This window comes from Lathamus discolor, chromosome 4, assembly GCF_037157495.1.
Source record: "Lathamus discolor isolate bLatDis1 chromosome 4, bLatDis1.hap1, whole genome shotgun sequence".
Lineage (NCBI taxonomy): Eukaryota > Metazoa > Chordata > Aves > Psittaciformes > Psittacidae > Lathamus > Lathamus discolor.
This window is the reverse complement of record NC_088887.1, coordinates 75741381-76709994: the sequence shown is the minus strand read 5'-3', so window position 1 is coordinate 76709994 and position 968614 is coordinate 75741381. Positions and strand designations below refer to the sequence as shown.

The window sequence follows — 968614 nt, the reverse complement described above, 5'->3', positions numbered from 1 at the left end:
TGGACTGGAGCACCTCCCGTATGAAGACAGGCTGAGGAAGTTGGGGCTGCATGGATGTGAGAATTTAACATATTTGACTTCTGATTATCACTTTAAGCTTATCTCCTTGCTGCTCCTTTGTGAATTCCCCCAGCTTCCATCTCCTGATGGATGGTCCCTTCAATGAATGGTCCTTCAACGGTCCCCCCTGAAGGGGCCTACAATAGGCATCCTTTTGGGCGCCTTCAGACACCAGAAGGCTGTTAATTGTGTGGAGGAAGAGGTTGTTAGAAAGTCCATAGAAAGGTAAGAAAGGTAAAATCTCAGACAAGAAGCAGGACAGAGCTAGGAATCATTTTTATCTCGAGTATTCAAGAAGAAAAAGGGACCTTTCCAACCCTAACTATTCTGTGATGCTACGAAGAACAACATGGAAAGAGACATAATCGTAATAGTCTCAGGAGACCTTCTTGCATATACCCTGTGCCTCCCAACAGAGGTCTCGTGGAGATAAGCACCGTGTGCGCCCCATGACAGAATTTCGGAAAAAGAAACTGAAATAAGATGGTGTCAATGGAAGCCAAGCAGGTGCAGCAGAAGAGCAGCTTGGAGCTCCTCCTGGAACTGGGGCGGGAACAGAAATTGTGTGCTCTCTAGAAGCAAGGTCGAGCCTCTCAGGAAGACTACTGAGCTGTGGTTCACACATGGAGGGAGACACTACGGCAGGCCGAAGCTCAGCTAGAGATGCAACTGGTCTGTGTTCCGTCAGAATACAACAAAAGGCTTTTTGAAGTATGCTGAAAACAAGCGGAGGCCTAAGGAAAGTATTGGACTGATGCTTTATGAAGGTGGCCACCGAAAAGTGGGGATGAAGAAAAGACAGAGGCATTTAATGCTTTTGCATTGCCTCAGTCCTCAGTGCGCATGGTAGACCTGGGGCTCCCTGTCCTGTGAGTTGGAAAACCATGGCTGCAGGAGCCGTGACTTTCCATTGGTGGACACTGCAGCTATAAGGGAGCAGTCTTCAGGGCCGGATCTGGACATAGGCATCCTGGAGAGAGCCCCACAGGGCTTCCCCCCCACCTGGTCCCCCAGGTCACAATGGCGTTCCGTACTAACCCAGTGCTACCCCAGCAACAGCCCCAGTGCCTGCACGGACGGTGCTGCGAGTGGCAGCACCAGCGGCACTGGGGTGCTTCTCTCTTGCGGAGGAGCGCTCCAACCCTGAGCGTAGCGAGTTTTTACTTGCGACTCTTCTCGTGGCCCCTGTCAGGATGGGGCAGTGGCTCTGCTGCTGCGGGTCCAGGTGGGTTCCCCAACAGCTCGGGGATGCACCGGCAGAGCCGGGCCCCGCAGCAACCGCCTTGCTCATGCCCGATGCCGTCTGCCCTGCAGGGATGACCCTGGCCCTGAGCAGCAGCGCGAGCCCGACCCGGTGCTGCCAGAGCCGCTGCTGCGGGAGCGCGTGCGGGTGACCCAGGGCCGTGGCCAGAGGAAGAAGAGGGACCTCCTCCTCTTCAGAGACACCCTGGTCATCACCAAGACCAAGTAAGACTGGCAGAGCCCAGCTGCCTTTCCTCGCAAGCCCTGGCCCTGGCCACCAGGGCACCAGAGCAGGGACAGCCAACGAGCAGCCCCGGGGCCCCAGCACCCTGATGCTGGATGCACCCGTGGCCTTGCCCATGGCTGGTGGGCACTAGAGGGGAGCCAGCGGGCTCGGCCACCTCCAGGTCACTCCCTGCTGCTCCTCTCTGCAGACGTGGCAGCGCCCCGCGCCCGCTGCTGTGCCTGGGCCCCTGGGCCTGCTCCAGGTGCTCAGCGGCGGCAAGGGCTCAGCTGGTGATGCTGCTGAGGAGGAGGAGGAGGAGGAGGAAGGGAAGGCCACCAGCTCCCTTGTCTTCCTCTGGCCCTGTGGCTCCTGTGTTGTCACCTTCTGGTGAGTCTTGGTGCAACGTTCCACCAGAGGGGTGGGCAGCTCCTCTGTCCTGCCCCCATGGGGCATCATGTGCTGGGGCACAGCAGGCGCTCAGGCTGTTTCTCCTCTCTTTTGGCAGCTCACGGGCAGCGAAGGAGATCTGGGTCAGCGCCCTCCTTGGGTAAGCCCTGCCTGGCACTGCAGCAGGGACAGCCTGGGCAGTCAGAGCACCATCATGGGGGATGTGCCATGGATGCTGAAACACCCTGTCTGAGCTGGGCAGAGGTTTCCTCACAGCTGCAGGCAGAGGTGTCACCACTGCGTAGCGGGCACAGCTGGCAGAGCTGCCTCATCCAGCTGTGTCCAGCCAACACCTGCCCAGCCCCATTCTCGCCACTGCCGCTGCTCCCGCTCCACTGCCAGGCGGGTCCTGGCTGGTCCTGGCAGCGTGGAAGCGCTCCCCAGGCTCGCAGCGGAGGGAAGAGCTGGCTCGGGTCTCACACAGCTCTTTCTCTGCCCCTTCCCCATGCACAGACCACCGGAAGGAGTTCAGGGAGCCCGGGTGACCCAGCTGCCGTCCATACAGCTGGTGATGAAGGAGCTGAGTGGCCGCCACGCTGTGAGTGTCCCTCCTGCCTCTGCTCTGCCCCCAAGGGCTCCTCCAGCCCAGCATCAGCTTCATCACTCCTCACCTTCTGCTCTTTTCCCCTTCCCCAGGGGTCGACACTGGATGCCAGCAGCCTGGAGAAGCTGCTCCAGCGCCAGGCTCAGGTCAGGGTCACTTGGGGAGCAATCTCAGCCATCCCCACCTCTCTCACACACAGCCAGGGGCTGATGCAGCTCGCCAGGGGCCCTTCCTGCTGTGGGGCTCCTTGGTGAGTGCAGCCCATTTCTTGCAGGCTGGTGACAGGCAGCTGCCAGTTCCCGTGCCCTCCAGCAGTGAAGGCGGATGTGGCCATGCGGATGGTGAGTGTGGAGAAGACAGGGGCAGGATGTCCCTTCTCTCCCGCTCTTGCAGGCAGGCACGCGTGCTGCAATGGGGCTGCCGCTGCCCTTCCCGCAGGGCACATCCGTCCCCATCGCTCTGCGGCAGGAGAGAGCTGAGCCCCGGGGCCTCTCGCTCCCAAGTGAGGCTGCCTCTCTCACGCCCTCAGTAGTGGGGGGACAGCACGGAGGGAGTCTGGGGGTGCTCTCCTGGTGCTTCTCCTCCACGACTCTTTGCTCTGTTTCCCTTGGCAGCAGGTGGGCCCTGCAGGAGCAGGAGGAGGCTGCCGTGGCCATTTGCACGGCCAGGGACCCTGGCTGCGGCAGAGGCACCAGGGCCATCGGGCTCTGCCGGACCAGGAGCCCTCTTTGGCCGGCCCCTGGCAGATCTGTGCAGCCAGGACGGCAGGCTGCCACAGCCCATCCAGGTAAGCCAGCCTGGCTGGGGGGTCCCCATCCCATCCTATCCCATCCTGACAGCTCCTCCAGAGAGAGCCTGTCCCCAGCACCTACCTCAGCGCCTGTCTCCAGCCCAGCAACTCTCCTGCTCTGTGCCCTCAGGGACCTGCTGGCTCTGCTCAGTGAGCGTGGCCCATCCACGGAGGGGATCTTCCGGCTGGCAGCCAGCCAGCGCGCCTGCCGAGAGGTCAGGGAGGCCCTGGACAGCGGGCTGCCGGTGCAGCTGGAAAACCAGCCCGTGCTGCTGCTGGCTGTCCTCCTGAAGGTGAGCCCTGCTGACCCCGAGCCCTGCAGCCCCTGGCTCTCTTGGTGCCGATGGGCACCTGCGGGAGCACAAGCAGAAACCCAGCCGCCTGCTCGTGAGCCAGAGGGCTGGGGATGCTGCGGCTGCTCCTGGAGGCAGCGGCCAAAGCCTCACCTGAAGCCCTTGGCACTGCAGGACCTCCTCCGGAAGATCCCCTCCACGCTCCTCGACGTCCCAGCTGTTCGAGGAGTGGATGCGTGCCATGGACAAGACCAGCAGGCAGGAGAGGCTGGCAGCACTCAGACAGTAAGTGTGGCAGCAGCCAGCAGGGACTGGCACAGGCTGGGACTACACTGCAAAGCAGCGGCCAGCCTGAAATAGCCATGGCTCCTGCAAGCCACCTCCTGCTGCTGTGGGGTTTATGTCTGGGGTAAAAAAGGCACCGAAAAGCTTTTCTCTCCAGGGAGCACTTCCCACAGGCACTGGGGCTTGCTCCAACAGGGGCCGCTTTCAGAAGAGCAGGGAGAGAGGCAGTTGGCCCTATCTCAGCAAAAGCAGTCCCTCTGCTGTAGAGCAGGCAGCGGCCTTGGCTGAGAGCAGCCTGGGAGACCTCTGTTGTCAACACCGACTTCATTAACGCTGTGCTCCTGTTTCCCCCAGGGTGGCCAGCAAGCTCCCGGAGGCCAACCTGCTCCTGCTCCGCCACTTGCTGTCGCTGCTTAGCAGCATCAGCAAGAGCGTGGCCACAACCAAGATGACTGCTGGGAACCTGGCCATCTGCCTGGCACCAAACCTCCTGAGCCCACCCCAGGAGCTGCCCCTGGATGTCCTGGCTCTGGAGACAGGGAAGGTACGCTGTGTTCACCACCCCAGCTACAGAGTCCCCAGCCCAGCCCAGCGTTGCTGCTCACAGGGCCCTGGCTGCCTCCTCCCATCAGCAAAGCCATGGGGCAGCAGTCAGGAGGAGCAGCCCCACGGCTGCACCTTCCTGCGCAGAAGCGCAGGTCAGGCTGGGAAAGGCTGTCTGAGCCCTCCTCAGCCCCCTCGCTGACACCAGTGGTTTGCTGTGTGCAGGTGACGCAGCTCGTCGAGCTCCTCATCGACCACCATGAGGAGCTCCTTGGAGAGCAGGCGGCCGGGCTGGCCAGCGGGGGGGATGAGGAGACACCAGCACCTCAAGCAGAGCTGGAAACAGCAGAGGTAAGTGAAGTGCACGAGCAGTGTGACAACAAAAGCCTCCCCTCTCAGAAGGGGCGGCTGCTGCCGCAGCAGGGACAAGCACGGTCCTCCACCAGCCTGCAGCTCCGCCGAGGTGCAGAGCAAGGCTGATGCAGGTTGGCCATCCCGCTTTGTTGAGCTGATCCCACCACACTGGCTCAGCTGAGCTGAGCAAACCCATCCAAGGGATGCGCCTTTTAGAGCCGGGGTAGCAACTGTGCAGGGAGGTCCTTGCCCCCTGCTAACCAACACATTGGCATTGCAGGTGCCTCCCATTGCTCCTGAGAGCAAACAGCAGAGGAGCTTCTCCGGGGAGAAAAGGTAAAACTGCCTGGCTTTGCTTGGTTCAAGGTAATCATGGCTTCACTTGTCTAACAATACTGTTGAATGGAAAGGTTCCCAAGCTCTTCGCGGAACACCAGGAAGCGAAGAGCAACCTGGGAAGAGGGCAGCGACGGGCCACCGTGCCCGAAGAAGAGCAAACCCGAGCTCTCAGGGATGGGGAGACTGAAGAAATTCAAGCAGGGGAAGAACAAGGCACCCCCGGTATGTAGCAGAGCCTGTGCTCCATCTTTTTGCCAAGCTCTGAGTATAGCAAACGTTCCTGAGGTGCACAGGATGGTCCTGCCTCAGGGGAACATGTATGCCAGGAGAAACATGCTACCCCAGCATTGCCTGCCAACCTGTGATTTTAGTATGGCAGAGAGAGGGATGCTGCTGCTTGGGTTTTGGAAAGGACCATACCCCAGCTTCCCAGGCTCCCTGCCGAGCCCTGCTGCCTGGCAAGGGGGCACTGCACATCTCTGTCAACGTGCCGTGCTCTGAGGGTATCACATGTGTTGAGAAGGGACCAAAGCAACACTGTAGTTGTCAGTTAGGAGCCAGTAAGGAGCCTCTCTCCTGTGCTAGCAATGACCCTTTTTACAGCATAGTTCTGAAAAACCCAGGAGCCGAGTCCCGCCTGCTCCTGCCCTCATGGCTTCATCAGCGCTTTCTGACTCTGCCCGTGTAGGTGCCCATTTACTGCTTCAGCTCCCCGCATGAGCTCTGCTGCCTGGGCTCGGCGTTCCACCCTGCGGGCCCAGCACCACCTCGGCAGCGGCGAGGACAGAGCCACCATGTCCTTCTGCTCTGGATAGAAGGTTCCACCAGCTCGCCCCGGAGCCAGAGCAGCGCCCTCAGACCCATCCCAGCCCTCGCAGGAGGCCTTGCTGGCTCACTCCTCAGCTCCACCAGCAAATGCCAGACCACTGGTGCATCCCCCCAAGTGAGAAGCTGGCCTCTGGACTTCAGCTTACCATGTTCACTACCACCTTTGTTACTATCATTGTTACTACACCGGTTACTATCATTGTTACTACACCGGTTACTATCATTGTTACTACACCGGTTACTACGTTTGTTAATACACTTGTTTCTGTGTTTATAACTACGTTTATTAGTCTTTTTCTACATCTTTTAGGAACAAATTTTAGGATATACTTTAGGATAGATATAGGATATAGTTTAGGAAACACATTCCGGAATAGAGGATATATTTAGGATATAGTTTAAGGAAGCACGTTATAGGGTAGTAGTTAATTCACGTTGTTTGAGTACTCACTTCGCAGGATCATAGAATAGTTAGGGTTAGAAAAGGATAGTTAGGGTTGGAAAGGACTTCCAGTAATTTCATGTTATGTCACAAGACTACTCTTCGAGTGGCTTTTCATCTGTGTTAGTAAAAAGCAGAAAGAATTACAAAAGTCATATCTCTCTGCCTTGCCATCTGCATCCTGCAGAATGCAAAACAGAAAAGAAAGTATACTGAGAGAGTCTTTGGATTAGGAAAGAAATGACAGAAAGATATTTATGAATGCAGAAGAACTACTGCTACACCTTGAAAAAGATGCGGATGAGCTCCGAAGAGTACTGCCTGCTGTTGGAATACAGCTGCATATCTTAAACACCTGTTAAGTCCAGAAGTAAAGAGAAACTTGCTTCTAAACCAAAATGCAGGCAGGCAGCAGAAAGCAGCACTGAACTGCACTACTGTGTTTTCAGTCACAACTGCTCGTGGTGGGAGAGAGATGCTGAAACAGAAACAAAAGAAGCAACAACAAGGAAACATAATTGAGAAAAAACACAAACCAAAGCAACAGAAAACCAAACAACACCCCCCATCCCCCACCCCACCTCTTCCCCACCACCGCCAAAAGAAAAAGGAAAAAAAAAAAAAGAAAAAACCAACACAAACCAAACAAAACCCTTAAATCCTATTTGGGGAAAAAAAAAAAAAAAAGAAAAAAAATCCCTCAGATCTCTCTGCACTCTGATGGGAGAAACACTGGGAGATGGTAGCAGGTGTCCCAGGCATCTGCAAACAAAGCCGTGTCAAACTGGGTACCAAGAGAGTGATCTGTTAATAACAGGGGTGAGCGGCTGATACGCGTTTATTCCCTTTTGCATTTGCTGGAATACATTGTGCAGACTGCCGGCAGTTCTCGGCGTTGCTTCTATCTATTATGCCTTTCTGAATTTTCTTTACCATTTCTACACAAAAATGAAGTGTCAAATGCATACCTGGCCAGTCTCTATGTTTGGATGAGTCCCTTCCCTTTTTATTCCTCTCTCCATCTCTGGGTTTCCCTTCTCTCTCTATCTGGTACTTACCTGTCCAAGAAGACAAAAAAGGTCACGCGATGGCTACATTTGTATAAGCCTTTTCTTTCTCCCAGGAGCTTTGTTTTTTCTCCTAAAACACCTGAGGAGACACTTGCATCCAAGAAAAGGTCTTAACAAGGAAAGAACTTGAGCACATTGCTGATACTTCTAATCTGAGAAACAAAAGCACTACTTCTGCCCAGAAGGCCACTGGTCAGTATTTCTGTGATCTTGCTACGGTTTCATTCCATCCTCCTTCACATTCAGTACCAAAGCCCCAAATCTCTTGGCCATGCTGACATACCACAGACTCTCCTAGGAAGAGAGCAATATGAAGAGCATACGGAACTTCTATTTATGAAAAGGGGATTATATCTTGTCACCTGGAAAAGTTAGAAATGCTAAGTAACTGTCCTGGGTTGAGCAGCAGCAGTCATTTTTCTCCTTCTTAGGAGCTAGTACAGTGCTGTGTTTTGATCTTTTGGCCTGGGAACAGTGCTGATAACGCCGATGTTTTCAGTTGCTCCTCGAATGTTTGGTCTGGCCAAGGACTTTCTGAGCCTCATGCTCTGCCAGGGAGGAGGGGAGGCCAGGAGGAAGCAGAGACAGGACACCTGACCCAAACTAGCCAAAGAGGTATTCCATACCACAGCACAGCATGCCCAGGATGTAACGGGGAGTGACCCGGAAGGGCTGGTGGGACTGCAGGGTTGGAGAAGGTATTGGTCGGTGCTCGGCTGGGGGGAGTGGGGCGAGTTATTGGTCGGCGTGTGTTGAGGTGTTGTATTCTTTCCTCTTGTTATTTCCTCTATCATTATTATTATTGGTGGTAGCAGTAGTGATTTGTGTTATACCTTAGTTACTAAACTGTTCTTATCTCAACCCGTGGGAGTTGCATTCTTTTCGATTCTCCTCTCCGTCCCTCCAGGAGCAGGGGGAGGGCAAGAAGTGGGGGAGTGAGTGAACGAGGTTTGTGGTTCGGTTTAAACCATGACAGTAACAAACGGACAGCCACTTCAAATCTACCGCATCTAAAAAGTAGCTGATGAAGTGTCTGAAGAGCCTCACTGACTATTAAAACAGAAGGCATTACACTGATAACTGTGCATGCATCGACTGTCTCTATGCGTATGTTAAACAGATTGGTGTTGGCTCCGGTCTTGTTCAACATCTTTGTCGCTGACATGGATAGTGTGGGATTGAGTGCGCCCTCAGCAAGTTTGCTGATGACACCAAGCCGTGTGGTTCGGTTGATACACTTGGAGGGAAGGGATGCCATCCAGAGGGACCTCGACACGCTTGGGAGGTGGGCTGATGCCAACCTTATGAAGTTCAACCATGCCAAGTGCAAGGTCCTACACCTGGGTCAGAGCAATCCCAGGCACAGCTACAGACTGGGCAGAGAAGAGATTCAGAGCAGCCCTGCGGAGAAGGACTTGGGGGTGCTGGTCGATGAGAAAATGACCATGAGCCGGCTGCAGTGTGCGCTCGCAGCCCAGAAAGCCAACCGTATCCTGGGCTGCATCAAAAGGAGCGTGACCAGCAGGACAAAGGAGGTGATCCTGCCCCTCTGCTCAGCTCTCGTGAGACCTCACCTGGAGTATTGTGTGCAGTTCGGGTGTCCTCAACAGAAAACGGACATGGAACTGCTGGAACAAGTCCAGAGGAGGGCCACGAGGATGATCAGGGGACTGGAGCACCTCCCGTATGAAGACAGGCTGAGGAAGTTGGGGCTGCATGGATGTGAGAATTTAACATATTTGACTTCTGATTATCACTTTAAGCTTATCTCCTTGCTGCTCCTTTGTGAATTCCCCCAGCTTCCATCTCCTGATGGATGGTCCCTTCAATGAATGGTCCCTTCAACGGTCCCCCCTGAAGGGGCCTACAATAGGCATCCTTTTGGGCCGCCTTCAGACACCAGAAGGCTGTTAATTGTGTGGAGGAAGAGGTTGTTAGAAAGTCCATAGAAAGGTAAGAAAGGTAAAATCTCAGACAAGAAGCAGGACAGAGCTAGGAATCATTTTTATCTCGAGTATTCAAGAAGAAAAAGGGACCTTTCCAACCCTAACTATTCTGTGATGCTACGAAGAACAACATGGAAAGAGACATAATCGTAATAGTCTCAGGAGACCTTCTTGCATATACCCTGTGCCTCCCAACAGAGGTCTCGTGGAGATAAGCACCGTGTGCGCCCCATGACAGAATTTCGGAAAAAGAAACTGAAATAAGATGGTGTCAATGGAAGCCAAGCAGGTGCAGCAGAAGAGCAGCTTGGAGCTCCTCCTGGAACTGGGGCGGGAACAGAAATTGTGTGCTCTCTAGAAGCAAGGTCGAGCCTCTCAGGAAGACTACTGAGCTGTGGTTCACACATGGAGGGAGACACTACGGCAGGCCGAAGCTCAGCTAGAGATGCAACTGGTCTGTGTTCCGTCAGAATACAACAAAAGGCTTTTTGAAGTATGCTGAAAACAAGCGGAGGCCTAAGGAAAGTATTGGACTGATGCTTTATGAAGGTGGCCACCGAAAAGTGGGGATGAAGAAAAGACAGAGGCATTTAATGCTTTTGCATTGCCTCAGTCCTCAGTGCGCATGGTAGACCTGGGGCTCCCTGGTCCTGTGAGTTGGAAAACCATGGCTGCAGGAGCCGTGACTTTCCATTGGTGGACACTGCAGCTATAAGGGAGCAGTCTTCAGGGCCGGATCTGGACATAGGCATCCTGGAGAGAGCCCCACAGGGCTCCCCCCCACCTGGTCCCCCAGGTCACAATGGCGTTCCGTACTAACCCAGTGCTACCCCAGCAACAGCCCCAGTGCCTGCACGGACGGTGCTGCGAGTGGCAGCACCAGCGGCACTGGGGTGCTTCTCTCTTGCGGAGGAGCGCTCCAACCCTGAGCGTAGCGAGTTTTTACTTGCGACTCTTCTCGTGGCCCTGTCAGGATGGGGCAGTGGCTCTGCTGCTGCGGGTCCAGGTGGGTTCCCCAACAGCTCGGGGATGCACCGGCAGAGCCGGGCCCCGCAGCAACCGCCTTGCTCATGCCCGATGCCGTCTGCCCTGCAGGGATGACCCTGGCCCTGAGCAGCAGCGCGAGCCCGACCCGGTGCTGCCAGAGCCGCTGCTGCGGGAGCGCGTGCGGGTGACCCAGGGCCATGGCCAGAGGAAGAAGAGGGACCTCCTCCTCTTCAGAGACACCCTGGTCATCACCAAGACCAAGTAAGACTGGCAGAGCCCAGCTGCCTTTCCTCGCAAGCCCTGGCCCTGGCACCAGGGCACCAGAGCAGGGACAGCCAACGAGCAGCCCCGGGGCCCCAGCACCCTGATGCTGGATGCACCCGTGGCCTTGCCCATGGCTGGTGGGCACTAGAGGGGAGCCAGCGGGCTCGGCCACCTCCAGGTCACTCCCTGCTGCTCCTCTCTGCAGACGTGGCAGCGCCCCGCGCCCGCTGCTGTGCCTGGCCCTGGGCCTGCTCCAGGTGCTCAGCGGCGGCAAGGGCTCAGCTGGTGATGCTGCTGAGGAGGAGGAGGAGGAGGAGGAAGGGAAGGCCACCAGCTCCCTTGTCTTCCTCTGGCCCTGTGGCTCCTGTGTTGTCACCTTCTGGTGAGTCTTGGTGCAACGTTCCACCAGAGGGGTGGGCAGCTCCTCTGTCCTGCCCCATGGGGCATCATGTGCTGGGGCACAGCAGGCACTCAGGCTGTTTCTCCTCTCTTTTGGCAGCTCACGGGCAGCGAAGGAGATCTGGGTCAGCGCCCTCCTTGGGTAAGCCCTGCCTGGCACTGCAGCAGGGACAGCCTGGGCAGTCAGAGCACCCATCATGGGGGATGCTCCATGTGTGCCATGGATGCTGAAACACCCTGTCTGAGCTGGGCAGAGGTTTCCTCACAGCTGCAGGCAGAGGTGTCACCACTGCGTAGCGGGCACAGCTGGCAGAGCTGCCTCATCCAGCTGTGTCCAGCCAACACCTGCCCAGCCCCATTCTCGCCACTGCCGCTGCTCCCGCTCCACTGCCAGGCGGTCCTGGCTGGTCCTGGCAGCGTGGAAGCGCTCCCCAGGCTCGCAGCGGAGGGAAGAGCTGGCTCGGGTCTCACACAGCTCTTTCTCTGCCCCTTCCCCATGCACAGACCACCGGAAGGAGTTCAGGGAGCCCGGGTGACCCAGCTGCCGTCCATACAGCTGGTGATGAAGGAGCTGAGTGGCCGCCACGCTGTGAGTGTCCCTCCTGCCTCTGCTCTGCCCCCAAGGGCTCCTCCAGCCCAGCATCAGCTTCATCACTCCTCACCTTCTGCTCTTTTCCCCTTCCCCAGGGGTCGACACTGGATGCCAGCAGCCTGGAGAAGCTGCTCCAGCGCCAGGCTCAGGTCAGGGTCACTTGGGGAGCAATCTCAGCCATCCCCACCTCTCTCACACACAGCCAGGGGCTGATGCAGCTCGCCAGGGGCCCTTCCTGCTGTGGGGCTCCTTGGTGAGTGCAGCCCATTTCTTGCAGGCTGGTGACAGGCAGCTGCCAGTTCCCGTGCCCTCCAGCAGTGAAGGCGGATGTGGCCATGCGGATGGTGAGTGTGGAGAAGACAGGGGCAGGATGTCCCTTCTCTCCCGCTCTTGCAGGCAGGCACGCGTGCTGCAATGGGGCTGCCGCTGCCCTTCCCGCAGGGCACATCCGTCCCCATCGCTCTGCGGCAGGAGAGAGCTGAGCCCCGGGGCCTCTCGCTCCCAAGTGAGGCTGCCTCTCTCACGCCCTCAGTAGTGGGGGGACAGCACGGAGGGAGTCTGGGGGTGCTCTCCTGGTGCTTCTCCTCCACGACTCTTTGCTCTGTTTCCCTTGGCAGCAGGTGGGCCCTGCAGGAGCAGGAGGAGGCTGCCGTGGCCATTTGCACGGCCAGGGACCCTGGCTGCGGCAGAGGCACCAGGGCCATCGGGCTCTGCCGGACCAGGAGCCCTCTTTGGCCGGCCCCTGGCAGATCTGTGCAGCCAGGACGGCAGGCTGCCACAGCCCATCCAGGTAAGCCAGCCTGGCTGGGGGGTCCCCATCCCATCCTATCCCATCCTGACAGCTCCTCCAGAGAGAGCCTGTCCCCAGCACCTACCTCAGCGCCTGTCTCCAGCCCAGCAACTCTCCTGCTCTGTGCCCTCAGGACCTGCTGGCTCTGCTCAGTGAGCGTGGCCCATCCACGGAGGGGATCTTCCGGCTGGCAGCCAGCCAGCGCGCCTGCCGAGAGGTCAGGGAGGCCCTGGACAGCGGGCTGCCGGTGCAGCTGGAAAACCAGCCCGTGCTGCTGCTGGCTGTCCTCCTGAAGGTGAGCCCTGCTGACCCCGAGCCCTGCAGCCCCTGGCTCTCTTGGTGCCGATGGGCACCTGCGGGAGCACAAGCAGAAACCCAGCCGCCTGCTCGTGAGCCAGAGGGCTGGGGATGCTGCGGCTGCTCCTGGAGGCAGCGGCCAAAGCCTCACCTGAAGCCCTTGGCACTGCAGGACCTCCTCCGGAAGATCCCCTCCACGCTCCTCGACGTCCAGCTGTTCGAGGAGTGGATGCGTGCCATGGACAAGACCAGCAGGCAGGAGAGGCTGGCAGCACTCAGACAGTAAGTGTGGCAGCAGCCAGCAGGGACTGGCACAGGCTGGGACTACACTGCAAAGCAGCGGCCAGCCTGAAATAGCCATGGCTCCTGCAAGCCACCTCCTGCTGCTGTGGGGTTTATGTCTGGGGTAAAAAAGGCACCGAAAAGCTTTTCTCTCCAGGGAGCACTTCCCACAGGCACTGGGGCTTGCTCCAACAGGGGCCGCTTTCAGAAGAGCAGGGAGAGAGGCAGTTGGCCCTATCTCAGCAAAAGCAGTCCCTCTGCTGTAGAGCAGGCAGCGGCCTTGGCTGAGAGCAGCCTGGGAGACCTCTGTTGTCAACACCGACTTCATTAACGCTGTGCTCCTGTTCCCCCAGGGTGGCCAGCAAGCTCCCGGAGGCCAACCTGCTCCTGCTCCGCCACTTGCTGTCGCTGCTTAGCAGCATCAGCAAGAGCGTGGCCACAACCAAGATGACTGCTGGGAACCTGGCCATCTGCCTGGCACCAAACCTCCTGAGCCCACCCCAGGAGCTGCCCCTGGATGTCCTGGCTCTGGAGACAGGGAAGGTACGCTGTGTTCACCACCCAGCTACAGAGTCCCCAGCCCAGCCCAGCGTTGCTGCTCACAGGGCCCTGGCTGCCTCCTCCCATCAGCAAAGCCATGGGGCAGCAGTCAGGAGGAGCAGCCCCACGGCTGCACCTTCCTGCGCAGAAGCGCAGGTCAGGCTGGGAAAGGCTGTCTGAGCCCTCCTCAGCCCCCTCGGTGACACCAGTGGTTTGCTGTGTGCAGGTGACGCAGCTCGTCGAGCTCCTCATCGACCACCATGAGGAGCTCCTTGGAGAGCAGGCGGCCGGGCTGGCCAGCGGGGGGGATGAGGAGACACCAGCACCTCAAGCAGAGCTGGAAACAGCAGAGGTAAGTGAAGTGCACGAGCAGTGTGACAACAAAAGCCTCCCCTCTCAGAAGGGGCGGCTGCTGCCGCAGCAGGGACAAGCACGGTCCTCCACCAGCCTGCAGCTCCGCCGAGGTGCAGAGCAAGGCTGATGCAGGTTGGCCATCCCGCTTTGTTGAGCTGATCCCACCACACTGGCTCAGCTGAGCTGAGCAAACCCATCCAAGGGATGCGCCTTTTAGAGCCGGGGTAGCAACTGTGCAGGGAGGTCCTTGCCCCCTGCTAACCAACACATTGGCATTGCAGGTGCCTCCCATTGCTCCTGAGAGCAAACAGCAGAGGAGCTTCTCCGGGGAGAAAAGGTAAAACTGCCTGGCTTTGCTTGGTTCAAGGTAATCATGGCTTCACTTGTCTAACAATACTGTTGAATGGAAAGGTTCCCAAGCTCTTCGCGGAACACCAGGAAGCGAAGAGCAACCTGGGAAGAGGGCAGCGACGGGCCACCGTGCCCGAAGAAGAGCAAACCCGAGCTCTCAGGGATGGGAGACTGAAGAAATTCAAGCAGGGGAAGAACAAGGCACCCCGGTATGTAGCAGAGCCTGTGCTCCATCTTTTTGCCAAGCTCTGAGTATAGCAAACGTTCCTGAGGTGCACAGGATGGTCCTGCCTCAGGGGAACATGTATGCCAGGAGAAACATGCTACCCCAGCATTGCCTGCCAACCTGTGATTTTAGTATGGCAGAGAGAGGGATGCTGCTGCTTGGGTTTTGGAAAGGACCATACCCCAGCTTCCCAGGCTCCCTGCCGAGCCCTGCTGCCTGGCAAGGGGGCACTGCACATCTCTGTCAACGTGCCGTGCTCTGAGGGTATCACATGTGTTGAGAAGGGACCAAAGCAACACTGTAGTTGTCAGTTAGGAGCCAGTAAGGAGCCTCTCTCCTGTGCTAGCAATGACCCTTTTTACAGCATAGTTCTGAAAAACCCAGGAGCCGAGTCCCGCCTGCTCCTGCCCTCATGGCTTCATCAGCGCTTTCTGACTCTGCCCGTGTAGGTGCCCATTTACTGCTTCAGCTCCCCGCATGAGCTCTGCTGCCTGGGCTCGGCGTTCCACCCTGCGGGCCCAGCACCACCTCGGCAGCGGCGAGGACAGAGCCACCATGTCCTTCTGCTCTGGATAGAAGGTTCCACCAGCTCGCCCCGGAGCCAGAGCAGCGCCCTCAGACCCATCCCAGCCCTCGCAGGAGGCCTTGCTGGCTCACTCCTCAGCTCCACCAGCAAATGCCAGACCACTGGTGCATCCCCCCAAGTGAGAAGCTGGCCTCTGGACTTCAGCTTACCATGTTCACTACCACCTTTGTTACTATCATTGTTACTACACCGGTTACTATCATTGTTACTACACCGGTTACTATCATTGTTACTACACCGGTTACTACGTTTGTTAATACACTTGTTTCTGTGTTTATAACTACGTTTATTAGTCTTTTTCTACATCTTTTAGGAACAAATTTTAGGATATACTTTAGGATAGATATAGGATATAGTTTAGGAAACACATTCCGGAATAGAGGATATATTTAGGATATAGTTTAAGGAAGCACGTTATAGGGTAGTAGTTAATTCACGTTGTTTGAGTACTCACTTCGCAGGATCATAGAATAGTTAGGGTTAGAAAAGGATAGTTAGGGTTGGAAAGGACTTCCAGTAATTTCATGTTATGTCACAAGACTACTCTTCGAGTGGCTTTTCATCTGTGTTAGTAAAAAGCAGAAAGAATTACAAAAGTCATATCTCTCTGCCTTGCCATCTGCATCCTGCAGAATGCAAAACAGAAAAGAAAGTATACTGAGAGAGTCTTTGGATTAGGAAAGAAATGACAGAAAGATATTTATGAATGCAGAAGAACTACTGCTACACCTTGAAAAAGATGCGGATGAGCTCCGAAGAGTACTGCCTGCTGTTGGAATACAGCTGCATATCTTAAACACCTGTTAAGTCCAGAAGTAAAGAGAAACTTGCTTCTAAACCAAAATGCAGGCAGGCAGCAGAAAGCAGCACTGAACTGCACTACTGTGTTTTCAGTCACAACTGCTCGTGGTGGGAGAGAGATGCTGAAACAGAAACAAAAGAAGCAACAACAAGGAAACATAATTGAGAAAAAACACAAACCAAAGCAACAGAAAACCAAACAACACCCCCCATCCCCCACCCCACCTCTTCCCCACCACCGCCAAAAGAAAAAGGAAAAAAAAAAAAAGAAAAAACCAACACAAACCAAACAAAACCCTTAAATCCTATTTGGGGAAAAAAAAAAAAAAAAAGGAAAAAAAATCCCTCAGATCTCTCTGCACTCTGATGGGAGAAACACTGGGAGATGGTAGCAGGTGTCCCAGGCATCTGCAAACAAAGCCGTGTCAAACTGGGTACCAAGAGAGTGATCTGTTAATAACAGGGGTGAGCGGCTGATACGCGTTTATTCCCTTTTGCATTTGCTGGAATACATTGTGCAGACTGCCGGCAGTTCTCGGCGTTGCTTCTATCTATTATGCCTTTCTGAATTTTCTTTACCATTTCTACACAAAAATGAAGTGTCAAATGCATACCTGGCCAGTCTCTATGTTTGGATGAGTCCCTTCCCTTTTTATTCCTCTCTCCATCTCTGGGTTTCCCTTCTCTCTCTATCTGGTACTTACCTGTCCAAGAAGACAAAAAAGGTCACGCGATGGCTACATTTGTATAAGCCTTTTCTTTCTCCCAGGAGCTTTGTTTTTTCTCCTAAAACACCTGAGGAGACACTTGCATCCAAGAAAAGGTCTTAACAAGGAAAGAACTTGAGCACATTGCTGATACTTCTAATCTGAGAAACAAAAGCACTACTTCTGCCCAGAAGGCCACTGGTCAGTATTTCTGTGATCTTGCTACGGTTTCATTCCATCCTCCTTCACATTCAGTACCAAAGCCCCAAATCTCTTGGCCATGCTGACATACCACAGACTCTCCTAGGAAGAGAGCAATATGAAGAGCATACGGAACTTCTATTTATGAAAAGGAGATTATATCTTGTCACCTGGAAAAGTTAGAAATGCTAAGTAACTGTCCTGGGTTGAGCAGCAGCAGTCATTTTTCTCCTTCTTAGGAGCTAGTACAGTGCTGTGTTTTGATCTTTTGGCCTGGGAACAGTGCTGATAACGCCGATGTTTTCAGTTGCTCCTCGAATGTTTGGTCTGGCCAAGGACTTTCTGAGCCTCATGCTCTGCCAGGGAGGAGGGGAGGCCAGGAGGAAGCAGAGACAGGACACCTGACCCAAACTAGCCAAAGAGGTATTCCATACCACAGCACAGCATGCCCAGGATGTAACGGGGAGTGACCCGGAAGGGCTGGTGGGACTGCAGGGTTGGAGAAGGTATTGGTCGGTGCTCGGCTGGGGGGAGTGGGGCGAGCTATTGGTCGGCGTGTGTTGAGGTGTTGTATTCTTTCCTCTTGTTATTTCCTCTATCATTATTATTATTGGTGGTAGCAGTAGTGATTTGTGTTATACCTTAGTTACTAAACTGTTCTTATCTCAACCCGTGGGAGTTGCATTCTTTTCGATTCTCCTCTCCGTCCCTCCAGGAGCAGGGGGAGGGCAAGAAGTGGGGGAGTGAGTGAACGAGGTTTGTGGTTCGGTTTAAACCATGACAGTAACAAACGGACAGCCACTTCAAATCTACCGCATCTAAAAAGTAGCTGATGAAGTGTCTGAAGAGCCTCACTGACTATTAAAACAGAAGGCATTACACTGATAACTGTGCATGCATCGACTGTCTCTATGCGTATGTTAAACAGATTGGTGTTGGCTCCGGTCTTGTTCAACATCTTTGTCGCTGACATGGATAGTGTGGGATTGAGTGCGCCCTCAGCAAGTTTGCTGATGACACCAAGCCGTGTGGTTCGGTTGATACACTTGGAGGGAAGGGATGCCATCCAGAGGGACCTCGACACGCTTGGGAGGTGGGCTGATGCCAACCTTATGAAGTTCAACCATGCCAAGTGCAAGGTCCTACACCTGGGTCAGAGCAATCCCAGGCACAGCTACAGACTGGGCAGAGAAGAGATTCAGAGCAGCCCTGCGGAGAAGGACTTGGGGGTGCTGGTCGATGAGAAAATGACCATGAGCCGGCTGCAGTGTGCGCTCGCAGCCCAGAAAGCCAACCTATCCTGGGCTGCATCAAAAGGAGCGTGACCAGCAGGACAAAGGAGGTGATCCTGCCCCTCTGCTCAGCTCTCGTGAGACCTCACCTGGAGTATTGTGTGCAGTTCGGGTGTCCTCAACAGAAAACGGACATGGAACTGCTGGAACAAGTCCAGAGGAGGGCCACGAGGATGATCAGGGGACTGGAGCACCTCCCGTATGAAGACAGGCTGAGGAAGTTGGGGCTGCATGGATGTGAGAATTTAACATATTTGACTTCTGATTATCACTTTAAGCTTATCTCCTTGCTGCTCCTTTGTGAATTCCCCCAGCTTCCATCTCCTGATGGATGGTCCCTTCAATGAATGGTCCCTTCAACGGTCCCCCCTGAAGGGGCCTACAATAGGCATCCTTTTGGGCCGCCTTCAGACACCAGAAGGCTGTTAATTGTGTGGAGGAAGAGGTTGTTAGAAAGTCCATAGAAAGGTAAGAAAGGTAAAATCTCAGACAAGAAGCAGGACAGAGCTAGGAATCATTTTTATCTCGAGTATTCAAGAAGAAAAAGGGACCTTTCCAACCCTAACTATTCTGTGATGCTACGAAGAACAACATGGAAAGAGACATAATCGTAATAGTCTCAGGAGACCTTCTTGCATATACCCTGTGCCTCCCAACAGAGGTCTCGTGGAGATAAGCACCGTGTGCGCCCCATGACAGAATTTCGGGAAAAGAAACTGAAATAAGATGGTGTCAATGGAAGCCAAGCAGGTGCAGCAGAAGAGCAGCTTGGAGCTCCTCCTGGAACTGGGGCGGGAACAGAAATTGTGTGCTCTCTAGAAGCAAGGTCGAGCCTCTCAGGAAGACTACTGAGCTGTGGTTCACACATGGAGGGAGACACTACGGCAGGCCGAAGCTCAGCTAGAGATGCAACTGGTCTGTGTTCCGTCAGAATACAACAAAAGGCTTTTTGAAGTATGCTGAAAACAAGCGGAGGCCTAAGGAAAGTATTGGACTGATGCTTTATGAAGGTGGCCACCGAAAAGTGGGGATGAAGAAAAGACAGAGGCATTTAATGCTTTTGCATTGCCTCAGTCCTCAGTGCGCATGGTAGACCTGGGGCTCCCTGGTCCTGTGAGTTGGAAAACCATGGCTGCAGGAGCCGTGACTTTCCATTGGTGGACACTGCAGCTATAAGGGAGCAGTCTTCAGGGCCGGATCTGGACATAGGCATCCTGGAGAGAGCCCCACAGGGCTCCCCCCCACCTGGTCCCCCAGGTCACAATGGCGTTCCGTACTAACCCAGTGCTACCCCAGCAACAGCCCCAGTGCCTGCACGGACGGTGCTGCGAGTGGCAGCACCAGCGGCACTGGGGTGCTTCTCTCTTGCGGAGGAGCGCTCCAACCCTGAGCGTAGCGAGTTTTTACTTGCGACTCTTCTCGTGGCCCTGTCAGGATGGGGCAGTGGCTCTGCTGCTGCGGGTCCAGGTGGGTTCCCCAACAGCTCGGGGATGCACCGGCAGAGCCGGGCCCCGCAGCAACGGCCTTGCTCATGCCCGATGCCGTCTGCCCTGCAGGGATGACCCTGGCCCTGAGCAGCAGCGCGAGCCCGACCCGGTGCTGCCAGAGCCGCTGCTGCGGGAGCGCGTGCGGGTGACCCAGGGCCGTGGCCAGAGGAAGAAGAGGGACCTCCTCCTCTTCAGAGACACCCTGGTCATCACCAAGACCAAGTAAGACTGGCAGAGCCCAGCTGCCTTTCCTCGCAAGCCCTGGCCCTGGCACCAGGGCACCAGAGCAGGGACAGCCAACGAGCAGCCCCGGGGCCCCAGCACCCTGATGCTGGATGCACCCGTGGCCTTGCCCATGGCTGGTGGGCACTAGAGGGGAGCCAGCGGGCTCGGCCACCTCCAGGTCACTCCCTGCTGCTCCTCTCTGCAGACGTGGCAGCGCCCCGCGCCCGCTGCTGTGCCTGGCCCTGGGCCTGCTCCAGGTGCTCAGCGGCGGCAAGGGCTCAGCTGGTGATGCTGCTGAGGAGGAGGAGGAGGAGGAGGAAGGGAAGGCCACCAGCTCCCTTGTCTTCCTCTGGCCCTGTGGCTCCTGTGTTGTCACCTTCTGGTGAGTCTTGGTGCAACGTTCCACCAGAGGGGTGGGCAGCTCCTCTGTCCTGCCCCATGGGGCATCATGTGCTGGGGCACAGCAGGCGCTCAGGCTGTTTCTCCTCTCTTTTGGCAGCTCACGGGCAGCGAAGGAGATCTGGGTCAGCGCCCTCCTTGGGTAAGCCCTGCCTGGCACTGCAGCAGGGACAGCCTGGGCAGTCAGAGCACCCATCATGGGGGATGCTCCATGTGTGCCATGGAGGCTGAAACACCCTGTCTGAGCTGGGCAGAGGTTTCCTCACAGCTGCAGGCAGAGGTGTCACCACTGCGTAGCGGGCACAGCTGGCAGAGCTGCCTCATCCAGCTGTGTCCAGCCAACACCTGCCCAGCCCCATTCTCGCCACTGCCGCTGCTCCCGCTCCACTGCCAGGCGGTCCTGGCTGGTCCTGGCAGCGTGGAAGCGCTCCCCAGGCTCGCAGCGGAGGGAAGAGCTGGCTCGGGTCTCACACAGCTCTTTCTCTGCCCCTTCCCCATGCACAGACCACCGGAAGGAGTTCAGGGAGCCCGGGTGACCCAGCTGCCGTCCATACAGCTGGTGATGAAGGAGCTGAGTGGCCGCCACGCTGTGAGTGTCCCTCCTGCCTCTGCTCTGCCCCCAAGGGCTCCTCCAGCCCAGCATCAGCTTCATCACTCCTCACCTTCTGCTCTTTTCCCCTTCCCCAGGGGTCGACACTGGATGCCAGCAGCCTGGAGAAGCTGCTCCAGCGCCAGGCTCAGGTCAGGGTGACTTGGGGAGCAATCTCAGCCATCCCCACCTCTCTCACACACAGCCAGGGGCTGATGCAGCTCGCCAGGGGCCCTTCCTGCTGTGGGGCTCCTTGGTGAGTGCAGCCCATTTCTCGCAGGCTGGTGACAGGCAGCTGCCAGTTCCCGTGCCCTCCAGCAGTGAAGGCGGATGTGGCCATGCGGATGGTGAGTGTGGAGAAGACAGGGGCAGGATGTCCCTTCTCTCCCGCTCTTGCAGGCAGGCACGCGTGCTGCAATGGGGCTGCCGCTGCCCTTCCCGCAGGGCACATCCGTCCCCATCGCTCTGCGGCAGGAGAGAGCTGAGCCCCGGGGCCTCTCGCTCCCAAGTGAGGCTGCCTCTCTCACGCCCTCAGTAGTGGGGGGACAGCACGGAGGGAGTCTGGGGGTGCTCTCCTGGTGCTTCTCCTCCACGACTCTTTGCTCTGTTTCCCTTGGCAGCAGGTGGGCCCTGCAGGAGCAGGAGGAGGCTGCCGTGGCCATTTGCACGGCCAGGGACCCTGGCTGCGGCAGAGGCACCAGGGCCATCGGGCTCTGCCGGACCAGGAGCCCTCTTTGGCCGGCCCCTGGCAGATCTGTGCAGCCAGGACGGCAGGCTGCCACAGCCCATCCAGGTAAGCCAGCCTGGCTGGGGGGTCCCCATCCCATCCTATCCCATCCTGACAGCTCCTCCAGAGAGAGCCTGTCCCCAGCACCTACCTCAGCGCCTGTCTCCAGCCCAGCAACTCTCCTGCTCTGTGCCCTCAGGACCTGCTGGCTCTGCTCAGTGAGCGTGGCCCATCCACGGAGGGGATCTTCCGGCTGGCAGCCAGCCAGCGCGCCTGCCGAGAGGTCAGGGAGGCCCTGGACAGCGGGCTGCCGGTGCAGCTGGAAAACCAGCCCGTGCTGCTGCTGGCTGTCCTCCTGAAGGTGAGCCCTGCTGACCCCGAGCCCTGCAGCCCCTGGCTCTCTTGGTGCCGATGGGCACCTGCGGGAGCACAAGCAGAAACCCAGCCGCCTGCTCGTGAGCCAGAGGGCTGGGGATGCTGCGGCTGCTCCTGGAGGCAGCGGCCAAAGCCTCACCTGAAGCCCTTGGCACTGCAGGACCTCCTCCGGAAGATCCCCTCCACGCTCCTCGACGTCCAGCTGTTCGAGGAGTGGATGCGTGCCATGGACAAGACCAGCAGGCAGGAGAGGCTGGCAGCACTCAGACAGTAAGTGTGGCAGCAGCCAGCAGGGACTGGCACAGGCTGGGACTACACTGCAAAGCAGCGGCCAGCCTGAAATAGCCATGGCTCCTGCAAGCCACCTCCTGCTGCTGTGGGGTTTATGTCTGGGGTAAAAAAGGCACCGAAAAGCTTTTCTCTCCAGGGAGCACTTCCCACAGGCACTGGGGCTTGCTCCAACAGGGGCCGCTTTCAGAAGAGCAGGGAGAGAGGCAGTTGGCCCTATCTCAGCAAAAGCAGTCCCTCTGCTGTAGAGCAGGCAGCGGCCTTGGCTGAGAGCAGCCTGGGAGACCTCTGTTGTCAACACCGACTTCATTAACGCTGTGCTCCTGTTCCCCCAGGGTGGCCAGCAAGCTCCCGGAGGCCAACCTGCTCCTGCTCCGCCACTTGCTGTCGCTGCTTAGCAGCATCAGCAAGAGCGTGGCCACAACCAAGATGACTGCTGGGAACCTGGCCATCTGCCTGGCACCAAACCTCCTGAGCCCACCCCAGGAGCTGCCCCTGGATGTCCTGGCTCTGGAGACAGGGAAGGTACGCTGTGTTCACCACCCAGCTACAGAGTCCCCAGCCCAGCCCAGCGTTGCTGCTCACAGGGCCCTGGCTGCCTCCTCCCATCAGCAAAGCCATGGGGCAGCAGTCAGGAGGAGCAGCCCCACGGCTGCACCTTCCTGCGCAGAAGCGCAGGTCAGGCTGGGAAAGGCTGTCTGAGCCCTCCTCAGCCCCCTCGGTGACACCAGTGGTTTGCTGTGTGCAGGTGACGCAGCTCGTCGAGCTCCTCATCGACCACCATGAGGAGCTCCTTGGAGAGCAGGCGGCCGGGCTGGCCAGCGGGGGGGATGAGGAGACACCAGCACCTCAAGCAGAGCTGGAAACAGCAGAGGTAAGTGAAGTGCACGAGCAGTGTGACAACAAAAGCCTCCCCTCTCAGAAGGGGCGGCTGCTGCCGCAGCAGGGACAAGCACGGTCCTCCACCAGCCTGCAGCTCCGCCGAGGTGCAGAGCAAGGCTGATGCAGGTTGGCCATCCCGCTTTGTTGAGCTGATCCCACCACACTGGCTCAGCTGAGCTGAGCAAACCCATCCAAGGGATGCGCCTTTTAGAGCCGGGGTAGCAACTGTGCAGGGAGGTCCTTGCCCCCTGCTAACCAACACATTGGCATTGCAGGTGCCTCCCATTGCTCCTGAGAGCAAACAGCAGAGGAGCTTCTCCGGGGAGAAAAGGTAAAACTGCCTGGCTTTGCTTGGTTCAAGGTAATCATGGCTTCACTTGTCTAACAATACTGTTGAATGGAAAGGTTCCCAAGCTCTTCGCGGAACACCAGGAAGCGAAGAGCAACCTGGGAAGAGGGCAGCGACGGGCCACCGTGCCCGAAGAAGAGCAAACCCGAGCTCTCAGGGATGGGAGACTGAAGAAATTCAAGCAGGGGAAGAACAAGGCACCCCGGTATGTAGCAGAGCCTGTGCTCCATCTTTTTGCCAAGCTCTGAGTATAGCAAACGTTCCTGAGGTGCACAGGATGGTCCTGCCTCAGGGGAACATGTATGCCAGGAGAAACATGCTACCCCAGCATTGCCTGCCAACCTGTGATTTTAGTATGGCAGAGAGAGGGATGCTGCTGCTTGGGTTTTGGAAAGGACCATACCCCAGCTTCCCAGGCTCCCTGCCGAGCCCTGCTGCCTGGCAAGGGGGCACTGCACATCTCTGTCAACGTGCCGTGCTCTGAGGGTATCACATGTGTTGAGAAGGGACCAAAGCAACACTGTAGTTGTCAGTTAGGAGCCAGTAAGGAGCCTCTCTCCTGTGCTAGCAATGACCCTTTTTACAGCATAGTTCTGAAAAACCCAGGAGCCGAGTCCCGCCTGCTCCTGCCCTCATGGCTTCATCAGCGCTTTCTGACTCTGCCCGTGTAGGTGCCCATTTACTGCTTCAGCTCCCCGCATGAGCTCTGCTGCCTGGGCTCGGCGTTCCACCCTGCGGGCCCAGCACCACCTCGGCAGCGGCGAGGACAGAGCCACCATGTCCTTCTGCTCTGGATAGAAGGTTCCACCAGCTCGCCCCGGAGCCAGAGCAGCGCCCTCAGACCCATCCCAGCCCTCGCAGGAGGCCTTGCTGGCTCACTCCTCAGCTCCACCAGCAAATGCCAGACCACTGGTGCATCCCCCCAAGTGAGAAGCTGGCCTCTGGACTTCAGCTTACCATGTTCACTACCACCTTTGTTACTATCATTGTTACTACACCGGTTACTATCATTGTTACTACACCGGTTACTATCATTGTTACTACACCGGTTACTACGTTTGTTAATACACTTGTTTCTGTGTTTATAACTACGTTTATTAGTCTTTTTCTACATCTTTTAGGAACAAATTTTAGGATATACTTTAGGATAGATATAGGATATAGTTTAGGAAACACATTCCGGAATAGAGGATATATTTAGGATATAGTTTAAGGAAGCACGTTATAGGGTAGTAGTTAATTCACGTTGTTTGAGTACTCACTTCGCAGGATCATAGAATAGTTAGGGTTAGAAAAGGATAGTTAGGGTTGGAAAGGACTTCCAGTAATTTCATGTTATGTCACAAGACTACTCTTCGAGTGGCTTTTCATCTGTGTTAGTAAAAAGCAGAAAGAATTACAAAAGTCATATCTCTCTGCCTTGCCATCTGCATCCTGCAGAATGCAAAACAGAAAAGAAAGTATACTGAGAGAGTCTTTGGATTAGGAAAGAAATGACAGAAAGATATTTATGAATGCAGAAGAACTACTGCTACACCTTGAAAAAGATGCGGATGAGCTCCGAAGAGTACTGCCTGCTGTTGGAATACAGCTGCATATCTTAAACACCTGTTAAGTCCAGAAGTAAAGAGAAACTTGCTTCTAAACCAAAATGCAGGCAGGCAGCAGAAAGCAGCACTGAACTGCACTACTGTGTTTTCAGTCACAACTGCTCGTGGTGGGAGAGAGATGCTGAAACAGAAACAAAAGAAGCAACAACAAGGAAACATAATTGAGAAAAAACACAAACCAAAGCAACAGAAAACCAAACAACACCCCCCATCCCCCACCCCACCTCTTCCCCACCACCGCCAAAAGAAAAAGGAAAAAAAAAAAAAGAAAAAACCAACACAAACCAAACAAAACCCTTAAATCCTATTTGGGGAAAAAAAAAAAAAAAAAAGAAAAAAAAATCCCTCAGATCTCTCTGCACTCTGATGGGAGAAACACTGGGAGATGGTAGCAGGTGTCCCAGGCATCTGCAAACAAAGCCGTGTCAAACTGGGTACCAAGAGAGTGATCTGTTAATAACAGGGGTGAGCGGCTGATACGCGTTTATTCCCTTTTGCATTTGCTGGAATACATTGTGCAGACTGCCGGCAGTTCTCGGCGTTGCTTCTATCTATTATGCCTTTCTGAATTTTCTTTACCATTTCTACACAAAAATGAAGTGTCAAATGCATACCTGGCCAGTCTCTATGTTTGGATGAGTCCCTTCCCTTTTTATTCCTCTCTCCATCTCTGGGTTTCCCTTCTCTCTCTATCTGGTACTTACCTGTCCAAGAAGACAAAAAAGGTCACGCAATGGCTACATTTGTATAAGCCTTTTCTTTCTCCCAGGAGCTTTGTTTTTTCTCCTAAAACACCTGAGGAGACACTTGCATCCAAGAAAAGGTCTTAACAAGGAAAGAACTTGAGCACATTGCTGATACTTCTAATCTGAGAAACAAAAGCACTACTTCTGCCCAGAAGGCCACTGGTCAGTATTTCTGTGATCTCGCTACGGTTTCATTCCATCCTCCTTCACATTCAGTACCAAAGCCCCAAATCTCTTGGCCATGCTGACATACCACAGACTCTCCTAGGAAGAGAGCAATATGAAGAGCATACGGAACTTCTATTTATGAAAAGGAGATTATATCTTGTCACCTGGAAAAGTTAGAAATGCTAAGTAACTGTCCTGGGTTGAGCAGCAGCAGTCATTTTTCTCCTTCTTAGGAGCTAGTACAGTGCTGTGTTTTGATCTTTTGGCCTGGGAACAGTGCTGATAACGCCGATGTTTTCAGTTGCTCCTCGAATGTTCGGTCTGGCCAAGGACATTCTGAGCCTCATGCTCTGCCAGGGAGGAGGGGAGGCCAGGAGGAAGCAGAGACAGGACACCTGACCCAAACTAGCCAAAGAGGTATTCCATACCACAGCACAGCATGCCCAGGATGTAACGGGGAGTGACCCGGAAGGGCTGGTGGGACTGCAGGGTTGGAGAAGGTATTGGTCGGTGCTCGGCTGGGGGGAGTGGGGCGAGTTATTGGTCGGCGTGTGTTGAGGTGTTGTATTCTTTCCTCTTGTTATTTCCTCTATCATTATTATTATTGGTGGTAGCAGTAGTGATTTGTGTTATACCTTAGTTACTAAACTGTTCTTATCTCAACCCGTGGGAGTTGCATTCTTTTCAATTCTCCTCTCCGTCCCTCCAGGAGCAGGGGGAGGGCAAGAAGTGGGGGAGTGAGTGAACGAGGTTTGTGGTTCGGTTTAAACCATGACAGTAACAAACGGACAGCCACTTCAAATCTACCGCATCTAAAAAGTAGCTGATGAAGTGTCTGAAGAGCCTCACTGACTATTAAAACAGAAGGCATTACACTGATAACTGTGCATGCATCGACTGTCTCTATGCGTATGTTAAACAGATTGGTGTTGGCTCCGGTCTTGTTCAACATCTTTGTCGCTGACATGGATAGTGTGGGATTGAGTGCGCCCTCAGCAAGTTTGCTGATGACACCAAGCCGTGTGGTTCGGTTGATACACTTGGAGGGAAGGGATGCCATCCAGAGGGACCTCGACACGCTTGGGAGGTGGGCTGATGCCAACCTTATGAAGTTCAACCATGCCAAGTGCAAGGTCCTACACCTGGGTCAGAGCAATCCCAGGCACAGCTACAGACTGGGCAGAGAAGAGATTCAGAGCAGCCCTGCGGAGAAGGACTTGGGGGTGCTGGTCGATGAGAAAATGACCATGAGCCGGCTGCAGTGTGCGCTCACAGCCCAGAAAGCCAACCGTATCCTGGGCTGCATCAAAAGGAGCGTGACCAGCAGGACAAAGGAGGTGATCCTGCCCCTCTGCTCAGCTCTCGTGAGACCTCACCTGGAGTATTGTGTGCAGTTCGGGTGTCCTCAACAGAAAACGGACATGGAACTGCTGGAACAAGTCCAGAGGAGGGCCACGAGGATGATCAGGGGACTGGAGCACCTCCCGTATGAAGACAAGCTGAGGAAGTTGGGGCTGCATGGATGTGAGAATTTAACATATTTGACTTCTGATTATCACTTTAAGCTTATCTCCTTGCTGCTCCTTTGTGAATTCCCCCAGCTTCCATCTCCTGATGGATGGTCCCTTCAATGAATGGTCCCTTCAACGGTCCCCCCTGAAGGGGCCTACAATAGGCATCCTTTTGGGCCGCCTTCAGACACCAGAAGGCTGTTAATTGTGTGGAGGAAGAGGTTGTTAGAAAGTCCATAGAAAGGTAAGAAAGGTAAAATCTCAGACAAGAAGCAGGACAGAGCTAGGAATCATTTTTATCTCGAGTATTCAAGAAGAAAAAGGGACCTTTCCAACCCTAACTATTCTGTGATGCTACGAAGAACAACATGGAAAGAGACATAATCGTAATAGTCTCAGGAGACCTTCTTGCATATACCCTGTGCCTCCCAACAGAGGTCTCGTGGAGATAAGCACCGTGTGCGCCCCATGACAGAATTTCGGGAAAAGAAACTGAAATAAGATGGTGTCAATGGAAGCCAAGCAGGTGCAGCAGAAGAGCAGCTTGGAGCTCCTCCTGGAACTGGGGCGGGAACAGAAATTGTGTGCTCTCTAGAAGCAAGGTCGAGCCTCTCAGGAAGACTACTGAGCTGTGGTTCACACATGGAGGGAGACACTACGGCAGGCCGAAGCTCAGCTAGAGATGCAACTGGTCTGTGTTCCGTCAGAATACAACAAAAGGCTTTTTGAAGTATGCTGAAAACAAGCGGAGGCCTAAGGAAAGTATTGGACTGATGCTTTATGAAGGTGGCCACCGAAAAGTGGGGATGAAGAAAAGACAGAGGCATTTAATGCTTTTGCATTGCCTCAGTCCTCAGTGCGCATGGTAGACCTGGGGCTCCCTGGTCCTGTGAGTTGGAAAACCATGGCTGCAGGAGCCGTGACTTTCCATTGGTGGACACTGCAGCTATAAGGGAGCAGTCTTCAGGGCCGGATCTGGACATAGGCATCCTGGAGAGAGCCCCACAGGGCTCCCCCCCACCTGGTCCCCCAGGTCACAATGGCGTTCCGTACTAACCCAGTGCTACCCCAGCAACAGCCCCAGTGCCTGCACGGACGGTGCTGCGAGTGGCAGCACCAGCGGCACTGGGGTGCTTCTCTCTTGCGGAGGAGCGCTCCAACCCTGAGCGTAGCGAGTTTTTACTTGCGACTCTTCTCGTGGCCCTGTCAGGATGGGGCAGTGGCTCTGCTGCTGCGGGTCCAGGTGGGTTCCCCAACAGCTCGGGGATGCACCGGCAGAGCCGGGCCCCGCAGCAACCGCCTTGCTCATGCCCGATGCCGTCTGCCCTGCAGGGATGACCCTGGCCCTGAGCAGCAGCGCGAGCCCGACCCGGTGCTGCCAGAGCCGCTGCTGCGGGAGCGCGTGCGGGTGACCCAGGGCCGTGGCCAGAGGAAGAAGAGGGACCTCCTCCTCTTCAGAGACACCCTGGTCATCACCAAGACCAAGTAAGACTGGCAGAGCCCAGCTGCCTTTCCTCGCAAGCCCTGGCCCTGGCACCAGGGCACCAGAGCAGGGACAGCCAACGAGCAGCCCCGGGGCCCCAGCACCCTGATGCTGGATGCACCCGTGGCCTTGCCCATGGCTGGTGGGCACTAGAGGGGAGCCAGCGGGCTCGGCCACCTCCAGGTCACTCCCTGCTGCTCCTCTCTGCAGACGTGGCAGCGCCCCGCGCCCGCTGCTGTGCCTGGCCCTGGGCCTGCTCCAGGTGCTCAGCGGCGGCAAGGGCTCAGCTGGTGATGCTGCTGAGGAGGAGGAGGAGGAGGAGGAAGGGAAGGCCACCAGCTCCCTTGTCTTCCTCTGGCCCTGTGGCTCCTGCGTTGTCACCTTCTGGTGAGTCTTGGTGCAACGTTCCACCAGAGGGGTGGGCAGCTCCTCTGTCCTGCCCCATGGGGCATCATGTGCTGGGGCACAGCAGGCACTCAGGCTGTTTCTCCTCTCTTTTGGCAGCTCACGGGCAGCGAAGGAGATCTGGGTCAGCGCCCTCCTTGGGTAAGCCCTGCCTGGCACTGCAGCAGGGACAGCCTGGGCAGTCAGAGCACCCATCATGGGGGATGCTCCATGTGTGCCATGGATGCTGAAACACCCTGTCTGAGCTGGGCAGAGGTTTCCTCACAGCTGCAGGCAGAGGTGTCACCACTGCGTAGCGGGCACAGCTGGCAGAGCTGCCTCATCCAGCTGTGTCCAGCCAACACCTGCCCAGCCCCATTCTCGCCACTGCCGCTGCTCCCGCTCCACTGCCAGGCGGTCCTGGCTGGTCCTGGCAGCGTGGAAGCGCTCCCCAGGCTCGCAGCGGAGGGAAGAGCTGGCTCGGGTCTCACACAGCTCTTTCTCTGCCCCTTCCCCATGCACAGACCACCGGAAGGAGTTCAGGGTGCCCAGGTGACCCAGCTGCCGTCCATACGGCTGGTGATGAAGGAGCTGAGTGGCCGCCACGCTGTGAGTGTCCCTCCTGCCTCTGCTCTGCCCCCAAGGGCTCCTCCAGCCCAGCATCAGCTTCATCACTCCTCACCTTCTGCTCTTTTCCCCTTCCCCAGGGGTCGACACTGGATGCCAGCAGCCTGGAGAAGCTGCTCCAGCGCCAGGCTCAGGTCAGGGTCACTTGGGGAGCAATCTCAGCCATCCCCACCTCTCTCACACACAGCCAGGGGCTGATGCAGCTCGCCAGGGGCCCTTCCTGCTGTGGGGCTCCTTGGTGAGTGCAGCCCATTTCTCGCAGGCTGGTGACAGGCAGCTGCCAGTTCCCGTGCCCTCCAGCAGTGAAGGCGGATGTGGCCATGCGGATGGTGAGTGTGGAGAAGACAGGGGCAGGATGTCCCTTCTCTCCCGCTCTTGCAGGCAGGCACGCGTGCTGCAATGGGGCTGCCGCTGCCCTTCCCGCAGGGCACATCCGTCCCCATCGCTCTGCGGCAGGAGAGAGCTGAGCCCCGGGGCCTCTCGCTCCCAAGTGAGGCTGCCTCTCTCACGCCCTCAGTAGTGGGGGGACAGCACGGAGGGAGTCTGGGGGTGCTCTCCTGGTGCTTCTCCTCCACGACTCTTTGCTCTGTTTCCCTTGGCAGCAGGTGGGCCCTGCAGGAGCAGGAGGAGGCTGCCGTGGCCATTTGCACGGCCAGGGACCCTGGCTGCGGCAGAGGCACCAGGGCCATCGGGCTCTGCCGGACCAGGAGCCCTCTTTGGCCGGCCCCTGGCAGATCTGTGCAGCCAGGACGGCAGGCTGCCACAGCCCATCCAGGTAAGCCAGCCTGGCTGGGGGGTCCCCATCCCATCCTATCCCATCCTGACAGCTCCTCCAGAGAGAGCCTGTCCCCAGCACCTACCTCAGCGCCTGTCTCCAGCCCAGCAACTCTCCTGCTCTGTGCCCTCAGGACCTGCTGGCTCTGCTCAGTGAGCGTGGCCCATCCACGGAGGGGATCTTCCGGCTGGCAGCCAGCCAGCGCGCCTGCCGAGAGGTCAGGGAGGCCCTGGACAGCGGGCTGCCGGTGCAGCTGGAAAACCAGCCCGTGCTGCTGCTGGCTGTCCTCCTGAAGGTGAGCCCTGCTGACCCCGAGCCCTGCAGCCCCTGGCTCTCTTGGTGCCGATGGGCACCTGCGGGAGCACAAGCAGAAACCCAGCCGCCTGCTCGTGAGCCAGAGGGCTGGGGATGCTGCGGCTGCTCCTGGAGGCAGCGGCCAAAGCCTCACCTGAAGCCCTTGGCACTGCAGGACCTCCTCCGGAAGATCCCCTCCACGCTCCTCGACGTCCAGCTGTTCGAGGAGTGGATGCGTGCCATGGACAAGACCAGCAGGCAGGAGAGGCTGGCAGCACTCAGACAGTAAGTGTGGCAGCAGCCAGCAGGGACTGGCACAGGCTGGGACTACACTGCAAAGCAGCGGCCAGCCTGAAATAGCCATGGCTCCTGCAAGCCACCTCCTGCTGCTGTGGGGTTTATGTCTGGGGTAAAAAAGGCACCGAAAAGCTTTTCTCTCCAGGGAGCACTTCCCACAGGCACTGGGGCTTGCTCCAACAGGGGCCGCTTTCAGAAGAGCAGGGAGAGAGGCAGTTGGCCCTATCTCAGCAAAAGCAGTCCCTCTGCTGTAGAGCAGGCAGCGGCCTTGGCTGAGAGCAGCCTGGGAGACCTCTGTTGTCAACACCGACTTCATTAACGCTGTGCTCCTGTTCCCCCAGGGTGGCCAGCAAGCTCCCGGAGGCCAACCTGCTCCTGCTCCGCCACTTGCTGTCGCTGCTTAGCAGCATCAGCAAGAGCGTGGCCACAACCAAGATGACTGCTGGGAACCTGGCCATCTGCCTGGCACCAAACCTCCTGAGCCCACCCCAGGAGCTGCCCCTGGATGTCCTGGCTCTGGAGACAGGGAAGGTACGCTGTGTTCACCACCCAGCTACAGAGTCCCCAGCCCAGCCCAGCGTTGCTGCTCACAGGGCCCTGGCTGCCTCCTCCCATCAGCAAAGCCATGGGGCAGCAGTCAGGAGGAGCAGCCCCACGGCTGCACCTTCCTGCGCAGAAGCGCAGGTCAGGCTGGGAAAGGCTGTCTGAGCCCTCCTCAGCCCCCTCGGTGACACCAGTGGTTTGCTGTGTGCAGGTGACGCAGCTCGTCGAGCTCCTCATCGACCACCATGAGGAGCTCCTTGGAGAGCAGGCGGCCGGGCTGGCCAGCGGGGGGGATGAGGAGACACCAGCACCTCAAGCAGAGCTGGAAACAGCAGAGGTAAGTGAAGTGCACGAGCAGTGTGACAACAAAAGCCTCCCCTCTCAGAAGGGGCGGCTGCTGCCGCAGCAGGGACAAGCACGGTCCTCCACCAGCCTGCAGCTCCGCCGAGGTGCAGAGCAAGGCTGATGCAGGTTGGCCATCCCGCTTTGTTGAGCTGATCCCACCACACTGGCTCAGCTGAGCTGAGCAAACCCATCCAAGGGATGCGCCTTTTAGAGCCCGGTAGCAACTGTGCAGGGAGGTCCTTGCCCCCTGCTAACCAACACATTGGCATTGCAGGTGCCTCCCATTGCTCCTGAGAGCAAACAGCAGAGGAGCTTCTCCGGGGAGAAAAGGTAAAACTGCCTGGCTTTGCTTGGTTCAAGGTAATCATGGCTTCACTTGTCTAACAATACTGTTGAATGGAAAGGTTCCCAAGCTCTTCGCGGAACACCAGGAAGCGAAGAGCAACCTGGGAAGAGGGCAGCGACGGGCCACCGTGCCCGAAGAAGAGCAAACCCGAGCTCTCAGGGATGGGAGACTGAAGAAATTCAAGCAGGGGAAGAACAAGGCACCCCGGTATGTAGCAGAGCCTGTGCTCCATCTTTTTGCCAAGCTCTGAGTATAGCAAACGTTCCTGAGGTGCACAGGATGGTCCTGCCTCAGGGGAACATGTATGCCAGGAGAAACATGCTACCCCAGCATTGCCTGCCAACCTGTGATTTTAGTATGGCAGAGAGAGGGATGCTGCTGCTTGGGTTTTGGAAAGGACCATACCCCAGCTTCCCAGGCTCCCTGCCGAGCCCTGCTGCCTGGCAAGGGGGCACTGCACATCTCTGTCAACGTGCCGTGCTCTGAGGGTATCACATGTGTTGAGAAGGGACCAAAGCAACACTGTAGTTGTCAGTTAGGAGCCAGTAAGGAGCCTCTCTCCTGTGCTAGCAATGACCCTTTTTACAGCATAGTTCTGAAAAACCCAGGAGCCGAGTCCCGCCTGCTCCTGCCCTCATGGCTTCATCAGCGCTTTCTGACTCTGCCCGTGTAGGTGCCCATTTACTGCTTCAGCTCCCCGCATGAGCTCTGCTGCCTGGGCTCGGCGTTCCACCCTGCGGGCCCAGCACCACCTCGGCAGCGGCGAGGACAGAGCCACCATGTCCTTCTGCTCTGGATAGAAGGTTCCACCAGCTCGCCCCGGAGCCAGAGCAGCGCCCTCAGACCCATCCCAGCCCTCGCAGGAGGCCTTGCTGGCTCACTCCTCAGCTCCACCAGCAAATGCCAGACCACTGGTGCATCCCCCCAAGTGAGAAGCTGGCCTCTGGACTTCAGCTTACCATGTTCACTACCACCTTTGTTACTATCATTGTTACTACACTGGTTGCTACATTTGTTAATACCCTTGTTACTGTGTTTATAACTATGTTTATTAGTCTATTACTATGTCTTTCAGGAACAAATTTTAGGATATACTTTAGGATAGATATAGGCTATAGTTTAGGAAACACATTATATATTTATTTCAGATATAATTTAGGATATATTTAGGATATAATTTAGGAAGTACGTTATAGGGTAATAGTTAATTGACATTGCTTGAGTACTCACTTTGTAGGATCATAGAATAGTTAGGATTAGAATAGGATAGTTAGGGTTGGAAAGGACTTCCAGTAATTTCATGTTATGTCACTAGACTACTCTTCGAGTGGCTTTTCATCTGCATTGGTAAAAAGCAGAAAGAATTGCAAAAGTCGTATTTCTCTGCCTTGCTATCTGCATCCTGAAGAATGAAAAACAAAGTATACTGAGAGATTGTTTGGATTAGGAAAGAAATGACAGAAAGATATTTATGAATGCAGAAGAAGTAATGCTACACCTTGAAGAAGATTCAGATGAGCTCCGAAGAGTACTGCCTGCTGTTGGAATACAGCTGCGTATCTTAGACACCTGTTGAGGTCCAGAAGAGAATCTTGCTTCTAAAAGAAAATGCAGGCAGGCAGCAAAAAGGAGCACTGAACTGCACCACTGTGTTTTCATTGACAGCTGCTCGTGGTGGGGAGAGATGCTGAAACAGAAACAAAAGAAACAACAAGGAAACAATTAAAAAAAAAAAAAAAAAAACAAAGCAACATAAAACCAAACAGCACCCACCCCACCCCCCCAAAAAAAAAGAAAAAAGAAAACCAAAACAAACCAAATAAACACCTTAAGTCCTATTTTGGGAAAAAAAAAAAAAAAAAAAAAAAAGAAAAAATACCTCAGATCCCTCTGCACTCTGATGGTAGAAACACTGGGAGATGATAGCAGGTGTCCCAGTCATCTGCAAACAAAGCTGTGTCAAACTGAGTACCAACAGAGTGATTTGCTGGTAACAGGGGTGAGCAGCTGATATGCGCTTATTCCTATTTGCATTTGCTGGAATACATTGTGCAGACTGCCTGCAGTTCTCAGCATTGCTTCATATGTCTTATGCCTTTCTGAATTTTCTTGCCATTTCTATACAGAAATAAAGTGTCAAATGAGTATCTGGCCAGTCTGTGTATTTGGATGAGTCCCTTCCCTTTTTATTCCTCTCTCCATCTCTGAGTTTCCCTTCTCTAGCTCTCACTTACCTGCCCAAGAAGACAAAAAAGGTCACACAATGGCTGCATTTCTATAAGCCTTTTCTTTCTCCCAGGAACTTTGTTTTTTCTCCTAAAACACCCGATGAGGCATTTGCATCCAAGAAAAGGTCTTGATAAGGAAAGAACTTGAGTACATTGCTGCTACTCCTAATCTGAGAAACAAAGGCACTACTTTTGCTCAGAAGGCCACTGGTCAGTATTTCTGTGATCTTGCTATGGTTTCATTCCATCCTTCTTCACATTCAGTACCAAAGCCCCGAATCTCTTGGCCATGTTGCCATACCACACACTCTCTTAAGAAGAGAGTAATTTAAAGAGTGTAGGGAACTTCTGTTTATAAAAAGGAGATTTTATCTTGTCACCTGCAAATGTTAGAAAGAACTGGTAAGTTACAAGGGGACAGCCATTTCAAATCTACCTCATATGAAAACTAGCTGATGAATTAAAAGCTATTCCCTATTAGCTGGCAATGATAGGGAAGACCCCTCATCTTCCTCAGGGGAAAATAAAACTCCAGACCCATACAGGATGTTGAAAACAAAGGGCTGAATGAAAACTAAAGTTCCCATGCCCTTACCCCATTAAGGGGCAGCAAGACAGGCAGCAAGGGAGCTGAAACATGTTCCCTCATCCCTATGGATGTTTTTTACCTGCTGGAGCAAACTGGAGTGAATCATCTAAAGCACCCAAGTTGACTATGATGCCCTTTAGGTGGTCATTCTCAGTTACAATATGCTGGGATGACTGAATTATGAACTATGTGCCTTATGTATGCACTCAAAAAATATGCAACTCTGATTTTATTTCTAAAAATAAGTACATACTGGGTAAACATGACTCGCTGCTGTTTCTGCTGTCTTGCAACCTGTATTTGCTTCCCATATGCTGGGAGAGGAGGAATATCTGGGAAATGGATGCTCACAGTATCATAGAATCATAAAATACTTAGGGTTGGAAAGGACCTTAAGATCATCCAGTTCCAACCCCCCTGCCATGGGCAAGGTCACCACACACTAAACCATGTCACTCAAGACTCTGTCCAAACTGGCCTTGAACACCGCCAGGGATGGAGCATTCACGACTTCCCTGGGCAACCCATTCCAGTGCTTCGCCACCCTCACAGTAAAAAACTTCTTCCTTATATCCAACCTAAACTTCCCCTCGTTTAAATTTCAACCCGTTACCCCTTTTCCTATCACTACAGTCCCTGATGAAAAGTCCCTTCCCAGCACCCCTGTAGTCTTCCTTCAGATACTGGAAGGCTGCTCTATGAGGTCTCCATGCAGCCTTCTCTTCTCCAGGCTAAACAGTCCCAACTTTCTCAGCCTGTCTTCATACAGGAGGTGCTCGAGCACCCTTATCATCCTCTTGACCCTCCTCCAAAGCTGCTCCAACAGCTCCGTGTCCTTCTTATGTTGAGGACACCAGAACTGTACACAGTTTCAAGTGAGTATCAAACCCAACATCAACAAAGACTCTAGGTACTGGTTATGCAACTCCATTCAGCCTTCTTATTCCTGCCCTGTCCATTCCAGTATGTCAGGAGACTTTCTTGTCATTGTAATATGCTGTGCCTCCTCAGAGAGGTCTCATGGAGAGCAGCACATGTGCCCCATTGGAGAATTTCAAAAAAAGAAACTGAAATAAAATGGTGTCAGTGGAAGTTAAAAAAAAGAGAGAAACAAGAAAACAGCAGGGCAGTCAGTCACAGATCAGTGTCGTCAGTTTTATTAGTGCCAAAAGACTTAGTGCAAGATGGGAAATCAGCAATGCTAAGCATTCATTCAGGGAGCAATGGAACTGCTCTGGACTTATGCCAGCACAGCCAGCAAATTTTCTTGGCTGTCTTATCAGGGGTTATGAGCATAGAAATGCCTAAATCCCATCTACTTTTCTGTGTGTTTATGAATAAATATTTGATTTACATTTTTAACTGTCTGCTGCCTATTGCAGTGCACAGACAAAGGTGCCTGAGGGATAAAGGAACTGAATAGACCTGTCAGTTCTTTAAGGATGTTTTTCTTAAAGCACAAGATCTCTTGATTCGAATGTGTAGGAAGGCAGGAGACCATCATGGCTCAGTAAGAACTTACTGGCCAAACTAAAGTGTAAGAAGGAAATATACAGGCAGTGGAATCAGGGACATGTATAATGGGAAGAACCTGGGAATGCTGCACAGATGTGTAGGGATGGGATCAGGAGAGATAAGGCACAGTCTGAGGTGAATTTGACAGGGGATGCAAAGAATAAGGACTTCTAGAAGTATGTTGGCCAGAAAAGGAAGGTTAAAGAAAATGTACTCCCATCGGTAAAGAAGACAGGGGAGCTGAGGTACCCACCAACATTTTTGCTTTGGTTTTCACTAGTAATCACTCTTCCCACATCTCTCAGGTCGTTGAGCCTCAAGGAAGGGACTGTAGGAACACATTCTTTCCTGTATTATGTGAAGATCATGTCTGAGACCACCTGAGGAAACTGAACATACACTACTCCATAGGAACTGATAATATGCATCCAAGCATCCTGAGGGAATTGGCTGATGTAGTTGTTGAGCCACTCTCCATCATATTTGCAAAGTCATGACAGTCAGGCAAAGTCCTGCTGACTGGAAAAAAAAGGAAACACCCCTTTTTTAAATGGGTAAAATAAGGACCATGGGAACTACCAACAAAACAGCCTCACCTCTGTGCCTAGTAAGATCATGGAGCAGATTTTCCTGGAAGACATGTCAAAACATATAGAAGGCAGTAAGGTGACTGGAGACAGGCAACATGGCTTCACCAATGGGCAAAACATGACTAATCCAGTGGCCTTCTGCAATGGAGCTGGCATTGTTCAGCCTGGAGAAGGCTCTGGGGACACTTTGTTGTGGTCTTTTAATACCTAAAGGGGGCTTATAAGACAGATAGATTTTTTTTTTTTAATCAAGGTCTGCAGGATGAGGCACAACAGTTTTAAACTGAAAGACATTAGATTTAGATTGGATATGAGGAAATTTCTTACAACGACACTGGAGCTGCCCAGGGCAGTTGCGGATGACCCATCATGGGAAGTACTCAAGGTCAGGCTGGATGGGGCTTTAAGCAACCTGAGCTGGTGAAAAATGTCCTTGTCCATGGCAGGGAGGGTCCTTAAAGGTCCTTGCCAACACAAAGCACTCTATGATTCTGTGCACAAAAAGAATTATCTAAAAGGGGTGGTGACAACACTAAGCCATTTTCTTTTCTTCTCTAAGCTAAATTCCTATAAGGCACTATGCAAGGAAACACAAGAGAAATATTATCAGAAACAGAATTACCTTTTCATAAATATGTTTCACAGGCTTTGCTTTCTTACAGAGTTTTTGTCTCGACTCTTGTTCACTAACATTCTCCTTTCCAGTTTAAATACAAGAGCATCTCAAATTTCTGACCTCTCATCCCACTCTGTTCTTCAGAAGCAATTTACAATTGCTACTCTTTTTAGTCTGCTTTTCTTATTAGTTTTAAAAGGAGACAGTGTCTCAAAATTATCCTTCTGAAGAAAAATAAAATCCTTTTAAAATAAAGTGACCTGAAGGACAAAAAGGAGGCTGTAGGTCTTGAAACAGAAAATGTTAAGAAAATTTCAATCAGACAAAAAGCTTTCTTTTAATATTTTTTTTTTAATTTTTCATAGAATCAAAATTGGCTGTTAATCTGAAAAATGCTCATTGCTAAGTATAAAATTGAAAGCGGAAAAAAAATCCAAATGAAATGTAACAACTTTGAGCAAAATGTTCGTGAAGATGCATTTCCAAGAATGCAAAGACATTTTTTTATGTTACAATGGTGTTCATTTGTTTTTATTTTCAGGGGAGCTGGCATCCTCCCTGAGCAAACATAATTTTGCAAGAAAGAAAACAACTCAACCCTGTTTGCTGGCTTGCTTATTGAAGTGATTATTGCTGTATGCTGTAGCCATGTTACAGCTCAGAGAACTAGTCTGTTAATAAGTAGTATCACCCTTACACCAGGCAATAATGTAAATGTTAGTTTCATATTCAGAACTATCCAGACATTGACACAGAAGATGTCTGCTCAAATAATACCCTTGGTCATTTCTTCAGTAATTTCTTAACCCTTAGAGCAATGAGGATAATTATACTGCAGCTTAGTGAAGAGAAAACAGCAGAAATATGAGAATAGGTAGAAATAAAACCCTTGGCAGTAATAAAAAAGAGAGGAGAAAAAGCCTGTAATATTCATTATGAGACATTGCTTGCAGTGTGGCAAACACAGTGCAAAGTTGGGAAAAAAAATTTTAGTGAGCCAAACATTTATCTCCACTCCAAGCAGAAATAATTAATCTTCCTGGCGGTAATACCAGAAGTAACTCACTAAAAGCACATCCTTAGAGAAAAAGTATTTTCCAAAAAGAACAATGAGGAAACATGGCTCTTAAACAGCATACCTTTCAATATGACCAACTCAGCTGCCTTTCATGGAGTCAAGGAAGAGGTTCTCTCAGCACTGCAAATATACTTTCCTTCTCATGGCTTCCTCATTGTTAACTTCTTAAGACCAAAACCACCAACAGAATCTTCAGGGAATCTGCAGAACTAGTAAATTGTATATGGAAAATGTGTGCTGCTTCTGATAAGGCATAGGCAAGAAGCATAGTGCCAGAGAAACGCATAAAGACTTAAAGGTACTTAGATTGAGCAATACTAATCAATTCCTTTAGACTCACATCTTCTGGGAAGATCCAATATAATCTGGAAAAAAAAGTTGTTTGTTTGTCATAGGGAAATTAATATACTGTTCACATGTAAAAACACAGAGGAAAGACTTGAAAAGGAAAAGACTATGTCACAAAAGATAATACAGTTTTAAATTGCTGACGTTTTTTAAATGGGAAATATTCTTGTAGAGTTGGACATTCAGTTTGAAACAAAAAAAAAATTGCCCTTTTGCAGCTGTATCTAAAAAACCTCTCATAAGCCTACTCTTCCAGCAGTTGTTTATGCAAATAATTCTATATCTGCCTTCACCAGTGGCAGTTTGTAGGATAATAGTCATCACAAACTCTTTGTTAGAAGGGACTCAGTATAATACGACTAGAAAAATTATTTCACTGCATTAGAAGTTTACCGTTTTATTCATTAATTATTAAGTACTCCTTTAAGCAAACAGAACATGTTTCATCTGTCTTTAGGCAACACGAGGCAACCACAAGCATCATAAGACTGAAAAAAAAAAATTTCAATCTAATGGAACATCTGATGCTGCATTATGTTGAAATTCCTGCAGAAATGTGAACCTGTAGGATGTGCTTTCACATCAAATGCATTTTTCATGATCCATATCTCTAGCAAGTACCAATAGAAAGATCTACAGTAACAGTAATAATGTGATGTTCAAAGTCATTACTTCCTAGCCCATGGAAAGGAATGTAAAATTCAATCGCTACCTGTTGCATTCAGTTGAATGCAAATGATGAAGTAAGATACCTTTTTTGCAGCTACCCAAGTAAAATTTGCAAATCTGCAAAATACCTACATTCTGTACAGCTTTTTGTCTACTCAAAAGAATAAATCTCCAGTTAACATATGACATAATGAGAGGTGAAAGTGAACATGGAAGGGAGCTTATTGTTTTTACAGGGCCAGTGGCAAGGATTAGAAGACAAACCAAGAACCTGAGGAACATGATCATGGAACAGCTGGACCAGATGTCATGCAGGTAGGCTGAAGGAGTAGGCAGGAAGCAATCAAGGTTAAAAAAGACAAGCAAATAATTATAGACATTGAAGAGGGACTGTTGCAAGTAGAAGGGCCTGAAGACACTAAAATGTTTGGTTTTAGAGAAAAAGAGCAGGAATCTGTAGGAAATTAGGTACAGTGGATTTTACTGATGAAATTATTTTCTTTCTATTTAACAGTATGCTACCTTACCAGTTCTGAGGTGTTATAGCAACTATTTCTTGATCTTTTATGACAATGTGCAGGCCACTCCTGCTAACTAGGAGTTTTATCGAAACAAATTTATTCTATTGCTTTTTACTATTTAAATTAAAATAGAATTCATACATCTGGATACTTGTTGTATCAATTTCTTCTGTTCTGTAGCCAGGATAAATCATGTCCAGTACTGAAGAGTACCGTATTTTGGAAAGCATGTTACTGAAATGAGAGAATAAGGTATGAAAATCATAATCGTCAGAGAGAAAGATGAAGGATCCACTAAATCACCTAATACATTGCACTGGTAATATTCCACTGAACCTTGCAAGATCTGATAGCATTTTTTTAAAAGCAGCAATAAGAGTCCTGAGCAAATCAGTTTCTGTAACTGTCTTAGAAAGTTAGCACAGAGGTTAAAATTTCCCTTTGTCTGGAGATTTTACACTCCTGAGTCTAATTTTTGCTGCCCTTTTCTTTTGGTCCATTATTTCTAATTAACTTGCATTTATAGCAATTCCACTTTCTCCTTGGAGTTTAGTCTCCTGAATATTTGTAATTGCTATGAAAACTTACTCTTTTCTTAACTCCTCAGGTGTCATTGTTTCTATTCTTCCGATAATGATTGTTTTCTTGTACTCTGAACTCTGTCTAAATTGTCAGTATCATTCTAGAAAGTGGTCCTAATAACCAAAAAAAGAATATTTTAGCTGGAGGAGATAATTTTAGTTCTATGTCAGAAATAACCCCACCAGCATGACTGAGGGGCTGCAGCATATCTCAGATGAAGAAAGGCTGAGAGGAGCCAGCTGACCTCCAGACACACCTTCGGACCTCAATCATTGTATGATTCAGTGACTCTATAGCTTTATAAAAGACCAAAAGCATGCTGTCCTTCTCCTAATACACACATTACTTGTACAGACATCGAAGACTTTTTCCGTGTTTCTTAATTCCAGATTTTTCTTATGTTCATACTGAATATTAGTGGTTTAGAACAGATAATTATGTCTTAATGTCTTGTTTTCTGGAAAAAGTCTTATGTTGCTTTCATCTCTAATCTGCTGATTTTTTTAATTGCATTGCTGTTTCACTGACATTTGAAATGTTTCTGAAATTCTCAACAAACTTTTATATGCATGTTCAATGTTACATTTAAAAACCCAACTCAATTTCTCAGCAGTGAATCAGGGGAGATTGTATAATGTTCCTCCAAGAACTACCAGCTGAGACTAGACAAAGGGCAGGAGACTATGAATTCCATGTCATCTGTACATTCCTGATCTTTGGTTGTTCCAGGACCTAAATGCCGATGTGCACATAAAGCAGCATTTAAACATTTTCTGTGGCAGCTACAAGAAAGATCACTTTAATAGGAGATCCACAGCATGAGAAAATAACATGCTTCTTAGCAGAGAGATTTGCTACTTTCTTATTCTGTGAAACATACATAGGTAGTTGACAGATCTGCCAGTTGTCTTTTCTCTCTCTTAGCATTTAGTCGACAGCTAGAATGAGGGAAAATATCACATACTCTGTTTACTGCGTATATATTTAAAAAATCCACAACTACTTGACATACAATGTTTTCCAAAGAGGCTTTAATTCTTCTTTGTGATTTGGAACAAGATTCGATTTATTTTTATTTCTGTGTTAATCTTTCCCACTTGCATAGCGCTTTATATTTTAGGAGTCTGCAGCTTGATATTAATTTTTATGTTCCTGATCTAAATTTGCCTCTGTTGTCCTTTTATTTCTTCAGAATTCCCTGATATGCATTTCATTTAATCTCTTTCCATCTATTTCTACAATCAAAGCTGAAGCCTCCTGGAAAACTTTGTAATGCATTCTATTTAATATTGAGACAATTAAAATATTAATGTTTGGAGAGTCTTGCTTCATTAAAAGCATTTGGATAGAAACTATTTCTTTTCTAATGTTTTACTTTTTCTCCTTTCCCATGTGCATTTGTCTGCTCTTTCTCTATTTTGGAAACATAAACATCTGCACTCAAAAAAAATAGCAGTGCTTTTTAGTCCTTTAGTGTTTATCTCATACAAACACTGACTTAGCAACAGGAAAAGACATGGGTCCTTGCAGCTCCTTCTGGACCCTAGTTTTCACAGAGGGAAACTTGGACACATATTCCAAAAGGTAACTGTGATATGTTCCAAAAGACCTTTCATCTTTTCAAACTGGCCTGTAAGTTACCTGATATATACCATGATGTACACCATGATATATATTTACTTGACACGCTGCCCATGTCTTCTCCCTGAACAATATTTTACCCTTTCCTCTCTAGCCGACCATAAAAGACATAAACTAAGCTTTCAACTACAGTCTTTTTCATATCCATATCCATTCATATCCATATTTTTTTCATATCTTTACTGCCAGTTATTATTCTTTCTCACTCTCTCGTGTCCAATGATTTCTCTCTCATCTCCAATAAATTTTAGTATATATTTTTGGAGGGCTTCCCTTGATGTTACTTTCTTCAGGAGCACCAAAACCAGCTCACATAAACATAGGTACAGTTAGGATTTTAAAGGTATGATAAAGTTTATTGGAACAGACTTATTTAAAAACTCCCTCAAAGTAAAAATGCAGTATTTATTAAGTTAAACAGATTTGAGAAGTGACTGGTATCTCCCAAATAGTCAGAAGTGAGAAATCACCATCAGTGGGTGGTGTCCCTGGGTTCCAGAGCAATAAATACATTTTCAGAGTTGTCTAAGACGAAAATACAATAATAAAGAATTTACTGATGTCAAAAGACTGAGAGAAAGGTAAAGAGCAAAAAGAACAGAAAAGTCAGACTGAATAAGTTTGAACAAATTTAACTATTCAAAATTAATTTTTGAAGTTCAGGTGAAAAGCAATACATTTAGGGACAACTAATGCAAGCTAATGAAGTATATATTCTGGAAATCCCTAATTAGCCATGCAATTAAGCATTAATTGCTAAGGTAATGCCATAGCCATGTGATTTAATGTAATACTTATTTTAAAGCAGTGAGAAAAAAGTACCAATTTTGTCATTATGTACATCACTGATGAGAGAGTGTGGAAAAAATGTTCTGGAGTTGCCATTTTCAAAAAGGTGTTAAGAAACAGGAGAAGATGGAGAAGGAGTAAGAATAAAGCTTTTTGTTGATAAAGGTAATAGTGAATGCAGCAAACCAAAAGGGAAGCACAATTAATCACTTTAATAATAATAATGAACATGAGAAACCCTTGCTTCTTTTGTATCTGCAAAAAACATCATCAGGCTGTCTGTGTGTATATATATATACATGTATATATATGTATATTGTAAAGGACAGCTTAATGATTTCATGCTTCTTTTAGGAGAGCAGTGAGGTGTCTCTGGATGTTCCCCATCACCTGCTCTCATACTGAATATGACAAGAAAGCATAAAGGTTTAGCCTGAAGAATTAATAAAAGGGCAAAGCAGACGACATACTAAGTAATCTGACAGTTCTTCACATCTGACAGTAAGGAATTAAACCATGTAGTTCTGAGTCACACCTTGGTAGTAATGTTTTCTGCAAGTGAAGATTTTTTTGTGCGTTGCCTACGTTGAGCCTTGACTGCCAGATGAAGGCAATGACAAATACGCAGGTATTTCAGCACTGGTTTATTCTAGTCATTCCATGAAGAGCTTTCCGTCTTCCCTTTATTCTCACTTCCCATTATTTCTGACTACAACACTACATGCTCTATATGCTTCTATATTTGAAGGCTCATATTGCTTTGATATTATTTTGATTTTTATCTTTCTCATTTACAGATTTCACTACAATTTTCACTCTTTCTTTTCCATATCTTTTTGGAAAATCTGTCAGCCTGGATTACTTACATACTGGTTCCCATGCTTGTCACCTCCTGTCTCTCTCACTATATATTTCTCCATCTGTCATACATGATAACTCTTGCTCCATACAAAACAAAATAAAACAGAGATTGTGTTATGTGCCCAGAAAGCACATTAAGACACACATATATTCAAGTAATTTCACACTGTATTTTGTCTTTCCTTCCAAACAGAGGAAATTACCCTATTACTAAAACACACAGCATATGATCATGTGAAAAGATTTTTTTTTTTTAAGAATACTAGCCCTATAGATAGATTTATTTGTCTGCAGGCATGCCTATGGGTGGAGAATGGAACATGAAGAATACACTTATTTCTGTTCTTTATTGCTGTAACATAACAAGTTGTTAAAGGGCTTGCAAGTCAGACAACATTACTGCGCCTAGCTCTCTACTGTATTTGAAAAAAAATGGAAATTAGCAGGAAATTAGTTAGGTAGTAACTAGCAGCTCAGTGTGAAAGTTGCATTGCAAGGACAATAACAGAGATGAACAAAAAACACATCTATAGCACTCACCTACTGGTGACCTACATACAAAGTTGAACTATCATCTTTGTTAATAACTCAGTTCAGAAGCTGTAACATTTTTTTTTCCTTTTGTGTTGGACATGTGAAAGCATTGGTTACTGTGTTTTGCTTAATAAGTAAGAAATTAATATTTAAATAAATATTTAGTTTAATGTTTAAATAAATAATAAATAAAATATGCTTAAAAGATATTATTTAGCTGAGGTCTAGGACTTGATTCACAACCTTCTAGTTTCTGAAAAGCTTCATTGACTATTAAAATAGTAGGCATTACTCTAATAACTGTGCATGTATCAACTGTCTCTGTGTATGTTAAACAGAAAAAATCATCTGAATGCTCTGAAGAATTGTCAAAGCAGAATGGAAAGGGTAAAGGGAAGACAGGAAATTTTTGCTGAAATAATTAAAAAAGGGACACTGTAAACGCAAGGTTGCCACTACATAAATTAGTGGAGACTGACTGAGATCTAAGTCACAACATGTACAAAAATATGGAATGGAATACTATCTTTCCATAGGACTTACACAATTTCATGTTAATCTTTTAGAGTGAGAAGTTTAGCTTGCTCTCTACAAGACTATAGAGAAAAAAAAAGGAAAGCTTTTATAACCTTCTGTCTGAAACTGTGTGATGTTTTCAGAGGTTGAACATACAAAAGATGGATTCCCAAGTTAAGCATGTTTGGAAAGACATTGAAGTATTGTTCATGAATCCTTATGTGACTCACTACGTGTCCCAGTATCTTTGAGTTTAAATTCAATACCTTCATTAAGTAGAATTCCCAGTAAACATGAAGTGAAGAGTAAATCCCCAAAGTCATACTCTGGTCTTAGATATGTTACATAGGGAGAAAGAACCAGAAAACTAATTGCATGTAATAGAGCTGCTTAGTGCAACTTTAAGCTTTTCTCCAGATGCAGCTTTATATTTTTATCTATTTTGTTGTTGTTGTTGTTTTGGGTTTTCTTTTTTCAGTTAGTTAGTTAACGAACGTATCAGCTACTGCATGTTCAATATGTCTGCTAATTAAAAATGCCTGAGAATATAATTTAAATTAAGACAACATGCACTGTGGGGCAAAGATGCCTGGTTTTACTGCTCTTCCAACTGTATGCTTTATATATTTGTAAAACTTGTTTACAATTGCAGCGGTATAGAACTCATAGTAATTAAAACTTTAGGGCTTACAAAATACCATAAAAAGCTCATGGTCTATTTCTAGAAAAATAATGAATCATTTATGAAACAACTTTTAGAATTAGGTTTTCTGTCCTGCTTCCATTTATATCATATGTCTCAGGGTCATCATTTTCTGTTTATTTTAACTTATGAATGATAATCTTTCACTTTTGTACTAGAAAGTAATAAACTTTGGGCACAGTGTCAAATAAAAGGAAGCCAACCATTTGGTGCATACATGTAAGATATGCTTATTAATTAAACATAGACAATTAAAAAGAGGAAACTTTTAAGTGTCCACAGCTTCAAGGCAGCTGAACACTTATGACAGCTTTACTAAATGATTTATACTAGCTTTGGCTTATAATTAAAACTGAATAAACTGTTTGAAGCTAACAATTTTTTTCCTACTGAAATCATCCTCTTCTTCTGTTTAAAAAATTAATAAAAATACAAAAGTTTCTGTGGTGGGCTGACACTGCCTGGATGTCAGATGCCCACCAAGCCACTGTATTGCTTCCCTTCTCAGCAGGACAGAGAGGTTAAAGTAACATGAAAAACACTCTTGGATCAGATAAAGGCAGTTTAATAAGGAAAAGCAAAGACTATGCACAGAAGCAAAGGAAAACAAAAAGATCTATTCTCGACTTCCCATCACTAGGCAATGTCCAGCCAATTCCCGGGAAGTAGGGCCTCAGTATGTGCAGCAATTGCTTCAGAAGACGAACACCTTAATAATGAATGCCACTGGCCCTTCTCCTTAATCTTAACTTTTATTGCTGAGCACAAGGTCATATGGTATGGGGTATCTCTTTGGGCAGCTGTTCTGGCTATGGTCTTTTCCAGCCTCTTGCATGTCCCCAGACTTTGGAGAGCAGGTTTGGAGTGACAGCCTTAATGCTGTGTGAGCACTGCTCACCAGTAGCCAAAAGGTTAATGTGCTATCACCACTGTTCTGACTACAAATACACTATGAGGCTGCTATGAGGAAAATTACCTTCGTCCCTCCCAGACCCAGTACAGTTCCCTAATAAGAAAAATAAAAGGTTGCGTGTAATCAACTTCCATCACATCAGCACATGAATAGAAAAGGCAGATGTTCTGTGGACTAAAATGCTAATGCCTCACATACTGTTGGAGCTCAACAGCTCATGCTGACAGATCGACCACAGTCCATCCTTGAAGTCTAAACATGCACTTTAAAAACTGTTTTTCTTCTCTACCAGCGCTGTAGCACCAACAGGTGCAGGAATATCCATGTATATCAGACACAGGTCAAAGCCTAAAAACAGATCTGGAAGGCATGTGCACTGCTGAAATATTACCATCTCGATTTATGAATGAGTTTTCAAGTTTTGCTTTCGAAGTAGTGAAGGACTGGGGGATGAAGGAAGCCTGAATTGAAGGACAGTGCTTCTCAGTTTTTGTGAGATGAAAGAACAAACTCATCAGCTTTGCAGGTTTGTGGGGAAGGAGGGTTACTGTTTACACTTTAGTGTAGACTTGTATTTTAGATCTTCTGCCTAGAATACCCATATAGAAAATGGGGAGCAATTACAGTTTCTACAGGACAACTTATTCTAAAGGATGTGACTACATTTTGTCAGATGAACTATGTAACAGATGCATATATTTCTCTCAGTTGAACAGAAATGGAAAGTTCCTGTCCTCCCCTGAATTTTTCAGAGGATGGGGCCCAGAAAATCAGATAAGAAGTCATAGAATCATAGATTATTTAGGGTTGGAAGTGACCTTAAGATCATCTAGTTCCAACACCCTGCCATGGGGAGGGACACCATAAACTAGACCATGTCATCCAAGACTCTGTCCAACCTCGTCTTGAACACTGCCAGGGATGGAGCATTTAAGACTTCTTTGGGCAACCTGTTCCCAACAAGTCAACACCGTTTTGAAGCTCATATAACGTAGGGTCTGTCATCTTTACTTTGCTCTAACACTCTATTTGATATCCACTGCAACTATGGAATCTGAAATCCAAAAATTACACAGATTCACACCTCAATTTTGTAATACCCTGTAATTACTTTAGACTATGTCATCAATGACTGTAGATCAGCTCTCAAAAATATTTCTTTTTTAAATCCTGGCAGGAAGGTAGAAGTTTGTTTGCAGTACAAGTTCAATCACTATTCCTTCACTCTCTGATATACTGACGATATTTCTCTAAGACATCACTACAGAATTCCAATAACACTGTCAACCTGTTGCACATAACTGACAGCTTTAACCTTCATGTTTTTAGAAACATTCAGTAGTTCTTCCCATACCACTTCCAAACAATATCTACTTATGTGTTTCTAGATGATGTGTTTCAGCCAGCCGTATGCATGCTAGGTTCTTCAAAGCTGCAATATAACCCACAGTTAAATAGAGAATTACATGACATAGATTTCACCATCTGGCACAGGAGTTTGGTCTTTTTTAGATGTTCTAATATCTTTTTTCAAACAAAAATATTTCATTAGATAGCAGTTATGCAGCTGTGATACTCTTCATTATGTGAAGGTATACAAAAATAGCACTAAAATTCAATCTATGCACACTTTAGACACATCTGTACAACTGAGTATAAAAACATTTTCAACTATTCCAAACTACCTAATGTATGTGACAACTTAGTCCTGTAACAACGTAGCTACATTGGAACAGCAATGTGCTAAAGTCTGTAAGTCTAATCAAGAGGGAAAGCAAGAATACAGTACAATTTCATATTCAATATGAATGTTGTGGTTTAAGCCCAGCCAGTAACTCAGAACCAAGCAGCCGCTCCCTCACTCCCTCCCCCTTCCTCCCGCCCCCCACTCCCAGAGGGATGGAGAGGAGAATCAAAAGAATGTAACTCCCACGGGTTGAGATAAGAACAGCCCAGTAACTAAGGTATAACACAAATCACTATTGCTACCACCAGTAATAATGACGATGAGGGAAATAACAACGGAAGAGAAAAAAACTGCTCATCACCAGCCGACCAATACCCAGGCCCACCCAAGCAGTGATCTACCCCTTCCGGGTAACTGCCCACAGTTTACATACTGGGCGTGACGTGCTGTGTTATGGAATACCTCTTTGGCTAGTTTGGGTCAGGTGTCCTGTCTCTGCTTCCTCCCGGCTTCTCCTCCGTGGCAGAGAGTGCGACTTAGAAAGTCCTTGGTCAGAGTAAACATTACTGAGCAGCAACTAAAAACATCGGTGTTATCAGCGCTGTTCCCAGGATGAAAGTCAAAAACACAGCGCTGCACCAGCTACTAAGAAGGAGAAAAATGACTGCTACTGCTGAACCCAGGACAATGAATAATGAATAATTGGCTAAGGATGTGAAGGATAACAGGAAGGGATTCTATAGGTATGTAGGAAATAAAAAACAGACTAGGGACAACGCAGGCCCCCTCCGGAAGCTATCGGGAGAACTGGCTACACAGGATTTGGAGAAGGCTGAGGTTCTGAATGACTTCTTTGCCTCAGTCTTCACTGACACATGCTCTGACCACACCAACCAAGTCTTGAAAGGCAGATGCAGGGACTGTGAGAATGAAGACCTTGGGCCCACTGCAGGAGAGGATCTGGTTCGAGATCATCTTAAAAATCTGAACACGCACAAGTCAAAATCTGAACACGCACAAGTCCATGGGACCTGATGAAATCCATCCGCTGGTCCTGAAGGAGCTGGCAAATGAAGCTGCTAAGCTACTATCCATCATATTTGAAAAATCATTCCAGTCAGGTGAAGTTCCCGATGACTGGAAAAAGGGAAATATAACCCCCATTTTCAAGAAGGGGAAAGTGGAAGAGCTGGGGAATTACAGACCAGTCAGTCTCACCTCTGTGCCTGGCAAAATCTTGGAGCACATTCTCCTGGAAGGCATGCTAAGGCACGTGAAAAACAACAAGGTGCTTGGTGACAACCAGCATGGCTTCACTAAGGGGAAATCCTGCCTGACCAATGTGGTAGCCTTCTATGATGGGGCTACAGAACTGATGGATAGGGGTAGAGCAGTTGATGTCATCGACCTGGACTTGTGCAAAGCGTTTGACACTGTCCCACACAACATCCTTCTCTCTAAATTGGAGAGACATCAGTCTGATAGATGGACCACTTGGTGCATAAAGAACTGGCTGGATGGCCGCATGCAGAGAGTTGTGGTCAATGGCTCAATGTCTGGCTGGAGACCAGTAACGAGTGGTGTCCCTCAAGGATCAGTGTTGGGACTGGTCTTGTTCAGCATCTTTGACTGTGACATGGACAGTGGGACTGACTGCACCCTCAGCAAGCTTGCCGATGACACCAAGCTGTGTGTGGCTCTTTTGATATGCTGGAGGGAAGGAATGCCATCCAGAGGGACCTTGACACACTTGTGGGGTGTGCTGATCCCAAACTCAGGAATTTTAACCATGACAAGTGCAAGGTCCTACACCTGGGTTGGAGCAATCCCAGGCACAGTTACAGGTTGGGCAAAGAAGAGATTCAGAGTGGCCCTGCAGAGAAGGACTTGGGGGTTCTGGTCGATGAGAAAATGAACATGAGCTGGCTTCAGTGTGCGCTCGCAGCCCAGAAATCCAGCCGTATCCTGAGCTGCATCAAAAGGAGCGTGACCAGCAGGTCGAAGGAGGTGATCCTGCCCCTCTACTCGGCTCTTGTGAGACCTCACCTGGAGTATTGTGTGCAGTTCTGGTGTCCTCAACATAAAAAGGACATGGAACTGCTGGAACAAGTCCAGAGGAGGGCCACGAGGATGGTCAGTGGATTGGAGCACCTCCCGCATGAAGACAGGCTGAGAAAGTTGGGGCTGTTCAGCCTGGAGAAGAGAAGGCTGCGTGGAGACCTCATAGCAGCCTTCCAGTATCTGAAGGGGGCCTATAGGGATGCTGGGGAGGGACTCTTCATTAGGGACTGAAGTGACAAGACTAGGGGTAATGCGTTAAAACTTAAACAGTAGAAGTTTAGGTTGGATATAAAGAAGAAATTGTTTACTGGAAGGGTGGTGAGGCACTGGAATAGGTTTCCCAGGGAAGTTGTGAATGCTCCATCCCTGGCATTGTTCAAGGCCAGGCTGGATAAAGCCCTGGGTGGTATGGTTTAGTCGGACGTGTCCCTGCCCGTGGCAGGGGCGTTGGAACTAGATGATCTTAAGGTCCTTTCCAACCCTAATTATTCTATGATTCTATGATTCTATGATAAATATACTGATTTCAGGCAGGAGTTGATCCAGACATTATTGTACAATGCCATTAACACATATCAGGTCTTCACTGACTCAGGAATTTTTCTACTATATTTCACTGTGCAGACATGTCTTATGACATCATTCTAAGTTGACAAGAGCAATAAAAAAGGCTAATATGATCTGAAATGCTTGTTAAGGTGAGGTCCTTGTGTCACATAAGTAAACCCTTGGATTTGAACAGAGCTGTAACAATTGAGTTCTGTCATTCACTGACTGAAAAAGCCTATCCGAGTGTTCATCTTCATTTGCATTACCACAAACAAGGGATACTTTCGTTGGGAATCCAAAATTAGAAACAGTTAATTAGTGTTTTTGCTAGCATTACGTACTTTACTACAGTACATTTTGGGGAATCACAAGCTCCAAAAGTGGAATATGGTAAATTTCTGAAAAAGTTTTTTTTGTGTGGTTTTAATGATTTAAAATAGATTGATATGCAAGAAAAGCAATGGCCTCTGGCTGAGGGCCAGTTTTCAAGAAAAAAATAGAAATGCCTACAGTCACAGAGAGATAACTGTTAGGGTTGTTAAAACTAAACCTTGAGGTACCTCAATTTCTTTAAATCTGGCTGTCAGTTCTTAAAAACTCCTCTGATCATGCCTATGCACATTATTCATAGGCAAACTCTGACAAGCATTTTTAATTATTTTTTTTAATTGTGCCTAATTATATTCTCTTAATTCATGAGTATTTATTTAGCTCAATAATGAAAATCAACAGATCAGTCAAGTACCTGCTGCTCTGGTGTCCTGATGCTGCCAGACTGGTAGTTCTTCTAAGTAACTATACAACAGTGACTCCTGGTTCTGAGTAATCAGAGAGAAGGTTGAAAGAAAATAATAAAAAATTAACTGTATAATGGGGGAAGGAGGGTAAGCTTCAGGCAAAAAGACTTGACTGGGAAGTTGCTTTTGTTCCAGAAACCTGGCATTCTGATGAGCCATTGGTGCTTGAACAGCTCATGCCTGATTGTGCACAGAAGCAGCCAAGACATTTGAACTATGAATTGGCCATCGAGAAAGGAAATCTGAACACAGACCTGCTTGGCTGCTTGACTGCAATGCAAGAGCTCTTTTAGCTCACCAGGTACATACACTGTAAACAAATGGTACTAATGCAAACAAACATGATGGATTCTTATTACTCTAACCTAGGCAATTTCTTCAGCTGGCAGGTGGATGCAGATGGATTAATCCAATCTGTATATTTTACCTGAGCCTAAGATTGTGGAGACAAGAGCACAGTAACGGAATACATAAAATCAATCCTCACTGCAATTTTTTTTTTTTTTTTATTATTATTGTTATTATTTTGACTGCTGATTCTGGCTTAGATAATTTTCTTCATAATACCTAGTATGGGACTATGCTTTGGAGTTATGCTGAAAACAGTGTTAATAATTCAGGGCTGTTTTAGTTATTGCTGAGCAATGATTACAACAGAGTAAGGCTTTTTCTGCTCTTCACACCACCCTATCAGTGAGAAGACTGTGGGTGCACAAGAACTTGGGAAGGGACACAGCTGCGACAGCTGACCCCAACTGACTACGAGGATATGTCATACCATATGATGCTATGCTCAACATGTAAAGCTGGCAGAAGAAAGAGGAGGAAGTTCAAAGTTACAGCATTGTCCTTCCCAAGTAACCTCTACTTGGTTACTGGAGCCCTGCTTTCCTGGAGATGTCTGAACACCTGACTGTCAATGGGAGGTGGTGAATGACTATTTTGCTTTGCTTGTGCAAGCCGCTTTTGCTTTACCTATTAAACTCCCTTTATTTCACCTCATGAGTTTTCCCATTTTACACCCTGCTTCGCTCCCCCAAGTCACCAGGAGGAAGTGAGCTGTATGGTGCTTAGTTGCCCACTTGGGGTTAAATCACCACAGGACAATTACCTACACTGTCATCTCTGTGTCAGATTGCATGCTAAGTAAGTACCCAGGAAAAGTGAAGGCTTGAATACTTTAATTTTATCCTTCTTTTACAGCATATATATCTTACTTCTACTAAATACTTTATGGAACACTTTATGGTTGTCTACAGAAAGCTAAAGATATTTTTTATGTATCATTAAAGAATCTAATGATCTATGATGACATGTGGCAAGGAAGTCCCACAGGCTCAGTTAAAACTCCTATCATTACCTACTTTAATTCTACAAGGTACTTGAACTGAATCTGTTATGCTATTGCTTTTTTACCACCAGACATTTGACATGCTCAAGTGTATGAATGCAGTCAGCTAAATGCTGCTTATTTCTTGACAGTCATTCTCTGACAGGACATAAATAGTGTTTCCTGAACCAAAGAAACTACAGTTAGAAGTCACAGACTGCTTTAAAAACAGAGTAAATATGCTTCCAGCTACACCATTTCAGTGTAGATTAATTGTCTTTTTGTAATCTGGAAGCTTTAAAAAGAAAGTTCTCAATGTCTGAGCTGAGATAATTAAGATGAGTATGAGTTTCAGCATTTGGTCCTCAATACAGATTATATTTCAAACTGTAAATTTTTGCCAATGGACTTTTCAAAATCCATATGATGAATTAAAAAAAAAAAAAAAAAAAAGAAAAAGAAAACATTGCGCAGGAGGCTGAACTCCTCCTTCTGGCAAAATGCCTTATGAATCTAATGAAAATGTCTGAGGAAAAAATGCTACATACAGCAGAAAACAAAAATAATTCTCTTGAAGAGTTTTACTGATATGGAAAAAATAAATCACAAAGATAATATTCATACCATGTCTACTTTCTATTGATAGAATTCAACACATTTAGGCAGGAGGATGGGGCAGGGATGGGTAATTCAATAGCCTACCTTTATTTTTGTAAAGGAGTCACAGTTTGTGCACATCTTATTTTCCTTGCCTGAAACATGGCTTTGCCTAGTAACTAGTGTTATTAGACTGTATTTCTTTTCTCACTTTAAAATAATTTGTCCAGCTCACCACAAGCTTTAAGACCCCAGAGGGACCTAAAACTTCGAAGAGCTCTTGCAAAAATAGATGCCTCAAACTAAACAGCACCTCAACAGGAAAATTATTTGAAGTCAGTTTCTCTCAAAGGTAAGTTCATCTTTCAAGGTGAGCCAACATTTTAGAAACATGTTATGAGTTCATCATAAAACTCAAATTCATAAATTCTCTAACATCTCTGTAAACCTGGGATAAATTTGCTCTTGCTTTTGATCTGAGAGTCTTGTAAATATTTTTTATTTCATCTTTTTCCATTTATAAAAAATATGGGGTTTACTGCTTACCTAATATACCTAAAATGGATACAATTGTTTTGATTGCATAAGTTTCAGAAGCACTTCTCTATAACTATGCATCCTTGCTTTCCCTGAACATCATTGAAAATGTCAGGATTTATCTGTGAAAATATTAGTCAACTAACACTTCAAGAGTGTAAAAGGAAAAACAAGTTATTTTTCTTGATGGGTTTTCTTCCTCCTGAGGAAGAAATTAAGTTGAAGCATTTAGGGAGGAAATTTATTCTGTCTTTTTCATGGTAATATAAGGGTACAAAATAATATGACAGAAAATATGTGATCTGTTCTGCCCTGAATACAAGCACAGGAGAATATGAGCTAGAAGAAAGCATTGAAGAACAAGGTTTTTTCCATACTAGAGGTCAAAGAGGCAAAGGGACTTCATGCTTAAAACAGACCCATGCAAGGAAAACCCTCAGCTGACCCTCTTGTGAAGAAGCCACCATCTTCAATGTATATACAGGCAATACGAAGAAATACAGGAAATGGCTGGCTTTTTTCTTCTGGCAAAGCTATTGCATCATGACAAGAGCAATGGTTTTATTCCTCTAAAACACAGGAGGAATCAGTCTTGTTCAATTAATCATGAAATGCTTTATTTAACCCACTCTGTTTCTTTTGATGAAAGTTGTTAGTGTTTTCCAAATGTGAAATTCTTCATAATAAGTCAGAAAATGTCCATATACCTAAAAAAGCATGTTTGCAAAGATTGGGGTAATCTCATCCATCTGGTTAAAAAGTATTTCTGAAATGAATATCTTCATACATATCAGATTTAACAGGCATTAGTTATCAGGGTTACATTTTTGTAATTATGGAAAGATGAATTTAAGAAAAATTATGTATTTTTAACAAGAGAAATAAATGGTAAGATGACATTTCTCTCCCTCAGAGTAGAAAAACTTACCCTTCAGTCGACATTATAGATTTTTAAAAAATATCCTGAATAATTCCAAGGAAAGCCATGTTTTGTAAGGTGTCAGTAACGTACAGGAAAAGACAGAAAAGTAAAGCAAGGGAGACCCCTTGTGGCCTGATTATCATCTAATTAAAATGCCATTCAAAGGTTCTAATATTAAGTATAATATTCCACGGAAATCATTATATTTTCTATAAGCAAGTCTGATAAACCATAGTCAAACTATCCTACATGCTTCATAAAATCAATATATAGACTTTTGGAATCAGAAAGTATATAAGCTTCTTTTTCTTTTTCTTTTTTTTTTTTTTTTTTTTTAAAAACAAGTCACTAATAAAGCATTGATAATGTTTTAACTTCCCTGTGTTTTGTTATTCTTATAAGGAAAGCAGTGTTCATAGCCCAAGGCATTTAATCTCTATACACTGTGTCTTTTGCTGTGTATACAGAAAAACACAAAGTAAAACAGAAGTGGAAGAAATCTGTAATGGCTAAATGAACTGGTGCAGAAAACCTGTTAGATCCCCATGTGCAAAGAATGTGATCAGTATCGTAAGGTCGAGATGACAGCAGATGGCACAGAGTATCCAGGGGTCATTAGACAGTCCTCTGAGATCTATTTTTTCCATCATCTTTATCAGTGAACTGGAGAATAAGATGGAGTGCAACATCAGGAAAGCTTTTAACGGCACTAAAATGGTGCAACAAGTGGCAAAGTGTCAATTCAGAGTGACCTCAGAAAGTAGAGGACTGGGCCAATATAAATCTCATCAGGTTCCAGAATTGCACAATCATGGATCATTTAGATTCAAAGGGACATCTTGAAGTTATTTTGTCCAACTTACCCATTCAGCTAGAGTACACCTTTTGCTGAGAAGAGTCGAACTCCTGCATCTTCATCCCCTTCCATCAGGTATTCACACACATTGATAAGATCTTCCCCCAAGCCTGCCCTTCTCCAGGCTGAACAATCCAAGCTTTCAGGCTCTCCCCATATGAAAGATGCTTCAGTCCTTTACCCATCTTTGTGGCTTTCTGTTGGACTTGCTTCAGGAAGTCTGTAAATTTCTCCTGTGAAGGAGTCCAGAACTGAATACAATACTCTGGAAGCAATCTCACCAGTGCTGAGTGAAAAAGAAGGACTGCCTACCCTGAACTGCTGGAAACACTGTGCTTAAAAGTCCAAGACACTTTTGGCCTTGTTTGCTATGAGAAATGATTTCTGACTCACGTTCAGCTGCTCTTCACCAAGACCCCAAAGCTGCCTGCAGAGCTGATCTATAGACAATATGCACTCAGTGTGTCCCAGCCCCTTGGGTTGTTCACCTGAGGTGCAGAACTTTGCATTTCCCTTTTTTGAACTTTATGAGATTCCTCTCAGCCCATTTCTCCAGCTCGTCAAGGTCCCTCTGAATGGCAGCATCACCATCAGCAACTCCTCCCATCTTTGTATCATCTGTGAGAACTTGCTGAAGGTGTACTCCATCCCAGCATCCTAGTTGTATATGAAGATATTAAACAGTACTTGCCCCAGTATGCACCTTGGAGTTATACACTGAGGTAAATATCATTCGCTGTTGAATTTGATCTATATTCAAGAGGTCTTTCTTCTTTTCAGAAGAAACATGTTCAGTACTCTTTAGAATTCCTGTTCTTTTATTGCATTATATTTGCCAAACAAAAACTAAAGAACCCCAATCAGAAGGCGATTGAGAAACCTTTGAACAAGACATTATTTTATGAGTAAAATTCTAGCATAATTTGAATGTTAATATTATAATTCAAATGTTAATATTTTAACAAAAGTATAAGCACCATATTTTAATTTTAAAAATCACTGTTCCGTATATATGTGAATTTATCATTAATTCAGTGTGCTTACAATCCCACCTACATTCAGAAAGAGTACAAGTATATTTCTCACTCTTCCTTGACATTGTTTATCTAGGTATAGGTAACTTGTCAAAGGCTCAGATCACTAAATTTCAGCAAGGACCACTAAATTCTGTCTCCAATTCAGCAAGATACATGTGATAAGATTTCTGTGCAGACAGAAGAATCCTATTTCATTACTGTAATGCACAATACTTATGTTAGTTAAGGTCACATATTCTGCTGTTTAAGGGAAAATTAAGAATGGTCAATGTCTTCTATAATAGAGACCTGAAATCACCATAGACCTGTACAGATTGATAAAAGAAGTGAAACCATTAGGCTGCAAGCAACGCAAGATTGATTTCATTGATAAATCAATGAAAAATAAATAAATAAAATTTTATTTTTCATTGAGAAATCAATGAAAAATAAAATTCCAGTGTGAAAATGTAAAAAATGTGAAAATGTGAAAAAAAATACTATATTTTTTTCCTATCTTACCACTGAATGTGTTAGCAAATGTAATTAATATGTATGTTATTCACAATTAAGCCTACACATGCCATTTCAACTTTTTTAAAATACTGGTGTTTTTCTGTTCCTTCTTTCCTGACGGTAGTACTTAGGCAGCAGGAGTAATAGGTGTCTACACAAACTTCAAGTGACAGGATAACTGGTGCAAATTATTACTGACAAATAATATAGGTAGGAAGAAGCTTTTTTGTCTTCATTAATTCCTTATGCTTTGATTAACAATTACTTTCATCATCATTAATATTCTTGCAAATTTTCATTATTTATAAATGATGAAATAATAAGAAGGCTTCATTACATGGGTAATTCCAAATTATTCACTCCAGTTACTAATACATGAATGAATCATTCTTGGAGATTTTTACCTTCAGACAGATTTTTATAAACAGAAGATCAAAATCAGTAGTATCTTCCTTGTATTGTTTATATTTTGTTCAAAAAATAGTAAACTGCTAAAATATTTTTGTAAAACAAAATAGATCTATATTTATATGCAATTTATTGTGTTTTGCAATGTTCAGTTTCAGCAAGAAATGTAGTTCAGCATACAGAATAAGTAAAGACAGCTTAAGTAGTACCTTCTCTGCCAATTGGTGTGGTCACCAAAAGCTGACAGTTCATTGTTAAGGAAAAGAGAAAAGCAACTCTTACAAATACTCCATAATTATAATTTGCTAAGTTTTCTAGCCCAACATGAAGACCTCCTTATCTAAACATGGATATTAATGAACAGGACATAAAATAGACTTACCTTGTATATGAAACATAACTGATCCAAGCTTGTTTCTGGGTCATACAAGGCCATTTTCTCTTTGAAATCAGGTGCAGTTTGTTTTTTTTTTTGGTGATACATCTGAACAGGCTCTTATCTGTCATTTACTACAGTTCCAAAGTAGCTGGAACAGTACTGTTCTGGGCTGAGCTGTAACAAGTTATTTGTCTGCTTCTTAGTAGCTGGTTCAGTGCTGTGTTTCTGCTTCAGTCTAAGAACAATGCTGATAACACACCAGTGTTTTAGTTGTTGCTAAGTAATGTTTACTCCAATCTAGGACTTTTCAGTATCACGCTCTGCCAGTGTGGAGGGGCACAAGAAGACAGGAGGAAGCAGAGACAGGACACCTGACCCGAACTAGCCAAAGGGGTGTTCCATACCACAGCACATCATGCCCAGTATATAAACTGGGGTGGAGTAACCTCGAAGGCCCAGGTCGCACCTCACATCAGGGTATAGGTTGGCGGGTGATGAGCAATTGTATCGTGCATCACTGCTGGTTTTTGTCAGGTTTTTTCCCCTTCCCTTTTTGGTTTTGTATTCTCTCCCCTTGTTACTTCCCTTATCATCATTATTATTAGTGGTAGTAGTAGTGGGGTTTTACTATACTTTAGTCATTGGACTGTTCTTATATCAACCCATCAATGGGATGGGTATCAATGGGATTTACATTCTTTGGATTCTCCTCCCCATCTCACCAGAAGTGTAGGGGAAGAAGGTGAGAAGTGAGCAGACTGAGTGGTTCTGAGTTACCGGCTGGGCTTAAACTAAAACAAGTACATAAAGTAACGTTTTAAGATTTGGCAGAACTAGAATAGTTTATAAATCCTAAAAAGAAAAAAAAATGGCAGTTTTGCAGCTGTTTATAGGGTAAGGAACATTCTTCACCATAGTTACTTTTTAAATGGGGAAAAATAAAACCACAAATAAGAAAATCTACCCTTCACAGCTATCTCGTATATGTCTTTGCTAACTCTTAAAACCAGCTTTTATTCTTGTTTTTTTCTATCTGCAATGCTCAGATATATTCCAGTTGCATAATTTTTCAAAATTATGATTATATCTTCTAAGCGGTTATTACAGGAGCCTTCTGCAAGTTCTGGCACACAGCTTACTAGCCTGGACAGGCCTGAGTGCTGCTTCTCAGTAGAACCTTAAAAAATAAAAATCTGTGAGAAATATGCAAGTGTTTGTTTACATCTTTAAATGGCTTTGCAGTTTAGTTGCCTTCTGCATACCTTCTTGTGCCTCTAACACATAGCTGTAGATGTTTGCCTGTTGTTTTTGAACAGGATTAACTATTAACTCTTTATGACAGGCGCTGCTGGTACGCAGTCCACTTACTTGGCCTTACAATGTTTACAATTTCTTTCTCTAATCTCTCTAGGTCTAAGTTAAGTTTTTTGCTTGAACGTGAATGTATTTGGGCTCCTCTATCCTAGATTTATTTTTAATTGTATCGCCTAAAAAAAAGTAATCCTAGAACAAAATGTCCCAGAACTGTTAAGTCACTTTAGTCAATACTTGCATGCTAGGATGTTGTTTACTGTCATACAAGTGTAACTTTGATGGTTTTCCTAGTAGGTCACTTTTATTTTTCCAGAAAAATCAAAATATGAGAAAAAAAAATTCAAATGCATTACGAAATGGAACGTTACATGGGATTTTCATTTTAAGTATTGTTGTTTTGATCTCAGTGAGAGACTCAAACTATATCTTTTCATGCAGATTCCAATTAAAAAGGAAAAAGAAAACTCGTTGGAGCAAATACAAGAACACCTGTTTCTCAGATGAATTCTTTACTTTCTAGGTTATGCACAGGATTTTTTTTTAGTTCTCTCTTCATGGTGCCATCAATTTTTTATGCTCATGTACAAAAGAAAAATTATAGACATTTCTCAGTCTGTTCTTGATGATCCTTTCAGGCTAAACAAGGAGGCTATAGGCATAACCTTGAATTCTCCTTTTTCCAATACACAGGAGAAAGGAGAAATTTAACCAGGCTTTGCAGTCCATGCTCGTACTGGTACAAGAGAATGAAAAGAATTGAGATATGCACTGCTTTTTTTTTTTTTCTTTTTTTGAAAGTGGGGAGAAAACTTTTCCTTTCTCTGCAAAAGTTGATATAAATATTCATCATAATAACAAGATTCTGAAGATACCTTCTACAGTATCTGAAGGGGGCCTATAGGGATGCTGGGGAGGGACACTTCGTCAGGGACTATAGTGACAGGACAAGGGGTAATGGGTTAAAACTTAAACAGGGGAAGTTTAGATTGGATATAAGGAAGAAATTCTTTCCTGTTAGGGTGGTGAGACACTGGAATCGGTTGCCCAGGGAGGTTGTGAGTGCTCCATCCCTCACAGTGTTCAAGGCCAGGTTGGATGAAGCCTTGGGTGGGATGGTTTAGTGTGAGGTGTCCCTGCCTACGGCAGGGGAGTTGGAGCTAGACGATCTGGAGGTCCTTTCCAACCCTAACTATTCTATGATTCTATGATTCTATGATTCAGGGTAGAGTGTCCCAAATAGTTTAAATGCCTAACCTCTCAGGATAGGCAGGATTTCAAACACACCTGCATGCTTAACATTTTTTTCTCAGCTACCTCTAATCTAGCTAATGTTTAGTACATCATTTGACCCTCTCTGAGACAAAAAATTCTGAATAAGACACATAGGTAGCAGCATTTAGATTCTAGATAATATTTTTGAGGGGTAGAAAGTAAAACACTAATACATTGACTTGGTGGTGTCGACTTTCTATTATTAATGAGACCCATAGCCTGTTGTAATGTTTTAGCCAAATATATTTTAATATGTTAAAGAAAACAAAGACTATGATAGCAGTTTGATTTTGATTAAATCATTGAATAAGATTGGTTTTACATTACTTTTTTTGTGTGTGTGCAGAATAAGTCATGTTAGCTAAAAATTGTGGTGGTCTCTCACCATTTTTTATTTTACTTTTGAGCATTTCTACTTTCTACAGTTTAACTAAGCAAAGCTAGAATTATTTATGGTTGTGAGTCTCATGTAGTTAGTCTATAATACTTAGCAAACTCTTTCACAAACACAGAAATGTCTGTATTATTAATAACATATGAGCCAGAAAGCATGTTTGGTCACTAGACCCCTTATCATGCACATCGCTGTTAGTCCTTGGCTGGTTTAGGTTAAGTTTTTTGCACCACACAATAGCTCAACATGCCTTGTGGTATCATTCACCACAGGAACTGCTCCCTACAACAGCAGGGGTGAGCTTTCACCAGGACTGCTGCTAAATTGTCCTCACACACTGACTCAGCAGGCTTTCTGCTCTTCTATGCGTTTATGTGTCATCCTACCCTCAGGGTACATAGCACATATTCTTTGTTTCACACTGCAGTAGGTTACAGCAGTCTTAACACTTTTTTCAATACTTACAATGAAAAAATACTGATGGGTAATAATTATGGCCATTTGGCACCTAGAAAAGACCTAGGGCTAACTGTTACGAAGTGTGAACGAAACTCATGTGCTATACAGGGACCTAGTATTCAGTCTGAGCATTTTTGGCTTTGAGGTCAGTAATTGATCCCTCTTTACCAGCATAGATGTAGCAGCATAGGTGCTATCAGCATAGATGTAGCCTTCTATGTAATGTGGTACACTGAGGTTAGAGCAAAGTTCTAAAGCTGAATACCAACATATTTTTTAGTTTCGGAGCAAACATGAAAACACCATCTTGGTGACATTCTGTTGAATAATTTTCTGAATTACCTGCTCACTTTAATCAAATACAATTGCAAAGAAGAAAGCTTAATGGCACTGATGGTTACACAAAGACAGAAGCAATAGAACATCCAATAGCTCAGGACCAACAGCAAATAGACTTTGAATCTTCTGAATTTGGCATGAGCCACTTGGGAATCAATAAAATTTTAAGTTAAAATGAAACCAACATGATTCAGTGAAATTCAGTATGAAACCTGAAGCCTAAATCTTACAAAATATGTAGGCAGTTTCAAGCACAATCTTAAAATGTCCTGTTCTTCCGCTGGAAGTACCCTAAGTCTAACCAACTATGTCTGACTGATTTGCTCTTACATTTTCCTTTTCCTTCTTTGGCAGCCAACAGCCAAGGCATTCTCAGCAGGGCCCACTGATTCTTTCCCGCTCCACTCCCCCCAACTTCTAGATAGCTTTATCATGATTCCTGAAACTTACTCCTATGTAGAACAAGAGTTCCATCAATTTCCTGTTGTACTGTTAGAGTAGTTGCGCAATTCAGTTTATATATTCACATTTCTAAAATTAAAAAGCCACACATTTTCATTTGAAATTGACTTAGTTCTTTAGGAGAAGAAGGTGAGAGTAAGAAAAAACAAACCAAATGAAAGCTAACAAAAAAACCTTTCTCAGTTATTTCCATAGAATAATTCAAATGGATTTACCTTTTTCTTTATCTGGCTTTTTTTTGTTCTGTAACTCTCCTTCCGAAAAAAAGAAAATAATTTCTTCCTCATCTTCTTAGGTCTTTTGAGTTAATAGCTGAACTTTTTTTTTTCCAAGTTTAACAGTGTAACTTAAACAGCATTGGAATAAGGCTTTGATTCTCTGTTTGATTCTTTGTCAGTTGTTTTCTGTAATGAGTAATGCTACTAGGAAAAGAGAGAAAACTTTCATACCAACTGTCATGGCTTAAGCCCAGTCAGCAACCCAGAACCATGCAACCACTCACTCACTAACCCCCTCTTCCTCCCTCTGCTCCCAGAGGGATGGGGAATCGAAAGACGGTAACTCCCATGGGTTGAGATACGAAAAGTCCAGTAACTAAGGTATAACACAAACCACTACCGCTGCCACCAATAATAATAGTGATAAGGGAAATAACAAGGGAAGAGAATACAACCGCTCACCACCCACCAACTGACACCCAGCCCGACTGAGCAGTGATCTAGCCCTTCTGGGTAACTGCCCACAGTTTACATAGTGGGCATGACGTGCTGTGGTATGGAATACCTCTTTGGTCACTTTGGGTCAGGTGTCCTGTCTCTGCTTCCTCCTGGCTTCCCCTTCTCCTTGGCAGAGCATGAGGCTCAGAAAGTCCTTGGTCAGAGTAAACATTACTGAGCAACAACTAAAAACATCGGTGTTATCAGCACTGTTCCCAGGCTGAAAGTCAAAACCACAGCACTGCATCAACTACTAAGAAGGAGAAAAATGATTGCTACTGCTGAACCCAGGACACCAACTCAGATAGGTTTCTATCCAGCTCACCTCAGATTGACCTGGGACACTGCCTATCAAAGACAAGATACAAAAATTTGTCCTGGAACTGTCTAGAATCTTCACATTTACAATCAGTCCTTGACGGAGAAACCATTTTTTAAAATGTTTTCCTCTGGCCTTTCTTGTTAACATGCGTTGTTTTATCATAGCTGACTCTGGAAACTGATTGCAAAAGAAAGAATAACATTCCTTTGTCAGTAGGTTAGGAACAGTTTGCTGTAACAATTTCTAGCATGAAACATTTCTAGCATGAAGAAGTGACTAAGGGCAAAATGTAGGTTTATAACCTGGATATTTTGCTCCTATGATAAGATTATATAGAAAGGAAGTTTGTGGGGAGCTGTAATAGTAATACCAGCTGATACAGAACAAATAGAAAATTCTTGTTGTACAGATACTGTATGATGTGACAGAGACACAAAAATAAAAGAGACTACAGCACTGTCTTGACCCAGCACTGGAGAGACCACACTTGAAGAAATATTGTGCCTTGTTTTGGGCTCCCCAGGACAAGAGAAGTATGGAGCTATTGGAGACAGCCCAGTGATGGGGCACAAAAATTATTAAAAGACTGAAGAATTTCTCCAATGAGTCAAGGGTAAGAGAGCTGGGACTGTTCAGCCTGGAGAAGGATCAGGGGGAATCTCATCAATGTGTACAAGCACCTGAAGACAGAGCCAGGCTCCTCACAGTGGTGCCTAATGAAAGAAAACAGGTGCAATGGGCACAGACTGAAACTCAGGATGTTTCCTCTGAACATTAGGAAACACATTTGCACTGTGAGGGTGACTGAGCATTGACACAGGTTGCCCAGAGAGGTTCTGGAGTCTCCATCCTTGGCAATACTCAGAATCTGAAATGGTCCTGGTAAAGAAGCTGTAGGTGGTCCTGCTTGAATGGGTGGGTTGGACCACATGAGCTCTGAAGATCTCTTTCAACCTCAGCCATCCGATGATTCTGTGGTTCTGTTCATTTTTTATTTTTGCTATATTTTAGCTTCTTTTTTTTTTTCCTAACCTTTCCAGGAGGACTGAGATGAAATCCTCTTTAAACCAGAGCTGATCAGCTGTAATAGTTCAGAGGTTAAGTATAACCATGGAAGAAAATTTGAAAGTCTGGCCTCAAGAAATGCATGTTTCTCAGCTAGTATGTGCACTGGATGCAATTACAGCTCCCAAAAATGGGAATGTAGAATTCCAGTATATTTGCTAAACCTTTTATTTAAAACTATTATGCCAAGTGATGCCAAAGATCTTAAAACCTCCAAAGCCAGGAGATATATAAAATAATACGTATTTTCATTTGCAAGAAATTTATATACAAGTTTATATTTGTGATATGGTTATAAAATAATTATTCTGTTACTGAACTTAACTTGGAACTTATTCAGCTGCAGCTGAACATATGTCTATGAATACTGTCGTGGTTTAAACCCAGCCACACAGCTCGTCCACTCACTCCCCCCACCCCCCTTTGTTTCCCTCCCCCTACACCCGGAGGGACAGAGAGGAGAATCGAAAAGAATGCAACTCCCATGGGTTGAGATAAGAACAGTTTAGTAACTAAGGTATAACACAAATCACTGCTGCTACCACCAGTAATAATAATGATAAAGGAAATAACAAGAGGAAAGAATACAACACCTCAACACCAGCCGACCGTTGACTCGCCCCACCCCACCCAACCGACCACAGACTGATACCTCTTCCAGCCCTGCAGTCCTAGCCGTTCCGGGTAACTCTCCCTTACCTCCTGGGCATGATGTGCTGTGGTATGGAATACCTCTTTGGCTAGTTTGGGTCAGGTGTCCTGTCTCTGCTTCTTCCCAGCTTTCCCTCCTCCCTGGCAGAGCATGAGGCTCAAAACTCCTTGGTCAGACTAAAACATTTGTGTTATCAGCTCTGTTCCCAGGCCAAAAGTCAAAACACAGCGCCGCACCAGCTACTAAGAAGGAGAAAAATGACTGCTACTGCTAAACCCAGGACATTATCCACCCCTTATTCCATACCATTCACATCATGCTCAAATCCCACATTTTCAATATACCATCACTCTTATCTCAGTGCACTCTTATCTTAGTGCATGGACCAGTCCCTATAAAGCTGCTGAGTCCATCTGATCCATGATGTCAGGCTCCATCTCTTATAACAGTCTCTCAGAGCAGGAGAGACTGTGTGCAGTGCTCACACTCGTGAATAACCTGGGCAATAGCGTCCGTTGCTAAGTCCACCCCTCGATCATGAGTCCATCCCTATGTTGCATCTCTGCCCTGATGGCCTGAAGTGCCATGGGCCCACCAGGCTCAAAATAATTCACTGCCCCCTTCAGCAGTTTCTGCAGCTTGTTGCTGGGGACTCCATACAGCTGCCTTCCATCTCCGATGCTTCCAAAGCACTGGACAGGCCCAGTGGACCAGATACTCGCTCATACTGTCCCACACACCCTGCCACTCGTGACTGTCCAGCCTTGGGGAAAATCTCCTGCTCCTCCTGTATCGTTGTCTAACTCTAGACAATACCCAAACCTGACTCTGCTTAACTTCTGAGATCAGACAAAATGGCCGTGGGTAGAACACCCTCTGTGTGTGTGCCAGCATGCTGATCCCCATCACAGTCAGCAGGCAGGTCCCAAGGGTACCCACAGGCCATTCAAACCCTTCAGAACTCTCCAATGACGCTGCTGTCCTTGTCCCTGGGGCTGGTGCAGCTGCTGTGCCTGCCGGCTCTCCCACCACCAGTTTCTCTTTTCCTGGGCGCAGCTCTTCCTCCCTTGGCTTGCTGGGAAATGCCGCGTGGGCTCCTGCATCCTCCCGGGGCTCGGCGGGCGGCTCCCGGGGGACGCTCTCGGCCGCCGCAGGGCTCGGCTCCTCCGCGGGGCTCGGCTCCTCCGCGGGGCTCGGCTCCTCCGCGGGGCTCGGCTCCTCGGCCGCCTCCTCCCGCTGCTCAGCAGCCGCCTTCCTCCCGGGCTCGGGCCCCGCTCCCGCCGCCGCCTGGTCCCCGGGGCCGCTCTCCCGGGCCGCTTCGGCCACCGCCGGCTCCCGGGGCCGCTCCCCCTCGGCTCCCCGCAGCCTCACGGGGACGGAGGCGAGGACAAGGGCCAGGGCGGTGAAGAGCAGCGGGACGGCCGGGTACGAGTCTACGGCCACGTCCATCCCGCCCTGCTGCCGGAGCCCAACCGTATTACAAGCCATTGCCATAAAGTACAGTGAAACAAGAGCCTTAACCCAAGCCCCACACTTGATAAACACTAACACAGCAAATACCGGCTCTAAGTAATGTACAGCATTCTGAAACTGTGAGAGCAAGAGAAACAACTTTGAGGGCCAATAAATCAGCATTGTGACGAGTGACTATTAATCTGGTCAGATCTGTCGTTATCTCAACCCTTTGTGCCCCACGTTGGGCACAAAAAAAAAGAACTGTCGTGGTTTAAACCCAGCCACACAGCTCGTCCACTCACTCCCACCCTCTCACCCCCCACCCCTACTCCCCACCCCCCTTCTTGGCCTCCCCCTACACCCGAAGGGACGAAGAGGAGAATTGAAAAGAATGCAACTCCCATGGGCTGAGATAAGAACAGTTTAGTAACTAAGGTATAACACAAATCACTGCTGCTACCACCAAGAATAATAATGATGAAGGAAATAACAAGGGAAGAGAATACAACACCTCAACACCAGCTGACCGATAACTCGCCCCACCCCACCCAACCAACCACCAACTGATACCTCTTCCAGCCCTGCAGTCCTAGCCCTTCCGGGTAACTCTCCGTTACATCCTGGGCATGACGTGCTGTGGTATGGAATACCTCTTTGGTCAGTTTGGGTCAGGTGTCCTGTCTCCCAGCTTCCCCTCCTCCCTGGCAGAGCATGAGGCTCAGAAAGTCCTTGGTCAGAGTAAACGTTTGTGTTATCAGCAATGTTCTGAGGCCAAAAGTCAAAGCACAGCACTGCACCAGCTACTGAGAAGGAGAAAAATTACTGCTACCGCTAAACCCAGGACAAATACACATGCCAGTGAAGGAACTGGAAATCATTCTCATGGGAATGTTTAGAAGACAATGATTTGGTAAGTTTTAAATTCCCTGATTAACAACATGCTTCATGCTATTGGTTTGTTCTTATGCATTATTAATCATCATTGCTACAGATACAAGACTGTTAGTTTTTAACAGTCATATCCCAAATGACCTGTGAGTATGCAATACCATGGAGCTGATGTCATATAGTTGGCATTGATGGCTATGGTACAAGGTGGGTCTTAGTATCAGGAGTCAAGGTGATCAGACCTGAGAACTCTTTAATGAGGTAATTTAAAACTGAAACAGACTTGTCTTTTTTAATTTCCATCTTCTCTGGGCTATCCTTAGTGATTTATGCTTCTCACCCCACTCTCCCCTCCCTAAAAGAAACATCTTAACTGCTTGTTGTACTGCTTGTCTTGCTTTTGGTTTTGCTCTTTGCTCTTGTCCTTCTTGAGCTTTCAGCATGATGTTCGGAGTGTTTGCAATCATAGGTTTGCATGCTGTGCTCTGTATTGCAACTTTTGTTACTTGCTTATCTCCTACATGCAACTACCCACTTCATTGCTTGCCTTTTTTGTGGTTGCATTGCGCACATACTTACATAAAATGCTTATGGATTTTGTCTGGTACAGCAATTTAGTGCTGTGAAACACATAGCATTGGTGGCTGTACTTTAGTTTGTGTATATTTGTTCTTAGCACAAGGTGAATTATATACAGATTAGTGCATTTTTAATTTATAATTGTCAGATATATTTGACTACAAAGGAACTCATCAAAATTGAGACTACTCATCTTCCAAATGAGACAAAACAGTAGCTGAAAAAAAGGATTCCTTCTGCCTGCTATGTCTTCTCAGGATGAGTTCTTCTTATCAATACTCTCCTTAGTCCAACAGTCTTCATAGTTTCTTTAAGGCTGTCTAAATTCCACATATTCTTTTCCACGTCATTGGATCTTTTTTACCATTATGTTCAAGACACAATTTCTCAGCTCTGGGTTTACTCCCTAATGCAAGCAGGCAAGTGGGCACTTTCAAGAAGTGGCTGAATGCTGCTTCTGTTGCAGTCTTCTTTCCTGCTATCTTTATTACCTTTCAGCCTGTCCTGAACCCTCAGAGATTCCTGAAGCCTGAGATGTGCAACTACTTTCAGTTTAGCTAGAGGGATTCAGTTAGCCAAAAATGCAGTTTCATAATCAAGCCATGCAAAGTCTGTGCTTCTGACTTTGCTATCAGCCTCCCTCACACTGTAACCAGCACAGTCATGACACCCAAGAACTGACCCAACTGAAACACAGCCCTCAAAAAAAAAAGGCAAAAAAAGAAAAAAATACGTATTTCTTTTCAGCCAGATCTAATTCAGCTGCCTTGCACCCACAGAAGCATTAGTGCCCAAAGAGAGCTATCAGGGACTTAAGGAGGAGGAAAGAACAACTTCTTAGCAACATATGTGCTAACCAACTATGAAACAACACAGCTAGTGGTTTTGTAATCACAGGTGGGACAAAACACACTGTCCTATTCTCTACCACCCAGCTATTCCTGTTGTAAGAAAATGTGCTGGCAATGAGCATGTAATAAGCCACAAGCAGAGAATAAAACCATCCATCACCATACAAAAGACAACTTTATTGCATTCCCAGACCCAAAAGAACTGTAAAGTCAGGTGTAGAGACATCCCAATACATACACCTAGCTTCATTTTAACAAGGATTGTCAGTTCTGCTTCAGTTCCAGCTTTGCAGGGCTCAGACAGCTTCTTGCAGAGCAACTCAGCTGTTCCTCCTAAGCTCCACAGAGTCAGAAGGGCTCATTAGCTGGGACATAACGCACAGAAAGCTCTTGCCTGTCTTAGTATTGCGACTGACGTAATGAGCTTGCTCAGAATTTGGTGCTCTGGAGACCATGGACAAGCACAGCTAACACTGAACCAGAGCTAATAAGATGTGCGACTTTGAAACTGATGGTGTGTTTGGATCTGTTTCTGCCATTCTCCTTCATGCTCCCCATTCTAGAAACACAGTGGAGTGGAATCAGTGGCTTTTAGACCTGGGCTATCTCTGGAAGTAATAAACTAATAAGGCATAATAAATGGATAATGTGTTGGAGCTCCTTTATTAAACAGTGTAAGCACTCATTCCTGCCATTCTTGAATGAATACACATATAGTTAAAATGCCATGAGCTTGTTCAGATTATACTCTTACTGTTTCTCTGCCCTTCATCATACTCAGCAGCACTCAGCAGCAGTAGCATAGTGCAGGGATGCTTGAGCTGGTTCTTCATTGTGAAATTTAGGTAAGGGAGGAATTATAGTAACTACTATTTCTGCAGTCTTCCTTAACCTTTCACCTACCTACCAGAGAGTGTTTCTTGCCATGTTCCCTCCACTCTCTCACAGAGGAAAACAGAGAGGCAAATGGGTTAACTGTCAAAAGAAGAAACATAGAAAGTTTCAAGAGACGGAAATGGGAAAAAATACATAACAAAAGAAGAAGCTGAGCTTCCAGATAATTGCATGCAGAGTGAAATTGATATCTGACACAAGCATGAGTATGCTAAAAAGAGAGTATTGGACAAATGTAAGAAAGAAGTTAATCCCATATAATGCAAATATTTCATTTAATGCAAAAAGTCCCGATAAGGCAATAACATGATTAATAGCTATTATTAATTGCATGGTTAATTTGTATTTTGTCTAAATAAAGATTTTAGAAATTATACTTCTTGCACATGATCCTTTTTTCTTGGTAGTCAGATTTTTGGTTTTTATTTTTACTTTGGTTTTCCCTAATATTTCTTATTTCTTTTTAACCATCTTTTTTTTTTTTTTTTTTCCTTTCAGTTGTGGCCATTTTAATTGTCTTTCTTATTTTTTATTCTATGTTTTCCTATACCAATTTCTTTGTTCTTTCTCTCCAGTCACTTCTACTTTTCATCTGTCACTTCCTTTGTCCTAGTCTTCCTTCAATCTGCTGCTTAGAACTTCCATTCCTATACTCCTTTTAATATTGAAAAATGTTCAGGAATTAATTAGAATTCCTGGAGACAAGGACTTAGCATTACAGATTAAAGAACAAGGTGCTGAAACAGACACAGAAATCTCAAATTACAGACAATTCGCCTAAAGACAGGAACCAAAGTATGATATCATAGCATTCAGTATGCTATGCGAAACAAAAAATAAATCTTGTGTGTGGACCCTTAGGAACTGAAAGCAGCAACCTCCCTAAATTAGCCAGTAGGGGAGTTTGTATATCTTTTCATTCAGTTTGTATACCTTTTAATTTAATAAATCAAAGGAAGTTATACGAAAACAGCTGTATCCTTGCTACCACTCATGAGCCAGAGGAACATCCAGACTCCTTAAAGTGTGCAAATATTCTATCTGAGGATGTGTCCTCTTGTACGCTGTTTGTCGTCACAGAAGCCAGCTGACGTGCGCTAGACTGTATCCAGTCAATAAAGTTTCAGGAGTGAAATTCAGAGACCTATGATGTAATATACGCACTCATACCCCGATTAGCTGGAAAGTCTGTACATAAGATGTGGATGGGCTTAAACTTTTTATACAAACATATCAGTGGCATTCTAGTGACATGGTAGCCCTATCAACAAACCTTTCCACTGCTCTCTATGTATTTAAGTCAGGCCTTACAAGAGTCAGTCTACCAAATGTGCAGAAAAAGGCTAGAAGGAAAATGCTTATTCCTTTTAAATGCAATTGTAGGAAAAAGAAATCTGGTATCTGAGAGTTCTATCTAGAAAGCAGAAGCAGAGCCAAATTCTGTGGTCATCTGTTATTACTGAACTTGTTTGCCCTTGACAAATCTTAGTCAAACTTTAGAATTTATTCTATCAGCAGGTGGAAGCTGTTATCAGGGGATGTGCGCACAGAACCACTTACTGAATAAGGGTATGAAGACCTACTGTAACAGGAAGACTAAGTGCATGACCATGCACTAGATTGCGCCATCTGAGCTCTGACTTCTGGGGTGACAGAAAATATCATTGAATGGGAACATACCTAGGTCCAAAACTCAGTGAACCCCTAGAGAACCATTAAATTCCAGAAAGATGCTTTTTTTCTGGAAACAACTCATAGAAAGCATCAAATCATGCCCTGAAATGTTCCTAGTAGGATATATTGTCCTTTAGGTTATTGTGTACTTCTGATTACAGATGTCACATAAAGAATCAAGCCTAACTGAAAACTGCTAAATAATAAATTCCATGCCATTTTATAAACACCTGATTGTTACATAATTTCCCATTTTTCAATGACAGTACTGTAAAACAATTAAGAAGAATCAACACTAAGTTCAGAAAACAACAGTTTCTCATTTAATTTAGTTTTAACTATAAAAAAAAAAAAAAGGAAGTAAAATATATTGATAACAAAAAGTACAGTACACAGTCCAGAACCCTGAAGAAAGCAAAAACAAGCTCAGGAGGGGGTGGGTGGGTGGGGGAAGATACCTATAGTAATTAATTTATACTGCTATGGTCAAGTTAAATAAAGATATTGTCCAGGCTAAAACAGTGGCAGTGAGACTTACACGGTGCTTAAGATGATGTACAATGATGCCAGGGTCAATGATATCTGGAGAAGACATTAAACTGTGTAAAATGAGCCATGAAAGGACACTGTTAACAGCTTGAAGATGAAGAACATTGCAAATGTTTTCAAGGACAATGTTGGCAGAGCACTCCCATTTTAAATTAGCACTGCTATCAGGAGATAATAGGTATGGAAGTGAATCCTTAACTGTGTTGTAAAAACTTTTTTCTAGCACCTCTGTAGGAAAATTAATTAGTTCTGTTTACTGATAAGTCTTTAAATCATTAAATAGATTATAACACTTAAATTTCAAAGGTTAATATAACTGTAACTATAAATCTATAAGGTATTACTCCCGTTACAAGAAAATAAAAATTAAGACATTACTGAGTAAAGATAAGACAAAGTTGAGAGCAAATGACAGCATCACATAGTAGAAAAACAGGACAAACTCTTCATCCATAAAGTGGCTTAAAAATAATTATAGAGCGCTGTTGCAAGGAAAACATAGATTTACATTAGAAATGAAAAAAAAGTCAAAGGAAATAAAAGTTTTAGCATTGTTAACATCTTTTTGTGGATGATAAAAACTGCGTATGGGATACAATCTCTTTCCTAATAGTGACTAGAAAAATAAAATCTGGTGTGTATGTTTTAGTTGTCACTATTTACAGCACCATGAATGATGTTTCCACAAAAATCCCAGGAGCTACTGATATTTTTGCACAGTAGTTTAAAAGAAGATCAAGTAGCTCCATGTTAATGACATAATCTCAGACATATCTTGATTTAAATGGGCTAAATTCTACCTGTTTTTCTTTGAGTGTTTACAATTAGCAGCTTTCATTGGCTTAGAGCCCTCTCAGTGGAAAGATGAGGAACCAGGGATTTTATCATAATAAGCCATCTGGTCTGAGTAGACAGCTCATGACTATCTAATGTCATGAGCCTTATCTGAACTGTTCAGGACAGCACTATAATCTGAAAATGGTGCTTTTAACAGAGGGAACAATAATTCAGCATAACAGCTTCCCCAGGGACATGGTGAAGTCCCATCACTGAAGATTTTCAAGATATGTTTGGAAAGATAATCTCATTTTCTCATCTCTCATTTTCTCATCTCTCTTTCCCACAACAGGTTGGACCTGATGATCGTTTGAGGTCCCTTCCAAGCAGGTGCTCAAATCTGAAGTTTTTAAAAACCTTTAATGAAAGGCTGATAGATGTCTTTCAGAAATCAGCTTCCCCAGAGTTAATTGATTCAGACACTAAAAATCACTAGTGACTTTGAAAATCTTAATTATTATGCTTATAGCATAAATGCCTAGAAGAAAGTCATACAGAATTTAATCTACACACATAAGTCTGAAAACTTCAGTCTTTTCTTAGTTATATATTCTCACCTACAGTGTTTTGAAGAAAATATGGATTTTGATTATTTTTTTCCAGAAACAAACTAAATTACTGTTCCTAGAAACAACTATTTAATATCAGTGTCAAAGTGGCCAAATCATAGTCAAAACTCTAGAAAAGTTAGAAAATCATATATAAGACAATCAGTACTAGTAGAATAAAAGTTAATATTGTAAGCGTTCATAAACAGGCATCTAAATAGAATATTAAATATAGTGCATTGTGGTGAGTTGACTTTAGCTGGCTGTCAGACCCCCACCCAGATGCTCTCTTACTCTTCCTCCTCAACAGGGCAGGGAAAGAAAATAAGATGGAAAAACTCAAGTGTTGAAATTAAGACATAGGGATGACTTACAAATTACTGACACAGGCAAAACAGGGAAAAAGAAAAAGATTCATTTATTGCAAGTAAAAATAGATTTGTATCATGAGAAATATGGATAAATTAAAATAACACTTTCACTCCATTCACCCCCTTCTTCCCAGGCTCAGCTTCACTCTTCATTCCTGACTGCTCTACTTCTCCCCATAAATGGTGCACAGGATTATGGAATTGGGGTAGTTGCGATCTGATCATTACAGTTTTTACCTCCCCCTCCTTCTTCCTTATGCTTTTCCTCTGCTCCAGCTTGGGCTCTGTACAGTCCACAGTTCCTTCGGTATATATCCACCTGCTCCAGCCTGGGATCCTTCACAGTTTGCAGTGTGAATATCTGCTCCACTGTGCCCTTCTCCTTGGACTGAAGAGGAATACCTGCTCCAGAGGAGCCTCACCAGATTCTACAGCAAAATACCTGCTTGTCCATGGTCTTCCCCACTGGCCGCATGGGAATCTCTGCTCTTGCACTGGAGCTACTTTCTCTCTCATCTTCTCTGAACTGTGTGTTCTTATGGGGTTGTTTCTGTCACATTTTTTAACTCAATCTTCACTGCCTGTGCAGAGTTTTGCTTTGCATAGGCAGTGAGTATTGTTAAGCACGTTTTCCCAGAGGCTCCATCATCTTGGCTCCATCATTTGTATTCCGTAGTGGGTCTGTTTTGGAGTCCGCTGGAACCATCTCCAGTATACAGTAGCCCTGACCCTTTTCTCACAGGGGTCAACCTGAAGCCCCCCTGTGACCAGTCCCTTGGCACCTACACCCAACACAAGTGTCCATACTGAACCAAGCATGACCAGCCCTGCCATACACATTTTAACTTAGAGTAGGCAGAAGTCAATACAGAATACATATGGTAAGTTCCTGGACTTTCTCTGAATCCACAATGGTTCAGTTCTGCTAGTTACAATATCAAGTAACTGTGAGATTAGAACAAGTAACTGTGAGATTAGAACAAGTGTATGCTTTGTCTCTACTAGCATTGTTCTTCATGAGAAAGCCTAATAGAATTTTTGGTGAGTAAAGATCTAGTAACAATCGTTTTATAATTTGGTTATCTCTGACTCTTTACTGTCAGAATCAATTTAACAATTTTCATGCCTTTTGTCTGTCTTAATAAACTACATCTCAGCTGATATCCTCAATTCTTTGTATCAAACCAGCAGAATAAGGAAAACATCAAATACAGGGTTTACAATAGAAATGCTGACAAACCATTAAATTGACTGATGCTGTTGGGCACCTCTCTTTCTTCTTTTAGAGTTTCTCAGTAATAATTTGTCCTGTGCCAAATGGTATTACAATAGAAATGAAATCTATTCAATCTGAAATGTGTCCATCTAGATTCCAAAAGAGAATTTGATATCAAGACTGCAAAGGAAGCAAATTAAACCAAAAGATAAAATCACATTAAGGCAACTAGTTTGCTGTCCTTTCTACTTTCATGCTATCTGATGTTATAGATAAGCCCAAAGCAATATTATTGATTGTAACAAACTAAGAGCTTTGCAGGCATTTAGATTCTGGAGTAAGTACAGCTCAACTCTCTGCAGTTATTTTGTTCCACATTTTGAGATCTGAAGGACCTTTGGAGGCAGAAATTCATTATCCAAAACTTCCTTGATCAATGCAAAGCAAGTAAAGATCTCGTAGGAGAACAGAATGAATAAAATTCATAAAGGTCTGAAAAATTGTAGTATTTCCTACTGTTTGTAGTCTCTTCAGCAGTCACTTCTTAACAGATAGGTTTTGTGTATCATTTTGAACCCTTGTCTGTAAAGTAGTGGTATGCTGCACTTTGTGCTGTCGTTCCACTTATGCTATGCCAGCCCCATTAGTCTATCATCACTCCAGGTCTTTCTTTCCCTTTCCTATTCACTATTGTTATTTCCAGACACAGCTCAAGCTGCAGTTCCTCCAGTCTGTGCCTGCTAGGTGAACAAAGCATAAAGCACCTGGACCGAAACACCAGGACACCAAAAGACACAGAAACAAACAATCAACTTTTTCTTTTTTCCCTCTCATGGAGACACAGAGTTAGTGTCAGGTTTTCTAATTTCTTAAATATGAAACATTAGCGAAAGAAATACCTAAAATAGTATGCAAGCATTGTACTGAGAGTTTAATTAATTCTACTATGTGCATAAACGGAAACCTTGAAAACTGTGTTAGTGTGCAATTTGAAGGCCCTATTCCTGTTACTGGAAAGCACTTCATTATTACTTTTTTAGCTGAGCCAGTAGAATTTCACTGACCAGAGGGACCATCATTTCATTCAGCTGAAGAATGGTTTGAAAGAACTATTTATTTAGTAAATTAATTTTTCTTCCTTCCTAATGATGACAAAAAATAGTAATTTTACACACACAGGAGCACTATCACATCTTACACCTTTCTTGTGACCGCGCATGTCCTTATCATGAATCATCCTACATTTAATAATTTTTTGAAGTCCAAACTCGTAAAATTTTAAGAAAATTAAGTCTCTAATGCAATTATTTATTTACTTGTTTCTTTATTCAATTATTTATAATAGAATAAGTGCAAAGGAGATGCTGGGAGTGGGAAGAAGAGCTCTCATGCATCTCAAATATTAGCAAATATAAAAAAATTTGAAATCTCAGAAGTTGGACACTTTCTAATATTCTTATGACTTTATATTTTCAAATATATAGTTAAATACATATCAACTACAAAATCAGAATTTGGGAATATGCCTGGAAAACAAAAATTATAGGCATGGGTTATCATTATTATCATATATATCAATAATTATCATTATTTTTTTTTGTATTTAACATAGTTTACATGTCCATTATGAAGTTTCATATAATTAAGTTTCACATGTATTACTGGCCATTGTTAGGATTATTCTTGAAATTGTATTTCTATCTTGCTTGCTTCCTTAAAATTCATTAGCAATTAAAGATTTCCTGTGACTCTTTAATGAAAGTGTGATTCTAATTATATACACTTATTATGTAAATTAGTTCTAAATTACTCAGCTTATTAATATCGTATTTGGAGTTGCAAAATAAGTGTCATTTAAATTACATTAAACATGCTTACAGTTTTGAGCTTTTATAGAATATGCATATTTAATTATGTCACAAATTAACAGATTGTTTTACCCATCAAAACACTATTTCTTGTAAGCTGATTTAAAGATTTGCAATGTGGTACAGATGTAGGCACTTTTCTTGTATCAAAGTTAATAGGAAAAAAATCCATAAAGTTCATTTTCATTTCAAAATGTAAATTAAGTAACCCTAATTTCCCCCTTGAATTTCAATCTGTAATCATATTAAATTAATACCATGGTCCTTCATGCTTTTCTGAACCACATTTTCTGATGTGAATTTGTTCCTAGTGTGTGAATTAACAGTTTCTAGCCATGTTGCATATTATTTTGACATTTAAAAATAAAATATATGGGATTATATTTTTTCAAACCTTTAGAATGCTTGAGTTACATTTCAAGATTTAAAAATGAGGACAAATTATATGTCAATGTAATAAATTCAAAATGAAAAATTAATGTATCTTCTGTTTACTTATAATAATAGAAAAAGGTGATAATAGTAATTCTTTTTATTTCTATTGTAGCTTCTTTTTCAAAATTTGAAAGTAATAGATAAACATTAAGTAAACATTTTGATTATACTTCCATTTTCAAAAGCCATAAAAGATGTTGTGAGGTTGAAAATATTCTTTAATGCTCCACAGACAACTAGTAACATAAGTGACATTAAATGTTGAAGCTTTTTAATCATTAGGTCATAGAATCATAGAATAGTTAGGGTTGGAAAGGACCTTAAGATCATCTAGTTCCAACTCCCCTGCCACAGGCTGGGATGCTTCACTCTAGACCATGTCACCCAAGGCTCTGTACAACCTGGCCTCGAACGCTGACAAGGATGGAGCATTTACTGCTTCTTTGGGCAGCCTGTTCCAGTGCCTTATCACCCTCACAGTAAAGAACTTCCTTATATCTAATCATGTGAATTTATAGAGTTACATAAATTATATATCTATGAACTTCCCCTGCTTTACTTTGAACCCATTACCCCTTGTCCTATTCCTACAGTCCCTAATGAAGAGTCCTCCATACAAATGTTCCCCCAAAACCAGGACAACTTCCCTCTGGTATACGCAAACAAGTTTGCACTTCATATGTTTGAATCTGTTCCAGTAATAAATCTAAATAATTTGTATATTTTCTCTTAACCCTTGTTCTGTCTGTAACATGGGATGTCTTAGTCCTGCAAAGACATTCTCTGCAAAGAAGGTTCTATGCAGTATGAACTGCTGCAGAGAAGTTTCTGGAGTAGCTCACAAAAAATAAAGCTCACCATATGTAATTTCTTATAAACAAAGCATAGTTTCAGTACCCCTATCTTATTTTGTGTGTTATGGACAACTTCTTTGCTGCTTTTTCTAAATACACTTTCAGAAAGTAGTTATATTATATTGAAATAGAAATGAATATTTAATTAATTTCCTTTAATTAAGAATTAAAGTGAAAAGTCTATTATACATATCTGCATTAAACCAAGTGAGTTTGTCATGGTAAGTACCATTACAATACATGACTAATGAAGGCAAAATTATAATACCAGAATGAAATTCTGGTGAAATTTTATTTCTACTTTCGAAGCAAATGGAAAAGGCCTTACAAAGCTTTTGTATCTCCATTACTAATAGCGCAGAGCTGATAAGAAATATTCAGCTATTATTCTGGAGCAGGAAGGTAACAGACTAAAGCACCTTTTCTCCTATCTCACAAAATCTGTTTCAGTCCCCAATTCCTCCCATTTCTAAAAACTCTTCAGTCCCCTGATGTATATGTATTTCTAGTGGCACATAAAGGAAAGTTCAGTCAGGGCATGTCTGCCTAAAGCTCACTTAGTGTCAAACAGCTATTTAGTCTTCCCGCTTTTCTAGGTTAGCTAATGCTGTTAATTCCCCCTTTTTAGCTAAAAGCTAATTGTGTTACCCAGGCATGATCAGACCTGCTTGTTCTGAGGAGATGGATGCCTGCCTCTTAAAGAGTACAGCACTGAAATTCATGTTTAGGAAAACAGACACCTATTTTGTGGACTGTTTTTTGGAAAAATAGTCTCATGATAAAAACACTGATACATAATGTGGGAAAACCTAAGCTTTCACCCGAGGTTTGAGAGTGTTTAAAGAGACATAGCAGAATAGTGATCTGGAGCAGAACAGCACTCCCCTGAATTCAGTTTACATTAGATGAATGTTAAATAAAGAGCAAAAACATTCTCAGTAGTGAAACATAGACTTAGACCTCTTTGAACACACAAATGACTGACCTATGTACTACATAGTAAGTGTGCTCTTTCTTACTGGTTTTGCCTTTGGTTGATGGGGTTTTTTTGTTTTGGTTTGTGTTTGGGATTTTTGGGGGGTTATGTTGGCTCCATTATACCTAGTTACAGTAAAGGCAAATTCAATGTCAGGTAAAAACAGCACAGAATTGAATTTTTCCACTTTCATGAGGAATTGCCTCAATTAACTAGATTATAATGTGAAAGATAGGCAGTGCTGCCATTATGCTGTTCTGTTGTATTACCCTATTTGACATTTCTATTCAGAAGATGACTCATCCTGTACATGCCTACAGGACCATTCTGACATATATATGTTCTCATTAGCCAGTGGAAAGTGGACGCCTCCTTCCTTGGACACTACAGGGAATTTAGGTGATTACCAGAAAGGTAAAATGAATTACACTCACTTGGGAACACATCTAACATTTTTGTTAGGCAACAAGCAACAATTACTACAACTAGTCACCTGAAGCTGGATTCCAGGATTTCTTCAAGTTACAGCAACATAGATCTTCTTACTCTGTGTTTAAACCAAGAGATAGACAGGTTTATATAAAATTGCGTTTTTACTAGAATCTCACTAATTACATCAGCAAAATTAGTGCTGCAAGATTTCAGTGAGAATAGATGATAGAAAATATTTAAGCAAGCTGAAGAGTAATTGGCAGATCTATATATAGATAATGGTATCAGTAGAACTATTGATGTAATTTTGGAAAATTTTTGGTTTTTGCATTATTAAATGAAGTAAAACTGAACTTCAAAGTGTTACCTAATTAATTCATGTTTTAAATTAGGGTAATTTTAGATTTTTTTTTTTTTAATATTTAATTTCACCTTTTCCTCAATAGTTTGAAGTATTTATCACACCACACTAAAAATCTTTGTGTAAAAGTCCAGTGTAAAACTAGCCTAAATGTCAATAAACTGCATTTCTATCTGTGTATCTATTTTGTGCGGTAGGTATTGTTATGCATATTTTAGCTGCTGGGTGACAAGGTGCTCGGAAATGGCTGCTGGGTTTTCCAAAGTAGAGGTTTTCCTTAATATGTCTTTGCTAAACTACTATTCAGCAGCCTTCACAATAGACACAATTGGACTTTCAATGGACTTTCAAACTTGCATAATTGCATGTATATCATTAGAATTCTATTTCAACAATTGCCAGGCCACAAAATTTTATGCATCTTAGACTGCATTTTTTTGGGCAGGCTATCAGAATAATTATATTCCATTGTGAATTGATTATCAGGACAAGTAAAATGCCTTTTAAAACAGTTATTATTTTAACTTCTGAAATCAGTCTTGCTCACCATTAGACTGCTTATGGCATGTGCCATTAATCACTGACACGGAAACACTGTGTAGACTTCTCACTTGGAAGTGTTTGATGAGAAGCACAATGAGAATAGACTTCCTTGAAAAGATGGCATAGCAGTGTTCTCTGAATGTAAGCATATTGACTGTGAAAGGACAAAGCAGTGATCTAAAAATGGCATTAGAAAGAATCAGGGAAGAAAACTCATTAATAACATATTTCTCAAAATACACAACCTCCAAGAGAAGGTTACAGAATGTAGATCTTTGGCTTCTGTCACTTCATTCATTCAAACCAACCTCAGCAATTACACAATAAGGCACAGGAGAAATTCCTCCACCTGTGAATCTCTCTTATACTAGTCCCCAAAATTATGGTATAAGGGATAAAGCCAGAATCTGGACAGGCATTGAATGCAGTTGACTCCCATTAGTCTCCAGTGAATGGGATATAAAATGATTTTTAACTGATCCCTGAAAAATATTAACATAATATAAAATTTATATTTAGCTTTCAGGGCTTTATGTTTGACTGCTTGCTTGTTTGATTTTAAATCTAATTCTATCCTAGTTACTGTATAGGCTCTATCACTTTGAGCGCATTTGTTATAACTAGTTTTGTGCAAAGATTAAGACGTCATTTTTCTTTTACCCTCATTTCTTCACAGCTTATTGGAAGTATTCACTCACTATTTCTCCAGCACAGATGCAGGCTTTACAGTCACACATGGGATACTGTTCTCTAGTATTACAAGGTATCCAAGCTATGTCCTTCATAACCTTTTAGACATTCCTTTCCACTCCTTGGTTTTCTCTCTTCATTGTGACACAAAAGCTCAGTTAGCTCAAGGGACCAGTCCTGCAATATAGAACCATTTGTTTTCAAATGGCCTTCTTGCTGTTCAGTGGTCTGTGTGAAACAAACAGTAGCTGAAATTCAATTCCTGCCTCACAATTGTTCCAAAAAAAGTAAAACTGTCATCAGTTTCTTCAGAAGGATTAGGCATATCCTTACAGCCTGTTGGCATTGAGATATCATTTTGTTAAGCAACTTGTAATACTATTTCCTTTTTTTTGTACTTATCTGTAAATACCTGGAGCACTACAGCCGTAAGGAATATTTCCAGTCTTTCAAGCACTACACTTTTAATTATGATAAATCTGATACTAATTACCAGGCAGCCCCAGATCAACATTTGTATGCATGAAACAGGGACAACATAAAGAATGACAATCAGGCTTATTTCTGTGGTTTTATTAACAAAATTACTTTTAGCTTTATCCCTCAGCATACCAACTATTTCAAAGACAGAACGTAGGTACCTCCTTTGGAGCCAGTTATAAGTCTTAAGGAGCAGTGTAACTGTTGCACTACTTGCTAGAGTTTCAGTAGTCTGTTTCAAGACTGCACAGCCAAGGTTTACAATCTATCATGACACTGCACCCTAAGGACACTACTGGAATGCTTCAGTCATCTAACCAGAGTTTTTTGTAGTGCTGTCCAAAGGTCTTCATGAATTTGTCTGCTTAGCTAGCTGCTACTCTGGAAGAGCGTGGAGTCTCATGTAGATCCATGCCACATCTGTCAGATCCATGTCAATTCCTCAGATACCTTAGACATTTACAATAGCATTCAAAAAAACTACTTTTAAGTATCAGAATCTTACCTCATCTGACTCTTATTTTTTATTTGAGGTTTTTTTGAAAAAGTGATTTTTACATGGTGCTTTCTTTGCAATCTCTCTGCTTTTATGTTACTCTTGAAACATCTATTATTTTTTGCTGTGGAGTTCAGCTTGGGTTTGGTTTCTAAACAGAAAAAAAAGAAGTCCTCCTGAAACTTAGGATAAAAAAGGATGCCTACTGTTCTGGCATTATATATATATATGTATATAAAAAAATATTTTATATATATTTATATATATAATTAATTTTACAGATTTGCATATAAATTACATATATATAAATTACATATATATAAATTACATATTTGCAATATAAACAAGACATAATCATTGTTTTCAATTTTTTCTTTTTGCTTAGTTTTTAGTTAGTTGGTCTGCACACTTCCTGAAGGCTCATATTTCTTTTCTAGCAATGTATTAACAGTTCAAAGTTCATTTGACTTCAACAACGAAGTATATATCTTGAAGGCAATTTATCATATATGGGCTTAGAGATTTCTAGATTTTTCTGTTGATAGGTTACAGAGCATAAAACATGCAATGAAAAATTTGTTCAGTGTGACTTTTGAACTATTCTGTCAAAACACTTTATCATTCAGCTATTGGAACTGGCTTGCAGCTGTGAATCAGCCACTCTTCTCTCTCTTCTCCCTCTTAAAGTTTCATGAAGTGAAAGGGTGAATGTTGGCACATTAGTCATGATCAAAGAAGAGGTCGAAAGCTTAATATAATATACAACGTGAGATACATCAGTGTGCCAAGTGCTATTTTAGCAATGTTGAAAGGAAATAATTTTCAATTGCTTAAGTACAGGATAGAAGCAATTCAATAACTAGATAAAACTAGGTAGCCTGAAAGTACATGTGTTTGACTTGTGTTCTCGCTAATTTCTCAACTTAGGGGTTATGTTTGATAGGCTCAAAATCCTTGATATATTACTCACCGTTTACATACTTATAAAACATGAGCTGATTTGATTTTTGTTTGGGTCTTTTTTTTTTTTTTTTTATTCACAATGCAATTAACATAAGAAACAGGCACGTTATTTTTCATATCTCTCTGAATATAGTTGAGAGTAAAATATTGGAAGGTATATTGTCCAAGTCCATATTGTCCAAATCATTTTTTTTTAGTTATGTACTGCAAACTTAATACTGATGCCATGTTGAATATAAAATCTTTCTTCTTTTTTTTTTTTTTTTTTTAGCTGACTTACTTAGAAAAAAATGTATAGAAGTTATTAGGGTTTGAGAAATACAGCAGGAGTGTAACAAGGTCTTCTGAGAAAGCTATCTACATTTTGTGATTCCAATTTTTAGGAGCTTTGAAGAACCCAGAAAGAGTGTAATAACTAGTCTGGATGTAGAAGTATTGGAGATCCAAATCTATAATAATTTTCCTTGTAGAATTCTCATTGATGTAGCTTTGAACTATTATCAAAAGCAAGATTAAGCCTAATTTCATTTCTATCTTTTTTACTCTATAATAATTTCCTTTTTTTCTAATTTAACACAAGTACTGAATTTAGACATTTTAAGGCAAAGAAAGGTTAAAAGGTTTTGTTCCTGCAAAGGTTTGGTAAATGCAAATATCATTATATGTGAGTATCAGGTTCCTTATTTAGAAGTCTAGAAATAATCAGAGGAGTTATTCAGAACACTTCCCACAGACAGAAGCATTCTTACTGCTGTAGGATGACAGTTTAAGAAAGCACATATTCATACCACTTGCTAAAAAGGACTGCCTCTCTCTAGGATTTAAGCCAGTCAGTGAAGGGCAGCTCTCCCAGTGTCAGCAAGTAGATTTTTCTAACACAGTTTGTTTTATTCATAGCAAAATATTTCAGACCTTTAACATGATCAAAATGATGGGGATGCTACACAACTCCAGCATAACTGTTTTCTCAAATAAAAGGCAGTGTCTTAGAAACCTGCTACCACTAGTGCTGTTGCATACTATTACATGACTTGAACATGGCAATTGTTGATAACTTGTGCAATAACCTGGAAAAGATAGGATATATTGAGCCTTTTTGTGGAAGGTCTATAATTAAAATGTTCCATGAGTTGAATAATATTACTTTCTGTCATCCTGTAAACTAATTTGGCTATAGTATTGGTTCCTTGCTTATTGTGGGGTATTGTGGCCCCTTCTTGTATTTAGGATTTATCATCTTTTTCTCCCCCTCTTTTTAGAGAAGCATGGGTTTTTTACTGATTTTTTAAAGCTTCTCAGGAAGGCTAAGTGTACACCAGTGAAATAAAAAGGATTCAGACATAGGCCATAGCAGCTGGCCACACTTTTGATGTTTAACCCAGGTCATGGCATATTTTTCGCCCATGCAGACTAGCATTTTCCAGATCAGATTAGAACTGATCCTGAGGTAATATGAATGCTCTCACTTATTTGGGGAGGAAAAGAAAATGCAAGCATGATATATGTATAGGATCTGAATGGGAATGGGCACACCATGTCCACTGGCCCAGAATCAAAGAACACTTCCTTATTAATAATTAAAATAAATTTAAATTATGAGTACTGCGTTACACATTATAAAGTAGTATTTGTATTCATTTGAAAGGTAAAAGAAGTTGCTGCATAATCTATAATAAATTTCCATATCAGCATCTTGTCAGTATCTCCATGCTAATTCTTCAAACTATCTACAAACAGTTATAATGAAGGAGAATGAATAAAAAGAACTACAACTACACCAGTGGCATTATTCCTGCAAATAAGCTTTTCAATCATTTAATCTCTTTGTTCTCTTGGGAATTTGTTTGGAAGCAGATTTTGATTTCTATAAATGTATTCACAATACATTTAATGAAGAGCTGAAATACAGAATACATTTAATGCACACAATATTTACTGCACAGGTGAAACAAAGTACAATTTATGTCGTGACTACTGTGGTGTGCATTAGCACATGAAAATACAACTAGTGCCCTGTATTAAAAATGATCAAGGATATAGTACAATAAAAATGTCTGCATTAAAAAAGAGTGTCATTACAGCAATGGTTTGCTGGCTTATGTTGTTTAACAGTCTACTGATACAAATGCAAATGCTCTGATCTGTGTTATGAAAGCCGTGTCCTTCTGCCCTTCAATTAACCTGTGATCCTGTTTACAGTTTATAATGATGAATTTGGGGTATCACCAATTTCAGAGCCTATTGGTGGAATTAAAAAACTTATTTATTGTAGAAGGAATAAACTGAAAGAGGTTTTCTGTTCATTTTCTTTTGTGGTAATCTATTTATTCTCTAATTGTCAGGAAGTTTAAACTTGATTTCAAAATGTGTAGGGTTGAACTGAAAAGCAGGAACTGAACATAGAAGCATGAAAGTTTCTCATTTTTGATGCCTTATTTCCTAAGGAGCTAATGTGATACTCTGCTTGTACATATTTAGTTCAAATATTGCTGACCATTAAAAAAATTATTTTCTGATTCGGCTCTCCTAATTTAAATTCACTAGCAAGGATAAATCAATAAAAAGAGAATGACTTTTTCACAGCACATCTCAGCCAGACAGCATTCTTAGTAAACCTATTTATGTTGGATTTCCCCATTATAAAAGTGTTGCACAGAAAGAGATAAAAACCAATAGAATTTTATATGATTTGGTAATAAAAATATCCTTCTTTCATAAATTCTATGGATGTATTTTAAAAGTATCCGTAGATGTGTAAGGCTAAAATGTCTGTTACATTCTGTAGTAAAGGCATCTTTATTCAAGCGAGTTCTAAATAACAAGTTATTTCACAAACTATTGTTTACATGGCAAATAAAATTATCTGTGCATTACTTTCTCAACATTTCAAATCATATTTTTTAGGAGGATTTTGTGAAGTTGGAAAGTATACAGCAAGAAGTTCCTCCAGTTAGTATGTCTGGCAAGAGAATCACTGTTTTGAGTGCGTGGATTTTTATAAATCACTTGCATTTAAGCTGATGAGCAACCTCAGTAGGGACTTAGGACCTAGGGGGATTAACTGCAACTGGCAACATGCATCTTCTTGCTTAACATTTTGTTTACTTTTCTACAAGGCTTGTTAAGTAGCCTGAGTCTGCATTAATCCTTCAGTATCTACTTTTGACAATTCCTGTCAGGGAAAACATGAACACAACCAGTGATGTCTCTGGCACTCCCCATGAATAGCAATCTGTTGCTTGTCTGCTGCTCTATAGAGGACACTGCTGCAAAACTTAACTGAGTCCATACTAAAGAAGTTTAATGCTTTAAAACCTGCATCAGTTTTCCTATTTCAGACACCAAGTGTTGTTATTTTTCTGATTTCATGAGATTCATAAATTCATGTAATTTTAATAAGACTGACAACAAATTTGATAGAAATTTTAGGAAGAATTTTAACCTTCCTTACATCTTCTGTTTACAAAGCAAATTCTACCTTTTGTTTTCCTATGCAGCATTTTCTTTACACATAAAAATATGTGTGGAGAAGGCAAACACATCTTTTCTTGAATCTAAAAATATGTATCTTTTGAAAAGTTGTGAGACTTTTTTACAAAAAAAAAACCCACTGCAAGTGAGTATTACACAATAGAAGTGAGGCAGCATGTAAAACAAGGACTCTTCAAAAAAGAGATGATGGGGCAGCTTACAGTAAAAAATGTTCATGGTCCATGAAAAGCAGGAGTAGTAACTGTTTTGAGATCTATTCTTGAGATCAATATTTTACACTGAACTATGAAACAGAGAAACTCTCTCACCGCTGAAAGACAACCCACAGAGACCCAGCAAAATGCAGAGGCTTCATAAAGTGTGAAGCTAGAATAAGACTCAGAGCTGCAGTTCCATAAAACCCACATATTTCTCCCCAGGATAGGCAATCAGTGTCAAAGAGACACCATCACTGAGACTGCATAAATATTAATAAGTTATATAGAAAGGAAATAAACTATGGGTTCAGAATATTTGTGTGGGTCTGCATGGGGAGGACTTGAGAATCTCGCTAAGGATTTGAATTCCTGACAAGGTATTTTTTGATGAGCCTACTACATCAGAACAACAGAGCATAGAATTAAAATGAATTTACTGAGTTCTCAATTCAGTTATTTTCCTGCAGACAGTATGCTATATGGCCAGTTCCCTAACATAATCTTCTTCATTTTTAAAGCTGGTACCTGTCCCATATTTTGTCCTTCCACCATTGTGTTTGAAAGGTGGTTTAAAAAACTTACTTTTCTCACTTGTAAAGATCTCTTCTTTCCTACTCTAACATTTGTCGTGATTTTTAATTGACTGGTTTAATATAAATCCAAAACCTTTGGAAACAAAACAGTAATAGACAAGTGTTATCTATTTGTTATTGATTTCACAGTTGATGTAACACATTTGAGAAGACCAAGGGAGTGACAGGAAGTACGGTGACAGCTGCTGATTGGCATTATATGTGGAGAAAGCCCAAGAGCTTGGCCTAAAACTGCATGATTAGTTGTGCCATTAGTAGCTTAAACTGAAACTCTGAATTAGAAAACAATAAATAGTTAAAACAAACATTGCAGGAAGCGGCTCCTCAAATGGACACCTGACACTGCGTCAGTGGTTCAGTATGAGGCGGATCTCAAGAGCAGTCGACAGTTGTCCTTGTTTGAGTGACACGTCTTCGACTTCTTTCTGAGAGAACTGAGAGAATGTTCACGGCTAATTAAATATTTTATCCACAGGTCTCTCTTCCAGAATAAATTTGTTGGTTGGTTAAGGGATTCACATAGGTGTGTCCATGATGCTGCTCAGACCCATCGAGTTTTTTCATCCTAGTAAAATATTAAAGCAAATGGTTCAATACTTAAAATATCTTGAGGCCGTAGTAAGATACTATTAGGAGTGTTAAGATTATGGTGATGAGAGGTGAGAACTGGTTGAAAGACCTTCAAATGGTATGGACCTATGCTTTATATAAAGGGTTCATTTCCCTTATTTCTACGGATTTTTATATTTCCTTCCTTAGTTTCCAGCATGCATACCTCCAACTAAATATTATTGTTTTGAATAATTAACAGTGGAATACATCCTTGGAAAGATAGTAAAGATTTGCCTTATATAAACATTTCACCTTGCACTGGAAGTCTACCTTCCCCATCAAATAAAAATACAACATACTTTTACTACATTTTTTACTACCATTCGCACCTTCTGTAGTAAGCATGGAAAATGCATCATTGATATCTCTGCTGTGTTGTTAGCAACTCAACAAATCTTTTTTCACAAGCCTCCACATTCCATTATGAAAAACAAACAGATAAGCAGGTGCCTGCACTTTCAGTAGAAAAAAAAAAAGAAAAGCAAACAAAACCAAAAATCCATCAGAAACAGCATTTTTTAATGGGGACTTAAGTTCCCATTTTTAATAGAACAAATGATGCATACTAACCTGAAAAGTGTGATAAGCAGGTAACAACTAAAGCTGCCATCTGAGAGAAATACATGGTGCTTTTTAAAACACAGCAAAAACTCTTCTACAACATCCATCAAAAATTACTTTTAATTTATTCATTAAGATGCCATGGTTAATAAAAAACAAATTATTTTTTAATATCCTACAGCTTTGAGATGTGCCTAAAGCCTCAGCAGAGATATTCACCTGATAATGTGAAGTTCATGGTTTATTCAACCACAACAGCTGTTGTAAACTTAGGTTGTAATTTATTTTCAAGCTCTTGAAAAAAACTTATAATCTGATTTTAAATGCAACAAATATTTAGCCTTCAGATCTGTAGCAAAATAGCTACACTGACACTCAACTAGAACCAGAAAAATAAATGTGATTTACTTTTTTTTTTCTTTTGAAACACCTCTTCTAAATCTTTAGTAAAAAGAGAAAAAAAAAAACCCAAACCAACAACAAAACCAACCCACTTCAAGTCTTTCTTTTCCCCTAGTTAGAATTACTCTTTTTGGCAATCTGGAACACACAAACAAGATTAGAAAGGTCTACACCATACAATGATGCTATTATGCTTATCATTGAATCGGATTAAATAAGGATATCTTTTTCTCCAATTTTTAATATAAGAAATTGACACCAGATTGTGCCTTTTGACTGAAAGATCTACACCCTAATTACTTATACCTGCCAAAATATCTCATGTTTCCTAAGAATTATATGCTTTTTCCAGGTGTTTTCTCAGCTGCAACCATTCCACAAATATATTAGAGGCAGATCCATGTCCATAGAATCACGGAATCATGGAATCATAGAATAGTTAGGGTTGGAAAGGTTAGTTCCAACCCCCCTGCCATGGGCAGGGACACCTCACACTACAACATGTCACCCAAGGCTCTGTCCATCGTGGCCTTGAACACCACCAGGGATGGAACATTCACAACATCCTTGGGCAACCCATTCCAGTGCCTCACCACCCTTACAGTAAAGAACTTCTTCCTTATATACGGTCTAAAAATGCTACCCATACTGCATGTGCCGCTAACTCCATACCTAAGCCACTTTTTCAACTGTTTATAGAGGTTTTCTGTCACTGTAACTGTTTCCTCACTGTTAACAAGCCAGGCTCATGTTACTAAACTAAAATATAACTAAACTAAACTAAACTAAACTAAACAATTAAACTAAATCCATCCTGGTCTTGCACATATATGAGAGTTCTAGTTCTGCTATAGAAAAAGTGTTATAGTGGCTTCTCCAGGACTTAAAGCATATTGAGCTATTACCAGAATGGTTTATTTTACTTATTGATGTAAAATACTGAATATGTTTAACAAGGATTTTCTCTGTCCTTCTAAGCAATGGAGAGTGGTGTTCAAAATGACAGTGATTTGGACTGAATATTGTCATTCATTAGAAAAATAGAGAAAAATTTCCGCAACTTAAATAGACTTTTTTTCTGTGTTTAAGTAAGACTTAAGCCTCCATCATCTTTTTTGATGCTTTCGGAAAATTTTGTATTTAAAATACAGAAACATTCTCTAAGATCAGTTGAAGAGAGCAGGCTGTCTTAAATCCAGAAGGAAAGACTTAGTTGGAGAAAAAAGATGCATTGTCTGAAATAATAAATGTTTGTGCATGACTAATGTTATAGGTTAAAATTTGTAACCAGTAGAGCAAGTAGCATACTATGAGCAGTAATTACAGTACATATGTATCTATCACTGTGTACTACATGATGAATAATTTATCATTCTTTGAAGTCATGATGCTCTGGTTTCAAAATATCAGACACACCTATTCAAAAATAATAAACTTTTGCATATTTATCGACCAATTTATTACATTAAGACATTCTGTTGAGTCTATGAAAATATTAACAGGTACAAATAAGCTCCTTTTTACAGAAGGGAGTATGCCCTCCTGAAACACTAAATAAAGTGTGGAAACAGGAGTGCTCTTACAGATTGCTCTTCATGTGGAAGCTGCTGTGCCAGTGACACTGCAGCAGGGCTGTACTCCAGCTCCCCAAAGCCTTGCCCTGCCCAGCCACACACAGTCCATATCCCAACCCAGCCTCAGCCTGGTCCTGTCCTGAGGGAGGTGACCAAAGCTCAGGGCTGGGGCTGCCCTGGTGCCCCCTGGCTGCCTTGCTTATGGCTGGGGTGGTGGGACAGGCTCTGAACCCCTCACTGTTCTCAGCACCCCAGGAAGCAGACGGCACACAAAGTATCTGGCAGAATAATAATTACCTTGACAGAGGGTAATCCATATTTTAGACTACAGATAACAGGGTTCATAAACCTGCAAAACAGAGCTAAATAAGGGCAGAATTTTTATATTTATATTTAAGAAATAAATGCCTGGAAAGTCATCATAGCAGAACACCCTCAAAACATCCATTTCGCTAATATAACTCGATATGCTACTATAGAAAATCCGAATGAATACTGACAGTAGCTGTCAAATTTAGTTTGGATTCATTAGCAAAAGACATGCATAAAATAAAAGTCTTTTCACACAAAGAATAAAACTGTGCTTAAATATGCTTTCCATGTCTACCACAAGCTACAAATGAATAGTTTTCATCTATATTCCTAATAACTGACTGTAAGCCAAACCTCAGATGCATCCATGCAAATGACTCAGATCGTTCCTCAGGCCAACAGAAAGTTGATACGCACCAAAACTTACTCTTTGGATATGCACAAACATACTTCTGCATCTTCCTGTGCATCCATAGAAGTACCATGTTTTAATTAATACTCATTATTTGAGCATGTTTGGCTTCTGGGGAGTGATAGCTCAATAAATAAATAAGCTGCTGGGTTTTGCATTCATTTTCAAGAGTTAAAGGTTCAATAGGTTGAAAGAGTAATACATGTCATACATAATAATTTCTCATTATGATATAAATAATAATTTCTCGCTGTGATTCTAAACTGAACTCTTGCATTTAAGCTTTTTAAAAGTTATTTAAGGGCCCTAGGTAGACTGTCCACTTTCCAAATTCACTAGAGATTCTAGTTATGTTGAAGTACTCTGAAAATGAGATCACTAACTTAGCAGCTCAGATACTAATACACAAGACAAAGTCATAGAATGCACTCATGAAAAACTAGACTGTCACTTTCCTTTACTGGTTTAAAATAAGAAGTATTTTCAGAAAGTTATTGAACTCTTTTATTAACCATGAATGAACTAAACAATCTTGTGTTTGCTCCCCAGGTCATTCAGTGAAGGAAACATTTATGACCGTTTTAGTTACAGGATTTTCTTCAGCCTGTTAACAAAAGTACATCAAAGATGCTAATTAAAATAAATATGTAACATTATATATTGTCTTTCCTTTATTGGCTTCAGCTACTTCAGCACACGTATTTGTCATCACACTACTTTTTTTATCCGCATTTGGATTAATGAAGTAGATTGTTTACTGGCTGTCTATAAGAAGCATGTTTCCTTGTGTGTAGAGAATCCTATAGTTCTTTTCTGAATCCACGTATATTTATAGCATTTTTCATGCGTGCAGACAGAATATGTTCACCAGGAGGAGTGATAATAACCCCTTCTTAGTGCTTTTCCTCCAGTGTTATCTGTGTGTATATGCTATTTAGAGCACATGAATAAGAAGTCTTTTTGAAGTGTTTACTAATGTTTGCAATCCAACACGTTTTTTATTTTACAGATATGGTTGTCATCATTATTAGTTTTGATCTTAGAAACTGTAGGTCAATTTCTATGTTAAATCTCATCTTTAGAAGGTTCTATTAGGCAAACGTACTGTTTACAGCTTTCCTCTAAACCTCTGAATGAAGACAGCAGAGGAGGCACAGGGAATTAGGGTATGCTGTAAGTACAAGTATCCAAAGTACAAGTATCCATCTAATAACATAGCAAAGAAGGAGTACAATTCTTGCTGTATGTCAGAATTCAGATATGATATGGGGCTTCTCAGTACTTAAAAGGGGCCTATAGGAAGGGTGGGGAGAGACATTTTAGCAGGGCCTGTTGCAAAACAAGAGGTAATGGGTTTAAACCAAAAAAGGGGAGATTCAGGCTGGATGTGAGGAAGAAATTTTTTACAATGAGGGTGGTAAAATACTGGAACAGGTTACCCAGAATAGATGTTCCATTCAAGGCCAGGCTAGATGTGGCTCTTGGGAGCTGGATCTAGTTGAAAGTGCCCCTGCCCATTGCAGGGGGTTGAAATAGATGACCTTTAAAGGTCCCTTCCAATCTAAACCATTCTATGATTCTGATTCAATGATTTATTAATAAAGCTATTCCAAAGGTCACTTTGGCAAAGATGTCAGTATTAGGGTTATAACACTGGGATCATAACCTATGTAAAACACAGGATTAAAATTTTGATAAACTCAGTCCTTCAGTTAGCCATGTGTGTAAGCCTTCAGTACATTTCAGTATGTGCACAGTATGAGGACTTAAAATGTTAAAATTAGGAGGAGCCATAGTCAGTTGATACATTAGAGATGCAGCTACACCCCAGCCCCCTTAAGTGTCAAAAAAGTCTGTGTTTCATAGGTTTCCTATTCTTTCATTCTGCACAAAATAATGAGCAAAGCAACTATCAAATCAGACACACTCTTCTGTAAAAAAGTATGATATACTTTCTAATTGGTTTTACGCTTATAATTCTCCCAAAACAATTGTGTGCTTAAATGTTCTCCAAGCTTGAAATCAATATCAAACTTTGTGTATGTAAGCATTAGTTCTTATCTGTTGCTGTTCAGTTTTAATTATATGACAGCATTGTAAAAGACACCTATCTTTTCTATTGTCTTTATCAGTACACATATCTCTTTTTTTTCGGGGGGGGGGGGGGGGGAGGGGAGGGAGCAGGAGTGGAGAGACGAGGGTTGGATTTTTTTTTCCAGAATTATAATTTCCTGTGTGGAAGTGATTAGTCAACCTAAGTTACCTTCCACATATCCACTATAAATTTTCCGCTAATACACAGATGTATTTTTGCTGTATTGCTTTAAAATGAATGAATGTCCATGTCATGATCCATGTTAATCAGTATATAACTCCATTCTTTGTCTTCACTAAATTCTCACTGTCTTTTTTTTTTTTTAGGATTGTTCACTTCATGAATACCACAAATTAATTTTTTAATTTTTTCTATTTTTAAAGTATTGATTGTTATCAGCAGGCTTTCTTACTATTCAGCTTTTGAGCTGCATGAATCCCACAAAAGTTCCTGGATTAAGGCCATAAAGTTACTGAATTTAGGCCCACCTTTATAGCCAGTGGAGTGGGAGATAGGGAGGGAAAACTAACACTGATCCTGTGCATTAAAATTTGAATAGCCTATGTGTGTCTGTGTCTCTCTGTGCTATGTGTGATGAGTATACCCTGGTTGAAAAGCAGGTGCCCACCAAAGACACCTAGACAGGGGAGAGATAAGGACAGGGAGATCACTCGCCAATTACAATCATAGGCAAAACAAACTCAGTTTAGGGAATTTAATTTAATTTCTTGCCAATTAAATCAAAATAGGATAATAAGAAGTAAAAACCAAATCTTAGAAACACCTTCTTGCACCACTCCCTTTTTGGGCTCAACTTCACTCCTAATTTTCTCTACCTCCTCCCCTGAGGAAGCACAGGGGGATAGGTAATGGGGGTTGTAGCAATCACTTTTTATTACCTCACGCTCTTACCCTGCTCCAGTGTGGGGTCCCTTGCATGAAAGGCAGTCTTCCATGAATTTCTCCAATGTGAGACCTTCCTATGTGCTGCAGTTCACAAATTACTCCAGCATGGGTCCCTTCCGTGGGGTGCAGCTGCTCAGGAACAGACTGCTCCAGCGTGGGTCCCCTGTGTGGCCATAAATCCTGCAGCAAACCTGCTCCAGTGTGGGTTTCCCATGGGGTCACAGCCTCCTTCAAGCATCCCCCTGCTCTGGCATGGGATCCTCCCTAGGCTGTAGGTAGATATCTGTTCCACCATGGTCCTTCATGGGCTGGAGGGTCACAGCCTGCCTCACCATGGTCTGCACCACAGGCTGCAGGAGAATCTCTGCTCCCATGCCAGGGGCACCTTCTCTCCGTCTTCTCCACTGGTGTCTCCTGGGCTGGGTTTCACATATTCTCATTCTTCTCTCTCTTTCAGTTGCTATTGTGCAGCATTTTTTTCTCCCCCTTCCTAAATACATTATCCCAGAGGAACTACCACCATCACTGATGGGCTCAGCCTTGGCCAGTGGTGGGTCCGTCTTGGAGCCAGTTCACATTGGCTCTATTGAACACAGCGGGTGCTTCAGGCACCTTCTCACAAAAGTTATGCTTGTAGCCCCTGCCCCCAGCTACCAAACCTTGCCACAAAAATCCAATATACTATATAAGAAAAGCATACAGCTTAACTAGAATGTTAACTTAGGTACGTCTTTTAAATGCCTGCATTTAGATAGGCTAAATGTGATCAACATAATTACTTTTTCATGCAAATTGCACTGATAATAAAATTGGTAGTGGCAAAATCAGATATTGACATTTACTTCTGAATTGCATGAAAGAAAAAAGTTATAGTCCTTTTGTAGATGTTAGCTTTTCAATCATTTTTATCAAAACATCATGTTAGAATCATGATTCTTATAACCTGAAAGAAGCAATATTTAACATTCATCTAACTTCTCATTAAAATCTCCTTTTATCTTCTGGAATAAAAATTCTTTATGTCATGAGGTGTAGTATTTATAGTGAAGTGTACACATATTTCATTACTATGCCTGGGTATTGTACCCAACATTATAGACCATGTAGAGAGGATGTATTCACAGTTGTAATTGTAAATATAAGACGCAGCACCAGTCAGATTATTGTTACAGGCAAGATTTTTTTTTTCTTTCCTTTGTAATCCATGCAAAACAGCCGACTTCCTTCCTTTCTTTTTAGATTGGTTATTTTCTTACCATATCTGGTAGCTTATCTCTTTTTGCTATACAAACTTCCATAACAGCAGTGAGCTTAAGGCTGGTTAACAGCTGTAGAAATGAAAAGAGAAATAAGACACGAAGACATAAAAACCTTCCTAATTCACAGAATATTGTCCTTAAACCTGATTTCAAAATTTAATTATTCATTTAATTCCACAAATAGATAAACACTGATCTCAGCAAGAAGGAAGTCTCCCTGAAGCTTTTCCAATTATTTTGTACAACAGTTTTACCTTGTACCTGACGATTCTCATTTCCAGTCCTTTAAATCATCTACCTAATGATGGTAGATACCTCTATGCCATGTGGTGGCCCAGGAAGAACAAAGAGCAACTAGCTCCTCTCTGTTGCTAAAGTGAACTATAGAGTGAAAGTTTCAATTTTCATTCTGACCTTTTTTAACTTAAGCAAGTGAACAACTATATTTCATGTGGGATAGTATTAATTAAGTTATTAAATGAATTGAAAATAAATTATTTTCATCCTAACTTTTTTGTTTGTTTGTTTGTTTTTTAAATAACTCTTATGCAATAAACAGAGACTGTTTTCCATCATGTCTAAACTGTCAGATATACTTTCTGGTTAATTCAAAATTCTGATTCCTTGGATCCTCCTCACACAATTTTCTATGCTAAGGATTGATGTAGCTGTCACTGTTGCTTCCAGAGTGACCGAAATATTTCCTTCTAGAGTGAAAACAAATCTCAGTTCAAAGGACAACATACTCCAGAATAGGAATGGATGTGGACAAAAACTACAGCAGTTAAAGATTATCTACAATGACTAATGTGTGGGAGAGAGGATATGCATTCTTCCAGAAGAGATGCAAAAGCAAAATTCTTGATACTAGTAAGCTGAATTCCTTCAGACTTTGTGGATACCATTCAGCTCCAGATTGCAGATATCTAAAATTTGGCACCCATACCCGTGTTTAGTCAGCTAAATAAATCTTTAAATTTCACTTACTAGATTGAGTAGGGACTTGATATACTTCCATTCATGTGGGCATTTATTAAAATGGAAGGTGTCCATAGTATGGTTTCCACCAGTGTAACTAAACTTATTTTAAACCCATCTACAAGAAACCAGTGTAAATTCAATTTGCAACAAACGTCCAGAGTATACCACTTCTAAATTAAATGTTATGCTCTTTTCACAACTTCACCTATAACTTCCAAAAATAATAAATAACAAAACTTTTCAATAATAGCAAAGAATAATTTTTAAAATTCAAATATAATTGAAGTTAGAAAAATTAAAATTCAGTGATATTTAATACAAATGGAAGAGTAGTGATGATATTACCTAAGCAAAGACAAGATGATGTCAAAATCAGTAGAAAAGAATGAGTGGTGAAGAATGTGTGTGCATTAGAAACCCTTACCTTCTTGTGAGATTTCAGAATATATAAGGCTGTAAGAATAAGGGAAAAGGCAGACAGAGGCAATACCATAAGAAATTAAAGTATTCCCTAACTATTCAAATGACAGTAAGAAATCCTTTCTCTTGTAATTTCAGACCCTACAGAATACTGGGGAGAATACAAAGCACCAAAAACACACAAATAAATATACCATAGCACAGCCTCAGTCTACACAAAAAGAAGAAAAAAATGTCCCTGCTACAAAATAACTGAGGGAAAAATTAAGCACAACTACTTGATTATGTAACTCCCTTCCTTAAGAACTTCATGTACGTTATGTCTTCTAATTTAAATTCATATATTTGTAAATAAATTAAATAAAGAAGAAAAATCTAAGGGTGTCATAGTTTAAGCCCAGGCCATAAATCAGAACCATGCAGTCTACTCCCCCCCACTTTTCTTCTCCCCTGCTCCTGGAGGTATGGGAAGGAGAATCGAAAGAATGTAACTCCCACGGGTTGAGATAAGAACAGCCCAGTAACTAAGGTATAACACAAATCGCTGCTGCTACCACTAATAATAATAATGATAAAGGAAATAACAAGGGAAAAGAATACAATACCACCCGCCAACTGGTAATTCCCAGCCTGACCCCACCAGTGCACTAGCCATTGGGGTAACTCTCGGTTTACATCCTGGGCATGACATGTTGTGGTATGGAATACCTCTTTGGTCAGTTTGGGTCAGGTGTCCCATCTCTGATTCCTCCTGGCTTCCCCTCCTCCCTGGCAGAGCATGAGGCTCAGAAAGTCCTTGGTCAGACCAAACATTTGAGCAATAACTAAAAACATCGGTGTTATCAGCACCGTTCCCAGGCCGAATGTCAAAGCCACAGCACTGCACCAGCTACTAAGGAAAAAAAATGACTGCTACTGCTGAACCCAGGACAAAGGGGTATAAAATAAAACTTGCCCTACCATGGAGATATGAATAACACCATATATTTCCAAAATACTTCATATTTCTGTGTTTAAAACATGCTGATAAGTTTTAGGCTCATATATTATTAAAACAAACAAAAACACCCAAACAAAACTAACCAAACAAAACACCACACAACCTCAGTAATTTGAACTTACTGATGCTCTCAAAAGGAAATTTATTTTTCAGTAATCATCTTGAAAGTATTTCACTGCAACTGACAAAGTTAGTACTAGAATTTTGTAGCTTGCTCTAAACCAAACTCTTTAACAGTCGTCTTAAAAGCAGGTTTCCATGGCTTCTAAAATAAAAGTAGCTAGTCAAACAGCATTCAAAGAACATTTTCTCTCAAAAAATAGCTGGTAACATGAAAAATTGCTTTGAATAGTTCTAAGCTTCTAAGCTTCATATTGCCAATAAATTCACAAATTTTCTTACACTTAAGTTTATATTTATTGCTGCGTTCTGTAGGCTTCCACCAAATGTCAATAAAAATTAATGTACACAACAAAAAAACAAACAAAAACAACAACAAAGAAAAAAAACAAAACAACCAAAAAACCCACAACAAACAAACCCCAAAACACCAAAAAAGCACCACGATGAATTTGCACGGACAATAGAAAAATAAAACAGAAGCTTTTACTGTTGCAGCATCTGTTGCTGGTCTGTGCTAGACATCTAGACAAGCTAAACATTTGGTCTGAAACAGTACAGTAATTCTATTATTCTTATGGCTAAGTATTCAGAAGTCAAGAAGTGCAGTCTGTTTAATGTGCTACTGACTTCATATGAGAATAGTTGAAACGGAATAGTGCATTGGCAGATGTTATTATACAGGATTGATGAGGGAATTCAGGAGGAAAGTAAGGACCATTCAATTGCATTTAGAAAGCAAAGAGCATAGAACATCGCCAATGAAGCTGGCCACAATGGCTTAAATGAAAAAGTTGTCTGTTATGTATTACTTCTGCTGAAAATAGATGAATTCTGCTACGGCATGGAATTTTACTGCTCCCAGACACAGACTATACAAAGCAAATAAGATTATTTTAAAATGTGCCTTAATTTCTGTATCACTCTATGGCATTTCATCTACCTGTTCCTTACATTTTGCAATATTGAAGTATGGATCTGTTTACAGAGCTTTGGTGTGTTTTTCCACAACATTATTATCCTGCTGTATAATTAACCTTTTGTTTAGCAATAGCAATTGTAATTAAATTAGCATGCTGAACTATATAATATTTCATGGTAAGCCTGCAGCTGTTGACTTCATTTCAGTTTGAATATAGACAAGGTACTGAAATATATTTTCCCCCGTATCAGCTTATTAAAATAATCATAGGAGTCTTTTAAAAAGAACAATCTTAATGAACTTACATTAACTTTTCATTTCAAGAACTGATTTTGTCATTATATATTATAGATGTTGTCTCACCATGAAATGAACACTTAAAGAACTAAACAGACTGGCTTTTAATTAACTTCTACATACCAAGATGATATTAAATTGGTTCTGCTTTAAAGCTTCTGTTAAATGCACACTTTGGGTGTTTTGTCTAATTCCTTATAATTTCTTTTTGTTCTTTTTTCCCTTGTAGCTTTCTTGACACTTACCTCTTTCACAGAATTGTTCAAATGCCTGATAATAAGACTATGTCCTGTAACTGTCCAGCAAGTTTATCTGCTGCATATTCTCTTCTGCTGCATTAGATAACACTTCTTACTTCTTACAGGAGCTTTAGTTCAGATCTGTTTTATTTTGTATCACATCAGCTGTCATTCACAGCCTCTGTCCTCCAGAGTCATTTGCTTCTGCATACATCTTTTTTTCCCCATTCTAGTTTTGTGAATGCAATATCTGTTTTGAATGAGCCAATTAATTCATTCTCAACTTCTGGAAATACAATTTTATATCCCAGTAACAGGGGGATACTATAATCCATTCAAACATTGGTCTGGCTGTCACATAGCAGGAAACTAAGAAATACGTGGGCTTACTGCTAATTACTAAATATGTGTTCCCAAAATGGAACCCTCTTCTGGTGTGTAATAATGTTGTCAGCTTTCCAGTTCTCCAAGACAATCTAAGTCATCCTACAGTTACCTACTTCGCTCTTCTTGCCATGGTAAATTTCTTATATTTAAGATTCTTGTTTACCTGAATGTTCACTGAGATCAGTCCTCGCTTACAAAGAGGTAACATGGAATTCATCTGACTAAACAGTAAGAAACGCATTTTGAGAGTATGATTCATCACATATTAGTATAGAAATCTACAATAGCTTAGATGACTCATATTCTATTTCCCCCATTCAATAGAAAGGGACAATATTTGTCACTTACGTTACTTGGAAGTATTCTGCTTTGGCTAGCTCACAGTAGTATTTACCTGTTGGAAACTTTTCTGCTGTGTGACTGACTGGCCATGGCCAGCAGCTAAGCACTCACACAGCTACTCGCTCACTCCCCCCAGGAGTTCTTATCCTCCAAGGATAGAAACCTATCTGTTCAGCAATAGCCAAAGCACTGATGTATTATAACACATTTTTAAGTCAGAAACTCAAAACACAGGACCACACTCACTGTTCCAATGAAAGTTAACTCCACTAAAGCAAGATGAAGTACACTCCACCTCAGAAAATTAACAAACAAACAAACATCACAACTTTGGCCCTTATTTCCAGTCACAGTAGTTTAAACTGTACAGAGCATGAAGGGAAATACTATCTTACAAATTAAATTTCCATCTTTAAGGAGAAAGCAAGGAACATCTTCTGTCCTATTTCTTTCATGTTGTGTGATCTCTCCCATACAGAACACCATTGCTTATGTCCTTTCTTCTACTAGCAAAAACTGGGTTTAAGCAAAGTAACTACTATTCTTATCTCCTCTACCTCATCAAACATATCAAAGGCAGTAATGAGCGACCAGTTTTCAAACTGAAAACAAAACCAAGCTTTTAGCACTTCAGATATAAATAGTCATCATGGAGTTCTTTTTAACTGGGCTTTTTTTTTCCTTATAAACTCAGCTATAAACCAGGTACAATATTACAATTGAGTTATAAATCTTAGAAATTTGAAAGCAGAGATAACAGACCTGCCTATAGATTAGACTTGTGCTTCAACTGTTTACTATGCATAGGTCTGTGAAGTTGCTTATTAAAGCATCTCTGCTCCAGAAACAAATATAGAGCACTCCAAAATGATTTTGTGCTCTAGAGTAAATTTTCAGTACAAATGAGCCTACTTTGGGGATAGTAGTGCTAATTGCATAAAACCAAACTGTGCTCTGTAACTACCTTTTCTATCTCTTCTCATCTTCATTGGGCTTGATGACCAGCTTAAAATAAACAAACAAAAAATGCCTTTACAGGTAGGTTTGCTATCTCCCTGCAAAAGTAAGGATGGAATTAATCTGCCTTATGCCTGAACTGTCCACCCATTATAATCACTGGAGAGAAATATATATGTTCAGAGACTAATTCGTCTGTCCTTTCTCAGCTTTTTGTCTTATGAGAAGATGAATCACCCCTGAAAAATGACAATTTCTCTCTTTTGAATACAAAGATTGACTGGAATGACCAGCTAACTTTCAACCAATGCATCAGAACAGAGGACTGAGGCTTAAGAATACACACTGCAGTATGCTCTGCCTATAATCAGAATTCACAGCTGTAAGGGCAAGACAGCATTTGATATCTCAATCCCTGCTTCTAAAAGGTGACTTATTTTTTCAAAATATTGCAGCAGCTACTAGAAGTAAGATTTTAGTTCCATTCCTTATTCTTGTCTTTTCATTTATGTACACATACAAGCACGCGTATATAGTGATCTTTGATTAAATGTATAATCTACCACAAAAAAAAAAAAAAGACTTGAACCTGGAACTCACAGTGTAATTGCATAATGAAAATGCTTCATGAAAAGTAATGTTGCCAAGATGAACAACAGTAGATTTCTAACTGAATATATTACAGCATAGCAGGGTGCTCCACTGGATAATGTAAGTTCAACCAACCAAAGCCCAAACAGTAATCTGGACTCCAACCTCTGCAATTTTAAGTCCAAGTATTCCTTTAGCTTTGGCACATTTTGTACCAAAGAGGTCAGTGGCCCAGAACAAAGCACAAATCTGAATGCAAAAAACACCATGTTGGATGCTTCTGTAGTTGTTTCTGTTACTGAAGTCTCCACTCTTTTCACCATCTCTCTTTCATCAAAAGCCTGTTTTATTAGCATCTGAGAATGCAGGACAGATCTGACTTGGTAGAAAAGATATGCAGAGGAGCAGGCTGTAGATATTACAGTACGGGTGGACCTGTTGTACAAGAAGTAAATTCTGCAGCACTAGAAGTAAAATATTTGTGGCGCACATTCTGATATTAAAGATCACTCTGTTGTGTAACAATAAACATTTTCAGAGTCAGTCAGGGTTAGGATGCAGGATTTAGAAGTTTTGGATTAGGAAAACATGTAGAGATAGTTAGATACTTAAATCTCATGCAAGTCTCCAAGCTTCCTAGATGTCACATCACAGTATTTACACATATATCACTGAAAAATATAAGCATACACTTTGAGATACTTCATGCTACCACTTTTGGTTATTCTATTCATTAATACATATTTAATATCATCCTTAAGCCAAACAGATTGCTCCAGACATACTATTAAACATTATTTGAATTGTACAGTGGGCCTGTATCTTCAGTGACTTGATGCAATTATTCTTGATTTACCCCAGAAAGACTGAAATGAAAGTCAGTCTAATACACCAAAAGTGTACCAAAACCATACTATTGGCAAGTACTTAAAAAATTAAATTAACAACACTGTTTAGCGGAAATTCCCTTACTAGTTACTTTTAACAATAATTATATAATATAGGTAGTTAGGACTGCTGTTTATATAAATACTTGATTTTAAAATAGCATTTCACACCAATTATCTGCATTTCAAGCTAAGAACCACTATGGGAAAGAAACTTATCTTTTAGCTGGTATAAATCATCATAGTCCATTAACATCAGTACAAATGACTATAGATTGCCAGATTTATAACAGCAAAGAATTTTAATTTGTTTTTTCTCCCTTCCCTGGAGTGGATTGGTGGTTTGGAGAGATTCGAGGTCACTACCTAGCACTGCCTTGCTTTCTCTCTGAAGATGATTTGCACTGTACAGTGAAATTATGCTGATAAAAAAGTGACAACAGATAGCCCTTGGGGAAATTGCTTTGTCATGTCACCCAGATTTAATTAGCAGAAACTGGGGGGGGGGGGGCTTAACTGGCGCTGAATGTCTTTCATATATTTCTAATATTAGAATTCCCTGTGACTTGGAACTCAAACCCTAGGAAGTTATCTTATACTTAATTATGATTCAATTTTAAGAAAACCTTTTTTCTTTTTTCAACGTAATTAATTGAATAATGAAAAAGATATGAATCAATTACGTGGCAAAATTGGTTTTGCAGCTCCCTCAGACTCTTTTTGCTGTGCTGTGTATGTTGCCATTTCTAAGTTTTGGTTTGGGTGTCGTCTCCCCCTTTTTGTTATTATTATTTAGATAGTACATACCTCATCTACAGACATGGTTTCCAACTCAGACTTCCATGTTACTAAGCCAGATGTTGTGAAAATTCAGGTTACTTATATCACATTAATATAACAGTTTCATTTTCCAACACTAAAATATATTCACAAGAATATGATATCTTTTGTGTTATATGACTGCTATATGAGCTGTGAGCCTTTTAAGAAATACTTTTTTTATTTAAGTATTTTCAATATGGAAAAATTAATGAAATAAGACTAAGTCTTATTCTAAGTCATTAAACTCAATGGTTTCTGCCATAAGCTGTAGCAGTTACTAGATGGATAATGAAGTAACAGCCATCCTCTTGGCTTCAAAACTGAGAGATAAACATTTTGCAGAGGGGTTCAATTACAGGAACTCTCTCATACATTCAAACACTTATGATTATTTGCTTTCCATAGTAAATTGTCTGTGCTGGGTACTCCACGGACTTCACATAAATAAAGTTCCTAAAAAGCCAAATGGACATTGAAGATGACATTATTCAAGAATATACCTTTCTCATTTTTCAACATCACTTTTTTAAAAATTCTTACAAGCATCTTGTAGCTGAGCTAGATATGACAATTCTAATTATTTCCTCCATTATATTACAACTTTTTCTAGAGAAAAGACAATTCATTATTGTGAATTGTATATAAACAATGTGTATCTAACCATATAAAAAATGTGGTGCATCAACTTTCATTAAAATGGCACCTATATGCTTTCAGGAATTTACCCCTTTTTTTCATTACCAACATTATCTAGCAAATAATTTTTGTTACTTTTAAAACTTCTGTGAATTTAGTGGCTTTGCAATTGGATAATACTGGCTTGAGATTTCCTAAAGTAGGTGGCTGTTTTGTAAGCTTTCCTTGCAAATTTTGCCAGTACTAGTCCATTCAGTGTGGCAGCCCCAGAGGCTTGTTTATGTGCTCAGATTCAAGGCTGTCCTCTCTACTTAAAACCAAAAGCAAGCCAGAGATTTAGACACGACATAGCGAATATTCCTGTTGACTTGATGTACTTTTTTGAAGCTAAATGCATAGTTGAAAGGAATGAGCCATGTGTCAGTTTAACTCAATTTTATTAATCAGTTTTATAGACTAAGTTGTGTTACGCAGTTTTGAAGATGGTAAGTTCTAGAAGTGTTTAAAGTTTCTTTGTGACTGAATGGAGGCATGCTGGTTTTCTGATCTTCCACATTCTTCATAGGTTTAAACAGTTGAGGCTGATAATATCAGTTTTGGGTAATCCAAGGGTCTATCTCTTCTGTTAGGTAAACTATGCTTGAGCCTGGAATTCTGATCACATCCACACAACATTTATAAAGTGAATCAGTCACTTGTTCTGTTCTGGGGTGCTTCATCTGCTGTCCTGTCGCCAGGTAGGGCACATACTGGAGAAAAATCACCTCACACACTGCTTTGAAAAAGGCGACTTAGAGGACACTGGTCTGTCTTGATTCCCTCTCCTCTCAATAGCTCTCCAACGCTACTCCAAGTACTCCGCTTGCAGCACAGAAAGCCAACCGTGTCCTGGGCTTCATCAAAAGGAGTGTAACCAGAAGGTAGATGGAGGTGATTCTCTCCCTCTCTACTCTGCTCTCATGAGACACCCACTTCCAGTCTTGCATTCAGCTCTGGGGCCCCCAACACAAGAAGAACTTGGTGAAGTTGGAGCAAGTCCAGAGGAGACCACAAAGATGGTCAGAGGGCTGCAGCAGCTCTCCTATGAAGTCAGGCTGAGAGAGTTAGGGTTGTTCAGCCTGGAGAAGAGAAGGCTCTTGGGGGACCTTATAGCAGCCTTCCAGCACTGAAAGGCGCCTACAAGAAATCTGGAGAGCGATTTTTTACAAGGGCACGAAGAGATAGAACAAGCTGGAATGGCTTTAAACTGAAAGAGATTTGCTGATGTAGGATTGCACAAACCTAGATGATGAAATTTTAAGACACATGTAACCAAGATTTCCTACACTTTTATATTTTTCAAAAGTGCTAAAATCACTAAAAAATTCAGAGGGACCAAAAAAGTAAATTTCAGACAAATCTAGCTAGAAGCTCCCTTATATGGAGAAATATCTGACCCAACAGACCTACAGTATTAGTAGTTTTGCGTTAGCACATTATTCAAATTCTAAACACATTCTTGAGTTGCTGAACAAGATATTCTGTGACAGCCAAAGGCATAAATCTTGTTCAGTCTCCTACAGACATGATAGAGTTAAGCAAGAAGCAATGAATTGCAGATATTACAGAAATGCCCACTGTGCATATCTGGAGATAATTCATGATTTATAGAATACATCAGATGAGTTTGAGAGGATCTGGGAGCAATTTCTAAAAAACATGTAAAGGGCTTCACTTAATTCTAGATTCAACTTTTAACTGCTAGCGTAAGGTTTATTAAGGTGTGTAGCATATATAGGTGCTGACTCTCAGATAAAGCAATTTTTTCATTGTTCATTCATTTATGACTTCCCATTTCTTTTACCTTGCAGTGTGTACATGGAAAAGTATTTAGCACGATCAAAAAAATTCCAGTGAAAATTACAGCTCTTATCATGCCAAGACTTATTCATGTGGGTTAGTTGCTAGCTGCACAAAATGAGTACTAAGAAACCTTACTTTATAAACTCGCAGTTTAAAAATATTATCTTCAGTATGAACTATTATGGCAGTTGTAATTATTCTAGTTTATTTCTAGCTACAGCACCATGATCTTATAAGGACCCTTTCTGAAAATATTAGTGTAAACTTTAAAATTTAAGATTTTCTGTGCTTCTTTCTGGTTGGGTTCATAAAATGTCTATTTAATTTAGAATACACGTTTTTAACTAAATTTGGCACACTTAAAGTGGAAATAAGATTAAATGTTACACATTTAGTTTTTCATTCAGTATTACTCTTTTATATTACCTGAAATCATTCTAGCCTCTCAATAGCTCTCCAATGCTACTTTCCTTTCTCCTGTCTTTTTCATCAACCTGAATATAGTCTCTTCTGGTTTTACCAGATTACAAAGTGATAGATTTTTATACCCCAGAAAATGTATTCTCAGGAACAGCATGAAGTTTAAATGGGAGCAGAATTTCAGGGTCTGTTGTCTCTTTGATAAAGACTTCCTTGATCTGCCTAAATTCACTGCTCCAGGTCTCTGTTCTGAGGTCAAGATCTGCAAACAAAAATAAACATTTTACTGAAATGATTCCTCTCTCACTTCTGACTGCCTATAAATCCTCTTGTAGCACTACCATTGATTATCATGTCAACAAGTATTTTACATAGACACCTTCCACTACACCAGGTTTCTCAAGGCCCCATCCACCCTGGCCTTGAGCAATCCCAGGGATGGAGCATCCACAGCTTCTCTGGGCAACTTGTTCCAGTGCCTCACCACCCTCACAGTAAAAAATTTCTTCCTAATATTTAATCTAAACCCTCTTCCAGTTTAAAGCTGTTACTGTCCTTGCTTCTGCTCTCTGTAGGCTTCCTTACTTTGTTTGAACTTTTCCAGGAGCACTTTATTCACTCGTATAGGCCTCCTGGTGCTTTTGCCTGACTTCCTCTTTGCTAGGATGCATCGCTTCTGAGTTTGGAGTTGATCCTTGAACATGAACCAGCTTTCTCGGGCTCCTCTTCCCTTCAGGATTTTATTCCATGATATTTTACCAAGCAGATCCCTGAAGAAGCTTAAGCCTGCTCTCCTGAAGTCCAGCATAGCAAGCTTGTTGTGGGCCCTCCTCTCTACCTTACGGATCTCAAACTCCACCATTTTGTGATCATTGGAGTCAAGGATGCCCTTGATCTTCATATTCCCCACCAGCCCCTTCTTGCTAGTGAGATCAAAGTCCAGAACAGCACCTCTCCACATTATCACTTGCAGAAGGAAGTTATCATCAGTGCATTCCAGGAACCTCCTGGATGAACACAAGCCACGCACAGCAACTTTGTCACACAAAATCCCCATGCGCATGTTTCAGACTTTGAGATACCATGCTCACCCACCTTGCTTTCACAGGGAAAAAATCTGTGTGGGCAGGCCAGAAAAGACCACAGTACAATCCTAATGCTGGGATGCCAGAGACAGTGAGGCATCTGGGAGTCCATAACTCACTCCAGCTGGCAAGTGCAGCCTTGGTACTAGTAAAGGAATGCACAGAACCGCCATTATCATATGCATCCTCTGCAGCACAAACTATGGTGTGTACAGGTAAACATGTTATGCAAATTATGGGTACAACTTTTAGGGACTATTGCTATCAGAACATTCACAACATAATTCTAAAATTATCTGCACACATTTATTTGGGAGAAAAAAAAAATTTATTGGCAATCAGAATGAGACCTAAAGGATGATACTGATCTCCTCTGAACATTTATGTAATATGCATTCTTTTGTAAATTCACAGAGTAGATATTGAGGAAAAATAGCAGTCCTTAACTATGTAGATAGCAAAGTAAGCAGTAGTCTGTTATCTGCAGATATTCCAGCTATAAAATAAAAGCATATGTGTAAGGAATCAAGCAGAATATAAATAACATGTTGTTCAAAGTTGTTTAGTGTTTTATATACATGCAGGAACATGCTGGCAATATGCTCAGAAACAATTTTCTGTCTGACAAAGATGGTGTCATATATGTAATGGAAATACTGTTTAAAAAATCACTTAAGAGTCTAAACATACAGACCATGTAACAACAGAAGAGTGAAGAAATTAAATAACAGATCACAAAAGGGATTCAGTAGATTTTAGTAAACATATTTTTTCTATTTAAATTTTGTTTGAGCCCTTTATGAATAATACAAGAGTAACGAGGAGTAACATAAACAACTGAAACAGCTGAAAAACTGTCATTTTTCTTAACTACCTCTCAGCAAAACAGAACTTTTCTTCAGTATTTTTTTTTTTCATGGAATAGCATACATAAATCACAGTATTCTGTATTGCCGTTAAGAATGAATGGAAGAAATGTGTAATTTGGAAAAAAATAAAACAAAAGCAAACAAACATGGTGTTTAAGTCCTCTATATTTATTCTGTGTAAGACAGTAGCTTACTTTATGATACAGACAAAATTTGTTTCATCATCTCAGAGTTCCCAGCATATACTTAAACAAAACAAACAAAACCAACTAAACAAAAAACAACGACAAAAACCCCAACCAACCAACCAAACAAACAAGCAAAAACCAGGAAAAACCTACACTGCCCTTTCTGTATACTCTAGAGGGAAACTTTTCAGACACAGTTCAAAATTTGATATATCGTGTTCAAAATTTTCCCTTTTTTGGTGACTATATCTTAATTCGGTCTTGTGAATAAGGAAAGATTTCAAGGACTTTTTTCCTTGGTAGCTTTGAAAAATTGGTTAAAAGACATTTGTTCTGCCTTATATCATTGGACCAACCATTTTTTATCCTAGCATTTGTCTAGATTGAGGTGCGCCTGTGAAACTGCATGAAGCTTTGCAATGCTATTTAAATTTCCAATGCTTTTCAAAGACCACCTAATATTCAAAACTTCTGAGGTCTTTGTTAAACTGTTTGCTGGTAATTGACCTCAAAAGAACAATAGAATTATGAAGATTTCTTGTAATTTTTTGAACTGGTTCACACACAATGTTACACTTTACAGTCCTCAGCCAAATAGATCTGAAAGCAAGGAAGCTCTGGGAATGGAAATCACTCTGAATCAAACAGATTACACTCTGATACAAGAGAAAGAGGAAAAATTATATGCATTTTTTTTCCTCCTTAATTTGGGATTTAATCCAGCTTTCACAGAAACCTGTGAAATTTTCCCACAGTCTTATGAGACTTTGGAAGACAGTTTATAAACAGCTTTGGTATTTATAATACTCATAGCATGCTTGTACCCAGGATTCACATTTTCATAACCACATGAAATCTAATTTCTCTCACTTCTGAAACCAGGGGAAATTACCCCAAAAGTAGATGCAGTTTCTTATGAGTAAGAATGACAGAATATTGTGTTTGGTTTTTACAACTTAGAAGCTCTAGTGTCAGGTTGGGGTGTTTTGTTTTTGGGGGGTTTTTTTCTGCTTGTTTGTTTTTTATATTATTATCCTGAAAATGAAATACAAGAGCATATGATGGTCTTGTAAGTAGACAGATAAGGAAAAATATGCTATGCAAAATCTTAAAATGAGAAAATAAAGCGTAAAATTATACTCTGTCTAAACTAGCTATTAACTACAGCCAATGTAAGCTTGACAAAAACAAATCTCTGCTAGAGGAGTAGAATCTTAAGCATTATTTAATTCAGTCTTCTGAATTAAAAGATAATATTTATTTTCTTTTTTCTCATCTGGTGCATCTCCTATTACACTACAGAAATATCATTTTGCTAGAAATGGTATTTACCATTCAAGATTCGAGTAACTCAAATAGTGAATTCTCAGAAGAAAATTGTGTAACTATTTGATGTGTGTTAGCCTTGAGACATATATTTAGTCTTTGTTCTTAGCACTACTTCCACCAAAGATGCAAAATGATGCTTAGGAGTGGAGCATTTACAAATAACACAGACATGAGTTAAAACCAAGAAGGAAACTGCTTCAGCTTTTAAATTTCCCATTGTGATAGGATGTATGTCTCGGAAATTCTAGGCCACTAATTTGTTCATCCTGTACACTTTTATTTCCTTGTTAACTAATTGCTCTGAACAACTTTGCTACTGGTAAATATTAATCACACAGTGATGGCTTCATAACTCATTTCTAGCAGTACACATAAATTTTAAATCCCTGCTCTCACATAAATAGCTCCTGAATTCTTTTTAATTTTTGCCTGAAAATGTATTGCCAGCCCAGTTCATTCTTCTTAACCCATAAATAAGACTGCAACCCTGAGAGTTCAGTGTGCATTACTGAATTTTAGCCTAAACCAAATGTTCCCCGTATATTATCTGATTAATTTTCATACTCTTCATTCTTCAATGTGAAACAACAATAGAGCCTATCTTTTAATACTCATTCAGTCTGTCATGAATTGTTCATACTCATAAAGAAACTTAGGTACCTAAATATTCTGCAATGTTTTGCCCCTTAACCAGAACTTATGCAAGGTTATAATGTGATTGTAGTGTGATTTAATTCCTCAGACCCTTACTTAAACCTTCAGGCACCTGATTCTCTATTTAAGATGCCCAAACTGCAGACTTTTTTCTCTGCAAACCTGCAGTCTTCACATAGATTTCTTTTGTAAGATCTATTGTTCTCCACAAATTGTGTCTACCTCTAAGTTTCGCCAAGAAGCTCAGTCTGGAAGGTATTATATTGCATCCAGCATGCTGTAGACAGTGTTTAAATTGCTTTACCACTTCAAAGAATTGATGTTTCTGCCTCCTGTTTTATCTAGGAGCTTGCACTAGTTATCAGGCATTCAGGCTTAGTGGCATAGCTGATTGACTGTACTGATACCACACTGATGTTTTAGCTGTGATGGGGCAGTGCTTGCAGAGCATCAAGGCCTTTTCTGCTCCTTAACCTACACCACCAGTGAGTAGGCTGGGGGTGCACTAAAAGTTGCGAGGGGACACAGCTGGGACAGCTGCCCCAGCTGTCCAAAAGGAAATCCCATACACCCTGACATCATGTTCAGCAACAAAAGCTGGGTGGGAAGAGGAGGAAGGAGGAATCTGTTTTCCCAGGCAATCTTTACATGTGATGGAGCCCTGCTTTCCTAGCAATGGCTGAACACCTGCCTGCCAATGGGAAGTGGTGAATGAATTCCTTGTTTCCTTTTCTCAAGAGCACAGCTTTGTTTTCCCCGTTAAACTGTCTTTATCTCAATCCACATTTGTTTGCACTTCTGCTCTTCCAATTCTCTCCCCCATCCCCACTGCACAGGGGGGCAAAGAAGGGATGAGCCAGCAGCTCTGTGGCGCAGTTACCAGCTGGGGTTAAACCATAGCATTCACTTTGTGTACAGAGGGTGACTTGCTGAGCTAAAAGGCAACTGAAATGAAATACAAGACTGCTACTTTCACCAAGAGTATGGGCTATGCCCCTCTGTGCAAAACTGCACCTAGATTTCAGTCCTCTCTTCCAAGGCTGTCAATGAAGTCTATGAAGTGTTTAGGAGTGGTAAATTCAGTCCACTGCTGTTCACTAAATGGGTGTCAGTGTGGTAACAGAAAGCCTTAATGCTTCCAGAGAAGATGGATGAGTCTGTGAGGACAGTTTCTTGGATGCATGAGACTGTGTACCTGCTCTGTTGATATTTAAGATAAACAGTTTTAAACTGAAAACACCAATTATTTATATTTGATAGTAAATGACATCAGGAGGGGAGACAAGGTGTTTGGCAGGAAAAATTACCCTACACAGTGCCAGAAACTGCAGAGATGTCTTACAAGTGCCAGAAGTTAAAATCAGAAAGAGGCAACACAGGATGCCTGTTTTGCAATGAGTGAACTGTGATTTTGATGAACACTTTTCCCCACTTCAGAAAGCTGGCACACAGCAAATGTTCTTTTAGGTGCCCAGCAGACCAGCAGATATTGGCACATAATAAACTAAGCAGAAAAAGGAACCATTCTTTGGTCCTGAGGCCAAGTGGCATGGCACGGCTACCTCTGCACAGCAGACCACTTGGCTACAGATCTCTTCTAGGCCTTATGTGGTGCGTTGCTGGCAAGGACACCTGATTGCTACTTTTTATCTATGTTTATCCATTCCAGCTCTCTGGAAATACTTCTGTGTTTGACTCCAAGATTACATGATATATACACTGAAGATCTGCAGTGTAACATAAAAAATATATAAGGGAGTTTGAGGATTCAAATCCTGCTGAGACAGTGCTACAGACCAAAACAGAGCAGACTGACCCAAACACGAAGCAGTGCTGTCGTAATGCTTTTTGGGAGTGCACTTACTCTCTTCGGTTTGTGCTCAGACAAAATTTGAGAGAATGCTGTTTAGCACAGCCAAAACTGTACTTGTGGTGATACTAAGAATTAAGTAGCCAAAACAATCACAGGTTAGTGCTAAAGACCATCCTCTGGCCCTGTTTGATTTTCTTAACATTGACATGGACTACAAGGGTTTGGCTGAAGTCACAACAAGAAGTTGGTGAGAGCTGCCCTATTTCAACTAGGAAAGACAATAAAGTTCTTATGCCAAGCTACTACAATTCTTGCTGTTGTAGTTTTCAGGCTAAACCAAAGGCATGATACTATTCATGGGACATAGCCAGAAACTGGATGCATAGATGTAGCTAGCGTAAGCATCAGCATGCTGGCCTTGCCTTACACTGAGCATGTACTTGTTTCAATGCAAAGAGGTCCCAAAGACAGAGGTTCAAGAAATTCTCTTCCCCACATTCCTATGATGGTATCCTCAAGCCTGTACTCCTTTTTGTTCACTCTGTGAAAGAGTTTGGTCTGGATGACAGTCTAAACCTTTTAGGACTCCCATAACAAATTCAAAAAGAGCTTATCTGCAGCTCTAATTCATGTTAGCTAAGCAGACAGCTGCAGTAAAAATGGTCTTTGATTTTAGTTGCTCAGTTAATTTTTGGGGGGAAATGGGAGAACTGATGACACCTAGTATCATTACTAGTGTATTACACCTAAAACTTGATCCTTATTTCTCAAATCTTAATGTACAGATTCTGCAGATTCTAAAAGCATTTCCTATCACTATTCAGGTCTATCACCAAATGCTTTTCCCTCTAGAGTAATTGTCCTTACAATTTGAAAAATTTAATTTTTGCATTAGCCCAGCTTAAGGCACTATGCAATTTTTTCCTTTTCATTTAGTTTGTCCGTAAGACTTCTCATTATTAACTTCTTACCTCAGATTTCTTAGAATATCTTTCTCTAAGACCTCTCTGCTTTATTTTGGCTTTCTTTTTAATTAGCAAGTAGCACATATTTCAATAATAGTCTGGCCCTATTATCTAGAATGGCTTTCTTTTCAGCTAGCAACAGCACACCTCTTCTGATTTATTCTTTACATTTCTCTTATCCTCTTTCAGAAGTTACAACATTTGTTTACTTCTGTCTGCATTCATACATTTCCTCTACAATGAGTGTCTTCTTTGTGTTGTTTCCTCTGACAAGGAGCTACCCATTTTGTTTTCATTTTCATCTACTTCATTAAACACAACTAGTGTTGTCATTTAAAGCACAAGCATACAGCAAGGACAGGGGTTACTCAGTTTGACCAGAGGAATAGACTGTGAAGGTAACAGGTACTGCATCTGTACTATTGCTTGTGATCACTTGTATCAAATTAAACTGTAAGCATTTTGGAACAAGGTATTTGGCCTTCCACCTTTTCTGCTACAGCTTCAAAGATGAAAACAATCTACTCCTCAGCACCCCTACTAAGCTTATCAAGAACTGAATGCTTAGAAGTACATTACATGTCCCAAAAGTCAAAAAAGTCAATTCTGTTTAAGAAATACTGGTATGAGCTTTAGCTTTCACAGAAGGCATACATACTGTCTTTCAAAATACCCCTCCACCTCACTTCTTCACTCTTAATCATTCCAGATTTCTCATAAAGTTGTTGAACCCTGATACAGTCCCATTTCTTTTAACCATCTTTCCTGTCCATTGACAGTAGTGCCTTCCTGAGACTGTGGTAAACTAAATTCCTCCCAAGAAAGACAGCCTTTGTGAATTTCACAACTGCTTTGCCAGTTGGCAGTAAGGGTGTGAAAACCTTCCCTTTATCTAGGAATAATTTTTCGTTGTTTCTTGCTTCTCCTGAACTGCTGCTGGTTTGTTCCATTGTTCACCAAGGCTTAGATCTCAGGAGCAGCTCAATACCTCTCCTGATCCAAATGACGTCTAAATACGAAGTAATGAAACAATATACAGAGCTAAACCCAGGATCTGGAAGGCAGTGACTATAGTGGACTCAGGTGCAACAATGTTCCATATTTCCACATATTTCATGCAAAAGTTAAAATCCAAGTATATGGACTGATGGGCCTACTTGAGCAGAAGGGCTGGACCAAGTTACCTCCAGAGGTCTCTTCCAACTTCGACCATTCTGTGATTCTGTGACATACCTGTTTGTTGACTCCGGGTTTATGTACCTTGACTATAATAAAAGCTGTCTTAAAGAAGAATCAGTGAAAGAAAATGCTCTAGATACAAGAAGATGAGAAATTCAGAGGTCTAGACTTTCAAAGCAAACAATACTTCAGAATAAATTTCCAGAATTGAGACAGATTTCCCCGTTTTTTTCCTGTTGACAATAAGTAACTGGTGAGACAGAATTTTACTAGAGCTTTTGAGTAGGTTTTCTGGCCAGCACATGAGCTGCCTATTACAAATACACCTCTGTATTGGAAAGCTTTCTAAAAGTGACTGGATTCTTTCAGAATCTATTTTTAAGCTTTATGTGAATTTGAATTTGTATCCATCCAGTCCAATCAGTATCAGTAGAATGTCTCACAAAGCTTCCAAAATGTGTCATTCAGCTGTGGTTAATTCTAAGAAGAAAACTGCAGCAGAAGACATTTAATCAGTGCTAGTGTGGAAAAGGAGCCACACTAATTATTCTCAATATAATACGGCTAATGTTAAAGCATTTGTATGAGAGGTGGCTCCTCCAGCTGGTTCCTCTTCTATCTCTCCAGTAAAATTTTACCTAACCTGGAAGTAAACTGTAAATCAGCTTCATTGTTATTAAAAAATAATCTGGGGTATGTGTAAATATTGATAATTTCTGTGCCATTCTTACAAAGTCTGTAAAATTAAACAGTAAAAATTGAAGAACCTTAAATGCCTTAGTAATTGGCATTCTCATCTGAATTTCAACAAAATGTAAGGGTTTCAGTTTAAAATACCAGAATTGAGATTTTACTTCTTCAGACTATTTGAACCATGCTGTTTCTCTTGTGTATACAGCTAGACTGGTTTTCTCTTACTTTTTCTAACCAGATTATTTCTTTTCATAGTTTTTTCAGAGTGTAAGAAAGATATAGCAGTTAGAGCATGTGTTGCATTCAGACAAAACACATTCAGACCTTTCAGATCAGTGGTTTAAATGCAGAGAAAAAAAAAAGAGCAAGATTTAAAAAAAAAAAAAATCAACAAAAATCAACAAAAAGCAAACCACCACCCAAGGACAAGGAAAGGGTATACATACTAAGTGGCCTTCCATCACACAAAAGAAAGAAGAAATCTCCCAAGCCTACAGAGTGATACTTCAGATGAGTAATAAAGCAAAGAGTAGAATGCACAATATATATTATTTCAGAGAATATTTTGTTGGGTAAAAAATTTGAACTCAAGTTATAGCTTTGTCTTTGATATTGAGGAACTATAGATAAAGTCTTTTACTAGGGATAACTAAATAACGAAAGCAAACTTTTTATGCATTGTTCACATTGACTTATTAAGTGTGACATACTCTTTACAGCATAGTAAAAACAAAATATTCTCTGAAATAATATATACTTGTGCATGCATTGCAAAAAACATTTGCCTCCATGATTTTCAGTTCCTGATTAATGATCTAAAGTACTGACTGAGATCCATAAGCTTGCTTTATAAATTCAACTTCAATGTTATAATGTTGTTTACATTCCAAGCAGTCAATAAAAAAAAGATTATTGCTAATTCTTGTAAATATAAGAGCTTAAAAAAAATTGTTTTTCATAAAATAAAACTGAAACTGTAGCCATGGTTAATCATTTCACTGTAAATTGTAAGCAAAGATTGAATTTTATTTACTACAATGAATTCATGAACTTCAAAGAGATTATTCTTTTATATAAAAGTATGCATAAACTTAAATATTTTTAGAATTCAGGACTGAGTGTATGAGGTTTTCCTTTTTGTTTTATTCTTTGTTTAATTGTGGCTACTGATCTGATGTTTTAACAGATATCTTTGTTAATCTTATTTTATATTTGATAGCAGCAAATACATATATATACAAATATATAAAAGCAAGGATCTAACTTGACAGGAAAGTGAAATTTCAGTGTCTTAAAAATATCATGGCTTTTGCTACCCATCCATGGAAAAATATTAAAGAAAACCAATTCAATTACATCTCTATCCCAGATGAAAGTTGGGGAGGGGAAAAGAATGTCATACACATTATTAAACAGATTTCATCACTGCAGATTTAATGAAAGGTCGCCACACTGAACCTTAGCATTTATTACTTACAAAAAAAAACCATAAGTCTACATGAGGAAAACCAATGAGACTGACAGCCAATCATGCTGCAGTTTTAGAGTTTTGAGGAATAAAATTACTTTTGTTCACTTCAGTCATAAGAACGTAATAACGGCTTTTACGAATATCTTATTAAACTATGTTTAAAAATAATTAATTTCCTAAAGAGATAATGAAAGTGATTGATTGTTTTCTATCAAATGTGAAAACATAATAAAATGAAAGAAATACATAGACCAAAAATGCAACAGAAACCTCAGCTACTACTCTGAGAACATATTGCTAAAAAGCGCATATCATTTTATTGGCTGCAAAACAGCTTTCTTGAACAGAAAACTCAGTTAAGGATATCTATGAGATAGGAGCAGGATTTGTTGGATCTGTTGTGATGCATCTCTGTCTTTTTTTCCAAGGTGGTATGTAGAACACACAAGTAGAAACTGTGTTGTGCTATAATCTTAAAAAGAATATTTGGTAAAATTCTTCTTATTTTAAATGAAACAAATCGCTCTGTAGCTGAGGACTTAAAATTGTTCTTGTGCACTATGCTTTAGCTGGATTCTTCTGTAACAGATAAGAAGTCCATAGAAGTAAGATAAGTAAGTCCATAGAAGACAAATTTTTAGGATGTTAGAAAACCCTATTAAAAATTATACCAGATAAACAATGGAAACAAGGTACAACTAAAATGTTAACACTTAACAAAACCAAAATGTATTTATCAAAAGTAAGTAAATAACAGATATTCAGAGAGATAACAGCAAGGCTATCATTAAAGTATACCAGTAATGGATAGACAGTTAATATCTTTGCCTCTGTACATAAGATATTTAGTCTAAATATTCTCAGATATAGCTACTATATCAAACTTACTAAAGGTACAGCACAACACTAATAAAAAGATGAAACCAACTCGGAGAGCTGAAATAGTGGGAAGACAAACACAAGAAAGGTAAAATGTTTCTATTTAATGACTTTCCAAATAGCAACATCCAGAACCATGGTATAATATTAGATCACACTGGATCACATTTGATTGTGATTAAAGATTAAAAATCAAACATTCATACGGGAATGGTAAATGCATTATAACTTTGCGTAATTATGGTAGAATACTAATATTTAAAAAAAAAACCCCTGAATTTGTGATTTCTGTGAAAGCAGCTGGAAAGTTGAGATATGGAAATCAAATGCACAGGGTAGCTCTTGTAATGGCCCTTACATAATACAGTGTATGTAGTAGTGTTTTGTAGCCAGAGAAATATATCCCCACAAAAACATTTGTCTTATAATTTGAGGACAATACGGCATAACTGTCGTGGTTTAAGCCGAGCCACACAGCTTGTTCACTCACTCCCCCCCCCCCCCCTTTCCCCTCTTTCTTTCCTTTCCCCCCACCCTCCCCACTCCCGGAGGGATGGGGAGGAGAATCAAGAGAACGTAACTCCCATGGGTTGAGATAAGAACAGCCCAGTAACTAAGGTATAACACAAATCACTACTGCTACCACCAATGATAATAATGGTAAGGGAAAATAACAAGGGAAGAGAATACAATACCACTCGCCGAACGAGTTCGATCCCACCCCGAAGAGAACCCGTACCCTTCCGGGTTACTCCCAGTTACCTCCCTGGGCATGACGTACTCTGATATGGAATACCTCTTTGGCTAGCTTGGGTCAGGTGTCCTGCCTCTGCTTCCTCCCGGCCTCCCCTCGCCCCTGTCAGAGCATGAGACTCACAAAGTCCTTAGTCAGTAAACATTACTTAGCAACAACTAAAACCAATCTGTGTTAGCAGCTCTGTTCCCAGACTGAAAGTCAAAACGCAGTGCTGCACCAGCTGCTAAGAAGGAGAAAAACTTGACTGCTACTGCTAAACCCAGGACAATAACAAAAATGAAATCCAGAGAAATGGAAGCTAGACTTCCTTTGAATAAACTGAAGAGACTGGCCAAGAGTTTGGGCACTTCTAAATCTTATCTTGCCATCAATAAATCAATATCGTCAGGATTATTCTCACTAAAGCTTTTTCAGCACCCTTGATCACTGAAACTCAACCTACAGTGCTGGCCCAGGTACAACTTGTGTCAGAACAAGTATGTAAGATTTCATTGTTCTTCAGCAGCTTTGTTCATCAGTGGTGGTTTTGTCAGTCTACTGATTCAAATCCAAGATATATTAAAAAAAACATAATAAAATTTGTAGGGATAAGAAATATTTTTTCCAGTGCTTTATTACCTTTTTTTCATCATTAAAGCATGCTAATGTCTTGATTGTTCAATTACTCTGTAATTGTGGTGGGTTTTGGATTTCGCTGGGTACTCATTCTCACACTTTCTCTCGTGACCCTGTAATAACTTTCCTTTATGTTTATGGAAGACTGAAATGATTTTATAAATTATCATGACCATCAATCCACTATGAAAAATAAATAATGGGAATAATCAGTTGCTAAGTATATGGAAAATTTGGGTCGTTACTCACTGACACCTCACCTGGAACAGGCAGTTACTACACAATCTTCGCATCTATGAGTCAAGCCTTTCAGTTTACCCACTACTTCATACATCAGACTAGCAATTTTTCTGATTTTCTCTACTTGGGAATTAATAGACAATTTCATTTTATATTATCTTGTTAACTAAAGCTTTCTGCCTGTAAATTTTATCCTTCCAGAATCTGTGTTACATTTGATAATGTATCTGACTCTTAATCTGAAGAAAACTGCAGAAAGTCATTGGGATATTCCTTCTTGCTTTAGGAACACGGGAGAACAACCATACCCCATTCAACTGATTATATCAAAATTACACAGGGTGGTTTCCAAAGATTAAATCAACAATCCTAAAGCTCCCTCTTAAACTACAAGAGAAACCAGCAAAGCAATTTACACCCATTTGAGCTGCAGTTTCTGTAGCCAGACAATCCTCTACATTCCTGTTTCTGTATTTTACTGCCCTCATAACTTTTTCTTTTCTTTAGCACTTTCTCTTCTTATCTCCTGTCTTTTGGGCCTTACCAGCCTTGAATTCTGTTCTGCACAACATTTCAGCTCAACTAAAGAGTGGGAAGGTGGCTTCCACCATACTAATTTATAACCTAGTACTGAAAAACACTATCAGGGAAAATGTGTCTTCAAATACTTACATGCTGACAAGAGTGCTGAATTCAAGTCTCTGGTTCTCATCTTCTCCAAATTTCTGACTAGATTAAATAATCTGGACTATTATTAAAAACCTAAGTAAGAACACTATCAGAACTTGCTTTAGAGAGGAGACCAAAGTTCTTGGGTTGTAAGAAATATATTCTTAGGTGCAACAAACAATTCCAGACCTGAATCCAGTCTCACATGGCTCTTAACTCAGTGGTAGTTAGGTATGTAAGAGAGGAAGGTGATTTCAAACATGCCTTTATGATCACTTTTTTATTGGTTGACATAGGAATCTACTTTCATAACGCTTCTTCTACCAAAAGGTTGGGAAGGGTACAGTTAAATATCTGTGTTCTTTACTGGCTCTGGGTCTTGAATTTCTCTTTAAGATGAAGATACATGTTTTTCCACCTTTTATTTTTTCTTGTTTATATATAAAAGAATTCTCTCTGAGAAGTAGGCAGTTTCTTTTAAAATCCCAGTAAGAACCACAACAGCTGTCAGGGCTTATACATACTGTTACACACTACTTCCTAAACATTAATTGTAACCAGTCCATGAGGCACAGTTGCTGATTGATGAAATTAGTGGTCAGTTGCTGGCAGATGCCAAGTGAAGCTGTATGATTCACATTTATCTCTCTAACTACAATACTATTTATTTATTTATTTATTCATTTATACTATTTATAATAATTTATTCATTAGTAATGAATGTAGATCACAGCTGCATTGCTTCTACATGCTTAACAGAAATGTATTTTTGGCAGGGCAACCAGGGAATGTTAGGGATGGTTGCTTCTACTACCAACCTCTGTGTGAGGAACAACCAGGGTACCTGAACAGCAGTAAATTGTTCTCTTTCCTCCTTCTAACAAATCTCTTTTTAGCAATGGCACTTGAAGATAGCCCACTGAATTAAGCTTCTGACTCTGCATCTTCTCTCCTCTCTTCCCCTAGCCTTTTTTTGCACAGAGGGCTGGCCATAATTTTGGTGGGGGCAGCTCTCCACTTCTGCAAAGATGGGAGTACAGTTTACCAAAACACTTATTCTTGCTTCAATATTTTTAACGCTCAAGTCTGTTTCTTATGAAACAAATAACATTGATATGTCTATGGAGATTCTGAGGATTGGGCTAGAAGGCTTCAATTGGTTGTTTTCAAGGGTGAGTAGCAGTCCTTTTTTGCTTTTCTCCCCCATTAGCTTTCTTACTCTTTATGAGATAGTTCATGCTTGCAATCTTTAATAGGAAAATATTACTGCTTTATTTCGTATTGTCTGTTTCTTTTCTACCAATTTTAACTTTATTCAAAAGTTGGCACTTTATTACCACTTTTACTCTTCAAGCTAGCCTGAAAGAAATTACCATGGCATTGAAATCACATAATTAAGTTGTCAATTTACCAAGATCCTCCTAAAAGTAGTCAGGCTGCTGGCTCCTAGTTCTTTTAGCAGAAGGCTGTCCTAGGACTTTGTCATTCTCATAATTAGAATCTTCCTAATCTCCACTATAAACATATTAAGTGGCAATTCTCAACCCTGTTTCTGAGCTGTTCTTTAAGTGGTTTTTCCACCTACCCAGTATGCCTCAGATATATAGATAGCAGTCAGTCTTCTTTTAAATCTTCACTAAGCAAAATATGTTCCTTGAATGATTACTTCTTAGACGGATTTTCCATTCTCCTACATTATTCTAGCAATACTTCCCTACATCTTTTCCAGTAATTCTTCTTTCCTAAGGACTTGTGACCAGTCTCATACAGTAACAAATACAAAATAGTAAACATATTCCTTTTTTTTTTCTGTTGAAAGCTGTGATCAAAACATAAACCTGAAGCAAAAGTGTAAGTATACATCTTTCTTGTATAAAACAGCCCCCACTTTCTGAAAGGATCATGTGGGATCACAGCATTATCTTGTCAAGTTCAATCAATCTTAACAATTAATACAGAACGAGTTACGAACATTTCCTGTTGAATTTTTATCAGCTATTTCTGAAATTACTATGTGGAAGTTAAACCTTTTCAGGAAGAAGTGTCATTAGATATAAACAAGTTTCAAGCACATTTTTATGGTTTTGGTTTCAAACTCCAGTGAACACAGTTAAGGAAGAAGTTATTTCTGCCTAACTGTGTTTCCTGAGGATGAACAGTTGGTGGCATTGATTATTCAGTGAATTTCACTTTTTTTAACCCACAAAAAAATTCCCAGTCTTTCCAGAAGTAGTCTTGGTGAATTTGACAAGAAGCATGTACAGTATAATTTTTCACTGCATTATAATAAAGTGAATGTTTTCTAAATGTCACAGTTTAAATTTCATGGGGCATGAAATTGACTTCTGAAATTAAATTTAAAGCCCTTTTCCAAACAAGAGGTCTAATCTTATAGTTAAAAACACTTTGTTTCCTGACATTATTAACCTTGAAGAGCTGCCTGTAAGATGATAACACTATCTGGCATATTAAAACTGAATTTCCTTTTAAATAATTATGTTACAGAATATTTAAAATAGATAAGGTTCCAAGAAAAATATTAACATGCATTTGGCAGTATTTTCATTTACTAATAATAAATATAACTGCCCTTCAGCATATTAATGTTAACACAAATGATAACAGATTACTTCTAAAAAAAACCCTAATTTTGGACTAATCATGGTGCTTAATGTCAAAAGAGCTAACACTTTGCTGTAATCCCAAGGAAGCTCAACTTTAAATATACCCACTCGCTACTGAATTTGTAATACATGTTGCACTTTCTGTTTGCAAAATAAAGGAGAACAAAGTTTTTTATCATATTCTAAACAGTTTTAATAGGTCTCACATTTATATAACAAGCCAAAATTAATTTATTCATTATTTATTCATTTTTTACAGCGATTTGGAAAAAACCCAAACATATAAATAGAACAAAAATATTTTTACAAGCTTCAACTCTCAGTTTCTAAAACCCAGACTAGGGAAAAATAATAAAGCACTGACAAAAGAAAGTAATATGTCTTTGGAGGCTATCAGGTCTTGATAGGAATCAAAACATGTTTTGCTTTTTCCTTATTTTTACTTTTGAACATTAGACTTGGTGGTATTTCCATTTCAACAGTCTGTTGTATAAGCAAAACAGTAAGACAGACAGGTGTATAAAAATAAAGACTGCTTTTTATGTCAGTGTAGCATTCTCCTTTGATGCAGAACGAATAGTAAAGACTTTGATCCCATGCTATTTAATGTCTTACTTTACCATAAAGCAGCCGTATATTCAAGGATAGTACAACTTGAGAAAATAAGCATGAAATATGAAATTGTGTTCACAGGTTCTTTATAGTGGAAAAGTTTTGGAAAGTTACCAGATTTTTCTCATAGGTATCAATGTAGTGTGTTTCCAGTTGCAGAAAACAGATGCTTAATTGGAAAGAAAGAACAAGGCTGATGGTTTAGCCACTAGGCTGAAATTTAGAAAACCAGGATTTAATCTCTGAATTCAGCACTGCTCTCCCTCTACTCATATACTTGTTACTTTGATGGTGATCAAGTGTATTCTACCAGAGTGTCCCAAGACTTAGCCCTAGATTTGGTCCTTCATATTCTGGCTGAAATATGTGCTTCGCTTGTCCATTTAGACTTGCAAATCTTCTGCTTACCATTTTTTGCAGATCATGCATCTTGCATGTTTTTTTCTGGAACAAAGCTGCACTCAAATCAGTCTGCTGGAAACAGATGTAAAACTCTAAAGAGCAGCTTCAGATGTATCTCTTGCCTTGGGTGTAGTAGGGTCCATCCACATCAGAAGTTGACGGCCCTCAGTAAACTTGTTGAGTTTCATTGCCCTCTTGCGCTAAATGCAGATGGCACATGCTAGTACTAATGCCAGCACCACAACACATCACGAAAGGGAGTACACGGCAGCACAGGGAGCCTAGATCTCAGCTGGGATTCCCCGGGGTACCCTCAAAGCCACAGAGGTGGGTATGCAACGACACAAACTGAGCAAGAAAACCAGTGAGTTGCATTGTCCTGCTACCCCATTTATCTTGTGATCTCATGCATGAGGTGATTTGTGAGACTTTATTCTGAAATTGTGGCGCTTTGGCCCTCCTTTTGATGATGAAATTGAATGACAGGTTTTTGGTGATGAAAAAATAATCAGTGACAGCGCTACCAAATCCCCGTGCTTTCACACACCTGTGCTGTAGACCCCAGAGCTGCTGAGTGCTGGCTGTCCTTAAGTTCTTAGAAATGGGCATGTGACAGCAGGGGCTGAGGATGAAAAGAGGCAAACAGGAGAAAGCAGCAATGTCCTTTAATTTTGATCATGGTCATTTTGGGGGTTCCAACGTAGAACCATTAAATATTCTCCTGCAGTTAGTATTGTCATGATAACTTGTATAATCTAAACTGTTCTTGTTTTGTTTGATACTGTTCTTTTAAACTTTCAGTGTCTTATACACAAGCATGCACACACATGCACCCCCACACCCCTACCACAAAATATTCTCTTGACATTCCCACTAGACAACAAGCCGGTTTGCAGACACCATTTGCAGTTACCATCTGTATAACAGCAATGGTGAGAGTTCCCTGTGACAGCTCCTTATCCCACTTCAGAAAAAATAAAATAAAATAAAAAAAACCCAAAACCCAAAGCTTAAAATAGCCTTTATCAACTGTTTAAAGTGCACTGTATTTGACATGAAGCAGGTAAGGGGTGTTCATATCATCCCTTGTGCCATCTTAAGTTTCTGGTGTCTTCAAATACCTAAATCTAGAAGCACTCAAGGACAGGTTCAGCATAACTAACTTCAGACTTGAAAAAGTTACATTCACGTCTGATGCCAGAAGTTCCCTTGCTGGGAGAAAGAGACATTTCCAAGCAATTGAAGGGATCTACCTAAAACACTCCTTAGGAGTGAATCCCCCAGGGGGGCTACATGTCTTTCTTACTTGGCTGATGGGGGGTCCACGCTGACTAGCTCGTATTTAAGAATCTAACTTGATTACATGAGCACAGATGAAGCCAATCCCATTCATATATGGCTTTAATTGGCACTATGAATTGTTACAATAAAAACACCTAAGAAGTGTGTTTCTAAGAAATGCTACTTTCCTGCCATTAAGAATCTTAGAGACAAGGGTGATAACATCTACTAAAGTTAAATATTTTATCCAGTATCCTCCAAGATTTCTTATGTGAACCTGAGATTCAAAGTCTGTTATATGTGCAGACACAGGACATGATTTTTAAATGCCAGATAAGGTAATAAAAGACAGCAAGGCATAGGGTAAGGCACGATATCTGTCTGAATGCTGTACAACCTGCAGGAAATGTAAAGTTGTGACTGTGATACATGTCAAAAATTCATGTGGCATGCCACAGGATATCTGTAAAGTACAGTAGCCAAAAATGCTTTGAAGATGTAAGATCAAGGAAAACATATTCCCATTTTATTGCAAGCATTTTCAAATTACAGTGCTGTCTCACTGTTATGAATATAAAGCTGCAACTTCTTTTGGTTTTCTATATCATTTCATGCAGCTTTTTTTATGAAATGCTTGTGAGACATAAATGTTTTCTGAGACTAGCCCTATCAAAGAAGCTCCAACTGAGCTCTCATGCAGGGCAAAAATAAGTATTCATTTGAGGAGCACTGACTTTTTTATATTTATTATCTGTTGTATTTTCTGCTGCAATCAATAAGGTGAATGTCTATGCAAATGAAACATTTTCAGTGCTGAGCTGAGATACATAACTTGCAGAAGGTCACTGTACAAGCTCTACCCATTTGATGCACATTGCAGCATTTTGATGTTGAAATATATGGTGTCTTTCAAACTCTTACTTTCCCAGATAATGCTGTTGAAAAAGAAGTAAAATTAAAGCAATTCATATGCTGCTGAAGAAATATATTTGAATTTAATCTCAGGAATAATAAATTATTTCTAACCAAGTGTAAAAATACAAGCACTAAAACCTGCAGTTTTTCATTTTCAGGGGAAATGAAAAGGGAAACAAAGGGATACAGACATTGCAAAGAAAGAAAATAAACAGAAGATCAAACTTGAGGGGTTTTTAACTTGTCAGAGAGGAATTTATATATAACACAGAAAGGAAACTTGTTGGTTAATGTTTAATAGTATCTAGCTCCATTTCATCTCTTATCAGTCAGAAAACCAACTTATTTATATTTTCTACGATCAGCCTGTGATGGGGGATCTTGCTGTTACTAGGCATGGGTTATGCCTAAAATCCTAAGTTAGCACTGTTCTATACTGCAATTCTGAACATAAGTTACCCCATAGGTATTACTATTACAGGTTAAATAAGTCTTCCCATGTTCTTTGCAAACACAAAAGATTCAACAACAGTCACTAACTTGCCAAATAGCCACAATGAGCTAGATCCTCCATGGGCTCACTCAGTTTCAATGAATTTGTATTTGAGGATACAATCAGAACTTTTCAGGGTGTTTTTCTTAATATGTCTTATTTTTCTCTATCATCTGATCAATAGTTCGACTGCTAAAAACTATTAGACCTTGTACCAAAAGATGTTTATACCTAGTTAGGTATAATGTTACTGAATTACTATATTTTAAAATACAAGCAAGTTAAAATTATCCCTTATATTCTGGAACAACTTTAAAAAGACAGAACTAAAGCTCTACTTAAGCCAGAGTTATTTGCATTTTTGAAATCATGGCCTTAGTCAACTAAAATAAGGAATTAATTTTGTAGTCTCCCTCTCCCAATTAGATCAGGCCTGCAGCTTTATATGTTACACATCTGTTTATACTGAAAGAGAGGCATAGTCTGTTTATGTGTGTTTTTGTAGAGCCTGACAAAATGAGACTGTGAGCTCAGCTGGGGACTCCAAATGTTCTTGAAATGTTTTTCAACATATCATTGATCATAATAATTGATGACAATAATAACAGACAATAATTGATGCCAGCAGGATCTTTATGCATATAAGAACTCAGCAAAGCATTACAAACTTTTCTTGTCATTTATAACAATTATTATGATAATTAATAATAATATTAACAATAACTAACAGTAATAGTAACCAAAATGGTATCTCTAGATGCCACATTATAGAAACTCTATTAATGTTTGCTGAGACTAAAATAAAACTCTTTTTAAACTCCAAATAATTGGGCTCAATGCCTAAGAAGATTTGTGTGCCCTGAAGTCTGCAGCAACTGCTTAAAATTTAATGGATGTAAATATTAAGAATTTAAGGGTCACATTACCACTATTATCATAATTTACATGGCAGTTGGGGGAAATAAGCTGTTACCTGAAAACCCTTATGGAGCAACATTACAGCTTCCAAAGTGAAGAATACTCCACAGTCACGTATATGTAGGTCTTCTAACTTGTAGTTTGCAGCCAATTACAATCTCGTGCCAAAAGAAAGTGAAGGCAGCTTCTCTCCAGTATTGGGATTTCACTTCACTGTGTTCCTTCCTTCTTGAATAAAGCCCAAAATCTACAATAAATGCACTGAAATCCTAGCTTCATATAGCTGCCAAAAGCCCAGGAAGACTTTCTGTTTCTAAAAAGACCAGGTCTGAGTAGTGTTTAATAATAGCCATGAAAAAATAAAGAAGTATTAATACATTTGGCTCAGATTCCTTCCACATAACTTCAGGCTCCTAAAGGTAATTGTTTCATGCTTCTGTTGTCAGTGGGGAGGAATTTCCATTGGCAAATTCAGATTTTACTCAGGCTGAGTTGTATAAACTGGAACTCTCTCTCTCTCGACCATAGAGAGATTGTGCACCCCTGATATCCAAATATTAATTGTCTAAATTCAGGTAGGCCAAATCTGGGTCTCAGTGAGTATAGTTCAGTTGAATGGTTGAGTTAAAGCTTTAATATACCTACTTTGAAACAAATAGGCACTTAGAATAGCAAATTTACATACAGACAAATAAAACCAAGCTTAAAAAAAAAAAAAAAAATCACCCTAAATCCTTTGTGAATCTTAGAGGTCGTTTTGATACTTAAGAACTGATTTCTGAAGAGGGTAAAAACAATCAAGAATCCAGGCCATTCAATGGCAACTGGTGACAAAAGGGACATATCCACCTTTTAGCCTAGATTCTGAGCTCCTCTTTCTGTTTCTGTCCTGTACCTGCTAACTCTTTAATTTAAAACATACAGAATATTCCCAGGTCTATACCAGGGCTGGATCTTTGCCTCATCTCTCCCAGGGGAAAAGTCTGACTACAAGACCACAGGCCTTCTTGCATTCTCTCTCAGTGGTCCATGGCACACATTTATTTCTATCACTGGAATAGCTTACATCAGGACAGGGTAAAAAAATTTACCTGTCCCATCCTCACAGTACCTTGTGTTTTCTATGACAGTCTGAAACTTACCAGTCTCTACATTTTATTCATTTTTTAGAATAGCATTTTCTTTTGGCAGTTCTTAAAGTCTTCCCTGCCTATTCTAGCCTCCTTCACACACACACTGAGTGAAACACTTTTATTCTTCACATAGTACTGGAAACAGTTATATTCAAAGTCAGTCTCAATTTTTTTCCTTCTCCATAGTACAACTATCTTTCATTGTTTCAAAAAACTTCTGGATGAGCATATTTTGGTTTTCTTTATGATTCCATAAAATAATATGTCTTTCTGAAAATACACAAGCAACAAATAATGAGGTCATGAGACTTGGATTATGTATGATTTTTAGGTTGTGTCTCCTATTGAGTTCATTTCACATCTGCAACATGGAAGAGCAAGCACACAGTCTACTGTGAACTGCAGAGGAAGCAAGTTGAGCAATTTGGGCTCACCTTTCTCTTAAATGTAAGTCAAAGTACTTGTAGCTGCAATTTAGACACATATGCACAGTCCGAGTTAACTATACTAAGTAGAGATCCATTCTATTGTCTTACCCAACAGAACAGCAATGCATAATATATCTAAAAAATTCAAAACAAAGTAAGCCAAAACCAAATCATAACTATGTAAACATCTGAAGCACTTTTCAAGACCTAATTCAGAATAATAACCCAAGATGGTTTTAGCTTCACCAGATAATTATCTTCTTGCTTGAAGGATGTCCATGGACAAAACACTTTCAAGAATTTAAATACACTGAGCAGAATTAAATTAGCATGACTGCTCAGAGTCAAAGCAGATGGACCAGATCTACAGGAATCTCAGTGTTTAATTTGAAATAAATTGCATAATTTTAATTTATTTTCACAATCTCAAATTAGTGCTGGCAGTAATACTTAAATATATAAATACAAATGGAGACACAGTGGAACACAGGGTCTAAATAGAGTCAGGCAAAACCATTCCACAGTAATCCACAGCAAAAAAAAGCAGAATGCAGATTTAAATAATGCACCACAATATTAATATCTATTTAAATAAGAAAAAAGAAACCAAAAGAAGCATTCCAAGGACTTGAGCAAATCCTTCCTCTTGGGGGGCAAGCATTTACATTTGACTTGGTTGATTGTCAGAATTTTTCCTTTCCTGCTGGACAGCTTGATTTTAGCATTTTTAGAATGCCATTAACTTTTTTGTCCCATAATTTGATTCAGAATTATTGAAAAGTGATAATGGGTGAAGACTACATTCTTTTAGCTTAGTTAGACTGGATTATGTTTGAGTTTTAATGAAATGTAAAATTCATAATTAAAAAAGATATATGGTGTTACTGCACCCCTTGCTTAATAAAAATCTAAGGCCAGCTTCTTACAGTCTCATACAAGATGCTGAGATGGAAATCTACCCTACAATTATGACTTTATTTTCTTCTCAAAGCCATTTTATTGTTCACAAGGAATGATCCAGCTATTCCAGTGCTGTTCATGGAAATGTTTATCCTGTGAAGACCCCAGCACCCCAGTAAATAGTCAGCAGAGGTGCCAAGAAGCAGAGGTGAGAGGCAACCTCTCAGACTAAGCGGCTCATGAAGGAAGGTTTAGCATTATTATAGGTATCATTTCCACTGTGTGTGTTTTTTGGTGGGTTTTGGTGGATTTTTTTTCTTTTCCTTTTCATTCTGTGTATGAATGGAAAGCCAGGATTGCAGCACCTTCTTGTAATTAAATTTAATGTGTTTTGGAAGCTATAAATCCCTAATTCAGCCTTTAAAGGGCATAAAGACAATCTGACATTCAATATATAACCCTTATTTTTCATAATAGAAATTCACTTCTTATCCTTTGTTTTATATGCTGATTGTAGGCTCTGAGAATGATTTTTGTTTTGTCTTTGTAGTACCATGCACAATGGGAATACTGTTACTCTAATTCTTAAATTCTACGATAACACAAATATTTAGCTGTAATAAAAACAGAAAATGAAAATACTGATTCAGTTATTCTGTTTTTCTTATGAAGGATGAACCAGAGATTTGTTTATTTATTTATTAGCCAAAAGAATATAATTAGAGATTCCACACTCTAAATGGCTCTCTAACGGGAATAAGACATTCAAATGATCACAGAAATTGCTATTTCTCCTTACCTGGCATTGCAAAACATCAGTAGTTGATGGATAAACACATTCAACTAATAGCGATTATTATCAAGAATTAGATCAAATGGAGTAATCTGTAATTTGCATAGGAAGAAGCTATAGTGAATTTTGAAATCTATAAAGGGAGAGATAATGTGCTCTTTTTTTTTTTTTTTTTTATGTAATTAGAGTATAATACAAAACAGGTTTGGATAGGCCCCAGCATCACTGCTTTAACAGATTTTTTTCTTGGTTGCAAGAGAAGAGTTTGCATCCATTCCATTCACAGTGATAATTGTTATATAAAGTGTTCAGAATTTATCACGCCTACAAATTTTCAGTATATATCCTTGATTCCCAGCAATAGCAATCATATAAATAGGGATCACCCTTGGCTAATATAGTAATGTAACCATCTGATGAGCAAGGACAGAAGGAATGACAAAAAAAAAAAAAAAAAAAAAAAAAGCATTTTCAAGGTAACACCTTTGCTTCTTGCAAGAAAATTCTAAATAATCCGTTGAATAATATTGGCAGTTCAAGACTGCAACAATTAGTGATATTTAAACTGCACAGAAAACGTTATAAAGATAAAATAAAAAACAAAACAAAATACAAAAAAAAAAAACAGGATGCATTTTCAAATAACACACTTGCTTCCTGCAGTAGAATTTTAAACAATTCTTTGAAGAATATTGACACAGCAAGACTGCAACAATTAAAGAAATATAAATTGTACAGAGATCAGTATAGAAGTTCCTCCCGATTCCCATTGTAATTCTGGTGATTACACTGCAAGCCTATTATATAAGTATCCACCATTTCTGTGTTCACAAACATGAATTAAAATTTCTATAAATATGCTCTTATGAGACAGTGGTGCTTCACCCTTTTGCAAAAGACCGAGATGTACAGAAAATACAGCTAATAAAAAACTGTACGTCCTACCACAGCAATTAAAGAATCATCAGATTGCTCTAATTAGAAGGCATATTTCTTGGAGTGTGCCTTCTCTAGCACATATCACTGTGCTCCTGTGCATTGCTTTAATTGCCAAAAGAAACTCTCTCTCACACACATTTGTCTCCTTGGGAAAAATTGTCAGTACAATGTGTAGTGGATGTTAATTATTCAGTGCACTACCATAAAGCACTCAGGTACTATGATGATAAGCACAGTGTAAGAGCACATATAAGAAATAATAGAACAACTCACACTGCAAGAGTCTGACAAAGCTGGAATAGATTAAAAGCTGAAGCAGCAAGTAAACATTAATATCTCTACAGAAATACATTCTTTAACAGATTTCAAACACCTAATATCCATGCTTCTTTCCTGTCATTAAGGAAAGCCCAAATGTTTTTCAGACTGAATCAATTTTTCTTGGTTTTTTTTTTAGAGTACATAAGAATTATGTTTCTCTATGAGGTCAGCTACAGCTCAGCAAGGCACATACCATGTGTGCTATGGCTCCATTAGCTGCCACTGAAAATACATGTGCAATACTCTAATTTGTTCTTTAACATTCCGCAACTGCAACTCTGTTCTAACCAATAGGGGTTCTGTATTGTTGCATAAAGCTACTTGAAGAAATTAAACCAGGTTTAGACAATGATGTATTTCATGCTAGATCTAGCCTACTGCTTGTTGTGTATGAAAGTAATATTTTTTTTTTTTTTTTACAGAAACATTTTTGCTCTTACTTAACTCCGGGAAAATGAAAACACTAGAAATTAACAACTCTGACTTTAAGGTTAATGCAGCAGAATATGTTTCACTCTAATCCGTTCTCTTTCTAACCTGTGATTTATTTATTATTATTATTTTTCAGCCCTATAACAGTTTAGTGATACTTACAACAGAGCTGTTTTTCAAGAAATAAGATTTTTAACATGCAGATATTGCTAAACACTAATACAGATTTTTAGAAAATAACCCTACCGTTTAGTTATTGCTTAGGCATGTGTAGTCTACATCTGCCATCTACTGTAAGAAGAAAATACTGCAGGTCTTCTGCTGGAACCAACGTTTAAACAAAACAAAAGCGATTACTAGGTTGTCTACCATTTAGACATATTTCTGAACTCAAATCATAATTTATTTACATGCACATCAATAAAATAGGGATGACATCATACATTTACTAAGTTTGTTGTTTGGAAAACACATTTTCAATTTGTTGTAAATTTTAAAATGGGGACTCAATCAGCACAAAGAAAATGAGCTTGTAATTTTAGAGATTTTGTCATCACTGAGAGACGGTGTGTCATTCACCATTATAAGCATCTTAGTGGAAGTATGAACTGTTGGACTTTTTCTTCAATGCTCGCATACTTCTCTTAAGACATAAATAGAATTCCAGCTTTGAACCTTATTAGCATACACAGCTTCCAGAAATAGTAGGTGAAAATAACTTTAAGTTGTGGCACGGTTTAGGCAGTCTTCATAGATAGGTCCACACACCAAGGAAAAGTCCAGGGAGCAGTTTCAAGCACTGAGTTCCCTGTCATCTCTACCATTATTTTAACTTCCTCGCTAGGCCTGTGCTAGATCACTCCAGCTAAGTATCTGCAGGTATCTGCTTTGAGGTTATGGAACATTCTCTCACCATCCTGTTGAGCAGCAGAGACCCAACTTGTGTGAATTGACTATAGTGATTCACAGTCATCAGCTCCTTTTACCTGTTTAGGACAATAATAACATCACTTGGGAAAAGAGATGATGTCAAAGAGATATTAGTGCTGCCTTAGCAGAGCTTTCTTTAGAGCGCAGGAAAAATTTTAGTGCCTACTTAGGCAGATTTTGGCATATTCCCTGATGTATACTTTTCAAGGGCCCCAGACCTGAGTCAGAGAAGAAACTCTTCAGTGATCAGGTCCTCCTAATGACTTCTCACTGTCAAGTTTGGTAAAAAGACCAAGATGACTTTCTCAGGCTTCAAAGACCATTTTTAGAAGCTTATCTGAAGGAGAGCATTAAAATAAAATTAAATTAACCTGGAATAAGACTGTGACAAGACTCGCACAGGTAAAATTTCAGTGCCTCTTCTCTGCAGCATTCAAAGGTAGGCATCTTCATCTACTACACAACAGAAATTTGAAAGCCATCGTTTGACAGACTAATGCCTGAAAAAGACCATCTACTAGCTGTATTAAACTTATGCCACATTAAAAATATGAGGTTTTTTTAAACCCCTAATCTATCTCTACCTGCTATTTTGCATTTTCAAGCTAGCTATCTATCTAAATTTATAAGACATTTCTCATTCACATAATAGTTGTAAGACTTTTATCTCATTGTGTATCTGGATGTCTCACAAATGAAACTTCTACCTTGAAAATGACAATGTTTTTGAAACAGAGCAACTTTTACAGATGTGTTTCATTTAAAAAATGTCACCAGTTTCAGGAATATATAGAGAAATTTATATATATATATATATATATAAGCATCTATGTTCCTTTCTTTCCTTTTTTATGAAATATTGCTCAGAAGTTCTTTTAAATTGTGAGCACACAATGTGCCAGTTGGGGGGACTACATCAAGCAAAACTTTTTCTGTTCTCTTCCTCTTTTGCTCTTGGTTAAATGTCAGTTCCCACCCTCCAAGTCCAACTATCATGCTGGTCTCTTTTCAGGAAACAGTAAGACTTTCACTAAAATACCAGAATGAGCAAAGCTACTTTTATTATTTACTTCAGTTTTCCCAGAAAGGAAAAAGACACCATGGATTTTGCTTTTGCTAACACTACTGGCAGCAAGAGAGATCAAATTGACAGGATGCTTTCAGAGTTATCTGATGGGCACTTCATCCTCCAAGGAGCTTGTTTTCCACTCTTCTGGATCACAGAGATGCTGCCCCTAATGCTTAGCTCAAATACCTGTCTTTTTCTCTTCCATGGAGACTGAGGAACAGGTTAGCAGAGGGTGATGTACACCACTCATCACACTTTTGTACAAAATCAGGACCTGGACTGAAAAAGTAGTCTCGGGCCCAGCAGCTCATTTCTGTCCCACTTGCTGCTTCTTCTCAGGTGCCCAGTGAAAACCCCAGCTCCTCTTAGGTACCCCTGCACTCATTTCTGCTGAAAAAGAGAGATGTGAAGAAAGAAAAAAAAGATCATGCTAATGTGAAAAAGCCTATATTTTGCTCAAAGACCCAGTATGAGCAGAGTGTCTGAATTAATTCTGCATGACAAGAATCCCTCCTAAACATGACAGGAAGCTACATTACCCAAATAATGAGGATTCCAGCTGAGGTAAGTTGGAGAAACGCATGGACTAGCATATGCTAATACAGTGCCTCATTTGACATCTAGAACATAGAGACAAGTCCAAGTAGGCTCAGTGTTAATCAAAGCACACTAGAAGATTTTGAAAATATGCAAAATCCAACCACATTTTGCAATAGACTTACCTATCCTAGAAATTCAGTACAGTCTCTAGGGGATTTTCTGTATATTTCAGAGCAGCTGAACAAATACATCATGGTTTATAAAGATTTGGTACCATAAAAGTGCAGAAGGCAGTGACCTGTATAATTGTATATAAGGCTGCTATCCAAGCTTTGCATTAAGAGGAATTTCTTTCTTTCTCCCTGTCCCTCTCCTTCTGGGGAAGGGGATTTAAACTGCAGATAGCATCATTCATCATAATGCAACACTGCTAACCACCTGTGTATTTTTGAGTACTAGACACCGACTTCAACAGAAAACTGCTCTACCAGAAGATATAACATCTAAGAAATAACCCCTCCATTTTCCTTATTAGGAGTTTGTTTCTACCTGCTTTTTCATTTTTTGGAAGACCCCTTCTTAAATGCTGTTCTATACCAAGAGGCATCGGGAGCTTCAGTACTTAGGGAGAGGGTTGCTTTGAAAATCACAGCTGAATGCAGTAGAAATGCCCAGACTAATTGGGGTGAGGGTACCTTGCTCTGTTCACAATCGAAGAGTGCATATGAGAGAAATTACATATACCCAAACTTTTGCCTCCCTTCATATGCACAGAAACTAAAAAGACATTTGCCAGTTTCAAGGAAGTTTTTTTCACTTCCAGTATACTGAGAAGGCTACACATCCAGTTTTGTCCCCAAACAATTATTCCTCCCAAAATAGTTTAATATTGTAAGACTACATAAACTGTTTCATTTCATTTACCACTCACTATGAAGGGCTCTGACGGCACATTTTGGGCTGAATGTCACCTGAAAACCATATGCTTTTCTTATTTTTCAGTCTGTAGGGTAAGTATACAAACACCCTTTCTCACATGCTGTTACAATAGCCTTGTAAGGCAATTAACTAGTGGCAGTAACTTGCTCACCCAACTGCTAAGTTTCCTAATAATTAAAGGAGTCAAACATGGAAAGCAAGAAAAAGTTGATGGATTTCTCACTAAGAGAAGTATGGTTTGCAGTTATTTCAATAACTGCCAAAGAGTTAAAAAATTATATATTTATTTTTAAAAATATTAAAAATGCTGTCTGATATATAGCTAAGAAATATTTCTGATGTCTTAGAAACATAACCTATATTGTAGCTGTTGTAGGAGGTAGAGAGGAAAGTCGATTCTATTTTTTATCCTCCAGATATTGATCCGAGGCTTGACTTCTCTATTTCTGACACAGAACTCAAGTTTGTATCTTATATGTGTGTATAAACCTTGCTATTAGTTTTGTCCCAGAGATCTATTCTTTATCACAACAGCGTTAAATGTGGCCCAGTACGTTGCTTTAAATCATTTCAAATAACTTTCAGAAATAGCTGGTGAGCTTCTAGGCATCTCTGTCTTTGGAGGTCTTACTTCAAAAGTGAACATAAAACAAGTTAGCAATGCAAGATAGAAATATATTATAAATAAATGATACTATACAAAATTTAATCAGGCTTCTGAAGCCTCTATGCCAGACTGACTTGGGATTTTAATATGTCACTTAAATTAACCTACAACTGAGGAAATCATGAGAAATAGAACAGCCCACTGAGTGTTGTGGCCTCACAAAAGCAGGATTATGTTATAAAAGGACTCTTTACTAATAAATTACCAGGTTTACCCCTAGAGAATGCAAGAAAGACACAGATCCTTTGAAAATAAAAATGTCCATTGTTACAATCACAAAGAATGGACTAATTCCCATCACTCTCTTTAATCTTTGGTCAGTGAAACATTCTTGCTCCCAGTTACAAGATACCAGAATCATTTACCTTATGTTGTACTATAAGGCTATCAAAAAAGAAAGTAAAAAGACAAATGCTTTACTCTATTTTCATATCTATTGATAAAGCAAGCCACACAGCTACTTTTTCACCAAAAATCCCTATGTGTATTTTATCATTAGATTAAATGGATTATCTTAAGCAAAACGCAGACACAATATGAATCACAGTTTCTCTCCTGCAAAAGAAAAAAAAAAAAAGGCTGCTTTGTGCTGCTCTTGTGAAGCAAATAGTGATTGCGTCAGTGAATCCATCTCCTCTAGGATCCCCTGTTCCCCAGAGACTGCATGGACGGTACACATCTACAGCTATAAATCCTATACTACAAAACAATTCCCTTTTCTGGTGAGGATGGCACTACGGGGAGTACCCAGCTGATTATACACCCTTGTTTTTAGAACATGAGTACTCTCAAGGAGCAAGTGACTCTTTGAAAGACAGCTAGACTCATCACCTGTGGTTTACTAGCTGTGATACAAAAGATCTGCATTGCTTTTGAATGAGAAAATTACCCAGAAAATTCATGGAATAGGAAAAACAAAATTAATTCTAAATACCACAGGACCAGTTCTCCTGAATTCCTCTGAATTTCATAGCACTCTCATTCCTAAAACGCAGACTTCAGGTGCTGTCCACTGGGAGTCAAGGCCGTATAAAATGTGGTCCTGCACTTATCAACCAGCAGAGGGGGCACTACCCGCAAGGGACGCTCAACTAGAGTAAAGTAAGTTCTTTTGCACTTTTGTTTTTTAGGGACAACACTGAAAAGTTATTAAAATAAGTTTTGAAAAATAATCAGTTCCTACAACTAGTGGTGTCTTCTCTGCATACAATTCTGATAAGTGTACAACGTTATGGCCGTAGTTCTGCACTAACATACACTTTTTTCAATGGAAAAGGGGACTAGAGGTGACGGATTCCACAGTAAAGGAACAAACCTCATAATGCTGTGTTAAAAAGATGTAGGCATACACAGCCTTTTGCATGCACTAAAACCTTTGAAGAATTCTAATTTACTTGAAGTGGGTTTTTTTTTCAGGTGTTTATACTTTTAAGATAAAAAATGTCATATAAGATGTGACTATTAGTTCTAAAATAAGCAGAAAGATGATGTCACTTGACAGGAAATAGTATGTAAACACTTCTGTCTCAGAATTAATATTTCTAAAAGCTTACTTTTTGTCATTATTGATTAAAAGTCAATGATGCAACACCTATGTGTTTTACTCCCCACAAATTTCATTACCAGTGAGCACACTGGTACACAAATGCTACACAAAAAGGGTAGTATTCTTATTACTTTTATTTTATTTTACTGTGCAAATGCTCACACATAAAGCAAATTAGCAAGGAGAAAAAAAAAAAAAGACAAAACACATGTAGCCTACAGCAATGGCTAGGTATCACAACAGACAGCATATTTATTACTCATACATACAGCACTACAACAGTGTAGAATCCCTACACTCACTGAGAACTGGTCTATTGTGTGGGTTATGCTCTCCTGTACTGACAAAAAGAACACGGTTTGTCTCACCTAACCTGAGATGCCAACAGCATGAGCTGTTCACTGCAGGCTCTGTGTAGAACCCATAGCCAAACAGGCAGTTCTAGAGCTCAATCTATCTGACTTATTTCAGACCTAGAAATGAGAATAAAATGAATTGCACCCTAGAAAGAGGCCTAGAGTGATTAGATCAGATGTAGGAGTCTGCATTTGGTAAACGAACCCCACCCATGCTTTCTGCTCTGGAGAGCCTGTCGTCTCGACAGACTAGGCAGGCAAAGAGAAAAAGCTGAAGCCCTGGCAAACTACAGCAGTGTTCTCATGGCTCACTGCTCTATACACTGAACACACGAGTTCGGTGAGGATTTTGTGTCCACAATGTCTTTCTATGTTTAATTAAGGGGTTTCAACTTCAATGAGTGAATTTGTCCCAAATCTAAAAGTTGAGGGGGAAAAAAAAAAAAAAAAAGAAACTGACCTATGCTCTAAAGCTGTCTTCATGCTTCATCAAAGAGCCTCTGCCAAGAATTTTGCTCCAAGCTGGCTCATTTCGTGTTACAGCTGTAGAGAAAGATTACAAATATGGTCACAATTTGTACTGTCATTACTGCTCTACAACCAGCACATTAAGGTTGCAATTTACCTGCTATTGTGAGACTCAGAACATTTCAGCTACCATTTTAGCGAACTGCCTTAATCATGAAGGTGATGGAGTGGTAACAAATAAAAAAAGTCTGGGATTTGAAGATCCCAGATGGTCATTTTGTACTCAGACTGAATTGCATCAGGATAGGTGGGGTTAGAGTGTGTGGAAGAATGATATCTATCCCTTTGATTGCAAAATATAAAAGTTGTATTCTATATTACAGGGGTTTTTTGAGGATCAGAATTTGTATTTGATGCTAATGTTGAGCTAATAGTTTTGTTGGTTAAATCTTACTGAGACATCCAGACATTCCTGGTTTTTAATAAGGATTCTCTGAAGGGAATAGAACAGCAGGGAGCATCTTCTGTAGTTTGCTGACTGTTTCATTTTATTTTTTTTCTTCAGGTATTAGAAGTCTATTTCATTTCAGTTAGTTTATTCCTCTCTAATAAGGCTATTTCAAAAGCAGTGTCTAACATACATATTAGGAAAGCAGGTGATATTGCTGTAGGACTGGTTTTTTCTGATTATAGTAAGTAAAACAACATTCATCTGAGAGCAAAGCATAACACAGTTGCTTTCTGTACAATCTCCAGCAGTAAAATTATTGCTAGTATTTTTAAATACACTGAAAATATATCTCTTTGCATGTCTGTTTCATGTGTAGTGCTTCTACATTCATCACTCTGAACATGCAGGGGGCGGAGGAGTTTTGGTTGAGTACTAAGAAAAGAGATCACGTTAGAGTTCTTGCTGACATGGCACACACCATACTGCAATCAAATTATTTTCTCAGGCTGCATGATTCTAGTATTGTACTGAAACAGCACTCTAAAGCTGTACAGTGGCATAAAATAGGTTAGCTAAATATCAAGTCTCTGCAAAAGCAGCTCATATGCTAAGATTCTGATTTACCAGGGAATTTTAACAGGTAGGTAACTTCAGACATGCATTCTTTAATTCCAAACAGCATTTTTGAAGTAATGTACCTCCTTCAGTACCCTAGTGAACTGGGACCTAAGTGAATAAAAGACTATTATACAACCGAATGCACCAAGGTTATTAAACATTCTTACAGAATTGGCTTGGGTTTTGAAGAAAGCAAATATTCTGCTCTCCCTAAGATCAGTTTGGTGGATGTTGCATCCACAGAGTATAAGTGAACTATTACAGCTCTTCTAAAAAATCAGGAATCAGAGTTTTGCTCTAAGGATAGCAAAATCCTTCCACAAAATTTCCATGAGGGAAATTCTCGACGAGCTATATTCTTGAGGTGGCATGAAGGATATCTTAGCTTTAATGTACAGCACAGTCAAATGGAAAGTTGCTCGGGCAATGCACCATGCACACAGATACTGTATACTTCTACAGTCCAATAGTTTTCATATAAGATCTGTTTTCTGTGATACTAATTATCCCACTGTTAACATGAATTGTTTTGGTGCTGTTTTAGTATCAGAAAACCCTCACTGTAAACATCAAGAGTTAAGTTCGGTGTTCATGGCTTCTAAAACCTGTAATCTTACTGTTTGAACTCCTTACCTGGGTCCTACAAAAGCATGTCAAGCTGACCCATAGTAGTCAATTCTTATTGCCCTTATCTAAAAGGATTCCCTGCTGCAGAACAGTCCTGTGCTGCAATGGGAATGGTAGGAAACTGAAAACAGACTCTTTTATAACAACAGGAGCTTCATTTATAGTGCACACATACTGTAAGAGCAGTCCTGAGTTTCCTACCAGCATGCCTGAGCCTAATTACACCTGCTGTAGTCCTGAATCACCAGCCAAAGGCCTGAAGTAGTACTTCAGTGCCTTGCTGAATTCAAAGAATAGCTGAGATGGAGCCTGCAGACAACTAATGTGCTGTAAGAACAATGCGACAGTCATTTCATGGGGTGAACTGAGGGATTTCGAGGGAGCTACTGCAGAGACTACACGTTGCTGAGCAAGAGGTACTGTTTTGTGTACTTCACTTCACTCTAACATGCTTGAAAACTAAGCTATTCAAACCCAAATAAAACACTAAGTCTCCTGGACTAACATTTAACATCAGGGGGTTTGTTTGTTTTTTCAGCTACTGCTTTTTTTTTTTTTTTTTTTGGTTGGTTTTTTGTATATACATCCATCATTTTCCTACCTTGTAAATAACAGAGTCTCTTTCTGGTTGTCCTTCTTTCTCCAGTTTCCTATGTTTTCTTCACCTTTTGTGTGTTTGTTATGCTTCCTGTCACACTTGATATACTCACCCAGCTTCTGCTGCATGGCACAAGTAAAAATCGGGGGCAGCATTCTGGTTTTACAGTTAATTCTGTAATCTGAAACATCTGCTTCTTTTTAATTTCGCCATTCTCTTATTGCAAGGGTGGGCAAATTCTGACTCTTGAGGCATTCAAGTCACAAGACTTGTTACTGGCACAAGCAACATATCTTGCTTGTCAAGGCCAGTACCCTCCTTGAGGCAGCATCTGACCTGGCTTTTGAGGGGAGATGGTCCCTTTCTTCATGTAGTCATTTCCATCTCCAGTGTCCTGGCACCTGCATTCAGCGTTGGGAATGTGAATGGCTGTCGACTACATAAAAATTTTTATTGAAGTGTTAGGAAAGCTGCAAGATCCTACTTGACTGTGTCCTTTTTATAACTGCCTCTTGACCATATCCTAACATAGGTATTTTCTGTGCTAGGTCAGATAAATGATTCATTTTGTCCACAGCTTCACTTACATGCTCTGTTAAACTTCTCAGTTCTTCTTTGTGGTAGAATCTCATAAAACACAACTGTAACTGTTGAATGAAATCTCTCTTCCACTGAATAAAATAACTGTTGAAAATGCAACGGAATAGAAATACAGACTATAGTGAAAGTCACTGACAACCTACACATGATTGCTGTTCTCATATGATATTATAGACCAACTGTAAGGTATTCCAGCCAGTACAAGACATCTTATATCTCCAAGGCACAGAAAATAGAGCCGATAGCCTATTAAATGAATTTTCAAGGTTTTTGCTGGGATAGCAGACTAATAAAATTAAACCCGTATATTCTAGAGAAGAAACAATGAATGAGTAAGGGGAATTCTCATACCAGGATTTAAAAAAACTAGGGAAAAGGAACTCTCTGGTTAGCTAAACCTAACCTGAAACCACTTCAAAATATAAACGTGCCTTTAAGAAAAATAGAATACTCATCCATGCTTGACCACACTTAAAAAACTTATGCCGGGATTTGTCTTTGGGTAAAAAGTAAATGCATCACCTTTTCAAGTTACCTTCCTCAGAAACTGAAGCAGAACTCACAACCTCAGTGAGAAAACAAGGTTTCATTTTGTCTGTGTGTGTGAAATACTGCTAAATAAAAACACCCAAGGAAATAGGTTTCAGCAGTAGTGATCTCATCACCTGAACTGCTCAACTCTTAGCTACAGAAGTTGGATAGAGACTGTGCCAACTAGCAGTCGCTGGGTCAGTGCCTGGGCATACTTTAGGAGACAGTACATGATGTCTGATATTCCCAATATGTAGTCTGAACTAGACTGCACAAGGTTTGGCTTCCTTCACTCTGCATATCTCAGAAGGGTTTCCAGAGCCTCAAGCACCCCTGCTTGCCCTCTGCCACATTGCAGAGCTTGCAAAAGATATTTTCAGATTTATGGTATGAAAACACCAACCTAGTGTGCTGCCCTCATATTGTGAACTGAATTAAAAAAAGCTACCAGCCAAAAAACCACAAAATTATAACTATGCCCTGGGACCGAAAAAGCATGATATGAAGCCCAGAAGAGATGCAGAGCCAAACGAAATTTGGTTGCAGCCAGGAAATAACACTTGGCCACAAGGCCAGAGAAAGGTCCCTTATGTTTTATTCAGCAGTAGAGATGTAGTCATCACATCTGTCTAGCCTATCATCTCCTCAAGAATAGCTAGTAGCAGATATTAGGGGGGAATGTGTGCAAAAACTTCTACAAGCACATCCTTCCAAATTCTGACAGTCCTGTTTTATGATTTCCAGGTTCAGATGTTGAATCCAGACCGCTGTGCTTGATAGCTGAATTTGTTCAATCTTGTTTTCTGGACTAACATACAGTTTTATCTTCCAGAACGTCTTGTTACAAATATGCCCTACAATTTAATATTTCCCTCTGTAGAAAAAAAGAAGTCTTTCTGCTTTTTTAAAATCTGCCTTTCCGTTATTTCATTTGATAAAACTTTGGATTTCTTTTCACTAATAAGACTTTATCTACAAAGCTTCTTCCCTCTGAAATTCTTCCGTACTTTGGCACGTACTTCCTAATATTTCTTATCTTCCCTGGCACTATGTGGGCTTCCTGTGGACTTTCAATGCATGCATTAATCCAGATGTGGGTGCATCATGCACAACATAATACAACAATGTACTTTCCCAACAAGGCTAACACTGCACTGCATTTTGACTGCTATTGAGTAATGAGTTGATGTTGTCAGATAGTTATCACAAGGTCTCCAAGATTTCTGCTGGGAGGTAATAGATAAATAACAGCTTAATCATGTACATATAGGAAGTATATCAACAAACTACCACCTGCTTTTACTGTCCATTTTTTAGTAACCTGCAAAGCACATACTCAGGAAAGTAATTATTAGGTTAAATATCATCTAAAGGTACAAGAAGATTATACACTTACCTGAAAAAAATAGTGATTTTCGTCATGCTACTAACTTCATTGAACAAATACTTATGTCCAAGAACAACGAACATTTAGTTCATTAAATAATTATGTTTCTAACATTTTCAAATTTACAATCCTGTGTTGTGCTGATGCCTTAAAGCTGATTCTGCACTACTTGTAAGTTACATAAATCAAAAGCAGAATAACTTATATAATATGACTGGTCAACACAATATACAAGCTTCTACTTCCAAAATACACTAGTGGCTATGGAGAAGCACAATTCCCTGTCATTAATAGTGCAGCTGCATTTGCACTTAAACCAGTACCCTTTTCTGACCCTTTGCACGTATGCAAATTACTTCATAAGCAACAAGACAATAATGGAGCACTCCTTTTTGACTCACTTTTGCTGTATGTCCCTTGGGACTGTACAAGACAGGTCTTTTGTCCTCTAAAACTTACATGAAAAAAGTCAGCAATATGTTAAAAAGGAAAAAATATTTAAAAATATATTAGTTTTATTACAGGTTCACTTTAAAGAGGTAGGAAAACATAAAGATTTTTCCTGTCATGTAATCAGCCTCCCCTGGCTACTACCTGTTTTACTTTGACTTAGACAATTTGACTAGCTCAACAGAAAAAAAACAGAAAAACAAGCAAAAAAACAAACAAAAAAACCACCAAAAAAGAAAAAAACAGAAACAAAAAAAAACAAACAAATAAAAGCAAAAAAAAACCCAGAAACAAAACCAAAGGAATTCCATGTTTCCATGTGGCAACGGTTTCCCAAATAGAAGACCAAAGAAGTCCCTAGAGACCTATGCAGTGCATTCTTGATAGACAACAGTAATACAAGATGTATTTAAAGCAACTGAATAGAGACAGTATTCAACTTTTATTAAAAAAAAATCACAATATATTTAATTATTCATTAAATATTTTCATTATAAAATTCTGCAATTTCCTATCCTGAAACTATAATTCATATGTAAAATTAAAAGAAACTTTTAAAAATCATAATTCCACTATTATTTTATTTCTCTTCTATTAAATTACATTCCATTGAGCAATAACTGTCTTTATGTGTACTTCATAACTCATTTTTAATATTTTACAAGTGCTTTCAGGGCTTTTGTATTGTGTTTCTGGGGTTTGATTTTATTAATTTCTAATATAATCATTTTACAGAGTCTACAAAGAATAATTCATGCAAGGAATTGGCACAGTAATGTGCCTTGCAATGAAAATAGATGATTTTTGGAGAAAGTGCACTTTGTGAGATGTGAAAGCTATCATTATCCTTACAGGGTCAGTTCAATTTAAAACTTCTCAATTGAACTCAAGTTAGTAAATGCCCTTTAAAAAGTATTCCAAAGAACACAGGAAAGACCATTTGGAGTTTTCGGAAAATGCTGGTGACACTAATATGAAAAAATAGCTACACCTCTTCACATATTTGTTTCAGTGCCCAGTGTAAATAAAACTATTAGTACTGAAGTAGGTAGATACTGAATAAGATCAGAAATCAGCAAAAAGCTTTCTATGATTTTTCTACGCAACTTTAGTTGATCTCAAGATATATAAAGGATCTAGGCAAAAAGAGTTGGTTTTAGTCAGTCTTTCCCTGCTCTTGCTTGTGTTATACACATAGACAATTGGGACTACTATTTGCTCTTGCGACAAAATGATTTTTGCTCTCGCAAAAAAAAAAAAAAAAAAAAAAAAAAAAGTGCATAGGCTTATCATATATTTTTAATAATCAAAATAATGTTAAAAAAGGGTATCAAAACAAAGCAGAATTCAAGTGCTGAGGTCAACCTGATGTTTCCAATAAATGCTAGGCTTTATTTTAGTTCACAACCTAACGAGAAACCCATTGCTTGTCTTTTACACAAGAAGAAGTCATGCATACCTGAGGACACCATTCACAGTCCCACAGGTAAAGAAGAGCCTGGGCTACTCGCAGGCTATGGACTACAGGTGGAGAGATGCAGGATCTTCACTTTCATTTCTGGATCAGAAGCTGTATGTCGGTTGGTATATGCCATTGTTACACACACACTGTTTGGATGAGGTGAATAGTTGCAATGTATTAAAAGCCTTTTTTTACTGATCTTAATGCATACTTTTTCTTGCTGTTTTAAACACTATAAATCTAATTAAAGCAGAATTATTACAACAATTTTAAGCTATGTGAAGCTTATAAGTACATAAGAGAATATTTCCAGTCTGATGATGATTAAAGGTATGACAGTACAACACACACCACTGTTTCCATTCCCCACAAAAAAATTACAGAGTTTTGCTGGGAAAAAAAAAAAAAAAAAGCAACAAAAAATACTTCACAGTGGTGTATTTAGTAGTTAGAGATCTGATCGGTGTGAAGCTCCCCTGTTACATTCAGCGTGCCTGGAGCTTTTTGATCAGTAGAAAATTAACAGTGAGTTTGTCACAACCTTGTGCTTTGTAGTTAAGAATTAATACTAATATTTGAGCTTTGCTATTAGACTAAAGGCTGCACAAATGTACATTCAAATGTTTCACAGAAAAAATGTTTGTGCAATTTCCTCAAAAGAGAAGAGAGATTGTTTATTGCCACAAGCATTCACCTTCCTCTTCCTTCTAAAGACACGTGTGCGCAACCCTTTCGGATGGTAAATCATGTGCAGACTGGGAGATGCAGGCTCACATTTAAGACCAGGAAGAAATAGCATTTAGTTAGCTACCACCTGTTTATGTAAAAAAAGACACTATATTCTTCCTAACTGCTGAATCAAGTACTAACTTTCAGTTTTTCCCTAGGTGAAATGGTTAAATTATCTGACACTGAGTTTAAAAATTTAATATTTACATACCGGAATCAGGCTTTTCAAGGCATAGATTAATAGCAGAAAAAGCCTGCCCAGACATAATTACTATATTAAAAGACAGCAGGTAGCAAGTTATGGGAAGCATTTTTACTTAGAACACAGCAGAGGGTAAAATTAATTTGTCTGTTATCTTAAGCCAGCCTGTTATTATAACACACTTCTGAGTTATGGGTTCACTTATCAACAGCATCTATTTTTTTCGCTAGATTTCTCCATTTTTGTCAGTCCCAGAAATGTTAGCTGGACCTCCTGGTGAGCGTTAATCACAGTTACATTGTGCACTTTTTTGAAGCCAAAGTTTATTACTCAGTAGTAGGAGTGAGAAAATGTATCAAGAGGAGTTTTTTGTTGTTCCCTTTTCTCACCTCCTCCTTGTCTCTCCTCCCACTGCCTTCTCTCACCCTTCCCTCCCTCCAGGAAAGAACCACAAGCAAAATTCCACAAGTTCCTAATTGAATGGAACAGTGGTTGATCAGAATTAATTTTAAAATGTAATATTGTTGAAAACTTTTAGATAACTAAACATACCTAATTACCTATTTAGATATTTCTGAAGCTGATCAATTATTCTTTTCAGAACTAAGTCCCACATCCACAAAGCAAAATGTCTGACATAGTGCTCAGTATGTTGATGACTTACTCAGCACCTTGTTCATGGTAGCAGACTAATTTAGTATTCTTTACAAGTTCATAAGTATACTCAAAGGAGTGAGCACTTGGCAAACTTAAGTGTTGAAACAGCCAACAAACACATTGCAATATCTGAAAAAGTATAACATCTGAACACCTGAATTTGTCATTTTCTGTCTTAGACAAGCAAGTGATGAAAATAAAAGTTAAAGTAATCTAGCTCTGGCAATCTTGATCTATGGAGAACTCTCATTAATTTCATTAGCAGTTACGTGACCAGTAAAAGCCATAGAAAGAGAGGGAAGTGAACAAACAGGAGTATTTTCAAAGTCACCCGTGAGATACAGCATTGTGATTTTGCCTAGGATTAAGATTTGCCAGCGTTAGCTGTGATAAAATCTCAACTCACCTTACATAATTATAACATTAAAGGCCGGTTATTAATAATGAATATACCGTTGACATCTTAGAAAGACAACAGAAGAGGAACAAATACACCTCTGGAAGGAATTAACCACTTCTGAAGATGATTAAAGAAGTGGATGTGAAGCTTTTCATTAAAAACACTGAGACTGACCTTTCAGTTACTGAAGTGCAGCTTACAATTTTTGGTCTGATTCATACAGTCTGTAACTGAACAAAAAAGTATCACTAATGAAGACAAAGTAGAACTCAAAACTAGATTGCCATCATTAGAAAAGGGACAAACACCCTCTACATTAATTTGGAAATTTAGGGAAGTGGAACATCAGTAAAATCCTTGAAAACCATTAGCACTTTCCATATTTTTCTTTTCCCTGATAGTGTGTGAAAGCCATAGACTTAGTGGCTTATATTGGTGAAAGGCAAAAGTAACTATGATATGAAACCTGTCATGTTGTTGAACTACGGTGGGTTAACTCCTGACTTTGCTGTAATTTTGTGGCTGCAAATGAACAGCTTTGGGTGCTGCAGGCCCAGGGCAGGGTCCTCTATGATCTGTGGCTTGCACACCTTATAACTATGGACACAGTTGTACAGTATCTGTTGTAGGGTGGCACAGATGTGTTTCCAGGTATCCTGGCACAGGCTTGCTAAGGCCATTCCCAGAAATTTGCTGCTGTCAGCAAGTGCTTTCCATGTCAGTGCCTAGAGCTGGCACTGATAGGCTCATAATTGCAACGAGGACTGCAAATGATTCAGCTTAACAAGGAAACTCTCTGCAGTTTTTCTACTTGTCTTGGAGCAAAAATGTTAACATTCTTTAGCTTAACTTTATCATGTATAATTCAAATATTATGCCATCCTTTAATAAAACACTTTGAGATATACCAATGCACTCAACTATGGAAATGTATAATCATACTATGCAGGTTGTTTGCTTGTGTGAATTTCAGAGGTATCAAGGTTCACAGCGCTGAAAATAGCAAGCCACAGCTGTAGCCAAGGAGCCTTTGTTATTGCATGCTTTAAATCTTAACAGTCATGAAAATTATAATGGGAGATCCAACAGTCTTTCAGGTAAACAGAGGTACTAATATTTAACTTTTTTTAGCTTGTGAAATGTTAGGTCTGAATACAGCATTTTTCTTCAGATTGTTGATATGTAAATCTTCATAGTTAGTCGTTGTATAATTACTTATACAAAGAAAAAACTCTGCTACCTCTTTTTCTGTAGAGTTCTTCCATACTTAAACATGTGGATGCACAGACACACCCCACAGAGAAAATCTTGTCATAGTACCAAACTCCATTAAAAAAAAAAAAAAAGAAGAAGAAAGAAGCAAACAGGAGTTTAGAAATTAATTTTAATTTGTCAGGTAATATAATAATAATGAGTTTGGAGAAAAAATATTTTCACTTAGGCACACTGTGTGTGATGACTGAAAAATTTCCTGCAATGGTTATCTGAGATGGGCCAGAATCCAAAAACACAAAAAACACAAAAAACACAAAAAACACAAGAAACACTTCATGGTCAGCATGTGACAGAAAGTTAGATTAAGATGTTATGGATTCTACTTCACTGTTGCTCTTTATTGAAAGAAATGATCGTGTTAGGTCAGTTTTATTTCTTACTTTTATTTGTAATACTCAGATATTCAACAAGCTCAACAATGACATGCTACAGTGGCAGTAATTTGAGGAGCAAGATTGTATCTTCATACAAATCAATAATTATCACTGAGAAGAAACTCTTAATTCTCAGGACACCTTTTTTTTTTTTTTTTTTTTTGTTTTGTTTTGTTCCAGAAAGACTGGAGAGCAACTATCTGCTTTAGACTAAAAGCGAGAAATACTACTGCGTTGCACAATTAATCCCATAATAATTTTTTAGGGTTCTCAAGATTAAATAGAGTAATTAAGGTAATAAACCATGTAAACGGGCATTAGAGAAATAAAACATTTTGAAAACCAGAAAAAAGACTGGAAATTGAATTAAATTAAGAATTGCTATCAAATATAATAAAAGACAGGTGTTTAACAATTAAAAGGGATGATTGTTGCAACTGGGGAGCTGAAAGTGGTAAGAGAACAGCTGTTCCTGAAATTACTTCTATATTAGCTCTATATGAAGAAAGAACGCTGTCTTTTCAATTGCTTTCCTGAAAATACTACATGACTCTTAACTCATAAAAGAAATTGGAAGCTGATGATAATACTTTAATTAGCAGCTTCTCAATACTATGAAAATGTACAGTAAAAATAATTTCTGCATATTTCTGCACTGGTCTTAAGCATCGGTTGGGTGGCTATTGCGTACTTTTTCATTAGACTGACTGAACATTGAAGAGTGTTTCTCAACTACAGTTTTCTAAAGATATCATATCGTACAGGAAACAAAAAAAAAATTCCTAGAGAATCATCTCTTGTTAACAAATGCATTTCCTCCCTCATTCTTTCTGGTCTAAGCAAGCCCTAATGATACAATATCTCTGTATTAGTCTCTTTTTCCATGAGACACTTTAATGACCAGGTATTTTACATTATTTATTTTCCAACTGGTGAAACATTAAGAAGAATTATTTGCCACTCCAGCATTTCATAGCACTAAACTCATAAGGATGATTCACATTTTGTCAAGGTAGTTAGTGAGAGGTTTTCTAGTGGCTATTGCTAACATAATATACATCCAAACACACAACAGTTATAAAGTTAGATTATTTTTTTAAAGACTTAGCTTATTTTTGAAAATACCATTTTGCACACACAGCTCGATTGAAAAGTCATTTTTATACTCCTGATTGACTACCTCAAACTCATTTGTATCTTATGAAAATTTATCTTTCTTCCTTTCTTCCCTCTTATCTTCCTTTCTTCCTTCTTATCTTCCTTTCTTCCCTTTTTTCCTCTCTTCTTTTCTTTCCTTTCTTCCTTTCTTTCCTTTCCTCTGTGTCTCTGCCTGGTCTGCTTTTTAAGAGTGTATGAACTCTACTTGCAGGACTGAGCAGACTGAGAAAAGGCTTGTGCTGTTCTGTAATAACATGATCCAACACTCAAACATTAAGTGAGAAAGTACAGATATTAGCTATTGATTGTATTGGTTGCTCCAAAGAAAAGGCTTTGCTGGGACCACAGCAAGTATTTATTGACTCTCCTGTGAGCTGGCATGGCCAAAAGTACACCCCTAACCCAGACAGAGCTCCCTACCAAAGCCCTGGCAACCGTTTACCCCACACACACTGGTACACAGTCACTATGTGTCCATGTCTTCGCCGCTGTTCAGCAGTGTTAGCATTATAAACTTTATTCCTTTTACTAACTCTAGTATTTATACTCAGCCTATGAAGAAGTGGGTATGCTTTTCCTCTGAATTCACTTGACATCCCCTGACACTTATCATAGAAACAGGAACAGTTATATATTGGGTTTTTTCAGTCTTGAGTCAGGATGCATTTTGAAGTTACCTTAGTTATTTACAGTTACTTCCTGCTATTTTCGGGTGTGGTTGTTCAGGAATTTTAGAGAATTATCAGATCTGAACGTTTGTTTATTTTTAGGCATTTGGAGCTCATCGTGCATACAAGAATGAATTAGAGGGAAAAAATATTCATCTTTAAAAAGAATACACTAAACATAAATGTTCAGAAGTAAAATATCTATATGTCATCTTAGCCTCTTGAAGTGTATTTAGCTAAACTGAGGTTTCTATCTTCAGTGTCATTAGTTAGATCTAATACAGCACATGTGCTTAAAAAATCAGAGATTACAATGAATAGATTTTAGATGCCTCTAGGGTGATTTAAGCTTATAAACCACATGAATAAAATATTGTGAAAAAAATATAATTTTTATGTCAATATTGGACTGTTTAATTTTTTAATTTCCTGAAATGAAACTGAAAGTTTCATTCTCAAAAAAATTGAGCTGATGTTCAGTCAACAAATGGTACCAAATCATAAGCTTCTAATGTCACTTTTTGAATGGGAGAAAAAAGACAATGATAACAGAATACAAGTGAAATGCCAAAGTCAGCTGGGAATCTGAGGCTGATGAACTTGTATAATGATTGAGGCAAAGCTTTAAAGTGAAATGGCTTTCTCAGTCTGCTTAGGTGAATATCTTCAAACAAAATGCATAATAATATTAAAAGGCCTTTTTGCTTTCAATAACTGATTTCACTAATAATTATTTAGAAATAACTGTTCAAAGCAAAATAGCTCTATACTGTTTACATCATAATTAGAAATGATAATTTAAAAATTTAGAGTTGCACAAATTGTTCCAATAATACAGAAAGTCTTGGTATGAAAGTAATTTGGCACTGAGATTAAATAATTGTATTGTCTAAGACTTCTACCTTAATAGTGCAATTTAATAAGAGCAATTAATGTATTTCAGTGGTTGTAAGCAAAGTATAAGTGACTAAAACAGTATATTTACATGAGCATGACCAATGTGTTTGGCATTCTGTTCTTATAATTAATAACACATTGAATTTAAAAGTCTTTCATGTAGTGACTACAATGTACTTTGCAGTTATTAATAAAAACAGATTTCATGACACCATATGAACCAACAGATATCCTGAGATGAAAGTATTTGTTCTACTTGAATATAGATTTTTCTGGTTTCGTACCTCTGGCCAAAATGGGGTGAAAATTTTACACTTGCAATTACCCATACCTGATGAAATACAATTTATTCCTATTCAAACTATCGCAGAATCAGTAGTTAGTATGAGTGATACCCAAACTATTTTTAAGACACTTTATAGTCTGAATGCAAAGATAACAAGGCTTTTTAGCAACTGTATTTTATCATGGTGGGTTAAATGTTCTAATGATTTCATACTGTTACTTTCTCAGTGTACATAATAAAAGTGATTCTATGCCAGAACAATATTTATTTTGATTCACCAAGAGGCATTCACTTAGCAGCAGGAAAGGTGCCTAGATGAGGTATTTGGAACAAAACTTACCTCTAGGGTTTAGCTTTGTATGGGGAATATCTTAATTAAGTTCCATTGCAATATTGAAACTGGAGAATGAGGTCATAGCCTGCTGTAGCATGAAAGCCTTTAATTTGCACACTTCTGTTCTATTGAATAATCAAGGAAAGTTTAATTGAGCACTCTGGAGCCCTGGGTGTCCAAAGCTTCCATGTACTTATATTGTGTTCTCTGTGCTGTGGTTTAACTCCACATAGTTATTTAGGAGCTCATTTGAGGCAATTAAAAACTGCAGCTGGGGTTTTGTTGGACTGGCAGTACTCAACCTGGTTCGGTAATTAGACTCAAATGGTTACCTTGCACCCACTTTAGGCTAAGACTAGCAATGCTTTGTGTGTGAAACAGAAAAGGTTGGGGAGTTTTTTCAGTAGAAGGTTTTATTCTTACTAAGAAAATATAATGTGTGCTTTACGCTAGAGTCATAAAAATTATTTCTCTGCTGCTGATAGCAATTCACACTAAGGTGACGTTTAAAAAGAAACCCAGGTAGCTTATACAAAATATTTTGGCACCTCTTGGGTTTTCTTAGTACTGGGCTAAATCCCATTTCAGATTCTTTAAAAAGCTTACTAGCCTCAAACCTCAATAACTTGAACTGTTAGCTGGGGCTCATAAAACCACAAAAGCGCCATTTATCTGTCAGCAGTCGCCTAGCTCTAAAAAGTAGATCCTCAGGAGCCTATCTCTGCTGCTGGGCGTCCTTGGGGCTCTTGAATTACTTATGCAAACAGCTTCTGTGAAGCAAGCAGGCTGGCAGCTGAGCCTAAGCTTTCATACATGCCCACGAATCCCAGGGCAACACCCTGTTCATGGCCATCAAGATTATTTTACAACTATGTTCCACAGGGATTTACAAACTATATGCTGCTCTATGTGGTCTTCCTCAAGCAGCTAGGAAGTACAAAGAGAAAGGCATTCCAGGGACATCTGTGCTACTAGGTAGACAAGAGCCAGGGAGACAGCTCAAACATTGGCCCCTTGAGCATTGAAACTGACCCCTCATTTATGCTCTGGACATGTTTTGTACCATCCCAACTAACTCCCTTAAGGGTAAATCTGCAACATAGTGGGCTAATCATAAGTAGCCTAGAGGCAATCTTGTAAGGCCAGGGGTCAGTTTTTTGACCCAACAGTGACTGGCCATAGCCCTATTCATTGTACTAAGCTTCCTTCAAAATGCAGCTGGGGAAGGCAGCCAGGTCTGTGTTGTCCTGTGATAACATTCAGAGATTTAATTCCCAGATCTACATGAGGAGATATAGAACATTCTCAGCCCACAAATACAAGTTATTTTAAGGCAGAAATCCCCTCCTGAAATTGCTTAGTAAGGGGAAAAAAAACAAACATACAATTAGAAAAACTAAAAGGAAACACAAAACTGATTTTTCAGTCTTGTGGTCTGTCCTTGAGTTGTCAAGCTTCAACTGGAACACAGGAGACACCAGCTTTAAATCATGTCCCCAAATACTATGCATTTTATGTGAAGTAGAAGAAATTCATTTGAGGAGATGCACGAAGAATAAGCTACCTCAAAGCACCACATAGGAGCAAATAGGGAGTAGCTTTGGATGGCTGGAGTTTGGAGAAATATAGTAAAAGCAACAGAAAAAAAAATCTATTCCTGGGTGCAGATCTGATGTGTTCTGAAGAGAAATAAATTTGGGGGGACTAAAAGAAAGAACAAGATGGTTGCAATAGTAGAACAGAAAGAGAAAAATACAGGAGAGGATTCATGAGGTTTCCCATAAAATATTTATTTTCCTGTGAAGTACTGCATCTATGACTTGTATCAGAAAGAGAACTGGTATTAAAGCTCATTTTCTTCCTTGAGGAAGTGTAGGCTTTCTGCCACTTTTAGTTATTCCCTATGATGCTGAACTCTGAAAAAAGAGAAGTGAAACTGATAATACTACTTGAAAGATAATATACGAATAGTAAATGTCTTTACTAAAGAAACTATAAAGGCAAAATGTTTTTTAAAAATCATCTTCAATGATGTAAAAAAAAAAAAGATCTTTTTTTCTTTCAAAAGCACAGAATTATTCCAAATTCATAGCAGTATAACTACAAATGCAACTTTGATTAATCCTTCTGCTCAATATTTTTCTACCTTTAGGAGATTCATATTAATCGTATCAGTTTTACAGCAGTTTTTTCTTCACATGAAATCTAAGAAGATTTTTATTATAGCTTTCAATTTACTGTAAATAAGTAAAAATTAAAAGAATTCTGAAGGGTTATTAAAAAGTATATGTATCTATCTTCATGCACACTCATCATGGCTTACTTAGTTTTGTTAATAGGGCTGAAGCTGCAATAAAACCGAGGCAGGCTTAAAATCTTCCCAGATTGTGATCATTAACAAACTCATAAATCAGTCATTTTTTAATTAACTTCATACTTCAACAGATTCAAATGTTTAAGTATTTACTGGACACAGTGTGGAAATGTAACTAGAAGTACACAACCTCTTGGATTTAAAGATAACTAAAGAGAAACCAATAAGAAAGAAAATATTTCTATTGAAAATTTTCACAAAAGGAAATCTGACCTTCAGGCCAGCAGATTTGTCATTCAGCAGTGTAATAGGAACCATCTGCATTTTTTTAATTGGCTTGTGATTCCTTTCCAATTTCCTGAAATTATGTTGATTCAGACGGTTAAGAATATAATCAAGTTTTCAGTGGTAACTGATAAATGACCTCTATTATTAATATATAACATTAGGATTGAAATCTTAATTGAATAGACACAATTAAAAGACAGTTTGTGTACACCCTAGTGTTCCATCAATGAAAAGGGAATTTACCAAATGTGTTCAATGAAGGAGAACTTGTTCTGAGAAAATATTAGTTCAAAACTTGATTGAAAGTCTGTACGGTTTGAATTCGAACATCTAGAAAGTGGGTAGTGCAAACTTTATCAGATTCAAAGTCTCTTTAACTACCAGTTAGTTTACTTCTCATTCATTCTTTTCACCTGCATGATTTAACATCTTCATGTTTTATTCCTGCTCACTTTTGGCCTGTACTGAGAAATGGACTGCCCATTAAATAAACCTGGACTTCTTTTAATGCTTAAGAAAAGCAGGCATTCTATGTATTAATGCCTTTACAGTGGGTTCAGAATTCACTGATATATATTCTTTAGTGAATGATGGGTATTGATTGACGATTGACAATTGATATGCTAAAAACTGAAGAGAAAGAAAGTGTAAGCCTTTCAATTTTATAAAAGAAAGTGAGAATACTAGTTCACATCAAAGTAACTGAGCTGTTTGGGACAGCAGTCAAAAATTCTTAAACGACATATAATGAATGCTAGGTAGAAACCAAAGAAACAGTGCAAAAAAGGATGTCAGTATATCGACAGCCTTCTGGTTTGCTACTTTTCATTTGTGCTATAGTGAAGTGAGTCCCCACTCCTACCTCAGCTCTGTTGCATCCATTTATCCCAGTTCACATCCTATCCTTCCCTGTCATCAGTGTTAACTTCAGCTGGAAAAAGTGGGTGAAAGTGAATTCAAAAGATTTAATCTTTCAAGTAGGAGTTCAGAACCAACATAATTTTGTTTTTTTGAAGGAGTCACAGAATGAAATCTTATGACCTGCTCTGTGCAAGGGGTCAGGCTAGCTTCAGGCTAGCTGGCTTTAAAATCTATTATACCAAGGATTCTTCTTATCAGGATACATTTGAGACAACATGCACAGTGCAGAGGTCAGAATATTTTTGATCACAGCTTTTCTTTCCTTGGATAAGAATAATACTCTCAACTGTCATGAGTCAAACCCTATACAAGATATTTGCAGACATGTTCACCAGAAAGCCAAAACAGCAAAAAGTCCCCAGTGTATCTGGAAGAGCTGCTGCTTTACAGATTCACGGGAGCAGCGGGCCAGGGAGCAGTCGCATCACAATGTCATTGGTATACCTACAGATATACCCACTGTGGTGGGACATAAGCTTTCCACACAGCACTGCACACACTGTGCATAATGCAGTGCTGCCTGAGATCTGAGAGGATCTGCAGTTATTCTCCCATGTCCAAACCAATAGGAGGTAGGTCAGCTCTGATCCAGAAGACTACATTAACAGTAACATCATACACTTCCTCTTTGGGTGTGATGGTTTTTTGTCATCTTAGAATAATCCCACACTCTTACCAAACTCACATCTGCCTTATACCTGCCCCCTATATAATGTCACTCTTCATGCTGTAGAATAACAAGGATGTCCTAAAAGACTGTATCATCAGAATGTGCTATAGGTAAGTGCTATGCAGGATCAGGAGACTATCCTGCAATCTTCACATTTTGAAATACCCAGGAAGAAAAATTTACATTTTAAAAACATTCCCAATCATGACTACAATTCCTATTCTGTGCTATGGTATAACAGTAATGATTACAAAGAAAGTCATAACCAAGAGAGAGTATTTAATAAGCACATTTTTCAGTTACCAGTGTCTGCTGGAAATGAATCAGAAAAAGACGAGTCTTTGGGGAATGGTGAAACACAGGGCTCCCTGTGTTTTCGTGTGATGAGCAGTCATCAAAATTTAGATCTGTAATTGCACGCATGTGACTGTGGGTGAATACACTATATTATTTGACAAAACTAGAGAGTGTAGTAAGGTTGCAATGTCAGAAAGAGTTGCTAAGACAAAAAAAAGGATGCTATTGACCACGAGCCTAAAATTTTAAGCACTAACATGGATGTCCTAAGTCCAGGAGCTATGATCAGCATAATACTGAACCAATTATATCCCTTTTTTCTAATAATTTCCTAGGGTGCTTATTTCTGCTTCATCTGAACAAATTTTCTTGACATTTCCACATTGCCTTTAGAGGACTTTGGCAAGGGGTAGCTCATAAGATACACATCAGCACCCCATCTGCTCAGGCAGTCTGTAACAGGTGAATCACAGAAGTGGCAACCCAAGAACACCAAACAACCAAAGTTTAAATGGTTTTGCTTTTTTTCCTCAAAGCACAAACTTGCTCAGGGTGCTCCTGGTCAATGCCTGACTTTCCCCGTCTCAGTCTCTAGATTCCTACACTGTTCAAATTCTTTTGTATTGCCTATGTCAAACGTCTGCCTGATCAAGCGTCAAATGTGCCAGAGAGAAGAGGAGCATTAGACCAGGGTGCTGGAGATATGGAAAAACTGAAGAGTTAAGGGCCAGTCTGTGCAGCCTGCAGTCACACAGTACATCTGTGATGGGTGCAAGATGACAGGTTTCCAAGGGACACAGTAAGAAAGTCACCTGATTTGTTCTATTGATCCACATGTAGGGGAGAACACATAATAATAGTGTAAAGGAAACATAGTTGAATAAAGGTAAATGGTGTTTAGTGAGGAAATCTTCCATGTGGAAGAGGAGATGCATGCTTGCATAACGTTAATATACTTCTGTGACTCACGAAGCATAAAATGTTTAGCTTTTGCGTTGTAATAAATCGTTTACCTATTTAAAGAAAACAAAGATGATAAACAAAGACTATCTTGCATAATATTGTATAGAAGAATGTATTTTGACAGCACAAATAAGGATAAACATCATCAAAACAATGCAACATATTTCCTTTGATTTAGAGTGTCAGTAACCTGATTCATTAACCACATGTAATGCATGTCTCCTCCCAACTGTTACAGCAATTATTTCAAGATTAAGGCTCCCTAAAGGTACACAATATGATAAAATACAAGAATTCCTCTAAAATGTATGGTCTGAAGATATCCCACTGAACTACTGGTAATGATTTAGGGTCTGTTGGTAAGAGATGCAATTTAATTGCAGTTTGGAACCATTCCTAAAGCTGCAATCATCATGTCACAGAGTACCTGTAAAATGTCAGACTCTAATTATTTCCATCACAGTGTTTCTCAGATTTGACTCTGGTAATCCTTCACTCTGAAGGCTTATCCACAGAAAATGAAACATCAAGTAAATTATGATCAGCTGTCATCTTTATCATGTGTCATTTTGTCTAAATTTTGCCAGAGTGTGAAAACGGAGAGGTGATCTGATCTGTTATGTAGCTAACCCTAATTCTCTTCATACTTACGTAGCTTTAGTTAGTTTAGAAAATTATGCTTGGAACCTGATAGGTAGATACATAGATAGAAACTATATTTATTTAAAGAAAACAATAAGCTCCTGGGTTTTTTAGCCCTGTGGTCAGTTTCTAACCTGCTTTCCTGTATTTTGACACCTATGGAACTGTACTGCTTTTAATGGAATAAAAGTATACACCAGCATATGTTTTGCTCAGAATGAAGCCTACCTTTCTCAATTTCATCAGGAAATTAAAAACCAAAAACAAAACAAACAAGCAAAAGAAACAGAACAAAAAAAAAAAATCAAAGATAAAAAAACCAAAACAACAACAAAAAACCCAAAGAAACAAAAAGAAAAAAACAAACAACAAACACACACCAAATCAGCTACTCTGTGACGTTCCCATTGCCTTATATCAAAGTCTAAGTTTGTAAACAAATTAATTCAGCCTATCCTCTTCAAGCAGATTCATTGGCTCTCTCTGAGTACTTCTCTAGCTGTTGTGGTGATGTCTCTGATTCTTTTCTCTGATGCTTTTTTCACCATTTGGAGATCCCCCAGAGATTTCCCTTGTATCTCTTAGTTACACTTTGATCTTTTCCTCACAAGATTAACTCTTCAGCCAGTGCTGCCAGTTCATGCTGTGATTATCTCTGGATACACTCCCCACTGGTATCCAGGTGGAGATTGTTCTTAGCTGTCCTAGAGGCGTGTTGCTCACACCACTGCAATTCAAACAGGAGCCGGAGGGCAGATCTTAGTTTGAAATTCAGTGATTGTGAGACTTCATGAAGGTGTTAAGTCATTGCTATATTCATGTCACAGGCCGTCAAAAATCTGTACTCACAGGCACACATCATAAATTTTGAGCACACAAATAACAACCCTAAAAGGCCTACAATCAGAAGAAATTGGGGAAGACAGGAAATATTTTCTAAAGGTCAGTGGTAAAAAACTGCGGAAGAAAAATGCTAGGACTTCAGTGAAGGCAATAGTATTTTGTGTCTGAGCAGTGCAAAGCAGTGCAGATGGCTCTTGGATGAGACACTGCCCCTGTACGTACACTTTGCCCAGGACTGACAAAATCACAGATCTCAAAGGAAAAGGAGATTTAGTCCCCTTCTTTAAAAGCAATGAAAACTAAATGTAATTTGATTTTTAAGCTAATCTTCATGAATATTACATGAAGAATATTACATGGAAATGCAAAGGTCTTTACTACAGAGACATATGCTTATAGCAGTTTACGCAAGCAGAGGTCCAAGAGGTTCCAGATACAATTTACACTGTATTTCTCATTGCATGTAATATAGCTTGGTTGCAAAGGCTTTAAAGTTATTTTCTGTGTAAAGTTTTGGTAATCAAAGACAAACAAAATAGTCTCTTTCCAGGGCTTAATGCTTAGGTGTCACCTAAGGATTTTGAGTAAAACTTTTACATCACTTGCTAGTGCTCTACCACTGGGAAACTATGAAGAAGCAGCAACACTTCACATTTATCTCAGAGGTAGGATGACTCACCTGGACCTTGCAGGTGATAAGAGTGGAGAAAGTATCCTGCTTCTGTATTCCTCAGTGGCTTAGGCACTGCACAGGTCCATAGTGAACTGTACAGCAATAGAAATGAAGGAGCACAGAGAACTTTACTGCTGGGTGCATATTGGGTATTAAAAGTAGTACAGATGTTAAACAGGAATTTTGAGAATCTACCTTTTGGACATATATTGTCTAAATTTTTTTTGTGATTTTTTCCCCTTACTTTTTACCTATAACACTGTACGAAGACCTAGTCTTGCTTTTTCATGTACATATAGGGAGAGAGAAAGCAAATCAACACTCTCAGCTGTATGAAACAAATGGCTTTATTATTCTTCTATGGATGAGCTACCATTGTAACCCTTAAAGAAAAATAATTAAAACCAGTTTGAAGCAACAGGGGTATGTTGCAAGACAAGAGAATATGTCACAAAAAAGTGTCCTGTAATGTAATATTAAACTTTAGAATTTATGGGCATTTTCTTCCTTGTGGTGTTTTTCAATACACTTTTATTACAGGCTCTAAATTACACTCTCACAGAAAAGGTCTCTCTTTAAACCTTTAGGTCAGAATTGTTCAGATCTTTTCACACTGAATCAGTCAGTTTTAAAGCTGGCACAATCCTTGGCAGGCTTGTAAATCTTTCAAAAGATCTTATTCAATTACCCTTCATGGTCCACAGGCTTCTACTGCATGACTGTTTCCTTCAATGTGAGGAATTAAGTGCTCATGAAAGCTTAGGAACCAATGAAGTTGAAAAGTAAGCCAGCACATTTTTCTACAGTTCAGATACTATGGCTATATCTACAGAGACTGTGTAGAAATCTATAAAGAAATTCAGTCATGGTCAAGAGCATTGCTGGCCCTCTGAGACCAGAATAACAGTAAGACCAGAAATTTTTAGTTTATTTGTTTATAAAAGACAATCAGTTATGTTAACATAGTAAACTCTTGGCTATACATTTCAGTTCTTAAATCTTGCCTTGGACCACAAAATATATTTTGTTTTGTCTGTATCTATCATAAAACTTGGTCTTTTTTATATGTAATATATCTTCTTCAGGAAATGTAGCAAGGAGTCATAGACATCTTAGTTTTTTAATATGAAAAGGAATATAGTGAAGAGTGATCTCTGAAGAAAGTACTTTTTTTGTTATTTTATATACTGAGCACCTTTATTAACTAAAGGAATATAAAAGATAAATATTTACTAAGACTTTTGTTAATATCAGAAATAATTTTATATCATAGCAGTTTTTAAACTGCTGTATTTATTCTAGTGATATATATACTTCAATTCCAGGCTATAGCAGAAAGGAAAGAAAAATCACTAAATCAATTTCACATGTGGCATAAAAATATTACTTCATCTCACTCTGTTGGTCAGGATTACTTGAAAAATGCCCCTTCAAAAATGTTATATGGTAATAAAATCACAGTTAGGAGCAATGAGAAAATGCATGCTGTCTCCTTGAGGGACAGTTTAAAACATTCTTTTCTTTGTAATGCAAAAAAAAAAAGGATATTGCAGTGAGATAAATCCAGCTGCATCTTGAACCTATGTTAGTGACTGGTAACTAACTGACATGCTGTGAATTCCCAAAAGTTTTATGTATACTCACATATTAATATATACACATATTAATATATACATATTCATTTTGTTGGTACATATACACATATGCTCCCTTTTTTCTCCACTTCACAGTGAGAAGGACCTTTCATTTCTCCACTGAAGATCTGAAGAATTACATTGCAATCAACTACTACTCCAAGCCCTTTCTATGTCTGATTTTCAATTGTGTCTTTTATAATTATTCATTTATGTTGGTGCAAAAGAGAAAGATCTTGAAATGTGAAACTTCACACAGTGGAACTAACTGAAAAGCAACTAAGTCAAGCAGAATTAGGTCCTTGTTAGCTCAGTTGTTTCTAATACACTTCCATTCTGAATAGGGAAATTAAGTTAAAAGGAATTTTCATATGCAGCTTTTAAAAAGCTTTCCATTATACTACTTGTGTGCTTCATTGTGCTGTTACTTCAACAGAACTTGTACTCATTTCAAACAAAAATGTGACATGGAGGAAACAAAATAAAAGCTTAATATGATCCCAAAGTCTATAATTAGAGTTTTATGTATATATGGAAAATGTTGTTAATAATTAAAAAAAATAAAAATAAAAAAAATAAAAAAAGGATTGAGATGGTGGGGGTTTGGTGGAGTTCAACCTTTCTGTGACTTTCAAGTTTATAAATTTAAAAAAAGTATTCCATTTAGTGAAATTTTGTCCAGTCCAGATTCCAGGGAGCTTGTTATTGTCATGTCTCCCAAGACTAAATTGCATTTTTAAGCTCTTATGTCAAATAAATAGAAGTTCACTGCTTGGTTTCCAGCAAGAAATTGCTTATTATTTAAAAGGAAGTTTCCAGATCTAGTGGGAGAATAGTGCTGCATTCTGAAGAGAGGAAAGTACATTACTAATTCTGTTGCTTATGGTTACTTCACAAAATTATAAATTACAACACAGAGCTAGAATGAAGTAGGTAGGTTCTTTTCTACGTGTTTTATTTACCAGTGTTTTGCTTTACATTTTGAATAACCACCATAAGCTGCTGACAATTGCACAGAGGTTGATTTGTATATGGTGTTTAAGTATAATTTTGGAACTTTTTGTCCTGACCAGACCAGAAGAACAAAATGGATTAAAGAAGTCTGCATGGAAACACTAGACATATATCATAAAACTGGTGCTCATCAACTAGATGAGGTACATGAAACTTCTGAATCAACTGCACTTCACTGAAATCACTTGCGTAAAGATTTCACCTCAGCTAGTGATATGTGCTACAGCAGGATCAAGAATTATGTGTATGATAAAGGTTATCAAAGTCTGGTAAAATCTGGGGGTTGTTAAAGAAAAAGAAAATGAAGAAACATATTTCACTTTATGAATTCAGAAAGGAGCATAATTTTAAAGAAGGAACAAAAACTATAAATACTTATCTAAAAATAATATACTGATGCTTTTGTTCCTCTTTTATTTCCATCCATTTTTTACTGGGGGGGGGGGGGGGGGAGGGAAAGATCAATAATAACTGTGCTCCATGAAAATTTCACCAACATTTTTCATGGAGTTGATTGCTGACAGATTATTTGAATGATAATTATTTAAGAGAAATAACTGAAGACCAAGCAATCAGTTTGATCTTGACTCTATTGCAATGCATAAACTTCATTCCATGTCTTGCATATTGAAGGCCAGATATTACAGCTCTTGCCTCTCCTTTGACCAGAAATCTCAGTAATGAGTCAACCAACCTTGCCCAATATGCTCTATTACAGAAAGAAGCACTTCCATGAATCTGAGATTAGGTCTCTTGATCTAGTAATTCATTTTACTGCCTCCTGTCCTGGTGACAGCTTTAGTGCTTCTCCAAGTTTAAAATTTTAGCAGACCTTTACTACCTGAGGAGTGGTTTGCTGAAATCAGATGTATCCAATTGAAGTTTTTAGCAGTGTTCTTTTCCCTGCTAAGGCATCACATATCATGAAAGACTGCAAAGATGGCTATATGAAGAAGACTTTGAACATCTTTTCTTCCTCTTTTTTGAGCTTGGACTTGGCTCTCAATAGGGAGGATCAGCTCAGGTTATTTGGAAAAACTTTTCAATTTATTCAGAAAATGAGGTAATCCAAAGTATTTTCAGAAATATTGTTCATTTTATTTCTGTCATCTAAGGCTATGAATATTATGGTTGAAAACAAAAACAGTTCATAGAAAAAGCCATCAGAATGAAGTGAGAGACTTGATGTTCTAGATACAGAAAAAGAACAAAAGTTTTCCATACTGCAGACTGTCAAGTGATTTGAGTAAATATTGAGGAAGAAATATGGCAGAAAGGAAACTTTTGCTTACATCTTGTTTCCACAGTCATTCTAGTCTCCTTAAAAGTTGCCTAAAAAAAGTTGCCTGTAAAGACATTTACAGTGCTTGATTTTCTGACTTGGACTATGGAGATGGAAAGATGAAGTCGTCAATTACTAGATACAGTTTTGGGTAATAGCTTTTATTGTTATTTCATGTCTTCCCCTTGCCTTCATTGGGCACTGCACGAACACTTACTATGTTACTTTTCTGCAATTAAAAAGGTCATACATCCTCAGATCACTAACACTTGATGTAAAATCATGATGCCATACCGAAGATCATATGGCCATGTCAGTCATAAAGATGGAAAGTGTCTGCTCTTACTGTTACCTTTTGCTAATATTTTTAATCATTTGGAGTCTGTGTTTTTATTCCACTGTGGTGTCACATCAATGCTGATGAAAATGTATAAACAGCAAGCTCAAGCTACATACAGGTATCTGTATGTCATGGGAAATGCTCTATACCTTTAAGGATTAGTCATTTTGAACAGGGAATGCGCAAAACAAGCAGAGGTATAGATGGCCAACCAAATGAGAATTATTGCTGTTCCCAATATAATTCAGAACAGGGTTTGAGCTAGTCCAACTTGTGAGTGGCTACTTACAGCTTTAGAAGCGTTCAGTGATGGCCGAGTTTTTGGAAGACCTATTTGCATGATCCCTGGCTGAGTGAAACACCAGTCATTCCTGAATTATTTCTGCAGTGTGAGCATTCACTGTGAAAATGAACTAAGATGATCAGGTTATTCCCCAGACACTGCCCAAGAGGTAGAAAACTTTTTATTCACACCTTCTACAATTTCAAACTGAGCACATGTCATTCTTTCTTGTTAAGTTTAAATTAAAGACAAAAAAGCATTTCATATTCTGTCAAAGTTATGACTGACTTCAGTAATTGCTCTATTGGTTTGTATTGCTTCATTTCATCTGTCTTTTTGATTGATTAAACTGTGACTAGTACAAAATAGAGTAAAATTTATAAAATGTCAAACAGTTTTTAAATAAGATCATTCTGGTGAATTCAAGATCATTAATTTTTTAATATTATTATTATTTTGGCCTTGTTGCCTGCAGGGCTGTTTCTCTCACGTTTTTCTCACTCCTTTCTCTCCCAGCTGCTGCCCAGCATTTTTTACTGATTGGTGCAGCTTTGGCAAGTGGTGGGTCCATTTTGCAGCTGTCTGGAATTGGCTGTCTGACATGAGGGCAGCCCTTGGTCTCCTGTCACGGAGGCCTACTCTATAAACCTCTGCTACCAAAACTTTTCCATGTATGCCCAATACACTCTTCTTCATGCAGCCCAGAAGACCAATGTCCTTCTTTGTTATACGAACATGGTGTGAGTTCATGTCCAGCTTATTGGTGACCAGGATGCCCAAATTCTTCTCTGCAAAGCTACTTTCTAGCCAGCCAGCCCTGGCATACTGGTGTATGAGATTATTCCTTCCCAGGTGCAGACTTCTGTGAGAACCTAGACACTGAGTTTGTCACAGACACTGCTTATATTCCATAGTGTAAGTCAGAGACAAGAAACTGAGCTTGTCTCAGGCACCATTTGCATTTGAACATGGGAGGTCTCGAGCATAAACGAAGCAAATAAGAAGGATGTTGAAGCAAATAATGTGGATGCTGGCTATCAATACTGTGTAGATAGGATTGTTCTGATTCCCTCATTGAAAGCTGATAAGCCTTCACAGGAATGTGAAAGGATGATGAGCTGACTCAGAGGATGGAATCAAAAAGCAGGGACAACAACAACCTAGAGGACCCTTGGGGGAACCCCAGATTTGGAACTGTGCATGTGCTCACTGAACTAAGCCCACCATTATAACAACACTTCTCTATGCTTTGTATGCAATTATGGATGACACCCCAGAAGAATATGAACATAAAAGTGCAGGGCTCAGCTCAGTGGGAGAGCTCCCACCACAGACAATACCTTGAGTGAAGAGGACCAAAGAGGCGAGACGTTGCTGGATCCTCAGGTGGTGATATTTTTCTCTCTTTCTCTCCCTTTCTCTCCTTGCCTCTCTTTTTCATTGAATATTGACTCAATCTAAGTAAAAATGTGTGGTACAGAACTTGATCCAGTTAAAGTAATCATTGTCAAGTTATTATATCTAACTACTTGCCTAGTATTTTATATTAATTAATCATAGAACTGGTTGGTTGTTGTTCTTTCACCTTAATTCAGTACAAGGGTATCACGAAATTGGTCGTTGGTCCAAGGGGGAGAGGTCATCTTAAATGACTTTTTGGGTCGTAACAACTTCATGCTTGTCTTTGTTGAACTTCTTGAGGTTAATACCTGCCCATTTCTCCAGCCTGTCTAGTTTCCCTTGTAATGGCAGCACAACCGTCTGGTGCATCAACCAGTCCCCCCAGCTTTGCATCATCTGGAAATCTTGCTGAGAGTATACATAGTCACATCACCCAAGTCATGTAGCAGACACCTACTATATCACCCACAATGGTCTGCTCACTTAATCCTGACCCTAGTTTGTCAGGTAGATCCTGTCTCTAATAAGCAGTCCTCAAACCTCAAACATGGTTTGAGGTTTCCATGGTCACATAAAAATAAATCCCTATTGTTGACACTAGCTGGATAACCCGTTGAACGTGCAGGATCCATCCACTTCTCAATAAGCTTCCTCCCTCACCAGAAAGACTGAGAATAATACCAAGGTTTCAATTAACAATACAAGAACTACTAAAATTAGGGAGGCAGAGATTTTAATCTGAGTTGCAAGCATTCATAGGTTTTTGACCTCCACACAGACACTCATGTACTACCTGCAATATTCTATAGTTTAGACTTTGTTTTATACAGAGTATTCCTAGGCTTCAGGTTTTCAATGTGTCACTTTACATTTTTAACAACATTAAAAAGGTACCTTTCCAGTGTCCATAATATCTTTAAAGATTTTAATAAATATAAAATAGTATCAAAAGTATCAAAATGCTAAAATAGAATCATAGAATAGTTAGGGTTGGAAAGGACCTCAAGATCATCTAGTTCCAACCCCCCTGCCATAGGCAGGGACATCTCACACTAAACCATCCCACACAAGGCTTCATCCAACCTGGACTTGAACACTGCCAGGGATGGAGCACTCACAACCCCCTGGGCAACCGATTTCAGTGCCTCACCACCCTAACAGGAAAGAATTTCCTCCTTATATCCAATCTAAAAAATCTGTCTCTGTGATCACTTTAAGATATTTGTCATCACAGAGAGTAAGGATCTGTGTTACTTAAAGAGAAAAATATCTAAGACTCAAATTATCTTTTTGAAAAAATGTGATTTGAAATGAGTTATTAAAAAAGAAACAAGCCAAAAGTAAACCATGTCAGAGAGAAAAACTTAGAGGCAAAATAAGGTCTAAGAAATGGAAAGGGTGACAAATCCTTGTTTGGGTTTTACTAGTATGGTGATCAACTGAGGTTTCCAAAGCCAGAGAAGCAAGCAAGCAAGACATTATTAGAGTAAAAAAAAAAATTAATACTATGAAAAAGAGTGTCTCTTTTATTCCTAGGAGTTGAAGGGAAACTGATGGTTTTAATATTTATCTCCATGACATTTCTTTACGAGTTATTTATTCTGAGATCCCTGCTATCCAGATTTTATTTTTGGATGCATACAGTTTGGACTTACTTATGTATATGTGCAAATTTATATTAAAAACCAGAAAATATACACTTTCTTTAAGCTGGACAAAAAAATATAGTTGTGAGGAATTCAGGCAGGCTTTTCTAAGTAGTAATTGTATTTATTTGATACTATTCTTCTGATATGCTTCAGTACTAGAGACAACAACTAATCCAAAATACCAGTGCAAAAAGTTCTGCCTTGGTGCTGTAGAGGCAACCCCACATTAGGGAAGTTAAATGTGCAGAGCAGAGAAGTCCAGTAATGACCTATGTTTAAGTAATCATTACTACACTTCCTACTGGTTTTTACTACTTTGAAGAATAGTCTTCTATAAGAACTTAGCTAAGATTATTTTGTGCTGGTCAATAACTTCCTTATGTGTAGACATGGAAATCAAAAGAGTTACAGATAAATGAACCTTCCATTTCAGTACTGAACTTATTTCGACAAGTGTGCTGCCAAGAGTGACTCAGGTAAACAGCTGTAGCATGTACCAGTAGCCCAGAAGCTTTAGGGCCTGATATTGAGACTTTCTAAGGCCCAGAAACTCCAGCTGAGTAACATGGAAGATAAATGTTCAACATCTTTGGAAAAAAGGCTTTTATTGTGGCTAGCAAGATAAATGCTGGTCTATTTCATATCAGACATTTGCAGTTTTCAGTGTCCAAGGGTATTCATACAAGAATACATACAAAAAAAAAAAAAAAGGAGAGGGGATGTAAAAGCAGAGACACTCTGTGATCTTACAAACTTTCTGATCACTATGCTTCTCAGTATACAATAATTATTTGTAGTAGTGTAGTGTCTAAAATCTCTCTAAGGGGTTATGAAAGAAGCAGTTCATCGTGTCAGGAGCTGTCATATTCAAAACAAAATACAGCCACCACTCCAGAGAATTTTTCATTACGAAGGTTAGATCAATAATCTTTAATCTACTTCTCTTACCTTAATAATTCTGTTGAAAACATACAAAGAGCAACTATGTACTTACAGTAACAGAATTAAACTGGCTAAGTTAAAGTATGCTGTGGCATGCCAATCATTTCTCCCAACAAAGAAATAACCCACTGCTGGAGTTTCACCTGTGATCCAGGAAATGAGGCACTGAATATAATACATCACAGAGGACAGAAGAGTCATCCAGAAAAGGATACCTAAGAAAACACAGATGAACCTCACCAAAGATCATCACCTTCACCTGTTCTGATGAACTTTCCTCCTTAACCCATTTTATCCTTGGATAACTTGTTTTACTCCCCACTGGACTTAAAAGAAATCCATCTCCAGCTGGTATTAAAAAAGAAATGTGAATTGCTCAGTTACTTGAAAGCCCTGAAATTGCAATGGTCACACTGGGTGTAAGGAGAATTAAAGCTATTCTTCCAGTGACTACTTCAGTAGGACAAATTTTCACATTAAGACTTAAAATTCATCAATCTACAAAATGCTAACACTATGAGTTACTTCTTTATATGATCTTTTTCAAACCACCTGAGATCTTCCCTAAATAGTACAAGAAAAATAGTCACTAAATAGTATATCCTCTTTCTCCAGACAAAACACTATCACATCTAGGATTATTTGATATTAATTATCTCTCCTAACTAGAGATAGTAGATAATTTATAGTAGATAATCTGTACATAATTGAGATAGTGGCATAGAACATGGTAATAGCATTTTATTTCCCCTGGATTTTTTACTTAGCTCTAGAATTTTTCTTGGGTGAGCTGCAAACATTTCAGATTCACAAGAATAGATAAATACTGTTATTTTTAAGAAGGCTATAAAAGCCATATGCATATTTCATCAAAAGTGACAGGACTTTTTTCATTGACCTTAATGGAAAACAGATTATGCAGAGGTGCAGGTTACACAGATTTGCAAGATGTACCATACCCTTTCCAAGCACATAAAATAACACTATTTTGGAGAAATTCTTCAAAAATAGAGGACATATGGCCTGAGAATGCTTTTGACTTTCCAGAGAGAAGCAGTGGCAAAGGCAGTTCATACATGGCCAATTACAATCATGACTTAAACTTGTGGTTACCCCTTGAAGCATGATTTTGCTTGCTCATTATTCTTGCAATAATCCACCCTCATTTCCATATATCTGAATATTTCAATGGTCTTTAAATATTCCGAATGACCAGAATTGGGCACTGGGAGGTTCACAGATTTAGGTGATGACTGAATACAGCTTTGACTTTTTGTTAACTGTAGACCACAAATTTTCACCTGCTTATTACTGATCATAATAACCTGCATTCGTTATATTGTTCCTTTGGAAGATCATTCTAGTGTTCATCTACTCATGATATGAAAATATTCTGCTTAGCCTTTCCTTTAGATTTTCCTGATCATCTCCAACATAAAGTTGTAGAATATATCTCAGTGAATAGTGCTGGCTGAACACTATTCATCTGTCTGGGTGAGTAATGCCAGCATGGTATCCATGGTTAGCACTGCTGCAAGTGTACTATAACCAATAATAAAAAGTAAAGCTTTGTCGGAGTGTGTGGGCTACTTCCAATACCAGTACTGCAGTCTTTTAGAGGGTTAACTGAAGCCAAAATAACCTAATTTAACACAATGAAACTGTGGGTGTGCTCATTTCCTAGTTCTGAGCGTCCTCACTTAGGCTATTTCACTGAACACAAGGCTACATTCAGGGCTGCTTGTGATCAGACCAGCTCTGGAGAGGTCAAACACTCGGCTGCAGTTTCAGCCTTTGAAATCGAAAGTGCAAGGGAAACCACAGGGAGTCAGGACTCTCCCGCAGAGAAGGTAGCAAAACCACCTTTGCTCTGTATGCACTATCTCTGGCATGCAGCAATAAGCAGGAGATAGGACACCCAAGTGATTCGGAGAAAACTCCAGGAACAAACTTGCCAACAAAGTTTTCAAGCTGACAAGCAGGTATTCTTTAATTCGGCGCCGGGAGACACTGGGGATAGCTCCTCCTAACGTGTGTCTCTCTGTTGCTCCACAGGCCGTCCTTATATAGTCCCTGGGCATACATACATTACGTCATTTTCCAGAAAGTTCCCCGCATGCATACAGAATTGTGGTGGTGGTCTCTGAGGGTCGTTTACTTCTTCCAACAATCTTCATCACTTCTGGCAGCCTTTGGAGCACGCGCAGTAGATGCTCATACCAGTTTAATTGGTTCGTTAGCACCGGAGACATAATAATCCTCCTATCCTCCTACTTATCAGTTAGTTTAACTGTAGCCCATCCTGGACACCTGCCATTCCCAGATACTCCTTATCCCTGTGTCCTGTTCTTCTAGCCTGTTTTTCTTAAAACTCTGTCAACTATAACAATTTATCTTGCACAAGAATGCTCAGTGTATTCTCTAGCTGCACTCTATTTTTTTTTTCTATGTACCATGCACTTTAGTAATTTTCCATTGCTACTGTTACAAAGCCATCAAACTTAGCATTACTTAAAACTGATTCTAAAGGTTTTTATATTCCATTTTGTGATTTTCTGTCCCCCTTGTTTCAAATCCCCCCTTTTTCTGTCCTTTTGCAAATTCTTTTGCAACATTTTATATATTACCATTACCATCAAGTCTTTTAAAATAATTTCCCGTTTCTACTTGGCGCTTAATTTCACTCCTTTTCCAGTCTTCATAATTTATCATAGCATTTACAACACCAGAGAGAACATTGTATCATACCACAAGTAATCAATATTAAAATAATTAACACCAATATACCTGCAACCAATTGCTTCAACCAGGAGAGATCAGGTAATCATGAAGTTAACCCTTTCCATATTTTTTTCAAAACCCCAGGAGGTGTCATCCATGGCCATTTCATGAAATATCTTAGTTTGTTTCCAAATTTCCTCCAGATCTGTTTCAATTCTGCCACTTTGGTCTATATAGGAGCAACAACTTTCACTGATTATGGAACAAACCCCTCCTTGTGATGTCAATAACATGTCTAGAGCCATTCGGTTTTGTAATACCACCTTAGATAGGCTAGTTATCTAGCCTAGTTTACTAACTAGCTAGTTAGTAAACTGGGACTGATATGGTCTTCCATACAAAATCTCAAATGGGCTAACCTCTTCTTTCGACCGAGGTTTAGTTCGAATTCTTAATAGAGACAGTGGTAACGCCTGGTACCAATATAAATTTGTTTCCTGACATATTTTACTAATCTGTTTAATCAGATGGTTCATCTTTTCTACTTGCCCACTGGCCTGAGGCCTGTATGGAACACGTAGTTGCCAATCAATTTAAAATTTTTTGCTAATTTGTTGTGACAATTTTGCACTGAAGTGTTAACCTCAGTCTGAAGAAATTGCTTCTGGTACTCCAAAATGAGGTATGATCTCGTTAAATAATATTTTAATCACTTGTCTTGCATTATTTATCCTACAAGGGAATGCTTCTGGCCAGCCTGAAAAAGTATCCTTTAACACCAACAAATATTGATAACCTCCTTTTCTTGATAATTCAGAAAAATCTGCCACTGCTGTCCCAGATAACTTCCTCTCACAATTGTCCTAATTTGATTTCTATTTTCACTTTTAGGATTATTCTTAAGACATAGCTGACATTGTTTTGTCACTAACTGAACTATAGTATATAGATTTCTTCCTACAATTTGTTTGTTTAAGTGTTTATACAAAGAGTTACTATCACAATGAGTTTTATTATGTTCCTCCTGAACTAACTTCCAGAGTTGGTTATAGGGGGTTACAATTCTCCCATCAGGTATCTGAACCCCACCCTCTTTATTTTCCTGTCCTTTTAGATCTTAAATCAATTTTCTATCCTCTTTTGAATATCTAGGTTTAGATTTCTCAATTGTTAGTTTGCCATCAGGGATTAAGGACATGATTTTAGATTGTTCAGCTGCTTGTTTGGCTTCAAAATCGGCCAAATTATTTCCAATTTCCTGATCAGAGTCACCTTGATGTCCTTTACAGTACATAATAGCTACTTCTTCAGGTAGCTGAACAGCTTCTAGTAATTGTAGAATTTCTGTAGCATGTTTAATCTGTTTCCCTTGTGTATTCAAAAGTCCTTGCTCTTTCCAGATAGCACCATGTGCATGGACTACACCAAATGCGTATTTAGAATCAGTCCAAATATTTATCCTTTTATCTTCAGGCAGTTCCAGGGCTCTCGTTAATGTTATTATTTCTGCCTTCTGGGCAGAGGTGTTTGCTGGTAAAGGTTTAGCTTCTATTACCTGTGAAGTGGTGGTAACGGCGTATCCTGCCTTTCGTTCACCTGCTTTCGTTCATTAAGCTACTACCTCAGTAAACCAAGAATCAGCGCCTTCCAGAGGTTTTTCTTTCAAGTCTGGTCGGCTCAAATACACAGTCTCTATGGTGGCCAAGCAATTATGTGTTAGTAGTTCTGTTAGTTGTTCCTGCAAAAAGGATGCTGGATTCACAACATTAGTGACCACAATTTCTATATCATCCTGTTCCACAAGTGTGGCCTGGTATTTTAAAAAACGTGAAGGAGATAACCAGTGGGCTCCTTTCTGCTCCAGGACTGCTGATACCGCATGGGACACTAGCACAGTAATCTTCTGTCCCAAGGTGAATTTGCAAGCCTCTTCAATATTTATGATGACTGCGGCCACAGCTCTTAGGCATCCGGGCCATCCTTTGCTAGCTTCATCCAGTTGTTTTGAAAAATACGCCACTGTCCTTCTGTATGGTCCTAGTTTCTGAGCAAGGACCCCCAAGGCTATTCCTTGTTTTTTATAGGAATATAGCCTAAAGGATTTAGTCACATCCGGAAGTCACAGAGTTGCAGCTCTCATTGGCTCTGTTTTTAAATTTTTAAAAGCCCCTCTGCTGTATCAGTCCGTTTTAAAGAGGGAGGGCTTCCTTTCAACAGTTCATATAGTGGTCTTACCAGAACACCATAATCATGGATCCAAAGTCTGCACCCATCCGGTCATTCCCAGGTATGCCTGGAGCTCCTTGGTGGTTGACGGTCATGGAGTCTGCCAAATGGCTTCTTTTCTAGCAGCTCCAAGTTCTGTCTGTCCTCCTGCTATTTCATATCCTAGGTAGGAAACTCAGGTTTGGATTAGTTGGGCCTTTCATTTGGATACCCAATAACCATTCAGTCCCAGAAAATTGAATAATTCCACTGTCCACTGGATACATTCTGCCTTTGTTTCTGTAGCAATTAATAGGTCATCCACATATTGTAACAGAGTCCCGTCTGCAAGCCAGCAAGGTAGAATCCCAGCATTTTTGTCTTTGTTACCCCAAATAGGAAAGTGTCAAAGGCAGCCATCATCACAAATCCTGTTTGCAAAATCAATGTGAGAGGATGACACCATAAAGACCCCAAGAGAAAGAGGTTTCAATCTGAGTCATGTATGAGCCAACAGCACATATTTGGAAATGGATAACTGCACCTGGAAAACACATTTGTTACATTTTTTCAGCTGCAAATCTTTAAAAAAATGGCATTGCTTCTGACCTCAAGTAAAAGCATCTTGATAGTGATGTTGACCTTAGAAGAACATAGAAGACCCAATTAGCAAGGTATAAGCCACCTGTTCTTACATGAACATTCTAAAGGAAAACTTCTGTGTGTCAGTTCATCATCGGAGGTGCCCCTTTTACCAAATGAGGGAAGTAAGCATTTTCAGGAAGTGATACATCTAATTTTAAGACAGATGTGTAAAATAGATGTACTGCCTTTTGGAGGTGATATATGTTCTCTCCATTGATCACTAAGGTGACCTAGGATGAACTAGATCATGTTTTGATGGCTGCTTTGTAGATAAGTTGAGAAGAAATGTTTCTTAAGTTAGGTTTTGCCATTTCTGTCTGAAATAAAATGTTCTGGTCCTCCCAGTCACACAGGAGCCATGAGAAATATTTTTTTTTAAGACTTATAGCCCTCTTTCCTGGCAACATTTTTAAATGTCCGTTTGCCCTTTAGGAATCAAATCACATAAATTACAGGAACTATAATGAAAATCCTTTAAAATAATTGAAAATAAAGGAACATAGCAACATCTTTCACCCAAAGACCATGATTTTCTCAGCAATACTAAAAAACCTCTCCCCATCTTTTATTTTGCACAAATATATGAACACTTTCAGAAAAGCAACTGTGACAGTCTCCTAAGATATTGCATTTGTTTCACTCATTCATTTCAGAAAACATAAAGGACATTTATCACCTGGGGAATTACAAACCAGTCAGTCTCACCTCTGTGCCTGGCAAAAACTTGGAGCAGGTTCTCCTGGAAGGCATGCTAAGGCACATGAAAAACAACAAGGTGCTTGGTGACAGCCAGCATGGCTTCACTTAAGGGGAAATCCTGCCTGACCAACTTGGTGGCCTTCTATGAAGGGGCTATGGAACTGATGGACAAGGGTAAAGCAGTTGATGTCATCTACCTGGACTTGTGCAAAGCGTTTGACACTGTCCCACACAACACCCTTGTCTCTAAATTGGAGAGACATCAATTTGATGTGAGCAAGCAGCTGTGTGGGGCTTAGTCGCTGTCTGGGGTTATGTGGGGCTTTATAGCCTTGTGTGGAATACAGTGGCTTTAACCACATTTTAGTTAATTTCTTGGTTCTACCATCTTGTTCCACACTGGGGTGAAGTGAAAAATAAGTTAAAACACAATTCTTGATATTTTTGTTGTTCTTAAAAATGACACTTTCAAATTGATCCTACTTCTTGTCTGAGACTGCTTCTTTTGAAATCCTAGTATCTGGTGCTAGAGCAAGTTACGGCAAAGGAAAGTGTCTGTTAGCAAGCCAGAGGAGTTTTAGACTGCCTTTTTCAAAAGTAGTTTCTAGTTGCTGAATCTCACAGGCATTTCCAAGTCAGGTGAACTAAAAAGCCACTTTCAGTAAACAAAATATAAACTTACCACAAACCGGAACCATGAAGACCTTTTCTGATAGCTTTATACTTGAGGTAGAGGTGCACCAAAACAAAATGAAACAAAACTAAACTAAATAAAACAAAACTAAACAAAACAAAACAAAAGCCATTACCTGCCATGCATTATATGAAGAACCTGAGGACTTTGTATCAGAGGCAGATTACCAGACCTTATTAATTTCCTCACTTTTGTCACTTTTGTCCATGTTTGATGTCTCCATGTCAGAATGATAGTGATGACAATGGGAAATATTCATAAATAATCCAAAATTTGCGGTGCAAATGTGGATGTAATTTTACATCCTCTCGTACTCATCATACATCCTCATACATCCTCGTCATAGCTATAGAGTAAAGCAAAAAAAAGCTATGAGCATTTGTAACAGCAGAAGAGCTGCTTCAGGTAAATATGCTGTCTTTCTTTAAAATGGTTCAAAAGCATGGATGAACCCTGTATTTCCTTAAATTTCTAAATGGATGAGATTTCCTGTCATATTACAGTTTATACAGGCCTTAAGGAAGAGAATTGGATCCTGTCCAGACCCAAGTCTGTATGGTAAATCTTCAACACTGTTTGGGAGACTTTAACTACTGAACATTTTTTTCTGATTAAAGTATTAGCTAATGTAGAAAACTAAAGAATGTAGGTAGTTGCCTTTTATTTCTTTATTTAGAAGGCTCATTTCAGTGTATTTAGTGCAGAAAGGAAGAGTACTTGTTATTCTGACAGGTGAAGTATCCTGAGAATAAAAAGAAAATGTTAAATGCTTCTTTTTCTCTAAGAGACTGCCTGTGGCATTCTCCTTACGAAGGTATTATTTTTCTTAAAGGAGAAAAAAGAAAGAAAAAAACAAAGAGAGGTCTGTGAGTTAGAAGAATTCTGTGCAGTTTTTGGTAGTTAATGGTTATATTCAGATGTATTCAAATGACTGTAAATTTTCTTGGATTGAAAAGTTATGCAAAATTGCCAAAGTGTGAAAAGAAAAATTATATTTAATGGATGTCTTCCTTAGTTCAGTATTCCCTACTACAACTGTTCTTTGCAGTGATACACTATCTGTTGTTACGCTTTTCCTATGAGAAACTTTGTGTTGGTGTTTTCAATCCAGTAGTCCAAATTTCAAAATACTTTTTTTAGTTTGAAGATTTACATTCTCCTAAGACTAGGCACTTTTTTTATGGAATTATGATATGCAGGAAAGTTCTTAGCATGACTGAGAAGAGGGAAGAAGAAAATTATAAAATAGGGGAGTCAATAGCAGGAAGGAAGGAAGGAAGGACCTTAGTCTTTAACTTTTTCTTTCACCATACATTCTATATTTTAGTAGACAGAAACTAAATAGAGGCACATGGTAAAAACAATGAAATAGGTTGGTTTTACTTTTTGAGAGTATCAAAATTGTATGAAACATTAATACTGAATATTAAATTTTAGAATTTAGACATAAATGTTGTGATTTGTAAAAGGTAAATTACTTTTCAGATTCAACATATCCTGAAGTAGACATTGTCCTGGGTTCAGCAGTAGCAGTCATTTTTCTCCTTCTTAGTAGCTAGTGCAGTGCTATGTTTTCATTTTTTGGCCTGGGAAGAGAGCTGATAACGCTGTTGTTTTTAGTTGCTGCTCAAATGTTTGGTCTGGCCAAGGACTTTCTGAGCCTCATGCTCTGCCAGGGAGGAAGGAAAGCTGGGAGGAAGCAGAGACAGGACACCTGACCCAAACTGACCAAAGAGGTGTTCCATACCACAGCATGTCATGCCCAGGATGTAACGGGGAGTTACCCAGAAGGGCTAGGGACTGCAGGGTTGGACTAGGTATCAGTCGGTACTCAGCTGGGGGGAGTGGGGCGAGTTATCAGTCGGCTGGTGCTGTGTTGTATTCTCTTCCCTTGTTATTTCCTTTACCATTATTATTATTGGTGGTAGAAGTAATGGTTTGTGTTATACCTTAGTTAGTAAACTGTTCTTATCTCAACCCATGGGAGTTGCATTCTTTTTGATTCTCCTCTCTGTCCCTCCAGAAGCAGGGGGAGGGCAAGAAGGGGGGGAGTGAGTGAACGAGGTTTGTGGTTGGGTTTAAACCACGACAGACATTTAAAGTGGGTCAGCTAAACAGAACCCAAAACATGACAAAGAATCATGGAGTCACAGTATGGTTGAGATTGGAAGTGTCCTCTAGAGGTCAGCTGGTCTCAACTCCTCACTCAAGCAGGACCACCTACACTCAGTTTCCAGGACCTTTCCCAGACTTTTTCTAATGTCTCTAAGGAGTGAGATTCCGCAACCTCCCTGAGAAACCTGTGACAATGCTCAGACACCCTCACAGTCAAAAAGTCTTTCCTGACATTCAGAGAGAACTCTTGTGTTTTAGTTTGTGCCCATTGCCTCTTGTCCTGTCACAGGACACCACTGAAAAGAGCCTGATTCTGTCCTTTTTGTACCATCCCTTTAGGTATTTACATACACTGATGAGATCCCTCTTGAGCCTTCTTTCCTACAGGGTAAACAGTTACAGCTCTCTCAGACATTCTTTTTGTGATGTGCTCCAGTCCCTTAACTATAAGCCTATTTTCTCTATTTTCCCTCTGCTTATTCTTTAAGGATTCTAAGGTTATTAACTTAGACATATACAATGGGGACATCTATTTTCTCAGACTCAAAAGCAGAAATTACTATACCTCTTAAGACAACATTGACTTGATTATATAGTGCAACTATTCATTTCTGGCATATGCTATTACAATGTTTAACAGAGAAAGCTTTACTGGACTATTTTGATATATACAATGTACAGCTGTTCTGGCAGTTTAAGTTTTGAAGTGTGCTACCTTATTTCCTGGCTCTAGAGGATCCATTTTCTCAGTGTTTCAAAAACGCTATCTTCTTGTAAGATTCCCTTCTGGTCACCACAAGGACTACTCAAACACTTCCTTCAAAAGCCAATTTGTTCTGCATCAGTGGATGATCTTGTCCCTTTGAAACTCACAGGATGAGCCGTAGACAAAATCCAGCCAAATAGCTTAATATGACCGCTGACCTTTCCAGAAGTTCAATCGTAATAACGTGGTAGTGAAGAGAGTGTGAATCCTGATATCACCGTTATAAAATCTTTGGACATTACAGTCTGTATGAAGCAGAAAGAAGCAACATGACAGTCTAATACAGAACCCTTTAATTTTAGCATTTTTTAAAAAAAACTTAACGGATTAATAATATAAACATATTATAAGAAAATACATTGCAATTGAAGACCTTCAGAGATACAGGGAAATTAGATAAATAGAAATTTGATATGACATTTTAAGAGTATAAAAAAATAAGAGTATTAAAGCTACTCACATTAAGGTCTAAGCATTAAAATTTCACCTTTTTATTTTTTGAAATTGTTTTTGCATTATGAAAACTCAGATGAGGTGGTGATATGCTTTAGCCTCATGCCTCATTACACAGCTAAAAAGTGCACAAATATGTGCTACTTGATGCTCTGTCTGGTCCTGCCCTGATTACTTAAATAAGGTTTATTGGGGGAAATGTAGCAATGAATCCTAAGCTGCTCTCTGAAGGAGTCCTTCAATGTGTGATATCACAGGAAGAGGATCTCGGGGTTTGGTTTTGGGTTTTTTTGGGTTTTTTTAATGTGTGATTTCTTTTAGCCCTGTTAAGAAAAAAATAGAAAAGTGATAAAACAGGAATGTTTAAAACAAGAAACAAACCAATGTATAGAAATACACAATGCCTTGAAGTTTCCAGCAGTGCTGCAAACATACTGTCATGTGAACAGTGCCATCTAATGGTTCTTTCGAGATTAGTTGGCACAAGTATTCGCAAAGCTGACTAGCATTCTCATGTTGTGGCAGAGCAGCTATCTCAACATTACTGGGAGCATTAACAACACATTTATTGGTAAAATCCTGCACTGCCGTAATTTAGAGAAATTACATTTTCGATATAATCTTATCGTTTCAGGTACTGTTCTTATTTTAGTCTGTGACATTTAAATTTTATTTCAACATGAACCAATCACACAGATATTTATTTGCTTTAAAAATAAACTGCAACCATTCCAATATTGAAACCAAAGAAATTAATTTTTTTTTAAGACAGCAATTAAAAATATATTTTTTTATTCAGAGTTCATGAAGTGAAAGGTGAGAATGGAAAATAGTGGACTCATTGACAACACAGGAAAACCAGGAGAAATCTTTGAATTTCAGTGGTTTATTCCGTTCTGAGCTAAATGTAAAAAATGAACCACAATAACTGAAGAACTCTTTCTTCTCTGCTCTGCTGGAGCTCTAGCTTTTTATTCTGTGTTCCTTTAAGCCCTAAATACCTATAGGTGTGTTTTTACTTCATGATTTGATTTCAAGTTGATTTTGGCTATGCAACAATATTTTTAGTGTAGTCATCTTCATGGAATTTAATACTGAAAAATAAACTTTATATACAGCAAGAATTTTACAGCAGGAATATGTCTCTGCTGCAATATCTGAAATAGCCTAGCATAAATAGAAAAAGAAGTTTCCTTTGGAGCTTTAAACTGTCCTATAGAATGCAGCATTCCTGTCACAGAATTCTGTAAAAATCTATAGGGATGAGAGCATACCTTTAAGCCATAGAGCATTTTTTTCTACAGGGGGGAAAAGAAAAAACAGAACTATAGTCACAAAGATAACCAAGGATGATCACTGTAATAAAACTATAGGCCATGTTTTATGAAGCTATAAACACAAGCTTCAGCCACAAAATAAGCTGTCTTTGGCTTACTCAACAAACAGATACATTTCCAGACCCTATAAAATATCTCTGAGCTTCTAATTAATAAAATTTCAAGCTATAACATGTGCAGTTCACGTAAGTCAGTGAATCTCTATAATGATGTGTACTTGATGCTGCTGATACCTATGTTGCAATAACTAGAGGAACTTTTAAAGCATTTAATGAACTGTAATTATGGTTGACCTTGCTCTTGAGGGCTTGAGCTGTGCACGCACGGTGCATGCATTGCAAGACAAAATTTCATCATAGCATTCCTATTAAAGGACCTCTGGAGCTCTACTCTCCTTACAATGGAAAATTGCTACCAATGTTAGAAGAATATGAAAAATGGTACACACACATATATGTATTTAAAAAAAATATCAGATGTAGTTCATATCTTCCATACCACAGAAATGAAGGATTGGGAGGTATTTCAAGACCAGAAAGTATACAGATAGACTCTCCTCTGAATTTATAGCACGAAAATTTGGTGAAATACATTCTGCAGCCTTACATTGTTGAACCATTCTCAATCAAAATATACTACTCATACTAAATATAAAGCTGTTTTTTCCTTCAAATTAAACTAGTGTCATACTCTTCTCTAGACTTACTTGTTAGATATAAGTAACAACTGATAATTTCTTGATAATTCCATTCCAATCTTGATTATTATATGATTCTGTGGTTCTAAAGTCTTAAAACAACTGAATTATCTCATCATACAGACCAACCCTCCCCCTAACCACCCACCAGTTCATGCTTTCCAAACCATTTAATATTTTTTTAATTCTCTCCTCTGAATTCTAAACTGTCTGCAGTTTAGAATAGACTGTCTAGAATAGACTGTCTACAGTTTAAACAGTCTAAACTGTCTATATCTTCTTTAATATAGGGTGCCAAAAAAGGAAAGAGTACTCTGTCTGAGGCCTCTCCCATTCTGGTTAGAGTGTGATCATGAGTGTCTCCCCGTAGTTCACCCACAGTGTTGCAGCTAATGCATCTCAGAGTGAGAACTGATGGTTTTGCAGCGCATGGTATGGATGACACAATTTTAATTTGTGTTCAAGCGTGATTTTGAAATTATTGTCTCCAGTACTGCTGCTAATATAGGGTTTTCTCAGGCTGGGGGGAGGCCCACAGGGCAGCAGGGCAGAGGCTGACCAGCCAGGGGCCCAGCTCTTTCTTCTCACAGTCTTCCCCAGCAGTCTGGTCAAAGGCTACAGACCACGCCGCATCAGATTTGGCCTTGTATGTAGGCTGCCAAACCCCTTTCTGAGGAGCAGGGAATACAGCTGGCCTCAACAGCAGTGTTGGTACAATCCGGGGCCCAGGACATGGTAGCTTGCAATCTCACCTAAAACTAACTCCCACTTTGACAAGAAGTGACCAAAACATCCCCTTTGCCTATGGTTTTGTGACCATGCTGTGAACTAGTTTCACAGTAATTTCATCATGGTAATGAAATTTTGGTTCATCATCCCTACTCATTTCTTTGTAGAGAAGAAACAAGATGTCAAGCCTTCTTAGGCTGAGATAGAACTTTTCTTATTTGCCCTCTATTGAATAAGCAGCTTGTGGTCACAAATAAAGAGGTTACCCTGTTTTGCAGTAGAGTAGTTTTGACTAGCTTATCAGTGTTCAGCTGCTCAGAGGTTGATGGCTTAGCAGGTTGCTCTAGCATCTTGTAGGGAATTGAAATTTGACCAGCAGTTCTGTGACAAAAACACAGTCATATGGATCTCAAGCTAAAATGTTTTCCTGAAGGAAGTGTTGCTAGGATTTGGGAGTGATTCAGCGGAGTGAGTCGTTTTGCTGTCAGGCATCAGCATTTCATGAGTCAAGCAAATAAATTGTAATGACGTATTTTGCAAACCCAGGCACTGGGCAATGACTGCATAGCTGATGATTTCAGCATTGTCAATTATAGAAACAATACAAAGCTTGAATTCAAAATTACTAACATTTTATATTAATAGTAATGTCATTGAAGGTGAGTCAGTTAGATAACCAATAAGTCACTAATTCAGATACCTAAGAAGTGAAATCTATTGTTTGGATGCCCAGATTCTTTACTTAAAACCCCATGACTCCCCCATGCTTTTCCAATCATCTCCACTGTTCTTTCTGACATTCCCTGTGACCTCTTCAAAATTCACTCCTAATTTTAAAATTTGCACATCATTTTTTCCTTCCACCTATATGAGTCCTATACCAAGAGCTTGTTTCTTTATCCTGTCCTAATTCTCATAGTGTTCATCTCCGTATGGAAGCACTTCTTGCCCTTCCCTGTATCACTTATACAAACAAAGATTATTATATGAAGTCATATGCCCTGGAATACATGCACTTGCAATAAATATTTAATCTGTATTGTTCTCCGAAATAGTAAAATAAGACGTATAAATAAATGTCTCACACAAATTTTAGAGGGTCTTTTTCCCGTAGTAGAATGCTGTAATGTCTTGAATCTCTTAATTAATGCTGCCATCTAGTGACCATTGAAGAAATTAAACCCCACTTTATTCAAACATACTTTCAGCTCCCTGACCTAGTTAAGACCTATTTCGCTTTTTCATAGACTCATTTACTTCAGAGCAGAAATTCAGTGAAGTGTGTAAGGAGTTAGCTCGAAAACTGCCATTTAACATTGTATTCTGACTTCATGTGATGAATTTAGGTTTTGTGCCAAATAGTGCAGTTACTGGAACTGGTTTTTTTCTCCCATAAAGGAGTATATATAGACAAAATTAAAATAAAAGAAATTAATACTTTTCTAGTTAACAGTTATATGAATATATTTATCCTAACACCTTGTATATTCTTAGTTTTCTTGAATATCTGTCTTTCCCACCATCAGTTTATACAAGAAAGGTTTTTTTTCTTCCGTAAAAAAAAAATCTACAGACAAATAAATACCATTCCAGGTGATCAAGACCAGATCTATATCAAAAGCTATAAAATTGTTGCAAACACATATTTTGACTTTAGAATAGGTCTAAGGAGTGAATGTTCCAGTTTCTTCATGGTAAGAAACGTCTTAACAATTCATGATATGAATTTCATATTCTTTTTCTCCCAGGATATCTTCTTTCATGTCTACACTCCAAGATAGAATACTGAACAAATATCTCTCAGGAGTCATTCAAAGACATTTTTTTTTTGCCATTGATTTAATAGGCATTAGCTTTAAGAGGACGGGGTCCTAAAACTTGAAATGCCTTACTCCAACAGAATCCCTGTTAGACTGTGTTTACCACTAGCTAAGAGGGTCTGGCATAGATTAAGAGCATTTCCCTGCCAGTCAGTGCTGCATTGCTTAAAAATGTTTAATGTCAGTGCATGGGTTGGCAGGTAGATATCTTGGCGGACTGAAGAGGGACGGAGGTGCTGAACCTCTTCTTGGGCATAAACTGGATGAGAGATCAAAAACAAATTACATCTTTAAATGAATACAAAAAGCCTGAGCAGAATCGACTCACTATTTTCCTAAAGAGGTTATATTTTGTTCATTCCAAAATTTTCTCATTACTAAGAGCATTATTGGTCTTCCTCCTACATTTCCATGATGACTTCCCTAGAAATTCAATCTCTATTCCAATTGCTGTGTTAGTAAACAACATAGATATTGCCAGTGCAGCTGCTTGTCATCAAAAAGTCATCTTCCTTAATTCATACAGTTCTGGAATGGAAAGTGGATCTATTTTCTAAATGCCTTGTTTCCATACACTTTGGTAATGTAAATTACACAATTTTATAGAATTATGCTATGGGTTAACTTAGTTATAAGCCTGACTACATTAGAGACTTCTAGACCTAGTCATAATACTGTGAATCATTATCCCTGTGCTAAAGAGCTCCTAGAAAATAACAAGGCTAAAATAGTTCAATGCATTTAATAACTAGGCTTTCATTCAGATATGTTGTTTTATTCTTTCCTTCCTGACAACCACCAAAATAAAACCAGCATTAGGATTAGTTCATAGAAAAGGGAATGGGGAAGTGGCTGTTTCTATATTTAATTTGACCATTTCCAGTGATGACAGTCATCTGCCAAATGATGAAAATTGTGACAGGCTTAGACAGTGGACCGGGTGAAATGGATGAAAAAAAATATCAGCTACATGAAATCTAGTAAAAACTTTGATGTGATGCCCCATTAAAAAGTTCTTCATTTAACTGAGGACACTAAAATGAGTAGATGAATTGGGAAATTAGCTTGGCTCAGTAAATAGATTCAAAAATTAATTCAGGAAGCAGATAAAGTAGAGGGGGCAACAGGTTATGTAGAAAGGTGAGTTTCACCAGCCAGATTGAAAATGGGTGAAAAATGAATTCTTCTGGATTGTTCTTGAAGTTTATTTTATTTAACCTTTTGATTATAGGAGCTTCACACTAAAAGCTGGAAGCTGCAGGTAGAATCTGAACATGATGTAAAGGCTAGAGATATTAGATACCGGTATCAGTATCGAAGGTTGGACTAGTGAAATTGGAAGAAATATAGACATAAGAAATGTTAGATCATACATTTAGAGACCCATAAAAGAAAACTGATATTGTGAATTGAAAATTTAGCAGCCTAAAATGACAGAGGAATAAAAATAATTGTTTTCCTGGATCCTATGAATTGCCAGGGTAGCATAACCAAAAAAAATACAAACTTCTACAGCTTAGAAACTCTTAGTTTTGCCATCCTATTGAGAATTTGAGATAGTGTACATAATTCTGATGAACCCACTGAAGTAATATAAACAAAATTTCAAATAGATATAGAGGAGATCACATAAGCTTAAGAGTCATAGAATCATAGAATCATAGAATATAGTTCCAATCCCCCTACCATGGGCAGGGACACCTCACACTAAACCATGTCACTCAAGACTCCGTCCAAACTGGCCTTGAGCACTGCCGTAGATGGAGTATTCACTACTTCCTTGGGCACTGTTCCAGTGCTCCACCACCCACACAGTAAAGAATTTCTTCCTTATATCTAGCCAAAACTTCCCCTGTTTAAGTTTGAACCCATTCCCTCTTGTCCTGTCAACTACAGTCCCTAATGAAGAGTCCCTCCCCAGCATCCTTATAGGCCCCCTTCAGATACTGGAAGGCTGCTGAGGTCTCCATGCAGCCTTTTCCTCTCCAAACTGAACAACCCCAACTTTCTCAGCCTATCTTCATACGGGAGGCGCTCCAGCCCCCTGATCATCCTCGTGGCCCTCCTCTGGACGTTGTTCCAACTGTTCCATGTACTTTTTATGCTGAGGACACACAATCCTCCAAGTGGGGTCTCACAAGAGCAGAGTAGAGCAGCAGGATCACCTTCGACCTGCTGGTCATGCTCCTTTGATGTAGCCCAGGATACGGTTGGCTTTCTGGGCTGTAAAGACAAGGAAAGAAGCCCTAAAGACCAGGCTTATCTATTTTAGTGAAAGAAAAGACTGAGAAAGGATATAATTCCTTATCCCCTTTACTTCTCCTACTGGGGAAAAAAGTGAACAATGAGAACTGAAGTATAATTCCTTGTGATTAAAGCCAGATATACACTGTCTTCTGTGTTATCTTCTACTGAAGAGAGAATTCAGGGGGAGAAGAGGAAGTAAAAAGCTAGTGATTTTGTCCAGACAGAATGATCCCAGAGCAATAATTTCACCCAGCATCACTTTAATTGTACCTTTTCTATAAAGCTAGTTTTTTGCACTGTACTACTAGGATCTGGGGGCTTTCACTCTTCAGCTGTGCCTATCAAGAGCTGAATCACAATGTCAATGTCTAATTATGTCAACTAATGTCACACATTCAGATTACAGATCTCTCAGCTAGTCACCTAAGGCTCCCTTTACCATCAACAGAAAAAAGTGGGACTTAGAGGCACAATTTGTCTGCCTTATCTTAAATTTGTGCTGCAGACAAATGGCGTCCCAGAAGTGCATACTGAAAGATTAGCTGAGAAGTGGACTAGTAAAATATAGCAGGTGAAATGAACCTCACTCAGTTTCTAACATGGACATGCTAAAACAGAGGCTGTGTGGGTTACTGCAGTTCCCAGGTACCAGCAGAAAATTAAAGCCATTCTGTGACAGAGATGAAGAAAGGACTCAGAACAGCTGCGGTTTGAGCCATTTATTTAGTACATATTGTAGTAAGAACTGCAATTCTCACAGAATAAAAAGAATAGCTCCAGAATGAATGCAAGGGCTGAAATTATTTAGGGAGTCCTTTTATTGTCATAAGCTGTCATCACAAGAATACAACTGAAGTCAGTTTGTATGAACCAGCAAATCCAAAGCAATGAATGTAGCTATGCATGCACTTTGAGACTGTATTATTCCTTTTATAATTTTTGTTTACAGCTTGGCATTCCAAAGTGTCATATAAAATCAATGGCCTTCACCATCCACTCTACAGGGTTCTGAAATGCCACGGAACACTATGATGAGCAAAAATGAATACTGCCCAATTAACTTCGTTTACAGATTCATTCTGTCCTTGCAAGACCATTATATACGACTATGCTTTTGATATTTTCTTTTTTTTTTTTTTACACACAGACTGCAAAGGGATTACCATTTTTCTGTGTTTGTAGCTGTGACCACAAATCAGTTTAACCTCCTTTTTTAGCTGTACAGAAGCAATGATGCTAATGACTGTGGGTTGACAGATGAACAAATAAATTAAAACTTTCCTCTTCTATTAATAGCTGTTTAATCAACTCTAAAAATTAACAAATTACACTTAAAAATATAGTCAGTTACTATTCTAAGAACTATCCACAAGTAGTAGTTGTTCCTTTGTACAGTGTACATAGAAAGTAAGTCTGGAACTCTCATTTTGCCTCATTCCTGAAAAAAAAAAAAACCAAAAACCACACAATTATCACTGTGAAATCAGCACATCCAACTACATACATGTGTATATAAAAATGATTCTGTTTCAAGAATTTTGGGGGTTTGTAAAGCCAAATTTTCTGACACTTTATTTCCCATTTAGCATAGAACATGAATTTACCACGAACAATTTATTTTGCTGACTTAATTCCAATGAACCTCAGAAAAAAAAGTCATAGTTTTATGAACAGTGACTACCCAATGACCCTATGATACATCAAACTGAATAAAACCCCATAACCTATTAAATAAGGCAGCTATTTTTAAAAATGGTACTCCTTGAATTTCAAATATCTTATTGGCTTTTATTGAATGAAGTGCATTGAGATATGCTACTTTATGCGGTTATAAATTATGGCATGCATCTGAGTAGTATATGACATCTGAAACTGGTAAAAAATATCTTCAGCATCAAATTTTTAAAATTTTGGAAAAAATGGGTTTCTGATATACTGACAATAGACCTAAGGGTTCAGCCATTAAAATGAAAAATGTCAGTGTGTGATACATATACTGCATTGCTGTAGAGCAGTATACCTTCATATACAAAATGACCCAAGTGTTTCATTCCTCTGTGATCAATAACAAGGTGCTTGTTTATGTTGTCTGAGGAGCTGATCTAATATATGAAAGTCATAAATTAAAATAGTTTTAATAAATTAAAACTTCTCTTGTCTAGTTAACAATGACGTCCTTTATTGAAAAAATAACAATATCATTGCATTTCATGAGGTGAATGCTGTGACGTTTTTAAATTAACATTTGTGGGAGAGCAGAATGGATCATACAAGGCTAGTAATGCCCTTTTTAAATTTCCTGAGATCACCAGCTCCTTAGCTTCAAAGAACTTAAAGACAGACTGTGCTTCTAATAAAACCCAAATGGATTTAAATGCACATTTTGACTGATCTCATGTTGATCTATGATTCTGGATGACTGGTTTTGGTAGGGGTTTTAAGATTTTTTTTTCAAGAGAAATAATATTATGACTGTGGGGACTTTCTTCACTACAAAGTATTTGCTGATTAATGGAAAGAAATTTAGGGGAAAAAAATCCTGTTATAAATAAATTATTAAAGAGTAAATTATTCAAGAGTCTGCTCAACATAGCAAATAAAATAATATTGCAAATAAAATAATATTACAAATAAAAGAATATTACATTTAGATGTCCTGAACTGACTGTACTAAAGTTCTTGATATTATCTTAAATCAAGGAAGTCTTCCCATATATACTTTTGGTTTGTTTTGGTGTTATGCTAATTAATAAAACTAATTGTTTAAAATTTAATGTATTATCTAACTTCCGCCATTACTCTTTTGCTTTTGTGTGAATGTCCCATTTTAATGGTAGGTCAATGTTAAAAAAAAAAAAATCCAAAAAACATACAAGATTAAGAGGGAAGAAAACAAAATAAACCATGGACCAAGACAGTTGCATTCATATTTCATATGAGATCGGAGCTTAATACTGAGTTCCTCATTGATCTCCTCTCTTTCCCAGGTTATCCTGTCTAGAAACTATGTAGCTAGGAGCAAATACAAGTTATGTGGCTGATCAACGCATATAGACCATAAGTTTAAATGATTATAAGCAACTTTGATGGAACTTTTTGATACTTGGTTTAGAAAAGAGGAAAGACTTCCTCTTCTCAGCTTCTTTTCAGCTCTTATTTTATAACTTGGAACGATTGGAAATTATGTTTAACACAATCAGCTGCAGCCGTCTGATTCAAGCATTAATTTATTGTACTAGCCTTTCACACCTCGAAATGTGATTTTAAATTCCTCTGAGATAAAATGTGAAAATAAAGCACTAGATTGATCCAATTACAGTGTAAAAGTATCTTTTCAGTGTAACAGGGAGTTTAGTTAAGTCAAGACTCAGGAATAAAGAGAATTCAGATAGCAGTGTTGGCACAAAATGCCAGATTACAGTAGACATGGCCATATTCATAAGAACTTGGCAGTTTGTCTCATGCTTTAGCTGTTTCCTCCTATAAGAATGTATTTTCAAAAGATTATGAAATAGTAAAAGAAGCAGTAAATTGTTCCCCAAAACGTGTTTTCAAATTTGTATTACACTTAGTACCTGTATAGAGTTTGGTAACATAAAATATTTAATCCATAGAAGCTAGGACCAGCTTTTCAGCAGCTCTCAATAGTTTAACTTCCCTAGTCTGCAGTTAAAAATGACAGCTTAAAAAGAAAATGTGTTTCTTCTAATTCTCCCAGAACTTTAAACCAACTAATGGGACTTTGCTTTTGGTATAGAGAACAAGCATGAAACACCAACTTCAAAGGGAAATGTTTCAGAAAGTCATGAGAACACTGGAGTATCACAGACTCTGTTCTATGACTTTCAAAACAGTGGGGACGAGTAATAGGTGCTGCTATTACGGAGTGCAGCTGAAGCAAAGTGACAAAATCAAACTGTGCATCCATTTTGATCTCTGTACAGTCCTGATACAGAGTTAATAAGCATGTGGACCAAATTCTATTATTGTGATATTTGAGTTTCAGAAGAAACTCCCATTATACGTATCTGCAATATAATTAACACTTTGGGTCACACTGGCACCGTCAGCTCTGATTTTAAGAAAAATATTTTGTCCATTATCTTGTGTGTGATGCATTATGTTCACTTCCATAAGAATGGATTTTTATATTGACAGATCTCTGAACATCAAAAATCACACTTCTCTCTATTGCTTTAGTGGTACTCTACTGAGGGTATAACTTTGCTTTCTAGAAAAAAATAAACTATGTTTTGTTAAAAAACTGAAAGTTTGAAAAACTCTGATAAGTCAGAAAACATCATCAAGAACATGGAATAGATGTTCAGCTATCTAGCAAAACTAATACCTCTATTATTATCAAAACCTCACCCTGAGATCAAGCAGCCAAGACACTGGGCACGTAGTGCCTGAATTATAGCTCTTATTGACAAAGATGATTTAAGATATGCTGAATATCTGTGCCTTCATGCACAACTCTACAGTTCTAGAAAATATGATCTCTTACTGGCATTTGTAAATACTACAAAAAAAAAAAAGTATTTACAAATGCTTTTAAAATAATATAGAGTCCTGATCTGAAAAATATTTTTTTCAGCAGTGATAATCCTTAATCTATTCCTAAATTTAATGACAGGAAGACGAACCCAACTAAACTCACTTCAAATAAGAAAATTTACTGATGGAATGGATTGCCCTCTTGTGTGATTCAGTGTGGTTTTCCTCTTCTTCGCTAGGTGGCAGACTCAAGTGGCTTTGATTTGTAAGGCTCATCCTTTCACGGATCAGAAGGGAGTTTCATTGTTACATAAAATATTGTTCAAACACCCAAATGAAAATGATTTTTTAAAACATTTACTTAAGCTGAACCGATTCGTGAATACTCAGCCTCAGGTTACTGGGAATTATTTAACAGAGTAACTTCCCAAGACATCTTATTATATCTGGTGGATTTTTTGGCATGTGTCTGCTTCACAAATCCTGTTCAAAAGACACACTCTGTACTATGCCTTATACAAAATACTCAGTCTTATCCTGAAAATAACTAAATGTACTTCCAGCATTTTTTCAAGGACTTTCAATCTCTTTGTGAGAAAGATTGGCTTTAAATGACACTGAAGGAATAAAAATATCAGCGGCTATTCTCTTAGCGAAAAAAAACAAAACAAACAAACAAACAAAAAAACCACACACACACAAAAATAAAAGGAAAACTTTATTTTTTTTTTCTTATTACTATATCAATTATAAAATATTACTAAGGATTTAAAAGTCTTGAAAAGAAAACATTCTGGATTCAAAACAAAGCCTTTCAATAACTGAAGGAGGCCTACAAGGATGCTGGAGAGCGACTCTTCATCAGGGGCTGCAGCAATAGGACAAGGGGCAATGGGTTCAAACTTAAACGGGAAGTTTAGGTTAGCTATAAGGAAGTTTTTTACTGTGAGGGTGGTGAGGCACTGGAATGGTTTGCCCAAGGAAGTGGTAAATGCTCCATCCGTGGCAGTGTTCAAGGCCAGGCTGGACAGAGCCTTGGGTGACGTGGCTTAGTATGAGATGTCCCTGCCCATGGCAGGTGGGCTGGAACTAGATGGTCCTAAGGTCCTTTCCAACACAAACCATTCTATGATTCTATTATTCTAAAGACTAATAGATTAGTGCCTTGCAAAGACTGTGGGTCTGAAAAGATGTGTTAATTTAGTGCTCCTATGCTCCCACTCCAAGCCTGAAACCATTATCTGATAAACAGGTTTTAAACTGAGGATACTGTGAGTTGCAAATGTGCCCAAACTCCCATTATTGCTAATGGAAGCTACCTACACACTCCCCGGATTTTTTATTTTTTTTTTCCCTTGAAAAGTACATTTAACACTGTGGTAGCTAATAACAAACACAATTTAAACAGAGAAGCACTAGTAATATGTAAAAGGGATCTTGGTTTGTCCTCTCCTTGTGATTCCGTGTTTCCACTACCTTCTCTCGTTTTTTTCCATGATGTGAAATATTTCAATTTACACTGAACTTACAAATGATAAAAAAAAAACAACAAAATTACCATGAGAAATAGTTCTTGGCTAGGGAAAGTGCCAAGATTTATGTCCATGGCTTGGCTGCTTCCTGCTGCCTGTTTTAAAATTGTGTAGCTCACCTGGCAGCAGAAATGTACAACATTATCAATGAGATGGGAGCCTGGCACTGTTTGTTTAAGTGGGAAAGAATCGTCTGACCAGTTACGGCAACAGCTAGAGGTGAGGAAGAAATTTTTCACAGTGAGGGTAGTAAAATATTGGAACAGGTTGCCCAGAGAGTTGGTGGATGCATGACCCCTGGACACATTCAAGGCTAGACTGATTCTGAGCAATGTGATCTAGTTGAATATATCCCTGCTCATTGCAGGGGTGTTGGACTAGATGACCTCTGAAGGTCCCTTCCAACACAAACTATTTATGATTCTATAATAATGTGACCAAAGGAGCTCTATCCACGTGGGGAATCTCCTCCTAGCAATACAGGGCATCGCCCAAAAATATTTATACACCTTGTGCAAGACTTTCTTTCAGCAAAGCTCAGTGACTAGAAGTGGATGAAAACCCTGCATCCTTAACAGGAAAAGATGGCAAAGATTTGCTTGATTTTTTTATTTTATCCCAGGGAGAACAGGTTTATGAGATCTTTCTGATCTTTCTATTTTCTGAGGGCACGTAGGATGCAGCAATCCTCTTCCCAAAGCCATGACTAATATCTCTTGCATGTCTCAGCAGAGATGGTAGTCTTCTGTTGTGTGGCATTTTCCCATGTAAATCTTTACAAGCCCATCACACAGGTTGGGCTGGCAGGCTTATTTCTCCCAAAGAACAATTCATATCTTTTCAAAGAAGCATGATGTAGGATCTGTGTAAGAGTGGAAAAGAAAGAGGCACAGAGATAAAAAGTTGTTTATTTAAAGGAAATGTGTATTCTTTTACTGCATTCAAGAATGTGCTTTGATTCAAAGCGCATGATTGAGCATGCATTGTTAAGTATAAATTGTTTTCAAGTTATATTCCTGAAAAGTACTCCTTTACATTTTAACCGAAATGTAAGTGGATAATCTCTAAATATGCAAAGCTATTTACAAAGATAACTTCTCAGATGAGCTGTTATTGCTGCTGGAAATGAACCAATATTAATTACTTTGCCAGGTTGTTCCCAGCAGAACAAAACAGAACAAAACAAAACAACACAACAAAACAAAGGCAAACCGAAAATCTTATTTCAGGTATCTCTTCAGTACAACTGCTGATTTGCACAGGAAGATTACAGAGTCTCCTTTTTTCAAAGAGAATAAACAATAGGAAGCCATCTCTTTATTCAAAAACCCAAGTCTGGTTTTTGCAGTCAGTTCTGGGCCTTAAAGAAGCTTTTCTGTTTCTCTCTTGGAATCCTCCTGGAGTGACACTCACACTGCTTCCCTCACAGTTGAGTTGTTTTCAGACCTATATAAATATGTCCTGGCTTCATATTTGCTTACACATGGATATGGATGTGTGAGCACACAGAATCACAGAACAGTTACGGTTGGAAAGGACCTGAAGATCATCTAGTTCCAACTCCCCTGCCATGGACAGGGATGCCACACACTAAACCACGTCACCCAAGACGCCATCCAACCTGGCCTTGAACACTGCCAGGGACGGAGCACTTACAACTTCCTTGGGCAACCTGTTTCAGTGCCTCACCACCCTTACAGTAAAGAATTTCTTCCTTATATCCAATCTAAACTTCCCCTGTTTAAGTTTTAACCTGTTACCCCTTGTCCGATTGATACAGTCCCTAATGAAGAGTCCCTTTCCAACATCTTTGTAGGCCCCCTTCAGATAGTGGAAGGCTGCTATGAGGTCTCCATGCAGCCTTCTCTTTTACAAGCTAAACAGCCCCAACTTTCTTAGCCTATCTTCATACGGGAGGTGCTCCAGTCCCCTGATCATCCTCGTGGCCCTCCTCTGGATTTGTTCCAGAAGTTCCATGTCCTTTTTATGTTGAGGACACCAGAACTGCACACAATACTCCAGGTGAGGTCTCACAACAGCAGAGTAGAGGGGCAGGATCACCTCCTTGGACTTGCTGGTCACACTCCTTTTGATGCAGCCCAGGATACGGTTGGCTTTCTGGGCTGCGAGCACACACTGAAGCCAGCTCATGTTAAGTTTCTCATCAACCAACACCCCCAACTTCTTCTCCGCAGGACTGCTCTGAATCTCTTCTCTGCCCAGCCTGTAGCTGTGCCTGGGATTGCCCCAGCCCAGGTGTAGGACCTTGCACTTGTCATGGTTGAACTTCATAAGGTTGGCATCAGCCCACCTCACAAACGTGTTAAGGTCCCTCTGGATGGCATCCCTTCCCTCCAGCATATCAACCAGACCGCACAGCTTGGTGTCATCGACAAACTTGCTGAGGGCGCACTCAATCCCACTGTCCAAGTCACTGATAAAGATGTTGAACAAGACCGGTCCCAACACCGATCCCTGAGGTATGCCACTTATAACTGGTCTCCAACTGGACACTGAGCCATTGACCACAACTCTTTGCATGCAGCCATCCAGCCAGTTCTTTATCCACCGAGTGGTCCATCTATCAAATTTATGTCTCTCCAGTTCAGAGACAAGGATTTCATGCAGGACAGTGTTAAACACTTCGCACATGTCCAGGTAGATGACGTCAGTTTCTTTGTCCCTATCCATCAGTTCTTTAGCCCCATCATAGAATGCCACCAGATTGGTCAGAAAGGATTTCCGCTTAGTAAAGCCATGTTGGCAGTCACCAAGCACCTTGTTGTTTTTCATGTGCCTGAGCATGCCTTCCAGGAGAACCTGCTCCAAGTTTTTGCCAGGCACAGAGGTGAGACTGACTGGTCTGTAGTTCCCCCCGTCTTGAAAATGGGGTTATATTTCCCTTTTTCCAGTTGTCAGGAACTTCACCTGACTGACATGACTGTTCATGCATTGCTTTGTTCATTTTATTTTAAATACTGCAGTTATCATCTTGATTTATGTAAAAGAAAGTATCTTCAGCTACTTGGACCAGCTTCTGTTCAGAACTTCTGACGCTGACCTATGTCTAGACACAAGTGTCCTGACATTTCATGTATCAATAGAAAAGCCAAAATACTGCACCTTCAAATAGCTTGAATGAAACAGATTAAGAAGATATTCTCTGCATGAGACTGGCAGCAACATCTTTTAACATCACTTTTTCCATCTTTCTTTCTCTCCGCGATATCTATCTGAAGCCATTTATTTAAAAGCTCTTATTTATTTTGCAACACTTATGAGGTATATATGTATGAAAATTAGCCAGCATACAGCAAAACAGCAATCTCATTTTTGTATAATTACTGCATTGAAAGGCAAGGTGACAAGGAGGTATTTTCCAGGAAATATCCATTTTACTTTCTTTTGTATTCTTTATTACTTTTGTGAAATAATAGTGAAAAGAAGAAAGGTCACAAGCACATTGCTCTATTTTTTTGGCTCTCGATGTCTTTGTCTTTCATTTAGAATTAGTTGTCTGCTATGGGGATGTGCATGTGTGCCTGGAATGGACACTCACCTATCCTATCTTTTCCCCACATTGTTTTCATACTCTGCTGTGATGGTTTTATCTTTATCCTACCTCTTGAAGTGCCTGTACCTGCACAGAAGGCACTGGTCTCTGACTCTGAGCACATCTGCTGATTTGGGGACATTTGTCTTAGCTGAGCTATGCTGGAGCTGTCTTCATGATGCTGTGCAAACTTGTATGCCTCCTAAGTCATCCTTCTAAGGAAGGATGTCTCTGCGTGGAATAGTCTTCTGAGGTGCAGATTGAGGTGGATTGAGAGATGGACCTACAAGGGGAAAGGGGTAATTTACTGTTATTGTAACAACAAACAAACAAAGACTAGCAATTAGAGCCTCAAATCTTGCATACTTGACTTTAACATAGGCTCATTTGCTTTTTAGGGTTTATTTAATTTTTATATTTTTTTACTGTCATATCAGTATTCAAGCTTAGTTACAGAATTAAACTATTTCCTTGTTAATGTTCTGGCTCTAGTCTTCTATGTTGATATTGTTTTTGATTCAACATCAAAGGATCTGATAATATTTAAATTTTCAGATGGTCTTCTAGATCCTTTAGCTCAAATATAAGCCATCTTCCAAAAAGATTTCCCTTTCAAATACTAAAATGTCTGTAGTGGGAAAAAAAAAAAAAAAAAAGTTCAAAGTTAGTTTTGAGCAATTCTCTTAAGAATAGTTAGGTTAAAAACTAGAGAGCAGGATACTTATTTACCTTTTTTTGTATTCACCTTCACATGCTCAGCTCTCCTCTTCAGCATGTCCATAAAAGCCAGGCACTTTCATGACCCCATTTCACACTTTAATATCTCTTGTTCTGTTGCTCTACAGCTGAGAAGTGTGGAAAATGGATTAGAAGACATGGACAAGAACTGCTCTGTGTCTCGAAGCAACAGTCTGTCAGAGAAGGAAAAAAGAAGCAGATAATTAGCAAGTAATGAAGAAAGAGATGGTAATCAGCAAGTTGGTTTTATCCCTTTGAGTCCTGCTTTGATGCATGTAGCTTGCATGTGATGCTGTATTGATTTTCCATTCTCAGCAAGAAAACCACAATGCAACACACTTTCTTAAGTGAAAGTGCCATATTCCTGTGACACTCTGGGCCTCAGAAATTCTGGAAAGGTAAGTTCTCTATCTTGTTAGTGATGAAACCAGCCAAAATTCTTTTGTCATATCAAGTAACAAGATCATTTTCTTACTGGAAAACAAATCCATAGCAATCAGCCCTTAAAAAAAGTTGTCTGGCAAGGACTGAACTAAACAACTTTATTTCTACGGTGAGCATTGATGTTTTATACTAGCTATCCTACCATTCTGTTAGGAAAATCTGGGAGAAGATTCTTCAAACAAGTGTTGTCATTCATTCTAAAGAACTTAAAATGGTTAGTTGTCTTTCCTGTTCTTTGAAAATACCATTACTTGGCTTTAAGTGCCTTTTCTATTCTTCCTCCTCCTAATGATAACTTAAGTCGATCCAGTAACTATGAGATATCTGGGCATGGTTCCCAGATCTGTGCCTGTGCTATGTAGAATTACTTAGTGGTGCTAGGAAGAAGACTAACTAGGCCTCAATCTATTTAGACACCGGTGTACCAAGGACTACGCCTATATATACATGCGTGTGTTTTCCCATGCTGTGGTCAGCAGTTAAACCACAACAGCCTCGGGGCTGGAGCCAATGTGCCAGCTCACACTGAGATCATGTAGATCAAACATGCTCTTAGAAGTTGGACATAATTGTTATTGTGAGAGTTTCCTAATAAAATATTAACAAAGTTAATAGATTATTATGAGTCAATGAAACCTTTCACATTAAGCTATCAACCTGCTTCTCAAATGCACTTTTCCTGATGGAGTTCCCCTGAAGCATACATGTCTTTGTTCCTATCTAAAATTTCTCATTACACTATTTAATTTTCAGTACTGCCTTTGGTTTATTTTTACTTCTTATTGTTACTTAGAATATATTTTTCCTCTCTTTCACAGCCTGGCATTGTTGTTGGAGGAGAAGGAAGTTCACAGAAAATTGGACAAAGCAAATCAGATTAAAAAATGTAAATACTTATTTAACAGAATGTCTAGCAGTCAATCTATGATAAGCATAGTATTCAAATCATTAAAGATTGTTACATCATTGCAGGTAATTTTATCATGTGACTGTATAATCATTTGATCCAACTCTCAATGATGAAAATTTAAATTCTTCCCTTAACTTATCTGAGAATTGGAATTGGCCCAAGGATAAAATTGCGATTAAGACTATCCTGATGTTTCTCTTGCACTGTCTATTGTTTCCTGTATCCTTACATACATCATTACTTGTACACACAGCAAAAAAAAAAAAATATTTTTTCAGTTTGTAAAATGGGAGAATGAATGTCTTCTCATCTCATGTGGTAATGGGAATTTAGGACCATTTCTGTATTTTATATTTTGAGAGTCATGGGTTCTCATAAAGTAAATAAAATTACTGTGAGTAGCCCATGTCAATGAGGTCCTTAAACTGCTATCATCAGGTCTCTACTAATGTCATATGTAGTTGTATATACATAAAATGTGTCCCTCTATAAATAACATGATGTACACAGGCAATACAAAGTAGTTTAGCACCATATGCTGGCTTCTCAGTGGTTTTACAATGCATGATTGTAATTTTTTTATATATAAATTCAGTTTCTTTTTGTGAACTAACAACAGTAGGTTGTAGTAATTTTTATATACTGTTGAAAACCAAACATTAATCAGGTTACTGTAACCGGTGGATGCTACATTCATCAAGAATGCCCATTATCCAAGCTGCATTAGTTAATACCAATAGATAGACTAAATATGCTGTTGCTTCCATTCCTATTAGCTCTATATAAAGGATGCATGAGTTACTCATTATTCAAAGGAATGAGCAATGCTGACCAAGCTTGTGCAGTCCTGCTTCATTTTAGGCACAGTTAATAAAACACACAGTTCTTGAAAGTTGCTAGCTAGTTAAGTGGGGAGAGTCTAACTTCACTCTTACTGAAACAAGTACAAGTAACTGTTCTTTTGATTTGCTGTGAATGCACCAGTCTATGTTGAATTCAGGACTTGCAACAATAGGGAAAAAAAAAAAAAACTAATTTCTAAATTTCACTTGTTAAATTTACTTTTTATTATTTTTCCTTGGGAAAATTACCTTGAAATTATTTCTTTTTAACGTATTTTTTAAATTATAGATATATCATATACTCCCACCTTCAAGACTCTGAAATATGAATTACTTTTGCTTTGTCTATAGAACATTTATATGTAAATGACTAGCCTGCAGCTAATATAATGTATTAATTTACTCTACAGCAGTCAAAGGTCCACCTACATATACTAGCAATGGTTTAGAGCACTACAGTAGTAAATTAAAATCTTCATAAGACAGGAAAAGAAAAGAAAAGAACAATTCTTTAATATCCACACAGCTTCTTTGAGAATGTCTCTGGAAAAATCCCTTTTGTGTGTCCAGGCCATTGTCCGTGCCTCAGTTCCTTCAACATTAAAATTCAAGCAATAGCTGCTGTGCTACACTCAACTGCAAGTTAAAGAGCCCAGTTCCTCATTTTCATCTCTACTACTGGATTAAAATTTTCTTCAATGCCTAAATATCTGTCCAGAGCTTGTAAAATATTTCCCTCTGAGTTAATGAGATGTGACTTGCATGCAATATAGCTGAACAGAAACCCCCTGCCCTCCTGGAGACAACAGCCAGCAGCAGACAGATCCAGCAGCAGCAGTGGTCTTCCGGTTGTGATTGACATGCCTCTCACCACATCCTTTAAAGTTTCCAGGTTATAAAATTACTTGGGGTTTGAGAGTTCAGTTATGAAATTAAAGCAACAGTCTCCTTTTGTGCTTACTTAATTTAGTTGGAAATGTTAACCAGCTAATTAAGACTAAGACTGTTAACATCTTTAGGCTCAATAGGGTCAAATAGTTTATGTATACATAAATATATATACAAGTATAGATATCTAAAGTTCAAAAGCCATCTAAAGATCATTGTGGTACCACAGGAAAGGACATGCTCAATAGGACCAGACAAGTGTGCTTAGCTCTAGTTCATTAAGGGCAATAGAGAACAACCAATTATCCAATTATCGTTTTTTCAACTAGTTTTTATTACAATAACTAGGGAAAGAGTTGAAGGTCTCTAAGGAGAGAAAAAAGAGTATATCGAGATCTTACTGGAAAGTAAACATGTTGGAAATTAAGAATAACTATGGTTAAAAGAAAGTTTAATTCTTTAATGTATAGGAACTTTTCACCTGTGAAAAACTATGGCAAAAAATGCCAAATTGGAAAGGAGCTGATTTGTTCCATTACAATCAATAAACATAACAGCTAAAGGTTTCCACAGAGCCATTAACTCATCAAATGCACAAGCTATTAATCGAATTAACAGTATCTCAGTCGACAGTTGCAAACACTTCAGATCCACAATACTGGTAAACTATTATTGCTACAGGAACCTTAATTTGCATTTTCCATTTATTTTTGTTTTAGGTGTACAATGTATATAGCATCCAATAACATATGAAATGAATGAAAAGTTATTCCACCTTAAACATAAACAGATAGCCATAATGGGAGTCCAGAGTCAGCAATGAATGCAAGCTCCTGAGTTTAATTATTGCTGATTTTCACAAAAATTTTGTTCAGGAATATTTTTGAGGATTTTTCATATTTCTACAGGATTTCAGATAAATTACAGGTAATGCACAATAGTTCCACCAATATACGGCAGAGCCAAATGTTCACACTAGGTAGGTGTTTTCACTGTAAGATACTCAAAGGAACCTTGCTGTGCAGGTGTATAGGTTACAGAGCCAGAGACTGATGCTCCCAGGAATTTCTATTGGGTTTTTTGAAAGACGTTGTGTGTTGTAGTGCACAGGATGCCTGCACATACACTGGAAGTTCAGTGCTTCCAAGGGAGGATTTACCTGTCATGAAAAGAAGCCCTGCATACATGGTACCACACATGGAACTAATGCTGTCTGTATTCTAGAATTATTGCATGAGATTTCATAAAGCGTTCAGTACTATCTCCATGTGGGAATTCTCAGAGAAAGCATTCTAGCCTTAGCCTGTGCCAAGCATTGTTGCACACATGCGAACCAAAATCTATCAAATTATGCCAGTGTAGGGACAAACCCCAGCATCTCTTCATGCTTCCTGTTTCATTAATTAGGGCACATTCCTAACATCTTCTAAAATCCAAGCATAACTTAAGAGGTAAACGCTAATCACACAGTTTGCTATAGTACAGTATCTTGCCACATGGACAGACTGAGCCCAAAGCAAAACAAGAGAAAAAAAATAAAAATCAGGTGTTTCTAGTCCATATTCCCAGCACTTTTAACTTTGGCCTGAGGATAGGCAAAGCTAGCTTTGGTGTCTCTGGCTTCATCAGTGATGCCTTTTGATTCAGTCAACTGGTTTCATAAGAAAAAGCTTATTTGTTCAGTTAAATTAGAGATAGCACAACTGTGAAACTCTCGTTCTATTGTGACATTTCATTTTCCAGCTAAAACCAAGAAATCTACAACTTGTGAAAGAGAAATTAAAATATTTTCCAGATCTTTGGTATTTTTGCTTTCTTTATTCTCACTGAAATTCACAGCCCAGTAAGAATTCAGTTCTAACTGCCTGCTACTTCTAATCATTTCACAAGTTTCCTTAAGCTGGGATATCATAAACAGGAAATGCCTTGCCACTCTTAACTAAATGTGTTATCGTATCTGGAGCCAATGATGTTAGCAGATAATACATCAGAGCAGATGGCAGTTGGTGTTCAATGCAAACCACAGGTCAATGTGGTATACTGTTAGTAGCCATAATAAATCATTAAGAGGAACTACCTAAGACACTTCCAGGATGTGTGTTAGCCATACATGGAATTTTTATATCACAATCCATAAATATCTCGTTAATTGCATGCAAAGTGACAAAATCATGTGCAGTAATCTATAGCTGTTTGGGTTTTAACTAGAAATTACTGAAGGAACATAAAAGAAAAGCCCTTCTGTTTTTGTAATTTTAACCTTTCAGGCTGAAGTGCTTGACTTAGTCAATTCAGTTTAACTATTAGAATGAGTTCTTGACCTATGAAATGTACAGCCCATGTCTTAATTTCTGCATGAAAACTAATTAAATTAAAATTGACAAGCAAATTGCCAGTAATTCATATAAAATCTTGTGTATAAATTCTTCCAAAGCTGCCATCCCATTTCTGTTGGAATTAAAAGGGTCTTTTAATACCAGGAAAAGGCTAATATTGTAAGACACGAAGTTATTATAAATTAAAGTTTTGCTTAAGCAATAGCAAACACTCAGTAGATTCCTAGTTTCTAAACAGCTCAACTTTATCCTTAATGCAGTGCAAAACAGCCACTTTTCTAAGTTAAAGGGCTTTCCAGATATATAGCCTTGTGCTGTGTATTTAGCATCTGGTCTGTATGATCCCACATGTGTACTGTAATCCAGTCTGGGTGGACTGCCTTTGCTCTGTGAGGGAAATCCTGAATCTGTCTGGCCAACAATGCTGTAACCACTTTGATAGAACTTGACATGAGCTAAATAATGGCTGAATATTTTTTGTAACTATTTTTCATGGATAGACAAGTTTCATCACTTAGTTAAAAACCTTTTGGCACACTCATTAAATAGTAGTTGATATTACAGACATTTGTACTTCAGTTATATTCTGAGATGTAGCCCCTGCTCACAGGGCAAGTAATCTACTCCCAACCACCCCGGTGGCCATCCTCTGGGTTTGCTCCTGCCTGACAATGCCTTTCTTGCTGTGGCTGAGGAACTGTATCCAGTAGCCCACATGTGGCCTGAAAAATTGGAAGCAAAGGGGAATATTCAGTCTCCTGGCTACAGTCACTCCAATATGGTGTTAGCCTTCACTGCTGCCACTTCTGTTTAGACACTTATAATCTCCAGGACTCTGTGATTTTCCCTGAGTCCAAAGGAAAGAATGTCCTTCTGTCAAAGGACCATCCTCTATTTCACCAGATATCCTTCTTTTTCTTCTTCTGGCAGATTGGTGCAACAGTTACCTTCTCCACTCCCCAGGCACCTTCCCCAGCCTCCACAACTTTTCTATTACCATTGAGTAAAAACATCCCAGATGTTACAAGAGCAACAAAACTCCCATAAAAGCATGTGTCTGGCTGACAGATGGGTGGCTCCATCTCCTGAAGGAGGGAATCTATGACCTCTATCACCCACCACTTCCTTCTGGAGCTCATGCTTGCAGAGTACTTTGAAAATCCTAGTCACGATGTTAAAATTTCTGATTTTTTTTTCTTTTTTAAAGCCTTGAGCTATGGGTTATAGCTGTTACTTTTTAAACTGAATTACAAAATGTACACTGACCATGAGAAAATGTGTTAGATCAAAACTAAGAGCCCTTTGCAAATTCAAATCTGTGTGTGCAAGCTTCTTCTACCACTTGAGAAAAATAGTTAGCAGCTACTTCACAGAAATTACTATTATAATTTTGGTTGAAAAGTTTTAACTAATTCTCACTTCAATGATTTCACAGTAAAAAAAAAAACAACAACAACAAAATCTCATTTCCCTGCTGTTTGCCTATGTGCTGTGACTAACTAATGTTTCTCCATGTGTTTCATTTTCAAGTCATATTGAGTCCATAATGACTAACTATTCAGACTTCTCTCCTATCAGATTGTTACCTACAGCTTTTACTAAAATACCTGTCAGGCTCATAACTTCAATGTACCACAAATTTTTATTTTATATTCTCCATATCTGGTGTTGAATGGCTTGACTTCAATGGTCTGTAGAATCAGCTTGAATTATCTTTTGCAGCACATTATATCAGATACAAACACTTTACCTGCACAGGTTGTTCTAATAAGATCTATGAGACTATCCATATTATTAAAGGAATATACCCACAGATCTTGATAAAAAATGAAAGACATCTATTTGATTGCATTCATTGTACTAACTCACGTTCTACAAATGCATAATCTAATATAAATGGTGCCTATTAATTACTTAGGTTTATTTAATTTTTTCCCTCTTTTTCCCTAAGATTTTTTACAGTGATCCATGATTATAAAATCTCTTAACAGATGCATTTCTGGTTTCCCCACTCAATTAATATATATTCAGTCACACTACCTGAACCTCTGTAAACTTCGAGGATTATTCTTTATTTAAATTGTATGGTTTTCAAAATGTTAATTTTCTTCACTACGCATACATAGGGCCTCACAAATGACTGCTTAAATTTTTTTTTTTCTTCTGCAAAAAAAAAAATATTTCTGAAAATGAATTCATCCCACAGATAAAGACAGGATGCATTTTGCCTTCATTTTTTTTTTATTTCTTGCTCTCTCAAAAAAAAATATAGCATGATACAAACAAATATAAACTGGAAGTAAGAGAATTTTCCTAAGAGAAATTATTTTTCTTGTCACCATGAGGAAGCAATTACACTGGGAAACAGAATAAGAAAAAGAAGGGAAAACAAAAAACCACAAAGAAACAAAAATTTCAGAAAATTTAAGATATAACATATTATATTTCTTCTTGGTGACAGTGTCTTAAAAAAATTTAAAAACCATATATAACCAAATAAGTAGAAAGACTAAGAATTATTCTGAAAAAGGAAACTCTGATAGTTGCAATTTTCCTACTTCTTAGCTTTGTCGAGACACCTAGAGTCAGATCATATTGAATACTTTGTAATCAATACATAGTGAGTTCAATTATTTTTCAAAATTAAGATTCTTTCAACGACTGCTGAAATTTCCAGCGGTAGCTATAGTTCTCTAGTTCACAGTACAATACATAATTAGAGTTTATATGGTCTTATTATTTTTCTTCATTTCTCATTCAGTTTAATGCTTGACCTTCCGATAGAGAATATAGTTCTAAGACTATTCCATTTATACAGATATCACCTCCAGAAAGGAAAGATATTACCTTCAGAAAGGAAATGTGTATTGGATTAAATATTACCTAAAAGACTGTATGACCTGTTAAAGAGTTTATCAGCTAAATAGGCAAATTTGACCAGCTAAGAAATGGACTTACAATTTTAAGAGTTTCCCATTCATTTTCATAATGGTCACAGCTACTGCTAATTATTTGTCACCTCCACAAATTTATCCAGATATTTATATGAACTCTGAACTGACTATGCACACCATAAACAGTGTGCTTCTTAAGCACTTTCCTGGAAATCATTATTATTCTTTTTCATCTCATCATTCTGAAATGATACATTTGGCCAAGATTTGCCTTTAGCTTAATTTTCTTCAGATCTTAAGTACAAATTTGAAAAGGATAATAATGTAAAAACTTCAGCTCTTCCAGAACTGTATGGAATAAGGCTGAGCCTTGCTTTCGGTGATTTTAGTCTTTTGCAACTCTCAGAGACAAAAGACTAGCACAATGACTACAGATAGTAACTGATCAAAGTCCCAAACACATTATGTTCTCACAGACATAAATATGGTCTGTATTCCTACTTGCTCTAAGGAAAATAAGCACAATAGGACCACTCAAGCAGAGTTTCTTAGTGCTCTCTCATCGCATTAACCCTAACAGCATATTCCTTTATTTTACAGGACTACTTTTCCTCCTCATTATTGTAACTTTCAAACTGAAATATGGAGCCTTGGGGCTTAGGGTTTATTTTTAATATACAATTTACCCACACTCTAAATTCTGTTGACTTATGTCGATGGGCTTTTGGATCACATCATTTGCTCCCAGTTCCAACTACATTTGGTATCATACACAGTACACTGTTTTCCTAAAATACCCCTGTCCAATCAGTAAAAGTGAGATATAACGCCAGAAAAAAAGTACATTTTTAACTGAAGAGGTTTTGTTCCTTAGTCCATGAGATAGGCTTAAATAAATAAATAGAAAGAAGAACTTGTGCTGAAGAGCCTTTTCAATTTGCTTCAGTTTAACTAAAGTGGCAGATGGCAGCTATCTCTGTTCTTCTCCCAGTCCTGCTCTCTGTATGGCTTCTCTCTGCTGTTCAAAGGAACACCACACTCTATACAAATTATTTCAGAAAAAGGAATATTAAGGTGCTAGCTGAAAGAAGTGCTTTCATGAAAAGCAGGAAGCTTCTTTGAGTAGAAAGAAAACAAGCTCATTTTTGACAGAACAGGACAGGGCAAGGGGCAGAACAAGACCGGAACAAAATGCACCGGAATTCTAGTACCACCTTAAAGCACATATTAGTATTTCTGACTATGCCTAAACTAAAATAATGCAAAACAAAAAACTGATGCAAACATTTCTGAGTCTTTTACCACATTAAGTCAATTGCTCACCTCACAAGATCTTTTGAAAAAAATAAAATCCAGCTTCTTCATTTCTCAGTATAAATTGTATATTAATTGTTTGTGAATGTTTACTTGATAATAAAAATCAGTTCCATGTGCTCCTTCAGTTCTCTTTAATTAGCATCATAAAGCCAAATTTATGGCATTTCTTTCAAAGCAAGCATAAAATTCTGATATGAGTATGTAGTGGTTTAAAATACTAATTCCTCAGAATTTCTTTAACTAAAAGCAGATACTTCTGTAACTCTAATTTATTTCAAGTATTACAGAGCTTTTTGCATAGTTACATAATTTTTCAATATACTACATTATTTTTTCTACCTATTTTTTCCCACTACAAAACAATTAAAGACTGTATTTCCTATTGTTGCTTCGCTTACTAGCACTTTGTTTCTGGCATATTTAATGTTTTGAACATCATCCAGGTTCCACTTTGCTGGGTGCTGTACATGTGCAATAAAAAGACATCCCAAACTACCATGTTTGCACTAAACGCAGGAAAAAGCCAAGAGGAGGATGGGAAATTATTATTTTTAAGTTACAAAATAATATGGATAATTGCAAATTGCACAATATGACTTTGTCTTGGTTTGAATTTTTTGAATTTTGAAACAATAATGCTTTAAAGGGGACTTCTTCCTTCTGTGTTCACTTTCAGTTTTCCATTCGAAAGCTGGAAAACAAGTTTAATAAAAATTAGAGAGCAAAACTAAAGCACTTACTTATTCTTTCCTTTTTTGCTTACTGAAAAATAAAAAGTTGCAACTCAAAGAAAACTGAAAGACAGAAGAAGCATGAGAAACGGAAGGTAAAAGTGGGGTTTGAAAGGAATGTTTTTCATTTCCAGAAGTTAGAAAAGGGAAAAATAAGGAAAGAACATTTAAAAACTTCAGTTTGTCTCTACTTACTTTTTCCCATATATGTAGTGTCTGATCTAAGACAAAGAAAAATAACCACAAAACAGAAGGAATCAATAGGAAGACGAAGAAGCCCTGAAATTTAAAAAAAAAAAAAAAAAGGAAGTTATTATTTTAAAATTAAGCACATTTCTCTGCTTCAAATATATTTTTATTTTACCATTTAAAGCAAAAAACAATTTAAGATAAAAGTGCTGACTGTAATAGCTTAATGTGGTTTACCTTTCTTATTAAATTTATACAGCTACACTCATCCAAAACCATTTGTCTTTGTGGCTGATCAGGACACACATACCTGAAGGGACAAACAGAACTGCTTTACTCACAATTTTATTTTTTTTTAGGTTCATAAGTTGTTTAAGGCAAACAAAGATATCTTACCAGCATTTGAAACCACAGCTTTATCCATAAAGAAAATTCATCATTTTTTTAACCCAAGCAATTAGCCAAACCTAAGATTTTATAAGTTGGAGGGTTTTTTCTATTAGGTAAACATAATATTTTTTGTAATAAAATATTCTTTATTTCTAAATTATGTATATAATACCTTTTTTCTCTAAATATCAAGAAATTAAAACAACCACTGCTGCTTGGAATCTCAAATGTAATTTTTGCTAGACGTCTAGTCTCTCATAGCTAAGCAGTGGGGTCACAAGGTAAGTAAGGGCTGATGCATCTGTCTTTGGGTCTTCCTTGATGTCTGCCGTATGTTGGTACTTTTTTTTGTTTGTCATACATATAGCTGGAGCAAATATTGGCACAGTTCCCCATTTGAATTTCTGTCTCAAGAAAAACCCTTCCAGCAACAGAATTTACTTCCACCTCTGGCAGCTGGTCTGTGTTTTGAATGCTGGCTCCTATTTTTTCAGTTACCTATTCGACAAATCAAAGCATTTACTGTTCACATTTATCTGGAATATATGGCAAAAGTTATGTCCGTAAGCTTCAGAAACATTTCTATTGACCGTGGGGGCAAACATTCAGTTTCCCATATTTCAGTGTATGGTTTTGCAGCATGGCCTGAACTGAACATCTTTCTCTAAGAAGAAACTTCTGCTTTTCACTTTCATTGACACTATCTCACACTCCTACAGCTTATTTAGAACAAATTCTGGTGTTAATCTGATCACTAGATAAAATGATTCACCTCATAAAAATGGCAAAAAAACACCAAGTTTGCACAAAAGAAGAAATAACAGAGGCTGCAAGACATGGGTTGTCCAGGTTAAAGAATGAAATCTGCTGCAATCACACAAAATGCTAAAGCCAACACAAGAGTAAATAATGCAGCTGACAGCAAGGACAAATAGAAAAAGGAACTAAACAAAAGATGAACAAAATGAGCTGTTAAAAAGGAAAACATTTGGGGTTTTTTTTCCATGTCTGTTTTTGTTGTTTTGGTTGTTGTTTTGTTTTTTGTTTTTCTTCCTGCTACTGATAGCCAGTAACTTGGCACAAATGAAGAGAAATCAATACAAATTAAACTGAGCAGGCATTGTCAACTCATATTTAGCTTTGAAGAGGGGCTTAAGAAGGGCCTGTATGTTCTTTTTCCAACTATACAGGCTATCCTAAGAAAAAATATTATACCTATGTACGAGCCATGCCTTTTCTCAGTACAAGTGACTGGTTTGGTGACTAAGACAGCACTCCTAAGTCTATGCCAGTGTATGGACATGACATCAAAACAGTTAAATTTTGTTGATGCTGTCACAATTTCAGCTGAAGAAGTTAATAAAGACAGTGGCAGCTATGTCCTCCTTATCAGAGACAAAGCCTAAAAGTCAGATTTTTTGGGATTAGGGACTGGGACCGTTTGTGGAGGCTAACTGGTACTGCTTAGGACTCCTATTAAACTATGCATGTTGCATTGCCAGTGTGTTAAGAGAACTCCAGGCCGATTGCTGGTCATTAAAGGCTCTGTAAACCAGCTTCAATCCTACCTGAAGTACAGGAGAGGACATCTGGGGGTGACTGAGAAAAAACAGGTGTAAAAATGTTCAAGGTGGAACTGAGGTATGGGGTACCCAGAGGGGAAAACTACGACTGAAAAAGGTGTGTCCAACAATAGCCAAAGTCTTGGTCACCTGACAAGACCTGACAGTTGAGCTCTCCACGGGGAAATTGTTGATGTTTTTCTATGGGAGCATGTATGAGCACCTAGGTCTTGGTGTCAGGTAAATGAAACTGAGGGCTCTGCTCTCATTGACAGGGAAATAAGCTTCACTGTAAGGGAGAAGTCAGTCTCAAGTCACCCCTAAAACTAACTATTTTAATCATTTATTCAAGTTATTATGTTGCCAAATATGTTTGAGATATATTCTGTTCAGTAAAGTTAATGAAGCAGAGAGCGACAGTGATGAATCCCATTGCTCTCCCACTGTGGCATAAGGCAAAAAAAGTTCCAAGTTCCTCACTATGGGAATTCCAAAGGTCATACTTTGAAATTCATGTTTCAGAAATATTTCATAAATGGGTTCTGAAAGCATCACAGAGACAAAAAGGTGAACAGAAGGAAGCCTCAAGGTTATTGATTTGTGACAAGAAACAAAAAAGTTTTCTATGACCCAGAGCGAGTGAAAGAAACAAAATGTTGCCAGATTTTGCCAAACACTCATTTTTGTGAAGGTTGATTTGATTAAAAAAATCAGTTCCATGTGGTTCTGTAGGTCTCTTCAATCAGCATCATAAAGTCAAATTTATGGTATTGCTTTCAAAGCAAGAGTAAAATTCTGATATGAGTACGTAGTGGCTCAAAATACTGACTTTTACCAGATTTTGCCAAAATGTTGCTACATGGGTTTTCCACATGTTCAAAAAACTGCTTCATTTGGTTGGGTCAATTCCATCCATGCTATTTCAAAACTGCAGAACTCATCAGTATGGTCTCAGAACTGCATTATTAGCTCTTAGTTGAGCTGGGGCCAGAGTTAATAGAAATTGAACTCCTCAAGCTTACAAGATAGAATTTTGGGTGGCAGTTATATCATCTTTCTGCTTGCCAAAGCAGTATTGTTTGCTATTATATGACTACTGCATATTTGCCAAACCTACTTTTAAAAATACCAAGTATTTGAGCTTTCACTGCTTCCCTTGAGAGACTGTTCCATAGTCTAATACATTTAGCTGTCAAGAAGAAAAAGACTAATTCTGAGTACTTTCATTTTCAGGCTGAATCTTTTGTACATTCTTCCTACATTCGTACTCAAACCTACGTTTGCTATTTTTTATCCTGAAAATTTGTTTCAGAGTTTTGCTGTACTCACATTGCAAGTCTTAAATAATACATGAGTAACCCACATCAGGGACCAACTGGAAGTACTAAAGCTGGAACTGTTGACTGTTTCTAAATATTGTATAATCCTGAGAGAATGAGAGGAAACACATTTTCTTTCAAAGGCCTCTGCAGACGGAGACTTCTTGGTATATGTCAGATTACATCTCTGACATCCCTCTGGGTGAGCCTCAGCACTGTTTAACTTCCTCCCAAAGCAGTATGTAGTTTGATCTAGATGTTTACTTTTTTTTTCAAACTGTGTGCAGTTTTTTGCATAAATTTCATTATAGTGCTTTTTGGTGTATTATATTTAATATATATTGAGAATTCCTTGGAAATTAAGTCCAGTCTACTTGAATGAATTGCTATTTGATATTTTATTTCTCTCAAAATAAAAATAATAACCAAAATTGTATACATATAGTCAACATGTTCATCCATAAATCATCCTTTCAGTCACCCTTTAGACAGATGAAATACACAGAAAAAAAATATTGGTTTTGATCTCTTTTAAATAATTTTGTTCATTCACTCTGTGCTTAGCTATTTTACTGTTTACAACTTGGCATTACTATTACTGCCTACTCATAATTTGCTATTATGTCTTAAGACAACACTGTTTTAATAGAATTGGCTTTTTTCAGTACACATTTTAAAAGTAAACAAATTATTCTGTCATATGATCCTTTCAGCAAGTCACAAAAAGGTCTTCATAAAGGGGCTGATTTGTGCCATCTAATTTCTATTTTGCCTTAACAGCTCACAATTATGAAAATCTGAAAATATCATAAAAATAGAAGGCCACATGAAATGTAGTACTGAATAAGTGCTGTGTCACTGCCAGCTTTCTGAAACCTTATTAGCATTGATAGCAGCTAATATCTACAAATGGATTGCATTCCAGTTGATCAGACCCCAAGTTTTGGTTCATTGAAGTCTAGAAATAAGTACATGCTACGAAGTTCAGTTTTGGGTTATCCAGAAAGAGCCAATCCAGCCTCAGAGGATGCAAGAAGATCTATCAGCCAACTAGCAGCTGATTCTGCTCGTTGTTGGTTCAATGAAGACAGTAAGTGAGGTTTTTGGACCCTTTCTTGAAAGGTTCACCATTAAACAGCCCCTTGCTGAAAACAACTACATTTTTTCTGTGGGTAGTGGGATATTTGTTCTCATACTTCAATTCAGCAACATAAAGGGTTTTTTAAAATATATTTTTAAATACTTGAAATACTAATATTACATTAACCCTTTCAAGGACTTCTATCTCATTCTAAATGCAGAGAAGATTGTCTTACTTCTTTTTTGTGACTAAGCTGAACTTTCACCTTCCCAAACCTGTGGGTTTGGACCTATATCTTATTACTAAATTTAGCTGGAAAAAAACTAAAATATTGCTATAAAATAATCCATACTTGTACACTGTCAACAATGATAATTTAAACTCTTACCAGTAACTAACACTAAGGTTAACCACCTCCTCAGGAACTGCATTAAGCCTGAGGTTGATAGATATGACCAAAGCCAATTTGAGTAAAGTAATTTAACAGCAGCAGATTATATGCACAGACGAGATTTCCCAATTGTATCACTTTGGAGATAGAGCTAGTATTATGAAAAAATAAATTATACCATTTCATAGATGCTTTCCATAAGAACTACCCTAAAATACACTGGAACTGACAAATTTTGTTTCAATATATTTAATCAATGCTTTTTGACCTGGAGAAGGGAGAAAGGTAGAAAACCTTTCCAAATAAATCAGCATTTAATCCAACTTAATTTATAATTTTACTTTGGGAGAGAAATATGCCTAAACTACAGATAAGCAGAGAAAACATACTGATTCTGTTGACTTCTTTGATTACTTTTTTCAATTAACTTTTTAACCGTTGCCTCACACACTAACAAGCCACTGTTCCACTTAAACTCCTAGCAGGTCATCTGTAAGTAAAATTAACATCCAAGACTGCGTAGCTTAGATGTAACACTAGAAAAAGTATTTTCAAAATAAAACCCCATAATTTATTCTTGTTATATAAGTAGATATACAGCAAAATATATCGTTGTCATTGACTTTCATTACTTTTATTATTTAAGGGTGTGAATGTAAATATGAACTGGGCATTTGTATCTTCAAAACCAAAATATAAAGGGCATAGATATCTATATCTTTATTTAAACAAATATAATTGTTTTTATGAGGTAACAACAGAAGATGAGGATCCCAATGTACATATATACATATATTCAATAAATAGAAAAGAAAACAGAAGCAAGGATAAGAGCCCCCTCATAACTTCCCCATTCAGAGTATCAACACTTCTGCCAGGAACACTGTTTGTTTGATTATAAAATCACACATATAAGGCAAGGATATTGAATAGAACATTACAGTACCTCCTAAGAGAAAAACACACACATCCCTCCTTGCTTACATGTTCCCAAAAATGTACAATCTAAGGCTTGCACACAATATACTCTGTGCTCGACCCTAGGCTTCACATCAGCTGTTACAGAGATCATGATTGGAACCCACTCCAAGCCATAGCTGAGATTCACCTTTGAAATAGACTAATGATTCATCAGCAACAGTCTGGGTTTGTTGTTTCTTTTTAAAACATTAACACACTCCAATTTACAATTACGGTATTTAAAGAACATACCAAACCATGGGAAAACCATTACCATCAGCCATCTATGGGCAGAAGTAGATTATTCATAACTTCTGTTTAGTGTGAGGTGTCCCTGCTCATGGCAGGGGGGTTGGAACTAGATGATCTTAAGGTCCTTTCCTACCTTAACTATTCTATGATTCTATGACTGCTGTTGCTGGTGTTTCAGATAAGGTTATATTACTGTACCTGAATCAGTCTTTCAATTCTGCTATAGAGTTGTATTTTCACTCTAGCTGAAATATTGAGACTGCTTTACATTATAAGTTATGCAATCACTCTTTAAGTATCCTGAAAACTTTACTATATAATCCTGTGAATTGTAGAGTTTGCTTTTTTACATCTTTTCCTACTCTTACAGCAGGGCAAGTCAGTGACAGAATACACTGAGCCTGATTTGCAACTGCATTTCCCAGGTTTATGACAAATGGGGCTTCACTGAAACCATTAAGATCCAATTGCAACTCAAAATTGTTCTTTGCTGGTACAGTGCCATTCAGAACAGGGAAGTGTAGGCAGCAAATTACCCATTTCTAGTTATGCTCACCTATGAGGGGAAACAAGATGGGTATGTAACTGTGAACCCAAAGTGAAAATGGTGTGCCTTATGTTTTACACACTTGATTGAAAATTGCACCTGCTCAGGAACATATGAAATTCCGGTTAGTACAATGAAAGCTTTGGGGGAAAAAAGAAAAGTGGGTTAGACCCAACCCACCTAAATCCACCCACGTATTAGAATCACTGTCCTAGCAGTTACAGCTAGCTCTGTAGAACTCAAGTCTCTCCTATTCCGATTCTCTTGTATGGAGACAGAGGATTTTTTTTTTTAAAGCCAAAATACACAGATTAACATTCAGTGCAATGACTAAACCAGAAATCTGTCAAGTTAAATGTTGGTGTGTGGAGTGTGTAATTGGAAGGAAATGTCTATAAACTTTTCATTTTGTCACATTGAGCCTTATTATGTTTCAGGTATAAAACGAAGAGAAAATACAGAGTTAAGTACAAAAGAAAAAAACTGATAAAAATTATAACTAAACACAATAGAAGGGCAATGAATTAGTAAATATCTTTATAACAAGAAGACATGTTCATTTAAGTGAGGGGTTTATTTTGCAGACCAAATTGTGTTTAGGGATAATCAGTAACTTTTTTTATAATGGTGTTGAAACTGGCACTAGTAACAGACAGTACTGCACTGTGCCATTGCAGCTGGGTATGAACCCGAATGCTAGCTTTTTGAAAACCTGACAAAGCTTCTTTTAGACTCTTTACATTTCAATTTAACTGAAGTACTAACACATTCCAGTTTATCTGCCATCCTTTCTGCCAATGTGGGAGCTTTAGCAATAATGGTTACTGCATTTTCCCTGGGTAGTCACTTAGAAAACATTAACATTTTCACTAATTTTGGTCATTAATAGCTACTGTATCAACCAAATACATCAGAATTAAGTACTGCAAAAAGAAAAAAAAAAAGGTGAAATTCTGTGTCTACTAAACATATACAGAAACAATAAAGAAAATTTATCCTCTTCCTTACATATATCACAAAGAATTTAATGCATACAATTAAAAAAATGTTCCTCTGATCATTTTTCCCAAGGTAGTAATAAAAAAAAAATAAAAAACAAGATCTTTTTTAAATAAGCTGTGGACAATATATACATTAAGGACAAGATTGCAGCACTGTTACTCAGGCTGAATAGTAATGCTCATGATAGCTGGTTAAGCTGTCGTCAAAGGGATTGCTTGCAAAAAAAGCAGTTTTTATCTGAGGAAGAATCTATACCTAATAAAGTAATATGATTATGTGGTTGGAAAAAAAAAACAAACAACCACAGACAAATATCATGGTGACATTTACTGTTTTCTACAAACTGAATCATGAAAAGCTCCTTCTAGAGGCAACCGAAAAAATATTGTGATAAAACCAGATAATTACAGAAAAACATAAATGTCATATACTTATAAAAGACAACACAAACACTTTGTTTTTGTTTTGTTGCATTATAAAAGGAGCACTTGGGAGGTTGGGGGGAGGGGCAAACCAAAACACAAGACACATGATCTTAATCTTTTCGTCACACCACCCTCCGTAGGAAACCTCTTGCAAGCCAACTTGTCTGCCTTTTTAAAATGACATCTAAGGCACTGCTCAAACGCAACTCCTCTTGGACTATTCTGTGTTTAGCACATTCCTGACAGTAAAATGCAATAATCAGAAAGCTGATGCTGAGTACTGCCAACTCATTTCTTGCGCAGCAGAAAGCTGTACTTCTGACTGCAGGTGTAAATGCACAGATAGTTCCCTGAAGTAGCTGCATGGCTAGTAGCCACTAGAGGTAGTTTAACTGAACCTGGCCCAGTAGATGCTTCTCTACTTCCTCACCCAGAAGGAACTGAGTTAACCCTAGAAAGAGATCAGAAAACCTTTTTTATTTTTCTTTTAATAAGTTTTATAATTATTTTTACCTTTTAAAATTATTTGAAGTTTTCTAACACTTTGTGATTTGTTAGCTCCTTCTTGTAACACCCTGACATTGAGAAACGCAGCCCTTGCTGATTGCTATATGCTACAAACAGAAAAATAAGGAACAGCCTAATAAATTCTGTCACACAAATCTATTCCATTTCTGTCAGGATATTTTGCACCATTTATTCCAAACAATCTCATAGAATCATAGAATAGTTAGGGTTGGAAAGGACTTTAAGATCATCCAGTTCCAACCCCCCTGCCATGGGCAGGGAAACCTCTGACTAAACCATGCCACCCAAGGCTTCACCCAACCTGGCCTTGAACACTGCCAGGGATGGAGCATTCACAACCTCCCTGGGCAACCCATTCCAGTGCCTCACCACCCTAACAGGAAAGATCTTCCTCCTTATATCCATTCCAAACTTCCCCTGTTTAAGTTTTAACCTGTTACCCCTTGTCCTGTCACTACAGTCCCTAATGAAGAGTCCCTCCCCAGCATCCCTATAGGCCCCCTTCAGATACTGGAAGGCTGCTATGAGGTCTCCACGCAGCCTTCTCTTCTACAAGCTAAACAGCCCCAACTTCCTCAGCCTGTCTTCATACAGGAGGTGCTCCAGTCCCCTGATCATCCTCATGGCCCTCCTCTGGACTTGTTCCAGCAGTTCCATGTCCTTTTTATGTTGAGGACACCAGAACTGCACACAATACTCCAGGTGAGGTCTCACAAGAGCAGAGTAGAGGGGCAGGATCACCTCCTTGGACCTGCTGGTCACACTCCTTTTGATGCAGCCCAGGATACAGTTGGCTTTCTGAGCTTCAAGTGCACACTGCCGGCTCATGTTCATTTTCTCAGCCACCAGCACCCCCAACTTCTTCTCTGCAGGGCCGCTCTGAATCTCTTCTTTGCCCAGTCTGTAGCTGTGCCTGGGATTGCTCCGACCCAGGTGTAGGACCTTGCACTTGTCATGGTTGAACTTCATAAGGTTGGCATCAGCCCACCTCACAAGCGTGTCAAGGTCCCTCTGGATGGCATCCCTTCCCTTCAGCATATCAACCGGACCACACAGCTTGGTGTCATCAGCAAACTTGCTGACAAAGATGTTGAACAAGACCAGTCCCAACACCGATCCCTGAGGGACACCACTCGTTACCGGTCTCCAGCCTAACATCGAGCCATTGACCACAACTCTTTGTGTGTGGCCATCCAGCAAGTTCTTTATCCACCGAGTGGTCCATCCATCGAATTCATGCCTCTCTAATTTAGAGAGAAGGATGTTGTGTGGGACAGTGTCAAACGCTTTGCACAAGTCCAGGTAGATGACATAAACTGCTCTACCCTTGTCCATCAGTTCTGTAGCCCCATCATAGAAAGCCACCAAATTGGTCAGGCAGAATTTCCCCTTAGTGAAGCCATGCTGGCTGTCACCAAGCACCTTGTTGTTCTTCATGTGCCTTAGCATGCCTTCCAGGAGAATCTGCTCCAAGATTTTAACCAGGCACAGAGGTGAGACTGACTGGTCTGTAATTCCCCGGGTCTTCCATTATCCCCTTCTTGAAAATGGGGGTTATATTTCCCTTTTTCCAGTCGTCGAGAACTTCACCTGACTGCCATGATTTTTCAAATACGATGGCCAGTGGCTTAGCAACTTCATTCGCCAGCTCCTTCAGGACCCGCGGATGGATTCCATCAGGTCCCATGGACTTGTGCGCATTCAGATTTTTAAGATGGTCTCGAACCAGATCCTCTCCTACAGTGGGCCCAAGGTCTCATTCTCACAGTCCCTGCATCTACCTTCTAAGACCTGGCTGGTGCAGTCAGAGCCTTTGCCAGTGAAGACCAAGGCAAAGAAGTAATTCAGAACCTCAGCCTTCTCCAAATCCTGTGTAGCCAGTTCTCCTGAGAGCTACCTCAGGGGGCCCATGTTGTCCCTAGCCTGTTTTTTGTTTGCTACGTAACTGTAGAATCCCTTCTTGTTATCCTTAACATCCTTATCCAAGTTTAATTCTAACTGGGCCTTAGCTTTCCTAACCTGGTCCCTAGCTTCCCAGGCAACATCCCTGTATTCTTCCCAGGCCGCCCGTCCTTGCTTCCACTTTTTATAAGCCTCTTTTTTCCTTTGAATTTTCCTCAGCAGCTCCTTATGATCCAAGGAGGTCTCCTGGCCCTCCTGCTGCACTTCCTTCTAGTTGGGATGCAGCACTGCTGAGCTTGTAGCAGGTGATCCTTGAATATCAACCAAGAGTCTTGGGCCCCCCTGCCCTCTAGTGCTATATCCCATGGAACCTTACTAAGCAGGCTCCTGAAGAGGCCAAAGTCTGCTCTTTTGAAGTCCAGGGCAGTGAGCTAATCCAGGGCAGTGAGCTAACATTGACATTTTCACTGAGTTACCTCTGGTTTCCTAATAACAGACTGAGAAGCCCTGCATTGCAACAAGCCCAAATGATAAGCATATCTATGTCCAAACATCTATTGACATGGACAGAGGATGTTTCAAAGTCCAAATTTCTTTGACACCTTTAGTACCTCATACAGGGGAGTAAATGCATTTCTTTGCTCGAATTCATGGACTGGGAGTAGAACGGCACAGGGGGTGTTCTTGTTGACTGTATACTGGAAACTCAGTGGAAAGAAATGCAGTGTAGCAGCCCTATAAACTTAGACACTCTTCAAAAGAAGGTGCAAGCTTAACCTGCTGAGCCTTTTTAAGTCAAATCAAAGACAGCAATTTTGTTAGCACAATCCTGTCTTTGTAAGTTTTTCTCAGAACACCATTCTTGCAGTCAGCAAGGTAAAACAGAATATTTTTCATTTCTGAAATTATAAGACAGCAGTGGAATCTTTTCTTTATTTGAGTAAACATCTCTTTCAGCAGTTTCTCGTTTTCTTGCTCAGAGTATTATAATTAGTGTCCCAACAAAGCTAGCCTTATATCAAGTTTTTATGTATTCTTTAAATCATTAAATTATAGAGTTTTTTCCAGTCTCTTCATGAGTTGCCTTTCTCTTTATTTCTGTATTTAAAGATCTCTACTGATATGCATGTTTTCCCAGGACCATGAACTTCCTTTCATGCAAACAGTGAAAACAATGTTCCCCAGCTTTCAGAAGCAGTGAGAACTCTCTTTCATGGCATAATAATAATATATACTGTGACAATTTTGAATTGTGTTATAAAATTCCATCATTCGTGCAAGTGCCCTCAAACTGTAAATAACAATACTTGTTTCCAATACAAAAGACTTCCTGAAACAGTTGCAAGAGTACACATTCAACAGTCAAGTCCAAAACTGTTACCTTAACCTTTTAAAGGCTTTGTCTTGCACCCACCTCTGCAGTGGTTTTGCCCCATGGAAAAATGCAGTCAATTTCTGTAACAAGTTCTACAAACTTCTTCATGTCTAGTGTGTTTGAGAGTAGTCTCGTGCTGCCCAAACTTAGACTTTTTTTTTATTTATTACTTATGTAATGTGTATTAATGAGAAAGACCTTCTCATATATTTTTCATTTTCCTGAAGCAGTTTACATTTTGAGGATTAACTCAAGGTTAGAAAACTGATCAACAGTATGATACTACACTGGGCCACTATTAGCAGTCATTTCCCAAAACTGAAAAAATACTTTGACCTGATAGGTTACAACTAGCGCTTTTTTTTTCTTTTTTTTTTTTTTTTTTTTTTTTTTAATAACTGGAGCTTGCAAAAATAGTCAAAGTGTAACTTGTTCCTCTTTTTAGACTGTTAAGGCTTTGGCAATTTTGATTCTCAAGAGATTCCTGCCCTTAAACCAGAACTTCACCATTCCATATATGAAACATATAATAGTTTCTTCTTTCTTGGGCTCATTAAAGAAAGGTAGGGAAATACATACTTTACCTTTTCAACAAAGGTGGCTTACTAAACAGTTAAGTTTAGGAGATGAGGAGGAAAGAGAGGAAAATGTGGAATGCAGTAAGACACCCCACTGAACCTTGAATATCCCAAATGAGACAGCAGTGTTTTGGCTTTTTTTTATTATCTGCTCAAATTTCCTTTCAAATATAAATTTTTAGGCAGACCATGCTTTATCTTTGTTCTTTCCATTTATGACCTATTGAATGGGTTTATTTCATGGCTATTATTGACTAGTTCATTAATAAAGTAGGATCTACACCCTAGAGTTTCTGCACTTGTCCAGTATTTTTTAAGCTTTCCAAGATGTTGCTACATATTCCTGTCATTATTATTCTACAATGAGAACCTAAATAAACAAATAATGACAGAAGGAAATTTCTTGGCCAGCCTCTGCTCCTCCAATTTTTGCTGCTGTAAGATTACTTAAAACCTCGTAACATTCAGGTCTGGTTGATTCTATTTTTAACAGCCTTTTTTGTAGATATATTTTCATCATTTACCAACTGTCAACTACTATGTTTCCATTATTGTTACAATTCCTTGTTCCACAAATTGAATTTAACATGATTTGTCTACTCTCTCAAAAAGCCAAAATCTTTTTCTGTCATTGGGTTGTACTTATAAGGTTTGTAGCTTAGCAATTTTCACAATTTAGAGTGACCTAATCTTACTTTCAATCAATTTCAAGCACAATTCTAGTTCTACCTAAATATTTAAAATTGATTCACTGCAAATTGAACATGCTCCAGCATGGTCTCAGCTTACAAAAAAAAAAAAAAAAAGAAATATAACCGTTTCAAAAAACCCAATCCTACGCAAAATCTTTGGGTAGTCCAAATGTAAAAATAAGTAGCACCTTTTCCATGAAGATACATGTCTGTGAGATTTTATCAGTCTTTCTTGCAGCTCTCCTTTATTAGCAATTTCACCAAAGTTTTCTTTGGATAAAACCTTTTCTAAATGATAGTTAGGTTGCTGGCCACCTATTCTATCTGCCTGTTTTAATCTGGACATTTTTCAGTTGTGCTTCCCTGTCCAAAAAGAGGAAACGCTGACAGCGTGTGGAGAGTGGAGGTGATAAGATTAGGATGAAAAAGAGTTTGGGAATGAGCTCCGAGGCCTTGGTGCTTGACAAGCCCTGGGGCGATGAGTTGGAACTCTGAAGGACAGGGAAGGTAAACAAAGCAAGCTTTGGGAGGATGGACCAGGATGTAGTTGTGGCAGGAATCTCGGGTGGAGGCCAGAGGATGTGGGGGTTGTGAGAGGGTCTGCAACATTGTGATTGGACTATTTACCTGGAGAGTTTCACAGTGGCCAGTGAGATTGAACATTGTATGTATGGGCAGCTTGGGAAAGTACGGAACAGGGGCATAAAAAGGGCTCAGTGGTAATAAACGATAATTTGAGTCTCTGCATCAACTTGAGTTGGTGTTGTGAAATGCCACAACAGTGGGCCAGAATTTTCAAGAGAGTTTTTTCTTAAAGAAATAGAAATAGAACTCCAATCTCACTGGAACACTAAGTCGAACAAGATACCTCATGAAAACGTGGAACTGATGGTAGAATCACCCACTTCTTTGGTCTAATCTTGTTTTTATTCTTATAAAGGATGTGCAAAGTCTTCCTCCTTTGAGTTGGAAAGTTGAAACTATTAGCATTCAACATAAACTCTTTTCCTCAGTTGTAGATACGTTATAAGGGCGTTTACGTTGCGCTTTGTTACTTGCTTCTTTTATGGTCTTGGTGATTTTGTCTTTCTAATTCAGTGACAGATATGAGCCAGTTGCTCCTACAAGAGTGGCTGTGGACACCCCACCCTTCTCCTTGGCTTCTGCCTGCATACCCATCTGTGCAGCTCACATCCCTCTTCTGCTAGGTCTCTGGCTCTTCCTGGAAGTGCCTTCTTTGCTGATTTCAGCCTCTAACCCAGCTGAAAATAACTTTCTATCATGTTAACATATAAACAATCTGTTCAGCATGTCTGGTAAGTGTTGAAATGCATATAGAGGGGACCACAGGGGTGGAGGTAGCAGAAGTAGAACCATCCCACTTTAGTGGCAGCTGGATATCATGTTTCGCAATCTCTGTGCCCACTTTATTTATATTTCTGTGAGATTACCTCACATTTGTGTCTCTTCTGGGTGCTGACATGCAGGTATGTTTGAGCTGTGAGCTCTTTCTGTTTTATTATGAGGAGGTAATTATGGGGGATCTCAAAAGGCCATTCAAACTCTCTTAAATGAAGGGCAAAGGCTTCACTCACACACCTCATTCAATGCACATTAAGATACCCAAAATTTTCTGTGCTCCAATTGCTGGGGCCAATAGCAGGCATATGTTATGAATCTTTGTTGATAAAAAACCACCACTACCCACAGAGGCATTAAAAAAGATTAAAATAGCACCCCAAAAAAACCCATGGAAATAAATATACTATGCCAAAAAATGGATAACAGTGAAGAGACAAAGTGGCATTTGGTGGCATTATAAAGAATGATTTGCAGAATTCTCTGCCTGGGCACAGTATGAGATATAGTGCCTCTCCCATTTACTTCCACTGGGAATATTTTATCTCTGACCATGTTTTGTAACCTATTCTGGTTTTGGATGTGGTCCCTTGTCTTTTATTCATTTTTGGACCATATTACTCCCTCCTTGTTATTGTTATTTTCTTTGATGTTACTGTTTTTCTTCTGCTGCCAGCTTTAGCTCTTGCTTGATGCTAAAATTTCAGTTTGCGTCTTTCTATTTAGCAATAAAATACAGCATTTAGCTAATGTGTATGTGCCAGACATTGGTGGAGAAAGCTAGCTGCAGGTTGCTTTTTTGTTCCCTGAACTCCTGACAAACCAAAGGTCCAACTGCATACTTTTGAGCTGTGTGGTTTTATGCCATTATGTATAAAACAATACACAAATAGAATTTTGGCACAGCATTTCACCCATTGCTTACACTGTGTCTGTTTCTTTTAATATTTTTACTGGTTTACTATTTATGATTTACTATTTACTGTTTTAATATTTTTACTGATTTTTATTGCTTGTGAACAGGATAATACCATAAAAACAAAGTAGATCTTAATAATTAGAAAGACAACATTTATTTGGGGGTTTTGGTGGTGGTGGTTTACATTCTACATTTGTTTTTCTCATTTGTGCCTCTTAAAAGCAAGTAGAATAACTGGACTTGCTGCTAACACTGCTTTCTTCTCCTTTAATAGGTGATATCTTTCATGACATGATTTAGCAACTGAAGTACCCTGTTAGTAATACAGTCAAACATAAAGAAATATAAATTCCCTATACACCAACTAGAGAAAAACAGACAGATTTAGAGGGTTATTCAGCCTACTTACAATTACTCTTGCCCAAGAGATACTTACTTCTCTTAACTGGATATTCAGGGAGATTTGAAAAATTACATTCACAATTAGGCACCTCTTTTAAAGTCAGCTGTGCCAACCTGTATTCAAACACTGTTTGTTAGAGACAAAATGCATCTTTGCCTGTTCCCTTGTCAAATTAAAACTCTTTTTTTTCACAATTATGTATTCAGATCTTGTCCAATGATACTCTGTTCTGTAAAGTAACTTCTGTACTGTCTTCTGAATGAAAAATCCATTCTTAACATATGGAAGATTAAGTTTCCTTCATAACAACCATGTCAGGTAGTTTCTGTTCCACATCAGGAGCATGCCATTCCATTTTCTGTTAATTTGATTAGTTTCTGTGATGTAGAGAACTTTAGCAATTCTGAATTTGTTTTCACTTTTACAGATTGATTGATACTTACATATTTGGCAGAATATTTCTGCAGAATATTATCCAAGTAACATACTCAGCTCTTTGGAACACAATTCATGTGGCACTAACTTGAAAACATTTCCACCTGAAATCAGGATTTCAAAGTATTTCCTAAATATTACTTAATTATGTCTCTTTATACCTTTGTGAAAAATTATTCCTGTTTTGCAACTGAGGAAACTCAAGCCCACATCATTACAAAAAACTTACAGAAACACATTCAAGTATTCTGATTTTTAAAATATGTGACTTAGAAATTGCAGAATTTCATTAGTTCCCTCAGTTAAGCAAGAAAGCAGCAACTGAGATCAAGTCAATGAAAATAAATTGAACTATTCCAATACATTTATTTATTGTCTCTGTGTTATGTTAGAATAATTTGTATCTTACTACCTGGCTCTTACTATTGGAAACAGAACAACTTGGCAAATTGTGTTTTAAAAATATTTGAAGTTATAACATTTTCCATCACTCCTATGTAGTCCTAATGATCTGTCATATATAATTACCCTAGAAAAGTAAGAGTTGACTATTAGTCAATACCAGTAGACAGACAGAAGCCCAAATGAGAAAACAGAGGAAAAGGTTGCTGTCTGGGTTTGTTGGGTTTTTTTTCTTTAAATGGGAAGTATGTTGTCAGAATGTTTGACTGATTCATCTTCCTTTTAAATGTGCGAAAGAGCATTATTCTGAAAGTTTTAACATTTTTTCCCCCACAGGGAACTTTAGTAGTATGATGAGAAGAATATACTAGCTGTGTGAAACTTTGAACTTGTTGGTGCAGACTACAGACACAGTTACTTTAATCTTAACAGAACTGACTTTGCTGATGAGAAGGTCATCCTTCCCTCCCTCCAACTGTCTTCCCTCTGCATACACAAGAATTCAGGCATCAAGTCAGCTCCGGGAACTGACAGCATGAGAGTCAACAGCACGCTTTTTTCTGTGTGGTGCTAGGTCTTCGCCAGAATAGCTCCCTGCTGTGCAAATGGTCTTGCAAACCCAAGTACCAGAAAAAATTTAGTGGTAGAAATTGTGGTGCAAGTAGGGAGGACAGACACTACTTTTGAAGGAGAAAGGTTAACCATCATTTTCTCACTAAACTCAGTTTAATACTTGCACAAAATCAGCTTCAGATTTAAGCATTCAGAGTACACATACTTAGCATAAATTGGGCCATACTGTCCCCTATTTACTTCTCTGGGTGGGAACAACTGTGTGTAATCCTCTGGATCAGAAGTTGGTATCACCTGAAACAGCTCAGCTGTGAACATTGTTGCCCTAGACTTGGGATTTCATAAAGACTGCTGGAATGCCAAAGGCAAGTTAGTCCCCTTTTAAGTTCAGTGACTAGATCAAATGAGCCTACATGAAAGTATAGAAGGAAAGACCCTTTCCAAGTTGGTACTACAGAAAGCTGTCTAGGATTTTAAGCATTGGTTTGAATTCATGGATGAATATTGGTACAGGTCACAATCCTAACAGCAGCTGCCTTCCATAGCATCTGATCCTCAAAAGCTAGGCGTAATTTTGCTCATTTCTGGGATTTCATCCATATGCTAGTATTGCTCATAATGCTCTGACATCTATCTTCTTCTTAAATGAGTCAAAGATATACTTTCTAAAAACTACAACAGTTCCACAAATAAATTTAGATACTACATGAGATCTTTAAAACTATAGATGACATTATGAATTTCAAGAATGATACATTCCCTGTTATGTCAGAGGCGACACAGGAAAAAACACTTTTTCGAAGGCAATAGGATGAAATTATCAGAAAGGATTTTTTTTCAAGGGGCAAAAAGATAAGTTTCTCAGCGAATAACTCTGATAACTATTCTAGCACTAACATAAAAGATCAGATTTCTTAAGGAATAGTTCATAGAAGTAGTTTCTCCTCTGAATATGGAGTAAAGAACCAGTTCTTTAATGAATTAATTCAATTTTTTACAACTTTTTCAAGCAAGGTAGTATCACTGTTATTATCTTCCTCGCCCTTTATCTACCCCTTACTTTTTACTAGTGCTAAGTGAGTAGATAGTACTGGTTTACAGCATTTTACATTCAAACTTACCGCAGATGGAAATGAGTTTAAAAGCTTCAAGGCAGTGAAGGGGTATTCTTTTCATAGCATTTAAAGGTCTGCCTTCATTAGAGAAATTTGTATATGAAGGTAGCAAATAAATTCAGTTCCCTCAGTGCAAACCCCAATTTATAACTGATTAGCAAGTACATATTATGAACCAGTACTATTCCAAGTAAAATACAGTGACTTTATTTAATGTGGCAGGCATTATAACAACATTGCAAGACAGCTCTTCTTCCATTTAAACTGCCGTAACTCTACTGCAGCTTCATTACAGTCATAATAAAAGTACACATATGTATAGATCTTAGAGCAGTTACAGAGTTGTTTTGGCAACACGTACCAAGTCAGACTAGGGCCATTCAGAGCAAACATTTGGATTAACTTCACCTAAAGTTAGTGTCTAATACTCGTCAGTATAGAAAAATAGAAAAATGGAAAATATAAATGGTCACTTCCTGGTCAAATCTGTCCAAAAAAGTTAATTTAGGATTAAATTAATCTCTTTTTTTGGATCTTCCTGATCTTTCAGAGTAATGATCAAAGAAGTCTGAAGTTGTCAATTTAGACAATGAATGACTACCTCTTAAAAAACTAGTTTATCCAGATGAACCCCAGACACTACTTGTATGCAGTCACCACTGGTTTATAGTTAAATTTTACATACTATGTATTTTTACAATTACTGATTAACATTTGGCATAATAATTCCCTGATCTAATCTCTCTAAGCAATATAAATGCCAAAATGGTGGTGGCCAAGACAGTCTGATGCTTTTGTTGCACTGCTCACTAATTCCAAAGACAGAGAAAGGTGGCAAGGTCTCAGTATTGCGAAGCCTGAGAATGGCAAGTTATCCTGAAAATGTCTGAAGTGCAGCAGGTTTCCAGATACATTTCCCTTAGGCTGTGAACAATGAAAGGCTGTATCATAAGAGCCGTACCACACCTGGGTATTTACCACCGTAAATCATGAAGAAAGTGGTCTCTTGAGTCAAGAAAAAAAAACACAGTGGGAAGAACAGGCATCTCATAGTTATATGTCTGTATTGCACACCAGTGGTTGGACATTTCCTTTATCCTAGTCCTTTTTACTCTCAAACTTGCTCTCCAATAACTTTACACCAGGAGAAATATCCTCTGTAAGCTACGGCACAGAAGCCATGTGTATGAAGTACCTGTACTACTACAGCCTTGTAGTTTCAAACAAGGAGCTTCAATGCTCTGCCTTAAATGTGCATCTTTTTTTCACCATCGAGGGCAAGATTTTATTAAGGGGTAGTTTGCTACTTCCTACTAGCAGCAGCAAGAGCATAGCATTGACTCCTGATGGCAACTGTGCCATTGCTAATATATTACACTAGAGTTTTAAGGAGTTTAAATGTATTACATGAAGCATACTCACTCTGCTGACCAAACACAAACACCTGCCGAAACGTCACACTCTCTTTCTGTAACACATCAAGCATGTCACCACAGAGCTCAGCTCCAGGGTTGCCTGCACTTGCAGTACTTTGTTCCTGGACACCACAGAGAGGCTCCAGATGCCTGAGTATATCACAGTAACTCATTTTGTTCAACAGTTTCTGAAACTGCCACCATTCAAGGGGGAGATTTTGCATTCTAACCAGCTGAGAAGGATCCCAGAGTTCTGCCTTTTTCTCTTCTTCCTGCACTAGCTTCCCTGCTTCACCAGTGTTTTGTCCATAGAAAGATTTATAGTTCTCCCTATGTTATTTACACTTTATCCTGAACAGCTCACCCTCTCCACTAGTCTTTTAACCTTAAGGTTTTTATCTCAAAGAAACCAGCTAGCAAACTCCTCTACTCATATATCTGCAGCTTTTATCTGTCTGCTACAGTGAAATCAGCTGGCATTTTTTATACTCTTCTCTTTCCTTGAGTCTTCTTAAAATCTATAGAATCAACAGCGAGGTCCTCTTCATCATTTTGCCATCTCAAAAGAAATACTCACAGCTTTCCTATTGTCAGTATCCACCAATTCCCAGCTGTCCTGATTGTGCTTCCCTTTCTGTATTTATTAGCCTTGGGTACCACCCATTTCTCCTAATCACATCCAAAAGGCAAACAATACCAGTTCAACACAAGGTTTTTCAGACAAATCCTTTTCAAGAGGGCGAATATACAGTGATGAGAAATCTAGCCCTAAAGCCACACAATTTTCTTGAGGTAAAGTATATGACTAACTTACATAAATTTGAAGACATGTTGCCATAAAATTGCCATTTGTGCCATCTTTACTTGTCACCTCTCATTCTTACTTACGGTCATACTTTGCAGCTGGTTCACCTCCCCAGCTGCAGAATTTCTTCATAATCATGCCACCAGATCACATCTTCACTTAACAAAAGTGATGAAAAAACATTTCTTTTGAGCAATTCCACAGGAATGCGTACCAAAAGTTTCAGGAGAAGTTAAATTATGAATAAATCTTTTGGGCTGATCTATTGCTCTGTCAGATTCTGCTGAAAAGAGTGGATGTGAAAATCTTCCAATGAAGTATCAGAGAGAAAAGTATCAAACTCATCATAGAAAAAAAAAGCATATCTCAAGTGGTTTGTATTGTTGAATTCAAATAATGTCTCAGTTCATTTATTTTTCAGTGGATGCACACAATTTTCTAAAAGCATACATATAAATATATAAGCTTCAGATTTCTATATGCTGATGCATTGCTATCATGAAACCCCTGAGTTTCCGTTTAACGTTTTCAAGACAATACACTCTAATATTGTTTTATCATATGCAAGAACAGAAAAAGAACAGCCGGCATTAAAATGTCAGGACAAGGGGAAAATACAAAATTACTAGTTTTGACCAAGATGTCTGGAAACATGTCTGCTTTAATGCCCTGCTTATATCAACCAGTGTTAAGAAGGATTCTATGTCTCCTGACAGATTAGTTCTTGCTATATTCTTTTATCTTCACATCTACAACATTGCTACCTCTAAAATATTGCACATAATTTTTCATATAAGTATTATTGACAAGTTTGGAATTATTTTTGCTATGTTATATTTTAATTACTGATTTAATAAGTCAATATGGAATTTTGAAGCCACGTTTCTTACGGAATGTATGTGCAAAATACTTATACAGGAAATACTTGTACAGGTTACCTTGATATACAAGACCATATGACCATTGGTTATAAGTATTTAAGTTATATACGTACTATAACAGCTGGTTTTATTCAACTCATTTACTTCTTCCAGTTTTATACCTATTTTCTTCACTATTTATTCTGTTACCCTTACCAACACTCAAAAAGATTCAATTGAAAAGAAAAGATAATTTCACTTTAAATGCCTTATAGAGACTGTCAAATTCAATGTTTAAAAGTATTATAAGCAGAGTAACAATATTTCTTGCAATATATTGCCATCTAGAGGAAAAAGTGTAAGTTGCTGCGAAATAAATATAGCGGCTTTGGTGTTATTCATAAATCCTATGTTTTGCTGTGAAAAACATACATTGTATTTTCTAGGGAAAGTGATGTCCCATATTCACAAAATCAACTGGACACAAATGCATAAACACAAAACATGCAATAAGCACATGCATGTATATGTTGAGTACTGTATGTGACCCAATCATATATATATATATATCAGCCAAACAAATGGTATTGGCATTTTCAGTCTGTTGCAACAAATAAAAGGGTTTCTAAATAGTTCACTCTGGCACCCAAAACTTGTAACTGAATCTCTGATTACGGCTAGGTAGCACCCTTTTCAGATAGAAGCACTAAAAATATTAATCTTACTGATTAGATGAATGGAAATAAGTGAGATTCACTGGAGGACAGCTGTGTAGCTACACAATTGATTGCACCTAGGATACCTGGGATATACAGGTATCATTCAAATAACTGAAGGTATTAGGTATGAGGTCTGACTCTCATATAACATATAATAGAAATATATGGTATAAACTATTGAAGCAGTTTAGACACTAAATTTTTTTGGACCATCAAGCCTCAAACTAAATTATGTATTTAAGAACTTTGCAGAATCAGGACCTCTATTTTCAACTGTTGTTCTTGACCATAAATATGACTAGCCTAAGTATATTTAGATATGAAATAATGGTAAAAGAATTATTCTGTTTCATTTACAATTCATTTGAATTGAACATTCCTAGTTTTTGTTTTAAATGATTGAAAAATATATTCAAGTGTTACAGAACACATTGGAAAATAGCAAATTGAGTATAAAAAATTTCTAAACCAGTATGAAGTCAATTAGTGCAACCTAACTCATATATGGCAATGACCATTGCAAGTACTTGCTGTATGCAATTCCTACAGTACAGTTCAATACAGGTTAATCTGTATGTGTGAAGCAGTGATCATGCTTTTTCAAAACCATGGGAGTACAAATACTGTCTCAAAGAAGAAAGAATGTGAATTGCTTCTATATAAAAACAAACAGGCAAACAAACAAAAACCCACAACAAATCCAAACAACCAAACAAAAACATGCAAACACCAACATTTAACCCCACGAGGTTCCACAAAGAGGAATTGTGAAGTCTTGCACCTGGGGAGTAACAACCCAGGCACCTGTACAGGCTGGGGGCCACCCAGATGGAAAGCAGGTTGGCAGAAAGTGACCTGGGGGTCCTGCTGGAGACCAAGTTGAACATGAGCCAGTGATGACCCCTTGTTGCAAAGAAGGCTAATGGTACCCCAGGCTGCATTAGGAAGGGTGTTGCCAGCAGGTCAAGGGTGGTGATCCTTCCACTTCACTCTCAGCCCTGGTGTGACCATACTTAAACTGCTGGGTCCAGCTCTGCGCTCCTTAGTACAAGAAAAACATGGGAAGATGGGAGATAGTCCAGCAAAGGGCCACAAAGCTGATGGTGAAGGGACTGGAGCATCTCTCCAAAGAGGAAAGGCTGAAAGAACTGGGACTGTTTGGTCTGAAGAGAAGGCTTAGGGAGATCTCATAAGTGTGTGATGGAGGCAGGCTTTTTTCAGTGGTGCCCAGTGAGAAGGTGAGAGGAAATGAGCACAAGCTAAAACACAGGAGGTTTGCTCTGAACAGCAGGAAAGGTGTGAGGATGACAGAGCACTGCAATAGGTTTTCTAGAGAGGTTGTGGAGTCTCTGTCCTTGAAGATATTAAAACCACATCTGAACAGAGTCCTGATAAACCTGCTGTAGGTGGCTCTGCTTGAACAAGAGGTTTGGACCAGATGACCTCAAGACGTCCTTTCCAACCTGAACCATTCTGTGATTCTCTGATTCTGTGATATGAATACACATAGTCTGTATTCTGGCAGTGCAAGAAGGGAAACATACATTTACAAGCAGTGCAGCCAATGGGGGAAATCTCAGCCTCCACTGCTTTTTATTATTGTCTTAGTATCTCTCTCAGAGGAGATGGAGAACTCACTAGTTGTCACTTCTGGTTTCCTGCTGAGACATACCTTATGAATTTATTAAATTATTTTTCACTGAAGCAAAGCAATACAAGCATATAATTTTGTATTTTGTCAGAAAATATAGAAAATCATGCATTCACAACAAGGATTCTTGTTGGAGGTCATTTTGCTCCTGAAAAACATGAAGTAATAAGAATTGATGTCTTTTATAGCTTGCTTCCTTGCATTTGGATCTATTAAAAACAGGGCCACAAAGAAGTGTGGATCTGGGTAGTTTAGCAGAACACTTAATTGGATGGTTTTAGATTAAAACGGATTTAAAAAAAAGGAAAAGAAAAACATTCCTCTGTTAGCATTTGGAAATTGCTGCATTTGGAACTTACATGACTTCTGGAAACTAAATTATTCCAGTTATGTCTAGCTCACTTTTCTTAAAGCTGTTATCTTTATAAGATAATCAGTAGTAACTTAGGTAATAATATAGCAATAATACCTGTAACAGACACTTCATGAAGTATGTCACTATGTTTCTGTAACAAATATTAATGTTAGCAATATAAAATAATTTATCATAAACATCTAATTGTATTCTGTTTTTTCTTTTAATTAAAAATCAAATCTTACATTTAATTGTCTAGAAATATCTCAAAAAATTATGTTCAATGGCAGTTTTCATTGAACAAAAATTGTAGCTAGTAGTATAGCTAGTAGTATAGCTAGCTGAAAGAGTGAGAAGGAAATTACAGCAAATAGAAAGTCTACATTTTTATTTATTTCTTGTATTATTGCTAAATTAAGTAAGTAATAAAGTAATTAAGTTTAAGACAGAAGACAGTAAATGGTATGCTTCATGAAAACATCATAAGGAACAAAAAATGAAACTGGAAATCCATTCTTCGGACAATATGAATAGATTTACTGTCTGGTGATTAATATGCATTTTAATGCATGCCAGCAGTCTATTAGACTAATAAAAGGCACAATTTGTCTGCAATATTTTATTTTAATTGTTAGATTTTGTGTATATTTAGGTATATTAGATACAGCTTCTGTTACAGTTCTATGGACATGAACAAACACAGTACCTACCTAAATAAGAGGACAAGAAAGTGCACTTTTATAGATGATTGATACTACTTTGCTATCTCGCCTACGTGTACTTTAGCATTGCTAGGAACTAGCTTAAACATGTCCTGACAGCAGACTGGAAAATACTGGGTTTCCCACATTTTGCTACTCTTTATGATTTTCCATAATATTGCCACCTTGTTTAGAAAATATATCACACACACATTTTATTTATTCTTGCATTGTTATTACCATACGGAACTTACAGTTGTATCTAAACTGAAGAGAAGTGCACCCATGATGTCTCCGCAGTACTGATCCTCCACCTTCCGGGCCAGGGCGCCTGCTGGAAAGCAGTTCCACCAATGCAAATTTTTTTCACGGCATTCAGAAGGTTGTTAGGAAGTTAGGAGCGATGTGCAATCAATTCTTAGCAGACATGCCATTGATCCACCAAGACCTGGTAAAAACAGCAAAGTATTTGTTTTGATAAAGAAATTTTAACTTTTGATAAAGAAATTTTATATAAGAAATGGTGGTTTTAATATCTTCTTGTAAAGAAGAGGAACACAAAGAAAATAAATGGTTTACATTCCAGTACTGAGTGAATCTAAGATCACAGAGCAGTCGTGGTAATGCCCATGAGTTTAGTACCAATGGTGTTTCATAAAAGCCAAACCACAGCCATTAAAAGCATAACTTCACTCAGTTGAAGTAATCATTGCTTACAGAGCATATTCTGATAGCCAAAACAAGTTTTTTTCAGAAGTTACTTTCGGCTATAGTGATATGGCTGTTTGATCTTGAACCTGAGATGCTGTAACAGGATCTAACTAGAATAGACAGAAAATAAATTCTGAAGATCAGGGCCCTGTCTAGGCAAGCAAACAAAAATATACAAAAACATGAGGGTAAGCACAGGGTTTGAAAAGCTGGTACGTATACAACTTGTACATTCCTGAAAGCATGACTGAAGCACAAGGAGAATAAATGCCATGTAAGTTCCTCCACCTTGTTCAAACCTCATCTCTTAAACCTGTAACATTTCAGAATGTCTTCAAAGGCACTTTTTGTTTCCTCATCAGTTTTTTCAGTGATTTAAAAGAATAAGGGAGCTAGCGTGCTTTATATATATAAAAATAAGCAAACTCATATTCCATATATTCTTTTGTCCTAGTGAATCTAAATTAGCATGGAGGCAATGTTTTAATCTTCTTTTTTGTTTTTTAAGCTCAATGCAAAATATAATAGTAATTAGCCATTTGATAATGAACAAATAGCTATCATATGAGATGCCACTGCAAGAAATTACAAAGAGCTTCAAGTATTTTCCTAACAAAACATTTCTTCCTAAGAGTCTCAAGTAACTTATGAGATCTTATTCCCTCATAGTCTTATATGTCACTACAATCTTTCCCTTCTTGCTGTCCCTACATGATTTTCTTCAAAATGCTTCACAGCAACTGTATTTCGTTATTTGGCTTCTTTTCTGTATCTTTCTCATGTCCCATGCGCCACCTTCTCTTTGCACTCTCACTCCTCCTCTGGCACTATATTTGCTCTAAAATTCCACCTGCACTACTGCCCTGGCTGTGCATTTGCAATTAGGGGCAACCTGCCTCGGACTTACTGGAAACGATTTGCTGTAGTAACCATTTTTCCTAGGAGAAAACCCATTTCCTTCTCCTTTGAATTGGGGAAAAAATGTGTTAGTTTTATCTGAAACCTTGTTTCAATTCAATTGAAGACACTCAAAAAGTATCTGTTCCAGTAAAGGCTCACAGGAGAGATCTTGACACTTCTTCAGATGCTACAATCAAGTTTAAATCAAAATCAAACCCCAAAGCCTGCATAAAACCATGTCATTCACAGTAACACTGGAGCATTGCCCATTCTCCAGCTGCATTTTACGATTTTGATAACTGTTATCATTATAAGCATGAGCATTGATCGCTTCAGAAAGAAAATTCCTCTGAACTTCATAGTCAACATGAAAGGGCAAAATAGAACTATTGTATAGATAGAAAAATATAGTTAAAATTACTGCTCACATTTTACTGGTGTTGTATTTAGCACTATGCTATTTTAATTGCAGTTTTTAAATGAACAAAGAAAAGCTGGTTTAAATACTAGAACTTTATCCATAGCTACATTATCTGAGCATCTTGCCCTATTTTCAAGGAAAAGCTAGTAAATACTATAGTAAATTATATAATTAATATCCCTTTTAGTGTTAAGGTAGCCAAAACCACAAAGAATACTAGCCTGTAAAGTTTGTAAAGACTTAACCTTAGTACAAAAGCTATCCCAGACTGTTACTCTGTCCCCAGATTCACTTTGCTGGGCATGTGACAGTGACCAGGCTTCAGCAGCTTCTGTACTTATTCCTCTCTGGTCAAGTTTGAAGTCAGGACATGCCAGAATGATCTCTTTGTGCTGCACGCTGCAGGTGTGGAAAAACACAGCCCTTCATGATTATGGTTCTGGGTGTCTGCGCAGTATATACAAATATCTGAGAGGAAATGAAGAAGTACTCTGGTATCTGGGGGGTTTTAGATCATTTGCTTGTTTCACGTAGATCCTAGAATATATGCTTCTGTATGCCAAAATTCTGAAGTTTCAAGATTATTAACATTTTACTCTTTCCTACATACTGCATAGCATGCATAGCTCAGAGAGAACACATAATCTAAAAGTTTGAATGCACCCATAATAGAGTGGAGGATATAGATCTTTCTTGTTCAATACACTTCCTGTATATTCTTCAAACACATTTTTTACCTGAAAGATGAGCACAGTCAAAATCAACCTTTAAACTTAAAGAGTGTTACAGTTGGGACATAGCTGCCATCCTGTAAGCAGATACCAATGCAATAGCAGTTACACTTCCTGACAGAACTGGAAAGCTTCAGGAAAATAATAAATGTCCCAATCCTAAATAGAATATATTTCTTAGTTTGGAAAATAATCTATTTTGCTAATATTTTATTTCACTCCTACGATAAGTGACACGAAACTTTTCCAAATTTTAAGTTTGCTGAAAATCTGGGATAGAAGAAGCAGAAGAAGAGCTGTTTCTGAAGTGTTTCTGAAGTGAAACACTAAGACCTCTGGTTCCTGGAGTCAGCACGGTTCTGCTGTCCTGGGGCCACAGGAAAAATGGGATTGCACCAAAAAGGTAATTTTGTAGGGCTCCTCAACCTCTCTGAGTTCTGAGTCAAACTTACAAGTCCTGTTACTCAGAATCCCAAATCAGTACAGGTCTAAAAAGTTGAGAAGCTACTTATACATTGCCAAAGAGCTAAAAGAGCCAAGTTTTAGCTCTAAGATACCCTGGGGGAAAAAAAAAGGAAAAAGAAAAACAAGTTCCAAATGGCAGGACATCTGTTATGCAACTACTTATCAAAGTAAATCAAGTTTATTTTTATCTTGAGTATATTCAGATCAAGAGGTAGAACCCACCCCTTTTTTTCTTCTGGTTTCCTGTTGTTGTTGCTGCAGCTGTATATTTCTTCTTCCATTTCACTTTGTGCTTTCAATAAAGAGCTAAGTTGTGATGCTTGGCTTTAAATAGTTAAAATTGTGAATGTTGGTTTTGAATTACTTTGCTACCTGAAGATCATTATCAAAGTGACTGTTTCTTCTTAAGAAAGGAGGTAAGAATGTATCTATTCTATCTACATCATGTTCAGATTCTTGAAGTTCCAGGAATCTCTCTTGGACTTGGCAAACTGAATTTGGAGTGATTGATCTAAAAATAAGATGATGATAAAATACTTTTCTCTCCTCAAAACATTTAAAACATCTTTCCTCAAAGTTTTCATTTTACTACTAAAGCAAGGTAAAGGTTCCTTCTCATGAGGATTTTTCCTTTTCTTAATGTAGAATCATAAAAACTGTGGGTAGGTTGCTAATATCCATAGGAGATTGCTTTCGTTTCCACTGCATTCTACTGACGGTTTTTCTGGAAGATAAAAGTTAGCTTTAAAGCAAACAAAACAGGCATATGTAAACTTTCCTGCTACACATGTTTTCAAGGAAAATTATACATTTCCTTTTAGACTGTTCTTTCCTAAAATCATCTAGATAATTTCACATTCTCCAGTTTATAATACAGAGGATTAAAATAGCCTATGATTGAGAAACATTGTTTTCTGCTTTCATAGTGTAATTATAAATACATCTCTCAGTTGTCACAGTTATAGCATACATCTCTAAGCACAAACCCATGAGCAAATACACATGCTCATTATAAAAATAAGAGTATTTTTCATGTTAAAAGTTTAATCACTGTAGGAAAAAATGTCTTTATTATACTTTTTCTTAGTTTTTTTTTCAAGTTTGATTTGGTTTTGGTTGTGTTTGGTTTTTGGTTTTTGTTTTTTTTTTTTTTTGCTTTAATATCTTCTTTGAATATCATCGTACCTGGAGCTTTTTGTTTACTGATCTCAAATAGAAGTAGAAGTCACTTGAGATGGAATGCTCTGGAATAAAATATCCCAAGCTCATATATGGTTGAAAATAATATCAAGAGGAAATTATTAGTACTTTTTAATGGGAAAAGTATTACTATGTATTTCTTCAGTGATCAGGAACATGGGATTTGGAAAAGCAGTAACATTTGGAGTCTAAAGTAAAAAACACACCACCTCCTGTTTGGCTACAGCTGAGCACTTAAAATTTTTCTTTTTTTTTTTTTTTTTCATTCCTTCAACATCTATGACTTTGTTTCCCCTCCAGATTATTAATCCAAGAGGAAAAATGCAACTCTTTAAGTATAATTACAGCTTGGTCTCCTACTTCTAATGCTATCAGGCATACTAGGACTTCCCCTAAAGAAGACATCTGTTGAAATCACTGTCCCTTTTGTCATTAAGTATTAATTCTAGGTCCACATTAGCCAGCATATCGCAAGAAGGTATTATTTTCCATCTTAATATTTATTAAAATATTCTGAAATTAAAATACCATGCATGTGAGCCTCCTATGTAATTCATATGATGAGGCTGGTCTGCATACTACCTGTGGAGCAGATTCTTAGCTGCATAAGTGGTCGCCATAGCTGATGTGGGTAAAACTGACAGACTTAAGAATACTGAACCTTAAGAGGTTTTAAACAGATTCTTCTCTGACAGGCAGCTGCCTCTATATCATGCTCAAACTGCCTAGCTTAAACTCTAAATTTCCACTTTGCAGGACAAGAAGGGCAGCCATCTAAACCCAACAACCTGATTCTTAGCACATGAATTAGAATCTTGTATTCTGGATATAACTGGTAGCAAAACAAGCAATATAAACAGGTTCTTGAAGAGGCTTTGGTTGTAATTTACCACCCACTATAATAAACTACATGCTGTTTCTTAACACCAGAAGCTGGGATGACTGAGACATCTTTCTCCTTCCCTCACACGCTATTTATCCTGAATGTTTTTCTCCTACTTGCTGTTATGTGAAACACTCATCTGAGTAAAAAACCGTAATTCAACTCTTTACTAGTCTATCAGTGAAGAAAAGTCTACAGCTTCTTCCTAAGGCATCTCTGAGATCCTACAGAGAATAATCCAGTGTCTAAATTTGGACACAGTCTCTCTCCACTTACTGTAAGCCTCAGCGTCTCGGCAGAGGGATAGTGCGCTATCACACTGGACAGTGAGTTTCCCAAAGGAGGCCAGCAGGAGACGTTAGGAACAGAAGTGCAACCAAAAAGGTCCTGACCCCAGGCTTCCAAATTCTCTTCACAGGCAAAATTCTCTTCACAAGGTGTGGTGTAGGAAAAGCAGGAGCATTGGTGGACAGATGCTCACAGCTCAAACACCCACCTAGGAAACAGGGGACCTGTGATGCTGGCTAGCATCAGGAGGTTTCAACTAGTAAATTTGTTTGCATTAAGAGCAAGTATGAAAAGGCTGCTTGGTCACCCCACAGGAAACAGTACCATAAGCCCAAGTGAGAAAGCCAGCAAGAAGCAGCCTTGTGCCCCTGTTTCTGTGGGAAAGAGGAAGCCCTGGCATCTGCTCATAATAACTGAAAAGGGCAAGTAGCTTGTGACTGCTAGTAAAAACAGGATAGCTGGCAGATATGTGAGCCAGGGGTATCAACGAACATAGGACAGATTGCGGTTGTGATTACAGAGCACCAGCAGCAGAGGATGAGTTTTGGTTTCCCTGGGTTCCCAGCTGGTGGAGTACTGCCTTGCACAGGAAAAGAAGCTGTGCCCACGTGGACAGTGAAAGCTGGGCTTTCTCCCCCTTCCTGAACCTCGAGAAATGTCTGTAAGCTCCCTCTCAGCACATCAGCAGCCTGCATGGGAATAAAACAAATCGTGATGAGCCTTCACTCCAGTCACTCTTAAGGGTTTAAGAAAAAAAAGGGAAACATAACCCTAAGTAATACAAGAGAGATCCCAACCAAAATTACAAGTTTTGCTTACTTTTTTGAAAAGTACCTCTACTATAGAATGTACGCATAGATTTCTGGATTAAAAAGAGATTTAAATAAGTGTAGGTAGAAGGGCAAATCTGTGGCTTCCCTATTACAGAGGAATAACGTTTCATAAAACACCTCCCACTCACCTGCTGCGAGAACAAGAATACATGAGGCAATTTTCCCCTTTCCCATGCATGTGAGTAGAGGATAGGTTAGCAAGGGGCGATGAAAAATAGGAGAAGGACTGATTGATACACTACTGAAAAGGCAAGAGAGAATGAACAGGACCAGAAAAAGAAGAAAAAATTAGACCAAAGGTAAAGATAGACCATTATTATTATTCCTATTAGCATATAATAATAAGAAGAAGAATAATCCATTGGATATCATTTTTCAGTTACCAGAAGCCTTATTTAAAACTTGAGTCTACTAAACAAGAAAAAAAAACTTCTCTCTATTTAAGAATTATGAGTTTAAAATTATTTGTTTATCCAGCCACTCAAAAAATAAAAAAAAAAAAAAATGCAATAACTGGAGTGATAAATCACATGGACAAAGCTACTTCAAAAAAACTTCCTTAAAAATCGTTTTGGTGCCCAAAATTAATGTTAATTTTAGTAAAGTACTATACAGTAACACCAACATTAGGCAGGATTTGTGCTGACTGATTTATGCCATCTGTTCACCACTCAGATGTCACTTTTCCTAGCTTTCAAACAGGGAAAACAAAAACAAAACTTGCTCTTCCCAAATCTCGATTAAGGTAGTCATTGAATTTAGCTGAGGTTTCATCATTTTCTGAGCTGTTTCTTTGAAAAATAGTGCTGGTACCGTAATGTTTAGTTACACTGAAGCACACTCTGCGAGATATCAGTGGTTTAAAGGGAATGAAGGAATAAGAAGCGTTGTAATTAGCAAATGTTTCTCTAACAGCTAGAAATGTACATCCACTCTGTAGACTTGTTGGAGCATAAACTGCTTTTTTCTCCTACATCTGGTATCCATAAAAAAAAGGGGGACCTAGCAACCAAGCTTTACATATAGTGTTTTAAAGAGGTAGCACACAATAAATTACTTCCCTTTTTATATAATGCAGGGAAACAAAACAAAACAAAACAAAACAAATAAATAGGATTAATAGATTAGTGCTTATTGGAAGTGTCAACCGATTGAGATATAAAACCGCTATTGATTTTCACTTTGCTGACAGCAGCTTCAGTCTGGGATTCAACATGCAGGCAGAATTCCCTCCTGGCTTAATTCCTTTGGTTTCGTTTAATTCCCCTGATTTCATCTGAGCTGTTTCTTCCGAGAAAAGCCGGGTCCCCTCGCGGACTCTCACTCACCGGGGACGCGGCGGGAGGGGAGGAAACGATTCGTTACCCCCACACGCAAATGGTACTTGCATCCCGCTCGGTGCCCTCCTCACCGTCCAGGGGAAGAGCTGAGAGCACCGGGCGGCTCGACCTCTTTCCTCCACATCTCTCCCGCTGTTGCGGCCCCTCCCGCAGCTCCGCTAGCCGCGGCCCGGCGCTGCCGCGGCCGCTGGGGGGCAGCTGGAGACGCGACTGCCGGGCCGCTCCGGGCTGCGCTGGCTGCCGGTACGGCATCAGGGAGCTGGGCGTCCCGCGCGTTGTGGGTATCGCCGAGGCCGAGGAACGTGTGTCCCGGGAGGAGGCGAGCTGCGCGGAGCCGTGGTGGCCGGTGGACGGGGGGGGTGGTCCCCAGCAGCTCCTTCTCTGGAGGGCAAAGGGGAGTCAGACTTCGGCTTGGCCGGGAAGAGCCCACGCGCTCGGTAGCAGCTCTCTGGTGCGCGCCCACCCCAGACATCACACTGCTTTCTGTTTCGAGAACGAAGAACTCTCACTTTCAAACTGCAGTCGCTTAACTATTTCCCACGTGGTAATGATGCTGGTATAACTGTTGTTCCGTGTTAGGTCACGGGCCAGAAAGCTTCCCGGGAGTGGTGGGGCTGGCAGAAACCTCCTGAGTGAGGTTCCATCAGGGGAAGGACCAGGGTCTGCACCCAAGGAGGTATCACCCCCACAAGCCACACTGCTCGGGGAGAGCACAGGGCATTACAGCAGATGCCATGGCCTACACAGGGTGTTTTCATTTGTCAACCACACACTAAGGTCCATTACGAGAAGGTTGGCCAATGATTTGAGGGGATTCTTCTCTGTGAGGGTGGTGAGGCACTGGCACACGCTGCCCAGAGAAGCTGTGGCTGCCCCATCCCTTGCAGTATTCAAGGCCAGGCTGGACGGGGCTTTGAGCAACCTGGTCTAGAGGAAGGTATCCCTGTCCATGGCAGGGGGTTGGAACGAGCTGAGCTTTAAGGGCCCTCCCAGCCCAAACCATTCTATGATTCTGTGGTAAGATTAGTTCTACTTGGCATTGGTAGGTAGGACCTGGCATATGACAGTCAATGTCAAGACACCACAGTCACGGGGCAAACTGGTGCAGTGCTGGGTGACCGAGATGGTGGGGGTCTAAAACACACCCAACAAAAAAGGAATTGAGGGGCTGGGCTTTTGTGGTCTTGGGAAGAGGAGGCTAAGCAGGGACCAAATGCTTGCTTGGAACTACTTGAGGGGCATCACAAAGATAAGGACATGTGTAAAGAGTGGGAAAATACTGCACATTTAATATTGGGAGTTTCAGTTTGGATGTTAGAGGAAAAACATAGAGGAAAAAAAAGGAAAAATCTCTTTCAACAAGTGTTTACTGTCTCTGTGATTTGTACGCTTATGAAGTTTTACAGTTCTGGCTTTCTATACAAATTAAGAATACACAGAAAAATCACAGAAATGTACTGTAATTTACAAGTCAGCTTTTGTATTTTTGTCATACAAAGTATACAGAATAACACATGGTTTGTTACTGTTGCACATTATTGCTGTATGTCCTAGCATTTGTAAATGCATTTATAGCTGTGCAAATGAGATTCAGCATTCATTTTTCTTGATGATGGAAGAAAATTTATTTGGAATAAACTTTAACACAGGAGTTATTTGCTTGCAACTACTTGCAAAATAAATTACCTGACCTATTTTGAATCTCTTGGCTCAATAGGTATGGGTAGGATTTTTAAAGCACTTTAAATCTTAGTATTAAAAAGACAGTAACTTTGCCTTAGACATCATGTGCTCTTAAAGATAATAATTCAGTGAAGTGGGTGTTATGTTATGCCTCCTGGTTGCAAGATGTAGATAGATCTCTGAATATAAAGTAGGAGTAATCAAATGGCAAACCTGAATCTAGACAACACAGAAATTGTACATCAGTATCACCAAGGACCAGCGTTACCAATGAGAATTGTAACTATTAACTCCTGTCTACAGAGCCTGACTTATCAAGATGCCATATAAATTAATTCAATTTTTGATAACACACTTGCCTATATTCAAGTGGTCTACCCCAGAAGCGAACATGAGTTTTGAACAACAGTAAGTTAATCTAGCAAATTCCAGTTTAGTCATGAAAGTGTTTTTCCTCAGAAACTATAGCTTTAGTTAAAAGTAGAAATTTGAAGCATTACTGTTGGCACCTACAATGAAAAATACCCAACTGCAGTATTTAGCAAGGAAGGATAGTGTAAGCAGCTGAGGTCTTACATTTTTGCAAATAGTAATTAATAGTGACAGTTAAGAAAGTAGGATGTTTTTATCAAATCATTACTGACTGATAAGTAATGGTCAACACATGAAAAGAGCATCCCAGGTTTGTTGCATTTTAGCCAAGAAAAAAGGTGTTTTTTTGTAGTATCTGAAAGTGTAAGAGTTCATGACTCACGTAACAAATATTTGCTCTGAAAAGTTATCTCTTTTCAATTCAACAGTCATTAACTAAACATACATTTCAAAGCATTAATGAAAGAAAAAAACACCAGAAAACCTATAAATTAAATCTACAACTCAATATATTTCTTCTCATCGTTCAAAAAGCTAATTTACCTAAGTAACTTAACAAAACTTACAATATCTGTTTTTTCAGCATCAAAATACCTGCTGATTTATTTATTATTTTGTTTTTAGGATTAGCTTCTCTGTGTAAATTGGGATGACTGGAATTAAAAATTAACTCATCCTACATCGGATCTCACTCTAAATAATGTTTAATATTGCATTCTACATCACCTCTATGCTCTGAACCTGCAGCTGGCTTCCGTCAGGAATGGCATGGCTTAATCTGTGAACTTCATCCATAGAAAATTATGAATAGCAAGGTTTTTTTAGGAAGTAGGTAACACTTACACAAGCTCCTTTTTCAATACGTAAGATAACTAAGCAAGAAACATGTACTAATATACTTCTAAGAGGTGAAGAATGGCTTAAGGGAATGCCTTACCCATAAATGTGATGCCAATTCGCAACCCTCTCTGAAAGCAAAGTGGTAATAGAAAAAAGTGGTATGTCTGCATCACATTTTTCTTCACCTTAATGGCCTTAGGACTGTTATACAGCCTGTATCGAGGTAAAAAAATATGCATAGAGATTTTATTCAAGCACTATTAGTGGTGTTAAGTATTTTTGAGGAAAGACCAAAAACGTAAATGGAGATATATGGAAATACCTGAGAGCATAGAGTAGCATCTGAGAATAATAGAGGGTGCAGTGAGCCAGGGGGTGATTACTCCTTTGCAGACTGTGGGGTCTATCCCCCCCCAACCTTTAGAAGCTTTGGTAAAAACTTTGTCAGTCTTACTTCCTTCTTGTGATAAGTGTAGACAGTGAATGAGATAGCAACAAGCCTGGCACAGCAACACACAGGAATGAGATAAAAACACCAGAGTGGGTGTGTATCGTCCTCCACAAGGATTTCATGGGTTTAAACCATGACACTGGCCATTTCCAGTCTCAGAGACAGGCACACAGCAGCTCAAGCTAAACATAATAAAAGGAGCATAGGAAAAAGTTATTAAGCCCTTTACACGATAAAGGCTATTTTTACGTTTTCCAACATAAAAGAACTGAATGTTCTCATTTTGTTAGTGTTGTGATAGTTAGCAACCAGTACTGCTTGTGCTTTGTACAGATTTGTTCTATCAAACCTCTGGTGTAGATACGCATTTGTATTCATGCACAAGTAAGACTACAAAGTTTTCTGCTAAGAGCCATAAAAGTGTCACACCTAAAAGACACTAGAACTGTCAGTAGAGTGAACTATCCACCAAACTGTATATGGCTTTGTTTCAGAAGAAACTGGGTCGGTTTTTGTTTTGTTTTTTTTTTTTGTTTTTGTTTTTTGTTTTTGTTTTCCAGGAGATAACCCATAAATGAGTCAATTGTGTGAATGATAAGGAGATTAGGGTTAATGAACTGGGAATGTATGCCATTTGATGCTGTAGATGTACCTTCTGGGATTTAAACACTGCCACAAGCATCTGAAGACAAATAGTAAAAGGGGTTAATGGCTTGTATGAATTAATTTTTTCAGCTTTTCAAATGGTAAGAAAATGCCAACACATGAATGATCAAGTCAACACATAACTTTACAACGGAAAATAATGTTGAGCACTTCTAGAATTAAACACAGCTGACCTGTAAGCAGCCTTAGATGGGTGCTTTTCATGACATTCGGACAGAGATCACTTTCCCAGTTACAAACGTCAATTTTTGCTATTTGCAACATTGCCTTCTAGGCTTTTTATATGAAAGTGTGTTTTGGGTGCAAGTCGATAAACAGAATGTTTTTATTTTAGAAATGTTTCAGTGGTTACTTAATAACTGCAACATCCAGATACACATTAAACTTTGAACAGCTTCCTGATAATCAAAGGGTTATTCTTCATATTTCAGAATGTGACAAAGGACTAATAAAGTTTAAGAAAGTAATGAAACAAATAACACCTTATGTGTTTATTAAAATACAATATATATGTACAAAGATGGAAGAAATTATGTTTAATGAGAAGCATAATGTTGGATACCTTTGGAATATAAAGAGGATATAAATAATTTTTAAATGGTGGAAATAACTTTACAGACTGTATTATGTATTAAAACAGGAAAGTGGTGCTTATGAAAATTAACCAAACTGTCCTTATTCCTTATGTGGACAAAGTGGTAATTAAGAAAGGAATTTTAGAAAAAGACATATTTGAGAAATTATTTTAATTGCATTTAGTTGCATTGTTAACTGTGTAAATAAAACAAAGCTAATATGCCCACTTTATCCCAGGCACATAGAAAGCATGATTACACTCTATACATTATACGCATTACTTTCAAAACAGCAGGAAATAGTACCAGCTTACATTGCTTTTTAAAATTAAAACCGGAAAACAAACTATTATTTCCATTAATAGCTTACTTTGCATGTCAAATTAGTCTCTTAATAAATTCTGGTTTCATTTGAAAACTTCATAAAGGTTTCAGAGTTTTTACACTTAAAACTTTCAGATATACACAACTAATGAAACAAGTTCCATAATGATTTTTTTAGTAAAATTCCTCTCAGCAGATTTTAGGCATCAGTTGTGTAATAAACTGCAACTGAGCTAGTCATCCTAGGCTCTCCTTGTAATCAAAGGAGAGAAGAACTTTTGGGATGCAGTTCATCCGGGCAGCTTTAGATTTCTTTATTACTGTGTCATAAATTACTCAAAAGAATCACCCATTTATTTCCACTGAAGCGAAAGAAATGACTGGCACACATCCTGCCCTTTGTCACCCAGCCATCCTTTGACACTTTGCCTGGTATTTCAATATAATCAGTAGAGCAGATTTTTCCTGAATTCCTAGAAAGCTAGATTTACTGTATTATATATTTTGACACGAAAGTTTCACCATCATTTGAGCTATGTCTCTCAGAACCTAAATTACTGGGAAAATACAACAGCATTAATTTAATTAATTAATCCAGTACCTTGGATTGCTAAATATCAGTCTTTTTTTTTTAATTTGGGTTCTTAAGTTTGAGGTTTTTCCCTCCACAATTTCCAACAGTTGCTCTGAAAAATCTACAGATACTGTAATACCATTTCTATAGGTGTCTGTATGTCTCAAATGGAAGTCTTCATCACTTCAAGAGAACAAATGCATGCATGAAAACCAAAATTTATACAGAAAAAGCTGAATAGGAGGATCTGTATACGTTAATGGAACTGTGCTATACGAACTAGCATTTGAGTGTGTGTTGTACTAAATATTGACTTCAAGAAGGACATCGTATGACAAGAGCATGTTCCAAAGCTGAGTTTACCTGGGGCTCGTCTGTGCTTGGAAGATGTCGTCACTACTTCAAGAATATATATATATATATAAGAACAGTACGGCACTCACTGTTTGTAATTTCAAGGTATATTTTATCAGAGTAACTGACAGCATACCAGTTTACGGAATTTTCCCTCATTACTTTATCTTGTAGGCAAAGCTAGAAAATACAAGCAAAGCTATTGCAGACTGTTAAGGTAAAGGAGGGTTATATGGATTTATAACAGCTTTTGTGAACAGTTAGCATCAACTTGTATATCAGTGAAATACAATTCCTTGTAGAAAATGAAGCCTGAAAACTAAAAAATGCAAGAGAAGATTCTATTTTCTGTTAATGTGAAGTTGTGTTAAAGCACCTACTTCACCAAAATCTAAAAAAAAACCCCAAACTCCTAGTAAAACGCTCACTGACTTAAAATAAAACCCAACCCCCCAAAAAAAACCAATGGTTAATGCCTGACTTTCTAACACAGCTCATTTTAAACAGATAATACAGACCGTATTTCCATGTTTCTACAGCAGGATGGAGGGAAGAGGGAAATGTCAGGTAAGGTAAATCTAACTTCAAAAATTAAATATCCATCAGCCTGATGGCCATTGAAATTCTCAGAGGCAGCTGGACTAGACGATTGCTGTAGGTCCCTTCCAAATAAACGCTCTATTTTATTCTTACATTTTCCCTTTTCTGCTGCCTCCTCACTACTATTTCCATGTCTGAGGTTCTGCATTGTCTTGCTTTGTTCTTCTGTTTTATCCACTTTACATTAGATTTCAACAAAATCTCAAGTCCAACCTTCCAGGTACAAAAGGTTCAGATAACCATTCATCTTTTGAATGATTTTTTTTTCTGGCCCTTCAAAGTTTTAGAAGACTCACCAATCATGTTCAACAATCTGCTAATAGCATGAGGAACTGTTTCAGTCTTTGTTTTACAATACATCCATTCTGTTCATATTTCCCCTGCTGGGAAAACGTGCAATATTGGGTAATTATAGATTAAAATCTACTATACAGATAGTGATAGCAAGCATGCAGTTATCCATCAGATGTGAATTTGAAACAATTATTAATACATTATTATTTTTATAGATAAATAAATATATCTTCTCAAGGCTGAATCTTTAATTTCCCACCTTTTCAGCTCTAAAATTTTCAGTAGCACTGTCATCTTCAGGTGACATTTAAGTGCTAGAGCTTGGACAACAGGCTCAAGCCAGAGCTGACTTATAGATGAATTCTGTATATCATGTGATCAATACCCTTTGTGCTTCTTGATATAATGTTAAGATATAATGATAAACCGCTGATGTTGCTGTTTTAAAATTAATAAACCTTGTATGCAGACTCAACAAACCACTTATGCTAGCTTTTTTAACACCAGAATGGATACTTTAGAGACTGGTAATCCTTGTATGATCTTGTGCAATTGTCTGCAAGGTATTCTAGGAAACCCTACCAACTGTGTCCCAGGCTCTGGCCAAGCCCTGGTCTCAGTTTGTCAAGGGAGGTATACCACTAGATGTTTCCACACAAAAGAATATGCAAGTCACTCTGACTTGCTGATTTGGGTCTATAAAAGATGGACCCTCTTGGAGCAACTCTGGAGACCTCATCTATGAGTGGACGCACTGCACAGAAGTTCCCAATTGCTGGGAAAGGTTCTGCAAATCCTCACTGCAACAGGGCCCCCCCAGCAACTGCAGATCTGGATAATGGTAACATTTAGGCAATTCATGACCTATCTTCCTTAATCACTAATCTCTTTCTCATGTAGTAATGATTAGGTGCATTACATTGCTTGTCTTGTTTGTCGCTTAAACCTGGAGCATAGTAAACTGGTTGTTTTACTAAAAGTATCATTTTATTTCTGCATTACCCTAACGTTAATAGTAAAATAAGACCGCTCTTTCCATTGGTGTCTGTGTCCTTTCTGTTGCCCCTGTCAAATAGCAAAGCATAAATTTGTGTCACAGACAGGATAGGAAATAATGTCACTTTTCAAATCTAAACAGTAGGTATCATTGCTATCCAAAATTCCTGGATGGAACAACCTTCCCTATAGTTCACTGGCTCTTGAATAGGCTAAGGCTGGAGTACCAGCTGAACCACAGGAAAGACGATTGAAGGAAACTGAACTATTGGATGTATTAAAATGCCTTCAGAAATTGTCTATTGAAAAATGAAAAGAGCTTGTAAGTTCAGGAAAATGGGTATGGATTTTGTTAACTGCATATCGAAAACAGCACCAACAGAAAGAGCGATTGTTGTCAGAATGCTCCCATATGGAGCGACAAATATGTGATTTGCAAAATCAGATTGTGATGTTACACTGCCAAAATAGGCTGCTTGTTGATAAGTTGGACACTTACCAGACTGTAGCTAAGAGAGCTGCAGTACGGGTTGCACAGTATAAGAAAAGGAGGGGACAAGCAAATCGTAAGAAGGTACATGCAGTAACTGCAGAAGCAGGGATGCAGTGGGATATAGAGAAATGGGATGGAGATATTTGGGATTCTACAGATTCTGATGAGATTGGCTCTCCTAGTGAATGTGTAGATATGAAACCAATATTAAGGTGAAAATTGGAAAGTGAAAATTAAGGAAATTGAAAAGAAATTGAAATTAAGGAAAGTGAAAAGTAAGGAAAAATGTAGTAGAAGATTTTACTCAACATGAGATAAATGACATAATTGAGAAATTTAAACACAGACCTGGGGAATCCCTTCTGTCATGGATGGTTCGTGTGCATGATCAAGGGCCTGCAGGAATTCTTGTGGATGCAGGGGATTCTAAAAGACTTTTAGTCCTGAGCTCAGACTCCTTTGTACAGGATGCCTTCCATAACAACACTCAGGAAATGAACTTGTTAGCTCTGGCTGCTCAAGGGTGTAGTACTAAATATCCTACAGAAAATGATTGGCTAGGTGGGGGAAATTCGTGAAACACTTTGCGAGACTGCATACAGCGAATGAAAGAGGAGGGGATCAAAAAAGCAATCTGCATAGGAGATGCTGACACCATGATGTGCAATGCTTTGTCTGTTGCTCATAGAAATTGGATGGTTAGAACTGCCCCACCAGCACATAAAAATGTGATAATCACTCTCTTAATTAATGAGACAGGAAATCCCCTTGATGAGGTAATTGAAAAAATACAACAGCTAGGTGATCTTGGAGAGTGGGGGAGTGCAGGGAATCGAGATCCTCAGGATGATTTCAAGAGGAGTGAGGCTCGAGTGTCTCGAAAGAAATGTATACAGCTTTAATAAAGGGCGGTGTGTCTCACAATAAAACTGATGATGTTCCAACTCATGAATTATGGAATATATAAGCAGAGGGGGTTGAAAAAGCCCAATGAGAAAGTTAAAATTCTAAAGCAAAGGATTTGGGAACAGCTCAGCCTATGGCACCTCACCCAGAACCTCCACAGGACTTCACACACGTTCGCAGAGGGCTCCCCATGAGTGGATCGGCGGTTCTGGGGGAGGATTGGGAGCCGTATTCTGATTTGTATCTTTGGAAGGAGGCTAGGGAAATAGTTCAACATAGCAAACAAGAACGAAATAATGGCCAAGCTCCTGTGCTGGGCACAGAAGGATTGGCGGTTGGAAAAAGTGGTCCTCACAGATAGTAAAAGCTGTAATTGATACTGGAGCAGAAGCCTCTTTAATCTATAGGAACCCTAAAAAATTCAATGGGCCCACTGTAATCATTAGAGGACTGGGAGGGAAATAAATTGAAGCTATGCAAACACAAATTGAAATGAAAATAGGAAACCTCTTACTCAGTTATGGTTGTTTCTGTTGCTGAATATATAATTGGGATTGATATTTTAAAGGGACTGACTTTGAATCTTCCTGATGGTTTGTACCAATTTGGAATGACAAATTATATTAGTACCTAGACAACTTCAGTAGGAAAGGTAAAAATGCCTCCTGTGCAGATTCCCACTGCAACTAAATTGGTGACAATGAAACAATACAAGATTCCTAGGGGCCGTGAAGAGATTTCACAGACAATTAAGGATTTATTAGATGCAGGAGTTTTAAAATCAGCTACCACAGATTGGAATAATTCAGTTTGGCCCATCAAGAAAAGTGATGTGTCATGGAGAATGACCATAGATTTTAAAGAATTAAATAAATACACCCCACTTCTTACAGTGGCTGTACCAGATATTGTTACTTTAATAGAAAAAGCCCAGAAGCATTCCGGAACTTGGTATGCAGTAATTGATTGTCTAATGCTTTCTTCACAATACCCATTCCTGAAGAGCACGGGGATCAATTTGCCCTTACATGGCAGGGACAACAGTACACTTACACCAGATTGCCCCAGCGATGGTTGCACAGTCCAACCATTTGTCACTGAACAGTGGCTGAGCATTTGGATGAGATAAACTGCCTCCTCATATGCAAATAATTCATTATATAGATGACATCCTGATTCAGGGGAGCAGTGAGGAGGAAGTGCAACAAGTCCTTGAATTAGTTGTGGATCATACGAAACAGAAAGACTAGGAAATTAATCCTACTACAATTCAAGAACTGTCCCAAACAGTGAAATTTTTGGGAATTTAGTGGCATTGTGGGCACCGGTCAATATTACACGAAGCTCAACAGAAAATTTTGGATTTTGCAGCGCCGTAAAATAAAATGAGGTACAAAAATTTGTCGGATTATTCAGCTTTTGGAGACAACATATTCCACATTTGGAATAAATCTTAACCCCGTTAGATAAAGTAATGAGGAAAAAATATGAATTTGAATGGGAAAGTGAGCAGTAGGCTGCCTTTGAATTAGCGAAAGAAGCTATTCAAAGAGCTGTAGATTTATGGCCCATGCAAAAGGGAGAAGTTGAGTTAAACATATTTGTAAATGGGTCTCATGTTAACTGGAGTCTCTGGCAGAAACAAGGGAAGAAGAAGGTTCCCTTAGGGTTTTGGGGGAGAAAATTGCCAGAGGCAGGAAACAACCACACACCTTTTGAGAAACAGTTATGGTCATGTTATTGGGTACTGTTAGAGACAGAACAACTTACCATGGGACATGAAGAGGATCTTCGTCCAGACATTCCTATTACATAAATGGGTCAAAAGTTCTCTGAAAACCCATTGAATTGGGCACGCTCAGGAGCTGAGTACTGTAAAGTGGAAATGGCATATTGAAGATAGAGCCAAAGTAGAAGTTGGTTGGGTAGCTACCCTTCATGAGTGAGTAGCTTCTGCCCACATGAAGGGTGAGGAAATAAGTCCCAATTTTACAGTTGAACTGGAGTCCCCAGTACAATGGGGGAAAACTTTAGGTCAAGTAACTGCACTTGAAAAGGAATGTGCCTGGTTTACTGATGGGTCAGCTAAATATGTAGGAGGAAAGAGGTTTTGGAAAGCAGTAGCTTACAATGCTCATTCAGAAAAATTTTTAGAAACAATGGGAGAAGGGAAAAGCAGCCAATATGCTGAATTACATGAAATTTATATGGCTTTAAAACAAGATGATCTAGGAGAATTCCATTGATATACTGATTCTTGGTCAGTAGCTAATAGGCTAGCTACTTGACTACCAACCTGGGTGGCCAAAAATTGAAAAATATATTCTAAGTAGGTCTGGGTAAAAGAACTGTGAATAGATATTTAGGAAATAGTACAAAGGATAAAGGTGACTCTATTTCATGTTGATGCTCATAATAATACAGACACATTACAACGACTTCATAACTCTGTTGCAGATAACCAGGCACAGATTTCCCAAACTGGATTGGAATTCCCTCAGAAGGAAGATCATGAAGGCTTGGCAAAATGGGCACACCAAAAGTGTGGGTGTCTCAGAGAAAAAGTCACTTGCAGGTGGGCTGAAAAGAACGGCATAGCAATGTCACTTAATATGATTAAAACTATCACTGCTCAATGCCCCATATGCCAACATACACACAAATGCCTGGTGCCTAACATTGTAAAAAGACAACTGGGGAGAGGAATATTGCCCAGACAAATTTGGCAAATGGATTACACTGGACCTTTACCGTAGGACCAAGGGTGTAAATATATCTGTACTGCTGTAGTTACATATTCTGGATTGCCCATCCTTGTAAGAAAGGACTAGAACACTATCTGTACTATAGACACAATAATTTTGTATTACGGAATTCCATTACAGATTCAAACTGATGATGGGTCTCATTTCCAAAATAAGCTTGTTTAACAGCATGCTGAACTGCAAAATATTCAGTGGGTTTTTCATATACCATATTATCCACAAGCTGTGGGATTGATTGAACGAATGAACAGGTTGTTGAAGGAGCAGTTGAGAAAGCTGGGAGATGAGAACCTGCCCCAGTGGAAAGCCCATCTCACAGACGCTCTACCTATTCTTTATAATAGCCCTATCGGGGAAACGGAGACCCCCCTGATGTGCATGGCTATACCAAATTTGCAAACACAGCCCCAAACCATAAGGCTCTAACTTACTGGGAAACTATTCTGGGCGCAATGGCGCCCCACTGGGCCACCCCAGAGGCTGCAGGATTAGATCTCTGTGCATTAGAATTGGTCAGAATAAATCAAAAGCTATCAAGTTATCAGTACCAGAAGAGGCATTCCCCCAGGGCAGTTTGGTCTGATAACTGCTCTTTCCAACCTAGCCCTGAGAGGTGTCCATGTCATGGGAGGAGTGATTGATCAACGTGAAATCAAGGCAATCCTGCTAAATAATGGCGAACAAGATTTAATTATTCGACCACGCAACCAAGTAGCACAATCATTGATGCTACCAGTTTTTCAAGTAGAAGTGACGAAGGGGGATCTACCCCCAATCACCACAGTTAGTGGAGATAAGGGGTTTGGATCAACAGGTATCAACAATGGAGCTAAAGTATGGGTTCAAAGGCCAATTGGCCCCCCTGAACTGGCTGAAGTAATAGCCATGGGGAAAGATAATACCATTCTAATAATGAAACCTGGGCAAGAAAAATGGAGTATGTCCCCTCAACAAAATGTTATTTGTGAGAGTAACTAGATGGTATAGGATTTTGTCTTGCAGATCTTGCATGATTGAACCTACTTGTTTGCAGTAACAGCCCCTTCAGGACAGGATATTATTCACATCACCTGATCTGAGAAACCAACTTTCGTGGAGGACAGAGAAGACCAGAACAACGAGGCTATTGTTGATGTTGCTAATTATATGTTGTCATTGGGACCAAATTGTAAATTGGGAAAATAGATTTTTATCCTTAGGGGAAACAGTGGCAAAAAACATTCAATCTCAGCAACTGGAGCCCAGGTGGAGTCAAAGATTGGCCCAACCAATATCACCTAAGTGGTGGATCAGTGACTGAAGCAATATACATGAAGGAACAGGATTCTGGACTGAAGAAAGTGATCCCTGGCAATTGTGCTTTCTCACGAAAGGCATCTGCTGCCTTAATGGGACACAAGAACATGGGGTTCAGGTGAGGAAAAGTGTTTGTGAATGGACTTTATCTTTGGGTTTGGATTGATGGACTCCTAATTGTCCTTCTTATGATTGTTTCAAATATTGAGGCAGATGGAATCAAACGCATATTAGGCTCACTAATGGTAGCTGGGTAAGGTGTTCCTACCACACATACAGGAGGGATTTTGAAGGCTGCAAAGCAGTGGGGAAGGATGGTTTCTTTGAACGCCTATTCTTGAGTTGCCCCGGGGACAATTCTACAAATAGAACACATATCTGCAATTATCAGTGGAAATGGCAACACCAAAACAGAACTCAACTGCTTCTCAATAAGTTCTCGTCCAAATCTGGTGAAACTGCTCGTGGATGTAACTGTAAATGGAAACCCTATGTGGGAGCCTGGAAATGCAAATACAGTGACTCTTATGGTGAATCAACTATTGTCGGAGGACCATTACGGCCAGGAAACATGCTATACTTTGACCTATCAATTGATGATGAAATGTGGGAAGGCCCCTTTGCCAATGGAACCTGGGCCTTGAAAGGGCATTATTGGATTTGTGGCCAACAAGCTTATAGAAATTACCCCCAAACAAGTCAGGAATATATAACGTATGATGTATCAGGCCCCTGTTCTTTTTGTCATAGCAAGATCAGAGGATGGGGCTCAGTCAAAGTATATGATGATTTGATTAGAGAAAAACAATCCATTGACACTTCCCTGACTAAGGGAACCTCTCAAAAATGGAGAAAAGACAAATGGTCACCTGAAAGAATTATAAAACATTACGGAAGAGCTACTTTGAATTCCAGAGAAATAATATCAGGTGCTAGAGAACCTATTTATAATTTGAATCTGATAATTAGATTGCAAGCCATCCTGGAGATAATAACTAACCAAACGGCTGACACTCTCGACCCCTTGGCCAATCAATCCATACAAATGAGGAATGTGATTTTTCAGCATTGCATGGTCTTAGACTACCTGTTAGCAGAAGAAGGAGGAGTTTGTGGAAAATTAAATTAATCTAATTGTTGTTTACAAATTGATAACAACAGAAAAGTACCTAATAAGATAACTAAAGAAATGAGGAAATTAGACCATATACTAATCCAGACATGGAAAGGTTGTCAACCAGACATATTCTTGTGGCTGCCAGGGGGGTCTGTGGATTAAACATGTCCTTTTCTTTCTTCTTCGTGCAGCCACTGGCCTATTGTTTATTCCTTGCTTAATTCCTTGTAGCATACGATTAAGCATGTGATACAGGAAATGCAGCTCCCAGTTATGCCTAGTAAAACATTATGAACAGACTATATACTCGATAATCACAGAGGCAGTCTAACAGCCATGATTCATCTGTAAGTCAAAGGACCAACTGAAGTGCTAGAGCTTGGACAACAGGCCCAAGCCAGAGCTGACTTATAGATGAATTCTGAACATCATGTGATCAATACCCTTTGTGCTTCTTGATATAATGTTAAGAAATAATGATAAACCGCTGGTGCTGCTGTTTTAAAATTAATAAACCTTGTATGCAGACTCAACAAACCACTTATGCTAGCTTTTTTAACACCAGAATGGATACTTTAGAGATTGGTAACCCTTGTATGATCTTGTGCAATTGTCTGCAAGGTATTCTAGGAAACCCTACCAACTGTGTCCCAGGCTCTGGCCAAGCCCTGGTCTCAGTTTGTCAAGGGAGGTATACCACCAGATGTTTCCACACAAAAGAATATGCAAGTCACTCTGACTTGCTGATTTGGGTCTATAAAAGATGGACCCTCTTTCAGTGACATGAGTGGACGCACTGTGCAGAACTTCCCAATTGCTGGGAAGGGTTCTCCAAATCCTCACTGCTACAGGGACAACCCAGCAGCTGCAGACCTGGATGATGGTAACACATTCAGGCAATTTGTGATCTATCTTGATCACTATTCTCTTTCTCTTGTAGTAATGATTAGGTGCATTACCTTGCTTATCTTGTTTGTTGCTTAAACCTGGAGCATAGTAAGCTGATTATTTTACTAAATGTATCATTTCTGCATTACCCTAATGTTAATAGTAAAATAAGACTGCTCTTTCCACTGGTGTCTGTGTCCTTTCTGTTGCCCCTGTCAATTAACAAAACAGACATCTTTATCAAAATATTGCCAATAGAAACTTTCAGAAAAGTTATTATTTAACTTACTAGCTTTCCTATTTTTAGAAAGCAAAATTATAGACATGACAAAGTATGTGCAGTGACTGTTGCTATGTCTGTTTGGAAAAGCAATTTCATTTTGGCTGGCTTTGCACCCACTTACTTCACTTATTCTAAACTTTCTGTCTTTCTTAAACAGATGCTTGTCCAGAAACCAAAAACTACATGAGTCAATTTTACTACAGGCAGCTTGAAATTTATGCAGTGGCACTAGTAAATAGTTTTGGCTAAGGAACTGATAGCCTAATATCACATGTATCTGTGAAGGATGCTTGAACTAATTAGAGAAAGTATTGTGTATGTGACCTTACAGACAAAACTTTGCCAGCCAAAACTGAATTCTGGTCTGAACCAGACTCTTTAGAAAGGCATGATAAGCTAAAACTCCTGATTCTTGGTTTCCAGCCAAAAATTGCACTACTGAAAATATAGTGTTGAAGACATAGATCCACTTCCAAACATGTCTGTTCTTGTGCATATTTCACATATTTTATATTATACTTTTTTTCCTAAAGTATAGATTTGATGAATGCAGCCATTTTTTAATACTTTAAAATATTTTAGGTATTTTGTGACATACAATAGCTAAGACAATAGGTTTTATGTCTTTAACAAAGTAATTGATAGTCTGAATAACTTAAGAATACAGCTATCTATAACATAATGGAATTTAAGAGATTGGCTTTTTTCTCAATACCACTAATTAATAAAGCTAGTCTTTTAAATATGTTTTAAGTGGGACTTCCTACATAACTCCACTGGTTAGTATTTGATTTATACTGGAAATAGTGACTCCGTATTAAAGGTTGCTGTTTCCCTCTACTTTTTGATAGCATGCCTTTGAAGGAAGGAGATGGATATTCCTGCTGCTCAAAGCAAATTCATCAAGTAGACTTCATCCTCCTTTCAGGGAGGTTGTTTGATTCCTACTGTGTTATTTATTTGCATGTTGCTTCTAGCTTAAATGACCTTCAAGTTAGCAAAATGTTTTCAAAACTCCTGTAATGTTTTATGAATGTACTTAAAGAAGTATTTATATATATATGTGTGTGTGTGTGTACACACATACATACATACCAAACTGACATTCTTAAAACTTTTAAAATCTTCACAGCCTAAGCTATGAAGAAGGTGTGTCAAGCAAGGGGCTTCCTTGAATGTACCACAGCTTTTTCTCTACTTATCCAAAGGGCTATAATGTCATTCAATTAGGAAGCAGCTGGATTTTACACCTGGATCCACGATCTGGGAAATGTTCCTACATTCCTCAATTTTGACAAGTCCTTAATAATATAAATGATGCTAATAATACAAGTGAAAAATTGGACCGTTTAGAATGTTTTGTCTCCTTCTGCAAGCCTTTTGTCATTTTTTGATCTTCTGCCATTGTGGTAACAGATGGTAAAAAATGACAGTATAAACATTAATTTTAATACTAAATATTAAACTTTAATAGCTCTAATGATGTTGAAATGTTAATGATGTTCTTCGCTGAGCACCAGAACTAATGAAATCTGAAACAGAAATCTGTTCATCTATATTAGACACCTTACACCTAAATGTCCTGAGTTTGTTGAACCAATCTTTCTGAAACAAGTGCTTAAGTTTCCTGGATAGTCAAAGGTAAGAGGTTTTTTTCACATAAAGGCTTCAAGAAGGTGATTCTGTCTGCTTTAGTTTAACGAGCAAAGTTAAGCTAATTGGATTTCCTTATGGTATCTTCAGAAAAACCTAGCCTTCCTCATTGACTGTACAAGGAACTCAGGTAACCTGAGAGCAGTTCAGTAGCTTACAGGATGGGATTAATCATACCTAATTTGAACTGTTTAAAAGCTGATTGTCTAGTCTAAGCTTATTGCTTATATTTTAACTATGACCAACAACAGAGGTCTTTCCTCTGATAATTTATCTCATAATCTGGAGATGCCCGATAGCTCCAGTGCCTATAGATACCCTACTGTGAAATAAAAGATCAGAGAATGAGCTCAAACACTGGATACCTACTTACTTACACTAATTAATTCTTTACCTTCTTCCTGGAAGTACCTTGGATTGTTACAACTTGTTTTCTCCCAGCCAAATCCACTGTACAATACGTGGATGCAATCAATGACATTGAAGTTTTTCAGTGAGTACTAGAATCAATTAAAATCTGAAGCAGACCTCCATTCGTCTTTTTGAGATACCTTACACAAGTTGCATGTGTTTTAGAAGCACAAGCACATAAATTTCCTGGAGAGCAAACAGTGCTATTGTGCTACTTAGAGTGCTACTCGCTTTCAGGGCTGGGGGCTTATCCCTAGTCCTGTTTCATTCAGCACTACAGACATATCCTACATGACTAATTTGTGGTAAATAACTCAGATGGCCAGTGCTGGTAGAGGTAACGCTCATCTAAGCTGTAGGTGGAAATAAGATGTCTAAGTCAGGTAAATTTAATTCTCTTACTGGCAAGTTTGTAGCAGGCAGTGAATTGAGAGCCCTTACCAAAGCTGCTTCTTTGGTTTGGCTTGTTTTTTTCTCAGTGGTACATACATCTCAAATCATATATCTCTTTCACCTCTGCACTCCCTGGCCTTTATGACAGGCTGAGTTCACACTAAACCCCTTCTTTTATTTGGATTAATATGGTCTTCTCTTCCCAAGAACCTATTTTTACGAAAACCATAAAAATTTACTTATTTTGATACTTCCAGCTCTCTGTCAGAAGTGACTGACATTAAGCGGTAAGTGACTGAAATTCTGTTAGTAGCACACGCATTACTATGCAGTACCACTGTGAGTATTGCCACAGGAGGTTGTTTCCTTAGGAGATCATCTGAAAATGTTTTACTAATAATCAGTAAAGGCAATAGCAATGTAACGTCCTGCTAAGTATTGCAACTGTTTTATTCTGATGGTATAAATATCCTTGTTCATTATGGAAACTTTAAAAACTGTTACAGATGCAACTATTAAGTGACAAGGGTCAAGAACCTACAGCCTCTCTTGGGGAATTATGACTTTCTTTCTGGCATTATCTCTTTACTGATGGCTAGTTTCAGACATCTGTAAAGAAATAAGTATTCTTTCAGGATACCTCCAGCTTTTAATGAGAATGTATGCACAATTGGCAGGATGATAATTCATTATCATGTATTGTGCTCACATACTTATACCAGTATTTTTATAAACTGAGTTTATTAAGAAAGAATTGAAGAAGAAAAATTATTGGAATAATAGAGCACGTTAAACATACAGAAAGGTATCACATATCACAAAATTTTCTAAAAGTTCTCATCACCCACCTCCACCCTTAGAGTCACAGAACCACTCATTCTGAAGGTTTTCTACATATATTCACTTAGGCTGAGTGTTCACAAACTATTACAAGTAAAAGCCCAACAGTGTAATAAGGAACTAAAACAGCAGTAATTTTTTTCTAAGAGTTACAGCAAAATGAAAGTATAGTTGTTTTGCATACCACAAACCACATAAAAGGCCTGAAATATGCTTTTCTCCAAACTTACCATGCTGGGAGGTTACTGACTCTCTTTGAGACCTTTCACCTTCAGCTAGTGTAATTTATAACATTTCATAAGGCCAAAAGCCAAAAATGTTGTAATCAGCTGGAAGCAGCAATACCCTAACATAAACAGAATGAAAAAGATTACTTTTTTTCGTTTGTTTCCATTCCTTCCCATAAGACTTCTGTCTGAAACAATTCATTTAAAATTCTTTTACCTTCAGTTTCATGGTTTGTTCTATGCTGTCCTTTATGTCTAGAAGAAATTACTATGCATCACTGAAACATTTCTTTCAGACAAACTTTTATGCCTTTCAGCAGAAATCCATGTTATAATTGAATTGACATATGATGCACACCAATTTTAAATTCGGTTTTTAACTGGACAGTTGGGAAATTCTCTGTTTGGACTGCATTATCTATATAATTGAACTGCATTCTAAGCAATGCAGATTGTGGTGAAAGGTGCCCTCTAGCAAGATGGCATTTCTAATTGACTCATCTGAACTGTAGCATTCTTGCTGTCTTTCATTTGATTGGGTCACGGTGAGTACATCATGATGCTTATGATCTTTAGGGAGGGTGGATCACCTTCCTAAATTTAGGATGTTATGAATTATGGGCTACAGAAGTGTCGTTTACATACGACCAAGCAACTGAATTTCTTCATGACATGCTCTGTTAGTACCAAGACGTTAGAGATGCTAATTTACGTCACATGTGCAAACTGCCTGGAGACTATAATCAGGTTGAACAATCAGGTGGCATGGCAAATTTGGACTGTTGTATGGTGCATTGAGTCCACTGGTTTTGTATTCAACTCTAATTTTTTCTACTTATTAAAAAATTAAAATATCCTTTCTCTTCCATTTAAATTCAGTTCATCTAGAAAAGTAGGCATACAGTTGCACAAAACTCTTGTCAATTATGTGTAAGCATCAGATATAGGATGAAACCTTGTAACTAGGGGCTCTTACAAGCATTATTACACTGCATCTGCTCTTATTTCAGAGACTTGAATAAAGATAGAATTAAGTCTGTGTTGCTAACGGTTTGTTGATTCGTGGCTCCTTTGCTAGTTCTTCCTTTCCAAAATACTGCTTGCATATTTTGTAGTCCACGATTATGCTGAGAGAAAACCATAGATGTTTATATTACTGAGGTTTCCCTCTTCTAACTGCATACTCTCTTAAGAATGTCCCTTGAAAAATCCATGTCTTACCCATTCATTTCATAATCATGTTAGAGATCTTCTGGAAACAGCATTTTATGGTCTTCTTGCGATTCTCCTTGATCTTTTTGTCTTCCATTTTTCATTTCTTCCTTCACGTCTCCTTCTGCCTCATTGGCATATCTGACTGTTGGCAGCATTGTCAAGTCATCCATCCTCTTCTGTTGCTGTACTTCAGATTCATTATACAATCACTGGAGTGATTATACAATGGCAAAACCAGTGGCTTCATGATCTTCAAAGTGTTATGCTAACCCCTTGTGGCACAGTCATACCAATGGTAGATACTTTGGAACAAAAAAGTTTTGTTGTCATTCTCCAAAAATACAATATGAAGACATATGAAATTTGGCTTTGCATTCCATCTAATCAAAATATTTCTATAGGACAAGGGTTTGGGGAAGGATAACTAATGGGGTCCAGTTCCTGAGAATGGAATTTACATGGTCTAACTTCAACAGTCTAAATCTGTAGCTGGCCTATACTAGTCATCCAGGCTTGACACTGTACAGAAACTGGAACATCTAAAGGGTGCTGCATAGAAGTTATCCTAAACACCTACCTTAGAAGACAGGAGTCATCCACTTGAAAGACGATGCATCCCTGTCTATAAAGGAAAGTAGCTTATAATTCTAGTTGCATCTGCAACTTCAAAACAATGTTCTGCTTCAAGAAGCAGTGGAGAAAAGGCTAATTATTCCAGACGCCTTCTGAGTCGCAGGAAAGAAAGAAATGGGACGAGATTTCAGGTTACAATGACAGCAGAAGGAAACTTGTTTTATCAAATAATTTCAAAACTCATGGATCTCTTATTAAGAAAATGCATTTCATCCCTGTCCAGAAACAGGATAGAGTGAGAAAAATGATAGAGCAACTGCTATGCTGAGAAGAGGCTGCTTCATTATTCAAGGAGCTTGAGATAATGTGTGCATTAATTACACATTTCTTGAAATTTCTTGTTTGCTATGGACAGACATATACTCTAAAAATTTATATAAATATTGTTGTTCTTCCCATTAAAGTGCTGTCGTTCTCTTCAGTTTCAAAATGATCTTGAAATACATTTTTCTCTCTTTACCCTGAACAGTGTAGCTGAAAGAAGAAAATGAAAACAAATAGAAATGGGGAGTGAAAGGACAAGCTTGTCAGTACCACAGCTACCCTCATCTGATGGTAAGATTGCAGGTTAGTAACATGCCACATTTTTTTAATATTGTCCATGGTAATAACAATAAGAAAATATCTTGGTTTTATGAGATAGGAGTTCCAAGCCCCTGCCATTTTTTGAGTCTGAATGATTTCTACCAAGTTATGTCATATCACACCTTCACAACCATTTAAGATACAAAGTTACATATTTTCTTAGTTTAAGTGGAGCTATGTGCTCACATCAATATTCTCCACAACTGATCCTAAACCTAACAAAAGGAGGGCACTAGAAGACCATTATTTCTGCCTTTGCTCCTTTTTGGTAACATAACTTGAGCCTCTTTATCTTATTTATTCAGGAACATCCCATCTCTGTAGTCCTAGACTGAAACTGTGGAGGTATACTTTGACACAATTCAATATTACTCTTCAAACTTTTAAAGCTGTACAGTTTACTCACTTAATTTTGAACCTCTTCAGAATTCTTCCATATGCAGGCAGTAAGTACACTGATGTAGCAGTAATAATCCTGTTGTTTCAAACTAGTTATGTTGTTTCATACTCTAGAGGTATAAAACCAGAAGAAAGATTGAGTGAAATGGGAATAGAGACACTAAAGAACTTCAAAGTTTTATCATATTTAGTCAGAGTTCAGATCAAACACAGTATATTACATGCAAAAGCATAACAGTGTTGTTCAACAGGTGTCTGGGAAGACTTTGAAGATCTGTAATATATCAGTTACTGTGAATCCGTGCAAACAGTGTTAACTTTTTGGGAAAAAAGTATAATCAAAGGTAGTTGTGGTTTGCAGAGCTGAAAGTTATTTTTTTTCAGATTAGATCTTGCTGGCTGAAAACTTGGACATATTAATACATACTATTTTGAGTGGAAAACAGAATGGAACATTTTTTCCAGTGTGTAGAAAATACACCTAATGTAGTTTTATGTATCTGCAATATATAACCTTGAGCTAGTAAGGGTAGACTTCTTACAAACTTAAAGGAAAGGAAAAGGCACTTTTAGGAATTTTTTATGGACTGTAGTATCCAAAATGTCCACTCCAGAAAACACTGTTCTTCTCTACTGTGTAAGAAGGCAGCCTAGCTGACCTAGATCATGGAGACCATAGAATAATAGAATAACAGAATAATGGAATCATAGAATGGTTTGTGTTGGAATGGACCTTAAAGCTCATGCAGTTTCAACCCCCTTGGCATAGGCAGGGACACCTTCCACTAGATCAGGTTGCTCAAGGCCCCATCCAACCTGGCCTTGAACACTGCAAGGGATGGGGCAGCCACAGCTTCTCTGGGCAACCTGTGCCGTGCTTCCGATGAGCATGTACACCTTCAGGTTCCTTAGATGGTCTCAAAACTAATCTACAACAGGGAATTCTTGATTCTGACTTTGCCTTCTGCAACTTGGGTGGTATGGCTGAAGCACTTGCCAGTGAAGACCAAGGAACTATTTTGTAAAATCCACAGACTATACTATTTCCCAATTTGTGCAGTCAGATAGAAAATGTGCAGTATGGAATTTATTGAGTATTCAAGATCCACATCCAGAAAGTATTTTTAGGTGGCAAAACGTACTGTCTTCATACCTATTATGTGTGAAATTGTATTGAATGTAACAAACTAGGCTCCCCTGGTGTTAATCAGAATGACCTACACCCGTATAAATGAGCTATCTGGTACACTGAGGGGACATTTTTACAACAGAAGTGGAGGTATCTCATACCAACACTGTTCAATAACATGATAGTCCTTTCTTCCTCCAGAAAGCTGAAGATAGATTCTTATTAGAGTTAAGAACATGAGTATCTCATTCTGTCTAATCTCTCACCACTGACTAGTGGTATAACAATTTAGGATTAGCAAAATGCAGGAACCAGAAATCATATGAAATTACAGAAATCATGTTTGCGATGATTCTCTTAAATGTAGTGTCACCCATGTAAGCATTCTTCTGGTATGTAGCTGTGGAGACACTCTGTGACTTAAATAGCTGTAGCCAAGACAGGTGACTAAATTATTTGCTCTGAACTTCAGCAGTTTCAGAGTTCAGACCAGCTGCAGCAGCAAAATGAAGGCACATTTCTGGACTTCACCTTTATCTCTGAAGGTGCTTGCAAGAACTCTATTTGCTTGCAAGAACTCCATTCTAGGCTGATAAATACTGGATCTTCATGCTGAACATCCAGATTCCTTTCTGTGAAGTTTGGTCCCCAAAAGGCCCCACATTGTCTTGTACCAAATTAAAATGTAACATGCCAAAAGCTAATATTAACATAATACATGATATTGATACTTATAACCCACTTAACACTAACCATTCTAACACTTCAGGAAACACTTCAGTCTTTATAAAGAGTCATATAGAACCCCACCCTTGCTATAGCATGGAGATGTTAAGCCCAGGTATGAGGTTGTGCAGTCCCAAATGCGCTGAAGGTTTAATGATTATTTTGTTTGTCCACGTATTTATCCACAAGTAGAGATGACTCTGGCACTCTTTTATTTTCAGTTTCTGTTGAACAAATGACAAGAGAAGACGATACATGCTTTGTAAGTGCCATTCCACAACTCAAATGCTAAATACGGAGTAGAATGTGTTTCTACATCAGTTTTTACCAAGTTCTTTAACAGTGATTACATTGTATTAAATAAGGTAAACGTGGACTCATGCCTGCATATCTAAACTTATATTTCAAATCAAAGAAAGAAAATGAATGATCATTACATCACAATCAAACAATATGAAGCATCTATAAAAATGGACAAGACATGCATCTACCTATTTAGTTTCTAGCTGAGCTACTGCTTGAAAATGAGAAAAAGTCTGGAACAAGTGAAATAGATTTCTATTCTGTTTTTTTTAAACATGGAAATATATATATGCTTTGAGAGAATTTATCCTCTGTCATTCATGTGAATTATTTCACCTCATTTCACTTGTATGTGGCCTTTACCTTCTGTATTTATAACTATGAATACACAAATTCCACATTCTCAGAGTACAGCAAAGCATTTGCTAGGTCTTCTATGGCAATAGTGGTAATTATTTTCTGATTAATGTCAGTTAATAGCAAATGCTCCTCCATAAGTAAAGAAATAGAAAAAGTTAGATGTATGAAATAAAAACAAAATTTCCTCTCTATTTGAGCTTGATGATACTCAGGTATTATTAATATTGATGCATAAGCCATGTGTTCTCCATAAAAAAAGAGGTAATTTCTAAACGTTCCTGTAGTCATCGAACAGCAATTTAGAGAACTGCACATATTTTCATATTATATCAGAATTTGGGTATCTAAATTATGCCTCCAGTTTCTCAGCTTTTCCTAGCTGAAGATGTGAATCTTGCTATTTGCCTTTCATTTTCATTGAATATCCTTGCACAGAAACAAGATCTGGTTGCCAGTCAGGGTACATATATTAATATAATAATTTTGCTGCATAGGTTAACATTGTAAGGATTTAGATGTCCAGTATCCAACAGTATACAATGCTTGAAGTGCTTAAGAGTTATTTTTTTATTCTCTATCCATTTACAGCTAGGTAGATATAAGGACAGAGTATTCAAGCAGGCTGCCCAGCATATCTGGGAAGCTGTGTCCTCAGTGGCAGTCTCCAGTATCATAAGCAGCAGCCTTCTCTTATTTTTCCATTTTCAGGGTTTATAAGTTTTTATCAATTATCAAATTAGAGATGCATATCCATATAACAATTAAATCATCTTTTATAAGAGATGAGACATCAATTCCAAATAAAAGGCACAAACTTACAAAGATGCTACATCAGTCAAAAGCTAAAATTGTACAGAAAGTCCAAAATGTTGAAAAATGAAAACACAGAATGAAAATTTAAAATTCAGCTCTACGTAGCAGCAATTTATAATTGGAGAACAGTTAATTCCCAAACCCACAAACTGGGAACACAGTGAATTCAGAGAAAAGCCATAAGTAAGCTCATACAGCAACTTCCATACATTTCAAGGAAGCAGGTAAACATGAAATTGTTTTGTAAAAGAGGATGCAGGAACAGGGACAGCAAATCTTATGTATGGGAAATTTAAACATATATTCATATATAATTTATATATATATATATAGTTGAAAATCTTGAACGTACAGATTTGTTCAGAATAAAAAATTTAAGGATTTCAAAGGAAACAAGATAAAGTTGCCAGGAAAGGTAGCAGCACCAATAAAATAATAAAAAAAAAAAAAGAGCTAAAGGTGTTGAAACAGTAGATGCTTTTTGTTGATGTACAGAAAGATGACAAAAATAAAAGGACCATAATAGATAATCCTGTTTACTGACTTTTAAGGTCAGGAACTTGTTTTTAACCTCCATGCTTGCCATGAATGTAGCATTTCTTTGTTCTATTGAAGATTTGTTACAAAACAACATGGAAACAGAGTATTAAGCCAGAATGTCAAAAAAATACGCCTGATTGTAAAGGTCAAAACGTTTGAATTAACAAGATAAAAACATGTTTAAGTACTTGAATATTAACTTCATTTACAGAAATTTATATTGATTTATATGTGTGAAAAGAAAAAATGCACCATTAGTACTTTCTAGACAATAATGATATTATAGCCAACACTATCATAATATGATGCCTGGCGTCTTTAAATCTTAAGCATATACACTCATATCCATATATAACAAATCTAAATATATACATGCTTACATAAATTTTGTGGATAGACTATACTTTGGGAATTGGTTTCCATAAACCTACTGCATGTCCATTTTAAAAAATTCAAATCATTTATCATCTTTTTTTCAGTGAAGAACAGTAGAGATTAATGTCCTAGTGTATGTAAAACTTTGTGTTTGCTGTTTATTTTAATTGTATGTATTTGTGTTACAGACTTATAAATGCTGTCATTCTGGATCATGTGGCGCACCTAGCCCAGCCTATTTGCCTTCAATGGCTGACAACAGATGTTGTTACATCTTGCAACAGATGTTGTATTTCCTGTACATTAAAGTATGAGTGGTGCTGAAGAAATCATCAAAACAGAGAAAAAAGGTAGAATCTGCCATTCCCAAAGATCATTTCTTGGAATCCATAGGTCTGGATAACAGCAGACACCCAGAAAACCGTTTAGTTTTCTGTTGTGGATCTCCGCAACATACTCCATAGCTTAGTTTTGGCTTGACATTCTCATTTAGGTTTCCTATCTATCTAGTCACCTGTGCTATTTTAGTTGTGTTAAGCCATAGCATAGGATTTCTGATGGGATCATCCTATCTCATTGTTTTATCACATACTAACCAGAATCAAGCATTTACAAGTTTAATGAAACTCACTGGAAAATCCAATTTATTTTATCGATCTTCTGCTGAGGGCAACCTGGGCTGGTTTTTTTTTGGCTTTTGGGTTTTTTGGTTGGATTTTATTTTTGCTTTCATATGTATAAAGACAAATAATTAAATGTTGCTTAAAAAAAAGTCTGTAATTAAGTGGGAAATTTCTAGAAGACAGATTTCAACAGGGTTTTCCAAAGAGCTGTCTCCTCATTTCTCCTCTCCCCCCAAATCAGCATATTGGAAGTATGCATTTGTTCTGTAGTAATGAGAAGTTAATTTACAGTTTCCTCACTCCTTATCTGGAGAAATCCATATGAAGAGGGGAAACTATTTTTGGTTTAGAAGCATATGGAAAAAAAAAATGGGAGAACTCACATCTCACATTAACCACAATCTTCTAAATCAGAATAAAGACAAAGATATTAAAGATGAACTAACTGAACACCTTTGTATCTTTTGAAAGTATAGTAAAATATCATCACTCCCACTCTTTTCTCTAGTTCTCCTTCTTACTGTGATTACATCTACAATATACTTATTCTCTTCTGTTGTCTATGAAAGTTGATTCCTCAGTTTGATAGGGCATAAGGGCTTGGGTTGTAATTCACTTTATATTGTCAATATCAGTTGGACTGCATCCTTTTCTATTCTGCAACGAGTTTGTTTTCATCTTCAGTCTTGCATTTGTTGGCTCAAGTTGCCAGCTACCATAAGGTTTCAAAAGTCTAATGAATTTATGCTATTGATAAATCTGCCCCATGGCCACTGGCCAGAAAAAGCTATTGAGTCAGTGTTATACTAAATATTTTGCTAAAATAGTGCGCTGTGGAAAAAGATAGCATAGTACAACTTTTTCTTTTAGTAAAGCAGTATCTTAAAATATTTCAGATTACAAATTGAAAAAATCTATGTTTTTTACATATTACTCATTATTTCATACTGCTTATGATTCTTATTCACAAGATACCAAACCAGGATTTCTCAGTTCAGAGGTCCTAAAAAAATCTTCCTCATTGTGATAAAACATAAACTTCTTGAAGCTGCCACAATGGCATAAGTACATTTCAAGACCCAAATATATCCAGTGCATCCTATACAAAATGCCACAGTTTAAATTCAGATTACTTTTAAACTATTAATATCACTTTTCTGCTCACCAGATAAACTTACTGGATGAAGCTGACTGGTGGAACTGACCAAAGCTGAAATAATTTTGTAAAAATAAAAGGTACGAATAATTTTCTGTGCTGAATTCATCAGAGAAAAATGAGACAACCCCTAAAGAAATATTCACCTTTTTAACCAAAATTATCACTGCAGATTTCTTGTCCTTAGTATCATTTTGGGGGGCTTGGACTAGATGACCTTTGGAGGTCCCTTCCAACCCAAACTACTCTATGAGTCTATGATTTATCATTAGCATATGCATATGTGCAAAATTAACTTGTGTGTTTTTCATTTTCACATTACTTCAAAACATTTTCAGTCTCTGAAACTGAAAGACACAGTAAGATACAGTGATCATATCAGTGTGCAAATGCAGATGTATGATAAACATTTTAAGTACATTTCCACATTTTGTAATAACGAAGTACGATGCCATGGTCAAAATCTTCTGCTCGGATTTCTGATTTTTTCTTTGGGCACACAGGGAGGCAATGAGTGTGTTTACACCCCAGTGTGAGCAACCAGTAGCAGGGCATTTAGCATCTTGCAAGTTACTGGTGCTCAGCACTTCTGAAAAAACAAAAATAATGTGCTTTGAAAGTCTGTCCACAGGGTACTACGATGCAGCATGATGCTGCAATACCCAAAGCAGCTGTTAGCAAGCTTAGTTTGTGTACGAGAAACAGTATTGCCATGTTCATTATGTTTGGGATAATTACAGGGCTGAAAACTCTTTTTTGAGGGAAAACCCTATAAAGTGTGATGCAGATAGAAGGAGAGAAGATAATGGCATAAAATAAAATCAGAAAATATTTTGAGGATAAACAGAGAAAGTATGTATCTTAGACTTTTCTTGAAAATGTTTTAATTGAAACACTTTCATCTTACAAGGTGGAGCAAGATATGCTCATTTTGATTTTTTTGTTTGGTTGGTTTGCGGGTTTTTTTTTTGGTTTTTTTTAAATCAGGCAAGAATATTTTTTGACATTTAGCATTTGATCAGAGATAAAAATATAGAATATAATACTATTTGCTCATGCAGGGAAATAGTGCAGCTGAGGTCAAAAATAGCTTTACCATTGCTCCAAAAGGAACATGACTAAGCTTGATTAATGTGTAATTACACAAAACATTTTTTTTAAGGTATATCTAACAATCATAACCGTTATGTGTCTTAATGACTACAATAATTTCTTAGAGAAGGAGGATATATTTTTATTTCCTTCTCTTCATAAAAATTCTATTTTTACCTCTGCATTTGTCTTGTATTTGTTCCATAAATCATGTTAGGTTAAAGTATTTCAAATTATGTGGCACATCAGCCAAATTATTTAGCATACTTTTAATTTTTAGTGTGTCATTCTATAACGAAAAGATGACAGATTTCTTCACTAACATCTATAGGTTTTCTCATTTTAATAATTCTGAGTGATCATAGTCTACTTATTGAACTTAATACAATTGTCATATTTTGTTTTCATTGTAAAAATGACTGAACTAACTGAAACTGCAGCAGCTCATTCATTTTCAAAGCTGCTCAATCTTTCTTTTTACATGCACACATGTATAATGCTGACAATTCATTATTATTGGCTTCACTATTTAACTTGCCAATTAAGATTAAGTTATAACACATTGTTATGCAATTCTCTATTCATGTGCTTTCATTTAAGCAAATTCAGCAGTTGAAATATATGTAGTTACATTTTCCTAAATAAAAAGATAGCACATGTAGTTGGTTGCATAAAAGAACTTGCTAAGTGTCAATGAAGTTTTGTCTTCTTCCACTAAAACTATGTCTTTGAAGACATGCATAACATACTAAAAAGCAAAATTTTAAGCCTATGTTAAAAAGATGGTATTTGCCACAGAATTTGAAGGAGTCTCTTAAAGCAAAACAGCTAACAGTATGTCTGAATAAACAATTTTATTTTTTAATTAAGTCCTACTATAGCATCTAATTAAAAGGTATCTGTCCTCTGAATATATAAATTCTGATTTCTGGATTTTTAATTTTCAAATAATATTTGTTGGATCCTTCAAAACAGCATTTGTTCGTGACATTATTACATCTGCATTTTCATTCACTTGGTCCATTCATATTTACATTTGCTCCTATACTTTGCTATTTTCAGATAAATGTATGAGATTAAAAAGTGTGGATTTATTTTGTTCTGAAAAATCAAAGAGATTCAGATTTAATTTTTTTATTTGCTCTGCTAATAAACACCTTATGTAAAGGGCATGAAAGTGACTAGTAATATCTGAAAGCCCGCAGAACATGACATTTGTTTTGCTGTAGTTCAATATTTTAAGTTCCTTGTTACAATTTGGCACAGCTCTTGAACACACATACTATATTCAGTTGAGATGCATCTCTGTTCATGAAAGGATCTGAATTAGCTTTGCAGTAGCTGACTGCAACTGTACTGCAAATATAACTGTAACTGAGATACAACAGTGATGTGCACAATTGGAGAAGGGTTTGCTGTCAAAAAGGTAATAGGATTTGCCTAAATGTAGTTGAAAACTATCACTACTTTATTTGCTTCGGATACATATGCATCTGTCTGAACAAGTAGACTGCACATCTAAAATACTTGCTACGAACAGTGGTCAAACTCACTACCCAAAGGTGCTGACACAGACTACTTTTTCCTCCTTTTTCCCCACTTTGCTACTGCAATGTTAGCTCTTGCCCAAGCCTCCACCTCTGGCAGACATAGAATTATCTTCTCTATTGAAGCAGTATGAATCATAGAAAAGGAGATATGAAAATGGTAAGTTGTGTGTTGTCAGCACAGTGACAGTATCTAGTCCAGTATCTCACTTCTAAACCTTAGTGGTTTCCCACTTTCAGTAGGAGGAAAGAAGAGGAATCAAGGAATAGTCATAGATTAAAGCAAAAATGTGCCTGCTCTACACTTACTGAGGGCTGTGGGCTAGTCAAAAATACCTTCCAAGCAACTAAAGCATTCCTCAAGTCAGGTGAACTGACTGATACAGACAACTTGCTGTTAGTAACATCTAGTAAAAATCACCATTAGAATAAAGCTACTTTTAGTTCAATGCCTGAAGCCATCTAAAATGGGAATCTAACAATTCAGAACTTTCTCTTATGAAAGGTCCTATCATCCTTCTCTTCTAAAACCAGTGTATTCAACCCGGCTTGCAAGTCATAAATTCTCACAAGTTGCTGACCTGACAAAGGATATTCAATGTACACACTGATGCCAGCAAGAAATATTAGTCTCACTGACACAAAGCCACTGATAAATCTAAAATCTTTGCCAAATATTCTACAGCAGACCGGGGCAAGCTGAATGCTTAAGGCATCACTACTTATTTTTATTGGTGTATACATGCATCCACATGTAAGTGTATTTTAGTATAGTTATTTTAAGAACAGGGCCAGGGTAGAGTCACAGTGGTCTTCAATATATACATATGAACAGCCATCCACTTGAATTTACTGAGTGACTTTTCTCACTAACAAGAAAGAGTGCTTTTTAAAAGCTTGCACACAGCTAACCCAGGTGATGCTGAAACAAATGAAATTACTGTATTTTACTGCGATAGATAAAAATGATTGAACTAAATTAAAAGGAGAGGAAATAAATACCTGAAGTTTATTCTTACCTTGACCAACGTCTTAAAATAAATTTAAATGAGAAGAAAATACAATTGTGCACATATATTCTTTTAATCTGTATCATTCTAATGGTTCCTCACCTCAGAAGGCTTTGTAGGAGCTGAGGATGGCATTGGAGAAAACAAGAAGGACTGAGCATTTGCAAGAGTGCAAAATAAAGGTAAGGGTGACAGTACGGAGAGCACACAGCTCACAAAGGCTGGATGGCTTAATTGTCCTATGGAGTGAGGTATCCTGGGTCTACCCAGCTCCACATGCACTCCAAGGAAGGGTTATCAAAGGCTGTCTTAGACGTGTAACAATCACTGCCTGCAGACATGTGGACATTAAGTGGAAGTAATATTACTGCACATTGTCCATGAAGAGATGTTTCCCAAGTCATCTCAGTTCATTGTGCAGTCAAAATATTCACGCTCTGGTTGGGCAGTAGGGTTATGTTTGGTCAACAAAATTGCCAAATGCTTCAAAAAGCATTAGCAAAGCATTATTTTGGTCCTGGTGCCATGGTGGTGCTTTACTCATTGACTAATTTCAGGGTCAAAGATCACCAATAGAGCAGTGATCTCAGATGACCTGGAATATAAGTTAACATTAGTCCTGCAGATTCAGAGTATAGACAGAGGCGTAAAATTCTTAAATAGAAATATCAAGAGTTTATAGATATTATTCTGAAGAGTATCTGTAATAATACCAACAGGTCTTATTATAACATTGAAAAAGTCCCACTGTGCGTCGGTATTCAGCTATCGCTCTCATGTGAACATATAAAGTCTAAAATCTCATTTTTGCTTTATCACTCAATTTTCTCTTTATTACACAATAATTTCCTCTTCCATATTAATTCTCTCTCTCACTTACTCTATTAATCATTGTATTTCCAAATTCCTACAGTACATGTGTTGTTTCAGTACTTCCATCTATCATTTTCATCCTTTTCCACTCCTTCACTGTTCATCTTCTTTTTTGATTAGTTCAGGAGACAGGGAGCTGTTTGAAGCATTTGGATTAACTAACCCATGTAGAGGAATCCCTAAAAGATAACCATGTCTCCATAACTGCATGTATGTCAGGAACCGTCCTTATACATCTGCAAAGTTGTATCACATAATTATATGTGTTAATGCACCAGGATTCATTCCTATACAACAGTGGAAAAACTATTCCATCGAGTGTGGAAAGGTAATTTTGGGAAATGCACAACAGAAATTTTGCTTTATTTCTCCTGGCATGTTCTTTTATTTAGCCTCACTGAAGCACTGCATGGCTTGAAACCATGCTCTTAAGTCATTCTGAATACTCATAAAGCCCGGAAAAAAGTACATGCTTTTTGCATGGATGCAAAGAGAAGAACAGAAGTTAAAAATTACATCTACAGTACCTAGAAAGGCTATAGCATGGATGGATTTATTGGACATTTGTAAAAAGTGACAAAGCACAACTTCATCCTGGATAGACTCTACCCCTATTGCTCTCAAGCTTTTCTTTGTCCTTTTTTTCACAGCCTCTTCTTTAGCATTTTCTACCTTTCCAAATTCCTTCCTTTTAAAGACCACTTTTACACCTGTGATTTTTTTTTTCTACCATATGCTTTTATATTTAGTTTGCTTATAAGTAAATTCTATGGTTTCTCCTGTTTTCCAGCTGTTTAGTGCTTTTCACGCCACTTCCCTCTAGACTGCATATTTAAGTGAGGACTGGGAAGATACTTAGGAACTGAGAAAAAGAAAGGCAGGGAATGGCATGAAACAGTAAGCAGTGGGAGAGTTTTAGCAGCCAAGAAAGTAAAATTGTGAGACAGAGGACAGAATAGTTGAAGGTGAAGCAGCTTATCTTCAACCCTTCTCCCAGCAACATTTACTTCCTATAGCTGAGTGTGGATGACACATCTCTCCAAATTACTTCAGAATAACCCAATGTCCTAACAAGGAGTATTTCCAGTTTCTTGTTAGCATTCTCAAAAAACTTAAAGTACACCTCACAGCAAAACCCAGCTCCATAAAAATCACAGAAGCAGACATTCTGGACCAGTTTGAGAAACAGGACGGGGGGCAAGAGTCTTGCCTGTATCCAACTGTGCCAGCCTCTAAGTGTGCAAATCTCAAACCTCAGAGGAGGACAGAGGTAAGGGAAACCTTACCTTAGTGCTGCAAATTTAACATTCTCCTTCTTTCCATGCTGCTGTTAAATTTTCATCTTTCTGCAGATACATACCCACAAATTAGAGGCTTCTATACCTCAAATGAAACTAACATATAAAGGGAAACACTTTTACAAGTCAAACAGGTAGAGTCTGTACAAACACTGCTCTCTATACAGGATAACACCATAAACACTGGGAAATAAAATTAATGGTTGCATGATAATGGGTACTAAACTCCCAAGAATAAAAATCAGATATTGATGTTTAACTGCCTGTGACTGAGGACTCCTGTATCTTGTTATAACCCACCTCCCTGCAGAGTGCATGCCTCCTTCTAAATAAAAATATTTGAAATTATGATTCATGTGTATTACAGTATGACAAAATTGCAGGAATTAAAGGCTTGATTTAAGAAAAAAGTGTGATTGCCAAGTATATTTTAATCCTAAAAACAGAGCAGCCTCTTTACACCATTTTCATTTGCTGTTTTGTCAATTTTATTTAGTGTTCTCAAGACTGTAAGTGGAACAGGAAAAGTTACCTCTGAAAAATCAGTGAATTCCAAAATGTTTTACTTTAGACAAGCTATTTAATTGGTTCATGTATCAGCAGCGATAAATAAATATAATAAGGTGGGGATTTTTCATCCTGTTTTCTTCTTTCTCACTGACAACTAAATCTGTCACCTCTGCTACAGATAAACAGTTTGTAAAGCTTTGAAATAACACAAATTTTTAAAAAAGGCGAATTTTTAAAGTTGTGAGCACAATACCAAACTAGAGCACCTTCTGTGGATCTGTCACAGTTCAGCTGGTTTTTAGAAACAAATGATTAAAATCACCAAAAAGAATGTTGTAAACTTCTAAAAATAATCTTCAGTCTTTAATTTAGGAACTGCAAATAGACAAGGAGCTGGCATCACTACTGTGCATCTTGTTAGATAATGGTATTTTTTAACAAACTTACAAAAGCTTTACTTTTACTTCAGATACTATTTTTTTCTTTTCTTTTAAGGAGTTTTCTACATTAGCTATTTCCAAAGATTTCTTTGTAGTATGCATTGCATAACATACACATTACCTGCAATCATGAGTGATGTAAAAAGAATATATATTCCATATTCTTTCTTTGCTTAAAACAGAGAAAACTGGCCTTAGTTAAGGTGCCAGCCTTGGCTTTGAAAGAGCTAACTTCTGTTATGTCAGATTTTTAATCTGTTACATGGCAAAAGCAATTGCAACATCTCACTGTGTTGCAAAGGTAAATACGATAAATGTGATGTGCTCAGGTACTGTAGTAAAGAAAAATAAGATGGGCAGCACTCCATATAGGACAAACACATGAGTTAGTACATGTTAAAAGAAAGTGATCTTAAGGGCCTTCATTTCTGACTATTTTCTGCAAGATATTGAAGAGTATTTACTGTTTAAGTTTCCCCCTTTGACAGAATTCATAGTTGTCAGTTTTCCTCTTACAAAATCCATTCTCACTTAGAGGATTTTACTCCAAAGACACATTCAAAGAAAGTCAGCTGTAAGAGCATCCACCAGAGCTATGAAACACAAAATACAGTGACATATGTGCTTGTGGACGGCATACGTGCCCAGGGGCTTTATGAATACCATCCCACTGTTTTCAGTGGGAGCCAGATTGGATTCTCTGGACATAACCATTTGAATCAGTGAAGAAATACATTTCATTTTCTTCACCCATGGCATGTTTCTTCTAGGTGTTGTTGAGAGGAACAAAGACACCTACGTCCTGAATTCAGTGTATCTCCCCTGTTGCAAATGAGTAAAGTCACTGAAAAAAACAGTCTTGTATTCTTTCTTGCTTATGCTATGTTGGTTGTTTTCAGACAGTGAACAGTTTGGCATAACGTAACATCATTTTCCCTATCTATCACTTCATTTACTCCAGATTCTGAGGAGACAATTTATCTGCCCAGCTGTGTGAAAGCAGTTTGGAATCTTTGGATATAAGACAAAGATTGAAATCTTAGCTGTTCAATCAGCAGTACTATTGCCACCAACTTTTGTAAGGCCTGGAGTTCATCCAACACAGTAAGAACAAAAATATGTTCATATTTGTATCTTAATCATTACCTCTTTTTTGCCTTTTCACCAACAGTTATAGGAGGATAAAAAAAAAAAAACCAAACCAAAAAAACAAAACACCAAACCCCCTAAAAAACCAAAGCCACAAAACAAACAAACAGAAGACAAAAAATTATAAAGAAATGGGGGGGAGATGTGAGGTAAATAAGGTGAAGGAGCAGGAAAGGAGACTCAGCTGCAAGAACAACTTCAGTATTACTACTATACAACAAAAAGACAACTACATTTTGTAGTTTTACAAAGCAGCTACAGTTTTCAGTTGAAATGCTCCTTTATCAAATATAGTATTGTAAAACAATTTTTTTTTTGTGTACAGCAGTAAATATTTAAGCTAAGTAAAAAAAACAACAAACAACTAACAGGTGAGGAGGTAAAAACCTCAAGACTTAACTTCCATGCCATTTGACCTCACTTATAAATGGTTAGAAGAATATCCCGAACAACCTCAAACTCTGGTTTATTACGTTCTGAAGCCTCAAAACACAGCAAAGGTACTAAAAAGATAATGTTGTAACTTTAATGAAATGTAGTTATGAGCTTAGAAATGACTAGTGTCCCATTCTAAACAACTACAGAACAAGACAAACTGAGAACAGGCGTATTTTTCCGGCTATACATTTAATTTAACTAGACTAATTGATAAAACCAAATATTCTGTTACCTGCAGGAATCATCAGAATGCCACAACAGCAAACAAACAAAACTTCAAAGTGCACTGGAAGTGGCAAATGCAGACTATGTTTTTCCAAGTCTTTTTATTTGGAAGACAAAAGCGATTTCTCAATTTATAGTAACATAAGGAACTGTGGAAATGTCGATCTATAAGACAATCACTGCTGTGTAAAATATAAGCCATTTTAATCTTTTAAAACACAGAATTAAATTAAGTCTTGGTAAAATTAGCAGATATCATGGAAAAGTATGCTGATCTCCAACTATCATTTTCCATTTGCTGCGAGTCCAGAGAACTGTGACGAAAGCAACGATGACACAGGGCCACGGGAAAACCTAGTAATTACATCTTTTTTTTTTCGCACGCGTCACTTACACCCTTTCCAACCCTTTCTGCGTGCAGTTCTGCCACAAAGACCATCCCACGGGTGCCGGCACTTCTGGCTCACGCAGCAGCAGCACGCCGTCCTGCTTGTGCTGCCCCCGGCCTCGGCTCCCGCCCGCCACGGGGCAGCTACAGCTCATGGTGGCTCCGGGAACAGCGCAGCTGCTCGGAGAACGGGCGCTGCCCCCGGTGGCACCGCCCGGAGACCGGCGCAGCCCTCGTAGCGAGGGGGACGTCCCACCCGGGAACCGCGAGTTGCGGGGGGGACTCCCAGCCACAAGCGCCGGCCGGGTAAGCTGCTTCCCGCTCGCATCCCTGCGAATGGGGTTTCCTGTCCTGTCCCCCCTTCTCCGCTTTCGGCCAGGCGCAAGTGCAAGAGTTTCCTTCCCCTTGGACAAGTGCAGTCACACGCGGGACCACCGCTCCCTTCCGCGGCTCCGCGTGGGGCCAACTGCAGTCCCACTCGGGTTCCCCACCGCGCTCAACTTCTCAGGGCGGCGGCGGGCGGGCCCTGCCCATCCCATCCCTATCCACCCTCCACGGGCAGGCCTTCCCCCGGCCCTCCCGAGAGCGCGGGGCCACCATGTGCATCCCCCACCCGCTCCTGCCCACCCCTCCCCTTCCCCACAGCCTGCGCAGGCAGGATGCGCGCAGCACCGCCAGCCCCCAGCGGGAGCCCTACGCGGAGCGGAGCGGTGCGGTGCTCCCCGCGCTCCCTCTCCACGGCCCGGCCCCCAGCGGAACGGCGGCGACAAAGTTTACGGCGGCGGTAGCGGCGGTGCCCGGGCTGGCGGGCGGGCGGGCCAGGCCGTGCGGGCAAGCTTGGTGCATGCCTGGTGTGTGTGTATGAATCGCGGCGGGCGGGGGCGGGGGGCCGCGGCCGGCGATTGGGCGGCGCGGCGCTCGGAAGCACTTTGTTTTCTATTCTAATGAGGGCGGAGCGGGGCTTGTGGATATTTACGTTGAGGCGGGAGCCGCCGCCCTTCATTCACCCACATGGTCCCAGAGCCTGGCCGCTGCTGCCGCCGGGACCTGCCTTCGCGCCACTTCCCTCCCCCTCTGCCCGCCCGCTCGCCGCCCCATCCGCCCCGCCGGGGAGCAGCGCGGCTCGGCTCCCTTCGGCCGGGCTCACCCCGCGGCGCCGGGGGCGGCGGGCGGAGGGAAGATGGTGGCGGCGGCGGCAGCCGCTGCTGGCTGGTGAGTGTCTCTGCCGCGCGCGCGTGTCGCTGACAGGAAACCTGTTGTGAGGCGGCGGCGGCGGGCGCAGGGGGCGAGCCCGGGGAGGCAGCGGCGGAGCGGAGCACGGGGTGCTGGAGGGCCGCTGTGAGTGGCCGGGGCGGCGGGAGGGGGTGTGGGTGGGCGGCGGAGGGGGGGGTGTAAGCGGGAGTAGGGCGCATGGCAGCGGCCGCCGCCGCGGCGGCGGCGCCTCCCGAGCTCGCACACGGGGCGGGAGGGGCCGGAATGAGGGAGATTTGAAAAAGCGTGCGCGCCGCTCGCTGCTGCAGTGAGTCCCGCCGCCCCCTTCACGTCCCCCCCCCGCCCCCCCACCTCCCGCCGCGCTCCGGGACCGGGGCGGCCCGTGGGGCCGGTGTGGGGAGCGGCCGGCGGCGGCCGAGCCCCCCGGGGCGGGCAGGGCGGCGCGCGCGCGGCACAATGGCAGCGGCCCGGGGGCCGGGGGTGGGAGCGGGCGGGCGGGTGCGGAGGAAGGCCCGTCCCGGAAAGTTTGCGGCGGGGCTGCGGGGGGGAGTTGGCGGCACCAGAACAAAGCCGCACGTGGGGCAGAGGCCGCGGCGGCGCGGGGGCTCCGCTCGCCGCCCACGCCCAGCTCCGGGAACGGCAGCGGCGGTAAAAGAGGCAGCGAGCAGAGAGGGGAAGGGGGGTGGGGGGGTGTTCTCGGGGAGTTCCTGGTGGAGGCGCTTTGTGTTCCACCCCCCCCGGGGGAGGGGGTGCGGGGCCCCGGGGAGGGGGCAGAGCCGTTGGCTGCGAGCGTGTCCCGGGCCCCTCCGCATGGGCTTTTGTTCGCAGGAGGGGCGGGGGCGGCGGGCCCTCCTCTCCTCCCGTGCCTTACTCCCTTCCCCTCCGGGGCGCGGGCTCCTCGCCTCTCCCAGGTGGGGGGCAGCGGGTGGGCCCCGCGCCGCCGCCGCTGCCGCCGTTCGGGAGCCGCGGGCTTCATTACGAAATCGGCGCGGCGGCAGCTGCGGGGCCTCGGCGGCGCCATGTTGCTGGGGAGGGGGGGGGGGAGGAGGCGGGGGACATGGCGGCGGCTGCGTGCTGGGGCCGATTGTTCCCTGTTAGGCCTGGAGTCGCGTGTGGGCAGCGGCAGCCCGGGAAGCCGCTTCAGCTCCCCTGCCGCGGCCCCTTCCCGGCCCGGACGGGCCTCGGGAGCGGGCGGGTGCGGCCCATTCTCCTCCGCCAGTGCTGCGGGGCTCGGCGGCCCCGGCCGGGCGGTTGAGGGGAGCGTGGGGGGGGCGTCACGCTGTAGCCGGGCTGTGACCTCCGTGCTGCTGCTGACGGCGGCGCCCCCTAGCGGGAGCTCGGCTCGTCCCTGTGTTCTCCAGGAGCACGTGCTGCGCGGTGAGGGGAGCGGGCCCGGCCCGGGCAAGGGCCTGCGGGCCCGGCGGAGGCCGTGTGACCCCCGCACACGCCGGGGCCCGGCACCGCCTCTCTGCGACCCCCCGAGCGTCCTCAGTCAGGAGGCGGGAGCCCGGGCGGGAGGCTGAGAAGGGTTCGGTTCTCGGCAGGCGGGGTGCCCGCGTGTGGGGTGTCGCATGGGGCGGCCTGAACGGATACCCGAGCGTTTCGCGCCCTCGCCGGGGGTGGCGTGGGGATGGGGAGCCCTGGCTCCCGGGAACTTGCTGGGTGACTTTGTTCTCTCCTCAGCAGCAAAAAGCAGATAACTTGGTGGGTGTGTTTTTTTTGGTTTTTTTTTTTCTTTCCCCTCTTTCTCCCCCCTCCCCCTAGTCTCGACACGTGCAGCAGGAAATAATGAAGCTTTCTGTGGATGTTGCAGCAGTGCATTTATGGAGGAAGTTACTTTCACAGAAAATGGTAAGTTTTTAATTATTTTTCGTCATTTACTTTAAAAATGTCTAGACTGAATCAGTGCTTTTGAGGCTGAGCCTAAGACTTTGCTTTGGAGCACTAAATTACAAATAGTTCCCTGGGGCGAGAGGCATGTGTAGCAGTCCACAATTTCACTCAGGAGAATAATGCAAGTTTTTTAAGCATTTGTTTGTTCAACTCATGTAGCTGGACTGTGATAAGAGCCTTAAATATTTTTAAATTCGGTATGTGGGATTTTCTTAATTTCCTTGAGCAAAGCTCCTTTTTCAGCCTAACAAAAGTTACAGGGTTCTCTTGTGGTTCCGAAGTATTATGTTAAGCTTGTTTATAGGTATTAGATAAGAGAGATTTTATAGCCATGTGATTTTTCAAGTCCATATTTCTGTGAAAGAAATAAAATGCGTTCTCAAATTTTAAACAGAGTACTGTCCTGCTATACTGAACTTGGGGTCTGTATTAAGTAGCTATAATTCAGTTGTGGTAGTATATTTTACAGCCATTGTTAGAACCTGCTTTTTGTTGCTAGATAGACCAGTATAAATACAATGGTAGGAATTGTGTTTTGAGGCAGGGTGTCTGTGGCAGCAAATGTTCCAACCTGCCAGGAGAGCAAGTAATTAAAAAACTTAAAGAGAGCACCTGGCATGTCATAAGGTGCTCTTTGGACTTTTGAAAGCTGATGGGTATGATCTGTTCAATGTAAATTTTAAATTCCAAATGACCTAAAATTGGGCATGAACTTTGAATGTTTATTGGCGTTACCCTTGTTTTTCATTGAGAAGAGGTGGTGGGGGTTCTTACCCTATTTCAGATTAGTCTTTGAAAACTAATAGTTATTTTTATCTTTAGAAGTTGTGATGGCATTCTGAGAATGGTATGGGTGAAGCAGTTGACTCATTTTCACAATTGGACTCTTCTACTGTCAATCAGCTTTGCGTTTGATACTCCTAGTACACAGTGTGAGAGTCCCAGATTGTGAGCTAGTGTGCTGCTACAGCTTACTCTGAAGGAGGTCTTTAGCCCAGAAACAAAGTGTGAATATTTGTTCCCAAGCTTGGTGGTCAAAGGTGTGCAGTTTAGAACCTGACCAAATACTCACTTCGTTCTTTTCTTTCGGCAGGTACAAGGTAGACAGCATACCTTGAATTACTGAAAACGCTGGTTTCGTCAGAGTAATGTCAAAGTGCTTACAGTGCAGGTAGTGATGTATAGAACCTACTGCAGTGAAGGCACTTGTAGCATTATGTTGACAACTGCCTCAGGCGATCTTGCAAGGACCTTCAGAGATCGGAAAGGTACAGTGTGGTGGTGTCAAGTGCTTTTTGTACTAAGGTGCATCTAGTGCAGATAGTGAAGTAGATTAGCATCTACTGCCCTAAGTGCTCCTTCTGGCATAAGAAGTTATGTCTTCATCCAGTCACTCAGGTTAAGACTGTAGATGTTCCAGTAGCTTTCTGCATTGCAGTCTTCTGTTAGTTTTGCATAGTTGCACTACAAGAAGAGTGTAGTTGTGCAAATCTATGCAAAACTGATGGTGGCCTGTTACAACCTACATCAAGGAGTTTGAATGCTTTCTGCTGGTTATGGGATTTTTTTCTGGCCTTCTTATTGTAACAGCAGCCTAGTGAATGACAGCTCTTGTAGCACTAAAGTGCTTATAGTGCAGGTAGTGTTCACTAATCTACTGCATTATAAGCACTTAAAGTACTGCTAGCTGTAGAACTACACATTCAGCATGCCTTACAATTTATTTATTATTTAATTGAACACTGTTCTCTGGTTAGTTTTGCAGGTTTGCATCCAGCTGTATGATACTTTGCTGTGCAAATCCATGCAAAACTGACTGTGGCAGTGACAAGTCAGTCAGTGAGTGTGGAAAAATTGTACCCCTTTCTACACAGGTTGGGATCAGTTGCAATGCTGTGTGTGTCTGTGGTATTGCACTTGTCCCGGCCTGTTGAGGTTGGTGGGGATAGAGGCTGAAACACCTTCAGTAGCTTTAAGGAATTTCTCCTTCACTGATCCAGGAAATTTAAGAGTATTAAGCTGCTTCTTGAAAAAAAAAAATGTCATGTAATTTGCTGTGTAACCAGACTTACATTTTCTGTATCTGGCTTTTTTGTATGTACTGGATTTGTTGCTGACAATATGTATTTATGGAAATCCTTGAGTGTGGATTTTTCTTTCATTTTTTTTTTTAAGGCTATCACTAGCTTTCTATTAAACTGAGGTGGATACTTGTTCGCAGTTTCTTCATGAGTTTGTTGGGAAGATGTAGATCTTGGGTATCAAAAAATATGGATGAAAGTTCTAACTTAGTGTAAGCTTGCTTCTCATTCAAGTTACAGGAAGGATTTAGCAGCTTTATTTTGTACTGCTTTTTATTATATTGAAACTCTGTTCTAATTGGCAATTTTTAGCCTTAGTTCTTCCATCCAGAATTTTTTCAAATTTAGGAGTAATAAATGAGGTTACAGGCAAGGCCTTAATAATTCGTCAGCTATGGAGTCTTTAACATACTAGCCAGGTGATCACTTTGTGTGGAGTGTCCACATTCATGGTGAGTGTAGTAGTGGGCAGCTTGTAACCTTTGGAGTGAGTCACTTGGCATGTAACTGATGGCAATGAAATAAACTCAGTTACCTGAAGAGCTTAGGTGGCGGAAACTCATACATATAACTTCAAAGAAGCTGAGGTGGGCTGGGGAAGACTTAACCATCTCTGTAAGGAAGCATCAATGTAAAATCTGCAAGTGGAGCATTCAACACATCTTGTGGCTCAAACATTAATGGTTTTATTTCCTAAAGCGGGCTTCCATAGGACTAGCACTGTAAATTCAAAGTACTCAATTTGTTGCTTATAGCTGCTAGGCTCTATATAGTACTGTAAACTTCTTTCATGGAAGGAAAATTAAGAATATTTGGGTCAACGGTGCCCTTGCTGTTCTTACTTGAAATTAAAACAGAATACTAAGCTAAATGGGTCGTTGTTCCTAAGAGTGTTGAAAACAGTTTTCCAGAGTCAGTCAGTGTATATCACAGTGGTGCCTTAGAACATTGACTCTGTGCTCTAGCAAGATGCTGAAAAACCTAGATGGCTTTGGCATCTCTTTAAGTTTCTTTCTGAAGCAGCTAAGCCAGCTTAGTCTTTTTCTACGTGCTGCTAAAGCTCTGCACCTTTTTTCTGTCCGTATTTCTTAAAAAGGTATTGCTCAGGTTCCTTACCCAGAATAGTTATCTTCACAAACTTACAATTTTCTTTCTAGTCTTGCTGATTAGATGAAGCTTTTGTCAGTGAAGTCAGCAGATGAAGATGTGTATCTTGTCCTGATTTCTGTACAATAATTTTCTGTGGTAATCTGCTGGTGATGGCAGGTGTAACTCCTTTTTGAGTGTAAAAGCAATATTTAAAGTTGAATGTAGGGAGCATTTTAATATGTGATCATGTATGTACTGCCATGCAAGCACCACACTTTGAAATGTCTGAAGATGTATATTTCAGTTGGGCGATGAACTTTGTTAAAACTGAATACTTGAAGAAGCAGTTTTTATGCCCATGGAGATTGAAGTTGTCCATCAGGTATGTTGGAGTGTACCTAGTTTTAATATGTCTGTGTGAAAACAAGCTGTGTGGTGTTAGTGTTTCCATCATTTAACCTTTTCATTGCATGGGTTCTGAAAAGTCTGTGAAGAATAATTCTGTAACCGTCATAGCGTATTAAAGATGTGGTAAGCTATGCTTCAGTCAAGGGGCGGTTGCAACAATGCTTTTTGTAAACTAATATCAGTCTTATTTGCATGTTTTCAGTCAGTTTTTGGCTAATCAACATTATCAGAAGCTTCAAGTTAATCATATATGCTCTTTTTTGAGAATATCTGATATTTTTACATACTGATACGTAGAATGAGTTGAAACAGTAGCTTTCTCATGGGTATGGAGCAAGTGAATATAGTCCTGCCATGTACATCAAGTTCCATCTGACATTATTTTTTGTGTTTTTTTTTTTTTTTAAGTCGGTTGAGCATATTTCCTAAGAAATGATTGCTAATTTTGCGTATATTAGTTTTGGCATAGCTAAGACATTGAACTCTAGTTGACAGAAGACAATAGGAAAAAAGTAATGCTAATTTTGGCTGGTTTTCCTGAAATAAGCTGAGCCTTGTCACTGATATTTCTGTAGAAGGTTCACTGGAGTGGTTAGGTAGCTAAAACAAATTGGCGGTTTAAAAATTCTGCAGAAATACCAAAAAGCATTTTCTGCAGATGTGTTCAGCTGAGTCTATTAAAACATTGTCATGTGGATGAGGAGCTTATTTCTACTGGCTTTGACACAGGTAATACTTTTTTTCAAGTGAACTGATACGAATTACTCTGAGCCATACAGACTTCTGTGAGCTTAGTACTAATGAAGATAAGCATGCACATGTTTTTAGGAATTGTTGAAAATGAAGGGTTTTTTGGTTTGTTTTTTTTTTTTTGCTGTCGGCTATGCAGGAAGAGCATAATGTTGTCTTGTCTTCCTAAATGAAAAGTTAGAAATTCCAAGCAGTATTAATACTTGTCTGAAGTTCTAGTATAGCACAGTTAGCCTTATAAGGAAAACCTTGTCTGTTAACCGTAGAAGACTTCTGTATACTCTTAGTATCTGAAAGCGTGCTGGGAAATTAAGCAGTTGTTTTTCACTAGTTTTGTCACTGGATAATAGTGAAAAAACAGTTCTTTAGAACTGACTTTCTTGTGTTGATTTGAGAATATCAAATCAACTAGTGAGATGACTGTCAGCAGCAGACATTTTGAGTAATAGTTAGTTCATAGTCATTAAATGAACATAGGACTAGAAGGGGACATACCCTGCTACGGAAGCACAGTTGCGTATCTCCCGCTTAGCTGACATACTATAATGAGAAAATTAATACAACACTCATTCTGCTTTTCACTAGTTCTCATCTTTAAAATATATCACTTGTATTTATGTAGTTCATAAGTGGTCTTCCCTGTAAAGCCTTATGAAGACCCACAGCTTTCTTCGAATCTGGGACTTTGCTTACAGGGTTTGTTTCCACACTGCCTTTCTTTTCCCTGCCTGCCTTCCCCCCCCTCACTAGACTAGAACTCATTCCCTGAAGCCTCCTTTAGAAGTGTTTGGGTTTGGTAGCTTCAGATGAATAGGCAAATAGCATTCAGTGTATAAAACACAGAAATGTAATGGATACAGAAGATAAAGCAACTGGGTCATAAAGTGGTGGACTGCATCATGTTAAGACTTCATTGTAGCTTTGCTGCGAAATCTACAGCTTTGTTCTTGAGAGTATAGGTTCCTGGTCATTTGCTTTCCTGTTCATGTTTTTGGATGATGCCTAAATTTAGAGAAGATACTGGGGGAAAATGAAAATGTGGCATTGGGCTTCTCCATTTACTACATACTACTCTTCCTGATGAATTGCCTGCTATGCTTGTGTCTTTTACATCTGTGTAGTGGTGTTGACAAGCATCTGTCTTCCTTCAGTTGATGTGGTCAGCAGGAGAAGAGTTGCGACTGGTACGTGGTAACATGGTGTATGAGAATTGTCAGTCTGGAATCCACTAACCTAGCATGTATTCCCACCCTAGCATTGTTGCATGCTAGTGAATCTGAAGTTTCTCAGTTTGGAAGATAGTTTGAAATATAGCAAATGAAAAATGTTGCATGTATTGAGTGTATTTAAGTTTTTAACAGGATTTAATACAAAGCTGTTAATTGCTATAGCCAGTAGGATTCCTGGCAGGAGGGGAACTGGCTAGTGGCCCCATGAGTAAGACTAAGAGTTGTAAAGTTGATCTCTTAGTTAATTCTGGATTTTCCACCTTCTATGAAGAAAGAAACCCCAATGTAGTATTTCTTTTTTACTGTGAAATAAAAACTTGGTTTTGCCTAGTTTCACATTTAATGAATTAACAATTCTGTGAATTTAGTCTCATTTTGGGCTCACCTGTTTTTGGGATGGGAGTGTGTGTGGGTTTTTTCTTGTTTCTGTTCGTTTCTTGGCATGGGGTCCTGAGCATTTCATTATGTTTAACTCACTAGGGTGACATGACACATGAGTAGTTAAAGTCTTAGTGTCTAGAAACAGAATGCTTGGTTATCTAATTTTGGGCTACTTGGGAACTCATTCGAGTTCTTTAAATGGGTAGTGAACTGTACAGACAAAGATGTAAGTGCAAATAGCTGTAATTTGGGTAGCCTTAGATGTAGTTTTGTGACTTTTGGAGATTAGCACTTGTGTTCATCACTAGAAAGACTTGATTACTTCAGGCGTCACAAACGGTACCAGTTTCAGGTATTCACTGCAGCTCGAAGGGAGCAATCTCCCTTGTTAGTTAAAAAAAAAAAACCCCGCATTAAAGGCTCTTAATGTGTGTCCAGCATGCTTCACATTGAACAGGACTTTTACATAAGGTTGGTGTATAGAGCCAGCTGAGAGCATTTTTACCTGAAAAAAAAAAAAGCTTATTTTGGTGATGGGTGTTCTGTGTATATCAGGGATTCATACCATGGTTCTGTTTACTGTCAGCTGGGCTAGCTGATCAGTACTAGCTGTTAATTTGTATTCTGAACTCCTAATGGAGCAATGTTTCAGAAGGCAAGAAATCTGTGATAAATGCTTGAGTGCACATCTTTGTATACTGTAGTCACTGGAAAATGTGCCTGCTGTCCTGTGTTCGGTTGAAGAATTTTAGTTTTTTTGGGGAATCTGACCTGCAGCTAAGTGGTGGCTGGTCATTACTCACTTGCAGTAGAAATACGTGGGTCTTTTTCTTGCTGGAGAAAGTGTGATATTCCCTGAAAGTTGGGAGGTGATCAAGGATGCAGATAAAGGTAAGGAAAATAGAAACAAGAAAGCGTGGGGAAAAGAGTAGAAAGTTCAGTTAAGGCAGGAGACTAGTATAACTTGAGTTACTTAATCTGTATTTTCTATGCCTTGTACACTGCTGTGACTGGCAAGAATGTTAGAGCAACTGTCCTGCTGTGTGGCATGTCAGCATTTTGGATAGAAATGGTCTGGATTTTAACAATGGATATGGCATTATACAACAATAAGAAGTCCTTTGGATGACGCGTTATAGAATCTTTAAAAGATTCCAGAACCACCCCCCATCTTCCAAGTGTGTTTAAGGCAGTGCTTTTTCCTGCAGTAGAACAAATTAACTAGTTTCTACTTAGTGTTCGATGCAGAAGGAAAGCTGCTTCTACTGTTGTACAGGACTTGCACTTTTGTAGTCACTTCTCTAGTTCTTTAACTGTCCTCTGTAGAGATGTAAAATACGACAGCTTAGGGAATACAGTTACTAGTTAGTTGTTTTGATATGTGTTTATCTCTTCTCCACTCTTCACCCCCTCTACCCCACACTACTTAGGCAGAGGGCCATGTTGGGTGTGGGAAATCAACCTTAAATCTGTAGTTTCTGAATATTGCTGTAGTATGTGGAAAGCTCATAAATACTTTGAAATAGAAAATCTTTGTGTTGACCCTTGTAAACCTCTGGGCTTAAGTGGTGTTTTTAGGGGGGTATTGTTTTTGGGGGGGGGGAATTTGAGTTCTTATAGTTACTTGTTTTCAAGACAAAAAATGCTGTGTCTTCTTTTAAGTATCTCAATTTCTGCAGTTTCTACAAATTGGTATTGTGAGGTGGCTGATCAGATTTTTTTTTTCAGTAAAACCACTGAAATGAGAGGTTTCATAATGAAACAAGAATGGCTATGACTGACTTACAAGAATGGCTTGGTTCACTTCTACTGTGTGAGAGAGTGTTGGTGTGTGTGATAAGATCTGCTAATGTGATTTTACCTAAATTAAAACTCCCCTTATATATAATCTAGGAAAAGCTTTTGAGAAGTGTACTGATTGAACAGTAATTGATACCTAGATTTTATGACTGGAAGCTACTACTTGTGGGGTGTAGCTGTATGGTTGCATTATGTTAAATCTTGATATGACGTAGTATAGTGCAAGATACTACAGTTCTGGGATGTAGTTTTTCATTTGCATCGCTATTATCAGATGAAGCATAAGTCATGTTATCTTTGTGTCTATCAAAACAACTGTTCCACTGCAAGTCATGAATCTCTTCGAAATGACATGCTTATTCTCAAGGTCTGTTGCAGGAAGTAGTCCATTAGCATTTTGTGTTACGAAGTTCCCCCTTTCAGCCATCACATAGAAATTCCGTAAGCCCCTGCCGCAGTGTGGTGTTGCCACAGGGTGGTTAACTTAGAGCAGGTTGTGTCCTCTGAACTGCTCAGTTCATAATTTGGTTCCTGTCTGAAGGTCGTACAGCTGATTTTTAACATTCTTGTGTACGTCACCAATACGTGGTCCTTGTATTTGTCAGCATCTTCTAGTAGAGATTTAGTCCTCATTTTGCAGTAACAGGGTTTCTAAAAGCATTGGATTGGGTTTCTGTGGAGGTGAGTATGGTGTAAGAGGTGGTTAGGTGTTAGAAGCATTGGTTAGGTCACCAAGTATGCTTAGTGACATAACTTTGTGGCAAACTGGCACTTAAGAGATGCTAAAAAATAAAATTGGCTTTCAAGTCTGCCTCTGTTTCTGCTTTACGATCTCGGTGCATGGGGAAGAAGTCAGGCAAGTAGTTCTTTCCTGTAATCCCCATTCACGTGTTTCCATTTGCAGAAAGTCGGTGATCTCAGGTGAAACCAAATGGTTGAGTTATGAATAGATCATAGTAGGCAGCATTTGAGAGGCTGCTTTAGCAGGGTAGTGAAAGCAGGTTTTGCTTGGGGAGACTGCGTGAGCAATCTATAATACAGGTTATCCACGGAGATCAGTGCAAACAAAAGTGAGCATGTTCTTTGGCTAGGTCTGAGTCAGCTCCTGTTTGAAAGCTGTATTCTGAATTACAATGTTCTTTTTACCTTTATTTCTTAGCAGCTCATGTCTAAGGATTGTACCAATCACTTTGACAACAGATGTTCACTTGCTGGTATCTACTGCTCAAGCTTTCACTTTTTAAAGTTTGTTTTTTAAATCCAGCTAATTATTAAATGTCCAGTCAGTAGGAAGAGGCAGTTACATACATGGATTCAAATACATACTGCACTTGGAATTTGGAAGAAAGAAAAATAGTTTAACTGGAGCATAGGAAGTTCCACGTTAACATCAGGAAAAACATCTTTACTGTAAGAGTGACAGAGCACTGGAACAGGTTGCCCAGGGGGGTTGTGGAGTCTCCTACACTGGAGATATTCAAGGCCCGCCTGGACAAGTTCCTGTGTGATGTACTGTAGGTTACCCTGCTCTTGCGGGGGGGTTGGACTAGATGATCTTTTGAGGTCCCTTCCAACCCTTGGGATTCTGTGATAGTTATTCATGTATTTGTGTGGCTAAACCTAAACATGACAGGAGGTTTAGATGGAGGTTAAAACTTGGAGCTAGAGTAGGGGAAAAAAGGGGGGAAAAGTAATGACTAGGAGAGAGTTCTTTATGCTAGGCTAGAATTGCTTTCTCCGGGGAAGTATGAAGGCAGACTGTGACTGGAGTGAGAAAAGCTGTTTTGCCACTCTGGGTTTCTAATAGTGCAACAGTTGTATGTACTACAAACTTAGTTTCATAAAACAGAGTGAAATTAATTTTTGTGCCTTTTTTCCCTGTGTGGTGGTTTTGTTTAGTTTCTTCCCCCACTTCTCCAGGGAAGGGGAGGGGGGTGGGGAAGCCTGCAGAGGTTTGTCTGCTGTGCCAGTGGACTATCCTCAGTTCTTACTTGTATCCCAACATGGCTGTTGAGTGTGCCTAAGAGTATTTTGACTTTTCAAAGGTGTCTCATTCTGCTCTGAGGTGTTGTACATAGGGAAGCATAGTGGTTTGGGGGGTGGGTGGTTTTCTGGCACTTATGGGAGGAAATGTGGGAGTGTCACAGTTTTGAACTATTCTGTGAAGAAGGTAAGAGTTCCCCTTGCTTGTTACTGCATGAGCTGGTTGTAGTTTTGTGGATACTGAGAGTCTTCATAGGCTACTACTTTAAGTTGATGGTTTTCAGAGTTTTTCTCAGAAAATTCAAAATATTGATAATTTTTCACTGCGAGAATGAAGAATAGTAGTTAAAAACGTATCAAAGCTTTGGAGGATACAGCAGTATTTTGTCAACTGAACATGACTGTACTATATTAACACTACTTACTCCCCAAATCTTTCAAGTTGTTTTCTGGCATCATAGCCTCGTATATGAAGAAAATAATCCTTCCTACACTGGTAGGGTACTTCTCTGGGTTACTTTCGTGTAGCTATTGTCAAAATAGCATGTCTGGGAAGAACCTGGAATCTAAGCTCTACCGTTCATCTACTGGTATAACTCCCACCCAAACTCAAATTGATACCACTTCATGCTCTGAGATGTGAGTGGCTACCTGGGGAAACAGTGGGAGCTATGAACAGTACTGCATGTACTGATGCATTCAGTATAGGCAGCTGGGTAAATAACGTCCGTATCTCAGAACCACGTTCTGGTATCTGCAACCTTGCAAATTATTTTATGTGTACTTTCGCTAGTTCCACTTGGTAAGAGCTTCTCTAGTGCTAAATTAGAGTTTGGTCTAAAATGTGTATTGATGTGTAGGCCTGTTCGCCTTTGGGGATAGCAAAGCTATAGTATGTTGGGTGTCACCTACTTCTAGAAATCTGCAGATTTCTAGGACATTTAAATTAGGCTACATTCCACCTGAGATTCTTTCATAAGTAGTATGGAAAGCCAATAAGAATGTAAGTATATTAAACAAAAGAACTGTCTACTGCTTAAGAAAACCCCTTAAAACATGGACTCTGTTTTGGAGTACTGCTAGTGATAAACTGAATCTTCTCTGTACAGCCTGAAGGAGCTTGGGAAGTCTGCCCCTTCCCTCTCCTTTATAAAATTTAACTGCAAGGGAGCCTTTGCCAAAGAACCTAAACAACTTGGTAAAAAGGCTCTTCACTTGTGATCTTCTACAATGTTTTAATAAGGCAGAGTGGAACAAAACCTAGATCAATCTTGTATAAAAATGTGCATCTGTATTTCTTCCTTGTCTGCAGGGAATTGGGATTGGGAGAGAAGTAAATAACTGGGAGACAGACACTAGGAGGGCTAGCAAAGTAGTGCTAAGAGTATTTAAGTAGTCTCCTGTCCAGAGACTCCATACAGAACTACTTTGGTGGGAGGGAGCAGGAGGAAGCAGGGTGAATAGTAAATATTCCTTGGTAAAGACTAGATTTTGTTTCGTTATGGCAAATCACATGAACATGCTGAAAGGAGAAAAGCTGTACAAGTGAAATTAAGCTGGGAATTAAAGTATCTGTCCTTTGTGCGTTCTCACATTTGTGTGTGGGGAGGTGGTTTTTCGTGTCCCTTCTCTGTCCTATATTGGCAACTGCTGTTGTAACAGCTCTTGTTACAGCTTCTGCCAGATGGCACTCTAAGACCACAATTCTATATTGGGACAAGGTGCTGCGCTGGCAGAAGCATTCCTCAGGATTAAGTGGTCCTTGCCATTGTGATGAGACCAGCCCTGTGATGGGAAGTGTGACCTTTCTTCTCACCCAGGTTGCCTAGAATTTCTTGTGGGTGCCTGGTTTTGGCTTGACATCAAATTTCACTGGTATTCAGAGAAATAAAGGCAGCACTTTGTTATGCCAGGTCTTGAGATACGCAATGTGCTCGAGAGAGCAGTGTGCCACTTCGTAAGACAGCAGCACCACCTTGTGTTTGACTGGCAAGGCAGGGAATGTGTGGTGGTCTTCAATATGGTAGCTGTAACCTGTAGAACTGATGTATTAATCAGCTGTTGAATCATTGAACAACCTATCAGAGCCACAGCTAGCTGTTTCACTTTACTGTTCACTAATGAGAAATGCCTCTTTCTTTACTCACTGGGAACATCCTCATGTATTGTCTTTTTATGGCCCAGAGCAAAATCAGAACTTACGTGGTGTGTGAGTCTTTGGTGCACTCCCAATTTATAGTTGGGAAGTTCATGCATATCTTATTTTGAGAATCTTGTGAATGGTAAGAACAGAGAAATTGATAATCCTGATTGACCTGGTTGGCCTGTTTTCATATCAGGGCTAAGTTTGTCCTTTGCTAGAAGTTCTCAGGCTCCTTAAATTGTCGAACAAGTATAAAAGCACAACATTTGTACGAGTCTTCCTTGACTTCATATTTAAAACTTTCCTAGTCCCCTGTGATGGTAGTGTAAAAGGAGACTTTTTGCCTAAAATACCAGAATACTGAGTGTACTTGGGCAAATGTGGAGGGAGTCTAAGGACCAGTACTTTTTTGTGTGCAAGTGCAATGGAATGTTGTAGCACTGTCTTAACAATAAAAGTGAGTTATGGGGGAAGAAAAAGGAATTTGGAGTGAATGTGTTAAGCAGGGGAGTGTTGGTAAAAAGAATTACCTGTCACATTTCTTATGTTGCTGAAGAACGTTTAGCAAAATGCACATAAGTTCTCAAATTCCTTCTACTTTCATTTAATGAAACTCACTTCTAAGCTAATCAGTCCTTCTGATGAAACATTTGATAGATAGCTTTTACATTACAGCTGGCAAATTGTCACATTCCAGTCACAGGTTCACTAGTGCTTTCAGCAGGTGGTTTTGTATTCATATATAGAAGTTGCACAACAATGTGAATAATGGGTGTCAAGGCTGTAGATTGGAAGGTCCTTTATCCACTGTATGGAAGTGTGGACTATTTTACTTTTTTGGTAAAGATATGTATCTCTTCCCCTTAGGTTGTGAATTTAGGATTCTAGGAATGAGGTTGAAGGGTGCATGTACAGAATATTCTTTCTGACTCAACTGCAGTGTTTGTGGGATTTTGTTTTGTTTGTTTTTAAAACATGGGGAATCTCGTTTTTAAAATCAAATACAGCTTTGGAAGTTCACCTTCAATTAACTTCAAGTGGGCGTAGGCACTGCTGACATCTTGTATTTTGGTTCTGCCACAAGCACGCTTTTCCAGAGTCAGAATTTGTCATTGCAAGAAGTGCTAATGTTGTTCCCCTTACCTATAGTTATCCATCCCTCTGTTCATGTGTAGATTAAAACCTTTTATAGCATTGTATTAGTCATAATTTTAATAACTACTGTAATTCCAGAGAACATTTTGGGAAGGCATTTAGTAAAGCTACATCTATTTGCAATTTCTCTGATTTTAAAACTTCTCTTACTTCCCCTGGCATTTTTTCAGGGCTAGCCTTTCTCTGAGCATACAAGGTCAAAAGCTAACTACACTCACAAGTGACATTACATCTTTGTCCTTGAGGGGGCTGAGAAATGTGATACGAACAAGCCAGGAGCATTTGTACTTTTTCCAAACTTAGAGAAATTTCACTTATTCACAGGTGCTTCTTGTTTCCCTAGTCTATACTTTTTCTTTCTTACAATATGTATATGTGTGTATAGGTATGTACGTTGTGTGTGTAAATATATGCGTATGGGAATGCTGCTAATACACAAAAATTAGTATATTTATGCCCACACAGTGTAGGGCAAAGAACAGGTTGGTTAGTAAAATGAATTCCTATGTAATAACCTGCTACAAATCAGGAAACGGAGAAGGAGTCACTGTAGTTTGACAAAACGTCAGTATTTCATGTGTATTTCCTCATTGGTGGTGTCTAGGAAACAAAATTCTTTCAGAAAAACTCTGGGAGAGGAAGAAACTGTTCTTTTCAGGAATGCATTTTCTGGTGACTGAGTCAGCTGTGGACTCTGGGTGCTGAACATAAAAGCACAAAAGGTTTTCTCCTTTTTTTGAAATCCTGAAATATTGGCAGGGCGAGCTTTTTTACCCTGCCTGGATTACAGCCGCAGGTGTTTTGGGAGTGGTGAGGAGATGCAATTGGACAAAATTGGGGTGGAGAGGAGGGGTGAGAAGCCATTAATGAGCGCTTAAGGAAAATGTGACCAGTAGTTCAAGTAGTTCTGCAGTCACAGATGGCTGGAACGACATGGAGGGGAAATGTTATGTTCTTCCCTAGGGATCTGCTGTTACAGTTGGGATACTGAGTGAGCAGAATTGTAGTATGACTTTGCCACAGCCCTTCTTTTATGTTCATGAGGGCATATTGTTTCTCCATCAGGGAATTAGGTGGTCATACAATAGTAATAGGATGGCTTACATACCTGAAGAAAGGTTTGTGACATGAAACTTCTCATAGTTGATCTAATATGTATTCTTGCTGTAAAGTCTGCTGCTTCAGCTGCACTTCATTTTCTTAGATGCTCGAGCTGTCATTTCATGGTACTGAGTGCAATATTGTGTTAAGGCAAAGTAAAACTGATCCAGGTTTCTCATTGTTGGGCTGTGTGGTTGATTTTACCTAGTAGCCTTCTTCCGTCTGCAGTTAAGTTGTATCTGCGAAATACCTCAAAACTGCAGTACAATAACATAAACTCTGCTTGCTCCAAGATACTTTGGAAGCTGAAGTTTGCACTAGGTACTTGTATGCTGGTTAAAATACTCAAAAGGTTGCATTGTCTTGGTGTTCCTTTGTTTTTGTTGATTGAATTCAGGTGAAAATAGAATAGTTGTTGAAAGGGACCTACAACAATCACCTAGTCTAACTTGCTGACCACTTCTAAAATTAAAACATATTATTAAGGGTATTGTCCAAATGCCTTTTAAACACTGACAGGCTTGGGGCATCAACCACCTCTCTAGGAAGCCTCTTCCAGTGTCTGACCACCCTCTTGATAAAGAAGTGCTTACTAATGTCCAGTCTAAATCTCCCCTGCTGCAGCTCTGAACCATTCCCATACATCCTGTCGTTGGATCTCAGGGAGAATAGCTCAGCATATCCCTCTCCATTTCCCCTCCTCAGGAAGCTGTAGAGAACAGTAAGGTTACCCCTCAGCCTCCTTCTTGCCAAACTAGACAAGTCTATGAGCTCCTCAGCTGTTCCTCACAGGACATTCCAGCCCTTCCACCAGTTTTGTTTTCCTACTGTGGATGCACTTAAGGACCTTCACATTCTTAAATTGTGGGGCCCAGTCTTGGTGCACAAGGTACTACAGGTGAGGCAGCACCAATGCTGAACACACTGGGATAATCATCTTTGACTGGCTGGTTATTTTGTGTTTGATGTGCCCCAGGATGCAGTTTACTCTCTCGACTGACAGGTCATACTGCTGACTCCTATTGACCAGCACCCCAGATCCCTTTCTGCTTGGCTGCTCATCAGTCACTCCTCTCTATAGTGGATGCAGAGTCTGGTATTTGGACTTCTTAAATTTCATGCCATTGATGATTACCCAACGCTTCAGTCTATTTAGATCCCCCTGCAAGGCATCATGTCCCTGAAGAGAATCAACAATACCTCCCAGTCTGGTATCATCAGCAAACTTTCTAATGATGTGTTCACAGAATGGCAGAGACATTTTACTGCCTGAACTGAGTTGGTACAGCTCAGTGATGGACGTTTATGGTCAAAGTAGGTGCTGGTAGGAAATAAAATAGGAGTAAGGATTATGTATCTGGATTTGAAGATAAAACCTCAAGATAAACTTGAAAAATAAAAAATGTAAGCAAATGTCTCAAAGTGTACTTCAAGCATAACATGTAGGGGTTTTACCTGTATGCTTTGCACTGACCTTTTCCATTTTGCTGATTATTAAAAACTTCTATTAAATATGTGAAAATTAGGGCTATAACTTCATTGATGAATGTGTAAAAGTCTTTGTGAAAGGCTTGCATAAACTTTTTTTTTAGGAACTGGTACACAAGGAACTGCATCTACTGTATACCTCTATAAGTAACTGTCAATTGGGTGTTCAGATGGAGAACTGGAAGAGCTTCTAGGGTGTTAAGTTCATGTCATACCTTTAGAGGCAGCAATATGATCATTTGAGATAAATATGCTGCTTCTATAAAATACAAAGTCTTTGGAATTTTAATAAGCTAAATACCGTAATACTGTTACCTTAAGTAGTGAAGGAACCTTGGTGGTGACAAGTTTTGTTTTGTATACTCTGGAATATAAGTTAGGTAGCTGTTGCCATGTTTGAACAGTTGGTGGCTCCAATGCTTTGCAGCTGTCACTATACATAATGCCAAAACAAGTTAATTCAGTTCTAGCTGTACTAGTTCAAAAATTTAAAAGAAAAATCAGAATCAGAAACTTGGTAAATAGCCAAACACTACTGACTTGTGTTTTAGGACACTATTTAAATACCCTTCATAGTTCTTAAATAAGCATAAACTTCACTATTCCTGTCTAGCTTAAGACAAAATATAAAGGATTCCTTTGCAAAGTGCCAGTTCAGAATTGGTAGCAATAATCTTAAAACCAGCATAAGTGACAGCATTTCTACTCTGTGTTGCTGGATTATACAGGCAAGACAGATGACAGCTCTCCTGACCAAAATATCTTCCAGTAGCAGCCTTCAGTACCTACAGGGTGTCTACAAGAAATCTGGAGAGGTTCTTTTTACAAGGGCATGTAGTGATAGGACAAAGAGGGATGGCTTTAAACTGAAAGAGGATAGATACAGATTACATATAAGGAAAATGTTCTTTGCTGTGAGGGTTGTGAGGCATTGAACAGGTTGCGCTAAGAAGTTGTAGATGCCCATCCCTGGAAGTGTTCACTCACATGCAATATATAGTTTCCATTAAATTTTTGTAATAGATAGGTAGTAGCTTGCTTCTGTCTGCAGTTGTGTTATATCTGCTAAATACCTCGAAACTGCAGTACTATACTCAGCTTGCTCCAAGATGCTTTGGAAACTGAAGTTCTGAAGCATGCTTCCGAAATGCTTGTTCCAAGGTGCTTTGCAAGCTGAAGTATGATTTTTTTGTTAAAGCTATTGACGAAACAGGAAAAACGTGTAATCCAGAGATCCTAATCCAGGGTATCCCTTGAGCTACAGTTGGTCAGGTCAGTAGCGGGGAGTAGTTTGGTTTCAGTTTATAAAAGATGTTGTTCCAATGTAAGAACAAACAGTTTCTTTTGGGTAGCACTTTTTTTTTTTTTTTTTAAGAGGACCTGTGCTTAACTGTTTGCATATACTATTTTCATTTTTCTGTATAATACAAAGTGGAACGTCAACTTCAAGTCCAGCTTCATAAGTAGTTCCAGGGCAGCAGAATACAGGAAACCTTATTGTGTAGTGATTGGCTTTGGTATCCAGAGTAATCCAGTTTCCACTTGAATCTTTTTCTGTAACTGAGGCATTTCTGATATCTCATTCCTGTAACACCAGAGAAATTCCCATTAACAAGCTGCTATGTGCAGATAGGCATTAATGTCATTAAACAGTGTGATTTTTATTTTTGTTAAAATGTAAGGTTGGCAATTGACTTTTTCATGGTGAATTTCACTACCAAATTCATAAGGGCTTTGTGTGCTGATAGAAATTGCATCTTGCTAAAAATACCTAATCTATAAAAAGAGCATGTGATGTAGTGAGGAGATGCAGCAGCCTTTAATAGGAAGCTATGGCTGTATGTTGTGTATTTATAATTCAGGAAGAAATCAGCACTAGCACTTTAAATACTTGGTCAGCTGTAGGAGATTTGAGCACAGTACTGCTTCTTCCAGTGCCCCACTTGGTAGGTTGAGGTTGCTACAACTACGCAGTGCATGTTGGGATGACCTCAGAAACGATTGTGTAGCCCTGTCACTTTAAAGATACATCAATATTGCACATGTTCACCTGGGAGAGGTATGGAAAATTCGACACTGTGTCAAGCAGCCAGTCACTTGCATCTTGCATGCGTGAATGGTATGAAAGAAAATCAGGGTGTCTGCATTCATTCTCTTTGACACTCATTTACTTAAGATGTGACTAAATCACTGCTTTTGGTCTGAACTCAAGATATACTAGGCATTCTTTCACTCAGTTATTTGATTCAGGTGGGACCTAATGGTGAGGTAGGTCACCTGTTCAACACTGGCAGCATGTAGTTACTAATGATTTAAAATTAAGTGGCTGGGAGTGATTACTGAGTGATTATTTAAGCCCTTACTGACTTTTAGAAGTGCCTAGGTTTGCTCTGATTCTTTAATTACTAAAATCTGGATTTAGTGCCAGGGAAGCATGTACCTATAACTGCCTGATTATATTGCATGAATTGGGAGCTAGAACTTGGAGGAGAAAAGAAGAAATAAAAGAGTTGATCCCTAAAGGCAGAACTCGGCACAGAATTAAATTTGAGAGCTGTGGCAGGATCATCTTCAGTTTCCTGCCATGGACAGTAAACCACACATTGAAGAATGTGAGAGCTGAAGGAAAACAACACCAACAATGGTTGTATGTCTCTGGGTAAAGTTTTTCTGTGAGAACTGAAACAACACTGGGCAAACGCAGTGTTTCCAAACTTCACTGCTTGTGGAGGGCTGCAGGGACATGAAGAAATAACATAGGCACCTTTTATTTCAGTTTGTAAGACTGTATATGACTACAAGAAGTGGCACACCGTTGTAAGGCAGGGTCTAGAGCTCTGAAGGATGCTATAACCTGGGTTTTTCTGTCTTACTAGAATGTTCAGAGAGGCATAATTTTTTCACTTTTTAACTGTTCTAAGCAGAATGAGACTCCAGCTTGTTACCTTGGAGCTTGTAGAGGTGGAACTCACACATATAATTGCAAGACAAAACAGACATTTCTGAGATTTACAGTTCAGCACTTAGTGAATCAATACAGTTTTTTTGGTGGGGTTTTTTTTTCTTTTTTTTTTTTTTTTTTTTAAGGGAAGGTGAGAGAGGCTTCATCTTTTTTGGATGCTTTAGTATGCCCCAACCTGCTTGGGGAAAAAAAGCTAAAATCTGGAACACTATAAATGCTTTATTGGTCCATTTGCAGGAGGCTGAAGCATCAAGTACATTCTGTTTAGTTGCAAGTCATGTAGTTCATATTTCTCAGCAATAGTTTTTAATGTGTTTTACCCACCAACAAAAAACTGAGAAGCTGGGCATCAACTACAGAGTTAAACGCTTCCCAAGTCGCAAGGGCATGAGAAATAGTAGGAGAAGGTGTGAGTGAAACCCTTTACAATAAGAGTGTCTATGTATATGCTTACTGACTTACCTGCTAACTTACTAAGGTGGTGCCTGGCTGTCGCATTGAAAAAGCAAGTTTGTGATTGCAGGGTCTCTTGGAGCATCATTTGTTCTGATGAAGTAAAAATGCTTTGAACATCAGATACAGACTAAGGGAAATTAACTCGCATCTCTGGTCATGATGAAACTTGTATTTGAGTTTGTAAAATGTGAACAACTGTTCTTTTGTGGCATGTAAAGAAGACTTACACCCCCATTCTGTGTTTAGAGGTGTTGTGGTTTAAACAAAGTCAGCCATAAATCACGCAGTCGCTCTTGCACTCCCCCCCTTCTTGCTCTCCCCCTACACCCAGAGGGATGGAGAGGAGGATCGGAAAGAATGAAACTCCCATGGATTGAGATAAGAACAGTTTAGTAACTAAGGTATAACACAAATCACTACTGCTACCACCAATAATAATAATGATGAAGGAAATAACAAGGGAAGAGAATACAACACCTCAGCACCAGCTGACTGGTAACTCCCCCAACCCCACCTGACGGGGCACTGGCCGATACCTAGTCCAACCCCGCGGTGCCTTAGCCCTTCCAGGTAACTCTCAGTTACATCCTGGGCATGACATGCTGTGGTATGGAATACCTCTTTGGCTAGCTTGGGTCAGGTGTTCTGTCTCTGCTTCCTCCCAGCTTCCCCTCGTCCCTGTCAGAGCATGAGGCTCAGAAAGTCCTTGGTCAGACTAAAACATTTGTGTTATCAGCAATGTTCCCAGGCCGAAAGTCAAAACACAGTGCTGCACCAGCTACTGAGAAGGAGAAAAATGACTGCTACTGCTGAACCCAGGACAAGAGATGACCAAACTTGTGCTGACCTTTTGTGGATTCTTCGAAGAATATTTAACTATCTGCTGAAGTGTGGTGTTTTTCAATACTGATGATGCTAAACTGATACTGTGTGTAGATATCTTTTCTATTAAGATTGGGTTTCAGGGCCATATTTCTTCCAGTTAAACAACAGATACGTTCTGTGTTACATGCTAGTACTTTGTTGAAGTTGCTTCTTTGCTGTAGTCTCCTCTGCTGGGCATTCCTTAAATGTTCTTTCTCCTAAAGTCTTAATTCTACAGGCCCAAGTTAACAACACTGCAAGGAAGACAAGTGATATTAATGAAAAGAAAACTGTAGATTAAGGGTGTTCATCCATGAATATCTGAGGAAGTCTCCATGGAAACAGTGTACCTATCAGCAAGAAGAAGTACTTTTCAAAGTAAATGGCTGAATGCTCAGCTATGCTTGAAGTATAAATTATTAAATAAATAAAACCTTTATGAAAATATACATCCTGTGTACCATGCTCCAAAGTGAATGTTTGAACTCGGAATTGCTGTGAAGAACCAAAGCTCTTTCTGTGCAGGTAGGATGGAGTGCTTGTGTTGTAAAAACCTTTTCTGTGTCACTGTAAGGGGAAGGTAGTAACGCAAAGCTGTGAGCAGTGTACCTTGATGGCTGGGCTGGGCACCTTTACCCTGTGTGGGGGGCTTCTCTTGCAGCCAAGGGAGCACCTGGGGAGTAGGGGCCAGTTGTGTTAACTGCCTTGCCCTGTGTTTCCTGTGGTTGAGGGTGGCAGAGCATGGATTGGCTATTGGAAATGACTTGTGGGAGCAGTCGCTGCCCACTATGAAGAGTGGGTGCTATCAGCTGCTGGCTGCCTGGGCACAAGCTGGCTCATGTTAAACAGCTTTCATTCAAGACTCCCAGGTTCTTTTCTGCTGAGCAACTTTCCAGGCACTCTTCCCCAAGCCTGTAGCGCTTCATGGGGTGGTTGTGACCCAAATGCAGGACCCAGCACTTTACCTTGTTGAACCTTATACCATTGGCCACAGCTCATTGATGCAGCCTGTCCAGATCCTTGTGTGGACCCTTTCTGTCCTTCAGCAGGTCAACACTTCCAGCCAACTTGGCATCCTCTGCAGATTTACTGAGGGTGCAGTCAGTCCCCTTGTCCGGATCATCACTGAATATATTAAAAAATACTAGCCCTAACACCAACCCTGAGTGACACCACTAGTGACAGGAAAGACAAGTTGAGAGAGCTTCATCTGTTCAGCCTGGAGGAAGCTGCAGGGAGACCTTGTTGCAGCCTTCCAGTACCTAAAAGGGACCTAGAAGAAGTCTGGAGAGGGACTTTTTAAAAGAGCATGTAGTGACAGGACAAGGGGCAATGGCTTTAAACTGACAGAGGGGAGATTTAGATTAGCTATTAGAAAGAAATTCATTACTATGAGGGTGGTGAGGCATTGGCACAGGTTGCCCAGAGAAGCTGTGGCTGCCCCATCCCTGAAAGAGTTCAAGGCCAGGTTGAATGGGGCTTGAAGCAATCTGGTCTAGTGGAAGGTAGGTCATAGCAAGTAGGTTGGAACTAGATGGTCTTTAAGGTCCCTTGGGGAAGCAGTGAGTGAAGTTTATATTGGATTATGCTCTTGGGGGTGGGAGTAAGCAATGTTGGAGGTGTATGATACTCCTCTCTGGACTGGAACTTTTCCTCAGCATTTTCTTTCTTCTCTGTCCTTACCTGCGGTCTCAGCTGACACTTCTTTGTAATTGCAAGCATGAAACAAAATGGTAAGATTTCATAGAATCATAGAATAGTTAGGTTTGGAAAGGACTTTAAGATCATCCAGTTCCAGCCCCCCTGCCATGGGTAGGGACACCTCTGACTAAACCATGCCACCCAAGGCTTCATCCAACCTGGCCTTGAACAACTGCCAGGAATGGAGCACTCACAACCTCCCTGGGCAACCCATTCCAGTGCCTCACCACCCTAACAGGAAAGATCTTCCTCCTTATATCCAATCTAAACTTCCCCTGTTTAAGTTCTAACCCGTTACCCCTTGTCCTGTCACTACAGTCCCTAATGAAGAGTCCCTCCCCAGCATCCCTATAGGCCTCCTTCAGATACTGGAAGGCTGTTATGAAGTCTCCACACAACCTTCTCTTCTCTAGACTGAACAGCCTGAACTTTCTCAGCCTGTCTTCATATGGGAGGTGCTCCAGTCCCCTGATCATCCTCTTGGCCCTCCTCTGGACTTGCTGTAACAGTTCCATGTCCTTATGTTGAGGACACCAGGACTGCACACAACAGTCCAGGTGAGGTCTCACAAGAGCAGAGTAGAGGGGCAGGATCACCTCCTTCGACCTGCTGGTCACGCTCCTTTTGATGCAGCCCAGGATACGGTTGGCTTTCTGGGCTGGGAGTGCACACTGCTGGCTCATGTTCATTTTCTCATTAACGAGCACACCCAAGTAATTTCATAAATATTTGTATTAAGGATTTTTTTTTTTTTTCCCCAGAGGGAATAAACTGGTTTATCTGCAGATCAGTTCAAACTTTGGTAAAACTAGTATGAACTCTTTCAGCTCTACAGTTAATGGACCCTTAGATGAGTTAGAGTTGTGCATGAAGCTTTACTGGCCTCACCATAAATTTGTGGTGTTTATAACAGTGCGGTAGTGTTATGAATCCATGTGCTGGGTAGCTTTTAACCCTACTTTGCTAGCTTAATTATCTCCATTTTAAATAGGAGGACTCTTTTTTTTTTTTTTTTTTTTTTTTTTTTTTAATTTATCATAATGACTATGGAATAATAACTGAAGAAATGTTGGTGGGTTTTTTCGCCCCTGTGCTTTTGTTTTAATGTCAAGGATCCCTGCTCTGAGTAGAGCTGTATAAAAAGCAAAAGGATAGCATCAGAATCAAGAACCTACAGAGAGCATGTATTAGACCAGAAACAGATGGGTAGAATTTGCTACTGAGACATGATGTGAACATGCTAGTCAACACAACAGTTCTTAATTAAAAACTTCCTTAATTGCTGTGGTACATATAAAAATAATAGTAAAAAGACTCACAGTGAAGAAAGCTTTAAAGAATTACTTAGAAAAATGCAGAAGCTTAATGGATTTTTGAACTGCTTTCAGATACATGAGACAAAATAGGAGATAGCATGAAAGTATTTGGTGATTTCAGAAGCTGAGGATGGAGACAGGTGCTGTAGTCCTCTGGGGGGGGGAAACTTCTCCTCTTCCCTGAGATGGGAACAGTGAAAGGATATTCAATCAAAGCCAAGGAACTTGAGTTTGACACAATAAAGAATGCAAGAAAAGCAGATGTTGTCAAAGCAACAGGTCAGGAAGGGTTATTTTTGCAGGAGCTCTCTGAAAGGATACAAACAGGGAAGATGGCACAGCCAGTAGGCACAAGATGGCAGTCCAAAGGAGAATGTCATCTGTGCACATGAGCAGGAAACCTAGTGCTATGTGCCAAAGATACCAAAAAAGCTTCATTTTAGCTCGATGTGATTAGGAGGCATGTGTCAGTATTTCAGGTAATACAGTGGTATTGTTCATGATGATTAAGAAAAAGGCAGACTTTTGGAATCATTATTCTTCAGTCGTCTGCTGACAGCTGGATATTTACAAATATCCACCAAGGGCACATGTTAAGGCTTTGGTCAAGAAAAGAGAGGTCTGAAGCCAATGTTAATGTTCTCTCATAAAGTTCATATATATATATATATATATATATGCTTATATATTCTCATGTTGAAACGAGAGAAGTCCCTTTGTTCTGCATGTGATTGCAAATATGTCATAACCTTTTCCAGATCCGATTCATGAAACTTGTTAGCTAAAATACACACTTTAACACTAAAATCAGTGATGCTTCAAAGCATAAAACAAAAAAGTTAAATTCAGTGTCATGATAAATCCAAAATTGTTTCCTTCACAGTCCCTATGCTAAAGTTATAAAAAGAAAATAATCTGCAAACTAACCCCCCAAATCCCTCAACAACCAAACAAAAACTCATCCCATTTGGACTAAACTAGATTCTTCCTCATCTTGAAAGAGCTAGTTAAAACAGGTATGTTCCATTTCTTACCAAAAAGGGTAGAGGTTTCTCTGAATTGCCACTAGTGGAAGATGGGAGGATGTAGTAATTCATAGAGGTTTCCCATCATCATCTGTCTCTGTTGGCAAACTTCTATACAGTTTTGAGGTAAATGAGAAACCTACATTTTATTTTATTTATTTTATTTTATGTTATTTATTATTTTTTTAAAGTAGGAATACTTGCCTGTATTTCTTAATGTGCAAGAGTTTTTCCCCATCTCCTAATACTTAATTTTCATATGTTTATTGTGAGTGCTGCACATCTTGTACTAGGTGTTGAGGTGTGCAGAATTTCCCCTGCCATCTTAAAGCTGATGATTAAGATCCTGTCTGTGTTCTCTGGCTCCCATATTCTGGGTGGTTTTCTTCAGCAATGTTTTTCAATATTTAAAAGTAAGCATTCTGTTTAAGGCAGTGTTCTGCGGACTGATGAGAGGTTTGCTCCTACTTAAGCAGTGAACCACACATGACACTGGCTTTTTAATTATTTCTATATTTCAAATTAACCAAATCTTTTTATTTGCAAGTGGGACTCCCTGTTATGTTTTCCCCTTTTTTATTCATGAGATGACTAAAATGTAGTTTGCTTTAGCAAGAAGATTGTAAGCTGTCATTTGTCTTCAGTCTTCATGCATCAACAGTATAAGAACAGTAGAACAACTTCTATTAAAGGATTTCATATAATGTACAAACTTGCTGACAGAAGGACGTTGCCAAGTCCAGGAGCATAGATGATTCAAAAAAGGGAAATACTCATCTTCTCTGCTTCTTAGGAACTCGGTATACTGGGAAATGTTAATGTAATGCCATTCTTTTATTGCTTTACTCAGCAGTGAAATGGTTGATCTTTAGCGCAAGTTTTAATAACTTAAATGTCAATTTGTCACCCGTATTTAAATGGATGCATAGAATATATCACATTTGGACTATTTTCACAGTCTTGTGTTGAAATTGCTGCTGCAGATAAGAGATTTGTTTTAAAGTGAAAGCTGGGATGGACTAACGCTGCAAAGGGCTGAATGACCACCAGCAGCTTCAAGACGGACTAAGAACAATTTCCAGCTATAAAGGGTAAGGTGTGATACTTAAATTTGTGCATGGGGGAGGGATTCTTAACTCTGGCACTCAGAAGGCTGCTGTCTCGCTGCTCAGGTAACACTGAGCTTTGGCTGGTAGGCATGAGAGGGCTTTGTAAACCCACCCTTTGTCACTTTTGGCTAAGAAAACCAGCTTTAGAAGATGTCTTGAAGGTAGCTGAATTCTTCGAGTCTCTTGTCAGAAAAGCAGAAGTTTGTCGTTTGAAGCCAGACTAATTGTGTATGTTACTGCCAGCTCGCAAGCCTATTGCAGTTACTCATAACGCTACGAGTTATTTTAAGTCTCTTTCCTCGTGCTTTTTCCTGGCGTTACCGCTTATGCACCAACTCGAGCCGTCACCTCCCTGCCGGTTCTCCCGCCCCGCACCGCCCCGGGTGTGCCCGCCCCCGAGCCCGGCGGGGCGGCGTGGAGCCACCGCGACAGCGGCGGTGGGCAGCGCTTCGTCGCTGCCGTCCCCCGCCCCTTCTCGGCCCCGGGGCAGCCCTCCTCGTCCGCGGGGGCAGCTGGCGGGGGCTGGGCCGGGGGAGGGTCCCGGCGGGAGGTCAGCGGACGGCGGCGGCTCGGCGGCGGCTCTGTTGCGCTCCCTGAGGCGGCCGCCGGGCGATGGGGGGGAAGAGCCTCAGCATCGGCGTCCTCAGGCTCGGCATCGTGCTCCTGGGCGCCGCCGCTGCGGGGGGCGCGGTGCCGCCGCAGAGCTGCCAGGCCGTCCGGGAAGTTTTCCAGCTGCGGCAGCTCGGTCCCCTCCGGGACGCCCCGGAGTCCCCGCGGGCAGGTGAGGGACAACTTGCGCGGGGCGGAGGGCGCAGGGAGCGGCGGGGCAGGGGATGCCGCGGCGGCAGCTTGGCTCGCCCGAGGACGCGCTGCCCGGACGCGGGGCGGTGGCTCTGAACTTGGGACCGTCGGCCGTGGTTAGTGGGTGGCGGCGGGGAGCATCCGGGCGGAACTTCGGGGAGCGCCTGGCTCCTTACTCAGGAGAGAAAAGGCTGCTGTGGGGTGTGGGCTCTGCGAAACGTGGAGCACCCGACACCTGCCTAAACCTCCCCCCCGGTGCCCTGTTCCGTGCTGTGCAGCTTCGGCTGGGGCGGGGAGGGGGGCGGCATGTCACCCGGCTTTCAAATGTCCGCGGTCAGGCACAGATACTGCGTCGGTGCCCCAGTGCAAACCCTGAAGGAAGGGGAGAGCCGGTGGTATGCCCCTTGGGCTGATGGAGTTACTGTTGTGTGAAATGAGAGTGATTTACACCGCTGCAAGCGGTGGATCCGCACGTTTTCCCTGCTAGATGTCTGCCTGTCGTTCTAAGTGAATAAGTCCGGGAAAGTAATGTCTTAATGGCAGTTTGCGTACGTCTTCGCCTTTAAATCAACAATCAAACTTTATTTTTAAGCGGGTACCAAATGACGTTGAGCACGTGTGTAGTAAGATGCACCTTCTCAGATTTGGTGTGTGTTTCCAGCCTCTTGAGAACCTCAGTTGATTTCAGTGGTGCTGATCACAAAAGTAAAATGCTGATATTTTCATGGTCAGCCATATAGGGTTGGAAAATAATTTTTTTTTTTATTTACACATTTGTAAAGTGTGTGCATCTTTAGATGACGAGAGAATGTAAGTCAATGCTTTCCTGGCCGAAAATGTCTTCTCAATGCAACGGAAGCTGAATTACCATCCCCCCCATATTGAAATATCAGTAGTCTCTTTTTTAACATAATCTGTGTAGTTTCTAGTAACTCTGCAAGTTGAGCTAAGGCATACCGTGATTATTTCTAAAGGAATCACTACAAAATACAGCTTTTTAATGACTTTAGTTGTAAACATAACAGATAATAGTTGCTGTGTGCAGTTTACAAATCAAGTGCTGTATTTAGGTTACCAGTACATTTGACAGCATGCATTGTCTTCTTACATTGTGCTTAACTAAAGATTTTATTATTGTCTTCACTAAAAAGAAAATCAACACTTTAACTGGGAAGCCTGATTAGACAGGTACTGTGCAGATTAAGGTGCCTGGAAAGTGAAATCTGAGCCCTCTCACTGGTTTAAATCTTTTGAGCTGGTTGGTTGTGTCAATAACATTGGTATGAATGAAACGCCGTCAGTTTATCTGTGCTCTTCTCATTCTGTAGTCTGGCATAACTATTACACTTTCCCTGCCATTGTCATGTATTTTAATAGAATATGTTCACTTGTATACTGGGGTTAAGGAGGAAATCTGTTATCTCAAGGGAAAAGAACTGTGGTACCTCATGTATGTCTCTTCTGCCCTGCTCTTTGATTTCCTTTCTGCTGTAATATTTTTATACCACCACTCATTTTTTCTTTTGACTTTTCTGTATTTCCTGTTCCTGAAGCAAAAACCCGTTTTGAATTATAAGAGTAATAAAAGAATTCCTTTCTCAGCTGCTGCCCCTGAAAGGAGCGGTCAGTAGGAGGTGCAGTACACCCGCGTGGTCAGCAGCCTTTCTCTCTATGAAGGAATTGCATTGCTGTGGGCACCCTGGAAAAAACCAGCCCTCGAGGAAGGTGTCAGAGTTCTCACTCTGAGCAGCTTTGATGTCAGAGGTACACGAAACAAATAATTGCGAACAGTAGAATCTCTCCAGGATTGGAAATGACAAGAAAAATGGGGGTTAAATGAGTCTTTTAGGAGGTTTGGGTGTGATTAAAGGTATTATAGGCTGGAAACATAACATGAAGAGGAAAGAAACGCCACTTTTGCTACTGATCTTTTGAGGCAAGAAGTGAAAAGTATTTTAAAACCTTTTGTGATGACACTTAGAAACACATAGTGTGTTTGTAACACACACTTTCTGTAGGTGTCAAAGCTGCCTTTGTAAGGTTTAATTTGTTTGCTTAAATTTAGGCATCTGGAGCTATTTGAGTTTCCATAGACTCTCTGGAATATCCCCATGGGGCCAGCAGATGTGATACCTCTGGGAGACTTGCATCTTTCTGGAGAGGCAATGAGCAAGGGGTAGGATAACTTTGGCATCTCACATACTCCCTGTGGGTACCTGCACTGCATGGTCAGTGCAGCCAGTGGCATCTGGGAGCTGCTCAGCTAGTAAATGTTAGGTGTTGACTTCAGAGTGAGCTCTGTAGGTCCTTTGCCTAGTGTATTGTGTACACTTCTTTATTTAAATGATACCTTAGACCTAGCTAGTATAAGGACACCCTCCTTTAAATGTCTTAAGCTGAACCATACCTTTTATGTGGAGAAGGATCGCTAGCTGAAAAGGAGAGGGAATATTAGTTGATGAATGGATTTGTATACAGTCGAAGGCTACAGTCTCTACAGTCTCTACAGTCAGTAAAATTATAGGGAAGAAGCTGGCTTATATTTGCCTAATTTCCGTTGAATGTGTTAAATAAAAGACTAGCATTGACAAGTGTCTTTTTTCCTCTTCGTAGTGGTAATAAAAACTAAACAGCCTTAGATCAGTAAATCATGCAAATTGTAACTCACTTTCATTTGGGGACTGCCATGTGTCTGTACTTTGAATATATGTTAGCTGAAAATACTATACATTGTTTTATATAATTAGTTTTGCTGCTACTGCATGTAGTTAATATATCTGCTGTAGTTAATATATACTGCTGTCATATGGTAAAATGCCAGATATTTGCATGAAAGGGATCTTGAGATTTTGTTATCGTTCACATGGTGTAGGATAAATGATTATGAGTATAAAAGTATATGAGGATAAAAGATAAATGAGTATCTTTATCAAAACCAAGATTTGTATTGTGACGCCCCAGCAATGAAGAAACTTGACTAACTGTGTGTCTTTTGTAGCACTGATTTTTTATAGTATCCGTCACATGCTATATTGAAATATTTATCACTTTCATACTGATTTTAAATGTTAGTTGCAAAATTACTTGGTTGTGTGGTTTTTTTTTTTTTTTTTCTGACTGTGTCTGTGCAACAAGTTGGGACTGTACAGTAAAACCTCAATAACTGAAAATCCTAAAAGACCCTTTTTATTGTAAGGAGAATCAAAAAATAACCAAAACATGAATTAAATATAAAAAAGCCTCAAAGGTTTGCTTTAGGGTTTTTTTGTTTTTTTTTTTTAATATATTTGTGGATCTATATGAATTGGATTGTTAAAAAAAATTGTCTGCAAAACACTTCTTTATATATATATATATATTTGTTTCCTATGCTCAATTTCTGGTATTGTAACCTAAGCAACTTCTTCCTTGAAGAATTCCACTTTTTTACCCCGTATATGCTAGTAAAACTAGAACTTTTAGCTGATTTCATCAGCTCATATTTCAGACAGATTAGATGGGAGCTTTCAACTCTCCTTCTTTTGGTTGCAAATAAGGTTTCTGCTCTGGTTTCCTTCTCTCAGAATACTTAGAACAGCAGAATAGGGTGGACAGTAAACCAGTGACTTTTGCCCTCCTGACAAAGGGCTTCCAGTAGGCACATCAGTGAACGAGGCGTCTGGCTTCTGTTTGCACCAGAAGGCTGAATTCCATGTCTTATTGAAAACTATTGCATTTGCTGGAACTGTAGAATCAAACAATTGCAGATTAAGTGGAAAAAAGTGCTGGAGATAGTTTTCTAGTTCTCTGCAGGTTGGTTTTTTTTTTTTTGTTCGTTTTTTTTTTTTTTTTTTCAGGAATCAGTCTAGGCTTCTTTTCAGCAAATTTTGGGATGCCATGGATGTGGTTGTGAGAACAAGCATAAAAGAATGAAAACTCTGATTAGTATAAGTTTTATTGTGAGACTTTTTTATAAAGGATTGCTATGTGTAAAATTGAGGAAGAATAACTGTGCTTGAAGGATGAGATAATCTAGAAACTAAGTTGGTGTGTGATACGTTTTTGTTAATCCAAGTTAAAATATTCTTTTTAATTCATCTTAAAGTAACAGTAGAAGTCAGTTTAAAATCCAGAGCAGATTACTTTGATACAACTCTGAGATCATGCTTGAATCTTAATACGGGTTTCCACTACAATTTACATTCAGGTAATTTGGATTTTGGTTCTACCTGAAGTCAAATCAATAATTTATATATTTTTTTTCTTCCTTTTTTTTTTTTTTTTTTTTTTTTTGGTGTGTGCAGGGGCACTTCTTATTACTCTACTTACTCACTGATCTCCTTAAAAGGACTTAAGCAGAGGCAAAAGTGCTCTGTCGTATCAGTTACTGATACTCATTAGATCACATCTGTTTTTGCAAGGACTTTTGCTTATAACATAATTTCTTGTGTGTGTGAATGTACACCCTTGCTTCCTGAATGTAAGCAGTATTTCACCACTGGATCCACAGAATGATCACTGTGAAATAATTCTTAAATCATTTTGAGATTAAAACCAACAAAAAATGGGCTCAGCTATATAGCAAGTTCCCCACCTCAATCTCCCATATTCCAATACCTCTAGGAAGTCAGCAGTGCTCAATAGTCTTAGGATTTGATCTGACTGGGATGACTTGAAAGGCGGTGTCCATACTGCTAAATAGAGGACACGGGACCAGCTCCTGTTTCTCGTGCTGAGTGGAACAGAAGGGCTACATTGCTTAATCACAGCAATGAATCATAAAATGGTTTGGGTTGGAAGGGACATTAAGATCACCTTGCTCAAAGCCCTGTCCAGCCTGGCTGGTATCCTGTAGAAGGGACAGACTGCCCTCACTCGATGGGTTTTGCCCACACGTTTTCTCTGGATCCAAAACAATGCTCTTGTAATGCCAAAGCATTATGGATTTTTAGGGTTCCCTTACCCCACAATTCAAGCAATATTAAAAATAGGAAGGCTTTTCACAGGCAGCGAATGTAGTGTAACTTGAACACGTTTTGTGCCATGAGCTGTAGCATGGCTGTATGGAGGGATGCCTGTACCTTGTTGGGGGGTTGTCTGCTAGTAGAAGGATGATCTTAGAGGATGTTAGGAAGGAGCCAGATCTGTACGACAGAGTTGCCTATGGTGTCCTTTGATAGCAATGTGTAGAATGCACCATCTCTAGAAGTGCATGTGAGAAATATTGGTGCTTTCTGAAGAGAGCTGCAGAAAGAGGCAAGGTGATAGTTCAAAAGCATGGACAGTTAGGGATGGGTGCTTGAGGCTGATCCCCACCTCTCTTAGCAATGCTGAAGTACTTCACAGCAATCATAATGATGGCGATTAATGCTAAGTCTGGAGTGGTGCTTATAACAAAAATGATCAGATATTAAAGGGTAAGCATGAGAAGAACTCAACATCTGATACAGGTTGCAAATCTGTTTTGCAATAAACTGCTCATTTGAATAACCTGCCTGTTTCTTCAGGTCCTATGGCATTTTAGTGCTGGCTTTTAAAAGACTGTTTATTGTGACAATCCTAGGTCTGTTTTGGGATATTTCAGTCTCTTGATTTGATCTTACAGAAGTATTTGTCTAAGTAGACAGGCAGAAATTTACCACACATCTGGTATTTTCTCTTCCTGGCAATAAATGGCCTCATCCTGTCAGCACTTGTTTATGTCAAGGTACTGAAAACACGGATTTGTATGGCTGAGACCATGAATGAAAGTTTGAAATCAGTTCCAGGTCTTCTGGAAATAGGTAAACCCGTACCTCAGAATAATTACATTTTATTCTTGCTGAACTGTCTTTTCTCCACCCATTTAGACTGTTTTCAGTTGTAAAAACCTTTCCTATACTGTAACTGTTTATGTTAACATATAGTTGTTACAGGCTTAGTTCACTTCTTGTTGTCATGTGATCTTGTTTAAAGATAGGTTGCAGCATAGGGCCTTCAGAATTTGGTACTGAAAAGAGCCAGTATTCCTTATTGGAGCAGAAAATATTTTCTTACTGTACTTAAAATAATTAGTTATTGACAAAACAGTTCTTGTGGAAGATAGGAAGATTTTTACATGTGAAAACACAGAAAATAAGTGTTTGGGTTTTTTTTTTTGTTTTAACATTGGCTGTACTGAAATGAAATGACCTGTTTCACTTGCTGGTTTACATGCCTTATTCTGAAACATTATCCGCAAGCTGTTGCTTGTTGTGTAGCTTTATAAAGAAACAACTAACTACAAAACCACTCTGGATTTTGAGCAACCTTTCAGTTTTAGCCAGTTCGATTCTTTTGCATGCTTAATGAGCTGAAACAGAAGTAGGTCACTAGAATGTATTTTATATGTACATGATTACTCTTAAAGTATAAAACAAAGGTCACTAAAATATATTTTATATGTACATGATTATTCTTAAAGTATAAAACAAAGTTCCCTAATGGTTGGGAACAATATCCATATTAAAAATATTCTGCTTAAAAAAAACCAACAAACAACCAACAATAAAATCACGGGAATAAAGAATATTGAAGAGTCAGCTGAAACCATAAACAAATATTAATTATTATTTTAGGGTTTTGCTAAAAGTCTAAATGTCATTTTGAAGCTATACTAACACCCATGATAAGCCTAGATAAAATTTCATATTTGCTACTGCTTTACAAGAGGCAAACTGCAGAAGGTTTGAAAGCTAGGGCCTAACATTTGTTTAAAATACTAAGCACAGTTTGGGTAATAAAGCTGATCTTTAGGTTATTTAATTTTGATACAAAAGAAGTATTATGCATGTCTGTGCCTATATACATAGGGAACTGCATGTGAGCAGATGCTGAGTATATTATTTGTTAATAACTAAAATGTAGTTGAAAGGTCGTACTTAACTGGTAAAATGACATGACGGTTTTGTGCAAGATCCGCTTTTCTGAACCTCATATGAAAAAGATCATTGCTCCTTAGAAATGAAGCTGCTCTTCGCTTACGAAAGAGACATATGTCAAGTCAGTAGAAGAATGAGGAATAGTACTCACAAGTTCTAATTTTTGCTTGATTTGACAGCTCAGCTACACACTTCTGATCATGAAATTATGGTTTATTATACAACAATGCCATTGATTAAAATGATGCTGTATGCAAAGCAATGTTAATCGTGTTTGAGGGAACTTGATCACACTTTGCCAAGTTTTATTTTTAGTTCCAAGCAGAAGGAGGTCATTTACATGTAGTTACTATCTGCTGAGGTTTGGAGGGTAAGGTAGATCATCTTACATACATAGTAGTGAGGTGTTTTTTCACTGTTTTTAAATACTTTGTAAACAAAATGAAACAAAACCCTCCTCAAACCCACTACAGCTATATGCTTCATTGGGAAGAGTTGTACCTTTTCTCCTAATATTTGGGCTCATATACAAGCTGTGTTGAAGTCTGAAGATTGAGTAGTTGTATTGAGGGGATTTCCATAATCTGGAAAATTGGATAATATCTTTCTAATAAGTCACTTAACAGAAAACTGTAAGGGTATAGTGATGTAGGAGAAGAAAAATATATCTAGTTGGGAGTTTTCCTTTTTTAACCTTCTTGAAATTGTTTTTATTTATTAAATGATTTGGTATCCAGACTGTGTAATAATAGTTTATTGAAGATCTTAGTTCTCATCCACTGTACTATTGTCTGGAGTAGTATGAAGTGTAAAGGTGTCACACTACGCTTAAGGAAGAGGTTTGATTGTGATGATGTGGTTCAGAGCATCTGCATTAAGATTGGGGTGGGGAGTGGAAAACAAAGATGTTATAGTGAGTGTACCAACCAGCCAGGATATAAGCACTGGTGAGTAATTCTGTAAGCAATTAGGAGAAATTTCATGATCGAAAGCCCTTTTGTCCTAATGGGAAATTTCAACTTCACAGACACAATAGCAACTTCACAGACATAATATCATCAAAATGGGAGTATCATACTGCTGTCATGAGCAGGTCTTGGAAATTTTTGAAGTTTGTAGGAGTTAATTTCTTATCACAAGTACTCAGTGAGACAAGGAAAGGCTGCATCCTAGACTAGTTGTGAAAAGCGTAGTGGAGTGCATCAGTCTTCACTGTGATATTGTATAGTTCTGTTTTCTTTGTAATCATGTTTTCTGCTTATGAAGAAGGAAGTCCTAATGTAGGCAATGCTTAGTAAAATTAATCTAGATTAATTTATCTTCCTCTTTGTCATTTATTTCTGGTTCAGACTGCTGCTCTGTTTTTTGCTCAGATTTGTTGGGCTGTTATAATTGTACTTAAAATTTTCTGAGGTTAAGAAGAAAATAGGGGTAGTTAGTAATGTTAAACTTTAAAAGTACGAAATAAAGAAATAAGAAAATTACTGAGAATTGTGCTAGCAAATATTTGTATTTTTAATAAATATATAATTATCTTAAATATTTATGAGAGAGAGGAACATGAGATGGTTAGATTGGGGTTCTGAGGCTGCTTTGTGAACTTGGAAGCAACAGAAGCATGTCTAACATCTGGTAAAAGAAACCAAAGCTATCATGAGGAATCTTGGCGCTAATGGTAATCTGAAGGAGCACATTGCAGAAAGAGTAGAGAGACCGCTTCAGAATAATATAAGAGCAGTAGATTATCTTCTGGGTATTTAGAAATGAAATAATTTGGTGTTCTTGTCTCCATGAAACTGATGCAGCTTTAAGGGGAAACTAAGCTTAGTGTTGTTCTGAATTAGCTTCTGTGTTGGTCTCTTAAGTAGCAGCTTTGAGGGAAAACTAAGCTCAGTGTTGTTCTGAGTTAGCTTCTGTGTTGGTCTCTTAAGTAGGTGCTGAGCATTTTTCTTAACAAAGACAGGCCTTGGGCAAGGTGAGACATGAATTTAACACCTATTATATAGTAAGATTTCTAATAGCCCTGGAGGTTTCAGGAACATAGCAGTTCATAATTTAATTCAGATATTAGTCTGATTAGGTGAATTGATAAAATGGTGAATTTGTGCCTAGCAGTTCAGCTTTTATTTCTTGAGACTATCTTATAGGTCAAAAATATTCTCTTGATAGGACATTTCAATTGTAGAGCCCCAGTTCAGCTGTACTTAAATTAATGGCTGTGTTAGTTACCGTATGTAAGTTTGAGCAGCAGTATTAATAATGGTATACCAGACACCTCAGAATTCATGCATGTGGGTTAAAACATATCTCTCTGTCTTAAATCTGTAGTATCACGGGTGACCTCTGTCCAGCCCTTCACTCTTTTTTTGTAAGTTATGCTGGCTAGAAACTTCTTTATGAAGATAAAAGACTTTTCCGGAACAACAGAAGTCGAGATTTAAGAAAATATAAGTACTGCAAAGAATTGTAAAATTGCTTGATTTGTGAGTGTGAGACCAATAGACAAACACTAATAGATCAGGTTATATGCCTAATACTTCCTTTATGAGCTCCCTGCTGATTTATTTGAAGGTTAATAAAGAGAAATCGTAGGCACAGATAATTAGAAATAATTAGAAAAAAAATCTATTTTTAAATAATCAAACGTAAATAAAACCTTTCCTTTCCAGAGAAGAGCCTAAAGAACGTATGCAGGGGAATAAAGAATACAGTAAATCTGAAATTGGTATGGTATTGAAATGTGTCCAAACAACTTAGTTCCTCTATTTACAGTGTCAGTTACATGACTAGATAGCTCCCTGCCTCTTTTTGACTGTAGTGATTTGATTTTTGTTACCAGCAGAAGATAATACTCAGTAACCAAATAGGAAAAATGACTGTTGTAATGCAATGCTGTGAATATTGCTATCAATATGAACATTTTTTCTCTTGACGTTTGTCAGGTCTGTTGCTTCAGGCATGCTGCAGACTATACCTTGGCTTGTCTTGTACCGTGATATTTGTGGTATGATAAACTCTTTGAGAGTTAAAAAAAACCCCCACCAAAACGGAGAGAACTGCATGTCATATCTGTGAATTGACCTCTCTGGTATGATGATTAAATACTGCTGTAGGTTTATTTATCATTCCTTTAATTTATTTGCAAGTGGGTGATATATTAGTCCAGTTTATTGCTTGCTGTTTTAACAGTGTGTTATTTTAAAGTTCTTATTTACTGTAGCTAATATTTAAGTTAATTAGTATTCAGTATAACAGCAAATCTATCTAATTACGAGCAAGAGGATTTAAAAGGATTAATAGAAACTTGGAGTGGTTTATTTCATTAAACAGTGTCAACTTAGACATGTTTTGCATTAGAATTACCTGCATTTGTTTCATGTGCATGCAACATAACTCCCCCCTGGAACAGGCAGTATTAACACAGCTTTAATCCTTACATTTCTGGATCTGAGTCATGCATCACTAATTTGTTCTTTTGACCCTTTGAGGGGCCTCACTCTGGAGAGCTGGTATGGACTGGGAGGTTGAAGTCAGTGGGGTCAAAGGATTGCTATCTGGCTTGGGAAGCAAGGGACATGCAGTGGAGGAGGGGGAGGTTGTGTATAGACAGTTACATGGATTCTGAGGTTGTAGACAACTGGTGAACTGTATTTTTAATACTCCTAATAAAAATCATCGTAAGATGCTTATTAATGTTGCTTTCAGGCAAGGAACTTTATTAAAGGCTGGCTCTGATGCTAAGCACTTTCTTGGGCATGCACAGCGTAAATACCAGAGTAGCTAATATATAGGTAATTCAATAGACCACCTTAATTTTGCAGCTTTATTTTAATTTCTCAGATAAATTGGAATGTCAGAGAATGGAATATTAAATTTTTCACATGGCAAGAGATTTGTAAAGGCAGCTAGCCAGGAGAAATTACTTAGTTTGTAAAGTGTGAAAGTGTACATACTGAAGAACATGGAAAATCTATTTTTAAATAAATGATGAAGATAAATGGCCTTCAAAACCACCAAGCTGTATGAAGCAAAAGATGTTATATCTATGTTATAACACTTATGAAATAAAATTTCTTAATATTCTCAGAAGTTCAATGATTTATGCTTGCATTAGAACAGAATTTTAGCTTTCGGTTGTGCTGGTGAAGGTGTTCAGCTTCCTGGACTGTGGCTTGTAGGTGTACTTAATTGTATTAAACTGCTACTGGAGACCACTTCAAAGAGATTTAGAGGGATATCACTTGCCTTAGTTCATTTTCACATCCTGAGGTTACATTCTTACATTTGCACGCTACCATGAAGGCAGTCTCAGATTTGTAAATCCTGTGTGGCAGTCAGATTTCTTAAAGTATCTGCTGCTTTTCATTTAACATAGTGATATTTACTGCTGTTTATGTCTGTGAAATGGATTTGTTTCAAGGCACACAGTTTTACAATGGGTAATAAACTGTTTTTGTGTGTATAGAGTCAGACTTTAGTGAGTATGGAATTATATCAGTTTCTGAGCAGCACTCCTCACTAAGTGAATTAGTTTTGCCTGAAAACTTCCATCATATGACCTAAAGCCTGAAGCAGAAAAGACCCTTCAAAAATTAAGAGAAATTCTGTAGTATTTAATACTGACGATTCAAATGTATTCTCCTTCCAAACTTGCTTTTGGATGGGGGGACCAGGAATTGTGAAGATAGAAACCACCAATGCCAGAAAGAAATGTTCAGCAAATCTGAGACTGTATTATCAGTAATTACCAAGGGAAATTTGTTTATTTGTCATGGGAGTCAAAATCCTTCTGTGGAGTATTGTACAAGTGTTCATCCATGTCTTGGGCAAATTCCTTTTTTTTTTTTTTTTTATGGTTCATGTAATTTGCCTATTTCATTCTAGTCTTGTGCTTTTCTAAATGTGATTTCTAAGGAATCTTCTGAATCTTTTCTAGTGTCTAAATATGACACAATGGGTTCCTGCTTCAGGACTGGGATTGCTCTATATAAACAATAGCACTTTTTTCCCACTATGTAGCTGAAGTGAAAATCCAGGGCCAGGAATCCCTTCCATAAATTTGCTTCAATGGATAAAGGGACATGAATTTGATATAATATATTTAAACATTTTACCATTCTTCCAGAATGCTCCTACTCAGCTTAATTTTTCTTTCTTAGCTTTCTGGTATATGTTATTTAAAACACCTAATTTACTTAAGATAACTAATGGAATATTTAGGGTCCAAAATGTGTAAGGCCTCCCTTCTCCCTAACTGTATTCATACTACCTTAGAAAGATTTATCAGAGAAAAACAGGGGAAAAAAAGATTTAAAAGGTTTAGCGAAAGGGAAATAAAAGGTTAAGTATTTTACCAACATTAGTTAGAAATATTCACAGCTGGAATAAGTTTACAGTGTCAGGGAAATTATCTTATATGTCATTAATTATCTGTAGTAAGTGTACTCTTCCGAGAGAATTTTAGTTAGTATCCCCTTCTGTTTCTTGTTTAACAAGACCAGATGTCTTTAAAGCTTTGGGTATTTCTTTTATGTGTCAATACCTATATAAAAAAAAACCCACGACACCCCCCCCCCCCCCAATTTTTGCTGTGTATTTGTGTATTGCATACTTGTGCTCCATAGTAATCAATGAAAGTATCTCTTTCTCTAGGGGCTGATCTCCAGGTTTGTGCTTCTAAAAATCCAACATGCTGTACCAGGAAGATGGAAGAAAGATACCAGGCTGCGGCAAAGCAAGATATAGAGCAAGTGCTTCAAACATCAAGTGCTGCATTAAAATTTTTAATATCTCGTAATGCAGCTGCTTTTCAAGGTAAGGCTTCCTGCTTTTTGTTTCCAAACTTGTTCATACTTTTCTTGATTTTCATTTTTGATTACTTTATGCATGTAATAGAAGTTATCTGTTAATTTTCAGTTTCTCCCTATGCTTTTATGTTTTCAAAGGAGGAGTATTAAATTATGCAGGTGATTAGAAACTGCTATTGGAATACATGACTTTAAAAAATGATAGTTGAGAAAAAGTAATAAATGTTTTTAGTAAGATGTTCTGATTTGAATTGTAAACCACTAACTTGGCATTCCTCTTGAATTTGCTTAATTTCAGTGATACTAAAATGCGAAATTATTGCCTGGAGTGCTTCAAAAGAGAGATTTTGTTATTCCAGTATTTCCACCAACCATGTTCATTATCTTGTTCTGATAGAAATACTTTTGTAGTTTGGTTTTGAGGTTCATTTTTGGGATCTACTTTTGTAAGTTTTTGAGTGTCTAAAAAATTTTCTGGGTTTCTGAAAGTAATTTTTAAAACATTGGAAGTTGCGTGACAGTCATTCCAATGCACATGTGGAAGCTATCTGATAAAATAATAGTTATTTGGGCTGGTGGAATTGCCTTTTAGCAATTACCCTGCATACTAATATTTTTTTTCTGAATTAATAAGGCATAAATTAATGCAGAAATTGGTTAGGAGCTGGGAAGATGTGAGAAATAGTGGCAATGTGAGATTATATTATATGAGTGATAGAGAGGGATGTAGAGTTCACATGTGTTGAAGACAAAGCCCTGCAGTTTTCTCATTTGTTTATTAATTTGTAATGCCCTTAATGACCACTTGATTGGACAGGATAGGATGGTTAACTTTGTGAAGGCTTAAGAAGTTGTCCTTCTGGTGACTCTCTTGTTTTTAACCTGTGAAGCTAAAATGATCAGCAGAACAAAACCAACTGCCTAGGGTCATAAAATGCACAGCAAAATTGACTCTGGGGTCCTAAAACCTTCCCGTTTTGAATTTAGGCTGTCTAAGGCTAAAAACAAGTTGCAGTTGCTCCCTACCCTGGGGGAGTATCACCATTTAGCCTGCCTAACACAGCTGTCAATGTGTGTCAGGATTATCATTGGTAAAATGTGGAAAGAAATTTTTTCCTCTTCTGCCCTCATTCTTCCTTTCAACTTCTGTAGATCTTTTTTTTTTTTTTTTTTTTTTTTTTTCTACCATAATAGTGTAATAGGTTGTATTGCTCTGCTGACCTAGGGCTGTAGACTCTGTAGAGCTCAGTAAGCAACAGTACTCCTCTTAAGTGAGGGTTGTACTCTTTGCCTTGGTGTTTTAACACCTCTTCCTTTCCTCCAGTCCTAGAAAAAACAACAAACCAAGAATGCACAAGAAAAACCTTAGATATTTAATAACATAGTTTTGCAATCCCAAGATTTCTCAGTCTTCACAAGAATGGGATTTAAGTAACATTTAAGTGAAGTAAAGTGAAGCTAAGATCCAGAAACTACATTTCTGTTGCTTTTAAGTCCTGAGGGGCTCCTTCAGCAGGGTGTTTCCAGTGCGTGCAGTGTATATCTGCCCCATAGGTGAGCTCTCCCTGACAGACAGGGATACACCCGTGCCTTTCTGTGCAGTAGAATAGCAGGTCTGTGCCATTTCACTATTTTTCCGCACAGAGTTCATAACCCTTTAAAAAGTGGCAATGTATGACACAGAACAAGTTAGCTGTCTGGTAGAGTAAGAAATATAGGGATAATAATGAGGTTGTAGAGTCTGAAAACAAATGGACTTTTCTTCATGCTGCTATATTTGGCAACTCTAGTACTGTACAACTGATTTAAAAATACGGAACTGTGAATCATTTATGAATGTGGCAACCTGTCATCAAAACAGTGGAGTTGCCAAGTGTGCCTCTGTAAGAAAGAGGTAATAAACTGCATTCTTCAGTATAGCATTTCCTGACACTTTTCCTACTGTGTAGGAAAACTCTAGTGCCTTCTTTGCAGAGTATATTGAATCAGGTTTTCCTGATGCAGTTTCATGTTTTCCTGTGAAATAATTACTGCATAAGAGATCGTGTCATGTCCACTTTATCCTAGACCAGAATTAGGTGAAATCAGACTGTTCACAGAATCACAGAATCCTCTGGAGCTCATATAGCCCAACCTCCCTGCCAAGGCGGGGCCACCTAGAGCAGGTTACACAGGAATGTATCCAGGTGGGTTTTGAATGTTTGAGGTCCCAGTACAATTACTACATTTAAATGTGATAAAGTTGTAGTCAGTAGCTAAAATAAATTGTATGAACTAGAAAACGTGTTGAATCACAGAATCACAGAATCCCAAGGGTTGGAAGGGACCTAAAAAGATCATCTAGTCCAACCCCCCCGCAAGAGCAGGGTAACCTACAGTACATCACACAGGAACTTGTCCAGGCGGGCCTTGAGTATCTCCAGTGTAGGAGACTCCACAACCCCCCTGGGCAACCTGTTCCAGTGCTCTGTCACTCTTACAGTAAAGAAGTTCTTCCTGATGTTAACGTGGAACTTCCTATGCTCCAGTTTACACCCATTGCCCCTTGTCCTATCACTGGATATCACTGAAAAAAGCCTTCTTAGCTGCTTTCTCTGGTAGAACAGTAAGCCAAAAGAAATAACGGAATAGCTGTTCATGCTTGTAAAACTAAATCTGCCCTGGCACTTACTCAGTCCTTTTTCATTTGTGAAGTTTTTTTCTGAAGAATGGTCTGAAGATCAGAAGCTTTCAGCAAGAGCTGCTGTATCTCACTTATGGATTCAAATGATACATTGCCCTCTAGATCATCTACAGTGTGAAGAGCAACATTGAAATTAGAACATTTTCTTCTTTCTCAGTTCCATAATCCTTTATGTTTTAAGTGTCATATAAATAAGCTAAAACCCCAATACCTGTGAATCGCAACTTATGTAAATTAAATGAAATCGCATGATTCTATTAAAAGTCAAAAGAGTTGGCAGGTTAAGAAACCTGATTGTCACTCTGTTGTTATGTTGAGGGATGAGTGTCTCAAAATGTCTCTGGCTCATGCATTATTAAATGCATAATAATGTGTTATTAAATGATTTTACCTGCTGGTTGGTCTAAGGAGCAAATCTGTTACACAGATCTTACTAACTTCAGAAATCATCTATTCAGATGCTATTTTGATTCCTTTATAATAAAAAAGCAGGATAAACAGTATGCTAGTATAACTTACAGTTGGATGAAGTATGTCTATACATATGTTGTACATAAAACGCAGCATTAAGGAGGTGTTCTAAGTGCAGAAATCTATAGGTACTTAGATTAATATTTGAAATTTTATTATTAATCCTGAGATTTATTTCTGTATTGCAGGCAAGTATTTTATCATTCTGAAGGGATTTACCTCCATTGTATCTCACTCTTATCTTTTAGATACTCACTTGCATACACACCTGCTGTGTTGAAGGCATTCCTGGGGCCATATATATAGGGATTTAATGGGCTTCTTTAAATAGTTTTGACCACATCGGTCTTTTCTGAAGTTGTACTTTTTTAGCATGAACTTGTGCTCACAGATTCTTGTCTCAGTCTATTTTCCATCACTTAATTATTTCCCCTAGTTGCAGTAATACCTGAATTACAATTAAGCTGATGTAGGTACACTGTTCAGACTCATATCCTCAGTGAATAGTAAGACTTTTTCATAATCTTACTTATTTTACTGCCCAGCTAACTACTGCTACTGTTTTGGTTTATGTCTGTGTAGCACAGTGATCAGTGTAGATATGCTAACTTAGAATTTGAATAGTTTATGTAGTGCTCATACAAATAAAAGAAAAACAACGGTGAAGTACAAATTTAAAACATTATTCTCTTGGGAGCAGTGGCTATAGAAAGTTTGCATTTTCACAAAACTGTGGATGTCTGCTTCCTGCTTAATCTGAGAATTTTGGGAAGCTGATAGCTGGCAAAATGTAGGAGCTTGAAAGAAGATAGTATAAAGTTGGTTTTGAATGAATGTTTACAGTTGTTTCAAAGATAGTGTTTTCTGTAGCCGTTTAGATTCCCAAGATTTCCAGGTACACATGGAAAAGTTTTCACTTAGTATTTTTTATTTTGCCTGTTAAGAATTTGAAAAAAGACCAAACCCAACCCAGTTGTGTTCAGTTTTGGGTAGTTTACTTGAAGAGAGATGTGGGCAATTTGTTAAAACTAGAGAAAAACATGCTCTGAAATCTAAACATGTAACTTTAAAAAATGGGTCACCCTAGATCTTCTAAAAAGAAAAAAGAAGTGACAGCTACATTGAAGAAAGTTGTTATCTGTACTCTGTCATGTACTATATAAAAAACAATGCTTTCATACTGTCAAATAAACATTAAAGTACATTATTGCAAAATTTTAACAAACCAAGTACTGAATTTTCCTGTAAATAACTACACCTGTACTTGAAAAGGTAGGTGATGTGTAATAGGGAATAAAACAGGGAAATCTGCCCAAAAAAGCCCTCTACAGTAAAACCTGGGAAGAGAATTTTGTTCCTGTGGAGAAAAAATCTGAAGTTATTGCTAGACAGCTAAGGGCTTGTCAAATGTCACTAGAAACCTATGGTTAGACTGAGCCCAGTGTTACCGTTGACTGTAATGACAGCTTGAACACTTAGTTAAATTTCAAATACTTTGATACCTGCACTGAGGTGTCTGAACCTGTGCCCCAATGTGTATATTATACACACCAAATTAACAGCCTTCAAAAGTTCTCTTCTCTCTGAAACCTTACAGTCACCCTGTCTAACATAGCTCAAGGGCATGAGTAATGTCTGGGAACAGAAGCAGGTTACTGAGCAATCAGTTAATATTTGAGTTTCCAGCCTGTCAGCTACTTGGAGGTGATTGCTTTTATCCTAAAGTGAATGAAAGCTGTCTTACTGCTCAGAACAAATTGCTTTCCTCCTATCAGTGAGGTGGAAATGTGCAAGTGATTCTGTGAGTAAATCTGCAAGTAATGTGAAATCTATTGTTCTCCCCGTTGCTTATCATGTGGCAACTTGTTTACGTGCGAAATAATAATCTACTTTTCTTTCTGCTGTTCTTCTGGAATGAAGCAGAAAGGTGTGTCTGTGTCAGGTAATGAAGTAGGTGGCATAATCATTTTAACAATGGTAGCGAAACAATCTTTTACTGATATTGAACAAGTCGTCAGCAGGTGTAGGTAACTGTACTTTGAGCCTTAAAAGAGCAATTGATACAAGTAGTGTCAATTTTTAATAAATCTGCAAATCTCTGCTTACATTAAGGGCTTGAACTTAGGTCTGTGTGAACTAGAGGAGTGCTGAGACAGAAATCTGCTGATCCTGCAGTTCTAGAAGAGACCGTTTTATATTCGCTATTTAAGTACATTTAAAATGCTTATGCGTAGCTGGTCATAATATGGAAAGCTGCAGATTTACTGTAGATCAGCTGCAGAGCTGTTCAGCACATGCACAGTAGCTGTTTATGTAGAATTTTTTGATAGTATCTAAGAATACAGCAGATTGCTGAGGAGAGTTGGCTGTTTTCCGGTTTATTTATTCTGCAGTGGATAACTTTTAGACTTCCCTGTTGCAGCTGTTCTGGTCTGTATTACTACTTAATATTCACTGCGGGAGAAGCAAAGTGAAAAATTAGCTCTCTAGTTCAGTGGTTAGGGTACTCATCTGCCACAGAGGAAGGTTGCATGCTACTGCTCCACTGAGTATTTTTAATTGCTTATATAATCCATGAATTTAGACTACTCTGGCATAGTTGAACAGCTGTTTCTCAAGGCATGTATGAACTTTCGGCTAGGTGTACTCCCAGTTGTCTGTATCCCATCAGTTCTGTTTTTCAGTGGATTTTCCATAGTCACCAGGACTTAAGAAAGAAGGAATTAGGTGCTGAATGGGAACCAATTAACTAACTTACCTTGAAGAATGAAGAGAGTTGCATCTAAAACTCTAGTGGGTGTTCCTCTCCACTAACCACCATTGTGATAGCTGTGGGCTGGCTGCTTATTTTGAATGGGATAAACTTTAGCAAAGTATAGCATAGATATTCTTCATGATCAGGCTTCTTATATGGCTGAGAATTTTTTTGGGGTATAGCATGTCTTTGTTCTGTGCTTGTCTAAAATGCATTATGTATGCATGAATATATTTATTTAGTGTTAGATCTCTAAAAGTAATTAAATATTTGAAGTATTCCTTGTTCTTTAAGTTGTACTACAAGATCTTTGTTCATTTGTAAAATGGGATAATGTAGTTATAGTTTGCAAGGTTTGTAGATGTACAGAATGGGACTAGAAATTTTAAGTTCTGTCATGGCTTTGCATTGTGCTCCCATCAAGTCATAGCAATTTTAAACTTTTAAGTAGTTAAACAACTTAAGTAGTTTGTAAGCTCATTTTCTTGTTTTTGCCTAACACAGTTTTAACTTCATGTTATTTTAAACACATTGCTGGTGATGTGAAATACCTGATTATCATCAATAAGTATTTAGTTTTGTCACTCCTGATATGTTACTTAAAAGCTGTGAGCAAGGATCCTGTAAGCAAAGTAAGGTCTAGTTCAACCGTATTAAAATTCTGTGTACATTTTAATTTGCCTTCTGCTGTGTGACTGTGTTACACTAAAGCTGTTACGTGGCTTAGTGGTCCCCACAGACAATTTCCATTTCTCATTCTGATTTTATTGTAAATGATTGTCAGTATAATACAGGAAACTGGAAATTCAATTTTGATCAGTCCCATGAGGGACTTGATTCCTCATGACATATTCTGGTTGTTTTAAAAATAAATTCACATAGCCATTTAATTTAAGCATTTCTTTCAGCGCAGAGGATTAAAATCTGTAACTTCTTTTATGCAAGGGCATCTCTTTTATTATGTTATTAGGTAGAAGCTGATATTTAAGGAAATTTTGTAGCAGTTACCCCCTTGGGAAAGATTTAGTTCTTCATTTAGTATTTCAATTTTGTATGTAATGGTCTCTTAAGCTGGCTTTTTTCCTTACTTTTAGATGTGGTGATCATAAACCTGCTGTTTTCTTTTAAAGATAATGTTTTCTTGAGTATTTATTATAATTTAAGATTTAAAGATAGCCCTTCCTGCACTCACTGCACTTAGTCCTTACTGTGAAACAGATAAGTGACCCCTTTGCTTTAAAGAATTTTCCTTCCTCTCTCTGTGCTGTGTTACTGTGAGACAATATAGCGAAGAACGTGGAAAATGAAATAGTGCAAAGTTAGAAGGGGAGAAATGAAGGTAACTGTGGGGAGAAAAGAAGGTAACTGTGTAAGAACAAAAAAGGTTAGTGACACACTGCAGCATGACCCTCCCAGAGGGGAAGGTGTTAACTGCAGAAGCCCACATCTAGTGTCTACCTGTGAGGTATGGGCATTTAGTTCCATAATGGTCAAAGGAAATAAGATCAAATAAATCTATTTTAAATGCAGTTAATTAAGTTCAATTGCTACACCCATAGTAACAGTTTTTACTTACATGAACTGTGTGTATACTTTAAAAGTAGACACCATTACAGAGTAGTCACTGGAGCCTGAGGGGGGAAAGGTAAAACAACTGCAATTCAAATTGCTGTTCTTCTGGAATGTCACAGTTTTTGAATTAGATTCAGAACAGACAAGGTAGTAGAGTAAAAAAAAAAAGATAAAAATCATGATCTCAGGTTCATTCTTGCTTCTAACTTCAGATTTGCTTCCCTGTCTGAAATAGTGCTTTGATACTCAGCTTCCCTCCCTGCAGTTGCTATGGTGCCTAATACAACCCGAACAGGAGCATACTGTAAAGCAGACTTGGGAAGATGCACCGAGGCTCAAGCTTTTTGCATGTCTTCTTAAAACTCAGGTCCTCTTATGAAGCCAATCAAGAGCACTTATGCTAGGTGACAGAAATGATTAAAAATATCCATGTCAATTAAAGATCTTTTAGAAAGTATATGAGCATCATCTTAAGTCTGTGTACTGATCAAGGCAATCAGCTGGGGGACAGACTTTATAAAAACCCAAATAAACAAACCAGAAATGTATAAATCTAAAAAAACCCAAACTTTAAAGGAGTAATGAGAGAAGTGTAGAATTAGGGCATTAGGAAGAAAGAATAGAGAAAAGGGGAAATAGGGGTGGTCTTTTTAATTTCTTCTTTTCCGTAGAACTTGACACCCTAAGTTCCCCTCCTGCACAGTTTACAGCCATAACCAATAGTCCTTTCTTGAGGAGATTGTGACCTAAATATGTATTAAGTATCAGAAAGGGAGGGGGAAGTCAAAGTCAGTATTAAGAATTCAGTGTATCCAGTTAATCAGCTGGTTGTTGTAGAGAATTCAGAAAGTTTCTTTTCTGCTCTTCAAACACTAGTACCTATGTAACCTGAAGAAAAGAAATCTGATTGTGTTTTAGAGGCTATGATTCTCTCCTCTGCACCACCTAGCTTTAGATATCAGTGAAGCACATTGTGACTAGAAGCTGTAAGGAGTAGTTCGCTAACTTGGTCCATTTACATCCAAGTATCTTCTGTACCACTGAAAGAAGGCCAACTGTGGCATCTTCTCACTGTGTATGTTGCGAATTCAGAACAAGTGATATTTGTTTGATTTATCGTTTGAAAATGTAAAATCTCATGCAGTGTCAGAACAGCATTGCAACATTTTCCTGAAAATTCTTAAGACCAGGAAAAGTCTATTGGATGTTCTAACGAAATAAAGCAAAGGAAACATTCTAAATGAACCATGTCAATTTTAATTTGAAGTATAAGTAGTTCCTCAAAAAAAGCTGCTAACCTGCTTCTGCTCTCATAATAATATGGGAAAAAAGTAGAAGTGGTTATTCTGACTCCGGAGTCTAGAGCCTGTACAAATCCTGGGAAAAATTGTGTGTTGCTCCGCAGTGCTGCAACTTAGATTTTCCATTACCTTGAACTTTAGAAGTCTTCACTGTCTATCTAATAGGGTGATGCCTGTGTTAGTGACATTCTTTTGCTGTCACTTTGTATCCACTTTCACAGAGTAAATACTCTGTTATCTGAAGACATCAGCATATGAACCCAGTCAGTGTCAGCTATTAAATAAATCTATACGTAAATGCATCTTCTAAGCAGGGTGATCTCTGGCTGTGAGGAGGTACCCATGTTGGTTGGTGTACATATGCATTATCCATGCCTAAGCAGGATCTAGGCCAGTGCTTTCACGGTAGGCTAACCACGTCCATGTGTGTGGCATTGAGCTGTATCATTTGTTGCCCTTATGCTCTGTAACATGAGGTTATTTTCATAGGTTTTCTTATTTTTCTTGAGGGTATCTGAAATAGTAATGGTAACCTATCAGAGTAGTGTTTTTAGAGCATGGCATCAAATGTATGTGTTGCATGCCCTTGGGTGTGGTGTTGGAGCAAATGGTGGTGCTTGAGTGGCAAAGGCTGCTGGAGTAGTGATAATGAACTGTATAGACTGGAGGGACTCAGGCTCATCTATGCTGCTATTTAGTCCCAGGTCCCTGGAGTGAAGTGGGGTTTTGCTTCAGTGGGCACAAGTTGGCTCACATCAATCTTGGAAGCAAGATGACATTTACACAATATAGATGATCAGGGAAGATGGGAATGAGCCATAGAACTGACTTGCTCGGACTTGTATACACAGCTATACCCTGATCAGTCTTCCAGGTAACTTTTGGCAGTCTATCAACAAAGGTATTTAGTAGACAAGATAAACAAAATAAAATCCTTGTATGACTGAATAACTAGGAGAAAGGGAGAAGAGCGAATTAACAAAAAGGTACAGGAAGAAATTAATTCTTACAGTGAAGGAAGGTCACCAAAGTGTTCTTCCAAGAGTGTGTGCTGTTCAACATAGAGCTGTTCAACCTGGAAGAAGAATGAAAACTCACAAGCTATACAGGGTGATATAGAAGAAAGACAAATACAGAAAGTTGTAGAAAGGCTTTGTGAGACTGGCTAAACAGGAATTAAAATGGCAAACAAAAACCAGTAAAGTTAGATGCCAAATGGTGTATATGGGGAAAATAAGTCCTGTTTCTTGTAAGAAGTGAGAGTCTCTGAGTTGACCGGTAGTAAGATCTTATGATTGCAATAGGTAATTCTGTGAAAAATGCAGCTTGATAGCAGTTAAAAAAGTAAATATCAGATTAGAAACTGTTAGAAAAGGAATAGATATCAAAGGTGGAACCATTGTGTGTTGTTACATAAATGTAAATTCTGCATTTTTAATACCGTGTGCAGTAGACAACTGACACAGGCTTTGAAGCTCCCTAACTTCTAAACAGAAAATCCCTTCATATCATTTGGCAGATCAGTTATAGGTGTCATTTATCCTTTCTTGGAAAGAATCAGAGATTTGATGACTTCTCAGAAGTGCTTCAATCTGTAATTTGTTCTGGGATTTTATTTTTATAGCTTATCAGTAGCTACAGTATTCTAGGTACTAAAGAAGTGTCTGAAGCCATAACAACAGCCAGTGCCTGGGAGCTCAGCCAGGGAGACTCAGATGAGAAATAAGCCATAAATTTTAATAGTCAAGGTGATTAGCCACTGGAACAGGCTATTTGTGGGGATGATAGACTATCAGCTCCATCTCAGATTCTTCAGTTCAGCTTTTAAAGATCAGCTCTGAAGATGTGCTACTGCCCTATTTTATAAAGAAGCATTTTGCAGGCCCAAGGTGTGTTACAGCGATCAGATTATACCATCTTGCTCTAGCCTTGAAAATAGTGAGTGTGAACATATGAAGGCATTCATCGTAGTACGGTCTGCCACCGGAATGGTTCCTTGTAAGATGAATAATATCAATTTAATCAGAAAACCGAGTGCAGTCTGCACCACACACATTCTCCCACAGCTTTCTTTATCATACAGAGGGTTAATGGAAGACCACTGAGTTCATCAAGTTCTTCAGGCAGTTCTACAACTAAGTCGCATTTAATGTGGCATAGCTATCATGAATTTTTTCTCAAGTATAAGTATCACATGAACTGTTTATAGTTGCTTTGGATTCTCTTTGCATGCTTTATAAAGTTTTTAAGGACCTCAGAACCCATACATTTTTGTATCCTTAGTGAATCCTTTCTGGATTGCTAGGCTTAGGAGTATCCAGTCATGTCATGCATTTGAGTCTTGAAGTCTCTTTGATGTATTTTTTTCAACATCACAGACCTGTGTACCACTGACATTATTGCTCTGTGCTGTCAGTTTTTGTATAAGTATTAAGGCGTTTGTAAAAAACAGATATTGTCCAAAGATTCTTCCATTTCTCTTTGCACTCTTCACCATGGTTCATACTGTCTAGTTGAATTTGGGTCCATCTTCTAAGAAGGTAGCATTTAGAGCCTGAGAACCATCAATGAAACTTAATTTTTACAACAAAACAGGACTCTAAAGATTTTTGCGATTTTTTTTTTTCTTTTGGCCACGAGTGGAGAAAGGTTATGCATGACAACTACTTCGTTTCTTACCAAACTAAGATACATTCTGCATCTTGAAATCTTGCAACACTGTTATTTCTGTTATTTCACTGGGAAAAGCCAATCCCTGCTGCCCCTTCAAGTTTTCTTCACATTATCAAATGAAATCTGTAGCATGATACAGGGAACCCCCATGCCAACACTACAGGCTTGGGGAAGAGTGGCTGGAAAGCTGCTTGACGGAAAAGGACCTGGGGGTGCTGAGTGACGAAGCTGAACATGAGCAACTTGTGCCCAGGCTGGCAAGAAGGCCAACAGCATCCTAGCCTGTATCAGAAATAGTGTGGTCAGCAGGGCCAGGGCGGAGATTATCCACCTGTACTTGGCACTGGTGAGGCTGCACCTTGAATACTGTGTTCAGTTCTGGGCCCCTCACTGCAAGCGAGGCATTGAGGTGCTAGAGGGAGTCCAGAAAAGGGCACTAAAGCTGGCGAAGGTCCTGGAGCACAAGTCTGATGAAGAACGACTGAGGGAACTGGGGCTGTTTAGTCTGGAGGAGAAAAGGCCTGAGGGGACCTTATCGCTCTCTACAACTGCCTGAAAGCAGGTTGTAGTGAGGTGAGGGTCGGTCTATTCTCCCAAGTAACAAGCAATAGGACAAGAGGTAATGGCCTCAAGCTGCTCCAGGGGAGCTTTAGATTGGATATTTCTTCACAGCGAGGGTGCTCAGGTATTGGAACAGGCTGCCCAGGGAAGTGGTGGAATCACCGTCCCTGGAAGTGTTCAAAAAACCCATAGATGATGCCCTCAGTAATACAGTTTAGTGATGGTCTTGGTAGTCCTGGTGTAAAAGTTGGGCTTGATGATGTTAAAGGTCTTTTGCAACCTAGTTGATTCTGTAATTTTATGAAAGAATAACTTTGGAAGCAAGCTGACATGATTAATTTTCGCTTGTTAATGAGTCTTTACCCTACGTGAAATGATACTTAACCTTCTTTCTTTAAGGCTAAAACTTAACACGCCGTATATGTTTCCTACATATTACATGAAACCACATTATTTTTTTATCTGTGATTATCTAGTGAATATGTAGTGTTTATCTAGTGAATATTATTTTGTTGTTTGTTTTTGCTTTCCACTTTACCTCTTGTGATTGGTGTCTCTGTTACTATGGTAAGTGTATAGGATTGAGAAAATACCTAGCTGAAGAAGGTAAACAAATGCTAGAATGACAAAATATGGCTTTTATATCATATAAAGTATCATTACAATTCTGATTTCTGCTGGATTTTATTATATAAAATAAGTTAGGCAAAAGTCTGTAGATAGAGGTAATTTCTCTTATGATCTGTATTGAGTGTCATCTATGTTTTTTGAGCTTTTAAAAAGATATCACATCTGTCTACAAATCCTGGTCTTTATTTGTGTCATTAGGTCACAAAAATTTTAAGAACAGTACAATATTAGATAAGGTAATTTAGCTATATGAAAATTAATGCAAAGAGAAAATTCTTGTAGTCAATGCTGTCTTAATTAAGTTCTACTTTGGGGGTTTTCGAGAGTGTTTTGCTTGTCCACTCACAGATCTAGCACCAGTATCTAGCTGTCCTGTGAAGACCAAGGCACTTGGTCTACAGTTAACTGCACTTTCAAGAGATAGCTTTGTTGATAATGTGGAAGTCAAGCAATTAATTTGCTTTCCAGAGTTCTCAGCTATTATTCACAAGGAAAGTATTGTGTGAAATTCTGCTTTTGCCTTTGACCTTTTCCTTCACACTTACAAATACATGAAAGTGAAAACTAATGTTCTCTGTTCTTTATAATTTTTTCACTTAAGGCTCTCTTAAGAATAACCATGAGAGATTGCAGGTAATGGTTTATAAATATAGTTTCTCTAATACTTCTGAGAAGACTAAAGAAAGCCATTGTGGTTACATTTGCTTCAAAAGTTAAAACTGTTTGTTGAATGTCTGCAGTATCTGTCTGAAGAAAAAGTAGTTTGAGGAACACATTGTAGTGAAACAGTTTTTCCTACTGTATTTCTGAACCTACAGGCACAACAATCCAACAAATTTTAATTTATATTGTCTCCTCTGGTACAGAAAAAACAGGGATTTTGCAATATGCATGTTGTGTTCTTTTTTTTCATTTTATAAGTTCTCATAGAAAGGAAAGGTGTTTGTCCCACCCTCCTGTTTTAATTGGATGTGTGAAGACTTTGAAGTCCAAAATTTACAGTTTTTCAGCTGAGAGGTAGTAAGCGGAGGGTAAACCTCACTGAAATCAGTTTGATAGCATGGTGATTTGGCACTGAGTCACTCAAGACAGGTGAGTGGTTGAACCACTGGGATAATTAAATTAATCTGTTGAGCATGTGCTGAAAGGACTTTCTGAGACAAGTCATCTGAATTTGCCATTGAAATATTCCTGTTTCTTACTGCTGTCCACTCAAACTTGGTGATCCTAAGTTTTATAAAACTTCCTGAAAGTAATTCTGTCCTAAATTAGGTACTTTAACTCCCAATGCGTGTAGAGAAAGGATAATGGTGTGCACCAAAGTCAGACTCCTGGTGATTCCTTTCCTCATTAGCAACAGAAAGAGCCTAGGGCCACAAGACTCCTTACTGTCTGTATTTAAGTGGAGTTCGTTTGAGTGGCTGGACTAAATCCACAAAGGTATCAAAGCCCATATTCCTTCCACTTAATTTGGACACCTAAGTTAGGAGCCTAGCTTTCCTGGCCTCCTTTGTAGTCAGCAGTGAGAGAAAGGCACTTGCAGAGGAAGATTAGCCTGCTTCTTCGTCTTGTACCTCAGAGCCTCAATTGGTAGCTGAAATTAGACAATGTGAATTTGAGGTATGAGTTCCATCCATTTCAGTAGGAATTGGGTTGCCATAGTGAGTTTGGGTATTATGAGGCATATTCACTATCTTTTAAATATTTTTGTTTCTAACATCTGTGTTCAGACTCCTTGTACAAATAGAGGTTCAGCCAGTTCAGTTAGGAATCTGCTTTCTCTCTCTTGGCTTTGTGGGGTGCCCTACAATGCTGACTTCCTTATTTAACATATGTTCCTACATCAAACTCAGTATGAGTTACATCCTTTTGTGAGTATAGCTTTTATTTTCAGTCTCTGTACTTGTATAAAATGCTTCCATACCTTTTAAATATCTGTAGTACAGGAAGGGTAAAATACATTCAAAGGCTTGTGAGCCAGCTGAGTACTGGAGATGTCTTTCAACAAAAGTAGCTAGTTTTGTCTTGTTTGACTTGCTCCACCGCATTTTCATTGATTCATATCAGAAACACTTATGCTGAGGACTAGTATTCTGTTGAAACAGGATGGGACAGCTTGGTCTGGAAATTTTTCAGCTGAGTGCCAGTTTTGATCATGGGTATTCATAAAGCTTTTTTAAATTTTCTATTTATTTTTAGCATTGATGCAAACTTAAAAGGTATTCCTGTTCCTTGCTTCATACTCCGGCCTCTTTGACAGCATGTGCTGTGTCCTCTGCTTTCTGTAGTGGCCTCACTCTGTTTGTGGCCGTTTTGTGAACTAGTGTGGGAAACTAACACTGGATAATTTTTCCTTCTGTCTTATATTTAAATTGGATACTTTCCCCGATCTACTTCATGGAGCAGCTGTACAAACAGTTGTATGTCTGTCTGGTACAGCAGCCAAGGACTTGTGAAACCATAGCCTAAGTCACAGTGCTTCTGAGCTACTTCCAGTGCTTATATTTAACAGCTATGATCACAGGTCTGTCATAACTTCAGTTTTCACACACTTTTTTTTATTGGAATAGATAACGTTCATCACAAGATATAATTGTTAACCACATCTCTTTTACTGTAAATCAAATGAGCTACTTTAAGTTCAGGGAAGGGAAGCAATAAGGGAGTCTTGCCACTTGAAGTGCTTTGTATAGCTAGCGCTATAATGTATTTAATTAAAAGTTTGTAGTATAGTATAATTCATATTAGATATTTATATTTAAGTAAATGCATCAGAATTGTATTTTACTTCATAAGGATTTGTTTGCAGATTTGTTGTGTGAGTTCTGTACAGTGAGGACTGAAAATATAGTAGTATTTAATTAGTACACAACTTCTCTCAAGACAATAGACAGCAACAATTCTAGTATGAAATGTGGGTCATCCACAAGTTAGATCTATAAGTTACAGTGATGGAAGATATGACTAATATATAATTTAAAGTATTTAAAGTCACATCTATCTGAAGAAAATAAAATTTGGAGTTTAGCATCTAACTCAACTTAAAGGTAATAGCGATCTGGTTTATCCAGTAGAAATACTTAGTTTTATGTAATAAGTGAAAGTAATAATTCAGAAGACAGTTATGAATCAAAAGGAAAAGGAAAACATTCCCTTACTCTTGTAGCAGAATCTTAGAAGCAGGAATTAATCTATAAGTTAATATATATTTAGAAATCAGTTCAAGTATCAGCAGTTCATTGCTTTGACTTTATTTCTGCTTTAGACATTTCTTTTAAGTCTTTCCCATCTGACTCTTGGTTCACATATATTCTAGACATTCAGTGCTGGGAACTTCTGGACAGCAGAAGCTTTTGAACAGAAATATGTATGTCAAGTATCTTTACTTTTTGCATCAGAATATAAAAGAGTTCTTGTATTTTCAATTCATCAGTAATGAAGCATGCAGTTTGTTTTTTTTGTTTTGGGTTTTTTTTTGTTTGGTTTGGGTTTTTTTTTTGGGGGGGGGGGTGTTTTTTGTGGATTTTTTTTTCCCCTGCCAGGGGACCAAGTATCCCACAAATGTGGTGTAGGCAAGCCTTTTTCTAGAGAGATTTTAAAAGTGAGGGACACAGATAGGCAAATATTTGTATCAGCTGCTGTTGCAAATGTACTTTTTGATCAAGATTGCAAATGCACCAGGTCTCAGATCTTTTGTAAACAAAACTGTAGCTAATTAATAAAATGGGAAATCTGCAGGCTTTTGAACAAAGAGAAGCATAGCTCATCTAGAGATCACAAGGGTAGATTTATGTTGACAGTTCCCAGTAAGGGAGAGGTGCAGCTCAGACATACTTATGTGTGGTCATACAGATGTGACATCACACAATGGCCATGCCTTTAGTACCTGGGCACTCTCACCTAGCATGAAGATACTATGATCTTAGGTGCATATTCGTCCTCCCTAGCTTTAATTTGAGCTGCATCTGTACAAATAAATAACACATAGCCTGGGAGGAAGATTGAAACTAGTATTTACTGTGTTGCCTGAGCTTTAGTATTTTCTTTGGTAATGTTTTTACTTATGTCGTGTTGTGCTCTCTGAAAATGTTAATCACGAGACTAATTCCTAAAGGCCATTTAGATGAGATTGTGGTAAATTTGGCCGTCTTCACCCTGCATGGACCTCAGAATAATGTATTGTAACACATTATTCTTTGTTATATGCCATAAAAAGTCACTGGAACTAAAGAGGGGAAAGTATCATACTGTGAATATCAGGTTGTGTTTTTGGTTTTGGTTGGTTTTTTTTTCAGAATGATGGAACTTGTCAATCACATTAGGTTGACTTTAACATCGATTTCCAACATGTCATACCCCACTGCCCATGCTCTCTCTCTCTTCACCAAAAAAGCTCGGTTCCAGTCACCTGTGCCAGAGGGGAGCAGGGGTGCTTCTTTCTCCTCATTGATTGTGTAGAGTCTAAAATTACTTGCTTAGATGTAGTTGTCTACAGTGGAGACATCTAAAAATCAAATGAGAGAGATCACATAAGGTACATCTGGGCATAATTTTTTATCATTACATTGGAAGCATTGTGGCTAGTGAGAGAAAAAAAACATTCTGTGGTGGGTAATATGGATTTGCACTTGGGATTGCAGTTACTTGCAGATGTTAAATAACAGCAGTAGACCTGGGAACAGTTGCATGGTATTTGCCTTCAGCTTTGTAGATCAAATCAAAGGGACCCTACCCTGAAGTGGTGATAGTTGGCATCTCATAAATCAGTAAATAGCAATTCATGGCAATATCTGTGCTTGTAAAATTATGCAAGTTCTATTAAACATAAAGGAGCAGTGCTAGGTAAATCAGAAAAAAAATCAGCAGCAAGACATAAGAAATCATGAGGACCTAGAAATTGCTTATATTCTATCTTGATAAGTATGAATGGATATAAAACTGTGCTGGTTTCTATCTGACCCGATTTTTTTATCCTTACTTCATTTTATAGCTGGCACATTTTAAAGTATTCGTTCAGCCTGGAGAAGAGAAGGCTGCGTGGGGACCTAATAGCAGCCTTCCAGTATCTGAAGGGGGCCTATAGGGATGCTGGGGAGGGACTCTTCATTAGGGACTGTGGTGACAGGACAAGGGGTAACGGGTTAAAACTTAAACAGGGGAAGTTTAAATTGGATGTAAGGAGGAAATTCTTTCCTGTTAGGGTGGTGAGACACTGGAATCGGTTGCCCAGGGAGGTTGTGAGTGCTCCATCCCTGGCGGTGTTCAAAGCCAGGTTGGATGAAGCCTTGTGTGGGATGGTTTAGTGTGAGGTGTCCCTACCCATGGCAGGGGGGTTGGAACTAGATGATCTTGAGGTCCTTTCCAACCCTAACTATTCTATGATTCTATGAAATATTTTCAGTTGGGTCAGGGTAATCTGGTTTCTTGAAGTTACTACATACTTTCCTTTTCCACTTAATCACAGTCACACCAAAGAGATGCATTCTGGGTTTTATTTCTTTGAAAGTTGTTTTTTTCCCCTTAGTCAGCTATATGTGACTATTAGTAATGCACATAAAAAATGTGGAATCTAGAATACTAACCTTCTTAGTCTTACTGTGTAGTATGCAAATTCATTCACATTGCAGAAATTGATTTTAGACCTGCCCTTCAAATCACAAATTATTCCTAAAATAGATTAATATATATAGAATCTCTTTTTATTGTGTTAAAATCCAATGGATTAAAATACATGAGCCAGTGTTCCAGGGAATGAAATATTAACCTAAGAGAAAAGCAACATTAAAAGAAATATTATGAGATGGATTAAATGTAATAAAAATGAGGAAGAAAATTTCCATTTTCTGTTGTAGTAAGTGTTCATTCACTTGTAGCTATAGTGTTAATGTACAGCTTCTCAACTGAGAATTTTAAAGGACATACATGCTAAACAAGGTCAAGCCTGCAATTATTCCTCTTGTGCCCATTAAGATTTCTGCAGAAATCCAGATGTTTTAAGGCACATTGACACCACTCCCTGTGTCATTTTGGATGTCTTGCTCCGCAGTAGTACTGATGCATAACTCTGTGGCATGTAGCTAGTTTGTACTTTTTGATGACCAGCTGTAAGTTTTGGAGAGCCACCATCACTTTCACCAGCTGCATGTGAGAAAAGTGTATTATTCTCCCACAGACCTGTTCATATAATTCCTTACTTGTAATTTTTGACATCTGGAGACCTGTCTCAAAATCTTTTGCTAGGGTTTATCGATAGATCATCTAGTCAAGCATTATGCCTTTATGTATATATTGACTTTAATAAGTAAAATTTAGCTAAAACTTTTCCAATTTTGGCTTGAAGTTGTCTGGAGAATATGAACCCATTGTTTTCTTTGATAATTTGATCTAGTAGGTAATCACACTGCACATGAGCATCTTTTCTGTTAAAGAACCCTTTAATATCCAGCATTTTCTCCATATGGGTGCAGTTACATCATTCTCAATAATAATCTCAGTAAGCTAAGCAGCTCTGTAAGTGCCTTACTGTAAAACATTTTATCCAATTGTTAAATGGTTTTACTGGCATATAAATTATGTATCATTTTGTGATACAAATGACCACAGTGCTGTATACAGAACTTAAATTTTCTCTGTACTTCTGCTGCTTTCTTATTAATACATGCTTGTATATGCCTGGGCTTTTTGCTGAGCCTGCCTATCGTACTTGTTACCCTGTATTGTGTTGCAGCTTTTCCTTCCATGATCAGCGGAGTGTGATATAGGGTGACTGCATTTCTTCCTTCACAGTATCATCTATGGTGTTTTTGTCCCGAAGGCTTTAAAGCTTTCACCTACTTCTTAGTGGAGCTTTTAGGGAACTTATAAGAAACAATACTTCAGTGTACAGATAATGTCACTCTACTCTGATCCTGAAAATATGCAAAGTAGAGCTAACACTGATAAAAAGTTCAAAGCAAAAAGTTGAAAACCCAACCCAGCTAAGTTACATATAAATAAAATTATCATCCCAAGTCAAATAAAGTGCATTTTTTTTTTTTATAACCACGAAGTATTACGCCCTCTGAAAACACAGAAACTGTATGGGCTTATTGAAGGTTGGTTGTGAGCTTTGTGCATTCAGGGTGAATGCAAGATGGAATGATGATGTTCATTCACTGCAATTAGGAGTAATAATTCCCACTGTCCCTTCCTGATGTGAGAAATAAAGTGCCTTTGCAATCCATCTGTCCATCCATCCATCCATCCATCCATCCATCCATCCATCCATCCATCCATCCATCGTCTTCCAATGGCAAACGAATGAGGAGAATTCCCGTTTTGTTTCCCCAGTATTTCCAACTGTTTTGAAGAGGAACTAGCAGAAAAATGGGGCCCACATTCTTTTTCCTAGTGGGTGTGGGCCTCAATGTTCCACCTCAGATGAGGAGAGGAAGGCAGAGAATCTCTAGAACTTTTTACATTGAAAATATGTAACAACAAGTTCTGGCACCTCTCAGGTATAAAGGAAATGTTAGTATCCATATTCCTGGCATTTTCAACAAAAGTGGTAGGTGAGTTGCTTGTGTTTTACATTTCATGGAGGCAATGGAGAAAACTAAGGATCTTGCAAGGAATTGAGTTGGAAGTCAAGAAATTTCAAAATAAGGACAAATATGGAGTACAAGGAAGTATAGCCCTGGTGAGAGGCTACACGGAGAGCTGAACAACCTCTAGATAGAAGTCAGCTTATGTCATATATACACGTGTGCTCAGTCTGCAGGCAAAGCAAATTCAGATCACTCTGTATGGTCCTGTGTGGATCTGTCTTTCCACTCAGATTAGTTCCTCCCAACTCTAGTCATGTAAACTATAAATAGACACAGTGGCTTTACTTGTTCAGTCTATGGAGAGAAGTAGATGGGGCCATTAGGGCTATGGGTGAATGACTAGTCCCTCCTCTGAAGTTAAGCTAATCAAAGAGGTTGTTAGAAACAACTGGATACAACATGAGAAATAGGCATTTATGACAAATGACAGTGTGTGAAGCTGACAGAAACTGCAACTGAAGGACAGTTGGATTTCTTAGGTAGTCAAGAGGGAGTCATTTGAGAAATGGCTGAAAGTAACTGTTAATTGGAGGGGAGCATTGAAGGCCATTAGGTGAACAGTCTTGCTAGGCTGGCAGTGCATAGGTAACTACCAGTTGTGACTACCTAGGTAGTGGTATCAATTGTTCCAAATTTGGGGTATGGATGTAAGAAAATGGGGACCAAATATGAAGAACTAAGGATGGGTTGTGGATGTTAAGAGGTGATGAGGGTGGAGAAAGTGAGACTCCAGAGTGAAAAGCAGGACAAAGAAATGGCAGAAGGGTAAGAAGCTATACAATTCATGTCATGGATGGTGTCCAGGGGCACTTGTCAAAGACAGCCCAGTGCCATATCACCATGAATGGAGAGGAACAGTAAACCAAAACCCTTGGTCTGACCATACCTTGTTCTGACTGCTTGCCACAAGTCAGGCTTCTGTGGCAAGGAGGACTGGATCAGAGGAGCATCTTGTGTTTAATTTTTATTTCTCACAAATCTTTATTAATGTCAGCAGGCTTTTTATTGGTAATTCCCTTCTGTAAATTTGGCACACTGAATTCTGCTTTATTTGATGACTGAAAGTGGTCTGCCTCTGTGAATGATTCTGCATCTGTTCGTCTTGCATGGTAATATGCTACCAAAAGCTCTCGTACATCCCTATTACAAGTTTTTCTCCAAAGAAAGTATTCTTTCTGCATCTAATACATTCATCTAATTCCCATTCATTTACACTTCATGTCACTGAAATGAAAGTGTAGCCTTTGCTCTTAACTATTGCTCCTCTTCCTTTTAACAGTCTGAATGAAAGGCATTTATGCATACATCATAGTAAATTAAGAAGCCTTTCTTTTTAGGGGAGTATTAATGTCTTCTATTTATTAATTTACAAAGCTATTCTAATACCATTGGGAAAATATGATCTTTTATTATTATTACAGTCTGGCTAGATCCCTTTATCTTCTGATGGCTTAAATCTCCAAGGAGAATATTATATAAAAAAAATAATACTTGTCTGTAAAACATTCTCATAGTAATTTCCTTCTGGAGTTTCTGCTGTTCTGTATTTATGTGTCAAATGCAGTATGATTTAGAAACAGTTTGGATCATAAGCTAATTGATATCTCTGATAACATTCTTTTGTGTGCGTATGTGTTGGGTTTTTTTTTTTCATTTTATTTTAAATTTTTAGGCTATTTATGATAACCTAATTTCTTGTACCTCAGGAGTCCTATTCATAAAGAATAATAGTTTTGTAAGGATCATAACTTTAATGGTGTATGTTTCTGCTTTGCATTTCTGGGGAGAATTCTTTAGGTATATGAAGCCACAGATAATTTGTCTTTATAAAAGTTAATGAATGCTTGTTAATGACAACATGAAAAAAAATGTTTCTCTGGCATCTTTCCCTTCTGAAATATATATGCTAAAAGTGACTATGGTTTGGTTGTTCATGGAGATTCATTTCATTTGTCAGTTAACAGAAATCTCAGAGAATAGCCATTATTAAAGCCAAAAAAATCTAATGAGGTGTAGGATATATATGTACAGGATGTATGTGCAAGAAGGTCTTGCTTGGATTTGGATACACATACATCCTGTGTATATGTGTTTTGTGGCTTTGACTGGTGTGCTGGCGGTTGATATAAAAGGTTGCTTACCACCGTATACACAAATCCAACTTTTTACCTTGGATTTTCTGTATAAGATGGACTCTTCAGTGTTTCAAAGGATTTCTATTTTTGCTCTGTCCCCTTCAACCTATAATGATTAAAAGAACTAAGTTTTAGCTCAAAGTTTTGTTATTTAGAGATTGTCAGTTGTTTTCACAGAGGACTAATGAAGCAATTTCCAAAAGCTTTATTGTTTTTCTATAACATTTGTCCTGAGATGATAGTCAAATTTGCACAGTGAAACAAAGCAGTGTTTGAAGATGAGCTGATAGTGGCAATTGCAAGTTAGCTTTTTAGCTCAAAATTCATCTAAGTTTCCTAATTTTTTATAGGTTAACAGGCATTTATTAATATGAAAATACCATTCTGTGAGTGTTCCGATTTATAACAGAATATATAGACATAAGTGATGCTGCATGTTAATGGAAATTTTAATGTTAAAGCTTAATGAAGTCTGACAAGTTATATTCATTACGTTTTTTTTCCAGTTACTGTGGTAGTAAATTTGGAGTGAGAGACAGAATTTCTGAGATCAGCGATAATGTGACCAGGATGCTGTTGACAGGAGACAGAAAGTAGTGCAGCTTTCTAGAAAATGCTGCAGAGGAATGAAGGTGTTGGGGAGGTGGCAGATGAAATGTGATAAAAAAGTATGAGGACTTCTAGGTGTTGAATCAGAAGAAAGGGAAACTTTGTCTATTAAGGTTTAATCAATAGAAGCTTTAGAATCTATAAGGAAATCAATGTCAGAACTGAAAACTCTTGTTGATTTCTCTCTTCAGTCTTCAACACACTTGTCTTATGTTGGAAATCCACTGCAATATTTGAAAGTGATTTATAGCATACTTCTGTTCTGGAAAACTGTCTGATATTAGCACTTAATGAAAGTATGATCAAGTGCTGATATGTATTTTAAAGCAATTCTCCATGTCTTTGTACTGAACCAAGTACTATGATTTTCTGACAAAACTACAGCCGAGAGTCTGTTAATATAAAAGAAGGAGAAAACATTGATATTTAAAATTGCCAGAGGTTTCTCAGTGTAAAATAGCATTTTATTTATAGATTGATTCCCATTGCAACCTTTTAGTTTGAAAAAGAAGTTAGTCTGTTCTTTTAATATGGGAGCACAGGTTATAGCTGTCCTGAGGGAATTCATTAAGGGCAATTTATGTAACCAGCCTTGCATCAGTCTATGGAATTATCAGTGCTATGCAGAACACTTTCAAGAAACAAACACTTCACATCAAAGTGTAAAGAGAATCCTGGATAATTTAATGGAAACGCTTAACACTGTGCTACTACAATAAGTAGCACATATTGCTACTTTTTAGTATTTTATTGCATCTGTAGGCTGTTTTGGTGTTTTTTTGTTTTGTTGTTTGTTTTGTTGGTTTTTTTTTGGAAATTATATTTTTGATTGCTTGTTGTTTTTTTTTTGTTTTTTTTTTTTTTTTATTTATAAATAAGTAGAAGAAGAGTGCATGTCCTTGAATTATGTGTTGTAAGGTTTTATGCTATTGTATGAGGGTTATGTATAGGAAGATGTTGGCTCCATTATAGGCTTTTACACACACTCAAGGTTTTCAGCTTGTTTTGTATGCCACTGTCCTGGGTTCAGCAGTAGCAGTCATTTTTCTCCTTCTTAGTAGCTGGTGCAGTGCTGTGGTTCTGACTTTTGGCCTGAGAACAATGCTGATAAAAACTATGATTTTAGTTGTGGCTAAGTAATGTTCGGTCTGACCAGGGACTTTCTGAGTCTCATGCTCTGCCAGGGAAAAGGGGAAGCTGGGAGAAAGCAGAGACAGGACACCTGACCCAAACTAACCAAAGAGGTATTCCATACCACAGCACGTCATGCCCAGGATGTAGAACTGGGGGCAGTTATCCGGAAGGGCTAGATTACTGCTCAGGCCGGGCTGGGTATTGGTTGGCAGGTGGTGAGCGGTTGTAGTCTCTTCTCTTGTTATTTCCCTTATCATTATTATTATTGGTGGTAGCAGTAGTGGTTTGTGTTATACCTTAGTTACTGGGCTGTTGTTAACTCAACCCATCAAACTTACATTCTTTTGATTCTCCTCCCCGTCCCTCCAGGAGCGGCAGGGGGAGGAAGGGGGGGAATGAGCGAGTGGGCTGCGTGGCAGCTGGGCTTAAACCACAACAGCCACCAAGGCTCGTATAATTTCTGTTACACAGGGTATCAAGTATCATACTACTGAGTTTAGAAAGTTTTCTGTATATGTGTATATTTAGTGGCTTCCACATACTCTTCCATTCAGCTTAGGGTTTGCAGATACTTTCTTTCACCTTTACTTTTCAAAAAGGATTTACTAGGCAAATTAGTAGAGCTGTAATAAATAATAGAATTAGTGAATACATAGATGTGTCATGTGGGGGGAGAGTCAACATGGAATTGTAAAGAGAAGTCAGTCTTCACATTTATTACAGTTTTTGAAAGCAATCAGTAGCTGACTGGATAAAGGAGATGCAGTGGATATAATCTACTTGGATCTCCAAAAGACTCTTGACAGACAACTCAGTCAAAGTAAGAGGTAAATTTTGTATGGATAAATAATTGTTTAACACGTAAGGAATGATACAGACACTTTTTTAATTTAGTAATTTTGAATAAGAATGTAATTGCCACAAGGTACAAAAGAAAATTTTGAATATTAATTATTTTATTCTTTACACTCTGTAAAAGATATTTACCACCCGGGGTTTGTAATTATTATATCCAACAGAATAACTTTTCTCTAAGTTACTGGCACCATTACTTTTTCTCCAAACCCCATATATTTTTGCTTTCTCTTTTGAAAGACAAGTATGCAAAACTCTAGCCAAGTCTCGTCTATTCTAGTAACAAGGTACGTAACATCTTGTACTGACATTTTGCCAGTATTTATCAAAAAGGATCATTTAGAAATTTTAGTAAATTTAATCATGATCTGGAGAATTTGTTAATACTTAGTTTGAGTGGGTATTGATAAATACTTTTGGATTTTCATATTGAAATATTGATTGAGGCATGACTTGTTGAAAAACTAATTTAAATTCGTGGAGGCAGATCAAATACTGTGTGGAGCCTGTACTTGCAGATCAAGTTCTACAGTGCCAAATGTTTTTACTCTTGTCTTAAGAGAAGAATCTTAAATACTGATTATGTTAGGAAGTTGAGAAGGTTAATATTGAAAGTGTACATAGTGATTTGTGACTGCTTTATATTTTTTGCTGTGTTTGTATAAGATACCAAAAAATACGCAAGAGATGTATCTTCTTGCCCCTTCAAACTATCACTGGTAAAGTGAAAGTAGCAAGGAGATATTTTAATCTAGTAAGATGCAATTTAGATTTCTCAACAACAGAAACCTTTTTTTTTTTTTTTTTAATAGAGAGCATCACTATTTTTTTTAAAGATAGAATGAGGAGAGAAAGACATGATATTCTCCTTTATGTCTGAGTATCCTAATCTTAGGTAGCAGGTCTCCATTGTATTTGTGTTTTCTGTTATTTTTATGAAGCTCCATCCAAAAAGTTTACAGGAATTCCCCCCCCCCCCCCGCTTTTTCTTTGCCTCTCTGAATATTAGTGGTAAGAAATTAATGTAAGCTTTATCAGCTTCAGTGGAAAAGGATTTACCTGTTATATCAAATATAACGTGGTTTTCTAATAGACCTGTAGAAAACCAAAAAGCAGTGGCTTCATAAGCTGGAGCTGTGTTTTCCTTATACTGTGGTTATTAGCTTATGCATTAAAAATACAGTAATTTGAAATATCAGTACTGTGAACCAATTTTCTACTGATGGTTTTGACAGGATAACTTGTTTTCATAATCCTGTAGCATTTGTTTGGATCCATATCCTTGCCTTAACTAATTGGAAAATGGGTAGTCTGATACGGATCTTATATATTTTTCTTGCAAAATAGAACATGATAAGCAGAGAACCCCATTAGTTTGTTAGTAGGAAAGGATAATTTATCCAAGGTGAAGGATCATTTTTGTCAGAACAGCTTTACAGGGAGGATCACATGCCGGATGTTGGTGGTCTGGACAATATCCTTAAAAGCTCATAAAACTCTTTCCTTGAAAAAGCAGGAGAGTCTGTTTGTTCTTTTCAGTCTCTACATCAGCAGCAATGGGAGCATTTCAACAGAATTGGTTTGTTGGGTTTTCTTTTTTTATTCTGCAAAAAAGCACTTTCCAGAGTACCAAACAGAGTCACAGGGCTACCCACCAACCTCTTTATATGAGTATCTTAAGATGGAGAAACATTTTAGCAGCAAATGTGGAAAAAAGGGAAGGAAGACCGAAGTGTTGCTTTTTTTTTTTTTAGTAAATTAGATAGTTCCTAACCTCTTCAGTTATGATAGGAAGAGACTGGAGCCAACCAGGCTGTTATGAAATTAAATTGAATCAAGATGCAATTTATGTTCCTTTCAGTGGAAAAATCATTATTTTCCTGTATCACACTTGTGAGAACTACACTGAAAAATGTATTTATTTTTCTTTCTGTTTAAGTGTTGTTATGTTTGCCTCATGGTAATTTCAGTGTAAGTTAAAACTGAACTGTATTTCTTTAAAATAAGAGGCAATCAGGCCAAATATTCATGATCTTAAAAGATGCATATTTAAAGGATACATTTTAGAAAATTAGAATTGAATTTATCTTTTTTAATGTTGCTATATTCAGTTGAGAAATAATGTCATGAATTCCCATGGAAGTCAACCACATGTACACTTACCGTCATTTACACTTAGTATATCTCACTAAAAATTTTAAAAACCAGAATATGGTAATGATAGGTCATGTTACACTTTTTTTTTTTTTTTTTAATTTATAAGTGTTGTGTGTACTTACTAAGTACATACTACATGAATGAATTTTTTATCATAAGTACTTAAAAGTACACTTCAAAAAAATTCAAAGGATTGTTGTGAATGATACTTTCTCTTGCTTTTCTGTGCTAATTTGCACTCTTGTAGGTGCTCATAATTGGTAAATCAGATATTGTGAACTAACAAGATTCTGTTCTGTAACAAAATCTGTCAAAGCATGACCTCTCTATTATGTCAGAGGTCAGTAGATGCTTAATAATGAAAAAAAAAAAAAGATGGCAAATTAGAATGCATTTGTATTGCTAATCTCGTGTTTTGAATATGTTTATCCTTATTTACTTATTTATTATTCACTAAAAGAGTTATGTTTCATCCTACTGACTATATCCTGTGTGTGTCCTGTGAATAGCTAATTATCTTGGGTAGGGTACACATGATTTTTTTTCTCTTAGTGATCAGTAGTGACCTGTTTCCTTTTTGGTGTATTTCAGTTACCTTATTGAAAGTTAGCCCTATGTTTTAAGATGCAGATTTCTCTGAAATGAAAATTAGAAATATAATGCATTGTCTTCCAAATAAGAAATGACCAGTCACCCCAAATTAAATTCTTTTACACATTAAACATTCTCCTTTTCCTTAAAAAAATAATCTAAGAATTTGAAGATACAAACTCCTTACTTTTTTTAGCACAGGGAGTTATTGCCACACTGCTTCTTCCTTGAACAAGGTAGAGGTTTTGCACACTGCTACAGCCACCATTAAGGCTTAAGGCATTTTAAGGCTTAATCTGTTTGATTCAGAATTTCAGAAAGTGGGGTTTTGGGTTATAAACAGTAAGTGTCAAATACTTATGACAAGTAAATATGGATACATAATACAAAGTTCTGACTAAGGCACCGAAATTCCACAGAATATGGGTACTCCATAATATTTTTGTGTTCATGATTTTCCAGCATTTATTCAAGCTAAGTTTTGTGGGTTGTTCAGCAAAAGAACTCATCTAATCAGTGTTAATAAACCATTAGATCATTAGATATTAAATCATTGTACAGTTCAGAGGTTTACACCCAGACCCTTTTGTGTGGGGTCTTAGTCAATTTATGCTGTTCTTGTGAATAGCCTTCTGAAAGTAAGGGATCCAACTTTTAAATATTGTGTGGTCTAAGTTAAATATGCTAAAGCAGTTTCTCAGGATCCTTTGTCATTGTATATTTACTAATGCTTTTCCACATGTCAACAAAGTCTCAGCTAAGAACTTTTAAGTTGATGAAAATTAAAGTTGTGTTTTCATTAATTAATCAATCAGATTGTATTAGGGCACATGCTTGTGTTCTGGAATTGACTGTATTGTTCGTCAGAATGCTTCTTTGATTGCTTGGTAGCCATGCCATCTAGCACTATACTTCCTGTTTATAGTTCTGCATTTAGTATGGATCAAGAGCTTATACCTTTGGCAGTCAGCATGCTGTTTCAGGGTGGATGTGGGTCTTTCCATATAAATTGTCTTTGGTGACAATGGACAGTCACAGCTGTGTTTATTAGTAGAGTTGAAGCTTAGCTGTCACAGATATATGTAGCCTTAAAGTTCTGGAAATTAGTCTTACACCACTTCGATCAATATGTTTATAATCTGCCTTCAATAGAACACTGTTATGCCAGCACATAATAATTGAGATTCTTAGAAAGTTTAACTACTATCATTTGCATTTGGGGTTTGTTGGGGTTTTTTTTGAACCACAAGAGGTTTGAAGCCATGCTGAACTGTGCTTTCTTCTTGCCTTTGATATCTAAAGCAAAAAGCTTTTATGTGGGATCTTTATCAGGAGCTGCATCTGATTAGCGATTGTGTTAATGTGAATTTCACATTAGGTCTTTTCGTCTTTGCCTTTGCTCTCTTGACTAGCTGTGGTAGATAGAAATTGACTACAATGATGAAATGCTCTAGTTTTAATCTTCCCAGTAAGAACCAAGTGATCAAACTCCTACCAAGCAACATTTTGGTCAATTGTATAAGTCTCCTAGACTTTGCAAAAGAATGTGCTGAGCATACGGGAAGGGTTCACAAAGCCATTTAATAGCAAACTGCTTGCAGAGCTGTTCATTATTATTTGAAGGAATCACTGCTGAAGTATAGTGGTCATATGCTTTGTATTTCATAAAGGCTTTTAAAACAATCCTCAATCCAAAAGTGAGCCTGACATTGTTCAGAAAAGATTTGTGAAGTAGGGTACGATAAACCATAGCTCAGAGTTTCAGTAACTTCAGTGGAATCCTCCTATCATTCATTACTAACATAAAAGTGATTTAAGTTTTAAACTTAATTCTAATGAAAAAGTAGTTCATTAGCAATGGCACTATATATCTGCTTCAGAAGTGAAGAACTGGTCATGGCTGAGAAAAGTAGGGGAGCAATTGACTTGTTTTTTCTGGTAAGTTATTGCAAATCCAGTAATTTTTATTTATTTAGTGAATACGTTTTAAAATATTACATTATTTATAATGATTTAATTGTTTCTCATTAATTAAGTGATGGCTGTGGTGATTCTTGAACCTTTTGGAAGGCTAGAAGCTGTGTAATGGTAAGTTACTCTGCAGAGTGCCAAAGAGCTAGAAAAATAGAAAACTTGCATTGCACTGAGAGTGTAGAAAAACAAACAGGATAAATACTTTGGCTTCCTATCATCCCTGTAGTGTGTCTAAAAAGCAAGCATGTAGCAGTGGGTAGTAAGTCCTCTGAACTTCAGCACATACAGGATCTGTAATGGTTGCTTTTGTGCGTATTCTGTTCTCCACGGAAGTTAGCTAACAAGCAATTGGACGTGAATAAAGGAGGATGAAGTTGCACATTTTATTTATAATCAAAGGATGTGTCTCTGACACGAAAATAAAGAAAAATATAAAATTGAAAGTATTTACAGTCACATGAGGGAATGTTAATACATTTTCCAGGGGCATAATAGCAAGAACATATACTTTAGGCATTCTTGAAAATAATTACATACCTGTACAGCCGGTAAGACTTAGATGATGTGGCTTTTCTGCTTATTAACTTCTTTATAACGTATCTGTGGCATATATATTGCATAATTACAGCATCTCAACATTCTATCGGAACTCACTTGTTTTAATATTTCTATATAATTTACAATTAAAGCATAATACTCACAAAATACAGTCTAACGAACTAGAAGAATGTTTAACCAAATGGGGTGGAGTTCATAAAACAATATTTCCACTCACAAATTGATTCTAATTATTTCAGTTAAGAAAAAGTGACTGGACAAGGAGATCTTCATAAGGATTATTTTAATGAGAAATGTTTACACTGTTAAAAAATTAAACACTGCTGTTAAAGCAAATAAAAAATTGCCAATGATGAAAAATAATAAAGACAATAAATTTGCTGTTTTAACTTGGGAAGAGATTAGAAGGAAAAAGGTACGAATAAAATTAGTTTAATCAGGTATTGTGACCTCAGTCCTTGACTGCCTGCCAATACTACATGCAGGAAGAGTGATGACTTAAAATGTCTTGCTTGTTTTCTTTGTACTTGAGATATTGAGACAAGGTGTTGCTGTCACACGCACAGAGTAATGTCTACCTGATTGATCACTCGTCTCATTTCTATATGTCTTTAACAATGGTTGAAGCAGAAATTTCTGTCACTGTTAAACACGGCAGAGACGTTGCTGCAGTTGTCGTTTTCCTTACACAGGCAGTTGCAGGGGTTGGGTTTTTTTCCCCATTTTACAAAGAATAATTTGTCTCTATACCAGGAAGAAACATAGTTTCGGTTCATGTTACAGCCTTACTCATATAACTTCTAAGAACGTCAACATTCTGATTGAAATCTTACGTCAAATTATACTGCAAAACAAGAAGCTGAAAAAAATACGAAACAAAGACTTCTGTGAAAAGCAAGGAGATACAATTCCACTGAAGAGTATGTAAGCATTCAGCTATATGTAAAACATTTTGAATCATTTTCATATTACTAAAAGATCTATTAATCTAAAGGATTTATGCAGGGAGCTTTTAAAAACAGTGGTAATCTAAGTGTTAATAGAGGCAATATGTTTATTTTTTGTGCAGTTAGTCACAACACAGGATCTTAGAAGACGTAGCTAATACTAGTGATCCAACAGGGATATTTACTGCATTTTTACTTAAAACGGTGCTAGCTCTTGACTTAATTATTAATGCAAAAATTTTAGGTTCTCATCTCAGTTACTTACGTTTATCCACTAGAAGATCTTGTGATCTCATTAAAAAATAGCAACCTTGCCAAGAAGACGTATTTTCCGTAAAGTCATGCTTCTTGGAATTAATTGTGCTTTTATTCTGCACCTTTTAAGAACATTGTGATTTCGTTTTTTCCAGAAATACTACATCATTTTGCCTGTAATCAGTATCAGGGTAGCATGAGTTATAAGAATGAGCTCTCCGTCTCTATTTATTTTAATAATTATTATCATAATACAATTTTTTAAATCTGTCAGAAATTCTGCAGAATCAAGTATTTTTAAAGATCCAAATTATTTGTTCCAGAGGCAATTTGTTATGGCTGTGGAAGAACAATATGTAGTTATATTCATTTAATAAAATGTAATACATGCTAGTCAGCGTATTTATTATATAGAATAGAATGTCTTTATCACAATATACCTTCATTTTGTATTTCTGTAACAGAATTTTCCGTTTTCTGTCAGTTTTCTTGAAGGTTGTCAATACTTTTTGTTAACTGATGAATATAAACCAGTTTGGTGTTGCTGTCACAGGAAAGTGAGACCCTCGTAGCAGGTCTGAGTTATTTTATACTTTTTGTGGAATTAAATTTTGTCCAAATTTAGGTATCAGTGATTTGGAGGTCCATATCTGGGCTACGTGTACAGACTTCATTTAAAGTCACTGGAGAGAAAGAGGTGCTTACATAGCAACATGTTTTGCCATGTCCTTTAGGAGGAGATGAACTGTGCTTTAAAATGCCAAGTTCTCCCTATCGATTCTAAAGGTATAGATTATGAATAGTTCAATACAGATATTTGCATGAGGACAGATGAATCTTAATATCTCTCTCAGTTTCCATGTGTCTGGAAAAGGTTCATTTTGGACTCCTAGTGTCACCACAACTTTTCAATGATCAAATAATTTAGCCTATTTAAGAAGGGAGTGAGGCATCTCTTTCCCTTTATTTACTATAAACTGAATGTGTATGACTTATTTAGATTAAAGCAACTTTAATAAACAACTATACTAAATTAGGTGAGATAGAAACTGTGCAGCTGATTTCCATCCAAGATGGTCATAGTTTGTGCATTTTTTGCTTAGGACAGAGCTAATTCAAGTGCTTGGAATGAAGGCTCTTTCTTGCAAATGTAAAATCCAACTGTGTTCAACTAAAATTAGTCCAGTGGTAAAATGTGGCACACCACACTAAGCATTAAGATCCAGAGGTGTCAGAATGAGGAGAAATAAGTCAACAACACTCTCTAAGTTGTTACCATGGCTCGTGCTGTGGAGCTGCAAGGGCTATCACTCTCCTTGCTGATATTTAAGCTACAAGACTGCTATTTCCTGTAATCAAATACTTTTTCTTATACTCTCCTTACTTGAAAATACTCAAATGTAAAAGGAAAAAGTTGGAAGAAATCATCAGAGGGCAGAAGCTGGCAGAACATCATTACAAATAACTATAACAAGTAACTTTGATCTGCTGTGGTTGAAGGATAATTACATGGTTGCCACAGAGATGAGAACCACAGAGTTTCACTTATCCAGTGTATGTGAAGATACTCAGATGCAGCAGACATAGGAGATACAGCAGATACTGCACAGGTTTCAGTAGCAAACATAGAGGCAGTGGCATTTTAGAAGGCCCTATAGTACTCTTTCTGACTGCTCTTTCTGAAGCTGGGGCTTCAGAAGTGGTCTTGCAGGTACTCTGTCATACCTGCAAGTTTCTCACTCCTAAACCAGCTTCTGTTATCACTCAGTGCTTTATGGAACTGGACATATCCTCTTGGGACATTTTATTAGAGATACAGTATTTGTTCCTCAGGACAGAATTGACTGAATAAAATAAAGCCAGAGGCTGGCATGTTAATACATAGCTTGCCAGATTTCATTTGCAGGTGGTGTAGTACTGCCTGTTGTATCATTCTTTCCAAACACAGTAAGCAAAACTACTCAAGTCATGGGCTTCTGTTAAGGATCTTACTGATATATCTTATAGATTGCTTATAGATAGTGAATTAAAGTGTCCATTGATTACACTGCTTTGCAAGGTGATATTGACAAAATTTACTATAAAAATTGTTTTTACTATTTCTCACTGTCCATGATAGGTTCATTTGATAGGTCATTCTACATTCTACAGCCTATCTTTCTGTGAGGTTTCTGGGAGCAAGGCTTTGCAAACCCACATTTTATTGGCAAAATTATTCTTTCTGGCAAGATGTTAGTTTGGTACCATGGACAGAAGTTTCTTTGCCAATCAAAGCTTTCATGCAGGAAAATGTCGGTGGACGTAACAACTCACTTTTCAGTCTGGAAGTCTCCAAATAGTTAAGCAGGATCTGGATCGGATGCTGTCACTGATGTCAAAGTTCTGTAAATACTTTTGAAACAGGCCAGACTCATCATTAACTACTGATAGATTTCTTCCTGTGTGCTGTTTACCCCTTTAATTTGAAGAATGCATTGCTTCATTTATTAGGGGATTTAAGTGTGTGTCTTGGAGGTATAATGGCCATTATAGCTTACTGAAACAAAACACTTTTCATTAAACTACTCAGTATCTTCTCTGTTAAAAACATATAAGTATTCTCTATTCAACGTATAATGTAAATCCTCAACTCTGCTGTGATCTGTGGAAAAATTCTGTGTTACAGTGAGAAGAGGAAAAAGATGAACAGCACATTGGCAGTAATAGCCATGAAATTTAACCACTGAGTGTTTCAGTGATATTCAGCTCACTGTATTTCTTTAACTAGACTTGAGATATGTTGGCAACAATAGCAGTGTGACATGTCTAGGTTTTTTTAAAAATTAAATGTACACTAGCAAGTACTTACTTTTGCGTCTTACAGGTAGCTTTACCTGCTTGGTAATATAATACCTAAGGTAGAAGCCTAGTTAGAATTTAGAATGAAGGAAAACGGGTTTTTCCCAGGACATTTTAATTTTTAATCAGCCCACAAATGATCTTCTGAGTCATCTTTATTAATAAATCTGCCAGAAACATACGAAATGGAAATTTGCAACATGTAAAAAAAAAAAAAATAAATAGGAGCTGGTAATTTCAGGTAATTTCCATTTCCACATCAAAAATACTCTACTTGACACCAGTGATGTTTTATCTTTTCTAATGGCATTGAAGTTTCTCTAAGCATTCTTTAAACCTGTGTACCTATCAGATTGCACCTTTGCCTGAATTTATGATACAGAATCTCATGAGGTTCATAGCTTTTCATATTTCTTTTAATATTCCTTGTATCATTTCACAGTTTTCTTAGCTGGCAGCAGCCAAAGATTGTAGGCTTATATGTCTGTATGTTAATGCTGATAATACCCTTTGGTATACCCTGATACGCAATAGCTCACATAGGTGAGAAAATGCTAACAACTAACCTAAGTGTAAAATGGTTCCTGAATTTAGAGTCATAAAATCGTTTAGGTTGGAAAAGGCCTTTAAGATCATTGAGTCCAACCATAAACCTAGCACTGCCAGGTCCACCACTAAACCATGTCAGTAAGTGCTACATCTACACGTATTTTAAATACCTCCAAGGATGGTGACTCAGCCACTTCCCTGGGCAGCCTGTTCCAATGCTTGACAACCCTTTCAGGGAAGAAATTTTTCCTAATATCCAATCTAAACCTCCCGTGTTGCAGCTTGAGGCCATTACCTCTTGTCCTATCACTTCTTACTTGGGAGAAGAGACTGGCACCCACCTTGCTCTATCCTCTTTTCAGGTAGTTGTAGAGACTGATAAGATCCCCCCTGAATCTCCTCTTCTCCAGACTAAACAACCCCAGTTCCCTCAGCCGCTCCTCGTAAGACTTGTTCTCTAGACTCTTCACCAGCTTTGCTGATCTTTTTTTGGCACATTCCAGCACCTCGATCTCTTCCTTGTAGTAAAGGGCCCAAAACTAAACATGGTATTCAAGGTGCAGACTCAAATCTGAAATGTTTCACTGTGTGTGTCTGAAGGTACACTCTTGATGCCAGCAAAAGTTGTTAATCATGGTAATTTCTAGATTTTTGTTATACAAGATCAAAGGATCCACATTATTCAGTAAGGCTGACATTTTGAAGGTGAGGTGATTTTACTGCAGATTGTCAAAGCACCAATTACAGTTTAACTTGCTTTTGAGCATCTTCCCTCAAGCACTTTTGCTTCCCCAAATCCAAGCATTACACTCTGGACTGAACTGAGATTTAATCTGAAAGTGCAAGAAATCATTAAAGCAATCCAAAACTCACAGTTGAGGCAGCTGCAGCCTCATTTTATCATCTTGATGGATAACTGTGCAGCAATTGCCTCAAGTTAACTTACCTTTTCTGAATATATCTTGAAGAAAGAAAACTTATCACTTCCTACATCCCAGTGTGGCTCCTCTGTTCGTGTTTTTCAAAGTCCATCACCACCATGGCTTTGAATAATTAAATAAATTAGGGACACTCATAAGTAGTGTGTTCTTTATACTTTCACATAGGCATGTGAGGTTGTTACGAAGAGACAGTGCTATTCAGAAAACTCTGCTCATTTTATTTAGAATCCACATGAGAAGGTAAATAGTAATTTATCAGAACAGTGACTCCCTATAGGCATAATTACTGTTGAGATCACAGTAAATCAGTCGCTGTCAGTTACTGACAAAGATAATTGCTCTCAACTGGAAGCTCAGGGAAAAGGTTTACTGTATTTACATGTTCTTGTATTTCTTGGTGTTAAAGAGACCGCTGTTGCATGCTCATGAACTTCAGAAACATTAAGGACTTTGTCTTCACCTGGTAGCTATTTAAAGAGAAGTAATGTAGTAAAGCTTTGGCTTAGAACCTGGCTTATTCAGTTCATAAGAAAAATTGCTTTTATTAGGAAGCTTATCTATATGGAAGATAACTAAAGTTACTCTTCACTTGGCAAGTATTATTCAACAAAGTTACTTTTTCATGCATGTTGGTGGTCTTATTCTCTCATTTATGTCATAAATTGAGGTTTTTAAATTCTAAATAAAAGAAAACATATACAAGGATTTGGTTTGTAGAAGATAAAAGTTTTTAAATTGATTAAAAATCAAGTAATTAAGGGAATATATGCTGTTTAATGTCACTGTTTACCTGAGTGACATTCATACATTCGTGAGTCACAAAAACAAACTTTGAAACCAGTGAGATTTTTCGGTGGTGATTGCAGGAAAATAGTGGCATCTTACAGGACTTTGATGTTAGATGAACTTGTACAAAATATCTGGGAAGTTCTTTGATCCACTTAGAAAAAATCCAGAGAAAGTTAGGAACACTGGATGTCATACAGATATTAATGCTCTTGTTTCCTTCCCCTGTGCTTTTTCTTCTTTGTTCTACATGGTTTCTGCATTTTGTGAGGTGGGAGTTTTAGGAAATTCAAATAAAATGAAAGCTCTACATACAGCAAATTACTAAAGTGAGGGAAAAAAAACCAACCCAGGAATCTCATTTTATTTCACTCCTCATTCCTATATTAGTTGTGATTGAGAAAAAAACCCAACTAACCAACCACAAAACAACCCCCCCCCAAAAAAAAAATCAACAAAAAAAAAAAAGAGGCAAGAAAGATTTCAACCTAAAGATGAAAAATACTACAAATTTGAAAGATGGAGACACAGTCCTTTCCTTGGTGGAAACAAAACTAAAATTACTTTAAATCTAATTCATTTTTGTGATATCCAAAACTTTTGTTGGCTGCACAAATACTTTATCTTCAGCTGTGTTGCAGGGCCACTGTACATCTGTGATTTTAAATTTGGCTATATCTTCAGAATTCTCTTGATTTTAGAAGCAGCACATGGACTAGATTTTACTTTCTTATCTGCCTTTGGAGAAATGATTTATGAATATGACCATCTTAAGCATGAATTAAAGTCTTGTTTAAGTAAAAACAATAATCTTTAATATGTGGCATTATTTTTTATTAGTTTAAGTGATTATCTTGGGATAGTGTTAGTTTGTTATGGAGTTCCTTATCTGCATTATAGACATGTTGTTTGCAAAACTTTGAGAAAAATCAAATTTTCTAAGGTCTTTCCCTAATTATTTTGAGATCATATAAGCCCAGGTTTGTTAGGTTTGTTTTCACATCTTCTGAAGTTACATTACAAAACAAATAATAATAGTAAAAAACCTGATCGCTTTGTATCAGGTAAGTGTGAACCTCCTGGAACATGACTGCAAATTGCTTTTGTCCTTGAGAGGAGTTGAGCATACCAGCTTGGGAAGTCTTCCAGGATGTAGGGAAGGCCAAACTGAGAAGGGGATCTTTAGGAAGCAGTGAGAACACAGAGAGAGTGGGAAGCAAGAAGCAGCTATTCATCCAGGGTAAAAAAAAAAAGGCAAAAGGACAGACCTGAATAATTGTTGTGGCAGCAACAGTTTCTTGCTAATTATTTCTTGCTGTTCTGTCTCACTGAAGAGTTAGCCTATTTTAAAGAGAACACTGTTGTAGTAAAACAGGTATTGATATTCAAAGCTTTTTGGTGCCTTTGGGTGTTTGGCTTGTGGAAAAAGTACTGGCAAATTTGTCTCAAAATGCTTTCTGACTGTGAGTCATCTGACTTCCCTGGAAGTCAGGTATGATCGGTCTGCTTGCATACTGGTCTTTATTTTATCACACATAAGATCACCTGTTGCCCTATAAAAGTAAAATTACCCATCATGTAAAGAGGTTTCCACCCTGTTGTTGCAAAATTGGCTGCAAACATTGTGTTGTCCAAAATAAATTTTCGTAATTTTATTGTCAGTTATTCACAAAATTATACATTCAATACTAAAATTGACAGTGCAATAATGCCAGTATCTTATTTTGTCCAGATTTGTCGTCTTTATATTTTTATGTTTTCTGGCTTCCTTATTTTCAATTTCAGTTCTTGCTGTTTGCCTTTTGATACTTTCTGTGTCACTCTCAGGGAAGCTAAGAGTTGGAATCTCTTACACATATCTATGGCTTTGAGAAGCTATTGTATGCACTCTGACTTGCATAGTTAGGACTTTTACAGGTATTACATATTTTTATAAAAATGAAATAAATCCAAATGTTTAAATCTTTGTCTTCCCTTCTTTATATGGTTTGTATAAATATTTTTTAAATGTCCTAGAATAGGACTTGATATTTGCCTACTGTTCTTTTTCTGTTAATGCTGAATTATTGCACTGCTGATTTTCCTTCTGTGGGTAATAAAATAAACCTGAACCCCTTCAACTCCTATAAGCACACAGCTTGATTTTTTAATTAATAAAGTAACCTTCTAGAAGTGAGGAAAAAGGTCACAAAAAAAACCCCAAACAAACCCCAGTTTAGAATACAGCTTGTCTAATTTAAGGTGCTAAGCTGGGCATTGTCTCACTTCAAGTTTAGGTTATTCAGACCTGGGGGTAGGGCTAATCCAGTCTGCTGTGCAAAACTATATATTTCTTATATAATGTAATGTTATGCTGTGGAGTTAATGGGATGAATGGAGTTAATGAAGACTGTGGCCTCAGGCACACAGTCCAATCTGCCTAAAATCTGTATTATTGTTCAGGGTCCAGAAAGTTTCATTCTCTTTCTCTTTGCACAGGAGCTGAAATCCATTTCTGATATCAAAAGCATTATGGAAAATTTAGGTAATAGCTGTTACCCATCCTGCTGCAAATTACACAAGTTTTTTTGGGTTATCTTAGGTATCTTATGTAGAGTTCGGATGCCTGCCTTCCTAAACATGTATTGAAATGCAATTCTAGGCAGTAGAAAAGTGCAGAACTGCCAGAAATAAGCAAATGCCGCGGATTGTAATTACATGGCAACAGAGCTTCCAGAGCAAAGAGACCACTGCATGAATAGGCACTCACAATGTTATGCAGACCAAGAAAGCAGTGGGATGTATCATGTCCTGAAATACATTTGGTAACTCTCTAGAAGCATACAGAAGATTTTTTCTATCATTAAATCAAAGAAATATTTTCATTTTAAAAGTGGATGTATCCATACATGGTAGGTTTTTTGCTTTAATTTCAGGACTGGTCACTTGGCTAATGTGAACGGTAGTTAGTATTCATGGCCATCCTTTTAGCAAGTGGCAACTTTTTCGTTTCTCAAGACAAGAGCCCCATGGAAAACAGTGTTCCTCATACCCCTTCTTGCTTTCCACCCCCCCCTTCCCAACTTTCCAAATATTGCAAGTGCATCTAGAAGCAAACAATAAATTTTATTACCAAGAGAAGTGATGAAAAGTGTCTTATTATGAGAAGAGGCTGTATTTTTGGTTTTTGTTACTCAGACTGATACACAGTTATCTGTGGCAGCTATCGCTCTTCATACTCAGTTGGCTCACAATGCTGTAACAATAGCATGTTTAGAGTTCCAGTACTTACATTTCTTGTACCTTGCCTAAAGCCAAATGTAAGAGAAAAGCCATGCTTATATTAAGAAGATTTATGTAAATAATTTCACTTCCTTGCAGACTTTCAGATGAATGCTTTTGAATGATTTTGATGATGTAATTCTTGCTATATTTAGTGATACTGAATTTTTATTTTTCAGCATGCAACATGTGATTACAAAGTGTATATTTTTTTAAGTTACAAGAAGTACACTTCAAAAGTCCCTGATGACAAAAGGCTTTCAATTTGCTGCACTGTAAAAAAAAAGTATGGGTTAGGCAGCCATACAAGTTCTGTTCTCAGAGTTTGGTGTAAGCTCATAGGTTTACTTGTCAGTGATTAATAACCATATTATTTTTATATCACTCTCTTGCTGACCTCAGGCTCCAGTGAGGCTGAAGGGGGTCAGGTTTTGTGAATAATGCCACTGGAAGACTTTAATACAAAGTTTCCTTAATTCTAGGAACTGAAAGCATCTGCTTGAATTCTGGAGCATGTTGTGTATGTGTTCAACATCAAGGCAGCTTTCAAAGAATCGTCTGATTTTGCTCCTAGCAGTGCATTTTGCTTCAGCCAGTGGGAAATTATTTCAGAAGGATTTAGATGGTGGAGGAATAATTGGCACAGTCCCACCAACCCCCTCCAAAATGCAGGACCCTCAAGTTTGCATCCTCATCTGTTTCAAAACGCCATTTGCCTGCAGTTTCTGGATAGCCCATCAATTAGTGTGACTGACCAAGTTTGTTTCTGGTTATTGTTCGTAAATATTAATTGACCAGGTTTTATGTCTCTGTGTGTTTTGTCTCCTTCCCTTTCCTTATACTCCCAACTAAAAAAATAAACATTCTCACAGTCCACATATCTTTATTAGTTCATCCACTGACCAAGTTTGTTCGTACCATGATCTCCCTTACCATGTGTTGGCCAGGTCTTTATGGCTTCTTTGACCAGATAGTCTCAAAGGAGCAGATGCTCTCCTTCCATGTACCATGACAAGGGCATCTGTGATGGAGAATTTGGGTTCAAGCTTTTTCAAGTTGAAGATTTAGATTACAGTTCTCTTACTTTCTAGGAAAATGGTGTAAAATCTTGGCAGTTAAGCGAAATTATACCTAACTTGCATCATTTTGCAGGACATGTAGTAGTTGTAGTGAAAACTGAATAACAGATGTTCTTTCAGGCATTTAAGCAGGAGGAGGATGTCATTTGGTTTGACATAAGTTTACTTTGGAGTGTAAGCGGGAAACAGGCAACTGTGTTCTTGATTCAGGACACTGAATATGCAAGAATCAAATGATAGGTACCCAGAAAAGTGTCAGGATGACTGAGGAAGCAAGCAAAGGAATGTTGGAACCTGTAATACTAGGCAGTGCTGTAAAATAAATAGAAGGGCTCGTTACACTAAAATAGCTATTGGATCATATCAAAGTACCTGTTTCTCTGAGACAGCTGTGCTTTTTGTGCTGTGCAGACATGTAGTAAGAAAAGTCTCAGTCATAAGAAGCTCACCGTGTAAGTAAATTGCAGCAAAACAGAGTAAATCCGTTTTCTTTATGTCCCACAGGTCATCAGTGGCAGATTAAAGAACAAAGCCAGTCTTTTTCTGAATTTTAATCTAGTGTCCATTACTTACATTTCATTAAATATACAGTATTATTGTTATTCCATTCTACACCTAATATTCTTAATGAATGATGCAATACAGTGTGAAATGCTATAGAAGTTTCTAGTAGAGGTTTCCACCTAGAGATATTATTTACTTCTTTCGAAACGTTGTTGCATGCATACTGAAAAGTGATGGCAGCGTAGTTTGGTGTTTTGCATGTCTTTGTGCTAGGATTTTTACTAATCTTTCCTGTTGGAGCTTGGATTATACCTGTCATGCTTCATGTAGATCAGCAAAGACATTCTTATAATATTGCAGAATCCCTAAACATTTCTTTGCATCTTTTGAACTGAATTGGGCTGATTTTTTTTTTAGTTCTTTTGTTCTTTAGATTTTCTATTGAGCATGGAATTCCTTGAGTAAGCAAAGACTTCTATCTAATACCCAGGGGTAGTAGGAAAATTCACATCATTGCGATTACTGTGAGAATTTCCAGTTTGTGGCTGTGTCATTAGGAAGAAGTCTATCTTTGAAAATGTCGATGTTAGGAACTTGTAAAGAGTAAGCTAATGATCAAGTTATCACCATCTGAAACCGCAAAATTGTGGAAATTCAGAATATTCATGGTTAATGCAAAAGTAAGATTCTTAAACCGGGAATAAACAGCTGGACTGTAAGCTAGACTGTAATGTAGTTGACTGATCTAGACTGTGGTAGGCTATTTGCTTTTGACAAACAAGAGGTATGTACTGTGAGCATTAAAATAATAAGCTTTTAGGTTGTTTGAGGCTTTATTTTTAATATGTAAGTGAATTGCTGGAGGTAAAATTTTATGGAGTTGTCATTATACAAATATCAAGGAGGAATAGAATCAGTTTTAAGTTCCTGGGTGTTTGTGCTACAAAATATTACTTCTCTTTTGCTGTTAACTTGTCATCAACCATGAAATACCAGTAAGCTAGTATTGGAACTGAAATTAAAGTATGTATGTGAATGAGTTCTGAAAAGTACTCGAAGTTATAAATAATGCCCAGGCTGTCCTACAGAGTCAAAATTACATTGAGCCTTGTACCATATCTGTGTTCCTGTCTGCTTAGGAAAAGAAGAAATGAAATTATCTGCAGGTCCTTCCCATGCTGAAGACTGACGCCGTCAGACAAATGAGCCAAAGGCAGCATTCAGAGATTTTCACTAGTGGATGTATTCTCCCTGAGTTGTTTGACTACTTTGGAACTCATTTTTACTTTTGGTCTTCACAGCATCCTGTAAAAATGAGATACAATTATGGACTGTATGAAAATCACATGATAGTGTCGGCTTAATTATGCTCTGTAGGACATCTCAGAAGGATATATACCCTCTTATCTATTTTAGAAGTTATGAAGACTAATTCTCTGTTCATTTTCCTCATGGTTTTATACATCCTTCTTCATTCCCACCCTCCTCTCATTTCTCTTTTCCAGATTGAAGAGTTCTGTGGAGGAGCTAGTCCATGCTTGCTTATTATTGCCATCCTCTTTATCTCTTCCAGTCCTACTGTTTTCTTCTGGATATGTGATGATTAGGGCTTTGTACAGTAATCATTGTGTGTAATACTTTGTGCCTAATCACTTATGCTGTGAAAGATGGTCTTGGTTGTTTTCTTCTTTTACTCTTTCACAGTAATTCTTACTATGTCATGTTTAACAATTGCCAAGAAACTAGTTGACACTTGGCGAATGACTCACAATGATTCCAAGATTTCTTTCTTGACAGGTAATAATTTAAAGACCATGAGTGTGTTTATTTCCCTATATGTGTACATTTGCCACTTGGATAGATGCCATTAAGATTTTGAGATTATTCTGAAGCTCTTTTGTATCCGTCATGGTTGTGGGTTTTGTGTGAGGTTCAGGGACCTGGGCTGTGCCATGGCACACATCTGTAGAGGCTGCAGCTACATATGTTTGTAAGTTCATTAACCTCAAGATGTGGTGCTTAGTCCTGCCAGCCTAGAACGAGCACACACTCCAGTAAGGGCAAACCCTTTGCCATAATGGGGCTGGAAGGAGGGTTGGAAAGAGCATTAGCTTTGAGTCACAGGAGTAAACTAGCCTGAATCAAATGCTGAATGATTCAGACCATTAGATTTTTTTTTTATTTTGATGTGTTTTTATCTGACTTGTTTTTTGAGAGAGAAAGAGTGATGCTTTGCATCTCTGGAAAAACAGTATCAACATTTGTTTCATGAGGCAAAAGTGTAAGAACATGGCTAATTTATGCTGTACAAATGTACTAGTAATATAAGATTCCTACCTAGACATACTGTGAGATCATTGTGGCTATGTGATGGCATTATCTGCCTCTGACATATTAATGTGGATTTAAGATTGATGTTACTCTTTGTTTGTTCTTAGGAGAGATTAACAGCAAAATGCTGGATTCACTGAAGTCAACTTTGCAGCGCAAATTTAAGGCCAAGATTTTGTTCAACAGCACAAAGTCTTTTCCCTCCTTTTTAAATTTTATGGGCTCTATCTATCAATTAGAAGACAGCTCGTGTTTTCTACAGTGATGTTACGGTAGTCATGTTTATAGAAATTGTTGTTTCTGGGAGGATTCTGTTCTAGTAGAACTATTATTTTTAAAACTGTGTGTGAAACTTTTATGTGCCTATTTCCACACATGAAATTTCATGCTCTTTTTTGGCATTTCCTGGTGAAGGTTTATATGGCAGTATATGTAAATTCTTTGTATCAGGTGGGTGCAACTGTGTCCTGGGTTCAGCAGTAGCAGTAATTTTTCTTCTTCTTGATAGCTGGTGCAGCGCTGTGTTTTGACTTTTGGCCTGGGAACAGAGCTGATAACACAAATGTTTTAGTCTGACCAAGGACTTTCTGAGCCTCATGCTCTGACAGGGAGGAGGGGAGGCCGGGAGGAAGCAGAGACAAGATGCCTGACCCGGGCTAGCCAGGGAGGTATTCCATACCACAGCACGTCATGCCCAGGATGTAACAGAGTTACCCAGAAGGGCTAAGGCACTGTGGGGCTGGACTAGGTATTGGTTAGTGCTCAGTCGGGTGGGGTTGGGCGAGTTATTGGTCGGCTGGTGCTGAGGTGTTGTATTCTCTTCCCTTGTTATTTCCTTCATCATTATAACTATTATTGGTGGTAGCAGTAGTGATTTGTGTTACACCTTAGTTACTAAACTGTTCTTATCTCAACCCGTGGGAGTTGCATTCTTTTTGATTCTCCTCTCCGTCCCTCCGAGAGTAGGGGGAGGGCAAAAGGAGGGGGGGGAAGTGAGAGAGAGACTGCGTGATTTATGGCTGACTGGCTTTAAACCACGACAAACTGTCAGGGCACAACAAGGGTCAGCTTCTCCTTACTGCACTTACGGTTTAATGCTGCAAGTTTTTTTTCCAAATAGAAAATAGTGATTTTACTGTCTTGCAAGCTTCTACAAGTATCTCCTAAAAATAGAAGAAAAAAAAATTACCATCTTGCATAAAGAGGTGAGCTTTGTGCCAAAACTTTGCAGATGTAAGAATACACTTCAAAGAACACATACTGTTTATACTACATCTTAATTCCTGGAATCTGCATACATTTAAACCTGTGGAGTTGAAACCTGCATTAATTTCATGTTGCTTTTCATCACTTACATACTTTATTGTACCTGTAGGTTTTTTAAAATCACCATGATTTCACATTTTATTTGCTAAAAGATGCTGCTCATTTATTTATAGCTTGCTTGAAGAATGAATCCATAGTTGGATCAGGGAAAAAACTGCAGTAACTGAAAGTTGATCAAAACAGAATGGAAAAACTGCAAGTTTGTTGATTCAGTGTCACATTTCTCAACCCATCTTATTGTTCTTATAATTCCACATTATCCCTTGTTGCCTTGCAGCCATCTGTATCTGCTACTTTCAGCCACTCAGGCTGCAGCTCTTTCAGTAGGTACCTTTCTGGGTGACCAGCAAGTGGATAACGGGGATAGATACTGAATGTGTAGAGCAACAAAGCAGTTACTGCATGTGCAGTCTTTTACCCTTTCATAGAATTTGTAAGTATGAGACTGTGTAAAAAGAAGGCAAGTGATAGCTGCTTACTCCAGTCAGTTCTTGGAGTATCCTTGAATGGACACAGGGTGCTTTAAAATTCAGAGAAAAAGTAAGGATAGCAAAACCTGAAAGCAGATTAGTGTCAACCAGCGCAGTTAAAGTCAATGAAATTTTTACAGGGATATCAAGGGGAATGGACTTGAGAGAAAGTAAGCTTATTAATAAATGAGAAGGTAGATTAAATTAATGATTAATGACTCTATGTAGCCAAGTGCCTAAGTGATTTGAAAAAAAAAATCAGTCTTGGGGGGGGGGGGGGGGCGTTGGGCGGGGGTTGGTGTGGGGAAGAGAAAGGGAAGTCATGAGGAAACAGAAGCAGGTTGGCTCACAGGAAGCTGCTCCAGGTCTCAGGTGAAACACAGTTGTATGATCCCAGGCAAAGAGCAGGTATGGAATCAGGAGGCCAAGATCTGCAGTCTGGCCTTGGTTTACTTCTGGTTCTCAAATCATGCTCATGCAGTTCATCTGCTGGTGCACACCTTTTCAGCTACACTGGTTTGCACACTGCAGGAAGGAGTGACAGGTGGTGAGGAATCACTGCTGACTTCGATACCTGGGTTTGGTTGGTCAGGCAAACTCTTACACTGCTTTTCTCTCTTACAGCCTGCATTGTGGTCTGCTTCTTAGGAAATAGAAGGGGTAAATGGTAGTTGGACTTACACAAAGTCAGACAAAAAGAAGTTTGCGAATTGTATAAACATGAATGAACCCTGTGAATTTAAACACAGTTCATTAAAACTGTAACTTAGTTGAAAAAACCCAACTGTGAAGGCACCAGAGGATGAAGAGAGAAAGCTAAGGTGGCATTGATCTTCAAAAAGAGAAGGGGGAGGGAGGGAAGTGATCCTCATGAATCCTGTTCTGTCAGTCTAAATTAAATCCTTAAAGGTGAGAAGAATACCCTTAGAAACAAATAGTAAATTAAAGAGAGGTTAGGCAGTTAACTTGGAAAAAAAAACCCACATGTACAAAGTAGAATGATATTTTAAGTAATGAATCACATCCGCACGATGTTATTGCTGTCAATAATTAGACAAGGAAAGAACAAAGGGAGGATAGGTGTAAGGTACATGGAGTCCTTTTCCCTCTTGGATGACAGTTCATGCTATTGGTAATTGTCTTCAGAGCCTGAAGCAATCTGTAATGATATAACCAGAAGACATATATCAGCCTGTATCCAATTGAAGCAGTTCTTTTTAATACAAGTTAGTTTTGCATTCAGGTATGTATATACATACTTATAGCTACATATAGGTTAGCACTGTATATATGCAGTATTTGTTTTTTTCCCTCTGCATGTCTATGTACATGTATTTATGTTTTTTTTCCCTCAGGCTGTGCAGTTGGAATAGGACAGTCAGACTAATAATGTTAGTAAGAGGTAATAAATAACCTGTTCGTCTAGTAAGGAGTAACATAGGGTAAGACAAATGGGTTTATTTTAAAGCAAATTTAATTTTACATATTTAATAATATTTAGGGTTAGAGTATGCTGGGATATAAACAATGCAGTGGGACTGAGAGAGGTTATTTTGGAAAGAAAAAGAGAAAACAGAAACCATAAGCAGAATAAAATCTCAAACACAGCCAAGTATGAGAACAGTTTTACTGGAATTGACGTAAGAAGAACTGTGCCTTCCTTCAACATTAACTTCTCTACAGCTATGTCGTGGTTTGGTGCTTTAAAAAACTTAAGTCTACATTTCTTTCTATAAAATTTTCATTAACTTTGAAAAAAAATTCTTGAAATGGACACCAATTTTCTAGAAAATAATGCTGAAGCACATCTCTCTGCAGATTTCATTAATATTGTGGAACATTTCTAGGAATGGTAATATCCAGGAAATTCAAGCATCTGAGTTTTCCAGAAATGGTTACACTGCCAAGTTTTACAAGACTACACTGCTAGTTTTCTAGTTAAGGCAGACAAACATACGACACACTAAGGAGACCACTAGGGAAAACCACAGTAACTAGCCAGTGACTTAAGGGTCAGGCCTACAATATGTCTAATAGGGGTTTTCTTGCAGTTTCGTCTTCAGATAATGAAGGCAAATGTAGAAATTATGCTGTCGGAAAGTCGGTAGTTGTTTCCTCTTAAACAGGTTCCCTTTGTCTGTGGGAAGTGTGCTGATAGTCCACAGCACAGCAGTGCACATGCTGATGAAACTAACAGTGTTACAGGCTGAACCTCATTTCACAGTACAACATGATACACTTGCTTCATACATTATTATAAATATGTATCAAATGACTGTAAAGACTTCAGGCACTTGGTTCTTACCTTTCTTGATTGCTGTCTGCATTTGGAGTTCCTTCTGAATTTTACTTGTGGTCTTAGGGTCATTACCTTAAGATAACATGCATTCACAGTAATTTAAAAAACAAAATAGACAGCAAGTATCAGAAATTCAAATAAACAGACTTTGTGTTAAATATACTTAATTTTTTTTTTATTTAAACTGCTGCAGTTTGATATTTAGCTTTTGAAAAAGCACAATGAAGTAACCTTAAAAGGAACATATCAATTAGCTTCCATACTTAAAATTGCTTTTAAACATTCTCCTGGAGCTGATAAACTGCATTAACTTATTCCAAGTGGCTCCTTAGAGCTTCTGTGTACAGAATTATTATTATTTTATTTGATACATGTTACTGAAATTTAAAATGAAAAATTGAAGAATCTCTCCTGTAGCACTTTAATTTCTGTTGATATATCGGTTTCTTATGTTCTCTGCAGGATTTTCTTATGATTTATATATGCGGAAAAGGACACTGTATGATTTTGCTGTAACATTGCAATCAACATCAGAAGACAAATCTTTAGAAATCAAGTTGTGAAAAAAAGTTGTGAAAATTGACATAATGAATTATGCTACACACTGAAACATAACTGTATTTCCAATCTATCATTTTATAACTAAGCTTGATTTGTAGAGGTTACTCTCTAAACAACAAACCAATTTTATTTGCCCTGGTAATTCAAGAAGTGAGCGATTCTGAGCTTATGCATGATAGATACATGTGCTATATAGATTTGGAGGGATCAAGGGACGCTCCTTGATCTGTGTACTGAAATATAAACTAGACTCTTTTTTACTTGCTTAAACATTTGAGTCTTTCTGGACCTAACACCAGCTTAATATTTTCATGAGAAAATTGGTGTTGGCTAAAATGACTAGAAGGTGTGAAACGCCCTGCAAGCTAAAGCACAATGGAAATAATTTTATTTTTGTTAGTAAAATAACTTCTTTTAAATTTTGGCTTTTCAGCATATAATTTAGGCTAATGCAGCCTTTTTGGTAGCAGCCTGAAAGAGTGCACAGTAATGCAGGGGAATATAGGTGAATGTAAGTGAGCGCTTGTATGAATATGTTTGAATTTTGTCTTAGCTCTGTATCAGAAATAGTTCAGATTCTAGATTTGCAGCACAAGTTGAGTAATATGCAGCGCCTAAGAGACAAACACACATGGTGAGTATATGTTGAAGAAAAAGAGTTGCAATGATAGTATACCCTAGAAAGTCAAACAGCTAAAGATTACACAATCTAAACAATAGAGGTAGTTAAACTTCTTCATAAAAAATTGCTACCAAGTGCACTTGAGAAGTATATTCACACACAGAAGCAAAGAATCTGATCTTGTGCTTGGAATCATACATTAATTTTTGCATCTTTTAAGGTCCTAATCACGCAATCAGCTCATGTGAAGAACTCGACTTAAGTTAATGATACTGCTCAAGAGTTTTCAGGATCGGGACCCTAATCAGCATTTTCCTGCTTTCTTACTCTTGCAGCATGTGTGCAGCTAATTGGTGTTTTGACTGAGTCAACAAAAGAATGGCAACACCAATGAATCAAAGGAAATTGTTCTCATTAGAATGTGAAGCTAGAAAAGTACTGCCTTCCAGAACAAATATTATCCTCAAAAAATATTCTCATTAAAACAAATTGCCCTTTGTGGCATAATAAAATTTATGTAAAGAGAAACATCTGGCAGAATCATATAACTTACTGTAGTGTAACATTTTGAATGAATTAATTTATTTTATTGTCATAAGCTGCTTTCTGGGCTTGTCCACATTTATCCAGATTTTAATGTATCAGTGCGTTGCTTAATATCATTTTATCATACTCAACTTGCATTTCCTTTAAGTTAATTTTATTATGTACATAACAAGCCTTGGAAGATGGTATATGTTGGAGTTAAAGTTCAGACAAGTTCTGTATAGACCTTACTTTGTGTACAGTAGCACATTTCATCACTGTTTTAAAAGACTTCCAACATGTGGAAGCACTAAATTGCAGGTGTCCTAGTGTTGGGAATAAAGTTTGTTTTACATTGAGCAATAGGAAAAATTACATTCAGACACTTAATCTAGAATTTTTCCATTTTACTCTTCATATTTATAAGTAGTCCCCACTCCTTTTACAGCCAATGCAAAAAATGAGGCATATTCCAGACTTACTCCATAGAAATTGCATTGGATGCCCCTGGAAAAAGCCCCTCTGGAACTGGTACCTATAATGCACATCTACACTGCAGATATCTATCTTTGCTTAGATTAATCTCACCATGTACTTTGAATTCGATGATAAGAGGTGATTTTTAACATTGTTATGAAATGTGCTCAGTGAAGTCACAGATTTTTTGTCATCTGCCTGCGGTTGCTGGCCACTTAAAAATATTTACTTCCTACAGATTTTGAAGATACCAGAACATATGCTGATTAGATAGATACCTGAAGCATTTAAACACAGTAATAATGTGAAATGTAAGTAATGTAGAATAATAGAAGCTGAAAAGATGCCAGATTAACCAACTAATTTTATACATAATCTTAGTATTTCAAATCTGAGCCTGCAGTCATCAAGCTACCTACTTCAGAGGCAGGGGAGTAGGACACATACTGCTTACCTGAATAAGATAAGCAAATAAGGAGCCCTCTGAAAAAAATAGTAGAACATGGAGAAAATGTGGCTTCACCCTGCCAGGTTGGATGGGGCTTCAACCAGCTTGGTCTAGTGGAAGGTGTCTGTGCTTGTGGGAGGGGGTTGGAACTAGAAGATCTTTAAGGTCCTTTCCAACCCAAACTATTCTGTATTTCTATGATTCATCTCTGCTGTATGAGCCAATGGTTTTGTGAATTAAGCGCTGGTTCATGAGAGTATGTACTGAGAGAGAAAAAAGCAGTTTATTTAGAAGAAAGAATGATGGGTTGAGACAGAGGGGAGAAATACAGAAAGATTTAAACTCAAAATAATATAGAAAGCAAGAAAGAGTTACACTTTCTGGGCTCCTCTGTCACATCAACACCCAAGAACAAGAAATGTTACATCTGTTAAAGGGAGCTAAAGGAGAATTATTCAGAGCAGAAGTGCTGCAAGCTAATAGGTTGTCTAAGTAAGAAAAATATCTTATGACTAGTGAAGCCTTTCACACAAGGACAGTATTTCTAACATGTAAATGAAAAGAGTCAACATAATCAGCATATGTACAAGGACATTCCTCAACATAAAATTCAGTTCTGTATGTTTTAGTGTGAGGTGTCCCTGCCTATGGCAGGGGGTTGGAACTAGATGATCGTAAGGTCCTTTCCAACCCTAACTATTCTGTGATATCCTTGAATATGTTTTTAGTCTGCATCTCTTACTTTCTTTTTCCTAGAACAGCCTGTTTTAAAACTGAACCCACTGCTCAAAATACATGAACATAAAAGCTTAGATTCACAAAAATATTTCTTAATGATCATAGAAAAGTTAGGGTTGGAAAGGACCTTAAGATCATCAAGTTCCAGCCCCCCTGCCATGGGTAGGGACACCTCACACTAAACTGTGCCACCCAAGGCTCTGTCCAGCCTGGCCTTGAACAACGCCAGGGATGGAGCATTCACAACTTCCCTGGGCAACCCATTCCAGTGCCTCATCACCCTTACAGTGAAAAATTTCCTCCTTATATCAAATCTAAACTTCCCCTGTTTAAGTTTTAACCCGTTACTCCTTGTCCTATCACTACAGTCCCTAATGAAGAGTCCCTCCCCAGCATCCCTATAGGCCCCCTAATGTGCTTATCATATTGGTGGTGTTTTAGCTCATTTAATAAAGAGTTATAAGCTGTTTTTCCACTCAGTGTATGCCCAGTATTATGTTCAGGTATTGTAGAAGTTATACTTACAAAGCCATTTTTCAAGGGGAAGGAAAGGGAGTAAAATAACAATCTTACATTATGTGAAACAGAACTCTTTATCTGTTGTATTTTCTAACAATCAAAGTCAGATCAGACACCCCATCGTTTACCTTCTCAGTTAAATTGGCCATCTATTTTCCTTTCAAGTATGTTAAAAGAAATCCCTTCCTTGTTAACAAATCATCAAGAAATACAGAAGTTCTCATAATTCAAAAGATTCAGATAATAAAGCATTTCTTCAAAATAATCATGTATGCCTAGATTCTAAATTACTTCTCCTCTGCTAAGTGCCTTTCATTTGCTGCAGCTAGCAAAGCAGGAACTGAATGTGTATTTTCCCATAGTTGCTCTCTGTCAGGTTGCTCTGAGCTCTTCAGCCAGCCATGCAAGAAAATGAGTAAGCATGATGTTGATAAAGCAGCTGTAATACAAGAATTTAAGGGAAAAAACCCTCCACTAAGCAACTCATATAGTGAATACATACTTCTAATTATGATGTCATAATGTTGTTCAAGGGTATGCTAGTACATTAAATTATACTTTTTTTTACTTTTTTGAGCATAAAAAATAATTTAATGAATGAAACTCTGTGCACTCTGCTCTTTAAAAAATATTTTGAAGTATATTCTTGAAAAAGTTACTCTTCTGATAGTATTCCTCAATGTGATATGTACATACTACGTATTCAGTATATGCAGAAGATAAAAGCAGTTTTACCATCTGGTCTGAGGTCCATTTAAGTCAGCAAAAAGAATTCCATTAATTTGAATGGGCTTCAGGGACAGAGCCCTCTTCACATACGTATGTGATCTGCTTAGCTAGCATGTATAAACCCTATTCAAGTAATTCGTCCTAGCAACATAATTAATTCCTCTTGGAATTGTGCGAGGTTTTTGTTTTTTTTTGTTTTTTTTTTTTTTATTCATGATAATTTTACTGTAATCATTCCAGTAATCATAACACTTCACATTTTAGAAGACCTAAAGAGTATTTTGAAGTAACTAAAGAAGTGTGAATACTTTGTTATTGACATCTTTGGTAATTGTAAATGCTTCTAGCAGTATCTGGCTTTATATTCAAGCATATTATGTCAACTAATGAAATCATTTGTGAGTCTGAAAAAGTCTGAGGTGAAAACAGATACTGCTTTTTCAATAACTGAGTTATTTTAAAGCTAATTTATTCATGTGTTGAATATTACTTCTAAAGCAAATTAAGTATTTGAGACATTTTGAAAAAGTAAGGTAATGATGTTTTTAATAATCTGTTGTATTATGTTAACACTCACTATATTTGTTATTCTCGGCATCAAGAACTTGACTTCATAACACATTAAAATGAGGAGAGTATGTATTTAAAAGATCTTTCAATATAAAAAAATCCCTGGATTATGCTACTGAAAATCCTATCTAAAAACCAGCACCTATACTTTATGATTTGCCTGTTGTAGAGAAGTTGTAGAAATGCAATTTTGTGAATTCAAGATGTTTCCTTTAAAATGCCAGATGCATAGCAGTAGTTTCAGATGACAGATGTTATATTATCTTGGGGTTTTAAAGTACAGAGTAAGTAATAAACAGAGTGTGTGATTTAACTAAATATTGTGGTGAGCTTCCATAAACAGTTCTGATAATTGCTTTGTCATTTTCTTACAAGAGTGAGAAACAGGTGTAGAAGTGTAGAAACCTAGCTTTACAAAGTGCTTGCAACTCGTTGATTAACTGTGTGCAGACACAACTGATTGTGCAAAACACAGCACAGCAGTATTTCCAAATGACAGTAATAAAACAAATGACAATGTTATTAGTCAATTAGAGAAATTTCAATTCAGTATTGTAATAGCAAATACATGAGGGAGCACTGGCAGCTGCTGTTGGAATGCAAAACAGAATAGCTTCCGAAGCGTGATGTACTTACTATCACTGGTGTTTCTGGGTGATATGCAGAAGTTGTGTTATACTTTTAAGGTCTTACAGGGATTCATTTAGTGGCTGTCTGAATGAAAATGCACTGTATTAATATGACAAAGAGTAGTAATAAAGTTCTACAAATCAGCTTCTGTAATATGAATTGTAGGTATCCAAGTCTGAAGAAAGTCACTCCTTTGTGCAAGATTGGCCTCCAAATTTAATTGAGACCTAGGAACCACTTGTGTGCATGCAATTATAGATAATAACCAGACTAAGTTCACATCAAAATAGGAGCATAATAATACATTTAACTTAAGAGAAAAAATGTGATCCCTGACCATGTACTCAGACTACAAGAAAATATGCTTATTTTTCACCCATTTTTTAGGCACATCACTTAAATACTAAAGTACCTGAATGGTTCTGAATATAATTTTTTTAAAGTAGTTTCAGAATGCAAAAAACTGGGATTTAGTTCATTTCGTTATAGATGTTTTCAGTCTAAGTTTCTACAGCTGAGTTAATAATATTTATAGTTGGGGAGAAAAATGGACATCTGCAGGTCATGACTGATCTATTCCATATTAATTGTATGTATTAGTGTGAGGACCCATACAGGAATGTATTTCAGTATATATCTCTGCTTAAAAAGAGGCTATACAGCTTCATGTTTACACTGAATATATTAGAATCATAGAATCAAGGGGAGAGAAATATATATCATAATATATATCATAAGTTAAAAGTTTGTCACAGAAGCGTTTTAAATTGATGCATCCTTCAGGAGCTAAAGTCGAAGTCCTGTATGAGGTAAAGCTATTATATTCCCTATTAAAAAAAAAAAGTCAAAAAAAGAATAAAAAAAAAAGAGGAACATAGAAGGGAGGTAAAGGCATGCACAGTAGTTTTATGCTAGTTTGAAGAGGGGCTGTATGTGTTTGTTATCTGCTGTGTATGTGTTTGTGATCCTGCCGAACCCAGGACACCTCTTCATACCATTTAGAGTGAGGAGGATGTTTTCAGAACTCATTTTAATCCTGAGCCAGAGCCTTTCACATGTCAAATTGTAATTTGTCTGCCCTGAACTGAATTACTACGATGGCTGCTCTAGATCCTTGAAGACTTCTCAATGCAGCGGTTCATTAAGTCTCACGTAAGTCTTCCTGTCCTGCTAGCTCTAAAGCTTAGGATTCTCTAAATCAAAGCCCCACAGCTCTTTTTCATCCCATCTCTCTCAAATGACCTCAAATTCCATCCTGTCTGACACTCCAGCTCTCCCTAAAGTCTCCCAGACCTTATCCACACCAAGTCTGATTTGTTGTTTGTTTGTTGTTGTGGGGTTTTTTGTTTGTTTGGGTTTGTTTTTTTTTTTTTGTGTTTTTTCTGGTTTTTTTTTTTTGTTTGTTTTTAAGATTCAGCTGAACAGAATGCTGGGATGTCTATTCTAGGCCATTCTTGCCTGAAAAGGTTGTACCACATGATCCTCTAAGTCCCTTCCAACCTGTTATTCTATGATTCTGATACATCACAGAGCTTTCTCATTTCTCCAAACCCATGAGGATTGCTCACCCAGGGCCATCAGCAGGTCTGCTCAGCTCCTCCTGAGCTGTGTGCTGCCAGCATCCATGTCTGTGCTCCCCATGGACCTGTACATGTACATCTTCTGTACACCCCCATTTGTGCAGCCATTGGGAAAAGTCATGCTAGATTTGGTTCTTCCACCTGAAATTCTGGGGCAGGTAAGGAATACAGAACCATTAGGGAGAGACAGGAAAACATCTAGGTGACCCATGGTCTGGTCAGTCCCATAATTATCTTCACATGGTAAGTGACAGGAATAAGAGAGAGGAGCATCAAACATTTAATGATCCAAAGTTCTTTCTTGTTTCTTTTCTCAGATGTTACTCCCATTCACTTAAATGACATAGGTCTTTAAACGAGAAACATAAGAGCCTGCAGTCTGAGATCTCGTACCATTACAGAAAACTGCTCTTTAGTATTTTGGTAGGGGGAGAAGTTATCTGGAAAATGCTGATCCAGTGGCAGTTCGCACATTCCACAGGCACATATTGATTGAAGGAAAACTTTCGACATAAACCCCAGCAATTGTCCTTTAGTTAACCTGTTTCTCACCTCATTTTCTACAAGCTTACTGGAGTCTCCAGGGACTTTGCCTTTAGGATCTTTTGCCTAATTTGCTCCCTCGTTAGTATTGACCTCTCTGCCAAACTCTGAAGGGAGTGCCAAAACACTGCCGAAACTGTTCATTTATCAGATGTCCTGGCTCTCAGACATACTGGCTGTCAGACTGCTGAGCTCAGGTAGACCCTTGGTTCTGTATTTGGTAGCCCACCTGTCAGCCTCAGCTTCTCATCTCCATTGACTTTGTCAGCATTTTTGTCCTAGCATTTCCTTCCCATCTCTACATGATCATGTGGATCACCAGACTTCTTTCCTGGTTTTGTCATGAGGGTACTGAACATCCCAACCAGTTCAAGAAGTCAGAACACTGTAAAGTCTGGGTGGGAAATAAAGGCAGCATTATGTTTTCAAGATAGAATCTTTAAAAATTTTGTAGGTTACAGAAGACAACTGACAAAACCAGACATCTTTTGTCTAGCTTGTTTTTTTAAAATCTCACTGATGGTTACTCTGCATCTTCATAAGGCAATCTGTTCCAGACAGCAGCTATCACTTCTGGTAAGCTTTTCTTTATGTCTGAATGAATCTCCATTTCCACAGTTAAAGCTTATTATTACTTATGCTACCCACAATGGACATGAATAGTTTATTCTTTTCTTCTGCAATTACCTTTTATCATGTCTTTCCTCAGTTTTAGGCTGAATTCAACTTAAATGTTTCACTACAAGTCATGTTTAAATCATAATCTAGGTTGATTTTTGTTCTTGTGCCCTCAATTTCTTCTAGACAATCCACATGCTTTTGGAATTCTGGTGCCAAAATCAAATATAATATTCCAGGGAAAGGTGTATTAAAGCCAGCAACAGCAGAAAGATTATATATGTATTTTATAGGCTATGCTTTTTTTTATATACACCAATAGCATAGTGTTTTCCTTTCCCAATTGGCATAGAAGGCTCATATTCTACTTGTTATCCTCTAAAGCCCTCAGATGTTTTCTTTCCTTCAGGCATTCATTCTAGAGCCTGGATTTGTGCCATTGACTACTTCTGCCTGAGTGTAGAATTTCCACTTCTCTTTGGGGAAATTCATTATGGTTTTACAGAACATGTATCCAGTATATAGTGGTCATTTTTAATTTTAGTTCTGTCAGCAAGAATGCTTACAGCTAGCTCCAGCTTGGCAATACCTTCAGATTGCATAATTTCACATTTGTCAAAACTTCCATTATATCATACTACTCATTAAGGAAAACATTGGTTACTCCAACAGTAGATCCCCAGGAATCTCAAATTGGGGAACTACTGACACCTGAATAATTTTCCAACTGGCTTTGCATATAGGAGTAACTTCATTTAGACCACTTTTAGTCAGCTTCTGAGAACATTATGTTAGTATCAGAAGGGCTTACTAAACAAATGAAATCTTGTTTTACTCTTTCTCTCTTACACACCCCTTCACATCCACCCCCCCCACCTCACTTACAGAAATTGTTTTTGAAAATTGTTTTGGCTCTTAGTCATCACCCTCTTTGCTCAGGCTTGAAGTCTTTTTGTTTGCTAAAACATGTTGGCATTTTTCTACAAATGGAAAGTAGTCTGATTGATATATAGTTTTCCAGCACTTTTTGTTTTCTCTTTTTTAAGGATAGATAGGTAACTTGTTTGCTTTTTTTTCCCCCAGTCTTCCAGAATGCCATTCATCATCCGTGAGTTTTTTAAGTGCTTCTGAAATTGCTTCAGCAAATTCTCTATACTTCCTCAATTTCATCATGTCTGGATGATTTAAAGTTAACTAACTTATGTTTGTGTTTTCTAATACGATTCCTATTTTCTATCTACCTTAAATGCTTTGTTATTTGTGTTAATTACAATACCTTCCTGATTGCATCTAAACTTTTTAGTGGAGACTAGAGCATTTAGTTTGTTAGTGCCATGGCTTGACAACTTCTTTTCCCTGTTGAGCAGTGGACCAGCTCTTTCCTTTGTCTTCCTCTTGCAACTAATGTACTTACTGTTTTTTTTTTTTGTTTATCTTGCATGGTCCTTGCTAGCTGGTTCACATTTTGTCCCTTCACTTTTCTCAATGTGTCTTTCCATGTTCCTGGTAGTTTGATAATATTTTGTTTTCTGTTTCTCACCTTAATGATTTGAACTGTACTAGTTTTCTGTACACATTCTTCTTGTTTCTGAAGTAACACAGGTTCCATCTTTCTTTTGTGCTAGGTAGTTTAGTCATATTTAAATAGGATTTCCATAAGGAAATTAATTGAATCCCAGGGGATCTTACTTATCTTTTTTTATTTGCATGACATCTCTCTTTTTTTTTTAATATAATTTGTATTTAATTTGTTGTTCTTCCTCATTCCCATCGTAACAATTAAAAATGCTGTGATTCCATGAACGCTCACTTAAATCTTTTTCCATCTGTCTTCTTTCATAAGGTCTAGGTCATCTTGCTTTCTGTTTTGCGCAACAAATTATTATCAGCCCATCTGAAGATTGTTGGATAGTCTGCTTTTCACTGCATTTCTTTTCCCCAAAACAGTTGAAGATCAGAATTATCTCTGGTTTTATGTTTCAAGCGATATTTTTTAGATGCCTCTAAAAATTATCATTATCTTTTCAGTCTTTCTGGTTTGGCACTAGTGCAGTAGCCCCCACCTTCCTTTCCTCATTGTTACAGTAGATAACAGATAAGAGAATAAGCAGTCAACAACAGAAAACATGATAGTGATATACAAGTTATACACTTTTATCTATTTATTTAATATGAAAACAAAGATGTAATATTAATGATGTTTCAGGCAAATTTCATGGTTTGTATAGCTGTAAGAGTAGCTAGAATATTTATGACACTTAATGTATTAAATAATCTGATCAAATAATAAATAATCCTCACAGACTTCTCCTCATGGAAATAAGTATATTATCCTCACATTGCAAAGGAATAGGACAGAGCAAGAGGAAATGGCCTCAAGCTGCACCAGGGGAGGTTTAGATTTGATATTAGGAAATACTTCTTCACTGAAAGGGCTGTCAAGCATTGGAAGAGGCTGCCCAGGGAAGTGGTTGAGTCACCATCCCTGGAGGTACTTAAAAGACATGTAGATGTGGCATTTAGGGACATGGTTTAGTGGTGGACTTGGCACTGCTATGTTAATAGTTGGTCTTAATGATCTTAAAGGTGTTTTCCAACCTAAACAAATCCATGTTCTCACAGAGTGTGCCGGACTGTGTTCTCTATGAAGTACTGTAGCAGCCCTGGCTTTTCTTGGAGGCTCCCACAGAATCTACAGTCTTATTTTATGTACTAATCTATAACACTGAATAGAATATAGGAGTTCCAGGTACACTTGCTTTCTGCATGGAGAAACTACATGTTTCTTTCGCTGTGTTTGACTCATTCAGCATGAAAATGCAGGGTGAAACTGAAGCAGCTTTGAAAACTTTTCAAAGTCCTTTCTTCAAAACAAGTTTCTTTCCTGCCTGCTAAATAACACTGTTCTCACTATTTATCCAAATGATTTTCTTCAGACAAGCATACTTAACACAGTATTTAAACATGCAGTAGTTTTTCTTGTCAGCACGTGATCCAGGATCTCTCTAGCTAGCATCCCATACTCAGTTTTTCATTCTTGGGGAGAAGTAATCACTGATTTCCACTAATACATAACATGAATGAATTTCCTGTGTGTTTCACAGTCAAAGGTCAGACCACGTTACAGCACAACAAAAAAGATCAAGGGCTGGAACATCAATAAACAATGACTTCCTTATCACTATGAACAGTGTGAGATTTCCAAGCTCATTCTCCCCTTTGGCCTTTGAGATCAAAGATCAACAAAGGATTATGTGATAAAGCAGAAGTAGATGATCCAACGCAGCAATGTCTTGCATAATTTTTCTCAGAGGAACTTAGGAACTGTTACTGGCTGATTTCTCTCCTGGTTTGAAAAGCATTATCTGTGGAGCGTTAGTGGAACCAGGTTATTTATTCTGTCCCGTGACATCCAGGAGGCCACTGTGCAAGATAGATGGATGCCACAGCCTTGGCTACGCGTATGCATTAACAATACATTATGTTGTGTCTTATTTTCAACTGAGACACATAATTAACTGTCAGAATATCTTTAGGATCGTAGCTCTTAAATAATAAATAATCTCCCTCAAGCAAGACAGAAGTGATGATCAGAAAAGGAAATACTATGAAGAATTAGACGACCTGTTTTCTCCATCTTCCACTGAAGACAGAAACATCTGCTGACCAAAGTGTTAATAAAACTCACAGTCTTTGCTGAATTCTTGCTAAGACAGAAATATAGGTGGCATCAGTTTGCAAAAAGCTTTTCTTTTACCTCAGTGTGCTAGGACACTATGTAGAAATCTATCTGTGTAGCTGGCTCAACTTAGTATACAAACATTCTTGAAATGTTGAAGTGTTACTACTTAATAATCAGTGTTTTTTTACCTCCAGGTCTTGCTCTCCTGGTTGTATCGATCATGGACCTTGTTAGGAAAATTAATTAAAGTTTATTTTCTGGGACAGGGAATTGCTGCATACCTGGGTTTTATCCCAACACATATCCAGGAAACGAGCTGGTCATGAAGCCAGACCCAGGAAAAAAATAATTCTGGAGTCTTAATGTGTATGGAGATAAAGATGCTCAGAACAGTTAATTGTAGGTGGATTTTTTAGAAGTAAAGATGTAGTTCCTAAAGTTATTTCAAGTTGGACTGCAATGGAAATAATTGCTAGAAAAGGTACCTTAAATAAAGTCAGCACAGTACAGACTGTTTTTTCACTGCAGTATTTCTTTTCCAATTATCTATTTCTCTGGAACAAATCAGAAAATTCTGTCAATATGGTAGAGTATTCTTTAGGGAAAATATATTGAAATAACAGTGTGCCACATCCTTACTTTGGGAATGGAAAATGGGTATTATTAAATTCTTAAATGGGTGATAACTGATCTGTGTATCAAGCAACAGACATGCCTTAAAAATGTATTACTGGTAGATATATACTAAATAATTACAAACTACTAAACCTGCTATGGTATGTTTAATAGTATGTCACTGACTTAGATATATTTAATAGGGTATCAGTAAGAGCTTTCTATGCCCTTTCTCCAATGCTAACCAATGTTTCAGAGTTTTACTGAATAAGATAATCAGTGTAGCAGAACTTACTAGTGCCAAACAAAATCAGTACAGGCAGCAGGAGCAGATTTTATCAGAGCTGCTGGTTTTGTGGTTTGGTTCCCCCCCTCCCCCCCCCCTGCCCTTACTCTTTGGGAACTTTTGCTCAAAGTAATTAATTTCTGAAGTTAGCATATAATCAGGTGAGAGGCAAATTTACATTTCATAATTGCATTAGTCATTTGCACTTGAAGGCTCTTGCAAAATTAATTTAACATCCAAAGGTTCCCAAACACAGCACAGAATCTTGTAGAAAAATATTTTTCTTTTTTTTTTTTTTTCCCTATACATTATTTCAAACAAAGCATCTTTGTGGCAATTTACGTATCCATGAGGTAAGTAAACTCAGTACTAAATTCACATAGCCCTAAACCTGATGGAATTTGCAGGCACTTTGAGGGGGATTAATCTCTCCTAATTTTAGCCACCTATGAAGTAGCTAAAAGAGTATCTAATCTACTGCTTCATTTAGGCTCTCATGGTTTATGAAAAAAGAAAAGGAACTCTATAGAGTGCAGTTCATCCCATCCTAAGGTAGATGGCTGTCATAATCAGGATGAATTGTCCTCCAAAGATATCTGAGTGGGAGCTATGGCTTGCACACTTAAAGCATCTTTTTAATTAATCAGTAATCTTGGATTTGCCTCAGCAATAAAATATGAGGAGTTTCCTTTCGGAACCCACTGATTATCCAGATAGCTACAGTACGTGAAGTATTTGACTTCTAGATGGCTAAAGTAAGGTGAAATGAATCCTGCTTTATACTTTGAAAAGACGACACTTTGACAGAAATGTCTCATTATTATGATACTACAATATAATTCTTAAACCTACAGAAAGGAGAAAATATCATCCTCTTTATTCCCTCTTTATTTCAATTATTTGTCATTAAAGAAAACTAGAATTGCATGGTTGTCTTGCATACTTATATTAACTAAGACATCCAGAAGGCATTTCAAAATATTTATTATTTTTTACTGTAGATTATATTATAGACTTGGTGGGATTATATCAGTGAATTATTAATGCTGCATAAAGTACTGCATCTAAAGTTAAAAGACAGAATAAAGCTAGAACTTTGCATCTTAAAACTGTGTTATTATTTATTGTAGATTTAGAAAAGACAAAACCAATAAAGTGCAAGAAGCAGGAAACATTCTACTTGAAAGAGAAAATGAAAGAAAAAAATACCATTTTTCTTTTGTATAAATTTTTGCGGCCTTTTTTTTCATTATTCCTTTGAGTCCTTTTTTCTATATGCCACCTATAAAGCATATGACTGTAATATGAGTGTTCACAGACCTGTGTCTGCTCAGTGGAATGGTTTATGTTATGATGCCTTTTGCCACAAAAAATAGTTATGGGTGTCATCTTTTTTCATGTAGATGGAAGTTTTGTATGCCCCATATTTCCAGCTGATCCTGATGGTTCTTACATTGCCACTCTCTTCCATGGTTCCTAAATGACCAATGATTATTCCTCATGCCATACAGTTAATTTATGCAGCTGAACCAAGCCATGCAGAAGGATGTCAAGCAAGAAAAAAAAAAAAAAAAAGAAAAAAATCCTCATGGTAGGAATCAGTCAGAGAATCTAAGAATTAGCTGTTTAAAGAATGTTCTGATACTCAGCTCCAGGTCAGTAATGCTGGCTGCAGCTTCAGAGGCGCACTTCAGTGCTATTCATTGCACGCGAGCTCTGTTCTTTAGCCTCCTACGATGTGACTAGTTACATATTTATTATAGAACAGCATTAAGGTATATTAAGGTATATTAATTTGCATTATCTGCCAGCCAGAGGAAAAAGTGATTCCCTTCATGCCATTTTCTTCAAGTGAAATGACAGCTTTCTGAGGGCCATTTCCCATCCTCAAAGAGAGTCCCTCATCGGTAGTCGTGCGGGTTTGAGGAGTCATCTTGAACCACTGTTAACAATATACAGGAGTTTTAAGGAAGAGTGAGGTGATCCTGCATCTCTGCCATAGATGTCATCCCATAAATGGCCCACAAATAGAGAAATTAGTTCCACAACAGAACATTCTTGTAATATTTAATATGCAGCAACTTCCAATATGAACTTTTGGTCACGGAATTTAATAGCAGGGCATGTCTAGGAGTCTAGGAGACTGAGAAGTTCCCTGTCTGTTCATCTTGTTTCACAGCACATTATTTGCTAATTTGGAAGCTTTGTTCCTGCATGAATAGGATACGAGAAGGGAATGTTTTGTTGTTTTCTAGACAGATTATCTTCATGGTCATGGAGAAAGCTTTTCTATCTTTTGAATCTCTTGTGTTCAGAGTTACAGTCTGTCTTCAAGAGCTGGAATTACCATTCATCCCTTAGGATTACAGTAGGACTAATTTACATGGCTTTCATGTAAGAGAAACATAGCATTGGAACTCAAATGAGTTTTCTTTCCTTGGATGGTAGCTGCAAATCAGTGTTGTTAGTGTTCCTTCCCCCACCCCTTTCTCCATGGATTGCAGTCTGGAGAAGAGTTGGGGTTCATTTTGTCATTGCTAGGCAAGTGTCAGTTCAGGAAATAGTTTAATATGTGATCTTCTTGTGAAACTGGATTTTGCAGGGGATTAAAAGACATCATCTAAACTGAGTGGAGAATAGGGCTGCTACTTTCAATCTTTAGTAGATAGCACACAACTTTTATTGCTTTTCTCTCCTTGTACCTCTTTCATCTCTTTTGATCTCTTCTAGAGCAGAATGACTACATGCTTTTTGTGTACCACTTAGCTGTGAGTGTGCACTTGATTTTACATGACTGTCCTGGGTTTAGCAGTAGCAGTCGGTTTTTCTCCTTCTTGGTATCTGGTGCAGCGCTGTGTTTTGACTTCCAGCCTGGGAACAGAGCTGATAACACCGATTGTTTTTAATTGCAGCTAAGTAATGTTTATTCTGGCCAAGGGCTTTGTGAGTCTCATGCTCTGCCAGGGACGAGGGGAGGCCGGGAGGAAGCAGAGACAGAACACCTGACCCAAGCTAGCCAAAGAGGTATTCCATACCGCAGTACGTCATACCCAGGGAGGTAACTGCGAGTTACCCAGAAGGGCATGCTGTCTCTTCGGCGGGGTCGAACTCGTTCGGCGGTGGTATTGTATTCTCTTCTCTTGTTATTTTCTCTTATCATTATTATCATTGGTGGTAGCAGTAGTGATTTGTGTTATACCTTAGTTACTGGGCTGTTCTTCTCTCAACCCGTGGGAGTTACATTCTCTCGATTCTGCTCCCCATCCCTCCGGGGGGGGGGGGGGGGGAGCGAGGAAGGAAAGAAAGAGGGAGAAAAGAGGGGCGGAGTGAGTGAACAAGCTGTGTGGCTCGGTTTAAACCACGACAATGACCTTGTTTTTAATGCATTTTTTCAATATGCAGTGATATGAAGGATGCACCGCACCCACCAAATTGAACCTGTGGTGCTGTGCTACATGCCCAGGGGTGTCAGAAAGAGGGAATGGAAAGCTTTCTGGAGCAGCATTGGAGGAGTGTGGAGAGCGCTGAGGCTTACACAGTTTCAGCTGTACTGTGTTTTTCAGACTGCTCCCTGTAGTATACCTGTCTACAGAGCCACACAGATTATCTTGGAAAGAACTAGTAGCAGCGATCTGAAACAAACCTGTGAGTATGCTACTAGTTATGGGCCCAGGGGTCAATATGCATATATGAAAAGAGATGCACACATGTTTATCTGGTGTTGGTAGTAGATCAACATTAAACTAATTGTAGACATCAGAACGAAATGGGATATCTCTTCCAATTTGCATTGTATTTGTGTTGTTCAGCTTTTTTCTTTAAGAGTTCGTTACTTTCAGTAGATACTTGTTTTATGTTATAGATTGCATTCATGCAGTTGAAGTTAGATGAATACATCATTCTAAAAACATACGTAGTTGCAAGAAAATAATCTCTGGGAAGACAAATTCCTAGAGAAGACAGAGTTTAATTTTCCACAGTGGAAATTCAGACACAGCTCTTACAGGTCAATGATAAAGAAGTTATAAGTTAATTTCTAACTAAGATATTGAAACTCTACAGGTGAAATAGCAAAACTAATGATGCTTGGTATAATAGAGTCGATATTTGAGCTTGTCACTATCAGCTCCCTCATTAGAAAATTGAGAGAGACACTTTTTTTGGCATGATTCATCTCCCTATAAATATTTGGGCATGATTCATCTTCCTATAAACATTTAAAAAGGGTCAGATGAATCATGCCTTAAACATCCCCCTAACTTTCTACTGTTGAAAAAAAAAAAGAGACTATGGTATTTAGCTGAGGTGGCAGCTCAGATGAATCACAACTGTATATTTGTGTGATAGATGTGATAAACCGATGTGAATCTTTCACTGCCTCCTTTCTTGCGGGTTTTGAGTTTGGCATTGTTTCATATACATCAGTGCTTTCATCAGTATTGGCATACATTGTTTAAGGCTATGTATGACCTGAACAGTATAGGTTGGAAGGCTCCATAATGGATCTTGTACTTTGTATTGCAGAGATAAAATGTGTATTAGTAGGTGAATGTATGTTACTTTAGGCATATAATAGAATAAATCAGATTCTCCTGCAGAGTCATTAAAAAATGCAGAAAAGGGCAAAATCTTCTCACATGTCCTACCAGGTTTCACTGGAAATTGTTAATTCTGCTCAAGCCCAGCGGTCGTGAATGCTGATCAGACTGTTAAAGATCCTCTTTGCACAGCTATGGAGCAGCCGTTGGTAAGATGTAAAAGATGTTCACTTCAGAATTATCTTCACTGATTGGTTTCTTTTGTCAGTATGCACATTCTGAATTGCACTAGTAGTTGTCTTTGGATTTTTAAGAGATAGCAAAAGGCTGAAAATGCATTTTTATTATTATTATTTTTAAGCAGAAAAGGGGAAGTTAGAGCATTTTAGACTAATTAGTTTAATTTCAGTTATTTGGAATAAAAAGATGAAGTATTTAGAATCCAAATACAAGAAAAAAAAACAAAGTTGATATGGAACAGTGAAACCATATTTACTGGACATAAATTGGACAAAACTAATCTAATATTCCTGCGTGGAAATGGAACCAAAATGTGGGTATGTGAGAAGCAGAGATGTTAAGTCACTTGTCTTTCCTAAGTCTTTTTGTGCTATTCAACACCACATTCTCACAAGTATGGAATTGTCTTGATTAAATTGCCATTAAACATAGGCAAAACTTTTGGAAATCTGCATTTGATTGATTAGCAATGGTCAATGATCAGTTGTGGCTCTTGGACAAGTCCAGCCACCATTTTCATTACTGTGTTGAATTTTGAAATAACCAGTGTGCTCTCAATAAGTGAGGAAGGGCAATAAGAGCTCATGTGCAGACTGGAAAATAGAGCTAGAATTCAAAATAGTGGGATGCCATTTGGTGGGGGCATATTCAGATTCTTCATTTAGGTAGGAATAAGATGAGTTTACAGACCAGTCAGTCTCACCTCTGTGCCTGGTAAAATCTTGGAGCACATTCTCCTGGACAACATGCTAAGGCACATGAAGAACAACAAGGTGCTTGGTGACAGCCAGCATGGCTTCACTAGGGGGAAATCCTGCCTGACCAATTTGGTGGCCTTCTATGATGGGGCTACAGAATTGATGGACAAGGGTAAAGCAGTTGACGTCATCTACCTGGACTTGTGCAAAGCGTTTGACACTGTCCCACACGACATCCTTCTCTCTAAATTGGAGAGACATCAATTTGATGGATGGACCACTCGGTGGATAAAGAACTGGCTGGACGGCAGCACACAAAGAGTTGTGGTCAATGGGTCGATGTCTGGCTGGAGACCGGTAACGAGTGGTGTCCCTCAGGGATCGGTGTTGGGACCGGTCTTGTTTAACATCTTCGTCGCTGACATGGGACAGTGGGATTGAGTGTGCCCTCAGCAAGTTTGCCGATAACACCAAGCTGTGTGGTCCGGTTGATACGCTGGAGGGAAGGGATGCCATCCAGAGGGACCTTGACACACTTGTGAGGTGGGCTGATGCCAGCCTTATGAAGTTCAACCATGACAAGTGCAGGGTCCTACACCTGGGTTGGAGCAATCCCAGGCACAGCTACAGACTGGGCAAAGAAGAGATTCAGAGCGGCCCTGCAGAGAAGGACTTGGGGGTGCTGGTCGATGAGAAAATGAACATGAGCCAGCAGTGTGCACTCGCAGCCCAGAAAGCCAACCGTATCCTGGGCTGCATCAAAAGGAGCGTGACCAGCAGGTCGAAGGAGGTGATCCTGCCCCTCTACTCTGCTCTTGTGAGACCTCACCTGGAGTATTGTGTGCAGTTCTGGTGTCCTCAACATAAAAAGGACATGGAACTGTTGGAACAAGTCCAGAGGAGGGCCATGAGGATGATCAGGGGACTGGAGCACCTCCCGTATGAAGACAGGCTGAGGAAGTTGGGGCTGTTCAGCCTGCAGAAGAGAAGGCTGCGTGGAGACCTCATAGCAGCCTTCCAGTACCTGGAGGGGGCCTATAGGGATGCTGGGGAGGGACTCTTCATCAGGGACTGTAGTGACAGGACAAGGGGTAATGGGTTAAAACTTAAACAGGGGAAGTTTAGATTGGATTTAAGGAGGAAATTCTTTCTTGTTAGGGTGGTGAGGCACTGTAATAGGTTGCCCAGGGAGGTTGTGAGTGCTCCATCCCTGGCAGTGTTCAAGGCCAGGTTGGATGAAGCCTTGTGTAGGATGGTTTAGTGAGAGGTGTCCCTGTCCATGGGAGGGGGGTTGGAACTAGATGATCTTGAGGTCCTTTCCAACCCTAACCATTCTATGATTCTATGATTCTATGAGTTGAAGATTGGAGGAGGACTGGCTTCACAGCTGTTCTGTTGAAATGATGTAGAGAGCTTCATGGTTCCCAAGGTAAACATGAGTTAGAGAAGAGATGCTATTCCAAAATACGTTAACAAGGCATTTTTTAAATACCTAGTCAGATAGCGCTATACATGAAGTTGGAAGTCCAAAACATATAGTTTGTCCACTTAAAGCACACCATTTGGGCAATTTACACTTCCCTTTGGAAATCTTTTAAAGTTAGACTACATAGAGGCAGAATGGACCCCCTTATGATTGAAGGAAATGGGACTATTCACTCTAATAAAAATAAATACACAAATAAATAAATAATTATAACAGTTTTAAGGAGTAAGATTCATCACCTAGCTTCTGTGAACTAATCACGCTCTTTCTCTGTATAAAAGGGGAGAAAAGCAGAGTGATTCATCTTACTTCTATGTGGACACCTAAACTAGGCCAGATGAATCATGCCATCATCCTTAGTACTGATTAGGTGAGATGTAGACTCATCCACTTTGGAGAGGCAGTTGGTCTTCAGAGATGTCTGCAATTAGATGGGGAGGATTTAATCTGAAATACTTAAAATGAGGAAGAAGTAGTTTGTTCTCATTGGTGAGAGCAAATGAGAGTATGGTGAAGCACTGGAATGATTTTCTTGGAAGTTGTACACTCTCTATTGCTATGCATTTTTTAAGAATAGGTTAGATAAGTATGTCATGAGATCATAAACAGGAGGAGCTAGAAGCCATTGCACAGCAGGAAAACTATGGCAGTTGCCACCACGGAAACAGGGTGGGATGACTGTCACAACTGGAGTACTGCAATGGATGACTATAAACTCTTCTGAAGGGGTAGGTGTCCTGGGTTCAGCAGTCAAAGTCATTTTTCTCCTTAGCAGCTGGTGTGGTGCTGTGGTTTTGACTTTCAGCCTGGCAACAGCACTGATAACACTGATGGTTTTAGTTGCTGCTCAGTAATGTTTACACTGACCAAGGACTTTCTGAGTCTCATGCTCTGCCAGGGAGGAGGGGAAGCCGGGAGGAAGCAGAGACAGGACACCTGACCCAAACTAACCAAAGAGGTATTCCATGCCACAGAATGTCATGCCCAGTATATAAACTGGGGGCAGTTACCCGGAAGTGCTAGATCACTGCTCGGGCTGGGCTGTGTATTGGTCAGCAGGTGGTGAGCGGTTGTATTCTCTTCCCTTGTTTTTTCCCTTACCATTATTATTGTTGGTGGTAGCAGTAGTAATTTGTGTTATACCTTAGATACTGGACTGTTCTTATCTCAACCCCTGGGAGTTACGTTCTTTTGATTCTCCTCCCCATCCCTCTGGGAGCTGGGGCAGGAAGGGGGGGAGTGAGCTAAGAGCTGCATGATTTCTGAGTGATAGGTTGGCCTTAAACCACGACAGTAGGCAAGAAGAAAAGGCGGTGGGGTAGCCTTCTATGTTAGGGAGTGTTTTGATTGCCTAGGGCAGAATAATGGTGATTAAAGGGTTGAATGTTTATGGGTAAGAATCAGGGGCAGCTATCATGCTGGGAGTCTGGTTACTCTTCACCCAGACAGAGTGAAGAGGCAGAAAAAAAATTCTGTGAGCATCTGGAAGAAGTCTCACAATTGTTAGCCCTTGTTCTTGTGGGGGACTTCACTTTAGCAGATGTCTGTTGGAAATAATATACAACAGAGAAGAAACAGTCTAGGAGGTTCCTGGAGCGTGTGGAAGATGACTTCCTGACACAGCCACTGAGTGAGCCAACTACAGAAGGCACCCCACTGGACCTGTTGTTTGTGAACAGAGAAGGACTTCTGGCTGATGTGATGGTTGGAGGCCATCTTGGTCACAGCGATCTCAAAATGATAGAGTTTTTGATTATTGGAAAAGTAAGGAGAAGTAAGCAGCAGAACTGCTACCTTGGACTTCTGAAGAGTAGACTTCGGCCTGCATAGGAGCCTGGTTGACAGAGTCCCTTGGAGGCAGTCCTGAAGGACCATGGAGTCCAAGCAGGCTGGACATGCTTCACGAAGGAAATCTTAAAAGCGCAGGAGCAGGCCATCCCCATGTGCTGAAAGATGAGTTGGTGGAGAAGGTTAGTCTGGCTGAACAGAAAGCTTTGGATGGAATTCAGGAAAGAAAAAGGAGAGTTTATGACCTTTGGAATAGGGGCAGGCAACTGAGGAAGACTTACAAGGATCTTGTGAAGCTAAGCAGGAACAAAATCAGAAGGGTCAAATCCAAATTTTACACAGTAAGAAATGTTTCTATAAATACATTAGCAATAAAAGGATGGCTAAGGAGAATCTCCATCATTTACTGGATGTGGAGGTAAACATAGTGACAAAGGATGAGGGAAAGGCTGAGGTATTTAATACCTTCTTTGCCTCAGTCTTTAACAGTAGTGCTGTTTGTTATCTGAGTACTCAGCCATCTGAGCTGGAAGAGAGGGATGGGGAGCGGAATGAAGCCTTCGTAATCCAAGGGGTGGTGATAACGACCTGCTGCACCACTTAGACACACACAAGCCTATGGGCATGGATGGAAAGTCCCAGTTGACTGGAGATTAGCAAATGTGATATCCATCTACAAGATGGGATGGAAGTAGGATCCAGGTAACTGGAAGCCTGTCAGCCTTGAAATCAGGAGTCATAATGGGTAAGAAAGAGTAGGTTAGAGTGGACTGTTCCAATCCATATCAATATTTGGTACTAAGGTGGTATCATCAAAAGCAGCCACACAGAATATTCTGTATAACTGTCATAAAAAGTCCTAGAAACAATTTCTTTTTCTGGAGACTTTCTTATTGTTGAAATATCTTCTGAATTTCACTTAAATTTGGTAAGTTTATATACTTAAACTGTATGTCTTTTCCTAACCAGTTTAGAGAACTGTTTTTTATGTTGCTGTTGACAGGTGCTATTTTCCTTTTCTGATTAGGAGAGAGCGTATTTGTCTGCCTGATAATCCACCTTCTGAGAGTTTCTATCTTGTCAAGTTAGAAATGGTACATTTATTAACCTGTCTGATACTTGAAAGTGCACACTTCAAATTCGTTCCTTTTTACAGTATTCTGTGAACTAAATAGTGAAAAATATGGTATAAACCAAAACGCTTTTGCAGCAGCTACAAGCCAAATTTTGCACGTATCACTAATCACTAACAGTTATTAGATCACTAATCACTAATATCCCAGGGCTATGCAGAGGGACATAGGTGGCCCTGCCTTGGCAGGGGGCTTGGACTAAATGATCTCCAAAGGTCCATTCCAAGCCTAACAAATCTGTGATTCTGTAGCATGCAGTTTTTCTTCTTGATATCAAATAGTTACAGAGAAACATTGAGCTAACTTCATAAAACAGATCCTGTTATAAAATTAATTGTTCCTGAATCTCGCATGGGAAACATGGATGTTTGTTTAAGGAATGAAGCCTTAAAGAACACTCTTTTGTCTCCTTTTTCTCAATAAAAATTAAGAGAAGTGAAATGGGAGGTGATAAATTCATCTAAACCCTTACCAAATTTTTGGGAGGCTCTTTGAAACCCGTGACATGTAGTCATATGTTAAGTAAACAAACTCCTCAAATTTCTTTGACTAACTTGTGTCACAATTTTTAGTGTGGAATTTCTCAGAATATCAGATGCAGGAATTCACCAAACTTCCACCCACACTTAGAAGAAAGCTGTCAGATTATATATTCAGTGATACAAAATGAATATATTTACTTGTTTGATGTGAAATAAATGTTGATCTGTAGTGTTGCATCTGCTAGCACCTGATTATCATTTCACTTTAACCTGTATGCATTGAAAACCAGCTCACTGAAGTTGAATGAGTATTGCCAGCATAAAACTGGGATAACGGCGGGGGAGGGGGGAATGGCTGGATGGACACGAGGACATGGGCCGGGGGGGGTGGTATGGGAAATCAGGTTCTGAACTTTCAAATGTAAAGACAAAGCTTTATCTGATATCAGTCATCATCATAGCTTTATGGTAATCTTCCTGATCTTATTCTTTCTCTTCATGTGTAAGTCCTCTGTGATTGCTCAATAATTCCTTTTTATAAGGCTAGCAGGTAAAGTCACGATGCTCAGGGAACCCTCTGAGGAGCAAGTATAAACTTTAATTCATTTTAAGAAAACCACATTCCTGGCTATGCAGAAGGAAAGAGGATTTGCATAAATATATTAGAAGTTTGTCATTTATCTAACTTTAAGACCACTTTGTAGAAGCATGATCATCTCAGCTCTCTATTCATATAAATTGCAGTTATATTATGTTTGATGACATTTTCTCTTAATACCAGTTCCTTATAAAAATCTTACGGATTCAGCCTGACTAAATGTAGATCTTAATATATCTAAGTGATTTGTTCTAATGTCCCTATATAGTCAAAGGAGAGGATCTAGCACTTCCAGAGAGCAGTTAATCTCAACCAAAAGTAGTCATGTAAAGTCAGAGAGGTGAGTCATGCCTTAGAAGTGCTTGTTTATCTCACCTGACTTTTAGGGAGCTTCAGGTGACCAGCTCATCTTTGAAGTTACGTGAAATGAATTTTGCCCTTCTAATCAATTACTTTTCTCACCATCAACATCATCCTACTACAAGTTACAAATTTCCGTTTTTATAAAATACCCTTTTCCTACGTCTGAGATGGCTTGCGTTCCTTATTTATTATGGCAAATGTGTAAAAATACATAAATCATTATCAAGTTGATGTCCTTTTGCAAACCGTGCACAACATTTTACGTCAAAAGATTTTAAAACAAGTTCATTATATGATAGGAGCTTTAAAGCTGTGATTCCCTGAAGTGTTCTGCTTCAACTGAGAATTTAAAAGTATTTTCCTCCAGTGAGAAAACATTGCCTGTGAAACACACAGAACCTTGCAAAATCAGAGAGAATCTAAGCAGAATCCAAGAGGAAAAAGGGGGTTGATAGAGCTCTATTTATAGAATCATAGAATGATAGAATAGTTAGGGTTGGAAAGGACCTCAAGATCATCTAGTTCCAACCCCCCTGCCATTGGCAGGGACACCTCACACTAAACCATCCCACCCAAGGCTTCATCCAGCCTGGCCTTGAACACTGCCAGGGATGGAGCACTCACAACCTCCCTGGGCAACCCATTCCAGTGCCTCACCACCCTAACAGGAAAGAATTTCCTCCTTAAATCCAACCTAAACTTCCCCTGTTTAAGTTTTAACCCGTTACCCCTTGTCCTGTCACTACAGTCCCTGATGAAGAGTCCCTCCCCAGCATCCCTATAGGCCTCCTTCAGATACTGGAAGGCTGCTATGAGGTCTCCACGCAGCCTTCTCTTCTGCAGGCTGAACAGCCCCAACTTCCTCAGCCTGTCTTCATACGGGAGGTGCTCCAGTCCCCTGATCATCCTCGTGGCCCTCCTCTGGACTTGTTCCAACAGTTCCATGTCCTTTTTATGTTGAGGACACCAGAACTGCACACAACAGTCCAGGTGAGGTCTCACAAGAGCAGAGTAGAGGGGCAGGATCACCTCCTTTGACCTGCTGGTCACACTCCTTTTGATGCAGCCCAGGATACGGTTGGTTTTCTGGGCTGCGAGTGCACACTGAAGCTGGCTCATGTTCATTTTCTCATCGAAATGCCATCCAGACAGTTCTTTATCCACCGAGTGGTCCATCCATCAAATTGGTGTCTCTCCAATTTAGAGACAAGGATGTTGTGTGGGACAGTGTCAAACGCTTTGCACAAGTCCAGGTAGATGACATCAGCTGCTTTACCCTTATCCATCAATTCTGTAGCCTCATCATAGAAGGCCACCAAATTGATCAGGCAGGATTTCCCCTTAGTGAAGCCATGCTGGCTGTCACCAAGCACCTTGTTGGTTTCCATGTGCCTTAGCATGCCTTCCAGGAGAATGTGCTCCAAGATTTTACCAGGCACAGAGGTGAGACTGACTGGTCTGTAATTCCCTGGGTCTTCCATTTTCCCCTTCTTGAAAATGGGGGTTATATTTCCCTTTTTCCAGTTGTCGGGAACTTCACCTGACTGCCATGATTTTTCAAATATGATGGCCAGTGGCTTAGCAACTTCATTTGCCAGCTCCTTCAGGACCCGCGGATGGATTTCATCAGGTCCCATGGACTTGTGCACGTTCAGATTTTTACTGCTAGCTATTTCTTCTCCTGGCATTATACAAAAAAATATGCTCTTGTTGCTTTCAGAATTACAAGATGAATGGTCCCAGAGTCATCACTATTAAAAGGATAAAAACAGACACAGGAGAGAAAAAAAAAAATAAAAAAAAATTAAAAGAACAGTTTTAGAAGAAAAGTGGAATCACTGATCACAACTAGCTAAAATAAAACCCATATGATACTAATTCATGTGATTATTATTCATTCATGCCTATGACAGTCATTCCATATTACAATATAATATATCAAGATATGATTAAATACTTTATGTCATATGAATATGTTAAATATTAACATTAAATTTTAAAATCAATAGTAGTAAGTTTCACTGAAAAGTGAAAAGTTGAAAAAGAATTTCCTGAATCAGATGACTGGAACACCTCTCTTACGAAGACAGGCTGAGGGGGCTGGGCTTGTTCAGCCTGGAGAAGAGAAGGCTCAGGGGAGACCTTAGAGCAGCCTTCAAGTACCTAAAGGGGGCCTACTGGAAATCTAGAGAGGGATTTTTTACAAGGGCACGTAGTGACAAGACAAGGGGGATGGTTTTAGATTAGACGTTAGAAAGAAATTCTTTACTGCGAGGGTGGTGAGACTGTCATGGGTTGCCAGTTGTGGCTGCCCCATCCCTGGAAATGTTCAAGGCCAGGTTGGATGGGGCTTTGAGCGACCTTGTCTAGTGGAAGGTGTCCCTGCCCATTGCAGTTAGGTTGGAACTAGATGATCTTTAAAGTCCTTTCCAACCCTAACACTTCTATGATTCTGTGCTTTTCACTAACTTATAAAAATCAGTGAAGCTCCAGACAACTGGAAAAAAAAGAATTTTATTCCAACATCTTATAAAAAACAAACACAAGTTGGAGATCATATTATCAGATCAGCTGCACTTGAACCCTGTTGCAATGCTGGGCTTGTTCTTGAATGTGTAAATAAGAACAGGGAGAAGGAAAATACTTGAATTTGTTGATTTAGAAAGGAAATTCTGCATGGCAAAACAGTGTCAGGATTACTGAGAAAAGATTGACACTGAGTGCTATTAAGTAGACTATAAAATAAAAATGAGAAGGACAATTATCAATTCAGAGTAGTAAAAAAATGTAGCACAATCATGGATTAAATTCATCTCACCTGGCTTTGGAACATGTTTTTCTAGATTCTTCAGCACATTAAATTTACAAGTAAGTGTTAAATGATTTTTTACATTGGTTAAATTGGGATTGAGTTTCTTAGGAGTCCTCACAATGAGCATACCTTACATATGGTTCCACGAGAATTTGCTGTTTCTCTGATTAATGTTTTAACAGCCTTTCAAAGTGCAACAGTTCTTTTCAGTGTAATTACAGTGGCACTAATGTTTATAGCCCAAATTATCTATGATTTCTAATTCCTATTAATATTCCAAATAAAACTGTCAGACACTAACTTCCTAGTGTATATACTTTTCTCTGGTGCTGTGCTCATGCCTCCAGAGCTCTCCCCTGGGAGGAATATAATGCTGCTGCTGAAGGTGTCTTCCAGGATGGTCTTGGGCCCCTTCAGGGCTAATTTTGTTTGTCATAACCTTGTATTTGCTAATGGGGTACACACCCTTTGGGCCCTTAGGCTTAGTTACACTATGATTACTTCTTTTTTTTTTTTTTCAGTCCTCTGTGTAGTTTTTTAAAGAGAGTTTTGCAATTTCACAAAGCTAAAAAAAAAACCAAAAAGGAAAAAAAACAACAAACCCATGAAACCAGCCGAAGAACAAACCAACAGCAACAAACAAAAGCCAAACCAAACCAAAACAACAAAACCCAAACCCCACAACTAAAACAAAAATACAATATAACTAAATCAAACTCAAAATCATAGGATATGTAAGAAACTCCTGACATCTGAGTAATTTGCCACTGAATATAGGACAATTCATGCAATGGTGCATTTATTCTAATTCAAGTTTCTTAATTTTATATTTTTTTCAAAGACAGCTAAAGTAAATTCAAGACCAAACAAGACCTGACAAATTCTGAAGTGTGTTATGAGTAGTTACGGCTATAAAGCCTGAGGTGTATCACTAACACTTGGCAACACAAAGTTGGTTGGCCTGCAGGTTTTATCTGTTCTGCTTGTTTGCTTACTGACTTCAATGGTGAGTCTTTAATCTATGAAATGGATTAATTTGAAATATGTGTTAATGAGGAGCAGTTTTTGTGAGTCTCAGATATCTTCTGCTGGTCCTTTTTTGATCTCTCTTCCATATAACCTTCACAGGCAATACCCTAATGAGTTCATTCCTCATAATTCATTTATATGTCTTGAAGACTTTATTTTTTCAGCTCATTTTTCTGGTACAATAAGTGGTTAGAGGACTTTGCAGTGTGTCTGGCACTGTGTATTACTATGTAGTTAGGAATAACTACATTGAATTTCCCACCTATACATATTTCTCTGATGTATTTTAAACAAAGAGATTATGTGTGTAATACTGACTGGATTAATTTATTTTCAATAATTATTTTTTCACATAAGTTTTGAACATCTTGTGTTTGCTAAGCTGTAAACTGTACGTGAGGTATTCCTCTTCACTCTAATAGTAGTGTGTGCAAGATATACTTGTTCGGACTGTAAATCTTTACTAGAGATAGTTTGATGCTTCTGGATTATTTGTGCTGCCCATAAACAGAAGGAAGACATTTGAGATCACCAAACATCAATGGCAACTGGCAACAAGCTAATACTTTCCAATAGGATTATTCAAATCAGAATAAATTAATAGTATTATTAAGTTTTTTTTCAGTTTTTAGTTGGATTTAGTTATCTGGATTCCTGTATATTATGCTCTGATACTTAAGGTGATGCAGGCTCGTCAGTTCTGGATCCCCTCTGGACTGTGAAAGGCATTCTTCCTAAATACTGTGTCCATAGTTCAAGGGTGGATTTTAACCTGTCTGGTTATAATTTATTGAGTTCTGTATATTACCCTGACTCAGTGTGAATTAATTTATGATATATAATGTAGGCTGGTGAGTTACTTCTGAATTATAACACTTTACAATTTGTTGGCCTACTACTGGATTTTTAATTTATTAGACTATCTTTGTGTTAAGTATTACGGGTTTTTCAAAAGGTAATACTCAGAATTAGACAGAGCATTTTCTTATTTAGCAGCTTGTATAAAACATTTATCTATGTGAAGAAAGAGTAAACTTAAAGAAAATGCAGTTGCTTTTGTGACAACATGATTCCACAGAATTTTTATTTTTTAATTAATTTTCTAAGGTACCTGTAGTAGAGAAACACTTTGACAAAACTGTTAAGTATTAGAATTGCAGGATTGGTTTAAAATCCAATCCAAATTCTATTTCATTTTGTGCAGTATTTCCATTACATCTGATTGATGTCTAGGAAAAAAACCCAAGTTTTCTTTTATGTTCTCTTTGTGAGTTGTTTTAGTAAACAAGGCATTCGTATACTTTTGTGTGGTCTTTTAAAGACAGTAATCCACTGGACTGATTACTACACTGTGGTATCTTTATAATTTAGCACTAGCTGTGGCTCTAAGGAACAGAAAGGTTAAAGAAGGTGAATGAAAGATTGAAAATCTTTCAAAGCAATGAACTGATTGATAGTTACTTTACTTCACTATGTGACCACTTTATTAAATGCACTCTTATCAAAAAACCTATATATATATATATATATGTACTGATATGAAGACTCAGCTGAATAAATGCAATATATATAAAACAAAAAAGTGCTCATCTATATTTTTGTCCTTGCTTTGTGTTTTGATCCTTGTTAGCAAAGCCAGGAAGAACGATATTACTGTTCTTTCGAAAAAACTAATGGGTTAATATATTGACAGCCCTGAGTTTTGACTTAGGAGTGTACAAATCATAATTGTAAGGGTAGCAAAAATAATATAAAGTTTACATGTCACCCATTATTCACAGTAGTGCTACAGAAGGTATCTGTAGGATATTTTATGATACTGTATAGTGGTTAATACAAAGATGTCATGAAGGATGGAGACAAGAGGCACCGAACCTGCAGATTAAAAGACATTTAATAAGAATAGAAAGAGCTTGTCTGACTCATCTTGATTATATTTAAAATGTCTTTTATAGGTATTGGGTTTATACTGATGAAAACCTCACATTTCTCTTATGTGGCTGAATAATTAAGACTGATGATGTTAGTTTGTGCCCATAGACTCGAAAAATAGAAAAACACATTGTTAAATCTATGATGCACTTGCAGTATTGAACCATCATGACTTCATTTGTCATTGAAATCTCTGAAAGTGTTGTAAATGACATAGACTGCCATTGTAAGGTGTTCACAGAAGCTGTCCAATACTGAAAATAAACATAGGTCTGCTTTGCTATTTGCCATTCTTCAAGCGGTCTGGCAGCAAAACAAATATCTGGAATAGCTTTGGTGGTTATAAAGTAGGAAACATGCCAGTAAAATAAACTTGATTAACAAATTTTGTAAGAAATCCTAAAATGACAAAACAGCATGATGCAGAATCATAAACACAAGTGGCCAGTATTATCATATGCTATTTAGAAAAACACAAATAGTCAAAAAATCCTGCAGCTGATTATTGAACTCATTCATCTGTTGGTTGCTGGTACACTAGTAATATAGTTCAATCTTCAAGGTTTCTTATTATTTAGACCACGTTGTAGAATCTATTGGTTATCCATGTGTGGCATGATTTATTCTTTCATCTAATATTTGTGTTCTTGGTAATAGGATACTGAAGCCACGGGTTGTAACAGATATTTTATATCACATATTTTATGGTTTTCATCTAGGAAAAAGTAATAATGAAAAATTGAGAAGGGTCATAAAAACCTTATTCATGTCATTCTAAATTATTATAACATCTTTATTTTACTAACATTAGTTACTTTTGTGTAAAAGACTGAATTGACAGTTACAAAAATAGCCATTTTCCTAGGAGGTTTTAATATTCTTCAGACTTTATTATTTCAAACCATCTAAACCAAGAATTGATTTGACTTAAATTTTTGTCTTTGTTATTCTCTCTGCTCCAAGCTTTTATATGAGGGGTTCTTGAGTCAGTGATAATTGGGTATCCAGGATTTAGTTCAGCTGTCTAGGCACAGCCATCTAGTTCCATTTTAAATGCAAAACATCCACACAAAGCCTGCAGATGTGACACAGGACCTGCAGAAAACCCATACCCTTCTAGAGAGGCACATATCAACTACCATTGAAAATTATGTTGAACACTCTTAGCAACTAAATAAATCCTTCATAGTAGGATTGTACTTTCTTTGCAGTGTTTATTCCCTCCAATAAAAATGAGACAAAATGTACAGTAGAATATTTAGGGTTCTAATTTAGCTGTGCATGTACATGTGTCCCCATGTGAGCTAGGTGTCCAAACTGCCTTTATAGCTGGTGGGGATCTCATCCTCTGTTCAGTTGCATTAAAGTGAGTGTCTTGATCAATATGCCCTATCTGATGTGTTGTGTCTCATCTGCTGCTCCAGAAGAACACGTGTGTCTCGTATTAACATTGGCTGCAATGCGGGTGTCTCAGGTATGGTCTAGCATGAGGTGCTGGAGGTTGAAATATGTCACAGAGCCAGTGAATGAACAGTGGATGCAGGCAGTGGTGGCCTCCAGAGTTACTCATCTGGTACTTCCACATGTCAAATCATGGGATAAACTGAAGAGGCTTTGGAATAGGTCTCCACTGCTGGGAGCTCCATGTGGTGTCCTGGCTTCAGGAGTCTGACTTTTGGAAGAAATCAAACCCTATGCTGAATCACTGTGATATTTGGCATGTATGAATGTTTATAGTGAAATTCTCTTTAGGAGAGATGCACATACAAGTGTACAATAGTAATGTTAAAAAAAAAGACAAATGGGATGCACTTTTCTACTCTGTTGTGGGCAGTCAGCACTTAATAGCACAGGAATAGAGGTAATGAATCAGATTTAGAAGCATATATCTCATTTTCATTGGAGAAAACAAAGGATGCATAGAAAGTATAAGCAGATTAGATTAATATGTCTTCCCTGTGATCTTTATACAAAGTTTGCAATTTCAAACCTATTGAACTGGACAAACTTCAAATCAGAATATAAAGCATTTATTCTTATGCATAGATATATGATAGAGATATGATAGCTAGTCTTGGTTATTACATTAAAATTATTCTTTCTACTGTTCCTTTCAGTCACTGACTTAACATTAGACTTCAGATTGCTTTATTAATTGTGTGGCATAGTTTGACACTATTTGATTCTGACTATTTTAACATCCATTTGGAAAGTATTAACTGTACTTCGTGCTTTTCGTCACTTTATAGAGTCCCATTAAAAAGATACATGTGAAAAAAAAAATACGTGAAAATTTGTAAAGTTTGAATGAATAAAAGAAAGTTACTGAGTCATAGCCATCCAGTGGAAAAAGTGGATTAATACTTGTAATTCATATTCTCAGCTCTAAGTAAGTTTCTTTTTGAACTATATATTGCTCCTTTGCTTTCCCTGAAGTGCAAGCTTCTCAGGCAGATCTAAGAAATTCTTCATTCAAACACCCCTTTTCTGTTCAGAAACCCAGCCTTTTTCCTTACTGGCAAATCATAGACCAAGTCAGGGAAGAATACTTTTATTAGGAACTACTCAGCGTACTTAAGGATTGCTGCCTAACATTTGAAATGAAATGTAAGTTTATCCATTCAAGCTTTACCTGTTGTGCAGATCTTCAGGATTAGAGACTGTGCATCACAGTGCCCGAAGAAGGCAGTTCTTCCCATTACAGCACTTTGCTTGACCATAGCAATTGCCAGATCAAACAGCAGCATTGTTTAAAAGCATGTATGATTCGAACATAGAACACAGTTCTCATGTGTATTGGGTACACCTCCTTACTTTGGAAAACAAAAACAAAAAGACAAAACATCTTTTAAAAATTAAGTTTTAAGGGAATGGGAGAGTTGTTTAAATTGCTGAATGTTACTTTTGCCCATCCATTTTAGGATGGTAAGAAGAATGACTTGAAGTGACTGAGAGCATTTAAGTTTCTAGTGTAACTTGCAGAATGAGTCATGAGATGAGAGAACTAATGTATATGTACAAAAATACAGTAGGGCCTTGTTGTATTTTGTAACTTAATAACTCAGCTTACAATCAGTTTCCTTTTTTAGATTGTTTAATATGTCCTGCCAAGAAAACATATGGATTATTGATTGTGTTATAGAATTACTTGTAAAAAAAAGCATTGCAGATACATGTAAGATGTCCTGATGTAATGGTTTTAATTTCTTACTTCAATTTCTTATGTTTGAAACCTTAAAAATAACAAGCTTACTTTATTGCAGAAACTTTTGAAATGCTTATCAGACTGGCTGAGAATTACACAAGCACACTTTTCTGCAAAGCATACAGAAACATGGCTGCTGAGGCTACTGCACGTGTTCAGGAGTTCTTCACAGATGTTGGACTCTTCGTATTTGGCACAGACATTAGCACAGAGGAATCTGTCAACAGATTTTTTGACACCCTGTTCCCAGTCATCTACAACCATGTGATTAACCCTGGTCTGACTGACATTTCAATGGAATACGCGGAGTGCCTCCAAATGGCGAGAAGAGACATCAAACCCTTTGGTAACGTTCCCAAAAAGGCCATAAGACAAATGGGAAGATCACTGTTACCCAGCCGGACTTTCTTGCAGGCTCTGAATTTGGGGATTGAAGTGATCAATACAACAGATCATCTGCATTTCTCTAAAGACTGCAGCAGAGCTTTACTGAGAATGCAGTACTGCCCCCATTGCCAAGGGCTGACTTTAAGCAAGCCCTGTATGGGCTACTGCCTCAACATCATCCGAGGCTGCTTAGCTAACATAGCAGAAGTTGATCTTCATTGGCGAGGATATATTCAGTCCCTGGAGGAGCTCTCAAGTGCCATGAGTGGAACATACGACATTGAGCATGTGCTTCTGAACTTCCACTTGCTTGTTAATGATGCTCTCTTACAGGCTCGTGTCAATGGGCCAGAATTATCTGAGCAGGTAAGAAGCTGATTTTATCCACACATAGTGCAAACATGACACTAAGAAAATTGACATAACTATTAGTTGTTTGGGCATTTTTATGGTGATGAGCACATTTGTATCTGAGTTCAGCTTATTTGACAATGCTTTTTTCCAGCACTGCCAGTTTTTGTTTTACTCACGCACATGACCTGCTAATTTCCCATATTCTATTCGCAAGTTTACATCAAATGGGGATACAGTGTTTTGGCAGCATTTGCAGTAAAGGGTATTCAGTATGAAAAGAATTCTTGTGTGGAATTTATCTTTTCCCACTTCCCATGAAACCACAGCATTTTTCAAAATTTTGCTGAGTAAAAATTACTGTCGCATATTTCAATGGAAACTTCTTTTCCTTTACCCTTTTTGTTTAGACGTTAACATTTTCAGTAGATGCATTAAGTAGGTTTAGGTTTCACAACTGTCTATTAAGTTCTGCTGAACAACAGTGAACAATGGAATGTGTCATTAAGTTTGAAAGCTTAAAATATTAATGAAATATAATATTAGTTAAAATATTAATGGAAGGAAGGTGAATTATCTGGTGAAAAACTTAATTCCGCAAATATTCTATAAAACCAGAATAATACCCTGACATTTGTGTAAATGAGAATGTTAAATCTCAGCAATATTTGTTGCAGATAGGAAACTTTTTCTGTGACATCCTATGACAGATGAGAATAATTTTTAAGAGTACAAAAAAATGTTTTTCATGAACATAAGAAAATTGTTTAATCACTTCACTGTTATCGTATATCCACATAATGATATATTTAAACAATGCTTCTTTTATAGACCAGTGGCCTGTCTTAAAGAACCTATGACTTTACATTTATTATTTGCATAATTTTGTAGGTTTCAAAGAAAGTGTCATAGTTCATTTTTAACATAAACTAAATCCTTCCTTAAATATACTTAAGAGAAAAAGCAAGTTGTGTGAGAGCTGTGTTAGCTGTGAATGCATGAAGTGAAGAACTTGTAAGATATGGGTAGGGAAAATACATATTACTTAGTTACACATTATAAAGAAAGCTAGTGTATCTGAAAATTTAAGAATGTTACCTAAGTAGCAAAGTTTGAATTCTTCGTGTGTTATATTGAACCAAAATACATTTTGTAATTGTATTTTTCTCTGTATCTTTACATACAGGCTTCACTGACAGTGACATATTCTGTGTTTAATGCCGGATTGGATGCCTTTAGTTTTATAGTATACACAGGTCTAAAACGGGGTGTCTCGGTGTCACTGTGCTGTGGCACTGTGGGGCAGTAATACTTCTACTGCCTCTTTATGTGACTAGCTGGAGTTGAAGCATTATCTTCTGCTAAGCAGCTGATATGAACATCTGACAATAAACTTGACTTAATTTAACAAATAGAAGATTCTTTACTTCAGACCCACAATCTGTTAAAATGGGTTCTTCATCCTGCTTGTATTCAGTGAGTAACAGGGAAATTGCACAATTCTTTGAATTTCCCATTTTATCTGCTTTATACCAGCCAGCTACATTATCCAGAATCTTCTGCTGGTTAACTTCTTTGAGAAAAACTGTTATTTTTTTTTTTTTTTTTTTTTAGAAAAATTTTAACAGTTTGGCTCAGAAGTGGCTCACTGATGTCTAATTCCTAATATGTTTCAGGGCTTCAGTTGCCTTTTAGAGATAATCTCCATTCCTCCTCAGATTTTTGGGTGATCTCTTGTACCTACAATTTTCAGGGGAAAACTAGAATGGAAAAGTAAAGGCTCAAGGGAAAGACTTCTGTTTCCTGTTTCATTTTGGGTCATTTAGCTTGAAAAGTTTTGAGCTTGGATTTTCAGCAGTGAACTGGCATTGGCCCAGACTTAGAAGTCTCTCAGCACACTCATGTTTTCAAAATGAAAGGTTTTATGCTTTATTTTAGTATTCTTGAAAACTCTATGCCTTCCCTCTCCCCTCTTTCATGTGATGCAAGGAATACCAGATTTTCTTACGCAGTGGTATTTTGTGTCAATGTGTTTGTTTGAAGATCAAGCGTTTACTTGCTAAGATCTCATATAGAATCACTTCCAAACTTTAAAACCAAAATACTTCATTTTTCAATCAGTCTGTATGAGAACTGTGCATTTAGACATCTTTCACTTAATCTCTATGTTACAATTGACCAGGCCTATCTCTCTTTGATCTATAATTTGGTCAAACAAGACTATGATGGATTGATCCCTTGAAACATGGTGATCTGTTCAGTTCTGATTTGCTGAGTATGGCTTTGAGTATATTTGCCCATACATAAGGTATCGAGACCTAATTCTGACATGTAATATATGGAGTCTTTCAGCTTTAAGAGGCAGAGGACATGAATTCTGTTGAAATTGACTCATTAATATTTATTTATTTTATCTTCAGAGTGACTCATGAACTGTTTCAAATTTTGATAAGCAATTAATGCATCAGTGATTCTAGCAGACATAGAAAAGATGATTATGAGCTAGCAAATAATGGCTCATTTAAGCACACAGCAGTCTCTGTAGTTTTAAAAGTGAATTTCATCACAGCAAGAGCTTTCATGAGTTTTAAAGAAGCAGAGAAAAAAAATCTTTAAATGTTTGGAAGTATATATAAATACGCAAGTGTTAATATGAGAATCAACAGAGTATCATGCTTAGTGATACGTGTATTTGTACAGCTCTTTATCTAATCGTGTATGTTTTTTGTAAATAACTATATGTAAATGATTTTTTTTCTAATATGTTACATGGGTTTCTATATTTAAATCTTATGTATATTCACACTTTAAGCACTGTGTGGTGTGGAAAGACTACTAATGCCTATATAGCGTAGGTTCTTTTTACTAAGCCTTTTTTTCCAGTAGTTTACAACTTGTTCCCTTTTCTGCTTGGGTCAGCAGAGCAGTGCTGTGATGTCCCCAGCTGGAATTTGTATTTCCCTTTGTTCTTCCTGTTTTGAATTCACACCTTTAATTCCTGCCTCCCACAGCTCCACTGACTGAAAAATAAGTGCGGCACCTGTTCATCATCTCTATACCTGGATGTTATTCTATGCTGTTATGCAGAATCTAGTGGAGATGTGTGGGTTGTGCAACTATTCACGTATTTATATACATTTACACACACATGCACATACATTTAATGACAGTCTGTTCTGTGTTCCTGAAGTCTGTACATGTCCATTTCTGTACTGGTCATGCTCAGTGCATAGTGGACTGTGTGCTTTTTAGCTGATACAAGTTAGATCAGGATTTTTTTAGCAGACTTATGCTGTGGATGCTTATGCAGCTATAATGTCATAGAGGATTAAGAGAGCTGCATAATACGAAATGGGAACAGTATTAATTATTAAAATAATTTGAAAAAGATAATACGTAGTTCTTAAGCTTTGGATCACAGGTAAAAGTACTTACTCCTACAAAGGACCTTGTAGACTCATCCTACGCTTCTCTGTGCTCAGCCTGGGTTGCTCTGTGATGGTCTCTGAGCTTGTGTATAGCCAGGGAATTTCCCAGTGAGGGCAACAGTGCAGGCTAATGGATGCACAAGAACTTTGTAACACCTTTAAGCCTTATTTAAGGAAAAACAAAAATCCCTATAGAAACTTATTTGCAAGTTGTAAGAAATTGTTTTGTGTTTCCTCCATTCTGTTGTCCTAGACATTGTCAATGTTAAGACAGAAGGATAAAGAAAGATTTTAGCAAGATTGAAATTTTTTGTATGTGGACGGAAACTACTAGCCCAAAATAAGAGCGTGTTTCTGTTCCCTTAATGCATTGGTTACTGGCAGAGCCCCATGCCATGGAAAGGCAAGTTCCTGTGTCACTCACAGTGTGATTCAAGAACACAGTAAGCCTGTTTTACCTTGGGTTGTCCAGGTTCTGCTCTGGCACCATTCTCAGCTGTGTGTTTCCACCCCTTTCCCTGTGTTCACATTGCTTTGGCAGCTGAAAGTCAAGCTGGTTGAGGGAGCTGTCTCGAAGAGAGAGTCCTTCTTAGCCATGGTTTTGTTTTGGTGTGTGGAGACTTGTGTTGTCACTCTTTGGGTAGCAGCGGCTGACATGTCCCTCAGAGTGGAACAGAGGACCTGAGAGGAGGTGATATGGGTCGGAGGCAGGAGCTGAAGGAAAAAGGGAGAGTAATTGGAGAGAAAAGAAAGAAAATGGTCACAAGGCTTTATAATTAAATCTTTCCTGCAAACTTTACATTAAACTATTGTTCTTGATTCCCAAAAGGTCAGTGGTGTTTGGGATTTAATACTGAATAAAAGAGATGAAAAGGAATATTGATTCCTTTTGTTATGTATTCTAGGCACTGATGATTTGGGGATCTGAAGGAAAAGGAAGTGTGTGACCATGATATTAGAAGCTATATATACATATTAAAATGTGGGAATCAGAAGCACCTTAAAAAAAATAAAATCACACAAATTCTGGCATCCACTAATTTGAAAAGTGAAGAACTTGTGCTGTAGGTTTGGTAGAAGTCTTCTATGTAGGTTTGGTAGAAGTCTTCTATGTATTTTTGTATGTAAGCACTATGCTTTCACTGTGTTCTGGCCAATGTGGATCAAACAGGCTTCCTAGCAAGGTGGTTGATGCCTCAAGCCTGTCAGTGTTTAAGGGGCATTTGGACAGTGCCCTTAATAACATGCTTTAACTTTTGATCAGCACTGAATTGGTCAAACAATTGGACTAGATGATCGTTGTAGGTCCTTCCAACCGAAATTATAGTCTGGTCTAGTCTAGTCTGTATGCTTTTATGACCTGGCATAGACTGCAAATCAAAACCCTGGTTAAAAAGAAACAAAAGCTTTACATATAAGAAAAAGTAATTATGTGGAAATATATTTTAACAGCCTAATTTATTGTATATACTAGAGTAAAACTGGCAATTGTTACAGAATAACCTGATCACTTATTATTTTACAAATTAAGCAGAATAAACAGCATTCTATAGTTCATGAGTGCTTCGGTTTGTTATCCATATTGTTTATATTTAAACTGCACAGTACATTTCTCTGTTGCAAACATTCTAGGTATACTTTATCTGATAGAAATAGGTAAGTTTAGACAAATATCTAGCTGGCTTTTCCAAATAGCTGACTTCATTTGTCTGTGAGTAATCTGCTGCTGTGCAGATAACTTTCCCCAGAGGCATGCAGACCGTGTCAGTCTGAGGGAGTTCTCCAATCTGAAGCAGAGGTCAGGGACAATTTAGCGTATTCAAATCCCAAACTTACTGTGTTCATATCCCAGGTTTTCCTCTTACTTTGTGTATCTATACATGCTTCTGCTCCTTCATTCTGATTTCTACAAATACCTTGGGGGGTCAGACACACTCCTTTCGTAAGAGAGCCAACACAAGGCTCAAGGATCACTTGCTCTTCTAGCACAGGATGTAGGTACTGGCTTCATCTCATGGATGATGAACATAGCCATGCCAGGTATTCACAACTATAGTGTGTATGAGTCTGCACAAGACACATTGTCTATTTTACACGTTTGGTCAAAGCAAAAGTGAATGAATTGTTCCTTATACAGTCTCAAAGTTTGGATGAAATTCCCCAGAAAAGGATAGAAATTGAGACCAACAGGGAGAGACTGGATATTCTCAAAGGAGCTGATCACAAGGCTATCTGTCAACAGTAAGTACTTTTGTTCTCAAGAGCTCTCTGTAGGCTGCATATGTGCTTTCTTTTTTCTCTGCTCTTCCTTTTTCATCGTGAAACAGAATTAACTGTTCACAGACAGCTACTGAACTGAGCAGACTTTGGGTGTCTCAGTTGGCCCCTAAATCACTATAAGCCCTTTGTGATGGAAGAGAAAAACTTTGTGAGGGCAAATCCTGAGATTTTTGAAGCAGATGAGTTTTTCAGACTATTTAGGTCCCTGAAATTATATGAACACGAATGGATAAGTGAGCATCTTGTACATCACAAAAGATCTTCAAAGAAAACTGGTTTGGCCAGGCTTCAGGTAAGAGGGTGAGGAGGCACTGAAATGCTTAAGATACAGATACAGGAAGCAAACCCACTTATCTCATAAAATGTTACTTGGAATGGGGGAAACCACCTAGCCTAACTAGATAGAGGGTTCCTTTCCCTCTTTTTTTTTTTAGATAATTTTTGATTATTACTGTGAAAAGATGACCTTCCACTTATCTGAAGAGTTGTTGATAATAACTTACGCTAAATGAAATAATGCATTATGACTGTTACTGTAAGTGTGCATGATTTTATTACTTACATACTTTTGTTGCAGAGCTTACAAAACCGCTCTCCTCTTCACAATTTTGGACCATGAATTGCAGCCTGCCACAAGTACAAACACGTCACGCAGATATGCTGACATAGACAACTTGTTTTGCTTCCACAAATTCTTTATGTATTATAAGTTGTAATGTTTTTTTGTTTTAAGTGAATAACATGCCTGATAAAGGTTACAGAGCCCCATTTCTGCTTTCAGTGACAGTCACTTTCCTACTGAATTTTTTCTGGTTTACACCAGTGACCCTGGATAGATGTATAATAAACAGTTCTGCCTGTATCAGACAAGAAGGCATAACGTTAGTCTTGTAGATCAAAGCTGTACTTGCAGGGCACACAGAAGTAAGGAGCAATAAAGTGTATTTTAACCACTAGAGAGCACAGATAAATCAGTCTAACTACACAGAGGTAGCTGATCTTTGGAAAGGGCTACTGCCGGTTTTATATAATTGCTTTTCAGAGGAGAACCACAGAGTGTTTTCACTGAACATAAATGAAACACCTTGGCATCCGCTGAAGCAGACTTGGGATCGGGAGAGCTGGCAGCCTCTCACAAGAAGCAGTTTTTGTTGAACTGCCTTTGAAGAGTTTGAACTGGCAGTGCTGTATTCTGGCTGCAGGGTAACTTGGCTGAGAACATTAGGATTTCCCCTGACATTAAGCCATTAAAAAAAAATCATTTCCTTCCCTCCCACCCTCATTCAGAAGGTGAAGCTATTTTTACTGCCAGACTTGCTGTGTGTTAGTCCCTCATGAAAGGAGCAGCAGAATTAAAACCGTTTAAGGTTTTAGTAATTAAAGAGCAGAAGACACAAATTAAAAATGTATTAACTCATATTTAATGGGCTATTAGATTTTATTTTACTATCAGAACATGCAAAATTATAAAGGAAATCAGAGATAATTAAAAACTGACAAGATAGGAGAACTTGGGCAGGAGCACTGGTTTTGGTAGATGGAGTGGTAGAAGGAGGATAGGAGTCCCAGTCACATGAAAGTTGTGGACTGTGGCTCCCAGAATCCAACAGCTTGGACAGCAGTCTTTGACAAAACTGTATTAAAAAAATCACTATTTAAAAAAAAAAAAGGTTTGCAAACTGCTAGCATTTTTGTCAATTTCTTGGTCCTTCGTCTTGATTGTAGATTTCCCCCAAAAGATGTGCAGCAGTGACACTGATGTATTGGTGCCAAACACAGTGGAATAATTAGTTCAGTATCTGCAAGTCATATTTTTGTTTATATATCACTGAAAATTATTTTCCTTTTTTTTGTTAACATAGAGTTTTCTTGGGTTTTTCTGACAAGGCTACCACTGCCTTACTGGTGGGTGAGCTTTTTGTGTATCTGCAGTTTGCATTTATCTTTGCCCAGTAGCACCTGGTTGGGTGTGGCGCAATCTACATTTAACAAGGTTGCTTTGAATTGGATTTGTCGCTTCTTCAGCTTGAAACCACTTAAAACTCTATCTCACTTGAAAAAGTATAAAAGTGCACTTTTTCATTTATCACCTGAGCTTTTAATTACAGTTTTGAATAAAATTGTTTTGAGATTAGCATTATTTGGCAAGTCCATTTAAGTTTTGTCTTGCAGGCGATTACAAATCAGGTAATAATTTGTGCAAGCATTATTCTAAGTAACAACTTTAATTCCCTAGGCTATTGTTCGCAATGTTTGTCCCTTTGAGCTTGGCTTTGATTCTTGCAAGTTCTGTAAGTGGAGTAAACCTATGTATGACACTTGGTTGCTGTTGTAACTCCACTCCTTGCTTAGTGTTCTGGATGCCTCAGATGTTGCCTAGAGTCCTGAGGCTACAGTGGACAAAAAGAGACGAGTCACACTTGAAAACAACATTTGTAAAGAAAACAGAGGAAATAATAGACAATTCCTGCATGATTTCCCCGTGTTGTAAACACCAGCGGTACTGCACCACCCTCTTTCCTAAGATAATCTCACTAATGTCTTTTTCTTGTTCTGAAGGAAAACTGGCCTGTTGTACCAAATGCTGTCTTTCCTTATTTTAAAGAACTTGCATTTTGCCTGACTAGGGAATACTTTAATCTTCCATGCACGTGTGCACGCTCTCACGTACCAAAATACATTTTTTCTTTGCAACAGAAGTTTTGACACTAAATAAGCAACTGTTAACAGGCAGCAAACGGTAAGAGGCTGCTAAAGTGCTTGGAAATACTGAAATGCTGGTGCTCCCTCTTGTGGCGTAAGTAGAAGAAGACCAGTGAAAAAAGTGCTTAGTGTGTGATGTATCGAGTCCTGCAGCAGGAGCTCAGCTGAGGTTATTACAAGTTAAAAGGAGAAGCTATTCTTACTTAAACCCCTGTGTTGCCTTGTCAGGCAATAGCCATCCTCTCCTGTGCTGCTTGCAAAGACTGGTGGAATGAGGTGCAAAAAAAAGAGCATCTGTGTTGGTCTTCTTTTTTCTTCTTTTTCTCTTCTAACACACAGCCATTTACCTGAAAGTTTTACAAATCCACTTGCAAGGTTAAATCTGAACCAATGGGACTTCATAAATATTTAATGCATTGTTTTTCTAGATTAATATTTGGAGTAGTTTGATTATTAATCTGTTGATGGAAATGCTTGTGACTCATCATCTCTTGAAGAGTGTATTCACTTGTATATTCCTAGAAAGCGAACAAAATTAATTTAACCACATTTATTTTTTTAAAAAATGTATTTTACACCTATCTGTCCCTCACATCTCACTCTGGCTTTGTTTCACAGTTATTTGACTTCAGCTGTCCATTTGCTTATGGGTGTTTGAGGGGATTTAACTGTACAGGATGGTGGCAAATTGTGACCTTATAGCTGGAACACAAAGCCACCAGGCTAATCACTATCTCAAACATACATTAAATAAAAGCAATTTTAAAAGCTTGTGTGGACTATTGCCACACTAATGACTTACAGGTCTGAAAAATTGTGTCAATTTAGTTAATACGTGACACATACCCCATTTACTGGATATATATGTATCAAAAATTTAGAGTGCTTGCTAAATATACCAAAAACAAGCATGGAAACTGTTAAACATAACAGAAACGACAATTTTCAGGGTCCTGATTCTGGTTCCCAGATAAAGCTAAGTCTAAGCCCAAGGTGTTTTATATCCAGAGAAGTGTTTTCTTCCTGTTACTGTATGCACAGCAGTAAGAACCAGTGAACAGACTACAGACACTCTGCAAGACTAGAAGGTGCTCATCATCTCAGTGCATTCCACAACAGCCCATGACTGAAAGTGGAGCAGAGAGTCTCAGGATTCCTGAGGCTTATTTCTGGCACAGTGGCAGCATTTAAAGATTAGGGTGTAGATAATTACCGATACATGGCATATCTAGTTCAAAGTGTGCCAGAGGACTGTGCATTCAGTTTGCTGGAGTCATTTGATGTAAAATCATTTCAGTAGAAATGCTGGGATCAGAAAAAAACATTTCTACAGCAAAAAAACCTCAACAAAACAAAACCCAAACCCAAGGAATGTGACTGGTTTCTCCTATTGCACATGTGAACTTAGAGGGCAGTATCCCACTGTTATCGATATGATGCTCACATTGTCCAGTCCTGTGTAAATGCAAAGGTTAATGATGCTCCAGTTTTGCAAACTGTAAGTAACCATAACTAGACGTTCTACAGAATTGCACCCAGCAAAATCAAACTGCCATGAAGTTTATGTGTGGCACTAATTGTGATTTAACTGCATGGTTATTACAAGAGCTTTTAATTAACCAAGTCATCATACTGTGGCATACAAATTGTATGTAATAACAGCATGCTGAGTGTAATAACAATAGGTTTGTCTGAACTGTAAAAATCAGGAGTTTTATCATTTTTCTGGGGTTTCTTTTTGTGCCCTTAAAAATTGTGCAGTATTTAAAAACATTTGACCAAAAAGAAAAAAAAAAACCAAACAAACAATAAAACAGAACCCCCCCTAGTAATTTGCTGAGGCTTGTCTGTCTTTTAAAATTTTATAGCAGCTGTCTTCCTGAAATTCAGTGTGATCTGTAATTTTCTCCTGAGTAATATTTCTGGTGATTTTTCAGTATCACTTTTCTCAAGGTATTTTCAGTCCAGTGGTTTTTTTTGTTTGTTTGTTTTTTTGTTTGTTTTTTGTTTTTTGTTTTTTTGACAGTTTTATACAGTCTTTTAGGATTTCGTTTTCAAATCCAAGAAAAATTGTGGAAACATTTGATGGGAATACCCTTTCAGTGAAGACAGGAAGAATACATTCTGATCATATATTGCTGCAAAAATAGTAATTTGTTAGCTCATAAGTGTAATGAGAGCATTCCCCTTCTCTCAAAATTGTTATTCCAGTCTGTGTCTCTCAAGACTTTCTGTAATAGCATGTCCTGGGTTCAGCAGTAGCAGTCAGTTTTTCTCCTTCTTAGTAGCTGGTGCAGAGCTGTGTTTTGACTTCCAGCCTGGGAACAGAACTGATAACACCAATTGTTTTTAGTTGTTGCTAAGTAATGTTTACCCTGACTAAGGACTTTGTGAGTCTCATGCTCTGCCAGGGACGAGGGGAGGCTGGGAGGAAGCAGAGACAAGATGCCTGGCCCGGGCTAGCTGGGGAGGTATTCCATACCACAGCACGTTATGCCCAGGTTGTAATGGAGAGTTATCCGGAAGGGCTTGGACTGTAGGGTTGAACGAGGTATCGGTCGGTGCTTGGTCTGCGTGGGGTTGGGTGCATTATCGCTTGGCTGGTGTTGAGGTGCTGTATTCTCTTCCCTTGTTATATTTCCTTTATCATTATTATTACTGGTGGTAGCAGTAGCAGTTTGAGTTATGCCTTAGTTACTAAACTGTTCTTATGTCAACCCATGGGAGTTGTGTTCTTTTTGATTCTCCTCTCTGTCCCTCCGGGTGTAGGGGGAGAGAAGGAAGGGGGGGAGTGCGTGAATGAGCTGTGTGGCAGGGTTTAAACCATGACATAGCACTGAATGAATTTTTATTTGGAAGGTTAATTTTGCAGCTAAAAGACTAAAAATTAAAAAGACAGTGTAGATAATGGATATAGTTGTAGCCCTTCAGAAACCATGGGAAATGCAACTAAGACACGTTACACTCACAACCTGTACTCATTCCTGGAGATGGAAATAATGCATTAAAAAAACCTCCAACCCAAACAAAATTAAACCAAACCAACCAACCAACCAAAAACCCCCAAACCAAACCAAAGCAAAACAACCAACCTCAGACGTTATTATAGAAATTATATTTATTTATTTTCTAGACCATTATCAGCCCAGTATTGTTAAATGAGATACTGACATTTTGGTTTTAAATTGTTTGTCTCACAGACAGAACAGGCACCTGAAGGCAAGATCAGAGCATATGTGCACAAATTTACTGAAGAAACCAGATTGCAATGAAGACTGGACCAGTGAGGGAGGCAAGAGTACATTTGGCATGGATATACAGTTAATGGTTTAAACATCTAACAGCTACTAGTGAACAGTTAAAAAAAGACAGATTGGGTTCAACTGGGTGATGTACCAAACACAAAATGAACAGCCAACCCCACACAAAGCCAGTCTGTCAGTTAGTGGTCACAGGGGTTTAAGTGTCAGAGATATGAAAAAGTTAACAGAGATAATGACATTGTCATTGCACATGCTGAAGTAGCTCATCCTGCAGAAACTATGTCTGAAGAAGTAAATGACTGTTAAAGACTGGTGAACTAACTTTCAGCCATGAGAGCTGTGGTGTCATTAATAGAACTGAGTTCATGGCAGTATGATTACTGTCATGTACTTCTTTGTGGGAATGATAGAGCCGTACACGCTGCTGTAGAAACACTTTTTATCATTTAACTAATGCTGGTTTTGTAATTTTCAAAAAATGGCTTTTGCATAAAAACCCAACCCACTTCTTATTGTCACTTCAAATAGTGACAATATTTTTATGGTATTTATATTATAAAGTTTAACCAAGATTAATTTTTAAGAAAGATTTTAAGTTTGAAGCCAAGGTTTATTTTTAAATGTATCAGTGAATGCAAATTTCTTCGTACTGCACAGTTATAGAATCTTAGAATAGTTAGGGTTGGAAAGGACCTCAAGATCATCTAGTTCCAACCCCCTGCCATGGGCAGGGACACCTTGCACTAAACCATGTCACCCAAGGCTCTGTCCAACCTGGCCTTGAATACTGCCAGGGATGGAGCATTCACAGCTTCCTTGAGCAACCCATTTCAGTGCCTCACCACCCTCACATTAAAGAACTTCATCCTTATATTTAATGGAAACTTCCCCTTTTCTAAGTTTGAACCTATTTTTAAAAAGTTTAAACTTTAAAAGTTTATAAGTTTTAAACTTTCTCCTTGTTTAAGTTTTAACCTGTTGCCCCTTGTCGTGTCACTACAGTCCCTAATGAAGAGTCTCTCCCCAGCATCCCTATAGGCCCCCTTCAGGTACTGGAAGGCTGCCATGAGGTCTCCACGCAGCCTTCTCTTCTCCAGGCTGAACAGCCCCAACTTTCTCAGCCTGTCTTCATACGGGAGGTGCTCCAGTCCCCTGATCATCCTCGTGGCCCTCCTCTGGACTTGTTCCAACAGTTCCATGTCCTTTTTATGTTGAGGACACCCGAACTGCACACAATACTCCAGGTGAGGTCTCAGGAGAGCAGAGCAGAGGGGCAGGATCACCTCCTTCGACCTGCTGGTCACGCTGCTTTTGATGCAGCCCAGGATATGGTTGGCTTTCTGGGCTGTGAGCATACAGTGAAGCCAGCTTATGTTCATTTTCTCATTGACCAGCACCCCCAAGTCCTTCTCCACAGGGCTGCTCTGAATCTCTTCTCTGCCCAGTCTGTAGCTGTGCCAGTTTCTTTCAATGTATTTCTTGAGACCACTCAAAAGAGGATAAACAGAGATAATGGTCATTAGACAGTATTTTGAAGCAACTGTTTAATAGATATAAAACAAATATCATCCATATCCCAAGCCACTATGACTGCGAAAAATATTTTCTTTGTTAATTTTAGACACAGTAAACTGTAATGAGATATTATTGTAAATTCAAGAAATACAGATAGCAGTGGATTCTCCTGCCTTCCTAGTGTAGGTGGATGCAAATGGTTTTTTTTCAGTTTACTATAACTGGAGCCAATTTTTTTGACCCAAAGGATTGTTACTCATCTGCTTAGGGTCTGTATTACTGAGTGAAGCATTTCCACCATGTCTCTCCTCTCCTCACAGGCTCCCACCCTGCAGTCAGTCTCTGAGAATGCTTGAACAGCTAAGGTGCCTCTTTCAGGTATGCAAGGCACCTACGACCTACAACAGCCTACACATCTAACCCATGCCTGTCATGAGACAGAGCCTCCTTCCCAAACATCTGGATCTGGCTCTCACTGTCTTTTAAGCCCTTGTTTTTAATCTTGGTGAGATAAAGAGTTGTTAAGGAGCATATGGCAAGCCTGGAACTGAGGCAATCCATACCATCAGTTGCTTTGTAATAAAAATTAGTCATAAGCATAATGCTCCCCATATCGGATCAGTGAGCGTAAGAGAATATGAGCAAAGTGAGACAAGTACAAGGACAAAAGCATTTTTCTGTTTCTGTTGTATGTGCATTGTATTGATGTAGAGTGGCTGATGGAATAGGCTTTCAGAGACTGGGGAAGTGCAGCACTGAAGGAGAAGACTCCTCCACCCATGAGGATGAATGAAGCCTAGAAAGAGTGTAGAGACTTATGGGTGGGGAGGGGATGGAAGTCCAGTTAAGTTGATGGAGAGCATGTGCTCTGAAGAAGAGTTAATGGGGAAATGGTGGGAAAAGTGTGTTGGAGCTTTGAAACAGAATTTAAGGGCAAGAACAAGTGTAGTAACATGCTGTCCAAGGAGCCACTGCCTCTGGTGAGAAACAGTGAGGTGGATACTGAAGTGTATCCAAGTAAGACCCTTAACGGACACTAGTCGTATGTCCAGGGACAATTTTCTTGCAGATAAATTCATGCACCTCATTTGAAGGGGATTCAAATCATAGCTTGGATGCTTAAATTAAGACGTGAATTGCAGACAAAAAGGGGTATTCACTTTGAACTTTACCCTCACTTGAAATTCATAAGTCGAATGCTTATTCATATGTAGTAATAATGATGATTCTTTCTTCTTTTGACTGGCCTAAGCAAGTGCATTCAATGAGTCTTCAATTATCATCACTTACACCATGCATAACAGCAAGGAAGCTCATCAAATTAGATATGTTAATTTTATTTAAAATTTTAAATGTGTTTCTTAACTAATACTACTGCAGTTCTTAGTTGGAAAGGTGGTTCTTAAGACTTGCATTTTGCTCTTTAACGTGTGATGGCAACTTGAAGAATGAGATTTATTTTCTTTATCTGTTCTTACATTCGGGGGTATACAATGCAACAGGAAACAATAATCTTTGTTGTATACCACATGCCCCCATTCCTCTTTCTCATTTTGAATGTGTTTCTGCTTCAAAAATTGGAGCACTGTGTTAGAGCTAACAGTGATCTATCCCTTTTTTAAGAAAGAAAAGTTGACTCCCTCCTGAAACCCAAGTTTTCATAAATCACATTCAGTATTAATTTTCAGTAGTGCATGTGTGCTAGCTAACACAAAATATGTGTAGTCCAGTCAGCTTAATATCTTGTCAGATGTGATCCCCAGAATGAAGTATCTCTTATTTAATAAATATGTATAACCCTAATTTTTTATTCAGTGACTAAGGAAAATAATGAGCCACGAAGACGAATTGATAACTTGCATTGTGCAAAATACTCAGTATCACATTTTACTAAGAAAATGGGAGTTCATGTGAACTTGTGCCTGTTGACATCTAGATCAGAAAGCCAGATGTATAAAATGCCTTGATATTTTCAACATCTATGGTTGAATCATTAAACTTACATCTTGGATCATTAAATTTACATCTTGCAACATTGTAATGCAAGTTTGCACCATGCTAACTGTTCACTGTATGCTCTGGGTAACTGTGCTGAACATACCATAATAATTCGTCAACCCTGAAAGAAATCACAAAGTTCAATGCATATTAAAAATGTGATTGGGGTGTATTACAGAGAAAATGGAAATTTGCCACTTCAGAACACATTGTGTTATCTGAGGTTACTGTTACTATCTGCATAGCAATATACTTTCTTTACAGGAAGAAGAAAAGCACAAAATATATGTGGTGACTTGATTATACACCTGGTATTCCTTCAAAATAAATGATTTTGTTTGGTTATTTTTCTACTATAAATGACTAATTATGGGTTTACTGAATATGGTGTTGAGAAATGTGATAATTAGTGAAACTTTTCATGGCTTGACCACAAAACTTTATTTCTTATTTAAATGGACTTAAACTGAATCGATACATAATATTTTTTGTTTACATGTGTCATGTTCTTCTTCTTGTGTCTTTTTTTTTCCTTATAGGTGAACAAGGTATGTGGTCCTCCTGTAAGGAAGCCTACACAGTCTCCAGGTTGCTCCTTAGATCAAAATAATCAAGGGTTGAAGATATTCTCCAGAGACAGCAAAGAAACCCTCTCCAGCAGAAGAAAGTAAGACAATAGTTTTACAGCCAGAAAGAAAGAATAAAGTAAGCCATTAATTTTACAACAGAATAGATTATATTCAGTGCAATGGCATGCATTACTAGAGAATAAATAAACATTGCAAAGAATGAAGCATTTAGAATCATAGAATCATAGAATAGTTAGGGTTGGAAAGGACCTCAAGATCATCTAGTTCCGACCCCCCCAACATGGGCAGCAACATAATGTGCCGTTACGTTTTAGAAAGAGTAATTTTATGACTAGAGTTTGTTTTCTGAAGTAAATGACATACGACGAGTCATTTGGTGTGGCTTGAAGCATTTATAAGAGTGAATAACATTCATAGAACATGAACGTTAGCTTTATATTGATGTATACATTTTCAAATTACATTTAACTTGCACATTGTCAGGCATGATCAAAGCTGTCAAAAAGTGATCGTGACTTTCATAGAAAGACTGTACAAATTGATCAGTCAAAAAAAAGGAAAAGAATGACTGTTATTACATACCCTTCTACTATAGAAAAAAGAGACAAGTAAGTGTTTGGGGCTAAAACTTGAAATCCTTGTTCAAGCAAGTCCATCTGATTTTTTTCTCAGACTTTTGTCAGTATATGGTGAATTGAGATGACTGCAAAGACTTGGAGATTTTATTTATACCTGGCTCAGCTTTAGAGAGTAAAATCTGCCAGACTGCATATAAGTGTTTTAGCTGCTGCTTTATTCTATGGAGAGAAGGATTCAGTTCAGCTGCCCACACAACTACAAGCATCCAGTGCCACCCAGTGCCACTTGAGGATACCCAGCTGATATTCTACTGCCAAGAAGGTGGCCTGTAAATTGTATTGTATATTCCAGCTTTCTGCAGATATCCTGGATAGCTGAGGGCATCTCAAAAGCCAGTGTATCTTTAGACAAATTAATAAAGTCTTTAATGACTGTAATAGTAATAGCACTGTAAGGAGTAAGAATAATATTACAGGTGAGACTAAATGGCCTATTATGCCAACAAGTTGCAAAATTAAAATCAGAAATTTCATTTCTGTCACAGTGTTTGCTAAAACACATAGAGTTTTTCTGTGTCCTCTTTTTCCTTTTATTTCACTTTGCAGTGTGGAAGGAAATTGAAGTGAGAGAATTGTGTAATTGCTCACTCCTGATGTCTGGGAAAAAAGAAAAAAGCCTCTGAGCTTCAAAGGCAGGCCATTCTTGTTAGCGCAAGGTCCTTCGAGTTCCAAATAGCGGAGATAAAAATGAAAACAAAACAGAAACCCATAGGCTTCGTAGAGCATCGTGAAATGGAAAGAGATGCAAACCAGAAGTCTGCTTTAGCCAGCACAGAAGTTCATCAGGCAATCACATTATACAGGCACATTTTCTCTGTTACGTAGCTAAGGAAGTACTTGATATTTGATGATTGCTAGCATTCTGCAAGTGTGTAACCATATTCTAAAATCTTATTTCATCCAGGATTGTTCCATGTTTCAAAATAAGTGTTGTCTGAGTTGACCTCAGGGATATTGCAAAGAAGACCTGAAGGGTCATGAAGGGCAGTAAGCAGCACAATACAATATTATTTTGCCATGATTTTCACCTGCCTGAGATGCTGGCAAGACTTTATGGCATGCAGCAGGAGCTACACCAGAGAGGGGGAGAGGGGAGAAAGTTTGAGTTCCACTGACACAGATTTCAGTTTAACAACTTCACAGTTGATACCATCTTCATTTGCTGCCTCCAGGATCACCTCCTTCCTTATTAGTCACAATTGCTTCATATTTCATTTTGTATTCCCATGGCAACTGTAACAATTCCTCACATGGAAGAGTGACTACAGCAAATGTTTGCAGCCTACTTTTAAGGAAATGCTGTAACTCCGCTTTATTTACCTTCCATATACTTCTGGCAGCAGGTTGCTCTCAGCAGGTTTTGCAGGCTTTAGCTGAAAAGAACAGGGTTCTCCCAAACCGTGTAGACTTGATCTATGACAGTTATCTGAGGGAAAATGAATGGAAATTCCATTAAATGTGTGAGTTCCCTGATTTTCTAATATTTTCAGATACATCCCGGGATGAAAGTTTCCATTTTAAGGAACATAGCAGACTGCCTCTGCCTGAACTTCTAAATTATTTTTATCGTCACACCTAAGCTGATATTTTCTGGAGCTATGTGGTACAAGAAGGAAAGGAAATTTCTCTGTGCTTTTTGACACCAAAGATTGTCAGATGAATTTCAAAAAATCTAAGGAGAAACTTCCATAGTAACAAAAGTGTATAATGCTTTTTCCTCCAGAACTTAACATTGCATACATCTTTCAGTACAGAGAATAAAATTGTAAAAAAATTAACATTTCCAAATAAACTGATAAGAAATATATGCAGCTTCCAGCTTGCACTGATTGTAATTGCACATTTGTGCTCAGCTGCCTATAATTACATGCTATCTGGTCTAGAAGATGATGATGTGAAAATTGACATTCATACCATCTGCCCTTCTAACTACTTTGGTCAGACATCAACGGGGGATGAAATCAGTTATTGCTTCTGTATTAACTTTAGCTTTGCCTCAGGATGTATTTACTAATAAACTGAATGACCTTTCCATTAGAATGCAGTTTGTCACAAGATATTATGGCAGCTCTATTTATTTCAGTTTGCATGTTGTACATGGATGTACAGAAGAAGAAATTCCAATGATCTACTATGAGAGGACTCTCTAAACACTAGTTTTCAGCCAGAATGTAAACCCAAAGCATAGACAAAAATCGAAATCAATCCCATTCAATGGGAAAGGGAGAAAAATTGCAAAAACACTGTACACAGTGGATGCAATTTTGGGGATGGAAAGACATAAGATATGACTATTCATGTCTGGGAGAGTGTGGATGAATCATACATGCATATTTTAAACATGTTGTGCTTAGGCAATTACATGATGCATAGGCAAATTTGACACTACCTGAGATTTTCCAAACTGCAGTTTTAGACTTAGTATGGTACTTGCATCACATTTAATACGCATAGTAAATCTAAATCACTTTGGTTTGTGTAAAATATTTGCCCTACAATTACAAGAAAGAATTTGTTTTTTTTTAAATGACAGACTGTATATAAGCCTTCATGTATATAATCACTCATGCTTTATTTGTTTTAATTTGGAGTAAACAGTAGTTAATAATTTCATTCCTTATGCCATTTTAGGCCTATGTTGACTAAATACAGGGAAATGTATAGAGTATTTCTGTCATTTTTTCATTGTGGCAGACACCATAAAAGAAGTTAATACAGAGTGAAGCTTGCTGTGTTACAGAGCAGTGAGTACAGCATTTGCTTTTGCCTTTCTTTGTGCCTGCAGGTCATAGATAACTCAGTATAGTGTGATGTTCTAAACCAGAATGAATAAATATTTTAATTATTCACAGCAGGAATGGGTCTCCCAGGAAGAGATTTTTCAATACATAAGCAAATATTTTATAAACATAAGTATCACAATCCAGTTAAAAACATACTAACTAAAAAGTCATTAATTTGTATTAAATACAAATACTTATCATTAGCTCTGGGCATCTTGACAATTATTTAAAATAGCAATATGTAATTTATAACCTACCAACAGCACATGATAAAACTGATGTAATTTTTCAGACAGTCATTCAAATATCCACTAAATATTTAACACCTACATCTTAAACCCATCTTACCTAAATCTTTTCTTGCTCCATCACTCTAACAAATACTCTTCGTAGTATTTGTAATGCTGTGTAGGGGACTAGTTGGTGGCATTAATGAAAAACAGATTACTTATTCAATTATTATTATTATAAATTGCTATAATTTTTTTTTTAACATTTTTGCTGTATTTGTGCAAGTGTAGCATTGCGAACTGCATCACAGCTATGCAAGAAAATTTCAGGTTGGAGGGAAATAATTCCCGTTCCAGAGCATGAGTGAAGTTGGGTTTTTTTCTCATTTTCACCTATGAGAGTATCAACTTTGTAAAGCTACTGAAGTGATCTGAGAGAATCCAATTAATCTAACAGGAAATTGACAAATTGATGTAAGGAAAAAAAAAAAAAATCATTGGAACCAATGGAGAGTAGTAAAATAAGCACATCCTTTATCTTCTTCTGTAGAAATGCACAACAGCTTAACGCTGACTGTCAATTATTTCCTGTGTTCCCCTGTACAGGGAATTTATCAGCCAGCTTCAGCTCTACAGAGCCTTTTATGGTGGCCTGGCTGATCATCTCTGCAGTAATGAGTTGGCAGCTGCCGATGGACTCCCGTGTTGGAACGGAGAAGATGTTGTAAGAAGGTACCTTTCTGACTTGCTTTTGTCTTTTCTTTTGTATTTCGTGTTTGTTTCTCTGGAGTAGCTTCCAACTCGAGTCAAGTGCGTTGTTTCCCTAGGTATCGAGGTGTCAAGGGTAGTTCGGAAAACAAACTTCTCTCCTCTCTCCTTCTCTCAAGCTTCACCTTTAAACAGTAAAAAAAAAATAAATCACTGTTGCAACAACAACAAAAAAATAATCTACTGTTTTTCAGATATTTTTCTGTCAAATTTACAGCACTTACACATATACTAGAAAATAAGCTTGGATTGACATTTACAAAATACAGTTGGAGAAAAAGAGCATGGATTTTTGTTTGAGCTTGATCTATATAAAATATTCCTTTTGATACAGATTGTGTGATAACAGACAAAAGCTATTTGCGTAAAACTTTCTCTAAAGAATGAAGCAACCTCTTAATATATATGGTTTCCCAAAAGAGAGCTAAAAGTTAAAACACAAAGCATCTTAAAGGTGAAACACTGGCATTGTTTTATGTATGCAGCAGCTTGGGAGACAACATTCAGCAGCAATGGCAAAGAAGAGATAATCAACTGCTATGCTCCTGGATGTGTATTTCTGGAATCAATATATTTCACAGCTTATAAAACACTAACATTTGAGGATGTCAGGAGGATTTTCAGAGAGCTGATATTTTTGCATTATTGCTGTCATCACCAAAACAAGTATTTCTCTGAGCAGGAAGACCTTGTGATGACAGAGACCAAAACATGAAAAAGTTCACTGCAGTTATGTTTTTATAAAGATCATGCTGTTAATACAGCATTTATTAGTAGGTTGTATCAAAGGCTATATTAAAGAAGATTGCTAAAGGTTGTGAGATGAGTTAATGAAGTTGGAGATAGCTGGTACTAAGTAGAAGGAACAGTGACAGCCTGTATCTTTAGCTGTCTCTGAAAAGGTTATGTAGGAGCTGTAATTTATTGATTAGCGATACGTAAGGAAACTTAATGGATACTCTCAGTGAACAGCTACAGGTCTGCTTTTCTTTATCTTCTTGGATATACCAATGCTTTGGCAGTACCAAGGCCCAATGAGTAGTTGACTCTTTGATCACCTCATTGGGAAACTCTGTCCTAAATTTTCAGCAATCTTCTCAAGGTGACATGTTAATTCTTGAGATATCTATATCTGAGATTTAAACTCAGTTTTACCTTCTGGCTTTTGCTTTGCTGCCATTCCCCAAATGAGTTATACTACTCATACCAAATGTTTAAGTAACAACTTGAAATAAGCGTCTTGTAATTCCAGATTTTCTAAGGTACTGTTTCTGAATGGTACTATTTTATTTATTATGTTATTATACTATTACTGTCTTACTATTTAATACTTACTATTATAATATTATACTGTTTGGTTTTGATTGATTAGACTTTAATGTCCTTATACAGAAATGAAACATTCGACTAAATTCTAGACCATAGTGTATTTTTAGAAGTAATAAAATATTTAATTAATACACTTTATTTTTTTGGTCAACCTAAAGGAATAATTGGTGACAAAAACACTGTATCTTATAAGAAAGACCACTTTTTTAACTTATAAATTTCCTTACTAAAATAATTTGGTTTCATATGCATATTGATGTTTATAGTTTTTATATTTTTGTCTCAGTGCATCCTAGTGTTAACTTCCTGAAAGAGCTGAAATGTAGACAATATTTAGAAGTACAGAGTGCTGATTAAAACCAGAAGAACAGGACAGAGTTCCTCTAGGTTGTCAACTGTATCTGAGATTTGCAGATTAGTTCCTACAGCTCAATACCTCTACTTGTACACTAAAGATGTTGTGGTGCATGTTCTCTTGCTCCAGTAGCAATATGAATATGCTCACATATGTCCTCTTCTTCCCCTTCATTTTGCCTTGTTACTCAGTCAAAATGTCCCTTGTTCAATTTTATTTGTTTATATTTGTTCTTTCATAACTAAAAGGGAAGAAAAATCTTTCCTGCATTTTGACTGAGATCAGGGATTTTTTTATTATCATTATTATTACAGAACTGTTAAATCTAGGGAAATATGGACACTTTTTTTTCTTTTTGTGCTTAGGAACATCTATGTGCCTGCTATGAAAGTAAGTCATGTGTCACTTGATGTGAGAGATGGGTACACACATTGTGCATACAGTGCATGGAGATTTCTCTTGGCTATTGAAACTAAAACTCAGCTACAGAAACATACTCAAATAAACAAATTCTGCAAATTCAGAAACAAGGAGGTTGTGTTTGAGCAAGGAAGGCTCCTGATCTGCCCCACAGACTGTGCTGGGAAATGACATTTGAAATAGATCAATGAGTCAACTAGCAGAGAGATCTAATGAGATGAGCAGCATCAGAAGTGATTGTGTTTGGGGATATTGTGAAGGGAAATGAAAATGTCAGCCCTTGGGTGTGCGGACTGGAGTCAGTGAGCCTAACCACTGTGCAGGGAAACCAGATTAGAAGGGACTAGTAACATGCAAAAACCAGGATGAACAATTTAAAATTATCTTGGTGAATAGCCTGAGCCAAATTTCAGCATTTTCACGAAAACTGGCATACTCATAGAGTATTCCCAGAAGTATTATGAGATCAATCAAGAATCTATGAAACGCAGGTTACAAAAAAAAGGAGTCAACAAATTCTATTTGTTAAATCTTGAAAAGAAAAACTGTTAAGAGAAAATGCAAAGTGTAAATAAGCTGTTACTAAGTGGAAGAAAAGTATCTGCTATCTGCGTCCATAATGGCTAGAACACATAACAAACATTTAAAATATTCTGATTAAGTATGAAAGAAAGTTTTCTCATGGCAAGGACAATAAGGACCAAAAATAGTTTGGTGGTTCTGTGTCTTCCTGAAGGAGGATGTTTAAGAACAGGCAAGGCAAGGCAAGGCATTGAGAAATGATGCAGCAAAAGCCAATTTTTGTTAGAGATGTGGAGATAAATTGGATAACCTCTTAAAATCTCCTCCAGCCTTCTAATTCTGAATCTAGGATTATCTAAATCCTGTGTTGCTCAACTTTTGTTGCCATGATCCCAGGATAATGTGACATTTCAGAAGCAATAATGACCAGAGCAGGCACCATCACTTTTCTCTGTAAATACTGAATAACACCTGATCCTGTACATTTACTCTCTTTTCTTCTCTCTCTCTGCCCCCCAGTATAATAATAAATAAACATATTGGTGAATTTATCAGTGCAGTGTACCTGGCACAGATCAGGAAAAGTCGGTATTATTCAAATTATTTAAAGATAAATGGATTTTATCTGGTTTGATATTCTTCATAATTTCTGTCTGTTGTTGCCTTCTATTTAAAAATCATGTACCATAGCTGGTGATGACTGCAATTCTGGGCCTGATACCGGAAAGCGCTATCATAAGGTGCATAATGCTGATGTGAGTGTATCAGAACCTGAAGAGATTGCTAAGACTGCTGTATATGTGTTTCAAGCTGCAAGTAGCAATAAGCCCTGGAAACAGAAAATATAAATGTTTTTAAAAAAATCTTCACAATTCTTTCTCCTGTTCTGTGCATTTTTCCGAAGGAAGTAGTTCAAGGTTTTAGAAGCTGTTATGTCTCAGATAAATCTTAACAGTCTTTGCTACCTAGATTATCAAGCCTGGGTGGGAAAAGGTCAGAAAAAGAAAAACAGGGTATTATTGAAATGAAAGCTTACTTAGCAGTTTACATTTCATGTGCTTCAGCTGTTTCCTTTTTTGTTCAAGCCTTTTTTTCCCCCCCCAAATCATGTCATGTCATGACAATATGGCCGTTGATTCTGAAACTGGAAATTGTTCTGCATCTAGCCTGTCACACAGTGCAGGCTCATGCTGTTGTTAAAAACTGAGACCAGAATCCCTATGCTCCTGAATTCGTGTCAGGTAATATTGGTAGCAGGCAGGACTTGCAGGAGCAAGGCTACTATCTACTACAGAGTGAAGGAGAGGATGTCTCAGAGGAGTCTTCAGCCTTTCCACTGTTTACCCAGTTTGTCTACACTGGTCACACATGAAATGCAGGCTTTAGTTTTAAAGGCACAACTGAGTGCCATGATGGAATTTAGTGTTATGGGATTTATTAGGTTCAATAGAAAAAGTGGAATTAATAAGTTATGCACTACCAAAGCTTATCATAAAAGTTGCATGGATTTGGTCAGAATTTCAGTGGCATCTTAGCATTAAATCTAAAATAACAGGAATTGTGCAAATAAACTGAGCTTATTCTCATTCATGAACATAAAATGATTTAACTGACATTTATACAGTTTTGGTAGTCCAGAGTGCCCGGCTAGAACGTGAAGAGAGATGGATTAAAAACCCACAGAGAAGAGGGGAATATGTACTGTACATCTTGAGACCACTGAAATAAAAATAGATGTGGGAGAAGAAAATACTACGTTTATGTGTGTTGAAGAATTCAAGAGCAATGGAGATTATTAAAAATAGCTAATCAAGTTTGGAAGGAAGAGTCTCGTATGAAACACATATCTAAAGTATCCAAATTAAGAGGAATTAAACAGCATGATTGATTTTAATTGCTGAGCAAGTTGTTAGAAAGTGATTATAATAAGCATCTATCATCAAATAAATGCTTAGCTTTAGCACAGCTCTTAGGCTGGGGAAAGGAATTTTTTTGATTCTTAAATATTCTGAAACAAGAGTACAGTCCTGAATCTGTTCTTAGACAACAACAAAAAAAAGATTAATGTTGGTATAAGGAGAATGAGTTCCTTTTAGCTTTCTTCTGTTTGAACTAGTCATCACTTTATAATGATGCAGGAAGCAGGGAACTAGTAACAAAAACAAAACCAGTGAAAAAAAGGGGAAGAGCACAATTAAAAGCAAGGGGCTTCCTCCTAAATGTGACATCCCCATCCAGAACCACTTTGCAGTTCTGCAGGTGGCTGATGAGTAAACACACACCTTGCACCATGAACAACTGGCTGATGCAGTGGTGAAGAAGGTTACTACTGGTGCTGCCAGGAAAAAGTGGCAAGTCATAGTAGCAGGGGACTCTACTTTGGAAGGCACAGAGGCACCCATCTGTAATCCTGACCCAGTCTCAAGGGAGGTGTGTTGCCTACCAGGGGCTCAGATCAGGGGCTCAGATCAGGGATGATGCAAAGAGGCTGCCTGGTCTTGTAAGTCCTACTCACTATTACCTGCTTCTAGTTGTCCATGTGGGCACTAGTGATATAGATAGCAGTAACCCAGAGAACATTAAGAAGGACTACAGAGCCCTGGGAGAGGTGGTTAGGGGCTCTGGAGCTCAGATAGCCTTTTCATCAATTTTGCAGGATAAAGGGAAGGACCTTGAAAAGGCTAGGCAGATTTAGCAGGTTAATAAATTGTTAGAACAGTGGTGCCATAGTCAGGGGTTTGGGTATTTGGAACATGGGACTCAATTTGGGAGGCCAGTTCTACTGGAGGCTATGGGAGCTGATATGACACCGAAGGGGAAGAGTGGTTTTGGTAGGACGATTGCCAGGCTGGTCAAGAAAGCTTTAAACTAGATGTGTTGGGGGAGGGGGACATCATTCCATCCCAACACTCCCAGTCAGTTGCCAGCATGTATAATAAATGCTCGGAGTGGTGTAGAGAGACTTCCACCACTCCAACCAATGAGCTGGATTCATTTGGAGCTTGTCTTAGATGCCTCTATACAAACGCATATAGTATGGGGAAAAAACAAGAGGAATTAAGAGATGTGTGCACATCTGCAAGGATATGATATCATTGGTATTACAGAAACATGGTGCAATGGTGTTGTTCAAGGCCAGGATGGACAGAGCCCTAGGTGACATGGTTTAGTGTGAGGTGTCCCTGCCCATGGCAGGGGGGCTGGAACTAGATGATCTTAAGGTCCTTTCCAACCCTAAGTATTCTGTAATTCTGTAGAATGTGAACTGCTGTCAAAGGCACCTCTTGCCACCTATGCAAATGATTTGCCTGAGCAACTTGAAATGTAGTAAGTAACAGCCGATTATGGCTTTTACTGCTTTGCCTAATATGCCATTGCCAACAAGGACCAGTGACAGATGCATAGAGAAGAAAACAATTGTAAATATGTGCTTCTTCACAATCTGCAAGTTTTGAATTTCCTGACCCAGGATTATGAATATTCAGTCTTCCCATGAACTCATAAAATCTTAGCACAATAGCATTTCACAGTAAGCTAACCACAAGTTTTTCAATACCAGAACACTGAGTCAACTTAAGAGGTAATTGGTGGATAAATGTATTTCTAGGCTGAATCTTTCATAAAGAAATTAAAATGAAATAAATCGTTAAATCCAAATGCCCGAAATCTGAAGTAGAATAGAATCATAGAATAGAATTGTAGGGTGGTTTGGGTTGGAAGAAACCTTCAAAAGTCATCCAGTCCAAGCCCAATGAAATGAGCAGAGACATCTTCAAGTAGACCATGTTGCCCAGACCACATCCAGCCAGGCCTTGAAGTATATTTGCTGCTGCCCCTTTAAGGATGCTTGGAAATGAAGTCAGCAGCATTTGGCACCTGGGCCGTTGTGAAAACGTAGGACATCTGGCCTATAAGAACATGGAACCTCAATTCCCTGAATTCAGAATTCTTTTTTTTCGTTACAATTTATATATTTTTCATTTGGAAAACTGCTGACATTGAGATACATTCAATGAATAATCAGCAACACCATTAATTTTACCACTGCTCCCCCAATCACAAATAATTTCTTGTTGATATAACTTCACTTGTCAGAAGAATGAGAGGGGCTTATGATAAATTTTTCTGCGCCAATGTAGAAAAATACAAGGCATTTCTATTTCTGGCATCAACATGTAATTGAATAATAAAAAGATTATGTTCTTCTAGTTGCTGGTTTTCTGGAGGTAACTTTTTGTTGTCTTTTGAAAAACCTTAAACATTACTGTTTAGGTTATCTTAATGAATTTCAGGATTATAAGGGAGAATATAATCTAAACCATTTATTCCAGAGAAGGATGAAATCAGAAGAAAGAAGGATGATGACAGATTATATAAAAGATGAAATTCAGATCCCTCTGTCAGTTGCTCTTAGGAGCTCCAACTCTGACATTAGGTTAAAAAAAGAAATGACATTATGATTCTTTGTTGATACTAATTGTGGGGATTGTTCCCTATTTTGGCACAAGATATAAAAATAAAATCCTTCCTGCTTTAATAATGGCAATATTAGTTCTCAATATATGCTAAGATAAATCTCATGACACTCCAGAATGGAATTTATTTAATTACGTAACAGCAGCAAAATATGTATTGAATTTGATTACCTCAGAATAAATGATCTATTTTTCCTTTTGTTTGCTTGATCAAATATATAATTTTCTGTAGTGTTTGTCCTAGAGAAATCTGAATCATTTGGCATGCACAGCAGGGGTTATAACAGAAGGGTTGTAACGCTGGGTGAATTAATTTTTATTAAGCTGGTAATAATTTACAAAATGTATTGATTTTTAAATTGAAAAACATTATTAGATCCATATTAAATAAATAAAAGCATTTATAAAGTCACAGAAGACTGTTGAAAGATAGTATAAGAAAGAACAGTGACCAAGGATATTCTAAGAGACTGAATTATGGCATTGCCATACCTTCATTTTGGAGTGTTTTGTTCTTTCATTTTACACAGCCATAATAAAATAGACTTACTTCAGAATTTAGTATTAGAGATCTGATGACTCTTACGAGTTTTTCCTAGGGAATTTAGGACTACTTTACCACAGTTTATGGCATGAAACAGTGGAGGGGGAAAAAAGATGTATCATCTCCTTTTCATATAATAAGGTTTCATTTTAATACCAAGGAAAACTCATGCAAGAGGCTTTGCTTCATAGTTCAGAAGTAAGCCTAACATAAAATCAATAACTGTGAATCATAGCAGATGACACCAGACGAAGATTTGTGTATTTGTGCCTCACTGAAGTTCTTATAAAAGAAATATGATCTAACTAAATTCAACTTTGATATACAGAATATCTTTCAAACAATAAGTTTAGTGATATTTTACAATGTGGCCCCTTATACACAGAGATGTTCTGAACATTTTATATTTCTAAAACCAAATTATTTATCACCTCTAGCTATGGCAATTTAATGGAACAGCTCTCATTGAATTATTTAAGTAATATTTAGGGCTGTGAAATATCTTCTGTGGGGTCCTCCTTCATTTTAATGTTCACAGCAGTCCTCTATAAACATTGCAGGCTTACCAGTCCAGACAGGAAACTTCCGTGTACTGATGTTCAGCACTGTAGCATTTACAGATGTTCCTTTCAATCTTTGTATTGCCATGTTGCATCAGCTGAAAACTTTTCTCTTGACAGCTCTAGCTCAGATTTCCGAGTATCCTGTACTGACTGTGAAAATGAACTACTGAAACTTAGAAGCTGGGGTTTTTGTGTTTTACGTTTTCACAGATGACTTTTAGGTACTCAAGCAGGGTGGGTTTTGAAATCTGGAAATTGGTTGAGTGTCTTATGTGAAAAAAACCCAATGATTTTCCTGTGTATCTAATTGTGAAAGTTTGCAGTAAGCTTTTCTCCATATAAGAAAAAATATGCTTTATGTTTTGATGAATATGCTGTAGATTTTTATGTGTACAGCTTAATTTTGTTGATGTTGTTTGTGTAATGTAGATGATAAAAAATTGGTATTCATACAGTTGTATTAATGTATTCAAAGAACAAGTTCAGTCTTTTTTTTCTAGAAATTAATATTATACTTTCCAATTCTATAAAATTCTTCTTGCAGCTTTTGTAGTCAAAAGAATTATTAGATCCTCTCTAATGAAGTAAAACTAATCTGACGTTCACAACTGTGAGTGTACGAGCATGTACTTCAAAATACCGTATGATCTGTTTTCTTTAGTAACAGTTATGGTTTCTTATCTCAGCAGCTCAGTTTCTTGTATTCCTTTAGAATTGTGTTACGGGAGACACAAGTTGTCTTATATTCATTAAAATGACTATTTTATTCTAACTGTTTCTATTCTAACACTGCATTCCTAGGGCCAAGTTTTTTTAGCACTCATTCACATGTGGGCAGTTGGGAAAATTAAACAGAATTAATGAAGATTGTGAGTAGAAATCACTTGTGTTAGCTCATGTTTTAGCCAGTTCATTGAATGAATGAATCAAACTGGAGCTACCTTAATTCAGAAAGAATTTTAATTGTTAAAGTGTAGTAACCCACACAGAAATTTAATGATGTTTTGCTAGCCCAGTTAATGTATTTACATGTTTAATATGTTCCAAGTGATGTTTTGAATTTAGCCATGTAGGCAAGCACATACCTGCTATGAATGTTTCAGTGACAACTATCTCTGAAAGAAGACTGAAGCAAAAACTAATGAAAAGGAAACATGGACATGCTTATATATGTCATGCTGCAGTCAAGCACTAGTGTGAGTAGTCATGTCCAAATCTGAAAGGTTTTCATGTTCAGGTAGTGCCTAAGCTTTCACATGAGACATTATTCTGAAGAACAGATGAAAGCAGACAAATTATATTGTTACATTCATGAAACTTGAGATATTGCAGATTCTTCCCAAATGCATACTTGATACCTGTGAGGCAGAGAAAGAAAATATGAAACGTAAACCAGCCTAAACTCGCAATGAACTATTTTCCTTCTAAAATAAGAGAGCTCTCTCTGCTGCTTGTAATAGGCAGGAGCACCAGCAAGACCTTCCTTCAAACTGTGAGGAATCATTTCGTGTATTTGAGAAAAATCCCATGTCTGTGAATGGAGGGATTGCACTATAGCATATTGCTGTTTAAAAAGATGCAGGTTCTCCTCCTAAGGAGTGCAAGTCATGAATCTCTGTCCTGTTAATTTTTAAACACATTTATGACTTACGTTAATAAGAACTGGACGTGTTAAAACCTGCGATAGTCTTCATCTGTTCTACTCCAGGTACTTCTGTGAAGAAATGCGTGTCTGAATGGGCTTCTTGACCTCTTTTTCAGTAAACAGCTAAATGGACCCTTGCAGGATGCAGTTCATTTAGTCTTTAAATAGTTGGATAGAACTTTCTAGAAGGACTTGTTTCTCCTTCTTGGATGTAAAGGGTGTCAGTCTAAAGGTATCGGTAGAATTTATGTTATCTAGGTTTAAAATATCTAGAAACAAAGTATCTGAGATTGAAAACCAAAATACCCTAAACACTAAGTGTTAAACCAGAGGAGTTGATACAGAATCATTACACCTAAGTGTTTGAGCTGTTTCACCAGAAAATTAGGTATGCATGTTGATCAATATACTGAAAGTAATGTCATATAGTAATGTTGATAACTTTTTATGGGTGGTGATCTGCTCAAAGTGCTCTGTGAAGGTAACTGGGGTAAGCAGTATAAAGGATTGTGCAGGACCAAGTACCACTCTCGCTCTTTCAATACCTTTGGTCAAAAATGAAACATATTTTTGAATAAAGTATAAATCTTTCTGTCTTGCATGGTTTCTTAAAGTTATTTAATTTTAAAGGTTAGATAAATTTGGGAATGGATTTGGAGAGAGTTAGGGTGCTTATGGGAAGAATATGAAATTTTCCTTCCATTTTTCCTTTGTTTCCTAAGCCTGTTTTCACTGTAGGAGAGGTTATGTATCCACAGCTCCAGGTTTTACATCTCCAGTTTTTATAAAGTGCTATACAAATGGGTATGTTTGTGTCCTTTCTCCAGATATGATGGCAACAATATTTGAAAGGAGCCTATGTTCCTGTACACAGAAGTATGTTCTTAGTAATTCTTCTTTTAATATGTCTCACTTTCATATCCTGATTTCTTTAAAACCATTGAATCACACATAAGTACAACAGTAACAGAGGAAGTAATAAGCCTATACTATGTTATAGTCTGATAAAACTGTGGGGTTTTTTTTTTGTTTTTTTTATGAAATACTTCTGGAATCTACAAAGATAGCATGACAGATAGCTAATATTATTGCCTTCAGTTCAAACATCAACGCAGTGTGTTCTATTCTACTTAGGGGGGAAAAATGCATTATCATTGCCTCCTGAAATCCTTGCACAGAAGCTGTTTAATATAATCTAATTTAAAAACCCTAGCAAACTATGTTCTTGATAGAAAGATGTTTCATTTTCCATTGAAAAATATTATACATGGTCAGTTAACACACTGCAGTACTGAATGGTACTGAATGATAGAAGAGCAGTGCTGAATGGTACAGGGTTTCTAGACAGCAACTAATGGAGAGAGACTGTGTAAACCTTTTTTTGTGCAAAAGCCTTCTACGTTTGCGGATTATCACTCTATTTTCTTCAAGTCCTTGAACACGAATCCCAAGATAAGGGCAACTGGCTCTTGACTGCATGTATTTCTAGCACAGGAAAGATTTGACTATGATCCAAACCAATGAAAGCTCATTCTGGAGTGCTGCCCTTTAGCCATTTGACAGCACAGACTGTATTCACAGGGATCTTGGCAGTAATCATTTAATTTGAAATCCATATTTTTTGTATCTGAAGAATTAGTTTTTCAAAGGAGGAGTTTTTAGCTGCCAGTTCAGGCTGATGTCTAGACTCTGCCACCTCTTCTGTGCTCCTACTTACACTGTAAAGGAATATATACGCAGAAAAAAGTTGTGTCAAACAGTAATCGTTAATTTGCTTAGGCACCTGTGAAAGTTTTACAATGAGAAATAATTCAGCTCTATTTCAGTCAATACAGTTGATTCTATATTTGAGTATACAAAGAAGTCAATTTTGGAGATGAGATTGAGCTGACATGTTTAGCTATGCAAAATTTAGGCATCTAATCTGGACTTCTTGAATCTGATTAGTCAATGAAGACACATCCTGCTTAGTGCTAGTGGACTGGCTGTTTCTAACCACTGTAATTGCTTGGAGTGAACAGTGTATAGTAGCTGTGTAGCTTAGAATCTTGCCTTCAAGGACATGCAAGTCTGATGAATAAAGGTTTGCACCCTAGGAGAACAAACAGACAATTCAAAGCATATTTCTTGGCTATTAGAAAGAAAATACAGAAATGGGTTACTTTTACCCTGTGCCTTAGGGAGCTGTAGTTACAGGTGCACTGTGCACCTTCCTTAGTAAAATGCCGCCAGAAGATGGCCACTGAAGGTGAAAGAAAAACAAGTTTTTCTGAACATCAGCTGAAGCTCATTGACTTGCTGTTCCCTTCTTCCTTCTTTCAAATTCCTCTAGGCTCTGAAATCCTTTGTAGGGAGAGCATACATGGCAGATGCTTCAACACTGTCATTGGAACAGTTCACAGTGATAGGTACAGCACAGACGATGAGTCAAACAGATGCTCATGACAAGAAAAACTCTTTCTCAGCTGTGTACACAAATTGTTTTGGAATCACAGAATCATAGAATAGTTAGGGTTGGAAAGGACCTCAAGATCATCTAGTTCCAACCCCCCTGCCATAGGCAGGGACACCTCACACTAAACCATCCCACACAAGGCTTCATCCAACCTGGCCTTGAACACTGCCAGGGATGGAGCACTCACAATCCCCCTGGGCAACCGATTCCAGTATCTCACCACCCTAACAGGAAAGAATTTCCTCCTTATATCCAATCTAAACTTCCCCTGTTTAAGTTTTAACCCGTTACCCCTTGTCCTGTCACTACAGTCCCTGACGAAGAGACCCTCCCCAGCATCCCTATAGGCAGAAGCCGTATGTAAAAAGGTCCTACAATTGTTGTTCAGATGAGCAGTTTTCTCTAATATTTCCAACACCTCCAGAAGAATTTTAACTATTTTGGAATTTGCATTGTTTGGGGTTTTCTGTGGGGTTTTTTTGTTTGTTTTTTTTTAACCCACCCCTCTTCCATAAACATAAAATAGATGTTAAATAGATAAGATTATCATTTTGTAAGAAGAGAACAAATTCTCTCTAGGGACAGAATAACTCATGACTTAGGCAGTCTCACCTTTTGATAAATAGGCAGTGTAATAAGTTCATTTTTCTCATTTATGTGGATGTATAAAATAATTCTGAGCTATGCATTTAAACTTGTGTACATTTAGGATTAATGCTACTTCGCCTGTCTGCCTGCAGTGAAGAGGTACAGATACGTACTATAGTCTGCTTTTTTTTTTTTTCCTCAGTTAGGTGTTGAACACAACTAAATTCATTCCATTGGGATGAGCTTTTTGGGAGATACGAAGGTAAATGAATTACGTAACTGTAGTAATTTGCAGGAGGTAGACCTGTGAGATATATGAAATCCATCAGCTGAAATCTTCTGACGTGGAGATTTCATTCTGAAGTTAGCTTCTGTTTGGGGGAGCTAAGCCTGAGGACAGACATTGTCAAATAAATCGATCCCAGCTGTGGGAAGTCATATTAAAATCTTGACATCAGCTGCTAATTGAAGGGAACACGTGGAAAGCAATCCAGATTTCTAGTAAGGCATTATATTTTTATTACCACATCGGTCTCAAAATATCATTGCTGTTCTGTAAAAATTTGCATTTGTTAAAACTAAAATATATTTTTTCATTTACCTTAGTATTTGTAGGGGGTTCAAACTAATTAGAATATCTTGATAACGTCAGAAAAATTGGGAAATAGTTAACATTTCTGCTACAAAGTTTTGTTTCCGAACAAAAAAAAATTCAACATCAGTATAATCAAAATTATAATAACCCATGATGAATCCACACTAAAAACTATTCTATTATAGCATGTTAAAACTAGGAACCCTGAGGCATGTTTTTCATCACTTCCTCCCCCCCCCCCCCCCCAAAAAAAAAGGGGAAATCAGGTTAATAGTGACAATAATATATCCTCTTGTGCCTGTGGTTTCCTCTTTACATGAGACAACTTTCTTGGGACATTTGGAGATCTAACTCCAAACCAGATTTCCAATATCATAAATCTGAAAGAGTGAACAGGCAATAGTCCGTCGCAGTTACCAACAACATATGACATCAGTCTAGCCAACTAAAATTAGAAGGTACTTATTCACATAATGTATGATTGAATAGCAGAATCTCTGTTTCAGGATATTGTGTAAGTCAACAGTTTTTTTGTGTTCAAAGAATGGGTAGGCAAATTCAAGGAATAACTCATCAAGGACTCTTGATAAAGTTACAGTAAATACCTGCTTTCTCTCAATTGCCAGAAACTGGGGGCTATACCCAAGGAACAGAAGGGAAAAAGTGTAGCAGTATATGTTTATTCAAAGTCCCTGCTGTCTAACTTAAAGAGTGGTTGCGTAGAGATCCTTCAGAGAATCGAGATTCTTGAGTGGAGACATTTCTTCATTTGAATTTCTTTTCCATGATATGCTGGCATTTCTGAACCATTTTCTTCTTACAAAAAGGAAAAAAAATCCTGTTGGGCACTCAAATGAATATAAGCCAGCTGTAATTTAATGATCACTCGCGCTAGTGCCTTCACTTCAAAGTGTGTGTGCTGTGGATCCACAATGTCCTGCTTTGCAGAAGTCCCTCAGAACAAGGAAGTGAGAGACAGTAGTTAGAGCAGAAGTTTTATGGGCTTCCCCACTCCAACAAAAAGATACTTTTTCCATCTTAATTTTATACATATATGTTATTATTTCCTGGAAGAAAATACCAGTGTGAATTTTTTTCTCCCTTTAATCTGTTATTGTATAATTTTTCATAACATTTTTATTTACCTTGTATATCCATACCTTTCTCATGTATTATTTTTCACATCATTTCCCCTTTGATTTCCATATTCTTGTCTCTACTTTGTCTTCCACTTCAAGCCATTCGTCTTTGCACTCCAGTTCCTTATTTTCACTTCATTGGAGTCACATTAATCATAGTAGAACGATGATAAAGTAGACTCTGTCATTTTATTACTCCTTTTCTTTTTTAATTCTGATAGCCACAGAATAACTCTAGAAAACAGAGTGTGTTTACAAGTATATTGTAAAGAAGTCCTTGTTCTAGAGAATTTTGACAGGGGAAGTACACGCTGTACCTTAAATCAGAGACATACATTTTTTTTCTCTATTTGCCTTTTACTTAGTATAAATTCAAGTGACTTATTAAAATCATTCATCCTCAAAAAACCTGCAGAACTATAACCATGATGCATGTGAGAAATCACTCATCAGAAGTCAGCATTAGTTTCAAATGCTTCTAATGGCAACTATAATTCACGTTTCATAATCCTATTGTGATCGAAGAGAAACAAACAAGAAATGGGAGGTTTGGGGATTTGTGTTAATACTTGTTTGAACTGCATCCAATCTGATTAGGCCGTAATCAGTCACCTTTGTTCAAAGTTTCTTTTCTTCCACATGTACATTGCCAAGTACAACATCAACAGAAGCAAAAACTTCTTTTTTCTGTGGTTGTCCGCAGAGAGCATTTTTTTCTTTTACTGCATCCTAGGTTGCCACCCAGTGGAGAAGACTGAATTCTCATTGTTGCAGGCCCCAGAAGAGCTTTGTTACAGCTCTTTATTCTGCAAGGGAATAGTAGTGGGTGGCTTCTGTGAAAACACTGCTTGCTTTTGTTGTTTTCAGTTGCTTTAATTTAAATTTAAAAGGTGAACTAGCAATAGCACTGGATCTTAAGGTAAATGCTTCCTGGGGCTTGCCTCTTTTCTCTAGATACTTTCTGGTTTTGACCCGTGTGTTATATGCCTACAGGCACAGGCCTAATACGACAATGCAGCTCCGTACTTATTAATTTAAAGAATACATTAATATGGTAGCTGATCACAGCTGTGATTCGCAACGGTGTATTGAATTCTACAAAAAGATTCCATTATTTTCAACTTCTATAAGTTACGCCATGTGCTGTCAAAATCTCTTTTAACACAAACTTAATTTGGCCTTAGCTATATTTAAACAAGCAGCTCACAGCTTTGAGGAAGAAAAAGAAACAAACCACCCCAAACTAGTTTTCAGTTTGTATCACTGAATTATCTGACTCTGTGCTTACTTCATCTTAAGTGTTTGCAATTGCTATACAAAGCTCATGTAGGCCAAGTGCTGGCAGCCACCAGCGTTTAACTTCCATATCAGAAGCGGTTCCTGAATAGCCATCACTGCCCTGGTCCAACAGCCCAAGGGTATCCAGAGCAGACCAAACACTAATGGAGGAAGATACTGGCTAAATTCTCTTTCCTTTGGAAATCTGTAGTAGGCTATTGCCATGACAAAAGCCAAGTTAGGAATCACAATCTCAAAGAGAGCTTTCTTTTTTCAGAAAGATGAAAAGCAACAGAAACTGGAAGTCTGCAAATTGTCCCTCAGTTTTCAGCTGAAGACTCCTTATCTAGTCTATTACCTGACATTTCCTTTTTTTTTTCTTCAGTTCTTCCCCAAAAGCCGTTGTTGGGAGGGGAATAGAGGACAAGGCTGATTCTCCCTATAATGGCTCATGTAGGGCTCTCATCACATGATGTCTTTTGCTGATGGAACCAAGTTGTAGCTGATAAGATAGAAACTTTGAGCATATACAACCTATGCCTCAGTACTTTTCTCATTGTTTGCAGCATGATTAGAAAAAATAATTCATACTGCTATTTATCCTTTTCAAAGTAAAAGTGTTCATTAACTGCTGTAGTTCAGGATTCCAAAGGGAAAAAAAAGCTAATAGTTTTTCACCTTGTGTGTTAAACTTCTGTTGTTACACAGAGTTTAGAAACAGAAAAGCCTGGATTAGGAAGGAACCTCTGGAATTACTGGTCTAATCTTCAGGAAGAAGTCAGGGCCATAGATTAGGTTATTCAGGACTCTGTCAAGCTGAGTAGCATTTTCAATGACATAGATTTCACCAATTTTGGGGGCAACCTATTCCAGCGTTAAAGTGATCATGTTCCGTGTGTTCAAGGGTGTATGCTTTGGGGTTTATTTGTATAGCCAGACAGCATTTCCCCTGAGCAATTTGTGCAGGTTGCCTCTTGTTCTGTCAGTGCGCATCCTTGTGAAAAAAGTATCCCATCCTTCTCTGTACCTATGTTTTATGTACTTTATAAAGTATGTTTCGAGATGCCCCTAGGCCTGCTTTTTTCCAGGCTAAGCAAACACAGTTCATTCAGCCTTGCTTCATTTGTCAAGTTCTCCTGCTCTCTAAACATTTTGGTGGCATCTGAATTGATTCACTTTGCTTTTCAGGCCTGTAAAGGTCCATATGTTGCCATGACATTTGCAAGTATGGTTTGGGTGGGGTTTTTGGTTGGCTGGTTTTGTTTGTTTTGGGTTTTTTTGTTTTGTTTCTGTTGTTTGTGGATGTTTTTTGTTTGTTTGTTTGTTTTGGTTTTTTTTTCCTTAAATGCTCTGTCTTGAGTGTAATTTAGGGAAGGTAGAAAAAGTGCACTCTAAAATCCACTGCTCACCTTCAACATGACCTGTGATACATTTTGGACATAAAGCTGGATAGTTTTCCAAGACCAGTCTTAATCTATTTTATTAATTGCCAGACTTAGTTACATTCAGCCTTCAGACTATCTTTATTCATATATGTTCTTTAAGATTGCAATACAGCGTAAGGTTTGGGGATTTGGGATTAATTTTTTTGTTTTGTTTCTCCCCTGTGTGCTTATAATTACAGCTGTGTAAAGTGTGGCTAGATATTATTAATCTTTAATATACAAATGTATATAGGAAGTTATTAGTAGGATGCAACTGAGAAATTTAACGGTCATCAGCTAAGGTGTGGGAGAATTCTCAGCGGAGAAAAAAAAATCCCACCTGTTTTAAATCCTGAGTATACGTGCAGAAATTGGAGAGGAATTCTTTCCACCTAAGTTATAAACATGTTACCAACCTGCTTTATACTTGGAAGAAGCAGATACAGATGCATGTGTCTACATTAGGATTTTAGTTTGGATCAGGAGTGTTCATTTGATACAAATCTCTCAATCATCTTCAGTTGCTTCAGTTCATGTTGTGGAGCAGTTCTGGGGCAAGTAAACAGGATTCCTTTCAGCTGAAACTTGGATGTAAGGTGTGCCTGAAGATTATACCTAACACACTCTAACTACTGTGGGCATTTAGTCTCTTGGGATTAGAGTAGATCTAATCACATATTCTCTCCCCTCCAGATATATGTCTGTATATGTATATGTCTTGGACCCTAAGCACCAAGTTTTTACAGAAACAAATTACTGTAAATTTGTGGTACAGAGTTTAACTACTCATTAATTTTGAACATAATTTGGCTTGTTATGGTTCACAACAGGGAGCTGTGCCTGTGTATGTGGGAGGAAGGAAGGCTGATAGGAAAACCAGTATAGAAAACCCCCAGGCACATGAGGGAAACTGTCAGGATTTCGTTTATAAAAGAAAAAAAAAAAAGATGGTGAACGTGTGTCCTAAACGTATTTGTATTCAGAATGTTTATTCTAAGACTCATTATTTAAAACCATTATATACAGTGATTATCATACTTTTTAAAAAGGAATCATGCTGGTACTTGCAGTGAGAAGGGAACTGTTACATTCTATCCTTGATATAAAGGCTTGTGATGGTTTGAAATAATGACGTTTATGGCAAAACAAACCTTTTAATGAGGCATGATGAACTGGAATATCTACTTCAATGAAGGAAAACAAAGTGAAACACTTTTTCTCCAAATAGAATACATGATCTGTTGTTTCAGTGGGACAATCATCATGTACAAGCCATTGGGATGTTTTTCAGCCTTAATTGCCCTGTCAGTTACAATTAGAGGTGCTAATGTAACTGTGAAATGCTACAAATTACTTGCGGCTTTTGCTCCTTGGGTATTCTCAGCCAGTCTTGCACCGAAGATGTCAGAATGACTGAGATCTCTTGCTGAGTCTGTTATTAAGGTTTGCTTGTTATACTCCCTGGGTACAGTTACTCAGTCAGTGTGGATTCAGTATTATGGGTGTAAAGATGCCTGCAGCATCATTGTTATAATAGCAACTCATATAGCTGGCTAAAAAATCACTGTTTTTACCAGAGTTGTTATTAGCATGAAAGCCTATGATTTTCACAATGTTATGAGGACTTACTGTTCCACAGGTATTTGCCATTGTTTTTTCTGTTATAATGAAGGAGTTGCCATGTCACAAAATCCCACTGCTATGATCATCTAGAACAAAGGGATCATCTTAGCAGAATGACAGAAATTTTTGACTGTTGGAGGAAACACGAACTGAAAGTGGGGTGCTGAGGACAGTGATTTGCTGGTTCTTCCATTTCAGTAAGCAGTAGTAACAGATTACCTGGTCCAACACTAGTAAAGCAGAAGAGGCAAATGAAATGAATAAATGAACACTATAATACTATACTCTGTGACAGGTAGAGAAAAAGATGAAATGCAGATTCACAGAAGGGTGGCCAAATGCTCCAGCCTGTACAGTAGATTAGGTTTGATTTTCTTCCACTATTAAACAGTTAGCAAGTGCAGTCGTTCAATGCAGTTTCTTCATCTTGTTTTGAAATAGCTTCTCTGCAGTTCTCCAGTCTTAGAGATTGCATTGCTTTTTGACAGGGCAAATGTCTCTGACAATGGATTAAACCCTCTACTGTTTGCTACAGAGCTGGAAAACAAACCCCAAAACTTCAGGCTGTTGGGATTGTATAACCCTCTTGCCCAAAATGTTGGAACAAGAGTAAAGTGTACAAATTGAGGGCCCTTCAGTATAATCACAAAGTGACGGATGATTAGGTAAATTGAATGACTGCAAAGCCCAAGTGTTAAGATCTTTCCTTTCAGCCTATGCCTACAAGGGGAAATGCCAGGATTTGAAAATAATTTGAAAATAAGAAAAAAAAGATAAAAAAATAATGTTAGTTTTCAAAGACCTGAATGGCTTTCAAAGACGTGTGGGGATTTTTTTCTGGTCAAATTTTTATGACAAACACGTTTGTATGTTAGGGAAGTTTTTATTTTGGATTATTTTTTCTTAGCCAAACAAATGCACAGTTGCTAAAATTATGTGATTGTTAAGAATTGCAAAGACAAAATTGTTTACAATAATTATTTAAGCCATGAGATGTAATGATGCTTTTATAAAATTAGTAACTGCTAAGACTTCATTTTTTGCATGACAAGTACATATTATTTTAGAGATGGAGTGGCACTGAGCTATGTACCTGCTTTCTTTGTGTGCCTGCTGACACATCTGAGGTAGGAAAAAACATTATGTAAACTGAAAGCATGAATATGTTTGCCATGTAGACTTAAAAGATTGGATCACTGGCATGTAACATTATACAAGTGAAATCGAACATCATACTTACCAACAAAAACCTTATTAGATGAATATGTCATTCCCATATATGAGTGTTTAAGTGTGTGTCAACTTAGCATAGTATTAAAGACTGTAAGTGACAAATTTTGCAAGTAGCAAATTTGTCTGACCTACTATTAGTCCTGCTTATGTAGGAATTAAAATTGCCTAGCATTGTAACTTTTTATATTGTAGCAGTTTGAGTTTCAGTATTTATTAGATACAGAAATTATTTGGAGGGCTAGAGTGCAACACTAGCAGTATCACCGTAAATATACTTTGTGGAATATTTTTCTTGCTGAAGGGAAATGTTTCACAACCTGGCATCTCTGTGTGCATGGCCTATCGGAGGGAAACAAAGCAGGACCTTTTTCTGTTCTAAAATGCCTTGAGGATGAAGTTTTCATGTTTGCTACTCCAGGACATTACATCTCTAGCCTAGTCAGGGAGGTGGACTTAAGAGTCTAAACCAGCTACATTTTAATACCACCACCACATGGTTGCTCATGTGCCTCAGTTCCTGGTCTGCAGACGGTGGGAATAATGGAGCATGATTTTAACCTGTTATTTAGGCATGTGAGTTTGGGCTTTTTCCTAGCCTAATCTTCTTAGTCTTTCTAAACAGCACATAGAGCTGGATCGACTGCAGGAAGGTGATTGGGAAGCCCTGAGCTAAGCTTCTTCTCTAAGCAGCTATTTTGAAGAAGCACCTACCTTTCTCCCACAATAACATCGGAAGCCTTGCCCAAATCCCTCTGATTCATCTTTCTTGCAGGCTTCCTTTCCCTTGACTTCATCATCTGCATAAACTCAGACCATGAAAAGGTGTTTTGGAAGGTAAATGCAGTCAGAGGAATACTGCTGAAATCAAAGGACCTGCTTATGTGTGTAGCCAGACACAAAAAAAGTGCTTGCAAAGCTGTGGTATTAGATAATGAAGTCTTTGAGGAAGAAGCTCTCTGTTTGGCAGAGTTATTTGTTAAAAAAATAGTAACCAGCAGGCTCTACTTTTGCAGTCGATGACTGTAGTATTTCTTCTCGTGTTTGTGTTTAGATAAAACTGTGTTTATGCTGAAGCTCTTGCAAAGATTGGCTGAAACTTTAAAAGCAACATAATCATTCAAATATTTCATATGTGCTTTTCACCACAGAATGACAGTTTTACTTTTGTATAAAGGGCTTTATGATAAACAGAGAAAGAACTGTGCTACTGTATTTCACACATATGGCTGTATTTGTGAAGAATTTTCAACTATATTACCACACCAGTGTGCCTATACCTAAAGACATTATTTCTGTTTATTTAACACTACTTTTTCAGATACGGAACAGTTATGCTTGACCCATTTGTGATCTCTAGAGCAGAAGGTGATTAACTGCGGCTTTTACTCCCCTTCTTGCTTGTAGATATCTAGAAGAAAACTATAAAAAGGCCTATTCAAGGGAAAGAAAGAAGGTCAGGCACTCAATAAGACTGTTAGAGCTGGGGTTATTGTCAAACTGGATTTTTTTTTCTATAAAATAATAATTTAATAGGAATATTTTCTATTATTCATATAAAATTAGTATAATTTCTGTACCATACTTTTTTTTCTCTTTTAAGACTACAATTCAGCTATTAACCTGATGAGAGAAAGAGCAGGTTAAGCTGTGGAAGATCTATAGCACCCTGAAACAGGATGGAAGATGCAGCATTGGTGTGTTTCTGGACAAGAGGCTTGTATTGAAAACATAACTACTATGGATGTTTTGCTGCTGCAAGGGCTGGACAAGTAGATCTACTAGGGAAAAAAAAAAAAAAGCCCAAACACCCTAAATTACTGTTTTACTTTGTGTATTTCTTATACCAGACATTTACTTCCTCACCAGTTTATTAGATGTGCACACTTGCACCAGCAGGTGCTGCAAGCAAATTGCAAAACACAATGTTAAAGGAAAGTAATCCTCCGACTCCACCAACATTTGTTTCTGCTCTGGTTGGCCTGGCTTATTCCCCAGTTGAAGATGATGACATGAGCATTGCAACTTTGGATCCTGGCCCATCGAGTCCTTTAGTTTAAAGCCCACCTCACCAAGTTGGCCAGCCTGCTGCCATGTCTTGCCTCTTCTAGATAGGTGGTACACCAGTCGTGTATTTTCAACTCTACTCTGTATTAAGAAGGGCTCGTTCAGAATAGTGTGGCCAGCCATGGTGAGCAGGACGTGAAAAGGGCAATTGCTGCTGAGATCTAAGACGTGGTGTTCACACAGCAGTGTTGGGTTGTGCCATGTTCACAAGAGTTTCGGGTCTGTTTAGTAATCAGCTCTTTTGTGTCATTTCATTGTGATATTGGCACAATAGATACTGACAAGTGAAATTGCTATAAAGAAAAAAGAAAATAGAGAAAGGTTACTGTCAAAAAGATATAGAAAGAAGTAACACTGGTTATGTCACAGAAAAAAAGTGGTCATTTATGGAAACTTCACATATCTTAGTTCCGTTTAATTTATTCGGGCAGCACTCCATTTACTCCAAATTAAGTATCTCTATAATAGAATTAATAGATATAATGGCTCATGCTCTATGTAAAGGCTGAGGTCCCCTCTGAAGTTCTCTGACATGCAAAATGTTAAAGGTGCAAATTCTGTTTTGGTAGTTTGTTATTTCGCAGGCATTTGCACAGGTCAGAAAAGTCTTTACCTGATTTAGGATAAAAGTCATTGCTATTTCTTCATATTTTCTTTGCAAAAGAAAAAGCCAGCAGGAATTTTGCACTGTCAGCAATTCTAGGAGACAGAACAAGAAATCCTTTGGAGTCAGCCGTGGTTCAGCAGTTTCACAGCTATGCAGCAGGTGGGTACACTGTGGTCCTCACAAAGTCATATGATGGTTGAAGTAGCCCCTGGAGAACATCTAGTCCAGTCCTCTGGCTTGAGCAGGGTAACCAGCAACCTAGAGCTGGTTGCTCAGGGCTGTGTTTTGTCCAGTTTTGAATATCTTCATGAAAATCAGCTTTTCTGGACCTGTCATTGTTCATGACAGTTGTCCAAGCAGATCTGTGAACAGGTCAAAGTCTGCTCTTTCTTCTTTTCTCCCAGGTTAAGCAGGGCTCTTAAGATTAACTGAAAGCATGTTTTTAGCTGCTTTGTGGTATTTCGAGTGCCCTACACAGAAGCCGAGCTTTAGACATTGCTACACAGCTTACAGCATTTTGAGTCTGTGTCCTATTTCTTCTTGTGCTACAAGCAACCCTACTTTTAAGTTGTAGTTATACACCTCATGTCCATTCCCGATTTTGAACAGTGTCCATATAGAAGCAGTCATCTTCCCTTAGTCTGTGTTGCTCTGCTAATGAGGACATGTCTTCACTGCTCGAAGAACTGTCATGCAGGAGTTTCCGAGGTAGTGTCTCATCAAGCTAGCATGTCCACCTGTCACTCGCAGCAGTACAGCTTATAGAGCATTTCATCAATTAAGTCATGCCTATCAACGTGTCTTCTGCTGCTGGATCTGAGGATCATATTTTCATGGCTGCAACATTTAGTAGCTTGCTGTAATTGTGTGAACAAGTACACTTGATAGGGGCCTGAAAGAATTTCAGTCAAGTACCTGAACCTAATCTTGGGAAAAATAAAAATAACATGAAGTGTAATGATACAGAGCTGTATTACTCAATTTCTCACTCCTACTCTGCTTATATTAATCACCTGTGACAATCTGTGGTAGAAATGTCTAACACAATGCAGGCAGACTGGGTAGAGTAAAATGAATGTTTAAATTTCCATGGTGAAATTGTATTTATGTGGCATGATCTGATTGAGATTACCAAAAATATATCTATTTGGCTTTCTTTTAGAGCACTTTAAAGATTATTTTTTTGTATGTGTTTGTGTGTTGTAGATTAAATATCCATTCCAGGACTCCAATACCATTAATTTCTCACAAGCTGTTTAATTACAATGCACATTGTAGTTTTCCTTCAGAGGAAACTAGTTAGAAAGAGTAAATACCTTTTATGGTATTGATACAGTTGTCATATGTAAAATGAAGATTTTAATTCTGTTCTAAAAACATAACCTCTATATTTTGAAAGCTGCAAAAGAGACTTGGAAGTGACTAAAGTGATAAAGAATCCACAAGTTAGGATTTTTTTTTTTCTGTAAGCATATCAATTTCTTTCTCTTAATGTGCTGGCCTATTTGCTTTTGCTGGCACAGAAAGCAACATGGGTTTTTCTCAGCACCTTTAATAGTAGTTAGATGACATCCATATGATTTATTTGACTTTTGAACTTACTATTAGAAATATTAAAAGATGAAGCATCTTTGAAGGCTAATGCAATAAAACCAAAAATTATAGAATTTAAATGTTAGCCTTCTTGCGAAAGAAATGCAAAAAATCTATCTCATGTGAAGATGAAATTAAATTCTTGAAGTGGTTCTAAGTATTTTCTGTGTGGTTGCAGGGAGTGAGGTTCACAGAGTAGTAAAGTATTAGGTGAAAAATTGCTAATGGTGAGAAATTATGCCCAAATCACATGCTCAAGAATTTTAGTATTGAAGTTGGTGATTTGTAAATCTGTGGGCAACAGCTTTTATTTAAATCTAAGAATTGTCTAAGGTATTGAAATGTGCTCAAAAATTTCCCGAAATCTTTAGGCTTCGAAAATTTCAAGCTCCCTTGTTTAGTCCACAGTTTTTATGAATCTAAGTTCATTTGCTGAATTGTAGCACATTGCTTTTTTGTATTTTACTATTGCCATTTAAGCTTCCAGCTATAGGTTTGCTTCCATTCTAGAAAGAAATATCAATTGCTAATTACAAAAGCCAGACAAGCAACTGTTAAGTCCCACTTAACTCATTTTCCTTATCTTCTTCTCATACCTCCTCCCTACCGTATCTATTCATTTACCTAGAGAGAAATAAAATTTTGTATGTACCAATATTTCCTGACTGTTTTGTCCAAAATACTAATTATTATATTAAATAATGAAGTGCAGACAAGAAAAAATCAAAATAAAATATCATCAAATTATTAATGCTTACAATGTACTTGTATTCAAGTGCATATGAACATTGGGAATGTGTATATAGCTGTTGAGAAAAGTTGTTCATAGCTGAACTAGCTGAGAATGTAAATTTCATTATTAATGTGTAAAATTATACCTTTTATTTACATATTATTTATTTACATATACATTCTTTTATGTATTATTTATTAATGGGGACCTATACTAGGTTTCATGAATTACTCAATTAACTGCGCTTTAAATCCATCAGTAGAACAAATAAGTTAATGAAAATGCTTTCCAGGTTCACTTGTACATGCAGGCTGCTTCCTACCTCCCTGACAATGTCATAAAACCCCAGTGCAACTGCTGATGCTGTGTAGCAGTCACGCAGCTGTAAAGTCACACTGTCTATATCAATCTACAGTAATTCAGGCTCAAATCACTGAAGCTTTTTGGATGGAGTACAGCTGGATGTGGCATCACATAAGTTTATGTGTACATGTACAACCTTTAATTACTTTTACAGAAACCTCCATAACTCTGCTGAATATCTTACCTAACACTAGTTGTTTTGAAAAATTTGGTACAAAACAAACTGTTACAAATGGACTGAGCAGAACCAGAAAGCATATATAAGGTCCAACACCCCTGCTTGGCTGCCAAAATCCTTAGAGCAGGGTGATGTGTACACCATGATGCCATGGCCTGATGAAAGCCCAGGCCAGGCAAAGTAGCTCAGCACCTGAAGGTCCGATCAGTGATCAAACATAGCTTCAGTCGTTAGATAGAAACGTGCTGTGGAAATAGGCACAGTTTGAGTCAGAACAGAACACAGGTTGTATGGGAAAATTACAGTGTGGGAGAAGACAGAACTGGAGACTATTGTCATGTTTTAGCAGGCAGGAAAAATAATGCACTTTAGATTTTCATGATGGCTCAGGTAGGGGTACAAGAGATGAAAGATACCATAAGACAAGTTATTAAAAGGACGGACCAATTGTATGGCATGGTGAAAGAAGACGAAAGGAAATAAATCTGAAAAAGGCCCAGAAAGTCAGCCTCTGTGGTGAAGACTATTTTATCATTCTTTAAATCACTTTAGTTCTCTAAATATGTTGTTATTTCATGGTTTTAAACTAGCCTGTTGCATGTGAAAAACGGGTCACATCTGTATTTTTAAAACTACAGAAGACTGAGAAAGTGAGTCAGCTTGTCAACATCTCATGGAGTTGTACATATATAAACTACAGATCGTTTCCCTGAGAGTATCAGAGAGAAAAGAAATGCAGAAAATGCAGAGGCCATTGAGCAAATTTCATGACTGAACAGTCAGAGATGCCTACAATGTGCAGCAAACCAAAGATCAACATTTTACATTGAATATATGTGTGAGGTGTTTCTTAATGACTGTTTCATTTCTTCCTGTACTCAGACAAAGATTCCTAAGAAGTAGGAACAAATGGTCTATTATATGTTGAAGTATTCTTTTGGTACTCTTTGCTATTAACCACCAAAGCAGAGATGAAAGCAGAGTTGTGTGTTACCTTGAAAAAATGAGGGAGTTAGTTTGTTTCCTTACTGACTTCAGTCCTATTAATTTATTTATCAGTTTGCATCTTTCAGAAATAGCTTCTTGACAGTCATCTCAGCATTTGAAGTGCCTGTCTGCTTTGCTTGGTAGCATCTACTTTTTCCCTAGACCTTCATGAATCATTGAAGATGACCATTCAGTGAGCTTTTAAAAACATCTATTGTCAGAAGTTTTTAAGAACATAAATAGTTAGTGATCCTGACTATCTTAACTAAGTATAGTAAGACATGGTTCCATACAGTAATTTAAAATGTGGCAGGTTAATATGCTATTTCTGTGGATTTGCAGAGATAGGTTCTTTCAAATGGAGTAGAACATCTTATTCTTTCTGTTCAATTTTGTGTGTCTGTCTTTTCTGGGTGTTTTTCCCTAAGCATAATTTTACGAGTTTTATAAAAATAATAATCTTTTTTTCTCTTGTATTATTTTTTTTTATTTGTTCCTTGGAAGGTGCCACCCTGTGATACACTACATGCATGGTAGATGTGCGAAACTGAGAATGCTGAACACAAGATGTGCAGCCGTCCCAGTGAAACTGGGTCTGACTCCAGCCCTGAGTACTCTGTTCAGTTTTAGTGGGGTTTGTTCTGTACTGAAGTACTCTTTGATGGTATCACAGAAGGGATAATAGGAGAAAAAATGAAAGGATGCATTCCAGAAAATAAAGAATTCTTGTAATGATTTGTGGCTCCTTTATGTTCATTTTCCTACAGTATCCTCTTATTGTTTCTTTTATATCTAAAATAACTTACTCATGACTGTGCCGTAAGCTGCAATATGGAATTCTCAAGTGTGCAGTCTCAGAAGAGTCCACCTTTTTCAGTTCTCTTTATAGTGTAATAAATTCCCAAGAGAACTTAGAGGGGGTGCTCAGAACCAGTCTGTGCATTCAGTAACATTACCTCCAAGGTGCCTTTATTAGTAACGTAGTGCTGTCATGCATTTTAAAGAGTGGTTTACCATTGATTATTACTATTATTGTATGTTTTCAAGCAATTCTGAGCAATTCCGAGTTATATATTTATATTGCATTTGTCATTCTGATATCCAAATACCAAACAATATTGAATACTGCTAGGTCAAAGTATAAGTAGCATTTTCATCTTTTCTTCTGTCATGAGAAATGGGGAATAGTTGTGCCTGCAGGTTGCTTAGTTGCACTTTTTAAAATAGCGGCATTGCTTTTAGGGCTCAAAGCTGGCTTGAGGTTGTTTAAGCATGTAAAGTTAGGCCACTGTCAAAAAATATTTTGTGGATAAAGATGTGATGCGGTAGGCCTTTCAGTGACCATTGAGATTTTTAGGCTGTCCTTTTACCCAGGGAGAGAGCTCAATAGTTTACTGAGGAAAACTGCATTTTGCTGTGACTGCATCTGAAGTATGTATCTTTTCTGGAAGCATGGCAAGTAAATCTGTTCAGTGAGAGTTCAGTGTTAGCATCCCAGTAAAGGAAGAAATGGGGAAACCAAAGAGGGGGGTTGGAACTAGATGATCTTAAGGTCCTTTACAATCCTAACTATTCTATGATTCTATGAATTTTGAGGAATCTTAATATGCCTTGTGTTAAGAACAATGTTCTAAACAAAGTGATAAGTTATTTGTGACTTTTTCTAGTTTCACAGGCACATAAAAAGATAAATTAATGTCGGGAAATAGTTCTGAAGTAGCAGAGCACTAATCAAGATCATCTACTAGTCTTTATTATTTTCTATTATATTGCTTTTTTATTTTTCTTTTCAGCTATCCATCCTCTCAGAATAAAATATATAGTTTGAATATTAAGTGATACCTTTGTTCATGTCTTCAGAGTTGCTTGCAAAATAAATGCATTAAAACATTTTTATCTCAAAGGCTGTCAAGTTAAAAACTACGCTGAAAATATTCATCGGGCAAAGAGAAGTGTCAGAGATGTACTGCTATCATTACTTTAGATATTCAGTTCAGTTTCTGTTACATTGGAGATCTCTGTGGAAATTGCTTTGTGGTTATTTACATTTCTGATTTTCAAGTATCTGTGAGTTTTATGCTAAAGTTTTTAGAATTTCTTTCCTTATCATATTAGCATCTGAAATAATTTCCCTACTTTTTTAGCTATCCATGTATATAGGGGTGTTTATTGATTATATAAAACCACTAAAGAATTACTGTATTCTGTGCTTGTGAAAAAACTTAGATATTATTTGATTGTCCTGTTGTGGGGGTGTACTTGGTGTATTTACATTTGTAGCACAGCAGAAAATTAACGTTTTGCTTCTTAGTGAAACAGCAGCTAAGAGTTTCATTAGAAATTTTTATAACATTTGCCAAAACCTTAAGTATATAGCAGCTATAATATTTGCTTTACTTAGAATGCTGTGTATACTGAAATTGATCAGGACCCAAGAGGTAATTAGACGATTTCTACAAGATAAATCCTTTGAGTTACAACAAATACTTAGAAGCAGCTTTGTGCTTATAGGTCCCCTGAGTTGGAAGCAGACAGAAATGTTGCGGGCAAGCTGATCATATCTATGCTCCTTGTTCTTATTCTTCCCTTGTCATCATTTAAGACCACTGCTTAAATGATGACAGAGAATACTGGGCTATGGCTTTAGCCAAATAGCTGTTCTTACACTCGTATATTATTTTAGGAAACTAATTTTTTAAAAATCAATTTTCCATTTTTCTTATATATGAGGTATATTTTGGTGATCTTACCCCTGGTTCTGAAAAGGTTCATATTTGTTTCTGAATTTATGGTTGTACATTACAGTGTTACACAGCTGAGTGGGGTTCTCATTCCTTGGAGAGGGTGTCGTAAAACACTGACACGCATTTTATCAGGTTTTCTAGTATTTGGAGAAGCATCCTCTTTGATCACTGTAGTAAGAAGAAGTCTATACCAAATGATCTTTAATGCTATGTTAAAATTTCGGAAGATTGAAATTGTGTGTGGTGTTTGGAAATTGCTACCTTGTATCTCATTTTTATTTTTATTACAGAATAGCAGTAACACAAGGTGACCCACAGAAATTCTCCCCCGCTGTCTGAGGGTGACAGGCGCCCTTGTGGCCCATGGGCCTGAGGGTCTCCAGGGACAGCCTTGGGAGGGCTGGACAAGGGCTCATCTCTTTGGCCCGGTTATTTGGGCTCCCAGATGTTGAAGAGCAACTTGTGAAAAGAAAACAAAACAAAATAAAGCAAAACAAAGCTGGAAAGGTATTTGTTAGTGTTTAAAATTGTGCTGGTTCCAACAGCCAGTAAGAGGTGAGGCTGCTGCAGCTGCAGCTCCGTGCCCTGTTGCCAACTGGTAGCAAGGTTGAACATGTATTCCCCTTAAGCACACAGGTGCAGAGCACACATACACACTACATACATACATATATACACCACATGCTGCACAGACCACAGACAGATGCACAAAGCACTCATACAGACACGGGTGGAGCACCAATAGCCTCATCCTGTTCCACTCTTTGGCTAAGCAAGTATCCTGTATATTCATATACATGCATCTATCTGTATGTACAAGGTAGACCCCTCCAGCAGCTGAGCTCATGCACACATACACACAGAGAGTATTAATAGGTATTGTTCCACTATCATCAGGAAATATAAAAGCTCTGGAAAGAAGCTGAGGGGAGGCTTGAAGAGCACAAAAATGGTGCATACATAAAGTAAATGCCAAGGAAATTAGAGATAGAAAAGAAAATCTGCATTTCTCATGTATCTCAGTGTTCATGATGGACGAGCCAGGGCAGCGTGTCCACCCCAGCTCTCCAGCACAACACTGATGTGGACATGCAGCATTGCAGGTGTTGCAGTTGTACCTGTTGCTCAAGGATGTTATGGTGCCAGATACATGGAATGTGGCAAATGCAGTTTTACAAATGCCTCCAAGCTGGATCTGGGACCACTTCCTCGAGGGGTGTAAACCAAGCCTGGTAAAATACCTCTGTGCAAATAAAGGAAAACAAATGTCACAATAGTTCATCTTACAGACAAACACAGAGCTTCCCAATCTCTTCACAAACTGCTGACATTTGTCTACAGACTGTTTACATGTCTGCAGTTAAGACATAGAAATGTATTTGTCCTATATTTGTAAATCCATGAATTTATTTATCTATATATCTACTAATGTCTTGAATATGATGGGGAAATACTTTCCTCAGTCCAGCAAACCCCTTTCTCTTTATAGGCAAGATCAGTAATTTCTGTGATGTTTGGTTTTTTTTTTTTTCTAAACTATGCCTTTCAAAAGAAATAAAATCTGTTAGAGCTAACTCCAAGGGTGTGATTAATTTTACATAATTTAGACCTATATAGTGTACGTCATCAGCCAATAGTGGTGAGGGTCCCTTTAGAGTCAGTGGTGAAAAGTGAACAGAACTCAATTCACCATATCTACTTTGGATACAAGATTCACTTTCCTAAATAGAAGCATCCAGTGTTCCATTTTAGATGCCGAAGGTATCTTGCTTGGCCTTTACGTACTGCCCAGGTGCCTTTACGTACTTCTGTGTCATGTTTGTCAGCCCTGTGGAAATGTCTCAGATATCGTATGGCATCTGGAATGGCTTCATAGATGCCAATGTTTAGGCAACTGAATTCCACTCTAGATAGGAATTTCAGGATAAAAAGCATCCTCTAAATTTCCCCACTAATAAGAGGGCCTAGACAACCAACTTATGTATAGGTGTTCAAATTGTAAACATCTAGATGTGGTCAGCTGAATCCTACCAATCTGTTTTTATAACAACCGTTTTGCAACCACTCTAATAATTCCTGGCTTTCTATTGTGAATAAAATGGAGGTCTGAATTCAGTTCTGATATAAATGGATACAGCTCTAATGAGTTTTGTGGGGTTTTTTTAGCAGATGCTGACATGTTTCCTAGTGTCATTTTCTGCTTGCTCAACTGGATCATACAACAAAACATATTTTCAGTGATATCATACATGTGGAAGTCCAATAATCAAATATCCATTTTGTTACTGTGTGTGAATCACATGAATCACACCACTTTTATTAACTTTTTTTTTTCCTGTTTGAAGATAAATTCAATATGGGTATTGAATTTTAGAAAGATACAGGGTTGATATGCAGAAGATGGTTAATGACGTTATAAGGTATATTCTGAAATCAGCTTTGAAGTGTATTCAGTCTTCCGCATACCAGGTTTGCATTTCCAAAAATTCATATGGAGAAGCTCAAGAAATACTAGTAATACTGGTATTTTATCTTATGCTTTATATGTTAAATAGTCTAAAAATGCAAAGGTAGTGTTGTTTTTAAATAGCCTTTTGTTATTGAAATCTCATCTTAAAATTAAAAACCTATAGCATAATAACATTAGGACACTTCAGGGCATTTTTAGTGAAATGCTAAAGTGCTTTGGATGGTTGAAGACAGCTGCTTTGTTACTTTATGTCTCTGAATCTGCCCAAAGCATATATAAATGGATCAGCAAAATATGCCGTGGGGTATCCTAAAAATTTATAGATGGCGTATTAAAATGTTGTAGGGGGAGCAAAAGGATTATTGATACTCAATCCAGAGGTTGCTCAAAAATTAGTGTTTGTTCTTCACAGTCCAACCTGTGTTGATCAGTGCTGATGGGGTGATATTTACTCTGTAGGAAACAGATGGGTCAAGACACCTATGTGATAAGAAACATTAATCTAGGCATAATTTCTTCTCTAGGTAAGGTATTCTGCAGCACAAGAAATAACTGATGTGATTTGCCCTTATATAAGCTTGCTCTTTTGTCCAATCTCAAAGAACTTTATATGCTTTTTGTATGCTCATGTGACTACAGGTAAAAAAAAATATACAATATTCATTTTAGAGTTGATTATATTTTTAGTTTGAGGTAATCAGAGGAAATAGAAGCTATGTGTATCCTGTGCTCTACATTTTGAACTCTACAAGTTTTTTTTTTTTTATTGGTGAAAATATTTACTTAATACAGTGTAATTAAAATCAGGGAGTAGGATGCAGAATTCTAATGAATTTCATTTTGTCTCTTTAAATACACATTCTGCCTATGGAAATGGGGACATCAGTAAACGATTTCGTGAACACTTTGATGGCAAAAAGTATTGAAAAGAAATGTTCAAAAGACCCTTTCAAAACTAAAAATAAATAAAAGAGACACAGAAAATGAGTAGCAGAAGCAAGTAAAGTTTTCACCTGCCTATGCTCACAGCCAGAGACTGATTTTTGACAAGTTGTGATACCTTCAGCTCTAGGTAAAGTCAGTGCAAGTCTCAAATGATTGCATTGCAGTGCTGCAAACCAGACCTTGGAAGTTCCCTAAATACGAGTTTTGTCCACGAGCAGATAATTTTAAAGGCAACTCGAGTTAAACCTCTAAGGGGATCTGAAGTCAGATGAATGCACAGCAGTGTAAAAATAGCAGAGACTGAGAAGAATCTGCAGTAACTAACAATGTAAGATCTAGAGAATAGAAAAGAAAGGGAGGAAAAGGAAAGTCACAAAGGTGACAAGAAGTCTGAAGAACCAACTGTATGTTATGCAGTGAGACAGGGATGAGATGAAACTTTTAAGAGTTAAATATAAGAGACAGGAGAATAACACTGTGAAATAAACATAGAGGAGAAAATCTGTCAAACAGATCATACATCAAATTACCTATGAGTGGCATATGTCTTGCCATTTGGAAAAAATACTACTCTACATTCACTAGAAGACAGAAGATAAATCTACCTACTTGCTGAAATACATCCCTCCTCTGGCCTTGCTTGTATCCCCAAGCATATACAGACATCTCAGCCTTGCTAATTCTGCTGAAAATATTTTTCACTGTTCAAGCAAGGTTGTCATTTCTGTCCCCCTGCCAGCTGGCCCTCTGCTGATACATTGGAATAACCTGTCATCTGAATGGCAGCTGGCAGTAAGAGGACTTCTAGTGATGGAGTTGATTACTAAGCTTCATTGACAGAAAGAAGTGTTTTTCCTCAGACTCTCTCCAGCCTCCCTTCTGGGCAGAAGAATAAAGATAAATATTCATCGACAGACTTTGAGTTGAATGAGAATACTCAGCCACGTGGACTTTTTTTTTCCTCCTCCTCTCTTTTTTTTTTTTTTTAATTGGGATGATTTTTGAGCACAGCCTTTTAATGTTTTAGAGATTTACTTCTCCGATGTTGTTTTTATGCTGTTATAATATAGATGCATATATATGCTATTATTATATGCTAATATACTATAGCCAAGGTTATATCTTGTTTTTCAATATGCTACTTAGATTTTTTTCCCTCTGTTTCTGAAACATAAAACTGAAGCCTGAATTGATATATTTTCATGATTTCTGTCAAAAAATGAATGTGTAATTATACAAACTAAAATACAGGTTATATCCACAGCCTTTGAAGGTGTGAAGTGACAATGGAAGATAAAAGGAAATGATCCACTCTGCCACTGAAAGATACTCCCAAAACCATGCAAGTGTAGAGCTTATAAGGAAGGGTATGGCTGCAATTATCAGTGGAACTTTAGAAATGTTAGATGCTTTGTTTTCAGTTAACTTCAGCAGCTGATCTTGGATAAGTAAATCCACATGTAAAGAGATAAGAATAATTTAAAATTTTGCAAAGCTATGTGTTTCCTTGCCTAAATATCATACTGGCAACCGTTACATCAAAAAAGAACACTAGTGTGTAATTTCCAGGATTTTTCTTCTTCTGAAACAATGTCCAATGAATTCCTTTTTAAAACCGTTTATCTTTCTCTCATGTTCTTCTCTTTCTTCAAAAAATAATTCATCCTTTCTTCTAGCAGTACTGTTTTTTCCTAAAAGCCTTTCTAAATCTAAAGTGCTCAAGAAAACTCTTCAAAATGAGGCAGGGGAGAGATAGCCCCACGGCCCTTAAAGCAGTATGGTGTGCAGAGGGAATCAGGCCATAGCAAGGAGCATGCTGCAGCACAGAGGATAAAACAGTTCTGAATAACTCCAAGGCAGTCTTTGTGGCATTGTATGAACTGAAATGTAGTCTATGACTTTGTTCTTGTAGTCTGTTTTTGTACAGCACATACTTGTGATGACTGAAATTTTCTTAGGCATTTTTAAAAAAATTAAATTAACTTTGGACATATTTAATGGGTTAACATTTTAGTATCTTGGATGTCATGCTGGGCATCCACTACAATGTAATCATAAAAACAGTAGAAAAAGATGGTGTTTTGTTACAATGCTACTGATAACAGCATTTTCAGTGATCAAGAGGAAGTCAGCAGGTTCAGTAACAACAGCTAAACCCAAAGCACCCAAAGCACTGACAGAATAAATAAGCTGACTTAGAAAACCAATGTTATTTCTTATAGTCTCTTTTATATACAGTTATTTCAGATGCTTGGTGAGTGGAAGGAGTTTGTATTGTATGTTGTGGGTGTGCCTTTAAAAGGGACATTTGAAACTGTAATTCAGGCCCAATTTTATCTGAGTGATACTGATAACAATTACAGAACTAAATACAAGCAGAAAGGTATTATCTCAACACCAGTGCACTTACATTTACATATTGCAAAATATTATCGCTAGTATCAAATACTTTAATGTGGAAGAATTCTGTTACATCATGAGAGAGACGAAAGGCAAAATTTAGTGTTGTTTTGTGTAACTGATTATTGTGCAAAATTTTAATACTATAAATGACAAAAATGGATTTTGCTTTGTAAAATTATTTGCATGTTAAAAAATATTAAGAATTTATTAATTAAAAATACAATTGACTCATAAATGTAGAAGGAGCTATAATCTGGAAGAACAGATAGAGCGTTATGTCAGAAAAGCCCTTGTCCTAATCTTGATGTAGAATTAATTCATTGTACAGCCTTTTTCAAGTCACTTTGCTTTACTCTGTTTTCCTAAATAAGGATAATAAGACTTACCTATCTGCCTTATGGGGATATATCAAATAAATCATGCTTGTAAAGTATTCTGATGAAGTATCCCTACTGTTTTAGTTATCATGATAATCAAAACTGGGTGACCAAAATTTTACAGCACATTGTCAACTGATATAAAGAAAGACAGGACAAAATTTGTCCTTGGATCCTTAACTTCATACTCCTGTCAGAATTTGCCGGCAGACTTAGGATGACATGTGAAATTTCTTATCTAGACATAGCAAACTGAATAAAGAACAGATTATCAGCCTAATATATAGCACAGTAGCTCCTGGGCAGAGCAAATCTTTATGGTCAATTTATGAATGCCTGAAAGGTTTAACTAAGAATAAAATAATGCAAACAGGCAATCTTAACTGTTTTGTAATTTGCCAGTTTAAAATTTTTCTGGCTTGAATGAATCAGTTCCTCAATGGTAGCACAGAATTAACTGTATTCCTAAACCATCAGGTCATTCATCACATTTGCAGTTAAAAGTGAAGGCATTCCTAATGCATTTATTCTAATAGTTTGTTTCAATAAGTAATTATATTGAATGAACAATGGATCTGCATTGTCTCCAGTCACTCTCAGGGAATATTACAATCTAGATCTGTGGTCCAACTTTGAACTAAACAAGCTTGTGCACATGCAGAGATAGAACAAATAACCAGAATGGATTTACCTTTAAGCCTTTCAAAGAATAACTCACTGTAAGAAAATAATTATTTGTGGCAGATTTTAATGATCAATGACATGTAATTCAAAGTAATATATTTGTCTCACTTAGCAGATTGTTCCAGTGGAAAAAGCAATCACGTTTACAGTGTTTAAAACATCCAGTTTCTCTTCTTATCGGTACATGAATTTTCCTGAAAAATGAAAAGCTGTTCTACTAGGCAGACATATCTTTTGTCTTTGTCAATACTAGATTAATTGTATTTACTTATTTATTGTGGTATGGTGCTTTTTTAAAGAAGCTGTCATCTTACAGGATATAAAAAGACATTAAGCTTCCTGAATTTAATATTGGAAAAAAGCCCATTAGTAGATTACATTAGCCTGTAATCTTTCCTGGTGGGAGAGGATGCTGTGGGCAAGGCTGTTGATGTCTAACTGGGAAATGCATGCACATAGGAACTGGAAAATCGTTGGAAATCTCTCCTTCAGTGTATTCTCACGTTGGCCACATTGTGGAGCTACAGCTAAATGAGTCAGAAACTTTGAAGCATCCTGCCGGGTTCACCAGAACAGCAATATGTGAGGCGAAGCATTAGATAATGTGTAGTGCTTGCAAATGCATTTTGATTTTATTATGAAATATAGTTTTTCTAAAAAATCATATGATAATATAAATAGCTTCTGTTAATTTTAAGATTGAGATAAAACGTTCACTGGAAAAGTAAGATGCACCTCGACTTCCTGCCTGACTCACACAGCTATGGTTTGAGAATAAGGCATGCTACCATGCTCATGCCAGTACTAGAAGAAATCTTCCTTATTATCACCAGTTTATTCCCAGTCTGTGCCTTAATTACTGTAGTTATTGAAATTGCAGCTACTGTTCTTACTCAAACACTCATATTTTTGAAGAGGAATTAGGAAATTTTCCTAGATAATGTCTTAGGTGATTTTGCAGAATTGTTTTCTCCTGATATTTTTACTGCATTTCAGTATAAGCCCATTACTGATTTTCTTACGGTATACTTGAGGTCTTTAAACATCTGCTTCAGCTTTCAATAAATACCTCCTCAGCCTAAGAGGCCTGGCTCAGTGACCAGATTGTTGGCTGAAGTGGTAGTAGCTTGGAGGAACTCAGGTCTTTCAAGAAATGCCAGGTGTTTGTTTTCAGAAGGTTCTGGGTTTTGATGTGGGGGTGAAAAAATGATTTTGACTTATCAGACAGGTTTTCTAAAGTATTTGCCATGAAAAAGTAATTTCTCCTTAGACTGACCACTTCAGAACACTTCAAAATAGCCTTGTTTCCTAAGCAAGCTCAGCTTGGCTTCAAGTGGGTGGTTTTGTAAATATCCCAAAGTATGCCATTTATTTCTTTCCTGTTGAAATAAATAACCTTTTTTCTTTTTTCTTTTTCCTTTTTCCTTTTTTCTTTTTTCTTTTTTTTTTTTTTTTTTCCTCCGGAGGAGGGGTAGTTGTTGGGTTTGGGTTTTTTCCCTCTCTGGTAGGGCACAGTAGCTTCTATTTGCCCTTCACCCCCTCATCCCCCCCCCCCCCCCCCCCCCATCTTTTTTTTCAGGAGTCAGAAGTTAAATGGTTAAAGTTTGTGAAAACAAAGGGGGGAGCTCTTGCTGCAGTGTCTGTGACACAGAGGCAACTTGTGCTGCTTGTTTAAGCCATAGAGCAGAAAGAGAAATTTAGGAAGGGGTTTGGAATGATCTCTCTGGACGCTTCTGTTCTAACCTGTGCCTTGCCCATGTGGCTGTTGTTGAAGTTAAAAGATTCGTGCTTGAAATGACACCAGACAAGATTGAAGCATTCCATGCAGAAATGAGTTTTCCCTATCAGCTGGATTCCTTTCTGAACCTGGCTACTTTATAAATATTGTATAAAATACGCATAGAACTGAAAGCCTTGGTTTTAATTTTGGTTTTGAGTTGTCATTTCCTTTTCAAAATGATACACAGTATTAGTATCAGAAAGCTTGACTCATGTTAGTTTTGAAGAAAGCATTTTCTCCACAAAATATATAATACAAGCCCCATTTCTTCAGCATATTCAAGTCTTGGTCTCTAAGTTAATAAAATAAAAATATAAAAATCATAATTTAAAAATAGTCATGACAAATCAATCCACAGGTACATGGAAACTCTTATAATTTTAATATATTTTTTCTTAGCAGTACATGGAGAACTTTAAATATGCAACACGATAGATATAACAAGTCCAGAGGAGGGCCACGAGGATGATGAGGGGACTGGAGCACCTCCCGTATGAAGATAGGCTGAGGAAGTTGGGGCTGTTCAGCCTGGAGAAGAGAAGGCTGCGTGGGGACCTCATAGCAGCCTTCCAGTATCTGAAGGGGGCCTATAGGGATGCTGGGGAGGGACTCTTCGTCAGGGACTGTAGTGACAGGACAAGGGGTAACGGGTTAAAACTTAAACAGGGGAAGTTTAGATTGGATATAAGGAGGAAATTCTTTCCTGTTAGGGTGGTGAGACACTGGAATCGGTTGCCCAGGGGGGTTGTGAGTGCTTCATCCCTGGCAGTGTTCAAGGCCAGTTTGGATGTAGCCTTGGGAGGGATGGTTTAGTGTGAGGTGTCCCTGCCCATGGCAGGGGGGTTGGAACTAGATGATGTTGAGGTCCTTTCCAACCCTAACTAGTCTATGATTCTATGATTCTATATACAAGTATGGCATCTAATTCCCTTTGTGTCTGCAGGCTTTTTAAAGACCATACTGTGGAACAGCTAAATATTTGCAGTTTGAGCGGCATTTACACTGCAGGACACAGAATGCCATCCATATTTGTATGTTTTCTCTTTACTCTTGACAGGTTTTTAAATGTTTAAAGTGAGAGGTATTTTTTCTGCCCTTAAAAGAAAAAAAAATCGTCTTCCCTCCTCTGCCAGTTCCTTTGATGGCAACAACCTCCTGAGACCTGGGAAGAACATTTTATCTTAAAATACATATGCGGTATTTGTAAACTTGACTTTTAGTTATCTCTAGAAAAAAGCAAGCAAACAAACAAAGGTGGTGTTTTCCTTTTTACTCAGATGCTTCTGTTATGATTCCACTCACAGCCCTGTCCCTTTCTGCAGCTTCAGGAAGAGCCTTGTACCTTTGCAATTTTCATTAGCTTTTGTCTGGCTGCCAAGATTTCTGCCACTGTAGGATGGTGATGCAATAGCAGTATCTTATACTGCCAGCCCAGACACTCCTGATCAGAGAGGGATGCTCTAGAATGGAGCATTTTTCATTTTTAAGCATACTGTCACTGGCTGATCGGTTGCAAAGGCCTGTGGCAGATAAGGACCACAGCTTACTGCTGACTTAGCCACCACAAAAAAAAACAAACAAACTCCACTGAATTTAACAGTGACTAAAACCATTTTTACTCTATCAGAGGTGAAAGGAAGTAGAAAGTGTAAGGTGTGATGCCTGATAATGGGGATGGACACAGTATGTATCACTGAATTATATATATATTTAACTTTCTTGAAATGGATGAATGAGAAACACCAATGGTATAATTGAAGATTATATCTGTATTACATTCAAGGACATGACTGCAACTCACTGTGCAGTATATATGTTTGTATGTATAGTGAACTGGTTTAAAAAAAAAAGGTGGTGTGGAGTCCAGAACACTGGAACTTACACAGGAAGCTTGGTGAATAGTTAGGCTCCTCGCTGCAAAAAACCACTACAGCCATGTTCCTGTCAGGATTTCAGTCATCTGAGTCTATACGAGCTGTAGACTTGTCTGTAAGTACACCAAGTACATTAGATTAGATAGTTATGTGCCAAAAAGCACACATGCAGACTGCCCTCCACATATTGCCATTAAACACAAGTTGCTTCAGAGTACTTTATCATTCAGAGAAAATAAAACCTCTTTTCCCCAACAGAAATTCCACCCCAGCATAGGCTTGAGAAGATGGGCTGTGCAGCCTTTTTGAAAGATTATATGATGTGTTAGATCCAGGAATAAAGGGATCATTTTAAATGGAAGGGGATCACACATGAAGCTGCCTTGGCAGACACCTCTTTTACATATGCAGGGAATCTTTTATCCCCATTGCTTATCATAGCAGTGAAGAACAGTCTGTCAAGTGAATTGCAAGACATTAGCAAATTTACAGATCAAAATGAAATTGTATGCTCTAACCAAAATCCAGATAATTTATGTCTAAATATTCTTGTAGAATCTGACATGCACCTCCCCCTACTGATGATTTTCTTTTTTACTTTATTCACAGTGATTGCTCATTTGGTATTTAAAATCCACAAATAAATGAGTTTTAATTATTGTTATATTCTATTCCAGTCACTCAGTTCCACATCCAGATGAACTATGCTTCTATAAATAAAAGTTCCCAGTTAGAATAGGCTGAGCGGGTATCCTTTCCCACATGTTCTGCTTCCCTGTTGGCAATTCCTAGTGCAGTCTGAAAGGAGAAGGTGGGTAAAGTGAAATAATGTTCTGAAGTTTTTCACTGGAGTTTCTAGGAAATTAGGAGCTCCTGTCCAAGCAGAACATCTAGTCACTTGAACAATATATATTTTTATATGTCTGTATGTATGTATTTATTTTTTATATGTGTATATAAAATAAATAGTGTTCAAGGATGTACCTGGGCATTGCAAAGTGATCATCTGTCCTGTTGTTTGAGCAGTCCCTGGAAGAGTTTTGATGTGTGTCAACTGGCATTTTCCCAAACAAGTCCTGGGCATAATTTGGGAGTTAGAAAGTTCTAGGCACTGTTCCCAATAAGCAATATGCTGCAGTTGCCCTGTTTTGAGGACTAAGAGATCTTGCTACCATAGGAAAGGGCTGTTAAGTGACTTTCAGACACTAGTATTTACATATTTTTTAACAAACGTTATTCAACCTATACATCATCCAGCTTGACGCTGTTTCCCACAGCATTCTCCTGGAGAAACTGTCTCCTCATGTCTTGCATTAGTGTACTCTTCACTTGGTAAAAAACTGTCTGGATGGCCCAGCCTGAAGAGTTGTGGTGAATGGAGTTAAACCCAGTTGGCAGCCAGTCACAAGTGGTCCCCCGGGCTCAGTGTTGGAGACAGTTCTGTTTAATGTCTTTTATCAATGATCTGGACAAGGGAATTGAGTGGACCCTCAGTGAGTTTGCAGATGACAGAAAGTTGGGTGAGAGTGTTGATCTGCTTGAGCTGGGAGGAGTGTTGGTCATCAGCTGGCTGAACATGAGCCAGCTTGTGCCCAGGTGGCTAAGAAGGCAAATAGTATCCTGGCTTGTATCAGAAATAGAGTGGCCAGCAGAACTAGGGCAGTGATTATCCCCCTGTACTCAGCACTTGAATACTGTGTGTTCAGTTTTGGGACCCTCACTACAAGAAAGACCTTGAAGTGCTGGAGTGTGTCCAAAGAAGAGCAACAAAGCTTGTGAAGGCTACAGAATGCAAGTTATGTGAGGAGCTGCTGAGGGAGCCTGGAGAAAATGAGGATTAGGGGAGACCTTATTGCTCTCTACAACTACCTGAAAGGAGGTTGTAGTGTGGTGGGTTGGGCTGGTATCTTTTCCCAAGTAGCAAGCCATAGGATGAGGAAATGGCCTCAAGTTGTGGCAAGGAAGGTTTAATTGGATATTGGGAAAAATGTCTTTACCAGTATGGTTGTCAAGCGATGGAACAGGCTGCCCAAGGAACTGGTTGAGTCATCATCCCTGGAGTATTTAAAAGATGTGTAGATATAATGCTTAAGGACATAGTTTGGTGATGGACTTCTCAGTGTTAGTTTAAGGGTTGAACTTGATGTTCTTAAAGGTCTTTGGTTCCAGTCTAAATGAATCCTATTATTCTGTGATTCTATGATTCTACGAGTTACGACCTTGTTAAATTTAATTAAAGACTGGAAAATAGAACAAAAGCTATATAAAAGAGTTACTAGTATCTTTAAGAATTTAAAATATAAATAAATGATCCCATAGAATAATGTGGTTGTGAAAAGTCCACCTGCAGAAATATCCATCTTCCTTTCAAATGTATATGTATTTTGATTTGGATAACATATGCTGGTTATGGTCAGTTTGTAGCAACCATATGAATCTATGGTTATGTAAAGATTTGGAATTCTGAAATTGTTTTAGACTTTTTCAGGTAATCATGCTCTCTTTTGTATCATATATTTGTCTTTCCTCTTAGTTGTTTTGCTGCATCTTTTCTGTTTTATAAATAAATTAATTATCAAACAAATCCAAATACAGAATTTTCTGTGTTACCTTTCATAATTTACTGGCTGAGGAACTTTCTGTTTAAAAACAAAAAAAGATAATTCTTGAAATGTGATTTTAAACATTGTATTTAAATATTATATAGTAACTTTAATATTTTGAATTTCGGAAAACACAAGTGCCTCTGTTCTGATCACAGGGAGAATTTGACCACTAGAAATGTCAGTTTTTAATCTGAATCTGCTCAGTGCAGTAACTTCAACCTTCATTTTATTATTGTGCAGGTCTGAAGACTATGTTGCATTTCTGACTCTAAAAATTTGGGTAACTATTTTTTAAATTCAATCCAAGTTTCTTGGATTCATTTAATTTTTCACAGACTTTATTGTGCCAATGGGCACATCAGTGCTCTGTTCTCAGTATTGGTTCTTACCAAGTGACATTGTCTGAATTGTCCAACTTCATAACCATTTCTGTATGTCGTTTTTTTTATTTTTTTTTTTTAATTAACTGGCTAGCCTGTGTGCTTTGGGGGCAGCTTTTCTCTTCTGAATGTACATTTAATGAAAACAGTCACTTCACGTTTGTGCTATATTAAATTTTTGCACATGCATGCATCAGCTGAGTCTGTCTCTTTCATCACATATACCACAGTTGCTTTAAATTGTATGAGCTGTAGCTCTGCCAGCTATGTTTACACCTTCTTTCACAATGTAATGTGAAAAAACAAAAGGTTCTATATGCTAGTACACTTTTGGTTTATAACATATATTGTAATTACACACACGCACACATACATACATACATATATATATATATATATATACACACACCAAAACTTGTCCAAACTGGGAAAAATTAACTGCTGGTTTGTTCTTTACTCTGCCATAAGAAACAAAACATCCTGTTTCTTAGCTCGGTCATTATAAAATGCAATTTTGGAGCAATTATAAAAAAGGGATGTATTAAGAAAGTACACACTTCATAATAGTATAATATAAAGAAATGAGACTGTTTGATTAATAACTGTCTGAATATTGTCTTTTCCATGTGGATTCACTTAAAGATGAAGGATGCAGAATTAGTGGTCATGATCAGGACACTGTGAGGAAGTATATAGGACAAGGGTGTAACTGCTAGTGCCACTAGCAGTGCATAGGCCCAGATAGCTTCTAATTTACTCTGAAGATGTTGGCATTAGTGCTTTCTGCTACATAAAGCATGTTTAAAGAAAAATGTTACCTTCACCTGCTTATTACTTTTGGACATTTCAGTCTATATTTTTCTGTACTCTCTTTTCATATCCTTTCAATTTAAGAATATTCTTGATCTGCCTCTCAGGTTCCATCCTTACAGCTCCCTCCATTTTGACTGTAATTTGTAAAATCCTCTAATGATTTCTAAAAATGCACATTCTTGCAAAGCCAATCTCTGAATGAGATCTTAACCCCTTAACCAGGTCTAGATAGCCCTGCTGCCTGGAAAAGCAGTTCTAGTTTAAACTTTATTAGTCCTTTTTCCTTCATTTCATGCTTCAAAGACTATTAACTGTGTTTTTCTAATGGTTAATAGCATCTTAATTTCCATTAAATTTCTTTCACTATCAGTTTATAATATTTCTTCCTTTGCCAACATTTTCCTTCTATTTAAATAATTCTCTCTTTCTAGGAGAGAACTGTAACAACCTATAGGATGTTTACTCCTTCCATTTCAGATGTTGCTGAGATTAAAAAAAAAAAAATCCTCTTGGTGTATGTTTTGATGTGGTGGCATTAGCCCTCAGTTTATCATCCTGGCAGCCATACTCTGTCACACCTCTGACTGAATTCATCTCTCCAGCATGGGGATGATGTTCAACACTGTACACATTTCTCCAGAGAAGGGATTTTCATTGTGACTTTTTTTTTTCCTCTTGTCTGATCTCAGTTTTGCTTGCCTTTCTTTGTGGTCCCTGTATCTAATTTTCTTGTGCTCAACTAAGGTGTTCAGGGCTTTCTTTTATTTCCAACCAATGAGTTCTGAGCACTTATAAGCTACTTGTTTTCTTATACCTCTTAAATCCAGCAGTTTACTGTTAAACCCAACCTAGAGTCACCCAGAATGGGATAAACTGTTTGATGATTTTAGTTTAGTTTAGGTGTTTAGGATTTGTTTGTTTGTTTGTTTGTTTTTAATCTGCCAATATTAACATAGGATTTAATAATCAGGGATCCTGCACTAACATATAGGCTGTTATGGTACACGTTCCCACAGTAATGTCTGTATGTTCAGAATGCATACCAACAAACCAACTATTCTTTAGAGCTGCCTAGTTAAAAGTCTTAGCAGAAATGAAAGCATCTCTGTAACAGATAAAATGTGAATGAGGCACATAACACTGAAAAATTATATGTTTTCACTAAATACAAAAAGGGTAATTTGGTTCTGTTTTATAAACAAGATGCATAGGCACTGTGATATATTAAGACTAGCTTGAGGCGTTTGTAAGTCATAGTCATTACATGACCTAGGAAATAGTAGTCAAATTAGGTTGTGTTTTCCAAATACTTCAACTTCTTGGTTGACACTTGAATTCTAATGATTTTATCTTCCAACTGCACTGTTAAGCGGTAGAATAAGTCATGTTAAGTAAATTGTGAAATAATTATGCATATATAAAGTATATAAATGAATGTACAGTTTGTGCAGATTGGAGACACAAACAACTTTATTATACAGAAAAAATAAAGTTTCATCAGAAATCCCACCTAAGACTCACAGAGTAATTTAGGTTGGAAGGGTCATCCAGAGATCCAGCACCTAGCTCTGATCAGGGACAGCTTATGCCAGGTTTTTCAAGGTCATGTTCATTTGAATTCTGACCATTTCTGAGGGCAGAAAGTCCACAGCCTCCTTAAGCAACCTGTTTCTGTAGCTGCTGAAATTCCTTCTGAACCTTTTCTGGTGGAATTTCCTTCATTTCATCTTGTGTGTGTTGCCTCTTATCCTTTCACTATGCAATTCTCAGAAGAATCCGTCTCTGTCTTGTCTACACCCCCCCTCAGACAGTAGTTATGCATCTTGTGTCCCAGCTCCTGATCATCTTGGACAGCCAGTATATGTGTGCGTTTCTTGTGCTGGACACAGCACTCCACATGTGGTCTCACAAGTGCTGAATAGAATCAATCACTTCTTTTGCTCTGCTGACGCCAGTCTTGCTGATACAGCCCAGGATGCTGTTGGCTTTTCTCACTGCAAGGGCATGCTGCTAAGTTATTGATCTTGTTGTCCACCAGAACTCCCACATGCTTTCCTGCAGAGTTGTTTTCCAGCCCATCAGCTCCTCAGCCTCTACTGAGAGGTGGGTTATTTCTTCCAGAAGCAGGTCTTTGCATTTGCCTTTCTTGAACATCAAAGGCCCATTTGTCTACTCTGTGAGGATACCTCTGAATTACAGCCCTGCTTTCCAGCAGGTTGACTGCTCTTCAACAATTTGACATCATCCACAAACTTGCTGAACATGCATTTCCTTTAATTGTTAAGGTCATTAGTAAAGCCATTAAACATTATCAACCCCACCATTGACTCCACTGAAGTGGTTTCCAATTAAACTTCCTTCTACTGATCACAACTCATTAAGCCAATTTTACACCTACATTACAGTGCATTTACCCAAAACCATATTTCACCAGCCTGGCTATAAGGATACTATAAGAGGCCATTTCAAAGTCTTTGCTAAAGTCAAGTTCTACAATATTCATTTTTCTCCCCTCATCCACAGAGCCATCGTCACAGATAACTACCAGAAGGGTCAGGCACAATTTGCCTTACATATGCCTGTGCTGCTTGTTTGCAGTGCTGCTGTCCCTTTCTCATATTTCTACCCATACAGAAAAAGAGGTTGTGAATATAGTGACTGTGAAAGGTTTGACTTTATAAGAAGCTCATATCATGGTAAGTAGTAAAGAATAATAAATTTATTTACATAATTTTATTGAAGTACAACCTCAGAGCAAGGAGAACACTGCAGTTACATTCATGCAGTCATGGTTCCGAAATGTCAGATAGAGCCTCCTCCTGTCATCAAACATTGTACAGCAGACAGTATATTTCCAATGCTAATTTCACTAAAAATGCAAATAAAGAGTATCCTTGGGAATGAACTAGTGACAATGTCTGGATTTAGGATGCTATTTCCAGAAATAAACAGTCACAGTTTTTGCAATGTGTATCTTAAGCAAAATGCTAGTGACAGGTGAGATAACGGAATTACCTAGGGGACACAATAAAGTCTAAGATAAAATTAGAAAAGATATAAACCAAAAGTCAAACCAGATCAGACTGCATTTGTTTAATCTTAAAATAAAGATAAATGAGTGGAACAGGAATTTTTCAAAGGTTTGCGTGATCTAAGATTGTAAATGTAATGCAGGGCTGTCTTGGCCTACGTCAGGAAAACTCTTCTGTTGGGATAATCTCAAGTAAGAGAGAGTGTGTTGAAATTATATATATGATATAGCAGAACAGTTTACCCCTCAGAAGGGTTTGGTTAGTCTGTCTGAATCAAACAAAATGAATCATCTGCCACAAAGGGAATGGCTTCTTTTGTGCAGCAGAATTAGAAGAAATAATTTGGTTTGCAGAGGAAGGGCAGAGAGGGGGTATTATAAGACTGAAAAACTGTTCCAGGGCATGATTCAGTTTCTGCCAAACTGGTGAGAGCCTTTTATTTTATTTCAGTCAAGGGGGATGTGATCTCCAGTGGCTAAGCTATTAGTATTCCAGTCATAGTCAGTGAAATAAACATATTAATCAATATCCAGAAGAGAAGTTTCATACATTGAATTGGATGCATTTAGGGATGCTTTGACACATCTGTAGATGGCATCAGTGTACTGTATGCAAGGCAAAAATAATTAATTATGCTGATAAATCTTTCCTGACTTCTGTTGCCAAGTAATCAACTGGGAGAGTTGAACAAGTGCTCTAACATCCAGGATACCAATTTTCTGAAACAGGAAAAGCAATGCATAATTTTTGGGTTTTTTTTTTGTTTGTTTTTTTGTTACAGATAAGCATGGACTCCCTCCATACTGTTGGTGTCAGCATTTTTCATAAACATTGTCTAGCAGGCACTGAGAGAGACAGGTTTAATGTTTATTGATTTTTCTCCTTCTGGGTTATAATAGCAAATTCTTCCTGGACTCTGATTTACAAAAGCAGAAGGTGGACTTGTTCTAAACTAGAATCTCTAAAAATATGTTTAGAGAATCAAAGGAAAGAAGAAATTCTGTTTATGCTCTTCCTATCCTCCCAAAAATAACTATTTTTTACAATGAGTAAATTATCAGTGAAGAATATTTTCAAATGAAGCTTTTAACAGTAGAGATTATGTCGAGGTAGAGCCTATATTAGCCCCCTAAGTAGGCTTCAGGCATTAGTCTTTTTCAGTGGCAGCTGTGAAATCTCCTGTAGAGCACATAGTAGAGTTTACCACCAAGTGGGAACTAGTGGCCTCTCAGGATGTGCACTTTTGACCTGCTGTGCAGCAACAAAAAGATTTGCAGGCTCTAAAATAGGCTGAAACATGACACTTAACCTCTCAAGGGTATTGAACATATGACCCCTAAAATTGTGACTGTAAAAAAGTATACACAAATGTACAGCTCATCTCAAATAATTCTCACAGTATGGAAGCTGTACTGTGAGATGTACAAATCAATTTTTCTGAGGGCAGATAACTGTAAAATACTGTAAGAAATAATGTCTTTTTAAATTAATTGGATTGTTTAAAGAGTCTTCTTAAACAATCCTGCAAGACTTTTAAAGCAGGTCCACGTCATCATTATTCTGTATTAGACTGAACACAGTTAAAGCACCAAATAGTCAGTAGTTAAGATCAAAGCACTTTGCAGACTAGTAAGCAAGGATGGCCACCCAGTATGGTAACAGTAAGGAGGCAAGAGGCACTGGAGAGATACCCTGTGCCCCATGCCTGCACTGCAGGCTGCTACTTCAGCTTGTGAAGTGATTCGGAGAAAACTCCAGAACAAACTTGCCAACAAAGTTTTCAAGCTGACAAGCAGGTATTCTTTATTGCAGCGCCGGGAGACACGGGGGATAGCTCCACCTAAGGTGTGTCTCCCTAGTTGCCATACATGCTTGTCCTGGTTTGAGCAGCAGCTCCCCGCATGTGTACAGAATTATGGTGGTGGTCTCTGAGGGTCGTTTACTTCTTCCAACAATCTTCATCACTTCTGGCAGCCTTTGGAGCATGCGTAGTAGATGTTTATACCAGTTTAATTGGTTCGTTAGCACCAGAGACTCCTATCCTCCTACTTATCAGTTAGTTTAGCTGTAGCCCATCCTGGACACCTGCCGTTCCCAGATACTCCTTATCCCTATGTCCTGTTTTTCTAGACTGTTTTTCTTAAAACTATGTCAACTATAACGATTTATCTTGTGTGAGAATTCTCAGTATGTTCTCTAGCTGTACTCTATTTTTTTCTCTATGTATCCTGCACCTCAGTAATTTTCCACTGCTACTATTACAAAGCCATCAAACTTAACATTACTCAAAACTAATTCTAAGGGTTTATATATTCCATTTTGTAATTTTGTGCCCCCCTTGTCTCAGAAGCAGGAGCAGATAGTCGTAAGGATCTGTGTAATGCTACCTTTATCCAGGATCAGGGATAGGTCTTGGTCTATTTAATTTGACCCTAGAAGGACAGTCATGATGAGTGGGATTCCTGTATCCTGTATTCCTCAACTGCATCGAGGAGCATATACATGTCTCTTAAATCTTTCAAAGACATTCAGTAAATCTAGCTGCCATAATTAGGAAGAAGTCTAAGAGGCAGGTAAGTAGGTATCTCTGTGCTAAATTAGTATGTTTAAGAAACTTAATCAAACTCAACTTGCCAGACATATGAACATAGACCTAGTAAAGGTCTGCTGAACCTCAGCGGTGCCCCGCCACAAAAATCAAAATCACATAATCACCGCTGCATGTTTATCAAGCTCTGTGCTGTGAGTGGTTAGGCTGTTAATCTCTCCACTCTCTCAAAAGTATTTTTTTTTCATCTTCTTGTTCAAGGTATTTCCCAGAATTTTTTTTCAAAGTATACTAAAACATAGTATTGCTGATGCTTGTTTTAATGATCAGAAACTGATATTTACAGTTTTTCCTGCCTCCTGTGCCTTTTAATGTTTGTAGTTACCGAGTATTTTAATTAATTTCCTTTGCAGACATGGACTTTGCTATTTCGTTTCAATAATAAATACTCGATGTTGTAACATGATTTAAGTCATAAACAAGACCTTAGCTTATATGGCATCAGTCATTCTAAGTAGGTTAAGGTGACGTTTTTGCTGTTTCAAATAGTGATTTTTAAAATAGCTCCTGCAAGTAGTAAACCCATAACCTTTACTAGGTTTACCTATTCTAAGTGAGCTGGATTGTGTCTGTTCCTTTTCCTATAGTAGGGCTGAACAATACTGTCTAGTGCCAGAATTTTCCATTTACACTTTCATATAGTTTTTACCATCCTGAAATGTCAGAATTTCTGGGGTAATCTGCTCTTGCTTTTCCCTTACGTGGCAGTTAACATAAATTACTATATCAAGAGTATAGTAGAAGGTAAATTAATTCCCAACAGTCAGCATTTGCTGGTTGAAGTGAGGTGGTGTAGTTATTTTTTTTCATTGTACCTTGCAGATGTTCTGGTAGTTTTTGAAAACAAATGCCATACTGCTTTCTCTTGAGTACTGTAAATATACCTGCTCAGTGTAGTGTCAACAAATGCCCGGTAGCTTATACGGAACACCAGCTGTGCTATATAAATTTGTAATAAGTAATTTGGGGACAGAGATTGCTGCAGTCTTTGCAGAAGAAATCCTGAAGAACTTCCATATGATCACTATGCACACCCCAGAATAATGAAAACACAAGTATTCCAGTTACAAGTTTCAGAACATTAGAAGTGGGAAAAAAAAAATAATAAAAATGTGTGTCAATTTCTTTTAAATTTTGCTATTACATTTTTTTCACAGCCTTAACCTGATTGCAGCAATCAAAATACTGTTGTCTTGGAAGCTGTCTGCTTTATTCAATACACTCAGGATTTTAAGAATGTCACTGTTACAGGGAAGTGGCCCTTCAGTCACACCTGCCAGCCTGTGAAGCTCATAGGGGATTTCCCAATACATTACTTCCACATTCTCCATAGAGCTCTCCCTTGCTCAGGTTTCTATTTAGCAGCTTTATTTACATCACACACTTCTCTGTATCCTGAGATAAAGGACTGTTTTCATAGGAAAGTAGCCAAGGTCATAGATCTTATTTTCCTTGCCAGTAAAGGAAATGGAATACACTCTACACAACAAACTAGGTTACCTGAGTAGAAAGAATTTGCTGTAAGAAGTGGACTAGATTTTCACTGTAAACTGCCAATGTGGGTTACAGCAGCACAGCAAACGGTCCAAGTACTGAAAAACTTTCAAATATAGTTCCAGATTGTTTATGACACAGAAAGTTTATAAAATATCGGCACTAACTAGGATCACTGGACTGACATACCTAATTTTCCCCAAGTCATTACTTCTGCAAAGATAATTTTCTTAGATAATTCTTTGGCTTGTTCACTCTTTATTGGTCTTTTGCCTTCATGCCAGGTCCTCTTACTGCATCAGATCTCAAGCGGTACACGCATTCATTGGTGCTGATGTAGAACTTATAGCAAAACTGAATATGCTGATTATAGCAGAATACCAAAATATTTAAATACAACATACCTGGCAAGCCACTTGAAAAACCGAAACTGCCAAGGTCTGCCTCCTTTTGTGCATAGAATCATAGAATCAAACAGGTTGAAAAAGACCTTTAAGATCAAGTCCAACTGTTACTCCAACACTACCAATGCCACCACTAAACCATGTCAATAAGGGCCTCGTCTGTGCAGTTTATGAGCACTTTCAGGGACGGTGACTGTTCCACTTCCCACAGGGCAGCCTGTTCCAATGCCTGACCATCTTTTGGGGGAAGAAATTGTCCCTAATATCCAGGCTAAACCTTCCCTGGAGCAGCTTGAGGCTATCATCCATAGTTGGTCTTTTTTTCGTGGCACCTTGCACATGGCACATCTGTGCTGCATCCTGATAAAGTCTTGTGAAAGAAACCAGTGTGGAGGTTACCGAGATAGGCCAAACACCACACTCAACTGAGTGATCTGAGTAGCCAGGGCCCTGGATACATTACAGGAGGCAGGTGCAGGCACATCCTCCTGTAATGCTGTTGACTATTAGATTATAAAATGTTGATATGGGTTGAGGGGACATCTCACGGACCGTTTAAAATCTTAGTGGTTCTGCTGCTATCCACTATCGTTTTCATTGCTCATGCTTTAAGATCCATATTTATGTAGACTTGTATGCATTCTGGGTGTTTTATTTAGCTCTGTCTCCAACATCTTCCAGTGTTGCTGACATGAGTACATATGGCTTATGAAAAAAATATGAGTGGATGTGAAAAGTGAACAGGATGACTATTTGAGTGTTTGTTATTAGCAGTTAATGGGCTGTCTTAGCAATGTAGAAAATAGCTTCTGTATTTAGGTGCGTTGTTTCAATAAGGCTTTGTGATGAGTTAAAGTTTTATTGTAGCAATGACAGGAGAAAACCTGTATTTTCATTTATTACTATAAAGTGAATGTTTTCTCTACTTTTCTGACCAGTTCTACTTTGATATATGGAAATAGGTCAAAAGGTGTGAAATTAATGCTGAGCAGATGGTGTCACAATGATTTAGTGAAAAGAAAAAATTTGCATGTTCATGGTTTACACAGCAATATGTGTACTGTATAATGGATTCTTCCTCCCGCCCTCCACTTCAGGTTGCCATTAAAATTGACTTTGGGACAGAAATGACCAAAAAGATCTGTATCAGTCTTCCTGCACATGTTTCATGGGTTTCCACAGTTTTGAAAATTGAGCCACTGGAGACCTGTAGTAAAATATAAATGTATCCAAGTGGATTAAATGAGCAAAGTTTCCATTGAAAAGTGACTGAGTCTACTACAGTATAAATTTGTAAAGGTCTCCAGGCAGCTTCTTTTAGGTGTTCCTGGCCATTTTCCAAACTAGGACTTGGGGCTGTGTGTCACTTAGACATGTCTGAAAATGGCTCTTGGATTTGCATGTCTTCTAATTTTGTTTTTACAAAACTTGCTGTTCTGGCTTTTGCTTTCTTCATTCAATGATCATGTCTCTAGGGAATGAGGAATATGCACAAATGCATGCATATAGGTTGACTGGTGCTGTGATTTAGAAAGGAGACCAAAACTGAGACCTATCAGCAACAACAAAAAAATACTTCATAATTCATATTTATTTATTTATTTATATTTTTATATATAACTTCTGTAACTCATGTGATTTTTCTTAACATTCAGCATCATCTTTCAGAAATGAGTTCATTTTTTTCTCTCAGTCTTCAGAGGTTGAACTCAACTGATCTAACAAAATATGAGGCAGCAATAATCCAAAGAAATTTCTCATGTGCAGTGGACAGTTTTAGATAATCCTGTGATTTGTATGGTCTGTTTTGGATTGGGTTTTTGGGGGGTTGGGTTTTTTTTTAATATTTGCTAAAGGACAGGATCAAATGAAATAAAGTATGTTAATGCTAGCTACTGATGAACGGTTACCTTGATACAGTTGGAAAAGAAAAGAAGGTTTACAGGTATTCCTGTCAGGAATATATTCATCCTTTGAATGTCTTCCCTGGCATGAAGAGCTTTTTAATTAAATTGGCAGATCAAACTGCACTATTACCATTGGAAAAGGTTACTGTACATCATATAAATTAAAGGCATCTAGCAACTTGTTTAAGAATGAAGTTTGGTACTAAGTTTATATAGAATTCTGAAAATTAATTATTTCATCTGACATTAATGTTTCAGGTATATGTAAATTATGCATCAGAATGTAACTACAGAACAAGGAGAGATCAACTCTTCAATTTTGGCTGAATATAAATTACATTTACACTCACTGAAAATCCTCTTAACCCTGCCAGTATTTTGTAAATGGCCTTCAATATAAATGAGAAACAGGCTCTCTATAGAATTTCGTCATAAGCAAGTCAAGACTATTTCAAATGAGGAAAAGGTGTACAAACGCTGTTACTTGTTCAAGGGGTGTTTTACTTACACATACTAATGGTATTTAAAATATAGCCTTTAAATGTTGTCTTGCACTGATAACTAAGTCTTTTCACATTCCCTTTCCTGCTCTAAAATTTATGAAAGAGTATTTTAAAATTTTCTCTTTTAAGAGCCTCATTATGTACTATACAGTGCTCTGAAGGTGTTTATTTTGAAACTGAGAAGGCCAAACTGAGTAATATAATACAGCATTAGAATATGTAATGATGGAGTTACAACTTCATGTGTAGACTACCAAGCGATTACTGAAATCCATCAGGAGTTATTTTTCTAATGCAATTTTAATGGAAAAGAAGGCATCTTTTTGTTTTTGCAAAGATTAGAGCAATTTAAAGTATGGCTTTTCCCAAACCTGTGCCTTAAGGACCATACTGTTTTGTTTCTTCTTTTTGTGGTAAGACCTTATAGATTGTTAAATGGAATAGTACTTAATGAAACACTTTCAGTTTAGGAAAGAGTTTGCTATAAAGTGTATCTATTTGTTACATAAATCCAAGAGAAAGAGTGTGTCTTTTGGCCTACCAAGTAGAAAGAATCAGAAAATTAATCTTAAAAATTTCAGTTAACATATCGTAACAGAGTAAATGTATTAATTTAGGACAAGGCCAAATGTTTCAGGAAATACTTATCAGAGATACATGTCAAGGAGAACGTGCTGTACTGATAACAATTTTAAATGTCTTTTCTAGGAGACTCTAGTTTGGCCAACTTTTCTATTTAATATGACTCAGAAGACTTAAAATTGAATATTCACCATGCTGTGTACTGCACTTACAAATAAGTATTATCTCAGATGAAAAGTGAAAATCATTCAAAATATTGATAATATCAAGTTTGTGGACAGAAGTGATATGTTCTATTAAATAAAATTATATACCTAAAAAAACATAGACTTTTCTTGAGGGCACAGTTCTGAAATATTTGGTTGAATAGAAATTGCAATCTTCTCCAGGGAACAAACATGACTGATTCTCATCCAGCTGTCTCGGTCTTAACTTCTGTGGTAGCCAGTGATTCATCAACTTGGTCAGTAATACTTGGAGAGTGGTCAGACTTCTGAGACTCTATTGAGGTGTTTAGCACCATCTGAGGGTTTCCTCAAGGTCTAGCTGCAGTTGATAAGGGTGTACCCTTATAGGTACAGGTTAGGTTCTGGGTCACATTTGCCAGACCCATGTAGGTGCATTGAATACACTAGGTCTCAGGTAATGCTCAATGTTTGAATTTGCGTTAAGTGAATACAGTTCCCATTGTCTATAAAACAGCCTACATATGAACAACTAAAGTTAGGTATCCTGATCCTAGGCTGAATCCCAGGCCTGTGACAAACAAGTTGTTTTGAGCAGAGTCTAATCCATAAAAGCGGCGGGACTGCACCTGTACAATGAAGCAGACAGTACTGACAATGGATAAAATAGGCATACCCTGGAGTGCAAATACAGGACTGATTGTCAAGTCTGTAATGCTAATAGTTTCTTGCAGTCCATGCAGAGCTGGAAAAAAATCTGTACCTTGTATTTTAAGTTTTATTAGCAAGTCAACAAAAAGCATTGTTAAAAACAATCAATAGATCACTCAGAGAAATAGTTATCATACAGTAATTAACTTTCATTTCTTCATCAGAAACAAACTATAAAAATACCCTAAAGATTTTTTTCATTAAAAAAAAAAAAGAAAATTAGAACACTGGTAGTCAAGTAAGACTTCAGGTTCTAACTATGGCGAATTTTATGAGAACGTAGTGAGAATAGAACTTTTCAGAAAATCTTCATTTACCTAAACAGTAAAAATCATTTATTTATATTGATTTCAAACAATGTTGTTTAATGCCTCATTTCTCTTTCTACTGAGGGCATGATTTTTAGATTTTTGCTTTCTTTAAGGGGACATGTTGCTCTTGAGTATGACTGTCTTGCCTTTACTTTGAACTGAATATAATATAAACATAAGGATCAAGAGCTATATCTATTTTTCAAAAGTTCTAGTGTATTTATTTTACTAAGTTTGTTTTTATCCATGTAGTAAATATACAGCTGGAATTCAAATTCATGAAGGTTTTTTTTCCATAATGCAGACGCACTGTGCTGGGTTTTTTTATGACCACAGTTTTTATGTTAAAGTGAAGAGATGAGCACTTGAGCATTTGATTACTAGAATTGCATTTGTGATCAACAAAAATTTGGTTTTGCAGGTGAGAAAATATACCAATATGACTATGTAGCCTGTACCAACAGAATGATTTACTGTACCACTGTATGTATTCACAGAAAAGCTTTCATTTTTAAGTATAAAATTATTAACACATCATTTGTAATTAGTTTGCATTGTAAGGAGTTGCAATTAATTCATGTATATTTTATGTCTATAAATATATGTATCATGGTTTATGGAAACTACTGTGCAGTAGATGATTACTAAGTCAAATATTTATTGTAAGATTTTTTTCTTTTCAAAATACCAGCCATTTATTGAAAATTGCAACCTTGTTGAGGAAACCATGATTTTTTTTTTCCGAAATTTCAATTAAAAATGCCAAAGATGTTTTTATTAACAACAAAAAAAATTGTTATTTATGGAAAGAGTTTTCATTTTTTAACTTCATATTTAGAATGGGAAAATTAATTTCACATTAATTCTTACAAATTAAATGGAGCAAAATGAAACAAAGTATATAATAGCCTTACTTTCATTTCATCATCTATAGCATCCTGATATTCAGTTGGCTGTTCAAACATTGTGATGATGTTATTTGCAGCCGGAGTACTGGAGTATGGTAAACACTACTGTAGTTAATGGTATGTCCATAGAATATAAATCATACCTCTCTTTTTTTATGTATGGCATTGTTCAGGATTTACAGTTATGTTCTACTATGTCCAGAAAAACCAAAACCATACCGACTGTTCCACAAACTTATGTTTTAAAAGTCATATGCTATAAAACTCCAGGTAGAATCTGAAGTGATAAAATATAATAATTAGAAAGATGCATTTCTATGTTTATTCAGCTTTGACTTTTTTTTTTTTTTATTTTCCCTGAGGATAATAAGGATTGTATTTCAGGCAGAAGGTATTTTTATGCATATAAAAATTGTGCTGATAGAACTATCACAAATATTCTTGAAAAAAAAAAAATTGTATAAGCAGAATAATGCAAAAGGTTTGTAGACATAGGTTGGTAGCAGAATGTGGAGCCCTAATGTTTAGGAAGATAATTGAGAAAAACCAAGGGAGATTGTTCAACTACAATAGTAATGTAAAGAAAACCTGAGGGGTGTGCACTGAAAATGGATCACCTAGGCAATAAACAACTATTGTGCTCTGTGACCAGATTTCTTTCCCATGTGGTCAGAAATTCAGAAGGATTTCCAGAGGGTGCTCATGTGATATCTCATGTAATGGTTAGGTCAGAGGACAGAAAAAACCTTTACAGTTCTGCACCTCATTGTAGTCAGTGCACCATCAAAGACTCCTGATGAAAGATGGAAAGTTTCAATTGTTCTCTAAAGAGTGGAAAAGGTCTCTGCAGGCATTTGAAATGAATAGAACTGGGGAAAATTATAAATCTGCTAAAGACAAGATTGCAAGCTCAAAGTCCTTGCTAAAGCATAGTTCAAAATACTATTTCAGAATGCAGGATATAAATATTCTCTTTTCTGTCACATTTCCTACCTAACTAATTATGTACTGCCTTGCAGTTTGACATGGCAGAAGGAAAAATCTATTGTGATTTTCTAAAATTCATATGAAGAGAATATGAACATGAAGCAAGGAGGCTGTATCCTTCTTTACATAATGTAGTGATACTGTGTTCCCTTTTTTAATACCAAGACATCAAAAAGCTATGACCAGTGTGCAGAGGATTCAATTTAGTTTTGACTAATTGGATGTGATAACAAACTTTTGTATTGAAAGATAAAAGAGATTTATTTTTTTTCAATATATTTCAAGGACTATAAAGGCAATGCAAACAAGAAATAAAATATATTCCTATTGAGAGAGAGATGTGCTGTTAGAATTTATAATGAAATGGACTAATTTAATCAAATAAGGGTTAACTGAGGTAAAAAACTGTAGAACAATCTATATAAAAAGAGTGTTCTTGCATTAAGTGGGAAATATACTATGTCATGTAATAGGCCCTTCCTGATACTTTTTCTTTCATTCTGTTTTAAACATAATTTTTTGTTTTGTCATTATAACATATTTTATTTTAGGTAAATCAAAAAATTATTTCAAATTGCATTTATCATTACAGACCTGATACAATTCATTGTGATCTTGGCTGTAAAACTGGTGGCAATTCAGATTTTTGCTGGAGCATTGAATGCAGAATAAAAGATGAGACAAAGCCAAATACCTTCATAGCCAATAGAATATGGTCTCTTTTAGCACTCAGTTTTTTCTGTGTACCTAAAGGGAAAGCACTTGATAAATGCCATTATGGTAAAGATATACTGAAGAGTTGCTTTGCAAATGAGGCATTTTAAGAAACATACTACCTTTAGTTTTGGCAATATTCCAAACAGTTGTTTCAGGTGTTAAAGATTTTGCCAGTTGGATTCATTTTGTTAATCTTTCAAGTACTGGAAATGAAAAGCAGATGAATTCGTGATGTGCCCAATTATCTACTGCCTTAAATAGCTCTATTAGTCGAAATAATAGCAAAAATACTTGATGGCTGTTCTGTTGAAGCTGTTGCTTTATGAGGAAAGGATGGCACACTGGGACAACTTGTCTTTTTCAAATGAGCCTCCCAAACTTTAATGTGGGGCTACAAGAGTATTCAGTTGTTATGGCTTTTGCATAGTAAAGAGGATAACATGGGCTTTTTGAATTATACTGGATGACACTATGGAAATTGGACAAAAAAAAAAAAAGTAAAAAAAAATTCAGATAAAATCTTCAAACATCTGTATCATTCATTGAACTCCATTCTGCCATGTTTCCCATGTGAAAATCAACTACAGATAATGTTGCCATGCTCTTGTCAGCAACTTGTATTACTGTACAGTGGCAAAAAATGAATCCCAGATTAGCCCTCCATATAGTATTCGGTACTAAATTGGCTACCAGGTTGGAAATTATTACGGAAATTATCAAACAAGCAGTATGGAAACTGAAATTCTTAAAGGCTGGCATTCTTTTTCAAAAATATTTGTCAGCTGATGAGCCTGCAAAATTCAGATTATCACCCTAATTCTGTAAAATGGCAAAATAACAGAAGGAGAAGCAGCTGGAAGAGGAGGAACAACAGCAGGAGGGATCATAAAAGCACCAGTTTGGGGGTGATTTACACCCTGCTTACTGGCTTCAGCATACTAGTAATTGCTAAGGGAACTTGAAAGGAGAACATGAGCATGGGAAGAGCAATGGGAGGCATTAAGCCATGACCATATGTGGAAGTGTTTTGAACAGACAGGTCATACAGAAACATCTATGATTTTTATAATGATCCTCCTGGGTGCCTATTCGTAGATATATTTTTTTTGCAACATACCTTAACTGTTCTTAGATAGAATGGTAAGACTGGGACACGTGCAAATGAAACCTTGCTGTAATTAGGAGTCATAATTATTTGGGGAAAGGAAATCTCAACAATTCATGGTTAATTTTGGAATATGGGGAATCTGTATTTACTTTGTAGCCTATGGAGTCTGGAAATTTAGTTTTTCTTGCAATAGGATGTGCTGGTCTTTTGCCTTAAAAACAAAAAGCAATTGATTAGCAACATGCTGGGATTGCTTGTGTGTGTGAAGGTACTTTTTCTGACCTAACCTCTGTTTTACTTTAGTTGTATTTAAACATATAATTCATTACAATATGGAGGTTGTAGTAAGACCTTTCTACCTTGATGGAGTATCCTGAAATATAATGAAGACAAGTTTTCCCAGACAGTGTTTGATTTTACAGACACTGACAACTGGGAGAACTGTAAGCATGTGTCCAATTGGCTCTAGTGAGTCACTTCTGCTTGGGTTTGTCATCCTCATAGAAGAACCTGCAAGAAAATGTATTGGTTTAGCTTCAAGGTCATCCAGTATATACAGGCTTTATCTGAGCTTGGTCTCAGCATTTGTAACACTTCCAAGGACCTTGTCTCTTAAGTTTACATCCAAGATTTTACTGCTCAGACCACAGTCAGTCTAACTGCAGTGTCCAGGATCCTGTAAAATATGTAGTGAAAGTCTGTGCCTACTTGGGGATTTTAACAATTATTATGATAATTATAGATAATAGTAATTTTATAATAGATAATTTTAAATAGATACTTGATAATTAATAAGTATTCATATAAGGCTGAACTGGACAATGTGACAATTTTGTTGAAGAGGTAAAATTCTCAGGCTGTGTAGTTGACAAGGCGTATGCAAGTGCTAAAAAGTTTACCATAATGCTACCATCTCATCACCCTACAGACACCTGTACTGTAAATAACCAATTTACTGTATTTCAGCCTAAAATATCCCTAATATCTGGGTCTGACGCAAGTACTCTCTTGTTTTTCGTAATCCTCACTCCTGCTCTAAAGAAATCTGGTGCATTATTGTATATCCTATCTTCTGTACTCTCACGGAAGAATTTCTTCTTGGTTTTGCCTTTATTTCTTTATGAAAGACACTGTCTGTCCATTCTAAACTACTTTAGACACCCAGATGTCTGCCCAAACCCACACCACTCAGAGCAGCCACAGGGGCATTCCATAATAATACAGATGTTTGAGCTTCTTAAAGTTCGCTGGTCCTTGAGTGCTCTGCAGTATGACTAAGAAAAAGTCAGCTATGCTTATGGATTAGGATGTATCACAGTTTTCAAATTCTGAAGTATGTGAGGAGCTAAGCAGGGACATTCTAGGAGTTACAGGCAAAAACAAGTTGATGAGAAGATGAAAGATGGGAGCACTGTTTGGACTCTATCTATGGTGCAAGGTCAGTACCTCACAGTGGAGAAAGCATGTCAGCTGTTTGAGATAAAAATCTTATAGCAAGCAGTCAGTATAGCTAATCCAAAAACTCTGGCCAAATATTTGTTTACATGGCCTAAAGTCAAATAATTTTCTGGCACACTGCTAAAGGATAAGATTTAATGGGCCTTTAGATAACATGAAAATATGATTTGATAATTGCAAATGGAAAGAAAGAACAGTGAAAAGCAAAAATATGCAAACAGGGGTTTTCTAGCCTGAAATATTTATATGAAAGTAATAACAAAGAAAATCAAATTAGGCTAAAAGGTGTAGAAGTATCTGTCTTTTCTTTGGCAGTCAGTGTTTCTACCAAGGGATGGAGAGACAGCAAGTGAGAAATGAACCAGGTTCACTCAGCAATAGATCCGTGCTTGGACACTAGCCATTTCTTTCACCTACTATATGGCTTTAGGGACAGAGGTGGATATGAACTATCTGGAGCAGACTGGTAGACATACTTAGAAAAAGAAACAAAGAAACAAGAAACTGTCAGTGTCAAGTCCATTACACACTGAAGTAGGAGCTTACAAAGTCTTTTATCTAGAGTGGGCTGAGTGAGGAATCGTTCTGCACAAGCTGCAGAACAGAACAATTCCTGTGGATACAGACTGTGGGCATGGCCCAAGTGATGGAGGAAAGTGAAGGAACAAGCAGGTTTTGACTGTGAAAATTAGACAGGATTAAGGGCAAAATGAATAACAGGTTCTGATGGATCATGGATGTATTACATCCATGCACAGTTTGCTTTTGTGTTTGAAACCGAAACACATATAAAAGAAGAAAAGTAGCAATGGTGACATTGTTGCTCTTCAGTTGTTGAGCTTTTATGACTCAGGAAGTGAGGAGCCCTGAATACCTGACTGCCATACAGCACTTCATCAAAAAGATAAGCTATGTGAGATCTAGGGTTGCTTCTTTCCCTGTTTAACTGCTCCACACAGATACTGTATGCATGTCTTCCTTGTCCTGAGTGTCAGTTGGACCTCCCTGCATATAAAAGGGCCTGTCTGGAATAAATGTGAAAAAAATGGAGAAGGGTAATTTGCAGACCACTGACTGACTCACTTGGGGGTGATTTTTCTGGGCCCAAGTGAAACGTTCCATTTCATTTTCCATTTCATCCTTTCTAATGATGTTTGTACTTCATAATCAGTTTTATTCTTTATTATATGTTATTTTGCATGTAACATTATTAAAACAAGTTTAAACCAATCAAAAGACACTTGTTGCTTCAGTATGTTTTATTTTTATTTCAGTGGAGAAAGAGAACCTGAAAGAGAAAATGAGATAAATCACATTCTTGGATTTACCAGACCAGTCTTGGTGTTCCACCTTGCTGCAGTACTTGCAATGGACTTGCATTGAACCCATTAGTTGTAGCTGAGATTGAGGACCAAAGCATGTGCTTGAAAAATCAGTGATCTCATTTAGTTTGAATTTGAAATAAGGTTGGATGATACTTAAGATACTGTAATGTTTCTAGCTTATAACTTTTTTCTTTACCAAGCAGTACATTTTGTCAGGATTCAAAAATAATGAAACTTATATTAAATCTAAATGGAGAAAATTATATATTATTTGCTTATACTTCACTTAAACATTGTTTTGACTCAGCAGGAGTGAATGCACCATGTAGAACATTGTTCCATGGTTTGGAAATGTGGATGTCACTTTGTGTCCCGTGAGCCAGAATAAGCTACAAAACAGCTCAGACATAATCTGCTGTTTTCACAGCAACAACTGATAGTGAAGGCTATTTTTGCTTGAGAATTTAACTGAGATATGTCTCTGAGCAATAGGAGTGAATGTTTTTTTTTCCTCCCTTGCTGACTTGAAGTTAATTACTGGCATAGCAACATGCATGAATTGACTGTGACAGCTGATAGTGTCTTCAACAGCTAATGAATGAACAGCAGAGTTTAGATGGGGATGTTTTTAAAGGGTCTTACATAGCATTTAATTGCCTTTTTACAAAATACAGTTTTACTTGAAGTACTTTTTTGCCTTTAAAATGGCTTTGCTCTTCAGCCTACACTACTTTATAGACTTTTTATATCGAACATATTGTTATATGAGTTTTATCATTTTCTGAAACACATTTCAAATGGTCAGTATTTAGCTGATCCATGTTGAAGTCAAGCACACTAAGACATTCAAAGGCCTGCATTGTAGAAAGCTGTTTCTAGGTCATAATGTTTTACGGTGTGCAATCACAGAATGTGGTGTAGTTGGCAAATCCTGCATTGGTTTTTGAAATTACTGTGCTGCCAGTATGTTCCAATCAATGAGAACCTCTGAGCCATGAACTTTTATTGATTTGTATTCTCCTGGGTAACATGAATGGCTTTCCTTAAGTCTTCCAATTTCACTATCACAATTTTTTTTATGAAAACACAACTGAGAAGAATGACAGGCTTGTTTATACAGTTACTTTGTTGTTCAGCTCTTCCAGAACACAAAATAAAAGTGCTACAATAGCAGTAGAAATGAAATGATAACCATACCTTTGATTTCAAGATCATTGATTAGGACACGTATGCAATAAAGTCTGCCTTCTGGAAATATGTAATCATAAAATTATAGAGTGGTTTGGGTTGGAAGGGACATTAAAGATCATCCAGTTCCAACCCCCCTGCCATGGGCAGGAACACCTTCCGCTAGACCAAGTTGCTCAAAGCCCCATCCAACCTGGCCTTGAACACTGCCAGGGATGGGACAGCCACAGCTTCTCTGGGCAACCTGTGCCAGTGTCTCACCACCCTCACAGTAAAGAACTTCTTCCTAATGTCTAATCTAAATCTCTCCTTCTCTAGTTTAAAGCCATTCTTCCTTGTCCTATCACACATGCCCTTGAAATAGTCCTTTCCAATTTTCTTGTAGGCCCCCTTTAAGTACTAGAAGGCTGCTATAAGGTCTTCCCAAAGCCTTCTCTTCTCCAGGATGGACAAGCCCAACCCTCTCAGCTTGTCTTCACAAGGGAGATATATATCACATTACTGTAATACCTGTATATTATAGCACATTAAACCTGTTCAGCATTTTTTAAAATGTTTAATTTTTCATTCTTTAAATTTCAAGATAATTTTTTTATTTACTTGAAACTGAAGAAGTGACAAAACAGAATTCTAGTCATCCTCCTGCATTGTTTTAATTAAAGCTATTTTAATAGCAAATTGCAGCTTCACAGCTCAATCCTGGTCAATAATGCCAAAGACCAATGGATATCTACTATGGGAATGAACAACTGAATTGTTCTGATGTACAGGACTTGGTGAAGCTGCCCAAGATCCCATTTGCTAGACATACTCACAATCCTGAAGCATGTCCTGGGTTCAGCAGTAGCAGTTGTTTTTCTCCTTCTTAGTAATTGGTGCAATGCTGTGTTTTTGATTTTTTGGCCTGGGAACAATGCTGATAACGCCAATGTTTTCAGTTGCTGCTCAAATGTTTGGTCTGGCCAAGGACTTTCTGAGCCTCATGCTCTGCCAGGGAGGAGGGAAGCTGGGAGGAAGCAGGGACAGGACACCTGACCCAAACTAGCCAAAGAGGTATTCCGTACCACAGCACAGCATGCCCAGGATGTAACGGGGAGTTACCCGGAAGGGCTAGGGGACTGCAGGGTTGGAGGCGGTATCGGTCAGTGCTCGGTCAGGGTGGGGTGGAGGAGTTACTGGTCGGCTGGTGTTGAGGTGTTGTATTCTTTCCTCTTGTTATTTCCTTTATCATTACTATTATTGGTGGTAGCAGTAGTGATCTGTGTTATACTTTAGTTACTAAACTGTTCTTATCTCAACCCGTGGGAGTTGCATTCTTCTCCTCTCCGTCCCTTCGGGTGTAGGGGGAGGGCAGGAAGAGGGGGAGTGAGTGGACGGGCTGTGTGGTTTATGGCTGACTTTGTTTAAACCACTACAAGCAGCACCTCTATAAGGAATAAAATTTAACCAGAAATACCATCTGGACTGTGTCTGAATCAGAATGATGAGAAGACTCTTCAAATAAATATTTGGTTCATGTTGAACAGAAAAGAAGCTAATTAAATTGCTCTTTTTTTTTTTATTTTTTTTTTAATTCACAAAGAACTAACAGCTACTAAAAAAAATATTTTAGATATTTATTTTCAGCCTTGGATTATGGTTGATAAGGAATTACTGGAAGAGAAATGGAGCGAATTAACTTCCAGAGTGCTCTGTGCTTCACAGGTCTGTCTGTGTGTATGGAAGTGTTCTGCTTCAGAGACTGATGATTCATTTAAAAGAAAACTGGAGATAGCTACACATGTATAAATAGATGTATCCAGCAGGACTTGGTGAAGGTCACAGAAAGTCTGTGACAGAGCAGGGATTTAAACTAGCCATTCCCTTAATTCCAGATGAGGTCTATAATCATGAAATGCCTTTGCTTCCAGGGTGTCCAGTCAGTCCCTGCCTCTGCCAGAGATTTTCTATGTTACAAGTCAGTTAATAATTTGGCTCTGATCCACAGAAGGATTTATGCACACATGTAAGAAACTGTGATCATTAAATTACCTACCTTGGCACCAACAGTCGTCAAAAAATTTAACTAGGAACCAGAAATTCTGCTTCTGTGCATAAGCAAAATTGTCTTAGTCAATTTCACGCTGAGCAGCTATGTGATTATCTCACGTAAAATCCAAACAATGATCATTAAGTTAGGTTTTCTTCTCACAAAATCCCTATAGGCCCTATCTCAATGCATGTTCTCAGCACACCTATCAAATGCGTTCTGGATGAGATCCACACTTAACATAATGGTGATACCCAGTTTTATTTTTAGAACAGGTAGTCACAGCCACTGGCTCTGTTAATTCTCTTAAGCAACTGTTCCATAGCTCAACACTGCAATGAAATTCTATTTCTACCTCGGAAATAAAACTTACGGTATTTTCACGATTTACTGTTATAGCTTACACCTTCCTTAAGCAAAGTTAGGGCTTCCTTGTGTTTGCTTTATGCTGTATATAAGAGAATAAAGACACAGTTTACACTGAATTATTTAGGGCGCTCTAAATGGTTTGCTGAAACACATTATGACAGTAATGGTCAGTCTGAAAAACTACTTGCTGTAAGAAGTATAAGGAAGCATGTGTACATAAGCCTATATAGATAAACATATCAGCAGATAGATAGTTTCTGATAGTGGCTGAACATTAACAAACCTGAAGGGAACGTAATAAAAAGATAACAATTTTTCAGTTATATGTAACTGCAGATTTCAAATAATACCACGGAAAAATGTATATTTCTGTAGCTTTTGGAGATGAGAAATTTTACATTTTCTTAATTTTTCATGTTTTTTCAAATCTTTTAATGCCATTTTCTGGTACAAATTATAGCTGTTCCTATTTTCATGTCTGTCTTTGGGTTTTGCATTCTAATAGAGACCAGCTTTGCTTCTATTACTATTAAAGTTAATATTTTAGATTTTATTTTAAAATAAATATTTAAAATATAAAGTTGTCTTTTATTTTTACCTGTTTGGTAAGCTTGCATTGATAAATCCTATATGAATTTGAAAGTTCATCATACCATAGAAGAAAAAGGTATTACTGCATCTTTATTCTCATTAGTATTTTAGCTAAATTATTTGCTTCTCACTTCAAATGGCTTTTAAGATTTTTTAAAATTGAAAACACAAATCTACCTAGAAAAGTTTTTACGTCTATTTCTTTCTCTTTCAGCCTTTTTTCAAGGGTTTATTGAAGCAAGAGTGTTTTGTTTATATGTCTGTTTTTCTAGCTAATAGTCACAGCCTGCTCAGAGACCTAGTGCAGTCTTTAGAAACATGAATGCATGGAACCAAGTTCCTTTAAACTTTATAACTGATTCAGCCAAGTGAGTAAGGAGTTCTGCTATATCTTCATAATATGAAAGTGTGTAGAAGTGGAGTGGCATATATGTGAGGTAACATACGGTGTTTGCATGAACTACAGTGGTTGTACTGACAGTAGATAAAATTAAAAATTCAGGAACCTGAGACAATCAGTTCATTGGTCTGTAAATTACAAGATACTGTGATGAATCTTTTCCCTGCATAATATATGGTAGCACTTTCTCTCATCCCTTGAATCTTCCTATTAGAATAAGTTATTTTGACAGCCTGAAGTGATTGCTGAAATGCAACTCCTGTACTGATAGTAATGTTTGTCTTTTTTATCATAACATGCGAACACTTGTATTTTCTTTAATATGATTGATATAGTTATATATTCTAGAGTGTATATATTGTCCAGCATTCACTCTCAGATCACAGAACTTCAGAATAATGTCTATTACTTGGCAAGGGTAAGTCCTTAAAGTGGCCTTTTTCCTCATTTTTCTATTTTTTTAATTCTTTGCTAAAAGGTAATCACCCACATAACATCATAATCGCCCCCAAAACGCTAATGTTTGGGGGAAAAACCATTTGGAAAAACATGGCTCAAAATGAGATTATGCCGTATTCTTTCCTAAATAACTGTAACGTATTGATCAAACCCAGCTATGTGTAGTCCCTGAGATCTTATTAGACACCATGCTACTTGAAATTCAGTGAGCTGTATCCTGAACATCTCATTTGGCCCTCATTCATCAAATCTTACTTAGAAGCCTTTCATGTCTCCTGAACAGGGAGCCTATGTGTCCTCCTGCCTCTTGTGTTCAGTGGTGTCAAGAGTCCAGTACTGTCAGACCAGGTTCTTTTAGATACTCTAAATAAGGAGTGTTAAATATTTGCTTATTTGAAGATATTTGGCTTTACATGGTGTTTTGATTTTATGACATGAGATAGCAATATACTGAAATCACAAGATAAGCATAGTACAGCAATTGCAATATACAGTTGAATCACCATAAAAACATGATACCCATTACTGGTCCCTGTATGCTGTCCCACCATCACGACACCAGATATCCCCAGTAGCCAGGAAGAAGTATGTGGGTAAAAGCCAACTCAACCCCTTTTCTCTGTTCAAAGTTCCTTTAATTAATTGTCCAGTTTTTATTCGTTATGTTGGGTTGATCCATGTATACATTTCTTCCTCCCCCACGCTGGTCTGCTAACTCAGGAAGACATTACTCTCTACCACTTATCTCGGGGAAGGCTGTTTTTACACCCTGCAGACCCACTGGTATGGGTATTTGCAACAAAGGTTACCCTCCAGTCCCCTGTCTGTTAAGTTCAGCTTTCTCTACAGTGGCCGGTGGTCATTTCTTACCTTCTTTCACATGCTTATCTTTCTTGCCCATCTACACTGAGTCATTTTTCATTGCAGGGGTGTGTTGATCATCACAAGTATAGAGACAGAGGCACTTACAAAAGCTGAATCAGACTTGTATGGGGTAATTTTCTCTTCATAGTTGCCTCTGTCTCTTCACTCTTCGAGGGACTCCTGGGCAACTGGGCATGTAGCATTAGCACTTTTAACCAGATTCTTGGTAAGGTGGAATTCACATAGGTCTATGTACCTCCAGATAGTGAACTCCCACTGCAAAGCTGTCTAATAGCTGATAATGCCAAGTTTTTCAAGCAGATCAAAAATCTTTTCTTTTACTCTGTGTTACAATCATTGTTTGACTGCTTTATTCTACACTTTGTTCTGTTAACAGTACATATAGCAGACTAACCCAAGAAATTGTACGTAAAATCCCACTTTGGGGATTTGATCAACTGCCATCCTTTTATGGCATATGTGTCAGTTCTTGATTATATATATTCCCTGGGCATGTACATGTTCACTGTATGTGTGAGAGTTAGACAATTTGGATATATGCTAGATGGTGAAAATATCATAAGATTACGTCACAGGATACCATGAGCCTCATTAACTGTAAATTTGTGGAAACAAAAAGAATTTTAATCTCTCTCTGCATTTAAATAGATGCATATTTTATTTGGTACATTTCATGGGATTGTTCTCTTAAATAGTACTCAAAATCTGCTGTCATTTTTTTTTCCTCACTAACTACAAAGATGATGATTGGCATAAACTCACATAATTTTGCACTAACCTTAAGGAGTGCTACTCAGCTGGACGTTAATAATATAAAATCTGCAAGTGTAATCAGTGGGAAAAGAACACAGTTGATTGTTTATTATGTTCTTGCACACTGCACAAAAAAAAACCCAAACTTTTGTATTTATACTTTTTGACTTCGTGCTTACATAAGGAAAAAAATATCGTCTGCCATTTATTCCCACTACCCAAACATATATAGAGGCAAACCAACAGAGAATAGCAAAACTGCTGAACCCAGGACAATATGTAACAGAAACTGCAGCATCAATAGAATTAATATTGATGAAGTTCTTATCTGATTCTGATTAGATTAAATAGGACTATACATTTTTTGCTGCATTCATCTTTCATCAGTTACTAAAGTTACTGTAAAACATCAAAGGTTTCTTACTGCAGAAATTGAAAGTCAGGAGTTAATATTAGTTTGAGTGTCACGCTGTTATCCTCCATCAAAAAGCAATGCACAGAAATAGACAAAACCTCAAGTCTTGTTATTTATGCGTATATACAAAATCGTGTTTTCTTAATTAATGTAGCTTGATAAAATGGGTTTTCATGATATTATGAATATAATTTCTAATAACCACCTATGTCATATTTTTTCTCCTGCAAATTTTTCATTTTTGAAACGTTTGTAAACAATCTAAGTATGAAATTAGTGGATTATGTTCTCTTTAGTTAACAGGCCATTCAATTTTTTTTTTGTCAAATCTGTATAAAATATTGTCTAATCCAAGTGCATTATTATTTTAAGTGGTTTCTAAAATTCCTGCTTGTGAAAAGGTCCAGATATCAAGTCCATGCTTTCTAATGAATAAGCATTTTTATCTTTGTACTTCGTCCCCAGTTAACTTAGTCTCTCTGGCTAAATAAAAGCTGTATGCATAATTCTTATACCAAGTACACACTTTCCAGGTTCCTAAATCTCACTGGGACTTAATTTTTCTTTCTATAAAGTTAGAAGTCTTGTGTCAACAAAAATCTCTTGCTATATGCCATATTTATTCAAACATCAGCCACAGATGTTTTCAGAGATTTTGCCCTTCAGCACCTGGCTGTGCCAGTTGTGATTGTTTTACAAAGTTCTGGGAATCTGGATTGTTGCAAGTCACAGCATATCTTCCTGACCTTTTGCAGAGAAACCTACACACATTTTATTAGTGTTCAGAGATGGCTAAAAGCCAACAAGCTTCAGTTTGAAAGCTGTGCATCTTTGTTAGCACGGCACTGTACTCTCATTAGGATTACCTTTAGCTCATAACCCTCAGATCAGGGCTGCCTGGCATCTATCCAGCTACTGAAACTACTTCCCACCATCTGAGCAATAGCTTTGATTTCAGAAATTTGGATGACACCTGTCAAAATTCACCTAAGACAAAAGAAAGTTGGGGGCCCAGGGCAGGACATGCATTCACATGTCTTGGCAACACATTCATTTAATAACATCAGAGGCTGTTTAGGAAGTCCCTGTTATATCTTCTGCTTTATAATACTGATGCTATATTAAAAAAAAAGCCAACCCACTCCAAAAATAGTTTAAAAATCAGGATATATCAACACCTCTTTATTTCAGTGTTTGTCTAAGATGTCCAAACCAATAATATTACAACAAATAATCCTATTTGCAATAGAGGTCTGCATTTTCCACTCTGCCTGGAGAGGACTCTTTGAATAGAACTGTTAAAAGACCAGGACCTTAAACTGAAAATTCTGTTGAATGAAGAGCATAAGATTATGTCTTGATTACATCAGAAAATATAGATTGCATTACAACTGCTCTCTGTAAAAGCTACAAGCTGAAAAAAATGATTCAGGGCTATCTGGTGAGTCACTTCTATTCTGAAAACAAAGTAGCAAAACCAGTGACCTGAATAATGAGTATTTCTGAGATGTGTTGTGAATATTCTGACCCAAGTGTTCTTTCTGTGACTTAATTCACTGTATTCAACATTGGTTGAAATGATATAGCCTAATGAAAAATACATCCCAGTGCTCCCTCAGAATTAAGTAGGAATTAGCCGAAAAGGTTGAAATAATAGATCATGTTCTATGATACTTAGAATAATGAGAATACTAGAATCTTACCTTATTGTCTTGTGTGTAACGCTCAGGAGTTCAGATGAAATTGCTACTTCTAAGCCGCCTTAGAGTGTTTACAACAGACGGCAGTACAGGATTGCCAGCACCAAATCACATATAGGAATTCCACAACCTTTCCAGAAACTATTCCAGTGCTTCACAGTACTTGTTATTAAGTTCCCCTAACAACTCGTGGTGTTTTAGGCTTATACCTGCGTCATAATAATATGTCTTTTGTATAGTTAGTTGAATCAGGACTTATGTTATAAGGAGGATGTTCAAGGGGGGAAAAAGTATTTCTTAACTTGTATACAAGTGTTTTAAAATGTTCTGAATATTGTTGTTTCAACAGGTATTTTATTGGCAGACTACAGTCTTGTAAGGAAAATACAAATTCAGAGGAGGAAACTCCACAGTCTGAAGAATGGCCTTAACATGGTGGGACTAAGGCCCACTTACACAACGGTTCTAGCCCCCCAAAAGATGAGAAAATTGTTGGTAGCACTGCATTTAAAGAGGAAAGCACAGCAGTAGATAAATGTGCTCAGACAGAAGCTACAAAGCAGGAGAATAAGTGTGAAACAGCAACTAAGTCTAAAATGTAATAATTTAACACACCATGACAATGTTACCCTTGTCTGAAAGGGCTATATTGATGGTGTTATAGAAGTAGGTAGTGGGACAGAAACAGGAAAAAAAAAATTGCATGGAGTTATCATTCTAAAAGGCCATCAAATAGTAAGAAGTTAACAGAAAAATAACTGCAATACATTCACATAATTAAGAAAAAGATGCCTAGGCAGCAAGCTTTAGTACTACCACTGTTTATCCTCATGGCTGATTTGTTATTCCATTATCTGACTTTATTTTGAACCACTCAGTGCTATCTATGCACAATATATGACAAAGTTCACTCCAGGAACCATTCCTAAAAGATAGTAAGGCAGCAAGTCTGGCTGTATCCACTCTGTACACCCCTGAGGACCTCATGAAGTGTTACATGCTTAAATGCTTCCAGGTATATCCATTGCATATCCTCAGTTTCTCTGCAGTAAAAATACCTCTCTGCCAGCTTGTCACCTCGTAGTCACAGTGTTTCCGACAGTCTTCTTTTAAAAACCACACAAAATTATAACAGACCACACAACCCCAACAGACCAAAAAGAGGCTCTAGGAACAAGTTCTGCGTAATGCAGCCATAGAGCCTGTTAGATTTTGTTAGATTTGTGGCTAGAAAAAACATAAGTGCCATTTGGTATATGACCAGCAATTGCTTACAAACCACTAACAAGATAGGAAAATGAAGTAAACTCAAGGAATTAGAAGAAATGCTCTTCGGGTATGTGAAAAGGTGAAAAATCTTAAGTTCTTAATAATTTTTCAGACAATATCCAGGAAGACGGTACCAGCAGTCTGCTAAAGAGCAGTGCCACTATGACTTTTAATGAAGGGTAAAATCTGATTTGGAAAGTGAAAGCCTTTCCCATGAGCTTTCAGGGTGTCCTGGGTTCAACAGTAGCAGTCATTTTTCTCCTTCTTAGTAGCTGTTGTCATGCTGTGTTTTTCACTCTCAGCCTGAGAACAACGCTGATAAACACCGATGTTTCCAGTTGTTGCTCAGTAATGTTTACTCTGACCAAGGACTTTCTGAGCTTCACGCTCTGCAAGGGAGGAGGGGAAGCTGGGAAGAAGCAGAAACAGAACACTTGACCCAAACTAGCCACAGGGGTATTCCATGCCACAGCATGTCATGCACAGTATATAAACTGGGGGCAGTTACCTGGAAGGGCTAGATCACTGCTCAGGTCGGGCTGGGTATCAGTCAGTGGTTGGTGAGCGGTTGTATTCTCTTCCCTTGTTATTTCCCTTATCATTATTATTATTGGTGGTAGCAGTAGTGGTTTGTGTTATACCTCAGTTACTGGGCTGTTCTTATCTCAGCCTGTGGGAGTTAATATTCTTTGGATTCTCCTCCCCATCCCTGCAGGAGCAGGGGGAGGAAGGGGGAGGAGGGAGCGATTGGCTGCATGGTTCTGGGTTGCCAGCAGGGCTTAAACCATGACAGTTCTTACCATGACACAGAGCTACAAATGGGAATTTGGGGATGGGACTTTTGGGATCCCAAAGATAGAGTTTGCCTTCAGGTACTAGTAAGAACTAAAATACGACAAGACAGCTATTCTGAATTTTGTCTTTAAAGTGGCAAGCATTACCATGCTATTCAGACAAAATGAGGATGTATCTTACTGAAAAATTTCAAGGCTATGCCAATGAAGCTTTGCAATCAACACATATATACTGAAAGAAGACCAGATGGCCTGAAATGAACAAGAGATATTTATTTCCAGGTATGAAATGCAGACAAACTCATGAGCAGGAATGAGGAGAGCATGTTTTTAAGCAAAACAGAATTGGCCATATGTGATAAATAAAGACTGAACACAACTAGAAGTTATAATTTAGATCTCCATGAAGAATATACAGAGGGACAAATGTTTTCCTCATCTCATATTTGCACTCTGAAAATTACCACATCAATATTATGAAGTTTTCTAAAGATCTGCTATTTACTTGGTAGATTTATTCACAGTGAGAACCTTAAATACAAGCAGAAAATGTGTACTGTTAACTTATATTCTTAAAGTATTTAGGATCATGAGACAGGGACCATATTGCTAGAACACAAATACATGTATTTTTCCAAAAGTATGCACACTGTAGTTCTGAGAATAAACCTGAGATTAAGGGATTCCAGGGATTCTGAATAGAAATATGATTTTAATATGATTTTTTTAAGTTAATTTATTTTAATTCCTTCTGCGTAGTTGCTTTCTGGTTAGATCCTCAGTATATTCACAAAGCAAACTGAGAATTACATATCTGGTTAGATCCTCAGTATATTCACAAAGCAAACTGAGAATTACATATCAGTGATACTTTTGTGTTCCAAAGTTTTTTCATCTTTTGTATATAGAACTTGCTGTCAGTGTTTACTACCACTAGGAAAGTTTCTTTCAGGATGGATGTATTCAATCAAACCCCAAATCTGCTTTGCTGGAGGGCTGTTACACAGCATACAGGAGAGTTTAAGATAACTTAAGGAGAGATAACTTAAGGAGAATTTAAGAGTTATGCTTCAAGTATCTTATGTATGGTTGAACTGCAGCCAAAGAACTTACTCTTAATTCATCTGTAGAGTCTGGCTCACTTAATGGCCAACATTGAAAGTGTATTGTAGAGCTGGCACTGTAATTTTCTGCTCAGTGCAACCTTTTCACCAAGATCTTCATGCATCCCAATTACTGTTCATAATCACAGAATTGAAAATTAGCTGATATGCTAATATATGTTTTTAATTAGTAATAAGTAAGCATGAGCAAAAGCTGTCTGATTAAATAGTTTTCTATACAAGAATGATGATTTGTCAGAAACAAGACATTCGTAGAACTATTTATCTCATGTATAAGCTAGAGACTTGAAGGGATGTAAAGAGTACTTCCGAGGAACACAAACTAAATATGGCTATATTTGTGCTCTGATAACCTGAATACCTTATGAAGGACCCAAATTCTACTCTGTTTCCTTTCATTTTTACTCTTTAGATCCAAATCTGTAATGATGAAATGTACTGAGTTTTCAAAAATCTCCAGGAACTTAATTTTGTCTTCCTTCTTCGATGCAGCCTGATTATTCAGAGCTACTCTGTTTTCTCCCTCAGTTTATAGTCTTAACACTCCATACATCAGAAGGCTGCATGGCTTTTCACGCTGCTCCATCTATTTACTGCTTGCCTATATATGGCACTTCCTCTTTAAACTGTTTGCCAAGATCTGTTTCATCTTTGTGTATTAAAATCCTATTTTAGGTATAAGAATGTGGAACAGCTTAATTCCAGCTCAAGCACTAACCCTTTTTGGGCTTCACAGTTTAAAAGATTTTGCTGGTTTATATGCAATATACAATCTGCTAAGTGTTATCAGTGCATGTGTAACTGATTAGCACGTATTTAAGAAAAAAATCCCACCAAAACAGACAAAAAACCCTAACAAAAGCTGGAGAAGGATTTGGTGCTGTTAAAAATGCAGTTTCCTGCATCCTTAAATTCAGCAGTTAGTTAGAAACATGCCACCAGGGTAGGGAGTACAGGTAGTTTCGAATACCTGGGGCTCCAGGGCCACTGCTGTGTCAAAATCCACAGGAATACAGGCCATTGCGGGCATCAGAAAAAGCAGTTCTCAGTCTGTCCCACTTTTATTTCTTCAGTTTGTATGGAGTACTTTGAGATTCATGAGTTGAAAAAACATCGCAGGAATGACCATGGGCCTCTAACCTAGTGATTAGGATGGCTTGATAAGAACTAGATGTCAAAGTCACAGTTCTGCTGTCATGAATATTTCAACATTTTATCCAGTAATTGTAAAACAAAGAATATATACCTTTGTATAAAGGTATTGGAACTTTTCTTTATCTCCTTCCCAGCTATTAGCAACAAAGTACAGTCCTTTTCCTCTCTGGCCAAATTATTCTATAAATAAATGACCCACTGACGTGACTAACACTGTCAACAGAGAGCAGAGTTTCCTGTATCCAGCTCTTTCTTCTGTTACAGCATGGTATAAATCTGAGGCCCGTCAGTCACCTAAACCATTATGTTTAACCATCTCAGTTGACAATGAAGTAAACTCCACAAAACCCATAGAATTTATATAAAACAGCCAACTGAAGAGAAATAATTTTTAAGTGGCTTGAAATTTGTGTGTATTGATAAAGATAAAATTATATTTAGGTTATTAATACCTGTTTACCAAAACTGACTGTGCTGGCCATCGCAAATCTCTTTCTTAAACTGTTTTCAGAGAATTTACATATGAAATTAGGCTGTGGATTTCCTGACATCAGCCAGTGATCCAAACTTTATGACTAAAATGTCACTGCAACACTCTTGTAGTGCTGAAGACGTAGTTTCCAGTTGCTTCTTCAATATTAAGTCAGGAATATGTAGAGACACAAGTAAAACCCTACTTTTACAAGTCCCATACTTGGGAAAGAGTGAGACATGTCTTTTTCTCTCAGTGAAGGTCCTCATGGTTACAATGTTTTTTAAATCCAGCCATTGTGCATAAATATTCTGGTAATTTCATTAGGGTCTATTATAATAGAGATGGTTAAGTTTGGCTCAGCAAGTAGATCATAACAGCAATGTGTACATCTGTACATATGTACGTAGCATATACATACACATAGAAATATACAACTATACACAGGAATTATATATATTTTTGCAACACCAGATTAATTTAATATTTTCAGCGGGGTGCTGTTTCCCTGAAGAATGTTTTTGGCAACATTTTGACCCCATTTTCTTCTCTTCCTTTGACAACTTTTCCCATAGGGGAGATAGCCTGTTTGACTTATATTACCCTTGAACCCCTTGTTGGTTACTTACATTAATTCCTGTAACCAAGGCAATATCACAAGTGAAGTTAAAAATCAAATCTTTGAGAATAGCCTTGTCTAGATTGATTCTCCCTTTAGACTGCATAGTAAGCAGTCACACTGCTCCCAAACTTACAACAGACAATAGACTTCCTCTCCTTCTTATCCCAAAGGAAGGAAGTAGAACCCTCCTTTTCTTAGGAAAACCTCTAGCTTCCAACAGTCCATTATAATCTGCATAATTTTTTCATAAGTTTTGTCCTTCAATATGTCAGGTTCTACTGAATATTTCAGTAAATGAAATATCTAGAGCTTCTTTAGGAACAATGAGGAAGATAAAAGCTTATCACTGGCTGCACTGTTTTCTAGAATGCACTGAATTGCATGTTCCAGAAAAAAATGCAGTTTTTTGACATCCTATTGATACTTAGGTATACAGTACCCATTACTGTAATAGCTAGACACATCAAAATATTTAACTCCTGTCTTTTCATAGTATCTTCCATGATAGAGATACATAAGAATTATGATGACCTTACAGATACAAAACTGAAGGCAGGGAATAATAGGCTTGCTGCAGGAAGCTTATGACTTCAGCAATGAGTACCCCAAGGATAATGCAATCTCATTTCAGTTATTTAAAAGTTCAGTAATATGTCTAGACTAGTTGTCTAGGAGGTATGTCCAATGGAGATGACAAGTCATCATTTCATCCAATACATGCTGTATTTCCCTCAAGAGGCTTTACTCTCTTCTTTCTTTACCCCTGCTCTGTCAGGGAAACTTAGGCAATAGATGTGTAATTATTAAATACCTAAAGATAGGTAAGTGGAATACAACTGATAGTCATTTTGTCGTCTTGCTTCCTCTTATGGGGGCATTTTCAGGAGAAAACTATGCCATATATATCTAAAGTTTCTATTTTATTAAGATTTGGGTGAATGGAAGAAGGAGGTGAAACTGGGTCACTGCCACATTTTCATTGTAATTTGTCATAACAGGGCAAACCACAGAGAAAATAAAGAGATACGTGTAACAATAAAACTGAACTTTCTAATTTTTTTTTTTTTTTAGGACTTGGAAATATGATCTTCTTCATCCTTCTATAAAAAAATATTTTTGCTACTGTTGTCTCATGAACTTTTATCCACTGAAAATAAATACATTTACAACCAATCATTTCTATCTAAAAGAAAATGATAATTCAATCAGATAAGTGAAATTTAAAATAAGACACAATAAAAAGAAGACACAAAAAGGGCTAGTTGGGAAGAAAGCAAAAACCAGAAGTTTGTTAATGCTCTTAAGCCTCCAACAGAACCCCTATCTTTAAAGAATTTAACATTAGCTATGAAGGCTTTCTTGGCCCATATATTTATTGGTTGTATTCACAAAGGGTAAAGAATGGGTTAGTCTTTTTAAAGAAACATTAAAAGATGGGGCTACAGCATACATGAATGGGAGAACCATTGGGCTGAAACACTGCAGAAAACACTGAAGCACTTTCAAATGTGTTTTTATCTCTTCTTATATCCCCTGCACCATGATATGCTTTGAATATAGTGTGTACATTATTCCTATCCTGTCTGATACTTGTCTGTTATTAAGAATGTGCATCTAAAATATGCTTTTGTGGTATTGATACGATTTTGTCTAACAGAATTTGAAATGAAGGATACGTGTTTTAACAGGCCGATTCAGATACCTTGCTAATGGCTTGACAGACAACATTTCAGCCTCTTCCAGACACTTCAGTTGATTACTCGGTTTCTGAGAGGCATGTGACATTGGAGCTCTTCATGCATATGCCACGATCTTTGAATATGACTTCATTTAAAGCCAATATTTTTATAAATTGTCCTGAAATACTTGTATTTCAGTACTTGTCTTGAAAGACTTTAAAAATTGCCCACTATGCCTCTCACAGATGGTGCAGAGTGTCAAAGGTTAAGGCAGCCGTATTTATCTTTGGTATAAGGCTAGTTAAGGACCATTACAGAATGAAACCATTATTCAACTGTAATTAATAAAATATGTCATTCTAGAAAGTGCTTAATTTCCCATAAAGATTAAGTAACACTAGCACATAACTGGCATTGTACTTTAGTGTTTGTTTCTTGTATTTAATAACATGCAGCATGCTGTAGATATTCTGATACAGGACTCTGCATTTATTCTTCACATGAGCTATTCACCACTCACTGAGAAGAGGGAATGCAGGTGTTTTGCAAATTAGGTAATACACATGCATCCAGCAAGGTGCTGTGTATAGTAAAACTGTGAAATGAAAGAACAGTTATGGGTTAGTAGCTGAACAAACTTCTAGCTGCTAAGAAAACTTTTTTTCAGTAAACCACCTGGTATCTTTTTTATAAAAATGAATGTGCAAATGTGCCTGAAGTAAGCATGTTTGCATAAGTGTAAAACTGATTTGAGTGAAGAGAATGACACCCCATATCTCCTCTATATAATATATTCTCTAGGACTTAACAGTATTGAAAAAGGGAACATATTAGAATAAAGTGATTTATTTATGAAAAAAAAAAAACCAACCAACCAACCTGTCATTGTTTAAGCCCAGCCAGCAACCCAGAACCACGCAGCCACTTGCTCACTCCCCTCCTTCCTCCCCGTCCTCTCCCAGAGGGATGGGGAGGAGAATCAAAAGAATGTAACACCCACAGGTTGAGACAAGACCAGTCCAGTAACTCAGGTACAACACAAACCACTACTGCTACCACCAATGATAATAATGATAAAGGGAATAACAAGGGAAGAGAATACAACCGCTCACCAACCGCTGACCGATATGCAGCCTGACCTGAGCAGTGATCTAGCTCTTCTGGGTAACTGCCCCCAGTTTATATACTGTGCATGATGTGCTGTGGTATGGAATAATTTTTTTTGCTAGTTTGGGTCAGGTATCCTGTCTCTGCTTCGTCTTGACTTCCCCTCCTCCCTGGCAGAGCATGAGACTCAGAAAGTCCTTGGTCAGAGTAAACATTACTGAGCAAAAACTGAAAACATTGGTGTTATCAGCGTTGTTCTCAGGCTGAAAGTCAAAAACACAGCACTGCACCAGCTACTGAGAAAAATGGCTGCTACTGCTGAATCAGGACAGTATCCACCCCTATTCCATACCATTCATGTCATGCTCAGATCCCACATTTTCAATATACCATCACTCTTATCTCAGTGCACTCTTATCTTAGTGCATGGACTAGTCCCTGTAAAGCTGCTGAGTTCAACTGGTCCATGATGTTGGGCTCCATCTCCTGTGACAGTCTTTCAGAGCAGGAGAGATGGTGTGCAGTGTTGGATTATTGCCTGCTGATGACACCACATAACTTGTCTGGTTACTGCTGAGCTCATACAGTTTCGTCAAAGTTAATTATTTGTTGGGATGATGGTCGGAGGGAAGTCCGGGCCATTTGCTGGTGACCTGAAGACAGCTAGTTGGTGGACTATAAAAGTGCTACATAGCCCAACCTGAGCAGTGATCTAGCCCTTCTGGGTAGCTGCCCCCAGTTTATACAGTGGGCATGACGTGCTGTGGTGTGGAATACTTCTTTGGCTAGTTTGGGTCAGGTGTCCTGTCTGCTTCCTCCCTGCTTCGCCTCCTTCCTGGCAGACCATGAGACTCCGAAAGTCCTTTGTCAGAGTAAACATTACTGAACAGCAACTAAAAACACTGGTGTTACCAGCGCTGTTTCCAGGCTGAAAGTCAAAACCACAAAAATGACTGCTACTGCTGAAGCCAGGACACAACCAAAAACCTCCAACCAACCAACAACCAACCAAAACCCCTACAACCCCACACAATTGCCATTAACCACATACGTGTAATGAAACATTAAAGACAAAAGCATCATGTGTTGGATTCATGTCATCGATTCCTAATTTGCAGCATCATCCTTCATGCATATTTAGTTAAATTAAGATGATACAATGAATCCAAATACAGAGAGATGGAATTAGCCACTTTTATATTGATTTAATATTAATCCACCAATCTTGAGCTAACTCTGTGTGTCCTTTGACAACAGAGAGGGCCAGTAAAAAGCAGCTCCACTGCCACGGGACTTTTACTGCTTAGAATAAGGGAAAGATCTATTGAGAGGCTCATGTCAGTGACTTAGCTGAAACAGCATTTCTTTCCTGGCATCTTCAGCAACTTAGGTTGATTCCTTCATTTGACCTTTATTTGCTGAATGACCTTCTTTTCTTTTGTCAATAATCATATTCAAGTTTATTATCTGCTTGCTAGTCCGTTACCATAGGTTAGCTGCCATTTTGTGCTAATTTTCCATAAATTACCTCAGAAAAAACAAACCACTGAATAACAGAGTGGGTTCTCAGAGTGCACCTTTGACATGATTCATAGTGGTGTAGTCCTCATGTGGCTGTGAGATAAATATTGACTCTGCCAGCGCCGTGTCAGATCAGTCCCAAAATTATCAGGTGTGTTCCAAGTCCCTAGAGGATACTTTAGTTTGTGCACTGAAGCATTATATTGGACAAAATAGGAAATGTCAGACTTCTGTCTCCATGGTGTGATGTCCTACAATAATGCTGTACTTATGTGACCCTTTTGCCATTTCCAAGCAGAGATATTTTAGTGCCCTATAGGGGAAGCAGGTTTCTCAATTTTAGGCTAATTAGGCTTGACAGCTTTGTGTTTCCAAGTTGTTTGAATTGTTTTCCAAGATAACCCCTTTTGTTTTTCCAGCTATTTGCTATAAACATTTATGTGCTTGTTTGTGATAATTAATATCTCTCATTTGCTTGCTCCATTAAATGAAGGTACAGTAGAATTGTTAAGGGTGTAAGAAGATTTCAATTTTACGAGAAGGAGATACTGTTGTCCTCATTTATCTAGATTTAGTGTGCTTGCATATGTCTGCTGTTTAGTTATTTTCTAATGTAGTAAGAATTTATTTTCTCAATTTTAACATGTGACTTACCCATGGCACCTAGTTTAAATGAAATATCTGTCTCAAAGCTCCTCTTCAGTTCTTTTCTCTTTGACAGAGTTTGCAATTACTAGAACACATTTATTTGTTAAGGTGCATTACAGATTTATAGTAATTCCCTCTCAGATGCTTTACCTTTTGCCTCTGTGGATTATTTGGACATTGTTGGAGTGAGAAATTCCTCCCAGTAGTGTGTGATGCTCAGCAGAGTTTCGTTTCGGCGGAACAGAGCTGTTTTCTGGAGTGTTTCGTCTTGCTCTTTGTGGCATTCACCTTGCATCACATATAAGAACAGTGTCTCTGCCTGGAATTTAGCAAGATACTGCTGAGATACGTGCCCATAGGTAACTATTGCAGTGGTTACCACTAACTGGCAAGAAGACCAATTTCCATGATACCTTTCAAGTTTGAGTTCTGCAAAAGTTCAGGAACTTCTAAAACAATATAAAGATTAAATTTTAAAGCAAAACAAAACAAAATTATCTGATCTTGATTACATGACAGGAATTTTCTTCACAGTAGTAAATAGCAGAAGTTACAGGGAAGTGCATTTAAGCTTTTGTAACATTTGGGCAAAATTGTTTTAGAATTCCTTGAGTTAATGTGGACTACTTCATTCAGATGATGCCCAAGAAAAGGAAGAAGGAAAATCATCAGGAAAAGATAGTCTTATAAAAACATTTTACGTAACTTTAGCTTGAAGTAAATTACCTTAATGAGTTGATACAGATCCAGGCAAATTAGGTATATTTCCATACTGTCCCAACTGTGCCACTCATAATTTTTTAAGTGTGATCAGTGCTAGAAAAAAGCTTCAAAACATGAATATTCTGTGTGTAGATTATAGCTTTTTTTCTGAAAATGAAAATTTAACCTTAGTATTTTCCACTTCAGTAGAAGTTGCATTCTTTACAAAAAGGATATTCTTACTTAACAGACAAACATCCTCTACCAAATTTCAGATGCTTAGTAAAACAATCCTTCTAAATACATGTTCTATACATAGCAACTGGAGAGAAGTCAGTGCTTTTGTAAGTTTCCAAAGGGAGAACTGTCTGCCTGATGAAGCCTTCAGGATATCTAGTTATTCCACTAGCACTTCTTACTGCTTATTAAGACTTGCTTTTGTAAGACACAGCTAACACTAGCACTAAGATGAACTGGCTTCCAATCACTATATATAAAATCCTCTCAAAAATTTTGTGTTCAAATTAAAATCATGGAGGATTGTTGGCTTTATTGTCTGTTTGGGTTTCTTTTTAGGTTTAGAAAAGTGATTATAGGATTGGAACATAATGGACATTACTGAGATGATAGATTTTGTGCTGTAGAAAAAAAATAACACACGCTTGGGTCACACTTGGAAACTCATTAAAAGAGATATTCTGAAAGAGTCTGTAATGGTTACTTTATTAGGATACATCAGTGTGGTTTGTCTTATTCCTGTGAACCTAGTACCAAATAAGCAAGTTTTAAATGAAATATCCATTTAAACAAACATGTCACTTACTTAGTTTTCAAATGTAAAAAAGCCCAAAGGCTGACCTGCTATTTTTTTCCTTTTACAAGGCAGGTCTGGTCAATAATCAAAAGTGAATACATATCTTTTATTCGGATTAGCCTAAATCATTATAGGAACCTATTTTCTTCTGAAGCACAAATAACACAAATTTTCTCAGTTGTTGTCTACACTGAATATTTTCTGTAAATTTAACAAGTGTATATGCAATCAGGTTTTTTTTTTTCAAAAATATACTAAATTACAGACATAGAAATAAATTCACACTGAAAAATTCAAAGACATTCTATTTTCTTTTAAAATAAATGTTGTTCAATTAAAAAGCATTTAAAATCCCTAATATGGGTGGAATCTGTCCTAGAGTTACTACAAACTCTAATAACTAGGTGTAAAATATTGTAAAGGAATTTTCTGAGGCTAAATTTGCAATATTTACCCTCAGAAAACTATGTAAGACTAGACAAAAACCAGCCAACACACCTGTGCAATCTCCAAGGTTTGTCATGATTCCAGTGATTCTTTGATTTCTTTTTCAAGTTTGTTAATTGAAATTTGCACCATTAAACACTCTTACTCATTTGTTGCTGAGCATGCTTAGTTTACTAGTATTCAGGTAATTGTTCATTTCTCAGTTAACAGTTAACCAGAATTTTGAAATGTCAAGCAGTGATAAAGATGCTAGCAACAGAAGGTGTAAACCAGAAATTATCAGCAATCATAAAGCAAGCAAACTGAGAAGGAGTTATTTAAAATCATATCCCAAGTTTAAATAGAACAAACTGTAGTGGGCACACGTCGCTATTTTACTATTCTTAAACACAGTGAGACTATATAAATACAGGTGCCTGCTTGTAACTTGTGCCAGCAGCCTAAGCTCTGAAGTAATTTTGAATTCAGCTAATGTGAGAAGCTGAACCAACCAAATCCCTTAGTAATGTAAGTACATGAATGGCTGCTTTTCCAAACTAGAATATACAAACAAGAAAATGCAGCTTGTTAAGGAAAAGCATACTGCAAAATTTCAAACTTAGTTACTTTATCAATGCCAGTTAAAGGAGATGAATACAGAAGAGCAAATACAGTAAAGAGATTATTTTAAAAATTAAGTGCCATGGTTAAGTGCCACAATTAAGCCCAGCCTGTAACTTCGAACCACACAGCTGCTCTCTCACTTCTCCCCTTTCTTCCTCCCTTCCCACTACTGGAACACTGATGCAAAATACAATTGTTCACCACCTGCTGACAAATACCCAGCCCGAACTGAGCAGCGATCTGGGCCTTCTGGGTAACTCACCCAAGTTTTTATATACTGGGCATGACATGCTGTGGTATGGAACACCCCTTTGGCTAGTTTGGGTCAGGTGCCCTGTCTCTTCTTCCTCCTGGCTACCTGTGTCCCTCATCCCTGGCAGAGCATGAGGCTGAAAAGTCCTCGATGAGGGTAAGCAATACTTAGCAACAACTAAAAACATCGGTCTGTTATCAACATTATTCTCAGACTAAAGCTGACAACACAGCACTGCAGCAGCTACTAAGAAGGAGAAAAATAACTGCTACAGCTGAACCCAGGACAGTAAGTTATTTGGTCTCTTGTATAGATTCTCTCTGTCTAGAGCTTCCCAAAGAAGACACAGGAAGGAAACACCTAGATTCAAACTATTTCCCTAGGATTTCAGTGTTTACTTCAGTCAGCATTGCTTCATTTTCACCAAATTAGTTTCAAATACAGAAAATTTTCCCCATTTATTTCCATTATTCATGTTTCTGGGATTTATAGGTAGATAATATGTTTCTTGAAACCTCTTTATTGGCTGTATGAAAGGCTGCCCTAGATAAGGTTGGCTTTAGTTAAACTAAACTGCTACTAACCAAGAGTATGTGTTGTCTTCATACAGAAGTCATAGCAGAGATTAGAAGAAAATAATTTAAAGAGTCTGAAGCAAAACACTTCTAGAACTGGGAGTTAAACTGTGGAGAAGTTTAAATCTTGGTCAAAACTTTATGGCTGGGACCCATTTTTAGAATTGATTTCTTAGTCTGTTTTAACTATTTATGCTCATGTTACTCTACAAAGCTAGTGTGAAGGAATGGAAAATTATGATCAGTTGTTGACAATAAATATGATGTATCAGTATTTGTTGTCATCACAATATAACATAGGTTATTTGCATTGGCGGTACAGATATAGAGGTACAGATCTGCCTTATGTACGACATCCAAAATAGCTGAGTCCTATGAGACTAAATATGTGCATTACTTCTAATAGCTTTTCCAACATCATACACCAAGAAATAGTGATAGCCAATAGAGTATGATCTTCTCTTTTAACAGATACAGTCAAATGTAAGCCCACCAACTGTATTCATAGATAGTCTTGGTTTAAGCTCAGCCAGTAACTCAGCACCACGCAGCCGTTAGCTCACTCCCCCTCCTTCCTTCCCCCGCTCCCAGAGGGATGGGGAGGAGAATAAAAAGAATGTAACTCCCATAGGCTGAGATAAGAACAGTCCAGTAACAAAGGTATAACACAAACCACTGCTGCTACCACCAATAATAATAATGATAAGGGAAATAAGAAGGGAAGAGTATACAACTGCTCACCACCCGCTGACTGATACGCAGCCCAACCTGAGCAGTGATCTAGCCCTTCCGGGTAACTCCCCCCAGTTTATATACTGGGCACGCTGTGGTATAGAACACCTCTTTGGTTAGTCTGGGTCAGGTGTCCTGTCTCTGCTTCTTCCCAGCTTCCCCTCCTCCCTGGCAGAGCATGAGATTCAGAAAGTCCTTGGTCAGAGTAAACATTCTGACCAGCAACTAAAAATGTTGGTGTTATCAGCGCTGTTCCCAGGCTGAAAGTCAAAACCACAGCACTGCACCAGCTACTAAGAAGGAGAAAAAATGACTGCTACTGCTGAACCCAGGACATAGATACAATAGAGTAATACGAAATTTATATGTGTATTCATATATTGAGCTCAGGAAAATTGGCACTTTATTATTCATCACTTTAAAACATGTTTTCAGAATACAAATATATTGGTGCTTGGTTGTTTTTTTTTCCTAGTGTTGATGAAAATGAATAGTACTTGGGGACCAAGTCTGCCTATTAAAGTGATGTGGTACATTACCACACTTGTACAGAAATGAGCACAGATGGCGGGTCTATTACTTCTCTAGCAAGAAATTTGTCTTTTTTTTTTTTCCCCAGGATTCAAATCTCAGCAACACTTGCTCAAGTCAGGCTACCTCTGTGGGGATCCTTAAAACGTTTTTTCCATTACTTGTACATTAGGAGCAAAAGAAACAGAAAGTTATTAATGCTGTAGTAAAACTTTGTAATGAAGTCTCTGAGAGTCAGATTTTAAAATATTCCCCAACAAAAGGAAACGTATTTTGCATGTAAATGTAAGTCTGCAGGGATGAAGTTCTGTGTAGCATGCTTAGATTTCCAATAGCACATTTAATTCTGACAGATCATTTAGTTTATGTTAGAATGTTTGAAGATGTTATATTTATGGTCATCTATTAATTAAACACAATGATATGTGGAAAATAAAACAACAGCGTGTAAGTAACTTCGTAATTTTTTGTATGGAAAAGATACAATTTCAAGCAGCAAAAGAGTAGATTAAACAAAAAAGTGGTTTATTTCTATAATCTTTTCTGTTAAAAATCAATAAAGCAATACTGTTACAGCTTTGTCAATGCTTTATTTATACACCTGAAGAAAGAAAAAAGTCCTTAAACCTGCCTCATAACTTGTCAGAGCCTGTAATTACAAGACACTTGAAGTCAAATGATAGCTTTTGATGTCAACTGATCAAAGACAAATCACCTTGCAGTGAAAGCATATTTAATATGGATTAGGATTTCCAATAACAAGAAAAAATGCAGATGCATTTATTTCTTCAACATGTTGAGTGTATTCACATTTGGGGGTTCTGTACTGAGACCAACATCATTCAGTATGCAGCATCACGTGAAAAATGTTCAACGTTTATGCTATGAACTGGTATACAGAGTATTGACCAATCTGGTGTGATGGGGTTGACCCTGACTGGACACCAGGTGCCCTCCAAAGCTACTCTATCACTCCCCACTTCAGCTGGATGGGGGGAGAAAAATACAACAAAAGCTTGTAGGCTGAAATAAGGACAGAGGGAGATTGCTGACAAATTATTGTCATGGGCAAAACGGACTCAATTTAGGGAAATTAGTTTAATTTATTACCAATTAAATCAGAGTAGGGTGACAAGAAACAAAACCAAATCTTAAAAAAATGCTTCCCCTCACCCCTTCCTTCTTCCTGGGCTCAACTTCACCCCAATTTTGTCTACTTCCTCCCCCCAGCAGTGCAGGGGGGGATGAGGAATGGGGATTACGATCAGTTCATCATATTGTTTTTGCTGATCCTTCATCCTCAGGGGGAAGACTCCTCACATTGTTCCCTTGCCCCAGCATGGGCTCCTCTCTTCACAGGCCCACAGGTCCTAGCAGGAGTCTGTGGGTTTCTCACAGGGTCACAGCCCCCTTTAGGCATCCCCCTACTCCATTGCGGGGTCCTCCCTGGGCTACAGGTGGATATCTGCTCCACCATGAACCTCCATGGACTGCAGTGGCACAGCCTGCCTCACCATGGGCTGCACCATGGGCTGCAGGGGAATCTGTGCTCTGGCACTTGGAATACCTCCTACCCTCCTTCACTGACCTTGGTGTCTGCAGAACTCTTTCTCTCACATGTTCTCATTCCTCTACCTGGCTGCTGCCATACAGTAGTTTTTATTCCCTGTTTAACTATCTTATCCTAGAAGTCCTACCATTGTTGCTGGGCTCAACCTTGGCCAGCATTGGGTCCATCTTAAAGCCAGCTGGCATTGGCTCTCTTGGAGACAGGGGAAGCTATTGGCAGCTTCTTACAGAAACCACTTCTGTACCTCCCCTGCTACCAAAACCTTGCCACACAAACCCAATACATTTGGGGAAAAACATTCTTCCAAATGGGATTGCATTTTCATGCAAATGAATCTTAATTTTTGTCATTTACCACATTATTTCCCATATTTGATGCTTTATAAGGGATGTTCCTGGATGAAAATTGTCATCCAGAACCTGGAAGATTGATTTCAAGACTGGATTCTCCCTAAATATCAAATTAAAAACTCTTAAAGGAGTAAAAACTTTACAAAGCTTGAATAACCCAGCACTTTGAAAGGGAGGAGAATGAGAGAAGAGAGAGAAAAGTAGCAATTCCTTTAAGAGTCAAGATGGCAAATGTAGTGAACATGTAGTAAACTTTAAGATAAACCACAAGCCTTTGAATTGAATAGTGATTATACTGGTCCTGGACCCAAAGTTTTCTCTATGGATGTAATCTTCTGTGTTATTTGGGGTCTGCTGGAGCCAGTCAGGAGGATAGCCTGAAATGTGTAAGCTGTCACAGAACAGAGTTTGAATTCTTTTGGGGACAGCCAGTGCATTTGTGAAGGTTTTAAGTGGACAGGGGCTTGTGGTGGAGGGTGAGGAGGGCTGCAGGTAGTGGGAAGCAGAGGGAATCACAAATTCAATTCATCTGTCAGCCTTGGAAAGGATTACACCAAGTGTTGGTGAGAGAAAGGTCAGGAGTGAGGTAAAAGGCAGAAAGAAAGGAGCTAAACAGCTTAAAGCAAGTAAGGATAAGTAATATGGAGATTGTTACTACCAGTACCTAATGATCTAATAGTTATTTGATGCTTATAGTCTTAAAATTGTGGTGTTACCAAGCGCTAGTGTGCTGCTTGTAATTGCTTTGATGCACATGTCGCATCTGCTTCAGGTTCTTAGCCCTTCCTACTCTCAGCTGGAAAAAGCAAACCCCACCTCTGAGCAGCCAACAAAGATGCAATTTGGGTACCTAATGGGAGTAGGTTCTTTGACAGTTAGTGGCTGAGTGGATGTCCTTCCTGAAAAGAAGAAAAAGTAGCCTGGTAATGACTGTAACAGAAGAAAATGCTTACCAAACTATTTAGTCTCTTTACAAAGCTGTGAAGGCAGGCAGAAGAATGGATAGGGTTATCCCCAGAGCATGCTCACTCATACTGTACACCTGCTTTCTGTACAGAGATGCTTTTTCTCACTGAAGTGAGCAAAAGGGGTGAAGTTTAAGTGAGATTTGCTACAGGCAGTATTACTGGGTAAGAATATCTGGACTTTGTATAGGAATTGCCTTAGTCATGAGAACTGAGAGAACATTCAAATGGATTTTGAATATGTTTTTGGGATAACTTGAACCTTCTAACCCAAAATGGCAAAGAGCCATTGGATCACACAGGCTTGACAAGGTTGAAAATGTGTAAATCAGAAAAAGGGCATGTTTTTTATGTGAGAAAGGAGACTCATTGCCTAGAAAGAAATGTTAATATTGTGTAATAGAGCTCCTCTACCTTGGAAACAGATATGTATTTTGCCTTTAAGACAATATGAAAAGAGTGACTGTAAAAGAACAACTAGGAGAGGGAAAGAGCCAAATTAATCACTAACACTTTTTACTGGTAAGTAAATCTGATTATTCCTTATGAACCATAGCTGAAGAGGAATTTAGAGGAATACAGCTATAAAGAGGTTGGGGAACATGACTGAAACTCCAAATATCTGGTCCTCTCACAAGACAGTAATACTTCCCCAGCTACTTTCCCTCATGTGAAAAAAGGGAATTGGTTTTATGGTAAACAACAGTTGTGCAAGGGTGTTGTCCTGGGTTCAGCAGTAGCAGTTATTTTTCTTCTTCTTAGGAGCTAGTGCAGTGCTGTGTTTTGATTTTTTGGCCTGGGAAGAGTGCTGATAATGCCAATGTTTTTAGTTGCTGCTCAAATGTTTGGTCTGGCCAAGGACTTTCTGAGCCTCATGCTCTGCCAGGGAGGAGGGAAGCTGGGAGGAAGCAGGGACAGGACACCTGACCCAAGCTAGCCAAAGAAGTATTCCATACCACAGCATGTCATGTCCAGGGTGTAATGGAGAGTTACCCCGGAAGGGCTAACTCACTGCAAGGTTGGACAAGGTATATCGGTTGGTGCTTGGCTGGGGGGAGTGGGGCGAGTTATCAGTCGGCTGGTGTTGAGGTGTTGTATTCTTTCCTCTTGTTATTTCCCTCATCAGTATTATTACTGGTGGTAGCAATAGTGGTTTGTGTTATACCTTAGTTACTGGGCTGTTCTTTTCTCAACTTGTGGGAGTTGCATTCTTTCCGATTCTCCTCTCTGGCCCTCCGGGAGTAGAAGGAGGAAAAGAAGGGGGGGGGAGTGAGTGGACGAGCTGTGTGGATTGGTTTAAACCTCGACAGTTCTTTTTGGCGCCCAACGTGGGGCTCGAAGGGTTGAGATAACAACAGAGATGACTGGATTAATAGTCGTCACAAGGCTGATTTATTGGCCCTCAGAGTTGTTTCTCTTGATCTCACAGTTTCAGAGTGCTGTACATTACTTAGAGCCGGTATTTGCTGTGTTAGTGTTTATCAAGTGTAGGGCTTGGGCTAAGGTTCTTGTTTCACTGTACTTTATGGCAGTCTTGTAATACGGGCGCGCTCCGGCAGCAGGGCGGGATGGACATGGCCGTGGACTCGTACCCGGCCGTCCCGCTGCTCTTCACCGCCCTGGCCCTTGCCCTCGCCTCCGTCTCCGTGAGGCTGCGGGGAGCCGAGGGGGAGCGGCCCCGGGAGCCGGCGGCGGCCGAAGCGGCCCGGGAGAGCGGCCCCGGGGACCAGGCGGCGGCGGGAGCGGGGCCGGAGGCCGGGAGGAAGGCGGCTGCCGAGCAGCGGGAGGAGGCGGCCGAGGAGCCGAGCCCCGCGGAGGAGCCGAGCCCAGCCCCGCGGAGGAGCAGAGCCCCGCGGAGGAGCCGAGCCCTGCGGCGGCCGAAAGCGTCCTCGGGGAGCCGCCCGCCGAGCCCCAGGAAGATGCAGGAGCCCAGGCAGCACTTTCCAGCAAGGCAGAGGAGGAAGAGCTGCACCCAGGGAAAGAGAAGCTGGTGGTGGGAGAGCCGGCAAGCACGGCAGCTGCACCAGCCCCAGGGACAAGTACAGCAGCGTCATTGGAGGGTTCTGAAGGGTTTGAATGGCCTTTGGGTACCCTTGGGACCTGCCTGCTGACTGTGATGGGGATCAGCATGTTGGCACACACACAGAGCGTGTTCTACCCACGGCCATTTTGTCTGATCTCAGAAGTTAAGCAGAGTCAGGTTTGGGTATTGTCTAGAGTTAGATGACGATACAGAAGGAGCAGGAGATTTTCCCCAAGGCTGGACAGTCACGAGTGGCAGGGTGTGTGGGACAGTATGAGTGAGTATCTGGTCCACTGGGCCTGTCCAGTGCTTTGGAAGCATCGGAGATGGAAAGCAGCTGTATGGAGTCCCCAGCAACAAGCTGCAGAAACTGCTGAAGGGGGCAGTGAATTATTTTGAGCCTGGTGGGCCCATGACACTTCAGGCCATCAGGGCAGAGATGCAGCATAAAGATGGACTCATGGTCGAGGGGTTGACTTAGCAATGGACGCTATTGCCCAGGTTATTCATGAGTGTGAACACTGCACACAGCCTCTCCTGCTCTGAGAGACTGTTATAAGAGATGGAGCCAGACATCATGGACCAGATGGACTCAACAGCTTTATAGGGACTGGTCCATGCACTAAGATAAGAGTGCACTGAGATAAGAGTGATGGTATATTGAAAATGTGGGATCTGAGCATGACGTGAATGGTATGGAATGAGGGGTGGATACTGTCCTGGGTTAAGCAGTAGCAGTTATTTTTCTCCTTCTTAGTAGCTGGTGCAGTGCTGTGTTTTGATTTTTTAGCCTGGGAAGAGTGCTGATAACGCCGATGTTTTTAGTTGCTGCTCAAATGTTTGGTCTGGCCAAGGACTTTCTGAGCCTCATGCTCTGCCAGGGAGGAGGAGAGACCGGGAGGAAGCAGAGACAGGACACCTGACCCAAACTAGCCAAAGAGGTATTCCATACCACAGCACAGCATGCCCAGGATGTAAGGGAGAGTTAGCCGGGAGGGCTAGGGACTGCAGGGTTGGATGAGGTGTCTGCCGGTGCTTAGTTGGGTGAGGGGGGCGAGTTCTTGGTCGGCTGGTGTTGAGGTGTTGTATTCTTTCCTCTTGTTATTTCCTTTATCATTATTATTATTGGTGGTAGCAGTGGTGGTTTGTGTTATACCTTAGTTACTGGGCTGTTCTTATCTCAGCCCATGGGAGTTGCATTCTTTTTGATTCTCCTCTCTGTTCCTCTGAGAGTAGAGGAAGGGAAGGGGAGGGGGGGGGGAGTGAGTGGACGAGCTCTGTGGATCGGTTTAAACCACGAAAGGTGTGGATTTCATTGTGGAAATAGCTGAAAAAAAATGATGGTCAGCCTTGAGCAAGTCACTGACAGATAATTCTTAGATGCTAAATTAATAAAAGTAATTCCCAGCTAAATTAATAAAATTGTCTCAGCTTCTCTATGGTTTATTTCTTCCTGCATAGTTAGAAAAATAAGTGCTGTTAATGGAATTTAAAAAAAAAAAAAGAGATAGGGCATTCTTTTTCACAGTTACGCAGTTCACAGGCAAATGTGTAATAGTTGAGTTTGCAGCATTCTAAAAAAGGTGTTAATTGAAGAATTCCAACTGACAGAATGTGAGAACATAGGTTTTCCATGCTGAGAGACAGAAAAGGAGAGCACTATAAAGAATGGAAAGCTGTAACCTGTAAGATTTCTTTTATAGTGAAATAGTATGAAGAGAAATTGCTGTGTTGCATTGAACTGATGTTGACTTAAAACAGCTGTCTGTCTGGAGAGTGCAGTATTAGCTGGAAACGGGAAGGAAGGAAGGAATTCCATCTTGAATTTCCTGTTTTGATTTAGACAAATGACTGTGAAAGAAGGATTTTTGAGGAAAGCCTTGAAGACAAGTTTTTTTGATTGGTTTATTTTTTTTGGTTGGTTGTTGTTTGGGTTTTTTTAATCCTTACAAGTTACCAGAAGATTTGTTGACTCTACTCAAAACTGCTGCATTAAGTGTTCCCCCAAGTCTAGCAGGCAGGATGCAGATTTTGTACACACCCCTATAAAAAGCTGTATCCCATCAGTACAAGCTGGCAAATTGCCCCACCACTACAGCTGTCTGGTTATAAAGCAAAATACCACTTTCTGAAGAATATGAGCTATTCATATATTTAATGTATTCAACAGTGCTATAAAGATTTTTTTAAAACTCAACTACCATGTTCCAGTGAACTACATTAAGTACATTAAGCATTTCTGTCCTGATTGTGGAGCATTAACATCCATTCCAAGTAATAGTATGCCTAGTGAATCAGTAAAGGGTTCCATAATGGCTTTTAGTAATAAGCTTATTATTTTTAGTATTTACCTTTAGCAGATACAGTATGTCCTGAATACTGGATATAGCTGACTATTTTCTCAAATGAAGACTGAATAAAGCTGGAATCCTAGGTAATCATTGCTGTGATATTTTGATACATAATTGAATTTAAATTTGGTATTATATCTGCTTCCACTCAACTTGATTGCTTGCAGAAGAAATAAAAAGTACACTTTCCCTAAATAGCACGTGCAGAGCTGTATGCAGAAGGTCTAGAATTTTGCTGTTTACTGTATGAAACCAAATGCTTTAAACGACTTAAACAATGAAAGACTGATGGATCTTGATGCCTTAAAAAGTCTGGGGAAATTTTGCTGATCCTTAAAATTAGCTCTCTTTTGATGCCTTTTGCAGAATATGTAGTCCAAAAAGTGGCTTTGTGTAATGCCTAAAGAAGCTATTAACTTTTGTTATACATATAGAAGGCAAACTGTGCTCTCCAGGACCTATAGGAAACTTAAGAGTTCATTGTGTGATGGGGTTAATTTATATCTATGAGCATGGCCGCTGTCATTTTAGGAATGGTATCTGGGTCCATGAGCACTTCTTAGGGATATCCTTAAACTCACTTAAGGTGACATTTAAGCAGAGATCAAAGACCTTTTGTTATTATGTGGCCACCTTGTTTTGATGAATGGCATTCATTGTGTAGCATACATGGAAGGTTTTCTGCACAACTAGGAGGACCTGAAAAGTTTTTCATAAAACAGATTCTGCAAAAATAAGAATATACTGTGTTCTCTATGCTCATATGCAGATCTAAGAGTCAGGAATCAGGCATTTCTGAACTCCATTCCTGATAGGTTTTTTTCCTTTTTCTTACAGCATAGCAGCTGGCAAAATATTTTTTGAGACGGAGATATATAGAGCTATCCTCTTGTAGGGTATGTAGACAAAACCTAACATATGGAGGGTGTTTGCATAATATACAATATCTGTGATAAGAAGGCAGATATTCAGGTTTTCTTGCATAACTTGAGCATTACATATAACAAGGGAAGTCGGTAGGTGGTTAATAGTAGTTTCTGTATTTTGAGTTCTGATGTATTAGGAACAATGTTCTACCTACTACAGCAGTACTTTCTTGAGTGAGCATATCCTAGGTTTCTGTTGCTTCTTTTTTACATATCTTTTAAGTAAAGTTGGGCCTACTGTGTATTTACATAGTTATGTATGCTAAAGAATTTATGCATAATTTGGCTGTTGTCTTGGAATAAATATCTGCATGTGCATTCACAAAAACACTAGGAAACTTCAGGTGTAGTTCTGAACAGGTAGTGTGTGTATAATCTGGAGTTTGCTTTAAAAACCTGAAATGTCATGCATACACATAGACAATCACCATATAGTCTTGTATTTAGCAAAACCAAAATGGAGGACAGTTTGTGCACACAAAAAATTCATGCATAAGGCTGAATGCTTCTTACTTCAATATGTAGATAACTCTTTTCTTGTTAAAGTTTGAAGTAAAATTAAGGTTATAATAAATAATACAACTTTATGGAATGTAGTAATTATGCTGTATTTCTTTTCTGTGGAAAATATGTGCACAAAATTAATGTATCCAATTAAAATGAAATGTTGGTGCCATGAGAGTTAATAAGAACTAGAAGATGACTCGGAGTAGAATAACTTACTAAACCATTTTTGTGTGTGTGTGTGTTTGTGTATTAAACTAGCTATACTCATCGTGTGGTTGGCAGTGGAATCAAAGCTCAGTCTGCAAATCCAGAAGTAAAAGTGAAGGGAACAGATCCTGTAATAAGTCAAATTATTGACAAGCTGAAACATGTTATTCAGGTAAGCTGTTTATACCTATGGATGTAGTATAGTACTGAAGACTCTGGTGGTGATAGTATTAATTTACTGTACCTTAAAGATTAATTATTAATTCAAGTTATTGCTCAGTGCATCTCAACAGCAAAACACTACTTGCTCTCTGTCCCACTTCAATTATTAAAAATTATTTAGTTAAAAGATTTGCATATGGTAGTTAAGTGTAGGAAGTCAGACTCTGGCAGCTGAGCCGTCTGTACCTGAGTACCACAGCTCAGCACTGCAGTAAGTGTACAGAACCACAAACAGAATAATTTAGGGAACTAATTGGATGCATATGTTTGAAAAAAACCACAACCAGAACAACAATAAAACATAATTTCCCTCTTCCCTCTTTACTAAATTTAGGTTTTTTTGTAAGTCATCCTGCTGCAAGGTTTTTTGTTTAGATGTCAAGACAGAAAGCCTAAGAAGTTTGAACAAGAATAGCATGCTTGCTAAAGGAGTTGGTGTTCATTACCTGATGCACATATTTGTGAGTTACTAAATTTAAGGCTTACAAGGCAGTCAATTCCAATACAGTTCTGCACAGCCATAGTGTTGTATTACATTTAAAGGACTACAAGTATCTTTTGTTACGTGCTGTATCTATGTGCACAGATAGCCGGAACTACAGGGCAAAAACCTTATTCTGTTGAAACCAACAGTTATTTTGATGACAACTCTGTACTTCAGTTTTAAAATACAAGCTTCCACTCTGATTTGAAGACTTAGTGATAAGAAATGTTCTACTGGCAGTTCTTATCAGTGACCCATGTAACCCAGTATCCTCTCATCTGCACTGGTAAAAGGAGAGGCTAGTTAGGGAGGGCCTACAAGCTTGGCACCTTTATGATCTCTGCTCCCCTTCTCTGCCTCATTCCCTAAACACAAGAATTAGTAATATCAGACAGACCTTTCTTGCCTAGTGCGTTTAGTTCCACTTAAGGAATTGCTTTGTGTTTCTATATTCTTGTCAGCTTTTAAATACAATTTTCCAAATGGATTCTGGAATTAAAATATTAATGACACATTCACGATAAACTGTCTTGGTTCTTATTTCTCTATTTGAAGAAAAATAACTCTTCTCTAACAACAAAGAAAAGATTGATGAAATAGGAAAAAAACAGCAGAAAAATTTATTTTCTGTCAGTATTGTTTTCTGGGAGAAGTGGCATCCAGATTGAAGCTTAAAGGCAATCATTATTCTTTCCTCCTTAAAAGAAATATCTTTTGTAGCCCTCCAGCTTTTGTTTCTGTCTTTATTAAAACGGTGACTACAATGGTAAGAAAATGAATACATTTTTTCCCTCCAAAGAGATGCTATGGCTTAATTAAGAGCTATGAACTTACTGTGCAAAGAAAAACATTTCAGATTGGTAAGTCTCAAGGTCTTTCATCTATCAGGAGTGCCCTACTTCTTTGATATTAAATCTGCACTGTATAGTTTGTTGTGTTGTTTTCCTCTAGAGACTAGGAGTTGTGTTATTTCCTCTTCAAGTGAGTATCTGAAAGAGTGGAATAGAGCAATTCCATTATAAGGTATTTCATTTTCAGAGCTTATTTGCCTATGTCCCAGAAGACTTGAGTGGGTCTTGGGGAGAAAGACATATAATTTACATACTGGAAGTCTTACTATCCTCCAAGTATTTTTAACTTTCTATTGGATAGTCTCCTTTTTTGCAGCTCTGAGTATGGAAATAAGGTCAGGGCATAAAGAGAACATCAAATTCCTTAGAGACCTGACATATAACTGCTATTCCTCAGATAAAGGGGCTGAAGAAACTGCAGAAAAAGCTTTCTTCTCTACCATTTACTGCTTGAGAAAAGAGGATGGGGAGTGTAAATTAGAGATGCAAATACAAAAGATCACCTTTTTGTCCTTTATGATATGAAAAGGATGAATCATATTAAGCTTATGATGGACAGATTAAATAAGGGGAGCTTAATGGATTGTGGTGTTGCCTCAGAGATAGATGAAGTCATACTTAAGTCAAGAATACTTTAGCCTAGTCCTTTAGGAGGACTAATTTGAAGAGGATGACCAGCTTGCATTCAGAATACATAATTTAGGTCAGATTGAAAAATATACCCTGATTACATTCTGTTCTTCTAGACCAGAAACTGTAATTCTCTCTAGTAAATCTGGGGTAGAAAAATTCCATTAGAAAGCTTCATTGTTTTCTGAAACCTTTTTTTTACTCTTTGTCATCAAAGCAGATGACCAGTTTTCTCACCAATTACTCTAAATTTACCTTTTTACTTTCAAGAATCCCAGCACAACATCAAGAAGGAAGTGAATATTCTGAAATATAAAGGGGGACCCTATTTAAGGGGGAGACCAGTAAGACCTCAGAAAATATGACTCTGCATATTTATTGTAAAAATTACTAAATATTATCAAATAGCAAAAGAAGATGTCTGAAAAATCTCTTCCTGCTCATCTTTAATGTGTACATAAGAAAACAGATCGAAGACCATTCTGCCCTGAATGCAGAAGGGATGTGACCTGGTATCTCCTCTTTTCTTGCAAGGTATATATATGAGCAGATAAAAATTCCAAGCAAAGAATTGGCTTTAAAACATATAAACATACAACACTTAAACATACTCTGCTTTCTAGGTTCTATTCTATTGAAAACTTTAAAACACTGAAATAAAACTGGTTGCATAAGTGATACTATCTTCCCAGCAGGCTGTGGTGTCTGTGCGCTTCTCTGTTGTGAGAGGGTCACAGTAATCCTCCTCCTTTTTCTGTAAATAGTGGATTTACCAAAAATCAATAGAACTTTTGCATTCCATTGGACCCTGACTGCTATAATCTGTGCTCTGGACTCTACAGGTTTGTATTCACAGCAACAAAGTGCAATCAGGGTAACTTACATGAATTCTGCTGAAGCAGTTATAGCTGAAAATAGCTTGACAATGTCACCTTATTTTGTAAAAATGAGTATTTGTACAGACTGGTGTTTTGGAGAGTTTTAAATGGTGGGCTCTTCTTCATTTATCTTCATGGTAAGCAAATAATGGGTTCAGTGCATATCCTCTTATGTACTGCAATCTGCAGCTATCGCTGTAGTAGGCAATCATGATAAGCAGTCAGTTGCATATGGCAGCAATAATAGTGGTAATTATTTTTCTTTCTTCCCCTGTAATTTTAAACCATGATTCATTTATCTTTTCTGCAAGTACAAACACTGAGGTTATGAAGTAAATACGGTATTTCAGTGCTGTGATTACAGGCGATTGGACCTTTGGTCATTTCAGTGTATTTCTTCTTTCAGAAGACAATCTCAAAAGGATACTGCTTTTGAAAATAACAGACATTACTTGGAGCTTGTATTTACAGATGAAATAAAGACTTCCTAATTTTAGGAAGTCATGCCATAGTAGAAAATACCTGGGTGTCTGTCTATATAAATTAGGTAGACCAAATCTCCCTCTGGAGATCTTCGGAGTCACCGGCCACTCTACTGACTATACTGGAAATTTATATGCTTATATTAGGATGAATAGTTTCCTATTTCTAGCAGAAGATGTGCCCGAATTTATTTGGAAGGGATCACATTTTATACTGCTGTACCACCAAACTCCTAGCTGATATATGTGAAATAATATTTACATTCTACACAAAGGGTTGAAAACTGTCACTAGTGGAAGCGATGCCTACATCCTTTAAGTGAATAGAGGCCACTACTTCATAAGACTTTAAATGTAGGTGACAGTCTAATTTTTCTTTTACTAATGGTCATTATTATGGCATGGTAAGCACTGTGTGTCACCATGCCATAATTAGTCCATTTACTTAGCTCAGAAAGGTTACAGAAATGGTGATACATGATACTATTTTGACACCGATTTGGCATACTAATAACTAAACATTCTAGCTCTGTTTTTAAAAGCTTTTATCAATGTACCATGGCACAGGCAAAGTAGTGTTTTTGTAAGAGCTGTTCTAGTACGTATTGGAAATGGTGACGGAATACATTACCTGAGTCTTCATCTGCACATACAAAGAACCATGGCTTTAAATTATTCACATGCAAGATGTGGCACTTGCAGCTGTGTTTCCCTTTGATCACTGAAATCAAGTTTGTGCCGCCTTTAGTGTTATGATAATAATAGTTAAAATCCCTCTGCCTTTTAGAATAGCTCAAACTCCTGTATAAATTTAAGGAATTATACATTCTGGCGACTCTGTTGATGACTGCAATGCAATTCTTTCTCATGAAATGAGATAATTCTCAAGAGTACAGCATTTCAGTCTTAAATACTTAGGGCCTTGGTTTAATACACTTTTCAGTAACATGCTCTTGAAGGCTTACTTTCCAAATATTTTCCTTCCTTACTATTCTTTTTTTTTTTTTAAATATACATGTATGTCGTATCCTGCACTTTGCATGGCTCAGTAATAGATACCTCATAGAGGTAATTGGGAAGTTAAATTTCAGTGCAGGTGGTACAAGAGCCATTCAGCGTTCTCTAGTTTCAGAATTGCTTTCAGCTGTGTTTAATCCTAAACCACCTGTTTATTATTTCTGTTACAATAGGAAAGACTGCCTCACAAGTTTTGTTTTGGTTTTCATATTACAAATGCATATCTAAATGTTAATTTTGCCTTAGATTTTGGTTTTACTACCCTTTTCATTTTTAGTTTCTTCCAAAGTTAGAACAATGATGCAGGTACAGAATAGCTCTGTATTTTGACTTTTTTCTCCAGTGATTTATTGGCTCTCCCTTTTATATTTGATGTGTTGGCTCCTTTTTTTTTTTTTTTTCATTTCTGGAATTAATACAATGTTACTGTCTTTTTGAAATCAAACCCTTGGACAGATTCCATCTTTGACTTGGCAAGATAGCTGAGTACCAGAGTGACATGTTGTATTAGGATAGTCCTACTTGACAGAGAAGCCTATTTCATACTTGTGTGAGCTGTCCCTGTCTTTTGGCACATCTACAGAGACCTGGTTTGTCACACTGTATAGAGTTGAGTTCCCTCTCATGGCTAGCTAGTGCCAAAAATATGTTAAATACTTGAGTATTACTGTTGCATGTAAGATATTGGAATAATTTCTGTGAGGATATTAAACACTTAGAAATGAGTTGGGTAATTATTTTCCGAGTTATATCTTCCTCCTTTTAAAATATACTTCAATTTCCAATCTCAAGAGCACACATTAGAGTGCAGAATTGCTGATGCTTTTGCATCTCTTGAAAGTGAAAAGCTTTTCTTCACAGTTCTGTGATGATAATGAAGGTGGATGCCTTTTGTTGTTCATAAAGGTGGTCTTTATGTATTTGTAAGACAAAACACTACAAGTTATATGAATATTCTGAGATGACTGTATAACTTGGAAAATTATGTGTAAACTCAAACCTACATATGATTTATAGGTGGAAGGCAGAGAAGGAAAAAGTGATTAGGAGGACATGAATTTGAGCTTATGCGTCTCCTAGTGTCGGGATACCTATGAGGTAAATTGAGAAGAACAGGTCACCAGCCACATAGTCCTTATTTGTCAGGAATTTAAGTAACCCAATAATGTTTTTCATGGTTTGTTTTCTTTTTCACTAACTAGTTTACCAAAGTTACTAAGACTAATCAGAGTCCCATTCCTTTAGGACAAATAATTTTTTTTTAAGTAGTAGTAGCTTTTTAAATAGGATTTGTGCTTAAATGAAGTTTTGATGCCTCAACGTGGATAACAAAAGGAAAAGAGTGTACATTGTACAGAGCTTTCTGAAACTAAGTTTCAGCTTCACATTTGTGTAAAACACTAAATGACAAGCTAATAAAAATTATAATCCCTAAAATTTGTATTTTTTATTTTCTCTTCTTCCATTGCTTATAAAGCACTGCACAGTACACAGTGAAAAAACACATGCATTGATGCAACAGGGAGATACTGTCAATTCTTACCCATTTAGTGCAGACAGCAGTAGCACAGGAAATAAAACAGCGTTTTCCAGCTACTTAGGTGTATGGTGACACTAATGGAAGTATTCATTATGGTGCAGATTCTACAAAAGCCTGGTTTGCACCTAAATTGCTTGCTGCTATAGCTGGTAAAAACTGCTTGTGTTAACTTTTCTTAGCAAAACAGGAGCACTGTTCTATCAGCTCATTTTTAAGTACAATATTAAATGAAGGAGAGTTTTGACAATTTTGGAAGAGTTATAGCTATGACAAACTATCATCTGCGACACAGATTTTTTGATGCTTACTTTAGAAAATCTGATCTACTTTACTATTTGCAAAACTGTGGAAAGGAAAATTATTTTCCTATTTAGAGTTTATCATTTATGCTCCTTGCCTCTCTCAAATATATTAGTTTATTTTTTAATACTTTCTTTCAAACTCCTTGTAAGTTTGGCTATAGATCTCAAAGAAAACAAGTGGGTTAGTCCCCCTACCTCACGGAAGTAGTAGCAATTCGGAAAGTGAAAGAAACTTCTTCTGATGCCTTGGATTCCCGTTCCCAGTTTAGAAGGGGAAGGGAGCATATGTATTGATCCATACTAGACACACTAAGGGGTTCAAGTTGGCTAAGGAGGGCTTCAGGGCTCTGATGAAGTAGTCACAATGGTATACACTCAACTTCTTATTAGCTTTGGTGGGCTACACAGAAATGTAGGAGTCTCTCTGTGAAGGCTGGACAGTTTTGCTTTCTTCTATAATTTCATCACAGAATAGAAAATCTCTTATTTTTGCAGTGAGGCAATACCCAATTGTACTATAGATGGATGCAACATTTTGCATAATATCTGACAGCAGGATACGTTGCCAGGTTTTTAACTAGCTGCCTGGTTTGGAAGAATCTATCATTTCATATGTCTTGGGATTTTTTAGGGGCATACGTACTTCTTTGGGGTTATTGAAAAAGAAAAAGACAAAACCTGCCTTAAATGCATTGTCTATTTCAACTGTATTAAAGGGAGAGAATGCTGTCAATACCTAATTTCATATTTTAATTAGATAATGGAATTTATTTGATTTTTGTGATGACTTGTAAGGAGGAAGAAGACATGGTATAGGAATTGCACTTAATTTTGAGGCAATGCCAGTCTAACAATTGTCTTGTCTCTAAATACTTTCAGCAGAGGATTGTTACTTTTGCTGTTGTCCTTCCCATTTAAAGAATCTATTGTTGTGCAATGACAACCATCCCACGTAGTGTATAAGCAATTAGAAATGAGTTTAGGGGTTCAGCTTGTGCCTAATGGGATCTGGATTTGCCTAAAAAGTCCTTCTTCATATGATTGAAGGACCATATCTTTTTTAACTCACGTGGAACAATAATTGGACTTTGCAGAGGTGCTTAGAAGCCTCAGCTACTTGCAGTACAAGCAGCATTATTCATTCTGTGTTTTAAATTTACAGGTCAGGTTGACAATGAATGCAAGTGATATGTCTATAATAGACAATAAAACTGGAAGGACATATCATATTAATAGATTCTTCTAATGAGATTAGCATTCACTGGTATTTATCACATTAGAAATTATAAGAATACCAGTGATTGGATTTTAATACAGTACAGTGAACCTTACTTAAACTAACAAGTTTTGGGACTGCTTTAGCTCATTTAGCTACAATCTGCTAGCTACACTGGAATATGCGTGCCCAGTATTGGGAAAGGTGAATATGTATTTGAATATCAAATTTTAATCATACTGGTTTGTGCTGTTCTTGTACAGCAGTAGAACTACTATTTAGTTAGTTTCTTTACAAAATATATTTTGCAGTGGGATTCAGCTTGCTATAAAATATTTTTATCCAGTCTTCTGAAATATTTAGTTTCGTAATTATTTTAGATGCAGCTTCCAGTAAGTTTGATTACTATTAAAAAGATTGTCTTATTCATATGAAGAGAGTTTAAGAATTCAGTCTTTACATTCAAACTGTTTTTCCAGTTTTGCATTTGTAATTTACTTTAACAGAAGTGATTCTGGAGGAAGCTGCATTAATTGAAGGTGTTATTTGCATCCAAGTAGAAACCATTTGTAGTGGGTTGACCTTGGGTGGCTACCAGATGCCTACCAAGCTGCTCTCTTGTTCCCCTTTTGAACAGGACAGGGGGAGAAAATAAGATGAAAAGGCTTACCGGCTGAGGTAAAGACAGGGAGATTCCTTACATCTTACTGTCACAGGCAAAACTGACTCAAACTGGAGAAAATTAATTTAATTTTTTGCCAATTAAAAGTAAAGTAAGATGGTGAGAAACAAAGGAAAAAACTAGACACATTTCCGCCATCCCTTCTTCCCAGGCTCAACGTCACGTCTTTGCTCCTGACTCTTCTACCTCCTTACTCTGAGCATTGCAGGGGAATGTGGAATGGAGGTTGTGGTCAGTCCATAACACTTAATCTCTGACATTCCTTCTTTCTCATGCTTTTCTCCAGCATGGGTCCTTCCAGTGAGCTGCTGTTTTTCAGAAACAGACCTCTTCGTTGTGGGCTCCCTTCCAGTGGCTGCCAGGAACCTTCTCTGGCATGGGCTTTCCACAGGCTGCAGCTTCCCTCAGGGCACCTGCTCCAGTGTGGGTTCCTCCACGGGCTGCAGGATCTGCTCCAGTTTGGTCCTCTGTGGGCTGCAGAGGGACAACCTGAGTCATTATGGTCTTTACCATGGGCTGCAGGGGAATCTCTGCTCCCGTGCATACAGTCCCTCCTTCCATTCTTTCTCCAGCCCTGGTGTCTGCAAGGCTGTTTGCCTTGCATTTTTCTCACTGCTGTTTCTCACGGCTGCTGCCCAGTGGTTTTCACCCTGAGGTGTCACTATCTTGGCTGAGGGGCTCAGCTGTGCCCTGCAGTAAGTCCATGTAGCTGGCTGTGTCTGGCACAGGACAGCCCTGTCCACTCCTCACCCTGCAGCCCCCACTACCAGCACCTAGGCAGCTGCACCCTTGCACCATTATAATACCTACTTCTGAAATCAATATACTTATTATATTAATAAAAGATAGAGGAATATTCCCAAGCTGATACACTTGGAGCAACAACATATTTGTTAAAAAGGGAAGAGACTCTGATATCAGGGAAATGAAACAAAGAAATGTAGGCTTTGATATCAAATGACACTGTAAAAGATTTAAGTAAAGCAGGAAACCAACTCTCTAGTCAGAAGTGAAAATCAAATTAGCTGTTCTAACTTATGAAATTGGATACATATCACAAAACCATCCCATGGTTAGGTTCATTGACAACCTCTTCTGAGTAGAGGCTTAGCAACTAAATATCACATCAGGGTGGAAGGTATGAACAAAAATTTGAGAGGCAGCTTATTGTTCCTGTTAGTACTAACTATTGACAGATATAGCCTGTCAATATCATAACAGCATTAACAAAATACTTTGCATGCAAGAAAACTTATTAAAGAGTGTAAGAAAGAGTGGAATACTAACTGGAATTACAGTAGTAATTACATTATGACCTAAATAGCATCCAGAAGGCCTCATAGTACTGGTCTTACCTATGCTATGGAACTTACTAGTAAGTTCCTCTAAGTTGGCACATCAAGGGAATAAAGAAGATGAGTACTGTGTGCACATTTGTATATTAGTGCTGGCTGGTCAATGCACTCCGCACATTAGTTTACTGGGTGTGGATGCTGAATGGCAGCAGAGGTCAGTTCAAAGATAATCGCATTTCTGTAAGTGGTGATAAAATGGAAATGCGTTGCCTCTTGTCAGTCCAAATGTCACAGCTGAGGAAGAACACTACTGGGGGCTTAGGGTTGGACTAGATGACCTTTAAAGTTCCCTTACAAACCAAAAGATTCTATGATGATACTGTGTGAACTCATACTTTGTTAAGATCAGGAAATACACATGGAAGCAGTTGTCATGAGAGCTATGATCACGAAAACAGATTGTCATCAACTGCAAAACAGAAAGCATTAAGGAAACAGGCTTCTTTTTCATCAGTGATCAGATGACTATTTATTAAAATATGTGCAAGTCATTGTACAAAACTATGGCACTTAGATCAAAACAGGTACCACAGTAGCACAAAGCAGTCCAAAAAGGAAATGCACCATCCTTTCAGTGATACGCAGTTAACTGCTGAGAGAAAAAAGGGGATGTCCACAGGTTTTCTGGCCTGAAAAGTAATCTAACCTTTAAAAGCATATTGAATGTTTCCTATTCGAGACAGGCTGTTCCCTTTTAGTCTCAGTCCTGGGAAATCCCCTTGAGTTAGTGGCCTGTAGACAGCAATACAGAGCAAGTCATTTGCTGCAGGCATCATCATATTTTGTCCTCCTTGTCAGTTTGCACAATAAGCAGTGCATTTTGCAGGCACAATAAATATCAATCCAGAAAACAATCCATTGTTCTGGAATCTTATGAACAGGTATTCCATGATAACTATAAGGGCTGTTTGCTGCCTGAAGAACTCATCTGCCTTGTGCTTTTGCTTTCTGTAAGTGTAGGAAATTTTAGAAAGCAGCAGCATAGTATGGTGCATTAAACTGCTTTTCACTCCTGTAGTGTGCATGTGAAATCTATGTGGATAACACAATCCATATTTGAAACTGCACCATATATTTTAAGGGTACAAAGTTTGCTGAGCAAAAACCCTGGTATTGTCTTGAGGGAGTCAGTCAGCAAGTGACTGAAGAATCGGAACCAAACGTTAAGTGTATAATTTGCATGAAGCCTCAGCAAAACTTTTCTGCACTATGGATTAAAAAGTGTTAGAAACAAGCTGTGCTATGCATTTTTTAATTCAGTTTTTGTTTCAAGAGCTAATGCAAGCAAATACAAATATATCCTGGTGGATTATGGTTATCTGTTAGGCTTGTGATTAGGTTTGCTAGCTTTGTTAGGATCTGTCCAGAAAGAGAAATACTACACTGCTCTGTATTTAATTGTTACATTTAAAAAAACCCTCCCACAAACAAAACAACAAAAAAGCCTAATAAATATGCTGATTCCAAATTCCTTCTAAAGTAAACACATGAGAAAAATGTGCTTATTCATAGAAGAAAAATTGTCAAGACTCATTACATATATAAAAATCATAACTTTGATAGTAGTATGATTGAATAAATATTTATATATATATCTTTGTGAGGCAGCTTAGTTACTACTTCTGAAAAATCCTTTTCAAATGACTGCTACTGCTAAACCCGGGACATCTTTCAAATGTGTAACCAACCAATCTTGATATACTTTACTAAACAGATGGTGCAGTCTCATTTAAAATTATTTTAATGAATTCATTTATTTAAATGACTTTCCAAAACCTTACAGCCTAAAAGTCATATTATCTTATTCACTGGCTTAAAACCAGCATACTTGCCATCTCTGTAGTGCTCATAAATCTGCCTGTCTTTGGCCCTTCTTAACCCTTACCTGTTTTTGATGGGCTTTATCTTTAAAATCAGACAGATGAAAGTTTCGGGAAAGATCTAGAATTCTGCTGTCAAGAGCCCACCCTACGGTGTTTGCAAAGTTCATTATCCCCATCCATGTGGGTAATACTTTGTAGAGAAAAAGGGGATACTGCATTCTCTTTTCTATATTTGATAACTGTAGGAAGTACAGTTCTGGAAGTGGGATATTGATGAGGCATCTCTGCTTCATCTTTTCCCTGGGCTTTTCTTGTCTCAGGGAGTAGTTCATCTTCATCTGTAGACTACCTCACTGTACTGACATGAACAGGTGTGAAGAAAAAAACCCAAGCTGCAAACAATGAACTGGATCTGTAAAGAGAACCCTAAAATGATCCTTTTAGCTATAATTTCTTAACAGTAGTTGTCTCCCAGTTTTTCATGTGTGATCATGACTTGATTAGAAGCTTCTCTTCTTGTAACTTGTTTGTCACTTCAATTAAGCAAAATTCCTGCCTGTTGATGGGATTACAATTACAGTGAAGTGAGAAGTATCCTGCCCTTCCTCCATATTCCTTAAAGTACCTTTTTCCCAGGTTCAGTCTCTCCTTATCAGCTTCTTGGTTTTGTTTCCTGTCCCTCTCCAGTTCCTTTTCCTGTATTATTAAAAATCTTACAGTTTTCACTTAATTCCATAAAATATTTCATTGTCATACACAACATTTTTTAAAATGGATTTCTGACTTTCTTTGTTTACCATTGGTATGCAGGTCTGGGACAGTGACAGCCCAGCTTGAACACAGAAATGTTGCTTCCAGTTAGTCGTGGCAGTGACAAAGATCTGCTTTTAAACATCTGAATTAAGGCCTTATGTTAGCTAGTAACTATTTAATATAGGAAAATAGGAGAGAAAGTGTGTGATAGTGTCTGTGAAAACTTTTGCCTTGATTGTGAAAGGTAGGGAGGCATTTTAAAGTGCAAATAATAAATGACTGCAATAAAACCACAGTGATAAGGTTGAAAGAGGCTACAAAGTTCAAACTGTTACCTTAAACTGTAATTTCCTTCTTAGCTGCTTTGCCCTGACTCTGCCTTGCAGCAGAAGTATTTACTGAGGTCTATGCTGAATTTGTTCTGTTTGAGCTTTAATGTCAAAGCATAGAGATCTGTGCAAAACCAAAATTGTAGCACAACATGTCAAGAAATATAACAACATACCTTTTTAATGAGAATAGGCAAACTTCTATCAGACCTGTATCACAGTAAGGCTACTGATCATAACATTAGCCACCATTTCTTTACTTCTTGATCCCCTGATTCAGCACCCTTGTGATATGCAGAGATGTAACAATCTGCTTTCCAAGTAAGTCTTACACTGATTTTTATTATTGTCATAACCCTGGACCATGACATTCAATAGCATCATGGAAGCACTTCAGGAAGTGCTTTATTTGTTACAATAATTTGATCCATTCCATCTGTTGTTCTCTACTTTCCACTTGACTATTGCTGTTCTCTCTCTTATCCTTGACTAGAGATACTTCTCTAAACCTCTGCACCTATGTGCCACAGTGCAACATTTTGTATCTAGTACATATTTTATTGTAGCTGTGAGCTTTCCTTCATTCTTCTGTTTAAGAACTCCTTTACATTTTTGAAGCCTTGTTTGAAGTGCTAGCCATCTGGTTCCATTACAGTTCAGCTGCAGTTAGTCCGTCCTGTAACAGCTTCCTTAATTTCTGAAGTGTCTCCTGTTCTTGATTAATCTGAATGTTTTTGACTTGCACTCTTTCTGCAATAGTAGATTAAATCTTTGCCTCTATACTTCTATTTTTGAACGATGTGCAATACTGAAACTGAAAATATGTCAGGGCTTACATGTGCAGGGCTTTTTGGTTTTTGTTTTTTTAATCTACATGTACCATTAACACTTACTCCTCTCCACCAATTTTTAGATATCTTGTCTAGACCACTCTCGGGGTTCATCCCAATCGGGTAATTTAGTATGATATCTTTAGTATGATTTCTCCTCTGGCCTCACACACTGAACTACCTGCCCAGCATTTCAGCCCACTTCTAGCCCCTGTAGGGATTCCTCCTTCCAGGGAGTGGATGACTGCGAGAGAATGATTTCAAGAAGTTGAAGAGGATCTATCTTCTATTAATTTTCCCCTGAAAAGCTCACTGCTCTTCTGGTTGATTCCTGGTTTTGCTAGCTCAGAGATGATACTGCTATATCATAGGTGTTTGCTATCCAATACAGATATTGGAGTCACTTGGGAATTTCAGGAATATTTCTTATATTCTCAGACATTACTTTTATGAAATGGGCCACTACAGCTAAGAGTCAAATGAGCAGTCAGTCACTCCTGGAATCCTTGATATATTTGCAGTAAAGTATATGAACTTACTGAACCTTTTAAGAAAGCTACCAGATAAGCCAGAATATAAATCACAAAATAATTAAGATCCTTTTGGAGACAGTTCACTTTTTTGTTCACACACAGAATTCCATGAATTTAGTCAAAGGGGCTAAGATCAGAAAGAACTTAGGGTGTTTGATTCTGCTAAGCATCTCCTATTAAAGCTACAGGCAATAGCTGGAAAATGTTCAGAATGTCCAGTCATGATATTCCAATTGTAGTATTGCAATGCATCTATTTTTCACTGCTGCCTTCTGTTTCTATTTAATCCAGTTTCTTATTTTTCCTAGTACCGTTTTTCAACATGAAGAAAAAAATAACCTGCAAATAAATGATTGAACAGAAACAGAAAATCAATTAAATATTTCTTGGGAAAAAAAAAAAAGTTGAAAATGTTAATAATGGAAAAATATGAACAAATAAGAAGCTGTGAATGTTCAAATTATATTTTATCTTTTATTTGATACTCATATAAATAGTTTCTCTTCAAAAAGTTTTCCCTCATCCATTCTTTTGATTTTTGATTCCATATTCAGCTTTAAAAAACACATAACTGAAGATTGTTAATTCTGACAAATTTGCATATCTTAGCTCCATCTTATAATGAATTGCATGCCAGTAAATTTTTTGTATGTTTTTTATTATTTATTTCAAAATAGCAGTAGCCTGCATTTTCTTGAACATTCCATAATCTTCAGTTGAAGGCCATCTGAAAAAAAAAAAAAAAATAGAATGGCTTTTTATGACTTTTCTGGGAAAAAGATTTTGCTGGAAGAGCATCATCAGTGAGATGAAATGCAGCTTTTCCCATAGAGTTGGTGGGCAACTGCTGCTGAGTATCCTCCTGGCTCAGATACCTTTGAAATTGTGGGCGATGGAGAAAGGGGAAAGAAGTGTTTCTTAAGAACCTACAGCAAATGTATCTGGGTACGTAAAATAATAGATAAATGACAAGTAAAGTGAGTGGAATACATTCCTTTTCATCTTTAGTGGTCTTAGATGGTATTTGCAGCAAAACCCCTCAATTTTGATAAAGTGTTTTAGCATTTTAACCTGCTGATTATTCATTTCATATAATAGAATCATAGAATAGTTAGGGTTGGAAAGGACCTCAAGATCATCTAGTTCCAACCCCCCTGCCATGGGCAGGGACACCTCACACTAAACCATCTCCCCCAAGGCTTCATCCAACCTGGCCTTGGACACTGCCAGGGATGGAGCATTAACAACCTCCCTGGGCAACCGATTCCAGTGCCTCACCACCCTAACAGGAAAGAACTTTCTCCTTATATCCAATCTAAACTTCCCCTGTTTAAGCTTTAACCCATTACCCCTTGTCCTCTCACCACAGTCCCTGATGAAGAGTCCCTCCCCAGCATCCCCATAGGCCCCCTTCAGATACCGGAAGGCTGCTATGAGGTCTCCACGCAGCCTTCTCTTCTCCAGGCTGAACAGCCCCAACTTTCTCAGCCTGTCTTCATATGGGAGGTGCTCCAGTCCCCTGATCATCCTCATGGCCCTCCTCTGGACTTGTTCCAACAGTTCCATGTCCTTTTTATGTTGAGGACACCCGAACTGCACACAATACTCCAGGTGAGGTCTCACAAGAGCAGAGTAGAGGGGCAGGATCATCTCCTTCGGCCTGCTGGTCACGCTCCTTTTGATGCAGCCCAGGATACGGTTGGCTTTCTGGGCTGCGGGCGCACACTGAAGCCGGCTCATGTTAATTTTCTCATTGACCAGCACCCCCAAGTCCTTCTCTGCAGGGCTGCTCTGAATCTCTTCTCTGCCCAACCTGTAGGTGTGCCTGGGATTGCTCTGACCCAGGTGTAGGCCCTTGCTCTTGTCATGGTTGAACTTCATAAACTTGGTATCAGCCCACCTCACAAGTGTGTCGAGGTACATCTGGATGGCATCCCTTCCCTGCAGCATAAATCCTTATTCAGTTTTGTTGCTGTTTTTGCTACTAAATAAATTCATTTTGCTGTCCTTTGTATAAATGAGCCTGAAAATATTCTGAAAAAATGGAAGAAGCCGGTTTTAAAAGCAGAATTCAGGGGAGTGTGTATATTTTGTGGATTCCTATTGTAGTAGTGAAATTTACAGGATATGTCTTGTAATGCTTTCAAAAAATGTTTTAGACATTTTTTCAGATATGAAAAAAATGAGTCTGTTTACAGGGATCAGCACCACAAATTGCAGGAAGTTATTTTCATGCCTATATATTATTTCCAGAATTTATAACTAAACCCTCATTTGATTACTTTTGAGGCTATTGTCTCTAAGACTTTCTGGTATTGTAGTTCAACATGGAATATCATCTATAGACCCTGAGGTTTTGTTCTTTACTTCTGTATTGTACAGGAATAGGTGGCTCAGGTGAAAGGCTTAATTTTATATAATCCTTTTAGTGCTGCTCAACTTTTCCCTTTGCCTTTCACTTTCCCCTTTTTCTTCCCCTATTTCTTCCCCTTCCTCTCCCTCTCTCTTTTGTTTGCCGGTGCATTTAAAATAATAATGTTAAAAGCACTACTACTTCTGAATCTTACCTTTATTGCTTTCTAACTTGTAGGACAGTTCCGTTATTCAGGGTATGAAATCTGCAAGTTCCTTCAGGACAGGAAAATAGTATATTGGTTTTGTGTGTATTTCTAGAAGAAAAAAAATTACACGAATAGCTATTATTACTTTGATATTAAAAGCAAAGTTGTAGTCTGGGCTCACACTATCATTTAAATTGGTAGCTGAGACTTTCACTGTAAGAAAGGGAAAAAGGCACCTCTAGAAGCAATTTAGACTAGAGATGGCCTTGTTCATACTCTAGAATATCTCATTTTCTTATTTTGGCATCCTAGAATGACCACAGTCCAAACTGAGGTATCTTTCTTAGATGTGTTTGGCCAAAGACACGGAATCTCGTTCATTATGGGCAATATCACATTCCACTTGCATCTGTTCATGGGGACATCAGGCAGCTATCTTTCAGGAACACACTGACCACTTCTCAGCACTAAAAAAATCCTGTAGGTTGTTAAAATCAATTAGCAGCTCCCCAGACACGTAAACTTAATTAAAACCCCCTGATGAGCTGATATCTTGGGAGTAATTTGAGTGTACTTAATTAGCTCAGGATATATTTTCATGACACAAAGAAATACCAGTGTTAAGGATTCTCATCTGTCAGACATGTCAGGTCTCTTTTCCTCATTCTTGTTTTAGAGCCTTTTATATAGGTGATTTGGAGTAATTCGGAGGGACAAATAGGCAGATGATTGCTTTTACCCAGCTTTGATCTGCTGTGTAGTATGGGACCCCAGTTGTTTCAGGACTGCTAAGATAACAGTTTTTTAAAATCAACAGTGTTTCATATTACATGCTTTGGTTGCAGAGAATTAATTACAAAGAAGAGAAAGAACAGGACTGAGATCAGATTGCATAACTTTTGCTAATAAGTTGCTCATTACAGTGCTGGCCTAGGCAATGTAAAACCTCAGTTCTAGGTGATTGTAGAGCTGGGAAAGAATGAACCCAAAAGTTACTGTATAAAGAGCTTGGGATGCTGTAAGTTCCAAATGGAATTGATAGAACGACCGAGTTATATAAAAAAAATCATAGTATTTACAACTATTATTGTAAATCCACAGTATCAATCCAGTAATGTATTTATTTATTTAGATTGTGGTGTGCCATCTTTTATTCAAAAATAATAATTATGGACAAAAGTTAAGCAAAGAGAAGATGTTGAATCACTCTGTTAAAGTTATTGTACACCCATTGTATTTATTTCCGCCTGAAAAGATGACACACAAGAAGGCTCTTCTTTACTAGAAGGAATCTAAATGTAGTCCTGTGTGCTTTGTTGGCAGCAGCATCAGGTGGTCATTTCCCATGTTAATGAAGTGCTTTAGTCACCTTAAAAGGTTTTTTGACATTTTAAATTAACATACTGCTGAAAAAGAAAGAATACATATGCAAAAGCTCTGTAGGTAAGGTTTTTCTTTTTCAAAGGACAAACTGAAAAAAATAAGGATTTGAGAGCAGCTCTGCCAATAAGTTAATGATTTTGAACAAAAATAACCATATCCGAATTAGTCTCTTAATTAAATGTCAAAAGACAAGAACTTAAAAAATAACAATGTGGGGATACAAATCAAAATGGATAAATAAAAATGCAAAAGCCTACTGGAAATAAGAGACGTGGTGGAAGTATGTTGTTAGAAAGTACAGGGATTGTTTGGAATTATCAAAAGTCAAGACAACTTAAACTTGTGGGGAATAGTAAAACAAACACTAACACAAAAATCTTCAGCAAGATTAGTTTCAGAGAACTGAGCTTCTGTACATCCATTTCCACCAGCAAAGGTGATGTTGAATAAAGAACCTAAAGGGTGAATTATGAGAATGGCATAATGGAAATAAAATGTAGATTATGAAGATAAAAGATTTTAAGCCTTGATTCAGGCTTCTGTATACTTAAAAGTTGGACCATGCTGCTGTGAATCAATTTAGGGAAAAATGGGGGGGGAGAAAACAGAAAACATGCTTAGAGACAACATGAGTTCGCAGAGAGCCTTTCGTGACAGAGCAATACAATATCTTGTCAGTATTCCATGCAGACAGCATCTTGTAGAATCTTTGCTTGAAATACTATCATAGAATAATTTCTGGGTGTTAATAAGATAGTTGCTAAAATGTTATATGAATTACATTTGTCCTAGTTAGAGTCATAAGCATTATAGAGTCTGTAGTTTAAAGACTAGTTAGTAGGCTGAAGGAAGATGACTGAAACAGCTCCTCAGAGGGTGGCACTGCAGCCAATATTAAATGTTCATTGCTTAAAAAGGTGGTGTTTTACTATTTGTAAATTACATGGTTTGGCAATCAGAAAAAAAAGTCAGATCACACAGAAACAATTAAGGTCAGAATAACAGAAATAAGATGAAATATAAAAATGTGATATGAACTTGTGCATAAGGGACAGCTTTTGAGTTAAAATTAAGAAATTGTGTGAGGTTGAAGCACACTAGCTGAAGGCTATTTTTTTTTGGCATCAACTTTAAGCAATCTTTTAGAATTACAAACCACATAAAAATTAAATTTGCTATTTTTTTCTGCATTTTTTTCCATGAACTATTCCTTAGAACTTTTATTTTTATACCTTAATTTATAAAAGCTTGAACAGTATTAGTATTAATAAGGTAGTATATTTCAGTGTGATTGGTGAGCTTTTGAGCTTACTATTTCGTGTACCCGGTTGCACTACAGAATTCCTTTCAACATTTCCTAATTGTTTTTTCAGATTCTGTGTTTATTTTTAGCATTACATATTATTACAAGGTAGAGATAGCAATATATATTTTTATTTTCAGTTATTTCTGCTTCACTTAAATATTCCCAATTTGTACATAAATATCAGACTGTTTTAATCTATTCTAAAGTTGCTTATAATATCCTGCTTCCTGAAAATAACACATTACAACTATTTTACCTGTTTTCTGAAAAACGTGTTCATGTTCTTTTTTTTTTTCTTTGAAACTGAGGAAATGATGATTATGTTATTTTTGAGGAGTTTTTCATGAAACCAAGAAGATTAAAATGGCTGGGACTTAGAGAAAAATCAATACTACTTTAAAAATTACTGTATCTTCCACATTATATTGAATTTGAGATGTTGTTGATGATCTGATTTTATTTCAGAGTTTATTGCCTTGACAGAATCAATAATCCTACTATTCATAAATTTAGTAAAGCTAAAAGGCTCAGATTATTCCCCAAGCCACACACACCTCTAAAATATATAAAAAGTTTTTATTAAAATTGAATATCTGCTGACTGCTGAATAGGTGTGCAGATTTATTTTAACCATGTTCTGCTCTGTTGATATTTCTACATGTCATTTCACGATTACATAGGTTAAAAAAAAGTATAATAGAACCATAAAGAATTAATTCTCCCTTCACTGAACTTTTCATAGGAAACAGCTGCAATCAGAAATATCTCATGAAAGCTTTTTGTGAACATTTAATTTCTTTTGCTGTGATGGTGTCCATGAACATTTTAAACTGTAGGCGTGGTGAAATTTGAGTCTTGTAAAAGTCTTGTGGGTAATGTGAGACTTTTCAAAGTGAAAAATAAGAAAATTTATTTTAAAATTGGTTTTGTGCCATGTCTTGGTAAGCCGGTAGATAAGTTTTTGTAGCTGAATGCTGTCTAAAGGCTTAAAAATTAAAATCCTCTTCTTAATTTGTAGAATCAAAATGATCATCTAAGTAAAAAAAAAAAAAAAAAAAATCTGTCAAACTGGCAAGGTACTTTCCACCACTTAACTGTTTGGTTGAGCAGTTTTGAGATGGAAAAGAATTGCAAGCAATTATAAATTTACAGAAGAATTACAAAAAAAAAAAAAAAGGCAGAAAAAATCTAAACTGCAATTCTGAAGCAATTGTTTGAATGATGAATTTCTCAACTGTTGGAAGTTAATTCAAATATCATTATGAATATTATAATTAAAATATTTAGTAGTTATCTTTGGGGTTTTTTTAGTAGCAATTATTCCTTAGGCATAGATTTACACAGCATCAAGTATCAACATTTATGAATGTTAGCTATTCTTACCAATCACATTTTTCAGTGTTTTGTCTTTTTTATGTTGTTTTGGTTTTTTTTTAATATTGGTGAATATTTTTGCTTATAAAAGACGTATAAACTCCAATCAGAAATCCCTTTGCAATAACGATTTCAAAACTTCTTTAGCATGACTTTAAAAGACTGGCTTTGCAGGCTGTTAACAAAAAGACCTCTAAATCTGAAATAAGACAAATTAAAAGCTTTTTCTTTTATATTTTTCTTTTTCTTTCAGTAAATGCTGACTATCTCGCACATAGTTACCTGTGTTAGAATAAAAATTAATCAGATGGAGCTGTATAATCACAATCCCTTTCTCTTTTTTTTTCTTGAGAAATAATATTTGATTTCGAACAGAATAGTTAGGGTTGGAAAGGACCTTAAGATCTTCTAGTTCCAACCCCCCTGCCATGGGCAGGGACACCTCTGATATTTCACTTTAACACAAGCCAAATAATAGAAAATTCAATTGGTATCATTGGGTTTATTTTTAAAAATGTGAACCCATGCTTATGAAAAGGAGTGAAGTTTCTTGCTTCTTTATCACTATTAGTTGTTTACTGTCAAGAACAAATTCAGTGTTTGTCTTTAATTTCTGATTGTAATGGAAGTTTAAATTAAAATGTATTCAGTAAGACAACATAATGTGTATGTGATGAAAAGAGGCAATAAAGGACAGTTCTCTTAAGACAGCTGGAATAGGGGAAATTATGGGTTCCTAATTGTGTGTAGAATTTGGTTTATTGTCTGTTTCAAGTTTTGATCTCTTTTGTTATATGTTTTCATTTAAGCTTTGTTCTGTAAGTACCATCATTTAGCTTAAATGTATTTGGTGTTTACTCCATAATGATTTATATTTACACTTCTTTCCCCTTCCTTTGGTTTGTTTGTTTTTCTGAAGTACTCTTTTTCATATTAGAGCTCTTTGAATTGTGAATTACATCTTTCTGCAGTTTGAATTTCTGTTGGGGCTTTTAGTAGGGACAGTATTATAATTTGGAAAACACACAAGTAACATAAAAATAAAAGAAACTAATGACAAATGATGACTAGAAAACATAAACCTTGGTTGCCCTCCTCTGCTATGTATATTAAGGTGGGCATGTACACACTAATGACATAGCATGAGACCAAACTCAGAAGAGTTACTAGAAAGGAAAGCTATGTGTCAACAGCTGAAAATGTTCTGTTACATACCACTGCCATCGTTCAAACTGTATTGCAACAGCACAGCAATGTGCACAATCCAAGTGTAACTCAAGACAAAAACCATTGGAGCCTGAAGACAAATTGTCACAGGATCAGAGTGGCTGAGGTTCAGAGGGATCTCTGGAGATCATATGGCTCAGACCCCGTGGTCAAGCAGATTCTTCCTGAGCAAGTTGCCCAGAATTATGTTCAGATAGCTTTGGAATACCGCCAAGATGAAGACTTCATAACTGTGTGGGAATCGCCGGGAGACGAGCTCATCAGATGATGACCAACTAGTCTCGTTTATTGCTAAGCAGATGGATACTTATATACCTTGCTTGCATGTTTATAGTTTGGTTACAGAGAGATTATTGGCTTACAGCTTTTACATGTTACAAGATCATTGGTTTATAGCTTCTGCATGTTACAAGATCATTGGTTTATAGCTTCTACATTTTTGCAGCTACACCGTGCACCCCCCCACCATCCTCCTTCTCATGCACTTATCATTTAGTGGCCTTGGCTGTGATTGGTCATAGTATGTTGCTGTTTGCCGGTGTCCTTCAGTTCCTCATTATCTGGCGTGAGAGGTTTGCACCATGTTCTACACAGATGTCTTGTTTCAGCTCGTTGATGGGAACGTGACCTTTTGACCTTTTTCGACAAGCCGATCCTCCACAATTCCCCCTTTTTCTTTATAAAGGAATAAGGACTGAGTCAGGAGTCGTTGTAAACAAGCAGAACAATAATGCAAAGCATAACAAAGTAACAAACCCCCTATAATTATGAGACCTATAACAGCGAAGCAGCTTGTAAAGCAAACGTATATGCAGCTCTATGAACTGAAACTTCTAAAATCAGCTAAATATTTCTGAAGCGCTATAAGTGGGTTACATAAAAGATAATTTGACAGACTATACAAAAGGTCTTTGTTTCAGCTGACTCTGGCGAAGATGCCTTATAGACTGACAACCACCACAATACAATTCTACTGTAGGGTCACACTGATGACAAAACTACAGAGTTATCAAAGCACTTGTTGTATCACCAATCTCAGTTGTACCACTATATGCCTGTGGCCATGGACCGGGTCTAGGAGGGCGACTGTGCTCAACGAAAGCTCTGTGTTGACTAAGGAGTTAAGTTCTTCTATTAGTGGCTGTAGCGATCGGCGCAAGCAACGCTCCTCCCGGGCCTGCGAGTCAGGGTCCATACACTAGCTCGGAGACGCCATCACTGGAGCTTCTGCAACAGCCGGTCTTAGTCACTTGGATGGTACCCACAAGGGTCCTGCAGGAGCACAAACACAGGCATAACCACGGCCCAGATATATTAATTCTGCCGGGCCCTGCCACAAATCTGTATTAGGATCTCGATAGTACGCCTTAAAAGAAGGCTTTATCTTCTGTTTGTACAAAGTGCTTAATAACCGCTGGAGTTTGTTCATCATCAAAGATGCATAAATAATTTAATGTAATTTCACCCATATAATCAGCATCGATGACACCTGGAACAATGAATAGTCCTTTCAACGCAGATGATGATCTCCCCAGTAGCAAGGCTAGTCTCATAGATTCTTTTAACAATTCTGGACCTAGCTGGACTTGAGCCTCCTTAGTGGAGAACTGTCCAGTTCCCATCAGGTGTTGTAATTGCACCCCAATCAGGGGATCTCCCTGGCCTCGCTGAACTGCAACTGCCTCTTGACAGGCTTTCTGCCAATACATGTTCCATAACAGCAACTGCGAAGGGGTGAGGATTAATTTCACAATACTTTTAATATAACAGCAAATCTGTTCCCCAAATATATGACTACATCTGCATAGTGGGTTCAAACTGAATGCCTGTAGAAATAACAGTTTGCCTTAACTGAGATAGCAATTTCAATTTAAGGGAGACATTTCAGCATTTACTGCCTGACCTTGAGCGTTAATCTGGTACTTAACAGGAAAGGTGAGAATCTTTTCCTGCAACGCCTGCAAACAATCAAAATCATTGTTTGACAGAGCCTCTCTCTGAATAGATTTCCAGTCTATCACCTGTGTTACCTGTGCTCTGCAACTTTACCTTTTTTCCTTCTCTCCCCCCCACCTCTTTTTTTTTTTTTTTTTTTTTTTTTTTTTTTTCAAAAGTTGTTCACTCTGCTTTGCACGGCTACAAACAGCAGCCTGCTCGGCAGCAGCTACAGCTGCCTGCCTGCTTCAGCAGCAGCCATAAATACCTGTCAGCAACCACACTTTTGCATTAACCCTTTCTTGCCTGAAATGTTAAACCACTACCTGTTAAAAGCTTTTACATGAACACGATAACAAAAAAAAATACATAGAACACCATCTGCTCTCATCACACACACACACATACGTATGCATATGGGATCCCACGAGCACATTTCACACAACTACAATGTTTGAAACACAAAATCCAGACAATCATTACTCGCACTACACAGTCCCATGTACAGAACGTGGCACAAGGACTCTGTGAAGACTATCAGGAAACCAGCTCCAACAAGCATCATCGCAGTGTGAGGTGGCAGGCTCAGCCCTAGCGAGCGTCCCCGCAGAAGCTCTGCCTCCCTCACATCGCATGAGGCTAGGGCTTTTATACTGACCAAAATGCACACTCATTCTGACACAGGTGGCCAGCCTATGTCAGAAGAAGTGGCCAGCAATATCTATAAAGGTTTCCAAGCATCAATAGAAAACTACATCTACCGCTCTACCATCATCCCTCCACCTAGTCACTTCCTCATAGAAGGCTATAAGGTTGGTCATACATGACTTCCCCCTCATAAAACCATGTTGGCTGTTCTTAGTGACCCCCTCATCCTTGATATGCCTAGTGATGGAGTCAAGAATAAGTTGTTCCATCACCTTTCCAGGGATGGAGGTAAGGCTGACCGGTCTATAATTACCCGGGTCCTCCTTCTTGCCCTTCTTATAGATTGGTGTGACCTTTGCCATCCGCCAATCCTCAGGCACCTCGCCCGTTTTCTTGATTTCAGTAAGGCATTTGATACTGTCTCCCACAGCATCCTCATAGATAAGCTAAAGAAGTGTGGGCTTGACGATCAAGTAGTGAGGTGGATCGAGAACTGGTTGAAAGGAAGAAGGCAGAGAGTTGTGGTCAATGGCGCAGAATCTAGCTGGAGGTCTGTGACTAGTGGAGTTCCTCAGGGGTCGGTGCTGGGACCGGTGCTGTTTAATATTTTCATCAATGACCTGGATGAGGGAACTGAGTGCACCCTCAGCAAGTTTGCTGATGACACAAAACTGGGAGGAGTGGCTGACACACCAGAGGACTGTGCTGCCATTCAGCGAGACCTGGACAGGCTGGAGAGTTGGGCAGGGAGAAACTTGATGAAATTTAACAAGGGCAAGTGTAGAGTCTTGCATCTGGGGAAGAACAACCCCATGTACCAGTACAGGTTGGGGGTTGACCTGCTGGAAAGTAGCGAAGGGGAAAGGGACCTGGGGGTCCTGGTGGATAGGAGGATGACCATGAGCCAGCAATGTGCTCTTGCGGCCAAGAAGGCAAATGGCATCTTAGGTTGCATTAGAAAGGGTGTGGTTAGTAGGTCAAGAGAGGTTCTCCTCCCCCTCTACTCAGCCTTGGTGAGGCCGCATCTGGAATATTGCATCCAGTTCTGGGCCCCTCTGTTCAAGAAGGACAGGGAATTGCTTGAAGGAGTCCAGCGCAGAGCCACAAAGATGATTAAGGGAGTGGAACATCTCCCTTATGAGGAGAGGCTGAGGGAGCTGGGTCTCTTTAGCTTGGAGAAGAGGAGACTGAGGGGTGACCTCATCAATGTTTACAAATATGTAAAGGGTAGGTGTCAGGATGATGGAGCTAGGCTTTTTTCAGTGATATCCAGTGATAGGACAAGGGGCAATGGGTGTAAACTAGAGCATAGGAAGTTCCACGTTAACATCAGGAAGAACTTCTTTACTGTAAGAGTGACAGAGCACTGGAACAGGTTGCCCAGGGGGGTTGTGGAGTCTCCTACACTGGAGATATTCAAGGCCCGCCTGGACAAGTTCCTGTGTGATGTACTGTAGGTTACCCTGCTCTTGCGGGGGGGTTGGACTAGATGATCTTTTGAGGTCCCTTCCAACCCTTGAGATTCTGTGATTCTGTGATTTGCTAACTTCTAGTACATGAGTATCACAGAGAGACTGTATCAATTGAGTTGTATATGGGACCCCAAGTCCACGGTCCGCCACAGTCCTCCCGATACCCCTGATAAGGGCATACGAGACCTTCCCACCGCGGGTCTTGATCCAGCACATACACCACAGGGAAAGCACACAATACATCTGCATCCCCCACCCATCTCGCTTCTCCCTTTACAGCTGTCCATTTATCATGAGGATTTGGGGGATATAAATTAGGCTTCTTTTCCGGCTCCATGTCAAAAGGATCATCCAGGTCAGCATCAGAATTAACAGGCGTCAGAACTTCAGGAGCAGCAACAGCAGCCTTATGAGCACGCACAGGCTCTTTCTTGGGGTCAATAGGGTCCGGGTCAAAAAGACTGTCTTCATCTCTGTCTTCAGACTTTGCAGCCGCGGCGGCAACTGGCAGAGGCTCAAGGGTGGCCAGGGGTGGGGGGGGGACACTGGGTTCCACGATCTCACTTTTTGACTTTAACATCTCTAAAATAGTTCTCCAAATGACCAACAAATGTTTCACAGTGTCACTGCCCTCCGTGGCTGCGTTCTTCGGAGCTTTCCCGATCCCTGCTGTCTTCCCAGCCTTTTGTTTTAACAGGGTATTATATATAGCTTGCCAAATCTTATCTCCAAATTTTCACCATTCTGCTTATTCATGGACAGTGTGAGGGTTAACAAAACATCCCTTAGACTGTCCATAAGCTAACAGCCCCTGCAGCTCTTTCTGCAGGTCGATCCCTTTAACCTGCCGCTTTTGTAAGAAGGCAGTAAATAAATCATACGCCGCTTGCCTTTCCATACCTTAGCGCGCTTGTTGCAGCCCCTTCAGGTTTCGGCGGCGCGTTATTGGCCGGGTTCGTCTATACGGTCACCCAGGGTCCGGCGCTTAAAATCCTGAGATCTTGGCGCTTTGACTGTCCTGTGGCTGCGATCAGGACCCGAGCAGAACTTACGTCGTCCCACCGTGGTGTTCGAGGGATCACGTCGGGGTCACCATTTGTGGGAATCGCCGGGAGACGAGCTCATCAGATGATGACCGACTAGTCTCGTTTATTGCTAAGCAGATGGATACTTATATACCTTGCTTGCATGTTTATAGTTTGGTTACAGAGAGATTATTGGCTTATAGCTTTTACATGTTACAAGATCATTGGTTTATAGCTTCTGCATGTTACAAGATCATTGGTTTATAGCTTCTACATTTTTGCAGCTACACCGTGCACCCCCCCACCATCCTCCTTCTCATGCACTTATCACTTAGTGGCCTTGGCTGTGATTGGTCATAGTATGTTGCTGTTTGCCGGTGTCCTTCAGTTCCTCATTATCTGGCGTGAGAGGTTTGCACCATGTTCTACACAGATGTCTTGTTTCAGCTCGTTGATGGGAATGTGACCTTTTGACCTTTTTCGACAAGCCGATCCTCCACATAACTGCTTGGGGCAAACTGTGCCAGTTTGTGCTCAGTCACATAGTAAAAAAAATAAAATAAAAATCCTGGTGTTCAGAGGGAACATCCTGTTTTTCACCCATTGCCTTTGGTCCTGTCACTGGGCACCATCAAAAGAAGCCTGGATCCCTATTCTTTACGCCCTCCCTTCTTTATACCCTCCCTTCAGTTATTTGTACGCATTTATGACATCCGCTGAGCGTTCTCTAGGCTAAACAATCTGTTCTCTCACTGTTTCCTTGTATGGAAGATCATTCAGTCGCCTAATTACCTTAATGGCCGTTGCTGGATTCTCTCCAGCAGCCCCTCTCTCTTTTGCCCTGTGGTCCCCAGAACTGGACCTAGTACTCCTGGTGTCACTTCACCAGTGTTGAATAGAGGGGAAGGATCACCTCCCTTGACCTGCTGGCAGCACTCCTCCTAATGCAGCCCAGGACACCATTAATCCTCTTTGCCACAGGGCCACGTAGGTGGCTCACATTCAACTTGGTGTCCAGCAGGAACCCAGCTCCTTTTTTGCCAACCTGCTTTCCATCTAAGTGGCCCCCAAACTGTACTGGTGCCTGGGGCTGTTCCTTCTCAGGTGCAGGACTTTTCATTTTGTTTTGCTGAACCTCATGAGATTCCTGTCAGCCCAGTTCTCCAGCCTGTTGAGGTCCCTCTAGATGACAGCACAACCCTCTCCTTCCAGTTTTGTGTAATTAACGAATTTGCTGAGGGTATACACTGCCCCATCATCCAGATCATTACTGAAGATGTTAAGCAGGGTTGGATCCAGTATTGATCCCTGGGGCACACCAATATTTATTGGCCTCCAACTAGACTTTGTGCTGCTGATCCCTACTCTTTGTGCCTGCCTATTCAGGAAGTTTTCAGTCTTCCTCAATTGTCATTGATTATACAGTCCACTGACAGTGTGGTTCTCCTGTTACTATAGTGCAGTCACGCTGTTTAAGTGTAAAATGTTCTCACCAAAAATCACTGCATTTCACTATTGCTTTTCTTACTTTTATTATTGACTGTAACTTTCACAAATGTTTTGGAGCAGGGCATTGCTGTGAGTTCATATAGTCATGTCTTGACAGCATTTTTAATTGTACTGTATTAGAAAAACATCCACTTAATAGTGTACTCGAACACTGAATGTAACTAATTTAAAATTAATACAAAAATATTTTGGAACTGGTGACTATTCATATTGCACCTTCATAGACAAAAATATCTAGGTCAGTCTTCAATATTTAAACTGTAAATCTAATAACTGTTCATAACTATTGCAGGTCTGCCTCTTCAGTCCATTGCATCCTGTCTCTCTGAGAAGAAAAATAAAAATATCCAATTTCTGGTGCATTAGTAATAGAAAATACAGGGAAGTGTCCCCAGGAAGTGTTTAGTAAACAGTTGTCTCTGCAATATGCTGTCTGACACGAAAAGAAGAACAGAGAACAGTCTATTGCTGTATTGTTAACAAGAAGAAAATCAGAATAAAATTAACATTAGAAGGTAAATAAGAAAACGAAGGTACTATTAAAAGATCTTTAAAAGTATTCTCTCTGAAAAACCATTAATCCAATACTCCATGCTCCCAGATTTTTAGAAGATATACATCTTTTTGGCAAAAAAAGGGAATTTGATTCTTGTCTTGCCATTTTTCTATTATTTTTAGCACTACTTCTTACGCTTTTTTCATAATATATCTGAAAGCACCCAAAAATATCGATTTCATCTTGCATACGTTGTTAATGGGAAGCCAAGGTATAGTGAATATTGAGGTGCTATCCATGCTAGCCAGGTTTTCGTTATTAGTGGCCAGTGGCAGCTCACAGAGTAGTGTGCAACCATAATGCCGTGATGTTCCCAGTACAGTCTACTTTCTATAGAGTGCTGCACAGCATAAAGTCATGGGGAACAGAGGGGACAGAATATTGAGAGGTAGGAAAAATGACGCTTATCCAAACAGCATGCTTGATGGTTTACTGGCAATGCTCTTTGATCTAGAGTTTAGAAGATCCCCTACAATTTGAAAACTATTTCTCTGCTGTCCTAATGACATAGTTTGATAGAACAGTAGAGATCTGCAGGTATGCTGCAAGAAATCTGTTGGATTCTTAACTGATTCCTCTTCCTCACCCACCAGTTCTTTATAACTTCAGTATTGTCATTCATAATGCAGCCTATACATAATGTTTTCTAACTAGCTAAGCTATCTGGAACAAAATTTATAAAATATAGTGACAGAGCAGAATAAAACCCCCCAGGATCTTTAAACAGTTCTTATCTTTTGGGGGAAAGTATAATAATTTTATTTTTGGGTATACATCTGTATTTCATTTAGAAACAAAGAATATTCTGCCATTTAGCTCAGTGTTTTGTAATAATGAATAATGTCTTTGATGATACCTTGTAAAAACCTAAATGTATTCAAGCTTGTTTTGTTTTTTTTTAAATAAAACCCCAAACTCTCTACATATCTCTTCCATTTCTTTTATAAGCACCTGCAAATAATTCTCTTGTTTAACCTAGAACCTCTTCTAAATAGGTCAGCTGCAGTGCTAAGTATGAGAGATGATAAATCTGGCAGTTATCTGACATGTTCAAGGGAAAAAGGAACCATTTTCATTTTTGCATGTGTAATTGCCTACAGGAATATGTTCTTTAAGGGTGCAAAGAACTACACAGGGTTCTCCCTGTCTCTTCTTATAGTTTTCTCATGGTACATTGGTGAGAGTACTATTCATGACTCATCCCTCTTTGGAGCATGGGAAGCAGCAACCAATTGTCCAAAAAAGTCTCATGCCAATATTTCTTTGTGCTTGTTTATGAATCTAACTGTATAACTATCTTGTTTCATTAGGTGGTACTGTAATATATCTAGCTGACATGGAAGACAGCAACCAACATGAACAAGTAGATTTCATTCCTAACCATGGTTGCCTAACCATGACCTTTTTTAATAGAATGTAGTAAACAAACCTTGTAGTAGCTATAGAGCAATCTGGAAAAGCAAAACAAAACACCCTCTCCAAGGACATAGTTGCTGCATTCATCACAACAACTGAATAATTATACTCATCCATCTTTCTTACTTTACTCTGTTAGATCTCCATTAAAATATAGACATATTGGTTGTTTTGTGTGCGTGATGTAGGCTGTTTGCCAGGATCAAGTTTTCTTTTCAGATGCTCTGATGTCACAGTATCACAGCTCAACATCTTGAAGCTATATTTTACTGTTTTTTGTAAACTATGTTGTCTTAAAAAAGGACTGATTTCTGAAAGGGACTAGCTGTTCATCAGCAGTTAAATCAGCTCCAGAAAACAGATAAAATATCAATCTGAAAGCCGTAAATTCATGAATTATTACACTATGCGCTATTATGACAGTCTTATAATACAAAACTATTTGATGATTGTTATATTCTCTTTCATTTAAACAGATACTTATGGGAGAAAAATATATGTGTATATGCACACATAAAAATATAGTTAATGTCTGTTTCTGTAAAAGTTATCTTTTTTTTTAAATGAAATTAAGTATATATATGCTTATGTACACACATGCATACGTATAAGAATCGTTATAGATACACAGTCACATATACTCATATAATCTGTCTGTTTCTGTGGGTAAAGAGATATAGCTATGGTGGAATTGTCCTCTGCTTGGAGGTAGCAGATAATGGGCCTCCTCTGTCTTTTCACTATCAGTATTATTTGGAGTTTTATATATGCTTCTGCCCTGTAATGGTGCCAGTCCAATGAAATTAAAGCAAATTTCTTTTCTGGAATCTTGGCACAAAACTGGTATCCACTTCCTATAATTCAACTTTTCCTGATTACTTATTTTTAATCAGAGAACACAAAAACTTTTTGGCTGCTTGTTTAGCTCAGTATTCAATCACCTCCGTTTCAACCACAGCTTTCCTTAGCAAGCCTAATAATATTTTGCAGAAACTCAGAGGACAGTGAGGAATAAGTTCATATGGTGATTCTTGTCAAACTAGTACTGTGTACGCTGTAAGTTAGTTGCTTGCTAGAATACCTGTCACAAATAGCTCAACACATGTCTTTGTGTATTGCCTCCTAAACAGTTCTTTCATCAAATCATACAATCAGCTAGGTTGGAAAAGACCTTTAAGATCGTCAAATCCAACCATTACCCCAGGACTGCCAAGACCACCAGGTTGGTTTAGAACCAACCTTCACTCTGTGAAGGCTGATTTCTGAAAGAGTTCTGTCTGTTTTCTGAGCTGCATTGCCTAGAATGGAAAAGTGTTTCAGTTTCTGCTTGTTTACTATATAGGTTAGTGCAGACTGTCTTGGATTAAGTTTGATTGTTGCATTTAATTTCAGGAAGGCTTTAATTTTTGTGACATGGCCTCACTTTTCAGTCACTCCCAGTTAGAGTCATTTTATTTAATCATTCACCTCAGTGCAAACAGTCCATCAGGTCTTTAACAACAGAACAATGACATTAAAAAAATGGAAATCCATATTATGAAAGAGGACCTAAATCAACCCTTACTGATTAATTCCCCCTTTATTCACAAAGCCTAACTCATCCCAACTGAATCAATCAAAAAGCTATTACCTTCATACTTGCAAGTGTTACTTTCAAAAATCAATAAAAACTGAGTTCATTTTTAAGATGCAATATATTACCAAAAGAGAAGTTCCCATTTACTTAGGCTAGAGATTTATCAAAACCTGTTGTAGCTGGTAAAATCCTGTTTGTTGTCCCTGTATATTTTTTAGTGTTTTGTAATTTCCAACCTTGTCCTTTTTTTTTCTTTTTTTTTTTTTTTTTTTTTCAGTTTCATTTGCTTCAATAGCTGGATTACCATTAGTCATGTGAATGGGATTTTTTTTGCTTTTGAGCATGAGTTTTCTTCATGATCTCATGGGAATTCTTTCTGATATGTATAACATGTTTTCATTCTGTTTTTTAACAAGGCCACAGTAAAAGTGGTCCAAATTTGAGGACTGATGGGTAAAGACAGGACCCACCTGGCAAAGCAAAAGCTCTTTGCCAATGGGCTGACAAACACAGTGGGGAGGGCTTCAAACTATGTCCAGTGGTGGAGGGACATTACAACCCAGTTAAAAAAAAGCAGTGCACAGGGGTGGAGAGCAAAGGATGCAAGGTGATAACATCAAGAGATACTCCAGGAACAATAAAACAGGGCAAAAGAAAGCCCTCTTGAAATACAGATGAATATATGCATCCTTAGAAACAAGCAGGAAGAAATAAAACTCCACATGCAGATGTTGAATTGTGATATTAGTGATGGTGCAATAACTGTGTGGTGGTGGGATAGCTTGCATAACTTGAGTGCTGCTGTGCCTTCATACAGTCTCTTTAAGAATGGCAGGCAGAGAATAACTGGAGGGGAGGTTGCCCTTTATATTAAGGAGCAGCTTGAAGGTATGTAGCTCTTGTACGCAGCAGACAACAGTCTGGCTGAGAGCTTGTGATATCCTGGAATTAGGGGAGAGGTCAGTGGGCATGACACTGTGATGGGAAATCATCCCAGATCACCTAATCAGTGTCAAGAAGACAACAAATTCTTCTTTAAAAAACTAGATAAAGCCTCTGTATCGCAGATCCTGGCTGTTATAAGAGGATTTAAGCTCCCTTCCAGCTCCTAAAAGGGCGACAGTACAAAATGCAAGGAAGAATTCTAGAGGGCATCAGGGATAGCTTCTCTGTACAGGTCCCAAATGGACTAGGTAGGGGATGACTCACAGCTGGAAGTGACATTCAGTAACAGCTTCCTAGGGATGTGTCAGTCAGCAGTAGCTTTGGCTGCAGTCACTGTGAAATTGTGGAGTTCAGGATCCTGGAGGGAGTAAGGAAAGAAAGTAGCAGAGTACAAAATCTGGACTTTAGTCAAACAGACTGGTTTATTCAAGAAACTGGTGAGATCCTATGGGACACAGCTCTCAAGGGCAAAGGAGGTCAGGAAAGATAACAGTTTTTTAAGGTCAGGATCTTTCTAGCATGGAAGCAATTCATCATGAGACTCAGAAAAATAGATAGACACCAGGAGGCTGGCTCAGCTAAATTAGGAACTCATGAGAGCTCCAGTGCAGAAAGTCATCATTCCAGGGGTGGGAACAGGGACAGCTGCAAGAGGTTTATCCATATACATCCTTGGGGCCCTGTAGGCTTCAACCATGAGTGTTAAGAAAGTTGGCTGATGTCCTTGCAAGGCTGATCTCTATTGTCTTTGAAGCATCATGGAGATTTGGGCATGTGCCCAGTGACTGAAAAAGGAAAGGCAAGAGGTCAACCCAAGGAACTACAGGTTCATCAACTTTGTTGATGGGAAAATCATGAAGTTGTCTTTACAGGAGTAAATCATGCCTGATCAACTTGATTTCCTTCTGTAATATGATTGCATTTTCAGACAAAAGGAGAGAAGTGGATGTTGTGTACCTCTACTTTAGCAAGGGTAAACACCTTCCACTGACACAGACTCCCATAACACTTTTGTATTCAACTTGGGACAACAGGGCCTGAAATGGTTGGGCAACAGAGGAGGCTTTGTAGCTGTTGATCTGAGCTTAAGTGAAACACATATGTAAAAGAATATTTAGAGTGAATTGAAACAAACAAAAAAATAAATTTAGAAGTTACCCTTATACAAGTTGAAAATTATGTTTGCATTTTTAGTTTGTAGAAGTCCTATTTATTTTTCCTCCACTGTTGATAAAAAAGATAGCAAAATGCAAAAATTACCTGAGAAGCTTTATATTTTGACCAGATTTTAATCTAAGTTCAGGATCCTAGCTGTTTTAGCCTTGACTCATTAGTTGTATTCTATGATTAGTTGTATTCACAGATCTATGCCATTAATCATCAAAATGTATTAGTCTTTGTCTAACTTGTCATGGCTGGAGCACCTCTCCTATGAAGAAAGACCGAGAGATTTGGGTTTGTTCAGCTTGAAGAAGAAAAAACTTTGAGGAAACCATATTACAATACTTAAAGGAGGCTTATAAGAAGGATAACATTTTTTTTTACCAAGGTCTGTAGTGACAGGACATGAGGAATGGCTTTCAACTGAAAGAGGGTAGATTTAGATTAGATATTGTAAAGGAATTCTTCACTATGAGGTTGGTGAAACACTAGAATACATTGGCCAGAAGTTGTGAATGCTCCAGCCCTGGAAGTGTTCAAGGCCAGGTTGCATGGGGCTTTGAGCAACCTCATCTAGTGGAAGGTGTTCTTGCCCGTGGCAGGGGTGTTGTAACTTAGATGGGTAGTTGGAACTGTTAGATGGTCTTTAAGGTCCCTTCCAACCCAAATATTTCTGCAAATATTTCTATTCTAGCCATTGCTGTTTTCCTCAATGAAAATTTCAGAAGAAATAAACAGTAATTTAACAGTTCAACAGCAATAGAGTTATTTATAAGACAAGAGTTTGATTGAAGTAAAAAAAAAAAATATTTCAGGCTTAGATTTTAATTTTTTAGAAATGTCTCCATCTGTCTCTCCAGTGTGTTCAACCTATAATACCACAGTTTATTTACGCATTTCTCAGGTGAGACTCTACTGCAGAAGTCTGTGTCCTGCATTCATACATATATGTTGTTTAGCATATAGTCTAACATGCATGACCTAATATGATTTGACTAAAATAAGACATTATATTCAGTAAAAAATTGCATGTGTCATTTAAGCTTCATATTCTGTAGCCTTATTATTTTGTTCTTTAGCAAGAATATATTTTACTTATTATGCTTCTTTAAAAGGAAAAAAATCCCAAACAAATGAAAAAAAAGCAGGACATTTTGTATTATCTCACTGTTGGATTTACCTGCAGTGTTTAGCGAGAATTTCTTTCCATATAACAGGGAAAGCAGTTTACTTGGTCCCATGTAACGATATATGCAGATGGGTATCCTAGAGGAGAATATGAGGAGAGGTTTCTCATTGCTGGCTTCATGTTTTCTTTCTGTTGGGCTTAGACAAGGTGTTATAGACTATTTTTTTTCTATTCCACCAAATACATATAAGTAATTACTGTCCTCACAGGTCTATACTGCACTTGAAGTGAGAATACTGTAGACTACATTGGCCACAATATATGCGACTATGAAAGCTATTTGCTGCATTATATTGTGTCAATTTATTTTTAGGGTAAACGTAATCTCTTAGCTGTTTCAGGGAATGCATATACATTTTCTCTTGGCCTACTGTGAACACGTAAGATCTTTAGTCATACTGCTACAAAATGTCAGTTTCAAATCAAAAGAAATTCCACTCCCTGAGATGTCAATGGATCATTTCTGCTGTGCTCTTAGGCCTTTCTAGTTTGAGGAATGAGAAATAGAGTCAAGCATCCAAAATTAGTTTTTCTGCAGTGTGCTATAAAAACCCCACAATTAATACGTCCTCCATATTTTAAAAAAATATCTTGGTGACTGTGGTGAGCAATTCCAGTGTCTGTTTTAAAATTAAAAACCTGAAATAATGAAGACTGTAGGATTTTTAAATTGATTTGATTAAAGGCTGTAATTTCTCAAGTGAAAAACTGCAGAATTTTTGAGAAAGAGGACACAGTTTATCTGTCTTGTTACCTCTTAAAACAAATTAAAATATATATAGCATTCTTGGGTTTCAAGCAGAGAGCAACAGCATAGAATTCAATAATGGTTTCTGCTTCTTGCACATTCATGCAGCCAATGAGATTTTCACAAATTCTTACCTCAAAAAGCCTGAAAAACTGAAAATCAGTGTCCTTTGACCAGTTTTAAAAGAAAATGTGTTGATGCTGTTTCATTTAACTACAGTATGAATTCTTTAGCAGCTGATCATTAATAGCTTCTTTTAACTGAAATTCTGAACTGTATGGCCTTACCAAAGCCTCAGAAATCATTTTGTGCAATTGCAAGGACTTTGTGGCTACTTCTTATTTTTCTTTCTCTACACAAAAGTGATCAAAAAACATACAATGAAAGTACAGTTATTACTGTTGCCTTTTCTCCTTACAGAGGAACTGAGCTGTGTTTCTTCTGTCTATCCTGATGGAATCTTAGGGCTCTTAAAAGAAAATTGCTGCTGTTTAGTACTTAGGACCCACCATCCTTGAACTGTCCTGTGCGCTTACCAGGAATGACTGAAAGAGAGTATTGCAAATGGGTTCTTGATAAGTAAGGTTTACTATCTTTGACAAAAAAGCATCTGGCAGGGTCAGTGGGGAAAGAAACAAAGTATAGCTTCCTTGAGGATGCACATATTCTCCAACTAAATGATCTATGATCTCAGAGAATATCTACAAACTAGGACTGGCTTTAAAGCTAGAAAACAATCCTGTAATTTCAAACTTAAGCTCATCACACTTACTTCTTTCTATTTCCTTTAACAGTGCTAAGTATTTTTTTTTACGTATGCATGTGTATATATGTATAAATATATGAGTCTCCATATAAGTATATATATATATACATGCATATATGCTTGAATCCCTACCTCATCAAAGCTCTTTTTCCTTAATTTAAGTAGCAATGATTTGTGTCTCTTAACATGTTAAAGCAGCAAACCACAGAAATTATGGCATTATCACCATTGTTAATATCTTGTAGACCTTCTGCACCCAGCCTTTATCCAGAAGTGTAATCCTCTAAAGCTGAAATGTGAAGACCATAATTATCAGTCAGTAAAACTTTCATTAAAATCAGTAGGGATCTGCCCACGAAATTATAAGAATCTAAGCTTGTGCTAGGAGTATTTGCATGATCAGAGCTTTGTGCAAATAGATGCAAAGTAATTTCCGTATAGAATCATTGAATCATAGAATAGTTAGTGTTGGAAAGGACGGTAAGATCATCTAGTTCCAACTCCCCTGCCATAGTCAGGGACACCTCCCACTTAACCATGTCACACAAGGCTCTGTCCAACCTGGCCTTGAACACCACCAGGGATGGAGCATTCACAGCTTTCCTGGGCAACCCATTCCAGTGCCTCACCACCCTCACAGTAAAGAATTTCTTCCTTATATCCAATCTAAACTTCCCCTGTTTAAGTTTTAACCTGTTACCTCTTGTCCTATCACTACAGTCCCTGATGAAGAGTCCCTCCCCAGCATCCCTATAGGCCTCCTTCAGATACTGGAAGGCTGCTATGAGGTCTCCACGCAGCCTTCTCTTCTCCAGGCTGAACAGCCCCAACTTCCTCAGCCTGTCTTCATACGGGAGGTGCTCCAGTCCCCTGATCATCCTCGTGGCCCTCCTCTGGACTTGTTCCAACAGTTCCATGTCCTTTTTATGTTGAGGACACCAGAACTGTACACAATACTCCAATTGATGCCTCAAAATATTATATATATATATATAATATTATAAATTCTATTAAAATATAATTATTATATATTATATATTGGCTAATGAAATTAAGGTATCGATGAAAGAATACTTGTTTGCTTTTTCCTATTCAGTGTTTAAATTTCATTTTCATTTTTGTATTCTCAATTGTAATTGCAATTAAAAAGAAAATGCTCTTACTTTTCAGAGTCAATAGGTTATGTTCAAATATAGATGAATCCCAGGAATAATAACAGCATGATACATGTACTGCTGTCTCATGCATCCAAATGACTTTATATAGCTTATGGGGTATAGAAACCCATGGGTTTCTAATGAAGAGAAACAAAGTTGTAACATAGGAACAAGCGTACATGATATTGATGACACAGCTCATTGTGGTGTTAAAGAAGGAAGTGACAGAAATATACACCAGATGTTCCTTTGCTCTACAAGGGCACAAATTAATCCCATGTTGCAGCAATTAGTCTGTCACCTAGCTGCACTCCTGAATACAATTGATGAGCAAGACCATATGTTTTAGGTTTTTGAAACACTTTAGAAAACTGTTGTTCAGGTAAACAAAACTATCTATTCCTTCTACTGAGTGAAAAATCATGTCTGATTTCCAAACTCCAGGGAGCTCAGAAGCCAAGATTTTTTACTTAGCTTTTCTCAGGCATCTGTATAGTTTTTACCAAATAGCTCCTTTTCTTTATTAGTATGGTAGATTTGTAAAGTTACCAGTATTATTATTGATTTTGTAATTTTTCAGATTAGGACTAAAAAAAGATGAAACTGAAGAAGAAAAGGACAGAATGCTGCTTATTTTTCACCTTGTGAAAAAAATCATTAACCTTTTGTGGTGTGATTTGGCCAAACATGGAATAATGCCTTATCAGAGGGGGTTCAGAGAGTAATCTGCAAAGAGCTTGAGGAGGGGGATGTGATAGCAGAATATTTATGGCACACTGGAAAGATGGGGTTGTGGGTAATGCACTGCCCAGAAAAAAGGTATTTGAAGTAATGAAAGTACTTTAAGTATTTAAAAGTGCTATCCATTCCCTGTGAAAGAAAGGGGACAAAAGAGAGAATAAGAAAAGATATTGCTACCTTAAACTATGAGAAAGCCAAGCAGAAAATACTTTATCTCTTCCTTTCAAAAAATTAAACTATTTGAAGGATTTTTCTTTGGTTTTTAGATTATCTAGCTCAGTAAAAGTTGTGAAGCATGATAACCTCTGTATCCTCCTGTTTACAGAGGCTTTCTGCAACAGCCACTGTCAGGTGGCAGAATTTATAACCTTTCTGTAGAATTAGGAATTGAGTAAAATGCTGTTACCTGAAAAATGTATTGCTAGAGTTGCTGCATGATGCAATACCCTCACATGTTATTTTAGGTATATGTAAACAGTACGAGCCCTCAAACAGTTGATTAGTACATATATTCCAAACGCTTGCTCTTTTAAAAAGAAAATAGATTCACTGCAAAATTTCCCCATGACAATATTTTTCTCTGAGAAATGTTTTTTCAGTAGCCCCTCAATTTTCTACAACTCATTTGTAAAGCAGACTTTGTACATTACAGATCTACAAAAATACTATGATTTAAATCCCCAAACTGATTTCCTTAATCAAAGGTGATCTTTTAAAAAACCCCACAAAACCCAGCAGAAACTACCTGAAAATTATGTTTTCCACAGGTCCCCCAAGAGAATACGTGGTGCTGGTAGAAAAAAAAAAAGGAGGTTTGATATTTGCATGCAATGAAACCAAAAGCATTTTGGGGCACATAACTTTCAATGAAATGATTAAAAGGTGACCCCAATTCAGAATAAAATTTGGCCAGAATTTTAGAGGAATGTACGTAGTATGTTTATAGAATACATATATCTTTTCCCTGAGGAAGCAGTTTACTTAAAGGTACTTCTTTTTAAAAAAAGAAGTATGAAAGTCTTGTGTATATGTGTGTCTGAAACAGCTTATGAATCAGCTAACAGCTTTCAACTAACAAATAAATTGAGTTCCTTTGTTCCTAGGCATCTTTCCAGCATGCCAAACCCAAGTTTTATAGTTTTAAATAAACATATCCAACATCTTTGCCTATTATATATTAATTAGAATTCGATTCTAGTGAATTATATATATAATTATAAAGTAGATATATTGAATATACAAAAAATCACAGCTGTCTGCTTTTATTGCAAGGTGGGGAAGAGCAACTACAAGTGAATAGTATCTCTCTAATTCTGAAAGCATCACTTGTAGGGTAAGTGAAATAAATTTTTGTCCCCAAAGCTCTGAAATAGAGCAAACTCTTGCAGATCCTGCATTTCAAGCTCATCACAAATGGATTTATTAGTGCTCTCACTATCTGAGTCATGATTAGCACACTTCACTCTGGCTGTTCTCCTACTACACAGGACTTGGTCATGGCTGCTGTTGCTGGAGGTGTTCAGAAGTTAATTTAAAATTCTACATTTTCAATCGTCTGTCTCTACTAGTATCACTCCAGTGAGGATGGCAGGGTTTTTTTTCCCTATCCACAAATTACTGTACAGAAATTTACTGCACTGAAAGGAAACGGAAGGCCTCACATCTGCTTCTCCATTTATTTTAAAATGTAGTACTGAGCAGAGCATTCCCTACAGGTTTGCCTGTGCGCTAGATGCATCTATGTTCACATCTGCATTCATACTCAAGGAATCAGAAACATAGGCAGCAGTTGATTCACATTTGAAAGATTAAAAAGTATAGAATTTAGTGGAGTTATTCATGCTCATTTAGGAAAGCTACCTCATCCACTCAGACAGTAAGATACAAGTTTCCTAGAAGACTTCTTATCAGATATTCAATTTCATCACAGTTTAGTGATACCAAATTCCAGCTGGCCTTTTGGTTGATTCTAAGAGGCACAAATTAACATTAAATAGATATTTCATTAATATAATTGCTATCAATTTCTTTTCTTGTCTCTGTGACTAATGCTGAGAAAAAAGAAAGTGATTTTGCAGATTAATTGAAACTTGTATTCTAAGCATTCTAATACTGAATTGATGACATTCTAGTCTAATCTTCAGTTAGTCTGAAAATATAGAAAGGCTGACTATATTTACTAATTAGCATTTACTAAAGTAACCTACAGGTCTGCCTTCTACTTCTTGATCAGAAATATCTTGAGTTGCGTATCTTCAAGAACGACTGCAAAGTGTGTTGTCTGAAGATTTTCCAGAGGATGGAAGAGAAAGAAAGAACGATAGAGAGGTAGGGATTTTGGTAAGAGATTTATGGTTGAGGACTTAATTTTCTTGGCTAAGACAAGTTCTCTATTTATAATTAATGTCAAGAATGCTTCTGGATATTTCAGAAGTAAATTGAAATATGAACAATTTATACACTTTTTTTTTTTTTTACATCTAAGGGTTTGTTACAGAATGTTGAGGCTTTTTTGTTTTGTTTTTTTGTTTGGTTGGTTGTTTTTGTTTTTGTTTTTGTTTTGTTTAGTAGTCTGTGTAGGTTTGAAAGCTTTGTAGTAATTCCTACCATAGAAAATATTTTTTCTTCTTTTTTTTGCACAAGGTCTACCTCATAGTTTTTTTATACCTTGTGTTCTTTGGTCTTCCCTAGTTTGTTGTTTATTATGACTGTTTTATGACTCCTACTACATTTTTTTCAGTCAACATTATGCAAAATGCAGACAAAAATATAGAGAATGATATGATGACAGTACACAGTGATAAGCACGTATGTCACGTGCGTAAAAAAAAAATGGGTAAAAATCAGAGCTGCTTTAGAGAATAATGTTGTTTTCCTATTTGTGTGTCTGCCTATTGCAGTGGAAATGTTTTAATCTAAGAGAAAAATTAGAGATAGATTGTATTAAAATTATTCTCATTGTGGGGTTCTTTTGAAAGACAGCACTGCATCAGAGATTCTCCTAAGATGAATTAAATAGTCACTGAGTTTTATTTTATTAAGTAGAGGAAGTGCCATGATGTGTGTTTTTCTTTCCATCCCAGTGCTGTGCTAGTCAACTTTAGTTTTTAGAATACTATATCCTTGTATGGCTTAGCAATGCTGCGTGGAACAGAGACTGCTCATTCATTTTCAATCCTTTTGTTTCCTTTAGGAAACATTATGCTAATGATAATAATATACTAGTTTCTATTATCAGTGATCTATTATCAAATCACATTTACTATCTATAGACCAGATTTGAATTTATGTTAAAAGCCAGCAAAGTCATGGTCACTCTTTATTTATTTAAACAAATTGGTTTTTGCCATAAATGACTCTGGCCACTCCTGCAAAGAATAGCGTCTGGGTCTCTTGTCTCCGTTTAGGAGCCTGTGCAGAAGAATTACAGAATATGCAACAACTAGATGTATTCTTATATAGTCATGTTTCTACCAATGAATTAGCAAAGGCAAAACCCGCACATTTGGTTTGTGCATATGGGATTTTAGCCAAAGTAAATGAATCAGAGTTTTAATTCACTTGGGTTCAAATTCATTTAGGCTTGTCATATTGAACAAAAGAAAACCATCAGCCATAAAGGAGCAGTCAGGCATGATATTAAACAGCTGAACTTGTCAAAATAATCAGCATGTACTTACGAAGTTGCATTCACTACATCACCGCTTTATTATTATTGCTGTTGTGTTTGATTTTTACATGCTTTAGACAAAGTGATGTAGGGTGGTTTTTTGGTTGTTTTTTTTTTTTTTTTGGTTTTGGTGTTTTTGTGGTTTCCTTTCTTTGGTTTGTTTTCTTTGCTTGTACTGTCATCATGGAAGGCAATCTTTACTTAGCTGTAAATTTTACTTTCTGTTTGAATAGTCACACTATTTCTCCAAAGGCCCACTGATGGAAAGATGCCCTTTTGTTATTTAGCAATAGCTATGGCCAGTAGACAAGGTATTTACAACCAGTTTTTCTGAGCTTTGCACTGCTTGTCATAAAGCCATGTTACTCTGCTGAATTTGAAGTATGTCTTACATATGTATGTGCACCTTAAAATTAACACTTTATTCAGTGCAGCTATGTCAAAAATAATCCAGTCCTAGGTCATTTATTAGTGTTCCTTTTTGCTCTGTTAAAACCTTAACATTAGAGTTTTCTTTTGAGTACCATACTGGGAATTTTGTAAGCAGACAACTGTTATTAGTAAAGTACTTCATGAGTGGTAAACAGCTTCACTATAGTTCCAAACCATGTATTTTCCTGTCAATATTGTTTACATCATGTTGTGCTTTGGCTCATCAGAAGAAAGGAGGACAGTTTATGTAGTATTAATAAGCAATGCATTTTTGGATAGGAAGTTTGTAATCTTTGAATATTAATTGCAATAATTCTAAAGGAATGGTTATAAAACAGGCACAGAAAAAAGGCTCCTTCCTCTGAGTGTTGAATAGAGCATTAATTTTGGACTATAAATTATTTACATGGAGTGGCCACTTAAAGCCAGGAATCTTTTATCTTTCAGTCCTTGTTTTAAACCTGATCAGCAAAATCACATCTATCTTCACATTTCCTCTAGATCTTGACAGTCATGAAAACACAGACATTTTTAGGCAGATGTTTGCAGTTGATAAGATGCATTAAAGCATGGACCGTTAGCTGAACTGTTGTTTAAGTCATCAGAGATTCAGGTTGTTTAACAAATTAATATCTATGCAGAAAACAAAAGACAGAAAGTCTGTGGAGTGCTGCAGTAGTTCTTATTGACTATCTTTGAGACCAACAAGAAGTGCTATATTGGGCAGAGTATGAACAGAATGACAGTGGAGAATGTTTCAAAACAGGCTTGAAACTGAATGAAATAAATAATCCTTTAATGTAATATATCCCTTCACTACAGTTCCCAAATATGCTGAAGCAGATTTTTTTTCTGCCTAGTCTCTTCTATTGCTGTCATATTTAAATGTTAGTGTAACTTAAGCTTTGCAGACAAACCCATCCGAAAACTATCATGTGATGCTTATATATGTATGCTGCATGCATTTTACGACTCCACAGGAAAAACTGTAAGACCCCCCAAAAAAGTCTGACCTAAAGATAAATATTACAACTGGAAAGCTGAGTAGTAATAACTGAATAACTGAATGGAGGAGAAACAAAAGGGAACAGAGGTCTGAAAGTGTGTAAAAGCTGAATAGAAGTGAAAAAGACTCACTGAAAGGTAAATAAAAAGTGTGGTAAGACTCAACAGAAGGGAAAAAAGGGAAATATGATGTAAATGCCAGCAAATATTTAATGGGGCAAGACCAGCAGGAAGAAAAAACACTGGGAAAAAATAGAAGAGGGTGTATGTCCCAGAAAGAGAGAAAGGGATGGGACTGAAAAGAGAAACTTTACAAGAGAGAGAGGGAAAAAAGAAGGAATATTTCATGTTACTGTGTGTGCACATGCCCTCAGAGATGAGAAGTTTCCTAGTATTGACTGTACTTATATACATGTATGTGTCACTTCAACTATGACTTTATACAGTTTAAGTTTTTAATGTCCTCGTGCAATTGGTTGATAGAGCTCAAAGATAAATTTGTTCTGCCAAATGTTTTGACAGATTATTTCCTCATTTTGTCATTTTTGTATTAGTCATCTTCAACTATAGTTCTAAGTTCTTATGTATATAGAAATATTTTTTGTAAAAATACCTTTGTAAAGAATGGAACTGGTTAGGAGCTTTACAAAAAAATTCAGATAGGATCAAATGGATGTTTGCAATTGTAGATTAGTGAGGTCATTTTGGTAGTCATGCTAAGCTCAGCAACACCAACCCAAAGATTCCTATTTATTCCTCTAGGCTTTGGATTGGAGCCTGTGCCTGGTAAATAATATATGTTAGCTCTGTATTTATTCTTATCAGTTAATACTGTATAGTTTTTCTTCCTTGTCTTTTTGCTACTAGAATCCATTATTGTAGATAAGGGGATAGATGTATTACATTGGTTAAACATTCATTAATGCTGACAACATTCATTAAAAACACTTTGAATTTTACTGCTCTTTTCAGCAGGAGTAGAATGGGACCGTTCTACTATTGCTATGCAGACTTTGTTTACCTTAATAGAAAAATACTTTGGAAAGGACACATAGTGTAAACATCAGAAGAAAATCCCAGGCAGGTATGGGGAGGGGAATGAAGTTCTGTTCAGGGTTGCAGAACAGGATTATGTCCTTATGTCCTTTTTCTTTTTTCTTTTTTTTTCTTTTGAAATCTGGACTATTCCTACTGATGCAAATGTGTAACATTTTCCTGCGTTCAGCTGGGATAAAGGTAATTTTCTTCCTAGTAGCTGGTATAGTTTTATGGTTTGGATTTAGGTTGAGAATAGTGTTGATAACAACAGAGAGGTGTTTTAATTGTTGCTGAGCAGTGTTGCCACTTAGTCAAGGCCTTTTCAGCTTCTCATACTGCCCTGGCAGTGAGTCAGCTGGGGGTATACAAGAAGCTGGAGAGAGCACAGCTGGGACAGCTGACCCCAACTGGATGTCCTATACTTTATGGCATCACACTGAACTAATTCCCTTGGGGGAGTTGGTAGCCCATTGCTCAGGGTATGACAACGGATGCTCAGCAATTGCGTTGTGCATCACTTGGCTTGGGTATTCTTTTATCATTATTATCCCCCTCAGGAGTCCCTCAGGGGTCGGTGCTGGGACCGGTGCTGTTTAATATTTTCATCAATGACCTGGATGAGGGAACTGAGTGCACCCTCAGCAAGTTTGCTGATGACACAAAACTGGGAGGAGTGGCTGACACACCAGAAGGCTGTGCTGCCATTCAGCAAGACCTGGACAGGCTGGAGAGTTGGGCGGGGAGAAACTTGATGAAATTTAACAAGGGCAAGTGTAGTGTCTTGCATCTGGGGAAGAACAACCCCATGTACCAGTACAGGTTGGGGGTTGACCTGCTGGAAAGTAGTGAAGGGGAAAGGGACCTGGGGGTCCTGGTGGATAGGAGGATGACCATGAGCCAGCAATGTGCTCTTGCGGCCAAGAAGGCAAATGGCATCCTAGGGTGTATTAGAAAGGGAGTGGTTAGTAGGTCAAGAGAGGTTCTCCTCCCCCTCTACTCAGCCTTGGTGAGGCCGCATCTGGAATATTGCGTCCAGTTCTGGGCCCCTCTGTTCAAGAAGGACAGGGAATTGCTTGAAGGAGTCCAGCGCAGAGCCACAAAGATGATTAAGGGAGTAGAACATCTCCCTTATGAGGAGAGGCTGAGGGAGCTGGGTCTCTTTAGCTTGGAGAAGAGGAGACTGAGGGGTGACCTCATCAATGTTTACAAATATGTAAAGGGTAGGTGTCAGGATGATGGAGCTAGGCTTTTTTCAGTGATATCCAGTGATAGGACAAGGGGCAATGGGTGTAAACTGGAGCATAGGAAGTTCCACGTTAACATCAGGAAGAACTTCTTTACTGTAAGAGTGACAGAGCACTGGAACAGGTTGCCCAGGGGGGTTGTGGAGTCTCCTACACTGGAGATATTCAAGGCCCGCCTGGACAAGTTCCTGTGTGATGTACTGTAGGTTACCCTGCTCTTGCGGGGGGGTTGGACTAGATGATCTTTTGAGGTCCCTTCCAACCCTTGGGATTCTGTGATTCTGTGATTCTGTGATTGTTTTCCCTTGCTTTCCTGTCCTATTAAACTGTCCTTACCTCATCCCACAACTTTTACTTTTTTTTTTTTTTAATTCTGTCCCTGTCTCAAAACTACCACATCAAAAGTGTGGCATTTAGCTGCATGCTGGGTTAAACCACAACAGTTCTTTTTGGTGCCCAACATTGGGCATAAAGGGTTGAGATAAATGACAGATCTGACCAGAGTGTGTTAAAACAAATTTGTTACAAGAATTCATTTATTAGTTTAATAGTCACTGGTCATAATGTTGATTTATTTGCTCTGAGAGTTGTGCTTGTTCTCAGGGTTGTGTTCCATAACACCTAATTTGCTGTATATGTTCCCCGATGTGCTATTTATCACTTCTGGGGGCTGAATTAAGATTATCATTTTGCTCTATTGTACAATCCTGTTTTATCAGATGATAAAATCACTGACTGTGAGACTAATCTGGCATTTGTATTCAGCACTGTTATCATCTCCTTACTTTGGGAACCATCTCTCAGAAACTATTAATAATTACACTCTACATTTTCACCTTTGAGAGCCAGTGTATGTGTGAGACAAGGGAGAACACTTTCCCTCACTCCTTCACCTTCCCCTTCTCCTCCAGACAAGTTACAATAGCTCTTGAGAACATTTAATATCCTTGGGATATTCAAAACAGCGTGTTTCTATTGCTGTGTCTCCTGAATATGTTTCATGACTTGTTTAACGTTAAACAACTATTTAAGAACACCACCAAGCGATCTTCCCTGGGGCTGGATAATTATGAATGGCAGGGTGTGAAGGAGAGTATGGGCAAGTACCTAGGCCAGTGGGACCCTCGAGTGCTTTGGAACTTCATGCTGAACAAGTGCAAAATCCAGAAAAACTAGTAGAACACTTAGAAAAAGTATGCTGTCAACTTGGCAAATTCAGAGAGACACCAGTCAGTCCAACGTGCTGGGGCCTGGCCCGTGCCTGCAGAGGCCTGCTCAATACAGTCCAGTACCCTCAAGGGGAAGTGAAGGTCTCTGGATTTGACAACAAAAGAACAAGCACTGCATCTACTCCAACCCTGGCAACAGGCACTGAAATTGCTCTCACTCCCATAACAGGTGCTACAACTGAACCACAGAACCAACCCATGCCAGTGTCAGTCACCCCTGTGCACAAGACAAAATATTGGATGCAAAATTCAGCTCACCTAGTAAGAGAAGAAACTCATACTAAGAAGGGGAAGTAAGAAGGGGATGAGGCAGGCTACTCCAAAACAGCATCATCACAAGAAGAGGAGGAGGAAGAGGCAGAATTCATAAATGAGGCAATAAACTGTACTGGAGACTGAAGTGAGCCTAACTGGGATGTGGCAGTTGCAACAAAAGTGGCAGTTGCAACAGAATTTGGACGGGGAAACAAATGGATGTTTGCAAATGTAGATTAGTAAGGTCATTTTGGTAGTCATGCCAAGCTCAGCAATATCAACCTAGTTTCCTGCTTCAAAGCCTCTAGGCTTTGGATTGGAGCCTGTGCCTGGTAAATAATATATGTTAGCTCTGGACTTATCTGTTAATACTGTATGGTTTTTCTTCCTTGTCTTTTTGCTACTAGAATCCATTATTGTAGATAAGGGGATAGATGTATTACATTGGTTAAACATTCATTAATGCTGACAACATTCATTAAAAACACTTTGAATTTTACTGCTCTTTTCAGCAGGAGTAGAATGGGACCGTTCTACTATTGCTATGCAGACTTTGTTTACCTTAATAGAAAAATACTTTGGAAAGGAATTTAGCAGATTGCTTTGTTCTAACTTAGAGGCAAAAGAAACCAATTCTGTAGTGTAAACATTAGAAGAAAATCCCAGGCAGGTATGGGGAGGGGAACAAAGTTCTGTTCAGGGTTGCAGAACAGTATTATGGCCCTATGTCCTTTTGAAATCTGGACTTTTCCTACTCATACAAATGTGTAAATTTCACCCAAGCCTATGTTCGTCTCCTCTCATTATTTTTTTCCTACATACTATGCTGAAGCTTCTTTACACTGCCTGTAGCTCCCTGACTGCCTTAATATCTTTCCAAAGTTTAAAATGATACTCAGATTTTATACTGTTCACATTGCTCCAGTCCATAAAAGTTATTGGTCACACAATCTAGTTAAAGGCATATGCTGTGTTAGCTGATTTTCTCTGAAAAAGGTTTTCACTGATGTTAAAATCAAAACTCCTATTAACCTCAGACATGAAATACTCCATTCTAAATAATTGTGTTACTGAGTAACTAAGTGGTCAGGGAAGGTTTCCTATACATTTTTAAAGATTTTTTTAATGTAATTTTCTGGTTGAAAGTAGTTTGCTAACTCGAATAGCTCTCAAACAAGTGGTCTTACTAGACAACTCATTCCTATAGCAAGGGTCTTAAGGAAGTGCACAGAGGAACTTTCTTCTAAAAAAATCGTTCTTCTGGAAAATTTCTAAAGAAAATAACAGCAGAATCAGATGCAGAGTAATGTAGTTGCAAATGAAATACATAAAAACTGCCTTGGAGGTAATAATGTGCAAGCCTATGTGTCAAAATTAATTTTATTTGTATAAAAAACCCCAGACAAACAGAAAATTCTAAACCTTACATAAGTTTTAGTATGTTTTCCTACAGAATCTAAGATCAGTGACTGCACATTTCATTGTGTAACTGACAGGGGCTGTACACTAGGGGCTATATATCAGGAATTAATTGTCACTTTGCAAGGAAAAGAGATACAGTCAGACTTGCACAAAAAATTATACTGTCTTAAAAAAATAAATTATTCCTTGGAAAGCATAAATGAACTGATAATCAGACAGCTAGACATCACTGTGAAAAAATAACCGCCTTGAAACATCTGTGTACATCCAAAGAACATTTTAATGAGATTTTACAAACCTCAGCAACTGAAAATCAACCAGGAAAAGAATGGAATCTGCCAGAGTTATCATTTTTGTCTGAACCATGTCCAAAAGTCATCGGTGGGAATTCCTCAAAACTTGTCCTGTCCCCTCCTTTAAATACATAATTAAAAAAGGAGTTGCTTAGCCGTACCAGAGCAAGACTGTTTTCAAGCTTCCATTCATTGGAGTTTTTATTACTCTGGAATAAAGTCATAAGCATTACTAATAGTCAGAAGAAAGATAAAAATCTTATGGTAGATAAAAGAAAACTTGTTTTTTTTTGACATCTGCAATGTCCTCATGTAGACTGACTTAGAAACCACTATGATTCCATGAATATTGCAACTATTATGGGCCAGATTCAGCCTCACTGAGGCTGAATATAAACCTTTCCCCTGATTTAATACAAGTTGTGAGATCTTCTATACAATTAGTTGACTGAAACAATAGCAGCCTTTTCCCTCAAACCTAGGATGGTGTCACCTCCCAGAATAAAGGCATACGCTGGAACTCATGGAAGTAAATTTTCTTTGATCATTTTTTTGTGGAGCTCAGCATTTCCCAGAAAAGAAAAGGAGGACTGAGGAACAGGAGCGAAAAGGCAGTAAGACTACAGTATAGAGAAAACTAGGGAAAAAAAAATTTTTACAAAGTATTGCCTGAAAGTGATTTGATGCTAAATATAGAATGTGTCTCTTTTGAGTTCTGTTATGTCAAGGAAAAGAGAGAGATGTGTATTCCTTGTAAATTAACAGGTTTGCATAGGGACTGTTTCACCCCATGCAGCCCAAACTTTGGGTAACCAAGTAGGTCAAAAAGGGCAGTACTGGTAGCAGTAGTAGGATTCAGTTTCCATGGAGACAATGCATGAGTTTATATGTTGCTGAAACAAAGTGAAACAGAAAATGAAGGATGGAGAATTCAAGTGTGTCCCAGAAAATAAGACTTAAAGTTAGCACAAGTCCTTAAAAAAGGAATTATAACAAGCTCTGGATATTTTCCAAGAAGGTGGCAATAGCTCCAAACAAACTTCTTCATTCAACTTAAAAGGTTATTTCCCCCATCTCTTCTGCTGGATTTTTCTCCAGAAGTTGTCCAAATGAAACCAGAGTTGCCAGAAGCAAGTATGTGTGAGCTACTCCATTAGTGGGTTGCTATCAGTGACATCAGAAATGAATTTGCAAGGCTGTGAATTTGAATGCCTAAGCAGCCAGCATAAATTCTTTAACTGTCATTAAGTTAGGAGCAGTAATCTCTTATACAAGAACAGCCAAAACCTGTGGGAGAAGTTATTCTAATCAGTCAAATGTGAGCTTGCCTGGGAGCATTCTAACAGGTAACTTACAGTCAGAGATTAAATCTTTGTTGAGGCAAGAGTTATAAAAGTCATTTAAGAAGACTCCAGCTGCAACACTGTCAACCCAAGAAATCAGGGTTGCTGTAATAGGGATTTACAGAACTGAGAAGTAAGTGGGAGAGCAAGTGCTAGAAGCAAAGGTCAACATGGAAGTCAGTTTTAGGGTGAGAAATGGGGTCAGATCAAATACATGGGTGAGATGTATTCTTTACAGCAATTTCTTATCCTCACAGTCTCAAGAAGAGCTTGGCCAACCCCCTAACTTTTGAGAAAACATAAAATGTTTGAAGTGAGTTATAAAAATCAAAATAAATAAAATTATTGTTTCATGTTCTGTAAAGCAAGTTTTTAGTGTTGGACCTCTACCCTGAGAAAAGAGACTTGAGCTATCTTGTCCGTACACAGGTTCTTGATATGTGATCTGGAGCTAACCCTCAGTCTTAATTCTATTATCTCGATAATGCTGAGCATCACTACATAATCTAAATACACACCCAAAAGCCTTTTAGAATGAATAAAACAATATACAGGTAATTTTCTGGGTATCAGTAGAAAGGCATCTCATTAAATAAAGTGTAGTATCCAAGTCCTTTGTAGACTCTGCTTCTACTTTTATATATCAAATACTGAATTAGAAAAAGCATATTAAACCCTTAATTAGTACAGTTTATAGATAAATCTAGCCCTTGCATTATTACAGTTTTGGACCCAAAGTTGAAATACTTCAGTTATTCATTCTAATTCCATTTTGCAGCTAAAAGTGAGGCACAGAGCTAGCAATTAAAACAAAAAAATCAAATATACATAACCAAAAATAAAATTGGCTAGCTAGCTTGTTTTTGTCATAAATCATTGAATCACAAATTGCATTAATATTAAAAAAATGAACAAGACATGTGAAATTAAGTTTTAATAATCTAAAGTGCTCATTATACTGCTTTTTATGTTAGATTTTGTAAAATGCAATAATAGGAGGGAGAAGTTAATAGATGTTTAGGGAAACAGATTAACTTAATCCTGTTTTGCTGTTTTTAAATAAATATTCAAAGCACACTTAAAGCTTAGGTGTTTAAAGTTATACAATTTACAATTGAAGGCTTCCTTTTCAAAATACTCCAAATAAAAATGTGCTGTCATGTTAATTTATACCTGTCACGTAGAAGAATTTTGTTTTAACTTGCCCAAGCTTCTTAGCTGTAGAAGATTAATGGCTGCCTTTTGTAGTGTGTACAATATAATTCCCAAATATAAATAGTTAAGTCCCCACATCTGTATGTTTGAAATCATACTGCAGATAATTAGACTAAAATTGGTAGAAATAACTGATTTACTTCATGAATTAAAAATACGTAATTTTGTAGTGACTTTGAATCAGTCTTGTCTATGATTGTGACTACTTATTTCCCTGTAGTGAGTATTTCTGCATCCTAAATACATTATTAAAGTGCTAAGAGAATGTTCTGACTAAGTGTGAATAGAATCACTGACCTTGCTTTCTAAGGCAATGTTTAAATAGTGGTAGTTGGACTGCATCTCAGTTTCAGATAGTACAGTATTTTCAGGGACTGTATCCTGAATATATTTTTTTCTCATTTCCCAGTACTTCATAATGAAAGAGCTTCATTGTTCCCCCAGATCTTTTGGTCTAGATGATGGGGAAGGTGGAGAAGTCTGAAGGGAAATCAGGGTACGCCATGGAATTTCACCTCCTTTGCAACTTGTGTATTCAGACACTGAAGCATCAATTCTGCTCCTCACACAGAGATTTCTGAAACGGCTTAGCATATCTCAGACACCTGCATGTGGCTGGCAGATATGACATGGACCTACAGTTATCAGACTGGAGCAACATCTGAAGGCCATGTAGGATAAACCTTGCCATCTCAGATGACACAAAATTAATACCTGTGGTCAAGCAAATTGAGCCCCTTGTCGGCACACCCGTAGCGTCCAGGGACCCAGCTGATAAAATGTCAATGTCTGGTTTTACAGTGGCATCATTAGCTCAGTAGGCTCTACTGATTGTATTTACTGGATCTTCATTGACTGTAGTGATAGTTTAGATTCCTGGCTTAGAGATAAACGCATACCTGTGCCACATGCCTTTTTATCTACATCTGAAGTCTTGCGTAAATTAATTTCTGCACGCTGATGGTGGAGTGAAGAATAATATTGCTTTAGCCACAGAAGGTATTGGCTTCTCATGTCAGTCTTCATCTTTTGCTCCATGCTGTAGGACAAGCAAGGCTTCTTTTCAGTTTTAGTCATTTTCAGTGGGACCCAAAATCTTTTAGATTAAGCTGAACATCTTGAAAAATTACCATTTCAGACCCAGGAATGTGAATGGTTCTGTGGCAAGGAACTGGGAGATGCAGTTTAAATAGTTCCTTTCGTGTCCTCCTTCCTCTAATTTTGCCTAGGAAGCAAAGAAATTTCTTGTCTATTAGTTTTCAGCTAAGGTTTTGGTGTTTTTTTTGTCTAGAGTTTTATTTATTTATTTGTTTGTTTGTTTGTGTTTTTTTTTTAATGATGTAGTGACCTAAGCAATAACATATCCAATCACCACCCACAAACAGAACTGAAGTATTAAATTCATCTTAAGAAGCTGTGAAAAGGGTGAGTTATTAGGCCATCAGTCTTAAAATACATGTCCTTACAGTTAATCTGGAAGTGAAAATGAATTAGTCTTTTCACTAGCTAAGGCAATTTTATTCATTTGTTCAGAAGAAGAAACTACCCAAAGCTAGAAATTTCATTTTGCTAAACTTGTCACATTAAACCATTTCAATTTTCTGAAAGTTTTACTGCTTTGTGAAAAAACTAAGGAATGAGGTAAATAAAGGGAAACACCAAGTTTATGGTGTCTGCACCTTCTGAAAGACTTTGTAAGGGTTTTTTTGATATATCTCATTTGTCTAGTCAACTGATTGGTTTTATTATAGTTGCAGTCTGAAGACCTTTGCAATTAGAATTATTTTTCTTTTTTCTTGTTCATGCTATTTTTTTATTTTTATTTTCAGAAATAAAACAATTTCCTGGGAAAAGAAAGAAAATAAGTCATAAGGAAATCTTCCTTTTTCTGTCACAGCTATCACTTGTAGAATCATGGAATCGTTTAGTTTGGAAAAGGCCTTTAAGAACATTGAATGCAACCATTAACCTAGTACTGCTAAGTCTACCACTAAACCATGTCCTTGAGTGCCACACTACAGTTCTTTTAAATACCTCCACCATTTCCCTGGTGTTCCAATGCTGTTCCAGTGCCTGTTCCAAAGGCTGTTCAAATGCTTGACAACCCTTTTGGGGGAAGAAATTGTTCCTAATACCCAATCTAAACCTCCCCTGGCACAGCTTGAGGCCATTACGTCTTGTTTCCTTGGAAGAAGAGACCAATATCCACCTCAATACAGCCTCCTTTCAGTCAGCTGCAGAGGATGATAAGGTCTCCCCCTGAGCCTTCTCTTCCAGACTAAACAACCCCAGCTCCCTCAGCCGCTCCTCATCCGACTTGTGCTTCAGACCCTTCATCAGATTCATTGCCCTTTTCTGGACCCGCTCCAGCATCTCAGTCTTTCTTGTAGTGAAGGACCCAGAACTGAACAAAGGATTCAAGGTGCAATCTCACCAGTGCTGAGTACAGGGGGATGATCACTGCCTTGGTGCTGCTGGCCACACTATTGCTGACAGAAATCAGGATGCTGGTGGCCACCTTGGCTGCCTAGATGCAAGCTGCTCACATTCAGCAGCTCCAGGTCCTTTTCCACTGAGCAGCTTTCCAGGCACTTTGCCCCAAGCATGTAGTATTGCATGGGGTTGTTGTGGCCCAAGTGCAGGACCTGGCACTTTGCCTTGTTGAACCTTGCAAAATCAGCCTTGGCCCATTGACCCAGCCTATCTAGATCCTTCTGCAGAGCCTTCCTGCACTCAAGCAGATCAACACTCCCAGCCAACTTGGTGTCATCTGCAAACTTACTGAAGGTGCAGTTGATTATTGAGAAAGGTATTAAGCAGATCTGGCCGCAGTGCTGAGCCCTGAGAAACACCACTTGTGACCAGCTGCTAACTGGACTTAACTCCACAACTCTTTGGGCTTGGACATGCCATCATTTTTTTACCCAGCCAGTTTGTCCAGGAGAATGCTGTGGGAAGTGGTATCAAAGGCTTTACTGAAGTCTAGGTAGACAACACCCACAGCCTTTTCCTCATCCAGTAGGTGGTTCATTTTGTCATAAAAGCAGATTAGGTTAATTAACCTACCTCTCGTAAATCCATGCTAACTTGGCCTGATCACCTGGTTGTCCTGTACATGGTGTGTGATGGCATTCAGTATGATCTGCTCCATAACCTTCCCCAGCACTGAGATCAGACTGACAGGCCTGTATCTCCCTGGATCCTTCCTCTGGCCCTACTTGTAGACAGGTATCATATTTTCTAACCTCCACTCACCTGGTACCTGCCTGGTTAGCTAGGACTGCTGATAAATGACTGAAAGTGGCTTGGAGCACTTCTGCCAACTCGCTTAGTATCATTGGGTGGATCCCATCTATCCCCATACAATTGTGTCTGTCCAAGTGGTGTAGCACATTGATGACCATTTCCCTTTGTATTACTGAGGGCTTGATTCTACTCCTCATCCCTGTCTTCCAGCTCAGGGGTATGGATACCTACAGAACAATTGGTCTTACTAATAAAGACTGAAGCAAATAAACAGTAAGTACCCCAGCCTTTTCCTTATCCTTTGTCACTATAGATATCAGCAACTGAAATGCTACCTTTTTTTTCCCTCTTTATCCTTCTTGTCATGATTCGCTTTACCTATTATTTTATGTTGTTGTATTGATACAGTTTTGAGTTTTCTCTGGGCATCAGAGCAAATGCATGCCCAAAGAGTCAAACTAAAAGAAACACATCAGTTTTCTTTGCTGTTGGTACATGTATTTTATACGTTCTTGCTGTCCTAACTATGTATATAGTTAGCTTAATCAGGTGGTTTCAGCCTGCAGTACATAAACATGAGAGGGATCATAAATTATTTAAAATCAATGCATCTCAATACTCTATACAAGCGATAAATTTGTGTTCATATTTTATTAAAAGTAAGAAATTACTGGAAAACAGTTGAATTTCTTATGCTATACACCAGATTTAATGGAAATAGTCTTGTTGATTTCAGTAAGATCTAGACCTGGGCCATTGGGAATATACGGACATGAATACCGTGTGTAATATATATTTTGAACCTAATAGAAAGTTTTATTGTGTATTATACCATCTGTCACAGGGAAATTATGCCCTTCCATGTTATAACCATGGGGAATTTCTCTTTGTAAAATAAATAGGTTATTTTTTTAAGTAAACTTAAGCAGAATATTGTAGTGCTTTATTTTAAATTACAGCAATTTAACAAACACCCCTTGGTGATTCAGCACAAAACACATATCTGAATGTTTCCTTTCTTATTCACTGTGATGCGATATAAAAACAAAAGTAAACACAGTAAATGCTTTTGGCTGATGTGCTCTTATTTTTTTTTTGTACCTTATCTGGTTGGGTGACTTGTGGCATACAGATCAAGAACCTCTCAGAGGAGGTTTCAGCTTTATTAGGGCATACAGATGAACCACATAATAAAACTCAACATGGCTATCCTGGGTCAGACCAAAGGTCTCTTAAGTCCCATATCACATCTCCAATATTGGTAAAAAAATGCCTAAAGATCAAAAGAAAAAGGAAAATACATTTCCTTAACTCACATTCAACTGCAGTGTCACTTCTACACGTCTAGTAACCATTAGGTTCTATTAACTGGGCAAGGTTTCCCCCTGAAGCCGTCTGACTTTCACCACTCACAGTCCTGTATATCAAATAGCTTTGTAATTGTTATGAAACTGGCTCTAGTTAACTTCATTTGATGTTTGTGATTCTTGCTTTGGAAGAGATGATGAATAGACAGATTCAAGCCACCATGTCTATGCCAGTAATTTTTAAATTCCTGTTGGATCCCTTCCCCTGACAGTTTCTGTCTTCCTTTATTGAAAACACCTGCCTAAGTGATTGCTCATATTACAAAAGTCTTGTGTACCTTTGATCATGTTGTGGTTCTTTTTTCAATCCCTGCCTCTCTTCTCCACCTCCCTTTTTTTATCTGAGGAATGACCAGAACTGCGTACAGGACTAACTATACATGTGACTCATGAATTTTGAAGTGGTGAACAGTGTTCTGTAAGGCTCTTCATGATTTTTTTTTTCTTTCCTAATAATTTCTAGCATTTGGTATGTATTTTTCTTTATAATACTTACAGAGCTGATATTTTGATGTAATTAACTGTCATAAGCTTGATATCCTAAATTGGTAACAATCATATCAAAACCTATTTTCTGTCAATATTAAGTTAGAATTATTTTTCCTCAATATGAACCAATTTATATTTGTCTACATTAAATTCCACCAGTTATTTTATTGGCAAACCACTCATAATACTGCAGGTCGTAACAGTTAAGCCTTGACCTTACTATTATGAATAACTTTATAACATGAACAATCCTTCATCCTTCACTGCCCAGACACTTTTCAAGGCATGCAGTCATGAAGACATTGAAGCACATAACCATAATTTAGGTTGTCAGGGTTCTCCAAATGTCAACTCTTTCAAGTCACTGCTCAAAGCAGGTTTAATTAGGCTGGGTTGCTCAGGGTTACATGTAATGGAGTACTGAATACCTTCTAAGGGTGGAGATACCACAGCTTCTCCAGGCAACTGTATGTGGTTCCGCTCAATGGGTGATGGGGAAGCTGATCTTTTACCACACTGCACAGTTCATAAGGGGAAACCATGGTCTTTCCAGAGGTTGAAACACAAAAAACCAATTAATTTAATTGTAAATTTTCCTCAAGCTGTGTCAGGAGGAAAGTCTTGGCAAGTTCTTGTTCTTCAGAAAAGATCTTCAGTAGAGAAAAGAAAGAAAGAAGGAAAGAAAACACGGAGAAATAGGATCACCCCCCCCCATGGGTCCAGCTACATCTTCTCCATCAGCAAGTTGTAGCCCTTCCAGTTGTAGCCCTTTCAGTCAGTGATCCTGCTGGGGTCCAGGGTGGAGGATAGCAACACTGGCTGAAGGACGGTTTTGCATTTTTATAGGGTCAGGCTCTCTTGGCTCTTTCCATCCGCAGGGGATCTGGTAAGCCCCATACCCAGTTAAACCTGTGCCCTGATCAGGGCTGCAGTGTCTGTCCTTGTCTCTGGGCAGTTTGTTGCCACGGCAGTTGGTATTTGTGGCCTCAGTGCAGACAACACAAGAAAGCATCCTCCACCTTCCTGGAGAACAACCCCTGCTCTGCCTCCTCACCAGCAACATGACTTAGTTCCTTCTGTCTTCTAGCTGATTAGAGACACGCACTAGAAGTCTCTTTACTGTTACAGCAGCCTGTGCCAGTATTTAGCCACCCTCCCAGCATTTTTTTTTCTTTGTATCTAATCAAAACTTCATATGTTTCAACTTATGTCCATGGCATCTTGACCCATCTCTGTGCACCCTGGGGAAGAGTCCAGTTCCATTAACCTCTGTATCCTCTGATAAGGTAGTCATAAACAACAGTAAGGTTTTCCCTGAGCCTTCTTTTGTCTGAGCTGAGGACTCCCCTGGAATGTCATCTGATCCAGCTCCTTGACCATGTTGGTGGCACTCTGCTGAGCCAGTACATCCATGTCCTTCTTGTCTGGGGAGTCAAAAACTGGATGCAGCACTCTGGTTGTAGTCTTACAAATGCTAAATAAATGTGAAGTGTTGGTTTCCTGGACCTACTGACATTCTTACTAGTGCGGCCTAGGATGCATTGAACTTCTTTGTTGCAAGGATGCAACAAAGCTGCATCAGCTTTTAATGCTTGGCTTGCCCACCAGGACCCCCAGGTCCTTTTTTGCAAAGCTCTCTCCTAGAATTTACCACAAGCCTGCACTGCTACATGATGGTATTCCATTCTATTTGCAAGTACATGCACTTGTTCTTGCACTCCATAAGGCTCCCATCAATGCATTTCTCCAGCTCTGCCTCAAAAAGCAGCTCTGCCCTCAAACATACTGATTGCTGTCTGCAGTTTGGTGTCAGCAGTCTTGGTGAGGAATGCCCTCTATTCTGTCATCCCCGTTGTTAATAGACATTAAGCAGTAATGGCTCCAGTATTAAGCCCTGAAGAAACACACCGGCTACCAGCTGAACTTTGGAACACACGTCACAATACTTTGAGCCTGGCAGTCCAGCCAATTTTCTGCCCCCTTATTTTCCACTTATCCAGCCCGTAACTCACCCGTTTAATGACAAGGAGGCTATAGGAGACTGTGTTGACTATCTTGCTAACCTCAATGTATAAAATATCTATTTTCTCCCCCTGTCTATAGTGACAGTCACCTTGTCATAGAAGGCACTGAGGTTGGTCAGGCATAATTCATCTTGGTAAACCTGTGCTGGATGCTCCCAATCACCAGGTCTTAAATGTATTTCAGAATGATTTCTCAGAGGATTTGGTCTATTAGCTTCACAGGGTCAGTGGTAAAGCTTTTGAAGTTCCCTAGATCCTCCTTCTTGTCCTTCTTGAAGTCTGGTGTGACAGCATTTCTTCAGTCTTCAGGGGCTTCCATCAGTTGCCAAGACCCCTCAAACATGACAGAAAGCAGCCTTGCCATGTTATCAGCCTTTTCAATATGCTCAGATGCACCATATCTGATACCATGGACTTCTATACATACAAGCAGGTTAAATGATCTCCTACTTTTCTTTCTGTATTGTGAGTACTGCTTACCACAGGCTCAGGGAGCTGGGAAAATCATGAAGAAAGTCTTACCAATGAAAACTGAGGCAAAAAAAAGCATGAAGTATCTCAGTCTTTGTTTCTAACTTGTCATTAGCTCACATCCTGCACTGAATTTTAGGAGGCTAAAGAAAAGTGGGCCCTTTTGCAACATTTATAGAAATATAATTTTATGGAAATCTTTTTTAGTGCCCTCCACCTCCCTTGCTACTTTGAACTACAGCTGAGCTTTGGCTTTGGTGATTCCATTCCCACATTGCAGGAAATGTACCTGCATTTCTTCCAATCAGACTGCATCTACTTCCAGATTCTTTCTGTGTTTGAGCTCAGTGAGGAATTCCATGTTTATCCATTCTGGTCTTCTGTCATGCTTGCAGATTGTTGCCTTCATCCCCTCTGCAGGAGAGAGTCTCCATGAGCTACTGTTCATCTTTTCTCTCTCATGCAGACTGAGATAGAGTTAATTTTTCTTTTTTATCCTAGTAGCTGGTACAGTGCTGTGTTTTGGATTTAGTCTGAAAATAACATTGATAACATTATTCCCAGAAGTCACAAGCTTCCTGCCTTCCCCATCTTAACACCTGCCTTCTATTGTGGCTGTGTGACCAAGGCCTCCAGCTTCCTTCTTTGCTTGTTTGCTTAACTCTTGTGGCTCATGGTCTTACCTCTGAAGACTTTCTATAAAGACCTTTAAAATCTTATCTTCAGTTTTCTGTATGGTGCAGAGCCTGCTCATCTCTCCACTGCCTTCATTGAACAGCTTAGCACTTCAGCTGGAGTGCAGCTTCCATCAGAGAGGACACTGCATATACCACCCCTCTAGGCTACCTGCTCCAGTATTTTACCACCCTCATTGCAAAGAATTTTTTCCTCACAGTCAGCCTGAATCTTCTCTCTTTTAGTTTAAATCCATTACTCCTCATCCCATCACAACAGGCCCTGCTATAAAGTCTCTCCACATCTTTCTTATAGGCCACTTTTAAGAACTGAAATTCCAAAATAAGGTATCCCCAGAGCCTTCTCCTCTCCAGGCTGAACAAGCCTAACTCTATGTTTCCTCATAGGTGAGGTGTTCCATCCCTCTAATCATTTTTGTGGCCCTTCACTGGACCTTCTCCAACAGGTCCCTATCTTTCCTGTACTGAGGACTCAAGAGCTGGATACAATACTCCAGGTACAGAGACCTCTATCGAGTTGGTAGGTTGAGACGTTTTGTTTTTTCAAAAAAGACAGATTTAAAAAAGACAGCTTAACTCAGCTCATGTAGATGAATTTTTATCCAGCTATCCACTTAGTCTATTCTGTTTCATAGTTTCTATGGGGTGGAGGAAAATCAGAGTTACAGGCTACACGTTCTCAGATCATCACAGAGAGTTTTTTTAAATACTGGCATTATATTTGCTATTCCCAGTCCTCAGGCTGTTGTAGGTAACAGATTACATGTGCTTGTGGTTATTTCAACCATATTATCTTTTAATTCTTTTAGATGTCTTAGGTAAACACTTTCTGGTGCCAGCACCAGATAACTATGCCCTGAAATGACCTCTTTTTCTACAAAGTCAGCTTTGATGTCTAGCTGACATGTGAACAGATAATCCATCCTAGAATTTTTAACACATTTTCCTATCAAATGTAAATATGAGATATTGCTACATGTGGACTACAGCTTCAGCCGTATAATTGTGTTTGCATTATCAAAGCTCTCTAGAAATGGTCCTCGTTGTTAACATAGTTGCACAATTTAATGAATGTAACTTAAAAAAAAGCAATGAGCTATTTCAATGCTAATATGTGCACAATCTCTAGAATTTTGTAGAGATCACGCTTTACCATTTACTATAGTAAAAATACTGCACTTCAGAAACAGACTTCAAAATGCATACAGAAAGTGTAAGAAAGAAAGTGTGAGTGTTTGAGTAAAACGGATGAAATAAAGAGGAGGGTTTTTGTGTTTTTTTTGGGGGGGGGTCTTTTTGGTTTTGTTTTTTTTTAAGCAGGTATCTAACATGTAACTAAGCCTTGTGATTATTTATTTATTGATTTTTCCAACAGTATTCTTCAGTGATAATAATGCACTATAAAATATCAGCACTAACAATTTGTATTAAATGAACACAACATAAATCAAATAAGGAAAGAACGGCTGATAGCCTATCATAAGGAAGCAGGTTTAAACTGAATTCTGAAGAAACACTTTCTAGCTCTATTTCTGCGGTCCAGGTAATACTTTGTATCTAAGATAGGGCAGTTGATTCTGGCATAGAGAGAAAAAGTGTCTGTTGTTGCCATTTTAAGGACTGTAAGAATGGAGGGAAAAAAAAGTCGGAAAAGGGACAGAAAAACCATCGATGAATTGGTAAAACATTGTACTCTGTAACAGTGTTTTCTTCCTAAGACTCAGGTTTTTGCTGTCATGGAAACATTTATAATTGTATTTTTAATAATCAAATAAGGACTACTAAAGAAGCATGTCAAAACAATATTTGGCTGCTCCTTGGAAAACTAGGAGCATGTGACTCTTTAAAGCTTGAATCAGATCAGTTTGGGATAATTTGTAGTTGTCCAATACCCTAATAATAGTTAATCATGTTTTACTAACTAAGCTTTATTACTGTCTATATATAAGGGAGAAACCTCAAAATGAGTCTTAATTTCCTCCTCTTTGTACTTGCATGGAAATTGAGATGCATGATATAAATCATCTCTTTATGATGAGTAAATATCTTACATTATGCATGCTATCTAATGCCTTTACCTGTGAGTAAGATCAAAAGGGAAGAGAAATGGAAAAAAGAAAGACCAGGAGGAAATCAATCAGTATTTTATGTGCATATAACAAGCAGTAATATAGTCTTTACCACTAAATAAATTAGCATTTGAAACAAGAAAATCATGGTTAGCTTTAATTCATTAAAACAACAGATTCAGAAATGACTGCTGTACAACTCCTCCCCTGAGTATGTTAATCAGTAAGAAGCAAGCAGCATGCTTGTTCTAGCATAATAAATATTTGTGTGTGCATATGTTATTGTGTGGAGAATGAGCTTCAGCTTCAAAAGTACAAAGTACCTTCCCTCCCACCCCAAATACTTACACCTGATCATTACAGCATTGTAATGAGAAAGGTCTATTTAAAACCATAAGTTGAAAGAAAAGAGATTTGTGTTTTCCAAAGGTTGGAGGATTAATTAAGTGATTCTTCAATCACTTAACTTCTGGTTTTAAGATAAAAATGGGCAACTGACTTTCATACAAGTAGTCATAATATGGTAGCAATTTGCTCTGAATAGGAGTACTGCTTCCTTTTGTTTTGTGAAGTAAGAGGCTTAACCAAAATCCAGCTAAGGGCTTTGGGTTGAAAATTTCAAGTAGGAGAAGCATGCCTTCTGGGAGCCTTGTGGAATGTGCCTCTGCTCAAAGAGAGGACTGAAGATGAGCCAGAGTCAAGTGTTTGTGATGTGGGGGGTGGGGGGGGTGATGGGGGGTGTAAGAAATTGCATCCTTTGGTGTTGAAAGTATGGAATAAGAATCCTGTATTATAGGAGTGTCTTGGCCATGTCATGCGCTCTCAGGTTTTGTAAGGTTATTATAATACATACGCAGTAAAAAAATGAAATTAAATCAATGTAGCAGCCTTAATTCTGTTTGATTTTGCAACTGTAACATTTAAATAAGGTCTCTAATGTATAATGTTGCGTACAATACTGGCTATTAGAAATGGTGAAATACCTGACTGTGAACTCTGGAGAAGAGCTAGGTAGTAAAAATGCTAATTTATAAATATGAAATATTTATTAAATGCTGCAGTGGAGCCAGCCGTGAAAGAACTGATGAATTAGCAAGAATAATGCATTGAATTATTTTAGCTTTTCCCAAGGAGTCTGGAAATTTGCCAGAAAAAGGCAAGTATTAATTTCTATATAAATAATAGCCTAAAAATGTCTTTGCTTATGTATATTGCAAAAGCAGGTTCAATGAGCTTTGCCAACGTATTAGAAAACACAAGCTTCACCTGAGAATGTTGACATAAATTATGTGGAGTCCCAGAACTGGGTGTAGTTTTTCACTGTAATTTTTTTAATTTAAAAATCACTATCTCCAATATTAAATTTTCAGGTTTAAGATTTTGGGGTTGTCTTCTGTTTTTTATGTTAAATACTACTTTATGTAGTGCAGTTGTTATAATATAGAAAGCCAAAGCCAGTGGTTGGAAGCCTTAGTAATAAAACCACTTTCCAATTCAGTGTATTTTGTACTGTCTAATAATATGGTGCATACTGATGGAGGTGCCCTTGGCAAGTGTATTGTGCCTGAGATATTAGACTATTGGAATTCCATCCTTGTTCTGCCCACAGATTAATTTTATTTAAATTGGTATCATCTCACTCATAAGAAGTTATTGTTTAAATGGGCTGAGCCCATCCATTATAACATTTAGTACAGAGTATTAAGTGGATTTAAAGTATAATTAACTTTAATTGAATTTGATAATTAAGATAACTTTAAATTCAAATTACATCTTACAAATAGAATGATTTGCCACCATTGCTTGTAGAATCACAGAATCACAGAATCCCAAGGGTTGGAAGGGACCTAAAAAGATCATCTAGTCCAACCCCCCTGCAAGAGCAGGGTAACCTACAGTACATCACACAGGAACTTGTCCAGGCGGGCCTTGAATATCTCCAGTGTAGGAGACTCCACAACCCCCCTGGGCAGCCTGTTCCAGTGCTCTGTCACTCTTACAGTAAAGAAGTTCTTCCTGATGTTAACGTGGAACTTCCTATGCTCCAGTTTACACCCATTGCCCCTTGTCCTATCACTGGATATCACTGAAAAAAGCCTAGCTCCATCATCCTGACACCTACCCTTCACATATTTGTAAACATTGATGAGGTCACCCCTCAGTCTCCTCTTCTCCAAGCTAAAGAGACCCAGCTCCCTCAGCCTCTCCTCATAAGGGAGATGTTCCACTCCCTTAATCATCTTTGTGGCTCTGCGCTGGACTCCTTCAAGCAATTCCCTGTCCTTCTTGAACAGAGGGGCCCAGAACTGGACGCAATATTCCAGATGCGGCCTCACCAAGGCTGAGTAGAGGGGGAGGAGAACCTCTCTTGACCTACTAACCACTCCCTTTCTAATGCACCCTAAGATGCCATTTGCCTTCTTGGCCACAAGAGCACATTGCTGGCTCATGGTCATCCTCCTATCCACCAGGACCCCCAGGTCCCTTTCCCCTTCACTACTTTCCAGCAGGTCACCCCCCAACCTGTACTGGTACATGGGGTTGTTCTTCCCCAGATGCAAGACTCTACACTTGCCCTTGTTAAATTTCATCCAGTTTCTCCCCGCCCAACTCTCCAGCCTGTCCAGGTCTCGCTGAATGGCAGCACAGTCCTCTGGTGTGTCAGCCACTCCTCCCAGTTTTGTGTCATCAGCAAACTTGCTGAGGGTGCACTCAGTTCCCTCATCCAGGTCATTGATGAAAATATTAAACAGCACCGGTCCCAGCACCGACCCCTGAGGAACTCCACTAGTCACAGACCTCCAGCTAGATTCTGCGCCATTGACCACAACTCTCTGCCTTCTTCCTTTCAACCAGTTCTCGATCCACCTCACTACTTGATCGTCAAGCCCACACTTCCTCAGCTTATCTATGAGGATGCTGTGGGAGACAGTATCAAATGCCTTACTGAAAACATATCATTTTCAAGGTTTTTGACTTAGTTTTGAGATAATGCCACACTAGACTGCAGAACACTCTGTTTTGTCGCTTTGCTTAGTGAAACCATTGGAGTTACATCAGAATTGAGTAAGATCCAAAAAACTTAATGGAAAAATGCTTATGTGCTAATAAAGTCATAGTATTGTAATAGTTATGTCAAACAGAGACATCATTGTCTGTCAAAGGATGTTCAGCATTGGGTGTTCATAAACGCAAACTAAAGTGCAGTAAGCTGTCATAAAGCATGTTTGGTTAAAATACTCTCACTAGAGACCTCAATCAATCAGCTCTCACCTCTCCCGAGAGCAAGTTCTTTTCCAAAAAGCATGACTGTGTCTACAAAATATTTCTGAAGTGGTGATTGTGAAATGCAGGATGGTTGCTGTAATTGCCTCATTGTTCAACCTATGGCACAAAATTACTCCAATCATGCGCCACAGGTGCTTGCATGTGTCGTGTGCATAACATGTTGGTGCTTCATTCTTTCCTTTGACATGTGGCATTGCATATATTTCTGTGCTGACACTATTACAGCTGTACAGGTACAGAACTAGCAATGTACTGCAAAAAGATAGGCTGATGAACTTATTTTTTTTTTTTAATACAAAAATCATTTGGAATAACACAATAACACAGTGACTGGAGGACACTGTTGAAATGACAATATGTTTGTTTCAGTATAGGGCCAGGATAGTGGTTTGGTGATGCTGTCTTGTATCAGTCTCTAATTTTATCAGAAAAAGAATGTATATAGGTAATAGCTGGTTTTGTTTCAGGAATTGCTAGTTGCCACCACAATATCTAGAGAATTATTTTTGGGTGCTGTAAATCTGAAGACTTTTAGCTGCTCAAATTGACGCTGGGCTGAGCTGCCTTCAGGTAGCCTCAGAATTTATATGGATGTAAACCTACCCTATACCCATTTATTCCCTCAGCTATGCCAATTGGAATAAGTCACTTTTGCTATTCTGATGCCCCCCGTATCATCTTTTACATCGTGGTACAGTAGAATCCGGGCTAAATGGGCCACCACAAAACAAAATGTAGTAAAGAAGTGAAGTACTGCTGTCTGTTGTCTCTCTCAGTTATTGAGGAGAGCAGTCCAGGATATTTGACAGTGACCTGGATTATTCATGGTATCCTCCTGTGCACATAGCTGGAAGTTATGGTCTTTTGTTCTTAAGGTTTTGCTATATTTCTTTTGTGGAGCACAGGCAAAGATACTTCTACAGCACCTTCTGGATTTAGTCTCTCCTGCCTTCTCACAGTATTGGAGAACTAGTGACATTTGCTCAGGATAGACTCAGCTTGGATATAGGTGAGTGCAGCTGTGTGGCTGTGCCTAGGCTGTGCCTAGGCTGTGCCTATGTTCCAGTAAACATATTTTATCACTTACTGTCCTGGCAATGAATATTTTTTGTACTTGCAGGATAATGATCTTGAACATTTACTTAAAGGTAAGGAGTTTTTCCCTTGATAATATGTATTTAGTATTACATGACCACTTCTTAGTCTCTGACCATAGTCAATACAATGCAGAAGTTATGCTGGAGTATGGATTATTTACTACATTTACAATTTTTATGGATCTGTGATAATTTATTCTCCCTGTCATTGCTCTAACAAACTTTTCCTCATGCCTCTGCAAAAGAATAAAAAAAAAAAGAAAGGAGGTGTGTGTGTGTGTGCTGTGAAAATAACATTTTGGGGCTTTTATACATGAAAAATAAAAATTTGTACATTAATTTGCATGCCTTTAATTTTATTTTTTATACATAGTCAAAAGTTTCCGTTCTTTCAATAGTAGTATTTTCTGCAAAACTTAAAGGTTTGAGTTCTTTGATATTTTAATGATGACAGATTATATATGATGTTTTTGTCCATACATGTTATTTTCACTGCCTTTTTTTTTTTTTGTAGCTGATATAGTTTGGGAAAAACTATTGTGTGGGCTTATTATAATAATAATATTTTTGAAACAAATTCTGCATCAAACTATCATTTTATTTCACATCTTCGGTAATCTTCACAATATGAAAAGGCTGAACTGATGTTGCCAAAAGTAGTTGCAAATCACCACTTTATGGTAATGCCTATCAAATCAAATTACCCAGGTAGATCTGCATATTAAACCATTTGCAGAAAAATTAAAATACACTGATTCAGTCACTAGTTTTCACCTTTATAAATCTGATTTAAAAGAGCATTTTAATGAGCCATCTAACTGTTAAAAATGCGATATTCCTAAGAATAGATTTTGTTCCTCTACCTTATGACCTGGATTCTTAATGAACACAATACTGAATAGATCAGTGTTTCAACTATTATTTCAGTCTTCATTTTAGTAAGCATGCTAATTAATAAAAACCTGCACTGTCAGTGACAACATATAAAGTGGTAACCAAAGACAGAGGTTTCACATAGAAGTAATTTCCTTTCCATTTTGCCATTAATTGTTGTGATAAATAGTTGGGGGTTTTGTTTGTTTGGTTTTACTTGTGAAACAAGTGTCTTATTAATAAGAGTGTTACTTTAAATTGCAAGCATTAATACAATGGTTACACTCTCTTTAAAGTAATTCTGTGCCATTTGTTAAATCACAAAATTAAAAAATAGTGAACTTCTAGAAGGGTATGTTTTGATAGTGGTGGAGCCTCTGTCTTAAAGAGGTGAATTACCACTTGCTGATTCATATTTCTTTCCATTGTTTACAAGCAATGGGAATGAGAGTTAGATGAATGACAATATTGTTATCCATTTGTGCTGATTTTTTTTTTTTTTTTAGCCAAATTTGGTAATTTCAAGAGCAAATAAGACAAGAAAAGAAAGAGAAGGGGAATAAAATAAAATAATATTGGGGAAGAGAGGAGATGAACATGTTCTTAAAGAAACTGAATGAAAAAATGTGATATATATATATCAAACATAGTTTTGTATCTCTTTTGCCCTTTTGTCTCTTGCCATTGATTTTATGATAGTGGGTAGTATAGCAAATGGTAAGAATTCCGTCTTCCTTAATCTGTCTTCATGCAAAAGAAATATAGACATAGCAAAGAGATAGAAAAAGAAATGAGGGGCTTGGCAAAACATGTAGGGGAGGTAATTACACTGTGCCACAACTTTATATAGTGCTCAGTAGACATATTTTGCCAGTCATTTTGTGAAAGATTCTAAAAGTAATATCTACATTTTCTCAGAAAAACCCCAAAACAAAGAGAGAACTGCATGTGCCCGATATGAAGAAGCCTTTCTGCTTCTTATAAATACCTGTTGGCGGTAAAGGGAAGATTGGAAAACTTAACCTGTCCTGCTGCTATTAGGAGTGAGCATATTCTCATTAAGGACCTTCACAGATCAGTCTCCTAACTCTATTAAAAAAAATGTTTAAATTACCTTTTCAGGCAGACTGTGCAAGACACTTAACCACTTAGTTATAGTGAAACAAACTACAGCAATATACATGGGATTTTCAGGCATTAAAAGAACCTTGCAATGTACATGATGGCAGGTTTTTGCAGGTTTATGTAGTATTAGTACATTTTCCTTCATTTAATTCACAGAGTTTATATACGAACCAAGGTTTCATGTTTTAAAAATATTCATTGCATTTTTTTAAAAAAGAACAGAAAATAAAAAGTATTAAGAAACAAAGCAGATAATAGGAAAGATCACTTATTTGTTTTTTACTCAGTTTCTTACTCAGACTGCATTTCTTCCCCCAAAGCTTCATACATCAAATCTTGTGCTAAATGAAATAGGAATTTGGTAAGTATCTCAATGACACTACAGTTCAGATCAATGTGAGGCGTTTAGCGAGAGTGAGAAACAAGCAAGCTCAACATTCCTCTAAATGGGGATTTAAATCTAATTTAGGATTTAGAGGAATCTGCAATAAAAGGAAATTAAAACCTTCCTTCCTCTGCACTGACTTTGCTGCAGTGAACCACTGCTTGATGTGTCAGCATATACTAATTTATTTTTTTTTTAGTTAATAATCTTTCTCCTTATCTTGTGATAAGTTCTGCACACCTTGTTATGTACATTCTCTTGGTTCTAGCCAAACTCTGTTAGTTAGATGCTTCATTATAAGCAGGAAGGTTTTTGCCTGCATGCACAACCTTTATTCCCTCTTCCTGCTTCGCCTGGTGCTGTGCAGGAAATTCCACAGAAGTAAAATCTTTATTAAATTAATTATGCAGTATTAAATCTTTAGCAAATAAATCATGTCAGGCCTCTATAAAGTTGTCTCAAAGTTTTGTTTTTCTAAAGTATAAGTATCTACACTTTATTGCTTTATGAAAGCAAGTAGGGAAAAGAAGGAAACAAGTTCATACCAGTTTTTCATCATAAGAAAGAATAAAAAAGCTCCACATAGCTATCACACAGGATTTCCTTTTCCTGAGTCATAACAGATAGCTAAAACACTTTCCTCCCTGAGTTACCAGTGTAAGAACTTTTCATGTAATATTCCTTTGCTTGAATAGATGATTTTTTAAGATGACAAAAGAAGTATTTAAGTATAAGCTTATTATGTCATGCAAGGATGAAATGAATGGTAGGTAGGTTAATAAATACCTTTAGAATATGAGTGGCTTATTTTATGGAAATCTTATTTTATTGGTAGTTTTCTTTGTCTTGAACAATTATAAGTATGATATATGCACCCATAAAAATGATCTTATGTGCACATATACATGAATGCATATTAGATTACACGTGTGTAAGTCGACTGAGAAGACATATATAATCTGTGTTAAACTGGCAGTGATTTCACTGTTTAGTATTTTTAGACTGTATCACATATAAATTTCTCTTTTTTTGAGAGTGATGTGAAGCTAACAGACCCATCTGATGGCCTGACCCAGCCTCAAAGGAGGTGTGTTGCCTGCTAGGTGCTAGTAACGAGTGGTGTCCCTCAGGGATCGGTGTTGGGACTGGTCTTGTTTAACATCTTTGTCGGTGACATGGACAGTGGGATTGAGTGCGCCCTCAGCAAGTTTGCTGATGACACCAAGCTGAGTGGTCCGGTTGATATGCTGGAGGGAAGGGATGCCATCCAGAGGGACCTTGACACGCTTGTGAGGTGGGCTGATGCCAACCTAATGAAGTTTAACCAAGACAAGTGCAAGGTCCTACACCGGGGTCGGAGCAATCCCAGGCACAGCTACAGACTGAGCAAAGAAGAGATTCAGAGCGGCCCTGCAGAGAAGGACTTGGGGGTGTTGGTTGATGAGAAACTGAACATGAAGCAGCAGCGTGTGGTCGCAGCCCAGAAAGCCAACCGTATCCTGGGCTGCATCAAAAAGAGCGTGACCAGGAGGTCAAAGGAGGTGATCCTGCCCCTCTACTCTGTTCTCGTGAGACCTCACGTGGAGTATTGTGTGCAGTTCTGGTGTCCTCAACATAAAAAGGATGTGGAACTGTTGGAACAAGTCCAGAGGAGGGCCACGAGGATGATCAGGGGACTGGAGCACCTCCCGTATGAAGACAGGCTGAGGAAGTTGGGGCTGTTCAGCCTGGAGAAGAGAAGGCTGCGTGGAGACCTCATAGCAGCCTTCCAGTATCTAAAGGGGCCCTATAAGGATGCTGGGGAGGGACTCTTCATTAGTGGCTGTAGTGATAGGACAAGGAGTAACAGGTTAAAACTTCAACAGGGAAAGTTTAGATTGGATATAAGGATGAAGTTCCTTACTGTAAGGGTGGTGAGGCACTGGAATGAGTTGCCCAGGGAAGCTGTGAATGCTCCATCCCTGGTGGTGTTCAAGGCCAGGTTGGACAGAGCCTTGGGTGAGATGGTTTAGCAGGGGGTATCCCTGCCCATGGCAAAGGGGCTGGAATGAGATGATCTTGAGGTCCTTTCCAACCCTAACTATTCTATGATTCTATAGTTGCCTTGGTCAACCAATTTTCTCTTAAAATGCTGTGGAGAATTAGCTTGTCCAAATTCCCCAGACCATACACTATAGTCCAAATTTTTTTTTAAAGAATCAGCATCAGTCATCTAGACTGCTCTTTGATCCATGACTTCAATGTTTGTTGTTCCCTGCAAGTTAGTCTGGTCAGCTTGTAAATATAGCCTGACTTACCCACTGCATCCTTTCAGTTTGCTCAATGATGTAATTCAATGGCCATATTTTTTCGTTTAAGAATAGCGTCTAAACTGGATTTAAAACATGTAACAGGTGTTGTTTAACATCGCTGTGTTTATTGATGGGATAGAAAGTATTTTGTTATCTCTTATGGTGGAATAGTTCACCTGGTTTTGTTTCAAACACAGAAATATTCTCATGCTGTTTTGACATTCTGTATTATGACTGATTGATGAATTTGCCATCTGTGTCAACTTTCGGTCATATATCAGTGGTACTTTTTGTTTCCATTGTAGTGTATTACTTATTAGCCTTAATGTTTGCCTTAGAAGTTTCATGAATACATTTAGTTTCCTTTAGTAATTTCTTGTATTTCCTGGTTGTCAAGGTATACACATGGCTGTTGGCCTGTCATTTTTCCATTGATGATATATATTGTTGGCGATTCCTTGGTGCTTCCTTGTCATTAAGTCAAAACTGAATGCAGCTTCTGGAAAAGTACTGCATCTCTGTCTGGTCTTGGAGTGAAAATATTTGTTCGTATCAATATTTTGATAACTCTTTCCAGGCTTCCACAAAAGCGGAGTATTAGAATGCATGGGTAACTTGCATGCCACAGGGGCTTTCAGAATAGTTGGATGTAGGATCGGTGTAAAAAAGCACATGCTTAAAGAGCACTATAGCAACTCACCTTCCCCTGTCTACTCAGCTATTACTATTCAACATTTGTGCAGTTTCTTTTTAATTGTGATGTCTTTATTATTTTTGTAGAAACAGGTAAGATTAAATCAAATATGGTTAATATTATTTATTGCATTTAAAGTGTTGCAGTTGTGGAAAGTGTATGAAATCAATAGTAACCTATAAACAAAAATTAATTATCATCCCATAACCAATGATAAATTATATTTCCAATATAGACAAATGCATATATTCCCAAGTAGCAGTTTGCACCCCATTTTAACAAGAGACGATAATATTAGATACTTATTCCAGATAGCACTTGACTCTGGAAGTTCCACTGAAAAAGAAAGAGGGACAAAATATACAGGAGGTTGCCATTTTGATTGCTCCTTTGTATGAAAGAATAACTCTAAAATACTATTTTATGAAACTTGAAGAAGTATTAAAAAAAAGTTTATTATTTAAATGACATGTAATGTCATGTATATATTTGAAAATATGAGGATATTTAAAGTGAATGTGATAAGTAGACATGAATCATAGATATTAAAGTTATGATTTAATTTAATTGAACATCTAATATTTCTGATTAGGAAAACAGAACAGCAAAAAAATCTGGTTCCAGTCACATTATCTCTCTGTGCACTGAACTTATATTGAAATAAAGGGAAGCCTAACATGAGAGTCTGAAAAATCACCAGAAGCCCTAGCTATTAAGAAGAGCATACACTGTTATTACTTCCTTATTTGAATATGTGTCCCATCTGTTAGTGATGGATTCCTGCAATTTGGCTAACTGGATAATTTTTAACAAGTTACAGACTAAGCATATTAGTTATATTATTAGTTCGATAGCCAGAGAGCATTATATTGTGCAAGAATTAGGTTGTTACTGTTCTTTCTGTTTGCAATCATAGTTGTCCCATAAGTGACAAGAGAACAAAGCATTTGAAAGTAGGTTAGCAAAAAGAATGGGTAATTGACAGGACAAGTAAAGAATTTAAAATATTTCTGTAATAGTACCAAATGTATTTTAGACAACATGAAGCACATTAGCAGAGGGGAAAAAAAAAGAAAGGCACAGAAATAACAGTGGGTCAGTGGGTATAAAACAAAAAGACAGTAGATTTTAATGCATTTCCTTGCAAAGGAAGTCTTATCTTCTTCTCGGTGACATTTTCAGTTGTCATTTCCAGTGACAGTTTCAACCAGATTGATCTGGTTGCCTTAGCATAAAGCATCCAGTATCAACTGGGATTTTCTTCTGGCTTCCAACTCTTTCTACAATAGGCGGCAAGTCTCATTTTCCATTTGTGTCAGCTTCCAGCTCAAGGTGCATATCTTGTGTACCTTGGGACTTCTCAAATAGTACTGGACGCATAGTTTGGATAGTTGAGCCCAAAACACTGGACTCAACAACTGGTTTATGCCTTTTTTGTTATGTTTTATGAAAGTTTTTATTCAAACAAGATTAAAAAAATCAGAAACAATACTGATAGGGATGTTCAGAAGGCAGTAGTGACCCACAAGAAAATGAACTGTATAAATCATAGAACCATCTTTAGCTGCAAATGTCAATCTAGGCCAGAATAAATAAAGCAGTGAAAGGGTAGCCAAAGAGGGAAAGACAAAGAAATATGCTATATAATCCTTATAAGTATCTGGAAATAAATTAATTCCATTTAAGAGGAATGAGCTTTTAAGGGTATGTTGGAAGGATTTGATTTTATTTGTTAGCTTACTTTCATAAGATTATAGAAGACATCGTACAGAAATTCACACAGGTGAATTAAAAGGTGTATTAACTTTCTTCCAGTCTGTATCGCTATGTGTTATTCTTGGGGTCAGGAAATTTCAAGAGCTGAATGTTGGCAAATTAAGTCTTTAACACTATGCTTTAAAAGGTGTATTAACTTTCTTCCAGTCTGTATAGCTATGTTAAATAATTAAAAAGGTGCTATTTTAAAAGATTTAATGTCGTGCTTACAAATAACTTACACAGTCCACTTACTGTTGTTGCTTGTTCTTTTGTGGTAAAATTGAAGAAGTCCCTGCCTATGGCAGGGGGGTTGGAGCTAGGTAATCTTAAGGTCCTTTCCAACCCTAACTATTCTATGATTCTATGATTCTAAGTATGTGGGCTGGGAGGTCAAAAGTCAGTCCCAGAAGGTGCGCGTCAGTGGCATGTACTCTATTAGGAGGCCATTAACTACTGGTGTACACTAGAGGTCAGTACTGAATCCAGCCCCGCTCAACAGACAGCAAGCATCCGGATGATGGGGCAAAGTGTACCCTCGGCAAGTCTGCAGATACAAAAGCTGGGAAGCATAGGTGATACACCTGAGGGTTTTGCCATCCAGAGAGACCTGGACAGGTCCTCATTAAATTCAACAAGTGGAAGTGTGAAGTCCTGCACCTGGGGAGGAATAATCCCAGGTACCTGTACATGCTGAAGAGCAGGTTGGCAGGAAAGGACGTGGGGATACTGGTGACCACCAAGTTGAATGTGAACCAGCACGTGCCCCTGCAGCAAAGACGTTTAGTGGTATCCTGGTCTGCATTAGGAGGAGGGTTGCCAGCAGGTTGAGGGAGGTGAGCCTTCCCCTCAGTACAGGTGAGTCTATACCTAGAGTACCATATCCAGTTCTTGGCTGCCCAAAATAAGTAAGACATGGAGATATGTGAGGCAGTCCAGCAAAGGGCCACAAACATGATGAGGAAGGAGCTGGATAATCTCTTTTGTAAGAGAGCTGTGACTGTTCAGCCTTGAGAAGAGAAGACTCAGGGAATCTCGTCAATGTGTACAAATATTTGATGGGAGGGTGCAAAGAGGACGGAGCCAGGCTCCTTTTAGTGGTGCCCAGTTACAGGACCAGAGGCAATGGCACAAATTGAAACACAGGAGGTTCCCTCTGAACATCAGGAAACATTTTTTTGACTGTGAGGGTGGCCAAGCACTGAAATAAGTTTTCCAGGGAGATTATGGAGTCTCCATCCTTGGAGGTGTTAAAAATCCCTCTGAGCATGGTCCTGGGCAACCTGCTGTAAGTGGCCCTGCTTGAGCAGGGGCTTTGAACCAAATGACCTCCAGAGGTCCCTTCCAATATCAAACATTCTCTGATTCTATGAAGATGATGACTTTCAGCGTTACAGCTTGAAATCTGAAACTCTGATACTCTGATTTTAACTTGCTTTCACTTTATTCAGTAGTGGGACGATGCTCTAAAGCAATACTTGCTACTGAAATTTGAGACTTTTCCTTCCTGGGAGTAGTGTTCTATGCTGTTAGAAAGTGTGCTTGCCTTATACCATTGCTTGTATATTAATAATGGTCTGTGAATTTTTTTCATTACACTTTCTAGTACATTGTTCACCATCATCTTTCACAACTTGCATGGGTTTTTGTCCAATCCCATAATCTGAGAAAGAATTGCATGTTTAGTAGAGTACAATTGCCAGATGCTTCAAAGTCTACTGGCATTATACTTCTAAACCAATTGGGTGCTTTAGAAAATACCACATTCTCCTTTTAATAGTGGAAGGCAAGTTTGGCCAAGATACTAAAATATACTTTTTCCTTAAAGCGTACATTTTATTATTTGCAGTCTTTCCAGTGCAATTCTCAACAATTTAGATAAATAGAAAACAATATTTTAAGTCAAATCAATTTAAATAATTCTTATATACAATGCTAGTATGTTTTTTCTTTTCATGTCAGTATATTTTGCTGAATCCGCAGTCACTGCAACCACATCTCTAAAGTCCAGTTGTTAACCCCAGTCATAATATCACAATTACAACACAACTACTACAGGGCCATTCCAGAGGTAAAGCCTCTTCTTTGAGACTTATGCCCAGTCAGTATGACAGGTAGATTCTGCTCAGCTTTTTTTTTCACCCTTATCTGGAACTTGAAGCCCCAGTCCCATCACTTCTTCAGCTATAGCTCATCTCCTTGTGTCATGGCCAGTTCTGTTTGCAGTTCTATCCACTGAGAAGAACAATTATATATTTTGTTTGCTGTAAAGTGAACAGTAGCATCTGTGCAGTGTTGTTCCAAGATTTCAACTTGTTCCAAGTTGTTCCAAGTGTTGTTCCAGCTGAGTTAGCTGGTAAATCTTACAGCACAGGTCTATGAAGAGTTCTATAGAACTAGCAGTTTAAGTCCCTACATAATAATAGGTAGTAGGTAATAGCTTTCTTGCTAATACTAAGATCAGCAGCTAATAGCATGCAAAGTAACTTGAGTCAGCAAAGCTTATATTTAAAATAAATAAATAAATCCAGACTTGCATTTTTAGTCTATAAATTTAATTAGGTTAATTTTTAGTAGGGCTTGTTCCAGCAGGAATTTTGAAAGCAAGGAATGGCTGGAAATTATGTGAATACAAATATGTGTCCCCATCAAAAATGCACGCATTGGGTTATAGAGGGAGAAAAAGGTTCTACCATGCAGAAGTTAGATCATTTATCTAGCCAGCGTCGTAATCAAGTACATTTCAGTGTTCCAGAAAAGGTAGAGAACAGCAAACAAGAAAAGAAAGATTACTTAATGACTTTCTGACTGGGGTATTTTTCTGGAAATGGAAAATGATGATTCTTGATGCAAATAAAACAGGCCGTATCAAAAGAGGATTTGAAAGAAAAGATTCATTTTCTTGTAGTTTGGGAGGGGAATCCTGAGTTGATGCTGCAATTCTTAAATTTTACATCACTGAACCTTAAGCAAAATATATATCCTGTGGATATTTAGGTACCTCAAGAATAAGCTCTTTTATATGCAGCACAGGGACAGGAGTGCTTCAAACCACCTAGAACAGAATATGTGGGCTGACAGTACTGTAGTTTCAGACTAGTCTTTCTCACAGCTTGGGGAACCATATTTAAGGGTTGAGTGTCTGCCCTGGAGATAATACTTATGCTCTCTTTGAATTCAAGAGAGAGAAATGGTCCGTCCTTTCTTCTAAAAGACAACTCAGCCTGTGTGGAAGTCTCTTGTGGGGTTCTGTAGGCAAAGTTATTTAATCCTCTGAATCACAAAATGCATTTAAACCTGGAAAGATGAAAAGGTACATTTAGCCTATTTCATTTTAATCATATGCATTTCAATAGAATCACCTTTGCATATTCCGCCTTGCAAACTCTATGTGACTATGATTCTACAGTTATGGATATTAATCCTTTTGTCCAGGGAAATGTGTATTCTCCTCAGAGCAGCAGTTAATAAATAATTCTCAAAGCTTCTTTATATCCTGAGTCTTAGAGTTTTTTCCAGAATTTCATGGAACTCCTGAAATTGAAAGGAATTCTTGAGAAATATTCTTTGTACCCTGCATGACTAGGTTTGCAACAAGTTGCCATCATAAGTTCCTGATAAGTAATTAAACTGCACATGAGCTACCAAAAATTCATGATACTTCCACAGCAACTTTGATATACTTTTCTATAGTAACTGCCAAGTACTATGGGAAATAAAGTCCCTGAACAAAAGTAAAGTCAATTTATATATGCCTGACCTGAAAATGAATGATGATGGATGCCAATACGTGGCTGTAACTGTATCTGAAATATGCTATGACTTGCAATATGAATTTCACTTTTCTGATATAAACCAGTTAACTCACTGACATTTTACAAGAATGAGCATTGTACTATGAGCAATAGTTTTTCATAAATCTTGGCTGGGTAGCCATTGGATAGCTTCCAGCCATCTGGCTAGCATCTCACCTTCAATGAAGGCACAGTTCATCATGATTATGGGAGAATAACTACTCAAAAATTGAAGTATTAAATATTTTGAGTATTGGGGGAGGTGGGGAGATTGGAAACTTTTAGTAAAGCAAAGATCTGTCTCTGAACAATAAGATATTTTGGTATCAAAGAAGCATATCAAACCTTTCTTTTTCCTTTTTGGAATCCCACTGATGTTCTTAAAATTAAGGCTTTTTTTTCAAGTTCCTAATCATGGAAGGCCTAGTTACATGTAGTATATTAAAGATGCTCTACAATATTCTCATTAACTTACCTACTAGGGTTAAATTCCAAAGTAATACGTCTAGCATTTAAAAACAAAGCTCATGGGAGTGTGCTAGATCTTAGCCTATTGTGGTGGGAGAATTAATTTGCAGAGAAAATCAAACATGTTCTTAAAAAGCATTTAAATGCATTCAGCCTTGCTGTTAACTTTGTTTGATGAAACTATTCTCAGAATTATTAACCTGAAAGACAGTGAATGAACAGTACTATTCAGTATCTTGGTTGCTGAGGAAAGGATCTCTGATGTTGATACAAGGTAAAGGAAAAAGTACACTCTGCAATTTGCTTTCTTATTTGGTGTTCTTTGGTTTTGCATACTTCTTTCTGTGTAATGTATGTAAAAAAAAACCCCAAAACAACAAAGAGTTGCTTTGGTTTTAGTAGCATTTATATGAATGCTTTATAGAGAACAAAAGGAACAATGACCACCTTGAGAGTTCTGTTTCCAGACATCACAAGAAACTGAGCCGGACAGCAGCAGCAGGAGGCCAGAGTAAAATATGTGCTACTAGTAATGCAAAGATAATTTTTGCCCAGTCAATGAAATTCTCTTCAGTTGTTGTAACTAACTCCCTCTCTTCATGCCAGGGTCAGTACAGCTCTCATTCTGGCCTACTATTTCACAGCAGCTTTCACAAACTGCAAGGACCATAGGTTTAGTTTGCAGGTGTCAGGATGGATTTCTTCCAATGCATACAGAGCCTTCAGTTTGAACACCAATTAAACACAGAAATGAAAAACAGGGACCTTACTTGGCTCTGCTCTAATTCAATGAAAAATGCTGCACTGAGACAGTTGTCAATGTGATCATCTGTGCTAAGAAACTCTTTGCAGGGAGAAGATAAGTCTTGATTGTAACCTGTTGTGGGTTTTGTTTGTTGGTTGATTTTGTGTGTGTGTGTGTTGTTTGTATATTTATTAGCTTCTTTCATTTAAATACCTGGATTAACACTTTAGGTGCCTTATTGCCTTTTTATTCAAAGGATGACAGATACCTGAGGTTGGAAGGAGCCACTGGAATCATGTAGTCTAGCATCTCTGCTCAAAGCAGACCCAACTAGAACAGGTATATCAGAACTTTGTGCAGTTGGGTTTGGAATATCTACAAGAATGGGGACTCCAAAGCTGTCTGGGCAACCTGTTCAAGTCTTTGATCACCATCACTGCTAAATGATTTTTCTGATACTTAGAGGGAATTTACTGAATTTCAGTTTGTACTTATTGCATCTCATATGTCACTTGCTGGTACCAGAAACGTCTGACACCATCTTCTCTATCTACCCCCATTAGGCATTTGTATACATTGATGTTACCCCTGAGGCTGAGAATAATATGTCGAAATGCACTAGGCATTTCTGTGTTTTCTAGGCTATAGGGATTGCTGACATAAAAACAATTTTATACATTCATCTGGGAAACACATTTGATGCTTTTTTAAAAACCTATGACCAAGTAATTTTAAAAATACAGGAGATATAAAAAGTTAAACATTTCTATAATATTTTCAAAATTAAACATATTAAGATTATTTTAAGCAGAATTATTCAATTTAATTTAATTCAAAAATCAATTTTTGTTTGCTGAAATGAATTGTTTTTTGTTCTTTACAGTTTTCAAAATTCTAAACATAGGGAGATTCAATTACTACATTCTTTCCACTCCCTATCAGGCAAAAAAGCCACCTTACACTATGTCAGGTTGCTCAAAGCCCCATCCAACCTGGCCTCAAACACTTCTGTGGATGGGGCGGCTGTAGCTTCTCCAGGCAACCTGTCCCAATGTCTCATCACCCTCAGAGTGAAGAATTTCTTCCTAATGTCTAATCTAAATCTACCCTCTTTTGGTTTAAAACCATTCCCCATTGTCCTATCCTTTCACGACCTTGTAAAAAGTCCCTCTCCAGATTTCTTGTAGGCCCCCTTTAGGTACTGGGAAGGCTGCTTGAAAGTCTCTGGAGCCTTCTCTTCACCGGGCTAAACGCACATTCCTGGAAATCAGAAGAAAAAAGAGAAAGGTAACCAAAGTTTGGGCTTTCTTATGCCAGTAGGGAAACAGTGGCAAGTGTAGGAGATTTATTATTATTATTATTTTGCGGAAAATGCTCATTTACAGTTCCAGTGAAAGTGTCACAGCCATGCTTAATGGATGTAAAAAGATTGACAGACTGAAGTCTATCACATTTGAGACATTTGAGGCTAGCAATGAGAGACTCCATGCAAGGAATGGTAATCAGAAGATTCGTATCGCACAGTGATTTAGGGAGAGCAAACTGACGCAGACATCTAACAAAGCTGTACAGAATCACTAACATGTGCCTGTCCTGGATGTTTCTGTGTCTAGATATACTGACTGTACTTCTTTGTATTACTTGTTAACTTTGTTAATGTCATTTTCAGTTTTCCCAGTTTTTACTTGACCAGATTGTTTCAAAAATCTGGTTACGCCTCTACCATAAATTTCGGTTTTAATTTTCCCTGCTTAGAAAACATTAGATTCAAAAAAGAACTTTAACATTCAAACACCTCACCTTTATCTATCATGGAGATTTCAGTTCCATGATTGTAAAGCTACAAAATACAGGCAATATAAATAGGAAGTTATGTGCGAAAGATATGTACCTAAGAGTGGGAGCTGCTGAATCAGGTCTGGAGGTGAAACCATGTAGCTATGTATACCAACTTAAAGCTAGCTGTCTGGGAATCTGTTCAAGATCAGAAAATTTGAATTTGAATTAATTTATTCTAGCATACATATGTACAGTACTAAACAAATCCCATCTCTGTACATCTTTTTTACAAGGCTCTAACTTATATCCTGTCTCTATTCTATATAAGAACCATGTAAAAGGGATATGTTTTTAAGAAATGAGCTGTGGTTCTGTTGTGGTTTCAGACCAAATGATGGCGTGGAGACTGAGTGGATTCAGATACCTTAACACTTTCAGCACAGACGTACACAGTTTTACAAATTACATGGTTTTCCTGTTCTCTGCGAGAGAACGCGATTTCTGGGAGAAACTGGTGTGTCAGAACATGCATTCCAGATGTGCCATGTGTTCAAGTTAAAGTCAACTTTAACTTCAAGTGCTCTACTCTCAGACATCTCTGGAAGTGAAAGAGCTGGTCCTGACCTTGTTGCAGATCTTTAGGGTTCCTGTGATTTTCTTGCTGAGCAATCCTGGACACTGTCCGTACTGGAATGGGGCAAAGAATACCCAAATCTTTATGTTCCCATTCAGATTCACTGGATGCTCAACAAATATCTGGTGCTGGCATTTAGTCTTCCTGTCTCAGCGGATCTCAGTAGTCAGAGATTTCACACTGCTTCGAAGGTTTATATTTAAGTTACTTCTCTGCTTAGCTACTCCCTTATCTTATAAATTAAAACTTATCCACATTGGCTAAGACTGCTTTCAACTAGGCCTAATTTATGCAAAGTGCTACAGGTTTCTGTATCGAGCAATTCAGTAATGTCAAGCATAAATGTTTGTAAGAATGTGGGACATAATTTATCTTGTTAGCATTACAAACTTAAAGATTAGTCATTTAAGTTGATTTTCAGTAGCTGATTCTCTTCAGTCACTACAAAATGAGCCTTGTTCAGGTATAGAAAATATTTAGGTCACACAAGTCTCACTTTCAGGCACTACTACCCAGTGAGATTTTTAGCTAGTATCCAGTGTAAAATTTCTAGGGAAACAGCTGGATATTTTTGCCCCTTGCAGAAAACAAAAACCATAAACCTACCATTTTTCCTTTTAAATTTCATTGTTTTCTTTCCTATTTCAAAGCATATATTTTATGTATTTTGTCAACTCTTACACATTCAGCTATTGACAAGTTTCTGAAAGTCCATTCATGTGGTTATCCAATGCTTTCCCAAACCATTTTGCCATACAAAGTAGACTGTATATATGTTGCTCTCTCCTAAAGATACTAGACTTCTGATAGTTTAGGATAGTAACAAAACATATATAATAACACCATGATTTGTCATTTACACACATACACACCTTTGTCATAACCCACAAAAAAGAGGAGAACCATAAAGCACATGAACTTTCTAACCACTATGACCAGACTCACACTGTGCCATTACTGGTAGATATTCTTTCTCCTGAGTTGCTGAAGTATTTTTCAAAGCTCTTAAGCAGGAAATACGTAAAACGTTTTTCTTCACTGGATAGAGATATCGAAAGCTTATGCATAAGAGCTTTCATGCAATCCCAGAACCTCATTTACTGTATTCTCCTGGGCATAATTCACATTGTAGTATTCAGCAAGGACCTTCTCTAATTCTGCAGTAGTGCCATATTTTTGCACATTAAAAAAGGTGTTAGTCATTTATTTAAACAGTTTAAGGCTGAGAATGTCTGGGCTCATGTTATATTGCAAGTGCATGATTCGGTATTGAATTCTTACCTTACTTCATAAGATTTAACCTTAAACCTTGTGCATATATTATGAATTTGCTGTAACAGAAAAGAAGTTAGTGTCTTTATATATTTGATGTCTGTGGGTGTAAAAAGTCCAACTGCACACATTAGCATTTAATTTCCTCCAAATGTCTGCCAGTTAAAGATCCCTGAGGATTTTGTTTAATTTGTAAGTGAAGGCTGGAAGTCATTCTGCTTTCTCTGTATCTGTCCTCCACACCAGAGTTCAATTAAACATCTCCCCTATGGTTTCCTTCACCTGGAAAAAACAAAGCAAATGTACTAACAGAAAAAGGACCTGCATCTGAGTTAGACAAGTGCATGTCTGTTAGGTGAATATATATGCAAGTGGGTAGCCAAAGTGTCATTCCTCACCCTTGTCTCAAGTGAAAATTAATCTCTTCTATTTACTTTCATTCATTGAATCTTCCAAACCAGCACTTTTCTGTTGATTAAAACAGCTAAATCTTTCTTCTTTGAGTGTTGGAAGGTCATGATTTTTTTTCTTTTGCATTTGTCATATGCTTTCTTAATCAACAGGAAAGCATAAAACCATTTCATCATGGAGGTACAATACTTTCACAGATTAGCCTTTTCTATTTTCAGACGTTGGGACAAGTGAAAATTGTGACAAGCAATGAAAAAAGAAGACAAAATATATATCTCACAAGAGATGTTTTAACAGTGTCAAAAAATATGATAGAAATTGAGTGAGAAAATATGTACTTTTAAATTCAAGACGTATTATATAACACGAAATTACAGTTTTGCAGGTAAAGCTTCCTCAGCTAAAAAGTGATCTGTTTCAGTCTCTAAGAATTGCTTGCTATTCTGTTTTGTTCTCTGATGACACACTACTATCATACCCAGCAGTTCGAAGGTTGCCCAGGGAGGTTGTGAGTGCTCCATCCCTGGCAGTGTTCAAGGCCAGGTTGGATGAAGCCTTGTGTGGGATGGTTTAGTGTGAGGTGTCCCTGCCTGTGGCAGGGGGCTTGGAGCTAGATGATCTTGAGGTCCTTTCCAACCCTAACTATTCTATGATTCTATGATTCTATAAGGTTGAATTCAAAAGCTCTGTATGTATATACGGGAGCAGAAGTGTATGTGTGAATATATAAAAAGAACAAAAGGGAGAAATTAATGTGAATCGTGTTGAAAAATGTCATCAGTGAGGATAAAGATAACTTTCAGAAATATGTAGTCAATATGATGGGGGTTAGGGACTCTGAACCAGTGAGTGGAAGAAAGAGAATTATATTTACAGCATATTTTTGTACTCAAAGAAGAGGGTAAATTGATAACATTGCACCAGTATTTTTCAAAAATTAAATTAGGTGCTCTAGGCAACTGTCCTGAGTCTGGACAAAGACTTCAAAGACTGAAAATAGATACATAAAATATAAAATGAAATAAATATGGTTTGAATTGTTTATAAGAATGATTAGAGTTTGAGTAAAAAGAGGTCTTCAAAAGGATCTTGGCATACTTTAGGAGATTAATATCACTGCTGGAGAAGGTTATTATGTTACATATGCCAAGCACTGGATTTAGGTGCTAGGTTAGAGTGGTGATATTTTCTTTCAAAAAAGTTGTCAGAGATAGGTCTTGAACAAAGACTGTTTCCCAGATTGTCAGAGATGACATGGTATATTCAAAGTTCATTACGTAGGCAAAATACCAGGAATCCAAGGTAGGAGCAAAATGTCATTCTGCTGATTGGTCACTTTTCTTATTGTTGAATGGATACTTGACTTATTGTAGTCTCATTGTACCCAACGTTCCTTAGATAGCTGCTTTTCCTTTTAGTATCATAATCCCAATCAAATTATTATTTAGATTAAAAGAAGTTGAAAAGATGCCATCACTGGTTTTTTTGTTTGCTTTACCCCTGAAAAGCTAGATAATCCAGTGCCAAGTAATTTGGTCTCCCCACCAGTTTTGCTTGATATTTATATGGTAAAGATTTATCATCACGTTTATTACCCCCCCCCCCCCCCCTTGCCTAACAGGCGCTTGATCTCTTTCTCCACCTCATGTGAAAAGAATGAAAGGATCTCAGGTAGAGCACATTGAAGTTTCTTTCAAGATCTCTTTTGCAGGAACCCATTACGACAGTTCAGAGCCCAATGTAATCAACTCTAGCATTAACTCTGTCTCTGACCTCAGTGAGTACCTTTCAGTATTGTGTTCTTTCCTCAAGAACAATGTCCTGACAACCTCCTGAGTTTTATACATTACAGTTGTCTTTGCTAACTGAGGTGTATATTAGCAATCAGTATCGGATGCATCTCCAGAGCATGATCTGTGTGTATCTGAGGAATAGAACGAGACTTTCATGCAAATGATGTATGTCTTCTGTAGACATATAAACTAAGTAGCACAAATTCACCTGCTTATATCCTTTCTTTTTGAAAAAGCCAAAATCCAACAAACAACAAATAATCAGGTTTCAATGCTACTGTGGACAATATGAAATACCAACAGAAAAAGTTATTACCAAAATTTCCCTGTGTATTTTCTGCATAGTGGCTATTCACAGGGAAGAAGGGAAAGATTAATCCATGATGTAGATGGAGGTCTGCACAGTCACAGAATCAGGATCATGGGGTGTTATCTAGAGCATGCTCAACTCACTATTAACAGATAAGAGAGGAGCATGAGATGATTTCAACTAGCTTGACTGCTGCATACGTTTCTGAGGAGAAATTATGTGTCCCTTTTACCTCTAAGTCTGGCAATATACCCCTATTGTCTTTTATCCACATCTGCCAAAAAAATTGGCATGTTAAATTCCATGTTTGGAGACGAGTTGTTATTGTGGCACTTGGAAAGGCTGTGTTATGTGCAATTAAGGTGTCAATCTGAAGTCTGACTCCTCTTGCCTTTTAAGTTCTTGACAAAGTTGCTTTTTAACATGGTTATTTTTTAAAAAAGAAAACAGAAACAGCGTCTTTGCCATTCTCTTAGAAATCACCTCAGATTACTAACAGAGGATTCTCTAAGTCTACGTATAGCCTCTCATGCAGTGAACTACATAAATGACAGTGATAGACAGTAGGCTATCCTCTGTGTATTTTTAAGACTTGAGCTTTGCTAAATGATTTCATAGTTAATGAATGAGGTGGCAAGCAGAGGAACAGTTATAGCCAGGAATCCTGGTTTGAGTTGAGATTTCTGGAGGGGAACCAGGGTCTCTGAAATGGTAGAGGAAGCTATGCAGTTGAATGGCTGCAAGCACATTACAGGTTTGAGAGCAAATTGTATCAGGTGATGCCTGCATTAAAGGCTACAGGTGCTCTCTCTTTACCCTGGGCAGTCTGTACCCAGAAGTAAATGGAGCCTCAAATTATTCTAGCCATCGAATTACAGCACATCTTGGAAATTCGAGCAGAGTCTATAGACTGTCAAGAGGTAAACACTCTTTGAACCATGTTTTTTGGTTTTTATCTCACTTCACAGGAGAGAACAGACATCCTATAGAGTGAAATTCATCTTTTAGAAACCGTTCAGTTTTTTGACAAAGAAATATGCAGGCAAAGGGGCTGAAAAACTTTTCTCCTTTTTTTTTGTTGCGTTTTGTTTTTTTTTTTTTTTCTTTTTAGAAGGAGAAGCAACAGCAATGTCCCAGTGGAGCTGTATGGTTCTCTTTATTTTCCATCTTTTGAAATGATTCAGATACTTAACTGTTCTTCACTTGCCAACTTCTTTTTTTCCTGTCCTTACACAGCAAGCTGTCATTTATTCAATGGGAAAATGAGGGCATCCTCTTCTACAGAAAGAAGGGAAGTATAAGGAAAGGATAGGTGTGATGCTGTATGAAATGTCAATGAATAAGCTGAAAGATGAATTGGTAGGGAAGTGCAGAAGAAAATACTAAATTCATTCTGATGTGGTACAATTACAATTAATTGAAAATTAGAAAGCAGTTAAGTATTCATGATTTAAACTTTAAAATATCTGATGATTTTTAAGACTTATTGTGATAGTCTGAGATTGAACTTGGACATTTTTTATGATTCATATTGACAGTATCGATTCTAGCCTGCAGAATTTTCATCTGAAGGATTAACATTTGCCAAAGTTATGAGCACTAGAAAAATGACATATAAAATCAAACAAAATGGGTAAGAGGTGATAATGTCAAAACCCACTTTGATTATATTTGAGTAGCTGTAGTATTTGAGTAGTAATCTGGATACCTAAACAGAAAACCTTGTTTGCTTGTGGGAATATGTAGACTCTAATGAATATTGTTTATGCTCGTGGCATATGCATTTCCTCATATCCTGAAGATCATTCATTCCATCCAGCTAAATGACAAACAAAAGTTTTGCATTGTAAACACACCTGCTCATTTTGGTTTGAACATCCTTGAAGTTGCCCTCGGTTTAGCAGTAGCAGTCATTTTTCTCCTTCCTAGTAACTAGTGCAGTGCTGTGGTTTTGGCTGTAGTCTGACAACAGCGCTGATAACACCAATGTTTTTAGTTGTTGCTAAGTAATGCTTACTCCAATCAAGGACTTTCTCAATTTCATGCGCTGCCAGTGAGGAAGGGAATGGGAAGCCAGGAGGAAGCAGAGACAGGACACCTGACCCAAATGAGCCAAAGGGGTATTCCGTACTACAGCACGTCATGCCCAGTATATAAACTGGAGGGAGTTACCTGGAAGGCCCAGATCACTGCTTGGGTCGGGCTGGGTATCAGTCGGTGGGTGGTATGCAATTGAGTTGTGCATCACTTGTATTTATTGTTTGGGTTTTTTTATCTTCCCTTTTTAGTGTCATATTCTCTCCCCTTGTTATTTCCCTCATTATTTTGTTATTATTAGGAGTAGTTTTATATTATATAGTTATTCAACTGTTCTTATCTCAACCCATTGGGTTTACATTCTTTCGATTCTGCTCCCCATCCCACCCAGAGTGGGGGGAGGAAAAGGAGGTGTGAGCAAATGACTGCATGGTTCTGAGTTACTGGCTGGGCTTCAAACACAACAGAAGCATGATTTAATTAAATAAGATTTTTCTGCCAGCAGTTTAATAAAATTTATAAGGAGCTAAACTGAATTGTTGAATTAATATACAAATGCCGCACCAGGCAAATAAGAATGGGAGGATTTTAATTTCTTTTTTTTTACTGTATGAAATGTAAATAATGTGACAAATGTTATACTTAGAACTGAATCCAAGACTTGCACTACTAAAAAGAGAATGTTTGAGAAAAGCATAGCACATTTCTGATGAGCTAACTATACACTTTTGGATTTCCCATAGTTCTTTATTTTGACACACAATGTACTGAACATAAATTCACCTTGCCTAAGTTTGCCAGTTGGAAATTTCTGTGTATAGCACAAGCTAGGCATCAAGGCACAGCAGTGATTAATGATGAGAGAGAGGAACCCTCAGGAGACCATTCATTTTGTTCTAGTACAGATATGATGGACTGATATTGGAGGAACCTTTTTTTTTCAATTGTGATGGTGATAAAATACTAGGAGATATGTCTCATACACTGGATGTTTGTGCTGCCATTCAGGAGGACCTGGACAGGTCAGAGAAATGGACTGACAGGTCCCACGTGAAGTTCAATAAGGGGAAAGACAAATTCCTTCAACTGGTAAAGAATAATCCTATACCTTAGTTCATGCTGGGGGAAGACCATCTGGAAAGCGTATAGGTAGAAAAAGACCTCAAGGTATCAGTGGACACAAGCTGAACACAAGCCAACACTGTGCTCTGGCAGCTAAAGTCAAAAGCCTCCTGGGCTACATTAGAAAGAGCATTGCCAGCAGAACAAAGGAGGTGATCCCATCTAAGAAACACAGGTGAGGCCACATCCAGAGTGCAGTGATCTATGTCCAGTTCTGGATACATGAGAAACATGGACATACCAGAGCAAGTCCAGGGCAAAGGGCCATGAAGGTGATGAAGGGATTGGAAAATCTGTCATATGAATAAAAGATGAGGGGGATGGGGCTGTTCAGCTTAGAGAAGACAAAGCTCAGAGGATCTTCTCTGTATCCCCTGATTTATCACCTGACATTTGAATACTGAAGAGTCAAGCTCAGTGATACTTAGTGACTGACCAATAGGCAATGTTCACAAAGTCAAGTACAGGAAGTTTTATTTAAACATGAAAAAAGGTTTTGTTGTGAGAATTGTTGAACACTGTACAGGTTGTCCAAAGAGCCTAAGGACTGGTATCACTGGTGTTTTTCCTAAGGTGTGAATTTGTATCCTTGGAGGTATTCAGAATCTACCAGGATAAGGTACTGAGCAACCTGCTCTAGCTCTAGCTGACCCTACTTTTAGTGTGTGTGTGGAGGGGGAAGGAGTGGGGGGGGACGACACACATTCCCAGAGGCCTCCTTCCTGAATGAGTCTGTGATTCTGTGAAAGCTCTGCAAGCAGCCAAAATTAAACTGTTCTTAGGATCTAACATGTAATGAGATAAACTTTTCACTTAAAGTCTGTTGTTAAATTTACTTAATGAAAGTTTATTAGTAAGTAAACCAAATTATAATAGTTGTATATTATTTATGTAAATCTTACCTTATTTACGTAAAGCTTTATAAAACCTGTATATAAACTTTTCTATGCTTACAGAATTGTATGCATTTTACTTATTAAAAAACATTAAATAATCTTCCCACTTTTTTCCTTTTTTTTTTTTTTTTTGGAGGACTGTGTAATCTTTCATTACAGCATGTCTTTGAGTGAAAGCTTGTGTCTGGGTCAAAAGTTTTGCAGCATTTGTAGCATGAACAAAATTGGCAGTGTTTCTTGCTGCTTCTCCGAAGTTGTTATGAGTGCCCTGAGCTTTCCTGACTCTTATTTGAGTGGTATTGAAATTCTTGTGAGAGTTTATACACCTACAGTAAATCCCCCTATTCAGATTTCAGAAAGTCATATAATGCTAGGCTTTTGTGGCATTGGTATGTGTACAGCTCATCAAGGCATATTTCATCTTGTTTTTACTTCTGACATAACAGAATACATGATAACATCTCAAATGCATGAACCATGGAGTAATAAAAGGTTTTCTGCCTTCCTCAGTTTGGAAAATGGAAAATATTTACATTCCTAATATATACTCTTAGAAAAATTACTTTGTAAAGTATTTAAAAATTGTTTTTCATGGATAACTTTTACATAGTATGTAGTATTCTTTATTTGCCAAGATTCAAATCAATAATTGTAGGTGTCAACAAGTGTTTGTACCTATTTGGAAATGTTTTACTGCCATCATTGAGAAACACACTCATATCATTCAAGTTCCAATTCAGTGTTTCTCCCATGACTATATATAGGTAATTATAGTAATACATGCATACCTATGTTTATCTCCATGGAAAAAAATAGGCTTTTATCACTTACTGGTTCATTAAAATCACAGTTATTCATAAAACAGCAGTAGCGATGTAGATGCATTTAGAAAGGACAGGAGGCAGCTTGTTAGACAATATGTAGTTTCTAGGGTTCAGATATTCAATTTACTGTTACCCACTCACAGAAGTAATATATATTGACACTGTATATATTTCCGTTTGTCTTAAAATCCCATGCAAACTTACCAAACACTAAAAATCGATTTAGGAAATCCCTCAGAGACAACTTTAATTTTACTCTGGTAGTTCTAGGTGAACAGTCTCATAAACATTAATACATTGTCTTTTGCTTGCAGTATACTTGCAGTATATATGAAGTTCCAGCTTGATGTACACTGCTTTTACAAAGACTTCTTAACTATGCAATAACATATACAGATTATATTGCAGGGGAAAAAGCAAAAGTTCCTACTTACAGAGATTCTGCAGCCCTTCAGCAGTCTGAATTTATGCAAAGGCTTTTCTAGCTCATACTGTCCCATAGGTACTGATAAGTCTTCCACTAGAATGTTACGACAATACTATGGCTATAATGTATGTCTAAAAACCAGTACTCAGAGTTCATTAGCATACAATCTGAGAATGAGTTGAGCTGTATGATCCTCAAATGAAAAGAAAGTGAAGGAGAAATATAATAGTTTTCAGATCTATAAAAAGGTGGGAGTTCTCAAAAAGTTCTTAAAAAAGACCAACTGGAAGGTTTGCAACTCCTTATGACTAATGGAAAAACAACTTTTAACCATTATTAATAATACCAAATAATACTAGATGCTCATCTGTCTTTACACGTTTAGACAAAAAACAGTTGTAATCATAATAAAAGAATTATTTGCTTGAAGAAAGATTATTCTTCATAAGTAAACATTGAATTTTAAAGAGCCCAGACATCCCTATATCTCAAAGAAGAACACCAATGACTTTTTCTTCCAGGTACAAAACCAGAATTAGCTGAATCTTGAATGCTTAGGCAACACACACTTGCTCTACCTTTGAATATTCAGAGATAATCACTGCTAGGTTTTGGTTTTTTGGGGTTTTTTTTTTCACTTTTTTTCCCCATCCAGAGTTGAATAATAGGTCAAAATTGCTGATGCGATCTGCTAATATCGAATTGAATGAAGCGTTAAACGATCTCTTCACAATTATCTTCCAAGCACACAGGAAATGTATTCCCAACCCAAGCCCTTTTTATCCCCTTATTCAGTACTTTCCCAACCTGCCCATACATACAACGTTCAATCTCATTGGCCACTGTGGAATTCTCCAGGTAAATAGTCCAATCACAATGTTGCAGACTCTCTCGCAACCCCCACATCCTCTGGTCTCCAACTGAGATTCCTACCAGAACTACATCCTGGCCCATCCTCCCAAGGCTTGCTTTGTTTACCTTTCCTGTCCTTCAGCTTTCCAGCTCATTGCCCCAGGGCTTTTCAAAGCACCAAGGCCTCAGAGCTCATTCCCGAACTCTTTTTCATGCAAATCTTACTGCCTTCACTCCCCACACCCAACAGTTCTATTTAACTGAGTAATTCTATGGATTAGTGAATTTTTTTGGTTTTGCTTTTTAAATCTAGTTATTATATGAACATAGTATGAGAAGAAGAGATAAGCTTATGAGGTAATCAACACACAGTTAAAGTAAATTGGATAATCCCTAAACATTGCTATCTTTTGCGAAATTATATATTTTCACTTTTTTTTTAATAAGTATTTTCTTTCATTTTTTCCCAGCAGCAGGAAAACATACAGCCATTAGAGAAAAAATTGCTGATGAAGAAATTAATTCATCCCAATGCAGTTGCTAAAACTGTGATCTTCTGCTAAATTTTTATAAAACACAAACTACCACTTGAAATTGCCACCATCATTGTGCGTTTGGTTGTGGACTGTTGTGAGGTTTTTTGTGTGCTCTGTGGTTGACTGCAAGTTTTCTGCAGTTGGCTTATTTATTATGCTGAATTCATTTAATGATCCCACAAACAGTTCTGACCAGTTGGTTATGAATAGATCTGGGGGGAAGAACACATTCTTCTTGTAAAAGAAGCATAATGATTGTGCTACAAATACTGAAGTAACCATTTATGGTGAACCTTTTCCTGTGCTCTTAATTTCCGACCCAAGTCAATTAATGAACTGATGGGAAGTCTCAGCAAGATATAAGTGTGGCTTTTTTTCCTTAGAACCAGCCATGCTGATTCAACTTGAAAAAAAACCCCAAAAAAACAATACTTGTTTGCCAGCGTGACAATTGCTAGATAATATAGAATCGTAGAATCATAGAATCATAGAATAGTTAGGGCTGGAAAGGACCTTAAGATCATCTAGTCCCAACCTCCCCACCATGGGCAGGGACACCTCACACTAAACCATGTCACCCAAAGCTCTGTCCAACCTGGCGTTGAGCACGGCCAGGGATGGAGCATTCACAGCTTCCCTGGGCAACCCATTCCAGTGCCTCACCACCCTTACAGTAAAGAACTTCTTCCTTATATCCAATATAAACTTCCCTTTTTGAAGTTTGAACCCGTTACCCCTTGTCCTGTCATTACAGTCCCTAGTGAAGAGTCCCTCTCCAGCGTCCTTGTATACATGCTCATAGACATAGAGAATGAAATTATACATCTTTTAAGATACCATGAGCATCAATGACTTTAACACCAGGTACACTCATTATCTGCAGATACAAAAAAGGAGGGGGTTTAATGGCTGAACTACTTGTTTGGAATTCAGGAAAGATGGGTTACCAAAGTTGAAAATCATGTTGCCAGAAGCCCAAAAGTTGTTGGTTGAAGTTCCTGCATTATACTTGTAGCTGAGTCTGTGATTGAAGGAAGCTTATGACATTATCAAACTTATCACACAGACTGTAAGTTAGCATTCTTAAGAATACTTATTATACACTGTGGGATGCTATAGAATAAGACTTTTTAATATCACCACTTGAAAAGGGCACAGATGCAATTAAAGCATCACTAAGCACAGAACACTGTGCACTCCCCAGGTGAAAATGAAAGCCTGGGTTTCCTACTAGGCTGGTTTCTGCCACTTTCTGTAATGCTTCACAGATAGCTAGGCCGCTTTCTGCACTGTGGTATGTTTTCCTTTTCCGTGAACTTTCATCAGTTTTAATAACACTAGTAGGAGTTCAGAGTATGCTTTAGAGAGCCTGCTTATTGTGTGTGTTTTTAATAACAGCAGTTTTATTTATTTTTCTTAGTGTAAAACCAAACAGAAGTAGAGTATTATAGAACGCAAGGAGGTACTTCAGAGTATGTTTCATGTTGCTGTTAATGAATAACTGAAGGTTGAAAGTCATTGACCCTGTGTCTCATCTGGCAATCAGGAACTGTAATAATGACATTTTAAACTATGCACTGTTAAGCTTCTTGTATAAGTCTCAAGTCCAAAGCAAATCTTTTTTTTCTTTGTAATCTAGTAGAAACTGATTTCCTTTTAAAGTGTTTTGTTTGGCTGGTTGTTTTCTTTGTTTCTATTAGATTGGACTTTAAAGATGAGGAAACACAGCACTCAGTTATGCAATGTCTGCAGTGTGTTTTACTTTCATTTTTCTTTCGCAGTATCACAATTTGAAAAAATATAGGCTTCTCCTATATACTCTGCTTACATGTTGAGATCTCTAAAAGAAGCATGCTGTGTAGAAGAGGTCTCTGCAGAAAACTGAAATATCCTGAGGTCAAAACACGCATTGTTAGAAGATATAGTATGATTCATTGACATTTCTGTGAGATAGATTTATAGGCATGTCATTCTGTCTTGGAGTTTACAGGGACTACTACAATTCACAGAGAAAAAAACTCCACAAAACCAAAACCACCTCAAAAGCACAAAGTTGCCAATTTTGTGGGCAGAAGACTGACCTTGTACTTTGTATAAATATCCTTTTTAAAAGAAACTGACTCTTTTCTCTGTGGTCATGAAGAAATGAATTAGTTATGCTTCCTTCCCCAGCCTCATTTACCTTCAGGAACTGATGAAAAATAATATGAAATCTGAAATAAAAATAATATGAAAGTCTAAAATAAAACTAGAATTCTGCCTTTTATTAATAAACTCAAGGCTTAATTTAACTGAAGGATAATGCAGACAAGGGCAATTTATTTGTTGATCTCTAAGTGCATCATGTTGAATGGTGGGAGTGATGCAAAAACTCCTTTAAATGTTCAATTTCACAAGTCATTGGTAACAAGTGATATATGCATTGCACAGGCATAAACCGCCCCCCCCCCCTTTTTTTTTTGTTACAGAGCAATTCAGTGGAAAAAAAGAAATAGCTATTGTTAAAGGCCACCTATAGGTGTAGCTGGAACTAGAGCAGCAGCACAGATTTTATTAAAATCTATTATCCACTTATGAAATTGAATGCCTTTATTGAGCAAAAAATCAAGAGATCTGTTGAATTTTTCTGATACGTTGAAGACACAAGCTGCATTTCTGTTAATGCAGAATTAAACTTCCATAGTCTGATTTGAAAACTCCATGTAATATCTATTTTTGAAAATTTGGCTCTCAGCATCTTGATCTGTTCTTTTGTTCAGTACATCAGTACCTTTTTTCCAGTCAAAAGGAACACACCATTTTTGAAGACTAATTATTCAATGTACTAAGAACTAGATATCTTTAAGTACCATTTCTTCTGGAGATACTTTCATACTTGAAAATTTGCTAGGGATACTTGGGGATCTCACTTTGTAATCATTCCAGAACTCCTATATGCAACATTTATTTCTTATAAATAGACCTCAATTGTGCAAAAAGCTTCTGCAAGGGAATGGGACACATTATTTTTCACATTGTCTAACACTGTTATTATTTGGTAATCTCTATAGTGTACTAAGTTGGAAAAATCCTTCTAACAGCTAAGGATAAATTTCTAGCTTTACCACTGAATAAATGCAATTACTTTTAATTGTGAGTTGTCTTTTTGTTATATTTTTTTATGACATTTGTTATTTTATTAATTAAAACTGCAGAATCTGAGTCCCAGCTGTCTAGCTAAGAGGTTGTTGTAGCTAACTGCTTCACTGCACAAATTGTTTTTAATAGAAATGTGTTGTTATGATTTATTAGTTGTTAACTATCATTTAAGGAGAGTCAAAAATATTTTGTGACCTAATGAGCAATCTGAGATTTCTATGGTGTTTTGTGGTTTTTTTCTTTTTGTTTTTATTTTCCAAATAGAGACTTTAATCAAGACACCAGACAGGAGAAATCTGCAATAGAAATAACTGTCACTTTATCCTCCAACATACATCTGAAATGTAAGACCTATTTGACCTATGAAGTGTCTTATAGTCTAGCTTTTACCTCCACTGCCTTCTACATGTTTGTCTCTATTTTCACAGATGTGAAGCTCATGGTAATTATGGGTACCAGCATGTGGTAGTCTAAACTGAACTTTAAACCACTAGGAAGCCTGTAAGAATAAAGCACAGAACTGTAGTGAAGTTAGAAAATCATTAACAAGGAGACAAGTAAAAATTCAGAAGCGTAACTGTGACATTTCTCTTTGGCCCCCAGCAAACCAATTGCTGCTCTATAATGTCATCCTTTTAGTTCTTTGTGATTAAGGAATTTTACATTTTTCATATGCATAGGTTGATATTGTAGAACAGGTTTGAAGGCTATGGGTTATAGGAGGTCAGTTCAAATTATGCTATAAGTAACTAGCTTTCATCCTGAAAAGTCACATCCTCAATTCCTAGGTACTTTCGTAGGTTTTCCCTTTTTCTTACTTGTTAAAAAGAAAATTGTAGTATTGGACTGAAGTTTGGCACTACAAACTGAAAAGTTACCCCGATATTTGCTGGAAGACTCACACAGCCAGTCATTCACAGTCTAGGAGGTTCCTCGAGTGCATTGATGATAATTTCTTAATGCAAATGGTGGACGTACCAACTAGGGGAGCAGCGCTGCTAGATTTATTACTCGCCAACAAGGAGGGTTTGGTCGAAGTGGTGACGGTCAATGGCAGCCTTGGCTGCAGTGACCATGAGATGGTGGAGTTTAGGATCCTGTGTGGGAGGAATAGAATACCTAGCAAAGCCACAGTTCTGGATTTCCGAAGGGCCAACTTTGGCCTCTTCAGTCAACTGCTAAGGGAAGTCTCATGGGAAAGTGTACTAGGCGGTAAAGGGGCTCAAGATAGTTGGTTAGCGTTCAAGGACCGCTTCTTCCAAGCTCAGGATCGGAGCGTCCCAATGAGTAGGAAGTCAAGTAAGGGATCTAGGAGACCGGCGTGGTTAAACAAGGAGCTGCTGGGCAAACTCAAGTGGAAAAGGAGAATCTATGGATTATGGAAGGAGGGGCTGGCCGCTTGGGAGGAATATAGGACAGTTGTTAGAGGATGTAGGGAGGCAATTAGGACAGCTAAGGCCTCCTTGGAACTCAATCTTGCTAGTCGGGTTAAAGACAATAGAAAGGGCTTCTTCAAATACATAGCAAATAAAACTAAAACAAGAGGCAATATAGGCCCACTGCTGAACGAAGTGGGTACCCTGGAGACAGAGGATATAAAGAAGGCAGAGGTGCTGAATGCCTTCTTTGCCTCTGTCTTTACTCCTGCAGACTCTCCCCGAGGGCCCCGGATTTCTATAGCCCCAGAAGGAGTCAGGACAAAGGAGGAGTTTGCTTTGGTAGATGAGGATTGGGTTAGGGATCAGCTATGCAAACTGGACATCTGTAAATCGATGGGTCCGGATGGAATGCACCCACGGGTGCTGAGGGAGCTGGCGGAGGTCATTGCTAGGCCACTCTCCATCATCTTCGGTAAGTCGTGGGAAACGGGCGAGGTGCCTGAGGATTGGCGGATGGCAAAGGTCACACCAATCTATAAGAAGGGCAAGAAGGAGGACCCGGGTAATTATAGACCGGTCAGCCTTACCTCCATCCCTGGAAAGATGATGGAACAACTTATTCTTGACTCCATCACTAGGCATATCAAGGATGAGGGTGTCATTAAGAACAGCCAACATGGTTTTATGAGGGGGAAGTCATGTATGACCAACCTTATAGCCTTCTATGAGGAAGTGACTAGGTGGAGGGATGATGGTAGAGCGGTAGATGTAGTTTTTCTTGATTTCAGTAAGGCATTTGATACTGTCTCCCACAGCATCCTCATAGATAAGCTAAGGAAGTGTGGGCTTGATGATCAAGTAGTGAGGTGGATCGAGAACTGGTTGAAAGGAAGAAGGCAGAGAGTTGTGGTCAATGGCGCAGAATCTAGCTGGAGGTCTGTGACTAGTGGAGTTCCCCAGGGGTCGGTGCTGGGACCGGTGCTGTTTAATATTTTCATCAATGACCTGGATGAGGGAACTGAGTGCACCCTCAGCAAGTTTGCTGATGACACAAAACTGGGAGGAGTGGCTGACACACCAGAGGACTGTGCTGCCATTCAGCGAGACCTGGACAGGCTGGAGAGTTGGGCGGGGAGAAACTTGATGAAATTTAACAAGGGCAAGTGTAGAGTCTTGCATCTGGGGAAGAACAACCCCATGTACCAGTACAGGTTGGGGGTTGACCTGCTGGAAAGTAGTGAAGGGGAAAGGGACCTGGGGGTCCTGGTGGATAGGAGGATGACCATGAGCCAGCAATGTGCTCTTGCGGCCAAGAAGGCAAATGGCATCTTAGGGTGCATTAGAAAGGGAGTGGTTAGTAGGTCAAGAGAGGTTCTCCTCCCCCTCTACTCAGCCTTGGTGAGGCCGCATCTGGAATATTGCGTCCAGTTCTGGGCCCCTCTGTTCAAGAAGGACAGGGAATTGCTTGAAGGAGTCCAGCGCAGAGCCACAAAGATGATTAAGGGAGTGGAACATCTCCCTTATGAGGAGAGGCTGAGGGAGCTGGGTCTCTTTAGCTTGGAGAAGAGGAGACTGAGGGGTGACCTCATCAATGTTTACAAATATGTAAAGGGTAGGTGTCAGGATGATGGAGCTAGGCTTTTTTCAGTGATATCCAGTGATAGGACAAGGGGCAATGGGTGTAAACTGGAACATAGGAAGTTCCACGTTAACATCAGGAAGAACTTCTTTACTGTAAGAGTGACAGAGCACTGGAACAGGTTGCCCAGGGGGGTTGTGGAGTCTCCTACACTGGAGATATTCAAGGCCCGCCTGGACAAGTTCCTGTGTGATGTACTGTAGGTTACCCTGCTCTTGCAGGGGGGTTGGACTGGATGATCTTTTTAGGTCCCTTCCAACCCTTGGGATTCTGTGATTCTGTGATAATCAAGTAAGTGCTATATAACATTTAGCAATTTAGCCTAATTTCCCTGTTGTTAAGTGTAAACATGTGACCATACCTGTAACTGCCAATTATATCAGATTAGTATCCCCTTGTGTAGACTCAATGAAGTCAGGAGAATCTGTCTACTAAATTAGAAAGGTTTAACTAAAAGCATTTTAAGTAAATGCTGCTTAACTTCTGTATCCTGCCTTCTTACATCACAATGAAATTACAGTGTTTTTCAAATAAAGCTTAGCTGATATGAATACCTCAATAATTACTTTGTCAAGACAGTGATTCCCCAATGACACTGTTATAACTTTTTTTATTTCTGTGTCCATTTGCACTGAACTATGTGTACTATTTTATTCATTATGAATACGGAAGAAACCATTTTTGTACACTAATGTAGATTGAAACTGGGTTTCAGCTTAAGTAATTCAACATCACTCTCTTCTAATCTCATTTTCAGTGTTCCAGAAGTCATAATACAAAATATGTGGTTCAGTGTTTTCATAAACTTTAACAGTAAGACTTTGTGGTGGTAAAGAGCAATTGCAAAGAGAGAAGTTGAAGAATATAATCTATTGTGAAATATTTGATTTAATTTCTTTTGACAAATTTCTAAAATTGTTGGGTACCATATATATTACAAAAAAAACCCAGGAAGTCAGAACAAATGTACTATGCTTTTATTTGCAAGTAAATCTCTCCTGTATATACTCATTTAAAGCCTTACAGGTCTTTCATACATGAAACCTACTCTATTCGCTGTTGATTGGAAATTTACAAAAAAAAAAAAAAAATCTTTTTAGCAGTAATAGAAACTTCAGTACTATTTCTTACATATATGCTCAATCTTTGACTATACAATTGTAATTATTGTTTCTGTATGAAAATATAGGCTAGGAAGGTGTCATATAGATCACTGAGTCCTAGTGCCCACAGACCACAATCATACAACAGATGACTAGGTTAGAAGATCTCACAGAACATCCATTCCACTCTCCACAGGACCCCAATACTGAATTAGAAGTGAATGTTTTCTACCCTCAAAATCTGAAAGTATCACTATTAAATGATTAAGCCCCAAAATCTGTTCTCCAACAGCTGGAAGTGGACTGTTTCCTAAGATCAACTGAAAGTTTCTGTCATTTCAGGAAACATACTTCTTAGAGCTGATGCTTGTCTTCCTTATCATTAACTAAATAATACAAAACATACAGCTTTATGGTGTACTGGAAGAGTTAGTGAAAATGTATAGTCCAACAGTATGAATAAGTGGCTTTAACAGCATGGAGCCTGCCTTGCAATTCTGCATAGTGTAGGGAAGATTAATGGAAGTACCCTAATTTGAGAAGGCTTTGATCATTTTGTTTTACTTTATTTTTTTTAGATGATGAATATAGGGACTGCCTTTTTTCTCTTTAAAGTGGCTTTGGTGGGGGTTTTTTTTCTCTTTTTTTTTTTCATTCTTGGCAAGGCATTTCATAAAAGCTTAGTAGAAATTTCTAGTTTACAGTGTTTCTAAGTATGGGAGTGCTTGAACTTATTGCAAGGGGGTTTATGGTCAAATATATTCACTATGTTTAGTCCTATGCTTTGAAGTTTAGGGAGCAGCTGGGAGCTTCTGTCATTTATTCTGTTTTTCTTCACTTGACATCTTTATCAGAAGTTAGGAGACAGAATTTTTTGCTAAATACAATACTAGCATAATGAATGCCCTGAAAATAGACTTCATGAAGCCTAAATTATGTCTTTTGTTTATATTATGTAATATTTTATGATTGTCTTCTTCAGATAAAACTGAAGAAGAGCTTCATAAAAATTGCCCATATTTTTAGCCAAGCCTATCTGGAAACACCTGAAATTGGAACACTTGGTCTTATTTTGTTTAATGTCTCCAAGTGTGCAGTCAGTTATCCCTCTTAGTATAATTCTTTATGGAGAAAGATTCACTCTTGATTATACAAAATAGTTCATCATTTGGTGCACACTTCACACTGACACTTTACATTTCAATTTCACATTTCAAGAGAAGGAAAGATAAAGCTGCATAGATCCTGTAGATTTTCATGTTAAGTGGCTAAGGTTTTGAGAATATTTATTACAAGTTGAATCACTTTGTGCTTTACTTTTGGATGTGAAGCTCAAGTCATTCACCTGATACCTAATTTAGTTTTCTTCCCTGGCTCCAGTCTGGAGTGGCTATTTAACATTGTAGACACAGAGGAGAACTTCACTCAACAGTGCCATGGCAGGGAGCAGCTACTGAGGTCCAGAGAGGATCTGTGCACTGGTTTCTACAGGGTCAAATCTCATGCTTCCCCAGGCTTCATGACATGGGCAGTTTCCTGGTATCTGGAAGCTCAGCCCTGATGACCATTGTCCAAGGGACAAGGTATTCAAATTCCAATCTGTAATAAGTTGAGGGCTGCAGATAAAAAACAACCCACCTCTAAAAGATGGATGTTTGGTATAGCTAGATACATATGCTGTATCAGCCTTTATCAGGCTGTTGACTAAAACCACTGCCAAAGCCCTACCAAGGCCTATAAAATCTGGGATGTAAGTGAAGTATCACAGGAAGACACAGGGGCAAGACAGGCATACTATCACCTCATTTCAGCAGTCAGGTTGATGTATCATGTGCTTTATGCACATAGGCCATAGTGCTTTCTTTCCTGCTCCCTCCCCTTCTTTATTGTTTCCCAGCCAGACTGGCTGACCCTGTAGGTGAAGGACAGATTATCTAGTCTTAAACTACGCTGGCCTTTTATAATAGTTCATTTTAAAACAGTTTGCTTTTTGATACTATGATTTGTTGTGCTGTCTTTTTCTTCTCTGGAAACCTGTGTGGATCATTTCATTCTCCCCCTGCAGTTATACTTCTCTGCATGGATAGGCAGCCTTCTTGGAAGATATGAGCCCACAGGGGTTCACAGCTACATAGATGCATAGGTGGAAGAAGTAAGTAGCAACAGAGAAGTGCTGATCACCTGTCTTGAGGCTGTTCTGATTTGGCATGCTGCCATTTGGCCAACATTTGTCACATCAGACTGGTCTGAAATCCACCTCCAGTCTGACTTGGTCAAGCTCTAGGTGCAGTGGGAAGGCCAAAATAATATTGACCTTATCCTCCTGAGAGGTTTAGAAGATTTGGGAAGAATGCCCAGCTTACATTGCACATGGGAGGGGATTCGAGTAACCTCACATCATCTACCTGTGTGCATTGATTTAAAAAAGCCTTTTGGTATATGTAGGGGCCTGTTCTATTAACCTGGATTCATTGCCTTTTTACCTTTTTTTTTCTATGTGGATGGGGAAAGCAGAGTGGACTTCCTGTTCTGGGGGAGCATAGCAGAGGATGAAGTTTCAGGGCTGTTGTCAGCTGCAGTAGAGCTATCTCCAGACTACCTATACATGTTCATGTGTTTCTTGTGTTTCATGGTGTCATTCATTTGTCTTCCTTCCTGACTACCACAGAGTTGGCAGCAGTTTCTCTAGGCTTTGTGAAGCTGAACTACATATTCTGATTTTGTGCACATGGTATGGCTCTCCAGACTGCTCTCAGAAATAAAGCAAGGTGCAATAAGCCATGGTAATCCTCATGGTTTCAGGGATGCAGGCATGATAGATGTCCCTAAGAATCCTTTAGTATTTAGTCAGTTGTCTGAAGGTATATATCCATCTTTAGCTTCACAGGAGTTCAGTCTTGGCAGAAAACTGCAAGTATCCAAACGTAGGTGTATGACCCAAAACAGAGGGAGAGTACTGGTCACAGTGCACACTGGCACTCTGATAACATGGAGGCTGACAATTTTTGAGGGAAATGGAAGCTGACATGTCCCTGTTGGAAGACCTAAGAGCTGAAGAAAATGAGGTATCTTGAATCTGATAGTAGCCTGTGTCCATGAGTACCCTGGTGCCTACTGAGAGTTTAGTAGTACAGCTTGGATGAAGGACTGCCTGATAGTGTGGGTGTGATTGTTGCAAACGATGTAGGTCTGACATCATGAAAAACAATCTATTTTACCTTGATTACTTCCAGGCCAGGCTGAATTTGGTCAATTTAGAAGGCTTTCCTTGCTCATTAGAAATCTAAGTCTGTTAGATTGCAACAGGGGAGAGCGTTTCCTTGACAGGCAGGGGTTCCTGGAAAGTGGATGTTAATGCTGAAGAGTGTGTATTGGCTCCTAGAATAGAACCTTGAATGTTGCCATTTCTAATTTAAAGCCTTATAATTGCTACTATTCTTCTGAGAATAGTAGACAGGATAAGATCCTACACTAGATGTAGATGGCCCTTGTGCCAACTCTCCTGTCAAGAATAGAGGAGATTACTGACAAGGAGGGTAGTACTCAGCTGTGAGAAGAGGAAACTCTGCTTTCACTAGGTGAAGGCTTGGGATGTACCCATCATGGGTTGAGGAGATGGATATTTGCTAGGGCAGCAGCAGTGGGATGCTGGATATCAAGCTCTAGCATATTTTGGGAAGATAATACTGTGTGAAAGTGTAGGATAGATGATGTGGAGTTCTAGATGGAGCTTAGATGTGATTTTGAAAGGCTAAGTATTTCAGAAGGAAAAAAAGTAGAGCTTTATGTAAGTCTTGGCTGTGGCCTCATATTGTCTCATATTGTCCCTGATTGTCATGAATATATTTCCATGTATGTGGCCCTGAGCAGTTTTTCTGGAGGAGGCTATTATGTATCAGCAGGAAAGAGTATAACTTTTCCTTCTCTCAGGACCACAAAGGGGAAAATAATCTTAAAAATTCAGATTTGCCTCCATAGACTCATATTGTTTTATCTGAATGGAACCTACTTATATCAAGAAAATGCTTTTTAGGGAGCAAAGTTTAAAAAACCTTGTGATAGAACAAACTTTATCAATAACAAGAAGTTACTTGCTTCAATCATAAATCTTTTTAAGATTGTTATTTGTTCTTTACAAACAATTGCAGCTCTGCTGTGTTTCTTTGAAATGATTACATGTTGTGTTTAGTTTTTTGTTTTGGTTTGGTTTTTTAATCAGATCTGCAGTTTTATTCCACTTCGTATTGAGAGGATGCAAGTGAACATGTAATGTGCAGTTTCAGATTCGTGCTAATGATGATCCAGCAAATTGAGGCATTATACTCTGAGGTCAGTTGTGTTTTGTTGTTAAACAGTAAAACCTCATTTGAAATGATAATAATTTCAAAGCTTTCTTCAGGATTTATGTCTTTACCAGTAATCTTCATATGATTAATTGATAATCAATGGTTAAAATAAATATCCTGAGCTCTGAGATTATTTAAAGCTCTTTATCTCTATTAATTCATTTTTATGCACAGTGAACTGATAAGAAAGGTGTGCACAGAACATAAAAAAAAAATACTTTTAATGAGAATAAGTAAGAGTAACTGAGAGGGGTGAGCATGACTTGATGATCTTAAAGGTCTTTTCCAGCATAGTTGATTCTGTGACTTTAATTTACTGAATAACAATCTTGAGAGAAAATCTGTTCCTCCGCAGTTCTGGCAATGTGGATGAGAGTTATTTACATGTATTAGGAGGCCTGTTTTCCCCAAAGAGATCATACACTTTGTATCAGTTTCTGCTTAAATAGGCATCTTAGAATAGTTCTTTCTCCTCATTTAGATATGGGAAGGCAGAGAGGAAAATTAATTTCAGATGGCTTTAAGCAAATGTTAGAAAGGTTAACATTCACAGACTTCCAAATATCTTTTGGGCAGCTGACATTTTCAAATGCTAAGCTTTTTCCTTTAGCTGAATTACAGTGCCGGACAGAATGCAATGGATGTGTGAAATGAAATATGCCATTCAAATACGGAAAAGAAGGGGAAACTGCTTGTAACTATTACAGAGAATAAAAGGTAAAATTGAAAGCCTCTGCTACAAGCTGAGTGTTCTGTTTGAGGCATTTCACATGGACTTGATATATTTTATGTATGAGAAATGCTTGGAAACATTTTTCTCTCACCAAAGTATCTCCAAGAGTAATTTATTTTCAGATGAGGAAATCACCTGTTTAAATGAGAGAAAGATGTGGTTTGAAATTCCAGAAAACCACATTGCAAGCTGAACCTGAAAAACAGGCAGGCAATATTACTAACTGGGATAACATTTCTGAGTACCACTTTGGATTCAAACCAGTCAATATGTTAATTTTATTTGCTTTAATATTGTTGCCTGTAGCATGCATCCCTATAGTATGGAAACTGAGTATCCATCATCAACATGCATATGTGTATATGTAAGATACATATGATTATAGTTGGAATGCTGAAAAAAAAAATAAAAATCAGGCATGTATTTCTGATTGCAGTACAGATACATGACAATCATTGACCTAATTGAATACAATGTGATGGTTTCCCAGCAGCACTGCATCAAAATGTCTTGAATCAACCCATTTGTACCATGAGTCCAATGTGCTTTTGCAACAGAAAATAGTTTTTGTCTAAGGAAATACGAATATGCAAATATCAATGCCTCCAACAACACAGATTTGCTGATCAGTCATGAACATTTTTGCAGCCTCCTAAGAAACTGGAGCCTGTGCAGTGACACTATGTCTACCAATGCTCCGAACACCCTCCTGGACCTGGTAGCCTTCTTCAGCCATATTTAACAAAGGAATAGATGTCACTCAGCAATGGGACATTGCAATGATTTTGACTAAATTTATTCATGCAGCAAAAAGGCAAGGATCTAATAGTACTGAAGCCAGAGGAAACCGAAGGTATTGTAGGGAGGATTTGGTCATGAAAGTTGACTAAATTATGACAAGCAGTGGATGTGGGAAGAACCTGACATTGCTGGTATTGGATGGGGAACTGCAAGGGAGAATAGAATTGAAGTGGGCCTGTTCTAAGGATAGGGTGGAGGTAAGATCTTTTATTTGAATGAAAAATAGACAGAGTGGAACATATGGGAAGGTGGGCATAAGTCCCTGGGAAACCAGGTTTAACCATAGTTTTATGCTTAGTGGGACAATTCAGATGTCTTTCTTTAGTTCATAAGATAGTGACAACAATGACAGCAGTGATATGAAATTTTCATCAAGATACTGCCTTCTGTAAATAAACTAAAGATGAGTTTCTCTCCTCTTCCTGAATTTGTCTGTAATATATATGTCAAATCCAAGAACCATGGGTGGTTCATAACAGCCCTAAAATAAACAACCCAACCTGGCATTTTATTTCAGGAATGATCAGTTCTTGTTTTAAACATCACTACATAAAAACATACACGCAGCCTTTGCAGCAAGAACTCACATCAAATATCTTGTCAGTCATAACTACAAGGCTACCAAAGTGACCTTTTCATGTGTTTACTCACCCTGTTCCTTAAATTCTTTGCTGAGCAGTAAATGCAGTTCCAAGAGGAGAATGAGGAGCACTGCACACATAGGATGTGGTCTTACAGTCACAACCTAAGAGTGGGTGGGTGCTTTGGACACTTACCTCTTTGTGGTTCTTGGTGATGGACTGTACTGTGGTTACTTAAACTCAGGAAAAAAACGGTGGGATTCCACACTCCTCTGTTTTTCTCTGTACCTTTCCTCTACAAGCCGTGCCGTCTGCCAATAGGCTTTTCCATTCTTAATGTCCACGATATCTAACTGTTATCATATCCAACTCAGTATTGATTATGCTGGAGGCGTAGAGACCTTTCTTTGATTTGGCCCTGTATGTCTTTTCCAGAACTGTATTTCTAGTAAAGTCAGAAGAATACTGTGAAAAAAATATAGTTTTCTATAAATTCATAAATGCTTCTGATTACTTTTTATAGAAACCTGTTTAAACTGTTCAGCTTATGAGAATGAAGGTAACTCTTTCTTGTTTTATGTCGCAAAATGAAAGGTAAATCATAGTGCCGATAGGTTTAAGTGAAATACAATTAATAGTTGTCTAGACTAAATCTTTTTATCCCTTCTTTTTATGGCTGAACGTGATTCAGCGATTGTGTGTTGATTTCCTTGAGATTAAAAGATCCAGCTTTTGGCAGTGAATTGACAGTATATCAGCTAGTGTGTACTCTTCATGCTTTCTTCTAAACAGTACTAGATGAAAGGACAAGAATTTGATTAATACATTTTTTTCGTTTAAAACACCATGTATTTCATATAGAAGCTAAAGAATACTGTCTTCACGAAACCTGAGAAATACCTTGAAGCCTGTATCTTTTAAGTTATTTAAGTACCTATCTCATAGCAATAGATTTAAACAGGCACTTAAATATTTTGTTGAATTACATGCTAAATATAACCAAACATATGTCTGGTTCTTGGGAGGACTAATATTAAAGAGTGACAGTAGGCTAGACTTAGAAATTGAGTGCTAACTGTGAAGAGCATAGCTCAGCGTAAACAATGCTTATGCAACATCAAATCAGGGTTGTGTAACAAAAGGCTCTGTGGCTGTTGAGGATTGAAAAGGAGAAGTCATTCTTCAGAATATTTTGGTCCTATGGTAAATGAAGACCTTTTTAATAATCTACTGAAGCTGAAATACTTGATAAAATGTCTAAGATGATAGTGAAAGTTACTCTTGGTTAATCTACTCTTCAGTTAAAAATAGCCAGGATAAATTGTCAATATTTAAAACATTTTCTCATTCTGGACTGGAATAAAAAAGTCCTTACATGGTATTTTATAATTTTTTTTTTAGTATCATGCCATTGAATGTTTGACTTGCAACCAGTTATACTAATTATCAGAGAACTCAGCTGAAGGTGGGTGGGCTCTTCACCTTCCTATCTGTGCTCTGATCATTTCAGAGATGTCTAGAACCTCAGCCCACATTTGACCTAAACACTGTTATTATCAGCTATTGTAATTTTCATTTTAAAGTTCCACAGTAAAACCTAATAAGTTAATTGTTGTTGGTTTTCATTTTTAAAAAGTTATGAAAGATATTAATAAGAGTAGTTGCCAGTCAGGTGTCTACAGTTGTCATTTTCTTTATTGGCTCAGTTACCTAATATGGCTATAATTTCAGTTCTGGTCTCAGTTGTTGTTGCTGAAATAGGGTATGGTGTAGAAGTCTATTTTTCCATTGTGGGAAATCAGTTATGTTGGATGATGGAGACATGAGGCAAGCAATGTCTGCTTCTGATAAAACAGTGCTGCAGTATAATGAAACTGAATTATTAAAACTTTTTCTTGTGTACATAAATGCAGATTTAATAAATACTGGGGATTTATAGTGGAGTCAGAAGATGTAATGCTAATGAAGATGAAGGCAAGAAGTACAGTTCTATGAAGTTCTGTAGTAGATCAGGATATATTATTTTAGCAATTGTTTCATCCCAGTAGCTAAAGTTGGTTATGAGTTTTGTGATAAAGTAAGTCTTACATATAGTTTATAAAATTTAAGGATATGAAAGTGCTTGGGGATGGGGAAGTCTAAGTTTTGAGTGCAGTGGCTGAGGCTTGAGGGCAGGGAGTTGTCAGTTTTTCTTCCAGTCAACAGTTGAATTTTAATTATTTATTTTTTTTTAATTTTCCTGAAGTTTTCCATTCCCTCTTTCATTTTGCAGATCTATTTGTTTGCTTGGATTTCCTGAACTACAATGACCTTACTTAATGCCTCAGAGCATCCTCTATGTTCTGTGGTACTTTGTAGCTTGTCAGACCTGTTCTACTCATCTGTACTACTTTAAAACATTATATAAGTAGACATGAGGCTTGACATTTCTGTACTTGTTTCTAAAATTCTTTCTGAGATCAGTGAGAACTGATGCATGGAGAATGAAGCCTTGGAGAGAAAAGGACTTTCACTCTGCTCTTGCTTTAAAGCTGCTTCATTATTGCTATAACTATGCTAAGATTATGGAAACTGGATACGTGTTCTCTTATGCTGGCAAGAATGCACTCTCACTGTATAGATGAGATCAGTTAGTAATTGTAAAGTATATTCTGCACAGTTTTATGACCAGACACTGATTCTTATGCTTTCTGCTCAGCATATATCTGTCTTGTGCAGCCTTTCACAAGGCTTTATCTTGTGCAATAACCACTACAATCTGCTAATAGCTTAGCAGGATGTTATCACTTTTCAAATCTTTGCCCTACATTTTACTGCTGCCTTTGCCAATGGCACTGCAAAAATGCTGAAATTTTACAAGACCAAGAGAACAAGAGTTCTCTTTGCAACAGATTTTTATTTCTTGAAATATATATTGACTCAGACTAATAAAGTCTTGTCTGACACGAATCCTCTAGGCTGGTAAGGAATGAATGAATATTCTCTCATTTAATTTTGAGTTGTAGCACATTATTAAATAAAATTTAACCCTTAAAAGACTAAACATCTGATAGAGGATTTCTTCTTGTCAGGTTTTCCTTCATTTGCTTTTTGTAACTGTATATTTCAGTTGAGCTGTTACAGCAAGTTTACACTACGTCTTTTATTTTTGCCAATTCTATTCTGTCTAGAGTACTGCTTTTGTGTACGTTATCTGTAACAGTTTGGAGAGACTACAACAGTTGAGATGCTAAGCATGACCTTCCGTGTGTTTGGGGGTTAGTTTTTTTTGGTTGTTTTTTTTGGTTTTTTTTTTTTTTGTTAAATAGACTGCAGTACACAAAACCAGAAAACATTATTTTAGAAGCAGCAATGACTTCAAACTGATTTCCTTTAATAATAGCCAAGGTGATTTTTTTCCATTATAGTTTGTATTTTCACATTTTTGCTTGTCATTAAAAGTTATTCTGATGTTTGCTAAGCAGGATGTGAATCACATTAGTGACTGGGCTATAGCCCAAAACTTTGAACTGCCACAAAGTATATAGATGCCTGTAATGCTCTGTGTATGTGTAAATAAAATTTATATGTGAGAGGAATAAAGAACAAAAGACATTAATCACATGAGTGGGAGTGTTACCCTTTTTGCTTTTTTGTTAATTAAGTGGCTATACTAGCTGCCATTCAAGTAATTTAATAATATACAAGGGAGTTTGTATTTTAATCTAATTGCTGCTTAGAGACAGGCTAGAGACTACTAATTCTGGTCGTGACATAATATTGTGACTTCATTTTACACAGTCTGCAGCTCCATGTTTTTTTAAGTTATTACAGAAAGACATAATTATGTGCTCCAATATATTGTTGACCAAATTTGATTGGAAGGTCTATTTCAACTCTCACCAAAGAAAGTATCTTTGCTCCTGACCTAAGGCTATAAGGAAATGTCTCCTATGGTCACATTTTTTGTATGATTGTCCTTTGTATGAAAAACACTTAACACTCCAGAATTTTGTAAGTACAGATGATCATTTCTGTCATTTAGTATAGAGTTCAAAGTTGGTAATTGGCAGATTTCTTTTCTTTGGTATATGCAATTGCTAGCGCTCTCTTAGATTACTGACCTAGATAGTACCATGTTTTTAATTTTGTCAGTGAGTTTGCTGCCTGTTGACCCCATAATGCAGGTTTATGCATTTGGAGACTATATGTGACAGTAATTCACTCAATTTCTGTTGGGTATTTGAGCGCTGCTTAGGTTTGATTTTTCTGCCTTGCTTGATTTCCAGTAGGTGGCATCCCTGCCAAATAGTGCTCTGTTAGCCTTTGCTAGTCAGAGTGGATTTGTACTTAGTCAAGAGAAAATAGTATTTCAGTACCAACTCTGATTCCTAATTAAAAAAAAAAAAAAAATTATAACTTCGCAACATATTTCTTATTCCTCCTCCCCCTAGACTCTTGACAATTTTCCTTAATAAGGAATTTTTTGTAAGAAAACCTTGTAATCTTTCTGGATTTGTAAAACTAGATCTCCCCATTCTCAAAGATTACTCATGCTTTTACTTCATAATTTCTAGACATTATGCAGAGATTAAACACTAAATTCAATGGAAAAAGGAAAGCAATCAGGAAAGGTAAACATTTGTCATTTCTAATTTGAAATTAGATATATGGAAGGAATAAAATACATTACTTCATTAGGCTGGCTAACTATTTCGACACATCTGATTTGGTCCATAAGAACTTTTTATATCATATTTTATATCATAAGAACTTTCAATCATATAGGCACAGTTTAACCCATGGCCATCATAAGTATGTTACTAGTTCATAGTGCAGATATGTCCTCTTAACATGCCTGCTTTCCGTCACCTAATATCTATGCTGTTTAGTTGCTGTTTCCCCAGCTGACTTGTTGACCATGGCTAAACACAACTAAACTTTTCCTTTTGTTTTTTTGAAATGGTTGTTAGTTATTGTTTTCCAAATGAGTGTATAGAAATTCTGGGCTCCAGTTCCTCTATCGAATTTTTGTGGAATTTGCTAATACTTTTAAAAGTTATTAGAGATATGATGGCAGACAGGCAAGGAAACAATACAATCTTCTTTTTTTTTCTTCCAGCTCAACAAATTTCTAGCTCTTCTGTCTTTGGGCAAAAGTTGACATAGACAAATACAGTTCCCTCAAAAAACATTTACAAACTTTCAGTATTTTAGATTGGACTAGTCTGATCCAGGCATTATTCTCCCTAACAGTATCCTGATTAGATTTTGAAATTCTGGGAAATGAGATGAACACATGACACCATAGATTTATAAATCTTTTATGAAAGCTAATGGTTTGATCACCCTACAAACTTTCCAGACTATTTTAGCTCTGAAACTGTATTACAGGAAACTTGTTTGTAGGATCCCAATGCCTATGTGAAGAAGCTCACTCTAGCTGCAGGGCAGAACCCTTAGATAATAGAGATATCAGTGGTTAACAGTTGCCTTTGTGGAGGTTCTAAATCTAAATCTTGAAGACTCAGCAATCTAGTAACTGGCTGTCTGGAGATGCTGATTTCTGGCTGTGGACTTACCTGCCTTCTCATAGATGATTACAGCTTTCAGTTGCAAGGGTGTAGGAAGGAAATTAAATAGATGGAGAGGGTACCAGTTTGAAGGAGTGGTAGAAAAACTGTTGGTTTAGGATTAAACTTACTTGGTGACTGTAAATTGAAGGCATGGTTAGGGTCCTAGTGCAGGAATTGGAGAGTATAGGTTATGAGTATAGGTTACTGATTCCTTCTCTCCTGTATGGGAGAAGGAACCAGTCTGGGACCCAAATGCTCTATACCTCCCAGTACCAAGAGCTGTGAGCAGCAGTATTACCTAGGAAGACTGTAGTATTTACCATGAGTTTATAATTAAGAAGAAAACTTGGAAATATGCATTGAAGTAGTTTAACAAGCTCTGTTTTTAAAACTTTTCTGATTACTTCATGGTTTGGAGAAAAGAAGCTTTTGACATGCTGAAAATTAATCCTTGCAGTTTTCAGTTTTGCTGACAAACCAGAATAAGCCAGATGATTGTAAAAGCTGCTGGTTACCTTCTAAAAGCTATTCTGAACCCAACTATTTCAACTACTATTCATAAAAAGACAAGGAAGTTCTCAAAAATTGTGGTAATAGTAGACATATATATTTCTTGTTCTGAATCAAGACTAATGCAGAAAAGATGTCACAGGGAGTAAAATTTGGAACAAAACATGAAGAAAAGACTTCAAAGAGTGTTATTATACTCATATATGCATATTCCCATACACAGTATGCTCTACAGCTACCTTGAAAATTAGAGTACTTAGGAGATAAATTACTGTTAAATAATGAAAATCTATCCTCAGGTGCATGCAAAGTATTGAGTGTAATTAGGAATAGTGGTGGCACTGGTCAGAGAAAAGCTAAAAAAGGATGTAGAAATGAGAAAGAAAAATAGAAGAACATCAGATACTGTATTATAAATGCAATGCAATAGCTATCAGAAAAGGCATAGTAATTCTGTCTAGTGCCCTGATGTGACAGTGATTCCATTTGAAAATCAGCCAAATGGGAAAATGTAAAGTGAATATGATAATGCTGAGATTGATTACATTGTTCGCAGCAAAAAAATGTAAGCAGGAGAACCTCAATGAATAATCTGCTGATTTTTCCCCCTCTCTTTCCTCCAAGCAGAATGGATTTTGGTTTCCATTTTGTATTTTATATTTTATTTTTATAATTTTGTTCAGGAGAAGTAGGAAGAGTCATTTTATTTAGAAGCACAGAAGCTGTGATCCTGCTGGGAAAAGGTTCCAGAGCTCAGCTCCTGCTCACTTGGAGCACTGGCTGATTGATTGCTCTTCAAAGTATCTGTGTAATGGTGTTAGTCTTCTGATAGTACAGCAGACTAAATCAATTAAAATTCACAGGACTGCTATCTGTTGCACAAGGCAGTTTTCTGCATAAACTGTATTAACAGACCAGATCTGCTCTTCCATGTTGTTGAATATTGGAAGTAAAATAAAAAAAATAATAATATAACTCAGTTTGATACACTTATGAACTGGTTCATGTATCATTTTAGATTTCTTAAGATGCTAGATTTAATGGTCTTCTAAACGGTGAGTAACAGACGATTATATTAAGCTTTTTATTGAGCTATACTTTACAGCCTTGAAGAACCCCAAGGAACAAATGTACAATCAGCGACAAATTCAGTCTTTTAATAATAGGGATTACTTGAAGTTTAAAATGAGCTGTAATGTATGAAAAATAAAATCCTTATGTATGATTGCTTGGCAGATCCCTGAACAAAATCCACATATCATGAAGATTAAATTTGTAACCTGCCAATGAAATATGGAAAATATTCTCTCCTGAAATTGAATATACATGCAGTTTCAAGTGGGATATCTGGAAGAAGTAGTTAGGTTGTTAAACTGGGGCTCTTCAGCCTGGAGAAGAGAAGGCTGCATGGAGACCTCATAGCAGCCTTACAGTATCTGAAGGAGTCCTACAAGGATGCTGGAGAAGGACTCTTTATCAGGGATTGTAGCAAGAGGACAAGGGGTAACGGGTTCAAACTTAAACAGGGGAAGTTTAGATTGGATATAAGGAGGAAATTCTTTACTGTGATGGTGTCATGGTTTAAACAAAATCACACAGCACGTTCACTCACTCCCCCCCTTCTTTCGCTCCCTCTGCTCCTGTAGGGACGGAGAGGAGAATCAAAAAGAATGCAACTCCCACGGGTTGAGATAAGAACAGTTTAGTAACTACGGTATAACACAAATCACTACTGCTACCACCAATAATAATAATGATAAAGGAAATAACAAGGGAAGAGAATACAAAACCTCACCACTAGCCGACTGATAACTCGCCCCACCCCACCCAACTGAGCACCGACCAATACCTTGTCCAACCCTGCAGTGAACTACCCCATCCAGGGTAACTCTCCGTTACATCCTGGGCATGACGTGCTGTGGTATGGAATACCTCTTTGGCTAGTTTGGGTCAGGTGTCCTGTCTCTGCTTCCTCCCAGCTTCCCCTCCTCCCTGGCAGAGCATGAGGCTCAGAAAGTCCTTGGTCAGACTAAAACATTTGTGTTATCAGCACTGTTCCCAGGCCAAAAGATAAAACACAGTGCTGCATCAGCTACCAAGAAGAAGAAAAATAACTGCTACTGCTGAACCCAGGACAGATGGTGGTGAGGCACTGGAATGGGTTGCCCAGGGAAATTGTGAATGCTCTATGCCTGGGAGTGTTCAAGGCCAGGTTGGACAGAGCCTTGGGTGACATAGTCTAGTGTGAGGTATCCCTGCCCATGGCAGAGGGTTTAGAAGTAGACAATCTTAAGGTTCTTTCCAACCCTAACTATTCTTTGATTCTATAATCCTGTATGTTCAATGTAATTTCTGAATATACCTTGGCAGAGTATCGCACAAAGAAGGCTATACTCACAAGTCTGCTCCACTGAAACTAAGTCTGATTGTATCATTATTGTGCAAGAATAGCATAAGTATCACCTGTGTTAAGTCAGAGCCTTGTGTCTAAAAGCAGAATAAAATTAAGAGTATGGCTGCATTTTATATGCTGCAGCTGGTAGAGGCAGGACAGATCTTTGTCACCAGATGATTACAAATACATTTATTTTCTGTGAAAAGGTTTTCCTTCATCTGTGGCAGTATGACCAGTGTTAATGCTGAAGTCCAGGAAATCAGACTTGCTCCCATGTTGCATAATCTTGATACAGCCTAAATGTCTGTGGGTTGTGTTGAGGAGATAAGATAAATAAAAGTTTTCTGCTCTTCAGTTTGCTTATCTGATAAAATATAGGTCAAAATTCTCTAAGCTATTGAAAAAAAAAATAAAATACAGGGTTCAACTGCTGAGATAGCATGTTGTGCCATTTCTTAAAGATGAGTATATATGACATGTAAATGTGCTTTAATCTTTGCATATAAACAAGGATCTGAAACACCTAGTTGGAATACCTGTACCACCTTCTTAAGGAGCTGTTCTTCAATACTCATAACTTCGTCAGTGTTTTCTATCACTGTTTACTCTCATTAGTTGTTTCTCCAGTATTTCCAGTAGGAGGACATGCCTCAGAGTGATACTTAACACTTCTATATCACAGAGATTACTTCTCCATTATTTGATAGCAGAAGTGTGTGCTTTTCATCAATAAATCCAGAAACACTTTTCCTGTAGTCTAAAAATTAGTAATTATTGCAAGCTAAATGTTAAATTTATTTATTAAGCTAATTTATAGTTTTCTCATTACTGAAAACCACTACAGGTGCCATAAATTAAAATAATCAAGTCTTTTACCGAGACCCAGCAGCACAGCTGGTGACACAGAACATTTCTGTCCCTTCGTACCCATCTGGCAGTGAAGTAAATCAGATAAATTGCTCATGAATCAGTTCTTTTGAACTGTATAATTTAAAGCATGGCGTGACTCTAAAAGCAGCATTTTTAAAATATCAGTAAAGCCCAGTTCATATATTTAGTCAGGAAACAAGAAAGAAATAAACTTGTATTCTCTAGCATGGTTCTGCACAGAATTTATTTCAACGCTTAAATAATGTAATTTTCAAATATTTTTTATTTGATTTTCATATCTTGTTAGGTCCTTTAATGCTTTTGAGTCTCTGAGAAAAACTATGAGATGACTATTTATTTGCTAAAAGCTTAATTCACTTTTAGTAGGATTTTTACCTTATAATCTGGAAATGAATGGAATATTATCACAAACTATTGTGTAACCATGGCCTTATTAATAGCTTTCTAACTTATCTTTCCACTTTCTCAGAGAGAAAATAATGTTTAAATGGTTACACTTCTTCCATATCTTGCATTTAAACAATTTTTAGTCCCCAATTTCCTCAATAGTGGTAAATCTGTATCGTTAAAATAAATTCAGGGGATAATAGCAATTTACACTTACTGAGAATCAGGTTCAAATTGTTTCCGCTATTCATTGCTCTAACTGATTGTTCAGTGGTATATGTTTCACATGCTTACATCATCCTGAAAGCATTTTAATTAAAGCTCATTGACTAAGCATGTAGACATGTGTTTTGCTATAGTAGGGTGTGCATTCAGCCTGTTTAAAATGAAGCCCTTTTAAAACACCTACTAAGTTGCTGTTTTCTTCTGGGCTTGTTCTCTTTTCTGCCTGAAGGAGGTAAGTTTTTGCCTTTCAGTTGTGTTGCAACTACTGCAGAATATCACAGTAGACAATTCCTTTAAGGTAAGGAATCTAGCTATGACATCTGCACTAAGTTCTGCATGAACTAGTAGACTGCATTTGTATCTAAATGCTGTAGTTCCAAATTAAGAATTAAATCTCACAGAGCAAATGAATTTTAATAGAAAAGTTTTAGCTGTGGTTTCTGTCAAAATGGAATTGGCTCATAAGTCTTTTTTATAAAAAGCTATTAGGTACAAAAACTCTTAGGTTTCGGTGGCTTTTTTTTTTCTCAGTATAAATGGGTTCTTGGTACTACACTGAAATGTGGCTTTCTATCACTGAGGGCCTCATTATGCATCATTAATGACAATGGAAACTGTTGTAGAATCAGGAATATAATTTATTTGCATTGTTTTGGAAAAAGGTAGGAAAAAGGTAGAAAAAAGGTACATTTGTTTCCTTGCCATTAGTGATATTACTAGTCCCACTAATAACTACTACTTTAATGTTACTGAGAATCTATTTGTTAAGGAAAATATTTTCATTTATAAATACCATAATTGTTTTAGCAAAAGCATAACTGTATTTCCTGTCTTGCACGTCAGGTACTGCCACCCAGCAGTAGACCTGTTTGAAAAGTCTGCTTGAAGTTAAAGAAGCACTTTGTCATGAATGGTAGCAGCATGATCTGTGTGCATTTTTAATATTACTATCAATATCATGTTATCGAACTTTAAAAGATTTTGGTCATCCCTTAGAGATACCACCACATTAGTAAAAGTCTTAGACTGCAACGGTTTTGTTTTTATGCTGAAATGGTTTTTGTTCTGTTAGCTGCTGTATGTGATGTGTATGTGAAGGTAGTGACCAGCAGGAAAACAAAGGATGCTAAAATCAGGATTTGAATATTTCCATCCATATTTCTAGCTTTTAAACTGGTTGAAGCACATTCACGTTGTACTTAGGAAGAGTAAAGCTTAGCATATTTTTTAGTGGATCACCTGTAGCGTGCTTGGCCTTGCAGCCAAATGACTGAATATTCAGAAAGACGCTACAGAAAGGAGTCTGTGAACCTGCATTATTCCCAATACATGGGAAAGCAGGAATTGTTAATTCATGTTGATTGTACCATGCTAATTATTTCTAGATGGGAGAATGGATTCTTTCAGGGTTGAGGTTTTTTTCTTCATTGTTATATATGTTGAATCATGATGTATGTGGGAAAATGATTATTTTTTTTATTATGATCAGTCAGAAATTTGTAAGACTAATACCACTGAATCTGATTATGTTTAAAAATTCACAAGTAAATTAACGTTTATCCTGTTCCTTCTTCTGGCCTTTAATTCAGACTTTTCATGTAATGTAGATGTCCAAAAAGATAAATGAATAATACTCTCAATAAAATATTTCTGCTAATTAATGCAGTCGTGACTGCTGAACAGTAATGAGATTTATTGTTTTTTTAAAACTTCTGTTTAAAAAAGTGTAGGTGGAAAAATTAATATGAGGAAAAATGTGAAGTATTCAAAAAATAGAATTCATAAGATTTGATCTTTTATTTCAGCTTTCTCAAGAGGCAATTTCTCCAATGTAAATTAGTCCTAGAATTCACCAATGTTATGGTTATGCATCTCAAGGCATATTGCTGAAAGACGAGTGCCTCTGGTTTAATCTGTCTTCATCCCTCTTACTCATTCTTTTGATCCCTTATTTACCCTTATCTGTATGTTCCTCTGCTTCTAATTCTTTTCTAGAGCTATTTTTTTCATACAGCAGCCCCAAGTCTTTCTCCTCAAGGCTGCTCTCAGTCCAGCCTCTGCCCAGACTGCATTTGTGCTTGAGATTGTTTCCCTTCTAAATGTTTGGGTTTTTTTTTTCAGTAGTAACATCACCAGTGGTCCATACTTTTTCCTTAACTGAAGCAGATGGTTTAAAGGTCCTGGCATTACTTGCACTGATTAAAATTCATAAATAAATAAATTCTACTCTGTTGATTTCTTTGGCTTCATGCCTATGTGCAGCAATGGTTGATGAGGAAATATGTCACTGAGAACAATATGAATTGTGAATTCCAAACTGAGATGTGCTGTGGCTTACTTAGAGATCAAACAATGAATCTGAATGACAAAGATCTTATTTGAAAGTGAAAAAGAAAATACCAGCTTCCACTGGTATTTCCTCATGTTTTGCATAAACAAGTTTCATATAAGTCAATTTTCAACTCTTCTCCAAGGAGGCTGTTTCACATTTTTAATATAATGTATGTCTCTCTGTGATTCCTCTCCTATTTATTGATTTTTATTTCCTACATTACTTCTAGACTGAGTTCTGCATTTTAAATCGTTCATTTGCTTTTCCAGAGGATATGTTTAAAGCAGTTATGTTCTTCTCCTTCAAACTTTCAGTGTGTCAGACTACTATTTCACACTTCTGGAGTTTTATTCACAAACCTCTGTAATCAGATAAACTATTTTGATTTCAACAAGCATTGTATCAAGCTTGTTGCTTTTAGGTTTTTTAGGAATAGGGCTGTAATGAGACTAAGTACTGCAACAGGGTGTCAAAATTTACAGTACAGTTGCTACTGAATTTTAACAAATCCCCTTTTCTATGATTTTGAAGTTCAAGATTTTGGGCAGTCTAATCCTGAGTATCCACAGCTGTGGGATCATTACTGTCTTAGTCATCTGTTTCTCAATAGTCGTTTTGTAATATAGGATTCATGTCGATACCTGAAATATCAGCCTGTTAGGTTGGATGGCTTTATCCATGGTGGGAGATTACACAGAGACAACCTAAGCACTCACATGAGATGAAGTACAGTGTTTAAGTATTAATATGCTCTTTGGAAGTTATGGCCCTTGCCAGCTGACACAGTCTGGAAGATAATGTCCAAAAAAGCAGCATTCAGGTACAAGAGGGGACGATTATGGCTGAGAACTGAGAAATGTCCACAGCTTGTTTATTAGTGTGGGCATCCTTGTGTGGAGTCTTCAGAATACAATTAAATTGTCGCAAAATGCTGACTTCAGAAAAAATTCCTAAACTCAGAAATGAAAAAAGTATTAAGACAGCAGCCACTTCCCACTCTTCTGAGTATGTTTTGTTACATCACAGAAGTTATTAACATTTTATTGGTTTCAGCAAAATCCGTTTAATAGATTCTATGGCAGTCTTTGAAAGTGTTCTGCTTATTATCTGTGCCAGCATTAAAATGAGCCCTCAATGTGTAGACTATGTAATATACCATTAATACAGTTAAAAATCAGCTTTGTCAATATATGGCAAGTTATTTGTTTTGGGGTTGTGTTTGGTTTTTTGGTTTTTGTTTTTTTTTTTTTTTATTTAGAATAGCAGTATAATTGCTTAGTATCAGTGATCAAATACTAACTTTTCATGGAATTCTATACATGTTGTCTCTATCTATGCTTTCTACTTTTGTCTGAAATGAATATGTGATAATTCACTTTTATGCCCTGTATTCAAAGCAGAGAAATAAAATGGCTCTGAATTTGGCTGCAGTCTTTAATGGTTTCCCGTGAATTCCTGGAAGAGTAAAATTAGTTCTGTACTTATTGGTTTGTTTGTTTGGGTTTGGGTTTTTTGTCTCCAGAAAGATGTTAAAATGAGTGTGGGTCAGTTTCAGGAAAAAAGAGATTATGCTATAATGTTCAAATGTAAAGTCAAAGATTTTTAGTAAAATCTAAGAATTTTTTATTTTAATGTATTTAATTTGGTTTTTTGGGGGGTTTATGAACTATGAAGCTGCCTGGCAGGAACACAGCCAGCTGCTTTGTCTCATGGTTGAGTTTTTTGCCGAGAGAGCATTCTGTTGTTAAATCAAACTCCTGGAATAAACACAGTATCCCAAAAGGGTTATTTGCAAGGTTTAAGCCAAGGTTCCCTGTGTGTTTTTCTCTAGTTTTCTAGTCACACTGATAAGTCATGTTTGCCTTTGTTTTTATAATCCTCACGTTACAGAAAGAAAAAATGTGAATAGCATTATAGTAACTTGCCACTGAGATATTACCAAAGCAAATTGATGGTATTTTAAAACTAAATAATTACCTAGAAACAACTGAATAAAATTATACTATATGCTCTCTCAGGTTTTGGGCTGTATTTGCCATTGAAGTAGTACTATCACAACTGAAAGAATTAGTCCACTGATGTATTTGGCTGCAATTTACTTAGATTTTTTGTTTTCTGTTTGTTTAATCTTTTCTTTAGTTTTGTTTTAAATTAGGAGGATTAATAATTTAGAACTAATATGCTAGACACATTTCTGTTAATCTGTTCATGTCCAGGAGCATTTTGTTTTCCTTGCCAATGAAAGGTGGCTCTGGTATCACTATGCAACTCTGGGGGTGTAAGTAACGGTAAGTAGTTATCTCATGCACTTGAAAGTAAATGTGCATAATTTTTGTATCTATCCCTCAGTTGTCCACATCTACTGCAGACTCTGAGAGTATTAGTGTGCATTTATTACTGCTTCCAGAGCACTCTCTAACAATCATTTAACAAAGCAGCCAAACAAACTGCTGTGTAATCTATTAATATCAGCATTTACAATGTAATTAAGATTAAGTGTTTGAAAATGAATGCCTTATAGTTTTATGTCTAATTAGTTTCTGCTGATTGCCACAAAACACTTAAAACTGTAATAGCTAAACGGAATAATTAGAATCATAAAATGAGGCCCTAGTGTCTAAGCTACATAGGTGAAATTATGTTCTCCTAGATCATCAATTGCTTTGATGTCTCTTGATAGAAGACGTCTGCTGCAATATCTGACCTTCAGTTCAATATTCCTGACTTGGGCTACTTGCAAGTTATGAATCAGAGAAAAATTATGTTAAAAAAAAATAGTGACTTAAGTAATAGAAGTCGGTATAATGTGAAAGCCGACGATTTTAATTATGCCAGAATAAATTGTGTCTCAAAATCTAATGGGCTACTGCAAGCTACATTCTTTGCCACATTTCTGATTACTCTGTAGGAGCTGAGTATTTGAAACTACCCCAGATTAACAATTTTTTCTGAGTATTTTACCATGTGTATCCTCACTGTCTTCTGTGACTGCAAATTGGAGAGTAAAAGTGTCCTGGGTTCAGCAGTAGCAGTTATTTTTCTCCTTCTTAGTAGCTAGTGCAGTGCTGTGTTTTCATTTTTTGGCCTGGGAAGAGAGCTGATAACTCCGATGTTTTCAGTTGCTGCTCAAATGTTTGGTCTGGCCAAGGACTTTGTGAGTCTCATGCTCTGCCAGGGAGGAGGGGAGGCTGGGAGAAAGCAGAGACAGGACACCTGACCCAAACTGACCAAAGAGGTATTCCATACCACAGCACGTCATGCCCAGGATGTAACGGAGAGTTACCCCAGAAGGGTGGGGACTGCAGGGTTGGACGAGGTATCGGTCAGTACTCGGCTGGGGGGAGTGGGGCAAGTTATTGGTCGGCTGGTGTTGAGGTGTTGTATTCTTTCCTCTTGTTATTTCCTTTATCATTATTATTATTGGTGGTAGCAGTAGTGATTTGAGTTATACCTTAGTTACTAAACTGTTCTTAACTCAACCCGTGGGAGTTGCATTCTTTTCGATTCTCCTCTCCGTCCCCCCAGGAGCAGGGGAAGGGCAAGAAGCGGGGGGAGTGAGTGGACAAGCTGTGTGGATCAGTTTAAACCACAACAAAAGGTGTTTTGTTTAAACACAGTAAAATACATCAAAACAAATATTCTTTCCTTCGACATTGTACTTGTTTCTGAAAGACAGGAAAGATTTTGATAACTGCATGAACATAGAACTCTCCTTCCTCTCATGCTTTCATATTCCTCCAGTCAGTATTACAAAACCACCCTCTACCAACATGGATGGCTTCTGTAAAAATATAGAAATATCTATTTCATGGCTAGTCATGCTGTTATTACAAATGGATGTACACTTGGTGCTATTTTAATCTTTTAAAAGTATGTCTGCATTAGTGTTTAAATTTGAATCTGAAGTCCGCTTGGTTGTTTCTACTGAATGTGAAGAGGAGTCTTGGAACATGCGAATTTAATTCTCCTTAGATGATATTTAACTGGAACTTCTGGAACAAATCTAATGCAATTCAGCCACAAAGGCAAATCCAGTCTGAGGGACTACACCAGAGATTCTCACAAGCAGGAAGTTAATGTATGAAGAGTGAAGAGTAGGTCATCAGCACCAACTGCTTTGCTATATAGGTCTGTTTTGGTTGACCCACAGAACTTGCTAATGTAGATGCAGCATTACAGCAGCAACTATAATCAGCGTTGGGGACTTAAGTCTCAAATACATGATCATATTGCTATATGGCAACTGAACCATTTACTGTACCCAGTGATTATCAGCGTACACTCTCTTAATCCTTGACTAGAGTGAGATTATGTGTTAGTTTAGTAGCTTTCAGTGATAGAAGGCTAGCTTAATTCAAGTAATATTGTATCAGCTAAAATCATTCACATAGGCACTTACCACAGATTTGCTGATACTTAGAGTGGGATTCATCTCAATTCAGCATATTGCAATTGTTGTGGGATGGAAGCCTTAATTACAGCAGCAGTTACCATTTAAGAGAAACAGATGCAATCTCTTCATTTGCTGCATCTTATGGTCTTGCTACTGCTATAATGTTAGTAATGAGGATACAAATCTAAACCATTCAGGTATTGTCACTGCTGATCTGAATATGATAATTGCTCACAGTTTGTTAAGGGTTTGTTTTGTTTTTGTTTCCTTGTTTGTTTGTTTGTTTGTTTGTTTTTGTGTATGCTTGTGTACCAATGTACCTAGTATGGGAAATAAGCAGGAAGAACTAGACATCTATGTGCAGTCACTGGGCTTTTATCTCATTGCAGTTACATAGTGGGATAGCTTGCATGGCTGGAATATTATTATGAATGGCTACATGTTTTTTAGGAAAGACAGGCCAGGAAAGTGAGGTGGCAGAGTTGCCCTTTATGTAAGAGAACACCTGGAATGTCTGGAGCTGTGTCTCAGGGTGGATGATGAGCAAGTTGAGAGCTTATGGGTCAGAGTAAGAGGGTAGACCAGCAAGGGTGACACTTTTGTGGATGATTGAACAGACCAGCTTACCTGAAGGATGAGGCCGATGAACCTTTTACAGAGAGCTGGAAGTAGCCTCACGGCTACAGGCCCTGGTTCTCATGGTGGACTTCAACTACCATAACATATTTCGGACGAGCAGCACAGTGAGGAACAAATGATCCAGGAGGTTTCTGGAAAGCATTGATGATAACTTTCTAACACAAGTAATGGAAGATCCAATGAGGAAATGTGCTGCTGGACCTTATACTAACAAAGAAGGAAGGACTGGTTAGTGAAAGTAGAGGGGCAGCCTGGGCTACAGTGATCTCTACCATGAGATCTTGGAATTCAGTATCATGCAAGGAAGAAGAAGGGCAATAAGATCACAACCCTGGACTTCAGGAGAGCTAAATTTGGCCTCTTCTGGGACCTTCTGTAAGGTCCCATGGGAACTTGGGACCTAGACGTGAGTCTAAGAGAGCTGGTTAATATTAAAGGGTCACTTCATATAGGCTCAAGAACAGTGTATCTCCATGGACAAGAAACTGGGGATAGAGGGAAGGAGACCTGCATTGATGAACCCCAAGGTTGATTCAACCTTTTACTAAAGGTTACTTAAAGTTACTAAACTTTTACTTTTACTATCCTACTAAGAGGATACTTTGAGACTGTCATGAGCCCAAACCATACTAGGAATTGCAGTTACAGACAATTGGATTCTAATGACAAAGATTGTCTCTTGGGCTGCTGAAGAGTACTAGCATAAATGTAACATTAGTGTTCCAATGTTTGTTTGATTTTACTGATATGAGACAGTCAGGCCACAGGAACTGTGGGGTGCATCATTCAGTACATCTTCCCTGCATCTTAGAAGTAACTATTAGGGTTAGAGTCCTTGTTTATAACCAGTATCTTTTAAAGCTTGTTACAATTTATAAAGTATTGCCAATGTTTATTAGAATTCACTGTGTGGTGACAATGTGCTTTGATTTACTGTTTGTTTTAAAAGTTACTATGACCATTTTTCCATATTTCCTTTATTATTTATTGTGTGATATTTTTCCACTAAATGAGCATTCTTAAATAGCAAATATGAAAGATATTACGAAATTCAAAATTAAATAAATGTCCAGAAGGAAAAAAAACCCAAAACATAGTATTTTTTTTGTCAGGCCTGATCTTTGAAATATATTTTTATCGTATGTTCCAAATTTTGAAAACATGCCATGCCATTTGTACATTAATAGGCATCTAGAGAGTATTTTTTTCTTAATACCTTACTCTGAGTAAGGCAAAGTACTACTTTTTTAGGCTTTCTGTTGTTTTATATAAAACAGTTCCTAAATCACATGTTAATGTAACTGTTATTATGATATTGATTTTATTTATTTCTCCTTTATTTGTTCAGGAAATAAAGTCTGGTTATTCATGTAAGTGGTGGATGAAGTAGAGGTATGATTAAGAAGCACGTTAGTTGGATGGCTGGTAAAAAGTTTAGGCTGCTTCTCAGACTATGTGGTGGAATCATTCATTCTATGTCAGGATCCAAAGTGATTCATTCTTCATGTTTGCATAATAAAAGGACTCTCCAAAGCAGAAACAATACCAAAGTATTGTGTATTAAATTAATTCAGACGTGCAGTGATATAGATCAGTGCCTGAAGTGAGCTGTGAACACTGACAAAACTATAGGACTTGAAAGCTTGTGCTGAACAACACGGCTTCACATCTCAATATATTCTTTTGTAATTAACTAGGTAGCAAATGCAGATTAAAAGGATCTGGAGGCCTTGGTGATTATTTGTTTCTTCATTTTCTTGAATTAGAGACGGAATATGTATTTCAGTCACAGGTAGTGAAGTGAATTTGTACACTTGACTATGTGACCTCTAAATCTATGAATTTTAGCCAACCAGTATAAAATAACTACTTAAAATCCCAATAACTGCAATTTATTTTTCTCTATTGTTAACTTCTGTCTTAACCATAAACCATATGAAATATACTTAAAAATCTACTTACAGTTAATTTATAGTCAAAGCTTTTAAGAACTGATGAGAGCACACCATAAGTTTAGGAAACATTTACCTTAAGCTACATCTGTTAAATCCCTGTGTAGGAAAGAAGGGAAAGAATCAATAGTAAGTGTTAGGAACCCAACTGTGAGGCAAATGTTCCAATTTCTAGATAGAAGAATAAATGTATAGCCTATGCACAGAAGTAGAATGTGGGGTAGATTTTCTTGTATATTATTACACCTTCAAATATTTTTAATGCATTTTGATGCTTAAAGAAATTTATTGGGCTGTTTAGGAGTCATGTAGCTGAACCTGTGAGTTCAGCCATAAATGTTCCAACTTCTTCACCTTTGTAGAATCATAGAATAGTTTGGGATGGAAAGGGCCTTTAAAGTTCATTTAGTCCAAACTCCCTGCAATAAGCAGGGACATCTTGAACTAGATCAGGTTGCCCAGAACCACATCCAGCCTGGCCTTGAACGTCTCCAGTGGTGGTGCATCCACCACCTCTGTGGGTAACCTGTGCCAGTGTTTTACCACCCTCACTGTAAAAGAATTTTTATTCATGTCCAGCCTGAATCTCCTCTCTTTTAGCTTAAAACCATTACCCCTCATCTGTTGCAACAGGTCCTGCTAAAAGTCTCTCCTTTGGTGACCACCATGATGTGGGCATGACAAGAGCTGGAGTGGGAAGTTTTCCTGGGCTTTTGTCAGGTCTTTGTGGAGAAAATATTTTATGGGCTTCTAACAGGGCTCTGTTAAGGTGGGTGCATCTGCCACAAGACCTAGAAACACATTTATGATAGTATTTCAAGATTAAGAAAACTTTTTCCTTTATTTCTGGAAAATATAGCTAGAAAATATAGAATATAGCTAGAAAATATAGAATCTTTGCAATATTTGAATGAATTTGTGCTGAATACCGGTAGGTATATCCTACTTATACTTGGTTTTGTAGGACTCTACCTAGCAAACAGTGTAAAGAATATTAGAAACACCAGGAAATTATTTTTTCACATGCCATACCTTCCTTTTGTTTTCCGTTTTATTATGTTGAGTCATACAGTTGATCTTGTCCATGCATCTGAGAGTCTCTCAAGCTAGTCAATTAAGGAAAATAAGCTTGTATGTTTACTTATTTGATAGCTTTGAATCATTTGCATTGCGGTAAACTTACTTGGCACTAAGCAAATGATCTTCTAAATTCAGTATTGTTGTCATATGCCAACTATCTGATCTCTGATTAGCTGAGTTACAAGCATATTACTTTAAAGTTTATGGTGAAATGACTTATGAAGTTGGTCCAAAGTCTATATATGTAGATGATAACTGACAACAATGCTTTATCTTTTACAATAATACATCTTTGCTGGAAATAAATGCTAGAACTCTTATTTATAATAGTCCTGTTGAAAAGTCATAGGTCAAGTCATAATTTCAATTTGATTATACAGAGGTTATTTTTCCCCATTTTTAACAACTCATTTTTAGTGAAAAATAGATTATTTGGATGTTATATAGTATGGAATATTATATAGGGAAATTCTTATTGACAATCTATGCAATATATGATTATTTCAGGTTAAAAAGAGCTATGAAAAGTTTAATTTCACATAAGTAAAGCTCAAATGTAGGCTAAAACACAATGATGTCCTTGTGACCTGTGTAGTAAATGCAATCTACTCTGCCAGGATTGTCATTCTAATTAGTAAGGGTCTTGAGAATAGCTTGAGAACACATTTTCATTTTTCTTAATGTAACTAGACTATAGCATAAGAGTTAAGGTAGTACAAGAAAACGTGGATATGAATCACTGTTGACAGGGAAAGGACTTCATTCTGATTCTGTCATTATTTGACTGAAAACCCTAATAACTGAGGTATTATATGAAATAAAATGAGTGATACCTGTTCTTCTATTGACAAAATTTCAGGGAAGGGTGAAACATGTAAACTCTTGATTTCTGAGCCATAACTTCTTCCTTAATGCTGTGCTTGTACCAATAGTCTTTGACTCTTGGGCACATTACTGGGGTTATTTGTCTCCCAGGCTGGAGCACAGCTACTGGGCGTACCCAATACTGCCCAGCTCACGTAAGAACTGCTTTGTTTTCTTTGCAATTTATAGGATAGTATAGCTCAGCCCTGGATGTAAAATAATACTACAATAAAACAAAAACCAACAAAAAAAAATCAAATTTTGTTGTATCTGATAGAAGATTTGTTTGTATTAGTTTACAAATGCAACTTTTAGTAACATCTATACTATGCATACCCAAGCAGTGTATTATTGTAATGACTGCATGCAAAACTCCTAACTTGAACATATTCTACAATTAGCATTTATTAAACATTGAAATTTTAAACAATGTAAAGAGAAATGGAAACACTGAACTTTAGAAACTAAATCTCAGGCTTAACATTTTTACATATTTTGACTCATTTAATCAGAGGCATTCTGTATATTTCTGCATTAATACTTGATCTCTTAATGATTCTCATTTCTACATAAATGTACATTCCAGAACTATGTAGAAAAGAATGCACTGTAATAATGAAATCCTTGTTAGGTTAAGTGCAACATATAAATTACACTAGTATTTGAAATAAAATTCAAACTCCGTCTGTCATATATTATCCTCAGAGCAGCTAGGACATGTACATATATAATTGGATTATGATAAACTAAAAAAAACCCAAAGTGCCTCAGGTATTCCTTCTAGGCTTTAACAGTGATTTTTTAAATTTGTATTAAAGTCTTTAATGCTAGAAATTCAGACTTGCAATAAAAAGAAAAATTTGTAACTGCACTGAATAGGTGTTTTTAGTATTTTTTCAATTAGATGCTTTATGTGAGAGAAAATAGAATACAATAAACATTGCTCATCTCACAGGAATTAATTTTTTTTTAATGTTTCATAAAAGTCTTAGAATGCTGACTCATCTATTTCTGATGTTTAGCTGTTGGCATGTTTTGTGTGAAATATTTCTGATACAAGGAAAAGAAGTCCAAGCTTGCTGTTGATGTGCTAAAGAAACACATAAAACTTGCAGTAAAAATCTATATTAATTGCAAGGAAAATGAATAAAACAAACTCTTTCATCATTTATTCTCAGAACTTTTAAAATATGTTTTCTCTACCTTTGAGACTGTAGGAATACTGCCATCAAATAGCTGACATTTACTTTCCTTCCTTCCTTTCTGATTCATGCCTTCATCAGACTTTAAAGGAAGAAATTATCACACCTCTTTGAAAGGACTTACTAGCCTATCACTTCATGGTTACAGTTTTTCCAGTTAAATGCTAAGGCTTCTCATGTTCACTTTGTTCTTTTAAATGGTCACACCCCCCTTTCATTTCTGAAGGAGAGTAGTTTTTGTCAGAATCAGCTTTTAATGCAAGACTTCAGGGAAAAATATCAACATTCTCTGGATTATGTAGTGCTAGCTAGTAGTGCTACCTTTTTAAAATCAGTAATACGTATGTCCATGCATTCTTAGATGGTCTATTTTAGGATGAGGTCAGTTTTCTGAAGATGCTAGTTTCTTTCCATTGTCTATAAAAGGTGTAGTGACTCTTGAAGGTGACTAGTGCCACTTGACTAGCCTGCAGATGTGTAAATTGAGTGGACAAATTCTACTGGGGAAAAAACATATACCTCATTCATGCACAGATACTTGGGGTTTGTTTGGTTGTTTTTTTTCCGAAAATTAAAGGGATCTGACTTTTTACTTCAATAAACATCATTCAGTTCACTTTAGGCTGAGGTGAATTAGTCCCTGGATGTGTCTTTCTGCAGAAACAGGTGCTTAAATTTAGATTCCTAAAGCTACATGAAGCTACTCCAACCCTAACAGCTGAAAAGATGCATTAGCATTTTTTGTCAGTTGTGTAGCCCCTAAATCTTCACCTTATTTGTTAGCTTAAGCCTAACATTTTTATAGTTTTATAACTATAGTATTTATAGTTTAAGCCTAAATGTCCTAAGATATGACATTTTTAAAAAGCTCAGGTAATTAAACCGATTTTCTATATGGTACTTTTTGTAAATGTTGCCTATTTTCTAGTTTTGAGTGGGTTTTTAATAACCAAGTTTTTCATTGGATGTGATTTAAATGAGGAATTCTGAGTTCTCAAAAAGAGGAATATGTGTACTAGATGCATATGTCAATGAATGGTGTTGCTGGACTGATCCTGTTTTTCTGCACTGTTCTTGTTTCACCTACTATGTAGGTGATCAGTGAAGACAGCTGATTATGAATAAACAGTACAGTGGGAATAGTTAAGAACTGCATGGACATGGTCTAAAATAATATGGTGTACTGCTGAAAAAGTACTCTGATTTCCAAAGTAATCAAAACTGTCTGTAATTGATGCACTATTAATTTCATTTTTAAAAGAAAATGGTCCTTTTAAGCCTTCGGGTAATGTAAACAGTAAAATAGTTACTATAATGTGAATCCTGAGTTTGCACATGTGTATAAAAGGATTCAGAAAAGACAGACTGATACACCTGGAATTTTTGTATGTGATAGCTATAAGTATACATGTGACCTTATAAATATTTATGCAGGGTTCAAAGCCATCTGTCAACAATTAAAGCACATGTCACGTTTAATAACATAGTCAGCATAGATTAGGATTACTATAATTAGACTATTGCACACATATTACAGCTGCAAAATGGATGAGCCAGGCTTTCTCAGGAATTTCAAAAAAGGCTTCTTCTATTTGATAATATTCTGCATGGTATTTGAGGCATCTGAATAAGTAATGTCACAGAGAAATAGCACAGGCAGCTACTTGAACTTGAAGCTAGGTTTTCGGAGAAAAGTTGTAATCTTATCACACATACAAGGACCCAATGGTATCTAAAGAATAGTTCTACCAAAGCTTTCTGAGAAGGCTCTGATTATAAATGTTCCACTTCTTTATGCACCAAGAAAGCTGTTCTTAGCTAGTATGTGACCCCTCCTCCATCACTTCCATATTTCAAGGATGCCTTAATTCTCCTGAAGACTTTTAAAAACTGACAAGTTTTTGCATTTTGACAAGACTAGGGAATAGCAACTATTTTAAGAATAGTTTGGAGGCAAAGAAGATTTAAAAATATAACCCTTCATCCTTGATAAATCTCAATTTATGCAAAGTAGCCTTACTACACAACAAGTATAACCAGGGAAGTATAGTTATATAGAACTCATGAAAATGAATGACAACTCAAGAACAGGAAAGGGGGTTAAATTGTGTGGCAGGAAGTCCTTATTTTAACCTCATTGAGAATTCACTTGCCTTTTGAAGTGTGCTAGCACAGAATCCCAGCAGCTGGAAAACTTTCAGTGTAAGTCTTAAGTGGGGCATAAATGATGTACTAGAGTTTGTACCAGCTTCCTGTCTGAAGGATAGATGCTGGAAATGAAAAGAAGATACACTGGGCCTTAAGAAAAAGTTGGTAAATAATGCAGAAGACTGGATGTATGTTTTTGCTGTGGTGTGTTGTGTGGCAAACTCTTATGAAATTGGGCCAAAAAGAAGTCACAGATAAGGACTTGTGGTATGCTTTAGTAATTGATAATGTAAAAATCACTAAAGTAAGAAGATTCATGTTTATTAATTATTTAAAGATCCCGCTTAATTTCTTTTGTATTGGGGGAACACTATTTTTGCATAGAGAATTGCTCCCCACCAAAACTGTGCTATGGAAAACATTGTTATGGTTCATTCTGAGATAAATGAATACTGAAGGGTTTGGTTTCACAACAGTTGAATTCTGTATTAAATTTTATAGGTGTCTACTCCCACATCATCTTCTAGGTCAATGTAAAATGCTCTGATCTAAGGAAAAAGTACATGTGCAGCTGTCGAAGAGGGAACTGTATTTTTAATGATTACATTTTGTTAAGTGTGAGGGAACATTTTTAACTTGTATTATCTACAGAACAAAGGCTAATCCAATTTATAAAATGGTGTATGTGAGGCTCAATTATCATGCCAAAACAGATAGAAAAGTATTTTCTTTCTCAAGCTGTATACAATAATTAAAAATTATTTTTAAGTTAGTCAATAACCTAAATTAAGGTGCAAAGACCTCAAGCTGATCAAAATTAAGCCATTTCTTTGTTTGAGGGGAACTGAATTATTCTGTTACCCTGAATTTACTTGTTTATTTTGTTCATACAACAAAATCACATACAGATGAAACAGAACACAGGGTTTTTTGCTTTAAGGTAACATTCTGTCTGTCTGCTATAAAGAGGAAAGTCCTACTGAAAGCTTAGTCAGCTCACAAGGCTTTCATAGAGATTTTAAAGCGAGAAGCGGAAGAATTACATCTTAGCAGTAAGTCTGGATGTCTTTGACTCCACAGGTCAAATGACTAGAACTGATTTCCAGCTGAATCAGCTGTGGGTATCTTCTGGCATAATTGTACAACAGAACTACATTCCATATGAGACGCTGTCCTGGGTTCAGCTGTATCAGTTATTTTTCTCCTTCTTAGTAGCTGGTGCAGTGCTGTATTTTTGACTGTAGTCTGAGAACATTGCTGATAACAAACTGATGTTTCAGTTGTTGCTAAGTAATGTTTACCCTGATCAAGGACTTTCTGAGTCTCGTGCTCTGCCAGGGAGGAGGGGAAGTCAGGAGGAAGCAGACAGGACACTTGACCCAAACTAGCCAAAGGGGTGGTCCATACAACAGCACATCATGCCCAGTATATAAACTGGGGAGAGTCACCTGGAAGGCCCAGATCACTGCTCGGGTCGGGCTGGATATCAGTCGGCAGGTGGTGAGCAATTGTATTGTGCACCACTTGTGTTTGTTGTTGTCTTTTCTTTTTCCCCTTTTAGTGTTATATTCTCTCCTTGTTATTTCCCTTATCATTATTATTATTGGTGGTAGCAGTAGAGGTATTGTGTTATACCTTAGTTACCAGACTGTTCTTATCTCAACCCGTGGGATTTATATTCTTTCGATTCTCCTCCCCACCCATCCGTGAGAGGAGGGAAGAAGTGAGTGGCTTCTTCGTTCTTGTGCGAGTGGGTGCGTGGTTCTGAGTTACTGGCTGGGCTTAAACCACAACAGATGCCTTAATTGCTATGTACCCCTTTTCAATAGTAGCCATGTATCTGCTCATATCTGAGCATGTCTTTCTTACCAATAGAGATAAATAGGTGGTTCTAGGATGTCCATCCATCTTGTCCTATAGATAGCCTAAAGCAAGTCAGAGGAGGTGCCTTTAAGATTCCCATTTCTGTCTGCTGGCCAAAGATATCAGGATGAGTAGTTCAGATATAAATATCTATAATTCAGTGACATGAATCCAATCCAACTGCCAGGAAGCCCTTCTTCTTGATTCCCAAATTTGTGCTTCAGTGACAGAGCAGAAATAGTTAGATGCATGGTTATTAACATTCAAACATCTAAAATGCAATATTGGCCCTGCTGTCAACTTAGTCTTCATGGACTTTACACAGCAGGTTATTGCTTTTCCTCACTCAATCCTGAGTCCAATTATACGAGGGCTGGAAATGTTATCAAGAAGAAAGTATCTTTATCATCTGGCTGGTAGATAACAGAAAGCAGTGTTTGAGTCAGCAATGCTAAGTCATCCGCACGAACCGTCACTTGAAATCCATTCACTGAAATCAGATCTCTAGAAAATCACCTATGCATCCACTTACAATAGGGTAGCAAAAGGAAACCTCTAACAATCCATTGCCTCTAACAATCCAGTAAGAATTCTGCTCACTGCATCACTGGTTATTGTAATGCAGCTTTTTCTGTAAAGTCTTCTGAATGGCTCTCCAGGTGAAATGTCTAGTAACATGTTATTCTGATAAAGAGAAAGCATTCCAGAAGGTGTTGGTATATTTAAAAATTCTTCCTTTAACTGGCTTAATACACTGCCCTTTCACCTGCAGATCTGTGAAGTATAAGGAGAAATCAGACCCTGAAATAATCTGTCTGTAATTTTTATTATCTGTCATGATGTTTGATTTACTTCAGCTGTAACTTTACTCTTATGTTTTCACTGACACTGAGAGGAAACTAGAGCTTACAGATCATTAACTCCTCTTAAGTAACAATCTGTGTCATGAAAGTGAGGGAACTTCTACTTTTGTAGCTATAAGATCAGAATTGCCACAGACTGGAAATACATAGATGGATAAGTGATGTAGTATAGATAACTTGCTGTAGAACCGAATTCTAGCTAATTTTTTTAGTAGCAATTGTATATAAACATGCCTTTTGAAGCATTAAATACATATTTTATTCTTAAAATAGTAAACATTGCTTTGCTGCTCTCATGATTTATATTTCTAAGCAGCAGCCAGACTAATCACTGATTGATACTGTTATCAGTACAAACCACTGCACAATAATGAGCTAATGTTCAGGTACTCATGTCTATATATGTGAATTGTTGCAGGTTGGTGAACTCTCTTTTGTTCTACAGCTTCCTTAATATGCTTCATTTTCTCCTTTTCTTGGAAAAAAACTATTGTGTGAAATAATAGTCACCAGATTAATTGAAACTGTCTGAGTTCAATATATATAATTGTGATTAATATTTCCGTGTAGTTTTGTAAGTTCTAGTTGTTAGCACTGAGAATGTTTGGTTTAAAACTTTGTCCAGAAAAATTAATTCTTAAGTTGTAATCAGCATTTTTTCTCACAAATAATTTGATCTTTATTCTTGCTAGCACTAAGTTTATATAGAGAAAGAACATACAAAGAAATATTGACATTTTTCATTTTTATAGCTTAAACATCTAGTTACTGGTTTGGATCCTTTTGTGCTTTTCTGTACTTGGCTTAGTTGCACTAGGAGCTCTGTTGTTACCAAAGAAACAAAGAAAAAAAATTAATGTCTGGCTAAAAGAATGAAGAATTCACTTTGAAAATTTTTTTAAAATAATTTTCTTTCTATAAATCTTGGGTAAGACACTTGACTTTGTTCACTTGAAAAGATCCCCGTTATCTATTGGGTCTGTTGGCTAGGATTATGGTTCAATTGCATGTATTCAGATGCCTGGAACCATTCTAGCTGCTGTGTTCCTTGACTTCCAGATGGTGCTCCAGAAGGTCTTTGAATTCTCTATCACATCTCTCTGTCCATGTAGTTCCCCGGGTATTGTAGATCATCCCAAATGGCATTAGACAACCATGTCCAGAAAACTGAATCAAACCTGTAACATGCAGATTACCACTGAGGATCATAAACACCTTCCTTACGAAAAAACATGTAATTTTTTTGACATCTACAGTGAGGTATATGAATCTGGAACCAAAAGCCACACAAAAGACCTGGGTAAGCTCATTCAAATGAGCTTTATCTAATCACATTATGACATGTAATTTTGTTAGACCTCAATTGTTCATTAGACTCCTTCATATTAAGCTATCTAATGTTTCAGATTGTCTGTTCTGGACAGACAGACTTTCAGCTTCTGAAGAAGAATGATGTTTCAGTCTACAGAAGAAAATGGCCTAATATGTCATATCTGTTATTATCCACCCTTCCCAAGGGAGAAAGGTCTAAAAGAGCAAATGAGAATAAGGTGAAGGATGAAATTATTTGCAAGTTATCTGAAAAATTATTTTTAATATTAGTGGAGATGGTTATGCCAGTAATCTTCTAAGGAATACAATGAAAGAGATAGAGAAGAACAGTGAAATAAAAAATCCAAGCAGATACATGACTCTAATTAACAGATATTGAAGTTGCTTATACTACAGCTTTAGAAATATTTTAATGAAATATTTCTGGTGATTTCTTTTTTTCCTGGAATTTATGTTTCTCTTTCATTATTATTATCATCTATTTCTGCTTTTAGCCATGCTGTCTTCATGGATGGGTGAAGCAGGCAAAAAGCATTAGTCTCTAAACATTAATCATATATGATGTGACTTTAATCTGTTATTTCAGAAAGAGAGTACAAGCTATTATTGTGGGGTTTAATTTGGCTCTCATTTGTTATCTTAGAAATGCCTGACTTGTTTACTTAATTTTCTGAGGAATGGTTTAAATCTACCGTGAGATGTTAGAAAGTCATACTAACTTTTTTTTTTTAAGGCCAAAAATATCTAAATATTTCTTAAATCAAGTGGATAGTATGCATAACTGCTAACAGGGTTTGCACCAAAGGACGAGCCAAGCTTTTGCTTTTGCATTCACTTGGAACTCGTAATAACTGGAAAGAAAAGTAATCTCTCATGACAGAACTCATGTGAGAACCTGTGTTGAGTGTATTTAGCTGTAAAACACACTGCCATATATAAAGCAAGACTTTTATAGCAGAGAAGGCTTTGCCTTTAATAATGTAACAAATCAGGAAATTATATTAGTTGAGGGACAGTTGCATTTAGGCGCAGTATCTATATTACTAAATAAGAAGAGGCTCAAGGATGACAGCACGCACTGCTTCATTTCCCCAGTGCCTGGAATTAGCCTCTTTAATAAGAGATTTACCATAGGGAAAACCGTCTGGAATAATCCGAAACATATGGAAATGACAAAGATTGAGAAATGTTGACATTCAGGATCTATTGCACTAGCTCATCCCCTGGTTCTTTTTTATTCAGCGCTGTAGGCTTCCCAAAAAGGCTGTATCTGTTGTATTAAATAAAATTGCTCAGGGACTGCAAGTGTCTTACTTCCCAGAGCAGAATAACTGTATCCAGGCTGCTGTTGGGGACAGTCCCTAGATGCTCATACTGGTGTCAAGCATTTTTGTGGAGAGTGCTGCTTGGGTCAGTTCAAATCTGTGATGGCCAGGAAGCATGCTAATGATGGAAAATGGATAGTGTATGCTCATGCTTGGACCCACAATCTAGCATTGTTAAGTGTACCTTCAGTGAAAACTTAGTCATTTCTACCTAATTCAGTAGTTAGCTTTCTGTGAAAGTTTTGCTTGCCTGCCAAGTGTTTTTGAATGCTACATAAATAATTACTGTGAAGAAATGTCTGGATTTTGAAGTAGTAGTACGATAATAAGATGGGGTAATTCCTATTTCTACTATTCAAGCAGCAAGTGTTTTGATCCTGGGTTAGCAGAGGTGTATCAAGAAAGCACAAACAGTAGATTAGAGCTGTGTGGTGCAGTGCTGGCTCAGAGCCACCTTACTGATTCTTCCTCATGTTCAATAAGCAGAATGAATGTCTATTTCTTTCTGTGTCCAGATGAGTTGGCTAAGACTGGAGAGAAATGTCATGTTACTTCCATTAGAATTTCAGGCTGCTGTTTGGTAATTTATGGAGTGGAATGAATCTGCAGCCTTGAAATGAAGTTTTAACCCTGGATTTTGGGCATAAAACAGTGGGTTTGACATAGCAGTGTATACATTGCTTTTGTGTTCTGCATCAAGGCTATACCTGTTTAGAAATCTCATTTTCTCCTTGATAATTTCATTGGGAAAAAAAATAAAAAAAGGCAAAACCAAAGCTACAGCTTTTTATTTAAGAAACGTGACTATAAGTGGTCACACTCATTATCTAAATACCAGTTTCCAATATAAGATGGACTTATAATTTAGAATACACATTTTTGTTAAAGATCTTTTGCATTATTGGAAATAAAACTCTGCAGGAAATTCTGGCCTACAGAGGCATGACTAGTTTTTTAATGAGATCACTAAAGAAAAATGTTGCATTTTTACGTATCCAGGTATGTAATGATAAGCAGAGGAATAAACTTGAGTTTATTCCTCTCATTTGAGAGTTCTAAATAGTCATACTTCTAGAAATAATTCTTCAAGGTTTGATTTGATTAGGTAAATTGAATTCACTGCTGGGCTCGTTTGAGATAACTTCCACACATACTTATGATATGCATGTAAATGAAAGAGAGAAATATTGTGACTAAGCTCAGTTCACATTGACTGAAGGAGAGTATCAGGATATCTTTATGGAAAAAGAAATAAAATTCATAGAAAATCAATGATTCCTCTGAAGGTATATGATGTGGACCTGTTGGAGCAAGTCCAGAGGAGGCCACAAAGATGTTCAGAGGGTTGGAGAGGTACTCCAACAGGCTGAGAAGGTTGGGCTTGTTCAGCCTGGAGAAAGCTCTGTTGAGACCTTCAAGCAGCCTTCCAGTACCTAAAGGGGACCTACAGGAAATCCGGAGAGGGACTTTTACAAGGGTATGTAGTGACAGGACAAGGGCAATGGTTTTAAACTGAAAGAGTGTAGACTTAGATTAGACAACAGGAAGAAGTTCTTTACTGTGAGGGTGATGAGGCACTGGCACAGGCTGCCCAGACAAACTGTGGCTGCCTCATCCCTGGCAGTGTTCAAGGCCAGGTTGGATGGGGTTTTGCACAACCTGGTCTAGTGGGAGGTGTCCTTGCTCAATGCAGGATGTTTGGAACTAGATAATCTTTAAGGTCTCTTCCAACCCAAACTGTTCTATGATAATAGTGTAAAGATAGGCTCCCTCGCCTTTCAGTGTTTATCATTCATAAGTAATTGTCCTAGTTTCAGATGGGATAGAGTTAATTTTCTTCGTAGCACCTGGTATAGTATTGTGTTTTGGATTTAGGATAAGAATAATTCCCTTTCTTCTTCTTTCTCCAGTTTTATATGCTAAGTGTGACACCATACAGTATGGAATATCCTCTGGTCAGTTTGGGTCAGATGTCCCGACTGTATCCCCTCCAAGCTTCTTGTGTACCCCCAGTCTACTCCGTGGTGGGGTGAGAAGCAGAAACAGCCTTGACTGTATAAGCACTGCTCAGCAATGACTAAAATAGCCTCATATTATCAACACTGTTTCCAGCACAAATCACAGAATCAGCTAGGTTGGAAAACATGTTTAAGATTGTCAAGTTCAACCATTACTGCAGGACTACCAAGACTAAACAATTATCACTGAGGGCCTCATCCACATGGGTTTTGAACACTTCCAGGGATGGTGATTCCACCACTTCGCTGAGCAGCCTGTTTCAATGTCTGACCACCTTTTCAGTGAATAAATCTGTCTCCCCACTAAAGGGTATTGCAGTAACAAGCTGATCCAAAGGATCCAATGGACAGGCACGGGCTAGGAAGGACAGAGGAGGACAGAGCAGGCAGGGAGATCAGTGGGACATAGCCTCACACTAGCTTTGAGGAAAATTAACTTCCCAGGCAAAACCAACAGACAAGTTAAGTAAACTCATGTGGTGGGGTTTTTTTTGGGGGGGGGTTGTTGGTTTTTGTTGTTGTGGTGGTGGTGGTGGTGGTTGTGTTTTGTTTGTCTGGTTGGTTGGTTTTGGTTTGTTTTGTTTTTTCTTGTTGTGCACTGAAGGATAAGCTCCTTGGTTAAAGACAAAAGTAGTTTTTGTTCCATTTCAACTACTGTAATAGAACTAATTTCTGTGCCATCCTTTCTGAACAGAGGAAACAAGAACTGGATGTAGAAGTAATATAACTTCCCTAATCTGACTTAGTATTACTATTTCTGTCCCCAGAGATATCCTATTAAAATCTTTGGCTAGAACACTGTGTTTTATAATTCATAGTCTGCTGGCTATGCAGGACACACAGAATTACTTTACAGAATGGAATATTTTGTCCTCTAATATGCATGTAATACAATATTTAGACTTGCAAATTTACATTTGTCTGTATTTTATTATAGCATATGTTTAAAAATTCATTCAATTGCCTGGATTATCAGATGAGGTATTTTCTTAGTTTACTGCTTGTGCTTGTTATTTAGTAGTTCTTCGGTTCTTGTAGCAGTGAAAATTTCATCATTAATTTCTTTGTTTTATACTGCTTTCCAGGTAAGTGATAAAAATCTTAAATAATCAAAATATTACCAGACCCTATAGGACTGCATAACCATACTTTCTTAATGACAGTTTTCCTAATTATGCTCACACTCTGTGATTTGTCTGGAAGCTTCAAATACCCTTATAGATTACGCTAGCTGCTGTAAGCAGTTATTTTTCATACTAAAATGTTACATAGTACTAAGCCATATATTTACAGAACCCTTTAAGTACTTTACTACAACGGTGTAACTTCTGCATGCAAACCTGTATTTTTATTCTAAAAGATTAAATTTCATAATGTTTATTAATGGTACTTTTTTCATTATTATAACCTTCTTCAGAACTGCTGTTTGTCCAAGAAAGTGTTCCACTGAGCCATCAGTGAAAATCCCAAGGGGTATTTAGACAATTGAGCAGTGAAAGATCTAAGCTAAAGGCCCAGTTTCCCAGAGCTGCATAGGCAAAGTGTGAAGTTCTAGACTCCCAAGGATATTTCAGTTGATTTATGGCCAAATCATTCACTTGTGTACATGTACCACTAGCAGTAGAGAAAGCACAAATTTTCTGTGAAAACAAAATGCCACCAGTAGAGGACATTTGTTTGGTATCAAAATTTTAGATCAATAAGCCTTCATGAAAATTAAGAAAAAGATCCAGCAAATCTAGCCTGTGATATTCGCATGCCTACTACAATCTTACAACACTGGTGACATAACCTGTGTCATCATTTGAATCACACCAAAAAAGTAAGAAAAGTGACCTCTTTAACTGACTGTGGTTCATTAAAATGGCCATGTTTTGTTTCCATAAATACTATATTGGCAGAAGTATGGTATGGATACAGTATGAGCGGAGCACCTATAAAAAGGAACATTTCTTTCTTAGCTAGGTAGTTTGTCTTTCGGGTAGCATATAACTGTCTAAAAAAGTTTTGAATCAAAAGTGCTGCATAAATTGGTTCTGCTGATTCGGTGGTGAATGCCATTATCCTTCTATAGTGTTGTAAGTGGCTTTTATAAAGCTGCTGAGATTTACCTGATTTATGTGTTTGTTAAGTGATTAAAGTATTTTTTTTTTTTGGCACTGTACACCACTTAACAGATCAAGTAGTCTGGAAAGTAACTCCATAGACCGTAAACAAACTAAGTATATTGTCCAAAAATATGAACCCAGAATCTCCTTAAACAACAGAGTAGTCACATTTTTTAAGTTATAAACTGTTTCAGACTAGTTAGTAGCTACTTTCAGGAGAAAAAAACCCATCTGATTATTAAATTAAAGTTGCAATGTAGCATGGATGATGTCTTTCTGCTCTAAAGAGTATTCGACTGAAGGAGTGATGACATGAGCTGGCAATGTGTGCTTGCAGCCCAGAAAGCTAACTGTATCCTGGGCTGCATCTGAAGAAGTATGGCCAGTAGTTCTAGGGAGGTGATTCTGTCCCTCTGCTCTTGTGAGACCCCACCTGAGTACAGTGTCCAACTCTGGAGTCCTCAGTACAGGAAAGACATGGACCTGCTGGGGTGGGCCAGATAAGAGGCACAAAAATAGTCAGAGGGCTGGAACACCACTTCTGTAAGGAAAGGCTGAGACAGTTGGGCTTATTCTGCATGGAGAAGAGAAAGCTCTGGGGAGACCTTATTGTGGCCTTTCCGTACTTAAAGGGGGCTTATAAGAAAGGTGAGGACAAACTTTTTTAGTAAGGCCTGTTGCAATAGTACAAGGGTTCATGGTTGTAATCTAAAAGAGGGTAGATCAAGGCCAGATATAAGGAATATGTTTTTTTACAATGAGGGTGGTGAAACATTGTAAAAGGTTGCCCAGAGGTGGTAGATGCCCTGTCTCTGGAAACATTACAGGTGAGGCTGGATGGGACTCTTAGCAACCTGATCTAGCCTAAGATGCCCCAGCTCATTGCAGGGGAATTGGACTAGAGGACCTTTGAAAGCTTCTTCCAACCCAAACTATTCTATGATTCCATGTCCTTATCAATTCCACTTGGTTTCTGGGCTAGGAATTAGTGCCTGATTTTATTTTTTTAATCTAGCACTAAAGAGGCAAAATTTTTATATATTTTTTGTTTTTATTTAAAAAGGAAATTTTCATCTCCAGATAACACTCTTTCACTCTTTTAAATGCGGCTGTAAGCCGGGGTGTGTGTGTGTGTGTGTGTGTGTGTGTGTGTGTGTGTAATAAAATAAAAATCGTCAGAATTCTCATTCTGTGGATTCTGGAATTTTCCTTTTAAATCAGATAATTACTAGGGAAACATACATGCGTTTTTGTGTACTGACTGAATTTCTCCATCTCTACTGCTAACTTGAACACTGTACCTTGTCTTCAGCTGTTGCAGGGCAAATCATTTCCTAAATATGAAAAATGGGATCTCCGACAAACAGGCAGTGGTGGAGGTGTAGATGAACAAATCAGTGGAGATTGCGATGATGAAGATGGTTGCGGAGGATCAGGAAGTGGAGAAGTCAAGACAGTCCTGAAAATGACAGACTGTAAGTCCATGATTCTCTTTCCCTCATGCACTAAAATAATGAATTGGCGTATTTTCTACTAGTATATACCACAGAATTACCTTGGAAAAGTTGTCTGTATAAATTTGCCAGTATTTAAAGGAATAGGACTGCAATTACAGGCTTTCTATGAGTATGGTATGAATATGAGTATCAGTTTCGTTGTAACACGTTGACACATATTTGGAATAATATAGGCTGACCAGGTAGAAAGTGATACAATCTCATATCCCTGCGAGTTACTCCTTTAATGTAAAAGGTGTGGCAGTTAAGTAGAAAAGTTCTAATTTTCCATGGAACTGTGGCCAAATATAAGGTTTAGTTGTGGTATCTGACTTTCATAGAGAACTGTTAGAACCAATGTACTGTAGCATTCAGCTGCTGTTATTACTTCTTGCACGTCTTTCTGCTTTTCTTAATGTTTTTGGTTTTGTGGATTTTTATGTGTGTGTATGGGGGGGGTGTCTTGGCTTTGGTTTTGGGTTTTTTGGTTTTGTTTTTTTTTTTCTTTTCTGAAACACATTTGTAACATTTTTGTTCAAAAAATCATCTGTTCATGCGCTTCAGCGGCATGGAACTTAAAGCATGAGCAATTGGATTGAAGCACAAGTAAGTTAATTATTTCTGTGATTGAGGACACTATTCTGCATCTCTTACTTTTCTTCCCAGTGTAGAAATATAGGCAGAAATGGTGGGAACAGATACCTGGTATAATCAAAATTGTGTTTCTGCATTTTGCATTTTTCTTCCTGCATTTTGCATTACAAAAGTCAATACTAATAGGTAAGAAGTCAAGGTTGGTGTTAATCCCTGAATTTACCTACATTTACTGAATCTGAGCATGCTCTGTGTTTCCAGGCTTGTCTGAGAACCCCTGGTCCCTCTTGACTTGATTTTGCAAAGGGAGTTAGAAGTGTTGTCATAGAGAAGCTGTAGTGTATGCTTGCCCAGTTCTGATTTAAGCAATTGGAGAAATGAGACTGAACATTCTGGGGGGTATCTTAACAGGTCAGTTTGGAATCACCCTAAGATACTGTTGCACTGATACTAGTCTGTAGATTTTAAAGTCCTGATACAGTTTTTCTAGATGTGTTTTTAAGAGATCTGTAGAAAAGTTTGGATATTTACTTCTTGCCTTCAGAGATTTAAATTCGAAAAACAAAATTAAAGATCAAATACTTAAATATTTATAAATATTTAAAATACTTAAAACCAGATATACTTTGGTATACTGGACATATCAAATCTATTTGATAATGACGCTCCATGGTATCAAAAGACTGTGAAATAGTCTTAGAATATGACTAGAATTATTAAGTATTAAATGACAAAAACATTGCAATAATAGTACATTTTCTTTCACCATCTTCTCCTACACTAGAATTTTCGTTATATTGGCATATTTAGTGTAATCTTTTTAAAATGTCAGAAATATAATTAGTCTTCACATTCTCTTCATGCAACATATGTCATAAATGATTCGAATTACAAACTATGTATTAGGAATACTGAAGTCTGCATGTAATGCTGTTTCATTTGAACCTTTTCTAAGGTACTATAGAACAAAATGATAAGTCTATACTGTTCAATATCGTGATTTAGGCATATATCGTGAGTTACTTTATCCTTCAATGAGCTGTTGTGATTTTATGGATTTATGCAAACATGCATTTATTACTTGGAATGCACCATAAAAGGTGCCTTGAATGTATACCAGAAAAAGTCCTAGACAACACTACTTTCTTCTGCTAGATTACTGGTGATATTGCTTACTGGTCTTTGAAAAGCAGGACTAAACTTCAGCTGAGCTTAGACTTTAACTGCAGTATGTCTGAGGACCCGGGTAATTATAGACCGGTCAGCCTTACCTCCATCCCTGGAAAGGTGATGGAACAATTTATTCTTGACACCATCTCTAGACATATCAAGGATGAGGAGGTCATTAAGAGCAGCCAACATGGTTTTACTAAGGGGAAGTCATCTTTGACCAACCTTATAACCTTCCATGAGGAAGTAACTAGGTGGATGGATGATGGTAGAGCAGTAGATGTGTTTTTTCTTGATTTCAGTAGGGCATTTGATACTGTCTCCCACAGCATCCTCATAGATAAGCTAAGGAAGTGTGGGCTTGATGATCAGGTAGTGAGGTGGATCAAGAGCTGGTTGAAGGGAAGAAGGCAGAGAGTTGTGGTCAATGGGGCAGAATCTAGCTGGAGGTCTGTGACTAGTGGAGTCCCTCAGGGGTCCGTGCTGGGACCAGTGCTGTCTAATATTTTCATCAACAACCTGGATGAGGGAACTGAGTGCACCATCAGCAAGTTTGCTGGTGATACTAAACTGGGAGGAGTGGCTGACACACCAGAAGGCTGTGCTGCCATTCAGCGAGACCTGGACAGGCTGGAGAGTTGGGCGGGGAGAAATTTGATGAAATTCAACAAGGGAAAGTGTAGAGTCTTGCATCTGGGGAAGAACAACCCCATGTACCAGTACAGGTTGGGGGTTGACCTGCTGGAAAGTAGCAAAGGGGAAAGGGACCTGGGGGTCCTGGTGGATAGGAGGATGACCATGAGCCAGCAATGTGCCCTTGTGGCCAAAAAGGCCAATGGCATCCTAGGGTGTATTAGAAAGGGTGTGGTTAGTAGGTCAAGAGAGGTTCTCCTCCCCCTCTATTCTGCCTTGGTGAGGCCGCATCTGGAATATTGCGTCCAGTTCTGGGCCCCTCTGTTCAAGAAGAACAGGGAATTGCTTGAAGGAGTCCAGCGCAGAGCCACAAAGATGATTAAGGGAGTGGAACATCTCCCTTATGAGGAGAGGCTGGGGGAGCTGGGTCTCTTTAGCTTGGAGAAGAGGAGACTGGGGGGTGACCTCATCAATGTTTACAGATATGTAAAGGGTGAGTGTCAGGATGATGGAGCTAGGTTTTTTTCAGTGATGTCCAGTGACAGGACAAGGGGCAGTGGGTGTAAACTGGAGCATAGGAGGTTTCATGTGAACATCAGGAAAAACTTTTTTACTGTGAGAGTGACAGAGCACTGGAACAGGTTGCCCAGGGGGGTTGTGGAGTCTCCTACGTTGGAGATATTCAAGGCCCGCCTGGACAAGTTCCTGTGTGATGTACTTTAGGTTACCCTGCTCTTGCAGGGGGGTTGGACTAGATGATCTTTTGAGGTCCCTTCCAACCCTTGGAATTCTGTGATTCTGTGATCCTCAATGTTAGCTTGTTAGTTCTAGTGCTTTTTTTCTTTTTTTTCTTTTACGCCTTTTTTTTTTTTTTTTTTTTTTTTTTTTGCCTTTAGGAGCATAAAAATAGAAATGTTCAAGTACTCTTCCGTATTTAGATATGGTTTGTATTTTATCATGTATCTCATGGAAGACTAACCAAACTTGATTTGTTATAGAGAAATAATCCTAAATAAATTGATGTAAAAAAGAAAAAAAACACCAAAACACCACACTTGCAGTGTGAGCAAGATCAAAAAGTTAGATTTATTCAAATCCAATCCTTCATAAGCTTCTGGTTTGCAAACTCTTGTAATATGACTCAGAATTCAAGCTCAAGAATTGCTGTACATCTGTACAATATTACTTTGTTTCTTCTGATATATAACAGATCATTCTTCAGATTTTCCACTGTTACATGCTGTTTCTATGCATTACAAAACTGCAACTGAACTGGAGCACCAAATATTTCGAATATGAGTATGAACTCAACCTTTAGTGTTGCAGTTTTAAACACATACTCTTGTATAGTCATTTTGTCTAAGAAGATTTTTATGTAAAAAGAACTTTCAAGAAGTTTTAATAAACTGCAGAAACCAGATACATTCTTGTCATAGGTAAGCATTGATACAAGATTTCACAATGCATTTATGATTTTTGAAGCTCAACAAATTATAACAAATAGCAGATACATTATTTTATGATTATTTCCTTTTAATGTGTCACATAAAAAATCAGGGAAAGAAAGATTACTTATGGGGTTCAATAACATACGAATTTTAACTGAATCCATTATGCGTATGAGTAATTCACTTTACCTTACACTCTTTTGATACAAGGAGACATACAGATAGTATTATTTTTTCCTCACCAAAGAAACTTTTTATTTTTCAGTTCTGGGCAACTCAATGTTCTCTCATAATCAGCTAGGAAAGAAAGGGGGATCACTACCTTTTTGTACGATAACAGAGTCTCTAGCCCTAATGGAAACCCGGAATCCTTTTTCTTAACTGTTCCAGACATTTTTCACCAAAGAAATAATCCTATCTACAATAAATTCATAATCTTAATAATCTCATAAAATATGATACAGAAATAGATACTTTTAAGAACCTTGATTCGTATAAAAATAAAGTGTAAAGACACATCTGCCTTTTTTTTTTGACACTGTGTCATTGCATTCTGAACATGTGTATGATCGTCAGATCTGGAAGGTGTGAGACCCTCAGAGGGGAAGTGAGGAGGTATGTTTCTGCCAAGACAAACCTCTAGCAATATTATGTGATTACTTACTTCTACACTCAGTGCCACAGATGTAAGAATTGTTTTCACTTAGTGTTGGAGATTGACAATGGCGTGGTGACAGACTTTAGGCTTTGGAAGGCCAATGAAGACATTTAGTGTGTGTAACTTAGGAGTGATTGGCCTAGCATTACACTAGCTCTTAAAATATGTTGTATTTTTAAAAATTCCGGTGTTTGTATCAGTCAATCCTTACATTACAGTCAATGTTTTAAAGTCCTACAATTGTGCTGACTGCTTCCTTCTTATAAGTACTTTTAAAATATAGCAAATTGATGCAGTTGTTTGGAGGAACGGTACTAGAAAGGATAGTGTACTTTAAATATATGAAATAAACAGTAGGATAAAGTCTTGACACTTCATTTGCTAGTTGTATTCTACTCTAAGCCAGGAGCTCCCACAGGACTATTTTATGCATCACTAGGAATTACCTCCTCAAAAAACCCTGCAGAATGCAAGAGGCAATAACAACAAATACTCATCACCTATATATCGATTTGAATCTGTTCCCAAACAGCTCTGTGAGGAAGGGCTAATACTAATATCACTCCTCTGAGGTGCTCAATACCATCTATCAAAATTTTCATAAGACTTTTAGCAAGATCACTAATTTTCTGAAAAGTGCTCTACCATAGCTTTGTCTTTCTTTTCTGCATTTTAACATGCAGGATAGGTGATTATTTACTACAGCCAGAGGTCTCCTAATTCAGAGCTCATATATGGAGAAATATCAAGGTTGTCTGTGGTTAAGGTATATACAGGGAAAGCTTATCTCTCACTTGTTTGATTTTTATTTCACCTGATATTGATCCTGAGGAAAAAAGTCTCCAAAATGTTTTCTTTCTAGGACTACTTAATCAGTAGATTATTATTTTCTTGTTCAGACTATGCAATAGAGGTAAAATAACTTAGAAAAGGCTTTATGTTGTGATCTCCATAAAAAGAGGATACTGTGATTCAAATAAGGCAATCTGTGTGTCTTACCTGACTTTATACCGCATTCTGAAGTCTTAAACATCTCCTCTTTCTGTTCTTTCACCCACTTCGGTGTAATTGCTTTTCTTTTTTTTTTTTTTTTTTTTAAATCTGATTCTGATGGCATCTTCTGTGACCAAGACTACTTAAAGCTGGCAGTAAAATCTCTATTATGAAGCTTGCCATCCATTACATTGTTTCAAACTTTCATCTGCATTCTGTGTTACCTCAGTAAATGAAGAGATCCCTTATGTCTTAAGTAGGATTTCAGGTTTTATTTTGTTTAGAATCATAGAATAGTTAGGGTTGGAAAGGACCTTAAGATCATGTAGTTCCAATGCCCCTGCCATGGGCAGGGATACTTCACACTAAACCATGTTACCCAAGGCTTTGTCCAACCTGGCCTTGAACACTGTCAGGGATGGAGCATTCACAGTTTCCCTGGGCAACCCATTCCAGTGTCTCACCACCCTCACAGTAAAGAACTTCTTCCTTATACTTAACCTAAACTTCCCCTGTTTAAGTTGAAACCCGTTCCCCCTTCTTCTGTCACTACAGTCCCTAATGGATAGTCCCTCCCCAGCATCCTTATAGGCCCCCTCAAGATACTGGAAGGCTGCCATGAGGTCTCCACGCAGCCTTCTCTTCTCCAGGCTGAACAGCCCCAGCCTCCTCATCCTGTCTTCATACGGGAGGTGCTCCAGTCCCCTTATCATCCTCGTGGCCCTCCTCTGGACTTCCAACAGTTCCATGTCCTTTTTATGTTGAGGACACCAGAACTGTACACAATCCTCCAAGTGAGGTCTCATGAGAGCAGAGTAGAGGGTTAGGATCACCTCCTTTGACCTGCTGGTCGTGCTCCTTTTGATGCAGCCCAGGATACGGTTGGCTTTCTGGGCTGCGAGCTCACACTGAAGCCGGCTCATGTTCATTTTCTCATCAACCAGCACCCCCAAATCTGTGCTTGGGATTGTTCCAACCCAGATGTAGGACCTTGCACTTGGCTTGGTTGAACTTCAAGGGGCTGGCATTGACTCAACTCTCAAGAGCGTCAAGGTCCCTCTGGATGGCATCCCTTCCCTCCAGCGTATCAACCGAACCACACAGCTTGGTGTCATCGGCAAAGTTGCTGAGGGCGCACTCAATCCCACTGTCCATGTCACAGACAAAGATGTCGAACAAGACTGGTCCCAACACCGATCCCTGAGGGACACCACTCGTTACTGGTCTCCATCTGGACACTGAGCCATTGACCCCAACACTTTGCATAAGGCCATCCAGCCAGCTCTTTATCCACTGAGTGGTCCATCCATCAAATTGATGTCTCTCCAATTTAGAGACAAGAATGTCGTGTGGGACAGTGTAGAACGCTTTGCACAAGTCAAACATGATGGACAGTGGCTTAGCAACTTCATTTGTCAGATCCTTCAGGATCCATGGATGGATTTCATCAGGTCCCATGGACTTGTGCACATTCAGCTTCTTAAGATGATCTCGACCAGATCCTGTCCTACAGTGGGCCTAAGGTCTTCATTCTCACAGTCCCTACATCTGCCTTCCAAGACTTGGGCAGCGTGGTCAGAGCATTTGCCAGTGAAGAGTGAGGCAAAGATGTCACTGAGAACCTCAGCCTTCTCCAAATCCAGGGTAACCAGTTCTCCCGTTAGCTTTCTGAGAGGACTCAAATTATCCCTACTCTGTCTTTGTTTTGCTACATAACTATAGAAGCCCTTCCTGTTACCTTTCACATCTGTAGCCAGATTTAATTCTAACTGGGCCTTAGCTTTCCTAACCTGGTCTCTAGCTTTCTGGACAATATCCCTGTATTCTTCCCGGGCTGCCTGTCATCGCTTTCACCTTTTATAAGCCTCTTTTTTCCCTCTAAGTTTCCTCAGCAACTACTTATGCATCCATGGAGGTCTCCTGGCCCTCCTGATGCGTTTCCTTCTAGTCAGGATGCAACACTCCTGAGCTTGGAGCAGGGTGTCCTTTAACATCAACCAGCAGTCTTGGGTCCCCCTACCCTCCAGGGCTTTATCCCACGGAATCTTACTAAGCAGGTTCCTGAAGAGACCAGAGTCTGCTCCCTTGAAGTCCAGGGCAGTGAGCTTTCTGTGTGCCCTTCTCACTGTCCTGAGGATCTTGAACTCGACCGTCTCATGACTGCTACAGCCAAGGCTGCCCTGGAGCGTCACATTTCCAGCCAGCCCCTCCCTGTTGGTGAGCATGTGGTCAAGCATGGCACCTCTCCTTGTCAGCTCCTCTATTACTTGCAAGAAGAAGTTGTCTTTGCACAATTGAGAATCCTCCTGGATTGCTTATGCTGGGCCTTACCATCCCTCCAACAGGCATCAGGATGGTTGAAATCCCTCATGAGGACAAGTGCCTGTGAGCATGAGGCTGTTCCTATATGTCTATAGAGTGCTTCATCCACAGGGTCCTCTTGATCAGGCTGTCTCTAAGAGATCCCCACAGTAACGTCCCCCATAGCTGTTCTTCCTTTGATCCTGAGTCACAAATTCTTGATTAACTGATCACCTCTCCAGACAGAGTTCCGTATTTTCCAGCCTATGACTGACATAAATAGCAACTCCCTCTCCCCATCTGCCAGGCCTGTCTTTTCCGAAAAGCCTATAACCTTCCAGTCCAACATTTCAGTCATAGGAGCCATCCCACCATGTTTCTGTGATGCCAGTGCTATCATATCCCTGTAGACATGTACACATCTCTAATTCCTCTTGTTTAATCACCATACTACAAGCGTTTGTATAGAGGCATCTGGGCCAAGCTTCAAATGAAGTTGACTAATTGGCTGGAGGGGCTGAAATGGCTCTGCATTGCTCCAAGCATTCAATTGTATGTGCTGGCAACTGATTGGGTGTGTTGGGATGGATGGATGCGCCCCTCCCCCCACACATCTAGTTTAAAGCTTTCTTGACCAGCCTGGCAAGTCTCCTACCCAAGCAGCTCTTCACCTTTTGTCAGATCAGCTACACCAGCTTCCAGCAGACCCGGCCTCCCGTATTGAGTCCCATGTTCTAAATACCCAAACCCCTGACTATTGTACCACTGTTGTGACTATAACCTGCGAAATCCACCTGGCCTTTTCAGGGTCCTCCCTTGTGACCTTGATGAAAAATCTATCAGAGCCCCAGAGCCCCTAATCACTTCTCGAAGGGCTCTGTAGTCCTTCATGATGTTCTCCAGGCTACTGCTGTCAATATCACTAGCACCCACAAGAAGTGGGTAGTATTCGGCGGGACTTAGTAGGCCAGGCAGCCTCTCAGTATCATCTCTGATCCAAGCCCTTGGTAGGCAACACACCTCCCTTGAGACTGGGTCAGGCCAACAGATGGGTGCCTCTGAGCTCTTCAAAGTCACCTACTACTATGACCCACCACTTTTTCCTGGAGGCATCAGTAGTGATCCTCTTTACTGGTGCAGCAGAAGGTTGTTCATTTGATGAGGTGTGTGTTTCCTCCTTAGACCCCTGCAGAGCTGTGAAGTGGTTCTGGGTGGGGACATCAGATTTTAGAGGAAGCCCCTTGCTTTTAATTGTCCTCTTCCTCCTTTTTTTTTCTTGGTCTCTATCAGCTTCTCTGGTATCTCTTAGCATACTGACAGCCTTCCCCAGCTCAGCCCCTGCTGCAGGAGGACCTCCACCGGGATGCAGCTAGTGCAGCCCTGTGCATTGTGCACCCTTGCCTCGAAAGCGCAGTGGAGACACTTTTTACATTGCGAGGTCAGTGCTGCAGCCTCCCCTCTCATGGGTTCTGTCTGGTGCCACTGCTGCCTCTGCCAGGGCAGCCAAAGCAGAGTATGCCCTCCACATTTCTGCAAAGTTCATGCAGAGGGAAACAAAACCCCTTTCTTTCACCTCTGGGATCGCCACAGTCAAAGGACTGTCCGTGGTATAAATGCCTTTATTGATGCACTCTGAACACACCGATTAATTTACAGGGACACGCAGCAGCAGTGCCCAGTGTGTGGCTGCCATGGGCAGGGACATCCTGGGGGCCTCCTGGGCACAGGCACTGCCTCAGGGCCAGCAGCCCAACGGCCTTTCTCCAAGGGATGCTGGGCAAAGGGGCAGCAGCGGCAGGGCTGCGGTGGGCAGGGCTGTGGGGGCCCCGTCACCCCCGTGTCACAGGGCCACCACCCACCAACGCAGCATCACAATGCCCTGGGGCAGTATAAGGCTGCGTTCTCCCGTGTCCCACTGCCAGAGTGCCCGGCGCTGCCACCAGGACAGAGCTGGAAGCCCGAAGGCACCCGAGAGGAATTCCTTGAGGCACCCGTGGAATTACTTGGAGGGGCAGAGGGTAGAAGACTGCCCGAAGCTGTGGGAGGTTCTCTGCTGCAGTTCCAGCCCCTGGAGGGGCCACGCTCACAGCTCATCGGATGGATGGAAATCCTGCTTGAGTCTGCGCGGAGATCGCAGTCCTCATCTTCTGGGGAGATAGTGGCAGCAGCCATAAGGAATAGGCTCCACAGATGGCCCAGTGCCCTCCCGCAGTGCTTTGGAGCTCCCACTGCCAGGCACAGGAAGGATTCCTACCCCCAGGGCTGATCAGGCCAGGGTCATTTTGCTGTTCTTGGAAGCCCCTGAGATGGCTCCAGGTGGAGGCAGAAAAGGCAGTGCCAGTGTCCCCCAAGAGCCATAACCAGCCCGTGGACCAGGAGCAGGTCTTGCTCACGTGCTCAGGGAGTAGCCGATCGCCAGCACTGGGGTCAGGAAGGAATTTTCCCCCGGGGCAGATTGGCACTGGTCCCCGGGGTTTTTTTGCCTTCCTCTGAGCACTGAGCATGACCACTTGTCAGGGCTCCTCGGTGCATTCCGGCTCGGTTATCGCCCGGTGCTCATGCTCCACGAAGGTGGCCCTCGTGTCCTGCAGCTGGGGGGGGTGAAGAGCTTTTTTGCCCCCAGGTGGACTAGCAAGTGTCCCCGGGGTTTTTTGCCTTCCCCTGCAGCCGAGCACAGCCCCTTCACGGGGCTCCTTTGGGCTATTGCAGCCCAAAGGCAGCGGCTCGTGCTCCACGCAGCTGGCCCTCGTGCCCCGCATCCGGGGGGAGGCAGAGTTCTGGACTCCCAGGGTGGCCCCAGCGTGGCCCCGGGATTGTTGCCTGTCCTCTGTAGCATTGAGCACCACCCCTTGTCAGGTCTTCCCCGGCCCATTCTGGCTGGCTTCTTGCGCTGCTCTCGCACCACCACAGCACCGCTCTGACAGATTCAGGAAAAGAAAATATAACCTAAACTAGACGAGGCTAAAATCAACTAAGCTAAACTAAGCTAAACTAAAATCAGATAAAATCACTTTATTTATAAATAAATTAAACACTCTTTCCACCTGTAACCATTCTGGTTTGTGTCTTTGAAAGTGCTTTTGGTGCTGAAAACCCCTTGGCATTTCAGGTAAATAATGGTCTCATCATGCAACTCATTGTGAGTGCAGGGAACGGAATGGAACGGAATGGAATGCAATGAAACAGAAAGGAACAGAATAGATCAGAACAGCTATGTTATGTCATTCTGTTCATATAATCCTACATGACAAGCTGTGATTTAGGTCTGAGGGGCTGCCTGCAGTGTAGGTCCTAAGGGAGGCCGGTCCCAGGCATTGAGGCCTAATCTCCCATTGTTACTGTGAAGTGCTCTTATTCAGGTGTCTTTGAAAGGGCCATGTGACTTCACCTTTTGTGTGTTCACTCAGTTCAGAATGTCTCAATTCTGTTAAAAACGAACCTCAAACTTGCTGGTGAAAAAGAAAAGTTAGATGGAAGTGAATAAATCCATGGGGAGGAGTAAGCTTTCCTTCCTGCCCTGTTGAATTGGAGCCCAGTTTTCTCCAGGATGATAAATTGCCCTTTTATTACTTCATTACCACAGAAAGTGACCATCTCCTCCAGGTTGCTAACTTTATTCCTATGTATAGCAAATTAGTCTAAAGGTAGTTCAGATGATGCACAACCTGCATCGTACCTTTACCACACAATACCATATTCTCTGATTATTCCAAACAGGAGCTCCTGAAGAGCTATAATCTTCACAGAAGAATCCAGATCAGAAAAGACATACTGGAAGGTATCTTCTGTGCTCAGTTTTGGGAGGCATAAAGCAGTAGGCAGGAGTTGTTTTGTTTTTTTTAAAGTTGCTAAAAACTGAGAAGTTGGAATTTGTTCAACAGTCAAGTGGGCACTCTAGCACTTCTGTATGACTGTGGTGCTGGCTACTTCTACTGTTGTGGAAATAAAATAGCATTTAGGCCATCCTTTATCCAGATAAATAGCTATAATATCTATTGTCATATTCCCTTTCCTCAGGAAATATAAAAGAATAAATGAGAAAGCAGTATACATTGCTACTTGGCTGGAAAGCTTGTTTCTTTACTGGTAACTATGAGTGTGAATATTTATACATTGGTTCAATTTAAAAATACATGCAATAAAAGGCTCCAAGTTTCTGGTAAATTCAGAATTAGTGGAATTATTATAAGGCAATTCCCATCAAAATATAACCTCATGTTATTAATGCAGGTAATTTCTAATAATTACACTGATCTGAGTGTGCTTGTTAAATGCTTTTTGATAACTTAAAACCTCTGAGGAGTAATTGTGCTTCTTTATTTATGTTTGTGGTAGTCTTTGTCAAAACAATCTCCATGTGGAGTGTAATAAGTTAATACCAGGAAATGCACTGTTGAAAAGTACAAAATTTCATAGTATCCGACTTTATTTCTGCCCTCTTTGTGAATTTCCTCATCAAATTTTATGTAAACCTTCCCCCTATATATATATATATTTTTTTTTTAATTAACCAGCCAACTTGACAGTACTCAGGTTAAATTCATCACTCAGGAAATGGAGATGTTGACTCCTGACAAATTATTGTGCTCAAGAGAGACAGTTAAATAGGAAACAAGTAAAATTTGAAATGTCATAATTTGGAGGTTTTTTTTTTTTTTCCAATGCATAATATGAATGTACAGGTCATACATTTTTGCAAAATAAGATACAAGGAAGTTGTCTTGTTACTTTTCTCAGCTTTTACATGGCATTTCAAATTGTATTTGTTTGGGTTTTTTCTCTCACTGCTTCATGTCATTACACATCCAGCAACTTTACTTGTGCAAACTGTTTTGGTTTTTTTTTGTTGGTTTTTTTTTCCGGTGGAAATCCTTGGAACTTGTGTATCACTGTATTTTTGTTTGTGATCAGTAATTTATATCATCAGGTATTTCTGTGCCAACACTTGATCGTTCACAGAAAAAAAAATCATTGAATTTCATATGTCTTGACAATTTGTATCTTCTTGCTGAAAGAAAATACTGATTTATTGAAATGTAATTTTTCCCCTGGAATGTGCTAGTTACAATAGACCTCTCTCTTAGAAAGATTTTCAGTTCTCCAAAAGACAAGGGAAAGAGAGAGAAGAGCTCAGATTAACAGTCTTCTGTGGAAAGGAAGGGTAAAATACCCTAACCTCCCAGTTAATAATAGCCTATGTGAACATTATAGATGATTTATGTGAAATTATCAAAATTGTGTGATTTACTAATCCAGTCCCCTCAAATGAGCCAGTAGAAAATTGGTTAAGGTTAGTCCTTCAGAAAGCAGCAGATTATAGCCAAGTATGTTGTATCCTACCTTTACCTATTACAAATCTGTCTGTCTGGTCCAAAGACTCTTTAGTTAGTAGAAAAACCTAGATGTAGTTCTAAGTCTTTAAAACTGTGGTTAAAACCATTCAGCTAACATATGAGGGGGAACCAGAATAACCACTTCACTATGTCTGACCTGAATTTAGGTCTTTGTTTTTCTAAACCAACTTTTAAACTGTTTATATTTCATCCCATTAACACATAAGAACCTTGAAAATTTCATCAAGGGAAAAGAAGATAGTGTGTGTCCAACTCTTAAAAAAAGAAGTGTAACTTTATGCATTTTTTCATTCAAAACATTAAAATTTCTTGTCTATTCTAGGTTAAGTTATGTACTATTGTCGTGGTTTAAGCCCTGCCACACAGTTCACTCTCTCACTCCCCCCACTTCCTCCCCCCCTCTCCAGGAGGGATGGTGAGGAGAATCGGAAGAATGTAACTCCCACAGGCTGAGATAAGAACAGTCCGGTAACTAAGGTATAACACAAACTACTGCTGCTACCACCAATAATAATTATGATAAGGGAATGAAAAATGACTGCTACTGCTGAACCCAGGACAACTATTTATTTTTTCATATGCATCTCATATATGCAAAACCGAGTCAAAATACACTTCTTGTTTATGCAAAGTCTGGCTAGTTGGAAAATAAAAAGGCTAATATAAGTTGCATTTTAAAGGAGTACTAGTAAAGTTCTTTCTGAAAAGTTCATGTCTTTATTTTCCTCATAATGTAATCTTACTTTAATAATGATACAAGTTAGCTATTTATGATGTAAACATCTGTGCTTGAACTAATAAATTTAGACTTCTTTTATAGTCACTGTAAACAAATAAGCATATATCACTAGAAATGAATAAATATGTGTGGGCACAGCTCATCAGGGCTATATTAAGCATCTCTCTCAAGTTGAGAAGAATTCTGCCCTACAATCCTTACTTTTCTCAACTGGTTGTAAAAGGGATCAACCTTAAGTCGCTCAAGTACAGCTATCTAAAGTGAGACAAGTCCTTCCCTGTCCTGGGTTCAGCAGTAATAGTCAGGCCAGGCTTAAACCATGACATTCCCTAAGTTAGGTTCTTTTGCTTTCACTGTGATTTTGATTTCATTTTGCTTATTTTAAAGTAATGGTTAAATATTTTCCAATGTACTTTGCAGTTTATTGTCAATATCATGAATGATTTGTTACAGCGTAATATAGAGAGGTTACTTGCAAGTACAGCACATAAGGCCTGTCAAATGGAATTCAAGATGTCTTAAAAGCCTCATTTGCTAAGAGAAGAAATCATTCCTTTTTTCTATCACCTGCATTGAAGAAAACAGTTACTGATGCAAAAGGATGTGGGAATGGCTGTGAATCACATGGTGTGTTTGCTTATCAAACTGACTTGGTATCTGTTTTATCTGTTTCATTTTTTTTACATTTGGAATACAAAAATGAATGTTAAAAAAATCATAAACTCATAGAATGGTTTGGTTTGGAAGGGACCTTAAAAATCATTCAGTTCCAACCCCCTTGCCAGGAGCAGGAATGCCTTTCACTAGACCAGGATGCTCAAAGCCTAGTCCAGCCTGACCTTGAATGCTTCCAGGCATGGGGCATAAATGTTAAAACTACAGCAAAGCAAGTATTTCATGGCCATTATGTTAGAAAGAAATTTAATTAAAAAGGAACTGTAAAATACTTTTTAAATCTGCTTACGAAAGAATCTGCTTCTTTTTCAAAGTTGTGAATCACATCAGACCTTTATCTTTCAATCTATCTTTTAAACAGATTGTATTCCTGATAAATGTCACACTTCTGTATACTCAAAGGTAATTTATAATCAAAGGTATTTCCTCTGCCTGTCATGTGTCTCCAGTCTTTATTATATTCTTAAAAAAAATCAAAGTGTGTGATCTCCTGAGAGTTTGCTTTGCAACCTGTGCAGAGACTTAGATTAATTTCATATTTGTGTCTTCCACTATTAATAATTGTAATGGTTGTAACTCCAATGCCTTGAATAACCTACTTCTTGATAATTCATGTTCAGACCATTTTTTAATTTTTAAACAAAAGAGAACCAATTTATTTGTGTGTTACAGAAACTTAGCAGTTTTTTTTTTCTATAAATAATCTATATGGGGGATATGACTATGCACTGTAATCTGTAAAATATGCATGAATATTAAATCAGCAAAAGTATCCCAAAGAAGGATGATTTTGATTTTCTTTAGTTTTTTTTTTAAATACTTGGTTATGACCTATATTCTCTGAAGCAATGTATCTGCAAGGGAGCAAATGAGTTTCCTTTTATTCTGTTCGAAAGGGAATTGGTTAGACATCTGCATAATTCCAAACTCGCCTACAAATGTGATGCCTCTTTTCTAGAAATAGGCACAAGTACTATTTTTAACTTTCTAGGAAAAGATGTATGGAAAAGATTTATTAAAAGTGCAAGGGAAGTATTTTTCATGCACTGATCCTCTTGGAAGGATTCCCTTCTAGATCAGGCACCTAATTGTAGCAGTGGGACTTAGTTGCCAAGACATGCTGCCATTTTAACAGAACATTTCAGGCGTCTGTTTCAGTATGTGCTCGTTAGTTTCTTTTGACTGTAGGAACTGTGTTTTCAGTGACTATGGCGGGAGTTAGCTCACGTTAAACCTTGTATTGTAGATACCTATATTTACACAAGTGAATCTGGAGATAAATTCCACTCTGTGTTTTCAAAGGCTAGCTAACTAGAACAACTCTCTGTCAGATGTTGGTCAGTAGCTATGAGATTTGAATATTTTTTCTTACTTGGAGCCTCATTAAGCAGATTCTGCTCAAGGCTAGTAGGTGTGCTTAAGGAAGGGAAAATCTCCTGATTCATTGTGATTTAGCCAGTTGCAGAAACAGAGGGCTGTGTCACAGCTCAGTAGACACAGACTTGATCAAAGGCATCCTTTGTTGCACCATTCTTAGGTCAAATTTGTTAGATTTCTGAAACATGGATCTTTTCTCCCAGTTGGCTTCCTTTCTCAAGTATACGTTGATGCAGTCACCCACAGGTAACTGCTTTTATAGTACAAGGTTAAATTGAGGGCTCCTTGAAGAGCTGGTACATTTCTCATTCACACATGACTTGGTCTTGTTATGAACATTGTGATCATGAACAGATCATACAGAAAGGTGTGCTAGGTTTCTGGGACAGGCATAGACCCCATGTTTTTATTTTGTTATCAGTAATGTCCTAAGCATTATGGACATAAGTCAATCAATGCCAATTTAATTCAGGGCCATATTGTCTCTGAGGAGGAGCAACAGTAGTAGACTGAAAGAAAATACTTCATAAACTAATCCTGAAGAAAGGATTTTTTTGAGGAAAAAGTCTGATTCAGAACAAGTCTGAAGAGAAAAGGATGTATGAAAAATAGGCAGAAATGTCCTTGTTCACAACCTTGATTGTGTCTGTTCCACATTTTTTACTCTTTTGATAATGTTTATAGGCTTAAATAGAAATGCTGATGTATACAAGACTCCATCTCCAAGGACAAAAGGTGAATCCTGTGACCAGCTTTAGGATGCAAGAAACACAGTTTGGGACACTTACACAGGTGATAATGATATAGGAAGTATAACACCTTCGAGAGTCTTACAGATTGCAACAGTGACATTTGGAAAATGTGTCACGTTGTTAGAGTGGAGACAGCTGTCTGCTAAAAAAAAAAAAAAAAAACTATTTCTGAAATACAAGAAAGCAAAATCAGAATATGAGAGTTCTTAAAAGCAAGAAACTATGCATGAGCTAAATAGCTACAAAATAATCATGTAGTACATACTGTGTTGATACTTTACATAGAGAAATTCAGTCAGCAAAAAAAGGAAGGAACTATTAAGGTGAAGGTTTCCAAATCAAATTGTTCATCAAAAGCTAGTTACAGACAAAAATATTGATCACTTGATATCTCACTACACTGAGATTTGTAGAAGTACTTCAGATTTATTAAAGCATTTATTGTTTGTTAAATGTTAGCTAGTTTAAGATGCACATCAGAGATTTTATATTCAACAATTAAACATGCATGCTCACATATTTAAATGAAGATAGTAAGGACCCTGAACAGTTGCCAGTTTATGGTGTGCTAGTCTCTGGTAGTTTCAAGACTCGGACACATAAGACACCTAGACACACCTTAGATATAGGCAAATTAAGAGTACCAACTATCTTTTGCAGATTGATTTAGATGTGGTGACCTCTGCTGCCCACCTTATCTGTCCTGTGAAGTCATATTTCCTCCAGCCAGTACACAGGATGTTTGACCTCCACCATAACTGTTTAGAGACCAACATTTTAAAGCAAACTGAATGTGATTCTTTTGTATGTTTAATATAGATGTGGGCTGATTTGGCTGGTCACCAGATAAGCACCCAGCTGCTCTCTCACACCCCCTCCTCAATAAATGGTAAAAGAATAAGATAAGATGAAAAGTTGCATGTGTTGAGATAGAAACAGGGAGATCACTTACTAATTACCACCACAAGCAAACAACGACTCAACTTTGGGAAAAAATAATTTAATTTATTACAAACTAGAATGGAATAGGATAGTAACGAACAAACACCTTCCCCCCGTCATTGACATTTCACTCAACTTCACTGCTTCATTCCCGGCTTCTTTAGCTCCTCCTGCCACCAAGCGGCGCAAGGGTGACAGGGACTGGGGCTGCAGTCAGTTCATAGCAGCTCCTCTCTGCTGCTCCTTCCTGCTCACGTTTTCCTCCCTGCTCCAGCGTGGTTCTTTCTATGGGCTGCCGTCCTTCAGGAAAAGGCTGCTCCAGCGCAGGCTGCTGTCCATAGGCTGCAGCTTCCTCCAGGGCACGTCCACCTGCTCCAGCATGGAGTCTTCTACAGGCTGCAGTGTGGTTATCAGATCCAGCATAGTGCATGTGCATGGCCTGCAGCAGGACAACCTACTCCCTTGTGGTCCTATCCATAGACTGCAGGGGAATTTCTGCTATGGCAGCTGGAGCACCTCCTCCCTCTCATTCTTCTTTCAGCTTGGTGCTCACAGGGTTGTTTCTTCCCTCATCCCCACTCCTCATGCTGCCAGGCAACATTTTGCCCTTCTAAATACTTGAAGCACCACCATCTTGGCTGATGGACAGGTCCTGACTGGAACTAGCTGTGTCTGATTTGAGGCAACCCTGGTCTGTCCTCACAGAGAACACCCCTGCAGCCCCCCAGCTGCCAGCACTTGCCACATAAACCCAGTGCAATCACACACTGGGCACTGGCGTGTCAGGTACCAGGATTCCTCTGTCTCCACCTAGGGGGAACCACTATTGGAAGTGGTGCCAAGCGGGCAGGCTGAGGAAGTACTCAGCTCAGCTTAATCACTTGCTGCTTAATCCAGCCCTGGTCATGAGCCGGCACTCTGAACAGCCCTGTGGGCTCAACTGTGACTTTACTGCTATACTCACACTGCAGAAAGGAAAAAATTGGAAGGTTTGGCCTGTCAGGTGGAAAAACCCAGGGGTTTTTTACAGCTCTGCCAGCAGCAAGATGTGTATTGCTCTGTGAATTATTATTTTACTTTTAATTTTGTCACATTTTCAAAAGTAAAAATCAGAACATTTTGCTTGTAGATCTGCTTATGTACATTCAGTACTTTAGCTGCTCCCATTCCTGTGCCACGTATTTTTAATAGATTCAGGATTAGTTCTTTTAAGACAGCCACCAACTACCAAAATCACAGTAGCTTTCCATTATGAAAAACGGTCCCATGATTGATACCTCTGTTAACAGCTTCCACAGAAAAGGGAAAGATCCAATAGATGCTAGAAATAAATAACTATAATGACCTATGCTGAGCTACAATGGTGCATGATTGAGCTGCCAATGATCGCACTTTAAGGCTCTTGTGAGTGGACTGAGGAAGTTGCTGCTTCTGCTTCTCAAGATTCACTTCTTTGAATGCTGAGGAAGATGTGTGATGTAATGTATGTATTATATATACATTACATATGTAATATAAAGGAAAATATCAAATATAAGATTGTGATAAAATCTGTGAACTCAGTAAAACTGTTAAGCTAGAAAGTAGTTTTCTAGTAAAATATAAAATATAATATTCAGTTAATTAACTAATCTCATTATCCCCAAATCCATAAACATTAATTTATTTTATTGTGCAGCAATTTCTATGAAATGTAAATTATAAAATGTGAAAGAAGGTGTTTAGAGAGATGGATTCAAAAGAGAATAATCAGTCTTATTTCTTTTTGTTCTTCTAGTCAGTCCTATCGCCTTTTTTCGTCCCTCTTTATTGCTTCTCCTTTTTCTAATTAACTACCATTTCTCATCTTATGTCAACTGATACAATTATAAGTCATTATTTAGGATACTAATAACCCTAGAAGCAGTTGCCTTACACATAAACTCTCATGCCCAAATGGCCGCTTACCAAAGAACTAGATTTTAATTCTTCATCATTCATTACTGTTTCGATTGGTCTGAACATAATAATTTAAGAACAGCAGGTGATTTTTGTTTCAGTTCTTAAACCTTGTTTCTTAACTTACCCTTTTAATAGCAATGTTCTTTCACAGAGAGAAGGCAATTAATTCTTCTGTACGCCAGAAGATGCCACTGTAGCACTCGCTGACAAACAGCAAAGACTGATGGCAGAGGGAAGGGTATGAATATTATCAGGTACAGCAGCTGATTGATTGCTTCTGAGCAGATATAATAGTGAGTATCCTAAAAGTACAGGGTCTTACTTCGGTAAGAGAATCAGATTCGACAATATTTTTTGTTTTTACAAAAAAACCCAAACAAAAACAAACAAACAAAAAAACACCAAAAAAAAAACCCCAACCAAGCAAACAAAACAAACAAAAAAACCCATCACCAAAGCCAAACTCATTTAGATATTGGGAAATAAAGGAAATAGTTATTTTATTGGGAAATAAATGAAATAGTTATTTTATGGCAAAATTTCATTAACTGAAATCCTAGTACAGTATTTGCCAGTTTAGATATTTATGTGCTGCAACCGTGTAACAAACATCAATGTAGGTATACGTCTTTCTCCAAAGGGTTTTTCTAGAAAGGATTTCCCCACTGTTTAGTGTACTGTATAAATCACTTTAAAAAAAGAGTCTCCTTAGGTTACTATTTCATTTTCTTCTACATCCAGTTAATCGCAGAGGGGTTTGATATCATCTATCTACTGCAGTGTCATGGTTCTTTATTTTATTTTTTATTTAATTTTAAAAAATGCTTATAGTGAGCAGTCCATCACTAGCTTTAGAAACTACACTTTTCCCCAGGCAATAAAGAACAGGGCAGCCAAAAAATACTTCCCCAAGAGGTCTATTTAAAATGATGCTTTATTTTATTTTATTTTAGGAACCATTTGAACATTTTACCTCTTGACAGCTATGCTACTTGCTGGTGGCAGGGGAGAAGAGGGAGGAAGGTTACTGTGGAGCCTCAAAAAGCTCAAATTGATAATCTATAAAGAAATACAATAGAAGGAAGCACTTTAAAAGCATTTCCTTTGAACAAGATCTCTATTAATTAATTGTTTGTCCTCAGAGATAGGATGGTGCCTATATGAGAAGGCAAGCAAATATATTCAAAATGTCTGTGCACATGTGCTTTCCAGTAGGACACTGCAATCCACTGTCAAATGTGTTACCAAATGGATAACCAGAATGCACTCTTTAAGTTGTGTAGGGTTTTCTGCTATGAAATGTGGGGAAAAAAATTACAAGCAATTTACAGTGCAAATTGTATGTTCTGTATTATTATGACTTTTTTTAGTTATTGCTGAAAAAATTCAGTTATGCACACTTCATGTCTTGAGATCAAGCAGACTTATCAGCTAATGTTTAGTTTATGATATTTCTGCCTGTTTAGAAGCAGGCTAAGTTTAACTCTGAAGTCTGCTTGGTGTTGGAGGAAAAAGGAAGATTTTTTCAGTCAGTCATAGAATCTTAGAATATCCTGAGTTGGAAGAGACCCATGAAGACCACAGAGTCCAACTCCACACAGAGTAACCTAAGAGCATTGACCAAACACCTCTTAAACACCAATAGTCTCGAGGCCATGACCACTTCCCTGCAGAGCCTGTTCTAGTCTTTGAACACCCTCTCAGTGAAGAGCATTTTCCTAATATCCAATCTGAACTTCCCCTGATGCAGTTTTAAACTATTTGCTTGTGTCCTGTCACTGAACACCAGGGAGGAGGGATCAGCACCTCCCTCTCTGCTCCCATTCATGAGGATGTTGTAGACAGCAATGAGGTCACCTGTCTCCTCTAAGCTGAACAAACCTAGTGTCCTCATATCCTTAGCCAATATTTTTTTTTTATCTGTCTTATATTTTGGAGCTCAAAACTGCACACAGTACTTGAGGTGAGGATGAACCAGTGCTGAGTACAGTTGGACTATCACTTCTTTAGGCTGGTTAGCTGCATTGTGCTTAATGTGCCCAAGGATACCATTGGCTGTTTTGGCTGCCAGGGCATATTGTGGACTCCTGTTGAGCTTACCAACCACCAAAATTCCCAGATACAATTCTCCCTGGCTGCAATACAACATCTAGTTCCTGAGTCTCTATGTCTGTCCAGGAATACACCATCGCAAGTGCGGAATCTGGCACTTGTCCTTGTTAAATTTCATACACTTGGTGATTGTCCAGCACTTTATTCTATTGAAACCTTTCTGCAAGGCCTCTCTACTCTTGATGGAATCAATGGCTCCTCCTAATTCAGCATCATCAGCAAACATGTAGTGTGCACTCAATTCCTGTGTCCAGGTCATCCATAAAAACACTGAAGAGACTTTGCCCTAAAATTGAGCTTTGGGGAGCACCACTGATTACTGCTGTACAGGCAGGTATTACCCCACTTACTACAACTGTTCGAGCTCAACCCTTCAGCTAGTTGTTCACCCATCATGTTGTGTGCAAGTCTAGCTATATGCTGGACATTTTATCTGCAAGAGCACAGTGAGAGAGACAGTATCAAAAGCTGTGATAAAATAAAAAAAACCCCATGGCCACTGCGTTTTCTTCATCCACTATTCAAAAGTGATCGCTGTTTCCACACCCAGCACATCTATTCAGCATGTTTAGTATGCTTAATAACTCCTCTGTTAGAAATACCTTTCATCTCTTGCAGTAACAGAATTTGTCATCAGAATTCAGAGGTTACCATATGTAATAAAAGCACGGTCTCTGTCATGGTTTTGAAAGGCACAGTGAGGGCTGCCAGGTGGTTTGGAAATTGGGGATCCCTTTTCTTTCACTGAAATTCATTCCTTCTTAGCTATCTTTTTGAAACACGAGCCGATCACTCTGTCCTTTCTTTCAAATTAGTGAAGGAACATGTAGGGAGGAACTGGAAAAGATATTTATTCAAGTGACAAAATATTGAACAATTGATATTTTAATTTTGATTGAATATTCCTGAATCAAATGTTTTTTGCTGGAACAGTCAAATAGCTTGAATGCACATATGAAATTGGTAAAATAATAGCAAATGGTCTTATATGATGGCACTCCTATAGACTAACCCTTGGCCTTCTTACTAGACTCACCACAAAAATGTTATATAGTAATTACACATTGAAATATTTTGTTTTTCTTACTGTCATGGTAACTCTTATTTTTTTCATTATTTTTCGTAGCACCTCATCTTTGCATTTTTGGGTTTTGGGAATAATAAGCAGGCACCCTGAAGCCGAGGCTATAAAATACACATGCAATTTGAAGTTATATTTATATAATTAGAAGGCAAACCTACAGCTTAAATGCACCATCAGAATTTTTTTGATGCACAAAATTTCTTTTTGCCAAAGAAAGTAAAGTTAAGTAGATTGTGAAGACCATCTGTTTTAAGTGTAGGGTCTTACCAGTAGCTACAACAAATTTATCTGGAAATTAGTATTTAATATTTATTATCTGGAAATTAGTATTTATTCTACCTTATATACAGCTAAAAATGTCTGTGAAGAAGGCTATATCCAGAAATAAAATAGAACTTCCCCCAAATAATTTTGGTACTAGCAAACACCTAATACAATTTCTACCGTAGCCCAGTGGTTCCATTTTCACTGGTGTTCAGTGGCCAATGTATTATTCAGAAGCACCTGAATAATATGAGTCAAGAGTACTGTGTGGCTGAGAAATTTATTTCTCACTATACTGTGTTCAGTAGAAATTTTTTTGATGAGTCATAGTTAGGGCAAGTGTTATGGCCAGTGAATATTATGTCTCTGTGTAATCAATTTTGCAATGATAAACTGTTTATTTCTGGCTTTACTGCAATGGTTTCATCTTTATGCAGACCTATACAAATGTATAATGGATCTAAAATAATCTGTGATGGAGTGTTTAATCACAGCTGTGCCTATTTCTTGGTCTTTTCTCATTTTGGAAAACAGCACTAGTAAATAAAGTGAGAAAATTTTGAAAGTAATTAAAGTTAAACATTTTGATGGACCACTCCTGACTATTCCTTTTAATGAAATTATCTACATTTTGCTATGTAGTGCGTTGATTTTATTCACTTTTAACAGAGATATAAAGCGGGAAGCAGGAGAACATCCTTGTACTTTTAGTTCATTTTGGAGTTTGAGTGGGAGTGTTTTCCCTCACATATTTTGATTTTGATAATATGCAAACATCACTGGAAAAAAAAGAAGCAAAATTTGAGAGTAGAACAGCTGAGAACCCAAGTGGTGAGGTTAATGTGGCTAAGAAAAACAAAACCAAAACCTCCCTTATTTTGTCAAGCCTTTTTGTTTCCCATTCCAATGTATATATATTACCTCATGAAAGGTAATACAGATGAGGGAAATAGGAAGCAGATTATCATTGCAACCTCTTTAACTTCTAAATCATCTGCTTTTAAACAAATGATGACATCAATCTAATCACATTTCACAAAGGCAAAGAGTAATAAAAGTTTTTCTGCACAATCTTTTTATGTTTTTTCAACCTTTTAATTCACAATAGCCACAATAGTGAGACGGTTTACAACTAAACCAGTAGTTTTTATAAAGGATGCCTATGGAAGAATCAGCATATTTTACTCTCTGAAGAAGAGTTTTCTAGCACATTAATATAAGAATCTTACAAAGAGAAAGGAGCATATAGTGTATTTTATTAAGGTTGTGTGTGGCAATATCTCATGGCATTATGTAGGGAAGCATACTGTTTTTTTTCAGACTATGGTCCTTCTCTTTTTTTTTTTTTTGGACTGTTGGTTTACAAAGAGTTCAGTTTTCAGCAAGAGTATCTTTATCCTTGGATTTTTTATTTTCATTGAAAAATAGCCTATTAATGTGTACTTAGATTGTATCTAGTCTTTATAATCCAGGAATTAACTAAAGCAAGATTAAAAATTATAAATATCAATAGCGTGATTGAAGAGTATATTTAAGATACTAGCAGATTTAGGAACTAGTAGGCCATGTGATCCTCAGTATTGAGAATGGCTGTTCTCTTATTAAAATAAGAAAAAATGTCCCCAGTTATCTATTCTTGCTTGTAATGTGAGTCTTTTTTTTTTTTTTGTCTTTTTTTTTTTTTCTTTTTTACCATGGAAAACTGGAATATTTGTCTTAAAATCTTTGACATGTCAATTTTTATTATATTGGCTGTTCTTCATTTTTTACTGAAACCTAAGTACGCAGTGAGTCTTCAGGTTTGTGTTAGTTCATTTTCACAAGGAAGATAAACTGAAATAAACTGATTTTTTTAATTAATAAAAATATGTGTCTCATTGTTTTCTTGAATAGAGTAAGAAGTAAATAGCAGATTTGTTTGTTTTCTTTATAATTCAGAACATATGCCTTAAATGACCTCTATGCCTTGGTTCTTTTTCTGGAGTGTATAAGCAGTATTTTTTGTCATCTCATCCTTTGCTTTCCTACTGCTTTTTAGACTGTTCCTAGCACAGAACATTTCAGTGTCACTCATCTGTCTGAAGCCAGCTACTAGATCTCTTTTGCTTTGGACATAATCTCACTGCTGTTGTGTTTTAGACAGGAGTCCCTCATGCTGTTTAACAAGGTTTAATTGAATATACATTGCAAAAATTAACAGCTGAAAAATCAGATTTCTAACAGGTTTGAACTACCTCCTGAGTATTTTAATGTTTCTTTTTATTTAACTTTTATTGTTTTAAGCTGTTAAATTTTCCAAGTTTTCTCCACAACTATAAGCTAAACTAAAAATGTATTAAAGAACATTTTCAGATAACACCATGACTCATGTAGCTCTGCCTTTACAAGAGCAGCAAAGATCCAGAAACTGTGATAAATTGAGACAGCTGATGCAACTTTAGCTACCCCAATCCTTTCAACAGGTTTCAGACTTTGGAATCCTAGATAAATACGGTGTTTTGCATATACCTCACTGTATTTATTCCCATTCCCAAGCTTTCTTTTACAGTGAATAACAGTAAGAGTAGGAAAGGCAGATATCCCACACCATATGATGTCATGCTTAGTGATAAAAGCTGGGGGAGGTGAAGAAGAGGAAAGGCAGGGGATGTCTGGAGTGATTGTCCTCCCAAGTAACTTGCACATGATGGAGCCCTGCTGTCCTGGAGATGGCTGAACTCCTTCCTGCTATGGAAGGAGTGTGTGTGTGATCAGCTTTTTCTTTCCCTATTAAACTGTCTTTTTCTCAAGCCACAAGATTTTGCACTTTTACCCTTTCCCTAATCTCCCCCTTCCCCCTGGGGAGGCGTGAGCAAATGGTTCTGTGGGGCTGTGGCTGTGGCTGCTTGCCAGGGTTAGACCAAAACACCTGTATAAAATTTTAGCTGTTTATTCCGTTAGTGAATATAATGATCTGTGCTTACCTTCCATAGTTAGCTACAATGCTTATATGGATAATTGGAAAGCTCAAAGACCAATAGGAATGAATGCACAGTTTGCAATTTTGCTCTGGGTTGTCATTAAAGAGAGATTTTCAAAGGAAATATGTGCCTAGTGTTCTCTCAGTTGAAGATAAAATTACACTTTTCCCCAGTGTATGTATACAGCACTTCAAATAAAAATACTTGAAGTATACTATGACATGCTATTCATCACCTCTTCACAGGACCCTAAAAAGCCCAGTGTACAGTTTAGCTTCCAAACAGAAGATACCTATACATTTGTAAACTCTGCCGTAGTAGAAAGATGATTAGAGAAAAAATGACATGCAGATGAAATCATTAGAAATGAGAATGGGTAAAAACAGATATGAGGAAATACTAAGGCCACACAGTTTCTTTGTTTCAATGAAATGGCTGTTCCTGTCAGTGAGTTTCCTACTCAAAACCAAACCCAACCAAATCTCTCAACTGCAGAATGGCCTGTACTTGTCTAGCCTACATAATTAAACACATATATATTCAATATATATGTATTGAATGATATATTTTATATCTATTTTTGTCTTTTCTGAGCAGATTTGGAGAGATTGTGGAATCTTTACTTGCAGTAACTTTTCTCTGCCTTGCTCCGTAAGAAAGTGTTTTCAGAAGTTAATCAACCAACATTATCAGGTCTCTTATTTAGATATTGTTTTATTTGTTTGGGCTTTTTATTTTCTATTTATTGTTTTATTTATTTGGGCTTTTATAGTCCATTTATTTAACACAGGATGTACAACATGGCAGTGGTGCAAGTGAGGCAATGTGCATAGGCTATTGCTGCTACAAAATCACTTTATGGATCTCACCACCTCATCTTTAATTCCATCATCCATGAATATAGTCATGTTGATCCTTCAAAGACTGTTGTGCATGCACGCATAAACACATTCAAACTAAAAATTAAATAAATGTATGTTACCTCTTCATTTTTTTTTCAAGCACAATAAATCGATGCCAGTCTTGTACTCCCAGGGTATTAGTTTTTATTTTCTACTTTAAACTTCTGTGGATCACCTAATGCTTCAAAATAATGCATCATTTATATTATCTTATACTGCCTTATCCTTAATAAATTACTGTTTTCCAGAGTTTTCCTTATCTATCTTCCTCATCCATAACCTCCTTTCCTTACTCTTAATATCTTGAATATTTAGGAGATGTGGGATCTCTGTATGACCGTAAAATCCTCTTGCCCATCACAAAGCCCAGGGGATATTACAGAGAGAGAGAGAGAGATCAGTTTGAGAGGCAGCTGTAATCTGCTAAATATAAGTAATTACATAGGTGTAAATGAATACAGTTTATCTTATATTTGTATATTTATATATAGCTTTATCCCTACAGGAATTTTATTATCTATCCATATCATAAAGAAGGGCCTTCAAATAAATGAAGTTATTGAAGTCCTGAATTATATCCCATAACATATTTTTGTAAAGTAATCAAACTCCAGAGAAAAAAACCATATATGTTGATAGCCATATCAATAAGTATGGAAACTTATTTCTAGAATGAAACAATTACTTGAGTCTGGATAATCTGAAAGGACTTACAAAAGTCCTTTCATATGGATGTGAGACAACTCACATTATCTGAAAAGGAACATAATTACTTTTCAAAATGGTATTAGACATAATTGTATTATACTTTATAACTTGAAAAGCACTTTATACTCATTCTTTTTTTTCTTTCTTTTATTTTAATTGGCATAAGAATTATATCAGAAGAAAACTGGAAATAATAGTTAAATAAATTCTCTTAAATTATAAAACTTATAAACAAGTAGATAAAATTATTATTTATTATTATGATTTTTAGTATAGAAATATGTTGTATTTGTCCATAAGAAACAAAATTATGCAGAAAAAAATTTCATAGTTTCATTTACAGTTTTTTTCTTCAGTTTTTAGGTGCTGTGGATTATATTATAGAAATATAATTATAGAAATGTGATGTGACAAACAGTGCTCTGTTTTTTGCACAAGACTTTATAAATTCTGTGTTTCACTCTCAAACCTAAAACCACAGCTCAAGACAAATGTTTCTGTAGGCTTTTTGAGGAAAGGTTAATCTTTTTTTTGTATTTGTTTCCATTTTGCCTAGAGTACATCATAATGTGTATCAATCAGCTACAAGTGGTATGCAAAAGTAAAGATAATGTAATGGCAAACTTTGATGACAAATTGAAGTCAGTGACTGAATTGTGCATTTAACTTACAAAATTTTGTATGAATAAATTGCTTGTCACTGGGGATGTGTAGATTTAGTAGACTTAAAGACACTGATATAACGCATTTTGCATTACCATTAAAAAAATATCTGACTTTTCTGAGGTTGCTATGAACCTGTATAATTGAAATATGAATGAGGTGGAGCTTTTTTTGCCATAGAGCATTTTCGAGTCTGAAAGGGGAGAACTTGATTTAATATGCTACATTTAATATTTAAGAGTGTTCAGCTTGTAAAATTCTTTTCTTTCTTTTATCCTGTAAAAGGGTAAATGAATAGGTTATTCAATCACTGGTACAATAATTGTCTGAGATTTTATTATCAACAGTTTTCTAGTTGCTGCTTAATGTCTGCCAAGATTCTTTTCTAAATCTTTGTCTTTAAACAAACTCGTTACATTTTTTAAATTTTTGCCAACCTCTTAAAGCACCATTAACTTGCAAAGAAACCAAAATAATGTATATATATATTTGAAAATCACTTTTCATGTAAAAGAAATCTTTCTTAATAAAATAAAAATAAATCCTTCCTGGAATTTTCCAGCTCTCAAATAGATTTATATTTGCCACTGTATTATGTTAGTCTTACTGATGGCTTTTATAGTTTTTAGCTGCTGTCATGTACGTCAAGAATGAATGTATTGCCTAAAACTTGAAATAAGAAAAAAAAAAGTTTACTGACTAGACTTGTCCATACCATGCGTTCGAAGAATCCAGTGTTACATAATGTCATTGCCTTGAACCCTGAGCCTTCTTGCTTTACTTCTCTTTTCCCTCCATCCTGTGGGAGAGGAGGGTTAGAGGCTTGGAGGGTATTTGGCTGTTGACTGAGATCAATCCACCACATATACATTGGCAGATATTTATACCTATACACACTAGTTACAAATACTGCACATTTAATCTCTAAAATCCAACCTGATGTTATTTCTAATATTGTTTTTCCCTTTTTTTTTTTTTACTAGTGAGCTTGCAAGGCAATTTGTTCCACAAGAAAAATTCTGACCTGCTTTGAATGAGCTGAACTCATTGCATGATTTTTTTTATATTAATAATGAAGTATGAGTTATTAAAGCGTAACTTAAGATCCTACCTAATGTTATGCTATATATTTGGTTACAGGGAAAAGATAATAATCTTACAATTTTTATTTGGCTTGCTAAGTAAATAAGGCCTTTGGTTTACTAGGTAAAGAAGTCAATGTGTTATATCACTTTTGAGTTTAACTTAGTGTAGCCACTGGAGATGAAACTTTAAGATTGTTATGCTTATAAGAAAGCCTAAAATATAAAGATCTTTTCTTTGTGCTGTAGAAATAATGTCCAAAGTTGCAATACAACACACTATGAAAAGTACAAAGTATTTATGCTCAGAGATACATTTGATTATTTTTATTTACCAACCTTTTTATTAGTCCTTTTTCCAAATATATAAATAAAAATGCATGTTTCAAATTGTATTATTAGCCAGTTTATGTATAAATAACCTTCAGTTCGAGTATGAAAGATGTACAAATACTTCTTGAAAAAAATCTTTTAATGCTCAAACGATGAATGTAAGTGATATAAGGTGGGATTTGTCTCACTTTAAAAGTTATTTCCTAAATATAGAGTAATTATATTCATTTTATATTCTACTAAGAAAACTGTGTAACTCCAAATAAAGTTTTCTTGATCAAAAGTTATGTAATTAAGAAAACCGGGTTAAATTTTTCTCCATATGTAGTTATTTTTCTCCATATGTAGTTATTTTTCTATGGTGACAAGACAGAGATTCTAGATCACTCAGAAAACTAGAAAATATTTAAGTAAGCCCAATTTCAAAAAAATTTAGGCACTTTAACCAAACTCCTCTGGATTCCTAAATGCCCAAGTCTTTTTGTTTTCTTCACAGAAACTAGGATTCTCATGGACTACATCTTCATAGATAAATACGTGCCTAAACACTGTTTACTTTTCAGGAAAGGAATCTAATTTATGTAGGAAAACTTTTTAGTGAATGAACAGGTACTGTATAGCAAAATAATAGAAAGCACTGGAAATAATGTATTTTAAATTTCATATGAACCAGAAGACTCTACTGAAATATAACCTGTAAAAAGGTTGATTTTGACTGATACATAGATTATAGATATATAAAATAGAAATGCATTTTTAGAAAAGACTTGGGAAATCTGGATTTACAAATATATGATGAGGTTAGAGATACGTATAGCTGGATTTTTGTTTGCTTGTTTCTTTGTTGTTTTGTCAAACAAGCTGATGTTGGTGAAAAACATTTTAATGCACTGTCTACTTAGATCAGTGAAGACAATACAGCCAATAATAATCTATGATTTTTGGCCAAAGACAATTCTTGCTTTTTGGAAATAATGACTCTAATAACTTGCATGGAGTGCATTACATGACAATGCAGGTGACATTTCAGCCTTTGTTTTTTAAAATATGACTATGTCTGCATTTATTTCACTTAACTATAATAGTGGGCATGCTTGCCAAGTTTTCATTATTGACATCTGAGAGTTCCTTTGAGAACTCACAGTTCGTGTCAGGTTTCTTCACAGCACTAGACTGCTGAATGTCTAGTACATTCATGAGGAAAATTCTAAGAACATAAGTAAATGGGAAAAGTATTAATATATTAAGACTGTTCCATGTAGTATGATAATTACTGCATGTATTTTTTTTCATACTTTCAGTTTAATTTTTCATTACTACTTTTGCAATCTAAAGATGCATACATTCTGTCTGTTCCAGGAAGTATGACTGTTACAAGAACCTGGTAAATCAAATCCAGTGTGTGTTCCATGTCTTATCCTGGACAATGCCAGTCCATGCTTAGAACTCAAAGTGCTCACATAATTGAAGAAGAAATTTCTAAGTTAAACAGGAAACACAGTGTCGTGGTTTAAACCCTGTTGGCAAGTCAGCCACGCAGTCTCTCTCTCACTCCCCCCTTTTCTTCCCCCTGCTCCTGGAGGGATGGGAAGGAGAATCAAAAGAATGTAACTACCACAGGTTGAGATAAGAACACTTTAGTAACTAAGGTATAACACAAATCACTACTGCTACCACCAATGATAATGATGATAAAGGAAATAACAAGGGAAGATAATACAATTCCACCCGCCAACTGATAATACCCAGCCCAACCTAGCACCGACAGATATCTACTCTGGTCAGTTTGGGTCAGGTGTCCTGTCTCTGCTTCCTCCCAGCTTTCCCTTCTCCCTGGCAGAGCCTGAGACTCAGAAAGTCCTTGGTCAGACTAAACATCAGTGTTATCAGAGCTGTTCCCAGGCTGAAAGTCAGAAACACAGTGCTGCACCAGCTACTAAGAAGGAGAAAAAATGACTGCTACTGCTGAACCCAGGACACACAGTCTCTGTTTTTTTGCAAGGATAATGTAGACATTAATATTACAAATCTAGAAGAATGTTTTCAGCCCCTGAGGAGCTCCTACAGACTTGACCTGTCAGTTATCTACAGACTATTTGCTATCTAAAACAGTTCCTCAAAGAAAACACGTCTCATACTTAAGAACTAAGATGCCCAGTGGATACAGTAAAAAGAAATATGCCTTCTCTGATTAACATGAAATAATTAAACTATGAAAGAAATAGTTCTTTAAAATGTGTTTATTTTTCCATAGGATTTAATTTACTTTCATGTATTTTTTTTACCTTACTTTTGTTGAAGGCAAAGCTTAGCCTCTATTGATGTAGTTAAATAGACATGATGAACATCTAGCATCTCAAAACATTTTTTGTACTGTGTTTTGCAAAGCAGCAATGTATTATTTTTCTATTTAGAAATTTATTTCCTATTGAAATTTCTATCTAAAACCAAAATATCAGACAATTTCATACTATGAGCTTAGGAAACAAAGAACATTTGTAGGTGTCATCTACACTGTAGTCAGATTTCTTTAGCTGTTTATTCTGTTTAGAATCAGAGGGGATTTCTTTTGATAGAAGCTTTATTTTTACTGTACTTGCGATGGTTTGCTACAGTGTCTTTTTCTGGATGGACTCAACTTACACCTTCATAAACCACTGCCCAAGGGATATTGCTCTAAGTCTTAGCATCTTCCTTGAGTGTTCTGTTTTAAAGTGAGGTATTGACTTAGGTGCTCTTTTAATACCTAAGAACTTAACAGATGTCCTCCATCCCCTCTTCTTTGGGGCTGGTCACAGAATTTCTCAATGATCCTATCAAATTAATAAAGGCATGAAGCCCCTCATTTCTTCTAAGCAAGTGTATAGTATTATTGGCCAGAACAACTTCAGTGACCTGTAACCCAGAGGAGCCTGATTAGTTTTTTTGTGGTAAATATGCAGAAAGTGGAGAAGATGGCTTTTCCCAGCCTATTTTGTAGTGAAGTACCATCATTTTTTAATTCTAGCCAATCTGGGAATCTAGTTTCTTTGTCCTGCTTTGTCTAGTTACCTGTAAAAAAAAAGCTCATCAACTTAAATATATATATTTTTCCTTTTGAACTGCAGTGTTTCTTCGTGGCATTCTGGATTTGTTGATGTGATTCACTTGTATTGCTATTCTCAAAACTTTTTTAGCTCGCCAACTTTCTCTATATTATTGTAAGGAGAAGTCTGATAATATTTAATAAAGTTCTAAAAAACCTGATCACATTTCAAGTCTATTAATCTAAGGGTTTGTTCAACTGAACTGTCCATGCTCTCCAGTAGTGTACTATACTAGATATATTAATTACTAAAAGCTCTGTAGAAAAATCAAACTATATGGAGCACAGGACTTTTAGCTTGTCACCTGCTTAGTGCAGTGCTTTATCTTCTGTATTCTTCTGATAGGATTTGCTCTGTTCAGGTGCCTCTGGTTTGGGCTGGATCCTGCTATTCTTTGCACTGAATTTGTAAACAGCTTTGATGTGTCCGTGCTTTGCTTGCATACTCTCGCCGCACTCCAGCAGTATTGGTCTCTATAATATTCTTTCCATTTCACAGCCAAATGCACCTGCTGCCAAGAGCTCTTACAACTGTGTTGTCATGCTGTCATCTTTCTTATTCCTTGTAGTGACTGCCTTAACTCTTCAATGGAGAGAGGAATATTTAATGTTGCATGCTTAGTATCACTCTGAAGTTCAGTGCTTCACAAAATTCCATCTCTCTTACCACTTATTAACTGTGTCATTAGGGTTTTTTTAATGCAATTTTTCTTTGTTTCTTTTGGTGGAGTTGGTTAATATATTAAAAACACAACATTTATCCTGACAGTATCCTTTTAACTTTGTAGTTTACAAGTTCTTTTTCTTTGTATTGCTAGTAGAAAGGAAGTTTTGTGTCCTTTCTTTTGGGTGACTTTTGGAAACTTATCTAGCAGCCTGAAACTAAGAATTACTCTAAGCAGTGTCCATTCTTCAATAATTGTGAGCTACTTAAAATATTTTTTATTCTTATACAATGAATAAATAAAATAAAATAAGCCATTTTATAATTGTGAAACTATTTATTTATTTGGGGACACTGCAGTGTAAAACTAGTTGAGGATGAAATGGCTAGTGTATTGTGATATGACATCTCAGCAGAGAGTGTTTTTCGTGCAGGATATGGAATTTGGAACTGCGGGCAAAAAGATCTTGGATCTCATCTGAAGTCCAGCAGCAAGCACAGGTCTGTGGTAGTGAGTACTTAAATAAGAGATGGACTCACTGGGCTTTCACATTAACAGGAGGAGAAAGGCATATCACCCTGAAAGAAGCTTCTCCATACTACTGACCACAACAGAGAAGTTATTATGCATTTTGCTTTCTCAAATTGTGTTCTTTGCCACAGAAATGGTCCCTTGATAGCTGGAATAGGACCAGACCCTTTATCTTCACCCCCTACCTAGTGGAAGCCTTCTAGTGCAGTCAAGGTATTACTTCTTGGACTCTGAGTGTTCAAGGCCATATGTAACTCATTTCAATGTAATTATTGACTATCTTTACGTTGAATTCTCATCTGTCTTTTGGTATATGGCACAGTTATATGATGAAGCTTAAGAAGCTCTGTGGGAATCAATATAGCAAAACAATACTATTTGTTTTGAAAAGACATCCCTTCTAATAAACATTACATCTTTCTCTCTGCCTTTACTTGGTGTTGTGCATCTTATTTTATGGATAATTAAACAAATGATACAATAGAGACTTAAAGCTGTTATGCTCAACCTTGACAAAATACCCTTTGTATGCATGGGCATTTATTAATAGGCTAAAAATCACTGCAGAATATTTGCTGACACAAGGTTGCAGACCTGTATAAAAGACTATAGGCAACTTAAAATACTTCAGAAAATTTTGAAATACTCTCAGTTTCTCATGATGAACCTATTTTCATTAAAAATACAGACAACCATAAAGAGGCACACTAAAATTTATCATGTTTCTTAGTTTTCAAAGAGTAAAATGTTTTTTTAGACTACATACTTATCTGAATTGCTTTCCTTTCAAAACTAGAAACTGATTCAACACATTTTTCTTGATATTTGAATTACTTTTTTTATGATTTCTGTTTGGTATGCCATGCTTCAGGCTGAAGCACATGTTTACCATAGAGTTATAAACCTGTGAAACCAAGGGTTACAGTAAATTTGCTGATGCAACATTAACTGTAGCAATGTGAATAATCTAATTGTAATTTTATTCAAGATGAAAATCCTTTAAGGGAATTCCTAAGACATTTGTGAAGGTAGCAGACCAAGAACTGTGGGCCAAGGCTATGAACTTAATGCTCTTGCAAACTGCAGCAACACCTTTGCTTAAATGATGACCTGCTTTACATTGTTTCCCAAGAATTTTTTTTATAATCATTGAATTTCTTGCTATTTTGACCATAAATAAATTTTTATCCTATATAACAAGATTTCTTAGAAGTCCTTATATCTGTTTGCTTGGTCACAATACCACCACATGTATAACTGTAGTCCTTGTCTTTATGGGACGTAAAAAAAAACCCCTTTTATAGATGGCAATTTGACTAACTTAAGGCATGTTGTCATGGTTGGAGGGACTATTTTAACGTAAGATGCTTATATATTATATATAATTTATACCATTTATATCATCCTGGATGGCATATTATCAAAACTTGAATGAACTTTTAATTTGTACAGTGGTGAATCTACAGAACACAGGCAGTGATTTGTATTCTCAGTGCTTAAATACAAGAGGCTATCCTATCCAATCAGACCCATGTTTAGTGCTTCAGAATTATATTAATTGCTTTATTAAGTTACAGAGTTAATAACCTGTTTGAATTCTAGAATGTGGTACATGCTTATTATACATTGCCCATTGTTTCCAGTCCTAGTTCTGTCATTACTACTGTGACTGCTTTTCTCTCATACATATTTTGCTGATTTTCTTCTGGCTCCTGGAAGGCACATTATTATATTAATTAATCTGTACTGATTCAAAATAAGTATTCTAAAGTCAAACAAAACTAAATTAGAAATAAATAAAAAATAAGGACAATTCCAGAATGGTTCTGGAGGGAACTGTGTGGCCAGTAAGGCATTTGAGTGGAACAAAGAAAGGAAAATGAGGGGAAATGAGCAATAAAGGTGCAAATGTCTTTGGTGCCAGGTGGGAGATTTTGGATATCCTATTAATCAGTCTTGGAAGTAAAACCAGAACTAACTTCCTTTAATTTTTCCACATCTCTTTTTCTGAAAGCACTGGGTCTGGGAAACCTCATTACTGGCAGATGATTTGAGCTTGTTGTGATATAGATGATCAATCATAGGACTGGTACAAAGCATTCCTCTCAGTAATACTTCATTACTGTTTCTGTCTACATATTTCAAAGTACAGTCCAAGGGATACCAATGATCAGAGTGACACAAAGATCAGAGTGACACAGTGATCAGAGTCACACAAAGGTATGTAGATAAAGGTACATATAAGATACAGGCAATTCACATCTGCTTAGTGACTCTCCTCACAGGTTCTAAAATTGACTTTTCTACCCAGTTTCTACATGATTTTTCCAAAGATAATTTTTGCCTTTATTCATCCGTCCGCTTGCCAGGATTTTAATATTATTACTGGAACAGTAATATGTTAAAGTACAATTTAGGCCACTTTGCACTTGTTTTTAGTTCATTAACCTCTGCTAAATTATTTTAGTTATAGTTTGTTTAACTTTATTTCAAAAATAATCCACCATATGTATAGGTGTATATATTCAGATTGTAGGACATGATTATAGCTCATGATTATAGGACAAGGTAGATTGAGATTAAGGTAGCAAAAAATTTGACTATTTTGTCCAAGTGAGGGAGGACAAAGTGTTTGCAGGCCAAAAAAATTAAATACACCTTCTGGATAGGTAGATAAACATACTGGAGGATTGATGACTGGTTGATGCTACTGTGATCCCAGTTTCTTAGCTCTGTATGGCTTTCATAAATCCTTCCACCAGGCCTTTGACCCAGCCTACTCTTCCTTCCCATTTTGTTGAGTAGAACAGCTTGAACCAAGGCCTCGCCTCTGTGTCCAACCCGTTTCAACAGCTCTATATTGGAAAAGTGAACTGGCAAATGTTAGTACTGTCTGTTGGACAGGTTCTGGAAAAAGGCAGGGTTTGGAGAAGAGTGGCGTATAGGGGGGAAGTGGATCTCAGGAGAGGAAAAGAGAATCACATGCCTTGGAGATGCAGGTGAAGGTGGAATAAGTGCTAGGAACTGGGCAGCCTGGGGATTCCAGGAATCATACTAGTACCTCTGAAATGTCACATGGTCACGTGATATCCCATTTGCCTCAAGCAATGCTTAACTGAAGGTAGGAAGCACAGTCAGTAGAAGCTACATGGGATGGAAAAGCTCTTAGAAAAGAGCTGCAAAAATATACAAATGAGAGAAATAAGCGGAGAAAAATGAAAACCAGAAGGAGAGACCTAGAGAAAGAATATAAATAATGAGCAGTGAGAATAAAATGGAGAAATGCAGAGGCTATAGAAAGAAAGGAATAGGTGTCTAAAGAAGGTCAGAAATTCAAGCAGGTGTGAGAATCCAATTTGCATTTTGAAAAAAAAAAAAAAAGGAAAACATAAAATTGCTTTGTATGTTTGAGACCCCCAGTTTGTCCATGCAGATGAGGAAATTGCCTACTCAAGAGTGTGTTTATATGGTAACGACTGATTTGCATGCAGTAACAGTGATTCTGAACACATACCAGGTGGCATACACTTGTGATTATAGGCAATATTTTACCTATATTACTAGCTCGATGCACTAACTCTTGGGTTTTTCTGAACACTTTCTTCTTGTGCAAAAGGAAGTGTTTTCATACATCATGTTTATATCTGTATTATACAGATCTCCTTCAGTTAAATATAATTATTGTGATTTTTTGGGAAACAGAGCTGGACCAAGGTGAATAGAGGAAATTGAAGTAAAAGCAAAAGTGATTTGAGGTTAACTTTTCCACATTAGGCATCTTTGTGCTTCTTCATTTTCATTTTATTTATTGAAGAAGCATCTGCTTCTCACAGGCACAGATACTACTTCCTCAGTAACACTTCTAAAGAGTAATGCCTTCCGGTTTACAGTGGTTCCAGAAATGCTGCCCTACAACACCATCTTACATTTAAATGTGGTTTAGCATGTTACTCTATGTTATGTGTGTTTTGATAGCTTATATTAGATGTAACCAAAGCCGGAATTTACAATAAAGTCCCAAACAATTACAGGCTAATTTAAACAGAGACAGCAACCCCCCCCAAAAGCAAAACAAAAGCAATAACATAAAGACAAAGTAAGAGAAGATGAGAATAAGGAAATTTGAGATCACCTAGGTTCATAGACTTGCTGTTTGCATATATCTCAGCTTGCAAGCTATACTTTGTTCTGTCTTTTAACAATGATAATGAAGAAATATGAATGAAATCTAGACCACAGACAATTTGGTAGAGGATTTATAGTTTCAAAGGTCCTTACAGTGCCCTTGCTGCACACTTAGAATACTTTACTTGTTCTCCTAAAAAATCTTACAGAAAGCACTCTGAATAATTTTTGAATCCTGTAATATTTCAGTAAGAAAGTGTGTACTGCAGAACCAGATAAAATAAAAGGAAATGAAAGTGACTGACCACTGAAAATATTTACAGTGGATGAGGCATCAAGTTATTTCATTTGTTATTTTTCGATTGATGTGATGTATTAAGAAAATTCACTTTGTTCAGTGACTCAAATGTGTCATTTTTAGTGTATGATAAGGAGTTATGTTTTCATTAAATAAATCACAGCATAATTTTCCAGTTTCTACTTTTTCTGATCATATGGTCCATGGCTTTATACTCTCCTGTCTCCCCCCACAACAAATCTGCTCAAAAAACACAAATGAAAAAAGGCAATCAAAAAAACCTCAACTCATCTGTAAATAGGTTTATTGTATGAGCTAATAATTTTAATATAGTCCAGTAATTCACTGGACTATATTGCCAATTATATTACCAATAATTATGCTTTCTTGGATTCAATAAAAAGTTAAAGAGTAATACCTTTGACAAGGATCAAGTTGAAAGCGTCGTTGAAAGCATCAAATGAGTTAGACATGAGAAAAAGATATAGCTCTAAGTCATCTTGTCTGTCCCCATGCCAGTGTGTGAATGTTTCTTAATGTATATATTAAATTATAAAACCTGTTAAGCTTTAATAATTTTAGTAGTGTAATTCCTACACCTTCCCTTCAGGGATTGCAGGATAGCACAGGAAATCTCTTAGGACCTAATTCTGCCAATCTTACCCTGAACAGTCACTTTATCCAACATAATCCCATGGAAATCATTTTAAGGATTTGCAGAGGAAGGTGTTACTCAAAATGAAAGATCTGTCACATATGAACAACTTATGGTTGCTGTTTTTAACTTTCTAAACAATTTGTTGCTTCTAATGTATAATCTTGATTCAGAACATATTAGGGGAAGAGGAGGAAGACTATTTGTTAACCCCAATTATTTATAAATAAATTGTAAGCAATCAACATTATGTAGTAATTTTCTGTAATTTCTGGTCTTACCTCCTTATGGATTTGCCAAACATTTTACTTCCCTGATTAAGGTTGTTTTTTTGTTTTTTTTTGGTTTTTTTTTTTTCTGTGTGCAGAAGTTTGAAGACAATGAAAAAATACTAGAAATTTTGTTTCCCTCATTTATTCCTTAAAGATGTCTTTGAAGAATCTCCACAATTTGGAGCAGCTCATGTGTTTATTATCAGCAGATTCTGTTTGTCTATCCATCCAGAACAGACCCATTTGAAACCTTAGACCCTTAAATCCCGTCGAGCCCCTAATCAGTAAATTTCAGCACAGTAGCAGGAGTTTCCTGGTGGTATACTAAGTATGTAGGTGCAAAGCTAATTCTCCACACAGAACATAATGAAACTTGAGTAGAAATACTTAAAAATTTTGATCTTGAGGAGTATTTCTGGATGAGAATTGGGAGACTGGAACCGTATGCAAGATAAGAAAATTATACTTGCATTTCTCCCTTTTACTACTATCATCTTTCATTTGAGGGGGTAGGCATGTTGCAGTCACCCATTTTATAAATTTTTGGTACTAGCAGAAAGCCATTTTTGGCAGCATGAGAACAGAGCCCTATTTCTAATGTAGTAGAGGCATTTCTCATTTTTTAGCTACAGTATATTTGAAATGAAGATACTTGTTCAGGGTCTTGTAGACTATTTGTTGATTATGTTCCTTTTTAGAGCAAACTGAACCTCATTGACATAATTCTGCTTTCTAGCAAAGTTTCTTAGTTTAGAACATCAATAAATTTGCATATGATTTACAGACAGGAAGATCTCCTCAGGTAATGACCCTATTTCACCAGTTAAATTACAGAACACATTTTCACTTCTTTTTAATTATGAATTAGTTTCCATGTGGGTGATAACATAAAAACAAGGACTCACCTTGTGACCTACTGTGTTTCCAAAGATAATTAGTTCTAGATTTATTGCAGATAATATGTAGCCAGACCTTGGTGCCATCTTACTTGGTGAGGGCAGAAAGTTTCCTTCTTCACACATCCATGGTAAGATGGGGGCCCATTTTGCTACTAGTTGTAGGTTTATACTTCTGGAGTGTGAGTACCTGTCTTGCATTCACATAGCTGAGGGAGCAAACTGAGGTCAGCCTGCTGAACATGTATGTTTAGTGAAGACTTTATTTTGCTTAATGGTTCACTTGTGCTGGATCAGCATCTAGCCAAAAGTTGAGATTATTGCATTTTCTATCAGTGAGCCAGCTAATTGCCCATTATATTTACATAATTATTATTGTCTATATAGTTTGCTAGTCTACCGCTGAAATAGACCAGTCACTGCTGCTGTTGATTTTATTTGAGATCTTACAGTTCAGAAGTTTTCCTAGACTCTCGCTGCTGAGGATACATGAGAAAAACAGTTTTCATTTAAAGTGAAAGGCAGAGGAAATAAAGCTTTTAACTGTTATCGGGAGAAGTTCAAACAAGTATTAGAAGAAGAAGATAGCTAAAAAAGAAACCATGTCATTCAAACTAAAGATTTTTAAATGCTTATATTATAGTTTAATCAATTAAATTATTCATGAACAGGGTGAGCTGTCCCTACTGCCGTAATTAAAAAAAAAATTAATTCAACTAGTTCCACTTTTACATGCAAAAAGTGCCCAGGGGCAAATAAGTTCCAATGACGTAGTTAACTTCTTTCTTATCCAGTTACCTCCTTTATAATACATTATATATAAAAAATAAATTAAAATAATTTCATTGAGATTCACAAAGTCAAGCACTTGGAAGTTAAGGAAATAATAGAGATGAACCTTAATTTTTGTCCTATGAGCTTGAATGTGCTGGGATCCTGTGGAAATGCTCATATGGCAGAAACTTAGTACCCTGCAATGCGTAGCTTTTATAATGTAGTTTTTTAAGGCAATTTCTTCACATTTATTCTTTCAGGAAAAAAAAGTAAGCATTTTCTATGTGTAATTTAAGAGTCCCCTTGCCCTCCACGTCACACCACTTTTCAGTAATATGACATCTACCATTTGAGTAGCTGAACCAGAGGACTATTCTAGCAACAGATCAGGAAAATGTTTCAGTCTGCCCTAGTTTTTTTTCTTGGACCTAAGATTTAGAGGAGTTCTAGCTTTCCAAAATCCAGATGCAAACTGGCTGGGACCTATAACATTTGGAAAGAGTGTATTGTTCTATTTACAACTTGCTGGCCTCCCTCTCAGTTTTTAGTTTATTAGCCATTGCTACTGTTGTTATATTGGAAATGCAAAATGAATCCCTAAACAATTCTGTATTTTGTGTTGCTTGGCATTGAAGTAGCTTTTTTTATTACTGCAGGGACCATGAAAAAAAAAATAGCAATTTTGCTGTTTATATCTTAGTAGAAGTTCATAACATCATGGAGGAAAAGACACCTCTGTAACAAGGTCTTCATGGAAAACACAGACTTTCATAGTAGAGATACGAGATGCAGGTCTAAATAGAAGTCTCATGGTTAGTTCCCCAAGCAACATTGTAGTAAACTGAGGAAAACATTACTGTGCTCTTTTTTGCTATTTTCTTGAAAGAAACATGAAAATGAGCTCGATCACAAGGCTGAAAAGGAGAGATTAAAAAAAAAAAAAAAAAGCACAGCTTCTGCTATAGCAGTAAATAAAAGAAAAATCTTTTATTCTAATGCCTGCTTGTAGGCATACTGAAAACCTAACTTTGATTTCTCTGGAGTGCTTCTTAGAAGTAAAAGTCTTAGTTCACACAAAGAATTTTTGGATTATTTATTTCTTGACTTTTGCCCTATTTACCTGTATTGAATGTATATCTTGGCAAAGAAAGGGTAGGAGAGCTGACACTACATGTCTCTGTATATCTAACTTAATTAACAACCCTCATTTCTTGTAATGTTGGTAAGGCTTTCAGGTGATTCCACCTGTGGCTCATCATTAACGTTTTTTTGAGCTCTCTTTAATCATGTGAATCATTTTCACACCTCAGCTTGTGTGCTAGCATGGGCATTTGTGCAGCTGTGCAGAGATCAAGATTGGGAAACAGACTCATCCAAAATTAAAACCGTGAAAAGAAAGCTTTTCTTTGCAGTCGCACAAACAGTTTTTCCAGGTGAACTGGAAAATAGATGAGAGTAAGCGCTAACTACTTAAACTAGCATTGAATGTAAACCTGTGTTTTTGGAGCACCTAAGATACAGTTGGAGAATTCAGAATTCCCAGATTTGTAAAGATAATATATGCCAATATCAGAATAAGTATTTGCTATTATCACTGACATATTGTATACCTAATTGTTCTTCCTGATACAATTTCTAGAAGCTCTGTAAAAATTACATTATATTATGTAATGCTTAAAACTCCAATTAAGAAATTTAAAATTGGTAATTTGTCTTCTTAAGGTATGATCAACATTTTGGTTAGTGTTACACATACATCTTTAAAATCCCTAACCCCTCTTTTGTTAAATGTTCAGAAAAGGCTAATTTATAAAATCTCTGGGTAGAAAAAGCTATTTTCCACTACATTTCAAGTTTATTACATTTGTTTTCATCACTGATTTTTAAATTAATTCATCTTAATTGTAGAAGATCTGGTACACTAATTCTTGTCTTTTCATTAACTGGCAACACTAAAATTTTCACTGTCTGGTTTATAGTTTATTCTCTGTGATAATGGTATGGTGTGAACATTCCTTTTCTGTAAGGATGTTCGACTGAAATATTCTGTTGAATTGTCTTGCTTCTGTTTAATTCTTATGTATTGCAAATTTTTAAAACTGTATTACTCGTGATTTTTTTTATGGTACTTCTATAGCAATGCAACCAGCATAACAAATATAATTATTCCTGAGCTTTAAATATTCTTGTTCTTTTACTTTAATTTTATGATTACTTAAAAAAATAAAAAAGCATAACTCTTCCATGATTGTTTTAAGCACCTTAGAAATTTATGTAAATAATAAGGTATTATGAGGACTAATAATAAGGCATATCATATCTTCCACATTCAAGTTTGAATTTATTTTGTTACCCAAAATTATGTCGTGTAAAGAAGCAAAAATAATAAAGATAATATTGCTGTACATACTGGAAAAGAAATTGGAATTAGCAATTCAGAATGCTAAATGGCATAACAGTTTGTATTTATCACTATTTACCTGAAAGAAAGAAATTAGAATGTTTATCCCTCCAAGCACCACTGAAGCTGTTTTGTTTAATAAATTGTTGCTTTCTGAAAAGATAGTTATATGCTGGTGAGAGCACTGAAAATCTAATCTAGTTATTAGAAATATCAGTTTCAAATGCATATACTTTTATCTATCTTGATACCATATTGAACAACTTTCTGTAACTTCTGGAAGATGGAGAACTTGAGCTCAATTTTTAATATATTGCAAGTAAAAATGTCGAGCAACAGCGAACAACCAGGTCAAGAGAAGATAGTTCTGTATGCTTGTTACTAGAATACTCAGTATGCTTATTACTAAAATAACATGCATCTTTTTCTGGTTATACTATTAAAAAAATATTTAAAAGAGTAGTAAAATATTCCCAGCATTTTCTAGATTGCAGTCTCAACACCGCAGGTGGTCCTATGTAATCAAACTGCATGCAAAGAATAGCTGCTCATGAAATGGACATAAGTTTTGAAATTATATATTCCTCTCTGGAGCTTCCTTGGCAGTATGAAACTGTACCCTTCAAAAATAATCTGGTCTGTGTGGATGCAGCGAACTAATAAAAGCAAATAAAAATGTGAATAATTCTGTTTATGAAGGCATATGGCAATCCTTGTATTTTTAAGTTATCAGAACTTGCTATGAGGATTATATATAAATAAAAACTTAATTCCAGGAAAGTATGAACAGTTGGGCAGAAATAAAACATGGAACATCTTACATTTATAAAATCTGATAAAGTACTATTTATATTGGGAATGGGAACTATATCATCTCCTCCATCCATGATTCAAATTCATTTATATGTTCCTGAATAAATGATATATATATTCTAATAAACAACTCACATCTTAATAAAACAGATATGCTTTGCAAATTGAAATTATAAGACTTTATTCTCCATAACACTAAATCTTTTTGCACATTGAAGTTAAATTAGTGGGGTATATTAGCACTTGAATACTGGAAAATAAAACCTGATAAGCAATAGCTAGAAAAGAAAAAAAGGCTGCAGAGGCCAAATGTGACTAAAATCTTGTTGCATATTTCCACCCACCTGTGGTATGGTGATTGTGCATATCCCAGCATTAAATGACTTCATTGCATTTTCAGCTTCATTTCTGGAGGCTGACTTGTTTACCAAGTGCCAATGGCTATTTAGGCACAGAGGAGTGTGCTGGAGGAAAGCAGGTTAGTGAAATTGCAAGATTACAACCCATATTCAAAGGTTTATGTATGTGCGTTATAGACCTTAATAAAACTGCACCACCACTAATTTCTGTTATTGGAAAAATACCCAGGAAAATCATCAAGCTTGATGCTTCCAGGACATTTACAGAAGTACTTAACATCAACCTGGTTTATCTCAGATTACTTGGAAAAAAAAGGTATAGTTGTGAGATTTGTTGTGACAAAACTACTTAGAGGCCACCATAAACAATTGCGTATTAAAATTTTTTCTTTAGTAGTAGAGATGAGTTGACTTCAACTGTGGAAGTGATAGCTCAATAGTTTTAGTATTTAGCAATGCTGGATGAACCTTGGTATATTCTAATACTTTGGACTTTAGAGGTTCAACAGTTTGTGCGATCTAAATATGAAATTGGGGTAGACTTCTGCTTTCTAATGTAATATTTAGTAGATCCTGGCGATTCATATAGTGCACTGCATTTTCTTGTTTTGTATCTGAAACTGATCTAATGATTTTTTGAGTTGGGGACCTCAAGAGAATGTTGTCTTGTGGTCAATAAAGTTGTGTCTTGCCTATATAAAACAATAAGTCAAGCTCTTATAGGCAGAGTCTGAGCTCATTTTAGAGCCATCTGCTTTCAGAGAAGGTGCAAAGCCGTGGGAAAGCTGACAGCTTCCAGCAGTCTTCCTATGTTTTCAGTTGTTGTCCTTTCCTCTTCTCTTCGGAACAGAGATTTTTTTTTTTTAAAAAGAAAACATTCAGTTATTCTGCCTAAACACACATATAACCTCTGAAATGATATGGATTACGGGAGTATATCTATGTTGCTAAAAGTGGCCTGGGAAGCAAGCAGCCACCTCCATCACCCCATCCAGGTAGTTTGGACAGGGGCTGTGCTTGGCCTCCCTCAGCAGGCCAAGCAATGCTGTGGAGAACAGAGGTAGGTTTAGCTCCTGGCTGCAGTGAAGCCTGCACAGACGCTCAGTGCTACGCCTGCAGACTTTGCACCTTGAAATGTCCTACAAGCATTCACCCTCATCCCCAGCTTCATGCTATGAGAAAGCTGTGCCCATAGGCTTCAGCACACATCTCAACTTATTTCTGTCTGTTTTAACAACAACAACAGAAAGTGTGCAGAAAGTTCTAATTGTTATAAATCTGAGTGAGACACATAAAAAAGTCAGAATGAAGTATAGCGTGGACATGTCCCATTTAAGCCATTCATTTGGTGTCCTGCAGCAGTCATTTTTCTCCTCCTTAGTAGCTGGTGCAGTGCTGTGTTTTTGACTTCTAGCCTGGGAGTATCACTGATAACACATCGATTTTTTTAGTTGTTGCTAAGTAATGTTTACTCTGATCAAGGGCTCTTCAGCCTCATGCTCTGCCAGTGAGGAGGGGCACAAGAAGCTGGGAGGAAGCAGAGACAGGACACCTGACCCAAAGTAGCCTAAGAGGTATTCCATACCACAGCATGTCATGCCCAGTATATGAACTGGCAGTAGTTACCCAGAAGGCTGTCCTGGGTTGAGCAGCAGCAGTCATTTTTGTCCTTCTTAGGAGCTAGTGCAGTGCTGTGTTTTGATCTTTTGGCCTGGGAACAGTGCTGATAACACCGATGTTTTCAGTTGCTGCTCGAATGTTTGGTCTGGCCAAGGACTTTCTGAGCCTCATGCTCCGCCAGGGAGGAGGGGAGGCTGGGAGGAAGCAGAGACAGGACACCTGACCCAAACTGACCAAAGAGGTATTCCATACCACAGCACGTCATGCCCAGGATGTAACCGAGAGTTACCCCAGAAGGGTGGGAACGGTAGGGTTGGACGAGGTATCGGTCAGTGCTTGGCTGTGGGGAGTGGGGCAAGTTATCGTTCGGCTGGTGTTGAGGTGTTGTATTCTTTCCTCTTGTTATTTCCTTTAGCACTATTATTATTGGTGGCAGCAGCAGTGATTTGTGTTATACCTTAGTTACTGGGCTGTTCTTATCTCAACCCGTGGGAGTTGCATTCTTTTTGATTCTCCTCTCCGTCCCTCCAGAAGCAGGGGGAGGGCAAGAAGGGGGGGAGTGAGCAAAAGAGGTTTGTGGTTGGGTTTAAACCAGATTGCTGCTCGGGTTGGACTGGGTATCAATCGGCAGGTGGTGAGCAATTGTGTTCTCTCCCCTTGTTATTTCCTTTATCACTATTATAATTGGTGGTAGCAGTAGTGGTTTTGTGTTATACCTTAGTTACTGGACTGTTCATATCTCCACCTGTGGGATTTACATTCTTTTGATTCTCCTCCCCATCCCTCTGGGAGCAGGGGAAGAAAGAAGGAGGGGAGTGAGCGGGTGGCTGCATGATTCTGATTTACTGGCTGGGCTTAAACCATGACATTTGTCCTCAGAGTTAGAAAATGGACAGTGTGTTGTCCATGTTTCATCTAGCAATATAAGCACAGCCAGTAAGGGGGGATGAGGCTTTTTCTGGTACCTTGCAGTCAGGGTAGGGCAGCTGGGCAGGTGAGCAGTAGTGATGACCTGTTTGAAGAGACTTATCAGATAAACTGAATCAAGAAGTATATTACAAACTTTTAAACTGGAAGACTATTGTTTCATGGAGGGAAATATGTAGCACAAGAATATTAACTCTTATGGAAGCATTAGGAGGTAAAAATGGCTGTTAAAAAAAGGGTGAAAATAAATTTTTAATGAGTAGAAGTTAGAAACAATTCATCCTGTAATATTTGGCTGTTTTTAATACACACCTATTAAAAGAAATTGTTCTCCTTAATTTCTTTATAGCAGACATGGGTCTGGTTTACAATATTTTTAAAACAAATTCATGTTTTCATGTTTATCTAGTAGAATAGTACGTGGGAGCAAGGGATTTACTGATATAGTCTTAGGTTATTGATATTATGAAACTTAGTAGTAGAGGGCATAATGGGAGGAAGGATATCAGGGATGTATTTTATCCATCATCTTCTTTCAGTATGCAGTTTGGGTAAGTCTTACTTCATACTTCTTTTAATAGGGTTTTTATTATAGCAGCTCAAACGCTTATTGGGAATATTTGCACTAACAGAAAAAAAGGCAAATATTAATAAGTCAGGTAAAATTCATGGGCTGTAAGAAATTAGAAAGAGATTTGTTCTTTGCTTTACAACAGAAGTAGTCTCATCTGTAAAGAAGAGGTTGAAGTGGTTCGTATTCTTTGGAGCTAGAAGTTTATCACCTGTAATTCATCATGTGTTCCTTAAATAATAGCTCATGTTAGAATTCATTGTCAATTAAGCTTCACAATATCTAACCACCAGAGCCAGGCATCCAGCACCTAGTGGCAGAGGAGCACACATGATTTTCTGCTCACCCTACTTTGTCAATGCCTCTTGTATGTTTTTTGTAAAAAATATATATTTTACAAAACTATTCAGCTATGCCTCTGTTTTGCTATAATGTATCTATGATTACAGCCTGCTGTTTTGGATTTGTATAGCAGCTGAATGGTTCTGTTTTGTAAATTTTGTCTGTAACAGAAGGATTTGAAAGACTTCATTGCAGATGGCCCAATTTTTGTGTCAAAACCAAAATAAAGTGAAATTTAAATTCATTTCCAAATAAGTATTAATAAAACTGGTAGATGGAACACTTTTGAGAAACACATTATAAAAAAATATTACCATTGAGGTTATAAATGTGTAAATTCCTCATGTAACTATTGTTTATTCAAAATATAATTATATAAATATTGAATATATATTCAAACTAAGTACTGTTTCAGAATTGAGGGTATTTTGTTTTTCTTTTCTACAAAGCTAAATTATTACTTCTTTTCTTCAGTGAGACAGTTTGTTTAATATTTAAAATCATATAAATTAAAACATTGAAACTATTCTAAGAAAATTTTTTACACGACTTTTGCCTTGAAAAATAAAATGACTTTTTGAAGGAAAGTAGCTGTAACTGGCATTTTTCTAAAGGCACTTAACTGGAAATATATTTTCACTGTTTTTAAATGCTTGAAGGTGAATCTAATTTTCTGAAGGAGGGAATAGCAAAAATTACAGAAAAATGCTGTGTTTTCTTCAATAAAGCTAGAATTATTTGTGTCATGTGCAACCATATTGGCCTTCCTAGCTATTTCACTAGACGTGAACGAGTTAGCTGGATTGTTTTTTTAATTGTATTTGACAGGATGTTGTGTATTCCAAATGTATGTTTATACAGATTATGCCAGAACGACACTTTAAAATATTAATTAGCTGTACAAATATGTTGTGTATCAAAGCACATATGGTCTGTGGCAAACTGTGAAAAGAAATGGCACATCAGCTTTTAAGATAGGTTGATAGGGTCGCATAGATCAGCTTGTTCCCATCTCCACTCAGGGAGTTTCATCAGCAACTCACTTTTTATGACATAATTTGAATTTTAGGATGTCTCATAATGTATGATGATGTGCCAAAATTTTCTCAACAGTTACGTGAGTGGTGGGATAGAGCTACAGGACTGGAATATCTGGAACTTTTTTCTTTCTATCCCCAGGGGGTTTAAGCTTACAACCTTGTAAAAGTCTGACAGTTCTCAAGCTGCGGACTACTACACAGGCACATAGTGTGTTTCTGTTAAAGTCATGTCATTACACAGCCAGCAAAGTTAGGAAGAAGATGGAAAATTGGAATCAAGAAGTATCTGATAGGTCAGATGGTTCAAATAAGTGTTCCCACGGGAGAAGGAGAAGCTACGGTTTTGTTTCTGTTCCCGCAATGACTTTGTCTTGTTCATCCCAAAGTTCCCTGAAGCAGCTTATAAAAGCAGATGTCGATACCTTTGCTGTAGATCAGATGAACCTCATACTCATTGTCTGAGAGGTTAGGTGTAGGTGAACTCTTGTACTCCAGTCTACTGAATTTTACACATAAATCCATTTCCAATTTAAGTTTATGATAATTAAACCCCTTAGACCCAAGCCAATTCCCATAATGTTTAACTTCCTTAGGTCTTATGTAAGTTTCAGGACAGGTAAAACTTTAAAATGAAATCAGATTTTCATGAAGAGTGGAATTGCTATTTTGCAGCTATATTTTAATTCTGGAAATCCTTATAAGATATGGAACTAGGAACTGTGTGAAACATAAGGCATATCTGAAATAGGACTGCTACTACATAAATAATTTTGAGAAAAGTGGTAAATTATCTTGCTTTTTTTTTTTTTTTTGTGTAATAGCCTATGAAATGTCTTTCCACAAATCTGTGAAAACATTTCATATATGCTTGGAAACAAATAGCTACCTACCTGAAGAAATAATTCCTTAAACCTTTCAAAATACTGCTCTTAATACATTTCCTTCACTATACCTTCCTTTCTCTTTTCTATAGTATATAATTTTTCTTTCCAATGAATTACAAGAAAGATTAGCTCTTATTATTATTTTTAGTTAATAAAAATTATTAATAATTTAGTTAATAATAATAATAATAATTTAGTTAATAATAATTATTATTATTAGTTCATGTTTTCTGGAAGTAAGATTAGTTATCAGTTAAGTAATTGATTAAGTTGTACCACAAGTAAAACTCCAGTTTGTAGACATCTACAATGAAGGAACTGAATGTAGTTGTCCCAGGATAATCAGGTAGCACCCACACACAGTGTCTGTGTGTGGGCAACTGAGTTCTGGGGATCCGGATACACTGACCATACCAGATACACCTAACTCACCTATAGACAGTTATGACATGTCTTGGTTGCTGTAATTGCAGTGTTTTATGCATTTTGAAATTCAGTTGAATCTCTTGGGGTATCTCCTGCTGGTCCAGAAATACACAGATTTCTTGTAAGAATTCTGCAATATATGCCAACCCCAGTGGAGGTTTTGGATACTCCCAGTTTCTCAAATGACACTTAAGAGCTTTTGTCTATATATAAAGTTAGTTAGGTTTATAAACTTTTCTCAAAGTCAATGGAGATCAAGGGCTTAGTCCACTCTCCAGCTTGGCTTTGCTACTAAAGCCAGTGTTAGAGCCTGAATGTTGAAGCAGTCTGTGCAGTGAACAAGCAGTAAATCTGATAAATTATCTCTTGGGGCAGCAACCTCCCTACAAGCACATATTTTTATTTCCTGGGAGGTTGCTTTAGCCTTCCACCTTCATATGCCTGAACCTTTAGCTGACATTACAGGCAAAGAGGAGCACTTGGCAGCTGGGAGCAGGCTGTTTACCACTGAGCAATTAATATGGTCTGTAGTTGTTCACTTAAAGGACTACAAAAGAAGCCTCCTTCCTGTCCCTGCCATGTGTATGTAAAAGGTCTCACATAAGATGCACAATACTCATTTACATTTTTATTCTTTGGGCCTTTCTTCAAAGGCTTTTTTTTTTTTTTAATTTCCTTAAATATCTAACCTCATAATTCTTTCAGTTTCTGAAACATACTGTGCTGGGTACTGAAAAATAATAGTTCCATGTATCTAAAAGATTTTGACATAGGCAGCATTTTTTTCAGGGATAATATAGTCAATACAAATGCTTCTTCTGATAAGCATTAGAAAGATGTTGGGAACAATAAAAATTTTTCAATTCAGGTGAAATCTTTGAGAATTGGTAATGACAAATGAATTAGTTACTCAATAACCCAGTAGTTTTATCAACTGTATATTTCTTGTGCCATATATGATAACAAATAGAAGTGAAAGTAGTATTCAGACTAAAAAAAACGTAAAAGTCCTATCTGAGGAAGATTACTTCCGATTAGAAAATTTAAGACACTGCAATACAGCTGAGTATAAAAGATACTTACAATTTTGGTACTATATGGAGCTGCTTAAATTCAGTAGTCACTGTTCTCAGTAGCAGTAAATCACTCCTTGTACTTTTTTTGAAAACAGATGTAAAGACAGAACTTTTGCTCTTTTTTTTTTTTTTTTTTTTTAATAGTGAATAAGCTCTCTTTTTTAAAGAGTAAGCTATTCTTAGGGCACTTTCTAAATGGCTGCAAATTGCATTTACTGTATGTCACTTAGATGATTCATATTTTCTGCTTATATTAACTGAATGTTTTTAAATGGGTGTTCCTGGTGAGAAATGTGAAAGAAAACCCATTTGCACTGCCAGGAAGAATTCCAGAGCTCTTTTCATTACTAAGAAACTGAAGAACACCATGAGGCTTTTGGAGTATTATTTTCTTTTCCCACAAGGAATAATATTTTGAGGGCAGGGAGTAACTTTTTTTGACTCCTAATGTGGTGAATATTCAAAAAAGGTACTTCTTGAAGAAAAATATTTAATATTCTGGATTATTTGCCACTTACCTTGTGGTTAATGATTCTTTTGCTTGTTTGTTTGGGGTTTTTTTTCCCTGTCAGATGCTTGGTTTGAAGAATTATGGTTAAAATGTATATTTTTTTCTTTTCAATTTTTCTTTTACTCAAGCAACTAACTTGCAATATATCACAGCTGTCATTATAATGAGAGAAAACATCATGATGCGGTAGAACTTAGTCAATTCAATTACATAGAAGATGCAGTGAAATTATTTTTGATAGAAATGCAGCTGCTGAGGCTGTCTGCTAGGCTAGTCCAATTAGATGCTGTGTAAAAAGTTATTAAAAAGTTCATTTAGATAATTTACCTCTCAAGTGTGGCAGGGGAGTATTTCCCCAAAGAAAGGGTCAAAACCCTGGAGAAATGTTTATTTCAATAGTAGAGGTAGATTATGCAGCCTTGTCCTAGTAAAGGTAAAATGAAGACACACGCTGCCTTTAAAAAAATTCAAAGGTCTAAAAAATTTCATAGCTAGGTGGGATCAAGCTGCCATTGAACTACACGGTCTTCATCTATAGGTCTAAGACCACGACAAAAAGGATCAGGATTTCTTAAAGAAACCCAACACAGTTCAACTATCAGTATCTTTAATTACCTCTATACTGATGTTGCATTTCATTGCTAGAAATAATGCGATAATAAAAGGCAAAAGAAGCTTTCTATAGTAAATGCTCCAGAAAAATAGGTGCAGCATAATTTGCCTTCTACCAAGAGCCATTCTGCTGGCATTTTGGTGACAATTTCTCCACCCCCCATGTTGCCAGGAAAAATAATATACTTCACCGTGTGAATAACCCTCTGATGCAGATCTCACTGTCCCTGACGGGTTTTGTCACATCCAGCAACTGAGGCAACTGCTGATTGTGCTAACATGAAGTAAAAGCTTTCCAAGAAAAATATTCATACTCAGAATTAGCTTGTCACATGCACCCCATTCACTTTCCCAAGAAGGTAATGAATCACTTCTGGAGTTTAGATCTTCCTTACTACTAGACTTATTTGTGTTTGTTTTTCTTGTTTGGTTTTTTTTCTTGTTTTTTTTTTTTTTTTGTGTGGTGTTGTTGTTGCCGGTTTTTTTTTTTGCTGTTGTTGGGGTTTTTTTTTGTTGTTGTTGCTTGTTTTTTTGGGGGGTTTTGTTTGGTTTTTTTACAGCTTATTTTATTTACAAGTTATGATAACTTTGTGCCATTTTTCTCATAAATGAGAGTGATTACTATAATGATATGACAACTTTGTGAATTTCATATTTTAAGAACTGCTGATAATTTTAATCATTAGTTTATAAAACTTCTCTTTTGTAATGTTCCGTCTTTGAAGATTTTGTTTCAGAAGTGGTTGTCAGTGGTATGAGAAAGATACACAAACCATTTTCTCTAGCATTATATTGTCAACTGCATGTTTTAAGTGAGTTTGAATATTGACATTGTAAAATACGACTTGTACCTTTGGGAGTTGTTTTAAGTTTTCAAAAGCATTTGTCCATGAAATTTATATCAGGAAAGAGGGAATGTCTTCTTAATGTGAAGGAATGACAATTCACTTCTTAAAGCTGGGCAGCAGATGGCCAGCATGTCATTGGTGTTATTCCTCTACAAAAAATACCTGTAAAAATCTATTAAAAATACACACACTGGGTTCTTCAGTAACTTTGCCAAGTTAATATACTAGCAACCAAAACAGGTTCTTATAGAAGACTTTATAAGTGACCTCTTTTCATCAAGTATATTGAAAAAAATGTATCGATATATCTATAAAGTAGCGTATTTTAGGTATACATTCAGAAAACACTGTATGTTGTTTACATAAGAACCTTCAATGTGATACCTAAAAGAAGGTAGCTAATAAATCATATTAATATGTTGTCTGCAGAAACCATAGACTCCTGTGGTATGTAGAGAAGTCAAGTAATTAAAAAACCCCAACATTCTTGGATTGATTTATTTAGAGAATCTGACTTTCAGTATGTGAGAGGAAGATGGAGTCTGGGTTCATAAACTCTATTCTGAATGGCTTCCTAGAATAATTTTGGTTCCATTTCAAACCAAACATGGCAAGTATTTGAACCCCATCTTTTTTTTCTGGTTATTTTTTTTTTTTCTCAGTTGTTGGCACAAAGTGATGCTAGTCTTGTAAAAAACTAATGAACTTTTGAGATATTTGTCTTTGGGGCTGCATTTATATAAGAAAGTATCACATTTTTGGCATCTTAAAGTGCCTCTCTGACACATGATAGGTTTCAGCCACTAGCTGAAATTTGCAGTTTATTCATAACCGCACTGTATCATGTTGGCACATTTTAATATACACATTTGATCAAATATTTTCATTTGCAATTGAAAATGAGAAAAATCCGTTTTTGCTTAGCTTAACATTCCTTAGGCTTCTTTCATAAGAAATATAAAGGTGCACATAACTGAAAAGAACATTAAGTAATGCTACCGGTAGGTGGGAAACCCTATTTCCACACAGAAAAAACAATTGCGTTTCTATTTGTGTATCATAGAATCTTTTAGGTTAGAAAAGACCCTTAAGATCATCAAGTACAGCTGTTCCCCCATCACTGCCTGGTTCACCACTAAAACATGTTCCTAAGTGCCACATCTACATGTATTTTAAATACCTCCAGGGATGGTGACTCAACCACTCCCCTGGGCAGCCTGTTCCAATGCTTGATGACCCTTTCAGTGAAGACATATTTCCTAATATCTAATGTAAATCTCCCCTGGTGCAAGTTAAGGTCACTTCCTATTTTGTACTGTAGTGTATATATATGGAAGAGATTTGAATAATTATTTTTGCATATACAGAGTTCAAAATTATTCCTTCAAAATAATGGAGTCTCAAACTAGCATGTAAAAATAATTATGTAAATACTGGTAATGATTAAATAATAGTTTATTCAATAACGTGTATAAATCAATTAAATTTCATGGCTTTTTATAGCACAATATATGCCCTTGTATTCATGAATAATTAATGTAAGCAACAACAGTGACAAAAACAACAAACAAAGACAAATAAACCTATAATGTATGTTGGTTAACTTCTGGAAAGGTTAAGAACATCAAATTTTCAAATATCATGACCTGACTTTAATGACACAGTAATAGGCTGACATTTGCAGTACTGTTTTTATGTAATAACACATCACATGCAAAGATCAGGAAGGGCAATGTAACTACTTATCTCAAAGGAGAAAAAAAGTAATAATGGTAAAGAGAGGTTAATAACAGGTACAGGTCCAGCCTGGCTTTTATCAGTCTCTTTAGAAAATGAACTGGGAATTGTTGTCACCTTGATTGGAAAACAGAGAGGAGAAATAGATACATATGGGAAACATCAGTCAGTGTGGAGAAGAGTGGTCTATGTGAAGGTCGTTTGCAAGGTTATCTGCTCTGATGCAGTGGAAAGCTGGAATTTGCATCTCAAAGCATTGTTCCTTTCTCAACATAGTGTCACATAAATTGTCCACCCTGGGGTTTTAATTTCACAGATGTCTAAATTCATTTAGAAATTAAAGTGTGATAATCTGTGATCCGCACTGAATCTCCTCATTCTGATTTTTCCTGGTAAATGTTACATGGTGATTGTTTTCTTTACACATCTGAATTAAAATTAGTGTTTTGGGTTTGTTTTTTTTTTTTTTTGTTGTTGTTTTGTTGATATTTAGTACATCTGTGCATTTATGTGAAGGTTAGAAGATCGTCTACTTTTTCTCTAAAGTTTCTATTTTTGTGTGGGAACTTCTAGGTTGTTTGGAGGCTTTATCTATATTCTTACTGTCTGTGGTCTTTTATAATCCCTAATCAGTATAGCTGGATGACAGATGCTTTGTAAAGATTATACCTTCTTTTTTTTTTTTTTTTTTTTTTTTAACAAAGATATTATCCTCTGAGGTACTGGCTTTCAGTGGACAACAAAAAAATGAAATCCATTTTACTGTTTAAGAGGCTTTTCAGGAGTTTAATTCTAGTGCGAATCCTAGTAAAAACAGTGTATTATTGATTTATTAGAGGAAACAATTTGATTGGTTTTAGTTGTATATTGTGTTTTTAGATTTACATAAAAATATAAACTTGATTATTCCAGATTGTGATGGGCAGAACTGAAGATAGAAACAAGCAAGCAATTCATCAGCAAAACTTGAGCCATTTGACATATAAGAATGTGGTTGCAACTCCTCCACATTAAGGGCATAATTAAAACAGTAAAAAAAAAAAAAAAAAAGGAAATATTTTTAGTCTTTATTCATGGGTACTTCAGCTCCAAAAACTCCAAGGAAATAAATTTTCTTTGAAAATTTCCTTTGAAAGTCTCTTGATTTTGCCTTTGTGGTTTAGGTACAACAGTTCTAGAGCTTCAGAAACTGTCCTGACAAAGGAGCCTTACTACTTTCAAGCTAGTGTTCAGTTTGGACTGCCTTCTCTCTTGCAGTTGTAGCAATATTTTATGAAGCAGACGTGACCTCTCCAGTAATCTGGTATGCCATTCAACCTTCATAACCTGAAATTACATCTCCAAAATGTAATTGGACTGATGCCAACCTTATGAAGTTTAACCATGACAAGTGCAAGGTCCTGCTCCTGGGTTGGAGCAATCCCAGGCACAGCTACAGGTTGGGTAGAGAAGAGATTCAGAGCAGCCCTGCAGAGAAGGACTTGGGGGTGTTGGTTGAAGAGAAACTCAACATGAGCCAGCTTCAGTGTGCGCTCACAGCCCAGAAAGCCAACCGTATCCTGGGCTGCATCAAAAGGAGTGTGACCAGCAGGTCAAAGGAGGTGATCCTGCTCCTCTGCTCTCCTGAGACCTCACCTGGAGTATTGTGTGCAGTTCTGGTGTCCTCAACATAAAAAGGACATGGAACTGTTGGAACAAGTCCAGAGGAGGGCCACGAGGATGATCAGGGGACTGGAGCACCTCCCGTATGAAGACAGGCTGAGGAAGTTGGGGCTGTTCAGCCTGGAGAAGAGAAGGCTGCGTAGAGACCTCATGGCAGCCTTCCAGTATCTTGAGGGGGCCTATAGGGATGCTGGGGAGGGACTATTCATTAGGGACTGTAGTGACAGGACAAGGGGTAATGGGTTAAAACTTAAACAAGGGAAGTTTTGACTGGATATAAGGAAGAAGTTCTTTACTGTGAGGGTGGTGAGGCACTGGAATGGGTTGCCCAGGGAAGTCGTGAATGCTCCATCCCTGGAGGTGTTCAAGGCCAGGCTGGACAAAGCCTTGGGTGAGATGGTTTAGTGTGAGGTGTCCCTGCCCATGGCAGGGGGGTTGGAACAAGATGATCTTGAGGTCCTTTCCAACCCTAACTATTCTATGATTCTATAATACAAATTGTGGAGCTCCATTACTGTGCTTAATTGGCATGCTTCAGTTTCTGAAGGGCATGTGCTATAGATTCCTGTACTGTACAGCTGCACAAACAGACCTGATAAAGGTACTACTCCACATCACCTTCTAATGTTTTCCTAAGCACCAAAAGCCCTTTACATGTTTTTATATAGTCTTAAAACCAGTATAAAATCAAAATTCACACCATTAGCTATAAGCATCATAATTAGCCCCATTAAATTGTGTCTGTATTAATTTGCTTTCTTTTCTCTTGTCTTGTTGATGGCTGGCCAGACAATCTTATTAGAATAGCAGAATTTTATAAAAATACGATACTGATTCAAATCAACAATGAGAATTTTACTGCTAAGTGACAATTAAATTAAAAAAGGTAAAAGAGTGAAAAAAGGGGATGTTCTGACTGAAATATTTATAGCTTTGTTGTTGTTAGGAAATTGTCTACTGCATTCTCACATATCTACATTTATAGTTTGCTTAATAAATCCTTTCCCTTAGAAAGAACAACACATAGTAATTATATACTTTACAGCATGATTATCATGAAATATACCATATCAGAGGCCACCTGGAAGTTTTGCAGTTTCAGTCTCTACAGAGTAGCTGCAGGCAGGGTAAGAGGGTGATAATAGAGGTGCTTCTATACCTTTTGCAGTCCCTGTTTTTCAGAGCAGTATCTAACTACCCCTGAGAGTGGTATTCATCACGCTTAACTGCAGTCACATATGTCCTCTAAACTAATCACCCTTGAGTATCTTTGCTAAAGAAAGAAATAGGCATTCTTAGGGCACACCTCCTTCTGATATTGACATCTAAGGCAAAACTCTGTTGCCTAAATTCAAGGACTTAAAGCTATTTGAGATGTGCTAAGACATCCAAATTTTAGCTGTTAGCAGACGTTTGCAACTGCTTTCCTGATGTTTGAAAAAATCCTAAATATTATAGTTTCTGCAACAGATTTTTGCCCTTCTGGCACATCAGCAGAAGACCATGTGAGGTATCCTAGCCCATCACTAGACGCGTTTAAGCAATTTTATTGAGTCCCTGGAATTGCAGTCAATCATTCCTTAGATGAGGCCATTTCTCTCTAGGGTGTGGAAGGAGCCTTTGGAGTTAACTTGCTGCATATTTAATCCAATGAATCTTCCTTAGAAGCTGCAAAATGGCCTTCCTTAACACTGCTAGATTTTGTTATTGCTAGTAAATTATCTAGTCCATTCTCACATTTCCAGAGATAACCTGGAATATGAAACTCCCCTGTTATGGCTTTGTATTCCTCAGAGTTACCTCTGTATTTGTCCCTGATATTTGAGCTGGACTGTAAGAGTAGCAGTGGCTGGACTATGGTGGTAACGTGATGAGAACCAAGTACTAGAAAACTTCAGTGGTAATGTAACTGTTCAGCAGGACAGTGTCAGGACAGAGCTAGAAAATAGTAATCTTATTCTACGTAAAAAATAATGCATGAGGCCCTAACCTGCTAATAACTGCCTTAAAGACTTCATTTTCAGCACCTAAGTTTTTCTTTGACCATTCTGAAAGCTGTAAAACTCAGAGTACACTGCTGTGCTGAAAAGTCTTTTAATAAACATTGCAGCAGCAACCCAGGACAGCTCCTGCAAGCTGTAGTGCTCTAAACTGCTAATGGAATTAGTGAAAGAAGAGGGTCTCTCAATGCTGTGAGAAATGTACTTAATTTGCTGCAGGATCCTCCTGCAAACTGAGAGATCACTCTGTTTTCTTCCAAAAGATTTCTTGCTTTTGAAGACAGGAGATTCTCTAGGTATTAGTGAAATATTGAGTAGGATTTTTGTGTAGTTTGGGGGTTTCATTTATTCTGAATATAATAGTGAAATCTACAGTAAACTGAGTAATTCATTCAGTATTTCCCATTGCCAGCCCGGTGTTCAGCCATCTCCAGGAAAGCAGGGCTCCATCACATGTAATGGTTACTTGGGAAGACAAACACCATCACTATGAACATTCCTCCCCTCCTCCTTCTTCCCCCAACTTTATATGCTGAGCATGACACAGTATGGTACAGAATATCCCTGTGGTCAGTTGGGGTTAGCTGTCCTGGCTGTGTTCCCTCCCAACTTCTTGCGCACCCCCAAACTACTCGCTGGTGGGGTGAAGAGCAGCAAAGGCCTTGACTCTGTGTAAGCACTGCTCAGCTGTTTCCAGCACAAATCCAAAACATAGCCTTATAGTATCTACTATGAAGAAATTTAACTCTATCCAAGCCAAAACCAGTACATGTTAAAAAGAGAAAGACGGGATTACATGTTTAGCATAGCAGAGTACTGAGAATGTGCTACCATTCTCATTGATTCTAGCAAAAACTGGGTAAAGAGACAACACAGCATGTTGCAATATATATATTTTTGTATTTTGCTCAGTAAATGAGTAAGCAGGAATTGCTGTAACAGGAATGTACATGATATGGCACAGAGGTTAAAAGAGATGCATTCACTTCATATAACTGATGGTTGAAGAAAGAATTCACTACACTGCTCATGGAACAGAATGATGATTGTTTTTCTTATTCCTGAAGAGTTACTGAAATAAATGTAAAATACTTCTTTTGAATACAGATACACACATGAATATATATGTGTGCTATATATGTGTGCTTCGAGATTAGATTGCTAGGATAGCATTTGCCTATGTCTGCAATACATAAAACTTGTGTAAGCTAATGAAGACTTTGTCTTTGAAAGGAAGCATTCCCCCTTATCTGTGTATGTATATCTACAGTATGTATACATTCCCCTGTATATACAGTATATGTGTATGTATCAGCTCTTGTCCCCACACACAAGATCCCACATAAATCCCAATAGCATGAGATTTTCTGAGTTTGCTAACAGTTCTTTGTTAGTAAAGACAAGCAGTAAAAGTGTTAATTATATTTAATTTATTTTGTTATTTATGTTAATTAATTTTACTTATGTGAGGAAGAAATTCTTTACAATGCGGGTGGTAAAATACTGGCACAGGTTGCCCAGAGAGGTGGTGGATATGGTATCCCTGAAGACATTCCAGGCCAGGCTGGATGTGGTTCTGGAAAACCAGATCTCATTGCAGGGGGGTTGGGCTAGATGACCTTTGAAGGTCCCTTCCAACCCAAACTATTCTATGATTCTATAATTATCTTCATTGCTTATGCTTTACTCCTTCCTGGTATCCAGATTTAAATTAACAAAAAACAAAAATACTTTCTCCAAGCACTTTATGCAAGTTGGCAATATTGTCTTCTTTCCTTTTCACACACTGTAATAGAGGTCTCTGCAAAGATGCATTTTAAATGAAGCCTATTATCACTTCAAAGACACCTATTGTATGGTAGACCTAAGTTTAGCTTAATCAGTGTTTGATGGAATGAAAATCTCTTAACAGAAGTTGATATGCTTAGAAAAAAGTGTCTGATACTTAATTATGTATTCACAGAAAGGTAAAATTTGTGGTGATTTTCCACACCTCTGAAGTGTGTCTCATTGGATTAACAGCTATAATTAGCATTCACATTTATGAAAATCAGCTTGATAATATTACTTTTTCTACCACAGGTAATATTCTTATTTTTAATAATATTTTATTCCATGAGCAAAAATAAAGAAAATACTATTATTGTGTAGAATAGCATTTACAGTACTGAATTTACCACTGATATAAAAAGCTTTTCTATCAGTCTGAAAGCCTTTGCTGATCTAAATTAACTGTACAAACACACATATTTTCCCAGACACCACCCCTTAAATGTTAGGCAAATAATTTCAAAGAGCTAGCTACTCCCTATGCCAAAAAGACACTAGAAGTTGGGACAGTTACGGTAAGTTTCCATAACCAAATCTGGAAATGTGTATTTCACATTATTTAAACTAGCAAAACAAATTGCACACATGATAAACTTCAAGTAATGACTACTGAAAAGCATGGGTCAAATATCTATGTAACATATTCAAGAAGTGTGCAGTGACATAATATTAGATTACTGTGGTGTGGATTGAGTGTTACTGAATCATATGTATGGCAAAGACATTTTTAAGGTATGGATCTATAATTTTTGCGCTTTATATATGCAAATGCTAATTTGGTTTTTCTTGGTTTGCTTTAGTTTTAGAGCCTGGAAGTTTCTTGCTTAACTGAAAAAGTTTAGTAAGTTTCCCAGCAGACATACAGTTTCTTACAACTGGTCCATTGGGAAGGTCACACATAGATTAGGAGCTCCTTTTCGTGTTGCACTAAGCTATAAAGCTTCACAGTCTCTACTCATTATTTATATGTTATTATTACACTAAGTGAAGTCAAAGCTCATGCCAGGGTTCTGTCACTTGACTGTCCGTGATATTGAATTGCTAGCATGGGATTGGCACAATTTTGGCCTGAAACAATTAAGCACATGTTAGCACAAATCCAGGGTAAGTCTGAATAGGCCATCTGCATATAGGTGTTTGTAGGAGAAGCAAGGAGAATTTCACTGTCTGTAGGTGAGCTCTGCCATGCCTGCTGTAATCAAAACCAGTCTCTCTCTATTTACTTCCAAATGGGTAAGCAGACAATCAGTTAGGGACACTGGAACCATCAAAGGCTACCTTATTTGCCACTCACAATGCATTGGTTATGTAATGCAAGTCTGCTTCCTCTGTCTAAAATAGAAGATACTACCAGATATGTTTTTCCTTTGCTTGATTCAGTTACATCCAGTTACTTCTTAGTTGTTCCTGTTAGAAAAGTGACTTTTAGATTAACTCAGTTTTTGCCTTTAATTATTTTTTGTCTTCTAGATGTGTTTATAGAAAACTGATGGTTTATATGAGCCTGTCTAAAGAAATAAAACTCTTCTTATCTCTTTACATAAAATAAGTCCTTTAATTCCCTCCTCAGTGAAGTACCATTTCTGCACTAAGTCCAATCTGATGCAATGATTTTTATATTTCAAAATGTGGTTTTACAAAAGCCCTGTAGAACCATACTAAAAATAATTCATGTGATACATTCAGGGTAATACTTGTTATTCTCCACTATTGTTTTACCTTGATAGCTCAGATTAATTTTGAAGTTAGCTAATTCATGCAATATTTCTTTATTGTTCCTTTTCAGTCTCTGTGTATTTCAGTCAATCTATACTAGCGATGATTTTCATCCAATTACTGTTATGCAGTCACCAGAAACATCCAGTTACTCCTGTGAGATATTCCAGTCATTCTCTATACTGATGAGGATGTCATCAGCAGATCTCACAAGTACAGTCCTGGTCTTTGTACCAAGGGCATTTAATCAAAACTGTTTATGTCTTAAGTTAGAATGATTGCTGAGAAACTTAACAAAACAATTCCCTATGGGCAAAGCTTTGCCTACATATGGTGCCCAGTTTTGTTCTTGATGTGTTGTCTACTTGTTTAGACATTTCAGATGAAAAGAAGAGGAGCACTGGTGTGTAATAATAAGCCACTGATAATGGATTTTTAATTAAATCCAGCTTTAGAATAAAAATCTGAGGCTATAGTAAAGATGTTTTTTTAAATGTACTTTTAAAATTAAAAATTTTCACTGTCAGAACCTCATTGTGTCAGAGAGAGAAGGTGGAAACACAGAGAAATGCTGCAGTGAGGCATGTACACATTTCTAACTCTGTTGTTCTAGTGTAGCGAAGAACCAGATCAGATACACAATACTAAATGGTTGTCACAAATATGTTGTGCTTTTATTAAGTTTACTAGTGGGGAGTACTAGCTATACTCATTTAAATGTGAAAAGAATTTATTGTCTTTTTTGGGGGGTCCCTCAAAATATTTGAATACAGGTTTGTATTCAAATCTATACTCTGGCAATGCTTCATAAGCTTTCAAAATGTTTGATTCATTGTGGACACCGGACCAGAGTGTTTCCTGAAATATAGAGAATTACATCTATTATGGTACTTCTAGATTAATCTATTAGAACAGTCTTATCTAGTTCCCCTATAGATTTTTCCTCCTCTAGCAGATCTCATTCCTAATAAAACTTCATAATTGTGAATCAACAATTAACAGCTGTTGGTTTAGTTGTTTAAAATATTTCAATTTGGCCCTTTTTTGTCAGCCATATAAAGGGCAGAGGATTTGTTGCTTCCCAGAGGATTCTTTGTAGGATTTTGGTACAAGTGCTTTTTGTTTCAGTGGGCTTCCTGCTCTTTATCTTTTTTAATACATCCTGTGTTCTGTTTGCAAGTCAGATACCACTTCACTGCGCTGTGATTTTGCCTATCAATTTATTAATCTCTGTTGAATGAAATAGTCACTATATAAAGAATATATATCTAATACATAAGCTGTTTAAAATTCAGCACCAAAAAAAGCAGACTTGAAAGATTAATGCTTCAAGTAGCAGTCATAAAATAACATATTTGGGGCAGTGTTTATCACTTTAGCTCAAAGTCTAAAATTGTCCATGCACTGTGAACAGAAAAGATTTATGGAGTGCTCAATCATACCAAATTGGAAAATACCTCTCTCTGTCTTCTCTGTAAGGCATTTCTGGACCCCCTGGAACACCAATGTTAACCAAGGTGCATTTAGATTGTTCATTAAAGTTACCATATGGAAAAGCTCAGCTCTCATGATCTCCGTGAATGGCTTGTGTTAATCATCTCTTTAGAAGCAAGCAACTCCAAGATGGCTGAGTCGTGAAAACACTGGTATTTCAAGACCAGGCACAGAGAGTTAGCTTCAGATTATAGTTTTAGGAAGAATTAAAGTGGGAACATTATTTCAGTGCCTGATTCTTGCTATCATTTATTTCATTTAAATGCCTTCATTATATGTGACTGTAGCTTTTAGTTTTGTATTTTCTAGCATTTGTATCCCATTAATATAATTCACTAGATAACTAGATGACCATGTCATATAACTGTTCTTTTTCGCACTGCATATCTGAATACGGTTAAAATAATTGAGTTGCTGAAAATATAGTCAATATATACTCACATTAATCTCGATGCGGTAAAAATATGATAAGGCAATCCTTGTGCATTTTCAGGGTTTAAAATATCCTGTTTTCTGCATTTCTGGGGTATTTTTCTTGGCACATTAGTTCATGTATTTTTGCCATCTTTGAAATGCTTCCATGATGATTTTGTTTTTTTGTCAAATGTTGTTTGTTTCATATACTCTTGTAAGTATCCAGGAACTTACTGTCATGACAGATTATATTAGCTGCCCTTTATTATCAGTGACTTTTCAATGCCTGTTTAGTAATGGTGACTACATGATTTCACATTCTCCCAGTACTGCTTTCGGAGTTGCAGAAATCATGCTCCTGTCAAGCACTGTTGGTATTGAAGACAGCTGACCTGATTGACTTCAAATGATCATTGAACTTACTTAGAAATCAGTGAACTCCAGAGCACACAATAAGAATATATAGTTTTCTTTGTTTTATGTACAGCTAATTCGTTAAAGTCTGTGCAGACTTCTTTCCTATTAAAATGTACAGTGACATTTACAGATAGCATGAAATGAATGTCCTATTTGTTTGGGTTTTTTTTTTTTTCACTGTTGCTTTCTGGTACAGAACAAGTTATGCTGAAATTGACTTTCTGTCAGCTTAATAAATATTAATGTTTTGAATGCAGCCAAGCATCACCCTGCATGATCCATCTTAAAAGGTAAAATCATTTTGCAGGAAGGTCACAATTTGTTTATTGTTCATGTATTCTTTCATCTTTGGAGAGGAATCATTATGTAAACATTGAGCACGTTCATGGATTGATAAAAAGATGTTGTAGGTTATCTGCTTATGAGTTTAACTGGTAGCATCCATAAAGCTGCCAACAATATAGTGAGGCAATTTTTCTTCATTTTGTTTAGTGACTGATACTTTTTAAGATTTTTTCAATGTGGAATGATTCAATTCCATTAAATGAGTCTATGGAGACATCTGATGATGTGCTTATTTAAGTACATTCTTTAACAATTATATTTAATATCTGTAGATTTGCCCCCATGTAAAAGTGTCTTGACATCTAACTTGGATCAACATTATTCAGTTGTCAATCTAATAATACTTTCAAGACCAACACAGTTATACATTCTTAACTTTTGGAACAGTTTCAGAAATAAAATCTTTATTAGGCTTTCAAACTGAATGCATGCCAAGTGCATTCCAATTTCCCAAAGGCAAAGTTCATCCCCTTTGCACTCTCTGTAGACATGATAAAGTCTAAGTGATAGAAGGACTATGACAGAAGGAGTTTGTGATATACTTTGTTATTTAATTTTTGAAGTGCCTTCTTTAATCCACATCAGAATTAATCAAAATCAAATTAATCCATAGAGACAGAAACAAACTTCAAATTGGAAATAACAGCAGTGTTGCCTTTGGCCAACAGCCTTTAAATAATATTTCCTGCAAGCTTCTATTAAAAGTGAGACCATTTTGACTTTTTGTTTGTTTGTTTTAAATTAATCCTGTAGTATCTGTATTCCTGGATAAATGCAAACATGTAAAATGGTTTGAGAAGGATGAAAAATCTGATTTGTCCTTGTTAAGATGAGTTGAGCTATTTGCATTCATTTACTGGTTTTGGTCAAAGAACTAGAAGTTGTCTTAAAAGCTTTCCACAGAAAACAGAGTGATATTCCTTTCTATTTTTAGCACACTAATTGCAGTAATCTTACTTTTCTGGTTTCAAATCAGATCAGTTTTCAAGTGCAGATCAGTTTATCATAAAATGCTTGTTAATGGGCAACTAATATTGCCTGGTGGATAAGACCCTTATTGAAAAGTGTGTTGCAGGAGGAAACAGTTTTTCAAATAAAACTTGTTTTCTTGCTCTGGTGTTCTATAAGATAAATTAAAACATTTTTTTCATAACTTACAGAAAATTTCAGAATACTTTGGTTTAGAAGTTTGAAGTTTTTTTTTAACTTGTACTATAGTCAGTATTTAAGACTGTTCCTTTGAAAGTGGTGTTGGGTAAAGTCCCATTTTATAACTAAACAGGACATCTCCACAGTCTAGAAATGCATTGTCACAAATACAGGAGCTTCCTGGGAAAAGTCATCAGCATTTGCCTTAGAAAGAATCATTTACACTATATCTGGGCCTCACATCTCTGTCTTTGAATGTTATGTGCCTACTCTGAACTTAAGCTGAAGAGACAGAAAATCATTTCACCCACACACGCAAACTGGAAGGATGCAGCAGCTGCAGGGCAGCCTGTGCTTTTGAAAGTTGTTAGAATAAGGTTAACAATACCCAACACACAACAGTTTGCTGCTGAAACTAGTTTATTAGAAATTATGAGGAGGGTGACAGAAGTGTTTGCAGCTCCTCTCCAGGGACCTGAGTCAGCAAATCATACATAACTCTTATTCCTTGCCTTAGTGTAAGCCTCTGAGCCCTTTCAGAGGATGAGAGCAGTACTTTATTTTCAGCCAGTTAAAGAGTAGGTGAGGCAAACAGTGCTGGAAGCACCCTTGTTTGCACAGTAGATGCTGGAGATGTGACAGACCAAAAGTCCAAGAGTTGCCTCTTCCAGATCTTAGCAGAACGTGCTAACCTCACACTTTTGCCCTTCCTATTCTGCCTTCATTAGAACTAGACTTTCCTCCCAGGCCTAGGAAACTCTATTTTCCAACAAGAAGCTTGCCAGCTATTCCCAGCCAATTAATTATTACAGTGCTTCTTACACTTCTTACAACTCTCTGGTTTTCTTTCTGTAAGAAAAAAAAAAAAGAAAAAAGCACTATTTACAACAGAACTTAAGTTGCAAATGTTTTATAAAACGTGCCATACTTAGAGTTCATTAAATGCCAAGAGACATGATTTAATAACTTCTTAATATTTTTAGGTTGGTTTTTTTTTTCCCCTATTTACTTCAGTAAAAAGAAATAGTCCACAGCAATTTAGTTAGGCAGACTTTTTCCTCATTGCTCACTGAACTTCATAGTTTATCAGCACGTGAAAAATATAATTGAAAAATATATGTCTATAAACTAGGTGTAAACCAAGTTTTCTGTTTTCTCTATGTGCAGTTAGACTGTAGAGGGAAAAGGGGGAAAAGACATGACAATTGATCCTTCATTTACCAGTGAAAAATTGGTAGTGACTCAATTTTCCATCAACCTAGTTTCTAGTACTTCACAAAATATAATTATTTGATGTGATACTGCATTGCAAATTCATACGTTATTTTTCATTAATATATAGTGTATCTTAGTATATATGGTCTTAAAATAGGTTCAGGTTTTTATCTTCCATACTTAACTTGAACTTAAAAAAAAAAATTAATTTATTTTGCTTTTATTCTCCTACTGAGAGGTGTTTTTTTTTTTTTTTTTAACCAAGTTTAACTTATTAAACCTTATTATAGTTTTATTCCCTCATTAGAACTCTTAATTTAGCAAGGTATGACTTTCATAATGTGTTTACTTCTACTTGCCAGAAATAGAAGTCTTTTAATGAAGGCTCAGAAATTCAACCAAAATCCTCAGATTTTGGACACTGTTGAAATTAGTGAAATTTGGCTTCATGCTGAAGAGTATGAAAACAAACAAGAAGGATGTTTCTCATTTGTTAGTTTGCAGACAGAATATCAAAAACATGCGCACACATGAGGTGTGTTTATGTGAGAGAAACTGAATATATGCAAGTAAACAATGTTTGAACAAATAAACCGGTCTAAATGGGAATTCAAAGTAAATCATTGTAACAAAATCTGGGGTAATGATAAATTTATAAACAGTTTTATTTTGTTTTCTTTAAACAGTGCCTGTAAAAAAATTGAGGAATTAAAGTACAGGTTTTGCTAAATATATGACATTAAAATATTTTTGAACATAAACTTCTGTTTAGTCTGAACTCCGAGTATTTCAGCTAAATGGCTGCTGTTTCTTCTTAATGCCGTTCCTACTTTTTAGTGTCTAATTGACTTTTGCTTTATGTTCCAAATAATGATATAGTACATTAAATGTGAGAAAAGAATGGCAAAGCTTCTTACATCACAATTTCTTTTTTATGAGATGAAGTTCCCTTGTGAGTTAAGACAAAATACACAGTAAATAAATCAAAGACCTTCTTTCCTCAGTTAAAATTGCAACATAGCCATTAATGGTACTCTTAAAATGACATCACAGAATCACAGAATCACAGAATCCCAAGGGTTGGAAGGGACCTAAAAAGATCATCTAGTCCAACCCCCCTGCAAGAGCAGGGTAACCTACAGTACATCACACAGGAACTTGTCCAGGCGGGCCTTGAATATCTCCACTGTAGGAGACTCCACAACCCCCCTGGGCAACCTGTTCCAGTGCTCTGTCACTCTTACAGTAAAGAAGTTCTTCCTGATGTTAACGTGGAGCTTCCTATGTTCCAGTTTACACCCATTGCCCCTTGTCCTATCACTGGATATCACTGAAAAAAGCCTAGCTCCATCATCCTGACACCTACCCTTTACATATTTGTAAACATTGATGAGGTCACCCCTCAGTCTCCTCTTTTGCAAGCTAAAGAGACCCAGCTCCCTCAGCCTCTCCTCATAAGGGAGATGTTCCACTCCCTTAATCATCTTTGTGGCTCTGCGCTGGACTCCTTCAAGCAATTCCCTGTCCTTCTTGAACAGAGGGGCCCAGAACTGGACGCAATATTCCAGATGCGGCCTCACCAAGGCTGAGTAGAGGGGGAGGAGAACCTCTCTTGACCTACTAACCACTCCCTTTCTAATGCACCCTAAGATGCCATTTGCCTTCTTGGCCACAAGAGCACATTGCTGGCTCATGGTCATCCTCCTATCCACCAGGACCCCCAGGTCCCTTTCCCGTTCACTACTTTCCAGCAGGTCAACCCCCAACCTGTACTGGTACATGGGGTTGTTCTTCCCCAGATGCAAGACTCTACACTTGCCCTTGTTAAATTTCATCAAGTTTCTCCCCGCCCAACTCTCCAGCCTGTCCAGGTCTCGCTGAATGGCAGCACAGTCCTCTGGTGTGTCAGCCACTCCTCCCAGTTTTGTGTCATCAGCAAACTTGCTGAGGGTGCACTCAGTTCCCTCATCCAGGTCATTGATGAAAATATTAAACAGCACCGGTGCCAGCACCGACCCCTGAGGAACTCCACTAGTCACAGACCTCCAGCTAGATTCTGCGCCATTGACCACAACTCTCTGCCTTCTTCCTCTCAACCAGTTCTCGATCCACCTCACTACTTGATCGTCAAGCCCACACTTCCTTAGCTTATCTGTGAGGATGCTGTGGGAGACAGTATCAAATGCCTTACTGAAATCAAGAAAAACTACATCTACCGCTCTACCATCATCCCTCCACCTAGTCACTTCCTCATAGAAGGCTATAAGGTTGGTCATACATGACTTCCCCCTCATAAAACCATGTTGGCTGTTCTTAATGACCCCCTCATCCTTGATATGCCTAGTGATGGAGTCAAGAATAAGTTGTTCCATCATCTTTCCAGGGATGGAGGTAAGGCTGACCGGTCTATAATTACCCGGGTCCTCCTTCTTGCCCTTCTTATAGATTGGTGTGACCTTTGCCATCCGCCAATCCTCAGGCACCTCGCCCGCTTCCCACGACTTACCAAAGATGATGGAAAGTGGCCTAGCAATGACCTCCGCCAGCTCCCTCAGCACCCGTGGGTGCATTCCATCCGGACCCATCGATTTACAGATGTCCAGTTTGCATAGCTGATCCCTAACCCAATCCTCATCTACCGAAGCAAACTCCTCCTTTGTCCTGACTCCTTCTGGGGCTATAGAAATCCGGGGCCCTCGGGGAGAGTCTGCAGGAGTAAAGACAGAGGCAAAGAAGGCATTCAGCACCTCTGCCTTCTTTATATCCTCTGTCTCCAGGGTACCCACTTCGTTCAGCAGTGGGCCTATATTGCCTCTTGTTTTAGTTTCATTTGCTATGTATTTGAAGAAGCCCTTTCTATTGTCTTTAACCCGACTAGCAAGATTGAGTTCCAAGGAGGCCTTAGCTGTCCTAATTGCCTCCCTACATCCTCTGACAACTGTCCTATATTCCTCCCAAGCAGCCAGCCCCTCCTTCCATAATCCATAGATTCTCCTTTTCCACTTGAGTTTGCCCAGCAGCTCCTTGTTTAACCACGCCGGTCTCCTAGATCCCTTACTTGACTTCCTACTCATTGGGACGCTCCGATCCTGAGCTTGGAAGAAGCGGTCCTTGAATGCTAACCAACTATCTTGAGCCCCTTTACCGCCTAGTACACTTTCCCATGAGACTTCCCTTAGCAGTTGACAGAAGAGGCCAAAGTTGGCCCTTCGGAAATCCAGAACTGTGGCTTTGCTAGGTATTCTATTCCTCCCACACAGGATCCTAAACTCCACCATCTCATGGTCACTGCAGCCAAGGCTGCCATTGACCGTCACCACTTCGACCAAACCCTCCTTGTTGGCGAGTACTAAATCTAGCAGCGCTGCTCCCCTAGTTGGTACGTCCACCATTTGCATTAAGAAATTATCATCAATGCACTCGAGGAACCTCCTAGACTGTGAATGACTGGCTGTGTGAGTCTTCCAGCAAATATCGGGGTAATTAAAGTCCCCCACGACGACTAAGGCATGTAGTCGCGAGGCTACTTCCAGTTGCCTGTAGAAAGCCTCATCAACTCCTTCGTCCTGATCAGGAGGTCTGTAATAGACCCCCACAACTGTATCACCCGTGCCAGTCAGCCCCTTGATTCATTGTAAGTAAACGAGTTTCTCTTTTCTTTTATTAATCTTTCCACATATTTATAGCTGTCATAGCAATTATTAGTGCCCTGAATATAAATAATAAGTATTATCCTTGGTTTTTTGACTTTCTGTAGCCCCAGGAGCACATATAAAACTACAGTGTTTTTTGGCCTTAAAATAATAGCTTTCTCATGTTCAGAACATATCTAGTTACAAAATGAGATATGAGGGACTACGCTTTCTAAGATAAATATCCATGTGTTAAAAAAAGTGATCTTACCTGCCCCTTGATGTTGTGCTGCCCATCCTAGAGAACCACACCAGTTCAGTTTTACTCGCCAGTTTCTCACGTCAATTTGAGTTACAGTTCTGCTCTTGTAGATGGAAACACACAGCTTTTATTCCAATCCAATTTGCTGTATTCTGCTCTTCAGGAGAAAAGGGTTCCTCCAAGACAAGGCTGCATAGAGTAATGAACTGGATTACACCTGGATTAGAGTTGGGATAATTTAGACTTTTCCTTGGTGAGACTCAAAGCAATTCCTTCCAGGTATGAGGGAAGCTGATATGTCACGGTATTATTTTCCTTCTCCAAACTGCTAACAGGAGAAGAAATTTTAAAGACCTTCTTTTCTAACACAGTGAGCAGTTTAAAGTGTTCCTTTTCTATAGAAGAGGAAATATTGATATATGAAAAGCACAAATACGTAAACTGGCTTAAATTTGAGCATTCACTAAGTATGTATATGTAATATGGCACATTTTGATTGCCCTAAATCTCTATAGGTATGCTTTCTGAAATACAGGCAAATTTTGTATATGTGTTTTTCCTAGTTATTTTTTCTTCTTTAATATTTCCTCCATATTACCATTAAACCATATTGCATATGTTAGTTTAGTTATCGAAAAGACTGTGGAAATTTACTCTTTACTTGAATACATTTTTCCCCTCGTAAGTATTTTATTAAGGTTGTAATGAGTTCCAGCTTGAGTGCTGTAGGAAGCTTTTTCTTGTATGTTGACCCTTGACACACACAAAACCACATTGTCTAGAATCTCTCTTTAATCAGAGGAGAGGCCTTCTCATCCAGCCATTCGCCAATTAATTTTATGTGATCAGGAGCCAGATTAGCCTGAAGCAAGTGCATTAGGCAGACACTCTTGAATGTTTGGCCCCTATCAAAGAATTAGTTTCTCTATAGACTGCCACTCAGTCATGCAAACACATGCACATGAACCCAAAATCATCCAAAACCGATTTTAAGTGTTGAAACTAAAGTGAGAAATTGAAGTTGTGGGATACTTGTTCTGCATGTTTATAAGAAGGACTAAATCTGGTTCCTTTAAATCCTGCCTACTCTGTACAGTGGTAGCTACATTTCCGTTTGGGTCGCAGCCACTATTTCATTCTCTTTACTTCCCAGCAGCACCCCAACCCTTTAAGCACCCCAGCAGAAGGCACCTACCTCATTGGCCCATAAGTGTCCCAGAAACCAACTTTCTAACACTAGGTATGAGAGCAGATGTAACCTGATCCTTTTCAGTCCAGGTTTTTGTAAGGGTCCCTAGTGGGCCTCTGAAATGTCTGCTACGCTAATTACAGCAGAGACACTGTGACGAGATTCAAAATCTTGAGGTGCTAGAGTATGAACATGCACAAAGACTGATTGAAATCAGAAATTTCCTTCTCCTAGGATAGTGTCACATCTGTGCTCCAAGGGGCAAAGACTGGGATCCCACTTCTGTGCATTCCCTTGTAAAAAAGCCACAGATACTTTTTGATTGCTCTTCTTCGGCTCCTTGGCTGGCCATATCAACAAGAGTGGCAAGTGTCCTATATGAGGAGTTTCTTCAGAGGTCAGTTGTAGCTTTGTAAGGCTAAGGAAGACCTCGTGGCCCACTTCTAGATTGACTATGTCAGCAGTTGTGTGGATGTAGGGTGGTGAGACACCAGAATTGGTTGCCCAGGGAGGTTGTGAGTGCTCCATCCCTGGCGGTGTTCAAGGCCAGGTTGGATGAAGCCTTGGATGACATGGTTTAGTGTGAGGTGTCCCTGTCCATGGCAGGGGGGTTGGAACTAGATGATCTTGAGGTCCTTTCCAACCCTAACCATTCTATGATTCTATGATTCTATGTAGTGGAGAGTTTGCTGCTGATTCCTCTTTCTAAAGGAGCCTGCCCTGATTTATTGGTTAATGACTCTCAGTTAAACATTTAAATCTTGAACAAAGGTAGGCTACTCTTACTTCTATACTTACTAGGTAGAAGGAGATTCCTAAATTAAATTGACTGCATTGTCATCTACAGGTCTTCAGAAAAAGCTATTTCTCTTTATTGATTGTACATAAAATTTAGGTAGCAAGATTCCCTATGCTCTGAAGGGAACAACATCTGTAATTTAGGCACACTATCAGTTATGTTCTTGACTCGTTCAGAATAAATCTGGCCATGTGTGAGACCATGCTCTTTACTGTTTTTTTTTTGTGATCACTTGTTGCTTGTGCACTAGTTTATTAACTTGGCAATTTAATATGTTACTGTTTGCTAAAATAATTTGTGCTGTTATATTCATATACTACACTTCAGCTAGGAACAAGAGGCAGTGAGGAACTTTTTTCTGAAAATGCCTGTTTTCTGTAACTGTGTGATCTCTTCTAGTTCATGTGAAGGCAAGACTAACTTACTGGTTTAAATGAATGCACTTATTTTCATCTTTACACAGACTAGAAATACTTATGCATTTATTTACCTTCTCTAGGTTGAGAGACTCTCACAGCAGAGAGGCACCAAGTTGTCAGCCTCTCAGCTGTCATGACTGTAGGAGTGCTTTTTATCTGTTTCCCAGGTAAGCCAAGCAAGGTTAGCAGTTAGTCTAAATGCTCTTTTTGTTTTGTCATACCACAGGCTATGACGTTCAAATATACAGGATTCAAATTTCTGCTGGGATAGAATAAATGCAGCTGCAAACTGGACTTTAATCAGCTAAACTCTTCAAGAGCACACTTAATACACTGTAGCAGCTAGAAGGAAGATGGCAAACCATACCTAATCCAAAATAAAACACTCTGAAATGTGTATAATGTGAACTTTAGATATACACTACCAGTTTCTACACTCTAGAAATCCCACTTCTAACTGTCTACAATCTCTGCTAATGTAGACACTGCCTTAAAATATCTTCCTGGGTTTCATAGTCTGCTAAACAGACAATGTAAATATGACCCAGGGCAATCATCTGTATTAGTACAGACTGGGGAATGGATTGAGAGCAGCCCTACAGGGAAGTATACTGGTAAATGAAAAAACAGTTGTGACCTGGGAATGTGTTTTTGCAGCTCAGAAAGCTAACTTTATTCTGGGCTGCTTCAAAAGGAATGTGGCCAGCAGGTCGAGGGGGGTGATTCTGCCCGCCTGCTGGCCTGGAGTATTGCATTCAGCTATTGGGCCCCTAAGACAAGAGGGGTCCACCATAGACCTAGTAGAGCAGGTCCAGAGGGGGGCCACAAAGATGATCAGAGGAGTGGAGCACCTCTCTCGTGAAGACAGGCTGAGACAGTTGGGGGTGTTCAGCCTGGAGAAGAAGAGAAGGTTCTGAGGCCACCTGATTGCAGCATTTCGATACTTAAAGTGGGCTTATAAGTAAGGCAGAGAAGGACTTTTTACTAGGGCTGCTAGTGACAGGACAAGGGGTGACAGTTTTAAACTGAAAGAAGGTATATTTAGATTAGATATAAGGAAAAAGTTCTTTACTGTGAGGGTGGTGAGGCACTGGAACAGATTTTCTTGAAAAGTTGTGGATGCCCATCCCTGGCGGGGTTCAAGGCCAGGTTGGATGGGTTTTTGCAACCTGGTCTAGTGGAAAGTGTCCCTGCCTATGTCAGGGGGGTTGGAACTGGATGATCTTTAAGGTCCCTTCCAACCCAAACTATTCTATGATTCTATGATTGTACAATACTATGACCTTATATATAGGAACAACTGAAGTCAGGCTATGCAGTCTTAAAAGCCACCCGACCATCAAGACGGTTTAGCTCATAAATGGCTCCATGTCCTTCTTGTTATCTTGCTATTAGTATTAAAGCTAACTGTTTTATTCTTAGGTGAGTTAAGAATAAGACACAGCTATCCTCTCTACTATTGCAATGTAGCTCATACACAGAGAAAATCTGTAGTAATACATGGTGATTTCAGGTGACCATTTTCTGGTTTGCTTTTATTAGTATAACGCCATGTGAGTAGCCATGAAGTAAATGACACTTAAAACCCTTCTAGCAGATTACTAGTGACTGGAGATGGGGAATAAATATGGTTTGTGGATGTTTGTTTGATCATCACATAGCTTACAATCCACACTGAACTGAATTATAATTACATATAAGTAATATAACTTAAGATGATCAAGCACAAAGGGGTGAAATCAATGATTTATCTCTGCTTGAAGTACTTGTAGTTACCTTTAGGATCTTCTGAGATAAGCAGATTTTTTTTATTTTCACAGTTTTTAAAGAGAGAGAAAGAAACATTATGTCAAGAAAAAAATTGTGACAATAGCGAATAAAGTACCTAAATGCCTATTTTTATTTTACAATAATAAATTGCTCAATGCTCACTATGATTTCCTAGCAATTCTCCAGTGCAGCAGGTATCTTTTGAGACCCCTTTCTGTTACTTCCATTGTACTCTTTCAAATCGGCATTTTCCCCATAATACTGTTTCCTATGACTTATGTAGTTTTATGAAAATTCTGCTGAGTTCAATATTGTTTTAAGATACTAATTGTTATTATTACATTTGTCTATAAAACATTTTTAAACTAAGTATTACTCTTTACATTTCACTTCTATATTTAGTAGGAAGTGAAACAAGCATAATTTAGTGAATAGGTATTCTGCACAGATCAAGTCACAGAACTGAAACAGAAGCCTGCAATCCAGTAGAAAAACGATGTCTCTTATTTCAAAAGAATAGCATTTATTGAGTTACATTTATTTACTGGGAAACCCGGCTGAAATTTTACAATCCATGACTGTGTATATAAGAGAAACATGTATTTGAAAGGTATTATTAATTACAATACAGCTATAGCATTTGTATTTTCTGCCCATTTTGCAAAATTGTAACTTAATCTAGTATTATTCATATTCTCTTCATACAATTTTTATGATGGCATGCAAGTCAAGGTTAATATGCAGTAGAGGGATACTGCTCTGTCTCTTCACATTAGCTTACTCCCACATAATCATGCCTGCTTGAAGCAGGAAAATGAAAATGTGATTTCAGAGAAACTGCAACTATTAAATTTGAGCTAGCTACACAAATACATATATAAACATACTCAATATTGGTGAGCTGTTAATGTTTGCAGCTCTTGGTTTTATTTTAGAGAAGTAGATACAATCTCTTTACTACTTTTTAGTAATATTTAATAGTTTGCATAGAAATTATTTATCAATACTGCATGTAGAAGCCATAGAACTGATTGTCAAAGGTAGTATAAATCAACAGATCCATATTTTATTACACATGTTCGACATGGACCAATTGAATTACTTGGAAAAAATGGTAGTAAGAGCTAGTAATCTCTAATTTCTATTCTCTAATGGCTTAAAATATGGGTTACTTCTTGAAAAATAGAATTGCTTCTTGACATTTTTGTTTGGAAGACTTCTTGTTTTATGAATAGAAATGTAAATGGTGCGTTTTTAAGCAGTTTTAACAAAGAATTCTCATTGTGGCAGAACATATCTCCACATTTGCAACTTCAGTGAAAAAAAAAAGGCTAAAAACCTTTGCTAAAAATAAGCAGCACTTTCTACAGGGTCAACATATTTAAAGTCAGGTTATATTAAAAAACACTATATCTGGAGCTTAAAGTTTCCTATTTGTGGGGTTTTGTGCTCCCTTTTTATTATTTATCTTCATTTTAAAACAGGGCATTTAAACTTCAGGCTCTGATAGAAAGGATAAGTTTCATGAGAAATGTGGTTGCTTTAAAAGGCATTTTATTTTTCTACATCCTCTTTTTTTTCTTTTTCCTTAATATTTTTAGATTAGCATTTTAGACTCATCCTATCAAAACTCCCCAAAACTCAGAAGACAGTATTAGGAGATGAATTTCTGATCATCTTCATTGTTTTATTCTTAGGTTGATGTGTTATTTTGGACATCTTCATCTGGGTCTCTGTAGGTGAGGCTACTTGCAGGGGCTAGGTCTGAGCAGCTGGACACAAGTCTGTCTATGCCGTTATGTCTAAGGGCCACAGACACAGGTATAATAGACCATGCCTCTCTTTTCTGGTGATTTACTGTTCTTTATATGGTTAATTCTTAGAAGGTTTAGGATTTGTTTTCACCAGCCTACAGGATGGAGTCTTTTGTACATTTTCACTTTCTTTGTTTTCTGTTCAGTCCAGTACATTTTCTTTTCTTAGAAACTTACTTTGTGGAAGAATGAATTTAACGAAGTACTGTTAAATGGTGCTCTCTCTTTCTCTGTGCCTGCACATGCCCTGCTGTAGAAATATTCCTGTTGTGTGTTACGTTTTTGGCATCTCATAAATGACTCTCTCATGGGAGAAAACTCGATACTTGCCTTTTTCAGGTTATGGTAACAGAGGACTCCCAGGAGTCAATTCTGCACTTCTGTGTTCAGCTAGGTACTCTTACATGAGAATGTTTGGATGTATATGTGCATGTGAATATTTATATATATATTTAATGACAGGGAGTTTTCCCAAATTTTTTACTCTATCTTAAAGAATCATAGAATCATAGAATGGTTAGGGTTGGAAAGGACCTCAAGATCATCTAGTTCCAACCCCCCTGCCATGGACAGGGACACCTCACACTAAACCATGTCATCCAAGGCTTCATCCAACCTGGCCTTGAACACCGCCAGTGATGGAGCACTCACAACCTCCCTGGGCAACCGATTCCAGTGTCTCACCACCCTAACAGGAAAGAATTTCCTCCTTATACCCAATTTAAACTCCCCCTGTTTAAGTTTTAAACCGTTACCCCTTGTCCTGTCACTACAGTCCCTGACAAAGAGTCCCTCCCCAGCATCCCTATAGGCCCCCTTCAGATACTGGAAGGCTGCTATTAGGTCCCCACGCAGCCTTCTCTTCTCCAGGCTGAACAGCCCCAACTTCCTCAGCCTGTCTTCATACGGGAGGTGCTCCAGTCCCCTGATCATCCTCGTGGCCCTCCTCTGGACTTGTTCCAGCAGTTCCATGTCCTTTTTATGTTGAGGACACCAGAACTGCACACAATACTCCAGGTGAGGTCTCACAAGAGCAGAGTAGACGGGCAGGATCACCTCCTTCGACCTGCTGGTCACGCTCCTTTTGATGCAGCCCAGGATACGGTTGGCTTTCTGGGCTGCGAGCGCACACTGAAGCTGGCTCATGTTCATTTTCTCATCGACCAACACCCCCAAGTCCTTCTCTGCAGGGCTGCTCTGAATCTCTTCTCTACCCAACCTGTAGCTGTGCCTGGGATTGCTCTGACCCAGGTGTAGGCCCTTGCACTTGTCATGGTTGAACTTCATAAGGTTGGCATCAGCCCACCTCACAAGTGTGTCAAGGTCCCTCTGGATGGCATCCCTTCCCTCCAGCGTATCAACCGGACCACACAGCTTGGTGTCATCAGCAAACTTGCTGAGGGCGCACTCAATCCCACTGTCCATGTCAGCGATGAAGATGTTAAACAAGACCGGTCCCAACACCGATACCTGAGGGACACCACTCGTTACCGGTCTCCAGCCGGACATCGAGCCATTGATCACAACTCTTTGTGTGCGGCCGTCCAGCCAGTTCTTTATCCACTGAGTGGTCCATCCATCAAATTGATATCTCTCCAATTTAGAGAGAAGGATGTCATGTGGGACAGTGTCAAACGCTTTGCACAAGTCCAGGTAGATGACATCAACTGCTTTACCCTTATCCATCAATTCTGTAGCCCCATAGAAGGCCACCAAATTGGTCAGGCAGGATTTCCCCCTTAGTGAAGCCATGCTGGGTGTCACCAAGCACCTTGTTGTTTTTCATGTGCCTTAGCATGCCTTCCAGGAGAATCTGCCCCAAGATTTTACCAGGCACAGAGGTGAGGCTGACTGGTCTGTAATTCCCTGGGTCTTCCATTTTCCCCTTCTTGAAAATGGGGGTTATATTTCCCTTTTTCCAGTCGTTGGGAACTTCACCTGACTGCCATGATTTTTCAAATATGATGGCCAGTGGCTTAGCAACTTCATTCGCCAGCTGCTTCAGGACCTGCGGATGGATTCCATCAGGTCCCACGGACTTGTGTGCGTTCAGATTTTGAAGATGGTCTCGAACCAGATCCTCTCCTACAGTGGGCCCAAGGTCTTCATTCTCACAGTCCCTGCGTCTACCTTCTAAGAACTGGGTGGTGCAGTCAGAGCCTTTGCCAGTGAAGACCGAGGCAAAGAAGTCATTCAGAACCTCAGCCTTCTCCAAATCCTGTGTAGCCAGTTCTCCCGAAAGCTTCCTCAGGAGGCTTATGTTGTCCCTAATCTGTTTTTTGTTTGCTACGTACCTGTAGAATCCCTTCCTGTTATCCTTAACATCCCTGGCTAGGTTTAATTCTAACTGGGCCTTAGCCTTCCTATCCTGGTCCCTAGCTTCCCGGACAACATCCCTGTACTCTACCCAGGCCGCCTGTCCTTGCTTCCATTTTATATAAGCCTCTTTTTTCATTTGAATTTTCCTCAGCAGCTCCTTATCCATCCAAGGAGGTCTCCTGGCCCTCCTGCTGCACTTCCTTCTAGTTGGGATGCAGCATTCCTGAGCTTGCAGCAGGTGATCCTTGAATATCAACCAAATTACATATACTGTAAATAGCTTCTTCCTTTACAAGCCACATAAGCGTTGTATTCCTCCAAAAGTCTGAATAAAGAATAGTATTTGATTTCCACTGCTTTTAGAATTTTTAACAAAACTGATACACACTAAAAATAAACATTCAATTAAAAGAAGAGAGATAAGTGAAGTAATATTTGCCTTTATTAATGAGATGCAGGTTTCTTAGCCAAACAGTCATTGCAAAGCAGTCATTTTTTTTTCTCTCAAAATTGTAAATATTTAGATATTAAAAAATTAGTTTGGACTCATTGCTGGGGACCTTTCTGTGGTCTATTTCCCATGTTGTGTGGGTTTTGGACCTGTGGGCAGTGTTGGTTATATCACCAGATGCCTTGGCTTGGTTTTATTTAAATTTGGTTTGTCTTGGAACACTGCCCTGTGGTATATGATGTTAGTAATCCAGTCTCACCAGGAGGACAGAGAGATCTGCAGCCTCAGAGTGTAAGGATATGTGCAATGTAAGAATATCTGGTTTGAGAGGCTAGCTTGTGAGTGAGTAGCTAGCTGCTCAGTACAAACAGAGGGCAGGAGGTATGAGAAGTAAAAAATTAAGCAGCCAGATACACAAGCTCTAAGAACCAAGAGGTAACAGAGACACTAGAAGAGAACAGAGCTCTCAGATCACTGCCTGATGGGCCCTTGAAGAAGTCACCCGAAGCCTTGAGGAGGTTCAGTTACAACTTCGTAACTGGTATAAAGGGAAAGCATGAATACATTGGGTCCCATGGGAAAAGGCAAACTCACCCTGGGATGTTGAATTGAACAAAACTTACTACAGGAAGCTTTTCAGAAAGGCCAAAGGCAAGGTGAAGGAGAGGTCCATGTACCTTGAGGACAACCAATGTGGAAGGAGAGGGGATAAAGGTGGCTATGTGCATGTGAATAAACCACTGATTGATACTCCTTTCTGGACAAATCCTGGGCTTGGTCATCACAGTCTGTCTTCTTGCTAAACTTTATTCCTAACTTTTTTCCTGTAGGTAGTACTAGTAAACTTCAAACCAGAGTAGCTGTTAAGTAGGCTAAGATGTCTGGGCTGTTATCATGGTTTTAGCAAATGAAGAGATAAGCACACAATATGCTCCATGAGTCAGATGCCATTATCTCTTCAAAATAACTATGAGAATTATCTGTTGGAAGAGTCACAAAATTGTTTCTAAGTTAGGCAGTGATCAAAACAATTTTCATATATATGCCTTAATTCTCTACTACAGTGAAGTCCCATTTAACACCTTTCAATATCTGTAAGAGAATCAGACCTTTCATGCCTAGAACTGTTTCTAGACAGGAACATCAGTTCCTTTTCTGCTGCTTCTGATTCCCTTCCTTTTATAATCCTGAGGACCGTTTAAGATTCTGGTGTCTGGCTGAAGTTGTGTAAAATATGAATTGAAGTTGCAACATGATATTATGTTCAACATATTGACTGGAACCAGGAAAGTGGAGTACCAAGGAGTAGCATCACAACGCTTATGGAACAGCAATGGATGTACTGGGACAGAGGAGATGGAGATGGGGTTTTCTGAAGCACTGGCTCACTTGGATTTAGCCCCTGAACTTGCAACTGCAAGTATGTGAAACTCGCTCCTGTATTCAGGCAGCTACAGCCTCCATACAGTTGCCATTTCTTACTACTCTTTATTGTTGAAAAGGCAGTCTTTTGGTCCAACGCTGCCAAAATGTTCTGTAGTAACTCTGTGGCTGGGGCAGTTTTCAAGAGTGGAGGCCTGAGTTTTGGCTCTCCTTACCTAAATTAGGACTGAGTCAGCTACTCCTGCTATAGGTTAGGATGGAGTTGGTGAGAGCTGCCTCTCTGTTTCCTGATGAAGTAAAACCTCTTTGTATCTAGAAAGTTCAGATTCACAAAATCCTGAGGAAAACTTTGTAAGGCAACATTATGAAACAGCTTTTTTTTTTTTTGTTATATTATGAACAGCTGTTTCTGCACCTGTTAATTAGGAATCTTAGCTGTGCCCAACAAACCCCAATGTTTTCACCACTAGTCCTTTGTGCATTTTTTAATGTTAATTTTAATGTTAAAGAAAAGATCAGTCTATATATCCCTAAAAATAATTCAGAGTCATGAATTTAGGACCATGATCCGTGTTTGGCACTTTTGGATAATGTTTATGAAAAATAAAAAGATAAAAGTTTAGTGCAAAGACAGAGCAATTTAGACATTGCAATAACATCAGCTCTGTCTGGATGAATGATGTCTTATCTCATTAACATTCAGTGCACTTCAGCATAATACTAGGCTAAAGAATGCAGTACATCTTAAACTGAACTCTAGAAGGGATAAATACATGTGATACATTATCAAGCACAGCAAGAGAAAGTTAGCAAGGTAAAAATAGTAATTGCTTCTATGCAAAGAGACAGGCAATGAGTAATTTTCTAAGCTTTACAATTAGAAGTAGTTTGCAAAATCACACTTTTTACTTCACTTGTGCAGCTTGTCCTACCAGCGAAAATAAAATGCCTAAGGAAACATGTAAACTTTCATGAAGAAAGAATTTCTCTGAAGAATTCTCTTTGCTGTTTCATTCCTTTTTGATTGTGGTGACTTCAGGGTCTTTTGACTAATGCATCAATGAATATTTCAAATATTTAAGGTTAAAAAAAGCCCATCACCTGCACGTTGTGTTTTTAAAAATGGTAATTTTGAATTGAACTTATACTTTTTTTTTTTTTTTTGATACTGTGAAACTATAGGAGTAAAAGTAACTTTTTTTTTTTTAAAGAATTTTTCCTTTTTTACCTTTAGAGTATCTGGTGAGCATCACAGGCTGGATATATTCACAGAGATGATGGAAAGCTTTGCACCAATCCTCTGTTTATAATCCTAAGCATGGTAAGAAAGAGTGGAAGACTGCTGGTCTATTTACCACCTTCCTTCCTCATCTTTGGTCCTGCAGCAGATCCCATGGTTCTTTAATCCTCCTCTGTTGCAGTCATCAGTAACGGAAGCAATTCTGAGAACTCTCCTCAAGTCTAGGCAGTCATCATGCACATTGCATTTGTCAGCTAATACCTTATTACACCCATTTTCTTGGCTGACAATTCTTAAGGCACACAGTGCTCCATTTCTAAGTGTCCTGCTAAGCTCTTTTACACAAGCCATGAAGTTGCTCAACTCCTACATTCTTAAGACTAAGCATGAGAATGAGTGCAACTCAGTCTTTGGGAGAGCACAGCTAACTCCCGCCATTTTCTTTTCTCTAGAATGGGAAACAGGGCCTCTGCCGCTCCCTGAGGAATCCCTGATGAACCCCTCCCATCAGGGATTCTTTCCCACAGGAAATGTTTTTTTTTTGTTGTTGTTATTTTTGTTTATGTTTGTGTTTGGTTGGTTTGGGTTGGGTTGGTTGGTTGGTTGGTGTGTTTTTTGTCTCAGAAATTCACCAGTCCATACCATTCTTGACAGTTGGCCATTTTGGGTACTACTTTTTTCGTAAAACAAAAATTGTTGGTACACATGTATTACTGTTCAGTGCCTGTGGAAGGAGAAGAGGGATATTTTGTCACCTGCTCTACTCAGCCTCTTCAAAAACTGCATTTTTCTCAGGTGCAGGGCCACCCAAAGGACTAAGAAAAGGATCACTGAGATGATCACCAATGCACAGGTGAAAGTGGGTCAGTCTTTTCCACTAGTTTCATGTGAGGGTCGGATGCTACTAGTCATTGCTTAAGGGTGTAGAGCAATGCCAAGACAAAAAGAAGATTCAGAAAGTGATTTTTTTATTTACTATTCTTTTGTAAATTTTTTAGAGTTAGTTCTGGGTGTTTCAGTTTAGATTTAGCAAAAGCATTTGCTGTGTGACACACTCCTTCTTATTGCCCACAGAATAAAAATTGCAAAGTTGTGCATTTTCTTTCAGTTGAAAGAGCAAGCTTATGGCAACTTAATAGAGTGCTGAGATCATGCATCTTTTACCAAATAGTAGGATGCATCTATTCTCTGATTTTTGTGAATAACTAGGTTAATTTGGAATCAAATGGATTTTAATAGTAGAGATGAGATCAAAATACACTAACACCTCCCCAGCCATTTAATTTGCCGAAGTTCTAAATATTTTTACTGTTAAATATGACTAACAGAAGACATTTATGACAACTTGATTTTGTGGAATTCTGGAAAAAAAAGATCTTCAGATTTCAAAATTGATAAAGACACAAAATATTGTTTCACTGATACCAGTGAAGAAGATAGATTATTTTCCACCAATTCTACCACCATGTGACTCTACACCATGTGTAGTGTATGTACAATTAGTTGTAGAGTTCTTGCATAAGAAATCTATGCATTTCAAACTTGGCTCCGACTACAATTCATTGTTATTTCAGCTTTGATCCATCTTGTATATAGTACCTTATCACATAGAAGCAGCGTATGTCATAAATAAGTCTTTCAGTGGGAAAACACCAGGGATCTGCCTGTAACGTTTATTTTAAGGAGGTTAAAATAAATGGTTCTCTTGGGTAAATTAGATCATGATATTTTCACAGATGAGTTCAAGAGTACAGTCAAGTATTTGGTCCAGTTAATATCACATATGAAAATAAGCAGATGCATGATAATTTGGTCATCTGTTTCCAAGAGAAAAAAATAATTTACAGAACATCAAAAGTTGGATTAGAAGATCTTTCAGATTATTGTGGTTTAGGTGAAGTAGAATCGTTGGCTGAGCCAAGAGGCCAGTAATGGGACAAAATGCGGCCGCTATCTGTAAGGCTCTCCGTGAAGTCCAGTTCAGGTCAGCCATGGTTAAGGATGTAAATTTATGCAAAAAGAAAATGATCTTTAACCTTAATTTCTTGAACTGCAATATAAAACATGTTTCTTTAGGAGACCTTACAAAATGAGTTAATAACCTGCCCTTTCATTCACAGATGGTTGAGAGTCATGACCCATGTATCCTTTACTTTGTTCACAGCAGCAACCATTCTTTTGACTTTTGTGGAGTACTACTTTGCTATGGAGCAAGTAATGTAGTAATGTGGCCTGGTAAAAGGGGATTTGTAGAGAAAAACATTTGTTTTGTAGGACCAGCATTCCACATGTTCAAGGGGGTTTAGTACAGTCTACCTCCAGTCAGGTTCTGTACACCCAATGACAATTAGCTGTTTGAGTGCCTTAGGTGCACTCCTGGAGTGATTCCTCCAGTTCAATTTCATCCAACTGAACTAAAGACAAGTAAAAGGGGATGACTAGAAAATTCACTTCAAAAGTGCATTTTGGTTTTGAAAAAAACAACCTCACCCAAAGCTAATGGTAGTCTTCAAGTATCTACGGTGTCATCTTATCTTTCATCTCAGTGGAAGAATGAGATGGAAAAACTGCAGTCTAATGGAGATATACTGCAACTCAGAACTTTTCTGCTAATGTTTGACTGGAAGGTGTAGAGGAAGACTGTCCAGTTCCTGACAAAATCTAATTGTAAAATGGACAGACCTGAATTAAAGGGAGACTTCCAAATGCATTCTGTGATATAAGCACCATGTTTTCTAGGCACGCTTACCTTTGTAAGAATCCTGATGAACTGAAGTAGGGCTGGGCGTAGCAAAGAGATCAGTTGGGTAGAGAGAAATAAATTAATACAAGCAGATTTTTTTCCCCCACTTCTAGACTGGTCAGTTTTATCACAGAATTATAAAGTTGTCAAGGTTGGAAGGAACTTCTGGTGGTCATCTGGTCCAACCTCCCTGCTCAAGCAGGGCCACCTAGAGCTGGTTGCCCAACGCCATGTCCAGGCTGCTTTTGAGTATTAGCACCTACTTGTTGAGACCAAAACCTCCATGGACAACCTCTACCAGTGCTTGAATGCCTTCACAGTGAAAACGTGTTTCCTGATGTTCAGAGGGAACCTCCTGTCTTTTGAGTTTGTGCCCATTGTTTCAGGTCCTGTCAGGCACCACTGAAAAGAGCCTGGCTGCCTCTTCATTAAACCCTTCCTTCAGATGTATGTACTTATCAATGAGATCTTCCTGAGCCTCCTCTTCTCTGGGCTGAACAGGCCCCATGTCTCTCAGCCTTTTCTCATGCTCCAGAGATTATCTCTGTATTGGAGAGACTTTATTCTCTTCAATATGTCCATGTTTCTCTTGTTGTACTGGAGAACCTGGAACTGGACTCAGTACTTCAGCTGTAACCTCACCAGTGCTGAGTACAGGGAAAGGATCACCTCCTTTGACCTGCTGGCAACACTCCTTCTAATACAGCTCATGGTACCGTTAGCCTTCTCTGTGTCAAGGACACATTGCTGGTTCATGCTCAACTTGGTGTCCAGCAGAACCCCTGGATCCTTTTTTGCAAAGCTACTTTCTTGCTGACCAGCCCAAAGAATATACCAGTGCATGTGGTTGTTCCTCCCCTGATGCAGGATTTTGAACTTCCCCTTGCTGAACTTCATCATTTTCTGTCAACCCATTGCACCAGGATGTCAATGTCTTTCTGGATGGTAACACAACCCTCTGGTGTATCAATAACTCCTCACAATTTTGCATCATCAGTAAGCTTGCTGACTGTACACACTGCCTCATCATCTAGATCATTAATGAAGATGTATCTGGATCATTAGTGAAGATGTATCTAGATCATGGACAAAGATGTTTAACAAGATTGGACACAACAATAGCTCCTTTAGTACAGAGCTAGTTCTGGCCTCCATGATCACCAACCCTCCGGACCCATCTGTCAGTCAGTTTTCAGTCCACCGCACCGTCTGCTCATCCAGCCCATGCTACATCAGGTTGTCTATGTGGATCTTATGGGAGACAGTATCAAAAACCTTTCTGAAATCAAGGCAGACAATATCATTGCTGTTTCCTTGTCTAAAAAGTCAGTAACTTCATCACAAAAGGTTATGTTTCTCTAACTAACGAATTGTAAAAAAAAAAAAAAAAAAGCATTTGTTCTGTGTAGTTACAGCACCATGAGCTGCAAGAGTTTTTGGGTTTTGGCTTGGTTTAGTTTGGTTTTTTGTTGTGGGGGGTTTTTGTGTTTTTTTGTTGATTTTTTTTTTTTTCCTTACCATTGCATGACGGGCAAGAACTCAGTAGTTATCTTTGGAGAGTTGATACACTCAGAAATTGAAGTACAGGTATCCAGATTTCCAGACACTTACATGACTGCCAGGTTTTTGTAGCAAGTATTTCACAGGTAATGCTGAATAAGTTAATTGCCTTAGTACATATGCTTACCGAACAGGATTCCATTTAAAAAAAATCTATAATTTTGTGAACTGACTTAGCCTATTGAGTTAGCATTAAATATTTCTTCCTAAGCAGGTTTTTAAAGGGGGCTAAGTTTGGAATGAAAAAGGTATTCTGTGATTAGGTTTAGGAGACACTGCAGAGTGATATATTAAAAAAAAAAAAAGCATTATTGGCATGTCATCTCTCCCATTTTACTTATTACTCTTGTAGATAAGTGTTAGTCTGTAAAAGCAGATCTCCAAATTTTCCTACATTATACTTTTCAAGTACACTGTTTAGTTTAAATAAAGTAAAAATCACCAGGATTGTAGAATTGAACTTTTCTTGTCTCTAAACTGGATGATATAAAACTAGCTAGGAGCAAACACTTCATATCATACAGCCCACTGATGTCCAATAACATGCAGGATATATTCTGAGTTTATTGAGTTAGGCGATAAAACTTGTAAGTCATTGCAACAGAGGGAATATTTTTATTCATCTTGTTTGAATCTGATCAGCCGAGTATCTGTCAGATATTGAAAGAATTGTTTTTAAAACAGCAGAAATAAAACACGCTTTAACCCTTAAAGTGCTGTAAAAAGAGTGCTGAATGCATCTGTAAATGTTCTGGACACATAATACAAAAGGGATGACTTTTTTCTACAGCATAATAAAAAAGAGAAAAGAAATAGAATGAAATGAGGAAGAAACAGGTGAGAGAATAAAGACATGCAAAATTATTTTATCTCTGGGGAAAGCACTGGAACCCCGAAGAACAGCAGTATTACTGTGTAACAGTGCATTTTGATTCCATGTGTATTTTATATATGCATTTTGAGAAACAGAATTTACTTCAAAGATCCTTTGGTAATCTGTGATTTTTTTAATACTTTTTAAAATATGCTGGTAAATGAGGAAAGGCATACCAAGGATGATTTTTTTACCTAAGAGTTATATATTTGCTTCAACTTATTACTGTTAAAAGTAGCTTGTCAAAGCCAAGTATAGGTTTTTTTTAAAATACAAACATTAGTGAGGGAAAAAAAGGGCTAATGTAATTTAACAGAAGACAGTGCGCAAAATCTCTACATTTTTAATACTTTTAGAATTTTCTTAATAATGTAGCAAGTAATTTTAAGTCTGTCATTCCTTTTTTGTTCTGGTGAAAAGTTCTGATATGAATCTATCAGAATATGAAATTAAATACAAAAAATGTATTGACTTTTTGAAAGTGTTTTCTATCCAGATTTTTATAATGAAATCTTTGCTTATGCATACCTAGGGGAAAAAAAATTAAAAAAAAAAGAAAAGAAAGCACAATTTGAGCTTAGTGGGTGAAAGTAACGAGAGGAAAATTGCCTTATAGTATTTTTCTGGGTTTGAAGTCTCTCTCCAGATAGACTACCTGATAACAAAAACTGAAATAGCACGTGCAAAATTTTTTTCTTCGGTGGACTAATCTTCCCTATTTCTTTTGCTAGTGCATTTCTAATACTTATAATTACTGTCTGTTAATAAGCTTCCATCTTACACTGTCTGATTTATTCAGTTAAAGCCTCGTATTATACTTTTGTTAAACAAAAGAAACATCATTCATATTAAGCTGCATGAAGATTTGCAGGAAGAATATAAAGCTCCATATGCAGAAATGATTTTTGGCACTTAGTAATTATAAATCAGAACTGGAAAAATCCTGATAGTTGATGATTTTATGAACATTTATCGGAGAGATTTTTTTTTAACACTAAGTAAACTTTCTTCTCTATATGAAGTTTATAGACAGAACTTTGTGCCATATTTATTTCCGTATAATTTCTCTCTAATAATACTACGAATTTGACTTCATATTTTCTAACAGATGAATGACATATGAATAAATTCTGACTGGCTCACTACTTTTTTTTTTTACTCTTTCATGTAAAGTAATTTCAGCTTTCTTAATGCTTTCAGATTGCTCATTCTCTTGTTAAAGACAGAGATGAGACTGCCTGAAGGAATATATCAAAACCTTTTGAACATAGAGAAGATCAAAATTCGGATCTAAACTTGGTCATATTCTTACACAAGCCTGAATTTATTGATATTATATATATCAAAATTAGTTCCATGTCACATTCCTTCCTGTAAATAAAATTGCTTACAGGACAGCATTAGAACTGCAAAACTTTTTGTGCCAGAGCATTAGAAAAAGTTCTTTGGAAAAAGAAAAAAATATTCTAAAAAAAAGAAGCATTTCTGCAAACAAGAAAAATACTGATAACGCTAAAATATCTCTGGGCTACAGTATATTCTGCCCTCTGTCTACAGAGAGAAAGACAGCTGATGCTGATACTGTTATACAGATAATAAAGTTAACAGTTGGCCAGTTTTGCAAACTTGTTTGTTTTGCCGTGAGGTTTTTTTGTTTGGTTGGGTTTTGTTGTTGTTTTTTTTTTTTCAAAGCTCAAATAAAATGTACACAGTGGTACTCAATAACAGGCTGAAACACCTGTCATGAATGAAAGGAGAAGCTGAATGTTGAATGCTCTTCGTTATGGATATAGTACTTAACAATCTCAAGGACAGGCTACTCAACTACTGGGTAGCCTCCTTAAATGATGAAAATGGGCAAATCTTGTGACAGGATGAATTGTTCTCTAAATTGTCTGTCTCTTATTATTAAAGAGCTTATCACCAAACGTTTATGCAAACAGAGCTGAGTTCATTAATTTTGTTAAAGTACCTAACAAATAGCAGCTACTTTTCACTCTGAAAATTAAAAGTACTTACAGGGAATGATTTCTCTTCTGATGCATGTATTATTAGGATTTTCTTTGTTTAGTGCTTACTGCATTTGAGTTGTCTTAACAACTGGGAGTAAATACTGGTTTGTTCTCAGCCTTAAAGTACCTTAAAGACACTTAAAGTACCCCCAATCTATATGTTCAGAAAAGTTCTCTATCAGCAGTATCTCAACAATAATCCATTCAAAACAGGCCAGGAAGTTTAAATCATTATCTATCTGTTCTTAACATAAGATGCTATACAAGTGAGTAAAGTGTCATAGTAGTTAGTGTCCCATAACTCATGTGGGTCCAGATGTTACTGGAGGCTGTTGACTTACTACTCTTGCAGTTCATGGGTGTAATATCTCCACAGAATAAATACTTTTCTTTTTTTTTTTTTTTCAATTGGTTTGCTAGAGAAATATGCCAAAATTATTGTAATAAAAAATGTTGCACTGTGTGTTTGTACAAAGCTAAGCTTTAGCTTTTAAGCCTAGCAAGATGGGCAACAAGTTCGACAACAGTCATTTCAAGCTGTTCTCCAAACAGAGCAATATCCCACACAAACCCCTGACATCTTCAAAGTTGCTACCAATGCAAAGACTGCATTTGGAGCCTATAGGGCTGCAGAGTCTGACACTCTCAGAGGGCTGGGTTACATTTTGTACTTGATTTACAGCTCTGAAGTCAAAGCAGTGGAAAAAGTCACATTACATTTTCCCTGCTGTTTAATCACTTGCAATTTTTTTTCTTTAAAACTATGCTACAGTTCTTAACTTTCCAAAGTACAAAATCATAGAAAGATACTGTTTACATTTCCTTCTTTGATGCATATATCCTACAAGATTTTTATATACAATAAGGAATTAATAGATTTTATTTTTTTAAACTCTACATTTTGGCATATCTGTGGAAGGAAGGAGAATATATTTATTTATTTCAACAAAATGATGGTCTGGTAGGAAATTTCTTTTTCTTTTGTCATCTTCCCACCTCCCCCTCCACCTGATGAAAAGGGTAGAGTGTTGAAATACCACTCACATATTTCTTGCCAATTGACGCTTTACTGACATTTTGATCAATATGTCTGCCGTAGCCATAGAAGAGCCATAGAAGGTAGGAAACTGCTAATTGGTGACGCAGTTCAGAAGATCACATGAAATTTTCTGCCACAGGAAAATGAGCACTTTGTGTTTCAGTACTGATGTGAGATCTGCTTGAGATTTGCCTTCTAAAACTAAACTGCAAAAGGCTTTTTTGTTTATTTCTGTTTTCAGCTAGAAGGGTTTGGGTTTTTTTTTGTGTGATTATCTTTGTTTTCTATTGTCTGATACAAGGAAAAGGTTGATTCTCTGGTACCACTGCTGTGTGATAAACTGGGCACTTTTATGACACTGAAGTTCCAGTGATATACTTTAATCCATGGGTCTTAATTTAGCAACATTTTTCATACCTAATCCCTAAAAAGACTAATATTTGCTTACTGCACTGTATTTAATACAGACTTCACTTTTAAAAACTAAATTTAGGAATATTTGATGACCTGAAATATTGCCATAGAAATTAGATTATGTGATTGCATAAAGCAATGAATTAATTATACTGAAATATTAACATCTGTCAAAACCCAGTAAAAGTATTATTGTTCTTCAATTTCAGATTTTACTCCAGCAAGTGACATTTCTGAGATTTCCTTAAACTCAACTATAAAGATGAAAGTAGAAAAACAACCTGCCTAATTTTATTTGTTTTTTGTACAGCGATAACCACACTATCAATCATCAGATGACCTGAATGCTTTGTTGTCACTGAATTAAAAAAGACTTCACCGTGTTGATGAAATCATTTCAGTTACTTCTCCAGTGCTTACCAATTACTGTGCCTCAGTGAGTAAGCTACAGCTCAGTTCTGAACCAAAAACACCTAGCCAAATCTGGATCTTTTTAAATATGGAAATAATGCAGGGGCTTCAGTAGGCTAGGTAAAATCAATAGTAATTGACCTTATCATGAAAATACTTTTCCTAGATTCCTATATGTAGAGTGGATCAGACCAAGGAATCTAGTATAAAAAACTCATAATTTCATGAATGTTATGAATGCTGCCCTTCTTTACATTATGATGTAATCCAGCTTCTAGATGGATGCTGCACTACAGAAGTTTCGAGTGATTTTGTTTTGCTAGCTGTATTTCTCTTGGACACACTGGTTCTCCATAGCACACAAACAAATATTGACTTCCTCCTCTTTCATCTTGTCTGATATTTTCTTAAGTATGATAGTTACACATATAGAATTTAATCTAATTTTTTACTCTTCATGTTTTGTACTGCCTGGAGTTATAAGTAGATAGTAAACCTTTCATTAACTAGAACTATTTTCCATTAATAAAGAAACCCGATTAAATAAAAGCATAGCTGACTATTTGAAGAAACTGGATTAACTAACATGAGTTAAAAAAGGTACTAGTCTTGAAGATGTTAACTTTTTCAACAGATGGTTTCTGTTTTCGTTGTTTTGTTGTGTTTTTTTTTAACCATCCCTTTAAGAATCAGGAGAAAGTTCAAATTTCTTAGATATTGAGTGGTGATGGGAGGTGTTTTAATGACAGTCATTGTCTTAAAAAATCTGGTACAGAAGGTATTCACATGGACAACCTTTTAATATTCAGGTCTCAGTTCAAAATAATACTAAACTGGGACTTGAATACTGAGTGTGTCTGCATGTAAAATTAAGTACTTAAATACAAGTTATACAATGAAAGTCTTACATGGCTGCACTTATGAATATGTCTAAACCTATACCTAGACGCAGACCTATTTTACCCTTGAAAATGAGATGACTGGTTAATTTTTCACTGTTCTATGTAAAAACTGTAACAAAGGAGAACTGATTTAATGTTCCTTAAGTAACTGAAAGGTGACTTCAGCGAAGGTTATTAACTGATGCAAATTCCTTGAAATACTCTACCACTGATTGATAACACTTTGGCTTAAAAAAGCCAAATGATAGGTTTAAAGTAGCTTACTAATTCTTTAACAGCTAAATATATTTGTGATTCATTCCAAACAAGCTGAAATAGGCCTGGATGAGGGTCAGTATCTAAAATCTATATGCAACACTGTTGGTACCTATAGATGGAAAGATTACTTGTGCCACTACATGACAGATAGGAGTCAAAATTGACTCACAGATTATATTCTGCAAAAATAAAGTAAATGTTAAAAAACTTCATACCTGTCAATAGATGTTTTCTTTAGAGTTCTGGTGATGATTAAAACATAAAACTTTTTCCAGCTTCATCAGATGAAAAGATGAAGATGTCATCTTTCTGTTAAGATCCTACCATAAAATCCTTGTTAAGAAGCAGAAACTTTTGCTTTCAAGAACATTATATTTAGTTGAAAATTATATTGTATCACACTTATAACAATGCTGTCTGATTCTTTTTGATTTCCAATTTCTCAACTTGTCACAACAGTTTTATAATAGTCTTAAGAATTTACAGTCACCAGTGATTTCCTGAGACGTCAAAAAATAGCAAAAGCTGCAGTTTCATGACCCAGGCCTCTTCATTGCTGCATATATATACCTCTGAGTATTAACTTTGTACGCATTGCTTTTGGGGCAACTTCTCTTGTAAATTGCATGTTTATTTTTTGTCATAATACTTTTAACTTTAAAAAAAGAATGTTTATATTTCAACAGTTCTCTAGCAATGAGAATATTGAAATATGTAAATACACATTTAAAATACACAGTGAGACCTAGTGACATTGTTATATTGAATATACAATGTTCATATTTAAAAGAGATGTTTTGCAAAAAAAACCAAAAAACAAGTTCTCTAGCCCAGGTAGTTTTACCAAGATATCATTAATCACATTTTCTATAGACACACATCTCAGAGCTTTGTCACAAAGCTATGAGATAGATGGTGACCTGTAATCACACTGCCACCTTTACTGTCAAATTAAGATGCAAACCCATGACATTCATAAATTAAGAATAAAGAATTATTTAATTTAAAATATTTCCTGGAGGTTGAAAGAACACTACCAAGGAAGCAAATGTGAAAGGCGCATGGAAGTGACAAAAATGTAAACTCCACTCTGAAAACACTAATTGTGTGAATTATATGGGTAGCCATGTACTACAGACAGACTGAATTTTATCGAGATCCTACGCTTTAAGAACAGTCTCATTCAGCTGAAAACATCTACTTTTACCACTAAATTTACAAGGAACCTAAGGCAAATGCTAACACAGCTTACTTTTTTAGACAGCTAAAATTACCTAAGTCCCAGCAAAATAAATAACATACAAAGTTTTCTGGAGATAAAAGAAACCGATAAATGTGTTCATATTTCACTCAGTTATATAAATAATGGCTTTCTCTTCCCTCTTGAGCCTCATCTTAACTTCATTATTCTTATTCAGCCTTTACATCTCCTAGAATGTCTCCAGCTATTGATTAATGACTCTGTGAAACGTGTGGTGTTGGTTTTTTTTTTCTCACATCCACCCTTGAAATGCAGCAGCACAGATTTGCTCAACAAGCTCTTGTTTCTCATCTTTAACCAGACAAAAAAAGCAAGATAACTTGGAGTAATGTCATGAAAACCCAGTGTCCAGAGTCAAAGGAAAGCACTGTGAGAGAAGAGTATAAAGGTTGCTGGATAAATTGGTGGATTCCTTAATATTTTTCATTCTTATTATGGACTTCACAGAAGGTCTTTTTAACAAGGCTTCTTTTTGAATATACTCAAGCTATTACAGTTACAAGGACAAATAAAAGTTGTGGTTTTCTGCTTTCTTATTGAAATCATTTTTTTGCAGGGACAACGGATTACATTGGTACCATTTATCAATCTAACCATGATCTTAGCTCTAGCACAAAATTCAAAGTTCTTAAAGTACCGAAAAAGGCACAGAAGGATCTGAAGTTTTCAGATAGCATTACGTTTCTCTCCAGGGAATATAACTCTTTCTTCCTGGTTATCTCACTCCTGTTTGCAGTGAGAGCAATTATGTAATTCTGACAAGCATAGCCGCATTCTGAAAATGACCTGGAATTGAAAGAACTGATTTATCTTCAAAAATGTAGTATTATTATTCTTTTGACGCTATCATCAGACACTGATGATATGTATGGCAGGTGCTGCTTTCTTCTCTTTCTCTCTTCCCCAGCTCACTTGGCTAATTTATTCATTCTTTTTAATCTTGTTGTTTTAACTCTACTTATAGGGATATCTTAATCAGAGAGAGATCTGTGCTTAGACAGCTCAGTGTTCATTTCTCTCTCCTCTTCTCCTTTTGTTTTTCAAATTTCTCTTGTGAAAGCACCAGTAATGTATGTTGACTACATTGATATGGCCTGGAAAAGCATTAGAGATGCTGATGTTTTAGCTACTGTTGAACAGTGCCTGCAGACATCCAAGGGCAAAATAAAACCTCTTTAAAAAAGCAGATGAGAAGCACTGACACTGATGATAGGTGAAGGGGTTGTAATGGGAAAGCAAAATTTGCTAGACTGCTTCATGACCTTTTCCTAGAAAAAGTCCACATTAAATGTATAGGCAGTAGAATATAGTAACAGGAAATTCTATCAGAGAAGGTGAGGAAGTGGGCAGAGGAAATAAACTCAGTCAAAATAACACAAATGAATAAAGAAGTGGATAGAAGAATAACCATGGTCGAATTAGCTCATATTTTGAAGACAAATAAACCAAGTAGGGGTGAGACAGTAGGAGACTAAAACTCTTTGCCACATACTAGTCCAATCTGTACATGTGTAGTGTGATATCAACATCCCAGACTCCCTTTAGATTTTTGAGGTCTAAAAGCATCCAGACCTAAAGACATGGATATGTAATTTATTAAACAATACACTGGAGAAGATGAGATGAAAAATAAAATTAACTTATTAAAAATTGGCATGATTTGAACCCAGATCACCCAGAAAGGAGGAATAAAGGGTTTTTACTGGTGATGTGAAGCAGAAGAAATGTTAAAGCTCAGATGAAAAGTGACAAATATGATAGATTAGATAACAGAAACTGAAATAATCTGTAAAGCACATGATTGTGTGGTGAACATAGAGGGAAACAACAAAATTATGGAATGATTTATTTATATTTTTTTATTAAAAAACAGAAACGAAGACATTGGTAATTGTACACACACAAGAGTAGACTAGGCAGGCAAATTGCCATGTAGATCGTGGAAAACTGGGCAAAAACATGGAATAGAGTGATTTACGTCTGTTATTACCCAAGTGACTAAACAATGGGATCCGAGACACTCTTTCCTGTGATTTATATGGAGTCTGTTCACAGACTGGACTTCTATATGCTGGATTGTTCGTAAGACCCTGTTTTCTTGGTTTGTTTAGGTAAGACAAATCAACGGGAATTAATTCTTGAGCTAGATATCATAGAGAAAAATGTGATTTTTCTTAAAGATGAAGGCAGAAACAAAAAGCAAGATGGTACTAAAACATCTGCTTGTTTGCAATGCCTGCTTTTTTGCTAGACTTACCTACAAAAATCTAGCAACTTTTTTTTTTTTTTTTCTGACAGAAAAACTAAGCAGAATTCATTATCTTTTTTCCTCCAAAATGTAATTGCTGACTTTCTAGGATATAGATTTCATCTGTGGAAGGACAAAGTATATATTATTAAAGATGCTTTAATTTGTAATTTCATGTTCAGTATGCTCTTTCCTCTTCAAAAATGTAGCTAACAATGTGTCACAAATCTTCTTGCAATAATTCAAACATTTTTGTGCCGTTTGTTTCTTTGCAGTGTCCATGTGTGCATTGATAAATGTTAAAGTGTCTTGTTATAAGGACAACACTCAGATTCCATTCTCTGAAGTGCATGAACAGATAGACGCTGCAGTATAGTGCTGCTACTGACATTTCACTTCAGAGCCAAGGCCACCAACACTTACAGCTACTGCTGTTCTATTAAATATTTGTCAGTGAAAGAGACTGAGGCTTGCTTCTTTCATATTTCTTGTACATGCTGAGTTACACCAAAGACTAAATGTCAGGTAAAAATCAGTGCATACCCTTTTTCTGATAGCAAAACTCTTAGGTTGCATACAGAGACTGTGGCCTTTCAAGAATATGCTATCGCAATGCACACTGTGATCCTTTAATTGAAAAGCAGTGTAGGTAGATAATTGTGCAGATTAGAGACATATCCACGATGTGTGCCAATTATGGATGAAAAAAAAAAAAAGGAGACTTTGTATGATGAGGGGGATAAAATCAGTCTGATATAATCATAGTAGAGGCAAACTTTCCCCATAACTCCCACATGAAATTAGAACTTGTAACTTTTAAGTGACGCAGTGGGGGCTGGTTTATTGCTAGTGCTTTTGAATAGGCCCTGCAGGGCTTGTTCACTTTTCGTTTCTTGGTAAGTACTTTGAGCATAAATGGAGCTTAAATGAACTAGCATGATAGACTCTCATTTCTGTAACACCTGTAAAATTTCCAGTATAGTCATCCCCTTCTCTGTCTCATCCTCTTGATAGTCCTGTGCATGACAGTATAAAATTCGGAGACAGGATTTATTTGTTTATATATTTTAAAATCTGGGGGGAGGGAAGAATAAGAATTTCAGAAACCAGGCTATTTTAGAGTAGTATCCATTACCTGATAGCCTCCTCGTGAATAGCCCCACTTTCCCTAGAGTTCAGCCTTTCAGCTAACCCCAAATGCTATTATCAATACAGTCAGCTGTAAAAAGCAAGTACAGTTAAGTCTGTCTGTGGCATTGATGATTTGTGTCGCTACTGATACTGAAGGGCTTAGACATGGTTTTTTTTATTATTATTGTTTTAAAAGTATTTTACTTTTTTTGATAACCTTTTTTCTCTCCATCACCCACTCAAAGAAAGAAGTACGTTTTTTTTTCTCCTCTGTCTTAGGGGAAGAAGACTGAGTTTTAGTGTGTGCTCTGTCAGGGAAGGACTGAGTGAGATGGAATCTGAGACTCTCACTGGGGTGACTGGGGAAGAAGCTGTGTGTGAGAGAGGGCTTGGGGGAAATTGAACTCTGAAAAAACCAAAGGATTTATTGTTTCTCTTTGGTAAGGTTTTAAATGGGTGGTACTCTGGGTAGCTGGTGAAATAAAGGGTTTTCTCCTAAACTTAACTTGTGCTGTAATTTTGGGGGGAAAGTTGGAAAATTTTCAGATACCAAGAAACATAAATGTTGCAATTCTTAGAATTTTTCTTCATCATTAATGATAGTAAACTGCAGATATGGGCTTCATGCAGCTTTGGGAAAATTTCTACTCCGTGCTTCAAACTTCGTTAGTGTGCCTATTATGTAGCATGAATTTTATTTTTCTTCAAATGAATCTGTTTTGCTAGAGCAAAAAGACCATAGACAGAAGGAGCACTTTAGGTTACTGCTCATTTAGCACTACAGAATATGTATATATATATATATATAAATAGTTAAAGTTGTTAATATGGCAACTTCATAATTTAAGAATAGAATATACATTGCATGATGTATGTTGCTGGCATAAACACAGCCTCTGCAGCTGGAAACTAGGGTAATGGCTAAATGATTACAAATAATGAGAAATATTTTGAAAACCCCCACAATCACTTAATGTAATTTTCCATGTTAAAAGACTATGAAATAAATTAAAATATTTTTGTGTGGTTCTAAACAGATTAAAATCTGGTAATACATTATAATCTCTGAAATTTAAATGCGTGTAAATAATATTTGTACTATGCTGTGATTCAAGTGACTACTACTTATGCCTATCAAGAAGTTATTACCCTTTCTTCATAGAAAAGTGAAAATTAGACATTCAGAAGCAAAATTTTGTCTAGTTATGTAGGCTCAGTTTCATCTCAGCTAACTTCAGTACTTAAATGAAATACAAAAGTGAGAACTTATCTGCTTGCCAGTTACAGACCTTTAGGCTGTAAGGGGCCTGACACATCTGGAATTGTTATTTCTTCCCACTGAAAATAGCAAGAGTGTTCAGAAACTTAGAATTTTAAACTAACAATCCATTTAAATTTGCATAAACCAATAGTTATATCAAAAGAAATTAGGTTTCACCTGGTCTTGCTGGTTGTTTCTTCCTGTCCCATAGTCCACCACATGTTGCGCTCACATAGGCACACCAAAGAACATTCAGCAGCACAGGATGTCAGATTGAGTTTACCACTGCAAGACAAAGGGTGATGCAATGCTGTGGTTTCCATTAATGCTTTGACTGTACTGTACTCAGCATTAGGAATAGAAAACTTTGTAATACAGACTAAACCACAGCAGAATCTGCTGGAGAAAAATAAATTAAAAATATTTGAAATAATTTAGATTCACTTTGTGTGTATGCACTGGATATTATTCATAATTCACCTATGAAAATCCTCAATGAATAGCATCACCCAACAAATTTTATGCAACTGCATTTTCTCAGGTAATAGCAGGCTTTTCAACATTTATCTGGACAATCTGCTTTGCTTTTATAACAATACACAGGATCTTACCACCTATCTGTAGGATGGGCATTTACTCCCAAATTTATTTATGCGAGTCACACAGTTTGTTGCATATAATGGAAAATGATGGAGAAAAGTATCTGGAAAGATCAATCAGCAATATACAAAATTCGCTAAAGTTAGTAAATCTTAACAAAGACGAAAACTTATTTTCTGTCCCATGCCTTGCAAGATCCTTTAAGAAGCACAGTGGCAAAACCTGAAAAATCATGGTCAAAATGAAAAGCCTGACTTTAGTTTTCAATATTCAGTCTATGTAAAATTCAATAGTAAGTTGTTCTCATTATTTATTTTAAGAACCTCTGCGTATTTTTTACAGTCTATTAAGATTAATAGTTCTGCCTTTTTGCTTCTACTTTATAATGTTTGTTGATACCTACACACACAGACCTTCTTGTGGCATTTTTACGGTTATAAGTGGATGAGATATTAAATGAAAAGAATGCAAAAAGACCCTAAACAGACATGCAGTTTTTAGGTTAACAGCCATCTTAAAACTTGATGAAGGCTGAAAACATTATACTACTCATACATAAAGAAACGTATGTTCTTTTTTTATATGCATTCAGAATTTCCAAAAATTTCATGCATGAAGATACCATGGCATATATGCCCATCTGTGATTCAAGATTTTCGTGGGTTTGCTACTGTTATTATTTCAGGCACTGCCACACACATGCAAGTATATACCCACCCCATCCAAGACTGAAACTGCCAGGACCAATCCCATTTACTTTTTTTACTAAAAGCTGTAAATTGCAATGTATATTCACTTTCATTTTATGAATTTATAAACTACAACCATTAAATAAACCTGTGATTAAAGCGTATTTTCCAGAGGACCATAATAGCTGCAAGGTCCTCTTCACATAAATTGTTTACCACTCATTTCCTTCAGAGTTAGTTGTTTAAAATGAAGAGACACAATGAGTTATTGCCTAGTCAGGGGAAAAAAAATGTCATATAGTGCAGTGCACTCTTCTGTACACAGGCGTTCATTTAAACAGCCATTATAAGATTTTAATGTGTCTTCTGAGAACCAAAGTGGTGCATGCTAGGTACATGTAGGTAGCAGTAGAATAGCTGTACATTTAAAAAAAAATTATTAACATATTACTGGACAGTGAACTAAACATTTTAAAATATTTTTAATTACTCCATAAATTGTCTTTAGGATATTTACCTGGTTTTAAGTATTTAAAAAAGCAAACCCTTTCAAAACTAAGGAATTTTTTAACTGTGAAATATGTAGATGAGAAAAATGTATTAAAAACTTTTGTTTGTAATAATTTCCAGTATGTTCAAAGTATATGATGGCATAAAAGCTGTTTCACGCCAAACCACTGCCACTCTGTTCTCAGACTTTTTTCCCATTATACTTATTGTTGTGACAATGTATGTTGCAGTAATGAGCATATAATGTATGCAAATTAAATGAGCCACCTTTCATACTTATATTCATGTGGCTATGGTGCAACAGGACCACCTTCAAGGTGAAAAATCTAAACAGAAGCTCAATAAATGCCAAGTGGAAGAAGGAACCTTACATAACGTGGTGTGGACTATCATTCTTCTATCAGTCAGAATCATGGAATAGTTCAGTTTAGAAGGACCTCAGGAGTTCTCCAGTCCAACCTTATGGTTGAAATAGGGCAAGCCATGAGGACAGACAAGGATGCTCAGGGCTTTTGTCCTCCACATTCAGATGAAGGCAAAAGGTCTAAGTCTCTCTATGACCACTAAAGAAAGCCAATTAATTAATTGTCTAAGATTTGGTGAGATAAACCTCAAATATTTGCTCACTACAAATTATCAGCTTAAAGTAATAGCAGAGTAGCTTTCATGCTGTAAAATAAGGTACTTATTTCCAAAACAGCAGTGAAGGTAAAATCTGCTTCTAAGGTCCTAGAGAAGTTTAGAAAAATATTTAGTCTTCAATTATTTTCTTCTAGATGTAAAAAAAAAAATAAATATATATATAATTAGTGCTTTAAAAAGAAAAAAACCCAATGCTTTAGAAAAAAATCCTGAAGAAGTTTTGAAGTTGCGAGGTTTCCAAACAAGTTTTCTGATTCACTTTTCAAATAGTTTGAAAATTAAGAAAAACACATCTCAGAGCGTTCTCTTTTATTTTATTTTGTATCATCCTGTTTGAGCTCATCAAACTGTATAACTGTACAGTTACAATGATGTATAAAAGAATTACGCAGGTCTCTGAGGAAAAATCATGAACACGAAAAATTGACTTCCTACTCACATACCATAGCCAATGAAATTTTAATTAGAATAGTTTTAAATTAATTGATTTCCAGTAACATATTTAAAATCTCATTTAAACTTAAAAAAATCTTGTGTATCTGTGTCATAGAGCTGTGAATTAATGATGGTCTTGTATTGTAGTCACAAATTTCACTTTCAAAATGCAGAGCAAACTCTAGTTTTACCGTCTGCTTTTCTACAGGTAGAAAGAAGAATTTCAGTGAAAATGCTCATTAGTCTGAATGCAGTGAAAAAATTCCTGCGGGAAATTGTTTCTGAACTGTAACACATCCATTGTATGGAATCACACATTTGCAATTTATCTTTGGTAAATATTTACTTTATTCAGATAAATAGGTCTATCAAACTGCAATTCTTAAGGCTAGTGCTTCTGAAAATTGGCTTATGCATATATAAGTTCACTGGAGACTGCTTGTTTTGTTTTTTTTCCATTACACTGTTTAAAATAGAAAAGTTGGACAGATTTGCGCATAGAGATTTTTATGTTACCTTGGCAAGATAAAAGATCTGGCACATACCTGTTGCTGGAATCTAGTCTCAGCTTTGCTTATAATGTGAAAGGGGCAAAATAACTTGAAAAACCATTTTTATAATGATAAAGAAAAGAGAGGATGTTCCTATTGTTGCCTTGAAGAGTCTGAGTGCTAAAATAACACCAGAATATATTTTTAGCTGAAATAAAAATATCTGTATTATGTTTAGAAAAAAAATAAACATACATATCTACATGTTTAGAGATCATACTACAAGAAGGAAAATAACAAAAATATTCAAATCAAGCATCCTTTTTGCCCAAGTGAAGCTTACTTCAGTGTTTTGACCTACATCAAGTTTTGTTTACACTAGACAAGACCAAATGTGGGTCAAAAAGTCAGAGGGCTTGCTCTGATGTTTTACTTACTCTGAAGAATCCTGTGAATTTTTGTCTCCTGGAATGTGCTTTTAATGCGCTTTTGACAGCTGATTTCAGGTTTGTAGGTTCTTTAGGGATGGGTATGAAATGCTGAGATATGCATTTTCTTCTTTTCCATCAGAAGTGTTTAAATCACAAAATGCTAATTTGTGTGTGCTGGACTGCCAATGTGAGGTGTTACATACAGCTGAAGAGAAAATGTCCCATTTTCAGTTTTGGTGGTGAAACAAGTACATGCATCACAGAATCATGTTATCATAGTATGCCAGTCTCCTACATTTCTTTTGTAAAATAATAATTCTGGCCCTCAGTTTTACATATTTTTTTCTCTTTTCTAAACCAAAGAGTTAAAAATACCATTTGCAAATAACTACTGGCCATTCTAATTGCATTCTTTAAAATCAATATACAAGTACAGTATGAGGGAGCCCTCAAACAGTCCATGACCATAGGATTAAAAAAAAATAAATATGGAGAATGCTTGGAGGCAGTCCCAGATAAGATTGAAAAAGCATCAGAGATTTGTTTTCAAACTGGAAAACTTTGCTGGATGACATGGCAGAGCAGGCTGACAAAAAGAACTATAACAAATTACCAGGACAACATGCTAGTTCTAGGAGTCACTTAAAAATATTAAAGCATTTCAGGGATAAAAAAAAAAAAAAAAGAAAAAGTGTTCAAAGTTATGCACAGTTTTGCTTGAAGCTATCTTTACAGTGGCCAAAGGTGGAAAATGCCAGTTTTTAAAGAGAACTGCAAAGGAAATCCTGAGATCTGCAGATAAGCTGGACAAGTTTGTTAAGGAAAATGTATAGACTGTTTAAAAGAATGGATTAACTAGCACAATGTGATACATCGAGAAAGAGCTGGAATGCCTTTTGGAAAATGGTTCACAATATCTATTAGAGCACTCGCGGATTCTCAGAGCACTTGATCAAGTCCCCTTTAAAGATCTGTAAAATGGCTGGGAATTAAGTTACAAGAACAAAGAACATAGGGAACAAATGAAAGCTCTTCAAAATGAGATGGTTGTTATGCATCTAGCTGTAGATATCCCATGCTGTTCAGCATATTAATAAAAGGTTTGCAGAAAAACATGCATATTGAAGTAAACACATTAATTAATACAAAATTATTCCCACAGTTGAGATATGCAAAAGAGTCACACAGCCCTAAGTGACTGGTAATTACTCAGGAATTAGATCTTAGGATTCTGATAGGTAGGTCTGTCTAACTAGCAGTGCTTAATAGGAATGAATATGAAGGTAAACCAAATATTAAGAATAATTAGGAATTGAATGGGGAACAAAGCGGCAAATATCCTTAGAGGTATTGTGCGAACTCATCGAATGACTGAATGTAGTTAGGGAACTTCTTCCCAACTTCCATTGCAAAAAGTCTAGATAAGATTCATAAAGGCATCTAGACAAAGCTACAGTGTGTCTTCTGCACAGGCAGTCAGTAAATACACTAAAAAATGGGGAGGAGGGAAAGGGAGAGAAGAAAGACTAAAACAGGTCTCTCTCTAAAATCTTAAGTGGCACTGAAAATAGGAAAAGGGCATAACTTGTACATATAACATAAATTAATTCTAACTACTAATAATATTTGACATATTAACTCTTAACTGTGTTTGAGTAAAGCGTACATTCCAAAAAGGAGTTCCTACACAGTGAAAATGATGCTTGTGTCTTCTTTATGAAAAGATCTTTCACCACCTATTACTTTCCCTGTATATTCAGGGAGGAAAATTATCATGACACCAAATATGGAAAGATAGCTCGTAATACTGGGGGTGTCTTATATAGAAGAATTCAATTAACAATGGGTATAAGAACCCTCATTAAAATTGTCTTTTTATTTAAATGTTACACAAAGTAATATCAAACTTTCAAATACTCTGTCATAATGTTTCTTTTTCTTTTAATTTCTTTTGCTTATTCTATTTCTAATTTCTTTTGCTTATTCTATCTTGATTCTTTGTACTGAATGTAAAATGTATTTGCAACATTTTCTTTGTGTATATGCTAAAAATGTGTTGTATTCATACTTCTTAGATTTGTACGTACTACATTCTTTCCTTACCCTTTTTTATCTTTATTAACAAGCAAGCATAAATCATAAAATTAAGAAAATTTCAGTCTTGAATACTTCATTTAATAAAGTCCTTTTTGAGTACTGGACTCAGGCAGAAAGTTGGAGAAGAGGCAACCTGGGGTTTGAAATTGCTTTGAATTTCTAAAATTATAATTTTATGTCTTTGTAGTACAGCAAAGAAATATAAAGCAAGACCGCTACCAGTTTGAAATACACTATATGTAATATATCCTGCCATACTTCAGACAGGCTTGTGAAGGCTAAATTGAAACTGATATCTTTCTTCTTTTAGCAGAAGCATATCTGAGGTGGAATGTGTGGCTGACCTATAGTAAAAGGAAGTGTTTTCCAGAGGGAAAACATGCTATATTTTCCTTAAAGTGAATTCCTTGCTCTTCTTTTTCAAGTATCTTATGACAGCTATTTTATAGTTCATGCTTTTATCTGTGATGCAAACATGCTATAAACAATCAACTTTAAGGACTCAGGTGATAAATACAAATCTTGCTAACATAGCTACCCAAGTAATAACATTATTTTAACTAATCGACTAGTTTATTTGTAAGAGAGCACTTTCCTTAACTTCTTAGAAAGCTCAAAATGTCTCAGCCTAGATCTTACGATTTCCACAAATCATGCATAGTCCTAGTATGTCAGGCTTTGATAAGCCAAATTTATACCAATAACAGAAAAGCTGATGGGCCAGCTTTAATTACTGAAAGAAGAAAAGATTAGTGCCTAATGTTTTTATTTAGATATTTTACTCTTTCATGATTTTCTTAGTTTTGTGCTGGAGCAGAAAAGTTCAGGAGTAACTGTGCCACAGTGATTTTAGGGCTTTGTCAGATAATTTTATTTCTAGAGAAGACTGAACCATTATCAGAGAGAAAACAGTGTGCCATGTGTGTCAAACACCCACAGAAAGCAAATAGCTCCAGCACTAATTAACAACTTGCTAAGGTAATGCCATTTGCCATAGATAGCGATGAACCATATTAGCTCTTGAATTATTGCCCGTAAGTGATTGCTAGTTCTTTTGTGTCAGTTTCTCACATGCTACATTTCTCTAATAGCAGCAGTGCATATTTCTAGCCTCTCAGTGCTTCAGCTTTCGTCAGGGATCGTAGTGACAGGACAAGGGGTAACGGGTTCAAACTTAAACAGGGGAAGTTTAGATTGGAGATAAGGAGGAAATTCCTTCCTGTTAGGGTGGTGAGACACTGGAATAGGTTGCCCAGGGAGGCTGTGAGTACTCCATCCCTGGTGGTGTTCAAGGCCAGGTTGGATGAAGCCTTGTGTGGGATGGTTTAGTGTGAGGTGTCCCTTTCTATGGCAGGGGGGTTGGAACTGGATGATCTTGAGGTCCTTTCCAACCCTAACTATTCTATGATTCTATGATTCTATGATTCTATGATCATGAGGTACAAACGGTATAGGCACCAAACCCAGCCTTTGCCTTATCCATATATTCTCATTCCACATATTAAGAATGTCAACATTTTTGTCAAAGGACTATCCTTACAAAAACAAATTATGAAACAAAATCATAACAGAAAATTGATGAAGTTGATAACAATGTGGAAAAAAACACCAAATAGAAATTCAGGAATTTCCATTTAACTCATGAGTTGATGGACAGGAAACTGACCTTTGATAAAGTCTTGTTTCAGCTCAGGCTCAAGGATATAAAAAACTGGGAGAATTTTACTGAAGTCTGCTTCCTGTACTCATGGCTGGTTTAATACAGGAAATGTTTTTCAAGAATTCAATACACAGCTTTTTCATTCAGTCTAAATCAATGAAAGGAGAGCACCTTAACATACTCATCTTAAGACCTTAATAACAAAGAGCCTGGACATTTCTAAATAAGGCTGTCTAATGATTTACAATTCACAGAGCTAAAAACAGCATCAACATGAAAGTCAAGAATAATTTCAACAAAGAGCTTCTGCTTACTATATAGCTCCTAACTGACAACTGGCACTGATAGATAAAGGGATTTCTAAAAACTTGCTCTCATTAAATTTTCTGCATATATGATTTAATATACAGAAATACTATTCCTTGATGTTGTGAAAACTGGAAAAAGTCATTAGAAAGGTCTGACTTTCAGTCATATGTTACAAGACTTGGTACTTCACTACAACTAAAAAGGTCTGGTCTCTGAAGATGTGGGATATTTAGATAAATTATTTCAGACTTACCTGATGGTTCTGTGCTTAAGTTGTTACCATAATTTACTCTTCAGAAACATGGCAGATAAAGCAGGAGCTCAAGTGCCTAATGCTCATAAGAGAACTTTTCTGGTATGATGCTGTGTCTGCAACTACTGCTTGTGTGTGCTGTATGACTAACACCCCAGTTTGTGTTTCTTTCTTTGTTGTTTGAGACTACTTTTATAACTTATGATTGCTGGGGCTTGAGGTGACATGTTTGTAAACAGAGAACTTCCTATTTCAGGAAATTATATTGCAGTGTAACACTGATCTTTCTTACATGGGAAAGAAAGCAAAATATGAGTTCAAAGTGGGAATCATTCCTGTCCAGACATGGATAGTACACATGAAGGATAATCTTTAACCATCCAAATATATGCCTGTACAAAGTAGTCTTTTACCTTTGAGCTAATCATTTGGATGCTTTTTACAGGCAATGAAATGGAACAGATTGTATGGAGCATGATTCATCTTCTAAAGCAGACTTAAAACTCTGACAGTAGGTATCTTAATCAAGCTTATTACAGGAAATTGCTTATTACACGTTAATATTCTAAGATAACTACAATTAAATTACTGTAATTGCTGGAGAATATGTCAAGTTTCTTGCCAAGAGCTATTAGACTTCAAATGATCTTAAGTTTAGCAGCAGTCCAGTTGTTTTAAGGGTTGAAAGAGTCATTCTGCCTGCTCAGTGTCATTCCCAAGTTTTTTCTGAGGCAGTTTTAGAACTTACTGTATTCAAAGGGCTGATTCTGCATCCTTAGCAGTCCTCAATTAGTCTTGTGGTGTGCAATAGGACTTGTTCAGCTAGATGAAATAAGAAACACATTTCATTCCCTAGAAAAATTGGAATCTAAAGTCAGGTCATAGAATCATAGACTATCTAAAATTGGAAAGGACCAATGAGGATCATCAAGTCCATCTCCTTCTCCTCATACAACTATCTAAAACTAAACCATATGACTAAAAGCATTATCCAGCTATTCCTTGAATTCTGATGCTCTTGGTGACATGACCCCTTCCCTGGGGAGCTTGTTCAGTGACCGACCACCTTCTCAGTAAAGAACCATTTCCTAATGTGCAGTCTGAACATCCCCTGCTGCAGCTTCATTACATTTCCTCATGTTCTATTGCTGGTCACCAGAGATAGATCAGCACTTCCCCTCTGCCACCATCCTTGGGAACGTTGTAGACTGTGATGATGTCACCCCTCAGCTTTCTCTTCTCCAAGCTCAACAAGCCAAGTGACCTCAGCCACTCATACTAACTCTTGCACTCAAGACCTTTCACCATCTTGGTCTCCCTCCTTTGGACACACTGTAATAGTCCTATGACCTTCTTATATTGAGGCGCCCAAAACTGCATACAGTGCTCAAGGTGGAGCTGCACCAGTGCAGTGTAGACTGGGACAAGCACCTCCCTTCAGCAGCTAGCTGTGCTGTGTTCGATGCACCCCAGGACACGTTTGGCCCACTTGCCTGCCAGGGCACACTATTGACTCATATTCAAGTAGCCATCAACCCAAACCCCCAGATCTCTTTCCTTGGGGCTGCTCTCCAGCCTTTCAACCCCTGATTAGTACATATAACCAAGATTACCCCATTCCAGGTGGAATATCTGGCACTTGCTTTTGTTAAATTTCTTAAGGTTCGTGACTGCCCAAGTCTCTAGTCTACTGCAATCTTTCTGTAAGGTCTCTCCATCCTGAAGGGAGTCCACGGCACCTTCTATCATCAGCAGACTAACAATGTACATTTTATTCCTGCATCCAGATCATTTATAAAAGCATGTAAGAGCTCTGTCACTAAAACTGAGCCCTGGATAATCCCCCTGGTGACTGGCCACCAGTGTGATGAAACTCCGTTTACTCTAACTGTCTGAGCCTGACCTGTCAGCTCATTGCTCACCCAGCATATTTTGTACTTGTCTAGGTGTATGCTGGACATTTTCTCCAGAAGGATACTGTGAGAGACAGTATCAAAAGCTTTGCTAAAATCCAAACCCACCACATCTATTGGTTTCCCTTGGTCAACTAGATAAGTGACTGTCATAAAAGGAAATTAAGTTGGTTAAGTGGGACTTTCCGCTCATGAAATCATGCTGGCTGTGACCAATGCACTATCTCTCAAGTGTTTTTCCATAACTCACAGATTAACCTTCTCCATAATTTTACCAGGCACTGAAGTGAGACTGACAGGCCTGAAATTACCAGGGTCTTCCTTCTTAGACTTCTTGAAAACTGAGACAGCAGTTGCCACCTTCCATCAACTGGGACCTCTCCAGATTCACAAGACCACTGAAAAATAACGGAGAGGTCCTGTGATGACATCAGCCAGTTCTTTCAGTGCACTGGGATGGATCTCATCTGGCCCCATAGATTTATGCACATCCAGCTGGAGCAATAAGTCTTTAAAAAGTTCAGGGTTGGCTAGGAACTTATCATCCTCCCCAGTCAGTCTTCCAGCACAGCTCTGCAGGGGTCCCAAGGCCCATCATTACTGTTAAATGCAGAGGTGAAGAAGGCACTAAGCATGAAAACAGGGAGGCCATCAAGGGAACATACTAATTTATGTCCAGTTTACATATACAAGCTAAGAATTAAAAATTTACTGATGGGAAAAGGAAAGGATGGGAATTACTTCTGATCATTAGCACTGGTCAGTGAAATACCATATCAAACAAATGCAGAGACTCATCTGTCTTTCCTTATATAGAACTTCCATTCTCCTTTAGAAAAGGATTTTGCTACAATAAAATCAAGTTATAAAAAGGTACTTTAAGAATGGGATTGTGGGCAGTTTTTGAGTATGCCCTTTTTAGAAATATACACTTAAATATCTGAAAAATCATAGCTCCCAAATATGTTAAAATAATTTGGAATTTTAAGCCATAGTGATCTTAAATATTAATAATAACAATTCCCTAAGGGGGAAATATATAGTGCTTAAATTCTCTTGCTTCATTAATTGCTTAACAATACAAACCAGAGATGAAATTGGTGGAAGGTGGAAGGTGCTGAATGCAGTTTAGTGATTTTTTGAAATGCTGAATGAAGTTTAGATTCAAGCCAACTGACCTTGTGAAGATCACAGATCCTCATTTTTACTACACACATCAGTTGTTTAGCTGCTTCCTCTCCAAAAGCCTTGCCTATCAATCAGGTATCTACTCTGTGAATATCATGCTGCAAACTATAAAACATTACAGAAGGTTTCTAAGTAGAGGAGAGGGTAAATCTGACCTTCTTTTGTTCTCCAATTTCTTTTAGCACATACCAGTATGTCAGACTGATGTAACCCAACTGTGTTTTCTCTTTCTTGTTCCTTCTTAGTTACTTGTATCTGTCAAAATCCTGCATGTGTCTGTGTGCTGCTTGTTGCTGGCATTGCAGAACTGCATTGTGCTCATAAGTGGTTATAAAAATAATTAAAACTCTGAGGAAGAAGCTGAGCAGTCATAATAGTGTTTCCATAACAAGACAGATGTGTGCAAATAAATATATGATCCTGATTTAATTAATTTGTATAGAGGAGAAAAAGGATTAAATAGTGTCAGCCAATCACTGTAGCAATAAACTGAAAGCTAAAAATTATGTTTCTTACTAACATAGCTTAATACTTTCTGCCAGAGGCACATGGTGCTGTTATATTTTCTATAGGTATACCTATTTTTCTTAGATGACTCATTAGTAAAGTCAAATTTTTTGTTCCTGTAAAATTACAGCTTTTTTTCTTCTCATAATGTCTTTGGCTCAGAAAAAGTTGATTTTACCTTGTTTTAAAACCCCTTTCGATCATCTGTATATAAAGGAGACTTAGCAGGAAATACGTATCTTGGCAATCATATGTTTAAGTTTGGGGTGGTCTGTTTTTTAGAATACTTAAAAAATAAAACTATAAGACCATTAATTTTCTACAATCTTTGGGGGGGGGGCGGGAAACTCTGTTTCTTTTTCTTTTTTTTTTTTTTTCTCTTATTCTTCTAAGTTGATTTGTAGCTCTTATTCATTCAAGTAATACACAATCCTGTAGTCTTTATAAAGCAAAATGTCTACTGACTGTACAAGACCTGTCTGAGCAAGGACTGTAGGTCTGGTACAAATATACAAGCTGTTTGACATTGTCTTATAATAATTAAATTACAGGGTTGTCTTTTTTACAAACACAATCAATCTCTTTCAAAATGCAATGGGTCCAGTTTTGAGGGAGGGGTTACAAGGTGAATGTGTTTTCACTTCTTGATTAATTGGTGTCATTACTGTTTAACTGCCCTGATTAATATTTTAATGCTTCATTTTTATAGCTGGAATGTCTTTAATTTTTACATTAGCCTAGTATCTGTTTGACTTGCTTACTTCACATTATTATAATTTACATTTGTATGTTACTTTAAACTGACAATCAGTGCAAAAGTCAGCCTCGGAGGCTACCTTAAAAATTAATCTATGTTTTAAAGCATGACTGTTTGTGCGTGATGATACCTACAGTACTGATTCATCTCATCCTACTTGAGGCAGTATATGGAAGCAAACTATCCATATCTGTACATTCTATGTACTTATGAACCCTTTGGAATGGGGGTAATTTTAATTAAGAATGCCTCAGTAACAATAATTCAGTTAACTTTTGTCCTTGGTCACCTGGATTATATATCTAGAACTAGGAAGAATTAATCTGGATCTACTGCCTAATGAAGTATAATCCTTATTCTTTGGGATTTAGTGCCAGACTGAAATGGATAAATTTTTTCATAGCATTTAAAAATATTCATGATTCTTCCAAAGGTGTCACTTGTATCAAGGGGTATCTATTCATTACCACTGTATAGAGTTTGATCTTGGTCCTGACTTTTTAATGATTTACTCTTGGCCTGTGGCCAAATGCTGTGATATTTTTGATTCCTTACATTCCAAGAAAGGGCATACTTGTAACATGATTTTAGTGACCAGTATTGAATCTATTTTGAAAAGTAATCACTGATGCAAAGCAGCTTTACAGGGGTTTCAATTCAAAAGGCACAGATTAAGGAGCTCAGAAATAATGGACACTGGAAATATGTAAGGGAGTAAAATAATCTTCAAATTATAAATTATCAGATTATAAATTGTTTGGAAAATAGGCACTAAAAAAAAAGACCTTAAGTTTTTGAAAGACTAGGAATACAGATGGGATTTTGGTGGGCACAGACTTACAAATGTATGAGATAATCAGGGTCACTAGGGAAAGTGTGTTATAAAAACCAAGTGAAGGGTATTTGAACATATGAGTATGTACACAATAAACAAAAAAAGGAGAGAATGAGGAAGACTGAAGTCTGAGGAGGCTCCTGTCTCTTTCAGAAAATACATGAACAAGATAATGAACTTTCTGTGTCTACCGTAAGCTTAAATTACGCAGTTAATAAAAGTATATTGCAATTTACGTTGACTTCAAGCTGATCATTACAGAAAGTGCTTATGATCCCTCCAGTCAGAGAAGGAATAAAAACGTAAAAAAGAAACAATCAAAACCCAATTATTTGAATATTAAAGCAACTATTTATGTCAGCCAAAATAAAATAATTGTTTTTGCAGCTTTGAACATAGGGTGAAAGATTGTGTTTTTCTCCAAAATACCTTCAGGCTATGTTATTTTATTTTATTTTTTTTTCTTCAGAATCTTTCAGTCACACGTCTTCGTAATGGAAAAAAAGTTAGAATATACTAGGTGAATTTTATTGTGGCAAGCAACACACATTATGAATCCCTATCATCCAATCTTCTTTTCACGCTGAAACTTACAAATGCAGTAAAACTAGAAGAGGTTACCTTGGTATATATTTCTAGATGAAACAATACATATTTCAATCAGAATATGCATTTTCTAACCAATATCATAACAGTGAGCTAACAAATAAACCAGCTGCATACCAGCAAGTACTATCTAAGCAACATGAAACATTTTTTTGTCAGGTCCTTTCTACATACTTTCTGTGGTGAACTTAATATGAAGAACAGGGGGCACTATGAACACATTGAACAAAAATGGCAGTGTTATTCTGAAAGGCATTAAAGTATAGTTACACATATGAACTGCTACAATTAATTCAATTTCTGAAATGAACACAATTGCTGCCTCCTGAAACGCTAGAGGTTAAAGGAATTGTGTTTACTAAAGTAAATTGAAGACAATTTACTTTTTCTAGCAGGGAAAAACTTCCATTAGGTAATCAGAAAGAGGGGAACAGTAGTTTTCTGCAGTGGAGAAACATCCTGATAACCCATGAGTGTCTTGCAAAACTTCAGATGTAATAGGCTTTTTTATCTGCATATTTTCCTGTTTTTTTCTTCCTTTTTTTTTTTTTTTTCAAATAAAATGTTCTGTAAATGTCTGAAAGGTTAGAGGGTTGTCTGTTTGTCATTTAGGTACACTTAGCTAATCTTCATTAATGTGCTTTTGACAATTTACTCTTGAATATCTCCAGGGAAGGAGATTCCACAACCTCGTTGGACACCCTGTTCCAGTGTTCAGTCACCCTCACAGTAATAAGTGGTTCTTCCTCGTGTTCAGGTGAAACTTCCTGTAGTTTAGTTTATGCCAGTTGTATCTTGTCCTATCGCTTGGCACCACTGAGAAGAATCTGGCCTTATCCACTTAACACAGCTGATCACAACCCTCTGAGACCTGTCATTCAGCCAGTTCTCAATCCACCTCACCATCCAGTGATGATGGTGTGAGGTGTCCCTGCCCACGGCAGGGGGTTGGAACTAGATGATCTTGAGGTCCTTTCCAACCCTAACTATTCTATGATTCTATGATCCAGCCCACACTGCCTGAGCTTGCCTATCAGGATGTCATGGCAGACAGTGTAAAAAACCTTGCTGAAGTCCAAGTAGACAACATCTACTGCTGTCTCCTCATCTATTCAGCCAGTTATCCAGTTGTAGAAGGCAATCATGTTGTTTGAGCATGATTTCCTTTTGGTGAATCTATGCTGACCACTCCTCATCACCTTGTTTTCCAAATACTTAGATATGGCCTCTGGGATGAGCTATTCCATCATCTTTCCAGGGACTGAAGTGAGGCTGACAAGCCCTTTTTTCTCAGGGTCCTCCTTCTTGCCCTTTCTGAAGACTGGGGTGACATTTGCTTTCTTCAAGTCCTCAGGCGCCTCTCCTGGTTGCAATGACTTTCAAAGATGATCAACAGTTACCTAGCAGTGGTTTCTGTCTCCAATAGAGCCAAATGTAATTTTTATTTAATCCCTACATAAGCTAAAATTCCATGGCCTTTAATGAGAATTTCTGCTTGACTCTATGAAATGACTTTGTCCTAGTAGAATACTTTTTGTACTGTAAAAAACAAAAAACAAAACGAAGCAAACCAAAGACTTCCCTTCTCCCTGCGCCCTCCCCCCTCCCCCAAGATCATGTTAGAGTCAGGGGCCTTCATTTATAGTGTTCTTATTTTGGCTGCTGTTTCTTGAACAGCTATTATTTGCTTGTACTTCTTATCTTAACCTTATATTTGTCTTTAAAACACATGCATATAGCTTAAAGATAGCCTGGCCCTCTTTCAGAGAATGAGTGCTTGAAAACACCTTTTTAAGGAGCCCAGACATAATCAGAGAATGAGAGTTACTGGATTACATCAGGGTAAAGTGTACTAAGATAGGGATTTATATGGGGAATCCATGCTGTTGAGAGTAGAAGTAAGAATGCTAGTTGGAAAGAAAGCTCTTGGATAAATCTGTCCCAAATAAATAAATCCAAAATATATAAGTCCCTCTGATATTCAGAGATAAAATTACTCACATTGCTCTTGAATTACTTTTTACTATTGATAATTTGGGATGATGCATGAGCAGATTAGGCTCTAAAAATAGTATTGAAATATCTGAACATAGTGGGGTTTTTTGTGTGTGTGTGGTTGGTTTGGGATTTTTTTTGGTGGTGGGGTTTTGGGGTTTTTTTGTTTGGTTGGTTGGTTTGGGTTTGTTTTTTTTTTTTTTTTTTTTTGTCTGAAGAAATGTTAAACAATAGAAAGCAATTCCAGAATCTGATCCTGGATTTTTTGTTGTTTTTCACTTCAGTCCCCAGAGCCTGGTTATAGTACTGGAGAAAAGAAAGTACTAAAATAAAAATTAAGATGGCCTGCACTATATGTCTGAGGAGTCGGAGATAACTGTGCTACCCAGAATACCACTACCCTCCTAGGACTCTGCTGCAAGAGTGCATATGCCTACCACCACAAAAATTAACAGCTGATGTTTAACTCTTGCTAACATAGTCTTCTGCTTCAGTGCTGAGCATGAAGTTGGGCAAAAAGGGTGACAAATACTACTGCAAGAGATAACCCTTCAAGTAGAAGTCCCCATGTTTTAGAACTTTTTAGAAAAGTTTGTTTACCTTAATAGAACTTCCTTCTTTTCCAGAAGTGCACTGGTGACAACTGCCACTTTCCCATTCAAGTAGCTCACATAGGTTCGGCATGGAATGAGACAGAAGAAAATTTAAATTGCTTCTTAAAGGGCGTATGGGGTGAAGTGGTTCTTCAGTAACAAGACTGGGAGTTATTCCAATAGAATCATAGAATCAACATCATAGAATCACAGAATGGTTTGGGTTAGAAGGGACCTTAAAGCTCATCCAGTTCCAAGCCCCCTGCCACAGGCAGGGACACCTTCCACTAGACCAGGTTGTTCACAGCCCCATCCAACATGGCCTTGAACACTGCCAGGGATGGGGCAGCCACAGCTTCTCTGGACAGCCTGTTTGTATATCTCTGTTTCTTGTAATGGAAGATTACGCATATAATTCACAATGAATTCAATGTGATACCCTTATATATAAATACTTAAACAGAGATTTTTAAAATGTGGAACTGAATTGCCTCAGTAGTCTGTATAGGCAATAGGAAGATATAAAAAAATCTGGTTTATCCTAAACAGGGTCTTGGAGATGTGTCAGGAAAATGCATCTCAAAAATGCATTCTGAATTTTCCGTAGGGAACAAACATCCTCTCTGAAAATCTACAAAGCTGAATGGCTGTTGTTTGAGACTTCAGCAAGAAGTCATGTAACCAGTAATCTACAAGGAAGCACATACTTTATAAAATACACTTGTTAATGCTTGAAGTTCAATGTTATTACTAGGCAAAGAAAAAACAAGCAAGAAAATACACCTGCAGTGTATGATAACCATTCAAATTCTGAAATAAAAGCACCTCAGGATAAATATTTAAAACACAAATAATGGTTCAAGCTATTTTTCAGAGATACAATGCATCAAACATTGTTAAGATTTAAAGAATGTAAAATCTGAAAGTAATTTAGATGTGTTATTATTGCTAGATGCTAACAAGAGGGACATCATCTTTACTTTTAAAGTAATTTGTTTGATGTTATTTCTGTTATTTGCTTGTAAAGTGCCTCCTCTAAAGTGACTACGCATCACTATAAGGCTATTTGCTGTACCCAAGGTCAATATAAGAATAGATCTTTGCCAGAGTTATTTCAATGTCTGAAAATCTCTGCTCCTTGTATAGGCCAAACAAATTTCTATGTTCATCTTTATACCAGCCAAGCTATTTTCACCTTTCTTATATGTGTGTTTCTTTATGAATTCCTTCCTGCTGTTTTCTTCCTTCTCTCATGATCTCCCTCAGGTCAGTGCCCTAAGTGCTTCAGGATCCTCCAATTTTCACTTATGTGATTTCATTTTTCTTATGATTTGGTGACTTGCATCTGATACACGCTGTGTAGCCTGGAAATCAGTTCCCATTTATTCCTACCTCAAATATGTCCCAGTTCTCACCAAGGAATTGATGTTAAATATGGAGACAAAGGCAGAAAAGTTAAGAGGAATAAATGTATAGAAATGAAAATTACCACTGCTAGCATAAAAATAACATTGAAAAAGTGCAATGCACTAAAATTCAGTTTTCCCTAGAAAACTGAATTATATCTTACTGACTATTCTGAAACAACTGACATTTGAAACCAAAAGTAGTTTGAATATAATTATTTTGAAATCCGGAGTATTATCATACATCTGAAGAATAGCAAATTCTTAAAAAATTGGGAAAACTATCCAAGCTAGGTTGTCCTCTATAAGATTTAGATTACATTGGGAATAAAAAAATAATCAAAGACCTGGAAAGTAAAAATTAAATAAGAGAAAAAAACCCCTTACATTGATTTCCAAATATAAATAATGCCAGAATAACCTAATATTTTTCTTTTTTTATATCAGCTGACTCTCCAGAGCAAGCAAATACAGCAAGCTAACTTTATCATTTGAATTTCAGCAACACATTTTTTGGGTGCCACATGACATTTCGGATCTTATGGTGGAAAAAAATGGGAATTAATTTAAATATTATAAACTTGTTGAAGAGTTGAGAATATGAGTGATAGCAGCTGGTCCCTCAGGAGAAATACAGAGCTGAAAGGATAACAGATGGGTTTCTTAGGATTACCCTTTGGAATAATCTTAATTTTTTCAGGAAGGATTTAAGCACAAGATACAGAAAAAAAAAAAAAAGAAATTGACTATTGGCTAAGTTGAAAGCGCCATTTTATAAACCAGTAGGAATATCACTTTCCTTGAGGGCTGGATCAGTGACAATGTCATAAAACCTAATGATGTTGAACATAGGACTACAAGAAAAATGTTCTACTACAAACTAAGACTTTATCAGCTCAGAAAGAAACAATCAGACAAAGATTTGTTATAATGATTAATCTGAGACATATGATCAATGTAATGCATCTGATGAATCTTAAAGTTATTATATGCAATGTTTGTATTAAAAACTTCAATACTCTGGTACAAGGCATTGTACTCATTACCTTGAGTACTGTGTGTTCTTCTGGTCATTCACATTCAAAAAAAGGGTAATTTAAGAAGGAACATCTGCAAAAATGGCTCTTAAGATAATCAGGAGAATGAAGAGCATGTTATTTTCTAAGAGGAGAGTAAAAGAATTTAATTTACCTAGCCTACCAAGATTAAGGTTAGGAGAAGAGATATAGTTACATTACAAACACATCAGGGGAGTAAACACTGGGGAGAGAGAAAGATATTAAGCCAAAGGATGGTGTTGAATGAGAACAAGCATTTGTCACTGGTTGTGAATAAATTTAGTCTGGAATTTTAGGAGATGGTTTGTCAGTGATGTGTAAACAAAATTCAAGCATCTCCTTGCAATAGAAGCAATAGCAACTGGAAATCTAATACATTGCCATGTGAGGCCTGACAAATTTTTGATGTAACATAAAGCAACTGAATTCATCAGTCCATGAGATCATTAAAAATCCTATGATCATGGTAAATTTCCAGAAAAATTACCCCTTTCTATGAAATTATATATGCTATTTCCTTAGAAGTATATAATAATACTGATGTCAATTGTACCACAATGATTTCATCCAAATTTGTATACTTGAAGATAAAACCTTGGCAGAGTATAATGTTGTATTTTGAACCAAATAATAACCATTTTAATCTTCTATAAAAACTTTTTTGTTTTCTTATTCTAAGAAGAGAGTAAACCTTAATATTTATTTTCTAGTATTCCAGTATGTCTATAGTCCTTGCCTTGTCAGCATTTAAATTAACATGGACTATGCTAAAATATTCTTAATACATACAGGAATTTAACTTTTCAGAGTGAAGGGTTAATTTTTAAATAACTAATGTTATTGTCATGAGTCATGTAAATTGATTCCTAGATAGATTGCCAAGGTTGTTTTTTAGAGGTTACATTTAAACCCTATGCTTTTAGTACAAAACCAGTCTGGACAGGGCAAGGACAGGCCGAATGGGGCTTTGAGCAATCTGGTCTAGTGAAAGGTGTCCCTGTTCATGGCAGGCAGTTTGGAACTACATAATCTTTAAGGTCCCTTACAACCTAAACCGTTTTATGATTAGTAAACTGTGAAAGAAAAATAAGAAAATGTACACTATGCTGTGGAAAAATAATATGGTACTCACTATTCTATTGTCTGACAAAATTGGAGAGGATAAATGGATGTGTTAAATAAGATTGCTTAGCAGAAAAAGTTATATTCACCTATTCAAAGCAAATGTGTACTAGTATTAAACCCATTCAAAGTAAAATTATTCTGGAAAGAACTTGCTATACATTTCCTTTTGTCAAAACAAAATTATCTATCTCTGGTGATGAAGGGGTTACTTTAAAGCCTACCAAACTCAGTAGATCCCTACTGCTTGATATTCGTGAAAGCCAGTTCATCCTGCTTAAATTTGACACTGAAGTGCCACCTATTAGAGGACCTATATCTCCTCCTGTGTTATCCTTATTTGACAAAAACATAACTAAGCTTGCTTAAAGTTAGAACTACCTTAGTCATTCTTTCTTTTGACAACTTAATGGCAAAAAAAATGAGTGGGAAAAACTCTGACTTTAGGTGTTGATTCAGCAGGATGCTTAAGTACATCCCTAAATGCTTTATAAAGTAAAGCCCAGATGCCTGAAGTTATTTTGAACCCTAAATACCCTTGAAATCCCTGGGAATTGCAGTCACCTTCCTTTATGGAGCTCTGCCTTATGACAGGTCTTGCAAAGAAATAGAATACATTAACATAGGGCTGAAATACCTTAGATTATTTTTTTTTCACTCCTGAATGAAGAGACCTATAAAATTCCTTATCACGGATGGGTTAAGAGATCTGGTAGATGAACATCTTTTACATATTAAAATGAAGGCTGCAGGTGCACCATGGCAGATCCTGTGTATTGCTTGGTAGTATTTAGACACCTGAAAAATACCAAGTTTTTGACGATGCAATCTTTACAGCTGAAAGCACAGATTTTAAAGCATTTTCATGCCATATTTTTGCAGTCAATTAACCTTTTTTTTTCTTTTGTAATCAATATGGTTTTGAGACTGCATCCTGATACACTTTTTAGAATATAATTTAAAATAAAAAGTACAATGTTTTGTAAACCTACTCATAATTCTTTATCCAAGAGATACTGAATCTGTTACCCAATCACAATTTAACAAACTTATTTCATAATTTACTTGGTAATGACACCCAGAAAGCATAACACAAGTTAAAATACCATTTATAAAATCAGCTTAGAGATGTGTGCTCATGGCATATATAGGAAAACTGACAGCTAGAAGCAGCTGGATTTTATTAGATACAATATAATTTTTAATTATATCTGAGAAGTCATTAGATTATTCACTGGTTTCTAAGAACTTGTTAGTCATAGCAAAAAAAATCAAAGTGACAATGAAATAAGATATTAAACTAACCAAGTTCCAAGTGTTTAAAAGAAGCAAAATTGTATATTAATATATGGAAAGCCTGAATACACAATTCAGATTTTCTGTAAAACAACATCTTGAAAGCCAATCAAACAGTAGAATTTGTAAATATCGACGTAAGGTAACACTAGATGTATTACAGATAGGGTTGGTGGTACCCCTGCAGTACCTTAGTAAAGAAAATATCAATCAACCACCTGACCATTCAATATTTTTATCAGGCTTTTGTCCCAAAATAAGAATTTTTCCCGTAGTAGCTGAAAGGCAGCATTATATCCACATTTAGTAGAGTAAGAAAAAAGCAGTTTTACAGTACACACTGGCAAGGTGAAATACATGCCACAGCTTCTTATAATGCCTGTGAACAGTGGACATATTTTTAATGGGAGCAGTTATACTCAGATTTTCCTTAAAGAGAAAAAAACTATTCTCTTTACATATTTCCCTCTTGTTCCTCCCATTAGGGTGTTTCAGTATCTGCACAGGCACAGAATGAGGTAGAAAAAGTGAGGCTGACAGCTGATGTATGCTTTCTTTTTATATTATTCGGTCTTGGGAGTCCAATGTATTGACTGTCCTACCACTGAAAATATATTACTCGAGGGACTGACATTTAGACTGATACTTGGTTTTGTTTTGTTTGGTTTGTTGGTTTGTTTTTTTGTTTTTTTTCTGTGGCAACACACAGAAAAAGCTAGATAGGAGTGAATTTCCAGTTTACATCCTAATGTACATGCTGTGCCATCGTAGGCTGTGGGCAGATTACTGCTGACTGTTTTGTTAATATTATTAAACTACATCTTCTGATTACTACTGTTCCTGAAAGCAGTTACCGAATGTAGGTTTCTTATAAAAAATGAATTTATTTAAATTACCTTGGAAGTGGTGTGATAATCCCTTAGACTTACTCTTAACTACAAATGCGACACCAGTTCTATTGATAATATTCTAAAACTCACTTTCGACCAAGAATTACTGACAAATACATGGAGGTTCCAGACCAAATTTGAGGTATGAGCCATGCATCCTTGGATGACTTGCATCTGCGCAGCTTGCTTCTTAATACAGGGAAGCGTCCCCATGGTCTTAGCTGCTCACCAGGGAAAGCATTTATTTCGGTATTGCCTGCCAGGTGGACCCAAGTAATGAAATACGAAGTGTTTCTTATTCTCACAGAAAGATAATGAAACCTAGGAACCCCGTGTTGCTCTGAAAGCTTTAAAGAGTTTCTCTTTTTATTTTTGTTGAAATAGAGGTGAACTATGATGATATCCATGTTATATGATAGATGCAGTTTGGAAGACCATCTTTCTTAAGGCTATTTTGTGAAATTATATAATCTTTTGGATAGAATAAAAAGAATGTTAGTTCTCAATTTATAAAGAGAAGAAATGGTTTTGCATAGAAAAGCATTGCACATAATACGTAAAAAAGTTGAAATAGCTAAAAACTATCTTTATTTTTTTTCTTTAAAATAAAGTGATTTTGTGCTACCAAGCAGTAAGTTGAAAACCTGTATTTCTATTCAGTACCAAGATAGATATTGCTCTGCAAAATAGCAGTGAAGTGGAAAAACGTGAGATTGTTGCTGTCAGATCAGACATATCTATTTTTACAGATAGGGATAGAATTAATCTGTCCTAATTTAGGTATGCAAAAAATACAAAAAATATCAAAATCTGAGTCCTTGAAAATACCTTTATTTGTTCAATAGAAAGATACAGCCATTTCCAGAATAAATTTCATAATGTCAGATGAACAGTCTACTGCAGATTCTTCTACACTGACTGTAAAAGGGGGCATTATTGACTTGTTCAGACTTAGATATCTATTTATTACACATCTAATAGCTGGCAAATTCCTAACAGATAAAAATGTAATTCTTCCATTAAAGAAAAGTACACAAACTTTAAATAAGGAAGAAAATAATAGTGTATAGTCAGTGCGATTTCTTATGTTTCTTTTCCTTAATAAAGACCTTGTCTTAACAGTCTTGTAATAATGACTTTTGGATCAAATGCAACTACAAGCAGATAGTCTTGAAAGCTTTTGAGAAGTAAAAGCACTGGTGGCTCTACCAGAGCATCCATCCATTGAAATGGTCCTCTCTATTAGAAATTATATTGTGCTACACACAGTCCAGATAATCAGCTGTGTTACATTAATATCACACAGCAATTCTGAAAGCATTTTTAATTGGACTTAATCTCTAAGGAAAGATGAAAACATCTGACATAGACTTCCTTTATACTAAAGAAAATGTTTTTCGGTGTTTCAAGTTCCGGCAATTCCTGATGAGCTGTAAATAAGGGTACATAATTATTACTTCATGCTGTAGAGTGTTGCTTGAAATAGCAACTAAAAAGGGAGTCTGCAAGGAATTTTGTAAGGATAGTCTTACCAGGAAGGCAATGGACAGGGACTTAGAGTCTTTGGTTCAGTTTCATGGTCTTAAGTAACCTTAACTCTGTGGTCTTTGGCCACATCTGTAGAAATGGAAATGACACTTCCCTGTCTCCATGGGATTTTGTAATAACAAATAAACTAATGTTTGTGAAACGTGGAAATAATGCATTGATGGTGGTCATGGAAAGTACTAAATAGAATGTCAGTTTGTTAGAAAATTATTAAGTTCTAATCAAAATAAATATCTACATGAAGCCCAGAAAGTAAAAATTTAAAAATCTTTTGTGTGTAACCTAAGGAATAGAGACAACATAGATAGAATCACTGTAGGTTTAAATTGTTATGACAGAGTCTATAGCTATTACAACATTTTGTTATATCTACTACAGAGAAAACTAGCTGTCTTTGGTTTGTATAACAAACAATGTTATATTATGATGTTAACAATCAAGCTCTTTAAACCTAACTGTCTTAGCACAGGGATAGAAACCTGGTATTTCTTTAAAAATGTAAAACCAAAGAATTCTGATGAGAATTAAAATGTTTGTTTGCATTATACATATTTTTAATATAAAATTTTGGAGGCATACTTGCTTAAACTTATTGCTGTGAAAGGCAGTGAACAGACACTGTTTTAAGGAGCGAATATCTGATGGGTAAATATTTTATGCAAAAGGTGTAACACTGAGCCACATTTTTAGCAAAGATATACTCCTAACATAACAATGCTTGCTATGCATTTCAAGTATTGTTCCTTTCCCATAACAAAGGCCTGAACAGCACAGAGGGAAATTACCCCATGTTTCTGTAAAAGCAAACCCACCAAAATTCTCACAAAGAAATCACAGGCAATTTTCTTTTCCATGAACATCAGAAAAAATGAAACCTATTTCCTACAATTCTGTGTTGTGGTTGATTGCAGTTTCTGATTGAAGTTTCCATTGTTGGCTGAAGTATTTATAAGGTGTCTCTGGCTGTGTCTAGATGACATCTGGTCCAGCAGCCAGAAGCCCCCAGGGGGGCTTCCAAGATTGCAGACCTGGATTCCCCATCTGCCTCCATCAGGGCTATGGCCTTTTTTCACTCTTTTTTCCACACAGATGAAATCTTATTATGCATCCCAAAGAGCTTCCATCATGAATGGGAATCAGAATTCCAGGCATATGTGCTGGGGTGCATCAAAGGTCAATTGAGATATATGCTGAAGTATGAACTCATGAATAAGGTATTTGTGCATGCCTCAGCTTCTCTATCAGACAAGGCAGCTGCAGACCTCTGCTCCTCTCTCCATTTGCTACTTACACAAAACACATAAAGAATACCCTCTTTTAAACTTTTTCAAAGCTAGCATTGGATTGAAAACTTACCGGGTGCAACACAATTAAAAGCATTGTACACACACACACATATGTACAACATAACTGCATGAACTAGTTTCTGTATAACCAATCTGCAAAGCTGGACAATGAATAAAAGGAACAGAACACATATCACTGTGACCAAACTTTTACCTTCCTTTTTCTACTAATCCTGAGATTTGTGGGGTGTCAAATTCCACATACAGATCTAGGAATCTCCTGTAATCAAAAAAGTCCATGTGACTCCATCCAGAAAAACTGGTCATACAACTGAGCAATGCAAAGAAAAGGAGTTCAACAGAACATTCAAATTCAGACACCTTACTATATGAGAAAAATATAAGCATATAATTATTCACGGCAGAGAAAGCTCCAGCTTTAATATAACTACTGAGTCTAGAAACAGATTTTAATTACACTTACTTAGAAAAATAAACTCGAAAAATAAACTCAAAAAATAATCTTCTGTGAAATGGCTCAAATGAAACTCTTCACTGTATCATTGGTGGATAAAATTGATTTTAGGCTTTGTAGTACAAAGACTCAAAAAACCCCCCGCTTGATTATGTTTGAAATATAGCTGCTTGTGATAGTGACAGTACCAGTGGAGTGAGTATTGTGGATATTTGTTCCATTTCACCATTTATTACTTAGATGCGGATCTTTAAAAGGAGAGCTGTAATATATAAACCAAATACTCAGATAAATAGGAGTGAATGTTTCTGGGAAAGACAAGTTCTTGACTAATGCAATTCCATGCAAGATTGACAAGTATTTATAAGCAGATATTGATGTTGCTGAAACTATAGTAGTCTTATGTTTGTCATAGAGGCCTACCAATGAGATAAGAATTCCTGCTGATTTATAATTTTCTAGAAGGACTATTCCATGTGTCTTTTATTTATTCTCAAGAAGATAGACAAATAAAATTATATCAGACAAAATGGAAGCCTTCCTCACCATTGTACTCCAACTCAAGAAATTATTCATTGTAAAATCTTGTAAATCTTTTTGGGCAAAAAAGTCTAGGAGTAAGCTCTCTGAGAAGTGCACATCTGGAGTTTCACATACAAATTCTGCTGGTTTGGCTCTGTTCCTGAAGTTTAACTCTCTCTCTGGTAAATGCAATTAGGTCATATTATTATCAACGGGAGATTTTAACCAGAGCCTGCAATCAGGATTTGGTCCACATAATTTAAAGCAGAATATAAAGTGGAAGAATAACATAAGAGTTCAGAAGTAAGATGTGAAAAGTGTTCTTCATTCTCCTAATCTAAGAAACATTGCCAAAGTCAAATTAAATTTAGTTAACACATTAAACATTGCACTAAATTGCTTTAACACTGTTTTCAATATTAATGTTGCTCTTTCTGCTTAGAGGAACAAGACTTGAAAGCATCTGTGGCAAGAAAGCTATTTTATTTCTCCTCAGAAAACAATTAAAGTCCTTTCCCAACAAATGAAGAAAGCTGTCAGTTCCCAAGAAAATAGGAAGAATATTTCTTTATCTGGACTGAGCAATATATTGTCACAGCTCAGTTCTCACCAAAAAGACAGGAAATGTGTTTCCACAGGACATGATGGATTCATTTCTCTCAAAGGGCAGTCCAACAGCTGAGTTAGGGAAGTTGATTGACTGGAAAGCCCTTATGGTGATACTGTTTGTTGCCAAGAGTAGGAACAATGTACCACTGCCATATATTTTAGAGGAAGCTTTTCCATGCTGAATCTGTGACTGTCCAGTTTCTTATGCATTGTTTTCTTAATGAGTTCACACAACCTGTGTGGTACTAAGGCTAAGTATATTTAAGCCTCACTAAATTACAGTGCAGTTCATGGGATATGATTTTTTTTTGGCCTTGTTAATGGCTCCCTAAGTAAAAGCTGTAATATTTCTAGCTTTTCTAAGAGCTCTGTTAGTGATACTCATGTCTGCAAAGGAATCGCTCTTACCCTTTCTATAATATTCCCCTAAATATTTTTGTTTAGACTCACCTATTAATAGTGAGTGGAAGCTTTTTTAAAGACTGAACTTAGAAGTAAATGATATTTTGGATCAAATCTGCAATCACAAATATGTAATTAAAGTTCTGTATGTACCCTATCCATAAAAACTCCCACACTGTTTCAGGTAAATCAAATATTATCACCATTAAAAAAACACATAGTTTTTATTAGGAAGGACTGTAAAATTTACCTCAATATAGAATCTGGACCATACATAAAGCATTAATTTCAGGTTACAAGAATCAAGGATTAAACTCAGTGCAGGCCTGTGTGGGTGTTATCTGAATCTTAAAACAAACACAATATGTGTTTGCTTTGCTTCAGAATCCAGGGAGAGATTAACCTGTTAGATTAAGCTGTTCAGATTTAGATGACTACATGTAAACCAGATGCCTAAATCAATGAAGATCTACAGTTTGATGCAGTAGCCTCCATTCAGGCATCTAGTTCCATTTGAGATATCTTAAGGCAACCTTTTAAACTTTAGGTTGGTCTAAGATAACCTCCAGTCCACGCCTCCGAAAGGCTCAGATTCCCCCACAGATCCTCATCAAAACTGGCAGCCTTATGCCAATTCTTGAAAACCCACAGACATCTCAGGTATCACTATATTAAGCAACAGCCATTGATATAGAACAGGAATACGACATCTGGGCTACCTTTTGACAACTAAGTTTAGGGTCTGAACCAGCAGTCTTTCCACTCAAATGCCTGGCATGTTGTGTATGATGACAATGCCTAACGAAGATTGGCAGGATCAGGTTCCGCAAAATGTTGCAGTTCCTTCTTTTTTTCCTTAAAGATGGCCAGGTGATGTGAAGTTGTTCCTCTTTTATATAGTACCTTAGTGGTTAGAGTAACAGGAAAAAGAAAAGGAGAGCTTCCTGCTCCAGCACTGTCTTCAATATATAGAAACTCGTGTCTCCTACTTCTTAACAGTTTGCCCTGACCTCTAATTGATTGTAAGGAACTCTATCCCAATGGCTGACTGCCTAAAATATAAGATGTTGATTTTAGGTATTGATGTCCTTGACTGGCTGCATTTCTATTATCAAGAGACTGATATGAAAAGTCTCAACCACTAAGGAAAAAACTCATGAGACTATTACATACAACTGTAAACAGGAGGTTCATATAAAGTACAGCTTTAACTATAATTTTTATTATCACAGTACCTATGGTGTCTTCTCCTCTGAAAGTATGAATAAGAGTGTCATTTCCTCTCTCTGACAGTCACTCTAGATAGAACAGTGAATATTTATACATAAGGTCCTTTTAGATGGTTTCTTGAAAGCCTCAGTTGCTTCTTAGGGTGCCAACACTTGCAACAAATAACAGTTTCCATGCCAGTCTGTGTCTATGATAGAATGCCTTATATGTATACACATGTACAAAATCTGAACCCTACATAATTTCTCTGCCTATCATATTTTAATAACCATGATGAACAGGAACTACAGCATAGGTTTGAGGCTGTTATTACCACAGGTTGGCTATTTCTGCTTTATGGAGCAGCTGATGATCAATTAATATTTACTATGTATTTTGTCACCTCTCATCCACTTGTAGATTGCTAAAGCAAGTCTTGACTTGCATATTTTTATTCCACAAATAGTGCATTTTTTTTTCCAAAATGCTGACTGCAGTCTTATGAAAGTGAAAAAAGAGTCAATTTCCCCACCTCATAAGTGTATCAAAATAATAGATGGGTGTTGTGGTTTAAACCCAGCCATACAGTTCGTCCACTCACTCCCCCGCTTCTTTCCCTCCCTCTACTCCCGGAGGGACAGAGAGGAGAACTGAAAAGAATGCAACTCCCACAGGTTGAGATAAGAACAGTTTAGTAACTAAGGTATAACACAAACCACTACTGCTACCACCAATGATAATATTGATAAAGGAAATAACAAGAGGAAAGAATACAACACCTCAACACCAGCCGACCAATAACTCCCCCCCCGCCCCAAGCACCAACAGATACCTCGTCCAACCAACCCTGCAGTCCCTAGCCCTTCCAGGTAACTCTCCATTACATCCTGGGCATGATGTGCTGTGGTATGGAATACCTCTTTGGTCAGTTTGGGTCAGGTGTCCTGTCTCTGCTTCCTCCCAGCTTTCCCTCCTCCCTGGCAGAGCATGAGGCTCAGAAAGTCCTTGGTCAGACTAAAACATTTGAGCTGTAACTAAAAACATTTGTGTTATCAGTGCTGTTCCCAGGCCAAAGGTCAAAACACAGCACTGCACCAGCTACCAAGAAGGAGAAAAATGACTGCTACTGCTGAACCCAGGACAATGGGACTCCTTGCTTTTTTGGATCATGTTTGCAATTTTTTTTCTCCAAGGATTTTGCAGTGAGGAGGTTCTTTCTAGTAGCAGATCTCTTCTACAAAAGGTCCTACACATTAAATCCACCCATTTTTCTATGAATTCTCATTATGGAGCACTAACCTGATAAGTTAATTTTGCCTAGTAGTTATTGGCTGGTAATTCCTTGTGTACCCTTGAGGATATTTCCTTTGTGGTGGCAAGAATGAAAATTGCAAGCTTCCACAACAGCCAGACCTAAACATCTGCCCAAGTAACACAGGAAATTATCCATCTCCTCTTGTTTCTAGTAGTTCTGGGTAAATTTCTGGAATGAATTTTCTCTCTAGCACCTGGAGTGCATTTGTAACATCAGGTATGGCTCTTTTCCAACCGTACAACTACATCATCTTAGAGCAGTTCACACAGTTAAACGTAACTGCTTCTGATAATAAAAAATGCCTCCACATTTTTATTGGAACCATTTGTGCGTACAACATTCAATTCTGTTGATGTTCAGATTAACTAAACCATTATTTAGAGTCTTGGAAATGTTTCCTTTCACACTATGTAATAACCTTTTTGTTGATTTGGACCCAAAGGAAGATTTAGCCCAAAGTTGATACTTAGAAAAGATAGCATCTGTGCCTGTAAAATCCTTGCAGAATAATTTTGAGAAAAGGCAATTAAATAATGTAGAAAGTTTGTGACTATGTAAACTCTCTGAGGGATTTCTGATAGAATCAGGACCTTTGTGACATAACATTAATAGCGATATATAGTCTTTAATCAGCAGTTTCACAAAATACTCAGAATATGAACCCCAATAAAACTTAAACATTTCAAAGGAGAATCATCCAAACTGTTAGAGACTGTTTAGTTAGAGAAATAGGAAATCATTTAAATATCATTGTAGGAAGACAGATTGCTATTCATCTTCACAAAAATTATCTTATAGAAAGAGCATTGTATCATCATGACAAATGAACATGAGTGGATGTCTCATGTTAAGAAACTGATTCATGCCCTTTAAAGTATGGAGAAAATTTGAAAATGTATTAGCTTTTAAATTTACTTCACATAATTACAAAACATATGTATGAAATTAAAATAATATTAAGAAATGGAATAGATGACTGGTTTTGTCCTGTGGAATTTTTGCTGGTACTCAATGCTAAGAGGAGTTAAATATTAGTGTATCACAAAGAACTTTGACCCCATCATTTACCATGACTTTTATATAAAATGTGGCTATTACCCAAATCTTACCAAGGTAAGATTGTGAAGTGTGGTTTCATTTAAAAGAGAGCTGATTCTCCAGATTCTTAGCAAGGATACTTTGTGCACTGGAACCACCCTTCCTCTCTCCTAATTTTCACTTCTTCATTTGACCACATTATGACCTAATCTAGTTTACCAGATTACTTTCATTTACACTTCATATTATTTTAGTTTGAACTGGGAATAATTTTATTGTAATTACATAGCAGCATTTCTGATACAAGATTCTGACAAATCTATAAATGATGCTTCTTAGATATTTTACCAAGTAATTGAAGTAAAGGTCACTCAAACAAGTGACTAATAATAAAGAAGTAACTTTATCTAGAAGGGTTTCCATAGAACTCAAAGAGTTCTCTAAGAGTATTCCCCCACTTCCTTTACATTGGCCAGTTGGATAGCTGCCCTTATACAAATCTGTAGGATCAGAATACCAGCAATAACTAAGAAAACAGGATGGTATGTAGGGAGATATGCTAAATATTTGAAATCAAATGGTTCTCTATCAGTCTGCTACAGACTTTATTTTTCTTTCTTAGATTTAGAAGAGAAATAGAATGTAGAATTTGGAAATACTAGGATGAAGATTAATATGGAGGAACAGATTGTCATTCAGCTTAGTGCTCAATATTTATTATATCACAGCTTAGTACTTTCTTCACCTCTGAAGAGAGGTCTTCCAATTCTCAGGCATCTGATATCCTGATTTTGCTATGAAAGCCCAAGAACAGCACTCTACCCATTGTGAGAAGAGATCTCAATTATCATTCCATATTTGTAACAGAAAATGGGTCAGGAAGTAAATGACGTCAGATATCCTGTAATCTATGTACAATGCATGTATTCTAGCAATAAAGTTCTATGCAGATTTATCTTGCTACAGCTAATGAAAAAGAATAATAATCTTAAGGTTGTTTACTTTCATCTAAAAATTATATGTAACATTTTTGGATCAAAAGTAAAGCCTATACTGCTTCACAAAGCTGCTGAAATTAAAAAGCAAGAACCACTCTCTGTTCTTGGCTTGATGCTTGCACTATTTATCCTTTTTATTCTGGACAGTCACATGATAAAAAGCAGAAAGAACTGAAAGCATTAGGAATTTAACACAGACCTGCATTTTTCTAGCTGAGTTGTGTAAATATTACTTTAGTAAATTGTGTTTCACCCAATGTAAATACTGGCTTCTGCATCCCCATCCTCTGCTGCATTTCTCAATCATGTGGTTCCACTTCCTTTCTTGAGCTGGCTTAGGGGTTTGCTAGGCCCCTCAGTCACCAGTTCTGTCAATGCTACAAAACCCACTATATGACTCCCAGAAGGAACTGACAATACCTGATTTGAGTACCAGAAAAGGTGTATCAACCCACAGTTGAAATTTAGGTTAGTGCGAAATTGCAACATATAATATAAGCTGGCAGCCACAGACTCATAGGCTGCATCGGGGTCTTCCTCATTTTTCTTCTCTCCCCTTTAACTTTTTGACTCTATGAGGATCTAAATTCAGCCAAAATGGGCAATCTTCTATGTCATTAGAGAGAATTATCTGAATCTCCCTGAAGTGTGTTAAGAACTTAGCCTATGTTCTCTTGCCAGTGACTACTTTTAGTCTATTTTATTATCTAAAAGGCTGATGATTTTTACTGTATGTCGCCCAAGTCTTTGAGAAGGGCTATGCCTTGTGCTGAACTCTGTTCTGTCAGATTTGCTAAACATGCTCAGAGCATGCATAGTTCAGAGTTAGATCTGTACCAGTACCCTGGGCCTGAACATCGTTGCAGCTTGCATGAGAGAACCTCTTTTCTCAGACATCACAGAGCTTATATATTTAAATTCCTGATGCTCAATTTTTGCTGCCAAATGAAATTAGCACCAATTGGCCATGATCGTCAGGGCTATGTGAAACCAGACAATAAATTTTCTGAATAACTCTCTGACTTAGGTACCTAATTCAGCCTATGTATCCAAATCTTCCTTATGTTTTCTCAAAGCAAACAAGCAGCATTTGGGATGGATTTGGGATGAGCTGCAGTTGTGATCAGGAGACCCTTTGGAGTGAAGGCCATCAACTGTGTGGATGCTTTACAGTGTTGCTCTGTAGTCTGGATAAAATGACTTGTCTGAAGCATTTGATCCTTTGCATTCAAGAGTCATCCAGGCACAGTTGGGGAGGTGGGGAGGGATGAAATTTTAATTGAGATTTTAACATATTACTTTATTAAAACATTTATTAGATACTTAAAGTGAACACACTGGAATTACTGAATACCTAAATCTTTAAATGACCAACAGTTTCCTGTTTCATTGATGGAGGTACAGAGTAATTGTATAGGATTTCAGTATTAGATGACCCCTTACTAGCATAATGGTGACAGTGTAATTGATATTTATGTACGGTTTGTTTTCAACCTCCTCTCTACTATCTCTTTCTATAGTTTTTTACATTTTGGGCCACAAGTTTGTTTTATTTTGGCTTTAATCTAGCATCCATATAAAGAAAAGAAAAAGAAAGCCATTTGAATCACTTTCATTGAATTATCCCTACAATTGTGTTTAATAATCTAAAGAAATTAAACAGTGGTTTATACAGCAGGGTACGAAACATAGTGTTGATGAGTAGACAAGTTCATTTCATACTAATGAGATAGCTTGCTGTACCACTGATAGTTGTTTTACCATTTTATTGTGACATACTATAACATATAAACATGTGAACTTTATAAACATTGAGACATGCTAGAACATATCAAAGCTCATTGAGCTGCGCATGCTAGTGAAATGGCAAAAAACTCCAACATATATATATATATATTGAAAACCACACACATACTCATCACACACCCCACCCACATACATGTATTTTTACATATATATAGCTATAGCCACATACATATACACATTAGCGTGGAAGACTGGTTTTGTAGTGCTCATCCCATCTGAACTCTGCCTGAACTGTGTCTGTGTGGTTCTTAGTGTCTGAGAATAAAGGAAGTAACTGCTCGTAGTGTATTGGGTTTGCCTTTGAAATAATACCACAAAACTTTCTAAAAAATGCTCACCTAACAGCGGTGCTGAGATTAGGTGCTTAGGGTTATTGCCTTCCTCTAGTCTCAGAGCTATGTGAAATGTCAGTTAATTGAAAATGGTAATTGTCCCACATAACAACATCAACGGTTTCATTCCAGGAAATGTGCTGCTCTTAAATTAATAGCCATCGATCCAGAGGTATTTTGTGATTCTTCTCTATCCTTTTCTCAAATTATCCAGCTATCAGTCCTTGGGAGAAAACCTATTTCACCATTTTTATTGACCATTCTTTACGGAGTGACCTGGCTTCCTGTTCAGATAGACTAAAATAGGCCTATCCATCTGGATGTATGTCAAGCAGACTGAGCCACCTAACTTTCAAAACACTTGCTGCTTCTCACTATAAATACTCAAAATGAAAACAGTTAAGTAACAGTGCAGCACAGTTAGGTGGTTATTACTGATTAATACGATGAACTACTCTCTTGTGGTAGTAAAAATTGTTAAAGTTTCTTTCAGTACTGCACTTCAGTCAAATCTCAGTTTGATTTCTTATGAAGGAATGTAGGACATCTAGGATTTTTGTTTGACAAAAGAATATGGTATTAATACAACCTATTTGAGTAACAAATGGCAATATGTCTTCATTATTACATAGAGAACGATTGGAAAAGCTTATGAATTATTTAGCAGTTATTTTGAAAGTTGTCCTGGGTTCAGTGCATCTTTTGTTCCATTGTAGAGACATTTTTTGTTCTTTGTGTACTAATAAAGGAATCATTAAAAAAGTCCAATATATCATTTACATTAGCTGATGAAAACACTCATAAAAATGCAACACATGTTATTTTTTGTGGGTTTAGTTTTGTAAATTATCAGTCTAATAAATTTAAAATTTCATTTCAAAATCAATTGTAAGTTTTATCAATCCAATCCATTTTTGGAATCAAATTATTGTTGGTAGTACTGAATAAGAAGACATATTTTCAAATCTCTCATTTCCATTGTGACTTGGAATAGTTTCACCTTCACTGATACATTAAAAGCTGTTGCCTATTTACTCCTAATGTTTAAATTCCAGAGTGAAATTTATATGAAAAAAGAATGATGAAAAAGCAGACAGAAATACAAAGTTTTTAAATAAATGTTTATTAAAACCTGATTGTGCACTGGGCTAGAAAATGCCTCTTTTAATCTCAGAAGAAAGCATTCTACATTTTTCTGTGTTCAATGGTTTTAGCTTACAGGGGTTGCAATTCAATGTAAACTCTAACAATTGCCTGCAGGAAACAAAAAAGAAGACTTGTATAATATAAGATACCTCTTTATTATTTCAAAAATAATATATTGGTTGCAAAGAGTTTCCATGTGTGATCTTAAGTTGCTGTATTTTTGTTTTCTCTTAGTTATTAATAGACAGTTTTGTATGAGAAATGGCAGAGAGAAATCTGATTAAAGTTTCTAGGACAGCTACAGTATAAAATCAATTGAAATTACATTGCAACATAACATACATAATGAATTCTGTTGTTATATACCAGTTTTAATGTTCAATCTGGTTTATAGTTAATCTAATCAAAAGGTAAGGGAGCCAGGGAATATTTTAAGAAAAATGTACAGCAGCTCAGAGGGGATGAAAAAGATCCCCAGGCATATGGTGCTAATGAGAGTGGAATGACTGCCGTGAAGAATCATAAAGGAAGTAGTCACAAAAGGTGGGCACCTTTTTGCATCGTTTATGCCTGTGGCATTGAGCATGTGTGCAGTTCATCCTATTTCTTGCCTTTTCATACATACATTCTCCTTGAGCGAGTTTCAGATGCATAGTTACAAAGTAAGTGTGAATCCAGATATAATTGAATGAATGGTTTGGTGGTTATGCAAAGCAGGGCAATTTTGAAATGGTTACAGAGGCAAAAATTCCTTTTCAAAATCAAAATTTATCCTTTCTATTTTCTTTTTTTTTTTTCAGATTCTATGTTGCTATTTGTCTCCATGCTCTAGTTTATTCTATTTCAATATCTAAGCTTGCCCATGTTTCATTCATTTTATTGGTTAAAAAATGAGCAAGCGCTGTTACAAATTATTGAAACTTCAGTATCATCCCTCATGTGTCGCTTTAAGCTCACATTATTTCATCACTTTGCTGGTTTATTGAGAGCTTTTGGAAATTTGAATCACGCAAATTTGTACAGCCTTGAGAGTCAATTCGGATTATCTGAAAATATTTGAATATGTAAGCATAGCTCTAAGTGCTGCTCTTATCAATAAGCCTTGAAGATCACAGCCATTTCCAGCCCTTGGAGCTTTATCTCTTTAAAGTTTATATCAGCAGCAAAAGGATGTCATTCTCAGACTGATTTCACATTAAAATATCATAAAAATAACATTAATTATAGAGATGAAGATTACAGATGTGGATAACAGCTAAAGATTGAAAGTGCTAAGCAAATCTGCGAGATAGCAGTAATGACTTAATTAAAACAAAATGCATCTGCATTGGAGCACAGCGATAGAAAAAGTGGCAATCTACGGCAAATAGTAATGAAAACACAAACGATTCAGCCAAAGTATGTAAGAGTAGCATGTAATAGATTGGCTCTGCTAAGTATAATTTATGCCAACCTTAACCATTAGCATTCTAACGGCTGCCCAAAATTTAGAATATGTTGTCTTTTGAGTGCCAGGTATTTTAGGGGGTAACTACCAATTACCCCAAAACTGAGTAATATTAGAAAGAACTTAATGTTTTATTTCCTCCCACGGACAAGCTGGCTCTGATACCTTTGCAATAGAATTCATTAACTCCACTCCCTGATTTAAAGTGAAGCTGCCCTTTCCCAGTTATCAAATAAACTGAAATGACCTCAACAGAGATCATTGCAAAGTCAGTGCCAAGAAGCAGAGTTACATCAATGCCTGTTCACACCAGGTGGTATACTACCTGGTACATATTGCCCACACTTGGCTCATGTACAATTTATCTCCTGTTCAGGTCTGTTTTGAAGAAACCCTTTTATGCCTTATTCTGTATGCTCTGAAAAGTCAACCATTGGTAATTTATACGCAACAATATTAGTGTTTAAAAAAATGCATCTTACAAAGGTTAAAGGGAACAGTGTTTTCTTTTCCTGGTTTGTAGGGGATAAAAACTAGACTCCCCTTGTGTTGACTTTTTCTAGATAGTGTGTAGATGGAAAACGTGCAGAGAACAATTCTCACTGGAGATGCAAACAGCAATACCTGCAGTTGTCATAATGATCATAGCTACTCCTATTAGTGCTCTGCTTCTGTCACAAACCATAGGACCTCACTCAAAAGAGTACGTAATCCTAAAAAAGATCTTTTTTTGGAAACATCACATAACACTTTCTTTGTTTTAAACGTGCATTTAGCTTCCTGTTAATGTGAGAGAGAAGGAGTAATAACCTGAATCACGGTAGCAGAATGTTTGTGCTACAACAGTCCGCACTGCATGTTGCCTGTAAGCAAACTGAGTATTCGTTTTTTGTCTCATGTTGATGTTGGACAAGTAGAATGCATATACTGTAGGAAGCTCTGAAATTTCTGATTCTGCATGGATATACATTCTTTAAATATTATCACTTGAAATTATAGAAATTAAGATTAGGGTTTTACTGATGGTGGAACTTGCATCACTTGGCTGGTACTCTACAGTTTTTTAGTACTAGGGGAGAAGAAAGAGGGACTTTAATTTACATGTAGTGAACACATTACATTTATTTGTGTTAATTAGGAGACACATATTGAATATTATTTTTAATATAGAAATCTGTATTGTTCAAGATATTTAAGCAAAAACTACACACCATATCCAACTCACAAATTATCACAATAATGACAGTTACTACCTTTGTTTCCCTGAAGCATTTAGATATGTTAATTGTCTTTGCTTACATATGTGCCTGACTATTCTCATATAATGTTCTGATAATAAGAAAAACTATCTTTATGGTGGGAAATACCTAACTACATTTACAAAAGATAATGTAGCTTTTGTAATTTTTGTAGCTACTTCTATAGCCTCCGCTGCTACAAAAAACTTCATGTTTCCATGAGCAAAATTCTGTTCTGGAAAATGTCAGTTTAAAATTAGTTTCATGTAAACCAGGAGCTACTTTAGCTTAAAAAAAGGGAACTTAATGGAATTAGTTCTGTTGAACATGTGCTAAAAATAATGAGAATTAATGGTAGCACACATCAATTCTGAGAGACTGAATATGCAAAACATGCAGCATCACCACTGCCACTGAGAGCACCCTCTCTGTAAGCCACCTACTCTCAAGTAAACTTTAGTTTTCCATCAGTCTTTATTGTTCAGCACAATTACTTTGCTGAACAGCATGTTCTTTTTCACGCTAAGTAAAAAGGTCCAATTTTCCTACCTTTTTATGTTCAGGGTGTCATCTTATTGAGAGAATTAGGTTTATGCTACAGTATACTCTGATGGAATATTAAGTAGATTCCATTCAATGACCACTTCAGAGCTACATCATTTTCAAAATATCACCAAGGCATAAGTTAATTAAATTACATAAATTTCAGTCAGTGATGGAAGAAGTAATGCTTGATATAAATAGCTGTAAGATTTTACTGAAATTCCTATAAAGGAAAAAAAAAAAAAGAAAAAAGTCTGGTTATATATCATCAGTGTAATTAACACTCTTTTTATAAGTCTGGGGGGAAGACATATCAAAAGTAGGTTAGCTGTTCCTGGCTTGGTAAGCGGGATCATTGTTGTTTCTTCTTTCCATGCCTGTAGGGCTGGCAGAACTCATTCATAAGTCAGGCAGGAAAATCTAATGATGTACAATCTGATATTAATTGTGCATATACTCATGGGTCACAAGAAGGAGTTTGCCCGAGGTGGCAGTTTGCCGCAGGTGTTATGTCACATGATTCAGAGTAATGACTTGAAGCTCCCAAGTATCTGCAACTAAAAATAATTCTGTTCTGTGCAAGTGCCCTCCAGAGCAGAGTGGCTATCTGTCAGCACAAGACAGGGGGTAGCAATTGACTGTAGTTAGCACCATCTATGAGCCATTTCTCAAGGAGAAAAAAGTGATAATGGCCAACTTCATCATTAGAAACCATGCTCTTTACACTGGGTTAATTTTTAATATTTTCCCTTACTAGCAGTATAAAAAACTAGCATATAAAATTGCAAAAGGCCTCATAGGCCAGACTTTAAACACAGTAGCAATTTTTTAAGCTTCTTCAGCTGTAATTTCAAAGAAGCACCCTTCTTTTTCCCATTTATTCCCTTAATTGAAACAGGAAGCTTTCCTTGGGGTTCAATACACATCATGCCCGAAGAAAACGATGGGATGAGGGACACTGGAGATTTTGCCTAGATGACAGTGCTTGAGCACTTTTGAAAATCCAATCCTTTGGGATTTCACAGTTGGCCTAAAACCCCCATGACAACTGTCTTGCCTGTAAAATTTCTAGTGCAACTTCTTGCTTCCAGTCCTGCTTAGAATTGAAGAGCTGTAACACAAAGCTGGAAACAAAAGAAAAAAAGAAATGTAGAAAATGGCTAGATATCTTCTAGTCTTAAAAATATTGATCCTTTGCTATTTTATGTTTTTAGTAGGAACCACAGAAAACATATTCTTATTTCGCATGAGAGAGCTTTCTCACTCCAGCACAGAGCATGGAATAATTTACTGAATATATTCTAAGATCTCATTTTCTAATTTCTCATTTTAAATTTGAAAGCAACTTCTGAGCATATAATAAATTTGAAATTGTAACCCTGTATTTAGAAACAACACAACAAAGTTTAAAAACATGCCAAATGACAGAACGGCTTTCAGTGTGAGAGTTTCTAAAGCACAGTAACTAGATTTCAATGATGTGTCTGTCTAAGGCAGACAAGGTGTTCAAACCGCACAAAGAGAATACCTTCCAGCACTCTGTCCTGACTACACTGGCAAGTGGAAACATAGTAGAACTGCTGCATCTTTGGCAATCAGACTTAGTCTCTGCAAAAATACAATAAACCCAGAAGACCCTGTAGCACGACTGCATATCATATTTGTGGTGAGGTTGCGTGTCAGTGTCCCTGAAGCACATGAAGTACTTTCTCCAGCTATGCACCATGTCCATTCACTTGGGGTTACTGGAAATTTGCTTGCCTTATTTCTGATGGAAACCAAGACATATGGACATTCTCTGGATATCTAGAACCGTGGAAGATCTCTGCACAAAGATCAATTCTTAAAGCTGACATTCTGTTAATAAAGGTAAGGTACTTGGACTTTCAGATTCAAACACTCAAATTTGTGTGTCAGAAGTTGATTCTTACTTCTGCACATTTGCATATGTAGGCCCCATTCAGTGGGAAGGGAAAGAAACACCACCAGAAGGTGATTTAGGAATCTAACTTAAATACCTTGAATTGCTCTGTTCTGACCCTCTTGTTCAATGTTTTAGCAGTTACTATAGTAAGAACAAAGAGAAAGATTATTGACAAGAGGAAGCAGCTTTTGTTCAACTAGGAAAGAAAAATACAAGTTGAACATTGTACAACAAAGGTCTTTCAAGCAGAGAAGACACACTGATTCATATTTTCCTTCTAATACAAAAGCATGCATTTATGCTACTCCCTGTACAGTGCATGTAATTTAGAAAAATTTCCTCTTTCAGCTTGTCCGGGTTTAGCAGTGGCAGTCATTTTTTCTCCCTCTTAGTAACTGGTGCAAGCTCTGTGTTTTGACTTCCAGCCTGGGAACAGAGCTGATAACACCGATTGTTTTTAATTGTTGCTAAGTAATGTTTACTGACTAAGGACTTTGTGAGTCTCATGCTCTGCCAGGGACAAGGGGAGGCCGGGAGGAAGCAGAGACAGGACACCTGACCCAAGCTAGCCAAAGAGGTATTCCATACCACAGCACGTCATGCCCAGGGAGGTAACTGGGAGTTACCCGGAAGGGCACCGGCTCTCTTCGGGGGGGGGGGGGGGCGGTGGGTGCGTGTCAAACTCGTTCGGCGGTGGTATTGTGTTCTTTTCCCTTGTTATTTTCTCTTATCATTATTATAATCGGTGGTAGCAGTGGTGGTTTGTGTTATACCTTAGTTACTGGGCTGTTCTTATTTCAACCCATGGGAGTTACATGCTCTTGATTCTCCTCCCCATCCCTCCGGGAGCGGGGAGGGGGGGTGGGGGAAGGAAAGAAAGAGGGAAAACAGTAGGGGGGGAGTGAGTGGACGAGCTGTGTGGCTTGGTTTAAACCACGACGCAGCTACATCAATAGCTAACTGGGAATGATAAACCACTCCAGAGATTTTAGGTGAGCAAAATTATTCCCTGGAAGGAAGGGTGACTGGCTATAGTAGAAAACCTTGGTAATTAAGATTCTGAATTCTTAACTTCAGTTAAGAAGATCGCACACAGGTTTTTTTTTGATAAATATAAAACATTATAGCTAAGAGAAGGTATTAATGCTGTGTATGAAAAAATATGCATCAACTGGAATTTTTTTTGTCCTAATATAAGCAAAATACATATATTTTAGAGATCTCTCAGGCTGCCAAAATTTTTGAAATTATATCTGTATTTGTACCCAATTTTTCATCTGATTTGTAAAATACATAGTGGTTATTCTAGCCATTCATTCCTATGACTTTCCTATGTGAGTTTGGTCACACAGACCACGAAATCTGTTTTAAAAGGGTTATGGTCTGAAAGAGAGTGGAAAGGTAAATAAGTACTGCTTGTTTTTTGCTAGTGAAGTCGATAAGATAAAACATGTTACTTACAGATTTTGACAAATTTTATGTCTGTGAATATAAAAATATTTAAGAAAGGGTCTTTTTTGACGAGAAAGCAAATGTGACCTTTAAAAAAAAAAGAGTGGAGGTGGAAGAAATGATTAATGGTCTTAATGAATATGTAGAAAAGGAGAGCTGGAAAGGTTACAAGTGAAATAATTTTTCCACCTGTAAAATGCAAATAGTTCCTCATAGAGTTGGTTATGCAACAGTGATGCAGGAATATTTGCAAATATTTTCACAAATCCTATCCAAAAGCCGCAAAATGCCAACACATACTCTCAGTCAGTAAACAGACTGGAAGACACAGAGGGCAGTGTTCAATTACAAGCCAAGGCAAGAGCCAAAACACAGCTGAACGCTCTTAGATGCTTTTAAGATAGAAAGGAGGCAGAACAGAGCCAAAGAACTGAATAAAAATGATAGGTTTAAGTATTAGAGATCTGTTGATAAAAATCTTGACAAAGTCTGCTTTCACAGCTTCTACATGTTGAAATGTGCCCCAGCCACAGGACTGCTAGTCTGTTGCTGTTGGAGAGCTTGTTCTGTCTTAGAAAATCCTGGAAATTTTATGAAGATGAAAGTCTTCTTTGTTCAATGAAACACTCTAAGTAGTTTTGGTAAGAACAGTCTAGTGAAATTAACTAACATATTTTGCCTGGGTCTACTTCTGTTCAAAAATTGTTTGTAATATTTGTAGACAGGCTTTACAGATGTGCCAGCAATCTAATATCAAAACAGAAGCAAAATGTTACGTAGACCAGCTGTATCATAGAAATGTATACAAAGCAGTAGTGGCTACATTAATATTTGGAGAAGTGTATGTAAATTTCAGAAATATTCTGATGAAAGGAAGCAGAAAATAGTCTTCTAAGGCACACCGTAGGTTCTGTGATCTTGTCATTGTCTTCTGCAAGCACAAAATGTGGAAATAGTTTAAAGATAATTTTATAAATGGTCTTTAAGTCTGCATACATTTGAATAATTTAATTTGGGAGATACTGCGTATACAACTTTCTTCACTAGAAATGAGCTGTATCTTCCATTAATATACTTCTAATAACGAATTTAGTCTAGCTACAAGTGTAGTTTGATGCACTTGCATTTAAATGTTGGTTGAGAAGCAGATCATTCTAGAAGAGCATTCATAGTGCTTAAGAGTAGTGTTTAACCTGACTGAATATTCTCAGGAGTCTTGCTGGCAGTTTTTATTTAGAAGAGGCTGTTCTACAGTCTCATAGTCTACCATTTATGTAGAGTTGGAAGGAAGTATGTAAGCCTACCCTGGTGCAGCAAAATTAGCTGGCAATGAAATATTACCTGGGAAAAGGTGTCTACTGTTAGGAAAAGTAAAGACAGAAAACAGAAGGCACTGTATTCTACCCTTCTAGCAGGTGCTTCTAACAGATCCATTCATGCCTTTGATCATGTTTGGTACATCCTTACCCAGCCCACCTTTTCGAGAGGTGAGACTACTATTTCATCTTCGTACATTTGCCTAAAACAATCAAGTTAGTCTGCCTAATGATACTAACAAAAAATGAATAGAAAACTTACATTTTCAAATAATTTATCTTGTGTCTTAAAATTTGCATTCCATTTCTCTTGTGGTGTATTTTTTCACATGACCAAAGCAAAACAATATGAACTCTTCATTGGATCAAGCTGTTCCTTCATGTAAAAGGGGCAAATTAATATTCACAGGGAATAAAATATATGGTGTTATCAAACTCGTCTCTTTTCTGAACATCAAGATCAGACATCTCTATGAATAATAAATACCTCAAACTTGATATTCCTACTTGACAATAGTTTTTACTTCACAGTCATTGACCATGGCTTTGTTCGTGAGTCTTCAAACCCCACATTTGTACAGATATGTGAAGGCTGCTTCACACAACAGCATGTTCATGGACCTAATAGTTTGGTCTTTGGATACCCTGATAAGGATGTTACATTGCTATGATGGTGCACTGGGTTTTGGAACCACTTCACCTCATATTCATTTGGTAGAACAAGTAATTAAAACATTATACTTGTAGTATGCCTACACTCCATTAATATTGTATTATATCTTCTTAGCTTACCCTGCAGCTAAAGCACTTAAATTTACACTTCATGACTGTGTGGAGGATTTTACAGAAATCACAGTTAAATGACATGAGAATCATAGAATTATAGAATTATAGAATAGTTGGGATTGGAAAGTACCTTAAGATCACCTAGTTTCAACCCCCCTGCCATGGGCTGGGGTGCCTCACACTAGACCGTGTCACCCAAGACTCTGTCCAGCCTGGCCTTTAACACTGCAAGAAATGGAGCATTTACCACTTATTTGGGCAATGTTTTCCAGTGCCTCACCACCCTCACGGAACTAAATGAGGAATAATATCTTTTATTATGATTTCGCCTTACATATACACATAGTAACATCTCAAATCCATGGAAAGCACCAAAAAAAAAAAAAAAGTAAAAGTTTTGTTATATAATCTCTGTATTATGGCTTAATGTGACACTTTACTTACGATTCCATAGTATCTTGGAAATGTCTGTCTATTAATAATAAAATTTTGTAGGCTGTGAGCAATGCTGAAAAACTTAATTCTGAGAACATAGAAAACTGTCCACTAGAATTCTTTAAAATAATTTTCTAATTAGTTATCAGAACTGGAACAGATTTTAGTGGATGTTAGATACGTAATTTAATAGAATCATATGATATAGTTTAAAAAATTCTGTTGCAGAATTCTTCATTATACATATTGTAACTTACTGTAAAGCTATTCATCCTGTCATTAAGCCTCCAAAGGTCTGGCTACAATGCATTTGCAAAGTCTTCAAGAAGAAAATGAATCTACAATGATCCCTATTGATGACAAGTAGCAGTACTATTCTTCTCACTGAAGTGAGCTTGTACATTCTTTTAGACTTTGTGAAAGATTTATTGCACTTGGCTGAACTTATGTGGGTAGAATAGGAATCAGTCTGAATTTTAGCCAAAAGCTGAACTAGATCTTCTACTTTTCTTTTTAGATTAACTCAGATAAGATTTTCTACTCCGTACAGATTGTTAATGGTCTATACATATTGTGAATTCTATGCTTTTATGCTTGCTACCACACTATGTCAGCAGATCTGACAGTTGAGATCTGATGTTTTAAATTTGCTGATATTGTAGTTTAAAAAATATTGGATAAGCCCTCTTGTTTGTAGCAGGGCACTAATAGGAAGTCTTAGAATGTACAAGACTTTCCACTCTGGATCTGTGTATCAGTGTGTGTCCTGGGGCACAAGTAACAGGAAATCCCTTCAGTGCTGGCAGATTTTCCATGTGTTTTACATTGTGCTGAACAGATGGAGAGCAAACTCACTGTACTTCCTTCCTGAAAGAGGCAGAAAGGAAGGGTCTAGTAATGATTGTATAAATGAATGGCATTTCTGCTTTAAACATTTTCTAGAGAGCACTGTAGACAAGCGTATAACTGACTGCAGCCTAATTTAAAGAAATAAATACATCATGAAGTAAATCTGTCTTCCCTTCTAAAACTGAGTAAGGAGGTCACTGATTTAATTTCATCTAATAAAGTCTTGACAGGTATTTTTGGCAGGGCTAAGGATATCACTAAGCACAAATATTAACATTTAAGAGGCTAGCCTAAATCATAGAATCATAGAATAGTTAGGGTTGGAAAGGACCTCAAGATCATCTAGTTCCAACCCCCCTGACATGGGCAAGGACACCTCACACTAAACCATCCCACCCAAGGCTTCATCCAGCCTGGCCTTGAACACCGCCAGGGATGGAGCACTCACAACCCCCCTGGGCAACCCATTCCAGTGCCTCACCACCCTAACAGGAAAGAATTTCCTCCTTATATCCTATCTAAACTTCCCCTGTTTTTAAGTTTTAACCCGTTACCCCTTGTCCTGTCACTACAGTCCCTGACGAAGGGTCCCTCCCCAGCATCCCTACAGGCCCCCTTCAGATACTGGAAGGCTGCTATGAGGTCTCCACTCAGCCTTCTCTTCTCCAGGCTTTTTTTTTTTTTTTCATTTTCTTTAAGTAGGCATCTGTTTCTTGCATATTGATTTTCAAGGAACTGGGAGAAAAAGCAGTTTCTAAAGCTGTAGGCTTTTGTGGTCCTTTTTAGCAGGATAACATTAAGGTAGGTATTTCCTCATTCAGTGAATCATGCATTTATTCCATTCACTTTTTATCAACAGCTCACAGAGTTCTTGTTTCCTTCATCATTACGAGATACTCTTTCCCAGCTTAATTTGAACCAGTACAAATGTGGGGTATCCTGCTGTAACATGACATGTGAATCTAACCTTTTTATGTTCCTCCAGATAGATACACTAAATCACTTCAGTTACCTGATACTGATTCACTGTATAGCCTGTTGTCACAAGCAATGACAACTAAACTGAAGTGGCCTCTCAAGTGCAGTAGAAGAATAAACCAAATGAGAATATAAGGCTGCAGCTTCCCTGTCCAGAGATAACACAGTTGCTTTTCTGTAGTGCATTTAGATCTAATAATGGAAAGCTCTTTGAACTGGGAAAAATTTTGAGAAGATTATCAGAAAATAATTTTCAGATTTTGTGTTACATTCAAGATGTTCTGTCTGTAATGAAAATCTCAAACAGCATTATTATTATTGTTATTATAAATTGTTAATAATTGTTATTAATTATATATATAATTATTTTATATATATATATATATATATAAAAATAATTATATACATAAAGAAATATGTGTCCACTACTGCCCTGCTTGATTAGGGATTAAGCAAAATCATGATCAAGATCTTGGGATCGTGGTAATACCATGTCAGATGAGACAAGGGCGCTGCCTGCTGTGCCCTTTCAGAATCTCTCAGCAGTTCTGCAGTCCATGTTGCACCTTTCACACACAGGGTTTTTGAACACAAAGCCACTGTGTTTGTGCTTTGCATCAGGCTTTTAATGGAAACAGAATATACTCTGAATTGCTGAATTGTCTTCTCTATCAATTGCAGCCTGCGCATTGTGCCAATTTTGTTGTTCAGTTTGTGTCAGACTTTTTTAAGACCTATCTAAGGGGATTGAGTTTGCAGCCGGTTAGTCTTAGAGCTGACTTAATTCCAGAGTAATATTTTAGTAGAGTGTTCCATGAGAAATTAATAGGCTTTAATTTATTTTCAAATTATTTTCTATGCCTTAAGGTACTTCCTTAGAATACATCTGCTTACTCCAGAGATCCCTTCTGTGCTTTTCCGTCTCATATCAAGAATATGCAGCCCCTAACCATATGCTGGGCTAATAGGACCAAGCATTTCAATACCGTTTCTCAATTCATTACCTTTCTGAAGATCCAAGACCTGTTTTATACTTCTGATTTGTTATTTTTGTCCTGATTGAACATACCATTTACCTATATTCGTATTTTCATAAGCTTATGTGTTCCTACTGACTTTAAAAATTTCATATTTGGGGTGAGTTCTGCCACAATAAAAAGCACAGAAAATTGTCATGAAAGGGTAAATGTGCCTGTTACATATATTATACATCTGCATACATAGACTTACCTGCTATGTATCCCATAACTGGGAGACATACAGCGTCATAATGATTTGCACCACAAACAGAACTAAATCAGTATTTTATGAGACTGCTTTCAGCAGAAAATCTATTTGTTGAGCCCAAAATGTTTTTATTTCTACATTTTATTACTGTATTTACTTCTATGGATTTTATCATAATCCTCTGACGCTTTTCTTGTTTACATTCTTGCTTAACTACCTAGAGCCAGAAACTTGCCACCTTTTAAGGTTATGGAAGCTGTTTTGCATGCTCCTCCTATGGGAGCATACAATAAAGAAACTGGCCATGAATCATATGGAAAATACATTAGTCAAGTAATATTAATGGTCCGGTCCATTAGTGTTAGAATTTTGTATAACCACGTAGGTATAATTATGACCAGAAAACACTGAAAAAGTAGAAAGAAAGTAACAAAAACTTTGTTTTGACCTACAAGGTCTCTATATAATGAAATTCTTGCAGTGAAGAATCAGAATGCCTTCACTAAATTGAGCAAGATTAGAGGATGGACAGCTCTTTGTAAAAACAGATTAAGAGGGTAGTGGCAAACATCTTCACATTGTCAGGACTGCTTTGACAATGGAAAAGAACAAATAACACCCTGTGAATTTGAAATTGCTTTCCTAATGTTACTTTCCAAGAGTACCTGTTTATCTCCTGCCTGATGAATTAACACCACACTACTTAATAGCAAAGGCTGACTGTTGATTTATTTGAGGGATTAAAGCCAATATAACCATGTCTTTTGCCATAAAAGAAGGAGGTGGGGAAGTAGAGGAAAGACTTGCCATCCTTGAAGTTATAATAAAGTAATCTTAAAGGTCCTATAGACATTGTCATAGCAGTTGTTGTAGTCTAGGTTTAAAGGTAAAAGTTATCTTTCCAGGACTGGCAGTCCAGTTAGAAGTCAGGATTTGTTTCCTTCTCTAATTTTGATTACCAGGCTGCCTAGTGTGTTTGCTACAGGGTGGTTTATTTAGAAGAATTTTCAATGTATGAAGGAGTGAAAACTCGGTTTTGCATATGCGGCTGCAGCAAAAATCTCTAATCCCCAGTCTGACCAGGGAAAATGCCTCTTTTTGAAGTCCTAAGAGGACATAAACCGTGAGGGCTTATGTACAGCAAAATAGTGTGTGCATGTGAAGGTTTTGGGATCCTGGAATGGAATCCTTGAAACCAGATAAGTTTCCCAAAACCCTTGCCCAGGAAGACTCACAGTAATAGTTAACTCTGTCTGGTACCTAATCTAACAGATGTCAGTAATGTTAGTATGGAGAGTCACAGGTATGACACATGGTCTCCACCTACATTTTTAGAAGGCAACATAAAAGGTAGATCCAGTCCAAGAATAGGTATATACATTACTTCAAATCTGTGCCTGCATATAGATCAATCAGACTGACCTTAATAGTCACTGTTTTGGCTATCACATGCAAGAGTGCATCCATAGGGTTTTCTGACTGAAGCTAGCTTGCCTTCTACCAATTTGGCCAGCTATCATCTCAACTCAGCTTGATGCATACTAACATGCCTCAGATAACCCCTGCAGATATTGACAGCTGGTTCTCTCTATTCACTATATGGCCACAGAGGAGTAGGACTTTATGCACAAGGCAAACTGCCTCTACTTCTCACCTTCTTTCTATATTACCATTCTTCCTGAGGAACTGAAAGGTTTGGGTCCAATGCCTTCTTCAGCTCAACACATGCCATTCCTACCTGACTTGGATGGACGACAGGTTGGGGAAGATTCACAGCTGTGGTTGAAGCTGGGCTGTATTGCACAGGCAAGAATGACAGGAAGGTCTGGACCAGGGAGAAAAGCAGGAAAGCATAAATGTAACGTAGACAGGTCTTAGGGGTATAACAGGAGCAAGGAAAAGTCCCATGCTGTGACTAGGTCTTTTAACTCATTTATGAATTTTACCTGGTGACTCTTTTGTGCAAACTATGTAAGTTATTCAACACAGTAGGAATTAAGGCACCTGCAAAACCTCAAAAAAAAAATGTAAGGTGAAGGAGTCTGGATCACGTTTATAAGTGTTAAGTTTTGCTTAAGTTGCACTTCATGATTATAACATGATTTTTAACCTAGCCCTAAAATCCTTCTGAAGAAAATTGTGCTCAGAAATTAATTTTAAGTTATTTATGACTTCATAAGTACTATTCCTTTTTTTTTTTTTTTTACTCCCTCCACCACATATGCTTCCTAATTAGGGTTCTTCCTCATAGAAATTACAAGCTCCGTTTGGTTTGGCTTGGGTTTGGATTTTTAAGGGAAAAAGTAAATGTCCAAAGTTATTATTCAGTAATGTATACAGAAGTGTTTCGTGATTTGGTGCTGCTGCTCTTTTTTAATAAAAATTCTTGTCATTCCTTGAAAGTTACTCTAATACTTTTGGTACATATAATTTAAAGGCCTCATGTCTCCAAAGATTTATTGTCATGATTAGTTTTAAACATCTGCTTAGCTCATTGATTTTTATGAGGTTAGTTGAGCTCAAAGTTAAGCATGTGAATATTTTATGTATGAACAAAGCCATGACTTACAGCCTAACAAGGTTAGATAATGAAAACAGTTTAAAATGCAACAACATTCGAAAGATCTACGTTACAAGACTTGCAGTACATTAGGTTATTATACTGTTTGATGTAAGTGAAAACTTTTTTAGAAGGGTAAAAACTATATTTTCACTATTTACAAAATTAAATAAGAAATTAAGATGTAAGTATAAGTATATAAACTAGGAGTGTTAAAATGTTGGAGTGTTATGCATACAAACAAGTGATGATCCTGTGAACTCAAGAATAACGTTAAAATTCTATAGATCAAAATAAGCTTTGTTGTAATATATATATAGGTACATACATAGACATGCCATAAAAGTGAACATTTTGTTTATTGCCTGTTTTTTTCCATTGCACTTGTGAGTTAAAAGCCGCAGCCAGGTAAGCCCCACAGAACAGCGTGTGCAGTCCCTCACAGTGGGAGGGGGGAGAGAATTGGAAGAGTATAAGTGAGAAAACTTGTGGGTTGAGATGAAGACAGTTCAATAAGTAAAGAAAAAGCCATGTGTATCAGCAAAGCAAAACAAGGAATTCATTCACTATTTCCTATTGGCAGGCAGGTGTTCAGCCATCTCCAAGGAAGCAAGGCTTCATCAGGCATAACGATTATTTGGGAAGAGAAAAGCCATAACTCTGATTATCCCCTTTTCCTCCTTCTTCTCCCAGTGTTTATTGATGAGAATATCATATGATATGGAATATCCCTTTGGTCAGTTGGGGTCAGCTGTCCCGACTGTGTCCCCTCCCAGCTTCTTGTGCAACCACAGCATACTCAGTAGTGGGGTGGTGTGAGGGGCAGAAAAGGCGTTGACTCAGGGTAAGCGCTGCTTAATAGTGAAAACATACCTGTGTTATCAACGCTGTTTTCAGCACAAATCCAAAACACAGCACCATAACAGGTACTATGAAGAAAATGAATGTTATCACAGACAAAATTACTAAATCTAGGAATCTGTTAGCGTATGCTACTTTAAGAGAGCAAACGTGTTTATACTCAAAGTATGCCATAAAATGCAAAGTCTCAGTAGGACTATGATGGACAAAGAGAGGTGATTCCATTAATACAAATTTGATGGTCAGACAACTACCAATCTTAGTTCTTTCCTTCTGTAGCATTTCAATATGAAGCTCATTTATTCTTTCTGCAGCTTTGGGTAGTAAGCATCCGAAGAGACATTAGAGGGCACCACAAGAGCTCATGCCTGTCCCATGCATGCCGGTGGCAGAGCCCCAGCTGTGGGCTTTCCATAACATGTGTGCAGGCAATCCCATTGTCCTCAAGCACCATGATAGTGTGGTGTGTACCTAGGCATGTGCCCATCTCCCATAGGCTTGGCAGCCTTCAGCCTGTTCATGCAGCAGCTGGGTGTTGGAGAGACCACTTGGGGAGAAGGAGCCCTTCCCTTTCTAGCCACTCATGTCATTTCTCTGTCAAGAGGGCACAAATTCAGGCTGATCTGAGGAAATGATCCCAACCTGAGCTTTGCAGCCAGAAGGACCAGCTAAGTCCCCAAGCAGTGTATGTCCACAGCACCACAGGGTACCCCAAACTTGGCCAGGCCTCCCCAGTGGTCACCATCCTGCGGGTTCTGAACTCAGTGGGCAAAACTAAGGCCATGATACTGGACCATTGGCACCCCCTGATGCTGGCCCACCACTTAGAGAGAGAGCGCCAGAGATGAGGCTGGAGATAGCCTCATGGTGAGGACCCAAGAGGAAGATAAGCTCCCCACAGCATCAGGTCCAGATGTGGCTGGAGTCAGCACAGAGAGGAGTCTGGGCACAGGCATTCCCATGGGCCAGAAGAACCAAAATCAGGTCTCTAGACCGTGGTCAAGGTGTCCCAGGTGAGGCTTGTCAAAGACAGCAAGTCTGGGGAATGCCTTTGGGGTGCTGAGGCTATATCTCTCCTTGATATGTTTCCATAGAGCTTCCCCAGCCCCAGAACCATAGAGTCATGAGAGAAGCGACAGAGAAATGATTGCCCTTGGAGTGAGTGTGTCCTCCCACCTGCCATCACATGGCTTGGCTGCCTACTGAAATGAAATGGAAACGTAATAAGAGTGTGACACAGCCAAGAACTTGCAGTTCACAGAAGTGACACAAACAGCAAGAGAAAGGAAAGATAGTGTATGGCTAGTGGCAGGAACTAATGGCATGTTGCTTCCGTCCCCTCACTCACATTGTTTCATTATTTGTTGCTTGAACGAGTGTACCTAAGAGTGGGTTTTCATTTCCATAGGTAGTCTGTTGAACTTTTAGGGAATGAAGTAGTGTAGTATATTGCTGGGGATTGTTAAAGGGTGTTTTCAGAGCTGCTGTCTCTTGGATTCAATTTGTTGCTGTATTATTTGTTGTATGTAAATTTCTCTTTGATCCTAGAAGCACAAGGTCAGCAGAGGTGATTAGTTTGTATTGTATCAGGCTGTGGGTTTGCATCTAGGTTTGTTTTTCAGACTAAACAAATTTACCTTTTTCTTTTGATAGCAAAACTATGACTTGCCAGATCTTTTGTCATACTCACAATTCCTTTAAGCACGGTTGCATGGCATCACTTACCGCCCTTCTCCCTTTTGTAACTGAAGTATCAAAAGGTGTTGCTGCCAAACTGTATTCACCCTTACTTGAGTGGGGGAAGATTGTGAGGAATGAGTCATTGAAAATATAAGAAAGTAAATAATTTAGACAACAAGCTGAAGCTTTAAGATAAAAGCTTTTCTTGTTAAAAAAAGCCAAGCTACATTCTCCAAAAGTAACAATGTTGTGTATTTCTATTTTTTTCAATGATATATTTAAAGACAACTTAAAATGTCTTCTAGCATATTGCTAAAAAGAAGATTTTTTTATTGGTTTTAGAAATAGCTCAAATGTGAAAGTTCTTTGGGAAAGGAATCTTTTTCATTGCCCATTATAGCACAGAATTGGTGGAAATGTTTAACTAAACTGTAATAAAACCAAGCAATTTTATCTGCAAATCTTAGATTAAGAGGTCAGTCATACAGACACTCTTTGACAGAATGTTTCCTGAAAGACAATTAATTTATTAGGAACTTTTACAAAAGGCAATGCTCATAGGGGGAATCTAATCACCTGAACAGGACATTCAGCTGCTGTCTGGATGTGACAGCAGTCTCCCTGGCAAGGGTCCCTGTAACCAAATTTTTAGTTTGACTGAATGGGATTCTCTTAAGGAGTGTTTTGCTGAAGACCGATTTCTTAATGTAAATGAGATAAGAAGGTTATCCCCATGTAAATATATTCAGTCTTTTTTGAGAAAGCTGAATGTCTGTCAGATTTAAGCATTAATGTCTTTCAAACCATGCTTAACACAATTTTTTCTTGTTGCTTAATAGGCATATGCAGTCTGCTCTCAGGTGAAATAATGAGCTACACTCAAGAGTTATAGCATTTGGAGCAGTATCCTTCCACTTCACTGAGTTAATCTTTATCAGCTCTAGGAAGGTCATTCCTGACAGATTTTGTTAAATCTGTTCTTAAGGGCTGCCAGTCTTGAATCTCTACAATTTAGCTCAATAGCCTATTTAATTTTGAGAAGCCTCTCTGATAGAAATTTTTTCCTTACTCTCTAGCATAATTTTTTCTGGCTTTAAGTCTTATTCTTTTTGTCTTCTCCACTATGGGCATACATAGAGAACAGCAGCTTTTAAAATACATTAAGACTGATATAAAGTCCGTAGTTTTCTGTTCAGGCTATAAAAACTCTGCTTACTAAAACTTTCTTACTAAGCCATAGGAGCTAGAACCCTGTTAGCCTTACAGATTTTTTGTGGACTTTCCCAAATTTTACTGCATCTTGGATCTGCAGTTATCATGAACACGCTATCTTTACAATAAAGGACCTGCATTTAGAGAATAGAAAGCAAATTTCTACAAGGTTAAATTGCTAATATGAAACTCAAATGAAAAAATTATGTCAATTCACATGCAGAATTACCATAAAACATAAGGACAGAAATAGTGTTAATAGTGCGGGTTCTGCCAAGTCCAGCTTTGAGTCTGAACTTCTTTCAGTATGACAGAAATTCAGGGAACCCTGTAGTTAATGGATTCAACAAAGATTTGCGTTGTGCCCTTTTCCTGCTCAGTTTCTGTCCATTGTATGGGATAACAAAAGCAGCATCATCTAGTACAGCAATGATGTCAGGCCTTGCATTTATTGCATGAAATTCTGAAACATACTTACCTTTCACCTAGCAAGTTCTGGAACTACCATTTGTCAGATTTTGAGAGGCAGTCTATACTGCCCTGTGTCTTATATTCTTTACCAATACATCTAAAACTGACGAAAGAAAGACTTTTGCTTTGATCCAGTATCATGGTTCTTGTATTGTTATGATACATATTTCTTTGTATTGTTATGATACATATTTGTTCTGATGATCGCTTTATCTCATTAATTTCTTCATGGCAAAAATGAGAACCTTTATCTGTTGCATTCCTTAACATCTTTTTGTCTTTCCTTCTATTACTAAAGCCCTTTCCTTATTCTTTGCCTTTTTTTTTTTCCTGTCTTTTCTCTGCCAACTGGTCATATTCTGCAACTTCCCTTTTTACCATTACCTTTCCTCTGTTTTGTTTCACAGATAAAGGAAAATAAAGACAATGATACAGAAAATGATTTCCACTTTTTGTTTGGGCTGTTGTGTTTATAAAACGTTTGTACTGTCCTTATTTTTCATCTGTTTATATTTCTCATGGTTTTTTTTAGGACAGTAACTGTGCTTGGTTCGCTAATGCTGGTAATGTTTATAACAACATGCCTGAAGTTTTATTTTCCCTATTGCAGTGTCTATGTTAGCAAAACCACACTGATAAAAAAAAAAACCAAAAAACAAAAACACGCACTGTCCTTTCTAACTGAAATTTCATTCAGATGACACTCAGGAAAAGCATTGTTACAATGCATAAAATCCAGCAGGAACCAGTAATAATGAAGTTAATATTGTTTATTTCTCTGAGTTATTGTTTCTTTCAGTACCTTTACTATTTACTGTCAGTGTCGGGTTATTTCTTCTTCTTATGTTCAGCCTCTCTGCTAAGATGATTTTGAGTAGCTGATAGAATACTTTAGTGAATGTATAAAATTAAATGGGAACATGTGCACTTTATGGCTTTTTATAATTAGCCACTGCCAGGATAATATCTCTCACATTATCTAAAAGTTTGTCCTTGAAAAAATTTCAGGCATCTTCTGTTCTCATTGTGCTTTGTGATGATCTTTGCCTTTTTATTGATTCAGCACTTACCTTTGAGCCTTACTTTTCAAATATGTTGAATTTGCCTTTTATCAGCTTAAAAATGTAGATCTCATACATATTTACACTGCAAGCTGTGACAGCTCTGGAAGAGGTCGGTTGTGTCAACTGCTTTATACGTCCACAAAAAACTCTATTATCTGTTCAACAGACACAGCTTTACAATATGTAAAACTAAGCATATTGTTCTAATAATAATACCTCCTCATTTTGAAAATAATAGTTTCTGAGTTTAAATACACAGTTTTAAATAAGATCAGTCTCAAATTAATACTGAAATGAAATAGAAGTGGTTTGGATGACAAGTCTTAGTTTAATCGTAGTGTTGTGGCTGTCACCAAGAAACTGTGTTAGTTTTAAAATGATAGCTATTACTTCCTTGTCATTGTAGCTTTTCTAATGTCATAGTTTAAGCCCAGCTGGTAACATAGAACCACACAGCTACTCGCTCACACCTCCCCTTCCTCCCCCTGCTTCCAAAGGGATGGGGAGGAGAATTGAAAGAATGTAACTCCCATGGGTTGAGATAAGAATGGTCCAGTAACTAAGGTATAATACAAAACTACTACTGCTACCTCCAGTAATTATAATGATAAGGAAAACAACAAGGGGAGAGAATACAACTGCTCACCAGCCGCCAACCGATACCCATCCCGACTGAGCAGTGATCTGGGCCTTCCAGGTAACTCACCCCAATTTATATACTGGGCATGACATGCTGTGGTATAGAATACCCCTTTGGCTATTTTGGGTCAGGTGTCCTGCCTCTGCTTCCTCCCTGTTTCCCATGCCCCTCCTCACTGGCAGAGCATGAGACTAAAAAGTTCTTGATGAAAATAAACATTACTTATCAACAACTAAAAACATTGGTGTGTTATCAGCGCTGTTCTCAGACTAAAGTTGAAAACACAGCACTGCATCAGCTACTAAGAAGGAGAAAAATGACTGTTACAGCTGAACCCAGGACATCTGACTATGGGATGAGAAGCGCAACAAATTTTGACAAAAAGACTCAGGCATTGCCAGTTTTAGTTGATAAGGCTTTAGAATCAGATATTTCATAGGCTAGTACCTGATTGAAAACTGTTCTTTGCAGTACAAGGAGGACATAAAATATTTGCTTGTCTTTACTTTGAATTTTGTTTATCTTTTTCTGTACCTGGAGTAAGTCTGTGATCTCATTTAAAAAACGTGTCTGTTGATGATAATCAACACTGGTGTCAATTATTGGTGAGACTGGGTTTTGGCTTGATTTAAAGCAGATTTAAAGGTCGTGGGGAGAGTTATGCAAAGGAAAAATTACACTAGTAAAGTAGGTGAACTCAACCCTGATCTTCACCATTTCAGAATAAGAGCTGCGTGCAAGAGGAAGAGATAAGGCTAGGATAGCTACAAAGAGAAGAAAGAAGGCAAAGTTTTATAAAAATACATAGCAAAAAAAATGACTCTTGGTGGGAACTGATTTCTTTGTTATAGACAAACCCTAACCTATCCATAGAGGTGTTCTTAAAGTAATTGCAGAGTACTGCCTGCATTACTTTATGTTTGCATTGCCTCTACCTTTGCGACTACTTTGCTGGTTCCTTTGGTCACTCTGAGTATTAGTCTCTTACTCTAATATGTACATTTCTATCTCTTTTACAGTAGCAAGATATCTATTATATAATGAAAGAGGTTATACAAGAATATTTCTGGAGCCTTACTATGCTCTGATGGTAACAGGCTGAAATAACCCAGAAGGGGGTCCTAATATCCAATGAAACAGAAGCTCCAGCTCTTTCCAGTGCTGGAAAAAAATACTTAGAAAGTACAAATAACGTAATTTATCATTTATGCCAGCATCTGACAAACACTTTAAACCCTATTGTATAGCTTTAAATTCTATAAATAAATTAAACATAAAACTAGAAGTTCCTATCTTAAGAAAGAGTGTAAATGGAGGCATTTTAATCATAGCATCATAGAATAGCTTGGGTTAGAAGGGACTTAAAAGGTCATCTAGTTTAGTACCCCTGCAACGAGCTGGGACATCTTCAACCAGAACCACATCCAGCCTGGCCTTGAATGTCTCCAGGGACTGTGCATCCATCCCTCTCTGGGCAACCCGTGCAAGTGTTTTACCACCCTCACTGTAAAGAATTTCTTCCTCACATTCAGCCTGAATCTTCCCCTTTAGTTTAAATCCATTACCCCTCATCCTGTCGCAACAGGACCTGTTAAAAAGTCTCCCCCGTCTTTCTTAGGCCACTTTTAAGTACTGAAAGGCTGCAGTAAGGTCTCCTCAGAGTTGTCTTTTCTCCAAGCTGAACAACCCCAACTCTCTCAGCTGTTCCTCATATAAGAAATTCAAAAGGAAAGAAGGCAGTGCTTAATATTTTCTCTTTGAGTTACAATAGACTTGTGTCGATGTAATGCAATATTTTAATAAAAAGAGTAGCACTTTGATATTTTTTTTTGAGTTCTTATTAATGCCTCAGTCTCAAGTTAGACTATGGAATGCATTGTTCCATATTCTAACACAGTTAAGATTCAGAAAGGGTTTCTATGCACTGTTACAACTAATGATTTTTTTTTTTATCAGGGAATATATAAATTTCTCTTTCGGGCGGGGGGAACTTACCTGCATTTAATTATTAGAAACTATAATGTTCTCTAGAATAGAAAAGAAACTCTTCAAAAGGAGATGATTGAAATGACAGCATAAGAGTCGATATTATTTCTTGTGTCACAAAACCTACACATTTTTAGCAGAGTGTCAGTGTCATGTCTTTCATTCCTCTAGCCAAAAAAAAAAAAAAGAGAGAGAGAAAAAGGGATTTTACACATGTATTAGACTAAGATTTGATGTTTTGAAATGCATTTCCCCTCCTCAGATTTCCTCTTGGAATTTTCTCATTCCAGGAGATGTTAGGAATCAAGGTAGCTTGATCTGAGTATAAGCTCTTAACCCAGGACTGCTCCATCCCTCGCAGTGTTCAAGACCAAGTTGGATGAAGCCTTTGGTGGCATGGTTTAGTGTGAGGTGTCCCTGCCCATGGCAGGGGGGTTGGAACTAGATGATCTTGAGGTCCTTTCCAACCCTAACTATTCTATGATTCTATGACTCATCAAGGCATGGAGTCACCTCTTCTTCAGGAATTTATATTCTTAGAGTTTTATCCGAGATTCCTACAATGACAGGGAAAGCCTTCAAACGGATACAACAAACAGCAAGAAATATCTCAGTTTATTGTTCCTGTCACATATTGCCCAAGGATTCTTCCTTTCACATTCTGGTATTTTTGGTTTGTTTTAATTAATGAAAGATAACTACCCTTGGTTTTTCTTTCCTACTATTACATTCATTCCTACTAAAACATAGGGTGTAAGTTTTAATATGTGTAGGAAAAAACAGATGTACTTGAAACCAACCAAATAAACATTTTTCCAAATATTTTCACATGTTCAGAGACTCATTTGAACACTTTTATATTTTTTTCATATTGAGTAGTATTGCCCTTGGTAAAAAGTGACAGTGAAATGACCACTGATGATGGTTTTTGCTATCAGTGAAAATACAAAAATCTGGTCCTTACACATCTGAAATTGTTTTAAAACTACTCAGTATCCGAATTAGCATTAAAATTATTAACGTTTTTTATAATTTTCATTTTTAAGGAAGTGAATCTATATGGTCAGAAAGTATAAGCAATGCTGTCAGTGCCAATCACATGTGCTCACTGGACCATAAAAATGATATAAACTATGAGTCAAATGCAGATTAAGAACACCTACTTGAAAATAGCTTCTTTAGTTATTTAATGCTTATAAATACTTCCACGAAACTACATGCTTTGGAGGGAAAGAAAATTATCAGCTTTTTATTCTATGTTAGAAGGAAAGTGGAAATGGTACTGAAAACTTTGCAGTTCTCTAATAAGGTCTCTCTTTGGCCACTGCATCTTTTCACTCTATTTCCTTCAATGTTTGTCATTTGTATTTTTCAATTTTTCTGGGTAATGTGAAATTAATACTTCAGTGTGAATTATTCCTCTGTTAGAGTTTCCATAGCAGTATTTCAGCAGTGAATATTGTTTGCAGCAAAGGCTTTATCACACGGCAAGGTAGTTATTTTCTTCTTGTGTGTGTCAATTGAGACAATTTATTTGAAGACTTCGAGAGTGAAAGAAAAAGCTAAAAGCGAAAAGAGGCTAATAAAAGTCAATATTTCCCCTTTGAGGACTGTCAATCAATTTATGCGAAATAGCTTCCCTGTTTGTTCGATAAGAAAAGTACTTTGTGTCACAAATGACCTAAAAATTCTTGGGTGTCCTTCTTATCAAGAAATACCTGGTGTTTTGGTCTTGTATTACCTATTTAATTGGCAATGGTATATTCATATTAAGCCATCTGTTTCCGTAGACAATTTAGAAGAAAACATAATTTTATTAAATTACGTTATACTGCAAGATAAGTAGAATTTTCCATGATAAAAAATGCCATGAGAAGTCTGAAATTTATTTGGCATCAAAACAACATAGTAAATTGAAAATATATAGTGGATGTTTAATCAACTTAGCAAAGACATAGGATTTAAATTTTTATAATTTTTCTATTTATCTAAAGATAGATTCTATTATATTCTTACTCTCTCTTATCTGGCTCATAGTAGTGAAAAATAAATAAGGCAAAGTAAATTTACTTTAAAGATCTTTTCCATTTAAATACTATCAAACGTTCAGCTTACGTATTGAATCCAGCATTCCTGAAAATATTAATCATGTAAGTTACACTGAGCCTTTAGAAAATGAAGAAATACCAAGTTTTAATAAATTGTTCTAATGAATAATTTCTTTTTAGGTAACTAATCTGCATCTAGGTACCTAACTAAACCCTCTTTTTTTTTTTTTTTTGATATAACATATATTTACAATATAGTTAGCACATCAGTCTACAATGGGTTTAAATTGGGGAATGCTAAGGCTTACTTTGTATGGATTTTCATAACAGGCTTCTTTTTTTGGTTTTTGACTCAGTATTTTTTCCACAATTTGTGTTTTCAATTTCCAATTTTTCAGTTTAGGCTTAGCTTTTCTTTTTGCTGACAGAATCACAGAATCACAGAATCCCAAGGGTTGGAAGGGACCTCAAAAGATCATCTAGTCCAACCCCCACAAGAGCAGGGTAACCTACAGTACATCACACAGGAACTTGTCCAGGCGGGCCTTGAATATCTCCAGTGTAGGAGACTCCACAACCCCCCTGGGCAACCTGTTCCAGTGCTCTGTCACTCTTACAGTAAAGAAGTTCTTCCTGATGTTAACGTGGAACTTCCTATGCTCCAGTTTACACCCATTGCCCCTTGTCCTATCACTGGATATCACTGAAAAAAGCCTAGCTCCATCATCCTGACACCCACCCTTTACATATTTGTAAACATTGATGAGGTCACCCTTCAGTCTCCTCTTCTCCAAGCTAAAGAGACCCAGCTCCCTCAGCCTCTCCTCATAAGGGAGATGTTCCACTCCCTTAATCATCTTTGTGGCTCTGCGCTGGACTCCTTCAAGCAATTCCCTGTCCTTGAACAGAGGGGCCCAGAACTGGACGCAATATTCCAGATGCGGCCTCACCAAGGCTGAGTAGAGGGGGAGGAGAACCTCTCTTGACCTACTAACCACACCCTTTCTAATACACCCTAGGATGCCATTGGCCTTCTTGGCCGCAAGAGCACATTGCTGGCTCATGGTCATCCTCCTATCCACCAGGACCCCCAGGTCCCTTTCCCCTTCGCTACTTTCCAGCAGGTCAACCCCCAACCTGTACTGGTACATGGGGTTGTTCTTCCCCAGATGCAAGACTCTACACTTGCCCTTGTTAAATTTCATCAAGTTTCTCCCCGCCCAACTCTCCAGCCTGTCCAGGTCTCGCTGAATGGCAGCACAGTCCTCTGGTGTGTCAGCCACTCCTCCCAGTTTTGTGTCATCAGCGAACTTGCTGATGGTGCACTCAGTTCCCTCATCCAGGTCATTGATGAAAATATTAAACAGCACCGGTCCCAGCACCGACCCCTGAGGAACTCCACTAGTCACAGACCTCCAGCTAGATTCTGCGCCATTGACCACAACTCTCTGCCTTCTTCCTTTCAACCAGTTCTCGATCCACCTCACTACTTGATCGTCAAGCCCACACTTCTTTAGCTTATCTATGAGGATGCTGTGGGAGACAGTATCAAATGCCTTACTGAAATCAAGAAAAACTACATCTACCGCTCTACCATCATCCCTCCACCTAGTCACTTCCTCATAGAAGGCTATAAGGTTGGTCATACATGACTTCCCCCTCATAAAATAGCAACATGCAAAACAATGCCGGAAAACATTCTGCAGAGGCATTAAATGATATTTGTTTGGGATTTTTTGTTTGTTTTTAACAATATTTAAAAAATTTTTAGTCCTTATTCCTACCAATCTTCTTAAGGGAGTCAGATTTTTAAAAGCCCACACCTTCTTTTTCACCCCTTCTATAAATAATGTACAATACACACACTACAATAAACAACTTGACTATAATTTGGTCCCTGTTGATGACAGGCTCCAAACAGCTTGCTTGTGTCTACAACCCTTTGTCAAATTAACCTCTTCCTACAGAGCTAACTGCTCTGCTAAATAGTGTATTAATGATACTGGGGTGCAGATAGAGACGAAATAAACGTCTGTTAAAATTTTCTCATAGAAAGTTGAAATAGGATAGCATGCCTGCTTTCAGGAATGAATAACATTTATATATGAGCAATTGTGGACAAGATCTGAATCATCAAAATATCCCTGCCTGCTGGTGAAGTGCTAAAGAATGTATTCTTAGATGACTTGACACTTTACCTTCCCTTCCTGTGGCACTACATGAAGGATGTTGTACTGTGAGCTACTTAATTACTGTTGGCCTTCTGCTTTGTTATTCCTACACAGCGAAGACAGGACAAGACTGACCTACACAAACATTTTTCTACAGATAAAAGGTAGATCAAATATATCTAACTTCAAAGCATGGCTAGAAAACTTGGCATTTTTAACCCACAAGGCTCCAGCTACATTTCTTCTAGCCACACCTTTAAACATTAGTAGTAGGTTAATGAGAATTTCCTGTGTTCTCAAGCACTTTCTATTTGGGAAATATTCCAAGGTGGTATTTCTGACTCATATTTCTCGTTACCATTATCAATGCCTTAGAAAATACTCCATTTTGTCGTTAGCTTCTTCACTGAGAAATATGAATGTAGTCTGCAACATACCATATTGAAGCTGAGTGACAAACTGCAGCAGAATGGGTATACCAGATTGAAAAGTATTGAAGGATCAATACTGGGGCAGTGTCGTGCTCCCCATGGCATGCCTTTGACAGCTCCAGGATCCCTGGAGCTCTAGGCTTTGTGGCTGTTTGAATACTAACCATAACTCTAATTTATATGGTATCTTGGAGCCAAGGCTGCCGTCTTGCAACAAAATGGATGTTCCAAATGTAAAAGGTGTTGAAGGAGCAACAGTGTCATGCTCCCCTTGGCCTGCCTTTGGCAGCCCCAGGATCCCTGGAGCTGTAGGCTTTGTGGCTGTCTGAATCCTAACCCTAACTCTAAACCTTAATTGAATAGCATCTTGGCTGAGGTCCTGCAGCAGAATGGGTGTTTCCACTGTGAAAGGTGTTGAAGTAGCAAAGTTGGTGCAGTGCCGTTCTCATCTTGGCATGGGTTTGGCAGCCCCAACATCCCTGGAGTTCTAGTCCTTGTGGCTATCTGAATCCTAACCCCAACTATAACCTTCATTTGCATGGCATCTTGGAGCCGATGCTGACGTCCTGCAGCAGACGGGGTTTCCCAAATGTGAAAGAAGGACTTGGGGTGTTGGTTGAAGAGAAACTCAACATGAGCCGGCAGCGTGTGCTTGCAGCCCAGAAAGCCAACTGTATCCTGGGCTGCATCAAAAGGAACGTGACCAGCAGGTCAAAGGAGGTGATCCTGCCCCTCTACTCTGCTCTTGTGAGACCCCACTTGGAGTATTGTGTGCAATTCTGGTGGTTCTCAACATAAAAAGGACATGGAACTCTTGGAACAAGTGCAGAGGAGGCCACGAGGATGATCAGGGGACTGGAGCACCTCCCATATGAAGACAGGCTGAGAAAGTTGGGGGTGTTCAGCCTGGAGAAAGCTGCATGGAGACCTCATACCAGCCTTCCAGCATCTGAAGGGGGCCTACAAGGATGCTGGGGAGGGACTCTACATTTGGAACTGTTGTGATAGGAGAAGGGGTAATGAGTTAAAACTTAAACAGGCAGAGTTTAGGTTAGATAAGGCAGAAGTTCTTTACTGTGAGGGTGCTGAGGCACCAGAACAGGTTGCCCAGGGAAGTTGTGAACGCTCCATCCCTGGTGGTGTTCAAGGCCAGGTTGGACAGAGCCTTAAAGTCCTTTCCAACCGTAACTATTACACAATTCTATGATTCTATGAATCTATTGGCTTTTCAACTGTATGCTTTCTTTTAATACGTTAGCTTTTATAACAGGGGAATAGCAACATGTTTTTCTGTTATACTGACTCCATTTCACAACATAAAGGGATGAGCAACTGAATATATGAAATGAAGTGATTCAGTTAGTATTAGAAATTGAAGGGCGATCCTGAAACCCACCATAAAAAATAAAATACCTTTGTTCTGTTACTTTTCTTAAGACACTTTCGACATGGCTTCTGAAAGAATGAGTTGCTGAATAATATTTACAATATATCTGGCTGAAGTTTGAGAATAAAGTAGGAATTATGATTTCAAAATATCTGAAGGTATCATCACATTCTGCTTGAAGAAAATAGGGAAGCTACTTGACAAAGCAGAGGTAGTATTGAGCAAAAGGATGTGGATAAAAGTCATGGATTTTCTAGGAACTAGAAATTTAGAAATTGATGGGAAATCAAGAAAAGTTTCCAGGAGGCAAATCACATATCTCTGAATGCATGGGAGTAATAATTAAAATTTTGAGGGTGACTGCAGTGAAGACAGATGCAGGTGGAAGACAATTAAATATTGGAGGATGAGGAAAAAACTGTTGAACAAACAAAAAATAAAGTGTTCTTTCTGGGAAAAGAGTACATTACCTTATGCAGAAGAGAATAGGGAATAATGGCAAATGTACTCAGGAGCTGAGAGTTCATGGAGAAATAGTAGGCAGAAAGAATAAGGATTTTAATATTTTACACGTACTTGAAGGGAATGCATGCTAGACAGTTTTGGTGGTTTTTAGATGGTTCGTTGGTTTTTAGCTTTGTTTTTTCTTAAAGGGATATTTCTATAATCACACAATTGCAATTTATTGAAGAATGCTGGCAAGCAGTAGCTACTATTTACTCTTTGTCTAGCTGGCTTCCACCCAGGGAGTCTAAAAAAGATGCATGGTGAAGCCTTTCCATTTGATTGAGTTTAAAGCCTCCCTTTTGCCACTATTACACTATATTTCTCTTCTATCTCTCCTTTAGAAAGCATTACATGACCCTGGGTGGTATATAAGAATGCTATAAATCATGGAGGTGAATAAGAAGTATATCATACAATATAAGAACCTGGAAGTGTCTAAAGAAATTCTCAGGTAATGGGTTTAAAATCAGCAACTTTAATACTTTTTCACTCAGCACAAGGTGTTACACCTTCCAAAAAGTCAAGAAAGGATTCAACAAGTTCATGGAGAAATGGTCTGTCTCTGGCCATCAGAGACCACATTTCAAATACAAGTTTCAGATATAAAAGTCCCATACTTTTGATTCCTGGAAGTGGAAGAGCAAGGCCAACCCTATACACATCCTGGTTTCTATTCTTCCATACACATAAGTTATGGCCTGCTCTTAGAGGTGCTGTACTCTATTGTGCCTGCTCTTGTGGCTTTATTCTCTTGGTAAAATTTAAGTAGTCCAGAATCAGAGAAATAATTTATTTCAGAAATAACTAAAGTTTGATTTCCAGATTATATTTTCCTGTTGCAGTTTTTTTTTTGTTTGTTTGTTTGTTTGTTTTGTGGGTTTTTGTTTGTTTGGTTGGTTGGTTTTGGGGGGTTTTTGTTTGGGTTTTGTTTTGGTTTGAGGTTTGTTTGGGTTTTTTTCTACTACAGGAGATTTTTTTTTATTAATTTTTGATTTAATTTTGTTTCTGTTTTGGCTTAAAATGAGCTCTGTTTCAGCAGTAACTGATCTCATGTTTAAACTCTTTTTATGAACAGTTGTGTTTGTATGTCTGGAATGATTCTCAGTACATGGTTTTAGTACAGAAAAGCCTAATACTTTTCACAGATAACATCTGAAATCTCTTAAAGAAAAGCCAAATCAGGTCAAGCTGTAAAACATAAGCAGAAGCATGGTTCATAAAGTAATATTTATAGTTCTTGTATTAGAGGAATTTATATCATAGAGTTCTTATCATTCCTAGGAAGATTTAAATGTACATTTGCAAATATTTAAAGGACTGTGAAATACTTAGCTACTCAATAGAGGTTATTCCTGACTCATGAGTTACCATGTAGTAATTTATATTTATTAAAAATATTTCTGATGTATCCATGTTAAGGGTAACAGTGATTTTGGTTGGGTTTTTTTCTTTTTTTAATCCAGATTTTTTTTTTTTAATATGGATAAATGGGTTTCTTAAAACAACAGCAACAACAATGAAACAAAACAAAACCTCGCCACATATGTTTGGGTTTTTTTTCTGGGTTCAGATTGTCTTTATGCAACCAGTAACTAAACTGGATTTCTCTTGTTATCAAAGAACAAATTTACATACTCTGAAAGTGCTGGGACTGTATGTTCTGTAATGGAAATGAGAAATTATATAAAGCTCAACAAAAAGTTTCTCACAGCAAATCCATGGTCATACAAAGCTAAAGTCAAGAGAGTGAAAAAGCAGTCTGGGGATTTTGTTTTACAGCCATAATGTCAAACTGGAACAGAGAAAATATTTTCCTTCTAAAGGAATACCTCATTGGTTTAGGTCATCTTTTCATTATCTTATAGAAAGATAAGTTTAAACATAAATCTTAGCAGAAAAATAAAGCACTTAACTGTACATTTTCAAATTACTTTAAAAGAACTACATGTTCCCAACAAGCATCTATTTCTCTAAACCTTTTACATTAAACAACTTCTCCTAATACCTTTTATTATGCCAGAAAGATGGATGATTATCTTAGTAATAATAATTCAAAGGCACAAAAAATTAAAAATAAATACAGCTACATTCTATGAAAGGTGAAGCAAAATTATCAAGAATATTATTGGGAATGGTGTTGTAATTTATGCACATACAAACTCCTTTGAATTTTTGGATGAGGACTTTTACTTCTATTACTGCATTGTCCTTGAGAGCTAAAAGGCATCTTTTTTTAAATAATGTTATGTTTCTAAATGTCGGGCAAGATAACAACATATTTGGAGTTATTTTCTGAATTCGAAAGAGCTGTAGATATCTGAACACACACACACACACACATAAAAAGTATTTAGGCAGAGAACAGACATAATATTTACATCACACTACCTTTGCATTCACCATCTCATGATAAGGAGCATTACAAGCTTCTGACTGAAGTATATTTGTTCTGCTTTTCTTCCATAACAACAACCAGCAAAATACAAAATCCTCATTATGAGTATTGGATAGAGTGATTCTCTGGCATCTCAAGTTGCGGACTTGAATCACACATTGAATTCAGGAATTGTTTTGGGTCCTGGTGCATTATGTAACTGAGAAATATGGGGTAAAAATCTCTGTTGATGTCTTTCAGTAGTCTTGTCCTCCCTTCTTAGGAAAAGTCACGTTTATGTGCATGACCAGTATTTAAACACATAGTGCTGGAAACACTACAAATGTCAGTGTTTGCCTTCCTTGGAACTCTGTTTACCAAGGCAGGATCAGGAACATGTATTATGGCTCTGAGAAACCAGTAGACCTTGAACCACTAAGTTTCAACGTACTACATACTTTCCAAGGTATGGACTTCGTAAGGTGACTTCCCCTGTAGAGGATGATATGAAAGGAAATTAAACTGCTTTGGATAGATATTCAAAATTGACACTTGACCAGAATGCCAGATTGGTTATCCCACTTCATATAGCTTTGCATTGGGTCCGGATGGCAAGGCTTTGGTAGTGTGTGGGCTGCAGAGTGGTCTTTGTGAGACCAGAGGCAGCCCTGTGCCAGACAAAATTGATTCCAGATGAATCCAAAGAGCAAAGTGAGGGGATTAAAAAAGGAGAAACAGCAATAAAAACAGGAAGATCAGAGAAGGTGCAGGGGGGAAAATGTGCTCCAAGTGCCAGAGCAGAGATGCCCCTCCAGCCCACAGAGAACACAGTGAGGCAGGCTATCCCCCTGCAACCCATGGAGAACCACATTGGAGCAGATATCCACACTGTGGCCAGTGGATAACCCTATGCCAGAACACATGCATATTTTCTGAAGAACTTCAGCCCCTGGAAAGCTCACTCAGAAGCAGGTGAAACGTGTGAGGACGAAGGAGCAGCAGATGCTACAGACTAATCGCAACTCCCCGTTCCCCATCTCCCTGTGCCACTTGAGGAGGAGCAAGGTGGAGGAGTTAGGAATGAAGGAGTGCAGCTGAATCTGAGAAAAAGGTGGGAGAAAGGTTTTTTAAACATTGCCACTTTAAACTTCCCACTATCCAAATCTATTTTAATTGGCAATAAATTCCATTAATTTTCATGAAATTGAGGAACAGTTTGGGTTAGAAGGGGCCAAGTTCATCTAATCTGACCCCCCCCCGCCATCATTAGTTCAAGTTACTCATAGCCCCTCAAAGATCTTGAGCACTTCCAGTGATGGGGCATCCACCTGTTCCAGTGTCCTACCACCTCCATTGTAAAAAATGTCTTCCTTATGCCCCACCTAAATCTACCCTCTTTCTGTTTAAAACCATTGCCCCTTGTCCTGTCGCTACAGGCCTTAGTAAAAAGTCTCTCTCCATCTTTCATATAAGCCCCTTTTAACTATTGAAAGGCTACAATAAGGTCTCCCTAGAGCCTTCTTTTCACAAGGCTGAATGACCTAAACTCTCAGTCTTTCTTCAAAGGAGAAGTGTTCCAGCCCTCTGATAATTTTCATGGACCATTCCTCAAGTGAAGTCTGTTTTGCTCATGACAGTAATTGGTAAGTGATCTCTCATTTTTTATCTCAACCCACAAGCTTTTTTCATACTATTTTTTCCCCTTGCCCTGTTGAGGAGGGGGAGTGAGAGTGCATCTGGGTGAGCATCTGGAATTCTTCTATGCATCTGGACACTAAAGCTAACAAACTTCCAGTGCTGAGCTCCTCCATTTTTCCATTTATTATGTGTAACATAGCCTTATTATTTATACGTAGAGATGGATCACTAGTGTAATTTTAGCCCCAGTCTCTCAAATGCTAGTGGAAATCACAAGGAAAAAAAAAATTAAAAAAAATGAGCAAGTAAAAATCCCTAATAATAAAAAAGGTTAAAGTCCCCATTGTATGGTAAATTTTAATCATTGTTCCCTCTGGATGAGATCTACACATTTTCTGACACTGCTCTTTCAAGGTTCTTCTATCACCAACCCGTACAGTTAATGCAGACTAGCATTATATTTCTGCCAGCGAAGGATTAGATTTGTAAATCAACATGTTTTTATTTGAAAGCAGAGGTCATCCTTGTTTCTGTCTGTGCTGTTCATTTCCAGCCTGTTGGAACATCAGTAGATGTATTCATTGACATGCTATTTGAATTGCTATTCCTAGGCAACATCTATAATTATGAGGAAAGGCCAGATTAGTGATGTGATTTTCTAGTTGCTATGTGAAAAGCAACCACTTAGAATCAGGTGGATATTTTGGGCTGCAGCTCAGTCCTTATTAGTGTATGCTTCCTTTTAAGTATGATTAAATTACTAACCCTGGAATCTATAATAATGAGAAAAATATTGTGAAATACAGAATTTTTACATAATTGATGTCTCATCTAGCAGCTCTGTAACACATTAATCTCAGAATAACGTTCAATTCATACCATAACATGGATGTTAATGGTAGGAATTAGAGACCTATTTGGTCTTCTATTTCTTGTAGTCACTTGATTGTTCTCTGAAGAATATTTTCCAGTGCTTTATCTCATCTAGATTTTAATGTACTTAGCAATAAAGCTTCTACTACTTCCCTTTGGAGTCTATGTCACCATGTAATAGATTTCACTCTTGGGAAACTTTACCCTATTCAATCATGGTAAAATATTTCACCTTCTCAGAAATAAGAAAGAGGAAATCATAACAAAAGCAAAAGTATTTATTGGCTAGAAGCTAGCAGGAGAGTTCACTAGAAACCAGGGATGTTGATTCTCTTAAGAGCTCATTCTTTCTATGATGCTTTTTAATTTCCTGTAGTGTGAATTCTGCTGTTGAATTTTTCATCACATTTTCCTGAGGTGAAGGCAAACCTTACCTGTTCCCTTTGACTCTGTAATTTAGCTGTTATTTAACATTTCTTCTTTGGAGTTGCAAGACTATCTTGCCCTTGAAATGAACTGCTGAAATAGCCACACAACCATCAAATTTATTTAAGTCAGATTTATTAAAAACAGCAGAAATGGATTTAAGACAAATTAAGAGACTTGTTAAGTATATCAAGATGTTGTAACCTTAATGAGGTATTATCTTTTACCCCCAAGGAGGGAACAAAATTCCAGAAGCAGCAGAACAAGTCCTGGTTCTGACTGACCTGCGACTTTCAAAGGAGGGTTTATGAATATAGGCTGTTTTTCAAATTAATAGGTAAGGAACAAACATGAGGTTAGTGGCTGCACACCTTACTAGACCTCTGGTTAGAAGATATCAAACTGACTGACAGAAACACGTGCAGTCACCCATTCCTAACATGTGCCTGGCATAGAGTTTATAGAATATTTTGGCTGTGTTAGAATTCAAGAAAGTACATATTTTGAGATGTAAAATAGCCTAATCACTCTCAAACTATATAACAAAAGACTACATGAAAAGAAACCAAAACAAAATCAGATAAAGGACAATGGAGGAAACAAACTGTATCTGGGTTTATGTGTCATAAGGCTTTACTAGCAAGTTAGAGTGTTACAGATTAAAAATGCATAGCATGTGCAGGGAAAGACAGACACACACACATGCATGCACATACACACCCAAGCACCCCCAGTGCACAGTCCTGGACAATGGCTTTAGCAGGTCAAAAGGCTCTTGAGGAATGAAAGAGAAATTTCTTGAGAAAGCAGGCTGAGAGAGGGAGAGCTGCTGCTCTTGGAGTAAGAGAAACCAGGCAACTCTCCCACTACTCCAGCGATCTCACACCAATTCAATTCTGCACAAACAGTTCCTGTGGTAACTACTTCCTCCCAACCCACATTCCAGATCCTGTCATTTTGCACAATGTTGGCACTTCTAAGCAGTTTTAAACTTTGGACTCTTCACCTAGACTACACACTGCACAATGAGGGTGTTACTTTCCCAGGCAGGTGCCTTATCCTATTAGGATATGTTGCCCAGCTGTTTTTTCTTGCTTACCTGCTCCTTTTCTTTAGTATGCTGAAAGCAGTCCTTTGCCCACTGTCAAGGTTGAACTTCAATGACCAGTAATTAATTGACCACCTGTGGGTTGCTTATGGGTCTAGGTCTTCTGTTTTCAACTGTATTTTCAAGGCACTTGCTATTATCTAATGCTTAAACTCCACATCATAACAAGAGACACCTGGTACCAAGCTCCAGTTCACACCGCAAGTTCTCATAACAAGTTAATAACATGCTTAAAAGGTCATGACAGAGTCTTTGCACAGTTGGCATAAGGTTTTGTTTGCATTTTTACTGGGCCACTGTGTAGTATCCCTGTCCTCTAACACTTTTTTTTTTTATGTAGATAGGAGGGGGTGGGGAGAAGTGGAGAATTAAAAAACCTAAGTCACCTTCAATACCAGTGAGTCATGCCTATTTGCAAAATTTAAGCAGCTATTTCATCAACTTATCTAATAAGGTCAAAATAGTTCTGGTCAAAAATCTTTAATTCTCTCTTGGAAAAGGCACTTTCTTCAGGTTGAAGTTTTTCTATTCTACACAAGTCTCATACCTTAAGAAATTAAGAAACTGGTGTTTCAGAAACATGTATGGTTTCCCCTTCCTGTTTTCAATGAATTAACAGATACCGCTTTGTTCTCCAATCACAGAGAAACTTTGCATTTAAGTGCGTATCAGACTATGGAACAGAAGCTTTCTGTGGCTATGCTTTTTCATACAGATAATTTATTTCTTTTTTCTGGCTTGGTGGTTAAATAGAAAATAAACTTACAGCATCCAAACGTATTGTGCTCCAGCCCTGATATTTTTGTAGCTATCAATCCAAATTCCTTGATGTAATGTTATGCATGTCAGTGAAGTTACAGCTAAGGTTAAATGTTTGACTTCTTTTTCACCAGGAAACTGAATTAAATAAGTATGTCACAGAATTAAATAAATATGGAAGAATAAGGTGATTCTTTGTATGGACATATTTGCCATAACTTTTAGGGAAATTCTACTGTTTAAAACATGCAAGCTGCTGTAAAAGCAAACAAGTATTTGTCATGTGGTAAGACATGACCTCTCTCTGTTATCTGAGGAAACCAGTTATTTATAAAGTACAAAACAATATAGGTAGGGACAGTTTAGTTGTGGTCTTGAATGCCTAACACTGCTCTCAAATCAAAACAATTATTTAACACATTAGCCTAGTAGATGTGCAGGACTTCTAGAAGATATCATAGTTGAGTGCACTGGGCATACCAGATTTTAGAGAGTTACATGTGGTTCCATGGGAGTGAGATTTTCTGTGCTTTTTAAACAGAGTGAAATTATATGCTATGCCTGCAGAGGCACAATCTTTAGGATTTATGATCATGTATAAACCACCTTTACAACTTCTGAATTCTAGACTGTTCTGGCAAAATTGGATGTGTTGGATAACTAAGTCCCCAGAACAATCTTTGTAGTAGAGCTGCTAATTTTCTCTGATTCAAAACATTGAAACAGTTTGAGGATATTTTGTTCCTGAGTAGCTTTTACAGTCAACATGAATGAGACAACACTGACTAATGTCCCCTGGTTTCCAAGACATACCTTTAGGCCTTCAATATACATGGTATGTCTTCATGCCATATTGGAGCAGTACACAAAATAATTATTATATCTTGAGCTCACAAGAGCTCAGGAGAAGTGCTAGGCAACTGGGACATACCTAGTCCTGAGCAGGGTGATAAAATGCAAGGTTAAGCTTGCATACTAGCAACTACTTGTAGCATAGATGAGGTGCAGAACCTGCAGCCACCCAGAAGAGTGCCCTAGTGAGCATGTAGTTCTGCGTGCTGTGTCCCTGCTCAGTTTCTCCAGCCTCTAAAGCAGGTCAGAAAAGCAGAGGCTGTCTACAACTTAATGGATACATTTCATATTGTAGCAGGGGACCAAAATATCTTGAACTATTACTCATAAAAACTCTCTTCTGATACTCTCCCTAGTGTAAGCCTGATTCTAGTGGTTTAAGACCAGATCACATTGTGAATACTAAGTGGACTTGGATACCAAAATGCTTAATCACAGACATATGCAGTTTTATGAATTACACCTGTGCCATAGGAGGGTCAGGGGAAAAGTCAGACAGGTTATCACTGCAGTCCCAGCCATGTGATGTGCATTACTAGGGCTGAGCCACAGGGCCTGCTGTAGCATTGGAAAGATGGTCCGAAGTCTTGGTGCATCAGTCTCACATCAGTCATCCCATCAGTCTCACAAATTCGCCCTTTTTTGGGTTCCCTTTGGAGTCTCTTCCTCTTCTGCCTCTGAGTCTGAATATTCTTCAGTGTCCTCATTTATATGGTTGGGTAGAGAATATGACATTGTAATAAGTCTGATCAAATTGCATTCTTTTCTCACTTTTCTGTCACTGTTGTTGGCACTCGCAGTCTGCTTGTTCTGGACACTTGCACATGGTGATCAGAAGTTTATTTTTATAGTCTGGCTATCTCCTTGTGCTCACAAAGCCACCTGCATTCTTTTGTTTGGGACAGGCTATTTATCATAATTTATTTACTACACCAAGAAGTTGTTACTGTATGCTAACAGCTAGTCTAGCTAGGCTAAATTCATGCTGACTGCTATATTGTTTAACTCCACTGTGAGGTCTGAGATTTAACACTGTGTAAAGGGGAAAACAGAGATTGTTTCTTGTCCTGGGTTCAGCAGCAGCAGTCATTTTTCTCCTTCTTAGTAGCTAGTGCAGTGCTATGTTTTCATTTTTTGGCCTGGGAAGAGAGCTGATAACGCCGATGTTTTCAGTTGCTGCTCAAATGTTTGGTCTGGCCAAGGACTTTCTGAGCCTCATGCTCTGCCAGGGAGGAGGGGAAGCTGGGAGGAAGCAGAGACAGGACACCTGACCCAAACTGACCAAAGAGGTATTCCATACCACAGCACATCATGCCCAGGATGTAACGGGGAGTGACCCAGAAGGGCTGGGAGGACTGGAGGGTTGGACGAGGTATCGGTGAGTGCTCTGCTGGGGGGAGTGGGGCGAGTTATCTGTTGGCTGGTGCTGAGGTGTTGTATTCTCTTCCCTTGTTATTTCCTTTACCATTATTATTATTGGTGGTAGCAGTAGTGATTTGTGTTATACCTTAGTTACTAAACTGTTCTTATCTCAACCTGTGGGAGTCGCATTCTTTTCGATTCTCCTCTCCATCCCTCCAGGAGCAGGGAGAGGGCAAGAACGGGGGGGAGTGAGTGAACGAGGTTTGTGGTTGGGTTTAAACCATGGGATGATTTTTTTTTAAGATTACTATTTCTTATATCCTTTTCTTTTTCTGTAGCAAATGTATTGATGCCTTTCCGTGAGTTGTGCTCCTACTCTGTCTTCTGCCCACAAACCGTTGACAGTTCTCTCAGTAAATAGAAAGATTTGCTGTAAATAAATCTGTCCAAGAAGTACTCACTGAATGTGAAACATTCTGACATTCAGAGCTCTTTTTATTGTGGAATATATTACTGAAGGTACCATTGCATATAGCAGTGAGACATGTTCCCAGTACTTGAATACTCCAGTTGTTAATGTGCTTTATGATCAAATGTCAATACAATGTGAAATTGAACACTTTTCTCTTAGTGTTTAGAGAATTAACCTTTATAACCCATGCTTCTTCACTTAGTCCACATTTGAAATGTACTTCTTATTGTCAGCCTTAATTAAGCAAGACATTCCTTTTGGCCCTCTTCAATTTACCTGTGTAGCACATCTACCATGGAAGATTCATACTTTGGCTTCAAAAAGTTTGTATACGCAAACATTTAAAAAAAAAATAAATGTATGAAACTGTGTAAGAAAGTATACCTTTCCCACTGACTTAAATGAATTGTCAATATTAAGAAGAGCATGCTGGTATTAACTATATCAGATTTGAAAACAGAAATTTTCTCACAGAACTATTAACAATCATAAGAAGTTTATTTACCATTTTTGAACATGATGATTTAATCCATTTTGCTTTTAATAGCAAGGAATTGAATTTGGGTATGCAAGAGGTCTTTACTGGGCATCTAAATATCCTTAATATAAATGGCTTTTCCACAACTGCTTAATTAGCGATAAAAATACAAAACATTAGTTAAATTCATTAAGTAAATCTCCCACCTTTTTTCCCCATTTGCACTCTCCAATGCTACTTTATGTTCTATACTGTGATGCTTCAGAGGGAAATGTTCTCATTGTGCCACTAATACTAAATTCAATGTGCTTTTTACTGAAGTGTAAGCAGACCCTTTGACTGTCAGTCTAGAACTTTGATGGTATCCCTTTTTTTTCCCTTCTCACCTAAACACATGATATATGATGTCTTCCTTTTAGAGTTCAAGATATGTAAAACTGTATGGAAAAATAATTGAAGCATGGAAAAAGACTTCAGTGTGGCTTCTGTATTGTTTATAAAAAAATGTAGTACCTACAGGTTCAAAGCAAAAAACATTTCAGTTTCATCACAGTAGTATGAAGTAACCCATCTGGACTACTAGGTGTTAATAAAATGCAGCCATTAGTGTGAAATATCTAGAACTAAAGAATAGTCCAAGCAGAATTATGATTTAATCTTCCTGAAAGCTAGAAGATTTTCTGTTCATCATTTCTATACTTATGTGAAAACTGACAGCATTATTTGCTAAATCAATGGGAATTACAGTACCAGGCCAAAAGTGATATAGCTGGACTGAGCAGTAAATATGTTGTTCTTTCAGATTTTATGAGATGAAAGTCCAATTATTGATTCTAAAACCAAAACAACAACAAAATACTTAAAAACCTACACGTCCCTGAACACTAGTTCTAATACATTTCAATGTTATTTCTATTGTGTGTCACCCATTTTTAAAGATAAATATTAAATGAACTTTCATATACAGAATTCTTAAACCTTGATTTCTCCCATTTAGAATAAACTTCAGGGTTTTGTTTTATTTTCTGTGGTTTGTTTTTTTTTTTTTGTGTGTGTGTGTGTGTGTGTGTGTGTGTTTGTTTTGGGTTTTGTTTTTGTTTTTTTTTTTTTTTTAAGAGGAAGTAGTCAGAACAGATTTTGGATGCCTGAAGAGAAGCAGAAAAGAAAGACTAAAATTTCCATTCAGGGGAAAAAAACAAAAGTTTAACTGCAGTAATTAATTGACCTCATACTTAATATAAATCTCAGCAGTTATGACTTTTTTTTTTGGTTTGGGGTTTTTTTTTTTCAGAAGAAAGTGCCTTCATGCAAATAAAAAAATTCTATCATGTGTTTTGTATCATATTGTTGTAGTTTAAGCCCAGACCATAAACCACTCAGTCTACTCTCCCCCTCTGCCCTTTCTTCCCCCCTCTCCCGGAGGGATGGGAAGGAGAAGCAAAAAAAAATGTAACTCCCATGGGTTGAGATAAGAACAGTTTAGTAACTAAGGAATAACACAAATCACTACTGCTACCACCAATAATAATAATGGTAAAGGAAATAACAAGTGAAGAGAATACAACACCTCACCACGTGCCGACCGATAATATCCAGCCCCCAGCAGTGCACTAGCCCTGCCAGGTAACTGCCCCCAGTTTATATACTGGGCATGATGTGCTGTGGTATGGAATACCTCTTTGGCTAGTTTTGGTCAGGTGTCCTGTCTCTGCTTCCTTCCAGCTTCCCCTCCTCCCTGGCAGAGCATGAGACTCACGAAGTCCTTGGTCAGACTAAACAGTAACTAAACTACTGAACAGTAACTAAAAACATCAGTGATATCAGTGCTGTTCCCAGGCCGAAAGTCAAAAACACAGCACTGCACCAGCTACTAAGAAGGAGAAAAAAAATGACTGCTGCTGCTGAACCCAGGACACATATGATGAAAAGCAGTGGCAAGTCCCTCAGGGGTCCATACTGGGACCATTATTGTTTAATATCCTTGTTGGGGAGATGGACAGTGGGATGGAGTGCCCACTCAGCAAGTTTGCAGATGGCACCAAGCTGTGTGGTGTGGTCACACTGAAGGGAAGGGATGTCATCCAGAGAGACCTTGACAGTGTTGAAAGGCGGGCCAATGCCAACCTCATGAAGTTCAACATGGACAAGTGTGAGGTCCTGCACCTGGGTTGTGACAATCTCAAACATGGGTGCAGGCTGGGTGATGAGTATATTGAAAGCAGCCCTGCGGAGAAGGACTTGGGGATAGTGATGAACGAAAAACTTAACATGAGCTGTCAGTGTGCATTCACACACCAGAAAGACAGCTGTATCCTGGGCTGCATCAAAAGAAGCTTGACCAGCAGGTTGAAGGAAGTAATTCTCCCCCTCCACTCCAGTCTTGTACATCCCACCTGGGGTACCAGTGGGTATGCCTCCAGCATGAGGAAGACACATACCTGTTGGAGTGAGTCCAGAGGAGGGCCATAAATATAATTGCAGGGGCTCTCCTATGAAGACAGGCTGAGAGTTGGGGTTGTTCAGCCTAGACAAGGAGGAGACCTTCTAGCAGCCTTCCAATACTTTTAGAGGGGCAAAAGAAAAGATGGGGAGGGGCTTTTTGTCAAGTAGTGTAATGATAGGACAAGTAGTAACGGTTTTAAACTGAAAGAGAATAGAGTTAGATTTGACTTAAGGAAGATATTTTTTGTGATGAGTGTAGTAGGACACTCGAACATGTATGTTTGAGGTCAGGTTGGATGGGGCTTTCTGATCTAGTGGAAAGTGTCCCTGCCCATGGCAGGGGTGTTGGAATCTATAACATCCCTTCCAACTCAAACCATTATATGATCTATGATCTGGGCGCACTTCTGCCATAAAATGGCCCACCCTCTGGAACCAGAAGGAGCATGGAAATTTAGGATGTCACCTTACAGTGTCAAACAGGGCTGTTAAGCAGCATTGGCTATATTACCAGAGGTGCATTCTCATCTGTCATTGTTCAGAAGCTCTGGTGCTGCTGTCTCAAACTGGTGAGGTTGAACCATTTCTGATGTAGGTACTACCAAGGATGCCATTACATGCAAAGTCCACCATTTGTCACGGGAAAACAGAGGAATAATACTAGATGGTGAGCTTTTGGAGAACCCAGTGAAATACCTCTATCTGTCTTCACGAAGGTAATGCTGTCATGGCTGAAAATGGTCATTGTGCCTCAACAGGGGACAATCTGTTGGTTTTTTGTTTTGTTTTGTTTTGTTTTCTCATCTCTCCATCTGTAAAGACACTATTATACTTCAAAACCATGGTCAGGAACAGGAGAAAATCCATTGCATTTACCATTACTTCTCTGTAATATTTGCAGGAAATTTAGAGTATTGAGGAAGAATAAAGAATGTAGTGTAATATGGATGAAGATACTTATTCTCTACTTAATGTATACATTCTAAGCGGCAGCTCCTTTGCTTTGTCATTTATGTGGGCACTGAAGAATATAGGAGAAAATGGGAACAGTTGGTTATTTTAGCACATTCATAAGAAAATAAGGGGGCTTTTTATGCTTTGCTTTGGGTATTTAAAAAAAATTCAACATTTAATCTCATAAAGTCAAATTTCATGGTTTTAATTCAGATGCTCATCTTTCTTTTCAATGAATATTTTTAAATTCCTTTTCATCTTTGTATAGTCTGAATATTTAAAAAATTTCTTCTGTGAAAGGTTATATTGTGAAGAGCTCCATAGCATTTGTGTGCAAAACATTAAGTGAAACTTGACACATATTGGAGTGTTTTCTCAGTATGTAATTGAATAGAATGTATTATTACAGTTGCTGTTCCAAAGCGATCATACCCTGCACTGTTGCCATCTAAAACTGCCTTTAAACCTAATAGAAAGGATGTCCTTTGAGCTAGTAGTCTCCATTATTTATCTTGACTAAACATTTAGATAAAGATTTAAAGCAATTACAGTTCACTTTCTTCTGTAGTTCAAGACCCCTAGTGGTTTCTTGGCAATCCTTGTGTGCGATCTCTGAAGCTTTTTTTTCCAGATCCTTCATTAGCTTCAGAAATTATAATGTGCAGTTTGGATTAAATTATATGGCACATAATTTATTGCAGATACATACTGAATGATGTACATAAATGGGTAGCTTTTATAACCTTGACATAAAAGTACATTTTATGCTGGGCTTTTCACTTGTTTTCTCTAATGGTTTCTATCATTTGCATGCAGTTTGGGGATTTCAATATAAACATTCAAACAGCAACCTGATAACCTTTGTGTAGATAAAGCCTATCTGATAGGGTCTAAATTTTATTTGTGTAATCTTTCTGCTGAGTTTAAGATTGACTCTGAATTTCATATCGTATTTATTCTGTATCCCTGTTGATTCTAGGAACACCATTAGAATCCCTATAGCCATGTGAGATGTGAGGTTTAATTTTGTTAAAAATATGACAGTTTACTTTTGTCACAGTGTTGGGAAAGAACACTAAGTAAATGTGTACATTTGTGTACAAAAGTACACAGTGAGAAGCAGCTCATTACACTTTGCATTAAATTAAGACTATAAACAGATGTATGATACAAAAACTCTTCAGCTTTCACATTCTGTACTAGTAACTGTTTAAAAGAACTTCAATCACATTGTGTTGCTGCTCACGCATTATTAACAGGACATATTTTAAAAATACTTTTGTGTATTCTTGGTGATAAAAATAGTTTGTCTGATTCTTGCAAAAAGGAATTATCTGCTGGATTGTATTAATTTATCTGCAGACATGTCAGAAGCTGAATATTTATAATGGATTTCAACATAGCTCCCTGAGAAAAAACTGCCTTCCAAAGCATCAGGCATGTAGGGCAGGTTTTCTATGCCTTTGAAACTCTGTTCTGATACATAAAATATCCTGGCTGTGAAGAATATACCACAGATTTATTAACAAGTGAGCATGTTCCCTCACCTTCAATTTTAGGATTCTCACTAAGTAATTCTAAGGTTTGAGTACTATTTTAACTCACCAAGCAGCTAACTAAGGTCTTCAGCAAATTAATTGAAGTATCTTGGCTTTAGCCTTGTGTATGCATCTTCTGATGAAAGCTTTGTCCACAGAACCATGTTTTCCTCAAAGTTCTTTATTTACCAGTATACTAAGGGGCAGTTTGAGCTACAACACTGTTGTTTTGATTTGTCTTGGTTATTTTCCAGTAAGTTGTGGAAGTCCTTGTCCAGCTGTTTGAATGAATACCTGGAAATGCATAAGAGGACAGTGATCAGATGTATAATATTTGCCTGTGTTTGTATCTACAATACAACTGAGATGCAATCTGAAAGAATTCCCTAAATTTGGAACACTTCCAAAACCAAGCCAGCAATTTTCTGTGGGGGTTAAGGGGAAAGGAAGAATGCTAGATGAAAGGCAGGGGGCTCTTGCTATGATAGGGGACTTGATTTGGGAAGAGCTTGAAGATTACCGAGAAGTACACAATCAACAGGGAAGAAGTCACTCAGGCCTGTAAGACCAATGATTTTCTTGCTCCTCATCTGTACTGTACCTTCTCTAAAAGGGCATTTGTTCTTCTAGGAAAAGGCTAGGTGGCTTTTAAGATGTATGCATCACAGTCTTGTTTTCTGGTGGCTACAGAAACAGGCCAAAGGGGCTTAAGGAGACCTTTGGCCTTAAAAGCCTTTAATCACAATGTTGCAGTGTTTTGTGGCCGGGACATATTTCCATATCTTACTCCTGTTTTCTTGGCCTGGGAAAGGAGGATGGTAAAGAGGGTTAGGTATCATCTTCTGTACATTGTTCGTTCATGAGGATTAACAATGGCTTCAGCTCTTCCTGAACCAGCCTGTTACACCCTGAAAACTCAAAAGCACTCTGGCCACATGGTTCAAAGTAATCATTTTAATACCTAGTAGCTTCTGGTAGAAGAAATATGCCATTTTGCTAATTAGCAAAAACTTGGAAATTGAATTTGTAGGTGCCTTTTACAATGAAAAAGAAATACAGTTTACAGTCTCATTGCATTTTGATGTATTAGGGTTTGGGGTTTTTTAAATTTGAAATTATTTTTGTTCAGGTGAATATCAAGACTACATGCATAGAATGAACTAAATTCACAGTGAGACTAAGAGCAACAATACATCTCCTACATGGATCTCTAAATTATTGAACACAAAGAAGAATATTTTGCAACTTTGATTAGGGAATTGTTAATCAGCCCCATAATAGAATGTAGGTCAAAAAACAATTAAAGGCATCTGACTTGAATTTATGATTAGGCAACCATTAAAAACACTACTTATTAAAGGAAGCAAAAAGATGAAGTAGATCCATAAATATGAATTCTTTTTTCTGTATTCTGTGTATGACAGTTTGAGCAGCAATAAGGCAGTTAAGTTAGCGATCAATTACTAACTTCAGGAACAGAGAAATAGTTTGGCTGATGAAAAGCTTATTCAGCCCTTGACAAATACTTGGCTGTCACAGTAGTTTTTTTGAAATACCACTGCAGCAACCCTAGCTCTGGCTTTTATTCTTGTATCTTCCAAACAAATAAACTATGTATGGTGTTTTCAGTCAGGCTTTGAAGTTCAGTCTGTTCTGGCAAGGCAGTGGTACTTCACAAACAGTAAAAATACAATTCCTGCTGTTACTTATCCTGCGGAATCATTTTTTTATCAGAAAGGCTTGCGAAACAAATGAGCAGTTGGATCTCTGCTAAGGGTAAAGTTTTGTAGGAAAAAAGCTTAACAATTCCAATACTCAAAACGCACAAAAATCCAGAGAAGAAGTTATGTGTCTCATCTGATTTTTGATCACAAAGTGACTAGCATACCTCTTCATCCCATCTTCACTTTTATCTCTAATAACGAAAAACATAATTTCACTCTATTAGGAGCTTGTTTCAAAAAGGCTTTGCCAGTCAAATGTCAATGCCAGTCAAAGTGCCTATATGTGCATAAAACATTTAAAATTCTATCTTTGAAATTTAGTAAACATAATGCATTTCACTTTCAAAATGCTTTTTTTTTTCTGTCAAAATTTGAAAAAAAATCAAGGAGAAAAGTAATGCTTGATATGAGGAAAGATATAAAGATGAAACATTCACTTAAACTGCAAACTGAAACTGAGTTTCAGAAAAATCTGGATGAAGAAATTCCAGATGGAAAGGGAACACTGAAGAGATTGTTATGCATGAAGAATACGCACTTTAATAAGATTACCAATACAGATATGTTCAAGCTGTGAAGAGAAAATTTCAGAGGAAACTAAAGGAATCAAGTGGGCTGGAAGAATTACAGGGTGCAACATTTGTCTCATCTCTTTCCAGTGTAGTGTGCTTATGCTTTTACAAATTTCAATAAGGAAAAGTGGCAATATTGTCTCCTGATAGATCCTTTGTGACAATAAATATGCGGAATTTCAAGAAAGGTTCTGTGTTTTACAGAAATAAATATGCTAACAGGAAAAGAGATATTCTGCAGGAGGAGGGAAGAAGTGCATGTCTTCTGAGCTCTTAAAAATTATCTTGATGATAACCTATACTATTTCTGTTACTGATTTTTAGTGGATACCTGTACATTTATTTTTTGGTAATTAGCTATGGCTCTTCACCTGTAGCAATCCACAAAGTAACTTTCTGCTTTTACTTACCAGTTTTGAAAGTCAGCTTAAGGTTCTTCCACAGCAGCCCTGGAAAATATGTGTAACTATTTCTAAAATAATTATACTCTCTTTTGTAGGTATTATACTCCCTATATAGACAACATGGTATGAATAGGTAAATAGGTAGTGTGACCTCTAACTGTGACAGTATGCAACAGCTAAAGGGAAGGACATATTCTCAGTAAAGATATATGAATGCCTGTTGATTCAGCAAGTTATTAGTCAGGAAAAGTATCAAACAGACACAAGCTATTTAACTTCACATGTCTTCAGTGAAGTAAGCTGTGAGAAAATCTCTGATTCCTTATCAGACACTTATTCTTAGAGAAAAAGAAACTTAGAATTAAAAAGTGACCTTGACAAATCAATTGGTATAATTTGTTTTATATTAAAAATATAGGCTAGAATATATACAAGATTTCTGTTGCAATAAATTAGAAGCAGAAAAATCTAACTTAAGATTTGATTGTCTATATCTATTTATGCTTTAATTTTCATAGATAGATGTTACTATAGAGACAAAACCACTCATTTAAAGCAATTTAATTTACAGATCATATTCATATATCTTCTGAAGTCTGTCTATAGCAAGACTGCATGCTCGATCAGCTCTATCAAATGGTGCACACTGAACCTACCTTATGCTTCTACGTTACTCATCTAGAAACAGAGAAGATGAGCCCTTTCACTTCTGAGGCCAATATGTATAATTGTATCTAGATTTGTTAGCATAGAAAGGATGAAACTGAGCCAGAAAATTTCTCTGGTGCCCACGAGTGAGCCCAGAGAAACACTATTATTCCTATCTCTGGTACATGCTTAGAAAATTCATATTTTTGAATGTAGCATATGCACATGTACAAACCCAAAAGGTCAAGTATGCATCTGGCAAATTGCAATGAGTAATTTTAGCAGCTTGGATCCATCTAAACAATATGTATTTTGCAGATGCATTGTAAAAAAAAATAAAATCTTTTCTACTCAGTGTTATGCAAATTCACAAGCCACAGTGTGATACTATTCTATGGGCCCCTAAGCTTGCATTTTCTGAGTTAAAAAAGCTGGTAGGCATCTGTAACTCTTGAAATAATTGCAGAGGTATTACAAAATCAAATTTTGTTTTAATAACAATGAAAGAAGCACAGGTGAGAGCAAATCACAGTGACCTATCTTCTTTAATGCAGTTGTTCATACCTATCCAAAAGCTGCTTTTTGTTATACTGTACTAAAAACCAACATGCTGTTAAAATAGTGATTCTGATTCTGGTGGATGCATGGCTTGCTTTGTGTGATTTAATATTACACACATTGGAGCAAACTATAGTGCTACAAATAAACTATGAAAAGTTACGATTCCTGTCTGAAGTTGGTATGATGAGGACAAAAATCCCAGCTGCAGGCTGCCTATGTGGAACCAGGATCTTAAACATTTAAACAGAAGCAAGAATTAACTTCCTATTTGCAGCACTTCAGAATTAATACTGATATGTAGTTGGCTATTACACTCATACCTTCATATTGAGTCACTCTCCTTATGCGCTCTTTGTTTCTGCATTCGAGGTACTTATCCTTCAGGATTGTAGTGCCACCTGCTCCTATACATACACATATTGGTACTTTTTCTCCCTTGCAATTTTAGATAGATATACATAGACTCACACACATCAACAAATGCAATAGTTCCTATGAGCTATTTCACACACATTTACAAGGTGTGAATGAAAAAGCTATGAAGAAGCAACATGTCTTCTAAAAACACTGTAGTGTGTAAGACCAGAGAAAAAAAGCGGAAATTGATTTGTAGATGTAATTTCTGTAATTTCATGGATTGCTTAATTGCTTTTAATATATATTAAAAATCTGGTCATTATTATCCAAATAAAATGAAATAGTAATGCTTCGGATAATCAACATGGAGCTCTTATTTTTTTAAGTGATGAAGATGTGGTAATGTTATTCTTGTATTCTGAATTGGTTTTTTTTACAAGAAAGCTGCCACCACTTGCTTATGATAGCCAAAAGATTTTATTTCTGTATCATGTACCTCAAACAGACCAAAAAGCAGAATATCCTGCTCACTGTTTCCTGAAGTATACAGGCACTTGATCTCTCTCCAGTTGTAGCTGCCAGTGGCAGATGATGTCTATCTGTTTTAGCTGCTCTTGCTTAAATTCATGTTATTAGAGTCAGTGGGCTAGGTCTCTAGCTGCAGATTCAGAAGTGTGACCCTGCCGTAAGACCTGTGTTATATCTGCCAGCTTTTGGGCAGATGTTTTGGGTACTGTGGGGTTAGTTGCCTGCATTTAGATGCATAAATCGCACCTCTGTCATCAAAACTATTGCTCTGTTTAGCCAGAAACCAAAAAGTCTGTGTCCAGAGAATTTTGTAGAAGTCAGCTACAGTGTCCCCAGTTTGCTAATTAAGCATAAATACAGTTTTTCTTCAAAAGGAATCAAGCTTATGGCCCTGTAGGCATATTTTTAAGTGTTCTTCTATGAAATATAATACTGCCTTGCAAGGTTTTGTCTCGCAACTTCAACTTTCTCTGCTTCTGAAAAATTCTCTTATAAAGCTTTGTTGCTTTCATGGGGAAAAAAAAAGAATATTTTTATCTCAAGCATCTTTATGTATATTAAAATGACAGTAACTCATCTTTGCTTTAATAAAATGTTACATCGAGGCTGTTCGATGTCCATCGCTCATGTAGCTGCATCCAATCTGCAGTGTTTCCAAGGCTGATAGCAAAATGAGAATCCCACACTGATGTATTTCAGAAGCGGGGGGGGGGCAGCATATCGTTGAGGAAAAGGAAATATTGTTGAGTGTAGGAAAGCTCAGAAGGTCTCCTTATGCACAGCCCTTGCAGAGGCAGCACTACCAGACATATGAGCAGATTTGTGAAAAACATGTGAAGTGGGTTTTGAAGCTCTTCCGTGTTCATCCAGTTTATTTGGATTTCCACAGGGTAGCAAAAGACCTCATCTCTGACATCGGTGAGGCTCAAAGATCAAGCCCTCAGCCTGAAGCAGGACGTGCTCCTGAACTGAGTGGTTGCAAATCTTGTTGATGCGGGCAAGACCTGCTCATTTCCTTGTGATTTCCACCCACTCCCATCCCCACCCCTCCCCCAAATACTGGTTTCTAAAAATGCCTGAGTTGTTTCTTTTGGAGAAATAGAACAAAACACAAGAGCCTGAGAACAACAACGCTCCATCAGGAGTCCGTCTGGCCCAGTACTGTCTCTCCTGTGTCACCCCATACATGTCTAAAGGAGAGAGATGAGGAGTGCAGGTCTACTTCTGTCAGGGTCCAGAGGGTGTTTATTGGCCTCAATGCCTGGGACCGGCCTCCCTTGGGGTCTGCACTGCAGGCAGCCCCTCGGACCTATGTCAGAGCTTGTCATGCAGGAGGACTCTGTGCATGACATATCATAGCTGTTCTGTTATATTCTGTTCAGTTCAGTTCCGTTCAATTCTCTTCCATTCCATTCCATGAGTTGTATAATGATAAGACCATTATTTACCTGAAATGCCAAAGGGCTTTCAGGACCAAAAGCACAAAGACACAAATCAGAAAGGTTACAGGTGAAAAGAGTATTTCATTTATTTATAAATAAAGTGATTTTATCTTATTTTAGTTTAGCTTAGTTTAGCTTAGTTTAGCTTAGTTGATTTTAGCCTAGTCTAGTTTAGGTTATATTTTCTTTTCCTGACTCTGTCAGAGCGGTGCTGTGGTGGTGCGAGAGCAGCGCAAGAAGCCAGCCAGAATGGGCCGGGGAAGACCTGACAAGGGGTGGTGCTCAATGCTACAGAGGACAGGCAACAATCCCGGGGCCACGCTGGGGCCACCCTGGGAGTCCAGAACTCTGCCTCCCCCCGGATGCGGGGCACGAGGGCCAGCTGCGTGGAGCACGAGCCGCTGCCTTTGGGCTGCAATAGCCCAAAGGAGCCCCGTGAAGGGGCTGTGCTCGGCTGCAGGGGAAGGCAAAAAACCCCGGGGACACTTGCTAGTCCACCTGGGGGCAAAAAAGCTCTTCACCCCCCCCAGCTGCAGGACACGAGGGCCACCTTCGTGGAGCATGAGCACCGGGCGATAACCGAGCCGGAATGCGCCGAGGAGCCCTGCCAAGTGGTCATGCTCAGTGCTCAGAGGAAGGCAAAAAACCCCCGGGGACCAGTGCCAATCTGCCCCGGGGGAAAATTCCTTCCTGACCCCAGTGCTGGCGATCGGCTACTCCCTGAGCACGTGAGCAAGACCGGCTCCTGGTCCACGGGCTGGTTATGGCTCTTGGGGGACACTGGCACTGCCTTTTCTGCCTCCACCTGGAGCCATCTCAGGGGCTTCCAACAACAGCAAAATGACCCTGGCCTGATCAGCCCTGGGGGTAGGAATCCTTCCTGTGCCTGGCAGTGGGAGCTCCAAAGCACTGAGGGAGGGCACTGGGCCATCTGTGGACCGTATTCCTTATGGCTGCTGCCGCTATCTCCCCCGAAGATGAGGACTGCGATCTCCGCGCAGACTCAAGCAGGATTTCCATCCATCCGATGAGCTGTGAGCGTGGCCCCTCCAGGGGCTGGAATTGCAGCAGAGAACCTCCCACAGCTTCGGGCAGTCTTCTACCCTCTGCCCCTCCAAGTAATTCCACGGGTGCCTCAAGGAATTCCTCTCGGGTGCCTTCGGGCTTCCAGCTCTGTCCTGGTGGCAACGCCGGGCACTCTGGCAGTGGGACACGGGGGAACGCTGCCTTATACTGCCGCAGGGCATTGTGATGCTGCGTTGGTGGGTGGTGGCCCTGTGACACGGGGGTGACGGGGCCTCCACAGCCTTGCCCACCGCAGCCCTGCCGCTGCTGCCCCTTTTCCCGGCATCCCTTGGAGAAAGGCCGTTGGGCTGCTGGCCCTGAGGCAGTGCCTGTGCCCAGGAGGCCCCCAGGATGTCCCTGCCCATGGCAGCCACACACTGGGCACTGCTGCTGCGTGTCCCTGTAAATTAATTGGTGTGTTCAGACTGCATCAATAAAGGCATTTATACCATGGACAGTCCTTTGACTCTGGCGATCCCAGAGGTGAAAGAAAAGGGTTTTGGTTCCCTCTGCATGAACTTTGCAGAAATGTAGAGAGCACACAGGATTTCCTCACCATTCCTTATCAATACACCAAGTGGCATTTGCTCCCACACTGCTTCCAAGGTCTTCTCCTTGGAAAGAAGAATTTCAGAAATCGCTTTGCATATGTGACACAGGGTGTTTAGATACTTGCCTGTGTTCATTAACATTCATATGTGTAGTCTGGGGGTTTACCTCTTGTAGTACTACTTGAAGGTAACACTTCACTGACAGCTGCCTAATTCCATGTTCTTGATAGCTCAGTGAAGCGTTTTGATTCCAGTTCAGTTTAAACCACGTGGACTGAGCCGCTTTTCCCTGCAACACTCAGGAAGAACGAGTAACTGACTCAGTTGTGTAAACCAGTTTTAAAAACATCAGCTAAGTATCATGTAAGGGTACCGTATAGAGGCAGAGATTTAGAGATTGGTAACAAATCTCCCCAGCACATTCGTTCAGGTCCTTGAAAGGCAGAATGATGGCTGGTCTCTCTCCCGTAGGCTTCTTTCTTGTGTGGTCTATCAGGGGGGAAAGGGAAGGTCACCGAGTTTGTTACTGGAGATGCTGGTGTAGGTTGCAGAAGACAGCTCCAGCTGTGTTCGTATCTGAAATGAGGAAATCTTTGTCTGAACATAGTGTTCTTTTAGGCAAGACACCTATGTTTTTCACATGCAGTAGTAGAAAATGCTACTGCCTCTGCCCATTTGCGGTAGAAAGTGAGCACAATCACCTCTTGGAAACAAGAAGGCAAAAACAATATACCCAAACAGAAATGCACTGTTCTCTATCTATAGGTATATCAGCTTTATATCTCTACATCTGTACCTACATCTCTGTCTCTCTCTGCCTATCTGCTGGGTTAGTGCAAATAAATCCTCACATTGCAGCAGCACTGCTAAGTGCAATGGAGGGCGTGTGCTGAGGACACCAGTCTGAAACTGAACTGGTGTTCAGTTTGAAACACCAGAGCTGCAGGCAAGGCGAAGGGAGACAAGCTGCAGGGAACTGCAGCAGCAATGCTGTTGCAAAAGCTTTCATAACTGAAGGCAGGAAACAGGAGAAGCTGTGAAGGGACAGCTTGATGCCAATTCACACGGTGTCCTGAGTTGGTACCAAAAGGGAAGGGTGGGTTCCAGAGGGAAACGATCAAGGAACAGCGACCTCCCGAGGTGGGGGAAGAGCAGGGCCATGGGGAAAAGGAGGCGATGGATTGAAGTCTGTTCTCTGTATTACAGAAACACATTGAGTGCTCGTGTAAGGGGAGTACTGGCGCGTTTTGCTCTGCCAGGCAAAGCACTGGTGTCCTTGGGCACAGGCTGGCGTGTCCATTCGTGAGCCCCAATGTCAGCCCTGTACCCATGGTCCTTTACACAAAAATTTCTCCTTCCTAGTTTCACAGGTATATGTCTATTTATGTGAATAAATCAGATAAATGGAAACTAACTGAAGCCCCAAACCGCAACTCTGCTCTCATAATCCAAAAGCAATTACTCAATAAAAGTACTATTTCTTAGTTATGCAAAGAGGTTTCCCTTATATAACCATGATTTCACCAATAGACACTTTTCTGAGATATGAAGACTTGAAGCTTGTCTGCAGGTTTTATTGTTTCAGGTCAATTGTATGAAAGGATGGTAAGCAATCCACTGAACACAAAACCCTGGATTACAGCGCAGTCATCTGTGTGGTCTGGCAGAATCATTAGTCCTCACTTTATTCATTATGACATCTCCTTTACTGTGACATGTAAAACTGGCATGCAACTCAACGCGATCATCAGACACAGTCAACATGGGTTCAGAAAGGGAAAGTCCTCCGTATCTAGTTTGAGATCCTTCAGTGATAGTAAGGTCACCTGCCTAGTGAGTGAAGCGATGGTGGTGGATATAATTTTTCCGGGTTTCAGAGGGGCTTTTGGTACTGTCCGTCTTGGCATCCTTCTGGACACATTGTCCAGCTGTGAGATGAAGAGATACACCGTGCGCTCACTGAAGAACTGGCTGAAAGGCAGGGCTCAGAGGGTTGTAGCGAATGGGGTTACATCTGGCTGGCAGCTGGTCACTGGTGGTGTTGGTATCTCAAAGGAGGAAATGTTTGTGTCTGTCTGAACAAAGTGTTCTTTTAGGCAAAACACCTATTTTTTTCACATGCAGTAGCAGAAAATGCTACTGCCTCTGCCCAGTTGCGGTAGAAAGTGAGCATAATCAGCTCTTGGAAACTTCCATGTTCTTCATAGTTCAATAAAGTGTTTTGATCGCAATTTGGTTTAAACCCTGTTGGCTGAGCAGCTTTTCCTTACAACACTCAGGAAAAACAAGTAACTGATTCAGTTGTGTGGAACAGTTTTAAAAACCGTAGTGAAGTATCATGTAAGGGTACTGTATAGAGGGAAGAGATATAGAGATTTCAGGCTCAGTGACAGCTAAATGCCCCTGAGAGTGCTCCTGGACGTCTGTCCTTCAGATACTCATCTGCTTTTGCCTCAGATTTAACTCAGAACAACCATAATTTAAGAAATCATAATCATATCTTTTTCCATATGATGCATACTTGTCTTTAAATAGGGAAAGAAATCAGATTGCTTTTTGTCGTTGTATCTGATGTAACAGAGACTGTTCCGCTAGCTTGCTTAAAAATCACATAAACAGAATCACAGTATGGTTGAGATTGGAAAGGGCTTCTGGAAGTCATCTTGACTAACCCTCTTGATCAAGCAGACTGTCCAGGACCGTGTCCAGACAGCTTTTTAATATCTAGAAGAAGGGTTTCCACAACCTCTCCAGGCAACCTGTGTCATTGCTTAGTCACCCTTACAATAAAAATGTCTTTCCTGATGGTCAGAGGGAACCTTCTGTGGTTCAGTTTGTGCCCATTGTCTCTGCTCCTGTCACTGGGCACCACTGAAAACAGTAATAAGATCTTTCCCGGGCCTTCTGTTCTCCAGGCTGAACATTCTCACCTCTCAGTCTTTTGTCATAGGAGATAGGACCCAATCACTTCATCATCATCTTAATGACCCTTGCCTGGACTGCCTCCAGTAGGTCTATATCTTTCTTGTACAGGGGAGACCAGAACTGGACACAGTACTCCAGGTTTGGCCTCACCAGTGCTGAGTGGAGAGGAAGGATCGTCTCCCTTGACCTGCTGACAACACTCCTAATGCAGCCCAGGATAGCCTGCTTTGCAACAAGGGCACACCACTGGCTCATGTTCAGCTTGGTGTCCAACCAGAATTCACACATCCTTTTCTGCCAGACTGCTTTCCAGCTGGGTGGCCCCCAGTGCCAGTGTCTGGGGCTGGTCATCCCCAGGTGCAAGACTTTACAGTTCTCCTTGTTAAACTTCATTAAGTTCCTCACAGCCCATTTCTTTAGCCTGTCAAGGTCTCTCTTGCTGGCAGCATAACTCTCTGGCATATCAGCCACCTCTCCCAGTTTGTTGTTACCACCAATCTTTCTGAAGATACACTCTGCCCCATCATCTAGATCATTAATAAACACGTTAAACAGGACTGGACACAGTATTGACCCCTGGTGTATGCTGTTAGTAATGGGTGTCCAACTGGACTGTGAGCCACCAATCAGCCATTAAGCCAGTTTTCAATCCATCTCACAGTCTGCTCATCCAGCCTGTACATGAACAGCTTCTTTACGAGGATCTTATGGGACACAGTGTCAAAGGACTAACTGAAGTCCTGGTAGACATTATCCACTTCTCTCCCTTCATCTTCCAGGCCAGTCACTTCATCAAACAAGCATGACTTCTAATTGGAGAATCCTTGCTGGCTACTCCTGATGATTTTCCTGTTCTTAATGTGCCTGGAAATGATTTCCAGGGTTAGCTGCTCCATCATCTTCCCTGGGATCAAGGTGAGGGCTCCCTGAGCCCTCCTTCTTGCCCTTCTTGAAGGCAGGGGGTGACACTTGCTTTCCGCCAGTCTTTGGACAAAATACACTGTTGGATCTGGGCCTAAAGAAATATGTGCTCCCTATGGCCTTAAATGAATAGAGTATAATTCTCAGTGCGGTTTGCCCAGACACTAAAATACTACACAACTTAATGTTGTGTAGGTGTTACTTTATCAGAAATGACATTTTTGTTTCATCTACTTATTTGCATTTCAATACTTCTTTTGTCCCTTTATTTCCAAATTATTATCAGACTTCTTTTGCAAGCAACTCTGCGTGTCACTGGGTACATTATCAGAAATCCTGAAAATAAATACAGTTAGAAAGTGCTATAGTGTCTTAATATCTGTGAAAAGTATACTGTATTTAAGTATTTTTGTGTTTAAAGCCATATAAGGAACAGAACAAATACATATTACAAGCCAAGACATTTTCTTTCAAACATCTGCATGTGTATTTAGTAATACTTGCATGAGAACAAATATTTATAAACTACTCAGGATTAATTTTAAGAGTAAATTCGAAGATTCGCTTCTGAACAAGTAGGTTCTGAAACAGCCTTCTCATCAAATTAGCAGAGGCAACAAAGGCAGCTTGTTTTAAAAAGAGTCTAGATGCTTTTCATATTGACTAATGTAATTGCACAGGCATGTAAACTACAGAGCTCAGTGACTCAGGACGTGTCCTCTACTCTTGTTTACTTAGACTTATGCACGTAAATGGAAAATAGATTTTTCTTTGAATGTCAGTGTTTGCAGTATCAGAGATTAAATAATTGTTGGATAGTTCATTTTATAGGAAGCTTGCTGTCTTAACTTCAAGTGTAAATTGACAAATTTGTCCTTGCTTGTGTATGTAGAGATTCTTTCTCATTACATTTTATAAAATACTTTTCAAGCTACTTCCAGTAAGAAAGTATTTAAAAGGTTAATATAATAGGTTTTTTTAGCTTCACCTTCCTATGAAAAAATGACAGTTTGACTATATTCATTGTGATTTGGAATCAGATAAATAATGAATAGTTGAAGTGATAATTGCCTTATTTCAATATTTACAGAAAACTGGCACTTCATCATCAAAGCACATCAAGAATTGTCTTATTACCTACACAAGTGCCTGCTTTCTATAAATATTGAAATTTGGTAATTATCTCTAGCACTATTTCTTCCTTATCTACTTTTCAGAATTGAGCAAACAGTAATTGTTTAGTCATTAACATTTTCCAAATATATATCTGGTTTCTTTTTAATGAGAGTGCGTAAGTAAGAAAAGTAAGTTGCAAAATAAGGTCAATGAAATAGAATGAAATATCTTTATATCAGAGGCAACCAAAAGAATGAATTAAGAACATGCTATTAAAATATCTGGATTTAGCCTGAATACATTCCTAAAAGGAAAGGCCACTTCTTAATAATGATAAGAGACTCTAACTACCAAAAAGGAGCCATTGACATACATGCATCATGACTTTAAAACCTCAATCTTTTTCTAACACATATTAGAGCTAGGCTGCACAGTAACATACAGCCTTCTTCACTGGATCAGGAAATGATATAACATTTCCCCAGATTGTTATCACTTATAAGTCTATTCGGGAGATGATAGACAGGACCAGACTGAATTAATGTGTGTGCTGCAATTATGTTTTTCCCTGACTTTAGTTTATGATTACACTGATCTGTACCTCAGATAATCAAGAAAAATTAATCCATAGAAGAAAATGTATGGAGATCTTTTATACTCTCATCATTCACGAGGTATTATGAACAGTAATGGGACACCTTGAAAAGAATTTTGTATGAACTTTAGGGAGCCACCCATAACTTGGAGATTAGGCACAGGTTACTCGACATCTGTATTAACTGCATTTTGCTGTTTTCAGAGAAAGGATGTATCAGTAGATCCATTAATTGTTCTAACTTCAAAATCTCTTGTTTTGTCAATCCATTAGGCATGCTATGGAGTTTAGCTCTATTCTGGAAGAATCTTAGTCTATCTCATGCTTTTCTAGAAGGGCTGGATGAGATGATCCCTTAGGTCCCTTCTAACCTGGTTTTCTGTGGTTCTTATGTCTGTACTAGTGTATAAATCAGGGCCTGAGAACAGCCTCAAGCACTGTCCAGTGGTTGTCCAATAATTTAATTGTTTGCCTGCTCCCTAACAGGTTTGGCTCATGCCAGCTTGCACACTTCTACATATGCTGGGGAAAAACTTAGAGAATGTTCCTGAGAGTAATTTAGATTATTTTCTTATTTACTGGTTTACATACTTATTCTCAACATTCACTTGTCTTCCTCTGAAACCAGATGAATTGACCACTAAAATTTTTTATGAAGCTGGTTGCATAGGATTCATAACATCTAGCCTGAAATGTCAAGAGACTTTATTATCTTAACATTGTATGAACTGTGACCAGAAGTGTTTCTTTCACTGAATATAGATGGAATAAATACACGGATGTCAATGACATATATTATGTCTATAGTATATATTTGAAGGTAGATGAGATTAATCCCTCCCTTTACTGCTTTCTTAGCTTCTCCTTTTATACTTTAAGTCTCATTTCTTAGGGGTTAACACCCCTAAGATTCTTAGGGGTGTTACAATAAATTTCTTAGAGGTTAACACCCTGAATATGCTTCAAATAATTCATTATATCTGCATTAAAGAAGAGTTCAGTCAATTTGAAATTTTCAAATGCTTCCTTCCATGTGAAAGAATCACTTGAAATGAAGAAATATTGGGGATATTTTTACCATCTTCCACCACACAGATATAATAAAAAGGCTGTCATATAGTCACAGAAGTACCTCATGCTATAGGAGTTCAACACGAAATTATGCCATAATTGATGGCTTGGCTTCGCGAGTGAAAATTTGGGAAGGGCTTTACCCACGCTTACTACAAGCATGATGATCAAGGGCATGTGGGATAGGCAAATCTGGTTGGAAAAAAGGCTGCTTAGGCATTCAGCATGTTTCTGAACAAGACTGTCATCTCCTCGGGCAATCTCAAGTGACCCATGCCCTGATCTGCCCGCATGCAAGGTTGGATCTGCAGCTTCCTATGCGCCTTGTCACCTGCCGTTTCAACCCTTGCCTGTCCATACAGACAAGTGAGAGTAAACCCTTCCAGCCTGTGCAGTGGATTTTTTAGGTGAGGACAGCATGTGCAGAACTGGCCCCATTGTTCACACCTCAGATTTGTCTGCCACGGCCTAGCTAGCTAGGACGATGACAGCAAAGTCTTCAGGTCGTAGGTTTTGTAAGAGTGTCCTTCTCTTAGATGGGATAGTAATCCTACTCAGTCCCAGGAGATGACAGTCTTGTTCAGAATGCCATAATAAAGATCCTACAAAATAACATTAATTCCTTTTCTTCTCTGGGATTCAAGTATCTATGTACCTAGCAAAGACGAATGTGAATTTTTGGAATTTATTCCAAAAACTGTATCTTCCCATTTGAAAGATGAGTAAAAAAAAAGATTAGTAAAAAAAAACAGAACACCCCATTATTTATAACTTAGAGATACATACCCAGTCCAAGCTCTCTATGGAATTCTCTACAGAACAAAGTATGGAAGTATTAGCTCTCTATGTAACAAAGTATGGAACTATTTTCCCAGTTTGCTGTGATAGTGAAAATAAATGGGAAGTCCTTGTGCAAATACTATACTGGTGAAACTGGTAATAAAATTCTTGGGTATCCCTTTACTCTCATTTAGTTTTCCCTCTTCTACTGAGGGAAGGCTGAAAGGAAAGTTACCTCCCTGGTTATTCAGTGTATTATGGAAGAAGAAGACTAGTGTCAGTCTCTATGCACTTTTCAGAGGGCAACAGGAAAGCTATGAACCCCCTAAATTTTCTTCAGTGTCCTTTGAGGTAGGGAGAAGGAAATTAGAAAGACATAATTTTGACCAAATATACGAAGAATGAGATCAGAGGTGGAATTTATTAAAGGAAACTAGAAGTGCAGATCACAAAGGTGCTCATCTTACAAGTAAATCCTGTTATTAAAAAATACTTAAATATATAAAACCAGTAATGTACCAGGTCTAGGTTATGAAATTTTAATAAGGAATAGCACTGTGAAAAAAATATATTTCACACTTTTTTTTCTGTTATGTTGGCTGAAATGTGCTTAAAAAAAATAAAAAAAAATGGACTGCTATTCTACAAAACAGCAACACCTTTCTCAAAATGTACAAGCCTCCCATTACTCTAGTTGTCTTTGCATAAAAAGCATAAAAAGGACTACAGACAGAAAGGAGAAGATGGAACATAACAGGAATAAGAAACTCACTAGGTAATGTTATATCTTACCTGCAACACACATGTTTGGTACCATGAAGTGTAGTGGTTGTCTATCCCTATGCTCCTGCAAGTTTCTCGGTCTTAAGTGTGAGATGCTTATGTTGGTTAGAGGCGAGAATCCACTTTGACAGGCAAGCTTCTTTCTGCAGAGCCTCATAAGTGGGGCCTTGCAAAGACCATTTCAACGATTCAAGGACTTTGTGAGAACAAAGAGTTATCCCCACAGCATGCAGCTTTATCACAGAAATTTAGTCCTTCACATTAGCATGGCATCCAGTTCCTGAAATTCTGCACCCGCCGTAATTCATGAAACACTTCTGCAGTCTTATTAATGTACAATATCTATAGCAAAGAAGTGTAAAAACCATAAATTATGTGCCATAAAAAGAGACAGGAACTTGGGTGTATATGCAGCAAAGTCACCTAATAAAATGTGACATATTCCAGATTTCTATACCATTTTCCAAGGTTCTCGAGGCAGCTTTGCAAATATTGTGGGTTTATTACTTTGGCAAGGGAAGACGATATATCCAAATAAAGAACAATGCAAACATTCTGTATTTTTGCAAGAAATCAGAAAGAAATATTCCAGACTTTCTTGAGATCAGAATCTCAAAACTTTATCATCATTCTATATATTTTTCAGAAGTGGAAAATTGGATTCGCATCATGAAAATTATGACAGAAAAAAATATCTGTTTTCAAGTTACAACTGCATTATCTTCCTTGTTATAAATAACTCAAAAAGATGTTTTAGGTTTCATATTTCAGATCTTTAAAATAAGAAGCATGATTTCAAGTAATCATGCCATTTTAAAAAGTTATACAAGAAACAATCTTCTGTCTTGAAGATACTAAAGAAGATAATAGACAAATCAGAAGCAGATTTCTCAGTGTCATAAAGGTTATCTGTCCATGATTTATGAAAAGTTAATACATTTATAAACATGCATAACTTACAATAGATTTACAGAAAGGAAGAATTTTAACATATTAACTACTTCTAATGCATTCTGTATATTTAAAAGATTCATATTTCATTATAAATGGTTTGCTGAATTAGGAGATGTCTTTTATATCTGTCTTTATTTCATTTTGAATGAATTATTGTTTATTCTAACCTGCTAGCAACTACAATTCTCCTTACTTCTTTTTCAGAAAACACCATTTTCATTACACATAGCTTCTAAATATATTTAAATCATTTACAATGAATTTTGAAATATGAAAATATATTTTATGTTATTACAGTAGAATTTTGTGTCAACCATAAGTGTACTATATTATAGTTTTTAAGGTTTTGTCTATTTTTACATTTCTTTGCAAATGTTTACATATTACTATTACCGTAATTGCTGTGCGAAGAGCTGGCTGAATGGCCGGGCCCAAAGAGTATGGGACTGCATCTGGCTGGTGACCAGTCACCAGCGGTGTTCTTCAGTGCTCAGTCCTAGGGCCAGTCCTAATATAATATATTTTCCAATGATCTAGATGCAGGGGTTGCAGAACCTCCGAGTTTGATGATACCAAAATGGGAGGTGGTGTTGATTCTTTTGAGGGGTGAGAGGCCTTGTAGAGGGATCTAAACAGAGCATCAATCAATCATCAATGGCATGAAATTTAACAAGTCCAAATGCCAGATTCTGCACCTAAGACAGAATAATGCCTGGTACAAGCATAAATTGGGAAAGGAGTGACTGGAAAGCAGCCCTGCAGAAAGGGATCTCAGGGTGCTAGGTGGCAGCTGACTTTGGGCTTGCCTAGTTTGGAGAGAAGGAGGCTGAGGGGTGACCTGAGGGAGGTGCTTATCTCTTCTCCCTGGGATCAAGTGACAGGACTTGTGGGAACGGTTCAAAGCTGAGCCAGGAGAGGTTTAGACTGAACATTAGGAAGCATTTGTTTACCAAGAGGGTGGTCAAATACCAGAACAGGCTTCCTAGAGAGGTGGTTGATGTCTGAAGCCTGTCCATGTTTGAGGCATTTGCTGCCAGGCTTCCAGCTGTGAGTCCAGAAGAATACAGTCCTGTTGTAGGTCTGGTATAATACGTCATCTCAGAGCAAATGCATCTCCTCAAATGGCACAAGATGCTTTTGCTTATGCATCTGAAGAAAAGTCCCATTGATTGAATCATTCCCTTACTTCTCATGGAGGTTTTCATAGTTGACTATAATGGTAATTTAGACAAGTTGCTTAATTTAGACAATTGCTCCTGGGTCAGAGCAATCCCAGGCACAGCTACAGACTGGGCAGAGAAGAGATTCAGAGCAGCCCTGTGGAGAAGGACTTGGGGGTGCTGGTCGATGAGAAAATGAACATGAGCCAGCTTCAGTGTGCGCTCGCAGCCTGGGCTGCATCAAAAGGAGCATGACCAGCAGGTCGAAGGAGGTGATCCTGCCCCTCTACTCTGCTCTTGTGAGACCTCACCTGGAGTATTGTGTGCAGTTCTGGTGTCCTCAACATAAAAAAGGGCATGGAACTGTTGGAACAAGTCCAGAGGAGGGGCACGAGGATGATCAGGGGACTGGAGCACCTCCCGTATGAAGACAGGCTGAGGAAATTGGGGCTGTTCAGCCTGGAGAAGAGAAGGCTGCATGGAGACCTCATGGCAGCCTTCCAGCATCTGAAGGGGGCCTATAGGGATGCTGGGGAGGGACTCTTCGTCAGTGACTGTGGTGACAGGACAAGGGGTAATGGGTTAAAACTTTAACAGGGGAAGTTTAGATTGGATATAAGGAAGAAATTCTTTCCTGTTAGGGTGGTGAGGCACTGAAATAGGTTACCCAGGGAGGTTGTGAGTGCTCCATCCCTGGCAGTGTTCAAGGCCGGGTTGGATGAAGCCTTGGGTGAGATGGTTTAGTGTGAGGTGTCCCTGCCCATGGCGGGGGGGTTGGAACTAGATGATCTTGAGGTCCTTTCCAACCCTAACTATTCTATGATTCTATGATTCTAAGTATAGCTCACATGTAAACATCTGTATTTTAAGTACTAGGGCAGTTTGAACCTCATGCCAGCTGCTTGCCACTGAGTTGTTTTCTAGGATTGTACATTACCATGTCACCTACAGTTGAAGTTAGGTGTTTCATTTCTTTGTCCCATGCATACTATGTTATCATTAATCTCCCAAATTCTGACAATACTAAGTAGTTGATTGATTGAAAAAAATTGGCTGAGTAACAGTAATTACCTACATTAGACCAGAAACTTTCATCCTTAAAACAATCCTATAGGAATAAAGTGATTCGAAGATAACCTTAGGTGAAATACTTCATTGAAAATAGTTCAGAAGGGAGATAAAAGATGAGTATTATTTTGTTTATGATAAGGTCTTCGTTGTCTTCATTTTTTATTGGTATCTGTCTTGTAAATATTGTAGGTTTTGACATCACTGGGGCAACTGATATGAGGACATCAAGCAAGATTAACCAAAGATTAAATTAAGACAAAAGCTTGTTTCTTGTAAAAGCAAACATTCAGAGAAAACCCACAACAGCATATGGTAATACTTCTTCTAGCCTACAAGACTACCTGAGGCAGAAATGGTTTGTATGGATTTTTCTGACATGAATTTGTCTAGTCTTCCTATGAGCCCATTTACATTTTTATCATCCACAACACTCTGTGTCAAGGTGATGCACAATGTATCTGTAACTGTGTTTTGAACCTGACAGCTGACAGCTTAATTTGATGCCTACTAGTTCCTTTACCGTCAAGGGGCAAAGAACAATAGATCAGTTCTCTACATGTTCTGTCATTTCCCCCTTAGTCAATTCTTGTTCAAACAGAAGAGTTCCAGACTACTTATTTATTTCTTGTAAAGACACTGTTTCATACTTTTCATATTCTTTTTTGCCCTTCTCTTAACCTTATCCAGTTCCTCTATATAATTTTATTTTCTGAGGGCCTACAACAGACATAGTAAACAAAATGATTTATATAACTTTATAATGGTATTCTCCATTTTGTTCTGTTTCATTTCTAATTACTCAGTACATACTGTTACTGAGATTCACTTAATATCCTAATGATTTTCTCTGTGATAATGTCAAGATCTTCACTCAGATTGATAGTGGATGACTCAGAGCTCAGTGTGGAAGGTAATTCTTTGCCATGAACACCACCTTATAGTTATGTACACTGTGCTTTGTTCTTTTCTTCCCCAATGCCACAAGAATACCTGGTGGATTCTTTATAGTTGTCCTTGGTCTTTTCTACTTCCGATAGCTTAGTATCATCAGCAATGTTTTCAATTTGCTTTTTCACCTCTTTTCTAGGTCATTTATGAATATTTGAATGATATGGGACCTAGAACAAACTCTTATGGAACCTCACTGATGACATCCACCCACCATGAAAACTGGTCATTTACTGACAATTTCTGATTCTCTTTTTGAACGATGTTTAAATACTTGCAAAGACCTGTTACTCTGTTACTGTTACCTTTGGTGATAGTAATAGTCAGCCATTTCTTCTTCAGCACTTGCTTGTTAGTCACTCATGAAAATACAGGAGTGAAACTGTGTGGGTGTCTACCTCCAAGAGGAGAGGATAGGTGATACTGGGGCCTCCTTGGCCCAGAACTCTGTGAGACCCAGAAGGCAGCTGCCATCTGAGAATGAGTAAGACTATGAAGGGCATAAACGTTAAGAGAGTCAGTCACTTAAGAAAGGGGGGATTTTATTTATAAACTAACAAGCTCATAAAAGTATTACGACTAGTACATTTTATTATTAAAATGCAATCAAATCATACTGAATCTTCGCATTTTTCCCTATATGTCCCAGTAGGCATTCTACAGCATGACTACAAGAACAACTATGAATCAAGTATAATTCTGGCTGCAATAAATAAGATCAACAAGCAGCCCTAAGAGCAGCTCCAGCACAGTAGTTTACCATCTTTTTTATTAGTTATATAAACAGCCTCGAGATATTTTGTCATATGATATCCCCATGGCATCTTTAAGAAAAAAGAAAAAAACCCCAAAACCTTTTAATCTGCCTATAAAAGCTCATAATGTGTAGCTCAGCCTTGCAGCCCTTTGCCTTGCTAATTTGTCCCCTTTAAGCCTATCACTGCAACCTGATGCTCTCCTAATCACCCCCTGAAACTCTGTTCTGTTTATCCTCTTTTACAAAGACAGGTGCAAGGGATTTTATTAATGCAATACATTCTTAAGTGGTTTAGTTTTATCCTTTACTATTGATCCAATGGTTTAAATCCATTAAGACGGTGCTAACAGGCACTTTATTCTTTGCTTAATAGAATCCACTCTAGAAAAGATAGGTCAGAGTATTCTGTCCTCTTCTATGCCTTTTTTTTTTTTCTTTCTTTCTATAGAAACAATACAGAACAATAATGTAGAACAATAATGTGGAACCTCTACCTACTGCGTAATTTTGGTTGACGCGTTTGGTTTTCTGTTAATATTTGATGTATGCAGATTTTAAAATAATCATATATTTTTTAATTAATTTCAAGATTTTAAATAAGACTACATACTCAAAACCTGCGGAAGTTTTCATGTGAGTTAGATGTTACACTGGATCCTTCTGTTTCCAGACAATAATGTGACAATGGTGACATTCACAGTAATCATATGGTAGTGCTTTTGAAACACATAGCATGTTCTATGTGAGGATATAAAGGATAATTTGGATGACGGGCCAGTGTACCTTCAGAAAATTTGCTGATGAGTGGCTGATGGGCCAGAGAGTTGTGCTGCCAGCAAGAGAAAGACTGGTGGTAACAACAAACTGGGAGAGGTGGCTGATATGCCAGAGTTATGCTGCCAGCAAGAGAGACCTTGACAGGCTAAAGAAATGGGCTGTGAGGAACTTAATGAAGTTTAACAAGGAGAACTGTAAAGTCCTGCACCTGGGGATGACCAGCCCCAGACACTGGCACTGGGGGCCACCCAGCTGGAAAGCAGTCTGGCAGAAAAGGATGTGTGAATTCTGGTTGGACACTAAGCTGAACATGAGCCAGTGGTGTGCCCTTGTTGCAAAGCAGGCTAATGGTATCCTGGGCTGCATTAGGAGTGTTGTCAGCAGGTCGAGGGAGATGACCCTTCTCCACTCAGCACTGGTGAGGCCAAACCTGGAGTACTGTGTCCAGTTCTGGTCTCCCTCGTATGAGACAGAAATGCACATATTGGGGAGACTGCAGTGAAGGACCACAGAGGTGATTAAGAGTCAGGAGCTTCTCTCCTATGAGGAAACACTGAGAGCGCCAGGACTGTTTAGCCTGGAGAAGAGAAGGCTCAGGGGAAATGTCGTCAATGTGTATAAATTCTTGAAGGGAGATTGCAAAAAGGATGGAGCCAGGCTCTTATCAGTGGTACCCAGTGACAGGACCAGAGGCAATGAGCAGAAATGGAACTACAGAAGGTTCCTCTGAACATCAGGAAACACTTCTGTACTGAGGGGGTGACTGAACACTGGAATAGGTTGCCCAGAGAAGTTGTGTAGTCTCCATCCTTGGAGATATTCAAAAGCTGCCTGGATGTGGTCCCGGACAACAGCTTTAGGTAGCCATGCTTGAGCAGGGGGGTTGGACACGATGATCTCCAGAGGTTACCCCCAGACCTGACTTTTTTTTGATTCTGTGTTTCCTTGCAGGACTGAATGAAAATTCAGTCTTAGGTAATCTGAACATGTATTACTAATAACTTTTTGGAGAAGGCTAAGAGGTCCCATTCATTCAAGATAATACTGACTTTTGTCAGTCTGGGGAAGTCTTTAATGCATATTTTCTACATGAGTTATGATCAATCCAAACTTACAGTGTGTATTGCCCTAGAAAGAAATGCAGTGATAGCACCCTGCCACAAACATTTTAGCAGCCAAAGTAAACAAGCATAGTAAGAGATGGCAGTAATAATAAGCAATAATAAAACAGGAATAATTTTATTTTTTTTATTTGTTTTAAACTTTTTAATACCAGTAAATAAAAGTAATGAGGTTTTGAGCAGTGTCTAAGCAATTGCATGTTTAGCCATGGAAAACACCAAGTCCTTATGACAATGGCAGTGGAACCAGCAAAGCACTCTCTCCATTAACATGACCTCAGGAATGCAGGCTAGTTCACCTATTTACTTGATGATTTTTTAAACACTTGTTCAGCATGACTGTCAAAGAATGATTCATGTATATGTGTAGAGTTTTTAGAGCAGTCCAGGCTGTTCTAATGAAAAGCAATATTCGATAGCATCAAAGAAAACACTAGTGTGCTATTTACACATTCAGTGGAGATGTACTTGGGATGTGTGTATTGGTAGCATAACAGAGATACATCTATTAAAGTTAAAACAGTCCATACATAGCAATAGGGAAATAGTTCTATCATGAAACATCTATGGTTTGAAAGCTACTTTTTTTTTAAGACATAAACTCTCTGTATAGAGGGGAAAATCATGTTCTTTACCCAAGTTGCATAATTATCTAAGTTTTCCACGAGTTTTAATATTCCATTTGTTATATAAGGAACTTCATGTCTTCCAGATTACATTGCTCAGAAAAAAAAAAGGGGAGGGGGGGTTGGAGTTTTTCTGGTGAAAGGGTAACACTCCCTTCCTGTAGGACAAGAGGAAGTTTGCAGTCTCTTGCACTTTAGCACATGCTCTCAATGAGGTTATTATGCTGCTATTGGCTCTGCAATAGACTGAAAACTGGGTAAGCACAAAATAGTCCACTTTAGTTTGGGTTGTAGAGCTAGATTTCTGAAAGATAATTTGGTTGTATTTTATATCCCTGCTGTCTGCAGGAGCTCTGTCCTCTCTTTAAAATCTTCTCAACATCTTGCAGTCTTACAGATGAAATAGCCATATATTTATACAGGTGTTCTCGGTACCAAAATATAGAATGACTTACAAGTACAGGCAGAAGCTGAATGACAGACACAGATATGTTCTTCTTCTCCCTTTCTCATCTTCTCCCCTTGCAGTCTGGTTAATGTCAGTGTGAGCTGACAACACACCTGACACGTGCAAACATGCCACAGAGTCTGTCATGTGCCAGCTGACTGCAGCTCATGCCAGCTCTCACTGAAGGCAGCAGAAAGGCTCCTTCCAGCCTGTTTTTCTTTAAGGTCTGGGTATTCTGTCTTGTGAGAATTCACGTACTTTAAGAAAGGTCCAAAAAGTTCCAAACAATTATCTTGTTAGAACACTGCAAATCGGAGTCATTAATAGACACAGGATAAAACGTTGAGGCTTAGGCATAGAGCAGCTAGTGAAAAGGATTAAAGAGGAAGAGCAGCTGTTTTTCTTTCTCCCAATATACTACTTCTCAGGTTTCCACTTTTTACTCCTGAAGGAGTCTTTTAGGGTGCTGATAAGGCAGTGCTGGTGTAACTATATGAAATCTTTTTTTTTGCTAATGCAGGAACCAAGCATTGTATCAGCTCTTTTTTATCAGGTGTCAAGGGTATTTGGTTATGCTCCCAACTATCAGAATTGGAGGGGTTACTTCCTACTGTAGTTGCAGTTGCCCTCCATTCTGTTATTGCTGCCAGTTATACTGAGCCAAATCAATTCTGACAGCTGGCCAGATGCTTCTTGTGCCAGTCAGCAGGACTCTGGTCTCAAAAGAGCATCTGGTTATAAGGAAGTTGTGCAGCAAACTATACAGCCAACCTTATTTTATAAAAATACCATCATAAACACTGAAGAAGTATTTAGTGACTTCACTAATGTGCCTTTATTTTTAAAGGTGGGGGTGAGCCTTTTTTCACAACAAATTCTGTTTGTAGTGGTTGTGAGTTAAAGGAGACTTGAATGAAGCATTTTTACTTAATAAACTGTATATGTCATATCTTTATTACAGTCTGTGAAGCCCACAGACTCAAGAGCATCTGCTTAGAATGTAAGCCAACAGCACAGAATACATTTTTCCAAGTATTTGTTTAGTTAGGTCACAACATTCATTTTAATTTGGAAGGTCTTTGGGGCATGGACCCTTTAGCTGCCTTAAAAAGGTTTTTTTTTTACTAGATTATAATTAGAAAATAATAGGGTTTCTTTTTTTTTACTGATCAAAGCAGTTAGTACAGTGCAGAACTTTCCATAGAAGAAATCATTGGTTTAATGTAATTTCTTTAGATAAATCTGGACTTGTTTTCTTACAGCTTATTTTCACTTTGCTCACAAAATATTGTAAGGGAAAAATGAAGAATGGATCGGGAAAAAAGAATCCTCTTTATTTTGGTACTGTTTTCGCTGCTTCTGCTTGATGAAGTAGCTTATATATTACTGGACACAGTAAAAAATGCTAAGGATGGATAGGCTGCCTGTTTTTCTTAATTTCTTTTCTTTCCTCAATTGGAGCAATTAGGATTATGATCTGAAAATATCTCTACTCATCCAAGGATTGAAGAAAAGGAAATAAAAGTCCATACTTGACAAAGGCTGCTGATGTAGTCACAATCAAGGCTGTTTGTTTTTCTTTCTCTTTTGGTGTATATCTAAGTATATATGCTTTGGATGCCTCTGCGTATGCTGAAACATATTCACATATGTTTCTTTCTTGCAGAACTGGAAAGCAGGTACAAATGGTGAAACCCTACTAAGCCCTCAAAGAGGCCTCCCACTGCCTACTTGTTTTCAATTGTTCTAACAATACCACGTAAAATGGCTTGTTCTGCTGCCATTTTCTGTCATGAAAACAAGCTGATATTGTCTATATATAAATTTCAGCATCTGAACACCACATGCTGGATATAGTTGTTTCTTCTTTGCTGAGAATACTTCTACTGTGAAAAAATGATGCCACAAAGTCAGAGTATTTATGGTGCAATTTGTTTATTGAGTTAGCATGATACATGTCAACAAAGGTATTTACAAATTGCAGCCTCCTTCCTATGGGAACTTCAAGTTTTCAGGTTTTTCCCTCTGCTGGACTTTTTCAGTTTGGAAGTGTAAAAGCATCCTTTAGAGTCATTGTACTAAAGAAACTCCCAAGCTGTGTAGTTCAAAGTAGTGGGGAGAGAAAAATAGTAGGGTAAAACCGGGAATTAAAACTCCTGGATTCTCATTGTTCACACTTAGAAATAAGTGCAAGTGCCACCTGGATAAAAACAGGACTTCTGTCATTACTTTATTCTTAAGTTTTTTCAACTTATTTTTACTATATTCAAAATTCAGTTAACATATGTCCTCATTTTTTTCCCACTTTTGACACAGGGCTTATGCTGAGAGCATATGTTAATTGAAAATTTCTGAGGTTTGTATTGGTGTTATGAGTGCTGTCTGGTATTAAATTTCATGTCACTATGCAGTAAATTCCCCACACTCATTCTTTTTTCCAATTAATGGAATGCCATGATTTGTGAAGTTTAAATATATCTTGCATTTATATCACTTCAGAAATACAGGAACAGGCATCAATATCCTATTCACTCAATTTTGTCTATATTTCACCATTTTCATATTCTAACTGAAATGCTGGAGATTTTACATCTGTTTGTTTACTAATACCCACACATCATTTAACGTAAATAACAGCAGCCAAATGAATCTCTCTTCAGTGTTACGTATGTCACAACTGAGCCGCAGTTGTTATGACCCTTAGTTTAAAGGTAGTGAAATTAGCTCCTAGGGATAAATTCCTGTTAAGCAGCAATTAGCATATAGTTCTTTTCTTGCCATTGCCAGTACAATCTAGTGTGACCAGTGGACAGCAATTCAGAAGATGTAAACATCAGCCCAATCTTTCTACTTATTGTGCTGGGAAACAGTAATTAGCCTCTTTGCATTCCCTCTCTTTTACGGCAAAGTGATTCTGAGCTTTTGTCAAAAAAAGCTCCGTATGTGTGGTGCATCCTCATTATTAAGTTACCAGAAGCTATTTCTGTTTAAACATTTTTCCCACAATGCACAGTCTTGTTTGTTTCTTCCATGACTCAACTCTGCACCGCCCTTTCGGTATACTAGGAAGCTGCCCTGCCCATCCCGTGATTAATTGTTTCACATTTTTTACGTCAGGGCCAGCAGCATCAAACCTGCTGACTGAAAAGGCTGGAAGCCTACTGCTATGGAGACCCAGCTGAGGAAAATGACTGGTGGTTTGATGTTACTCAGAGCAGAAGAAAACTCTATGTAAAAGACTAATAAGCAAACTAGCACAGAGATGGAGCACACCTGTGGCTTGATCCTGCACTTCAGAAGGCTAGGAAGTGTGGACAGACTGCTCAGAATCTATGGCTAGTAGTCAAGAAAACAAGCTCTTCCCCTTCCCATTCTCCTTCTCATTCCCATTCCCTTTTCCATTTCCCTTTCCATTTCCCATCCCCCATGATTTCCCGTGTAGCATAAATTGAGGTGTAAATTACCAGTATGCTGTGTCTTGAGATGAGACACTATGAATAATACAAATTTTAATTTGCTCATCTTGGTGTTCTAAAAGTGAGGCTTTCACTTAGAAAATTTACTTTTTTCAACTCAGCTACCAGTTGAATGGCTGGTGAAAGTATAAAAATGTTGAAACAGGCACGTTTGCAGACAGTAAGTTTTCTTTCATTCTTTTTTCAAAGGCCAATCCAAATTCTACTAAGTGATCAGTGGCATAGCATGATCTTTATTTGTGTACTCTTATTTTAAACTCATAAGAGACTTTAAAATGTCAGAACAATGAAGATATTTGGTTATTGGTAAATATAGCATTTAAAAGCAGCTGTTCAATTGAGTAAAGTATTTCTGAAATGCATGATTTCATACAGAAAAGTTTTTTGTTTATACATCTTAAATTATTTTTATATTCACTCCTTATGTTATTTCATGAGCTTTATGCTATATATAGAGTCATTAATTAACCCCCAATATTGATTTTAAATCTGCCTGAAGAAGAAGGAAATCTTGTAGAAAACATTGCAAAAATTAGACCTAAAATGTAGATGAATAGGCAGAAGCTGAGTATAAATAATTTTTAAAAATAATTGTTTACAGTTTATTTTTGTGATTAATAAACCTATAAAATTTAAACACATGGCTTATAAAACTAATAAGTTACAGTTCTACTTGTTTCTGTATATATCATATTGTATTTAGCATAAAATCCTTGGTTGTCTTTAATCTCAAAATTTTATTTAACTTTAAAGTGAATTAAGAATTTTTGGCTAAAACAAGTTATAAATATATATCTATGTGATTCAAAGTCTGACCTCCAATGTACACAAAATATTCAATTGAAATTAATGTTGATTGACTGCCACAGATGAGAAGCAATAGCAGACAGTAGGAATGGGAGCATATCTGACTGTAGGCTGCCCTGGGATCTTTAAAGTGCCTGCAGCTGTCCGTCTGGGGCTCATGGAGTTGAAAATAAGGCTTCAGCTTATCTGTTTGAGAGAAAAATGAAACCTCTTTTTATGCCAAACTTCTGCAGTGAAAGCTTTGATTCAGGAAGAGGAGACTGGATGTTTGACTCCCCTGGAGGGATGAAGCAGCCACTGGCTGGGTGGTAGCTGAGTTGCATGCAGACAAGAATTCAAAAGGTATGAAGGCAAAAAGGGAGAATAGGAGCAGTGGTCAGGCAGTATTTATTCTGCAGCACCTACAAGTCAATCTGTGTTACTTCCCATGTTACTATATCTATTCTGGACCATAGTTTATTTCTATTTTTAAATATCTTTTGGGGAGGTATGTAAGAAAAAATAGCTTCAGCCCAGCTCACTGAAGAAAATTCGAAAGCAGTAATGCATCAAATTTAATGTCTTTATTTAAGCAGATGTTTTCAGACACGTTTCTGCCAATGACCTATTTCATATGAATCAAGGAAGAAGTGAGTTTACAATTCATATTCAAATATTTTAACATCAGATCTCAGGATTTATATTCACTTCATCGGCAATCAGAAATATTACATGAGACCTATCTAATCTATCAAAAATAATTTAGAAACTTGCTGAAACTCAAACAAATGACAGAGCAAGAATTATATTCTAAATTCTTTGGGAAGCAATTTCTGATCATTTATATCTTAAAAACTTACAGATTATTCATGTAGCAAAATAGTGACATTTGTGGAATATATTTTGGTGATTATTCATCTGTCCTAACTTAGTGTGCCATTTTATTTAAGTCATATATTTGTAGACTTCTAAAACAAGAACTTTATTGTTAGGAAGAGAAAATCGAGCAAACCATACATTTTTAATATAATCTCTTGCTATTTGTTTTTAAAGTACATTTTGTTTTGAAGAATAGAATTTTACAGATTTCTAGAAGCTGTTTATTTATGTTGCAATTTATTTCACCTAACTTTAGATGTCTAGATTGGTCACCCTAAGCTACTACAAACAGTGGTAAGAGCAGTTCCAAAGCACCTAAGGCACCTAATCTCTCTGTTTTATGCATACTTATCACAATGAGATGAACTGTCTTGGAAGACACTTTCTCTACGTTGAGATAAAGGCCTCTTTGAGCCTAGAAGAACTAACTCAGGTATCCAACTTGTAGGCACATGAGTTAAATTTGATTTTCAGCTGTAATTTAAGTGCATTCCCGTCAAATTATTGACTTTTCTTTTTCTGTTCTGCAGAAAGGCTTAACATGGTATCAATTGTTTGAGAAGGCAAGAGTAAGATGAATAATGTTCATGCTGTGTTTAGAATAGAATCAACTAGGTTGGAAAAGACCTTTCAGATCGTCAAGTCTAACCATTACCCCAGGACCACCAAGACCACCACTAGACCATATCACTGAGGGCTTCATCTGCACGGTGTTTTAACACTTCCCACACCACTTCCCTGGGCAGATTCCAATAGCTGATCACCCTCTCTGTGAAGAAATGTTTCCTAATATCCAATCTAAACCTCCCCTGCCACAGCTTGAAGCCGTTACCTCTTGTCCTATAACTTGATACTTGGGAAAAGAGACCGACCCTCACCTCACTCCTTCCTCCTTTCAGATAGTTGTAGAGAGCAATAAAGTCCCCCTGAGCCTCTTCTCTACAATTAAACAACCCCAGTTTCCTCAGCCATTTCTCATAAGGCTTATTCTACAGACGTTCACCAGCTTTGTTGCCCTCTTCTGGACCCATTTGATTCTCCTCCCCTTTCCCTGTGCCTGTAATAGACTTATGTATGATAAACTTACTTGCCCATTCTTCTAAGAAGGTTCATCTACATTTAAATGTAAGATCAGTTATCATACTGCTGCAATAAAGATAGCTCTTGAACCACGGCTCTCATAAAGCTTAAACAGAAGCTGGGCCATTCAGGAATGCCAGGTAGGAGGGCAAATGTTTAGCCCAGATGCTACATATGTTCATCCTTAAATCATAGGAGAGAGAGGGCTTCAGGAAACTATATGAGAGAAAAAAAAATCAGTCTTTCACTCCTTAATTTAGACCCGATTTAAAGTGTTATGACACTATATTAAGTCTTTTAATGTAGGTTTAATGATAATCCAGACATCCTGGAAGAAAACTCATTGAACTGGAACTCAGCTTCCATTCTCCTGCACAGCTCATAGAGAAGATAAAAGGCCTGAAGTATGAATTTACCTTAACTAAAAACATTGTTTGACTTTAGTAGCGTTTAGTCCCCGATATATTTTTTGGGTCTTTTCTACTATAATTGAAAAAGTAATGAGCATTAACAAGTAAATTTAAGTGGTTGACACCTTTTCTCATGGAAAAGGGGTGGAGCTTTTCTTCAAAGATCTCCTGCTGCTTTTGAACACTGAATACTCTCACTACTGAGCTTCTTAACAGTTGAAATAACTGTGATCTCTGAATTGAAGCAGATCAGCCTCCAAGCAATTGGAATTCCTTGTTCATGTCAATACCATATTTATTTATTGCAAACTCAAGTAAGAGACAAAATTAGATAAGGCAAGACCCAATTTCCTGTTTTCCAAAAGTTTAATATATTGCAAGACCATAAGGGTAAATGGCAACCTCTAACTCCAGAATATGTTTTCCAATGTCTCTGCTGCTGCACACCTACTGTAGATAGATTTATGTTGCAATTTGAAATAGCGACAGAGGCTGATTTTTTGTAGACATCATTAAAGAATGTGTTCACTAAGATTTGTAAATCCAAAGACACTTCATTATATATAACTTCAGTTTTTCAACAGTAGCAAACACAAATTTTCCAACAATATTTTATGGAACAAGGTCTCTTGGCCCACAATTGACATAGATTTAATCAAAAGTGCAGCAATGACTGTCATGAGGCTTTACAAGGTAAAAATGTTTTGTAATATTAAATTGTCTTATCGGATATGATTCTTCCATTGTTCTGTTTTCTACAACTGAACCAGTGCCTATATAGATGACTACACCTGTCACTGTAAAATGAACAATGTAATATTGCATTACTTTAGGTTTATGCAGCTGTATCCTTGCTGTTGTCAATGAAAATATATCAATAAAATCTGATTTATCACCATCATGAATTACACTCACATTAGTAATTTAGATCTTAGGGGATAATATTCATAGTCGAAAATACATTATCTCCTATTAAGATTCTGTGTACATGTATTGAACTGATTTTAGTTCTTGCTAGAATACTTAAGATTCACTGAATACTCCCTAAAGTTTTGTTTGTCTGCTTGTTTTAAATTTTAATATTTAATGTCACTAGACTTATTTTTTATAGACTCATTATAGTGGGATAGTAATGGTTCATGCTGAGGAGTATATGAAAAGATTAATGGGTTATGACTCAGTACCTGCCTAGGTTTCAAGGGAAATCATTTATGCATTCCTAACACACTTATCTTTGAATTTACTCCCCAGCAAAAACTATTATCTAAGGTGAAAGCTTTCATTGACTTGTAATGGTAATAATGCTATCTGGATTTCCAGGTAATATTATGCATATTATTGGTGTTAAAGATAAGATAAAGGCTGCAAAAAAATCAAAATGTGTTGAGTCTAGCCATAGAGGTCAATGTGAGAGAGACAGTGTTATACAAATACATCAGTGGCAAATGAATTACTGGGGAGAAAGTAGATCTATTAAAAGGATAAAATATTGAAGGCAATGAAAAAAATAGTAATTTAAAAGTAGCTGACATATTATTTTAATTTAAAAATTCTCCACAGAAAAGAAGTAATATGAATAATTAGCATGGAAAAAAACACTGTAAAGGTACGGTTGAACATGTGCAAATCATCCAGCTGAAATCTTTTGTTTCCCAAGATATTAAAGGATCTATTTAAAAGGTAGAAGAGATTTTCAAAGGTGTGAAGGGCAAATGGTTTCCTACTCTCTGAAAGTCAGCAATAGTCAAGAGCGTAATGACTTCACATTTTGGTATGCTTACTAAAAGGAGATACCAGTTAGGTCTTTTCACCCTAGAGAAGAGAAATCTCAGGAGGATCTTGTCACAGTTTTCCAGTACTTGAAGGGTAGCTACAAAGATGACAGAGGGTCTCTCTTCACAAGAATCCATGTGGAGAGAGCAAGAGGCAACGAGTACCAGTTGCACCAGGAGAGGTTTCATCTTGATATAATATGGATTTTTTTTTTTCCCAGTGACACAATCAATAGCTAGAACAATCTCCCCAGGGCTGTGATAAAGTCCCCATCACTGAAGATTTTCAAGCCACAGCTGGACAGGATGATAAATAATCTCATCTAGGCCCTCTTTTCCATGAAAGGTTGGACCAGGTGATCCTTCAAGGTCCCTTCTGACCAGGGCTGTTCTATGACTCTGTTTCTGAGGAGTCATAAAAAAATGATGGTACTATAAAAACTCAGTGTAAGACCCTTTCTTAAAGAAGGTAACAGTATTGGCACAATACCCAGTCGCGGGTACTGAAGAGCAGTAGCAATAAACTAAATACAGACCTAGATGGTCTTCCTTTTCCCTTTTCTTTGTGAAAAGATGAAGAAATGGATGTGGTGGGCAGAATCCCACGCATGTGACTTCCATTCTGGCAATACTAAAACAGATGTTCTAGGGCAAGAATAACAAGATAGTAAAGTCCTGGGAAGCAAGCAGCATGGAATTATAAAGTCATTTTGGTTTGCAAACTACATCAATTTCTTGTACAGCCTTGTAGAGAAAACCCTTTTATTTTATGAGATTATGGTGACCAGCATTGGTCATAGATGAAACAAAACAAAAAAAATCAGTCACACAAGAAGGAAGATTTGTGAGGTGAGAAATAAGTCTTCTTTTATGTATGGCATACTACCTTAAAGACCTTATTTTCATGTATCTTTTAATAAATCAGCTTTCATCAGTTGAATATGTGTGACCAGCATCTTAGCACTGCTTGCAGTGCATGTGGTGGGTATCCACATCTTGCTCTCAAGAGACTGTTTACCCATCGCTCCCCTGCATTGTGTAGCAGTATGCATCCACCACATTTATAGCACTGCTCTGGGTGTGAGTCAAGAGAGGATCTTTCTTAGCGAAGAAGATAAATTGTCACACAAATCATCTGATATTGCCCCCAAAGGCCTCATTCTAAATAGATCCACAAAGTAATGCAACCTTCAAGGTACATTAATGATGTATTCTTTTCTTAATCTCAGGCTACTCACACTCTCTCCATTAAAAGAGTTGTCCTAACAATCAGGGTCTGGGTCCAACTTACACTGCTGACAACAAAACAAATATTCTTGGTAACCTATTCTGAAAATCAAGATCTCAGTCCATGGCAATCCATATTCTGCACCTGTCTGAAGTACAGGCTTCCAGAAAGAATCTATAGAAATATTTAGAAAGATACAAAGGATTCCAAGGGGGGAAATATTTAAGTTATTTGGCCTGTTTAACTTAGGAAAAGCACAAAAATTTCATAGGCACGTGAACTACACAGAAGGTACATTTTAGGTACCTTCTACAGTCTTTGCTTTATGACTTTTTTTCATGGTAGTAAAACAATAGCTGGTAATACACAATGTAACTGAGGAAGTGGGGTTTATCCAAGATATAACTACATCAAATTATATGAGATGTATCTCTTCCATTTCTGCACACATTGCTTTGAGGAAAGCTGGGAGTATGTGATGTACAAGGCTACATAGCCTGACACATTGGGATGCACTTGAGCAATTGTCTATGAGCTGTACAGATGGCCAGAACATATACAGTATGTTTTACATGTTCTAGATGCATTGCACTGATTGCATATGCTCAGCGGTGTGATTCAGAACGTTTAAATACTTGGCTACAGATCAAAGTTGCAGCTTCTGCTCAGGCCTACGAGGAAATGCAAGAGGATACTCAATATTTTGCCCTAGAGATGTGTATCTCTGTAACTACAAGAGTACTCTAAGACAACTCTGGACTCCAAACATCATTCCCTTAGCTAAGCACTGAAAGTGATGATGGTGACTCTGAAAAGATATGAATAATAAAATTCTAAAGTATAAAAGACTGAATTTTGAAAAAAGAAATATTGAACAGAGACAAGGTCTTTTGTTCTCTGTTCTCTAAGTAATACAGAAATAAACAGAATATTCCATGTGTAAGCGCATGTGGTTGTCTTTTATGTTGTTCTGAAGCTCTTAAAAATTTCCTCAGCCGGACATGAGGTACCTAGGTGAACCACAACTACCCCTGTAGAAGTTTTGGGGTTAATGTAGTCTAAAATAATTAATATTCTTCATCAGTTGGCTTATTAAATTTGTTCCTGAGTTATTTATTACAAATAGAGAAGTGTTAACGTACATAACAGTGTAATTGAACTAAGTCTCTTTCAAAAGCCTAGTGAGAAAAGCACCCCTCTACCTTTTATCTATTGTGATATAATCTTTCATTATACCTCTGCTCCACTTTACAGTTGTTTATTAGCTCCCTACATAACTATTTACTGTTCAGAATTGCTACGGGTGCCTTTCTGAATATAAGTATACTTACTGGCTTTAATGAAAAAAAAAAGTCAAGGAATATTGTCATTTGTGTGAGGCAATCAACACATCAGTCATATTGTTACAGAGATATAAATCACTCAAAACAAGCATTTAAATATTCCTAAACTAATAGTAAGGCAGACTCCTAAAAAAAGAAAAGTAAAGAAAAAAAAAAAAGGTTGTGAAAAGCTTTCCAGTACTTGTGATTGCCTCCATTTGAATAATAAACCTGGATTCCGCACCCCCCCCCCCCCCCCCCCCCGCCAAGTCTGAAGAACACTATTGATTTTGAAGACTAATGACTAAAGGAATTATGAGTTTTGCCATAAAGGCCAAGTCTTCTCCTGCTCCTGTAGAAGATCTGACCTTCATAAAGGTCATAGTCATTTGCAGCCTAAGAGCACTGGCATTACACTAATGCTTTGCTGGATATTTTCAGTTAGTCTTCTTGAAATTAGTGTTGTTCCAAAAGTCAATGGCCATCTTTCCGTCTCTGATGTACCATGCAGAATGTTTACAAAGAGCAAAGTAAAGGACTGATTTTAAAGCTAGCTTGATCAAATAGCTTGATTAGTTCTCACTTTCTACCCAGCTCCCTGGATAGGGATGTTCCAGGGCTGAATTTTCATGGCAGTACCAGCATTTCTGTCTTTTGCCCACATGTAGAGGAACATTAAAATTATTTTCATCTTTGGTTTCTTTGTTTGATGTCCAGTAAAATTTAAAACTAAGAAGGTTATTTACTGTATATAGGACCCAATCCTGCATGGGGCTGGGCACACCTTACAAACTAATTGTGCCTTTAATGCCTATTGACAGTGGTGTTTATGGTATTTGACACCTGATAAGAAACACTTAGCTTATTACAGGTGGGGAAAAAAGTACTGCATATAATAATATCCCATAGGAAAATTCTTAATTGCTATATCTACTTTTACGACTTTACCAAATATATATAAATCCCTGTGCACAGATAAATCTATTAAAAGGTGACCTAAGTTTTAATTTAAAAAATAAAATTCTTCTGTCCCCCACTCTCCCATTTTTATGATCCACAGCTAAGAGAAAATAATGCACCTGGGATTAGGAATATCATAATTACATTTTAAATACAAAATTAACACCTGAATAGATTGAAAACCGCTCCTTATAAAAGCTCAGGTGAATGAGTACATACAGTTTGAACATAAATTCACAGAATCTGAGTCATTTTTTTGGGGAAGACTTGCTCAAAATCTCTGAAGAAAAAAAGTGTATGGTCTTTCAGCTTTAGGGAAAGGCTGAAGAATCATCTCATTTGAGTCTTCATCTTGACCTACTCTTGTCATACCAAAGAGTACGGGTCTTGAACTTGCTTAAGATGAGAAAGACCTGGAGGACAGGTTTTCACACTCGTAGATTAGCACTAGACATTGCTACCCTGTGTCTTCTCCTCAGACACGTTTATTATGCCTTTTTAATAATTGATAAAACATCCTGGAGACCTGACTTCTGTGATCTGAAGTAGTCAGACCAGAAATACAGATATTGTGTAGCATGAATGCCTGCATTGAAGCACATGCTTAAATCTGGCTTGAAATGCTTTTCTTACTGTCACACAGACAACTGAACGAACATTTCTCATAGCTCAGACAACTACCAGGAGAAAAGGAGAAATGTTGATATTTAATCCCCTTGTCTTTATATTACATATGGCTTACTGTATTTTGTCTCTTTGCCAGTGAAATGTTAGATTCTGTTTCTCTGCCTTCCTTTTGTGTGTGTGTGTGTGTGCGTTTTCTTTTTTTTCTTTTTTTCTTGTATACTATATGAGACTAAAACTATCTCCAGCGAAATAAGAAGAGACAACATTTCAAGTTACTAGAGTTTGGGTGGAATCTTCCAGTTTACCTGTCAAATATATTATGTTAGTGGAAGTTCGGGTGACAGCAAGCTGCTGGATGTGTGTGTGCATGTTTTACAAGGGAGGAAAAGGGAGGCAGCCAAGTAGCAGGATTCTGGCTTTCTTCCATGGTAAAGCAGGAGGCAATTCTGATGCTACTCAATTGATTTACTCAAGGTATTTGTTGGAAATGGCTGCTGTCTTACTCATATATTGCATAGTGTGGACATTGACCATGTGTATTTGTCAGAAAGATTATTCTGGGTTTTCACAGTGCAGCGTGAGTTCTTTCCTAAAACAACTGTCCTAGGTCTCCGAAGCAGATGGTGCTATTTTATTCACAGAGGGGTTTTTTTGTGGACTCTCACAAATTTTGTTTTGCATTAAGTAATATATATTATTTCAAAACAGATGTTTGAAAAGATAAAAAAAATCAGTATCAAGATGTTATAAGTCAGTGTAACTAAAATCCTTTGTGCCAGGAAAGTGATGAGATAAAAGAATCAGCACTACTGTAGTCATAATTTGATCCTCTTCCTGGATCAAAATACTTGAGAACAAATTCAATTAATGTTCTAATTTCTCTTTTGCTTTCTTACTGTAATACAAGGAATTCATCCTAAACCCGCAAGTGATGAGGGGGCCTGTTTTGAATGTCATGTAAATTAGGCAGGAGTTGGATATGCATTAGGAAGTTTCTGTAGAGGACATTCCCTAGTTGTGAACGTTTCCAATGGAAGCAATTGTTGCTTTAAAGAAGTAAAATGAAGTTTCAAGAAGAACCACAACTTGGTTAAGGGTTTGAAAGAAATTAACGTAGAACAAAGAAATATAATGGTTTAATGTGACTAGCTTGTCCAGATGCCAATTAAAAGTGGATATGAAACTTATAAAATAGAGGTATTTGAAACAACCAAAATACAGTTCTATAACAGATGAAGATAATTTTAGGTGGTGCTGATGCAACTTCTTCTTCCCTCCTGTACTTATTTGTTCATTTCTGACTCTCTTATGCAGTAGCTGGTGGTCTCCTGTCCTTTCTTGTGATTATAGAAGAGAACTAAAGCAGAAGAATGCTAATAGATCTAGGTAGCAAAAAGATACACTCTGAAAGGCCAGAATAATAAATAAAGTTTTGGGAAGGAGGAAGATAATATTGGAATATTCTAATTAAATAAATTATTGTTTAGTTTTAATTTTAAAACATCTAGGAATAAGTAATGACACAGATTATCTTTAGAAAGTCTCCTTATACAGGATACATTAAATTTTGACAAGAGAAAGTTAATAGGATGTGGAGAAAAATCCCACATTGGTTGTGGAAAAAAAAACAACCCATACTTTGTCACTGTTTTTGTTAATTTTTATTATTTGAAAACATGAAAAATAATAAGCAAGATCTAGATACCAACTGCTAGAAAGCTGGCGGAGGAATTGGAAGTGAGAAGAAGTGTTCAGTTCTAAAAATTGACATTAGCTTCAACTTTTGTTCAAGTAATATAGATAACTTTTTAAATAAAAGCTTGAGAGAAAAAAACACCCTTCAATGTATCCACCACAGAGCTATTTGCATTGATTATTAATTATTATAGCTGTTATTATTTACCTTCATATTCAGATTCATTTATTTAAAATGTCTCCCCAGTTCCATGCAATTATATATTTATTTTGTGTGACCAGCTTGCACCTTTCTCTTATTAGTAGAAATATAATACAGCATTGAGTATTTAAAGCATTCAGGGAAAACTAGTCATGGAGTTGAAATAAGTTATTCTGGATATATACTGATATAATGGATTGCCAATGAACACAAAAAGCTTGGAATTCTGCCACTAAAATCCATCTTCAGAGCATTAATTTAGTTCCAAAAGGCAAAACCTGGGAAATCCGACCAAGAGGGAGTGAGATGATTCTGTGTGAATGAGGACCACTAAGAAATGACTGTTTGTGCTGTGCTTGAAAGGAAGGACTTACAGCTTTATTATACAGGTTTGTAACAATGAGAATTAAGTTTATCTTGTGAATAAAATTTGAACATTCCTTTAGCTGCAACTGCATGCAGGGAACCACTGGCAAACACAGATAATTTAGATGTTTGTGAGTAAAAGACTTGCTGTTTCTAGCTGTTATTTTTCTGCTCCTATTCCACTGGCTATTTGAGTACCTCCAGGGCTGTGCCACTGCTGACTTCTGTGCAGCAGACTCCATGAAGAGTACCTCAGGCAGGGTTTCAACACCAGCCTCCTCGTAGATTCCCATCAAGAATTATTCAGGATTGTTGTGTGCGTGTATTATAGACTACAGTAGCACTAATGCAGAGCCCTGATTTCTCTTAGGACACAGGAACTTTGAAGGGAATAAGCCATTAATTTAAGAGAAGTCATTCATGTTACTTTACCAGAATTCTAGGCATCAGATACCTTTATTTGCCTATTGTTTTCATGGCAGAAGGAAGTATCTGTTATTATAGTTCTAGGTCATTCCTTTGGTCTCTAAGATTTTGTATTTTATTTAGGCTACATCAACAGCCTCAGAAAATGACCCAATAAGAAACCAAGTTGAGTAAATATTTTCTTAAATAGAAGTCAGGAAGACCAGTCAAAAATACATACTTAACTCATTGTGCACGGAGCTTTAGCTACCCCAAACTCATCAACAGTGTTGCCCAGCTGGTAACTCAGAACAACACAGCCACACACTCACTCTCTCCTTTCTCCCCCTCCTGCTCCCAGCGGGATGGGGAGGAAAATCAAAAGAATGTAATCCGGATGGGTTGAGATAAAAACAGTTAAATAACTAAAGTATAATATGAAACTACTACTACTACCACTAATAATAACAGTGATAAGGGAAATAACAAGGGGAGAGAACATAAAACTAAAGGAAGGGAAAAAAAAAACAATAAACACGAGTGATGCAGCTAGTTACCATTACTTCTGATCAGAACATGTTTTGATATGAGCAAATTCAGATTCCTAGTCGTGCTTTTTGAGTATTCTTCCTTCCTGCTACTGAGAGGTATGAATCATTAGTCATCAAGGCTGATGCAGAGACCAGTAAGCAATTTTTTTAAGACAGAATATTCACAGACTATCCATATTATCATATGCATTTTGAGAGAGTGACTAGGTTTTATTAACAATAAATTAGCTTGAGGTGTTATTAAATATTTCTCTTGGGCACAACACTGATAATGCCATATGTTTTTTCTTTGTGTCCCTCTCCCTCTCAGCATTTTTAATTAAGGGTGCATGGGTGAAAACAGTGAAGTCTCATTAATTTAATTAATGGATTGAAAGGCCAAATGACCATGAATTAACATGAATTACTCTATGGAGATAGCATGTTTTTGAGGAAAGAAACATATCGATAACTTCTAGTCACCTAAGTAAAATGAGCAGAGATAATCAACAACCAGGACTCGCTAATTAACATATTAGGAAATTTAAATACACTTCAAAACAATGCTCCAACCTGAAAGTCTTTTAAAGTAGATACTTCAGGTTATGGAAATTTGTCATTTTATTTCAATCATCATTTAATATTCACTGGTGTATTTGCAAAGGAGAAAGAATGAGCTCTTTTTAGTCAGGCTAGATGAACAGAAATCAAGATATCTGTAAGAATTTTTGTTTTACTTTTCCTGCAAATAGAATGTGAGACTTGATGAAAGATTATTCTGTACTTTAGGTTTCTCATCTGGAAAATTAAGATGTTCTTTTATAGGCAGGTTTATTAAGAACATACTGATGAAGAATGCTATACATACAAAAAAAAAAATAGGACTTTTTAACACATAAACAAGGGGTAGAGCGAAAAACTTGCAATTTTTAAAGAAAGTACTTGAAGAATTTTTAGAAACTTCCAGATACCTCTTTCTAGTGCACTAGTTGGTACTGTCATTTGATGACCTAAAGAATACCTAGTTTTATTTATTTTATTCTAAAACTTAGCTGTGCAAAAATGAGGCTGCTGAAAACCATTTTTTTTGTAATGAATATGCACTAAACTGTAATGTAATCCTTTTCAATACTTATTTTAAAAGAAGAAATTTTTGCCGATAATCAGCAAGAAGTTATTACTATATTTAGGATGTGTAAAGTTCTGAAGGTTGGGTTATGTAATTGCCTTCTTGTTGTCTAATTTTTTAATAAATGGTTTTATGGTGTTTAAACTGGTTTGTTGTATATATGTGACATTTGTCATGGATTTTTAGAGGTGTGAATAGACACATTGTTACCTAAATAGTTGCACATCAGAGTTGTCTGTATATCTTAAATATCTGTATATCTGAAATATGAAAACATGTCTGAAGTAATATAAATTATTACTTCAATAATTTGGACACAAACTTGTTCAAATATCTGCAACAGACATGAGATTTATATGGATATAACAAATGTACCTGGGTCTTGTCCCAGAAACAAGAGCAGTCATATATCTAATTACACAACAATAAGTAAGCATCTTTTCAGAAGAGCGTTAAAGTAATTCTTGTGAATTTGCTGAATTACTTGAAGTACTTTCAGTATTTGAATCAGCTTTTATCAGAAAGGTTGTCTTGATGCAAGCATGCATTTGTTGTTTTTTGTTTACAAAATGCTACTGGAGTCAGTTGTGGGTCACTTACAGATGTATACAAATGTAGTTAAGTCTGCATCTGAAAACCATGCAGAATGATTTCGGGCTTGGTTTTTTTTTTCAAAATACACTTGCTCTGCTACTAGCAGTGTCTTGCCTGCGAAGGACTCTTTCACCAGTCCTGCAGTATTTTCTTTGTCTTCCCATTTTCTTCCAAGTACATTTCAAGGTACTGTATTTTGCCCATAACACCTTTTAACATTTGACTTCCATATATCTTAGAAACCTGTTATGTCTCTGTTTTATTTCAGTAGTTGAGATCAGCTGGGACATTTAAACTGACTGCCTCTATATTTAATTTAAATGTCATGGGGCTGGTGACACATTCTTACAGCAAAGCCATAGCTTTCTACAATTCACTTCTTCTGTTATTACATTAGAGTTAATCTTAGGCAGACTTCTTTCACTAGCTATATTCAAATAGAACAGGTTGCTTAGGAAGATTTCCAGTGGACTGGGGAATTCTTCCTTTCTCACTGTCAATCTGTATTGCTGTGTGACATGTCGTCAAGACATTTTTCTGTATTTGTGCCTACACTTTTTTTCCCCTCCTCCATTGGGAAAAAAGCAGTTTTACTTGGAAATTGCCAGGACAGCAAGAATGGGCTCCTGGGTGGAAACACAAAACGTTTTTTGTTATTTTCTTTTTTTTTTTTTTTGAGACCTTTGCTGAATGGAAAGTAGTTGTAAAAAGTATTTTATAATTTTAAATGTATAGAAAACCTCAAAATATTCTCTGCAGTAGGCACAGAGCATCCCTCACAAAAAAAAAATAAAATGAACCCGTCACTTCTCTTTTGATCAGATTTCCTTATCTATAATAAATTTTTATCCTCTCTTGTACATTCCATTAGACTTTGGAATCAGCATGTGAAATGTTCTTCATGATACCCACTGAGCTATTTTAGCTATTAAATGTTCAGTTAAAATACAAAAAGCAAACATGTTACAAAGTAGTTTGGAAATTTTCTGTGCAGTCCACCTCTTACGACTGTCTGCAGGATGATCCGTAATGTAAATGAGGATGATGTGACCAAAATCTTACAGATGCAAAGGTTTACCCGTGACTGTTTCTGACCTTCAGCTTAGGGCATGACTGTATACTTTCTGAGTAAGTCATTAAAATAAAAAGCAGTTTTCTTCTATGTCCGCTTGTTTAGGTTAACTTAGTTCCATTTGGTGTTATTTAGTAGAACAAGTCCATACATGAGCTCTGATTTTTATTGGTAAAGGAGGTCAAATTTACTAATATCAATACACTCTCAAGTAATTTCCTTTCTGCACTTAAAAAGACTTTGACACTGAAACTCCTTAACAGTTAAATGGGAACAATGTTGTTGGGCCAAAACTGAGGTTTATAAATGTCTTTGAAGGTCTAGCAACTAATTGGAGCCACATCATATCAATAAATGCTTCAAAAACTTCAACTAATAACTAATTTGTCTGTTTGGCTGTCTGGGTTTTTCTTAATTAATATTTGGTTGGTTTTGACATCATTCTGTCCCTACATTTTAACTGTTACATTGGCTACCTACATTACAGACTTCTACCTGCCTTTTGTCCCTCAGAGAAGATGGTAAATTCCTGCTGATTCACAAAAAAATAAGGTAGAATTCCCTCAGGACTCATTTCAAGTTAAACTGGATCTTATCTCCTAAGCAACTTCTGCTCTCCAATTATCAGTGTTCCCTCCTGATTTCCTGGCTGTTCTGATATAGTTTGGTAGGCAAAATGAGAGGTGAAACAACAGGGAAAGAAACAAAGGCATAGTCAAAAATTATGGAAATTAAATTGGGAAGGGTGAGGGGTTATGTAAAAAATTAGTCTGCATATCTGTATGTGTATACATACATATGTGTATACGCTATCTTCTTGAAATCTGGAAAGTATTTTTACTAAAATTAAAAAGGATAGATATGCTATAGAAGAAAATTGTTTATTTTATATAATAATTTCATAATTGATAACATATAATACATAAAGTGCAGTTAGTAAAAGATACCTATATATAGCCTAATGACTACATTTAGAATCACAAATCAAGTTACCAGTGGAAAAAATTGCTTTGTTAAATATCCAGTGTAACACAAAGTAGGTTTTTGGATTATAGGGCAAAGAGTACTGAAATTGTGGCTCGATAATGTATAATGACTTCAAATATAGTTACATTAATATCTGCATTTAGTTCTCCTCTGAAAAACAGTAGAAGGTTTACTAGAAAGTTGTAACAGCCACAGTACTCTAAGTGGTTAAAAAGCTTTTCTAATTTCTTATTTAAATACATCTTATACACAACCCAGTTTTCCTTATGTTCTTCTACCAAAATAAATCTTATCCAAAATGTTTAACTCTTATACTTTCCAAAACATCTATAGACAGGAAATATACCTCATATGTTTTTCTTCTTGTAGATAAACTAAATTATTTTAGTCTGTTTAAGATACTTGTCATTCAGACATCCAGTCTTCTGGATCATACATATCTAGATATACTGCACTAATCTAAGTGTACTTGTCTATATCTCAAGTAGCTATCATTATTAGCATAGCTGCAGAGTGCATATAAACACTACATACAGCACTATGATTTTCACTTGAAATAGTATCTCCCGCAGCACATGGAGAAAAATAATCCAAATAAACTCTAAATCACTCAGAGCTGTCTGTCTCCTGTGATAATAGAGGGATCTTAGAGTACATACAGTGCTAAATTAGGTACATTAATTAGATTTATAAAGTTAGGAAGTTTAGGAAATAAGTACTTAGACTTTGGGCACTGAAAACCAACTCTTGCAGGCCTAACCAGGGAAGTTTCCCCAAACTCAGGTTTTAATGAGGTTGCACGCAGGCAAAAAGCATTTTGAACTTGTGTCAGGCTTCAAATCGCATCTTAGATGCAAAAAAGTGCCCAAAATGTACAGCATATCTTTTAAGGTTAATTTTGCTGGTTCCCACTCAGTCCTATATTTGTTTGATAGAAAAAAAAACCAAAAAAAACCCAAAAAAACCCCAAAAAACCCCAACAACAACAAAAAAAAAAGACTACTTTTTAGATTTGTTGTTATTCTGAACTGTAGGCAGGATAAGAAATTTCTCAAAATGAAGGGAAAAGTATCATTAATGAGTCATGCAAAATCTAACCAAACATATTTCTACACTGGAATAATACATTTATTTTCTCTGCAGGGTTTCAACAATTCTTTAAAAGAAAATATTGCTAAAAATTATGATTCCCAGGATAACACCTTTGCTTTTCATTTATTGGCTAAACTACCACTAGTCTTCTAAACCTGTTTTCTTCTTAGACTCCCTTCTAATATAAATAATTACTATCTAATTAAGTGCAGTTTGCATGCAATATGAAAAGTAAGAAAAAGTATGGTAGTTCCGTATTTTTCTTGAGGGTAAAGACTGGAGGATTTGTCACCAAACAAATTCTGAGATTCTATATTTTAATAACACTGTAAGTCAACTTGCAGATAAATTACTTTGGAAACCATCAAAGCAGTTCTAGCCCTAAATCATTAGACTTTCTGTCATGAAGTACATTTCATACATCATAGTTCATAAAACAAGAAGATAGCAGACCTGAGCTAGCTCAGCAGCATTCTGATGACAATCACTAATAGGTTGACTCTAGCTCAGAAAGGGGTTGCCTTCTAGAGGATAAATGATTCTCCAGAAAGAAAAAAATGACCATCAGTGACACTCCCTAAACCAAGATGATTGTCCGACCTGTGCAACACACAGGCTTTGATCTTGAAGAAAATTTGCTGTCCACTGCCACCTCCCAGAGGAAAAAGCTTTAGACAATAATAATGAAGTGCATTTTAGAACACAATTTTTAACTCTGACAGTGGGATTTATTAGCAGAACACGAAAAACAAATGACTGAAATGGTTTAGAACTGGAAGTAGAGTAACACTATCACTGAACCTCAAGGTTGTCTGAAATTGCTGATGACAGATATTCTACAAGAACTTTAATCTGGTGTTTCCACGTGTCTGCTGCTAAGCCTATTCTGAGTGTCCTGGAGAAAAACAAACAAACAAACAAACAAACAGTACAATTTTGTATCCAGTAAAAGTGTCAACTCAATCTAACATACATTCAACACCATAAAATGTTAGGTCACCCGAAGCAGTTACCACCCAAGCCTCTTCCCCCAAACACACACAATGTGTCTTGTGGCTGGGGCAATCAAACTGCAGGTGACAATGCAGTCTCACAGCAACCCACATAAACTTGCATCAGGTTTTGTCCTTGTGTCATGGTTTAACCCCAGCCACAATCTGCTAACTCACCATGCCCCCCTCCCCTCTCCCTGGGCAAATGGGGTGAGAATCAAAAGAATGTACAACCCACAGGTTGAGATAAGAACAATTTAATAATTAAAATAAAGTACAATATAATCCTAATAATAATAATAGGAAAAATAACAAGGACAAATTTAAGAGGGGAAAGGGAAAAAGAAGACAATAAACCCAAGTGATGCACAATACAATTGCTTACCACCCGGTGACCGATACCAGCCTGATCAGAGCAACAATCAGCCCCTTATGGGTGACTCCATCCCGTTTATATATTGAGAATGACGTGCTGTGGTATAGAATACCCCTTTGGCTAGTTTGGGTCAGGTGTTCTGTCTCTGCTTCCTCGTGGCTTCCTGTGCCCCTCCTCACTGGCAGAGCATGAGACTGAAAAGTCCTTGATCAGAGTAAGCATTACTTAGCAGCAACTAAAACATTGACATGTTATCAGCATGTGCACAGCCAGTATGTGCACAGCCAGTATGTTATCAGCATGTGCACGTTGCTTTGTGCACAGCCAGTATGGGTCTCAAGTTTATGTACAAAATCTATGGCAGAATGTCTAACAGAACAAAATACTGAAATCTTGACTAATTTTAAAACAGTGGCAAAGATCAATCCACTTCAATAGGATTATTATTAGTATTTCATAATAGGTCTCCTTCAGCTCAGTCTTGGACCTTGGTTTTAGGTATGACATACTATATAAAAGTATTATGCAAAAAGGAAAAGGCAACATACCCAGACATAAAATGAAATTACCAGTCTGGAAGACCTCCCACAAACAATGTGGAAATGCCAAGGTTGTCAAAGTCTTCTGATGACACATTAAGGAATCTTTCATCTTATATTTTCATGCTAGCATTACTGAATGTTTTCTAAGAATCTTGGGAAACCATAAACATATGAGGCACAATGTCATATACCATAAGAATAACAAACTGTACCTACTGCATTAAATTAATTGTGAAAGCATGTTTTTATACATTTTCTAGCTATTGCCAAGCACAACCTGGAATGTCAGTATTGTAGAGATCATTAATTGCACCCTGTGCAAAATTATCATCTAATGCCAAGGGAAAAAGAAAATATTAGATTGGACTGTGTGAATTATTCATCTTCTCCAATTCAATATGAACACTGTTCTAGTTGAGTGTTATCATAGAAGGTGAACATTTTTCTGACATTAGAATACTGGAAACTATGATCTGACATTTATAAATTATAGGTCACGAGGAATCAAGAAGATGTATGTCAGGAGAAGAAACAAAAACATGAATAAAGAGTTTGTTAATTGGGTCATATAAATATTTGAATAATATTTCAGATCACATCCATTCATAATGGATTAAGATTCTCATAATTTTAGAAATCTCTTGCTATGTAATGTCTCTCCACTCTTCTAACAATTTTTTTCAGTTGTCTCTTCAGAGTTAATGTACATAGCCTGTTTTGCATGCACCCTTTAGAAGACTAACCTCTTCCTTCTGTGGAGGAAATACAGTCCTAGAGCAATTCCTAGAGCGATTGTTGCTACTGTTCTGGTGTGGTAGCATTTTGTCTGTACTTTTCTGAAGAATGTATATGTTGCGGAAGAAATGAAGAGGGCTACTGTTCTTCACATCTGTGTATTGTTGCCATAGATAGCTACATTTCCCGAATTTAAACGTTTAATATCACTTAATGGAGGTGCTATTTGGATAAAACATTTTTGTCACATGACTACTTTATAAACTTTCAGATTTCATACTGCGCACTTCTCAAGCTCCTTTGCTGATTCAAATAGATTTAGGTCTCACAGATTCCACTTCCCAGACTGATAACGTAAGTGTTGCATGGGAGAAAAAAAATTAAACAAACAAACAAAACCAACCAACCAACCAAACCAAACCAACAAAACAAAAAACCTACCACAAGAGAAAACCAAAACACAAACAAAGAAATGAAAAACAGCTCAAAAAAAGAGATAAGTCACTGTTACCAAAATCCAATTGCTAAGTGATAAATGCAATTTAAAAATCCCGTGATGACCTGATGACCTGAAAAGCCCATGTGATAAAGGTTATGCAACTTGCTCTCTTAAATGCATTTTAATATGTTTAGTTTATCTGGTTTTAAGTTTTTATTTTAAATTAATATTAATTCATGTTTAGAAAATTAATGTATATTATTATTGATTAGGAAAAATATTAGATGTTCTTAATTCATTATAGTAAATACTGTTCCACAAAAGCTGCTTTAAGTACTGTTTAAAAAGTATCTATCCTCCAGCTGACCTTAGAGTCTGCCAGCTGGTAGGGAAAACTATAGAGAAATGGAAGGATACAAAAACCACCATATGAAGTATGGCAAGAATCTTTGGTCCAGGAGACAGAAATAGCCCCCTAAACCTTCTGTTCTTTCTGTGTCATACTATGCGGTACTCAAGTTCTGAAGTTTTCATCATTTTCCCTACTATTTAGTGAGTAGTTCTCTATTAATTCTTTATTAGTTTATTGCAAAGTTGATTGTAAGCATTAGTGTGATAGAGTTCTTCCTTTACATCTCCAGATACCACGTCCAGCACATGACCACTGCTTTATAATAAATAATGAAACTTTGCTGTGAAACTTAAGTTTAAAATATCTTCAAATTAGTTATGAGTAGGCAGGAAAGTAGGAGGTCCTCTGAATCATCACTTTCCACAAAAAGATCAACTTAGCAACAATTAAAACATCAGTGTGTTATCAGCATTATCCTCAGACTAAAGCCAAAACACAGCACTGCACCAACTACTAGGAAGCAAATTAACTCTATCCCAGCCAAAACCAGGACAATCATATTTGATGCTTAACTCTTCACTTCTTCTCTTTATTTTGGATCACCACTCTGACCTACCTCTTGGAAGAAAAAACTGTTATAGAAGAAAACGGGTCTAAGCAGAGTAGGTTGAAGATAGTACTATGGATGAATCAAGCCTGTTGCACTTGACTCCAAGCTCCAGGTCTGATGTTTGGCCACTTTTTTATTTAGTGGGCCAGGCACAATCACTCTCTCTACCTAGACTTCTAAGCACAGTACCAGCTTGAAACCAGAACTTTGAAGGCTAGGTGATCTTAGCCACTTATTCATCTTACAAAGACAAGAACTTGCAGAAGGCAATATATTCACTTCCTGACGAGACTTGACTTACCTAAAAATAAGGTTAGAAGGTGTCTATCTCTAATTTAGTGCCTAAACCAAGATGGTACAAATTTAGTGCCTAAACCAAGATGGTACAAATTTAGTGCCTAAAATTAGATGGGACAGCTATGTAAAATATACTTTTATACTAAAAAATTAACAATAGCGCTAATGCTTCCAAGAAGCTTGGTTTGTAAGGGACAGAAGAAAGCAGTCAAACTAGCTAGCTCTTCAAAATAAATTAGTCCAAAATTATGACAATGAAGATCCACTTGCTTCTATTTAATCATATTTTTTCCAGTGTCTGTTTATTGAAATTGGAGTTTGTGAAAAGTTTCCTAAAGTATTTTTAATGAATCAAGAAACAGACACATAACATGAGTGACTGTCATTCAGATCATAACCAGGCACTGTGTGATGTATACTAGCAAGTTACCGAATCTTTTTTAGGTAATTGTCTGAGACCAAGGTTATGCAGCACAGACTAACAGCACATCTGCTATGGTTTATAGCTATATGGATAAATATTTATCTACAACTAAATTTTGGTACACTCTGATACTTGAACAGTGTGGAAGTAAGATAGCTACGTTAAGAGTGCCAAAAAATACATTAATGCATAAATTTATAGTTATTTTTTGCTTTAAAAGGTCAAGGGTTTAAAACAGAAGGCATATATGATACAAACCCATTATTCTATTTCAAGTATATCCTGAAAATAGAAACTTGTATACACTGATCTCTACATTGTAACATAGCAATTCTGGTTGTCATGTAGAATTTCTGTATGAAAGGGTAATAAAAACATTCAGTTAAGAAAGAATCTGGAAGCTCCAGAATCATGGGAATTTAGTGCAATATGCTGCATCTACTGTTATGCAAGAGTGGTTCAGAATGGTAGAAACTATCTTACACAATAGTAAAAAACAATAAAAATACCTGTAGCTTCAGCTACTTTATGGAAGACAGTTCATTGATAGGTGTACACAGAAGCTTGACACAGCTATCTAGACAGAAGCACCTAGTGTTATCTGAGATGATCTAGAGAAGATGAGACAGCTGCATAATTTTATCTACTGTGACACAGAATCTGTAGCAGAATCGATTACCATCAGAGGACAATCACCTTTATGGGGGCACCTGAACTAAGCCCAGGGTAATCCATTAAATAACAGTACAAGAATGAAAAGCAAAATTTAGCGGGGGGTGGGGGGGAAGCATTTAGTTTCTTAAATGTAGGTGTCTCACACATTTTTAAGCATTGAGAGTTCTCCCACCTAGATTCCATGTCTAGAAAACCATAGGTCTTATGCTTAGATCTGTAGTAGATGATATCTAAACAACCTTCTCAGATGTCCTAATTCACTAGGCACCCATGCTAACACAACTGAATACGACCTCTAAAACCCTATAGTCATACTATGATTTGACGCCAGATCATTTCTGATGCCTCTTATTTCCACTCCCCCTTTATTTTAGGTGGTGAATTACTTATCTGTGTCTATGAACTTCCTTTTCTGAACTGAGGAGTCTCTCCAGCAAGAACTGGAGGTGATGCATAAGTATCCCAAACACTACAGAGTTTTTGAATGTTTTTGTAATTCAAGAGTAAAGATAATTCTATCAAACCCCACAAAAATTAGAAAAGTGAAAAAAAAAGCATCAAAAGTATATAGAGAGTTTTTCTATTGCATTTTCCAAAGGATTTTGTAGAAGTATGATGATAAGAAACACAGAGATATGTGTTTCAATATATCTAATAATGCTTCTTATTCTGTTCTTGAGGCTGCCCCAGCAACCAGTGACCTGTGTGAGAACCTGTGCTGACACGCTCCACAGGTATCCAAGCTTAATGTAGCTCTGGAGTGCTTTTAATAGATAAGCATACTCTATCTGTTCTGGCAAAGAAAAATAGAGCAGGCAATCAGACAATCGTCTTCCTTAACCTGAGTGGAATACTTAACACAAGTCAAGGGTAAAGAAAACAATCTTCCCAGATGGTTTGATGCCTTGAAATACTCTTGAAAAGAGATCACCTGTGTTTATACACATGTGTGTGTATATATATATATATGTATGTACGCATTCATTTATAGCAATAGGAGTACAAAATTAGATATTACTCCTTTGTCTGCTTAAATATATTACTTGGTAAAGAAGAAGCCCTATCTAATAAAATGTCTAGAAAAACATAATGACAAAAAAGTGTTGACCCATGAGAAATTAAGTTTTCCTTAGTCATTTCAGTTGTCTAAAAATTAAGATTTTAACGCTACTGCACAAGAGGGCACACAGAAAAAAATACTCTTTTTTTTTTACATTTTCCCTTTTACTGAGTTTTATTCCCTTTTTATTGCCGATAGTGATCTATAGAAAAATGATTCTGGTGTAATTCTGTGTATTGCAAATTCCCTGCTACTGGATTGCTTCTTTTTTGGTTTGGGTTTTTTTTTTTTTTCTGTTGGTTTATACACAAGGCACCTGAGAATAGTGTACAGCAGATTTTTTTCTTAATTTGTTGGACTTACTATTATTACTACTACAAGATTTAAAACCTAAGTTCTAAAAAGTTACCTGTTAAACTTTAAAATTTATCATGTACATTTCAAACAAGTTTCTATGGGGAATAAATTCTACTGTCATGAATTTTAAAAAAACAGAAGACAATTTATTAGCTTATTGGTTACAAAAGCTTTAATCACTTTCGAAGTACAACACATATGGGAATTAGAAAAATATCTCCATGGACCAATGAGATTGGAATACCAATAAGCTAATAAAAAGTCAGACAGGGATAAGAAGATGTTTGGGAGTTCCCATTCTCTCTGAACTGTCATCTCGCATGATATGATCCATATCTTAGTAATATCAGTGTGAATGTAAGATGAATAGTTCTGTGGAAGTGGATACTGGCTTCCAGTCAAGTTTTTGAAATGTTACTAAATGAAAATTGTAAAGGCAGGCAAGTGAGGGGAAGGGGTAAAAGGTGTGTGGGGGGAAATTAATTACCGGTAGAGAAAGAAGGAATCCAGGAAAGAAGAATTAAGTCAGAATCCTACTGAAATAAATCATAGAATCATTTCTTATGATATAGAGGAAGACTGCCCAAACATGCATATTTCCTGACCCAAGTGTCTAAAAATCATGAGATTTGTGAGTTAGCAAAAGGCTGTAATTCTTCCTTATGAGGTGGAACCTACTTAGGTCTAAGCTTTAAAGATTAGGTAAGCTTTAAAGATTACACAAAGATTACACACTTTTTCTCTTCCATGAAATTTGAGATATTTACATAATCATCACTTTCAAGAGCTAGATATTTATGTAAAATATCACCTATTAAAAGATCTATGACAACAGCATGAGAGTTGACAATGCTATATGTGCAAGTTTGTTAAAAACAATGAACAAAAGGAAAATTATATATATGAATTGCTACGGTCCCTGTGCTGCTGTAATATCAAAATCAAGTGGTATAGCATTCCTTAAACTCACACTTATTTACTATGACTTAGCAAGCTATCGTGGTAAAACAATGTATGCTCTCATGACCACAGATGTAAGAAAAAGAGGTGTGAATAACACTTTGTTGAGAAAAAATAAACTTTTTTTCAAATTTAAATATTACTTTTCTCTCTGGCATTCACTTTATGATCCAGCCCATATTTTAGACTTCTTTTTAGTACTACATCCAGTAAAAACATATTCTGAGATGATAAAACAAGGATAGGTTAAATATTGATAAGTAAAAATGAGTCTGAAGCCTGCATCTGTGAAGAGCAAAAGATGTGTTTAATGTAGTGCTCTTTAGTTGTCTCATTAAAGTGGTGATGAAATTCACACTCTGCTGAAATCAGACAGGGTTTTTCCATGATGCCAGCATTTCACTTACAGATTCAACACCCACTGTATTTCAGAGTGTGTTGGCTCAGCTTTTCATTTTACTCTCTGTTCCATCTCCTAGAGACTGCTGTCATAAAAGGAGGTAAAGCTGATCCTGAACTGATTGATGATGGATGAACCTGAATAATGAAGGTATCAATACAGTTGACCACACACAGGAATCTGGTGTGATTTGACATTCCTTAAGATGCCCAGGACCCCACAAGGAGCTGTCATATAGGATACAGGAGGCCTCTGTCCTTCTGGAGTTGAAGCCCAGGGTCAGGGAGGATATGGTAGCTCAAAGAGAACTGGACATCTTTGTTAGGCAATGCAACTGAGCTTTATAGGCTGTATTGTCATACTGATAGGGCACCTCCTTTTGCTCATGTATCACAATGAACTTGGAGATGTGCTCTGCAGTCTGCCACCAAGTAGTTTCTACCTGAGCCAGAAAACAGATTAGTTTTTGTCTGTAAGCATTTCAAGGAAGGACCGTCTTCCTTAAAATATATAGCTGGAGTTGTGTATTTTTAGAGGTCATGGAGCTGGTCATGGAATCAGTAACAAGTCTTTACTATCTTTGTATCTGTTAAAAGATGAGAACTCAAATTATTTTGCTGCTAAAGCTAAGTTGGGTTTTACAGACTTCTGATATCCTCAGATATTTGTATAGTGAATGAGGATTTTGCAACATCATTACAGGGAGAAAATTTGGCGTATTGTGTAAATGTTTTGTATAGCTAACGTTATTCCCCTGAAGAGAAAGTGAACTCCATTAGAAATCTGATTTGCAGGATTCTGCATTGCGCTTTATTTTCGTGTTAAATTCCTCCATGGTTTCCTTTACTACTGTATTTGGTTTAATTGTCTTCTTGCTTATCTCAGAACACCACGAGCTTTACAGCAGACAGCATCTTTTAATGACAGCATTGTTTTCAGTTTTGCTTGAATAAAATGTGGCATTTAAGTTCTATTGAAAGAAAAAGACCAGAGGATAAAAGAAGGTTTTGTTTGCTTGTTTGTTTTGTTGACATTTGCCAGAGTCCATTCTGGGATGCAAAATACAGAACACAGTGGTAGAGACTACACTAACACTATGTGATGCATTATGAAAACCTTTTATCACATTGGGAAACAAAGACAGGAGATTATATCACAGTTGAACGGACATAAAACAGTCAGCCATATCGTCGTGATTAAGGGAATACCATTTAGGGTTTAGAGTAAGTTCTTCCAGGTCTGTGTGCCATACTTTCTGCTGGAAAGGAAAATTCATCCTGCAGAGAAGCCTGACCAGGTGACTCTTCTGTGGACTAAGGAAAAACACAGCATCTTGAGCAGAATTGCTTTTCTTTTTATCTCCTTTTATAGAGTCTTATTTTCTTTCAGCAAACAAGCAATAATATATTGTGCTAAGACACTTCCATTTGAAATATCTTCTGCACAACTAGAGTGGGGGCATATGACCATGTTTACTCACCTTCTGCTGCTCATACGGTAAGGTTAATGATGAGTCAGACTTGGGCTCTGTTTAGATCCTGCTTTCCAATCTCAGTTTACTTAATTCATGGTTGAAAGACAAGCCAAAATTTTGTCTTTTCAGACTTATCGGAAGCATTACATGAAGTTAACCCCCAGGGCTATTTTCCATGTAACTCTATTAAGCACGTATTAACAGCTCACAGGCAGCTAGAGCAAGACAGTCACAGAGAAAAGCACCACATTGTTTCTCAATAAATTAATGTTCACTGTAAATCAAAGGCATTGGAGACACTAAAAAAAGACTAGTATATAGAATTCACTAGGTGTGCTTTAAAAGGAGGCACAGTACTCTTTGAGAAAGGATTAGAAACAAAGTATGCTTGTATTTTTATTCACATTCTACTTGCTTTTATTGGTTGAGTATAGGACACCACCGCATGCTGTCAGATGCTTAAAGAGAGCAGCTGTATACATTTCTATTTCGCTAAAAAAAATAATAAAATCTGCTGTTCTTTTGATGCATTATTTTCTAAAAATTTCTACTTTCTAGCTAGCCATATTCTGAGCAGAAAACATATCTTTTGGTTTCAAAACTTTTGTTTTGTGGGAACAATAGTTTACTGACTAGGATTTTTCCATTTTATTAATTTATCTTTGTCACAAGATTATCCTTTCCTTTGCAGTTATTGCAAGTTTTGTTATGAATGTACCATTCTACTATTTGACAGCTTTGCAAGCAACTCAACTGTAAAATTTCTCTTGAGACAACGTTTGGCTTCCAAAGAGTGTATCAACACAGGCAGGTTTATTCAAATTAAAACACAGCAGTAGCTTCAGTTTCTTATGACTAATGACAAACTAAAAAGCTAAAAAGTGAACAGTGGGAACATATAGAAACTGTTAATCTGACAGAATACAATAAACATGGATTAGGTTCTCACAGACTTTGAGAATGAAAACAACCTTCATTAAAGAATCCTGCTGATGTTAGAGACATTGTGCCGTACAAAAGTTAGGTACTTATTTTAATGGTAGGTGAGATGGTCATGATTACGGATTCTGAAGCATTAAGGAGATAGCAAGCATCAGCTTCTTGATATTTAGACATAATGCTGCTATCCCTAGAAGAGGGATTTTATGTGATCATGTTCCTCATTCTACCTTTAGGTTCACCAACTTGCTTATTTCAGCGTGAAAGTAGTTGTGAAATACGAGGTATAAAAGATAGGAGTTTATGCACCTCCCTGGGCTTTTTTTTTTTTTTTTTTTTAATGAATCTGTAATATTGCCTAAACAGTTGTAACATTATAGAAGAGCAGAGACAAAGGATTAACTATGTAAAGTACTTCTTCTCTCTAGTAATTGGCTTTTAGTGTTGAAGTTATATTGATTTTCATCTTAATATTTAAGTAGTAAATTCCCTTCTGTAGGATGATATACACATTTCTCTGCATGATCTATTTGACACAGTATTCTTGTGTTTTACTCTATAGCGTGGTTTTCTACTGCCATATCAGTACAGGAGATTCAGTATATTCTAACTGAATTAAGAGTATATTAAGTATGAAATATCTGACTCAGCTTCATATTTTAGCTTAAAAAAAACAAAACAAAACAAACCCAAACTTGCTATTACATGGGCGTCATCAATGATAAAAAACCCAAGAATTTTGGTGCATAAAAATGGTTCATAACACAAACAGGTTTTATGGAGTACGTAAAGTTGGAACATAAACATAAATGCAAGATAGTGCAAAAACCCAAGGATGTGAAACTACACTACCTTAAATAGAATTTAGTCTTAAAATTCAGTTCAGCCAAGAGACATGAAAGGCCAACCTTTACCTTCTACCTCTGCTGTAGAAGTGCTCTAAAGTAGAACATTTATATAATAATTGCATGGATTTGCTACCTGGAATTTCATTTATGTTTCACTTTATATATCCATGTATTTATTTCAACAATCAAACATATACAGAAAAAATCCTAAAATGGAAAAATAGGAAAATGGAGCATAATTAATGTTGAAGTAAAACAGTGTTTGTATAATAACATAAGTAAGTGAAATAGAAGAATTAATTGGTAGGTTTAAAACAGAAGCAAAAGTAATGCTTCCTGCTCTGTTTTGTGCCTTTAATAAGCACAGTTAAAGCAATTTTGGTTTTGTTGTTGCTGCTGTTGTTTTTGTTATTTTTTTAACCTGTCTAGTTTTTCTTTGCACAATTATTTCCATGAACTCCTTGAGCAATCTAGCAACTAGTTCAGATGTACATATCCACACACTACAGATAATATGTAGCTCCAAACTCTGGGCACCTAAATGTAGGTTCCTACCTGTGAGTGGAATAATTAAATGCTCTTGCAGTTAATGCTTATCGAATAAATATAAGCACTGGTACCTGGTGAGTTAGTCAGTTTACCAAATTCCTCCAGATTCAGGGAAGCAGAAGAACTTTTCAGATGGCCAGAATGATTCAATAGCTCACAAAACATCCACTGTGGATCTAAATTCAACCACACATATTTGGCTCCATATTGTATCTTATGTTCTGGTATAATGCTATTTTGTCCAGAAAATGTCCTGGTGTTATAGCAACTTTTCAAGACAGCTAAACCTTCAGTTTTCAAGACATTTATTAACTATTGTTGTCCAACATTTTATGTTGAATTTGAGACATATTCCAACGTGTCTCAACTGGTCTGAATAGATAGATAGATTAGATAGATAGATAGATAGATAGATAGATAGATAGATAGATAGATAGATAGATAGATAGATTGAATTAGGAAGTTTCAAAACAACTGTCTTCTAAAAGAATACAACAATCTTGTAAGTATAGGCATTTCTTTCAAACTTTGCTCAGCAAATGTGAAGGGTAGTAACTTAAGCAAAGGTCACTTAAGGCAGGTATCAACTGCAGATATCCACTGGCATGACTACTGAATACAAGACTTAAGATTTACTTACTGACAAAATAATTCCTTAATGCAATTAATAGGTGTGGGTAGTTATCCACCTTAGGGAAGTATGATTACTAATCCTTCTGTACTTGTACTAGTTGTCTCATAGCCTTAAGTGGTGGACCGTGTTCAGTGTTTGCAGTGAAGAGAAGATTAAATTTATGTATATAGAATGTCAACTTCTCTACAGCCATACACACTTTTGAGTCGTGGAACCAGTGAAGTACTGGAGTAGGTGACTAGGAAGGTTGTGTAGCCTCCATCATTAGGAAACAAGCTAGGCAAGTCTGTCAGGAATCATTTAAAGATATCTGAGAGGGAATGGACTACATGATTACTAGCATTTTCTACCAACTAATTTGTTCCTGATAATAATATAACTTTTAGTTACCACCAGTAAGCTTTTTTTTTTTTTTTAATGTTTAAAGTAAAATTATCACCTTAAGATAAACAATTTAGTAGCATGTTAACAGGGACCAAGTGCATGTCGCTGCTTCTGCTTTTATCTGTAAGATAGCTGTGACTATGTCAGATATTATATTTGTTCTGAAATTTAATTTTTTTAGCATTTGTTTCAAATTGCATATGCCAAGCTTTTAGAGACTCTTGTTTTGTGCATCTACTAAGCAAACCAAATGAGTTTTATCACACAGCTGGAAATTCATAGTCTCATTTTAGTTTTGCATATTTTGCAATATTTGCTCACAATAACAGACTGTAGAATCCTGGACTGTTTCCACAGAAAAGACAATCCTAAATCTGGTTCGGGTCATTTTGCTGAGGGCTGAATAAAACATTTACCAGATAAAACATTTACCAAAGTTCAATCATTGCCAGGATCATGAATCCAGAAGTCTTTTACTTTGCCTTTCTCCCTACTAGTTTAATCTGGTATTTCTCCCTTGCAGAGGCATATGGGTGTAGTTCATCTCAGATACTTAAATGGATATGCTTTATGTACTGCTTTAGATGTCATAGAGTCTCTAAGATAACTATATGAGGCTGGTAAAACGATACATGAGCCATGGGAGGTCTGCACTCTTTAGAAGGAGCAGCTGAAAAGCCAGGGAGGATGTCTTGAGGCATCTCAAATCAGTAGGCATCTGTGGTTAGACATCAATTATTTGATGATAACTGAGACATGCCCTTCAGGTCTTCATTCTACCATACAGTCAGTAAACAGCAGTCAAACGGCATATTCAACAGCTGATAGAATATCACTCACTAATTTTTGCTTTTCTTGCTTCATGCTATCACAGTCCTTTCAGTAAGTTTTTGCCTGGAAGGACTTTTGCTTTTTTTTTTTTTTTTGTTTTTTGTTTTGTTTTTTTTACAAATAAATCTTATTTTCTGCCACTTACAGTCCTTTTTCTTGACTTGTTCTTTACTTATGGCCATATGTATTTTATTGCAGAAGCTCTCTTTAAGTATCAAAATATCCACAGACATTTGCAAGGTGCAATCCACTTTCACAATAGGTCTGTGAAATTAATTATGTGAAGACATAAATACATTCATCCCTGTGAATAGCCCACATACTAAGAGATTACAGGATTTCTCATATGTCAGGGCACAAGCAGAAATGCTCTTATACCTCTGGTTGAAATAGTTTATGAAATTATCCCTCACAGCTGCTTGTTACCAGCCTCACAGCTGAGATGCCATGACCGATCATGTTAATTTCCACTCCATTTCTGTACAAAGTGAAATAGATTAGTTTAATCTACCACTGAAGCTGTTTTAAACAGATTTACTTCTTTGCATAGAAATGGAGGAGGTTTTTCCAATGAAACAGCTGTGACTCAAAATGTTCTTGTTACATGGAAAGAAGTAAAACTACATGGAAAAGAGTAAAACTAAGAGGAGAGGAGACTTTTAGGTAAACAGTACACTTCAAACTGAAATTTAGTCAAAAAAGTAGTGAAAGTTTTGCTTTAGGAATAAAACCCCTCTGATTACTCATACTGTTTGCCACACACTCTGTCTTGTTTTAACCATGCTTTCTCCTTGATTAAATAAAACATTTTATTAAGCCAAAATTAAGCATGACTTGTTCTCTGAATACTCCTTACCCCTGCAGTTCCTTAACATAACTGACATTTGCAAAGTCACAGAACAGTGACATCAGAATTTTTTTCTGATCTGTAAAATGTTGCCAGTAGGTGGCCTGAACAACTAGCCATCAATTGCCTTGAAAACATGTAGTAGAACGCATAAATCCTCAGTGAAGAGGCTGATCACTATTGTTCCACATTTCTCTTATTTTTCCTTTTCCTCAGGCTGGCTTGAATCATGTTTCCTGTGCTGAGACTATATATTCAATTGCTAAACTTCTCAAGTCAAGGGAACTGATTTCTCTGCTCTTTCTTCCTGGTCTATATCATATGCCCAGTAACTTTCATTTGGAAGATGAAATTCTGTGGGGGAGGCAGCAGGGGTTGTGTATACCCTTCATCATCTTAAAGACTCTGCATACATTTGTATTCACAAGTATGAAAACACTGCATGGCAGCAGAGATAGCACTATTGGGCACTGAACAGGTCTGGATCTGTATACATCTAAAATGATTTGTATTGTGAAGTACTATGGACTCCAGTGCAAGTATGTCTCATACAGCACAGATACTCCTTCTGCACCAAACATAACTAACACTGCTAAAATAAACCAGTCCATTACCAGCTCCCAAATGAAAAGTCAAGCAGCTGATATGGAAGACAAATAGAGAAGGGGCTATGCCAAGTGCAGCATATACATGCTTCTGCTTGCAGGTACAGTTGGATGTTTCATGGCCAAAATTAATCAGGTTGGGAAGGTTTCTGGATTGCTCTCTGGGAGACACAGCAATTAAAAAAAGGCACTACATCCACTTGTTCAAAGCCTAGGCAGCTCTGACCTGCTCTCAGATATATGTGTTCTACCATCTGGGATAAGACAATACAACACACCTGGGCATGAAACCATCATCAGCCTCTAGGAAACTCCAGCTGCTTCATGACTTACAGCACATCCTCTCACTTAATAAATCAGTAAGTGTAAACACATCCAATTCTCTCATTTATCTTTGCTTTCTCAGAATATTGAACTATGTTGAAGAGTGAGTTATGTAAGTAGTAACTTCTAGAGCTCTAGGAGAGACACTGCACCTTATGAACTATTTTTGTGGGAACTTACTGTGATTGATCATGGATGGAGCTTAAGTGCCAAAGTTCTCTTTGTGGATGCAAACTTATGGGGTTTAGCCTGTATATTAGTAATCTGACAGTATTTCTGAGAAGCTGGGAATTTTACAAGAGCACTAGGTCCAATGTGCTGTGATCTGCATCAATATATATAGCATGCATATGCATAAGATCCTGATAGTTTATTTCTCTGAAATTTTATTTCTCAATTTCATTTTTACATGAACAAAAGAAATTTTTGTGTGTGTTCACTAGAACTGTTTATCAAGGGAGTAATAGCAGTATGAATAATTAATGTTATGTAAACACTGATTTAATCATAATATGGATCAGCTGGGCAAAAGGGGCTTATTTGAGCTCCATTACCTTTCCCTTTCTTCTTCACTTTTTTACTTTTCTAAAGCCTTGGAATAGAAAATAAAGATGTTAGAGTAAAGCTGAGCCTAATAAAATGTGCTTTTGGGGGGGGAGTATTTTCTTTTAAATGGAACTGCTTTGAGCATTGGTGGGCCTTGCCCCCTAATGATCCTGGGCAGATAGATTACAAAGACAATGCTAATATATTAAAGTATAAGGGATATAAATACTTTCCTTTGAAGTTTGCATCAATGACCTCAGGAATGGGCAAGCAAAAGGTTTTTCTAAGCACAGCTATTTTTCTCCTCTAATCTAGTTTTTTTTTTGACTTCCAGGTTGCATCTGCTCTATGCTAGCCCAAGCATAAAGAGAAACTGTCTCTAAAATCAAGCAACCACTTTTGATACACCTTTGAATAAAAGCACCCTAGCCATTGTATTCTGTTTCTCAGAAGCAGACTTGTAAAAGATTCTGTGATGGAGCTTTGATCTTGAAATTTTACTTTCCCGATTTGTCTGTCTGCTTTCATTCTAAAATCAAATGCAGTTATCAGGCAAGTCCAAGGCTGCTTTTCATCTTGGATATAGAAAAGAGCTCAATCTGCATCTAAAAGCATGCTCAAACCATACAGTTTGTTCCCATTATAGAGACAGATACTGAATTATGCAGCAAGTTCTCAGTGAGCAATTACATTCTAATCACTGTAAAGATTTTTCCTGCAAAGACACTCCTATAGATGATTTATTTCAAAAGATAGGAATTGTGCCCATATAGCTTAACTGGGAAATTGTTCAGCTTCCCCAGACAAATTTCCTGGCAGGCAGCATGTTTAAGGAGACCAGTAACTAATATTTAAACCACTTTTGTTTTTCTTTTTGGTTTTTTTTTTCCTTCAGTAGATCTTTAACACAGCATGACCCATAGTATGTAAGTCTCAGTCTACGGTTCCGTTTGATTACCTGCAGCTTACCTTTCTTGGATTAAAAACGGAGAACTATTTTTAATTTTCTTAAATGGATTGTAGTGTTTACAGTAGTTGCCTTCTGTGCTGCTAAATTGAATAACCATATAGTACTTCAAAGAATGACTGAAAATAAAAGTATGTTATAGAAGAATGTACCAGTACAGTTGATGTTAAAATGAAGGTTTTACAGTAGGTGAATAGATGTGATATTGTTCAGAATTAGTAATTTACTTGCCAACATACGTAAGATATAAAGCGTGTAAGCAAAGATTTAAATTAAAACTACATTAAAGATGCATAAAATGCATCCATTTATTTAGGTTCTGACTTCAGATAAATTTCAAACTGAGCTATCAGAGTGCTACCAGGAACATTTGGTACATTTGACATGGAAAAACATGAAGGAGACAAGTGCAGTAAGAGATCAGAACACTTCTTCTCTTGGTCTTTCCACTCAGAATTTGAGCACAGTCTTTGCATAGCCCTAATAAACAGAAATCTCCACATTCAGTTGCCTGAACATACACCAAAACTGAAAAGATTTTTTGTTTGTTTGTTTGTTTTGATTGGAGAAAAGATTACAGACTCTGGTAAGAGACATGCAAAATGAAGCAGTTCTTTGCATAGAATATGTTTTTATAGCAGGTAAAAGCGAGCTGGGCTGTGATTGCTTAATCTGTCCCTGTCATTTTCACCAGCACGAAGTGGCAGGTTCTGAAATGGCAAGTGCCAATCCACTTGGAGATTTACAAGAGCAAACCAAAAAATTTCAGCTCCGCTGAGGAAACCAGTGGGCTGTGTGCCGTTAGAGGAATGTAGACCTCTGCCAGGCAGCTGGGGCTGCAGAGGCACTTCTGTGAAGTAATTCTTAGCTGCCATTGGTTGTATCACTAATTGCCTGAATCCATGTATGTAGCTATTTAAATAAATAAATAAGTGCATAACATGCATCAATATTATGCATGGTATAACTATACAGGTTTTATCACAAGAAGATTCAGGACTTACATTTTATGATCTGCAACCGATTTTATTAAACTCTATAAAATGTAAATGGATGAAGAAATTTTATAACCTGGACTGCAGAAATTCTTCTGATCTACTCCAGTAGCTCAATATATTTCTAGTGGTTTTTCTACACTAAAACAAACAAACAAAATAAAAGAAAAGCTTTGATCGTCACAACGGCTAGCTGTAAACAAAATGCACATTGTGGTATGCGGAAAATCACTAAATCACTTAGCAAAGCTTGTTCCAATCCTTTTGTATCCTGGAAGACATAGTTAGAAAGTGCAACATAATAGTTATTATTTTAGCATTTCTTTCTGAAATAATCACTATATAATTTTCAAGATTACTATATTAATAATCAGTAATAACTACAATTTAATTATACAGGGATGTAAAATTACTTCAGGACAAAAGACTTTTAGCAATACATACTGTCCTTTCAAACCACTGTGCTTGGCCAGTTGTTAGCTAAAGTCTTCATATTTTCTGGGTATTTAAAAACCTTTAGTATCTTAAGCAACTACCCCAGAGTAAAGATAATTATTTCAGTAATCTCTATTAACCACACACAATATTTATCTGTCAATAAAGTTAACTATTTTTAATTCAAACCCCAGTTGCTGACCCAGTGAGCTGAGAATCTCATGTTTTATCTGTTTGTTTATCTTTCAAATACACTTGGAGGTCTCATTATTATGAAAAGAAGTCTAACATGCAAAGCAACTATAATATAACAGCTCAGAAATGAATTGCCTGCATACACAGAGACTTCAAATCTATTTATGTAGTTTCTTGACTGTTTAAAGACAATGTTATGAATTTTGTGCCAGATTCCCTATTTTCTGGGTGCTTGAGGTTGTCAATATGAAGCTGCAATAAAGCTGTGATTAAAGATTTTCCTGATGAGACCCATAACTTTTGATGTGCCATATAAAAATAAGCAAAACAAACAAAGATTAGGAACTATAAGTGAAAATGAAGCAGGGGAATTGAAGCTAATGCACTCAAATGTATAGCAGGGTTTGTTATGAGCAAAGTGTTGAAATTCTAAATAATATACTTTTTTCTCTTGTTTGCCAAAACTATTCTCACACATATTCATCCTCTAATTTTTTTTTTTTTTTTTAAAGTCATAAACGCTATGCTAGCTGAAAAGTATAATCCTCTTGTCTGGATTATTTTAATTTCCTCTTCTGTAGTCAGCTTCTCCACCTTAGCTTATTAAAGCCTCCATTTTTGATCCTTATATGTAGCTCACTACCATGGCAATTTTCCTTTCTATTCCTTGCCAGAAATGCTATTCCTTTACTTAGTGCAAATTTGTCAGCATACCTAGTGTATCTAGTCAGTGTTTGCTCAAGGCTTTCAAGACAGAAAGTGGTATGTAAAGTTTAGTGTGCTGTATTATACAGTCAGATTCCATTCAAATAATGTACCCACTGTATTTATAGAATAATTCAGAGGTGATTGGGTCCTTGAAATAACAGAAGCATATTTCACTTTCCACCGTACTAATTAGGATATGTTATATTATTATTGGTGGAATATCCTATTTCACTGAAATGCAAGGAAACCTCAAGAATGAAGTCAACGCGTAGCTTTGTACTTGCATAAAGCTCTGATATAGGGTTATATTGCTAATGGTACAGGTGTATCAGCTTCTCATTATGCTTTCATAATATGAGACTTAGATCAAGAGTGAAGGGTAAAATACTAACTTTTTTATGATTAATGGAAATTTTACCATTGAATATATAGGGGCAGGATTTCATGCAAAATATTTGTTGTGGGAAACAAAGTGAGGAAGGTAATGAATAGTTAATTTTGTTTGTAAAATACATTTTGATTACAAGCATGCATCAGATTAGTAAATATGAGGGTTCCATTCAGATGGACAACCCTAACAGGTACAACAATGGTAATTTATTAAGAGTACGAGGATGTTACTCCAGAAGCTACAAATATCAGTCAGCCTCCTCAGTTTTGTTTTGGGTTGGTTTTTTTTTTTTTTCCATAGGTGTTTTCATGTATTAAGAAACAGCCTAAGGAAAGGGATCTATAAATGGGTTTTCTTCTAAAATAAAAATTTGAATAATTTTCTTTTTTCCACCTCAGATTATTTATTCATTTTGTACTTGTCAGCTTGTGAAGCCATAGTCACCCACCAGAAAACTTGCCCTTGCCATGGATTGCTTTATTTCCTAAGTCATGCTGTATTTATTACACTCCTGGCTAGTAAGACCTTTAAAATTTTATTCACAGGCACATGACAAAAGTAACTAGGAAATCTCTTTGTCTCTACTCCTACTTTCATTGTGATATCTAAGACATATTTGAATAACATCAGTACTGTGATAGGAATTTTTCTGCATCCATACTTCTTCTAGACACTTCGGCATTAGAACAGATGTCATCCATTCACTTGCAAAGATTAGTTAGAATGAAGTAATTGTCACTAGACACAGCAGCTTTTGATTAACACTTAAAACTCATGAGAATAACTACATGGATTTCATTTAAAATGCAACCCCTCCCCCAAAACCAGTCAAAACTCCAAGCTACATCTTTTCAATCCCATATAGATATATATAAAACTGGTGTGGGAATAACTTCTAATAAGAGATAGCGTAACCATTAAAGTTAATTTACTTAAAAATTCCATTGTGAATTTCCCTTTTTATGTTAAAATTAAGTGTCTTTACTCTTTGACCGCCAGCTCAGAGCAAAGCAGAACTTAGCATCATTTTTTCAACTACTGCCAAGACCTTGGATGAAGCTCTTTTCTCAAGAAAAAGTATAGGAATTATACCTTCAAAATTCAAAAACTGCATATGGAAAGGTTATGAAAATAAACACAGCCATGAACAGTTGCTATTCTTTTCTAAAAATTCAAATCAACAGTTTTCAAATTACTTTTCATTTATTCCAAGCCCTGAATATAGTAGAAAGAAACCTGTTGATTAATTGATTCATCTACCTTTAATGTCTAAAGCATTGCTTGCTTATAACTGAGAAGGTTTAAAAAATGCAGTCTTGCAAAAAATTTTGTCAGAGGACGTCTGCTGGGCCAGCATTTTGGCACAGACTAATTTTCCAACATTGTAGATACTATCTGAAGGTTTCTAAGATGACTTATTTCTTGTACATTTTCCTTTTTCAATGCTGCTACTTTGTGAGCAGGTTGGTTTTTAAGCCCACTCTCTAACTTCCAAAATTTGCTTCTGTGCTTTATTATGAGATTAGCATACAATTTGCAGACCGCTAATAATGCAACTATGCAACACAAGTAATGTTAAGGTAATGAATCATTGAATTTACAATAATGTCTGTTTTCTGATGCTCTTGCAATTTTGCTTCTTTCACTCAATCAGGAAATAGTCTGTTCAGGTCATCCAGAAATGATCATATTTTCTAGGGGAGTAAGGAGACTGAATGTCATGTTTCCTATTCCTGTCCAAAATCTCTTACATACTAATGGCAATGAAAAAAGTACAAATGTTCCTGGAGCAAGGGCCAGAATCTGGTGCTATCCTCCTCCAAATAACATGTCTTAATCATCAGGTGACAGAATCAGGTTCCTTATTTGTGGTCACGCAGCTGTCCTGGGCTGAAGTGATGCCTGTCTGGAATAAGAAAAGGAAGGCACTGGGGCTCTGCACACGCAGTTCAATGTGCTCTCAGTGACCTTGAATACAAATTCTCTCAAGCTGAAAGAGATGGGGCAGAACACAGATTTTCTGTTTCTAGAATGCTTACCTGAACAGATTTTGTCTGAGGCTACTTGTAACAACTGATATAGATATTTTTAATGGTGACATTTGAAAAATAAACAGTCTGAATTACCTTCTGCTGCTCTGAATTTACTTTGACAGCTTTCCGAGCTGGCTGAACTTAAACCAGTTCTGATTCGTGCTCCACACACATTAACAGCATGCTGTAACAGAGTGGCTATTCTTTACTGAGAGGCAGGATGAAAAAGGTCAGGCAGGGGCAGGGTAAATTCAACTGTATGACTTCTGAGCTAGGCTGTGGTTGTTCAGTGCAAACTGCAGAGAGACAGGATTGTGGGCATCCTAACTTATCTGTAGCCAAGGCAAATGTATCAAAACTCTGCCTGTATTAATCTTGAGCAGAATGCGAAGTTCTAAATGTCACCTCTGGAGTTTTGAGATTAAACTCTTCATGAGAATTAATATGTGATATCCCTGGGTTCACTTAAGCTTTAAAAATATGGAATTTGGGAAAGGATAAATGCCATTAATGTCAAATGGTGTGAATAATTTCACTCAGTGATCATGAAAGCTGAACTTTAAAATGGGGTAGAAAGGACTGAAATAGTTCAGATTTACCTAGAGTGTGAAAAAACCTAGATATATGTAACTCACATAAGGCAGAATCACACAGAGACTTATTGTTAAAATTAAAAAAGTAAGAATTGCCAAGACAGAAAGTGCTGTTCTATAAACTCACACAGGAGCCTGCTCTGGGTCCAGTATCACTTTCCTGAAAAGCTTTTGGGGGTGAATCACAGAGAAGAGTAATCTAATTCAAAGAGGAAAAAAAGCTGAGAAAAAAAGGTAAACAATCTGGAAGCAAATGCTTTTGATGACAGAACTTTAAAAACGTATTATCTTGGTAAGCTGGAGGAATTGATGTGGCTGAACTTAGATCCAATTACAGTTTTATAACATTCACTTTTCTTTTAAAGGAAAACAAAACCAGAGAAACTTCGTTGCAGTAAGTCAGGAATCAAGATATTATAACAAATAATTTGATTTTTGTTTCTTCCTTCCCTCATAATTAATAAACATTTGCTGTAATTGTGATCAAGATTTCATTTTTTGAATAGCACTTTATAGTGAGGTACTATGTATACAATGGATACCACAAAAGTAAAACCAAGCTTTGGGAAAATGTATGTAATACCCAGCATTTCTAAAGCAAGCACTTGTTTTACACTATTACTCTGTTTAAAATAAACATTCATGCACTCTTTGCAATATCACAGGTGTTTCCTAAAAGATAGATCATATTTTTTGGTTTTCACCTTTTAAAAACTAAGAATCTGCAACAAATTTTGAGGTACTATAACTATATTAACACCTCTAAAACTCATTTTGCTGAATTGTGTTGCAAGTAGCAAAATACCCATTATATTTTAATTGAATGCACTGTTTCACTAACAGAAATTTCATATATGTTTTTTCAAACCAGAAAAAAAATAGTCAAGCTTGTACATTTAGAGCTGTGCTAGAGAAGCATATATTTATAGGTAATAACAGCTTTTTTTATGAACCTGCAGCAAAACCTTAACTTAGCTGTGGCATTGCAAACATTCCTTTAATTTACTGCAGCAGTAAACACCTAATCAATGGAAGCTCATTTTAAAAAGATACAAATAGCAACAACAAAAACCCAACAAAAAAGATCAGTTTAATCAGGAGAATCTGCATGTTTTAAATAGCCAGTTGAAGGTCCTGTCCATCACTGTCTATTTCAATTTTGAGGGCACCACTGACAAGCAGCTCTGTGCTCTGCTAAGAAACACTGGTGTGTCAACTGATTTTGAGGTCACCTGTCATTTTAAAACAGGATCAATACAATCCCAAAACAGTTCTCAGATTCATTTAATAAATAAGAAAGGAATAGGTCAGTAATGCCCCAGTGATTTGCCTGTTATTTTGTGGAAGGCTCTGTTTTCTGTCAGTGTAAATCAGGTTCACTTTGTGCTTTTAAAAACAATGGCATTTGCATATTTTCACACTGAGAAATTCCCTACAGAATATATATTAACACATTTGTTAATAAAATATGGGTGAGACTTCCCATATTTTCACATTCATGAACTTGCTTTTACTTCTAAATTAAAAACAAGCCCTTTTTCTGATTGCTAAGTGGTTTGTCAATCTTACACCAGAGAGAATAACATGAAATTAATAACAGGCATATTAGGACACCGTAAGAACTTGAATGGTATTTTAAATTTTATGTTTGAAATCACTAACCTCTATGGATAATAGCTAGTGTTTACAATAAAGAAGACAATATCTTTGATAGGGCTTTGAGCAACTTGGTCTAGTGGAAGGTGTCCCTGCCTGTGGCTGGGGGTTGGACCAGGTGATCTTTCAGGTCCCTTCCAACCCTAAGCATTCTGTGATTCTATGATTGTAAACGACACAGGGTTTTTTCCACTGAAAAAGTTAATTGAAGCCATTCACAATAAAAACTTTTACTGGTTGCTTTGTGGCAGGAGGAAATAGAAGTTGGCATAACAATGTTGAAAAGTGTCTTTCCACCCATGATGCCTAACCATTTGTTGATCGGCCTACGTATTCTTGTCTACAGGTGGGAATTTAAAATTTTATGGAAACATAGAAACTATTTTGGGGTGTACTGTTGGAAAATAGCAGCAGCACTGGAGTCCATGTCTCAGCAAGGACATCAAGCCTTGAGTGGCAGCACAGGTGATCCCAGGTGAGGACAAGTGAGAGTTCTCCCTTCCCACTGGCTCTGGGTGGTTCAGCAGGATCTAGGCATAAGGGAGTAGGGAATAAGGGGACAAACCAGAAGGAAGGGGGAGCTCAGCCTGTGCGGCTCCAAATTGCGGAGAGCTCTGGACTACTGGAGGGTGCTCTCAGTAGCTGGGGTCAGTGTAGTTCCCTTCCTTCTTCCTCATCTTGCCCCTTTCAAATGTAACTGAAACAAAGCTTATGTGCCCTTAATCTTGGCAGACGCCAAAACACCACACTCATAGCTAGCCAACACAAACTGTCTTTCATCTGGAATGCAGCTGTCTCCTCCTAAATCTGGTGAGATTCCTCCTCAGCAACTTTATTAGCAGTCTGATCTCGTATGCATCTGTCATCCCTTATCTCCTGTGGCACGTGCTCCAAGAAATTTGACCAGTCCTGAGCTCCTGCTCACATGCCCTCACCAGTGGCTTCATCCTGATGTTTTCTAAGGGTTTTTGCTTAGCCCGTCCTGTAAGTCAGAGCCTATGGAGGGACAGAGCCATTTCCTTTTGGTCAGCCCAGCATATGACCACCTTGGCTGGTGAGGATGTCCCCTCCAAGCATGGGAGATTATTGACCTAAATGCTAAAGGCTGCTGATTTTGACTCAGGACTACTTTCACACTTCTTTCCTAAGCCACTTCATGGTGTCTGCAGGTGTATTGGAGGCTGTAAGATTTTAGGACTGGTACTTTTGTTCTGATTTCCTTAGCTTTTTCAGAATCATATTTTAGTTTCTCTTTTCTGCATTACAGCAGCTTGTGCCAGCTCAGGGGTTTCTTCAGAAGTGCAATTATTTGTAAGGATAGCTTGCATCCTTGTACCTCACTGGATTGTTTTCATATCCCATAGGCTTTTCTGTTCCTTTGCTGTTCATGCCAGTGAGAACTTTTGTACTATGCAACATTAATGAGCATTTCTCCTAAATATGATCAGAGACTAAGTCTTCACTAGCTGGTAATGAAGCAGTACCTCTTCTCCATTGTTCTGTGGAGTGATCTTGAATTCATTCACATCTTTTCATCACCTGTGAAGTTTCATACCCTTTCTAACCTTCCAGGTACACTTTGATAATTGTTAACAGCTGAAGTAGTGTTTCTTCTTACATTTCCCAGTTAATCATTTACAAAGATGATGACAGAAGCCATGGGACACTTCTCCTGGCTCATGCCTAACCCTTCTTTCTTTGCAGCCTATGCTCCTTATAATGATTTCTATTTAAGTTGCAATTCAAATAAAATTAAAAAAAAAAAAAATCCAAAGAAAAAATAATCCTTCATCTTTAGTTTAAAATTCTTTTATTTTAAAAACATTACTGAGTCACCTGTCAATAGATTCTTGCAAGTACTGCCATTAAGAAAACAGGCTTTCATCGTGTTGTGAGAAGAAACTGGTGGTGATCTTACTCCAATACCCAGGCTTCAGTATTTGGGATAGGGCACAAAAAGTTCCCCCATGGGGTACTTTCACCTTGCTACACTAAGTGATTTGGGACCACAGACCACGAAAGATGGGGTAGACTCTTGGACAGGGACTGAAACTGTAAAGCACTGACCTAAAAGAACAAGTCAAATCAAGGTGTATACTGGTTACAGTAGTATTTCTTCTTTTATACTGATGTCAGTAAACATATGAGACTCCATCTGGCAACCCACAGAGCTGACTCACTGATCTCATTTAATACTGAGTGATACTGCAACCAGATGCTGATGTACACAACTATTGTCCACATGCAGCAATACACGGTTTGGTCAGACTATTCAGTCATAGATGTACTGTGACAGCCTCCCATATTTAAAAATTTGTGTTCGTGTGTGTAACCTTTGTTCCCTTTTATGTTATATCAGTTAAGCTACTATTTGAGATGGAGGAAATTAAAATCAATGTAGTAGGGTTTTTTTAAAGTTTCTTCTGAAACTACTGATACTAATAGTAATTTGGCTTTCACAAGGAGAAAAAGGAATAGAATATGTGTATTGACAGTAGAAGTGAGAGGTTTTGATTATCACAGCATTAGCAAGAATATATTTCTTCATGCTTGTAGATCCCCACATATTGTGTAGTTCTTGTTCTATGTTTAGTAGATAGGCAAAGCTGAAAGCCATATTCATTTTCTGAACAGATGGATTTCTTCCAGGTTCAGCTGGAAACTTTCTTACCTTGGAAAGCCTTTATCAATTTCAAGAGCTGTTCATATTGCTAAGGTAGGAATCTTTCCTAAGGTGACTAAAATGGCAATATTCTGTTTGTTATTAAGGAAATGAATGTGATTTATATTGTCATTTTTGTACTTATGTCATGGTTTAAACAAAGTCAGCCATAAACCACACAGCTCGTCCACTCACTCCCCCCACTTCTTTCCCTCCCTCTACCCCTGGAGTGACGGAGAGGAGAATTGAAAAGCATGCAACTCCCACAGGTTGAGATAAGAACAGTTTAGTAGCTAAGGTATAACACAAATCACTACTGCTACCACCAATAATAATAGTGCTAAAGGAAATAACAAGAGGAAAGAATACAACACATCAGCACCAGCTGACTGATAACTTGCCCCACTCCCCCCAGCCGAGCACCGACCGATAACTCCTCCAACCCTGCAGTCCCTCTAGCCCTTCTGGGCCACTCCCCGTTACCTCCTGGGCATGACGTGCTGTGGTATGGAATACCTCTTTGGTTAGTTTGGGTCAGGTGTCCTGTGTCTGCTTCCTCCTGGCCTCTCCTTCTCCCTGGCAGAGCATGAGACTCACAAAGTCCTTGGTCAGACTAAAACATTTGAGCAGCAACTAAAAACATCAGTGTTATCAATGCTGTTCCTCAGGCCAAAAGTCAAAACACAGCACTGCACCAGCTATTAAGAAGGAGAAAAATAACTGCTGCTGCTGAACCCAGGACAACTTACTACATCTCTATGTTGTAAAAGTACAGTTATTTTAAGTGACAAAATAGTTGTAACCATTTGCTCTTTCTGTGTAAAATAAAATCCTTAGACACATTTTTACCACAGAAGTCTTCTCAGCTGGTTTTCCAGATATAAAGGCAGGACAAAAAAGAGTAAGTGTTCCCTAAAGAGGGGCAATTGCGCCAGTAGCATAGCAATACCTCAACCTCAGACCTATCTGTTTAAATATGCTTGAGTCAGACAGAATTCTGAAGATATAGTAAAGCTGTGGAATGGCTAAAATAGCAGACACAAGTGAGAGGGAGGAGAATAAAAAAACACAACCCTGAATGCCTTTCTCTGCAATGGTAGTTCTCATGGTTTTGGCCACAGTATTAGGATTCTAAAATATTTGGGAAGACCCACTACTGTAACACTTTCTCTCATCCATCTCTACCTTATTTTTTCCCTCCTTTTCCCAGCATCCAAAATATACTGACAAATTTCACAGTTAACAGTGCTCTCTGGAAAGCTGAGGAGCCTTCCTCAGAACACTTACAAATCTGTTCATGAATTCCTTATCCATGACTCATGGAAGTAAATTCTTGCTCAAAATCTGAATACTTTATTCATAAAAAAAATTTATATGAGACTGAGAGAAAATAATTCATTTTGGTTTATTAAAACTCCAGGTGGCACAGTGTAGCCATCTACAAATACGTTTCAGAAGTCTGTCACACAGCATAATGTGTGCTGTACACATGAGGGAGAGACTGTTATTCTAAAACCAGCAGGTGTTAATTCAGCATGGATTTTCTGGTGTGGAGCATGGGGAGTTTATTATTTTTATGGAAACCTGGAGCCTCTTTATCCAACTGTAGTCCTAGCTAGTCTCATTCCCACTATGGCTGCGCCTAGACTACACGAAGATCTAAGTGCCACGGCCTCATATCACATATAGCTTTTTGCCACAAGAGGATGGCTGCACCCAAACTGCTGATGGAAACAGGTAACTTGAGCTTTCTCCACACCTAGCCATTCCTGAGGGACAGCTAGTTTCATGGGCAAAACTGCTGCAGGACATCTACCAGTGATTAACAGTAGATCTAAGAATAATTTAGAATTTACCAGGAATTAATGATTTACTAGTAAAAAATTAAGACTATGGACAGCCCGAGCCCTATACCCAAGCCCACTCACTGGTTCTGCTCTCCACACTGGTGCAAGGAAGGAGAAGCAGGACCTGCATGCACTTACAGTGGGAAGGTGAGGCTGCAGGTCTGCAGGAGCAGCGGTCTGATTGCTCTGAAATGAGCAGGAGCTATGGCAAGCTGACACGACCAGCAAGCCATCATGTGTGCCCTCCAGCCAGTGTCTCCTTCACCTCCACCACAGAGCTGATGTGGGTCACAAGGGTCTTGAAGGTCAGATGCTTCCAGGGGGATCTGAAAGTCCCTTTTGCCCAAGCCCTTAGCAGCTAAAAGCGATGCTCTATTGGTGAAATTTCACCAGTGAGTGTTGCTTTTTGCTGCCTAAATAGCATACAACAGGGGGGTCTGAATAAAGTCCTTGGCACAATAATATTTTCTAATAATAGTGTTGGTTTAGCTGTGATAATATAAACGGAAGAAAGGCTGTAGGGGGAGTATCTATTATTATGCCAGCTGCTACAGTTGGAAAAATAAAAATAGTCAGAACACAGAAGACACCCTGCTGGGTTTTAGTTATTTGACACAATCCTAGTGAATCTGGACATGCAAACAACATCACCTGTTCATTGTATTGATTTCAATTTATTATAACTAATGCCAAAGGGAAAAATGTGCCCAATTTTTCCTCTCCAAAAAAGAGGGTTTTAAGTTATGTTTGAGAATCCTACTGACACACCCTCCCTCCCAAAATAAAGCAGAAAACACCTGTGTTGAAATAAACTAAGTATGAGTAATCCCAAATTTCAATGTTACTTTTGTTTGTTTCCTAAAAGGTCAAAGGGGCTGGTAACCAAAAGCAGTACTGAAAATGGAACAAGATCTTGCAGCTGCTAATTAAAATATCTTTTTTGGGGGGGCTTTTAATGTTTTGGGTTTTTTTTCCCCACACTTTTAATACTGTGCTCACTTCAGCTCTGCTCTTGACCCATTGTGTCTTTTTAAACTATGCTGTGCTTTGTATCTCATGTGTGACACCCAGCACTATGTGAACATTTCCCAGCTTCCCAAAGCAATTTCCACTTTAGGCATATTTCATGAACATTAATGCTATTTTACAAAACTACTTTAATGTTTTGTCTTTGATTTTCAAGGCAAGATTTTTCCTTTTGCAGTTTTTTCTTTGCTGCTTTTAAGCTCTAATGAAGTATCACCCTGGTATTTTTTTTTTCTAATTGGAGAATTAATAGATTGGCAAAAGGATCAGAAGTACTCATTCTATACATGTTCTAAAAAGCTTACTCCTTTGTGGTGCTGACTTACTAATTAAACTGGGACTGTTCTCTACTTTTTTGGAAGCTCATTTGAGAGGTACAGAGCAACAAACAATCTTAGCACAAGTAAAATGGGTCACCCGACCATTACAAATTCCTCCATTTGGGATTTATTTGTTATGTGTTTAATATTTCCAGTGATCTGTTGAGTAACTTGTTTTTCCACCACGTTCAAAAGGAACTGAAGATTCTCCACATTTTGTTGAACTGTTTGTTTCTTTGTGAGTCTCTGCTGCTTTCACTGAACACCATTAGTGACATTCTGACTGGGAATTTGAACTTATGTTTGCCAACCATTTTCTACTAAGATGATATTTCTAGTCTGCTTATAACTTGCCAAACATGCCTATTTAGAAAAGAAAGGAAGAGCTAAGTTCCTAAGTCTAACAGCCTAAGATGATTCATACACTTCCTGAATATAAATCAGTGGTTTAGATAAGAAAGGACGGGTTTCAAAACACACTGGCATTCAGACAATGAAACAAAGCAGATGTCCAATGACACTTTGCATTTTAGCCTGACAGTTCATGGTAGCTATCATGCTTTCAGCAAAACAAAATGTAAATTCACAAATTGAATTAAAAACAGGAAATGAACCAAAGAGTATCCTTGTGCATTCATATGTATTTATTCCTAGGTTTGTGTAGATTATATAAAATAAGTCTTTCTGTGGATATGAACTAGGGAACTCATTTTCCTCTTCCATTTGTCCAGCTGCATTGTTTTGAAGAACAACAGCATTGCACATCATTAAATTAATTTCAGGCACAAGTGTCTGAGTGTATTCATACATGATCAAAATATAGTAGTACGGTAAGATTGCTTCAGAAAAGATATATTCAGGTAAATTCTTCTATCAGTGTTCAAGAAGGTATAGTTTCATCCAAATCTCTACTAGGTATATTGTATAAACTATTGTGGCTTTCATGTCTGACATTAATGTACCTGAAAATGTTATACTTGAGGTTGAATCAGCTTCTGCTAAAAGCCATTTGCAGTGCAAAATTATAACATAAATCTATAATAGATACTTATTTTTCTCCCATTATGTAACAACATAAAAATCTCATAGTTTTTTTTTTTTATTTTTAGTATTAAGACAAAAAATATACAAACACTGACATTAATGCAAGCAAAGTAGGAACAAGTAATATGTGTGTGAATATACTATTATGCATGTTATACTGTATCCTTATTCATGTACTGATGCATTATCAGGACAGATTATAGAAACCTCCTTGGGATGGCTCAAACAAGGCACGATATACTTCCAGTGATTTTTGGCATATGGAATGATGTCTGCAAAGAAAATCCCTAACAATCCAGTAAGCATACTCTTCCATTATGAATATATAGCTTATGTCGAGGAACATGAAGGTGTTACCTCCTCATACACATATGATAAATGGGAGAAAAAGCCAAAACAAACCCAAAAGCAAAAAACCCCAAAACCAAATCAAGCTAATGCGTACATAGCACTTTGCCATAGGGATTTCACTTAGGATTGCAGACACGCTGAATTCCTACATAGGCAATGCAGAAAAAAATACACAGTTGCCTAACACATTTTTTTCTATAGCATTCTAATTTGCTTTGGTGAGGTACACTGTAGGAGAGGATCTGGTTCGAGACCATCTTAAAACCTGAATGTACACAAGTCCATGGGACCTGATGGAATCCATCCTCGGGTCCTGAAGGAGCTGGCGAATGAAGTTGCTAAGCCGCTGGCCATCATATTTGAAAAATCATGGCAGTCAGGTGAAGTTCCTGATGACTGGAAAAAGGGAAATATAACCCCCATTTTCAAGAAGGGGAAAAATGGATGATCCAGGGAATTACAGACCAGTCAGTCTCACCTCTGTGCCTGGCAAAATCTGGGAGCAGATTCTCCTGGAATGCATGCTAAGGCACATGAAAAACAACAAGGTGCTTGGTGACAGCCAGCATGGCTTCACTAAGGGGAAATCCTGCCTGACCAATTTGGTGGCCTTCTATGATGGGGCTACGGAACTCATGGACAGGGGTAGAGCAGTTGATGTCATCTACCTGAACCTGTACAAAGCATTCAACAGTGTCCCACTTGACATCCTTGTCTCTAAATTAGAGGGACATCAATTTGATAGGGGGACCACTGGGTGGATTAAGAACTGGCTGGATGGCCACACACAAAGAGTTGTGGTCAATGGCTCAATGTCTGGATGGAGACCAGTAATGAGTGGTGTCCCTCAGAGATCAATGTTGGGACTGGTCTTGTTCAACATCTTCGTAGGTGACATGGACAGTGGGATTGAGTGCACCCTCAGCAAGTTTGCCGACGACACCAAGCTGTGTGGTTCGGTTGATACGCTGGAGGGAAGGGATACCACCCAGAGAGACCTCGACATGCTTGTGAGGTGGGCTGATGCTAACCTTATGAAGTTTAACCATGACAAGTGCAAGGTCCTACACCTCGGTCGGAGCAATCCAAGGCACAGCTACAGGTTGGGCAGAGAAGAGATTCAGGGCAGCCCTGCAGAGAAGGACTTGGGGGTGTTGGTCAATGAGAAAATGAACATGAGCCGGCTTCAGTGTGTGATCACAGCCCAGAAAGCCAACCGTATCTTGTACTGCATCAAAAGGAGCGTGACCAGCAGGTCGAAGGAGGTGATCCTGCCCCTCTACTCTGTTCTTGTGAGACCTCACCTGGAGTATTGTGTGCAGTTCTGGTGTCCTCAACATAAAAAGGACATGGAACTGCTGGAATAAGTCCAGAGGAGGGCCATGAGGATGCTCAGGGGACTGGAGCACCTCCTGTATGAAGACAGGCTGAGGAAGTTGGGGCTGTTCAGCCTGGAGAAGAGAAGGCTGCATGGAGACCTCATAGCAGCCTTCCAGCATCTGAAGGGGGCCTATAAAGATGCCGGGGAGGGACTCTTCATTAGGAACTGTAGTGACAGGACAAGGGGCAATGGGTTAAAACTTAAACAGGGGAAGTTTAGATTGGCTATAAGGAAGAAATTCTTTACTGTAAGGGTGGTGAGGCACTGGAATGGGTTGCCCAGGGAGGCTGTGAATGCTCCATCCCTGGCGGTGTTGAAGGCCAGGTTGGACGGAGCCTTGGGTGAGATGGTTTAGTGTGAGGTGTCCCTGCCAATGGCATGGGAGTTGGAACTAGATGATCTTGAGGTCCTTTCCAATGGTTCTATGGTTCTATGATTTACTACATCCTCTTAACTATAGACGGAGCTGTAGATGACTACATTCCTGCCTTAGGGATCTATGTTAAATGCCACAAGTGGAATGAATCAGAACAAACTAGTCAAGTACATGAAACAGGTAGTGTGTGTTAAGATTTCTGAGAATAAGATATATGTAAAGCACTTATACATCACTTTTTGTGTTCATCAAAAGCAGACAGGCAAGCAGGTCAGCCCGTGGGGTCAGACGAGGTTTTGGCAAGTGCTAGAAAAAAAGGCAGAGACCAGAGCAGTAGGATGAAAGTGTCACAAGAGTGAATTTGTCCAGTGAATACTGCAGTGCCAGAGTAAGAATTAAAATGGGAATTGACGTAAATATCTGAGAAAGAAAAGCAAATATCAAAATGCTGCAGAATGTGCCTGAAGGACCAAGAAAATGTTTAGTATGATTACTTTAGTTAATTCTGAAGTGGGCAAAGATATAAATTTGGAAAGGACACACAGTCCACATTGATAGACAACCATGAGCAGTGCATCAACACACTCTCTAACAGAGGGCTCCTTCACAACTGTAGTGCGGAATGAACCGGCATGAGCTTTCAAACGAGATGCCAGCAGTGACTAGTGAGTGACTGCATGCTCCAGCCTTTTAGCAGTGTCCTCAGTGGTCAGTAAATGTAAATAGAAAAAGCAGCTCTTCAAGTCCCAGGTTAAGGAAATAATACCTAGGACTGAGCTTCACACACTAGTAATCTATTTATATAAATGTTGGGTTTATATATACCTGTTTATATAAATGTTGGATTATATAAATCAGTATGATTTGAAGACTACATTGTATAAATCAATTAGGCAAAGAGCATTACTTGAAATATACCTACTTCAACATCACCTTTTCTTTGTTAAATAACAGCTCTGGGATACAATGTGCAATTAAGAATACTGTGAGTGGAATCACTTTGAGATTGTGAGGAGCTAACTCCCTCTGTTAACTTTGGGCATGATTCCTTGGTTCCTTTTCCTAGTATTGATTGAGTTGGTATTTATGTTTTTGTGCTTTCAGAAATTTTGCCATTTTGCCATTTTGCATTTTGCATTGCATTAAGGCAGGCAATATTTTCCCCTTCCCTGCACTGCCTGCCCTTCCCCACCCCCAGCAAAAGGCTGAGAAAGAAAGCCCTGTTTAGCAGGAACATAGATATAAATCTTCTACCTTTAGGAAAGTATCCTGAGGAAAATAGAGGAGTATTTTATTTACTCTATTATAAGTAAAATACACAAACGTGTTCTGCCATCAAATAAGTGAGTCACCACTAAAAACAAACTGTTGATTTTTTTTTAAAAGAAGTTCTGAATCCACTCTCTCCTCCTGCCAACCTCTATTTCAAATGTGAAGTGCTGGCTTTTCCCTAGCTACATTCATTTGGGTGACACTAAGACGTGTGCTGTCAATAGCAGGAATCTTGCCCCAGAGTTGTCCTTTTTGCCTTTGCCAGAAGCTTTGAGTATCAGATGTTTTAGCACTATGCACTGCCTAAAAACCTGATCTCTATTTCCCATTGGCACAGTACTTGCTTTTGCTGCTACTGCCAAGGGCAATACACAAGTGTCTTGATGGGCATCTTGGTGGACTGGATCAGGGGCCCAGGCTGAGCTTAAGGGAGCCCCTGTACAGAGGCCTCAGGGGAGACTTCATGCCCTCAGGGACCTGGTGCAGTCTTTCCCTGCCATGAACATCCTCAGTCTTCACAGCAGCTTCCCAGCCTGGCCAAACACCTCTTGAAATCTGCCTGATTCCTTTTAGCCATTCTTCATTATTGCCCACTCCCTTCAACTCTATACCTGGTCTGCTGCCACAGATATGTACTTTATTTCCAAGAAGAGGAGAAAAAAGCTTATTTTGCCTTAATGTTGGGGAAAGCAAAGCTCAATTTTCTCTCATGGTCTTGAAAAAAGCTTTGTACTGGCTTTGAAATTAAAAATAATTGATCTGAAACTTGAGTAATCACTTCAAGGTTTAGTTTAAAATAAACAGCTTCAGCAGCCTAGACACAAGAGTAAAGGATGAAAGGTTAAAGAAAAAGAAAAGGATAATTCATCTTGATTGAACAGAACATCTCTAATTTTTAAATAACGTGGGTAGACAGGTGAAAGCTCTTTCTTGGCCATTTCAGATGCCATTTGACTGTTAAATGATAAATACAAGTTTTGAGGATATACATTTTTACAAAGGATCATTTGTTATTTAAAAATATGTAAGCAGGCTTTCCCAAAACATTGGGGTAAAGTTTTTCACATTCCAAAGAATTTCGTGCAGGAAAAAATACTATGTCACTGAAGGAAAATCTCAGCTTCCAGAATATATTTATTGTCTCAAATTTAATGACCCTAGATTAAATTAATCATTTTACACAATCTGGCCTGAACAGTTCCTTCAAATGTTCTGCTAGTGTGGAAAAGATATTCTAGGACTGAAATCCGAAGAAATCAATAAAGAAATGACAAATAATTTAAAGGGGAAAACACTTTCTCTTAGAAGTCAGTCTTTTTTGAAGGTTTTATGACTTTTCGTGGGAGCACGTATCAATTCCTTGATTTTTAGAGATGTGAAAAAAAGCTGAATATTCTAGTAGAGTAGGAGAACTAGCAGTATAATAAGCAGTAATGGGAGCAGGAAACAAACCTCAGTTGTGCAGTATCTTGAGTGTCAGCAACACTCAAAAATACCCACCCGGCATCCTTCTGCTGCATCTGCCTACAAGGAGGTTACATCTGTTTTTTAAATAGAACGAGGGGTGAGGCTTACACTGTATTCATTGTTCTGCCCTCTCCACCTTTCCATGAAGGAGGAAGCTTTTCCACAGTACTAAGACAGTTTATCCTGATATCTCATTGCCAATAATTCAATGTCCTTGCACTTTAAAGGTTTAATTTGCTAAGTAACCTTCTTTAGTGTCGAGGTATATATAGAAATCTAACAGTTTTTTTTCTCTAAGTAGTAGATAAGCTTTTTTTTCCTATTCAGTTATAACATGTATTAGCTTTTTAGTCTTTCCACATGTCATGGTTTAAGCCCAGCTGGTAACTCAGACCCATGGAGCCGCTCGCTCACTCCCACGCTTATTCCACCCCCCAGTCCCAGAGGGATGCGGAAGAGAATCAAAAGAATGTAACTCCCAGGGGTTGAGATAAGAACAGTCCAGTAACTAAGGTATAACACAAAACCACTACTGCTACCACCAATAATAATAATGATAAGGGAAATCATAAGGGAAGAGAATACAGCCGCTCACCACCTGCCGATCGATACCCAGCCCGACCCGAGCAGTGATCTAGCCCTTCCAGGTAACTGCCCCCTGTTTATATAGTGGGCATGACATGCTGTGGTATGGAATACCTCTTTGGCTAGTCTCTGCTTCCTCCTGGCTTCCCCTCCTTCCTGGCAGAGCATGAGACCGAGAAAGTCCTTGATCTGAGTAATCATTACTTAGCAACAACTAAAAACGGTGGTGTGTTATGAGCACTGTTCCCAGGCTGAAAGTCAAAACCACAGCACTGCACCAGCTACTAAGAAGGAGAAAAAAATGACTGCTACTGCTGAACCCAGGACACCCCATTAACTATCGCCTGCAAACTCATCACTTTATTCTTCTTCCTTAGCTCCTTATCAGATGTTCTATCAAGCAGTTTCTTTTCTGTGGTCTTTTGGCATCTGGCTCCTCTTAGGCCCATTGTAGGCACCAGGGTTCCTAATACAAGGAATGGGGGGGAATTATGCCTTTTCTAGGAGATGAACTGCAAACGACAACAGAAGAAGTGAGGAGAGGGATGTTTTTTCTAATACAGGAACCAGAACTCAAGTCACGTGTGCATTTACTGCCAAAAGCTTTCACCCCTTAAGCTCTTCTAGAGCTTCTGTTTAAAAAGTGAGCTACAGTAAGGTGTAATGCATTAGTAGCAGTCCTGTAAACTAACCTGAGGTTTGCAGAAAAATTTAAATGGTTCTGACTGATTATTTCCAAGTTACACTATCTAATGCTTGCAGCTGTGGCAAGTCCAAACAAAGATGAAATAACAGCATTTTTCATTTTCTTGTTAATACGGAAAGTGAACAGTACAAAGCGGATCTATAGCTCTTGCTCATTTGTGGTGTTTTTACATTTTTTTTTAATTTTACATAAAGAACAGGTTTTTAATAGTAATTCTCCTTTTGTTAATTGAGTATATCATTGCCCCTACCAGTCAGAAGGTTTAAGAAAACCCACATCATTAACTGAATTCCTACAAGTCTCCGCACCCTGTGATGTGTGAATGCTAAGCTGCAAAATGCATCCCATGAGTAGCAGAAAAGTACATTCTTTCAGGTACCTTTGCCCTCGTTACCCACCTTGTTCAGATTCATATTTCTTTCACTAAGAGGCTGGGCTCCTGGGGCAGGCACTGACCTCTTCCTAGTGAACCATAAGCCATTCATTGAAAATTAAGTGAAAGGAGCATCTTTTTCTTTTATTGTGGGATCGCTTTTACTTAGGAGGAGGAAAGCACGGAAGTACATATGTTCTTTGAATCTGAAAAAATAATTGCAGTTCTGTGCTTGCCAACTCTTAAATAGAAACAGACTGAAAACAAGAAGAAAAATTAAACTGTTCTGCTCACATGTTTTTTAACAGTCTTCCAAAATAAGCTATTCATTTTGGTATTTTTACAAGCAGAACTCCCATCATTCTTCTAAAAAAATGCTTGTGTTTAGGGTGCAGCTTCTCACATTTTTTCGTTACCGCAGAGACAGGTCTACTCCCCATGCAAAGTCTGGCAAGTCCTGCATTACAAGACAAGGTAGATTACCACCAGTTGCAAAGTGTAACATTTTCATCCTGTTCTTTCTATGATGGTAGTTTTCCCCAGAAAACCTTTTTTGAAAGAATTAAATTCTCATTTGGATATGCATAGGCAGGAAGGTAAGGAATTTCACCTTACCTGCCAGTTTCCTTTCCCAGTCTGTGAATCATTTGAAACTAGAAAAATACAGTAGGATCCAGCGTTGGTAAACTGCCTGTGGCTCCAGCAGAGCTGGACCACTGGGAAAATGTACTAGCAATATTGTTGGCCAGTGAGGGTCAGCTTATCGTAGTATCTTCAACCAGGAGTGTAGCACTGGGCTATAGGCATGATGCCCTTAAATCCCTGCCAAAGCGGCATGGAGCAGGCCAGGGAATCAAGGGAATAAAGACCAGGGAATAATCAGGCTCTTTTCCTTCTGTCATTTCTTTTAATCCAACAGCAATGGATTCCCTGTGCCTTTCCTTGTGCTACAGTTTGAGTGGGGAAAATAAAAGCACTTTCATAAAGTCTCTCTGAAGTATAGCTGCATCAGTAATGATACAGTTTACTCACTACCTGTGGCTCTGCTTAGAGTCCCCACCTAGTTTTACAGCATCTTTTCTATGTTATCGTAGAATTATAGAATGGTTTGGGTTGGAAAGGACCTCAAGATCATCTAGTTCCAACCTCCCTGCTATGGGCAGGGATGCCTCACACTAGACCATGTCACTCAAGGCTCTGTCCAACATGGAGCACTGGCAGGGTTGGAGCATTTACCACTTCTTTGGGAAACCTGTTCCACTGCCTCACCACCCTCACAGTAAAGAACTTCTTCCTTATATCTAACCTAATAATATCTAAAATGGATTTTTTTATCTGACCATTGCTTTGAGTTGAAAACAGCTTCCCTTTCTCTCTTACTGTTGATGTTATGTTCAGTGTTGCGTGAATAGTTAAGTAGACAGCTGAAGGCATGCTCCTGCTCTTTCTTCCAGCTGCTTGTGAGTGCTAGCTAGCATTGCAATGGTGTGCATGGACATCAAGTGCTATGACATGTGAAGTCTTTGGATCTTCAGCAATATTAATAAAGCTGACACATAGGACCTTATCATTGAGAGAACATGACATTGTACTGTATGATAAAATAATTTGGACATTAGTGTAACAGAAGTTCTTTCAGGCCTTTAGCCAAAGATTCTGCAGTTAAATGCAGCATGGGAAGGTGGTCTTTTGTATTTTTTCTGTTTTTTAGAGTGCCTTTAATATAAATGGTGATTTATCCTTGGGTGCTGATATAAACATGGTGTCATATTGGTACATTATAGAGAAATATCCACTTAGTTGAAAGTGAAAGCTAAATATGAAGTGAAATAAAGTCATGTCAGCACTCTACTGCTAACTTGCTTTTAATTCAAAGAGACAGCCAGTACCTTCATTTAATCTTTACCAATAATGGTGAAATTTAAAATTCCATTAAATACCTCCAGAAAGCACGAATTTTCCAAGAATACTGAATTGTGCCACTCTGTAACTGGCACCAGCATAGATATGGGCAGAAACTAGAACTCTCCAATTAAACATCCATTACATTTTAATGCATCCTCTGGACAGAGGGAGAGTAGTGCTGTCATACATTTATTTTGGAAGGACTTTGGAAGTTATCACATGACAGTCTTATACACAATCAAGGGAAAAATTGTACAGATTAAACAACTGTAATATGAACTCAAAACTGGTGGAAAACTATTTTAAGAAAGAATTAGCCGTGGTTCATTGTCAGAGTGAAAAATTGTTTATTGTGTGATATCACAAAAGTCCATTCAAGGCTCAGCAATATTTTTCACGCATGACAGTGAAAGAAAGAGCATCTTTATTAAATTTTCAGAAGTTATGAAACTCTAGGTCTGCAAGTACTTTGAAAAAAAAATAAGATAAAATTTCAAAAACCAAAATCGACCCACTGTAGCAATATGCTTAAGCAAAATATAACTCTGTAGGAGGAAACACTTGTATTTAGGGAGGGAGAAACTATGGTACAAATTCAAAATGGGAAATAACAGGTTCTGCAGAAAAGTACCTGAAGGTTATTAGGGGCTGCAAAAATGAACATCTGTCAACATTTATTGCAGTAGTGTAAAGAAACAGCTTCTTTGTTGGGACATATAAACTACAATGACATACAAACTATCTTTTAAAAGTTTTCACTTTCTTTCTTTCCCTTCCAGTTCTCTGATCATTGATCAAAAGAAACAGAATAATTCAGATTGGAAGGGATCTGCAGCTGAGCCTCTGGCTCGACGCAGGGTTTCTTCAGTATGCCACTTTCTACCGGTCTCCATGTAGGGTGTGACCCATCAGCCCAATCTGTCAGATGGCAATTTGGCCTCATCCACACAGCTAAGCTCTCTTGGACCCCAAAGACATAATGACTGTGACCAAACTTACGGGAAATATTCCTGGAATAAGTTATGTCAGGAGTTATGCCCAGCTTTGCCATCTTTGTAGTAGCTGGAAAAGACCAAAACCATTAACAGAAGCCATGTTAGGAATAAAATAGTATGACTAGTCAGGAACTAGGCCTTTTACTTATTTGTATGATGACCTCTGCAAAGTTCCTCCCAACCTGTTTTTTCTATAAATATAGTACATTGATCAAAGCTTTGCATATTGTGTTCTCCTTTGATAAAAATCAGATAGGTTTATTAGTTGTTCTTTTGTCAGAAGGAAAGTCTTTACCTTACTACTATGATAAATTGTCCAGTGGTGACACAAAGAGTAAAATACTATTCCAGAAACAATTACTCATTCTAAAAAAAAAGAAAGAGAAAAAACAAAACAACCAAATATTTCTTTTTTCATTTATATGGGAGAAAAAGTATGAGTAGTTTTACAAGTCCATGAAAAAGTTTGCACATAATACAGCTCAGAATTCCTTCTAATGGCATGTCTATACCTTTGTGCATTCTGTGGGTAGTATTGACATATATTTGGAAAAGGTAGGAAAAGTCTCCTCTATGCATTTGAGATGAGATAATAATTCCGCAGTGTTTAAGTGTACATGCCTTTTTTTTTTATGTTGTCTTTTTTAGTAGCTTTTGAGGCAAAATGAAGTTTAAATCTGTTCTACATACTTTACCCATTGTGCGCATTTGTTTTCAAGACAGTTCTATTTGGTGAGAGAAGTTCAAACTGTTGTTATTTATATATATATATATATTATAAATGTCCTAACTCCACACTGAATAGGACAAACAATACAGCATACAGAAAAAATAATACACAGTGCAATCTAAAATTAGGTCTTTCCTCCTTTAACAAGTTAAGTAAATTCATTTTTAAATTGAGGATGCATATCAAAGAACAATAACTTTACCACCCTTTGTATTAATTTGGCACAGACATACATGCCATAAGATTTCACTGACGATTTTCATCTCCAAAATGTTTTCTGAGTAAGATTAACATGATTAACATCTAAATTTTTTTGTAAACTAACGCATGACAGATAAATTAATCTAATTTTATATGTAATCTGTTGTATTTTGCCTATTTATGTATTGCAGTGAAAAAAAAATGAAAGCAATTTTTCATATCTATTCTGCTAAGCCTTGTTGTAAATTAAAGCTTTCTATTTCTTTTGGAATTCATCTCTAGATCATTTTAGGTCTGCTACCTTTTGACTTAATAGGTGGTCTGTTAGCAGGAACCAGCACACAAGGGAATTAAATCACTAGATATTATTATTTAAATGCAACTTGCGTATTTTAAAGGGCAGAAGACTGTGCTGTATCTTACCTGTCAGCTATGTCAACAACACTGAATGTTGGCATCAATGTTCCTTTAACTCTGTGTTTCCTGTTATTTTATTTTGGACTTTGTATTGTCTGGAGGAAATACTATTCTACACTGTTTCTCCTCTTTTTGAAATCTCTTTTCCATAACATGACTTTCATGAAGAAAGAAATGTTACTCTCTGAAAATGTTTGATTCCTTGAAAGCAAAAGTAATCCAAGTTCCCTGTGGATCTAAAAGTGCACTTTAATTAGTCTGACCACATAATTTCTCAAAGAAAATCATTATTCCAGTAGTGTAAATGAAGGTCAACTTGCAGTTCACTAAGATTTTCTATCTCAGGACTTCACAGTTATATCTGCTTGCAATTCTTCCTTTGCACGGGCTTTCAGACCTTGTTGAATTGAAAGCTGCATGTAGTTTAAATAACTATTGCCAAAGTAGTTTAAATAATTTTTGGCAAAAATAGATGAAAAGTGTTGACAGTTCCTTTGAGTACAATACTTACTAAAATACTTGCGACATGCAATCATGTGAGATATAGTTCAAATCACTTCTTATGCAGGGTCAATCACAGACCCTGTTAACATTGCTCCTTTAGGGCACAGAAGGCCATATAAAACATTGCATATATTTGGAAACTTTTGAAAAACGGTTTATGGAAAAATGAAATGACCACATAATAGGTCCCTTAGTGTGAATTCAAATACAGTTGTCTTATATCTCCCAATCACAAATTCCCAAGTTTCTTCAGTGAATAACCCATGGCTTATGAGAGTGTTCTTAGTAGGAATCTGAGAAATTATTCCATTGTGTCAGTGTTTTAACTCATGCTTTGCACTTTAAAACTGGTTGAAAATGTAAAGTTTTCTTTGTTAGCATCAAATATGTCCGTGATTATTGCCGAATTCACAGGCAATGACAGTCTATTTAACAGAATAATGATCACATTTATCACTGTAGCATACATATTAGTACATAGAATCCAGTGTACATACTGGTGTTGTGATACAGTAACTGCATTGACATGTTCACTCTCCATTCCAGGGGACATCATTGGTTTTGGCAGTTTATGAGAAAACTATAAAAATACATTGTTTCCAAAAAAAAAGTTTTTTCATTTCTGAAGGTAAAGCTAGAACTTTTCTTGGTACACACTTTTCTGAGAATCCATGCATTATTTAGAGGAACTATCTTGTCTTTGTACTGCATTGTGATGCAGCTATTATTAAAAACCATCTACCCTTGAAGGGAGAGAGGATTACAGAATTCATAATATCTACATCTGAACTGGTTGCTTCACAGAACACACAGTGGGATTTTGTATGAGCGCTGAGATTGACCTAACTAGCTGAAGCTCATGGTATGATCAGCTGTAGAGGGTAGTTGAAACACAAAACAAGCACAAGGAAAGCACAGAGTTAGGATAGAAAAGGACAATAAACCTGTGATATGTTCTAGTACCACAGGGTAGCTTGGAGCTTTGCTTAAGGACTGGTTTAAACAATTTCTGGAAAAACACTCAGTTACATCTACATTAGTAAATAAAACATGGTATGTCGTGAAGATGAATGTCAAGGCTTTTTAAAGTCAGATAGGTAAGCTCCTCCTCTTTTTCACCCCAAGAAGAAAAAGGTATTATTCATTTTGCCTGTTGAGACTAGCCTATGGTGTATTCTATTCTTCAAATGACTCCTAGGCTCCATCTGGAAAAGTGAATCAAAATCATGCCAGGAAGTGTGCTAGCCATTACTGAGGACAGATAGCTGTATGTCAGTGATAAAATCTGTGCTCTGGATCTGTGTAAATTGTTGCTATAAATGGAGCTTGAGGGAACATGTAAAGAAGGCATTAGAAATAACTGTGAGGTAGACACAAAGGGTTTCAGTACAGAGGTAGCTTAGGAAACAGAAAGGGGAAAATAATCTGTTTCAGATATGTAGACTTAGCAGTACCTTGATGTTTTGCATGTGTTCATGCCTTCATATAGAAGAGATACAGCAACTCAAGCCACTACATGGAGCAAGTAGGTCCTTTACTTTAATAAGCCTCCAACTCTTTCAGGAGGAACATTTTGTTTCATACAGCAGATATTTAAAACACTTCTTCTCTACTGATCTCACCTGAATTTCACTGAATTGCTCAATAACCTTGATAATTGCTTGATAATTTTTTTTCCCCTATTCTGACTTGATCTCAACTCCTAACAATACACAACACACCGTTTCCGAAGAACAACATAAGGGCATATGTGTTGCCATACTAAGACAGTTCAGGGTCTATCAATGGCATCTACTTTACCTATTATCTGTCTCCACTGGCTAATAGTAGCTGCTTAGATAAGGATTTACAAAAACAACAAGAATACAGCAATCATTGATTATTTCCTGGAATATTTTCCAAGTTCTTGTTCGTCTGCAGCTCAGGGATTTCTTGAGCCAGAAATAGCTGCTTTTGGTATTAGCAAAACATTAATACACTTTCATTTGTATGTCTCCATGCAACTGCTTAGATGTGAGCAAGATGTCTAAGCTTTAATTATAGTTAATGGACTGACATAGAGTTAATGAACTGTCTAGTCAAGACGGTCAATAGGACCTCAAGAGATTCAGTTCATGCTAAACATCCAGGGTTCAGATGCAGAAGTGTTGTTTGAGGTACCCAAGTTTGTCTCACCAACTTTAACCACAAAAGGAAAGGTCTCTTTCAGGTTTAACATCCACTTATATGTTTCTAGGTGTCTGAAATGACAGCAAATGCCAAAGTTAAAGCAGAGAAGCTGAGCCTTTTGTATATAATAGCTTCAGCTGGAGTTTCCTGCATCAGGCTTACCCAGCTGATTATTGAACTTCAGTAATACACCAAGTCCAGAACATCTTGTGGGAAGGTTTTCCACAGACCTCATGTATGTTTTGTATATAATAAATGCTCACTTAATTTCATTCTCTCTGATCCTTTGTTTAGCAGGAAGGTTGAACAATTGTTTTCTTTCAGTCAGTCATGATTTCGTAGACTGCCTTATTATCTTGTGACCTGTCCAGCTAATAGGACTCCACTCTGGTGACCACATCTGAATATTCCAGACATTTTACTTTTGTAAAACACCTCTTGCAGGATCTATTACAACTTTCCAAACAGTTAGTTGCCCAAAAACACTGCTCATTCAGTCTCAGCCAATTTCCATCTGCTTCAATTTTGAGGCTTTATTCTCTTGCCAAATCCTAACTGTCATGGGATCTTTTAGTTTTTGAGACAGTCTTCTGCATTGTCTCATGTACTGTCTACTGTCTGTCTTGAATGAAGTTACTTTCCTTTTAGGCACACATTTAAGTGCTTTTCTGAAATGATGCCCAATCTGCTAGTGTTCTCAAGCAATGTTCTTTCTTTTTCTAATTTTATTCTATTAGTTTATTTATTTCAATAAAATCATCATTACAGTCACAAATATTAAAGTTAGTTAGAAAGACATTTCCAGTGAAACTGGAAATCATTTAAACTCAGTTTTGACTGAAATACAGGCTAGCTATTGGACACAGTTGAAACAAAAAATTTAGAGCTCTTGAATCTTTTATGGAAAATCAAACTAAGCAAAATATTTTTCTGCCTCTTCAGAGTAGCATATATTTTGAAAAAGAGACATTTAATTTCCTAAAAAAAAAAAAAAAAAAAAAAGTCTGAAATGTCTGGCCAGCAAAACTTAATGAAATCAACCCAAGAGAATCATTAGGCTCTTTCATGAAGCCTTGTATTCTGATAGAAAACTCAAAAGTTGAACTTTAAAACCATAGAACATGTGATTAGTAGTGAAAAGAAAGGTTTAAAACTCAGAATATCACACCTGCCAGGTTTTGTACAGATCAGGTAAGAAGTCATGTTTATGATCCTTTGGATGCCTGTAGCTCAAAATCCAGAAATATTTTTAGAATAGACTATTTCACTTGGAAGGACCTACAATTATCATCTAGTCCAACTGCTTGATCATTTCAGGGCTGACCAAGTTCGAGCATGTTGCTAAGGACATTGTCCAAATGCTTTTAAAACACTGACAGGCTTGAGGCATCAACCACATCTCTAAGCAGCTTGTTCCAGTGTTTGACCACCCTCTTGGTAATGAAATGCTTCCTAATGTCCAGTCTAACCCTCCCCTGGTGCAGCTTCAAACCATTCCCATGTGTTCTGTCACTGGGTACTAGGGAGAATAGCTCAGCACCTCCCTCTCCATTTCCTCTCCTCAGGAAACTGAAGAGAGCAATGAGGCCACCCCTCAACCTTCTCTCCAAACTAGAAAAGACAAAATACTTCAGCTGCTCCTCACAGGACATGCTTTGTAGCCCTCTCACCAGCTTTGTTGCCCTACACTGGATGCATACAAAGAAAGACATTTAGCCCCTTCTTAAATTGTGGGGCCCAGAAATGCCTACATTATTCAGGGTGAGGCTGCACTGATGGGAATAATCACCTCTTTTGACCCACTGGTTATACTCTGATGCACCCCGGGATGTGCTTTGTCCTCTTGGCTGTCAGCATGTATCTTTTCTGTTGTGTGTCAGTGTTGTGGTTTAAACCCATTCAGCAACTCATCCACGCAGCCATTCTTTCACTTGAGAATCGAAAGAATGTAACTCCCACAGGTTGAGATAAGAACAGTTCAGTAACTAAGGTATAACACAAAACCACTACTGCTACCACCAGTAATAATAATGACAAGGGAAATAACAAGGGAAGAGAATACAACTGCTCATCACACGCTGACTGATACACAGCCCGACCCGAACAGTGATCTCGCAATTCCGGGTAACCGCCCCCAGTTTATATAGTGGGCATGATGTGCTGTGGTATGGAGTACCTCTTTGGTTAGTTTGGGTCAGGTGTCCTGTCTCTGCTTCCTCCCAGCTTCCCCTCCTTCCTGGCAAAGCATGAGACTCACAAAGTCCTTGGTCAGAGTAAACATTGCTAAGCATCAACTAAAAACATCGGTGTTATCAGCGCTGTTCGCAGGCTGAAAGCCAAAAGCACAGCACTGCACCAGCTACTAAGAAGAAGAAAAATGACTGCTACTGCTGGACCCAGGACAGTCAGCCTAATTAAATATCTCAAATATTGCAATGGACACAGGGCAATTGCATTCATGTTCTTGTACAGAGATTATTTTTCAATATTTAAAGAACTGCATAATGAGAATAAAGTCTTTTTCAAATGAAAAATACCTTATGAAATTATGACTGTGTTGTCTAAAGCAAAGCCAAATTAAACATACATGTAGAGTAAATTACATATGTATATATGTATATAAATATATATGTACATGCACACACATACATAAATATACATATATGCAGATAAACATACATACTTATATATATATATAAATACATGAGTAGGTAGGCAGGCAGGTAGCTGGATTTTTAAAAGATCTCATTACCAGAGAGAGAGAGATAGGCTTTATTTATTAAATCTAGGTGTTTTTTTCATTCACCTTCCTCTGTAGCATAAAACATTGGAGAATTCTAAAAGCCCTTTACAAGAAGCAGTGTTTACCATGAAGAGCCAGAAAACACAGCCACACGTAACTCCTTAGAGGTGTATCTTCATTGGCATTTTATATGAAAACATTTCAGAAAAAAAAAAAAATAAACCAGCAAAGTGTAATGAATAGGTACTCTAGTCTGGAATGAGGTATTATCTTGACCAGTGCTGAAATATTTCTCACCTAACATTCTGTTTGTTGTAACACTAACATAAATAGACTTTTCATTCACATAAATGTCTAAATTTATCTGCAGAAAGGTACTTGTCTTAAACTGTAAGTATTTGGCTTTAAATTTTACCATGTAAATTGTATTCTTCCTGATGAGTAAAATTAATTGAGAGTAAATGTAATTTTTGTATGTCTAACAAAATATTAAAAAATAATAAATCATAAAAGCTTTGCACATCTGCAAAATATCCATTAATGTATATAAAAACCTGTCTTCAATGTTCATTTGGAATATTTTTTCTTACATGACATAGTATTGTGATTAGCTATATTTTTGAAGAGTACACTCAGTAAATGAGCAGAGAAAGCTGACAGCAACAGCTTGAAATATTTGATAAATAGTAGAGGTTCCTCCATTCAAGACTGTGACAGGACAAAAACAGAAATATTAGTCACTCTCAGAGCAGAAAAGATTGATCCAAAGAATAATGTATTTTTCCAAAACACTAAGTATTCTAGCCACAGAGCACATAAAAAGCTTAAACTGGGAGTTCCTCCAGTCTCCTATTTCTCCTATTTCCTCCTATTTAATCTCCTGAATAATAAAACAACAAGAAGAAGCCCACACAAACTTAAGACAGCTTTCATTATAACTACGCAAGTCTTCTCCCATGAAAGTGCTGTGTACTTTTCATTCTCACAAGAGATGAAGTTAAATTATTGAGAGCAATGTGTCACACTACACTAAATCTTTGAACACTTAATATTACTCTTCCATGAAAGTGGACTAGACTACAGAGAGAAAAGTTCTGTGCAATATTATTTTTTTCCAGTACCCTATCTGGGACAATTTTTGCCTTTTTTTATTCCTGTAGCCTTGGAGATGGGACAAAGTATGACTCCATCATTTTAAAAACAATTGAAGAGAATGCTGCACTGATTTACTCACCTCAGTGGCTGATAATGAAAGAACATGGGTTTGTGATTCTGGATTTTGTGTTGAGGATTTAGGCTTCTGGATTTTATCATCACATCTATTTACTGCAGCTGTGTGGTTTGTTGTATTTCTTTTATAATATCTGTATTAAAATATGGTTTATATTCCAGCATACCTACTTACATTTAATATCTGTTTGTTTGGTTTAAAAAGTTATAAATTTTTACTGGCTTTTTTTTCAGACTGTGAACCTGCTCAGAAACAGTGAGACAATGAGAATTAATCCCTGTCATTTCATTATGATTTTTAAAATGTCATGGACATATTAATATGCTGCTCTATAGGGTTTACCTGCAAAAGTATTGCTCATGCTGACTATTTACCATTCTGTTCCTGAGGGAAATGCAATCAGAATCTAGTTTCTTCAAATTGTGTGGATATTTCAGCTTATGACTTGCTTACAGGACAGGCTGACTAGTTAGCCAGATGGAAAATTCTTACTTCTCTTTCTGAAACAATATCATTCAGTATGGCAGGGGAAATGATAGTTTGCACATGAGAAGTTACTTTTTTCTATATTAAGGCAGGTGTCACAGCATGACTTTTGAAGAGAAATGTGAAAACAACACAACAATTAAAATGGACATGAAAAATATTCCTTAATTTTCTGAAACATGCAAATCCTAATATTTTTATTTGTTTAAGAAATTAAGTATTCTTTAACCTGTAAAGAATAAAAACAACAAAGTGATTTATTTATAGAAACCTGGTATCAGTGATGATTTATTGCAATTTAGGCCTATCATTCCTATGACTTTCTGAGAAAAATGGTTTAAGATTTTCTGTGTTGTCTTGGTTGTGATTCTCCATGGTAAATGCTATTGTTATGAATGAATATGTCATAGAAACTGTACTACTGGAGTTTTCATCATGGTTTAGAAAAGAAACAGAAGTTGGAAGAACAATAGCTTAGAGATTAAGTCTCTGTATGGGCTGATGCATGCTAAGCAAATCCCTGTTGCATTTGGGGCAGTAATTAGACTTGGGTTTCCCTCTTTTTAAGTAATCTATCTGCCTAGATTTATCCTGACATTTATAAGTTTGCTACCTTATGTCAAAAAAAAAAAAAACAAAACAACCTAAGCATAGAATCATAGAATAATTTAATTTAGGTTGGAAAGATCTTTAAGATCATTGAGTCCAACCATTAACCTGGCACTGCCAATTCCACCACTAAGCCGTGCCCCTAAGTGCCACATCTACATGTCTTTTAAATACATCCAGGTATGGTGACTCAAACACTTCCCTGGACAGAATGTTCAAATGCTTGACAACCCTTTGGCTGAATACATTTTTTGTAATACCCAATCTAAACCTCCCCTGGCACAACTTGAGGCCATTACCTCTCATCCTATCACTTGGCAGAAGAGACCAACACTCACCTCACTGCAGCCTCCTTTCAGGTAGTTGTAAAGAGTGATAAGGTCTCCCCACAGCCTCCTTTTCTCCAGACTAAACAACCCCAGCTCCCTTAGCAGCTCCTCACGGGACTTGTTCTCCAGACCCTTCACCAGCTTTGTTGTTGTTCTTTGGACACCCTCCAGCACTTCAAGGTCTTGCAGTGAAGGGCCCAAAACTGTGCACAGTATTTGAGGTGTGGCCCGACCAGTGCCAGGTATGGGGGGATGATCACTTAGTCCTGCTGGCCTCACTATTTCTGATACAAGCCAGGATGCTGCTGCTGGCTGCCTGAGCACAAGCTGGCTCATACTCTGTAGAGGCTGCTCTTTTTATTTCTTTTTTTTTTGTCTACCATGAGCATATAGCCACATTTTAAAAAGCATTTAGATGCCTAAACTCTGGTATGGCTGAAGGGGAGAGTTACTGTTTATTTTATAAATCTATTCTTAGATTTCTTTTCACCTAAAATAACAGACTCAGTTGGATAGCAATGAGTAATTATTGTTCGCTGAGTTTAGAAAAAGGCTCTCATTCAATGTCTGCAGTTTGCAGAGAGTGCCCAATCCATGCTTTCTGTCATTATCACAGGCATATTTAAACTGGGTGCAGTTTTTTCAGGCAGATTTGTGTCACTGATTGTCACCTTGTAGTGGTTTACAGGGGACTGTTACAAAAGGCACGTAACAGAGGAGCTGCTTTATTCTAAGTGCTATAAAGGAAATTCCAAATTTGATCTGAATATAAGACTTTAGGATTCTTCATAACTACCATTCAAATGCCTGACAAACTAGTCTGATCAGTCCTACTACGAATATGCATTTCCTTGTTTTTTTGTGCATGTTTCATTATTAAAAATAAGTGAATAATTTTGTTAACAATAAAAACTCCAGAACCACTTTTATGGTAGGCTGTACATACAACTGCTTACTCCTTCAGGATAGATAATATTGAACAATTTAGGCAGAGAGGAAAAAAATTAATTTTATTTTGAATTTAACTCTTTGGCTATGTAATAAGGTTTTGCCTATACCCATAAACTAAACGTGTAGGGGACTCATATAGTATTAAAGCCAGCTGGCATAGGAAATTTAAGCCCTCTTGTTCCCCAAGACAGGGTGGCCATATTTAAATTGGCTATTAACTTACATGTCTCTGGTTCATGCTACCTTACAGCCTGTGACTAGCAGCGGATTTGGAGAGTTCTGGTCAGCTCAGGACAAAAATTACCAGGGGCCATTCTGACAATATAGAATTGCAAATGATCTTTTTTCAGTATCTCAGAACACTTTCTAACAGTGCTTAATTAGTAACAAAGATGTAATAAAAGATCCAAATCAATTCTGTAGAAGTAAGTTTGATTCTTACATTATAAGTTTTTTAACTGATTGACTTTTCAGGCAGATAATAATGCTCTAACACATTTTTGTTCTTCCTCTTTTTGTGTGTTGTTTTTTGTGTGTGTGTGTGTGTGTGTTTTGGTGTTGGTTTTTTTGTTGTTGTTTGTTTGTTTTTTGTTTGTTTTTTGTTTGTTTTTTTCCCCTAAAAAAGCTAACTGGAAGAGATGACCCCAGAATAAAAAGAAATTGCATAGTCATTTCCCTCATTCTTCATACAGCTACTTACATTGACTGTCAGTGGGTCTCAAGGTTTCTGATCTACTACAAAAATCTCTGCTGTCTGAACTAAAAGATAACAACATGAGAAGGAAAACAGCAAATTCTCTTCAGCAGCAATTATACAATACCACTGTCTCTGCAATTCCAGAATATAGTTCTTCTTCCTAGTATGGGTTTTGGTACCCATTTAACCCGATGGTAGCTGATTTTGTTTGATCTTTCTTTTCAATCATTTCCAGTCTGTTTAAAAAATTACCACTTTTCATATTTCCGCTCCTTCACACTTTTCTTTCTAGCTTCATGTCAAAGTTAGTTTGCCTCAATAGCTGATTTACGCCCTTTCATCAGATTCTGCTCCAGCATTGTTTGCCCAGCTACTTTCTGCATTCTTAAGTCTGGTATTCCTGTCAGTCCCACTGCTTCCCTTGTCACTTATTTTGAACTGAATGCCCTTTTCCAGGAAAAGAGTTTGTTGTCTTCCCTGTATTTCCTTTATGTTCCAAGTTCTTCCTTCCCCTTCCCTAGTTTCACAGTCTTGCTATCAGTTAATGGCTCTAACCAGTGAATTCCCTTCTGCACAAGATATTTGTTTCCACTGCATTTCACTCCCTGCAGAGATTAAATTTACAGTAAATATTGAAGAGAATACTATAAACACAGGTTTGACCTGTACGTAGAAGCAATTCGAGCAGAAATAAAATGAGACCCTCAGGTGTTCACTTTGCTCCTAACAGTCCTACTATCCACCATTCTTATGCACACAATATTTTTATGTGCACTGTAGAGGGAGAAAGCAGGAACTAAATCAGTTACTGTAATATATGCATCACAATGTACTACAAAAAGAAGAAGAAGCAGATGTTTCTTGTACAGGTATAAAATTCAAAAGGATTATAAAACTATCAAAGAACATATAATGAAGTGTAGATTAAAGAGTGCGGTCTTGTTAAAACATATGTTCTGAACTTTCATGAGATAGGATTGTATAACATTAGGCATGTACTCATGAAAACAAGAAGATTGAAAACACCTGCAAAAGAAGTTTTCTGCTTATGTTCTGAGGGGTACAACCTACAGAAGGGGATGAATGTAGCATTAATGTGCCGTATGAGTTGTAGAGGTGGTCTGATACATAATTATCCATTATCTGGTACTCTGAGACTAAAAGTGATCAAAGTTCATTATGACCAGGATATAGGTCTCAACATTTCTTGGAATTTCTTCTGGTAGAAGCAGTGACAATTAAATCATATATCTGTTTTGCTTAGCATTAAAATGAAAGAACTCATTTCAGATACCTCATTCTTCTCTAGACATTTTGGGTAGGATTAATTTTGATTATAGATGGAAGGATCTGCCAATCCTTGATTACGGTGCCTAAACACGTGCCTTCATGTACTTCTGTGCTAACTAGACACAATATTCCTGTCTAGAAAAAAATTTTATTTACTTAGAAGGTTATGGGCACTGTGATAAACCCAGGTGTCAGTAACACATGTACATAAGAATTCCATTTTTCATTTTATCATCATCACACACCACTTAGGAAGTTGCAACAAAACCCGAGTTTCTATCTAATATCAGTGCTTTGTCCAAATTTGCATGCTTATAACTGTAACCATGTAAAGTCTAATTTACAGAAACTGATCATAAACTATAGACATAAAAAAATAAAAAATAAATGCACTGCAAGTCAAGAATTAGAAAAATAGAAGCTAAAAATATATAAAAGAAAATAGCTTTACTGTGCATGAAGCTTTAGAAATTCATAGGCCTCTTCTACACACTCCCATATGGATATTAAGTGAATATCTTCAAGTTATGACACAATCTGTGAAATTAATAAAAATAGGAACCTGCCTTAACTCTTTCAGACAGCCAGTGTATTATTTTCACTCATGACCTTGCAGGTGCTTCATCAACATCCATAATCATCCCATTTACAAAAACCAAGGACAGCAGTCAGTCAGATAATCAACAGAACTCACATTCTCTGAGACAGATACTGGATCTAATAGTCAAAATTGGAAGAAATTTAGAAACATTTTGCTTCTGAGAAATGCTTATTTGGATATTCATCTGGATGCAACATCTCTTAATTTCAACTTATCTGGGGGAAATTGCTTTGTCCACAGGCAAAGAGCAAGCCCAATTATAAACTAATCATGTCAAAGAGTGGGAATATCTATGATACCCATAAGTATTTGTAACCAGAGATGGACCATACAGCAAATGCCCAACAAATACAAACATTATCATTACGTCAATTGAAACCATGCCTATCCTACTAGATATGTAGCATCTTCCAACATACACGAGTGTATCGAAAATATGAGGCTGATATTTACAGCACAGGTCTTACAGAAAGTCACCATTCTTCTAGACTGACAGTCAGTAGGTAAACAGGGTACCCGACAGTGCCTAAAACAGCCCTTAGTGGCTGCATGTAGGCAACAGAATCACATAGTGTGTGTCTACGTTCAGGAGATGCGTCCCGCTGTTTTACCGGACAAATGACCCCACAGCTGGGATGTACAGAACATCAGAAAGGTTCTATAGACTCGTTCATTCCCTAGGGGGATTCATCCCTGCCCTAGTTTCTGCCCTGCTCTGTGGTTCTCCTTACCAGATATTTTCTATGGTATTATGCTAAAGGACTCCCTCTGTAGCCTACTGGTCTATGTATCAAGGCCTCTATTGCAAAAGCACATGAGCAATGTGGAAACTATATCCTATTTGGTTCTGTTCTGAGCTCCATTCAGAATCCATGTCCCATCAGCTCCATCACCATTCCTTCTAAACACAACAGGCTGCTTGGAAAATTTAAGGTGCTGCTTATGAAATTAGAATACTCACTCAGGAAATGGCAGAGAGCGAGAGCACAAGCAGATGTACTAGAAAAAAAAAAAAGAAAAACAAACAAACACCAGTGAAACACAGGGAAATTGAGCACAGCTGGAGCAGATATAAGGTGTGTATAAATCTAAAGCATGTATTGTGTCCAGGTTCAAATGGATGAATCACCAAGAGGATTGCTTAAAAGCACTAAGTCTTTGTTCAGCAATTTCAAGATCTGAAAGCTTCCACTGCTAGAGAAATCTGGCAGAAAGTTACATGGTACTCTGGTATCAAGGTATGATTTGCTACCAGCCAGACTGGTAGCAAAAGCTCGAAACATTTTCTGAAGTTCCTATGCATCTAAAACATTCTTATCCCAAAACAACTCCACTTGGCAATTATTTCCCTTTGCTCTGTTCTAGTATATTCTTTGTTCAGCCACAAATGTGCTCACAAGCATGTGTTTGCTTTAATGAGGCTTTCCTTCTTCTCTAGGTACTTTGCTTCACTTCTGCATATGCTGACACTTAATTTCTTCTTATTATGTTGACTGACCAGGTTGATCTTTCCGTACTGCCTCTACAAGTCTGAGAGATAGTATCTCTCATGCACTAGAGAAGAAATGCTTCAAGGCTCTGTGTTTCTTATCTGGATTTTTTGGCTAGCCGTAAATTCAGCAGTAACCAGGACCACTGCTGGGCAGTGGAATTCGGACATCAATATTGATAAATTTTTTGAACAGTACTCAAACCTTCCCAGTAAATTCACAGGTACTGGGTTGGGTGTGCTCTGCTGGACACACAGGAATTACCTATGCCATGGAAAAGACCTGTGTGCATGGGAGGTTGAATCCATTCTTGCTCCCTAGAAATTATGTAGATCATGCTGGGCTTCTGTGCAGCTGAACACATCTTCCAGCTGAACACCATAAAGTTTCAGTTTATTATTTTGGTTTTTTAGAGGACCTTCATGTTGAAAGTTTGCCCACCATGGCCTGCAGTGCCTGCAGTTTGTTCAGAAATTGCTTTAAAAAACTGTGGGCAGTAGCCAAGGCTCAAAGGCAACTCTGCCGAGAAGACATCCCTTTATCTTTAATTGTAAAGGTGCCTTCAGGGCCTAGAGTCTCTAGGCACAATTGATTCTATCATTTGGCACATCTTTGAAGGTTTGAAGCTTTGAACTTGTTGGCTGTTCAGCTTCTCCCTGGTTTGTACAAGTTTTGCAGTGTGACAGACTCCTGTCCCCATTACCAGTCTGGCAGAGGCAGCAGGCAACACTGGGGCTGTTCATGCTCTTCCTGGCTGCCCAGCTCCCAGCAGTCTAGTCTGACTGTCTGTACAGAGATGCTCAGCAGCAAGTTCACAGGTAGCTTATCAGTTTCTGTCTGTAAGTATTTGAAAGCCTATCTTATCTTCCTAAAGAAAACAAACAAAACCACAACTAAACAAACAAAACCCCACAAAACCCAGAAAACAAAAAACCACACCCAAACAAAATTAAAAACCAGAAGTTTTTTAAGTAAGTTGAAAATTACTAAATTTGTATTTCAGCTGAAGGGGGTTTGACATCCAATTTTGCTTAGTATTTAAATAAATGTAAAAAATCTTTACCCAAATATATTTATTTTTCAGCCAAGTATATAATTTGCCTAATGTACATGTATACTCCCAGCAGGCATGGTATACATACATTTACACAATTGCTTGGATTAAATATTAGAAATCCCTATTGCCCCTGGAATTTTTCTCCAGATGCTCTGACGTAATTAAATTCAGTTTAAAGCATCCACAGTTGTTCGGTTGGTTAAATTGGTTTATTGCGTACTTTGAAATCAAAGAATATTATTTGTTTCTTTCTCTGTGTGAATCCTTAATTTTATATTACTCCATGCCAGAAACAAATTGAAATAGATGTGCTGAACACATGGATATGAAACAGTTTGCCCAGTAATAATTGCTTCATGACAGTTTTGTATTCTTCCAGTTTTTCTCCCTTTGGAATAGTTTAGTGGTTTGGCTAGCATTAGTAAGAAAGAGATAAAAGTACTGTCTCAAGCTAGATATTATTACTGTAGACTTCATAAAATCTAAACATTTTTTAAACAATGGCCCTCTGAATAACTAAGTGCAGTCTCAAAAACCTCCAAACATTACTGATTTTTACTACACTTCACATTTTTCAAAAGATCACAACTGAATTCCATTCCTGGAGAGAAGTCAGTTTTGTACTGCAATTGAAAATATTGCAAAAGCAGCAGCTATTCAGAGCAACAGTTCTTTTTAATACACTACTTTTCAACATTGTTGATTCATAAATAATTACAGAAATGTTACATATAAATGAAAGTTTTCTTAAAATTAGTTTTCCGGCTTTTATTGGCATCTAACAGAAATATTGTAGTAAGGAAATTCCTTGTTTAGAGTTCACTAAAAGACAAAAAACAATCACTCTGTCTCCAAATAAATAAATAGATAAATAACAGTTGTTAATAATTCTTGCACATCAGCTAGTCATTGCTGTTTTAACCAAAAATAAGTTTTGTCAGGGAACTATGAAATCAATTTAATACAGAGAAGTTAAAGACACCCCACGTTTTAAAAAAGTGTTTTGTTTCACTAAGTTGTATTTTGGCAGCTTCACAGTAAGTCTGTTTAGAAAGCTGAAGAGAATCCTTCAAGTGTCATGCTTGTTTTAGGTTTAGGTCTTGATATTAATCTCAATTTATAGATGAAGGGGTCATTTAAAAAAAAAAAAAGAAGTCTTAACAAATAACACTGAAATACTTCTGCCATAGTAGAATAGATCTTATAATATTTTGCAGTACCATATTTTTCAAGTGGAGCATAACTATTTGTATGGATAAAGAAAGAGTCTAAACAAGTAAAATCTTTTTAAAGATTTAAATAATGCATAATACTTAGATGTTGACTTTCTAACTTGTTTTATGGTGAGATGATTTTATTTTTTTTTTCTTTGTTTGCAGCATTTATTAGGAAGTTAATCCAATAGATACGTGGAAACCTGTATTGTGCATAGAAAGGGATCCATAAGTTAAGATTTCTAAATGTCCAATAGTTACAGAAGGGAAGATATTAAAAGTATATATCCTAGTTAAAATAAAAAAAAAAAAGAAAAAAGTATATATATCTACTATTGATATATCTGACTAAATTTTTGCATTTAAAAATAAGTGTATTTCTGCCCTATGCCAAATTTACAATTTTGCTCAGGGAAGAAATGTCAGTGCAGTAATTATTTATTTCTTTTAAGAGCAAGCTTTGCTAAAATATCAGCACTTTCACACAATGTTAAGAGGCAGCCAGTATTTGTAAATCCTGTCTTGCAATCACTGGTAGACTCAAAACTTAATATAATGAATCTTACAGTAGACTTACTGGCACATGCTCTGATTTCCATGTCTTTCTATGGATACAGAGAGGCCACTGGGATAGGTTTTTGGGATCTTCACTCTCTTGAATGGCATACAAAATTGTTAGAGGCAGTATGTCTGTAAATGTCTGTACTGTTTCTCTATGGGGACAGTGTTGTAGGGCACATAATTAAACCAAGTGATGTGAACATGAGCAAACTATATAGTCATGCAACTCTAGCATCTTTCCAACATATATTCTTAATATTAATCTTGACTTTACAGGAACATAACTAACTTGACAACAGTAGGTTGTTTCGTGGGTTTGTTTTTTTTTTTATTTCCTTTCAGTTTCAGTAAGGAAGATGATAGCTCCTTCTTTCTCTTGCAAAATATCTGTAAATATTGGAAACATGCCAACAAAGATTTACCTCTTTCGAATCATGAAACTCCTTAAGACTCTTAACAGTCCTCCTTAAGATGATCGTCTCTAGCTGCATTTCAATTTCAGCCAAGTATTTTGGAAAATCTGGGCCAGATTCTGAATCACACTGTTATGCTGAGACCACAGTGTAATGGAAAATGTATTTAAAAAAAAAACAATTCACATACCTTCTATTATACAAGCTGAAATTTTGGTATAGGAGGTGTAGCTTTGGGTAGGCAATTTTTTTCTTTCATAATCACTCCACAGGGCAAAAATGCTGAGCACAGCCTAGCTGTAGTTTTAATATTGTTATTGAACATTTAGACCATGAATTATTTTAAAATACTCCTTTAGAAAATAGAGAGAAAGATATAGATCAGTTATACAACAGGCACGGAGGAAGGCTACTCATATCTAATCGTCTTTTTCTCAGACTCTTAGCACCAATAAATAACCTACAGAAGTCACCTACCCTCCCATAGGCGCAATATCTTTCTGGGGAAAGTATTTGCACAGAAGAACACTTTGAAAAATGTCATCTGAATACAAAGCTTTGGGAAAAGACTAGGTACAGAATTTCTAGTGTCTAAGTTGTGCTTGGGGACTTGACTATGACAATGTTCCATACAGTGCTTCAGGTTAAGATTCTATCAGCATTCAGCTAGTAAAGCCCTATTTATTTCACCTTTATTCTAAAGGCATTTATCCCTTTAGAATTTACGAATTAATTTTGACACCAAAGTGCTCCTGACAAAGTGTCTCATCATGAGAAACATTTTAAATTATTTTTCATTTTACATGGCTTTGAAAGATTATTGCCATTTGCAAATTGTGAAAGTTCAGCAAAATATGGCAAAGAGATTAAATGGAAGAAATCTATGGTAAAAATCAAGTATTTAAAATGTCTGCATTACTTTCAATTTTTTTTTAAATATGTTTCAAAGTATTTCAGGAATTAAAAATTGGCACCACGGGTCTGTTCAAGAAGAGCTCATTAGATCAGGCTATCCTGTACATGAGCACTTATATCTGATTTCATATAATTAAAGAGTTTTCATTTGGAGAGGCAATGTGGAAGTCTGGCTAATAAGTATTAATTCCAGTTCAAGAGGATTCCAATCTGCACATAGATTAACAGGTCTACAGCCAAAAGGATTCAATTTTGATCATTTAGTATTATGTAGGCTGTGCATTACACAGGCTACTGAATTTCACTGTATTAAGATAACTGTACACATTCCAGATGTGTCATCTAAAAATATGCTTGCAAATGTATAATTATTTATGTCTGTGTGTCTCCATTTTCCTGTTTACAATTTCTTTTCATGTCAGAAAAAAATTTGAATGAGATCGACTAACTGTCCCTAACATGCTATTTTGGGTATTTGTGTCCAAGTATAAAGCATTAAACAGTTTTAAATACCACACGGTCAAAATAGAATGTACCTATAATAGACACCCTGCTGTGAAGTTGACACCTAGAATGGTGAGAGAGGATTCTTGGGCTTCATTTCCTCAGGAGAATATGGACAGGAGATATTTGGGGTAATGAAGAGGAAAAGAAACCCACCAACAAGTTCTGAGGAAGAGTTCATAGAGAGTAGCTTTCAGAATGATTTCTGGAAATAGTTCTTAGTCTCCTTCCTCCCCTCCTATGCCCAGACTTTCCTAGAAAGAGACATTGAGTCACTGCATATTGGCAGCAGACAAGAATCTCAGAGGCTTCCATTTCTTTGGGAGGACTGTGTTCCTCGGGCTCCTCTGTTGAATATTGGCTAGGAACACAGATGCAGCCCAGGAACAGCTGAATACAAGATATCTCCTTCATGTATATTTGACAAATTAAAACCAGCATGTAACTCCTTCTTAATGACTGACTACTGAATTTCTGCCCCCAGATGCTTTCTCCTTCCTCCCAGTATGCTTATCTGGAGGATAAAGTTCACAGCAATATACGTGGACCATAGTCATTCACAGGCAGATTATGTTCTAGAAAAACATGTTGGAGTTAATCCCCAGAGAGTGAGCCAGCTGGTACTGGCATGTACCCCCAATACCAGCAGGAGCTCCCTGTGGCTGGCTTTAACATGCAGTAGTTAATATTGCAGCAGGAGAAGGTTGAGATGGGTGCACGTAACAGGGGGAGTGAAGGGAGATGTGCTGAGTGCTGGACACTACCAATCACTTGTCCAAATTGTGTGCCTGTCCCATACTCGGAAGAACAAGTGGAACAAGGACCTTTCTCAGTTTTAGGCATCCCTCTGGAAAGAGCATGAGATCTTGGGGTGTTCCTTGGAAGCTGGGGATACTGAGAAACTTACACAAATTAAGAATTATTTTAAGACAGTTGCTATAGCGGTGTAACCATAGTCCCTATTCCATGCTTTAATGGCCCTGACCAGCCTCACTTGCAGTTTCCACCCATGCCTTCTTGGCCATAGACACAGTAGCTGCATTTCAGCTCAGTTCTGTACACCTGGGCCTTCCCTGAGGTATTCTGTGGATATAATCTCCAGTCCTGTCTCCCAGAAACATTTTATCCAGTCCTGTCTGTGGCCCCATTTGCTGCTGCTGCTCCTGACTGGTTTTAATGGATTGACCTAGGTCTGATTCAACACCTCACCTTGCCTGGGGTACGAATCAAGGGGCTGACTGGCACGGGTGATACAGTTGTGGGGGTCTATTACAGACCTCCTGATCAGGACGAAGGAGTTGATGAGGCTTTCTACAGGCAACTGGAAGTAGCCTCGCGACTACATGCCTTAGTCGTCGTGGGGGACTTTAATTACCCCGATATTTGCTGGAAGACTCACACAGCCAGTCATTCACAGTCTAGGAGGTTCCTCGAGTGCATTGATGATAATTTCTTAATGCAAATGGTGGACGTACCAACTAGGGGAGCAGCGCTGCTAGATTTAGTACTCGCCAACAAGGAGGGTTTGGTCGAAGTGGTGACGGTCAATGGCAGCCTTGGCTGCAGTGACCATGAGATGGTGGAGTTTAGGATCCTGTGTGGGAGGAATAGAATACCTAGCAAAGCCACAGTTCTGGATTTCCGAAGGGCCAACTTTGGCCTCTTCAGTCAACTGCTAAGGGAAGTCTCATGGGAAAGTGTACTAGGCGGTAAAGGGGCTCAAGATAGTTGGTTAGCATTCAAGGACCGCTTCTTCCAAGCTCAGGATCAGAGCGTCCCAATGAGTAGGAAGTCAAGTAAGGGATCTAGGAGACCGGCGTGGTTAAACAAGGAGCTGCTGGGCAAACTCAAGTGGAAAAGGAGAATCTATGGATTATGGAAGGAGGGGCTGGCCGCTTGGGAGGAATATAGGACAGTTGTTAGAGGATGTAGGGAGGCAATTAGGACAGCTAAGGCCTCCTTGGAACTCAATCTTGCTAGTCGGGTTAAAGACAATAGAAAGGGCTTCTTCAAATACATAGCAAATAAAACTAAAACAAGAGGCAATATAGGCCCACTGCTGAACGAAGTGGGTACCCTGGAGACAGAGGATATAAAGAAGGCAGAGGTGCTGAATGCCTTCTTTGCCTCTGTCTTTACTCCTGCAGACTCTCCCCGAGGGCCCCGGATTTCTATAGCCCCAGAAGGAGTCAGGACAAAGGAGGAGTTTGCTTTGGTAGATGAGGATTGGGTTAGGGATCAGCTATGCAAACTGGACATCTGTAAATCGATGGGTCCGGATGGAATGCACCCACGGGTGCTGAGGGAGCTGGCGGAGGTCATTGCTAGGCCACTTTCCATCATCTTTGGTAAGTCGTGGGAAATGGGCGAGGTGCCTGAGGATTGGCGGATGGCAAAGGTCACACCAATCTATAAGAAGGGCAAGAAGGAGGACCCGGGTAATTATAGACCGGTCAGCCTTACCTCCATCCCTGGAAAGATGATGGAACAACTTATTCTTGACTCCATCACTAGGCATATCAAGGATGAAGGGGTCATTAAGAACAGCCAACATGGTTTTATGAGGGGGAAGTCATGTATGACCAACCTTATAGCCTTCTATGAGGAAGTGACTAGGTGGAGGGATGATGGTAGAGCGGTAGATGTAGTTTTTCTTGATTTCAGTAAGGCATTTGATACTGTCTCCCACAGCATCCTCATAGATAAGCTAAGGAAGTGTGGGCTTGACGATCAAGTAGTGAGGTGGATCGAGAACTGGTTGAAAGGAAGAAGGCAGAGAGTTGTGGTCAATGGCGCAGAATCTAGCTGGAGGTCTGTGACTAGTGGAGTTCCTCAGGGGTCGGTGCTGGGACCGGTGCTGTTTAATATTTTCATCAATGACCTGGATGAGGGAACTGAGTGCACCCTCAGCAAGTTTGCTGATGACACAAAACTGGGAGGAGTGGCTGACACACCAGAGGACTGTGCTGCCATTCAGCGAGACCTGGACAGGCTGGAGAGTTGGGCGGGGAGAAACTTGATGAAATTTAACAAGGGCAAGTGTAGAGTCTTGCATCTGGGGAAGAACAACCCCATGTACCAGTACAGGTTGGGGGTTGACCTGCTGGAAAGTAGTGAAGGGGAAAGGGACCTGGGGGTCCTGGTGGATAGGAGGATGACCATGAGCCAGCAATGTGCTCTTGTGGCCAAGAAGGCAAATGGCATCTTAGGGTGCATTAGAAAGGGAGTGGTTAGTAGGTCAAGAGAGGTTCTCCTCCCCCTCTACTCAGCCTTGGTGAGGCCGCATCTGGAATATTGCGTCCAGTTCTGGGCCCCTCTGTTCAAGAAGGACAGGGAATTGCTTGAAGGAGTCCAGCGCAGAGCCACAAAGATGATTAAGGGAGTGGAACATCTCCCTTATGAGGAGAGGCTGAGGGAGCTGGGTCTCTTTAGCTTGCAAAAGAGGAGACTGAGGGGTGACCTCATCAATGTTTACAAATATGTAAAGGGTAGGTGTCAGGATGATGGAGCTAGGCTTTTTTCAGTGATATCCAGTGATAGGACAAGGGGCAATGGGTGTAAACTGGAACATAGGAAGTTCCACGTTAACATCAGGAAGAACTTCTTTACTGTAAGAGTGACAGAGCACTGGAACAGGTTGCCCAGGGGGGTTGTGGAGTCTCCTACACTGGAGATATTCAAGGCCCGCCTGGACAAGTTCCTGTGTGATGTACTGTAGGTTACCCTGCTCTTGCAGGGGGGTTGGACTAGATGATCTTTTTAGGTCCCTTCCAACCCTTGGGATTCTGTGATTCTGTGATTCTGTGATTCTGTGACTCTTACTGTCACCAACCCAGGACTGCCCAGGTGCCACAGGACTGCACACCACCAGTGAAAACACGGACTGTGCTAGGATCACCCTCAGTGCTCAGACAGACATAGAAGCAATCTCCCGGAGAATTCATCTCTCCTTTCAACCTTCTGTAACCCTGCTCCCAGATTCACAGCTGTGTTTCTCAACAGCTTTCTTGGCAGAGACACCATCTTGATCTGGTCTCTAGGAGGATGTAGGAGTTTGATACTCTTCTCCTGATACACACATTAAGCATCTCTGCTGCTCCCTAATTCCCTGCTGACTATGAAACTGCTGGAGCATGACGAGAGTGTACTAGATATGTCGTGGGACTCTCAGTTTCCTTTGTGGAGGAGGAGCATGATATCCGCAAACCTGAAGGAAACAGAGGGCACAAAGGAGAAGGGCACACCACAAGGGAGGAAAGAGATGCCATGACTACTATTTAAGCTTACATGACATCCACAGCTTTATAGTTTTATTGACTCATTAAAAATCTAGAGTCTGCCTTTTCAGCAGTTCAGTTCATCTGCTTATTCTGCTGAACTATTTTTGGAGAATTTCCTTTGTCGTTTAACTTGCATTAGCTTTTGAATGCATTCATTCATTCTGCTCCAATTCTGCCTTTTTACTTATGCAAGATTTTCATCTTTTCATGCCAGATTTCTGGTTTGTGTAAATTCAGTCTTGATCTTCTTATACTGGTTGTAGATATTGATGGTACTGGATCAGTAGTCTACTTTTCTTAATATCTCGATTGTGGCATTACATTAAGGCATGACCTTACCTCATCTGCCAATTTTTCCATAAGCTTTTAAAAACTACATGAGTAGTAAATCAAAAATAAACCCAACTTGGATATAGCTCCTAAAATCAAATGCTTTTGAGTATACAAGTTATTTTAACATTGAGTATGTAAGAGAAGATCTACATAAATAACTCACTTTTTCCTAAGATGCAGGCTTCTTTCACTATGCAGTGAATTATTTTTCTTTATTTATTTTAGGACCCAAGCACTCTAACCTTTTACCTAATACACATAGTAATTTGCTTCAGAGCTCGTATTTGGAGTCCCTCAAAAGAGAAAAGCCCAATCATCCTGAGAAGATAGCTTGCTTCAGGACTGTCTGTATTGCTAGAAATCGATATAATTTGGACCAGGTTTTGCTTTTTCCATCCTGAACAATCTCTCAGACCTATGCCAGTGACTTCATGGCTTCTATTCTCTCTAAAAAAATCACAAATCTTTTGTGTCTGAAAAACAAACCTCTGATGGTCTGTGATGGTCTATATGCCACTGGATATATTCCCCCTTTTTTATTAGTTCCCAACAAATGACTGCTGTGCTAAGGTAAGCACCTTAGCTTAAAAAAAACTTTAGGAAACATACAGGAAAGATAGGGATGTGAATTACTGTTCTCACATTGTCAGGTGTACATTCATAAACTTTCGGGTATGGGCTTCTTGAAAAGCTTTCTCTGCTTTACTGCCTGTGGGACCTCAGTTCAACCTTCCTTTTTTTCATCTAAAAGAAGAAAAAGGTGAGTAGTGTTGTCTGCCAAGGTCACTCTTATCATCTCCCCTTCCCCTGCTGAATGGTGATGCTTCTTCACCAGAAAGCAGGAGTGTGGTGGAGGAGGTGGTCTTGGTCTGCTGGTACTTACTTAATTAGAACATTTATGCTTAAAGGACAGTGAACAGTCAAGATAAGAACTTGGTAGCTTAAAATAGAAAGGAAGCTCACAGAATGACTCCATAGTGTATCCCCTCAGTCCCCGTGACTCACCCATGCACGAAAAGCTAGTGCCTTTAACATTTTCACAAGCCTCTTCACTGACAGTGGTACAGCTCAACTTATCATGTCCCACTAGGTCTAAAACCGAAATTAGTGCCTCCCAACCCCCCCCAAAAGTGCAAATTTATAATACCTTTAAAGTTTAAATTTAAGTACAGGTTCACATAGTGTTACTTTAAATAGAGGTCACCTTTCTCTCTCTCTTCTCTTTGCTTTTCAACTCTCATCCATTTGTTACTCAATTCTTTCTTGGATCAATATCTTCAAGTTCAAAACTTAAACTGAAAGTTTAGCTGTTTCTCATCTATCTGTTCTCTTTGAAGAGCTGTATTGTGACTAAAAACCTGTTTTGAAAATATATCAACATTATCAAATTAACCTGAAAAAAGTTCAGTTTCTTTTTTATGCTTAAGTTAGCTAAATAAGTTAAGTTAGAATGGCCTTCCCCTTCAGTTAGAAGGAAGGAGTAGACACAGCTTATGTATTTTTAAGAAGAAACTCTTGAAGCCATATAGATTTGCTTTTGTTTTGGCTTCACTCATATCCACACTATCTAGAAAACAAATAAATCATCTTCTTTCCTCAATTTTTCTTTTCATTTTTCCCACACGTTATCTTGAGACTTGTTATTACATTACTTGCTTTTTCTGTTACAAGCCTGGAGACTGATATCTTGCTTTTTTTAGAAAGTACTTCCCCCCAGTCAGTTGACCAGAGCCAGTCAAGTAAATGATCACCCTTGCTAGGCTGTGGGAGCATGAAGGGGAAAGCAGGCTTTTTCTGTTCAGGGACAAATGTCTGGGATCCAAACAGAAGCAGCATTATTTGTGTATTGCTGAATGGAAGTGTGTATTTGTGTAAAACCTGCATATTGATATGAATTCAGCAAAGTCAGCTTTCCTAGGGAGAGGTAAAACTGCTACAGGTACCAGGTGTACACTTTGAATTGCCTGACAGTTATCTCTAAACTTAGAGAATGCACTTATTTAGATGTTTAACTGTCTATTTCTTGTGACTTCAGATCAAAGATCTTGTACCTGTGGAATGCACTGAGACTCAAAACTTCCCATGGCATTTCAAAACACACTGAGGGATGCAGATCGATATTCATCAGCAAGCACCACAGTATTTATCACAGCCTGAAAGAAATTGAAATGCTCTGCCAGAAAGGGCTGTCTCTGAAATCAAAATCAGAAAGCAAAAATTTGTATGAAAGACTGTATCTTTAAACCTCATCATCTACTTAGAAAATGCATTTCTAAGAAGATATCAGAAACTAGATTCTTTTGAGCCAAATGCTTTTGACACATTTTCAACACAATAGATGAGCTAAAACTTTGGGAATCAAAAGTTACGCTAGAAAGGAAATCAGTGACTGAAAACAGTGTTATTTATAGCATTAAAAGCTGTGCTTTTGTTTACAGGGAAGGAATGGAGACAAGGATGACTACCTTCTTTACTGCTCCACACTTTCTTTATTGTCAGTAATACAGTCTTTGGTGTGGGTTCACATCAGATATCAACAGTGGATCATACATTTTTCCCAGTCTGTTTCTGGGTCCTTTATGATGTTATGGTTAGCTGACAGTTTAAGTCCTTTTCCAGATCATAACAGCATGATCCTCCTTTCGCCAGCACTCCTCTGATCCCACCGTAGGGTGGTTCTGAAAGTAAGCTCAAGCTGCAGTAAAACTAACTCAGCAAGAAAAATCACAGATCTGATCACCCACCTCTGGGAACAGGTTACATCTGCCACTGCATGGCAACAGGTGGGTTTATAGCCTCCACCTGGCCGACATGACGAGGAAACAACTGCAAGCAGTTCTGCCTTAAATCAGCTTAAATTGTGGAAATATATCATTAATTATGCTTTACAGCAAAAAATTAAGGACAGTTTAATGTATTAGTGTTTGGGGGGATTAAACCAATATACAAGTTATGATTCTAACAGAAAATTGAATGAAAGGAATTGTAGGGGGACTAACCTGAAAAAAAAAATTACCAAAGTTACTTCATAATCTTAAAAATGGAAATCGGTCTAGTTAAGATTTCTCTTCTGGAGAATGCTGATTTTATACTTTCATTTTATAAACATCATACAGAAAAACAGTAAAATAATGAACTGTTACAGTGAAACTGGGCCATAAACCTTGGGAGTCTGAATGTTTTTTTTTTTTTTTAATGATAAATTGAAAAATATTTCATTTTCTTAATAGGCTTAATTGGTAATATTCCACTGCAACCCAAGTTCACACACCACTTTCAGGAGTTTCAGTTCAAATTATTCTCTCTTTTCTAGATGGTAGTTTTGTATAAACCAGAATTGCTGATTATAAATCTCCTACAGCAAATTGAAAAAAAGAGATTAAAAAAGAATGGAGAGTAATTTATATGGGACATCTGACTCATAGGAAGGAAATTAGTCCTGATCAGATAAAAATTCAAAGAATGAAGAATTTGCTTACTTTTACTCAGTCTGATTTATGGGTCTTTAGCCTTATTATAATTTTGTATTGATTACAAAGCCTTTGCATAGGTTAATGATAAAGGCTAAAAGTTGCTCAAAAGTGAAAAGGAGTGAAAAGATGGATTTCTTCATTTAAAACAGACATTATTGACAATGCTGATTCTAGCACCCTGGGGCACTAATGACCAAGACTTATAATGAATGTGAATTTAGAAGGTATTGCATGAGAGAGCAACAGGAATAGACCTAATGAAGGTTACTGTGCTTCTGTCTAATTCAGATGGAATATACACTTATGCTTTAGTCTCTGTATGCAAAATGAAACCAAGCCTGTTAGACATCTAATATTTTGCTATATGCTAAAAATTACTTACAAGTAAAACAGTACGCATTAACTATTTCAACAAATAATGTTATCTCCTTCTGATTTTTAAGAATGCAAAATAAATGGAAAAGTTTTGCTTTGTGACAACATTTGTTTGTGTTATATTAAGTCATAAAAGCTTTGTTTTCCAAATGGAAATACTGAGTTCATCCATGTATAATGTGGAACAAATGCTACTGTCAACTTTAAAAGAAAACTTTTAAATTCTAGACTAGAGACTTAATGTCTGCTGCTCTTGAGTTAAAATGACTTGCCAGACTTATATGTTAAGATCCTTGGTTACACTCTATTTCTCACATATAAAGGCTTCTTAAAATATGTGCAGTTAAACATAATATGTTGGATTAATTTCCTAATATATCATTAACCATGCAGAATTCTCTCACTAATGCTATTAGGCAGACTTCTTAATTACTTTCTGCCAATAACAATAATACTATTCCTTTGTTTGTAGGTGACATTTCTCGCATCTTGATATTCCCCGTGCATTTTTAATTGCTATTTGTGTTAATTTGTGTATTATTACAACGATCATTTGAATATATGAAGTCAAAAAAGGAGGATTTGAGATCTAGTTATTTCCTCCAAACAAATGCCATTTACCTATTTCAGAAAGTTTCTTCATAACAGCATCTATGGTTAGTGCATTAGACAGAAAGCAAAAACTTACAACAGCTCAGTACACTGTGTTTCAAAGAGGTCTTACCTGCCGCATGTTATGGCATACTATGTAATATGAACAGTGACTTCATTTTCCTTGGAGAAACTGGTGGAAATTCTGTCACGTAAGGATAGAGTGGATAAAGCACAAGAAAGTTACTCTGAGAGATAAAAAAATGTTATGGTGGCTTGATTATGACCACCCTTCCTTCACATACAGACTCAAAAATCTCAGTCACTGATGATGTCACTTTGTAGAGGCAAGCTAAATGTAAATTTGCAGTTGGCTTGTCTCTTGAGTGAACATCATCTTTCTGTTCCACATCACCCTGTGGCATGTAGTTCAGGTTCAGTCCTTTGGTACTCATCCTCAAGGTCCTGCCTCAGGTCTGATACAGGTTTCCTGAGGTACTTAGCTGTGAAACCTACACAATTGCATTTCACTGAAAGAAATGACTGGCAAAATGCAGAGGTGAGATGCATGAGGACATTAAGAATTGGCTGCTAGGATTTATATCATAGTATAGAACCTTCCTATGATACTAAGCAATTCTCCAAATTTAAGTGATTTTACTAGCTATGTCTATGCTGTCAGGTAACTTAGCTTGTGAGTTGTCTGCTGGTTTCAGTTCCCATTACCCACATTGCGTTCGCATTACTTCACTCCATGGCTCAGCATTAAGGAAAACCGCGTATGTCCCTCCAAAACAAACCTCAAGTTCTGTGGGTAATTAATTCCAAGAACTGCTTCCAAAAGGCAACACAAACCAGACAGCTGAAGACTCGGATTTCTCGGCCCTACAAAGTCCTTCAACAGCAGGCTTTTCTTTTTCGAAACACTTTCCCATGCCTGGTTGTCACATCCCAGAGCCTGCAATGTGCTGCTTCAGTTTCATGTTTTAAAAACCACCTGGTAGGTTGCAACCCAGCCCTCTTTTCTTTTTTTTTTTTTTTCCCAGACGTTTCGAACTAAAAGCAAACAAACAAAATGGTGAGAGGTTCTTTAAGAAAGCAGACCACTGTGTGTGGCTTAAAAAAGATGCAGGCCATTGTACTATGTAGTGGAGATTTGTTTAGCACTTTCTTCTAGGTGTTGCTATCACTAAGCACGGTAGACAGAAGCACTCATCACCACTTTGCATGAAGGATCTCCTTCTGCATTTAGCTGCATTCTGTATTTAGCTGCAATGACTCTGTACTGTAACAGTAAACACTTTGCCAGAGCTATATGATTTGGTGTTCAGTTTTGTACTTCCACCAAAGATATAAAGCGTAATGACAGGGAATATGTTGAAAAATACTCCCTGGTCACTCAGTGGTGAGCCTGTTAATGTGACTATAGGATTTATCTGCCCAGATTCAGACTAAATATCTACATCTGGATATTCCATCTTCTTCTACATTTATTTCTCTACGTTCATTATGATGGGAGCTGCAGTAAGTAAGTTTGATGCAGGGCAGTATTCGCTTGTCTAAACAGAAGTGCCAAAAGACACTGGAGATGCTCTAAGATGTCCAAGAAATCCTTAAAGGTTTTTATAAACATGAGTCTTCTTGGTTTTGTTGTTTTGGGTTTTTTTTTTTGATAAGGCAACTGTATGCCAAGTGAAATACCTCCTCCCCTGCACCTACAATATCCGTAGATAGCTATGTTTAACCAACTGAACCCTAGCTGTAGATATAAACCATAAAGATATGAAAAACTAAGTGGAATTAATGACGCCTTACATATCATCTGTTATTATCTTCTTAAGCTCACCATTTAAGCATCGGCATAATGCCATAATCAGCAAAGCCTGTTTTCTGTGCTATTTCATTAATTTCATTGGTAGGGCAACAGCTATACATATGTTTGTGTAACAATAGATTCCATAATGCTAAAACATTCATTCTAAATGAATAATGTTGAGTCTTCTCTTCTTTTCTCATGAACCTTGTAGAAGATTTTGCTTCAGTGGAAGAGAAGCTTGAAATATTAAGAATTCAGCTGAGTAAACTGATTTATGATTCAGATACTGCAAAACACTGTGCAATGCCAGATAATTTATTTTTGTTTAAAATTAAAGTCTAAAAATCCCCAAAGCTTCATTGGAAAAATGGTTGAAAGTTTTGACATTCTTCAGCCTCTGTGGAACAGCTGTTAATTTCTCCTTCATTAAACAAAAACTAAACAGAATAGAGCAGATAGATTTTTCACTAGGCTGATTCCTGACTTAATTCTCAGCAGAAAATCTCTTATATCACTGTTCACAACTTCAAAAATTATGTAGTCAAAGAATTCTAAGGCAGTCTAAGTTCTTTCCCTCTGTATTACTTGTAGTGAAATCCAGTGGGGTTTTTCTCTTTGCTTGTTTGCTCATGACTAATGCGGAATTGTGAAACATTCAAAACTTACAGAATCGCTGAATCACTGAATTGTTGGAGTTGGAAGTGACCTCTGACATCATCCATTCCAACCCCACTGCTCTTTTCCATTTCACTTACTGTGCAATGGAGAGGGCAAATGTTGCATTACATCACAAAAACACACAGATTTCCTGAAGAGGGCAAGTACATACACTGCCACACGTGTACTGTAAGAAGGGTATAAGTTCAAGCACAGTATAGCATATGATTTCCTTTTACCAAGAAAGAAGACATAGAGTCATAGAGTAGAACCATAGAATAGTTAGGGTTGGAAAAGACCTTAAGATCACCTACTTCCAACCCCCCTGCCATAGGCAGGGACACCTCACACTAAAACATCTCACCCAAAGCTTCATCCAACCTGGCCTTGAACACTGCCAGGGATGGAGCACTCACAGCCTCCCTGGGCAACCCATTCCAGTGCTTCACCACCCTAACAGGAAAGAATTTCTTCCTTATAGCCAATCTAAACTTCCCCTGTTTAAGTTTTAACCCATTGCCCCTTGTCCTGTCACTACAGTTCCTAATGAGGAGTCCCTCCCCAGCATCCCTATAGGCCCCCTTCAGGTACTGGAAGGCTGCCATGAGGTCTCCACGCAGCCTTCTCTTCTCCAGGCTGAACAGCCCCAACTTCCTCAGCCTATCTTCATACGGGAGTTGCTCCAGTCCCCTGAGCATCCTCGTGGCCCTCCTCTGGACTTGTTCCAACAGTTCCATGCCCTTTTTATGTTGAGGACACCAGAACTGCACACAATACTCCAGGTGAGGTCTCACAAGAACAGACTAGAGGGGCAGGATCACCTCCTTTGACCTGCTGGTCACACTGCTCTTGATGAAGTACAGGATACAGTTGGCTTTCTGGGCTGTGAGCGCACGCCAAAGCTGGCTCATGTTCATTTTCTCATCGACCAGCACCCCCAAGTCCTTCTCTGCAGGGCTGCTCTGAATCTCTTCTCTGCCCAACCTGTAGCTGTGCCTGGGATTGCTCCGACCCAGGTGTAGGACCATGCACTTGGCATGGTTAAACTTCATAAGGTTGGCATCAGCCCACCTCACAAGTGTGTCAAGGTCCCTCTGGATGGCATCCCTTCCCTCCAGCGTATCAACCGAACCACACAGCTTGGTGTCATCAGCAAACTTGCTGAGGGCACACTCAATCCCACTGTCCATGTCACCAACAAAGATGTTAAACAAGACCGGTCCCAGCACCGATCCTTGAAGGACACCACCTGTTACTGGTCTCCAGCCAGACATTGAGCCATTGACCACAACTATTTGCATACAGCCATCCAGCCAGTTCTTTATCCACTGAGTGATCCAACGATCAAATTGATATCTCTCCAATTTAGAGACAAGGATGTCATGTGGGACAATGTCAAATGCTTTGCACAAGTCCAGGTAGATGACATCAGCTGCTGTACCCCTGTCCAGTTCTGTAGCCCCGTCATAGAAGGCCACCAACTTGGTCAGGCAGGATTTCCCCTTAGTGAAGCCATGCTGGCTGTCACCAAGCACCATGTTGTTTTTCATGTGCCTTAGAGGCATGCCTTCCAGGAGAATCTGCTCCAAGATTTTGCCAGGCACAGACTGACTGGCCTGTAACACCCTGGGTCTCCCATTTTCCCCTTCTTAAAAATGGGGATTATATTTCCCTTTTTCCAGTCGTCGGGAACTTCACCTGACTGCCATGATTTTTCAAATACGATGGCCAGTGGCTTAGCAACTTCATTCGCCAGCTTCTTCGGGACCCGCGGATGGATTCATCAGGTCCCATGGACTTGTGTACAATCAGGTTCTTAAGATGGTCTCAAACCAGATCCTCTCCTACAGTGGGCCCAAGGTCTTCATTCTCACAGTCTCTGCATCTACCTTTCAAGACCTGGGTGATGTGGTCACAGCCTTTGCCAGTGAAGACCAAGGCAAAGAAGTTATTCAGAACTTCAGCCTTCTCCAAATCCTGTGTAGCTAATTCACCCAATAGCTTCCAGAGGGGGCCTACATTGTCCCTAGTCTTTTATTCACTACATACCTATAGAATCCCTTCCTGTTATCCTTAACATCCCTAGCCAAGTTTAATTTTAACTGGGCCTTAGCTTTCTTAACCTGGTCCCTAGCTTCCCAGGCAACATCCCTGTATTCTTCCCAGGCCACCTGTCCTTGCTTTCACCTTTTATAAATCTCTTTTTTCATTTGAATTTTCCTCAGCAGCTCCTTATCCATCCAAGGAGGTCTCCTGGCCTTCCTGATGCACTTCCATCTAGTTGGGATGCAACACTCCTGAGCTTGGAGCAGGTGATCCTTGAATAGCAACCAAAAGTCTTGGGGCCCCCTGCCCTCTAGGGATATATCCCATGGAACCTACTAAGCAGGTTCCTGAAGAGGCCAAAGTCTGCTCTCTTGATGTCCAGGGCAGTGAGCTTGCTGCACGCTCTTCTCACTCTCCTGAGGATCTCAAATACGACCGTCTCGTGATCACTGCATCCAAGGCTGCCCTGGAGCGTCACATTTCCAATGAGCCCTTCCCTGTTGGTGAGCACGAGGTCAAGCATGGCACCTCTCCTTGTCGGCTCCCCTGGTACTTGCAGAAGGAAGTTGTCTTCCACACAATCGAGGAACCTCCTGGATTGCTTGTCCTGGGCCGTACTGTCACTCCAACAGATGTCAGGGTGGTTGAAGTCCCCCAGGCGAACAAGTGCCTGTGAGTGTGAGGCTTTTCCTATCTGTCTGTAGAGTGCTTCATCCACGGAGTCCTCTTGATCAGGTGGTCTGTAACAGATCCCCACAGTAATGTCTCCCACAGCTGTTTTCCCTTTAACACTGACCACAAACTCTCTGTTAACTGCTCACCTGCCCCCAGACAGAGTTCCATACTCTCCAGCCTATCCCTAACATAAAGGGCAACTCCCCCTCCCCGCCTGCCGGGCCTGTCTTTTCTAAAAAGCCTGTAACCTTCCATCCCAACACTCCAGTCATAGGAGCCATCCCACCATGTTTCTGTGATGCCCGTTATATTATACCCCTGTAGATGTGCACACATCTCTAATTCCTCTTGTTTGTTCCCCATGCTACGGGTGTTTGTATAGCGGCATCTGAGCCAAGCTCCAAATGAAGCCGATTCATTGGCTAGAGCTGCTGAAATATAGGTGCTGGCAACTGACTGGGCGTGTTGGGATGGAATGATGCCCCCATCCTCCAACACATCTAGTTTAGTGCACCCTTGACCAGTCTGGTAACCCTCCTACCAAAACCACTCTTCCCCTTCTTTACCAGAGCAGCTCCACCAGCCCCCCAGTAGACCTGGCTTACAAACTTGGGTCCTGTGTTCAAGACACCCAAACCCCTGACTATGACACCACCCTTTTAACCATTTATTAACCTGGCCAATCCTCGTAGCTTTTTTAAGGTCATCCCCTGTATCCTAGAGAATTAACGAAAAGACTATCTGAGCTCCAGAGCCCCTAACCACCTCTCCCAGGGCTCTGTAGTCCTTCTTTATGTTCCCCAGGCTACTACTACCTATATCCCTAGCACCCACGCGGATCACTAGAAGTGGGTAATAGTCCGTGGGACTTACTAGAGCAGGCAGCCTCTCTACAACATCCCTGATTTGTGCACCAGGTAGGCAATACACCTCCCTTGAGACCAGGTCAGGCCAACAGATGAGTGCTTCTGTCTATTTCAAAGTAGAGTCCCCTACTACTACAACCCGCCGCTTTTTCCTGGCAACACCAGTGAGATCTTCTTTACCAGTGCACCAGCCGGCTGTTTCTGGTGCGAGTGCGTTTCCTCATCAGCCCCCTTCAGGACAGCAAAGCGGTTCTGCGTGGGGACAACAGATTTAGGAGGAAGCCCCTTGCTTTTAATTGTCCTTTTCCTCCTCTTTTTGTTGTTTTTTTTGTTTTGGGGTGGTTTGGGTTTGGGTTTTTTTGGGGTTTTTTTTTTTTTTTTTTTTTTGTTACTATTTCCCAGCTTCCCGGGCTGGTGGCCTCCTTCTTTCCTTCATGAGCTGGAGGGGAAGCTTGAGGCCCCTGCACAGTTTGGGCCTGGAGCAAGCAGCCCCGCTTCCTCTCAGCTACCCTGACATCTTGCAGCCCGCTAATAGCATTCCGCAGCTCAGCCACCTGCTGCAGGAGGGCCTCCACCAGGGAGCACCGAGTGCAGCCCTGCCCGTCGTGCTCCTTTCCCTCACCAGACCAGTGCAGGCACCCTCTACACTCCGAGCTCTGCACTGCAGCCTCCCCTCTCATCGGCTCTGTCTGGGTGCCTACGCTGGCCACCGCCGGGGCAGCCAGAGCAGAGCTCCCAGAGCGGGCCCTGGCCATATGACGGGTGCTCACCACCCCGCTCGCCTGCCCCCCACAAACTGCCTCGACCCCCTTTGCTCGCCGCGCTCCCTGGGGCAGGGTTATAACCACTCAGGGCTGGTGCTGCTGCTCCTGGTTCCGCCCCCGTCAGCCGAGCTGCCGGCTCCTGGGCAAGTCTTGTCGAGGACTTGAGGCTCCCTCCGTGGCTCTGACCGCTCTGAGTCGAGGCTCCTGGACGCTGGTCTGCCCCCCGGTCCGGTGTTCAAGGCGTCCTCTCTCAAGCTACTCACCTCAGCAACTGACATATTCTCCACCCTTTATTGACGCTTCTTGCCAACATCACATGAACTTCACATGGAAGAGTATTTGAAGAATAATATTTTGTGATTATGTTAAAGACTGATGTCTTAAACACACTGGCTGGGGAATGATCTGACATATACTGGATATTTTTTTTCTCATGTATAACTACTGTTTCGCTAAAGGAATACATATATTATTTAAAGTAGGAAATGCAAGTTTCCACAGCAACTACTACATATAAACTGAAATATGTCCAAGGTGTTTATATACAGCTCATGATCTAGTTAATATAACTATGTTTTGAAATATTTTTCATGACATTCTGTAGTTAGGAATAAAACCTGGGAAAAAAAACCGGGAAAAAAACCCAAACAAAAACCAAACAAACAGCATACCACCAAACAATTAAAGGGATGAGACATCTATTGGAAGCCTTAAAATTTCCAGATGGTAAAAGATCGGCTAATTAAAAAAAAAAAAAAAAAAAAAAAAAAGTTTGGTAAATAACATTTTAATTTAGGGAATGAAAATGCAAAGTAAAGTTTTTTGGGGTTTTTTTTCTCTCTTTTTTTTTTTTTTTGTTAAAATCAACTCATGATTTTTGTCTTAAGTCAACTGCATTAAGTCATTATTGTGAATTAGAGGAGTCAAACTAATATTATGTCTTCCTTCATACTACAATAATATGTTGATACTAGGCAGTGTTGGTATTTTCTTGACACAGTGAGGAGATTGTCCTAGCTCTTGCTAGCTGCAAAATCCTGAACTCATTGCTCTGTTGTTACTGTCCCTTCATTCCTCTAAACCATTATGCTACTCTTCTTTTTGCATTTTCTTACAAATTCTTCAGTTTACTTTATCAGTTGCATCCAAATTTGTTTTTTGCTTCCCCAAAATATTGTTGCTTCTTAATGACATCTATGAATTCACGGCCAATATGCCTACATGTCAGCCTTTTCCAGTTATCTTATTATTGTAAATTACATTTCCAAGTTAACATTTAAACATTCATGTACAACACATCATGGTTTTGGTCTATTCATCTGACCTTTACATATTTCGTTAACATCTCATACAGCTTCTTCTTGATCTTTCTTATGAATTTTGGGACAGAACTTCAACTAGTTATTTGTGCTTTTATTCACAGCTCATGTGTAATAAAATCCCCCAAATTAGCTTGCACTTAATGATTAAAATAATTACATGCCCTTCTAAGAAGAATTTTGCATACAGCTTCAGATGAGTGTTGTCTTGCAGAAGCTGTATTTGAATCTTCCAAAACAATGTAAGAATGATGCACATCAATAAATCCAGTTCTTCCTTCTTTCTGAGTCTTTGACAGTGTTTGTATCCAGTGGGATTCCCACAGCAGCTCATTTGCCAGCTTCATTTCCCTTGAAGACCCATGTTAGTCCTGATATATGTTACTCAGCAGATAGAATATAATTCAGCAAGGTGCTTGAGGCTAGACTGCAGTTACACAAACACCTTCTGGTTTTGTTTCAAACTAGTCCATTATCAGATAATGTTCAATTTCAAATGTTTAAGATGTTTAAAGTTAAAGCAAGGCACTTGGTAGGCAAGCATATACTACTCAAGAGTCATAGCCCATTTTATTGATATGTTTAAAATCTCCGTAGAAAAGCTCCATGCCAAATAAAAATCTTCCATGACTTTAGGTTTGACTCATCAAATGCAACTTAAAGGCTCTTGCTGAATATTGGAAGGTAATTGTACTGTTGCTGTAGCTATTCTGGAGAACATAACAGGTCAGCTCTCAAGGCTGCCAGTACCATTACCTATCACAAGATTCATATATCTTTAGAAGATCTTAAAAAGCATTAAAAATATTTTGCTGCTATTATATTACAATGAGATGCTGTAATGTTTGTCACAATGTCTGGTGACATTCTTTTACTGATTAGTTTTTTCTAAACCAGAGGAGGACAATATTTTAAATTGCATCCACTAACTACATTTCACATCTGGGGGACAGGTAATGTGAAACTTGGCAGCTTTGCTTTATGCAAGCATTATATTTTGATTTTAATACATATATATATATAAAGATAGATATATATTTTGGATTGTAACTCACAAGCAATTTATCTTCTGCTGCAATTCTTGTTTTTCTTCAGAAAAAAAACCCTCTGAATCGCATCTGAAACTTCTGAGTTTTACCATTTTCCATCAAAATATATTTCATATGATTTTGATACTAAGGTAAACATTTATCAGAGACAATTTAAAATAACTGGGAAACTTACGTGTCTTTCCTGTAACACAACTCCAGCTTGTAGCATGTGAGGAAACTAAAACCAAAATAGTTTGCTTTTTCTTTGGTCTATTCTGCTTCAAATATTTGGGTAGCTCTCATTGCAAGTTCGCTGTGAACTACAAAATTAATTTAGAAGAAAAGATAACTTCCATTACTGACTATGATATGTGAAATGTGACATATATGTATATCCTGACACAAAATGGACAAGAGAACCTAATTATTTAAATAGGAAGTACAATGTAGGTGTAGGAATTAAATTTATAGTTAATACTATATTTTATAATAAGTGATATCCTGGGTGTTTACAATGTTTAAGGCCTTATCTTTCACTGCTGTGACAGTGCATCTCTAAATACACTGGGAACAATCTACCCCGTTACACCTATAGCAATTAGTGAACTGCGTTGTTGATTAGGGGATAGTTGAATTTTTCACTGTCTGTTGAAATTAGTCTTTTTAAATACTGAAACTCCTCACTTATGCTCTGAAAAACTGACCCAAACAATTTTTTTTTTTTTTTTTGTCGTTGTTCTACTTAACAAAACTTCCCTGAAAAAAAATCTTGCTAAACCTTCTTTGGTGATCTACAAAACATTCATTCAGGGCAGTGCTGAGTGACAGATCTTTTTCTAGACAGGTTACCGAACATGCATGAGAAGGAGAAGTTGTATTTCCTCGTTCTCAACATCTATTACCATTCTTCCTCCTTGTATGTACATTTGAATTGTACTTTTAGAGTTAATTTTCACCAGTTCCAGGCAGCCAAGATCACTGGATCGATAAATCCACAAAAAAAAATAGCAGTATATTCTGCTAAGTACAGCAGCCACTAAGACAAATTCATCGTAGAATGTTTTTCAGACATGTTTGGCTTCAGCTAACTCTTCCCTTAATGCATTTTTTCAGTGCTACAGGAAGAGGATTTGAGTACATACAGCAAGTTCACAAAGAGCAGCTTTCAAGCTGCTTTTAGAGAAAAGAATATTTCTAACACAAGCACCAAAAAAGTTGTTCCTTTTAAAAACGAGGTTTCTCTGTAGCTTCTGTTAAGCTAGCTTAAAAGAGGACTAAACTACTTATACTTCATCACAGTCTTTTTGAATACTACTACTAATAAAAATTCACTAGTATATTCATCTTTCATAATGATACAGAGGAAAGAAGTACCTAAACAATGAATAATAATGCAGAATCTCAGACTGTAAAATCAATATGTCAGCTCAGCAGAGCTTCTATTAATGCTGCTGTTCCAACAGTAGAGTTTACCATCTGAATTATATATGTATTGACCTAATTACATAAATATTGACTTTGCTTTATGTGAAGCCTTTTTCAGTCTCAGTGTAATTACAATGTCAATATTTGTTGCATGTAATAACACTGAATTTAGGCTTGTTAATTTTGATTGATAGTGGCATGCCAGAAGCTGTTGTATGGGATAAGACAGTTAGTCTAAAAGTATGCACAGCAAATACAAGCAGCTGACAATGCTACCAAATCTGAATTGTCTCCAAGACCTTCTGTCTTCAATTGTTTAAGCAAGCAGGGGAAACATAATGTGTGATTACAGCCTTCTTCCGTACAAAACGCTGTTTTGAGATGACAAAATATTTACCCTGGTCCAAAAAAAGACAAATATTCAGCAGGGAACTCAGTAAATGAGTTCCTGCTTAAAGTCAGCTTTACAATTTTGCCTAACAGTGTTGTAAAGTCTCTTTAAATTGTGCTGAAATGAAGAGTTTACACAGCAACAAGTATACTTCACTGCGTACCTTCCACCAGGTGTATGCTATTTTGCAATAATATTGGGACCCAGACGCAAAAAGATTCACATTAAATTGTTCCACTTTTCCTTCAAATCCAAGAAAGATATGAGCAGTAGACTTCTAGGTACTACTGGGACTTGCAAAACTATTCACTTCAGTCTGCAAATATTTGTTGAGATTTATTTCTACAAGAACAACTTTGTTCAGAGCTGGCAGACTGCTGAACTACTTTCAACGCTTCTAGATGCAATTATAAAGGATTTTGAATTTGGCAGTAACATGAGAATTACAAACCAAACTGTGACAGTCTGTGTGCTGAGGATATTTAAATTTGTTCTAGCTATAACATGTTGCCAGTAGTGACACAGCATGCATCATACTGTATTTTCTTATTTGTCTCAGCAGGGATGCCAGACAAGATGAACCTCAGTGACGTAAAGCAAATCCATCAAACCAAAGATGGCAGCACTTTAGACACAACTGGAGCAGGATGTACAACAACGGCTGATTATATGACATTTATGCTGATTAGTTTGGTAACACTATTTCTCAGTCTTTGGTAACTGTTTAGCTCTGTCTTGATATATGTGTCTCATTGTCATCTATTTATCCCCACTCACAGGCCTGGAATAAGAGACCTGGTGGATACAGAAATTTTCATGATAGCTTATATAATATCAGCCTTCTGATCTTAGGCCTGAACATGAACAAATTTGTGTAATATTTTTCCTGTGGTCTTTTTTTTAACACCTGTATAGTCACACAAAATCACGTTTCCTTTCCAAATATTTTATGTTAAAAATAGGTTGACTACGATAATCTTAAAAACAATTTATAAAAAAGAGATCAGGGAAACATGGAGTCATAGAGGGGCCACTGGAGATCATCTAGACCAACCTTGTGCTCAGGGCAGAGTCAACTAGAGCAAGCTGCCTAAGGCCAAGTGCAGTTGGTATGTGAATGTCCCCAAGGATGGAGACTGTGTAGCCTCTCTGGGCAAACTGTTCCACTCATCACAAAAGGACTTGGAACATTTATCACAAAAAAAAGTTTTTTGTTACACTGAAATGTTATCTATCATATTTCAGTTTGTGTTCATTGCCTCTTGTCCTGTCACTGGGCGCGACTGAGAAGAGTTTGGCTGCATCTTCTTTACTCCCCTTACCAGTAATTTATACACTTGATAAGATCCCCCCTGTATCTTCCTTTCTGTAAGCCAAACAGTCCCAGCTATCTCACCATCTTGTATAAGACTTATTCCCATCCCTTTGCATCATCATGGCCCTTTGCAGGACTCTGTACAATATGTCCATGTCTCTCTTTTCCTTGGGACCCTGGACATAGGCACAGCACTCTAGATATGGTCTCACTAGTGTTGAGCAGAGGGGGGACAATCACGTCCTTTGACTTGCTGGCAGCGCTTTTCCTAATTCACCCTAGGAAGATGTTTGTCATCTTTGCTGCCAAGGCACATTTTTAGGTCATGTTCAACTTGGCATCCATCAGGACCCCCAGGCCATTCTCAGCAAAGCTGCTTTCCAACCAGCATGCATCAGCATGCACTGGTGTATGCGGTTATTCCTCCCCAGGTGGAGGATTTGGTGTTTCTTGAACTTCATGAGGTTTCTATCAAGCCATTTCATCAGTCAGGGTCCCTTTGAATGGCAGAACAACTCTCTGGTGTATCACCTACTCCTCCCATTTTTGTATCTTTTGTGAGAACTTGTTGAGAGTGCACTCTATTGCATTGTCAAGGAAGTTAATGAAGAAATCAGGAAGTATCAACCCCTGGGGTAAACCAAGAATAACTGGTCTTGATGTGGAGTTTGTACTGCTATTCAAAACCCTACATATAACTGATAGCAACCACTTCAGTAATTGATCAGCACTTGAGTTTTGTATTTAAAGTCCTGTGTTTTGGGATGTGATCCCTGTAAAATAGAAAATGTTGAATTTGCCTTTCTGTTTTTTTTTTCCAAAAAGGAAAAAAATCAGCAGTGTAATCTCAGCTAATTTTAGTAGGAATGACATTTCATAGTTCAGAAAAAGCCTGCATATTAGATGCTGTATATGTATACACAGATATATATATAACTATATTTTATCTAGAGATAACAGAAATGTTAGGATTCAGTGTTGGATTAAGGTATCTTAATCTGCATGTCCACATACGGATATTCATATACATGCTATATAACTATTACGTATGTGCTTTATGTCTCTAAGCTGTCACTGCAGGCAACGAAAATACAGGGTAACATTCAACTGCTGAAATACCAGCAACCAAGTGCCAGTTAAGATGCTGCAAAGAAAATACAGCTACTGCTCTGAATGGCCTCAGGTCTTTGTGCGGGCAAGTGGCCAGAGCCCTTTGTCAACACATTTGTCAATGAAGCCCAGTAGATTATTCAGCTCATAGACACCTAAGAAAGCGACTCATTTGCCTGAAACAGTGTCTGGTGCACCTGAGATTTCTTGGAGTATCCAAGACATCCTGATGAGACTGACATATATGATGCAGGATGTATTGGAAATTCCAGAGGCTTCCTTAAAGGGGAGCTATCTAGAGCCACAGCTGTAGGCTAAGTGAGATATCCTTGTGTATCTCAAAAAGATTGAGACATGTATATGTGGGTCCATGAAGCATAAAGCCAAGTGTCCATCAATAATATAGGGAGCTTAGATACCTAGTTGAAGCGGTGACACACATGAATGCAAATCTGAATCACAACATGAATCCTAGCTGAAGTTGTTATGCTTATAAGATGAGGCAAGCTAGTGTTCCACAGTACTAATAGTACATTATATATAACTGTTAAAATATTTGATTATCCTGCCATGACTAATTACTATGTCATCTTAACCAAAAAGTATTTAAGAATATCTTGTAGATATTTCTCCTTTAGAGTCCTTTAAAAGAGAAAAAAAATAATTGTTAAGTATTATGTGCCATCATATTATACCTAGAACTCTTCCTGGATTGTAAAAAAGTGAATTTTATATGAGACATATAAAGAAACATATGTAAATATTTTTATTCCCAAATGCATGCATGAGTCAGTAGTCCACGCAGTACAACATACAGGTAAATAGATACAAAATTTAGTAAGCTAAAGCAATTCCATGCCTAGATAAACATTGTTAATACACATGTGCACCAGTGTGTTCATTTTACTTAACCTCCTTTTTCTTTTGTGGGTTTTGTAAACCTGTCCTTCAAATTCACTTGTTGTCTCAGCATACCAAATTATGACATCTGTAATTCAGGGAAAAAAAACTCTGATTTCACTCTTTTCCTTTTTCATGCCAGCTGAAACCAATAGTTGATCTAGTCTGGCAACATTATTTTTGAACAATGATCACTATTAGTCACTTCAAGGAAAATAGAACAAAACTTTGAATAAGAGATTCAGAAATGAAGAAAATCTACCAATACTTATTGCATAGAATTTTATTCATATCTTGAAGCACTGGTTTTCCATTCCTTACTTTTGTGTGTTGCTCAAGACCTTATTGATAGGAGCAAGTAGACAAAGAGATAATAGTTTATTCTATAGTGCTTTGGAAACACAAGTCCCATTTTCAAATAATGACAGTAATTAGGTCCTAAGGCCTTTTTGGTATATGTTAGGTACTAGTCTGTTATCTCACAGTTTTATCCTGGCCTGTTCCCCTTATCTTCTACATTGCACAGGGGGTGGGATCAATTGCCCAACTCAAGCTCATCTACACCAAAGCATGTAGAATGGGCAAGAAACAGGAGGAGCTAGAAGCCACTGTACAGCAGGAAAACTATGACATAGTTGCCATCAGGGAAACATGGTAGGATGACTCGCACAACTGGAGTGCTGCAATAGATGGCTGAAAAGTCTTCAGAAGGGATAGGCAAGGAAGGAGAGGTAGTGGGGTAGCCCTATATATTAGGAAAATATTTTGATTGTCTAAAGCTTAATGATCGGTGATGATCGGGTTGAGTTTTTATGAGTAAGAATCAGTGGGATGTCCAACAAGGTAGATATAGAATCATAGAATGGTTTAGATTGGAAGGAACCTTAAAAATCATCTAACTCCAACCCCCTTGCCATGGGCAAGGACACTTTTCGCTGTACCAGGTTTCACAGAGCTCCATCCAACCTGGCCTTGAACATTTCCAGGGATGGGGCATCCACAGCTTTCCTGGGCATCCTGTCTAGAGTCTCAGTACCCTCACAGTAAAGGACTTCTTCCTAATATCTAGTCTAAATCTACCCTCTTACCATTTTAAACCTTTCTCCATCATCCTATCCCTACATGCCCTTGTAAAAAGTCCCTCTCCAGATTTCTTGTAGGTCCCCTTTGGCTGCTGGAATGCTGCTAGAAAGTCTTCCTGGAACCTTGTCTTCTCCAGGCTGAACAACTCCATCTGTCTCAGACTGTCTTCATAAGAGAGCTGCTCCAGCGCTCTTAACTTCTTTGTGGCCCTCCTCTGGACTCCATCTTCTATATGGGCCTCAGAGCTGAACCCAGTACTGCAAGTGGGGTCTGAGAGCAGAGTAGTGAGAGTCTTGGTGGGAGTCTGTTATAGACCACCCAGCCAGGATGAAGAAGCAGACAATAAGTAGCTGGGAAAAGTCTTGAAATCATAGGCCTGTTTCTCATGGGGGACTTCAACTTACCAAATGTTTGCTGGAAGTACTATACAGCAGAGAAAAAACAGTGTAGGAGGTTCCTGACGCAGCTGCTGAGTTAGCCAACTAGGGAAGGGACCTCACTGGACCTGCTGTGTGCAAATGGAGTAGATATGGCAGTTAGGGACATGGCATAGTGGTGGACTTGTCAGTTAACATTGGACTTGATCTAAAAGGTCTTTTCTAACCTAAATTATTCTATAATTCTTTAGTGTTCATTTTTTTTTTATTTTCTTTACATGTACCTGTATGTTTAAATGTACTTGTACCTCCTAGGGAAAAAGTACAGAAGTACTTTTTCTCATAACTAATGTCCTAGGATTTTAAATAAATATTTCAAGGTGCCAGCCTTCCTAACTGTAGCTGGTAAAAAAGAACAAAAAGCAATTATTTTCTTCAGAAGGCAATATAATTGTTCCTTTCATGACTAATAGAAGATGAAGCATAGCTATACCAATGTAATGTGCTTTTTTTCTGTAGATGGACAGGCAGATAGACACACATTTATTTCTCTGTCTGCATTTTCATAAGTTTATTAAGATAATATTCTTGTTCATATTATAGCATGGTTTGGTTTAGATTAACCTATCAAAGATTTGAGTTTAACCTTAATATTTCCATAGCATGTTCTCAGGAGCCTGAATTATAAGAAGTGGTTGAAACTCTGCTTAGGTTATTTTTGTTGAGTTCTTAACATACTTGATATACTTGTGTAAACATTAATCTTATTCAGCAAACTATGCTTTTTGCTATGTGCTCTGAGTCACCACTGATTATAATAGGAATAAAAAAAAGTGTTCCTAACTACATTAGACTACTAAAACCCAGATTCTCCTCCTGCAAATCTCAGCAAGTTATTATTAAAGTTCTAACTCCTGGTGAATGCATGAACAAAAATTATGGCTTCACAGATTTTGACAGACAAAATTTGCATGTCTGGCAGTTGGAAACTTTATCTTTTTATTTTGGAACCTGTAAATGTGAAATTCGAGACACTATACCTGCTATTCTGTGAACTCTTATCAGCTCACACTGAAGAGGAATAACATGCTAAGCTTCTGTGACTGGGAAGACTCAGTTGATGCATCTCATCACCTGCTGTGCATGCCTAATTTAGGTGTCACAACTAAGTCTCTCCAGGTTTCTGAGGAAGTCTAAATCAATTGTTAGTCTCTTGAATTTAAGTCACATGGAGGTTTTTCTCAGTGGCAGTTTCTGATTTTCCTGCTTCTCTGTGTCGCTCTTTCTCCCATTTGTGCTGGTATGAGAGTTTACAGGACCATGCAGTGAAAGTGGCTGAGTTATTTCTGAAACAAAGGATCTCCTTGAACCAGTTCACCTTGCACCTCCACAGGTAACAGCACTGATACAACAGACAGGGTGGCCTTAGTGCTCATGGCAGTTTAATTACACATTTACAGCAAATGGACACAATGTTATGTACAACAAAACATCTTAATATCATAAACACATAATGTAAAAAATTATTTTCAGAGTTGCATGTTCTTCAAGGATTCATAGTTCAGCACATAAAGCAAGATAAGGACATTCAAAAAAATAATCATAATAAAGTCTGATTTTATTCACTCACATGCCACACATGAAAGATCTCTTGCCAATGGACAATAACCTACTGTATATCTTACCTCAAGCCATTTCCCTTTCTTTGTCCCTTATAGCTATGTCTGTAAGGGGTTGGTATTTGTCGTGGTTTAAACCCAACCACAAACCTCGTTCACTCACTCCCCCCCTTTCTTGCCCTCCCCCTGCTCCTGGAGGGACGTAGAGGAGAATCAAAAAGAATGCAACTTCCACAGGTTGAGATAAGAACAGTTTAGTAACTAAGGTATAACACAAATCACTACTGCTACCACCAATAATAATAATGATAAAGGAAATAACAAGAGGAAAGAATACAACACCTCAGCACCAGCTGACTGATAACTCGCCCCACTCCCCCCAGCCGAGCACCGACCGATACCTCCTCCAACCCTGCAGTGAACTAGCCCTTCCAGGTAACTCCCCGTTACCTCCTGGGCATGCTGTGCTGTGGTATGGAATACCTCTTTGGCTAGTTTGGGTCAGGTGTCCTGTCTCTGCTTCCTCCCAGTCTCCCCTCCTCCCTGGCAGAGCATGAGGCTCAGAAAGTCCTTGGGCAGACCAAACATTTGAGCAGCAACTAAAAACATTGGCATTATCAGCACTGTTCCCAGGCCAAAAAATCAAAACACAGCACTGCACCAGCTACTAAGAAGGAGAAAAATGACTGCTACTGCTTAACCCTGGACAGTATTGTATAGTAGGAGAATGTGCTTTCTTGTTTACTTTCGGTTTACTTTATTTCAAGATACATAGCTACCATCTTTGTGCTGGCTGTTAAAAATATTTTTCATGTCTGTTCACATTCCTGCTTTTTGGCAGACAGAGGTGTTTGTGAAATTCTTGTCTTTTACCTTTTCATTTTTTAAAGATCAGAGGTTTATCAAATAAAACAAAATATAGGACACCAGGCCTTTGGAAAGGTTAAAAGCAATATGATCCTGAAGAATAATTGTTGCTTGTCATGTGTATCTTTACTAAACTATAAAAAATCCTGCATTTGTAATTCCAGAGCATTGGTAAGCCTGGTAACTAGTGCATGAACCGTGTTCTTCTTTTAGGCATTTTGATACTGCTGAATTCTATGGACATAACTGCAAGCATAGCTTGATTTTGTATTCTCTACAAGGAAAACTGAAGTGATACATTTAATACAGTAAGATTGTTCTCAGAGAAGCATCACAACATTACAGGTAATAGCAACTTGTGTTTCTCTGCTCTACACTGGTTACATGTATAATATGACAAATAAAAAATTAATATATCAAATTAAAAAAACTATATTGTGAAGCCTTACCTGTATGATTCCAAGGAAAAAAATCATGTCTCTTCCTATGAAATATATAACTTGATTATAAAAGTTTCAGCATATTAATAACCTAAGCAGCAATGGTAAGAGGAAACTACTTGTGTTCAAATATGTAAGTAGACTTGCACACTAATACCTTATTAAAACAAGTATTATGAAATACTGTCTTAATTTCTTTGATTTTAATCTTTCGCCCTGAAAATCCTGTTTCTCTCTAACACTTCAGAAAATCACTAAGACCAAGGACAACAGTTGACAATGGAATTTCCATAAGGAATGTGAAGGTATACTCTTGACACATTTCTAAATTGTATCATATGTTAGTTATGGTGTTCTATGAATAAAAACCAAACAAGATCAGCTTTATGGAAGACTGTAAGTATCCATGCAATTTCAGATCCTAGGAAACACCACAAATGCAGTGAACAAATAAAATAAACAATATAAAGCAAAACTACCTTATACCTATTTGTTTCTTCAGGCAGAAGGGCAAAGTAGTCTCAACTTATCCATCTAGAACTTAAACCCTCAGTGACTGCCCCTTTTCTGCATTCAGGACTAGTCTAGTCGCTGAAATATAGGGGCTAGTTTTACACTTAGAGCTTTCTTTGAAAATATCTCAGTGAGAGTATGAGAGTAGTAATACAAATAAATGGTAATACATAAGCCATGTAGTTGCTATTGCTTTTTCATAGCTTGATGCTCAGCCTTCCCCTGGCTTTAAACTGGTAGCTTCAGAATGCAGAAAAGGGATTACATTGGGTCATCATCATCGGAGGTCCTTCAAAAGGAGGAATATGATGCTGATGGTTTATTCTTCCCCTCCTCAGGTTTCACTTTATGCCATTTTTATGTTTGCTAACACTCTGCTCTTCCTTCATCTGTTGCTTCAGATTACATGTGAATTTACTATATATGGTTCTATTTACATATGATAGATACTACCTCTTGGTTCTCTTTGTTGCCACTGAAGCCAGTTTTTCCCCACTCTAGCTCTGCCTTTCTTCAGTTTAGCATGGGTCAGTAGTTTATAGCCATAGAGTCCACAGGCCAGCCTCATGCCTTGTTTTCTAGTGTGTACTAGTATACTATGAAGAACAGCAACTTTGATTTCTGACGTTTGCCAAACCTCAGATTATTCATGCTTTCTTGACCGTGACCTCCTTAAAGTCCTGCTTAAGTAAAGTCTTTTATGTGACTTATTGCTATCTATCAGCGAAATGCTCACTGGGCAACTAGACAGTACAAATGAGTTTTCCATACTCCTGGGTGGGGTTTTTAGCCACACTTGCCTACAAGTTTAACAAAGTGAACTATAAACTGAATCTAGACCTGTTTGCTTGGAATCAGTTTCTGTGAGGATTAATAGTTCTATAAACAACATGAGTGCTAAAATAATTTCCCCCTATTTCACTACTAAATTTCATCCCCATCACAGTTTCCTAAGCATCTCTCATGGTTTAAGCCCAGCCGGTAACTCAGAACCACGCAGCCACTAGCTCCCTCCCCTTCTTCCTCCACCTGCTCCTAGAGGGATAGGAAAGAGCATAGAAAGCATGTAAATCCCACTGGTTGAGATAAGAAAAGTCCGGTAACTAAGGTATAACACAAAATTACTACTGCTACCACCAATAATAATAATGGTAAGAGAAATAACAAGGGAAGAGAATACAATTGCTCACCACCTGCCAACCAATGCCCAGCCTGACCCGAGTGCAATCTAGCCCTTCTGGGTAACTGATCGCAGTTTTTATACTGGTCATGACATGCTGTGGTATGGAATACCCCTTTGGCTAGTTCAGATCAGATGTCCTGTCTGATGTTCCTTCTGGCTTCCCGTGTTCCTCCTCATTGGCAGAGCATTAGACTGAAAAAGTCCTTGATCAGAATAAACATTACTGTGCAACAACTAAAAACATAGGTGTTATCAACGTTGTTCTCAGACTAAAGTCGAAAACACAGTTCTGCACCACCTACTAAGAATGAGAAAAATGACTGCTGCAGCTGAACCCAGGACAGTACCCTTCTTGACTACTTTTGCATTTCTTTTTCACATTGTTTGGACATTAAACCTCATATATGACAGCTTTTGGTGTAAAAATCACAGTTCAATAGTAACATAAATGTTTTCTGATAAGTTTTTCCTAGATGTGTTTTCTCCTTCCAGCAATGAGGGCTGCCACACATACAGAGATAAAACACATCTAATTACAGGGATTTACCGCATTAAGAATGAAGCTTTTTTCAGACCCGACATGCATGACAGCATGAGGTCAAATGCTAACAACCCTATCAATAAAGAGCAAGAAAAAGAATTACAGATTATTTTGTTCTCTTTCACTCCAAATTTTAAAATTATGATGAAGATTAAAAAAGTTTTGAAAATAAACATACTTTATTGAGAAAAATTGTGTTGTAACTCTACAGAATATTTAATTTTTTGGCAAAATTTGAGGGTGAAAACAAGGGTCCTACAATAACAAAGCCATAGAAGGTATTTGTGACAAAGCTGTAAATCACACAAAAGCAATCTACTTTACATTTCTAGAGAATTACTGCAGTTTGAGAGTTTAGAATCTCATAAACATATTTTCTAATTTGATTTAGATAGTGTAATAATGAAGAAAATAGACCATGTCAAAT

At 38.1% G+C, this 968614-nt stretch overlaps 1 protein-coding gene and 1 long non-coding RNA gene across 2 annotated transcripts; both read left to right on the top strand.

The window, feature by feature from the left end:
- Nucleotides 1–194578: 194578 nt before the first annotated feature.
- LOC136012731 (uncharacterized) lies at nt 194579–201991 on the top strand. The gene is made up of 4 exons (XR_010611922.1): nt 194579–194718; nt 196637–196757; nt 196845–196927; nt 197792–201991. It is a non-coding gene; the product is annotated as an uncharacterized LOC136012731 (long non-coding RNA).
- A 103163-nt stretch (nt 201992–305154) lies between these two features.
- On the top strand, nt 305155–959754 carry GPC5 (glypican 5). Its single transcript, XM_065678069.1, has 9 exons — nt 305155–305323; nt 317874–318035; nt 399365–400059; nt 415771–415898; nt 420079–420204; nt 515057–515177; nt 655657–655819; nt 958799–958932; nt 959689–959754. The coding sequence occupies exons 1-9, from the start codon at nt 305155–305157 to the stop codon at nt 959752–959754; spliced, it is 1764 nt and encodes a 587-aa protein (XP_065534141.1).
- The last annotated feature ends 8860 nt before the right edge of the window (nt 959755–968614 follow it).

Bases quoted from the DNA above. Each gene is read 5' to 3' on its own strand.
- GPC5 (XM_065678069.1), top strand. From the start codon at position 305,155: ATGGGGGGGAAGAGCCTCAGCATCGGCGTCCTCAGGCTCGGCATCGTG. The intron at 305,324-317,873 runs GTGAGGGACAAC...CTCTTTCTCTAG, and splicing joins CCCGGAGTCCCCGCGGGCAG to GGGCTGATCTCCAGGTTTGT. The intron at 420,205-515,056 runs GTACCTTTCTGA...GTATTAAACTAG, and splicing joins GGAGAAGATGTTGTAAGAAG to CTATACTCATCGTGTGGTTG.